The sequence below is a fragment of the Molossus molossus genome, unplaced genomic scaffold (assembly GCF_014108415.1).
Source record: "Molossus molossus isolate mMolMol1 unplaced genomic scaffold, mMolMol1.p scaffold_m16_p_2, whole genome shotgun sequence".
Taxonomy (NCBI): Eukaryota; Metazoa; Chordata; class Mammalia; order Chiroptera; family Molossidae; genus Molossus; species Molossus molossus.
In genome coordinates this window covers 53,933,211-55,086,643 of record NW_023425355.1, presented here as the reverse complement: position 1 = coordinate 55,086,643, position 1,153,433 = coordinate 53,933,211, and the positions used below count along the sequence as shown (strand labels likewise).

At 38.8% G+C, this 1,153,433-nt stretch overlaps 5 protein-coding genes, 2 non-coding genes and 8 pseudogenes across 27 annotated transcripts; 6 read left to right on the top strand and 9 right to left on the bottom strand.

Moving 5' to 3' along the window:
* Nucleotides 1-128,254: 128,254 nt before the first annotated feature.
* Nucleotides 128,255-178,882, bottom strand: LOC118635819 (X-linked inhibitor of apoptosis). 4 transcript variants are annotated; one of them, XM_036270761.1, is made up of 8 exons: nucleotides 178,770-178,882; nucleotides 178,415-178,475; nucleotides 149,752-150,660; nucleotides 148,412-148,511; nucleotides 147,130-147,208; nucleotides 146,187-146,229; nucleotides 140,814-141,014; nucleotides 128,553-129,183 (listed from the first exon to the last, which is right to left on the bottom strand). In XM_036270761.1, the coding sequence occupies exons 3-8, from the start codon at nucleotides 150,626-150,628 to the stop codon at nucleotides 128,990-128,992; spliced, it is 1,494 nt and encodes a 497-aa protein (XP_036126654.1). In that variant the 5' UTR covers nucleotides 150,629-150,660; nucleotides 178,415-178,475; nucleotides 178,770-178,882; the 3' UTR covers nucleotides 128,553-128,989. The 4 variants fall into 4 exon arrangements, with proteins under 4 accessions (XP_036126652.1, XP_036126654.1, XP_036126650.1 ...); XM_036270757.1 differs by having other exon boundaries at nucleotides 178,415-178,539; nucleotides 178,770-178,872; XM_036270759.1 differs by lacking the exons at nucleotides 178,415-178,475; nucleotides 178,770-178,882 and adding an exon at nucleotides 171,853-171,898 and having other exon boundaries at nucleotides 128,255-129,183.
* On the top strand, nucleotides 159,198-161,479 carry LOC118635304 (annotated as a pseudogene).
* Nucleotides 178,883-207,787: 28,905 nt separating the features above from the next.
* On the bottom strand, nucleotides 207,788-208,912 carry LOC118635303 (annotated as a pseudogene).
* A 2,802-nt stretch (nucleotides 208,913-211,714) lies between these two features.
* On the top strand, nucleotides 211,715-213,267 carry LOC118635978 (ribose-phosphate pyrophosphokinase 1-like). Its single transcript, XM_036271061.1, has one exon. It carries the CDS (start codon nucleotides 211,833-211,835, stop codon nucleotides 212,787-212,789), a length of 957 nt encoding a protein of 318 aa, XP_036126954.1. The 5' UTR covers nucleotides 211,715-211,832; the 3' UTR covers nucleotides 212,790-213,267.
* A 62,909-nt stretch (nucleotides 213,268-276,176) lies between these two features.
* Nucleotides 276,177-276,341, bottom strand: LOC118636880. Its single transcript, XR_004960838.1, has one exon. It is a non-coding gene; the product is annotated as a U1 spliceosomal RNA (small nuclear RNA).
* Nucleotides 276,342-276,466: 125 nt separating this feature from the next.
* LOC118636575 lies at nucleotides 276,467-277,194 on the top strand (annotated as a pseudogene).
* Nucleotides 277,195-284,398: 7,204 nt separating this feature from the next.
* LOC118636791 lies at nucleotides 284,399-284,507 on the top strand. Its single transcript, XR_004960772.1, has one exon. It is a non-coding gene; the product is annotated as a U6 spliceosomal RNA (small nuclear RNA).
* Nucleotides 284,508-295,297: 10,790 nt separating this feature from the next.
* LOC118636656 lies at nucleotides 295,298-297,735 on the bottom strand (annotated as a pseudogene).
* A 40,213-nt stretch (nucleotides 297,736-337,948) lies between these two features.
* THOC2 (THO complex 2) lies at nucleotides 337,949-481,383 on the top strand. Of its 17 annotated transcripts, none has more exons than XM_036270257.1 (40): nucleotides 337,958-338,043; nucleotides 368,363-368,421; nucleotides 371,571-371,662; nucleotides 374,563-374,614; nucleotides 377,214-377,345; nucleotides 379,477-379,547; nucleotides 380,381-380,502; nucleotides 381,197-381,330; nucleotides 399,893-400,059; nucleotides 412,551-412,643; nucleotides 415,705-415,860; nucleotides 416,462-416,634; nucleotides 418,081-418,276; nucleotides 433,394-433,435; nucleotides 433,836-433,966; nucleotides 434,063-434,164; nucleotides 437,618-437,702; nucleotides 438,669-438,762; nucleotides 439,296-439,376; nucleotides 440,884-440,980; nucleotides 442,688-442,805; nucleotides 443,583-443,762; nucleotides 444,514-444,678; nucleotides 449,750-450,025; nucleotides 453,744-453,885; nucleotides 454,326-454,483; nucleotides 455,409-455,537; nucleotides 462,115-462,246; nucleotides 462,340-462,524; nucleotides 462,943-463,121; nucleotides 463,639-463,741; nucleotides 464,673-465,100; nucleotides 465,304-465,362; nucleotides 466,783-466,914; nucleotides 471,643-471,780; nucleotides 472,144-472,213; nucleotides 472,296-472,453; nucleotides 474,342-474,418; nucleotides 474,879-474,924; nucleotides 481,285-481,383. In XM_036270257.1, the coding sequence occupies exons 1-39, from the start codon at nucleotides 337,973-337,975 to the stop codon at nucleotides 474,904-474,906; spliced, it is 5,007 nt and encodes a 1,668-aa protein (XP_036126150.1). In that variant the 5' UTR covers nucleotides 337,958-337,972; the 3' UTR covers nucleotides 474,907-474,924; nucleotides 481,285-481,383. The 17 variants fall into 17 exon arrangements, with proteins under 17 accessions (XP_036126159.1, XP_036126150.1, XP_036126154.1 ...); XM_036270261.1 differs by having other exon boundaries at nucleotides 464,670-465,100; nucleotides 466,879-466,914; XM_036270254.1 differs by having other exon boundaries at nucleotides 464,670-465,100.
* LOC118635613 lies at nucleotides 341,195-341,513 on the top strand (annotated as a pseudogene).
* On the bottom strand, nucleotides 421,841-422,088 carry LOC118635614 (annotated as a pseudogene).
* LOC118635302 lies at nucleotides 481,104-487,827 on the bottom strand (annotated as a pseudogene).
* A 109,125-nt stretch (nucleotides 487,828-596,952) lies between these two features.
* Nucleotides 596,953-1,133,207, bottom strand: GRIA3 (glutamate ionotropic receptor AMPA type subunit 3). Of its 2 annotated transcripts, none has more exons than XM_036271251.1 (18): nucleotides 1,133,150-1,133,207; nucleotides 1,121,058-1,121,068; nucleotides 1,115,437-1,115,733; nucleotides 1,114,108-1,114,266; nucleotides 1,010,544-1,010,783; nucleotides 887,484-887,671; nucleotides 826,617-826,670; nucleotides 785,787-785,948; nucleotides 773,755-773,922; nucleotides 769,079-769,183; nucleotides 767,415-767,522; nucleotides 766,017-766,223; nucleotides 737,332-737,708; nucleotides 714,435-714,633; nucleotides 623,775-624,022; nucleotides 623,099-623,213; nucleotides 605,424-605,671; nucleotides 596,953-599,174 (listed from the first exon to the last, which is right to left on the bottom strand). In XM_036271251.1, exons 3-17 carry the CDS (start codon nucleotides 1,115,543-1,115,545, stop codon nucleotides 605,426-605,428), a joined length of 2,685 nt encoding a protein of 894 aa, XP_036127144.1. In that variant the 5' UTR covers nucleotides 1,115,546-1,115,733; nucleotides 1,121,058-1,121,068; nucleotides 1,133,150-1,133,207; the 3' UTR covers nucleotides 596,953-599,174; nucleotides 605,424-605,425. The 2 variants fall into 2 exon arrangements, with proteins under 2 accessions (XP_036127144.1, XP_036127143.1); XM_036271250.1 differs by lacking the exon at nucleotides 623,099-623,213 and adding an exon at nucleotides 608,343-608,457.
* LOC118635995 lies at nucleotides 1,032,374-1,032,852 on the bottom strand (annotated as a pseudogene).
* LOC118636207 (importin subunit alpha-1-like) lies at nucleotides 1,063,141-1,064,969 on the bottom strand. The gene is given in 1 exon segment (XM_036271252.1): nucleotides 1,063,141-1,064,969. A coding segment is annotated over 1 exon segment (1,587 nt). The 5' UTR covers nucleotides 1,064,922-1,064,969; the 3' UTR covers nucleotides 1,063,141-1,063,334.
* Nucleotides 1,133,208-1,153,433: the final 20,226 nt, after the last annotated feature.

Below are 1,153,433 nucleotides of genomic sequence, written 5' to 3'. Positions count from 1 at the left end.
AGTCACAGAGGGCCCTTGGAATGCTATGCTAAGGAAGGAGCTTGGTATCCTGTAGGCAATGGAGAGCCATGGGAGTGACATACTTGGTTTGACATTTTATTTTTTATCTTTACTGTTGAGAGTATTACAGCTGTTACCCCTTTTTTCTCCCCAATGACCTCCTTTTCCCCACTTACACACCCCTCCTGCCTTATATATTTTATTGTCTGTGTCCATTGGTTATGCATATATGCAAATAAGTTATTTGGTTTATCTCTTCCCACCCCACCGCCCATCCCCTTTCCCTCTGAAGTTTGTCAGTCTGTTCCCTACAGGCAGCACTATTTACAATAGCTAAGATCTGGAAACAGCCAAAATGCCCATCAGTAAATGAGTGGATAAAAAAGTTGTGGTATATTTACATAATGGAATACAATGGAGCTGTAAGAAAGAAATTCTCTTACCCTTTGAGACAACATGGAGGGACCTGGAGAGTATTATGCTGGGCGAAATAAGCCAATCAGAGAAAGACAAATACCACATGATCTCATTTATTTATGGAGCATCATAAACAAAATAAGCTGCCGATCAAAATAGATCCAGAGACTTGGTTTGACAGTTTAGAAAGATGTCTCTGGATGATGGAGTGGAAAGGGATTGACATTCTGACAGGTGATGGGGCTTGGACTAAGCACTGGCAGTGAAAATTTTGTCGGGACTTAGGGTATATGTACTTTGTATCCTGAAATAAGCTGATAATTTCAGTGAGCATTTTTGTTTTGTCTTTATTTCAAAATCCATTTGATTTTTCTGCTTTTTTACCTGTTACATGTACAATCACAGCCTTCACTAAATGGCCAGATCTCCATGGAAGCAAAGTCAAAACTTGGTGTGAATTTCTGGAAATTTCAAGGAAAAACCTACCTTCTGCCTTCTGCTCAAATCATTTGAGAAATATTAGACTTCCGGTCAAGATGGCGGTGTAGGTAAATGCGGTATCGCATCCTCCCACAACCACATCAGAGTTACAGTTAAACTACAGAACAACTATCCTTCAGAACCGCCTGAAATCAAGCTGAATGCAAGTCTTACAACTACAGAATTAAAGAAGCAGCCACATCGAGACTGGTAGGAGGGGCGGAGGCACGATGGGCTGGCCCCACACCCACGTGTGGTAGATAAAAATTAGGAGGATACCTTGGCTGGGAAGGTCCTCCCTGAGGACTGAGGGGTCCCCATCCCACACCAGGCACCCAGCTCAGAGTTCCAGTGCCAGGAAGAGAAGTCTCCATAACTTCTGGCTGGAAAAACCAGTGGGAACTGAGGCTCAGGGAAGCTGATGCGGCTGGAGCCCCAGGCAGCTCCTCTTAAAGGGCCCACACACGAATTTATCAGACTCACTCCCTCTAAGCTTGGAGGGGAGGCAGCTCGAGGGGTGCCAGAGACATAAAGGAAAGAACTGAGCTGTTTGTCGTTGGATCGAGGGCTGAAGAAGCAGCTTTCTCCTGGACAGATGTGCTGTCAGAGGCCTTTGTTCCTTTGGTGAGCCCTTCCCTGGGGCAGCAGATGGCCACCATATCCGGGCTCCAGCAACCTGGCTCACACTGATTGCCGTGCCATGGTGATTCCCTGAGGTACAGCCCCACCCAACTTTCAGGCCCACCCAACTGTTGCCAGTTGCTTAACCATAGGATTGGCCTATCTTGGATCCTGCTTCAGGTTTTCCTAAATTCTTTCAAACAAGCAGCATCTGGTCTCAGCTAGCCCCATACCTCTCGTTAAGTAATACATAGAAACAAACACAAGGAAGCAGCCAAAATGAGGAGACAAAGAAACAGGTCGCAAATGAAAGAACAACAAAACCCCAGGAAAAGAACTAAGCGAAATGGAGATAAGCAACCTAACAGATGCTGAGTTCAAAATACTGCGTATAAGGATGCTCAATAAACTTAGTGAGAACCTCAGCGAACTTAGTGAGGCCCTCGAGAGCATAAAAAAGGACCAGTCAGAAATGAAGGAGGCACTAACTGAAATAAAGAATAATTTACACAGTTTCAATAGTAGAGTAGGTAAAGCCAAGAAGCAAACCATCAATTTGGAACATAAGGAAGCAAAAAATACCCAATCAGAACAGCAAAAAGAAAAAAGAATCCAAACAAATGAGGGTAGTGTAAGGAGCCTCTGGGACAACTTCAAGCATGCCAACATTCTCATCTTGGGGGTGCCAGAAGGAGAAGAGAGAGAACAAGAAATCGAAAACCTATTTGAAACAATAATGGCAGAAAACTTCCCTAACTTGGTGAAGGAAACAGACATAGAAGTCCAGGAAGCACAGAGAGTCCCAAACAAGATGAACCCCATGAGGCCCACACCAAGACACAACATCATCAAAATGCAAAAGGTTAAAGGCAAAGAGAGAATCTTAAAAGCAGCAAGAGAAAAGCAGTTAGTTACCTACAAGGGAGTTCCCATAAGATGTCAGCTGATTTCTCAAAAGAAACTTTGCAGACCAGAAGGGAGTGGCAAGAAATATTCAGAGTGATGAAAAGCAAGAACCTACAACCAAGATTACTCTATCCTGCAAAGCTGTCATTTAGAATCGATGACCATGTAAAGAGTTTCCCAGACAAGGAAAAGTTAAAGGAGTTATATGAAATGTTGAAGGGTCTTCTTGAAGAAAAGACCGACAATGGAATCTATAAACAAAATGAACAGGCAGAACAGAAATATTCTCATAGATACAGAGAACATTTTGTTGGTTGCCAGATGAGAGGGGGTTTGGGGCCCTGGCCAGTTTGGCTCAGCGGTTAGAGCGTCGGCCTGCGGTCTGGAGAGACCCGGGTTCGGTTCCCGCTAAGGGCACGTACTTCGGTTGCAGTTTGTTCCCGGCCCTGGTTGGTCGTGCGGGTGGCAGCCACTCGATGTGTCCCTTCACGTCGATGTTTCTCTCTCTCTCTCCTTCCTCTCTCTCCCTCCCACTCTATCTGTACAAAAAATGGAAAAATATCCTCGGGTGAGGATAAAAAAAAAAAAAAAAAAAAAAGAAAAAAAAAAGAGAGGGGGTTTGGGGAAATTGGTGAAAAAGGTGAAGGTATTAAGAACAAATTGGTTGCTAGATTGACAAACCTCAAAGGGAAGGGGGTTGTGGGGTGGGAAGAAATAAACGAAAGAACTTATATGCATAAGTGCATAACAAATGGACACAACAGTGTGGGAAAAGGCAGGAGGGGCGTGGGAGTGGGGAGGAGGGGATCAATGGGGGAAAAATGAGGAACATCTGTAATACATTCAACAATAAAGATAAATTTTTTTTAAATCATTTGAGAAATATTAGTTAAAACAATTCATTTCTATCAGCAGCTAATTTTTTCATCCCTTAATGCTGGTACTGGTCCTGGTTATTTGTATTAAGTAGTTTAAAGTGTCACGGGATTTGTTTGTGTAGACAGATGACATTTGCATTATTTTTTGAGTGCCAACATTTTATAACAACAAAAAAGACTGATCAAGGCATAGACAGATCTATCAACTCAGATTTATGGATTACTTTAAAGGTCCTATTGTGATGAATGATTTTTCATTATCTTCAGGAGACATCATTTTAAACCCGTACACATTTAATAATTACATTATTCTTCATTTTGTTTGTCGCTGTTATGGCATTGTTGTTGGGTATTCATTTTCATAGAGATACCAACAGTTTTTCATTTAATTTAATTTAATTTTTTTTTAATCCTCACCCAAGGACATTTTTTGATATTTTGTTCAGATTGAGTGGGAGGGAGAGAGAGAAACATCGACATGAAAGGGACACGTCGAGTGGTTGCCACCCACACGACCCAACCAGGGCCGGGGACAAACTTCAACTGAGGTACATGCCCTTAGCAGGAACCGAACCCGGGTCTCTCCAGACCGAAGGCCAACACTCTAACCACTGAGCCAACTCGGCTTGGGCAGCAACAGTTTTTAGAAGCAGAAACATTATTGTTAGCAGAATAACAGTCATACAGATCACCTCAAAATTAACATTTTTAAGTTATTTCCCTATATTGCTGAAAGTGATTTGGTTAAAGTTAGCATTGCCCATCAGGAGCATTTGAGATCATGCTCCCCAGCAATGTCCTCAGTTTGGCTCAAATAAACTGTTATAAAAATTCTCAAAAAAATAAAATTAACATCCCCCAGAAACTCTAATATGACTCTCTTTTACTGGCATGCATGCAAGCTTATAAAGCAAAGGTCATATTAATAACTAAGAGGGACACTAACATTATTGACAACAAAGACGACTCCCTGAATTTAAGTGCAGTATTTCTTACTAATAACTACCAACCAACATTAAGTAAAATTTAAATACTTGAACCACTGTCAGCATTTGATGTCTGTCATTGGTAGCACGTTTACTGTTATATGCTGATAGGACTTCTAATGTTAGACACTAGAAATTAATGCTAGAACTCCATGTGGAAAGGTTAAGAAGTGTGGAGAAAGGATGAAGGGGGATTTTCAAAGTGGAAGGGGGCTAGAGATAAAACTTCTGAGAAAATTGATTTTATCTCCCAAATATAGACAATACTAGGTTACATTCTTTTATGATTTAGTTACAATTTATTTTATTGGTGAGAGTATTATAGATATCTCCCATTTCCCCCCCTTTGCCCCCCTCCACCCATCTCCCACTTCCCCAGGTCTAGTAGATTATATAATAATGCGTAATTAATGTTAATTTCATGATTTTGATCACTATATTGTGGTTATTAGGAAGATGTCTTCAATCTTTTTTAGTTGTTGTTGTTACATGACCCTAGCGGAAACCAAACCCAGGACTCTCTGGTCTGCAGGCCGAGGCTCCAACCACTGAGCCAAACTGGCCAGGGCAAGATGTCTTCATTCTTTTTGTTATTGTTGTTCAGGTCAAGTGGGAGAGAAGGGGAGAGCGAGAGCGAGAGAGAGCGAGAGAGAGAGATCTACGTGAAAGGGACACATCGAGTGGTTGCCACCCGCACAACCCAACCAAGGCCAGGGACAAACTGCTACCGAGGTACATGCCCTTAGTGGGAACCTAGCCTAGGTCTCTCTGGACCACAGGCCGATGCTCTAACCGCTGAGCCAAACTGGCCAGGGCTAGATGTCTTCATTCTTAAGCACTGCACACTAAAGTATTTAAGGGTAAAAGGGACATTATGTCAGCAACTTATACTCAACTGGTTCAGCAAAAAGTGGTAAATAACATTCCTTGTATACAATTATATATTTTGGTGGTGTGCTAAAGCCTGCTAGCACTGGCTCACAAGAGCTAATTGTGCACATATCTTCCCAGCTCCAGTTAGTGACCTCACATTGGGAACCATGGTGAGAGAATTTACACCATAAAAATCATCAAATGCTATAGATCAGGGAGATCTGGAGATCCAGTTGTTAAAACATATTTGCCATGAATCAAAATCAAAGATTTCCAGATTCATGAAATTTTTTTGTGTTGTTATAATTAACAGGCTATTTTATTTTGTTTTTAACTTGAATTGATACCAAAAAAAAAAAATCCACCTAGTCTGTTAAATATTCAATAATAATAATAATAATAATTTTTTCTTTTTAAACTTATCTTTATTGTTGAATGTATTGCAGATATTCCTCCTTTTCCCCCTCTTAACACCCTCCTCCCCACTCCTGCTGCCCTACTGCCTCCCCCACACTGTTGCCTATGTCTATTGGTTATGCATATAAGTTCTTTGGTTTCTCTCTTTCCACCCTACTTCCCCCCTTCCCTTTGAGGTTCATCAGTCTAACAACCAATTTGTACTTCTTAATCTCTTCATCTTTTTCACCTATCCGCTCCATCACCCTCCCATCTGGCAACAAACAAAAAGTTCTCTGTATCTATGACTCTTTTTCTGTTCTGTTTGCTCATGTTGTTTGTAGATTCAATTGTTGATAGATGTGTATTTATTGCAATTTTATTGCTCATATTTTTTTACCTTCTTCTTCAAGAAGACCCATCTACATTTCATATAATACTGGTTTGATGATGATGAACTCCTTTACTTTTTTCTTTTCTGGGAAACTCTTTATATGGCCATCGATTATAAATGATAGCTTTGCAGCATAGAGTAATCTTGGTTGCAGGTTCTTCCTTTTCATCACTTTAAATATCTCTTGCCACTCCTGTCTGGCCTTCACAGTTTCTTTTGAGAAATTGGCTGACAGTCTTACGGGAGCTCCACTGTAGGTAACTAGCTACTTTTCTCTTGTTGCTTTTAAGATTCTCTCTTTGGACCAGGCTGGTTTGGCTCAGCAGTTAGAGTGTCCAACCACAGACCAAAGAGTTGCGGGTTTGATTCTGGTCAAGGTCATGTACCTTGGTTGCGGTTCATCCTGGCCCTAGTCAGGGTAGTGCAGGAGGCAACCAATTGATGTGTCCCTCTCACATCGACGATTTATCTCTCTCTCTCTCTCTCTCTCTCTCTCTCTCTCTCTCTTCCTCCTTCCAACTCTATCTAAAGATAAGGAGCAAAATATCCTCCAGTGAGGATTAAAAAAAAAAGATTCTCTCTTTGTCTTTAACCTTTTGCATTTTGATGAGGATGTGTCATAGTATGGGCCTCTTTGGGTTCATCTTGTTTGGGACTCTCTGTGTTTTCTGGACTTGTATGTCTGTTTCCTTCATTAAATTAAGGAAATTCTCTGTCATTATCTTTTCAAATAGGTTTTCAATTTCTTGGTCTCTCTCTCTATTCTCCTTCTGGCACCCCCATGATGTGAATGTTGGTGTGCTTGAAGTTGTCCCATAGGTTCCCTATACCATCCTCATTTTTCTGGATTCTTTTTTCTTTTTGCTGTTCTGATTGGATGTTTGTTGCTTCCTTATATTCCAAATCGATTATTTTCTTCTTGTCTTTACATACTCTACTATTGATTCCCTGTAAATTATTCTTTAAAAAAAAAAGATTTTTTCTTTATTGATTTTTTTTAGAGAGAGAGGAAGTGATAGGGAGAGAGATATAGAAACATCAATGAGAGAGAACATTGATTAGTCACTTCCTGCATGCCCCCCACTGGGGATTTGGCCCACAACCTGGGCATGTGCCCTGACCAGGAATCGAACTGGTGACCTCTTGGTGCATGGGTCGATGCTCAACCACTGAGCCACACTGGCTGGGCTGTAAATTATTCTTTATTTCAGTTAGTGCATTCCTTCATCTGACTGTTCCTTTATTATGCTATTGAGGTCCTTGCTAAGTTCATTGACATTCTCATAAAGTTTCTTGAAATTCTCACTAAGTTAATTGACCATCCTTATAACCAGTGTCTTGAACTTTGCATCTGTTAGACTGCTTATCTCCATTTCATTTAGTTCTTTTCCTGGAGTGTTGTTCTGTTCTTTCATTTGGGACATGTTTCTTTGTCTCCTCATTTTGGCTGCCTCCCTGAGCTTGTTTCTATGTATTAGTTAGAGCTGCTATGTCTTGTAGGCTTCCTAGGGTGGTCTATTGTAGTAGGTGTTCTGTAGGGTCTAGCCACCCTGGTCACCCAGCTGGGCCCTCAAGGTGCACCCCTTGTGTGGACTGTACACCCTTCTGTTGTCATTGAGTCTTTTTTTTTTTATCCTCACCCAGGGACATTTTTCCATTTTTTGTTCAGATAGAGTGGGAGAGAAAGAGAGGAAGAAAGAGAGAGAGAAACATCGACGTGATAGGGACACATCGAGTTGCTGCCTCCCACACAACCCAACTAGGGCCGGGGACAAACTGCAACTAAGGTACGTGCCCTTAGTGGGAACCGAACCCAGGTCTCTCTGGACTGCAGGCCGATGCTCTAACCACTGAGCAAAAATGGCCAGGGGTGTAATTGAGTCTTGATTGCTATTGGCATGTCAATGGGAGGGATTTACTTAGGCTGATCAGCTGCAAGGACTGACTGTGCCCACTGACCACTGGCCTCTGACTCCCTTGGAGGATCAGTGGTATAGGTGCCCAACACACAGAGCAAGACTTACTTCAGCAGGGCTCTGGTACCCACTGAGTTCACTTATTGAGTGTGTCACTTGTGGAGGTGGTTGGTGGTGGTGCTTCAATGTGGTCTGAAGTTGTCCACTGGCTGTGCTGGCTCTGAGGCAAGATTAGCCACTGCCTTTGTCCTACTGGGGCCAGTAGGCATAAACTACAAAGTGACCTGATGATGGCTGTTTCTAGTGCCAGGTCTGGGGTCACTTACCAAGAGGTATGGGGCTTGCTATGGCCAGGTGCTATTTGTTTGAGAGAATTTAGGAAAATCTGAAGCAGGAGACAAACAGGCCAAACCTATGGTAAAGCCACTGGAAACAGCTTCATTGGGCCCAAAAGTTGGGTGGGGCAGGGCCTCAGGGAATAATCAGGAGGAGGCAAACAGTGTGAGCCAGATTGCTGGAGTCCCAGATATGGCGCCCATCTGCTGGCCTCATGGGGGAAGGGCTAACCAAAGGAACAATGGCATCTGCCGACACGTCTGTCCAGGAGAAAGCTGCCTCTCCAGCCTTTGCCCTGGTGCCAAACAACTCAGTTCTTACTCGTATGTCTCTGGTGCCTTTCAAGCTGCCTCCCCTCCAAGCAGGACCTCAGAGGGAGCAAGTCTGAGTAAGTCCGAGCATGGGCCCTTTAAGAGGAGCTGCCTGGGACTCCAGAAGCCTCAGCCTCCCTCACCTAAATTCCCACTGTTTTTTCCAGCGAGAAGTTATGGGGACTTCTCTTCCTGTCACTGGGACCCTGAGCTGAGTGGGGCCTGGTGTGGGACAGGGAACCCTTGCTCCTCAGGGAGGACCTTCCCAGCCAAGGTATCCTCCTGATTTTTATTCTTCACACGTGGATGTGAGATCAGCCTGTACATGCCTCCACCCCTCCTACCAGTCTTGTTGTGGCCTCTTCTTTAATTTCATAGTTGTAGGACTTCTATTCAGCTCTCTTTCAGGCAGTTCTGAATGATGTTTGTTCTGTAGTTTAGCTGTAATTTTGATGTGGTTGTGGGAGGAGGCCAGTACCACCTTTACCTACACTGCTATCTTGACCAGAAGTCTCAATAATAATATATTTAATATGTCATTATCTAATCACCTGAAAATATCTTTCAAACTAACTTTCTCAATAAAGTAGATAAATATATACATTATCCTTTTTTTTTTTTTTTATCCTCACCCGAGGACATTTTTCCATTGTTTGTTCAGGTAGAGTGGGAGGGAGAGAGAGGAACAGAGAAAGAGAGAAACATCGATGTGAAAGGAACACATCGAATGGCTGCCACCTGCACTACCAACCAGGCCCGGGGACAAACTGCAACCGAGGTACGTGCCCTTAGCGGGAACCGAACTGGGGTCTCTCCAGACCGCAGGCCGACGCTCTAACCGCTGAGCCAAACCGGCCAGGGCGGATTATCCTATTTTTGTAGATACTTATTGTACACTGTAAACTAAAAGGAATCACATATCCAGCAGTGGGGACCAGTTTAGTTAGATCCAAACACTGCTTGTCTCCCAAGCATCTGAATCTTTCATGGTACTTTGTGAAGCCTTGTATTCTCCATAAGGTCTCTCTTGGATACCCCATTCAACATTGGTTCCATCCTTATAGAATTGTGTGAAATATACATAGAAAAGCATTCAGACTAATCCCCTCATTTTTCAAAAGAGAAGCTGAAGAGTCAAGAGATGATCATCCCCACTATCAACAATGTCCAGTGACAGAGTTATGAACAGCACCTTAGTCCTCTCATCATTAAGCCCTGGGCTATTTTCTACACCATAATAGAACACACTTTTCAGACCAGATTTAAAACCTGGATCATAATCTTCTGATTCCTGGCCAAACATAGTATGCTTACTCATTTCAAGAGTAGGAACATCTATCTAGCACAGTAGATGCCCAATAAATAAAATTTGGTGCTCAGTAAACACTTGACATTTTCATTAGTTTAGAATACTTTTCATATAGTCTTGTTTTCAAAGATGCTTTTTAATTTATTTATGAACAAATAAAATCTGATGAGTATTTCCTTATAGTTGTGAATGAAGAGCTAGCTACCAACAATGAAAGTAAATGACTTGTTTCAAACAGGATCGGGCATCCAAATGTCTAGGTGCCAAATTATAAAATGAGATCAACCTTGGAGTCTTTACTGAGGTTTTATTCCTTCAGATTTTAATATAGTTTATCAAATACTTTGAGAATCAATTGAGTCACTTTAAAGGGCAGAGCATTATAGCCATTTAGAGAGTCTTAAAGGAGAAGTGTACCAACTAGTAGAACAGGAAAAAAAAAAAAAAAAAGGCTATCAAAAGTTGTTTGTCCATTTTTATTTTATTTTATTTTTTTATTGATTTTTAGAGAGAGAGGAAGGGAGAGATAGAAACATTGATGAGAGAAAACATCAACTGGCCACCTCCCACATGCCCCACACTGGGGATTGGGCACACCAACTGGGTATATGTCCTGACTGAGAATCAAACCAGCAAACTCTTGGTGCATGGGTTGATGCTCAACCACTGAGCCACACTGGCCGGCATCCCTATTTTTTTTTTTTTTAAATAACACTTTCCTACAATCTTCAGATAGAAAATGATAGAATATTCAGTAATCTGGAGAGGAAAAATGGTGGCAGAGTAAATGGAAGTTACACAGATGGTCTCCCAGGACCAAACTGGAATGATAACTGAAATAAAGGCAAATCATCAGGGAAAAAAACAACTGAAAAGCAGCTGGAGAGAACCTATATAATGAAAGACAGAAAGAGGATGCGAAATCAGGCCTAGTAGAACCTGTGAATGTGGAAGAGGGTGGTCTGGGAGCCCAAGGACAGCAGCTGAAGGCTGGTTTAGCTGTGAGGGGTTCCTGCTGAGAATGTGGGGGTTTTAAAAAGCACCAAATCAGCCCTGGCCGGTTTGGTTCAGTGGTTGGAGCGTCGGCCTGCAGTCCTGAGAGACCCGGGTTCGGTTCCCGCTAAGGGCGTGTACCTCGGTTGCAGTTTGTCCCCAGCCCTGGTCGGTTGTGCGGGTGGCAGCCACTCGATGTGTTCCTTTCACATCGATGTTTCTCTCTCTCTCTCTCTGTTCCTCTCTCTCCCTCCCACTCTACCTGAACAAAAAAATGGAAAAATGTTCTCGGGTGAGGATAAAAAAAATAAAATAAAATAAAAGCACCAAATCAGCTATAGCCACTCACCTTGCGCTCCAGCAGAGGGAGGGCGGGCTTGTCTGGAACTGTGTGGAGAAAGTTTGGGGCTCCTGGCTCAGAAGACAGCTGTAAGGGAGGACACTGGGAGTTTTGTGTTGAATCCCTCCCTCACAGGACAGTAGCCATCTTACTCCAAGAGCCCCTTCCCGGAGCCCCAGGGAGAAGCAACAGCCCTACCCTCAGGAATTCAACACCACAATGACAGGCCAAAGAAATGCAAATTGAGGCTCATTAACATATAGAGTCTGGCAGCAAGCAAGTGCCCCGCCTACTGGAAACCTATTATACCTGAGGGATTTTTCATTCAAGGCTACAAATCAAGGATCATCAAGAAACTGAGAATAATAGCCTCTAGGCAAAAGTGGGAGGATAATTGAACCTTTCCTTGCCCTGCAACTCTACCCAGAAAAGTAAGACTTGACAGTGGTGTTTAACATGGGTCCTCCCACACTCATCCCAACCCAGTAGAGGGAGCCACAACCAGTGGAACACCAACAGCCACAGGAAAAATTTGGCAGGCTCTATCAACAAATCATCAAACAACAAGTGTTGGCGAGGGTGTGAAGAAAAGGGGACTCGAGTACACTGCTGGTGGGAATGCAGACTGGTGCAATCACCGTGGAAAACACTATGGTGTTACCTCAAAAATTTAAAAACTGAACTGCCATTTGATCCAATGATCCCACTTCTAGGAATATGCCCTAAGAAACCTAAAACACCAATTAGAAAGAATATATGTACCCCCATGTTCATAGCAGCAATATTTACAATAGCTAAGATCTGGAAACAACCCAAGTGTCCATCAGTAGATGAGTGGATTAAAAAGCTGTGGTACATGTACACAATGGAATACTATGCAGCTGTAAGAAAGAAAGATCTCTTATCCTTGGAGATGGCATGGACCTGGAGAGTATTGTGCTAAGTGAAACAAGCCAAGAAGAGAAAGACAGATATCACATGATCTCACTTATTTGTGGAATATAATGAACTAAACAAACTGCTGAACAAAATTAACCCAGAGACATAGAGGTGGAGAACAGACTGATAAGCCTCAGAGAAGGGGGGGGGGTTTGTGAGGGAAGAGATAAAGCACAGAACTTATATGCATGTATAAATGACCAATGAACATAGACAACAAAGCTGGACATGGGGCAGGGGGGAAGGGGAGGAGGGTGTGAATGGGAGAAAAATGAGAAACATCTGTAATAAAAAAAATTAATAAATAAAAAATTAAAAAGAAAAAACATTGGCAAGCTCCAAAACCCACTGAGACAGCTAAAATGGTAAAACAAAGAAACAAATCACAAATGAAAGAACAAAAGAATTCTGAAGATGAGATAAATGAAATGGAATTAAGCAAGACATCAGAGGTATTATTCAGAGTATAATTATGAGAAAGATCAACAGCATGAGTAAACATATAAAAATATTGAAAACCAACCAATTGGAAGTGAAAAATGACATAGCAGAAATAAAGAATATATTGGAATAAATAACCAGCAGAGTAAAGAAAGCCAATAATCTGATCAGTGAATTAGAACACAGGGTAGAAAAAAAAAATCACCTAATCAGAGAACCAAAAAGAAAAAGAAAAAAAGGAAAGATAGCCCAAAAGAACTGTGGGACAACATGAAACATAATAACATCTCTATGATAGGAGTGCCAGAAGAAGAAGAAAATGAGCAAGGGTTACAGAATATATCTGAGGAAATAGTTACAGAAAACTTTCCTAACTTGATGAAATAAAAAAGCATACAAGTTTGAGAAGCACAGAGAGCTCCACGTAAGAAGAACCCAAAGAGGCCCACACCAAAACACATAATAATTAAAATGCCAAAAATTAAAGACAAAGAGAGAATCCTAAAGGCAGCAAGAGATAAGCAACAGGTTATCTACAAAGGAACCCCCATAGGCTATCAACTGACTTCTCAACAGAAACACTCCAGGACAGAAGGGAATGGCATGAAGTAATCAAGGTCATGAAAAACAAGGATCTGAATCCAAGACTTCTCTATCCAGCAAAGCTATCATTAAAAATAGAAGGTCAAATAAAGAGCTTCCCAGACAAAAAAGGGAATATATTAGTACCAAACCAGCACTGCATTAAATGTTAAAAGGACTGCTGTAATTAGAAGAAATAGGAAGAAAAATATAACCAGAATAAACAAAAATGGCAATAAATAAATACATATCAATAATAACCTTAAATGTAAATGGATTGAACGCTCCCATCAAAAGACACAGAGTATACCCGGATGGTGTGGCTCAGTGGTTCATCATTGACCCATGCACCAAGAGGTTGCCAGTTCAATTCTCAGTCAAGGCACATGCCCAGGTTGTGAGCCAAATCCCCAGTGCGTGGCATGCAGGACGCAGCCAATCAATGTTTCTATCTCTCTCTTTCTCTCTCTGGATCAATAAGAAGAAAGAAAGAAAGAAGAAAGAAAGAAAGAAGAAAGAAAGAAAGAAAGAAAGAAAGAAGAGAGAGAGAGAGAGAGAGAGAGAGAGAGAGAGAAGAGAAAGAAAGAAAGAAAGAAAGAAAGAAAGAAAGAAAGAAGAAAGAAAGAGAGAAAGAAAGAAAGGCACAGAGTAGCTGATTGGATAAGAAAGCATGACTCATATATATGTTGTTTACAGGAGACCCACCTCACAACAAAACACACAGGTTGAAAGTAAAGGGATAAAAAAAATGTTCCAAGCAAACAAAAAGGAAAAAAAAGCTGGGGTAACAATACTCATATCTCATAAATTAGATTTCAAAATGAAGGCCATAACTAGAGACAAAGAAGGCCACTACATAATATTGAAAGGGTCTATCCATCAGGAGGATATGACCTAGGTAAACATATATACACCCAACATAGGAGCACCAAAATATATTTAAAAACTTCTGGAGGACTTCAAAGAAGAAATCAATAACAATACAATCATAGCACGAGACTTCAACACCCTGCTAACATAAGATATATCTTCTAGACAAAAAATTAACAAGGAAACAGAGACTCTAAATGATACACTAGGTCAAATGGATTTAATAGATATCTACAGAGAATTACACCCCAAAATTGCAGAATTCACATTCTTCTCAAGTGCACATGGAACATTCTCAAAGATAGACCACATGTTAGTGCACAAACTAAGTCTCTACAAGTTCAAGAAGATGCAAATCATATCAAGCACCTTCTCATATCACAATGGCATGAAACTAGAAATCAATTACAACAAAAACATTCAAACACATGGAGGCTAAATAGCATGTTATTAAAAAATAAATGGGTTACCAAGGAGATCAAGAAAGAGATTAAAAACTTCCTGGAAACAAGGAAAACGAACATACAACACAAAATCTATGGGACACAGTGAAAGCAGTCCTGAGAGGGAAGTTCAGTGCACTACAGGCCTACCTCAAGAAACAGGAAAAATTTCTAATTAACTATCTAACCCTACAACTTTAGGAACTAAAAAGTAAACGAAAAGAAAATCTCAGAGCAAGTAGAAGAAAAAAAAATAGCCCTGGCCAGTTTGGCTCAGCGGTTAGAGCGTCGGCCTGTGGTCCGGAGAAAAAAAAATAGTAAAGGTCAGAGCAGAAATAAACAACATATAAACTAAAATAAAAAAAAATTCAAAAGATCAATGAAACAAAAAGCTAGTTCTTTGAAAAGATAAACAAGATTGATGGACCCTTAGTTGGCCTGACAAAGAAACAAAGAGACAGTACCCAAATAAACAAAATCAGAAACGAAAGAGGAGAAGTAATAAATGACACCACAGAAATACAAAGGATTGTTAAAAAATACTATGAACAATTATATGCCAAAATATTGGACAATCTAGACAAAATTCACAAATTTCTAGAATCACACAGTCTTCCAAAAGTGAACTGGAAAGAGATAGAAATCTTGAACAGCCCAATAACAATGAAGAAAACTGAAGATGTAATCAAGAAACTTCCAGCAAACAAAAGCTCAGGCCCAGGCAGCTTTAAGGTGGAGTTTTACTGAACATTCAAAGAAGAACTAACACCCGTTCTCCTCAAACTATTCCACAAAATTCAAGAAGGAAGACTTCCAAACTTGTTTTATGAGGCCAGCATAATTCTAATTTCAAAACGAGATAAAGACACGACAAAGAAAGAAAACTACAGGCCAATATCCCTACATGCCAAAATCCTTAACAAAATATTAGCAAATTGGATCCAGCATTACATTAAAAAAATTATTCACCAGGACCAAGTGAGATTCATCCCAGCGACACAAAGCTGGTACAATATTCGCAAAACAATAAACGTGATACACCATATAAACCAAAATGAAATATTAAAACCATATAATTATATCAATGAATGCTTAAAGAGCATTTGATACAATCCAGCACCCATTTCTGATAAAAATGCTGAGCAATGTGGGAAGAGAGGGATCATATCTTGACATAATAAAGGCCATATATGAAAAACCTACATCCACCATCATATGTGACAGGCAAAAACTGAAAGCATTTTCCTTAAGAACAGGAACAAAACAGGGATGCCCACTTTCACCACTGCTATTTAACATAGTACTGGAAGTTTTATCCACAGCAATTAGACATGAAGATAAAAATAATAGGGATCCAAATTGGAAAGGAGAAAATGAAATTGTCATTATTTGCAGATGACATGATATTGTACACAGAAAACCCTAAATATTCCATCAAATACATACTAGAGCTAATAAACAAATTTGGCAAAGTAGCAGAATACAAAATTAACATCAAGAAATCTATGGCGTACTTTTTATTTAAAATAATTTTTTTTCTTTAGTAATATTTAGAGAGAAAGAGAGAGGGACAGATAGAATCAATGATGAGAGAGAACATCGATTGGCCACCTCCTGGATGCCTCCCACTAGGTATTGGGCCCACTACCCGTGGATGTGCCCTGACTGCAAATCAAATTTGTGACCTCTTGGTTCATGGGTCAACACTCAACCACTGACCCACACCGGCCTGGTTCAACAGCATGTTTATACACAAATAATGTACTCAAAGAAAAAGAAACTGGAAAAAAAAATACATTTACCACTGCAGCAAAAACCTAAGCTACATAGGAATAAACTTAACCAAAGAAGTAAAATACCTGTTCTCAGAAAACTATATGACATTAAAAAAAGAAATAGAGGAAGATGTAATAAAAGTGGAAGCATATACCTTGTTCCTGGACTGGAAGAATTAACATCATTAAAATGTTCATACTACCCAAAGCAATTTATAGATTCAACGCAATCCCCATTAAATACCAACGACATACTTCACAGAACTAGAACAAATACTCCAAAACCTTATGTGGAACAACAACAACAAAAAAAACCCTGAATAGCCCCAACAATCTTGAAAAAGTAGAACAAAGTAGGAGGGATCACAATACTGGAATACTGGATATGAGGTTATACTACAAAGGCATTGTAATTACAAGAGCCTGGTACTGGCACAAGAACAGGCATATAGATCAATGGAACAGAACAGAGAAACCAGAAATTGATCTAGGACATTGTGCTCAATTAATATTTGACAAAGCTGGCAAGAGCATACAATGGAGTAAAGACAGCCTTTTTAATAAATGGTGTTGGGAAATTGGACAGCTACATGCAAAAAAATAAAGCAAGACGACCAACTGACACCATACACAAACATAAACTCAAAATGCATAAAATATCTAAATGTGACTCGTGAATCTACAAAAATTCTAGAAGAAAATGTAGGCAACAATATTTTAGACATCACATAAAGCAGAGTTTTCACTGATATAACGCCTAAGGCAAGAGAAACAAAAGAAAGAATGAATACATGGGACTACATCAAACTAAAAAGCTTCTGCAAAGCAAAAGAAGCAACCGCCTATATGGAAAGGGATCCCACTATATGGGAGAGCATAATTGCCAACAATAGTTCAGATAAGGGGTTAATTCCCCAAATATATAGAGTACTCATACAACTCAACAAAAGGGAGACAGAGAATCCCATTAACAAATGCGCAGAGGGCTGACTTCCGGTGAAGATGGTAGCATAGGTAAACACGGTATCGCCTCCTTCCACATCCACCTCAAAATTACAACTAAATGCCCTGGCTGGTTATGCTCAGTGATTAGAGCATCAGCCTGTGGACCAGGGAGTCCCGAGTTTGGTTTCCACTAAGGGGACATACTTTGGTTGTAGTTTGTCCTCGGCTCTGGTTGGGATCATGTGGGTGGCAACCAGTTGATGTCTCTCTCACATCGATGTTTCTCTCTCCCTCCCTCTCTCCCTCCGGCTCTATCTGAAGGTAAATGCAAAAATGTCCTCAGGTGAAGATAAAAAAAATTACAACTAAACTACAGTACAACCATTATTCAGAACTGCCTGAAATTGAGCTGAATGGAAGTCCTACAACTATGAAATTAGATAGCAGCCACACCAAGACTAGTAGGAGGGACAGTAGTGCAGACAGGCTGGTCCCACACCCAGGTGTGGCGGAAAAAATCAGGAAGGACACCTCAGTTGCGAAGTTCCTCCCTGAGGAGTGAGGGTTCCCTGTCCCACACCAGGCACCCAGCTCGGGTTTCCAGTGCCAGGAAGAGAAGTCTCCATAACTTCTGGCTGGAAAAACCAGTGGGAAATGAGGCAGAGGGAAGCTGTGGCTGCGGGAACCCCAAGAAATTCCTCTTAAAGGACCTGCGCATGGACTAACTTGGATTTGCTCCCTCTGAGATTGGAGGGGAGGCAGCTTGAGGGGTGCCAGAGACATACAGGGAAGAACTGAGATGTTGGCCTTGGGACGAGGGCTGGAGGGGCAGCTTTTTCCTGGACAGAGGTGCTGGCAGAGGCTGATGTTTCGTTTGATGAGACCTTCCCTGGGGTGGCAGACCGCTGCCATATCTGGGACTCCAGCAACCTGGCTCTCACTTTTTTTTTTTTTTTTTTTTTATATCCTCACCCGAGGACATTTTTCCATTTTTTTGTACAGATAGAGTGGGAGGGAGAGAGAGAGAGAAACATCGACGTGAAGGGACACAGCGAGTGGCTGCCACCCGCACGACCAACCAGGGCCGGGGACAAACTGCAACCGAAGTACGTGCCCTTAGCGGGAACCGATCCCGGGTCTCTCTGGACCGCAGGCCGACGCTCTAACCGCTGAGCCAAACCGGCCAGGGCCTGGCTCACACTTTTTACCCTGCCCTGGTGATTCTCTGAGGCCCTACCCCACCCAACTGTCGGGCCCACCCAAACTGTTTCCAGAGATTTTACCGTAAGATTGGCCTGTCTTGGATCCTGCTTCAGAGTTTCTTAACCCTCAAACAAGCAGCATCTGGTCTCAGCAAGCCCCATACCTGTCATTAAGTGTCCCCAGGCCTTGCACTAGAAGCAACCAGACTTGAGTCAACTTAGCTTTTTCTGGACACCTCCAAGCCCAGCACAAGAAGCAGCCATCTGCATATCACTTTGTAGCTTATGCTGGATGGCCCTGGATAGAACGCAGGCAGTGGCTGACCTTGCCCCCAAGCCAGCACATCCAGTGGACAGCTTCAGATCACACCGAAACGCCACCACCCAACCACCTCCACAAGTGACAAACTCAGTGAGCAGACTCAATAGGTGCCAGAGCCCTAATGAAGTAAGTCTTGCTCTGTGTGGTGGGGCCCTACACAGCTTATCCTCCAACGTAGTCAGAGACTAGTGGCTAGCGGTCACAACCAGGCCTTGCAGATGATCAGCCTGAGTAAATCCCTCCCACTGATGTGCTAACAACAATCAAGACTCAATTACAACAGAAGGGTGTACAGTCCACACTAGGGGTGCACCTCGAGGGCCCAGCTGGGGTGATGAGGAATATTGTGCCACTGGATCCTACAGGACACCTATAACAATAGGCCACCTGACAAAGCCTAGGAGACATAGCAGCTCTACCTAATACATAGAAACAAACACAGGGAAGCAGCCAAAATGAGGAGACAAAGAAACATGTCCCAAATGAAAGAAAAGAACAAAACTCCAGGAAAAGAACTAAACAAAATGGAGATAAGCAATCAATCAAATGCAGAGTTCAAGACACTAGTTAAAAGGATGTTCAAGGAACTTATTGAGAACTTCAAGAAACTTAAGGAGAACTCCAAGAAACTTAGTGAGAGCATCAACAACATAAAAAAGTATCAGTCAGAAATGAAGGATGTGCAAACTGAAATAAAGAACAATTTACAGAAAAGCAATAGTAGAGTAGGTAAAGCCAAGAAGCAAACCATTCATTTGGAAAATAAGAAAGCAGAAAACACCCAATCAATACAGCAAATAGAAAAAAGAATCCAAAACAATGAGTATAGTGTAAGGAGCCTCCGGGACAACTTTAAACTTGCCAACATTCACATCATAGGGGTGCCAGAAGGAGAAGAGAGAGAGCAAGAAATTGAAAACCTATTTGAAACAATAATGATAGAAAACTTCCCTAACTTGGTGAAGGAAACAGACATACAAGTCCAGGAAGCACAGAGAGTCCCAAACAAGTTGAACCCAAAGAGGCCCACACTAAGACACATCATCATCAAAATGCCAAAGGTTAAATACAAAGAGAGAATCTAAAAAGCAGCAAGAGAAAAGCAGTTTGTTAGTTACAAAGGAGCTCCCATAAGACTGTCAGCTAATTTCTCAAAAGAAACTTTGCAAGCTAGAAGAAGTGGCAAGAGATATTTTAGGTGATGAAAAACAACTGTCTACAACCAAGATTACTCTATCCTGCAAAGCTATCATTTAGAATCGATGGACATATCAAGAGTTTTCCAGACAAGAACAAGCTAAAGGAGTTTATCACCACCAAACCAGTATTATATGAAATGTTGAAGGGTCTACTTGAAGGAGAAGAACAAAAATATGAACAATATAATGGCAATTATTACATATCCACCAACAATTGAATCTACAAAAAAAAAAAAAAAATGAGCAAGCAGAACAGAAACAGACTCATAGATACAGAGAACTTTTTGTTGCTTGCCAGATGGGTGGGGGCTGAGGGATGGGTGAAAAAGGTAAAGGAATTAAGAAGTACAAATTGGTTGTTAGACTGATGAACCTCAAAGGGAAGGGGGAGGGAGGACGGGATGAGATAAACCAAAGAACTTCTATGCATATATGCATAATCAATGGACACTGGTAATAGTTTGGGGAAGGCAGGAGGAGGGGGTCAATGGGAAAAAAAGGGGGGAACATCTGTAATACATTCAACAATAAAGATTAATTTAAAAAAAATGGGCAGCACTGGCTGGTTTGGTTCAGCGGTTAGAGTGTCGGCCTGTGGACCGGAGAGACCCAGGTTCAGTTCCCGCTAGGGGCACATACCAAAAAATAAATAAATAAATGGGCAGAGGATTTAAATAGACACCTCTCCAAACAGGACATACAAATGGCCAAGAGACATGAATGCTCAACTTCACTAACCATCAGAGGGATGCAAATCAAAATGACTATGAAGTATCACCTCACACCTGTCAGAATAGCTGCCATCAACAAATTATCACACAAGTGCTGGTGAGGGTATGAAGAAAAGGGGACTTTAATACATTGCTGGTAGGAATGCAGACTGGTGCAGCCACTATGGAAAACAATTATGGTGTTTCCTCAAAAAAAATCAAAGATTGATCTGCCATTTGACCCTGTGATCCCACCTCAAGGAATATATTCTAAGAAGCCTGAAACACCAATCATAAGGAATATATGTACCCCTATGTTCATAGCAGCACTATTTACAATTGCTAAGATATGGAAGCAGCCCAAGTGTCCATTAGTAAATGAGGGGATAAAAAAGCTGTGGTAGATATACACAATGAAATACTATGCAACTCTAAGAAAGAAAGATCTCTTATCCTTTGAGATGATATGGAGGAACCTGGAGAGTATTATGCCAAGCTAGCTAAGCCAGTCAGAGAAGGACAAATATCACATGATCTCACCTATTTGTGGAATAGAATGAACAAAATGTTAAAAGGTGTCAGTGAGATAACCAGAGATGCACAGCCGAATTGTAAAGGAGCACTTTATTACACCGGCGGGCTGAGGATTTGGGGAGAGCCCTGGTGCTTTAGGACACCAGGGGATAGATGCCTAGGATGAACGGCCTCTCCCGGTCCGGCCACTGGATACCTGTAGTTCTTTAGGGGGGGGTACCACCTGAGACGTTCCAGGGCCCCAGAAATTCTACTTAGGTTTCCGAGGAGCAGCGGGAGATGCCAAGACATCCCCAAAAGATGAAAGGAGACCTGGTAAAGCCTCCAGTGGTAGGTTCTGGGTGACCGGTCTTTCTGGGTGAGAGTGAGAGGGCTGGATGCAGCATACGTCTCCTCTCCGGGATCCCCCTAAGACTTTAGGTGGGGTTCATTATGTTCCCACTGAATAAAGAATTTTCCTTGGCCTACCGCTGGGGTGGAAGGGGAGTCTAAGCACCTCCCGGGAACTTCTGGTGTGTGAATGTGACTGTGTGGATGCAATTGTGTATGAGTGACCATGCTCCACGACACTTGTTATGGAGCCTGTGTGGGTCCTTACCTATGGTCCTGTGATGACCTCTAAAAAAAGCTAAGGGCAGTATCAGATTCTTGTGGACATTCTGGTCTCCACCTGCGAACCTGATCTGTGCCAAGGGTTATACCGGCCTGCCGATGCCAAGAGGTGTCTAAATCTACGCAAGGGAAACGGCCAGGTGGACGAAGTGAAAAGTTTCTGTCTTGTGTGTTTCCTTTTGTCTCTGTTCCTTATATGTGGTCCATGTGCTTATTCTGTCACTTCAGCCTGTTTGTCCGTTGTCTCCTTGAGGATATACATTGGTGCCGGCCAGTCTCACTAGAGGTTGAGGATATTTTATCCTGGCTCACAGACCTTTTACTACAAGGAAGCCTACAACTCTTTAGCCCTTGGGAATTCTCAGTTTTCTTTTTTTCCTGTTTTTCTGTTTAATCTGAGGCCGGCTTACGGCTAAAACTTACCTACTTAGGGAGGATGGGAAATAGGCAAAGTTCACAAAAGACTCCCCTCGGTTGCCTCTTACAACATTTCAGGGAAGCTTTTGGAGATGAATATGGGTATGGGATTAAATTCTCAAAAGGTAAGTTGTGCACTCTGTAAATTAGAATGGCTCACTTTTAGGGTAGGATGGCCCAGTACAGACTCCTTTTACCCAGAGTTAGTGCAGGCAGTTTGGAATCAGGTCACAGGGGAGCCAGGACACCTGGACCATTCCCATATCTTGATCAATGGCTTGATTTAATGAGACATCTACTCCCATAGTTAAAGATCCAGGCACTGCAGACCAGGGCACAAATACTGGTAATGGACACCAAGAGAAACCTGGGAAAAGGTAGGGAAATGCCTGTGAAGCAGAGAGATAGTGAAAGGCCTGAACAGGGTTCCGGCACAAACATTTACTCATGGTCCCTAATTAGAGATTGCCTTGATCCTGTGTAGGAGGCTAATAAGGTAGGGAAACAGAGTCCATAGAAAAGGATCACCCTAGGAAGGAAAACATGAGGAAGGGTCCGGACGGCAGGCCTAGGTCCCAATTAGGGATAGAAAAGACAAGGGCAAAGTCAGGTGCAGAGGAACAAAATAAAAAGCCGTCCTTAATTTAGGAAAATGACAGGGCTAGGGCCCCTTCCAACTGAACCCTTGGTAGCCAAGAATAACAAGACAGTAGGTGACAAACTAATTAGTTTCCTGGTAGATACTGGTGCAGCACACTCAGTCCTGACCAGGCCAATGGGCCCTAACCTACCCCTGGACTTCAAAGAGGACTATAGACCTTGGGAAAAATACTGTGACTCATTCATTTCTCGTCCTGCCGGAGTGCCCATATCCCCTATTCGAACCTGATCTTCTCCAGTGATTGTTCAAACTACTGGCCACTGCCACTCCAGGCCAGCCCCACATCAAGTTCCACAAAACTTAGGCCATCTATCCTGCCAGCCTGCCTCCAGATGATGACCCGGAGAAACCTCTACTGGACTGCCTGGAGGAAATCAACATAGTGCAGATGGCCCACATAGACCTCAAGGATGTTCCACTGCCATCATCAGATGAGCTATTGTTCACGAACTGGAGCAGCTAAGTCCAGGAAGAAATCAGGTATGCTGGGCAGCAATAATAACTCTGGACCATGTCATTTGGTCTCATTCATTAAACAGGGGAACTTCAGCTCAAAGGGCTGAACTCATAGCCCTAATCCAGGCCCTACAATGGGGAAAGAATAAATCAATCACCATTTATACAGACAGTCGGTATGCTTTTGCCACAGTACATGTGCATAGTGCCATTTATCGGGAACGAGGACTTCTGACCTCAGCTGGGAAGGATATTAAAAATAAGGATGAAATTCTTGCTTTACTAGATACAATTTGGTTACCAAAGGCAGTAGCTATAGTATATTGTAAAGGACATCAAAAAGGGGATTCTATAGAGGAAAGGAGAAACCATGCTGCAGATAAGGAAGCTCGACAGGTGGCCCTAAAACCAGTGGGGACCTCTCTAGATATTAGTCACCATGCCAAACCCAAGTTTGCCTCTGACTCCTACTTACACTGGGTAGGAAAATGACTTAGCGAAGAAGAAACAAGCCATAAAGGAAAGCAAAAGATAGTAGATACTGTCAGATGGGCGGTTGTTGGTCCCAGAGGCTCTAGGTTGGACTTTAGTCAACCAGCTGCACCAGACTACCCACTTGGGTTACACCAAGCTTACTGAACGCCTGAAAGGCAGGCAATGTCCAATAAGGTCACAGGAAATGAAGGAAAGCAGGAATGTGTAGTTCTAACTAGGGAGGAGGAGAAGAAAAGCTGGGGGATGTGCAGACAGCAGATAGATTGAGCAAGCTGTCAGGTTCATGTCAGGGGAGGGACTAGAAAAGTTGCAGAGGGTCTATCAGCAAGTTGAAGAAAGATTGTGGAGAGGGAAGAAATAAAAATAGAAAGATTATGCAGAGGAAATAAAAAGATAAGGAAAGATAAAAGAAAGGGACATTTATATTACAGGAAGACAGGACATTGGAGGAATACTCAAAAAGGGAAGAAAATAGGAAACTGAGAGAGGGAGAGCTTGTGCCTAGTAATAGAATAACAGTCTGGGATGTAGTAAAGGGAGTAACAGGTTTAGCTACTCCTGACCCTTAGATCAGACAGTGGCGCCACCTTGATAGCAAAGATATCACAGGATATCTCTAAGGGGTTAAATATAAATTAGAAGCTCCATTGTGCTTACCGCCCACAGATTTCCAGGCAGGCAGGTAGAGTGCATGAACAGGACCTTAAAGAAAACCTTAACCGAATTTACTTTAGAAACTGGTGAAAACTGCTCTGCTTCCCGTTGCCTCTTACAGTTCTTGCAGGCCCTGCAGTCTGCCCAGAAGGCCATCTATAAACACATCTGTGATGCCCTGCCTGTGCCCACCTCGGACCCTGTGCACCCTTTCCATCCCGGGGACTCAGTATAGGTAAAGAAACTCACCACTCAGGGACTAACTCTGGCCTAGAAGGGACCATATATTGTCATCCTGCCTGCACCAACAGCTGTCAAGGTCAATGGTCTGGCTGCACCATTTCTGGCTGAAGGCAGAAAAAAGCAGAATAGATAGTGCAGGCCTCTCCATATCCCTTAAAAATGAGACTCTTTCCCTGGTCAGTTTGACTCAAAAGTTAGAGCATCGGCCTGCGGTCCAGAGAGACCTGGATTTGGTTCCCGCTAAGGGCACGCACCTCAGTTGCAGTTTGTTCCCGGCCCTGGTTGGGTTGTGTGGGTGGCAGCCACTCAATGTGTCCCTTTCATGTTGATGTTTCTCTCTCTCTCTTTCTCTCTCTCTCCCCCCCTCCCACCCTATGTGAACAAAAAATGGAAAAATGTCCTTAGGTAAGGATAAAATAAAAAAAATGAGACTCTTGCATTTATCGGGACTCTAATTTTTCTGATTATGACTGTACAGGGGAATATTTATATATCTGGGCCCCAGTGGAACTGGGAAATTAGAAATGGGATATTGGGGGGGTGTCTTAAGAAATGTCACCACAAAGGGGATAGAAAAACCTATTTTCAGTCTTAACCTATGTGACCTCATGAGAGGTACCCTAGGCACAGATTGTATTACTGAAGATTGATGTCATATAGAAGGGCCTCTACCCTGGGCTTATAGGACATCTATGGGAGAATAGGGACTACAAGGGGTAGGAATCTATATATGCCCAGAGAGCAGTACAGTCACACAAGTTGCTTGAATACAAATGAATACTTTTGTCCATCTTGGGGTTGTGAAACCATATTTACTAGTAAAGACTATCTGAAAAGCAGGGATCCTGATTCAGGTTTTAGAAGGTTAACCAAGACCAAAGGTTTTCCTATAGGAAAATCTGACCCCATTCAGATTACTGTTATTAGTCAGCCAGACCTTTATTAGGCCACAGGAAGATCATAGGGACTGACTGCTGGTTATGCCTAAATTCGAGGCCACCTTATTATATAGGGCTAGGCCTCTCTGAGACAATTTCCCAGACCCCAAATGCTGACAACTGTACATGGGACCAGCCCAAGTTAACTTTGGGAGTATCCAGGGGCAAGGGACTTGCATACTCCAGCAATACAAAACAGATGAGGTTTAGATCTCCCTTTCCTCAAGAAGGGAGGACTCTGTGTGGGACTAGGTGAAACCTGCTATTTCTATGCCAATAATTCTGGAATAATACAGGGACAGAATTAGTATCCTTAATGAGAAAAAAAAATCAATGAGCCCTGGCCGGTTTGGCTCAGCAGTTAGAGCGTCGGCCTGCAGTCCCGAGAGACCTGGGTTCGTTTCCCGCTAAGGGCATGTACCTCGGTTGCAGTTTGTTCCCGGCCCTGGTTGGTTGTGCAGGTGGCAACTACTCGATGTGTCCCTTCACGTTGATGTTTCTCTCTCTCTTCCTCTCTCCCCCTCCCACTCTACCTGAACAAAAAATGGAAAAATGTCCTCAGGTGAGGATAAAAAAAAAAAAATCAATGATTTGACTTGTACATAAAACCAGTGGGGATATAATAACTCCATTTTGACCCTCAGTTACTACACATACACACCCTGGCAGACTCTTTCTTGTAAACCTAAGGGCCTTGAGAAACCCAAAGAAAACTTTAAAGATAAGGGGTTAATGATGGCCTTGGGAAACTCAGAGGAACCATGAGAAAAAAGAGATTAATTGTTGCCCTGACCTCTAACAAGGACCTCTCTCCCCCTTCTCTGTATCAGCCTCCCCTTAACAGTGGCAAAAGCGGTGCCAGGAGAATGCAGGTTCCCCCCCCCCTGTAGTTTGTGCCTTTAAAAGCGGGCAACAAAGAAGGCAGGTTGCTGGGATTTGGGAGATTTCCCCCAGCCCACTGGTGTAATAAAGTGCTCCTTTACAATTTGGCTGTGCATCTCTGGTTATCTCGCTGACACCTTACAACAAAAATAGATCCAGAGACATAGAAGTAGGGTACAGGCTGACAAACCTCAGAAGAGGGAATTGGGGGGTGGGGAGGGAAGAGATAAACCAAAGAACTTATATGCGTATATGCATAACCAATGGATATAGACAACAATGCGGGGCGGGGTGGGGGGCTGGGTTGAGAGGAGATTGTCAATGGGGAAAAAGGAGAAACATCTGTAATAAAAATAAATTAATAAAAAGTAAATAAAAAATACTGAGTAATCCATGGTCTTTGAGTAATTTTTTTGGTCACGGATTTATACTGATTAATGAAAGAAAAGAAAGAAAGAAAGAAAGAAAAAGAAAGAAAGAAAGAAAGAAAGAAAGAGAGAGAGAGAGAGAGAGAGAGGGAGGGAGGGAGGGAGGGAGGGAGGGAGGAAGGAAGGAAGGAAGGAAGGGAAGGAGGGAAGGAAAGTAAAGGGAGGGAGGGAAGGAGGGAGGGAGGAAGGAAGGCAGGGAGGAAGGAAGGCAGGGAGGAAGGAGGAAAGGAGGGAGGAAGGCAGGGAGGAAGAATGAAAGAAAGAAAGAGAGAAAGAAAGAAAGAAAGAAAGAAAGAGATAAAATTTGAATAAATTTTCAAAAAGAGCACCAGATGAAACTTAGTGAGGTTAGTAGTCTAAGATCCCAATCATCAGAGATTTTTTTTTTTTTATCATCACCTGAGGACATTTTTTTTGGCATTTATTTTCAGATAGAGTGGGAGGGAGAGAGGGATGAAGAGAGAGAGAGGGAGAAACATCGATGTGAGAGAGACACATTGAGTGGTGACACATTGAGTGGCTGCCACCCACACGACCCCAACCAGAGCCAGGGACAAACTGCAACCGAGGTACATGCCCTTAGCAGGAACCGAACCCAGGACTTTCCTCTCCACAAGCCGACACTCTAACAGCTGAGCCAAACTGGCCAGGGCCATTAGAGATTTTTAACTGGGGTCTTTATTCCTTCATAAGTTGTTGAAACATACTTAAGGTTTGCAGCCTACCATTCAGCAAATTAAGAACAATAAAACACCCAATTGACCAATCCAGTCTTTTCCCAACAAGAAATAACAAAATAGTCAGAGTTTGAGAAGCCATTTATTAGTTAAAACTATTGTGACATAGACTTCAAAAACCTTTGCTATATAATGATTAATTAGATTTTTAATTTGTTTTTAAGAGAGAGAAGAATGGAGAGGGAGAGAGAGAGAGAGAAACATCAGTCAGCTGCCTCCCACATGCTCCCTACTAGGGATCAAGACCAAAATCCGGGCTTCTGCCCTGACCAGAAATCAAACTGGTTATCTCTCAGTGAATGGGACAATGCCCAGCCAACTGAGCCACACCATCCAGGGCTCAATGAGATATTTTATATAGAGTATAAAAATGGTATCCTATTTGAAGATTGGGTTCTATCCTTCAATTTACAGGTAGCAGTATGTGAGAATTAAGAGGCAATCAAAATTAATAAGACCACTATTTGCTATCATAACATCATTACTTCAACCAAACTGTAATTTTGATGCTCAAGAGCATAGCTGCAAGTATTTAGAAAGTCACAAACCTTGCTGATTTAGAAGACATTGGAATAAATTGGACATATATTCCTTTTGCTGTGGAAAATAAATCAAGGGCATATTTTATAAAAATATAATTTTCTGGAAATGGTTAATTAAAGATGAATAACTAGAGAAATTTTGTCATATATGTGGACAAGAAAACATGTATAAGGATGTTCATTACAACACTTTTTATAATGGAAACAACGTAAATGTCTATCACAGAAGAATAGATATATTATAATATATTCATATGGTAGAATACAATGCAGCTGTGAAAATAAACTAATGCTACTTGTATCAACAAGAATAAATCTCAAAAATGTTATATAAAAAAAGCAAGGTGCAGAATAATAGCTAACATATTATATTTAGTATATTATGTTCTAAGTGCTTCATATGTGTCAACTCATTTAATCCTCAAAACAACCTATGAGGTAGGTATTATTATGATTTTCCATTTTATATATGAGGAAAATGAGATACAGAGAGATTAAGTAATTTTTCCAAGGTAACAAACCTAGTAACATATACAGCAGATATTCCAGACCACCTCTGGCTCTAATGTTTGTGAGCTTATTTATTGTGCTATTTATATTATTTAATAAACCTTAAAATATGCAAAACAATGTTTTATACATAGACACATATATGTCTATGCATATAGTTTATGCATAGACACATATATGATAAAAATGTGAAAACATGCATGGATATGAAAAGCATCAAATCCATGATTGTGGCTACTTCTGAGAAAGGGAGGCAGGGGAAATGAATGGAGGCAGGAAACTTTAACTGTATCCATGAAGTCTTGTTACTTTTTTTTTAATGGCAATATTTCATCATGGAAGGATCTTCTTGAGAATATCATAGGAAGCAAAATAAGTCAGACCGAAAAAGTCAAGAACCATGTGATTTCATTCATATGTGGGATATAAAACTGAAAGCAACAAATGAACAAACAAGACAAACAAAAACTCATAGACACAGACAACAGTATGGTGGTTACCAAAGGGAATGGGTGTGTGTGAGGGAGATAGTAAAGAGTAAAGGGGGTCAAATATCAGTGACAGAAGGAGATTTGACTTTGGGTGCTAAATATGCAATACGATATACAGATGATGTATTATAGAACTGTACACTTGGAACTTATATACTTTTATTAACCAATGTCACCCCAATAAATTTAATAACAAATTTGAAAAATATATATATCTTCAATAAATATGGGAAACAAGATTTGACAATGCTGGGTGTTGGGTACATGGGAATTTATTATATTATTCTCTGTATTTTTCTGTATATATAAAATATTTCATAATTTTAAAAATTATTTACTGAATGTATGGGTAAACACAGAAGTTTTAAAAAGAAGAAGTTCAAAGGTATACTATAAAGACAGAGTATTTTTCTTAGATCTCAAATGTAATAAACAATTCTAACCTGGCTGGTGTGGCTCAGTGGTTGAGCATTGGTCCATGCACCAAGAGGTTGCTGGTTTGATTCCTGGTCAGGGCACATGCTCAGATTGTGGGCCAAATCTCCAGTAGGGGGCATGCAGGAGGCCACCAGTCGATGTTCTCTCTCATTGATGTTTCTATCTCTCCCTCTCCCTTCCTCTCTCTCTCAGGTCAATAAAGAAAAATAAATTTAAAAAGCAATTCTAAATCTAATTTTATATTTATTTATTTATTTATTTATTTATTTATTTACTTACTTACTTACTTATTTATTTAATCCTCACTCAAGGACATTTTTCTATTGATTTTTTGATAGAGTGGAAGGGAAGGAGGGGGAGAGAGAGAGAGAGAGCGAGTGAAAGAAACATTGATGTGAGAGAGACATAGCAATTGGTGCCTTCTACATGACCCCAACCAGGGCTGGGGATTGAACCTGCAAGCCAGGTACATGCCCTTGACTGAGAGTCAAACCAGAAACCCTTAGGTCCAAGGGCTGACACTCTAACTGCTGAGCCAAACTGGCCAAGCTATTATATATATATATAATTCATATATATATATATATATATATATATAATATGTTTTGTATTGATTTTAGAGAGAGAGGGAGAGAGATAAACATCGATTGGCTGCCTCATACACATCCCTTACTTGAGATTGAGCCCGAAACCTGGGCATGTGCCCTGACTAGTAAGTAATCCAACTTGTTGGTGCTCGGGACAATGCCCAACCAACTGAGCCACACCAGCCAGGGCTGATTATATTTTTAAATATTTATACAAATAATACAATATAAAGATTCTGTGAAATTCAGAAACCCTTTTTATTTCAGTTGAAATGTACTTGGATATTTAACAAAGTTCAGTGATACAGCCTAAAAAATTAGATTCTACAGATAAAAGTAATGAAGGCTTCATAATAAAACATTAGTATACATTCATATAACCACCATGTATACAGTCTTTTGAAAGACCATGCCCAAATTCAAAACAGAAGTCAACATAACCGTTTTAGAATTCCTTAAATGGAATGCTGTTGTTTTATAATTTAAATTACATTGTTTAAAGAAATTTGTACTTAATCAAGGAAAAGGAATAATTCTGAAAATAGCTTCCAGAAGTATTTTGATAAACAATCATATTTGAAAAGGTGCATAATTCTATTTAAATAATAGGGCATTTTATGTGTGTAATAACTAATACATTTTTATTTTTTAAATATATTTTTTTTTATTGACTTTTAGAGAGAGAGGAATGGAGAGGGGGAGAGAGATGGAAATATCAATGAGAAGGAACATTTGATCAGCTGTTTCCTGCATGGCTCCCACTGGGGATTGGCACACAACCTGGGCATGTTTTTGGCTAGGAATCCAACTGGGACCTCTTGGTGCATACATAGGTCGACTCTCAACCACTGAATCACACCCGTCGGGCACAACTAATACATTGAAAAACATTTTTTTTCCTTTATTTTTTATAGAGAGAGAGGAAGTGAGAGGGAGAAAGAGAGAGAGAGAGAGAAACATCGATGAGAAAGAACATCGATTGGCTGCCTCCTGCATGTCCCTCACTGGGGATCAGGCCGACAATCTGGGCATGTGTCCTGACTGGAAATTGAACCAACGACCTCTTGGTTCATGGGCTGACCCTCAACCACTGAGCCACACTGGCCAGACAACTATTATATTTTTAATTTAAAGGTCAAACCATTGATTTGGAGTGAGGCAGAGAAGAATAGAGACTATTCTATCTCCATGTTTACAGACATTTAAGTAGTTACACAAGACCTCTCCAGATCCAAGATACCATAGCTTTTTCTTAATTATGAAAAGGGGATTTCTGTGTCTGTTGACAACAGCAAGAAACACCTTTACTTGTATTTTCTCTTTTTAAGTAAAACAGAAAAGCCTTCAAATAGATTTTATGTCAATATATCTTTCCCTTAAAATAGTCAAGAAAGATCAGGATTTTATATTCACACAGCTTTCCCTCCCTTTAATATTTTTCTGCCTTCCTCTTACTTACATATTTCAAAGCATATTTTTCCTGTCCAGAAGAACTGTCCCTGTCCTTTAACCGGAAGTGAAAGAAATTTTTCATTGCAAATGTTTCTGTCTAGCTATTGTGCCCATAAATTATGTTTCTGAAGCATTGATTCTCAATGATTTCCAAAGCAGCATTCACTCCACACTCTGGTGGTCAGACAATTTTTGGCACATCCTCAAATCTTGAAAGTAACATGGAGTTAATGACCATGTGTATGAGACATTTGTTGCCTCCTCTCTCTTTCTCTATGTGTATGAGCTGACCCTTTTGGTATGGAAGATCTGAGAACAGAAGTTGAGAAAGGAAAAAGCAAGAAATTATAATACTTTTAATTTCTGTACCCCAACAAGGAGCTCCAAATAGTTTGATTTTATAATGCAGCATTTGTCTTTGCGATTTCACTGCTAACTGCATATGTGGGAATTCAGGGCAAGGACTGCCACAATTATTTAGGCTTTCAGTTTCTTTTTAAAAAAAATTAATTAATTTTTGTTACAAATGTTTCCTTCTTTTCACCCACTGATTTCCCCCTCCCCCCTCCCCAGCTGGTCCCCCCTTTGTTGTCCATGTCCATTGTTCATACATACATGCATATAAATTCTGTGGTTTATCTCTCCCACACCACCCCCTCTTCAGGGGATTGTCAGTCTGTATCCCAACTCCACGTCTCTGGGACTACCCCATTCCTCAGACTGTTATGTTCATTATATTCCACAAATAAGTGAGATCATATGATACTTGTTTTTCTCTGTTTGGCTTGTTTCACTTAGGATGATAATTTCCAGGTTTCTCCATGTAGTCTCAAAGGATAAGAGATCTTCCTTTCTTACAGCAGCGTAGTACTCCATTGTGTACATGTACCACTGATTTTTTATCCATTCGTCTACTGATGGACACTTGGGTTGTTTCCAGATCTTAGCTATTTTAAATAGTGCTGCTACAAACATGGATGTACATATTCTTTCTGATTGGTGTTTCAGGCTTCTTAGTGTATATTCCTAGAAGTGGGATCACTGGGTCAAATGGCAGTTCAATTTTTAATTGTTTGCGGTAACACCATATTGTTTTCCATAGTGGCTGCACCAGTCTGCGTTCCCACCAGCAGTGTACTAGAGTCCCCCTTTCTCCACACCCTCGCCAACACTTATTGTTTGATGATTTGTCGATGGTGGCAATTGTAACAGGTGTGAGGTGATACCTCATTGCTGTTTTAATTTGCATCTCTCTGATGATTAGTGATGTTGAGCATTTCTTCATATGTCTCTTAGCCATTTGAATGTTCTGTTTGGAGAGGTGTCTTTTTAGTTCCTCTGACCATTTTTTTGGGGGGGATCAAATTAAGAGAGCTTTATTAGCTGTGTGGTGACTGTCCCATCCTACTCAGAAGAGAGAGCAGCCTAGAGCTCAGGGGGTGGGTTGCTTATATAGTTTCCTTAGCCCCTGTTCAAGAAATCGATGGCATTCTTATACACCAATGATGAACTGAGAGACAGAGAAATTAATAAAACAATCCCATTTACTATTGTGGCAAAAAAATGAAGATACCTAGGAATAAACTTAACCAAAGAAATAAAGGACCTATTCGCAGAAAACTGCAGGTCATTGAAAAAAGAAATAGAGGAAGATATAAAAAAGTGGAAGCACATACCCTGTTCATGAATTGGAAGAATTAACATCATTAAAATGTCCATATTACCCAAAGCAATTTATAGATTCAATGCAATCCCCATCAAAATACCAATGGCATACTTCACAGAATTAGAAAAAGTACTTCAAAAGTTCATATGGAACCAAAAAAGACCTCAAATAGCCACAGCAATCTTGAACAAAGTTGGAGGGGTCACATTACCAGATTTCAGGTTATACTACAAAGCCACTGTTATCAAAACAGCCTGGTACTGGCACAAGAACAAGCATATAGACCAGTGGAACAGAACAGAGAACCCAGAAATGGACCCAAGGCAGTAGGCTCAATTAATATTTGACAAAGTTGGCAAGAGCATACAGTGGAGTAAGGACAGCCTCTTTAATAAATGGTGTTGGGAAAATTGGACAGCTACATGCAGAAAAATGAAAGTAGACCATCAACTTACACCCTACACAAGAATAAACTCAAAATGGATAAAAGATTTAAATGTGACTCATGAATCCATAAAAATCCTGGAAGAAACTGTAGGCAACAAAATTTCAGACATCGTACGCATCAGAATTTTCACTGACACATCACCAGAGGCAACAGAAATGAAGGAGAAAATGAGCACATGGGACTACATCCAACTCAAAGCTTCTGCACAGCAAAAGATACAATCATCAAAACGGAAAGGCTACCCACTGTATGGGAGAGCATAATTGCCAATGATATATCAGATAAGGGGTTAATTTCCAATATATATAGAGTGCTCATACAACTCCACCAAAGGAAGACAAAGAACCCAATTAAAAAATGATCAGAGGCAATCCTCTAAAGAGGCGGGAGGTGGGGGAGGGATGAACCACAGAACTTATATGCATGTATGCATGAACAGTGGACATGGACAACAATCTGGGTCAGGGGCAGGGAGGGAGGGGGAGGGGGGAATCAGTGTGGGAAAAAGGAGAAACATCTGTAACAAAAATTAATCAATAAAAAAAAGAACCACCTGAAATCAAGCTGAATGGCAGTCCTACAACTACAAAATTAAAGAAGGCACATTGAGACTGGTAGGAGGGGTGGAGTCATGGACAGGCCGCTCTCACACCCATGTGTAGTGGATAAAAATTAGGATACTTTGGCTGTGAAAGTCCTCCTTTGTAAAAGACAAACACATGACCTTGCCTCCTGGATTTTAAGGGAATGGCAAGAACTATCTGCTAATAGATAATCACTGCATTGTATAGATAACCATTGCTTTGTGTACACAGAAACTGATTGTTCCCTCAGGCATAACAGCTAACTGCAAATATCTGCTTCTGTACTTGCTTGCTCACATACCCTTAACCCAAATTCTTGAACAGGGGCTAAGACAACTATATAAGCAACCCACCCCCTGAGCTCTGGGCTGCTCTCTCCTCTGAGTAGGATGGGACAGTCGCCGCACAGCTAATAAAGCTCTCTTAATTTGATCCCCCCCCCCAAAAAAAATGGTCAGAGGAACTAAAAAGACACCTCTCCAAACAGAACATTCAAATGGCTAAGAGACATATGAAGAAATGCTCAACATCACTAATCATCAGAAAGATGCAAATTAAAACAGCAATGAGGTATCACCTCACACCTGTTACAGTGGCCACCATCGACAAATGACAGTTCCAATTTGGAACAAGTGTTGGCGAGGGGGTGGAGAAAGGGGGACTCTAGTACACTGCTGGTGCAGCCACTATGGAAAACAATATGGTGTTACCGCAAACAATTAAAAATTGAACTGTCTGATTGCTATGGCTCAGATTTCCAGTACTATGTTAAATAAGAGTGCCTAAAGTGGACATCCCTGTGTTATTCCTGTTCTTAAGGGAAAGGTTTTTAGTTTCTGCCCATTGAGTATGATGTTGGCTGTAGGTCTTTCATATATGGCCTTTATTATGTTGAGATATGATCCCTCTATTCCAACATTGCTGAGCGTTTTTATCAGAAATGGATGCTGGATTTTGTTGAAGGCTTTTTCAGCATCTATTGATATGATCATGTGGTTTCTATTCTTCATTTTGTTTATGTGGTGTATCACATTTATTGATTTGTGGACATTGTACCAGCCTTGCATCCCTGGGATGAATCCCACTTGGTCATGGTGAATAATTTTTTTTTGATGTATTGCTGGATCCAATTTGCTAGTATTTTGTTCAGAATTTTGGCATCTATGTTCATCAGGGATATTGGTCTATAGTTTTCTTTCTTTGTAGTGTCTTTTTTCTGGTTTTGGAATTAGAATTATGCTGGCCTCATAAAACGAGTTTGGAAGTCTTCCTTCTTCTTGAACTTTTTGAAATAGTTTGAGGAGAATGGATACTAGTTCTTCCTTGAATGTTCGGTAAAATTTCCCCAAGAAGCCGTCCAGGCCTGGGGTTTTGTTTGCTGGGAGAGTCTTGATTACATCTTCAATTTCTTTTGATGTTATTGGTCTGTTCATGTTTTCTATCTCTTCCCAGTTCAGTTTTAGGAGATTATGTGTTTCTAGAAATGCGTCCATTTTGCTTAGATTGTTGAATTTTTTGCCACATAATTGTTCATAATATTTGTTCACAATCCTTTGTATTTCTGTGGTGTCAATTATTATTTCTCCTCTTTCATTTCTGATTTTGGGTATTTGGGTTCTCTCTCTTTGTTTCTTGGTGAGTCTAGCTAAGGGTCCATATCCTGTTTGTCTTTTCAAAGAACCAGCTCTTTTTTTCATTGATCTTTTGAATTGTGTTTTTTTTTGGTCTCCATGTCATTTATTTCAGCTCTGACCTTTACTATTTTTTTCCTTCTACTTACTATGGGGTTTTCTTTCTTTCTTTTTTTTTTCTTTTTTATTAATTAATTTTTGTTACAGATGTTTCTCCTTTTCCCCCACTGATTCCCCCTCCTTCTCCCTCCCCGCCCTGTCCCCAGTTTGTTGTCCATGTCCACTGTTCATGTATACATGCATATAAGTTCTGTGGTTTATCTCTCCCGCACCATCCCCTCTTCTAGGGATTGTCAGTCTGTACCCCAACTCCATGTCTCTGGGACTACCCCATTTCTCAGACTGTTATGTTCATTATATTCCACAAATAAGTGAGATCATATGATACTTGTCTTTCTCTGTTTGGCTTGTTTCACTTAGGATGATACTTTCCAGGTCCCTCCATGTAGTCTCAAAGGATAAGAGGTCTTTCTTTCTTACAGCTGCGTAGTACTCCATTGTGTATATGTACCACAGCTTTTTTATCCATTTGTCTACTGATGGACACTTGGGTTGTTTCCAGATCTTAGCTATTTTAAATAGTGCTGCTACAAACATGGGAGTACATATATTCTTTCTGGTTGGTGTTTCAGGCTTCTTACAGTATATTCCTAGAAGTGGGATCACTGGGTCAAATGAAAGTTCAATTTTTAATGTTTTGAGGTAACACCATACTGTTTTCCATAGTGGCTGGACCAGTCTGCATTCCCACCAGCAGTGTACTAGAGTCCCCTTTTCTCCACACCCTCGCCAACACTTGTTGTTTGATGATTTGTTGATGGCGGCCATTCTGACAGGTGTGAGGTGATACCTCATTGTGGTTTTAATTTGCATCTCTCTGATGATTAGTGATGATGAGCATTTCTTCATATGTCTCTTAGCCATTTGTACATCCTGTTTGGAGAGGTGTCTATTTAGTTCCTCTGACCATTTTTTAATTGGGTTCTCTGTCTTCCTTTTGTTGAGTTGTATGAGCACTCTCTATATATTGGAAATTAACCCCTTATATGATATATCCTTGGAAATTATGCTCTCCCATATAGTGGGTAGCCTTTCCGTTTTGATGATTGTATCTTTTGCTGTGCAGAAGCTTTTGAGTTTGATGTAGTCCCATGTGCTCATTTTCTCCTTTGTTTCTTTTGCCTTAGGTGATGTATCAGTGAAAATTCTGCTACATATGATGTCTGAAATTTTGTTGCCTACAGTTTCTTCTAGGACTTTAGGGATTCATGAGTCACATTTAAGTCTTTTATGCATGTTGAGTTTATTCTTGTGTATGGTGTAATTTCATGGTCTGGTTTCATTTTTCTGCATGTAGCTGTCCAATTTTCCCAACACCATTTATTAAAGAAGCTGTCCTTACTCCACTGTATGCTCTTGTCATCTTTGTCAAATTTTAATTGATCATATTGCCTTGGGTCCATTTCTGGGTTCTCTGTTCTGTTCCACTGGTCTATATGCCTGTTCTTGTGCCAGTACCAGGCTGTTTTCATTACGGTGGCTTTGTAGTATAACCTGAAATCTGGTAATATGATTCCTGCAACTTTGTTCTTCCTTTTCAAAATTGCTGTGGCTATTTGAGGTTTTTTTTTGGTTCCATATGAACCTTTGAAGTATTTGTTCTAGTTCTGTGAAGTATGCCGTTGGTATTTTGATGGGGATTGCATTGAATCTATAGATTGCTTTGGACAATATGGACATTTTAATGATGTTAATTCTCCCAATTCATGAACAGGGTATGTACTTCCACTTTTTTTTTTATTCTTTATTGTTGAATGTAAAATGTATTATAGATGTTCCACATTTTTTTCCCATTGACCCCCTTCTCCCCACTCCCGCCCCCCTCCCGCCTTTTCCCACACTATTGTCTGTGTCCATTGGTTATGCATATACGTTCTTTGGTTTATTTCTTCCCACCCACCCCTAACCCCTTTCCCTTTGAGGTTTGTCAGTCTAGCAATGACTTTATACTTCTTAATCTCTTCACCTTTTTCACCCATTCCCCCAAATCCCCTGCCAACTGGCAACCAACAAAATGTTCTCTGTATCTGTGAGAATGTTTCTGTTCTACCTGTTCATTTTTGTTTGTAGATTCCATTGTTGATAGATATGCATTCATTGCCATTTTGTTTGTTCATATATTTTATCTTTTTCTTCAAAAAGACCCTTCATCATTTCATATAATAAAGGTTTGGTGGTGATGAACTCTTTTAACTTTTTCTTGTCTGGGAAAGTCTTTATATGGCCATCGATTCTAAATGACAGCTTTGCAGGATAGAGTAATCTGAGTTGTAGGCTCTTGCTTTTCATCACTCTGAATATTTCTTGCCACTCCCTTCTGGCCTGCAAAGTTTCTTTTGAGAAATCAGCTGACAGTCTTATGGGAACTCCCTTGTAGGTAACAGCCTTTCTCTTGCTGCTTTTAAGATTTTCTCTTTGTCTTGAACCTTTTGCATTTTGATGATGATGTGCCTTGGTGTGGGCCTCTTGGGGTTCATCTTGTTTGGGACTCTCTGTACTTCCTCGACTTGTATGTCTGTTTCCTTTACCAAGTTAGGAAAGTTTTTTGCCATTATTGTTTCAAACAGGTTTTCGATTTCTTGTTCTCACTCTTCTCCATCTGGCACCCCCAAAATGCGAATGTTGGTACGCTTGAAGTTGTCCCAGAGGCTCCTTACACTCTCTTCATTTTTTGGATTCTTTTTTCTTTTTGCTGTTCTGATTGGGCATTTTTTGCTTCCTTATAATTCAAATCGATGGTTTGCTGCTTGGATTTACGTTCTCTATTATTGAAGCTGTGTAAATTATTCTTTTATTTCAGTTAATGCCTCCTTCAATTCTAACTGTGCATCCATGATTTCTGACTGGTCCTTTTTTATGCTCTTGAGGCCCTCACTAAGTTTACTGAGGTTCTCACTAAGTTCATTGAGCATCCTTATAAACAGTATTTTGAACTCAGCATCTGTTACGTTGCTTATCTCCATTTCGCTTACTTCCTTTCCTAGGGATTTGTTCTGTTCTTTCATTTGGGTCCTGTTTCTTTGTCTCCTCATTTTGGATGCCTGTTTCAGTGTATTACTTACCGAGATGTATGGGGCTAACTGAGACCAGATGCTGCTTGTTTGAAAGAATTTAGGAAAAACCTGAAGCAGGATCCAAGACCAGCCAATCCTATGGTTAAGCACGTGGCAACAGCTTGGGTGGGCCTGATAGTTGGGTGGGGTGGGGCGGGGCTACCAGTGTGAGCCAGGTTGCTGGAGTCTCAGATAAGGTGGCTGTTTGTGCCCCATGGAAGAGCTCACCAAAGGAACAAAGGCCTCTGACTTCACGTTTGTCCCAGAGAAAGCCCCCTCTCCAGCCCTTGCTCCAGTGCCAAAGAGTTCAGTTCTTCCCTGTGTGTCTCTGGCGCCCCTCCAGCTGCCTCCCCTCCAAGTTTAGAGGGAGAGAGTCCGATAAGTTCGACCCGGGGTCCTTTAAGGAGCTGCCCTGGACTCCAGCCATGTCAGCTTCCCTGAGCCTCAGTTCCCGCTGGTTTTTCCAGCCAGAAGTTATGGGGATTCTCTTCCTGGCACTGGAACCCTGAGCGGGGCACCTGGTGTGGGACGGGGACCCCTCAGTCCTTCGGAAGGACCTTCCAAGCCGAGGTAGCCTCCTGATTTTTATCCACCACACTTGGGTGTGGGACCAGCCCGTCGCGCCACCGCCACCCCCACCGCCGGTGCTGCCCCGCTTGCTACTGCCGCCCCTCGCGCTGCCGCCCCTCCTACCAGTCTGGATGTGGCTGCTGTTTTAATTCCGTAGTTGTAGGACTTTCATTCAGCTTGATTTCAGGTGGTTTTGAATGATGGTTGTTCTGTAGTTTAGTTGTAACTTTGATGTGGTTGTGGGAGGACGAGATACTGCGTTTACCTACCCTGCCATCTTGACTGGAAGTCCCCCCACTTTTTTTATATCTTCCTCTATTTCTTTTTTCAATGGCCTGTAGTTTTCTGCTAATAGGTCCTTTATTTCTTTGGTTAAGTTTATTCCTAGGTATCTTCATTTTTTTTTTTTGCCACAATGGTAAATGGGATTTTTTTCTTAGTTTCTCTTTCTGTGAGTTCATCCTTGGTGTATAAGAATGGCATCGATTTCTTGACGTTAATTTTGTATCCTGCTACTTTGCCAAATTCATTTATCAAGTCTAGTAAATTTTTGATGGAGTCTTTGGGGATTTCTATGTATAGTATCATGTCATCTGCAAATAATGACAGTTCCACTTCCTCCTTTCCAATTTGGATACCTTTTATTTTTTCTTCCTGTCTGATTGCTAGGCTCAGACTTCCAGTACTATGTTAAATAAGAGTGGCAAAAGTGGGCATCCTTGCCTTGTTCCTGTTCTTAATGGAAATGGTTTTAGTTTTTGCCCATTGAGTATGATGTTGGCTGTAGGTCTTTCATATATGGCCTTTAGTATATCTAGATATGATCACTCTATTCCCTCATTGCTGAGCGTTTTTATCAGAAATGGATGCTGAATTTTGTCGAAGGCTTTTTCAGCATCTATTGATATGATCATGTGGTTTTTATTCTTCATTTTATTTATGTGGTGTATCACGTTTATTGATTTGCAGATATTGTACCAGCCTTGCATCCCTGGGATGAATCCCACTTGGTCATGGTAAATAATTTTTTTTGGTGTATTGCTGGAGCCAATTTGCTAGTATTTTGTTCAGGATTTTGGCATCTATGTTCATCAGGGATATTGGCCTGTAGTTTTCTTTCTTTGTAGTGTCATTTTCTGGTTTTGGGACTAAAATTATTCTGGCTTCATAAAACGACTTTGGAGATCTTCCTTCTTCAATTTTTTGAAATAGTTTGAGGAGAATGGGTGTTAGTTCTTCTTTGAATGTTTGGTAAAACTCCCCTGTGAAGCCATCCTGGCCTGGGCTTTTGTTTGCCTGGAGAGTCTTGATTACATCTTCAATTTCTTCTGTTGATATTGGTCTGTTCAAGTTTTCTATCTCTTCTTGGTCCAGTTTCGGGAGACTATGTGTTTCTAGAAATTTGTCCATTTCGCTTAGATTGTCGAATTTGTTGCCATATAATTGTTAATAGTAGTTGTTAATGATCTTTTGTATTTCTGTGGTGTCAGTTGTTACTTCTCCTCTTTCCGTTCTGATTTTGTGTATTTGGGTTCTCTCTCTGTTTCTTGGTGAGTCACTCTTTGTTTCATTGATCCTTTGAATTGTTTTTTTTTTTTTTTTTTTTTTGGTCTCTATGTTGTTTATTTCTGCTCTTATCTTTACTATTTCCTTCCTTCTACTTGCTCTGGGGTTTTCTTTTCATTTGCTTTCTAGTTCTATAAATTGTGAGGTTAGATAGTCTATTAGAGATTTTTCTTGTTTTTTGAGGTAGGCCTGTAGTGCTATGAACTTCCCTCTCAGAACTGCTTTCGCTGCATCCCATAGATTTTGTGTTGTTGTGTCTTCATTTTCATTGGTTTCCATGAAGTTTTTGATTTCTTCCATGATCTCCTCGGTGACCCATTCATTGTTTAATAACATGGTATTTAGCTTCCATGTGTTCAAATGTCTTTGCATGTTCTTGTTCCAATTAATTTCTAGTTGCATGCCATTGTGATCTGAGAAGATGCTTGATATGATTTAAATTTTTTGAATTTTTAGAGACTTAGTTTGTGCCCCAACATGTGGTCTATCTTTGAGAATGTCCCATGTGCACTTGAGATGAATTTTAATTCTGCAATTTTGGAGTGTAATTCTCTGTAGATTGCTATTAAATCTATTTTATCTAGCGCTTCATTTGGAGTCTGTGTTTTCTTGTTAATTTTTTGTCTAGAATATGTATCTAGTACTGTCAGTGGGGTATTGAAGTCCCCTGCTATGATTGTATTGATGTTGATTTCTCCTTTGAAACTTTCCAGAAGATTTTTAATATATGTTGCTGCTCCTATATTGAGTGCATATATGTTTATCAAGGTTATATCTTCCTGTTGGATAGATCCTTTTAATGTTATATAGGGGCCTTCTTTGTCTCTAGTTATGGTCTTCATTTTGAAATCTACTTTATTAGTTATGACTATTGCGACCCCAGCATTTTTTTTTTTTTACTTTTTGTTTGCTTGAAATATTTTTTTTTATTTCTTTACTTCCAACCTATGTGAGTCTTTTGTTGTGAGGTAGGTGTCTTGTAAACAACACGTATGTAATTAATGCTTTTTTATCCAGTCAGCTACTCTGTGTCTTTTTATCAGAGCATTCAAACCATTCACATTAAAGGTGATAATTGTTATGTACTTATTTATTGCCATTTTTGTTTAGTGTGGTTCTATTTTTCTTCCAATTTTTACTACTAATTATGGCAGTCCTTTTAGCATATCTTGCAGTGCTGGTTTGGTGTTAATATATTCCCTTAGAATTTTCTTGTCTGGAAATCTCTTTATTTGACCTTTTATTTTGAATGATAGCCTTGCTGGATAGAGTAATCTTGGATTCAGATCTTGTTTTTCATAACCTTGATTACTTCATGCACTCCCTTCTGGCCTGTAGTGTTTCTGTTGAGAAGTCAGCTCATGGCCTTATGGGGTTTTTTTTTTTGAGATAACTTGTTGCTTATCTCTTGCTGCCTTTAGGATTCTCTCTTTGTCTTTAATATTTGTCATTGTAATTACTATGTGTCTTGGCTTGGGCTTGTTTGGGTTCTTCTTACTTGGGGCTCTGTGCTTCTTGAAGTTGAATGCCTTCTTCCTTCACCAAGTTAGGATAGTTTTCTGTCACTATTTCTTCAAATATATTCTCTAACCCTTGCCCATTTTCTTCCCCTTTGGGGTCTCCTATGATGCAAATGTTATTATGTTTCCAGTTGTCCCACAGTTCTCTTAAGCTGCCTTCTTGCTTTTTAATTGTTTTTTTCCTTTTGGTTTTCTGATTGGTTGATTTTTTCTACCCTGTCTTCTAATTCACTGATCCGGTCCTCAGCTTCCTCTACTCTGCTGGTTAGTCCTTCCAATGTGTTCCTAATTTCTGCTATGTCATTCTTTATTTCCACTTGGTTGGTTTTCAATATTTTTATATCTTTACTCATGGGGCTGATGTCCTTACTCATGCTGTTGAGCTTCCTCAAGATCATGGCTTTGAACTCTACTTCTGATTATTTGCTTAGATACATTTCAGTTATCTCATCTTTGATAGAGATCTCTTGTTCTTTCATTCGGGATTTGTTTCTTTGGTTCACCATTTTGGCTATCTCAGTGTGTTCTGTAGCCTGCCAAATTTTCCCTTTGGGTGTTGGTGTTCTGCTGTTTTGGGCTCCCTCTACTGGGTTTGGATGAGTCTGGGTGGGCCCATATTAAACACCACTGTCAAGTCTTACTTTCTTGGGTAGATTTGCAAGCTCAGGAAAGGTTCAGTTATCCTCTAGTTTTTTCCTAAAGGCTAGTAGTCTCAGTTACTAAGTGCCTTGGAATGTAGCTCTGGTGTTCTGTATAAGAGGATTTCCAGAGGGTGGAAATAGATGCTGGTTGTTAATGAGCCTCAATTTGCATTTCTTTGCCTCACCTGGGAAAGGCTGAATCTCTGAAGGTGAGGGGCTGCTGCTTTTCCCCACAGCTCAGGGAAGGAGCACACTGGCCACTGTCTTTTGTGGCTGCAACTCAGCAAAAACACTGAGTGTCCTCCAAATCTTGGTTGTCCTCACTGAGTTCCAGCCCAGTCTGCCCTCCCTCTGTGGTAGCCCCCAGGTGAGTGGCTGTGGCTATTTTAGCGCTCTGTCCTGGCTCTCTGCACTGTGAAGTGGGCTTGGTTTTTATTCCCCAATGGCGCTGCTCACAGCCAAGACCACTGCTGTCAGTGGGCTCCCAGCCCGCCACCCTGTCATGCCTCCACAGATCCTACCAGTGTCTCTGGTTATATGGTCCTGTCCTGTTACTATTTTGTTGCTTTTTTTCTGAGGATTTGTCTTTATTTTAGTTGTAATTCTCGTTCGTTTTTTGGAGATGGTTTGTGTAGCTTCTATTCACTCTGCCTCTGTTTTCACATCCTCTATGTCTATCTTGTGCACAGCTGGGTCGCACAGGTCTTCTGGTACCCCCACACCCTGCAGGTCCTGTGGGTAACTGGATCACGCAGTTGCATTGGGACCAGGCTCTATGCCTGTGTTATGGACTGCTGGATTGCACATGCCTTTCTGGTGTTTCAGCACCCTGGATGTCCTGGGGGTTACTAGATCGCACAGTCTCTGCTGGGTCACACAGGCCTCTCTGGTGCTTCAGCACCCCACAGTTCTTGCAGATAACTAGATCGCACAGTCCCTGCTGGGTTGCACAGGCCTCTCTCGTGTTACAGCACCCCACAGTTCCTGCAGGTCCCACAGGTAAGTAGATTGCACAGTCTCTGCTGGATCACACAGGCCTGTCTGGTGCTTCAGCGTCCTGCATGTCCTATGTGTAACTGGAATGCACAGTCCCTACTGGGTCACAAAGGCCTCTCTTGTGCCCCAGCATCCTGCAGTTTCCATGGGAGGACAACTGGATTTCATTAGTCTCTCTGGGGCTCTGGCATCTCACTGCTCTTGTGGGCTACTGGACCGCAGAGGCCTGTGTGGAGCCCCAGGTCCCTCCGCTGGCGGCTGGGGAGTGCTGCTGCCCCATTTGGCTCAACTCCTGCTCAGCTTTTGCTGTAGTTTTTGGGGATGGGTCTCAGCTGCTGGTCTGTGCTTCTGTTGCCTGGAGATGGATATGTGCTCCCCAGCCTCTGTTGCTGGTGATATGTCTCAACTCTGATTTGGCTGCTACTATGGGGTATGGTGCTGGGCTCCAGGCTGTCTGCAGCTTCTGTAACCGGCACCCTGGGAGCTCCACTACTGTGCACTGGTCTGTGTTGACACAAAGTGTCCACTGCTCTGATGTTGCCAGGTGTGCTTGTGGGCTCAGGTTGCTGGGCCTTAGCCCGTGCCCTGAAGGGCCACTTACTGCAGTAGCCAGCTGCTCCCATCCACACACTGGAACTTTATGCTCCGTGGCTCTGCACTGCTTGGGTTTGGTCATCCGCCTTCACATCCACTCACTCATTCTCTCACACACTCACCCTCCCTCCGGTCCTGCCCACCACCATCTCCTGTATCACCATCCTTAAAGGATGCATAGGACTGCATATATATCACAAATGATGAAAAAATGGCATTTCACCTGCATGATTATTAAAATGGTTTCCAATAAAATATGCCTTCCTGGGTTCATGTCCCTTTGCAATGTGATTCTGCAGCTCCTCTTATCTAGTTCTCCTCTCCTTGAACCTGGGTTAACCATATAATTTGCTTAAATCAACAACATGCAACAGAAGTGATATTGTGGGATTTCTGAGCCTAGGAAAGCCTTAAGAGAACTAGAAGTTTCTGCTTCAGCTCTTGGACCCCAGTTGTCATGGAAAAATGTCCAGACTATCCTGCTGTAAAGAGACTGTGTGGAAAGTGATGCCCTAGTGGATGAAAGACCATATGGAGAGAGAGAACCAGGTGTGACAGTTTCCCAGCTGAGTCCAGTCCCCAGATGACAACAACATGATTGAGCTGTGGTGAGACCAGTAGAACTGTCCAGCCAACCCACTGAATCTTCAGAAATAATAAATCAAGTTGTTTTTAAGCCACGCAGTTTTGGGAGAGTTTATTATGCAGCTGTAGGTAACTGAGACAAGCTGGCAATGGAAAGGTAAAGAGGAATTCTCCAGGAAGATAATGGAGGAAAGTGCATTTCAGGCACAGTGAGTATTATGAGCAACGGTGCAGAGGAGTGAAATTGCACAGCATATCTCAGGAAGGGCAAGTGGTATTATGTGGTTAAAGGAAAAACAGAAAGTATGTAGCAGGGAGTAGCTAATAAAAGGGTAAGCTGGATCTAAGTCTAGAAGGGAAAAGTGTTGTTGTGACCAATTGTAATTTAATACTTAGCTTTGACTATCTCACATCTTAAAACATACAGGAATTGTGCTTCTCTTGTACTTTCCTTTGTGAACTGTTTTCTCCCAAACCTCAAGGAAATTATTAGGTCATTATCTAATTTCCTTCAATTCTGCCATGTAGAGATTGCTGAGAAGCACTTTCAGAATTCAGTTGCCTGTCCACTGCCTTTCATTTTTGCTAAGTTTGCCTTGCTGTTCATTTATTAAAGAAGCAAACATTTATTGAGTTTATTTATTTATTTATTGAGCATATACCAGCCACTGGAGATTCAGGAAAAGTAAGGCACAGTTCTTACCTTCTAGAAGTTTATAGTCTATCTGGAAAAACTAACAGGTAGTAGGAAATGACAATACAGCATGCTTCATCTCAGAAAGAAAGGAGGGGTTTTCATGTAATTATTATCTAAGACAATAATGAGTTTACAGAGACAATTGCCATCAAGATTCTTTATTTGTTTCTGAAATTTTAGACTCAGGGTTTTCAAGCGGCCATGAATCTGTAATTGGCTTGATGCAACCAGCTTTGGTTAGAGACCACCTGGAATACTTAAATGTCAATGTAAATTGTGCTCCAAAAAACCAACCTACATATGGCCAGATTTCTTTTTTAGCTCCTATGGAATACTTTCTGAAATCCTCATTTTTAGGTTCATATTAGCCTGGCCAGTGTGGTTCAGTGGTTCAGTGTCGACCCATGCACCAAGAGGTCTCCGGACTGATTCCCTGTCAGGGTACATGCCTAGGTTGTGAAACCAATCCCCAATGGGGGGCATGCAGGAAGCGGCCAATCAATGTTTTCTCTCATCGATGTTTCTATTTCTCTCTTCCTCTCCATTCCTCTCTCTCTAAAATCAATAAAGACATAATACTAAAAAAATATTGTACCTTAATTTTCTTCTTACAACCTAGAATGAGGTAGGTCTACATGTTTTATACATTTTTTTCATTCATGTATAATTTCTCAGCCATTTGGAGGTCTTGAAATCAGTTTTGTGCTAATACTTTCAGTCCCTGGATCTGAAGCTCCTCATTGCTTCTTTTCTCTCTCTCTCTCTCTCTCTCTCTTTTTTTTTTTTTTGCTTTCAATATTTCTTGTCAGTTCCCTCCATCCAGTCTTTCTTTTGGTTCTTTAGAAATTACCATATTGCCCTTTAATTATTTTATAGTGTATCAAGCTGATAGTTCTATTTTGCCCATGTGTCTTTGAAAACCTCTTGCCCCAACATAGTAATGTCAAGCCTGTGTCTGCTAAGTTATGAATTCTTACCTATTCCACCCTGGCATTGAGATCCTTAATAGCCTCCAGGAAATTATTCTCCTTCTTGCTTAGATGATATCCTACAAGTCTTCATGGGGATGGAAAATATCATTCTGTGAGCCTTTAGGATGTTGTTTTCAAGAATGCTATTATTTGCTGGGAATATCTGTACAGTAGTAGGACTTTAAGCATATGAATTATTCATTATTGCTTAGTCAAATCTAGTCTTATTTATTATATCAATAGAATACTAGGCAGAGATTTGACTTTCACCTGAATTTTTTTTTCAGTTTTATATCAAGGTATTTGTTATTTTGATTATATCTGAATTATCACATTATTGACTGACACAGAATAATTTAATTGGAGAAGGTTTTAATACTTAAACAGATTGACTGAGCTGGTTTTTCCTCTTTATTCCCTCAGGACAATAATGATCTAACAGAGAATATCTTTGGCTACAACAACTAGAGTCTTTCTCATCTCACTTTGGTCCAATCTACTGCTAACTTTTTGGTTCAAATATATATATTCAAAACCTAGACTTAATATTTCTTCATTTTCAAAAAAAGTCTATAACATTTGCTGTCACTTGTACTCTCAGTGTAAAAATTTTAGCTTTATAAGATTTATTTATTTCTCAAAACAAATCTGAACCAGGCATTTTACAATGATGACACCTGGCTTAAAGCAAATTTCTGCCAAAAAATCAGCATGATTATCCACCCTTATTTATAAAAATACAATTATATAATAAAATAATTAAATAGGCATTAGAAAGTACAGTTATTTGTTTTGAAAGTTTATTTCTAAGGTGAGCATTTAAAAGAAATAAATATTGCACAATTCATCTTTTTTAAAAAATTGATTTTAGAGAGAGAGAGGAAGGAAGAGGGAGAGAAAGAGAAACATCGATGTGAGAGAGAGATATCAAGTTACCTACAGCACAGGCCCTGATGGGAGATCGAACCTACAACCTAGGCATTTGCCCTGACCAGGAATCGAACTGGCAACCCTTTGGTATATGAAATGATGCTCAACCAACTGAGCCACATTGGCCAGTGACAGCAACTTTTTTCTTCTCCTTTTTTTTTTAACTAATTTGTAACCTAAATCCTTTATATGGAATGTTAAATTGTAGTCAAAAACCTTTTTAATTCCTTCTTTTCTGATTTATCAAATTTTGGTTCTGGGTCACTCAATCCTCACAGAACAGCTCACCTCTCAGGATCCAGCTTTCTTTTCTTTGTCTCAGCCATGGGTAGTTCGTCTCCTTAATTGTGCTATTTGAGTGGGGTCTAGAAAAGTCCTGGTTAACATTTTTAAAAATTGAAAATGTTATTAAGATAACCGTGGATTTTGCATACAGTTGTAAGAAATAATACAGAGAGATCCCTTGTACACTTTGCCTAGGTTCCCCCCAATGGTAATATCTTGCAAAACTATAGTGTTATATCACAACCAGAATATTGACACTGATATAATCCGCTAATCTTATTCATATTTCTCCATCTTTAATTGTACTAATTTGTATGTGCATACACATGCATGTGTATATTAATTTATATACAAGTTTGTCATTCTAATATATTCATGTATCTACCTCCAGTCAAGATACAGAGCAGTTCCAACATCACAAGGATTCAAGTTGCCCTCTTATAACCACACTCACATTCCTCTGCTCCTCCCTCCCCAGTTCTTTCAACTACTAATCTTTCCTCCATTTCTTAAATTTTGTCATTTCAAAAATGTTATATAAGTAAATACTTTTCATAAGTTTACTGCACTTATGAGTGAGAAATGTATGCAGTGCTACAGTATTTCAAGAAGTGTAAAAGCCCTCTTTGTGTGTGTGTGTGTGTGTTTTTACTTCATTTGAAGGAAAATATTTCCTACTAGCAAAATAAAAGAGTAAAATTGGCCCTGGCCAATTTGGCTCAGTGGTTAGAGTATTGGCCTGTGGACCAGAGAGTCCCGGGTTTGGTTCCCGCTAAGGGCACGTACCTTGGTTGCAATTTGTCCCCGGCCCGGGTTGGGGTCGTGTGAGTGGCAACCACTTGATGTGTCTTTCTCACATCGATGTTTCTCTCTCTCTTCCTCCCTCTCGCCCTCCTGCTCTATCTGAAGATAAATGCATAAATTTTTTAAAAAAATTTTTAAAAAAGAGTAAAATTGACTCACTCTTTGGATATTTTACTCTTGTAAAATTCTAGTTTAGTGATGATAACTGAAGCCCCTAAGAAATGGACAATGCTTCAAATATGGTTTCTGTGAAAGGAAATTATGTACTCCATGTAGTACAGAGAGAATTTATGGGGTTAGGAGGAATGAAAGAAAGCTTTTACCTGAGATTCATATGTTGAAATTGTCACACATATTGATAAATAACAGAATTCAAATGAAGCTTAAAATTTTTATTTATACTCATAGTCTCATGTTCCATTTCATCATTCATCTTGGAACCAGACATTCAGAAAAATTTGCTTTCCTTTGAACTATGGACAAAAAGGGGCCACATGCTAACTTGACAAGCTCAGTAAAAGCCTGCTTGGTGGCCTTGCAAACTCAAAGACCTAAAGTAACCACAAAGGATGGTCTCAAATGAAAACTTTTTAACTAAAAGCAGTTTATGTCAGGTAGTCATGTTCTAGGCTGGCATCTCACCTGACAAAGGTCAATCTTTACCTTAACTAAGCCTGTCTATTGTCTTTTTTAAAATCCTCACCTGAGGATATTTTTCCATTGATTTGTTTTTAAGATAGAGTGGGAGGGAGGGAAGGAAAGAGAGAGAAACATCAATGTGAGAGAGACACATTGATTGGTTACTTCTCACATGACCCTGACCAGGGCCAGGGATTGAACCACAACAGAGGAATGTGTCCTTGAGTGGAATTAAACCCATGACTCTTTGGTCCATGGGCCGATGCTCTAACCACTGAGAAAAACTAGCTAGTTCCTGTCTATTGTCTTTTTGCATCTACAATAACAAATCTTTGGAATGTCAAAATAATTTTTCTTTTTCCAGACACCTCAAAGCACAAGCACCACTCTGCAGCAGATGACAAATCCCCTCATTGTTATCAAATTAATTGTTGACTGTTAACTATCCTGTACTGCCTATATAAAGAATATGTGTCTACCATTTTACTTTTCATCCAATCCCAGAGGTTTCCCCACTTTGCTTTCTCCCACCTCCCTAATCTACCACCAATGGATTTTATGTAACTTACTTGCAAGTCTTCTCTTTTGATTTTAATATATAAAACAAGGTACACAACTGCCGTTCTCTGGAACATTATCTCAATGTGTTGAGGTTTTGTTTCCTGACAATTGCCAACAGTTTTGGTTTAAATAAACTCACAAAAATTCTTCACAGCTTTGAATGTTTCTTATGTTGACACATACTTGGTGTAGCATAGCAGGATTCCAAAGAAGCTCAACCAGGACCACCCTGTAGACACAGACCTGGTGCTAGGATCCAGCAAAGGGCCCATGGAGCCCACCGGCTCCCTGTATATTGAGTGAGCTTGAATTAGTTGTCTCTTGAATCCAGGAACTTCCCTTGCTTGTAGTAAAGGGTCTGACTTTATTCGAGCTATATGTTTAAATCCTTGAGGTTAAGGGTTGATAGAACCCAAGCTAAGACAAGACAGAAGAAAAAATGGCTGGTTTTGATTAAGTTTTTGCATTGAAATTTCTTTCTGAGACTTTTAGCAAAAAACATTTGCTGGGATATAAAAATGGAGGCGGAGTGAATGGAAGCTATACAGATGATCTCCCAGGACCAAATGGGAATCACAACTAAAAAAAGACAAATCCTTGGAAAAACAGAAAAGAATAGCAACAGGACAGGACCATATAACCAGGGACACTGGTAGGATCGGTGGAGGTGCAAGAGTGTTGCAGACTGGGAGCCCACGGACAGCAGTAGTCTTAGCTGTGAGCAGCGCCATTGGGGAATAAAAACCAAGCCCACTTCACAGTGCAGAGAGCCAGGACAGAGCGCTAAAATAGCCACAGCCACTCACCTGGGGGCTACCACAGAGGGAGGGCAGACTGGGCTGGAACTCAGTGAGGACAACCAAGATTTGGAGGACACTCAGTGTTTTTGCTGAGTTGCAGCCACAAAAGACAGTGGCCAGTGTGCTCCTTCCCTGAGCTGTGGGGAAAAGCAGCAGCCCCTCACCTTCAGAGATTCAGCCTTTCCCAGGTGAGGCAAAGAAATGCAAATTGAGGCTCATTAACAACCAGCATCTATTTCCACCCTCTGGAAATCCTCTTATACAGAACACCAGAGCTACATTCCAAGGCACTTAGTAACTGAGACTACTAGCCTCCAGGAAAAAGCTAGAGCATAACTGAACCTTTCATGGGTGTGCAAATCTACCCAGGAAAGTAAGACTTGACAGTGGTGTTTAATGTGGGCCTACCCAGGCTCATCCAAACCCAGTAGAGGGAGCCATAAACAGCAGAACACCAACACCCACAGAAAAAATTTGGCAGGCTCCAGAACACACTGAGATAGCCAAAATAGTGAAACAAAGAAAAAAATCCCAAATGAAAGAACAAGAGAACTCTATCGAAGATGAGATAAATGAAATGTATCTAAGCAAATGATCAGAAGTAGAGTTCAGAGCCATGATCTTGAGGAAGCTCAACAGCATGAGTAAGGACATCAGCACCATGAGTAAAGATATAGAAACATTTAAAACCAACCAAGTGGAAATAAAGAATGACATAGCAGAAATTAGGAATACATTGGAAGGACTAACCAGCAGAGTAGAGGAAGCTGAGAACCGGATCAGTGAATTAGAAGACAGGGTAAAAAAAATCAACTAATCGGAAAACCAAAAGGAAAAAACAACAACAAAACAATTAAAAAGCAAGAAGGCAGCTTAAGAGAACTGTGGGACAACTGGAAACATAATAACATTTGCATCATAGGAGACCCCAAAGGGGAAGAAAATGGGCAAGGGTTAGAGAATATATTCAAAAAAATAGTGAGAGAAAACTTCCCTAATTTGGTGAAGGAAGAAGGCATTCAAGTTCAAGAAGCACAGAGAGTCCCAAGTAAGAAGAACCCAAACAGGCCCACACCAAGACACATAGTAATCACAATGATAAAAATCAAAAACAAAGAGAGAATCCTAAAGGCAGCAAGAGATAAGCAACAGGTTACCTCCAAAGGAATCCCCATAAGCTGACTTCTCAACAGACACACTACAGGACAGAAGGGAGTGGCATGCAGTAATCAAAGTTATGAAAAACAAGGATCTGAATCCAAGACTACGCTATCCAGCAAGGCTATCATTTAAAATGGAAGGTCAAATAAAGAGCTTTCCAGACAAGAAAAATCTAAGGGAATATATTAACACCAAACCAGCACTGCAAGATATGCTAAAAGGACTGCTGTAATTAGTAGAAAAAATAGGAAGAAAAATAGAATCACACTAAACAAAAATGGCAATACATAAGTACATATCAATTATCACCTTAAATGTGAATGGTTTGAATGCTCTAATGAAAACACACAGAGTAGCTGACTGGATAAGAAAGCATGACGCACATATATGTTGTTTACAAGAGACCCACGTCACAACAAAAGACTCACATAGGTTAGAAGTAAAGGAATGGAAAAAAATCTTTCAAACTGATGGAAAGGGAAAAAAAGCTGGGGTAGTAATACTCATATCTGATCATGTAGATTTCAAAATGAAGACCATAACTAGAGACAAAGAAGGCCACTACATAATATTGAAAAGATCTATTCAACAGGAAGATATAACCTTGGAAACATATATACACCCAATATAGAAGCACCAACATATATTTAAAATCTTCTGGAAGACATCAAAGGAGAAATCAACATCAATACAATCATAGCAGGGGACTTCAAAACCCCGCTGACATCACTGGATAGATCATCTAGACAAAAAATTAACAAGGAAACACAGACTCTAAATGAAGCACTAGATCAAATGGATTTAATAGATATCTACAGAGAATTACACCCCAAAACTACAGAATTTACATTCTTCTCAAGTGCACATGGGACATTCTCAAAGATAGACTACATGTTAGGGCAAAAATTGTCTCTATATGTTTAAAAAATCATGTCAGGCATCTTCTCAGATCACAGTGTCATGCAACTAGAAATTAATTGCAACAAGAACATGCAAAGACATTTGAAAACATGGAGGCTAAATAGTATGTTATTGAACAATGAATGGGTTACCATGGAGATCAAGGAAGAAATTTAAAACTTCCTGGAAACCAATGAAAATGAAACAGAACAACAAACAAATCTATGGGATGCAGCAAAAGCAGTTCTGAGAGGAAAGTTCATAGCACTACAGGCCTACCTCAAGAAGCAAGAAGACTTTCTAATGGACTATCTAACCTCACAACCTAAAGAACTAGAAAGCAAACAAAAAGAAAACCCCAGAGCAAGTAGAAGGAAGGAAAGAGTAAAGATCAGAGCTGAAATAAATGACATGGAGACGAAAAAAACAATTCAAAGGTTCAATGAAACAGTGAGCTGGTTGTTTGAAAAGATAAACAATATTGATGGACCCTTAGCTAGATTCACCAAGAAACAAAGAGCGACAACCCAAAAACACAAAATCAGAAACGAAAGAGGAGAAATAATAACTGGCACAACAGAAATACAAAGGATCATTAACAAATATTATGAACAATTATATGGTAACAAATCCGACAATCTAAGCAAAATGAACAAATTTCTAGAAACACATAATCTCCCAAAACTGAACCAGGACGAGATAGAAAGCTTGAACAGACCAATAACAACAAAAGAAATTGAAGATGTAATCAAGACGCTCCCAGCAAACAAAAGCCCAGGCCCGAACAGCTTCATGGGGGAATTTTACCGAACATTCAAAGAAGAACTATTACCCATTCTCCTCAAACTATTTCAAAAAATTCAAGAAGAAGGAAGACTTCCAAACTTGTTTTATGAGGCCAGCATAATTCTAATTTCAAAACCAGTAAAAGACAATGCAAAGAAATAAACTACAGGCCAATATCCCTGATGAACATAGATGCCAAAATCCTGAACAAAATACTAGCAAATAAGATCCAGCAATACATCAAAAAAAAAAAAATCATTCACCATGACCAAGTGGGATTCATCCCAGGGATGCAAGGCAGGTACAATATTCACAAGTCAATAAATATGATACACCACATAAACAAAATGAAAGATAAAAATTATATGATCATATCAAAAGACGCTGTAAAAGCGTCAGACAAAACCCAGAACCCATTTCTGATAAAAATGCTCAGCAATCTGGGAATAGAGGGATCACATCTTGACATAATAAAGGCCATATATGACAGACCTACAGCCAACATCATATTCAATGGGCAAACACTAAAAGCATTTCCCTTAAGAACTGAAACAAGACAAGGATGCCCACTTTCACCACTCTTATTTAACATAGTACTGGAAGTCTTCACCTCAGCAATCAGACATGGAAAAAAAAATGAAAGGGATCCAAACTGGAAAGGAGGAAATGAAACTGTCATTATTTGCAGATGACATGATACTATACATAGAAATCCCCAAAGACTCCATCAAAAATTTACTAGACTTAATTAATGAATTTGGCAAAGTGGCAGAATACAAAATTAACATCAAGAAATCGACGGCATTCTTATACACCAATGATGAACTCACAGAAAGAGAAACTAAAAAAATAATCCCATTTACCATCGCAGCAAAAATATTGAGATACCTTGAAATAAACTTAACCAAAGAAATAAAGGACCTATTTGCAGAAAACTACAGGTCATTGAAAAAAGAAATAGAGAAAGATATAAAAAAGTGGAAGCACATACATTGTTCATGGATTGGAAGAACTGACATTATTAAAATGTCCATACTACCCAAAGCAATCTATAGATTCAATGCAATCCCCATCAAAATACCAATGACATACTTCACAGAACTAGATCAAATACTTCAGAAGTTCATATTAAACCTATAAAGACCCAAAATAGCCACAGCAATTTTAAAAAAGAAGAACAAAGTTGGAAGGATCACTTTACCAGAGTTCAGGTTATACTACACAGCCACTGTAATTAAAACAGCCTGGTACTGGCACAAGAATAGTCAGATAGATCAATGGGACAGAATAAAGAACCCAGAAATGGATCCAAGGCAATATTTTCAATTAATATTTGACAAAGGTGGCAAGAGCATACAGAGGAGTCAAGACAGCCTCTTTAATAAATAGTGTTGGGAAAATTGGACAGCTACATGCAAAAGAATGAAACTAGACCATCAACTTACACCATACACAAGAATAAACTCAAAATGGATAAAAGACTTGAATGTGACTCATGAATCCATAAAAATCCTAGAAGAAACTATAGGCAATAAAATTTCAGACATCATACACAGCAGAATTTTCACTGCTACATCACCTAAGGCAACAGAAACAAAGAAGAAAATGAACACATGGGACTACATCAAACTCAAAGCTTCTGCACAGCAAAAGATACAATCATCAAAATGGAAAGGCTACCCACTGTATGGGAGAGCATTATTGCCAATAATACATCAGATAAAGGGTTAATTTCCAAAATATATAGAGTGCCCTTACAACTCAACAAAAGGAAGACAAAGAACCCAATTAAAAAATGGGCAGGGGAACTAAATAGATACCTCTCCAAACAGGACATGCAAATGGCTAAGAGACATATAAAGAAATGCTCAACATCACTAATCATCAGAGAGATGCAAATTAAAACAACAATGAGCTATCACCTTACACCTATTAGAATGGCCGCCATCAACAAATCATCAAACAAGAAGTGTTGGTGAGGGTGTGGAGATAAGGGGACTCTAGTACACTGCTGGTGGGAATGCAGACTGGTGCAGCCACTATGGAAAACAATATGGTGTTACCTCAGAAAATTAATAATTGAACTGCCATTTGACCCAGTGATCCCACTTCTAGGAATATACTCTAGGAAGCCTGAAACACATAACAGAAAGAATATATGTACCCCCATGTTTGTAGCAGCACTATTTACAATAGTTAAGATCTGGAAACAGCCCAAATGTCCATCAGTAGGCGAATGGATGAAAAGGCTGTGGTACATATACACAATGGAGTACTATGCAGCTGTAAGAAAGAGAGCTCTTTTATCTTTTGAGATGACATGGAGGGACCTGGAAAGTATTATCCTAAGGGAAACCATCCAAACAGATTAAAAGACCAGTATTATATGATCTCACTTATTTGTGGAATATAGTGAACATAAAAATCTGAGGAATGGGGTAGTCCCAGAGTCGTGGAAGTGGGATATAGACTGACAATCCTCAGAAGAAGGGTAGGGGGAGAGATAAACCGCAGAACTTATATGCATGTATGCATGAACAATGGACATGGACAACAAAACTGGGGATAGGGCGTGGATTGAAGGGGAGCGGGGTATCAGTGGCGGAAAAAGGAAGAACATCTGTAACAAAAATAAATTAAGTTTTTTTTAAAAAAAACCTCTGTTGCCCTGGCCAGTTTGGCTCAGCGGTTAGAGCGTCAGCCTGCAGTCCGGAGAGACCCGGGTTCGGTTCCCGCTAAGGGCACGTACTTCGGTTGCAGTTTGTCCCCGGCCCTGGTTGGTCGTGCGGGTGGCAGCCACTCGATGTGTCCCTTCACGTCGATGTTTCTCGCTCTCTCTCCCTTCCTCTCTCTCCCTCCCACTCTATCTGTACAAAAAATGGAAAAATGTCCTCGGTTGAGGATTTAAAAAACCTCTGTTGTATAAATGAAAACTGAACTTGTTCCGCTCTGAAGATATAGGGGCATGCCCCCCCCCCCCCCCAGCTCGAATCTCAGATGTTTCTGGATGACTAAAAATCTTTGTAGACATGTCAGAGGACATTTCTTACGATGTGCATGAGCCCCATAGGGAATTCCAACTTAACTGTAGTTAAGTGACTGGCTCTTCCAGTAGAGCACCCATGAGGGTTGGTCATCCTGTGCCCTGAGCAGTGTCAGTTGTTTTAGACAGCCAGGAGAGAAAATGAGACATGTAAGAGGGTTGAATGTGACTCAAGGGGTGAGAGCTTTGTGGAGTTCAACCCAAAAGTAGCATGCTTTAACCCACTACATAACATTACTAGAAAATTTGATCAGACTCTGCTGATATCCAAAACAAACACACAAACCCTAAACTTAACATGGAAAGTTGTGCCTCCAAGGGTGGGAACTCCCAGACCAAAGCCCTCATTAATACTTTTGATAGAAAGTCTTTACTTGCAAGTGATTTACAGAAATGGGAAGGTTTAACTAGAAATGATACAATTTTAAATGGCCAACTTGCAGTTGTATTTGGGTGCTTAATTTTTTGCATGCAAAAAAATTAGAAAAATGCCAGCTCTAAAATTAAACTGAATGAATGAATGGGAAGTGTACCTTTTTTTCTTTATTAATTTTAGAGAGAAAGGAAGGGAGAGGAAGAGATAGACACATTGATGAGAGAGAACATCAATTGGCCACCTCCTGTGTGCCCCTAACTGGGGATTTGGCCTACAACATGGGCATGTGCCCTGACTGGGAATCAAACCAGTGACCTCTTGGTTTATGGGTCAATGCTCAACGACTGAGCCACATCGGTTGGGTGGAAGTATATTTTGAAAGCAGACAACAAATGGGTCCAGGCTGCCTGTCACTACTTGAGTCACTTAAGCAGAGACAAGGTTGAATTGTATATGAGTGTTTATTTCAATATTGCTGGCAATATAGGAGAAGAGCTGATTATTCCTGAAAAATTTGCTCTGAACTCCCTTGAGAACCAGTCACTTATATTGGGTAGCTATGTGGGGAAGGGCAGGTAGGCAAAAAGAAATAACAATGGGTAAAATGGTTATAGATTACAGGCATAGGGAAGTAATGTGTGCTGGGAAATGGGAGCTGGGGACTACAAAGGGTTGTCTCCAGTGCACTGCCTCCAGGACTCCAAGGTTGTTAGTCTTTCCATGATGAGGGGGCAGTTCTTAAATAAGGAGAATGGGCAGCATTTCTGAGGTAAACTCCCAGGGCATACAACTCCCAGCCAGGTCAGAATGTGCTTTCTTTAATCAGAACGAAGCAATCATGATGAACAGAGCAAAGATGTTTAACATTTCTTATAACTGTGGCTAGTACCCCACTATGATTACTTATCTATTATTCTATTATTTTCTCCCATCCCTTTCATTCCCTCCTGTTGATTTTATTATCTCACATCTATGAGATTGGTTTTAAATGAAAAGTGTCTTGTTGAACTGTATTATTTCTGGCCTATTATATTTTCCCCTTATGAAATTTGGCTCTGAATTTTTTCAAGAAAAAGGAGCACCCAGTCTCTTTTTTAACTGCTTCCTGCTGATGGGTATCAGAGTCCTGAGATTCTCTCTGCCTGATAAAAGAAGAAGGGAGCCAAAAGGGGAAAGCAGTTTATAAGTGAAGCCAATAGACTGTCCATGTTTCACTGACTCAAACATAAGTAATCCATTGAGTCTCATATTTCAGAAGATGGTGATGCAGATGATTTCTATAATAAGGCCTGTACTGTGTGAATAAGCAATTAGGTAAACAGGGACATAGGCATACATTCTATGAAACAGAAGAACAAAAAAATTAATGATTAATATTCACAGTAAACCATAAATCAGTTGAGAAGATTTCCAGATGTAAAGCTTTTGCTGGAATAAAATTACACACTGAAAATCTGATAGATTGTCATTAGAACATCTCTGGTGATGTTATCAGGTGCTGAGGCACGTATGGCATACAGAGACACAGCCTTAAAACAAAATTTTGAAGGCAGTTAATTGCACTGAATTTTAATACCCACAATTAGGCCTTATGGTTTCTATTGAAGCACATTTTTTCTCCTCTCCCTAAGTGTACACTCTTGTTAAAGAGACTGTACTAAGTCTAGTTCTAGTCTGGCTTGGTTATGTGCATAAACACAAGAGTATCAATAGATCAAATTGATCATACAGGTTTTCCTTAGTTTGCTTGGCTGGAATGTCAGTTATTTATATGGAATATTTAGAATGAGCTCTAATGAACAGTCAGCCCTTCATTGCAGAGAAGCTAAAGCCACAGTTGCTATGAGGTGGTGCCTGGAATAACTCTAGATTTGGGTCCTGTCCTCAAGTCTTGAGGTTCTTAAAGATGGTGAGGTTCCTTTTTGCCATCTTTTAGAAAAGCAGCCTTTGTTTCTTATCTGGAAAGATTGCCATGAACCACATGGCCAAGCAAGGTACCAGGTCTCCAAGGGGCTTTTTAGGCTTCAAAGTCAATCTTCATTTTTTAAACCTTTCTGATGATATCCAGAGTCTTGGCATGTCTTTCTCAGACATGACATTTTAGTCAAAGTCTAGGTTAAAAACCACACTTGGGAACTGGCTTTATGTCCTATTATGAATAAATAAGATTCTTATTGGATTTATGAAAACAAACACATTCCCATGAAAATAATAATACTCACCCATTAAGAGCTTTCAAATTCCAGAGGGATCAGGAAGGGAAAATAATACAAATGCCTAGTATTGCTTATGAAAGTATAATTTATCAAATAGCTTTAAAAAAGAAACACGTTTTCTTACATCTGGAAAAAAAAGATGAAAAATCAGCAATATTAAAACAATGACAAAAACTTTAATTATTTTTAGTTCATTCAGTCCCACAATCAAATTCTGTTTCTCTTGATTTTTCTTGCCAGTACTTCCATAAATTCATTCAAAGTGATAACAAAAGATATTAAATGCAAACCTAGTTTAGTGAAACTTTATTTCTTATGATTATAAATTTGGGTTTTTGACTTCTGGTCAAGATGGTGGGTAGATAAATGTAGTACTTGTCTCCTCCCACAATCACATCAAAATTACAACTAAACTAAAGAACAACCATCATTCAGAACTGCCTGACACTGAACTGAATGGAAGTTCTACCACTACAAAATTAAAGAAGAGGCCACAACAAGACTGGTAGAAGGGGCTGAGGCATAGAAGGGCTGGTCCCACACCCATGTGTGGCCAATAAAAATCAAGAGGTATCAGCTGTGAAGGTCCTCCTTGAGGAGCAAGGGGTCCCTGTTACACACCAGGCCCCACCCAGCTCAGGGTTACAGTGCCAGGAAGAGAAGCCCCCATAACTTCTGGCTGTAAAAACCAGCTGAGATGGAGGCTGAGGGAGGCTAAGGCTGTTGGAATTCCAGGTAGCTTCTGTTAAAGGGCTCACACATGGATGTACTTGGAATCACTCCTTCTGGGCTTCAGCATGGGGGGGGGCAGCTTGATAGGCACCAGAGTCATATGGGGAAGAACTGCATTGTTTGGCATTGGGATGAGAGCTGGAGGGGCAGCTTTCTCTCAGACAGACATGCTGGCAGAGACTGTTCTTTTGGTGAGCCCTTCCCCTATAGGGCCAGCAGACAGGTGACATATCTGGGACTCCACCAACCTGGCTCACACTGTTTGCCTTGCCCTAGTGATTCCCTGAGGCCCTGCCCCACCCAACTTTTGGGCCCACCCAAGCTGTTTTCAGTGGCTTTGCCACAGGAATGGCCTGTCTTGACTTACACTTTGAATTTTCCTAAATTTCTTAAACAAGCACTATCTGGCTTCAGCAAGCCTCATACCTCTTGCTAAGTGGCCCTAGGCCTGGCACTAGGAGAAGCCAGCCTTCGTTCACAGCTTATGCCTGGTGGCCCCAGGTAGAATACAGGCAGTGGCTGACCTTTGATCTGTGCCTGCCAGGAGGTCCTGGAACATGCACACTCAGTGGACAGCTTCAGATCATGTTGAAGCACCATGATCCAACTACCTCCAAGAGCGACACACTCAAGGGGTAGACTCAGTGGGTACCAGAGCCTCTCTGAAGTAAGTCTTGCTCTATGTGAAGGGCCCCTGCAAGGTGGTCAGAAGCCAATGGCCAGTGGGCACAGCCAGTCCTTGTAGCTGAGCAGCTGAAGTAAATCCCTCCCATTGATGTGCCAACAGCAACAAAGACTCAATTACAACAGAAGAGTGTACAGTCCACCTGGGGGGGGGGTGCATCTTGAGTGCCCAGCTAGGGTGATCAGGGAGGCTGTGCCACTGGACCCTACGGGACACCTATCATAATAGGCCACACTACCAAGCCTAGGAGACTTAGCAACTCTACCTAATATATAGAAAAAATCAGAGGGAGGCTGCAAAATGAGGAGACAAACATGTCCCAAACGAAAGAACAAAACAAAAATGGAGATAAACAACCTAACAGATTCAGATTTCTAAACACTGTTTATAAGAATTAAAAGGTCTAGGAGAGGAAAAATGGTGGCGGAGTGAACGGAAGCTACACAGACCGTCTCCCAGAACCAAACTGGAATTACAACTAAAACACAGACAAATCGACGGGAAAAACCAACAGAAAAGCAGCTTGCGAGGACCATACAACAAGGGACACTGACTCCATCCCTGTAGGCTTGCGAAGGCGCGAGAGGGGGCTGGGAGCCCACCGTCGGCAGCTCAGCAGCGGCCTCAGCTGGGAGCAGCGCCCTCGGGTCACACTCCCAGGCCGCTCCACAGCACAGAGCCGGGACTGAGGCTGAAACAGCCACAGCCACTCACCTTGGGCTCCGGCAGAGGGAGGGCAGACTGGACTGGAACTGTGTCGGGACACTCGGGATCTGGAGGGCGCTCAGAGCTTTGGCTGAGTGCAGCCACTCAGGACGTGGCCACATTGCTCCTTCCCAGGGCTCTGAGAGAGGCAGCAGCCCCTCCCTCGGAGATCCAACCCCACCTTGTGGGCCATTGAAGTGCTAATTGAGGCTCACTAATGACCAGCATCTGCCCCACCCTCGGGAAATCCCCTTGTGCTAAGCACCTGAGGGAGCTTTTCAATCAACTGACAACCCAAAACTCATCAAGTAACCTAGACTGCTAGCCTCCAGGCAAAAAGCTAGAGGATAACAGTACCTTTCCTGGGCTGGCAACTTTAACCAGGAAAGTAAGACTTGACAGTGGTGTTCAACGTGGGTCCTCGCTCGCTCATCTAAACACAGGAGAGGGAGCCACAAACAGCAGAACACCAACACCCACAGGGAAAACTTGACAGGCTCCAAAGCCCACAGTGATAGCCAAAATGGTGAAACACAGAAACAGAAGCCAAATGAAAGAGCAAGACACCTCCACCGAAGATGAGATCAATGTGGAGCAATTAGGCATGTTAACAGAGCTAGAATTCAGAGCCATGATCTTGAGGAAGCTGAACAGCATGAGTAAGGACATAGAGACACTGAAAATAAGCCAATTGGAAATTAAAAACCAAGAAGAGATAAAAAATGACATATCAGAAATGAAAAACACATTGGAAGGTTTAAAAAGCAGAGTAGAGGAAGCTGAGGACCGGATCAGTGAATTAGAAGACAGGGTAGAAAAAATCAACCAATCAGAAAAACAAAAGGAAAAAACTATTAAAAAACAGGAAGACAGCCCTGGCCGGTTTGGCTCAGCGGTTGGAGCGTCGGCCTGCGGTACAGAGAGACCCGGGTTCGGTTCCTGCTAAGGGCACGTACCTCGGTTGCAGTTTGTCCCCGGCCCTGGTTGGTTGGTTGTGCGGGTGGCAGCCACTCGATGTGTCCCTTCACGTCAATGTTTCTCTCTCTCTCTCTCTTCCTCCTGCTCTGTCTGAACAAAAAATGAAAAAATGTCCTCGGGTGAGGATAAAAAACAAACAAACAAACAAACAAAAAACAACAACAGGAAGACAGCTTAAGATAACTATGGGACAACTGGAAACGTAATAATATTCGCATCATAGGAGTCCCCGAAGAAGAAGAAAATGAGCAAGGGATAGAGAATATATTCAAAAAAATAGTGAGAGAAAACTTCCCTAATTTGGTGAAGGAAGAAGGCATTCAAGTTCAAGAAGCACAGAGAGTCCCAAGTAAGAAGAACCCAAACAGGCCCACACCAAGACACATAGTAATTAAAATGCCACAAATTAAAGACAAAGAGAGAATCCTAAAAGCAGCAAGAGATAAGCAACAGGTTACCTACAAAGGGAACCCCATAAGGCTCTCAGCTGACTTCTCACAAGAAACACTACAGGGCAGAAGAGAATGGCATGAAGTAATCAAAGTCATGAAAAACAAGAATCTGAATCCAAGACTACTCTACCCAGCAAGGCTATCATTCAAAATAGAAGATCAAATAAAGAGCTTCCCAGACAAAAAAAGGCTAAGGAAATACATTAGCACCAAACCAGCACTGCAAGAAATGTTAAAAGGACTGATGTAATTAGCAGTAGAAATGGGAAGAAAAATAGAACCACACTAAACAAAAAAGGCAATAAATAAGTACATATCAATAATCACCTTAAACGTAAATGGATTGAATGCTCCCATAAAAAGACACAGAGCAGCTGATTGGATAAGAAAGCATGACTCATCTATATGTTGTTTACAAGAGACCCACCTCTCAACAAAAGACTCACATAGGTTGAAAGTGAAGGCATGGGAAAAAATTTTCCAAGCAAATGGAAAGCAAAAAAAAGCTGGGGTAGCAATTCTCATATCTGATAAAATAGATTTCAAAATGAAGACCATAACTAGAGACAAAGACGGCCACTACATAATATTGAAAGATCTATCCAACAGGAAGATATAACCTTGATAAACATATATGCACCCAATATAGGAGCACCAAAATATATTAAAAATCTTCTGGAGGACTTCCAAGGAGAAATCGACAACAATACAATCATAGCAGGGGACTTCAACACCCCGTTGACAGCACTGGATAGATCCTCTAGGAAAAAAATTAGCAAGGAAACAGAGACTCTATATGAAGCACTAGACCAAATGGATTTAATAGATATCTACAGAGAATTACACCCCAAAACTACAGAATACACATTCTTCTCAAGTGCACATGGGACATTCTCAAAGATAGACCACATGATAGGACACAAACTAAATCTCTACAAGTTCAAGAAGATTGAAATCATATCAAGCATCTTCTCAGATCACAATGGCATGAAACTAGAAATCAATTGCAACAAGAACATGTAAAGACATTTCAACACATGGAGGCTAAATAGCATGTTATTTAACAATGAATGGGTCACCGAGGAGATCAAGGAAGAAATTAAAAACTTCCTGGAAACCAATGAGAATGAACACACAACAACACAAAATCTATGGGATGCAGCGAAAGCAGTTCTGAGAGGGAAGTTCATAGCACTACAGGCCTACCTCAAAAAACAAGAAATATTTCTAATTGACTGTCTAACCTCACAACTTAAAGAATTAGAAAGCAAACAAAAAGAAAACCCCAGAGCAAGTAGAAGGAAGGAAATAGTAAAGATCAGAGCAGAAATAAATGACATAGAGACCAAAAAAACAATTCAAAGGATCAATGAAACAAAGAGCTGGTTTTTCGAAAAGATAAACAAGATTGATGGACCCTTAGCTAGACTCACCAAGAAACAAAGAGAGAAAACCCAAATACACAAAATCAGAAATGAAAGAGGAGAAGTAACAAACAACACCACGGAAATACAAAAGATCATTAACAACTACTATGAACAACTATACGGCAACAAATTCGACAATCTAAGCGAAATGGACAAATTTCTAGAGACACACAGTCTCCCAAAACTATTCCCGGAAGAGATAGAAAACTTGAACGGACCAATAACAACTAAGGAAATTGAAGAGGTAATCAAGACTCTCCCAGCTAACAAAAGCCCAGGCCCAGATGGCTTCACGGGGGAGTTTTACCGAACATTCAAAAAAGAATTAACACCCATTCTCTTCAAACTATTTCAAAAAATTCAAGAAGAAGGAATACTTCCAAACACGTTCTATGAGGCCAGCATAATTCTAATTCCAAAACCAGAAAAAGGCACTACGAAGAAAGAAAACTACAGGCCAATATCCCTGATGAACATAGACGCCAAAATCCTGAACAAAATATTAGCAAATCGAATCCAGAAATACATCAAAAAAATTATTCACCATGACCAAGTGGGATTCATTCCAGGGATGCAAGGCTGGTACAATATCCGCAAATCAATAAACATGATACACCGCATAAACAAAATGAAGAATAAAAACCCCATGATCATATCAATAGATGCTGAAAAAGCATTTGAGAAAATCCAGCATCCATTTCTGATAAAAACGCTCAGCAATGTAGGAATAGAGGGATCATATCTCAACATAATAAAGGCCATATATGAAAGACCTACAGCCAACATCATACTCAATGGGCAGAAACTAAAAACATTTCCATTAAGAACAGGAACAAGACAGGGCTGTCCACTTTCGCCACTCTTATTTAACATTGTACTGGGAGTCTTAGCCACAGCAATGAGACATGAAGAAAAAATAAAAGGGATCCAAATTGGAAAGGAGGAAGTGAAACTGTTATTATTTGCAGATGGCATGATATTATACATAGAAAACCCTAAAGACTCCATCAAAAATCTACTAGACTTAATAAATGAATTTGGCAAAGTAGCAGGATACAAAATTAACGTCAAGAAATCGATGGCACTCTTGTACACCAATGATGAACTCACAGAAAGAGACACTGAAAAAACAATCCCATTTACCATCGCGCCAAAAAAATTACGATACCTAGGAATAAACTTAACCAAAGAAGCAAAGGACCTATTTGCAGAAAACTACAGGTCATTGAAAAAAGAAATAGAGAAAGATATAAAAAAGTGGAAGCACATACATTGTTCATGGATTGGAAGAACTGACATTATTAAAATGTCTATACTACCCAAAGCAATCTATAGATTCAATGCAATCCCCATCAAAATACCAACGACATATTTCATAGAACTAGAACAAATACTTCAAAAGTTCATATGGAACCAAAAAAAACCCCGAATAGCCACAGCAATCTTGAAAAAAAAAGAACAAAGTAGGTGGGATCACAATACCAGATATCAGGTTATACTACAAAGCGACTGTAACCAAAACAGCCTGGTACTGGCACAAGAACAGGCATATAGACCAGTGGAACAGAACTGAAAACCCAGAAATGGACCCAAGGCAATACGCTCAATTAATATTTGACAAAGGTGGCAAGAGCATACAGTGGAGTCAAGACAGCCTCTTTAATAAATGGTGTTGCCAAAATTGGACAGCTACATGCAAAAAAATGAAACTAGACCATCAACTTACACCATACACAAAAATAAACTCAAAATGGATAAAAGACTTAAATGTGATCCGTGAATCCATAAAAATTCTAGAAGAAAATGTAGGCAACAAATTTTCGGACATCATACGGAGCAGAATTCTCACTGAAACATCACCTAAGGCAACAGAAATAAAGGAGAAAATGAACACATGGGACTACATCAAACTAAAAAGCTTCTGCACAGCAAAAGAAACAATCATCAAAATGGAAAGGCAACCCACTGTATGGGAGAGCATAATTGCCAATGATATATCAGATAAGGAGTTAATTTCCAATATATATAGAGTGCTCATACAACTCAACAAAAGGAATACAAAGAACCCAATTAAAAAATGGGCAGAGGAGCTGAATAGACACCTCTCCAAACAGGACATACAAATGGCTAAAAGACATATGAAGAAATGCTCAACATCACTAATCATCAGAGAGATGCAAATTAAAACAACAGTGAGGTATCACCTCACACCTGTCAGAATGGCCGCCATCAACAAATCATCAAACAACAAGTGTTGGCGAGGGTGTGGAGAAAAGGGGACTCTAGTGCACTGCTGGTGAGAATGCAGACTGGTGCAGCCACTATGGAAAACAATATGGTGCTACCTCAAAAAATTAAAAATTGAACTTCCATTTGACCCAGTGATCCCACTGCTGGGAATATACCCTAAGAAGCCTGAAGCACCAATCAGGAAGAATATATGTACCCCCATGTTCATAGCAGCACTATTTACAGTAGCTGAGATCTGGAAACAGCCCAAGTGTCCACCAGTAGACAAATGGATAAAAAAGCTGTGGTACATATACACAATGGAGTACTATGCAGCGGTAAGAAAGAAAGATCTCTTATTCTTTGAGACGACATGGAGAGACCTGGAGAGTATTATCCTAAGTGAAAGAAGCAAAGCAGAAAAAGATAAATACCACATGATCTCACTTATATACGGAATATAATGATCATAACAGTCTGAGGAATACAGTAGACCCAGAAACATGGAAGTAGGGCACATACTGACATCCCTCAGAAGAGGGGGTGGGGGTGTGGGGGGGTGGGAAGAGATAAACCACATAACATATGCATGTATGCATGACCAATGGACATGGACAACTAAGCCTGGGACGGGGCGGAGGTGGGGTGGGGTGGGGGGTGCCAATGGGGTAAAAAGGTAAAATACCTGTAACAAAAAAATAAATAAAAAATTCATAAAAAAAAAAAAAACCTCTAAAAAAAGAATTAAAAGGTCTGAGTTGGCGGGAGATCACATCCACAACACAAAGCCAATGTAGAGCAAAACCATTTTATTGTTTGTGCCTGGGTACCGGCAGGTTGAACCTGAAAAAGGGGTCAGCCTCAAATAACAGATGGGGTGTAGGTTATATACTCTGCTTCTAGCTTCCAGCAGTTTCTGCTGATTACTCTGCCTGGCCCATTGTCCACTTTGCTGTTGAACTGGCATCTGCTCAGTAATTCATTGTATTGTGGATAATATGATAATCTGTACTCAACAGAAGACTGAGCAAAGGTCATGCAAGCAATGCATTATTCACAGTTCCCACCTTTTGCAAGCTTTTGCCTTTACCCTTTAAAATATTATTAACCCTTTCATTCCCATCTTATAATGATGATAAAAAAAAAAGGGGGGGGGGCGAAGTTTCTCTTTGTCTACTTCATGCAGGTATGGGGTCATCATGAACTCCTAAAAAGAATTTGTTAGATAACTTTCTGGGGAATGGGGCAATAGGGTCCTTTAACCTGTTCTAGAACAAATTGTCCACCTGTCTGGTTAATTAAAATTTGCAGTCAATTTTGTACAAACCTAGTAATCAGGCATAAGAGGAAGGGTCTAAAAAGCAATAATAAGAAGCCTAGTACTAGGGGATCTAAAAAGGAGAGTAGCCAGGTTAGTTTAGGCAAGGCTACTTCTATACTTGCCCAGATAGATTGGGCTAGGTGATCCTAACTGAATTCCTTTAGCCACTGGGCATTATCTAGAATTTGTTGTGTCCTCTCCTGAACCTGGCTGGTAGAGTTAACATAGAAACAACAAGATGTATTTGCTATCATGCATACACCTCCTTCTTTGGCTAGTAAATAGTCTAGTACAATGTGGTTATCTATTACTATGCAGGCAAGAGAGTTGAGGGATTTTGAAAGAAGTTTGAAATTTTTACCTGTATCTCTACCTATATTTGCCCTGGTGGCAGTTATGTTTTTTGCTGTTATGGCATTATAAGTAATTTCTCCCATGAAGCCCACAGTGGTAATTGCAGCTATGACTCCTGCTATAAGGAGTCCAACTCCCCTTTTTGCCCTATGATAGCTTCTGAGCTCAGGTCTTGATGAGGTTGAATTAGGGATGAAGAAATGGATTAAGGTATTGGCTGGGGTGACATATCCTACTGTCCATTAGCCACCCTGTTTTTCTGGTTTTAGACATTGAATAGCAATTCCTCTCCTGGGGGCAGAAATGTTTATTGCACCTAAAAACATTATTCCCACTGGTAAGCAAAGTAGTCCAGTCATATTTGGGCCTATGGAGGTGTTTGATAGACTTAGAGTAAGGCTCAAATGATTAAACCATGGTAGAGAGAGAAGAGGGCTAGTGCCACCGGCAGAACTGCACCCTGGATAGTAACTAATTTCCCTGGTATGATTTTTTTCTTTGGTATTGCATCAAGCCCCTCTGAGCTTGCACATATAAACTCTCACTGTAGGGGTTAGACACATGAAGAATAGTTAGATTACAGGTATCCCTCATAATATTATAGTGAGAGATATTATACATGGCGCCCACTTTCATGGTCTGAATTCATACTAAAAATCAAGAACAAGCAAGCTTTTGTCCTGCTCCATGGAAAGTTTCTGTTTTCCCTGAGCTTGCTTTAGGACACCTGCATTACTATTTGACAGGTGTGCCACTTCAGTCAAACTGCCCCCCTGGCACTGCCCCCAGAGCAGGACATGCCCGGCCAGCCTGGCTGGGTGCTTGGTTCCAGAAGTGAAAGTTCCTCAGGCCATGCCACCCCCACCAGGTCAGTGAAAAAATGATAAGAATAGTGGTATTTCATCAGCAGCCTGCAAGGCTGGTGGACTCTGCCCCACCCCCTTGTTGGGACAGAAGGGCACCAGAGGTGAGTGTTAAGTTAGAAGAGGAAGCAGATACTCGGAGGAAGCAAAGTAAAGAATGAGAGTGGTTGATGGGAAGGATAGGAGCAAAGGTTAAAGTAGCATAGAGTTTAGATAGAATGTCCCACCCTAACAAGGGAGTGGGGTAGGCTGGTAACACAAATAAAGAGTGGAGAAAAATATAAGGGACTAATGAACAAATGAGTGTCTGGGTTGCCCTGGGTTGCAATATTTGGCCTTCAATTCTTCCAACTGAAACTCCAGAGCATCAAAGAGGTCCCCTGAATTTGGGGAGGGCAGAGTAGGTTGACCCAGTATCAGTTAAAAAGAAAATTGGCCTACCTGCTACCACCAGAGTTCGGTGAGGTTTGGAGTTTGGGTGACAGCGGGGGCATCCATTCCTGGGTACCTGAAGTCTTCAGCTGCAAGTCAATCAAATCAAGGCCTGAATTGCCTGTCCTGCCAACCTGAGGAAGGGATGAGGACTGACTTAGCAGTCTGTCTAAAGCCTGACTTCCAGTGGAGTCCTGCACATTGAGGATGTGGCTTAGGCAGTGGTCAAGGATTGAGACATTGTCTTGCCCAATGGCCAGTCTGATTGCATTTAAAGCAGGGACCCAGGCGTTTGTTCTGCTGATTCTGGTGTGCTCCCTTTTTCTGTCCCCTGAAGGGGGTTTGCTAACCCCTCTGATTAGTGGGGCCTCTAATGGCAGAGGCAAGGAATTGAAATTCTGCTATTCTTTGCTGTTTAGCCTCTTCACATCATGATTATTAAAAACCTTAAAGGCTAGATTTAGAAGTTCCCATTGAGGGGCTTGAGGGCCATCTGCCAGTTTTTGTAACTTTCTGCTAATGTCTGGGGCCAACTGAGAGATAAATCTCAGGTTTAAAATGACAGTCCCTTCTGGGCTAATAGGAGCCAAGTTAGTATATCTTCTCATAGCCTATGTGAGACGGGATAGAAGGGTTGCAGAGTTTTCATTTTTTCCTGGATTATTTCAGACAGTTTTTCATAGTTAATGGCCTTGTGTGAGGTTTTTTTAAGTCCCTCAATGAGACATATTATTATAAGGTCCCTGGCTTTTGTACCCACGCCATTGTCCTGATAATTCCACCTGGGGTCCTAGATAGGGACTGGTTATGCCCTTACCAGGTTAGTGGGTTTCTGTCATCTCAGATTATCAGCATGGCCCTGGGTGTTAACTCAGACTCAATTTTTATCTTCTGGATTAAGGGTGAAAGATATGATAACATGAATATCATTCTAGGTTAGATCATAGGACTGGGTAGGGTACTCTTTCCTGAGTATAATTGGTGAGATCCTCAGTAAAGGATCATAGTCTTTTATTTATTTGGGACAAATTAGAGAGAGAGAAGGAGATATGAACTCTGACAATCCCTTCAGCTCCTGCTACTTCCCTCAGGGGGCAGTCTAAAATGGGAGCAAATAGGGACCAAAGATGGTTTCCAATCACATGTGTGAGGAAGTTGTTTGCAGTGGTAGAAGAGTCGAAGCCAGAGTAGAAGGTTAAGGGTAGGGTGGTGGGCCTGCAGAAGGGACTGGAGGAGGAGGCCCTGCTGGAGGAGCTAAACGAGGAGGTGGCAGAGCAAGATTGGCTGGGTCAAAGGAGAAAACAGGAGAAGTTAGCACACCATCTTCAGAGGGAGGTTTGGGAGGATTAGAGTGAAGTAGGAAGATTTGGGGGGGAAAACAAGAATCACATAAAGAGGGGCATAATCTGAGTGCAAAAGGGCCTGGATGTAAGGAACTTCAGACCATTTTTCTTGCCTTTGACAGAAATTGTCTAGGATAGTGAGAATGTCAAAAGTGCATTCTCAGGCTATTGTGGCCCGTTGTCTAATTTGTATTGAGGCCACGCAGTGTTGCATTAAAAAATGAGTCACTTGGGACATAAGTCCTGAGCAAGCCCTAGGATCTGTGGATTTTTTAGGAGACATCCTAAGGGTATTGTATGAGGGATGGAAAATTGAGTACTTCCCATGTTGTGGTGTGAAATGTTGCAGCCTAGCGGTCTGATAAATACACTAGTGGAAGAATAAGGCATCCCCCCTTCTCCCCTAGAGTAAAGAGATGTGCAATCACCTATATCAAGCATCCCTAGATATATGGTGAGCTGAGGGAACCTGGTTCCCGAGGAGTGTGTCCCGACCGGTGTTAGATTTTGGGAAGGACAATCACACAGATGTGACTGAGAGACCTGGCTCTCTTATGTCCCAAATGGGGGATAACAGGACAGCTTGGAGAATCAGACTGGTAGGCAAAAACACTCATCAGTGAATTAGAGTCCTGTGTTGATGCTTGAATCAGGCAGGAATGGTTTGAGGTCCGGTATCCAGCTGAGGATGCGATCAATCCCAGTACAAAAGGAGGCCTGGAGGACTCTGGGGTTGCCCCCTATGTGGTATCCTCACAGACCTACCATGTTTTGGCACCATATAAAAGGTCTGAGCCAGTGAGAGATCACATCCACAGTGCAAGGCCAATGTAGAGCAAAATGATTTTATTGAATGTGCCTGGGTTCAGGTGGGCTCAACCCCAAAAAGGGGTCAGCTTCAAATAACAGTTAGAGTGTAGGTTATATACTCTGCTTCTAGCTTCCAACAGTTTCTGTTGACATACTCTGCCTGGCCCATTGTCTACTCTGCAGTTATAATGGTCTGATATCACATCCTGCGTCTGCTAAGTGATTCATTGTCTTGTGAATAATCTGATAATCCGTACTCAACAGAAGACAAGGACAGGTCAAGCAAGCAACATATTTTTTACAGTTTCCACCTTTTGCAAGCTTTTGTCTTTATTCTTCAAAGCGTTATTAACCTGCTCGATTAATATTTGACAAAGGTGGCAACAGCATACAGTGGAGTAAAGACAGCTTCTTCAATATATGGGAAAATTAGACAGCTACATGCAAAATAATGAAGCTAGATCACCAACTTACACCATACACAAGGATAAACTCAAAATGGGTAAAAGACTTAAATGTGACTCATGAATCCATAAAAATCCTGGAAGAAAATGTAGGCAACAAAATTTAAGACATCACGCACAGCAGAATTTTCTTTCCTTTTTTTAATCCTCACCCAAGGACATTTTTGCATTTATCTTCAGATAAAGTGGAAGGAAGAAAGGGAGAAAGAGAGAGAAACATTGACGTGAGAAAGACACATTAACTGATTGCCACCCACACAACCCCAACCAGGCCAGGGACAAGCAACAACCCAGGTATGTGCCCTTAGTGGGAACTGAACCTGAAACTACATGGTCCACAGGCCAACGCTCTAACTGCTGAGCCAAACTGGCCAGGGCATACAGCAGAATTTTATTGATATAATGCAAAAAGAGAAACAAAGGAATAAATCAACACATGGGACTACATCAAACTAAAAAGCTTCTGCACAGCAAAAGATACAATCATCAAAATGGAAAGGCAACCCACTACATGGGAGAGCATAATTGCCAATGATACATCAGATAAGGCATTAATTTCCGAAATCTATAAAGTACTCATATAACTCAACAAAAGGAAGACAAAGAACCCCATTAAAAAATGAGCAGAAGATCTATATAAACACCTCTCCAAACAGGACATACAAATGGCCAAGAGACATATGAAAAAATGCTCAACGTCACTAATCATCAGAGAGATGCAAATTAAAACAGCAATGAGGTATCACCTCACATCTGTCAGAATGGCTGCCTTCAACAATCATCAAACAATTGTTGGTGAGGGTGTGGAGAAAAGGGAACTCTAGTACACTGCTGGTGGGAATGCAGACTGGTTCAGCCACTATGGAAAACAATATGTTGTTACCTCAAAAAGTTAAAAATTGAACTGCCATTTGACCCAGTGATCCACTTCTAGAAATATAGCCTACAAAGCCTGAAACACCAATCAGAAAGAATATATGTATCTCTATATTCATAGTAGCATATTTATAATCGCTCAGATCTGGAAACAACCCAAGTGTCCATCAATAAATGAGTGGATAAAAACGCTGTGGTGCATATACACCACATCCTCATCCAAGGACATTTTTGCATTTATCTTCAGATAGAGTGGAAGGAAGAAAGGGAGAAAGAGAGAGAAACATTGACGTGAGAAAGACACATTATCTTTTGCTGTGCAGAAGCATTTTAGTTTGATGTAGTCCCATGTGTTGATTTATTCTTTTGTTTCTCTTGCCTTTTGCATTATATCAATAAAATTCTGCTGTATGCCCTGGCCAGTTTGGCTCAGCAGTTAGAGCTTTGGCCTGTGGACCACTATAGAACACTATGCAGCTGTAAGAAAGAAATATCTCTTATCTTTTGAGATGACACAGAGAGATCTAGAGAGTATTATCCTAAGTGAAACAATCCAGTCAGAGAAAGACAAATATCACAAGATCTCACTTATTTGTGGAATATAATGAAAAAAACAAGCTGGTGGACAAAATAGACCCAGAGACATAGAAGCAGGGTACAGACTGATAAACCTGGAAAAGGGGGAAGGAGGAGATAAACCACAGAACTTATACGCATGTATGTGTAACCATAAATATAGACAACAATGCTTGGGACAGGGCAGGGGGCGTGGTGTTCAGGAGGAGGGTGTCGATGGAAGAAAAAGGAGAAACATTTGTAACAAAAATAAATTAATAAAATTTTTTTTTAAAGATATACAAATTGAATGTTAAAGTGTGGAAACTCAGAGGGAAGGGGAGGGGTGCAGGAAGAGATCGACCAAAGAATTTATATGTATATATGTATAAACAGTGGACACAGTCTATAGTGTGGTGAAGACAGGAGTAGGGTGGGAGCAGGGAGGAGAGGGTCAATGGAGGAAAAAAGAGGAGCATCTCTAATACTTTCAACAATAAAGATAAATTTCAAAACAAAAAATGGGTTTTTAAGTAATTGAGTTCCTGATTAACATAACATATAACCGTTTCGATAATATATAGAACCTTTGCTTCCTGGACAAATACAGGAATCAAAACTTTTCCCCTTTAACAGACTGAAAAATGGACCAAATAAATTTGATGTTAGTTCACTGTGTGTGTATACACATATCCTCACCCAAGGATATTTTTACATTTATCTTCAGATAGAGTGGGAAGGAGGGGGAGAGAGGGAGAGAGAGAGAAACTTCTATGTGAGACAGACACATTGACTTGTTGCCTCCTCCTGCATGACCCCAACCAGAGCCAGTAAAGATTTGCAACCAAATACATACCCTTGATCAGAATCGAACCTGCTACTCATTGCTCCGTGGACTGACGCTCTAAGTGCTGAGCCAAGCCGGCCAGGGTAGTTCATTTGATATTCATTTATTTAATTAAATTCATTATTTCGCTTAATTATGATTTCCTTTCAAGATTTCTCTTTAAAAACCTTCTCACAACTTTCATAAATCTTTTTATAACTTTCACAAACTTTTAACCCATGCAGAAATAACCAGCTTTAAAACAACTTTTTTTTTACATTTCATTAAAAAAAATATATCTTCAGCCCTGGCCTGTTTTGCTCAATGGTTAGAGCGTTGGCCTGCGCTCCAGAGAGACCCTGGTTCCGTTCCCGCTAGGGGCGCATAACTCAGTTGCAGTTTGTACCTGGCCCTGGTTGGTCGTGCGGGTGGCAGCCACTCGATGTGTCCCTTTCATGTCGATGTTTCTCTCTCTCCTTCTCTCTTTGTCTCTCTCCCTCCCACTGTATCTGAACAAAAAATGGAAAAATGTCCTTGGGTGACGATAAAGAATATATATATATATCCATACCTTATATCTTCTATTCCCAAAACCATACAATTTCTTTTACACTTAATTTGAACTTTTAACTCTTAAAAACCTTGATTATTTTTTTTATGACAAGTAAGTAATTAAAATTCCTGAGATTGGCAAATTTATTCACATTTTCAAGAAACAGTTTTTAAATAAAATATAAGATATTCATCAACAGGCCCGACTGGTGTAGTTCAGTAGATTGAGCATTGTCCCTTGGACTGAGAGGTCCTGGTTCAATTCTTTGTCAGGGCACATACTCAGGTTGTAGACTCAATCCCCAGTAGGGGGTGTGCAGGAGGCAGCTGATTGATGTTTCTCTCTAAGGTCGATGTTTCTTTTTCTCTCTCTAAAAAAATCAATAAAAACATATTTTTAAAAAAGATATTTATTAACAGGTCTAAATCCATTCTCTAATTTCCTTATATTAAGTCAAAAGAAGGCAAACAGATTAATTAACATTTAAAAAAATTTTTAAATTAATTTTAGAAAGAAAGCAAGGGAGAAGGAGAGAGAGATAGAAACATGACGAGAAAGAACATCGATTGGTCACCTTCTGCATGCCCCTCCCCAGGGGATAGGGTCCACAACCAGGGCATGTGCCCTGACTGGAAATCAAACTGACGACCTCTTGATGCATGAGCTGAAGTGCAACAACTGAGCCACATCAGCCAGGTTTAAATTGATTAACATTTTATTTTTTTAAATATATTTTTATTTTTTAAAATTATTTTTATTAATTTCTTATTGTTACAGATGTATCTCCTTTCCCCCCAATTGACACCCTCTTCCCCATCCCCAGCTTTGTTGTCTATGTCTATTGGTTATGCATACATGCATATAAGTTCTATGGTTCATTCTTCCCCCCAACACCCCCTCTTCTGGAATTTGTCAGTCTGTACCCTACCTCTATGTCTCTGGGTCACTTTTGTTCATCAGTTTGTTTAGTTCATTATATTCCACAAATAAATGAGAACATGTGATATCTTGCTCTGCTTGGCTTGTTTGCTTAGCATAATACTCTAGAGGTTCCTCCATGTCATCTCAAATGATAAGAGATCTTTCTTTCTTATAGCTGCATAGTATTCCATTGTGTACATGTACCACAGCTTTTATATCCACTCATCTACTGATGGACAGTTGGTTTGTTTCCAGAGCTTAGCTATTGTAAATAGTGCTGCTATGAACATGGGGGTACATATATTCTTTATGATTGGTGTTTCAGCTTCTTAGGGTATATTCCTAGAAGTGGGATCACTGGGTCAAAAGACAGTTCAATTTTTAATTTTTTGAGGTAACACCATAGTGTTTTCCATAGTGGCTGCACCAATCTGCATTCCCACCAGCAGTGTACTAGAGTCTCCTTTTATTCACACCCTCGCCAACATTTGTTGTTTGATGATTTGTTGATGGCGGCCATTCTGACAGGTGTGAGGTAATACCTCATTGTTGTTTTAATTTGCATCTCTCTAATGATTAGTAATGTTGAGCATTTCTTTCTATGTCTCTTAGCCATTCGTATGTCCTGTTTGGGCAGGTGTCTATTTAGTTCCTCTGCCCATTTCTAAATTGGGTTCTTTGTCTTCCTTTGGTTGAGTTGTATGAGACTTCTATATATTTTGGAAATTAATCTGTTATCTGATGTGTCATTTGCAATTATTCTCTTCCATAAAGTGAATTCCCTTTTTATTTTGATGGCTGTTTCTTTTGTTGTGCAGAAGATTTTTGGTTTGATGTAGTTCCATGTGTTCATTTTTTTTTGTTTGTTTCTGTTGCCTTAGGTAATGTATCAGTGAAAAGTCTGCTGCATATGATGTCCAAAATTGTGTTGCCTACATTTTCTTCTAGGAATGTTATGAATTCACATGTCACTATTAAGTTTTTTTATTCATTTTGAGTTTATTTTTGTGTGTGGTGTAAGTTGAAGGCCTAGTTTCATTTTTTTGCATGTAGCTGTCCAATTTTTCCAACACCATTTATTAAAGAGGCTGTCTTGACTCCATTGTATGCTCTTGCCACCTTTGTCAAATATTAATTGAGCATAATGTCTTAAGTTTAATTTGGGGTTCTCTGTTCTATTTCATTGATCTATATGCCTGTTCTTGTGCCAGTACCAGGCTGATTTGATTACAGAGGCTTTGTAGTATAACCTGATATCCTGAATTGTGATTCATCCTACTTTGTTTTTCTCTTGCAAGATTGCTGTGGCTATATAGGGTCTTTTTTGGTTTCATATGAAGTTTTGAAGTATTTGTTCTAGTTCTGTGAAATATGTTGTTGGTATTTTGATGGTAATTGCACTGAATCTATAGATTGCTTTTGGTAGTATAGACATTTTAATGATGTTAATTCTTCCAATATATAAAAAAAATTATGTGCTTCCACTTTTTATATTTTCCTCTATTTCTTCTTTCAATGACCTGTAGTTTTCTCTGAAGAGCTCCTTTACTTCATTTTTAAGATTATTCCTAGGTATCTTAATTTTTTTGCCGCAAAGGTAAATGGGATTGTTTTTCTATTTTCTCTTTATGTGAGTTTATTGGTGTATTAGAATGCCATCAATTTCTTGATGTTAATTTTGTATCCTGCTACCTTGCCAAATTTGTTTATTAAATCTAGTAGATTTTTGATGGAGTTTTTAGGGTTTTCTATGTATACTATCATGTCATCTGTGAATAATGACAGTTTCATTTCTTCCTTTCCAATTTGGATCCCTTTTATTCTTTCTTCATGTCTATTGCTGTGGCTAAGACTTCCAGTACTATGTTAAATAAGAGTGGCAGAAATGGGCATCCCGGTCTTATTTCTGTTCTTAAGAAAAATATTTTTAGATTTTGCCCATTGAGTATAATGTTGGCTATAGGTTTTTCATATATGGTCTTTATTATGTCAAGATATGATCCCTCTATTTCCACATTGCTGAGCATTTTTATCAGAAATGGGGGCTGGATTTTGTCGAATGCTTTTTCAGCAGCTATTGATATGATCATATGGTTATCTTTCATTTTGTATATGTGGTGCATTACATTTATTGATTTGTAACTATTGTACCAGCCTTGCATCCCAGAGATAAATATCACTTGATCATGGTGAATACTTTTTAAAAATGTATTGCTAGATCCAATTTGCTAATATCTTGTTAAAGTTTTTGGCATCTATGTTCATCAGGAATATTGGCCTGTAGTTTTCTTGCTTTGTAGTGTCATTATCTGGTTTTGGAATTACAATTATTTTGGCCTCATAAAACGAGTTTGAAAGTCTTCCTTCTTTTTGAATTTTTTGAGGAGAACGGGTGTTAGTTCTTTCTTGAATGATCAGTAAAACTCCTCCATGAAGCTGTCTAGGCCTGGGCTTTTGTTTGCTGGGAGAGTCTTGATTACATCTTCAATTTTCTTAGTTGTTATTGGTCTTGTTCAAGTTTTTTATCTCTTCCTGGTTCAGTTTTAAGAGACTATGTGTTTCTAGAAATTTGTGCATTTCCCTTAGATTGTCCAATTGGTTTCTGTATAATTGTTCATAGTATTTATTAGTGATCCTTTTTATTTCTGTGGTGTCAGTTGTTACTTGTCTTTCTTTTCTGATTTTGTGTATTTGGGTTCTCTTTCTTTGTTTCTTGGTGAGTCTGACTAAGGGTCCATCAGTCTTGTTTATCTTTTCAAAGAACCAGCTCTTTGTTTCATTGATCTTTTTAATTTTTTTTTTTTGGTCTCTATGTACTTTATTTTTGCTCTGATCTTTACTTCTTTTTTTTTCCTATTTGCGTTAGGTTTTTCTTCTTGTTTGCTTTCTAGTTCTTTAAGTTTTGAGATTATATAGTCAATTAAGCATTTTTCTTGATTTTTGAGGTAGGACTGTAGTGCTATAAACTTTCCTCTCTGAACTGCTCTTGCTGCATCCCATAGATTTTGTGTTGTTGTGTGTTCATTTTCATTGTTTTCCAGAAAGTTTTTTATTTCTTCCTTGATTTCCTTGGTTACCCATTCTTTGTTTAATAACATGCTATTTAGTCTTCATGTGTTCAAATGTTTTTGCATGTTTCTGTTTTAATTGATTTTTAGTTTCATGCCATTGTGATCTGAGAAGATGGTCGATATGATTTCAATCTTTTCTATTTTTTTATTTTTACCTGAGAAAAATTTTGCATTCATCTTCAGATAGAGCAAGAGGGAGAGAGGGAGGAAAAGAGAAAGAGAAATATTGATGTGAGAGAGTCACATTGACTGTCTGCCACCCACACAACCCCAACCAGGGCCAGGGACAAACTGCAACCAAGGTACATGCCCTTAGCAGGAACCAATCCCGAGACTCTCTGCACCACGGGCCGATGCTCTAACCACTTAGCAAACTGGCCAGGGCTTATTTTGATCTTTTTGAACTTGTGGAGCCTTAGTTTGTGTCCTAACATGTGCTCTATCTTTGAGAATGTCCCATGTGCATTTGAGAATTGAATTCTGCAGTTTTGGGGTGTAATTCTTTGTAGATATCTGTGAAATCCATTTGATCTAGTGAATCATTTAGAGTCTCTGTTTTCTTGTTAATTTTTTGTCTAGAGGATCTATCAAGTAATGTCAGCGGGGTATTGAAGTCCCCTTCTATAATTGTATTGCTGTCAATTTCTCCTTTGAAGTCCTACAGAGGATTTGTAATATATTTTGGTGCTCCTATATTGGGTGCATATATGTTTACCAAGATTGTATCTTTCTATTGGATAGATCCTTTCAATTTATTATGACCTTCGTTTTTAAATTTTTTTTTTTTTTATCAGATATGAGTATTGTTACCCTAGCTTTTTTCTTTTTCCTTTGCTTGGAAGATTTTTTTCATCCCTGCACTTTCAACTTATGTGAATCTTTCATTGTGAGGTGGTTCTATTTTAAACAACATATATATGAGTCCTGCTTTTTTATCCAGTCAGCTACTGTGTGTGTTTTGATTGAAGTGTTCAATCCATTTACATTTAAGGTTATTATTGATATATACTATTTATTGTCATTTTTGTTTATTGTAGTTATATTTTTCTTCCTATTTCTTCTATTAATTACAGCAGTCCTTGTAACATATCTTGCAGTGCTGGTTTGGTGCTAATATATTCCTTTAGCCTTTTTTTTTTTTTTTTCTTGTCTGAAAAGCTCTTTATTTCACCTTCTATTTTGAATGATAGCCTTGCTGGATCAAGTATTCTTGGATTTAGATCCTTGTTTCTCATGACCTTGATTACTTCATGCCATTCCCTTCTGGCCTGGAGTATTTCTGTTGAGAAGTCAGCTGATAGCCTTATGGGGGGTTCCTTTGTAGGTAACCTGTTGCTCATTTCTTGTTCCCTTTAGAATTCTCTCTTTGTCTTTAGTTTTTGGCATTTTCATTATTATGTGTCTTAATGTGGGCCTGTTTGGGTTCTTCTTACTTGGGGCTCTCTGTGCTTCTTGAACTTGAATGCCTTCTTTCTTCACCAAGTTAGGGAAGTTTTCTGTCACTATTTCTTCAAATATATTCTCTATTTTTTTCTACTTCTGGAACTTCTATGATGCAAATGTTTCTATATTTTCAGTTGTGCCACAGTTCTCTTAAGCTGTCTTCCTGTTTGTTATTTGTTTTTGTTTTTGTTTTTCTTTTGGCTTTCTGATTTGTTGATTTTTTTTCTACCCTGTCTTCTAATTCATTGATTTGGTTCTCAGCTTTCTCTACTCTGCTGGTTAGTCCTTCCAATGTGTCCTTTATTTCTGCTATGTCTTTCTTCATTTCCACTTGGTTGGTTTTTAATATTTCTGTATCTTTACTTATGGCCTTGAACTCTTTACTCATGCTGTTGAGCTTCCTCAAGATCATCACTTTGAACTCTACCCATGATAACTTGCTTAACTGCATTTCATTTATCTCATCTTCAGTAGAGTTCTCTTGTTCTTTCATTTGAGATTTGTTTCTTTGTTTCACCATTTTGGCTATCTCAGTGGGTTTTGGAGCCTGTCAAGTTTTCCCTGTGGGTGTTGATGTTCTGCTGTTTGTGGCTCCCTCGACTGGGTTTGGATGAGTGTGTGAGGACCCACGTTAAACACCACAGTCAAGTCTTACTTTTCTGGGTAGATTTGTAAGCCCAGATTTATTCTCTAGCTTTTTGCCTGAAGGCAATTAGTCTCAGTTCCTTGATGAGCCTTGTGTTGTAGCCTTCAGCTGAATGAAATAACCCTCGGGTGTTCAGGGTAAAAGGATTTCCAGATGGTGGGGCAGATGCTGGTTGTTAATAATCCTCAATTTGCATTTTTCTGGCCCAGGTTGGTGGGGTTAAATCTTCGAGGGAGAAGCTGTTGCTCTCCCCCAGGAAGATGGCCACTCCACTGTGAAGGTGTGACTTAGCAAAAACTCTCAGCACCCTCCAAATCCTGAGTAACCCCACACAGTTCCAGTCCAGTCTGCCCTTTCTCTCCCACAGCCCAAGGTGATTGGCTATATCTGATTTAGTGCTCTAGCTCAGCCCTCTGCACTGTGAAGCCAGCTTGGGATTTTAACCCTGAGGGAGCTGCTCACAGCTAAAACAGCTGCTGTCTGTGGGCTCCCAGCCTGCCCTCTCACACCTCCACAAACCTACCAGGTTTGATTCAGTGTCTTTTTTTCCTGTCCCTGGTTATATGTGTCCTCTCCAGCTGCTTTTCTATTGCTTTTTCCCAATGATTTGTCTTTATTTTAGTTGTAATTCCAGTTTGGTCCTGGGAGATGGTCTGTGTAGCTTCCACTCACTCCGCTTCTATTTTGAAATCCTTGAAATTTGTTCAATTTAATGTAGGCAAATGCAATCATTTAATATAAGGAGACCACAGTGGTATCAGGTTCCAGTCAGTTCTCAATTATCTTATATCTTATTAGTGTTGATCAGGAAATTTCAGACTGGTTGGTGGTTTAAAATTTTACTCCTGGGGGTGGCCTTGAGGTGAATCCAGGATAGACAAACTGAGGAGCCAGCCATGTGGAAACTCACCCAAGATCTTTCTGAGATAGGTATCATCTCAGGAGGATGAGAAGAAAGGTAGCAGCAGATCTGGGTGGGTGGGGTCACCTCTTCCTGACACCAGGCAACAACTGAGCCTCCCTCTGGAGGGAGGAGAACTCTCAGATAAGACCAGAATGGGCTTTCTTTAATCAGAACAAAGCCATCACGATTAAATGAGCAAGGATGTTTAACATTTCTATTAACTATGGCTCGTACCCCTCTATGACTAGTTCTCTATTATTCTCCCCCACCCCTTTCATCTTGATTTGGAAATTAGAAGCTTCAAAGAGAAAGCACAAATAAATTTTTAAAGAAATTAATTTAAAAAAAAAAAAAACAACTTTAGCCCTGGCCGGTTTGGCTCAGCGGTTAGAGCGTCGGTCTGTGGTCCCAAGAGACCCGGGTTCGGTTCCCGCTAAGGGCGTGTACTTGGGTTGCAGTTTGTCCCCGGCTCTGCTTGGGTCGTGCGGGTGGCAGCCACTCGATGTGTCCCTTTCACATCGATGTTTCTCTCTCTCTCTCCCTACCACTCTATCTGAATAAAAAATGGAAAAATGTCCTCAGATGAGGATAAAAAACAAAACAAAACAAAAAACTTTAGAGACTATCTCTGAAAAATTTTAAAACTAGTAAACACCTACATCCCTATTCTTATCTCTTCTATCAGTCCTCCACTATATTCCTTTCTCTGCTTCCTGGTCTGGACTTGCCCTTCCTCTCTCTTCTTTCTTTCCCTACTATCTCCTTACCTACCACTCCTGACTTAAGGGAAATTGAGAATAGAAATTTTAACAGCTCCCTTTGGAAAAAAGCTTGTCTTAGCCAGAGAGGAACCAGCAATTGTTCCAAATTTTATCTGGGACCCTGATGGGTTCACAAAGAATTTTAACTGTTAGAACATGTAATTATGGCTACTCCAACCTATTTCAATTAATACAACTATTTTTTTTTCTGGGAGCAAAAACAACAGAATTACTACATAATGTTTGCAAGAAAACTCCTGTAGAGAAGTCTCTCCACTTTAAGAATTATAGTAAACTGAAATAGAATTTAGAAACAAAACAAAACAAAACAAGCATAGGGTTGTTCTGATGACTATGAGAAGGCATTTCGCCTTCTTTTTTTATCCTCCCTTGAGGACGTTTTTTTCCATTTTTGTTCAGTTAGAGTGAGAGGAAGAGAGAGAGAGAAACATCGACGTGAAAGGAACACATCGAGTGGCTTCCTCTCACACGACCCCAACCAGGGCCAGGACAAATTGCAACCAAATTACATGCCCTTAGCAGGAACTGAACCCAGGCCCCTCTGAACCATGGGCTGATGTTCTCACTGCTAAGCCAAATTGGCCAGGGCATTTTCCCTTCTTATTAATAGTTTTTAACAAATTAAAAGAACCATAAAAAGCGAGAGCTTATAATTCGTGTATGGGCCCCTGTAATTCTTCTAGTAAAGAAGCCAAATGAAAAAAAAAAATGGAGTTTTGTACAAAATCTCAAAGTTATAAATAAGCTAGTGTTAAGGCCCAGGAACCCATCTTGCTGATAGAGGCTGTGGTTCAGGACATGACCTCAAAGTTGGCTGTACAGATGCAGACCATGTTACCATTATATAAACATGATACTGCAAAAGCCTAGGACACATGCACCACACATTGTCTTGTGCACTGCCCTGTGCCAAGTATCCCACCACTTGAATCTATAAAAGTTATTAACTGTATTGAGTAAAGCAGCTGCTGTTTGTTGATCCCTCCTGATGTTGGCTCTGCGTGATTTCTTTACCTTGGATATCTCACCACCAAAACCCTCCATGAAACCCCTAGTCTCTGACACCTGGCATAGTTGGCAGGATGAGGTGAGTACCCAGACAACTATCAGTGAAGAGCAGCCCCAAGTGGATGGAATGTGGCCCCCTAAAACCCCTGGTACCTGGTGGTGGTGTATCTGATGGCCTAGACCAGTGGTTCTCAACCTTCCTAATGCCATGACCCTTTAATACAGTTCCTCATGTTGTATGTGGGAGTATCTGCATGTGGGCGGACCTGCCTGGAGATGGATAGAGGAGCAGTGTCTCGGTTCCTAAGACCATCAGAAATATGTGTTTTTCAATGGTCTTAGGTGACCCCTGTGAAAGGGTTGTTCGACCCCCAAATAGGTCACAATCCACAGGTTGAGAATTGCTGGCCTAGACACTGCTGGAAGATTAGGAAGCTGTATGTCCCCAGCCTGACAAAGTATAGAAGGCTTTGGAAATGCTAAAGCAGAACATTCCTGTAATGCATTGGAAGGTGACAGGTCAGTTGCTTTGATGTTCCTGGCTATCTTGAGACATGCCAGCCAAGAGAGCAGCACTTGGAGGCAGCTGAGCATATGCTTCACGGTCCAGCAGAATTGGCTGTCTTTCCACATTAGCAGCTCTGCCAGGTTCGTACAACATGCCCGACCCTTGGTGTGGCAGAAGACAGAGACAGAGGAACCTTTAGCACCAGGAGGGGGGCTAATGGGACCCCTGCAATCAATCCGGCATATGTCTTATGCAACGTATTCTGCCATGGAGTTACCGGTCTTGGCCAAGAATGCAAGAAGTGGTTGGGGGAGTCTATCCCAGCTTGGTTGTTATGCCTCTGGGATAACAGTGCAGCCAATACTGAGCTCAGCCCCATTGAGATGGGACAACTGACCAGTATTGCCACCATCCCCTTGCTGTAGTAGTGGCTGCAGAATGTGCCACATACAAACCCCCTGGCTGGTCACCAGACACTGATTAATTGGTTGATGGTGGCTCCCCAAACCATGTGAGATAATGCTGGAGCTCTCCCAGAGCATGTAAGTAAGTGGATTACTTACACTTCCTTATGACTTAGTGCAAATCATAAGGAAGATAGGTATGCACCAAATAATTTTCATGTAGTGGTACACCAGCCCAGGTGAAGGGCTTTTTATGGCACGTATAAAGGACATGGTGCTAGTAAATGGCCCTTCAGGGACTTTTGGGACTATGGTAGCTTTATTGGCCCCTTACACAGACCGCCCAGTCCATGAACTAACCACTACCTTGGGGCAGCTGGGGGATGTGGAAGTACAAAAACAAGACCCGGCAACACAGGTACGAGAGCTTACGGAGGGCAAGGCTAAGTGTTCTCAGGCCCCACTAACTGCAAGTGCCACAGGCAGGAGGACTTGATGAGTACTCAAGAACAGGCTGGTAAAAGTAAGCTGGCATCAATTGTGGTGTGACCTCCTAGCAGCTGGGCTGGCCAAGGAGAAGACAGATGGGCAGCCACTAGAACTGCTATTGGCCCTGTGGCGGAAACTGTGCCCTGAAACCAATACACTCTCATATGCCCTGTGGCTAAGACACAGTAGGTGCAGTTGGCCGACTACCTGCCTGATTATGGAGCAGGCCGAGGCACCCAGTTGGTGGGTGAGCTGGATAAGCAGAGGCCATATGTAGAAGTGACTATTTACTGATCCCCCTGGAATGTTCAATGCGTTTTGGCCCTTGTGGATATGGGGGAATATTTAACCCTGATTTATGGGAATCTGGACATATTTCAGGGCCCTAGTGCTATGATAGAGGGGTATGGCAGAAGGCATATCCGAATACTCCGAGTCACCCTTATGCTGGGTGTCAGACGTTTGCTGCCAACCTCCTGTAAAGTGTAAATTTTACCAATTGTGGAATATATACTGAAAATGGACATTTTATAGGGTCTTGCTGTCCAAACTACGCAAGGCCAATTTTGCCTATGGGTGCATATGGTAAAGACAGTGATTAGAGGACACCTACACAATGCACCCTTGCAGCTCCTGTAAGCAACACGGGTAGTCAATGTAAAACAGTACTGACTACCTGGAGGCCATGAAGATATTGGGCAAACCATTCTGAAACGGGAGGAAGCAGGGTGTTTTTGCCCAATGCATAGTCCCTATAATTCCTCAGGGTCGCCAGTATGGAAGCCTGATGGCTTATGGAGAATGACTATGGACTACCGAGAACTGAACAAGGTCACTCCACTCTTAACATGCAGCAGTACCAAATATCACTGAACTGATGGACCACTTGTCACAGGACTTGGGGTGGTTTCATTATGTTGTGGACTTGGCTAATGCCTGTTTCTCCATAGACATTGGCTCTGAAAGCCAGGAAGAGTTTGCCTTTACCTGGGAAGAAAGACAATGGACATTTCAAGTGTTGCCCCAAGGCTATTTACACAGTCCAATGCTCTGTCATGGTTTGGTAGTCTAGGACTTGGTGTCCTGGAACAAATTTCCGCTTGTACACTTGTTCCATTATATTGATGATATAATGTTGACCTCTGATTCTCTTACCAAACTAGAAGCTGGAACATGCAGCCTTCCAGAATCCTTGGTGGGCTGGAGGTGGGCCATCAGCAAGGACAAAGTCCAAGGGCCTGCATACTCTGTCAAGTTCTTGGGTTTTGTCTGGTCTGGTAAAATAAAGGTTATGCCTGAGGCAATTATAGATAAGTACAAGCTTATCCCAGACCAGAAACAGTGAAACAGTTGCAGACTTTTTTGAGACTACTAGGGTTCTAGTGAAACTTCATACCCCATTTAGCCATGCTGATGAAATCCCTCCACCTCATAGTCTAGAACGGGGAGGCCTGGGACTGGTCTCCTGAGGTAGAGTAAGTGTTTCTGGTCACAAAACAAGCAGTGGCCCAGGCATAGATGCCACAATTTGTGGATCTGGCTTTGCTGTTCCTCCTGACTGTACAGGTGAATGACTTGGGGTTTAGCTGGGGTCTTTGGCAGAAACAAGGAACTCAGAAGAGTCCTATTGGGTTTTGGTCCCAATTGTAGAAAAGAGCTGAGTTGTCACTCCCTCATTGAGAAGTAGTTGGATGTGGTGTATGCAGCCCTGTTAAACATTGAAAGTATCATTGGTTCTTGTCCTATCACAGTGCAAACCACCTACCCAGTTGAGGGATGGTTACAATCTTGGCCTACTTGACCATACATGGGGGTGGCCCAAACTCCCACTTTAACAGAGTGGGGAGCTTACATGGAACTGAGGGCTCCGATGTCTACCAGCTCCTTGACACAGGAGCTGCACTCCTTGCTGGAACCTATACAGTTTAGGTCAGAATGGGGGGAGACCTCTATGGAAGTGGAGGAAAGCCCCAGACCTCTTGAGGATGGAAAGCCTCCCTTTCTGGCAGCTGCTTGGTATACTAATGGTTCTTGCTGAGGCCAACCACTGACATGGGAAGCAGTGGCCCTGCCACTGGCAAGGGATACCTTCTGGTATGATACAGGAGCTGGATGTTTGAGTCAGTGGGCCAAACTGAGAGCTATATGGACAGTGTTAATAAGAGTCTGGCCATGTGCATGTGTGCACTGATAGTTGGGTGGTGTACAGAGGCCCAACTCTATGGCTGCCTTGTTGGGAAGCCCAAGAATGGCTCATAAGCCATCAACCCTTGTGGGGGAAGGATATGTGGCAAGACCCATGGGAATGGGGCTTGAAAGAAGGAGCAGTGATTTACCATGTGTCAGGGCATAAGCCTTGCAGACCCCTGGAAATGATGGAGCTGATGCATTGATGCATGTGCTAGCCCCTCTAGGCTTTCCAGAACCAGCTGTTGTAGCTGCCTGGCTACATAAGAAATTGGGCCATGTTGGTGCATGAACCATGGGCTTGGTGGCCCAATGCTGGGGCTTGCCTGTAACTAAAGCTAAAGCTCAGCAAGCTATGCATGAGTGTCCATGGTGTGCCAAACAGCACCCAAAGAAGAGATGGTTACCACTGAAATTGAGGCAAATTCCCCAAGAAGCCCAATCCTTACAATATTGTCAGGTAGGTTACATTGGACCACTGCCTGAGGACCAAGGAGTGTGGTATGTGTTAACTGCTATTGACACTGCTACAGGACTTGGATTTGCCTTCCCTGTGGCCAAAGAAGATCAACTTCACACCCTTCAAGCCTTGGAATAGTTGGTGGATGCCTATGGGAGGCCCCTTTGTTATAGCCAGTGATAGAGGAACTCATTTTACAGGCCACTTGTTCCAAGCCTGGGACAGGCACATCAACTGGCAATTACATGTCCCTTATAAGCCCCAGGCTGAAGGTATGATAGAGAGATTCAATGGGCTCTTGAAGGAAAAGTTTTGAGCCCTAACACCATGTTGGAGACACTGGAAAAAGCGCCTGCCCATAGCGGTGAGGCTATTGAATGAACAACCATGGAAAATAGGTAAAGCCCCTCTGGACAGTCACCAAGGGTACAACCCAAAAACTATGGGTGTCAGCTGGAAAGGAAACTGACTTAAAGCCCTCCCTGAGTGGAGGTGCCATTATTTTGCCTGCTCTCACAGTGGTGGGTCCCAGACGTGCAATGGATGTGGCCTTGGCAAGTGAAAACCTGTGAGGCCCCTTGGATAGCTCTGATAGAACCCCAGGGTCAAGGTTTGGAAAAGGGCTCTCAGTCACTCCCTGACTAGGACGCTGGCCTCTGACAGTATAGACCGCATTTCCTCCTAAGGTGAAAGGTTCTGTCTTGCGCAGTGCACCAGCCATTTACCTGTTGCCCATACCATTATATGTAGTAAACATAGAAGAGGATCCCATGCCCCATATGCCTGGACAATAGGTGTGATACCACTGACTGGAAGGGGCCCCTCTACCAGCTACCATCCTATCACAGGATGAACAGGTAGCATGCATCTTGCCAGAGGGTCATGACTTGCCAATGATAGCTTCATTATCTGCTTTGTCTCACCACCCAGGCTTACCACTGGGAACAGTTTGCTGTCCTGGGTGCATACCTTCACTGAGGTGCACAATGTGTCACATTGCTGGGTTTGTACTGAGCTTCCAACTGACACGTTGGGTGGCCTTCCCTGGTGAGTAGCTCCAACTATAATGAAGAATTGGATGGCCCTCCACAGTTGGAACCTCACCAGCACTGAATGGAATGTTCGCTGCTGGGTTATTGAGACTCTTTTGAGGCAGACTTATCAAGTGAACCCCCCTTACTCAGGAAAGCTGTATTCAATGGTTGGGGGTGGATGATGAGGACCCATGTAGAATTATTGCAAGTAGCTCCTTTCTGTATAGTGCAAGTGAATTATACTGTCCCTAACCGTACAGTAGGCTGGGTCCCCAAAGAATTATGTCAGAATATCTCTTATAGAGAGAATACCAACTACTGGTGGGATGCTAGGGTACTGGCAGCAGGACTATAGCTATAGAATTGCAAGTAGAAGCTTTGGCCCAACATATGGCGTAAGCCTTGAATGTTACTCATATATCCCTAGCTTTGCTGATAGATAAAAGTACATAAATGTGTAAAGTAGTGTTACAGAACAGAATGGCCTTAGATCTCCTGACTGCAGTACAGGGAGAAACTTGTGCCCTTTTGCATCTTAAATGCTGTGTATATATCCCAGACCACCAGCAGCAGAAAGCCTTAAAAGAAATGAACGCTGAAGTTTCCGAGATACAGGCTCTCCAGGAAGACCCCCTGACACAGTGGTGGACCAAATTGGGGAATTCCTGGAGATGTGCCCTACTAAGTTTGGCTGGCCTCACTGGAGGCCTTGTGGTTCTGTGCCACAGCCTGTATTGCTGTTGTGGGCACTGGGCAAAGGGAAATGCTTTATGGGTCAAGTCCCAACACCCCAACCTCTAGGGCAGTGGTTCTCAACCTTCCTAATGCCATGACCCTTTAATATAGTTCCTCATGTTGTGGTGACCCCCAACCATAAAATTATTTTTGTTATTACTTCATAACTATAATTTTGCTACTGTTATGTCTTAGGTGATCCCTGTGAAAGGGTCGTTCAACCCCCCAAAGGGGTCACAATCCACAGGTTGAGAACGCTGATCTCGGGTGTGGAGTGTTAGGGCCCGGGAACCCAACTTGCTGATAGAAGCCGTAGTTCAGGACATGACCCCAGAACTGGCTGTGCAGGTGCAGACCATGTCATTGTTATATAAGCATGATATAGCAAAAGTTTAGGATGCATGTGCCATGCACTCTCTCATGCACGTCCCTGTGCCAAGTATCATGCCACACAAGTCTATAAAAGCTGTTAGCTGTTGAATAAAGCAGCTTCCATTTGTTGACCCCTCCTGATGTTGGCTCCATGTGCCTTCTTTACCTTGGGTGTCTCACTGCCAAAAACCCCCTTTGAAACCCCCATCTCTGACAGTTACTTATTCCCAGACATCCTGTGGTTCTAAATCCACATACCTTAGTATCAGCTATTCCTGTGACTACAAAGATTTTTGAGTAATAGATTTATGTAGTGCAATTTTCAGCATTCTAGAAGAAAAAGACAGTCACTGCATCTTTTGTTTTACCAGAGAAGATTACAAGTTTACTTTGACAGTAACGCCCCCAGGGATGTACAAGGAGTCCCATCTATTGTCTTAATTACTAAAAGCGGATTTAAATAATATTACATTTCTGCCCTGGCCGGTTTGGCTCAGCAGTTAGAGCGTTGGCCTGCGGTCCAGAGAGACCCGGGTTCAGTTCCCGCTAAGGGCACGTACCTCGGTTGCAGTTTGTCCCTGGCCCTGGTTGGTCGTGCGGGTGGCAGCCACTCGGTGTGTTCCTTTCACGTCGATGTTTCTCTCTCTCTCTCTATTCCTCTCTCTCCCTCCCACTCTATCTGAACAAAAAATGGAAAAATGTCTTCAGGTGAGGGTAAAAAAAATAAATAAATAAAAGATGACTCAGCGGTTAAATAATATTACATTTCCTAAATATTCCACTCTAATCCTACATGTGGATGATATAGTTTTATGCTCTAGAATATTATTAAACTCCCAAAAGGACACAATATACCTATTAAAACAACTAGCTGTAAAAAGACATAATCAAAGCTTCTTATCTACCCAAATAAAATCTGTCCAACAAGCCTAATTATTTTAATTTGGGCTTGTCAGTTGGCCAAAGATCAAATAGCCAATATTTGCACTGATAATAGCTATGCCTTTGATGTAGCTCATGGCTTTAAAATGTTGTAGAAGCAGCAAGACTTTTTAATTTTCTAAGGCAGCCTATAAAGAATGGAAAATAGGGCCCGGCCAGTGTGGCTCAGTGGTTGAGCATCGACCCATGCACAAAGAGGTCACTGGTTCAATTCCCGGTCAGGCCCAGGTTGTGGGCTAAATCCCCAGTGGGGGGCATGCAAGAGGCAACCAATTGATGTTCTCTCTCATCAATGTTTTCTTCTCTCTCTCTCTCTCTCTCTCTCTTTGTCTCCCTTCCTCTCTCTAAAATTAATTAAGAAATTTTTTTTTAAAAAAAGAATGGAAAATAGGTTGCAGAATTTTTCGATTGCCACACAAAAAAATTAAACAATTGGCAATTATCAAAATTCCAAGACATTCTAGAGCTACCACCATGAAAGCAAAAGGAAATTATTTAGCTAATGCTACAGCTAGATCTGTTCTACCATTCCCAAGGGAAATAGAGGTTCCATATATCCAAGCTTTTATGGCTCTCAAAGGTGACCCTAAGCTATGTGCTGTCTGCAAATTAGAAAAACGTACCCAAATGGGAAGAAACATTCCAAAACTAGATGAATGGATTTGTCAGTCCATTGTTGAGATATTAAAATAAATAATAAATGAATGGATGAGTGAATAAATAAATAAAATACTGTTCTTGTTTTTACAATACAGTCTTTATGTGGCTTCAGAAACAATTCAAAGTCCACCAAATCTTATCTGGGCCATCATTTTTTTTTTCTTTATTGATTTTAGAGAAAGAGGGAGAGAGAGAGAGATAGAAACATCGATGAGAGAGAATATCGATAGTCTGCCTCTTGCATGCCCCCCACTGCATATTTGGCCCACAACCTGGGTATGTGCCCTGACCAAGAATTGAACCAGTGACCTCTTGGTGCACAGGTTGATGCTCAACTACTGAGCCACACCAACTGGGCCATCTTTTTTTTTAAATATGTTTTTATTGATTTTTTACAGAGTGAGGGAGAGAGAGATAGAAATATTAATGTGAGAGAAATACATTGATTGGCTGCCCCCCTGCACACCCCCCACCAAGGATTGAGCCTAAACCTGAGTATGTGCTCTGACTAGTAATTGAACTGGGATCTCTCAGTCCATGGGACAACGCTTAATCCACTGAGCCACATTGGCCTGGCTGGGCCATTTTTTAAAATGCAAGTTTTGGGGAGGTAGTTCTAACCAAAAGAAAAAGAAAATCCTTAGCCATCTAAGCAAATCAATTTAACTTATTTCAACTATTCCTTTCTAACTTACTAAATTTTATGTTATTAAATATCTGGATATTTTGAAATAACATGAAATACTGAAAAATCGCTAGACAAGTTATGGATTCATCTGCTTTTGGCTTTTGTTGCAGAGGTGCTGTGGAGTAAATTTGGAGCTGTTAATGAATGTCTATCTAGTACTTTGTTAGAGGTGAATTTCTTAAAGGTGTGTTTTCCAATAGAGAAAACTGTTTCCAAAGGTTATAAAATGTGTCCATAAAAGTCAATTTAGGGAATATTGTTTGCTTATTTTATTTTATTTTTTGGTTGTCATTAGAAACTGAGGTTTGTAAAAGTTTGAAATTCTAATTACATTGGAAAGAAATTATATAGTTTTGGTAATCGAAGACATGAGGCATGGAGATTTATTTTTGAGGGAAAAGGAAGAAAATGAGTTGTTCTAAGGATAGATATTTCTTAATGGGTAAGAATGTTTGTGAAAGTTGTAGAAAACTTTGTAAAAGGTTGTGAAGATTATAAAAGTTTGAAATTTATAAAGAAAAACAAACAAACAAACCCTGCTCTCTCCTGTTGCTTAATTCCTTAGATTGGAGCAAAGTCTTTGTTTTTGTGGTAAGCAGTTAGACAGACATGAGCAGAATAAGGATGATGGTCCAGGTACAGAAGGTCATCAGGGTGAAAAGACCCAGGTGCCAAGCAAAGAACAATTGTAGGGTGAGACCTTATGCCCAAGGTAACCTTTCCTCCTTCAGCATATTGCTGGTTATGCTGTTTGGACCCCCTGACATTTCCTCCCTAGAAATAACATTTAGGCCTCAGTTGTATTTCAGCTTCAGGCCCAGAGAAGCAGCAAAAACAGACAAGCAATGCCACAGCTGACCTTAGGATCAGCTGCATTGACTAATGACACCTTGTTCTGGCACCAACCAATCAATCAATGGAGACCTAACCCTGAAAGAACACACCTGGAAAGCCGCTGAATAAGCTATTGAGATCCTTCCCTGGGACCTCCCCCAAAATCTCCACCTTTAAAACCCTTAGGGCAGAGGACCCAGAGTGCTCTCCCTTTTGGGAGCACACCCACACCTTTTCCTTTCCTTTCCCCCTTTCACTTCCTACAGGTGCGTTACCATTACCTCCCTCACTCCGAAGCTCCAAGGGCTTCCCTTTACCTTTATAACTTGTTTCCTAAGTCCATTTCTTCTACATATAACTTCTTCTACCTCTGATTTTTCCACATAAGTGTTCTCTTATAATTTGGGTCTTGGCTCTGAATTCTTTTCTAGCCAGAACCCAAGTACCAAGGTTGCTGAACCCAGGTCTGGTCTGACCCTACAGGTCTAACACCTTGTGCTATTTCTGCCAATCACAACATTTCCACCACTTATTCACAGCCCTTGAGATTTTTTTTTTTTATTGAGAGTCTCAACAGATCTTCCTGCTTGGTATTAAGGAACTCTTCCCTCTTTTTTGCCAGCCTTCTTAAAAGTCATCTAAAGCAAATGAGAAAAATCTTGCATCTTCTCTATAAAAATTAGTAATTCAGATTATATATACAGTCTTTATGTGTTTAGTCTTCATGTGTTTATGTGCTATGTGTTTGTCTGTGTATTATATGTGGTGTGTTTTCTGGCTCTAGATGGCATTACTAAGGGGTAATATTTTATTGGCCTAAATAAATTAAACACTTATATAGGTTAGGCAGGATTCTGTGGTCTAAACAAAATATTTGGAATAAAATCTGGTTTAAGTTTGATTATGTCTTAGAATAAGTACCATAAAATATGTGTTTGTCTTACTTAGATTTACAAAGAGTTTATGATATAATCTTTTGGTTAAGTATATTTGACAGCCTTCCCAAAGTTTAAATTATAAAAGACATTTTAAACTGACAGATGAGTTTGAGTTATTTTAATGGGCTCTGGAATACCTCAAGGATTTTTTTCTCTCTTCTTATACAAGAAGCATTTTCAAACTAATTAGAGCTATTCAATATGCTTGAAATTACGTGGGAAGCTTTGCCAAATAAAAAATAATAATGCCCTGGCCAGTTTGGCCCAGTGGTTAGAGTGTCAGCCTGTGGACCAGAGAGTTGCGGGTTTGATTCTGGCCAAGAGCACATACCTTGGTTGTGGTTCGTCTTTGGCCCTGGTCCGGGTCAGGCGGGAGGCAACCAGTCAATGTGTTTCTCTCACATTAATGTCTCTCTCTCTCTCTCTCTCTCTCTCTCTCTCTCTCTCTCTCTCTCTTCCTCCCTCCCTCCCTCTCTCCCTCCCACTCTATCTGAAGACGGATGGAAAAATAGCCTAGGGTGAGGATTTAAAAAAACAATAACTATTCTATTTGTATACATATATTTTTATTAAAGTGGATGTTCTAAAGATTTCAAACTTCCCTAGGAAAAAAACTTGCAAAGATTCAGAGCCAGGTTCAAACAGGGAGCTCCCAGGAGTAGCAGGTGTCCTGTCAGTGACACCACGCAAGCCAAAAGTGATGGTTCCCTGAAGGGGTGTCTGGCAGTGGTACTCCAGATATCTGTGGTCCATACATTGGAATTTTATGAATTATTTTGAATGCTCAATGCACAATTCTGATAAGCCATGTGCAATGTTTTAAAATATTGCATATTATCTGTTCTTTTTATTGAAATTGTGTTCTGAATCTATATATATATATATATACTTTATATTATTCTCTATGTCATTTTATGGTAATTAGTGTTTACCAAAAAAATTGCTGTCTTGGAATATTATATCATACAAAAAAAGCAAAGTTTTTTATCAGTTGAATTGTACTCAAATCTATAACCATGCCACTTTAAATTTTGTCATTTATAGACAGTCATTGTTTTACTCTGATGCATTTACAGAAATGTTACATTTTTTATAAAATCCATAAAAAGGACTCTGACTTATCCTAAATTACAGGTTTCTAAGCAGATCATATCTTTGAACTGGATGAAGATTTATAGAACTCTAAAAAATAACTGAATTCATGAAAATACTGACAAATAATCAGGATAAACAAAAAATTGGATATAGGACTAAATAAACTGAGAATAATTATTATTCTTATGAGTGTTTTAAATATTGCTAATATTTAAACCTTTGTTTTCCAAATTAAAAAAAAAAAAACACTAAAAGGAGACATGCTGCATTATTATCAATGGCTCATAAATAAGATTATAGGGACTGATAATTTAGTAATATTCATTTAACAGTGCACTCCCAGGAGACAACAACTCCAAAGACTAAACTTACAACCAGAAAAATTGTGTCCACTGGGGAAGACATTAATTAAAGACTCTCTTGGACTTCTGGTCAAGATGCCAACGCAACTAAACACTGTCCTTGCCTCCTACAACAACCACATCAAAATTACAACTAAACTACAGAACAACCATCATTCAGAACCACCTGAAATTGGGCTGAATGGAAGTCCTACAATTACATAATTAAAGAAGAGGCCACATTGAGACTGGTAGGAGGGGTGGAGGCATGCACAGACTGGTCCCACACCCATGTGTAGTGGATAAATATCAGGCTACTGCAGCTGTGAAAGTCCTCCCTGAGAAGCAAGGGGTCCTGGTCCCACACCAGGCACCTAGCTTAAGGTTCTAGTGCCAGGAAGAGAAGTCCCTATAACTTCTGGTTGTAAAAAACCAGGGGGAATGGAGGCTGAGGCTATTGAAGAGTTCCTCTTAAAGGGCCCACACATGGACTTACTTGGACCTGCTTCCTCCAGTCTGTAGCATGGAGGAGTCAGCTTGAAAGGCACCATAGACATACAGGGAAGAACTTAGCGAGAGCTGGAGGGGAAGTTTTCCCCTGGACAGATGTGTTGGTGGAGGCCATTGTACCTTTGGTGAGCCCTTCCCTTGGGTGACAGATGGGAGCCATATCTTGAACTCCAGCAACCTGGATTACACTGTTTGTTCTGCCCTTGTGATTCCCTGAGGCCCTGCACCTCCCAAATTTCAGGCCCACCCAAGTTGTTTCCAGTGGCTTTACCATAGGAATGGCTTGTCTTGGCTCCTGCTTCAGATTTTTCTAAATTCTCTCAAACAAGCAGCATCTGGTCTCAGCAAGCCCCATACCTCTCCTTAAGTGGCCCCAGGCCTGGCACTAGGAGCAGCCAGCCTTGTTTCACAACTTGGCTTTGCCTGGGCACCTCCAAGCCCAGGACAAGAAGCAGATGTCTGCAGATCACTTTGTAGCTTATGCTTGGTGGCCCCAGGTAGAACACAGGCAGTAGCTGACCTTTCCCTAGAGCTAGCAACCCAGTGGATAGCTTCAGACCACACTGAAGCACCACCACCCAACCACCTCCATAAGTATCACACTCAAGGAGTGGACTCAGTGGGTACCAGGGCCCTGCTGAATTAAGTCTTGCTCTGTGTGGTGGGCCCCCGCACAGCTGATACTACAAGGTACTCAGAGGCCAATGGTCAGTGGGCGCAGCTAGTCCTTGCAGCTGATCAGCCTGAGTAAATCCCTCCCATTGATGTGCCAACACCAATACACATCATAATCAAGACTCAATTACATTTTGAGTTTATTTTTGTGTATGGTGTAAGTTGATGGTCTAGTTTCTTTTTTTTTGCATGTATCTGTCCAATTTTCCCACACCATTTATTAAAGAGGGTAGAAAACTCCAAAGATTCCATCAAAAATTTACTAGACTTAATAAATGAATTTGGCAAAATAGCAGGATACAAAATTAACGCCAAGAAATCTATGGCATTCTTATACACCAATGATGAACTCACAGAAAAAGAAACTAAGAAAACAATCCCATTTACCATTGCAGCAAAAACAGTAAGATAGCTAGGAATAAACTTAACCAAAGAAATACAGGACCTATTCTCAGAAAACTACAGGTCATTTAAAAAAGAAATAGAGGAAGATATAAAAAAGTGGAAGCACATACCTTGTTCATGGATTGGAAGAATTAACATCATTAAAATGTCCATACTACCCAAAGCAATCTATAGATTCAATGCAATCCCCATCAAAATACCAACGACATACTTCACAGAACTAGAACAAATACTTCCAAAGTTCATATGGAACCAAAAAAGACCTCGAATAGCCAAAGCAATCTTGAAAAAGAAGAACAAAGTAGGAGGGATCACATTACCAGATTTCAGGTTATACTACAAAGCCACTGTAATCAAAACAGCCTGGTACTGACACAAGAACAGGCACATAGACCAGTGGAACAGAATAAAGAACCCAGAAACAGATCCAAGGCAATATGCTCAATTAATATTTGACAAAGGTGGCAAGAGCATACAATGGAGTCAAGACAGTCTCTTTAATAAATGGTGTTGGGAAAATTGGACAGCTACATTCAGAAAAATGAAACTAGACCATCAACTTACACCATACACAAGAATAAACTCAAAATGAATAAAAGACTTAAATGTGACTCATGAATTCATAAAAATCCTAGAAGAAAATGTAGGCAACAAAGTTTTAGACATCATATGCAGCTGAATTTTCACTGATACACCACCTAAGGCAACAGAAACAAAGGAGAAAATGAACACATGGGACTACATCAAACTAAAAAGCTTCTGCACAGCAAAAGATACAATCATCAAAATGGAAAGGCTACCCACTGTATGGGAGAGCATCATTGCCTCCCATGATATATCAGATAAGGGGTTAATTTCCAATATATATAGCATGCTCATAGAACCAACAAAAGGAAGACAAAAAACCCAATTAAAAAATGGGCAGAGGATCTAAATAGACACCTCTTCAAACAGGACATACAAATTACTAAGAGACATATGAAAAAATGCTCAACATCATTAATCATCAGAGAGATGCAAATTAAAACAACAATGAGCTATCACCTCACACCTGTCAGAATGGCTGTCATCAACAAATCATCAAATAACAAGTGTTGGTGAGGGTGTGGAGATAAGAGGACTCTAGTACACTGCTGGTGGAAATGCAGACTGGTGCAGCCACTATGGAAAACAATATGGTGCTACCTTAGAAAATTAAGAATTGAACTTCCATTTGACCCAGTGATCCCACGTCTAAGAATATACACTAAGAAGCCTGACACACCAATCAGAAAGAATATATGTACCCCCATGTTCGTAGCAGCACTATTTACAATAGCTAAGATCTGGAAACAGCCCAAATGTTCATCAGTAGACGAATGGATAAAAAAACTGTGGTACATTTACACAATGGAGTACTATGCAGCTGTAAGAAAGAAAGATCTCTTATCCTTTGAGACTACATGAAGGGACCTGCAAAGTATTATCCTAAGTGAAACAAGCCAAACAGAGAAAGACAGGTACCATATGATCTCACTTATTTGTGGAATATAACAGTCTGAGTAATGGGGTAGTCCCAGAGATGTGGAGGTGGGGTATAGAATGACAATCCCCAGAAGAGGAGGTGGTGGGGGAGAGATAAACCACAGAACTTATATGCATGTGTGCATGAACAATAGACATGGACAACAAAGCTGGGGACAGCGCAGGGAGGGACAGGGAAGGGGGAATCTGTGGGTGAAAAAGGGGAAACATCTGTAACAAAAATATATTAATTAAATTTTAAAAAAAGGAGAACTTCAAGGAACTTAGTGAGAACATCAAGAACATAAAAAAGGACCAGTCTGAAATGAAGGAGGAACTAACTGAAATAAAGAATAATTTACAGGGAATCAATAGTAGAGTAGGTGAAGCCAAGAATCAAACCATTAATTTGGAATATGAGGAAGCAAAAAACACCCAATCAGAACAGCAAAAAGAAAAAATAATTTTAAAAGAATGAGGATAGTGTAAGGAGCCGCTGGGACAACTTCAATCATACCAACATCTGCACCATGGCAGTGTCAGAAGAAGAAGAGAGTGAGCAAGAAATTGAAAACATTTTTGAAAAAACAATGACAGAAAATTTCCCTCACTTGGTGAAGAAAACAGACATACAAGTCCAGGAAGCACAGAGAGCCCCAAACAAGATGAATGCCAAGAGGCCCACACCAAGACATATCATAATCAAAATGCAAAAGGTTCAAGACAAAGGGAGAATCTTAAAAGCAGCAAGAGTAAAGCAGTTAGTTACCTACAATGGAGCTCTCATAAGGCTCTTAGCTGATTTCTCAAAAGAAACTGCAGGCCAGAGGGAGTGGCAAGAAACATTAAAAGGTGATAAAAAGCAAGGACCTACAACCAAGACACACTATCCTGCAAAGCTGTTATCTAGAATAAGTGAACATGTAAAGAATTTCTCAGACAAGAAAAAGCTAAAGGAGTTTATCACCACCAAACCAGTATTATATGAAATGTTGAAGGCTCTTTTTGAAGAAGATAAAAAATATGAACAATAAAATGACAGTAGATACATATTTATCAACCATTGAAACTACAAACCAAATGGACAAGCAGAACAGAAACAGACTCATAGATAGGAAGAACTCTTTGTTGGTTGCCAGATGGAAAGGGATTTTGGGGGATGGATGAAAAATGTGAAGAGATTAAGAAGTAAAAATTGGTTGTCAGACTGAGGAACCTCAAAGGGAAAGGTGGAGGGGGTGCCAGAAGAGATAAACCAAAGAATTTATGTGCATATAGGCATAACCAATGGACACAGACAGTAGCGTGAGGAAGGAAAGAGAAAGGTGGGAAAGGGGAGGAAGGCGTCAATGGGGCCAAACATGGAGGACATATGTAATACATTCAACAATAAAGATAAGTATAAAGTCTGGGCGGTGTGGCTCAGTGGTTGAGCATCAACCCATGCACCAAGAGGTCACCAGTTCAATTCCTGGTCAACACAGATGCCCATGTTCTGGACCAAATCTCCAGTGTGGGGCATGCAGGAGGCAGCCAATCGATGTTCTCTCTCATCAATGTTTCTATCTCTCTCTCCCTCTCACTTCCTCTCTCTAAAATCAATAAAGGAAAGACTTCCGGTCAAGATGGCGGCGTAGGTAAACGCGGTATCGCGTCCTCCCACAACCACATCAAAGTTACAACTAAACTACAGAACAACCATCATTCAAAACAGCCTGAAATCAAGCTGAATGGAAGTCCTACAACTACGAAATTAAATCAGCAGCCACATCCAGACTGGTAGGAGGGGCGGCGGCATGAGGGACTAGTCCCACACCCAAGTGTGGCGGATAAAAATCAGGAGGCTCCCGCGGCTGGGAAGGTCCTTCCTGAGGACTGAGGGGTCCCCGTCCCACACCAGGTGCCCCGCTCAGGGTTCCAGTGCCGGGAAGAGAATCCCCATAACTTCTGGCTGGAAAAACCAGCGGAAACTGAGGCTCAGGGAAGCTGAAGCAGCTGGAGCCCCAGGCAGCTCCCTAAAGGGCCCGTGCACGGACTTATCTGACTCTCTCCCTCTAGGCTTGGAGGGGAGGCAGCTCGAGGGGCACCAGAGACATACAGGGAAGAACTGAGCTGTTTGGCACTGGAGCGAGGGCTGGAGAGGGGGCTTTCTCGGGGACAAATGTGCTGAAAGAGGCCTTTGTTCCTTTGGTGAGCCCTTCCCGGGGAGCGGCAGACAGTCACCATATCTGGGACTCCAGCAACCTGGCTCACACTGGTAGCCCCGCCCTGCCCCATCCTACTTTCAAGCCCACCCAAGCTGTTGCCACGTGCTTAACCATAGGATTGGCCTGTCTTGGATCCTGCTTCAGGTTTTTCCTAAATTCTTTCAAACGAGCAGCATCTGGTCTCAGCGAGCCCCATACCTCTCATTAAGTAATACACTGAAACAAACACAGGGAGGCAGCCAAAATGAGGAGACAAAGAAACAGGTCCCAAATGAAAGAAAAGAACAAAACCCCAAGAAAAGAACTAAGCGAAATGGAGATAAGCAACCTAACAGATACTGAGTTCAAAATACTGCTTATAAGGATGCTCAATGAACTTAGTGAGAACCTCAGTGAACTTAGGGAGGGCCTCAAGAGCATAAAAAAGGACCAGTTAGAAATCATGGATACACAGTTAGAATTGAAGGAGGCATTAACTGAAATAAAGAATAATTTGCACAGCTTCAATAATAGAGTATGTAAATCCCAGGAGCAAACCATCGATTTGGAATATAAGGAAGCAAAAAATCCCTAATCAGGACAGCAAAAAGAAAAAAGAATTCAAAAAAATGAGGATAGTGTAAGGAGCCTCGGGAACAACTTCAAGCGTGCCAACATTCGCATCTTGGGGGTGCTGGAAGGAGAAGAGAGAGAACAAGAAATCGAAAACCTGTTTGAAACAATAATGGCAGAAAACTTTCCTAACTTGGTGAAGGAAACAGACATACAAGTCCAGGAAGCACAGAGAGTCCCAAACAAGATGAACCCCAAGAGGCCCACACCAAGACACATCATCATCAAAATGCAAAAGGTTCAAGACAAAGAGAAAATCTTAAAAGCAGCAAGAGAAAGGCAGCTAGTTACCTACAAGGGAGTTCCCATTAGGCTGTCAGCTGATTTCTCAAAAGAAACTTTGCAGGCCAGAAGGGAGTGGCAAGAAATATTCAGAGTGATGAAAACCAAGAACCTACAACCAAAATTACTCTATCCTGCAAAGCTGTCATTTAGAATCGATGGCCATATAAAGAGTTTCCCAGACAAGAAAAAGTTAAAGGAGTTCATCACTACCAAACCGTTATTATATGAAATGATGAAGGGTCTTTTTAAAGAAAAAGATAAAATATATGAACAAACAAAATGGCAATGAATACATATCTATCAACAATGGAATCTACAAACAAAATGAACAGGTAGAACAGAAACATTCTCATAGATACAGAGAACATTTTGTTGGTTGCCAGTTGGGAGGGGTGTTGGGGGAATGGGTGAAAAAGGTGAAGGGATTAAGAAGCACAAATTCATTGCTAGACTGACAAACCTCAAATGGAAAGGGGTTGGGGGGTGGGAAGAAATAAACCAAAGAACGTATATGCATAACCAATGGACACAGACAATAGTGTGGGAAAAGGTGGGAGGGGGGTGGAAGTGGGGAGGAAAAATGTGGAACATCTGTAATACATTTTACATCCAACAATAAAGATTTGAAAAATAAAATAAAATAAAATCAATAAAGGAAAAAAAACTTTATAAAAAAAGAAAATAAGTATTAAAAAAATAAAGACTCTCTCCAACAGTGTTGGAAGGGTTCTTACCTTATCAGGTACCTAATGGACATCTGCCCCTGTCTCTGATACTGGCCTCCATCTATAGTAGATATCAAAGACTTTTCAAGGATGAAAAGCTACCGATCAGAGAGGCAAACAGCTATCCCAAAATGTCAACAAGGTCTGTATGCTCACAAATTAATACTGCTCAAACCTTGTTCTTATATCACTTAATTATTATTGATTAAATGCACATAAAATTATTTTTTAATATATTTTTATGCTTTTACAAACAGAGGAAGGGAAAGGGAGAGATAAAACCATCAATGAGAAAAAAATCAATCGACTGCCTCCTGAATGCCCCCCCACTGGGGATTGGGCGCACAACCTAGTCATGTACCCTGACCGAGAATTGAACTGATGACATGGGTCAATGCTCAACCAGTGAGCCACATCAGCTGGGCTAAAATAATCTTTTATATTGGTATTATCCTCCTTATGGTTTACTAGTGGAAACAATATCTGTCTCTCCAGACCCTCTTTTATTACATATGAAAAATTTATCTTGGGTATCTGCTAATCTTTCCCACCTACTAGAAAATGATATTCTGATTATCAGTTATGATAATGAAATAGTAGAGAGTCTTAATTTATCTGGTTAAATATATCATAAGGTACAAATGACGGCGGATAAAAAAAGAAAAACATATAATTATCTTAATAAAAATATGATAATACATGTAAAGGGTTTTCAGTCGGCTGAGATGCTTGTTCCCATCAGACCCTTTCTTGTCTAGTATTAGACATTTACTTTTATTCCTGGTATGTGAATGTTATACTAGATGCAGAAAAAAACAAAACTTATGACAAGTAACGGACTCGGAACATGGTAGCTCAAAAGTTAAAAATAATCCAGAATATTTTTTAATAAGGACATATAGAATCTGCCTTATTTTGAATAATAATAAATCGACCTCAAATGCCATATAAAGTTATGGTCTTGCCCCATCCCCAGTAGACTACCCTGTTCAGTAAGACAAACATTAACACTGAGAATTCCTAGGAATGAGTCTTCCTAGCACCATGGAACCCCATTATCCAACCAAAGGTTGGTCATCAATGCATCCTTTGGATTGATTTATGACCAAAAGGGGGATGTTCAGGTGAAAAGGGGCCAAATGCTAACCTAAGAAGCTCTGGGAAGCCCTTCATGGCGATGTTGCAAACCCAAAGACCTAAAATAACCACAAAAGATGGTCTGAAATTAAAACTTTTTAACTAAAAGCAGTTTATGTCAGGCAGTCTTGTCCTAGGCCAACATCTTTCCTGACAAATGTTAATATTTACCTTAAGTCTGTCTATTGTCTTTTTGCATCTATGATAAGATACCTTTGACATGTCAAAGTAATTTTTTTTCCAGACCCCTCAAAGCACAGGCACCACTCTACGGAGACCACAAATTTCCTCATTGTTATCAAGTTAATTGTTGACTGTTAACTATCCTGTACCCATCTATGTAAAAGAAGCATGTCTATCATTCTACTTTTCATCCAATCTCAGAGATTTCCCCGCTTTGCTTTCTCCCACCTTCCTAATCTATCACCAAAGGATTTCATGTAACTCATTTGTGCATCTTCTCTTTTGATTATAAAATATAAAATAAGGTGCAAAACTGCCATTCTCTGGAGCATTATCTCAATCTGTTGAGATTTTGAAAGGGGTGGAAGAGAATAATAGAATAATAAAAAACTAATCACAGTGAGGCACTACCCATAGTTATAAGAAATGTTAGTCATCCTTTACAATGCTGGTCATGATTGCTTTGTTCTGATTAAAGAAATGCCCATTCTGACCTGGCTGGAAGGTGTGCATTTCAGGAGTTTACCTCAGGAATGCTGTCCATTCTCCTAATCTGAGAACAAGGGGGACTACCTGACATCATGAAAAGATTAAAAACCTGATTATCTGAACACTGGGCCCATGATGGCAACTCACTGGCTCCCAGACCCTGCAACCCTAGCCCACATCCCTCCCCCTTGCCTAAAACCTTTTACAATTCCCCTCACCTCTTACCCACCTTCTTCCTCACTTACCTGTCATCAATTCACCCATTTTTTCCCTCTTTGCCTAACTGCCTTTTCTCACGTAGTCACTGTTTATCTTTTAAAAGCAGCTGGCAAGTGAGGGGGTGCAGAGCAGATTTTATTTGATAACCCATTGCTCTCCCATACTGCTGGCAATATTGAATAAATGTTCATATATGATTCAACCTTATCTCTGCTTAGTTGGCTCAAGTAGTGACAGGTGGACCAGATCCATTGTCCAGTTTCAATTTTGCTTCTCAGCAGTTGTTGACAGTTTGGGCTCAAATAAACTCACAAAAATTCTTCACAGATTTGAATGTTTCTTAAGTTGATAGAACATAAAGATGTCACTATGGATCTAAGGTTATTAGTATATATAAGCTTGACCTTGTTTTTCCTGTAAAGGGGAGGGATACCACATTCTCTTTCTTCCTTCTCTTAAATGGCGAAAGGAGTTTGTGGGAAGACTGCCAGATTAGAAGTCAATGGTTCTTTTCTCACATGTTCTCAATTGACTTTGTTGTTCTAGGTTTTCCCTTACTACCAAGACAGACTCTGATGTTGTCACAACATCTTGCTTGTATCTTGCTCTTGTTTTTGGCTTACCCAATCCCAGTCACTTTTTTCCCCCTCACTCAACAATTGAACATTTGGATTTCAGCACCTCTTTTCTTCTCCTGCTATGTAGAGATCTAAAGAATTTCACCTGCTGTGTGTTTCCAACAGGCCAATTAAAATGGGGGATAGGGGAGAAGGGAAAGAGGAGGAATAACAACAGCAAAAAGAATTTACCAAGAATTAAGAAAGCAAAGGAGGGCCTCCTGTTAGATTTCATTAAAGCCATTGAGCTGATCTTTTACACTCTTTGGGGACTGTCATCAGAGAGAAAATGAGCGAGCCAAATGAAGTAGAAAAATTGAGAAATGAAGGAAGTCAGTGATCTGGAAAACTAACTCCTTAAAAGGAAAGGCTTGATCCTAAAGCCAAAAAATTAGTGGTCCTTGGACTGCATTCTATTTTAAAGGCAACTGGTATCAGTGGCTAAATAATGTAGTATTAATTTGAGAACAAGGAAAACTTACCTGAGCTATATCATTTTGAATATCTATTAAAGAGCGAGTAGAGGAAGCCAGTCTGAGAGACTCACTGCAGTGTGTAATTATGCACATTGAAAGCATGGTTCATCCATGGATCTCAAAGCATATCACCAATTTTAATTATTTTTCATAACACCTCTGTGAGACTATTATTTCCTACAGGCAGATGAAAAAACAGACAGAAAGTTTACCAGGCTCCTTCAATCACATCATGAATCACCTGCTGACTTGCTTCCATTCCAGATTTGTCATTTGAATTAATTAACCGTTTCCAAATGAAGAGGGATTGCTTGAGCATTGCTTTGAGTAATTTTTGGCTTCTATTTTTTGCTTTGAAGCAAGGGAGGCTGAATTCCTTTTAAGATGGAATGCTGTTTAAAGAGTTATTATTTAATGTAATGTGTAGAAAAATATATTAAAATATTATTCAAGATATATGCCAGTGTTAGGGCCTGGGAACTTGGCCTGTTGTTGATAGAGGTCATGGTTCAGGACATGACCCCGGAACTGGCTGCACAGGCGCAGACCCTGCTTTCTTACATAAGCATGACACAGCAAAAGTCTAGGACGCATGCGCCATGCACCACCCATGTAGGTCATCCCCTTGTATGAGTCTATAAAAGCTGTTAGAAGTATTGACTAAAGCTGCTGCTGCAGCCACTGCTGCGGCTCCCTTCTGATGTCAGCTTCCAGTGCTTGCTTTACCTTGAATAACTCACCGCCAAACCTCCCCTGCCATCCTGGACTCTGACACTTGGCATAGTCGGCAGGATGAGGTGAGTACCCCAATGGCCCCTATTGAGGAGCAGTCCTGGGTGGATGGGATGTAACCCCCCGAGTCCCCCTGATACCTAATGTTGGTGTATCTGATGGCCTGGATGCCGCCGGAAGAATGGGACACTGTGCATCCCCAGCCTGACAGGTGTGAAAGGCTTTGGAAACGCTGGAACCAAACAATCCCTCGGTGCGTATGACAAGAGAGGTCCTTGGTGCGACAGAAGCAGCAGACCCATGCAAGATGCAGAGAATGTAGCAGCACCTGAGGTGGCTGAGGAGTGGGCCAAGCCCGGACAGAAACATGCATCCATGGACCCGCAGCCAGAGGAGGACCCGCCATGGCCCGGGGACTCTGCGCTCAGGAGGCAGCTGAAAGCAAGGATGAGGAGGTGGAGGCCAGCCAGGGCCTGAAGCATCCCCCCAGCTGCCGCCAATGGAGAGGAGGCGGCTGGCGCGACCCCCGGCCCTTCCCCACTGCTGCCCAAGGAGCACTCCCCAGCTCTGACCCCAGATGAAGCCCCAGAGGAGCAGGGAAACCCCGAACCTACAGGGCAGGCCTCGCAGCTGAGGATGGTGATGCTGACGAGCCCTCCTTCAGCAACCCAAATTACTGTGGACTGAGCCCAGGACTTAGTGTGCTGGAACAGACCTCTGCATGTACACTTGTTCCTCCTTTATCATGGTTAATCCATTCCAGACTCTAGTGGTTGCACCTGGCGTTGAAGGATTCCTGGGGTGCTCGAATACATAGGCCTACAGTCCATACATACAGTAATTTTAATTTTAATTGTAATACAGGGCTGTATAATTAACTCAGACAACTGAGCACGCGCTGTATCATTTTCACTGTCTCGATCAACTTTTTAATGAATATATTTGAAAAAAACATGATAAAGTGAAGCCGGGAAAGTTGAAGCGCAGCGAGGTGGTGAGGGATGACTGTATATCGATGATATAATGTTGACCTCTGATTCTCTTACAGAACTAGAAGCTAGAGCACACAGCCTTCCACAATCCCCGGTGGGCTGGTGTGGGCCATCAGTGAGGACAAAGTGCAAGGGCCTGGATACTGTCAAGTTCTTGGGTGTTTGGTTGGGTAAGAAGGTCAGGCCAGAGGAAATTATAGATGAGGTACAGGACTATTCCTGACCATAAACAGTGAAACAGTTGCAGACATACTTGGGACTACTAGGGTTCTGGAGAACCTTTATACCCCATTTAGCTATGCTGATGAAACCCCTCCACCACATGGTTCAGAAGCAGGAGATCTGGGACTGGTCTCCTGCAGTGGAGCAAGTGTTTCTGGCCATGAAATGGGCGGTGGCCCAGGCTCAGATGATGCAAGTCATGGATCTGGCTTTGCCATCTCTCCTGACGTACAGATGGACGGCTTAGGATTTGGCTGGGGTCTCTGCCAGAAACAAGGGGCTCAGGAGAGTCCTATTGGGCTTTGGTCCCAATTATGGAAGGGAGCTGAAAGTCATCACTCCCTTATTGAGAAGCAGTTGGCAGTGGTGTACTCAGCATTATTAGCCAGTGAAAGTATCACTGGTTCTTGTCGTGTCACAGTGCAAATGACCTACCCTGTAGAGGGTTGGTTATGGTCTTGGGCTACTTGACCACACATGGGGGTGGCCGAAACTTCCACTTTTACAAAGTGGGGAGCTTACTTGGAACTGAGGGCTCTGATCTCTACCAGCTTCTTGACGCAGGAGCTGTACTCCTTGCTGGAACCTATAGTTTAGGGCACAACAGAAAGAGCCCTCTGTGGAAGTGGAGGAAAGGCCCAGCCCTTGAGGAGGGAGAGCCTCCCCCTCTGGCAGACACTTAGTATACCAATGGTTCTTGCAGAGGCCAACCACCAACATGGGCAGCGGTGACCCTGCAACCAGCTGCGGATACTTTTTGGTATGATACAGGAGCCGGACACTCAAGTCAATGGGCCGAAATAAGAGCTATGTGGATAGTGTTAATGAAAGAGTCTGGCTGTGTGCATGTGTGCACTGATAGTTAGGCAGTGTACAGAGGCTTATTAGCCATCAATCCCTGTGGGGGAGAGATATGTAGCAGGACCTTTAGGAACAGGGCCTGAACGAAGGAGTGGTGATCTACCACATATCAGGGTATAAGCCCTTGCGGGCCTCACTGGAGGTTCTGGGATTATATGCTGCACCCTGTACTACTGTTTTGAGCTCTGTGCACAGGGAAATGCTTTATGGGTCAAGCCTCTAGAGGGTGGAGTGTTAGGACCTGGGAACTTGGCCTGTTGTTGATAGAGGCCATGGTTCAAGACATGACCCTGGAACTGGCTGCGCAGGCTCAGACTTTGCTGTCTTACATAAAAATGACACAGAAAAAGCCTAGGATGCCTGCCCCACGCACCACCCATGCATCTTATCCCATTGCACAAATCTATAAAAATTGTTAGAAGTATTGAACAAAGCTGCAGCTGCTGCTGGGAATAAAGTTGTTGCTGCTGATCCCTCTTAATGTTGGCTCCGCAAGCTTTCTTTACCTTGAGTATCTCACTGCTGAAATCTCCCCTGCAACCCCCATCTCTGACATCCAAATATATGTCTTCATTAAGTGGCTCCATCACTAACCTTGCATGGAAAACAACAAATATATCATATACAGTCAGCAAGTTTTAGTATTCGGGACGGCCTTCAAAAATTTCTTTAGCTTTGGTCTCACCATTTTCACAAAACCTACTCCAGTTATTGGGCCACACCCTCACTTGTCCTGTTTTCCAGTAATAATGATAGTCTATACTACACAATCTAGCATGGTATCACACTGCATTTACATTTCTTAGTTCCTTTTATTTTATTTAGTTAAACAACACAGTGGTTACCAATGGCCCCTGCATTATGTGTGGGATGGGGGAATGATGAATGTAAATTTCTTCCTGTGAGCAAGACTGAGAAAAAAAACCCAGGAGGACCTTGCCTAAATCTTATTTTTTTCTATCATTACCTTCCAAAACTTCTGAATGCACTGTAAATTGTTAGCATGACTTAATAGGATTAAGATATGTTGTTGGAGACCAGCAATAAAGTGAAACAAGGTTTTCCCAGCTGGTGTGGCTCACTGGTTGAGTATCAATCCATGCACCAGAAGGTCACCCTTTTAATTCCTGGTCAGGGCACATACCGCCCAGGTTGTGGCCCTGATCCCCAGTGCAGGGGATGCAGGAGGTGGCCAATCAATGTTCTCTCTCATCAGTGTTTCTATCTCTCTCCCTCTCTCTCTAAATTCAATAAAGAAAAATATTTAAAAAGTGCAACAAGGTTTCATTAAACTCAAATAGGTGGCTTCATCTAAATATGTATTTTAAATAAAAAGGAACCTACGTGAGACACATATACTCCATCCAGCCCCAGAAAAGGTTTACAACTTTTGATGGTTGCCTAGTGAATGAATATCTTCTTCCTTATCCCCCAACATACCTCACAAAACCTGCTTTAGAAGATAACTTACTCATTTCCTGCTCAGAAATTTAGAGCTTGCTTGAATTTCTCTAATCTGGGGAAAGGGAGACCAGATTTATCCTAAATGTGTACCCAAGGAGACCTAGTGACGTAAAGAGCCCTTGAGAATTCTCAATAAATGCCTTCAGACCTTTAATTCAAAATTTCCATTTTTAGTTCTTCAGACTTCCTTGATTCTGAGCTCTGCACATACTTCTCTCCTAGGCAGAACTCCCTTCCTCCACCTCCTTGACTACTTCAAGGGCTCCTTACTCCAGAAAACTTTCCCCCAGATCCTCCTCCAGTTTGAAGTAGGTACAGTTTCAACTATCCTTCAGTGCTCTGTGACAGAATGGACTCCCTAGCATCTAGCACAAATCCTGGAACTTAGTAGGTGAGTGTTTGTTCATAAAAAAGAATGTTTGTAGAAAATCAGTATTGATTCCAAATTGTATTATATTTGCCAATGCACAACTTTGAGATGGTTTTCCCACTCTATTTTCTTCACTCATTCCTTCATTCATACATTTAAGTACTGAAAAAATAATTAACTCAGTGCTTATTAATGGGCTAGACAGCATGTTCATCATCTGGGACAGTGATTAGGAAGATATGCTTCCTGATCTCCAAGGTTTGCCTTGGCAATGTAGTGAAATGCTCTCTTTCTCGTTTCCAAATTCTTGAGATCAGAAACAGCTATAAATTTTGTTTTTTTAGAATTACTTTAATTTTTCAATTCTAGTTGAGTAAACATGCTAAGGGCCACATATACCTATTTATTAAAGTTCGGTATCACATGGCCAGCCAGGTCTTGTCATCTAAAAAAGAGCCTAGATTTGGACATACATATACTCTAAGTTCAGACAGTTAGGCAGCCAGTTTAGCTAATTCATGGACAAAAATTAGCTAGAAACATTTTCACTGCCTATAAGAATAGCTTGACTTGTGATTCACCATATGATTTAGGTGAGTCACATAACCTCTATGTCTGGGGTTCCTCAGCTGTAAATTACAGAGTTGCTAGGAATATAATGAATGGGACCCAATAGCATAGTGCTAGAGTACTGCACCAAATATTTTATCATCCCTAAATTTATGTTTTACATATTCTTATTTTACATGTTAGAAACCAGAGCTATCCTGACTGCCCAAGTATATCTATTTGAGGGCCACTTTTTTTTTTTTTATCCTCACCCGAGGACATTTTTCCCATTTTTTTGTCCGGGTAGAGTGGGAGGGAGAGAGAGGAACAGAGAGAGAGAGAGAAACATCAACGTGAAAGGAACACATCGAGTGGCTGCCACCCGCACGACCGACCAGGGCTGGGGACAAACTGCAACCGAGGTACGTGCCCTTAGTGGGAACCGAACCCGGGTCTCTCAGGACCGCAGGCCGACGCTCTAACCGCTGAGCCAAACCGGCCAGGGCTGAGGGCCACTTTAATGGAAGGGTTTATGAACACTATTTCCACAATTATCTCTGTACCATTACCCATATACTTCTGATTTAAACACAAAGAGTAACCATGCAGAGACTGGAAAACAAAGATAGTGTATGGCTCGGCCTGTATGGCTCAGTGGTTGAGCATCGACCCATGCACCAAGAGGTCACTGGTTTGATTCCCAGTCAGGACACACACCCAGGTTGTGGGCCTGATCCCCAGTGGGGGTCATGCAGGAGGCAGCCTATCAATGTTCTCTCTCATCGTTGTTTCTATCTCTCTCCCTCTCCCTTCCTCTCTCTCTAAATAAAGAGAAAAAATTAAAAAAAAAAATACATAGTGTATGTAAAGGTTTTTGCAAGCCATGGAAATGGCCAAGAAACTGCATAAATGAATTTCATCACTGTACATACACGATTAATCAGATACTGGCTCATGACTGTTTCATTCTGTGAAACTAACACATAATTAGTCCAGTAAACCCTAATTAAAGAAGTGATTCCTTGAGCTTATATGGTTTATACTTTTTAAAGCTCTTTCATGTACATTTACTCATATGATCCTTGCAACAATCCTCTGAGGTAGGTGGAGCAGGGATTATTACCCTTACATATTAATATTTTTGGTATATTTGGTACATTTAACTTACTAAATATTGATCTATAACTCAATACTTACTATAGGTCTTTTTACTTAATTCTTATAGATCACAGAATAGAATACAATGTATCTGAAAAGTTTACAGTAGAAAACTATGAAAGGTATAAGTACAGTAGACTATTCTTTTTAGTAATCAAATAACAAAAATCTTGTTCAAAGAAAAACAGGTTTTTCCAGATGAGTTAGGTCATTTTTTAAATCATTAACACAGGACTTTGTTAAATTTCTACTAAGAAATCCATGCACAATGTTTATTTTTTATTTTTTTTATCTTCACCCGAGGACATTTTTTTCCATTTTTTGCACAGATAGAATGGGAGGGAGAGAGAGGAAGAGAGAGAGAGAGAAACATCGACGTGAAAGGGACACATCGAGTGGCTGCCACCCACACGACCAACCAGGGCCGGGGACAAACTGCAACTGAGGTACATGCTCTTAGCGGGAACCGAACCCGGGTCTCTCCGGACTGCAGGCCGATGCTCTAACTGCTGAGCCAAACCGGCCAGGGCCACAATGTTTATTTAATAAAAAATGAAACTATTTTTAGCAAGTTTTCCTCCACTTGAGATTAATTTTATATGGGGAGATTTCGGGTCTTTTATTTGTTTATTTATTTATTTTGGTACATGCCCCTAGTGGGAACTGAACCAGAGACTCTCTGGTCCACAGGCCAACGCTCCAACCGCTGAGCCAAACCAGCCAGGGCTCGGGTCTTTTATTTTTAATATAAGTTCTTCTAAAACATCAAGTGTTCATGAACATACTCATGTTTTTTTCCCCCTCAGTGCAATTGGCAGTAACCCAGTAGAAGCAGAACCTAATCACTGCCAAACAAAATTTTGATATTTAGCCAAAAATGCAAAGCTCCTTATATAAGCTAATGGAATTAAAAAGAAATCCCTAGTAACAGAATAAAATTAAAGAGCCAAAGCACAGAGACATAAAGAAAAGTAACTCTCAAAACAAAAGTTTACAAAATGAATATAATTTTGTGTGTAAAATATATTTTTGGAATAGTAAAGTTTATTGAAACAAGAATTAGATTTTGTAGCATGATGATTGTTGAAATACTATTACCTTTTTTTTTTTTTTTTATCTTCACCCGAGGACATTCTTCGATATTTTGTTCAGATAGTGGGAGGGAGGGAGAGAGAGAGAGAGAGAAACATCGACGTGAAAGGGACACATCGAGTGGCTGCCACCCGCACAACCCAACCAGGGACAGGGACAAACTACAATCGAGGTACGTGCCCTTAGCGGGAACCGAACCTGGGTCTCTCCAGACCGCAGGCCAACGCTCTAACCACTGAGCGAAACCAGCCAGGGCGAAATACTATTACCTTAATTAATCATAGCCTAGTTTTTCTCTTTGCAAATTTAAATTTTTCTGGAAAATTAAAAGGGGGAAATAATCAAAGTTTGGTTTCTCTTAGGTTCTTATTCCGTTTTTGTTTTGTTTCCCAGTATTTATTCATAAGCCTAAAGTTAACAAGTATAGATCTATGAAAAAAAATTTCTTATGGTGTCATTAATTATGGTGTCATGAGAGTCTTATAAATCTCAAATTAAGTAGAATAAGATTGGAGAAAAAAAAACTGTAAGTTAGCATAGTTTGTTAGAGCATCGTCCCAATATGCCAAGGTTGTGGGTTCAGTCTCTGGTTAGGGTACATGCAAGCAACCAATGAATGCATAAATAAGTTGAACAAAAATAAAATCAATGTTTCTCTCTCTAAAATCCATTTTTTAAAAAGCCAAATGGTTATTTATTTGTTATAAGCAAATTAGTGGTTTGCAGGAAAAGAAAACTAGGTCTACTGACTTTCATCTAGCCTTACCTACCTTAAGAGTCTTATTTTGGTTACAGTTAGAGAACAATATGAGTATGGATTTATACAATTCTGAAGACCTTTTAGAGATCTAAGACCACTTCATGAGTTTTCTTTGGGTCTTTCATGCCACAGTTACTTAAAAATTTCAGACCTAATAAAGTATTCAGAACTGTTAGTTATGAATTAGACAGGTTCACTCCTTCTAACTTTATTTTTTAGGTCCCCCCCCAGCTTTATTGAGGTATAATTGACAAATGAAATTGTAAGATATTTAAAGTGTACAGTGTGATGATTTGATATATTCATATATTGTGAAAGAATTCTCACAAACAAGTTAAATAGCATGCTCATCACCTGACATTTACCTTTTCTTTCTGATGAGAATGCTTAAGATCTCTCTTGGAATTTTTCCTAACTCTTAAATCCTATCATTGTAGGTTAACTGCTCACATTTTACTGAAGCTTTCTTTAGCTCTTTCTAGAAGTGCAGGTCTGTACAATTTCAACTGATTGTTTTTTCACTAGCAGTTAGGAATAATCAAATACTTAACTCTTTCATTGCTGGATTGGAATACAGTTTAATGACAATGAGCAATGGTGGGGCTATTTTGAACTCAGCAGTGAAAGGTCTGAAGATTGATTCTCATAAAATTCAGAATACTGTATGTAAGAAAGTTTTGTTGAAATGCAGAATCAGAGGGGACCTTCAGGGTACTGCATATTATTCCTTCATATTTTGGTAGGAGAAAATATGGCACTAGATTAGCAATGAGTTACAAGGAAAGAAGGGAAAGGATGACAGTCATCTGCAGAAAGTAATTTGATTTACAGGTTTCAACATTTAGTTCTTTGTGGATTCAGACCCGACCTCATATCATATTTCAGTGGATTTCAAATTTTAGCTTGAATCAAAACCACCTAGAGTCCCGGGTTCGGTTTCCACTAAGGGCATGTACCTCAGTTGCAGTTTGTCCCTAGCCCCGGTTGGGGTCATGTTGATGGCAACCATTTGATGTGTCTCTCTCACGTCAATGTTTCTCTCTCTCTTCCTCTATCTGAAGATAAATGCAAAAATGTCCTCAGGTGACAAAAATGATTGCTGGGTCATACCCCCGTTTCTAACTCAGTAGGTTTGAGACAGGGCCCAATGATTTGCATTTCTAACAAATTCCCAAGTGATACAGATGCTGCTCGTTCCTGGACTACACACTGAGAACCAACCACTACATATCCATATACTACGCAATTAGCCTATTAATTTCTAATAAGTACAATTATTCTACAGTCTATAAGCAAGCTACAAATGAAATAGTGAGAACCTAGTTTAAAAGTCATTTTAGATGATATCAGTTTTGAGGGGGTTTATTTACCTTAATCATCAAATAAGTGAAGAGGGAGTAAAGTTTAATTATTTAGATGTCCATTAAAATTCAGTATAATAGTGTGAGTTAAAATTCACACATTTATGCAAAAAATGTGCTAAAGGTTTGGCTTAGCAGTTAGAGTGTTGGCCTGTGGACCAGAGTCACAGGTTTGATTCCAGTCAAAGGTCAAGGGCATGTACCTTGGTTGTGGTTTGGTCCTGGCCCTGGTCAGGGTCATGTGGGAGGCAGCCAGTTGATGTGTCTCTCACATCAATGTTTCGCTCTCTCTCCTTCTTCCCCTCCTACTCTACCTGAAGATAAATGGAAAAATATCCTCCAGTGAGGATTTTTTAAAAATGTTCTAACCTGGGCCCTGGCCAGTTTGGCTCAGCAGTTAGAGGGTCAGCCTGCGGTCCAGAGAGACCCGGGTTCGGTTCCCGCTAAGGGCGCCTACCTCGGTTGCAGTTTGTCCCCGGCCTTGGTTGGCTGTGTGGGTGGCAGCCACTCGATGTGTTCCTTTCATGTCGATGTTTCTCTCTCTCTCTCTTCCTCTCTCTCCCTCCCACTCTATCTGAACAAAACATGGAAAAATGCCCTTGGGTGGGGATAAAAAAAAAGTTCTAACCTGGTATAGGTACATAAAGTAATTCAGGAGAAATTACATGTCTAGGATTTGCTCTAGATTATGGTAGAAAATATAAAAAGGTAGGGAAAATCCTAGAAGAAACAAGATGGGCAAAATATTGGTATTTCTTGAAGCTGAATAATGAGTGTCATGGAGTTCATTATACTTTCCTTTCTACTTTTGTGTAAGTTTGTAAATTTCTTTAAGGGAAAGCTTTGAAAATTCACATCTTCAACAATATTCACTGAAAGTAGAGTTGACATGTAAGAGAAAATGTGGACTGCATTTAAAACAAGGTTCTTATGGCCCTGGCCAAGTAGTTCATTTGGTCAGAGCATTGTCCCGATACATAAAGGCTGCTGGTTTGATTCCTGGTCAGGGCACATACAAGAAATAACCAATAAATGCATAAATAAATGAAAAACAATTAGATGTTTATTTCTCTCTCTCAAAACAATAAATTAAAAAAGTATATTCTTATGGTAACCTCAGATAACAGTGGTAACATAGTCAAGGATTCAACAGTCACTATAGTAGACTAAGCCTGAAATACAACTCTTAATTTAGGAATTTCCACTGTGGGCAGGAATGGGAAGGAGAAATACCCAGTTGAAATACCTACTTCTAAACTCTCCGCCTTTAAGTATCCTTTATTCCCTCCCTTTTAATCCCATCAGATTGATTGCAGCTTCTTAAACTTTCTGGGTCACTGAGTCTACAGACCCACAAATAGCCTTCTCTGCCACCTGCTTAAAAGGGGCAGTGGCTTTTAAGTCCCTTGCTTGTTCAAACTTTGTTATGATGACTATCTCTTGAAACAACCAAGTCAACCTTTATGGGGAAGGCAGTGTTACTATGGTTCATATATTTATGCATATTAAAAATCAGCTTTTTGTGCACTTATAGAATTCTATTAATTAATGTGAAAATGGATGTCTTTTTCTTTAATTAATTAATTTATTTTTGTTACAGATGTTTCTACTTTCCCCCCCCACTGTTACCCCCCGCCCCCTCCCTCCCTGCCCTGTCCCCAGCTTTGTAGTCCATTGTTCATGCATACATGCATATAAGTTCTGTGGTTTATCTCTCCTCCCCACCCTGTCTTCTGAGGATTGTCAGTGTGTACCCCACTTCCACGTCTCTGGGACAACCCCATTCCTTGGACTGTTATGTTCATTATATTCCACAAAGAAGTGAGATCATGTGATATTTGTCTTTCTCTGCTTGGCTTGTTTTGCTTAGGATAATACTCTCCAGGTCCCTCCATGTCGTCTCAAAGGATAAGAGATCTTTCTTTCTTACAGCTGCACGTATCGTGTATATGTACCACAGCTTTTTTATCCATTCGTTTACTGATGGACATTTGGGCTGTTTCCAGATCTTGGCTATTGTAAATAGTGCTGCTATAAACATGGGGGTACATATATTCTTTCTGATTGGTGTTTCAGGCTTCTTAGGGTATATTCCTAGAAGTGGGATCACTGGGTCAAATGGCAATTCAATTTTTAATTTTTTGAGGTAACACCATAGTGTTTTCCATAGTGGCTGCACCAGTCTGCATTCCCACCAGCAGTGTACTAGAGTCCCTTTTTCTCCACACCCTCGCCAACACTTGTTGTTTGATGATTTGTTGATGGTGGCCATTCTGACAGGTGTGAAGTGATACCTCATTGTTGTTTTAATTTGTATCTCTCTGATGATTAGTGATATTGAGCATTTCTTCATATGTCCCTTAGCCATTTGTATGTCGAATTTGGAGAATTGTCTATTTAAGTCCTCTGATCATTATTTAATTGGGGACTTTGGCTTCCTTTTGTTGAGTTGTATGACCACTCTATATATACTGGAAATTAACCCCTTATCTGATATATCATTGGCAGTTATGCTCTCCCATAGAGTGGGTTGCCTTTCTATTTTGATGGTTGTTTCTTTTGCTGTGCAGAAGCTTTTGAGTTTGATGGAGTTCCATGTGTTCATTTTCTCCTTTTCTTCTGTTGCCTTCCTTAGGTGATGTATCAGTAAAAATTTTGCTGCGTATGATGTCTGAAATTTTGTTGCCTACATTTTCTTCTATGATTTTTATAGATTCATGAGTCACATTTAAGTCTTTTATCCATTTTGAGTTTATTCTTGTGTAGGGTGTAAGTGGATGGTCTAGTTTCTTTTTCTTTTTTTTTTCTTTTTTTTTTTCTTTTTGCATGTAGCTGTCCAATTTTCCAAACACCATTTATTAAAGAGGCTGACTTAAATCCACTGTATGCTCTTGCCACCATTGTCAAATATTAACTGAGAATACTGTCTTGGGTCCATTTCTGGGTTCTCTATTTTGTTCCATTGATCTATTTGCCTGTTCTTGTACCAGTACCAGGCTGTTTTGATTACAGTGGCTTTGTAGTATAACCTAAAATCTGGTAATATGACCCTCCAACTTTGTTCTTCTTTTTCACGATTGCTGTGGCTATTCTGGGTCTTTATTGGTTTCATATTAACTTTTGAAGTATTTGTTCCAGTTCTGTGAAGTATGTCATTGGTATTTTGATGGGGATTGCATTGAATCTATAGATTGCTTTGGGTAGTATGGACATTAATTCTTCCAATCCATGAACAAAGTATGTGCTTCCACTTTTTTATATCTTCCTCTATTTCTTTCTTCAATAACCTGTAGTTTTCTGCGAATAAGTCTATTATTTCTTTGGTTAAGTTTATTCCTAGCTTTCTTACTGTTTTTGCTGCAACGGTAAATGGGATTGTTTTCTTAGTTTCTCTTTCTGTGAGTTCATCATTGTTGTATAAGAATGCCATCGATTTTTTGACATTAATTTTGTATCCTGCAACTATGCCAAATTCATTTATTAAGTCTAGTAGATGGAGTCTTTGGGGTTTGCTACGTACAGTATCATGTCATCTGCGAATAATGACAGTTTCACTTCCTCTTTTCCATTTTGGATCCCATTTATTTTTTCTTGTGTCTGATTGCTGTGGCTAAGACTTCCAGTACTATGTTAAATAAGAGTGGCAAAAGTGGGCATCCTTGTCTTGTTAATGTTCTTCAGAGAAATGCTTTTAGTTTTTGCCCATTGAGGATGATGTTGGCTGTAGGTCTTTCATATTTGGCCTTTATTATGTTGAGATATGATCCCTCTATTCCCAGATTGCTGAACGTTTTTATCAGAAATGGGTGCAGGGTGTTGTTGAATGCTTTTTCAGCGTCTATTGATATGATCATATAATTCTTATCTTTCATTTTGTGTATGTGGTGTGTCACATTTACTGATTTGCGAATATTGTACCAGCCTCGCATTCCTGGGATGAATCCCACTTGGTCATGGTGAATAATTTTTTTGATGTATTGCTGGATTCGATTTGCTAGTATTTTGTTCAGGTTTTTGACATCTATATTAATCAAGGATATTGTCCTGTAGTTTTCTTTCTTTCTGGTGTATTTTTCTGGTTTTGGAATTAGACTTATACTATCCTCATAAAACGACTTTGGAAGTCTTCCTTCTTCTTGAATTTTTTGAAATACTTTGAGGAGAATGGGTATTAGTTCTTCTTTGAATGTTCGGTGAAATTCCCCCATGAAGACATCTGAACCTGGGCTTTTGTTTTCTGGGAGAGTCTTGATTACATCTTCAATTTCTTTTGTTGTTATTGGTCTGTTCAAGTTTTCTATCTCTTCCGGTTCAGTTTTGGGAGAGTATTTTTCTAGAAATATGTCCATTTCGCTTAGACTGTCAAATTTGTTAACAACCCTTTGTATTTCTGTGGTGTCAGTTATTATTTCTCCTTTTTCATTTCTGATTTTGGTATTTGGGTTCCCTCTCTTTGTTTCTTGCTGAGTCTAGCTAAGGGTCCATCAATATTGTTTATCTTTTCAAAGAACTATATCTTTGTTTCATTGATCTTTTGAATTGTTTTTTTTTTTTTTTTTTTTTTTTTTTGGTCTTCATGTCATTTATTTCTGCTCTGATCTTTACTATTTCCTTCCTTCTACTTGCTCTGGGGTTTTCTTTTTGTTTGGTTTCTAATTCCTTAAGTTGTGAGGTTAGATAGTCTATTAGAATTTTTTCTTGTTTCTTGAGGTAGGCTTGTAGTGCTATGAACTTCCGTCTCAGAACTGCTTTTGCTGCATCCCATAGATTCTGTGTGATTGTGTATTCATTTTCATTGGTTTCCAGGAATTTTTAAATTTCTTCCTTGATCTCCATGGTAACCCATGCATTGTTCAATAGCATGCTATTTAGCCTCCATGTTTTCAAATGTCTTTGCATGTTCTTGTTGCAATCGATTTCTAGTTGCATGCCAATGTGATCTGAGAAGATGCTTGATATAATTTCAGTCTTCTTGAACTTGTAGAGACTTAGTTTGTGCCCTAACATGTGGTCTATCTTTGAGAATGTCCCATGTGCACTTGAGAAGAATGTGAATTCTGTAGTTTTGGGGTGTAATTCTCTGTAGATATCTATTAAATCTATTTGATCTAGTGCTTCATTTAGAGTCTGTGTTTCCTTGATAATTTTTTATCTATATGATCTATCCAGTGATGTCAGCAGGGTATTGAAGTACCCTGCTATGATTGTATTGCTGTCGATTTCTCCTTTGATGTCCTCCAGAAGATTTTTAATATATGTTTGTGCTCCTATATTGAGTGTATATGTTTACCAAGGTTGTATCTTCCTGTTGGATAGATCCTTTCAGTATTATGTAGTGACCTTCTTTGTCTCTAGTTATGGTCTTCATTTTGAAATCTACATTATCAGATTGAGTATTACTACCCATTTTTTCCCTTTCCATTTTCTTCAAAGATTTTTTTCTATCCCTTCATTTTCAACCTATGTGAGTTTTTTGTTGTGATGTGGGTCTCTTGTAAACATATATGTGCGTCATGCTTTCTTATCCAGTCAGCTACTCTGTGTCTTTTTATCAGAGCATTCAAACCATTTACATTTAAGGTGATAATTGATATGTACTTATATATTGCCAATTTGGTTTAGTGTTGTTCTATTTTTCTTCCTATTTCTTCTACTAATTACAGCAGTCCTTTTAGCACTTCTTGTAGCGATGGTTTGGTGTTAATATATTCCCTTAACCTTTTTTTTTTTTTTTGGTCTGGAAAGCTCTTTATTTGACCTTCTATTTTGAATGACAACCTTGCTGGATAGAGTAGTCTTGGATTCAGATCCTTGTTTTTCATAATCTTGATTACTTCATGCCACTCCCTTCTGGCCTGTAGTGTTTCTGTTGAGAAGGCAGCTGAGAGCCTTACGGGGGTTCCTTTGGAGGTAACCTGTTGCTTATCTCTTGCTGCTTTTAGGATTCTCTTTGTCTTTAATATTTTGCATTTTAATTACTATTTGACTTGGTGTAGGCCTGTTTGGGTTCTTTCTTGGGGCTCTCTGTGCTTCCTAAACTTGAATGCCTTCTTCCTTCACCAAGTTAGGAAAGTTTTCTGTCACTATTTCTCCAAATATATTCTCTAACCCTTGCTCATTTTCTTCTTCTTCTAGGACTCCTATGATGTGCATATTATTACGTTTCCAGTTGTCACACAATTCTCTTAAGCTGTGTTCCTGTTTTTAATTGTTTTTTCCTTTTGGTTTTCTGATTGTTTGATTTTTTTTTTTTATCCTGTCTTCCAATTCATTGATCCGGTCCTCAGCTTCCTCTGCTCTGTTGGTTAGTCCTTCCAATGTGTTCTTAATTTCTGCTATGTCATTCTTCATTTTCACTTGGTTGGTTTTCAATGTTTCTATATCTTTACTCATGATGCTAATGTCCTTACTCATGTTGTTGAGTATGAGTATGCTGCTCAAGATCATGGCTCTGAACTCTACCTCTGATAATTTGCTCAGCTGCATTTCATTTATCTCATCTTCAATAGAGTTCTCTTGTTCTTTCATTTGGGATTTTTTTCTTTTTTTCACCATTTAGGCTATCTCAGTGTGTTTTGGAGCCTGCCAAATTCTCCCTGTGTGTGTTGGTGTTCTGCTGTTTGTGGCTCCCTCTACTGAGTTTGGGTGAGCCTGGGTGGTCCCACATTAAACACCACTGTCAAGTCTTACTTTCCTGGGTAGATTTGCAAGCCCAGGAAAGGTTCAGTTATCCTCTAGCTTTTTCCTGGAGGCTAGTAGTCTCAGTTACTCAGTGCCTTGGAATGTAGCCCTGGTGTTCTACATAAGAGAATTTGCAGAGGGTGGGATAGATGTTGCTTGTTAAGGAGCCTCAATTTGCATTTCTTTGCCTTACCTGGGAAAGGCTGAATTTCCGAGTGGGGGCTGCTCCTTTTTCCCACAGCTCTGGGAAGGAGCACACTGGCCACCGTCCTTTGTGACCACAACTCAGCAAAATCTCTGAGTGCCCTCCAAATCCAGGGTGTCCCCACAGAGTTACAGCCCAGTCTGCCCTCCTTCTGCAGTAGCCCCCAGGTAAGCGCTCTGTCCCAGCTCTCTGTGCTGTGGAGCGAGGTTGGACTTTATTCCCCAAGGGCGCTGCTCACAGCTAAGACTGCTGCTGTCTGTGGTCTCCCAGCCTGCCACCCTCTCGTGCCTCTGCAGATCCTACCAGTATCCCTGGTTATATGGTTCTGTCCTGCTGCTTTTCTGTTGCTTTTTTTCTGAGGATTTGTCTTTAATTGTTATTCCCGTTTGGTCCTGCGAGATCATCTGTGTAGCTTCCATTCAGTCTGCCTCCATTTTCACATCCTCCAAGCCTATGTTGTGCGCAGCTGGGTCACACATGCGTCTGGTGCCCCCACACCTTGCAGGACCCGCAGGTAATTGGATCACTCAGTCCCTTTGGAGACTCATGTATATGCCTATGTTGTGGGTTGCTGGGTCGCAAAGGCCTCTGTGGTGCTTCAGCACCAAGCAGGTCCTGTGGGTAAGTAGATCGCACATTCTCTGCTGGGTCATACAGGCTCTCTGGTGGTTCAGCACCTCACAGGACCCATGGGTAACTGGATGGCACAATCCCTGCTGGGTCGCACAGGCCTGTCTGGTGCTCTAGCACCCCACAAGTGCCATGGGTAACTGGATCGCACAGTCCCTGCTGGGTAGCACAGGCCTCTCTGGTGCTCCCGCACCCTGCAGTTCCCGCGGGAGGGCAGCTGGATTGCACCAGTCTCTGTTGTGCTCCAGCTTCCCACTTCTCTTGTGAGCTGCTGTACAGCACTAGCCTCTGTGGAGCCCCAGGTCCTGCCACTGGCAGCTGGGGAGTGCTGCTACCCTGTGGGGCTCAACTCCTGCTCAGCTTTTGCTGTAGTTTTTGGGGATGGGTCTCAGCTGCTGGTCTGTGTTTCTGTTGCCTGGGGATGGATGTCTGCTCCTCATCCTCTGTTGCTGGGAAAATGTCTCGACTCTGATCATGCTGCTACTATGGGGGATGGTGCTGGACTCATGGCTTACTGCATCTTCCGCGACTGGCGCCTTGGGAGCTCCTCTACTGTGCACTGGTCTGTGTTGACACAGAGTGTCCACTGGTCCGATGGTGCCAGGTGTACTGGTGGGCTCAGGTTGCTGGGCCCTAGCTGCTCCCACTGCCTCTTCCCAGGGAAGACCCAGGATCTTCCACAATGTTGGGACCTCCCTGTGGCACAGGGAGAAGTGCCCTGAAGAGTTGCTTACTGCGGTAGCCGGCTGCTCTGGTCTACATTACAGGAATATTCTCCTCTGCGTCTCTGCACAGCATGAGTTTGGTCATCCACCTACACATCCACTCACACACGCTCACACACTAGCTCACTCTCTCACACACTCACCCTCCCTCTGGTCCTGCCTGCGACCATCTTTTTTTCAAAAATGGATGTCTTTTTTTTTTATCCTCACCTGAGGACACTTTTTCATTTTTTGTTCAGATAGAGCAGGAGGGAGAGAGAAAGAGAGAGAAACATCGATGTGAAAGGGGCACATCGAGTGGCTGCCACCCGCACAACCAACCAGGGCCGGGGACAAACTGCAACCGAGGTACGTGCCCTTAGCGGGAACCGAACCTGGGTCTCTCCGGACCACAGGCCGATGCTCTAACCGCTAAGCCAAACCGGCCAGGGCGGATGTCTTTTTTTCAAAATAATGATTTGATGTGTACCTTAATGCCTAGCCCAGTGGCATAAGGTGTATTTGGGTGGTTATATTTTAGTATTTTTAAAAGGGCTTTTTTCCCCCTGAAAAAGTACAATTCATACAAAGTAATAAGATAATCATTTTAAAGAATAGTACTTTATTGAATACATTTTATTCACAGAAAAATAAGTTTTAATCTATGACTTCCCGATTATGTAGTGGAAAGTAATTTTCTTAGTTTTCCATACTGATTGAAAGGTTTCTACTATATGGGGAAAAAAGCCATAAAATTATATTCACAAATATAGTACTCTATCTCAAACCATTTCACATGATTATTCACAACACTAATACAATGACATAACAATCAGTCATTCTCTCAGGTTAGATAAAGTATAACAGTAATAAAAAATGCAAAATCTTCTAATAAAAATTACATGAAAGCCTTTGCTATATCAAATAAAAAATGCAAATTTGTAACTAAATACAGACAAAATGACTTATATAGTAATTTAAAATGTTACATTAGTGATACACAATAAGAATGCAGTAAATGCCAAAAAAATCTATACACATATCTGCAAACTTTAGACTTCACAATAGAGTCTTACCACCCAAACATTAATCTAGTATTGTACAATTTGAAGATAATACATATTTAAGATTGTCCTATTGTATTAGTTATAAAGTGTCATTTAATATGTAGCTAAAGTTATGGTATAGAAGAAAGAATAGTTGAAAAAATAAATTTTTGAGACCTCCCAGGAGAGGTAGCTTGATATTTTTCACCTTTTATGTCCCAGCCTGGGCTGCCACTAATTAGCTATACAGCTTTGAACAAATCACTTCACCTTTCAGCCTCAGATACCTCATCTGTAAAATGAGGGAGAAGAATTAGATACTCCCTAAGGTCATTTCTAGCTTTGACGCCCTACACTTTTATTTTGTTGCAAATGAAATGCACATTGTGCTAAGTATATGAATCAACTGAAACTGATTATAAAGTTGGGAATAAGCCAACTGCTTCTATTAGGAAAGCTCAACTAAATTTGAGAATTTTTTAAAGTTTTTAGAAAATAAATGCAAACGTTTTTAAGGACTTGACCTATTTATTTATTGTAATTTACATCTTAACTATGAGAAACATCCAAAAAGATGAGTATGAGTCACTGAAAGAGGTATCTAACTTTTAACCCAAATTTCCAGAGTCAAGGCAAATGCGGAGGGTACCAGAGTATTAAGAAGGGAATTAACATTTACAGCAGGTATTTTATATACCTGATCTCCTTAAAGTCTCATTAACTGCAAGATAGGTACTATTTTCATTTTCAAAAATGAAGAAATGGCAACCTCTTTTTAAAAGCAGATTTAACTAAAAATAACTACATCTATCAAACATTCCCTCCCGTTTTCTTATTTCTTTAATGCAAAATGATACACAATCAATCCCATTTTTCCTACCCCTCTACCCCCTTCTCCCATATTCAACACCTAAGTAATCAGGAAATAAAACAATGATTTGGATCTAAATGGTACAATACATGCAACTAATGCTGTGGTGGTAGTCTTCCATTCAGAGAGTTAAAAAGAGTTCCAAATACCAATTTTATCCACTAAAATGAAAACAAGAAAAAGCAACTACCAAAATTTAAATATTGTAACAATGAAAACAAGAAAAGATCATAATACACAGGGTCACATCACATTATATACACTCACTACACCCATCCTACCCCATCTTAGACCATAACCAAAGGGGAAAAAAGCAAAAACACACACACAAAACAAATCTAGCAGGAAAGGTGATACAAAGCCATTAATTAATAAAGTAGAATTTATAAACACTAAAGCTATTTCTCAAAAATTAAGACAAGGCTTTTGATCAGCACACCAAATTATTACAAATAAAACTATTTATTACAAAACTTGACTTTTCATGTGACTAAATGTAGTAAAATAGGTGGTGACTTTGAAATCTTAGAGTGAACTTCATACAGAAAAAGAATGTCTACATGTAGATACTGAGAACTATTTTGGGAAGGGGAAAGCAGAGATTTAGATCTGGTTATATTTTTGACTCTGCAAGTGACCATTTTTTACACAATTAGATGGGAAGGATCCAGTGCTTTCTATAGTGTGAATGCAGAAAAACATTGGTAAGTCTTAAAAATTTTGATTAGAAGTTGGAGTGCTGAGTGATTTAAGAACATGAAGTGGCAGCATTCCTTTCGTTCTTTTTTTTTCCTTCCAATCCTCACCAGAGGATATTTTTCGACTGATTTTTTTTTCAGATAGAGTGAGAGGGAAGGAGGGAGAGGGAGAGGGAGGAAGAGAGAAAGATCGATGTGAGAGAGATACATTGATTGACTGCCTCCAGCATGATCCCAACCAGGGCTGGGATCAAACCTACAACTGAGGTACCTGCCCTTGACCCAGGATTGAGCCCAAGACTTTTCAGTCCATAGGTGGTTGAGCTCAACTCAGTGGTTGAGCACCGACCCATGCACCAAGAGGTCACTGGTTCAATTCCTGGTCAGGGCACATGCCCAGGTTGTGGGCCAAATCCCCAGTGGGGGGGCATGCAGGAGGCGGCCAATCAATGTTCTCTCATCGATGTTTCTCTCTCTCCTTCTCCCTTCCTCTCTCTCTAAAATCAATAAAGGAAAAAAGTTATAAATAAACTTGTTACTCACATCAGCTTCATGTATTAAATTCCACAACTCATGGGAAGAAAAAAGTTCTTGCTTAATTCTAAACACAAGTTTTAAAAGAAGAGTTTTAATGGACTGAGGCTCCATAACAGAAAACGCCTTATGTTAAAACAATTCAGTCCTTGGGCAACAACTAGATTGAACTAATTACTTGACTTGGAGCAGATGTGTCCTGAAAGCACAGTTTCAAAACTTTTAATAGTTTTCCTCCCTTGTAAATTAAATTTAAACTTTAGACTACATGTGAAATTTAACTTAATGAATATATAACTAATAGTAAAACAAAAACAGGACAGTCATTATTTTAAAAATTCTCATTTAAATTTGCAGTGCAATTTAAAATGAATATCACTTAAAGAACTAATCAACAGAGGTTAGGAGAACATGACAATACTCTTTCTCTTAGAAAATACAATACTTATAATTTTTAACAGTTTTAATATCAAACTTTTCTCTGCAGTAAAATGTCTCACTCACCTCTACAACAGGTCGTTGTGAGAATCCTGTTAATGTAAATCCTGGGTGTAATATAAAGCATTTTAAAACTTTCATATTTTATCTATAATGATTCTTATTCAAGGTTTCTTTTCTCTTTAATATTTAAACAACTATTCTTTCCTTGTCAATATTTTATAATTTCCAAGAGGTTTTTAAGGATCACGAGAGAACATTTATTTGAGAATTATCTACTACTATTACTAGTCAAGAAAACAAAAAAAGTTAGAAAGAGGAAAGACTTGATATTTTTGTCCTATATACATCTTAATCATCCTAACAGTAAAAACTCACATGAAACTTTACAAGATGATATAAGAATCTCACATGGAAAGCTTTCACTACAACTACAAGCAGTGTACAAACATGCTTCTACTTTTACCTACATAAGCTGACAGATGTTTAAAATACTGGGTTAACAAAGATCTTTTAGTAAAGTGACTTAGGCAGGCTTAAACTAGCAAGGATTAAGGATGAATCCTTACTAATTAATTGGAAGATCTGACACATATTTTATATTTCATTTTACAAAATCAGGAATATTTATTTTGAAACGAGAGAAGAAGACATGGTCTACCTGTCAGAAAACTACCACTCAGAAGTATTTTTCATCCACAAAGCAGGACAAACAAAGACATTTAAATTTCACATTAGTACCAAAAAGGTTAACTGCCCTGTCTTCTTGGATTAGAAAAACTAAAGCTGAGCAATAAGTAGTTTCACAGGCGTGTGAACATGCCTAAGCCTTTAAATCAGTAAAATACTTTCTAAAAATTCTGATTATAAAAGTAACATACTTACAAAAATTCAAACAGAACAAAATGAAAAAAGTAGAAAATGAAAGGCCCCAGAAAAGCCCCTCTTGGACCCGACCCCCACCCCCCTCAAGAGAGACCACATTTAACAAGGTTGGTGCATATCTTTTCAAATCTTTTGTTCTATACATATACAAAATACACATAACCTTCACTTGGCTCATTGGATACATAGTGTTTTGCCACTTGCATTTTACATTTATATCTTTGATATCTTTCCATGTCAATACACATAGGCTAGATGGCATTCTATCATTAAATACCCTTTTAACAATGGGACAATTATTTTTTAAAAATCATCCACCCAAGTATGTATGTATAATTTTAAAAGAAAATAGACAAAATCTACAACATATAGACTAACATCTAAAAATAATCTCTATCTTTCCACCAGTGTGGAACAGTTCATTCCTTTTTTAAACAGAACAAATTATGTTATTGGGGAGATTAACGCTAATCTCCATGTTTACACAGAATGCTCTATGTTAAGCCTACTTAAAAAGAATAAAAAATTCAGTTGATTAATTCACTTATAGTTAGAAACCAAGACAGTGTACTACAAATACATATTGTGATCAGTTACAATATTTATGGTTCTTAGTTTAGAGTTTCAATTAACAGAAAAACAATAGATAATACAGCTAACATTCTGAAAAATCTGGAAATTCAAATTTTAGGTTGCCAACTATAACTGCAGTTTTACATTTTTTCTTCTTGGTAGCAAATGCTAATAAAATTCAATATTAAATTTGGTTTACATCACACAATCAGAGTAATAAGAACATGACATATCTACTGTAGAGTTAGATTAAGACATAAAAATTTTTTGCTTGAAAGTAATGACTGTGTAGCACATGGGACATTTATCAACTGCTTCAGCACACTGTTTACAAGTGACCAGATGTCCACAAGGAATAAATGCTATAGCAATATTTCTATCCATACAGATTTTGCAAAGCTTCTCCTCTTGCAGGAGCCTTAGCTGCTCTTCAGCACTAATCTCTGCACAAACAGAAAAGAAATGAGTTAACTGCAGACTTTGTTAGTTCTTTAAATTCATTAAAATATTTGAATACTATGTGCCAGGTTCTAATCAAGTGTTAGGAGATAGGATAATTCACACATGGTATCTGTTCTTTTTTTCCCCTCTTATCCTCACCAGAGGACATTTTTGCATTTATCTTCAGATAGAGCCAGAGGGATAAAGGGGGGGGAAGAGAGAGAGAGAGAAACATCAGTGTGAGAGAGACATCGATTGGTTGCCACCCGCACAACCACAGCCGGGACGGGGACAAACTGCTACTGAGGTACGTGCCCTTACTAGGAACCGAACCCGGGACTCTCTGGTCCGCAGGCCAACGCTCTAACCGCTGAGCCAAACCAGCCAGGGCAGTATCTATTCTTAAGTAGCTCGGATGCTAGTAGGAGAGAAGGATGTGAGCTGAGGCAATAAAGGTAAGCACAAAGCACAAAGTGATAAGTGCCATAATAAAGTTATATACAGAGTGCTCAGGGATAAGATGAGAGAACAAGTTCTTTTGTTCAGACTAGTTGAGAAAAGTTTCATGAGCTGGCAGCTGCTGGATGGGGGGAGCAAAAAAGTGTAGAAATGATTTTTAAAGCAAGGATTAGGTAAAAGAAGTAGTGTATAGAAAGGGTATGGCTAATTCCAGAAATGGAAGGATAGATTTGCAGAACATTTTTGAAGTGGGACAAGTAGGATTTGGTGACTGGAGGTAAGGGATGAGGAAGAAAGAAGAAATATAGTTAATGTCAAGGCTTCTTGTGTAGCTGACAAGAGGATGGTGATGACAATAGGAAATATAAAAGGAGGTACAGTTAGGGACTTTCAGGATATTTTTGAGGTGTTTGCAGAGCATCTATATGAAAATGTCTAGTAGGTAAATTGGGAATCAAATCTTAAGGTCAGAAGTCAACATTATAGATAAACATTTGGGTGTCATCAGTATATGGGCAGTACTGAAGTAACTGCTAAATCCAGCCTTTCCCAAACTAAGTTTTGTGAAATGTTAACAAATATGCCACAAAAATGTGTTTTGTGGTGTTATGTAACTACAATGACAATATCAACAATAGCAGCGGTTAACAGTAATATAATACTTATTACCATGTGCTAGGCATGATTCCAAATGTATTACATACTTTAACAATCTCTGTAATCATTGTACACTAGTGGTTCCCAAATCTGGCCTCACATGAGAATTACTTGAGGCATTTGTAACAAATAGATTCCTAGGACCCATTCATTAAATCTAAAATTTTTTGGGTTGAGCCCACTGGCATTTGGATATCACTACTATCAAGTTCAGGGTAGTATAATATAGTGTTTATCCCTTCTTAGAAATTTATAATGTATTTCCCTACTTAACTATAGAGTTCCTTTTTCATGGCATCCCTTTTAACACCCTGGGGAACACTATTATGAAAACAAGTTTGTGAACATTTAACTAGTTCTAGGCACTAGAGACACAACAATTATATATATAGACCTTGGGCCCCAATCATTCACAGACAAGCAAGGAACACAAGTAGACAGGAAATTATAGTACAGTAAGATGATAAAATAGTTATGTGTTATGAAGAACACAGGAAGGGTGTAAGTGTATGCATGTAGGTGCATGAATGAACTCATAAAGGGAAGGACCCCTGGAGGAAGTATACCTAAACTGGGTCTTAAAGGATGAGTATGAATAATTAGAAAGGAGGAGGCCTTGGGGGACAGGAACAGTGGAAGAAGGATGCTCTAGGTAGAGGAAATGGCATAACTAGGCTCCAAGGGAAAAGAGAGAGCAGGGTCCGCAAGTCCACAGGTAAGGCTTGGGAATAGAATTTGAAGGGGAAACGGCATGATATGAGGCTATAGAAGGTTAGAAGGAGCCTGATCCTGAAATAATTAGCAACCCATGTAAAGAAGTTTGACCTTGATCCTCAAGGCGCTGGGAACCGGTGAAGTGTTTTAACCTAGAGAGAGTTGTTCTCAGATTTGTGCTTCAGAAAGTTTCCCTGGCTAGGGATATAAGAAAGGATAATCCTGCCCTGGCCAGTTTGGCTCAGCGGTTAGAGCGTCGGCCTGCGGTCCGGAGAGACACGGATTCGGTTCCCGCTAAGGGCACGTACCTTGGTTGCAGTTTGTCCCCGGTCCTGGTTGGTCGTGCGGGTGGCAACCACTCTATGTGTCGCTTTCACGTCGATGTTTCTCTCTCTCTCTCTTCCTCCTACTCTATCTGAATAAAATATCGAAAAATGTCCTCGGGTGAGGATAAAAAAAAAAAAAATCAATAAATGTCGGAACCAGAATTTGCCACATGGCCAGAAAGCCCAGGTTCCTCTTAAAAAAAAAGAAAGGATAATCCTTTTTCTTAAAAGGCAATCTTCTGGGCATAATCAAAACTATAGGCTCAAACATGGAACTTATCAGACACAAGAAGATAAAGCACCTAGCCTCAAGAAGCTGTCTAAGGGGCAGGAAAGAAAGAAAAGAAAACAATTCCAAAATAATGTTACAAGTGCTCTAAGAGTACTGAGAGTAGAGAATCGGAAGCTCCAAACTTTGCTCTGGGTACTGGGGAAAACTTGAAAGACATCACGTCAACTCTAAGCTGAGACTTGAAGGATGAGTTCACAAGATGGATTTAGGGAAGTAGGGGTGGAGTGGGGAATGAGACCAGGTATACAGACACAGAAAAGGCATTCAGGGCAAGGGAAACAATTTAAGCAAAGAGATAGCATTATAAACTGACTTATGTTATATAAAAGAATATGATCAAAGAAATGAGAATGAAATGCATATTCATGCTGTTGTCATAACCAGCAGTAACCAGCATGAATTAGCTCACCAGAAGAATATAAAAAAGCAGAGCCACCTGATTAAGGAAAAGATATTTTTCCTGAGATGACAGGCTTTCTGCTACTACTTGGAAGCAGAGGGTCTTAGGAGATTAAGCAGCAGCAGCAGCAGCAGCAGCAGCAGCAGCAGCAGCAGCAGCAGCAGCAGCAGCATAAAAAGGTAAAACAAGGAGGAATCCAAGTAGCTTTGTGGCTTCATGTCCAACTCTCTTGCCCTTCGCCTGTGTGCCTGGAACCAGTTCCACCACGCTCAAGTTTCCTCCTGTAGTGCTCAAAGGTCCCAACACCAATGGCATTCCTTTTGCCAAGTCTGCACTGGGTCTCTTTTGTGCTTCCTTCCTCATAGACAGCCTCTCTTCCCCTGGACCACTCCTGGGAGGTGAGGGGACTACTCCTTCCCAGTGTTTTTTACTCCTGCAGGGCTTACTTCAAGTATTAAAAGTAGCTTTGTAAATTTTTTAAATATGTTTTTATTTATTTATTTTTGAGAGAGAGAGAAATATTGATGTGAGAAACATGGATTGGCTGCCTTCTGCATGCCCCCTACTGGGGATCAAGCCCTCAACCTGGGCATGTGCCCTGACTGAGAATGGAACCAGGACCTCTTCAGTCCATGGGACGACACTCAATCCACTAAGCCATATGGTCTGTGCTGTAAAATTTACTTATTTTGAGAGTACATTTATTAAAGCTGGGGACAGTGAAACAAGGAAGGGCGTAGGGTAGAAGAAGCAACAGGGGAGCCTACGCGGGGCTGCTTTGTTTCTCTAAAAGTGTTATAGGAAAGAAATTAGCCTAGGTGGGGTGCTTTGGCTCACTGGAAAGTCCGAGTAAAGGAGACCTTGGAGACAAGATCTGGAGATTAGTCCCAGATGAGCTGCCGCTGCCCATGGTTCCTCTGGTTGCAAGTCTTGTGGGTACCTTTGGGGTTTAGGAGATACATGCCTGAGAGGGAAGAAAAATGTGGATGTGCTACTGGGAGAGAGAACCAAAAGTAGCTTGGTAATTTTTTAAAAGGAAGAAAAAAATGAAGTAATTTATACATTACTTTTGGATGTGATGCTGCAATGAATAAAAAAGAACAATGGACTAGATACTAGAGTAGTCATATTTAGAGAGAGAATGATGGTTGCCAGGGGCTGGCATGAAGGGGAATGGGGAGTTGTTTAATGGGTACAGAATTTCAATTTTGTTGATGTTCTGCACATTGGTTGCAGAACAATGTGAATGTACTTAACACCATTGAACTGCATATTTAAAAATAATTAAGATGGCCTGGCTGGTGTGGTTCACTGGCTGAACATCAACCCATGCACCAAGAGGTCCCCAGTTCAATTCTCGGTCAGGGCACATGCCCAGGTTGTGGGCCCAATCCCCAGTGGGGGCCATGCTGGGGGCAGCCAATTGATGTTGGCTCATCAATGTTTCTCTCTCTCTCCCTCTCCCTTCCTCTCTCTCTAAAATCAATAAAGAAAAACATGGTTAAGATGGTAAATTTTGTTATGTGTATTTTACTATGTTTTTTTTGGTTAATCCTCACCCAAAGATACATTTTTCACTGATTTCTAGAGTAGAAGTTAGAGAGGGAGGGGAAAGAGAGAGTAACACACATTAATGTGAGAGAGACATCTATTGGCTGCCTCCCACACATGCCCTGACCAGGGTCGGGGATGGAACCTGCAACCCAGGTATGTGCCCTTGAGTGGAAATTGAACCCACGACCCTTTGGCACACAAGCCGATGGTCTAACCACTAACTACCACCAGCCAGGGCTAGTTTTTTTTACTCCTTTTTTTCTTTTTAAAGTTATCTTTATTGTTGAGTGTATTACAGATGTCCCTTTTTCTTCCCTCCTTGACCCCTTCCTCCCCACTCCCACCCCCCTCCTGCCTTCGCCACACTACTGTCAGTGTCCATTGGTTATACATATATGCTTATAAGGTCTTTGATTTATCTCTCCCGCTCCACCTCCCCCCTTCCCTTTGAGGTTCGTCATTCTAACAACCAATTTGTACTTCTCAATCCGTTCATCTTTTTCACCCTTCTCCCCAATCCCCCTCCCACTGGCAACCAACAAAAAGTTCTCTGTATCTATGAGTCTGTTTCTGTTCTGCTTGCTCATTTTGTCTGTAGATTCAATTGTTGATAGATACGGATTTATTGCCACTTTATTATTCAATTTTTTTTATCTTCTTCAAGAGGACCCTTCAACATTTCATATAATACTGGTTTGGTGGTGATGAACTTTAACTTTTTCTTTTCTGGGAAACTCTTTATATGTCCATCAATTCTAAATGATATCTTTGCAGGATAAAGTAATCTTGGTTTGTAGATCTTTCCTTTTCACCACTTGAAGTATTTTTTGCCACTCCCTTTTGGCCTGCGATGTTTCTTTCAAGAAATCAGCTGAGAGCTTTATGGGAGCTCCATTGTAGGTAACTAACTGTTTTTCAGATTTTCTCTGTCTTTAACCTTTTGCATGTTGATGATGTGTCTTGGTGTGGACCTCTTTGGGTTCATCTTGTTTGGGACTCTTCTGTGCTTCCTGGACTGGTATGTCCGTTTCCTTCACCAAATTCAGGAAGTTTTCTGTCATTATTTTTTCAAATAGGTTTTCAATTTCTTGCCCTCTCTCTTCTCCTTCTGGCAGTCCCTTGATGCAAATGTTGGTATGCTTGAAGTTGTCCTACAGGCTCCTTATTACTATTCTCATTTTTGTAATTTTTTTTTCTTTTTGCTATTCTGATTGGGTGTTTTTAGCTTCCTTATATTCCAAATCAATGGTTTGCTTCTTGGCTTCCCCTACTCTATTATTGATTCCCTGTAAACTATTCTTTTTTTTTGTTCAGATAGAGCGGAGAGAGAGAGAAACATCGACGTGAAAGGGACACATCGAGTGGCCGCCACCCGCATGACCCAACCAGGGCCAGGGACAAACTGCAACCGTGGTACATGCCCTTAGCGGGAACCGAACCCGGGTCTGTCTGGACCACAGGCTGACGCTCTAACCGCTGAGCCAAACCGGCCAGGGCTGTAAACTATTCTTTAATTTAGTTAGTGCATCCTTCATTTCTGACTGGTCCTTTATTATGCTCTTGAGGTCCTCACTAAGTTCATTGAGCATCCTTATAAGCAGTGTTTTGAACTCTGCGTCAGTCAGATTGCTTATCTCCATTTCATTTAGTTCTTTTCCTGGAGTTTTGTTCTGTTCTTTCATTTGGAACATATTTCTTTGTCTCCTCATTTTGGCTGCCTCCCTGTGTTTTTTCTGTGTATTAGGTGTCCTGTAGGGTCCAGTGGCACAGCCTCTCTGATTACCCGAGCAGGGCCCTTGGGGTGCACCCCTCATGCAGACTGGCCATCCTTCTGTTGTGAGTTTTGATTGCTGTTGGCACATCAATGGGAGGATTTACTCAGGCTGATCAGCTGCAAGGACTGGCTGTGCTCACTGACCAATAACCTCTGACTACCTTGGATGATCAACTGTTAGGGGCCACCACAGCGAGGAAGACTTACTTCAGCAAGGCTCTGGTACATACTGAGTCTATTCCTTGAGTGTGTCACTTGTGGAGGTGGTTGGGTGGTGATGCTTCGCAGTGTTCTGAAGCTGTCCATTGGGTGTGATGGCTCTGGGGCAAGGTCAGCCACTGCCTGTGTTCTACTCAGGGCCACCAGGCATAAGCTACAAAATGGTCTGCAGATGGGTGCTTCTTGTGCTGAGCTTAGAGGTGCCCAGGCAAAGCCAATATGCGAACAAAGGCTGGCTGCTTCCAGTGCCAGGCCTGGGACCACTTAACAAGAAGTATGGGCTCGCTAAGACCAAATGCTGCTTGTTTGAGATAATTTAGAAAAATCTGAAGCAGGATCCAAGACAGGTCATTTCTATGGTAAAGCCACTGGTAACAGCTTGGGTGGGCCTGAAAGTTGGGTGTGCAGGGCCTCAGGGAATAACCAGGGAAGGGCAAATAGTGTGAGCCAGGTTGCTAGAATCCCAGATATGGCTGCCATCTGCTGGCCTTGTGGGGGAAGGGCTCACCAAAGGAACAAAAGCCTCTGACAGCACCTCTGTCCAGGAGAAAGCTGCCTCTCCAGCCCTTGCCCCAATGCCAAACAACTGAGTTCTTTCCCATATGTCTCTGGTGTCTTTTGAGCTGCCTCCCCTTCACATTGGAGCCTGGAGGGTGCGAGTCCAAGTAAGTTCATCCAAATTAAGCCCGTGTGGGGGCCCTTTAAGATAAAATGCCTGGGGCTCCAGCAGCCTCAGCCTCCCTCAGCCTCAGTTCCCGATGGTTTTTACAGCCAAAGTTATGGGAACTTCTCTTCCTGGCACTGGAACCCTGAGCTGGTGCCTGGTGTGGAACAGGGACCTCTTGTTCCTCAGGGAGGACCTTCCCAGCTGAGGTAGCCCTCTTTATTTTTATCTGCCACACATGGGTGCGGGACCAGCCCGTCTACGCCTCCGCCTCTCCTACCAGTCTCAATGTGGCTTCTTCCTTAATTTCGTAGTTGTAGGACTTCATTCAGCTTGATTTCAGGTGGTTTTAAAGGATGGTTGCTCTGTAGTAATTTTGATGTGATTGTGGGAGGAGGCGAGTACCACATTTACCTATGCCACCATAATAACTGGAAGTCCCATAATTTTCTTTTTAATTAGAAAAAGGAACATTGGTTGCGCCGGTGTGGCTCACTGGTTGAGCGTCGGAACACATACCAAGAGGATGCTGGTTCGATTTCTGGTCAGGGCACATGCCCAGGTTCTGGGCCTAATCCCCAGTGGGGAGCATGCAGGAGGTGGCCAATTGATTTTCTCTCATTGAGGTTTCTATCTATCTCTCCCTCTCCCTTCTTCTCTCTCTAAAATCAATAAGGAAAACAACAACAACAAAAAGGAATATTGGACCAGAAGTCAGGAAACCTAAATTTCACTCCCGACTATCTGAGTGATCTTGGGCAACAGCATTTCTGCACTTCAGGTTTTTCACTGAAGTAATGAAAGTTATATGATCTTTAAGGTTCCTCCTGGTCCTATTTGAGATTCCATTTTACAGATCACAATGGAATGAAAGGTCATGCCTAGCAAACACTAATATCAATTCTACTTTTCCTACCTTATTTCAGCATTATATATAGACACTTACTTGAGTGGTGATGCTCTGGGCATAATATTTTCCCCCAGGCTAATAGTTTACCTCTGGTAATACTTTATTAGTCTTAAGAGTAAGTATTGGGCCCTGGCCAGTTTGGTTCAGGGGTCAGAGCATTGACCCGTGGACAGAAGGGTCACAGGTTTGATTCCCGTAAAGGGCATGTACCTGGGTTGCAGGTTTGATCCCCAGCCCCCTGAAGGAGGCAACCAATCAATGTGTCTCTGTCATATCAATATTTCTTCCTTTCTCTCTCTCTCTCTCTGTCTCTCTCCCTCCCACTCTATCTAAAAATCAATGGAAAAATATCCTCCAATGAGGATTAACAAAAACCAACCAAACAAACAAACAAAATGGAACTATTGAATTTGATTCCTTCCCCGTGACACCTTTTCCCTTCTAATTTCCACAAGGCCCTCATCTAGGTTGGGTGGTTCCTGGCACACAACAGTAAAGGCAATAGGTAGATAACTTCTTTTTTTTTTTTGGTATGTGCCCCTAGTGGGAACCGAACCCGGGACTCTGGTCTGCAGGCTGACCAACCGCTGAGCCAAACCAGCCAGGGCAGTAGATAACTTCTGATGATGTTATTTGCTAATATTTTTACTACATTATTTTAAACTACTTCCAGAATAAATTAATGTTATTCATTTTACTATCAGAGTATATCCATGTGGAAAGACTGATGAGAAATGTGTGGGGGTTATTTGATATGTATATTATGTATAGTAGTAGTCACATAAGGATTAAAATAAGTACCTTAGCACATACATGAAGTAAAGGATTTTATATCATACTATGTAATTTTTAAAAAGAAAAAAAAAAAAGAACCCTGGCCAGGCTGAGCAGCGGTTAGAGCATGGGCCTGTTGACTAAAGGGTTGTGGGTTTGATTCCTGGCTCAGGGCACATACCTCAGTTGCTGCTTTGATCCCCAGCCCCAGTGGGGGTCGTGTGGGAGGCAACCAATCGATGTGTCTCTCTTACATCAATGTCTCTCTCTCTCTCTCTTCCTCCTTCCCTTCCACTGTATCTAAAAATTACTGGAAAAATATCCTTGGGTGAGGATTAACCCCGCCCAAAAAATAAATAAAAAAGAATACTGATTTGGTACTATCATTAGAAGACTGTTTACTGAGGCATTCTCTGTCACACAGCCACTGGGATAAAAGCTAGGATTTCTCAGTAAGCAACAATAACATTGTACTTTTTCTAGAAAACTTCTACCTACTTTACTTTAATTAGGCCCACCTGCTATTTTGTATAGAATTAAAAGATTCTATTTTATTTTATTTTATTTTAATCCTCACCCAAGGACATTTTTGCATTTATCTTCAGATAGAGCGGGAGGGAGAGAAGGGGGAAGAGAGAGAGAAACATTGATGTGTGAGAGAGACATCGACAGGCTGCCACCACACAACCCCAACTGGGGCCGGGGACAAACTGCAACCAAGGTACTAGTGGAAACCGAACCCGGTACCCTCTGGTCCGCAGGCTGATGCTCTAACCGCTGAGCCAAACCGGCCAGGGCTAGAATTAAAAGATTCTTAGTGCCAGTATTTATTCACCAGCCTTTGGGAAGAGAAACAGGCAGCAGCCCTAGCATGAGAAGATAGCCTGTATCAATTACCTGCCCCTCAATTTAGTGAAACTAAGGAGAGGTCAGCTGATGAATTCCAACCCCTGCTCCTGAGAGCTGCCATTACTTAAATCCTCCTTCTCTCACCACCCTAGCTTGTAGTCTCTAATAAGAAGAACCCCTGTCAACTCTCTTCCTCCTGAAACCCACTAAATCCTTCTTTTGCAGATAACAACTTAAGGTATAAAAGCTAACACCTTACTGTCAAATTTAATTAAGCTTGAGTTGTGGATAAGATGCAGGGAAAATTGACACAATCACTTGTATTTGTAGAAAGATGACTTTATCATGGCCAAGGGAAGTGGAGCTATTACAGGTTTTAAATGCATCTTTAGGAAAAGAGTCTTAAGCTTTCTACTGAATCTTTTACATCAACTAATGTAATTTTAAAAATCATTAATGTCACACTATTTTATGACATGTAATTCTATGAGTAATGTTTCAAAAACATCTGAAATAACTTAAAGATCACAAAGGTCTTTAATGTAAAAAATTATGTAAACTTTTAGGTTCATTTAGCAGTATGAAAATTCTTGTCTTTTGGGAAAGGTGGTCAAGAGCTTAGAGAACAATTATTATAATAAATGTATTCAGTTTGACACCTTTTCTTTAACCTTCAATGCTGCTGGCAATCACTAGAGTAGCTATCATCCTTAAAGGAGAAAACTGTATTTAAATTTTTTTCCCCAGAAGGAGTTTATATGCTTCTCTTCTACATTATTTAACACACTTTCTTTTTTTTGTTAGTCCCCACCCAAAGATATTTTTCCATTAATTTTTAGATAGAGTGGAAAGAAGGGAGCAGGGGAAGGGAGGGCGAGAAGGAGAGAGAGAAACACTGATGTGAGAGACACATTGATTGGCTATCTCCTGCACAACCCTGACAGGGGCAGGAGATTGAACTGCAACCCAGGTACATGCCCTTGACTGGGAATTGAACCCCATGACCCTTTGGTCTGTGGGCTGACCTCTAACCATTGACCCAAACCAGCCAAGGCAACACACTTTCTATATATGATTCACAGTATTAAGGAGCCCTTCATTCAAGCTCTATTTAGAAATATGGCTCCTTTATATGTTTATATCATATGAAAGTTGCAGAACATTCTAAATTCAGTTTCAACAACGTAAACTTATTCTACACACAATGATAAAAGTTAGCCTTGTTGTTCCTAATCTAAAGAAGAGCATAAATTCATACTTTTAAAATTAATAAATCAGTGGATCTTATTTGGATCCAGATTAGAACAAATCAACTGTAAAAACATTTTAAGATAATGGGGAAAATTAAATCAACTAAGTTTCAGATGGTATTATGGAATTACTGTTCAATCCATTTAAGTGTAATAATAGTGTTATGACCTAAATGTATGTCTCCCTAAAACTCATATTTTTAAACCCTAACACCCAAGGCAATGGTACTTGGAGATGGGACCTTTGAGAGTTAATTAGGTTTATATGAGGTCATGAGGGCGGGACCCCATGATGGGATCAGTGTACTTGCAATAAAGAAGAGGAAGAGAAACTAGAGTGCCCTCTCTCCGCAATATGAGGACACAAAGAAAAGGCAGCCATTTTGCAAACAGACTAACACACAGTATTAAGGTTAAGTTTTTAGAAAGTCCTCATCTGTTATATAATTACTGAAGTATTTATAAATGAAAGATATACAGGATGTCTGGGATTTACTTTGAAATACTACAGCAAAAAAAAAAAATACAGTGGGGGAAGTAATGAAGCAAGATTGGAAAAGTGTTGGTAACTACTGAAGCTGGTTGATGGATACATCAGGGTTCATTATACTGTTTTCTCCACCTCTGAGTATGTTTGACATTTTTCATAATAAAAACTTAAAAAAAAAAATGTTTATCCTAAGGGGGATGGTGAGACGAGGGAAATGAATGGATCACAAAGCCATATAAAACACTATCCACATGAAGTACTTTTAGGTGTCGCTTGCTTTTTAAAACCAGTCAGGCATACCTTTCTGCAATGAAGTTTGACTTGATTCATCTTGTGTACTGTCTTTCTGAGCACTCACTAGATCTGCAACGAGCACTTCCAGTGATTTATAGTTGTTCCCAGTTGTCTGAATTTTTTCCTCCATTATTTTCTTAATGTCCCTGAAACTGAATCCCATTCGTATAGCTTCATGTATCATAGGACTCTGAAAGATGGTATCATCTGAAAACGAAAATTGGTGAGGAAAAAAGAGTTTAAAGAATTATTTTCATTAATACAACTCAACACAAAGTATAGTTAAAAAGAAAAATGTAAGCAGCAAGAAAAACAAAACAAAACACCAAACCAAAGCTTCTCTGAACAGAAGATTTTGAAATATTTAGGCACTGATCACTTTTAGAATTTTACATTCATTTAAAATGCAGTGAGTATTTTGCAGCACTATGAACTGAGATTAGGTGTTTTAAAGACTTGATGAAATAATACAAGATAAAGTAAAAATGATAAGAATTAAAAGCTTTAAAAATCTGAACATTTTCCAAATCAGATGTAGTCATTAACAAGTAATCTAAGGTACTTAAAGAGTAGATGTCTTTACAGTGTCCTTGGCAATTATTTAAAAAAAAATAATGGGAAATAAGGGGAAGTCCCAGTCTGTGATTGTGAAGGTATCAGTCTCCTGTTTCTTAGACTTAGTTTCTATAGCTCAAGGGGGTGAACTAGGTAAGGCAATGAAGCAAATAGAAACCCACTTTGAAGATACTCAAAGTAGAAATACAGGGTATGTAAGAAAGTGCTAGAAAGGAGATTTACACCCTATGATTCACCAATTCCTTTCTTGGGTATTAAAAACGATGCATATATCCACCAAAGACATACACAAGAATATTCATAGCAGCGTTATTTATAACAGCCCCAAACTGGAAACAACTCAAAAGTCCATTATCAGGTAAATGACTAAACATATTGTGGTATATTCAAACACCACACACCAACAATGAAGAACAAACTACTGCCACAGACAAATGGATGAATAGGAGTAAAATGTCATCATAATGATGAACCAGAGACAAAAGATTGCATTCTGTATGATTACATTTATAAGATGTTCTAATCTAATCTATGGTAATGGAAGTCAGAAATAACTTGGGAGTGGACATGTAGAGATTTAATTCTAAGAAACATTATGTGGTAAGTAACAAAAAATATTCTAAGTAGGAAAGTAACTTAAGATTTGTGTTTGGTAAAAATTCTGTCAGGCAACCCTAAGAAACCTGAAACACCAATCACAAAAAATATATGTACCCCTATGTTCATAGCATCACTATTTACAATAGCTAAGATCTGGAAACAGCCCAAGTGTACATCAGTAGATGAGTGGATAAAAAAGCTGTGGTACATGTACACAATGGAATACTATGCAGCTGTAAGAAAGAAAGGTCTCTTATCCTTTGAGATGGCATGGAAGCACCTGGAGAGTATTATGCTAAGTAAAACAAGCCAAGAAGAGAAAGACAGATATCACATGATCTCACTTATTTGTGGAATATAATGAACTAAACAAACTGATGAACTAAATTGACCCTGAGACATAGAGGTGGGGTGCAGACTGATAAGCCTCAGAGGAGGGGGGCTGAGGGGGAAGAGATAACCACAGAATTTATATGCATGTGTACATGACCAATGGACATAGACAACAAAACTGGGAATGGGGCGGGGTGGGGGATGGGAACGAGGGTGTCAATGGGGGAAAAAGGAGAAACATCTGTAACAAAAACAAATTAATAAAAAAAAAAAATGTCAGGCAAATAAAAGACCAGTTAGGAGATGACTACCAATAGCCTGGATGAAAAATAAGGGCAGGAACCAAGGCAGAACCAGTGAATTCTAGACAATATTAAAAAGGTAGAATTTATCAGACCTGGTGATTAATTAAATGTAGAGAAATTAATTGCTACAAAACAAAGAGCTTAAAATGACTTCAATTACGGAGCAACTTTGTGAAATGTGATACTATTAACTAACATAGAGGGGGAATAGAGCAGGGCTGAATTTCTCTGAGTGGATTTCAGAGATTCTGAATTTGAGCTGCTTTTGAGATTTCTAGGTGGAGATGTCCAGAGGTCAGCTGGACATCACTCCTTTCTAGTTCTACTAACTCCGACTGTCTTTTTCCAGTTTGTTTTGCTGGCTCCTTCTGCCCACCTCATTAGATATTGATGGTTCCCTTCCACTCCCTCATTTACCCTTCCCCTTTTTACAATTTCTCAGGACCCTTTCCCTACTATCACAGTTTTACCCTCCTTTATATGAATTCCAGGTTTTGATATTCACCTACTTGGATATCCTGCAGGTACATGAAGCTCAACTTACTGAAAACCAAAAGCAAGGACAACAGGATACCCACAAAAAAAACAATTAAATGTACCACTACCTCATATTATATATAAAAATGAACTCAAAATGGACCAAAAACCTGAATGTAAGAGCTAAAACCATAAAACTCTTGGAAGAAAACTAGGTGACTTTGGATTAGGCAATGATTTCTTAGATATGACATCAAAAACATAAGCAACAAAGAAAACCAAATTGGAACCAAACCAAACCAGATTCATCAAAATCAGAATCTTGTTTGCTTTAAAGGATGCCAATAGGAAAAATGAAAAGATCACCTACAGAAAAGGAGAAAATATTTGCAGATCATATATCTGATAAGGAACTTATACATAAAAAGAACTAGTATAAAAGAACTCTTACAATTCAATAATAAAAACACAAATAACCCAACTAAAAATGGTCAAAGGAGATAAACAGACATTTTTCCAAAGAAGACAAATGGCCAATTAGCACATAAATAATATCCAACATCATTAGCAACCAGGAAAATACAAATGAAAACCACGATAAGACACCATTTCACACCCACTAGGATGACTGTTATAAAAAGAAAATTTGGAGTACTATGCATCTGTAAGAAAGAAAGATCTCTTATCCTATGAGATGACATGGAGGGACCTGGAAAGTATTATCCTAAGCGAAACAAGCCAAGCATAAAAAGACAAATATTACATGATCTCACTTGTTTGTGGAATATAATGAACATAACAGTCTAAGGAATAGGGTAGTCCTAGAGACATGGAAGAGGGGGTGGGGGGAGATAAACCACAGAACTTATATGCATGTATGCATGAACAATGGACATGGACGACAAAGCTGGGGACTGAGCGGGGAGGGTAGTGGAGGGGGGAATCAGTGGGAGAAAAAGGAGAAACAAAATAAGAATTAAAAAAAAAAAGAAAAGTAGTAAGTGTTAAGAATGTGAAGAAACAAACTGGAACCCTCATATACTGCTGGTAGGATGGTAAAATGGTGTAGCCACTTGGGAAAATTGGCAGTCTAACAAAAGGTTACACATAATAGTTACCCTATGACCCAGCAACTCCAACCCTAAATATGTACCCAAGAGAATTAAAAACATGTCCACACAAAAACTTGTACATAAATGTTCACAGCAGCATCAGCTATGACTACCATACAAAGAAATAGTTTTCCACCATAAAAAAGAAATACTCACACATGAGTACTACAACATGGGTGAAACTTGAGGCCATTATAATTCCATTGAATATAAAACGTCAAGAATAGGCAAATTCATAGAGACAGAAGTAGATTAGTGGTTATTTGGGGCTGGGAGTGTGGGGGCAGCAAAGGGGAGTGATTGCTAATGAGCATGGGGTTTCTTGTTGGGGTTATGATAATGTACTGTAATTAAATAGTAATGATGGCTGCATGACTTTGTGAATATACTAAAAACCACTTAAGTATATACTTTATAATGGTGAAAAATTTGCTAAATAAATTATATCTCAATTTAAAATCATTAATCCTAAATCAAAACAAGAGTCTCATTAGTCATAAAAAGAATAGTATGCACTGAAAGGGTGATTATCAAGAAATATTATAGAGCCCAGCTGGTGTGGCTCACTGGTTGAGCGTCAACCCATGCACCAAGAGGTTGCCAGTTCAATTCCTGGTTAGGGCACATGCCCAGGTTGTGGGCCCGATCCCTAGTAGGGGGCAAGCAGGAGGTGGCCAATCAATGTTCTCTCACCGATGTTTCTATCTCTCTCTACCTCTCCCTTCCTCTCTCTCTCAAGTCAATAAAGAAAAAATATTAAAAAAAATAAATGTTATAGAATGTTTGTTTCTGGATAATTTTAAAAATATAGGCTGGAATAAATTATTTCTTTTTTTAAAATTTTTCTTCATTGATGTTAGAGAGAGAGCAAGGGAAAGGGAGACATAGAAACATTGATGACAGAACACTGATTGGCCACCTCCTGCACGCCCCCCACTGAAAATTTGGCCCACAACCTCAGGCATGTGCCCTGACTGGGAATCGAACCAGCGACCTCTTGGTGCATGGGTCGATGCTCAACCACTAAGCCACACCAGCCGGGCTAAATTATTTCTTAAACTGTATTATTTATTCCCATTATAAAACCCACATTAAAGTGGCTCCCCTTCTCAAGCATATTTATGAATATATATAGTAGTCTCTTGCCTTGTAATCCTTAAGATACTAAACAGACAATTCTGTGAGTATAGAGAGTGGGGAATCACTAGAACATATTCTAAATTAAACTTTCTACTATTTTTGAAACATAATGCCTCTGTTGAGAATGAGATCTGTAGTGTGATATAGGATTCAGTATACCTTGTTTACAGTCCTAGTTTCACTAAAGATTTGTAATGTAACTATGGACAGGTCACTTAACCTCTCTGACTCTGTTTCCTCATCTGAAATGTAGGAACAGCTTCTTCTTCACTTAATATATTATCTTTCTCTGCCTACTTTCTGATTTTTAAAGATGTCTATGATGAGTAAATAATCTTTGTGATAAAAACTTCTACCTCTCTGTGAGGTAACAGAAAATAAACAAACCTAACCATACCCTTCTGTGAAGAAGATGGGGAAGGCAGAAAGATGGCATGGAATAAATAAGTAGGTAGGTTAGGGCTGGTTATGGTGATTGCACATTAGTAGAGCACTATATTCACGATCCTAGCTAACTAAAAAAGACCCAGGGACAAAAATGCATCTAACCCTTTCTGTTGTGATTTTAGCAGAAGTGGTGATGGATAACCTAGAGCTAGCTGCTCCTCCTAAAATTGGAAAAGCTAACTGTCCAACCTCTACAGTAATGTTCTGAATATATAAATAGCCTAGTGAAATTTATAGGTACTTCATTACTTCTTAAGTTTACAGCAATCTCGTCTCCAATAAATACACCTTGGTGAACCTGAAAGAATGTTTTCCTTTCTACCCTATAAATAACAAGTATAAGTTGGCAATGAAATTAAAAGTATATTTATTATAATAAGCATATTTACCAATTCTTTTAGTTAGTGATGGTATTTTTTCAGCAGTTCTTCCCTAAAATGGAAACATGAATCATAAGTTAAAATTCATTTTTGTGGAAGGCTCTCCTTACCTCAATTTGAAAAGTTGCATTAATCATGAATTTAAAAATTGGCTTTATTCCAATTCAACACATGAATATTCACAAGAGGTACAACCTGATGAAGCTAGAAGGAAATTAAAAGATCATCTAACCCAAACCATTCACTTTACAGACAAGAAGCTGATGCTCAGGAAGATTAAACAACTTGAATGAGGCAATATAGTTCATGGCAGAACCATAATGGCAACTCAGGTCTCCCATTCTATACCAGGGCTCTTTTCACACGACACTGATGCCTTGGCCACCACAGGTGACAATATCGATTTAGATACCTTTTCGAGACTTCAATTATTATATATGAAAAGTTTAAAACTATTTATGAGTACAAAACACATTGTACAAAAGTCAAATTTTAGAAGGCTGAGAGATTCAAATATTTTAGTTATTTAAGACCAATTTTGTCTATAGTGATATTAAATAAATTCATCCTAATCCCCTTTTCACAAATTTGATTCAGGTTAAGAATAACAAGCACTTTTCAAGATCTTCCCTTTAAAGCTCACCATACATTAGCCCAGCCAGTATGGCTAAGTGGCTGAGCATCAACCCGTGCACCACGATGTCACCGGTTCGATTCCTGGTCAGGGCACATGCCCAGTGGAGGGCATGCAGGAGGTAGCCAATTGATGTTCTCTCTCATCAATGTTTCTATCTCTCCCTCTCTCTCTAAAGATAAATAATTTTTTTTAAAATTAAAAAAAAAGCTCACCATACATTATTAAAACACTATTCTGTGAATTTTACACCAAGAAATCATTGCAAAACAAATTACATAATATCTGAAAATATATATTCTACAATATTTGACTTACCACAGACTCCTCAAGTGAATGAGTTAAATGAATATTGTTTATATATTCTTGTCCCTTCTCTTCTAACAGATAGTTACACCTAAACAAGAAGGTTAAATTTTAGTAGCTGGAAAATTAATAAAGTGTATGATATAATCTCTATCATCTTAATTACATTAACTTACTTTTCAGTATTTCTGAAGAGCCACAAAATAAAAATATTACTCAATTCCCTATCCAACTTCATTTTAAGGTTAAAATAATATGCTCCCTTTGTTATGCTACTTACACTAATGTTAGTAGAGCAAAACATATCAACTTAAGAACTTTCAACTTTTAAGAAAATTATTAAATTAGCACCTAAATATTTTTTTAAAAGTTTTAAATAGTTAACTTAACAAGTTCTATTTAGAGGATTAACCAATTGTACATTTAAAAGGAATTCTGTAGGCTTTCAACATTTCCCTTTAAGGCTGTTTAAGGTTAAGATTTATTTTCAAATGATTACTCTGAAGTTTTAAGTTGTACTATTTAGTAGATGAAAAATGCACATCACTTTTCTATATCTGTTACTTTGTTGTTTTAAAGAGATACTTAGAGTATGACATCATTACTCTAAGATGCCACTGACTGTACGAAGCATGATTATTTTATGTACCATTGCTGCCAATAAATTACGGCCCACCACCACATGTGTCCTGATTTCAGAGATCTGAAAATGGAAACAATTGTGTGTCTTAGAAACAGTAATATTTGTTAAAGGGTGTGATGGGTTCTTAAGGAATCTCCTTGGCAATGTGGACTCCAGTGCCCATCGTCAAAGAGCCTAATTCCAATAACAATTAAGGCCTGGCCAGTGTGGCTCAGTGGATTGAGTGTCATCCCATGGTCTGAGAGGTCATGGTTCGATTCCAGGTCAGGGCACATGCCTGGGCTGTGGGCTCGATCCCCAGTAGGGGGTGGCAGCCGATCAATATTTCTCTCTCTCTCTTCCTCTCTAAAAAAAAAACAAAACAATAAAAATATATTTTAAAAAGAAAAATAAAGTATACATTCATAATTTGGTGTTTAGAAAGGAAATCATCTGAATGTTATAAATATAATATACAAGCAATAATGTTTTTGTCACCAGAAAAGGCTTAGGTGTTTTTCCCCTATAAAGTAGGTAATCCCATTTTTATAAACTAGGTATGAATTTCAAACCATGGGAAGGCAAAAAAAGTTGAGATGAACAGTTATTCAAGTCTTCCCACTACACACTGTCCAACTTGGCTGTTACTTAATAAACATTTAAATATCTTACCCTGGATACCACTTAGCATGTTCTTCCCAAGGGTCTTCACTGGGCTTCCAATCAGTTAGCCCTCCTCCACAATGAAAGCACTTTACTTTATCGCCTTCACCTAAGAAAACACACAAATAATAATACATGTATTTTGTGCAATTAGAAGTTACACAAAAGTACCCTTTTTAGGCCCTGGCTAGGTAGCTCAGGTGGTTAGAGCATCTTCCCAGTGTGCCATGGTTGCGGGTTCAATCCCTGGTCAGGGCACACACAAATATCAACCAATGAATGCATACTAAATGGAACAACAAATTGATGTTTCTCTCTCTCCCTCTCTCTCTAAAATCAACAAATAAAAAATACCCTTTTTAACACCATGAAATTAAGCATTTCTAAATTTACATAAAAGTCTCATAGCTTAACAGACATTCAAATTCACGTCTAAGTAATAATACAATCATTAGAGGAGGAAATACACTTTAAACTCATTGATTCAACTTGAGGTATTTTACAGAAGATAAAAATAAAATTACCCACTTTTTACATGGAAAATTACAGTTATGTTCTTTTTGAACATTTGGGGCCATCAATACTATACTTTTTCAAACTGTGAAATTTTAATAATAAAGTTTAATGCATAATGAAATTACAAGATAAGTTTCTCTAAGATTATATATAGCTACATGACGCTAACCTTCAAGACTGTATATGATACTATGTAAATAAAATATTAAATAATTGGTATTTTGGCATTATTCAATCCTAAAGTAAATGGATCAGATATATAATGATATAATTTTTCTGAATATCCCTGGAAGCCATCAGATTAATGGCTCTTCCTGAGATGTCTACAGTAATCCATTTGCAAAGCACTCATTGAAGCAATAAGGCATCATGCAGGGCAGCTTTCAAATATATAGTCTCTGTACAAAAGGCAGATTATCAATTTTACTATCAGCCAAACTAAATTCTCTAATGTTAACTCTTCTTAGTTGGTGAAGAGAAAATGCATGTAATATATGTATTAAGCACACAGAGTAGGCACTCAATAAATTATAGTTAGTATTATTATCAGACCCATTCTTTCATCAGGGATACCTATCATCTTTTGCATGTCATCCTTCTTCAAAAAAAAGTTATATGAAGAAAAGCATGATTCATAATAGTCTTTTTCATATAAATTCAGTGGTTACATTACATATTCAATATAACAGTTAAAAGAATAATAGTGATATAATAATGCCAGCCTAGACCTAAATATTTACCAGTTCAGGGGGCTAAAGGAATTGATTTACTTTTGAGGAACCCTGCAATAGTTGGAAAGTTATTTATTAGCCTGGTTTTATAATAAAGTTTACCTAAAGCATAAAATCCAGCTCTTGCAAGCTGCTCCTTGTTAACAGAGTACATCCACGTCCCAAAAGTAATGATCCGTGCTTCATAATCTGCCATGGCTGGATTTCTTGGAGAATTTGTTGAATTTGAAAAATTCCTATCAGAACCCAGGACATCAGATTCACTTCGAATATTAACATTCCGGCCCAAAATAAAGAAGCAATTAGGAAAGTGTCGCCTGTGTTCTGACCATGCACGATCACAAGGTTCCCAATTTTTCAGTTTTCCACCACAACAAAAGCACTGTACTTGATCATTAATACCTGTATAGTAGAGCCCAGCACTAGCTAACTCTCTTGGGGTTAAATGGGCATAGTCTGGCCAGTTCTGAAATGACTTTAATCTAGCTTCTTCACTACACATGGCAGGGTTCCTTGGGTATATGGTGTTGGATATATCTACAACCTGTCCAGTTCTCAAAAGATAGTCTGCATGAGTCTCAGATGGCCTGTCTAAAACAAAATTATTTCTGTTTCCCAGATAGTTTTCAGCATTGTACTGACTATTATGGATACCAGGATTTGTAGGTTGTGCAGCATTATTTTCAAAATGAAAGCCATTGATAAATTTGCAACTTGGGGATACTTTCCTGTGTCTTCCAACTGCTGAGTCTCCATATTGCCATCTATCTACTGCTGCGTGACAACTAAAGCACTGCACGGTGTCTCCTTCACCAGTATATAGAAAACCAGCTCGTGCTAGCGTTGATGCTGAAACAGGACTACTACTTGGAAAATTAGCAAAAGTTTTTAATCTATTAAACTCTTCTACAAATTCTTCATCCTTATCGATGTCTGCAGGTACACAAGTTTTAGATCCTCCAAAACAGTTAAAAGTCATCTTCTCTTGAAAATAGGACTTGTCCACCTTTTCTAAAAAGAGAACATTACATTAGGAAATCCAAAATGTGAAACACAGGCAAGCACTTTTGATATTAGGAACTAACAAACTACCCACTCATGACATAAAAGTAATTATAAAATCTCTAAGAAACATTCTAAGTATACTAGAATTCTACATTACCACATGATTCAAGTCATAAAGTAAAAACAAGCATTTCTGTTACCTCTTTTAGGGGAAAGTAATATTTAAGCAAATAGAACAGAACTATTCATTTTAAGTGCTTATTTTACATAAATAGAAACTGTGATGCAGAATACATTAAAATTAACCATGTGAAATAATTAGGAAAATATAAAAAAAGCATAAAATATGCAGATTCTTAAAGTCTATGCATAATTGTTATAATGATTATATATTCAAAACATCAAAGTTCAGTTTCTACAATTTAAAAAAATGTTCAGAATGCTCATGAATTAATGTTAATATTTCTTTACTTTTTTGCTTAACAAAAGATGTTATTCACAATAAAGGTTCCAATGGGTTCTTTAAGAACATCAAAAGTTTCTGATTTTCATGCATAAACAAAGAGGCCATTTTTTAAATTGAAATTGGATCATTTTAGATGTATATAATACTGCCCACTAGAGGGTGGCTCAGGAGAAATACTAAGTATGTGTAGCTACTTTTGCATCAACTTCCCATGGTCAAGGAAGTTCAAATGTAAGAAGTACCATTGGAGCTTCATTAGATCTGTCAAATTATAGCTGTGCAATATTTAACCCAGATTTTTACAAAACCAAAAGGAGGACTTCCAGTCAAGATGGCGGCATAGGTAAATATGATATCGTGTCCTCCCACAACCATATCAAAGCTACAACTACAGAACAACTATCATTCAAAACGGACTGAAATCAAGCTGAATGGAAGTCCTACAACTACAGAATTAAAGAAGCAGCCACATCAAGACTGGTAGGAGGGGCGCAGGCAGACGGACTGGTCTCACACCCACGTGTGGTGCGTAAAAATCACGAGGATACCTTGACTGAGAAGGTCCTCTCTGAAGACTGAGGGGTCCCCATGCCACACCAGGAGCCCCGCTCAGGTTTCCAGTGCCAGGAAGAGAAGTCCCCATAACTTCTGGCTGGTAAAACCAGTGGGAACTGAGGCTCAGGGAGGCTGAGGCAGCTGGAGCCCCAGGCAGCTCCTCTTAAAGGGCCCGCGCACGGACTTATCGAACTCACTCCCTCTAAGCTCGGAGGGTAGGCAGCTTGAGGGGTGACAGACATACAGGGAAGAACTGAGCTGTTTGGCATTGGAGTGAGGGCTGGAGAGGGGGCTTTCTCCTGGACAGACGTGCTGTCAGAGGCCTTTGTTCCTTTGGTGAGCCCTTCCCTGGGGCGGCAGACAGCGGCCATATCTGGGACTCCAGCAACCTCGCTCACACTGGCTGCCCCACCCTGGTGATTCCCTGAGGCCCTGCCCCACCCAACTTTCAGGCCCATCCAAGCTGTTGCCACTTGCTTTACCATAAGATCGGCCTGTCTTGGATCCTGCTTCGGGTTTTCCTAAATTCTTTCAAACAAGCATCATCTGGTCTCAGCTAGCCCCATACCTCTCGTTAAGTAATACATAGAAACAAACACAGGGAGGCAGCCATAATGAGGAGACAAAGAAACAGGTTCCAAATGAAAGAACAGAAAAAAACTCCAGGAAAAGAACTAAGTGAAATGGAGATAAGCAACCTAATAGATGCTGAATTCAAAATACTGCTTATAACGATGCTCAGTGAACTTAGTGAGAACCTCAGCGAACTTTGTGAGGGCCTTGAGAGCATCAAAAAGGACCAGTCAGAAATGAAGGAGTCACTAACTGAAATAAAGAATAATTTACACAGATTCAATAGTAGAGTAGGTAAAGCCAAGAAGCAAACCATCGATTTGGAATATAAGGAAGCAAAAAATACCCAATCAGAACAGCAAAAAGAAAAAAGAACCCCCCAAAAATGAGGATAGTGTAAGGAGCCTCTGGGACAACTTCAAGCGTGCCAACATTCACATCTTGGGGGTGCCATAAGGAGAAGAGAGAGAACAAGAGATCAAAAACCTATTTGAAACAATAATGGCAGAAAACTTCCCTAACTTGGTGAAGGAAACAGACATACTAGTCCAGGAAGCACAGAGAGTCCCAAACAAGATGAACCCCAAGAGGCCCACACCAAGACACATCATCATCAAAATGCAAAATGTTCAAGACAAAGAGAGAATCTTAAAAGCAGCAAGAGAAAAGCAGTTAGTTACCTACAAGGGCATTCCCATAAGACTGTCAGCTGATTTCTCAAAAGAAACTTTGCAGGCCAGAAGGGAGTGGCAAGAAATATTCAGAGTGATGAAAAGCAAGAACCTACAACCAAGATTACTCTATTCTGCAAAGCTGTCATTTAGAATCGATGGCCATATAAAGAGTTTCCCAGACAAGAAAAAGCTAAAGGAGTTCATCACCACCAAACCGTTATTATATGAAATGTTGAAGGGTCTTTTTGAAGAAAAAGGTAAAATATATGAACAAACAAAATGGCAATGAATACATATCTATCGACAATGGAAGCTACAAACAAAATGAAGAGGCAGAACAGATACATTCTCATAGATACAGAGAACATTTTGTTGGTTGCCAGATGGGAGGGAGGTTGGGGGAATGGGTGAAAAAGGTGAAGGGATTAAGAAGAACAAACTGGTTGCTAGACTGACAAGCCTCAAAGAGAGGGGGGTAGGGGGGTGGGAGGAGATAAATCAAAGAACTTATATGCATTACCAATGGACACAGACAACAGTGTGGGAAAAGGCAGGAGGGGACAGGACTGGGGGGGGGGGGTCAATGGGGGGAGAATGAGGAACATCTGTAATACATTCAACAATAAAGATAAAAAATAAATAAAATTTCAACAAAAAAAAACCAAAAAAAAAAAAAAATAAATAAAATGGAAAAAATAAAAATAAAAAACCAAAAGGAACTAGTTGGGTTATGAGAAGGATGGCCAGTTATTTATCCTCCAAACCTAGACACTTTTGAAAGTGAAAACTGATGATACTAATAATTACCCTGGAACAATAGACAGAAATTGGGTTGCCTCAGGGAAATCTGGTACTCCAGAATCTCACGCAGTTCCTAATACTGTACTCTATATGTGTGTCAAATGCAAAATAAAAGAACAGTCTCAATGAGTCTGTCTCTATTTCATATGTGCATTAATTGGTTTCTTAGAAAGAATAACCAGCTCTTTCGCCATTATGTTAGAACATCATCCCTTAGAGTAATATTCAACACAAGCCTGGCAATGGACATCAGTCCTTCTTGGCTTTGTCAATTTACAGTGGTTAATTCATATATACCTCAAGAGCTGAGTTATATCTACATACAACATTTTTGGAAGAGTCTCCATTACTTGATTATTGTTTTTCTGATATCAGAAAACATTCTGATATCAGCTTCAAGGACCTTTGTTGAATCAGCCTAAACTGGATGACAAAAATCAACATTCAAAGAAACCAAGGCTGGCTGATAGGCAAATGAGATAAATTTTAACAGGGATATGTGTCAAGTTTCATATTCTGACTTAAAAAGTTGTTGCCCAACTAAAGGAAGATAGAAACTTAATATGGAAAGAAGTCATGTGAAGGCAAAGTAGATTAAAATCTTGGAATTTTAGTTAATTACAAATTCATTATCAGCCAACATTACATGGTTGCTAAAAAACTTAAAGCAAATTCAGGCTACATTAATGTCCAGATGTGCAATATCAGAGCCAACTCAGCTACATTTTGAATATTATTTTAAATTCTGAACAAATTTTAGAAGGGACATTAACAAAGTGTAATATCCCTGAGAGCAATCAAGATGATAAAAATGAGGAATAGCTGGAAGAGCTGAGAGTGTTTATCTCAAACAGAAAATTGTTGTGAGATAGAATAACTACCTTTAGCTATCTAAATATCTAAGATACTGTCATGTAGAAAAGGGATCCAAATTCTGTGAAGCTTGAGGGTAGAATTAAAGTCAAGAAATATAACTACAGGCTGTAGATTTTAACCCAATACAAGGATGAACGGTTACAATAATCAATAGCAGTACAAAATGGATTAGGTTGCCTTATATTATCTTGTAGAATATAGTTCCTCCCATCACTGGAAGGTACTTCAGCATGGACTGTGAGACAGTATTAAATATTTTCTAAGTCAATAATTACCCTGAAGAATTAATTGCTCAATGCAATCCATATGAAAATTATCTTCTCTGATGGTAAGTTTTATTTTTCAGGTCAATTAAAATAAAATCAACAATCTAGCCTGGCGAGTATGGCTCAGTGGATTGAGAGGTCCTAATTCAATTCCTGATCAGGGCACATGCCCGGGTTGCAGTCTCGATCTCTGGTGGGGAGCGTGCAAGAGGCAGCCAATCAATGTCTCTCTCACACACTGATGTTTCTATCTCTCTCCCTTCCTCTTTCTAAAAAAAAAAAAAAAAAAAAAAAAAAAAAAAAATCAGTATAAAACATATTGAAATCAATGATCTATTCTCATTTCAGAATAATGTGTACATTCTGTGTGGTTTAAGCAGCCACTCTATTTCAGGTATTATATAAAACTACATCATTCAATATTAGCAGGAGAATCTCTATTTGAAATTTTTAAGTAGAGACCTTATCTTCCCAGGGACTTTTTCTATGCTAATAGTTTAGATTTCACTGTTTTAAAAAGCAGTTATTTATTCAGAAGCACTCAAATGAACACTACATATATTATCAGAGAGAACTGTTGAAGAAAGGGTGAGAAAACGAAATCACCAGAGGTTAACAGTGAAAGGGAAAAAGATGACTGACAAAAGACAGAAGCCTTGGGTTTGGAGGAAGGCTCCAAAAGAAAGGGAGAGAGAATTCTTTAAAAAAAAATTAAGTGAAATGAAGGTATAGAAGATGATATTTAGAAAATAAGTATATACAGAGCATAGGAATTGTGAATACATAATAAAATGGAGTATGGATATTGGAGAAAGATGATAAAAAAAGGTTTTTGGATGTAAAAAGGTCTGAATGCAATAAAGTATACTGAGATAATTTAACGTTTCTTTGTGAAAGCATATTCAAACTTTGTACTGGGTAAGCAGAAAGGTAAGAAGGCACAGAGTAGACAGTCAAAGAAAGCTTTGATGTGCTTAGGAAAATGGCACTATCGAAGCAAACACTGTCAAAAAAAAAAAGAATCAGCAAGTAGAAGTACAGTACATGTTTATGAGGGATATAGATTTCAAGATGTGAGATGTGTTTAAAATATACATACACACACAGTGTATATATATAGAGAGAGCCTAGTGAACTAGGTAAAGACAGCCATGGGCAGGTGCCAAGGAGAAGAAGTTGAATGCTAATTTAGTGATAATGTGGAAATATGGGCAGTTTTGGAGAGAAAAAACACACAAAAGACCTACCTACCTGGTATCTGCATATAAAAGTTTCTATTTCCCCGGGGTTTTAATCATTAAATATACAAAATAAAAGCTATTTTAGACTGGCTGGTGTGGCTCAGTGGATTGAACATTGTCTCCTGATCAGGATACATGCCTAGGTTGTAGGCTCGGTCCCCTGTGTGTGTGTGTGTGTGTGTGTGTGTGTGTGTGCGCAAGCGCACGCGCAGGAGGCAGCTGATCAATGTATGTCTCTCACATCAATGTTTCTATCTCTCCCTTCCTTTCTCTCTAAAAAAATCAGTAAAAAACATATTTTTTTTAGCCCTGGCCAGTTTGGTCCAGCGGTTAGAACATCGTCCAGCAGGTTCAATTCCAGTCAAGGGCACATGTCTCGGTTGCAGTTGTGGCCCTGGTCCAGGTTGGGCAGGAGGCAAGCGGTCAATATGTCTCTTTCGCATCGATGTTTCTCTCTCTCTCTCCTCCTTCCCACTCTGTCTGAAAGTAAATGGACTAATATCCTTGGGCGAGGATTTAAAAAAAAAAAATTTTTTTTAAAGCTATTTTAATGGAGAAAACAGAACGTACATAACACTGGCATTGCCTGGAAGGTAATTTTTTTTTAAATTTTTTATTTATTAATTTGTTTTTGTTACAGATGTTTCTCATTTTCCCCCCACTGACACCTTCCTCCCCTTCCCCCCCACCCCATCCCCAGCTCTGTTGTCTGTGTTCACTGGTCATGCATACATGTAAGTTCTGTGGTTTATTGCTTCCCCCACAACCCCCCCACCTTCTCTGAGGCTTGTCAGCCTGTGCCCCACCTCCGTGTCTCTGGGTTAACTTTGTTCAGCAGCTTGTTTAGTTCTTGATATTCCAGAAATAAGTGAGATCATGTGATATTTGTCTTTCTGCTTCACTTAGCATAATACTCTCTAGGTCCTTCCATGCCATCTCAAAGGATAAGAGATCTTTCTTTCTTACAGCTGCATAGTATTCCATTGTGTACATGTACCACGGCTTTTAATCCACTTATCTACTGATGGACACTTGGGTTATTTCCAGATCTTAGCAATTGTAAACAGTGCTGCTATGTATAGGGGAACATATATTCTTTCTGACTGGTGTTTCAGGTTTCTTAGGGTATATTCCTAGAAGTGGGATTACTGGGTCGAAAGGCAGTTCAATTTTTAACTTTTTGAGGTAACACCATGGTGCTTTCCACAGTGGCTGCACCAGTCTGCATTCCCACCAGCAGTGTACTCAAGTCCCCTTTTCTCAACACTCTCGCCAACACGTTGTTTGATTTGTTGATGGCGGCCATTCTGACAGGTGTGAAGTGATACCTCATTGTTGTTGGAAGGTAAGTTTCTTCAAAAATTTCATTGTTAATAGTATTACAGATCTCTTCCATTTTCTCCCTTATTGCACCCCCACTCTCCCCACCACCCCAGGCCTTCCCCATGATATTGTCTGTGTCTATGGATTATGCATGTATGTTCTTCGGTTAATCTCTTTCTGTCCCCTCCCCCCCAACCCCTATTCCCAACTCAGATCTGTTATTCTTTTCCATGCATGCACACCTCTGGACCCATTTTGTTTGTCAGTTTATTTTGTCCTTTAGATTCCACTTATAAATGAGATCATGTGATATGTCTTTCTCTAACTGGATTATTTTGCTTAGCATAAGTGTCCAGTCTGGGCCCACTCATGCTGTCGTTTTGTTGTTGTTGTTGTTAATACTCACCTAAAGACATTTCTCCATTGATTTTTCAGATAGAGTGGGAGGGAGAGAGAGAAAGATTGACTGGTTGCCTCCTGCATGACCCTGACCAGACCTGGGGATTGAACCTGCAACCAAGGAATGTGCCCTTGACCAGGAAGTGAACCCGAGACACTTTGGTCTGAGGGCTGATGCTCTTAACTGCTGAGCCAAACCAGCCAGGGCCCACCCATGCTAACTGAAAGGTTAAGAGATCCCACCCTGGCTCATTAGGCTCAGTGATTAGATCATCAGCCCATGGACCGAAAGGTCTTGGGTTCAATTTCTAGTCAAGGGCATGTACTTGGGTTGCAGGCTTGATCCCTGCCCTGCTTGGGGACATGTGGGATGTCTCTCTCTCTCTACCTTCCACTCTATCTTAAAAAAAAAATCAATGGAAAGATATCCTTGGGTGAAGATCAACCAAAAACGGGGAGAGGGTAAAAGATCCTTCCTTTTTACAGATGCATAGTATTCCATTGTGTATATGCACCACAGCTTTCTTATCCACTCATCTACTAATGGGCACTTGAGCTGTTTCCAGATCTTAGCTATTGTAAATAATGCTGCTATGAACATTGGGGTGCAAATATTCTTTCTGATTGATCTTTTAAGATTCTTAGGATATATTCCCAGAAGTGGGATCACTGGGTCAAATGGCAGATCCACTTTTAAATTTTTGAGAAATTTCCATAGTTTTCCAGTGGCTGTATCAGTATGCACTCCCACCAGCAGTGTACTAGGGTTTCATTTTCCCACATCTGTACCAGCACTTGTTTGTTGATGGTAGCCATTATGACAGGTGTGAGGTGATACTTCACTGTAGTTTTAATTTGCATCTCTCTGATGATTAATGATGTTGAGCATCTTTTCATGTCTGATGGCAATCTGTATGTCCTTTTTGGAGAAGTGCCTATTCAGGTCCTTTGCCCATTTTTTAATTGGATTTTTGTCTTCCTGGTATTTAGGGTTTATGAGTTCTTTGTATATTTGGGAAATTAAACCCTTATCAGATGTATCATTGGCGAATATGTTTTCCTGGAAGGTAATTTTTAATAAATGGATAAAATATGTTAAGGTGGCAGGATTAAAGGTGATCTTTTTCTGCAAAATGTCTTTAGTAATATTTTCACTTAATGTCTCTCAGGATGGCACCTGTGGCCTGGGCTAGGCGCCCAGTTGTGTGAAGCAGCCAAGAGCAGGGAGGTGGATGGGCCAGTTGCCTCATCCTCCTCCACAGGAGCCCTGCAACCACCAAAGCAGAGGGCAGAGGAGCAGGAGGGAGCTGTGTCTCCACCTGACATCAATGAGCCGTGTGGAGTTCAGAGAAGCTCAGCATTGAGACCCATGTCCCCAATACAAGTGCATTTGGTGAGTTGCAGGCTCCTGGGCTGCATCCACCTAGTGCTCGTGAGGGGGCAGCCCCACACTCGGCATGACTTTGGCTGCAGGGGCATCCTGGAGGGAAAGAGCAGGTCCAGCACTGAATTTCATCAGTTTTTGCTAGAAAGAACAAACCTTAGACATTTGAGGAGTTCTATGGATCACTGCAGCATGTTCATAAGACACCTAATGTCGACATTTTATTAGGCTATGCAGACCTCCAGGGAAACTTACTACCTATAAATAATGATAATGACAGCCAACCCACTGCTTAGAATTTGCACATAAAAGAAAGAAACAGACAACAGTACCTTTGACACAAACACGCTAATGAAAAAGTAAAATGTTTTAACCAATGCAGCGTCCTGTCAACCACAGAAAAAAGCACATCCAGTCACTGCTATGCCCTAAGACTTTACACCTGTCTTCAATTACAGATGTCGATATTCACCCAGAAACATTGTAGGGTTAGTTCTTTTTCTAATTTTTTTTTTCTTTATTGATTTGAGAGAGAGAGAGAAGGGAGGAGGGAGGGAGGGAGGAAGGGAGGGAGGGAGGGAGGGAGGGAGAGGGGGAGAGAGAGAGAGAGAGAGAGAGAGAGAGAGAGAGAGAGAGAGACATCGATGAGAGAGAACAACGACTGGCAGCCTCTGGCATACCCCCCACTGGGGATCAGGCCCACAACCTGGGTATGAGCTCTGACTAGGAATCGAACCGGCAATCTCTTGGTGCACGGGTCGATGCTCAACCACTGAGCTACACCAGCTGGCGAGTTAGTTCATGTTTAAGCACAACACTGAACACTTCCTAGGACTCTATAGCTGGGATGGTTTCAGCCTAAGATAGATATCACATGGCTTAGAGAAGGTCCCAGGGATCTCTTTATATCCTGGCTTGTTCCAAGAGGTCTGGCTCATGGCACAAGGTTATTGGCTGTTAATGATAACCTTTTAGAAGGTAATGGTATCAAAGTTTCAGGAAAGAATTTTGATGGAGTAACAGATATAATGATAAGAGCTGCAACCTCATCATAACAGCCAGTCAAACCAGAATAATATTAGGAATAATAGGACTTCCGGCAGCTTTAGCCAATCTACTGATGATAGCTTTCTAAGCTATCTACAGCAGATTGAACCAAATATTGAGTCAGAGAATGAAGACAGTGATGAAGATGACATTATTATTGAAGATAATGGTGTGCCACAGAAGATTCCTAAGGCTGTTTCTATTACCGAAGACCTTGGAATAGTTGACACAAATAGAACACTCAGTTTCGAGTCTGGACAGAACAGTTTTATTTCTTCTGAGTTTAGCACCCCTAGCAAGTTGCACAAACAGAAGAGAATTTGAAACATATGTTCCAGATCAAAAACTCTTAGAATATGGCCCTGGCCGGTTTGGCTCAGCGGTTAGAGCGTCGGCCTGTGGTCCGGAGAGACCCGGGTTCGGTTTCCGCTAAGGGCACGTACCTTGGTTGCAGTTTGTCCCCAGCCCTGGTTGGGTCGTGTGGGTGGCAACCACTCGATGTGTCGCTTTCACGTCGATGTTTCTCTCTCTCTCCCTCTCACTCTATCTGAACAAAATATCGAAAAATGTCCTCGGGTGAGGATAAAACAAAACAAAACAAAACAAAAACTCTTAGAATATGTAACAATCACAACATCAGGAAAACGTTTGAATGTTCTCTGAGTAAGGATGTCACAGGTCTTGTAAATTTGGCTAGTTCAAGAGCTTTTAAACCTCTGATCCAATGACCTGGAATAAACATGAGAACAATAATGTTGCAAGTTAAAATGTTATAAAAATAAATAGAAACAGAAAGTAGATTAGTAGTTGCCTAAGGATGGGAAAAGAGGGGAAATGGGGAGCAACTGAAAATGGCTAACTTTCTTTTTAAAGTAATGAAAATATTCTAAATTAGATTGTAGTGATGGTTGCACAACTCTGTGAATATACTAAAAACCACTGAACTGCACATTTTCAAATTAATTTTATAGCATATGAATTATATCATGATAAAGCTGTTTAAATGTTATTAAAATAGTGGTTTGGTAATTGTTAGTATACACTTTGATGAATGAGAGGTCATTTTAAGTCTAAAACAAAGGGACCTTTGCTAATGAAGTTACGTGCTTTTGATACGTAAAACTCCATGTTACAGTACATTTTCAGAACTATGTGAGAGTACCAAATCATTTCTGTTTGAAGTGGTCAAATATTTACCTAGTTGCAAAGATCCCAGTTAAGTTTTCCTTTAACTATATTCTTTAAATTTTAATGTGAAATCTGATTCTATCTCTTTCGGTACTCTGAAGACCTCAGTTTTTGTGTTCCCAGTATTTTATTACTTAATGTTGTGGTGTTGCTAATTGTTACAAATCATTTTCTGAAATGCATTTTTTAACTTCTAAGAAATCAAAGCAATTGGCTTTAAAAATGTATTTTTATTTTTTGTTAATCCTCAACTGAGAATATTTTTCCATTGATTTTTAGACAGAGAAAGAGGGAAGGAGGGAGGAGGAGGGGGGCAGAGAGAGACAGGGAAAGAGGGAGAGAGAGAGAAACATTCATGAGAAAGAGACACATCGTTTGGCTGCTTCCCACATGCGTCCTGACCGGGGGCCTAGGATCAAACCTGCAACCCAGGTACATGCCCTTGACAGGGAATCAAACTCGAGACTATTTGGTGCATGGGTGATTCTCTAACCACTGACCCACACTGGCCAAGGCCCAATTGCCTTTCTTTAGAAGGTTCTTTCCATATAATGAAGCAATGAATTATAAAACTCTGTGGCAGCTTTTCACATTGGTGTTTGTCCTAGAGCTTACATATTTATAAACTAATTAAAAATATGTACAATTTGTTTTAAAATACAGTTAATTCCACTGACCCTAGCAATCTCACTGGAAAGTATTCTTTTTGTTTTGGGGGGTGTGTGTGTGTATGTGTATGTGTGTATCAGTGTGCTTTTGAATTCTTCTAATGTATTCAAGTAGTATGAACTATTTTGGATACAAAATGCACCTAGATTAAAAAATGTTTTATACACAAGACAGACAAATGAGGAAACTTTTTCTTTTCTTTTTTAATCCTCACCCGAGGACACCCCTCCATTTTTTGTTCAGACAGAGTGGGAGGGAGGGAGGGGGAGAAAGGAAGGGAGGGAGGGAGGGAGGAAGGGAGGGAGGGGGAGAGAGAGAGGGAGAGAGAGAGAGAGAGAGAGAGAGAGAGACACACACAGACAGACATCGATGCAAAAGGGACACATTGAGTGGCCGCCACCCGCATGACCAACCAGGGCCGAGGACAAACTGCAACCGAGGCACGCACCCCTAGCGGGAACTGAACCCGGGTCTCTCTGGACTGCAGGCCAATGCTCCAACCACTGAGCCAAACCGGCCAGAGCTATTTTTTTTTGCGTTTATCTTCAAACAGAGTGGGAGGGAGAGAGGGATGAAGAGAGAGAGAGAGAAACATCAATGTGAGAGAGACACACTGAGTGGTTGCCACCAAACTACCCCAACTGGGGCTGTGGACAAACTGCAACTGAGGTATGTGCCCTTAGCGGGAACCGAACCCAGGACTCTGGTCCGCGGACATACATATGCTCTACCTGCTGACTCAAACCGGCCAGGGCAGAACTTTATTTTCTTCAGTGGGATTATTCTAGGAACACCATCTACACTTTAGGAAGAAGATGCATTGACCATTGACAGGAAGAGTTTATACATATTATTTTCATTAGGCTATTTCTCACACATACACTTAGAACAAAGAAGACAAAGGCTGTGAACATTCATTCTTTGCCTGATTTCTTTGGTATTTATCATTGTACAATGTGTGTGAGACTATAATATGCGTGTATATAGAAATTAAGAATATTATAAAGTACATTAATTCCTATGGTTTAAGGATAATTCCCTCCAAAGCTATTTTATGGCGGGGCTAGTATGGATGCAGTTATAACAGTTGGATACTATTAAAACTATGAAGAATCAAATGACTGTTTTGAAGGATAACTTCCCAAATGGTAAAAACAAATATATATATATATAAAGTCTTGGTTAAATGAAAAAAACTCTAATGTTGTCTGACCAGTGTGGCTCAGTTGGTTGGAGCATTGTCCTGAGCACCAAGGGTCTCGGGTTCGACCCCTGGTTGGGGCACGTCTAAGAGGCAATTGATCAATATTTCTCTCTCACCCATTTCTCTCTCTCTCAAATCAATAATATCCTCAGGTGAGAATTAAAACAAACTAATGTTAAAGCAATAGAAAAAAAAATTCCATGCAAAGAAATACTTTTTGTGAGATATAAAGATATAATATGAAAACACTATTCAGAAATGTCTTTTAGTGTTAAGTGTTAGAATAAAACCCTGCCTTACTTATGCCCTGGTCAGATAGCTCAGTTGGTTATAGCATCATCCCCACACACCAAGATTATGGGTTCGATCCCCAGTCAGGGCACATACAAGTATCAACCAATGAATGCATAAATAAGTGGAACAACAAAAATGATGTTTCTCTCTCTCTCTAAAAGTCAATAAATATATATTTTTGAAAAATCTGCCCTGGCCGGTTTGGCTCAGCGGTTAGAGCGTCGGCCAGCGGTCCTGAGAGACCCGGGTTCGGTTCCCGCTAAGCCGCATGTACCTCGGTTGCAGTTTGTCCCCGGCCCTGGTCGGTTGTGCGGGTGGCAGCCACTCGATGTGTCCCTTTCACATCGATGTTTCTCTCTCTCTCTCTGTTCCTCTCTCTCCCCCACCACTCTACCTGAACAAAAAATGGAAAAATGTCCTCGGGTGAGGATAAAAAAAAAAAAAAATGCTCTTGCCCTGGCCGGTTTGGCTCAGCGGTTAGAGCGTTGGCCTGCGGTCTGGAGAGACCCGGGTTCGGTTCCCGCTAAGGGCACGTACTTCGGTTGCAGTTTGTCCCCGGCCCTGGTTGGTCGTGCGGGTGGCAGCCACTCGATGTGTCCCTTCACATCGATGTTTCTCTCTCTCTCTCTCTCCCTCCCACTCTATCTGTACAAAAAATGGAAAAATATCCTCGGGTGAGGATAAAAAAAAAAAAAAAGAAAAATCTGCCTTACTTGAAATGAAGATTAATAGATTTTTTTAAAAAAAACTATTTGAGCCCTGGCCAGTTTGGCTCAGTGGTTGAAACATCGGCCCACGGACCAATGACTCTCAGGTTCAATTCCGGTCAAGGACATGTACCATGGTTGCAGTTCATCCCCGGCCCTGGTTGGAGTCGTGTGTGAAGCAACCAGTCGATGTGTCCATCTCACGTCGATGTTTCTCTCTTTCCCACTCTCCCACTCTATCTGAAATAAACAGAAAAATATCCTCAGGTAAGGATTTTTTAAAAAAGCTATTTGGTAGTCAATTATTACTGGCTTAAGCAATATTTTTTAAAGATTTTTTTTTCTTTATTGATTTTAGGGAGAGGGAGAGAGAGAAACATCGATGAGAGTGAACATTGATTGGCCGTCTCCTTCAATGCCCTTTACTGGGGGTTTTGCCCACAGTCTGGCCATGTGCCCTGACCGGGAATCGAACTAGTGACCTCTTGGTGCATGGGTCAACGCTCAACCACTGAGCCACACTGGCTGGGAAAGCTTAAGCAATTTTTTAAAACCATTCCATAATACCATGAGTTTCAGTTATCACAGCATCTTAGAAAAAAATAAGCAGTTTCATATGTGAACCAGACAATGAAGAAAGTAGTTTTGACTCTGAAGATTAATACAAATTTTTTTGGGTTTTTTTGTTGTTTTTTTATCCTCACCCGAGGACATTTTTCCATTTTTTGTTCAGATAGAGTGGGAGGGAAAGAGAGGGGGAGAGAGAGAGAAACATCGACGTGAAAGAGACACATCGAGTGGCTGCCACCCGCACAACCCAACCAGGGCCGGGGACAAACTGCAACCGAGGTACGTGCCCTTAGCGGAAACCGAACCCGGGTCTCTCCGGACCGCAGGCCGACGCTCTAACCGCTGAGCCAAACCAGCCAGGGCAATACAAATTTATTTAAGGTGACTAACTAGGAAACTATCTCTCATAACTAAAAATTAACTATTACAAATAAATACCCATTAAAACTTTGTAAGTCAAAATAGCACCAGAATAGCAACTCACTGTTCTTAAGTGGAAAACTTTTGTCTTTTTTCTACCAAGCTTGGAGATCTCTACAATGTGTATGTGCTTCATCCTTCTTTGTTTCTGGAAATTCTTCCAATTGCTCCAGGCTCACTTAATGAACTACAAATACTTAACATTATTTCTGCAACCAAGGGCTTTGTTAACCTCTCATCATGAAAAAACATTTCTTAAGTATCTATATTGATGTGGCATGAAAGGGAATTAAATGATTGTTATGGGTTGAACTGTGTCCCTAAAAAAGATGTGAAGTCCTAACTATCAGTTGGGAATGTGACCTTATTTTAAAACAGGGTATTTGGAGATGTGATCAAGTTAAGATGAGGTCATTATGGTGGGCCTTCATCCAATATGACTGACATCCTTATAAGAAGAGATGAAACACATCACTGACAGAGACACTCAGGGAAGATGGCCACATGAACATGGAGGCAGAGATTGCAGTGATGATGCATATAACAAGCCAAGGAATACCAAGGATCAATGGCAACCCCAGAAGCTAAAAGAAAGGAATGAAACAGGTTCTCCCCAGAGCCTTCAGAGAAAGCATCTTGATTTTGGACTTCTAGACTCCAGAACTGTGAGAAAATAAATGTCTGTTGTTTTAAGCCACTCGGTTTATGGTACTTTATTATGTCAGCCCTAAGAAACTAATACAATGATGTTAAAAATATGAAAAGAATTATGCAAGCAATATAACCCTATTAGCTCCCACTGTAGTACTACTATCATGCTGACTGAAACATTATCTAATTATATAAATAAATAAAAGTATCTGTTTAAAACCCAGAGAACAGTTGTCTTTAGAATTACATCTATAACACTTTTGGTGATTCTTCCACTCAAAACCCCAGAAGAATGACTACTCTTTGTGCCCCCCATGTATCCTCTACATAATTTGCTGATGACCCTAGAATACTAGAAGATGACTTAATAATTCTTGCAGGTATGTGTGTCTATATGTGTGTGCGAGTGTACATTGTGAGAATAAAGGTCCTTTATGAAAAGGCTGTGTTTTATCAGTTGTATTCCCAATGCCTAAAGTAATGCACAGCATACAGTAGTGCTTAACAAATACTGGGAAAAAGAATAACTGTTGAACCACCTCTATTAGGCTATTGCTGTTATTATTCCACATCCCAAGCACCACCTCCCCTGGACTTCTGAAATCACTGTGAGTACTAAAAATTGTTAATATGCCACTGTGCCTAGGAAATGTGACCAAAATAAGAAATACATGTATACCATGTAAAGAGTATAATTCTTCAGTGATAAAAACCCATACTAAAATAAAATTTCAAAAATATTACAGGATTCATAAAATTATTCATAGTAACATCATAAAAACTTTATATATGCTACCCAAAAACCACTATCATAATTTAAAATGTATCTTAAGTTTGTCTTTGCTCAAATATTACAAGTTTTTCTCATCAGTAGCTTTTTCCTCTATAGAGGATCAAGCATAGAGATCTTATCAAATAAGCAGCATTCTCCCTGACCCAATGTAGGTCAAACCCTCTTTCAATTATCTTAAAGTATTAGCCAGTTAGTTCCTTGTTTAGAAACAGCATTTTGATTTACAACACATCTATGTAAATGTATCATAGTATAAAAAAGCTGAATTTTAAAATGATATAGCCCAAAATTAAATATTTTTCAAATTCAGCTTTTTTATACTATGATACATTTACATAAAAAGTCAATGTTTAATCAAATTGTTCATTTATACTATACTAAGATTCTTCAAATCATGAAGCATATGTTCTTTTAACTTTAAGTTAAATGGTTAATAAAACATTTTTGAGGTTAATTACATTCAATCAAATCAAAAGTTATTTCCCTAAATTTAAGCACTAGAGCCATTCAAATAACTGAATGGCATTAATTAGCCCATAAGCTCAGTCAATAACATAAGCTTACTAATACTGTTGTGTACGATGTATGCTTGATCATGAAGCCTACTTCTGTAAATACCTGAAAGGGCATACAGAGAACCAACAAAAAGAATATCAATTACACGTTCTACACTTAATTTAGAAAGTCATAGTAATTCTTGAAGTTGAGTACAGACCTCCAATCTTTGACAAATTATTCATAATAATTAACTCCACAGGTACAGTTCCCTCAGAATAAACACACAGTAAGGCATTCCCTCATCTATTTTTTCAACAAATTATAGAACTGTGTTCCTCAAAAGAATGTTTTGCATGAAGAATACACAGATTTTGGGCTCAAGAATTCACTCAGGAGAATAAAAAGGCTCAAGATCACTGTTATTCCCCTATTCTATTTCACTGAAAACTGTTCAGAACTTAAGACAATTTATAGTGCTAATTAATCAGTGGTTTTTGATTAAAAAACAAACCACATGTAGTCCAAACTGTAGATCCATGACACAGATTAATGCTATTTATGCTTATTCAGAGATTAGATCAAAACCTTTGCTAAACTCAGAGCAGGTAAAAAAAAAAAAAAAATCTCAAGATGGATACCAGTCCGATCTTTAATACAAACTGTTTTTCTTTTTAAAAGGGGGTTTAGAAAAATCCTACTATCCAGTCTGTGAACACTTTAGTATATTTATCCTTCAAAAACCTTTTCTGTGTGCATGTGCACATAAGTATTTCTAAAGGGGATTTATTATACATGGTATTTTATAACTTGATTTTTTTTCACTTAATAATATATAATTAATATCTTCCCATAGCAATTTTTATCTAGATTAGAAACATTATTTTAAATGGATGACAAGTACCTAGCTGTATAAATGTATCATAACCTCACCAAATCCATATTGCCAAACATTAATGTTAGATGTATATTGTTTAAAAGAGACAATACCCACATGATCAAACAATTCAAGAGTCACAAAAGTTACATCCTTTCCACCCTTGTAACTTAAACCTCTGGTTCCCTTCCTAGAAGCAATTACTCTTACCAGATTTTTTTTTTTTTTTAATCCTTATCCGAGGACATTTTTCCATTTTTGTTCCGATAGCGTGGGAGGGAGAGAGAAACATCAACGTGAAAGGGGCACATGGAGTGGCTGCCTCCCACACAACCCCAAGCGGGGTAGGGGACAAACTGCAACCGAGATACGAGTCCTTAGCAGGAACCGAACCAGGGTCTCTCTGGACCATGGGCCGATGCTCTAACCGCTGAGCCAAACCGGCCAGCGCTCTTACCAGTTTTCTGTGTATTCCTCCAGAGATGGTTCTATGAATATTAAAGCACACATGAGCATTTTTAAAAACAAATATTAACATATTCTATACATAAGTATGTATCTTCACTGCTGGACATTTAGAAAGCTAGCAACACTTTACTCTTATGCTTTTGTATACAAATTATATAATTCTTTACTATTATAAATAATGTTGCCCTGGCTGGTGTGGCTCAGTCAATAGGAGTGTCATTCCTTAAGCGGAAAGGTCCGAGGTCCGTTTCCCAGTCAGGTCACATGCCTAAGTTTCGGGTTTGATCCCTGGCCCAGTCAGGACACGTGCGGGAGGGAACTGACAAGTTTATCTCTCACATCAATGTTTCTATCTCTCTTTCCACACCCTGTTCCCCCCTCTCTAAAAATCAATGAAAATGTCCTTGGGTGAGGATTTTTTTTTTTTTTTTTTTTACTGTTGGCATGAATGTCCTATCTAAACCTGTTTATGTCATTATTTGCTTTTAACACTAATATTAAATGGTCTCAAACAGGAGTGTGTCCTATCACCATGTCCTTTTAATCTATCAAGTAAAAGCTTGAAAGCACTTAAAATCTGTAAGAAAAAGATGAACACGTCAAGAAAAAATAGACAGCCTACCCTCTTTTTTTTACCATGTTACCTCTGATAATAACTAAAATAAGCAATGTGCTTTACAATTTATAAAGGAAATTTATCTAATTTAATCTATATAACAAGATCATAACCCCCATTTGCAATATTGGGAAACTGGTTTTATGACTGGTTGTTACTCATCAAAGGTCACACAACCAGTAAATAACAATCAAAAAGCAAATCTGGTGATTATGACCAATACAGGTCTAAGAAAATTACTATAAGAATTATTGGTAGAAGGGGAAGTCCAGTGAGGTAATAGAAAATGTTAGGCGAGGACTTTCGGTCTGCATAGGTAAACACAGTACTTGCCTCCTCCCATAACTACATCAAAATTACAACTAACTATAGAACAACCATCATTCAAAACTGCCTGAAATCACACTGAATGGAATTCCTACAACAAATTAAAGAAGCTACATCGAGACTGCAATTAAAACTCAATTACAACAGAAGGGTGTAAAGTCCACACAAGGGGTGTACTTCAAGGGCCCACTAGGTGACCACGGAGGCTGTGCAACAGGATCCTACAGGACACCTATTACAATAGGCCACCCTAGGGAGCCCAGGAGACATAGCAACTCTACCTAATACCTAGAAACAAATACAGGGAGGCATCCAAAATAAGGAGACAAAGAAATATGTCCCAAATGAAAGAACAGAACAATACTCCAGGAAAAGAACTAAAAGAAATGGAAATAAGCAATCTAACAGCTGCAGAGTTCAAAACACTACTTATAAGGATGCTCAATAAACTTAGTAAGGGCCTCAAGAACATAAAAAAGGATCAGTCAGAAATGAAGGAGGCACTAACTGAAATAAAGAATAATTTACACAGATTCAATACTAGAGTAGGTAAAGCCAAGAAGCAAACCATCGATTTGGAATATAAGAAAGCAAAAAACACCCAATCAGAACAGCAAAAAGAAAAAAAAAATAAGGATAGTGTAAGGAGCCTCGTGGACAATTTCCAGCGTACCAACATTGGCATCATGGGGGTGCCAGAAGAGAGAGAGAGAGAGAGAACAAGAAATTGAAAACTTATTTGAAACAATAATGACAGAAAACTTCCTAACTTGGTGAAGGAAACAGACATACAAGTCCAAGAAGCACAGAGAGTCCCAAACAAGATGAACCCCAAGAGGCCCACTCCAAGACATATAATCAAAATACAAAAGGTTCAAGACAAAGGGAGAATCTTTTTTTTTTTAATCCTCACCCGAGGATATATTTGCATTTATCTTCAGATAGGGAGGGAGGGAGTGAGGGAGGAAGAGAGAGAGAGAAACATCGACGTTAAAGAGAGAGAAACATTGAGTGGCTGCCATCCACAAGACCCCAACCAGGGCCGGGGACAAATTGCAACTGAGATACGTGCCCTTAGAGGGAACCGAACCCGGTACCCTCAGGTCCACAGGCCGATGCTCTAACTGCTGAGCCAAACTGGCCAGGGCCAAAGAGAGAATCTTAAAAGCAGCAAGAGAAAAGCAGTTAGTTACCTACAAGGGAGCTCCCATAAGACTGTCAGCTGATTTCTCAAAAGAAACTTTGCAGGCCACAAGGGAGTGGCAAGAACTATTCAGAGTGATGAAAAGCAAGAAGCTACAACCAAGATTACTCTTATCCTTCAAAGCTATCATTTAGAATCAATGGGCATATAAAGTTTCCCAGACAAAAAAAAGCTAAAGGAGTTCATCACCACCAAACCAGTATTATATGAAATGTTGAAGGGCCTTCTTGAAGAAAAAGATCAAAAATATGAACAATAAAATGGCAGTAAATACATATCTATTGACAATTAAATCTACAAACAAAAGGAACAAGCAGAACAGATACAGACTCATAGATAGATAATATTTTGTTGGTTGCCAGATTGGAGGGGGGAATAGGGGAATGGGTGAAAAAGGTGAAGGGATTAAGAAGTACAAACTGGTTGTTAGACTGACAAACCTGAAAGGGAAGGGGAGGGTGGTGGTAAGAAATAAACCAAAGACCTTTTTTTTTTTAATCCTCACCCAAGGACATTTTTCCATTTTTTGTTCAGATAGAGTGGGAGGGATAGAGAAGGGGAGGGAGGGAGGGTGGGAGAAACATCGATGTGAAAGGGACACATCGAGTGGCTGCCACCCACACGACCCAACCAGGGCCGGGAACAAACTGCAACCAAGGTACATGCCCTTAGCAAGAACCGAACCCGGGTCTCTCTGGACCACAAGCCAACGCTCTAACTGCTGAGCCAAACCGGCTAGGGGCCAAAAACCTTATATGCATAACCAATGGATACAGTGTGGGGAAAGGCAGGAGGGAGATGGGAGCAGGGAGGAGGGGGTCATTAGGAGAAAAAGGAGGAACATCTACAATACATCCAACAATAAAGTTAAAAAAAAATAAAAGAAAGAAAATGTTAGGCTTCTTGCCCTTTCAAGGGCTGAAAAATTAGCTGGAACCACAGAAAACTAACATGCATTGCAATATATGCTGAGAGGCCTGTGTTTTGAGGTCAACAATTATTACAGGAATAAGTATAGAAGTACAAGCAATATATAAATGTTTATAGATACACCAGGGAATGTACAGTCACAACAGCTTTGCCCAGTTTAGGAAACCAACCTCCACTCACCCAGTTTAACTTCTGTCTGATCATTTGAGTTCAAGCTCTTCCCAATCTACATAGGTGAGAAGAGGGGAAGCAGAGTTTGCCACTCCAAAATATTGCTTTTTTGAAATACTATTTATTTTAATCTAGTTATTTTTAAGAAACAAAAGACTTAAAAAGAACCTATAACCGTACCCCTTAGCAGCCTAAAGGAATTCAGATAGAAAAACCTGCTTAAAGGAAAGGAGCTATCACCTTAGCATAATCTCTCCAAGTGTGGCAGAGATTCTGGTTATTTTCTCTTGTTAATCTGTCTCATGTCAATTTGATTATTAAACCAGCCAGAAGAACTTAGAAGGGTAGAGGAAAATTATTTTTCCTCCTCCACAAAGATATACCTCACTTTTGCACCATGACCCAGATCCTTTAAAATGCATTATAAAAGCAGACGATGTTACGTGTATCACATGTACCCTTAACAAAGACTGGGTACCAGTCATACCAAAATTAAATCCATGCCGAGTCCTACAGAATGGACATAAATATGCTTTTATCACACAAAGGACAACCTACTATTAAGTTATACATAGAGTAGATAAAATATGTAACTTTTTAAAAAATATGTTTTTATTGATTTTTGAGAAACATCAATGAGAGACGAGCATCAATAGGCTGCCTCCTGCACAACCCCTACTGGGGATGCAGCTGGCAACCTATGCATGTGCCCTGACCAGGAATGGAAACAGCCACCTCTCAGTGCATGGGACAAACTCAACCAACTGAGTCACTCCAGCCAGGGCATAAAACATGTAACTCTTAAGTTTGGCCTCAAATTCTTTTATTTTATTTTTTTAAAGATAATTGTAACTGATTTTTTTTTTTAGAGGAAGCAAAGGAGAGGGGAAGAGAGAAACACCGATGTAAGAGCAAAACATCAATTGGCTGCCTCCTGTACGTCCCCTACTGGGAATCGAGCCCTCAACCCAGGAACTGAGCCCACAACCCGGGCATGTGCCCTGACCAGGAATAGAACCAGCAACCCTCATGTGCAAAGGATGACACCCAGCCAACTTAGTCACACCAGCCAGGACTGGCCTCAATTTCTTATTGTAGATAATAATAACAAATAAACAACTGCTTTGCTTAATTTCTCAGAACACAGAAAGGGCTTTCTTTTCGATTATCTGGAGGGCTTGAGAAGTTTCAATTTTTCCTTTTTCATCTAACACATTTCTTTGTAACAAGTAGGAGTATTCAGTCAACAATTTTTTACCAGGCACCTATTTACTACATGTCAACTACTGTCGATACATTGATGTTAAAGCTCAGCTCAAAGTAGAAGGTACTCAAAGTTTGTTAGTTGGCTTATCTCAGCCTGAAAACTATTCTTCACCTTAGTTCCTTAATTTATTAAAAAATACCAAGTTGGTTAATTTTTATCAAAGCAATACAATCAAGAAGTAGCTCATTTGGTTGGAACGCTGTCCTATGCACCTAATGGTTGCTGGTTTGATTCCGGTTCAGGCCAACATACCTAGGTTGCTGTTCAATCCCTGTGGAGGCCGAGTGGGAGGTAACCAATTGATGTTTCTCTCATACATTAATGTTTCTCTCTCTCTCCTTTCCCTCTCTCTAAAATCAATAAAACATATCTTTGGGTGAGGATTTATTTTTTCTTTTCTTTCTTTTTTTAATCCTCACCCGAGGGCATTTTTCCATTTTTTTGTTCAGATAGAGTGGGAGGGAGAGAGAGGAAGAAAGAGAGAGAAACATTGACGTGAAAGGGACACATAGAGTGGCTGCCACTCCCACAACCAACCAGGGCCGGGGACAAAATGCAACTGAAGTACGTGCCCTTAGCGGGAACCGAACCTGAGTCCCTCTGGACCACAGGCTGACGCTCTAACCACCGAACCAAACCAGCCAGGGCGTGGGTGAGGATTTAAAAAAAAAAGAAAAAGAAATATGTTTAAGAAATCTTCATCTTTTGAAAGACAGCATACAAAATGGAAAAGAATGAGTACTGGAATCAGAGAAATGTAGATTCAAATCCTACTTCTGAAACTTAATAGCTATTTGGACCTTGGGCAAATTATTGAACCCTTCTGAGCTTTCACAAATTTTCTCTCCTCTGTGCTATGATAATCCCAGAATATTAAGCTCAGAAGCCCAATTTCTCCCTCTTCAACCTATTATATGCCCATCCTACAAAATGAAACTAAATTGCCTTGACCAGTTTGGCTCAGCGTTTAGAGCACTGGCCCATGGACCAAAGGGTCGCAGGTTTGATTCCCAGTCAAGGGCATGTGCCTGGGTTGCAGGTTTGATCCTGGTCCTGGTCATGCAGGAGGCAACCAATCCATGTGTCTCACATAGATGCTTCTCTCTCTCTCTTTCCCTCCCTCCCTTCTACTCTATCTAAAAATTAATGGAAAAATATCCTCAGGTGAGCATTAACCAAAAAATAAAATAAAAATCAGTTTAAAAAAGTTAAACTAAATAGGTCAGCTTTTTTTTTAATACTGTGTTTTTAAATTTATTTATTTATTCATTCTTTATTTTTTAGACAGAATGGAAGGGAGGGAGGGAGAGAGAGAAACATCAATGTGAGAGTGACACATCAATTGGCTGCCTCCCACAGGACCCTGGCCAGGGATCAAACCTGCAACCCAGGTAGGTGTCCTTGACCAGGACTCGAACCTGCAACCCTTCAGTCCAAGGGCCAATGCCCTAACCACTGAGCCAAACAGGCCGAGGTTAAATAGGTCAGCCTTTTTTTTTTTTGCGGCCCCGCCCACAGCAGGTCAGCTTTTAACACAGTAATGATATATGTATCATGTATACCTTCCACAAATTAAACTTGAGGTATTTTGCATGTGAAATTTTTAAATACATGAAAGTATAAACCATAAATTATAAGAACTGCATCTCCACTTTGTTCTTAATTTCTTGTCCCTTGAGATATTTATTCTAAACAGATTTGGAAGATTGTTATATGGGATTTTTTTCCTTGATAAAATCTGGGATAATCAGTTTTTTAAAAAAGCCATTGCAATGGGTTTTCAATCTTTGAATCAACTAGCTTAAGCCTGTTACTCTACAGATGTAGGAAGTGGGACACAGAATAATATGTTGAATAAGTAAAAACTGTATTTGGAAGACTTCATGACAGGAAATATTCAGCATAGGATGTTGAGAGAAAAAGGATCAAAACAATCTACATACAATAGGATCCTAAATGAAAAAGTAAATATAAAAGAATGTGGGTTATACTCATTCTCTGTATATTACTCTTAACCTCATATATTTTCTATATTTCTTTTGTAATATATAATATTCCAAGTACTCTTTTATGTTTTAAATTAAATGGAGTAAATATATTGCACAGCTAATTGGAAACAACGCCAAGATAACCCAGGCATTTGGACTGGCTTTATTTAGCTCAGTGGTTCCTTCTCATCGAACTTTCAGTTCACTAACCACTCTTGTCCGCAAGGGTGGTTCGAGACCTGCGAGTGCTCTCCAGCTCTTTAAAAAAAAGAAAGAACCCAGGCATCTGCCCTGGCCAGTTTTGCTCAGTGGTTAGAGCGTCGGCCTGAGGATCAAAGGGTTGCGGGTTCAATTCCAGTCAAGGGCAAGTACCGGGATTGCAGGTTCTATCCCCACGCGGGTCGGGAGGCAACAAACCGATTGTCTTTCTCACATCATTGTGTTTCTGCTTCTCCCGCTCCCTCCCTTCCACTCTATCTAAAATAAATCAATGGAGAAATATCTTCAAGTAAGGATTATCAACAACAACAAAAAGAACCCAGGCATCCCAATCAGAGCTCTTTCTACTGTACTATATGGCCTCTATGATACAATTCAATATCAACTTATTTTACTTTTTTTTCTCCTCAAATCTACTCACACAACGACCTTAAACAGTGCTACAGATTACATTTTCTAATACTATTACCAGATTAGACCAGAGATTAAGTTTGAGAATTGACAGCTCATGATAATCTTCCAGCCTCAAAATAACAAGGGCACCTCTGTTGTCATATTCAGCTTTGGAACCCAATCACACAGTACAATGGCTGGCTATACACAGTAGGTGCTCAATGAATGTTTTTTTTCTTTATTGATTTTTACAGAGAGAGGAAGGGAGAGAGAGAAACATTGATGAGAGAGAACACTGATTGGCCGTCTCCTGCATGCCCCCCACTGGGGATTGGGCCCACAACCTGGGCATATGATATGCCCTGACTGGGAATCAAACCTGTGACCTCTTGGTGCATGGGTCAATGCTCAACCACTGAGCCACATCAGAAGAGCTGTTTCTTTTGAAACATAAACCATAGTTTTGTTTTGTTTTTCCTGTTAGTACAAGCTACCAGACTTAAATACGAGACCTAACAAAAACAGTTAAAAAGATCATTTCATATTTGGTGTCTCTAAGCATTTATAATATAAACAAGGATTCACAAAACAAATTAATCTTTACAAGAAACATTTCCATTATGAAAATATTTCAAGCACTATACAAATTAACGGTGCAATAATTTCAGTAATTCTTATTACTGAAAGGGGTTTCGCTAACCTTTTCTCACCATTACTTGGCCTGGTTAGAGTCACTGAATGCACTAAAAAGCAATAAAATTACAGGTATAATATAAGGGGCACTGGATGAGGACCTAAAACCTAGGCCAAGCTCTGTTAATAATCAAATGTATAATCGTTGAAAATTCACCTTTTCTTCTTTGAGTCTTGATTAACCTATTCATAAAAACAAAAGACCTAAACTACTAACCACAGGGGACCTTTCCAGTTTTAATTGTTAAATGATTCTTATTCATGAACATTCTACATTCAGATTTTTTTCATTGTGTCAAATTTGATATACTGAATGTCAGTTTGCTACATTATTTGATAATCAAAAGCTTAGCACCTTTTTATATAATTTTATTAACCAATGTCACCCCAATAAATCAATAAAAAAGTTCAGCACATTTTGTAAAAATATTTGAAAACTAGTAACATACATACTTTTTACCATCTTATATTAGGAACAATAGGGGAAACCCAAAGAAGAAATGTGAGCATGTTTTGCCAGTTGGGCTGACATTAAGCACACAGAATTTTACAATACAAACCACTGATACATAAGAAACAAACAAAAAACCCTAAACCACTGTTACATAAATACAAATATGTAAATAAATATATATACACACCACTGATATATACTTATATTGATATATGTGTGTGTGTAAACTTTAAAACTTGTTTTAATTATAAAATCAATAATTGTTTATTAAGAAATTCAAACAGTACATCAGGCCACATGTGAAGTGCAAAGTAAAAAATCTTCCACTCCTCTCCATCCTTCATAAGCAACTACTGTTAACATTTTTATGTATCCTTCAAGAAGTTACTTGAGCTTATACATATATACGTGCCTGTGTGAATGTATAAATTCTTTTTAACCTAAATGTTTGCCACTTCTTGAATGATGAGAAAATGTCTCAAGCACCAGCTTCATAAGCATGTTAAAAAACACTGAAAGTAGTAGCAAAGTTGTATGGCACAAGGTGGTATATGTTTCAGAAATGTACATTGAACTGAACACATTTCGTTTTCTTGCTTGGAGGGTACGTGGAGCAGTTGCGCAGAAAGAGCAGTTAGCAAGAAGCCAGACAACCTGGGTTCTGATTTAAGTAGTCGAGTAGCCATAGGCAAGCCATGAAATCTTCCTGTGCCTTAGTTATTGCTTTTGTAAACGGTTGGACTAAGATCCCTTCCAACTCTAAAATGTTATAATTCTAAGATGGCCGTCTGTAACATTGTTCTCTAGAACTGGCTGTAACAAATACTAAGTAAAAAAAGAAATACTATAGTGACCTCCAGTCTTACCAAAGTAAATGTCTATGCGTCATAGACATGTCAAAGTAATAATCAAGGCATAGTTGTGAAAGAACTAGTGACACAATTATACTTGAAAGCAAAGTAGCACATTATTAAAATCGGATAGGTTTTTTACAAAGCTCTGGTTGACGTTTTCCTTTTTTGGAGGAGGGCTGTGGCTTAGTTTTAGCAATAACCAACTCCCTCCCCGCGAAAAAGAAAATAAAGTGTATTTCGGAGTTAATATAATGAAACTGAAAGTCAGACTGAATTTCGTTTTACTTACAGAATATGATGGATAGGTGACTAAGGCAGCAAGGATTGAAATTACTAATTAATTTCCTCTTCCGGAAGCTCTTTGGCTCTCATTCTTTCGGTTTCACACGCCCTCACCGCACATATTCCACGCAGCTCCATACAAGCATCGGGTGGGGAGGGGATGGGGTGGTCCCTTTGATCACTAAAAAAGTTCTTTGATTCGATTTACCTTGGAGGTCGTGGGGTTCAGGTTGGCGCCCACCCGCCCACGCCTTCGACAGTCCCGGAAACCTGGGCCAGGAGCCCTGTTCTGACCACCTTTGCGGGGCAAGGACGGCCTTCCCGCCTTCCCCTGTAATGCGGGGCCCAGCGGGTGGATGGGAGGGGAGAAAAAAGGGGGGAGGAGGAGAACCAGGAGGAAGCCCGTGCAGGCAGTACCTACCGCGCCAGGAGAGCCAGCCCGGATCACCCACGGCGCCTCGCGTGGTCCCGAGGGGAGGGTCCTAGAGGAGAAGCGGCCCAAGATCCAATCTGGAAAAGCTAACTCTACTAGGCGGCCGGCCCGGCCTAAAAGGAAACGGAAGTCCTTTCGTCTCCCTCACTCGCACCCATCCCCAGGAATACGGAGGGCCCCAGAGGGCCTCAAAGAGGCACTGGACGAAGTTCGTCAGTCTCACCGCCTAGTCCCCGCCACTAGGCCCCCTTCCTCAGTCTCCTTCCCACCACCCCCTCTTGGAGGCCAGCCTCCGGGCCTGCAATGCCCCTCCTTTTTTACCCTCCGCCATTTTCGAACTTACCCCTAGGGCCTTGGCGTCCCTCGCTGACAGCTGAGCCCACCCGGGGCTGCGCTTTGGTCCTGCCACTTCTCCAGGAAGGAAGGGGCACCCGGACAAACGAAGCCCTCCCCCCAATCCCCCAACCCCCCAAGTTGCAAAGCAGAAACTGAGGGCGCGGGCGCGCACGCGCCTTGCGTACAGCATAGTCCCCGCCCCCCAGCTCAAGTGTTTCCTCTTTTAGCCTGGAGGTGTTTTTTTCCCACGGTTTTTACCAGCTGGGTTCTGGGATTGAGGAATAGGGTAATGGAGATTAAAGGATAAAAAGAGAAAAGAGCGAACATGTTGAATTCTTACTATAAACCAGACGCTGTGGTAGTCATATAGCGTGTTCTTTGTTGTAATTTTGACAACTCTAGAAGACAGGCACTCTCTTATTAAACCTATTTTACAGAGAAAATTGAGGCCCAGAGGGGATAACTACCCCAGTAGCACGCAGCTAATAAACGAGGGAACTGAGATTACAATATGACCTGTGTCCAAAGAGGTAAGGATGAAAGGAAAAAGAAAAGGAGACAATTAGTGGGGGCAGGAAGGGGTTTGGGAGATAAGGGGGAAGTGAATAGGGAGCACAGGAAGTAGAAAGAAGGGAAACAAAAGAAATCTGTGTACATAAAATGCTGATTATATCTTAGATTTATTTTAAATATGTTGTATGATTGTCAGACCAAAAGATGAATTTTGTTTCAGAAACAGTCTCCCTTACAGGCTAGTGTAGTGAGATGAAAGGTTTTGAATGAGATGATTTCATTTCAAGGGCAATATCGTAAGTATCACCTGCATCCTTCATGAAAAGGGAACTTAAAGGGCATAAAGACTTCTTTTGGGTTCTTAGGCATTTGTTAAGATAATATACCCTCTTATCCTCTCCCATTGTCACAGCTCTGGGTATCTCATACCTGGCTTACTGTAATAATAGTAATTGCAAGCAAATATTCATGTCATTTAATTTTCACAGCAACCTTATAAAATATGTAACTGTCATTATTCTCATTTTACAGATTAACATAACAAGGTTTAGAGAGGTTAGGTAGCTGCAAAGTCACCCTGCTAGTATGTGTGGGAGCTGAAACAGTGATTCAAACCTAGATCTGTCTGATTACAGGCATGTCTGATCATTATCCTGTCTCCTAACTGGTCTCTCTATCTCTAGATTGGTCTCCCGCAATTCAGCCTGCACAAGGCCATCTGAGTTCAACCATTCCGTATGACCTCCAGGATAATGGTAAAACTACTTGGCTTCATGTTCACTCTCTCCTTGGGCATCCTATCTATCTTCTAACAAAATGAACTCCTCACTATGTACCTGCCCATTCCCAGTTTTTCTGCCTCTTCTATTAATTTACTCTGTTCCTTCTGCGAGGTAAAAAGACTGTCCCTACACAAAGCCTTCTCTGATTCCCTTAGCCAAACGTCATATCTTTCTCATCTGAACTCTCTTGGCAGTTGAATTTTTCATTTTGATTTTGTTAGCATCTTTTAAAAATTGTGGTTAAATGTATATAACATAAAATGTGCCGTTTTAATAATTTTCAAGTATAGAGTTCAGTGGCATTATATACATTCACCATCCATCTCTAGAACTTTCACATCTTGGCACTTGAATTTGTACCTTTGTTATGGAGCACAGTGCTTTCTCCCTTATCTCACCTATGTTTGTTGTAAGTTAATTTGTGGTATGATCTATATCTAACCCATTTTGTAATTCCTCCAAAACCCTTGTAATCATTTTTAATTGCACTATCTCTTATTCCACATCCAATCCATGAGCAAATGCTGTCACCTCAATTTTCAAAATATAGCGAGAATATCACCAAGTCTCATCAACACCACTGTGGCCCCTAGTTTACTCTCTCAGACTATAAAAGCTTCCTCCTTACCCTTCTTCAGTCTATTTACACAGAAGGCAGAGTTATCATAATAAGTCAGATCATTCTCAGTTATCAGTTCAAATCCCTTCAATGATTCCTCATCTTACTCAAAGTAAAAGCCACAGATGTATAACAATCTACAAATGCTGTTGTAGCCAGCCACCAAGATGATCTCCAGTGATCTTTACCTCTTGCTTTTCATACCCTTGGATAGTTCTCGTCTACAATAAGCCAGAGGTGACTTGTGTAACCAATAGACTATAGTAGAAATGTCACTTAAAATGCTAGGTCATAAAAAAGGCATTGTGGTTTTTGCCTTGCTCTCTCTTAGATTGGTTGCTCTGGGGGAAGCCAGCTGTTATGTCATAAGGATACCCAAGCAGTATGTGAAGAGGCCCACACAGGAAAAAACTAGCTCCTCCCCTACTCCACATTTTCTTCTCCCCCACACACAACCAACACCAACTTGCCAACCATATGAGTGAGCCACCTTGGAATCAGCTGCCTGGACTGGGGTGTAGAGTTCCGCGAAGACTCGGGGGTGTCAGTGACTGAGTTGTGTGGCTTTGGCATGGGGACCATCCCCCTCACTTTCCTGTGAACATGACTGGTGCCTCACCCTCATAGGAGATCCACTAGCCCCACCAACCCAGCTCCTAGTGGCCCCACCCTCCTGATTTCTGGTGGCCCTGTCCTACCAAGCACAGGCATCCCAGGAGGTCTGGGAGGAATATGAGACAGATTGACTTGTGTGACTCTGGGGCGGAGGCCATTCCTCCCACCTTTCTCTGAAGCCTGACCAGCACCTCCCTTTCACAGGAGATCCACTAGACCCACCTCCCCAACACCCAGCAACCCACCCTGCTGAGCTCAGGCTTCTCATAAAATCTGGGACAGACTGAATTGTGTGGCTCTAGGGTGGGGGCCATATTTCCCTTGCACATACAACCAGTGCAGAGCCTTCCCTTCACATGGCCAAATCTTAATCTGTTTGCTCTGATGAGCTCTGCTGCCTCCACCCTGATGACTCCCTGAGACCCTGCCCCACCACAAAGGTCAGTGGGCACCTGGTGGGGGGCAGCGAGACTTGGTATACACTGGGACTTTTGCTGAGTGGCCTCAGACCTAGCACTGGAACTGAGTTTGGACATATATCAATCTGGTGAACACCACTCTCCCCTACCTGGTGACTCACTGAGAATCTACCTCATGCGATTCAAGTACTACCAGAGGCTCTTTCAGTGACTGAGCCTAACAGGCAGCCGGCAGTTGGAGGCAACCAGAGGTGAATGTTAGGGTGCCTTGGGCCTTTTGCTGAACTGCCCCTGAGTTCAGGACTGGTGGAAGCCAGCCTTGGTGTGCAGTCTTATCATTCCCATGCACTCCCAGGCCCAGCAGAGGCAGCCACAAACTATGGATTGCTTTGTAGCTCCAAACAGGTTTTTCAGGGTGAGTCGAAGGCAGTGTCTGACATTGACCTATACCAGAGTCCCCTCCCAAGAGGCCCCAGAACTAACACACCCAGTGTCCAGCTTCAAACAACATCAGAACAGGATCTAATTAGGTTCACAAATGGCACATCCAAATGGAGATTTCGGCAGACACCTGACCTTGGTGAGGTGAATTCCAGTTCATGTGCTCAGCACCTGCAGAGCAGCTCCTACCCTGTGTTCGGGGTCAATCCTCACAGTCATCCAGCTTGAGGGTCAAACCCACTCACAAACAAGCCAGTAGCAATCAAGACACAATTAAAAGGGCAGGGGTCACATAACCCACACAAGGACATTCCTGGAGCACCCAGCTCAGATGAACAAAAAGACTGCACCACTGGGTCCCCTCCTACTATATAAGGCCACCTTACTGAGGCTGAGAGACATAACAGATCTACTTAATACATAGAAACAAACACAAAGAGGCAGCCAAAATTGGGAGACAAAGAAATATGCCCCAAATTAAAAAACAAGATAAATATCCAGAAAAAGAGCTAAATGAAATGGAGGCAAGCTATTTGCCAGATACAGAGTTTTTAAAAATGGTTATAAGGATGATTAAAGAACATAGTGAGAAGTACAAGGAACATAGTGTGAACTTCAACAGCATGAAAAAGAACCTAGAAACCATAAAAAAGAACCAGTAGGAAATGAAGAATACCACATCTGATATGAAGAATACACTAGTGTCACAGGCACCTCTCACAGACACCAGAGAGGTGTTATTGGACCAGACTCCTGAATCAGAAGGAGTGGGCTGTCCCCAACCCCATGTCTCCTCATATGAATGAATTTATAGGAGAAACCTTGATTGCACTGTGAAATATATTTATTAAAACATTAATGCAAGTGAATTTATTAAAAATTAAATATACAAAAAAATTAAATACGCGCCCTGGCTGGTTTGGCTCAGCGGTTAGAGCATTGGCCCACGGACCAGAGAATCCCAGGTTCAGTTCCCGCTAAGGGCACGTACCTCGGTTGCAGTTTGTCTCTGGCTCCAATTGGGGTCATGTGGGTGGCAACCAGTCGATGTGTCTCTCTTATGTCTATGTTTTTATCTCTCTCTCTTCCTCCCTCCCGCTCTATCTGAAGATAAATGCAAAAATGTCCTTGAGTGAGGATAAAATAATTAAATATGCAAGCAAATCTATCTATCTGGCTTATGAAGCACAGAAAGGCTCTCAGCTAATCTGAAGAGCAAGTGGGGTGGGCAGTTTCTGCCTTATATACCCTTCTGTCTAAAAGTTTTTTTAAATAAAAATTTCTCTGCTAGATATCCTGGTACAGATTAACTCTAAAAGTCTCCCCTTTACTTTGTTATGGCTTTCCCATAATTTGTGGGAAGAAAATGGCAATTAAATCACAACTGCTGGCTTTTTTGTTTAAACTCTTCTTTTCCCCTCCTCCCTGCTGTTCTAACAATCTCAAGATGATTTGCACTAAGTGGTCTCTGATTCCTCCTCCTCCTCTCTCCCTTCCATTGCTTTTCCTCTCCTACATTCTTTTGTGAGGAAAAGAGGTTTTAACCCTTTGTTTTCAAGATGAGTCCCTGCTACATGTGTCCTGCAAAGCTTTTTGGCTTTGTTTAACTTTCCTGCCTCAATTTTCCTATTCCACATGTCCCAGAATTTTCCTACCTTTTCATTGTCCTACAATACTAGAAGGAATAAACAGTACGTTGGATGAAGCAGGAGATTGAATCAGTGACTTGGAAGACAAAGTAGCAGAAAATATCCAATCAGAGCAGCAAAAAAAGAAAAAGAATTTTTAAAATGAGAATAGTTTAGCTGTGGCCAGGTAGCTCAGTTGGATAGAACATCATCCCAATACATCAAGGTTGCAGGTTTGATCCCCAGTTATGGCACATACAAGAATCAACCAATGAATGCATAAATAAGTGGAACAACAAATCAATGTTTCTCTCTCTACCTTTCTCTCTCTCTCAAATCAATCAATCAATAAAATAATAATAATTTTTAAAAACAAGGATAGTTTAATGGGCCTTTAAGACAACATGAAGCCTAATATCATCAGTATCATAGGATTACCAGATGGAGAAGAGAGCGAGAGAGCAAAGGATTGAGAACATATTTGAATAAATAATGGTGGAAAACTATTTTAGCCTAGTGAAGAAAAAATACACATACGTCCAGGAAGTGAGAAAGTCCCAGCAAGATGAACCCAAAGAGACTCACTCCAAGATGCACTGTAATTAAAATCACAAAGGTTAAAGGAAAAGAGAGAATCTTAAAAGGTGCAAGAGAAAGACAGTTACTTACCTACAAGGGAGATTCCATAAAACTGTCCGACGATTTCTCAACAGAAGCACTTTACACCAGAAGTGATTGGCATGAAATATTCAAAGTGATAAAAAACAAAGACCTACAACCGAGACTATTTTACCAAGCAAGCCTATCATTGTAAATCAAAGGAGAAATAAAGAGCTTCCCAGACCAAATAAAGCTAAAGGAGTTCATTCCCACCAAACCAGTATAACAAGAATTTTTTATTTTATTTTAAATCTTTATTGTTGTATGTATTACAGATGTTCCTCATTTTTCCCCCACTGACCCCCTCATCCCCTGTCCTGCCTCCCTCCCACCTTTTCCCATATTATTGTCTGTGTCCATTGGTTATACATATAAGTTCTTTGGTTTATTTCTTTCCACCCCCCAGCCCCTTTCCGTTTGAGGTTGGTCAGTCTAGCAATGAATTTGTACTTCTTAATCCTTTCACCTTTTTCACCCATTCCCCCAACCCCCCTCCCATCTGGCAACCAACAAAATGTTCTCTGTATCTATGAGAATGTTTCTGTTCTGTTTGTTCATTTTGTTTGTAGATTCCATTGTCAATACATAGGTATTCATTGCCATTTTGTTTGTTCATATATTTTATCTTTTTCTTCAAAAAGACCCTTCAACATTTCATATAATAATGGTTTGGTGGTGATGAACTCCTTTAACATTTTCTTGTCTGGGAAACTCTTTATATGGCCATCGATTCTAAATGACAGCTTTGCAGAATAGAGTAATCTTGGTTGTAGGTTCTTGCTATTCATCACTCTGAATATTTCTTGCCACTCCCTTCTGGCCTGCAAAGTTTCTTTTGAGAAATCAGCTGACGGCCTTATGGGAACTCCCTTGTACGAAACTAGCTGCCTTTTTTTTTTATTAATTAATTTTTGTTACAGATGTTTCTCCTTTTCCCCCCACTGATTCCCCCCTCCACCTCCCTCCCTGCCCTTTCCCCAGATTGTTGTCCATGTCCACTGTTCATGCATACATGCATATAAGTTCTGTGGTTTATCTCTCCCCCACCACACCCCTCTTTAGGGGATTGTCAGTCTGTACCCCGCTTCCAAGTCTCTGGGACTACCCCATTCCTCAGACTGTTATGTTCATTATATTCCACAAATAAGTGAGATCATATGAAACTTGTCTTTCTCTGTTTGGCTTGTTTCACTTAGGATGATACTTTCAAGGTCCCTCCATGTAGTCTCAAAAGATAAGAGATCTTTCTTTCTTACAGCTGCATAGTACTCCATTGTGTATATGTACCACAGCTTTTTTATTCATACGTCTACTGATGGACACTTGGGCTGTTTCCAGATCTTAGCGATTGTAAATAGTGCTGCTACAAACATGGGGGTACATATATTCTTTCTGATTGGTGTTTTAGGCTTCTTAGGGTATATTCCTAGAAGTGGGATCACTGGGTCAAATGAAAGTTCAATTTTTAATTTTTTGAGGTAGCACCATATTGTTTTCCATAGTGGCTGCACCAGTCTGCATTTCCACCAGCAGTGCACTAGAGTCCCCTTTTCTCCACACCCTCACCATTACTTGTTGATTGATGATTTGTTGATGGTGGCCATTCTGACAGGTGTGAGGTGATACCTTATTGTTGTTTTAATTTGCATCTCTCTGATGATTAGTGATGTTGAGCATTTGTTCATATGGCTCTTAGTCACTTGTATGTCCTGTTTGGAGAGGTGTCTATTTAGTTCCTCTGCCCATTTTTAATTGGGTTCTTTGTTTTCCTTGTTTTGAGTTGTATGAGTACTCGATATATATTGGAAATTAACCTTTTATCTGATATATCATTGGCAGTTATGCTCTCCCATATAGTGGGTTGCTTTTCTATTGCTGTGCAGAAGCTTTTGAGTTTGATGTAGTCCCATGTGTTCATTTTCTCCTTTGTTCCTGTTGCCATAGGTAATGTATCAGTGAAAATTCTGCTGCATATGATGTCTGAAATTTTGTTGCCTACAGTTTCTTCTAGGATTTTAGGGATTCATGAGTCACATTTAAGTCTTTTATACATGTTGAGTTTATTCTTGTGTATGGTGTAAGTTCGTGGTCTAGTTTCATTGTTCTGCATGTAGCTGTCCAATTTTCCCAACACCATTTATTAAAGAAGCTGTCCTAACTCCACTGTATGCTCTTGTCATCTTTGTCAAATATTAATTGATCATATTGCCTTGGGTCCATTTCTGAGTTCTCTGTTCTGTTCCACTGGTCTATATGCCTGTTCTTGTGCCAGTACCAGGCTGTTTTGATTACAGTGTTTTTGTAGTATAACCTGAAATCTGGTAATGTGATCCCTCCAACTTTGTTCTTCTTTTTCAATATTGCTGTAGCTATTCGAGGTATTTTTTGGTTCCAAATGAACTTTTGAAGTATTTGTCCTAGTTCTGTGAAGTACGTCATTGGTATTTTGATGGGGATTGCATTGAATCTATAGATTGCTTTGGGTACATTTTAATGATGTTTTTTCCTCCAATCCATGAACAAAGTATGTGCTTCCACTTTTTTTTTATATCTTCCTCTATTTCTTTTTCAATGGCCTGTACTTTTCTGCAAATAGATTCTTTATTTCTTTGGTTAAGTTTATTCCTAGGTATCTTAATTTTTTTGCCACGATGGTAAATGGGATTGTTTTTTTTTTTTGTTTTGTTTTGTTTTGTTTTTTAGTTTCTCTTTCTGTGAGTTTATCATTGGTGTATAAGAATGACATCGATTTTTTGTCATTAATTCTGTATCCTGCTACTTTGCCGAATTCATTTATTAAGTCTAGTAAATTTTTGATGGAGTCTTTGGGGTTTTCTACGTATAGTATCATGTCATCTGTGAATGACAGTTTCACTTCCTCCTTTCAAATTTGGATCCCTTTTATTTTTTCTTCCTGTCTGATTGCTGTGACTAAGACTTCCAGTATTATGTTAAATAAGAGTGGCAAAAGTGGGCATCCCTGTCTTGTTCCTGTTCTTAAGGGAAATGCTTCTATTTTTTGCCCACTGAATATGATGTTGGCTGTAGGTTTTTCATATATGGCCTTTATTATGTCTAGATATGATCCCTCTATTCCCACACTGCTGAGTGTTTTTATCAGAAATGGACACTGGATTTTGTCGAAGGCTTTTTCAGCATCTATTGATATGATCTCATGCTTTTTATGTTTCATTTTGTTTATGTGGTGTATCACATTTATTGATTTGTAGATATTGTACCAGCCTAGCATACCTGGGATGAATCCCACTTGGTCATGGTGAATACTTTTTTTTGATGTATTGCTGGATTCGATTTGCTAGTATTTTGTTCAGGATTTAGGCATCTGTGTTCATCAGGGATATTGGTCTGTTGTTTTCTTGCTTTGTAGTGTCTTTTTCTTGTTTTGGAGTTAGAATTATGCTGGCCTCATAAAATGAGTTTGGAAGTCTTCCTTTTTCTTGAAATTTTTGAAATTGTTTGAGCAGAATGGGTATTAGTTCTTCTTTGAATGTTCGGTAAAATTCCCCCGTGAAGCTGTTCTGGCCTGGGCTTTTGTTTGCTGGGAGAGTCTTGATTACATCTTCAATTTCTTCTGTTGTTATTGGTCTGTTCAAGTTTTCTAACTCTTCCCAGTACATTTTTGGGAGACTATGTGTTTCTAGAAATTTGTCCATTTCGCTTAGATTATCAAATTTGTTGCCGTATAATTGTTCATAATATCTGTTAACAATCCTTTGTATTTCTGTGGTGACAGTTATTATTTCTCCTGTTTCATTCATGATATTGTGTATTTGAGTTTTCTCTCTTTACTTCTTGGTGAGTCTAGCTAACAGTCCTTCAATCTTTTTTATCTTTTCAAGGAATCAGCTCTTTGTTTCATTGATCTTTTGAATTGTTTTTTTGGTCTCCATGTCATTTATTTCTGCTCTAATATTTCCTATTTCTCTCCTTCTACTTTCTCTGGGGTTTTCTTTCTGTTTGCTTTCTAGTTCTTTAAGTTGTGAGGTTAGATAGTCTATTATAAATTTTTCTTGCTTCATGAGGTAGGCCTGTAATGCTATGAACTTCCCTCTCAGAACTGCTTCCGCTGCATCCCATAAATGTTTTGCTGTTCTGTGTTCATTTTCATTCATTTCCAGGAAGCTTTAAATTTGTTCCTTGATCTCCATGGTAACCCATTCATTGTTCAATAACATGCTATTTAGCCTCCATGTTTTCAAATGTCTTTGCATGTTCTCATTGCAATTCCTTTGTACTTGCATGCCATTGTGATCTGAGTAGATGCTTGATATGATTTCAATCTTCTTGAACTTGTAGAGACTTAGTTTGTGCCCTAACATGTGATGGGTCTTTGAGAATATCCCATGTGCACTTGAGAAGAATGTGAATTCTGCAGTTCGGCGTGTAATTCTCTGTAGATATCTATGAAATCTACTTGATCTAGCGCTTCATTTAGAGACTGTGTTTTCCTGTTAATTTTTTTTTTTGTCTAGAGGATCTGTCCAGTGATGTTAGTGGGGTATTGAAGTCCCCTAGTATGATTGTATTGCTGTCTACTGCTCCTTTGAAGTCCTCCAAAATTTTTTTTATATATGTTGGTTCTCCTATATTGGGTGCATATATGTTTACCAAGGTTATATCTTCCTGTTGGATAGATCTTTTCAATATTATGTAGTGGCCTTCTTTGTCTCTAATTATGGCCTTTATTTTGAAATCTACTTTATCAGATATGACTGTTGCTACCCCAGCTTTTTTTCACTTTCCGTTTGCTTGAAAGATTTTTTTCCATCCCTTCACTTTCAACATATGTGAGTCTTTTGTTGTGAGGTGGGTGTCTTATAAACAACATATATGTGAGTCATGCTTTCTTATCCAGTTAGCTACTCTGTGTCTTTTTATTTGAGCCTTCAAACCATTCACATTTAAGGTGACAATTGATATGTACTTATTTATTGCCATTTTTGTTTAGTGTGGTTTTATTTTTCTTCCTATTTATTCTACTAATTATAGCAGTACTTTTAACATTTCTTGATGTACTGGTTTGGTGCTAATGTATCCTCTTAGCCTTTTTTGTTGTCTGGAAAGCTCTTTATTTGACCTTCTATTTTGAATGATAGCCTTGCTAGATAGTGTCATCTTGGATTCAGATTCTTGTTTTTCATTACCTTGATTACTTCATGCCACTCCCTTCTGGCCTGTAGTGTTTCTGTTGAGGAGTCAGCTGAGAGCCTTATGGGGTTTCCTTTGTAGGTAACCTTTTGCTTTTCTCTCGCTGCCTTTAGGATTTTCTCTTTGTGTTTAATTTTTGACATTTTAATTACTATGTATCTTGGCGTGGGCCTGTTTGGGTTCTTCTTACTTGGGGCTCTCTGTGCTTATTGAACTTGAATGCCTTCTTCCTTCACCAAGTTTGAAACGTGTTCAGTCACTATTTCTTCAAATATATTCCCTAACCCTTGCTCATTCTCTTCCTCTTCGGGGACTCCTATGATGTGAATGTTATTACGTTTCCAGTTGTCCCACAGTTCTCTTAAGCTGTCTTCCTGTTTTTAATTGTTTTTTACTTTTCATTTTCTAGTTGGTTGATTTTTTTCTACCCTGTCCTCCAATTCACTGATCCAGTCCTCAGCTTCCTCTACTCTGCTGGTTAGTCCTTCCAATGTGTTCTTTACTTCTACTGTGTCGTTCTTCAGTTCCACATGGTTGGTTTTCAATGTTTCTATATCTTTACTGATGGTGCTGATGTCCTTACTCATGCTGTTGAGCTTCCTCAAGATCATGCGTCTGAACTCTACCTCTGATAATTTGCATAGCTGCATTTCATTTATCTCATCATTGATAGAGTTCTCTTGTTCTTTCAGTTGGGATTGGTTTTTTTGTTTCACCATTTTGGCTATCTCAGTGGGTTTTGGAGCCTGCAAAATTTTCCCTGTGGGTGTTGGTGTTCTGCTATTTGTGGCTCCCTCTACTGGGTTTGGATGAGCCTGGGTGGGCTCAGGTTAAACACCACTGTCAAGTCTCACTTTCCTGGGTAGATTTGCATGCCCAGGAATAGTTCAGTTATCCTCTAGCTTTTTCCTAAAGGCTAGTAGTGTCAGTTACTCAGTGCCTTGCTATGTAGCCCTGGTGTTCTGCATAAGAGGATTTCCAGAGGGTGGGACAGATATTATTAATGAGCCCAAATTTGCATTTCTCTGCCTCACCTAGCAAAGGCTGAATCTCCGAAGGGGGAGGGGGCTGCTGCTTTTCCCCAGAGCTTGGGGAAGGAGCCCACTGGCCACCTTCCTTTGTGGCAGCAACTCAGCAAAAATTCTGAATGCCCTCGAAATCCCGAGTGTCCCCACAGAGTTCCAGCCCAGTTTGCCCGGCCTCTGCCATAGCCCCCAGGTGAGTGGCTGTGGGTATTTTAGAGCTCTGTTCTGGCTTTCTGCACTGTGAAGCAGGCTTGGTCTTTATCCCCAAGGGCGCTGCTCACAGCTAAGACTGATGCTGTCCGTGGGCTCCCAGCCTGCCACCCTCTCGTGCCTCTGCAGATCCTACCAGTGTCCCTGGTTATATGGTTCTGTCCTTCTGCTTTTCTCTTGCTTTTTTATGAGGATCTGTCTTTATTTTAGTTGCAATTCTTGTTTGGCCCTGGGAATTCACCTGCGTAGCTTCTATTCACTCTGCCTCTGTTTTTCACATCCTCTATGCCTATCTGGTGCACAGCTGGGTCACACAGGCCTTCCTGGTGCCCCAGCACCCTGCCTGCAGGTCCTGCAGATAACTGGATTTCACAGTCTTCTTGGGGACCCGGCTCTATGCCTATGTTGTGGGCTGCTGGTTCGCACAGGCCTCTCTGGTGTGTAAGCGCCCTGCAGTTCCCATGGGTAACTGGGTGGCACAGTCCCTGCTTGGTCACACAGGCCTCTCTGGTATCCCTGTACCCTGCAGATCTTAAGGGCAGGCTGCTGGATTGCACCAGTCTCTCTAGGGCTCTGGCTTCCCACTGCTTTTGTGAGCTGCTGCACTGCATAGGCCTCTGTGGAGCCCCAGGTCCAGCCACTGGCAGCTGGGGAGTGCTACTGCCCCGTGGAGCTCTACTCCTGCTCATCTTTTGTTGTAGATTTTGGGGATGGGTCTCAGCTGCTGGTCTGTGTTTCTGTTTCCTGGGTATGGATGTCTGCTCCCCAGCCTTTGTTGCTGGGGATATATCTGGACGCTGATCAGGCTGCTACTATGGGGGATGGTGCTGTTCTCCGGGCACTCTGCATCTTCCGCAATGGGCACCTTGGGAGCTTTACTACTGTGCACCAGTTTGGTTTGACACAGAGTGTCCACTGGTCTGATGGTGCCAGGTGTGCTGGTGGGTTCAGGTTGCTGGGCCCTAGCCGCTCCCACTGCCTCCTCCCAGAAAGACCCAGGATCTTCCAAAATGGTGGGACCTCCCCATGGTGCCAGGAGAAGCACCCTGAAGTGCCACTTACCGTGGTATCCAGCTGCTCCTGTCCACACCACAGGAACCTTCTGCTCCATGTCGCCACACTGCTTGGGTTTAGTTGTCCACCTCCGCGTCCTCTCACACTCTCTCACACACTGGCTCAGTCTCTCTCACACTCACCCTCCCTCCTTGTCCTGCCCACTGCCATCTTCTCCAAACATCACTTTAAATGAAAGTGACTTAAAGGTTCTAATCAAAAGACTTAGGGTAGCTGAATGGATAAGAAAACAAGACCCATATATAAGCTATCGACAAGAGGCCCAATCAGAACAAAAGATACGCAGACTGAAAATCAAAAGATGGAAAAAGATATTTCATGCAAATGGAAATTTAAAAAAGGTGAGGTGGCATTATTTATATTAGACAAGATAGACTTTAAAACAAAGGTTATAATAAGAGACAAAGAAGATTGCTACATAATGATAAAAGCATCAGTATAAGAGAATATAATTTTTTAAACATTTATGCACCCAACATAGAAGCAGCTAAATATATAAAGGAAATCTTGATGGGCATAAAGAGAGATGGACAGTAATACAGTCATATTAGGGGATTGACACTCCATTGACATCAATGGATAAATCTTCCAGACAGGAAATCAACAAAGAAACAGTGGCCTTAAACGACACACTATATCAGATGGATTTTATTGATATCTTCAGAGCATTTCACCCCAAAGCAGCAGAATACAGTGTATACATTTTTTTCCAAATGCAAACAGAACATTTTCTAGGATAGACCACCTGTTAAGACACAAAGCAAGTCTCAATAAATTTAACAAAATTGAAATCAGTCTGGTCCATGTGGCTCAATGATTGAGTGTCGACCCATGCACCAAGAGGTTGCTGGTTCAAATCCCAGTCAGGGCACATGCCCATGTTGTGGACCGGATCCCAAGTGGGGGGCATGCAGGAGGTAGCCAGTTGATGTTCTCTCTCATCGATGTTTCTATCTTTCTTTTTCTCTCATTTCCTCTCTCTCTCTAAAATCAATAAAGGAAAAAAAAATTTAATAAAAAAAAAGATTGAAATCATATGAAGCATCTTCTCTGACCATTCTGGTATGAAACTACAAATCAATCACAAGAAAAACAAAACTGAAGAATGCACAAACACATGGAGGCTAAATAGCATGTTAGTAAGCAATTAAGAATGGGTTAACAATGAAATTAAGAAAGAAATAAAAAGATACCTTGAAACAAATGAAAATGAGAATACAACAACCCAAAATCTATGGGACACAGCAAAAGCACTCCTAAGAGGGAAATTTATAGCATTATAGGCCTATCTCAAAAACCAAGAAAAATCTCAAATAACAATGTAACTTTATGCTTAAAGGAACTAAAAAAAAGAACAACATAGCTCAAAGTGAGTAAAATTAAAATAATAAAGATCAGGGCAGAAATACATGAAATAGAATCTTAAAAAAAAAAAAAGTACAAAAGATCAGTGAAACCAACAGCTGGTTCTTTGCAAAAATAAACAAGATTGACAAACCTGCGCTGGCCAAGTATTTGAATTGGTTAGCGCACCATACCAATATGCTAAGGTTATAGAGTTAGGGAACACACAATAATCAACCATTGAATTCATAAATAAGTGGAACAACAAATTGATGTTTCTCTCTCTCTTTCTCTCTCTCGAATCAATAAATAAAAAAAGAAGAAAAGATAGAGGACCAAAATAACTAAAATCAGAAATGAAGGAGAAGTAACAATTAATATCAAAGAAATACAAAGGATTGTAAGAAAATATTACCATCAACTATATGCCAACAAATTGGACAAAATGGATAAAATCCTATAAACATACAATCTTTCACAACTGAATCAGAAAATCTGAATGGACCAATTACAACTAATGAAATTGAAGCAGTAATAAAAAACTCCAAACAAACAAAAGTCCTGGATCTGATGTCTTCACAGGTAAATTTCACTGAACATTAAAAAACGAACTAACACCTATCCGTCTCAAATTATTCCAAAAAATTTGAGAGGAGGAAAGACTCCAAAGCTTATTTTAGGAGGCCAGCATTATTCTATTTTCAAAAGCGGGTAAAGGAATCTCTCCCTCTCACGAGCACACCTGCACCTTTTCTTTCCCTTTTTCTTCCCCGAAAGTGGGTTACCTTTGCCTTTCTCCCTCCCAAGCTCCAAGGGTCCTTCTTTTGTCTCTGTAACTTGTTTTCTGAGCCTACATAGCCCAGCTGGCTCACTTCTACTACCTCTGTAATTTTCTAAATAAACTTTCTCTTATATATAAAGAAAAAAACAAACAAACAAACAAACAGATAAAGCCCTGGCCAGTTTGGCTCAGTAGTTAGAGCATCAGCCCTTGAACCAAAGGGTCATGGGTTTGATTCCCCATCAATGGCACATACCTGGGTTTCAGGTTCGATCCCTGGCCCTGGTCAGGATTGTGGAAGAAGCAACCAATCGATGTGTTTCTCTCACATCAATGTTTATGTTTCTCTTTCCCTCTCTCTCTCTCTCTCCCTCCCTCCCTCCCTTCCACTCTATCTAAAAAATAATGGAAAAATATTCTTGAGTGAGAATATAAAAACAAAAAACAACAGCTAGGCCGGTGTGGCTCAGTGTGGATTGAGCATTGATCTATGCACCAAGAGGTCGCTGGTTCAATGCCTGGTCAGGGCACATGCCCAAGTTGTGGGCCCAATCACCAGAGGGGAGCATGCAGGAGGTGGCCAATCGATGTTCTCTCCCATCAATATTTCTATCTCTCTCTCCCTTTCCCGTCCTCTCTCTCTAAAATCAATAAAGAAAAAATTATATATATATAAACAAATGGGACTACATCAAATAAAAAGGTTTTGCACAGCAAAGGAAACCATCAAAATGAAAATAACAATCCACTGAAAGGGAGAACATATTTGCCAATGATACATATGATAAGGAATTAATATTCAAAATTTGTAAAGAACTTATAAAACTCAACACCAAAAAACAATTCAATTAAAAATGAGCAAAGGTCCTAAATAGACACTTCTGCAAAGAGGAAATATAGACAGATGGCCATTAGGCATATGAAAAGATGTCCAACATCACTAATCATCAGAGAAATGCAAATTAAAATCACAATGAAATATCACCTCACACCTGTCAGAATGTCTGTCATCAATAAATTAACAAACAAATGTCAGTGAGGATATGGAGAAAAGGGAACCCTCGAGTACTGTTGGTGGGAATACAGATTGGTGCAGCCACTGTGGAAAATAGTAGAGTTTTCTCAAATAGTTAAAAGTAGAATTGCCTTAAAATCCAGCAATTCCACTTCGGGGAATATATCCAAAGAAACCCAAAACACTAATTCAAAATTATATATGCACCACTATGTTCAATGTAGCACTCATTGTAACAGTCAAGATTTGGGCCCTGGCCAGTGTGGCTCAGGTGGTTGGAGCATCGTCCAGTACACTAAAAGGTGATGGGTTCTATTCCTGGTCTGGACATATACCCAGGTTTCAGGTTCTATCCCTGGTTGGGGCAGACTGATGTTTCTGTCTCTCTCTCTCTCTCCCTTTTGCTATCTCTCCAAAAGAAGAAATCAATTAATTTTTTTTTAAAGAAGAAAAAAAGATTTGGAAGCAGCCCAAGTGCCCATGAGTAGATGAGTGGATAAAAAAGCTGTGGTACATTAACACAATGGAATACTACTAGGCCGTAAAAAAGAAGAAAATATTACCTTTTGTGACAGCATGGATGGACCTGAAGAGCATTATGTTAAGTGAAATAAGCCAGTCAATAAAAGACAAACACCATATGATTTCACTTATAGGTGGAATCTAATGAACAAGAACAAAAACTAGAAACAGAGTCATAGATACAGAGAACAGACTGACCACTGTCAGAGAAGGGGGAGTTGGGGGACTGGGTGAAAAAAGTAAAGGAATTAAGAGAAAGAACACTCATAGACACAAAAAATAGCTTGGTGATTACCAGAGGGGAAGGAGGAGGGTGAGATAGAGGTGGGTAAAGGGAGGATCAATGGTGATGGAAGGAAACTTGACTTGGGGTGTAGAACACACAATATAATATACAGATGATGTATAATAGAATTGTACACTTGAAACCTGTATTATTTTATTAACCAATGATACCACAATAAATTAAATTTAAAAAAAAAAAAAAGGAAAACTGGGAACAGAGAGGTTAGGTTGCCCAATTTCTCAAAACTATTAAGTGGTGCAGGTGTAAGTGGATGTTGATGGTGGGTGGGTGTTGATGGCGGGTGGGTGTGAATGAAGCCTGAAAGAGAGCTGAGGCTCTAAAAAGGTAATCAGGGCCCAGATAAAATACTTCTGTGTTAGTTTGCTCCAGGTGTCATAACAAACTATCACAGACTGAGTGACTTACACAGCTGACATTTATTTTCTCACGGTTCTGGAGGCTAGAAGTCTGAGATCAAGTTTTGGCAGTTTTAGTTTCTTCTGAGGTCTCTCCTCTTGTTTTGTACATGACTCTCCTTGTATGTTCACATGATCTTTCCTCTAGGTGTGTCTTATAAAGATATTAGTCACATTGGGTTCGAGTATAGGTTGATAGTCTCATTTTAACTTAATTACCTCTTCAAAGGCCCTATCTTGAAATATAGCCACATTCTGAAGTGCTGGGGTTTAGGACTTCAACATATGAATTTGGGGAGGACATAAGTAAGTCCATAACATCTTGCGAGGCACTTTAAATAATTTGGCCTCTATCATAAAAGTCAGTGGTTCCCAAACCTAGTGGTGAACTGAAATCTCCTGAAAAACTTTAGAAAAAATACACACTTTAAAAAATATATTAAAATTAGGTGAAAGGGAACTAGGCCTTGATCAAAAATGATGGGAACCATGTGTGTGCCAGGCCACCCCTGGAGGCAGTTCCAAACATTGTTAACCTATTTTTTAATTTAATTTTAAAGCTTATCAGACAAGATTGGGCACGTTCAAGGTGGTATGGCCATAGACTAATTTTAATGTTTATCAAAACATTATAGATACATTGATGAAAAAACCAAAGAAATAAAGCACAAAAATAAAAGTTCTTATACCTGCTATGGCTTGCATATGACTGCAAGTAACAGAAAACCCAAATGCTGCTAGCATAAACTATAAAAGATTATTTTAGTCCAGCCAGAGTGGCTCAATTGGTTGAGCATCCTCCAGTGCGCTGAAACGTTGCTGGTTCAATCTGTGGTCAGGTCACATACCTGGGTTGCAGGCTTGATCCCCAGTTGGGGAAGGTACGGAAGGCAACTAATCAATGTTTCTCTCTCACATTGATGTTTTTTTTTCTCTCTCTCTCCCTTCCTCTCTCTAAGCATAGCCTCAAGTGAAGATTAAAAAAAATATTATTTTCATTTTTGTTGTTATTCACAGACAGAGGTCCAAAGTTGGGCAATTGTTTTATTGGTTCAACAGCATTAGGTTAGATCTTTCTTTCTTGCCTTTTCCCTTATGACCACAAAATGGCTGCTGCGGCTCCTGAAGTTATCAATCACATCTGTATTCCAGGCAGAAAGAAGGTAACAAAGTCTTTCCCAGAAATCTCCAGCAGGTTTCTGATTATGTCATTAGCCAGAAGTGTGTTTCATGACTAATCTCAGCAGCAAAGGAGTCTGGGAAGATTAAAGGTTTTTGTTTTTAGTTTTTCAGCCTCAATAGTAGAAAATGAAGAAAAAGAAGGTTGGGATAGGTCAACCATCAGTATCTACTATGGTCTCTGTCCCAACCCACCTCACCATAAACTCTCATTTCTTTGTAGCAATCACTTACAACTCTTTTAATGGCCTCCCTTTCCCCTATGTATTATCTCTATTTTACTAAATAAAATTTTATTCTGCAAAAATACCAAGCAACCAAAAAATTCAAGAGGAAGGAAGACTTTCAAGCTCTTTTTATGAGGCCAACATAATCCTAATTCCAAACCCAGATAAAGACACTACAAAGAAAGAAAACTACAGGCCAACATCCCTGATGAACACAGATGCTAAGATCCTCAACAAAATATTAGCAAATAGGATACAGCAATATATTTAAACAATTATTCTCCATGTCCAACTGGGATTTATCCTAGGGATGCAAGGCTGGTACAATATTCACAAATCAATAAATATGATACACCACCTAAACAAAATGAAAGATAAAAGCCATATGATCATATCGATAGATGCTGAAAAAGCATTCGACAAAATCCAGCATCCATTTCTGATAAAAACGCTCAGCAATGTGGGAATAGAGGAATCATATCTCGACATAATAAAGGCAATATATGAAAAACGTACAGCCAACATCATACTCAATGGGCAAAAATTACAAGCATTTCCCTTAAGAACAGGAACAAGACAGGGGTGGCAACTTTCACCACTCTTACTTAACATGGTACCGGAAGTCTTAGCCACAGCAATTAGATATGAAGAAAAAATAGAAAGGATCCAAATTGGAAAGGAGGAAGTGAAACTGTCATTATTTGCAGATGACATGATATTGTACATAGAAAACCCTAAAGATGCCATAAAAAATATAACAGATTTAATAAATGAATTTGGCAAAGTAGCGGGATACAAAATTAATTTCCAGAAATCGATGGCATTCTTATACACCAACAATGAACATTCAGAAAGGTAAACTAAAAAAAAAAAAAAAAAATCCCATTGACCATTGCAACAACAAAAAAATGAGATACCTAGGAATGAACTTAACCAAGAAAATTAAAGACCTAGTCTCAGAAAACTACAGGACATTGAAAAAGGAAATAGAGGAAGATATAAAAAAGTGAAAGCATATACCATGTTCGTGGATTGGAAGAATGAACATCATTAAAATGTCCATAGTACCCAAAGCAATCTATAGATGCAACACAATCTCTGTTAAATCTAGAACAAACACTCCAAAAGGAATCCTAATACACTGCTGGTGGGAATGCAGACTGGTGCAGCCACTGTGGAAAACAGTGTGGAGTTTCCTCCAAAAATTAAAAATGGAACTGCCATTTGACTCAGTGATCCCATTTCTCAGAATAAATCCTAAGAATCTGAAACACCAATCAGAAAGAATATATGCACCCCTATGTTCATAGCAGTGCTATTTACAATAACTAAGATCTGGAAACAGCCCAAGTGCCCATCAGTAAATGAGTGCATAAAAAAAGCTGTGGTAACTAGGCTGGTGTGGCTCAGTGGACTGAGAGTTATGCCATAGACTGAGAGGTACTGGTTTGATTCCTGGTCAGGGCACATGCCTGGGTTGTGGGCTTGATCCTCCGTAGGGGACTTGTAGGAGGCAGCCAATCAATGTTTCTCTCTCACATCAATGTTTCTAGCTCTCTCTCTCCCTTCCTCTCTCTCTAAAAAAAATCAATAAAAACATATTTTAAAAAATTGTGGTACATTTACACAATGGAATACCATTCAACTGTAAGAAAGAAAGATTTTTTACTTTTTGAGATGACATGGAGAGACCTGGAGAGTATATGCTAAGTGAAATAAGCCAGTCAGAGAAAGACAAGTACCACATGATCTCACCTATTTATGGAATATAATGAACAAAATAAGCTGACAATCAAAATAGATCCAGAGACATGGACATAGGGAACAGACTGACAAACCTCAGAGGAAAAGGGGGTTGGGGTAGGGAGTGGGAAGAAATAAACCAAAGAATTTATATGCATATATGCATAACCAATGGGCACAGACAATAGTGTTGAAAGGCAGTAGCAGGGGAGCGGGAAGGAGAAGGTCAAGGGGGAGAAATGGGGGGGGGGGACATCTGTAATATTTTCAATAATATAGATTTAAAAAATAAAAAGGAACAAAAACAAGTAAAAAAAAATCAAGCAATGGTCTGACAATAAAAAGGCTGCTTATGGAACACTGTTATGTTAAACTTTACTTACAGGATGTTAAATTCTTACAACTAAGGTTTTCCTCAGAATAAGATGAATGGAAACATCGATTGTTTTTCAGACTTGATAGTTGCTGTTTCAAAAGGTTATTTTACCCAAACACTAAATTACAAAAACACACACACACATGCAAAAACCTTTGGAACACAATGAATTGCTTTTATTTCTGTATGCATCCACATCTCAGCATTTAGTGGTCCTGAACAGAAAAGTGGAAAAATGCAACAATTTGCCAGGAAGTCAAGCTTGCCAATTTCCTGGATCTGCTGTGCACACACACTGAATTCTTTCTAAATTCCTGCTGCAGACCTTGAGAAGCAGCAGAACCAAAACCAAAGTTATGCACCGAATTCAAGGTTCTTTTTGTTCCAGTTGTCAGATTCCAAACTACACCCAAATGAATTGCAAAGATGATCAAATGAGAGCCCTGTTTAAGACTTCTTCCATTTGTAAAAGCAAAAGCAATTATGGGAAAAGAAAAGAATTCATTCAGAGGGATCATATGTGCTTATAAGTGTCTTCTGTGGCCTTCCTCCAAGTTTAACCAGCAAGGACTTTGAGAGCTGGCACGTCTGATTAACCCTGCTGACTGTTCTTTTCACCTGACCAAAATCTGAGCTCAAAACATACAGCAGTTGATGATGACAGCACAGGGTGGCAGGGCTGGGGACCCAATATTCATTTCCTAGGCTGGTGGAGAGTAAATGAATGGGGTTCTAAGACTAAACGAAGGAGGTCAGAGACTCTTTCCAACCTTACCTGATAGTTTCTGGCCAAAGCAAGGGACTGTCATGGAAAGTGTTGGGTGGTGAGAGTGCAAAATGGGACTTGAGGAGGAGGAAGGAGAAAGCATCACCCCTCAATATAAAGGTGTGTGGGGGAGATATGGGGAAAGTCTTGGATTCCTCACCAAAGGCCAATTTCAGTGGGGAGCGGAAAGGGTTACAATCTATGCTTTGGCCAAGGGTGGTAGTAAAGAGTGGGGATAGGATGATGGCTTGGAAGGGGGGCATCATTTAAGACTTAAAAAACTAAACCAGAAGTGCAGACAAAGCACCCACACACTCCCAGCAGTAGTCTCACAGGCTGTGACCTGAAACTTTCACATCTACTCTAACAAGCCACCCCAAGCTGGAGGATGTTTTAGGGAGGGAGAGAGCAGGTGGAGGAGAAAAGAAGAAGGCAGAGACCCCAGGCCATGTAATCAACAGTGAGGTGATTGTGTGATGTGCCTCTTCACAGTGGGGTTAGATATGCCCCACTGACTATGATGAGAATCAATTTAAATATACTTTCTTGATCCCAGAAGTTCAACTAGGTGGACAGTGGTTACACTTGACAGAATGATTTGTTATAGCACAGCTTATATATTTCAAATGGACAAAAATCAGTATCATTTACATCTTAAGATACATTGCCTTCAAATGGGAACTTCCTTTCCAATACTTTGAAGTCTACAAGATGTATCTAGAAAATTTACTACTGTAAATCAAATGAGATGAGGGAAAGAGCCTGTGGTTTTGTTTTTCTTTGGTTTAGTGTGTGTGTTTAATTTTATTTATTGTTTTGAGAGAGAGAGAGAGAGAAACATCAATTTGTTGTTCCACTTATTTATGTATTCTTTGTTTGATTCCTGTGTGTGCCCTAACCAGGGATCCAACCCACAACCTTGATGCATTGGATGACCTTCTAGCCAACTGAGCTATCTGGCCAGGACTTTTAGATTAATTGCTGTAACACTGTGCTTCAGGTGGCTGAGGGCATTTCATATTTTCTTTTTTTTTTAATTTATTTTTTTTATTAATTAATTTTTGTTACAGATGTTTCTCCTTCCCCCCCCACTGATTCTCACCTCCCCCTCCCTCCCTGCCCTGTCCCCAGCTTTGTTGTCCATGTCCACTGTTCATGCATACATGCATATAAGTTCTGTGGTTTATCTCTCTCCCAACACCTCCTCTTCTGGGAATTGTCAGTCTGTACCCCACTTCCACATCTCTGGGACTACATTTCTCAGTCTGTTATGTTCATTATATTCCACAAATAAGTGAGATCATATGATACTTGTCTTTCTCTGTTTGGCTTGTTTCAATTAGGATGATACTTTCCAGGTCCCTCCATGTAGTCTCAAAAGATAAGAGATCTTTCTTTCTTACAGCTGCACAGTACTCCATTGTGGATATGTACCACGGCTTTTTTATCCATTCATCTACTGATGGAACACTTGGGCTGTTTCCAGATCTTAGCTATTGTAAATAGTGCTGCTATAAACATGGGGGTACATATATTCTTTCTGATTGGTGTTTTAGGCTTCTTAGGGTATATTCCTAGAAGTGGAATAAATGGGTCAAATGAAAGTTCAATTTTTAATTTTTTGAGGTAATGCCATATTGTTTTCCATAGTGGCTGCACCAGTCTGCATTCCCACCAGCAGTGTACTAGAGTTCCCCTTTCTCCACACCCTCACCAACACTTATTGTTTGATGATTTGTTGATAGTGGCCATTCTGACAGGGGTGAGGTGATACCTCATTGTTGTTTTAATTTGCATCTCTCTGATGATTAGTGATGATGAGCATTTCTTCATATGTCTCTTAGCCATTTGTATGTCCTGTTTGGAGAGGTGTCTATTTGTTTCTCTGCCCACTTTTTAATTGGGCTCTTCATCTTCCTTTTGTGCAGTTGTATGAGCACTCTATATATATTGGAAATGAACCCCTTATCTGATATATCCTTAGCAATTATGCTTTTCCATATAGTGGGTAGCCTTACCGTTTTGATGATTGTATCTTTTGCTGTGCAGAAGCTTTTGAGTTTGATGTAGTCCCATGTGTTCATTTTCTCCTTTGTTTCTATTGCTTTAGGTGATGTATCAGTGAAAATTCTGCTGTGTATTATGTCTAAAATTTTGTTGCCAACAGTTTCTTCTAGGATTTTTATGGATTCATGAGTCACATTTAAGTCTTTTATCCATTTTGAGTTTATTCTTGTGTACGGTGTAAGTGGATGGTCTAGTTTCATTTTTCTGCATGTAGCTGTCCAATTTTCCCAGCACCATTTATTAAAGAGGCTGTCCTTACTCCACTGTATACTCTTGTCACCTTTGTCAAATATTAATTAAGCCTATTGCCTTGGGTCTATTTCTGGGTTCTCTGTTCTGTTCCACTGGTCTATAGGCCTGTTCTTGTGCCCATAGCAGGCTGTTTTGATTACAGTGGCTTTGTAGTATAACCTGAAATCTGGTAATGTGATCTCTGCAACTTTGTTCTTCTTTTTCAATATTGCTGTGGCTATTTGAGGTCTTTTTTGGTTCCATATGAACTTTTGAAATACTTGTTCTAATTCTGTGAAGTATGCCTTTACTATTTTGATGGGGATTACGTTGAATCTATAGATTGCTTTGGGTAATATGGACATTTTAATGATGTTAATTCTTCCAATCCATGAACAGGGTATGTGCTTCCACTTTTTTATATCTTCTTCTGTTTCTTATTTCAATGACCTGTAGTTTTCTGCAAATAGGTCCTTTATTTTTTTGGTTAAGTTTATTCCTAGGTATCTTAATTTTTTGCCACAATGGTAAATGAGATTTTTTTCTTAGTTTCTCTTTCTCTGACTTCATCATTAGTGTATAAGAATGTCATTGATTTCTTGACGTTAATTTTGTATCCTGCTACTTTGCCAAATTCATTTATTAAGTCTAGTAAATTTTTGATGGAATCTTTGGGGTTTTTTACATATAGTATCATGTCATCTGCAAATAATGACAGTTTCACTTCCTCCTTTCCAATTTGTATCCCTTTTATTTTTTCTCCCTGTCTGATTGCTTTGGCTAAGCCTTCTAGTACTATGTTAAATAAGAGTGGTAAAAGTGGGCATTATCCTTCCCTTGTTCCTGTTCTTAATGGAAATGCTTTTAGTTTCTGCCCATTGAGTATGATGTTGGCTGTAAGTCTTTCATATATGGTCTTTAGTATGTCGAGATATGATCCCTCTATTCCCACATTGCTGAGCATTTTTATCAGAAATGGATGCTGGATTTTGTCGACTGCTTTTTCAGCATCTATTGATATGATCATGTGGTTTTTATTGTTCATTTTGTTTATGTGGTGTATCACATTTATTGTTTTGCGAATATTGTACCAGCCTTGCATCCCTGGAATGAATCCCACTTGGTCATGGTGAATAATTTTTTTGGTGTATTGCTGGATCCGATTTGCTAGTATTTTGTTCAGGATTTTGGCATTTATGTTCATCAGGGATATTGGCCTGTAGTTTTCTTTCTTTGTAGTGTCTTTTTCTTGTTTTGGAGTTAGAATTATGCTGGCTTCATAAAACGAGTTTGGAAGTCTTCCTTCTTCTTGAATTTTTTGAAATAGTTTGAGGAGAATGGTTGTTAGTTCTTCTTTGAATGTTCGGTAAACTCCCCCGTGAAGCCATCCTGGCCTGGGTCTTTTTTTTTTTTTTTTTGCTGGGAGAGTCTTGATTACATCTTCAATTTGTTCTGTTGTTATTGGTCTGTTCAGGTTTTCTATCTCTTCCTGGTCCAGTTTTGGGAGGCTATGTGTTTCTAGAAATTTGTCCATTTCGCTTAGATTGTTGAATTTGTTGCCCTATAATTGTTCATAGTATTTATTAATGATCTTTTGTATTTCTGTGGTGTCAGTTGTTACTTCTCTTTCATTTCTGACTTTGTGTATTTGGGTTCTCTCTCTGTTTCTTGGTGAGTCTAGCTAAGGGTCCATCAATCTTGTTTATCTTTTTGAAAAACCAGCTCTTTGTTTCATTGATCCTTTGAATTGTTTTTTGGTCTCTATGTCGTTTATTTCTGCTCCGATCTTTACTATTTCCTTCCTTCTACTTCCTCTGTGGTTTTCTTTTTGTTTGCTTTCTAGTTCTTTAAGTTGTGAGGTTAGATAGTCTATTAGAGATTTTTCTTGTTTTTTGAGGTAGGCCTGTAATGCTATGAACTTCCCTCTCAGAACTGCTTTCACTGCGTCCCATAGATTTTGTGTTGTGTGTTCATTTTCATTGGATTCCAGGAAGTTTTTGATTTCTTCCTTGATCTCCTCGGTGACCCATTCATTGTTTAAGAACATGCTATTTACCTTCCATGTGTTCAAATGTCTTTGTATGTTCTTCTTGCAATTGATTTCTAGTTTCATGCCATTGTGATCTGAGAAGATGCTTGATATGATTTCAGTCTTCTTGAACTTGGAGATACATAGTTTGAGCCCTAACAGTGGTCTATCTTTGAGAATGTCCCATGTGCACTTGAAAATAATGTGAATTCTGTAGTTTTGGGTTGTAATTCTCTGTAGATATGTATTAAATCCATTTGGTCTAGTGCTTCATTTGGACTCTGTGTTTCCTTGCTAATTTTTTGTCTAGAGGATCTACCCAGTGATGTCAGTGGGGTGTTGAAGTCCCCTGCTATGATTGTATTGCTATCAATTTCTCCTTTGAAGTCCTCCAGAAGATTTTTAATATATTTTGGTGCTCCTTTATTGGGTGCATATATGTTTATCAAGGTTATATCTTCCTGTTGGATAAATCCTTTCAATATTATGTAGTGGCCTTCTTTGTCTCTATTTATGACCTTCATTTTGAAATCCATTTTACCAGATATGAGTATTGCTACCCCAGCTTTTTTTTCCTTTCCGTTTGCTTGGAAAATTTTTTTCCGTCTCTTCACTTTCAATCTATGTGAGTCTTTTGTTGTGAGGTGGGTCTCTTGTAAACAACATATAGATGAGTCATGCTTTCTTATCCAATCAGCTACTCTGTGTCTTTTTATGGGAGCATTCAATCCATTTACATTTAAGGTGATTATTGATATGTACTTATTTATTGCCATTTTTGTTTAGTGTGGTTCTATTTTTCTTCCCATTTCTCGTGCTAATTACAGCAGTTTTTTTAACATTTCTTGCAGTGCTGGTTTGGTAATGTATTCCCTTAGCCTTTTTTGTCTGAGAAGCTCTTTATTTGACCTTCTATTTTGAATGATAGCCTTGCTGGGTAGAGTAGTCTTGGATTCAGATCCTTGTTTTTCATGACCTTGATTACTTCATGCCATTCCCTTCTGGCCTGTAGTGTTTCTTGTGAGAAGTCAGCTGAGAGTCAGGTTATCCTTTATAGGTAACCTGTTGCTTATCTCTTGCTGCTTTTAGGATTTTCTCTTTGTATTTAATTTTTGGCATTTTGATGACCATGTGTCTTGTTGTGGGCCTGTATGGGTTCTTCTTACTTGGGGCTCTCTGTGCTTCTTGAACTTGAATGCCTTCTTCCTTCACCAAATTATGGAAGTTTTCTGTCACTATTTCTTTGAATATATTCTCTAACCCTTGCTCATTTTCTTCTTCTTTGGGGACTCCTATGATGCGAATATTATTATGTTTCCAGTTGTCCCACAGTTCTCTTAAGCTGTCTTCCTGTTTTTTAATAGTTTTTTTTTTCCTTTTGGTTTTCTGATTGGTTGATTTTTTTTGTACCCTGTCTTCTAATTCACTGATCCAGTCCTCAGCTTCCTGTACTCTGCTATTTAGACCTTCCAATGTGTTTTTCATTTCTGATCTGTCATTTTACATTTCTTCTTGGTGGTTTTTAATTTCCAGCTGGTTGATTTTCAACATTTCTATGTGTTTACTCATGGTGCTCATGTCCTTACACATGCTGTTGAGCTTCCTCAAGATCATGGCTCTGAATTCTAGTTCTGTTAACTTCCTTAACCATACCTCATTTATCTCCTCTTCGGTAGAGGTCTCTTGTTCTTTCATTTGGCTTTTGTTTCTGTTTTTTTTACCATTTTGGCTTTCACAGTAGGCTTGGGAGTCTGCCAAATTTTTCCTGTGGGTGTTAGTGTTCTGCTCTTTGTGACTCCCTCTCCTGGGTTTGGATGAGGGAGGCAGGGAGGACCCACTTTAAACACCACTGACAAGTCTTAACTTTTCTGGTTAGAGTTGCTAGCCCAGGGAATGGTATTTATCCTCTAGCTTTTTTGCCTGGAGGCTATTAGTAGTGGTCACCTGAAGAACCTTGGTTTCTGAGTTGACTGTAAAACTCCCTCAGGTGCTCAGTGTAAGAGGATTTCCGAGGGTGGGGCAGATACTGATTGATAATGGGCCTCAATTAGCATTTCAATGGCCACCGGGTGGGGTTGAATCTCTGAGGGAGGGGCCGCCACCTCTCCCCAGGGCCCTGGGAAGGAGTAAGATGACCAAGGTCCTGCGTGGCTGCACTCAGCAAAAGCTCTGAGCACCCTCCAAATCCCGAGTGTCCCCACACAGTTCCAGTCCAGTCTGCCTTCCCTTTGCTGGAGCCCAAGTTGAGTGGCTCCTGCCAATTTAGCCTCTGTCCTGACTCTGCGTCGTGGAGCCGCCTGGGACTTTTAACCCGAGGGCGCTGCTCCCAGCCAAGGGTGGCCGAGGCTGTGGCACCAGCTGAGGGCATAGCACCCAGCAGAGTTTGCAGTACCCAGCCAAGGGCATAGCACCCAGCCGAGACCACAAGCCCTGCCGTGTTCTCCGTACCCAGCCGAGGCAGCAGCAGCTTATAGCCGAGGCAGCTGGACCCAGCTGAGGGAGTAGCACCCAGCCGACTTCGCAGGACCCAGCCGAGGCCGTAGCACCCAGCCGAGGCCACAGGACCCAGCCGAGTCCCCTGGTCCCAGCCGAGTCCGCTGGTCCCAGCCCAGGCCACTGCGGACCGTGGCTCCTAGCCCCCTCTTGTGTCCTCGCAAGCCTACCAGGATTGAGTCAGTGTCCCTGGTTATGTGGTCCTCCAAGTTGCCTTTCGGTTGCCCCTTCCTGACGATTTGTCTTTATTTTTGTTGTAATTCCAATTTGGTCCTGGGAGATGGTCTATGTAGCTTCCATTCACTCCACTGCCTTTTTTTTCTCCCAAAGAAAAGATCGTCTTCTCCCAAATCCAGCTCTTCTTTAAGATTTACTTATCTCTGCATGTGACCTGGTCAGCTAATGATCCCACTGCCACCGTGGAGTATGCTTGCTTCCTCGTGGCCTATGCCACCCAGTTTCATATTTTCTTTAGACATGATTAGGTGCCAAAGCTCCTGCAGGACAATTTGATGCTTTATGAATTCTTCCATTTTGTTACCACTGATATGGCTTTTGGTCCACAACTCCATTAGAACTATTAATTTTTGTTACCAATTTTACAAAGGGAGGTGCTTCTGGGTGTTTAGGTCCACATTCTATTTTAAGGCTGTATAGTTGGTTTTCATAAATTGTTCTTGGAGACTCAATTATCATCCCTGTCCATCTTGTAAGTGTCTTATGTGGATGAAGAAAGGTTTCATGTACTAAACTTGACAAGTTCAGAAGAGGCCTGCATAGCGGCCTTACAAACTCAGAGGCCAAAAGCAAATACATAGAATGATCTGTAGTTAAAACTTTCTAACTAAAAACAGTTAGTGATGGGTAGTCATATCCTAGGGCAGTAGTTTTCCTTAACAAAGTTTCATCTTCACATTAACTGAGCCTGCCTATTGTCTATTTTTAAAAATATCTAAGATAACATACCTGATAACATATCTTTGGAATATCAAAGTAATTTCTCCACCCTACACTAACTCCTCAGAGCACAGCAGCCTCACCAAAGGAGAAAACACAAATCATGTCATTGTTGTTATTATTATCATGTTAATTGTTGTTAACTATCCTATAACCACTAATGTAAAAGGAGTATGTGTCTATTCTTTTTACTTGTTATCCAATCCCAGAGATTTCCCTGGTTTGCTTTCTCCTGCATCCCTAATCTATCACCAATGGATTTCATGTAACCTCCTTACATCCTCTCTTTTGATTCTGATGTATAAAATAAGTGGTAAAACTGCCATTTTCTGGAGCATTTTCTCAATTCTTTGAGATTTTGCTTCCTGGCAATTGTCAGTTTGGCTCAAATAAAACAAAAATGTACAGGTTTGGACATTTCTTACATTGACACATTCTTTGTCATCTTTTAGACCCCAGCTAACTGTACCATTTCCTACCCCTCTCTGGCCTTCTTCGAGTTTTTCCAACAGTTCTTGGAAATTACGAGGGACTTTTACTCCAAGGCCAGTGGTGGTGGCCATCTGGTGTCACTGTCACTAGAAGGCTGGCCACCTGAAGAGCTTTTTGAAACTACTAATTCCCAGACACTCCCGCCTCATCTGATTGAGTCAGTAAATATGGGCTGTATTTTGGGAGAATATGAAGCTCCCTCGTGTTCTCCAGCTGATTGTAGTGCAGTCGGGTTTAGGAATCACTTCTGAAGGCAACAGAACCATCAAAAGAGTTCTAAGTAAAGCAGTGAAATGATCAGAGTTGGATTTTTTAAAAAATCAACCTAGTATAGTAATGTAGAGAATGGATGGGCTGGGTTGGGGTGGGGGGATGGGGAACCCAGTAAAATGATTTAGGAGGTGATTGCAAGAAATAAGGAAGTTCCCAGCAGAGCCAGTGGCTGTGTGAATTGATTGTAAAGGCATGATTTCAAGAGCTGAGAAAAGGGGATATTTGTGAGTGGAAGAAGGAGGAAGCTGGGGATGAGCGATGGCTTCCTATCTAAGACAGGGCCCTTTAAAGACCCTTTCCAGAAGCCTTATCGAATTTGCATTTGCACCTTATTGACTATTACTAGCTGTAAAGGAGAGTGAGAAGTGTATTCTTTTATCTGGACACATTATCACCCAGAATAAATCAGGGTGCTATTAGGAAGGATAGGAGGATGGGTTTTGGGTAGATAACTAGCTGTCTTTGCCTCCACAATATTCATGAATTAGAAAACTCAATATCATAAATATATTTCCCCAAATTAATTTAAGTATAGATCCTGTGTGATTTTAATAAAAATTGCAACAGAGGTTATTAATGAAATTTGACAAACTAGTTATAAAATTCATATGGAAAAAAAGGGCAAGATTAGTAAAGACAATTTTGAGGAAGAGAAACAAGGAGGAACAGTGTGGAGACTTGCTTTTCTAAATATCAAGATGTATTATAAAGGCTAGAATGATTTAGACAATGTGATGTGTTCCACACATAGGCAAAGAGGCCAATGAAAGAGAAAGTAATGACTAAAATAAACCCACATGTTTCCATATAGAAAATTAATATATGACCAAAGTAGCATTGCAAATTAGTGAGGAAAGAATGAATGGGCCAGTCAAGAAATGCTGCTGTGTCAATCACGACTACTTTTGGGGGGAAAATATATTTCTCCACTTGATACACTATAAAAATCAACTCCAGATTGATTAGAGAAATAAATGTAAAAGCAAAACTTTAAAAATTTTAAAAGAAATACAATAGAATATCATTTAATTATAGAGTAGAAAAAGGTTTATTAGACTAGTGGTTTTGTTCTTTTTGTTCTCATATCCCTAAAAGAATTTTAAAAATTTATGAATCCTCTTTTACATGTTTAATGTGATATAAAATGTTTCCATTATAAGTCACAGTAATCACAGTAATAACAAAATGTAAATTCCAATCTATTGTAAATGTTGGTATAAAACTCAAACCCATCACCCTGGCCAGTGTGGCTCAGTTGGTTAGAGCATCATCCCGTATACCGAAAGGTGGTAGGTTCGATTCTGGTTAGGGGACATACCCAGGTTGTGGGTTCAATCTTCAGTCGGGGTATGTATGGGAGGCAACTGATCAAGGTTTCTCTCTCTCTCTCTTTCTTCCTCTCTCTAAAGTGAATAAAAAACATATCCTCAGGTGAGAATTTAAAAAAATCCTCAAACCCATAATTCTTTATTGTTATTTTCCACCATTATTCTAAACGAAATCTAAGTACATAGTAATATAATACCTACTGTCCATTTGAAAATTAAAAGAATAAACTCTTTAACAGCCAGAAAATTTTATACATATATATGTGTATATATATATATATATATGTCTTTAATTCATTTTTCCATTCATTTCCCTATTGAATTGCATCTTAATGTGATGTATCCTTTTAAAATATGGGTTTTTTTTAAGTATTTTTCTTTATTGATTTAAGAGAGAGAGGAAGGGAGAGGGAGAGAGAGAGATAGAAACATTGATGAGAGAGAACATTGATTGGCCGCCTCCTGCATTCCCCCCACTGGGGATTTGGCCCACAACCTGGGCATGTGCCCTGACCGGGAATTGAACCAGCGACCTCTTGGTGCATGGGTCAGTGCTCAACCGCTGAGCCACACTGGCCAGGCTAAAATATGTTTTAATTGCCAGGCCAGTGTGGCTCAGTGGATTGAATGTCATCACATGGACTGAAAGGTCCTGGTTCAATTCCAGCTCAGGGCACATGCCCTGGTTGCAGGCTCCATTCCCAGTAGGGGGCATGCAAGAGGCAGCCAATCGATGCTTCTCTCTCACATCTTTCCCTTCCTCTCTCTCTAAAAAACCAATTAAAACATAATTAAAAAATCAAAATATGTTTTTATTGATTTTAGAGAGAGAGAGAGAGAGACAGAAAGAGAAACATCAATCGCTGCCTCCTGTACACTCCCTACTGAGGATGGAGCCCACAAGCAGGGAATGTGTCCTGACAGGGAATTTAACCTATGACCGCTGTCTGGGTGCATGGGACAATGCTCAACAAACTGAACCACACCAGCCAGGGCTAATGTGATGGATTTTCATGCTTGAAAGTCTTTTATTGATCAACTTATCATATTTCTTTGCAGCAAAAATATAAATATAAAATAAAATTTTAACAAATGTCCTATGAACATAACATTTTAGCTATTAAAATGTTTCTCTGAATTGAGTTATTGTAACCATTATTAGTATAAAAGTGCTCAAAACATAAATATTTTATACATTTTGATAAATAAATGGAAAACATAAAAAGTCAAATATTAGACTGGGCAATTTAGAGCCGAGCGCCGGGCGGGAACGTAAGATGGCAGAGTAGCAACGTGAAGCTTTTAGTACTGAGTCTCTGGGTTGACTTTGGTTAGGGTCTGGCAGCAGCAGTGATCACTGAACAAGGAGTGCCGAGGGGAACTGGCTAAGATGCCGAATATCAAAATCTTCAGCGGCAGCTCCCACCATGACTTGTCCCAGAAAATTGCTGACCGCCTGGGCCTGGAGCTAGTCAAGGTGGTGACTAAGAACTTCAGCAACCAGCAGACCTGTGTTGAAATTGGTGAAAGTGTCTGTGGAGAGGATGACTACATCGTTCAGAGTGGCTGTGGTGAAATTAACGACAATCTAATGGAGCTTTTGATCATGATTAATGCCTGTAAGATTGCTTCAGCCAGCCGTGTTACTGCAGTCATCCCATGCTTCCCTTATGCCCGGCAGGATAAGAAGGATAAGAGCCGGGCTCCAATCTCAGCCAAGCTTGTTGCAAATATGCTCTCCGTAGCAGGTGCAGATCATATTATCACCATGGACCTTCATACTTCTCAAATTCAGGGCTTTTTTGATATCCCTGTGGACAATTTGTATGCAGAGCCAGTTGTCCTGAAGTGGATAAAGGAGAATATCTCTGAGTGGAGGAACTGCACTATTGTTTCACCTGATGCTGGGGGAGTTAAGAGAGTTACCTCCATTGCAGACTGGTTGAATTTTGACTTTGCCTTGATTCACAAAGAACGGAAGAAAGCCAGTGAAGTGGACCGCATGGTGCTGATAGGAGACGTGAAGGATCGGGTAGCCATTCTAGTGGATGACACGGCTGACACTTGTGGCACCATCTGCCATGCAGCTGACAAACTTCTTTCAGTTGGAGCCACCAGAGTTTATGCTATCTTGACTCATGGAATCTTTTCTGGCCCGGCCATTTTTCGCATTAACAATTCATGTTTTGAAGCAGTTGTGGTCAACAATACCATACCTCAGGAGGATAAGATGAAGCATTGCTCCAAAATACAGGTGATCGACATCTCCATGATCCTTGCAGAATCCATCAGGAGAACTCACAATGGGGATTCTGTTTCCTACCTGTTCAACCATGTCCCTTTATAATAGAATAACTTCTGAGGCTTTTAAAAAAATAAAGTGAACCCGTTCCCTTCTTTGTCCTTGGTTCAATGAAAAATTCAGCAGAAGCCCCAGCTTGCTCCAGTAGCTTTCTGCATCCCATGCCAGGTATATTAACTTTTCTCCAAAATTAGGGAAAGACAGACTGAGACTAACTACTAGGATTTCCTACCTGCATTATTTCATTCTGGCTTCTTTGCTTTTGTGGGCTTTGCAGCTTTAACTATAGCTCAGCTTCTGCAAGATTTCAGACTTTGAAGGGTATTGTGTGGGGGTGTTTATGTTTGGGGAACCTCAGACTACTTTTCATATGAATGCTTCTGGGATTCCTAGGTTCAGAACTACTAGCAACAGAGCCAACCCCAAAATAAATATAAAAAGAAAAAGAACAAAGCTAACCCAAGCGCCCTCCCACCCCCATAATATGTGACAAGTTCTCTAAGGTCTATACTAAATTACAACAAGAGCCCTAGGCAGCCCAGAATCCAGCTCTGATTGCTGATTCCCTGTAAGGCAAGCAGCATTCAGGTGGGGGCCTGAGGGAAGGCAGCACACAAGGCAGTGATTCTTCTTGGGAGGTAAAAAAGCCTGACCCTTCACCCTCTGCTAGGGAACTGTCGCCTAGTCTCTTTTGTACCTGTTCCTTTTCCATTTGGTTTGACCTTCAACTACCTTGAACTTTTCCTGGCCAAATACCTTATTGGGCACCAATGGACATTGTACCATACATAGTCTCTTGGAAAGCAAACCTCACTTTTTGCTGTGCGTTCTTTAACATTTACATGAGATTATTTTGCTGTAGCTTAATCTTCCTTAGCCCACTACCACCGTGGTAGAAGGTTCTAGGTGGTGTTGTAGTGCCTTTTGATTAATTTAAATATTTAATTTTCATTCTGTTTCCTTGGATCCGTTTGGCCTCTCAAATGACCTGAGGTTTCTGTTAAAAAGATTGATGTTACTAACTCTTGTAGAGGAAACCAATAAAGTATCTGTGTGTGAAAAAAACAAAAGTCAAATATTATTAGAAATGCAACCTTGAATGAGTTGGATTTTTTCCTCCCATGTATCTATGGATGAATACTAGCTATTGCTAGAATAAGAGCTTAGTATAAATTTTATTTCTACTTTTATTTTTGGAGATCTATATACTGAGACTTGTTCAAACATATATGAATATGGGAATATAGATAGCATTCTAATAGAATGTAATTTAATTACTTCAGCTCTTTCTGAGTTATTTGCCAAAAATCACACAGTGATCTCTCAGAAATGTCTTTCTGTAATCTATTGTCTGACTACCTGATTAGATTTTCTTTCAAATGTGTTGAAAACAAATATCAGAAACCACTTGACTTGCAAAAAAGGATTTGTTACTTATGTACTAGAATCATTCTCTTTTTCAATTTTTAGAAACTATAATAAAAAGTCTTTTTAGATAACTAGTAACTATGCCTGTTTACTTTTTCACTTAGAGGTAACTTATTTAAACTGATGCACTCAGAAAGAGTTGGAAAAATAAAAATATTGTTAATTTGAATGAATTTTTGCCAATATAGTATTTTATTTTAGTTTTTTAAATTTATTTTTATTTTATTTATTTATTTATTTATTTATTTATTTATTTATTTATTTATTTATTTATTTATTTATATATTTTATCCTCACCCGAGGACATTTTTTGATATTTTGTTCAGATAGAGTGGGAGGGAGAGAGAGAGAGAGAGAGAAACATCGACGTGAAAGGGACACATTGAGTGGCTGCCACCCGCACAACCCAACCAGGGCCGAGGACAAACTGCAACTGAGGTATGTGCCCTTAGCGGGAACCGAACCTGGGTCTCTTGGGACCGCAGGCTGACACTCTAACTGCTGAGCCAAACCAGCCAGGGACAATATAGTATTTTAAAATAAAATGTTTTTATTGTATCTTGTGCTCTAAATATATTTTCTTCAAAACTTTTTGGCGCTGCTGATTTAAATTTACTCAATATAGAAAAAGCCAGTCATATAATCTAATTGGCAAAGTAAATCCTACCCTATTTTAAAAAGTCTGACTTTGTTTTTTAATTAAAAAAAAATGTGTTAATGCATTCCTTTTAACAACTATCTCATTTCTGAATTCTACTTTTAAGATAGATGAGTCAGAGGGTCTTGCCATGGATTTATTACCTAGATGAAATCACTGTTTCTTATTTTCTTAAATGTATATATCTTCTTAATTTAATTTAAAAATTTTCCTTTATTGATTTTGTGGAGAAAAGAAGTGAGAGGGAGAGAGAGATAGAAACATTGATGAGAGAGAACATCGATTTCCCACCTCCTGCGTGCCCCACACTGAGGATCAGGCCCAAAACCTGGGCATGTGTCCTGACTGGGAATTGAACCGGTGACCTCTTGGTACATGGGTCAATGCTCACCCACTGTGCCACACTGGCCAGACTGAAATCACTATTTCTTAACAAAGTCTCATTGTTTTGTTCTCATGGACCCATCTCTCAGGAGCAAAGAAAGATACAAGAGTTTGATTAGTGGAGAATTCCTTAGCATCAGTAGTTTTTGTCTCTCCCCCACAACATGCTATTATAGAAAAATTTGAACAAATAGAGAAATTAGTAGAATTGTACAAAAATGTTCATATCCTAGGAACCCAGATTCTGCAATTAGCACTTTTCAATGTTTACTTTATCACCAATATTTCCATTTACCCATTTCCCATTTCCCTATCCATCCATTAACCCATTTTATATTTTTATGGATTTCAAAGGAAGATTCAGACACTACTACACTTTACTCCTAAGTACTTCAATATACAAATTCTTTTTTAAATTGATTAATTAATTAATTTTTGTTACCGATGTATCTCCTTTTCCCCCCACTGATTCCCGCCTTCCCCTCCCTCCCTGACCTGTTCCCAGCTTTGTTGTCCATGTCCATTGTTCATGCACACATGCATATAAGTTCTGTGGTTTATCTCTCCCCCACCGTCTCCTCCTCTGGGGATTGTCAGTCTGTACCCCACTTCCACGTCTCTGGGACTACCCCATTCCTCAGACAGTTATGTTCATTATATTCCACAAATAAGTGAGATCATACAATACTGGTCTTTCTCTGGCTTGTTTTGCTTAGGATAATACTTTCCAGGTCCCTCCATGTCGTCTCAAAGGATAAGAGATCTTTCTTTCTTACAGTTGCATAGTACTTCATTGTGTATATGTACCACTGCTTTTTTATTCATTCGTCTACTGATGGACATTTGGGCTGTTTCCAGATCTTAGCTATTGTAAATAGTGCTGCTTCGAATATGGGGGTACATATATTCTTTCTGACTGGTGTTTCAGGCTTCTTAGGATACTTTCCTAGAAGTGGGATCACTGGGTCAAATGAAACTTCAATTTTTAACTTTTTGAGGTAACACCATATTGCTTTACATAGTGGCTGCTCCAGTTTGCATTCCCACCAGCAGTGTACTCAAGTCCCCTTTTCTCCACACCCTCGCCAACACTTATTGTTTGATGATTTGTTGATGGCAGCCATTCTGACAGGTGTGAGGTGATGCCTCATAGTTATTTTACCTCTTCCCATTTTTAATTGGATTCTTTGTCTTTCTTTTGTTGAGTTGTATGAGCACTCTATATATTTTGAAAATTAACCCCTTATCTGATGTATCATTGGCAATTATGCTCTCCCGTACAGTGGGCTCCCTTTCCATTTTGTTAGTTGTTTATTTTGCTGTGCAGAAGCTTTTTAGTTTGATGTAGTCCCATGTGTTTATTTTTTACTTTGTTTCTGTTACCTTAGGTGATGTATCAATGAATATTCTGCTGCATATGATGTCTGAAATTTTGTTGCCTACATTTTCTTCTAGGATTTTTATGGATTCATGAGTCACACTTAAGTCATTTATCCATTTTGAGTTTATTCTTGTGTACGGTGTAAGTTGATGGTCTAGCTTCATTTTTTTTTTTTTTTTTTGCATGTAGCTGTTCAATTTTTCCAACACCATTAACTGAATAGCCTGTCCTTACTGCATTGTATGCTCTTGCCACTTTTGTCAAATATTAATTGAGCATAATGTCTTGAGTCAATTTCTCGGTTTTCTGTTCTGTTCTTTTCCATTGACCGATATGCCTGATCTTGTGCCAGTACCAGGCTGTTTTGATTACAGTAACTTTATAGTATAACCTGATACCCGGTATTGTGATCCCACCTACTTTGTCCTTCATTTTCAAGATTGCTATGGCTATTCAGGGTCTTTTTTGGTTCCATATGTACTTTTGAAGTATTTGTTCTAGTTCTATAAAATATGTTGGTATTATGATGGGGATTGTATTGAATCTATTGATTGCCTTGGGTAGTATGGACATTTTAATGATGTTAATTTTTTCAATCCATGAACAAGGTATGTGCTTCTACTTTTTTATATCTTCCTCTATTTCTTTTTTCAATGTCCTGTAGTTATCTGCAAATAGGTCCTTTACTTCTATGGTTAAGTTTATTCCTTGGTATCTTAATTTTTTTGCCATGATGGTAAATGGGATTGTTTTTTCAGTTTCTCTTTCTGTGAGTTCGTCATTGGTGTATGAGAATGCTGTCGATTTTTTTTATGTTAATTTTGTATCCCACTACTTTGCCAAATTTGTTTATTAAATCTAGTAGATTTTCGATGGAGTCTTTAGGGTTTTCTGTGTGTAATGTTATATTATCTGCTATAATGACAGTTTCACTTCCTCCTTTCCAATTTGGATGCCTTTTATTTTTTCTTCATGTCTGATTACTGTGGCCAGAACTATGTCAAATGAGAGTGGCAAAAGTGGGCATCCCTGTCTTGTTTCTGTTCTTAAGGAAAATGACTTTAGTTTTTGCCCATTGAATATGATGTTGGCTGTAGGTTTTCCATATATTGTCTTTAGTATGTCAAGATATGATCCCTCTATTCCCACATTGCTGAGCATTTTTATCAGAAATGGGTGCTGGATTTTGTTGAATGCTTTTTCAGCATCTATAGATATGATCATATGTTTTTTTATCTTTCATTTTGTTTATGTGGTGTATCACATTTCTTGATTTCTGAATACTGTACCATCCTTGCATCCTTGAGAAGAATCCCACTTGGTCATGGTGAATAATTTTTTTAATGTAATGCTGGATCCAATTTGCTAGTATTTTGTTCAGGATTTTGGCATCTATGTTAATCAGGGATATTGGCCTGTAGTTTTCTTTCTTTGTAGTGTCATTATCTGGTTTTGAAGTTAGAATTATGCTGGCTTCATAAAACAAGTTTGGAAGTCTTTTTTTCTTGAATTTTTTGGAATAGTTTGAGGAGAATGGGTGTTAGTTCTTTAAATGTTTAGTGAAACTCCCCCGTGAAGCCATCCAGGCCTTGGCTTTTGTTTGCTGGGAGAGTCTTGATTACATCTTCAATTTCCTTAGTTGTTATTGATCAGTGAAAATTCTGCTGCGTATGATGTCCAAAATTTTGTTGCCTACATTTTGCTCTAGGATCATTATGGATTCAGAGTCACATTTAAGTCTTTTATCCATTTTGAGTTTTTTGTGTGTGTGTGTATGGTGTAATTTGATGGTCTAGTTTCATTTTTTTTTTTTTTTGCATGTAGCTGTCCAATTTTCCTAACACCATTTATTAAAGAGGCTGTCTTTACTCCATTGTAAGCTCTTGCCACCTTTGTCAAATATTAATTGAGCATATTGCCTTGGGTCCATTTCTGGGTTCTCTGTTCTGTTCCACTGTCTATGTGCCTGTTCTTGTGCCCATATCAGGCTGTTTTGATTACAGTCGCTTTGTAGTATAACCTGATATCTGATATAGTGATTCCACCTACTTTGTCCCTTTTTTCCAAGATGCTGTGGCTATTCAAGGTCTTTTTTGGTTCTATATGAACTTTTGAAGTATTTGTTCCAGTTCTGTGAAGTATGTCGTTGATATTTTGATGGGGATTTCATTGAATCTATAGATTGCTTTGGGTAGTATGGACATTTTAATGATGTTAATTCTTTCAATCCATGAACAAGGTATGTGATCCCACTTTTTTATATCTTCCTCTATTACTTTTTTTCAATGTCCTGTAGTTTTCTGCAAATAGGTCCTTTATTTCTTTGGTTAAGTTTATTCCTAGGTATCTTAATTTTTTTACTGCGATGGTAAGTGGGATTGTTTTTTCAGTTTCTCTTTCTGTGAGTTCATCATTGGTGTATAAGAATGCCATCAAGCCCTGGCCGGTTTGGCTCAGCGGTTAGAGCGTCAGCCTGCGGTCCACAGAGACCCGGGTTCGGTTCCCGCTAAGGGCACGTACTTCGGTTGCAGTTTGTCCCCGGCCCTGGTTGGGTCGTGTGGGTGGCGGCCACTCGATGTGTCCCTTTCACATCGATGTTTCTCTCTCTTCCTCTCTCTCCTTCCCGCTCTATCTGAATGAAAAATGGAAAATGTCCTCGGGTGAGGATTAAAAAAAAAAAAAAAAGAATGCCATCAATTTCTTGACGTTAATTTTGTATTGTGCTACTTTTCCAAATTCATTTATTAAGTCTAGTAGATTTTTGATGGAATCTTTAGGTTTTTTTTTTTTTTTTTTTTTTTTTTTTATCCTCACCCGAGGACATTTTTTTGTTCAGGTAGAGTGGGAGGGAGAGAGAGGAAGAGAGAGAGAAAGAGAGAAACATCGACGTGAAAGGGACACATCGAGTGGCTGCCACCCGCACAACCGACCAGGGCCGGGGACAAACTGCAACCAAGGTACATGCCCTTAGCGGGAATCGAACCCAGATCTCTCGGGACCGCAGGCTGATGCTCTAACCGCTGAGCCAAACCGGACAGGGCTCTTTAGGGTTTTTTATGTATAATATCATGTCATCTGCAAATAATGACAGTTTCACTTCCTCCTTTCCAATTTGGATCCCTTTTATTTTTTCTTCCTGTCTAATTGCTGTGGCTACGACTTCCAGTACTATGTTAAATAAGAGTGGTGAAAGTGAGCATCCCTGTCTTGTTCTTGTTCTTAAGGGAAATGATGTTAATTTCCACCCTTTGAATATGATGTTGGCTGTACGTTTTTCATACATGGCCTTTATTATGTCGAGATATGATTTCTTTATTCCCTCATTGCTGAGTGTTTTTATCAGAAATGGATGCTGGATTTTGTTGAATGTTTTTTCAGCATCTATTGATATGATCATGTAGTTTTTATTCTTCATTTTGTTTATGTGCTGTATCACATACGTATATTGATTTGCGAATGTTGTACCAGCCTTGCATCCCTGGGATGAATCCCACTTAGTCACGGTGATTAATTTTTTTGATATATTGCTGGATCTGATTTGCTAGTATTTTGTTCAGGATTTTGGCATCTATGATCATCAGGGATATTGGCCTGTAGTTTTCCTTCCTTGTAGTGCCTTTTTCTGGTTTTGGGATTAGAATTATGCTGGCCTCATAAAACGATTTTGGAATTCTACCTTCTTCTTGAATTTTTTGAAATAATTTGAGGAGAATGGGTGTTAGTTCTTTTTTGAATGTTCAGTAAAACTCCCCCGTGACGCCATCCGGGCCTGGGCTTTTGTTTGCTGGGAGAGTCTTGATTTCCTCTTCAATTTCCTTAGTTGTTATTGGTCTATTCAAGTTTTCTATCTCTTCCCCGTACAGTTTTGGGAGACTGTGTGTTTCTAGAAATTTGTCCATTTCACTTAGATTGTCGAATTTGTTGCCATATAATTGTTCATAGTAGTTGTTAACATATTCTATGAGTTTTGACAAATGATAGCCAAATCCTCTCATATGTGAATGAATAAACAAACTGTGTGGTACATCTGTACAATAGATTATTTTACAATAAAAAGGAATATACTATCAATCCATGCAACAGTATAGGTGAATCTTAATTGAATGTAGTTAAGCAAAGAAGCCAGTCTGAAATGGCAACATGCTGTATGTTTCCAAATATATGACATTCGTTAACAGGCAAAACTATGGAGACAATAAAATCGTCAGTGGTGGAGAAAATGAACACATGGGACTACATCAAACTCAAAAGCTTCTGCACAGCGAAAGATACAATCATCAAAACGGTAAGGCTACCCACTGTATAGGAAAGCATAATTGCTAAGGATATATCAGATAACGGGTTAATTTCCAATATATATAGAGTGTTCATACAACTCCACAAAAGGAAGACAAAGAATCCAATTAAAAAATGGGCAGAGGCCCTGGCCGGTTTGGCTCAGTGGTTAGAGCATTGGCCTGTGGTCCGGAGAGACCCGGGTTCGGTTCCCGCTAAGGGCACGTACTTCGGTTGCAGTTTGTCCCCGGCCCTGGTTGGTCGTGCGGGTGGCAGCCACTCGATGTGTCCCTTCACATCGATGTTTCTCTCTCTCTCTCCTTTCCTCTCTCTCCCTCCCACTCTATCTGTACAAAAAATGGAAAAATATCCTCGGTTGAGGATAAAAAAAATAAAATAAAAATGGGCAGAGGAACTAAATAGACACCTCTCCAAACAGGACATACAAATGGCTAAGAAACATATGAAGAAATGCTCATCATCACTAATCATCAGAGAGATGCAAATCAAAACAACAATGAGGTATCACCTCACACCTGTCAGAATGGCCGCCATCAACAAATCATCAAACAACACGTGTTGGCGAGGGTGTGGAGAAAAGGGGACTCTAGTACACTGCTGGTGGGAATGCAGACTGGTGCAGCCACTATGGAAAACAATATGGTGTCACCTCAAAAAATTAAAAATTGATCTTCCATTTGACCCAGTGATCCCACTTCTAGGAATATACCCTAATAAGCATAAAACACCAATAAGAAAGAATATATGTACCCCCTGTTCGTAGCAGCACTATTTACAATCGCTAAGATCTGGAAACAGCCCAAGTGCCCATCAGTAGACGAATGGATCAAAAAGCTGTGGTACGTATACACAATGGAGTACTACGCAGTGGTAAGAAAGAAAGATCTCTTATCCTTTGAGACTTCATGGAGGGACCTGGAAAGTATCATCCTAAGTGAAACAAGCCAAACAGAGAAAGACAAGTTTCATATGATCTCACTTATTTGTGGAATATAATGAACATAACAGTTTGAGGAATGTAGTAGTCCCAGAGATGTGGAAGCGGGGTACAGACTGACAATCCCCTAAGGAGTGGGGAGGTGGGGGAGGGATGAACCACAGAACTTATACACATGTATGCATGAACAGTGGACATGGACAACAATCTGGGGAAGGGGCAGGGAGGGAGGGGGAGGGGGGAATCAGTGGGGGAAAAAGGAGAAACATCTGTAACAAAAATTAATCAATAAAAAAAAATCATCAGTGGTTGCCCTGGATTAGAGGGGAGGGAGAATTAAATAGGCAGATGTTGGTTCACAAACTGGCACCAATACATTAAGGTAAAGGAGAGACCAAAGAAAAAGGTGAACCACTCCAAATTGGTAGATGGCAGATTTAATAAGCAAGGAACTTAATGAGGCTTGTCTTAGGTGCCTGCAAGACAAATAGATCTTTGCACCCACCTGCCAGAATCTTAAAAGTATATAGGGGCTTTAACTGAGTTCAGTCACATATGGTGTCTCGATCTTCTCAATAACACATAGATCTCTCAAGGCTGTGTCCTTGAAAACAGCTCTCACACAAATATCACATGCTCTCTCTGTGGGAATGGTGGGTAGGTTGTACATTCCAAGGACAGGGGAGGAGGTGAGGAGTCTCTGTTTTCCCAGGTCCTGCTCTCAGGTTGACTGACAGTCACATCTTCTTGATGACCTCCTTCAACAGTAGAGAATAAAGGATTTTTAGGGCAGCAAAACTACTCTCTATACTTTAATAGTGGATACATATAATTAAACATTTGTCCAAACCTATAGAATATATAGCACCAAGAGTGAACGCTAATGTAAGGTATGGACTGGGTGATTATGATGCTCATCAATTGTAACAAATGTACCACTCAGGTGTGGAATTTTGACAGTGGAGGAATTGTGTGTGAGGGTGAGGGCAGGGGGTATATGGAAACTCTGTACTTTTTGTTTAATTTTGCTGTGAATCTAAAACTGCTCTAAAAAATAAAGTCTATCTAAAGGAAAAATGGATGGAGGGTTATATGGGTATTCATTTTATTATTCCCTATACTTGTATGTATGTTTGAAATATTCAACAATAAAAAGAAAAAAAAAGATGCTTGCAAATAGGCATTTCTTCAAGATTCAAAACAATGTTGAATTGTATGTAACAGTTTTATTTATTTATTTTTATCCTCACCCAAGGGCATTTTTGCATTTATTTTCAGATAGAGCGGGAGGGAGAGAGGGGAGAAGAGAGAGAGAGAAACATCCATGTGAGAGAGACACATCAAGTGCTTGCCACCCACATACCCCCCCCCCCGGGTGGGGACAAACTCCAACTGAGGTATGTGCCCATAGCGGGAACCGAACCCAGGACTCTCTGGTCTTCAGGTCAAGGCTCTAACCGCTGAGCCAACCTGGCCAGGGCTAATTTTATTAATAGAAGAAGAACAGGAAGCAACTGTTCACCATTAGGTAAATGGGCACACAAAGTGTGGTATATCCACGCACCCAATGGAATACTACTCAGTAGTGAAAAAAGAATACAGCACTGATATATGCAACAACTTGCAAGAATCTCAGAAACATAAAGTTGAGCAGAAAGAGCGATATGCAACAGTTCATACATTGTGTGTCCATTTATATGAAGTATTTATAAATGAAAATCAGAACAGTAGTTGCCCCTTGGGGGAGAGTGGTGGTAATTGACTGGAAAGGAGTAAGTGGGAACTTTCCTTCTAATTGGGAAATATAACATTGTGCAAGTTTAAGGTGTACTATGTGTTGACTTGATACATTTATCTATTGCAATATAACAACCACCATAGCATTAGCTAACACATCTATCATGTTACATGATTGTTTCTTTTTGTTGTAAGAACAATTAAATCTAGTTTCATAGCAATGTTAAAGTTTATAATAAAATATAATACAGTTGTTGACTATAATCACTATGCTGTGGATTAGATCTTCAGGTCTTTTTTACCTATTAGTTGCAAGTTTAAGTGGGGACTTTTTGAGGTGATCAAAATGTTCTATATCTACATGGGGATGGTGTTGATGTGACCACATTTATTTAAAACTCTTCAAGCGGTATACTTAAAAGCTACATGTAATTTTATGTAAATTATATCTCAATTTAAAAATTGAAAAAAATGCTGAACATGTTATTGTGTCTCAGAGGCAATCTTAGCTGAGGTATACAGAAGAATACATTAGTTTATAGGCCCCTCACTTATTGTTTGTTATAAAGAGCAATAGCCTTCAGTTGGTAGGAGGACTCAGACCTTGTCAATGGCGTCAACTGTAGCCTCAGCCCATCATGCTCTGGATGCTGTCAAAGCTTGGTTGTGTGAAATGGTTCAAGGTTTGTCAAGCTCACACATGAGACAAGGCAATGCCAAGGTCTAGGCCTGACTGATTTGGCCAGTAAAGATACAGTGAGGCCATTCCAGATTTAGAGATTTTATTACTTAAGTAGACAGTGAAAAGTAGAATAAGCCTAAGGTGCTAGGTTCCTGTGATCCCTGACCCATACAGTAGAAAGGACAGCACTGAAACAACAGTGTTTCAGTATTGCTGAGGAGCCCATTCTAGGCTGCTGCTATGGTGTTTTATGTTCTGCAGCTCTATTCTGAAGGAGTAGGACAGAAAGCTCTGTACCTCATCAAAACTGGGGAGGTTGTGAAAAGCTGTCTCATGACAGCCTCCCAGGGGAGGCAGGGAGGCAAGTGGGAGATGGCTTTGTAGTTGCTTTCACAGGCCTCCCACCTCATGTTCCAGGAGGATCAAAAGGCATTCCCAAAACTCAGATAATGTTGCCATGGCAAAGCCATTTCCCTAATAAGGCTATTTCTCTATTGACAATGGATAGAAACAGTAGCAGTAGCAGCTTTTTATAAGGGGAAAAACTCAGGCCTCTCTTGAGTGACCTGGCTGGCAATAACCTGGATTTATCATGATTTGGAGGAAATCCAAGTTCAGAGTTTTCAGGTAACTGGATATGTTAGTTCCTAGAATCCTTGTGTTGTCCTAGAAATTGATTCATTTCTCTTTGCCACACCTTGCTAAGGGAGAGAAGGAATTAGTGGTAGTGTACAAGTTTAGCCTTTATATTAATTTCAGTAGGTTACATTTTCTCAATTAATTCTTTGGATTTTCTTTAGAAATTCCTGAGATATCTCTTTCTGTGCTAAGAAAAGAGCTTTTAACTGGTGGTTGGGCCTGAATAAGAGTTACAGACAGGTTTCTGTACAGAGAGAGCAGACTAAGTCAACAATTCTACTTCAGGATGGTATCTGAACAAGGCCTATTCCTGTTTGGGTATTCCACATGTTAGAAAACATTAGGAAAAATTAAGACTAACATTAAAAAGTCAATAACCCACAGGAAACCTGTGGACTATTTAAAAAATACCATATTGGAAGCCCGAGAAAACGTATGCTAGTGATAAAAAAAAAAATACTAGACAGTTGGGAAATTAAATATGCAGCATGGCTGACTGGAAAAGTCAGAGAGGGTATTGTAAGGGGGAAAGGATGTCTTTCAAAAAATAGAAATATGGCCCTGGCCGGTTTGGTTCAGCGGTTAGAGCGTCGGTCTGCGGTCCTGAGAGACCCGGGTTCGGTTCCTGCTAAGGGCGCGTACCTCGGTTGCAGTTTGTCCCCGGCCCTGGTTGGTTGTGCGGGTGGCAGCCACTCGATGTGTTCCTTTCACATCGATGTTTCTCTCTCTTTCTCTGTTCCTCTCTCTCTCTCCCACTCTACCTGAACAAAAAATGGAAAAATGTCCTCAGGTGAGGATAAAAAAAAAAATAGAAATATGGTTTCTAATAAGGAGAACAGGAAAGTCTGGAAAATACAGCAGCTCAAATACAACATAGAAATAACATGGGCTAAGAAAGAATGAGTTCTTTGCTAGGGACTAGGACACTAAAGCTCTTCTCTGAAATATATCCAGGAGAAAGCCAGCTAGAGAATCAGAGATTACAAGGATTAAAAAGGAATTTGAGTGTGGCAGGAGCCTGGTAGGTGGGGGTTTCAGGTTGCTGGTGTTTAAATGAAAAGCTTTGGCAAACCTTTGGGTGAGGCCCTATAGAGGTGACTGAGTAAGGAACATTTTATCTTTTCCTCCCTCTCAGTCTCTTCTTTCCTCCTACTTCATTCTCTCTCTGGCCTGTTCCTGAATTGGCATTGCTTTGTTCCTCTTTGCCAGAAATGTCCTTTTCCTGTTTCTCCTTGATCTGATCTTGGTCATTTCCAAACTGCGGATGCCTAGGAATACTGCAGAACACTTCGAGCTGGGTTTACTCAATAAGCACATAAGTTCTCATCTAAAATTTCTACCAAGAGATTTCTGCAGCCAAATAGTTCCAATAAGGTGTAGGTGAGGAGCAAATAGTTGCATGAGAGTCCTTGACTCCTTCCTCTGATGTTAAAGAGAGTGGACAACCTGCTCACCCTTGGCCTAGTAGAGTTTAGCTAGGGGAGGTTGACACCTGGTGGTGGCCTTTGGGAGGTGCAGAAGAGTTCATAACAGCCTAGTGCCTTTACCATTTACTAATCATTTATTGAGCTATTCAATTTATATTCACAACAACCCTGTGAAGTATCATTATTTCCATCTGATTATAAATGATTTATGCTAAACAAATATAAACTGATTTAAGCAATGGGGTAAGGGATTTTATTTTACCTTTTCTCAGTTCCTGGGACAGTACCTGGTATATAGTAAGGTCTCAGGAAATATTTATTAAAATAATACTTTTTACTTATCAATATTGTGAAACTTTAACTCAGAGGGCAGTCTCTTTGTAATAGAGTTAATGTGAATACAGTACCACCAGCCAGATAAACTTAGACTCAATCTGTTGCAACTCTTTTTTTTTTAATTTATTTTTTAAATGGGTGTGTGTATGAAGCTAGGAATCAACTGGAGTCTGAATTTCATGCTCATACACCCACATAGCTTCATTAGATTGTATGGTTTTATGTACTTTTTGGTAATCAATGTTTATTTTTATTTATATATATATTTTTTTCAATTTTTATTAATTTACTTTTGTTACAGATGTTTCTCCCCCCCCCCAGACTCCCTCCACCCCATTCTGCTCTCCAACCCCCTAGCATTGTTGTCTATGTCCATTGGTTATGCATACGTGCATATATGCATATAAGTTCTTTGGTTCATCTCATCCAACCACCCCACCCACCTACCCTGAGGTTTGTCAGTATGAACCACTCTCCTTTCTATGTCTCTGGGTCTATTTCGTTTATCAGCCGACTTGTTCACTATATTCCACAAATAAATGAGATCATGTGGTATTTGTCTTTCTCTGATTGGATTATTTTGCTTAGCATAATACTCTCGAGGTCACTCCACATTGTATCAAAGGATAAGAGAATTTTCTTTCTTACACCTACATAGCATTTCATTATATATATGTACCACTGCTTTCTTATCCACTCACCTATTGATGGACACTCGGTCTCTTTCCAGATCTTGGCGATTGTAAATAGTGCTGCTATGAACATGGAGGTACATATATTCTTTCCGATGTGTGTTTCAGGCTTCTTAGGATATATTCCTGGAATGGGATCACTGGGTCAAATGGCAATTCAATTAATAATTTTTTGATGAAACACCATAGTGTTTTTCATAGTGGCTGCACCAGTCTGCATTCCCACCAGCAGTGTACTAGGGTCCCCTTTTTCCACACCCTCGCCAGCACTTCTTGTTTGATGATTTGTTGATGGTGGCCATTCTGACAGGTGTGAGGTGATACCTCACTGTTGTTTTAATTTGCATCTCTCTGATGATTAGTGATGTTGAGCGTTTCTTCATATGTCTCTTAACCATTTGTATGTAATGTTTGGAGAGGTGTCTATTTAGGTGCTCTGCCCATTTTTTAATTGGGTTCTTTGTCTTCCATTTGTTGAGTTGTATGAGCACTCTATTATTTTGAAAATTAAACCCTTACCTGATGTATCATTGGCAATTATGCTCTCCCATACAGTGGGTAGCCTTTCCATTTTGATGGTTTTTTCTTTTGCTGTGCAGAAGCTTTTGAGTTTGATATAGTCCCATGTGTTAAATTTTTCCTTTGTTTTTGTTGCCTTAAGTGATGTATCAGTGAAAATTCTACTGTTTATAATGTCTGAAATTTTGTTGCCTACATTTTCTTCTAGGATTTTTATGAATTCATGAGTCACATTTAAGTCTTTTATCCATTTTGAATTTATTTTTGTGTATGGTGTAAGTTGATGGTCTAGTTTCATTTTTTTGCATGTAGCTGTCCAATTTTCCCAACACCATTTATAAAAGAGGATGTCTTGACTCCATGGTATGCTCTTGCCACTTTAGTCAAATATTAATTGAACATAATGTTTTGGGTCAATTTCTGGGTTCTTGGTTTTATCCCATTGATCGATATGACTGTTTGGGGGTTAGTACCACGCTGTTTTGATTACAGTAGCTTTGTAGTATAACCTGATATTCGGTATTGTGATCCTACCTATTTTGTCCTTCTTTTTCAACATTACTTTGTCTACTTGGGTTTTTTTTTGGTTTTATATGAACTTTTGAAGTATTTGTTCCAGTTCTGTGAAATATGGGCTTGGTATTTTGATGGGGGTTGCATTGAATCTATAGATTGCTTTGGGTGGTATGGATATTTTAATTACGTTAATTCTTCCAGTCCATGAACATGGTATTTGCGTCCACTGTTTTTATATATTCCTTTATTTCTTTTTTCAATGACCTGTAGCTTTCTGTGAAGAGGTCCTTTTGGTCTTTGGTTAAGTTTATTCCTAGGTATCTTAATTTTTTTTTTTTTTTTTTTTTTTTTTTGCTGTGATGGTAAATGGAATTTGTTTTTTAGTTTTTCTTTCTGTGAGTTCATCGTTGCTGTATAAGAATACTGTCAATTTCTTGACGTTAATTTTGTTTCCTGCTATTTTGCCAAATTCATTTATTAACTTTAGTAAATTTTTGATGGATTCTTTAGGGTTTTCTATGTGCAATAACATGTCATCTGCAAATAATGACAGTTTTACTTTCTCCTTTCCAATTTGGATCCCTTTTATTTTTTCTTCATGTCTGATTGCTGTGGCTAAGACTTCCAGTACTATATAAAATAAGAGTGGCGAAAGTGGACATCCCCATCTTGTTCCTATTCTTAAGGGGAATGCTTTTAGTTTCTGCCCATTGAGTATGATGTTCACTGTAGGTTTTTCATATATGTCCTTTATTAGAGTAGAGGAAATCTGATTCCTCTACTCACACATTGCTGAGCGTTTTTATCAGAAATGTGTGCTGAATTTTGTCGAATGCTTTTTCAGCATCTATTTATATGATCATATGGCTTTTATATTTCATTTTGTTTATGTGGTGTATCACATTTATTGATTTGCAAATATTGTATCATCCTTGCATCCTTGGGATGAATCCCACTTGGTCATGAGGAATAATTTTTCTGATGTATTGCCTGATCCGATTTGCTAATGTTTTGTTAAGGATTTTGGCATTTATGTTCATCAGGAATATTGGCCTGTAGTTTTCTTTCTTTGCAGTATCTTTATTTGGTTTTGGAATTAGGATTATGCTGGCCCCATAAAATAAGTTTGGAAGTGTTCCATCTTCTTGGATTTTTTTGAATAGTTTGAAGAGAATAGGTATTAGATCTTCTTTGAATCTTTGGAAAAACTTTCCCATTAAGCCATCCAGACCTGGGCTTTTGTTTGCTGGGAGTTTCTTAATTAAATCATTAATTTCATTTGTTGTTATTGGTCTGTTCAAGTGTTCTATCTCTTTCTGGTTCAGTTTTTGAAGGCTGTGTGTTTCTAGAAATTTTTCATTTTGCTTAGATTATCCAATTTGTTGGCGTATAATTGTTCATAATATTTGTTAACAATTTTTTCCCTCTGTGGTGTCAGTTGTTACTTCTACCCTTTTGTTTCTGATTTTGCTTATTCGGTTTCTCTTTTTTTGTTTCTTGGTGAGTCTGGCTAAAGGTCCATCAATCTTGTTTATCTTTTCAAAGAACCAGCTCTTTGTTTCAGTGATCTTTTGAATTGTTTTTTTAGTCTCTGTGTCATTTATTTCTGCTCCGACCTTTACTATTTTTTTTTCTTCTACTATCTCTGGATTTTTCTTTTTGTTTACTTTCTAGTTCTCTAAGTTGTAGAGTTAGAAAGTCAATTAGGAATTTTTGTTGTTGTTGTTTCTAGAGGTAGGTCTCTAGTGCTATGAACTTCCCTCTCTGGACTGCTTTTGCTGTGTCCCATAGATATTGTTCCGTTGTGTATTTGTTTTCACTCGTTTCCAAGAAGTTTTTAATTTCTTCCTTGATCTCATTAGTAATCCATCCATTGTTTAATAACATGCTTTCAGCCTCCAAGTGTTTGAATGTTTTTGTGTGTTTTTATTGTAAGTGAGTTCTAGTTTTATGCCATTAAGATCTGAGAAGATGCTTGATATGATTTCAATGTTCTTGAATTTGTAGAGACTTGCTTTGTTTCTTAACATGTGGTCTGTCTGAGAATGTCCCATGTGCACTTGAGAAGAATGTATATTCTGCAGCTTTGGGGTGAAATGTTCTGTAAATACCAATGAAGTCCAACTGATCTAGTTCATCTTGTAAGGACTCTATGTCCTTGTTAAGTTTTTGTCTAGAAAGTCTATCCAGTGGTGTCAGTGGCATGTTAAAGTCACCCACTATGATCATATTGCTATTGATCTCTCCCTTGAAGTCCTCCAAAAGTTTTTAAATATATTTTGGTGCTCCCTTATTTGGTGCATATATGTTTACCAGGGTTATATCCTCTTGTTGGATTGATCCTTTTAATATTATGTAATGACCTTCTCTGTCTCTTATTATGGCCTTCGTTTTGAAGTCTGTCTTTTTAGATATGAGAATTGCTACTCCAGCTTTATTTTTATTTCCACTTGCTTGGAAATTTTTCCTTCATCTCTTCACTTTCATCCTGTGTGAGTCTTTTGTTGTGAGGTAGGTCTCTTATAAACAGCATATATATGGGTCGTGTTTTCTTATTCAATCAGCTACCCTATGTATTTTTAATGGAGCATTTAAGCCATTTACATTTAAGGTTATTATTAATAGATGGTTATTGGTTTCCATTTTAAGTATATGCCTGTGTTCCTCTCTCTCTCTCTCTCTCTCTCTCTCTCTCTCTCTCTCTCTCTCTCTCATTTCTTCTTCTTACAACAGTTCCTTCAGCATTTCTTGCATTGCTGGTTTGGTGGTTGTAAATTACTTTAGTGTTTTTTTTGTTTTTCTTTTTTTTTTTATCCTTGAAGCTCTTTATTTTTCCTTCAATTTCGAATGATAGCCTTGCTGGATGGCGTAGTTTTGGATTCAGACCCTTGCCTTGCATTATTTTGTATACTTCATGCCACTCCCTTCTGGCTTGCAGTGTTTCTATTGAGAAATCAGCTGACAGGCTAATGGGAGTTTCCTTGTAGGTAACTGTCTCTCTCTTGCTTTCTTTAAGATTCTTTGTTTGTCTTTAATGTTTGCCATTTTAATTATGATGTGTCTAGCTGTGGGTCTTCTGGGGTTCATCTTGCTTGGGACTCTCTGTGTTTCCTGGACTTGTGTGACTTTTTTCTTCACCAGTTTAGGAAATTTTTCTGTCATTATTTCTTCAAACAGGTTCTCTATTTCTTTCTCTGATTCTTCTCCTTCTGGTACCACTATAATGTGAATATTGTTAAATTTTGTATTGTCCCACAGCTCCCTTAGACTCTCATCCAGCTTTTTAAACTTTTTTTCCATTTGCTGCTTTATTTGGGTGTTTTTTCTCTACCTTGTCTTCTAAGTCATTGATTTGGTCTTCAGCTTCTTCTAATCTACTATTGAACCCTTCTAAGGTATTTTTCATAACAGCTATGTCATTCTTTATTTCCTCTTAATTTTTATGCATAGCTTCTTCATCTTTTTTAAGCTGAAGTAGTTCCCAGTGAGCTCTTCATAATTCTTATTAAGTTGCTTGTAGTTCTCAACAAATTGTTTGAGCACTCTTAAAATCATTGCTTTGAATTCTTTATTTGACAAGTTGCTTTCTTCCATTTTCTGTAGTTCCTTTCCTGGTGATTTCTCTTTTTCTTTCCTTTGGGTGTTGTTTTTTTCTGTCCCCATTTTATTCGTCTGGTAGCACTAGACCCAGTGAGTGATGTTTGGATGTGTAGCAAGCTCACTGTATATCAAATAAGGCTACTGTGCCTCCCAGACTGTTCTGTTGGGTGTTGCCTCTTGCCTGCTGTGGATCCTAGAGGATTGACTACTAGGGGCTGGTATTGGTTTGTCCTGGTAGGTGCTGCTGCTGGATCACATGGGCCCCTCTGAAGCTCTGTTCCCTGCTGGTTGCTGGTGCCACCTGTAGCTGTGTTGCTCAGGTCCTGCTGGAGCCACACTTCCTGTTGCACCATGGGCAACTGGGTTGCACAGGCCCTCTTGAGCCCCAGCTCCCCACTGGTCCCATGGACAGCTGTGTCACACAGGCCCCATTAGAGCCATGGCTCCTCACTGATCTTTTGGGTAGCTGGGTTGTACAGGCCCCATTGGAGCCCCCACTGCCCACTTATCCTGTGGGAAGCTGGATTGCACAGTCCCCTTCGGACACCCAACTCCACATCTAGGGCAGCTGGGTCGCATAGGCCTCCCTGGAGCCCCAGCTCCCCGCAGGTCCCATGGGGAGCTGGATTGCAAGGCTCCCCTTGAGCCCCAGCTCCCCACAGCTCTTGTACGCTGCTGCATCACACAGGTCCCACTGAAGCCTTGACTCCTCACTGCTCTTGCAGGCTGCTGGGTTGCACAGGTCCCTCTGGATTTTCAGCTCCCCACCACTCTTGTGGGCATCTGTGTTGCACAGGCCCTATGGAGCCCCAGGTCCTGTGGCTGGTAGCTGGGGAGTGCTGCTGCCCAGTGGGGCTCAGCTCCTTTTCAGCCTTTGCTGTAGTTTTAGGGGATGGGTCTCAGCTGCTGATCTGTGCTTCTGTTGCCAGTGGATGGGTTTCTGCTCCCCAGCGTCTGTTGCTGGGGTTATATCTTGACTGATTGGGTTGCTACTGTGGGGGATGGGTTGCTACTGTGGGGGATTGGGTTGCTCCAGGCCATTTGCAGTTTCCACAACATAGCCTGTAGTTTTCTTTCTTTGTAGTATCATTGTCTGGTTTTGGAATTAGAATACTGCTGGCCTCATAAAATGAGTTGGGAAGTCTTCTTGCTTCTAGGATTTTTTGGAATAGTTTGAGGAGAATGGGTGTTAGTTCTTCTTTGAATGTTCAGTAAAACTCTCCTGTGAAGCCATTTGGGCCCGGGCTTTTGTTTGCTGGGAGTCTTAATTACATCTTCAATTTCCTTAGTTGTTATTGATTTGTTCAAGTTTTCTATTTCTTCCCAGTTTAGTTTTGGGAGACTATGAGTTTCTAGTAATGTGTCCATTTTGCTTAGATTCTCCAATTTGTTGCTGTTTAATTGTTCACAGTATTTGTTAACTATCCTATTTATTTCTGAGGTGTCAGTTGTTACTTCTCCTCTTTCATTTCTGATTTTGTGTATTTGATTTATCTCTCTTTGTTTCTTGGTGAGTCTAGCTAAAAGTCCATCAATCTTGTTTATCTTTCAAAAAACCAGCTCTTTGTTTCACTGATCCTTTGAATTGTTTTTTTGGACTCTATGTCATTTATTTCTGTTCTGATCATTCCTATTTCCTTCCTTCTACTTGCTCTGGGGTTCTCTTTTTGTTTGCTTTCTAGTTCTTTAAGTTGTGAGGTTATATATTCAATTAGAAATTTTTCTTGTTTTTTGAGTTGGGTCTGTAGTGGTATGAACTTCCCTCTCAGAACTGCTCTAGCAACATCCCATAGATTTTGTGCTGTTGTGTGTTCATTTTCATTAGTCTCCAGGAAGTTTTTAATTTCTTCCTTGATATCCTTGGTAACCCATCCATTGTTTAAGAACATGCTATTTAGCCTTTATATGTTCAAATGTTTTTGCATGTTTGTGTTGTAATTAATTTCTAGTTTCATGGCATTGTGTTCTGAGAAGACACTTGATATGATTTCAGTCTTCTTGAACTTATAGAGACTTAGTTTGTGCCCTAACATGTGGTCTATCTTTGAGAATGTTTCATGTGCACTTGAGAAGAATGTGAATTCTGCAGTATTGTGGTGTAATTCTCTGTAGATATCTATTAAATTTATTTGATCTAGTGCTTCCTTTAGAGTCTGTGTTTTCTTGTTAATTTTTTGTCTAGAGGATCTATCCTATGATGTCAGTGGGGTGTTTTAGTCCCTGCTATGATTGTATTGTTGTCTATATCTTCTTTGAAGTCCTCCAGAAGACTTTTAATATATGTTGGTGCTCCTAAATTGGGTGCATATATGTTTACCAAGATTATATCCTCCTGTTGGATAGATCCTTTCAATATTATGTAGAGGCCTTCTTTCTCTCTAGTTATGGCCTTCATTTTGAAATCTATTTTATCAGATATAAATATTGCTATCCCCCCACGTAAAAAAATAAATAAATATTGCTATCCCCGCTTTTTTTCCCACTCCGTTTGCTTGGAAGATTTTTTTCCATCCCTTCACTTTTGACCTACGTGAGTCTTTTGTTGTGAGGTGGGTCTCTTGTAAATAACATATGGATGAGTCATACTTTCTTATCCAATCAGCTACTCTGCATCTTTTTATGGGAGCATTCAATCCATTTACATTTAAGGTGATTATTGATATGTACTTATTTATTGCCATTTTTGTTTAGTGTGGTTCTATTTTTCTTCCTATTTCTTCTACTAATTACAGCAGTACTTTTAACATTTCTTACAGTGCTGGTTTGGTGCTAATGTATTTCCTTAGCCTTTTTTTTTTTTGTCTGGGAAGCTCTTTATTCAACCTTCTATTTTGAGTGATAGCCGTTCTGGATAGAGTAGTCTTGGATTCAGATCCTTGTTTTTCATGACCTTGATTAGTTCATGCCATTCCCTTCTGGCCTGTAGTGTTTCTTTTGAGAAGTCAGATGATAGCCTTATGGGGGTTCCTTTGTAGGTAACCTGTTCCTTATCTCTTGCTGCCTTTAGAATTCTCTCTTTGTGTTTAATTTTTGGCATTTTACTTACTATGTGTCTTGGTGTGGGCCTGATTGGCTTCTTCTTACTTGGGGCCCTCTGTGCTTCTTGAACTTGAATGCCTTCTTTCTTCACCAAGTTAGGGAAGTTTTCTGTCACTATTTCTTCAAATATATTCTCTAAACCTTGTTCATTTTCTTCTTTTTGGGGGGCTCCTATGATGCGAATGTTGTTATGTTTCCAGTTGTCCCACAGTTCTCTTAAGCTGTCTTCCTGTTTTTAAATTGTTTTTTTCTTTTGGTTTTTTGATTGGTTGATTTTTTTCTACCTTGTCTTCTAAGTCACAGATCTGGTCCTCAGCTTCCTCTACTCTGCTGGTTTTTCCTTCCAATATGTTCTTTATTTTTGCTATGTTGTTTTTTATTTCCAATTTGTTGATTTTCAATGTTTCTGTATCTTTACTAATGGTGTTAAGGTCCTTACTCATGCTGTTGAGTTTCCTCAAATCATGGCTCTGAATTCTACCTCTGATAACTTGCTTAAGTGCATTTCATTTATGTCATCTTTGGTAGAGTTCTCTTGTTCTTTCATTTGGAATTTATTTCTTTGTTTCACCATTTTGGCTATCTCAGTGGGTTTTGGAGCCTGCCATATTTTCCCTGTGGGTGTTCGTGTTCCACTGTTTGTGGCTCCAAATATGACTCTCTCTACTGGGTTTGGATGAGTGTGGGAGGACCCACGTTAAACACCACTGTCAAGTCTTACTTTCCTGGGTAGATTTGCAAGCCCAGGAAAGGTTTTGTTATCTTCTAGCTTTTTGCCTGAGGGCTATTAGTTTCAGTTACTTGATGAGCCTTGGGTTGTACCCCTCAGTTGAATGAAAAACTCCCTCAGGTGTTCAGCATAAGAGGATTTCCAGAGGGTGGGGCAGATGCTGGTTGTTAATGAGCCTCAATTTACATTTTTTTTGGCCCAGCTGGGTGGGGTTAAATCTCTGAGGGAGGGGCTGCTGCTTCTCCCCAGAGCTCCAGGAAGGAACAAGATGGCCACCATCCTGTATTGCCGCAACTCAGCAAAAACTCTGAGCACCCTCCAAATCCTGGGTGTCTTCACAGAGTTCCAGTCTAGTCCACCCTTCCTCTCCTGGAGCCCAAGGTGAGTGGCTGTACCTAATTTAGTGCTCTGTCCCAGCCCTCTGTGCTGTGGAACTGGCTTGGGATTTTAACCTCGAGGTAGCTGCTCACAGCTAAAACTGCCGCTGTTCATGGGCTTCCCATCTGCCCTCTTGCACCTGCACAGACCTACCAGGGTTGACTCAGTGTCCCTGGTTATATGGTCCTCTCCTGCTGCTTTTCTATTGCTTTTTCCTAACGATTTGTTTTTATTTTAGTTGTAATTCCAGTTTGGTCTTGGGAGATTGGCTGTGTAGCTTCCATTCACTCTGCCGCCATTTTGGAATCTCTGTTGCAACACTTGCTTGCATATCCTTTTCCAGAAATCTCTTCATCTTAGACACTTGGAAACCAAGTCTACTGCTGAGACAAATTCAAGTCTATTGAAATTCTTCTCAACTACAATCATCCTGGAACCTCCACCCTGGATACCACAAGGCTGAGTGTCTGTTCAAATGCAGCCATTTTATATGGAGAACCCACTAGGAAACCACAAAGTTCAGTCAACTGAGGCTATTCAAATGCTGCCTTCTTTGACCCCCCCCCCCCCCGGACATTAGGTGCCCAAGATCAATGCTTGTTAACAGGAACAATGAAGTCGCTCAGGATGATGGCCAATTTATTAGAGAGGGAGATTATTAGTCAAGTGGCAACATAGTCAGAGAGAGAGAGAGAGAGAGAGAGAGAGAGATATCAGTTGGTTATTAGACGATCCCAATGAAGAAGAGAAGATAGATGGTATGAACATTAAAAAAGCAATGTTGAAGGAATTATGGTTTGGAAGTAGTGACAAGGTAGTAGGAGAATACCAACCCTATCTCTGGGTCCTGTGATTTGTGGACAATAAATGAATAAGCAGCCTTCACTGGAGAGAGATACAGGGAAGTGGTGTCTTGAGGGGATAACTATGTTTCATTTAAAGCCAGAAAGTGAGAGAGTTTCCATGAAAGAAAGTTTGTCTGTCTTTGAATGAGAATTCCCTAGGGCCACTTGGAAAAATCTGGGAGGGAGAGGTGCAGTGGGAATTCGGTGGGTGAGGAAGCATAGAGCAGTGTGGAGATGGAAGAAGAGAGAGGATCAGTGATCGAAGGGGCTTCATTTTGGAATGTGATATGATACAAAAAAGAATTATATTAGCTTTCCTCAAATCTAAGGCAGGTTGAGACCCTTGACAGTGATGGTGAACTGGAACATTGGTCATTATTTTGAAACTCATTAGGGAGGGGTGTGGATCCATCAGCATAGAAGTGGTGGTTGAAGAGATAAAATCAAGGCCATCTGAGTGATTAACTTGGCGGGTAGAAAGGCAGGGAGCAGGAAGTGACTTGTGCCTTGAAAAGACTGAAGAGTAAAAGCCTGTACACATTGACTTAATCCACATGAAAAAGAAGGGTGTTCTCAGAAATCAGTAAGCTGCCCCACAAGAAATGCTGTTTTTAACCCTAGACCCTTATTAGGCTCCTTCCTTGTCTTTTGATTTCAGCATCTTCTTGGATGACAGCTTTCTGAACTAACTTGACAGGCTCTTGATGCTTCCTTTTAAACACCTCTTGTAGCCCCTCAACTATTATCTCTGCCCATTTGACATGTTTTCATAATTGAAGTAAAAGAAGTGAAGCAGTTGAAGATTCAGAGAGACTTTGAAGTGAAAAAGAGGGAACTTGGACAAGTTTATGTTGATATCCTCATTGTTCCCTGTACAGTGGAAGATATGGTCATCGGCTGAAGGTGAGAGGTGATTCATACCTCATGGGGTTATTGTGAATATTAAATGCACTGAAGCATTTAGCATAGCATGAGGTTCAATAAAACAAAGTTTTGTTAAAGATCCCTGTGGAGAACTCAAAGTCCTGGCTGGGCATGGCAGTAGTCAAGGCAACTGACAAGAGTTGGGCAAGGTTCAATAACTGAGGAAACAGTGTGGGGTGGGGTAGGTGGTGTGTAGCTGGGCAGCACTTGGCAATGGATGAGTGAACAGACAAGAGCTAGGATCTAAGCAAGGCAAGACCAGCAAGCTACTGAAGCTCAAGGAATAAACTGAGGTTCCATCAAATCATATAACCTTAAGCAAGTGAGGCATTATGCTGGCAAACCATTTGCTAGCTAGGGGGGCCACCTTTTATGACTCATTAAGGAGGCCTAAGAGCTGGACTTGTTACTGAATCTTGGCAGTCTGGTTTAGAGAGTTTCTTTAATAGCATGTGGTAGGAAGAGGGAGTAGAGAAATTGGGTCAGGGCAGGAGACTGGCAAAAGGAGAGGTGAATGGGAAAATTTAGGGTAGTAGAAGGCATATTGTGGAGTGTTTGATAATGTAGTGAAGCAAAAAGAGGGAGAGTGTTTTGTAGGATAGCAGATGACTACAAAAAAGAAGGAAGGGGATGGAATAAAATTCTATATATCCAGCTTCCCTCTGTCAAATATGGTACCCAGAGCCCAAACGTGTAATTGCTAGAAATTTAATTCTAAATAAGAACACAATAAATCTTTAAAATATGAAGTGAATTAATTTATTAAAAATAGATTGAAACTATATTACCAAAGTTAATAAGATGAAAAAACAGAGCAAGCAGTATTGATACAAGACATTTTCCCAGGAATTTTAAAAGTTCTTTCTCTCCAAGAATAAGAGATATTTCTGTGCTTCAAATCAGTGGGAAATTTAAAAATTCACTTTTTATGCTAAAAAAAAATTAGTCCTATTTTAAATAGGTACCATTTGGCTAACATGCACTGGTAATATTTTAGCAGCCACAATTGCTTGATGGATGGAGATATTTGATGACATCCACTGGACTAAATTATACTCACTTGTTCAAAGAGGAATATACTAGAAAAATAAAGAAATACTTGGCATTTAAGCAAGGTCTATAGAAAAAAAAAGAAGGAAATAAAATCAAGGTGTATTAGTTTTCTATGGCTACCTTAACAAATTACCTCAAACTAGGTGGCCTAAACCAACAGACATTTATTCTCTGACAGTTCTGGAGGCTGGAAGTCTGAAATCAAGGTGTTGGCAGGGCCATGCTCCCTCTGAAGGCTCTAGGGAAGAATCCTTCCTTGCCTCTTCTTAATTTCTGGTGGTTTTCAGCAATTGTGGGTGTTACTTGGCTTGTAGTCCTATCACTCTAATCTCTCTGTCTTCACATGGCATATTCTTCTCTGTGTGTGTCCATATGTCTGTGTCCAAATTTCCCTCTTCTTCTTCTCTTTTTTTAATGTACTTATTGATTTTAGAGAAATAAATGAAGGGAGAGGGAGGAGAGAGAGAGAGAGAGAGAAACAATGATGAGTGAGAACCATCTGTCAGCTGCCTCCTACACACACACTGCTGGGGATTGAGCCCTGACTGGGAATTGAACCAAATGAGCAACACTGGCCAGGGTCAATCTCCCTTTTCTTTTTCTATTTTTTTAAATCCTCACCTGGAGACATTTTTCTATTTATCTTTAGATAGAATTAGAGGGAGGGGGAGAGAGAGAAATATCGATGTGAGAGAGACACATCAATTGGTTGCCTCCCACATGACCCTGACCAGGGCCGGGAACGAACCGAAGCTGAGGTACGTGCCCTTGACCAGAATCAAACCTGTGACTCTTCGGTCCGCGGACAGACACTATAACTGCTGAGCCAAATTGGCCAGGGCAGATTTTCCTTTTCTTATAAATATACCAGGCTTATTGGATTTAGGGCTCACCCTAATTCAGTATGACCTCATCTAAATTTGATTGCATCTACAAAGACCTTATTTCCAAATAAGGTCACATTGACAGGTTTCAGATGGACATGAATTTTGGGGGGACACTATTCAATCCAGTATACAGGGTAAATGTACTCTCTTGAGAACTGGTATTGATACAGTTAAAATAACCTGTTTATTATTTAACAGAAAAGGAGTAAAGGAGAGACTAAATAATATAGGCATACCATTTATACAGCTTTGCCAGAAAGCTACAATTTTACACTCTCCAAGTCTGTTCTCTGCAGATTGCTGGGAAAGGGACTGGACAAAGGCAGTTTAGATGCATGCACAATAAGGTCCGGGTGATGTGGGAAGATGCTTACCTGTCAATCATACCTAGAAACACGTAATTGGCTATAATATTTATGGTGACTGCAAGGGCATAAAGTCTGAGATACATAACCTCCTAAACAAAGAAAGTTATCTTGCTCTCTTAGCCCTCTTGTGCTCCTGGCTCTCCTGTCGCAGAGGGAGCATTCCCTTGCATTCGCCCATGTGGACCAAGGCAATGTGAACTCCACACAATGGACTGATGGACTGAATCTAGCCATATGCTTGATGCTAAGTCAGACTCAGCCTCACCATGGAACAGAAACTTTGGACACTGGCCCTACTTCTGGTTTTGCTGAACTCATAGCTGCCACTTTTCCAGGGGTGGCTTAAGGGAACTGAGGCTTTGCAACCTGAGGGATGTAATTCCACACAAATAAAAATAATTTACTCCCCCATGCAAGTCTTAGAAAATTCCTTTTCTCGAGATATCACAAGATCCTCTCTCCCACTGTTGTTGAGGATACTTGGCTCACTCATTTCTCTAGCAACAGTATTACTGTCTCCAGGACAGTAAGTGTACTCTTGGTTTCTGAAACTACCAATGAAGATGGCAGAGGAGTGACTGTTAGAGAAGCTAAAGAGGAAAGGAAAAAGTTAATGATGGTGAAAGGGAAGGTCCTCACTACTTCTCTGTTATCCAGATTATTTAGTATCTGGGCAGAATGTTTGGGAGGTTTCCCTGGCTCTCAAGTTGAAGCTATTGATGTGACTGATGTGGGAAGAGTAAAGTATTGTGTGTGGAAATCATAGTTCATTGTGGGCCAGCTCTATGGAGGAGTGGGTTGATATTGGTCCAGTGGAAATCTAGGGTGCGGTAATGGGCAGCTAGGTTTACTGCTGAGGGACTGTGTAACACCCACCCAGACATGGACTAATTCCTGCCACCACTTCTCATTTTAGAATATGGTCCCTTCTCAGAGCTTGGCCTATAGGTACATCCCTGCTTATAAAACCACAAGGCCCACCCTCACCCCAACTCAGACCAAGGCTGACAAAATGGCACCACTTAACTCTTAGGATCAATCTTGCCCTATATTTAACTGTTAATCAATATATCGCCAAGGCAGGTGATGTAGTATTGCTAGCATGACTTAGCAAGCCTAAGTGAAAGCTTGTGCATTAATCACAGTTTGTGCTTATCTCACTTCTCAACACACATAGGGACAGTTATATCTTCGGAAAGCCTAAATCCATTCCAACCTTCAGTACACCTTGACAGAGTCTTACTTAGATCACTGCTCACCACTTGGACCCACATATTCCTCAGTAAACCAGGAGATAGCTCTTACCCAAGAATTTGGCCTTCATCCACATATTTTTAAAGTTTCCAAGAAATTCCCAGCTGGTGTGGCTCAGTGGACTAAGAGTTGTCCCATGGACTGAAATGTCCCATTTTGATTCCCGGTCAGGACACATGCCGGGTTGCAGGCTCAATCCCCAGTAAGGGATGTATAGGAGGCAGCCAATTGATGTTTCCCTTTCACAACTATTTTTCTATCTCTCTCCCCTTCCTCTCTCTCTGAAAATTCAATAAAAACAAATTTTAAAGGAATAAAATAAAGTTTCCAAGAAATGGCCCTCTAGCAGGCTAGAACCCATACTCATACCAGTGTGCAGCACACCAGTGAACAGGTTCAAACCCAGACAAAAACAAAACTCATTCTATATGCATACTTGCTTCAGCACATTATGGGAAGGTTAACACAAAGGCCAAAACCTATCTGAACTTCTTCCAAATCTCAGTATTCTACAGAATTTATAAAGCAGGGACCAATGAACATGCATCCCATCATTCAGTAAATTATCAGGTACTACACACCTAGAACAATAATCCAGAACCATTCCAATACTCATCACACTAGGAGACCTGCCCTAACAAGACTAGGATCTATATTGCAGATTATTTCTTAGAAAACCAAGAGAAAGGGACTTGTACATAAAAGGAATAATATATACCACCATTGAACACCACACCAGGAAGTCTTTGTTGACCAAGACTGATAACTATATTCACACTGAGCCCATCAATAAATAACCCTCACTTGGATAAGGTCCTACACCTATACCATGATAAATATCAAAACCAAAATCTGAACTAGAACATGAAACTCCCTACATCACCACTTAGCATAACGGAAGGATTCACGGTTCCAAATAGGGCCTCTATGTTCACCAGAAAAGGAATGCATCCCTGTGAAGAACTGAGCCCTTACATGTAGCTGTACCCTCAGTACATGAGCAGAGAGCCTATCTCAGATGGGTCCATATAGACATACCAAACCACATGGCCTACTATCAGATAGCACCAATCCAGAACAGAGCCTTTACCTGCACCACTCATCCATATACCAGGAATAGAAGGCAGTCCTTTCCCAGACCATACTTTGTAGTTACACCAGAACTGGGCACATTGGGACAAAGCCCTCATAAAGACAAATGCTTAAAGCTATACCATCACTCAGCCCATGTGAGAACCCCATTCTTCAGCTAACACAGTGTCTAGGGCACATCCCCTCATCTCAGAATCATTGGTACCTAATCCTTTCCAGACAAAAGTCAACATCCACTGTACAATCATGTACCTTAAGATGCAGTCTTTTCCCAAAGAAAGGCCATGTCTTTCTTTACAGATCAGTACTTCACACATGAGGAGATAGCCCTGACCAAACTATGGCCTATACCATCATTTGATGAAAAGCTTCAGTCAAAAAACAGAGCCTGTGAACACCTCTGTGCTCAGAAAGTCACTGAAGAGTTGGGATGATCAAAACACTAATCTGCATACTGAGCACAGTTTTCCACCTAGTACAAGACCTAGACAAGACACCACTTGGTACAGACAATGCAACCTCAGAGGGTACAGGGCTAAGTATACACACCCCCATTTGGCACAGCAGAAACCATCAGAATATGAGTCTTACTTGAGCCATTACCCAAGATACTATGAGAAGGGCCTCCCCAGTCAGACCTGAACATAGATCCCTGTCCAGCAAACCATGAGATAGCCCTAGCCGTACTCCATGCCACCACTTGATTAACAGAACAAACCATGATGTTGGTTCCAGTACCAGCTGAAACAACTGCCTACAGGACAGTATCCTCCCTGTCTCTGTATCAAATAAGGCACAGGACAACCCTTGCTTACACCAGGGTTGGTACAGATGCCACCCCTCAGAACAGGGACTCAGTATACTCAGATGCCCAGGATAACAAATGAGAGAATTGGTTTAACTTGGGACCATACTCTTACCACCTTGCAGCATGTGTGGATCCAAACCCCAACCAAAATACTCCCTTCTATCTATCCATTCTTCATTCACTTTTTTTCTACTGGGTCCCTCCCCAACATTCTCATTATAACCTCTTGTTACTCTTACATATTAAACAACAAAGTGAGCCCTTTCTACTTTTATTTCTATTCATGTAAGAGCCAAGTTTTTTTTGTTTTTTTTTTGTTGTTTTTTTATCCTCACCCGAGGACATTTTTTGTTCAGATAGACCGGGAGGGAGAGAGAGGAAGAGAGAGAGAGAGAAACATCGACGTGAAGGGACACATTGAGTGGCTGCCACCCGCATGACAAACCAGGGCCGGGGACAAACTGCAACCGAGGTACGTGCCCTTAGCGGGAACCGAACCCGGGTCTCTTGGGACCACAGGCCTATGCTCTAACCGCTGAGCCAAACCGGCCAGGGCAGGAGCCAAGTTTTGATAAGAGCACTGTGTAGCCCTGCTTCCACCTCCTCACTTACCATTCACTCCACTACCTCTATAAGCTAGCCTCTGCTATCATGCCTGTGCAACTCCTCCTGAAACCACATGTTACCACAACCAAAGCTTGCTTTTCCAGCCCTCCACTACTGGATCTGGTTGGGGGATCACACACTGGGTCCCAACATCCTCCATGAAACTCTCTACTCCCTCAGGCCCCTGGATTCGGTTCCTGCCTCTACCTACTTCTCAACACATCACTTCTGCTATCCCATACCCTTGTGGATGCTGCTGTCTGGGCCCTAGCAGACCTCCCCCAAGATCCACTTCTTTGTACAATTGACCTATGAGTCTCCTCTCAAGTGTCCCCTCCCCAGCAAGACCTGGCTGATCCCACCCTTGGTACCTGGACTTGCCTCTAGCACATGTGACTCCACGTTCCTCGGCATACATCAACCCCTCTAGATCTTAGATCCTCGCAGACAGGAACGCCCCTGTCGCTTGCCTCTGAGTCCCCAGAAAAGGGTTCAATAAAACTGGGTGCCTCTCAAGCTGGAAGGCTGTTTTTGAAAGCCTGGAGCCCCTGGGACCTGCACATGGGATTCCTGAGCTCCCGGGAACAGGTAGGAGAGGAGACCCCGGCCTGGGCCGCCTGTTGTGGCCAGAAAACCTGTTGCAGGAGGCATGAGGGGCTGTCGAATCAGGCCTGCTCCCAGCAAGTGGCAGTAAGGGACACCTCTAATGACCCTGTAAGGGTTTAGTAAATGTGTGTAGAATCAGCTGGGAGGCGTTGGTGCAGATTTAGCCATCATAAGAGGCATGAAGGGCCCTTGAATTCCCGCTGTTAGGAAAGATAATTTGTCAGGCAGAAGAGAGGGAGGTGGCATCAGTGGCTTGTTGGGAGAAGTGCCTAGCTGCAGCAGAGTGAGCAGTAGTGGCCCTACAGTTTCAGGTCAAGTGCAGAGATCCAGTGACTTCTGGGCACTGAGAGGAGCCAGGCCCTTCTCTGCACGCAGAGCTGGAGCACTCTCCACAGTAGTGGGTCATATGCATTCCATCACAAGAGTAAGAGGGGCCTTCAGAGTGACTAACCGTTCCCGCTTTCCTGGGACTGGGAGATTTCTCAACAAGTGATATTTTCAGTTCTCAAACCAGGATAGAGTCCTGGACAGTTGCTCACTATTGGTGGCATGGGAAGGAGTGTCAGTCAAGCAGGGCACTCTTCCCTTCCGCTGTTTAGTGGAAATTAAGGGGGCCTTGGTGTGAGCTGCAGGCCCATCAGGATGCACCCAGTGAAACAACGGGTCTGCATCCAGTCTGTGCAGGAGAGCTACCCAGAGGTGGCATGGGCTGGGCCCTCTCCTGGAGAGCTTATCCTAAAGGAGTTAGGTCTCAGCTCTGGTTTGGGGTCACTGCTTGGTAGATGTATTAATTGTTCATAAGGGCCTTGGACCAAGCAGAGTCTAAATTCTGGGTTGGGGACCTTGTGCTTTACAGATTATACACACACATTGCCGGGAGTAAGCTGATACTATTCTGCATGGTCTTGAGCTGGGGTCTGTGAATCTGGGTATGGCCTATGCCTGTCTTGGATAATTCCTAATCTTGCTCTATGGACTAGGTTAGGCATGGGTGTGTGCTCAGGCCCATGTTGAGTCAGTGTCACAGTGTGTTGAGTGGGAAGATCTCTGCAAGGCCTGCCCTTTCAGTGGGAGCATAAGCAGGTTTCTAAGGGACAGCTGTTTTCAGTGTATCTCACTGAGTGTTTGCCATAAACCCTGGTCTGGGCACAAACTGGTTTGGTAAGTGCTGTCTGTGGGTATGTATGTGGGTCCTGTCCTTGGCAGTGATGCTGTGCCATGATGTAATTCTGGCTGGTGATGTCTCCTGAGGCATATGCTAGAGATAATGGTATGGACTATGGCTGTCCCTGGGCACACTGGGAAGTGGTAGTTTCCAAACTGGCCCTTTTTGACCTGGCCAGGTAGCTCAGTTGGTTAGAGTGTTGACCCGATATGCCAAGGTTGTGGGCTCAATCCCCACTCAGGGCACATACAAGAATCAACCAATGAATGCATAAATAAGTGAAACAACAAATCTCTCTCTTTCTCTCTTTCCCTCCTTTCCTCCCTCCTTCTTTCTTCCCTCCTTTTCTCCCTCCCTTTCTCTCTCTCAAATAAATAAATAAATAAATAAATAAATAAATAAATAAAATTTTTAAGCTGGCCTTATTTAAGACAGAAGACTTCTCAGTGTGTGTCTGGCCCCTATCTGACTAATGGTTGACTCATGCTATTATCTCTGATAGAATTTTTGTAGACTGTGCACCCTGAGTTGTAGGCAGGTTTTAAGTACCCCAGTTAGAGGCTTCCCATATTTACTCAAGAAGGATGGAGAATTTTCTCATGTAGCAGTGGTGTGACTAAAGAGAGAATGTTTTGAGCCTGTCAGTAAGGAACAAATCCTGAGTCTTGGGATAATTCAACAGACTGGTCACAAGCAGAATCTACTGAGGGAGGTTGAGATATAGTCCCAGCTTGTGTTGAGGAATTACAATTTGTCCTCTTTTGTAAGGGTCCAACCAGGACCTGGGAATATGTGTCATTCATCTCAAACAGCCTAGGCCATTTGTCACTCTGAAAGATAAGTGCAGCATCCAAATATTTAAAATGCTAGGGGAAAGGTAGCACATTAGAACTCATGAGCCCAGTGCCTATTTTTATGAATTAAGTGTTATTGGAACATGGACACCTATTTGTTTATATGTTGTCCATCACTGCTTTCTCATTACAACACCAGAGCTGAGTAGTTGGGAAAAAGAACATACGGCCCTCAAAGACTCAAATATTTACTGTCTGGCCCTTTACAAAAAAAGTTTGCCAATTCCTATGCTGAAGGATTGTTCCTATTAGTTCAGCTTGTCTGGAAGAATAAGAGAAAAAAAAATGGCATAAAATTTAGTCTGTGCCTATAATCCTCTCAACAACCCTTGACATAGGTTGACAGTCTCATCACATTTTACAGATGGAGAAACTGAGATACAGAAATATGGAGTGACACAGCCAGTGAATGCTCAGACCAAGATCTGACTGAGGGCAGGCTCGCTTCATACACTGGCTCCTAACTACTACAGGGAACTACCTCCTTTGTAAGACAGACCTGGGAAAATAGCCTTTAATCAGATCTCCAAACTGTTAGTGTTATCATGATTCCAGAGCCCCATGAGGCTTCAGACTGTGGCTGGACTGAAGCAACATGCTTCCAGAATACCACAGCAATCCCGGCAGACAGATAATTCTACTATTCTTTTCATCTTGTCTGCTTTTCTTAGTCACGTCTGTGGTGTAGGGCCCCCATTCTCCTCTCCTCAACTGTACTCTCCACACAGAGAAAAGTACAAAGAAGTTCATAAGTAACAACCCACCATTCACTATTCAATTCTAGCATTTTCTTATATATGCTTCAGAATTTCAGTTATTAAGAAATAAAATACAGCCCCAGTTGAAGCTCCTTCTGTACTTCCCTTGGATTTCTTTTACTTCCTGCTCCAGAGGTAGCCACTGTACTGAATATGGAGCTTTTCTTTTCCATGCATACCAGAACTCTTTACTAGCCTGGATTTTCAAAAATTTCATCACTTAGCATGGACAAGAAATACTAGTTCTTCAGGTTCATATACTTTGCATCCCTCCTCTGATGAGGTATCTGTTGAACCTGGTTGTTTTTAGTCCAGTATCTTTGTTCTCCATGATCCTAATCTATTCATGGGTGTGACTATAAACAGAACAGGAGTAATGACTCCGGTTGTTAGTCTGACACAAATCAGTGCTTCCTATCTCATTCTGCCACATCCAGTTGCCATTTACAGGGCTAAAGCAATTACAGCAGGGCCATTGGGCATGAGAGTCCCTGCTCAAATAGTGTTCCAAAGTGTGTGTTGAACTGGGCAAGGCTACCCAGAGCAGATGAAAACATTTTTTTCATTTCATCTTTTAGACTTTATTTATTTATTTATTTATTTATTTATTTATTTATTTATTTATTTATTATTTTTAATCATCACCTGAGGATATTTTTTCCATTGATTTTCAGATAGAGTGGGGGGGGAGAGAGAGAGAGAGAGAGAGAGATGGTTACAAGAGAGACACATCAATTAGTCGCCTCCCATAAGACTAAAAAAGAGCTGGAGATCGAACCGCAACTGAAGTACATGCCCTTGACTGGAATCGAACCTGCAGCTCTTTGATTCACATGCTGATGCTCTAACTATTCAGCCAAACCAGTCAGGGTGAAATTTTGTTTCTTAATTATTTTTCATTGGTTGATTCTTGTATGTGCCCTGAGTGGGGATTGAGCCCACAACCTTGGCATATCGGGTCAACACTCTAACCAACTGAGCTACCTGGCCAGGTCAAAAAGGGCCAGTTTGGAAACTACCACTTCCCAGTGTGCCCAGGGACAGCCATAGTCCATACCATTATCTCTAGCATATGCCTCAGGAGACATCACCAGCCAGAATTACATCATGGCACAGCATCACTGCCAAGGACAGGACCCACATACATACCCACAGACAGCACTTACCAAACCAGTTTGTGCCCAGACCAGGGTTTATGGCAAACACTCAGTGAGATACACTGAAAACAGCTGTCCCTTAGAAACCTGCTTATGCTCCCACTGAAAGGGCAGGCCTTGCAGAGATCTTCCCACTCAACACACTGTGACACTGACTCAACATGGGCCTGAGCACACACCCATGCCTAACCTAGTCCATAGAGCAAGATTAGGAATTATCCAAGACAGGCATAGGCCATACCCAGATTCACAGACCCCAGCTCAAGACCATGCAGAATAGTATCAGCTTACTCCCGGCAATGTGTGTGTATAATCTGTAAAGCACAAGGTCCCCAACCCAGAATTTAGACTCTGCTTGGTCCAAGGCCCTTATGAACAATTAATACATCTACCAAGCAGTGACCCCAAACCAGAGCTGAGACCTAACTCCTTTAGGATAAGCTCTCCAGGAGAGGGCCCAGCCCATGCCACCTCTGGGTAGCTCTCCTGCACAGACTGGATGCAGACCCGTTGTTTCACTGGGTGCATCCTGATGGGCCTGCAGCTCACACCAAGGCCCCCTTAATTTCCACTAAACAGCGGAAGGGAAGAGTGCCCTGCTTGACTGACACTCCTTCCCATGCCACCAATAGTGAGCAACTGTCCAGGACTCTATCCTGGTTTGAGAACTGAAAATATCACTTGTTGAGAAATCTCCCAGTCCCAGGAAAGCGGGAACGGTTGGTCACTCTGAAGGCCCCTCTTACTCTTGTGATGGAATGCATATGACCCACTACTGTGGAGAGTGCTCCAGCTCTGCGTGCAGAGAAGGGCCTGGCTCCTCTCAGTGCCCAGAAGTCACTGGATCTCTGCACTTGACCTGAAACTGTAGGGCCACTACTGCTCACTCTGCTGCAGCTAGGCACTTCTCCCAACAAGCCACTGATGCCACCTCCCTCTCTTCTGCCTGACAAATTATCTTTCCTAACAGCGGGAATTCAAGGGCCCTTCATGCCTCTTATGATGGCTAAATCTGCACCAACGCCTCCCAGCTGATTCTACACACATTTACTAAACCCTTACAGGGTCATTAGAGGTGTCCCTTACTGCCACTTGCTGGGAGCAGGCCTGATTCGACAGCCCCTCATGCCTCCTGCAACAGGTTTTCTGGCCACAACAGGCGGCCCAGGCCGGGGTCTCCTCTCCTACCTGTTCCCGGGAGCTCAGGAATCCCATGTGCAGGTCCCAGGGGCTCCAGGCTTTCAAAAACAGCCTTCCAGCTTGAGAGGCACCCAGTTTTATTGAACCCTTTTCTGGGGACTCAGAGGCAAGCGACAGGGGCGTTCCTGTCTGCGAGGATCTAAGATCTAGAGGGGTTGATGTATGCCGAGGAACGTGGAGTCACATGTGCTAGAGGCAAGTCCAGGTACCAAGGGTGGGATCAGCCAGGTCTTGCTGGGGAGGGGACACTTGAGAGGAGACTCATAGGTCAATTGTACAAAGAAGTGGATCTTGGGGGAGGTCTGCTAGGGCCCAGACAGCAGCATCCACAAGGGTATGGGATAGCAGAAGTGATGTGTTGAGAAGTAGGTAGAGGCAGGAACCGAATCCAGGGGCCTGAGGGAGTAGAGAGTTTCATGGAGGATGTTGGGACCCAGTGTGTGATCCCCCAACCAGATCCAGTAGTGGAGGGCTGGAAAGGTAAGCTTTGGTGCTGAATAGTGGATGTTTCAGGAACCCTAATCTGAGTGTGGATTTCTTGTTGTTTGATCAACGATAGCATGATGAAGTTGTCTGCCTGGGGGCGATCACATTTTGTTCTGATTCCTGGCCTGTACATGGTACCTCTGTGGAACAGGGGCTACATTTAGAGGTGCTGAGCAGCAAATATGCATGGGTTCTGTTCTCAGCAGTGGCATATGCTGTCTTCTACTTTCACAAGTGGTATTATGGTCATGGTTTAGTTTTCACATGAGTTCTAGTGTGTTTAATTGTAATTTTGGGATGGTTGTGGTCTAGTGGGACTCATGGCATGAATTTAGCCTTTTTTTTCCAGTGCTGGCTCATGAGTGAGATATGTGGCTTGGATCCTGTTATGAATTGGGGCTATCTTTTGCTGAATAGTATATAGACTTAATCTGGATAGGAGAAATCCTACTAATCTTTTATGTGTTAGAAGTTTATCTGCCCAATGATTTGGGGAACCAATGTCTGTATAAGTGTCCTGAACTAGGCAGAGGGCTATCCCCCAACTCACTGGCTACTAGGGTTAAGGACTGTGGGTTTTCTGAGGGTTCTTCGTGTTGGGCTAGGACATGCTCTGTGAAGGAATCCTGGACTGAGCAGGGACCGTGCACAGTTGTTGGGTGGTGGTATGTATATGAGCTCTGTTCTTCACCAAAGAGATAATTTAGTAGAAAAAAATCAGTCAATATAAAGGGATTGTTCAAAATAAATACGATGAACTATCTCTTAAAATTGTTGTTTTAAAAACTCTAATAAGATACTAACAGAGAATACCATCATGCATTAACCATGACCAAGGGGAGCTCATTCTAGGAATGTGAAGGTGCTTCAGTATGATGAAATATATAAATATAACTTATTATATTTATAGGTGAAAAGTGGAAAGCATATGATCCTCTCTATTTATGCCCCAAAAGGCATCAGAGATAATTATGTTTCTTTATAATATTTTGTAAAACCTTAGTGAAATAGGAATAGATGGATAGTGCCTTAACATGATAAAAAAAAATTAACTCGAACAGAAAGCCAACATCATCTTATATATTTAAGTTAATTTGTTTTCTTTATTGATTTTAGAGAGAGTGGAAGGGAGGACAGAGAGATAGAAACATCGATGAGAGAGAACATCGACAGGCCACCTCCTTCAGGCCCCCCCGGGAAGTCAGGTCCACAACCTGGGCATGTGCCCTGACCAGGAATCGAAATGTCGGCCTCTTGGTGCATGGGTCAATACTCAACCACTGAGTGACATCATCCGGGCATCTTTTATATTTTTTGAACTACCGCTTTCTTGTTTCTTCTTTTAAGGCTTGAGTAGCAAGCAATTGAGGGGGCCTTAAAAAATTGTTGATGGCAGCTCAGAATAAAAAAAAAAAATAGACACCTCTCCATACAGGACATACAAATGGCCAAGAGACATATGAAGAAATGCTCAATATCACTAATCATCAGAGAGATGCAAATTAAAACAACAATGAGGTATCACCTCACACCTGTCAGAATGGCTGCCATCAACAAATCATCAAACAACAAGTGTTGGTGAGGGTGTGGAGAAAAGGGGACTCTAGTACACTGCTGGTGGGAATGCAGACTGGTGCAGCCACTATGGAAAACAATATGGTGTTACCTCAAAAAATTGAACTTCCATTTGACCCAGTGATCCTGCTTCTAGGAATATACCCTAAGAAGCCTGAAACACCAATCAGGAAGAATATATGTACCCCGTGTTCATAGCAGCACTATTTACAATAGCTAAGATCTGGAAACAGCCCAAGTGTCCATCAGTAGATGAATGGATAAAAAAGCAGTGGAACATATACACAATGGAGTACTATGCAGCTGTAAGAAAGAAAGACCTCTTATCCTTTGGAACCTGGAAAGTATTATCCTAAGTGAAACAAGCTAAGCAGAAAAAGACAAATACCACATGATCTCACTTATATACAGAATATAATAAACATAACGGTTTGAGGAATAGGGTAGACCCAGAAACATGGAAGTAGGGTACAGACTGACAACCCTCAGAAGAGAGGGTGGTGGAGGTGGGAAGAGATAAACCACAGAACTCATATGCATGCATGCATAACCAATGGACATGGACAACAAAGCCGGGGACGGGGCGGGGAGGATGGGGAGGAGCGTGCCAATGGGATAAAAACGGAGAAACATCTGTAACAAAAATACAATAAAAAAAATGGTTAAGTGATAAAAAAAAAAATCTTTATTTTCAACAATCTCCTGGAATAGAGAATAATAACCTTTTAGTATATGACTCACACGGAAGGCAGGGATTCTTTTTTTCCAAGATAAGATGAGCAAACTTTTACTTTTTTTTTACTTTTGGATTAATCCTTTTTATTTATTCATTTTTGTTATTGATGTTACTCCTTTTTCCTCCATTGACACCCTCCTCCCACTCCATCCCCGCCCTATCCCCAGCTTTGTTGTCCATGTCCATTGTTCATGTATACATGCATATAAGTTTTGTGGTTTATCTCACCCCAACACCCTCTCTTCTGGGGATTATCAGTCTGTACCCCACTTTCACATCTCTGGGACTATCCCATTCCTCAGACTGTTATGTTCATTATATTCCACAAACAAGTGAGATCATATGATACTTGTCTTTCTCTGCTTGGCTTGTTTCGCTTAGGATTAAACTTTTCAGGTCCCTCCATGTCATCTCAAAGGATAAGAGATCTCTCTTTCTTACACCTGCATAGTACTCCATTGTGTATATGTACCACAGCTTTTTATCCATTCTTCTACTAATGGACACTTGGTTTGTTTCCAGATCTTAGTTATTGTAAATAGTGCTTCTACAAACATAGGAGTACATATATTCTTTCTCATTGGTGTTTCAGGCTTCTTAGGGTATATTCCTAGAAGTGGAACCACTGGGTCAAATGACAGTTCAATTTTTAATTTTTTGCGGTAACACGGTATTGTTTTCCATAGTGGCTGCACTAGTCTGCATTCCCACCAGCAGTGTACTAGAGTCGCCTTTACTCGACACTCTCTCCAACACTTGTTTGATGATTTTTGATGGAGGCCATTCTGACAGGTGTGAGGTGATACCTCATTGTTGTTTTAATTTGCATCTTTCTGATGATTAGTGACGTTGAGCATTTCTTCATATGTCTCTTAGCCGTTCGTATGTCCTCTTTAGAGAGGTGTCTATTTAGATCCTCTGCCCATTTTTTAATTGAGTTCTTTGTCTTCCTGTTGTTGAGATGTAGAGCACTCTCTATATATTGGAAATTAACCCCTTATCTGATATATCATTGGCAATTATGCTCTCCCATACAGTGCGTTGCCTTTCCATTTTGATGATTGTATCTTTTGCTGTACAGAAGCTTTTTAGTTTGATGTAGTCCCATGTATTCATTTTCTCCTTTGTTTCTGTTGCCTTAGGGGATGTATCAGTGAAAATTCTGCTGCGTATGATGTCTGAAACTTTGTTGCCTACATTTTCTTCTAAGATTTTTATGGATTCATGAGTCACTTTTAAGTCCTTTATCCATTTTGAGTTGATTCTTGTGTATGGTGTAGTTGATGGTCTAGTTTCAATTTTTTGCATGTAGCTGTCCAATTTTCCCAACACCGTTTATTAAAGAGGCTGTCTTTACTCCACTGTATGCTCTTGCCACCTTTGTCAAATATTAATTGAGCATATTGCCTTGGGTCCATTCCTAGGTTCTCTGTTATGTTCCACTGGTCTATATGCCTGTTCTTGTGCCAGTACCAGGCTGTTTTGATTACAGTGGTTTTGTAGTATAACCTGAAATCTGGTAATGTGATCCCTCCAAATTTGTTCTTCTTTTTCAAGATTTCTGTGGCCATTCGAGGTCTTTTTTGGTTCCATAGGAACTTTTGAAATATTTGTTCTAGTTCTGTAAAGTATGTCATTGGTATTTTGATGGGGATTGCATTGAATCTATAGATTGCTTTGGGTAGTATGAACATTTTAATGATGTTAATTGTTCCAATCCATGAACAAGGTATGTGCTTCCACTTTTTTATATCTTCCTTTATTTATTTTTTTAATGACCTGTAATTTTCTCTGAATAGGTCCTTTATTTCTTTTTTTTTTTTTTTTAATCCTCACCCGAGGATATTTTTTCCATTTTTTTTGTACAGATAGAGTGGGAGGGAGGGAGAGGAAGGGAGAGAGAGAGAGAAACATCGACGTGAAGGGACACATCGAGTGGCTGCCACCCGCACGACCAACCAAGGCCGGGGACAAACTGCAACCAAAGTACGTGCCCTTATCGGGAACCGAACCCGGGTCTCTCCGGACCGCAGGCTGACGCTCTAACCGCTGAGCCAAACTGGCCAGGGTGGTCCTTTATTTCTTTGGTTAAGTTTATTCCTAGGTATCTTAATTTTTTTGCTGCAGTGGTAAACGGGGTTGTTTTTTTAGTTTCTCTTTGTGTGAGTTCATCATTGGTGTATAAGAATGCCATCCATTTCTTGACATTAATTTTGTATCCTGCTACTTTGCCAAATTCATTTATTAAGTCTAGTAAATTTTTGATGGAGTCTTTGAGGTTTTCTACATATAGTATCATGTCATCTGCAAATAATGACAGTTTCACTTACTCCTTTCCAATTTGGATCCCTTTTATTTTTTTCTTCCTATCTGATTGCTGTGGCTAAGACTTCCAGTACAGTGTTAAGTAACAGTGGTGAAAGTAGGCATCCTTGTGTTGTTCCTGTTTATAAGGGAAATGCTTTTAGTTTGTGCCCATTGAGTATGATGTTGGCTGTAGGTCTTTCATATATGGCCTTTATTATGTCTAGATATGATCTCTCTATTCCCACACGCCTGAGCATTTTTGTCAGAAATGGATGCTGGATTTTGTTGAAGGCTTTTTTTTTGCATCTATTGATATGATCACGTGGTTTTTATTCTTCATTTTGTTTATGTGGTGTATCACATATATTCATTTGTGAATATTGTATGAGCCTTGCATCCCTGGGATGAATCCCACTTGGTCATGGTGAATAATTTTTTTGATATATAGCTGGATCCAATTTGCTAGTATTTTGTTCAGGATTTAGGCATCTATGTTCATCCAGGATATTGGCCTGTAGTTTTCTTTCTTTGAAGTGTCTTTTTCTGATTTTGGAATTAGAATTATGCTGGCCTCATAACACGAGTTTGGAAGTCTTCCTTCTTCTTGAATTTTTGAAATAGTTTGAGGAGAATGGGTGTTAGTTCTTTATTGAATGTTTGGTAAAACTCCCCTGTGAAGCCATCCAGGCCTGGTCTTTTGTTCGCTGGGAGAGTCTTGATTTTGATTACATCTTCAATTTCCTTTGTTGCTATTGGTCTGTTCAAGTTTTCTATCTTTTCCTGGTCCGGTTTTGGGAGACTGTGTGTTTCTAGAAATTTGTCCATTTTGCTTAGATTGTCGTATTTGTTGCCATATAATTTTTCATAGTAGTTGTTAACTATCTTCTGTATTTCTGTCGTATCAGTTGTTACTTCTCCTCTTTCATTTCTGATTTTGTGTATTTGGGTTCTGTCTCTTTGTTTCTTGGTAAGTCTAGCTAAGGGTCCTTCAATCTTGTTTATCTTTTCGTAAAACCAGCTCTTTGTTTCGTTGATCCTTTGAATTTTTTTTTTTATCTCCATGTCATTTATTTCTGCTCTGATCTGTACTATTTTCTTCCTTGTACTTGCTCTAGTGTTTTCTTTTTGTTTGCTTTCTAGTTCTTTCAGGTGTGAGGTTAGGTAGTTTATTAGAGATTTTTCCTGCTTCTTGAGGTAGGCCCGTAGTGCTATGAACTTCCCTCTCAGAACTGCTTTTGCTGCATCCCATAGATTTTGTGTTGTTGTGTGTTCATTTTCATTGGATTCCAGGAATTTTTTAATTTCTTCCTTGATCTCCTCATTGACCCATTCGTTGTTTAATAACATGCTATTTAGCTTCCATGTGTTCAAATGTCTTTGCATGTTCTTGTTGCAGTTTCATGCCACTATGATCTGAGAAGATGCTTGATATGATTTCAATCTACTTGAACTTGTAGAGATTTAGTTTGTGTCTTAACATGTGGTCTATCTTTGAGAATGTCTCATATGCACTACAGATGAATGTGAATTCTGTAGTTTTGGGTTGTAATTCTCTGTAGACATGTATTAAATCCATTTGGTCTAGTGCTTCATTTAGAGTCTGTGTTTCCTTGCTAATTTTTTGTCTAGAGTATCTATCCAGTGATGTCAGCGGGGTGTTGAAATCCTCTGCTATGATTGTACTGCTATCGATATCTTCTTTGAAGTCTTCCAGAAGATTTTTAATATATTTTGGTGCTTCTTGTTGGGTGCATATATGTTTATCAAGGTTATATCTTCCTGTTGGATAGATCCTTTCAATATTATGTAGTGGCCTTCTTTGTCTCTAGTTATGGCCTTCATTTTGAAATCTATTTTTATCAGATATGAGTATTGCTACCCCAGCTTTTTTTTCCTTTCCATTTGCTTGGAAGTTTTTTTCCCATCCCTTCACTTTCAACCTATGTGAGTCTTTTGTTGAGAGGTGGGTCTCTTGTAAACAACATATAGATGACTCATGCTTTCTTATCCAATCAGCTACTCTGTGTCTTTTTATCGGAGCATTCAAACCATTCATATTTATGGTGATTTTTGATATGTACTTATTTATTGCACATATGTACTTATTTATTTATGTACTTATTTTTGTTTAGTGTGGTTATATTTTTCTTCCTATATCTTGTACTAATTACAGCAGTCCTTTTAGCATATCTTGCAGTGCTGGTTTGGTGTTAATATATTCCCTTAGCCTTTTTTTTTGTCTGGAATGCAAGCTCTTTATTTGACCTTCTATTTTGAATGATAGCCTTGCTGGATAGAGTAGTCTTGGATTCAGATCCTTGTTTCTCATGACCTTGATTACTTCATGCCACTCCCTTCTGGAAGGCAGGGATGTTTGTCCTAAAGATAAATGTGTTGTGTACATCTGTGTAAATAAAGTTGCCCTGGATGCATATCAGCAAGCTGAGTTGGAACTGGATTCATCAGTAGAAGTAGGCAGCTGGCTGAGCAGGAAGGTATAGTATTTTTGTGGGCTGAAAATGTGAGAGCGATAAAGAGTATGTCACCATAAGATTAAAAAACAGAATTGAAAAGTCTTATATAATGAATGGTCTGAGCTGGTGGCAGTGTGCATGTGTGTGTTTGTTTATGTGTGTGTGTATTTGTGTGTGTGTGTGTGTGTGTTTATGTTTGTGTGTGTGTGTGTGTGTGTGTGATAGAGAGAGAGAGAGGAAGGGGGTGGATGGATTTGTCAGAGAACAGAAAGAGTCTGTCTACCTGGCCTAGCAAAGTCAAACACTAAACATTGAGAATTGCAGTAAGGAAATACTGGCTATTTTATTATGAATAGGGACACACAGTCAAATAGGAAGCTAATGTTCAAAAGCTCAAACTTTCCGATGTCATGCAAGTTACATATTATATAGGGTAAAATCACAAGACTCCAGTGGTTAGGGGTTCAATTTTGTGCTGGAAACTGATTGGTCTCAGGTGAAGTAATGGTAATAAATAATTTATTCAGGCCTTGCAGACAAGCTCTGAGGTCTGTTCCAGTCCCTCTGCTCCCTCTCATGGGAACATATCCAGTGGGTCATTTCACCCTTCTGCTCAGGAGCTGAAACACAACTTAGGTCAAGATGTTATCTTTAGCCTGGAAGAGGTCCAGACCTTGTGGCCTTTAGTTAGGTCTGGACTACTGTCCTCTGCTGCCCGGGGGTTGCTGATTATCACTGGGAAAGGCTAGGTCTCTGAGGAGGGGAGTGTTGGGGAGAGGCAACTCATGGAGTCTATCTGATACCTGAAATACTTGAAAGACACCACAAAGGTCAGAACATGGGGAAGCTTAGGTGAAATCAAGCTTAGGTGAAATCATCAACAAGGATAGATAAAATAGATGAAGTGGTCTGTACTGAAATACCTAAACATCTTAGCTATCATTCTGCATTTTCCTTACAATCTAGGTTTCTATTTGGTTTGATAGTTTAAATGATATCCTTTGCTTTTAGTTTCCTATTACATGCACATGCTATCTTTTATAAAATAAATTTTATTTTTAAAATGTAACAAAAGATATCCTTTGACTGCAACCTATGACCTATGCACCAACCACTGAGCTTATTGTACATTTCTCCTTTGCTCCCCATTTAAATTGTATTTCTACTTTGTCAGAGAATGTTCAACTCTTGTCTTCATATTTGTTTTGGTCTCAGATTTATAATTAAACCTATTCAATTCTCATTATTTGTTCTTTTGAAAAAATTTTCGTCTTCTCTTAATTGGATAAAACTTGACCTATTGTAGAATCCTTGGCAAGGGTTCCTGAATACAAAATGTATTGAGTTATGAAAGTTTAAAATCAAAATTTTTGGCTCACACTTTTTACTTGAGTTTAAAAAGAATGTTTATTCACTCTTACTCTTTATAATTCTGTCATGTAATTTAATGCCACTTTAATTTTGTTTCTTGTAGGTCACTTATTTTTTATTTTTTGTCTGCAAACACGAAGAATTGTTTTCTTTCTCATTAATGTCTGTTTTACTAAGTCAGAGCTGATAGTGAATTTTCCAAGTTGCACAATGGGCTCTTTAAATATATAGAATTGGAGAAGATAGCAGTGGGCAGAACCAGAGGGAGGGTAAGTGATTGAGAGAGTGAGCTAGTGTGTGAGAGAGTGTAAGTGGCCATGAAGGTGGACGACCAGACTTATGCAATGCAGAGACGCGGAGCAGAAGGTTCCTGTGCTGTGGATGGGAGCAGCTGGGTACTGTGGTAAGCAGCTCTTCAGGGCACTTCTTCCTGTGCTGTGGGGGAAGGCCCACCATTTTGGAAGATCCTGGGTCTTCCCTGGGAGGAGGCAGTGGGAGCAGATAGGGCCCAGCAACCTGAGCCCACTAGTGCACCTGGCACCATCAGATCAGTGGACACTCTGTGTCAACACAGACCAGTGCACAATACTGGAGCTCCCAAGGTGCCCGTTGTGGAAGCCATGGACAGCCGGGGGCCCAGCACTATCCCCTACAGTAGCAGCCTGATCAGAGTCGAGATATACCTCCAGCAAAAAAAGCCTGGGGAGCAGACATTCATCCCCAGGCAACAGAAGCAAAGACCAGCAGCTGAGACCCATCCGCCAAAATTACAGTAAAGGCTGAGCAGGAGTTGAGCCCCTCAGGGCAGCAGCACTCTCCAGCTGCCAATGGCAGGACATGGGGCTCCACAGAGGCTTGTGCAACCCAGTGGCCCACAAGAGTGGTGGGAAGCCAGAGCTCTAGAGGGACTGGTGAAATACAGCTGCCCGCCTGTGGGACCTGCGGGGTTCTGGGCCACCAGGGAGGCCTGTGCGACTCAGCAACCCACAAGAGCAGTGAAAAGCCAGAGCCCAAGAGGGACTGGTGTGATCCAGCTGCCAGCCCATGGGACCTGCAGGGTGTGGGGTAACCAGAGAGGCTTGTGTGACCAGCAGACCACAAGAGTAGTAGGAAGCACAAGCCTGAGAGAGACTGGTGCAATCCAGCTGCCAGCTGCAGGACCTGCAGAATGTGAGGGCACCAGAGAGGCCTGTGAAATCCAACTGCACACTAGATAAGCTTTGAGGATGTCACAATGGCCGCGGAGTGAATGTAAGCTACACAGACGATTTCCCAGGACCAAACCGGAATTACAAATGAAATAAAGATAAACCTTCAAAAAAAAAGCAACAGAAAAGCAGTGGGACAGGGCCATATAACCAGGGACACTGGTAGGATCTGCAGAGGCATGAGAGGGTGGTGGGCTGGGAGCCCATGGACAGCAGTAGACTTAGCTGTGATCAGTGCCCTTGGGGAATAAAGACGAAGCCTGCTCCACAGTGCATAGAGCCAGGACAGAGCGCTAAAACAGCCACAGCCACTCACCTGGGGCTCTGGCAGAGAAAGGGCTGACTGGGCTGGAACTCTGTGGGAATACCTGGGATTTGGAGGGCACTCAGAGTTTTAGCTGAGTTGCGGCCACAAAGGACAGTGGCCAGTTTGCTCCTACCTGGAGCTGTGGAGAAAAGCTGCAACCCCTCCCTTGGAAATTCAGTCTTTTCCAGGTGAGGCAAAGAAATGCAAATTGAGGCTCAATAACAACTAGCATCTATCCCACCCTCTGGAAATCCTCTTATGCAGAACACCAGGGCTATATTCCAAGGCCCTGAGTAACTGAGACTACTAGCCTTCAGGCAAAAATCTGGAGGATAACTGAACCTACCTGGGTTTTCAAATCTACCCAGGAGAGTAAGCCATGACAGTGGTATTTAAAGTGGGCCCACCCAGGCTCATTCAAACCCAGTAGAGGGAGCCACAAACAGCAGAACACCAATACCCACAGGCCAAATTTGGCAGGCTCCAAAACCCACTGAGGTAGCCAAAATGGAGAAACAAAGAAACAAATCCCAAATAAAAGAATGGCAGAACTCTATCAAAGATGAGATAAATGAAATGCAGCTAAGCAAATTATCAGAGGTAGAGTTCAGAGCCATGATCTTGAGGAAGCTCAACAGCATGAGTAAAGACATCAGCACCATGAGTAAAGATATAGAAACATCGAAAACCAACCAAGTGGAAATGAAGAATGACATAGCAGAAATTAAGAACACATTGGAAGGACTAACAGGCAGAGTAGAGGAATCTGAGGACTGGATCGATGAATTAGAAGACAGGGTACAAAAAAATCAACCAATCAGAAAACCAAAAGGAAAATAAAATTAAAAAACAGGAAGATAGCTTAAGAGAACTGCGGGACAACTGAAAACGTAATAACATTCACATCATAGGAGTCCCCGAAGAGGAAGAAAATGGGCAAGGGTTAGAGAATATATTTGAAGAAATAGTGACAGGAAACTTTCCTAACTTGGTGAAGGAAGAAGGCATCCAAGTTCAAAAAGCACAGAGAGCCCCAAGTAAGAAGAACCTAAACAGGCCCAAACCAAGACACATAGTAATTAAAATGCCAAAAATTGAAGACAAAGAAAAAAATCCTAAAAGCAGCAAGAGATAAGCAACAGGTTACCTACAAAGCAAACCCCATAAGGCTCTCAGCTGACTTCTCAACAAAAACACTACAGGCCTGAAAGGAGTGGCGTGAAGTAATCAAGGTCATGAAAAATAAGGATCTGAAACCAAGACTACTCTATCCAGCAAGGCTATCATTCAAAATAGAAGGTCAAATAAAAAGCTTTCCAGAGAAAATAAAAGGCTAAGGGAATATATTAACACCAAACCAGCACTGCAAGATATGCTAAAAGGACTGCTGTATTTAGTAGAAGAAATAGAAAGAAAAATAGAACCACACTAAACAAAAATGGCAATAAATAAATTCATATCAATTATCAAGTTAAATGTGAATGGTTTGAATGCTCTGATAAAAAGACAGAGTAGCTGACTGGATAAGAAGGCATGATTCACATATATATTGTTTACAAGAGACCCACTTCACAACAAAAGACTCACATAGGTTGAAAGTGAAGGAGTGGAAACAAATCTTTCAAGCAAACGGAAAGCAAAAATAAGCTGGGGTAGCAATACTCATATCTGATAAAATAGATTTTAAAATGAAGGCCATAACTAAAGACAAAGAAGGCCACTATATAATATTGAAAGGAGCTATCCAACAGAAAGATATAACCTTGATAAACATATATGCACCCAATATAGGAGCACAAACATATATTAAAAATCTTCTGGAGGATTTCAAAGGAGAAAGCAATAGCAATACAATTATAGCAGGGGACTTCAACAACCCGCTGACATCACAGGATAAATCATCTAGACAAGAAGTTAACAAGGAAACACAGATACTAAATGAAGCGCTAGATCAAATAGATTTCATGGATATTTACAGAGAATTACACCCTAAAACTGCAGAATTCACATTCTTCTCAAGTGCACATGAAACATTCTCAAAGATAGACCACGTTAGGGCAAAAACTAAGTCTCTACAAGTTCAAGAAAGTTGAAATCATATCAAGTATCTTCTCAGATCACAATAGCATGCAACTAGAAATCAATTGCAACAAGGACATGCAAAGACATTTCGAAACATGGAGGCTAAATAGCATGTTATTGAACAACAAATGGATTACCAGGGAGATCAAGGAATAAATTAAAAACTTCCTGGCAACCTATTAAAATAAACACACAACAACACAAAATCTATGGGATGCAGCAAAAGCAGTTCTGAGAGGGAAGTTCATAGCACTACAGGCTTACCTCAAGAAGCAAGAAAAATCTCTAATAAACTACCTAACCTCACACTTTAAAGAACTAGAAAGCAAACAAAAAGAAAGCCCTAGAACAAGTATAAGGAAGGAACTAGTAAAGATCAGAGCAGAAATAAATGACATGGAGACCAAAAAATCAATTCAAAGGATCAATGAAACAAAGAGCTGAATTTTCAAAAAGATACCCAAGATTAATGGAACCTTAGCTAGACTCACCAAGAAACAAAGAGAGAGAACCCAAATACACAAAAACAGAAATGAAAGAGAAGTAACAACTGACACCACAGAGATACAAAAGATTATTAATAACTACTATGAACAATTATATGGCAACAAATTCGACAATCTAAGCAAAATGGACAGATTTCTAGAAACACATAGTCTCCCAAAACTGAACCTGGAAGAGATAGAAAACTTGAACAGACCTGTAACAACAAAGGAAATTGAAGATGTAATCAAGACTCTCCCAGCAAACAGAAGCCCACCCCTGGATGGCTTCACGGGGGAGTTTTACCAAACATTCAAAAAGAACTAACACCCATTCTTCTCAAACTATTTCAAAAAATTTAAGAAGATAGACTTCCAATCGTTTTATGAGGCCAGCATAATTCTAATTCCAAAACCAGAAAAAGACATTACAAAGAAAGAAAACTACAGGCCAATATTCCTGATGAACATAGATGCCAAAATCCTGAACAAAATACTAGCAAGTTGGATCCAGCAATACATCAAAACAAATTATTCACCATGACCAAGTGGGATTCATTCCAGGGATGCAAGGCTCGTACAATATCTGCAAATCAATAAATGTGATACACCACATAAACAAAATGAAAGATAAAAATCATATGATCATATCAATAGATGCTGAAAAAGCATTCAACAACACCCAGCACCCATTTCTGATAAAAACGCTCAGCAATCTGGGAATAGAGGATCATATCTTGACTTAATAAAGGCCATATATGAAAGACCTACAGACAACATCATACTCAATTTGCACAAACTAAAAGCATTTCTATTAAGAACGGGAACAAGGCAAGGATGCCCACTTTCGCCACTCTTATTTAACATAGTACTGGAAGTCTTAGCCACAGCAATCAGACAGGAAGAAAAAAATAAAGGGATCCAAATTGGAAAGGAGGAAGTGAAACTGTCATTATTTGCAGATGACATGATACTATATGTAGAAAACCCCAAAGACTCTATCAAAAATTTACTAGACTTAATAAATGGATTTGGCAAAGTAGCAGGATACAAAATTAACGTCAATAAATCAATGGCATTCCTATACACCAATGATGAACTCAGAGAAAGTGAAACTAAAAAACCAATCCCATTTACCATTGTGGCAAAAAAATTTCTAGAAACACATAGTCTCCCAAAACTAGGAATAAACTTAACCAAAGAAATAAAGGACCTATTCGCAGAAAACTACAGGTCATTGAAAAAAAGAAATAGAGGAAGATATAAAAAAGTGGAAGCACATACCTTATTTATGGATTAGAAAAATTAACATCATTAAAATGTCCATATTACCCAAAAGCAATCTATAGATTCAAAGCAATCCCCATCAAAATACCAACAACATACTTCACAGAACTAGAACAAATACTTCAAAACTTCATATGGAACCAAAAAAGACCTCGGATGGCCACAGCAATCTTGAAAAAGAACAAAGTTGGAGGGATCACATTACCAAATTTCAGGTTATATTACAAAAACACTGTAATCAAAATAGTCTGGTACTGGCACAGGAACAGGCATATACCAGTGGAATAGAACAGAAAACCCAGAAATGGACCCAAGGCAATGTGCTCAAATAATATTTGACAAAGGTGGCAAGAGCATACAGTGGAGTCAAGACAGCCTCTTTAATAAATGGTGTAGGAAAAATTGAATAGCTACATGCAAAAAAAAAAAAAAAAAAGAAACTAGACCATCAACTTACACCATACACAAGAATAAACTCAAAATGGATAAAAGACTTAAATGTGACTCATGAATCCATAAAAATCCTAGAAGAAACTGTTGGCAACAAAATTTTAGACATCATACACAGCAGAATTTTCACTGATACATCACCTACAGCAACAGAAAAAAAGGCGAAAATGAATACATGGGACTACATCAAACTCAAAAGTTTCTTCACAGCAAAAGATACAATCATCAGAATCGAAAGGCAACCCATTGTATGGGAGAGCATAATTGCCAATGATATATCAGATAAGGGGTTAATTTCCAATATATATAAAGTGCTCACACAACTCAACAAAAGGAAAACAAAGAACCTAATTAAAAATGGGCAGAGGATCTAAATAGACACCTCTCCAAACAGGACATACAAATGGCTAAGAGACATATGAGGAAATGTTCAACATCACTAATCATCAGAGAGATGCAAACTTAAACAACAATGAGGTATCACCTCACACCTGTCAGAATGGCCGCCATCAACAAATCATCAAACAACAAGTGTGTGGAGAAAAGGGGACTCTAACACACTGCTGGTGGGAATGCAGACTGGTACACCCACTATGGAAAACAATATGGTGTTACCTCAAAAAATTAAAAATTGATCTTCCATTTGACCCAGTGATCCCACTTCTAGGAATATACCCTAAGAAGCCTGAAACACCAATCTAAAAGAATATATGTACCCCTATGTTTGTAGCAACACTATTTACAATAGCTAAGATCTGGAAACAGCCCAAATGTTCATCAGTAGATAAATGGGTAAAAAAGCAGCGGTACATATACACAATGGAGTTCTATGCAGCTGTAAGAAAGAAAGATCTCTGCCCTGGCTGGTTTAACTCAGCAGTTAGAACGTCGTCCTGCGGCCCAGACCGACCTGGGTTCGGTTCCTGCTAAGGGCACATACCTCGGTTGCAGTTTGTCCCTGGCCCTGGTTGGGTCATGCGGGTGGCAGCCACTCGATGTGTCTCTTTCACGTCGATGTTTCTCTCTCTCCCCCTCCCACTCTATCTGAACAAAAAATGGAAAAATGTCCTCGGGTGAGGATTAAGAGAAAAAAAAAAGAAAAGAAAGGTCTCTTATCCTTTGAGATGACATGGAGGGACCTGGAAAGTATTATCCTAAGTGAAACAAACCAAGCACAAAAAGACAAGTATCATATGATCTCATTTATTTGTGGAATATAATGAACATAACAGTCTGAGGAATGCGGTAGTCTCAGAGAAGTGGAAGTGGGGTACAGACTGACAATCCCCAGAAGAGGCAGTGTTGGTGCGAGATAAACCGCAGAACTTATATGCATGTATGCATGAACAATGGACATGGACAACAAAGTTGGGGACAGGGCGGCGATGGTTGTGGAGGGGGAATCAGTGGGGGAAAGGAGAAACATCTGTAACAAAAATAAATAAATAAATTAATTAATTAATAAAAATATATGTATATGTTTTATTGATTCTTATTTTTGAGAGAGATAGAAACATCAATGTGAAAGGCTTACATTGATCTTCTGCCTACTGCACACCACCTTGGGGATGGAGCCTGAAACCCAGGCATTTACCCTGACCAGGAATCGAACTTGGACCTTTCAGTCCATGGGGCAACACTCAATGTACTGATCCACATTGGGTAGGCTGCCTTTTTTTTCTAATTTTTTTTTGTGTGTGTGTGATATGTGCCCCTAGCAGGAACCGAACCCTGGACTCCGGTCCGCAGGCCGACGCTCAACCGCTGAGCCAAACTGGCCAGGGCGGCTGCCTTTTTTTTTTTAAAGGTATTTCTGATATATTTTACCTTTCAGTTTCCTCTTTACCTATTTATTTTGTTTTGATTCTCTTGGCTCTTTTTCATGTTCATTCTTCCTTTCCCTTACTGTATTTTTCAATCACATCAATTTTCCCTTGGATGTTTTGTCATTTACCCTTTTGAGATGATTTTGTCTTCTTCAATTATTTTTCTAAGTTCAGTCAGAACTCACTTCACATTTTCATGTTTGTATCTATTGTGAGTTTTTTTTTAAACTTATCTTTATTGTTAAATATATTACAGACGTTTCTCCTTTTTTCCCTATTGACCCATTCTTCCCCACTCCTGTCCCCCTCCTGCCTTTCCTCACACTGTTGTCTGTGTCCATTTGTTATGCACATATGCATATATGTTCTTTGTTTTATTTATTCCCACCCCCATCCCCTTTCCCTTTGAGGCTTGTCAGTCTAACAACCAACTTGTACTTCTTAATCCCTTCACCTTTTTCCACCCATTCCCCCAACCATCCTCCCATCTGGAAACCAACAATATGTTCTCTGTGTCTATGAGAATGTTTCTGTTCTGATTGTTCATTTTGTTTGTAGATTCAATTGTCGATAGATATGTATTTATTGTCATTTCATTTGTTCATATTTATGATCTTCTTTTTCTTCAAGAAGACCCTTCAACATTTCATATAATAATGGTTTGGTGGTGATGAACTCCTTTAGCTTTTTTTGTCTGGGAAACTCTTTATATGGCCATCAATTCTAAATGACAGCTTTGCAGGATAGAGTAATCTTGATTGTAGGTTCTTGCTTTTCACCATTCTGAAATTTTCTTTCCACTCTCTTCAAAGTTTCTTTAGAGAAATCAGCTGAAAGTCTTATGGGAACCCTCTTGTAGGTAATTAACTGCTTTTCTCTTGCTGCTTTTAAGATTCTCTCTTTGTCTTGAACCTTTTGCATTTTGATGATGATGTGTCTTGGTGTGGCCCTCTTGGGGTTCCTCTTGTTTGGGACTACTCTCTGTGATTCTAGGACTTGTATGTCTGTGTCCTTCACTAAGTTAGGGAATTTTTCTGTCATTATTGTTTCAAATTGGTTTTTGATTTCTTGTTCTGTCTTATCCTTCTGGCACCCCATGATGCCAATGTTCATACGCTTGAAGTTCTCCCAGAGGCTCCCAACACTATTCCTATTATTTTGGATTTTTTTTTTTCCATTTTGCTGTTCTGATTAAGTGTTTTTGCTTCCTTATATTGCAAATCGATGGCTTGCTTCTTGGCTTTACCTACTCTACTATTGAATCTCTGTAAGTTATTCTTTATTTTAGTTAGTGCCTCCTTCATTTCTGACTGGTCCTTTTTAATACTCTTGAGGCCCTCACTAATTTCATTGAAGTTCTCACTAAGTCTACTGAGAGTCCTTATAAGCAGTGTTTTGAACTCTGCATCTGTTAGGTTGCTTATCTCCATTTCACTTAGTTCTTTTCCTGGAGTTTTGTTTTCTTCTTTCATTTGGGACATATTTCTTTGTCTCCTCATTTTGGGTGCCTCCTTGTGTTTGTTTCTATGTATTAAGTAGAGTTGCTATGTCTTCTGGGCTTCCTGGGGTGGCCTATTGTAGTAGGTGTCCTGTAGCTTCCAGTGGCACAGCCTCCCTGGTCTCCTAGCTGGGCCCTCGTGGTTCATGCCTCATGTGTACTTTACACTCTTCTGTTGTAATTGAGTATTGATTGCTGTTGGCACATCAATGAGAGGGTTTTACTCCAGTTGATCAGCTGCAAGGACTGGCTGTGCCTACTATCCACTGACCTCTGACTACCTTGGATGGTCAGCTGTGTAGGGGCCCACCACACAGAACAAGACTTACTTCAGCAAGGCTCTGGTACCTACTGAGTCTATTCCTTGAGTGTGTCACTTGTGGAGGTGGTTGGGTGGTGATGCTTTGCAGTGTTCTGAAGCTGTCCACTGGGTGTGCTGGCTCTGGGACAAGGTCAGCCACTGCCTGTGTTCTACCCAGGGACACCATGCATAAGTTACAAAGCAGTCTGCAGATGGGTGCTTCTTGTGCTGGGCTTGTAGGTGCCCAGGTAAAGCCAAAATATTAACAAAGGCTGGCTGCTTCTAGTGACAGGCCTGGGACCACTTAACAAGAGGTATGGGCTTGCTAAGACCAGATGCTGCTTGTTTGAGATAATTTAGGAAAATCTGAAGCAGGATCCAAGACAGGTCATTTCTATGGTAAAGCCACTGGTAACAGCTTGGGTGGGCCTGAAAGTTGGGTGGGGCAGGGCCTCAGGGAATAACCAAGGAAGGGCAAAAAGTGTGAGCCAGGTTACTGGAATCCCAGATATAGCTGCCATCTGCTGGCCTTGTGGGGGAAGGCTCACCAAAGGAACAAAGGCCTCTGACAGCACCTCTGTCCAGGAGAAAGATGCCTCTCCAGCCTTTGCCCCAATGCCAAACAACTGAGTTCTTCCTCATATGTCTCTGGTGACTTTTGAGCTGCCCCCTCCCCACACTGGAGACTGGAGGGTGCAAGTCAGAGCAAGTCCGTGCATGGGCCCTTTAAGAGGGGCTGCCTGGGGCTTCAGCAGCCTCAGCCTCCCTAAGCCTCAATTCACACTGGTTTTTACAACCAGAAGTTATGGGGACTTCTCTTTTGGGCACTGGAACCCTGAGCTGGTGTCCCTCATGATTTTTATCCACCTCATGTGGGTGTGGGACCAGCCTGTTCGTGCCTCTACCCTTCCTACCAGTCTTGTTGTGGCTTTAATTTTGCAATTGTAGGACTTCCATTCAGCTCGATTTCAGGTGATTCGGAATGATGGTTGTTCTGTAGTTTAGTTGTAATTTTGATGTGGTTGTGGGAGGACATGATACTGCATTTACCTACTCCACCATCTTGACCAGAAGTCTCTATTGTGTATTTTTGAAACCCTGATTTATAGTATTCTTTTATATTTGTAATTTTATTTTTTTTCTTTATTGATTTTAGAGAGATTGGAATGGAGATGGCGAGAGATAGAAACATCAGTGAGAGAGAACATTGATTGGCCACCTCCTGCATGCCCCCCACTGGGAATTGGGCCCACAGCCTGGGCATGTGCCCTGACGGGGAATCAAACCGACAACCTCTTGGTGCATGGGTCGACGCTCAACCACTGAGTCGCACCAGCTGGGCATCATATCTGTAATTGTTTGTTTAATATAATCTGTGCTTTTTCCTGCTCTGTGGTTGTTTTTATTGGGGGTTGATCATTTTTATCAGCTGAAAAGTTTTGATTCCTGCATTTACCCCCTCATAGAAGTTTTGTGTGGATGTTGGGTACCTTTTTCTAATAATTATAAATAGTGCTGGAACGTCCTGGTTCAGCATTAAGAGTTGATGTTATTTGAAAAAAAGGGTATTGATGCATTATTTGGTTAATTGGTTCAAGAGCACCCTCTTCTGTTGGTACTATAAAGTACAATTTCTTGCCATGGCTGGTGTGGCTCAATTGGTTGGGGCATTGTCCCATGCACTGAAGGGTCATAGGTTTGTTTCCTTGTCAGGGCACATACCCAGGTTTTGGGTTTGATCCCCAGTCGAGGTGCATATAGGAGGCAACCAATCCATGTTTCTCTCTCACAGCAATATTTCTCTCTCTCTCTTCCTCTTCCCTCCTCTCTCCTAAAAAAAAAATAAAGTACATTCCGGCCAGTGTGGGTCAGTGGTTGAGCGTTGACCCATGCACCAATAGGCCACTGATTTGATTTTCAGTCACTGGCACATGCCCAGGTTGTGGGCCAAATTCCCAGTAGGGGGCATGCAAGGGGTGGCCAGTTGATGTTCTCTCTCATCAATGTTTCTATCTCCCTATCCCTTTCTCTCTCTCTAAAATCAATAAAGAAAAGAAAGTACAATTCCTTTGATAAGTGATGATTTTGGAGGGAGGGGTCATTTAAACTATGATTTTGCAATGCTATTCTCCAATGGATACCTCTCCCTTTCAAGTTACTGCCTTCTTCCTTCTCAAGCCTTTAGATCTGTGCAATGTTCAGGTCCTTTTTTTTTTTTTTTTTAACTCTTAGTGCTTTGATCCATCAGGTCTTAAAATTGTTATTAGTATTTACTTTGTCAGGTTGGGACTTTCTCCTGAGTGTGAACTCTAAGTGATGTTATCATATTTTACCTCTGCTTGTATGTACCCTAAAGAAGTCCCCTCTCTTCCTCCAAATTCCTACCTGACATTTCCTACACATAGAATAAATAATATAATATGTGGTTCTTTATGATTGGCTTCTTTCACTTAGCATAATGTGTCCAAGGTTCATCCATTTTGTAGCAGTTATCAGTACTTGGTCACTTTTTACAGGTGAATAATATCCCATTGTATGGATATACCACAATTTTTCTATCCATTATTCAGTTGATAGACATATAGGTTGTTTCTACTTTTTTGGTAATTAAGAACAATGCTGCTATGAACATTCATGTACAAATTTTTTTTTTTTTTATCCTCACCCGAGGACATTTTTTTCTCCATTTTTTGCACAGATAGAGTGGGAGGGAGAGATAGGAAGAGAGAGAGAGAGAGAGAGAGAGAGAGAGAGAGAGAGAGAGAGAGAGACATCGACGTGAAAGGGACATATCAAGTGGCTGCCACCCGCACGACCAACCAGGGCCGGGGACAAACTGCAACCGAGGTACATGCCCTTAGCGGGAACCGAACCCAGGTCTCTCCAGACCGCAGGCTGATGCTCTAACCGCTGAGCCAAACCGGCCAGGGCCATTCATGTACAAATTTTTTATGTGAACATATGTTTTCATTCCTTTTGTATATATACCTAGAAGTGAAATTCCTGGGGCATATGTGAACTCTATATTTAACATTTTGAGGAATGGTCAAATTGTTTTCCAAACTAGGTGTACCATTTTATATTCCAATTGGGTACATATGAGAATTCCCATTTCTTCACATCCTCACCAAAACTTGTTATTGTCTGTCTTTTTTTTGTTATAGACAACCTAGTGGGTGTGAAATAGTATCTCAACATGGTTTTGGTTTGCATTTACCTAATGATTAGTGATGCTGAGTATCTTTTCACATCCATATTGTCCATTTACATATCTTCTTTGGAGAAATACCTATTCAAGCCCTTTTCCAATTTTTAAATTGGGCAATTTGTCTTTTCATTGTTGAGTTTTAAGTCTCTTTATGTATTGTGGATACAAGTCCTTTGTTAGAGATATCATTAACAAATATTTACACCCATTCTGTGGCTTGTATTTTCAATCTTTTTTTTTTTTTAATTCTCACCTGAGGACATTTTTCCGTTTATTTTCAGTTAGAGTGGGAGAGAGGGAGAGGGAAAAGAAGAGGGAGAGAGAGAAAGAGAGAGAGAGAGAGAGAGAGAGAGAGAGAGAGAGAGAGAGAGAGAGAAACATCAATGTGAGAGAGACACATCAACTGGCTGCCTCCCACATGACCCTGACCAGGGCAGGGGACCGAACTGCAACTGAGGTACATACCTTTGACTGGAATCAAACCTGCAACTCTGCTCTGCAGGCTGATGCTCTAACTGTTGAGCCAAATCAGCCAGGGCTCTTTTCACTCTCTTGATGACTTATGTTACTCAAAATATTTACATTCTTATGAAGTCCAACTTATCTATTTTCTTTTGTCATTTGTGGTTTTTTATCCTCACCCAAGGATATGATTTTATTGATTTTTAGAGAGAGAAGGAAGAGAGAGAGAAACATTGATATGAAAGAAACATTGATGTGAGATGTGAGAGAAACATCTATCATTGCCTTCCATACATGCCCCAACTGGGAATCAAACCCACAACCTAGGTATGTATCTGCTTGGGAATCAAACTCATAACTTTTTGGTGTGCTGGACTATACTCCAACCAACTGGGCTACCTGGCCAAGGCATCATTTGTACTTTTTAAAAAATATATATATTTTTAATTGGATTTTAGAGAGAGAAGAAGGAGGAGGGAGGGAGAAACATCTATGTGAGAGGGAAATATTAACCAGCTGCTTCCTGCATGCTCCCTACTGGGGATCGAGCCAGCAACCCATGCATGTGCCCTGACCAGGAATCAAACTGGCAAACCTCTGGTGCACAGGACAATGCTCAATCAAGTGAGCCACATTGCCCAGGGCTCATTTGTGCTTTTGATGCAGTATCTTTGAAACCAGTGACTAACTCAAGGTCATAAAGATTTACTTCTGTAATTCAATAGTTTAGTTTTAAATATTAATTTTGTGTCCAGCAACCTTGCTAAACTCTCTAATTAATTACAATTAACTGTATTTTCTTTTTGATATTCTATGTATACATATAATCTACATATAATGACAGTTTTAAAATGCTTTTCTTCAGCCCTGGCCAGTTTGGCTCAGCGGTTAGAGCATTGGCCCATGGACCAGAGAGTCCCAGGTTCAGTTTCTGCTAAGGGCACGTACCTCGGTTACAGTTTGCCCCAGGCCTCGGTTGAGGTTGTGTGAGTGGCAGCCAGTCAATGTGTCTCTCTCACATGGATGTTTCTCTCTTTCTCTTCCTCCCTCTCTATCTGAGGATAAATGCAAAAATATCCTCAGGTGAGAATGAAAAAAAAAATGCTTTTTTTCAAATCTTTAAATCTTTTGTTTCTTATTGTTGTTTTCTGCCTAGTATAATGTTAAATAGAAATAGTGATAGTGGATATAATTGATTCTTAATCTATATAGAGAAAGCTTTCAATACTTCTCCTTCAAGTTTGATGCTTACTGTTGAAGGGTTGTTTTTTTTTTTTTTTTTTTTTAAGATTAAGTACTTTCTGGCCCTGGTCAGATTACTCAGTTGGTTAGAGTGTCTTCCCTGATACACCAATGTTGTGAATTTGATCTCTGTTAAGGGCACATACAAGAATCAACCAATGAATTCATACATAAGTGGAACAACAAATCAATGTTTTTCTTTCTCTCTCTCTCTCCTCCTCTCTCTCTCAAATCAGTAATTAGATAAAAATATTGAAGATTAAGGAAGTTCCATTCTATGTACTACTTTATAAGATTAGAGAAGTTCCATTCTATTGTTGCTTGCCAAGTTTTTCATTTTTTGTTTGTCCCCCTCCCCCATTTTATTGACAAAAAATCAACAAAAAAATAATCATTTGTCTATTTCTCTTGGAAAGATCAACACTCTACATCAACTTTTATTTTCTTTGTAGTTGCCATTTGTAGGATGTCACACCACTTAAGTTTTAATAACTATCCAGTGTGTGTGTCACCAGCAATGTGATTATTTTGCTTTGATCACTGTTCTAATCCTGTATCTTGGATTTGGAACATATCCAATGTCATATCAACTCTTGAGGTCTTTTCTGTGTACTGTAATTCCCTGAATCTTCATCTGAGATTCAGTTTTTGTGAGTCTTGTTGATTGTGGACATGTGGATAAAGGTTGGATTGGAGTTATTGTCTGTGTCAACAAAGAAGTTGACAACATTGTTGTCAATCATCGGAGGCAAGGTCGTTAATGTCTCGTGAAATCATCTCATCGCATCTCGTCTCATCATCACCGGATCATCATAATTTTGCCACAGTATGTTAACCCTTTTGCAGTGTGTACACTCCCAGCTTGCCTGACACTGCTATCCTCTGAGTCACCCCACTACAAACAGACAGGCCTGGGGCCACCAATGGGAAGCATATGTGTCTGTCTTGTACTCATATCCATGTACTTTCCATGTACTCATATGTGTCCTGTCTATCCTGTAATGAACATTCTTTGCTTGTCTCTCAAAATTTGTTATTATTATGATTTACTTAATATAAATTTATAAAAAGCTCTTAGATTTATTGAATTTTGAGTCCAGCCTGTGGTTGCGTTGGCAAGGCCAGACAAATGATTTCTCAGTCCTTGAAAGGCCCGTGGGCCGGATGTTCCCCACCCCTGCTTTAGAAAGTAGAGTTATATATTGCCTATTGTCCTTAGCTTAAAGCTTTAGCCAAAATTCCAAAACAGGAAAATTATCATTCAAATTTTACACACACACACACACACACACACAACATTATATGTACACAGACATATTATATTATAATATATACATAATTATTTACAAAAACAAAATCATGCTATTTGCTTTATTTTCACACATTTTTAAAAAACCTTACAATACATAGACTGTCCAACACCAAGAGTGAACCCTAATGTAAACTATGGACTGTGGGTGATAATGATGTGTCAGTGCAGGTTCATCAATTATGATAAGTGTACCACTGTGGTATAGGATGTTGATAATGAGGGAGGATGTGTGTGTGTGGAGACAGAGGATACATGGGAATGCACTGTATTTTCTGCTAAATTTTGCTGTGAACCTAAAACTGCTTTATTTTTTAAAGTTTATTAATTTTTTTAAATGTCAAGTTTATTGGCATATGATTATTGGTAATGTTTGTCTTTCTTTGTTTTGTTAATCCTCACCTGAGGATATGTTTTCCATTGATTTTTAGAGATAGTGGAAGGAAGGCAAGGAGGGGAGAGAGAGAGAGGAACATTGACGTGAGAGAGACACATCAATTGGTTTCCTCCTGCACAACCCTGACCTGGGCCGGGGATCAAACCTGCATCCTAGGTATGTGCCCTTAACCAGGAATCAAACTCACAACCCTTCAGTTCACGTGCTAGTGCTCTAACCACTGAGCGAAGCCAGCCAGGGCAAAACGTTTATTAATTTTTAAAAAGTTAAAAAAATTCACAATAATGATTTATCTAATTCTTTTAATAATTACATAGAATTCTACTGCATGAATTACTATGATTTATTTAACTAATCCTGTATATTGAGGGGTTTTCATCTTCACAAATAATTTCATAAGGATCGTTACTATATATCCATCTTTAAGTATTTATATATGATAGATTCACCAAAGTGTAGTTGCTAGGTCAACGGTCTGCACCTTTAAAATATTTATAGATATACAATGTTTATAGATATGCAAAATGCCCTCCAAAAATATTCGCCTAATGTATAATCCCACCACAGTGTTAAAGAATGGGTATTTTTCCACACCCTTGCCAACCCTAGAAATTGTCAATATTTTAAATCTTCACCAATCTGATAAGCCAGAGGAAATATTTTGATTTACATTTCTTTGGTTATTAATGAAACTGAGTAGCTTTCATACATTTATTAATCAGTTGTATATTCTCATATCTTTTGCCCATATACCTAGTGTATTGTTGGTTTCATTGATTTGAAAGAATTTTCTTTTGTATTAATTAAACTTTTGTTTGTCTTATCTGTTGCAATATTTCTTCCCAATTTGTTATTTATCTTATGTTGTTCTATGCTTTGCAGATTTAAAAATTTTTTATGCAGTTGAATTTATGTGTTTTTGCCCTTAGAGCTTCTTGGTTTTGTTCTATGCTTACAAAAGCCTCACCCATTTTTTGTTGTTGTTTTTCCTCACCCAATTTTTTTTTTTTTATCCTTATCCGAGGACATTTTTCCATTTTTTGTACAGACAGAGTGGGAGGGAGAGAGAGGAAGAGAGAGAGAGGGAAACATCGATGTGAAAGGGCCACATCGAGTGGCTGCCACCCACACGACCAACCAGGGCCGGGGACAAACTGCAACTGAGGTACATGCCCTTAGCGGGAACCGAACCCGGGTCTCTCCGGACCGCAGTCCGACGCTCTAACCGCTGAGCCAAACCGGCCAGGGCCCTCACCCAATTTTTTAATACTACTTTACAGTTCTATTATATATTTGAATGTATTTTGAAATAAGGAATGAGGTCGTACATCATTTTTATTTCTCCAACTAGCTAGCTAGTACTCCAGACACCTTTATTAGCTTTTCTCTACTAATTTCAAAATTCTACCTTTACCAAAATCTAAGTTGTCATGTGTACTTAATTTATTTACAAACCTTCTTAGTCTTCCAAAGGAGAATGCCAACACAGTCCCCTACTACCACAAATTAATGTATGCAGTTGATTTTCCCACATTTGGTGAAATCACAGAGGTCAGCAGATCTGGAGTGCAATGGCTAAGCCTGGCCTTGGGAAAACTTGCGTGATCATGGTGTCTCCCTGCCAGATAAATATTCCAAACTTTCTATTCTGTTCCATACTACTTTAATCACCATATCATATTTCAGCCCTTTTCTCAGCCAGCCCACTCCGCAGAGCCCTCTTCTTTGGTCACTGCATCCTTAGCAAGCATCAGGAAAATGGCCACAGACTTCCTAGTGCACAAGATGATCTGGTTCAACAAGTTCAAATATGGCGATGCAGAAAGGAAACTCTGAGCAGATAAAACGGGCCTGTGGCTGGCTTCCCACACACAGCATTAGTGGTGATCCTCCAGGATACTGTGAGATCCAGATATAACATCCAGAAATCCCTGGGTCCTCCAACAGCTCAGTGGAGATCACAGTGAACTCATCATCTAGACTGCCATCCTGGATGTGGAGAACCAGAGGCTGTGAGGTGTGGTACAGGCCCTGCAGCAGGCCATCTCCAAGCTGGAGGCCTGACTGAGTGTGCTGCAGAACTCATCTGCCATGGGGCCACAGCCCCGCTGACCCAACACAGGATACCAAAGGAAGCCCCTCATCAAGAAGACAGCCACCACCATGGAGGATGACGAGGATGAAGAGATTGACCCATTAGCTGAGGTGGAGGAGGAGTATAAAGAGGATGCATGCAGCTGCAGGAGGACAGGCTGCAGCAGTACAGGCCCAACTGAAGGCCTGTGTGAGCTCAGTCCAGATGGAACAATTGATCTGGGGTGGGGGAATGGGACTCTAAGATGCTGCCCATGGGCTAAGACATCCTCAAGCTACAGATTCAGTGTGTGCTAGAGGATGGCAAGGTGGGGACTGACCGGCTGGAAGAGATCAGGAAGTTCCAGAGGCACGTGCAAAGTGTTGACATGGCTGTTTTAAATAAGATTTAAATCCTAGCACTGGGCCTGGGCATGAGGCCCTGCCCCCATTAAAACCTTACAATTGTTTTAATTTCTACTGCAGCTAGACTGCCCTCTGTTCATTTATTTTATTTTATTATTTTTATCTTTATTGTTGAATGTATTACAGATGTTCCTCATTTTTCCACCACTGACCCCCTCTTCCCCACTTTTGGCCCCTCCTGCCTTTTCCCACACTGTAGTCTGTGTCCATTGGTTATGCATATAAGTTCTTTGGTCTATTTCTTCTCACCCCCCAACACCACTCCCTTTAAGGTTTGTCAGTCTAGCAACCAATTTGTTCTTCTTAAACCCTTTACCTTTTTGACCCATTCCTTCAACCTCCCTCCGATCTGGCAACCAACAAACTGTTCTCTGTATCTATGAGAATGTTTCTGTTCTGCCTGTTCATTTTGTTTGTAGATTCAATCGTTGATAGATATGTATCCATTGCCATTTTGTTTGTTCATATATTTTATCTTTTTCTTCAAAAAGACCCTTCAACATTTCAAATAATAACATTTTGGTGGTGATGAACTTCTTTAACTTTTTCTTGTCTGGGAAACTCGAAACTCTTTATATGGCCATTGATTCTAAATGACAGCTTTGCAGGTTAGAGTAATCTGGGTTGTAGGTTCTTGCTTTTCATCACTCTGAATATTTCTTGCCACTTCCTTCTGGCCTGCAAAGTTTCTTTTGAGAAATCAGCTGACAGTCTTATGGGAACTCCCTTGTAGGTAACTAACTGCTTTTCTCTTGCTGCTTTCAAGATTCTCTCTTTGTCTTGAACCTTTTGCATTTTGATGATGTGTTTTGGTGTGGGCCCCTTGGGGTTCATCTTGTTTGGGGCTCTGTGCTTCCTGGACTAGTATGTCTGTTTCCTTCACCAAGTTAGGGAAGTTTTCTGCCATTATTGTTTCAAATAGTTTTTTGATTTCTTGTTCTCTCTCTTCTCCTTCTGGCACCCCCAAGATGCAAATGTTGGCATGCTTAAAGTTGTCCCAGAGGCTCCTTACACTATCCTCATTTTTTTTGGATTCTTTTTTTCTTTTTGCTGTTCTGATTGGGTGTTTTTTGCTTTCTTATGTTCCAAATCGATGGTTTGCTTCTTGGCTTTACCTACTCTACTATTGAATCTGTAAATTATTCTTTATTTCAATTAATGCCTCCTTTATTTCTTACAGTGCATCCTTCATTTCTGACTGGTCCTTTTTTAGGCTCTTGAGGCTCTCACTAAGTTCGCTGAGGTTCTCACTAAGTTCATTGAGCATCCTTATAAGCAGTATTTTGAACTCAGCATCTGTTACCTTGCTTATCTTCATTTCGCTTAGTTCTTTTCCTGGAGTTTTGTTCTGTTCTTTCATTTGGGACCTGTTTCTTTGTCACCTCGTTTTGGCTGCCTCCCTGTGTTTGCTTCTATGTATTACTTAAGGAGAGGTATGGGGGAGCTGAGACCAGATGCTGCTTATTTGAAGGAATTTAGGAAAACCTGAAGCAGGATCCAAGACAGGCCAATCCTATGGTTAAGCAACTGGCAACAGCTTGGATGGGCCTGAAAGTTGGGTGGGGCAGGGCCTCAGGGAATCACCAGGGTGGGGCAAACAGTGTGAGCCAGGTAGCTGGAGTCCCAGATATGGCAGCTGTCTGCTGCCCCAGGGAAGGACTCACCAAAGGAACAAAGGCCTCTGACAGCATGTTTGTCCCAGAGAAAGCCCCTTCTCCAGCCCTCCCTCCAGTGCCAAACAGCTCAGTTCTTCCCTGTATGTCTCTGGCACCCTCGAGCTGTCTCCCCTCCAAGTTTAGAGGGAGTGAGTCCATTAAGTCTGTGCGTGGGCTATTTAAGAGGAGCTGCCTGGGGCTCCAGCTGCCTCAGCCTCTCTGAGCCTCAGTTCCTGCTGGTTTTTCCAGCCAGAAGTTATGGGGATTTTCTTCCTGGCACTGGAACCCTGAGCAGGGTGCCTGGTGTGGGATGGGGACCCCTCAGTCCTCAGGGAGGATCTTCCCAGCTGAGGTGTCCTCCTGATTTTTATCTGCCACGCATGGGTGTGGGACCAACCCGTGGCCTCTGCCCCTTCTACCAGCGTCGATGTGGCTGCTTCTTTAATTCTGCAGTCGTAGGATTTCTATTTAGCTTGATATCAGGCGATTTTGAATAATGGTTGTTCTGTAGTTTATTTGTAAATTTGATGTGGTTGTGGGAGGACGCGATACCACGTTTACCTACAACGCCATCTTGACCAGAAGTTGTAAATTTATTTTAAATAAATTTCCTAGATATTCTTGCATATTTTTACTTAGGTAAAACTTTTATATCATTTTTTTCAATTATCCAAAAAGTACTGTAGAATTTTCTAATCAGAATTTATAAACAAATTTAGGAGTAATTAATATCTTTGCAGAATTCAATTCTTTGATGTCTCCCTGGGGAAAAAAAATAGTTTTTTATGCAGGTTTTACACAATTATTTATTGGTTGATTATCATATTTTTTCACATGTTTATTCTAACCAAACTGGCAACAACTGCCAGGAAGCAAATTCTTTTTTTTTTTTTTTTAACTTATCTTTATTGTTGAATGTATTACAGATGTCCCCCTTTTCCCCCTCCATTGACTCCCTCCTCTCCAATTCCACCTCCCTCCTGCCTTACCCAGACTATTTTCTGTATCCACTGGTTATGTATATATGCATAAATGTTCTTTAGTTTATCTTTTTACACCCTCCCTTCCCTCGTCCCCCTTCCCTTTGAGGTTCATCAGTCTAACAATAAATTTGTACTTCTTTATTCCTTCATTCATCTCACCCATTTCTCCAGCCCCCTCACATCTGGCAAGCAACAAAAATGTTATTTCTATCTATGAGTCTGTTTCTGTTCTGCTTGCTCATTTTCTTTGTAGATTCAATTGTTGATAAATATGTATTTACTGTCATTATATTGTTCATATTTTTTATGTTCTCCTTCATCATTTCATATAATACTGGTTTGGTGGTGATAAACTCCTTTAGTTTTGTCTTGTCTGAAAAACTTTTTTAAATTTATTTTTATTTTTTATTTATTAGTTTGATTTTGTTACAGATGTTTCTCTTTTTTCCCCCATTGACACCCTCCTCCTTTCCCCCCTACCCCATCCCCAGCTTTGTTGTCTATGTTCATTGGTCATGCATACATGCATGTAAGTTCTGTGGTTTATCTCTTTAAGCCCCTCCTCTGAGGCTTGTCAGTCTATACCCCACTTCTATGTCTCTGGGTTAATTTTGTTAAGCAGTTTGTTTAGTCCATTATATTCCACAAAAAAGTGAGATCAAGTGATATTTGTCTTTCTCTGCTAGGCTTGTTTCGCTTAGCATAATACTCTCCAGGTCCTTCCATGCCATCTCAAAGGATAAGAGATGTTTCTTACAGTTGCACAGAATTCCATTGTGTACATGTACCACAGCTTTTTAATCCACTGATTTACTGATAGACACTTGGGTTGTTTCCAGATCTTAGCTATTATAAATAGTGCTGCTATAAACATAGGGGTACATATATTCTTTCTAATTGGTGTTTCAGGTTTCTTAGGGTATATTCCTAGAAGTGGGAACACTGGGTCAAATGGCGGTTCAATATTTAACTTTTTAAGGTAACACCACAGTGTTTTCCACAGTGGCTGCACCGGTCTGCATTCCCACCAGCAGGGTACTAGAGTCCCCCTTTCTCCACACCATCACCAATACTTGTTTGATGATTTGTTGATGGTGGTCATTCTGACAGGTGTGAGTTGACATCTCATAGTTGTTTTAATTTGCATCTCTCTGATGATTAGGGATGTTGAGCATTTCTTCATATATCTTTTGGCCATATGTATGTTCTTTTAGGAGAGGTGTCTATTTAGGTCCTCTGCCCATTTTCTAATTGGGTTCTTTGTCGTCCTTTTGTTGAGATGTATGAGCACTCTATATATTTTGGAAATTAACCCTTATCTGATGCATCATTGGTGATTATGGTCTTCCAGATAGTATGATCCCTTTTTGTTTTGATGGTTGTTTCTTTTGCTGTGCAGAAGCTTTTTAGTTTGATGTAGTCCTATGCGTTCATTTTTTTCCTTTGTTTCTCTTGCCTTAAGTGTTGTATCAGTGACAATTCAGCTGTGTACTCACACTCTCTCACACACTAATTCACTCACCCTCCCTCTGGTCCTGCCTACCACCATCTTTCACTATGATCTGTCTGGGAAACTCTTTATATGTCCGTCAATTCTAAATGATAACTTTGCAGGATAGAGTAATCTTGGTTGTAGGTCATTGCTCTTTATCACTTTGAATATATATTGCCACTCCTTTCTGGCCTACAAAGTTTCTTTTGAGAAATCGGCTAACAGTATTATGGGAGTTCCTTTGTAGGTAACTAAATGCTTTTCTCTTGCTGCTTTTATGATTCTCTCTTTGTCTTTAACATTTTGCAATTTGATGATGATGTGTCTTGGTGTGGACCTCTTTGGGTACATCTTGTTTGGAACTCCTTGTGCTTCTTGTACTTATATGTTTGTTTCCTTCACCAAGTTAGAGAAGTTTTCTGTCATTATTTTTTAAAATAGGTTTTCAATTTCTTGCTCTCCTTGTTTTCCTCTGGCAATCCCATGATGCGAATATTGGCATGCTTAAAGTTGCCCAGAGGCTCCTTACACTATCCTTATTTTTTTAATTCTTTTTTCTTTTTGCTGTTCTGATTGGGTGTTTTTTGCTTCTTCACATTCCAAATTGATGGTTTGCTTCTTGGCTTCACCTACTCTACTATTGATTTCCGTAAATTATTCTTGAAAATTTTTTTTTCTTTATTGACTTTAGAGAGAGAGGAAGGGAGGAGAGAGAGAGAGAAACATTGATGAGAGAGAACATCAATTGGCCACCTCCTGCATGCCCCCCACTGGGGATTTGGCCCACAACCTGGGCATGTGCCCTGACCAGAAATTGAACTGGCAACTTATTGGTGCATGGGTCAATGCTCAACCACTGAGCAACACTGGCCAGGGTGTAAATTATTATTTATGTTTGTTAGTGTATCCTTCATTTCTGACTGGTCCTTTTTATGTTGTTGATGTTCTCACTAAGTTCCTTGAGGTTCTCACAAAGTTACTTGAACATCCTTATAACCAGTGTTTTGAACTCCACATATGATTGATTGCTTATCTCCATTTTGTTTAATTCTTTTCCTGGAATTTTGTTCTGTTCTTTTATTTGGGACATGTTTCTTTGTCTTTATTTTTGGCTACTTCCCTGTGTTTGTTTCTATATATTAGGTAGAGTTGCTACATCTCCTAGGCTTTGTAAGGTGATCTATTATAGGAGTCCTATAGGGTCCAGTGGCACAGCCTCCCTGATTATTTCAGCTGGGCCCTTGAGGTGCACCCCTAGTGTGGACTGTACACCCTTCTGTTGTAATTGAATCTTCATTGCTGTTTGCATGTCAAAGGGAGGGATTTACTCTGGCTGATCAGCTGTAAGGACTGGCTGTGCCCACTGACCACTGGCCTCTGACTCCCTTGGAGGATCAACTGTGTAGGGTCCCATCACACAGAGCAAGACCTACTTTAGCAGGGCCTTGGTACCCAGTGAGTCCATTCGAGTGTGTCACTTGTGGAAGAGGTTGGGTGGTGGTGTTTTGATGTGGTTTGAAGCTGTCCACTGGTTGTGCTGGCTCTGGGGCAAGGTCAGCCACTGCCTGTGTTCTATCGGGGGCCACCAGGCATAAGCTACAAAGCTATCTGCTGATGGCTGCTTCTTGTGCTGGGCTTGGAGATGCCCAGGCAAAGCCAAGTTGTGAACCAAGTCTGGCTACTTCTAGTGTTAGGCCTGGGGCCACTTAAGAGGTATGGGGCTTGCTGAGACCAGATGTTGCCTATTTAGGAAAATCTGAAGGAGGATCTAAGACAGGCAAATCTTATGGTAAAGCCATTATAAATAGCTTGGGTGGGCCCACAATTTGGGTGGGGCAGGGCCTCAGGGAATCACCAGGGCAGGGCAAACAGTGTGAGCCAGGTTGCTGGAGTCCCAGATATGGTTTCTCTCTTTCAGGCCCATGAGGGTAGGGCTCACAAAAGGAACAATGGCCTCCACCAGCACGTTTATCCAGGAGAAAGCTGCCTCTCCATCTCTCACCCCAATGCCAAACAACTGTTTTTCCCCATATGTCTCTGGTGCCTTCCAAGATGCCTCCCCCATGCTGGAGCCCAAACTGAGTGAGTCCAAGTAAGTCCATGCACTGGCCCTTTAAGAGAAACTGCCTTAGACTCCAGCAGCTTTGGCCTTTCTCAGCCTCAATTTCAGCTGGTTTTACAGCCAGAAGTTATAGGGACTTGTCTTCCTGGCACTGGAACCCTGAGATGGGAGCCTGGTGTGGGATGGGGCCCCCTTGCTCCTCTGGGAGGACCTTCACAGCCAAGGTATCTCTCCTGATTTTTATCCTGCACGTGTGGTTGTGGGACCAGATAGCTGTGCCTCTGTACCTTTCCCCTCCTACAAGTCTTGATGTGGTTTCTTTAATTTTGTAATTGTAGGACTTCCATTCAGCTCAATTTCAGGTAGTTCTGAATGATGTTTGTTCTGTAGTTTAGTTGTAATTTTGATGTGGTTGTGGGAGGAGGCGAGTACCATATTTACCTATGTCACCATCTTGACTGGAAGTACCACTATTTATTTTTTTAAATATGTTTTTATTGATTTTAGATAGAGAGAGGAAGGGAGAGAGAGAGAGAAACATAGATATGAAATGCCTCTCGCATGCATTGCCATCAGGGATTGAACCTGAAACCTGGGCATGTGCCCTATCCAGGAAGTGAACCAGTGATGTTTTGGTGCATAGGAGGATGTTTAACCAACTGAGCCACACTGGCCAGGGCCACAGTTTCTTAATACAGTATTTATTAGGCACCTGTAATGTGAAAGGCACTGTTTATAAGATGCTGGACAGAAAAATATAAATCGACTCCCTGTTTTCATGGAGCTTACAATCTAATGGGAGAGGAAAACAATACTTTAAAAAACAAATAAGTTGTAGGGCAGGGAAGCCCCCTGCCCCAGGACCTCCTGCCACAATTCTGATCTTGGTAACTTACTGTCATGTAGCTCTCACATCTTGTCAAAAATCTTATCAACAACAACAAAAACAATTCATATAATATGACAATTCATGACAAGTGCTATATAGAAAATAATGGTGTGCTCGCTCTGGCAGCACCTATACTAAAATTGGAATGGTACAGAGAAAATTAGCATGACCACTGCACATGAATGACACTCAAATTTTTTTTAAACAAAATTCACATTTTATTTACATTGAAATAAACTATACAACATTTACTTTCTTCACCAAAAATAACAGCAATATTTTCAGTATTATTCCTAGATAACTACAAAAAAAATTTTGCTTATAATTCAAGATAAGGCAGTGTATACAGTCATGGAAAAAGACAGAATAAATCAGTTGTCAGTATCCATGGCCTCTGATCCTTTCTTGACCATGAAACAGAAGTGTTCAACATATACCTGCAAAAAGCTTATGGAGATATTGGCTCAACAAAGGAATGTAAACATTCCCAGATGCAACATCCAGATGTGGAACAATAGAAGGTTCTTCCATTTAATATTTAATTGTAACTTGTTTCTTTAAGATCACTGGATGAAGACAATATCTACAATGAAATCCTTGTTTGGTAAGCTCACCTTTCTTTCACTATTTTGTAATTCCCTTAACTGTACATTACAGATATTTAATAGCATACTTAAAACACCTGCTATTCAAAGGCTAGCCAAGAGCTTCATAGTAATATTTCATAAAATGTATTTCTTTCTCCCACATCTCCTCGAAATGTATTTCTTTTCTTTTTTTAATTTTTCAATTTTTTTCTTAATTAATTTATTTTTGTTACACATGTTTCTCCTTTTCTCCCACTGATTCCCCCTTCACCTCCCTCCACACCCTATCACCAGCTTTGTTGTTCATGTCCATTGTTCATGCATACATGCATATAAGTTCTGTGGTTTATCTCTCCCCCACCAACCCCTCTCCTGGGGATTGTCAGTCTGTACCCCACTTCCACATTTCTGGAACTACCCCATTTCTCAGACTATGTTCCTTATATTCCATGAATAAGTGAGATAATATATTTTACTTTCTTTGTTTGGCTTGTTTTGCTTAGGATAATACTTTCCAGCACCCTCCATGTAGTCTCAAAGGATAAGATAGCTTTCATTCTTACAGCTGCAGAGTACTCCATTGTGTATATGTACCACAACTTTTTTTATCCATTTGTCTATTGATGGATATTTGGGTTGTTTCCAGATTTTAGCTATTGTAAATAGTGCTGCTACAAACATGGGGGTACATATATTCCTTCTGATTGGTGTTTCAGGCTTCTTAGGGTATATTCCTAGAAGTGGGATCACTGGGTCAAATGGAAGTTCAATTTTTAATTTTTTGAGGTAACACCATATTGTTTTCCATAGTGGCTGCACCAGTCTGCATTCCCACCAGCAGTGTGCTAGAGTCCCCTTTTCTCCACACCCTCGCCAACACTTCTTTGAAGATTTGTTGATGGCGGCCATTCTGACAGGTGTGAGGTGATACCTCATTGTTGTTTCAATGTGCATCTCACTGATGATTAGTGATGTTGAGTATTTCTTCATATGTCTTTTAGCCATTTGTATGTCCCATTTGGAGAGGTGTCTATTTAGATCCTCTGCCCATTTTTTAATTGGTTCTTTGTTTTCCTTTTCTTGAGTTGTATGAATACTCTATATATTTTGAAAATTAACCCCTTATCTGACATATCATTGGCAATTATGTTTTCCCACACAGTGGGTTGCCTTTCCATTTTGATGATTGTATCTTTTGCTGTGCAGAAGCTTTTGAGTTTGATATAGTCCCATGTGTTCATTTTCTCTTTTGTTTCTGTTGCTTTAGGTGATGTATCACTGAAAATTCTGCTGTGTATGATGTCTGAAATTTTGTTGCCTACAGTTTCTTCTAGGATTTTTAAGGATTCATGAGTCAAATTCAAGTCTTTTATCGATTTTGAGTTTATTCTTGTGTATGGTGTAAGTGGATGGTCTAGTTTCATTTTTCTGCATGTAGCTGTCCAATTTTCCCAACACCATTCATTAAAGAGGCTGTCTCTACTCCACTGTATGCTTTGGCCATCTTTGTCAAGTATTAATTGAGCATATTGCCTTGGGTCCATTCCTGGGTTCTCTGTTCTGTTCCACTGATCTATATGTATGTTCTTGTGCCAGTACCAGGATGTTTTGATTACAGTGCCTTTGTAGTATAACCTGAAATCTGGTAATGTGATCCCTCCTACTTTGTTCTTTTTTTTTCAAGATTGCTGTGGCTACTCGAGGTCTTTTTTGGTCCCAGAAGTTTTTGTTCTAGTTCTGTGAAGTATGTCATTGGTACTTTGATGGGAATTGCATTGAATATATAGATTGCTTTGGGTAATATGGACATTTTAATGATGTTAATTCTTCCAATTCATGAACAAGGTATGTGCTTCCACTTTTATATATCTTCCTCTATTTCTTTTTTCAATGACCTGTAGTTTTCGGTGAATAGGTCCTTTATTTCTTTGGTTAAGTTTACTCCTAGGTATCTTAATTATTTTGCCGCAATGGTAAATGGCATTGTTTTCTTAATTTCTTTTTCAGTGTGTTCATCATTGGTGTATAAGAATGCCATCAATTTGTTGATGTTAATTTTGTATCCTGCTACTTTGCCAAATTGATATATTAAATCTAGCAAATATTTGATGGAGTCTTTGGGGTTTTCTACGTATAGTATCATGTCATCTGCGAATAATGACAGTTTCACTTCCTCCTTTCCAATTTGGATCCCTTTTATTTTTTATTTTTTATTTTTTTTAATTTTTTTTTTTAATTTTTTTTTTTTTTATCCTCACCCGAGGACATTTTTCCATTTTTTGTTCAGATAGAGCGGGAGGGAGAGAGAGAGAGAGAAACATCGATGTGAAAGGGACACATCGAGTGGCTGCCACCCGCACGACCAACCAGGGCCGGGGACAAACTGCAACCGAGGTACGTGCCCTTAGCGGGAATCGAACCCGGGTCTCTCTGTACCGCAGGCCAACGCTCCAACCACTGAGCCAAACCGGCCAGGGCCCCTTTTATTTTTTCTACCTGTCTGATTGCTGTGGCTAAGATTTCCAGTACTATGTTAAATAAAAGTGGTGAAAGTGGGCATCCTTGTCTGTTTCCTGTTCTTAAGCGAAATGCTTTTAATTTTTGCCCTTTGAATATGATTTTGGCTGTGGCTCTTTTATATATGGCTTTTATTATGTTAAGATATGATCCCTCTATTCCCAGATTGCTGAGCATTTTTATCAGAAATGGGTGCTGGATTTTGTCGAATCCTTTTTCAGCATCTATTGATATGATTATATGATTTTCACCTTTCATTTCATTTATGTGGTGTATCACATTTATTGATAGGTAAATATTGTACCAGCCTTGCATCCCTGGGATGAATTCCACTTGGTCATGGTGAATAATTTTTTTGATCTATTGCTGGATTCGATTTGCTAGTATTTTGTTCAGGATTTTGGCATCTATGTTCATCAGGGATATTGGTCTTTAGTTTTCTTTGTTTGTAGTGTCTTTTTCTGGCTTTGGAATTAGATTATGCTGGCCTCCTAAAATGAGTTTGGAAGTCTTCCTTCTTTTTGAAATTTTTGAAATAGTTTGAGGAAAATGTGTATTAGTTCTTCTTTCAATGTTCGGTAAAATTCCCCCGTGAAACCATCCAGGCCTGGGCTTTTGTTTACGGGGAGAGTCTTGATTACATCTTCAATTTCTTTTGTTGTTATTGGTTTGTTCAAGTTTTCTATGTCTTCCCAGTTCAGTTTTTGGAGACTATGTGTTTCTAGAAATTTGTCCATTTCGTTTAGATTGTGGAATTTGTTGCCGTATAATTGTTCATAATATCTTTTATCAATCCTTTGTATTTCTGTCGTGTCAGTTATTATTTCTCCTCTTTTATTTCTGATTTTATGTATTTGGGTTCTCTCTCTTTGTTTCTTGGCGAGTCTAGCTAAGGGTCTATCAATCTTGTTTATGATTTCAAAGAACCAGCTCTTTTTTTCATTTATCCTTTGAATTGTTTTTTGGTCTCCATGTCATTTATTGCTGCTCTGATCTTTACTATTTTCTTCCTTCTACTTTGCTCTGGGGTTTTCTTTTGGTTTGCTTTCTAGTTCTTAAGTTGTGAGGTTAGATAGTCTATTAGAAGTTTTTCTTGCTTCTTGAGGTAGGCCTGTAGTGCTATGACCTTCCCGCTCAGAACTGCTTTCGCTGCATCCCATAAATGTTGTGCTGTTGTGTGTTCCTTTTGATTGCTTCCAAGAAGTTTTTAATTTTTTCCTTGATCTCCATGGTAACCCATTCATTGTTCAATAACATGATATTTAGTTTCCATATTTTCAAATGTCTTTGCATGTTCTTATTGCAATTGAATTCTAGTTTCATGCCATTGTGACCTGAGAAGATGATTTCAATCTTCTTAAACTTGTAGAGACTTTGTTTGTGCCCTAACTTGTGGTCTATCTTTGAGAATGTTTCATGTGCACTTCAGAAGAATGTGAATTATGCCGTTTTGGGGTATAATACTTGTAGATATCTCTTAAATCCATTTGATGTAGTGCTTCACATAGAGTCTGTGTTTCTTTGATAATTTTTTGTCTAGAAGATCTATCCAGTTATGTCAGCGGGGTACTGAAGTCGCTTGCTTTGATTGTATTGCTGTTGATTTTTCCTTTGAAGTCCTCCAAAAGATTTTTAATGTATGTTGGTACTCCTAAATTGGATGCATATATGTTTACCAAGGTTACAGCTTCCTATTGGATAGATCTTTTCAATATTATGTAGTGGCTGTCTTTGTCTCTAGTTATGGCCTTCATTTTGAAATCTAATTTATCAGATATGAGTATTGCTACCCTAACTTTTTTTGCTTTCCGTTTGCTTGAAAGATTTTTTTATATCCCTTCACCTTCAACCTATGTGAGTCTTTTGTTGTGAGGTGGGTGACTTGTAAATAACATATAGATGAATCATGCTTTCTTATCCAGTCAGCTACTCTCTGTCTTTTTATCAGAGCATTCAAACCATTCACATTTTAGGTGATAATTGATATGTGCTTATTTATTGCCATTTATGTTTAGTGTGGTTCTATTTTTCTTCCCATTTCTTCTACTAATTACAGCAGTCATATCTTGCAGCGCTGGTTTGTTGTTAACATATTCCTTAGCCTTTTTTTTTTATGTCTGGAAAGCTCTTTATTTGACCTATTTTAAATAATATCCTTGGTGGATAGAGTAGTCTTGGATTCAGATCCTTGTTTTTCATGACCTTGATTACTTCATGCCACTCCCTTCTGGCCTGTAGTGTTTCTGTTGAGAAGTCAACTGAGAGCATTACAGGGTTTCCTTTGTAAGTATCCTGTTGCTTATCTCTTGCTACTTTTAGGATTCTCTCTTTGTCTTTATTTATTTATTTATTTTTCTTAGTACAGATGAAATGTATTTATTTATTTATTTATTTATTTATTTATTTAAAATCTTTATTGTTGAATGTAGAATGTATTATTACAGATGTTCCACATTTTCCCCCCATTGACCCCCTCCTGCCTTTTCCCACACTATTCTCTGTGACCATTGGTTATGCATATAAGTTCTTTGGTTTATTTCTTCCCACCTCCCAACCCCTTTCCCTTTGAGGTTTGTCAGTCTAGCAGTGAATTTGTACTTCTTAATCCCTTCACCTTTTTCACCCATTCTCCCAACCCCCTCCCATCTGGCAGCCAACAAAATGTTCTCTGTATCTATGAGAATGTTTCTGATCTACCTATTCATTTTGTTTGTAGATTCCATTGTTGATAGATATGTATTCATTGTCATTTTGTTTGTTCATATATTTTATCTTTTTCTTCAAAAAGACCCATCATCATTTCATGTAATAATGGTTTGGTGGTGATGATCTCCTTTAACTTTTTCTTGTCTGGGAAACTCTTTATATGGCCATCGATTCTAAATGACAGCTTTGCAGGATAGAGTAATCTTGGTTGTAGGTTCTTGCTTTTCATCACTCTGAATATTTCTTGCCACTCCCTTCTGGCCTGCAAAGTTTCTTTTGAGAAATCAGCTGACAACCTTATGGGTATTCCCTTGTAGGTAACTAGCTGCTTTTCTCTTGCTGCTTTTAAGATTCTCTCTTTATCTTGAACCTTTTGCATTTTGATGATGATGTGTCTTGGTGTGGGCCTCTTGGGGTTCATCTTGTTTGGGACTCTCTGTGCTACCTGGACTTGTATGTCTGTTTCCTTCACCAAGTTAGGGAACTTTTCTGCCATTATTGTTTCAAATAGGTTTTTGATTTCTTGTTCTCTCTCTTCTCCTTCTGGCACCCCCAAGACGTGAATGCTGGCATGCTTGAAGTTGTCCCAGAGGCTCCTTACACTCTCCTCATTTTTTTGGATTCTTTTTTTCTTTTTGCTGTTCTGATTGGGCGTTTTTTGCTTCCTTATATCCCAATTCGATGGTTTGCTTCTTGGATTTATGTACTCTAGTATTGAAGCTGTGTAAATTATTCTTTATTTCAGTTAATGCCTCCTTCAATTCTGACTGGTCTTTTTTATGCTCTTGACACCCTCACTAATTTCACTGAGGTTCTCACTGAGTTCATTGTGTATGCTTATAAGCAGTATTTTGAACTCAGCATCTGTTAGGTTGCTTATCTCTATTTCATTTAGTTCTTTTCTTGGGGTTTTGTTCTCTCCTTTCATTTGGGACCTGTTTCTTTGTCTCCTCATTTAGGCTGCCTCCCTGTGTTTGTTTCTGTGTATTACTTAATGAGCGGTATGGGGCTAGCTGAGACCCGATGCTGCTCGTTTGAAAGAATTTAGGAAAAACCTGAAGCAGGATCCAAGACAGGCCAATCGTATGGTTAAGCAACTGACAACAGCATGGGTGGGCCTGAAAGTTGAGTGGGGTGGGGCGGGGCCTCAGGGAGTCACCAGAGTGGGGCTACTAGTGTGAGTCAGGTTGCTGGAGTCTCAGATATGGTGGCTGTTTGCCGCCCCAGGGAAGGGCTCACCAAAGGAACAAAGGCCTCTGACAGCACGTTTGTGCTGGAGAAAGCCCCCTCTCCAGCCCTTGCTCCAGTGCCAAACAGCTCAGTTCTTCCTTGTATGTCTCTGGTGCCCCTCGAGCTGCCTCCCCTCCAAACTCAGAGGGAGAGAGTTCGACAAGTTCGTGCACGGTCCCTTCAAGGATCTGCCTGGGGCTCTAGCCGCGTCAGCTTCCCTGAGCCTCAGTTCCCGCTGGTTTTTCCAGCCATAAGTTATGGGGACTTCTCTTCCTGGCCCTGGAACCCTGAGCAGGGCATCTGGTGTGGGTTGGGGACCCCTCAGTCCTCAGGCAGGACCTTCCCAGCGAGGTATCTTCCTGATTTTTATCCACCACACGTTGGTGTGGGACCAGCCCGGCTTGCCACCAGCCCTCGCGCCTCCGCCCCTCCTTCCAGTCTGGATGTGGCTGCTGCTTTAATTCCGTAGTTGTAGGACTTCATTTCAGCTTGATTTCAGGCGGTTTTGAATGATAGTTGTTCTGTAGTTTAGTTGTAACCTTGATGTGGCTGTGGGAGGATGCGATACCGCATTTACCTATGCCGCCATCTTGACCGGAAGTCCCTCTCTTTGTCTTTAATTTTTGGCATTTTAATTACTATGTATCTTTGTGTGGGCCTATTTGAGTTCTTCTTAGTTGAGTCTCTCCGTGTTTCTTGAACTTGAATGCCTTCTTCCTTCACCAAGTTAGGAAAGTTTTCTGTCACTATTTCTTTAAATATATTCTCTAACCCTTGCCCATTTTCTTTCTCTTCGGAAACTCCTATAATGTTAATGTTACTACGTTTTCAGTTGTCCCACAGTTCTCTTAAGTTGTCTTCCTGTTTTTAAATTGTTTTTTCCTTTTGGTTTTCTGATTGGTTGATTTTTTTCTACCCTGTCTTTTAATTCACTGATCCAGTCCTCAGCTTCCTCTACTCTGCTGGTTAGTCCTTCCAATGTGTTCTTAATTTTTGCTGTGTCATTCTTCATTTCCACTTGGTTGGTTTTCAATGTTTCTATATTTTTGCTGATGGTGCTGATGTCCTTACTCATGCTGTTGAGCTTCCTCAAGATCATGCCTCTGAAGTCTACCTCTGATCATTTGCTTAGCTGCATTTCATTTATCTCATCTTCGATAGAGTTCTCTTGTTCTTTCATTTGGGGTTGGTTTCTTTGTTTCTCCATTTTGGTTATCTCAGTGCATTTTGGAGCCTGCCAAATTTTCCTTGTGTGTGTTGGTGTTCTGCTGTCTGTGGCTCCCTCTACTGGGTTTGAATAAGCCTGGGTCAGCTCACGTTAAACACCACTGTCAAGTCTTACTTCCTGGGTAGATTTGCAAGCCCAGGAAAGGTTCTGTTATCCTCTAGCTTTTTCCTGGAGGATAGTAGTCTCAGTTAGTCAGTGCCTTGGAATGTAGCCCTGGTGTTCTGCATAAGAGGATTTACAGAGGGTGGGATAGATGCTGTTTTTTTCCCCCCCTCACCCGAGGACATTTTTTCATTTTTTGTTCAGATAGAGTGGGAGGGAGAGAGAGGAAGAGAGAGAGAGAGAGAGAAAGAAACATCAACGTGAACGGGACACATTGAGTGGCTGCCACCTGCATGACCAACCAGGGCCAGGGACTAACTGCAACCGAGGTACATGCCCTTAGCTGGAACCGAACTCAGTTCTCTCTGGACTGCCGGCTGATGCTCTAACTGCTGAGCCAAACTGGCCAGGGCTAGCTGCTGGTTTTTAATGAGCCTCAATTTGCATTTCTTTTCCTCACTTGTGAAAGGCTGAATCTCTGATGTGGGGGCTGTTGCTTTTCCTCACAGCATGGGGAAGGAGCACACTGGCCACCGTCCTTTGTGGCTGCAACTCAGCAAAAACTCTGAGTGCCCTCCAAATCCCAGGTGTCCCCACAGAATTCCTGCCCAGTCTGCCCTCCCTCTGCTGTAGCCCCCAGGTGAGTGGCTGTGGCTATTTTAGTGCTCTGTCCTGGCTCTCTGGGCTGTGGAGTGGGCTTGGTCTTTATTCCTCAAGGCGCTGCTCACAGCTAAGATTGTTGCTGTCCATGGGCTCCCAACCTGCCACCCTCTCAGGCCTCTGCTGATCCTACCAGTGTCCTTGGTTAAATGGTCCTGTTCTGCTGCTTTTCTGTGACTTTTTTCCGAGGATTTGTCTTTATTTTAGTTGTAATTCCCGTTTGATCCTAGGAGATTGTCTGTGTTGCTTCTATTCACTCCGCCTTCGTTTTTCACATCCTCTATGCCTATCTTGTGTGCAGCTGGGTCACACAGACCTTCCTGGTGCCCCAGCATTCTGCAGGTCCTGCGGGTAACTGGATGGCACAGTCGCTTTGGATACCTGGCTCTATGCCTATGTTATGGGCTGCTGGGTCGCACAGGCCTCTCTGGTGTGTTAGCATCCCACATGTCCCATGGGTAACTGGATGGCACAGTCCCTGGTGGGTCACACAGGCCTCTCTGGTGCTTCATGTATAACTAGGCCACATGTATAACTAGATTGCACAGTCCCTGCTTGGTTGCACAGGCCTCTGTGGTGCTTCAGCACCCCACAGGTCCTGCGGGTAACTGGATGGCATAGTCCCTGTTGGGTCACCAGGCCTCTCTGGTGCTTCAGCACCTCACAGGCCCCGGAGGTGGGCAGCTGGATCACACTAGTCTCTCAGGCTCCAGCTTTCCACTGTTCTTGTGAGCTACTGGCCTGCACAGGCCTCTGTGGAGCACCAGGTCCTGCCACTGGTGGCTGGGGAGTGCTGCTGCCCTATGGGGTTCAACTCCTGCTCAGCTTTTATTGTAGTTTTGGGGGATGGGTCTCAGTTGCTGGTCTGTGCTTCTGTTGCCTGGGGATGAATGTCTGCTCCCCAACCTCTGTTGTTGGGGGTATATCTAGACTCTGATCATTCTGCTACCATGGGGGATGGTGCTGGGCTCTGGGCTGTCCATGGCTTCAGTGACTGGCACCTTGGGAGCTCCACTACTGTGCACTGGTGTGTGTTGACACAGAGTGTCCACTGGTCTGATGGTGCCAGGTGCGCTAGTGGGCTCAGGTTGCTGGGCCCTATCTGCTCCTACTGCCTCCTCTCAGGGAAGACCCAGGATCTTTTAAAATGGTAGGACCTCCCCGTGGCACAGGGAGAAGCGCCGTGAAGGGCCACTTACCATGGTAGCTGGCTGCTCCTATCCACAGCACAGGAACCTTCTGCTCCACATCTCTGCAACTGCTTAGGTTTGGTCATTCACCTTCGAGTCCACTCACACTCTCTCATACACTCGCTCACTCTCTCACACACTCACCCTCCCTCCAGTCCTGCCTGCCGCCATCTCAAAATGTATTTCTTCAAAGAACTGATAACTCAATACCCAACAACTGGATCCACTGTGAAAATAAATGTTATGTCAAAAATGATTTTACTAAAACAATTCCAAAGTGCTGTAGCAGAGATCACACAGAAGTGCAACATGGCACTTTCAATGCTGTCTTCTGGAAAAACAGTTAGTTCTCCAAAGCATGAGAGTTCAAACAGGGGCCATTTAAACAGGCAGATTATTGATGGCTAATGTACTTAAGATATTCAGTGAATAAGTGGCCTAGATACACCCTATAGCTTTTCTGTGTTTTCAAATTTCTTACAGATTTCTTTCCATATGAAATATAAAAGAAAACCTATTTTTTTTATCTCCACCCGAGGACATTTTTGCATGTATCCTCAGATACAGCAGGAGGGAGAAAGGGAGGAAAAAGAGAGAGAAACATCGATGTGAGAGAGACACACTGAGTGGCCACCACCCACACGACCCCAACAGGGGCCAGGGACAAAATGCAACTGAGGCATGCACCCTCAGTGGGAACCAAACCCGGGACTCTCCAGTCCACAGGCCGATGCTCCAACTGCTGAGCCAAACTGGCCAAGACAAGAGAAAACCTATTTTTAAAGTCTCTCAGGTATTTTCAGTGGTTTCAGAATTATCTGTAGGAAACTCTGACTTAGTTGTATACAGTTTGATATATGTGTCCACTATTAAATCCAAATCATGTTTTATAGAAAAATTTATGTTAAGCAAAGCTAAGTTACTTGACCTTTGGTCAGTCAAAGTGTTCCTCAGTTATGCTTAGAGACACTTTTGCCCATTTTCATAGTGTTCATTCTCGATCTTCATCACAGGAAGAATGCATAGGACCTATAGCAACGCATAAACATTAGGAAAAAACTTGATGTCTGGCAGGTAGACGGCTTCATAAATGGTGAATGGAAGCTCTATATCTTTCCCTCGGTGTTTCCACTTGATTCTTCAACAGTGCAGCTCAGCTGAGAGTGTGTCAGGATTGGGTAGGTCGCTTCTGTACATGTCAGCATGATGTTCCTCTGACGTATTAAATTTGAGCTGTCCCATAACAGAGGGTACCAGAGATAAACACTTAAGACCTTTGAGGTATGTTCTGAGAATATATCTTTCAGTTCCTGAGTAATGTGTTCTACTGTTGGAATACTTAGAGCTTCTTTATAGTAACTCTCAGAGGTCAGCTGAGATTTCAGGTTCCCCTGCTGAGCTCTGTGGAAATTCCCAGGGAGCTTCATCTAAATATCAAGTTTGGTTACCAAATTGGTGGCTTCCTCAAACCAAATTCGTGGTAAACTTCAATATTTTCCATTATTTCATTTAGTGAATGCAGCACTGCAGTCAAGCTACTGGCTCCAAAGAAGACATCAGAAGTTTGCACCTGGAGAATTTTCTGAAGCCTCTTGTAAAAGGTAGAACATTTTTAAGAACAACAATCATAACAATGAAATCAAAATCAGTTACTGCACTACAGAGTACAAATGCTGGGCCCATTATACAGTTATTCCATCTAATATTCGTGTCATTATTTACACCATCTAAACATAAAACAAGTGCTTTTAGGAGGTCCACTAAAATTTCAAAAGCATCACGCATGCCTGTCCACTGAGAATGACAAATTTCCTTCAGTTCCTTACCCCTTTCTTCATTGTTCTGAAAGAGGACAGGAATTACATTGTCAAGCTCTAAAAGCAGTTGTAGTGATTGATGGAAAAAAAGAATAAACTTCCTCAGTTGTTCCTAATACAACAGATACTCGTGTAACAGGCACCAATTTTGCCAACCACATATTTAAGGCACAGGAATAACACAGTGTGTAGACAGCCTGGGGATATTTCTCTAAAAGTCTAGAAGCAACAACTTTCATTTTGGAGAAAATCTACTGGACACGATGTAAGCCTGGCCATGACAATACTCCATGTTTAATCCCCACTTCTCAGTTATCATAGTATGATATTTCATGGCCAAAATTTTAGCATCAGCTTCATAAGGCAGGAAACCCACAAATCCTCTCTCAGGTTATGAGCTTCATCAACAAACCTCACCAACACAGGCAGGTGCTCTTCCCCTGCTTTGTCCACATCATCAGTGATAATCGAAAAAAAGACAGTCTCTCACTTCCCTGAGGGTTCCTTCCGGAATGCAGCTCTCACAGATCCCTAGCATCTGTGTCTGTTGTGTTTTTGAACAGAATAATGTGTTAACTACTGTTGTCTCAAAGGATTTCTCAGAACCTCTTCACCAGAATTCATCTGGCACTCCTGCAGTGCTTGAAAGTTATCAGGGATAAAGAGACCTTCTGGGATTTAATCAGTTTCATGTCCATCCAGAGGTATGTTTTGTTTTCCCATAAGAATCAATATTTCAAATAAAGATTTTAAGTATTCTTTGTTTTTATTTTCTTCAAGAGTTGAAGGTAAAATGTCTTCATACTGTTCTTCACCCCTTCTTCTGCACTGGGGTTCTAAGCATTGCTGTTGTTGACTTCTTTATGTTTTTGTTTCTGTTCAGAAGTTTCATCATTTTTTTTCTGTTTCAGTGTCCTGATTTCATCTTCACTCAGTTCTTTTATTCGTTTTGTGTGTCTACTATGTGGATTGTTCAAATGACTGGTAAGATCAGATATTGTTGGTATTGCATTATCTCAAAGAACTGTCATGTAAGAACTCGTTCTACAGATCATAGAGGTCTCAAAGTGTTTGGCACATAATCAATAATGTTTGTTTAGTTGATCACATAATCAATAGTTTGTTTAGTTGATCAGGTGTTTTAGCTTCTAAGCCTGCTCTCCTACAATTTTCCACCCACTTCTTGCATCTCATCCCATCTGCCAACTGCCCCAGTTGCCTCTTATTTCAGATGGTGCCCTCAGCCCTGAATCCCCACTGGCTCACGTGCTCCGAGGTCCCTGAGTTCCCGCTTTCCCACTGCCTGCAGCCCATTATCCACCTGGCCGGATCCCAGAGAACCCTGAAAAAGGCCAGGTCTGACTGCATGCTCTTCTGCGTGTAGTTTGGAGCAGCACAGAAATTTGGCATCGTCACCAGCTGTGGGCGGGCCCAGCACTCCCTTCCCTGCCTCCTCAGGGCCAGCTGAGCACTCCCTTCTCTGCCTCCTCAGGGCAACCTGCTCCCTCATTGGTCTAGGGAAGGGAGCCAGGCCAACCCCTGAAATGGGGGGAGGGGCAGGTGTGCAGGAAGCCAGGAGGGGCACTGTGGTCTGAGGCCAAGCTAGGGTCGGGGCTCCACAGTGCTGTGAGCAGTGAGAGCATTTACAGCCACTGACAGTGGTGCACCTCCTGCCCGCCCCTACACTCAAATTCTTGAAGCTTGCGTATTAAAAAAAAAAAAAAGAAAAAGAAAAAGAAAAGAAAGTTGGATAAAGAATAAAAGAAGAGGAATGATATTTTATTTATTTTTCTTTAACAGTAATATTTACTTATTTTTATTTTTTGAAGAATGCTATTTTTTGTTGTTGTTAATCCTCACCTGAAAATAGTTTTCCATTTACTTTTTTAAAGAGAGTGGAAGGGAGGGAGGGAGAGAGACAGAGAGAAACATCGATGTGAGAGAGACACTTCAATTGATGCCTCCCACACAACCTGACTGGGATTGGGAATAGAACCTGTGACTTTGGACCATGGGCTGATGCTCTAACCACTGAGGCAAACTGGCCAGGGTAGGAATGCTATTTTATATTGAGTGGTCAGGGAAGGCCTTTCTGACAGGTAAAACTTGAGCAGAAACTTAAAACTAGTGTAGGTGATAAGATCTGAGTGGTAACCAAGGGCCAAGTTATATAAGTCATTATAGGTCATGGAAAGGTGTTTGAATTTTATTCTGAATGGGTTTAAAAGCCACCAGGAGGTTTTAAACAAAGACATGTTATATCTGATTTCTTCTTTTAAAGAATTGTTATGACTTCTGGTCAAGATGGCGGCGTAGGTAAATGCGGTACTGCGTCCTTCCACAACCACATCAAAGTTACAACTAAACTACAGAACAACCATCATTCATAACAGCCTGAAACAATGCTGAATGGAAGTCCTACAACTATGGAAGTAAAGAAGCAGCCACATCCAGTCTGGTAAGAGAGGCAGAGGTGGACAGGCTGGTCCCAAACTCACATGTGGCAGATAAAACTCAGGAGGACACCTTGGCTGGGAAGGTCCTCCCTGAGGACTGAGGGGTCCCTGTCCCACACCAGGTGTCCTGCTCAGGGTTCCAGTGCCAGAAAGAGAAGTCCCCATAAATTCTGGCTGGAAAAACCAGCAGGAACTGAGGCTCAGGGAGGCTGAGGCAGCTGGAGCTTCAGGCAGCTCCTCTTAAAAGGCCCGCTCACAAACTTATCGGACTCACTCCCTCTAAGCTTGGAGGGGAGGCAGCTTGAGGGGCGCCAGAGATATACAGGGAAGAACTAAGCTGTTTGGCATTGGAGGGAGGGCTGGAGAAGGGGCTTTCTCCAAAACAAATGTGCTGTCAGAGGCCTTTGTTCCTTTGGTGAGTCCTTCCCTGGGGTGGTAGACAGTCGCCATATCTGGGACTCCAACAACCTGTTTGCCCCACCCTGGTGATTCCCTGAGACCCTGCCCCACCCAACTTTTAGGCCCACCCAAGCTGGTGCCCGTTGCTTAACTATAGAACTGGCCTGTCTGCATCCTATTCAGGTTTTCCTAAATTCTTTCAAACACGCAGCATCTGGTCTCAGCTCCCCCATACCTCTCCTTAAGTAATACATAGAAGCAAACACAGGGAGACAGCCAAAACGAGGGGACAAAGAAACAGGTCCCAAACGAAAGAACAGAACAAAACCCCAGGAAAAGAACTAAGCAAAATGGAGATAAGCAACCTAACGGATCCTGAGTTCAAAATACTGCTTATAAGGATGCTCAATGAACTTAATGAGAACCTCAGTGAACTTAGTGAGGGCCTCAAGAGCATAAAAAAGGATCAATCAGAAATGAAGGATGCACAGTCAGAAATGAAGGAGGCACTAAATGAAATAAAGAATAATTTACACAGATTCAATAGTAGAGTAGGTAAAGCCAAGAAGCAAACCATCGATTTGGAATATAAGGAAGCAAAAAAACTCAATCAGAACAGCAAAAAGAAAAAAGAAACCCCCCAAAATGAGGATAGTATAAGGAGCCTCTGGGACAACTTCAAGCATGGCAACATTTGCATCTTCGGGGTGCCAGAAGGAGAAGAGAGAGAACAAGAAATCGAAAACCTATTTGAAACAATAATGGCAGAAAATTTCCCTAACTTGGTGAAGGAAACAGACATACTAGTCCAGGAAGCACAGAGAGTCCCAAATAAGATGAACCCCAAGGGGCCCACACCAAGGCACATCATCATTAAAATGCTAAAGGTTCAAGACAAAGAGAGAATCTTAAAAGCAGCAAGAGCCCTGGCCGGTTTGGCTCAGCGGTTAGAGCGTCGGCCTGCGGTCCGGAGAGACCCGGGTTCGGTTCCCGCTAAGGGCACGTACTTCGGTTGCAGTTTGTCCCCGGCCCTGGTTGGTTGTGCGGGTGGCAGCCACTCGATGTGTCCCTTCACGTCGATGTTTCTCTCTCTCCCTTCCTTTCTCTCCCTCCCACTCTATCTGTACAAAAAATGGAAAAATGTCCTCGGGTGAGGATAAAAAAAAAAAAAAAAAAAAAAAAAAAAAAAAAAAAAAAAGCAGCAAGAGAAAAGCAGTTAGTTACCTACAAGGGAGTTCCCATAAGGCTGTCAGCTGATTTCTCAAAAGAAACTTTGCAGGCCAGAAGGGAGTGGCAAGAAATATTCAGAGTGATGAAAAGCAAGAACCTACAACTCAGATTACTCTATCCTGCAAAGCTGTCACTTAGAATTGATGGCCATATAGAGTTTCCCAGACAAGAAAAAGTTAAAGGAGTTCATCACCACCAAACCATTATTATGTGAAATGTTGAAGTGTCTTTTTGAAGAAAAAGATAAAATATATGAACAAACAAAATGGCAATGAATACATATCTATCAACAATGGAATATACAAATAAAATGAACAGGCAGAACAGAAAAATTCTCATAAAGACAGAGAACATTTTGTTGGTTGCCAGATTGGGGCGGGGGTTGGGGGAATGGGTGAAAAAGGTGAAGGGATTAAGAAGAACAAATTGATTGCTAGACTGACAAACCTCAAAGAGAAGGGCCTTGGGGGGTGGGAAGAAATCACCAAAGAACTTATATGTATAACCAATGGACATAGACAACAATGTGGGAAAAGGCAGGAGGGGGGCAGGAGGGGGGAGGAGGAGGCCAATGGGGAAAAAATGAGGAACATCTGTAATACATTCAACAATAAAGATGAAAAAAATAGAAAAGGGCAAAAGAAAATAAGGAATTGTTATCATTTCTGTAAGGAGAATAGGGAGGCAATGGTTTAAGCCAAGAAACCAACTGAGTCCACAGGATAGATGATGGTAGATTGAGCCAGGATAGTAGTGGTGAGGGTATTGTGTGGTCAGAACACAAAGAAATGCTCTAGGGACTCTTCTATTCATAGACATTTGCCAATCTAGAGGTGTTCTTTAAGTGAGAGGGACAGATGGGACAATGAGTTAGTGACCTGAAGCTACCAGGAGGGTAGACCCTAGACCCTGTATAATCTCTCTCTCTCTCTCTCTCTCTCTCTCTCTCTCTCTCTCTCTCTCTCTCTCTCTCTCTTTCTCACACTCACACACAAGCACACACCACACACCACTGGAATTCCACTATAATCTTTCTTCTACCGATTATTTGCTCATCCCAGGAAACAGCTGATGGCAAACAGTGCTTATGGGTGGACACGGTAAATTAAATAGCTGGAGCTGAGTACCAGCCAAAGGGGAACTCCAGGACTGTACTCTGAAAATAGGAAACAAAAAATCTTAAATTTTTAGTTCTACCCTGCTAATGCCTTCAGGAGAGTCCTGACTGAGGCAAGATTTGAGATGGGCAAGAAACCAAGAAAGGTTAGCAAAGCATGCAGGAATGCTTTTCTCCTAAGGCTGCTTGCCTATTCTGAAGAGTCATCTGAGAAGCTGAGTTGTTCTTGTGGTGACCCTGTTGGGCCAGGGGGACAAAACTTGAAATCTGAGATAAACAATTCCCTGGTTCGGGGTTGGAAACTATAGTGCTACACTTTAGGAATAAGGTTGAACCAGAAGTAAATCAGTCTTCAGGAAGTCTACATTTCAGCTTTGTCATTTTATTTTTACTTTTTATTTTTTTTCAACACCATTTATCCCCTACGCCCTCTTCCACAACCCCCAGCCCCTCTCCCGCCACCATCACCACACTGTTGTTTATGTTCACGAGTTCTGTCTCTTTTTTATTTTTTGCTCCACCCCAACAAACACTCCCCTCCCCCCATACCAGAGCTGTATGCCTGCCCTGCCTCTATTTTGCCTTATAGTTTAGTTTGTTCATTAAATTCCATATATGAGTGAAATAATATGGTACTTGTCTTTCTCCGACTGGCTTATTACACTTAGCATAAAGTTCTTCAGGTCCATCCATGTTGTCACAAAGGGTAAAATTTTCTTTCTGTTTATGGCAGAGTAGTATTCCATTGTGTAAATGTACCACAGCTTGTTTACTCACTGATCTACCAATGGAAACTTGGGCTGCTTCCAAATCTTGAGTATTGTAAATAATGCTGCAATGAACATATGAGTACATACATTCTATTGAATTAATGTTTTGGGTTTCTTTGGATAAATTTCCAGAAATGAATCACTGGGTCATAAGACAGTTACAGTTTTAATTTTTTGAGTTAACACCATACTGCTTTCTGCAGTGGCTATACCAATCTGCATTCTTACCAACAGTACACAAGGGTTCCCTTTTCTGCACATCCTTGCCAACACTTGTTGATTTGTTGATGGTAGCCATTCTGATAGGTGTGAGGTAATATCTCATTGTGGTTTTAATTTGCATTCCTGTGATTATGGTGAGCATCTTTTCATATTTCTCTTGGCCATCTGTATGTAATCTTTTTAAAAAATATTTTTTCTTTATTGATTTTTAGAGAGAGGAAAGAAGGAGAGAGAGATAGAAACATCAATGAGAAAGAACATAAATTGGCCACCTCCTACATGCCCCCCACTAAGAATTTGACCCACAACCTGGGCATGTGCCCTGACCAGGAATTGAATGGGTGACTTCTTGGTGCATGGGTCGACGCTCAACCAGTGAGCCACACCGGCCAGGCTGTATGTAATCTTTTGAGAAGTGTCTGTTCAAGTCTTTTGCCCATTTTTTTTTATTGCATTGTTTGTATTTTTTGGTGATGAGTGTTATAAGTTGTTTTAGAGAGAGAGAGAAAGATAAACATCAATTTGTTTTTCCACTTGTTTATGCATTGATTGGTTGAGCTTTGTATGTGCCCTGACTGAGGACCAAACCCACAAGGTTGGCTTATCAGAACAATGCTCTAACCAACTGAGCTATCTCACTAGGGCTCAGCTTTGTCATTTTAATTGCTCAGAAAACATAAAGATTTAAACTTGGATTAAGGTAATCTCATACTCTTAGTGATCCCAGGCACTAGGAAAGGAGCAAACAAATCCTTTCTGAGAAAAAAATATTATTCCAGACTTCAAATTATTTTTATAAATAATTTTTCTAAGAGACTGCTGGTCAAGATGGCAGCATAGGTAAATGCAGTATCGCCTCCTCCCACAACCACATCAAAATTACAACTAAACTACAACACAACTATCATTCAGAACTGCCTGAAATGGAGCTGAATGGAAGTCCTACAACTACAAAATTAAAGAAACAGTCACACTGAGACTGGTAGGATGGACAGAGGCATTGATGTGTGTGCTGACATGTTCATAACTCCATAACTGATGATTGGTAAATTATTGTGCTGACTTGTTTATAGCTTAATTGATTATTGGGGAAATCACTGTGTGCCCACTAGCTGAACCTGTTTTGTAAAGAATTTTGGAGTACTCCCGGAACCAAAAAATTGTTGGGAGCTGGCTACATGTCTGACAGAGTCCATGAGGCCTGGAGGTCTTGAATCAGAGACTTGACCTCCCCCACAATCTCAAGGAATTAGGCTTGCATTGTGTTTGTGCAGCTCGGGGCTAAGTGTGACCCAATGTACCTTGAAATACCTGGGTGTGCCTGGGTGTTCCTGTTATCTGCAAGGCAAACTAATTCTATACAGCATTGTTGTAGCCCTGGACATTATATCAAGAAGACCCTATTTTCTTATATCATTAAACTTTTGCTGTAAGGTATAAAAGGCATGTAATAAAGCACATCGAGGCTGATCTCTGAAGACTCTGTCACAGGGCTGTTTGGAATCAGAAACTGGCCGGCTAATAAATGGCTCTCATTTGGACTTCAATTCTTTAGTGGTCTTTCTTTGACTGTAGCAACATAACAATGGGCTGGTCCCACACCCGCCTGTGGCGAATAAAAATCAGGAGGGACACCTCAGCTGAGAAGGTCTTCCCTGAGGACTGAGGGTTCCCCTTCTTACACCAGGAACCCCAGCTCAGGGTTCCAGTGCCAGGAAGAGGCATCCCAAAAATTCTGGCTGGAAAAATCAGCAGGAACTGAGGCTGAAGGAGGCTGAGGCTGCTGCAGCCTCAGGCAGTTTCTCTTAAAGGGCCCGCACATGGACTTACTCAGACTTGCCCCCTCTAAGCTCAGAGGGAAGGTAGCTTGAGGGGAGCCAGAGACATACAGGGAAGAACTGAGTTGTTTGGCCTTGGGACAGGGCTGGGAGGACAGCTTTCTCCTGGATAGACGTGCTGGCAGAAGCTGATGTTCCTTTGGTGAGCCCTTCCCTGGGGCAGCAGACAGGTGCCATATCTCAGACTCCAGCAACCTGGCTCACACTGTTTGCCCCACCCCAGTGATTCCCTGAGGCCCTGCCCCACCCAACTTTTGGACCCACATAAGCTGTTTCCAAAGGCTTTACCATACGATTGGCCTTTCTTGGATCCTGCTTCAGAGTTTCCTAAAATCTCTCAAACAAGCAGCACCTGGTCTCAGCAAGCCCCATACCTCTCATTAAGTGGCCCAAGGCCTGGCACTAGAAGCAGCCACCTTGGTTCATAACTTGGCTTTTTCTGGGCACCTCTAAGCTCAGTGGAAGAAGCAGCCATCAGCACATCACTTTGTAGCTTATGCTGCATGGCCCTGGATAGAACACAGGCAGTGGCTGATCTAGCACCAGAGCCAGCACACTTAGCAAACAGCTTCAGGCCACATTAAAGCACAACCACCCAACCACCTGCACAAGTGACACACTCAATGAGTGGACTCAGTGGGTATCTGAGCCCTAATGAAGTAAATCTTGCTCTGGGTGGTGGGCCCCTACACAGCTGATCCTCTAAGGTAGTCAGAGGTCAGTGGTTAGTGGGAACAACCAGTTCTTGCAGCTTATCAGCCTGAATAAATCCCTCCCATCGACATGCCAACAGCAATCAAGACTCAATTACAACAGAAGGGTGTACAGTCCACACTAGGGGTGCACCTCAAGGGCCCTGCCGGGATGATCAGGGAGGCTGTGCCACTGGATCCTACAGGACACCTACAACAATAGGTCACCTTATAAAGCCTAGGGGACAGAGCAACTCCACCTAATACATAGAAAAAATCACAGGGAAGCAGCCAAAATGAGGAGACAAAGAAACATGTCCCAAATGAAAGTAAAGAACAAAATTCCAGGAAAAGAACTAAACAAAATAAAGATAAGCAATCAATCAGATGCAGAGTTCAAAACACAGGTTATAAGGTTGCTCAGGGAACTTGGTGAGACATTCTAGGGACTTAGTGAGACCTTCAAGGAACTTAAGGAGACCTCCAAGGAACTTAGTGAGAACATCAACAACATAAAAAAGGACAAGTGATAAATGAAGGATGCAATAACTGAAAGAAAGAATAATTTACAGGGAATCAATAGTAGAGTAGGTAAAAACAAGAAGCAAGCCATCGATTTGGAATATAAGGAAGCAGAAAACACCCAATCAGAACAGCAAAAAGAAAAAAGAATCCAAAGAAATGAAGATAGTGTAAGGAGCCTCTGGGACAACTTCACGTGTGCCAACATTCACGACATAGGGGTGCCTGAAGGAGAAGACAGAGAACAAGAAATTGAAAACCTATTTAAATCAATAATGACAGAAAACTTCCCTAACTTGGTGAAGGAAACAGACATACTAGTCCAGGAAGCACAGAGAGTCCCAAACAAGTTGAACCCAAAGAGGCCCACACCAAGACACATTATCATCAAAATGCCAAAGGTTAAATATAAAGAGAGAATCTTAAAAGCAGCGAGAGAAAAGCAATCCGTTACCTACAAAGGGGCTCCCATAAGACTCTCAGCTGATTCCTCAAAAAAAAAAAAAAAAAAAAAAAAAAAACTTTTCAGGCCAGAAAGAAGTGGCAAGAGATATTCAAGGTGATGAAAAGCAATGACCTACAACCAAGATTACTCTATCCTGCAAAACTATCATCTAAAATGAATGGAAATATCGAGAGTTTCCCAGACAAGAAAAAGCAAAAGGAGGTCATCACCACCAAACCAGTATTGTATGAAATGTTGAAGGGTATTCTTGAAGAATAACAAAAATATGAACAGTAAAATGGCAATTAATATATATATATCAACAATTGAATCTACAGACAAAATGAGCAAGCAGAACAGAAACAGACTCATAGATAACAGAGAACATTTTGTTGCTTGCCAGATGGGTGGTGGCTGGGGGGATGGGTGAAAAAGATGAAAGAATTAAGAAGAACAAATTGGTTATTAGACTGATGAACCTCAAAGGGATGGGAGCAGGGAGGGCGGGATGAGATAAACCAAAGAACTTCTATGCATATATGCATAACCAATGGACATCAACAATAGTGTGGGGAAGGCAGGCGGGGGATGGGATTGGGGAGGAGGGGGTCAATGGGGAAAAAAGGGAGAAACATCTGTAATACATTCAACAATGAAGGTGAGTTAAAACACACACACACACACAAACAAAAAAACAAGCCCTACCTGTTTGGCTCAGTGGTTAGAGTGTTGGCCTGCACACAGAAAGGTCTCAGGTTTGATTCCCCAGTCAAGTGCATGTAAGTAGGTTGCAGGTTCAACCCACGATGTGCGGGAGGCAACCAATAGATGTGTGTGTGTGTCTCTCCCTCCCTCCCTTCCACTCTATCTAAAAATCAATGAAAAAATATCCTCAGGTGAGGACTAACAAAAACAAAAAACAACACTCCAGCCAGGTGAATAAGCCAACTTTTCTCCTTGGCACTCGGTACTGTGTGAGGGGCCTGTGAATAGGTGATTATGCAGGCAGGAAGGGAGGCTATGAGGGGGCCCAGCAGCATGGACTTCACCTCTCCAAGGCTGATTTAGCTACTGCCACTGCTGAGTGCTCAAGAAGACAATGATGTATCCTTTATGTTGCTGTATCATGACTGAAAGTACACTAGCTAGGCACCTATGGCAAGTTAGTTTTATTGGACTCCTTCCATCTTGGAGGGAATTCATACATACTTTGGATTTGGGTTTGCCTTGCTTGCCTGTACTCCCTCTACCTATCTACTGCCCCTCTTCTGTTCAGAGTTTTCACTCTTTAGTAAACCTTTTGCACTCCTAACTGGGTTCAGGTTCAGCTTCTGCTTCCTAAAGAATGCAATCTGTGACAACCTCTTTTTAAAACTTTTTTATTGATTGATTTTATGGGGTGGATAGGGAGGGAGGTAAAAATTGAGAGAGAGAGAGAGAGAGAGAGAGAGAGAGAGAGGAGAAAGAGATCTATTTGTTGTTCCCCTTACTTATGCATTCATTGGCCGATTCTTTTTTTTTTTTTTATCCTCACCTGAGGACATTTTTCGATATTTTGTTCAGATACAGTGAGAGGGAGAGAGAGAGAGAGAAACATCGACGTGAAAGCGACACATCAAGTGGTTGCCACCCACACGACCCAACCAGGGCTGGGGACAAACTGCAACCAAGGTACCTGCCCTTAGCGGGAACCGAACCCGGGTCTCTCTGGACCGCAGGCCAACGCTCTAACCGCTGAGCCAAACCGGCCAGGGCCATTGGCTGATTCTTGTATGTGCCCTGACCGGGGATTAAACTCACAACTTTGGCAAATCGGAAAGATGCTCTAACCAACTAAGCTATTCAGCCAGGGCTTGTGACACTCTTTTTAGAGGGGAATGGGACATTTGCAGTGGGTGGCATGCATTGGATGGTGATTACTCAAATTATCACCCATGATAACTTGAAATGGAATACAAGTGGAGGGAAAAGCTTTGGCAAATCAAGTGGCTAGAATACTTAGTCCCTGTGGTGCAATGATTGCGAAGAATGTGGCTGGGGCTAACTGCCTCTGACGACCCTAGAGAGTTTACACAGAAAAAAGGACCAATGGAAAGCCTTGAATGCACAGTTTATACATATATATATATGCATATTTATATATATATGTATGTGTATATATATGTATGTATATATGTACATATATATTTATTTAATTGATTTTAGAAAGAGAGGAAGAGAGAAAGAGAGAGAGAGAGAAACATCAATGAGAGAGAACATTGATTGGCCACCTCCTGCATGCCCCTCACCGGGGACCAGGCCCACAACCTGGGCATGTGTCCTGACCAGAAATTGAACTGGCGATCTCCTGGCGCATGAGTTGACACTGAACCACTAAGCCACAGCAGCCAGGCCACAATTTAGATTATAGTGGAAAATCAAAGAGCCCCCAATGCTGCCATTGAAGTAGTTTATTTCTTTAAAATATTTTTTATTGATTTTTAGAGAGGAAAGGAGAGGGAGAAAGAGATAGAAACATCGATGTGAGAGAGAGCCATCAATCAGTACTCCCCCTATTGAAGATTGAGCCCACAACCTGGGCATGTGCCCTGACCTGGAATTGAACCAGTGACCTCTTGGTGCATGGGTCTACTTTCAACCACTGAGCCACACCAGCCAGGCAGAAGTACTGTTTATTTTCCTGGAGCTCAAGGACAGATATGCCAGAAGATCATGCTCAGGGACTGATTGTAAATGTTGCAGAGGTACAACATAATTAAAGGTACAGCCTTGCTAGGACTCTTAAGCTAGGTTAAGGATGCTTTTGGTGAAAGAACGGGACCCGAACATATTGGATAAAAATATTAGGGCATAAACAGATGAAGCTGGAAAATATCAGAATATCTCTTCTAAAGTAAGAAATAAGTTGTTTTTCCTTGTCCTCCTACTACAAGGAAAGAAACCATTACTTGGTAGATCTTTTTGGATTTGGGAGGCAACATATACCATATTTGGGCATGCTACTCTAACGCTTGTAAGAGCTGCCAGTTTTGAGTGGAATCTGAAGCAAGAAAAATTTCTGCAGCAAATCTGGGCTGCAATGCATGTTGCTGTTACTTGGGCCTGAGGACTCTACAGACCCTGTGGTTTTGGAATAGTCTATGGCAGGGAAGTTCTATGAAGCCTCATTAGAAACCTCCCAACATAGACCCTTAGGGTGTTGAAGTAAGGCCATGCTTTCCTTACTTGACAATTATTCTACACCTGTCAGGCAATGGCTAGATTGCTACTAGGTCCTGGTAGTCACTAAATTCCTGACCATGGGACACCAAGAGACTATATGACTTGAACTCTCTATCATGAACTAGATATTATCTAATCCACTCAATCATCAAATGGCTAAGTGCAACAGTATTGCATTGTTAAATGGAAATTGTGTGTGAAATCAGATCCCAGGAAACTGGAAAGGTAAAAGTAAAATGAATGAGGAAGTGACTCAGACTCTCATGGTACTTGATTCTACTGCATACAGGGATTCAAGGAGAGTTCTCTATGATCATTTAACAAAGCAAGAAAATATAGGACTATGGGTTTTATAGGTAGATCTTCATGGTAGTCTGGTACCTGGTGGAAGTGAGTCGCTGTGGTACAACAGCCCCATTCTCGGATGTCCCCTAAAGAGAGGTAAAGAAAAATCCCCCCAAGTAGTACATCTGTTTGTCAACTTTGGTGGAAGAAGAAATGACCTAATTTAGTAATACAGACTTATTCAAAGGCAGAGGCAAGGGTTTGGCTGGATGAAGAAAGTGGAAAGAACAAGATAGGAATCTGGTGATAAGCAGGCCTAGGAAAGACATATATGCATAGGCCTCTTATAATGGGCTAGAGTGGAAAAATATTGGTGTTCCACATAACTGCTCCTAGAAGGCATCCACTGTGAAGGAGGCTCCAAGTAATCAGGTGGATAAGATCACCTATTCTGTTGATGTTAGCCTTTTCCTTCAGCTACCCTAGTGTTTGCTCAGTAGGCCAATGTACAAAATGACTGTGGCATCTGGGATATGGTGTTATATGGGGTCTTCCCTCAATAAAGCTGATCTATCTACTACCACGTTGAATTGGCAACCTGCTTATCAGCAGAGACCAAACACTGAGGCACCAACATTGTACTATTCTCCAAGGGGACCATATGGACATCTGGTGACAGATTGGTTACACTGAAACCCTTCAATCACGGGGGAGGCACCAGCTGTCTTTATAGGAATAGATGCATATTCTGAATATGAATTTGTTTTTTACTCCTGCAGTGCCTCTGCCAGCACCACCATGTGGATTCACAGAATGCCTGATTCATCACCATGGTATCCCACCCAACATTGCTTCCAACAACAACAAAAAAAACTCATTGAGCCTGAAGAAAGTGTGGTGATGGGCTCATCCCCATGTAATTTATTGGTCACCACGTGTCCCATCACTCAGAAACATTTATCTTGATATAACAGTGAAATTTCCTCCTGAAGGCTCAGTTATGGCACTATAGCCTGAAAGTTTAGGGTATTGTCATATAGAACCTAGCATGTGCTTTCAACCAGTGGCCAATAATATATCATATTATGTCCCTTGTAGCAAAAAAGTTTGGGTCCAGGATTCAAGAGATAGAGGTGAGAATGACTGAAGAAATATTTGCTTTCCATTCTTACATCTTGGATTCAGTCGGTTAAGAGGTTCTAATGTCACCCAGGCCGGTTTGGCTCAGCAGTTGGAGCGTCCACCTGCGGTCCTGAGAGACCCGAGTTCAGTTCCCGCTAAGGGCATGTACCTCGGTTGCAGTTTTTCCCCGGCCCTGGTTGGTCGTGTGGGTGGTGGCCACTCGATGTGTCCCTTTCACATCGATGTTTCCCTCTCTCTCTCTTCCTCTCTCTCCCTCCCACTCTATCTGTACAAAATATGGAAAAATGTCCTCGGGTGAGGATAAAAAAAAAAGAGGTTCTAATGTCCAAGGGAGAAATACACCCCCAGGGAACATGTCAGGATTCTGATGTTTCAGAGGCTAACACTGCCTTTTGGCCATTTTGTGCTCCTGTTGCTGTTGAATGAACAGGCAGACAAAGGGTCACTGTACAGACCAGATGGTCTACCTTGATTAACAAAGGCAAATTAAGTTGCTACTATATAATAGAAGCAAGGAGGACTATGTCTAGAACACAAAGGCTTCACTCAGGTGACTCATATTACTCCTGTGCTCAATAGTACTGGTCAATGAAAACCAAATCAGGTAAAATGATAAGAATTCAAATCCTATAGGGATGAAGATTTAGGTCACTCCACCAGGTAATGTATCTTGTTTTACTGTGATACTGACAGAAGGCAAGGGAAACATGGAGTGCATGGCAGAAAAAAGTAACTATGATTATCAACTTAAAACATGATTCCAACTACAGAAGTAGGGACTAGAGCAACTGTATTTATGTTGATAGCCTCCTTTTCCCTTCTACTTTGTATGAAAAGCACTGATGGTGGCTAATATTTTATTTATCGTATTATTATTTTTTTTAATCTTCACCCAAAGATATTTTTTAGATAGAGTGGGAGGTGGGGAAGGGAGAGAAAGAGAGAGAGAAAGAAAGAGAGAGAGAGATTGATGTGAAAGAGACACGATTGGTTGCCTCCCAGATGACACTGACCGAGGCCAGGGATTGAACCTCCAACCCAGGTACGTGCCCTTGACTGGGAATCGAACCCATGACTCTTTGGTCTGAGGACCTATGCTCTATGTGCTGAGCCAAACCGACCAGGGCTGATGGCTCATATTTTAGATTTCATGTGGGAGTATGAATGAATTGACATCACCCTGCAATGATACAGTAGCTGAAGGGACTTTGTGTATTCTGTTTGAGGGCATGGGATTTTCATCTGAACAAAGGGCAAGAGTAGTGTAGAGTGGCAAAAGGAATGGTCAGTGCTGGAAATTCAATTTTTCTTTTCAAGATCTACTTTCTACCCTGCTCTGTCTCCTGACCCATATCAACTTCATATGACAGACTCCCTTGCATTCTGGCTTCCAGTAGCCATCAGCCAATGGGATCAGATGATGGAGGAAGAGAAAGGTCAGGTTATTTATTCTCCAGATTCCCTCCCTGTTGGGATGTGAATTGGCAATAATTCCACTATAGAATGCCACACTTCCTGTTGAATGTTCCTTTCCTTTTAATTTTATTTTCTTATTTATTTTATTTTATTAATTTAATATTTTATTTTATTTATTTTAATTTTACTTATTCCCTTAGTTTTTGCTAATCATTCCCTCCCCTTGCCCCTTCAGGCTTAGGCATACTAACTGTTAGACTAGAGAGCACCATTCCATAGCAGTGCCTCTGTAGATATGGTCTTTCATTGTTCTTGCTTATCAGAACATTCTTTTTTTTTTTTTTTTTTTTTTTTTTTACCTCATCATACATCCCCACAGGTATGGGAATCAGATCTTTTGCAGTTATAGTCGGGTGAGCAACTGATATCCTATTTGCCCAGTCTTTGTTCCTGTACCTGCCCCAAGAAGCCCACCAAAGGAACTCATCCCTGACAAAAACTCCATATAAATAGCAAGCCCCAGCCAGTTCAGGGCCAATGCCATTTTGGACTCAGCCTGTCTGCTTTGCAGATACCCTGAATAAAATGCTGTTCCTGCATCACTTGGACCTCATATGTTCCTCCCTTGTCGATCTAACAATAATTATAATAAACCATCGATTTTGCAATCCTCAATTTTAGATTTAATAGACAAAATTTCCAATCCATATGTCATATGTAAAAATTAATACTGTGTTAAAACAACTATGAGATATCACCTCACACCTATCAGAATGGCCGCCATCTACGAATCATCAAACAAGTATTGGCGAGGGTGTGGAGAAAAAGGGACTCTAGTACACTGCTGGTGGAAATGCAGATTGGTGCAGCCACTGTGGAAAACACCATGGTGTTACCTCAAAAAGTTAAAAATTGAACTGCCATTTGACCCAGTGATCCCACTTCTAGGAATATACCCTAAGAAACCTGAAACACCAATCAGAAAGAATATATGTACTCCCATGTTCATAGCAGCACAATTTACAATAGCTAAGATCTGGAAATAACCCAAGTGTTCATCAGTAGATGAATGGATATAAAAGTTGTGGTACATGTACATAGTGGAATACTAGGCAGCTGTAAGAAAGAAAGATCTCTTATCCTTTGAGATGGCATGGAAAGACCTGGAGAGTATTATGCTAAGTGAAACAAGCCAAGCAAAGAAAGACAAATATCACATGACCTCACTTATTTGTGGAATATAATGAACTAAACAAACTGATGAACAAAACTGACCCAGAGACATAGAGATGGGGTACAGACTGACAAGCCTCAGAGGAAAGGGTGTTGGGGGGGAGATAAACCACAGAACTTATATGCATGTATGCATGACCAATGCAAATAGACAATAAAGCTGGAGAGGTGGCAGGGTGGATGGGGAGGATTGTGTCAATGGGGAAAAAAGGAAAAACATTTGTAACAAAAACAAATTAATAAAAAAATTAATACTTTGTTACTTTTAACCAAGATTTGCTTATTATTAAATTAACTGGTTATTTTTTGTTATTAATTTACTGTCATCTTTTTTTTTATCCTCACCCAAGGACATTTTTTGTTCAGGTACAGTGGGAGGGAGAGAGAGGAAGAGAGAGAGAGAGAGAGAGAAACATCGATGTGAAAGGGACACATCGAGTGGCTGCCACCCGCACGACCGACCAGGACCGGGGACAAACTGCAACCAAGGTACGTGCCCTTAGCAGGAACCGAACCTGGGTCTCTCGGGACCGCAGGCTGATGCTCTAACCGCTGAGCCAAACCAGCCAGGGCAATTTACTGTCATCTTTAACAAATTTTAGCGAAAAGGCCACATGTTGGAAAAAACACTGAACTAATTTTGCCAACATATATAAACATTACATATCTACAACTATAGTTTACATATTTAAATTCAAGAGTCACCAACTTGTAAACAATGTTCGGCAAATGATGAGCACATGCATGTGATCACAGTACATCAGGTACAGTAACTGGTTCTGCTGTTGCATGCGTGACTTTCTGCAGCAGTTTTAAGGTGGGCCTGCAACGTTCCCACATGCAGGCCCCATGCTCCAGCCGTGTTTATTTGTTTACTCATGGTGACTGGTGAATGTACAAATTTACTAGACCAATTCAGTATAAATTTTAAATTACAGTAAAACATATAGACAACTTTTCTGTGAAATTCAACTTTTCATACATACTTAATTTTAATTACACAAACGTGTCTACGTAAGTAAAAACAGGTAAACTAACTAATCTGTCAGTTTTATAACATACACATTCAGAAAACCTACCTTATTATATAACAAACTTTTGGCTTTAATAGACAGCCCCTCACCCAAATTAGTCCTTTATAATGAAGTTTTGAAACTGGACAATGAATGGCTCCAGGTCCCCTGTCACTACTTGAGCCAATTAAGCAAAGACAAAGTTGAATTGTATATGAGAGTTTATTACAATATTGCCAGCAATATGGGAGAGCAGTGGGTTATCCCGTAAAATCTGCTCTGCAGCCCCCTCACTTGCCAGCTGTTTTTAAGGGTAGAGAAACAATGACAGGCAAGGGGGGCGGGGGGGGAATGGGCTGAGGACTGCAGGGTCTGGTCACCAGTGAGTCACAGTCATGGGTCCAGGGTCCAGTGTACAAATAGATAATCAGGAGGTTAAGTTTTCCATGATGTCAGGTAGTCTGCCTTGTCCCCAGTTTAGGAGAATAGACAGCTCCTGAGGCTCACACCTCCCAGCTAGGTGAAAGTGGGCTTTTCTTTAATCAGAACAAAGCAGCCATGATTAATATTGCAAAGGATGATTAGCATTTCTTTTTTTTTTTTGCTTGTTTTTATCCTCACCCGAGGATATTTTTCCATTTTTTGTTGTTGTTGTTGTTCAGATAGAGTGGGAGGGAAAGAGAGGAAGAGAGGAAAAAACATCGATGTGAAAGGGACACATCGAGTGGCTGCCACCCGCACAACCCAACCAGGGCCGGGGACAAACTGCAACCGAGGTATGTGCCCTTAGCGGGAACTGAACCCAGGTCTCTCAGGACCGCAGGCCGACGCTCTAACCACTGAGCAAAACTGGCCAGGGCACATTTTTTATAACTATGGTTAGTATGCCACTATGATTAGTTTTCTATTCTATTATTCTCTCCACCCCCCTTCATTCCCTCCTGTTGATTTTAACATCTCATATCTATGAGATTAGCTTTTAAAGACAGTAGCTTGTTGAACTGTTTTATTCCTGGCCTGTTATATTTTCCCCTTATGGCTCTGAATTATTTCAAGAAAAAGGGGCACCAGGTCTCTTCTATAGCTGCTTCCTGCTGGTGGGGGATGGAGTCATGAGATTCTCCCTGCCTGACAACAGAGAGGGGGAGTCAAACGGGGAAGGCTGTTTTTAAGTGAAGCCAATAGACCATCCGTATTTCACTGACTCAATCATGAGTCCAAACCATTAAGTTCAAACCACTGAGTTTTGTATTTCAGGAGACAGTGGGGCAGATGACTTCTATAATGAGGCCTATATTGTGTGAGTAAGCAATTAGGTAAACAGGGACATATGCAAATATTCTATCAAACAGAAGAACACAAAACATAAAGGTTAATGTATACATTAAATCATAAACCAGTTGAGAAGATTTCCAGGTATAAGGCTTCTGCTGGAATTAAATCATGCAGTGGCAGTCTGACAGATTGTCTACAGTCAGAACATTCTGGTGGTTATCAGGTGCTGAGGTATGTATAGCATACACAGACACAACCTTAAACAAAACTTGGAAGACAGTTAACTATACTAGAGTTCAATACCCATAATTGGGTATTGTGGTTTTTCGTTGAGACTTAATTTTTCTCTCTCTCAAAGAGTACCCTCCTGGTTTTGTTTTTAAATTATTTATTTATTTATTTATTTATTTTGCTCCTCACCCGAGGACATTTTTCCATTTTTTTTTGTTCAGATAGAGTGAGAGGGAGAGAGAGAGAGAGAAACATTGACGTGAAAGAGACACTTGAGTGGTTGCCACCCGCATGACCCAACCAGGGCCGGGGACAAACTGCAACCAAGGTACGTGCCCTTAGCGAGAACTGAACGTGGGTCTCTCTGGACCGCAGGCTGATGCTCTAACCACTGAGCCATACAGGCCAGGGCAAGAGTACCCTCCTGTTAAAAAGACTGTATTAAGTCTAGTTCTAGTCTGGCTTGGTTATTTGCATAAACACAAGAGTATCAATAGATCAAATTGACTGCACAGGCTTTCTACAAATTTACTTTGTTGGAATGTTACTCATTCATAAGGACCCTTTAGATTTAGCTCTAGTGAGCAGTTAACAGTCAGCTCCTCAGGGCAGGGAAGCCAAAGCCACATTTGCCATCAGGTGGTGCACAAGGTACCTGCAGATTTGGGCTGTGTCCTCAAGTCTTTGAGCTTCCCAAAGATGCTGAGGTTCCATTACACCATTTTTCAGGAAAATAACCTTCATTCCTTACCTGAAAAGATTGCCATGAACCATGCGACCAAGCAAGGTACCAGGCCATGTCTCCAAGGGACTTTTTCACTTCAAAGTTGATTTTCATTTCTTAAAGATATCTGGTGATATCCAGAGTCCTGGCATGTCTCTCAGACATGACATTCCAGCTCAAAGTCTTAGCTAATAAAACCACAATTGGAAACTGGCTTTATGTGTCCTGTTATGAAGAAATCAGATTTCTATTGGATTCATGCAAATAAACATATTGCCGTGAAAGTAATAATTAATATTCACTCATTAAGAGTTTCCAAATTCTGGTGGGATCAAGTAGGGAGAAAAATATAAATGCCTCAATATTGCTTATGAAAGTTTAATTTACCAAATTGCTTTAAGAAAAGAAACAAGTTTCCTTATGTCTGGAAAACAAAGATTAAAAATCAGCAATACAAAAAAAAAAAAACTTACAAAAACTAAAATTATTTTCAGTTCATTTAGCCCAAACTACAATTATTTTTAGTTCATTCAGTCCCATAATCAAATTTTGTTTCTCCAGATATTTTTTTTTCTTGCCAGAACTTCCATAAATTCAGATGTTCCCCAAAGTTCTAGTAATTTCCATCCAGTTCAAGGGGATTATCTGAAAATGTATTCCCAGGGATATGTAATTTAAAATAAGTCAGAGTCAAGCCTGGCTGGTATGGTTCAGTGGTTGAGTGTCGACCCATGCACTGAGAGGTCCCAGTTTGATTTCTGATCAGGGCAAATGCCCAGGTTGTAGGCCAAATACCCAGTGGGGGGCATGATGGAGGTGGCCAGTCGATATTCTCTCTCATTGATATTTCTATCTCTCCCTCTCCCTTCCTCTCTCTAAAATCAATGAAGAAAAAAAAAAGTCAGGACTTCCAGTCAAGATGGTGGCATGGGTAAATGCGGTATCATGTCTTCCCACAACCACATCAAAGTTACAACTAAATTACAGAACAACCATCATTCAAAGCTGCCTGAAATCAAGCTGAATGGAAGTCCTACAACTACGAAATTAAAGAAGGAGCTGCATCAAGACTGGTAGTAGGCGTGGAGGTGCAACTGGCTGGTCCCACACCCACGCGTAGTAGATAAAAGGAGGATACCTCAGCTGAAAAGGTACTCCCTGAAGACTGAGGGGTCCCAGTCCCACACCAGGAGCCCCGCTCAGGGTTCCAGCGCCAGGAAAAGAAGTACCCATAACTTCTGGCTGGAAAAACCAGCAGGAACTGAGGCTCAGGGAGGCTGAGGTGGCTGGAGCCTCAGGCAGCTCCTCTTAAAGGGTCTGTGCATGGACTTATCGAACTCTCTCCCTCTAAACTTGGAGGGGAGACAGCTCGAGGGGCGCCAGAGACATACAGGGAACAACTGAGCTGTTTGGCATTGGAGGGAGGGCTGGAGAGGGGGCTTTCTCCAGGACAAACATGCTGTCAGAGGCCTTTGTTCCTTTGGTGAGTCCTTTCCTGGGGCGACAGACAGCTGCCATATCTGGGACTCCAGCAACCTGGCTCACACTGTTTGCCCCACCCTGGTGATTCCCTGAGGCCCTGCCCCACCCAACTTTCAGGCCCATCCAAGCTGTTGCCAGTTGCTTAACCATAGGATTGGCCTGTCTTGGATCCTGCTTCAGGTTTTCCGAAATTCTTTCAAACAAGCAGCATCTGGTCTCAGCTAGCCCCATATCTCATGTTAAGTAATACATAGAAGCAAACACAGGGAAAGCAAACACAGGCAGCCAAAATGAGGAGACAAAGAAACAGGTCCCAAATGAAAGAACAGAATAAAACTCCAGGAAAAGAACTAAGCAAAATGAAGATAAGCAAGCTAACAGATGCTGAGTTCAAAATACTGCTTATAAGGATGCTCAATGAACTTAGTGAGAACCTCAGCGAACTAAGTGAGGGCCTCAAGAGCCTAAAAAAGGACCAGTCAGAAATGAAGGATGCACAGTCAGAAATGAAGGAGGCACTAAATGAAATAAAGAATAATTTACACAGATTCAATAGTAGAGTAGGTAAAGCCAAGAAGCAAACCATCGATTTGGAATATAAGGAAGCAAAAAACACCCAATCAGAACAGCAAAAAGAAAATAATCCAAAAAAATGAGGATAGTGTAAGGAGCCTCTGGGACAACTTTAAGCATGCCAGCATTTGCATCTTGGGGGTGCCAGAAGGAGAAGAGAGAGAACAAGAAATCAAAAACCTATTTGAGCCCTGGCCGGTTTGGCTCAGCGGTTAGAGCGTCCGCCTGCGGTCCGGAGAGGCCCGGGTTCGGTTCCCGCTAAGGGCATGTACCTCGGTTGCAGTTTGTCCCCGGCCCTGGTTGGTCGTGCGGGTGGCAGCCACTCGATGTGTCCCTTTCACATCGATGTTTCCCTCTCTCTCTCTTCCTCTCTCTCCCTCCCACTCTGTCTGTACAAAAAATGGAAAAATGTCCTCGGATGAGGATTAAAAAACAAACAAACAAACAAACAAAAAAACAAAACCCATTTGAAACAATAATGACAGAAAACTTCCCTAACTTGGTGAAGGAAACAGACATACTAGTCCAGGAAGCACAGAGAGTCCCAAATAAGATGAACCCCAAGAGGCCTACACCAAGACACATCATCATTAAAATGCAAAAGGTTCAAGACAAAGAGAGAATCTTAAAAGCAGCAAGAGAAAAGCAGTTAGTTACCTACAAGGGTGTTCCCATAAGGCTGTCAGCTGATTTCTCAAAAGAAACTTTGCAGGCCAGAAGGGAGTGGCAAGAAATATTCAGAGTGATGAAAAGCAAGAACCTACAACTCAGATTAGTCTATCCTTAGAATCGATGGCCATATAAAGAGTTTCCCAAACAAGGAAAAGCTAAAGGAATTATATGAAATTTTGAAGGGTCTTCTTGAAGAAAAAGATAAAAAACATGAACAAACTAAATGGCAATAAATACATATCTATCAACAATTGAATCTACAAACAAAATGAACACGCAGAACAGAAACATTCTCATAGATACAGAGAACATTTTGTTGGTTGCCAGATGGGTGAAGCATTGGGGAAATAGGTGAAAAAGATGAAGGGATTAAGAAGTACAAACTGGTTGCTAAACTGACAAACCTTAAAGGGAAGGGGGGCTGGGGAGTGGGAAGAAATAAACCAAAGAACTTATATGCATATATGCATAATCAATGGACACAGAAAACAGTATGGGGAAAGGCAGGAGGGAGGTAGGAGTGGGGAGGAGGGGGTCACATGAGGAATATCTGTAATACATTCAACAATAAAGATTAAAAAAAAAAAAAGTCAGAGTCCTTTCCATGGATCTCACAGAAGATGTACCATCTTTACAAATGCATCAGAGCAGAAACGATGACTGTCTGTAAATGACAAAAAAGAAACTTAAAATGACAGGTTATAGATTTTTTTTTTTTGCAGTCCAAATAAGAGCTGTTTATTAGCCGGCTGGTGTCTGATTCCGAACCCCCTGTCACAGGTTATAGATTTAATTGGCATGGAATCCTGTCCTTTTTGTAGAACACAACATTTCAGAATAACAATCAGATTTATAAAAGTATATCTAAATTTGTGGACCTCTAGAGATTATAAAATAATGTCTAGAACATCCATTAATAATATGCATATGTAACTAAAACATAGTTATTATTTCTTCATTTGACAAAATTTCCTATGTGCCTTAGGCATAAACCTTTTCCTTCATCAGGAGAGAAAACAAATCCTTGAGACATTCCAGGGCCTATTGGAATGACCTAAAGCTAATTCTTTTTTTTTTTTTTATCCTCACCTGAGGACATTTTTCCATTTTTTATTCAGATAGAGCGGGAGGGAGAGAGAGGAAGAGAGAGAGAGACATCGATGTGAAAGGGGCACATCGAGTGGCTGCCACCCTCACAACCCAACCAGGGCCGGGGACAAACTGCAACCGAGGTACATGCCCTTAGTGGGAACCGAACCCAGGTCTCTCTGGACCGCAGTCCGACGCTCTAACCGCTGAACCAAACCGACCAGGGCCTAAAGCTAATTCTAAGTCAAGAAAAAGTCTCTTAAAATTGAAACCCTGGGAAGGTTGTCAAACATATTTGACCAAAAGATTATATATTATTATTATTACAAACAATGTTAAATTATTTATTCATTCAAACTGACCACAAAAGATATTAAACACAAACATAGGCTAGTGAAACTCCATTTCTTACCATTAAGAAGATGGGTTTTTAAGTAATCAATTATCTGATTAACATAGCATAACATAACCACTTCAATAGTATATAGAAACTTTGCTTCCTAGGCAAACACAAGATAAACTTTTTCTCTTTTAACAGACTGGAAAATGACCAAAAAAATTCTACGTTAGTTCATTTTAGAATCATTTATCTAATTAAAATCACTATTTAGTTTACTTATATTTTCAAGATTTTTCTTCACAAACCTTTCTACAACTTTCACAAACCCTGTTTTACTCATTCAGAAATAACCAGTTTTAGAATAACTTTTTTGTTTCAGAAAGTATTTCCATATCTTATATTTTTTTCACCAAAATTATTCAGTTTCTTTCTATCTAATTAAAAAAATTTTTTTAGAGAGAGAGAGAGAGAAAAATTGATGTGAGAGACACATCTATATGTTGCCTCCTGCACAATCTTAGGGTTAGGGATGAACCACAACTGAGGTATGTGCCCTTGAGCAGAATCAAACCCACAACTCCTTGGTCCACGGGCCAATGCTCTAATTGCTCAGCCAAACCGGCCAAGGCCCAACTAATTAAAATTCTTAACTCTTAGTAGTGTGACAAATAAAAAGTAACACCTTCAAATCTATTTTCTAGCTTTTTGTGAAAAGGCCAACAGTAGGTTTACTTAAGACTTGTCTAGCAATCAAAGTTTAACAGCTGAAATAGATTAATTGATCTGCTTAGATAGCTAAGGTTTTTCCTTTCTATAAGAATTACCTCCCAGAAACTTGCTCCCCCCCCCCCAACAGAGGTAGAAGAAGTGAGCCCTAGAAAAAATGGGCTCAGAAAACAAGTTACAGAGGCAAAAGAAGGGACCTTGGAGCTTAGGAGAAGGGGAGAGGCAAGGAAAACTTGCCTGGAGAAAGGAGAGGGCATGTGAGAGAGAGAGAAAGAGGAGAGAGAGAGAGAGAGAAGCCGAAACTTGCTTTTTAAAAGATGCCTCAGATAAGATTTCTTGAAGCTTTCCCTAGGACTTTGGTTTCATAAAGACAATGATCTATAACCTAGGAAAGGTTTTGGGGAAGGTAATAGGATTTGGTGGGCTTGAATAGTTTCTAGAGCCACACCTCTGGCCCTGTGACAGTCATTCTTAATACCTTAAGGACTAGCACATTTATGAACACATTTCATAACTTTCAGAAACAGGTGTTGTTCTATTCATTTGAAAGTATATTTATATTTTCAAGAGACATTTTTCATATAGGATATTCATTGACAAATCTAAATCCATCCTCCAGCTTCTCTGTAATAAGAAGCCAAAAGTAGGCGAACTCAGATTAACATTTTAGAATCCTGTTATTTTAAAACACCTAGATATTTAACTTTTTTTTTTCAGTTAGAGCAGGAGGGAGAGTGGGAGGGAAGGAGAGAGAGAAACATCGATGTGAGAGACACATCACCTTTTTGTCACCCACACAACCCCAACCAGGGCTGGGGACAATTGCAACCGAGGTATGTGCCCTTAGTGGGAACCGAACCCAGGACTCTCTGGTCCGCGGGCCAACTCTCCAACCGCTGAGTCAAACTGGCCAGAGTGATATTTGACATTTTAATCATTTAACTCAGTAAACCTCCAAAGCTTGTTACCAAAGACTTTGGAAAACTGTTTAGATATATATAATTATTGCTGAAAAGCTTTATCAAAAACCCTTCATGCAGTTATTTATTTATTGTTTTTAAAAACAGTCAATTATTACCCAAGCCATTCTCTTGACAAATTTTGTACCGAGATAAATAACATGAACTTATTGCTGCAAACCCAGGCAAAACAGACTTGTATTTTATGTTAATAACTTTTTAAAAAAGTCAATTAAACTTAAATTACCAACATGACTCTTGATTATTACTGTATTCCTTTAGTGTGCTCAAAGTGGGTTGTTTAACTATCTAATGTCTTTGGCTGCTTCTAGGAGGCTGGAGAAGAGGCAGGGGGAGGGGAGATAACGGGTCCTGAGGCTTGTTCCAGGGACTGCAGCAGCTCCTAGGCCTCCAGTGGCTTGAATTTAAAAGTATCATTTTTTTCCCCTTCACACTGAGGTAGGGCACTGGCCCCAGCTGCTTCCACAGCTTGCACATGGTTTCCGGTGGTATTAATTTCCCCGTTGTTCCCAGGACTACTGTAGCTCCCCAGCCTCCAGGAGGTGAATTTGGAGTGTTTAAAATACTTATTTCATCACATTTTTCTTTTACACTCTGGGTTGGAAGTGAGACCTTTTTCCCTCTTTGAACCATCAATTTAGATTTTTCTGAGTAGAATCCTTATGATGTAACAACATGAAATCTTGCATGTAAGAAGAGATCCTATCCTATCTCAAAACTGAAACAGAAACATCTGAAGTAAGTAAATGAGTACTCTCAAAAGGAAGAACTGGGACACTAGCTTCAGAATCGTATCTCACACCAAGCGGCACAGCAAAATGACCCTCACAAGGTCTAAGTGGTACAAAGTCCAAACAGCAGAGACAGAGGATTCCTTGTGTTCATAAACAGCAGAGAGCAAACCAAGTCCCTAACAGATAGGAGAGCAAGCAAAGAATATCCAAAACCAAAGTTACATGACAGACATCAGGAAATCTCAGAGAGCTCTCTAACAGAACAGAACACACAGATAAATGAGAGCTCTTATACCTGTTTTTTCATTAGTTAAGCATTTGGGCGGCTGATACCTTGAGAGGGAAAGCAGGCATGTTCCTTGAAATAAAAACTCTCGGCAGCTGCTGGGAAGCTCCTGCAATCCCTGCCACAGATTCAGCCCACCACAAGCAGCTGCGTCCCCCAACTAAATGAGATATGCCCCCATCTTTAAACCAGTTAAGCAAAATTATACAAGACAAAAGCCAAAATCAGCCTAACACAATATTTACAAGTGCGCACAATAGACAACTGAAAGCTTTATGGCTTCCGGTGGTGCCCTTTTGCTTGTATAGCCAGACAGAATATCAGACAGTATACCAGATGGAATGCTCTGCACCACAAAGAGCAGTGCCTCAACCCTAAGCTGATCCATCTTGGGTTCAGAGACCAGTCAAGGACCGTGATAGGTCCGTGATAGGAGCTGATTAGGCTCATACCAAATGAGAGGCAATAGACAACAGACAACTCTCATTAGAGAGCTAGATAATTACAAAACTACTGAGTTACAGAGCTACAGAGTTACATGATGCTCGATTCAACCTGAGTGAGATGATGGAGATTGTTGGAGCCCAAAACAGGGCTCTGTTAGAGTCCTCTCCTTTTAGTCTCAGGAACCCCTAGTCGCAGAGAGCCAGCGGGATCCCCCGGTACTTACCCCAGAGGGGTCCCGCTTGCTCTCCCATTAGAGTCACCAAAATATGAAACCTGACAACAAATGGGTCCGGGCCGCCTGTCACTACTTGAGCCAATTAAGCAGAGACAAGTTTGAATTATATATGAGCGTTTATTCCAATGTTGCCAGCAGTATGGGAAAGCAGTGGATTGTCTTATGAAATCTGCTTTGTACACCCCTCACTTGCCAGGTGCTTTTATTATTATTTTTTTTCCATTTATTGATTTTAGAGAAAGAAGAAGGGAGAGGGAGAGAGAAATAGAAACATTGATGAAAGACAACATCCATCAAAAGCCTCCTGCATGTCCCCCACTGGGGATCAGGCTCACAACATGGGCATGTGTCCTGACTGGGAATCAAACCTGTGACATCTTGGTGCATGGGTTAGTGCTCAACCATTGAGCAACACTAGCCAGAAATCCAGCTGCTTTTACTTATTTTAAATTTTATTTTTCTTTGTATTTATTTCATTATTTTTTTAAAATTTTTATTAATTTATTTTTGTTACATATATTTCTCCTTTCCCCCCGTTGACACCTTTCTCCTGATCTCCACACCCCCGCGCCTAGTCCCCACCATTGTTGTCTATGTCCATGGTTACACATACATGTATATGAGTTCTGTGGTTTATTTCTTCCCTTCCCCCCGGACTCCCTTGTCTGAGGTTTGTCATTCTGTACCCTACTTCTATGTCTCTGGGTCTATTTTGTTCATCAGTTTGTTTAGGTCATTATATTCCACAAATAAGTGAGATTATGTGATATTTGTCTTTCTCTGATTGGCTTGTTTTGCTTAGGATGATACTCTCCAGGTCCCTCCACGTCATTTCAAAGGATAAGAGAACTTTCTTTCTTATGGCTGCATAGTATTCCATTGTGTATATGTACCACGGCCTTTTATCCACTCATCTATTGATGGACACTTGGGCTATTTCCAGATCTTAGCAATTGTAAATAGTGCTGCTATGAACATAGGGGTACATATATTCTTTCTGATTGGTATTTCAGGCTTCTTATGGTATATTCCTAGAAGTGGGATCACTGGGTTAAATGGCAGTTCAATTTTTAACTTTTTGAGGTAACACCACATTGTTTTCCATAGTGGCTGTACTAGTCTGCATTCCCACCAGCAGTGTATTAGAGTCCCCCTTTCTCCACGCCTTGACCAGCACTTGTTGTTTGATGATTTATTGATGGCAGCCATTCTGACAGGTGTGAGGTGATACCTTATTGTTGTTTTAATTTGCATCTGTCTGATGATTAGTGATGTTGACATTTATTCATGTCTCTTGGCCATTTGTATGTCCTGTTTGAAGAGGTGTCTCTTTAGATCCTCTGCCTATTTTTTAATTGGATTTTGTCTTTCTTTTGTTGAGTTGTATGAGTACTCTATATACTTTGGAAATTAACCCCTTATCTGATGTATCGTTGGCAATTATGCTGTGCAGAAATTTTTTAGTTTGATGTAGTCCCATGTGTTCATTTTTTCCTTTCTTTCTCTTGCCTTAGATGTAGTATCAGTGAAAATTCTGCTGTGTCTGATATCTGAAATTTTGTTGCCTGCATTTTCTTCTAGAATTTTTATGGATTCATGAGTTACATTTAAGTCTTTTATCCATTTTGAATTTATTCATGTGTATGGTGTAAGTTGGTGGTCTAGCTTCATTGTTTTGCAAGTAGGTGTCCAATTTTCCTGACACCATTTATTTATTTTTATTTTTTTGCATTTATCTTCAGATAGAGCGAGAGAAAGGACGAGAGAGCGAGAGAAGCATCGATGTGAGAGAGACACATTGACTGGTTGCCACCCACACAACTCCAACCAGGGCCGGGGACAAACTGCAATGGAGGTACGTGCCCTCAGTGGGAATCGAACTTGGGACTCTCTGGTCCGCAAGCTGATGCTCTAACCTCTGAGCCAAACCAGCCAGGGCCCAATGCTATTTATTGAAGAGACTGTCTTGACTCCACTGTATGCTCTTGCCAACTTTGTCAAATATTAATTGAGCATATTTTCTTGGGTCAATTTCTGGGTTCTCTGTTCTGTTCCACTGGTCTATATGCCTCTTCTTGTGCCAGTACCAGGCTGTTTTGATTACAGTGGCTTTTAGTATAACCTGAAATCTGGTAATGTGATTCCTCCTACTTTGTTCTTCTTTTCCAAGATTGCTGTGGCTATTCGAGGTCTTTTTTGGTTCTATATAAACTTCGGGAGTGTTTGGTTTAGTCCTGTGAAGTATGTCATTGGTATTTTGATGGGGATTGCATTGAATCTATAGATTGCTTTAGGTAGTGTGGACAATTTAATGATGTTAATTCTTCAAATCCATGAACAAGGTATATGCTTCTACTTTTTTATATCTCCCTCTATTTCTTTTTTTCTGTGAAGAGATCCTTTACTTCTTTGATTAAGTTTATTCCTAGGTATCTTAATTTTTTTTGCTGCAGTGGTAAATGGGATTTTTTTTTTTTAGTTTCTCTTTCTGTGAGTTCATCATTGGTGTATACAAATGCCACGATATCTTGACATTAATTTTGTATCCTGCTACTTTGCCAAATTCATTTATTAAGTCTAGTAGATTTTTGATGGAGTCTTTGGGGTTTTCTACATACAATATCATGTCATCTGCAAATAATGACAGTTTCACTTCCTCCTTTCCAGTTTGGATCCCCTTTATTTTTTCTTCATGTCAAATTGCTGTGGCTAAGACTTCCAGTACCATGTTAAATAAGAGTGGCGAAAGTGGGCATCCCTGTCTTGTTCCTGTTCTTAAGGGAATGTTTTTAGTTTTTGCCCATTGAGTATGATGTTGGCTGTAGGTTTTTCATATATGGTTTTTATTATGTTGAGATATGATCCCTTTATTCCCACATTTCTGAGTGTTTTTATCAGAAATGGGTCACCCTGCTGCTTTTAAAGGATAGAGAAATAATGACAGGGAAGAGGTGAGGAATGTGGGCTGTGGGCTGTGGTCACCAGTGAGTCACAGTCATGGGTCCAGGGTCCAGTGTTCAGATAGATAATCAGGTTGCTAATCTTTCCATGATGTCAGGTAGTCCCCCCTTGTCCTCAGTTTAGGAGAATAGATAGCATTCCTGAAGTAAGCTCTGGAGGCTCACATCTCCCAACCAAGTCAAAGTGGGCTTTTCTGTAATCAGAACAAAGCAACCATGATTAACATTGCAAAGGATAATTAACATTTCTTATAATTATGGCTGGTATGCGACTATGATTAGTTCTCTAATCTATTATCCTCTCCCGCCCCTTTCAGTTTTACTATACATCCAGAACCCAAGGTGGTGCTTTACCATCCATTTGCTGGGTCTCTTAATCCTCTCTACACCCTATGCATGGTTCCTTCATTAAAATATCTTTAATTATCTCCTTTGAGTATGTCATCTGTTTTATATCATAAGCCCAATCTACGCGATTCCTAATATTTGTTAATATGAACCTTCTTTCTTCTTTTTTATAACCAGTCTTGCCAAAGGTTAGTGAGTTTTTTGTTTTTTTTGTACATGCCCCGAGTGGGAACCGAACCCAGGACTCTGGTCCGCAGACCGATGCTCCAACCGCTGAGCCAAACTGGCCAGGGCAGGTTTGTCAGTTTTATTAGACCTTTCAACCAATCAAGTTTTGGTTTGATTGATCTTTTCTATTGGATATTTTCTTTTTCTTAATATTTCTATCTTAAAACGTCGTTATTTCTGCTTTCTTTCATTTATTCTCTTATGGTTTTTGCAACTTTTTAATTTGATTCTTAGATGTCTCACTTTCCATCCTTGTTTCTTTAATAATACTGTCAACATAGGAAACATTCAGACCTATAGAGATTTTTTGTGAGTTTATTTGAGCGAAACTGTTGACAATTTCTGGGAAGCAAAATCTCAATGGATTGAGAAAATAATCCAGAGAATGGCAGTTTTGCACCTTATTGTATTTTTTTTTAAGCCTCACTGGAGGATATTTTTCCATTGATTTTCAGATAGAGTGGGAGGAAGGAAGGGAGGGAGGGATGGAGGAAGGGAGAGGGAGAGGAACAGAGAGAGAGAGAGAGAGAGAGAGAGAGAGAGAGAGAGAGAGATTGATTGGCTGCTGCCTCTACAACCTCAACAAGGGCCAGGGATTGAATCACAACTGAGGTATGTGCCCTTGACTGGAGTCAAACCCTCAACTCTTTGGTCCAAGAGCCAATGCTCTAACTGCTGAGCCAAACAGGCCAGCACTATCTTTTTGTATTTTATTTTAATTTTTTGGAATTGACTGTGTGTAGTCCAAACTTCATTGATTTTTTTATTTATTTTTCATTAGTATAGCTATATAATGTTTTCATTACTATTCTGTTCTAAGTATTCTAATTTCTAGTATGACCTTTTCCTTTGACCTGTGATTTATTTCCAAGTTTGTAATTAAATTTTCAAATGTAGGCTCTGGCTGGTGCAGCTCAGTTGGTTGGTCATTGTCCTGTATATCAGGGGTTTGCCGATTTGATTCCCGATCAAGGGCCCATACCCAGGTTGTGGGCTAGATCCCCCAGTGGGGTCCTGCAGGAAGCAGCTGATTGATATCGTGCTCACACAGAGATGTTTCTCTCTCTCCCTCTCCCTTCCTCTTTCTCTCTACAAATCTATAAATTATTCTTTAAAATATATGTTTAGCCCTGGCCGGTTTGGCTCAGTGGTTAGAGCGTTGGCCTGCGGTCCAGAGAGACCCGGGTTCGGTTCCCGCTAAGGGCACGTACCTCGGTTGCAGTTTGTCCCCGGCTCTGGTTGGGTTGTTCGGGTGGCAGCCACTCGATGTGTCCCTTTCACGTCAATGTTTCTTTCTCTCTCTCTCTATCCCTCTCTCTCTCCCTCCCACTCTAGCTGAACAAAAATGGAAAAATGTCCTCGGGTGAGGATGAAAACAAAACAAAACAAAACTTGTAAAATATATGTTTATTTTCCAGTTGCTAGGTACATTGTTCTACATTAATCTACTGTTAGATTGCCGAGAGAGGAACGCATGAGGCCAAAGTGATGCAGGGACAGAATTTTATTCAGGCCATCTGTAAAGCAGATGGGCTGAGTCCAATGTAGTGTCATCCCCGAACTGGCCAGGGCTTGCTGCTTATAAAGACCTTTGAGGGTGCTTTCTTTTGGCGGGCGCTTGTGGGTATTTACAGGAACAAAGACCAGGCAAACAAGATGGTGGTTGCTTGACTGAAACTGTCAAGGGTCAGGTTCCCATACCAGTGGAAGATACACAGTGAACAATGAAAGGCCTTATCTACAGAGGCACTCTTATGACAGGGTGCTCTCTGGCCTAACATTCCAGCCTTTTGTTATTAAGGACTGGGGCTGGAGGTCTTTTCTTCTGTAGCTACTTCCTGCTGGAGGGGGGTGCTTGGGTCACAGGAGGATGGACTTTGATAGCAGTTGCTGGAATGCAGCACTGGTCTTCTGGAACTTGAGATAGGGTTTTATATCAGACAGACAATTGAAGGAGCATCATCCCACCAATGGACTGGTTGGTGAAGGCCTGAACACAGTTCTGGAGAAATGAAGAAAATTGGCTTAGGATACAGGGACCAAAAAGAAGGTCAAGGAGCCCTGGTCTGTTTGGCTCAGCAGTTACCTCATCAGCCCTCGGACCAAAGAGTTGCGGGTTCAATTCTGGTCAAGGGCACATACCTTGGTGCCGGGCCCTGATCTGGGTTGTGTGGGAGGCAACCAGTCTCTCTCACATCAATGCTTCTCTTTCTCTCTCTCCCTCCCTCCCTCCCTCCCGCTCTATCTGAAGATAGATGGAAAGATATCCTTGGGTGACAATTAAAAAAAAAAAAAAAGAAGAAGAGCAAGGGGAAGCATTAAAAGGGGTAAATAACATGAACTTATTCCTGCAAACCCAAGCAAAACGTACCTGTATTTTATGCTAATAACTTTAATAATTAATTAAACTTAAAGTACCCATATAATTCTTTGTGATTACTATATTCTTTCAGTGTGCTCAAAAGTGAGCTGTTTAATTATCTAGTGTCCTTGGCTACTTCTAGGAGGTTGGAGAAGAGGCAGGGGGAAGGGAGATAATGGGCCCCACTTCTGGGGGTTTGGAACTACTGGATGTATGGGAGAACAGCTTGATTAATGATTTGGAGATCTTGGACCAGAGGATAATAACCATCTGTCTTTTTAACTAGAAAGATGGGTGTAATGTAGGGGGAATTAGTGGGGATTAAGAGATTTTGGGAGACGAGATAGTTAATAATGGGCTGGTGACCTCTTTTGCTCTCTAAAGATAGAGGGTACTGTGGTTGTTAGGGGTATGAAGAGGGGTCTCTTAGCTTCATGCAAACAAGCTGATGGTGTTTAGTGACTGAGGGGGTGGATGTATCCCATACTTTTGGATTCACTAAGGTCAGGGGGAGAGGATGTTCATCCTATCTGCACAGGATAGGAGGAGAAGAATGGAGGAGTTGGGAGAGGTATTTGTGGGCTTTAATGTCAGAGAAGCTCGGATTTGGGTAGGATATCCCGGTTTAGGACTGGAGTTGGACATTTTGGGAGAATTAAAAATGAGTGACTAAATGGGGTGTTTGGGAGGAGGCAGTTTAAGGGCGGGGTGGCCCTGGCCGGTTTGGCTCAGCGGTTAGAGTGTCGTCCTGCGGTCCTGAGAGACCCGGGTTCGGTTCCCGCTAAGGGCGCGTACCTTGGTTGCAGTCTGTCCCCGGCCCTGGTCGGTTGTTCGGGTGGCAGCCACTCGATGTGTCCCTTTCACATCGATGTTTCTTTCTCTCTCTCTCTTCCTCTCTCTCCCTCCCACTCTACCTGAACAAAAAATGGAAAAATGTCCTCGGGTGAGGATAAAAAAAAATAATAATAATAAAAGGGCGGGGTGGCTAAGGGTCTGGAGACCAAGCTGTCAACTCCCACGATAGAAACCTGAGAAGGACAACTGCAGCCTGAAAATTCTGGTAAGGCAGAATAAGTGGCCCCCATATCAATAAGAAAAGAGACTATGTTATCTGTTACTGTCAGATTTACCCTGGGCTCCAATGGTGTGATTGGCATGGGGGCTATGGTGCCCCAACACCCTCGATCCTCAGCGGCCAGACTGAGAAAGTGGGGAAGGTTGAAATCCGACTGGTTAGGCTGTCTGGAGTGAAGGGATGTGATCCTCCCTTGAAAGGGTTGGTCTCAGTCCACTTTCCAGTGCCCCTCTTTGCCGCACTGTGGACAAGGTCCAGGGGCAGGGCATGGATTGGGGCACTCCTTAGCCCCAAACCAATGTCTTCCCTTTCTGCATCTAAAGCTGGGGCCAGGTGGTAGCTTTTGGCCCTTGCCCATAGGGGTCTGCTGTTACCAACGGAGCCCTAAATGGCTGTGACCAGCATTTGGTATTTGACCTGTTCTTTTTTCTGTTTTTTTGATCTTGTCTCTTCATTTCTGTTGTTAAAAACCTTGAAGGTGGTACTTAGAAGGTCCTTTTTCAGGGTTTGAGGGCCATCCTCTAGCTTTTGTAACTTTTGTCTAATATTGGGAGCTGACTGGGATATGAAATGCATGTTGAGGAATAATAGGCCCTCTGTGAAGCGGGTTCCAGAGTGGTGTATATTTGAAGGGCCTCTGTTAGGCAGGAGAGAAAAAGGGTAGGCTTTTCACTGGGACTTTGAATAATTTCTTTGAGTTTCTCATAGTTAACTGCCTTGTGGGCTGCCCTGCGAAGCTAGGAGGCATGCTACCATGTGAATTAGGTGTTGGTGGCCTGGGGAATTTACCTGATAATTCCATTTGGGGTCTCTCCTAGGGACTGCTTCCTTCCCTAGGGGTTTTTGGGGATCGATAGGGTGCTGTTCATCTGCATGGGCATCAGCAGCTAACCAGACCCCTTCCTTCTCCTCTGGGGACAGAGTGGAAGTAATAATGATGTATACGTTATGCCAAGTAAGGTCATAGGACTGAGTAAGATATTCAAATTCCTCAGCATATGTGGTGGGGGTCAGTGGAAAAAGATCTGAGGAATTTCTCGATTTGGGAGAGATCAGACGTAGAAAAGGGAACATGGACCCGGACTATGACCTCTGCCTCTGCTATTCCCATAGGGGAGAACAGGCGCTGGATTGGTGGTGGTGGTGGTGGGACTGCCCAAGAGCAAGTGTTGGGAGGGGAAAAGGTAGGTAGGTCTCGGGTTAGGGGTCTCCTCATCTTGGACTTTAGGGGCTGAGGGAGGGGACTGCCAGTCACTGGAATCAGTGGATTCGGAGAGTCGGTGGTGGATGGAGAAAGAACACAGGGCAGGGGAGATCTGTGGTCTGCTGGGGCAAAGTGAGACTCCGAGTCAGAGAGATTAGGAATAGGAGGCTTAGAGTGTAAGAGGAGAACGTGATAAATAGAACAGGACTGGCATAGAAAGGGTTGAGATGGGAAGATGAAGAAGGCCTGGATGTAAGGTATCTCTGACCACTTTCCATTGTGATGACAAAAGTTATCCAAATCATGCAAAGTGTTGAAATCAAAAGTGTTGTTTTCAGCCCTGGCCAGTTTGGCTCAGCGGTTGGAGCACCGGCCTGCGGACCAGAGCGTCCTGGGTTCAGTTCCCACTAGGGGCACATAACAACAACAACAAAAAAGTGTTGTTTTTAGGCCATTGGGAGCCATTACCCAATTCGTACTGTGGCCAGGTGGTACTACAATAGACATGAGACGCCTAGGTTTAATGTCTCCTGTGAGTTTGAGTTGGTTGAGGGCCTTAAGGAGACAACCCAAAGGGGTGGTTTTCAGTGGGGCAGATTGGGTCTTGCCCATGGTGAATTTCTGAGAGGGGCAAGTGAATGACAAGTCACTAAGAGTGACAGCAGCAGCAGCCACTGCTCGGGTCAGGCGTCCCTGGCCAAGTGCATGCATACCCCGTGAGAGTGAGTGGGAGTTCTCTAAGCTGGGTGTCCCTAGTTACAGTAGTCCAAGGCCAAAAGTCTGTGGGGTCTCCTGGCCTTGCGAGAGTCTTTCGAGATATGAGACGTGAGAGGTGAGTGATGAGCCATGTATAAGCAAGAGGCTGGTCACTAACCACTAGAGAGAGAGAGTGAGAGACAGAAGACCCAAGAGTGAGTGGTCCGTCACTTATCCCAGTCAACAGCTCCTGGTCCTGTGTCCTCCCTGGCTGGCTTGCAGGTTTCGGCACCAGATGTCAGATCATTGAGGGAGGAATGCATGAGGCCAAAGTGATACAGGAACAGAATTTTATTCAGGACATCTGTAAAGCAGATGGGCTGAGTCTAAATGGCATCATCAGCCCCAAACTGGCCAGGGCTTGCTGCTTATAAAGACCTTTGGGTGGGCTTTCTTTTGGTGGGCGCTTTGAGGTGTGTATGGGAACAAAGACCAGGCAAACAAGATGGTGGTTGCTTGACCAAAACTGCCAAGGGTCAGGTTCCCATAGGGCAGTGAACAATGAAAGGCCATATCTACAGAAGCACTCCTATGGCAGAGTGTACTCTGGCCTAATATCTACTAGATAAAATTTGTTCATTTAATGTTCAGATTTTTAGGTTCTGGCTGGGTAGCTCAGTTGGTTTGATCCCCAGTCAGGTCACATACAAGAATCAGCCAATGAATAAATAAATAAGTGAAACAACAAATCTCTCTCTCTCTCTCCTTCTCTTTCTCATCAATAACATTGAAAAAGTAATTTATTTAAAAAATGTTCAGATTTTCTAAATTTACTATTTTTTTTGGTCTGTTTTATCTCTTTCTTTCTTTTTTGCTTTATTTTTGCGAGAGATGAATTAAAGTCCCTCACTGGGGTGGTGGATTTGTCTATTTCTCCTTGTAGTTCTGTTAATTTTTGCTTCATGTATTTCAAAGAGGTTGAGTACATTTCAGAACAGGATTATTATGTTTTCCTGGAAATTGAAATTTTTATCAATATATAGTAACCCTCTTTAAATTTAGTAATTATTTTTTCTTTTAAAATCTATTTTGTTTGATATTAATCTAGCTATAGCAGGTTAATTTTTATTGATCTTACTATTTACCCTGTATATTTTCCCCATCATTTTTACTTTCAAATTTTGTGTCCCTGTATATTAAGGATGTCTCTTAAAACTAGTTAGACTTCTTCAAATCCAGTCTGATAATCTTTACTTTTAACTGGGGCATTTAGTTCATGTATATTTTATATTATTGCTGATATATTTAAGTTTAAACCTGCTATCTTTCATCCTTGCTGCGTAGTTAAGTTGGTTTGAGCATCATCCTGATACACTAAGGTTGTGGGGTTCAAACCCCCATCAGGGCAATGCAAGGATTAACCAATGAATGCATAAATAGGCCCAGCAACAAATTGATGTTTCTCCATTTCTTTCTCCAAAATCAATCAATAAAATATTCTAAATCTACCATCTTCACATGGGGTTATAAACATGCCAACACACTCTTTGTCCTACCTTTTCAAAAACTTTTTCCTCCTTTCTTGCCTTTTTTGGATTGATTGATCCCCCCCCCCTTTCCCTCTTTCAATTATTGTCCCCTCTGGCAGCTTGGAAGGTAAATAATATATTTTTGTGTTTGTGGTGGTTATTTTAGAAATTTTAATTTGTATATTAACACAACTGAAATAAAAATCTATTTCCAATAACCAACATTTCAGAGGACAGGCCCACACAGGGAACAGCTTTTGCATTCATTCTGATTATATTACTTATATTATCCTTTTGCTTTTACGTGCCTCCTTCTTGATCCCATTATCTGTTTTCACTGAGATGATAAGATTGCTTGACCTTACAATTACCTAAAATCAACTTATCACTCCATGCATCAGGCTATCAACACTGAAACTACCAAATCCCTGGCCTTCACCACAGACCTCAGTCCCTGCCTAGTCAATTGGTAGTCGTGAGCCACTGAGATCACCAGGAAACAATACTCTCAGCTGCTGAGACAGTACCAGATAGCAAAGAACAGGCAAGCCAACAACAAGCAAAAGATTTGATAGCTTTACAATCTTATAAAGCAAAAAGCCAATTAGCTCTGAGGAATTCCTAAAGGAATTATCATACCATGTAAAAATAATTCTGCAGGCTCTGGGGGAAGGGCAGAAATCACTGTAATACACTAGCAAGGTAAATCACAATACAGCAGAATATTGTAGCTCAATGGCTCTGAAGAGGGGTCTATTTTGAATTCCAGGAGACATTTAACAATGTCTGGAGATATAGTTGTAACGACTAGTGTAGGGGATGCTACTGACATCCAATGGGTTGAAGTCAGGGATGTGGGAACCATCCTACAATGCACAAGATTGCCCATGCCCTCTGCAAAGAATCATCTTGCTCCAAATGTGAAGTATACATAAGCAGCAGGATAGTGCTTCTTTTATCACAGAAGCCATCTTGTAATAATGATTTCATTTTTTTTTTTTTTTTTAGGAAGGATGATGATACAATGAGGATTCACTGTATCATTCTGTTCACTTTTGAAATACTCCATAATAATGAAAAACAAGATCAAAGTGCAGTTATATCTCTGCACCTTCTTGAAATGGCAAAAGGTTTTATGAGCAGATGTCACTGAAACAGAATGGTATATGTTTTCTAGTGGGTGGCTTTAGAATTTCAATATCAGACAGAACATTAGACTAGATATAGTTGATAAAAAATAATCATAAGCATTGTAGCATTTTCCCAGAACTTATTCTGAATATAGCCTATCCCCTGAACAATTTTTCAATGCAAATGAACCTTGTCCACTTGGCAAAACTTGCCAAATTTAGAAGATATTAGTTTTAAAGTTCATATGTTAATATACTTGTGGTAGGATTTCTTCATTTTTCGGTCTGTGTTTTCTAAATTTTCTGCCTAAGATGTATTTTAAAAACCTTTTTATTTGAAAATTTGCACAAATAGCAGAGAACTCAGACTTCTAAAATGTTAATATTTTATATTTTCTTAATCATCCTTTTTTTTTCTGAAACATTTAGAGTAAGTTGCAACATAATGCCCCATTATCTCTAAATACTTCAGTGCTACAATCAAGAAATTAACACCCTTGTTGAGTAGCCCAGTTGGTTAGACCTTCCTCCTGATATACCAAGGTTTTAGATTCCACCTCAGGTCAGGGCACACACAAGAAGCAACCAATGAATGCATAAATAAGTGGAACAACAAATAGATGTTTCTCTCTCTCTCTCTTCCTCCTCTCCCTCCTGCTCTATCTGAAGATAAATGTAAAAAAATATCCTCGGATGAGGATTAAAAAAAATAATAAAATCAATAAATTTAAAAAGAAGTAAAAATTATATTAAAAATTAACATTGATAATATTATTTAATCTACAGATATTCAAATATAGTAAATTGTTCCAATAATGCTCTTTTTAGTGTAAGAAAAAGTTTGTTTTTTTTTTCTGGCTGGGGATTATTTGTCACATCTCTACTTTCCATTAATCTAGAAGAGTTCCTCAATCTGTCTTTGTCTTTAGTGACCTTGATGATTTTAAGTAGTGCAAGCTAGTGATTTTGTAGACTGTCCTTCAATATTGGTTTGTGTGGTGTTCCCTCACAGTTAAATTTAGATTATGTGATTTTTTTTATATGATGAGTACTACAAAATTGATTAGTGTTGCCCTGTCTGGTTTGGCTCAGCTATTAGAGTATGTGCCTGCAGTCCCAGGTTTGATTCCCAGTTAAGGGAATGAACCTTGGTTGCAGGTTCAGCCCCCTGCCCACGTTTCTCTCTATCCCTCCCTCCCACTCATCTGGGGGTGGGTGGGTGAAATCAATGGAAAATATCCTCTGGGCATGTGTATTAGGAAAAAAAATTAGTGTTTTTCTTAGTATCTCATCAGGAGGCACATGTTGCCTATTTGTATAATATCTGGGGATGCCTATTTTCATCCCCAGGTGAACTGGGTCCTCCCTGGTTTTCCACTATAAAGCTGCCATTTCACCCTTTGAAAGAATATGTGGGCAGGAGATACTTATTTTTTAATTTTAATTAAAAAATTGATTTGAGAGAGGGAGAGAATAAAAGAGAGAAACATTTGCTGCTTTATCTACTCATGCACTCAATGCATTCATTTGTTGATTTTCATATGTGCCCTGAATGGGGATCAAATGGGCAATCTTGGCTAACCAGGGGATTCTCTAACTAAGATATCCTTTCGGCTGGGGGTGTTTGGGAACTACTTTGATATGAAGTACTGTAAACAAGTTGTTTCTCATGGTATTTGTATCCCCTAGTTTTGCCTAAAGTTACAATGACACGGGACAGTAGCGTGTTGGTGGGACTGGGGGCTGCAAGAATTTCTCAGGGCCTATTTCTCTTTTCCTCGCTAGATTGTATTCCCTGTATTAGCATGTCTAACACAGTAAATGGGTATTTCTTCCCCGAGTAATTTATTTCAGCAATTAGCAAGATGTATTGTAATAGATCTGTTATATATTTGTCTTTCCCACAGGCTGAACTTGTTGAGCCTAGGCATAATGGTTCATTGTTTTTCTATTCCTAGAGTCTAGCACATATTAGGTGCTTTAAATATACATGTTTGAATTAGTAGCCTGGAGTAGATACCACGGAAGAAGATAAAAGCTACGAGTCGGCCTGGGGATGGCACTTTTTCTCTTGTAAAGGGAAGCAAGGGCTAGGGTGGCGGAAGGCACGGCCAGCAACGTCACTCTGGGAAGGGACCCACGCGTCTGGGCGACTTCGTCGGCCACACGGCCTCGGGCTTCCGCGGGGTGGAGAAGAGTGTAGGGCGGGAAATCGAAAAGCGAACTCGCAGTTCCCGGCATTCCTAGTGGGCGGTGCTTCACTTTGACCCCTCGCTCGCGTGCTACACATCCGGGCTTCTGCTAGTAGTGAGGGGAAGATGGCGGCCGCAACGGTGTTGGTTCCTGTAGAGTGGATAAAGAACTGGGAGAAATCAGGGAGAGGCGAATTGTGAGTGTCGGGGCTGGAGGCGGGCGCTCAGCCGGGCCGGGCCCTGGTGTCAGCCGGGTTCTCACTTGTTGGGGGAGATTGGGGGCGGAGGGAGAGGTGTGCCCCCTCCCCCATCCGGGCGGCGGGTGTGGATGTTTGGCTAGGAGTTTCGAACTGAGGTAGTAGAGGTGCTGGTAACCGCCGCCGACCTCCTTTCCTTCGTGGTCTCCCCGACATCTCCTCAGCCCGTTATAGCCCGCTTTCCTTTAGTCTGTTAGCAAACTCCGGTTTCGCCCCTGCGAGTCCCCGCGCTCCCACTTGGTCTCTTTTTGTTCCCTTCTTCGCTTGAGCTCACTTGGTTTCTTTCTCTTTACGGGGCCGCGCCGGGGAGGTTCGGACTTTCCATCTCCCTCTTGTCCCATTTCTTAACTCTGCACCCGTTCGACTCCGCAGTTTGGAGCTAGGCGCCTCCTCAGCCCGAAGTCTGAGGAGGGCGAACTGTCCCGGACTCCCTCACCTCCTCACCGCCCGCCGCCGCGAAGCTCGGGGCGTCGTGAAGACCCCGTTTTTTCACCTCACGTCCTCCCGCGGAGCGGTCTGTCAGACTGTCCCGGCCTCGCGCGACGCCGCTGGCCATGGGAGAAGTGTAGCAGGGATTGCCGCTTTCCCAGAAGACCTACCGGCATTTCTTTGCTCCGTCTTTTCACCTTAGAGCCATTTCGTGTTAGACTCAAGTTTCGTCATTAAATGTTTCCTAAACCCCATTTTGTCCTGGGACTGCAGCTAATTTTGGCAACTCTCCAGGCTTCTCCAGTATCAAGAATAAGCGTTTCCTTTAGTCATAAAACTTTTTTTTTTAGTCATACATAGCAGTAATTTGCCATACCCGCGGTTTCCTCGCCCAAAATTTCAGCGCTCCCTCTCAGGGGTGAAAATATTGGTTTCAGTAGCAGAACAAAACCCAGGTTGTAAAAAAAATTTATACTTTACTTCTTTGAATCGCTTTACTAGCTTAAAGCTCAATCTTTTTTGAGTTAACTAGTTAGCCATTTTTATCATCGTTGCCCCCCCCCCCCCCCCCCCGTGGTTAGTTTACGGTTGCTGGTACAGTTTACAGTTGGAACTTCGTTACTTAGAATGAAACTCAGGGAACACGTGCGCGTGTAATATTGCCTGCCTATATGACCCCCCAGACCTCCCAACCCTTGCACTCTCACTGCTTTACTTAGTCTTAACTGTGTGAGCTCTAGAATTGGATTGCCTGAGTAAGCTGCTGTCTTAGCCACTTAACTAGCTGAGTGACCTTGGATACATTCCTTAACCACTTTGACAGTTTCCCCTTGAGTAAATTGGGAATAAGTACTCAAAGGATTGTTGTGAAGACTAAATAATGCCTGTAAAGCACTTGGCTTATAATAAGTGCTCAAGTGATAACTATTAAAAGTAATATTCTTCCAATCTTTAGATATTTAAACTTACTGGATAGCTCTTGCACTTAAAGTCTGTACCACTTAGGTTAGCAATTAATTGGTCCCTCACTCTTTTATGTGTACTCTTGTAGTCTTAACGAATTGAGAGACCCTTGAGGAGTGGGGCCTGTCTCACATTTACTTTGGTTCAACTGTCCTGCCTCCCCACACTTTCTAGCATATGCTTAGAGTGCTTATTTAGCTTATTAACTGACAGAGAAGTCAATTTGACAAGTATTCATTTTTTAACTGTTTGGAACATTTTCCAAATCCTTGTATTGCTAGTTATTAAATAGCTATTAAGTCCCCTCTGTGCAAGGAAGGCAGGATGGGAAGTTACCAAATCTAGCATCTTCATTTACATTAGATTAGGATAAATCAGTTCACTGTTGTTTACTTTAAAAAAAATATGTATTTTTTTTATTGATTTTTAGAGAGTGAGGAAGAGAGAGAGACAGAGAGAGAAATGGACACATCCATATGAGAGCGAAACATGTATTGGCTGCCTCCTGCATGCCCCCTACAGGGGATTCAGGATTGAACCTGCAACCTGGGCATGTGCCCTGACCAGATGCCTTCCCATGCTAGGGACAACGCCCAACCAACTGAACCACACAGGCCAGGGCCACTGGTGTTTACTTTTAAAAGACAACTTAGTTATTTAGGAGCTGTCATTTTTGTAGATTGCTCAACTTTCTCCTTCCAGCCAACTTTTTTGGACAATTTTACTATGGTTACTCCCACCTTGGAATGAGTGGTTTTAGGGCTAGGTGAAATTCTGCTTGACTTCTGATTGGCAGCCTTTGGAGAAAAACAAAGTGATATAGTCAAAATGGAGTTTTGGACTCACTATATATATTTATTTATTTATTTTTTTTTATCCTCACCTGAGGACATTTTTCGATATTTTGTTCAGATAGAGTGGGAGGGAGAGAGAGGAAAAGAGAGAGAGAAACATAGACGTGAAAGGGACACATCGAGTGGCTGCCACCCGCACGACCTGACCAGGGCTGGGGACAAACTGCAGCCGAAGTACATGCCCTTAGCGGGAACCGAACCCGGGTCTCTGTAGACCGCAGGCCAACGCTCTAACCGCTGAGCCAAACCGGCCAGGGCTCACTATGTATATTTACATGATCCATGCTACCCATCATAGTTCTTGTGTTTGAAGAGTTGCTTCAAAACGTACTTACATGAAAATAGTTATTCCATGGCTTGTGGAATATAATTTGAATTAGAGTAGATACAAATCATTATAGTTAGTTTTATAATTTTAATCTGTTTAGTTTAAAGACTTTAAAGTTGCTAGCTGTATGACACAATGAAATATTTTAGATGTATCACCATTTAGTCTTTTATTTGAAACTTTGTTACATATAATCTAACCTTGGATTTTTCTTTTTGTATCTTACAAAAGATAGATGTTAGCCTTGGCTGGTTTGGCTCAGAGGTTGGAGTGTCGGCCTGTGGACCAGAGAGTCCCGGCTTCGGTTCATGCTAGGGGCACATACCAAAAAAATAAAATAAAATAAAACAAAAGATAGATGTTAGCATTTTCATTTTATTAGAACAAATAGTGTTGTAACTATATTACAAAACATCATTTCCTTTGTCTGAAAACAGCCTCTTAAAAATAAACCAGCTACTGGAAATGTTAAAAATGAAGGTAAGCTTTTTTGTGCTCATAGCACTCTCTCACAAACATGGTAAACATTTCTAAAATTCACTGGACTTTCTGTAAGAAGTATAGTAAGCGTCAGTTCCACAGTTGCAACACAGTACAAGAAGGGCAAGGATTCTCTGTATGCACAGAGAAAAGCGGTGTTATGACAGGAAGTAGAGTGGCTATGGTGGGCAGACTAAGCCTATATCCGGCAAAAAGGCTAAAACTACAAAGACTGTGCTGAGGCTTGAATGCATTGTGCCCAACTGCAGATCTAAGAGAATGCTGACTATTAAGAGATGCAAGCATTTTGAACTGGGAGTAGATAAAAAGAAAAAGGGCCAAGTGATCTAGTTCTAAGCCGTATATTTTGTTTTATTATGTGACAATAAAGTCTTGATATGTTCTTTTCAGAAAAACAAAACAAACAAAAAAAAAACAAAAAAAAGAACCTGGAAGGTAATGTGCCACCAAATTATTAGTGAATCATTTATTATAGATTTGTCTTTCAGAATATGACTAATATTATCCTGGCTGGTTTGCCTCAACAGTTGGAGCATTGGCCCGAGGACCAAAGGGTTGCAGGTTGGATTCCCAGTCAAGGGCACATACCTGGGTTGCAGGTTGGATTCCCAATCCAGTTGGGGTCAAGCGGGAGGCAACCAATTGATGTGTCTCTCTCACTTGGATGTCTCTCCCTCCCTTCTACTTTATCTAAAAATCAATGGAAAAATATCCTCACGTGAGGATTAACAAACAAAGTTGAACAGAATATGACCAATATTTAAAATTATATATCTTGGGTGGATTTTCCCCATTTAACAAGATAAATTAGCAGATTAACTTTAACTTAACTGAAAATTATCTTTTAAAAAATGTATGATGTATTTCATGAGATTTATTTCTTGTCTGTCACTTCTTACCAATATAAGTCTGTGTTCTGGGAGTTGTAGTCAATTTCAGCATCATAGTGTTAAAGCAACATATGAGATATATGGGGCATTTCATAACTTTCAGAGAGAGCAAGTCTTAATTTTACTTAATGAAAATCAACTGTTTATTAAGATGGGAAGTATTGGCTTTGAAGAGTAAGCTTTTAGGTAATTAAGGAGGAAAAAAAACCCTGTATTTTGCCTATCTGAATGGTTCATCACATACCTAGCTAATTTATTCTTTCAGACATACTGATTATGGTTTTTAAAATATGTTTTTATTGATATTTTAGAGAGAGAGGAAGGGAGAGATAGAAACATTGATGTGAGGGAGAAACATCGACTGGCTGCCTCCTGCATGCCCCCTACTGGGGATTGAACCTGCAACCTGGGCATGTGCCCTAACCAGGAATTGAACTGAGACCTCTCAGTCCGTGGTACAACACTCAGTCCACTGAGCCACACCGGCTGGGCAATACTGATTATGTTTTTAATGGTAAATTACAGCACTCGTTTTTTTTTTTTCTTGATTGATTTTAGAGAGAGAGGAAGGGAGAGGGAGAGAGAGATAGAAGCATCAGTGAAACAGAACATTGATTGACCACCTCCTGCATGCCTCCCACTGGGGAATTGGCCACAACCTGGGCATGTGCCCTGACTGGGAATCAAACTGGCGACCTCTTGGTGCATGGGTCGATGCTCAACCACTGTGCCACACTGGGCAAATTGCAGAAATCTTTTTTTTTTTTTTTTAATCCTTACCTGAGGACATTTTTCCATTTTTTGTTCAGACAGAGTGGGAGGGAGGGAGGGAGAGAGAGAGAGGAGAGAGAGAGAAACATTGACGTGAAAGGGGCACATCGAGTGATTGCCACCCGTACCACCCATCCAGGGCAGGGGACAAACTGCAACCGAGGTACGTGCCCTTAGCGGGAACCGAACCCGGGTTTCTCCGGACCGCAGGCCAACGCTCTAACCACTGAACAACCAGCCAGGGCCAAATTACTGAACTTTTTAAATGATTTTTACCAAGAAATATCAAAAGGACAAAGGAGGACTACCAAAACGTTAAGTGTCCTTTCTAGTAACACTTAGATCTACTCTCACAAGTTTTATATCTAAATACAAACTATCAAATATTGTGACATAATGCGAGATATGGAATTAATCCCTTTAATTTTGGAATTAGAGTTTTAGTTTCTTGATGATTTCATATTAACATAGGACTTGCCATGATTAAGGTAATAAAGTTGCATGTACTGGTAGCTCCAAGAGAGAATTCTGTTTTTAGTAGAAATTATTAACATAGTGAGTTCAGTATTTGTTTGTGTCACAAGCAAACTTAATGTAGGATTTATGTTCTTAGTTCTTAATCTGAAGATGTTAGCTTCATGTCAGCACTTAGTCTAATTTTGAAATACTTGTGTTTATTGAATATCATGTTTGTTTGAAGGACTTATTTTTTTTTCTTTTTTTTTTTTTATCCTCACCCGAGGACATTTTTTTTTTTTGTTCAGATAGAGAGGGAGGGAGAGAGAGGAAGAGAGAGAGAGAGAAACATCGACGTGAAGGGACACATCGAGTGGCTGCCACCCGCACGACCAACCAGGGCCGGGGAAAAACTGCAACCGAGGTACGTGCCCTTAGCGGGAACCGAACCCGGGTCTCGGGACCGCAGGCCGACGCTCTAACCGCTGAGCCAAACCGGCCAGGGCAGGACTTAATTATTTTTTAAAAATTACATATCAATTAGAATTTTAGGTCTTATTAATTATTGGTAGTTATAAAATTTTTTAATTTAATTGCCAAATGATTTAGTTGCCATTCTTTTTATTCTGCTACTAAATTATTTTACACATTCCAGAACTTAGATACATACACGTGGATTTTCATTAAATGATTTTAATTTTTTGGAGGGAAATAGGAAGAGTTTATGGCAAATAATCATTCTAAGAAATTTTAGTCTTCATATTTGAATCTATTTTTTATTATTTTTCTTTTTTAAAAGATGTTCTAATTTCAGCTGAAGGTTTATCTGAAACCCTTCATGTCTTCACTTTCATTTGGCATTTATTTTCTTATTTGGACTTGTATTCACAAGTTAAAAGTCTTGGTCTGTGTTCTTGGTAAAAGAAATGCATTCTTCAGAAATTGGTGTAGTAATATCAGATTTTCAAAGTTACAGCTTTCTTCGTTAGAAAAATTAATTTATCTCGTAATGCTTAAATATTAAGGTAGCGTGAAAGTTATTAATGTACTTGTGTGCAGGAACTTCTCTTGTCTTTTTTTTTTTTTAATTTCCTGTTCCCATTCCTCCTCAAATGCATGTTTTCATTTTCAGGAATGCATATTTCAAGATAAAATTACATTTTCCAGTATTCATTTTTTGTGGGTTATGTCTCTCTCCTAGCAATGATTATAGAGGTAGCACTTTGCCTAATCAAATTTATTTTTTGTTTTGTTTTTAAGAATCAAAGTACAGATTGACATTAGTTTTTCATATGTGAAAACAACTTCAGATGTTGATTATAATCAAGTAGTTCTGGCTTGTGCTGTATTTCCCTTTTTACTGCAAAGTGGGAACAACTAAGATGGAAAACTAAGTACTGATATTAAGAAGTATTCACAAAAATACTTAATTCCTTGATAGAATTTAAGACATTTTATTCAGTTTTTTTCCCACAGATCTTTGACAGAAAGTAGATTCTGTCTTTGTTTTCAGGGACCTGAGGCATCATCTCCACAATAGCACCAAACTGTTTTAAAAGTGGAAAAAATGGTAAACTCAATTATTTTGGAGGTTATTCAGGGACTGAAATAATCATTTGAATTTGGAATGAGGCAGAATATTTGATTATTTTTATTAAAAATTTTTTTTCTTTATTGATTTTAGAGAGAGAGGGAGAGAGAACATCGACTGGCTGCCTCCTGCATGTCCCCCCTGGGATTCAGGCCCACAACCTGGGCATGTACCCTGACCGGGAATTGAACTGGGGACTTCTTGGTGCATGGGTCAACGCTCAACCACTGAGCCTCACTGGCCGGGCTATTTAGTTATTTTTAAAGTCACATTAAAATGGGCAACTATCTGAGGTAGTTTGTTTCTCCCCTAATTATTTGGGGCACAGTACTAAAAGTGTGCCAACAGGTATAGTAATACATGTAGCATGCAGGAACAGAATTGTTTAAGGATATTTCATGATCTTGTTAGTGGATTATTTAGGGAGAAGAACATGTACAAATCTACTGACTGGTGGAAATTTCTTAGTGATTGTTTTTAGTTTCCTCCTACAAGGAAGGAAGAACTGTTTTATACTAGGGAAATAAAAGTATCTGTTATGCAAGTGAATTGCCCCTTAGTGATTCCTTATACAATTAGAGTAAATACTTGAGATGCCAATTAATAGCTTATGCTGACAGTATCATCTGTATCCTCATGAATATATTTGTGGCCTTGTGACTGATAAAATGGCATTATATTTTAATTATTGCTTGAAATTATGTAACAATGACTATATCTTTAGATTAGGTGGATTTTGGACATTTTCCCCTCCCCACTGGAAGGATTATCACATAAGACACATGCATCAAGCTTATTAAAACAAATAGAAAATTAAGCTACTGAAAATGTGAATAAGCACAAATATTCACCATATTCACCAGGATTAGTTGGCCTTTCTTTTTAGTAGTCTGTGCACAAATGGAAAGATGAGTTACTTGATTTCATTACATTCTTCTGTCAAAGACAGCTTTCCTGCTATTGTTACATTGTAAAGGGAATTGAAGCTATGGGGACAGTGAGAACTTCAAGGGGGAATTCTTTTAATACTTTATAGGATAGGACTCTCTCTATGGAGCACACTGTACCTTTCCCCACCGTCTTCTCTCCCCAGGGACCACCCCCAGCATGCCCAGACCTCTCTTTCTCCTTTTGTCTCTCAAAGCACATCTCTCTCCTCTCTCTCTCCTCTCTTCCCCTCCCCCCTCCCCTCATCTCCCTCACCCCCTTTCCTCATCTCCTCCACCCTAAGCTCCAAGGGCCCTTCTTTTGCTGTAACTTGTTTTCTGAGCTCATTTCTTCTACCTCTGTGACTTTCTAAGTAAACTTTCTCTTATAATTTGAGTCTTGGCTCTGAATTCTCTTACCTGACCTCAAGTACCGCAGTTGCTGAATCAAGGTCCTGGTCTGACTCCACCCATCTAATGCCTGCTGCTGTTTTCTGCCACTAACAGCTGTGTCTGCCCCGGCCCCCAGGGATGCTGGGGCCCTCATGGCTTCTCAGAACCTCCCTGGATGCTGCAGCCCTGTCCCAGCGATGCTTCGGCCCTCACGGCTTCTCAGAACCTCTTTAAATAAAAAAAAAAAATACTTTATAGGATATATTGAAGCAGTCTTGATACACTTATATATTTACTCTTGACAAAAGAGCTAGGTTGCAGACATTTTTAGGTTATATTCTCTGATACTAGTCTGAAGTAGATGATATTTCTGTGTTGCCTATTAGAAGGAAGATTTATTTTCTTTTCTTATTCCAGATAAGCTTGAGGTAGGTTTAACATATTTAGAGAAATTAGAAGCTTAACTACTGTTCTCAGTACATTGGAAGGTCCATCTAGTTCTCCAGGGAAGTAGTTGAAAGCACCTGGAGTCGAACTTAAATCAGTTTATTTTACCATTTCTTTTTTTTTTTTTAAGTCCATTTTACTTTATTTTAAAAAATATTGTTAATATTCTAGAGAGAGAGGAAGGGACAGGGAGAGAGAGAAACATTGATGTGAGAGCAAAGCATCTATTGGCTGCCTTCTGCATGACCCCTACTGGCAATTGAGCCCGATACCCAAGCATGTGCCCTGACCAGGAATTGAACCAGCAACCTTTTGGTGCACTGGAAGATGCGCAACCAACTGAATCACACTGGCCAGGGTTATTTTACCATTTCTAAGGTGTTCTTTGAAAAATTAAAAAAAAAAAAAGTTGGTTAAAAATGAAACTAAAGCCCTGACTGGTTTGGCTCAGTGGTAGGAGTGTCACCCCAAGGACCGAAGGGTTGTGGGTTCGATTCCAGTCAAAGGCATGTGCCTGAGTTGCAGGTTAGATCCCCAGCCCTGGTCAGGGTCGTGTAGGAGGCAACCAATCGATGTGTCTCTTACATCAATGCTTTTCTCTGTCTTCCTCCCTCCCAAACAAACAAAAATTAATGGAAAAATATCCTCAGGTGAGGATTAACAAAAAGATAAAAAAAAAAAAGAAACTAAATTAGATTTTCAGCTGTGCAGATTTAATTTAGTAATTGTTCTCCATTAGCAAGGCCTTTTAATTGTTTTGTTTTTTTTATCCTCACCCAAGGACATTTTTTTTTTTTTTTTTGCATTTATCTTCAGATAGAGCAGGAGGGAGAGAGGGGAGAAGAAAGAGAGAGAGAGAAACATCGACTGGCTGCCACCCACACAACTCCAACTGGGGCCATGGACAAACTGCAACTGAGGTACATCCCCTTAGCAGGAACCGAACCCAGGACGCTCCGGTCTGCGGGTCGGTGCTCTAACTGCTGATCAGAACCAGCCAGGGCTATTCATTGGTTTTGAAAATAATTTTGTGAGACCTACAAGTGAATCGTTGACCAGGAAAAGTTGACCATGACTTTTAAATAGACTTACACTGCTCATCCCAATGATGGAGTATTGAAATAATCGAAAGACAGAGAGGTGAGCTTCAAGGGCATGTAATCTGCAAAGTAGATAGTCTCTCTGTGGATAATTATAGTGTGGCATCATTTTACACCTTAGGTATGATATTTAAGCATATTCTACTAGTTTTAAAATTATTTATTTTATTAACTAGAAAGATGATTGCTAGACATAAAAGAGTAGGAAGCATCTACATTCATTGGTTCCTCCTTTTTTTTTTTTAAAGTCTTGTGCAATTTATAATAAGAATATTTCACCCTGGCCGGTTTGGCTCAGCGGTTAGAGCATCGGCCTGCGGTACAGAGAGACCCGGGTTCGGTTCCCGCTAAGGGCACGTACCTCGGTTGCAGTTTTTCCCCGGCCCTGGTTGGTTGTGCGGGTGGCAGCCACTCAATGTGTCCCTTCACGTCGATGTTTCTCTTCCTCTCTCTCCCTCCTGCTCTATCTGAACAAAAAATAGAAAAATGTCCTCGGGTGAGGATGAAAAAAAAAAAAGAATATTTCTTTTCCTAAATTATGAAACTAAAAAATGCAGAAAGTACATGAAACCTAAATGTAAAGCTTAGAGACTCTCTAAGATGCACATCCATGTAACTCACACCCAGGTCAAGACAACATAACCTCCCTTGCTGATTGTCCTCCTCTTTACTTCCCCAAGGTGGCCATTATCCTGAGGGTTTTCTCTTCCTTGTTTTTATTTATGGTTTTACTCCCCAATAACTTTAAGTTTGTTCTTGGATCTCATATAAATGGAATCATAGTGGGTGTATTCTATTGTATTTGGCTGCTTTTGCTCAACATTTTGTCTTTAGGATCCATTCATGTTTTTACAAGTATTTGTGGTTCATTTATTTTCATAGTTACAAGATGTTCCTTTGTATAACTATACCACAGTTTGTTGATCTCTTATGCTATTGAAAAACAAATTTGTTATTTTGAGTTTTTAGCTATTACCAACAATGCCACTAGAAACAGTCTTAATGTAATTATCTTGGTGTATACAAACATGTGTTTTTGTGGGATATATATTAAGTGTAGAATCGCTGGGTTCTAGATTGTGATTAACCTCAACTCTACTAGATACTGCCAAACTATTTCAAAATACACTCCTACCAGCATTATATGAGAATTCACCTTGCTTCACATCCTGGCTAACATTTAATATTGTGAGACTTGACTTTTTGTCAATATGATAATGTTGGTATTTTATTGGGCCTTATATTTTCATGGGCATTTTTTTACATTATTGGTCATTTGGATTGCTTATTTCTTGTGAAAAGGCCTCTGTATCTTTTCCTCATGTTTCTATTGGATTGTTTGCATTTCTTTCATTGATTTGTAGGAGTTCTTCACATAGTTTGTATTTGCATCTTTCATGGGTCACATTGTATGTGTGGCAAATCTCTTGTTATTCTTTGGCTTGCATTTTCACTTTTATAATGGTGACTTTTTTTCTTTATTGATTTTAGAGAGAGAGGAAGGGAGAGGGAGAGAGTGATAGAAACATCGATGAGAGATCGATTGCCTCCTCCTGCATGCCCCACACTGGGGATTGGGCCCACAACCTGGGCACGTGCCCTGGCCGGGAATTGAACTGGCGACCTCTTCATGGGTCACCAGTTCAATTCCCAGGTGCATGGGTCGACACTCCACCAATGAGCCACACTGGCTGGGCATAGTTGTCACTTTGGATGAACAAAAGTCATGCACTTTAATATAGTCAAGTTTATCAGTCTTTTGCTTTATGATTAGTAAGTTTTTTCTCTTTAAAATATGATTTTAGAGAGGGTGAGAGAGAGAAAGATATAAAGAGAAACATTAATGTGAGAGAGAAACATCAGTCAGTTGCTTCCCCCATGCACCCTGATCAGAGATTGAACCCACAACCTGGGTATGTTTCCTGACCAGGAATCAAACTAACCAGCTTTGGATGCATGGGATGATGCTCCTACCAAATGAGCCACACAGGCCAGGGCATGATTAGTACTTTTATGTTTATTGGTTGGTTGATTGATTTTAGAGAGAGAGAGGGAGGGAGAGAGAGAAAGAAACATTGATTGACTGCCTCCCACATGCCCCCCCCCACACACTGGGGATCAGGCCCACAACCTGGGCATATGCCCTGATCAGAAATCGAACCAGCAACCTCTTGGTTCAGGGGTCCATGCTCAACCACTGAGCCACACTGGCAGGACAGTACTTTTGTGTTTAAACAGTCTTTCCCCATTTCAAGGTTAATGTATTTATCCTCCTTTGATTTTTCTGGAAATGTATTATTTTGCTTCTCATTGTTAAGTCTTACCTAACCAGAGTTGATTTTTATGTATGTTGTGAAGTAGGGGTTACAGTATATTGTTGTGGTTGATGTATAATGAAGAAACTCCAGCCTGACACAGAAAAATAGTTGGCAAAAGGAGAATTTAATAGCCTTTTCAGATAATTGTGGATATGCTTTGATATATAAAAATTCATCAAATGGTAGTTTCTTTTTTAAAACTTATCTTTATTATTCAATGCATCACAAATGCACCCCCCGTTTCCCCCATTGACCCCCTTCCTCCCTGCTCTGACCCCCTCCTGCCTTCTCCACACTTGTCTGTGTCCATTGGTTATGGATATATGCATGTAAGTTCTTTGGTTTATCTCTTCCTGCCCTCCCTACCCACTTCCCTGTGAGTTCATCAGTCTAACAACCAATTTGTACTTCTTAATTCCTTCAACTTTTCCAACCTTCACCCCAGCTCCCTCCCAACTGGCAGCCAACAAAATGTTCTCTGTATCTATGAGTCTATTTCTGTTCTGCTTTCTCATTTTGTTTGTTGATTCAGTTGTTGATGGATATGTATTTATTGCCATTTTATTGTTCATATTTTTGTTCTTTTTCCTCTTCAAGAGACCCGTCAGCATTTCATATAATACTGGTTTGGTGGTGATGGAGTCCTTTAGCTTTTTTCTGTCTGGGAAACTCTTTATATGTCCATCAATTCTTAATACAGCTTTGCAGGATAGAGTAATCTTGATTGTAGGTTCTTGCTTTTCATGACTTTGAAAATCTCTTGCCACTCCTTTCTGGCCTATAAAGTTTCTTTTGAGAAGTCAGCTGATAGTCTTATGGGAGCTCCCTTATAGGTCACTAACAGCTTTCTCTTGCTGCTTTTAAGATTCCCTCTTTGTCTTTAACCTTTTGCATTTTGGTGATGATGTGCCTTGGTGTGGGCCACTTGGGGTTCATCTTGTTTGGGACTCTCTGTGCTTCCTGGAATTGTATGTCTGTTTTATTCACCAAGTTAGGGAAGATTTCTGTCATTATTTTTTATTTATTTATTCTTAATTTATTTATTTTTTATTAATTAATTTTTGTTACAAATGTTTCTCCTTTTCCCCCCACTGATTCTCCCGTCCCCCTCCCTCCCTTCCCTGTCCCAGTTTGTTGTCCATGTCCACTGTTCATGCATACATGCATATAAGTTCTGTGGTTTATTTCCCCCCCACCACTCCCTCTTCTGGGGATTATCAGTCTGTACCCCTCTTCCACGTCTCTGGGACTACCCCATTCCTCAGACTGTTATGTTCATTATATTCCACAAATAAGTGAGATCATATGATACTTGTCTTTCTCTGTTTGGTTTGTTTCAATTAGGATGATACTTTCCAGGTCCCTCCATGTAGTCTCAAAGGATAAGAGATCTTTCTTTCTTACACCTGCGTAGTACTCCATTGTGTATATATACCACAGCTTTTTTATCCATTCATCTACTGATGGACACTTGGGCTGTTCCCATACCTTAGCTATTGTAAATAGTGCTGCTATTAACATGGGGGTACATATATTCTTCCTGATTGGTGTTTCAGGATTCTTAGGGTATATTCCTAGAAGTTGGATCACTGGGTCAAATGGAAGTTCGATTTTTAATTTTTTGAGGTAACACCATATTGTTTTCCATAGTGGCTGCACCAGTCTGCATTCCCACCAGCAGTATACTAGAGTCCCCTTTTCTCCACACCCTCGCCAACACTTGTTGTTTGATGATTTGTTGATGGCGGCCATTCTGACAGGTGTGAGGTGATACCTCATTGTGGTTTTAATTTGCATCTCTCTGATGGCTAGTGATGTTGAGCATTTCTTCATATGTCTCTTGGACATTTGTATGTCCTGTTTGGAGAGGTGTCTATTCAGCTCCTCAGCCCATTTTTGAATTGGGTTCTTTGTCTTCCTTTTGTGGAGTTGTATGAGCACTCTATATATATTGAAAATTAACCCCTTATCTGATGTATCATTGGCAATGATGTTATCCCATACAGTGGGTAGCCTTTTCGTTTTGATGATTGTATCTTTCGCTGTGCAGAAGCTTTTGAGTTTGATGTAGTCCCATGTGTTCATTTACTCCTTTGTTTCTATTGCCTTAGGTGATGTATCAGTGAAAATTCTGCTGTATATGATGTCTGAAATGTTGTTGCCTACAGTTTCTTCTAGGATTTTTATGGATTCATGAGTCATAGTTAAGTCTTTTATCCATTTTGAGTTTATTCTTGTGAAGGGTGTAAGTTGATGGTCTAGTTTCATTTTTCTGCATGTAGCTGTCCAATTTTCCCAGCACCATTTATTAAAGAGGCTGTCCTTACTCCACGGTATGCTCTTGCCACCTTTGTCAAATATTAATTGAGCCTATTGCCTTGGGTCCATTTCTGGGTTCTCTGTTCTGTTCCACTGGTCTATATTGCCTGTTCTTGTGCCAGTACCTGGCTGTTTTGATTACGGTGGCTTTGTAGTATAACCTGAAATCTGGTAATGTGATCCCTCCATCTTTGTTCTTTCTTTCCAAGATTGCTGTGGCTATTCGAGGTCTTTTTTGGTTCCATATGAACTTTTGAAGTACTTATTCTAATTCTGTGAAGTATGCCATTGGTATTTTGATTGAGTTTGCATTGAATCTATAGATTGCTTTGGGTAATATGGACATTTTAATTATGTTAATTCTTCCAATCCATGAACAGGGTATGTGCTTCCACTTTTTTATATCTTCCTCTATTTATTTTTTCAATGACCTGTAGTTTTCTGTGAATAGGTCCTTTATTTCTTTGGTTAAGTTTACTCCTAGGTATCTTAATTATTTTGCCGCAATGGTAAATAGGATTGTTTCCTTAGTTTCTCTTTCTGTGAGTTCATCCTTGGTGTATAAGAATGCCATCGATTTCTTGATGTTAATTTTGTATCCTGCTACTTTGCCAAATTAATTTATTAAGTCTAGTAAATTTTTGATGGAGTCTTTGGGGTTTTCTATGTACAGTATCATGTCATCTGCAAATAATGACAGTTTCACTTCCTCCTTTCCAATTTGGATTCCTTTCATTTTTTCTACCAGTCCGATTGCTGTGGCTAAGACTTCCAGTACTATGTTAAATAAGAGTGGCAAAAGTGGGCATCCTTGTCTTGTTCCTGTTCTTAAGGGAAATGCTTTGAGTTTTTGCCCATTGAGTATGATGTTAGCTGTAGGTCTTTCATATGTGGCCTTTATTATGTCAAGATATGATTCCTCTATTCCCACATTGCTGAGCGTTTTTATCAGAAATGGATGCTGGATTTTGTCGAAAACTTTTTTGGCATCTACTGATATAATCATGTGGTTTTTATTCTTAATTTTATTTATGTGGTGTATCACGTTTATTTATTTGCGGATATTGTACCAGCCTTGCATCCCTGGGATGAATCCCACTTGGTCATGGTGCATAATGTTTTTCATGTATTGCTGGATCCGATTTGCTAGTATTTTGTTCAGGATTTTGGCATGTATGTTCATCAGGGATATTGGTCTGTAGTTTTCTTTCTTTGTAATGTCTTTTTCTGGTTTTGGAATTAGAATTATGCATGCCTCATAAAATGAGTTTGGAAGTCTTCCTTCTTCTTGAATTTTTTGAAATTAGTTGAGGAGAATGGGTTTTAGTTCTTTGAATATTCGGTAAAACTCCCCCGTGAAGACATCTGGGCCTGGGCTTTTTTTTTTTTTTGCTGGGAGAGTCTTGATTACCTCTTCAATTTCTTCTGTTGTAATTGGTCTGTTCAGATTTTTTTTTTCTCTTCCTGGTCCAGTTTTGGGAGACTATGTGTTTCTAGATATTTGTCCATTTTGTTTAGATTGTCGAATTTGTTGCCATATAATTGTTCATAGTAGTTGTTAACAATCTTTTGTATTTCTGTGGTGTCAGTTGTGACTTCTCCTCTTTCATTTCTGATTTTGTGTATTTGGGTTCTCTCTCTTTGTTTCTTGGTGAGTCTTGCTAAGGGTCCATCACTCTTGTTTATCTTTTTGAAAAACCAGCTCTTTGTTTCATTGATCCTTTGCATCGTTTTTTTTTTGGAGTCTATGTTGTTTATTTCTGCTCTAATCTTTACAATTTCCTTTCTTCTACTTGCTCTGTAGTTTTTTTTTGTTTGCTCTCTAGTTCTTTATGTTGTGAGGTTAGATAGTCTATTAGAGATTTTTCTTGTTTCTTGAGGTAGACCTGTAGTGCTATGAACTTCCCTCTCAGAACTGCTTTCGCTGCATCCCATAGATTTTGTGTTGTTGTGTGTTCATTTTCATTGGTTTCCAGGAAGTTTTTAATTTCTTTCTTGATCTCCTCGGTAACCCATTCATTGTTTAATAACATGCTATTTAGCTTTCATGTGTTCTAATGTCTTTGCATGTTATTGTTGCAATTGATTTCTAGTTTCATGCCATTGTCATCTGAGAAGATGCTTGATATGATTTCAATCTTCTTGAACTTGTAGAGACTTAGTTTGTGTCCTAACGTGTGGTCTGTCTTTGAGAATGTCCCATGTGCACTTGAGAAGAATGTGAATTCTGTAGTTTTGGGGTGTAGTTCTCTGTAGATAGCTATTAAATCCATTTGGTCTAGTGCTTCATTTAGAGTCTCTGTTTCCTTGCTAATTTTTTGTCTAGAGGATTTATCCAGTCATTTCAGTGGAGTGTTGAAGTCCCCTGCTATGATTGTAATGCTATCGATTTCTCCTTTGAAGTCCTCCAGAAGTTTTTAAATATATTTTGGTGCTCCTATTTTGGGTGCATATATGTTTATCAAGGTTATATCTTCCTGTTGGATAGATCCTTTCAATATTATATAGTGGCCTTCTTTGTCTCTAGTTATGGCCTTCATTTTGAAATCTATTTTATCAGATATGAATATTGCTACCCCAGTTTTTTTTTCCTTTTTGTTTGCTTAGATTTTTTTCCATCCCTTCACTTTCAACCTATATGAGTCTCTTGTTGTGAGGTGGGTCTCTTGTAAGCAACATATATATGGGTTGTGCTTTCTTATCCAATCAGGTACTCTGTGTCTTTTTATGGGAACATTCAATCCATTTACATTTAAGGTGATTATTGATATGTACTTATTTAGCCATTTTTGTTTAGTGTGTTTCTATTTTTCTTCCTATTTCTCCTGGTAATTACAGCAGTCTTTTTAACATTTCTTGCACTGCTTGTTTGGTGCTAATATATTCCCTTAGCCTTTTTTTGTCTGGAATGCAAGCTCTTTATTTGACCTTGTATTTTGAATGATAGCCTTGCTGGGTAGAGTAGTCTTGGATTCAGATCCTTGTTTTTCATGACCTTGATTACCTCATGCCATTCCCTTCTGGCCTGTTGTGTTTCTGTTGAGAAGTCAGCTGAGAGCCTTATGGGGGTTTCTTTGTAGGTAACCTGTTGCTTATCTCTTGCTGCTTTTAGGATTCTCTGTTTGTCTTTAATTTTTGTCACTTTAATTACTATGTGTCTTGGTGTCGGCCTGTTTGGGTTCTTCTTACTTGGGGCTCTCTGTGCTTCTTGAACTTCAATGCCTTCTTCCTTCACCAAGTTAGGAAAGTTTTCTGTCACTATTTCTTCAAATATATTCTCTAACCCTTGCTCATTTTCTTCTTCTTCATGGACTCCTACGATGTGAATGTTACTAAGTTTCCAGTTGTCCCACAGTTCTCTTAAGCTGTTTTCCTGTTTTTTAATTATTTTTTCCTTTTGTTTTTCTGATTGGTTGATTTTTTTCTACTCTATCTTCTGATTCACTGATCCGGTCCTCAGCTTCCTCTACTCTGCTATTTAGATTTTCCAATGTGTTTTTTATTTCTGATATGTCTTCATTTTTTCTTGATGGTTTTTAATTTCCAATGGTTGATTTCCAACATTTCTATGTCTTTACTCATGGTTCTCATGTCCTTATACATGCTGTTGAGCTTCCTCAAGATCATGGCTCTGAATTGTATTTCTTTTAACTTGCTTAACTGCACTTCATTTATCTCATCTTTGGTATAGGTTTCTTGTTCTTTCATTTGGCTTTTGTTTCTGTGTTTCACCATTTTGGCTATCACAGTGGGCTTTGGAGCCTGCCAAATTTTCCCTGTAGGTGTTGGTGTTCTGTTTGTGGCTCTCTCTCTCCTGGGTTTGGATTAGTTAAGGAGGACCAACTTTAAACACCACTGTCAAGTCTTACTTTCCTGGTCAGAGTTGCTAGCCCAGGGAATGATAGATATTCTCTAGGTTTTTTGCCTGGAGAGTATTAGTAGGGGTCACCTGAAGACCCTTGGTTTCTGAGTTGACTGAAAATCTCCCTCAGGTGCTCAGTGTAAGTGGATTTCCTGAGGGTGGGGCATATGCTGGTTATAATGTGCCTCAATTAGCATTTCAATGGCCACTGGGTGTGGTTGAATATCGGAGGGAGGCGTTGCCCCCTCTCCCCAGGGCCCTGGAAGGAGTAAGATGACCACAGTCCTGTGTGGCTGCAACTCAGCCAAAGCTCTGATCGCTCTCCAAATCCCGAGTGTCCTTACACAGTTCCAGTCCAGTCTGCCCTCTCTCTGCCGGACCACAAAGTGAGTGGCTGCTGCTAATTTAGCCTCTGTCCTGGCTCTGCACTGTGGAGCCGCCTGGGACTTTAACCCGAGGGTGCTGTTCCCAGCTAAGGCAGTTGCTTCGGTTGTGGCTGTGGCAGCTCCCAGCCGAGGGTGTATCACCTTTCTGAGGCTTCCGCAGGTCCCAGCCGAGTCCGCCGCAGGTTCCAGTCGAGTCCGCCGCAGGTCCCAGCCGAGCGCGCAGCTCCCAGCCCAGGCCGCTGTGGACCATGGGCTCCTGGCCCCCTCTCACGTCTTTGCAAGCCTACCAGGATTGAGTCAGTGTCCCTGGTTATGTGGTCCTCCAAGCTGCTTTTCGGTTGCCTTTTCCTGACAATTTGTTTATTTTTGTTGCAATTCCAGTTTGGTCCAGGGAGATGGTCTGTGTAGTTTCCATTCACTCCACCCCCTTTTTCCTTATAAATTATTCTTTATTTCAGTTAGTGCATCCTTCGTTTCTGACTGGTCCTTTTTTTTTATGCTCTTGAGGTTCTCACTAAATTCATTGACGTTCTCACTAAGTTATTTGAAATTCTCACTATGTTCATTGAGCACAACCATTGTTTTGAACTCTGCATCTGTTAGATTGCTTATCTCCATTTCCTGTAGTTCTTTTTCTGGAGTTTTGTTCTGTTCTTTCATTTGGGACATGTTTTTTGTCTCCTCATTTTGGCTGCTTCCCTGTGTTTGTTTCTATGTATTAGGTAGAGTTGCTATGCCTCCCAGTCTTCCTAGGGTGGCCTATTGTAGTAGGTGTCCTGTAGGGTCCAGTGGAACAGACTCCCTGGTCACCCCACCTGGGCCCTCAAGGTGCACCCCTCGTGTGTACTGTCCACCCTTTTGTTATAATTGAGTCTTGATTGCTGTTGGGGTGTCAATGGGACAGATTTACTCAGGCTGATTAGCTGCAAGGACTGGCTGTGCCCCCTGACCACTGACCTCTGACTACCTTGGAGGATCAGCTGTGCAGTTCCCACCACACAGAGAAAGACTTATTTAGCAGGGCTCTGGTACACACTGAATCCACTCCTTGAGAGTGTCGCTTGTGGAGGTGGTTCAGTTGTGGTGCTCCTGCAATATGTTCTGAAGATGACTGCTGGGTGTGCTGGCTCTGGGGCAATGTCAGCCTCTGCCTGTGTTCTACCTGGGACCACCTGGCATAAGCTACAAAGTGATCTACAGATGTCTGCTTCTTGTGCTGGTCTTGGAGGTGCCCATTCAAAGCGAGGATGTGAACCAAGGCTGGCTTCTTCTAGTTCTAGGCCATGGGCCGGTTAACTAGAGGTATGGGGCTCACTGAGGCTAGGTGCAATCTCAATTGTGGCTTCTTCTTTAATTTCGTAGTTGTAAGACTTCCATTCAGCTCGATTTCAGGTGGTTCTGAATCATTTTAATGATTTGTTTCAATGAGAAATCCAAAACCACACCAGTGATCGTTTGTAATTTGTTAAATTAAAGTACATCACCTAGGGCAAGAGAAACAAAGGAAAAAAAAAATAAATGGAAGTACATCAAACTTAAAAGCCTTTGTACAGCAGAAGAAACCAGCATCAAAATGAAGAGAAATCCCACTATTTGGGAAAAGATATTTGCCAATGATACATTGGATAAGGGGTTAATCTCCAAAATAAGTAAAGTAATCATTACAACTCAAGAAAAGGAAGGCAAACAGTCCAATTAAAAAATGGGCAGAGGACCTAAATAGAACTTCAAACAGGACATACAAATGGCCAGGAGACATGAAAAAATGCTCAAAGTCACTAATTATCAGAGACATGCAAATTAAAATGAAAATGAGGTTTTAATTCACATCTGTCAGAATGGCTGCCATCAATTAATCAACAAAAAACTAATCCTGTCCAGGGTGTGGAGAAAAGGAAACTCTAGTACACTGCTGGTGGGATTGCAGAATGGTGCAGCCACTATGGAAAACAATATGATGTTACCTCAAAAAATTAAAAGTTCATCTGCTGTTTGACTCAGTGATCTCACTCCTAGAAATATATTCTAAGAATCCCAAAACAAGCTTCTGCACAGCAAAAGAAACAGCTATCCAAATGGAAAGGCAACCCACTGTATGGGATAACATCATTGCCAACGATACATCAGATAAGGGGTTAATTTCCAAAATATATAGAGTATTCATCATACAACTCAACAAAAGAAAGACAAAGAACCCAATTCAAAAATGGGCAGAGGAGCTGAATAGACACCTCTCCAAACAGGACATACAAATGTCCAAGAGACATATGAAGAAATTCTCAACATCACTAATCATCAGAGAGATGCAAATTAAAACAACAATGAGGTATCACCTCACACCTGTCAGAATGGCCGCCATCAACAAATCATCAAACAACAAGTGTTGGCGAGGGTGTGGAGAAAAGGGGACTCTAGTATACTGCTGGTGGGAATGCAGACTGGTGCAGCCACTATGGAAAACAATATGGTGTTACCTCAAAAAATTAAAAATTGAACTTCCATTTGACCCAGTGATCCCACTTCTAGGAATCTACCCTAAGAAGCCTGAAACACCAATCAGGAAGAATATACGTACCCCCATGTTCATAGCAGCACTATTTACAATAGCCAAGATCTGGAAACAGCCCAAGTGTCCATCAGTAGACGAATGGATAAAAAAGCAGTGGTACATATATACAATGGAGTACTATGCAGGTGTAAGAAAGAAAGCTCTCTTATCCTTTGAGACGACATGGTGGGACCTGGAAAGTATTATCCTAAGTGAAACAAGCCAAGCAGAAAAAGACAAATACCACATGATCTCACTTATATACGGAATATAATGAATATAACAGTCTGAGGAATAGGGTAGACCCAGAAACACGGAAGTAGGGTACAGTCTGACAACCCTCAGAAGAGGGGGTGGTGGGGGTGGGAAGAGATAAACCACAGAACTTATATGCATGTATGCATAACCAATGGACATGGACAACAAAGCTGGGGAGTGGGGGGGATGGGGGAGGGGGGTCAATGGGGTAAAAAAGGAGAAACATCTGTAACAAAAATAAAATTAAAAAAAAAAAAAGAATCCCAAAACACCAATTAGAAAGAATATATGCTCCCCTATGTACATAGCAGTGCTTTTCACCATAGCTAAGATCTGGAAACAGCCCAAGTGCCCATCAGTAGATGAGTGGATAAAAAAGCAGTGGTACATATACACAATGGAATACTATGTATCTGTAAAAATGAAGAATCTATTACCCTTTGGGAAAACATGGAGGGACCTGGACAATATTATGCTAAGTGAAATAAGCCAGTCAGAGAAAGACAAATATCATATGATCTCACTTATATGTGGAATCCAATGAACAAAATACACTGATGGATAAAATAGAAACAGAGGCATCGAGACACGGAACAAAAACTGACGAACCTCAGAGGGAAGTAGTGGGGTGCAGGAAGAGATTAACTAAAGAATTTACATGCATGTATGCATTACCCATGTACACAGACTGTAGGGTGGTGAAGGCCTGGGATGGTATGGGACCTGGGAATTTGGGCAGTAATGGGGGAGAAATGGAGACAGATCTGTAATACAACAAAGATTTAAAAAAAACACCATTTGCCTTTCTTTTATACTTGGAATCTTTTACCCATGCATTATTTTGCAACATCATGCATTGATCAGTTGGAAAACATTGGTTCACTAAAGGATACAGCTCTTCCAAATACTGACACGATGCATTGTATAACATCAAAAAACACATTCTTTAGTATCATCACTGCACTAATTGGGAAACTTTATGAATTGGGAACTAGTTAAGTACATGGTGGCAGATACAAGTTTTCAGAAATTCTAATTTTTATTTGCAACCTTACAGTTTATCATTGGGAACAAATACTCTCAATTGTTTTCCTTGAAAGCACTGGCTCACTTGGTTCATTTTTAAGAAAATGCCTGCCAAAGACCCACGTTTGAATTACCATAATTTGGCAGTTGTTCTTTAAGTGAAAATGGTGTTTTATGAAAAAGTAGCTAGTTCAGATCACATTTCAAACATTTACATAAGTGATTTTTCCTTCAGACAACCATAGTATTTTGGTGTGTGGCAGAAATGTAATGTTTTTTGTGTGCTTTTCCATTTTCACATAGAATATGAAAAATAATTGTTAAAAAAAAATGTGTTCTTGGCTCAGGATTTAATAAAATTAATAACTTTTAGTACTTCATGAAGGGCATTTCTTTATTGTATCTAAAAACACATAACGAGATCAACCTTAAAATTTTAACTGAAACTTATTAATAATAAGCATGATGTTGTACAATAGATCTCTAGATCTGTTTCATTTTGGATGACTGAAATTTTATGCTCATTGAACAGCAACACCCCATTTCTCTTTCCCTCTAGTCCCTGGCAATAACTAGAATTCTACTTTAGATACCTTATATAAGGAATGAATCCTGCAGTATTTATTCTTCTGTGACTGACTTTGTCCTCAGGGCTCATCCATGTTGTAGTATATGACAGAATTTCCTTTTCTCATGATTGAATAATATTCCTTTGTATGTATATACCACATTTTCTGCATTCTGTGGATAGACATTTGAGTTGTTCCTTTGGCTATTGTGAATAATGCTGCAATAAATAGGAAAGTGCAAATACCTCTTTGAGACCCCAATTTCAACTTTTCTGAATAAATATCCAGAATGATTGCTAGATTATATGGTGTAGTTCATTTTGTATTTTTTGAGAAACTTCCATAATGTTTTTCATAGTAGTTGCATCATTTTACATTCCTACCACCAGTTCACAAGGGTTCAAGCTTATTCACATCCTTCCGAACACTTGTTAGTTTCTCTTTTAAAAGAATTAAAGATTTTACAGCAATTTTAGGTTCACCGAAAAATTGAGAGGAAGGTACAGAGATTTCCTGTTTACCCCCTGCCCTTATATATGCGTAACTCCCCTATTATCAGCATTCCATGCCTGAGTGGTACATTTGTTATGATTGATAAACCTACATTGATACATCATAATCTCTCAAAGTTTATAGTTTACCTTTAGCTTCACTCCTAGTGTTGTGCATTTTCTGGGTTTGGACAAATGTAAAATGATGTGCATCCATCATACTAACACAGAATATTTTCACTGCCCTAAAAATCCTCTATGCTCATCCCTCCTTTAAACCCCAACCCCTTGCATCCACTCATCTATTTACTGTCTTCAGTTTTCACTTTTCCAAAATATCATATAGTTGGGGACATATACTATGTAGTCTTTTTCAGATTGGCGTCTTTCATATGCATTTAGGTTTCCTCCTTGTCTTTTCATGGCTTGATAGCTCATTTCTGTTCAGTGCTGAATAATATTCCGTGTGGATGTACCATATTTTATCCATTCACTAATTGAAGAACATATTGGTTGCTTCCATGTTTTGGCAATTATGAATGAAGCTTTGTTAAATATCCGTGTGCAGGTTTTTGGGTGGATAATGTTTTTACCTCCTTTGTGTAAGTACCGTGGAATAGGATTGCTGGATCATAAGGTAAAGAAAATATGTTTAGTTTTGTAAGAAACTACCAAACTGTGTTTCAGTGAGTGAGAGCTCCTATTGTGCCACATTTTCAGCAGCATTTGGTATTGGCAGTGGTCTAGATTTTGGCCATTTTAATAGGTGTGTAGTGTCTCGTGTGAAGCATCTTTTCATATGCTTATTTGCCATCTGTATCTCTTCTTTGATGAGGTGTTATTTTGCTCATTTTTACATTGTGTTGTTTATTTTCTTATTGTTGATTGTTAAGAGTTCTTTGTATATTCTGGATAATCCTTATCAGGTATCTTTATTTTTTGATAATGTCATCCTTATAAGGGTGCAGTAATATCATTGTGGTTTTTGATTTGCTTTCCTCTGGTAATAAGTGATGTCAAGCATATTTTCATATACCTACTGGCCATTTGTATGTCTTCTTTGGAGAAATGTCTGTTCAAGTCCTTTCCCTGTTTTTATATCAGTTTTTTTTTTTTCTTTTTGAGTTGTAGATATTCCTTATATATTTTGGATATTAACCCCTTATCAGATGTATGTTTTGCAAATATTTTCTTCCATTCCATAGGTTGCCCTTTCATTCTGTTCATTGTTTCCTTTGCTGTGCGCGCACACAATTTTTAGTTTGATGTTCTATTTATCTGTTGCTTTTGTTGCCTGTGCTTCTGGTGTCATATTCAAGAAATCATTGCCAAGGCCAGTGTCTTGAATGAAGCTTTCCCCGTTAGTTTTTTTCCCTCCCTAGGGGTTTTTACAGTTTCAAGTCTTAATGTTTATGTACTTGATTCATTTGCATTCAGATTTGTGTTATGGTGCAAGATAAGTGTCCTGTTTCATTCTTTTGCATGTGACTATAATGCTATTGAACCTCTCTAGTGAAGTTATCAGTTCAGATGTTACATTCTTTAGCTCCATAATTTTTTTGGTTCTTTTTAAAAATATACTTCCTTTGGTTGAAATTTTTATTTTGTTCATGCATTCAGTTTCTGAGCTTGTTGAGCATCTTGATGGTGGTTAAATTCTTTATCAGATAATCCATGTACCTCTGATTCTTTAGGATCAGTTTTTGGAGACTTATTTTGTTCCTTTTATTGGGTCATTTTCTCTGTTTCTTTATGTTTCTTATAATTTTGTGTTGGTATCATTGCACTTGAAAAACACTCTTCTCGCCCTAGCCGGTTTGGTTCAGCGGTTAGAGCGTCGGCCTGCGGTCCTGAGAGACCCGGGTTCGGTTCCCGCTAAGGGCGCGTACCTCGGTTGCAGTTTGTCCCCGGCCCTGGTCGGTTGTGCGGGTGGCAGCCACTCGATGTGTTCCTTTCACATTGATGTTTCTCTCTCTCTCTCTGTTCCTCTCTCTCCCTCCCACTCTACCTGAACAAAAAATGGAAAAATGTCCTCGGGTGAGGATAAAAAACAAACAAACAAACAAACAAAAAAAACAAAACAACACTCTTCTCTCCCGGTCTTCATGGACTGACTTAGTACAGGGAAAAGGCTTAACCGATCAGCCTGGTTATAGATTCTGCAGGCCTCTCAATTTTTTTCTCAACATACATCTTCTCTGGACTTAAATTGTTGATTCAAAAATAGAGAGATTTTCTAGTTTCTTTCTTTCAGAAGCTTATACTTTCTTACATCTTCTGGTGTCCATCTGTTGTACTAGGGGTATTCTGAAGCAGCAGCACACCCCCAGTTTTTTATTGTTCTTAGTGACACCACCAGGCAGCTAGAGTTTGCCAGGTACCATCAACACCCTACGTAAGGCTAGACAGAAACAAGTCCCTGAGGCAGTCCCCCCAAAGCTAGACCGTTGGACACATCATGCTCCAGTCCTCTTTCTCCCCTGAAAGAGAAACTTGCTGAGCTGTATTGGTCTCTGCTTGCTGTACTGTGGGTTCTCTGGATCTGCAGCTCACCACCCAGCTTATTTTTTGTTTGTTTGGTTTTTGTTCCCAGAAAGAAAATAGTCCCTCGGGCAGCCTGCCCCCACCAGTCAGAATGTTAAATGTACTGTCCAGTCTTCTCTTTTCTTCCCCAGGGAGAATTTGGGAGCTGGGAGTTTCCTTCCAATTGTGTGGTACTGTGCCAGGAGGAGGGACTATGGTGAAAGAGTGAATTTTCCTACCTGTTTTGATGACGCTGGTTTAGTGCTCACCTGTGATATCGAAGCCCTTTAGCTAGCTTCTGCATTTCTCATAAAGGGAATTGGTATGTGTATTGTCGAATCTGTATTTCCATAGGTGGGAGGAAAGCCTGGGGCTTTTTATTCTGCCATCTTTATGATGTCACTCCCATCGAGTACATTCTTTTTTTTTTTTTAATCCTCACCCAAGGACATTTTTCCATTTTTTGTTCAGATAGAGTGGGGAGGGAGAGAGAAACATCGATGTGAAAGGGACACATCGAGTGGCTGCCACCCGCACAACCCAACCAGGGCTGGGGGCAAACTGCAACCGAGGTATGTGCCCTTAGCAGGAACAGAACCCGGGTCTCTGTGGACTGCAGGCCAACGCTCTACCGCTGAGCCAAACTGTCCAGGGCAGTACATTCTTAAGTGAAACTGGCTTTTGTTCATGAAGGGTGATGAAAAACATAATGAAACAGTTTGGTGATATCTTACATAAGACTGGCTCTGTTCTCTATTTTGATTTCTTAAACGTGAAGAATTCAATTAGACAATTTGGTGTTGCTGCTTTGATACATGCTGAGGTACCAGCAGTCTTATCTTCCTTTGTTTTGAACTATTGCAAATGTCAGTACAGCAGAAAAAGGGAAATGGACTCTCAGTATTATTACAAATATAGTTCTACCTTATAGAACTCCTGAAAGTATCTTGGGGATCAAGGTTTTGTGAACCCTTATACTGCTACTTTATCAAATTATAATAGTTCCTTTCTATTCCTATTTTTCTCAGTCTTTTAAAAAATAGTAATGGATGTTGAATATTGTCAAATCTTTTTTTTTATTTATTTTTTTGTTACAGATGTTTTTGTTTTTTTTTACCCCATTGGCACCTCCCCACCCCACCCCCGCCTTGTCCCCGGCTTTGTTGTCCATGTCTATTGGTTATGCATACATGCATATAAGTTCTGTGGTTTTTCTCTTCCCACCCCCCCACCCACTCTTCTGAGGGATGTCAGTCTGTGCCCTACTTCCATGTTTCTGGGTCTACCGTATTCCTCAGACTGTTAATGTTCATTATATTCCGTATATAAGTGAGATCATGTGGTATTTGTCTTTTTCTGCTTGGCTTATTTCACTTAGGATAATACTTTCCAGGTCCCTCCATGTCGTCTCAAAGGATAAGAGAGGTCTTTCTTTCTTACAGCTGCATAGTACGCCATTGTGTATATGTACCACTGCTTTTTTATCCATTCGTCTACTGATGGACACTTGGGCTGTTTCCAGATCTTAGCTATTGTAAATAGTGCTGCTATGAACATGGGGGTACATATATTCTTCCTGATTGGTGTTTCAGGCTTCTTAGGGTATATTCCTAGAAGCGGGATCACTGGGTCAAATGGAAGTTCAATTTTTAATTTTTTGAGGTAACACCATATTGTTTTCCATAGTGGCTGCACCAGTCTGCATTCCCACCAGCAGTGTATTAGAGTCCCCTTTTCTCCACACCCTCGCCAACACTTGTTGTTTGATGATTTGTTGATGGCGGCCATTCTGACAGGTGTGAGGTGATACCTCATTGTTGTTTTGAATATTGTCAAATCTTTTATGCTTCTATTGAACTATAGTGTGATTTAAAAAAGTCAGCTTGATGTGAATTTGAATCAACTTTGGGATAAACTCACATTAGTCATGATGTATTTTAATGTTTTTCCATTTATATATCTATATATTTAACATTGCAAATGTTTAAATACCACAAGACATTATTACTATTATTATTAAGTCAATAGTCATTTGGAATTATTTATATGCTAACCACTTTTTTTTCTTGTTATTTTTTTGTTTGTTTTTTGCTTTTCAAATTCAAGCATACGTTTATTTATTAAGTCACAGATGTAGAAAAAGTAAGCCAGCTTCGGGGGCGGGGGGGGGGGGGCGGTTGGAAACCAGCGCTCTCCTGTACCAGCGCACCAGTGAGTAAGGGTGAGAGTGAGAAAGGGAGAGAGGATGCACTTCATTTCTTGCTGCCGCTGTAAGGTTCTGTAGGATTATTTTTATCCTGCCTAAAGAATGTCCTTAAGCTTTTCTTTTAGTATGTGAAATCACTTATTGTTTGAAATTCAGTTCTTATTTTGCCTTTTCTTGGATCTCTGCTTTTTGGATACAGACTTTTAGGTTGGCAGATACTTTGTTTTAGCACCTTGACTATATCTTTCAACTCTCTGGCACTCTGTGTTCTTGTCGAGAAGTCATGAAGATAATACCGTCTTTTCATCTTAGTTGCTTAAATGGTTTTATCTTTTGTTTTCTGTAGCTTTATTATAATGTGTCCAGATGTGGATTTCACTTCAATTTTGGAAAACTGAATTCTTGGCTATTATTTCTTCATATATTGTTTTGCCCTGTTCTTTCTGGAATTCCAATTGAGTATACAGTACCTCTTTTCACTGTAGTCTATATACCTATTCCTTGCTGTATTTAAGTTAATCTAATGAAGAATTATTCAAAATATACGTTTTTGTTTTTTTTTTTGGTTTTAAACTTTATTGTTGGAAACAATCTCAAACAGATTAGAAAATAGAATAATATAATAATCTCTAAATAATACATCATCAACCGGCTTCAATGGTTGTGAATGGCTAGCCAATCTTGTTTCATCTATAACCCCACCCATTTCCCCATTCTTTTGAAGTAAAATCATTACATCTGTAAATATTTCAGCATCTATCTCTTAAAGATAGAGTCTTTATTTAATATTCTTGTTGACTCATAAATGTTAGTTTTAAAATTGATTTTAGAGAGAAGAAGGGAGGAGAGAGAGAAAGAGAGAGAGGGAGACAAAGAGAAAGAGACATCAAATTGTTGTTCCACTTATTTATGCATTCATTGATTGATTCTTGTCTGTGCCCTGACTGAGGATTGAACCCTCAACCTTGATGTATCAGGACGACTTTCTGACCCACTGAGCTACTGGGCAAGGGCCCATAAATGTTAATTTTTAAAATACAGGATCAGAAGAGGAGGTGGTGGGGGAAGGGAAGAGATAAACCACAGAACTTATATGCATGTACGCAAAACCGATGGACACGGACAACAAAGCCGGATATGGAGTAAAGGGGATAGGGAGGAGGGTGTCAATGGGGAAAAAAAGGAGAAATATCTAAAACAAAAATAAATTAATAAAAAAAAAAAAAACAGAAAGAAAAAAACCAAAAATAAGGATCCATACATTGTAATTGATATACCTCTTAAACATTTTTTAATCTGAGGCTCCCCCACAATCTTTTATTTTTCCTAGCAATATACTTGTTGAAGAGACTGGGTCATTGTCCTATAGAGTTTTCCAGTCTGAATTTAGGTCAAGCTTTTTAATTTTTTTAAGTCAACATCATAGGTGGGTAGTATATTCTTTTATCAGAATTAGGAGTCACATGATGTCTAATTGTCTTTTGTGATGCGAACAGCCATTGATAGATGCCTAGGTCTTTTAATGTATTAGGAATCTTAAAATGGTAATGTTGTAATTTTATCATTCCTTCATTATTTTTAAACATTATTTTCCCTTTATTGATTTTAGAGAAAGAGGAAGTGAGAGGGAGAGAGAGATGGAAACATCAGTGAGAGAGAACATCGATTGGCTGCCTCCTGCATGCCCTCCCACTGGTGATCAGGCCCACAACCTGGGCATGTGTCCTGACCAGGAATCGAACCTCTTGGTGCGTGGGTTGACGCTCAACCATGGAGCCACACCGGCCGGACCATTCCTTCATTATTTATTAGCTGAAATACTTAAGTCCAGAAACATTTCTTATCAACTGTTGGTTCATATATGAAGACAGAATAAGTACTTGATTTTTTAGTTTATTTTATCAGTTTTCAAAATAATGAATTGATTCACCAGCATCCTCCAGTTATGAGCAATTAGGGTTTTTAGGTTTGTTTTATTCTCACTGTAAACTAATGGATTTAAACATCTGATACATTTCCAAATATTTTTAGATATAATTTGCTCTATAAGGATCATCTTTGTTAAGATTTGAAATTAATGCAGACTATTTCTGTTTTGTTCTAGTTTGCATTTATGTCGGATCCTCAGTGAAAATAAAAGCCATGATAGTTCGACTTACAGAGGTAAGAGTTTTAAAAGTATGATAGCTATTATTTTTGGCTTGGTCAGTATTAATAAATACCCTGTTTTTCATGAAATTATGAATGAAAACAAAAGGTATAAGATAGTTCTTATTAAATAAAGCTTTATATGAAAATATTACAGTTAAGATTTAAAACTTTAGTTATAGTAAGACTATACATCTTTGTATATAAGTATGTTATTTGACCCGCATAATAGTCATGATATTGCTTGGCTTTTATAATAGTGACATGGTATATTTAGCCAAATTTCAGCAGTTTCTAGCTGTATGAAAAATTACATAGGCTACTTATCAGTCATAAACAGAAGGGAAAAGCTAGTATGGTAAGTAAAACAATTGTGATCTTATTTACACTAGGATATTTCCAGAAACTGAGGTTCATTGTTTTTATTAAAGCTGATTATGTTTAGGTGGTATCTGGGGATCTTGTTAAAGGCAGTTGTCATGGAAAATATTAAAAGCAAAGGAGTTGTTTACTGCATATCACAAATATGGTTTATTAAGTAAAATGTTATGTAATTAAACAGGATATAAATATCCAGTTAATTTTGAAGGAAGTTACCACTTAACATTCATTAATTTAAAATTGAGCACTTAGATCTAGAAAAGGAGGGGCAAAAACAAAAGCAATCATGTTTAGTAAGTTTAAAGTATTTTCCAATTGTAGCTTTTATTGGGGTGGAACCCATAATTTTTTTCAATCTGGGAAAAATAATTTACAACTAATATTCTATTTTAGCTCCAAAATTATTAGATAAAATTTATTGTAGTTATTTAAATTATGACATTGTGAATAGAAGATTAGGGACAGAATGATTTTCTGTAGATAAGTTTGCTTTTGTTTTATTAAAATTATATATAAATATGTTTTCATTGATTTTTTTTTGTTTTGTTTTTAGAGAGAGAGGGAGAGAGAGATAGAAACATCGATGTGAGAGAGAAACATGGATCCACTGCCTCCTGAATGCCCCACCCCCTACTAGGGATCAAGCCCAAAACCTGGGCATGTGTCCTGACGGGGAATCAAACCAGTGACCTCTTGGTACATGGGATGATGCTCAAGCACTGAGCCACACCAGCCGGGTACTTGTGGCTATTCTTAAAATTGCCTTTTCTGAAATGTTAGCATTAAGATAAATCTCTTTTTTTTTAGTTTTTTGTACAGTTATAAGGGTTGTGTGTTTTCTTCCCCATTGTAAATGTAATTTTTCAACTTTAGTGTAGATTTTATAGGATTTTCTTGGGGCTAGCTGCCTATTGGTATTAAGGCACCACTTACTGTTTCTATAGATAAAATACAATAGGAGTTCCTAACCACTTAAATGGGCATTAAATAACTTGTGAATAGGGGAATATTTTTGCTACTTTTAGATTACATTGTGATTGTTTTTATGTCACTTAGTATCAGCAAAATGACCTGGAGCTATTTGTTTTCTATTTTAATATTCTGTGATTAAGATTAGAATTCCCTCAGCCTCCTGGCCCTTACTCTTATGGGAATTTAGTCTATGCTTAGCTGTTTTGTCCTTGTAAGAGTGATTGTGTGTGTGTGTGTGTGTGTTTTTAAAATTTAGTTATCTAGGTAACTTTAAATGAATATTATTTGTTGTAAAAACATTTTAGAAAGTGAAAGCATGAAATTGACCCCATATTCCTACCATACTAATAAATAGAATGTTTTCCTTTGCATTTTAACTTTTATATAGTTTATTATAAGCTTAATGAAGCCATGTTTATACAAAAGGTAGAATATAGATAATGAAAAGTAAATATGTTTAATAAAATGTAAATATATTTAAATAAGTCTTCACAAGGAATTGGGACCTAATGGGCAGATTTATCTCATTGTAAAATACTCTTTTCATTGTTTAAAGGGGGATTGATAAAAGTTTTGATTTCTATTGTGTTCCTTTTTTGTGACTAGTAGTCAAACCAAGGGAGAAGGTTTTTAAATATTTCATTTTTTACATGCAATTTTGCCTTGAAAGATTTTTGATTCCCTTCAAAAGGATATTATAAATCGACTTATCTTACATTAATATTTTTAAAGCTACTTGTTTTCCTACTTATAATGAGAGGAAGGAGGTCAAGTTTTTAGTGTATGGAATTCAAGAAAGAGAAGGCTGGAAAAAGGAGGTATTCACCTGACCATTAATTCCCCAACCCCACCCCCAATTTTTTTTTTCTCTAGGAAAGGAGGCTATGCTAATTAATAGTGAATGAGACTGCTTGTGGTTGACAGTTCTCATAGAACTGTTTTATGTACGTACGTATGTATGTATGCAGTTATTTTAGTTTGAATTCTGATGGAAATAGAGTAGAAAAGAGATTTAAGTTTGGGGAGAAACTTCTCTGATAGTACCATATGGATAAACCTCGATTTTATATTTACTACTGTTCCTTACTTATTATCAATGCCGTCCTGAGATTGAATTGGCTATAATTTGAATATATTTAGAAAATCTGAAATCTCCTTGTGAGAGGAATGGTTAACTTAGTTTATATACACTTGCCAGAGTTCTGTACAGTTACTGAGAATAATTTTGGAGGCTTTGGTAGCATGAGAAAATGCTTTTAAAATTGAGGGCCCGGATGGTGTGGCTCAGTGGATTGATCATTGTCCCATGGACTAAGAGGTCCTGGTTTGATTCCCAGTCATGGCACATGCCTGGGTTGCGGGCTTGCTCCCCAGTAGGGAGCATGCACGAGGCAGCCCGTTGATGTTTCTCTCTCACATTGATGTTTCTATCTCTCTCTCCCTTCCTCTCTCTCTAAAAAATCAATAAAAACATTTAAAAAATTGGGATATCAGAATAACAAATGATGAGCACTGTGAATGCAAATATGTAAAATATATAGACATATAGAAAAAGATTGGAAGGAAATGCTCAAGCGATAATTATGTTATAGTAGTGGTGCCAAGGTTAACTTTCTCCTACTCTTTTAGTATTGTGTTTTTGTGAAAATGAAAGAAAAAAAAAACTAAAGCATTCGGAGTATACTTTTTCTTATCATTATCGATGTTTACAATAAATCTAAGAAGTAGACAATACATAGATCTTCCCCAGAGGGTCTACCTTTCATGTTCCAAAGACTGTGTCCTCACCTTCTTTCTTTTATGTTAAACAGATTTCCAGCAAGCTCTCTATGAGTTATCATACCATGTCATTAAAGGAAATCTAAAGCATGAACAGGCATCTAATGTTTTTAATGACATTAGTGTAAGTATGTGTATGCTTTTTAATTTAATAATTGTTAACTATTTCTTTTGCCTTTGATACATACATCCTGGAAGTATATACTTTGCATTTCATTTTATTCAAAATGAAATGTTTTAAGGTAATGTTGGTAAGTCATTGTTGCTAGACAAATAAAGATATTTTAATCTTTTTGTCTGGTTGTTGAGTAAAGCAGAAAATGTAATTGTAAGCTGGGAGGGGGAAAAAGCCTGCATAGTAATGAAATCGACCTATAGTAAATTTAAAAGACTACTATAAAAAATAATTTGGCTAGAATATTTTTCTTTCAGTATAGCATATCAAGGCATTTTCTTTTGTTTGTGGTTATGTTTAGAAATTATATATATGTGTGTATATATATATATATACACACACACACACACTGTTTAAAAATTATTTTTTATTATATTTTTAAATTGAGGATTAAATTATTTTAAGTTTAGGTTTCATAACTCTAATGTTCACTCGATGCCAATTTTCATGTGTTTGCTGGTTTTAGAAAAGGATAACTAGATTTTTACCTAACCTTTATGTGGTTATTCTGTTTCACCCTTTTATTTATTAGAGAATTTAAGTTAGATTCAGACTAGATACTTTTCATGGTGGTTTGATATTTGAATTGAAAGATGAGCTCTGAAATTGTAAGGGTGTTAAGGGTGTTTATTGTAAGCCAGTAGTTAAGTTTGAATTTTTACAAGTGGTGTGTTATTCTATTAGGCTGAATTTTAAACCAATATAAATAAAATTATCTCTCCGGTTGAGAACACCTTTCATAATAAGCATTATCGAGGTGGGACCTGGAGCTTTTTGATCTTAGTACGAATTTCCCCTGTGCTGCTTTAAGCTTCTGTAGCCTCTTTCTGTTAGGATAGGTAATCTCCCTTGTATGATTTTTGGTCTTTCCTGGGGATAGTCTTTTTTTTTTTTTTTTTTTATCCTCACCCGAGGACATTTTTCCTTTTTTTTATTCAGATAGAGCAGGAGGGAGAGAGAGGAACAGAGAGAGAGAAACATCGATGTGAAAGGGACACATCGAATGGCTGCCACCTGCACAACCGACCAGGGCCGGGGACAAACTGCTACCGAGGTACATGCCCTTAGCGGGAACCGAACCCGGGTCTCTCAGGACCGCAGGCCGACGCTCTAACCGCTGAGCCAAACCGGCCAGGGCCTGGGGATAGTCTTAAAAAACTTCTATCTTCTGTGTTTAGCTGTTGTGATCCCCCGCCCCATATTAAAATGCATTTGAGTAGTAGAGCTTTAATATGAGTTTTTCTTTTATTCCTAAACTGTCTCTAATAACAGCAGCATTAGCTATGTTGGAGTAATCTATTTCTGTTTCTTCTTCTTTTTTTAAACTTATTGAGGTGACACTGGTTAACAAAATTATATAGGTTTCAGGTACATAATTCTACAACACATCATCTGTACACTGTATTCTGTGTTCACTACCCTAAGTCAAGTTGGAGTAGTCTATTTCTTAAACAACTAATATTCCATCTTGAAAACTTTTTTGAAAAGTATGTTTTCATTGATTTTTAGAGAGAGAGGAAGGGAAAGAGATAGAGAAACATCGATGTGAGAGAGAAACATCAATCGGCTGCCTCCTGCACTACCCCCATTGGGGATCGAGTCCTCAACCCAGGCATATGCCCTCACCAGGAATCGAACCAGGACCTCTCAGTCCATGGGACGATGCTCAATCCACTGAGCCACACTGGCCTGGCCCATCTTTGAAAACTCTTGTCTTGCTCTGTTATTTCTGGTTTTCAAGTAGCTTGAGTACTTTCATTCACGTAGACATAGCAAAGTTCATAGCCCGTAAGAAAGTTGAGACTAAAGTCTGGTCTACAATTAAGGTTATTTCATTCTGTAAATTGGGCATCAGTATAGGGTTTAGTGTGGTTATGGAATCTGATCCTAATATTTTATTGAAAATGAATAGTCCAAGAGATCTTAATATGTATTTGGTTCTTACCTTCCCCTTTGAGTATTTAAATATATATATACTTTTATAGCTGGATTGTCTTTGTCACAGCTTTCTCATAGTCCCATATCTCACTATTCTATATCTTAGCCACAGAGCATATTTTGCACATTTATTACGGATATTAGTTTGTTCTTTAGAATTAAATTTCTTTCCTTTAGTCTCTGAAAAGGTTAATTTTAGGGTTGCTATAGTGCCAGCAGACTAATTGTAATGATTGAATTGTGATCCTTACTAATGGAAAATGGCTCTAAAATTGGGCATGGGATTGGGAAGTGCTGAAGTTTCCATGCAGAAATGAGGGGAGAATTTTGGGTCAGTTTCTCCAAATGCTATAGACATCACTGCATAAGGAAAATAAAGATATATTTTTGGTAATTATTTTCATCTTCAGGGAATCTTGAGTTGTAACTTGTAATTGTTTCTGTAGTTTTTAGATTTCTGTTCTGATAACCACTGTGATTTTTGCACATATCAGTGTTGGCTCAGGCACAAGCACAGCATTTAAAGTTTTGGATGAAAAATGTACCATTTTAACAGTCTTGCTTTAGGTAGGTATGAGGTATTCCAAATTCCTCCAAATTCCAGTGGTTTCTAACATGAAACTTCATTGGAAAATTGTTACTCATTTGTGTTCTTTAATATTTCCTGAGGTGCTTATTTAGGTTTCTGGGTTTTTAAAAAAAATCAAGTTATTTCATGATAGGCAGTTAAACATTTTTTCCAACATTCTTTGTTTTCTCTGTTATGAAACTTGAAAACTTTTTGGTCAACATATCGGTTTAAGGTTTTGTTAGTTTTTACGTTTTACTGAAGAGTATTATTCTGAAGCCATAATACTTACTGCTGTGTTATTCTAGTATTTACTGTGAATAATTATATTTTTTAAAATTAGGAATTTCGTGAGGATATGCCTTCCATTCTTGCTGATGTATTCTGCATATTAGGTAGGTATTAAGCCTTTATTTTACCTGTAAAAAGTGCTGTTTGGTAAATTAATATACTGTGTTAAATTGTTTTCTTTTAACCTAAGGATTTTACAAATGTACAAATGTTTCTTCAAATCTACACTATATATTTTTTTATTTTATAGAGAAAATAGTATTCTAAGTCAAATGTGAGTATACTCACTGTTTATAAACTAGTTCTAGTTTATAATTCATATAGTTTGAGTTTTTCACATTGTATCTTTATATAAAATTGAGCTAAATTAAGTCATTTCAAGTAAATAAGCCAAGTTTTCTGACGTTAAGTTAGTCTGTTAATTCCAATTTTAGTATAATTAATCTTATTCAATGCATGTTAGAATCTCAAACTTAGGACACTCAAGAGATATTTACTTTGGTTTTGTACTCTTTTAAAAATATTTTTATTTATTTATAGAGAGAGAGGAAAGGGGTGGGGTGTGGAGAAAGAGAAAAACATCGCTGATCAGTTGCTTTCTGCACACCCCCACTGGGGATCACACCTGCATCAGCAGTGTTGGTGGCGTGCACATGTGTTCTGACCTGGAATCAAACTCCTTGGTGCATGGGACAACGCCCGACCAACTGAGCCACACTGGCTACGGCTGCTTTTGTACTCCTTTTTTTGTGTGTGTGGATTTATTTTTATTGAGAGATAAGGGTTGGGTAACTGGGAGGTTGTACCCCGCCAGGGTGCTGTCCTGGGATAGCTTTTGAAACTTTCTTGGAGCCGCTGTGCTTTTAACTCTTGATTCTTAATTTCTTGTTTTAGAAAGAACGAGAAGAGCCATAGTAATCAAAATTACTTTTGTTTTGAGGATAAGAAACAATTTTGGAAATAGCAAGTTCTCTATCCAGAGTAGATAAGAATTCATGCAAGATAAAAAGGAGATATTTCTTTTTTTTTTTTCAAATTATAAGAGAGAGTTTATTTAGAAAGTTACAGAGGTAGTAGAAGTGAGACAGCTGGGTTGCGTAGTCTCAGGAAACAAGCTACGAAACAAAAGATGGGCCCTTGGAGTTTAGGAGAGGGAAAGGCAAAGGTAACATGCCTGGGAGGAAGAAAAGGGGGACTGGAAAGGTTCAGGTGTGCTTGCCAAAAAGGAATATTTTTTTTTTTTACAAAAGGTAGTGTCCCTCCATGGGAAGCATGGATTTAAAAAAATAATGTATATTACATATTTATTTCTCTAATTTTAGATCTGAATTAAAGTAACTGAGCACAGTTTTCCCCATCAGTGTTAGGCTTTCTGTAACTTTGATCTAATAGCAAACATTACCAGACATCATTATATTCACTTTAAAATAAGACTTAACCTCTCTGAAATCTGAAATTCAGTGGGCAACAAGAGTTTATAATGAGGAGCTATGACTCATACAAGACAACTGTGAACATGAACGCCCTTTAGCTACATGTATCCACATGAATAAATATGAAAGAATAATGTTGAGCAAAATAAGCGAGTTACAGAAGGTTACAAAAAAGTATAATTCCATTCACATAAAAGACAAAAAGGGGCAAATCCCGAGAAGACTGTATATAGTTTAGATACATATGCATGTCAGTTGTCAAACTGGCCCCATACACGGAGGGCATGGAAAGATCGAAGAGGTGGATTGCTCCTGATTAGTAGGTAGGTGGCAGGTTTAATAAGCAAGGGAACTTACTTACAAGCCTTGTCTCTGATAGCTGTAAGACTAGTAAGTTTCCACACCTGCCTGCCAGAATCTTCAAGTTTATGTATAGGTCCTAGTGGGGTTTAGTCACATATACTGTACTACTATCCAGATGGTGTCAACAACATGTTGCTCTCTTAAGGCTGCCTCCTTGAAAATGTCCTTCACTATGAGAACAGTGGGGAGAACTTGAAAAAACAACTTAAGAGTTTGTCAAAATGGAATGAATTATTTTGGCTCATTAATTCTAATTCTTAGAATTAGATAGGTTACTTAAATGTCTTACTGAGAGTCTGGAATTTGATCTTAATAAATCTAAATTCCTGGTGCTTGATCCTTTAGGATTTTTAAGATTTCATAACAGCAGTAATGTAGAAACAGGTCAAAATGTGTGGACTGTGAGTGAGAAATGAAAAGTACACACCATTGATGGGGTGACTGTATGTCCCAGTCTTGTTTTGTTTTCCCTGGCATAATTATGAGTAGTACCTTCTTTCAGTCTTAAAACTGTCCTGGTTTATACCACCAACAAAAAACCCTTTTTTAAGCATACATTTTAAAGTAGGCACTATAGATATTACTTTATGTTCCAAATATATATAGCATGAAACAACTTTCAATTTAAAAATTGTTTTTACTATAAATTTGTAAGACTGAAAATGATTTGTAGGTAACATTTCATGGAAGCTGTGATTTCTTGATAGTGTCGGAAGTATATTTTATGTCTTTGGGTATTCATCAATTATCAGCTTATTAATAAGTTCTTTATTGATTTATTTTATTGGGATATATTTTTCTTCATAGGAATTTAGTAATATGAATTATTGTTACAAGTCATTGCTTTTTACTAGTAACATGAATTCATGAAGATGATGTTTGGTTGCTCTTGGGAAATTTCTTTTAGCCTATCCAGCCCATTATTACAAGCAAGATTTAGGACGGCAAACTTGGAAAGAGAATTTCCCTCACCTGCCCCCTCACTCACGTACCCCCACCCTTGGCAGAAAAAATGATCCAAGGGTGACCCCAGATCAAGGTAGGGGAATAGGAGTAAGAACGTGAGCTTCTCTAATGATGATGATGATGATGACGATGATGATGATGATGAAAATAGTAATAAAAATGTAGGTGCCATTTTTGGAGCACCTTCTGTGTTCTAGGCATGTGTTAAACATTTAATTTCATTGTAATCTTCACAACAACTTGTGTAATGTAGTTGTAGCGATCATAAAATTGAAGCTCAGAGAAGTGATTTTTTTTTTTAAAGGCCATACAGCTAGTAAGGCAAGGCTTGGACCTGGATCTTTTTGGTTCTAGAGCCCATGATCTTTTTACTACATCATGTTGTCTTTCTAATACTTTAACATTTATATGACAAATGAGTGCTGTACTTTCCTGGCTAAGATACCAATTTTCTTTAAAAGAACAATCACGTAAGAGTGAGGGGGCCTGAGATCTGTTAACCTGAAACCGGGGTGTGGGTGGGGGGGTTCTGATGTAACTTGAAGTGCTGCGTTCAAGTAGGTGGTTGGTGATACTGGGACCTAGAGTTGGAAAAGGCTGAGGGCTTTTTAGTAAAACCATAGAGGATGTTAAAGAGATAAGCTCAGCTAAGAAATTTACTGAGGTCCTGTTAAGTGTTTCCTAACATTGTTAGAGCCCAAAGAGTGGTATCTTAATCAGGTCAGATGGCTAAGAAGAGAGCAGATTTGATTTGAAAAAGATGAACCTGCTACTCAGGTACTCTTAGGAACCTTGGGAGTAGATCTTAGGGACTTAAGGGCCTTGGATGGTAGATAGATGTTGGTTAAAAGAATGGGCCCAGTTTAGTCCTGAACTCTCATGATCAGTGTCCTTGAAGTTCTAGACTGAGAAGGGACCACAAGACAAGATAATGGGAAGGGGGGAATGGATGAGATACCCATGGATTAAAAGTCTTTTTGAGAGATTAAGATTGTACTGTAATTTACATTGCATAAATTACACCTGAAATGCCTTTAATACACTTGAATTGACTGTGTGCTTAGCTAAAGTGGCCATAATGTTGGGAAATGACAGTGTCCAAGAAGGGAAAGTGGAGAAGGGCCAGAAAAATGTAGATATGTTTGATGATAAATCCCATTCTCTTTTGATTTTCAGTAATGGCCATAGAAAATAAACTGAAGCAAAGCAGTAGTAGGACATCTGTTTGGGGAGATCCTAGAACCCTTAGGGGACAATTTTTATTATATCACTAAAATTTGTGCCTCTTTCTATAGCACATTCTAAATTATGAGTTGACTTTAGAAATAGAGTAATAGTATGTAATCAGCTAAAACAATGATCCGAAGATGAACTTTGTAATCTTGCCAATCCTGGTTGAAATTTTTGAAGCTTGGCATTTAGAGCTAATTGTTTTATTTCCTCTATAATTCAGATCAGAAAATTGAGAAATTTTCTGAATAATTTACTGAAACTCAAGGAGATCTCAGTTTTTTAAAAAAAATATTTCAGTGGGAAGAAAACAAAAAGTTTGAATAAATTTTGTTTGCTAGGTAGACTTTGAATTTAAAATAAGACGTTAAAAATGCCTTTTAATACTTTTTTACATTGAGTTGGTGGCAAGGTAACTTGGTTAGAATATGGTACATGGTACCAAGGTAGCCAAGGTAAAATATTTGATTTTCATGAGTAATAGGATCTTTGATGAGTAGAAGAGATCTTTGTTGTCACCCAGTTCAACTTTCCACCTAAGGAAGGAATCATTTCTTTAGCATCTCTAACATGTGGTCATTTAAACTTTGCTTAAAATATTTTGGATCGTTTATGTTAAATAAAATATACTATTAAAAAATTTTGCTTGAATATTTCCATTTCTGAGAATAGTATTTTTTGAACCTTTGTTGCATCCAGTGCCTTAGCACATAACTCCTGTGTAATCAACTTACCATTCTATGGATATGCCATTGATCACAGGGTCTGTCTCCAGTATCAGTATAAATTAATGTTAAGTATTTATATGCATATGAAGGACAGCTCATACTTACCATAGTTTTACATTTACCCAAATTTAGAATGAGACATTTTAAAATAAGCTAGTTTTAAAGAAAATAAGTATCTTATTATGGTGCTGGAGAGAGTCTAGAAAAATCAATCAAACTTTCAACTTTTTTCCTTCATCATTGTAGATATTGAGACAAATTGTTTAGAAGAAAAAAGCAAGAGAGACTATTTTACACAATTGGTATTAGCGTGTTTGGTAAGTTAAAAACAAACATTCTCTTTCTAAATTTTACATTGAGCAGTTATAATCACAGTTAATCATATTAATGGAGAAGAATATTGACATTCAGTTGACTATTCATTAAAGGTGTGATTTGGGTTTTGAAATGGAATACTTTGTAAAATTAGACATGCTAATTATGTCTATGAAATAGGCATGCTACCATATCACTTAAACTATCTATGCATATAAAACCTTCGGTGATATTCCTGACCTACTAAGTTTCTAACTGAGTAAAAGGTAAGCATCTATCAAGTGAGTAGAAATGATGTGGACAGCTTTTAAACCAAACAATATTTCATAAACTCTTTATTAGGCAAGGAGAAAAAGAATGGAAGTAGTTTACAAACAGTAAATTATAGAACTTGTTACAATCATTGGTAAACCATTTTATGTTAATAAATTTAGAACCAAGGAGAAATGACATTACTCAGACCTGGAAGTATGTCCTTGTCTTTGCTGTACTAGAATTGTTTGACATAAACAGTAGAAACCAAAGAACTTTTAAGTGCTGTATTATCTTAAAGACAATTCAGTTGACAGACTCAATTTTAATCAGAATTTTATCTGTAGTTTTTGTCATTTGTGGGCTGTGGACAGCATGCATATACTTTCTTAGTGAGGTTTTAAAAATATATGTTGTATTTTTCAATATTTGGAGAGTCACAGTTTTTATTGAAGTTATAAATTGTATGTTGATATCTATAATGTGATTTTAATATTTTATTAATTATTTTGAGTATATTCAAGATGTGGATGCATAGTTGAAATGCTGAGTAATAAGTGACTTTTAATATTTTTAAATACAGTATTTAGTTTCAGACACAGTTCTAAAGGAACGCCTGGATCCAGAAACATTGGAATCATTAGGGCTTATCAAACAGTCACAGCAATTCAATCAAAAGTCAGTTAAAATCAAGACAAAACTCTTGTAAGTATATGTGTCTTTATGTTGCAGGTCAAATATCTGAGTATGTGTTTTAGTTCTTATTTTGAATACTAGAAGTTTCCTTTTTTAAATTAAATTTATTGGGGTGACTTTGGTTGATAGGATCATATAGATTTCAAGTTACATTTCTATGGTACATGATACATCTCTTGCATTATGTGTCTATCACCCAAAGTCAAATCATCTTCTGTCACCAACTTTCTAAAGGCAGTTTGAATAATTTTTTGTTGTTGTTGTTAGCATGTGTCTTGTCTTCTTTTCTTTTAAAAGGAGCCTATGATTGAGTCAGCAGTGAACCTTATCCATGTGAAACCAATGTTAATTTTTTTCATACTAGAAGTTAAAATAACATTCAGTGCTTTTATTATTACCATTGAAATACTTTATAATTATAGCTGTCCTCTAGGGTATATTCTTGGTCAGTGATGGAAGTACTGGTATAGTATTGTTCCTTGGGGTTAGCATATTTTTTCCTTATGTTACTGGTTTTCCCTGTGTAATTAACATTGGGGCATCTCTATCCTAAAAGATAAACAAAGAGGTAAACTTTCAACAACTATTCTTATGATTGCTGTATATAAGAGAGAGAAGAAAATTCAGTAACAATACATTACTCTTATGCAAGCTTGTTAATTGAAATTAATTTATCCCCTTTATGATGTTTATCTAATTTCAGTTATAAGCAGCAAAAATTCAATTTGTTAAGAGAAGAGAATGAAGGTTATGCCAAGCTGATTGCTGAATTGGGGCAAGATTTATCGGGAAATATTACTAGTGATTTAATCTTAGAAAATATCAAATCTTTAATAGGTAAGACATATATCTATATGTAGTGTGTGTTACTAAGATAAAGTTTTTAAACTGTGGAGAATATCCATAAAGAAGAAATGAGTTTATTCTCTTTAGGTTTTTTAAAATTAAGAATTGAGGGAAATGTCCAGCTTGTACTTTAAGATTTTATCAGTAATAATGAAATTTGGGATGATGTTTATAAGAAATCTTTTTTTGTCACTGTTACCTGTGGTATTTGTATTAGTTTTTGCTCCCTCTATTATTTCTATTTTTAAAATGTTTTATTGATTTTTTTTTTTTTTGGAGAGAGGGGAAGGGAAAAAGAGAGAAAGATCCATGTGAGAGAGATACATCAGTTGGCTGCCTCCTGCATGCCCTTCACTGGGGATCAAGCCCGCAACCTGGGCATGTGTCCTGACCAGTAATCTAATCAGGACCTCTCAGTCCATGGGACAACACTCAATCCACTGAGCCAGACCAGCCGGGTGATTATTTATATTTTTAATTTTAAGTATTTCTCAATTATCTTAAAGGAAGCAGGAAATAAGCTACTATGAAACTATAATACAGTCTTTGCTGTGAACCCTTAAAACTTGAGGATGTTTAGTTCTTTTGAACTTAATTTAAAAAAATACCTTTACAGGGGACTTTGATATGCACCTTTTATATTTACAACAGTTTGTTAAAGTAAGTGCAGCAGATACTGTAAAAGTGTAACAGATAGGAAAGTGTTACTCTCCCTACCTTTTAAATGCAACTTATTCTTTTTATTTGCATTGAGCATATGGAGGAAATAGTTGACTTCTAAAGAAAGAGCAATGAAGGATAGAAAAATAGAGTAATTCTGATTTTTTTCAAGAATGGAAAGAACTTTTGCTATTATTTTTAGGTGTGCTATTTTAGGGAAGATTTTACCACACCCAGATGTCTTAGGTTTTGAGACTTGTCAGAAAAGTTATATTCCTTGCTTCACTGGTTATATTTTAGGGGGTGCTTATGTTCAACTTCTCAGTTCTTTCTCTGTTTTTGAAATTTATGTATGACTAAGAAAAAGAGAGGAAGTATCCCAATCCTTATCCCCTTCCTCCAATGCTATGTGTAGGGACCCAGCTTTGGATTTTGGTGATCAACAGGTATAGAAGGTAAGGAGCTTTTAGTTTAAATTTACCCTTTTCTTTGAAGTAAGTCTTGTCTCTTTGCTACTTCTTGGTGTCAATTTAACAGTAAGACTGGCAGCCCCATAGGTAAGACTTGCTTACCTGTGTGTCAGTGACCCATTTAAAAAAAAATCATATAGTGTTTTCTTTCTTTTCTTTCCAGAGTAAGGCTCTACATTTTTTCCTGCACCATTTTGATCTAGCATGAGATGCTTGTCAGCACTGCTTTGCTATAGCTTTGTCTTTCCTTGTATCCTGCTATGTACTTTCTTAAGATGGTATTCCTAAATAAAAGTTCTGTCCTGTGTAGGCGCCTCAGTTGTTTTTGTTTTTATTTTATCTGCCTATTCATTGACATCTCTTGTCTGTCCTTGTTTGTTCTATTTTTTTTTTCTGTCCTTGTGAATTTATATCTTTTTAGTCCTTTGTTGTTTTGAGAACATTTTAAAGAGTGATTTTCTTGAATGTGAGCTTTTTTTTTTTTTTAATTTTTTTTAATCATCCTCACCCGAGGACATTTTTCCATTCTTTGTTCAGATAGAGTGGGAGGGAGAGAGAGGAACAGAGAGAGAAACATCGATGTGAAAGGGACACATCGAGTGGTCGCCACCCACACAACCAACCAGGGCCGGGGACAAACTGCAACCGAGGTACATGCCCTTAGCAGGAACCGAACCCGGGTCTCTCCGGACTGCAGGCCGATGCTCTAACCGCTGAGCCAAACCGGCCAGGGCGAATGTGAGCTTTTATCCAACTGGGAAAATGTACAGTGCTTTCTTTTCTTGAACTTTGCCTTTACAGAAAATAAGTTATGTTACTATCTCTGAAGAACAGTGTGACAGTCTCAACTACAAGCCCACGACACACATGGTTATTCCATGAGGATAAGCAATTTGATTTCTTGGGTTAAACCTCTATTGTAGTACATCTAGTGTGCTATGAAGCACGCTAGTCCAGGAGCTCTCAAATGTTGCCTTGTCAGTGTAGCCTTCAGTGGACACCCCTCTCAACACACCTTATTGTTCACTATTTTTCCTCTGAGCACTTACTACCATATAATATGCAATGTATTTAAAAAAAATTTTTTTGTTGTTGTTTTTAGTCCTCAACTAAGGCTATTTTTTTCATTGATTTCCAGAGAGAGTCGAAGGGGGGCGGGGCAGAGAGACAGAGAGACACATTGATTGGTTACCTCCTGCATGTGCCCTGACCAGGGCTGGAGATCGAGCCTGCGACTCAGGTATGTGCCCTTGACCGGGAATCGAACCTGAGACCCTTGAGTCTATAGGTTATAGCTCTAACCACTGAGTATACCGGTCAGGGCGCCATGTATTTTATTCCTGACCCCCACTGGAATGTAAACTCTATGAGGACAAGGGTTTTTGGGTTTTGTTTAGTGCCTCTAACCTCAGTGCCTGGTACATAGATGCTGAATAAATACTTGTTGAAAAATGAACTAATCTTTCTTTCTGGTAGAGTTTGTAGTGATTCTTAGCCTCTTTTCCCTGACATGGAGGATTTTAGAACATTCATCTTCCTGGCTCAGTGTTTCTTACTGTCCGGCTATTTGACTTTCTCATCTCCCCCTTTGTTTTCATTGACATGAAAATTGAGGATAAGAATTCTAATTCCAATAAGTGTTAGAATCTATTGAATTCCCCTCAGTGCAGATTCCACGCAGGCTAATCTCATTTGGCCAGAGCGGTTCTGTGGCACAGCATTCTATTTTCCATGACATGTTTAATTTTTTGGATTTTTTAAAATTTATTTTATTTTAATTACAGATGTTTCTCCTTTTTTACCCCATTGACACCCTCCTCCCCACCCCCCCACCGTGTCCCAGGCTTTGTTGTACATATCCACTGGTTATGCGTACATGCATATAAGTTCTGTGGTTTAACTCTTTTCTCCCCCCCCCACCTCCTCTTTTGAGGGTTGTCAGTCTGTACCCTACTTCCACGTCTCTGGGTCTACCCAATTCCTCAAACTGTTATGTTCATTATATTCCACATATAAGTGAGATCATGTGGTATTTGTCTTTTTCTGCTTGGCTTGTTTCACTTAGGTTAATAATTTCCAGGTCACTCCATGTCGAATCAAAGGATAAGAGATCTTTCTTTCTTACAGCTGCATAGTATGCCATTGTGTATATGTACCACAGCTTTTTTATCCATTCATCTATTGATGGACACTTGGGCTATTTCTAGATATTACCTATTGTAAATAGTGCTGCTATGAACATGGGGTACATATATTCTTTCTGATTGATGTTTCAGGCTTCTTAGGGTATATTCCTAGAAGTGGGATCACTGGGTCAAATGGAAGTTCAATTTTTAATTTTTTGAGGAAACACCATAGTGTTTTCCATAGTGGCTGCAACAGTCTGCATTCCCACCAGCAGTGTACTAGAGTCCCCTTTTTCCACACACTCGCCAATACTTGTTTGATGATTTGTTGATGGAGGCCATTCTGAGAGGTGTGAAGTAATACCTCATTGTTGTTTTAATTTGCATCTCTCTGATGATTAGTGATGTTGAGCATTTCTTCATATATCTCTTGGCCATTTGTATGTCCTGTTTGGAGAGGTGTCTATTCAGCTCCTCTGCCCATTTTTGAATTGGGTTATTTGTCCTTCTTTTGTTGAGTTGTATGATGAATACTCTATATATTTTGGAAATTAACTCCTTATCTGATATATCATTGGCAGTGATGCTCTCCCATACAGTGGGTTGCCTTTCCATTTTGGTGGTTGTTTCTTTTGCTGTGCAGAAGCTCTTTAGTTTGATATAGGGCCATGTGTTAATTTTCTCCTTTGTTTCTGTTGCCTTAGGTGATGTATCAGTGAAAATTCTGCTGTGTATGATGTCTGAAATTTTGTTGCCTACAGTTTCTTCTAGGATTTTTATGGATTCATGAATCACATTTAAGTCTTTTATCCATTTTGAGTTTATTTTTGTGTATGTTGTAAGTTGATGGTCTAGTTTCATTTTTTTACAGGTAGGCGTCCAATTTTCCCATTAAAGGGGCTCTCTTTACCCTATTGTATGCTCTTGACACCTTTGTCAAATATTAATTGAGCATAATGTCTTGGGTCCATTTATGGGTTCGTTGTTCTGCTCCACTGGTATATATGCCTGTTCTTGTGCCAGCACCAGGCTGTTTTAATTACAGTAGCTTTGTAATATAACCTGATATCTGTTATTGTGATCCCACCTACTTTGTCCTTCTTTTTTAAGATTGCTGTGGCTATTCGAGGTCTTTTTTGGTTCCATATGAAGTTTTGAAGTATTTGTTCTAGTTCTGTGAAGTATGTCGTTGGTATTTTGATGGGGATGGCATTGTATCTATAGATTACTTTGGGTAATATGGACATTTTAATGATGTTAATTCTTCTAGTCCATGAACAAGGTATGTGCTTCTACTTTTTTATATTTTCCTCTATTTCTTTTTTCAATGACTTGTAGTTTTCTGCCAATAGGTCCCTTATTTCTTTGGTTAAGTTCATTCCTAGGTATCTTAATTTTTTTGCTGCGATGGTGACTGGGGTTGTTTTTTCAGTTTCTCTTTCTGTGAGTTCATCATTGGTATATAAGAATGCCGTTGATTTCTTGACGTTAATTTTGTATCGTGCTACTTTGCCAAATTCATTTATTAACTGTAGTAGATTTTTGATGGACTCTTTAGGGTTTTCTATGTATAATATCATGTCATCTGCAAATAATGACAGTTTCACTTCCTCCTTTCCAATTTGGATCCCTTTCATTTTTTCTTCGTGTCTGATTGCCGTGGCAAAGATTTCCAGTACTATGTTAAATAAGAGTGGCGAAAGTGGGCATCCTTGTCTTGTTCCTGTTTTTAAGGGAAATACTTTTAGTTTCTGCACATTGAGTTATGTTGGCTGTAGGTCTTTCAAATATGGCCTTTATTATGTCGAGATATGATCCCTGTGTTCCCACATTGCTGAGCGTTTTTATCAGAAATAAATGCTTGATTTTGTCGAAGGCTTTTTCGGCATCTATTGATATGATCATGTGGATTTTATTCTTCATTTTATTTATGTGGTGTATCACATTTATTGATTTGCGAATATTGTAACAGCCTTGCATCCCTGGGATGAATCCCACTTGACCATGGTGAATAATTTTTTTGATGTATTGCTGCATTCATTTTGCTAGTATTTTGTTCAGCATTTTGGCATCTATGTTCATCAGGGATATTGGTCTGCAGTTTTCTTTCTTTGTAATGTCTTTTTCTGGTTTTGGAATTAGAATTATGCATGCCTCATAAAATGAGTTTGTAAGTGTTCGTTCTTCTTGAATTTTTTGAAATAGTTTGAGGAGAATGGGTATTAGTTCTTCTTTGAATGTTCGGTAAAATTCCCCTGTGAAGACGTCTGCGCCTAGACTTTTGTTTGCTGGGAGAGTCTTGATTACATCTCGATTCCTTTTGTTGTTATTGGTCTGGTCAAATTTTTTATCTCTTCTTGGTTTAGTTTTGGGAGAGTATTTTTCTAGAAATTTGTCCATTTTGCTTAGATTGTCAAATTTGTTGCCATATAATTGTTCATAATATCTGTTAACAATCCTTTGTATTTCCGTGGTGTTGGTTATTATTTCTCCTCTTTCAGTTCTGATTTTGTGTGTTTGGGTTCTCTCTCTTTGTTTCTTTGTGAGTCTAGCTAAGGTTCCATCAATCTTATTTATTTTTCAAAGAACCAGCCTTTTGTTTCATTGATCCTTTGAATTGTTTTTTTTTTTTTTTTTGGTCTCCATGCCATTTATTTCTGCTCTGATCTTTACTATTTCCTTCCTTCTACTTTGCTCTGGGGTTTTCTTTCTGTTTGCTTTCTAGTTCTTTAAGTTGTGAGGTTAGTCTATTAGAAGTTTTTCTTGCTTCTTGAAGTAGGCCTGTAGTGCTATGAACTTCCCTCTCAGACTGCTTTCGCTGCATCCCATACATTTTGTGTTGTTGTGTGTACATTTTCATTGGTTTCTAGGAAGTTTTTAATTTCTTCCTTGATCTCCCTGGTAACCCATTCATTGTGCAATAACATGCTATTTAGCCTCCATGTTTTCAAATGTCTTTGCATGTTCTTGATGCAATTGATTTCTAGTTGCATGCCATTGTGGTCTGAGAAGATGCTTGATATGATTTCAATCTTCTTGAACTTGTAGAGACTTAGATTGCGCCTCACATGTGGTCTATCTTTGAGAATGTCCCATGTGCACTTGAGAAGAATGTGAATTCTGCCGTTTTGGGGTGTAATTCTTTGCAGTTATCTTTTAAATCCATTTGATCTAGCGCTTCATTTAGAGTCTGTGTTTCTTTGTTAAGTTTTTGTCTAGAAGATGTCTCCAGTGCTGTCAGTGGGGTATTGAAGTCCCCTGCTATGATTGTATTGCTGTTGATTTTCCTTTGAGGTCCTCCAAAAGATTTTTAATATATGTTGGTGCTCCTAAATTGGGTGCATATATGTTCACCAAGGTTATATCTTCCTGGAGGATAGATCTTTTAAGTATTATGTAGTGGCCTTCTTTGTCTCTAGTTATGGCCTTTATTTTGAAATCTACTTTATCAGATATGAGTATTGCTACCCCAGCTTTTTTTTTTTGCTTTCCGTTTGCTTGAGAGATTTTTTCCATCCCTTCACTTTCAACCTATGGGAGTCTTTTGTTGTGAGGTGGCTTTCTTGTAAACGACATTTAGATGGGTCGTGCTTTCTTATACAATCAGCCACTGTGTGTCTTTTTAAGGAGTACTCAATCCATTTACATTTAAGGTGATTATTGGTAAGTACTTATTTGTTGCCATTTTTGTTTAGTGTGGTTCTAATTTTTTTTTTCCTAGTTCTACTAATTACAGTAGTCCTTTTAACATTTCTTGCTGTTCTGGTTTGGTGCTAATGTATTCCTTTAGTCCTTTTTTGTCTGGGAAGCTCCTTATTTCACCTTGTATTTTGAATGATAGCCTTGCTGGGTAGAGTATTCTTGGATTCAGATCCTTGTTTTTCATGACCTTGATTACTTCGTGCCACTCCCTTCTGGCTTGTAGTGAGTGATTCTGTTGAGAAGTCAGCTGAGAGCCGTATGGAGGTTTCTTTGTGTGTAACCTGTTTCTTATCTCTTGCTGCTTTTAGGATTCTCTCTTTGTCTTTAATTTTTGGCATTTTGATTACTATGTGTCTTGGTGTGAGCCTGTTTCGGTTCTTTTTACTTGGGGCTGTCTGTGCTTGAACTTGAATGCCTTCTTCCTGCACCAAGTTAGGAAAGTTTTCTGTCACTATTTCTTCAAATATGTTCTCTAACCCTTTCCCATTTTCTTGTTCTTTGGGGACTCCTATGATGTAAATGTTATTACATTTCCAGTTGTCCCACAGTTCTCTTACACTGTCCTCTTGTTTTGTAATTGTTTTTTCCTTTGGGTTTTCTGATTGCTTGATTTTTTTTCTACCCTGTCTTCTAATTCACTGATCTGGTCCTCCGCTTCCTCTACTCTGCTGTTTAGACCTTCCAATGTGTTCTTTATTTCTGATATGTCATTCTTCATTTTTTCTTGATGGTTTTTAATTTCCAATTGGTTGATTTTCAACATTTTTTGTCTTTACTCATGGTGTTGATGTCCTTACTCATGCTTTTGAGCTCCCTCAATATCATGGCTCTGAATTCCAGCTCTGTTAACTTGCTTAACTGCTCCACATTTATCTCATCTTCGGTAGAGGTCTCTTGTTCTTTCATTTGGCATTTTTTTTGTTTGTTTGTTTCAGCATTATGGCTGTCACAGTGGGGTTTGGAGCCTGCCAAATTTTCTCTGTGGGTGTTGTTTTTCTGCTGTTTGTGGCTCCCTCTCCTGTGTTTGGATGTGTGAGGGAGAACCCATGTTAAATACCACTATCAAGTCTTACTTTCCTGGTTAGAGTTGCTAGCCCAGGAATGGTTCAGTTATCCCCTAGCTTTTTGCCTGAAGGCTCTCAGTAGTGGTTACTTGAAGAGACTTGGCGTCTCAGTTGAGTCAAAAACTCCTTCAGGTATTCAGGGTAAGGGGATTTCCCGAGGGTGGGGCAGATGCTGGTTGTTAATGAGTCTCAATTTGCATTTCAATGGCCTACCAGGTGGACTTGAGTCTCCCATGGAGGGGCCACTGCCTCTTCCCAGAGCCCTGGGAAGGAGTAAGATGGCCACCGTCCTGCATGGCTGCAACTCAGCAAAAGCTCTATGTGCTCTCTAAATTTTGAGTGTCCCCACACAGTTCCAGTCCAGTTTGCCCTTCCTCTGCTGGAGCCCAAGGCCAGTGGCTGTGGCTATTTTAGCGTCTGTCCTGGCCCTGTCCTGTGGAGCCTCTTGGGAGTGTAACCCCTAGGGCTGTGCTCACTACTAAGGCCGCTGCTGTCCCTGGGCTCCCAGCTCCCCTTTCGGGCCTCCGCAATCCTACCAGGATCCAATCAGTGTCCCTGGTTATATGATCCTCACAAGCTGCTTTTCTTTTCCTTTTTCCCGACAATTTGTCTTTATTTTAGTTGTAATTCCAGTTTGGTCCTGGGAGACGGTCTTTGTAGCTTCCATTCACTCTGCTGCCATTTTTGAATCCCCTCATGTAACTTTTTAATGTTTCCCCCTGTTTATTCCCAATGTTTCCTCTTTAGAAACAATTTAGACAGATAATACCTCGTACAAATCTATCTCAGGTATGATCTCTCACCAACCATTGGCAGAACAGATGTTTAGTTTGGGAGATATGAATTTTAGATAAATTTACATTTCAGGGTACTGGTTGAATCAGGAGAACTCCTTCTTATCCTATAATTAGAAGATAGTTATTTTCTCCCTAAATGATTCTAGTGCAACGTTTATACCCTGTCCGATAGTCTAGGGCTGTTTACTACATGAGCATGTGAGGAAGTTGAACTATTATGAGTCTTCATGGTGGTGATGTTTTCAAGTCGGACACTAAATTTGAAAAATTTATTAAGTAGGAATTGGTAGTGATTAATTTAGGCTCTTGAGGTGCCAAGTCATAGACCCCATACGAATGATCCCTGCATCAAGTTGGCAAAAAGCATCTTTCAGAAAGTAGAGAAAAGGATATTATAGGTGGACTCCTTTGATTGTTGAACTAAACTATAAGTACTCCGTTCTTCTGAATGCCTTTCAAAAAAGCAATTGCTTCTGGAAACAGCCCAAGTGTCCATCAGTAGACGAATGGATCAAAAAGCTGTGGTACATATACACAATGGAGTACTACGCAGCTGTAAGAAAGAAAGATCTCTTATCCTTTGAGACTATATGGAGGGACCTTGAAAGTATCATCCTAAGTGAAACAAGCCAAACAGAGAAAGACAAGTTTCATATGATCTCACTTATTTGTGGAATATAATGAACATAACAGTCTGAGGAATGGGGTAGTCCCAGAGACGCGGAAGCGGGGTACAGACTGACAATCCCCTAAAGAGGGGGGGGTGGGGGAGGGATGAACCACAGAACTTATATGCATGTATGCATGAACAGTGGACATGGACAACAATCTGGGGAAGGGGCAGGGAGGGAGGGGGAGGGGGGAATCAGTGGGGGAAAAAGGAGAAACATCTGTAAGAAAAATTAATCAATAAAAATAAAAAATAAAAAAAATAAACTTTTACATATTGCCCTGGCCGGTATAGCTTAGTGGTTAGAGCATCGGCCTGCAGTCCAGAGAGACCCGGGTTCGGTTCCCACTAAGGGCAGGTACCTCGGTTGCAGTTTGTCCCTGGCCCTGGTTGCGTCATTTAGGTGGCGGCCACTTGATGTGTCCCTTTCCCATCTATGTTTCTCTCTCTCCCTTTCCCTCTATCTGAACAAAAAGTAGAAAAATGTTCTCCGGTGAGAATTAAAAAAAAAACTTTTACATAAATAGTGGAAACAACCCAAATGTCCATCAACTGATGAAAGGATAAACAAAATGTGGTCTATTCAAACAATGTAATACTATTTGTTAATAAAACAAAATGAAGTAGTGACACATACAATCATGATAAATCTTGAACACATTATGTTAAATGAAGGAAGCCAGACACAAAAGGCCATATATTATATAATTCCATTTATATAAAATGTCCAGAATAGGCAAATCTATAGAGATGAGAAGTAAACTAGTGGTAGCCAGAGACTGAGAGAACATGTGAAGTGGAAGTGGAGAGCGACTATTGATAAATACAGGGTTTCTTTGTGGTATAATGAAATGACCAAAAATTCAATTTTGATGGTAGTTTCACAATTTTGTTAAGTATAATAAAAAGTATTAAACTGTATATATACTCTAAGTGAGTAAACTTTATGATGTGTAAGTTGTATATCAATAAAAAGTTTTATAAGAATAAAAAAAAAAGCAATTGCTAGGTTTTCTTTCCTTTTCTTTCTTCTATATTAGTGGTTAGCACATTTTTTCTCCAATTGATGTGGTTTAGTGTTTGAGCATCTACCCATTCACCAAGAGGTCCCTGGTTTGATTCCAGGTCAGGGGACATACCTGAGTTGCAGGCTTGATCTCCAGGAGGGGCCGTTCAGGAGGCAGCCCATGGATGTTGATGTTCCTCGTCGATGTTTCTATTTCTCTCCCTCTCCTTTCCTCTCTTTCTAAAATCAATATTAAACAATAAATAAATGGTAAGCTAGTAAATATTTTTTGTTTTGTAGGCCATGTGATTTTTGTTGCAATTACACAAGTCTGCCATTGTAGGGTGAAAGCAGCCAGAGGCAGTACGTAAATAAATGAGCATGTCTGTGTTCTAGGAAAAGTTATTTATAAAACCTAATGGATTTGACCCATAGGCCATAGTGTGCTGTTCTAAATCAAAAGTGCTGGCTAAAAATTAGTCATGGAGCTAGCTTACTTGAGTTTAATTTTGAAGAGTGAAAATAGTTCTTTCTCGTTTTGGTTTAGTGGTCCAGGATCTTTTTGGCTTAGAATCTAACCTTTTCCTTCTTAACCCGAATTAGAGCCCACTTCACTAAACCCCCTAAGATAGTCATTTGTTGCCTGTTTTCTTTTTTCTTTTCTTTTTTCTTTTCTTTTCTTTTCTTTTCTTTTCTTTTCTTTTCTTTTCTTTTCTTTTCTTTTCTTTTTCTTTTCTTTTTTTTCTTTGCTTTGCTTTGCTTTGCTTTGCTTTTCTTTGCTTTTTTTCTCTTCTCTTCTCTTCTCTTTTCTTCTCTTCTCTTCTCTTCTCTTCTTTTTTATTTATTTTGTTACAGATGTTTCTCCTTTTTTTCCCTATTGACACCCTTCTCCCTATCCCACCACCCTGTCCCCAGCTTTGTTGTTCATGTCTATCAGTGATGTGTACATGAATATAAATTCTGTGGTTTATCTCTCCCCCACAACTCCCTCTTCTGGGGATTGTCAGTCTGTACCCCTCTTCCACGTCTCTGAGACTACCCCATTCCTCAGACTGTTATGTTCATTATATTCCACAAATAAGTGAGATCATATGATACTTGTCTTTCTCTGTTTTGCTTGTTTTGCTTAGGATGATACTTTCCAGGTCCCTCCATGTCGAATGTCGAATCAAAGGATAAGAGATCTTTCTTTCTTACAGCTGCATAGTACTCCATTGTATATATGTACAACAGCTTTTTTATCCATTCGTCTACTGATGGACACTTGGGCTGTTTCCAGATCTTAGCTATTGTAAATAGTGCTGATGTGAACATAGGGGTACATATATTCTTTCTGATTGGTGTTTCAGGCTTCTTAGGGTATATTCCTAGAAGTGGGATCACTGGGTTAAATGGCAGTTCAATTTTTAATTTTTTGAGGTAACACCATAGTGTTTTCCATAGTGACTGGACCAGTGTGCATTCCCACCAGCATTGTACTAGAGTCCCCTTTTCTCCATACCCTCGCCAACACTTGTTGTTTAATGATTTGTTGATGGCAGCCGTCTGACAGGTATGAGGTGATAACTCATTGTTGTTTTAATTTGCTTCTCTCTGATGATTAGTGATGTTGATCATTTCTTCATATGTCTCTTGGCCATTTGTATGTCTTGTTTGGAGAGGTATCTATTTATCTCCTCTGCCCATTTTTTTTTTTTTATCCTCACCCGAGGACATTTTTCCATTTTTTGTTCAGGTAGAGTGGGAGGGAGAGAGAGGAACAGAGAGAGAGAGAGAGAGAAACATCGATGCGAAAGGAACACATCGAGTGGCTGCCACCCGCACAACCGACCAGGGCCAGGGACAAACTGCAACCGAGGTATGCGCCCTTAGCGGGAACTGGACCCGGGTCTCTCAGGACCGCAGACCGACGCTCTAACCGCTGATCCAAACCGGCCAGGGCGCTCCTCTGCCCATTTTTTAATTGCGTTTTTTGTCATCCTTCTGTTGAGGTGTATGAGTACTCAATATATTTTGGAAATTAACCCCTTATCTAATGTATTGTTGGCAATTATGCTCTCCCATACAGTCGATTTCCTTTCTATTTTGATGGTTGTTTCTTTTGTTGTGCAAAATCTTTTTAGTTTGATATGTTCTATCAGTGAAAATTCTGTTCCATGTGATGTCTGAAAGTTTGGTGCCAAAATTTTCTTCTAGGATTTTTATGAGTTTTCGAGTCACATTTAAGTCTTTTATCCATTTTGAGTTTATTCTTGTGTATGGTGTAAGTTGATGGTCTAGTTTCATTTTTTTGCATGTAGCTGTCCAATTTTCCCAACACCATTTATTAAAGAGGCTGCCTTTACTCCATTGTATGCTCTTGCCACCTTTGTCAAATATTAATTGAGCATAATGTCTTGGGTCTATTTCTGGGTTCTCTGTTGTGTTCAACTGGTCTATTGTTGCCTGTTTTCTAAGGTTGTACATTTGACTGGAGATGGAGACGTATAACATGAGATCCTCTGCCTCCTTAGTCTCACTCATCCTCTTGGTTGCTTGTCAAATGACCAGAGACACATTAAAAAGAAAACCTCAAGCCAATGACTTTGTTCTTGAACAGATTATGGGACATTTAACCTATTTGACTACATTATCTTGAATGTTTTTGGTATTTTGTTTTTGGACCAGTTTGATAAGGGTTATTCAGCCTAGAAGCATCTTAGTGTGTTGGTTCTCTCGTATTCCTTTTACTGCCTCCTTTGCCTAAGTTGTTGCTTTATTCAAAGTTTCTTTACTACAGACTAGTTATGAAGTTGTTATTCTCTACTTTGAAAGAGATGGTAGCAGTTGTTCTCAAACATTGTTTACTTTTTACAGTCATATTTTTATTTTGTTAGGTGCATTTCTGTCTTTTGGTTCTCTGATAGTTCTTGCTTTGAGCTGTGCAGTTTTTTTTGCAAAGTACTTCATAGAAATAGTCTAGTATAGGTTTTGATTAGCCTATTTTAGTTCCTTTGGGCTGCTATAATTAAATTCCAACTGACTGGGTGACTTATAAACAACAGAAAGGTATTCTCTTAGTTCTGGAGGCTGGAAATTCAAATCAGGGTGCTAGCATGCTTGAAATCTGGTGAAGGGCCTCAGTTATAGACTGGTGGCTTCTTGCTATATTCTCGTATGATAGAAGGTTCAAGAAAACTCTTTTTTAAGGGCATTAATCACCTCACAAAGGTCTCTACTTTCTAATATCATCACATTAGGCATTAGAATTTTAGCATATGAATTTGGAGGTCGGGGGGCACCACAAACATTCTGACCTTAGTATAACCTGCTTCTAAGTAATTGCAGATGCTGAATCATGTCCTTTTGTTTAAAACATGATTTTTCTTTGTCTCATAAGGTCCATTCTGTCAGGAATATTATGATTGAAGCTATCATTCTGTTTTCTTGTCTGAAATGTACAGGCTGGATGGACATCTTGTCCAGTTATGTTTACAATATTACCTTAGTCTTTTTTTTCTGTTAAGAATCTCAATTTGGCCTGTTCCTAAAACAGCCATTGTCAGGTTAATCATATCTTTTGCCTGTAGTTGCAGTCACTTGATCTAATATACTGGCCATCTTGTCCATCTTTGGGGAAACTACATTTACTTTTCAGTGCACTTTTCTTTATAGGTGTATCATCCAAAAGGTGTGAATTCTCTTCAAGGGTAGGGAAAGCATTTTCTTAATCTCTGTATCACAAACACCTGGCACAGTGTGGATAATTATTTAATGTTTATTTAAATGAATGGATCCATGCCATTACAGACCTGCCATGTTCTTATTTTTTCACTTGTTCCCTTCTAATATGGTTCCCTATTTGTTCCTCAAAAGGCATTGTGTGTATGTGTAATTTTTTATCTATTCCTTAATGTATTCCTGGTGATAGAGCTAGGGAGCTAGGCCTATGATTTCTCTCAAGATCACATGACTGTCAATACTTGGGCTGGATGACAGCCTTTCTGAGATGCTTGAGCACAAGAGTGCCTATGTTCTACCGCAGCTGCCATTAGAAGAAAAAGTTTGGACACTTCAAGCTTACTGGTTGTTACTAGAGTATCACTGTGTATGAAATAGTTTAACAGTTACTTAGCAAATTTCTAAAGTTAAAAAAAATTTTTTTCTTAATTCTTAGTTGGATAATTTTTTCCATCTTATGTAGCAAAGGTCATTCTAATTGATTGGAGTAACTATTGGCACCTGAGACATTGAATAGAAAATTCATAAGCCAGTTTTTCATTTGTGGAAGATGCAGAGGTTGATATCTATCATAACTAGAAGTACATACCTTTTCAAAATTACTTCTTTAAATAGCACCTAGAAAGAAATTGTTAGTTGATAGTACATATCATTGATAGAATAGCCTTGCTAGAGTACCATTAAATAAAACATAATGTCAGTGGTTTGCATTGTAGCACATTGAAAATAGAATTTTTTAAATTTATTTTTATTATTTTTTTTTGGTATGTGCCTCTAGCAGGAACCAAACCCAGGTCTCTCTGGTCCACAGGCCGACGCTCCAACCGCTGAGCCAAACTGGCCAAGGCGAAAATTTTTAAGAAATGTGTATGAAACACATTTTCATGTAACATGTTGTTCTTATACCTTATTCACAAGCTTTGTATCTGTAACTTAACGGGTAATTATAAGTCAGCCATTTTTTTCCCCAAAATTATATTAATGTATCTTTTTCCTCTCTGAGAGAACATTCATTTTAGTGATTGAATTTTTATATTCAATAAATGTGGGAGCAGTTACAAGGTTGGGGGACTTACGAGACCATACTTTCATAATCTATTTTTTTTTTTTATCCTCACCCGAGGACATTTTTCCATTTTTTGTACAGATAGAGTGGGAGGGAGAGAGAGGAAGGGAGAGAGAGAGAGAAACATCGACGTGAAGGGACACATCGAGTAGCTGCCACCCGCACGACCAACCAGAGCCGGGGACAAACTGCAACCGAATTATGTGCCCTTAGCGGGAATCGAACCTGGGTCTCTCCGGACCACAGGCCGACGCTCTAACTGCTGAGCCAAACTGGCCAGGGCTCATAATCTATTTTTTATGATACAGCAGTGTGGAGGCATTTTTCAGCTTTATTTAGGCATAATGCACATACAATGAACTACATATTTAAAGTATACAATTAGAGTTTTAACATATGTATACACATATGTGAAAACATCACCACAGTCTAAATAATGCACATTTATATCACTCCCCTCCCCAATTTCTTCTTGCCCCTTTGTATTTTATTTCCCCTAAGCTCCCCCTGTCCCGCTTTCCAGGCACTCACTGATCTGCTTTCTGTCACTAGAGATTAGTTTGCATTTTCTAGAATTCTTTTATAAATGGAATCATATAGTGAGTTCTTTCCTTGTGTGCTTTACTTCACAGTTATTTTGTGATTATCCGTACTGTTGCGTGTATTGATAGTTCGTGTCTATTACATATAGTACAGTTATATTGTATTACAATTTGTCCATTTACATGTTGATGGGCATTTAATAGTGTCCTATTATAAATCTTCTATGAATATTTGTGTACAAGTCTTTGTGTGGACAAAGAAATTTATTTCTCTCAAGTAAATACCTAGGAATGAAATGGCTGGGTCCTATGGCAGGTGTAAGTTTAACTTTTAAGGAAACTGCCAGTTTTACAAAGTAGTTGTGCCATTTTACATTTTATATTTCCACCAGCAGCATTTAAATTTCCAGTTGATATTTTGGAGTCGTTTTTACATTCATATGGCATACTTTTGGAGGGTACAGGAGAGGCAAAAATATTTAGAAGTTTTCTTCCCAAAACTTTAGGTAAACATCACTTTGGAGAATTTATGAAAATCTGGAGCTCTTTCCAGTAAGACATGATCACTTGTTAGTCCTTTTTTGCTTAGTATTAGAAATGGAAGAAAATGTGATCTGGGGGGTGGGGAGCTGGGGTTGGAAGGAGAGTGTCAATGGGGGGAAAAGGGGAAACATCTGTAACAAAAATAAATTAAACAATAATAAATAAAAATAAACAGGAAAGAAAAAAAAAAGAGGCAAGAGCCCTGGCTGGGTAGCTCAGTTGGTTCTTGTGCCATCCTGATGCACCAACTTTGCAGGTTCAATCCCTGGTCTGGGCACATACAAGAATCAATCAATGGCCGCTGTGGCTCTAGTGGATTGAGTGTTGTCCCGTGCACTGAGAGATACTGGTTCGATTCCCGGACAGGGCACATGCCTGGGTTGTGAGCTCTATTCCCCAGTGGTGGATACGCAGGAGGCAGCTGATCAATGTTTCTTCCTTATGTTGATGTTTCTCTCTCTCTCCCTTCTTTTCTCTAAAAAAAAAATCAATGAAAACATATTTAAGAATCAACTAATGAACGCATAAATAAGTGGAACAACAAATCAAACTCTTAATAAAAAATAAATATTCTATATATAAAAAGAGGAAAGAAATACTTTTTGTATTTGTAGAATTTGGTTTTCTAGGTGAATGCTAAGATACAACAGGTCCTCGAATAACATGGTTTTCCTTAACATCATTTGGTTATAATGCTGATGAGATGCTGCAGGAACTTAATGCTTATTTACATCAATTAACCTGTGGTAAAATTGGGTTTGTTATATGGCATTTTGGTTTAAGTTGTAAAATATTGACAATATTATATGAGGACTTACTGTACTGTGAATTAGACATTAGTTTTATAGCATTTAATATAATTAAGTGTAGAGTTAATAGAAGTATTTCTGGAAATCTCTTATAAAATAGATTATATAAGAATTTTCTTTGAAAAATCTAAGTCATCCATAAGGTGCAGTGTTTAGACCTGACATCTCTCCCTAATTTCAACACACTTGTTCTTTTTTCCTCCATCATTGGAAGAAATTAGTGTTTATTTGTTTGCCCCAATGAAGTGGTTAGCTTGCATTTAGGGACTACATCTAATGAAAAATATGTAATTTAAAATACTAATATTTCATTCAGCTTGATGTATAACGCATGTGTGAATTGATATAAATTGAGGGAACAGCAGATTAATATCTCACTCTGGGTCATACGCATACATTTTATTGAGAGGAATGGTGGGTGGAATTCCTTATATCACTTAAATTATTTTTCTTTTTGCTGTGTGTAAATAGTTGCATTCTTATAAATTAAATGCACATATGATATGACTACATTATAATATAATTATGGTAACAGCTGAAGCTGAATAGATAGAAGTTATATACATATTAAGAGTAGGGTGGCTGATAGGAACATTTGTTAAGTCAATGTCCATGGACCCTTTTTAGCTTACCATAGGAGATTAGTAAGGATAAGTAGCCATCATTAGCACCTATTCAGTGCTTCTTCCCTTCTTTTTTCTGCTCTGCCTAGATCTTCTTCTCTCTTTGCTTGTGTTATCTACATTCCCTTTTATGTCCCCAACTCCTTGGTGTTCTCTCATCTCTTTAGTATCAGAAGTATACCTATTTTCCCTTTAGAATGCTACCAAAACCCATAAACATAAGTCAGTTGTACAGTTATATTTTGTAGCTTTGTTGTGTATATAAGATAAACTACAAAGTGATTCTAAAAATGATGGTCTCCTTTCATGAACTCTTTATCAACGTTCCAAATAACTTCTGCATAAAACATTTAAAAAAACTCTTTAGTTGCTTAACTTATAAAATGCATTGTTTGATTTTCATATTTTGCTAAGAGTTAAAAATGTGGATCCCTCTCATTAGCCTGATTAATCAAGACCTAATGAGACAGTGTGGCATAGAAGAAAGTTTACTTGAGTTAGTGTCATAGGTCCTGGGCTCCAGCCCAGCCTTGTCATTAACCCACTTTGTAATCCTGGGCAAGTAACATTTCTTATGTGTAAAATGTGGGGAATAGACTTATAAGGATTTCCCCCTGGGGCAGGGGAAGCAAACTTGTAAAAGTTGTTTTTTAAAACATTTTTATCTTGTTACATAAGTTGTCCCTGAAATTTAATGGCTTTACTAGAAATGATGTATAATCACTTTTGAATTTTGTATATCTCATCTGTTGCAGGATGCTTTAATCTGGATCCCAATAGAGTTTTGGATGTCATTTTAGAAGTTTTTGAATGCAGGCCAGAACATGATGACTTCTTTATATCTTTATTAGAATCTTACATGAGTATGTGTGAACCGCAAACACTGTGTCATATTCTTGGGTTCAAATTCAAGTTTTACCAGGTAAAAAAAAAAATGTGTGTGTGTATCTGTATCTCTATCTCTGTCTAGAGGTTAAATATCATGATTTTATATGTACAGTTTAATTTGAATTTTATTTGTAAATGATTAGTTTCAGCTCAGCCATTCTAACAGGAAATAGATAAATGGATAGCTAACAATGAGCTGTAATAAGTACTGTATTAATAATATTAATTATGTGGTATGAAAGCCTAGAGGAAAGCATAATAAATGTTTTGCCTTGGGAGAGATGAAGTCAGGGGAGAATTTATAGATATACACTTTTTAAAACCTGGTTCTTGAAAGTGAGTAGGAGTTTGTTGACAGTTGTCTGTGCAGAAGTAACAAATAGTGCGATAGTGAAGATGTGACATTATGATTGTACATAACAGATTGAAGAAATAGTATATAGTCAGATGTGGCTAGATTGTAAGATGTGGGGAAGAGACAGGAAGTGAAGGTGAAAAGGAAGGTACACTTTTGATTGTCAAGGACCTTGAATACTGTGTTGTTAGAATTTTATTGTACAGACAGTGACCATTGGATGACTTTCACTTAAACCACTACAATAGTTATCTAGTAAATCTGTGCCTCTGATTATTTCTCTTTCAATCCATCTTTCACGTTATTACTGCTGTTACAGTCTAGAAGAAATGTAATTAACACACTGCTCAGAAACATTTGCCTGCAGGGTGAACCATGTTCAAACTTTTAAACATGGCAGAAAAGGCTGTTTACAATCTAGCCCCATTCTTTCTTTCCAGCCTCATCTTTAGTGATTTTCCCCCAAAATCTGATATTCTAGCCATATTAAAGTACTAGTCATTTTTGGAACTTAGGTATAGACATTGCTATGTATAGACAGACCTTTGTTTACATGCAGTTCCTTATAACAAGAAAACTACTCTTACACAACCGTCTTACCTGTCTTTTCTTAAATCTTGTGAACTCCTATTTATTCTTTAAGATCAAGTGCTGCTTGCTCTATAAAGGCTTAGTTGATACTTCACTCATGCAGAATTAGTCACTTCTTGATCTTTATTTTCATAAAACTTGACATAGGACTTCTAGCACTTATCAGGTTATATTAGAATAAACTATGTATGTCTCATTTGCCAGATTGTGAGTCATTTAGGGCAGGGTTTATGTTTTACTAATTTCTTTGGATTAATTTACTGCTTAGTCTATATTAAATGCTCACTAATTGTAAATGAGTGTTCTATTTCTTGATAGCATGAAGGATTTTAATGTAATAAGACCTCCATTATCCTTTTGGTATAGCTTTCTTAATTTATCTGCTTGCTTGGGGTTACTCAGCTAGCCAAGAAATCCTCATTTATTGAGTGTTTATGATATGCTGTTGCTTTGCTAGGCACTGAGGATTCTCTGGTGGAGCATGTCTGTCCCTGTCCTCTGGAGCTCAAGTTCAGAATAGTAAGACGATTTCTTTTAGGATTCTCAAATAATATACTACCTATTGCCTTTGCTTAAGCATCTTTTATTTTTCATAATCTGGGATGCTCCAGAATAGAAATCATATCAGAACTTAAAGCATATAGCTTTCTGATATCAAACAAGACACATGGCAGGGTTTTAGGGCAAGAGTACTTCACCTTTGTTAAAAAATGAGTGATGGTAGCTGTTCCTGTTCCTAACAAAAGCCAGGGAGTCTACTCTTAGTACAGGGGAGGAGAAGTTCAAGTATTTCATCACATTTTAAGAGGTACCACGATAGTTCAACCAGTGTGGTTCAGTGATTGAGCATCGACCCATGTACCAAGAGATCGCCAGTTCATTTCCTGGTCAGGACACATGTCTAGGTTGTGGGCCCTATCCCCAGTGGGGAGCATGCAGGAGGTGGCCAATCAATGTTCTCTCATTGATGTTTCTCTCTCTCTCTCTCCCTTTCACTTCCTCTCTCAAATCAATAAAGGAAAAAATAAAATAAGAAGTACCATGATAGCTTTGACTTTGAGAACATGAAACCAACTGTTAAAGTGACAGGGTAACTGAAATTTAACTTGGGCATGATTAATTAGAATATAGGTTAGGGTGTTGGAGACTGTAGGTTTCAGAGCATAGTGCAGTGAATAATGATAACCTATGGCATAACATCAAGTATTGTTACTTGAATGTGAGTTTTAGAATTAAATTTTTATATGAAAATATTTCTCATAATAGTAATACTTGAGCTGAATTAAAATATCCTGGGGGTTGACAGTGTTGAAATAATCCCTTATTTTTTTTATTTATTTTTAATTCTCACTCATGGATATTTTTCCATTGATTTTCAGATAGAGTTGGGAGGGAGGGAGGGAGAAAGAGAGAAACATTGATGTGAGACAGACACATCGATTGGTTGCCTCCCGCTTGACCTCAACCAGGGCTGGGGATCAAATCGCAGCCAAGGTACGTGTCCTTGACCAGAATTGATCCCGTGACTCTGATCTGTGGGTTGACCGCTCTAACCGCTAAGCCAAACCGACCAGGGTGGAATAATCCTTTTTAAAATAGATAATGGGCCTTTTTATTATATAAGAACTACCCAACAAAGAAACATTTGATTTAGAAGTAACCTGTTATTAGAAAGAGTAACCCTCATATTGCTCTGTATGAAACCATTACCTTGTTTCTATTGCCTGAACTATCTTGTTGTGAGAATCTATAGTCTTAAGGACCACTAAGGGCAGGGAAAGAAACGTCAAGGTTTTTAGGTAATTTGTGGTCTGGGAGGTAAAGTAAGGAAAGCCATGGAAATTAAGAACCACTTAGAGAATGTAACTCTGGGAATGGGCTCCTGGGCATGTATGGTCACCTTGTCCTACTCCACCCTCCCTTCTTTCCATCACTACCTGATAACATTCACTCCTGCCTGCAACCCATATTTTTACCAGTTGGGACTTATTTGGGTTAACAGGCTGTGCAAAATCTCCCCCCACACCCACAATGCTAAGATTTGTAGGCAGAGCTAATTATTTCTGCTGTGAAGTCAGTGAGAATGATTTTATTCTAGATTCAACCTGTGATCAGCTATATTGGATGCTTTGACTTGGAAATGTGGTAAGAGATATAAGCAGTTTTAGAGCATATCATCATTTTGGAAAATTGGACAGGTATATCTGCTTGATTTCCCTAACAGGGGTTACTGTGAAAGGAGTATGAGGGACAGTACAAAGGACAGGCAGAATGGAGTAATAGAAAGTGTGAGGGTACCAAAAGACAAACTTGACTGGAGTTGTCTTGCCACAGGAAAGAGGAGGGAGATGAAGACTTGCCCATATCATAGCTCCTTGATTTGTGAATTAAAAATACAGTAGTAGTAATAGTGGTACCATGGTTAGGTGCTATTATAATCCAAATACATTCATTTAAGAAATATTGATTGGACACCTTTTTATGTGCTAGGTAATGTTCTAGTTGCTGGGGCTACATCTGTAAACAAATGGAAATTCTTGCCTTTATGATGCCAACATTCTAAGTAAATTATATGATATGTTAGAAGTTGAACAGTGAGATGGGTCAAAAACAATATAGAGCAGGATAAGGAAGATTGGGAGTGCTGTAGTTGCAGGTTGCAATTTTAAATAGAATAGGGAGAGTAGACCTTATTGAGAAGATGAGGTTTAAGCACAGAAATGAGGGATGTGAGGGTGTAAATTGTACAGATACCTGGAGAAGAATATTCAGACAAAGAGAATAGCCAAAGCAAAGAAAGGTCTCAATGTGTAAGCATGCTGATGTGTTGAAGAACAGCAGGGAGACCAGTGTGGCTGGATCAGAGTGATTGAGTGGGAGAGTGGTAGGAGATGAGGTCAGAGATGAGGGACTATATCAGATCACAGAGAGCTAGTACAAAATTTTTGACTTTGATGCTGGGTGAAGCCAGTGGAGGAATCTGAGTTAGGAGAATGATGTGATCTGACTTAGTTTTTTTCATTTTGTTTCTTTTTACTTTTTCACTTTCTTATGAACATTTCAAACATGTAGGAAAAAGTATGTAATATACTAGATACCCATAACTTCATTATCTAGACGTAAGTTTTTTAATATGTTGGTATACTTTTTTGGAAATACTAATTTATGTTACAGATATCATGAATGCTTATTCCTAAATATGTTAGTTTGTACTTTTTAAAAGTAAGGGCATTTTTTTTATTTAACCATGATACCAATTTCATACCTAAATAGATTGCTGTCATATAATAAACCCAGACCATATTTATATTTCCCAAATTGTCCTCCACACAAATGCATTTTACAGCTTATTTGGTCAAATGATGATCTGGTTAAAGACCACACATTGTATTTAATGGTTAGGATTCTTTTAGATTAGAATATCTCCCATTGCAGGGATGGGGAACGTCTGGCCTGTGGGCCATATAAGGTCTGCGAAATCAATACCAGGTAACATCACATGCCTCACCAAATTTGCCTGACCAAATATAGCAGGCTAATTTTTTTTTTTTTATCCTCACCCGAGGACACTTTTCCATTTTTTGTTCAGGTAGAGCGGGAGGGAGAGAGAGGAACAGAGAGAGAGAGAGAAACATCAATGTGAAAGGGACACATCGAGTGACTGCCACCCGCACGACCGACCAGGGCCGGGGACAAACTGCAACCGAGGTACGCACCCTTAGCGGGAACCGAACCCGGGCCTCTCAGGACCGCAGGCCGACGCTCTAACCGCTGAGCCAAACCGGCCAGGGCTAGCAGGCTAATTTTTAAGTTGACAATGTTGTGTGGCCTGCAAATGATGTTATAAATACACAAATTGCCCTTGGCAGAAAAAAGGTTTCCTACCCCTGCATGGATCGACTTATTGAAGAGACTATTTCTGTAGAAGATTCCACCTTTTGAATTTATCTAATTGCTTTTTCATGGTTGGATTAATTTGTTTTTTGTTTTTCTTTTTTTTTTTTTTGTCCCCTGTCTTTTATACTTGGAGTTAGGTCTAAAGGCTTGATTTGACTATGTTCAGGTAAAATATTTAATGGCAAAAATACTTCATGGGTTGTACATTATGTTTTATATTGTATAACATCTAATATCTGTCTGACTTTTAATGTTATAGTAAGTTGATGACATTCTGATTCTTCCATTATACAATGGTCCTTCCTCCCTTGTCAGCAGGTTATCTGCAGTTTGATTCTTTGTACCATTTGAACACCCACTTTTTCATCAACCTTACAGTGGTTTAGAACACATGGGTAATCCTTTCATGAGTCAGTTAATTCCTTACGGTTTCAAATTCTTGATTTACTAATTTTATCATGCCTTGTAAATTTATTAGCTGTTATTATTCTATAAAGAAGAGTTGTCCCTTATCAACTTGAGTTGTTTGGTTACCCTGAAATACAGTTCCTACTGGAAAGGCAGGACAAATGCTTTAATCTTTTTCTATTAATTACTTGAGAAAGTGAGTTTTTTTAGTAGCCACCTCTAATGATGGCATGAACAGTGTGTGTAAGAGAGAGACAACAAACAAAAAGAAAGAGTGTGCATTTGTATTTTGACTTAAGTTCTTTTTTTTTTTTAATCCTCACCTGAGGAGATTTTTCCATTTTTTGTTCAGATAAAGTGGGAGGGAGAGAGAGGAAGAGAGAGAAACATCGACGTGAAAGGGACACATCGAGTGGCTGCCACCCGCACAACCCAACCAGGGCCGGGGATGAACTGCAACCGAGGTATGTGCCCTTAGCGGGAGTCAAACCCGGGACTCTCTGGTCCGCAGGCTGACGCTCTAACCGCTGAGCCAAATTGGCCAGGGCTGTTTTGACTTAAGTTTTTAAAGAATTGATATGGAAGTTGGTGGGATTCTGAATATATTTTGAAGATGGAGCCAATTGTATTTACTGATGGATTAGGTACAGAATGTGAGAGAGTAGAGTTAAGGGGTTTTTTTTTTGGCTTGAGAAGCTAGAAAGATGGTGTTATCAACTGAGGGCAAATTTCAGGTGAAATGGATTTGGAGCATTGTTGGTGGGAATTAGGAATTAAGTTTTGACATGTTAAGTTTGAGATAACCTGTTAGATAATCCTAGTGGAGATGTTGAGTAAGTAACTGGATGTATGGGCCTGGTGTTCCAGAGAAAAGTCTGGGCTAGAATAGAAATGTGGGTGCCAAAAGTGTGTAGATGATATTTAAAGTTGTGATACTGGATGAAATCATCAGGGGTTGGCTAAACAGAGATAATAGAGGAGATCCAAGGGCTAAGCCTTTGGGCACTTCAATGTTAAAGGGCCTGGGAGGAGGGGAGGAACATATGAGGTAAGAGGGAAACAAAGAGAATATGGAATTTTGGAAGCTAAATGGAAGAAGGAATGATTAACTCTGTTAAATGCCTCTGGTAGGTCATCTAAGATGAGGACTAAAAATTAGTCATTTGATTTATCAGCAGTGAGGTCAAAACTAGCCATTTTGGTGGAGTTGGGGTACAGAATGGAGAAAGAGGAATTGGAGACAATGAGAATACACAACCCTATAAAGGGGTTGCTACAAAGATAGACAAATGGGGTTGGAGTGGTGGTAGTGGGGCTGTGGAGAGCTCAAGAGAGTTTTTTTTTAAGATGGGAAAGAGAAACACATTTGTATGCTAGTAGAAATGATTGAATGAAAGGAGGAAAACTGGTGATGCAGGAGAGAGGAAAGAATTATTAGAGTAGTGGTTTTGAGTAGGAAAGAGAAAATGGAGTTTATGGCAAGTAGTTGGATTGACTTTAAATAGGAGCATAGAGAATTCATCTGTAATATGTGGCAAAGCAGCATATATAGGTATAGTTGTTAGGTGGGTAGATATGATGGTGAGAGTTTATAAAAGTTCTATTGATTGGTCCAGGTTTCTCACTGAAATAGAAAGCAAGGTCATCAGCTGAAAGAGAGAATGAGAGGTGGTATTGTTGGAGAGAAGGTAGGAAATAGTTATACAGGAGAGTGGGAGAGTGAATGGACAATGGAAATAGAATAGGATTGGCATTTTGGAGGGGTTGTGGCTATTGGTAATATTAAAGTTTAGGATATGGAGTGAATGGCTGGGATAGGTAGAAGAGAAGATGTTTGGAAGAGAAGTTCAAGAAACCAAAAGACCAACAAGATGGAAGTATCATTTCCTTGTATCTGAAAATATGCAAAAATTAAGAAAGGAATAGAGTTGGAGAGGGTAACAGTGAATCAGAAGGGCAGTGCTAAATGAAGGGCAGTGATCCAGGGCTTCATAGATGGCAACAATAGGACACCACTGAAAATGGCAGAGCGGAGAACTTCAGAGTTCTGTCCATCCATAAAGCAAATAAGAAGCTGGCAAAAACTGTCAGTCAGCTTTTACAAAACTCTGGAATTTAGTAAAAATCATAAAACAACCAAAGGAAGCCCATGATGAAGAAAGAGCTACTGCTTTGTGATAAGAGACAACTGTGACATTTTAAATTGCCTGCCTACTATCCATTACACCCAGATAGACGGGAGCCATGAAGATAGAAGCCTGCACTCCTAGTGAAGATTGCTAATGCCAGAATATGCAAAGAATTGTTTTCAAAGAACTATGGGTTCGACCTGTCTGGCTGCTCCCTGAAGGACCGGGGCAAGGGCCTGTCTTTGTTTTGCCTTGCTGGGAGCATCCCCAGGGCTGGGGTGGCTTTTGCCCAAACCATTTTGGCTTTAGCAGCTATTTGCTTTAGTTGTCTGGAGCAAGAAACAACTGTTGGAAAATCAATAGAGAGACTGAAAGCTTGGGAAGGAAGAAGCTGAATAGGAGATATGTTGGGGGAATAATAGCTTTTAAAAAGCAGATGAATATACCGGGTAATAGGGAAAAAAAGGCCATGTACGTACTCAGAAATGTATGCATGCTCAGAAGAGGGCTGGGACAATCCTAAGCTGTTTCTTTTGGCTGGCCCTCAACTCAGGTTCTGCACAAATAGGAAGTGAAGACTAAGGCAGAGTTATTAAATGGCCTGGCCAACTACTGAGTAGTGCTCTAACACACACACACACAGCCAATATGCAAAGAGTTGAAGAGCATTTTTTTTCTGGGCCTTTGGACCTCTAAGAAAACTTAAAACACTAGCTGACCACTAAGCTAACAACTTAGATCTCAGTGGCCATACATGACAATAATACAGACTTTACATGAGTTTAGAAAAGTCACTAAACAATCAAGAGAAAAACAATAACCTACAATAAGCAGCATCAATAAACCCCAGAGAGGGTGCAGAATCTGATTTTCAGAGGTGCTCCATAATATTCAAAATGTCCAGTTTTCAATGAGAAATAATGAGGTGTATAAAGAAACAAAATACAGTGGGACCTCGGTTTTCAAACTTCATTAATTCTGGAAGGCTGTTCAAAAATTGAATAATTTTTTTCCTATTACAAATAATGTAAATTGAATTAATCCACTTCAGACCCCCCAAATGATTCTGTTTTCTTTCTTATATATAGTACATATCTAATGTACTGTTTATTCTACAAATAAATACTTTAAAAACAAAAAGGACATGAAATACAAATGAAAATTTATCAAAAATGAAATGAAATGTACAGTACGAAATGAAATTTTAATAATAAGCAGCAACAAAAGCAAAGCACAAAAATATTCACAGCACAGTTTCCTGAGATGTTAACTACGTGAAGTTTAGCAGTAGACTGACTCATACTCGCACATTCTCTCCTTTGTTGCTGAAGAGATGTGTGACTGATCATACATAAATGAGCATGAAGGGATTGTCGAGTTGAGAAGCGAATTGTTTAAGGTGGGAGATTTTCGAGAACCAAGGTTTGACTGTATGACTCATTCACAAGAAAAAATAAATAGAAACTATACCTGAGGAAGTCCAGGCAGTGGACTTAGTAAGAACAGTAATTTAAATAAAGTTATTTAAATAAATAGAACAACAATTTAAATCAAAAGCACTGTCTCATAAGATAATAATCAATCAATAAATAGTTATAATGAAGAAACCAGACAAATTATGGGATAAAAAAGTACAATAACTGAAATGAAAAATTCACTAGAGGGGTACAAGAGGAGATTTGAGAAGGCTAAAGAAATAGTCAGCCACCTTGATAAGTCAATTGATGTTATCCATTCTGAAGAGCAGAAAGAGGAACAAATGGAGAAAAATGAACAGAGCCCATGAGACCTATAGGAACCCATTAAGTGTACCAATATGTGCATTATGAGTGCCAGAGGCAGAAGAGAAAGAGAGGGATGGAAAGTAATTTGAAAAAATAATGGTTGAAAGATATGAAACTACACATCTAAGAAGCTCTACAAACACCAAGCAGTAAAAACTCGAGAGATTCACATGGACACACATTATAGTCAAATTGCTGAAAGCCAAAGACAAAGAGAATTTTAAAACTAACAAAGTAGATGTGGCCCATTGCATACAAGAGATCCTCCAAAAGATTAATAGCTGATTTCTCTTAGGAAGACAGTATGGTGGCATATATGCTGAAAGAATAAAACTGTCAACCAAGAATTCTTGGTATATTCAGAAAAACTATGCTTCAAAAATGAGAGATTATGATATTCTAAGATAAACAAATAAAAGCTGGGGGAATTCATCATTAGTAGACTTGCCCTAAAACAAATGCTAAAAGGAGTCCTTCAGGCTGAAATGAAAGGTCACTAAACAATAACTTGAAGCCATATGAAGAAATAAAGAACACTAGTTAAAGTAACTATAAGTAAATATAAAAGCCAATGTTGTATTTTTTGGTTTGTAGCTCTTTTTTTCCCTATATGATTTAAAAGACAAAGGAATAAAACAATAATTATAAATTTAATTGATACAAAGTGTAACGATATAAAAGAGGTAGGGATAGAGATGTATAGGTGCAGAGTTTTTATATGCTATTGAAACTAAATTGGTATTAATTCAAACTAGGTTATTATAAGTTTAAAATGTTAGTTATAATAATACCCTAGGTAACCACTAAGAAAATAACTAAAAAATAAAAGGCAAAGAGAAGAAAATCAAAATGGTATACTACCAGTAAAATCAAACACAAATGAAGTCAGTAATAGGGGAAATGAGGAAAAAAACCTAATATAAGACATAGAAAACTTAGCAAAAGGGTAGAAGTCCTTCCTTGTCAATGATTACTTTAAATATAAACAGATTAAACATTAATGTAAAGGCAGAGTTCAGCAGAAGGTATAAAACGCATTATCCAACTATATGCTATCTGTAAGAGACTCATTTTAGATCCAAAGATGCAAATATGTTGAAAGTAAAAGTGTGGAAATACCTATCTGGTGCAAATAGTATCCAGGAGAGAGCTGGGGTGACTATTCTAATATCAGACAAAATAGACTATATGGTAACATTTTTTACATTAGACAAAGGGCATTATATATTGATAAAAGTGTCAACCCATCAAGAAGATACAGCAGTTATAAACAAATGTACACCAAATAGAACCTCAAAATATGTTAAGCAAACAATAGAGTTGAAGGGAGAAATAAACAGTTTTACTAATATTTTGGACATTTCTATGCCCTACTCTCATAGGACAATGAGACAGAAGATAATAAGCAAATAGAGCACTTGAACAGCACTATAAACCAACTAGACGTAACACACACACCCCACACCCCCATCCAGTGATAATAGATTACATATTCTTCTCAAGTGTACATGGAACATTTTCTAAGTTAGATCCTATCAGAGACCACAAAACATATCGCAATGAATTTAAAACATTGAAATCATTAAAAACAACTTCTTTGACAACAGATGAATGAAAACAGATCTCAGCAATTGTGTAGGATAGTGAGTGATAGGAAATTAAGAGCTGGGTGGACTAGAGAGGTTGAAGGGAGAGTAGTCTGAATACAACTATAAAAAGCAAAGATGACTCTCATACCCCACCTCTGGGCCTAGTAGTTATTAGGGGATCTGGGGAAAATAACCACCACTTGACTGGGTTGCAGTGGGTGTAGTGTTCCTAGGGAGTGCTAGGCTCTGAGCATGAAGGCGGAGGGAACAGTTAGAGGAGAGGTAGGGGGTTTTGCTGGGAATGGATCATAAATTCCAGAGGATTCCATGGAACATTTTCAAGAATGTGGAAATGTGGGATAGTACAGAACAGGGATTATGCAGAGCAATATGAGGATCAGAGTGTGGAGCTGATGCTTGGCCTGGTAGTTGGGACTTCTGGTAGTGGCTCATTTAAACAGAAGTAATTGGGAATAATAAAAGTATTCCTGATGAATTTAAGTCAGGTAGTTAGCTTTTGTGGGTTTACTCTAAAATCCTAATCATCTTTTGTTTTTGTTGGATAATGTCTTAATACTAAATAACCCTTTATAAACATTTAGAATTAAACTATTGTTAAATTTAAAATGTGTCTTTTTAAAAAAACTACAGGGAAACAGAGCCGTCTTTATATGCTATCTATTGGTTTGGTTAACTTCACTTGCTATGTGCATAATACCTATCACAATTGTAGGGGGAGCCTTACTTACAAAGATCTCATTTTCAGTGTTGAGTAGAAGCAGGCCATGTATTGTCACTGTTTGCTTTAAAAAAAAGTGTTTTATTGATTTTTTTTTTTTTTTTTTTAGAGAGGAAGGGATCCGGAGAGAGAGATAGAAACACAGATCAGCTGCCTCCTGCACACCCCCTATTGGGGATTGAGCCCAAAACCTGGGCATGTGCCCTCACCTGGAATCAAACTAGCAATCTCTTGGTACATGGGACAAAGCTCAATCCACTGAGCCACACTGGCTGAGCTCACTGTTTACTTTTTATTTACATTTGGCCATTTAGTAATTGCCAGTTGTCCTCACTTCATTCTTCCATTAATCTGACTCCAAGCATTTTAAAAATTAGGGAAAAAGTCTGGATAGCATTCAGAGATTCTTCTGTCTCTTTGTAGGGTCCACTGGACTGGCCTGGAATTGGCCATCCCACATGTTATTCATTTATTTAATTTATTTATTTACTGTTGATTTATCCATGTGCAGTATGTGTAGATACCTGTTTTTGAGAAGAAATCAGTTGACAAGCACATACACTTAGCACAAAACCCAAGAAATAAGAGACTAGGGAGAATAGTATAAAGCAGACGCAGTTGGTTCTGTAGTTTCAAGTTTGTCAGTCTTGTTTCTATGTTTCCACCAAGAACTACTTGAAACAAAAAGCAAGTTAAGAAAATGCACATAAACAAATTCAAACTAAATATTACGCAGTATAAAATCTTCCTATTCTGTTTAATTTTTAGGTTTTATTGAAGTATTAGCATGCATTGTAAAGTGTGTCCATTTTCAAAACTACTCTCTGTGTTCATCAAAAGATGTTCCAATGTGAAAAGGGATATCAACATAAATATGTTTGTCCCAAATTCATCTGCTGTGTATTCCCAGGAAGAGCAGATGAAGCTTATTGTTGAAACTTATTTGATCTAATTTTTCTTCAATATTGGTAGATAAAGAATACTTTAGTTGTACTTTATGTACTAAGTAGAAACTTTTCTTTTGTTTTTTAAGGAACCAAATGGAGAGACTCCTTCATCTTTATACAGAGTTGCAGCAGTGCTTCTACAAGTTAATCTTATTGATTTAGATGATCTTTATGTACACGTAAGTCAAGTGGGCTGCTAAGAATTTTTGGTTGTCCATCCCAGGGGTGGGCAAGAGGAGTAGGCAGCCATATAATGCACTCCAAGATTGTTCCTAGGCTCTCAAGTCTTAATTTTTGAAGCCCTAATATTATTATTAGTTTGTATGTATAAACTGAATGACTTTAATTCTTTTACAAACTGTGGAAATGGAATACCTTTTCTCACCCTTACAGAGTTCAAGGTTGACGTTGAAGTTCTTAATTGTTATCAAGGAATATTTCATGGGGAGAGAGGCCAAGTTCTAAGCAATGTGGCTTTAGGCTTCTCTATTTATTATATACAAATTATAGGAAATATGGGATTACCTAGATAGTTCTTTCTTCTCCCCAAAATGTTAATTTTTGGCATTCAGGATGAATGGGAAAGTCTTTACATATTTTTTAATGGCTTTTCTTGTGTTTTTAATGGGTAATAAATGACTGGTATTGTGTTTTTACTGCTGGATCCAGGATGTAGAAGAGTATGTATGTAATTTTGATTTGTTGAGAGTGTCAGTTTGAAAAAACTAGGTTTTTAGTGTAGAACTTTCTGTTTTATTAGATTGTACATTAGGATATCTATGAACTTAAACCAGTCAAAAAATGCCTTGGAGCTCACTTTCTAACTTTCTTGGCTGTCATTATGTACTGTGGTTGCAGAGTTGAGTAAAACTTGATCTCTGACTTGGAAGCAATTATAGTCAAGCAAGAGAGAAAACATTTTGCATCATATAATAAGAACTTTATTGGAGGTATTTACATAGTGCTGTGGGAGCTCAGAATAGTGATCATTTCTGTTTGGGGCGTTTTGGAAGGCTTTTTCAAACTAGTGATGTTAAATAGGATTTTGATGATCAGTAGGTATTGACCATGCTTAAAAGGTGGGAAGCTTCATAGGTAGAATTAACTGAGCATAAAGGAAGGATATTTTAAAGGGCTTCCTTGATGTTAGGAGAACATCAAGAAGCTCAGAGTGGTTGGCCAAGGATGATATGTAGGAGTGATGAGTATGGACAAGTAGGATGGGACTAAACTGTGAAGGGCCTTAAGTGCTTAAGTAAGGTGTTTGGATTTTTTCTTGTTGGGAGTAGAGAGCCATTCAAGATTTAAAACAGAGGAATCTTGTACAAACTGTGAACATGGAAAAGTGGTCAGAAAAAAAGAGAATTTGAAGACATAGGTATAAATTTATAGTGTTGACTGGCAGGACAAATGGAAACTAAAAAAATGATGATAGATTTATTACTGATATGTTTGAGTTTAACAATACGTGCAGGTGGACTAAAGTGTTCCTGTTAAGGTGACAAAGATTTACAGACAGGATTAAAAACCAGTTTATTGTTTACATGAAACTTCTAAAATTTAGGGACAAAAAAAGTTTGAAAGTAAAAGTGTGGGAAAAATATACCAGGGACATTATTATAGTTAGACAAAATACACTTTTTTTTGGCGAAAAGAAATAGTCACTTCATAAAAATAAAGTTTTGTTCACTATGAAGATATAGCAGTTGTAACTTTATAAATACCTAATAACATTCTCAAAATACATAAAACTAGAAATTGAGAGGACTCTAAAGAAATGTACAGTTCACCCATTATAATGGTAAAAGATAAGGACCTATGGCAGATAAGTAGTTTGTGAGTGGGGAGCATAAAGAATGAGAAAAAGCCTCGTTTATCTCCTTGTACCAGTCCATAGTGACTTTTCTTCCACTCCCCTTTTGACTAATGGGATGAAGTCTACCATATGTAGTTTAATATTTCACTGTTTCCTTTTATTGTTTACTGATTCGTTACTTTGCATTGGACTTAGCTACTGAAATAGTTTATGCATTTCTAGGGGCAGGAACATTTCTTTTAAAGCTCACTATAGTGCCTAGTTAAAATTATTAAATAATGGTTTGTTGACTATATTTTTCTTTGTATGGGTTACTTTTTTTTTCTTTATTGATTTTGGAGAGAGAGGAAGGGAAAGTGAGAGAGAGAAACATTGATGGGGATTTGACCCACAACCTGGGTATGCTGTGACTGGTAATCAAACCTGCAACCTGTTGGTGCATGGCTTGATGCTCAACCACTGAGCTACACCAGCTAGGCTGTGTCGGTTATTTTATGAAATGTCTATATCACCCATCTTCCACTCATACAAGATGGTTGTAGTTGAGATACTTGATCCTTTTTCATAATGGAGGATTGACAGTACGCATATTACTTTTCTCATTTTATTTTATTTTTTTTTATCCTCACCCGAGGACATTTTTCCATTTTTTGTTCAGGTAGAGTGGGGGGGCGGGGGGGAGAGGAACAGAGAGAGAGAAACATTGACGTGAAAGGAACACATCGAGTGGCTGCCACCCGCACAACCGACCAGGGCCGGGGACAAACTGCAACCGAGGTACGCGCCCTTAGCGGGAACCGAACCCGGGTCTCTCAGGACCGCAGGCCGACGCTCTAACCGCTGAACCAAACCGGCCAGGGCAACTTTTCTCTTTTATAATAAACTAGAAACTAGTTTGTGAGTTAAGTCAAATAGATATCTAGAAAATGAAAAGTGGTATGTTAAGTTCATAATTTTTCTACTTGAGACTTTTTATTTAGAGGTATCAAATTTACCTTTATGTAATTTAGTAGCTCACCTGTCCCAAATTGGGTCCATATGCAGTACTTTATTTAATTTAGAGTTGGCCTTTAAAGGGAAAATGTATAATTTTAATGGAAGAGGCACATATTTTCTTGGGTAAACTAATAAATTCAATAGTAAACACTACTGTCGTAATATTATATTAATTTAGGACCTCTAACAGACAGGAGACATGAAACTCAAACTACTTTCTAATTTTAAAGGGTGAACAAAATTCAGGGACTTAACTCTGTCATATTTTAAGAACATAAAGGAGAGGAACTTATTTAGAAGGGAAATCATGGTCATGAGTAGGCTAGACTTCTTATTTACAGTTTTACCAATTGATAGTTAAGTGGTTTGCTTTTTATATGTGCAAATAGTATTAGCTGTTTTATGAAATTTTAATGAACAATTTTTAGCTTCTTCCAGCTGATAATTGCATTATGGATGAACATAAACGAGAAATTGTGGAAGCTAAGCAAATTGTTAGAAAACTTATGATGGTTGTATTGTTTTCCGAAAAAATTGATGAACGAGAGAAAGAAAAGGAAAAAGAAGAGGAGAAAGTGGAAAAGGTATATAGTTCATTCTAGTAAAATTAACATTGTTTTCTGGATTTAGAATTATGAAATTTAGCTAGTAGTTAATTAACTTATAGAAGAATAATTTTCTAATTTTGATTGTGGTGAAACATGGTTTTTGGAATACTAATTTACGAACGTGGTTTTGCTTTTAATTTGATTGGCACCTTCCCAAAGGAGGCTGCTATTTATTTAATATAAATTTCAAAATGATATTTTAAATAAAATCACAAACATATTGACTATATTTGTGCTATACATATTAATGTCTCTCAAGTCCTGAAGGGATTCTCACAAATGAATGGATTCTGGTTCCCCATGGCCCAATAAAACATTAAGTACAACTCAGTGTAATTCCAAGTCTGTAAACTGTCACACTGCATCTGCTAAATGAAAAAGCAAATCCGTTTGTTTTTTTCCAATAGCTAAAAACTTGATTGTACTTTGAGGAAAATACTGTTGCATTTCTTATGCATGAATGCCAACTGTTGTTAACATACATTGTTATGTTTAGCTCACTTTTTTAAATGAAAAAAAAATTAAGATTTATTGATATCCATATTCTGAGTATCTTTGCTGTAATTATTCATTTTAGCCACCTGACAACCAAAAACTTGGTTTGTTGGAAGCCTTATTAAAGATTGGTGATTGGCAGCATGCACAGAACATTATGGATCAGATGCCTCCATACTATGCTGCTTCACATAAGCTAATAGCTCTTGCTATTTGCAAGCTCATTCACATAACTATTGAGCCTCTCTACCGAAGGTATGTTACTGTATGCTTTACTAATCACAGAGGTAGAAATAGTTTAGGACTATGATAAAACCTGCATATTTATATTGACTCCTCAAACCATGCATGTCTTTTAGTATGTTTTTCAGAAGATAAGAACTATTCATAGTGTATCAGTCTGATATGTGTTAATCAGTGATTTGTCTCCTAATGTCTAGACCAGGTATTGGAGAATGTGTGCTATAGTATAATCTAAAAACTATAAGTTGGACTTCTAGGTTGGGATTGCCCCGTTGAGAATGAAGACTCTATTCTTCTGTTTTTGACTTTCCTCTCTTTTAGGGGCAGAAAATTTCTAAGGCTTTTACTTAGTGTAATTTTCTTCTATCCTGGGTTGAGTGGCTCTGAGTGAGGACCTTGCTTCTCTGCTTGCCTTATCTCTCCCTGCTGTTCTAGAAATTGGTAGTGCAGCCTCTCTCATCATCTCTAGTTACTGTGTTGACCAGTCCTCTAGTTCAACCCACGTTTAGGATACTTGAGAGCAGTATTGGCAGTAGTTCTGGCTTCAGCCTGCCTCAAAAGCTCCAGCCTTTCATGCATAGCTGCTGGCTGTTGCTTTTAGTGCCCCCTGGGTTGTGGACCATGAAGGCTTCTTCTCAGAGACTGACCCCTGTGTCTCCACAGTGGGACACCTGCTCAGCAGGTGAGGACTCTGGGTATGCTGTCCTTTTTAGTGTGAAACCCTCTTTCATTATGCTGCTCATTTTCTCTTCCACCAAACTACCTCATTCCAGGTCTAGGTAATGGAACTCAGATTGAAAAATGCTTATTGACTTGAATCAGTGTTGTTATATTCATATCTTTTTATTTCATCTCCACTGTCTTTGAGGTCCATCTCTTATTCCCCATTCCCATATCCATTTTGAGTTTGTTTTTTAATCCTCACCCAAGGATATGTATTTTTATTGATTTTAGAGAGAGAGAGAAACATCGATGTGAGAGAGAAACATTGATCAGTTGCCTCCAGTACATGCCCCAACTTAGGATTGAACCTGAAACCTGGGTATATGCCCTGACCAGAATCGAACCTGCTACCTTTTGGTGTATGGGACTACACGCCAACCAACTGAGCCACACCAGCCAGGGCTCCCATATTCATTTTCCTGATAGTGGCTGAGCTTAACTAAAAACAAATTCATATGATGTATGTTTTGTAAATGTTCCTTGGAATATGCATTTTTCTGATTTCTTTTTTTTATGCAGTTAATTTGAAGCATTGTCCTCTGAGCTCTGATTTTTTTAAAGTGACTCTTCTTTTTGTCTTTTTCTACCAGTTAAATTAGCTGGTATTATAAAGTTAGGCACAATTGAAATACAGAAAACAAATATGAGCAAGAAATATTTTATTTTTAATATGATTATGTTAACTTGAAATGAGGTATTGTATAGTATACATATAAATTTTGCTTCTTTTTATAGAGTTGGCGTTCCTAAAGGTGCTAAAGGCTCACCTGTTAATGCTTTGCAAAATAAGAGAGCACCAAAACAAGCAGAGAGCTTTGAAGATTTGAGGAGAGATGTCTTCAATATGTTCTGTTACCTTGGTCCTCACCTTTCTCACGATCCCATTTTATTTGCAAAAGTGGTGCGCATAGGCAAATCATTTATGAAGGAGGTTAGTAAAATTTTTTCTTTTAAGTAGAAAATTAAATTTTGGAATGAGTATATTTGTGTTATGTGTATGTCTAGAAATTGAAAAAAAAGTGATCTCTAAGAAAAGGTTATATTGAGTAAGGTTTGGGGAAAGTCCATTGTGTCCTAACTATTTATATACATGTATGTGTGTATATATATACACACACATACAGATATATAGATATATAGAGAGTATATGTATGTCTATATAGTTTTATATCTATGTCTGTATCCTTTCTTGTGTGTTAATTCTCACCTGAGGAAAAAATTTCTCAATTTTTCCATTGATTTTGAGAGAGAGTGGAAGGGAGAGGGAGGGAGAAAAAGCGGGGGGAGAGAGAGAGAGAGAGATCATTTGTTTACCTTTTGCATGACTCTGACTGGGGCTGGGGATCGAACCCGCAACCTAGGTACTTGCCCCTGACCAGAATTGAACCCTTCTATCTGTGGGCTGATGCTCTGACCACTGAGCAAAACAAGGCAGGGCTATCTCGCTCGCTCGCTCGTGTGCGCGTGCGCACGCTCTCGCTCTTACTATCTATATATCTAACTAGCCTATTAGTCAAGTGGTTTACATGGTAAATATACTTTGGTCAAGTGAATTCTTTTTTAATCCTCTTATAATTAGTGGTTAGCTCAGCATTCTTTCCACTTGCTTTTCTTTTTCTGTTATTTTCTTGGCTGCTGTTTTGAATCATTGTCATTATTTGTATGAAGTCGCTTGAACCTCAGACTGTTAAGGATTTGTGTTTTACTTTTTTAAGTAAACTTTTTATTGTAATAAAACATACAGAAAGTACACAAATCATAATCGTACAGCTCAGTGACAGTTTCCAAACTAAAACACCCATGTGTCTACCACCCAGAGCAGTACCAGCACCCCAGAGTTTCCCTTTACCCCCTCTAATCATTACCTCAGGGATAACCATTTATGCTATTTTTTTAAAAATCAGTTTTGAGTTATAATTTATATACAATAAACTTCACCGATTTTAAGTGTACAGTTTGATGGGTCTTGACAAATGTATACAGTTATGTACCCACCCTCATAATCATGATATAGAATATTTTCATCACCCTAGAAAGTTCCCTCTTTCCCCTTTTGCTGTCAATTCCCTCCTTTTATTTTTGGTTTCTGGCAACCACTGATAGGCTTTCTGTCACTGTAGTTTTGCTTTTTTCTAGAGCTTCATATAAATAGAATTGTACAGAATGTACTATTTTCTGTCTGTTTTTATTCCACTTAATGCTTTTGAGATTATTCCAAATTGTTGCACATGTCAGACCTTCCTTTATTGCCAAATGCTATTTCATTGTATGGACATAACCAGAGTTATCTATTCACCAGTTGATGGGCATTTGGGTTGTTTCTAGATGGGGGCTATTATAAGTAAAGTTGCTATGAATATTCTTGTACAAGTCTTTGGGTGGGGGGGCACATGTTTTATTTTCCCAGGAATGGGATTGCTGGGTCATATGGATAAGTGGGTTTTTTTTTTAAATCTTTTTGCCAAACTGTTCAACATGTATGACCATTTTATATTCTTGCAAGCACTGTGTATGACTTACAGTTGCTTCATAGCCATGATAACACTTGGAATTGTCAGTCTTTTAAATTTTAGCCATTCTAATGAGTATGTACTTTTTGTGCTTTTAATTTATATTTCTCTGATGATCAGTGATGTTGAGCATCTTTTCATGTCTTAACTTACACCATACACAAGAATAAACTCAAAATGGATAAAAAACTTAAATATAAGTCGTGAAACCATAAAAATCTTAGAGGAAACCATAGACAGCAAAATCTCAGAAATTTCATGTAGCAGAATTTTCACCAATATATCGCCTAGGGGCAAGAAAAACAGGAAAAAATAAACAAATGGGACTACAACAAAATAAAAACCTCTGTACATCAAAAGAAACCATCAGCAAAATAAAAAGGGATCCCACTGTTGGAGAGAATATATTTGCCAATGATACATCAGATAAGGGGTTAATTTACAAAATACATAAAGAACTGATACAGCTTAACAAAAGGAAGACAAAGAATCCAACTAAAAATTGGGCGAAGGACCTCAGTAGACACTTCTCCAAAGAAGACATAGAGATGGCCAAGAGACATAAAAAAATATTCAAAGTCATTAATCATCAGAGAGATGCAAATTAAAATGACAATGAGGTATCACCTTACACCTGTAGAATGGCCACCATCAACAAATCAACAAACAACAAGTGCCATTGAGGATGTGGAGAAAAGGGTACTCTCATGCACTGCTGGTGGGAATGCAGACTGGTGCAGCCAATACAGGAAACTGTGTGGACTTTTCCTCAGAAAATTAAAAATGGAACTGACATTTGACCCAGTGATTCCACTTCTAGGAATATATCCTATGAATCCCGAAACACTAATCAGAAAGAATATATGCACCCTAATATTCATAGCTTCACTGTTTACAATTACTAAGATCTGGAAAAAGTCCAAGTGCCCTTTTGTAGATGAGTGGATAAAAATGCTGTGGTACATTTACAAAATGGAATACTATGCAGCTGCAAAAAAGAAGTATCTCTTACCCTTTGAGACAGCATGGAGGGTCCTGGAGAGTATTATGTGAAGCGAAATAAGCCAGTTATCAAGACAAGTATCACACGATCTCACTTATATGTGCAATCTAATGTCATTTATTATATAACATTTATATAAAAGGATGACTAACAGTGTTTCATTATCTTGATCCTTTTTATTTTTATTGTTTTATTTTTTTATTTCAGATAGAGTGGGAGGGAGAGAGGGAGGAAGAGAGAGAAACATTGATGTGAGAGACACATCGACTGGTTGCCACCCACATGACCCCAACCGGGGACAGGGACGAACTGAACCCGGGACTCTGGTCTGCGGGCCGACGCTCTAACCACTGAGCCAAACAGGCCAGGGCTCATTATCTTGATCCTTATAATCTGAAAAGGATGAGTCATGTTAACTAGTACCTATTCAATGAAAAAAGGTTTTATATTTCCCAGTGTATCATATTAGGAATCAGGTGAAGTAAACTTGGTTCATTACTGGTGATATTTATTGATCACTTGGTTAAGGTGATGACTGCCAGGATTCTCCATTCTTTTCCCCTTAGTTGTTAATATGTATCTTGTGGGGAGATACTTTGGGACAGTGTAAACTGCCTCTTTCTCATCTTACTTTAACCCACTAATGCTATTCTTTTTAGTTGAAAGAAAATTTTTATTGTATCCAAAATGTGTTTATCGGGATAGTTCCCCACTCATCTTTTTTTTAAATCCTCACCCAAGGACATTTTTCCATTTTTTGTTCAGGTGGAGTAAGGAAGAGAGAGAGAGAGAGAAACATCGATGTGAAAGGAACACATCGAGTGGCTTCCACCCACACAAGCGACCAGGGCCGGGGACAAACTGCAACCGAGGTACGCGCCCCCAGCGGGGACCGAACCCAGGTCTCTCAGGACCGCAGGCCGACGCTCTAACCGCTGAGCCAAACCGGCCAGGGCTCCACTCATCATGATTTGAAGTGCTTTTAGTACTGCTTCCTTCTGAAGGAGCATTCTCTGTAAGCCTTGCTTTTCCTCCTGTAGGCTGACAGAGGACAGTAGAGCAACCAACACACATAACTGCTGTTTGTGCAGGGCTAAAATCGGTGATTTTATAGCAACCTGGGCATTTAATATCCATGAAGCAGGCCCTGGGGCTCTGCACCAGGTGCTTCTTCTTGTGTTTCCTATTCTCTTCTGGAGAAGGATGAAGGAGATTCTTAGTGAGAGGCATATTGTCATGGGGAGGTCGTCACTGCCAGAAAACTAGTTGAAAATCTTAATGTTCTGACCTCTTCTTTTGAAAGTCTTTCTTTGGCAATAAGTATCATAAACTTGTAAGCAGAAGGTCAAACATGCAACTTGTGGAAGCCCTGTGTATATATAGACATATGCATAAACATATATGGTATTGTTACCAAGATACATGGCTGCTAGACCTGTCATCCTTCCTCTCCACCATCTCCATTGCAGCCCTCCTGTACCTCTGTTCTATCACAGTTGTGCCTGATGCCTCCCCCTAACTCTAGTCTATTTTTGCAGAGGTAGAAGGGCAAAAGAGAAGAGAAAAATATTTATTTTGATCACAGTGTGGGAAGAAATATATCTTCTCTCATTGCTAAGGTGGTGGTAAGAAAAGTGAATCGGTCTACTAATCTGATTTAAATTTTGGTTAATTTTTTGCCCCCGAAAATTATTTCTGTATATATATGTTTAAAGGCTGTCTATCTAGGCATTTAACCAGGGTTTAAAAAATTGATTTTTAAAGTGAGAATGTGACCGTACTTCCAAATAAAGTATTTACATTGAAACGTCTTTAACAGATCTCTCATTTATAAGCTTGGGGTTGATTGTATATATAAATTATGTATATTTTTAGAAATTATCTTATTTACCTATACCAGCTACCTCTTTTTTTTTTTTTTTTTTTTATCCTCACCTGAGGATATTTTTTCCATTTTTTGTACAGATAGAGAGAGGAAGGGAGAGAGAGAGAGAGAGAAACATCGACATGAAGGGACACATCGAGTGGCTGCCACCCGCACGACCAACCAGGGCCGGGGACAAACTACAACCGAAGTACGTGCCCTCAGCGGGAACCGAACCCGGGTCTCTCTGGACCGCAGGCCAACGCTCTAACCACTGAGCCAAACTGGCCAGGGCCCAGCTACCTCTTAAGAGACTACTCTTTTGGCCTATAATTATTAGTAACCATTTACCTCTCTGATTGTGTGTGTGTGTGTATGTATATATTTCTTAATTTTTTAATGTGATAACTCTGCAGCTTTATTTTCTTTACATTGAGCATTGGAGGACAAGGGAAAATGAGTTTTACAGCATGAGTTGAATAATGCCAATTTTCCCAATGACATCAGACAAAATAATTTGTAGATCATCTTTAAAGAACACTGAATATTTATCTTCAAAGGAATACATTCATAATATATATTTTTTATGTTGCGCCTTTTTCCACAACTGATTCCCCCATCCCTCCCCGCCCTGTCCCCAGCTTTGTTGTCCATGTCCATTGTTCATGCATACATGCATATAAGTTCTGTGGATTATCTCTCCCCCACCACCCCCTCTTCTGGGGATTGTCAGTCTGTACCCCACTTCCATGTCTCTGGGTCTACCCCATTTCTCAGACTGTTATGTTCATTATATTTCACAGATAAGTGAGATCATATGATACTTACATTTGTTTGGCTTGTTTCGCTTAGGATAATACTTTCCAGATCCCTCCATGTCCTCTAAAAATATAAGAGATCTTCCTTTCTTACAGCTGCATAGTACTCCATTGTGTATATATACCAGCTTTTTTATCCATTCGTCTACTGATGGACATTTGGGCTGTTTCCAGATGTTAGCTATTGTAAATAGTGCTGCTACAAACATGGGGGTACATATATTCTTTCTGATTGATGTTTCAAGCTTCTTAGGGTATATTCCTAGAAGTGGGATCACTGGGTCAAATGGCAGTACAATTTTAAATTTTTTGAGGTAACACCATAGTGTTTTCCATAGTGGCTGCACCAGTCTGCATTCCCACCAGCAGTGTACTAGAGTCCCCTTTTCTCCACACCCTCGCCAACACTTGTTGTTTGATGATTTTTTAATGGCGGCTATTCTGACAGGTGTGAGGTGATACCTCATAGTTGTTTTAACTTGCATCTCTCTGATGATTAGTGAAGTTGAGCATTTCTTCATATGTCTCTTAGCCATTTGTATGTCCTGTTTGCAGAGGTGTCTATTTAGTTCCTCTGTCCATTTTTTAACTGGGTTCTTTGTCTTCCTTTTGTTGAGCTGTATGAGCACTCTATATATATTGGAAATTAACCCCTTATCTGATGTATCATTGGCAGTTATGTTCTCCCATATTGTGGGTTGCCTTTCCATTTTGATGATTGTATCTTTTGCTGTACAGAAGCTTTTGAGTTTGATGTAGTCCCATGTGTTCATTTTCTTTGTTTCTGTTGCCTTAGGTGATGTGTCACTAAAAATTCTGCTGTGTATGATGTCTGAAATTTTGTTGCCTACATTTTCTTCTAGGATTTTTATGGATTCACGAGTCACATTTAAGTCTTTGATCCATTTTGAGTTTATTCTTGTGTATGGTGTAGTTGATGATCTAGTTTTATTTTTTTGCATTTAGCTGTCAAATATTCTCAACACCATTTATTAAAGAGGCTGTCTTTACCCAACTGTATGCTCTTGCCAAATTTGTCAAATATTAATTGAGCATATTGTGTTGGGTCCATTTCTGGCTTCTCTGTTCTTTTCCATTGGTCTATGTGCCTGTTCTTGTGCCAGTACCAGTCTGTTTTGATTACAGTGGCTTTGTTAGTATAACCTGATATCTGGGTATTGTGATCCCTCCTACTTTGTTCTTATTTTTCAAAATTGCTGTGGCTATTCGAGGTCTTTTTTGGTTCCATATATAAACTTTGGAAGTATTTGTTCTAGTTCTGTGAAGTGTGTCGTTGATATTTTGATGGGAATTGCACTGAATCCAAAGATTGCTTTGAGTAGTATAGACATTTTAATGATGTTAATTTTTCCAATCCATGAACAGGGTATGTGCTTCCACCTTTTTATATCTCCCTCTATTTCTCTTTACAATGACTTGTAGTTTTCTGCTAATAGGTCCCTTATTTCTTTGGGTTAAGTTTATTCCTAGGTATCTTAATTTTATTGCCACGATGGTAAATGAGATTGGTTTTTTGGTTTCTCTTTCTGGGAGTTCATCATTGGAGTATAAGAATGCCATCTATTTTTTGACGTTAATTTTGTATCCTGCTACTTTGCCAAATTCATTTATTAAGTCTAGTAAATTTTTGATGGAGTCTTTGGGGTTTTCTACATATAGTATCATGTCATCTGCGAATAATGACAGTTTCACTTCCTCCTTTCAAATTTGGATTTCTTTTATTCTTTCTTCCTGTCTGATTGCTGTGGCTAAGCCTTCCAGTACTATGTTAAATAAGAGTGGCGAAAGTGGACATCCCTGTCTTGTTCCTGTTCTTAATGGAAATGTTTTTAGTTTCTGCCCAGTGAGTATGATGTTGGCTGTAGGTCTTTCATATATGGCCTTTATTATGTCGAGATATGATCCCTCTGTTCCCACATTGCTGAGCGTTTTAATCAGAAATGGATGCTGGATTTTGTTGAATGCTTTTTCAGCATCTATTGATATGATCATGTGGTTTTTATTCTTCATTTTGTTTATGTGGTGTATCACATTTATTGATTTGCCAATATTATACCAGCCTTGCATCCCTGGAATGAATCCCACTTGGTCATAGTGAATAATTTTTTTGATGTATTGCTGTATCTGATTTGCTAGTATTTTGTTCAGGATTTTGGCGTCTATGTTCATCAGGGATAATGACTTGTAGTTTTGTTTCTTTGTAGTGTCTTTTTCTGGTTTTGAAATTAGAATTATGCTGGCCTCATAGAACGTGTTTGGAAGTCTTCCTTCTTCTTGAATTTTTTGAAAAAGTTTGAGGAGAATGGGTATTAGTTCTTTGAATTTTAGGTAAAATTCCCTTTTTAAGCTGTCCAGGCCTGGGCTTTTGTTTCCTGGGAGAGTCTTGATTACATCTTCAATTTCTTTTGTTCTTATTGGTCTGTTCATGTTTTCTATCTCTTACCGGTTCACTTTTGGGAGACGATGTGTTTCTAGAAATTTGTCCATTTTGTTTAGATTGTCAAATTTGTTGCCATATAATTGTTCATAATATTCGTTAACAATCCGTTGTATTTCTGTGGTATCAGTTATTATTTCTCCTCTTTCATTTCTGATTTTGTGTATTTGGTTTCTCTCTCTTTGTTTCTTGGTGACTCTAGCTAAGGGTTCATCAATCTTGTTTATCTTTTCGAAAAACCAGCTCTTTGTTTCATTGATCCTTTGAATTGTTTTTTTTTTTTTTTGGTCTCCATGTCATTTATTTCTGTTCTGATCTTTACTATTTCCTTCCTTCTGCTTTGGGGTTTTCTTTCTGTTTGCTTTCTAGTTCTTTAAGTTGTGAGGTTAGATAGTCTATTAGAAGTTTTTGTTGCTTCTTGAAGTAGGCCTGTAGTGCTAAGAAATTCCCTCTCAGAACTGCTTTCGCTGCATCCCATAGATTTTGTGTTGTTGTGTCTTCATTTTCTAGGAGGGTTTAATTTCTGCCTTGATCTCCATGGTAACCCATTCATTGTTCAATGACATGCTATTTAGCCTCCATGTTTTCAAATGTCTGTGCATGTTCTTGTTGCAATTAATTTCTGTTTGCATGCCATTGTGATCTGAGAAGATGCTTGATATGATTTCAATCTTCTTGAACTTGTAGAGACTTAGTTTGTGCCTAACATGTGGTGTATCTTTGAGGATGTCCCGTGTGCACTTAAGAAGAATGTGAATTCTGTAGTTTTGGGGTGTAATTCTCTGTCGATATCTATTAAATCCATTTGATATAGCCCTTCATGTAGAGTCTGTGTTTCCTTGTTAATATTTTGTCTGGAAGATCTATTCAGTGATGTCAGCGGGGTATTGAAGTCCCCTGCTATTATTGTATTGCTGTTGATTTCTCCTTTGAAGTCCTCCATAAGATTTTTTAATATATGTTTATACTCCTATATTGGGTGTATATATATTTACCAAAGTTATATCTTTCCCTTGGATAGATCCTTCCAATATTATGTAGTGGCCTTCTTTGTCTCTAGTTATAGTCTTCATTTTGAAATCTATTTTATCATATATGAGTATTGCTATCCCAGCTTTACGTTTCCAGTTGTCCCACAGTTCTCTTAAGCCGTCTTCCTGTTTTTTTAATCGTTGTTTCCTTTTGGTTTTCTGATTGGTTGATTTTTTCTACCCTGTCTTCTAATTCACTGATCCGGTCCTTAGCTTCTTCTACTCTGCTTTTTAAACCTTCTAATGTGTTTTTCATTTCTGATATATCATTTTTTATCTCTTCTTGATGGTTTTTAATTTCCAGTTGGCTTATTTTCAGCGTCTCTATGTCCTTACTCATGCTATTGAGTTTCCTCTAGATCATGGCTCTGAATTCTAGCTCTGTTAACATGCCTAACTGCTCCACATTGATCTCATCTTTGGTGGAGGTTTCTTGCTCTTTCATTTGGCTTCTGTTTCTGTGTTTCACCATTTTGGCTATCACAGTGGGCTTTGGAGCCTGTCAAGTTTTCCCTGTGGGTGTTGGTGTTCTGATGTTTGTGACTCCCTCTCCTGGGTTTAAGATGAGCGAGGGACGACCCACATTAAACACCACTGTCAAGTCTTACTTTCCTGGTTAAAGTTGCTAACCCATGAAAGGTACTGTTATCTTCTAGCTTTTTGCCTGGAGGCTAGCAGTGGAGGTTACTTGATGAGTTTTGGGTTGTCAGTTGATTGAAAAACTCCCTCAGGTGCTCAGTGTAAGGGGATTTCTCAAGGGTGGGGCAGATGCTGGTTGTTAATGAGCTTCAATTAGCACATCAATGGCCCACAGGGTGGGGCTGGATCTCCGAGGGAGGGGCTGCTGCCTCTCCCCAGAGCCCTGGGAAGGAGCAATATGGCCAGTGTCCTGCGTGGCAGCAACCCAGCAAAAGCTCTGAGTGCCCTCCAAATCCCGAGTGTCCCGACACAGTGCCAGTTCAGTCTACCCTCCCTCTGCCGGAGCCCCAGGTGAGTGTCTGTGGCTATTTTATCCTCTGTCCTGGCTCTGTGCTGTGGAGCCTCTTGGGAGTTTAACCCAAGAGCACTGCTCCTAGCTAAGGCCGCTGGGGAGCTGCTGACCGTGGGCTCCCAGCCCCCGTCTCGCGCCTTCGCAAGCCTACCAGGATCGAGTCAGTGTCCCTGCTTAGTTTGGTCCTCACAAGCTGCTTTTCTGTTGGTTTTTCCCGTCGATTTGTCTGTGTTATAGTTGTAATTCCAGTTTGGTTCTGGGAGATGGTCTGTGTAGCTTCCGTTCACTCTGCCACCGTTTTGGAATCCTCTCTTGTTGCTTTTTTTTTTTTTTTTTATCCAGCTGATGTTAATGGATTAAGTTGTTTACCATGTAGATATCTAATACTGAACTCCTATTCTGTGCCTGGCCTTGTTCTGAGTACTTTATGTGAATCAGCTCATGTAATTTTCTTTCTTTTTATAAATAGAATTTATTGAGGTGACATTGGTTCACAAAACCATGCAGGTTTCAAGTGTACAACTCAACAAAAACACCATCTGCACACTGCATCATGTGCCCATCACCCCAAGCAAAGTCTCTTTTCATCCCCATTTTGCCCACCTTTGCCCACCTCCACCAACTCCCTGACCTCCTATTCCTCTAATACCACACTATTGTCTATGTCTATGTGTTTTTTATGTATGTCTCTTTATATAAATGCATAATCCCTTTACTTTCTTTCATCTAGCTCCAACAGCTGTCAGTCTGTTCCATGTATCCATGCCTATCTTTCTATTTTGTTCATCAGTTTATTTTGTTTATTAGATTCCACATATAAGTGAGATTATGTGGTGTTGTCTTGCTCTGACTGGTTTATTTCACTTAGCATAGTAGTCTCCAGGTCCATCCATGCTGTTGGAAAAGGTAAGATTTCCATTTTTTTTTAAATGGCTGATTAGTATTTCATTATGTCAGGGGTGGGGGACCTTTTTTCTGCCAAGGGCCGTTTGGATATTTATAACATTATTCGGGGGCCATATAAAATGATCAGCTTAAAAGTTAGCCTGCTATATTTGGTCAGGCTAATTTGGTGAGGTGTGTGATATTAGCTGGTATTGATTTGCGGGCCTTGTGCCTGCAGGTTGGATGTTCCCCACCCCTGTAACTGTAAATGTACCGCAACTTTTTTATCCACTCATTTACTAATGGGCAATTGGGCTGTTTTCAGGTCTTGGCTATGAGCTCATTTAATCTTTACCAAATTCTTTGTGCTCTAGGTGAAGGACCTTGTCCCAAGTCACACAGTTTGTATGGGACAGAGCTATGATTTCGATCCCAGCAATCTGGCTTCAGAGGCCAAGCTCAAAATCACCATACTCTGCCTATACAAATTTAGTATATCTGAAATTGAAGAAATAAATTATTTAAATTTTGCAATTCTGGAAATTCCTTGCTATTTCAAATTATATCTATTGAGTGGGGTTTTTCTGTTTTGTTTATCTCTGTAATCTGTTTTCGTCTCATTATGTGTATCTCATTTCCAAGCTTTTCTTGTTTTATTGAGTTCATTCTTAGTAGTTTTTAACTATATATAGATACTTGTGGACAATCTGTCTATATCCTTTGTTTTCTACTTTCTTAATGTGTTTTTCCTTTATCCTTTTGTGTGACTATTTATGTTTCCATAGTAGCCAAAGCATTGCTTTTCATCTTAATATGGACAGCTCTGTTCTCACAGTGTGAATGAATTCTTATACCCTTTCCACCTTACTTATGACCAGTTCTCCTTTTTCAAAGCTACAGTTTGAGTATGGGGTTCTCTTTTCAATCTTTTCTGTAGTCTAGGATATAGGGGAATGAAGGAGCTCAGTGAGGCTCATTTAGGGAACTTTGGCTTTCTCATTTGAGATCCTATTACCTAGCCTGGTAAACAACTTAGGTACTACTAGGCATGCCCAACCGAGTGAGTATCCAGTTTCGTTGGGCTTTCACTCCTTTGCTCATCAAAGCACAATTCCTTTGAAAGACAGTAAGCCTTAGCAGCTGGTTCTCCTTTTGGCAGAGTCCTGCTGGGCTTCTACTCTCAACGGTTTTTCCTCAGGTTACGAATTGGTCCTTCCTTCCTTCTTTCCTTCCTTCTTTCCTTCCTTCTTTCCTTCCTTCTTTCCTTCCTTCTTTCCTTCCTTCTTTCCTTCCTTCCTTCCTTCCTTCCTTCCTTCCTTCCTTCCTTCCTTCCTTCCTTCCTTCCTTCCTTCCTTCCTTCCTTCCTTCTTCCCTCCCTCCCTCCCTCCCTCCCTCCCTCCCTCCCTCTCTCTCTCTCTCTCTCTTTCTGTCTTTCTTAAGTTTTTATTGATTTTAGAGAGAGGGTGAGGGAAGGAGAGAAAGAGAAACATCAATCGGCTGCCCCCTTCTCCCCCTGCATGCCCCCTCCTGGGGATTGAGCCCAGAACCAGGACATGTGTCTTGACCAGGAATCATACTGGTGACCTCTCAGTGCATGGGATGACAATCAACTGAGCCACACTGTCCAGGGCCTTATTGGTTATTTGTAAGTGTTTTATAGAGTCTTAAGAGTTTCTGATTGAAAAATAAAAGCAAGTTGATTTAGTTATCTCTTCTCCAGGCTTCATAAACTCATGTTCCTGTAACTTTTAATCTATAGGTTATACTTTCCTGTTTGTTACTTTGATGGGTCTGATATGGATCCTTTCTAGCAAAAAGATTTGTCTCATAGAGTAGTTTTAAGACATAAATGTGAAGTTTTTAGCCTGGTACATGGTACATAGTGAATACTCAATAAATTCTAGTTAATAAGAACAAGACAAAAAGGAAGGTAAAAGTATTTCCATAATTTATGTAGATGTAGCAGCTTTAAGGTTCCAATCTAGTCACAAATATTAGTATTTTTTGTTTGTTTCTTTTCTGAGATTAAAGTATAGTCTAAAGTAGCATTTGAAGAGTACATGGGTTAGAGGTATTAAAAATAGAACAATAGTAATAGAAAAGTAATTTATCTGGGTTATATCTACAACTTTTCCAGGCCTTTATTTCTTGACTCTTCAAATTGCCTTCTTAATGACTACATTCTTTTTGCTCCCAGTGCTGTTATGCAGCCCTGTCACCTGCTCTGTCTTTATAGGGCAAGATTGGAACCTGCTTGGGACCATTTATAGCTGATGGTCTGTCTAGGTATAATTGTGAGGGCTCAATTTTATTCAAACTTAAAAAATTCACTTCCTAACAGTACATTGGCAAGTGTAGTTTTGATCTTCAAGAGATCCTCAGAGATAGGAACTCCATCCTATTTATCTTTGAATACCCAGTGCCTGGCACATTAGTAAATGACTGAATGTATGCATGTCTTTGTTTTTTCTTCTTCCCATTTTCTTCTGGCCTGCCAGTCAGTAAAATGTTTAGTATTGTATTGTGGGAATGGAGAGTTATATGTTTACTCTGAATTAAAGAGCAAATTAAAAGAAAAAGAAAGCATCAAGGGGGTAGAATGTATCTTTAATTTTTTACCAAACAAAAGAAAATTACTTTACTGATATCTACCTCTTCATTTATTTTTTTGTTCATCTTTGTTATAATTAGCCATTGATAGAATGATTTCTTTATGTTCTTCTAGATCAGCAATTTTCTATAGATGGTTTCATTTTACTCTCTATATTTCTTTCTCTTAATTTTTTTTGCTTATAAACTCTAGAGAACTGACGTATGGGCATCAGAAATGTATGTAATTATCTAGTAAGGGAATTATGACAGCTTAGTAACTAAGAAATGTCTTATTTCTATAGAGAAAACTATGTGTAGCTTTATTAGGTTTGTTTGAATCATAGTATACCAGGAAAGGAGTAGCTTAACTGCCTTTATCCCCAACATAATATACTATAAACCTAGTTCTTCCAATTATGATATACCCTTATTTCTGCCTCCCAGTGTACACCCAGTATTCCACCAGAATTATGCCCCCTCCCCAACAACCAAACCAAACAAAAACAACTATCTAGTTTGTTTTCTTCCAGGCTACTCCTTTATAACCTGACTCGTTATTTGCTGACCAGGATATATGTTGACTTAGTAATTGTTTCTGCAAAAGAAAACCGTAACTTCTTATCCTGTCTGTTAAAATAAAGGCGATTGTGTGTGTTTTCCCATCAGGGTAACACGGCAGTCCCTGAATTAGTGTTAGGTGAAGATGTTGCATAGAAGTTACACTTTTGCCCTGGCCGGTTTGGCTCAGCAGTTAGAGCGCCGGCCTGCGGTCCAGAGAAGTTACACTTTCCATTAGTTTATACCCATTAAATTACTTAAGCATGTAAACATACATGCACAGAACACCCTCATCTGCCAAGAAAATAGCTGCATATCGTTAGCTGCATATTAGCATTTCCCCTTCTCTCACTTGGTATTGTGCTAAATCCTATCCAGAACTCTAAGATGTCCTTGAGTATCAGTGCTTCATTTGTCCTTTGCACACTCTCCCAACTTTCCACCTGCCTATACATAACACAAGTATCACTATTTCATTTTGAATGACTAGACAGTATTGTCAAACATGGCACTTAAGCTGCCTGCCTGCAAATCATTGATATAATACTGACCCATGTTTTCTCAGTATGTCCAATTTAGGTAATGGTTTTGTCATTGTCAGCAATGTTACTAACATTTTGGGCTTATTCTAACTCAGTGAGGGCTTAAATAGTAGTGATTTGAAATACAGCTTTAGTCCAGCTCATGTGGCTTAGTGGTTGAGTGTTGTCCCATGGAGCAAGAGATTGCTGGTTCAAATCCCCATTGGGACACATGTCCTGATTATGAGCCCAATCCCCAGTAGGGGGTGTGCAGGAGGCAGCCAATTGATGTTTCTTTCTCTTTGATGTTTCTATCTCTCTCTTGCTCTCCCTACCTCTCTCTCTAAAAATCAATAAAAACATATTAAAAAAATAAAATGTAGCTTTAAATTTCTTTGGGGTTAATTTTTTTGTGGTTGTTTTGTGTTAGATTTTATCAGTTTTATAAGGGGAAAAACCTAGAATTGATGGAAAAATGCAGTATAACTAACTGGTGTTGGCTACAATTTTATAATAAATACTTTGATTAGTTTTAGGATGCTTTGGTTTGTGATGAGTTTGAGAAAGGAATTGACATATAAACTTGACATTTAAAACTCATGAGCGTTTCAAATGATTTAGAGGTTAGAAATACGAATGAAGTTTAACAATGTTAATTGGTAATACTGGCTATATTTAAAAGCTACATATGTATCAGTAAGGAAATTTACAACCATGTGCAAATTAATTTTTTTCAAATTAGAAACTAAATTGTGACAGCATAGTCTTAACCTTTTTACATTGTATTAATAGTTTTTTAAATGTTGTTCTATTTTAGTTTCAGTCTGATGGAAGCAAACAAGAAGATAAGGAGAAAACGGTAAGAGATTAGAAAATTCCAATGTGTCTAATGTTTGTCTTAGGTACAGCATACTGCAAATTTTACTGTGGACAAGCTTTCATCACCTGTGTGAACAATTATTATACAAGTTATCTTTTAAGATTCATAACGTGTTTTTGAGGATTACCATGTGGAAGAAGGAAGAGGGATAATAAAAGTTTCTCATTCTCTAGCTATCTTTTTTCCTTCCCTCGCCTCATTTGCTTTCTTAGATGGAGAAACACAAATAACCGTTATGAAAAGGACAATGATAGTGTGGGGAATTAGATACTGTGTGTTATGAGATCAATAAATGGTCATTTTTCCAGGACTGACAAAAATATTTTTGTTGGAGGATTAAATGAGCGTCTTACTAAAATAATTTTTTCTCCCTTCTTAGGAAGTTATCCTTAGCTGTTTGCTTAGCATTACTGACCAGGTACTACTTCCATCTCTTTCTTTGATGGACTGCAATGCTTGTATGTCTGAGGAATTATGGGGAATGTTTAAAACATTTCCATATCAGCACAGGTAAATACATAATATTTTTGTATTTTGAACTACTATTCTAGTACATTAACCTCTAAGTGTCTAACTTTCCTAATTCTTTTATCTCATTTTTTAAAGATATCGTCTGTATGGCCAGTGGAAGAATGAAACTTATAACAGTCACCCACTTTTAGTAAAAGTTAAAGCTCAAACAATAGACAGAGCCAAATATATCATGAAGTAAGTTATAATTTATATTCTTCATATTGATCTAAAGTATATCTGAATCTAATTTACTTTTTTTTTCAGCCAGCTTATGTCTGAGTCAGTTTTGAAGAAACCCAAGAGTATTTCCTAATGGTATAGCTAATTGTATACTGCATTTAGAATGACTCAGTTTTTGTGGTTTTTAGCTCATTTTGACTACCAAGTTAGTTTTTGTAATTGTTATGTTTGCATAGCTATGAAATATAATAAAAATCATTTTAATGGCCCTGGCTGGTTTGGCTCAGTGGTTAGAGCGTCGGCGGTCCAGGGAGACCCGGGTTCGGTTCCCGCTAAGGGCATGTGCCTCGGTTGCAGTTTGTCCCCAGCCCTGGTTGGGTCGTGTGAGTGGCAGCCACTTGATGTGTACCTTTCACGTCGAAGTTTCTCTCTCTCTCTCCCTCTCTCCCTCTCTCTCCCTCCCGCTCTATTTGAACAAAAAATGAAAAAATGTCCTCGGGTGAGGATTAAAAGAAATCATTTTAATGCATTAAATTAATAGGATTTTTTACATTATAGGATTTTTTTTTAAGGACGACCTACTGTGGCCTTAGCTTAATTTACACAATACATTTAATGGCTTGTACAAGATAGTAAAAATTCTAGGAATTTCTACTGCTGAAAGTTATTTTAATAATTTTTTTTTTCTTTTAGAAGCTCTAATGGAATTGTGCTGAACTATCTCCATAGGGCGTCAGTTTTAGAAAAAATTCAAATTTTTTTCATTTGTGTGCTTTATTTTCATGTCATTAAAAGCACAAGAGTGATGCTTTTTACTTCTCGGTAAATTGTTTAAAGTTTAATTATGAAAATTTTATACTTACATTAGTATTGATTTAGATACTAAATATACAAATGTTTTCAGCAATGCTGTTTATTGTCATGTCTTTATCAGTCATACAGTGGTATGGTTATTTTGTTTCTTCTGTTCATACAATTTTTCTCTTACCTCTTTTCTCTCTCTGTCTGGTGACCTCATGCTTGGAGGGTAGGCTCCAGTGTCACCTCCTCTGTGAAGCTTTCCATAGTACATACTGCTAAGCATAATTGATTGTTCTTTATCGGTGCCACCACTGTTCCATATATATATAATGCTATCATACCACTTAGATACATTACTATGATTATTTTTCTTTTTTTAATTGTCTAATTTTTGAAGTTCATATATTTACATTGCTTAAATTTCAGTACATATAAAAAGGTTGACAGTAAAAAGTCTCTTACTCCATTTCCCTGTCCACTCAGTCATCCCAAGGGGGGGGGGGGGAAGTAACCACTGTTTAGTTTCTTATTTATCCTTCCAGATATTTTTATGTATATACAAGTGAGTACAAATATATTCCCTACTTTTTATATTGATAGCATATAATGAGTACTATTCTGTGATTTGCTCAATTTGTTGAAGAATATAAACATTTAAAAAATATTTTAAATCTGCCTCTCCAGCTGGACTGAGCGTAAGAGCAGGAGCTATTAGTCATCCTTTTTCCTAGTGCTTAGCACTTTGCCTATCATAGAAGACATTAATATGAATGAATAAATTAATAAAAATATCACAGAATATGTGTAGAATTGTTAATGTACTTAGTTTTTAAAACTATGTTTTTATTGATTTTTTTTTTTTTTTTGAGAGAGAGAGAGAGAAACATCGATGTGAGAGAGAAACATTGATTGGCTGCCTCCTGCACATGCACCCTACTGGGGATCGAGCCCACAATCTGAGCATGTGTCCTGACCAGGAATCGAACTGGGACCTCTCAGTCCATGGGATGATGCTCAATCCACTGAGCCACACCAACCGGGCAGAATCTTGTTATATTTGTAAGCTATAACTATTTCACCAGGTTTAAACAGTATTATTTTGATGCTGATTGAATTTTTTATGTTGAGAATGGGATGTATTTATTACTTGTAGAATTTTATAAGTTTTGATTACTATTCAAAACATGAATTTGCTAATACTTGATTCTACAAATACTTATTGATTGTGTTCCATGTGCCAGATACCATGGTAGCTTGAGGGGAACATATAACCAAGAAAGTATTCCTTTTATTTTTGTTTTTCCCTCCAGGGTGTTGGAGGCAGAAGGGAACAGGATAAAAAGTATAGAAATGAAGGGTTAGCTTTGGCGAGTAGGAGGGCGACCTAAAATAGGGTTAGAAGTAAGGACAGATAGTAGTAAGTTTTCAGGTGAAACAGTATAGCCAAAGTTTGAAACTGATAGGTGTCTGTCTCTTCTGTGGAAAAGAAACAAGAAACCTAAGCCAAGGAAAATGGGAAAGGGAAGCAGTTCATAATGAAATAATTTTAGTTGAAGGGTCAGTTTTGTCATAAGAAGCTTCTAAAGATAAATATATCATATTTGTCACTTCTAGAATGGTCACATTCTTTTTTTTTTTTTTTTATCCTCACCCGAGGACATTTTTCCATTTTTTGTTCAGGTAGAGTGGGGGGGGGGGAGAGGAACAGAGAGAGAGAGAGAGAGAAACATCGATGTGAAAGGGACACATCGAGTGGCTGCCACCCACACAACCGACCAGGGCCGGGGACAAACTGCAACCGAGGTACGTGCCCTTAGCGGGAACCGAACCCGGGTCTCTCAGGACCGCAGGCCGACGCTCTAACCGCTGAGCCAAACCGGCCAGGGCTAGAATGGTCACATTCTTTGAGCTATCAACTGAATTCATTATTTACTTCATTATATTTTCATTCTAGAAATCTTCCTATCACTTGTAAGCTTTTCAGGTTTCAAGTTTCTAGACTTATTATTTAATAATCTTATTGGAATGGTTTAATATGGTGTATAATAATTGTTTTGAACTGTAGACATTTCATAGATATAAATTTCTAGAATGTTAAAGAATACTGAGCAGAGGAAGAATTAAAGAGGAGGGAAAGGAATAGAATTAGCTTTTCAAAAATGGTTTATTTTGAATATGAAAACCAGAGAATTTCCTCTATCAAGGAATATAGTATTAGCTATTACTCTGTTAGGGTCACTGAGACAGATGGCATGAGACATTTCATTCCATTACACCAAATTGGACATGTTAATTGCTGAACTGATAAAAAAATATACCTTCTTAATCTAAAATAATTATGACTCTATAAGAAGTTTTATGTACTTGTAGAATAACTTAGAGTTTTAATGCTTATTAGACTATTACTACAAAATGGAAATATGTATATTATAAATTGTTATGCGTTAATACAAAAATTTAATACCCTCTTGTAGAATGCCTAATCAGAATAGTCCAGGTCCTTCAGTAAAGTATGTGATAAACGTGGTTGTTTACATGGATCCATTTTAGATATTTGACAAGGAATAGTTTTTTATTGTTTTTGTGTTGTTATGATGTAATAAAGCTATCAACATTATGAGGAAAATTACCTAAGATAATCTGTGGAACCTTTTTCTCCCTTTGTAGGCGTCTAACCAAGGAAAATGTGAAGCCTTCTGGAAGACAAATTGGGAAGTTGAGCCACAGCAATCCAACCATTTTGTTTGATTATGTATGTTTTCAGGTTAATATTATTTTACGGGTTTTTTGTTTGTTTGTTTTTTGATTTTCGTTATTTTGTCTTTAAGTCAGCACAAGTATAAATTTGGTGATATAGTTTTAAAAATGTTTCATAGTTGCCCTGGCTGGTTTGGCTCAGCAGTTGGAACATTGGCCTGCGGACCAGAGTCTCGGGTTCTGTTCCCTCTAGGGGCATGTACCCAAAATAAATAAATAAATAAATAAAAATGTTTCGTAGTTTTAGGGGGAAAAAAACCTTTAGCAAATGAATCATTGTATGGTCATTCTAAAAACAAAACTTGGTATACAATATATGTAGCAAATTGATCTATTTTATTTATTTTAATATATTTCCTTTATTGATTTTAGAGAGACAGGAAGGGAGAAGGAGAGAGAGAGAAACATCTATGAGAGAGAACATCAATTGGCTACCGCCTGCATGCCCCAACTGGGGAACTGGCTCACAACCTGGGCATATGCCCTGACTGGAAATAGAACCAGCGACCTCTTTGTGGCTCAACCAGTGAGCCACACTGCTGGGCTAAATTGTTCTATTTTAATACTATGTAACCGCTGCTGTTATAAACAGTCTAACATCTTGTTTAACTACATTTTGATTTATAGAAGCATGAATAGATTCAATTGTTAGAAACATTTGAATAACATGTCATTATGATTCACATATAATACTTTCATATTTAGACAGATTTCTGAAACACATTTGACTAGCCTCATATTTCTAGAATGCAAGTTTAGATACCTTGGAATTATTTCCTAGTTGGAAAATGTAGCCCAAGAAAATATATTCTAAGGAAATAATAGGATTAGTCGGTTTTATATAAATACAAAAGGGAAGGAAACTCTTTCCTTTTGGAAAATGAAAAATAAAACCATTAATTAGCACAGAAGTTCTCTTTTGATTAGTTAACACCATCTATTCTATGTTGCTGTCTTCCAGATTTTGTCACAAATACAGAAGTATGATAACTTAATAACACCTGTAGTAGATTCACTGAAATACCTCACTTCATTGAATTATGATGTCTTGGCCTGTATCCTTTTAAGAGAAGTAATACATAGATTTCACATTTTATAGATCTTAATGGTGAATGTTTTATTTTCATTCTTAGTTCCTTTAGTAACCATCTGAGGTTGATTCAGTTGGCTGATCTGAAGTTGGTCAGTCAGGAGTTTGTGTGTGTATTTTTCTCTGTGTTGTTTATAGGGAGAGACAGTGTTACATTTACCAAACATCTTTTTTGTGTGTGTCACCCACTGATTACTCAGTCTTTGGAAAGAACAAACATCTTATTAAATTTATTGGTGATATTGGTTAATAAGATCATACAGGTTTCAAGTGTATAAATAGTTTGATATAGATGGAGTCTGTTGCTTTCTGAAAGATGGAAAAAAGGCTAAAGAAGAAAAAATTGGTACTATAGTGAGTGTATTTTTCATTAATTTGCAATAACTTGAACTTAACTATTTCATTTTTTTCCCAAGATGTGGCATTTTTGTTGTTGTTATTTTAAAGGTCTTTGTTAGAGATGTGGTGACTTAAAATTTTTTTCTTAATGTATGAAAGATTGTATTATTGAAGCATTAGCTAATCCAGAGAAGGAGAGAATGAAACATGATGACACAACAATTTCAAGCTGGCTTCAGAGTAAGTACTTTTATTTTTCCAAGGATGACATTTTCATCTGTTATGACTGCTATGCTGTGTGTTCTATCACCTATGCTAAGTGCCTATTGGCAAAAGCTTTTGAGAGTAGCCACTTAACTTTTACACTAGTGTCCAAGTTCTTGGCTGTGTAAGGAGGTTCATATAGTACTTCTGCATTTTCCAACTCAAGAGGCCAGTATTAGCCATGATAGAATTTGGGCAAGCATTACTGGGGAGATGAAAATTCCCTTCTATTATTTTAGAGGAATTAATCTTAAGGGAACTATTTTCCCTTCTTTCATCTCCATCCCTAGGTTTCAGTCATCTTGAAAGAACGAAAACTTGGTTGTTTACTAATTTAAAAAACCCTAGCCTTTAAAAAAATGTCTTGTATCTTTGATTTCTTGCATCCAGTTCCATTGTTTTTCAACCAGACCTGTCTGATAACTGAATTTTGCAGTAGCTCCCATTGCCTTTTAAAGTCTGCAGTCTAATAAGTCATACAAGTAACTTCTTTGGGAATCAGGTTCTTACTCATTGTATTAGCCTCATCTTTTGCTCCTTCTCAATATTCTAGGTTCCATTAATACTGAAGTTCTTGCACTTTCCATGTCCCATTTGCACATTATTCCCTCTACTTGGAATACCCTTCCATGCCCACTCATCTCCTCCATTACATCTTAGATTTCAGCTTAGAGGTCACTTTCTTTGGGAAGCATTCCTCATTAATGCTTCTACTCAAAAGTCAGGATTAGGTGCTTTTCTTCCATATTCCCATTGAACCTTTTATTCATCATAGTTACTTCAGTTTACTTTCTTTATCCCTCACTAGTTGGTAAGCTCCTTGAGGGCAGGACCTGTGTTTTGTTCATTATTTATTTAGGTGCTCAGCAAATAATTGTCAACAAGGCTACATATAACTTGACTTTATTAGGATCTCTTTTCTTGACTGTGAGTTTTCTCTCTACTCATGGTATGATAAAGACTATTGGTTAAGATTGGTCGTTTTTCTGCTGCTTGGTCTGGCAATGCTTTACCTGTTTCCTTGCCCCTCCACAACTAGTAGCATATTCCTAGATAAAAAGATTTTTTTTCATGACTCAAATATTTGAGGGGCAGATGTTTTGTTGACCATTCAAGTTTACTGAGTGATCTGAAAGATTTTTGTTGTGGCCTAATTAATGTTACTGGCTCTGTAAACAGGCCATATACATTTGAATTACCACTGTACCTCATACCAATTATGTGACTGTGAGCAAAGTACATTATATATGTGTTCTAAATGAGACCGTTAAAGTGCTTATTTAATAAAGTGTTTGGTATTTGTATCCTAATAATAAATATTAGCTGTTATCAATTATAAAACTCTATTAAGTGGTGTTAGCAATATAATTATTCCTACCTCATTTTGTTTAGAAATTGAGTTAAAGAAATGACATTCAATATTGTACTTTTTGTTTTATGAATTGTTTTTAAAAAGCCCTTTTTTTTTAAAAATTTCATGTAGGTCTGGCTAGTTTCTGTGGTGCAGTTTTTCGTAAATATCCAATAGATCTTGCTGGTCTTCTTCAGTACGTGGCTAATCAGCTAAAGGCGGGCAAAAGGTATTCATAGCAAATTACATGTAAATGAAATTCAATAATTAGAGTGCTTCTGGTGATGTTGGGATATTGAGATTTCTATTACCCAAACTATTTGTTGATTGTAGGCATAAGTAGAATAGTTGTTCACTTATGTATGTGGAATTCTTTAATTAAAATAAATTATAATTTAATACATAAACACTTTTTTTACAAAAGGAAATTAATATTTGGCCATATATGTAACTCTAAAAAGACTAACTCATTTTGACTACCTGTTAGTTAGGCTTTTGAATAAATGGTTAATATGGTATATTGTAAATCCTTTTATGACAAAATTATTGATTATGCTACTGGACAGTAATCGACCTTTACACTGAGCATTTGGTAGGAACATATTTATTTTGAAGGTGTATATAGTATCTTTAACAAAATTATTTTTGGAATTTGAACTTTAGAGAGACATACAGCTTATATACTTTTTGAACAGTACCTTCTTTTCTTTATAAATACTTTTTATTTTATTCTGGACCAATATCAGTGCTTAGAGTTTGAATTAATATGTATATTAAACCTTATCAGCAGTAGACTGACTAGAATCAAAGAACTGAAAATTGTTTTCAAAAGCAAACAAAAATCTGTAAAGCAGTCTGCCATTCCATACAAGTATTACCTAAGGAATTCTTGATATTATTATTTTGGTTTAGTGAAAACTTAAAAAAATACTATTTAGAATCAGAATTTTACCAGTGTAGCACTTATGCTATGCTCATCTGATCGGCCATTCCTATACATTTTACTCTTCTATGTCTATAGATCGGGAGAACATAATGTTCTTTTTAAATCTATAATTTGTTCTCTGTACTATGAATATAGTTTTTGTGACCATCTAATTAAAAGATAGTTTAAAATAAAAATTAAAATATTTTATTGGTGCTTGTTGCATACTTATTTGTCTGAGGGCTCTTTTGTTTTCAAAAGCTGTGTTTAGGCAAGACAAGGCCAGTTGAAAGAGTGTGTGTGATTGTTTAGAGAGATAGCTCTATACCATCAAAAATATTTATTGGCCATTCTGTACTGGAGGGTTAAAAAAATGCTATGGGGGATCATTATTGGATCAGCTGATAAAAATAAAACATGAACTGTTGATTCAACTTATAAAAATGAAATATGAACTATATTGTGTCAGTGTTGGATTTACTAAAGTTAATAACTGCTGTGGTTATATAAGAGAATAGCTGTATTTTTAGGAAATACACTCTTAGGAAAATATAGTCATAGTAATTTTAGGGGTAAAATGTATCCCTAAAATGATGTTACATACTAAATAAACTGTGAAATGGTTCAAAAAGTGTGTGTGTGTGTGTGTGTGTGTGTGTGTATGTAGAGAGAGAGAAAAAATACAAGTGACAAAGCAAACAGGAATAAAAATGTTTAATAGGTGAAGTTGGGGTGTAAAACTTTGTACTGTTTTTATCTTCACACGTTATCTATACATTTGAAATTATTTCTAAGTAAAAAGTTCAAATAAATGTAAACATATTAACATGGCCCAAATATTTTTCAGTATACTTCTAGGAATGCAGTTTTTCCTTAAAAACTACTTCAGTCCCTTTCTTCTCATATTTATGTACAAATAATTTAGGGGTTCTCAGTATATTAGTTACAATACAGTGTCACTTTCATGTTTGAAGTTTCAACTACAGGGTGTTCGTTATTTTTTCTAAATAGTTTTGACCTGCTTATATTAAAAGAAGTGGTACAAAAAATGGCAGGAATAGAAATTACAGAGGAAATGACAATGGAACAACTAGAGGCCATGACTGGTGGAGAGCAACTAAAAGCTGAGGTGAGAGTTGCTATTTTTATTTATTGATATTTTTTAATTCAAAATGTATGCATGCTCATAGTAAAGAATTCAAAAAGTCCCTAAGTACATAAAGCCAAATATCAAAGCCATACATATTCTCCTATCACAACTGCCCCCAGCTTCCTTTTAAATATTGAGATATACTAGTTATTTTAACTTTTAGTTCTTTGTTTTAAATTTTTTTTATTTATTATTTTTTGAGGGGAGGGGCATCGATTTGTTGATCTACTTATTTATGCATTCATTGGTGGATCCTTGTATGTGCCCTGACCGGGGATCGAACCTGCAACCCTGGTATATCTGGACAATGCTCTAACCAACTGAGCTACCTAGCCAGGACATATTTTAACCTTTTTAAAAAGCTGAAACAAAGCATAAAAGAGTTTAATAACATCTATAAGGTAAATAAATATCAAATCTTCTGAGGTCCTTGATATCTTAACTGGCATAAATCTGAACATAGTTACTCTGTTGTTGAATCTGCTCCACACTGAATAAAGAATAATCCTTTATAAGGGATTGCATGGTAGAAAATGGAAAATATGCAGAAGTTTCAAGGCAATTGACAATAATCGTTAAGTCAGTGACTATAACCAGTAATGGTGTCACTGAAGTAAATTTGCAAAGAAAGGGAAAGAATGTAGACTATGAGGTTTTTTTATCTTCAGGATTGTAAGTGAACTTTTTTATCTTTTTCAAATCACATGGCATGTATTATGTACTGTATGCTGGTAAATTTAATCTTCTCTTTTGCAGGGTGGTTATTTTGGCCAGATCCGAAACACTAAAAAATCCTCCCAGAGATTAAAGGATGCACTATTGGACCATGATCTTGCTCTTCCCCTCTGTTTGCTTATGGCTCAGCAGAGGAATGGGGTGATCTTTCAGGAAGGTGGAGAGAAACATTTGAAACTTGTGGGAAAGCTCTATGATCAGGCAAGTTAAAGTGGCTTTTGTGTTTATGTTAATTTTTAAAATCCAGATAATGGAAAATGTAGAATGTCCTATCACTTGAAAAATGTCATTTTGCACATGTGAGTGTGAAGCAGCTCTAATGTAACAGATATTCTGGAAATGGGCTATTTCTGTGCAAATTTTGGTATTTAAGCAATGGCTCTAGGGATATAATATGTATAAGGTTTTCAGTTAAGTAGATAACTTGAAGTTGTTTGCTCTCATATCTTTTCCTAATCTCTGGAATTTCAGTCACAGCAAAGTAGATGTTATCTTTATTTATAAAATATATTTATAAATATTAAGCACCAAAACTATGGTTAGCTTACAAAATGTGTTTAACAATCACTATAATACAAGGAAAGTAGATCACATATGTTTTATAAATGAAGTTTTCATCTTTTAAGGTGAAGGGAATTGACTTCTGTATACATAAAATTGTATGTGATTTAAGTAAATATATTCTGCTACTAAAAGTGATGAACAATAGCTTGGAATTTGAGAACTGGTTGATATTAAAGTCTAAGATTAGTGTATTTTTCAGTACCTTGGCATCTTTTTGTAATATGCTATTTGTAGATCGTCTTTAAAGTTCTTTTGATTTGTAAAATTTGAATTCTTGTTGATCAAAATATTGTTTAAATGACACCTTAATCATTTTGAAAAATGTTTATGTTCTTTTTGTAAAGTGGTAGCACATTTGTGTTTTTATGTCTTATTTTTTTAAATTTAGTGTCATGATACCCTGGTACAGTTTGGTGGGTTTTTAGCATCTAATCTAAGCACAGAAGATTATATAAAGCGAGTGCCTTCAATTGATGTGCTCTGTAATGAATTTCATACACCCCATGATGCAGCATTTTTCCTGTCTAGGCCAATGTATGCACACCATATTTCAGTAAGTATAAATATTTTTGCTGCCATTCAAGAACAATTCCAAATTATTTTTAACTTTTATTTATAATTGCATTTTATTTTGACATAGATATAGATTGTTTCTTGGAGAGTTACCCTTTTGTTAATATTCAGATCTGAGCAGTGTACAATGAAAATGCCCCCTTAAAAATAAGTCTTACTAGTTCTACAATTTTACTGTTACTATGCCAGTAGTTGTCCAAGTTGATATTTTATGGGTCCTCTAGAACATTAGTGTAGACGAGAATCACCAGTGAAGCATCTTAAAAACTCGATCCCATGTCCCCCAATTCTAATTTTTTTAATCCTCACCCTAGGACATGTTTATTGATTTCTAGAGAGAGGGGGAGGCGGGGAGAGAGAGAGACATCGATGTGAGAGAGAAACATCAATTGGTTGCCTCCTGCAGGTGCCCTGACCAGGGCCGGGGATTGAACCCGCGACCTAGGTATGTATCCTGATTGGAAATCAAACCCATGACCTTTCAGTGTACAGGATGATACTCTAACCAACTGAGCCACACTCATCAGCGCCAATTCTAATTCAATAATTTGAATTGTACCTGAAAATTCTGTTTTTGTTTGTTTGTTTTTGTTTTTAAAAAGTACTAGATGATTCTGAAATAAGTGAATGTGGTATGTCATTCTGAGAAACACTCCTGCTGAATACAGAGTCCTGTTTCCTCAATGATAATTTCCATGTCAGATAGTTGACTTGCTATTATGCATACTGCCTTGAAAAAAATACAGAAAGAAAGACTTAACCAGTCCCAAACATTCTAAAAAATCTTATAGTCTCTGTTGTATAATTTCTAGGAAAGGTGTATTTATGATTCTTGTTTTATTTCTCTCCTCCTAAATGAAACAACTAAAAACAAAAGAACAACATCATAAAAAGCAAACTAGAGCCTTCCCAAGCAAGGTATCACAGTAATGACTAGGAAGAGGAGATAGCCCTCCCCACTCTGTCTACCATTGTTAACCTGGAAAAAGTGACCTTTAATTGGAATTCATTTTTCCTCTTCCCTCAGGGCCATGCTCAATCCTCTATTTGGAAAATGTGGTACTTTATCACTCTGAATGGAGTCCCAACATATTCTTCATTTTTGAGAATTAGATTTTGGCCCTTCCGTTTATCTATATCGTTTTTAAGTCTATACTATACAAAGCTTTCTCTACAGATTTTGGGGAAGATCTTAGTCCTGTCTTTTAAGCTAGAATACCTTTTTTGTTCCCAGTAGAGATACAAGGCTATGTAGTAGAGGTGTGGAAAAAAGGCACTGAGAAATTTGGTATATAACTGGTCATTTAATTGACCATTAGCTCTTCCGGACCGCAGGTGGGCACTCTAACCGCTGAGCCAAACCGGCCAGGGCACCATTAGCTCTTAGTGTTTGCATATCAACTGCATCAGTCTCACACCTCCCTCTAATGAGTAACTAAATGTTTGTGTATTTTTTTTAATTAAAAAATTATTATTTTTTCTTTGTTGATTTGAGAGAGAGAGGTAGGGAGAGGGAGAGAGAGATAGAAACATCTATGACAGAGAACATTGATTTGCTGCCTCCTGCATGCCCCCACTGGGGATTTGGCCCACAACCTGGGCATGTGCCCTGACGGCGAATCGAACTGGCGACCTCTTGGTGCATGGGTTGATGCTCAACCACTGAGCAACACCAGCTGGGCAAGTAGCTAAATGTTAATTTATTTAATTATCACTTTATTAGCATGCAGCTATTCTTTGTTATACTTTCTAGAGAGAAAAGGGGGAGAAGGGAGAAGGATTAGGCCTTTTCTTATCCTTTAGACTCTCTCAGTCCAGAATATCGTATGCTCTTTGCATAGTTATATCTTGTGCTGTCGCTCCATCTCACAGTAGATCAGGGAGAATTTTTTCATCTCAGGAATTCTAACCTGCCCTATGCTATACTGAAAAGAGAACACACTAATCAACAATATTGAACCCTAGCAAACAGGAACACCTAGTTGCCTGAGGTTGGCTGAACTTTTCCAGGTCAGAAAACGGAGCAGGTCATTCATGCCAAGAGTTACCTTTTCTGTAACCTGTGTAAAATATTATGCCTTTGTTATTTAAGAGATAGAAAAATCTAAACAAAGAAATGTCATTCCCTCCTCAGGGTTGATGAAGAAAACAAAGAACTGTATAGAGGTGGCTATACAGAGGCTAGATGCCACCCCCTGGAAAGGGAGTTCTTCGGCAACCTTGGTTGATATCCAGCTTTCGCTGGGGGTCCTTGCTTTTGCTTTTTGAGTAAAAGCTTCTCTTGAAGAGCCTTTGATGAATAAAGATTAAAGGACTGCTAGGTCTCTTTCATAAGTTGACTACTGTCAAAGTTTCATGGGAATAATTCAGCAAACCAAACACTGCTTAGATTTTTTGGCCAGCAAGAGCTTTTTTATTTTTATTTTTTTTAATATTCCCACCTGAGGACATTTTTGAATTTATCTTCAGGTAGAGTGGGAGAGAGAGAGGGAGGAAGAGAGAGAGAAACATCAACGTGAGAGAGACACATCGAGTGGTTGCCACCCACAAGACCCCAACCGGGGCTGGGGACAAACTGCAACCTATGTATATGCCCTTAGCAGGAACTGAACCCAGGACTCTCTGGTCAGCGGGCCAGTGCTCTAACTGCTGAGTCAAACTGGCCAGGTCAGCAAGAGCTTTTTGACTAGTAATTAGAAGCACAGCAATAACTGTGGATATCAGTTCTATTCCATAGTTCTAGTTCCCCAGGTGACTTGAGATGTAGAGCTGTTATGCCTCTCCATTTGACTGAAGATATAAGCTTGATGAGGGAGTTAAACTGACTTTAGACAAGGAAATGTTCATGCTAGGTAAATATGCAATGTAGGTGTCTTTTCTGATCAAACATATTTTTAAAAAATAGGGAATAGGGGGTGTTTAGCAATAGAAGTCACTGATTCAGAACTAGAGGATTGGGGAGACTGGAGCCATCATATAACTCTCTCATATCTATAACCTAAATTTTCAGTTTTCATTGCTGAGCCCCACCTTACAACATAGGCCTGAAAGCCCCCCCCCTTCATTAATTAATTTAGATCTCACTCAAATAAGATAACTAAGCTATCTTATGCAGGTAGTTTGAGCACTGTTTTATCTTGTATTTTATTAGAATCTTAACCAGATGTCATTCTGCTTACAGAGATTCGTATTAGTTACCATCAGTAGGACATGCCCTCAACATTTTTAAACCTTTCCTTAGCTGCTATTCTCTCAGGTTTCTGATGTAATTGGGACTTCTCTCTTATAAGTAATGTTCTTTGTAGCTTTGTCACCTGTGTGGTCTTAATAGTTATTAGTGTGCTCTCTAAAATGTGAATGATAGCCTGGCTGGTATGGCTCAATGGTTGAGCATTGACCCATGTACCAGGAGGTCGCTGGTTTGATTCCCGGTCAGGGCACATGCCCAGGTTGTGGGCCAAATCCCCAGTGAGGGCATGCAGGAGGCGGCCAGTCAATGTTCTCTGTCATCAGTGTTTCTCTCTCCTTCTCCCTTCCTCTCTCTCAAATCAATAAAGAAAAAAAATTTAAATAAAATGTGAATAATAGGAGATAAGTCTTCCCACTTCTAGAATAATTGTACCATTCTTATAGCCTGCTTGAAATACTCTCTGGAACAAAGAATGCTTGATATGCTTTTAATTCCAGTGAAGTAAAGCAGCACTCAGGAGAGAAGACACCTGATCTGAGCTTTGCCTATCACGATGCAAAACCTTTGATTTCTGACCTTTTAGATCTGAGTTCCATGTTTAGCACAAACTGTGAATGATTAAGAGATTTTCTAACATGAGGAAGAAGGTAGTTTTATATCTCCTCTTAGGTTCATTTTCAGGGATGATGCCTAACCCAAACAAAATTTTCTGGGTAAGAGCTCTGTCATCCTAAAGAGACTGAGGGACATGAGACAATAGCAATAGTTCCACTTGGTATTACTTTCTTTTTGACATTTGGCATACCCTCTGAACTAATAATATAATTCCACCCATTGCACTAACAGATTCTTTTTCTCATATAGTTAAGAGTATGTCCTTCTTCTGACTCTCCTCCTAATTAAGATAAACCAACCAGGCCAAAAAAGCTATAGTATCAGTTCCCATGCTTTAATTTTTTTTTCTTTATTGATTTTAGAGAGAGAGAGGAATGAGAGGGAGAGAGACATAGAAACATCGATGAGAGAGAACTTTGATTGGCTACCTCCTGCATGCCCCCCACTGGGGATTGGGCCCACAATCTGGGCATGTGTCCTGACTGGGAATTGAATCATGACCTCTTGGTGCATGGGTCAATGCTCAACCACTTAGCCATACCGGCCGGACAGTTCCCACACACTTTAAACTTCAATATACCATTCATAGAAATTCTTATTTAGTTTAGCATCAGGGTTACCAGTTGGTCCTGGTTTCCATGGGACTTTCCCAGTTTTAGCACTAAAGTCTTGCATGCTGGGAAACCCCTTAATTACTGGCAAACCTGGGCTGTTGGCCAACCTACTTAGTAGTCTTATGGTGACTTTTTCATAACCTTTCTTAGTGTTGATCCACCTTCTTAACTGACAAATTGTAAGAGCTGATAGGGGCTACATGTAGTGATAAAACATTCTGTCCTGGTTGGCTATTACTAGTTTCATCCTGTCTCTTAGTGTTAACACCTTCTATACTCGGATATCTCAAAAGCAGGAGTGGAAACACTACATGTCCAGTACATGATGCAGCAGTAAGAGAATAGATTAAGGGGAATGGACTAGGGGCACACATACCCTGTTCACCTACTCAACAGGTCAGATTGAATAAGAATCTTCTGAAAAGCTGCTAGTGAGCATATAGGACTACAGATTAGAATAGCTTTCAGGAATGATTTATCTTAAAATAAAATTAGAAAAATTTGGTAAGAAACTAGAATTCCTACAACAGTTTTGATTGGTCATCTGATTTTTGAAAAAGGAGCATAGATTTTTATACCGTGAAAGTCAATGCTATAAATTAAGTTGTGTGTGTGTTTACTTTTATTTTCAGTCCAAGTATGATGAACTTAAAAAATCAGAAAAGGGAAGTAAGCAACAACATAAAGTTCACAAGTACATTACATCATGTGAAATGGTGATGGCCCCTGTCCATGAAGCAGTGGTCTCCTTACATGTTTCCAAAGTCTGGGATGACATCAGCCCTCAATTCTATGCCACATTCTGGTCATTGACAATGTATGACCTTGCAGTTCCACACACCAGCTATGAACGGGAAGTCAGTAAACTTAAAGTCCAGATGAAAGCCATTGATGACAATCAGGAAATGGTAGGTTTTTGTTCTAGTAGCTCAAGTACAATAATTTTATGGTATCAATTTAGCATTACCCATACTTTGAAATTGTGTTAGCTTGGATTCCTTAAAGCTACAATCCTATTGCTATATAATATTGTCCTAAGTGGGTTTAATGGTGACCTCTCAGTGGTTGGGGACGGGGGCTTGGTGAATATGTGGAAGTTTTGATCATTAAAAAGGTATTTGAGTTTGCTTTTATACTGAAGGCTGTATTAACAACTTAAAATGATCTGTGTCACTCCAGTTGCAAGGGCAATGGGAATTCCAAAAAGGAGAACTCTTTAGGAGAAGGCTTTATTGAAGAGATGAGTCTTGAGCTGGGTAGAACTTAAAGAGATTAGGTTTGAAAATATAGAGGCAGACTTCCAGTCAAGATGGCATGTAGGTAAATGCGGTATTTGCCTCCTCCCACAATCACATCAAAATTACAACTAAACTATAGAACAACCATCATTCAAAACCACCTTAAATCGAGCTGAATGGAAGTCCTACAACTACAAAATTTAAAAAGAAGCCACATCATCCAGACTGGTAAGAGGGGAGGAGGTGTGGACAGACTAATTCCACACCCATGTGTGGCGGATAAAAATCAGGAGGGATATCTCACTGTGAAGGTCCTATCTGAGGAGTGAGGGGTCCATGTCCCATGCCAGGTCCCCTAACTCAGGTTTCCAGTGCCAGGAAGAGAAGTCCCTGTAACTTCTGGCTGTAAAAACCAGCTGGGATTGAGGCTGCTGGAGCCCTAGGCAGTTTCACTTAAAGGGCCCATGCATGCACTTACTCAGACTCACACCCTCCAGGCTCCAGCTTCGGGGAGACAGCTTGAAAGGCACCAGAGACATACGGGGAAGAACTGAGTTGTATGGCATCAGAGTGAGAGCTGGAGGGGCGGCTTTCTCCTGGACAGTTGTACTGGTGGAGCTATTGTTCCTTTGGTGAACCCTTCCCCCTTGGGGCATGCAGATGGCCCACATATCTGGGACTCCAGCAACCTGGCTTACACTGTTCTGCCCTGGTGATTCCCTGAGGTCTTGCTCCACCCAACTTTCAGGCCCATCCAAGCTGTTTCCAGTGGCTCTACCATAGGATTGGCCTGTTTTGGCTCCTGCTTCAGATTTTCCTAAATTCTATTAAAAAAGCAGTGTCTGCCTTAAGTAAGCCTCATACCTCTCACTGAGTGGCCTCAGACCTGGCCCTTGAAGCAGCCAGCCTTCGTTTACAACTTGGCGTTGCCTGGGCACCTCTAAGCCCAGTGCAAGAAGCAACCATCTGCAGATTGCTTTGTAGCTTTTGCTTGGTAGCCCTGGTTAGAACACAGGCAGTGGCTGACTTTGCCCCAGAGCCATCACACCCAGTGGACAGCTTCAGACCATGTCACAGCACTACCACCCAACTACTTCCACAAGCAGCATACTCAAGTAGTGGACTCAGTGGGTACCAGAGCCCTGCTGAAGTAAGTCTTGCTCTGTGTTGTGGGTCCCTGCACAGCTAATTCTCCATGGTAGTCAGAAGTCAGTGCTGTCAGTGGGCACAGCCAGTCCTTGCAGCTTATCAGCCTGAGTAAATCCCGTTTATTGACGTGCCAGCAGCAATCAAGTCTCAATGATAACAGAAGGATGTGCAGTCTACAAAAGGGTCACCTTGAGGGCTCAACTGGGGTGATCAGGGAGGCTATGCCACTGGAATCTACAGGACACCTACTACAATAGGCCACCCTACAAAGCCTAGGAGACAGAGCAACTCTACTGAATACATTGAAACAAACACAGGGAGGCAGCCAAAATGAGACAGAGAAACATGTCTCGAATGAAAGAACAGAACAAAACTCCAGGAAAAGAACTGCACGAAATGGAGATAAGCAATCTAACAGATGCAGAGTTCAAAACACTGCTGAAGAGGGTGCTCAATAAACTTAGGAGCTCAAGAGCATAAAAAAGGACCAGTCAGAAATGAAGGATGCACTAACTGAAATAAATAATAATTGATAGGGAATCAATAGTAGAGTAGATTAAACTAAGAAGCAAGCCATCATTTTGGAATATAAGGAAGCAAAAAATACCCAATCAGAACAACAAAAACAAAAAAAGAGATAAAAGAAACTGAGGATAGTGTAAGGAGCCTCTGGGACAACTTCAAGCCTACCAGCATTCCCATCATAGGGCTGCCAGAAGGAGAAGAGAGAAAGCAAGAAATTGAAAACCTATTTGAAAAAATGACAGAAAACTTCCCTATCTTGGTGAAGGAAACAGATATACAAGTCCAGGAAGCATAGAGTACCAAACAAGGTTTACCCAAAGAGGCCCACACTAAGACACATCATAATCAAAGTGCAAAAAGTTAAAGAGAGAACCTTAAAATCAGCAAGAGAAGAGCAATTAGTTACCTGCAAGGGAGATCCCATAAGACTGTCAGTTGATTTCTCAAAAGAATCTTTGCAGGCCAGAAGGGAGTGGCAAGAAATATTCAAAGTGATGAAAAGGAAGTACCTACAACAAGATTACTCTGTCCTGAAAAGCCATCATTTAGAATTGATGGACATATAGTTTCCCAGATAAGAAAAAGCTAAAGGAGTTCATCACCACCAAACTAGTATTATATGAAATGTTGAAGGGTCTTCTTGAAAAAGAAGATTTAAAAAATGTGAAAAATAAATGGCAATAAGTATATATCTATCAACAATTGAATGTACAAACAAAAGGAACAAGCAGAATAGAAACAGATTCATAGATGCAGAGAACTTTTTGATAGTTGCCAGATGGGAGGGAGGTTAGGGGGATGGGCAAAAAAGGTGAAGGGATTAAGAGGTACAGATTGGTTGTTAGACTGATGTACTTTAAAGGGAAGGGGGGGCAGTGGACGGGACGAGATAAACCAAATAACTTATATGCATATATGCATAACCAATAGACACAGACAGGAGTGTGGAGGAAGGGGTCATTGGGGAAAAAGGGAGGGCATCTGTAATAGATTCAACAAAAAGATAAGTTAAAAAACAAAAAGAAAATACGGAGGTATATTAGCAACCCTAGAGCTCCAGCAAAGGTGTGAAGTAGTCCAGAGTGTAAGGAGACCACTTTTAATGTAGCATATGGGCTTAGTGATAAATTTGAGTGGATAAGATGAGACCAGTATATATAGAGAGAATAGTGAATGTTAATAGTGAAAAGAGGACATGATAAAATTGAGGGTTATTTTAGATTTCTGAGGAGGGACTTGATAATGCTAAAAATGCTACTTTAGAAAGATTACTCATGACAATGGTATGAGGGATGCATTTGATAGGGGAAGGGACTACTATTAGGCTGGTGATCAGCCAGGTGGCTTTTTGAGTAATTTATTGTGAAGTGCTAAGAGCATAGACTATGGTGGAGCTTCTGGGAATACACAAGACTAGTAAACTCTTGTGGTATTAGAATGAAGGAGAAAGAAGAGTCAAAGATGACTCAATGCCTCAGAATAAAAATACCAGTGTTGAGAAGGTAGCCTGTTTTGATGGTGTACAAAGACTGAATGGCTTTGTCTTGAATTTGTTAAATGGAGATGAAAGCACATATTAATAGACTCCTAAACAACTTCTGTTGAAGTAATGAATATAAAATATCAGCAGTTAATCAGTTTTTGAAAATTTTGATTAAAAGAAAGGGAGGCAATGTGTCTATAGTTAGAAAAATATCTAACTTATACTTTGTAGCCTCCAAATAAGAAGAAAAAAGAGAAGGAGCGCTGTACTGCCCTTCAGGACAAGCTTCTTGAAGAAGAAAAGAAACAGATGGAACATGTACAGCGAGTTCTACAGAGACTGAAACTGGAAAAGGACAACTGGCTTTTAGCAAGTATGTTGTTGGAATTGTTAACATCTCTGCTGCTAAATTACAAAAGCAAACCTTTATAACTGGAGGTGTTGAAATGTATTATATGTTTGTATTTCAACTCTGTTCACTGTCCCATTCTTTTGTTATTCATTAATGCAGAGTCAGCTTCACATGCTCACTGAAGGAACTGATTTAGTTTGCTGGTAAAATTAATTAGCATATAATTACAGTCGGCAGGTATCATTTAACTTTTCTATAGAAAATCATATTTCTGGAGAAATTATATATAAAAAAGTGTCCACAAAGTCTTATTTTAGTCATGACCTTTTGGTTACAAACTATAAATAGTTTGTGGTTTTATATCATTCTCTACACTAAAGTTAATATGTTGTTAAGTTTAGTGGCCTTGAGGCACTTGAGGAAGAAGTTTACCACTTAATATATTCTTCCCTTATTTTTAGAATCTACTAAAAATGAGACCATCACAAAATTTCTACAGCTGTGTATATTTCCTCGATGTATTTTTTCAGCAATTGATGCTGTTTACTGTGCTCGTTTTGTTGAATTGGTACATGAACAGAAAACTCCAAATTTTTCCACACTTCTTTGCTATGATCGAGTAAGTTCTTTTTATTGCAACCTTTAAAAGCAAGTCTCACGCAAAGATAGCTAAACATTATAATCTATAGAGGTATTGTTGTGTGTGTAGTTAAAAGCATGAACTCAAGAGCCAAGTGCCTGAACTTGAATCCTATCTCTGCTACTTTCTAGCTACATGATCTTTGGCAAGTTTTTTAACCTCTCTGTGCCTCAGTTTTCTTATTGTGAAATGGGATAATAGTACCTGCTTCATAAGATTGCTTTGAGGATTAATTGAGTCACTACAAACAAAAGCACTTTGAAAAGTGCCCGATATGTAATAGCACCCCTAGTTAATCTGTTAACTAAATATTTGGGTTTATATGTTTGCCGTAATAGGTAGAACTTTTCTGCGTTTTTAATGTTCACCCCCTAAAACCCAACAAAAAAGCTTAAACTTTGCACATACATAAAAGCAGGGGTGCTTTTCAGTATGGTCACATCCACATATTTTTGCATCTGGCCTTTTTCTTACTAAATTACTGCATTTTGTGGTTTAAAATGTAATATATGTTACAGCATGTCACTGTCTATTTCTGGTTTCTATCAGATTTGCCTCTACTTACTGTCCCCCTAACTCCAGTTATATCTATGGCTAAGTTTTTATTAAAGAAGTTATGATATAATAATAATAATAATAATGTTATCTTTCTTTTTCTGTCATAGTAAATCGCGTTTCTTTATAAAAGTTTTGTTGTTGTTGCTTTATGAATGTGCTGTTTCCCCACGAAAGCCAAAATCTTTAAAGGTCTCTGCGTTTGTGAATATAGATAGAAAGGGAAGATAGATTTTGACTAAACTTACTTGTTTGGTTTGTTATGATTTGCTATAACATGATCTTTTGGTATTTCAAACTAATTTTGACCTTGATTTGTTTTTATTTTTCAAACATTTTTTTCCTTTAGGTTTTCTCTGACATAATTTACACAGTTGCAAGCTGTACTGAAAATGAAGCTAGTCGATACGGGAGATTTCTTTGTTGCATGTTAGAGACTGTAACCAGGTGGCACAGTGATAGAGCCACATATGAAAAGGTATGACTAATAAATATGATTATATTTTACTCATGCATATAATGACCACTTCCAGTAATCTCTAGGTTGTTTGTTTGTTTTTATTTAATAAATTAATTTATGTTTGTTACAGATGTTTCTTCTTTTTCCCCCATTGATTCCCCCCTCCTTCTCCCTCCCCGCCCTGTCCCAGCTTTGTTGTCCATGTCCATTGTTCGTGCACACGTGCATATAAGTTCTGTGGTTTATCTCTCCCCTACAGCCCCCTCTTCTGGTGATTATCAGTCTGTATCCCACTTCCACATATCTGGGACTACCCCATTCCTCAGACTGTTATGCTCATCATATTCCACAAATAAGTGAGATCATATGATAATGTGTCTTTCTCTGTTTGGCTTGTTCGCGTAAGATGATACTTTCCAGGTCCCTCCATGTCATCTCAAAGGATAAGAGTTCTTTCTTTCTTACAGCCGCATAGTACTCCATTGTGTATATGTACCGCCACTTTTTTATCCATTTGTCTACAGATGGACATTTGGGCTGTTTCCAGATTTTAGCTATTGTAAATAGTGCTGCTACAAACATGGGGGTACATATATTCTTTCTGATTGATGTTTCAGGCCTCATTGAGTATATTCCTAGAAGTGGGATCACTGGGTCAAATGGAAGTTCAATTTTTAATTTTTTGAGGTAACACCATGGTGTTTTCCACAGTGGCTGCACCAGTCTGCATTCCCACCAGCAGTGTACTAGAGTCCCCTTTTCTCCACACCCTCGCCAACACTTGTTGTTTGATGATTTGTTGATAGCAGCCATTCTGGCAGGTGTGAGGTGATACCTCATTGTTGTTTTAATGTGTATCTCTCTGATGATTAGTGATGTTGAACATTTCTTCATATGTCTCTTAGCCATTTGTATGTCCTGTTTGGAGAGGTGTCTATTTAGTTCCTCTGCCCATTTTTTAATTTTATTTTTGTCTTCCTTTTGTTGAGTTGTATGAGCACTCTATATATATTGGAAGTTAACCCCTTATCTGATACGTCATTGGCAATTATGCTCTTCCATACAGTGGGTTGCCTTTCCATTTTGATGATTGTATCTTTTGCTGTGGAGAAGCTTTTGAGTTTGATGTAGTCCAATGTGTTCATTTTCTCCTTTGTTTCTGTTGCCTTAAGTGATGTACCAGTTAAAATTTTGCTGCGTATGATGTCTGCAATTTTGTTGCCTACAGTTTCTTCTAGGATTTTTATGGATTCATGAGTCACATTTAAGTCTTTTATCTATTTTGAGTTTATTCTTGTGTAGGGTGTAAGGTGATGGTCTAGTTTTATTTTTTTGCATATACCTGTCCAACTTTTCCAACACCATTTATTAAAGAGGCTGTCTTAACTCCACTGTATGCTCTTGCCACCTTTGTCAAATATTAATTGTTCATATTGCCTTGGGTCCATTTCTGGGTTCTCAGTTCTGTTCCACTGGTCTATATATACCTGTTCTTGTGCCAGAACCAGGCTGTTTTGATTACAGTGGCTATGTAGTATAACCTGAAATGTGGTAATATGATCCCTCCTACTTTGTTCTTCTTTTTCAAGATTGCCGTGGCTATTCGAGGTCTTTTTTGGTTCCATATGAACTTTTGAAGTACTTGTTCTAGTTCTGTGAAGTATGTTGTTGGTATTTTGATGGGGATTGTATTGAATCTATAGATTGCTTTGGGTAGTATGGACATTTTAATGATGTTAATTCTTCCAATCCATGAACAAGGTATGTGCTTTCACTTTTTTATATCTTCCTCTATTTATTTTTTCAATGACCTGTAGTTTTCTGCAAATAGGTCCTTTATTTTATTGGTTAAGTTTATTTCTAGGTATCTTAATTTCTTTGTCGCAATGGTGAACGGGATTGTTTTCTTCGTTTTTCTTTCTGTGAGTTTATCATTGGTGTAGAAAAATGCCATCGATTTCTTGACGTTTAATTTTGTATCCTGCCACTTTGGGAAATTCATTTATTAAGTCTACTAAATTTTTGATGGAGTCTTTGGGGTTTTCTATGTATAGTATTATGTCATCTGTGAATCATGACAGTTTCACTTCCTCCTTTCCAGTTTGGATCCATTTTATTTTTTCTTCCTGTCTGATTGCTGTGGCTAAGCCTTCCAGTACTATGTTAAATCAGAGCGGTGAAAGTGGGCATCTTTTTCTCTTTCCTGTTTTTAAGGGAAATGCTTTTAATTTTTGCTCATTGAGTATGATGTTGGCTGTAGGTCTTTTGTATGTGGCCTTTATTATGTCAAGATATGATCCCTCTATTTCCAGCTTGCTGAGCGTTTGTATCAGAAATGGATGCTAGATTTTGTCGAAGGCTTTTTGGCATCCATTGATATGATCATGTGGTTTTTATTCTTTATTTTTTTTATGTGCTGTATCACATTTATTGATTTGCGAATATTGTACCAGCCTTGCATCCCTGGAATGAATCCCACTTGGTGATGGTGAATAATTTTTTCATGTATTACTGGATCCGATTTGGTAGTATTTTGTTCAGGATTTTGGTGTCTATGTTCATCAGGGATATTGGCCTGTAGTTTTCTTTCTTTGTTGTGTCTTTTTCTGGTTTTGGAATTAGAATTATGCTGGCCTTATAAAACGTGTTTGGAAGTCTTCCTTCTTGAATTTTTTGAAATAGTTTGAGGAGAATGGGTGTTAGTTCTTCTTTGAATGTTTGGTAAAACTCCCCAGTGAAGCCATCCAGGCCTGGGCTTTTGTTTTCTGGAAGAGTCTTGATTATATCTTTAGTTTCTTCTGTTGTTATTGGTCTGTTCAAGTTTTTTTTTTTTTATCTCTTCCTGGTCCATTTTTGGGAGACTCCGTGTTTCTAGAAATTTGTCCATTTCGCTTAGTTTGTCGAATTTGTTGCCATATAATTGTTCATACTATTTGTTAATGATCTTTTGTATTTCTGTGGTGTCGGTCGTTACTTCTCCTCTTTCATTTCTGATTTTGTGTATTTGGGTTCTCTCTCTTTGTTGGTGAGTCTAGCTAATAGTCCATCAATCTTATTTATCTTTTTGAAAAACCAGCTCTTTGTTTTATTGATCCTTTGAATACTTTTTTGGGACTCTATGTCATTTATTTCTGCTCTTATCTTTACTCATTCCTTCCTTCTACTTGCTCTGGGGTTTTCTTTTTGTTTGCTTTCTAATTCTTTAAGTTGTGAGGTTAAATAGTGTATAAGAAATTATTCTTGCTTCTTGAGGTAGGCCTGTTGTGCTATGAACTTCCCTCTCACAACTGCTGTTGCTGCATCCCATAGATTTTGTGTTGTTTTGTCTTCATTTTCATTGGTTTCGAGGAAGTTTTTAATTTCTTCCTTGATCTCCATGGTAACCCATTCATTGTTTAATAACATGCTCTTTAGCCTCCATGTGTTCCAATGTCTTTGCATGTTCTTGTTGCAATTGATTTCTAGTTTCATGCCATTGTGATCTGAGGAGATGCTTGATATGATTTCTATGTTCTTGAACTTGTGGAGACTTAGTTTGTGTCCTAACATGTGGTGTATCTTTGAGAATGTCCCATGTTCACTTGAGAAGAATGTGAATTCTGTAGGTTTGGGGTGTAATTCTCTGTAGATATGTATGAAATCCATTTGGTCTAGTGCTTTATTTAGACTCTCTGTTTCCTTGCTAATTTTTTGTCTAGGGGATCTATCCAGTGATGTCAGTGGGATGTTGAAATCCCTTGCTATGATTGTATTGCTATTGATTTCTCCTTTGACGTTTTCCAGAAGATTTTTAATATATTTTGGTGCTCCTATATTGGGTTCATATATGTTTATCAAGGTTATATCTTCCTGTTGGATAGATCCTTTCCATATTATGTAGTGGCCTTCTTTGTCTCTAGTTATGGCCTTCATTTTGAAATCTATTTTATCAGATATGAGTATTGCTATCCAGCTTTTTTTTGCTTTTCGATTGCTTGGAAGACTTTTTTCCATCCCTTCACTTTCAACCTATGTGAGTCTTTTATAGTGAGGTGGGTCTCTTGTAAACAACATATCGATTAGTAATGCTTTCTTATCCAATCAGCTACTCTGTGTCTTTTTATCGGAGCATTTATTCCATTTACATTAAGGTGATTATTGATATGTACTTATTTATTGCCATTCTTGTTTAATGTGGTTTTATTTTTCTTCCTATTTCTTCTGCTAGTTACAGCAGTCCTTTTAACATTTATGTAGTTCTGGTTTGGTGCTAATATATTCCCTTAGCCTTTTTTTTTTTTTTTTTTTTTGTCTAGGAAGCTCTTTATTTGACCTTCTATTTTGAATGATAGCCTTGCTGGGTAGAGTAGTCTTGGATTCAGATCCTTGTTTTTCATGACTTTGATTGCCTCATGCCATTCCCTTTTGGCCTATAGTGTTTCTTATGAGAAGTCAGCTGAGAACCTTATGGAGGTTCCTTTGGAGGTAATTTGTTGTTTATTTGTTGCTGCTTTTAGGATTCTCTCTTTGTCTTTAATTTTTGGCATTTTGATTACTATGTGTCTTGGTGTCGGCCTGTTTGGGTTTTTCTTGCTTGGGGCTGTCTGTGCTTCTTAAACTTGAATGCCTTCTTCCTTCACCAAATTAGGGAACTTTTCTGTCATTATTTCTTCAAATATATTCTCTAAAACTTGCTCATTTTCTTCTTCGGAGACTCCTATGATGCGAATATTATTACGTTTCCATTTGACCCACAGTTCTCTTATGCTTTCTTCCTGTTTTTTCATTGTTTTTTCCTTTTGGTTTTCTGATTGGTTGATTTTTTTTCTACCATGTGTTCTGATTCACTGATCCGGTCCTCCGCTTCCCCTACTCTGCTGTTTAGACCTCCCAATGTGTTCTTTATTTCTGATATGTCATACTTCATTTCTTCTTGGTGGCTTTTAATTTTCAACTGGTTGATGTTCAACATTTCTATGTCTTTATTCATGGTGCTCATGTCCTTACACATGCTGTTGAGCTTCCTCAAGATCATGCCTCTGAATTGTATTTCTGTTAACTTGCTTAACTGCACCTCATTTATTTCATCTTCTGTAGAGGTCTCTTGTTCTTTCATTTCGCTCTTGTTTCTATGTTTCCCCATTTTGGCTATCACAGTGGTCTTTGGAGCCTGCCAAATTTTCCCTGTGGGTGTTGGTGTTCTGCTGTTTGTGGCTCCCTCTCCTGGGTGTGGATGAGCCAGGGAGTACCCAGGTTAAACACCACTGTCAAGTGTGACTCTCCTGGTTAGACTTTCTACCCCAGGAATAGTACAGTTATCCTCTAGCTTTTTGCCTGGAGGCTATCAGTAGTGGTTACTTGAATAGGCTTGGAGTCTCAGTTGAATGAAAAACTCCCTCAGATGTTGAGCATAAGGGAATTTTCTGAGTGTGGGGCACATGCTGATTGTTAATGAGCCCCATTTGCATTTCAATGGCTACCGGGTGGGGTTGAATCTCAGAGGGATGGGCCACTGCTTATCCCCAGAACCCTGGGAAGGAGTAAGATGACCACCCTTTTGTGTGGCCTCAACTCAGCAAAAGCCCTGAGCGCCCTCCAAATCCTGAGTGTCCCCACACAGTTTCAGTCCAGTCCGCCCTCCCTCTGCCGGAGCCGAAGGTATGTGATTGTGGCTATTTTAGCCTCTGTCCCGGCTTTGCACTGTGGAGCCGCTTGGGAGTTTTATCCGAAGACCCTGCTCACAGCTAAGGCCGCTGCTGTCTGTGGGCTCCCATCCCCCCTCTCGTGCCCTGCAAGCCTACCAGGTTCAATCGGTGTCCCTGGTTATATGGTCCTCCAAGCTGCTTTTCTGTTGCTTTTTCCTGACAATTTGTCTTTATTTTCATTGTAATTCCAGTTTGGTCCTGGGAGATGGTCTGTGTAGCTTCCATTCTCTCCGCTGCCATTTTTCTGATTTTATGGTTTAGGTATCTTTTAAAAATTCATTCTGGAATTCGAAAGTTGTGGATTCTGGCAAATGGTTCTTGTGCCTCCCCTACCTGGTCTGGTACCTCGTTCCCAAAGTACTACCCCCACAGACTGGAGACTCTAGGTTGTTTGGTTTTAAAAGGGAAGCTGAGTTTAAGATTCCGTTGTGCCCAGCCGGTGTTGCTCAGTGGATTGAGCATTGTCCCATGCTCCAAGAGGTTTCTGGTTCAATTTCCAATCAGGGCACATGCCCAGGTTGTGGGCTTGGTCCCCCGTATGGGGTGTGCAGGAGGCAGCCAATCAATGTTTCTCTCTCATCAATGTTTCTATCTTTGTCCCCCTTTCCCTTCCTCTTTATCTAAAAAAATGAATAAAAATATATTTTAAAAAATGATTCAGTTGTAAAACAATATTTTAAATTTAAGCATAATTCATCCATTATTAAAAGTGCCATATATTTTTATCCTATTTCAAACTGATAACATTCCAAATCATTGAATAAACTGAACCTTTCTGTGAAAACTACCTATCATTCAAATACATATCATGTTTTCACAAAGAATCATTAATCTATTCTAAAGTTTCATCCTCTGCTACTTTAGGGGACAGAATTTTTCTTTAAAAGTAACATCCTTTTTTCCTCTCTCAGGAATGTGGAAATTATCCAGGATTTCTTACTATATTACGGGCAACTGGATTTGATGGTGGAAATAAAGCTGATCAATTAGACTATGAAAATTTTCGGCATGTTGTACATAAATGGCATTACAAACTAACCAAGGTAAAAAAAAATTGTATTTTTTCAAAGGTGTTTTTTTTCCCCCTCTTCATACTTACACTTTTATAATAACGGATCTTAAAATATTTGTTGTAGGCATCGGTACATTGCCTTGAGACAGGCGAATATACTCACATCAGGAATATTTTGATTGTGCTAACAAAAATACTTCCTTGGTACCCAAAAGTTTTGAATCTGGGTCAGGCATTAGAAAGAAGAGTGCATAAAATCTGCCAAGAAGAAAAAGAGAAGAGGCCTGATCTATATGCATTGGCTATGGGGTAACACAATTATACTTTAATGTGATTTATGAGACTAGATAACAAAAGGATTCTGAAGACTTTAAAATGTTTTACAGTGTTGAAGTTTATCTTCTGCTTTACTTCAGGAGATTATGGGAGATTATGCGATCATGTTGCCACAGGCTGGTGAGAGTTGTCACTTCCGATTATAAGCTTCCGGTCTATACTGGACAATAATTTCACAAGTCATATATAATATGTACTGGTTTGGAGGAAATGTAATTTTATCTTCAGTTGGGTTATCAGATCTTCAGTTGTGAAAAAAAAAAGGCATCTTAGTTTAAGGATTAGTTTACATTGAAATATTTATTTACCTTGCTAATTTTATGTTTTTAAACCCCATGTTTGTGCTTTTTGATTTGTATTTGTATATTTAAACACTTTGTGCGACTTACAGCTACTCTGGGCAGTTGAAAAGTAGAAAGTCATACATGATACCTGAAAATGAGTTTCATCACAAAGACCCCCCTCCGAGGAATGCAGTTGCCAGTGTACAAAATGGGCCTGGTGGTGGGTCTTCTTCATCGTCGATAGGAAGTGCATCTAAATCTGATGAAAGCAGTGCTGAGGAGAATGGTATGTTTATTTGTAGATATATGTAAATAATATGTTTTGTTTCAACAAACTGAAATGTTTTGTATTACATGACAAGTAAAATGCTGCCTTATTTTTTTTTCTTTTGTTAACCATCACCTGAGGATATTTTTCCATTAATTTTTAGATAGAGTGGAAGGGTGGGATGGGGAGGAAAGAGAGAAAGAGAAACATTGATGCGAGAGAGATACATTGATTTGTTGTCTCCTGCCTGATCTCCACTGGGGTCAGGGATCGAACCTGCAACTCAGCTATGTGTCCTTGACCGGGAATCGAACCCTTGACCCTTTGGTCCAAGGGCTGATGCTCTGACTGCTGAGCCAAACTGGCCAGGGAAAATGCTGCCTTATAATTACTTTTTTATTCCCTAGGTAGTAGTACGTAACTGTCAAGAAGTAATCAATCCTTTGTTTCTAATTAATCTGTAATCATTTTGCTATGAGATTGTAGTGTACTTATGTTTAGGGAATTATCAAATAAAATCTTATCTTTATTTCAGATAAATCAAGGGAGAGATCTCAGTGTGGTGTGAAAGCTGTTAATAAAGCTTCTGGTGCCACACCGAAAGGCAATTCAAGCAATGGAAATAGTGGCTCTAACAGGTAGAAACACTGTTATGTCAAAATTCTGAATTCTTTTTTTTTTATATTAGGAATCAAAAACTTCTACTGTAATAGCAAAGAAAATGAACATAAAATAAAATATGTTAAATAAAATTCCTCTCATCTTAAATTTGACTTCAGAATACAACTTACAAACTCATAATGTATTTTTCTTTTTCAAATCAAAAGAAATATGTATTTTCTAGCTCCATGGAAATATGTATTTCCACCAAAAATATCTAGAAACAATGAAAACCAAGTAGTAATATTCACCCCTAGCACGCAAACTTTAATATCCAGTTCTAAAATTCTGAATTCTTATATGACTAACCTCATTAGACATGAATGGAAAAGGGTAGTAGTTGAATACTATGAACGTTGTTTATGATGGACTTTGACATTTTGATGATGTGCTTACTGTCCTCATTATGTTTTGTATAATGCTAAGACTGACTTTCTTTCCCGAGTTGGGATGTGCAGGGGAAGGTAGTAGGTGGTGAAGTTAAGAAAACATTTTGAGATTTGAGTGTTGTGGACAATCTGGATAAGGATAATTAATACAAGAGAAGCCTACACTGATTTAAATCAGTGGCCCATACAGCCAAGTAATCCAGTTCCTGACAGTAATACCCGTGGTTGGCTTGTGGGATAATTTTTCATTGTTACCTTGTAATCCTCAAAGGTTATTAATGTATGCCTGGCATCAATTTGATCATTCTTTTTAATATGCTATTTATAAATTTGGTTATTTATTATTTATTGGATAGATAAGTACTTCCTTTATCCTTGTCTAAAAGTTGTCCTTTAGTTTTCAAAGGACTATTCTTAGTTCTATAATTTTTCAAGTCAGTAAAAAACCCTTAATGATTTAAACCATGAAATATATTTTATTAGTTTATTTTAAAATATTATATTTTTTATTTTTAAGCAGCAAAACTGTTAAAGAAAATGATAAAGAAAAGGGAAAAGAGAAAGAAAAAGAGAAAAAAGAAAAGACTCCAGCTACTACTCCAGAGGCCAGGATACTTGGTAAAGATGGTAAAGAAAAACCGAAGGAAGAGCGACCAAATAAAGATGAAAAAGCAAGAGAGACGAAGGAAAGAACACCTAAATCTGACAAAGAGAAAGAAAAATTCAAGAAGGAAGACAAAGTTAAAGATGAGAAATTCAAGACCACTGTCTCCAATGTAGAATCAAAATCAACTCAAGAAAAGGAAAGAGAGAAGGAGCCATCCAGAGAAAGAGATATAGCAAAGGAAACGAAATCAAAGGAAAATGTAAAAGGAGGAGATAAAACACCAGTTTCTGGGTCCTTGAAGTCACCTGTTCCCCGATCAGATATTACTGAGCCTGAAAGGGGCAAGTTCGCCTTTCTTTATATTTGTTTACCTTTGATCTTTGAAATGTATAGTTGCTTTTTGTCTCCTTGTTTTGGCAAGTTATCTAGGGACTGTACTGGGGCAGCTAATACTTGATGACCTTAAAAGTTGGTGATTTTTTTTGAAGTATTTGGAAAAAGTGGAAGTATGCATTATTGTGACTATTGCTTTTTTCCCCAACAGAACAAAAACGCCGCAAAATTGATACCCACCCTTCTCCATCACATTCCTCAACAGTAAAGGTTAGTATAGCCTGAGGAAGGCAGCGTCCATGTTAGGCTCACCTGTTTGGAATACGTGTCCTGACTTCCTTCAAGTCTTGTGCCAAGTATTCACTGGAGCCACTGGAGGTTTCATGTTGCATTAGAAAATGAATTTTTTACATATTGGTGGACTGATATTTTTTTTCCTATTGAGTATTTTTGTAATAAAAATGTTACAACTTCAAGGACTGAGCACTAATTTTGTAGTGTTTCAAAGTGCAAGAGAAATTTTACCCAGAAGTGCCTCACTGCTTTAAGCAGTCTTTTTGGAGTGCAATGGTGGCTACAAGCAAATGAATCTTTTCAGCAGAATGAAGCCTATTTTTCAGCATAAATATTGAAGAATATATAGCACTGAAGACTTCCTGGATGATACAGGATAAACAAGATACCTCTGAATTCATCAAGCTTCTTGATGAGCATCATACCGATTTATGCCTTCTAAGAAGGAATCTTGAAAGGAGTTCCATTTTAAAGTCTCCCTGGTGATCAGTTCTCCTGTAGTATATATTCAGTGAGCATGCAGCTTCTGTTGTATCTTCTCTTGGAGGTTTGTTTATACCCACTGGGTTCCCAACAAGTTGAACCTTGCGTTACGATAAAAGCAGATGTGGCATCCAGTCCTACCACCAAGCAAAGAGAAACCCCAGGCATTCAACTGCAGCACAAAATCGTGGGTGTAGCCTTCTTGAAGACTCAGGGTAGCCATTCCTTGCTCCATATTTAATTTTAATTCTAAAGTCATCTAATTTCATGGAATCTTTGAAATTGCAATACGTTGAACTTTTAAAACTGTAAGTTAATTAATTCTTCATCAAGAGCACTGTGGTGGAATACCGTAATTGATTTCCTTTTCTTTCTTTTAAGTGCTTTATTTTTGTTTTTGTTTTTGTTTTATTCTGGGAGGTATGAGATTCACCATCACAGGCACTGTGCAAAAAAAAAAGTGATTAGTCTTTTATAAAATACATTTTGTTTTCTTGTTACTATAATGCCACTGAGTTTTCTGGCTAGGATAAAAAAAAATGTATATTTATGTTCAAGTCACAGTAAAGTAAGAATTGAATCTCCCAATTAAAGAAAAACTATGAAAATGTAAGATAGTTTTGTTCTTCCACAGTGACCTCCACTATTTTAAACTTTTTGTGTAGGAAAAATATATTTTGATTTCTCAAGCCTCTTAACATTACCTATAGTCTACATCTTGCAGTGTAATGAAAAATGTGGCATTGACATTTATTTTTAGATTCTGAGCAGAGAAAGAGTTTTATTTGTTACATTGAGTACATATAATTTAGTTTTTTAACATTACAATTCCATTACATGGTTTTGCTTTTATTTTTTATTGTTGATATTCATGTAATAATGACATCATGAGATTTATCCTCACAAGAAGTAGCTGGTTTATTTCCAGGTTACAGCCATACTTCCCAAAGTTCTTCTGGGTTCTGAGAACTATGCCAGCTCACCTGTCATCTCCATTCATTTTCTACAGGACAGTCTCATCGAACTCAAGGAGTCTTCAGCAAAGGTTTGAGTCTTTTAAAATCATCATGCCTAAGTAAAACAAAAAAAAATTCTTTATTTCATTTATTTGGTAGATACATTTGCCCTAGTAAATTCAGTAAGCTAGTAGGATAACCATTAAAAATACTTATCACAAACTGAAACAATGGATGACAATGGTCCCTTTTAATGAGATTGTTATAAATGTGTGTAATGTGGCAACATTTCTATAATCTTGCTTGCTGTGTTATGCATTACCCTTTTATGCTTCAAAAATCTGGAAATTGAGGTTTGGAGAAGACATTGTTGGTTTGTTTTGGGGAGTAGGCTTATTTAATTTCTTAAAACAAATCTGTCAGGCTGCTTTCTGACTTTTTTAGACAACCTGAAAGACCAAAAAATAAATTGGATGCATTCACGTAACCATTCTAAAAACTTGAGCCCATCTCAATTCCTAAAATTCTTTATATTGCTTCTGCTGAGCTACCTTTTTGGTAGTTGTAGCATAATATCAAGAAATATGGTTAATGTAAACTAATAATTTTCCTGGAGGGAAATATTCAACATGATGGTTGTGTTTACATGTTCGTATTTATTCTTGCCTATTACTCTACTTTCTGAGTAGTACTGCTACTAAAAATAATGTGCAGTTTGTATATCTTATTACAGAGTTCATTTCATTATTGTAGTTGAATTGTCCATTGTTTATGTTATTTTGTCTTTATTATTATAAAACTTGTACTCTTCTTTACTTTGATACTCTGCTTCCTCTTATATATCTGCTAAGTATGCTTCCTTCCTTACGGGTGGACCAATACAAAGTGAAATTTTGAAACAAATCCAGTTGACAGTACTAATTGCTTTTAGATCTATAGCTTTACAATGAAATGTCTGTGGATATTGGGCAAATAAGCATTAGTTTTTAACAGTTTAGATTAGCCAATGTGCCTGTGTCCTGAAATTGTAGCATTGTTTTCAGAATATACTGTATTAATCAAAAGAGCTATCAGCTGTACTGTGAATGCTTTCTTTTAAAGTAAAACTTTTTATTGGCTAAATTAAATATGTATTGCAATATACTAGGTTTTCATAACCAGTTTGGGATTGTATATGTCAGTTTAACCATCAGTGGCTTGTGTGGGCTATTTTAAATTCATGGGTTTACAATGTTACCTTGTGAATATTTATTTCCTGAAAAATATTTTGAAGCAGTTTGAAATCTGCTGTTATAGTTAACTGGATTTTCTAATCAATGACGAAGATTATGGTTCTTTACATTTGTGAAAGCCTTTTGAAAATAAAACATATGTGAGAGAAACATATGTTATCTCATTTCGTGCTCATTACAGTGCTATGAGGTAGATAGGGCAAATATTAGTGTCTTTTTGACAAATAAGAGACTGAAGAAGTTCTTGATCCTTTCCCACTGGTATATAACTTGTCAGTATCAAAACTTAGACTACAGTTAAGTTTCCTCAGGTATTCTTACCACAATGAAAAAAAATAGCAAGAAAAGAAATTATGGTTCCTGATCCTTAGCACCCATTTCAACAATAGTTGACAGGGTTCCCAACTTCTGTAGCATTTGTCTTGTTTTCTAAGTTTATAATGAATTAAGCCAATCTTCCTACCACTTCTCTTTTTTTTAAAAAAAAAGATGGTGACTTTTTGTGCATTTAAAATTCAATAGATTTATTCCACAACCAACCAGAAAATTCTGAAAATGGCATATGAATACACTTCTAAAAATGACGTGACTCATACCACTTTTCAGATTCTTAGTGCTTTATATGGTACCTGGCAATATTATTTGGTGTTCAGTAAATATATGAAATGAATTCTTAGGCCTTTGGACTTTGGTAAAGCATCCAAAGTTTATTGGTCTGCATAGTGTTTGATGTTGCATTTTTATGTGTCTAGGGAATTTTAATACCATATGAATGTCTTAGAAAAAAAAATTTACTGGACTTTGAATGATCTCTATAAATGATCTATATATATTCAGTATTCCTGGGGTAGTTTTTGCTTTTTAGAGGACTCTAAAGACATGTTTCTATTTTTTCATGCTCTCTGGTCACTTGTATATATAAAATTGTTTCCCTGCTTTAGTTTAATCTTTTAGTTATGCCCTGGGATACTCTTTTTAAAAAAATTGAATTACTTACTATTTTTACTTGCTAATCCATGGTAACACATAATACATGGACTTGGCTTTTCAAATAGGATTGGTTAAAGGGAGAAAAATCTAGCTTAGTATCCAAAGAGTTTGTCAGTTCATCTTTCACCTCAGTTTTCAATTGGCATATTTCCAGTTTTGGTCAGTTGTGTTTTTACCTAGCAATCTTACTAGCTGCATTTGATGAAGAATGTGTGAAAAATGTGCTCCTTTAACCGAGGTTCTGTGTAATTTAGAGGGTAGCAATAACCACCTCAAAAGTGAATGCTGCTTTTAATTCTGTTACCATCTTAAAACAAAGATTTACAACCAAACCCAAGCCATCTTTACATATTGTAACCTTCATAAAGTCAATGTAGTGGTGTTCTCTTAAGCAGATTTTGAAAATCAATCAAATTGTTTTCGGACCTAATGATCCTAATGTCAAAAGTAAAAGCAAATAAAAACACAATTCAACAGTGCTTCATGCAGATCGATTTAACAAATCATTAATTTTATTTGGCAGACATGTATTCACTGTTTGTATACAAGGCACTAGTAAGTGTGTAAAAGTAGAAAAGACACATTAGCTCCCCTACAATACTGGAAACTATGTTATAGACAAAAATAAATGACATGAATTTAACAGGTAATACCTGTCACAAAAAGGTTAATATAAGTTTACCAGAAAGTGAATTGAGGAGTTGAAAGACAGTAGAACTGATGATCACTTCTGAGCCATCTTCGACAGCTACTTAGGATTTTAAGAGATTAAGGTAAAAGTGAACAACCATTTTGATGAACATAACTTGGAAGGACAGGGAGCAGTGGTAGCCACAGTATAGTGCATTGGATACTCCATAGGAGGATATAATTGTGCAAAGATTGCGAAGAGTTTGGAATACCTAAGCTAAAGAGTATCCATTTTATCCCATAGGTTACGAGAGTTTGTTTTTGTAGAAAAGAGTATGATGATCAGAACTGTTCTTAGAAGGGTAGAAAGAAATAATAGAATTGAGTACATTTCTAAACTAAAAATTTCTAGGTTTCTCAATTTCTTGCAATACAGAATTCAAGTTAGGTGCAGTTAAAAACCTCATTCTTGTGTGTGTGTGTGTGCATGTGCATGCATGCTTATTTGTAACCAAAAAAACTATTTTTTTGCTTCTATTGGGAGAATTAAGCAATACTTCCTTTAGAGAAATATTTTTCGAGTATTGTAATATATTATTTCCATTGTGTCATCAGTTTTATGAGTAATATCAAGACAGGAATACACCTCGTATATAGAAAATCTTGAAGTGTCATTTAGCGCATTATACCTAGCAAGAGTACATTTTGCACAAGCACTTTTATGACTGTTTTTCATTCTCTTGCTCTTTGTTATTAATGAACATTTTGTTTATTTCAGTTGATCACCAACTTTTAAACACTGACATTTTAAAGAATCTACTTCTGTATTGTTATAGCACTATTTCTGAGCCAGCTGAATTGACATTATTTGTTGGTGTTAAAAAATGTGGTTTTTTTAAAAAAGATCTTTCTAAAAAAGATGATGGTTGTCTTTTTTTCATGTCTTCCTTTGAATACCAAAGGATTTCATTGTGTAAAAATATTTGACTTCTGACTTACTGTTCTTTTCATTGCTAAGGTATATCTAGAATTGTGTAGTTATATAATGAGTTATATTCAGTATTCTGCTGCCTAATACTTCTAATGTCTTAAACATAAGCTTATAGCAGTTATAAATGATATAAGGTTAGGTATTTGATTACTTCCGTAGTAATTTCCTTTATAATGGATTTCTGTATTTGCAACTTGCATAAGTAAGGTTTTCTCTCTGATATTTAGAGTTAGCAAATCCTTGATCTTTGGCTGTTTTATTGCCTTTTGGCAGAGAAAGAATAGGCAGAGGAGAACATCGTTTTATTATTTTTTAGTCTTTGAGGTGTTTCATCATCCTCAGCTGACTATATGGTTTTCTGAGTTATTTAGAACTAGTAAGACAAATTTCACAGTTAGTTGTGATAATTTGATAGAAATTGGAGTGCTTTTAGAAGTGGAAACTATGTAGCCTTTAAATTTATAAAAATAATTTATGATAATCTATGCATGATGCACTCTGAGGCAGAAAAAACGTATTAGTCATGGCTAGGCTTTATTTTATACTTTTGCTCACTGTCATTGATTGCCTGTTAGTAGATTGTAAAACTATTAAAATTTTCATGATTATGTAGAGGCTTATAATTTTTTTTATAGTAGAGAAAGTCTAGCCACTATTTTTCACATATGGACTCTTGTAATGGTGGTTGTAGGTCTTCACAATAGAGCTATACAAGGAACTGTAGCTTGTGAATTTACTGATGAATTTACTCAGTCGAGGCAGGAATGAACTGATAAATTTTATAAGGCCAAGAATGAAGTCTTTGTGCATAATTTGTGCCATGCTCTTTTATTTTACCTCTTGCAATCCAGACAGCTGACCAGTTTTGACTTTGGGTCTAACTACCAATTGTCTTTCATTTAATAAACAATCAAGCAAATGATACCAATACTGGAAAACTAATAATCTTTAGTAATGTTGCCTTAATTTAACAGCTCTACCTTAATCATACTCCTTCACCACTGTCCAAGAGTAAGGAGAGAGAAATGGACAAGAAAGATTTGGACAAGTCAAGGGAAAGATCCAGAGAAAGAGAGAAAAAAGATGAAAAGGACAGGAAAGAGCGGAAAAGGGTTTGTAATTTTTTAAAACTAGTTTGCAAAGCTCATTATCATGTACAATAGTATGTTTGTTGCCTATTTTTAAAGTACTAGTGTGTTGCATGGCAATCTGTTATTTAGTGTTTTAACTGGTATTTTTACCCTAAAGTGTGTTTGAATCTTCTACAGTAGTAAAGATCTTTAGCCTAATAATCTCTCCTAACAAGGATTTTAAGATTATAAGATTATAAGCTCTGCTTGTTTTTCATGTCATTTTACAAGTATGTGAAACTACCACAAATATTTTACAATGCGGTGCCCTTCTTGTATAAACGTAATACTTTAAAACAAAAACGTAAACTCCTGATCAATGTAGTTCACAATTCTTGGTTCTAGGATCACTCAAACAATGACCGTGAAGTGCTACCGGACTTAACCAAGAGGCGGAAAGAGGAAAATGGAACAAGTAGGTAGACTTATCAATACTTTTGAATCAACTGTCAAATTTAATTGGAAACGGCTTTCATGATTCTCTTTTATAATTTTAGTGACTGTTTCAAAACACAAAAGTGAAAGTCCATGTGAGTCTCCTTATCCAAATGAGAAAGACAAAGAAAAAAATAAGTCAAAATCTTCAGGCAAAGAAAAAGGTGGTGATTCATTTAAATCTGAAAAGATGGATAAAATCTCCTCCAGTGGCAAAAAGGTAAATTAGGAAAACAAAGGAGCAGTGTACTTTTCTTAGAAAATTAAATCTGAAAATTTAGCACGTATTGAGGTTCTTTTGTAGTCAGATATTCTTTTGTTAATTATTTGAGTTGGAAAGATGAGACATTAGAGGAGGGCAGGTTATCTGGGCAATTTCAGCCAGTTCAGTCCCAAATTACTGGGAGGGTAGAATTAGTTTCTCTCTGAAATTCCTTTCCTCTCCATTCCACTCCCACCTATTTCTGTTCATTGAGTTTCAGCCTTTCTTTTTGTGTTTTCTTTTTTCTCCACCAACAATGTTTTTTTAAATTTCTCTTTATTCATGAAATTAAGATATGGTTACATGTATTCTCCCTGATCATTACGGGTCATAAAGTAAAAAAATGTTTACCTGTGATTCTAAACATTTTTATAACATTTTCTCCTAATAACCTTATGTGTTTGCAACTTGTATTTGATTCTCAAATTAAGTGTAGTGTGCATTCTCTTAGATACTAATGGATGATATTCAAAATACATCTCATGCATCTGTCATAAAGTAAGCAAGTCATTACTAAAGTGTAAAGTGATTACAAAGCATTATTATGTTGTATATTCAAAACATTTGTTTTATATATTTATAGTTATTAAATTTATAGTTGTTAAAAGCAGTTTTAGAAAATTATAAGGTGACACTAAAATTTTCTATGTGCTTTAAAGGGGAGCACCAATTTAAATATTTTTTTTAATTGACTTAAAATTTACATAACATAAAATTAACCATTTTTAAAGTATCTAATCAGTGGCATTTAGTATATTTATAATGTTGTGCAATCATCATCTCTATCTAGTTCCAAAACATTTTCATCACCCCAAAGGGAAACTTCATACCCATTAAGCAGTCATTCCCCATTTTCCCCTTCCTTTGTCTCCTGGAAAAAAACTAATCTGCTTTCTGTCTTTGTGGATTTATCAATTTTTGATATTTCATATGAATGGAATCTTTTGTTTCTTCTTTCACTTAGCATAATGTTTTTGAGATTCTTCCATGGTGTAGCATGATGCAGTACTTCATTTCTTTATATGGCTAAATAATGTTTCATTATATGAATATACCACATTTGTTGACCATTTGTCATTTGATGGACTTTTGTGTTTTCCACCTTTTGGCTATTGTGAATAGTGCTGCTATGAACATTTGTGTGCTTCTATGAAGTATATGTTTTAAAATCTCTTGTGTGTATACCCAGGAGTGGAATTTCTGGGTTATATGGTAATGCTATGTTTAACTTTTTGAGGAACCACCAAACAGTTTTCCACAGTGGCAGCACAGTTTACATTTGTACCAGCAATGCATAAGGGTGCCAGTTTCTCTACATTCTTGCCAACATTTTTTTCTTTTTTTTAATTTAAATTAAAATTTTTTTATTATATAGCCATCCTAGTGGGTGTGAAGTGGCATCTCATTGTGGTTTTGATTTTGCATTTCTTTAATGGCTAATGATGTTGAGCATCTTTTCATGTGCTTTTTGGCCATTTGTATATCCTCTTTGGAGAGATCTGCTCAGAGGCTCTGGCCATTTCAATTGGATTATCTGTCTTTTGCTCAGTTGTAAGAATTCTTTTTATAGTCTAATACTTAGACCCTTATGAGATCTATGATTTGCAAATATTTTTCTCCCATTTGGTAGGTTGTATCTTTTCACTTTCTTGGTAGTGTTACTTGATGCATGAAAGTGTTTACTTTTGATGAAGTCCAATTCTTTGTTGTTGCTTGTGCTTTTAGTTTCATATTAAATAAGTTTTTGAAGAAAAATTAATGACTGGTGGGTGATTGAAAAGGGATTTTGAGCTGATTTTTTTAATTTGGTTTTCCCTTCCCCAACTAATTCCACCATTCCTTATAGGAGTCCAGGCATGATAAAGAAAAGATAGAAAAGAAAGAGAAACGGGACAGTTCAGGAGGAAAGGAAGAGAAGAAACAATATCCTTTTCATCTTATTGATGCTTTTAATCAGTGAAATGGAAAGCTTTGATACTGTTCATGTTTAGAATTGTACCCTTGAAGTATGCGCTCTAAATGCTTAAGAGCCTCTTAGCTTTTAAATGATCTCTCCAGTTAATCCTCTCAGCTGTAAGAAATGTGGAAGTGGGAGAACTGATATATTTTTAAAACTTCTTTGTTGACTGAGGTGGTTTTATGCCACCAAGGGATTTGGAGTCCTTCTGACAGTGTTACCACTGAGAGGAAGAAAAACAAGAGTCCCTTGGGCTGGGAGCATGGGGAATTGAAGGGCAAGATGATGCAGCAGACAAGCAGAGCTGGTAGAGTTTGAGGCTACCAGGCTGGTCAGAGCCAAGTAGGCCTTCAAGCTAAGGGATTGTACTAAAAGATGAGACACCATTCTTTTTTTCCCTAGTTTTCCCCTTAATTTGTCATCTACTCATAAGTCCTCGGACAAACACAGATAATGAAGACTTTCCATCAAGGTGAGTGTTCTCTCACCTTTTTTTCATTTAAAGAGAAATTTTATATAATGAGGTCTGATAATGTTGAAGAAACTAGGTCCATTTTGCAAAGTACAACTAGAATTTTCCACCTAGATACAATGACTAAGTCTTTGGGTATAGATGCAAAACAAGATTTGCAGTTATTTTTAAGCTGTTTTCATTTTAAGCTTGCTGATTATGCTTTTTTTTTTTTTAGCACCAAGATGTATTTTAGAACATCAGGCTTTCTCTTCATCACTCATTCCCATCCATTCTGGATAATTAATTACTTTTTTAAAGTGCCTATAGCCTTGTAGGTGGTCGTGGCATCTGCATTTTACAGGTGAAGAACCTGAGACTCTGAAAGGTTAAGTTGGGGAGGGTGACAGAGGCTCTAGCTGGCAGAGCCAATACTTAAGATCTTCTTGCCTTTTTGTGTTCTTTTGCCTGTTTATGCAGACATTTTATTCAGAGATTTTTGTTTTCTGGTTTTGGGCCTCTTTTTCTACCAGTGCCTAAAGTTTTGTAAAGCCAAAAAATTTGGTCTGTGCTTTAGTTCTGGAATTTAAAATCCATAATTTTGTTTTCAAGGTAGTTATGCCTTATGTGAGATTTTAAAAGTGTTTTGACCATCTTAAATTGTATGTGCACAGTAGTCCAGAACCTAATAGAGACTTTTTTGAGCACTCAAGGTAACTAAATAGTTATTGTTTGGTAATGCTTTAGGATTATTGAGGTATATGGGGTGATGTGCCCTCTACATTTAATGGTTCGATGTGGCTATATTTGAAGTTGTTGACTTTTTAAGTTTTTTTTCTTTATTGATTTTAGAGAGAGAAGAAGGGAGAGGGAGAGAGAGATAGAAACATTGATGAGAGAGAACATTGATTGGCCGCTCCTGCATGCCCCACACTGGGGATTGGGCCCACAACCTGGGCATGTGCCTTGACCAGGAATTGAACTGGTGACCTCTTGGTGCATGGGTCAATGCTCAACCACTGAGCCACACCAGTGGGACTGAAGTTGTTGACTTTTGTATAGTTTATTTTCTTGCTTCCATATTAGCTGTCACTCTTTAATGATATCAAGTATACTTGCTGTCTATATCTTCCCCCTAATATTATTTGCTATTTGGAATCTTTTATAAGGCTGTTTACATTTGTTTTAAGAGTGAGAAATGTCTGAAAGCCCGTTCTGTGTAATGGTATGAGCTTTAGGGTATAGATTTTGTCATAGTTATTTTGTCTGCAGAGCAGGGTTTTGAGGTTGCCAGATAGGTAACCTCCTGACTAGTGGTGTGTTTTTTCTGCTTTGTTATTCTGTGCTTGTTATCTAAGTAGTAGAGTAGGGTAAAATGAGAGTTATGAGAGAGCATTTAGAATTTAGTAATATTTTTTAAAATTAGAAATATTGTAAAAGTAATATTGTTGCCCATTCTTCAATTCTAGTCATCCCCCACCCCAACAACTAGCTATATTCTCTAGTGAACTATAAACTCTTAATTTTTTTTTTTTTTATTATTCACCTCAACCTTTTTTTCTTGTTGTTGTTAATCCTCACCTGAGGATATTTTTCCATTAATTTTTTAGATAGAAGGGAAGGGGAGGGGAGGGGAGGGGAGGGGAGGGGAGGGGAGGGGAGGGGGGAGAGAGAGAGAGAGAGAGAGAGAGAGAGAGAGAGAGAGAGAGAGAGAGAGAAACTTCAATGCGAGAGAGACATATTGATTGGTTGCCTCCCGCACAACCCTGACTGGGGCCGTGTCCTTGACTGGAAACTGAACCCAGGACCCTTTGGTGTGCAAGCCAATATTCTAACCGCTGAGCCAGACCAGCCAGGGCTTAACCTTTCTTTTAGGTTGGCATTTTGTTTTTTTTTACTTCTTGCGTTCACAGTCTCCTTATTAAAGAAAACAAGAAAAACCTCATAACTTCATTAGGAATAGGCCAGCCATAACTGACTCACTGTGATTTTATCCATCTCTGTTTACTCAGTACCTAAATATTAGTCTTTGGTATGTGAAAGTTATGCTAAATATTTCTTTTAATTCTTTACATAGGCCATGGATTATTTTTACTCTCCCTCACTGTATTAATCTCTCAGGACCAAAGGCAGGAAAAGACTTTAAAAAAATATTAGGTGTTAGGTTGGTGATCTTGTAGCAGAGTTTCTCAATTCAGATACCCTTTAATATTCATTTATCATGGTGGTCATCCTGTTCAGTTTCTTGCTGACAGTTATGTACTATACTTTCTTATTGGGTAGATTCTTAATTTTTTAAGGCTCTGGTTGCTATTTCCTTTTTCCAGCTGCCTCCTATTGGGTATATTCTAGGGTTGGTCAGGTCTTTCTATTTTTCTTTCTTTACCTTTAGAGGTCTCATCATTTCAGATTGGGACCATTTACCCTTTAGACTACTTCAAATCTGCTGCTTCCCATTGTTTTTTATTTATTTTACATTCCACAGAAAGGAGAGCTACTCTGTATCTCACGTTTCTGTGATTCAAAGATGTCATTAATTTTAAGAATCATTGGTTTCTAGAATTGCTTTTTGAGAAGGGTGAATAGAGAAATGACATTGATTGTAAGTATCATCCTGATTTCAGAAACATTAAAATGTGCATTAGAGTTAAGGAAATTCAGTGCATAAATGTGACTCAGATTAAATTCCCTGCAAAGTCTTTTGTCTTCTTTTCCTGTCTCATAATTTTTAGTTGCACAATTCTTTCTGCTTGTTCTCTGTATCGTCCATCTTCTGTTACTTGTTATTGCTTAAGTCTTTGTCCAAATTCATTCTCTCTCCTTGATTTAGTTCAATGAACACTACCAGCTGCTTTGCCTTTGGCCTTTCCTTTAGTTTAATCTTTAAAAATTCCTGCCAATTAAATTTTTCTTCTTAGAACCATCCTTTTGCTTCTCAATTATTTTGTTGTTGTTAATCCTCACCCGAGGATATTTTTCAATTGATTTTTTTTAAAAGATAGAATGGAAGAGAGGTGGGAGAGGGGGGGGGAGAGAGAGAGAGAAAGAAACATTGATGTGAGAGAGACACATTGATTAATTGCCTCTCGCATGACCCAACGGGGGACGAGGATTTAACCTGAAACCCAGGTGAATGCCCCTGACTGGGAATCAAAGCCAAGACCTTTCGATCTGTGGGCTGACACTCTAACTGCTGAGCCAAACCAGGCAGAGCTAGCTTCTCAATTTTAATTTGATACATATTGTCCTCAATTCATGAATGTTGAGCTCAGTTAAATCATTGAGAGTCCTTTTAGAACCAGATGCTATACTAAACTGGGACTTTCTCTCAGACTTTGAGAAGCTCAATCTTGGACTCTTGGACTTTATTCTTGATTTCAAAGAACATTAGCAGTTAGCTCTATCTTCTCCATCCATATTTGTAATTATGATAGTCCTTTTTTTAAAAAAATTTTTTTTTCTTTATTGATTTTAGAGAGAGAGAGGGAGAGAGATAGAAACATCAATTGGATGCCTCCTGCATGTCTCCCACTGGGGATTTGGCCCACAACCTGGGCATGTGCCCTGGTGCTCTGGCTGGGAATCAAACCGGCGACCTCTTGGTGCATGGGTTGACGCTCAACCACTGAGCCACACTGGCCGTGCACTACATTTCTATTCTAATCTTTCACTCCAACAATGCCTAATATTTTTTGCAGAGCCATCTCTCACCTCCAGTCTCATACATGTAACCTAATTAATTCTTTTATGCTTTAAACCCAAGGTTGTAAATTCTCAGTCCTTGGGCAGAACATGACTTGGTAGATGTACCTTCTGGACCTCACACAATATTTAACATTTTAAAAAAGTTATCACCTTTAAAAATAAGAATCAACAAATCTGAATTTCAGTTTCTCTTGAAAAATTGGGACATGTGACAACATTGTGTTCTGATTTCTATATGCAGCAATCAGCTAGACCTGCCTAGGTACTGCCCCTTTTATATACACCCAAGTGTGTCTTTTTAAAAAATATATAGTTTACTTCAATCAGTCCCCACCCAGCTCACTTGGTTTTGTAATTCCTGTTATGAGCCTTGTTTCTTCAGACCATAGTTAGAAACTGACCTCCTAAGCACTCAAAGATTGCTTATTTCATGACTGTGTTGTCATGTCGAGGCATACTCTTAAATGCTGGTAATATGTTAGAGTAGAGAGTATTCAATTAAGTATTTCAATAGTTTCCCATTGCTTATGTGTGTTTGGGCTTGCCTACAAAGTCCTGGGTACTGATTCTAATTTGTATATGAGTATGTTACAAGTCCCTGTCCTTGGATTGTGATCTTGTTAAAGGCGGTAACTTCATTCCTTCCTTTTAATCAAACAGCCAAGTACTTTTCTTTATTACCTGCTAGGTTTCAGCAACCTTGTTAACATGGAGAGCTATGTACAGAAGTATTAAGTATATCTTTTTGAGATTGATGAGAAACAGCATTGACTTTTTTTTCCCTCAAAACCAGTTCAGTTTATTTACATTTGGTAGTGTACTGTTTATAAAGAAGTTGCTTTGCGTGCTGCAGCATATTTTTTGAGGGCAGGTTTATTGTGCTTTCATTTGGATTTGTATGTAGTAATCATTGACTGTGTACAAAAGTTTTGTTAGGAGATTGAAATGATAGACACAAACTGTTTTTCTCTTTGTTATCATCCTTTATACTTTTAAAAGTACTGGGTGTGAGTTCTGTGCACTGATATTCATAGGCACCAAAAAGTTGGAGAGAATAGGAGGAATTTTCTATTTCTTCCACTTAGGGTAGACCAAATATTCACTAAGGTGCCGTGCTTCTTTAATTTGGACAGAGGCATGAGTATTTACAAAAGGCTCCCATGCCACATTTACCCTGGAGCGTAATTGTCCCTGATACATGCATTTATCCTGAGAGTCACCTTAGGGTACGCTAAGATTCAGGTTAAAAATCCGAGTTTTAACTCTGAGTTACATTTTACCTGCATGAAACATCCCAGGAGGTGTGTTTGCTGTGTTAATAATTTCTAGGTAGCAATACTAAGGGTAAATGAAAGGAGTAAAGTGGATGGCTGTCCCTGTAACTTCTTTCTTCCTCATAAATATTCATTTGACTTTTTAGTTGTCAATTTCATCCATATTTGCCTTCTTATTTGGAGGGAGGTAGGGGGAGGGAGGGAGAGAGAGGGGGAGAGAGAAGGAGGGAGGGGGAGGGGGAAGGAGGAAAGAGAAAGAATTAGAGAACTAGTATCATGAAATCCTGACAGCTTCAGTCACTGGTGAAAAATGAAGGGAACTAGATTCTGGGATGCCTTCTTTGAGGGTGAAGATGCTTAACCAAAAATAATCTATTCAGTGGACTTATATTTTCTCTAAAATAAAATTTGCCACTAAGAAGGCTCTTTCATGAAGAATCTATGAACTATTGCAACATTTCTTAGGACCTTCTTAGTGAATTTGATCATAAAATTAGATTGTGTGTGTGTATGTGTATGTGTTCATAAAAGCATACCTCTGGTAAGAAGGCTGAATTTGTATTTGTCTTTCTTCTCTACTTTGATGACCAGTCTAGTTGCTCTTTTCTCTAGACCACACTTTTCAAACTTGCTTCTTGTTGTCATTGGTCTCTCTAAAATAACATTATTTAAAATCAGCCGCCTCAATCCTGAAGGGGGTTCTCTTTGAAGTTGTTTCATGCAGTTTTCTGATGCCCTGACAAAGGAGGAGGGCATGGTGGAACATAGGCAAATGACGATGTTACTAATTCAGTAGGGCCTGTTTCTGGCAAGTAAAAAGAAAAATAAAATCTCAAAATCTCCAGATAATTCTTAATAGAAAGTGATTTTTACAAAAGTAGTCTTGTCTTAGCAGAGTGGCGGCCACTTTTTGTAAGATGTGTCCTGCAAACATGGTATTACCAGTGCAGCCTACTCCAAACTAAGCCTGAAGTAGAAACCCTTTGAGAAACAGCAGCAGTCCTAGGTGAAAAAGATAGATCTGTGTGATCCATTGCATTTAGAGCCTGTGATTTCTTATTTACAGTGGTTAAAAGTGGCCCATATTTGAAAAAAAAAAGTTAATTGAAAAAACCTTAGAGAATGTTCCAGATAATGTGATATAAACTTATTGTTAGTGAGAAGAAAATATTCTGCTGGAAGATAAGAGTCTTAAAGGCTGAGTTTGGCACTGTTTCATCACTATGTAACTTTCTTCTTGATGTAGTTTTCTTTCTGAAGTTCACTGAACTTGGGGTGGTTTTCAAGTTTGTAATCCAACATTTCAGCATTATTTTATAAATACAATCTGGACACTGCTGAGAGACTGACATCCAGTATCTTCTTTCCACTTGCTTTTGTGCTTGCTGATTTGTCATTCCAGGGTATGGACAGATCCCTAAGCTGAAGGTCTCCCAGAGGAGGATGCCCAAGCTCCATGCGTCACTCTCAGAACGATATCTCCCATAATTAAGAGCTTCTGGTGCTGTCCATTTAATGGGAATCTGCTTTAAGTCAGAAGATGAATACACACCACCATCCTCTTGATGAGACATTCCAAAGTCACTGATTTTCAGAACATTATTTTCACCTCCAAGACAGTTCCTTGCAGCAAAGTCCCTGTGTATACAATTTTTACTCGAGATTCGCCATCCAGAAGCAGCATCTAATGAACATTTCACTAACTGTTTTAGTTCATTCTTCTTTCTCAGAAAGGAAAGGAAATCACCTCCTGGAACCAGTTCCTTAATGATGTAGATAGACTGCATTTATGTGCGAACTCCTATAATTTGACAATATTGGGATGATTGTATTGCTTGAGGATTTTGGCTTGTAAAAATTTTAATTTCAGTTCCTGGGAAATATCATCTTTACATGTTTTAACAGCAGTAGCAGTTTTATCCTTTAATATACCCTTAAATATGTCACCAAAATTTCCCTTGCTCAGTAATTCTCCCTTTGTGACATCTTCATGATTGAGAACCCATTTCTTATTCTAGTCATGGCCGTACTGATACCATGATATGCTCGATTGGAACATTGACCTTTTTGCTATTTAAAAAAATTGAGATAAAATTTACAGAACATAAAACTCACCATTTTAAAATGGCTTTTAGTATATTCACTATATTGTATAACCATCACCACTAATTCCAGAACATTTCCATCACTCCACACCTGTCAGCAATCACTAACTCTCCCGTTCCCCCAGCTCCTGGAAACGATTAATGTACTTTCTGTCTCTATAGATTTGCCTGTTTTGGACATTTTATAAAAATGCAATTATGCAATATGTGACCTTTTGTGTCTGGCTTCTTTCACATAATGTCATGATTTCAAGGTTCATCCATGATATAGCATGTATCAGGACTTTATTTTTAAATAACTGAATAATAATTCATTGTATGAATGTGTACCATATTTTGTTTATCCATTCATCAATTATGGACAGGAACAATGATTTTAAGTATTAAAATTGTAAGTTCAACATTAGTGTATCCACAATAATAATTGTGATGATATCAAGATTATACATGGTGTGAACAGAATGCTGTATAGAAATGATATGTAAATTATTTGTCAGCATTTCATGCAAGTGTGATTATTTTCTAAGGCTCTTCTAGCTCTGGTTTTATGAAATATGTGAATGTAGTATTTTCATCAATAAAGTTTAATGCGTTAAGCATTAGTTTAAAAATGAATGAAAAAATGTTAGGCAGATAAGTTATTTGCCACATGTTGTAATGATTATGTTTTGAATTTATTTCAGTATGCAGTATTTGAAAAATGTCAATACATAAAGGAAAGAAAATGAGTATAATTAAGTCAATATATTTTTAAAGCAATTTTTATAATTTAGCAGACATTGCATCTTAATATAAGTCACTATTAAAATCATGCCCTTGTGAAAAATGTGATGTCATTTTTCTCTTTTTTGGTTGATCATATAAAATTGGTTTCTTTTCGTTGCTATGTGTTCTATTTACTTTTGGCAAGCAATTGCTTGCCCCTAAGGAATGTTTTACTTGTTTCTGTTTCATTTTTTTATTCTTCCCTTCCCCATTTGTCCCTCTTTCACAGATGAAATGTTCAATGTTTTTTATTTTGAAGTCATCATAGTGTGCCTGTCTTTAATGGTTTCTGAGAGTGGGCAATAAGAAACACACAGATATTTCATCCTTATCTAGGGACTTAAATCAAACCTTTGTTATTGATAGAACTCACTGATTTTTCTTTCTTTGTTAAACCAACCTTCCTTCCTCTCTTCCTTCCTTCCTTTTTACCTTCTCCTCTTTCCATCTTCTTCCCTCTTGTCATTCTTCCTCCTTCCTTCCTTCCATCCATCTATCAATATAATCACTTTGTTTCTTTCAGATGAGATTGGAATGGAATGGTTCAGCTGTGACCAGAAATTTAGTTTCCTGAGTAGATTGCCAAGAATCACAAATGAAGAGGGCCCAGTTGCATCTTCCTAAATTATTTATCTGCTTTATTGCTCCATGCTGAAAACTTAAAATTGTTGAGTTGTACATTACTGTATTTAACCTGTTGTTTAGTTTCTACATATTTATTTTCAGTAAATGGCTGAAAGTGTTAGCTAGTCCATATTTTTAGCACAGTGTGCTGCATATAGTTCCCAAGAAGCAAATAAGGTTTCATGTGTACAGAATTTCATTTTAGGTTTAGTTTTTTTTAAAATATGAAATGTTTTCTTTTTATTGTTTGAAGCTGAAAATAAATAGTTATTGAACCATTTTGAATTTACCTCATTTTAAAACTCATTTTTAATTTATTATTTGGTCTGTTTTTAATATTAGTCAACTAAAAACAAAGTGGGAGCAGTGGCTAATGAAATACTTGGGGATTACTTTATATAATATGTGTGCAACATTAAAACCTGTTTAGAAAAGAAAAAGGTATCAGCACTCACTTGTCCCTTGCCATTTTTTCTTGTAATTATGTTAGACTAATCTGCAGGGTGAGGTGGGGAGGGGGTATCAAAAGTTAGTTGTGTTCTAATTCTATAGCTAGAGGAGCTTTGTATTCCTGAACTTTCATCTGGAAAAGCTTCAGTGACATTTTTAAAAGAAAAAAATTTTAATCTACTGAGTTCTTCCAGTGTAAAACTTCTTTTTTCTAAATAAACAATAGTTTTCTCAAACGATTGTGTATCCTTGTGTGTATTGTTGCTTAGCAAAGATAATTGAGTAAGGTTCCTAGCTAGCTTTTTCTCTTGTCCCTTTTGTCTTAGTCCATGGACTATAATGTTTTTGAATGACATCTCATTCAATGATATGGAAAAATTCTATTTGCTCACCTCAGTATCTGACATAAACAGTGGGCTGAAATCATGCTGAGAGTTACCATTTACCCTTCATTTCCTTGGAACCAATGCTTCCCATGCAAATTAATTTTAAAATGACAAGGCTATAATTAAAAAAAATGTTTTTATTGATTTTTAGAAAGGAAGGGAGAGATAGAAGCATCGATGAGAGAGAAACATTGATTTGCTGCCTCCTCCATGTCCTCTATTGGGAATTGAGCCCACAACCTGTGCATGTGACCTGACTGGGAATCAAACCAGTGACCTCTAGGTGCATGGGGCCATGCTCAACCACTGAGCCATACAGGCTGGGCAAAGCTATACTTTTTAAAAGGATCGGACAATACTGAATATATTGGCAAAGGGTTATAAATCTTGATGTTCCTTTTTAGGTAATTGTAATTTGCAAACTTTGATGACCACAATAATTATTTGTGGGAGAGTGATCCATTCAGTGACTGTTGAGCACCCATAATGTGCCTGGCATAAAAAGAAATGATACATCTTAGAATTATTTTGACGTTGACAAAATATGGTTTACCTCAAAATCATTTGTTTGAACTGTATCAGGGAAGAGCTTGCTAGTTGTTACGTTGCATTCACATTTTATTTTATTTTATTTTTTATCTTTACCCGAGGACATTTTTGCATTTATCTTCAGATAGAGAGGGAGGAAGAGAGAAAGAAACATCAATGTGAGAAAGACATATCGACTGGTTGCTACCCACACAACCCCAACCAGGGCCAGGGACAAACTGCAACTGAGGTACATGCCCTTAGCAGGAACCAAACCTGGGTCTCTTATCTGCGGGCCAACACTAACTGCTGAGCAAAGCTGGACAGGGCTGCATTCACATTTTAAAAATTATACAGTTATGTGTTTGAAAGAGAAAGTTTGCTACTAAGCATAGCATCTCTTCTGATTCCCCAGATTATTGAACATAGGCCATCTTTGCTTGTGTCCTTGCTAGAAATGCACTGAGGATGAAAAATGCTAACTTTGAATTTAACTGCAAAAATAATTTATGTTCAAAGTAGCAAATCTGTATATGTGTAATGATCGCTATTTTTAAGCATCTACTCTGTTCTATGTCAGTGGAGTTAGCTTGAGAAATGAGGGCCAAATGAGTGCTACTGGTGGTTAGTAAGTTTTCTCTAAAGGATCAGATAGCAAATGTTTGAGGCTTTGCAGACTATGTGGACCCTGTTGCGACTCCTTAGCTCTGCCACTATAGCATGAAAGCAGCCATAGATTATATATATATGAATGAGTATAGCTGACTTCAAATAAAACTTTATTTACAAAAACCTGTTATAGAGAATCCTGTGGAAGATTCATATAAATATTTGAGTGTCTCTTAGCACCACAGGTATAACCATGAGCAAAATAAAGTCCCTGCCCTCATGGAACTTCCCTTCTAGTCAATGGAGGCAAACAACAAATATTTAATGTTAGGTGGAGGGAGGTCCTCTGAGGAAAAATAAAACTAGATGAGGAGGTTGGGTGAGGCAGGGCTTTACTGCTTTACGTATAGAGTGATCACATGGAGTGACTATGCAAAGCAGGATATTTTGAGGCAATTTTCACAGTATGAATATTTTATTGCCAAGTAATGTGAGCAGGAACTATCCTTAATCCCCCACCAGTCTTTGAACCTTTACATGAAAATCATGTAACACACAGGATTTCTCTCAGGTTGTAGGCTCTGAGCTCTAGTGGCTGTTGTCTAAGCCTGACATTTTTTAGAAAGGAGTTTTTAACTTTAGGCTCATAAGTGGACTTGGAGGATATCTATGGACACCCCCCCCCCTTCTTGAAACAATTGAATGCAAGTTGTGGTATGTGCATTTTTCTAGGTACATAGCTTTCACTCGATTCTCAAAAAGATAGACCTAAAGTGGTGAGTTTGTTTTTCTGGGTCTTGTTCCAAAGAATTCTAAAACCTTTATAACTAACCGGAACCTTATTCTCTTGAGCTCATGAGAAGTTGGGAGGCAGTCATCCTTTCCCTACCTTATCTTAAATGGTAGGGGAAAAAATTAGAACATCTTCCCTTGTCTTGTCAAATGATCTATAAGTGATTTGCAGTTTATTGGAAAATCATTAGTTTGTGGTATAGTGCCGTTTTCTATTTCAAGGGAGCACTTTAGCCAAGTATGCATGGAAGTCCGAGTAGCCTTTCTCCCCACCCAATGATTATTTGTTTTATTTCTACCCTACCATATTCCAAAAAGGATTTATGAAAAAGCATACAGTACAGTAATTAAAAAGTAAATGAGAAAATTTCTGGGTAAAATTACCCAAAATGAGGTTAATACCTCCAAATTCTGTGTACACCTGGGCCATGAGTCAGCTCTGAGAAACCTGACAGGCCACACAGTGAAGGTAATGTGGGCAGTTACAGTAATTACAGTGTCCATTATATAAAAAATCCAGTCATGTGAAGAAGAACATCTTCTGGCAGTGAAGCCTGAAAGAGACTTATTTGCATTCTTATAAGAAGAAACCCTGTCGCCCTGGCCGGTTTGGCTCAGCGGTTAGAGCGTCGGCCTGCGGTCTGGAGAGACCCGGGTTCGGTTCCCGCTAAGGGCGCGTACCTCGGTTGCAGTTTGTCCCCGGCCCTGGTCGGTCGTGCGGGTGGCAGCCACTCGATGTGTCCCTTTCATGTCGATGTTTCTCTCTCTCTCCTTCCTCTCTCTCCCTCCCACTCTATCTGTACAAAAAATGGAAAAATATCCTCGAGTGAGGATAAAAAAAAAAAAAAAAAAAAAAAAAGAAGAAACCCTGTCTTTTCAGTAAATAAAACAAAGGTAGGTATCTTATAGTGGTCCTAAATGTTAGCTGATGGACAACACCTCAACTCATTCTGGTAAGGATATTTCTACAGTGACACAAAAATATGTGGTCCAGGCACCCAGATCTCTACAGGAAAATATTTTTGAATATTTGGGACAGGGTTCCTCAACTGGGACATATGAAGACCTTACTTTTTTTTTTTTTTATCATCCTCACCCGAGGACATTTTTCCATTCTTTGTTCAGATAGAGTGGGAGGGAGCGAGAGGAACAGAGAGAGAGAGAAACATCGATGTGAAGGGGACACATCGAGTGGTCGCCACCCGCACAACCAACCAGGGCCGGGGACAAACCGCAACCGAGGCACATGCCCTTAGCGGGAACCGAACCCGGGTCTCTCCGGACCGCAGGCCGATGCTCTAACCGCTGAGCCAAACCGGCCAGGGCTGAAGACCTTACTTTTTATAAGCATGTTTGTAATGATCAGAAACTCCTATGACCATTATTTGGTTCCCATGATACAAGTAACATAAACAAGATCTCTGTTAGGCACAGTGCTGAGGTCCCAGAAAACCTCAGTGGATTGTTCGTGGGTTCCAAAGAAATAACCTGGAGGACTGGCTGTGAAAGACATGGGTTTATTAGGAATTAAGTGTGCACTGGTGGCATCCAACCAGTGAAGTTTACCTTCACACCAACTGCCACCAGTGAAATTGTCCCACTAAGTCCCACCTGGCCTGTGGACAGGTCACACTGGGGCAGCCAGCTGGTGCTGTTGATTTGCTGCCACCGAGGCTTTTCCAACATAAGCTTTTACAGAGTATAGAAAACAGAGAAAAGCAGGACATGCAGAGAACGGGTAATAGGTCCCAGCACAAGCTGTGTGAGATCACAACACTAGCTGTTTATAATCCAGACTCAAATCTAGAAGCCGTTTCTTGGGGCTTTCTTTGACTGAGTTGCAAGCCAGGTTCCCGGGTTCTCACGTTCCACTTATAAATGGCTTTCACTATTCCCACAGGGTGGAGGGCAGGGAGTTGGAGCATGGGAAGGGGCCCATGTTCCCATTTACTATACAATCTCATTAGTTGATATGCTGTGCCAGGCCTTTAGATTTTTATTGTTATTTTTTATGGATACTGATCTCTAAGGCTACCTCTTAAGTAGAATAAAACTTTTCATATTATAGCTGTTTAATATTCTCATCACTTATTAGAAGCATGGTTTAAGTGTTTAATTTTTTAAATTGAAGTAACATTTCTAGAGACACTGTTAGGGCCAAAGAGATTTTATTCGATCTGGAGTTAAGAATAAAGAGGAGCTGCTTAAAAGATGCTAATTTATGCTAATTGAATACAGATTATGTTGTATTTATAGACACAAATGGACATGATAATTAAGAAAAACAATAGAAGGATATTGGAAATGGTGACTAAAGGAAGTGTGGCAACCTGAGAAGATATACTTTAATATAAGAATAATTGCTTTTTGTTTCTTATTCTTAAGTACTCTTTTAAGCTCTAATGACCATTATTTCTGTATGGGTAAGGCTAACAAAGCTTAAGTCCTATGATGTTAAATGGAAATGTTTAAAAGAGGAAAAAGGAAAGGAGAATATTTTGATTGAGAGCAGGGCACATGAACTTGGGAAATACATCATTGTAAGTCAGAAGTAGCCTTTATTATAAACTTGAAAATGATTGTAATGCTGGTTTTTGTCAGTTGACAGCTAGATGTCCTTGGACTTGAGTATCTGGTTGATGAAGAGTTACTATTATCCCTGTCCCCACAAAATTCTAACCAGAATGATATTGTACTATATTCAAGGTCTTCTTGATCCTAATTTTATGCAGTATGTACTGGTACTCATCTCCTAGGGACATACATCATTATTAAAAAATATGAGTTGTAATTAGATGTGCCACTGCTAGGTGCTATTATGCAGGCACATTTAGTGCTTTCCAGAATAATTGATACAAGACGTCAATAATACAGAAAAAATATCATGCTAACAAGATACAAGCAGGAAATGTAAAATGAATAAGGTATTCATACCACATGCATCTGGGGTCCGGTTGTATTTTAAGATGATGGTGAGTACTCAGAGTAAGAATGACCTTAGATTAGGTGTGATTTTGGAAGTATCATTCTCAATAGGTTGATCTGGGAAGACTTCATGAAAGATTTGGATGTTCAAGAAGCTAATCTACAGGGTTGGGCAAAAGTAGGTTTATAGTTGTTTGTATAGAAAACTAATACAATAATTAGTAAATAATAATATAATATGAAACTCTGTTTCGTGTGCACACAACTGTAAACCTACTTTTGCACTCCCAACCCCCTGTATTTCCACTCAGACCTAGAGGGTGTAGTCTTTTCCGGTCTGGTTTAACCTAAATTGTCACTGGAGGAGAAAGAATGTTGAAATTGGAATTCAGACCCATTCTGGTATAATGCAGAATCCTTGAAGCCAGTTATCATATTAGGCCAGAATGGAATATTTGAGAGGCAAATGTTCTGTAACTCTTTGGATTCTGTTCCATGCTGCCTCTTTGTCTTGAACCATTTGCATTTTGATTATGATGTGACTTGGTGTGGGCCTCTTGGGGTTCATCTTGTTTGGGACTCTCTGTGTTCCCTGGACTTGAATGTCTGTTTCCTTCACCAAGTTAGGAAAGTTTTCTGCCATTATTGTTTCAAATAGGTTTTTGATTTCTTGTTCTCTCTCTCTCCTTCTGGCACCCCCAAGATGCGAATGTTGGCATGCTTGAAGTTGTCCCAGAGGCTCCTTACACTATCCTCATTTTTTTTTTTTTTTGGATTCTCTTTTTCTTTTTGCTGTTCTGATTGGGTGTTTTTTGCTTCCTTATATTTCAAATAGATGGTTTGCTTCTTGGCTTTACCTAGTCTACTATCGAATATGTGTAAATTATTCTTTATTTCAATTAATGCCTCCTTTATTTCTTACAGTGCATCCTTCATTTCTGACTGGTCCTTTTTTATGCTCTTGAGGCCCTCACTAAGTTCACTGAGGTTCTCACTAAGTTCATTGAGCATCGTTATAAGCAGTATTTTGAACTCAGCATCTGTTAGGTTGCTTATCTCCATTTTACTTAGTTCTTTTACTGGGGTTTTGTTCTGTTCTTTCATTTGGGACTTGTTTCTTTGTCTTCTCATTTTGGCTGCCTCCCTGTGTTTGTTTCAGTGTATTACTTAACAAGAGGTACGGGGCTAGCTGAGACCAGATGCTGCGTGTTTGAAAGAATTGAGGAAAACCTGAAGCAGGATCCAAGACAGGCCAATCCTATAGTTAACCAACTGGCAACAGCTTGGGTTGGCCAAAAGTTGGGTGGGGCGGGGCCTCAGGGTATCACCAGGGTGGGGCAACCACTGTGAGCCAGTTTGCTGGAGTCCCAGATATGGTGGCTGTCTGCCGCCCCAGGGAAGGTCTCACCAAAGAAACAAAGGCCTCTGACAGTACGTTTGTCCTGGAGAAAGCCCCCTCTCCAGCCCTGGTTCCAATGCCAAACAGCTCAGTTTTTCCCTGTATGTCTCTGGTGCCCCTCAAGCTGCCTTTCCTCCAAGCTTAGAGGGAGAGAGTTCAATAAGTCCCTGTGCAGGGTCTTTCAGAGCAGCTGCCTGGGGCTCCAGCTGCCTCAGCCTCCCTGAGCCTCAGTTCCCACTGTTTTATCCAGCCAGAAGTTATGAGGACTTCTCTTCCTGGCACTGGAACCCTGAGCGGTGCACCTGGTGTGGGGTGGGGACCCCTCCATTCTCAGGGAGGACCTTCCCATCCGAGGTATCCTCTTGATTTTTATCTGCCACACGTGGGTGTGGGACCAGCCCGTTGTTCCTCCACCCCTCCTACCAGTCTCGATGCAGCTGCTTCTTTAATTTTGTAGTTTTAGGACTTCCATTCAGCTTGATGTCAGGCGGTTTTGAATAATGTTTGTTCTGTAGTTAAGTTGTAATCTTGCCGTAGTTGTAGGAGGACGCAATACCACATTTACCTATGCCGCCATCTTGACTGGAATCTCCTCTTGCTTTTTAATTTTTCCCCATTTGCTGCTTTATTTGAATATTGTTTTCTACCTTCTCTTCTAACTCGTTGATTCTGTCTTCAGCTTTTTCTAATCTACTATTGAACCCCTCTAAGGTATTTTTCATAACAGCTATGTCATTCTTTATTTCCTCTTGACTTTTATTCATAGCTTCTAACTTTTTTTTTTAAGCTGATGTAGTTTCCACTGAGCTCTTCAAAATTCTTATTAAGTTGCTTGTAGTTCTCACCAAATTGTTTGAGAACCCTTAAATTATTGCTTTGAATTCTTTATCTGAGAAATTCCTTTATTCCATTTTCTGTAGTTCCTTTTCTGGTTATTCCTCCTTTTGTTTCATTTGGGTGTTGTTTCTTTGTCTCACCATTTTAGCTGTCTGTTAGTTCTAGGCCCAGTGAAGGATGTTGGAATGTGTAGGCAGGTTGGTGTGTATCAAATAATGCTGCTGTGCCTCCAAGAATGTTTTAGTGTATGGCACATCTCTTCTGCTGTCGGTGCTGGAGGATTGATATCTGGCAACTGGTATTGGTCTTTCATGCAGGTCTCAGCTGTGTGAGGCTTGCTGCTGCTTGGCTGGGGCACAGCTCCTGATCAGCCTCTCCTGATGGCACTGGGGATGGGTCTCAGCTGCTGATCTGTGCTGCTGCTGCCTGGAGATGGATGTCTGCTCCCAAGCCTCTGCTACTGGGTGTGTGTCTTGGCTCTGAGCCTCAGCTGCTGTTGGGGGTGGGGCTCCACTCCCACTCAGTAACTGATGCTGTGGGGGAATGTGCTTGGCCTCCTAGCTGTTGTTAGTTTTACTAGGGATGTGTCTCAGCTCTTGAGCCTCAGCTGTTGTTAGGGGTGGGGCTCCACTCCTGCTGTGGGGGAAGTTGCTGGGCTTCTAAGCTGATGCTAGTGCTGCTGTGGGTGTGTCTCAGCTCCCGAGTCTCAACTGCTGTTGGGGGTGGGGTTCCACTCCTTCCAGTAACTGCTGACATGGGGGAAGTTTCTGGGCTCTGATCAGGTTTGTGCTGTGGGGGATGGTGCTCGGCTTCCAGCAAATTGTGGCTACTGCAGTAGGCATATTGATAGTGCTGCTACCGTGCTCTGGTCCACGTTGACACAGTGTGGTCCCCTGCTTTGATGGTAAAACGTCCTCTGGTGGACTCAGGTCACTTGGCCCTAGTCACTCCCTGCTTCCTCCTTCCAGAGAAGACCAGGGATCTTCCAAAATGGTGGGGCCTCCTGTCCACATAGAGAGAAGTTCCCTGATGAGCCACTTACCCTGGTAGCTGGCTGCTTTCTGTCCATAGCACAGGGCCCCTCTGCTCTGTGTTTCTCAACTGCTCAAGGTTGCTTGTGCACACTCATGTCCACTCAAACTCTCTCACACTCACTAATACTCTCACACACTCACCCTCACTCTGGTCCTGCCCACTGCCATCTTTTTCTATTATTTCCTTGCCCATTTTCTTCTTTTTCTGGTAGTTCTATGATGCGGATAGTGTTATGTATCATGTTGTCCCACAGTTCTCTTAGGCTGTGTTCCTTTTTATAATTTTTTTTTTTTTATTCTCTGATTGGGTGATTTTTTTTTTACCCTGTCTTCTAATTCATTGATGCGGTCTTCTGTTTCCTCTACTCTGCTGGTTATTCCTTCCAATGTGTTATTTCTGCTATGTCACTCCTCATTTCCAGTTGGTTGGTTTTCAGTGTTTCTATATCTTTACTTATGCTGTTGAGCTTTCTCATGATTATTACTCTGAACTCTCCCTCTGATATCTTGCTTAATTCCATGTCATCTGTTTCATCTCCTGCAGAATTATATTATTCTTTCATTTGGGATTTGTTTCTTTGTTTCACCATTTTGGCTGTCTCATTGTGTTTTGGAGCCTGCCAAATTTTTCCTGTGGGTGTTAGTGCTCTGTTGGTTGTGGCTCCCTCTACTGAGTTTGGATGTGTCTGAGAGGACCCATGTTAAACACCATTGTCAAGTCTTACTTTCCTAGGTAGATTTTCAAGTCAAGGAAAGGATCAGTTATCCTCAAACTTTTTGCCTGGAAGTTATTAGTCTCAGTTACTTGATGAAACTTGATTTGTAGCCCTCAGCTGAATGAGAAACACTTCAGGTGTAAGGATTTCCATTGAGTGGGGCACTTTTTTGCTATCAGATTTGATGTTAATGAGCCTCAAGTTGCATTTCTTTGGCCTGGTGGTGTTGAATTCATGCAAGAGGGGCCATTGCTTCTCCCTGGGGCTCTGGGAAGGAGCTATTTGAGTAATATGGCTACCATCCTGTGAAGGAGTGATTCAGCACAAATCTCCCAGTGTGCTCCCATCCAGCTCTCTCCTGAACCAGGAGTCCTGGACTCTCTCCACACATTTCCAGTCCAGTTCGCTCTCCCTCTGCCAGAACCCAAGGTGAGCGGCTGTAGCTGATTTTGTGCTTTTAAAGAAAAACCCACTTCCTCAGTGGGAAGCACACTCAGCCAATACAGCTCTCTACTGCTGTCTGTTGGCTCCAAGCCCACCCTCACACACCTCTGCAGTTCCTATCAGGATAAATTTGGCATCCTCTTTCTGTCCCTGATTGTATGAGTTCTCTCCAGCTGCTTTTCAGTTGTTTTATTTTTCCCAATGATTTGTCTTTATTTTATTTGTAACTCCAGTTTGGTCCTGGGAGATGGTCTGTGTAGCTTCCATTCACTCCACCACCATTTTCCCCAAAATTACAAGAGATATTTTAAAAGCAAGAGCAACAGTCTCTTCTTTGATCAGAATTCATCAGCTCTGCTGGCCCATGCTGCTCTTTCTCACTCTGAACCCGTTTCTCCAGCCTACCTTCACTGACCTTCCTGGATCTAACCTCTTGTTACCCTATATGTGTGCTATGATCAAGAATCTATTACAAAGGTATGCAGCTTGGAATTTCAGTTACTTTTGATACCACTTATACCTTTTCCTTTAACTTTTTAAAAATATGTTTTGATGGATTTTTTAGAGAAAGAGGAGGGGAGAGAGAGATAGAAACATTGATGTGAGAGAGATACATCAATCAGCTGCCTCCTGCATGACTTCTACTGGGGATAAAGCTCATAACCTGGGCATGTGGCCTGACCGGGAATTGAATGGGGACTTCTTAGTCCATGGGAAAATGCTCAATCCACTGAGCCACACTGGACGGGCTCCTTTAACTTTTATCTGTAGTTGGTTCAGGTTTGAGTTGTTTATTTTTCTGCAGGTGACTATGAAGAAACGTTTATTAAAGCTGGGGACAGACAGTGAAACAAGGAAGAGTTTAGCATAGAAAAAGCAACAGGAAAGCCTAGGCTGGGCTGCCCTAACTCTCTGGAAAGTCAGGGGAAAAGGGGCCTTGGGGACATGTTCAAGAAACTAGCCTGGGATGAGCTGCCACTGTCTATTGCTCCCCTGGTTGCAAGTTTCATGGGGCTTCTTAGAGTTTAGGAGATACACACCTGTGGGGAAGAACAGGGCAAAGGTAATGGCATGGGCTGCTCCCCAGAGGGAGAGCGCCTTAGGGCTGAGTTTTGTTCTCTATTACTTTTCCTTACATAGTATCCTGGATGTTGATGATTTGGGGGAAGTGTTGCATGAGCTTTTAAAAATTCAGTGCTATAAATTTCTCCCTAACCACTGATGTAGCTGCATCCCAAAATTTGTGTGGTATTTTCATTTTCATTTAGCTCAAGGTATTTTCCAACTTCCTTTGTAATTTATTCTTTAACCCATGTATTATTTAGAAGTATGTTGCTTAATTTCCAAATATTTTTAGATTTTCCAGTTATTCTCCTGTTATTATCTAATGTAGTTCTGTTGTGGTCAAAGAACATAATTTGAACTATTTAAATCTTCTTATGGTTACTGAGACTTGTTCTTTGGCACAGCAGTTGATCAACCATGGTGAATATTGCACATGCACTTGAAAAGAATGTGTATTCTGTTTTTGTTGGATGCAATTTTCTGTAAATGTCTCTTAGGTCAAGTTGGTTGGTGGTGTTACAAATTTGTATCCTTGCTGATTTTCTCTCAACCTGGTCTGTCAATTACTCAGAGAGGTGTATTGAAATTTACAGATATACTTATGGATTTGTTTTCTTTTTCTTTTTCTTTTAGCTTTGTCAATTTTTGCATCATATATTTTGAAACTATTATTAGGTGCATGCACATTTAGGGTTATATAATCTTCGTGAATTTGCCCCTTTATCAAAATGAAATTTCTCTTTATCCCTGCAAATATTCCTCATTCTAATATCTACTTTACCATTAATATAGCTTCTCAAGCTTTCTTTTTTCCCCCAATTTTTATTAATTTATTTTTGTTGCAGGTGTTTCTTCTTTTACCTCCCTAGACACCATCCTCCCGATCCTTCCCCCCCGCCCCAAACATAGCATTGATGTCTATGTCAACTAGTTATGCATACATGTATATAAGTTCTTTGGTTCATTTCATCCATCCTAACCATGCTTCTACTCTGAGATTTGTTAGTCTGAATCACATTCCTTTCTATGTCTCTGGGTCTATTTCATTCATCATCCCACCTTCTTCAATATATTCCACAAATAAGTGAGATCATGTGGTATTTGTCTTTCTCTGATTGGCTTTTTTGCTTAGCATAATACTCTCAAGGTCCCTCCACGTTGTCTCAAAGAATAAGTGATCTTTCTTCTTTATAGTTGCATAGTATTCTGTTGTGTATATGTACCACTGCTTTTTTATCCACTCATTTATTGATGGATACTTGGGCTGTTTCCAGATCTTAGCAATTGTTAATAGTGCTGCTATGATCATAGAGGTACATATATTCTTTCTGATTGGTGCTTCAGGCTTCTTAAGATATATTCCTAGAAGTGGGATTACTGGGTCAAATGGCAATTCAATTTTTAATATTTTTGAGGAAACACCATACTGTTTTCAATAGTGGTTGCAACAGTCTGCATTCCCACCAGTAGTGTACTAAAGTCCCCTTTTCTCCAGACCCTTGCCAGCACTTGTTGTTTGATGATTTGTTGATGGCAGCCATTCTGACAGGTGTGAGGTGATACCTTAGAGTTATTCTAATTTGCATCTCTCTGATTATTAGTGATGTTGAGCATTACTTTTTTTATTTATTTATTTATTTTTGTTTGGGGTTTGTGGACCTTTTTTTTTAAATGAATTTTTATTTATTTTTTTGTTACAGATATTTTACCTTTTTAACCCATTGGCACCCCCCACCCCACCCCACCTCCGCCCCATCCCTAGCTTAGTTGTCCATGTCCATTGGTCATGCATGCATGCATATAAGTTCTGTGGTTTATCTCTTCCCACCACCCCACACCCCCATCCCCTCTTCTGAGGGATGTCAGTCTGTGCCTTACTTCCATGTGTCTGGGTCCACTGTATTCCTCAGACTGTTATGTTCATTATATTCCATGTATAAGTGAGATCATGTGGTATTTGTCTTTTTCTGCTTGGCTTCTTTCACTTAGGATAATACTTTCCAGGTCCCTCCATGTCGTCTCAAAGGATAAGAGATCTTTCTTTCTTACAGCTGCATAGTACTCCATTGTGTATATGTACCACAACTTTTTTATCCATTCGTCTACTGGCGGACAGTTGGGCTGTTTCCAGATCTTAGCTATTGTAAATAGTGCTGCTATGAACATGGGGGTACATATATTCTTCCTGATTGGTGTTTCAGGCTTCTTAGGGTATATTCCTAGAAGTGGGATCACTGGGTCAAATGGAAGTTCAATTTTTAATTTTTTGAGGTAGCACCATATTGTTTTCCATAGCGGCTGCACCAGTCTGCATTCCCACCAGCACGGTATTAGAATTCCCTTTTCTCCACACCCTTGCCAACACTTGTTGTTTGATGATTTGTTGATGGCGGCCATTCTGACAGGTGTGAGGTGATACCTCATTGTTGTTTTAATTTGCATCTCTCTGATGATTAGTGATGTTGAGCATTTCTTCATATGTCTTTTTGCCATTTGTATGTCTTGTTTGGAGAGGTGTCTACTCAGCTCCTCTGCCCATTTTTTAATTGGGTTCTTTGTCTTCCTTTTGTGGAGTTGTGGAGTTCTTTTTTTCTTTTTTTTAATCTTCACCCGAGGACATTTTTGCATTTTTTTTTTTTGTTCAGGTAAAGTGGGAGGGCGAGAGAGGAACAGAGAGAGAGAGAGAAACATCGACGTGAAAGGGACACATGAGTGGTTGCCACCCGCACGACCAACCAGGGCCGGGGACAAACCGCAACCGAAGCACATGCCCTTAGAGGGAACCGAACCCAGGTCTCTCTGGACCGCAGGCCGACGCTCTAACCACTGAGCCAAACCGGCCAGGGCATGGAGTTCTTTTTTGAATGTTCGATAAAACTCCCCCGTGAAGCCATCTGGGCCTGGGCTTTTGTTTGCTGGGAGAGTCTTGATTACCTCTTCAATTTCCTTAGTTGTTATTGGTCTGTTCAAGTTTTCTATCTCTTCCGGGAATAGTTTTGGGAGACTGTGTGTTTCTAGAAATTTGTCCATTTCACTTAGATTGTCGAATTTGTTGCCATATAGTTGTTCCTAGTAGTTCTTAACGATCTTTTGTATTTCCGTGGTATTGGTTGTTACTTCTCCTCTTTCATTTCTGATTTTGTGTATTTGGGGTCTCTCTCTTTGTTTCTTGGTGAGTCTAGCTAAGGGTCCATCAATCTTGTTTATCTTTTTGAAAAACCAGCTCTTTGTTTCATTGATCCTTTGAATTGTTTTTTTGGTCTCTATGTCATTTACTTCTCCTCTGATCTTTACTATTTCCTTCCTTCTACTTGCTCTGGGGTTTTCTTTTTGTTTGCTTTCTAATTCTTTAAGTTGTGAGGTTAGACAGTCAATTAGAAATTTTTCTTGATTTTTGAGGTAGGCCTGTAGTGCTATGAACTTCCCTCTCAGAACTACTTTTGCTGCATCCCGTAGATTTTGTGTTGTTGTGTGTTCATTTTCATTGGTTTCCAGGAAGTTTTTAATTTCTTCCTTGATCTCCTCAGTGACCCATTCATTGTTTAATAACATGCTATTTAGCCTCCATGTGTTGAAATGTCTTTGCATGTTCTTGTTGCAATTGATTTCTAGTTTCATGCCATTGTTATCTGAGAAGATGCTTGATATGATTTCAATCTTCTTGAATTTGTAGAGATTTAGTTTGTGTCCTTTCATGTGGTCTATCTTTGAGAGTGTCCCATGTGCACTTGAGGAGAATGTGTATTCTGTAGTTTTGGGGTGTAATTCTCAGTAGATATCTATTAAGTCCATTTGGTCTAGTGCTTCATTTAGAGTCTCTGTTTCCTTGCTAATTTTTTGCCTAGAGGGTCTGTCCAGTGATGTCAATGGGATGTTGAAGTCCCCTGCTATGATTGTATTGTTGTCAATTTCTCCTTGGAAGTCCTCCAGAAGATTTTTAATATATTTTGGTGCTCCTATATTGGGTGCATATATGTTTATCAAGGTTATATCTTCCTGTTGGATAGATCCTTTCAATATTATATAGTGGCCTTCTTTGTCTCTAGTTATGGTCTTCATTTTGAAATCTATTTTATCAGATATGAGAATTGCTACCCCAGCTTTTTTTTGCTTTCCATTTGCTTGGAAAATTTTTTTCCATCCCTTCACTTTCAACCCATGTGAGTCTTTTGTTGTGAGGTGGGTCTCTTGTAAACAACATATAGATGAGTCATGCTTTGTTATCCAATCAGCTACTCTGTGTCTTTTTATGGGAGCATTCAATCCATTTACGTTTAAGGTGATTATTGATATGTACTTATTTAATGCCATTTTTTGTTTAGTGTGGTTCTATTTTTCTTCCCATTTCTACTGCTAATTACAGCAGTCCTTTTAACATTTCTTGCAGTGCTGGTTTGGTGCTAATGTATTCCCTTAGCCTTTTTTTTGTCTGGGAAGCTCTTTATTTGACCTTCTATTTTGAATGATAGACTTGCTGGGTAGAGTAGTCTTGGATTCAGATTCTTGTTTTTCATGACTTTGATTACTTCATGCCATTCTCTTCTGGCCTGTAGTGTTTCTTGTGAGAAGTCAGCTGAGAGCCTTATGGGGTTCCCTTTGTAGGTAACCTGTTGCTTATCTCTTGCTGCTTTTAGGATTCTCTCTTTGTCTTTAATTTGTGGCATTTTAATTACTATGTGTCTTGGTGTGGGCCTGTTTGGGTTCTTCTTACTTGGGACTCTCTGTGCTTCTTGAACTTGAATGCCTTCTTCCTTCACCAAATTAGGGAAGTTTTCTCTCACTATTTTTTTGAATATATTCTCTATCCCTTGCTCATTTTCTTCTTCTTCGGGGAATCCTATGATGCGAATATTATTACATTTCCAGTTGTCCCATAGTTGTCTTAAGCTGTCTTCCTGTTTTTTAATAATTTTTTCCTTTTGTTTTTCTGATTGGTTGATTTTTTCTACCCTGTCTTCTAATTCACTGATCCGGACCTCAGCTTCCTCTACTCTGCTTTTTAGACCTTCAAATGTGTTTTTCATTTCGGATATGTCATTTTTTAATCTCTTCTTGTTGTTTTTTAATTTCCAATTGGCTTATTTTCAGTGTCTCTATGTCCTTACTCATGCTGTTCAGCTTCCTCAAGATAATGGCTCTGAATTCTAGCTCTGTTAACATGCCTAATTGCTCCACATTGATGTCATCTTCGGTGGAGGTGTCTTGCTCTTTCATTTGGCTTCTGTTTCTGTGTTTCACCATTTTGGCTATCACTGTGGGCTTTGGAGCCTGTCAAGTTCTCCCTGTGGGTGTTGGTGTTCTGCTGTTTGTGGCTCCCTCTCCTGTGTTTCGATGAGCGAGGTAGGACCCACCTTGAACACCACTGTCAAGTCTTACTTTCCTGGTTAAAGTTGCCAGCTCAGGAAAGGTACTGTTATCCTCTAGCTTTTTGCCTGGAGGCTAGCAGTCTAGGTTACTTGATGAGTTTTGGGTTGTCATATGATTGAAAAACTCCCTCTGGTGCTCAGCCAAGGGTCTTTCACGAGGGTGGGGCAGATGCTGGTTGTTAGTGAGCCTCAATTAGCACTTCAATGGCCCACAGGGTGGGGTTGGATATCTGAGGGAGGGGCTGCTGCCTCTCCTCAGAGCCCTGGGAAGGAGCAATGTGGCCACCGTCCTTGGTGGCAGCAACTCAGCCAAAGCTCTGAGTGCCCTCCAAACCCCGAGTGTCCCGACACAGTTCCAGTCCAGTGTGCCCTCCCTCTGCCGGAGCCCAAGGTGAGTGGCTGTGGCTGTTTCAGCCTCTGTCACAGCTCTGCGCTGTTGAGTCCCCTGGGAGTGTAACCCGCGGGCGCTGCTCCCAGCTGAGGCCGCTGCCGAGCTGCCGACCGTGGGCTCCCAGCCACTGTCTCTTGCCTTCGCAAGCCTACCGGGATGGAGTCAGTGTCCCTCGTTGTATGGTCCTTGCAAGCTGCTTTTCTGTTGGTTTTTCTCGTCGATTTGTCTGTGTTATAGTTGTAATTCCAGTTTGGTTCTGGGAGACAGTTTGTGTAGCTCCTTTCACTCCCCCGCCATTTTTCGGTCATTTCTTCATGCCATTTGTATATCCTTTTTGAAGAGGTGTCTATTTAGGTCCTCTGCCCATTTTTTAATTGGGTTCTTTGTCTTCCTTTTGTTGAGTTTTATGAGTACTCTATATATTTTATAAATTAAATTCTTATCTGAGGTATCATTGGCAATTATGCTGTTCCATACAGTGGATTCCATTTCCATTTTGATGGTTGTTTCTTTTGCTGTGAAGCTTTTTAGTTTGATATAGTCCCATGCATTTATTTTTTCCTCTGTTTCTGTTGCCTTAGGACCTAAGGCTTAGGTGATGTATCAGTAAAAATTCTGCTGTGTATGATGTCTGAAATTTTGTTGCCTACATTTTTTTCTAGGATTTTTATGGATTCATGAGTCACATTTAAGTCTTTTATCCATTTTGAGTTTATTCTTGGGAATGGTGTGAGTTGATAGTCCAGTTCATTTTTTTTTTTTTTTTGCCTGTAGCTATCCAGTTTTTCAAACAGCATTTATTAAAGAGGCTGTCTTTACTCCCTTGTATTCTCTTGCAGCCTTTGTCAAATATTAATTGAGCATAATGTCTTGGGTCAATTTCTGGGTTCTTTGTTCTGTTCCATTGATTTATATGCCTGTTCTTGTGCCAGTACCAGGCTGTTTTGATTTTAGTAGCTTTGTAATATAAACTGATATCCAGTATTGTGATCCCAACTACTTTGTCCTTTGTCAAGATTGCTGTGGTTATTCGAGGTCATTTTTGGTTCCATATGAAGTTTTGAAGTATTTGTTCTAGTTCTGTGAAGTATGTCGTTGGTATTTTGATGGGGATTGCGTTGAATCTATAGATTGCTTTGGTAGTTGGACATTTTAATGATGTTAATTCTTCCAATCCATGAACAAGGTATGTGCTTCCACTTTTTTCCACTTCCCTTTATTTCTTTTTTCAATGTTCTGTAGTTTTCTGCAAATAGGTCGTTTACTTCTTTGGTTAAGTTTATTTCTAGGTATCTTACTTTATTTGCCACAATGGTAAATGGGATTGTTTTTTTAGTTTTCTTTCTGTGAGTTTATTATTGGTGTTATAAGAATGGCGTTAATTTCTTGATGTTAATTTTTATCCTGCTAGTCAAGCTTTCCTTTGATTGTATTTGCATGGTATATTTTTCCATTTATTTTCTTCATATTGAAAATGAGTTTCTTGCTGTTTAATTCAATTAGAGAATTGCTATCTTAAAAAAAAATGTTCCTACTTCCCACCAAGTATGTTTTTATTGATTTTAGAGAAAAGAAGGAAAAAGGAGAGAGAGAAACATTGGCTGCCTCCTGCATGCACCCCAATGGGATTGAACCTGCAACCTGGGTATGAGCCCTGACCAGAAATTGAGCTGGTGACCTTTTGGTGCATGGGATGACACTCAATGCACTGAGCCACACCAGCCAGGGTGACAATTGCTGCCTTTGAATTGAGATGTTTAAACCATACATGTAATGTCACTATTGATACATCTCTTCTTTTTTCCGGTTTCCTTGCTTCTTTTAGATGATTTGTGCTTCAGTTTTTTTTTTTTAATTTTACTTTTGTTACAGATGTTTCTCATTTTTTACTGCACTGACACGCTCCTCCCCATCTCCTGCACCTCATCCCCGGCTTTGTTGTCCATGTCCACTGGTTATGTGCACATGCATATAACTTCTGTGGTTTATCTCTTACCTTCCCCCACCAACCCATTTTGTGAGGGTTGTCAGTCTGTACCTTACTTCCACATCTCTGGGTCTACCCTATTCCTCAGACTGTTATGTTCATTATATTCCACAAATAAGTGAGATCATGTGGTATTTATCTTTTTCTGCTTGGCATGTTTCACTTAGGATAGTACTTTCCAGGTCCCTCCATGTCGTCTCAAAGGATAAGAGATCTTTCTTTCTTACAGCTGCATAGTACTCCATTGTGTATATGTACCACAACTTTTTATCCATTCATTCACTGATGGACACTTGGGCTGTTTCCAGATCTTAGCTATTGTAAATAGTGCGGCTATGAACATGGGGGTACATATGTTCTTTATGATTGGTGTTTCAGGCTTCTTAGGGTATATTACTAGAAGTAAAATCACTGGGTCAAATGGCAGTTCAATTTTTAATTTTTTGAGGTAACACCATAGTGTTTGCCATAGTGGCTGCACCAGTCTGCATTCCCACCAGCAGTGTACTAGAGTCCCCTTTTCTCCACACCCTCGCCAACACCTGTTGTTTGATGATTTGTTGATGGCAGCCATTCTGACAGGTGTGAGGTGATACCTCATTGTTGTTTTAATTTGCATCTCTTTGATGATTAGTGATGTTGAGCATTAATTCATATGTCTCTTGGCCATTTGTATGTCCTGTTTGGAGAGGTGTCTATTTAGTTCCTCTGCCCATTTTTGAATTGGATTCTTTGTCTTCCCTTTGTTGAGTTTTATGAGCACTCTCTATATATGAGAAATTAACCCCTTATCTGATATATCATTGGCTATTATGCTCTCCCATACAGTGGCTAGCCTTTCCACTTTCATGATTGTATCTTTTGCTGTGCAGGAGCTTTTGAGTTTGATATAGTCCCATGTGTTCATTTTCTCCTTTGTTTCTGTTGCCTTAGGTGATGTATCAGTGAAAATTCTGCTGCATATGATGTCTGAAATTTTGTTGCCTACAGTTTCTTCTAGAATTTTTATGGATTCATGAGTCACATTTACATCTTTTATCCATTTTGAGTTTATTTTCGTGTATGGTGTAAGTTGATGGTCTAGTTTTATTTTTATTTTTTTGCATGTAGCTGTCGAATCTTCCCAACACTATTTATTGAAGAGGCTGTCTTTACTCCACTGTATGCTGTTGCCTCCTTTGTTAAATATTAGTTGAGCATAATGTCTTGGGTCTATTTGTGGGTTCTCTGTTCTGTTCCACTGGACTGTCTGCCTGTTCTTGTGCCAATACCAGGCTATTTTGATTACTATAGCTTTGTACTATAACCTGATATCTGATATTGTTATCCCACCTACTTCGTCCTTCTTTTTCAAGATTGCTGTGGCTATTCAGGGTCTTTTGTTGTTCCATATGAACTTTTGAAGTATTTGTTCTAGTTCTGTGAAGTATGTTGTTGGTATTTTGATGGGGATTGCATTGAACCTATAAATCGCTTTGGGTAGTATGGACATTTTAATGATGTTAGTTCTTCCAATCCATGAACAATGTATGTGCTTCCACTTTTTTTTTATATCTTCTTCTGTTTCTTTTTTCAATGTCTTGTAGTTTTCTGCAAATAGATCCTTTACTTCTCTGGTTAAGTTTATTCCTAGGTATCTTAAATTTTTTTTGCCACAATAGTAAATGGGATTGTTTTTTCAGTTTCTCTTTCTGTGAGTTCATCATTGGTGTGGAGAGATAAACCACAGAACTTTAATGCATGTATGCATGAATAATGAAGATGGAAAACAAAGAAGGGGACAGGGCAGGGAGGGAAGGGGAGGGTGGCGGAGGGGCGAATCTTTTGGGGAAAAAGGAGAAACATCTGTAACAACAGTAAATAAATTAATTTAAAAAATAAAAAAATATAGACAGAGAGATGAAAAAAAAATTTCCCAAGTGAGTAACCAGGTAATAGCTTGCCATATATATTGTGTATCTGTGGCATGAGAGTTCAGTAATAACTTTGATACTTAATATCAATAAACAATTGTGAACTTTCAAGAAAATATGATTCTAGGGGAGATTCCAAGAAGGTGGCAGATTAAGTGGAAGTTACACTTATCTTCCCCCAGGACCAAACTGGTATGAAAACTAAAATATAAAAATGTCATCTTGAATAATCAACTGAAGTCTGGGTGGAGAAAACTTTTATAACTAAAGTTGTAAAGAGAAGGCCACATCAAGACTGGTAGGAAGTGCAGAGGATGAGAGGGCTGTCTGGGCTCCCTCAGGCATCAGCTGAAGGACTGGAGGGATATCTCAGCTATGGAGTTTTTCCTTGAGAAGTGTGGGGTCCAAACCCCAAGCTAGGCTCCCTAGCCTAGAATAATAGAACCAGGGAATATGCTAACAAAACATCTGGCTGTGAAAAGCCTGGGGGTTTTGTACAGCTGGGAGAGATGGCTAGAAACCCAGGCATACTCTTAACCTGTTAACCAAGCGGGACGTATAAATACGTCAAACGTTGCATACAGTGAAAAGGGAATTCCTCCATTAACAGGTTAAAGGGCCAATACAGTAAATTTCATTTGCACCGACTAACCTTTGGCTCTGGCAGAGGAGGAAGAGTGGGCTAGAGCTGTATGGGGAGAGTCTGGTGTTGGTGGCTCTGGGGAGAGAACTGGGAATGCAGCTACCAGGAACCCTTAATCCTGCTGAATCCTTTCCTCATACTGCAGAAGCCATCTTTCTCAGGCAAAGTTTTCCCACTAATGCAGCTTTAGCCTGGTGTAAAGCAATTGCCCCACCCATTAGAAATTCTCTTGTCCCTTCCTGTGGAGTTTATGCCTGGAGTGAGGACTACAGTCTGAGAGGCTCATTAAATGACTAAGGCTAGCAGTCACCCTGCAGGCAGATGTTGATACCTGCTAGCTGGGAGTCTTTGCTTGACCTCTTCTTGTGCTCAGGGCAAGTAAAAGTAGACCTTGGTGTTTAGCTTGGTCCTTTCCATATGCACCCAGCCACAGCAGAGGAAGCTACAAGATTCAGATCACTGACAGCTCCAAATAGAACTTGCAGGGCCAGTCACAAATGCCTTCTGACATTGACCTGCTCCAGAGACCCTCCAAAGAGGACACAAACCAATAAACTTAATGGTCAGTTTCAGTCAACAGCAGAGCAGGACCCAATAAGCTTTACAAGCAGTATAATCACAAGAAAATTTTGGCAGACTCCAAATTCTGCTGAGATAAATTATGCTTCATGTGATAAGCACTGGCACAGCAGCCTGCATACTGTGTTGGGAGTTGAGCCTCACTGTCAGCCAGCCGGAGGGCCAAGTCCATGCACAGACAAACCAAGAGCAACCAAGACTCAATTACAATAGGAGGGCACACACAACATGAACAAGGGACATTATTAGAGCACCCAGGTCTTGTGATCAGGAAGACTGTGCAACTGGGTTCCACAGTCACCTACTACATAAGGCCACCCTACCAAGAATGTGAGTCATAGCAGATCTTCCTAATACAGAGAAACAAACCCAAACTGGTAACCAAATTGGAGAGACAAAGAAACCAGCCAAAAAGGAAGGAACAAGAGAATTCAACAGAAGAGGAGCCAAATGAAACAGAAATAAGCAATTTATCATATATAGAGTCAGAGTAATGATAAGGATGCTCAATAGCATGAAAAAGGATGTAGAAACTGTGAAAAACAACCAGTCAGAAATAAAGAATAACATAGCAGAAAGAAAGAATACACTGGGAAGAATAAACAGTAGATTAGAGGAAGCCGAGGATAAGATCATTGAATTATAAAACAGGGTAGAAAAAAATCACTTAAAGAACCAAACAAAAAAATAATAAAAATAAAAACATGATTTTTTAAGGGAGTCGTGAAACAACATGAAACATAGCAACATCTGCATCATAGGACTATTAGATGTAGAAGACAAGGGATAGACAATCTGTTTGAAGAAATAATGGCAAAAAACTTTCCTAACCTGGTGAAGGAATAAATCACACAAATTCAGAAGCACAGAGAGTCCCAAGCAAGAAGAACTCAAAGAAGTCCATGCCAAGACATATCATAATTAAAATGCCAAAAATGAAAGACAAGGAGAGCATCTTAAATGCAACATGAGGAAAGCAATCTATTACTTACAAAGGAGCTCCCATAAGGCTGTCAGCTGATTTCTGAACAGAAACACTACAGGCCAGAGGAAATGGCATGAAGTATTTAAGGTAATAAAAATCAAATATTTGAAAGACTACTCTATCCAGCAAGGCTATCATTCAAAATAGAAGGTGAAACAAAGGGTTTCACAAACAAAAAAGGCTAAAGGAGTTTATTAACACCAAACCAGCATTGCAAGAAATGTTAAAAGGACTGCTGTAATAATAATGAGAAATATATAGAGAGAAACCTAGGCATAAAGAATAAAAAGGCAATAAATAAGTACCTATCAATAATAACCTTAAATGTAAATGGATTAAATGATTCAATCAAAAGACACAGGGTAGCTGAATGGATAAGAAAATATGACTCATATATATGCTGTCTACAAGAGACCCACCTGAGAACAAAGGACTCATACAGAATGAAAGTGAAGGGATGGGAAAAATTTTCCATGCAAATAGAAACAAACAAACAAACAAAAAAAGCTGAGATAGGAATACTCACATCTGACAAAATAGACTTCAAAATGAAGGCCACACAAGAGACAAAGAAGGTGATTACATAATACTAAAATGATTGATCCAACAAAAGAATATCACATATATGCACCCAATATAAGAGCACCAAAATATATTTAACAACATCTGGAGGACTTCAAGGGAAAGATCAACAGCAATATAATCATAGTAGAGGACTTCAACACCCCACTGACATTATTGGATTTATCTTTTAGACAAAAAAACAACAAGGAAACAGCAACCTTAAATGACACACTAGATCAGATAGATTTAATTGACATTTACAAAAAATTTCACCTGAAAGCTGCAGAATATACATTCTTCTAAAGTGCATATAGGACATTCTCAAAGATAGACCACATTTTAGGAAACGAACAAAGTCTCTACAAGTTTAAGAAGTTTGAAATTATATCAAGCATCTTCTCGGATCACAATGGCATGAAACTAGAAATCAACTACAATAGAAACACTAAAAAACATTAAAACACATGAAGGCTAAATTGCATGCTATTAAACAACAAATGGGTTACCAATAAGATGAAGAAGATATAAATAAAACTCCCTGGAAACCAATGAAAATGAACACACAACAACAAAAACTCTTTGGGACACAATGAAAATAGTCCTGAGAGGGAAGTTCATAGCAATACAGGCCTACCTAAAAAAATGAGAAAAATTTCTAATAAACTATCTTAGTCTACAATTTAAAGAATTAGAAAGAGAACAATAAGAAAAGCCCAGAGTAAGTAGAAGAAAGGATATAATCAAGATTAGAGCAGAAATAAATGACATAGAGATAAAACAAAACAATACAAATGATCAATGAGACCAAGAGCTGGTTCTTTGAAAAGATAAGATTGATGAACCTTTAGCAAGACTCATCAAGAAATGAAGAGGACCCAAATATATAATATCAGAAATGAAAAAGGTGAAGTAACAACTGAAAAAACCACAGAAATACGAAGAATTGTAAGAAAATACTATGAACAATTATATGCCAACAAATTCAACAACCTAGGCAAAATAGACAAATTTCTAGAATCATGTAATCTTCTAAACTCAACCAGGAAGATTCAGAAAAAGTGAACAGACCAATAACAACTAAGAAATTAAACCAGTAATCAATAAACTCCCAGCAAACAAAATCCCAGGTTCAGACAGCCTCACAGGAGAGTTTTAAAAGCCCAATATTCAAAGAACTAACATTTATTCCCCTCAAAATATTTCAAAAAATTTAAGCGGAAAGAAGACTTCCAAGGTCTTTTTATGAGGATAGCATAATTCTAATTTCAAAACCAGATAATGACACCACAAAGAAAGAAACTGACAGACCAGCATCCGTGATGAACATAGATGCAAAATTTTTCAACAAAATATTAGCAAATCAGATACAGCAATATATTTTGAAAAATTATTTACCATGACCAAGTGGAGTTTATCTCAGGGATGCAAGGTTGGGACAATATTTGCAAATCAATAACAATGTGGCACACCACATAAACAAAACAAAAGATAAATATTGTATGATTATATTAATAGATGCTGAAAAAGCATTTGACAAAAATACAGCACCCATTTTTCATAAAAGCCCTCAGCATAGTGGGAATAGAGGGATCATACATCAACAAAATAAAGGCCATATATGACAAATGTACAGCCAATATCATACTCAATTGGCTAAAACTAAAACCATTTTCCTTAAGAACAGGACAAAACAGGAATGTTGCTTTCACCACTCATATTCACATTAGTACTGGAAGTCTTAGCCACAGCAATCAGACAAGAAGAAAAACTAAAAGGCATCCAAATTGCAGAGGAGGAACTGAAACTAATTATTTACAGATGGCATGATATTATACATAGAAAACCCTAAAGACTTCACCAAAACCTCAGAGGGGAGGGATTGAGGATACAGGAAGAGATAAACCAAAGAACTTATATGCATAACCAATGGACACAAAAATACAGTGTTGAAGGCAAGGAGTGCAAGAGCAGGCAGCAGCGGGTCAATGAAGCAAACAAGGGTAGACATCTCTAAACTTTAAACAATAAAGATAAATAAAAATTATGTTTTATAAATGAATTCAACAAAGCAGTAGGATAAAAAAATTAACATCCATAAGTCGATGGCATTTTTGTACACTAATAATGAACCATCATAAAGAGTAAAAAAAAATTCCAATTTACCACTGCAACAAAAAAAATTCAGATACCTAGGAAGAAACTTTACTAAGGAGGTAATACACCTGTTCTCAAAAAACTACAGCACTTTGAAAAAAGAAATAAAGGAAGATATAAACAAATGGAAGTCTATACCGTGTTTATGGATTGAAAGAATTAACATCATTAAAATGTCCATACTACCTAAAGCCATCTATAGATTCAACACAATTCCTATTAAAATAGCAATAGCTGTGGTACATGTACACAACAGAATACTATGCAGTTGTAAGAAAGAAAGACCTCTTATCCTTTGAGATGGCATGGAAGGACCTGGAGAGTATTCTAAGTGAAACAAGCCAAGCAGAGAAAGACAAATATCACATGATCTCACTTATTTGTGTAATATAATGAACTAAACAAACTGCTGAACAAAATTAACCCAGAGACATACAGGTGGGGTACAGACTGAGAAGCCTCAGAGGAGGGAGGTTGGGGGGGAAGAGATAAACCACAGAACTTACATGCATGTATGTATGACCAATGAACATAGACAATAAAGCTGGGGATGGGGTGGGGGGGAAGGGCAGGAGGGTATCAATGGGGCAAAAATGAGAAACATCTGTACAAAAACAAATTAATAAATAAAAAAAATACCAATGACATATGTCACAGATCTAGAACAAATACTCCAAAAATTTATATGGAACCAAAAAAGCCCAGAATAGCCACGGCAATCTTGAAAAAGAAGAACAAAATGAGAAGAATCGCAATACTAAATATCAAATTATACTACAAAGCCATTGTAATCAAAACAGCCTGGTACTGACACAAGAACAGACATATAGTTCAATTAAACAGAGAATATTTTTAAATTTAATTAATTTATTTATGTTACAGATGTTTCTCCTTTTCCCCCCACTGATTCCCCCCTTCTCCTCCCTCCTCGCCCTGTCTCCAGCTTGTTGTCCATGTCCACTGTTCATGCATTTTTTTATGGCCACATTATTTTTTATTTTCTGGCAGCTCTGTGCTTCCACTGATTAGTGTGCATGTGTGTGTGTGTGTGTGTGTGTGTGTGTGTGTGTGTGTGTATCTTTTCTGCTTGTATTTCATACTTCTTTTTGTGCTGTCATGTTTACAACCCCATAATTGAGGCTTGGTAAATTATTGTGCTGACTTGTTTATAGCTCCATAATTGATGATTGGGAAAGTCACTGTGTGCCCTCTAGCTGAACCTGTTTTGTAAAGACCCCCTGAACCAAGAAATTGTTGGGAGTGGGCTATGTGTCTGACAGAGTCCATGAAGCTTGGAGGTCTTGAGTCAGAAACTTGACCTTCCCCACAATCTCAAGGAATTAGGCTTGCATTGTGTTTGTGCAGCTCAGGGCTAAGCGTGACCCACTGTAACTTGAAATACCTGAAATACCTGGGTGTTCCTGGGTGCACCTGGGTGTTCCTGTTATCCGCAAGGCAAACTAATTCTATACAGCACTGCTGTGGCCCTGGGCATTATATCAAGAAGATCATATTCTTTGTAAGGAAGAAAAGGCATGTAATAGAGCATATCAGGGCTGATTTCAAAGACTCTGTCACAGGGGTGTTCGGAATCAGATGCAAGTTGGCTAATAACCAGCTCTTATTTGGACTTCAATTCTCTAGTGATTTTTCTTTGACTCTGGCGCACCACGACATTTGGAGGCTACAGTGAGATTCTTTCCTTATGGGGAAGCCCCAGACTGGACCACTAGACCAGCTATCAAAGCTGCAAGGGGGGGGGGAGGCTAGTCTAGGGGACAATCTTGGAGAGACCTTCCTCAAGTTTAAGCCTGCCCTCCTAGTTTTCCTAGCCCAGTCTGAAATCCTGCTCTAAATTGAATTCTGAGAGAGCGTTTGAACTCATCTGAGTCATCTGGAATCTCATCAGTGAGTACTGTTTTCTGTTCAGTCTGGTAGGCGCCTTTCAGTGTTAAGGGGGAAGGCTGGTTGTGGCATTACTGCCCTGAGCAGGTTTCTTAGCTATCTCACCAGTGAGTACAAACTTTCAGTTTGTTCTGTTTGGCGCCATCTGGTGGCTGGAGGAAGGCTGGATGTGGCATTACTTCCCCGGCCAGGTTCCCCAGCGAGACATCGCAGGAAACCTCAGTCAGGTTCCCTAGGGAGACATCACAGGGAACTTTGGTTTCAGTCAATTCTGTCTGTGTTTTTTGGTTGAACTTTGGTTTCAGTCAGTTCTGTCTGTTTTTTGGTTGAACTTTGGTTTCACTCAGTTCTGTCTGTGTTTTTTTGTTTGTTTGTTTCAGTAACTTTGGTTTCAGCCCTGTCTGTATTTTTTTTTTTCCTGTTTGTTTATTGGTCCTCCTGATTGTCTGTTGTTGTCTGGTTGCACTTCCCTTTGCTGTCATGGGCCAAAGTCAATATGGTACAAAAACTTCATTGCAATGCCTATTAAATAATTTTAAAGATTTCAATAGCTCAGGCAAAAAGCTATAATGTCCCAGTAAGCTCTGGGACCTTACGGACCCTTTATAAACTCAAATGGCCATACTGTTTAAGGGCTATAGAAGCTACAACCATGCATTCTAAGGAAGCCTCTAAGCTGACCCTGAGGCAAGATTTACATCCCATGCCAGAGTTGTCCAGGGTCAGTTGCTCTTGTTGGACACCCCAAGTATTGAATTCCTAGGGATTGTTGCCCTACGCCCTGTCACCTTGCTGCCTGATAATGACCCAGCAGAACCTGTTCATGGCTACCTTGAGGTCCTGGTCTCCTTGGCTGATCTTCGAGTGGACCTCAGAGACACACGCTGGCTGGACCCAGATGCTGATCTCTACACAGATGGGAACAGCTTCATGTCAAACAGTACCAGTCTTCTCTTCCAGGTGACTTAGATCTCCACAATGTTCAACCCAGAGATTGGATCTAAATCAAGAAAATTCAGCCTGCTTCACTGAAACCTAGATGAACTGGTTCCCTGCCTGTAATCCTCATCACTCCAATGACCCTTAAGGTAGCAGGTTGCCATATCTGGATTCATTGTTCCCAGGTAAAGAAGGCACACCCCCACCAGATACCAAAAAAATGGACCCTTCAATGGACAGATGACCCTTTGAAGGTAAAATTACTCTGATCCTGATTCTGCTACATGAGACCTCTGTTTCTCTGACTTGGGGAAATCCCCACCAGCTGACTCAGTAGCCACTAACATATCTGTACTGAAAATGATGAGGAATCAATGATTTAATTTGTCCAAAAAACCAGTGGGGAATGTTCTGGCATGTTTATAACCCCATAACTGATTATTGGTAAATTATTGTGCTGACTTCTTTATAGCTCCATAATTGATGACTGGAAAAGTCACTGTGTGCTCTCTAGCTGAACCTGTTTTGTAAAGACCCCCTAAACCAATTAATTGTTGGGAGCTGGCTACATTTCTGACAGAGTCCACAGAGCCTGGAGGTCTTGAGTCAGAGACTCAACCTTCCCTACAATCTCAAGGAATTAGGCTTGCATTGTGTTTGTGCAGCTCAGTGCTAAGTGTGACCCTATGTTCCTTGAAATACCTGAAATACTTGGGTGTTCCTGAGTGCGCCTGGGTGTTCCTGTTATCCATAAGGCAAACTAATTCTACACAGCATTGCTGTGGCCCTGGGCATTATATCAAGAAGATCACATTTTTGTAAGGAATAAAAGGAATGTAATAGAGCATATCGGGGCTGATTTCAAAGACTCAGTCACAGGGGTGTTCGGAGTCAGATGCCACCAGCTAATAAATGGCTTTTATTTGGACTTCAATTCTCTAGTGGTCTTTCTTTAACTCTTGTGTGCCACAACACTTTCTACTTTTTATGCTATGTGCCTGCTTCAGTTTTTTTGCTTTTGTTTTGGTGTGGTTACCTTTAGATTTATGGAAAAGGAAGTTTCATGTATATATTAGTCCTTTTACTAAACTTAATAAAGGAGATTAAGGGCCTATCAACTGAAAACTAGAAACCATTATTAAAAGTGATTAAAAAAGTCACAGTGACATAAAAAGGTATGTTGTGTTCATGAATTTGTAGAAGCAACATAGTTAAAAATGGCCATATTACACAAAACAATATACAGCTTTAATGCAATGCCCATCAAATTTCCTATGTCATTTTAAAGAGAATTAAAAAAAAAGATTGTCATTTATATGGAATCACAAAAGACCCCAAAGAGCCAAAGCAATCCTCAGAAAAGAGAATGAAGTTTAATAGAGAAAAATAGTGGAGGAGTGAATGGAAGCTACACAGACAATCTTCCAGGAGCAAACTGGAATTACAACTAAAATAAAGACAAATTGTCAAGAAAAAGAAACAGAAAAGCAGCTTGAGAGGACAATATAACCAGGGACACTGAATCAAGCCTGGTAGGTCTGCGGAGGCATGAAAGTGGGGCGGGGAGCCCACAGACAGCAGTGGTTTTAGCAGTGAGCAGCACCATCAGGGTTAAAATCCTAAGCCAGCTCCACAGTGGAAAGGGCTGGAACAGAGCACTACATTAGCTACAGCCACTTACCATGGGCTCCAGCAGAGGAAGGGCAGACTGTACTGACACTGTGTGGATACACTCAGGTTTGGAGGGCACTCAGAGTTTTTGCTTAGTTGTGGCCATGCAGGAAGGTGGCCATCTTTCTCCTTCCCAGAACTCTGGGGAGAAGCATCAGCTCATTAACAACCAGCAGCAACCCCACCCTCCAGAAATCCTCTTATGCTGAACACCAGAGGTAGTTTTTCATTCAAATGAGAAGCCAAGACTCTTCAAATAACTGAGACTAATAGCCTCCAGGCAGAAAGCTAAAGAATAACGGAACATTTCCTGGGCTTGCAAATCTACCCAGGAAAGTAAGACTTGAAGGTGTTTTTAATGTGGGTCTTGAATGCTCATTCAAACCCAGTAGAGGGAGCCACAAACAGCAGAACATCAACACCCACAGGAAAAATTTGGCAGGCTACAAAACCCACTGAGATAACTAAAGTGGTGAAACAAAGAAACAAATCCCAAATGAAAGAACAAGAGAATTCTATCGAAGATGAGATAAATAAAATGCAGTTAAGCCAATTATCAGAGATGGAGTTCAGAGCCATGATTTTGAAAAAGCCCAACAGCATGAGTAAAGACATCAACACCGAGGAAAAATGGCGGCGGAGTGAACGGAAGCTACACAGACCATCTCCCAGAACCAAACTGGAATTACAACTATAACACAGACAAATCGACGGGAAAAACCAACAGAAAAGCAGCTTGGAGGACCATATAACGAGGGACACTGACTCCATCTAGGTAGGCTTGCGAAGGCGCGAGACGGGGGCTGGGAGCCCACGGTGGGCAGCCCGGCAGCGGCCTTAGCTGGGAGCAGTGCCCTCAGGTTACACTCCCAGGCGGCTCCACAGCGCAGAGCCGGGACAGAGGCTAAAACAGCCACAGCCACTCACGTTGGGCTCCGGCGGAGGGAGGGCAGACTGGACTGGAACTGTGTCGGGACACTCGGGATCTGGAGGGTGCTCAGAGCTTTGGCTGAGTGCAGCCACTCAGGCTGTGGCCACATTGCTCCTTCCCAGGGCTCTGAGAGAGGCAGCAGCCCCTCCCTCAGTGATCCAACCCCACCCTGTGGGCCATTAAAGTGCTAATTGAGGCTCACTAACAACCAGCATCTGCCCCACCCTCGTGAAAGCCCCTTGTGCTAAGCACCTGAGGGAGCTTTTCAATCAACTGACAACCAAAACTCATCAAGTAACCTAGACTGCTAGCCTCCAGGCAAAAAGCTAGAGGATAACAGTACCTTTCCTGGGCTGGCAACTTTAACCAGGAAAGTAAGACTTGACAGTGGTGTTCAAGGTGGATCCTACCTCGCTCATCGACACTCAGGAGAGGGAGCCACAAACAGCAGAACACCAACACCCACAGGGAAAACTTGATAGGCTCCAAAGCCCACAGTGATAGCCAAAATGGTGAAACACAGAAACAAGCCAAATGAAAGAGCAAGAGACCTCCACCGAAGATGAGATCAATGTGGAGCAATTAGGCATGTTAACAGAGCTAGAATTCAGAGCCATGATCTTGAGGAAGCTGAACAGCATGAGTAAGGACATAGAGACACTGAAAATAAGCCAACTGGAAATTAAAAACCATCAAGAAGAGATAAAAAATGACATATCCAAAATGAAAAACACATTGAAGGTTTAAAAAGCAGAGTAGAGGAAGCTGAGGACTGGATCAGTGAATTAGAAGACAGGGTAGAAAAAATCAACCAATCAGAAAAACAAAAGGAAAAAAACTATTAAAAAACAGGAAGACAGCTTAAGACAACTATGGGACAACTGGAAACGTAATAATATTCGCATCCTAGGCGTCCCCGAAGAAGAAGAAAATGAGCAAGGGATAGAGAATATATTCAAAAAAATAGTGAGAGAAAACTTCCCTAATTTGGTGAAGGAAGAAGGCATTCAAATTCAAGAAGCACAGAGAGTCCCAAGTAAGAAGAACCCAAACAGGCCCACACCAAGACACATAGTAATTAAAATGCCACAAATTAAAGACAAAGAGAGAATCCTAAAAGCAGCAAGAGATAAGCAACAACTTACCTACAAAGGGAACCCCATAAGGCTCTCAGCTGACTTCTCACAAGAAACACTACAGGCCAGAAGAGAATGGCATGAAGTAATCAAAGTCATGAAAAACAAGAATCTGAATCCAAGACTACTCTAACCAGAAAGGCTATCATTCAAAATAGAAGATCAAATAATGAGCTTCCCAGACAAAAAAAAGGCTAATGGAATACATTAGCACCAAACCAGCACTGCAAGAAATGTTAAAAGGACTGCTGTAATTAGCAGTAGAAATGGGAAGAAAAATAGAACCACACTAAACAAAAATGGCAATATAAGTACATATCAATAATCACCTTAAACGTAAATGGATTGAATGCTCCCATAAAAAGACACAGAGTAGCTGATTGGATAAGAAAGCATGACTCATCTATATGTTGTTTACAAGAGACCCACCTCTCAACAAAAGACTCACATAGGTTGAAAGTGAAGGGATGGAAAAAAATTTTCCAAGCAAATGGAAGGCAAAAAAAAGCTGGGGTAGCAATTCTTATATCTGATAAAATAGATTTCAAAATGAAGACCATAACTAGAGACAAAGATGGCCACTACATAATATTGAAAGTATCTATCCAACAGGAAGATATAATCTTGATAAACATATATGCACCCAATATAGGAGCACCAAAATATATTAAAAATCTTCTGGAGGATTTCCAAGGAGAAATCAACAACAATACAATCATAGCAGGGGAATTCAACACCCCGTTGACAACACTGGATAGATCCTCTAGTCAAAAAATTAGCAAGGAAAAAGAGACTCTAAATGAAGCACTAGACCAAATGGATTTAATAGATATCTACAGAGAATTACACCCCAAAACTAAAGAATACACATTCTTCTCAAGTGCACATGGGACATTCTCAAAGATAGACCACATGATAGGACACAAACTAAATCTCTGCAAGTTCAAGAAGATTGAAATCATATCAAGTATCTTCTCAGATCACAATGGCATGAAACTAGAAATCAATTGCAACAAGAAAATGCAAAGACATTTCAACACATGGAGGCTAAATAGCATGTTATTAAACAATGAATGGGTCACCTAGGAGATCAAGGGAGAAATTAAAAACTTCTTGGAAACCAATGAAAATGAACACAGAACAACACAAAATCTATGGGATGCAGCGAAAGCAGTTCTGAGAGGGAAGTTCATAGCACTACAGGCCTACCTCAAAAAACAAGAAAAATTTCTACTTGACTGTCTAACCTCACAACTTAAAGAATTAGAAAGCAAACAAAAAGAAAACCCCAGAGCAAGTAGAAGGAAGGAAATAGTAAAGATCAGAGCAGAAATAAATGACATAGAGACCAAAAAAACAATTCAAAGGATCAATGAAAAAAAGAGCTGGTTTTTTGAAAAGATAAGCAAGACTGATGGACCCTTAGCTAGGCTCACCAAGAAACAAAGAGAGAGAACCCAAATACACAAAATCTTTCAGAAATGAAAGAGTAGAAGTAACAACCAACACCAGGAAAATACAAAAGATCATTAACAACTACTATGAACAACTATATGGCAACAAATTCGGCAATCTAAGCGAAATGGACAAATTTCTAGAAACACACAGTCTCCCAAAACTATTCCCGGAAGAGATAGAAAACTTGAACAGACAAATAACAACTAAGGAAATTGAAGAGGTAATCAAGACTCTCCCACCAAAAAAAAGCCCAGGCCCAGATGGCTTCACGGGGGAGTTTTACCGAACATTCAAAAAAGAACTAACACCCATTCTCCTCAAACTATTTCAAAAAATTCAAGAAGAAGGAAGACTTCCAAACACGTTCTATGAAGCCAGCATAATTCTAATTCAAAACCAGAAAAAGACACTACGAAGAAAGAAAACTACAGGCCAATATCCCTGATGATCATAGACGCAAAATCCTGAACAAAACATTAGCAAATCGGATCCAGAAATACATCAAAAAAATTATTCACCATGACCAAGTGGGATTCATTCCAGGGATGCAAGGCTGGTACAATATTCGCAAATCAATAAACGTGATACACCACATAAACAAAATGAAGAATAAAAACCACATGATCATATCAATAGATGCTGAAAAAGCATTCAACAAAATCCAGCATCCACTTGTGATAAAAATGCTCAGCAATGTAGGAATAGAGGGATCATATCTCAACATAATAAAGGCCGTATATGAAAGACCTACAGCCAACATCATACTCAATGGACAGAAACTAAAAACATTTCAATTAAGAACAGGAACAAGGCAGGGCTGTCCACTTTCGCCACTCTTATTTAACATTGTACTGGAAGTCTCAGCCACAGCAATCAGACATGAAGAAAAAATAAAAGGGATCCAAATTGGAAAGGAGGAAGTGAAACTGTCATTATTTGCAGATGACATGATACTATACATAGAAAACCCTAAAGACTCCATCAAAAATCTACTAGACTTAATAAATTAATTTGGCAAAGTAGCAGGATACAAAGTTAACGTCAAGAAATCAACGGCATTCTTGGACAACAATGATGAACTCACAGAAAGAGAACCTGAAAAAACAATCCTATTTACCATCGCGCCAAAAAAATTACGATACCTAGGAATAAACTTAACCAAAGAAGTAAAGGACCTATTTGCAGAAAACTACAGGTCATTTAAAAAAGAAATAGAGGAAGATATAAAAAAGTGGAAGCACATACTCTGTTCATGGATTGGAAGAATTAACATCATTAAAATGTCCATACTACCCAAAGCAATCTATAGATTCAATGCAATCCCCATCAAAATACCAACGACATATTTCATAGAACTAGAACAAATACTTCAAAAGTTCATATGGAACCAAAAAAAAAACCCGAATAGTCACAGCAATCTTGAAAAAAAAGAACAAAGTAGGTGGGATCTCAATACCAGATATCAGGTTATACTACAAAGCGACTGTAACCAAAACAGCCTGGTACTGGCACAAGAACAGGCATATAGACCAGTGGAACAGAACTGAAAACCCAGAAATGGACCCAAGGCAATACGCTCAATTAATATTTGACAAAGGTGGCAAGAGCATACAGTGGAGCAAAGACAGCCTCTTTAATAAATGGTGTTGGGAAAATTGGACAGCTACATGCAAAAAAAAGGAAACTAGACCATCAACTTACACCATACACAAAAAGAAACTCAAAATGGATAAAAGACTTAAATGTGACCCGTGAATCCATAAAAATTCTAGAAGAAAATGTAGGCAACAAAATTTCGATCATCATACGGAGCAGAATTTTCACTGATACATCACCTAAGGCAACAGAAATAAAGGAGAAAATGAACCCATGGGACTACATTAAACTAAAAAGCTTCTGCACAGCAAAAGAAACAATCATCAAAATGGAAAGGCAATCCACTGTATGGGAGAACATCATTGCCAATGATGTATCAGATAAGGGGTTAATTTCCAATATATATAGAGTGCTCCTAAAAGTCAACAAAAGGAAGACAAAGAACCCAATTCAAAAATGGGCAGAGGAACTTAATGGACACCTCTCCAAACAGGACATACAAATGGCTAAGAGACATATGAAGAAATGCTCAACATCATTAATCATCAAAGAGATGCAAATTAAAACAACAATGAGGTAACACCTCACACCTGTCAGAATGGCCACCATCAACAAATTATCAAACAACAAGTGTACACTGCTGGTGGGAATGCAGTCTGGTGCAGCCACTGTGGAAAGCAATATGGTGTTACCTCAAAAAATTAAAAATTGAACTTCCATTTGACCCAGTGATCCCACTTCTAGGAATATACCCTAAGAAGCTTGAAACACCAATCAGAAAGAATATATGTACCCCCATGTTTATAGCAGCACTATTTACAATAGCTAAGATCTGGAAACAGCCCAAATGTCCATCACTAGATGAATGGATAAAAAAGCAGTGGTACATATACACAATTGAGTTCTATGCAGCTGTAAGAAAGGAAGATCTCTTATCCTTTGAGACGACATGAAGGGACCTGGAAATTGTCATCCTAAGCTAAACAAGCCAAACAGAGAAAGATAAAAATCACATGATCTCACTTATTTGTGGAATATAATAAACATAACAGTCTGAGGAATGGGGAAGTTCCAGAGATGTAGAAGTGGGTTACAGACTGACTATGTTCAGAAGAGGGGTTGGGGGGAGAGATAAACCAAAGAACTTATATGCATGTATGCATGAACAATGGACATGGACAACAAATCTGGGGTAAGCGTGGGGAGAAAGGGGGAAAGGGGATCAGTGGGTGAAAATGGAGAAACATGTGTAACAAAAATAAATTAATTAATTAAATAAAAAAAATATAAAAGTGTGAAGAGAAAAAATGGTAGTGGAGTGAATGGAAGCTACACAGACCATCTCCCAGGATCAAACCTGAATTACAACAAAAATAAAGACAAATCGTCAGGAAAAGGCAACCGAAAAGCGGCTTGGAGGACCACATAACCAGGGACACTGACTCAATCCTGGTAGGCTTGTGAGGACGCGAGAGGGGGCCGGGAGAGGACGCGAGAGGGGACTGGGAGCCCACGGTCCGCAGTGGCCTGGGCTCAGACCAGCGGACTCGGCTGGTACCAGGGGACTAGGCTGGAAGTTGTGCCCTCGGCTGGGTCCTGTGGCTTTGGTTGGGGCCAGCGGCCATTTCGACTGGGTCCTGGTACCTTGGCTGGGTGCTACACCCTCGGCTGGGTCTAGCAACCTCGGCTGGAAGCTGCTGCCACCTTGGCTGTGTCCCGCAACCTCAGCTGGCTCCTGCAACCTCGGCTGGGTCCAGCAGACAACAAGTGTTGGCGAGGGTGTGGAAAAAAGGGGACTCTAGTACACTGTTGGTGGGAATGCAGACTGGTGCAGCCACTATGGAAAACAATATGGTGTCACCTCAAAAAATTAAAAATTGATCTCCCATTTGACCCAGTGATCCCACTTCTAGGAATATACCCTACGAAGCATAAAACACCAATCAGAAAGAATATATGTACCCCCATCTTTGTAGCAGCACTATTTACAATCGCTAAGATCTGGAAACAGCCCAAGTGCCCATCAGTCGACGAATGGATTAAAAAGCTGTGGTACATATACACAATGGAGTACTACGCAGCGGTAAGAAAGAAAGATCTCTTATCTTTTGAGACTACATGGAGGGACCTGGAAAGTATCATCCTAAGTGAAACAAGCCAAACAGAGAAAGACAAATTTCATATGATCTCACTGATTTGTGGAATATAATGAACATAACAGTTTGAGGACAATCCCCTAAGGAGTGGGGAGGTGAGAGAGGGATGAACCACAGAACTTATATGCATGTATGCATGAACAGTGGACATGGACAACAATCTGGAGAAGGGGCAGAGGGAAGGGGGAGGGGGGAATCAGTGGGGGAAAAAAGGAGAATCATTTGTAACAAAAATTAATCAATAAAAAAAATACTTATACTGAAGAAAAAAAAAAAAAAAGAAAGAAAGATCTTTTATCCTTTGAGACTACATGGTGGGACCTGGAAAGTATCATCCTAAGTGAAACAAGCCAAACAGAGAAAGACAAGTATCATATGATCTCAGTTATTTGTGGGATATAATGAACATAACAGTATGAGGAGTGGGGTATTCACAGAGATGTGGAAGTGGGGTACAGACTAACAATCCCCAGAAAAGGGGTGGTGGGGGAGAGATAAACCAAAGAACTTATATGCATGTATGCATGAAGAATGGACATGGACAACAAAGCTGAGGACGGGGCAGGGCGGGATGGGGAGGGGGAAATCAGTGGTGGAAAAAGGAGAAACATCTGTAACAAAAACTAATTAATAAAAAAAATAAAAGTGCTATGAGCAACAACAACAACAACAACAACAAAGAATAGTCATATAGATCATTGGAACAGAACAGAGAATTCAGAAATTGACCCAAGACATTATTCTAAAAAAATATTTGATAAAAGAGGAAAGAGCATACAATGGAGAAACAACTGTCTATTCAATAAATGGTGTTTGGAAAATAGGACAGCTACATGCAAAAAAATGAAACTAGACCACCAACTTATACCATACACAAAAACAAAATCAAAATGGATAAAAAACTTAAATGTCACTCTTGAAACCTTAAAATTCTCAGAAGAAAATGTAGACAATAAAATCTCAGATGTTACATGTAGCAGAATTTTCACCAATACATTGACTAGAGCAAGAGAAACAAAGGAAGAAATTAATAAATGGGACAACATCAAACTAAAAAGCTTCTGCATGGCAAAAGAAACCAGCATCAGAATGAAAAGGGATCCCACTATTTGAGAGAACATATTTGCCAATGATACATTGGATAAGGAGTTAATATCCAAAATATATAAAGCATACATACAGGTCAACAAAAGCAAGACAAACCAGTTAAAAAATGGGCAGAGAACCTGAAGAAACACTTCTTCACACAGGACATATATATGGCCAAAAGACATTTGAAAAAATGCTCAATGTTACTAATCATGAGTGATAAAAATTAACATGACTGTGAGGTATCACCTCACATCTGCTATAATGGCTTCCATGAAGAAATAATTAAACAAGTGTTGGCGAGGTTGTGGAGAAAAGGGGCCTCTAGTACATTGCTGGTGGGAATGCAGACTGGTGCAGCCACTATGGAAAACAATATGGTGTTTCCTCAAAAAATTAAAATGAATGGCCATTTGACCCAATGATCCCACTTTTCAGAATATATCCCAATAAGCCGGACAAACCAATTAGGAAGAATATATGCACTGCTATGTTCATAGCAGCCCTATTTACAATAGCTAAGATCTGGAAACAGCCCAAGTGCCCATCAGTAGATGAGTTCATAATAAAGCCATGGTACATATACACATTGGAATAATGTGCCCTGTTAAAAAGAAAGTTCTCTTACCCTTTGAGATGACATTGATTGACTTGGAGAGTTGTATGTCAAATGAAATATGCCAGTCAGAGATAGACAACTACCACATTATCTCACTTATTTATGGAATATAATGAACAAAATAAGCTGACAATCAAAATAGATCCAGAACAGACTGGCATAGCTCAGGGGGAAGAGGGGTGGGGGGAGGGCGGGAAGCAATAAACCAAAGAACTCATATGTGTATATGTGTAACCAATAGACAGAGACAATAGTGTGGGTAAGTCAGGAGGGGTGTAGGAATGGAAAAGAGGGAGTCAATGGGGTAAAAAGAGGGGCCGTCTGTAATATTTTTAACAATAAAGATAAAAAATTACTCTTTGTTTTTCTCCCCAAGCAAACAAAAACAAAACAAAAGACCTGGCAATGAGCCTGTGTATTCAGTGATAACATTTTGTTATTCATAGAAAGACAGGAAGGAAATACAGGTGGTAAAGCAGTTGTAAATGATTTTAACATTTTATGTTTGTAAAATTTATTCCCCATTTTTTTTTGTTTGTTTGCATTAAGGAAGCATTATTTAGAAAAAAATTAAAAATTATTATTACAATGTGTGCTTTTTGTTTTTTTCTATTATCTATTTAAACAAATGAGTGAGGATAAATAGTATTTTAGGTAGTAGTCTTGGGCTGGGTCCAGCCTTTTAGCCCAATGATAAATTTCCATGAGCATTAACAGGAGACAATCAGTCTGTGGTAGTTTAAATGGAAAGTTGCTGGGAAGTTTGCTTTACCCCATCCTGCAGTGTAAAGACAAGTACTTTCTTTGACACTTGTTTTTCAACCCTTCAGTGGCCCCTGAATGTCACTGTGCATCCAAGGAAATGCTGTAAAGATTAGATTTCTTTGATCCTGGTTATGACTGTGGATACTGGGGCAGGAAAAATAAATAGGCAAATTAGCCCCAGAATTCTCTAGAGGCCTTCACAGTGCCTACATGCCTCCTATTTATAACAACACATTTGGGCTGATAAATGAGCAATGAGATCAAAGTGTTTGAGTCGACATTTTTTAGCTCCTAAGACGTTCCAAATCCTATGTAGTAAGAACCAAAAGCCCCAGGTTGTGATCCTGGTTCTGCCAAACTTTGGTCAGCTTCCTTTATTGGACAAATGGGGAAACTGAGCTCAGAGATGAAGGACAGCCTCAGGAGGCAGAAAGGTGTTATCCAATAGGCAGACTAAGTACCTGCTTAGAGCACCAGGAAAGCAAAGACACCCAATAATGATGCCCTTCTTGGAGGCAGAGGCTGTGTAGCGCTCATCTCCATATCACTGGTGTGCAGTACATGGTCTGGCACATAGTGGGTGCTCATAAAAGTTGGAATGAGATCACTGACTACTAAGCCTTCAGTCTGGATTAGGTGCTCCTCCTAATGGTGATTGTGCTTACTTCTTTTTAAAAAAAATTTTCTTCTTTATTGATTTTAGAGTGTGAGGAAGTGAGAGGGAGAGAGAGACAGAAACATTGATGAGAGAGAACATCGATTGGCCGCTTCCTGCATGCCCCCCATTGGGGACCAGGCCCACAATCTGTGCATGTGCCCTGACCATGTATCGAACCAGTGACCTCTTGGTGCATGGGTCAACACTCAACCCCTGAGCCACACGGGCCAGACTATTGTGCTTACTTCTATTATAACACTTATGGCACTGAGTTACAATAATTAATTTACATGTTGGCTGGATGCTTAAGGCTAGGGACTGTGTTTTTTGATATATTTCTCAGCACAAAGGAAAAAAAGATTTTCTAATTCTTTTTTATTCACACCCATCCCCCAAACACCCAAGGGGGAGGATCATGGTAACTAGAAAATCCCCCCCCACCCCCGCTGTTTTTGCTAAAATGGGCTGAGTTACCAGATTGGAGATGCTAATTTGGTTAGGAACAAGAACGAGAGCCACAGGAGTAGGGAAGGTTAATGAAGCTAGGCAGCTCTAAGTGGATGAAGGAAAAATATATCCCATTGGTAGAATAGTTAAAGAGACTGAGACCAAGAGACATGTCAAGAGGGTGTTGATAAAAGTTGTGTGTGATCCCCAGCTGGTGTAGCTTAGTGGATTGAGCATCATCCCATGGACTGAGAAGTTCCAGTTCAACTACCAGTCAGGGCACATGCCGGGGTTGCAGGCTTGATCCCCAGTAGGGGGCATGCAGGAGGCAGCAGATCAATGTTTCTCTCTCACAATGATGTTTCTATCTTTCTCTCCCTTCCACTTTCTCTAAAAAAAACTCAATAAATACATATTTTTTAAAAAGTTGTGTGTGATGAAAATGTTTTCTTTTTCTTCACTGTAAAATCTTCACTATACTCTTCAGTGTTGTGCCAATAGATTTTCTTTTGGGGGTATGCAAAGAAGTGTCGAGATGGTTGGGCATAAACAGATGCTGCCCATGAGTAACTACTAATCTATGAGTTACAATAGCCTAGTACAAGTACCTCTCAGTTCCACGCTCTTTCCAGGAAAGCTGATTTGCCTTATTTACCTAGGTCTGCCATCATTGGCTGTCCTGATATCTGAGTCTCAGAGACCAAATGTGACTTTGTGTAAAGTCAACCTCAAGTATATACAAAGAGAGTGGCTACTAACCCTCTTCTCTTTAGCCTTTTATTATACTCATTAGTCATTACATTTTGGGTAAGGGAAAGGGGGAAATAAACAGAGATAAACCCTGAACTGTGAGTCCCATTGCTCCTTCCTTGGACACTCCCTTGTCTGTTCTATAGATCATCCTGTGTCCTATCTGAACCATCCCCACTCTATCCTGTGTCACATTCCCTTGGGAATCTGCTCTCAGTTAAATCTCCAGGCCATGTCTCTTCCTAGAGCTAAGGACCTTGTGGTCTGTCTCCCCACTTTTCCTTACCACATTCATCTAATTAATCAGCAAATTCGTTGGCTCTACTTCAAAATACATCCAGAATTTGACCTCTTCTCACCACCTCTACTGCTACCAACATGGTCCAAGCCATCATCTTCTCTCTCACATGGACTGTTGCAACAGTCTTCTAAGTGTTTTCCCTGCTTTTGATCTGGTTTTCTATGGCCTATTCTCAACATAGCAGCCAGATGACCCTTTCAAAACTTAATCAAATCATATTCCTTCTCTGATTGAATGCTCTAAAAGCCCCCATTTCTCTCAGGAAAAAAACCTAAAGTCCTTAGGGAATTTATAAGCCCCTCCGTGACCACACTGACTTCATCTCCTATTTCTCTCACTTCTGATTGCTCGCTTTGCACTAACTGACTTCCTTGATGCTTCTTAAACACACCAGGCATGCTCCCACCTGAGGGCCTTTGCTTACTCTTGCCCCTGCCTGCAATGATCATCTCCTAGATATCTGCAGAGATTATTTACCACCTAAAGTCTCTGTTTAAATGCTGACCACAACAGTTTTTGTACAGGTCATTTCTTTAGGAATGTAATCTCAGGAATCAGGAGGAAGGGGAAAGGGAAGCAAAACAGGGAAGGAGGGAGAGCCAATATAATAGTTGGTTATAGAATTGACAACAGCTATGGGTGATTATTTTCTCAATCCTTCTGGATATCTGAGAAGATTTATAAAATATGTCTCAGCATTATTTTCTGAGGGTCAGAAAAGAAAAAGCATTTCTCCACCAGCTCTCCATTTCCCCACCAGATCTCCATTTCCCCTTGCAGTAATGACTACATAATTTGTGGAACCCGGTACAAAATAAAAATGCAGGGCCCCTTGTTCTGGTTACAACAGAGGAAGAACTTGACAATATTACCGGTCCTTTCTTGGTTCCCCCATTGCTCTACTTTCCCCTATTCCAAAGGACCCACAGGAAATGAGAATGGAAGTGATGTGTGCCACTTCCAGGCCTTAAGAGAGTGAGTATGTTTCCTCCACACTATTACCCATAACCCAACTGGAATCAAATAGGTGACATTCATGATTTAAAGGATGGAGGGGCAGCCCTGTGAAAGGAAACCAGATCCCTAAATGACCATGGATAAGAGATGCCTTTATCTGGACTGTGTATTTATATCACAAATATTATGAGAGAGATACAACTTATTTTTAAAAAATCACTGTGTTGTAAGTACTGTTTGTTATACCAACTTATCATTTTGTCCTAGAACACTGTATATGTGCTCTATGTGAACTCATACCAGAGCACCAAATTCAAGTTCATACCTTTTTTTTTTTTTTTTTTGCTGCAGTTAAATCTTGTGGCTATAAAGGTAAGCCTCATGATACCTGTAAGAAGAGACTGAGTTGTTTCCATGGCGGGAATATTTGCACAGATACAGTCATAATATCACTTCTTCATCTGGAGTAGAAGATGACCTGTCCAAGACCAGGGATCAGATTGAACTTGGAGTCAAGGGTGTAATACGCATATGGAAAGCCCAACTGGTCTATACTGGGACTGAATCTATCAAGACTTTAGTCTTATTAACAATAAGCCCAATATCAATTGAATTAATGATCCCAAGAGGAAAACACCTGCAAGAATTGTACATTTAAGAAACATCAGCTTTGTCACCTTCTTGAAGACACTGAGAAATGTACACACTTTAAATATGAAAGAGTGTGAATTATTTTAGCTCAAAGTTTAAAAGGTGACCTTAGAACATAGTTTTTATAGCAAGTAAGATTTACTCCTCTTTATAATCGAGGAATAGGAGGTGAAACTGCACAAAGAACTAAGCCCATATAAGAACTAAATATTTATTTGCCTTCTAAAGGAGATTGAAGCAATAAACCATAAAAATTTATTTGAAAAAAGTCTTTGAAAATAACATTTCATCTCTTTCAAGGGGAAAAAGCTACTACCTGGTTAGCACCAGGTGGTATTAAGTCATTGATTAAAATTTTTCAAATAACTGTAGTCAGAATGTATTTTGAATTAGGTGGGGGCTGCTTGTGTATATTTTTCCTGAAAGTGAATGCTATTCTTCAGGTATGAAGTAATCAGCATTTTGCATGCTGTGGGATTTCTGTTATTTCACATCTTTGGAGCCTAGAGGAGCAGTCTATCCATTCATAATTAGGCAATGTCTCAGTTAGCTTGACTTCGTAACCAACCACCCCAAAACTTAGTGGCTTAAAGCCATAATTATTTTACTTGCTCACAATTCCATTGGTCAGTAATTTGGGATGAACAGTTATTTGGTTGGTCCTACCTGGGGTCACTTATGCAGTAAAGTAGGAGGAAAGGGTGAAGCCAAATACAGAATGGCTTCACCCTTCCTCCCTACTTCATTATCTTATACAAGAATCTTCCATTGGTGAAAGCTAACCAGAACCTAGCTGGCAAGATAGTCTTGAAAATGCAGGTTTCTGGCTTCATCAGTAGAGGGAAGATTATAGAAAGATTTGGACCTGAGTACCCACAGACAATATTTGACCTCAAAGGAAGATGAAAGAATTAAGGAGAATATATACAAAATGCATAATATGGTTCCTGGCACAGAGCATACCCTCATAAAGTGGTAGTGCTATGTGTATTTGTAGGTATACATACACATATATAATATACACTTTAAATGTGTCTACCTTGCCTTTGTTAAATAGTTCTTTACAAACTAGAATGTTTTTTATCTTTTCTTTCCTCCCTATCTTCTCTTAGACTACATTAATAACTACATATAGAATATTTTCTGATTTACTTCAAAATATTTAGCTATCAGAAGTAGACTTTAAAGCTTTTTTCCTTTATTTTTATTTTATTTTATTTTTAACTCATGTTTATTGTTGAATGTATTACAGATGCCCCCCTTTTTCCCCATTGACCCTCTGCTCCCCAGTACCACCCCCCTTCTGCCTACCTCACACTATTGTTGGTGTCCATTGGTTATGCATACATGCATTGAAGTTCTTTGGTTTATCTCATCCTGCCCTCCCTCCCTCCTTCCCTCTGAGGTTCATCAGTCTAACAACCAATTTGTACTTAATTCCTTCATCTTTTTCACCCATCTCTCCAGCCCCCACCTATCTGGAAAGCAACAAAAAGTTCTCTGTATCTCTGAGTATGTTTCTGTTCTGCTTGCTCATTTTGTTTGTGGATTCAATTGTTGATAGATATGTATTAATTGTCATGATATTGTTCATATTTTTGTTCTTCTTTGGCTTCAAGAAGATCCTTCAACATTTCATATAATACTGGTTTGGTGGTGATAAATTCCTTTAGCTTTTTCTTGTCTGGAAAACTCTTGATATGTCCATTGATTCTAAATGATAGCTTTGCAGGATAGAGTAATTTTGGTTGTAGGTTATTGCTTTTCATTACCTCGAATATCTCTTGCCACTCCTCTCTGGCCTGCAAAGATTCTTTTGAGAAATTGGCTGACAGTCTTATGGGAGCTCCTTTGTAGGTAACAAACTGCTTTTTTCTTGCTGTTTATATTGCTGTGTATTAGATTATCTCTTTGTCTTTAACCTTTGGCATTTTGATGATGTGTCTTGATGTGGACCTCTTCTGGTTCATCTTGTTTGAGACTCTCTGTGCTTCCTGGACTTGTATGTCTATTTCCTTCACCAAGATAGGGAAATTTTCTGTCATTATTTTTTCAAATAGGTTTTCATTTTCTTGCCCTACGATGTGAATGTCGGCACGCTTGAAGTTGTCCCAGAGGCTCCTTACACTGTCCTCATTTTTTTTTAGTCTTTTTTTTTTTTTTTTCTGTTCTGATTGGGTTTTTTGCTTCCTTATATTCCAAATTGATGGTTTGCTTCTTGGCTTTACCTACTCTACTATTGATTCTCTGTAAATTATTCTTTATTTCAGTTAGTGCATCCTTCATTTCTGACTGATCCTGTTTTATGTTGTTGATGTTCTCACTAATTTTCTTGGAGATCTCCTTAAGTTTCTTGAACGTCTAAGTAAGTCCCAATCTTATAACCAGTGTTTTGAACTCTGAATCTGTTAGATTGCTTATCTCCATTTTGTTTAGTTCTTGGAGTTTTGTTCTTTTCTTTCATTTGGGACATGTTTCTTTGTCTCCTCATTTTGGCTGCTTCCCTGTGATTGTTTCTATGTATTAGGTGGAGTAGCTCTGTCCCCTAGGCTTTATAAGGTGGCTTATTGTTGTAGGTGTCCTGTAGGATCCAGTGGCACAGCCTTCCTGATTACCCCAGCTGGGCCCTTGAGGTGTACTCCTAGTGTGAACTGTACACCCTTCTGTTGTAATTGAGTCTTGATTGCTGTTAGCATGTCAATGAGAGGGATTTACTCAGGCTGATCAGCTGCAAGGACTGGCTGTGCCCACTGCCCACTGGCCTCCGACTCCCTTGTAGGTTCAGCGGTATAGGGGCCTAACACACAGAGCAAGACTTCCTTCAGCAGGGTTCTGGTATCCACTGAGTCTACTAATTGAGTTTGTCACTTGTGGAAGTGGTTGGGTGGTGGTGCTTCAATGTGGTCTGAAGCTGTCTACTGTGTGTGCTGGCTCTGGGACAAGGTCAGCCTCCACCTGTGTTCTACCCAAGGCCACCCAGAATAAGCTACAAAGTGATCTGCAGACAGTTGCTTCTTGTTCTGGGCTTAGAGGTGCCCAGGAAAAGCCAAGTTGTGAACCAAGTCTGGTAGCTTCTAGTCCTGGGTCCGGGGCTACTTAGCAAGAGGTATGGGGATTGCTGAGACCAGATGATGCTTGTTTAAGATATTTTAGGAAACTCTGAAAGGAACAACAGCCTCCACCAGCATGTCTGTCTGAGAGAAAGCTGCCTCTCCAGCCCTTGTCCCGAGTCCAAACAGCTCAGTTCTTCCCTGTATGTCTCTGGTGCCTTTAAAGCTGCCTCCCCTCTGAGTTTACAGGGAGAAAGTCTGAGTAAGTGCATGCATGGACCCTTTAAGAGGAACTGCCTGTGGCTCCAGAAGCCTCAGCCTCCCTCAGTCTCAGTTCCTGCTGTATTTTCCAGCCAGAAGTGATGGGGACTTCTCTTCCTGGCACTGGAACACTGAGATGGGCACCTGGTGTGGAACGGGGACTCCCTTATTCATCAGGGAAGACCTTCAGGGCCAAAGTTTCCTCCTGATTTTTATCTGCCACATGTGGGTGTGGGACCAGCCCATCCACACTGCCATCCCTCCTACTAGTTTTGATGTGGATGCTTCTTTAATTTTGTAGTTGTAGGACTTCCATTCATCTGGATGTAAGGTGGTTCTGAATGATGGTTGTGCTGTAGTTTAGTTGTAATTTTGATGTGGTTGTGGGAGGAGGCAATCCTGCATTTACCTACACCACCATCTTGACCAGAATTCACAAAGCTTTTTTCCTTTAAAGCACTCTAAAAATATAAATGTTATCAGTTTTTAACATATTTTATTTTGCTTCAATAGCTGCAAAATATGGGTTGCCACTTGTCTATGTGATTCCTCATGACTAATTCCAATTTTATTTCTATGCTTTTTTTTTGCATTTTATTGCTTAAATTTCTGAGTTTTAAAGTACAATGAAGAGAACTGCCTGAAATCAAGCTGAATGGAAGTCGTATAACTGCAAAATTAAAGAAGCAGCTATGCTGAGACTGGTAGGGGCGGCAGGGGGGCGGGGCAGAGACGCAGACAAGCTGGTCCCACATGTTAGTACACAATGTAAGTCTCCACAAATTCAAGAAGATTAAAATCATATCAAGCATCTTCTCAGATCACAGTGGCATGAAACTAGAAATCAATTAGAACAAAAACACACAAAAGCATTGAAACACTTGGAGGCTAAATATTATGTTATTAAACAATGAATGGGTTACCAAAGAGATCAAGGAAGAAATTAAAGACTTCTTGGAAACCAATGAAAATGAACACAAAACAGGGATCGAAAAATGGCAGCGGAGTGTACGGAAGCTACACAGACCGTCTCCAAGAACCAAACTGGAATTACAACTATAACACAGACAAATTGATGGGAAAAAGCAACAGAAAAGCAGCTTGCAAGGACCATATAACCAGGGACACTGACTCGATCCCAGTAGGCTTGTGAAGGCCCGAGACAGGGGCTGGGAGCCCACGGTGGACAGCTCGGCAGCGGCCTTAGCTGGGAGCAGCGCCCTTGGGTTACATTCCCAGGCGGCTCCACAGCGCAGAGCCGGGACAAAGGCTAAAATAGCCACAGCCACTCACCTTGAGCTCCGGCAGAGGGAGGGCAGACTGGACTGGAACTGTGTCGGGACACTCGGGGTGTGTAGGGAACTCAAAGCGTTTGCTGAGTGCCAGACACACAGGACGGTGGCCACACTGCTCCTTCCCAGGGCTCTGAGGAGAGGCAGCAGCCCCTGGTTCCGAGATCCAACCCCACCCTGTGGGCCATTGAAGTGCTAATTGAGGCTCATTAACAACCAGCATCTGCCCCACCCTCGTGAAAGCCCCTTGTGCTGAGCACCTGAGGGAGTTTTTCAATCAACTGACAACCCAAAACTCATCAAGTAAACTCCACTGCTAGCATCCAGGCAAAAAGCTAGAGGATAAAAGTACCTTTCCTGGGCTGGCAACTTTAACCAGGAAAGTAAGACTTGACAGTGGTGTTCAACATGGGTCCACCCTCACTCATCTAAACACAGGAGAGGGAACCACAAACAGCAGAACACCAACACCCATAGGGAAAACTTGCCAGGCTCCAAAACCCACAGTGATAGCCAAAATGGTGAAACACAGAAACAGAAGCCAAATGAAAGAGCAAGAGACCTCCACCGAAGATGAGATCAATGTGGAACAATTAGGCATGTTAACAGAGCTAGAATTCAGAGCCATGATCTTGAGGAAGCTGAACAGCATGAGTAAGGACATAGAGACACTGAAAATAAGCAAACTGGAAATTAAAAACCATCAAGAAGAGATAAAAAAATGACATATCCAAAATGAAAAACACATTGGAAGGTTTAAAAAGCAGAGTAGAGGAAGCTGAGGACCGGATCGGTGAATTAGAAGACAGGATAGAAAAAATCAACCAATCAGAAAAACAAAAGGAAAAAACTATTTAAAAACAGGAAGACAGCTTAAGAGAACTATGGGACAACTGAAAACGTAATAATATTCGCATCATAGGAGTCCCTGAAGAAGAAGAAAATGAGCAAGGGATAGAGAATATATTAAAAAAAAATAGTGAGAGAAAACTTCCCTAATTTGGTGAAGGAAGAAGACATTCAACTTCAAGAAGCACAGAGAGTCCCAAGTAAGAAGAACCCAAACAGGCCCACACCAAGACACATAGTAATTAAAATGCCAGAAATTAAAGACAAAGAGAGAATCCTAAAAGCAGCAAGAGATAAGCAACAGGTTACCTACAAAGGGAACCCCATAAGGCTCTCAGCTGACTTCTCACAAGAAACACTACAGGCCAGAAGGGAATGGCAAGACGTAATCAAGGTCATGAAAAACAAGAATCTGAATCCAAGACTACTCTACCCAGCAAGTCTATCATTCAAAATAGAAGGTCAAATAAAGAGCTTCCCAGACAAAAAAAGGCTAAGGGAATACATTAGCACCAAACCAGCACTGCAAGAAATGTTAAAAGGACTGCTGTAATTAGCAGTAGAAATGGGAAGAAAAATAGAACCACACTAAACAAAAATGGCAATAAATAAGTCCATATCAATAATCACCTTAAATGTAAATGGATTGAATGCTCCCATAAAAAGACACAGAGTAGCTGATTGGATAAGAAAGCATGACTCATTTATATGTTGTTTGCAAGAGACCCACCTCACAACAAAAGACTCACATAGGTTGAAATTGAAGGGATGGAAAAAAATTTTCAAAGAAAATGGAAAGCAAAAAAAAGCTGGGTAGCAATCCTCATATATGATAAAACAGATTTCAAAATGAAGACCAGCCCTGGCCGGTTTGGCTCAGCGGTTAGAGCGTCCGCCTGCAGTCCGGAGAGACCCGGGTTCGGTTCCCGCTAAGGGCATGTACCTTGGTTGCAGTTTGTCCCCGGCCCTGGTTGGTCGTGCGGGTGGCAGCCACTCGATGTGTCCCTTTCACATCGATGTGTCCCTCTCTCTCTCTTCCTCTCTCTCCCTCCCACACTGTCTGTACAAAAAATGGAAAAATGTCCTCGGATGAGGATTAAAAAAAAAAAAAAAAAAAATGAAGACCATAACTAGAGACAAAGAAGGCCACTACATAATATTGAAAGGATCTATCCAACGGGAAGATATAACCTTGATAAACATACATGCACCCAATATAGGAGCACCAAAATATATTAAAAATCTTCTGGAGGACTTCCAAGGAGAAATCGACAACAATACAATCATAGCAGGGGACTTCAATACCCCGTTGACAGCACTCGATAGAACCTCTAGGCAAAAAATTAGCAAGGAAACAGAGACTCGAAATGAAACACTAGACCAAATGGATTTAATAGATATCTACAGAGAATTACACCCCAAAACTACAGAATACGCATTCTTCTCAAGTGCACATGGGACATTCTCAAATATAGACCACATGATAGGACACAAACAAAATCTCTACAAGTTCAAGAAGATTGAAATCATATCAAGCATCTTCTCAGATCACAATGGTATGAAACTAGAAATCAATTGCAACAAGAACATGCAAAGACATTTCAACACATGGAGGCTAAATAGCATGTTATTAAACAATGAATGGGTCACTGAGGAGATCAAGGAAGAAATTAAAAACTTCCTGGAAACCAGTGAAAATGAACACACAACAACACAAAATCTATGGGATGCAGCAAAAGCAGTTCTGAGAGGGAAGTTCATAGCACTACAGGCCTACCTCAATAAACAAGAAAAACTTCTAATTGACTGTCTAACCTCACAACTTAAATAATTAGAAAGAAAACAAAAAGAAAACCCCAGAGCAAGTAGAAGGAAGGAAATAGTAAAGATCAGAGCAGAAATAAATGACATAGAGACGGAATAAAACAATTCAAAGGATCAATGAAACAAAGAGCTGGTTTTTTGAAAAGATAAACAAGATTAATGGACCCTTAGCTAGACTCACCAAGAAACAAAGAGAGAGAACCCAAATACACAAAATCAGAAATGAAAGAGGAGAAGTAACAACCAACACCATGGAAATACAAAAGATCATTAACAACTACTATGAACAACTATATGGCAACAAATTCGACAATCTAAGCAAAATGGACAAATTTCTAGAAACACATAGACTCTCAAAACTGGACCCGGAAGAGATAGAAAACTTAAACAGGCCAATAACAACTAAGGAAATTGAAGAGGTAATCAAGACTCTCCCAGCAAACAAAAGCCCAGGCCCAGATGGCTTCGGGGGGGGGGGGGGGGATCTTACCGAACATTCAAAAAAAGAACTAACACCCATTCTCCTCAAACTATTTTAAAAAATTCAAGAAGAAAAAAAATGGCGGCGGATTGAACGAAAGCTACACAGATCGTCTCCCAGAACCAACTGGAATTACAACTATAACACAGACAAATCGACGGGGAAAAGCAACGGAAAAGCAGCTTGGAGGACCATATAACGAGGGACACTGACTCCATCCCGGTAGTCTTGCGAAGGCGTGAGACAAGGGCTGGGAACACACGGTCTGCAGCTGGGCAGCGGCCTTAGCTGGGAGCAGCGCCCTTGGGTTACACTCCCAGGCGGCTCCACAGTGCAGAGCCGGGACAGAGGCTAAAACAGCCACGGCCACTCACCTTGGGCTCCGGCAGAGGGAGGGCAGACTGGACTGGAACTGTGTCAGGACACTCGGGATCTGGAGGGCGCTCAGAGCTTTGGCTGAGTGCAGCCACTCAGGACGATGGCCACATTGCTCCTTCCCAGGCCTCTGAGAGAGGCAGCAGCCCCTCCCTCGGAGATCCAACCCCACCCAGTGGGCCATTGAAGTGCTAATTGAGGATCACTAATGACCAGCATCTGCCCCACCCTTGGGAAAGCCCCTTGTGCTAAGCACCTGAGGGAGCTTTTCAATCAACTGACAACCCAAAACTCATCAAGTAACCTAGACTGCTAGCCTCCAGGCAAAAAGCTAGAGGATAACAGTACCTTTCCAGGGCTGGCAACTTTAACCAGGAAAGTAAGACTTGACAGTGTTGTTTAACGGGGGTCCTCCCTCGCTCATCGACACTCAGGAGAGGGAGCCACAAACAGCAGAACACCAACAACCACAGGGAGAACTTGACAGGCTCGAAAGCCCACAGTGATAGCCAAAATGGTGAAACACAGTAACAGAACCCAAATGAAAGAGCAAGAGACCTCCACCGAAGATGCGATCAATGTGGAGCAATTAGGCATGTTAACAGAGCTACAATTCAGAGCCATGATCTTGAGGAAGCTGAACAGCATGAGTAAGGACATAGAGACACTGAAAATAAGCCAATTGGAAATTAAAAACCAACAAGAAGAGATAAAAAATGACATATCAGAAATGAAAAACACATTGGAAGGTTTAAAAAGCAGAGTAGGGGAAGCTGAGGACTGGATCAGTGAATTAGAAGACAGGGTAGAAAAAATCAACCAATCAGAAAAACAAAAGGAAAAAATGATTAAAAAACAGGAAGACAGCTTAAGAGAACTATGGGACAACTGAAAACGTAATAATATTCGCATCATAGGAGTCCCCGAAGAAGAAGAAAATGAGCAAGATAGAGAATATATTCAAAAAAATAGTGAGAGAAAACTTCCGTAATTTGGTGAAGGAAGAAGGCATTCAAGTTCAAGAAGCACAGAGAGTCCCAAGTAAGAAGAACCCAAACAGGCCCACACCAAGACACAAAGTAATTAAAATGCCACAAATTAAAGACAAAGAGAGAATCCTAAAAGCAGCAAGAGATAAGCAACAGGTTACCTACAAAAGGAACCTCATAAGGCTCTCAGCTGACTTCTCACAAGAAACACTACAGGCCAGAAGGGAATGGCATGAAGTAATCAAAGTCATGAAAAACAAGAATCTGAATCCAAGACTACTCTACCCAGCAAGGCTATCATTCAAAATAGAAGATCAAATAAAGAGCTTCCCAGACAAAAAAAGGCTAAGGGAATACATTAGCACCAAACCAGCACTGCAAGAAATATTAAAAGGACTGCTGTAATTAGCAGTAGAAATGGGAAGAAAAATAGAACCACACTAAACAAAAATGGCAATAAATAAGTACATATCAATAATCACCTTAAACGTAAATGGATTGAATGCTCCCATAAAGAGGCACAGAGTAGCCGATTGGATAAGAAAGCATGACTCATCTTATGTTGTTTACAAGAGACCCACCTCTCAACAAAAGACTCACATAGGTTGAAAGTGAAGGGATGGAAAAAAATTTTCCAAGCAAATGGAAAGCAAAAAAAAGCTGGGGTAGCAATTCTCATATCTGATAAAATAGATTTCAAAATGAAGACCATAACTAGAGACAAAGACGGCCACTACATAATATTGAAAGGATCTATCCAACAGGAAGATATAACCTTGATAAACATACATGCACCCAATATAGGAGCACCAAAATATATTAAAAAGCTTCTGGAGGACTTCCAAGGAGAAATCGACAACAATACAATCATAGCAGGGGACTTCAACACCCCGTTGACAGCACTGGATAGATCCTCTAGGCAAAAAATTAGCAAGGAAACAGAGACTCTAAATGAAACACTAGACCAAATGGATTTAATAGATATCTACAGAGAATTACACCCCAAAACTACAGAATACACATTCTTCTCAAGTGCACATGGGACATTCTCAAAGATAGACCAAATGGTAGGACACAAACTAAATCTCTACAAGTTCAAGAAGATTGAAATCATATCAAGCATCTTCTCAGATCACAATGGCATGAAACTAGAAATCATTTGCAATAAGAACATGCAAAGACATTTCAATACATGGAGGCTAAATAGCATGTTATTAAACAATGAATGGGTCACCGAGGAGATCAAGGAAGAAATTAAAAACTTCCTGGAAACCAATGAAAATGAACACACAACAACATAAAATCTATGGGATGCAGCGAAAGCGGTTCTGAGAGGGAAGTTCATAGCACTACAGGCCTACCTCAAAAAACAAGAAAAATTTCTAATTGACTGTCTAACCTCACAACTTAAAGAATTAGAAAGAAAACAAAAAGAAAACCCCAGAGCAAGTAGAAGGAAGGAAATAGTAAAGATCAGAGCAGAAATAAATGACATAGAGACCAAAAAAACAATTCAAAGGATCAATGAAACAAAGAGCTGGTTTTTTGAAAAGATAAACAAGATTGATGGACCCTTAGCTAGACTCACCAAGAAACAAAGAGAGAGAACCCAAATACACAAAATCAGAAATGAAAGAGGAGAAGTAACAACCAACACCACGGAAATACAAAAGATCATTAACAACTACTATGAACAATTATATGGCAACAAATTCGACAATCTAAGCGAAATGGACAAATTTCTAGAAACACACAGTCTCCCAAAGCTATCCCCGGAAGAGTTAGAAAACTTGAACAGACAGATAACAACTAAGGAAATTGAAGAGGTAATCAAGACTCTCCCAGCAAACAAAAGCCCAGGCCCAGATGGTTTCACGGGGGAGTTTTACCGAACATTCAAAAAAGAACTAACACCCATTCTCCTCAAACTATTTCAAAAAATTCAAGAAGAAGGAAGACTTCCAAACACGTTCTATGAGGCCAGCATAATTCTAATTCCAAAACCAGAAAAAGACACTACGAAGAAAGAAAACTACAGGCCAATATCCCTGATGAACATAGACACCAAAATCCTGAACAAAATATTAGCAAATCGGATCCAGAAATACATCAAAAAAATTATTCACCATGACCAAGTGGGATTCATTCCAGGGATGCAAGGCTGGTACAATATTCGCAAATCAATAAACGTGATACACCACATAAACAAAATGAAGAATAAAAACCACATGATCATATCAATAGATGCTGAAAAAGCATTCAACAAAATCCAGCATCCACTTGTGATAAAAACGCTCAGCAATGTAGGAATAGAGGGATCATATCTCAACATAATAAAGGCCATATATGAAAGACCTACAGCCAACATCATACTCAATGGACAGAAACTAAAAACATTTCAATTAAGAACAGGAACAAGGCAGGGCTGTCCACTTTCGCCACTCTTATTTAACATTGTACTGGAAGTCTTAGCCACAGCAATCAGACATGAAGAAAAAATAAAAGGGATCCAAATTGGAAAGGAGGAAGTGAAACTGTCATTATTTGCAGATGACATGATATTGTACATAGAAAACCCTAAAGACTCCATCAAAAATCTATTAGACTTAATAAATGAATTTGGCAAAGTAGCAGGATACAAAATTAACGTCAAGAAATCGACGGCATTCTTGTACATCAATGATGAACTCACAGAAAGAGAAACTGAAAAAACAATCCCATTTACCATCGCTCCAAAAAAATTACGATAGCTAGGAATAAACTTAACCAAAGAATTAAAGGACCTATTTGCAGAAAAGTACAGGTCATTGAAAAAAGAAATAGAGGAAGATATAAAAAAGTGGAAGCACATACCTTGTTCATGGATTGGAAGAATTACCATAATTAAAATGTTCATACTACCCAAAGCAATCTATAGATTCAATGCAATCCCCATCAAAATACCAACGACATATTTTATAGAAATAGAACAAATACATCATAAGTTCATATGGAACCAAAAAAGACCCCGAATAGCCACAGCAATCTTGAAAAAGAAGAACAAAGTAGGTGGGATCACAATACCAGATATCAGGTTATACTACAAAGGGACTGTAACTAAAACAGCCTGGTACTGGCACAAGAACAGGCTTATAGACCAGTGGAACAGAACTGAAAACCCAGAAATGGACCCAAGGCAATACGCTCAATTAATATTTGACAAAGGTGGCAAGAGCATACAGTGGAGTAAAGACAGCCTCTTTAATAAATGGTGTTGGGAAAATTGGACAGCTACATGCAAAAAAATGAAACTAGACCATCAACTTACACCATACACAAAAATAAACTCAAAATGGATAAAAGACTTAAATGTGACCCGTGAATCCATAAAAATTCTAGAAGAAAATGTAGGCAACAAAATTTCGGACATCATACGGAGCAGAATTTTCACTGATACATCACCTAAGGCAACAGAAATAAAGTAGAAAATTAACACATGGGACTACATCAAACTAAAAAGCTTCTGCACAGCAAAAGAAACAATCATCAAAATGGAAAGGCAACCCACTGTATGGGAGAATATCATTGCCAATGATGTATCAGATAAGGGGTTAATTTTTAATATATATAGAGTGCTCATACAACTCCACAAAAGGAAGACAAAGAACCCAATTAAAAAATGGGCAGAGGAGCTGAACAGACACCTCTCCAAACAGGACATACAAATGGCCAAGAGACATATGAAGAAATGCTCAACATCACTAATCATCAAAGAGATGCAAATTAAAACAACAATGAGGTATCACCTCACACCTGTCAGAATGGCCGCCATCAACAAATCATCAAACAACAAGTGTTGGCGAGGGTGTGGAGAAAAGGGGACTCTAATACACTGCTGGTGGGAATGCAGACTGGTGCAGCCACTATGGAAAACAATATGGTGCTACCTCAAAAAATTAAAAATTGAACTTCCATTTGACCCAGTGATCACACTGCTGGGAATAAACCCTAAGAAGCCTGAAACACCAATCAGGAAGAATGTATGTACCCCCATGTTCATAGCAGCACTATTTACAATAGCTAAGATCTGGAAACAGCCCAAGGGTCCACCAGCAGACAAATGGATAAAAAAGCTGTGGTACATATACACAATGGAGTACTATGCAGCGGTAAGAAAGAAAGATCTCTTATCCTTTGAGACGACATGGAGGGACCTGGAAAGTATTATCCTATGTGAAAGAAGCCAAGCAGAAAAAGACAAATACCACACGATCTCACTTATATACGGAATATAATGAACATAACAGTCTGAGGAATACAGTAGACCCAGACACATAGAAGTAGAGCACAGACTGACATCCCTCAGAAGAGGGGATGGGGCGTGGGGGGGTGGGAAAAGATAAACCATAGAACTTATATGCATGTATGCATGACCAATGGACATGGACAACTAAGCCGGGGACAGGGTGGAGGGGGGATGGGGTGGGGGGTGCCAATGGGGTAAAAAGGTAAAATATCTGTAACAAAAAAATAAAAAAAAATTCATAAAAAAAAAATTTAAGCTAGACCATCAACTTATACAATACACAAGAATAAACTCAAAATAGTTAAAAGACTTAAATGTGACTCATGAATCCAAAAATCCTAGAAGAAAATGTAGGTAACAAAACCTCAGACATCATACGCAGCAGAATTTTCACTGATGCATCACCTAAGGCAACAGAAACAGAGGAAAAATGAACACATGGGACTACATCAAACTAAAATGCTTCTGCACAGCAAAAGAAACGATCATCAAAATGGAAAGGCAACCCACTGTATGGGAGAACATCATTGCCAATGATGTATCAGATAAGTGGTTAATTTCCAATATATACAGAGAGCTCACACAACTCCACAAAAGGAAGACAAAGAACCCAATTAAAAAATGGGCAGAGGAGCTGAATAGACACCTCTCCAAACAGGACATACAAATGGCCAAGAGACATATGAAGAAATGCTCAACATCACTAATCATCCGAGAGATGCAAATTAAAACAACAATGAGGTATCACCTCACACCTGTCAGAATGGCCGCCATCAACAAATCATCAAACAACAAGTGTTGGCGAGGGTGTGGAGAAAAGGGAACTCTAATACACTGCTGGTGGGAATGCAGACTGGTGCAGCCGCTATGGAAAACAATATGGTGCTACCTCAAAAAATTAAAAATTGAACTTCCATTTGACCCAGTGATCCCACTGCTGGGAATATACCCTAAGAAGCCTGAAACACCAATCAGGAAGAATATATGTACCCCCATGTTCATAGCAGCACTATTTACAATAGCTAAGATCTGGAAACAGCCCAAGTGTCCACCAGTAGACGAATGGATCAAAAAGCTGTGGTACATATACACAATGGAGTACTATGCAGCGGTAAGAAAGAAAGATCTCTTATCCTTTGAGACGACATGGAGGGACCTGGAAAGTATTATCCTAAGTGAAAGAAGCCAAGCAGAAAAAGACAAATACCACATGATCTCACTTATATACGGAATATAATGAACATAACAGTCTGAGGAATACAGTAGACCCAGACACATGGAAGTAGGGCACAGACTGACATCCCTCAGAAGAGGGGATGGGGGGTGGGGGGGTGGGAAGAGATAAACCACAGAACTTATATGCATGTATGCATGACCAATGGACATGGACAACTAAGCCGGGGACAGGGTGGAGGGGGTGGGGTGGGGGGTGCCAATGGGGTAAAAAGGTAAAATATCTGTAACAAAAAAATAAATAAAAATTCATAAAAAAAAAAAATAAAAAATAAAACAAAATTAAAAAAAAAAAAAAAAAATGCTTCTGCACAGAAAAAGAAACAAGCATCAAAATGGAAGGGGAACTCACTTTATGGGGCAGCATAATTGCCAATGATACATCAGATAAGGGGTCAATTTCCAAAATATATAGAGTACTCATACAACTCAACAAAGGAAGACAAATAAACTAATTAAAAAATGGGCAAAGGACCTAAGGAGACACCTCTCCAAACAGGACGTACAAATGGCCAAGAGGCATATGAAAAAATACTCAGCGTCACTAATCATCAGAGAGATGCAAATTAAAACAGCAATGAAGTATCACCTCACATGTGTCAGAATGGCTGCCATCAACAAATTATCAAACCACAAGTGCTGGCGAGGGTGTTGATAAAAGGGGACTGTAGTACACTGCTGGTGAGAATGCAGACTAGTGCAGCCACTATGGAAAACAATATGGTTTTACCTCAAAAAATGAAAAATTGAACTTTCATTTGACCCAGTGATCCCATTTCTAGGAATATACCCTAAGAAGCCTGAAACACCAATTAGAAAGAATATATGTACCCCTATGTTCATAGCAGCACTATTTACAATAGCTAAGATCTGGAAACAGGCCAAGTGTCCATCAATGGATGAGGGGACAAAAAAGCAGTGGTACATATACACAATTGAATATTATGCAGGTGTAAGAAAGAAAGATCTCTTATCCTTTGAGACGACATGGAGGGATCTGTAGAGTATTACACTAAGTGAAACAAGCCAAGTAGAGAAAAAGAACTATCACATGATCTCACTTAATTGTGGAATATAGTGAACAAAACAAACTGATGAACAAAATAGACCCAGAGACAGAGAAGTAGGTATATCCTGACAAACCTCATAAGAGGGGGTGGGGAGGGGAGGGAAGAGATAAATCACAGAACTTATATGCATGTCTTTGCAACCAGTGGACATAGACAACAAAGCTGGGTATGAGGTGAGGTGGGGATTAGGAGAGAGGTGTCAGTGGGGTAAAAAGGAGAAACATCTGTAACAAAAATAAATTAATAAAAAGAATTGAAAACAAATAAAATAAAACAGATTGAGCCCTGGCTTGTTTTCTCAGTGGTTTGAGCACCAACGGAGAACCAAGAGTCATGGGTTCTATTCCAGTCAAGACATGTAGCTTGGTTGCTGTTCCGTCTCGGGCCCTGATCAGGGTCGTGCTGGATGCAACCAGTCAATATGTCTCTCTCATATCAATGTTTCTCTCTCTCTCTCTCTTTCTCACCCTCCCACTCTATCTGAAGATAAATGAAAAAATATCCTCAGGTGAGGATTAAAAAATAATTAAAACAGATGGAACTTATACTACAGACTGTAGTTACTAAAATGCTATTGTATCTCTAAGGCTATTGCAGAATTTTCAAGCAAGGTTAGGAACAGCTTACCTCAATTTAAAAATTGCCATGCATTTAAATTTCGGGAGAGGGGTCAATTCACAAAATTGTAATTTTTGTAAAACCAAACCATGAACAATGGCAGACTGTTGTGAATATGAAAAGACTGGCTGAGTTGAAGCTTGTTCCTATTGGGCTTTCTGCGACTAGATAACATTTTTAATTTTCAAAACTCTTTGAAGCAATTTGATATTTGAATGTATGTGTGTGTGTGTGTGTGTGTGTGCGTGTACACGCACGCGCACATGAGTGTGCACACACATGGTTGTGTGTTGGTGTAGTGGTCAGTGGTCATAAATGTTTAGCAATTATCCCAGGGGGCTGGAGGCCCTAATTTGTGGGATTTGCTCGTGTCTGTGGTGTAAATACTTCCACCATGGCTAATTTTAAACTGCCAAATGAGCATCATTGAATGTAGAGTTGGAAAGAGACACATATAATTAGCTCTCAAAAGTCCCGGCAAGGAGGTTCCAGCACACCACTCAGTGGGGGATGGGGATGGCGAGGAGGTGGGTAGAATAAAGGGTAAGGATGGACAGGGATATAAACAAGCAAAGAAAATTCTTTAAAAATTCCAAAAGAAGTAGTGACCTGAAGAGTATTATCCTAAGCAAAACAGGCCAATCAGAGAAAGACAAATATCATACAATCTCACTTATTTGTGGAACATAATAAACAAAACAAGCTGATCACCAAAATAGACCCAGGGACGTAGAAATAGAGTACATACTGACAAACCTCAGAAGAGGGGTTCAGGGGAAGAGAAGAGATAAACCACAGAACTTACATGTATGTATGTGTAACCATGGACATAGACAACAATGCTGAAGGGGGAAGTGGAGGGGATCGGGGGGAGGGTGTTAATGCAGGAAAAAGGAGAAACATCTGTAATAAAAATAAATGAATAAACAATTTAAAAAAAATTCCAAAAGAAGAAGCAAGTTAGGAGGTTTGGATAATTCTGAATTACCTTATCAGCTTTCTGAAAAACTGAAAGTTATTGATGTTAAGCGGCTCTGCTAAGGGTGCTAGAATTTGTCTTGGCTGCCTTGGCATTTGTAACAAATAACTTCAATGTTCACTTTAGGATATTTCTCAATACAGAATTTGCATTTTTAAGAAGTTGCTCACTTTGAAACTAATCTATGGTGATACAAATCAGAATAGTGGTTACCTTCTGGGTATTGATAGACAGGGGGCATAGAGGAGTTATGAGAACTTTCTGGGATGTTGGAAACTTTCCATATCTTGATGTGGGTGATAATTACTTGTATGTTCATTTATATCTCAATAATAAATAATCATGATAACTTGCTCACTTTGAACATTTCCCACCCTTTTCCCTAAAAGTTTTGTCTAGATATGTGTTAGATAAAAAATAGTGGGGAGAGAGGGAGAGATAGGAAAGAAATACAAATTATCTTTTTAGGTGTATGATATACATACCAATAACTTTACTATACATAATGTGTTTTTACATGGTGTATATTTCACACACAGCATTATTAATTTCACACATGGTGGTATTAGCTAGGAAATTGGAATCAGGTAAATAACACCATGAAGTAATGACTGTTGACACTACATGTAGTAATATGCTTTCCTAGAACAAATTGCAAATGTATTCTGTTTGAAATTAATACAGTATTTAAATTTTATGCATATAAATGGCTTATGAGATAGAATCCATTAGTTTAATGGAATATCACAATCATCATTCTAAACTTATTAATATTTCAATCAGTAGAATGGGATGTCTCTTTTGAATAAGAAAATGAATGTGACTGCCAAAGATGTTTTCTTATTTAATTTTAATAACTGTAAATCATCATATGCGATATGTATTTTTCATATTTATGCTTGTAAGTAAATCCCACCAGAGAAAATAGAAAACGGTAAAATCACACTAAAACTCTCAAATGGTTTCTCTCAGATGGTTTTTGGGCTTTATGTTTTCCATAGTGAAATAACCAGTTCCCCAATGAATGTCAAGTACAGGCCAGTAATGAGCATGGGAAGGCCTATGGCATGGCACTCATTGACCAAAGCATTTCAGAGGAGCTGTGCATTTCACCAGAATATTTGTCAATTCTGGAGCTTTCAGTCAAGACTTTAGAAGATCATAGAATGGCAATTCCTTTTGGAATATTCAGAAAAAGTTGAGTGAGATGTTGTTGGCTTCATTGCCTCTGGAAAGTAGTCAATCAGCAGCCTTAAAATTTAACTATTATACATTTATGCTTTTGGTTTTTAGTATTGTTTCTACAGGATAACAAAGATAAAATATTATGCCATTTACAAGTTGTGTTTAGAAAATGTCTTAATCTTTCTGTGCCTCTGTTTCCTCATTTGTAAGATGGAGATAATGAGAGTACCTATATCATAGGCTTGTGATGATTAAATGTGTATATATGTTTCTCAAATCAAAGCACATTGCCTGGCTGGTGTGGTTCAGTGGTTGAGCATCTACCCATGCATCAAGAAGTCACTGGTTCAATACCCAGTCAGGGCACATGCCCCAGTGGGGGGCATGCAGGAAGCGGCCAATGGATGTTCTCTCTCATCGATGTTTCTATCTCTCTCTCCCTCTCCCTTCCTCTCTCTCTAAAAATCAAAAAAGAAAAAAAATAAAATATGTTAAAGCATGATTTTTTTTATTTACTATTAAAAGTATTACAGACTTCCCTCCTTTTTATTCCTCCTTGCCCTCCACCCCAGTTCCTGCCCTACACCAGGCCTTCACCACCCTATTTTCTGTATCCCTGGGCAATGCATATATGCATATAAGTTCTTTGGTTACTCTCCCCCCTCCACCTTCTAACTTCACTCTGAGATTCATCAATCTGTTTCATGTTTTGATTCAAGGCATGATTTACTTATCATATTGTCAAGTCGTTCTCCTAAAGACACCCTCTCAGAGGCAACACTCAGAAAGAATGAATTAAATCAAAGACCTCCATATGGTGCTGTGTCCTCTATAGGAGGAATGTTTGGTTTAGGAAACAAAGAGTGGAAGCAGGAATGGCTCTATGAACCATCACTCCCAGTGACCCACTGGAGGATTTTGTATCATTAAGCTTTACGATAAGTTTAAAGGGGGCTACACTCCACCAGGTGAAACAGGGATCCCATTCACCTATAAGCTACAATTTACACCCAAATTCTTTGAGTTTCTTGTGTCTAATGGCCAGCAGCCAAGAAAAGGACTTGCCATACTATCTGGCATAATGGACCCTAATCAGTGGAAGAAGATAGGGCTAATGTTCCATAATGAGAACAGAGAGGAATACGTGGGGAACTCAGATGACCCACCTGGGTTTGTCTCCAATATTTCTCTAGCTCACTGTAACTGAATGAGCATATAAAGCAATGCTACTTTGAAAACGGTATGGTTTACAAGGGGTTGTGATCTTTCAGGAATATGTGTTTGAGTCAAACTATCAGATAAACCACCAAAATCTGCCAAGGTAATAGCTGAAAGTGAGGGCAATTTAGAATGTACAATGTAAAAAAGAGGCAATAAGAACCAGTTGTAGAATTCCAAAATGAAGGTAGAGTGAATGGAAGTTACACAGACTGCCTCCCAGGACCAAACTGGAATTACAACTAAAACACAGACAAATTGACGGGAAAAAGCAACAGAAAAACAGCTTGCAAGATTCATATAACCAGGGACACTGGCTTGATCCTGGTAGGATTGCGGAGACACAAGAGGGGCGCTGGGAGCCCACAGACAACAGCGACCTTACCTGTGAGCAGTGCCTTCTGGTTAAACTCCCAAGCAGCTCCACAGTGCAGGCTGGGAGAGATGCTAAAATAGTCACAGACCCTCACCTTGGGCTCCAGCAGAGGGAGGGCAGACTGGACTGGAACTGTGTGGGGACACTTGGGATTTGGAGGAGGCTCAGAGCTTTTCCTGAGTTGCAGCCACGCAGGACAGTGGCCATCTTGCTCCCTCCCAGGGCTCTGAGGAGAGGCAGCAGACCCTCCCTCGGAGATTCAACCCCACCCAGGTGGGCCATTGAAATCCAAATTGAGGCTCACTAACAACCAGCATCTGCCCCACCCTCGGGAAATCCCCTTATGCTGAGCACCTGAAGGAGTTTTTTATTTAACTGACAACAGAAAACTCTTCAAGTAACCGCTACTGATAGCCTCCAGGCAAAAAGCTAGAGGATAACTGTACCATTCCTGGTCTAGTAACTCTAATCAGGAAAGTAAGTCTTGACAGTGCTGTTTAACCTGGATACTCCCTCACTCATCCAAACCCTGGAGAGGGAGCCACAAACAGCAGAACACCAACACCCACAGGAAAAATTTGGCAGGCTCCAAAGCCCACTGTAATAGCCAAAATGGTGAAACACAGAAACAAAAGCCAAAGGAAAGAAAAACAGACTCTACCAAAGATGAGATAAATATGGAGCAGTTAGGCAAGTTAACAGAGCTTGAATTCAGAGCCATGGCCTTGAGGAAGCTCGACCACATGAGTAAGGATATAGAGATATTGAAAATTAACCAATTGGAAATTAAAAACCATTAAGAAGAAATCAAGAATGACATATCAGAAATAAAAAACACATTGGAAGGTCTAAACAACAGAGTAGAGGAAGCGGATCGGTGAATTAGAAGACAGGGTAGAAAAAATCAACCAATCATAAAACTGAAAGGAAAAAAGGATTAAAAAACAGGAAGACAGCTTAAGAGAACTATGGGACAACTAGAAACATAATAATATTTGCATCACAGGAGTCCTCAAAGAAGAAGAAAATAAACAAGGGTTAGAGAAAATAGTTGAAGAAATACTGACAGAAAACTTTCCTAATTTGGTGAAGGAAGAAGGCATTCAAGTTCAAGAAGCACAGAGAGCCCCCGGTAAGAAAACCCACACCAAGACACATAGTAATCAAAATGACAAATTTAAAGACAAAGAGAGAATCCAAAAAACAGCAAGAAATAAGCAACAGGTTACCTACAGAGGAAACCCAATAAGGCTCTCAGCTAACTTCTCACAAGAAACACTACGGGCCAGAAAGGAATGGCATGAGATAATCAAAGTCATGAAAAACAAGGATCTGAATCCAAGACTACTCTACCAGCAAGGCTATTATTCAAAATAGAAGGTCAAATAAAGAGCTTCTAAGGAAAAAAAAGGCTAAGGGAATACATTAGCACTAAACTAGCACTGCAAGAAATGTTAAAAGGACTGCTGTAATTAGCAGTAGAAATGGGAAGAAAAATAGAACCACACTAAACAAAAATGGCAATAAATAAGTACATATCAATAATCACCTTAAATATAAATGGATTGAATGCTCTGATAAAAAGACACAGAATAGCTGATTAAATAAGAAAGCATGACTCACCTATATGTTGTTTACAAGAGACCCACCTCACAACAAAAGATTCAAACAGGTTTAAAGGGAAGGGATGAAAAAAGTCTTCCAAGAAAAAAAAAAAGCAAAAAAAAGCTGGGGTAGCAATACTCATATCTGATAAAATAGATTTCAAAATGAAGGCCATAACTAGAGACAAAAAAGGCCACAACATAATATTGAAAGGATCTATGCAACAGGAAGATATAACCTTGATAAACATATATGCACCCAATATAGGAGCACCAAAATATATTAAAAATCTTTTTGAGGACTTCAAAGGAGAAATCAACAGCAATACACTCATAGCAGAAGATTTCAGCACCCTATTGACACCACTGTATAGATCCTCTAGACAAAAAATTAGCAATGAAACAGAGACTCTAAATGAAGCACTAGACCAAATGGATTTAATAGATATCTACAGAGAATTACACCCCAAAACTACAGAATTCACATTCTTCTCAAGTGTACAAGGGACGTTCTCAAAAATAGACCACATGATGGGATACAAATTACATCTCTACAAGTTCAAAATGATTAAAATAATATCAAGCATCTTCTCAGATCACAATGATATGAAACTGGAATCAATTGCAACAAAAACATGCAAAGACATTTGAACACATGGAGGATAAATAGCATGTTATTAAACAATAAATGGGTTACCAAGGAGATCAAGGAAGAAATGAAAACTTCCCGGAAACCAATAAAAATAAACACACAACAATACAAAATCTATGGGATGCAGCAAAAGGAGTTCTGAGAGGGAAGTTCATAGTACTACAGGACTACCTCAAGAAACAAGAAAATTTTCTAATTGACTGTCTAACTTTACAACTTAAAGAACTAGAAAGCAAACATAAAGAAAACCCCGGCCATTCTGACAGGTGTGAGGTGATACCTCATAGTTGTTTTAATTTGCATCTCTCTGATGATTAGTGATGTTGAGCATTTCTTTTTATGTCTCTTAGCCATTTGTATGTCCTGTTTGGAGAGTTGTCTGTTTAGTCCCTCTGCCCATTTTTTAATTGGGTTCTTTGTCTTCCTTTTGTTGAGTTGTATGAGCACTCTATATATTTTGGAAATTAACCCCTTATCTGATGTATCATTGGCGATTATGGTCTCCCATAGAGTGGGTTGCCTTTCCATTTTGATGGGTTTCTTTTGGTGTGCAGAAGCTTTTGAGTTTGATGTAGTTCCACATGTTCAATGTTTACTTTGTTTCTCTTCCTTAGGTGTTGTATCGGTGAAAATTCTGCTGCGTATGATGTCTGAGATTTTGTTGCTTACATTTTCTTCTAGAATTTTTATTAATGCTTTGGCCACATTTAAGTCTTTTATCCATTTTGAGTGTATTCTTGTATATAAGTTGGTGGTCTGGCTTCATTTTTTTGCATATAGCTGTCCAATTTTCCCAACACCATTTATGGAAGAGGCTGTCTTTACTCCATTGTATGCTCTTGCCACCTTTGTCAAATATTAATTTAGCATAATGACTTGGATCAATTTCTGGGTTCTCTGTTCTGTTCCATTGATTTATTTGCCTATTTTTGTGCCAGTACTAGCCTGTTTTAATTACAATAGCTTTTAGTGTAACCTGATATCCGGTTTTGTGTTCCCACCTACTTTGTCTTTCTTTTTCAAAACTGTTGTGGTTATTTGGGGTCTTTCTTGGTTCCATATAAACTTTTGGAATATTTGTGCTAGTTCTGTGAAGTATGTTGTTGGTATATTGATGGGGATTGCATTGAATCTATAGATTGCTTCGGGTAGCATGGACTTTTTAATGATGTTAATTTTTCTAATCCCTGATCAAGGTATGTGCTTACACTTTTTTATATCATCCTCTACTTTTTTTTTTTTTTTTCAGTGTCCTGTAGTTTTCTGCAAATAGGTCTTTATCTTCTTTGGTTAAGTTTATTCCTAAGTAACTTAATTTTTTCCCATGATGGTAAATGGGATTTTTTTTTAGTTTCTCTTTCTGTAAGTTCATTATTCATATATAAGGATGCCAGTGATTTCTTGATGTTAATTATGTATCCTGTTAACTTACCAAATTTGTTTATTAAGTCTAGTAGATTTTTGATGGAGTGTTTAAAATGTCCTATGTACAATATCATGTCATCTGCGAATAATGACAGTTTAACTTCTTCCTTTCCAATTAGGATTCCTTTTATTTTATTTTTTTCATGTCTGATTGCTGTGGTTAAAACTTCCAGTACTATGCTAAATAAGAGTGGCAAAAGTGGGCATCCCTGTCTTGTTTCTGTTTCTATGGGAAATGCTTGTTATTTTTGCCTTTTGAGTATGATGTTGGCTCTAGGTTTTTTATATATGGCCTTCATTATGTCAAGCTATAAACCCTCTATTCCCACATTTCTTAGTGTGTTTTTTTTTTTTTTATCAGAAATGGGTGTTGGATTTTGTCAAATACTTTTTCAGTATTTATTGATAAGATCTTATGGTTTTTATCTTTCATTTTGTTTATGTGGTGTATCACATTTGTTGATTTGCAAATATTGTACCATCCTTTAATTCATGAGATAAATCCTACTTGGTCATGATAAATATTTTTTTGATTTATCTCTGCATATGATTTGGTAATATTTTGATAAGAATTTTGGCATCTGTGTTTCTCAGGGATCTTGGCCCGTAGTTTTCTTTGTTTGTAGTGCTTTTATCTGGTTTTGGAATTAGAATTATGTTGGCCTCATTAAAAAAGAACTTAGAAGTCTTCCTTTCTGAATATTCAGTAAAACTCCCCCATGAAGCCATCTTGGCCTGGGCTTTTGTTTGCTGGAAGATTCTTTTTTTTTTTAATTTTTTTTTTTATCCTCACCCGAGGATATTTTTCCTTTTTTTTTTTTGTACAGATAGAGTAGGAGGGAGGGAGAGAGAGAGAAACATCGATGTGAAGGGACACATCGAGTGGCTGCCACCCGCACGACCAACCAGGGCCGGGGACAAACTGCAACCGAAGTACGTGCCCTTAGCGGGAACCGAACCCGGGTCTCTCCCGACCGCAGGCCGACGCTCTAACCGCTGAGCAAAACTGGCCAGGGCTGCTGGAAGATTCTTGATTGCATGTTCAATTTCCTTTGTTGTTCTTGGTCTGTTCAAGTTTTGTATCTCTTCCCTGTTCTGTTTTGGGAGACTATGTGTTTCTAGAAAGTTGTCCATTTAGCTTAGATTGTCCAATTTGTTGTCATGTAATTGCTCATAGTATTTATCAAGAATTTTTTGTATTTCTGTAATGTCAGTTGTACTTCTCTTTTATTTCTGATTTTGTGTATTTTGTTTCTCTCTCTTTGCTTTTTGGTGAGTCTAGCTAAGGGTCCATCAATCTTGTTTATCTTTTCAAAGAACCAGCTCTTTGTTTCATTGATTTTTTGAAAAAAAAAAAATTTTTTTTGGCCTCTATGTTGTTTATTTCTACTCTGATCTCTACTATTTCTTTCCTTCTATTTGCTGTTAAGTTTTATTTTTGTTTTCTGTTTAGTTCTTTAAGTTGTGACATTAGATAGTCAATTAGGAAATTTTCTTGTTTCTTGATGTAGACCTGCAATGCTATTAACTTCCTTGTCACGACTGCTTTTGTTGCATCCCATAAATTTTGTGTTGTTTGTTCATTTTCATTGGTTTCCAGGAATTTTTAAATTTCTTCCTTGATCTTGATGGTAATCCATTCATTGTTTAATAATATGCTATTTCACCTCTAGGTGTTCAAATATCTTTGCGTGTTTTTGTTGTAATTGATTTCTATTTTGATGTCGTGATCTGAGAAGATGTTTGATATAATTTCAGTCTTCTTGAACTTGTGGAGACTTACTTTATGTCCTAGCATGTGTTCAATCTTTGTGACTGTCTCATGTGCACTTGAGAAGAATGTGAATTCTGCAGTTTTGGGGTGTAATTCTCTGTAGATATCTATTAAATCCAGTTGATCTAGTGCATCATTCAGAGTCTCTGTTTCTTTGTTCGTTTGTTTGTTTATTTATTTCTTTACATTTTATTTTTGTTGCAGATGTTTCTTCTTTTTTACTTCATTGACACCCTCCCCCCATTTCCTCCACTTCGTACCTGGCTTTGTTGTCCATGTGTTTCTTTGTTATGTGTATTGTCTAGACGATCTATCCAGTGATGTCGGTGGGGTGTTGAAGTCCCCTGCTATGATTGTATTGCTTTCCATTTCTCCTTTTAAGTCCTCCAGAAGATTTATTTATTTATTTATTTATTTATTTTATTTTTATGAATTTTTATTTATTTTTTTGTTACAAATATTTTACCTTTTTACCCCATTGGCACCCCCCACCCCACCCCCCCTCCACCCTGTCCCCGGCTTAGTTGTCCATGTCCATTGGTTATGCACACATGCATATAAGTTCTGTGGTTTATCTCTTCCCCCCCCCATTCCCTCTTCTGAGGGATGTCAGTCTGTGCCCTACTTCCATGTGTCTGGGTCTACTGTATTCCTCAGACTGTTATGTTCATTATATTCCATATATAAGTGAGATCATGTGGTATTTGTCTTTTTCTGCTTGGCTTCTTTCACTTAGGATAATACTCTCCAGGTCCCTCCATGTTGTCTCAAAGGATAAGAGATCTTTCTTTCTTACCGCTGCATAGTACTCCATTGTGTATATGTACCACAGCTTTTTTATCCATTCGTCTACTGGTGGACACTTGGGCTGTTTCCAGATCTTAGCTATTGTAAATAGTGCTGCTATGAACATGGGGGTACATACATTCTTCCTGATTGGTGTTTCAGGCTTCTTAGGGTATATTCCCAGCAGTGGGATCACTGGGTCAAATGGAAGTTCAATTTTTAATTTTTTGAGGTAGCACCATATTGTTTTCCGTAGCGGCTGCACCAGTCTGCATTCCCACCAGCAGTGTATTAGAGTCCCCTTTTCTCCACACCCTCGCCAACACTTGTTGTTTGATGATTTGTTGATGGCGGCCATTCTGACAGGTGTGAGATGATACCTCATTGTTGTTTTAATTTGCATCTCTTTGATGATTAGTGATGTTGAGCATTTCTTCATATGTCTTTTGGCCATTTGTATGTCCTGTTTGGAGAGGTGTCTATTCAGCTCCTCTGCCCATTTTTTAATTGGGTTCTTGTCTTCCTTTTGTGGAGTTGTATGAGCACTCTATATATATTGGAAATTAACCCCTTATCTGATACATCATTGGCAATGATGTTCTCCCATACAGTGGGTTGCCTTTCCATTTTGATGATTGTTTCTTTTGCTGTGCAGAAGCTTTTGAGTTTGATGTAGTCCCATGTGTTCATTTTCTCCTTTATTTCTGTTGCCTTAGGTGATGTATCAGTGAAAATTCTGCTCCGTATGATGTCAGAAATTTTGTTGCCTACATTTTCTTCTAGAATTTTTATGGATTCACGGGTCACATTTAAGTTTTTTATCCATTTTGAGTTTATTTTTGTGTATGGTGTAAGTTGATGGTCTAGTTTCATTTTTTTTTGCATGTAGCTGTCCAGTTTTCCCAAAACCATTTATTAAAGAGGCTGTCTTTACTCCACTGTATGCTCTTGCCACCTTTGTCAAATATTAATTGAGCATATTGCCTTGGGTCCATTTCTGGGTTTTCAGTTCTGTTCCACTGGTCTATATGCCTGTTCTTGTGCCAGTACCAGGCTGTTTTGGTTACAGTCGCTTTGTAGTACAACCTGATATCTGGTATTGTGATCCCACCTACTTTGTTCTTCTTTTTCAAGATTGCTGTGGCTATTCGGGGTCTTTATTGGTTCCATATGAACTTTTGAAGTATTTGTTCTAGTTCTATGAAATATGTCGTTGGTATTTTGATGGGGATTGCATTGAATCTATAGATTGCTTTGGGTAGTATGGACATTTTAATGATGTTAATTGTTCCAATCCATGAACAGGGTATGTGCTTCCACTTTTTTATATCTTCCTCTATTTCTTTTTTCAATGACCCGTAGTTTTCTGCAAATAGGTCCTTTACTTCTTTGGTTAAGTTTATTCCTAGGTATCGTAATTTTTTTGGCGTGATGGTAAACGGGATTGTTTTTTCAGTTTCTCTTTCTGTGAGTTCATCATTGATGTACAAGAATGCCGTCGATTTCTTGACGTTAATTTTGTATCCTGCTACTTTGCCAAATTCATTTATTAAGTCTAATAGATTTTTGATGGAGTCTTTAGGGTTTTCTATGTACAATATCATGTCATCTGCAAATAATGACAGTTTCACTTCCTCCTTTCCAATTTGGATCCCTTTTATTTTTTCTTCATGTCTGATTGCTGTGGCTAAGACTTTCAGTACAATGTTAAATAAGAGTGGCGAAAGTGGACATCCCTGTCTTGTTCCTGTTCTTAATGAAAATGTTTTTAGTTTCTGTCCATTGAGTATGATGTTGGCTGTAGGTCTTTCATATATGGCCTTTATTATGTCGAGATATGATCCCTCTATTCCTACATTGCTGAGCGTTTTTATCAGAAATGGATGCTGGATTTTGTCGAATGCTTTTTCAGCATCTATTGATATGATCATGTGGTTTTTATTCTTCATTTTGTTTATGTGGTGTATCACGTTTATTGATTTGCGAATATTGTACCAGCCTTGCATCCCTGGGATGAATCCCACTTGGTCATGGTGAATAATTTTTTTGATGTATTTCTGGATCCGATTTGCTAATATTTTGTTCAGGATTTTGGCGTCTATGTTCATCAGGGATATTGGCCTGTAGTTTTCTTTCTTCGTAGTGTCTTTTTCTGGTTTTGGAATTAGAATTATGCTGGCCTCATAGAACGTATTTGGAAGTCTTCCTTCTTCTTGAATTTTTTGAAATAGTTTGAGGAGAATGGGTGTTAGTTCTTTTTCGAATGTTCGGTAAACCTCCCCCGTGAAACCATCTGGGCCTGGGATTTTGTTTGCTGGGAGAGTCTTGATTACCTCTTCAATTTCCTTAGTTGTTATTTGTCTGTTCAAGTTTTCTATCTCTTCCGGGAATAGTTTTGGGAGACTGTGTGTTTCTAGAAATTTGTCCATTTCGCTTAGATTGTCGAATTTGTTGCCATATAGTTGTTCATAGTAGTTGTTAACGATCTTTTGTATTTCCATGGTGTTGGTTGTTACTTCTCCTCTTTCATTTCTGATTTTGTGTATTTGGGTTCTCTCTCTTTGTTTCTTGGTGAGTCTAGCTAAGGGTCCATCAATCTTGTTTATCTTTTCGAAAAACCAGCTCTTTGTTTCATTGATCCTTTGAATTGTTTTTTTGGTCTCTATGTCATTTATTTCTGCTCTGATCTTTACTATTTCCTTCCTTCTACTTGCTCTGGGGCTTTCTTATTGTTTGCTTTCTAATTCTTTAAGTTGTGAGGTTAGACAGTCAATTAGAAATTTTTCTTGTTTTTTTTGAGGTAGGCCTGTAGTGCTATGAACTTCCCTCTCAGAACTGCTTTCGCTGCATCCCATAGATTTTGTGTTGTTGTGTGTTTATTTTCATTGGTATCCAGGAAGTTTTTAATTTCTTCCTCGATCTCCTCGGTGACCCATTCATTGTTTAATAACATGCTATTTAGCCTCCATGTGTTGAAATGTCTGTGCATGTTCTTGTTGCAATTGATTTCTAGTTTCATGCCATTGTGATCTGAGAAGATGCTTGATATGATTTCAATCTTCTTGAACTTGTAGAGATTTAGTTTGTGTCCTATCATGTGGTCTATCTTTGAGAATGTCCCATGTGCACTTGAGAAGAATGTGTATTCTGTAGTTTTGGGGTGTAATTCTCTGTAGATATCTATTAAATCCATTTGGTCTAGTGCTTCATTTAGAGTCTCTGTTTCCTTGCTAATTTTTTGCCTAGAGGATATATCCAGTGCTGTCAACGGGGTGTTGAAGTCCCCTGCTATGATTGTATTGTTGTCGATTTCTCCTTGGAAGTCCTCCAGAAGATTTTTAATATATTTTGGTGCTCCTATATTGGGTGCATATATGTTTATCAAGGTTATATCTTCATGTTGGATAGATCCTTTCAATATTATGTAGTGGCCGTCTTTGTCTCTAGTTATGGTCTTCATTTTGAAATCTATTTTATCAGATATGAGAATTGCTACCCCAGCTTTTTTTTCCTTTCCATTTGCTTGGAAAATTTTTTTCCATCCCTTCATTTTCAACCTATGTGAGTCTTTTATTGAGAGGTGGGTCTCTTGTAAACAACATATAGATGAGTCATGCTTTCTTATCCAATCAGCTACTCTGTGTCTCCTTATGGGAGCATTCAATCCATTTACGTTTACGGTGATTATTGATATGTACTTATTTATTGCCATTTTTGTTTAGTGTGGTTCTATTTTTCTTCCCATTTCTACTGCTAATTACAGCAGTCCTTTTAACATTTCTTGCAGTGCTGGTTTGGTGCTAATGTATTCCCTTAGCTTTTTTTTGTCTGGGAAGCTCTTTATTTGATCTTCTATTTTGAATGATAGCCTTGCTGGGTAGAGTAGTCTTGGATCAGATTCTTGTTTTTCATGACTTTGATTACTTCATGCCATTCTCTTCTGGCCTGTAGTGTTTCTTGTGAGAAGTCAGCTGAGAGCCTTATGGGGTTCCCTTTGTAGGTAACCTGTTGCTTATCTCTTGCTGCTTTTAGGATTCTCTCTTTGTCTTTAATTTGTGGCATTTTAATTACTATGTGTCTTGGTGTAGGCCTGTTTGGGTTCTTCTTACTTGGGACTCTCTGTGCTTCTTGAACTTGAATGCCTTCTTCCTTCACCAAATTAGGGAAGTTTTCTCTCACTATTTTTTTGAATATATTCTCTATCCCTTGCTCCTTTTCTTCTTCTTCGGGGACTCCTATGATGCGAATATTATTACGTTTCCAGTTGTCCCATAGTTCTCTTAAGCTGTCTTCCTGTTTTTTAATAGTTTTTTTCCTTTTGTTTTTCTGATTGGTTGATTTTTTCTACCCTGTCTTCTAATTCACTGATCCAGTCCTCAGCTTCCCCTACTCTGCTTTTTAAACCTTCCAATGTGTTTTTCATTTCCGATATGTCATTTTTTATCTCTTCTTGTTGGTTTTTAATTTCCAATTGGCTTATTTTCAGTTTCTCTATGTCCTTACTCATGCTGTTCAGCTTCCTCAAGATCATGGCTCTGAATTCTAGCTCTGTTAACATGCCTAATTGCTCCACATTGATGTTATCTTCGGTGGAGGTTTCTTGCTCTTTCATTTGGCTTCTGTTTCTGTGTTTCACCATTTTGGCTATCACTGTGGGCTTTGGAGCCTGTCAAGTTCTCCCTGTGGGTGTTGGTGTTCTGCTGTTTGTGGCTCCCTCTCCTGTGTTTAGATGAGCGAGGGAGGACCCACGTTGAACACCACTGTCAAGTCTTACTTTCCTGGTTAAAGTTGCCAGCCCAGGAAATGTACTGTTATCCTCTAGCTTTTTGCCTGGAGGCTAGCAGTCTAGGTTACTTGATGAGTTTTGGGTTGTCAGTTGATTGAAATACTCCCTCTGGTGCTCAGCCAAGGGCCTTTCAGGAGGGTGGGGCAGATGCTGGTTGTTAGTGAGCCTCAATTATCACTTCAATGGCCCACAGGGTGGGGTTGGATCTCCGAGGGAGGGGCTGCTGCCTCTCCTCAGAGCCCTGGGAAGGAGCAATGTGGCCACCGTCCTGAGTGGCTGCACTCAGCCAAAGCTCTGAGCGCCCTCCAGATCCCGAGTGTCCCCACACAGTTCCAGTCCAGTCCGCCCTCCCTCCGCCGGAGCCCAAGGTGAGTGGCTGTGGCTGTTTCAGCCTCTGTCCCGGCTGCGCTGTGGAGCCGCCTGGGAGTGTAACCCGAGGGGGCTGCTCCCAGCTGAGGCCGCTGCCGAGCTGTGGACCCTGGGCTCACAGCCCCGTCTCGCGCCTTCGCAATCCTACCGGGATCGAGTCGGTGTCCCTCGTTGTATGGTCCTCGCAAGCTGCTTTTCTGTTGGTTTTTCCCGTCGATTTGTCTGTGTTACAGTTGTAATTCCAGTTTGGTTTTGGGAGACAGTCTGTGTAGCTCCCTTCACTCCGCCGCCATTTTTTGTTTTTTCCTCCAGAAGATTTTTAACATGTTTTGGTGCTCCTATATTATGTTTATCAAGGTTATATTTTCGTTTGGATAAATCCTTTCAATATTATGTAGTGGTCTTCTTTGTCTCTAGTTATGGTCTTCATTTTGAAATCTATTTTATCTGATATGAGTATTTCTACCCCAGCTGTTTTTTCCTTTCCATTTGCTTGGAACATTTTTTTCATCCCTTCACTTTCAACTCATCTGAGTCTTTTGTTGTGAGGTGGGTCTCTTGTAAACAACATATAGATGAGTCATGCTTTCTTATCCAATCAGCTACTCTGTGCCTTTTTATCAGTGCATTCAATCCATTTACATTTAAGGTGATTATTGATATGTATTTATTTATTGCCATTTTTGTTTAGTGTGGTTATATTTTTCTTTCTATTTCTTCTGCTAATTAGAGCGGTCCTTTTACCATTTCTTGCAGTGCTGGTTTAGTGCATGTATTCCCTTAGACTTTTTTTGTCTTGGAAGTTCTTTATTTGACCTTCTATTTTGAATGATAGCCTTGCTGGTAGAGTAGTCCTGGATTCAGATCCTTGTTTTTCATGACCTTGATTATCTCATGCCATTCCCTTCTGGCCTGTAGTGTTTCTTGTGAGAAGTCAGCTGAGAGCCTTATGAGGTTTCCTTTGTAGGTAACCTATTGCTTATTTCTTGCTGCTTTTTGGATTCTCTCTTTGTCTTTAATTTGTGGCATTTTGATTACTATGTGTCTTGGTGTGTGTTTTCTTGTGGGGGCTCTCTGTGCTTCTTAAACTTGAATGCCTTCTTCCTTCACCAAATTAGGAAAGTTTTTTGTCACTATTTCTTCAAATATATTCTCTAACCCTTGCTCAGTTTCTTCTTCTTTGGGGATTCCTATGATGCGAATGTTATTATGTTTCCAGTTGTCCCACAGTTCTCTTAAGCTGTCTTTGTGTTTTTTAATTGTTTTTTCATTTTGGTTTTCTGATTGGTTCATTTTTTCTACCCTATCTTCTAATTTTCTAATTTGGTCCTCCGCTTCCTCTACTTTGCTATTTAGACCTTCCAATGTGTTCTTTATTTCTGATATGTCATTCTTCATTTTTTCTTGGTTGTTTTTAATTTCCAGCTTGTTGATTTTCAGCATTTCCATGTCTTTACTCATGGTGCTCATGTCCTTACACATGCTATTGAGCTTCCTCAAGTTCATGGCTCTGAATTCTAGTTCTGTTAACTTGCTTAACTGCACCTCATTTATCTCCTCTTTGGTAGAGGTCTCTTGTTCTTTCATTTTGCTTTTGTTTCTGTGTTTCACCATTTTGGCTCTCTCCTGGGTTTTCATGAGCGAGGGAGGACCTATGTTAAACACCACTGTCAAGTCTTACTTTTCTGGTTAAAGTTGCTAGCCCAGGGAATGGTACAGTTATCCTCTAGTTTTATTCCTGGAGACTATCAGTACAGGTTACCTAAAGAACATTGGCTTCTCAGTTGAATGAAAAACTCCCTCAGGTGCTCAGCTTAAGAGGATTTCCCCAGGGTGGGTAGATGCTGGTTGTTAATGGGCCTCAATTAACATTTCGATGGACACCAGGTGGGGTTGAATCTCCAAGGGTGGGGCCGCTGCCTCTCCCCGGAGCCTTGGGAAGGAGTAAGATGACCACCCTCCTTCGTGGCAGCAACTCAGCAAAAGCTCTGAGCACCCTCCAAATCCCGACTGTCCCCACACAGTTCCAGTGCAGTCTGCCCTCCCTCTGCCAGACCCCAAGGTAAGTGGCTGTGGCTATTTTAGCCTCTGTCCTGGCTCTGCGCTGTGGAGCCGCTTGGGAGTTTAACCTGAGGGCACCGCTCACAGCCAAAGCCACTGCTCACAGCTAAGGCCGCTGCTCACACCTAATGCTGCTGCCAGACTGTGGGCTCCTAGCCCCCCTCTCGTGTCTCTGCAAGCCTACCAGGATTGAGCAGTGTCCTTGGTTATGTGGTGGTCATCCAAGCTTCTTTTCCGTTGCCTTTTCCTGAAAATTTGTCTTTATTTTTGTTGTAATTCCAGTTTGGTCCTGGGAGATGGTCTATGTAGCTTCCATTCACTCTGCCACCATTTTGGAATCTTGGTTGGTTTTTAATATTTCTATATCTTTACTAATGGTGTTGAGCTCCATAGTTATGCTATTGAGGTTCCTCAAGATTGTCATTCTGAACTCTACCTCTGATATCTTGCTTAAGTGCATTTCATTTATCTCACCTTCTGTAGAGTACTCTTGTTCTTTTATTTAGGATTTGTTTTTTTTTTGTTACACAATTTTGGCTATCTCAGTGGGTTTTAGATTCTGCCACATTTTCCCTGTGTGTTTTTGTGTCATGCTGTTTGTGGCTCCCTGTACTGGGTTTGGATGAGTGTGTTAGGATCCACATTAAACACAACTGGCCAGTCCTACTTTCATGGGTAGATTTGCAGGTCAATCAAAGGTTCAGTTTTGCTCTAGCTGTTGTCTTCTTGCTATTAGTCTCAGCTATTTGATAAGCCTTTGGTTGTAGCCCTCAACGGAATGAAAAAATCCCTCAGGTGTTCAGGGTAAGAGAATTTCTAGGGGGTTGGGTAGATGTTTGCTTGCTGTCTCCAGCTGTTAATGAGCCTCAATTTGCATTTCTATGGCCTGGCCTGGTGGTGTTTAATTCCTGAGGGTTGGGCTGTTGTTTCTCCCTGGGGCTCTGAAAGGGGCCTTTTGAGTAAGATCATCACTATTCTATGAGGGAGTTATTAAGCATAAAACTGGTTTCCTTCTTTCCAACTATCTCCTGATCTACCAACCCCTGACTTTCTTCATGTAGTTCCATTCTCGTCCACCATCCCTCTGTGGGAGCCGATGGTGAGTGGCTGTACCTGATTTAGTGCCCAGCTCTTCAGGGAACTGCCATTTTTTTCTTGTGCCTCTCCTTTCTGGACAATGCCTCAGCTCTGGTGATCTCTTGTGTTATGTGAGCACCTTTCCCTGTCCCACCACTCTGTGCTTTGGAGCTGCCTTGGGGTTTTAACTCCTGACTTCTCAGAGGGAACTGCTCACTGCTAAAACAGATATTAGGTGCTGTTAGTGGGCTCCCAGGCCACCCTCCCATGCCGCCACAGTTTCTACCAGGCTCTATTTGTTGTCCTCTTTCCATCCCTTATTATAAGGGTTCTCTCCAGCTGCTTTTCAGTTTGTTTTTCCCAATGATTTGTCTTTATTTCAGTGTAATTCTAGTTTGGTCCTGGGAGAGTGTCTGTGTGGCTTCTATTCACTTTGCCATCATTCCCCGCCCCCCATCACTTTGAATTCTTTATCTGAAAAACTGCTTATGCCCATTTCAAGTAGTTTATTTTCTGGTGATCCTTCTTTTACTTTCATTTGATGGTTGTTTATTTGTCTCACTATTTTATAAGTCTGGTAGTTCAGGGCTAAGTGGGGCATATTGGGATGCATAGGCAGGTTTGTGTGTATCAGATAAGACTGATGAGTTCAGGTTTTGGTGTGGTGGCCCTCTTGTGTGACCCAGTGGAATAGTCTCCTTGATCTTTTGAACTGGATGATCTAGGAATCACCCTTGTGTGGGTTATGTGGGTTTTCCTGTTGAATTTGGGGCTTGATTGTTGTTTCCCATTTGTGAGTGGGCTCAGCCCTTGGGGTTGTTTATTATGTGTCTCAACCTCTACCCTGTGGAACCTGTCATGCCAACCATTATATAGGTGTTGACAGAACAAAACAAAGCAAAACAAGACCAAACCAAAAGGAACCTCCTTCAAAAATCAACATCAAGAATAATGAAAGCTACCACTTCAACAAAAAGATTATAAGACTCACACACAACCAATTAACACACACACACACACACACACACACACACGCACACACACACACACAAGAATACTAGGAGGTGGAAGATCAAATGAACTAGAAGTAGGAGAGATTCTAAAATGGCAGCAGAGTGAATGGAATTTACACAGACCATCTTCCAGGACCAAATTAGAATGACAACAAAAATAAAGACAAATCGTCAGGAAAAAGCAAAGGAAAAGCAACTTGGAGGACCACATAACCAGGGACACTGACTCAATCCGGGTAGGCTTGCGGAGATGTGAGAGGGGGGCTGGGAGCCCATGATAGAAAGCAGCCTTAGCTGTGAGCACTGCCTTCAGGTTAAACACCCAAGCAGCTCAACAGCACAGAGCCTGGACAGAGGCTAAAATAGCCACAGCCACTTAACTTGGGCTCCGGCAGAGGAAGGGCAGACTGGACTGGAACTGTGTGGGGATACTCAGGATTTGGAGGCTCCTCAGAGCTTTGGCTGAGTTGCAGCCACGCAGGACGGTGGTCATCTTACTTCTTCACAGGGCTCTGGAAAGAGGCAGTGGCCTCTACCTTGGAGATTCAACCCCACCTGGTGGCCATTAAAATGCAATTGAGGCCCATTAACAACCAGCATCTGCTCCACCCTCTGGGAATCCCGTTACTCTTGAGCACCTGAGGGAGTTTTCTATTCAACTAAGAAGCCAAGGCTCTTCAGGCCAAATGGTGAAGCATAAAAACAAAAGCCAAATGAAAGAAGAAGAGACCTCTACTGAAGATGAGATAAATGAGGTTCAGTTAAGCAAGTTAACAGAACTAGAATTCAGTGGAATACTCTTGAGGAAGCTCAACAGCATGTGTAAGGACCTGAACACCATGAGTAAAGTCTTAGAAATGTTAAAAATAAATCAGATGGAAATTAAAAACAACCAAGAAAAAATGAAGAATGACATATCAGAAATAAAGAACACATTGGAAGGTCTAAATAGCAGAGTAGAGAAAGCAGAGGACCGGATCAGTGAATTAGAAGATAGGATAGAAAAATATCAACCAATCAGACAACCAAAATGAAAAAACAATTAAAAAACATGAAGACAGCTTAAGAGAACTGTGGGACAACTGGAAACGTAATAACATTTGCATCATATGAGTCCTCGAAGAAAAAGTAACTGAGCAAGGGTTAGAGAATATGTTTGAAGAAATAGTGACAGAAAACTTTCCTAATTTGGTGAAGGAAGAAGGCATTCAAGTTCAAGAAGCACAGAGAGGCCTGGTAAGAAAACCCACACCAAGACACATAGTAATCAAAATGCCAAAAATCAAAGACAAAGAGAGAATCCAAAAAGCAGCAAGAAATAAGCAACAGGTTACCTACAGAGGAAACCGCATAAGGCTCTCAGTTGACTTCTCACAAGAATCACTACGGGCCAGAAGGGAATGGCATGAGGTAATCAAGGTCATGAAAAACAAGGATCTGAATCCAAGACTACTCTACCAGCAAGGCTATCATTCAAAATAGAAGGTCAAATAAAGAGCTTCTAAGACAAAAAAAAAGGCTAAGGGAATACATTCACACCAAACCAGCACGGCAAGAAATGTTAAAAGGACTGCTCTAATTAGCAGAAGAAATAGAAAGAAAAATATAACCACACTAAACAAAAATGGCAATAAATAAATACATATCAATGATCACCTTAAATATAAATGGATTGAATGCACTGATAAAAAGACACAGAGTAGCTGACTGGATAAGAAAGCATGACTCATCTATATGTTGCTTACAAGAGACCCACCTCACAACAAAAGATTCACATAGATTGAAAGTGAAGGGATGAAAAAAATCTTCCAAGCAAATGGAAAGAAAAGAAAAGCTGGGGTAGCAATACTCATATCTGATAAAATAGATTTCAAAATGAAGACCATAACTAGAGACAAAGAAGACCACTACATAATGTTGAAAGGATCTATCCAACAGGAAGATATAACCTTGATAAACATATATGCACCCATTATGGGAGCACCAAAACATGTTAAAAATCTTCTGGAGGACTTCAAAGGAGAAATCGATAGCAATACAATTATAGCAGGGGCCTTCAACACCCCACCGACATCACTGGATAGATCGTCTAGACTATAAATCAGTGAGGAAAAAGAGACTCTAAATGAACCACTAGACCAAATGGGTTTAATAAATATCTACAGAGAATTACACCCCAAAACTACAGAATTCACATTCTTCACAAGTGCACAACGGACATTCTCAAAGACAGACCACAAGTTAGGACATAATCTAAGTTTCTACAAGTTCAAAAAGATTAGAATCATATGAAGCATCTTCTCAGATCACAATGGTTTGAAACTAGAAATCAATTGCAAGAAGAACATGCAAAGATATTTGAACACATGGAGGCTAAGTAGCATGTTTTTAAACAATGAATGGGTCCCGGAGGAGATCAAGGAAGAAATTAAAAACTTCCTGGAAACCAATAAAAATGAATACACAACAACACAAAACCTAGGGGATACAGTAAAAGCAGTTCGGAGAGGGAAGTTCATAGTACTACAGGCCTACCTCAAGAAGGATGAAAAATCTCTAATACACTATCTAACCTCACAACTTAGAGAATTAGAAAGAAAACAAAAAGAAAACCCCAGAGCAAGTAGAAGGAAGGAAATAGTAAAGATCAGAGCAGAAATAAATGACATAGAAACCAAAAAAAACCCCCAACAATTCAAAATATTAATGAAACAAAGACCCGTTTTTTGTTTTTTTTTTAAAGATAAACAAGATTTATGGAACTTAGCTAGACTCACCAAAAAACAAAGAGAGAGAACCCAAATACACAAATTCAGAAATGAAAGGAGAGAAGTAACAACTGATACCACAGAAATACAGAGGATCATTAACAACTACTATGAACAATTATATGGCAACAAATTCGACAATCTAAGCGAAATGGACAAATTTCTAGAAACACATAGTCTCCACAAAATGGAGCGGGAAGAGATAGAAAACTTGAAGAGACCAATTTCATCTAAGGAAATTGAAGAGTTAATCAAGACTCTCCTAGCAAACAACAGCCCAGGCCCAGATGGCTTCACGGGGGTGTTGTACCCAACATTCAAAAAAGAAATAACACCCATTCTCTTAAAAAATTCAAGAAGAAGGAAGACTTCGTTTTATGAGGCCAGCATAATTCTAATTCCAAAACCAGAAAAGGACACTACAAAGAAATTAAACTACAGGCCAATATTCCTGGTGAACAGAGACGTCAAAATCCTGAACAAAATACTAGCAAATCGGATCCAGCAACTCATCAAAAAATTATTTACCATGACCAAGTCGGATTCATCCCAGGGATGCAAGGCTGGTACAATATTGGCAAATCAATAAATGTGATACACAACATAAAAAAATGAAGAATAAAAACCACATGATCATATCAATAGATGCCAAAAAAGCCTTAGACAAAAACCAGCATTCATTTCTGATAAATACGCTCAGCAATGTGGGAATACAGGGATCATATCTTAACATAATAAGGGCCATATATGAAAGACCTAAAGCCAACATCATACTCAATGGGCAAATATTAAAAGCATTTCCCTTACGAACATTAACCAGACAAGGATGCCCACTTTCACCACTCTTATTTAACATAGTACTGGAAGTCTTAGCCACAGCAATCAGACAGGAAGAAAAAAATAAAAGGGCTCCAAATTAGAAAGGAAGAAGTAAAACTGTCATTATTCACAGATGACATGATACTATACATAGAAAACCCGAAAGACTCCATCAAAAATTTACTAGAGTTAATAAATGAATTAGGCAAAGTAGCAGGATACAAAATTAATGTCAAGAAATCGATGGCATTCTTATATACCAATGATGAACTCACAAAAGAGAATCTAAGAAAACAATCCCATTTAATGTTGCGGCAAAGAAATTAATATACCTAGGAATAAACTTAGCCAAATAAATAAAGGACCTATTCACAGAAAACTACAGGTCATTGAAAAAAGGAATAGAGGAAGATATAAAAAAGTGGAAGCATATACCTTGGTCATGGTTTGGAAGAATTAACATGATTAATATGTCCATACTACCCTAAGCAATCTGTCGATTCAATGCAATACCCATCAAAATATCAACGACATATTCCACAGAACTAGAACAAGTACTTCAAAACTTCATATGGAACCAAAAAAGACCTCGAATAGCCACAGCAATCTTGTAAATGAAGAACAAAGTAGGAGAGATCACATTACCAGATTTCAGGTCATACTACAAAGCCACTGTAATCAAAACAGCCTGGTACTGGCACAAGAGCATGCATATAGACCAGTGGAACAGAACGGAGAACCCAGAAATGGACCGAAGGCAATATGCTCAATTAATATTTGACAAAGGTGTCAAGAGCATACAGTGGAGTCAAGACAGCCTCTTTAATATGGTGTTGGGAAAATGATGTTGGGAAAATTGGACAGCTACATGCAAAAAAATGAAACTAGACCATCAACTTACACCCTACACAAGAATAAACTCAAAATGGATAAAAGACTTAAATGTGACTCCTGAATCCATAAAAATCCTAAAGAAAACTGTAGGCAACAAAATTTCAGACATCATATGCAGCAGAATTTTCACCGATACATCACCTGAGGCAACAGAAACAAAGTAGAAAATGAACACATGGGACTACATTAAACTCAAAAGCTTCTGCACAGCAAAAGAAATCATCATTAAAATGTTAAGGCAACTCACTGTATGGGAGAGCATAATTGCCAATGATATATCAGATAAGGGGTTAATTTCCAATATATATAGAGTGCTCATACAACTGAACAAAAGGAAGACAAAGAGCCCAATTAAAAATTGGCAGAGGATCTAAATAGACACCTCTTCAAACAGGACATACGAATGGCTAATAGACATATGAAGAAATGCTCGACATCACTAATCTTCAGAGAGATTCACATTAGAACAACTATGAGGTATCACCTCACACCTGTCAGAATGGCAGCCATTAACAAATCATCAAACAACAAGTGTTGGCGAGGGTGTGGAGAAATAGGGACTCTAGTACACTGCTGGTGGGTATTTAGACTGGTGCAATCACTATGGAAAACAAGATGGTGTTACCTCAAAAAGTTAAAAATTGAACTTCCATTTGACCCAGTGATCCCACTTCTGGGAATATACCCTAGGAAGCCTGAATCACCAATCCGAATGAATATATGTACCCCCATGTTTGTAGCAGCACTATTTACAATAGCTAAGATCTGGAAACAGCCCAAATGTCCATCAGTAGACGAATGGATAAAAAAGCTGTGGTACATATACACAATGGAGTACTATGCAGCAGCAAGAAAGAAGATCTCTTATCTTTTGAGACGACATGGAGGGACCTGGGAAGTGTCATCCTAAGTGAAACAAGCCAAGCAGAGAAAGACAAGTATCATATGATCTCACTTATTTGTGGAATATAATGAACATAAGTGTCTGAGAAATGGGGTAGTCCCAGAGACGTGGAAGTGGGGTACAGACTGACAATCCTCAGAAGAGGGGGTGGTACAGGAGAGATAATCCACAGAACTTCTATGCATGTGTGCATGAACAATGGACATGGAGAACAAAGCTTCAGACAGGGCAGGGAGGGGGTAGGTGGGAATCAGTTGGGGGAAAAGGAGAAACATCTATAAGAAAAATAAATTAATTAATTAAAAAAAGAAGTAAGAAAAAAAATGAAAATAAAGAAGTCAAGACAAAACCAGATCAAACCAAAAAGAACGTGGAAAGATATCAGCATCAGCAAAAATGAAAACCGCAGCCTCAACTAACAGCTTGAAAGACAAACTGAAAATGCATACCCAGAGTACCAAAAGTCATGAGACCAAAAATATTAGAAGAGGCAGAGAGTATATGAAAGTAAAGAAGGCAAAGCAAAACCAGACCAAACTACAAAGCTCCTGAAAAAAAAAAAATCAGTATCAGCAATAATAAAATTACCAGCCTTAACAAAAAGATTAAAAGATAAAGAAACAAACAGAAAACACACACACACACACATTAAAAAAATGCTAGAAGTCATAAGGCCAAATAATTAAGAGAAGGAGAAAAATATAATATGTAAGCAAAGAGGGCAGGGACCAGAAATAGGATATGTATAAAAATAAAAGATAGAAAATAATGACTGAAATAATATTAATTTTAGAAAGTAATAATGCTGAATTGAAAAATACAGTATAGAAAAATAGAAATGGGAAAAGAAAACAAGAAAAAAATTGAATTAAAAATAAAAATTAAAAACACACACACCAAAACAACCAGAACCACAACAACAACATCCTTGATTCTGTTATTTATGGAGCTCACTGGATTTTGGTCCAATGTTGTTGGGTCTGCCCCCTTTGGTGTGGGTCCCTGTCCTCTTTGGAAGTTCTCTAGTGCAGGCCAATTTGAATCACTTTTCCTGTCTGGCCCTGGACCTACTAGCTGAAGCCCTGCAGGGCAGTTCCCCAAGTAGTACTATAGATAGAACTTCCCTATCCCAGAGGCTGGGTCACCTTTGGGGCTCACCACTTTTATGTATTTATTCTGGGCTGCTTTCCCTTCCCCCATGACACTGGGTTCTGTGAGGATCAGGTCCAGTTAGGGTAATTTATAGCTTTGTGTTGGAGGGTGGTCCCTATAGGTTGTAGGAGAGGCCGGCAGTCTCTTCTTCTCCTTCCCATTCCTCAACTGTCTGGGTTGCTGGCAGTCCCTGGTCACCTCCTTAAGTACAAGATGACTCTTTGATCTTTCAGCACAGCCAGCTCTCACTGGGTGGGGCTTCTGCACTGGCTCCCATCCAGCCTGATAACTGAATCCTTAGCACTGACAGGCCCTGCCACTAGTGTGCCAATTTCCAGACCAGAGCTGTTTCACGGAGCAGGTTTTCTGCCCTGGCTTCCACCCAGCCAGATATTCAAATCCCCAGTACCACCAGACCCTGCTGTTGGGGTGCTGATTTCCAGCCCAGAGCTGTTTCATGGGCGGGGTAAGGAATGCCTCCTCTTTGCTTGAGGTGGAGAGGAACACACCTCTTTTCCTGGGCACTCTGGCTAGCCTTCATCAAAGTTCTTTCAGCGAATAACTGGCCCCTCAGATTCACTGCTGTGTGATCCACTTGGACCCCTCCTCAGGTGTGCTGTTGTGCTTTGTGGCCTCTCCAGCTCCCACAATCAAGGGCACTTTCCAGGCTGGTGTTGTAAATCCACATTGGCTTTTAGCCTGGCATAGTGCTGTCTGAGTCCCCCTGGTGGGATGAGTCACCTCCAATTCCCACTTTCCAATGCTATGTAGGTTCCTCCTCCCTTCTATGTTGCTCTCATTTGAAGATCTCTGTGTGGGGCTGAGTATGAATTCTCCTGCTATGCTGCTGCAGCTTCCCTCCTTCCCAGCCGTGATGCATGGCTGCATGTGCTGGCTCACCCACTTCACGTTTTCTTCTCTCCCTGCTCCATGCTCCCCACTTGCAGTATTTTCAATCAACTATTTTCAAGTGGTTTTCAAGTTGAATGTTCTACAGTTTAGCCTCAAGTTTGGTCCTGTGCTTGGAGCAAGTGGATGGAACTTCCTTAGGCTTCAGCCATCTTACCTCCTTCTATAGAAGACATTTTAACAGTGACTTTACACCCACCTCTGTGGTACCTGCTAGGGTGTTAAGTCCAATATCCCAAGAAAGTGCCTCCAAACCAACAAACTCTCCCTGACCCAGTTTTAAGATAAAGCATCTCTTGATCAAGCACGCTCAGAATCTAGTGCCATGGGTACTACCCTGATTCCCATCAGCATATGCTGACAAGGTCTTCCAGTTCCTTTGGGGTATAGTCCCCTTCCTCCTCTATTAGGCACTCCAGCTTATTCTTGGTAAGGTCATGCTGCTTATTATAGGACTGTTGCTTTGTTGAGGGAAGACCTCTGTATTGTCTTCTCATACAGAGGAAGTACTAACTCTTATTTTGGAGGAGTGGTCCACGTCTACAGGCTCAGAAGTTTTAAAGAAGACTAGAGAGTCAATGTTTTCAGGAGCATCCACTTAGATGCCCCCACTCCATGTGTTTTTCCAACTAGGATTCTGACTTTGGCCTAACATACCTGCCACAGTTGAGCATTAAATTATCTTTGAAGTTTGCCTGGCCAGTGTGGCTGAGTGGTTGAGTGTTGACTCACGCACCAAGAGGTCGCTGGTTCAATTCCCAGTCAGGGCACATGCCCAGGTTGTGGACCTGATATCCAGTGGGGGGCATGCAGGAGGTGGCCAATTGATGTTCTCTCTCATTGATGTTTCTATCTCTCTCTCTCCCTCTCTCAAATCAATAAAGAAAAAAATTAAAAACAATTATTGTTGATGTTCAATTACTCTAATCAAATCCTGGATTTAATCTTTACCTTTTTATGCTTATTGCATGAAATGAGAGCTTCTTTTTAAGTTAAATTGTTGGGGTTTCACACATAGTTTGTAATTGTTATTTGCCCTCAGCTTTTTATTATGTACTTTAAAGGCATGAATGTAATTTAATAACAAGCATTGAATTCCATTTTCTTTATAATTCTCCCATACATTTAAAATGCTTGAATCATTTTACCAGCTAGCACATCCTATCTACTGGCAATTTCTTCTAAAACACCACAGGTAAAAGCTTTAACAATTGGGTTGTCTTGTGCCAGGGACTGTATGTATGCACCTTTTAACCAAGAATAGGGCTCTCATAATCAGCCTAATGGTGAGGAATCTAGTCCCAAACTTTATCTATGACCTGTTTTCTTGGATCCCTTCTGGTACCAAATGTCACAGGTTGAACTCTCAGAGAAACAGGTACTGAGAAGGAGTTAGGAGTGCAAAAGATTAATTAGGGAATGACATTTGTGAAGGAATAGGGAATAAGAAGCAGGATTGAGCCACCAGACTGGGATGTGAACCTGAAAAAGACTTTGCTAGTCTGAGGGGCTCCCTAGAGGAAAGGTTGCAGTCCTATACTGGGTGAAAATGGTTAGGCTCTTATACCACTACTTTGCTTGGTCATTACTTGGGGATTACTCTGAAAGGGTATGACTTTGATTATAACTTCTTTGCTCAGGTATTGGCTGTGGGCTGCTCCAACAAGAGTGTGACCTGGTTTCAAAAGCTGAGGCAGATTCTGAAGGTGCTAACAGCTGGAGGCTAGGTAGTAAATCCTGTCTTGAAGGGGGTATGAGAAGTGTATAATGTTGTCACATTGACTGAGCCTAACACCATTGTGTATGAGCTGAATGTGTTTGTTTAGACTAAAATTTATATTGTCCACATACCATACAATGACTGAGTCTTATAAAGATTAGATTAGCACATCTGACTCTCCTATCAGTGAATGACCTTGATAGAGTACAGTAGCTTGGGGCATTGGTCAGGGAGGGCACCCGTAAGGGTGGTGATAATGACTAGTACAGGAGATACTCCACATTCAAATAAATCTGAGGGCTTGGTTGCCTAGATGATGGGGATGAGTAGGGCTTCCTTTGGGAGAAAAAAACATTGAATACTAGGCTGTGGAAAACTACCTTTGCTGATGAATTGATAATGTGGAAAGTGGACTTCTTTGCACAGAAGGTTTATGCTTTTTTTTTTTTCATTTTCATTTTGTACAGTATTAGGTGGAACTTATTTCTTTGTCCTCAAAACTACATCTTAAGTTATGCCTCTGTTTTTTCTACTCCCACATTTCACTCATTCATTTGTTCATCAAATATTTACAACTTTGTTTCAGTTATGGAAATAACTAAAAGAGATTCTGCTCATGGTCTTAGCGCATGATCTAGTAGGAAAAAAAGACATATTATTATAATGCTATGAAAAAGCTAAGTACCTACTGCAATGGAAACATGGAATAAGAGTCTCTAACCCAGTCCTGTGGGGATAGCATAGTCAGGGAAGGCTTACCAAAAGAAATGATGCTAATTTGGTCTTAAAAACAAAGTATGAATTAGTCAGGCATAAAAGTGAGGGAAGGGAATTCCAAGCAGATAAAGACACATGTGCAAAAACACAAAAGCATGAAAAGACATGGCAAAGCTGGGAATTTTAAGTAGTTAAATATGACCAGGTCTTAGTGGATATTTGTGATGGAGTAGAGAATGGAGGTAAAGAGGTGGTAAAAATAAATAAATAAATAAGGCTTAAGACATGGGTAGAAGGCAGATTATGAAGGAGTTTTTATGAAAAACAAAGGGGATTTACTCTTATGCCAAAGGGCAATAGGAACCCATTGATGCTGATCAGTGATGAGATCAGGAAAATTATTTTGGCTGCAATGTGAAGGGTGAATTGGAGGGACAAAATCTAGAAACAAGAAGGACAGTTAAGAGGCTGTTGCTTTAGCCATATAGAAAGTGTTATAAGATCAAACTAAGATAGAGACTCATCGAAGTAGATGTATTTCAGAGATCAAAGGAGCAGAATCATCAGGACTTGAGTGAGAGTAAGGATGAGGGAGAGAGCAGACAAAGTTGATTACCAGGTTTCTGGACTGGGTGAATGGGTTTATGGTGATGATTAACACCCTGTCCTACTGTCCTCTCTGTGACTCAACCTTCTGTGGCGACGGCAACCTGAAGGAAATAAATCTAAATAATGGGCTGTTTAGGGTACTCTGTAAACATATACAAAGATACATGTTTGGATTTATTTAAACCAAATGCACCCATCCCCCCCTTTTTTTCTTTCCTTGATGGCATCCAGGTTCCAACCAATATCTCCCTCATGGTGACCAGAACCATCTCCTTATAATATGTTTCAGGGTGTTGTTTGGAGTTTTTGGCCAGCTTGTGGAGTGTGCATATTTCTTCTTTGGTGATAACATTAGTAGGTTTTCTTCCACATAAGCGCAAACCGTATTATGATTCTGGGATACAAATTATAAGAAGAATCATATGTGTACTTTTCACTACATAGATTTACAAGTTGATATTAAATTCACTCATCCATTTTTCATTGTCATCATACTGTGGGTTCTACTTTTGAGTGCAAACCTATTTTTTTCAGATTGTCACATCTACCAATTTAGAAGTTTATTAGATTTATTCTTATATGGGATTTTAAATCAAAGTAAAGACTCTTAGTGGGAGCTCTGATTTAACAGTGGGCTGATAGTAAGAACAAGCAGAAACAATAGTTTATGTGTTGGAAATGTTGAGTTTTATATGTTTATGAGATAACCCAAGTGAGGAGGTACCATGAACATTCAGATATACAGATGCCTCTTGACATACCATGCAGTTACATCCTGATTAACCCACTGTAAATTGAAAATATTGTAAGTTGAAAATGTATTTAATACACCTAATGTATTGAACATTATAGCTTAACCTAACCTACCTTAAATGTGCTCAGAACACTTACATTACTTACAGTTAGGTAAAATCATTTTGCTGTCACTGCCCAGCATCACAAGACAGTATTGCACCACATAGCACTGACCCTGAAAAATATTGAAAATTAATATTAATATGGTGTTACATCAAAAAAGTAAAAATTGAACTTCCATTTGACCCAGTGATCCCACTTCTAGGAATATACCCTAAGAAGCCTGAAACACCAATCAGGAAGAATATATGTACCCCCATGTTCATAGCAGCACTATTTACAATAGCTAAGATCTAGAAACAGCCCAAGTATCCATCAGTAGACGAATGGATAAAAAAGCAGTGGTACATATACACAATGGAGTACTATGCAGCGGTAAGAAAGAAAGATCTCTTATCCTTTGAGATGACATGGAGGGACCTGGAAAGTATTATCCTAAGTGAAATAAGCCAAGCAGAAAAATACAAATACCACATGATCTCACTTATATACGGAATATAATGAACATAACAATCTGAGGAATACAGTGGACCCAGAAACATAGAAGTAGGGTACAGACTGACATCCCTCAGAAGAGGGTGGGGTGGGTGGGAAGAGATAAACCACAGAACTTATATGCATGTATGCATAACCAATGGACATGGACAACAAAGCCGGGGATGGGGTGGGGGGGATGGGGAGGGGGGTGCCAATGGGGTAAAAAAGGAGAAACATCTGTAACAAAAATAAAATTTTTAAAAAGTCAAGAAAACTCTACTGAAGATGAGTTATATGGTCCTCGCAAGCTGCTTTTCTGTTGCTTTTTCCTGTCAATTTGTCTGTGTTATATTTGTAATTCCAGTTTGGGTCTGGGAGACGGTCTGTGTAGCTTCTGTTCACTACGCCACCATTTTTCTGGTCGCATTTTTTTTTCTTGAGGTAGGCCTGTAGTGCTATGAACTTCCCACTTGAAAATGCTTTTGTTGCATTCCATAGATTTTGTGTTTTTGTGTGTTCATATTTTTTGGTTTCCAAAAATTTTTTAATTTTTTCCTTGATCTCCTCGGTAACCGATTTATTTTTCAATAACATACTATTTAGCCTTTATATGTTCAAATGTTATTGCATGTTTTTGGTGCAATTGATTTCGTTTCATGCCATTGTGATCTGAGAATATGCTTGATATGGTTTCAATCTTCTTAACTTGTAGAGATTTAGTTTCTGTCCTAACATGTGGTCTATTTTTGATAATGTCTCATGTGCACTTGAGAAGAATGTGAATCCTGACATTTTGGGATGTAATTCTCTGTAGATACCTATTAAGTCCATTTGATCTTGTACTTCATTTAGAGTCTCTGTTTTCTTGCTAATTTTTTGTCTAAAGGATCTATCCAGTGATGTCAGTGGGGTGTTAAAGTCCCCTGCTATGATTGTATTGCTATGGATTCCTTCTTTGAAGTCTTCCAGAAGATTTTTAATATATTTTTGTGCTCCCGTATTGGGTGCATATGTGTTATGAAGATATATCTTTCTTTTGGATAGATCTTTTCAATAGTATGTAGTGGCCTTCTTTGTCTCAGGTTATGGCCTTCATTTTGATATCTATTTTATCACATATGAGTATTGCTACCTCAGCTTTTTTTTTTTTTCTGTTCTGTTTGCTTGGAAGGTATTTTTTTCATTCTTTCACTTTTAACCTATGTGAGTCTTTTGTTGTGACGTAGGTCTCTTGTAAAGAACATATAGATGAGTTATGCTTTCTTATCCAGTCAGCTACTCTGTGTCTTTTTATTATATTTATTTATTTTTTATTTTTAAAATTATTTATTTATTTTTTTGTTACAGATATTTTACCTTTTTTACCCCATTGGCACCCCCCTCCGCATCCCACCCCCACCCCGGCCCTGGCTTAGTTGTCCATGTCCATTGGTCATGCATACATGCATATAAGTTCTGTGGTTTATCTCTTCCCACCCCCCCAACCCCCTCTTCTGAGGGATGTCAGTCTGTGGCCTACATCCATGTTTCTGCGTCTACTGTATTCCTCAGACTGTTATGTTCATTATATTTCATATATAAGTGAGATCATGTGGTATTTGTCTTTTTCTGCTTGGCTTATTTCACTTAGGATAATACTTTCCAGGTCCCTCCATGTCGTCTCAAAGGATAAGAGATCTTTCTTTCTTACCGCTGCATAGTACTCCATTGTGTATATGTACCACGGCTTTTTTATCCATTAGTCTACTGATGGACACTTGGGCTGTTTCTAGATCTTAGCTATTGTAAATAGTGCTGCTATGAACATGGGGGTACATATATTCTTTCTGATTAGTGTTTCAGGATTCTTAGGGTATATTCCTAGAAGTGGGATCACTGGGTCAAATGGAAGTTCAATTTTTAATTTTTTGAAGTAACACGATATTGTTTTCCACAGTGGCTGCACCAGTCTGCATTCTCACCAGCAGTTTACTAGATACCCCTTTTCTCCACACCCTTGCCAACAATTGTTGTTTGATGATTTGTTGATCGCGGCCATTTTGACAGTGTGAGGTGATACCTCATTGTTGTTTTAATTTGCATCTCTCTGATGATTAGTGATGTTGAGCATTTCTTCATATGTCTCTTGGCCATTTGTATGTCCTGTTTGGAGAGGTGTCTGTTCAGCTCCTCTGCCCATTTTTAAATTGGGTTCTTTGTCTTCCTTTTGTTGAGTTGTATGAGCACTCTATATATATATTGGAAATTAACCCCTTATCTGATATATCATTGGCAATGATGTTCTCCCATCTAGTGGGTTGCCTTTCCATTTTGATGATTGTTTCTTTTGCTGTGCAGAAGCTTTTTAGTTTGATGTAGTCCCATGTGTTCATTTTTTTCCCTTTGTTTCTGTTGCCTTAGGTGATGTATCAGTAAAAATTCTGCTCCGTATGATGTCCAAAATTTTGTTGCCTACATTTTCTTCTAGAATTTTTATGGATTCATGAGTCACATTTATGTCTTTTATCCATTTTGAGTTTATTTTTGTGTATGGTGTAAGTTGATGGTCTAGTTTCATTTTTTTTTTTTTTTTTTTGCATGTAGCTGTCCAATTTTCCCAACACCATTTATTAAAGAGGATGTCTTTGCTCCACTGTATGCTCTTGCCACCTTTGTCAAATATTAATTGAGCGTATTGCCTTGGGTCCATTTCTGGGTTTTCAGTTCCGTTCCACTGGTCTATATGCCTGTTCTTGTGCCAGTACCAGGCTGTTTTGGTTACAGTCACTTTGTAGTATAAACTGACATATGGTATTGTGACCCCACCTACTTTGTTCTTCTTTTTGAAGATTGCTGTGGCTATTCGGGGTCTTTTTTGGTTCCATATGAAGTTTTGAAGTATTTGTTCCAGTTCTGTGTAATGTCGTTGGTATTTTGATGGGGATTGCATATAATCTATAGCTTGCTTTGGGTAGTATGGACATTTTAATGATGTTAATTCTTCCAATCCATGAACAGGGTATGTGCTTCCACTTTTTTATATCTTCCTCTATTACTTTTTTCAATGACCTGTAGTTTTTTGCAAATAAGTCCTTGACTTCTTCGGTTAAGTTTATTCCTAGGAATCTTAATTTTTTTGGCGCAATGGTAAATGGAAGTGTTTTTTCAGTTTCTCTTTCTGTGAATTCATCATTGGTGTACAAGAATGCCGTTGATTTCTTGATGTTAATTTTGTATCCTGCTACTTTGCCAAATTCATTTATTACGTCTAGTACATGTTTGATGGAGTCTTTAGGCTTTTCTATGTATAATATCATGTCATCTGCAAATAATGACAGTTTCACTTCCTCCTTTCCAATTTGGATCCCTTTTATTTTTTCTTCATGTCTGATTGCTGTGGCTAAGACTTCCAGTTCAATGTTAAATAAGAGTGGCGAAAGTGGACAGCCCTGTCTTCTTCCTGTTCTTAATGGAAATGTTTTTAGTTTCCATCCATTGAGTATGATGTTGGCTGTAGGTCTTTCATATATGGCCTTTATTATGTCGAGATATGATCCCTCTATTCCCACACTGCTGAGCGATTTTATCAGAAATGGATGCTGGATTTTGTCGAATGCTTTTTCAGCATCTATTGATATGATCATGTGGTTTTTATTCTTCATTTTGTTTATGTGATGTATCACATTTATTGTTTTGCGAATATTGTACCTGTCTTGCATCCCTGGAATGAATCCCACTTGGTCATGGTGAATAATTTTTTTGATGTATTTCTGGATCCGATTTGCTAATATTTTGTTCAGGATTTTGGCATCTATGTTCATCAGGGATATTGGCCTGTAGTTTTCTTTCTTCATAGTGTCTTTTTCTGGTTTTGGAATTAGAATTATGCTGGCCTCATAGAACGTGTTTGGACGTCTTCCTTCTTGAATTTTTTGAAATAGTTTGAAGAGAATGGGTGTTAGCTCTTTTTTGAATGTTCGGTGAAACTCCCCCGTGAAGCCATCTGGGCCTGGGCTTTTGTTTGCTGGGAGAGTCTTGATTACCTCTTCAATTTCCTTAGTTGTTATTGATCTGTTCAAGTTTTCTCTCTTTTCCTGGCCCAGTTTTGGGAGACTGTGTGTTTCTAGAAATTTGTCCATTTTGCTTAGATTGTCGAATTTGTTGCCACATAGTTGTTCATAGTAGTTGTTAATAATCCTTTGTATTTCCGTGGTATTGGTTGTTACTTCTCCTCTTTCATTTCTGGTTTTGTGTATTTGAGTTCTCTCTCTTTGTTTCTTGGTGAGTCTAGCTAAGGGTCCATCAATCTTGTTTATCTTTTCAAAAAACCAGCTCTTTGTTTCATTGATCCTTTGAATTTTTTTTTTTTTTTTGGTCTCTATGTCATTTATTTCTGCTCTGATTTTTACTATTTTTTTTCCATCTACTTGCTCTGGGGTTTTCTTTTTGTTTGCTTTCTAATTCTTTAAGTTGTGAGTTTAGACAGTCAATTAGAAATTTTTCATCCTTCTCGAGGTAGGCCTGTAGTGCTATGAACTTCCCTCTCAGAACTGCTTTCGCTGCATCCCATAGATTTGTGTTGTTGTGTGTTCATTTTCATTGGTTTCCAGGAAGTTTTTAATTTCTTCCTTGATCTCCTCGGTGACCCATTCATTGTTTAATAACATGCTATTTAGCCTCAATGTGTTGAAATGTCTTTGCATGTTCTTGTTGCAATTGATTTCTAGTTTCATGCCATTGTGATCTGAGAAGATGCTTGATATGATTTCAATCTTCTTGAACTTGTAGACATTTAGTTTGTTTCCTATCATGTGGTCCATCTTTGAGAATGTCCCATGTGCACTTGAGAAGAATGTGTATTCTGTAGTGTTGGGATGTAATTCTCTGTAGATATCTATTAAATCCATTTGGTCTAGTGCTTCATTTAGAGTCTCTGTTTCCTTGCTAATTTTTTGCCTAGAGGATCTATGCAGTGCTGTCAACGGGGTGTTGAAGTCGCTTGCTATGATTGTATTGTTGTCGATTTCTCCTTGGAAGTCCTCCAGAAGTTTTTTAATATATTTTGGTGCTCCTATATTGGGTGCATATATGTTTATCAAGGTTATATCTTCCTGTTGGATAGATCCTTTCAATATTATGTAGTGGCCTTCTTTGTCTGTAGTTATGGTCTTCATTTTGTTATTTATTTATTTTTTTTATCCTCACCTGAGGACATTTTTCCATTTTTTGTTCAGGTAGAGTGGGGGGGGGGGAGAGGAACAGAGAGAGAGAGCAAAACATTGATGTGAAAGGAACACATTGAGTGGCTGCCACCCGCACAACCGACCAGGGCCGGGGACAAACTGCAACTGAGGTACGTGCCCTTAGCGGGAACCGAACCCGGGTCTCTCAGGACCGCAGGCCGACGCTCTAACCGCTGAGCCAAACCGGCCAGGGCATGGTCTTCATTTTGAAATCTATTTTATCGGATATGAGATTTGCTACCCCAGCTTTTTTTTGCTTTCCATTTGCTTGGGAAATTTTTTTGCATCCCTTCACTTTTAACCTATGTGAGTCTTTTGTTGTGAGGTGGGTCTCTTGTAAACAATATATAGATGAGTCATGCTTTCTTATCTATTCATCTACTCTTGTGTCTTTTTATGGGAGCATTCAATCCGTTTACATTTATGGTGATTATTGATATGTACTTGTTTATTGCCATTTGTGTTTAGTGTGGTTCTATTTTTCTTTCCATTTCTACTGCTAATTACAGCAGTCCATTTAACTTTTCTTGCAGTGCTGGTTTGGTGCTAATGTATCCCCTTAGCCTTTTTTTGTCTGAGAAGCTCTTTATTTGACCTTCTATTTTGAATGATAGCCTTGCTGGGTAGAGTAGTCTTGGATTCAGATTCTTGTTTTTCATGACTTTGATTACTTCATGCCATTCTCTTCTGGCCTGTAGTGTTTCTTGTCAGAAGTCCGCTGAGAGCCTTATGGGCTTTCCTTTGTAGGTAACCTGTTGCTTATCTCTTGATGCTTTTAGGATTCTCTCTTTGTCTTTAATTTGTGGCATTTTAATTACTATGTGTCTTGGTGTGGGCCTCTTTGGGTTCTTCTTACTTGGGACTCTCTCTGGTTCTTGTACTAGAATGCCTTCTTCCTTCACAAATTAGGGAAGTTTTCTGTCACTATTTTTTAAAATATATATGATGCGAATATTATTACGTTCCCAGTTGTCCTACAGTTCTCTTAAGCTGTCTTCCTGTTTTTTAATAGTTTTTTTCCTTTTGTTTTTCTGATTGTTTGATTTTTTCTACCCTGTCTTCTAATTCACTGATCCGGTCCTCAGCTTTTTCTACCCTGCTTTTTAAACCTTGCAATATGTTTTTCATTTCTGATATGTCATTGTCTATCTCTTCTTGATGGTTTTTAATTTCCAATTGGCTTATTTTCAGTGTCTCCATGTCCTTACTCATGCTTTTTATCTTCCTCAAGATCATGGCTCTGATTTCTAGCTCTGTTAACATGCCTAATTGCTGCACATTGATCTCCTCTTCGGTGGAGGTCTCTTGCTCTTTTATTTGGCTTCTGTTTCTGTGTTTCACCATTATGGCTATCACTGTGGGCTTTGGAGCCTGTCAAGTTTTCCCTATGTTGTTGGTGTTCTGCTGTTTGTGGCTCCCTCTCCTGTGTTTAGATGAGCGAGGGAGGACCCACGTTAAATACCACTGTCAAGTCTTACTTTCCTGGTTAAAGTTTCTAGCCCAGGAAAGGTACTGTTATCCTCTAGCGTTTTGCCTGGAGGCTAGCAGTGGTGGTTACTTGATGAGTTTTGGGTTGTCAGTTGATTGAAAAACTCCCTCAGGTGCTCAGCACAAGGGGATTTCATGAGGGTGGGGCAGATGCTGGTTGTTAATGAGCTTCAATTAGCTCTTCAATGGCCCACAGGGTGGGGTTGGATCTCCGAGGGAGGGGCTGCTGCCTCTCCCCAGGGCCCTGGGAAGGAGCAATATGGCCACCGTCCTGCGTGGACACAACTCAGCAAAAGCTCTGAGTGCCCTCCAAATCCCGAGTGTTCCGACACAGTTCCAGTCCAGTCTGCCCTCCCTCTGCCTGAGCCCAATGCAAGTGGCTTCGGCTATTTAAGCCTCTGTCCCGGCTGTGTGCTTTGGAGCCCCTTGGGAGTGTAACCGGAGGGCGCTGCTCCCAGCTAAGGCCACTGCTGTGCTGCTGTCCATGATCTCCCAGCCTCCGTCTCTCGCCTTGGCAAGCCTACCAGGATGGAGTCAGTATCCCTCGTTATATGGTCCTCGCAAGCTGCTTTTCTGTTGCTTTTTCCCATCAATTTGTCTATGTTATAGTTGTAATTCCAGTTTGGTTCTGGGAGCTGGTCTTTGTAGCTTCCGTTACTCCGCCGCCATTTTCCTCCCTTTTTATCGGAGCATTTAGTTAATTTACATTTAAGGTGATTATTAATATGTACTTATTTTTGGCAGTTTTGTTTAGTGTGGTTATACTTTTCTTCCTATTTCTTGTCGTAATTACAGCAGTTCTTTTACCATTTTTTGCAGTTCTTGTTAGGTGCTAATGTAATCCCTTAGCCTTTTATTTTGTCTGGAAAGCTCTTTATTTGACCTTCTATTTTGAATGACAGCCTTTCTGGTTAGAGTAGTCTTGGATTCAGATCCTTGTTTTTCATGAATTTGATTACTTCATGCCACTCCCTTCTGGCCTGTAGTGTTTCTGTTGAGAAGTCAGCTGAGAGCATTATGGGTATTCCTTTGTAGGTAACCTGTTGCTTATCTCTTGCTGCTTTTAGGAGTCTCTCTTTGTCTTTAATTTTTTGGCAGTTTGATTACTATGTGTCTTGGTGTGGACTTGTTTGAGTTCTTCCTAGTTGGGGTTCTCTGTGCTTCTTGACTTGAATACCTTTTTTTCTTCACCAAATTAGGGAAGTTTTCTGTCAGTATTTGTTCAAATATATTCTCTAACCCATGCTCTTTTTCTTCTTCAGGGACTCCTATAATGTGAATGTTTTTACATTTTCTGTTGTCCTACAATTCTCTTAAGCTGTCTTCATGTTTTTCATTGTTTTTTTCCTTTTGGTTTTCTGATTGCTTGATTTTTTCTACCCTGTCTTCTAATTCCCTGATTTGGTCCTCAGCTTCTTCTAATCTGCTGTTTAGACCTTCCAATGTGTTCTTTATTTCTAATATGTCATTCTTGATTTCTTCTTGGTGGTTTTTATTTTCCACTTGGCTCATTTTCAACATTTCTATCTTCTTACTCATGCTGTTGAGCTTCCTGAAGATCATGGCTCTAAATTCTAGCTCTGTTAACTTGCTTATCTGCTCCACATTTATCTCATTTTTGATAGAGGTCTCTTGATCTTACATTTGGGTTTTGTTTCTTTGTTTTACCATTTTCACTGTCACAGTGGTCTTTGGAGTCTGCCAAATTTTTCCTCTGGGTGTTGGTGTTCTGCTGTTTGTGGCGCTCTCTCTCCTGGGTTTGGATGAGCAAGGGAAGACCCACGTTAAACACCACTGTCAAGTCTTACTTTTCTGGTTAGAGTTGCTAGCCCAGGAATGGTACAGTTATCCTCTAGCTTTTTGCCTGGAGGCTATCTGTAGCGGTTACTTGAAGAGCTTTGGGTTCTCAGTTAAATGAAAAACTCTCTCATGTGCTCAGTGTAAGGGGATTTCCTGAGGCTATGGTTGATGCTGGTTTTTAGTGAACCTCAATTTTCATTTTAATGGCCCACCTGGGTGGGGTTGAATGCCTGAAGGAGGGTCTGCTACCTGGGAAGGAGTAAGATAGCCAATGTCCTGTGTGGCTGCAACTCAGCAAAAGCTCTGAATGTCCTCCAAATCCTGAGTGTCCCCACACAGTTCCAGTCCAGTCTGCCCTCCCTGTGCTGGAGCCCAGGGTGAGGGGCTGTGGCTATTTTAGCATCTGCCCCGGCTCTGGGCTGTGAAGCCACTTGGGAGTTTAGCCCAAGGGCACTGCTCACCGCCAAGGCCACTGCTGTTTGTGGGCTTCCAGTCCCCCTCTCACACTTCTGCAATTATACCAGGATTGATTTAGTGTTTCTGGTTATATGATCATCACAACCTGCTTTTCTGTTGCTTTTTCCCGTCGGTTTGTCTTTATTTTGGTTGTAATTCAGTTTGGTCCTGGGAGCCAGTCTGCGTAGCTTCCATTCACTCTGCCGCCATTTTGGAATTCTTGTTCTTTCATTTTTTTTTTGTTTTGTTTTTTTTGTTTCATCATTTTGGCTTTCTCAGTGGATTTTGGAGCCTGCCACATTTATTCTGTGTATATTTGTGTTCTGCTGTTTGTGGCTTTCTCTACTGGGTTTGGATGAGAGGACCCATGTTAAACATCATTGTAAAGTCTTACTCTCCTGTGTAGATTTCCAAGCCCCAAGAAGGTTCAATTATCTTCTTGTTTATGCCTGGGTAGTATTAGTCTCAGTTACTTGATAAGCCTTGGGTTGTAGCATTCAGCTGAATGAAAATATCCCTCAGCTGTTTAAGGTAAGAGGATTTCCAGAAGGTGGGGCAGATGCTGGTTGTTAATGAGCCTCAATTTGCACTTCTCTGGCCCACTGGGTGGAGTTAAATTTCTGAGTGCGTGTGTGTGTGTGTGTGTGTGTATGGGGGTTGTTGCTTCTTCCAGGGGCTCTGTGAAGAGGCTCTTTGAGTAAGATGGCTACTTTCCTGTGAGGGAGTGATTCAGTACAAAACTCCCAATGCCCTTCCAGCTCTCCAAGCTTTTGAGTGTCCACACAGTTTAGAGCAGTCTGCCCTCCCTCTGCCGGAGCCCAAGATGAGTGGCTGCAGCTAATTTAGTGCTCTGTTTTCGCCCTTTGCCCGTCTAGCCAACTTGGGATTTTAACCCCAAGGGAGTTGCTAAAGACTAAAACAGCTGCTGTCTGTGGGCTCCCAGCCCACCCTTTCATGCCTCCACAGATCCTACCAGGCTCAATTTAGTGTCCTTTTATTCCTTTTCCTGTTTATATGGGTCCTCTCCAGCTGCTTTTTTTGGTTGCTTTTTCCTGATAATTTGTCTTTATTGTATTTGTAATTCCAGTTTGGTCTTGGAATATAGTCTGTGTAGTTTCCATTCACTCTGTTGCCATTTTGTAATTTCTGATATGTACTTGTTTATTCCCATTTTTGTTTATTATAGTTACATTTATCCTCCTATTTCTTCTGTTTTTTTACAGCATTCTTTTTAACATTTCTTGAAGTACTGGTTTAGTACTGATATATTCCCTAAGTATTTTTTTTTGTCTGTGAAACTCTTTATTTCATCTTCTTTTTTGAATGATAGCCTTGCTGGATAGAGTACTGTTGGATTTAGACCCTTGTTTTTCATTACCTTGATTATTTCATGCTATTCTCTTCTGGCCTGTAGTGTTTCTGTTGAGAAGTCAGCTGGTAGCCTTATGGGGGTTCCTTTGTAGGTACCCCTTTTGAATTACTGCTTTTAGGGTTCTGTTTTTATCTTTAATTTTTGGCATTTTAATTATTATGTGTCTTTTTGTGGGCCTCTTTGTGTTCTCTTACTTGGGTTTTGCTGTGCTTCTTGAACTTGAATACTTTTTTTCCTTCAACAAGTTAGGGAAGTTTTCTGTCACTATTTTTTCAAATGTGTTCTCTAACCCTTGAACATTGTCTTCTTCTTCTGGCACTTCTATTATGTGGTTGTTTTTTCATTACATGTTGTCCCACACTTCTCTTAGAGTGTCTTTCTGTTTTTTAATTGTTTGTTATTTCTGGTTCTCTGTTTAGAAGTTTTGTTCTTCCCTGTCTTCTAATTTACTGATCTGATCCTTTGCTTTCTCTTCTCTGCTGGTTATTCCATTCAATGTGTTCTTTATTTCTGCTATGTCATTTCTTATTTCCACTTGGTTCGTTTTCAATGTTTCTATATCTTTACTCATGCTGTTGAATTCTTTACACATGCTATTGAGCTTCCCCATAATTATTACTCTGTACTCTACCCCTGATACCTTGCCTACGTTTATTTCATTTATCTCTTCTCCTGTAGATGTCTTGTTCTTTCATTTGGGATTTATTTTCTTGTTTCACCATTTGGGCTGTCAGTGGGTTTTGGAACCAGCCCATTTTTTTGTGTGGGTGTTGTTGTTCCACTAGTTGTGGCTCCCTCTTCTGGGTCTCAATGAGTGTTGGAGGACTCATGTTAAATACCACTATGAAGTCTTACTTTCCAGGTTGATTTATAGCCCAAGGAAAGGTTCAGTTATCTTCTAGTTTTTGCCTACAGGCTATTACTCTCAGTTACTAGATGAGGCTTGATTTGCAGCCCTCAGCTGAATTAAAAATCCCTCAGGTGTAAGAAGATGTTCTTTTCTTTTTTTTCAATTTTTTATTTATTAATTTGTTTTTGTGACAGATGTTTCTCATTTTTCCCCCATTGACACCCTCCTTCCCTTCCCCACTGCCCCATCCCCAGCTTTGTTGTCTACATTCATTGGTCATGCATACATGCATGTAAGTTCTGTGCTTTATCTCTTCCCTCACAAACACCCCCCTCCTCTGAGGCTTGTCAGTCTCTACCCCACCTCCATGTCTCTGGGTTAATTTTGTTCAGTAGTTTGTTTAGTTCATTATATTCCACAAATGAGTCAGATCATGTGATATTTGTCTTTCTCTGCATGGCTTATTTCTCTTAGAATAATACTCTCCAGGTACTTTCATGTCATCTCAAATGATAAAAGACTTTTTTTCTTCTTCTTACAGCTGCATAGTATTCCATTGTGTACATGCACCACAGCCTTTTAATCCACTCATCTACTGATGAACACTTAGGTGGTTTCCAGATCTTAGCTATTATAAATAGTGCTGCTATGAACATAAGGGTACATATATTCTTTCTGACAGGTTTCTTAGGGTATATTCCTAGAAGTGGGATCACTGGGTCAAATCACAGTTTGATTTTTAACTTTCTGAGATAACACCATAGGGTTTTCTACAGTTGCTGCACCAGTCTGCATTCCCACCAGCAGTGTACTGGAGTCTCCTTTACTCCACACCCTCGCTACTACTTGTTGTTTGATAATTTGTTGCTGGCGGACATTCTGACAGGTGTGAGTTGACACCTCATAGTTGTTTTAATCTGCATCTCTCTGATAATTAGTGATGTTTAGCATTTTCTATATGTCTCTTGGTCATTTGTATGTTATTTTTGGAGAGGTGTCTATTTAAGTCCTCTGCCCATTTTTAAATTTGGTTTATTGTCTTCCTTTTGTTGTGTCGTATGAGCACTCTATATATTTTGAAAATTAACCCCTTATCTGATGCATCATTGGTGATTATATGGTCTCCCATATAGTGGGATCCCTTTCCGTTTTTATGGTTGTTTTTTTGCTGTGCAGAAGCTTTTTCGTTTGATGTAGTCCCATGTGTTCATTGTTTTTTCTTTGTTTCTGTTGCCTTAGGTATTGTATCAGTGAAGATTCTGCTGCATATAATGTCTGAGATTTTGTTGCCTACATTTTATTCTAGAATTTTTATGGATTGACAAGTTACATTTAAGACTTTTATCCATTTTGAGTTTATTCTTGTGTATGGTGTAAGTTGGTGTTCTACCTTCATTTTTTGCAGGTAGCTGTCCAATTGTCCCAATACCATTTATTGAAGAGAATGTCTTGACTCTACTGTATGCTCTTGCCACCTTGGTCAAATATTAACTGAGAATATTGTCTTGGGTCAATTTCTTGGTTCTCTTTTCCATTCCATTGATCTATCTGCCTGTTCTTGTGCCAGTACCAGACTGTTTTGATTACAGTGGCTTTGTAGTATAACCCGAAATCTGGTAATGTGATCCTTCCTAATTTCTTCTTCTTTTTCAAGATTGCTATGGCTATTTGTAGTCTTTTTGGTTCCATATAAACTTTTGAAGTGTTTGCTCTAGTTCTGTGAAGTATGTTGCTTGGCATTTTGATGGAGATTGTATTGAAGCTATAGATTACTTTGGGTAGTGTAAACATTTTAATGATGTTAATTCTTCCAATCCATGAACATGGTATATTGCTTCCACTTGTTTATATCTTCCTGTATTTCTTTTGTCAGTCACCTGTAGTTTTCTGTGAAGAGGTCCTTTACTTCATTGGTTAAGTTTATTTCTAGGTATCAATTTTTTTTTGCTGCAATGGTAAATTGGACTATCTTTTTAGTTTCTCTTTCTCTGATTTCATCATTGGTGTATAAGAATGCTGTTGATTTCTTGACATAAATTTTGTATCCTGCTACTTTTCCAAATTCATTTATTAAATCTAGAAGATTTTTGATTCAGTCTTTAGGATTTTCTACGTACAATATCATGTCATCTGCAAATAATGTCAGTTTCACTTTCTCCTTTCCAATTTGGATCCCCTTTATTTTTTCTTCATGTCTAATTGCTGTAGTTAAGACTTCCAGTACTATGTTAAATAAGAGTGGCAAAAGTGGGCAACCCTGTCTTGTTCTTGTTCTTAAGGGGAATGCTTTTATTTTTTGCCCATTGAGTATAATGTTGGCTGTAGGTTTTTCATATTTGGCCTTTATTATGTTGAGATATGATCCCTCTATTTCCACATTGCTGAGCGTTTTTATTAAAAATGGAGGCTGGATTTAGTCGAATGCTTTTTCAGCATCTATTGATATGATCATATGATTTTTATCTTTCATTTTGTTTATGTGGATTATCACATTTATTGATTTGCAAATATCGTACCATTCTTGCATGCCTGGAATGAAATCCACTTGGTCATGATGAATAATTTTTTTTATGTATTGCTGGATCTGATTTGCTAATATTTTGTTAAGGCTTTTGGCATCTGTGTGTATCAGGGATATTGGCCTGTAGTTTTCTTTCGCTGTAGTGTCTTTATTTGGTTTTGGAATTAGGATCATGCTGGCCTCATAAAATGAGTTGGAAAGTGTTCCATCTTCTTGGAATTTTTGGAATAGTTTTAGGAGAATGGGTATTAGATCTTCTTTGAGTGTTTGGTAAAACTCCCCTGTGGAGCCATCTGGGCCTGCGTTTTTGTTTGCTGGAAGTTTCTTGATTACATCTTCAATTTCCATTGTTGTCATTGGTCTGTTCAAGTTTTCTATCTCTTCCTGATTCAGTTTTGGAAGGCTGTGTGTTTCTAAAAATTTTCCCATTTATTCTAGATTGTCCAATTTGTTGGAGTATGAGTGTTCATAGTATGTTTTATTAATCCTCTCTATTTCTGTGGTGTCAGTTGTTACTTCTCCTCTTTCATTTCTGATTTTGTTTCTTTGATTTCTCTATTTTTTTTTGTTTTTGTTTTTTTGGTGAGTCTGGCTAAAGGTCCATCAATCTTGTTTATCTTTTCAAAGAACCGGCTTTTTGTTCCATTGAACTTTTGAATTCTTTTTTTAGTCTCTATGTCATTTATTTCTGCTCTGATCTTTACTATTTCTTTCCTCCTACTAGGTCTAGGTTTTTCTTTTTGTTCACTTTCTAGTTCTTTAATTTGTAGGGTTAGAAAGTCAATTACTAATTTTTTGTTTGTTTGTTTCTTGAGGTAGACCTGTAGTACTATGAACTTCCCTCTCAGGACTGCTTTCACTGTGTCCCATAGATTTTGTTTTGTTGTGTGTTTGTTTTCATTGGTTTCCATCAAGTTTTAAATTTCCTCCTTGATCTCCTTAGAAACCCATTCTTTGTTTAATATCATGGTATTTAGCCTCCAAGTGTTTGAATATCTTTGTGTGTTTTTATTGTAATCGAGTTCTCATTTCATGCCACTGTGATCTGAGAAGATGCTTGATATGATTTAAATTTTCTTGAATTTGTAGAGACTTTCTTTGTGTCCTAACATGGTCTATATTTGAGAATAACCCCTGTGTACTTGAGAAGAATGTACATTCTGCAGCGTTGGGGTGAGATGTTCTGTAAACATAAATTAATTCCAATTTATCTAGTTTGTCTTGTAAGGACTCTATGTCCTTGTAAATTTTTGTCTAGAAGATCTATCCAGTGGTGTCAGTGATGTGTTAAAGTAACCCACTATTATTGTGTTGCTATTGATCTCTCTCTCTCTCTTGAAGGCCTCCAAAAGTTGTTTTTTTTTTTTTTTTAATATATTTTGGTGCTCCCGCATTTGGTGCATATATGTTACCAGGGTTATATCCTCTTGTTGGATTGTTCCTTTTAATATTGTGTAGTGACCTTCTCTGTCTCTTATTATGTCCCTTGTTTTGAAGTCTATCTTGTCAGATATGAGTTTTGCTATACCATCTTTTTTTTTTTTTTTTCATCTTCATTTGCTTGGAAAACTTTTTTCCATCCCTTCAGTTTCATCCTGTATGAGTCTTTTGTTGTGAGGTGGGTCTCTTGTAGACAATATGTGTGTGTGTGTGTGTGTGTGTGTGTGTGTATAATGTTTTCTTATCCAATCAGCTACCCTATGTCCTTTGTTTGGACCATTTAAGCTATTTACACTTAAGGTAATTATATGATAGATAGATAGTTATCAGTTGCCATTTTAACTTTATGCCTGTGCTCCTCTCTCTCCCTCTCTGTTTCTTCCTCTTCTTACAACAATCCCTTCAGCATTTCTTGCAGCTGCTGTTTTGGTGGTTGTAAATTTCTTTACCTCTTTTTTATCCATGGAGCTCTTTATTTCTCCTTCAATTTTGAATGATAGCTTTGCTGGATAGGGTTGTCTTAAATTCAGACCCTTGCCTTGCATTACTTTGTACTCTTTATGCCACTCTCTTCTGGCCTGCATTGTTTCTATTGATAAATCAGCTGACAGTCTAATGGGAGCTCCCTTGTATGTAACTTTCTGTCTCTCTCTTGCTTCCTTTAAGATTCTTTCTTTGTCTTTAATATTTGCCATCTTTATTATGATGTGTCTAGCTGTGGATCTTCTGGGGTTTATCTTGCTTGGGACTTTCTGTCTTTCCTAGACTTGTGTAACTTTTTCCTTCATGAGTTTAGTGAAGTTTTCTGTCATTATTTCTTCAAACAAGTTCTTTATTCCTTTCTCTGATTCTTCTCCTTCCAGTATTCCTATAATGTAAGTGTTGTTACGTTGTGTATTGTCCCACAGCTCCCTGAAACTTTCCTCCTTTTTAAAAATTTTTTTCCATTTGCTGCTCTATTTGAGTGTTTTTCTCTATCTTGTCTTCTAAGTTGCCGATTCAGCTTCTTCTAATCTACTATTGAACCCTTCTAAGGTATTTTTCATAACACCTATGCCATTCTTTATCTCCTCTTGATTTTTATGAATAGATTCTACCTATTTTTTAAGCTGAAGTAGCTCCCAGTGAGCTCTTCATAATTCTTATTAAGTTGCTTGTAGTTCTCACCAAATTGTTTGAGAACCCTTAAAATCATTCCTTTGAATTCTTTATCTGACAAGTTGCTGTCTTCCATTTTCTGTAGTTACTTTTTTGGTGATTCCTCTTTTTCTTTCCTTTGGATGTTGATTTTTTGTGTCCCCATTTTATTTGTCTGGTAGCTGTAGACCCAGTGAGGGATGTTTGGATTTGTATGCAGCTCAATGTATATCAAATAAAGCTACTGTGTCTCCCAGACTGTTTTGTTGCGTGTCACCTATTGCCTATTATGGATCCTGGAGGATTGACTATTGGTGCCTGGTACTGGTGTGTCCTGCTTTGTGCTGCTGCTGGATCACATGGCCCCTCTGGAGCTGTGTTCCCAGCTGGTGGCTGGTGCCACTTGTATCTGTATAGCTCAGGCCTTATTGGAACCGCACTCCCTGCCTGACCATGGGCAGCTGGATCACACAGTCCCTTTGGATACCTGGCTCTAAACCTATCTTGTGGTTATCTGGGTCACACAGGCCTCTCTGGTGCCTCAGCACCCTGCAGATCCTGTGGGTAACTGGATCGCACAGTCCCTTTGGACACCTCGCTCTATGCCTATCTTGTGGGTTGCTGGGTTGCACAGGCTTCTGTGGTGCCCCAGCACCCTGCAGGTCCCACAGGCAGCTGGATTGCACCAGGCCCTCTCAAGCCATGGCTTCCCACTGCTCTTGTGGGCTGATGGGTGGCACAGGACTCTGTGGAGCCTCAGCTCCCACTGCTGGTAGCTGGGGAGTGCTGCTGCCCCGTGGGGCTCAACTCCTGCTCAGCCTTTGCTGTAGTTTTGGAGGATAGGTCTCAGCTCCTGATCTGTGCTTCTGTTCCATGGGGATAGATATTTTCTCCCCAGCCTCTGTTGCTGGGGATATATCTTGACTCTGATTGGGCTGCTACTGTGGGGGATGGTGCTGGGCTCCCAGCCATCTGCTGTCTCTGCAACTGGTACCTTGGCAGCTCCACTACTGTGCCCTGGTCTGTGTTGACACAAAGTGTCCACTGATCTGATGGTTCCAGGTGCACTGGTGGGCTCAGGTTGCTGGGCCCTAGCTGCTCCCACTACCTCCTCTCAGGGAAAATGCCAGATCTTCCAAACTGATGGGACCTCCCTGCGGCACAGGAAAAAGCGCCCTGAAGAGCCCCTTACCACAGTAGCCAGCTGCTCCTGTCCACAGCACAGGAACCTTCTCCTCCGCATCTCTGCATTGCTCAGATTGGGTCATCCACTTTCACATCCACTCACACTCTTTCACATACTAATTTACTGTCTCACTCACTCATTCTCCCACCGCCATATTTTCTGGGTGTCCTATATCTGTAAGAGGATTTTCAAGAAGTGAAAATTTTCAACTTGCTCACTGGCAGTCTATATGTTAATGAGCCTCAATCTGCATTTTTCTGGCCTGTTCTGGTGCATTGAATTTTTGACAGAGGTGCCTTTCCTTCTCACTGGGGCTCTGGGAAAAGGCTCTTTGATTAAGATGGCTACTGTCCTATGAGTTAGTATTTCAGCACAAAACTCCCACTGTCCTCCCCTCCAGCTCTGTTTTGAGCCAGGAGCCCTGGACTCTCTCCACACAGTTCTAGTTCAGTCTGCCCTTCCTCTGCCAGAGTCCCAGGTGAGTGGCTGTAGCTGATTTGGTGATTTATAAAACCCCCGCTTTTTGAGTGGGAACTACTCACAGCTAAAAGAGCTCTTGTCTTCTCTTCATGGGCTCCTGGCCTGCCCTCTCAAGCCTCTGCAGTTCTTACCAGGCTTGATTTGGCATCATCTTACTGTCCCTGATTATACAGGTTCTCTCCAGCTGCTTTGCAGTTGTTTATTCTTGATTGTTTGCCTTTATTTTAGTTGTAATTCCAGTTTGGTCCTTGGAGATGGTCTGTGTAGCTTCCATTCACTCTGCTGCCATTTTTCCTCTTGGAGTCTTTAAAGGCAAAAAGTGAGGGGATCCAGAGGTGAGGTAGGAAGACTGATCCTGAGGGTTCTGGGGAGAATTTGCATCCAAACTTACTCAGGTTGGTTGTGGCATTCCGTCCCTTGAGATTGTACACATAGCTCCCTCTTTCCTCACTGGCCGCCTCCTCCTTAGCTTCTGCAAGAATAGATATTTCTGAGATGGGAGAGGTTAATAGTACCAAATTCTGGAAAGAGGTCAAATAAGATAATGAGTATGGGAGAGTAAAGTATGAGTTAGAAATCTTATTCTGTAAAGATTAATTTAATAAATATTTTAGACCTTTTGGGCAATACTGTTGCAACTACTCAACTCTGCCATTATAGGGCAAAACCAGCCACTGACAATATGTAAATGAATGGGAGTGGCTGTGTTCCAATAAAACTTTATTAACAGAAACAGATGGTGGGTCTAATTTAGCCTGTGGGCTTAAATTTGTCATTCCTTGCTGTAGAGTATGGATTACAGTGTATTGATGACTTTGGGAAAGGCAGCTACTATAGAATGGTTGGTCAGGAGCCATAGTACAATAATTGAGGAAGAGGAGATGAGATGTAACAAGATTTTCTGAAGCTATACTGTAAACGGGGAAATGTGGGCCTCAGGTGGCTTCCCCAGGTTTAGAGAGGGTTTCTAGTCATTCAGGCAAACTAGCACTCTCATTGGGGAAGACTGCAATGTTGTTGGAAATATTTGCAAAATTGCTTCCCCTTTGTCTGCCTACATTCAAGCTTCTTGTGAGCTGCTGCCAGAGCTTTAATTGACTTGTTCAGGCTTAATGAATATTTATTAGAAACATTTTAAATCAACCATTTTGCTACAGAATTGAAGCTCAATGAAACCACTGCAGGAGCAATTTTGCCAAAGCTGCTGACATGGGGAGAGGATTATTTCTTATGCTGTCATTACAGGTTCTTTTGTATTTTTATGGTCTGTGCATTGTGAGTAAATAAATAAGCAAATACCTCCTGCTCAAAGGGTGAGAAGTCTGGCAAGAATGTGATCATTCTGAAGTTCTTAGCAGCTAGAGGTTTACAAGGGCTGGAAATAACTTCTCAATTGAGAATGTGCACAGCTTTTGAAAGAAAAAGAAATACATTTAGGCTCCACTTGATTGTATTAGGAAGGGCAAATCCAAGTGAAGGGCAGAAGGAGAGTCTTCATTTTAGGTTCTTCATAGTTCTTTCTCTGAGCATAGCATTGGGCATGAATGGATGCAGATTCTTTCTGGTCATCATCTACCTTGTCAGCAAGAGTACAAGTCCCCTAAAGGCTGAAGTCAAGTTTGTTACTTCATTATCTGTGCTTTTTCCTTAGCTTGGAGAGGAGAGAAAGAGAGTCTTATTCTCTCCCTCAACAGTCTTGTCCAGGTGATGTTTGGTTACAATGACAATCAAAGAGCTTGAGCATCTTGCTAATTCAAATGGATTTGTGAACCCTCAGTGTTGAAAATGCTAATGAAGTGACAGTAGGTTTAGGGCAATGACAAACCCCCTACCCCCACAACCTGCCTCTATCCTGTCCTATAACAATGCCTTCCCAGGAAGACTTTTGAGGAATTTCAAGTGCCCTGTGTCCTTACTAAATATAAATGGCTTGTACATGACTCTTAGTATTAGATATATGGAAAGTCTAGCAAGTACCACATTCTTTCACTTTCAGTTTTAGAGGCAAGTTTTATGAACTTCTAGTGCTATCCACCACTCTCTTCTAAGACTTGTCTTTACTGCAGTCCAGAATGATAGAGGTGAAACTGTAAGCCCTTCCAGTATCCCCAGATTCAAAAGAGATTTTCTGAATATATGCTCAGTTTTGTGTGTACCCAAAGCTAAATGCAGGAATGTTGCTGCTGAGTTCCATATCTGCCAAGTAATCTGGTAATAAATTGGCATCCATGAAGCCTAGTCTAACAGAGAGAGGATAAAAGTATAGGAGTTTGGCCCAGAGTAACTGAATAGCTGACTCAGGTTTTGAAACTCTCAAACTAAGAAGAGATTTGGGTAGTATAACTAGTTTCTGACCCTTATAAGACAGCATATTAATGTGTCTTCTGCTTCATTGAGTCTGGATTCTCAAAAATAATGGTTTTTCTTTTTCTTTTCAAGTTTGTTCTCCTCCTCCTCTATGTTCTCTCCTCAAATTACAACCAACCTTTTCCCCTACCCACTATCAGGAAGGTGATTTGCAGCACTGTTTCTTCATGATCCTACTAAGATTTTCTTAAATACATTTGCCCTCCTTATTTAAAGATTGAACTATTGACAGAATGTGATTCTATGTGAGTCTTAACAGGGCAAGAAAACTAATGCAGAGACCAAAAAGGCATTCTCATTGGTGCATAGGAGTATACTATATGAAGTCCAAGACCTTTCTGTAGACCTGATTGGTGAGTCTGACTCTATGTGTAAGCAAGATATATAGCCACCTATAGTCTAATTTGAGAAAGACTAAAATTACCCCCTTTGCTTCTCCCTTCCTCCAAAGAGAAAAAGAAACCTAAATCCCATCTAAACCCAAATTATACTTCACTATCATCTACCACAGCACCTGAGATTAACTTTGCATTTGGGGTAAGGAATTGGAGTTCCTGTTAAAATAGAAATCTATTATTTTGAATCATCTGGGCACATACTTTGGTATAGTAAGTCCTCATTTAATATTGTTGATTGTTCCTGTGACTTTAAGCAAAATGATGTATAATTAAACCAATTTTATCATAGGCTTATTGATATAAACAAGAGTTAAGTTCTTACAGCACCTCATTAATGATATAATGAACTATTTAACAAAATTATGTTAATTGAGGACTTGCTGTATTTGAACTGATTTCATCAGCCACCAAAGGGACCATCACTCTAATCTAGTCACTGAATCTGCTCCCTAGAGAATTAGTTCTCTTCTGTTGGGACTGCCAGGAAAACAGTTGAAAGAAAGCAACTAAAGAACTTTAAAGTGCCAGTGGTTCACCAGCTAATGGACATTTCAGAGGATATTGAAAATAGTAGTAATATGCTGAAGCCTATAGGCCAAATTAACTGCATTGTGCTGTATCAGCCTACACTTCAGAATCTTCTAAGAGTTTTCCTTTCCCACAACTATTTTTCTTCCTCTCTTCAAGGTCTTGTGTTCCTTGTTCCCTAACTCCAGGTATCTTTCTTCCTTTATCTCTTTAGCATCTCAGCTTCACTCTTCAAGTTCTTTCCTGTCTTAGTTGCAAATTATCCCCCTTTCCTTCCTCCTATCATTATTACATTTTCTATAGTGATCATAGTATAAATGTTGTTTATATTTAAACACTTGCTTTCTTTTTGAATAAAACTATATTCCATATTTAGTATCTACATATTAGACTAGATCATTAGCCTTTTGTTTCTTTTTTAGAAATAATTAAAAACCAGTATATTTCTAAATTCATTATTCTTCCCTCACTTTAGACCAGAGACCCTTGGTAGAGTACAGATTTTTCAATGAAACATCAAGTTATTGTCAGTAATTAAGGCAGCAGCAAAAAATCTTGCCCAATTAACTAAGAATACTAGGACATATGCTTTGTGATAATGTGGGAAAGGAATTGGAAGTGTTTTTGAGGTTTATCAGTCCTAAGTTTGGGCACTTTAATGGGAGGTCAGAAATGGAAATGGGAGGATTGAAACCAAGGTTAGAGCCAAGGCAGGCCTCTGAGGAGAGAGTCCCAAAGGGTGGAGGAGACAGATGGTGTGAATGGAAGGCCCTTAAGTCACTCTTTTCCACCTTTGCACATGAACTAAGGTCCTGCTTACTATAGTTTGTAGACACCATCTCACTCTTGGTGGTCCCGACAAATCTAATCTATAGTTTGGTGGTATAGTTCCATTTAGGTAGAGGGGTCTGAGTCTGACTGCAGTTGCAGTTGGGATCGAGAGAGGCATAATCTTTTGTGAACATCACCATTCAGGTGACTGTTACATTGGCAAAGCTTCTGGTGGGAAGTAAATTCGTGAATAATTACTTCCTGGCATCTGCATCCAAGCAAATTTTGCACAAAGCACAGAAACAGAATTATTTCTTTACAATTTTATTTACAAAGTGTATTAAAATCTTGTACAATGCCTCATGGCAATGAGGCTCTGTAATTTATGCCCACACATGCAATTTACGCTTTTACAGCCATTAGTTTGCTTGGCAATTTTTCTGTTCACTGAAGTACAGCTTTAACAACAAAAAGAAAAGAATCGGAAAAAAAAAAAAACCTCAAGTGACTACCGCCAAACTCCCATAGCTTGAAGTTAGTAGCAGAAATTTGAAGCAATCAATGTTTTTTTAAACATGCAAATTCTTAAAAAATAACAAACCAATATACCTGCCTTTTCATTCCCAGTGAAGTTTCTTCTCTGAAAAACTGATTTGAGTAAATAAAGATACATTTCTTTTTATACAGCGCCTATGAAAACATTTGTGTGTAGGTAGGTTGGTTTGTTTTATACAACTTCATATTCATACAGCATTAGCTTCCCACACTGGAACATTATAGCATTCAGAAGTTGAAAATTACAGTTTCATGAAAACCAAACCAAACCAAACAAAAACACAACAGCTTTTTTTTTTTTTTTGGTGTGTGTTCAATTACCATTTAAAATTTGACAGGTGAGTTATTTGCTTATGACACACTTTTTGGAATAAAAGTTTATATTACACTTTTCTAGAAACATTTTGTTGGAATGAGACTTCCTTTCTTTTCTGAAGACAAGAGCAAATATGCAGCGAGTCAACTAAGCATCTAAAGGTCACACTTGGGAAATAAAGCATCCAAGCTCCTAGTTTTTAGTCTGGAAACTTCCCAATGCATGTCACTGATGAGAGCAAAGTACTGAACTACAGAAAGCATACGTCGTTATACAGGAGGTAATTAGTAAGTGACTGTTTCCTCTGACTGTTCTGATGATGCCAACGGCAGATACACAATTAGTTACTTGATAGCCCATGGAACAATGGAGCAATCTTCTGAGGCAGTCAGTAGAGAGACTGCTCCAAGCAAGGACCTGGGGGTGATGCTGAGGCCCTCAGTTTAGCGGTAGGTTTGGGAATGCATTTTATTCTTTGCAAACTAGAAAATGATACATGCAGTCTGACAAAGAGCCGCAGACAGTAACAGGCAACAGCTGGTAACACAGACCTAGCAAGAATCAAGTCAGACCACAGTCTAAACCCAATGGCCCATCTTACAACACAGTACTGACTCAGTGGTGTGCACTTGAAAGGCATACTAAGCAGAGAAAGCAGAGCTAAACACAGTGTTGTTTCTGAGAAAGATATTCTAAACACATTTGGGAGTATAGGCAGCATTTCCCTTACCTCAATGCTAAATACTCAGCTATACTGGCTTAAAGTACACACTGGAGCAAGAAAAACATCTGTGAGCTGAAAGTCCAGGCTTCTTGGAAAGCCCCTGGGATCCGTTTTAGGAAAGCACCAAGAGGTATGCCTGATCGTGCCCCATTCTCTATACACACAAAAGTCAATTTCAAAAACTCTGTTAATCTCTTCACTGAGAGAATTTATCAAAGCGTGTTCGACAAAACCATTTCAAGAACACAGAGAAATCACCATTTAGTCCCTTCTTTCAAAATGTTTGAATTTTCTTAAGTGTTGCATTTACAATTGAAAGATATATACATTTCAGCAATATTGAAAGGAAATAGGGTACACAGGATATCATCAACAGGAAATACCAAAAACATATGGTCAGCAGATCCTAGAAGAAATACCAGTCTGTCTTCCCTTACACAGGGAGTCAAAGAATTTTTATCAGGAGAAATTATTGTAGCTAAGATGGGCCTATTTGCTAAATTGGAATTTTAAGTGTGTGTGTGCGTGTGCGTGTGTGTGTGTGTGTGTGCGTGTGTGTATTAAAGAACATGATGTTTGTATACTGTGCAGTGGTATCAAAGAATGGCTTTTGTTGAACTGACTATTTTTAGTAAGATTATTTTCACATACTGGAATCTTGCATGTCCATTTTTTTTTTGTTTTTTTTTTTTTAAATTTTTTTTTCAAGCAAAGCAAAACGATTTCAGTGATGGTTTGCATTGTCGCGAGTCTCAGAGTGTTCCATAAGGCACTGAAGGAAAACAAAATCAGTTTTTCCTATTGAAAGGTCATTGCACCATCAGCAATATTCGTGTCATGCCCGACACCAAGGAGAGTGAAATCTGGCTCAGGATCCTTGAAGCAGCCATGTTTTCGGTGATTTCTCTCATCATATGCCTCTAGTGGGAAGGGATCTGCAAAGGCAAGGGGGAAATTTAAATTGGAATGGGCTTTTTAGTGGGAACTGATAATTTTATTATGACTTAGTCTATTTTGGACAAGAACTGCTGCTATTTTCTCAAACTGGCATATCTGGGACTGCACCAGTTTGACTGACTTTAGGTAACAGGTCTGTTTAAAGTCTTTCACCTAATGCAAATGCTTTGCAACAAGTTCAATTAGGTTCCTTCTCTACTATGCATTGTACTAAGGAATATACAGACACTGCATGAAGCCTAATTCAAGACATTAATCACTTAGGATGTAGGTATACTAAAAAGTCTTAGTAGCATGTAAATATAGATATTCAGGACAACTGCAGTGCGGAGTGTATTCTGATTTCAGAACCTGTGACCAAAGACTGTCTACGTGGTACAGAGGGTCAAAAGTGTTCCATGGCTTGCTTGATTAAAATTCATTTGCCTGTGAAAAGAAAATTTGCTGCTCATTGCCAGAAAGGTGACAGCTTGTTTCTGTTAATACCTACAACCTTAGTTATTAAAGTCTGAAAATAGTACAGAGACTTTAAAGAGAAAGCACATTCCAGCGAAAGGTCAAAACAGTGATACTCATAAAGGGTTTTGACATCTATGGGGTCTTGCCTTGATATTGTGGGCCTGATTGAGATGCTGATGTCACTCTTCTCTTGGAGGCATTAACAAGTACAGAGGATTCATTTGCCCCTGACTCTGAAAACTTAAGGTTGCTTTCCTGTCTTCTCTTCAAGCTTACATCTCTCTTCTCCATCCTCTCTCTCTACACCAATGGGATCTAATGTTCTGAACTAATAATAAATTTTATCGCAAAGAAATGACATAATCATTTTTTGTTGGCTTTGGAATAAAAGTAACTGCAAGAAGACTTTCAAAGATGCATCTGAAAGCTAAAAGCCCCAAAGAGAGCAGAATAAGACTAACATGATTACAAAATGGCAGCAGAGTGAATGGAAGCTACACTGAGTATTTCCCAGGACCAAACTGAAATTACAACTAAAATAAAGACAAATCATCAGGAAAAAGCAAGAGAAAAGCAGCTGGAGAAGACCCATAAAACCAGGGACAAGAAAAAATTGACACTGAATCGAGCCTGGTGGGATCTGCGGAAGTGTGAGAGGGCAGGCTAGGAGCCCATGAACAGCAGCTGTTTTAGCTGTGAGCAGCTCTCTTGGGGTTAAAATTCCAAGTTAGCTCCACAGTACAGAGGGCCAGAACAGAACACTAAATTAGCTTCAGCCACTCACCTTGGACTCCAGCAGAGGGAGGGCAGACTGCACTGGAACTGTGTGGATACTTGGGAGCATGGAAAGCTGGGAAGGAACTGGGAGTTTTGTGCTGAATCACTCCCTCACAGGTAAGTAGCCATCTTACTCAAAGAGCCTCTTCCCAGAGCCCCAGGGAGAAGCAACAGCACTTCCCTCAGAAATTTAACACCACCAAGCTGGGCCAGAAGTGCAAATTGAGGCTCATTAACAACCAGCATCTGCCCTACCCTCTGGAAATCCTTTTACCCTGAACACCTGAAAGATTTTTTTCATTTAGCTGAGTGCTATAACCCAAGGCTTATCAAGTAACCATGAATAACAGCCTCCAGGCAAAAAGCTAGAGAATAACTGAACCTTTCCTGGGCTTGTAAATCTACTTAGGGAAATAAGAATTGACAGTGGTGTTTAACGTGGGTCCTCCCACACTCATCCAAACCCAGTACAGAGAACCATATTTGGAGCCACAAACAGTGGAAAATCAACACCCACAGGTAAAGTGTGGCAGCCTCTAAAACCCACTGAGATAGCCAAAATGGGGAAACAAAGAAACAGATCCCAAATGAAACAACAGGAGAACTCTACCAAAGATGAGATAAATGAAATGCAGTTAAGCAAGTTATCAGAGGTAGAGTTCAGACCGATGATGATGATGAAGCTCAACAGCATGAGTAAAGAGCTCAGCACAATGAGTAAAGATATAAAAACATTGAAAACCAACAAATTGGAAATGAAGAATGATATATCAGAAATAAAGAACACATTCAAAGAAATAAGCAGCAGAGTAGGGGAAGCTGAGGACCAGATCAGTGAATTAGAAGACACAGTAAAAAAATCACCCAATCAGAAAACCAAAAGGAAAAAAACAATTAAAAAACAGAAGACAGCTTAAGAGAACTGTGAGACAACTGGAAAGGTAACAACATTCAAATCATAGTATTTCCAGAAGAAGAAGAAAATGAGCAAAATAAAAATAGGAGGAAAAAAAAGAAAAAAAAAAAGTGGGTAAACCTTTCCTTTGGAATGCCCAGAATCCTGAGTCACTTTTGTCTCCAAAGCTTAGAGAAATTTTATATCTATAGCAGAAAGGTCAAAGTCCCCTCCTTATTTCCCATTGGTCATAGCTGCATAACTTTGGGAAAGTGACCTAATCTTTCAGTGCCTCTGTTTCCTGCTTTCAAATGGCGATAGATAACATATTATCACTGAGGTAAAAGTCCTTTGAGGACAAGAACATCACTACTTTAGTAATCCAGAATGTGTTTTCCACTGAACATAGGATGAAGTCTTTAAGTAGGAAAATTTCTCCAGTAAAAATACTATGCATAGGATGAAATGGAAGATTCATGGCTTTAAAAATGGGCTACATGAACAAAGTCAGTATTTTCAAGGAAGACTGTCTTAGAAAAAAAATAGAAATCTTTTTGCTTCATTTCGGCATCTTGAGGTCTTCAAAATGAGAAAGATTTCAAAAAAATGTTTGAAGAAACCAAAGAAGCCAGAAGTAGTTCTGAACAGCAATAGAAAACTTGGAAAATATTTTTTAAAAACAATTAGCAGAGTTAACCCTAGGGTGCAGTGAATCTGGAATAATTGGCAGTCAGTCACCTGCCAAGACATGCTTGAGGGCCACACTTCCAGTGGTAGGTCAGTAACCCAGAGAGTCAGCATGTAGTCAAGAGGCCATTTGCTCCTTAGTGGGTACTGGATTTGGGACTAAGGCATGTGTTCCTGACTCTACTCTCACCCATAGAGGACTTCTTCCTCTTTCAGTGATGTTTTTTTATTAACCAGATTTCACCTGGATTGTAATTTTGCACATGTAAGGCTTTTTTTCTGTCATCCTCCAAGGCTTTTCTTTTCTTTCTTTCTTTTTTTTCTGTCTGGAGACTTCAAAGAATTGAAGGATAGATTTGTTTGCAGAGGAGTTTCCCAGGTTTGCTTTTCATCTGAGGAATGGTTCCCAAGATGCTAGCTTACTGGGTTTTAACCACAATGGCATCAATGTCAATTAAAATGTGATTTTTGCTTTAATTAGAAAAATTTTTGAATTTTACTTCACAAAATGGATCAACAAAGATGACTCGAGGGCAACCAGAAGACAGAAGTTGTGTCAAGTTCATTTATGTGGGTCTTTCCCCAGATTTGGAGTCCTGGTCCTCTACTTTAGAACAGCAACATTCTGCCCAAATGTTTGCTGATTTCAGTTTCTTCCTTCCCTCTTTTTCTTTCTTTTCTTCCTTTCCTTTTCCTCCCTCCCTCCCTCCCTCCCTCCCTCCCTCCCTCCCTCCCTTCCTTCCTTCCTTCCTTCCTTCCTTCCTTCCTTCCTTCCTTCCTTCCTTCCTTCCTTCCTTCCTTTTTTCTTCTCCTCCCTCCCTCCCTCCCTCCCTCCCTTCCTTCCTTCCTTCCTTCCTTCCTTTCCTTTCTTCCTTTTTTCTTCTCCTCCCTCCCTCCCTCCCTCCCTCCCCTCCCTCCCTCCCTCCCTCCCTCCAACACTTCTCCCTTTCTTTCTCTCTTGCTCTCTTTCCCTTTCTTTCTTTCTTCTTTCTTTCTTTCTTTCTTTCTTTCTTTCTTTCTTTCTTTCTTTCTTTCTTTCTTTCTTTCTTTCTTTCTTTCTTTCTTTCTTTCTTTCTTCTCTTTCTTTCTTTCTTTCTTTCTTTCTTTTTCTCTCTCTCTCTCTTTTTTCTCTCTCTCTCTTTCTTCTTTCTCTCTCTCTTTCCTTTCTTCCTTCCTTTCTTCCTCCTTTTTTCCCTCCCTCCATCCCTTCCATCAACATAACCTGGGAGCCTGTGATAAATGTAGACTCTCAGGCCCTATCCCAGACCTGCTGAATCAGAATCCACACTTTTGTAAGATCCCCAGGTGACACAAACATTTGGGGCACACTGACATTTGAGAAGCACTGCTCTGAGGCTTTAACAAGAGACTGAGGCTATAGTAGATGGGGAGTAGGGACATAGATTCTCAGATGGAATGGCTGATAATAAAGAAGATCTGGAGACTATGGGACCCTGAGCCCTGATACCCTGTTTCAAAAGTTTCTTTCTAGGGAAAGTAGGAGTGATTGAATATACCACCTCATGAAGAGTGCATAAATGGAGCATAAGGAGGCTTGGTGAAGTCAGTCCCTCAAGACTTTTGTAAACAAGTGGAATATAAATTTAATATCTGCTTTATGTTTGATAGGATCTCACTGGGATTTCAAGGTTCCTGGAGAATAATCAGGCCATGGGTGATTAGAGGCAGCATGGTTTAATAAAGAATACAGCTATAGAAGAAAGAAATACTGGGTTCCAGTCTCAAAACTGTCACTATCTAGTTGTGTTGCATTGAACAGTTTACTTGGTGTGGCTTGGTCTTAGTTATTTAAAAGGGAAAATACTTTCTGACCCATTACCTCAAATGAAGCAATAGAGTTGAGAACACTTGAAAAAATACTATGCAGATTTTAGGTGTATTATTTCTTTGAATGCTAATATCTCAGAATTTGGGATAATTAAGCTAGGCTGAAATCACCCATGTACCATCCTATGAAAAAACAAATAATATGCCCCATATTGCAATGGACCTATATAACCTACTCAAGAATAAAATATTTTCATCATACCAGCACATTAAATACTTGCATGCAAACAGTGCTAATTACAGATGAATCTATGTATTGTACATTCAGAAATGCAATGGGAACATTTTGTTAGTGAGTTAGTTCAGTGTACCAGATATGGTGTAGCAAAAGTTTACAGTGTGCAGCAGAAAAGAACAACTGGCAACTTCATCAAACAATATAATGCTTTCCATGGTGAAGACAAATTATTTATTTGGGTGAAATATTATTTTAAAATCAGCTGAATTTAGATTCACAATGTGAAATATAAGGAGATCAAAACACCCAAATAAATAATTTGTAGAAATTCAAATATATTGACATTGACTCATGAGGTCAAAAGTCTCCCATCTAAAATAAGCATCGTGAAGTGGCTAAATGTTCTGTTACACTCAGATAGGTGTGTTAGTGATGACAGATACACTTGAAGGTAACAAGACTATATTTTTAAGGACTTCCAAAATGACTGCATTATCCTAATTCAAGCTTGCCTTTGAATACATTTGAGTTATTGGTGATGGTGGTGGTAGAGGATGGCTGTAGCTGCCAAAGTCAAGGTGGCATCAGTCAGTTTCATCTAAGTATGAATTTGGGTCAGCCAGAAGCAAGGATCCTAAAGTGTTCTTTGGGAGATACTTACCTGAATATTAGTTCCCAAAATGGGACAACAAAAGAACTCAAAGATATAAAAAACTGCCTCAGGCTTATATTTAAGAGACCCACTACTTCCCTATGGAAGAATTGCACTTCTCAAAGTGGCAGTGTCCTATTTCCATTATTTATTTTAATATCAGTTCTAGAGCAGCTACTTTCTCTAGGGCTGCACTGTTCAAAATGATAGTCATGAGGCACATGTGACTATTCAATACTGATATGTGGCTAGTACAAGTTGAGATGTGCCATGGGTATAAAATATACCACAGATTTTAAGACTTGGTATGAAGAAAAGAATGTAAAATATCTCAGTTATTTTTATAATTATAACATGTTGAAGGATATCTTGGGTTAAATAAAATATATCATTAAATTAATTTCACTTGCATTTCTTTTTAAAATGTGGCTACCAGAGCATTTAAAATTACATGTGGTTCACATATGTGGCTTGCAAATATTTCAACTGAACTGTGCTTCTCGAGAGAATTTTTTTCTTTTTGGGTCATAGACCACAATTATTACAACTATTCTAATAAGAAAGCACTACTGCTTGACAAGAAAACATAACCATTGTTTTCAAAGAATCAAATGGCTGCAAAGAATAGACCATGCTTGAAACAATAAACAAAACCAAGAAACAGAAAGGAAACAGAAAGAGATTAACATACAGCAATGCAAGGCGATTAGTTTACTAGACCTTAATCGTACCCCTAGATCTTAACACTCTCTGTTCCATACACGTTGTAGCCTTCTCTGTATGTAGCATAATTTTGAGTGTTGGTGGCAGGAGCAGGCTTAAAGTTTTGGGTGTTCTTTGTAAGTTTCATGCGTTTGGACTCTGCCCGTGATTTGTAACAGAATTCTATCAAAGCCACCATCATGGCCAGCCCCAGACCTCCAACAAGTATATAGAAAACGCCTGCCACATTGCTCAGACTCAGAGCGCTGGTCTTGTCCTAAGAGAAATGAACAACACAATTAGTTCTTGGGGGAAAGCAAAGGCAGTGGGACATTATAATATATTACAACAGTATAAAATAGTTCTAAGTTGTAAAATAACTAAACATTGATGTAAGTGTTATGACTCAACTCTGGCAACTGATGTTTCACAATGGCCAGCAAGATGATAGATTGTGCTTCTGTTGACAGTTGTGATCCTCACCTATGTATTCTTTTATTTTGATTCCTTAAATCCGATAGTACTTCAAAACAGTGTCAACAACTAAATAAAACAGCAATTGGTCATGGGAGCAAAACTGTAAACACAAGCACAATTTATTACTCTTTCAATCTCAATAAACACCATTTGCCAGAGTTGAGCTGTGACATAATTTTTATAAATGTAGCACTCTTTTCATTTGGGAACTTGAAGCACTCTTTCCCCTCTTTGTCCAACAACACCCCTTTCTCCCTTGTTCTCCCTGTGACAAACTTGTCAACTACTAATCTTTAAGATGCCGGGTGATAATATTAGACATTTTTGATATTCTTATCTAGGGAGTTACTTCACAAGGGTTTATTTAAAAAGGATGAATTCACCCCTTTCTCCCAGTGGTTGAGAAATTGCTCCCTTTGGGGACTGGTTGTTACGTGTTCATCCTCAGGGCAACAAGTCTTTGTACTGCTAGAACGAGAGCATAGCACAAAGAATTGGCTCTGATCCATCTTCCTGAGAGTTTAAGGACTCATTAGGTCCTGAATTGGCTCCATATAAATTAGAAATTTTTTCTAGGAGGCTGATGGTTTTTTAAAAATCCAACTCATTTGTAGCATTTACTCTAGGGAATGTAGCAATAATTAAAAAAATACTATACTTATCTGCTTTCTAGTCAAAATAGGAGAAAAATTGAGGAAGCCGGTCAGTGACTTTCAGGTCAAATTGTGCAAATCTGACTAAGCTATCTGCCTGTATGAAAAAGAAAAATTGAACTGTTGAACCATGGAAAGAAAAAAGTTGGTGCCTTGAGCCCTACCTTGAGGTAGGACACACCAAGGGGCAGGAGCCTTTCTTTGGGAAAAAAAAAAAAAGCATTTTGGAGTCTCTTTAGAGGGATGTAACCATTTTGCTGCTGAATGCAATTGAATGGAATATCCAAATTATTAAGTCAGTTCAGTGAATTGGGAATCTTATTCAAATGATCACACAGTGAGCAGATGATGGTCATTGCAAACACTCAGTGCTTTGTGGTTCAGCTAGTCTTGGTATCATTTAAAGAATTAAATGTAAGGACGATATGGCCTTGTCTTGATTCTGTTTCCATAGGAGCCTGTCCTGTATTTTTTTTACCTTAATAAAAAGGCCAATTGGAATTAGATCACAGGGTTGGGAAGGGGGTAAGTGTATACTTCACGTGTACAACAGCCTCGCAATAGTCATTCTTCTAAGATGAATGACAGCTAGACAAGTGGTAAAAATTTGTCACTTATGGAATACTGGATCATTTCTTTTTTTTTTTAGTACATGCCCCTAGTGAGAACTGAACCCAGGACTCTCTGGTCCGCAGGCTGATGCTCCAACTGCTAAGCCAAACTGACCAGGGCTGGATCATTTCTTTAAGGAAGCTGGTGAGGCTATCTGTGAGCATGTTCCACAATTAGGAAATCGACCAATTTCTGGTAACCCTCCCTCTGCTATGAGAGTTTTATATGTATGTGGTATTTGATGGGGGAAAGGTATCCCTTGACATAACCCATGTAAGTTGTAGCAATGAGAACAGTTTTAATTTCCATGTATTTAAGTTTCACAGAATTCCCTGTTGTGGGATGTAGAAAAACAGTAGCAAAATGGTTCACTGTATAGGGAAAATGAGTGGCATTTCATGGAATGAATTAATTGATACCACAATATTAGTTCAAAAAAAGGAAAGGCAAAAATAGAAACTAAAAATAACTTTCTTAGGGGAACAAAGAGGGGTAGGAAGGAGGCAAGGAAGAGTGTTTCATGCTTTTCAATGTGATGTTATACTGACAATGTATACCCTTAAGGAGCATGTGATTAAATTTAGAAAGTATTATGTACAAAGATTCAAATGACACCTTTGGAAGAGAGAAGTGTGACAGACTTAATAAGATTCTATATCCAAATAGATGCTGAACTCAATATGACAGCAGCTAGGAGGAGGCTAATCATTATGCTTACAGAGACCAGTCTTAGTTATTTATTTCTTTGACTGTTTTCAGATGGAATTGACATAATACATTAATAACCAAAGGTATTTATAACTACAAAGTCTCTGACACTGTAAGAAGTTAAGAAAAAGTACTGTCACAACAACTGCATCTTTTTTTTTTTTTTTGGTTATTGTTATATTTTCTCTTTGAACTTTGGAAATGTGAAATACAGCAAAACCCCCTTATAACACCGCTCCTTATTTTATAGCTTTGGAAATGCAATAGGTCAGATTGAGTCCCCCAATCATAAAAATAGCTCTCTAGAGTTAATGATTGATGTCACATGACAGATCTCTAAGGCTGATGTTTGCCTTATTCCTTTAGTGCTGGTGTTATAAAGGGGTCCCACTGTGTTAGGGAGTGTGTGTTGGGAAGGAAAGCTGATTTAGGGTAGAAAATAAGCAGTGGTTCAAAATGTGATTGCTAATCAGTACAAAAAGACCTTCAGCAACTGACCTTACTCCCGGAGTCCTTGGCTCCACATTCCCCCTTATCGTACCACCATTTGTTTTTCAGCTTGTCTAAGATGCCTTGTTCACTGAGTTTCAATACTGCAAGGTTTACAGGCGTTCTTCACGTGGGAAATAACATAAATAACATTATATTATGTTATTTTATGTTATTCAAGCTTCAAACTACTTTAAAACTATAGAAAGCGATAAAGCAGGGGGCCCTGGCCACAGAGTACTTTTAGACACTGCAGGCAACCTGAGTATTACCTTATAAAAATTTAACACTACAGCAACACTATATTTACCAGGGCCTGCTCATATCGCTTTGAGTAATCGGCACACACTGTTAAATAATGAGGATAGAATAAAAGGCACTCCTCAGATAGGCTGTATGTGGTGAGGAGGGTCTCCCCTCAAGTGACAATTGTCTGTGGCAGCTTGCAGTAGCTTTGTGAGAAAGATGTGTTATGTTTGATCTAACAGGGTGTCTTGTACTTCCAGACAGAAAGCAAGTTTTATGGAGGAGTGGGGAAGGAGACCGAGCCAGAATGGGAAGCATTTCCAAATATGAAACGAGACAAAAGGATGAATCGGAACAGAAAAGAAAATAGATTCTTCGTGATTAACATGACTTCTGATTGATTGTCCTTTATTACACAAATACATTGCCCAGCTGAAAATGATCATAGAAAGAACTGTACATATACGTCTTCACTCTGCAAACTGAATTTTTATACATATCCTGGTTTTAGTATTCAAAGTATTATGTAGACCTCTGCATTTTCAACAAGAGGAATACTTTCAACAATGGGAGAACTGGCCTATGGGTGGTTTTTGAGTTACTGACTGGCTGTCTCTCTGAGACGGTCCTATGTTTGTGGCCAACTCAGATCACCAGAGGGTAAAGCAGATTGTTTAAAACAAAATTATATGGCATGACCTAAAATGGCAAATTGACTGCCACTGTAGGTAGCACTGTAGAGAAAGAGTTTAGGTAAACTGTTCCGGGAAGATAAGATGAGAGACTAATTTATCTCCAGGAGGCCAGGCCACTGTTTCCTAGTCCTCCACACCTTTAAAGCATAAGGACTGTAGTTGGAGCCATTGGGCAAAGTGCAGGAAACCCTGCTGGTCCTAGGATAAAGATTTTATCTCTTAACTTTTTTTTTCAGCTATAAAATGGGAATAATGACCTTTACCTGGTGTCTTTCTAGAGCTAATGAATTTTAAACAAAGTTATCCCTAATAACTTTGGATAATTGATGAATTATATAGAGAGAGTGGCATAATTTTATTAAAAGGCAAGAAACTACTGGGTGTTCAGATTCATGTGAACTATATTGCTAATACCAGTGCATATTAGTTTGAATGCCACTAATTTACAAGGAGGAAAGCAAAAACATTTATGTAATTATGAACATGCCATAATTTTTTTAGCTTCTTTTGTATAAGTTGGACTTCCTACAGTCACAGAGATCTGGCCTCTATCAGACCAAGTCCCCAAAGCCTATTTACTTTCTTCCCCACCTTGCTGTTGAGAGCAGAGGGAGCATCTCAGCCTGAGATAGTCTGAAAAATGTATCATTCAAAAATCATATGTAATTTCAGAGTACTTGAGATTTGACAAACTATAAATTTTTAGTGTTAGGGAGGTGACACTTTCTCAGTTAGTGCAGGGCTTGGAAGCCAGAATATCTGCATTTCTCACTAGGAAATTGAGGTCCTTTTATAGTTTAAACAGCCTTAGGCTTTTCAAATGCCAACAAGAGATGCTTAGAATGCAAGGAAACAAAATATACTCAAAACTTTGAGCCTCTTTAAAGTATTATCAGCAGTGAAAGTTAAGTCTTAGACATTTAAAGTACAGACAGATCATCTATGGCCCTGACATAAGGGTTAGAACTGCCTTTACTTCTAATCCCCACTTTCTGGCTCCCTTCTCTCTTTCCTTTCTCCTATTTTTTTTTTTTTATCACCACCATCTCTCCCCCATTTACTCTATGCCTTAAGCTAGGCAATGGCCCCTAGGCTCAGGATTCTAGCAGTTAGCTCAGATTTCAGGGGAGATGCTTTCCGATGGCATATAGGTGACCAATTCCATCCGGACCACAGGAAAAAGTACAAAACATTTCCTTTCTCCTTTCTGTTACCTCTTTTCTTATTGCAGTGGGACCAACATACTCAGACGGCTCTCTAAGGCCTTACCAACCTCTGTCTTCCCTCAAGACACTATGTTCTTCAAATTATCTCATTCAATTTCTTCAATATGTTGCTCTTACTAGATTTCAGGAACAGAGCAGTTTAATTAAAGGCCCCCAAAGAGATTTCTCCTTAGCGATCCTGGATTTTAAAGAAGTTTGTCAACCCTTAAATGAACTAGGTTGACAAAAGTGTGACATGTTAGTTTAGAGCAGTGGTTCTTAAAGTATGGCACAAGAACCCCTGGAGGATCCCTAAAACCTTTTCATCAAAGGGTCAGTGAGGTCAAAACTATTTTTACAATAATAATAAGACACCCTTTGCCCTTCTACTCTTATTCTCTAATGATGGAGGCTACATGACACGTATTACCACAAAAGATTGACTAGAGCAGCAGAAATGAGAATTATACTCTCTTATATTAAGCCAGCCATTAAAGAGAGTTGCAAGAACATGAGACAATGCCACTCCTTGATAATTTATTTTTGTTTTGGAAAAATATAGTTATTTTTTATGAAAGTACATTAATTATGTTACATATTAAGTTTATTATTTCAAAACTGAATCAACAAATACATTCTTTTAAAATGCTTAAATTTAAATTTTTGATATGCTAAATATTAATAGATATAATAAACATAAACAAAATTTTGGGGACTTGCCTATAATTTTTTTATCCCCTTTGTTTTATTTATTTATTTATTTATTTTTGCTTCCTTATAATTTTTAAGTGTGTAATGGGATCCTGGGACACAAAAAATTTGAGAAACACTGGTTTTGCAAGAAGGAAGGTTTTTCCTGTGCTGGGCCTATTCTGGGCTGCTACCATCCACTCTTGCCAAAACCTCAGCTTAGTATGTCAGTAAATTAGCATCCTACTTCAGATAAGTGGCCTGTCTCTGCTTTAGGCCATCCAGTGCCTTCCACATAATAGCTGGTAACTGCCCTCCCTCCCATGTCCTCCAGAGTTATAGTAGAGGTTACCTTAGAGCAATGGTTCTCAATTGGGGATCATTTTGTCTTCCAGGAGTTATCTGACAATGTCTAGAGTCATTTTCTATTTTCACAACTGGGTGGGGGATGCTATGGGCATCTAGAGGGTAGAGTCCAGGAATGCTGCTAAACACTCTACCATGTATAGGACAGCCCCTCACAACAGAGCTCTAAATGTCTAAGGTTGAGAAATCCTGCTTTAGCACATCCAGATCTCATTTCATGCTCCAGGATTTTAGAGAAATCTGACAAATAATACACTCTAGAAGTTTAGTCTTTGACTGGAAAAAAATCACAGGGCTTATGAAATCTGGCAGGGAACCAATGTGCATTTTGGAACTTCAAAATAAAAATGGAGAAAAACAAATATTTCAAGCAGCAGCACAGCCAAGGAGCATAAAGCTGTAATAAAAAATCACAGATAATACCACATAACAAGGTTAGGATAGCTGCCAAGAAAAGAAAGTACTTTAAAGGCCAAATCTTCTAGAATAATACATTGCTGTGGGGTGGAATACATTCCCAAGATGGCAGAGAAAAACTGCCATAATTTTTTCTCTTACTGTACCTTACTGGATGTACTGCCTAGCCCAATTCAAATCAACCAAATCTATTGACATCCTTCGCCCAACACACAATTTAGTATTTTAAAAGAAGTGGAATTAGGTGGGCATTCTGTCATTTTAAATGTCATTTTCTTCACTAAGCCATTTTTACCTGTTCCAGTATTTTTTCTCCCCTCCTTCATATTCTACTTTGCATTGTTATTTATGTCTATGTCTCATAACTCCCACAACACTGTGTACTTTTCAAAAGTAGGAACCATAACTTATATATGTATTTTTATCCCTACCTAAAATAATAATTCTCTCCATAAGTATTTGTTGAATAGATAACTCTTTTAGAATTTTGTCTTTCAGCCTAATACTTCACATAATTATAATAATAACTGTTATTATTGGCCAAACTTAATGATAACTCTAAGAAGATAAATTTATGGTCTCTACTTTATAGGTAAAGGAATTGAATACAGATAGGTTAAGAAATATGCTCAAGCCTTCACAGCAATTATGGGGCAAGCTAGAAGGCAAATTAATATACTTCCAGCTCCGTACTGTGCATTCTCCAATGGAACACACATAATGGTAGCAGTCTTCCTTATGTTCATAATAAATTTTTTTCTTTAGAGACCACCATACTCCAAATAACTATCAACCTATCAAGGGCATATCTTGCAGCTGGGGCCTGTCACTGTGGTATAGCCATATGTCTCCAGGGTAATGTTTCAGAGCAATTACTATGGGCTCTTATCTGGTACGTAAGAAAAGTATAAGTCAGAAATATTTATTGCACTCACCTCAAAAGAGAACAGAAAGAATTAAACAAAGTAGGTCAGATTCCTATTATGGAAATTAGTTAAGCATTCTTTCCTCTGAAGGACTTGCTATGAACTTTTTGCTGAGGAGATCCCTCCTACGACAAGGGCATGGGTGGCAGTCTTAGGGAGAGAACAGTAGAGCTTTGTGATATAATTTCAGGGAGTCTGGAAATGTCTCCCCATCCAGAAATATGTTTGTCATCTTTACCTGAAATTCCCCCATTAGAATTACACACCTTGAAGTTGGGGCAACATTCCTTGCTAAAATATACAGCTTCTTGAAAAATGGGAAATAAAGAACTGTTTACAAACTCCAAATCTCTGTTCCATTTTGTTTAAAAAAATGTTCATGGGAGAAAGAATATAAAGTTCTTCTAAGAATAAAATGGTTTACTGAACCTAAGTAATAAAAATGTATATGGATTGTTTATCAGATGGAGAGGGTAAAAGAAAATGTAAATTAGATGTTTAAAATTATGGGAAGGTAGTGTTGACCTGTGGCAGGATGATGATTCCTGAGTGTGGGGAACAGTCAAGAAATAATGTCTATTTTTAAAATAGGGGTAGTAATGTAATTCATAATGCCTTGAAAACAAGTTCTATTTTTAAAGAAAACATAACTGGCTCATACAAATTTATGCTTATCTCTCCCATTCACACCTGGCAATGACTTAGCTACAAAGGACTGTACTCATTAATCCAAGGCATCCAACCCAAGGTGGTAGTTGTCTAGGTTCCCAGCTTCCTCCTAGGTGGTACAAACCAGCCATTTCTAAGTTCAATGTTATCTTAGTGATGGCCAACATTACATATGATAAGTAGGCCATTTTTTTTTTTCTGTGAAAGTAGAAACTGTTTATTTAAAAAGTAAAAATTTTGATATATGTATTTCAAAATAACTGTCCAATTTATTTAAAATTTTAATTTTATAATATACTTAAAGTAGGTAGTTGGAGCCATGTTAGATTCTTTCTTATGAACAAAGAAATGTGGCGAGAGTGATGTGATGGTGCTGTTTTCCCATAGTGGAAAAGAAGGAAAAATGGCCTGGTGAATTAACAACCAAGTTGATTTCTCTAAATGGTGATCCTGAAATGGCTGAGATAAGAATGTACTATGGATATGGCTCTAGGTCTACAAAATATAGGAACTCAGTGTGTAGTATGATTCATCCTCCTAAGAGACAATGAGATATATTCTGCTCTAAATGGCTTCGCTTCTCCTTTCTGTGCAGGGACATCTAAACAATAAATGTATGTTTAATTAATGATGCCAGAAGATCTTCAGTAAAGCCCTTAGGAGGGATAGATATGTGTATAAATATGTAGGTTATGGAGAAAGACAAGACGGTCAGGGAGAAGTAAAAGAAATATATGCGCAAGGATAGGATGATGTATTTGCATAATTAGAAACCTGCTCTAACAACACAATATCTGGGTAATGAAAATGGAAATTTATCACGACCTAAGCTGGAAGCCCTCCCCTTACCCCATTTCTCATCCAAACCTCATTTGAAATCACTAACAATTACTTCTTAGTACCTAGTGAATTTTTGGGAAAAATTTATTAGAATTATCTTTGACTCAGTGGAAGGAGGATAGCCACCCTCTCTTTCTCTGGCTTTTTTTACTGAAGATATTTCAGGTTTCAATGGTGACAAGTCATCTTTAGCAATAACTCACTTTTTTTTCTAGCCTTTTCTGGAAAACTAGAATCACTCAGGAAATCACAGGCATGTACAGTAAGTCCTCACTTAAAATATCATTGATAGGTTCTGTGACTTTAAGTAAAATGATGATAACAAAATCAACATTACCAAAGGCTATTTGAAATAAACAAGAATTAAGTTCATATGGAATCCCATTATTATAATGAAATAGTGTTGAATGAAACGACATCATTTGAGTACCTGCTGTACAGATAGGCAGTTATACACATCTCTGCCCAGGAGGACCTTATTTGTTAAGTTGAAGCCAAATGATGACCAAGCAAGAGAAGAGTCTTTGTTGGATGAAAAAATTTACTCTAAGGTCCTTTATATTCTTTTTTTTTTGTGAGTTACCTTGGGATATGTGTAGTAAAAGAATTTATCTCTCCATATAGTATCTGTTGGAGGCTGTGGCAGTTCAGAATGGCCCTAGACTATACTAGTGTCTGGAGCCATTTTAAAAACTCTCTAACCATTTCATTTCACAGGGGTTTCTGGATGTAAGACTCTAAGAGAATGAGCATTTAAGTTACTTCAATATCTCTACCCTTGGCGAAAGCCTGAGCTTTAAGCCTCCACAACCAGGGAGCATGCTCAGATGACTGCTGGCATTATTGGACTCTGGCCACCCAGGTGACCTTCATTTCACAGGGGAAGCTACAATGATTGGCAGAGCATGCAGTGTTTAGCTGCTAGAAGCTCCCTCTGTGAGAGTATTTATATCAATGTAGTTCACAAATGTAGCTCAAACCTGTTTAACTTCTTGCTAATGAGATAATAATTTAATATAAGTAGAAAGAGAAAATTCAATAATGAATGCATATCACATTAAGAGTTGAAAGCTGTGAATCATTTTACTAAGGGCTTAAGAATGTTAGTGATTGACCTGGCCAGTTTTGCTCAATGGTTAGAGCATTGGCCTTCAGACTGAGGGGTCTCTGGTTTGATTCCAAGTCAAAGGTACATACCTGGGTCGCAGGTTTGATCCCTGGCCCTTGTCGGGGTCATACAGGAGGCAGTCAGTCGATGTGTCTCTCTCACATTGATATTTCTCTCTCTCTCTCTCTCTCTCTCTCTCCTCCTCCTCCTCCTCCTCCTCCTTCCCTTCCACCACTCTGTCTAAAAATCAATGGGAAAAATATCCTCAGGTGAGGATTAACAACAACAACAACAACAAAGAACGCTAGTGACTTAAACTTTTGATGAATATCCGTGCTAGAGAAGCAGCCTCAAAGTCACTCGTAGATAATGTGGATAAAGCCAGTGCATTTCCAAATGATAACCTCTCAAATTCAAAATGATAGACCCTTTGATTCTATAAGTTGTGAATTTCACTGATGGAATTCTGCCAAACTGGGCCTTTGTTCAACCTCTCCTTTTAGAACAGAAATCCAAAACCATTATTGGTTGTGGATTATCTCACATAACCCAATTTATCTGAGAAGACTTCTTATTCAATTTGTCCCTGACAGAGAGAAGGAACTCAGGGAAGATGCTAAGATCTTAGAGAAGCCTGTTTTAGTTAAAATGTGACTGCAAATACTTTCCCAAATACATAATTGATATGATTCACTTGAAAATTTGGTTTTAAAATTCATTAAAAATTCAAACTATCAAATTTGGTTGGGTTTTATTATGTATAAATGTGTTTTCTTTAGATATCCCAATGGCACCTAGAAAGAGAGGCATAGACTTAGAAGACAGACAAAAACTAGTCTTTACTAGAAATTGACATGACAAGTATTTTTTGAAGACATCTAGTTTATTCCCCTGACTATAGGCAAAAAATTCATTGAGAGTTTAATCTGATAGGTGCCAGCATTCTCTTTTTTCCCCAATAGCCTTCTCTTAACCATGACCCATAGAACAATAATCAGTTCAGCTTACACTCCAGTAGAATGAAACAAATGGAGCCTATACATCAGATCTGAAAGCTGGTTGCCATGCCAGGACGCATACCACCATCTTCTAGCTAGCATTCTAGCATTCACTATCTGTATTTCCAGCAGTGTTGCTGGACAGGACACAACAGCAGTGTCAGTCTCTCCTTCTCATTTGATATCTTTCTATTTTTTAAATGTAATGCATGCTATTGTCTATGTCTATATTTTGAGAAACATCTGCTTCAAGGCCAGATGAAATTAAGCTTTAAGGCGAAAGTAGACTTGGACTACACTTTTGCCTCTTCTGACCAATAGGGATTTGCCTCATGTGCCAAGGGCCAAATGCTATACCGCTCTCTAGAAAGTCAAAAGAGAATGGATTTCAATTGTTCTCGGTAAAAGAAATCTGGCCCCACCCTGCTCCACCAACTTCAGTTTCCACCCTAATTGAATGCATTTATTTATATCGAACCTTTCATGTTTCTTTTCCATGGGCTTTCCTACCTTTCAGAGAGTGTGGTTCCAAACCTCCTCTCCAAATGAAAGGAAACCAATTGATTTGATCTTAGAGGGGCAGAAAGGGCCTAGACATACACGATTTCACTATGCCACTGCAACGATGCCTTTCCTCTTGGCAATTGTATAACATCACTCTTACCTTCAGACTTTTTACTCCTGCTGCTCTTTCTGGAGCTCTGGTGTTGGACACTTGGTCATTATTTGTCAATAAGAAACACATTCAAGTTATCAGGATAACACCAAAGGCAAATAATCATGTCTTAATCAGAGAAACCATGTTACCAATTTAAAAATTAAAACATCACTAGAATGGGTTAATTTAAAAAAAAAGTTTTCTTTATGGATTACATTTTTTTTTCTGGTGGTAGAATTTATTCTTTAACACCATCTTGCAAAATCAATGGTTTTGGTAGTCACTGGACTGGTTCATTTCTTAAGGCAAAGAGGTCCCTTGCTTGAAGTAGCCACTTGAGAAAAAGTGAGGGTTTGCTCTTGGGAGAAAGACCTGAATAAGTTCAAGGAGCAAATTTATTCACTACAAAAAAATAAAATTGTCAGGTTCTTCATACTTCCAGGAGGCAGCACCAGGACAGAGACATGCAAATCAACGAAGAGCATAATATACTCACCCTACTCTTCTATCCCAAACCAGTCTCGGTGATTCACAGGAACTTCTTCCAAGACCCAGGAAATGCCATCGATCTGTAATGATTCTTGCCTACACACATAACAGTGTAAATTAAGAGTCATTGGGATCCATCTTAACCCTGGGTATCCAAAATGTCTACCTTTGGGGATGGCTCCTGCCAATAAAAGGTCCATCTTGTTGCAGGTAAAAGGCAGATGCAGATTCACATCCATTATTCAAGGCCTAAGAATGTCAAAGACTTCTGGATGTGGAAGAGAATTGGTTAAGAGATGGTGGCATAGGAGAGGAGAATTGTAGACATACATGGAAGAAGAATAAATACACATAAAACTAAGGATCTCATTTATGCATATGGGAAACCTAGTATCACCTTGTTCATCTATTTACCACTGAATAAAAGAAAGCCGAGGGTATTTGAAAGTGGGCTGTCCTAAAGTATAATTTTTTACTATGTTTGAATAGAAGACTTGCTAAGCAAATGTATGGGATTAAAAAAAGAGATTGTTAGTGATAAGGAGGATAATTGTATTTGAATTTCTTAAGAGAACAAACTGTTTTTAGGTACTTTAAAAGCACCTATGGGGAAGGAAACACAACTAATTTAAATTACAAGTCATATTTTGAATTTATTCAAACAAATTCCCTAAGTTCTTTCTTAGCATTACATTGGCTAGTGTAATCTAGTCATTATATATTTGAAGATAACAAAACTTCATTTCTCTATCAGTATTCTATAAATCATAATGATCGTTGAACAATTTATTTAATTAATGGATGTTTAACTGCACATTCCATTCTCATCTCTTACTTCCCTATATACCTTACAAGTTAAGGCACTTATGGTACAACTCTCATTGCAGTCAATGTTCCCGAAATAACATAAAATGTGATTATTTTCCACCTAGAAACTATGGACATTGGAAGTCTATTTAAATCCCTGGATAGAACTAAAGCCAGGGCAATTCTAGGGTGAGGTGGGGTAAGGTTTATAATGCCTTGTCACCCTAGTCACAAATAGCTTGTTTCACTGACCACACACCTTCTAGTAAGGTAGGGCTATATGGGAAAGCTAATCTGGTGTACTTTACCCAAGATTAAAAGAATGAAGAAGCATGATGGTGCTTCTTTCAGAAGAATTTGCATGTTTGAGGTGACAGGCAGCTATAGATGAAAGCTGATGTACTTATGAGGTAATTCAGCAGCTAAATCCCCATTCTGCTGTGATTTATAGCAACAGACTTTTATTGGCTGTGTCACAAACCCCTAGTGAACTGGGTTTATCGCTGAAACAACCCACTGGTTCTTAGTTACCAGATCTGCACACACATTGTAATAAAGCTCTAACACAAAAGAGTGATTTGCAGGTTAAAAATCCCTAAACCACAGCTGTAATTTCCATGATCCTTCCTGTGCATTTATATTCCATCAAGGAAAGATCAATTCTGATTTGTTTGGGCCCTGTTAGCCTAGGTTCAGGAAATTGGCAAAACCAAGTATTGTAGTTCTAGCCTGTAGGTCTGGTTCAGGAGCTAATTCAATGATTGACCTTGAATTAATTCATTGTATTCATAAAATAAAATAAAATAAAATAAAATAAATATCTATTTCATTAGTTTAAGCATGTGCATATTTATTTATTTATTTTTAATTTTTTTCTTTATTGATTTTAGATAGAAAGGAAGGGAGAGGGAGAGAGAGATAGAAACATCAATGAAAGAGAACATTGCTTGTCACCTCCTGCACTCCCCACACTGGGAATTTGGCCCACAACCTGGGCCATGTGCCCTGACCAGGAATTGAACTGGTGACCTCTTGGTGCATGGGTCAACGCTCAACCACTGAGCCACACCCGCTGGCAACATGTGCATATTTAAAACAGACTGAAAAATTGCTGGCTCCTTCCATAGAATTGTAGCTTCTTGAGAATAGGCTTAGAATGTGTAATGTCTCATGCCAGGGGGGAAAAGTCAATAATTTAACATAATTGCCCACTTATCATTACTTAAAGGTTGTGGGAGACAAAGAAATCAGGACTATAGGTTTTTCTCCCTTTCCTAGTTTCATAGATAATAGGCATGGAAGTGATTTTGAAAAAGTAAAAGCACTCATAAATGTCAGGCTTTGTGATTACTGTCATTTTTAGTAATCAGTACTGAGGTCTAGAATGGCTTAAATATGCCATTTGCATCGTAACCAAAGTAGTTGAGAATGAACCTGATTTTCATGGAAATATATCAAATGCAATCAGATTGACATTGCTCATTGGATAGTTAGATGTGATAAATTGCTATCTGCAATATTATCACAAGAGGTGACCCTGAAAGTCTTCAGAGATTTGTGACAGCATTAGCCATATGACCTCAAAGTCACCACCATCTTTGGGTCTCACTTTCTTTATGAGATGATGGTATATTCAACAGTCAATTGTCATGTTAACTGGGGATGGAATACAATAAAAAAGTATAATTCTAAGCCATTTTACTAGTACAGTCAAACCTCACTGATTTGGACTAACAGAGGGGAGGGGTTTTCTGAAAGAAAGTCCTGGATTACAAAATCTTTTTGAAGAATGACAGTTTTATTGCTTTAAGCATATTTTGTAATTCAGACTCACTATAAAACATTGCCTTTGAGGAGGTCTTTGTGAGCACTACTTTAGCACATATATTTGTAATGAATATATTTATATCTAATAAATGCTTCCAACATTTAAAAAAGGTTTGTTCTCTTAAGAAAAAATTCAACTGACAATCTAGTCCAAACCCTTCATTTGCTTAACAAATCTATCTTGGATGCATCCCTGATAAAATAAAGTTATATTGTAGACTAGTCTCTGTCCAGTTTATCACAGATTATAAATTAGAGAGCTTCAAATTAATAAGGTTTCACTGCCGTTTCTACTTTCTTCTTCATTGATTTGTTTTTGGCATCTCCACTAAATAGTGGTAAAACAGAATCAAGTTCATCTCTTGCCCCTTCTCTTGCTCACTCTCAGAAAACAGCAGATAGAAAGAAGGAAGAAGATAAAGGCAAGCTGCGTGGTAGTCCAGAAATAGAACAAGCAATCATTGGTTAGGCAGCAATGACCATAGTTGAAAAAATGGTTGACTTATTTCAAAAGGTTGGCTGTAGAAATGACTGAAAAAAGTGATTTGAAGGATACCTGAAAGATAGCGCTATCGTCAAAGAAGTTGAAAACATTTAAGATCTACTGAAATATTTTTCTATTTGCATATCAAAAATCATATAATCTGAAAATTGTGAGTTGGCGATTAAGTTACTTGATAATTTCTCAGCAGTATCAGATAAGAAAAAAATATTGATTGATGGTTATAATTAGTATATAGCTGATCTAAAGTTTTATGGGTCTTCATGATACCAAAACATCTGGGTGAAAAGTGAAAATTCAGCCAAATGTGTGTAGATTTTTTTATGTAACATCAAGCATTTGGTCATTTGAAAACTTCTGGGCACTTGGCATCATGTGAATCTTTTAGAGTCATCTTGAAACAGTCCATAGCTCTGTTTTAACAATGCTGAGTATAAATGATGAATTCTTCAGAGTAGTGTATCCAATCCAGTTCAATTTTCATTCCACAACTCACTTCAATGATATACTTAGTTTCTCCATGGCCTGCTATTAACATGAGAAAAAGACCAGGAAGAAGGTATTAAATACTCTAGGCATCAGGCTAGCCATTCCAAAACTCAAATGGGCCAAAAGCTTGCTAAACTTTTAATGTCAGTTCACATGGGTGAGAAAGTTACTGCTTTTTGACACACAGTAAAACTTTGATTAATTGGAATCCATAAGGGATAAATAGAATTTTCAATACTCACTTTGTTTCATTCTTGGATAACAACATTTTTTCTTAAAATGCTTGTATCCACTTTCTTTCCTCAAGGAAGAAGACTTTAATGTTTGAGGGTCAATCCAGATGGAGAGAAGATATAGTACACAGAGCTGAATGTGACCTAACCACAGGTCATTTCTTGGCAAATGATTAAAAAAATAAATTCCTTGTAGTCTTCTCTTTCAGTACTATTTGCTGCTTTCTCATCACCACTGCTTTCTCCAGTGGTGACATGGTATACTGAGTGGGGGTAGGGGGGTGGGGGAGGGCTCAATTCAGTTAATTGGGGTACTGATTAGGTGAGTTCTGGTTAATCAAGGTTTTATAATAGAAGACCTCACCAATGCTTGGTACGATTATGTGCTAAAGAAAGTTATTAAATGTATTTCTTTGAAGGTGCTCTATATTAGTGTTTCTTAACCCACATTATACTCCAGACGGGTAAACTAATTTTTGTGCCAGAATCCTGAGGAATGGAGAGGGAAAGAGAGGAGCAGAATTGTAACCATTGTCTCTGAAGGAGAAAAGTTTTTGTCTTGCCTGTCTGTTGGTCTGTGGTTGGGAAACACTGTTCTTCACCTTAAGATGTCCATGGATTCTTGGTTGTACAAGAGCTGATCTTACATGTTTCGATATAATTCTCATATCCTTTGGGCCATGGAGAATTCTGCCTCAGGTCCTCTCCTGTACTTACCCATTGTGTCCTTCCATCATTTGGTAACATGACTTCTGAGCTTGCTTCCATTTCTTATTGCTTGGAGGTAGGCTATTCATTCTAACTAGCCCCGAAGAGCATTAAGGAGTCAAAAAGATGCTGAGTAAGATGGGTTTTCTCACAATGGCTGCCTGGATAACAATCTGACCTACCTGAACCAAGAACATGGCTAAGGAAGCCAAAACAGGAATTCATATACACAGAGTATCACAGTTAGGCGACGCACTTGTTTAAATATACAAAATGTCTTTGCAAAGTCTATATATGAGGTGGCCTATTGAAGAAAGACCCCATTTAACTTGAAACTGACCTTGTTCTTTGGCTTTCAAGTTAAGTGGGGCCAGCTTAAATAGCCATCACATATAGAGAACAACATCTTATCACTCAAACACATCATTGAAGAAGCCAAGTCTAATCCACCAACCAATTTCTGTGAGAAACATGCCTTAGGGGGAAAAAAAGGCTGTAATCCCACTTTTTAATAAATGGATTTGATTTCTCTCATCACTCAGCTAAGGCAGGCAGGGACAGTCTTAAGAAAATTATTGGGCTCTAGAAAGCTTAGAGTAGTGAAACCCACATCATAGCCTTCATAAAGCAACTAGCCTGGTGTGTGAGGGGAAGGAAGAGGTGTGGATAGGGAGGGAGCCTCTGTCTGGGAGTTTAAGAAGGGACCCAAGTTAGATCAAAAATGAGGGCAGTGCCCTGAAGTCTTTCCGGTTCCCAAAGCAGCCAGGCAGGGGAATAACCTGGTCATTCCACTTTATATGTGAGTCTTGTGCTTTCTCCTCAATAATAAGATAACAGTCTTGCCGATTACTCTTCACTAAGGGTACCCGGTTGTGGTGACATTGAGGCTGACCTTGGAGTCACCGCCCCCGCTGCCGCACTCTCCTTTGTCGTACCACCATTTGTTTTTCAATTTGTCCAAGAGGCCTTGCTCATTCAGTTTTAATACTGCCAGGTTAACAGCATTTCTTGAAACGATAAAACATAACTTGTAAGAAAATGCACAAATGCTTAGGAAATCGTTAACGTATAAAAAGGAGCACAAGAGGACAAATTGGCTAAATTTCACAGAACGTGGAGCTATAAAAATGTCTGTACAGCAAATACAGGGTTAAATATTGGAAGGTGGCATGGAGGATAACATTTGCTCAAAACTGAAGTGTGCGGGATGGGGAAATTGTCTTTGAGAAAAAAAGTAACAAGAACACCACACTCATGCAATTAACATTCGTCACATATGGCACCATAACTTGGCTTTTACCATTTAAATTGAAAAAGCCATTGAACTGTAAAATTAAAACAGCAACAAACAGTCAGAGAGGACAACACAGAGAGAGAACATTGAAATAAATGGATGCATTAAATAGATGAAACCATAATTTACCGTCTTAGTTAACTCCATGGAATATTGTAGATTTTAAACTTTTAAAAGTTACCTCAAAATCCACAAGAAAGAAAATGACAACAAAATGCATCAGGGTGGGTGGAATACTATAACAACATGGATATTGTTATATTATTCCACCCACCTTAATGCTGAGCCTTTAGGGGTTGCCACACCATAGCCTTTGGAATCCAGATTTCCACCAACTTTCATCGTATCACATGGTTTTCTCTGCTCAATGTACTCATTCATGGTTGACTCCAGCAGAAAGGCAAACTTTCCCTTGGACTTCCGTACTCGGGCCACTCCGTCTGCTGTTGTTTTGGTAAAAACAGATGGCTCTGCTGATTTCATGTAAGACCACATTTTCTCATAGACAGCAATTTTGGACCTCTGCAACAGAGATAAAACTTCTTAGAGCTTCTAAATATTAAAACTGGATGAGGCCCCAGTGCACTGGTTTTCAAACATTTTTTTATTATAATCACAGTAAGAAAAGCATATTATACTGCAACCCAGTAGATATATTCATACATATATAAACTTGGTTCCAAAATAGATTTCTCAAACCACACTCATCTTTGCTTTGTGTGATGCATTCTGCTATTTTCTAACATATTCTAATTCACTTAAAATGCTGATCAGAGGCCACTAAATTGATTTCACAGATCCACTAATAGGTTGCAATCTAGTTTGAAAAACACTTTCTTAGTTCAAAAAAGTCTTTGTCTCAATGCAGAAATCTTCCTGACAATATCCTGCTATGTGATTAACCTTTACCTGCCTGAATAAAAGGCCTTTGGGAGGGAGTGTACAACAATTTTAGTCAGCCCACTCCAGCACAGGGTATTAATTATTGTATGATAGCACTGTCTTATTCTGAACTGAAATTTGGTTCTCTGTAACTCCCACACTTTAGTACTATCCACTAGAGCTATGTAAAACAATTCTGTTCTTTCTTCTACATGATGATCTTTCCAATATTGCAAGCCTGTTATAATGTGTCCTCCTAATCTTTTCATCATGCTAGCTCTACCTATATCTAATACTATTTCCAGAACCCTCACAATTTTGGTCTTTCTTTCACAGGCACATTGTAGTTAACAATGTCTTTCTTTTGGTTTTAATCCTCACCCAAGGACATTTTTCCATTTTTTGTTCAGATAGAGTGGGAGAGAGAGAGAAAGGAAGAGAGAGAGAGAAACATTGACGTAAAAGGGACACATTGAGTGGCTGCCTCCTGCATGACCCAATCAGGGCTGGGGACAAACTGCAACCGAGGTACGTGCCCTTAGCAAGAACCGAACCTGGGTCTCTCTGGACTGCAGGCCAATGCTCTAACTGCTGAACCAAACCGGCCAGGGCAACAATGTCTCTTAAATTGGAATTTCAAGAAATAAACATGACATTCCAGATATATGAATAAGACAGAATAAAAATGAAAACTACTTTTGGCACTGGAACATTAGTTTCTATCAATGCTGCCTAAGTTTGCATTAACATATTTAGTCTTTTATTCATCCTTTCATAATTTTAAAGCACTCTACTAGAGATGTGACGAATAGAATCAAGTGAATAGAGTCCCTCCATCAACTCAGGTTGAGGCCAAGCACAAACTATTAGATCTCTCTATCAAGTCAAGTTTCCCTCATCTTTACCCTTTTGAATTTAATTCCATTAAATTTCATCTCTATTTAGGTGGTCCTTAGAACATGCACTAAATGTTTGTAGCTCTATATGAGATATTCTGGAGAACATAAAGGAAGCATGGTCTCAATGACTCCACAACTTACAATTTAGTTGGGAGTTAGGTACTAAGGAGTGAAATCCTAAAGAAAACTATAAAATAATATTTGACTACAGGTGAGATAACATGGTAGAAATTATAAACATGTGTCATGTTTTCAAGTGTCTTTTTATGGAGTTTCCTGGCCCCTGCCTCAGGTTTTATAATTGTTTATATAGTTGTTTTTCTCTGGACTTTGGCCAGCTACATTGCATATTTTTTGAGACCTCTTTAGACCTGCTTGAATAATTCAAGAGGGCTGGAACTCCCAGAGTTATCACCATGGAAACTATACAGTGTGTTTATGGCAATAAATTCTCACTGAATCACTGAAACAATTCACTAAGATGGGAACATGAAGAATGGGGTGGGGGGGGGGGAGGCCAAAATGGTCCAAGCCAAATGAACGAAAGAGAGTTTGGTAGGACATGAATTTAGAAGATTAATCAGAGGCCAGATCTGGTAGGGCACTGTATGTCATGGTAAAAAGTTTAGATTTGTTCTACATGTGATAAGAAACTATTGGAAGATTTTGAGGTGGAATATGATAAGATCTGAATTAAAAAGTTAAAGCATTATTCAAGCTGTTTATGGAGAACTAAGGTGGGCCAGAGTGGAAACAAGATTGGTCAAATGACTTTTGTAATAGTCCAGGGGAGAGATGGTTGTGGCATGGTCTAGGCTAGAAGAAATGGAGGCAAAAGGAAGAGGTTGGATTCAAGATATGTTTTAGGGAGAAAGTAAACAAGTCTTGCTGATGGACATTTTCACCTGATAGTCCAGACTAAACATTTCTAAACCAAATGTATTATCTTCCTTGTAAAGCCTGGATCTCCTTCTGTCAAAGCACCTAACACCCAAGCTAGAACTTTTGGTTTCTACTTGTTATGCTATGTTTATTCAAACATAGAAAAGCCTGTAGAATCTCTCCTTTTGTATTCTTTCCATTCTCATTACCATTGTACTGGGTCAGGATTCCATCAATTTTTGGTCTGGACTACATTGCCTCCTAACTGATCTATTGGTTTCTTTTTCTTATTTTATCCAGTGATCCTGCAAAATGTAAATCTGATAAGCGACTTAAATTGTTTAAAATTCTTTGCTAGTTCCCTAATACCTATAGGACAAAATTCAGCTTCTTGTATATGAGTATTCATGATCTTGGCTACATACTCCTATGATTCAGTCATACTGGACTACTATTCACTGTTCACTGAAATATGCTATACACTTTCTTTTTCAAAAACATGTTTTTATTGATTTTTTTAGAGAGAGAGGAAGGAAGAGAGAGATAGAAACATTTATGTAAGAGAGAAACATAGATTGGCTGCCTCCTGCATGCCCCCTACTGAGGATTGAGCCTCCAACCCTGACATGTACCCTGACTGGGAATCAAACTAGGACCTCTCAGTCCATGGGATGGCACTCAATCCACTGAGCCACACTGGCTGGGCATATGCTATAGACTTTCACATCTTCTGACTTTGGTTATGCTTTTGCTTCTGCCTGAATTACCCCTATTTATCCTATAAGATCCAGAGCAAATACAGTGTCTCTTCTGTGAAATCTTTCCTGACTCTCTTCTTTTCCCCAGATATGCTTTCTCAGCTATCTGCCAAAAGCACTTTGCTCATACCTTTGCTGTAGAGCTTACTATATTGCGTTAAGGTGAGTTGGCTATGTGTCTGTCTTCCTCATGTTATTTGGATATTCTTGAGGACACGGTTCACGTCTGATTCATTTTTGTAGCCCTCTTGGCAGCTAGCACAGTGCCTGACACACGGTAGGCACTCAAGATATATTTGCTTAATAACTGAAGTTTAAGCCTGATCAGGGTGACAACTAGACTGTTCGTCAAAGATATTACAAGGTTGGTAAAAAATGGCTACTAGCACTAGTTTTATAGCACTGTAGGATTCTAGAGTTAAAGTTACTCTAAAGATCATTGGCCAAATGCCCAGCTAAACCAATAAGGATATATGCTTTATAATCCTTTACTTTGGCCAATTATCCTCCTTTGATATTCGCACTAATAACTTTCCCCCTAATCATCAAGGCCTTCTAAGATCAAAACCTTACCCATTGACATTTATGATCATTTCATATCACATTATTCTCATCTGACACACAAAACAATTTCTAAGCTTCATAATAAAATATATTCTCAATGGCTTTATTTCAGCAGAAATTTCCTAGTCAGTTGCTCAAAAAATTAAAAAAAATAATTTAGATGCACAGAAAGATGTAAAAATAATGTTGACACCTGTGTATCTACCACAAAACTTAAAAAAAAAAAATTATTTTGAAGTTAGTTGAAGTCTGCCTTTGTACCACTCTGTAACTGCATACTCCTTCCTCCAGGTCCAAAGTATCCACTATACTGAATTTTGTCTTTATCATTTTCTTGCATGTATTTATACTTTTATGAGAATAAACTTAGAAAACAAAATCAATAATATTCTAGTAACTATGTATGGTGTCAGATGGGTATGAGATTTATTGAAATGATTACTTAGTAAGATATATAATGTCTAATCACTAGAGTGTACACCTGAAACTAATATAATATTGTATGTCAACTGTAACTGAAAACTAAAAAGTGATTACAATAAACTCATCACATTTGTAATGGCTACATAGCATTTTAATTGATGAATATATGATAATTTATTTACCCAGTTCCCTATTGAAGGACTCTTATTTCTTATTTTTTGGTGTTATAGACAACACTGTGGTGTGGATGTGTCTCTGTGCCCTTACAAACAGGTATTTTGTGTTCTTCATTTTGGCTCAATCAAACCTGAGTAACAAGAGGAGAGGGGTAGATCAGTTTGTCTCTTACACTATTTACAAACAGGCCATTGCTTCTAAAGATAAATTTATAAGCCGAGGGAAAATGGGTCCATGAATTCTGATCTGAGTGCACTATAATTTGAACTTATTTACTTTATTATCTACTTGTGCTCTTTGACTTCTGATATAGGATAATAGGTTTATTCCTTTCTGGGGTGGGGAATATCCACCTGCACGCCATATAAAGCTTGTGAAATTAATACTAGCTAAGATCACACATCTTACCAAATTAGCCTGACCAAATATAGCAGGCTAATTTTTAAGTTGATAATTTTGTATGGCCTGCAAATGATGTTATAAATTTCCAAACGGCCCTTGGCAAATAAAAGGTTCCCCATCCCTGCTAATGATGCTTTTCTAGGAGAATCAATGTCGGTGATTGAATTGTGCACTTTAAATGTGTTTAGTGTACATGCAGCAGATATTAATGAATGCAGTAAATATAAAGTTAGTTAGTGGCAGAAATAATTGGGCCTTGGTTGATGACTGAGTTCTGAAGGTAGTTAGGAGGGGGGAAAGAAATGGCTCATAATTGAGAAAAATTATGCTGAGACATTTATCTTTCTAACTAATATTTAAGTGACAGTATAACATTCAGACCAAAAAGAAGAAAAAAATTGTAGTATTTCTTTCTCTCTTTTTTCTTTTTCTGCAGTCTGTCTTATTTTGACTGAAATACTGAAGGTAATAAAAGTGACTGGCTCGTAGCTTCAATTATCTGGGAGAAATTTTAAAAAATTATGGACAGGATATATAACAGCAAGTTCATTTTTCTCCAATCTTCTACAATTCATTTATTTAACCTCATGGAGCATCATTTTGTACCTAAGAAGGAATAAACAATGGTTATGCAGAGAGGTCACAAGAAATTTTCTTAGAACTGCTAGATAATTAGCAAATAAAATGCCAAAGGAAAAATACATAAATGGAGGAGGAACAGATTAATCCAAAATCAGATAAAGTAGAGCTTTAGCATTCATGGATTCAACAGTCCTTGTTCCAACTATTTACTAAAAATAATTTGTTTTTATTGTTGAAAGTATTACAGATACCCCCCCCCCTTTTTTTTTTGGTAATAAATGATTAAGGTCAACAATATGGAAAAATTTGCCTCTTTGTTGATGTAAAAATTTGAATCAGGCCCAGTGAAGCTAGTGTGTGGAACTGAGTGATTAGTGAGTGCATTTAGCCCACCACTTAGACCTTGCATTTTTTGCAATGGTGTTGGTCACTGCTCATCACTGTACATAAAAGTATCCCTCTGTAGACCCAGTTAAATGCAAGGCAACTGTATAGTGCAGTGGTTGAGAATGTGAAGTCACACTCCTTGGGTTTGAATCCCACTTGCTAGGTGCATATAAATTATCTAGCCCCTATTGTGTCTAAATTTTCTCATTCATAAAATGGGATATGTTTTTTAAAGTGACTGCTTCAAAGGTTTATGAATTAATGTATGCATCTCACTTAGAACAGTGCCTGAAACACAGGAAGTGCTGAAAAAAATCACATATTTTAGAGTACAGAAAGCAAAATTTATTTTAGTGGCAGAATTTAATAATGTTATAAATTAATTAAGTCCCATATTTATAGACTCATTACTTCATTTCATGGAGAGATTTATATGCTCAAATATTACTCACACATTTGAGTCTTCAGACATATCCCTGGTGAATGCCCACGATCTACCATCAACAAAAATTATTGTCATTTGACTTGAATTTAAAAATTCTTGTTGGTAGAGGAAAAATGGGTAGGATGGCAAATTTTCTTTTAAATTATGTTTTATAGTTCAGGTGAGGTGCATATATTAAAATCACTATTAACCAGAACATTGCTATTGGGGAGACCTGGTGAATGAAATATTCTGCTTCTCGAATGGTGGCGGAGTGAATGGAAGGTACACCGACAATCTCCCAGGACCAAACAGGGATTACAACTAAAATAAAGACAAATAATCAGAAAAAAAGAATCATAAAAGCAGTGGGAGAGGACCATATAACCAGAAACACTGTTAGGTCTGTGAGGCCTGAGAAGGTGGTGGGCTGGGAGCCCACAGACAGCAGCGGTCTTAGCTTTGAGCAGCGCCCCTGGGGTTAAAATCCCAGGCTGGCTCCACAGCACAGAGGGCCAGGATGAAGCACTAGATTGGCTACAGCCACTCAACTTGGGCTCCGGAAGAGGTAGGGCAGACTGGACTGGAACTCTTTGCAGACACTTGGGATTTGGAGGGCACACAGAATTCTTTCTGAGCCAAGGCCACAAAGGGTGATGGCCAGCTTGCTCCTTCCCAGCCATACACAATGGTGGCCAGTTTGCTCCTTCCTGGAACTGTGGAAAAATGCAGCAGCCCATCCCTCGAAGACTCAACCTCACCCAGGTGAGCCAAAAAAAAGCAAATTGAGGTTCATTAACAACCAATTTCTGCCCCACCCTCTGGAAAATCCTATTTCACAGGACACCTGAGGGCTACATACCAAGGCCCTGAGTAACTGAGACTAATAGCCTCCAGGCAAAAAGCTAGAGGATAACTGAAACTTTCCTGGGCTTAAAAATCTACCCAGGAAAGTAAGACTTCACAGTGGTGTTTAACATGGGCCCTCCCATGCTCATCCAAACCCAGTAGAGGGAGACACAAACAGCAGAACACCAACAGGAGAAATTTGGTAGGCTCCAAAACACACTGAGATAACTAAAGTGGTGAAACAAAGAAACAAATCCAAATGAAAAAAACAAGAAATATTTACCAAAGAAGAGATAAATAAAATGCAGTTAAGAAAGTTATCAGAGGTAGAGTTCAGAGCGATGATCTTGAGAAAGCTCAACAGCATGAGTAAGAACATCAACACCATGAGTAAAGATATAGAAACATTGAAAACCAACTAAGTGGAAATGAAAAATGAGTTAGCAAAACTAAAGAACAAATTGGAAGGACTAACCAGCAGGGTACAGAAAGCTGAGGACTGGATAAGTAAATTAAAAGACAGAGTAGAGCCCTGGCCAGTTTGGCTCGGCAGTTAGAGCGTCGGCCTGTGGTCTGGAGAGACCCGGGTTCGGTTCCCGCTAAGGGCACGTACTTTGGTTGCAGTTTGTCCCCGGCCCTGGTTGGTCTTGCAGGTGGCAGCCACTCGATGTGTCCCTTCACGTCGATGTTCCTCTCTCTCCCTTCCTCTCTCTCCCTCCCACTCTATCTATACAAAAAATGGAAAAATATCCTCGGGTGAGGATAAAAAAAAAAAAAAGACAGAGTAGAAAAAATAAACCAATCAGAAAAATAAAGCAATTAAAAACCAAGAAGACAGCTTAAGACAACTGAGGGACATCTGGAAAAGTAATAACATTCACATCATAGGAGTCCCTGAAGAAGAAAATTATCAAGGGTTAGAGAATATATTTGAAGAAAGAGTGACAAAAAACTTTCCTAACTTGGTGAAGGAAGAAGGCATTCAAGTTCAAGAAGCACAGAGAGACACAGAGATAGTATTCAGGAGAACAGATCGCAATGAGGGGTTCTGTGGCTCTGGTGGGAGGTTGTGCCCTGAGGGGTCTGGAAAAAAAGGGGATTGTTCTGACATACCAAAGATTTCAGAGAGAAGAAGGAAGAGGTGGAGGGAGAGGGAGGAAGAGAGATTGATGTGAGAGAGAAACATCCATTGGCTGCTTCCTGCACACACTCTGACTGGGGATTGCACCTGCAACCTGGGCATGTACCCTGACCAGGAATCAACCAACTGAGCCACACCAGCCAGGGCTACAAATCCTTTTTGGAAAACTAGCCTGGTAACTGACTTACTGCTTTACAGCGGGAACCAAACCTGGGACGCTCTGGTCTGCAGGCCGATGCTCAACCACTGAGCCAAACTGAGATTTCTTATGAAAACTTCTAGCAACATTTAAGAAGGCCTAGGTGATAAATTATTTGTATCAATACCCCTATGTAAATAATCATAATAAATCTAATTATACCAGTTTTAAAAAAAAGAAGCACAGAGAGTGCCAAATAAGAAGAACCCAAACAGGCCCACATCAAGACACATAGTAATTAAAATACCAAAAATTAAGACAAAGAAAAAATCCTTAAGGCACCAAGAGATAAGCAACAGGTTACCTGAAAGGAAACCCCATAAGGCTTTCAGCTGACTTCTCAACAGAAACACTACAGGCCAGAAGGGAATGGCATAAAGTAATCAAGGTCATGAAAAACAAGAATCTGAATCCAAGACTACCCTATGCAGCAAGGCTTTCATTCAAAATATAAGGTCAAATAAAGAGATTCCCAGACAAAAAAAGACTAAAGGAATATAATAGCACCAAACCAGTACTGCAAGAGATGCTAAAAAGACTGCTATAATTAGTAGAAGAAATAGTAAAAAAAATATATATCCACACTAAACATAAATGGTAATAAATAAGTACATATCAATACTTCCCTTCAATGTAAATCACTTAAATACTCTAATCCAAAGAAAAAGAGTAGCTTATTGGATAAGAAAGCATGACTCACATATATTTTGTTTACAAGAGACACACCTCACAACAAAAGACTCACATAGGTTGAAAGTAAAAGGATATAAAAAATTCTTCCAAGCAAATGAAAAGAAAAAATAAAGCTGGGGTAGCAATACTCATATCTGATAAATTAGATTTCAAAATGAAGGCCATAACTAGAGACAAAGAAGGCCACTACATAATATTGACAGGATTTATCCAACAGGAACATATAAGCTTGGTAAATATATATGAAGCCAATATAAGAACATCAATATACATTAAAAATCTTCTGGAGGACTTCAAAAAAGAAATTGACAGCAATACAATCATCTAGAAAAAAAATTTACAAGAAAACACAGACTCTAAATGAAGCACTATATCAAATGGATTTAATAGATATCTATAGAGAATTACACCCTCAAACTGCAGAACTCACATTCTTCTAAAGTGCACATAGGACATTATCAAAGACAGACCACCTGTTAGGGCACAAACTAAGTCTCCACAAGTTCAAGAAGATTGAAATCATATCAAGCATATTCTCAGATCACAATGGCATGAAACTAGAAATCAATTGAAACAAGGACATGCAAAGACATTTGAACACATGGAGACTAAATAGCATATTATTGAAGAATGAATGGGTTACCATGGAGACCAAGAATGAAATTAAAAACTTCCTAGAAGCCAATAAAAATGAAAACACAACAACACAAAATTTATGGGATGCAGTGATTGCAGTTCTGAGAGGGAAGTTCATAGCACTACAGGCCTAAATCAAGAAACAAGAAAAATTTTGAATTGACTACTTAACATCACAACTAAAAAAATAGAAAGCAAACAAAAAGAAAACCCCAGAGCATGTAGAAGGAAGGAACTAGTAAAGATCAGAACAGAAATAAACAACATAGAGACCAAAAAAAAAACAAAACAAAACAAAAAAAACAACAACAACAAAAAAGACCAATTCAAAGAATAAAAAAACAAAGAGCTAGTTTTTTTAAAAGATAAAGAAGATTAATGGACCCTTACCTAGACTCACCAAGAAACAAAGAGAGAGAACCCAAATACACAAAATCAGAAATGAAAGAGGAGGTGTAATAACTGACACCACAAAAATACAAAGCATTGTTAAAATACTATGAACAATTATATGACAACAAATTCGACAATCTAAGCGAAATGGACAAATTTCCAGAAACACAGTCTCCCAAAACTGAACAGAGAAGAGATAGAAAATTTGAACAGACCAATAACAACTGAGGAAATTGAAGATGTGATCAAGACTCTCCCAGCAAACAAAAGCCCAGGCTTGGATGGCTTCACAGGGGAGTTTTACCAAACATTCAAAGAAGAACTAATAACCATTCTCCTCAAACTATTCCTAAAAATCCAAGAAGGAACACTTCTAAACTTGTATTATGAAGCGAGCATAATTCTAATTCCAAAATCAGAAAGAAAAAAAAAAAAAAACACTCCAAAAATAAAACTACAGGTCAATATCCCTGATGAACATAGATGCCAAAATTCTGACCAAAATACTAGCAAATCAGATCCAGCAATACATGAAAAAAATGATTCACCATGACCAAGTGGGGTTCATCCCAGGGTTGCAAGGCTAGTATAGTATTCGCAAATCAATAAATGTGATACACCACATAAACAAAATGAAAGATAAAAAACATATGATCATATCAATAGACACTGAATAAGCATTCGACAAAATCCAGCACCCATTTATGATAAAAATGCTCAGCAATTTGGGAATAGACAGATCATATCTCAATATAATAAAGGCCATATATGAAAGATTTGTAGCCAACATCATACTCAATGGACAAAAACTAAGAACTTTCCCCTTAAAAATGGGAAAAAGACAGGTTTGTCCACATTTGCCACTCTTATTTAACATAGTACTGGAAATCTTAGCCACAACAATCAGACATGAAGTAAAAATAAAAAGGATCAAAATTGGAAAAGAGGAAGTGAAAATATCATTATTTGCAGATGGCATGATATTATACATAGAAAACCCTAAAGACTCCATAAAAAATCTCCTAGAGTTAATAAATGAATTTGATAAAGTAACAGGATATGAATTAACATCAAGAAATTGGGTTTTGTTTGGAAAAAAAATGGTGGTGGAGTGAATGTAAGCTACACAGACCATCTCCCAGGACCAAACTGGAATTACAATGAAAATAAAGACAAATCATCAGGAAGGGGCAACCGAAAGGCAGCTTGGAGGACCACATAACCAGGGACACTGACTCAATCCTGGTAGGCTTGCAAGGATGCGAGAGGGGGCCAATGGTCTGCAGTGGCCTTTGCTAGGACCAGCGGACTCGGCTGGGACCAGGGGACTCAGCTGGATGCTGCACCCGCGGCTGGGTCCTCTGGTCTCGGCTGAGACCAGTGGCCACCTAGGCTGGGTCTAGCGACCTCCGCTGGGTCCTGTGACCTTGGCTGGGGCCAGCAGCCTCAGCTGGAAGTGGCACCCTCGTCTGGGTCCTGCAGCCTCAGCTGTGACCAGCAGCTGCCATGGCTGGGTCCTGTGGCCTCCTCGGCTGGGTGCTACACCCTCAGCTGTTGCCACAGCCTCAGCTGCCTTTAGCTGGTAGCAGTGCCCTCGGGTTAAAGTCCCAGGCGGCTCCATGACACAGAGCCCAGACACAGGCTAAATTGGCAGCAACCACTCACCTTGGGCTCCGGCGGAGGGAAGGCAGACTGGACTGGAACTGTGTGCAGACACTTGGAATATTGAGGGTGCTCAGAGCTTTTGCTGAGTACAGCCACGCAGGACTGTGGTCACCTTACTCCTTCCCAGGGCCCTGGGGAGTGGATGCGGCCCATCCCTCTGATATTCAACCCCACCAGGTGACCATTGACATGCTAATTGAGACCCATTAAGAACCAGCATCTACCCCACCCTTACACTGAGCACCTGAGAGAGTTTTTCAGTCAACTCAGAAACCAAGGTTCTTCAGGTGACCACTACTAATAGCCTCCAGGCAAAAAAGCTAGAGGATAACTTACCTATCCCTGGGCTAGCAACTCTAAAAAGGAAAGTAAGACTTGACAGTGGTGTTTAACATGGGTCCTCCCTGCCTCATCCAAACACAGGAGAGGGAGCCACAAACAGCAGAACACCAACACCCACAGGGAAAATTTGGCAGGCTTCAACGCCCACTGTGATAGCCAAAATGGTGAAAAACAAAAACAAAAGCAAAATGAAAGAACAAGAGAACTATACCAAAGATGAGACAAATGAGGTGCAGTTAAGCAAGTCAACAGAACTAGAATTCAGAGCCATGATCTTGAGGAAGCTCAACAGCATGTGTAAGGACACGAGCACCATGAGTAAAGACATAGAAATGTTGAAAAACTACCAGTTGGAAATTTAAAACCACCAGGAACAAATGAAGAATGACATATCAGAAATGAAAAACACATTGGAAGGTTTTAAAAAGCAGAGTAGAGAAAGATGAGGACTGGATCATTGAATTAGAAGACAGGGTAGAAAAAATCAACCAATCACAAAACCAAAAGGAAAAAATGATTAAAAAACAGGAAGACAGCTTAAGAGAACTGTGGGACAACTGGAAATATAATAATATTTGAAACATAGGAGTCCCTGAAGAAGAAGAAAATGATCAAGGGATAGAAAATATATTAAAAAAAATAGTGACAGAAAACTTCCCTAATTTGGTGAAGGAAGAAGGCATTCAGGTTCAAGAAGCACAGAGAGCACCAAGTAAGAAGAACCCAAACAGGCCCACACCAATACACAGAGTAATTAAAATGCCAAAAATTAAAGACAAAGAGAGAATCCTAAAAGCAGCAAGAGATAAGCAACAGATTACCTACAAAGGAACCAGCATAAGGCTCTCAGCTGACTTCTCACAAGAAACACTACAGGCCAGAAGGGAATGGCATGAAGTAATCAAAGTCATGAAAACAAGGATCTGAATCCAAGACTACCCTACCCAGAAAGGCTATCATTCAAAATAGAAGGTCAAATAAAGAGCTTCCAAGCCAAAAAAGGGCTAAGGGAATACATTAGCACCAAACCAGCACTGCAAGAAATGTTAAAAGGACTGCTGTAATTAGCAAAAGAAATGGGAAGAAAAATAGAACCACACTAAACACAAATGGCAATAAATAACTACGTATCAATAATCACCTTAAATGTAAAGGGATTGAATGCTCCCATAAAAAGACACAGAGAAGCTGATTGGATAAGAAAGCATCACTCATCTATATGTTGTTTACAAGAGACCCACCTCACAAAAAAAGACTCACATAGGTTGAAAGTGAAGGGATGAAAAAAATCTCCCAAGCAAACGGAAAGGAAATAAAAGCTTCAGTAGCAATACTCTTATCTGATAAAATAGATTTCAAAATGAAGGCCATAACTAGAGACAAAGAGGGCCACTACATAAAATTGAAAGGATCTATCCAACAAGAAGATATAACCTTAAGATATATGCACCCAATAAAGGAGCACCAAAATATATTAAAAATCTTCTGGAGGACTTCAAAGGAGAAATTGATAGGAATACAATCATAGCAGGAAACTTCAACACCCCGCTGACATTACTGGATAGATGATCTAGAGAAAAAATTTGCAAGGAAACAGAGACTCTAAATGAAGCACTAGACCAAATGGATTTAATACATATCTACAGAGAATTACACCCCAAAACTATAGAATTCACATTCTTCTCAAGTGCACATGGGACATTCACAAAGATATACCACATGATAGGACGCAAACTAAGTCTCTACAATTTCAAGAAGACTGAAATCATGTCAAGAATCTTCTCAGATCACAATTCAATGAAACTAGAAATCAATTGCAAGAAGAAGATACAAAGACATTTGAACAGATGGAAGTTAAATAACATTTTATTAAAGAATGAATGGGTTACCAAGGAGATCAAAGAAGAAATTAAAAACTTCCTGGAAACCAATGAAAATGAAGACACAACAACACAAAATCTATTGGATGCAGCAAAAGCAGTTCTGAGAGGGAAGTACATAGCACTACAGGCTTACCTCAAGAAACAAGAAAAATCTCTAATAGACTATCTAACCTCACAAATTAAAGAACTAGAGAGCAAACAAAAAGAAAACCCCAGACTAAGTAGAAGGAAGAAATTGTAAAGACCAGAGCAGAAATAAATGACATAGAGACAAAAAACAACAACAAAAACAACAACAACAAAACAACAACAACAACAAAAAACAAATCAAAGGATCAATGAATCAAAGAGCTGGTTTTTTGAGAAGATAAACAAGATTGATGGACCCATAGCTAGACTCACCAAGAAACAAAGAGCGAGAATCCAAATACACAAAATCAGAAATGAAAGAGGAGAAGTAAAAACTGACACCACAGAAATAAAAAAGGTCGTTAACAACTACTATGAACAATTATATGGCAACAAATTCGACAATTTAAGCGAAATGTACAAATTTATAGAAACACATAGTCTCCCAAAACTGAACCAGGAAGAGATAGAAAACTAACAGACCAATAACAACCAAAGAAATTGAAGATGTAATCAAGACTCTCCCAGCAAACAAAAGCCCAGGCCCGGATGGCTTCACAGGGAAGTTTTACCAAACATACAAAGAAGAACTAACACCCATTCTCCTTAAGCTATTTCAAAAAATTCAAGAAGAAGGAAGAATTCCAAACTCATTTTATGAAGCCAGCATAATTCTAATTCAAAACCAGAAAAACACACTACACTGAAAGAAAACTACAGGCCAATATCCCTGATGAACATAGACGCCAAAATACTGAACAAAATACTAGCAAATCGGATCCAGCCATACACCAAAAAAATTATCCACCATGACCACGTGAGATTCATCCCAGGGATGCAAGGTTGGTACAATATTCGGAAATCAATAAACATGATACACCACATAAATAAAATGAAGAATAAAAACCACATGATCATATCAATAGATACTGAAAAAGCCTTCGACAAAATCCAGCATCATTTCTAATAAAAACGCTCAGCAATGGGGGACTAGAGGGATCATATCTCGACATACTAAAGGCCATATTTGAAATACCTACAGCCAACATTATACTCAATGGGCAAAAAGTAAAAGCATTTTCCTTAAGAACAGGAACAAGGTAAGGATGCCCACTTTCACCACTCTTATGTTACATAGTACTGGAAGGAATCGCCACAGTAAAAAGACGGGAAGAATAAATAAAAGGGATCCAAACTGGAAAGGAGTAAGTGAAACTATCATTATTTGCAGATGACATGATACTATACGTGGAAAACCCCAAAGACTGCATCAAAAATTTACTAGACTTAATAAAATAATTTGGAAAAGCAGCAGGATACAAAATTAACATCAAGAAATCAATGGCATTCTTATACACCAATGAAGAACTCACAGAAAGAAAAGGTAAGAAAACAATCCCATTTACCATTGCAGCAAAAAAATGAAGATACCTTGGAATAAACTTAACCAAAGAAATAAAGGACCTATTTACAGAAAACTATAGGTCATTGAAAAAAGAAATAGAGGAGGATATAAAAAAGTGGAAGCACATACCGTGTTCATGGATTGGGAGAATTAACGTCATTAAACTGTCCATATTACCCAAAGCAATCTATAGATTCAATGCAATCCCCTTCAAAATAACAATGGCATACTTCACAGAATTAGAACAAGTACTTCAAAAGTTTATATGGAACAAAAAATGACCTTGAATAGCCACAGCAATCTTGAAAAAGAAGAACAAATTTGGAGGGATCACATTACCAAATTTCAGGTTATACTACAAAGCCACTGTAATCAAAACAGCCTGGTACTGGCAGAAGAATAAGCATATAGACCAATAGAACAGAATAGAGAACCCAGAAATGAACCCAAAGCAATATACTCAATTAATATTTGACAAAGGTGGCAAGAACATACAGTGGAGTAAGGAGAGCCTCTTTAATAAATGGTGCTGGGAAAATTGGACAGTTACATGCAGAAAAATGAAACTAGCCCATCAACTTACACCCTACACAAGAATAAACTCAAAATTGATAAAAAACTTAAATGTGACTCATGAATCCATAAAAATCCTAGAAGAAACTGTAGGCAACAAAATTTCAGACATAATACGCAGCAGAATTTTCACTGATACATTACCTAAGGCAATAGAAACAAAGGAGAAAATGAATACATGGGACTACATCAAACACAAAAGCTTCTGCACAGTGAAAGATACAATCATCAAAACAGAAAGCCTACCCTTTGTATGGGAGAGCATAATGCCAATGATATATCAAATCATGGGTTAATTTCCAATATATATAGAGTGCTCATACAACTCAACTAAAGGAAGACAAAGATGCCAATTCAAAAATGGATAGAGGAACTAAATAGACACGTCTCCAAACAGGACGTACAAATGGCTGAGAGACATATGAAGAAATGCTCAACATCACTAATCATCAGAGAGATGCAAATTAAAACAACAATGAGGTATCACCTCACACGTTTCAGAATGGCTACCATCAACAAATCATCAAACAACAAGTGTTGGCGAGGGTGTGGAGAAAACGGGACTTAGTACACTGCTGGTGGGATACAGACTGGTGCAGCCACTAAGGAAAACAATATAGTGTTACCTCAAAAAATTAAAAATAGAACTTCCATTTGTCACAGTGACCCCCTTCTAGGAATATACCCTAAGAAGCCTGAAACACCAATCAGAAAGAATATATGTACCCCCATGTTTGTAGCAGCATTATTTACAATACTAAGATCTGGAAACAGCCCAACTGTCCATCAGTAGACAAATGGATAAAAAGGCAGTGGCACATATACACAATGGAGTACTATGCAGCTGTAAGAACGAAAGATCTCTTATCCTTTGAGACTACATGGAGGGACCTGGAAAGTATTATCCTAAGTGAAACAAGCCAAGCAGAGAAAGACAATTATCATATGATCTCACTTATTCGTGGAATATAATGAACATAACAGTTTGAGGAATGGGGTAGTCCCAGAGATGTGGAAGTGGGATACAGACTGACAATCCCCAGAAGGGTGTGGTGGAGGAGAGATAAACCACAGAACTTATATGCATGAACAATGGACATGGACAACAAAGCTGGGGACAGGGCAGGGAGGGAGGGGAAGGGCAGAATCAGTGGGGCGAAAAGTAGAAACATCTGTAACAAAAATTAATGAATAAAAAATAAAAAAGAAATTGATGTTGTTCTTATCTACCAATGATGAACTCCCAGAAAGAGAAACTAAAAAGACAATCCCATTTACAATTGCAGCAAAAAAAATTAAGATACCTAGGAATAAAGTTAACCAAAGAAGTAAAGGAACTATTTGCAGAAAACTACAGGACATTGAATAAAGAAATAGAGGAAGATATAAAAAGTGCAAGCACATACCTTGTTCATGGATTGGAACAATTAACATTATTAAAATATCCATACCACCCAAAGCAATTTATAGGTTGAATCCTCATCAAAATACCAACAACATATTTCACAGAACTAGAACAAATACTTCAAAAGTTCATATGAAACAAAGAAATAAAAAATAGCCACAGCAATTTTGAAAAAGAAGGACAAAGTAGGCCTGATATCACAATTCCAGATATCAGGTTATACTACAAAGCTACTGTAATCAAAACAGCCTGGTACTGGTACAAGAACAGGCATACAGATCAATGGAATAGATCAGAGAACCCAGATATTGACCCAAAATATTATGCTCAATTAATATTTGACAAAGGGGACAAGAGCATACAGTGCAGTAAAGAAAGAGTCTTTAATACATAGTGTTGAGAAAATTGGACAGCTACATGCTAAAAAATGAAACTAGACCACCAATTTACACCATACACAAGAATAAACTCAAAATGGATAAAAGATTTAAATGTGACTTATGAATCCATAAAAATCTAGGGACTACATTAAACTCAATGTACAGCAAAAGAAACAACCATCAAAATGGAAAGGCTACCCACTGTATGGGAGAGCATATTTGCCAATGATATATCAGATAAGGGGTTAATTTCCAGAATATATAATATACTCATACAACTCTAGAAAAGAAAGACCAAGAACCAAATTAAAAAAATGGGCAGAGGAGCTGAATAGACACCTCTCCAAACAGGACATACAAATGGCTAAGAGACATATGAAGAAATCCTCAACATCACTAATCATCAGAGAGATGCAAATTAAAACAACTATGAGGTATCACTTCACACCTGTCAGAATGGCCACCATCAACATATCATCAAACAACAAGTGTTGGCGAGGGGGTGGAGAAAAGGGGACTCTAGTACACTACTGGTGGGAATGCTGACTGGTGCAGCCATCATGGAAAACACTATGGTGTTCCCTCAAAAAATTAAAAATTGAACTTCCATTTGACCCAGTGATTCCCTTCTAGGAATATACCTTAAGAAGCCTGAAACACCAATCAGGAAGAATATATGTCCCCACATGTTTGTAGCAGCACTATTTACAATACCTAAGATTTGAAAACAGCCCAAATGTCCATCAGTAGATGAATAGATAAAAAAGTGGCAGTACATATACACAATGGAATACTATGCAGCCGTAACAAAGAAAGATCTCTTATCCTTTGAGATGACATGGAGGGACCTGGAAAGTATTATCCTAAGTGAAACAAGCCAAGCAAAAAAGACGAATACCACATGATCTCACTTATTTGTGGAATATAATGAAGATAACAGTGAGGAATAGAGTAGACCCAGAAACATGGTAGTAGGGTACAGACTGACAACACTCAGAAGAGGGAGTGGTGGGGGGAGGAAAGAGATAAACCACAGTACTTATATGCATGTACGCATAACCAAAGGACATGGACAACAAAGCCGGGGGTGGGGCAGGGGAATGGGGAGGTGGGTGTCAATTGGGTAAAAAAAGAGAAACATCTGTAACAAAAATAAAATAAAATAAAAAAAGGCTGTATACAAGCTAATCATTCTTGTCATAAACATCTCCCCTTCACAGGTCTAACCTTAAGACTTTTTATAGACTTGAGATTATAAGCATGTAAAAGAACTTCAGAATTGTCCCAGCTCTCCAGGTCTTGTCCTTGCCCCTATTCTCCTACTCTGCCCACCCCACTAGGATACAAAAGTACCTTGTGCTCTCCCAATGCCATGAAACATTAGGAAAGGAAAAAAAAAAAAAGGAAAGAAAGAGGGGAAGGTTAGGAGCTCTCTCAAACAGTTGCATCACCAGATTCATTTGCTTCCAGTGTCTTGCTTTGCAAGGATTACCTGTCCATATCTCAGTAAGCTCGGTGAGGCAATATTTGCTTTTAAACATTAGGGAGGGCACAGGAAGCACACACGTGGTCTATATGCGCTCAGTTCAGGCAAACAGAGGCCTAAAGCCACCTTTTTTTCATTTGTACCAGCTGTGCAGAAACTTTTGAGTATGATGTAGTCCCATGTGTTCATTTTTTCCTTTGTTTCTGTTGCATTAGGTGATGCATCAGTGAAAATTCTGCTGCATATGATGTTCGGAATTTTGTTGCCTACGTTTTCTTCTAGGATTTTTATGGATTCATGGGTCACGTTTTAGTCTATTATCCATTTTGAGTTTATTCTTGTGTATGATGAAAGTTGATGGTCTAGTTTTATGTTTTTGCATGTAGCTGTCCAATTGTCCCAACACCATTTATTAGAAAAACTGTGTTTTCTTCATTGTATGCTCTTGCCATCTTTGTCAAATATTAATTGGGCATATTGCCTTGGGTCCATTTCTGGGTTTTCTATTCTGTTCCACTGGTCTATATGCCTGTTCTTGTGCCAGTACCAGGCTGTTTTGTTTACAGTCACTTTGTAGTATAACCTGATATCTGGTATTGAGATCCTACCTACTTTGTCCTTCTTTTTCAAAATTGCTGTGGCTATTTGGGGTCTTTTCTCATCCATATGAACTTTTTAAGCATTTGTTATAGTTCTGTGAAGTATGTCGTTGGTATTTTGATGGGGATTGCTTTGAATCCATAGATTGCTTTGGGTAGTATGAACATTTTAATGATGCTAATTCTTCCAATCCATGAACAAGGTATGTGCTTCCACTTTTTTTATATCTTCTTCTATTTTTTTTTTTTTTCAATGTCCTGTAGTTTTCTGGAAATTGGTCCTTTACTTCTTTGGTTAAGTTTATCCTAGGTAACTTAATTTTTTTTTTGCCGTGATGGTAAATGGGATTGTTTTTTCAGTTTTACTTTCTGTGAGTTCATCATTTGTGTATATAAGAATGATGTCAATTTCTTGACATTAGTTTTGTATCCTGCTACTGTGCCCAATTAATTTATTAAGTCCAGTAGATTTTTGATGGAGTCTTTAAGGTTTCCTATGTACAATATTATGTCATCTGCAAATAATGATAGTTTCACTTCTTCCTTTCCAATTTGGATCCCTTTTATTTTTTCTTCCTGTCTGATTGCTGTGGCTAACAATTCCAGTACTATGTTAAATAAGAGTGACAAAAGTGGGCATTCCTGTCTTGTTCCTGTTTGTAAGGAAAATATTTTTAATTTCTTCCCATTGAGTATGATGTTGACTGTAGGTCTTTCATATATGGCCTTTATTATGTCGAGATATGATCCCTCTATTCTCACATTGCTGAGTGTTTTTATCAGAAATGGATGCTGGATTTTGTTGAATGCTTGTTCAGCATCTATTGATATGATCATGTTGTTTTTATTCTTCATTTTGTTTATGTGGTGTATCACATTTATTAACTTGCAAATACTGTATCAGCTTTGCATCCCTGGGATTAATCCCACTTGGACATGGTGAATAATTTTTTTTGATGCATTACTGGATCCGATTTGCTAGTATTTTGTTCAGGATTGTGGCGTGTAGATTCATCAGGGATATTGGCCTGTAGTTTTCTTTCTTTGTAGTGTCTTTTTCTGGTTTTGGAATTAGAATAATGCTGGCCTCATAATATGATATTGGAAGTCTTCCTTCTCCTTGAATTTTTTGAAATAGTTTGAGAATGGGTGTTAGTTCTTTTTTGAATGTTCGTTAAAACTCCCCCTTGAAGCAATCTGGGCGTGGGCTTTTGTTTGCTAGGAGAGTCTTGATTACATTTTCAATTTCTTCTGTTGTTACTGGTCTGTTCAAGGCCTCTATCTCTTCCCAACCCAGTTTTGGGAGACTGTGTTTCAAGAAATTTGGTCATTTCTCTTAGAATGTCGAATTTGTTGCCATATAATTGTTCATAGTAGCTGTTAATGATATTTTATATTTCTGTGTTGTCAGTTGTTACTTCTCCTCTTTCTTTTCTGATTTTGTGTATTTGGGTTCTCTCTCTTTGTTTCTTGGTGAGTCTAGCTAAGGGTCCATCAATCTTGTTTATCTTTTCAAAAAACCAGCTCTTTGTTTCATTGATCCTTTGAATTATTTTTTTGGTCTCAATGTCATTTATTTCTGCTCTGATCTTTAGTAGTTTGTTCCTTCTACTTGCTCTGGGGTTTTCTTTTTGTTTGCTTTGTAATTCTATAAGCTGTGAAGTTAGACAGTCAATTAGAAATTTTTCTTGCTTTTTGAGGTAGGCCTGTAGTGCTATGAACTTCTCTCTCTGAACTGCTTTTGCTGCATCCCACAGATTTTGTGTTGTTTTGTGTCCATTTTCATTGGTTTCCAGGAAGTTTTTAATTTCTTCCTTGATCTCCTCAGTAACCCATTCATTGTTTAATAACATGCTATGTAGTCTCTATGTGTTCAAATGTCTTTTCATGTTTTTGTTGCAATTGATTTCTAGTTGCATGCCATTGTGATCTGAGAAGATTCTTGATATAATTTCAATCTTCTTGAACGTATACAAACTTAGTTTGTGCCCTAACATGTGGTCTCTCTGAGAATGTTTTATGTGCACTTGAGAAGAATGTGAATTCTGTAGTTTTGGGCGTAATTCTCTGTAGATATGTGTTAAATCCATTTGGTCTAGTGCTTCATTTAGAGTCTCTGTTTTCTTACAATTTTTTTTTTTTTTTTTTTGTCTAGAGGATCTATATAGTGGTGTCAACTGGGTGTTGAAGTCCCCTGCTATGATTGTACTGCTGTCGATTTCTCATTTGAAGTCCTCCAGAAGATTTTTAATATATTTTGGGGCTCCTATATTGGGTGCGTATATGTTTACCAAAGTTATATCTTCCTGTTGGATAGATCCTTTCAATATTATGTAGTGGCCTTCTTTGTCTCTAGTTATGGTCTTCATTTTAAAGTCTATTTTATCTGATAGGAGTATTGCTACCCCTGCTTTTTTTTTGCTTTCCGTTTGCTTGGAAAATTTTTTTCCATCTCTTCACTTTCAACCTATGTGAGTCTTTTGTTGTGAGGTGGGTCTCTTGAAAACAACATATAGATGAGTCATGCTTTCTTATTCAATCAGCTACTCTGTGTCTTTTTATCAGAGCATTCAATCCATTTACATTTGAGATGATTACTTATATGTGCTTATTTATTACCATTTTTGTTTAGTGTGGTTGTATTTTTCTTCCTATTTTTTCTACTAATTACAGCAGTCCTTTTAACATTTCTTGCAGTGCTGGTTTGGTGCTAATATATTCCCTTAGTCTTTTTTTTTTTTTTTTGTCTGGGAAGCTCTTTATTTGACAATTTTGAAGGACAGCCTTTCTGGGTAGGGTAGTCTTGGATTCAGATTCTTGTTTTTCATGACCTTGATTACTTCATGCCACTCCCTTCTGGGCTGTAGTGTTTCTTGAGAGAAGTCAGCTGAGAGCCTTATGGGGTTTCCTTTGTAGTTCACCTGTTGCTTTTCTCTTGTTGCTTTTAGGATTCTCTTTTTGTCTTTAATTTTTGGCATTTTAATTACTATGTGTATTGGTGTGGGTCTGTTTGGGTTCTTTTTACTTGGGCTCTCTGTGCTTCTTAAATTTGAATACCTTCTTCCTTCACCAAATTAAGGACGTTTTCTGTCAGTATTTCTTTGAATATATTCTCTAACGCTTGCTCATTTTCTTCTTCTTCTGGGACTCCTATGATGTGAATATTATTACGTTTCAAGTTGTCCCACAGTTCTCTTAATCTATCTTAGTGTTTTTGAAATGTTTTTTTCCTTTTGGTTTTCTGATTAATTGATTTTTTGTACCCTGTCTTCTAATTCACTGATCTGGTCCTCTGCTTCCTCTACTCTGCTCTTTAGACCTTCCAATGTGTTCTTTATTTTTCTATTTTTTTATTTTTTATTATCCTCACCGGAGGATATTTTTCCATTTTTTGTACAGATAGAATGGGAGGGAGAGAGAGGAAGGGAGAGAGAGTGAGAAACATCGATGTGAAGGGACACATTGAGTGGCTGCCACCTGCATGACCAACCAGGGCCGCGGACAAACTGCAACGGAAGTACGTGCCCTTAGCGGGAACCAAACCCGGGTCTCTCTGGACCGCAGGCCGATGCTCTAACTGCTGAGCCAAACTGGCCAGGGCTGTTCTTTATTTTTGATATTTCATTCTTCATTTCTTCTTGGTGGTTTTTAATTTCTAATTGGTTGATTTTCAATGTCTCTATGTATTTACTCATGGTGTTGATGTCCTTACTCATACTGTTTAGCTTCCTGAAGATCATGGCCCCGAATTCTAGCTCTGTTAACTTGCTTACTCGCTCCACATTTATCTCATCTTCAGTAGATGTCTCTTCTTCTTTCATTTGGCTTTTGTTTCTGTGTTTCACCATTTTGGCTATCCCAGGAGGCTTTGGAGACTGCCAAATTTTTTCTGTGGGTGTTGCTGTTCTGGTGTTTGTGGCTCTCTCTCCTGGGTTTGGTTGAGTGAGGGAAGACCCAAGTTAAACACCCATGTCCAGCCTTACTTTCCTTGTTAGGGTTGGTAGCTCAGGAATCGTACAGTTATCCTCTAGCTTTTTGCCTGGAGGGTATCATAGTGGTTACTTGAAGAGCCTTGTGTTCTCAGTTGAATGAAAAACTCCCTCAGGTGCTCAGTGTAAGAAGATTTCCAGAGGGTGGGGCAGATCCTGTTTGTTAGTGAGCCTCAATTTACATTTCAATGGCCCACCTGGATGGGGTTGAATCTGTGAGGGAGGGGCTTTCGCCTGTCCCTAGAGCCCTGGGAAGGAGTAAGATGGCCACTGTCCTGTGTGGCTGCAACTCAGCAGAAGCTCTGATCCCCCTCCAAATCCCAAGTGTCCCTACACAGTTTTAGTCCAGTCCACCCTCCCTCTTCTAGAGCCCAAGGTGAGTGGCTGTGGCTATTTTAGCGTCTGTCTCGGCTCTGGGCTGTGCAGCCACATGGGAGTTTAACCTGAGGGCGCTGCTCACAGCTAAGGCCTCTGCTATCTGTGGGCTCCCAGCCCCACCTCTCACACCTCTACAATCCTACCAGAATCGAGGCATTGTCCTTGGTTATATGATCCTTGCAAGCTGCTTTTATGTTGCTGTTTTCCGTTGATTTGTATTTATTTTAGTTGTAATTCCAGTGTGGTCCTGAGAGACTGTTTGTGTAACTTCCATTCACTCTGCCACCATTTTGAAATCTCCCTGTATATATCCTTTCAAGTATTCTCCATTCTTACTCAGAGGGACCCTGGTTTTGTCACGTCCAGAAGCATGTATAATTTGATTTCTTTAAACTTATATTTGCATAAGACTTTCTGGTTGCCAAGGTGATATTACAAACAGCATCTTATTTAAACCCCACAGCAACCCTCTGAGGTAGGCACAGCAGATACTGTTTGTTCAGGCGTTATCTTTAGCACCTGGAACAGTGCCTGGCACCCAGGCACTTTTGTTGAACAAAAGAATGAATGCTCATTTTGTAGATGAGAGAATTGAGAACAAGAGAGGATAAGCACAGTGGCAAGGCCAAGAGGTGCCACAGTGAGCTTTAGTCTATCCACTCATTTCCATTAAGGCAGTCCAACATCACCACAACTAAGTTTGGGAAAAACTGTGTGCTTGCTATGCAAACACATTCTAAGAACAAGTCCCACCCAGAATGACACCCTGAAGGGCCTTTTATATAGAAATTTGGATATTGCCACTGACTCAATAACTTGCCACAGTTCACACAGCTAATGAGTAACAGAGTTGAGACCCCATTCAAGTCTGTTGAATTCAAGGCTACAGACAGATTTTTTTTCTTCACTACAAGATCAGCCTCTTAAGCTCTAACACTGACAATACCCTTTTTGGTGAAAGAGAACATCTCACCTTCAAAAACATTTTTTATTTCTTGTTCAAGGTTTTTTTTTTATTTTTTATTTTTTAATACGAGTATTTCCTACTAAGGACTGGAATAAGTGAATGTTCTTGCTATACATTGTAATCCTGTAACAGGTCACTAGTGTTCACATTTAACCTCGTGATGGGATCAGAGTACTTTGGAGCAGAAGAAGAGCACATCTTGCTTGCCAAATGCATCTGACACATGTTTTTATTCCACATCTGATGAGGTACATTTGGAAAAAGGAATCATTGAATTGTTGTTTTTTTTTTAAAGTTTCCACTTGATTTGGAACAAGAAACACAGGAAATAATTTTATTTCTAAAGCATGACGAAAACCTTAATTTCATTGTCTTTCACTTTGCTTGGCACAGTTCTAAACATTTAGACAAGTATTTCTTATCCGTTTCCTTTTGCCTCAGACAATCAGTGGCTGCCATATGACTGTATATTGGTGAAAGCAAGGGAAGAAGGCGAAAAAAAAAATACTGCATTATTTACTTGGGCAACAATCCCTTGGGCATAGATAGAAACTATTTCCTTTAAATTTATTCTATTTGTGTAAAATTAAAAATAAATGAATTCCTGGGTCTAAGTATGCTATGAAAGAATATTTTTGTGACTGCTGCCTGAGAACCATACTTTCCTTCAAGAGAGCAGATTATTATACAAGGAAATATTTGTGCAGGAAAAAAAGAGAGTATACACCCTTAATTTCTACCCAGCCTCATTTTCTTTTTCTGGCTCTTTGAGTTGTTATCTTAAGTTATTTGGAGCCCCTGTCTCTGATTCTCTTTTCCAAGGGAAGAATTCCAATAGATGTGGGAAGACAGTTAACAACATTTAAATTTCCCTCTAGTTTTTTTTTTTTCTTTTAATAGTACTTCCCTGTTTCAGCTCTGATAGATGGGTTGAAGAATTGAATATAATCAAAATTGAAAGTGGTAGAATCTCCAGAGATACTGTCCTTTAAAAATTTCAAAACACATTGACAAGTACTCATTTCAAATACTTTTCTTAGCCTTTTTCAAACTGTGTTATAGCTACATTAAGGTCACAACTGTAAATTTGCCTATTCTGAGTCACTAGAAGGAGGACAGGACCTGAATGTCATATGGGGAGTAAGTCTATGGGAATTAGGCACGTGGAACATTAGAGCCATTCAATTTGGTTACTGTCACACAGTGACCAGGTGCTTGAGCCAAGATTGCAGATTTGCAAATCTAACTACATTAGAAAACAAACAAACAACAAAACAAAACAAAACAAAAATTATAGGAAATAGAATTATAAGCTGAAGCAAAGTTGTAGGTGTGTTTTAAAGAATTATCTGGAAAACTACATTGTTTTATATTAAGACCTGTGTATTTACTGCCACTGTTGAACAGAAACAAAGCCAAAATATAAAAATTCTCCAAAGAAAGCCTAATCAAACCATCATTTCATTTGACTTGAGTTTCTGGTACATATAGTCATAACCTCTGTTCAGTAAAGATCAATAGTGAAATGTCAGATGAAAACCATGTTGAATACTAAAGGATTTAGAAGAGTAAAGATAAACTGAAAGCCAGGGTTGCATTTCTGAACATCATGTATTTCCCAGTACCTGTGAAACTTGTGGCCTATGGGATAATTTATTAGCAGACATTGATTTGAAATGCATTTCCCTTAAGTCCTCATTTTTGTGCTTGCACCTTATTACCAAAGAAATAAAATAACTTGCAAAACAGGCCCTTTATATCTCAAGGAAGACTGTTATTATCTGTTGCTATTTCAGAAACATGGAGTAGGCCAATAATAGTTTTTATTTAAAAATTATGTATTTTTTTTCTTCAAGACTCTCTGCTTGCCTTCTATTCCAACTCTGATCCACCAATGGCAGACCTCTGTCAGCTGGAATCTTACTGCCCATTACTTCCCACACTTTACCCTCACTAGTGTGCCACAAATAGTAGTTAACTCAACAAATTAAAGAATATTCATGCAGACCTGAATGTTTTTCAGAGCCTGTTAGGATAAACTGTGGCTAACAGTTATATACAATTCTTCTTCATAATTATATGGCTTGTTTTATTAAGTCAAGATTTTAAAAGTTGTTTGCAAATTTTAATTTCCATTAAAATGACTTTTCATTCACAGTCTTTTATCTAAAGACCACAGAATATTTAATTAAGAATCCTCCTTCTCAGTTATCTCTGAGGCTTGGTTTCTTTATCTTCCATCTTAAAATTGCTTATTAGTGTTGAGGGGAGAGTGGATTTCCTACCCCCTTCTTGACCTAATGGCTATCTGAATTTCTACTGATTTCTATCCAGATTATTCATTATCTACTGTCTGAAAAATATGTTATTAATGAGAAGCAGGTAGGAGTCATGCTGTCCTCCCCATGTTTAAATGAATCTTTAAGGTGGTACAATCAAACACATATGCAAAATAGGCCATTAATGCAACATTAAGTTTACAAATTTAAACACAAAATTAAGAAATACAGAATTTTTAAAGTTTCTCATTGTTTTGGTCTTGGCAACATTGGATATAATAAATATATAGTACAGAGTCAGGAAGACAAAGATCCAAAAACTACTAAAAAAAAAAGACCCATATTTGTAAAGGATACTCCAAGATTAGCTATTAGACTGGAATACTGTAGCCAAACCTGTGTAGATTGGCTCAATCTCAGTTCATTTTTCAACATCTTTGACTTTTCTTTTCCCTGGTTTATGCTACTTTGCCTATATAAGAGTATGCCTTAATTATGTAACAGAAAAATTACCAGGGGAAAAAAAAACTATGCCATGAATTGGTTTCATTTTTGAAAATCAAATTTTTTTATAGTTATTGATGCATGGGCTGTTTTATGTTTACTTCTGAAAGCCCTCCTTTTCCATTTCTCTGACAAGCAATTAATGATCTGTAAACACCAAAATGCACTAGGGGATCTCTTTTTTGGGGGGAAGAATATGATTCTAATGTGAGTAATTCCTATTTATTGCTTTTATCAGTCGTGAATTTTCTGATATATAGATTACTTGAGGTAAGGTCCAGCTATGTTGTGAAGCCAAAGGCTTTGGAAGAAAAGGGAAGCCTTAAAGATAACAAATGTTTTTAACTCATCCTAGTTAATCTCTGAAGTGGAAGAAGGACAAGCCCAGTAGTTGCCTGGAAAGACAAACAAAACACACACACACACACACACACACACACACACAAACCCCAAACAAAACAGTACAAAGCAATTCAAGGTGGGAAGTCCTGATAGAATGGGTACTGTGCTGCATCCCCTAAATGGCCCCAGAAGAGGTATCCATGGTAAGAGTTATATAGTAAGCAGTTAGACAGACACGAGCAAGGTAGGAGCGATAGGTCCAGTACGGAAGGTCACCAGAGCAGAAAGCCCTGGATGCCTAGCAATGGATAAGTATAAGGTGGGACCTCACCCCAGGATGACCTTTTGTTCCCTAGCATATTTGCTGGTCATGCATTTAGAATCCCTGACCTTTCATATCATTGGTCATTCAGTTTGGACCCTCCCATAACCTTTCTTTCCCTAGTATATCACTAGTCACATGGTAGACCCCCTTAGAGGAGGGGACAAGAGAAAAGGAGAATAGCCTCAAAGGACTCCCATACAAGCCCTCGAGGACCACTCCCTTAAGCATTAAGACCTAGAGATAACATCTAGGCCTCAATTGTGTTTTAGCTTCAGGCCCAGAAAAACAGCCGGGCCAAGTGGGATAAGGCCATGGCTGACATAAAGACCAGCTGCGATGACTAATGACCATTTGCCCAGGCACTGACCAATCAGTGGAGACCACAACCCTGAAAGAACACACCTAGAAAGCTGATGAATATTTTATTAAGCTCCTCCCCTCAAGATCTCCAGATAAAAACCCTCAAGACAAAGGACAAAACCTTTCCCCACCTTCTTATTTCCCCAGTGTTTTTTTTTTTTTTCTCTCTCTCTGGCAAACCTGCACCTTTCTTCCCCTTTCCTTCTCTCAAGGGACGTACCTTTGTTTTTTCTCTCCTAAGATACAAGGGCCCTTCTTTTGCTTCTATAACTTGTTTATTGAGCCTGTACAGTCTAGCTGGCTCACTTTTACCTCTGTGACTTTCTACTTTTGCTTATAGTTGAATCTTGACTTTGAATTCTTTCTTAGCCAAAACTTAAGGACTGAGGTTTAATGATCTGGTGCCATTCACCATTAACAATAGCAAGGGTCCAGTAGAACAGAGTGGAAACTGATTGGACAATAGCCTTACAAAAACGGATCTGGTCTCCATAAAAGAGAGAGAAATTAACTACTCTTCAGCAAGAAGGGGGTGGGTAGAGGTCTCTTTTCTGTAGTAATCAGGATCCATACCTTTGTTTGGGAGTTTATGGCACCACAAAAGAGGTTATAAAGGCAGAATGGTTTACCCTGGTTGGTGTGGCTCAGTTGGTTGGGCGTCATCTTGTGCACTGGGAGTTTTCTGGTTCAAATCCAGGGCAGGGTGCATGCCCAGGTTGTGGGTGCAATCCCTGGTAAGGGGCATGCAGGAGGCAGCCCATTGATTTTTCACTCTCACATCGATGTTTCTCTCTCTGTGTCTTCCTCTCTCTTCTTCTCTCTCTAAAAATCAGTTAAAAATATTTTTAAAAAGAAAGGAGGAATGGTTCTTCTTAAGTATCTATTAGTGTTACAAATAATTAGTGTTTGGAATACAGTTATTACCTTGCTAACAGTTTTCCACACTATCCAAACCCAGTATGAGTCTTAGCAACATCCACATAGCTTGTATTGATTAGAAAATTGACCAACTTCCCCCTGATAAATAGTGTGGATGAAGGCTGGGCAATCTGGCCTCTGGCCTGAAAAGCATTTCTCTCCTTCCTGGGAATTGGAATGCTGCTACTACCACTAAGTGCATCATGTGCTTTTTACCTAATATCCATAATATGTAAAAATGAGAATGGCAATGCAGAATTAATAAAAGGGAGGGAGGAAGAGAAGATTACAGCACTCTCACTTCTTTATTTAAGGCTTTAAAGGGCCAGCACTTTAGTCTGGTTACAAATGTCCACCATACCACTCTTTTCTAGAATGACCATCTCTCACTAACCCTCCTTGGTAGAGATACTAAAGGGATGGATCCAGCTCAAATTCCCCTCAGCAATAACCTTCATTTACTTCCAGGATGTGTCACCCTAGCATAGGGGTATTTGGGGCTGTCCACTCAACAAGTCTTCAAGGTGGGGAAGGTTGAACCCCTGGTCACACTAATGCTTCTTTAAGAAATGAATGCAATTGCATTGGTTTTCTAATGCCCAGACCTAGCATGTTAAAATAGGAAGAAGGAACAGGGGTGAGGAATAGGCAGTGGTATATTAGAAAATTCCTTCTGAATGAAGGTTAGGAGCTCCCTGGCTCCCGGTGTGCCTTTCTCTTCTGCACCAATTTTAAAATGTTTCTCCCCCTGACAGCATTTACATCCTTCTAATTCTGAACTCTTCCTGGTGACCATGTTCAAGTTTACTCAGCTAAACTCCTCTGCATTGGAAACTTATAGGCATGAGGCTTCCTGAAACATCTTAAAAGCAGTAACACAGTAGATTTGTCTCATAATAAAAGGAATGGAAAAGGACCAAAAAGGAGAGAGGTGTGGGGTAACATGATAGTAGGAGAGAGCTTTGGCTTATGGCCAAGAGTTTAAAACTCTTGTTGCAATTTATCATTTTGCATCTTTTTGGTTAAAAAAATTTTTCTTTATTGTTGAAAATATTACAGATGTCCCTCCTTTTCCTCCCATTGACACCCTCCTCCCCACTCCCATCCTCACCTTCAGCACACTGGTGTCTGTGTCTATTGGTTATGCATATATGCATATAAGTTCCTTGGTTTTTCTCTTTCTGCCCCCCTTCCTTCTCAGGTTTGTCAATCTGATTCTTACTTCCATGTCTCTGGATCTATTTTGTTTATGAGCTTATTTTGTTCATTATATTCCACAAATAAATGAGATCACGTGATACTCGTCATTCTCTGACTTTCATATTTCATTTAGTGAAATAAGAAATAATACTCTCGCCCTGGCCGGTTTGGCTCAGCGGTTAGAGCATTGGCCTGCAGTCTGGAGAGACCCGGGTTCGGTTCCCGCTAAGGGCACGTACCTCGGTTGCAGTTTATCCCCGGCCCTGGTTGGGTCGTGTGGGTGGCGACCACTCGATGTGTCCCTTTCACATCGATGTTTCTCTCTCTCTCTCTATCTCTCCCTCCCACTCTATCTGAACAAAATATCGAAAAATATCCTCGGGTGAGGATAAAAAAAAAAAAAAGAAAGAAATAATACTCTCCAGGTCCCCCCATGTTGTCAGAAAGGGTAAGAGATCTTTTTCTCTTATAGCTGCATAGCATTCCATTGTGTAGATGTACAGTAGCTTTTTTTAATCTACTCATATACTGATCAACACTTGGGCTGTTTGCAGATATTAGCTATTGTAAATAGTGCTGCTATGAACAAAAGGGTGCATATATTCTTCCTGATTGGTGTTTCAGACCTCTTAGGATATATTCCAAGAAGTGGGATCACTGGGTCAAATGGCAGTTCCATTTTCAATTTTTTGAGGAAACACCATATTGTTTTCCATAGTGGTTGCACCAGTCTGCAATTCTACTAGCAGTGTACTAGAGTACCCTTTTTATATAACCTTGCCAGCACTTGTTGTTTAGTGATTTGTTGATGGAAGCCATTCTGGAAGGTGTGAAGTTATACCTCATAGTAGTTTTAATTTGCATTATTCTGATGATTAGTGATGCTGAGCATTTTTTTATATGTCTCTCAGTCATTTGTATGTCCTGTTTGGAGAAATGTCTATTCAGATCCTCTGCCCATTTTTAATTGGATTGCTTGTTTTCCTTTTGTTGAACTGTATGAGTACTTTATATATTTTGGATATTAACCCATTAGCTGATGTATCATTGGCAAATATTTTCTCCCAAAAAGTTGGTTCTCTTTTCATTTTAATGCTGATTTCCTTTGCCATGGAGAAGCTTTTTAGTGTGATGTAATTTCATTTATTAATTGTTTCCTTTGTTTCTCTTGCCCTAGGAGATGTATCAGTAAAAATTTGCTATGTGAGATGACTGAGATTTTGTTGCCTACATTTTTTTTCTAGGACTTTTATGGTTTCAAGGACATTTAAAGAGCAGGAAAATGGCATAAGAGTGAATGGAAGGTACATAGACCATCTCCCAGGACCAAACTGGAATTACAACTAAAATAAAGACAAGTCATTGGGAAAAACCAACTGAAGAGCAGCAGGAGAAAACACTTATACCCAGGCCATAAAGAGGACCCCAAATTGAGAATGGTAGGAGGTACAGAGTCATGAGAGGGCTGGCTGGGGTCCCACAGGCAGCAGCTGAGGGCTACCTTAGCTGTGAGAAGCTCCTTCTGAGAAGTTGGGGGTTTAAACTTAGAGCTGGCTCTCTAGCACAGAGTGATGAAATAGGGAAATGTATCCATCTAACACCTGACTGAGAAAATCATTAGAGCAGAAGTTTTGTCTTGCAGGGAGAGGTGCTGGGATCATCAGTACTTTCTGAAGAACCAGTGCACTAAATTACAACTACAGCCACTCAGCTTGGGCTCCAGCAGAGAAGGCAGACTAGACTAGAGTTGTGTGAGAAGAGTTTGGGGTTTGTGACAATGGAGAGACAGCTGGGAAGGAGGCCATTAGGAGCTCTATGCTGAGTCATTTCTCCACAGGGCAGTAGCAATCTTCCTCAAAAAGTCCCTTCACATCAAAATAGCTTTAGCCTGGAGGAGAAGCAACAGCCACTCTCTTTGGGAATTCAATACCACCTGGCCTGGAGGAGCACAACCTGAGGCTCATTAACAGCAAGAGACCACCTGCCAGCTAGTAGGCAGAGAAGAGCATCTGAAGGCTTTGAGCCTTGGACCAGGCTCACAAGGTTGCGTTTTGTGGCTCTTAGGATGGAGCCATGAAGGCTGAGACTTGGGTTCCTATGCTGAGTAACTCCTTCATGATTTAGTAGCCATCTTGGTCAAGAAGCCCCTTTCCATCAGAATGGCTTTAGCTTGGGGGAGAAGCAACTGCCCCTCCCTCAGGAATTTAACACCACCTTTCCATAGACGTGTAACCATAGGCTCATTAACGGCCAGAGATGACCAGCAAGCCAGTTGGAAGAGATGACATTCTTAAGGCTTTGAGCCTTGGAACTGGCTCTCAGTGTAAGGTGTCCTGGCTCTGGGGACTGAGCTGTGAAGGCTGAGGCCTGGGTCCCTGTGCTAAGCTGTTAACCCACACTGTAGAAATCATTTTCTTCTCAAAGCAACTTTAGCCCATGGGAAAGAAATTGTCCTATTCACTGGGCTATCCAACTGTGGAAGTTTTTATTTAGCTGAAGGATACAACCTGAAACTCATTAAGTGACTGAGACTAATAGGCAACCTACAGGCAAAGGCTCTGGGATAACTGAATCTTTGATTGGCCTGTGACTCTACCCAGGAAAGTAAGACTAGATATTGGTGTTCAGTGGGATCCCTTCCATACTCATTCAATCCCAGCATAGGAAACCACAATCAGCAGAACATCAACACTCATAGGGAAAATTGTGCAGGCTCCAAAACACATTGAGACAGCCAAAATGTTGAAACAAAGAAACTATCAGATGTACAGTTCAGAGTAATGATTATAAGGAAGTTCTAAAGCATGAGTAAAGAGCTCAACAACATGAATAAAGATATAAAAACAATGTAAATCAACCAATTGGAATATGAAAAACCAGCAGGTAGAAATAAAGAGTGACATAGCAGAAATAAAGAACATCTTAGAAGGAATAACCAGCAGATTAGAGGAACCAAGAACTGGATCAGCAAATTAGAAGAGAGGGTAGAAAAAAATCACTTGCTCAGAGAATCAAAAAGAAAAAAAAAAGAACAATTAAAAAACAAGAGGACAGTTTAAGAGAGCTGTGGGACAACATGAACATAACAACATTCATTTCATAGGACTATCACAAGAAGAAGAATGTGAGCAAGGGTTAGAGAATATATTTGAAGAAATAGTGACAGAAAACTTCCCTTACTTGGTGAAGAAAAAAAGCATACAAGTTCAAGAAGCATAGAGAGCCCCAAGTAGAAAGAACCAAAGAGGACCACACCAAGACACATAGTCATTAAAATGCCAAAAATTAAGACAAAGTGAGAATCTTAAAGGCAGCAAGAAAAAAGCAACAGGTTATGTACAAAGGATCCCCCATAAGGCTATCGGCTAATTTCTCAACAGAAACACTACAGGCCAGAGGAAATGGCATGAAGTATTTAAGTTAATGAAAAAAAGGGATCTAAATCCAAGACTACTCTATCCAGAAAGGCTATCATTCAAAATAGAAGGTGAAAGAAATAGATTCATAGCAAACAAAGGTTAAAGGAGTATATTAGCACCAAACCAGCACTGAAAGAAATGTTAAAAGAGTTGCTGTAATAAGCAGAAGAAATAGAGAGAAAAACATAACCATAATAAATAAAAATGGTAGTAAATAAGTGCATGTCAAAAATAACCTTAAAAGTAAAGGGATTAAATGCTTTGATAAAAAAATACAGAGTAGCTGAATGAATAAGAAAGCAGGACTCATATATATGTGGTTTACAGAGACCCACTTCAGAACAAAAGACTCACATAGGTTGAAAGTGAAGGGATGGAAAAAAATCTTTCAAGCAAATGGAAAGGAAAAAATGCTGGGCATCGCACTACTCATATCTGATAAAATGGACTTCAAAATAAAAGCCATAATAAGAGACAAAGAAGGTCACTATATAATACTGAAAAGATCTATCCAACAGGAGGATATAACCTTGGTAAACATATATGCACCCAATAAAGGAGCCCCCCCCCCAATTAAAGACTTCTGAAGGACTTCAAAGAAAAAATAGACAGCAATACAATGATAGCAGGGGAGTTCAACACCCTGATGACATCTCTGGATATATTCTCTAGACAAAAAATTAACAAGGAAATGGAGACTCTAAATGATGCACTAGGTCACATGGATTCAATAGATATTAATAGAGAATTACACCCCCAAACTGCCAAATTTACATTCTTCTCAAGTGCACATGGGGCATTCTCAAAGATAAACCACATGTTAGGACACAAACTAAGTCTCTACAAGTTCAAGACGATTGAAATAATTTCAAGCATTATCTCAGATCACAATTACATGAAACAAAAAATTAATTACAACAAAGACATTCAAACACATGTAGGCTAAATAGCATGTTAGTAAACAATGAATGGGTAAGCAAAGAGATCAAGGAAAAAAAAAACTTCCTGGAAGTCAACGGAAATGAATACACAACAGCACAAAATCTATGGGATGCAGCAAAAGCAGTCCTGAGAAAGAAGTTTGTAGCTTTACAGGCCTAACTCAAGAAACAAGAAACATTTCTCATAAACTAATCCTACAACTTAAAGAAGTAGAAAATAAACAAAAATAATAACATGGAGCAAGTAGAAGGAAAGGAATAATAAAGGTCAGAGCAAAAATAAAAAATGGCAGCGACTAAAAAAAATAATTCAAAAGATCAATGAAATCAAGAGCTGGTTATTTGAAAAGATAAACAAGATTGATTAACCTTTAGCCAGACTCACCAAAAAACAAAGAGAGAAGACCCAAGTAAAAAAAAATCAGTAAAGAAAGAGGAGAACTAAAAACTGACACCACACAAATACAAAGGGTTGTCAGAAAATACTATGAACAATTATATGCCAACCAATTGGACAACCTAGGTGAAATTGACTAATTTCTAAAATCACACAATCTCTCAAAACTGCACAGGGAAGAGTAAGAAACAAGAGCCCGGGTCCCGATAGCTTTCCAGGTGAGTTTTAGAAAACATTAAAAAAAGAACTAGCATCCATCCTCCTCAAACTATTCCAAAAAATTGAAGAGGTGCCCTGGCTGGTTTGGCTCAGCGGTTGGAGTGTCGGCCTGCGGACCAGAGAGTCCCAGGTTCAGTTCCCGCTAAGGGCACGTACCAAAAAAAAAAAAAAAAAAAATTGAAGAGGAAAGAAGACTTTCATGCTTTTTTTTTATGAGGCCAGCATTATCCTAATTCCAAAATGAGATAAAGATACTAAAAAGAAAGGAAACTACAGGCCAATATTTCTTACGAATATAGATGCCAAAATTCTCAATAAAATATTAGCAAATAGGACCCAGCAATATATATTTTTTTAAATTACTGTGATCAAGTGGTATTCATGCCATGGATGCAATGTTGGTACAATATTAGCAAGCCCAAAACTGTGATACACCACTTAAAAAAATTGAAAGATAAAATTCTTATGGGGGAGTAGACAGTGGGAGCAGCTAGGGCTGAGTGACATGAGTCCACCAGTGTGCATTGCACCATCAGACCAGTGAACCCTGCTGTGTCAACATGGACCAGTGCACAGTAGTGGTGATATTGAGGTGCCTGCTGTGGTACCTGCAACTTGCCAGGAGCTGAGCACCATCCCCCACAGCAGCAGCCTGATCAGAGCTGAGCACCACCCCCAGCAGTAGTAGCACCAGCTTGGGAGCTCAGCACCTTCCCCCACAGCAGCTGTGACTGGATGGGAGTGAAGCCCCACCCCCAACAGCACTGGAGGCTCTGGAGTTGAGACACAACCCCAGAAGAAGATGCTGGGATGGGAGCAGACATCAATCCCCAAGCAGCAGCAGCACAGATCGGCAGCTGAGACCCATCCCCAGCAGCATCAGCAGAGGCTGATCAGGAGCAGTGCCCCAGCTCAAGCAGCAGCAATACTTGGGCAACCAAGACCTGCCCCTGACAACAGCAGTAGCCGATTTGGAATGGGGCCCCTCCCCCAGCAGTGGAAATGTCCTGGAACTGAGCATCCTCAGCCCCCAACAGCAGCAGAGGATTGGGAGTTGAGACCATTCCCTGGCAACAGCAGCAGCAGTAGCAGTAGCAGCACAAACCAGGAGCTGATGCTCACCTTCAGCAGCATCAGCAAAGACTGATCAGGAGCTAAGCCCCATCAGCAGAAGTGCACCCCAGCAGCATCCTAGTGGGACCCACACACACTAGCAGAGCACCAGCAGGACCCACACACCACAGCTGTGCACCAGCAGGACACATGCACCCCAGAATCCTACCAATGGGACCCACACACTCCAGCAAAGCACTAGCAAAACCCATGCACCCAAGAAGCATACCAGATGGACCCACACACTCCAGGAGCGCCTACCACAAGAGACCAATACCACCCATCAATTGTCAATCCTCCAGGACCAACAGCAGGCAATAGGTGCCACACACCAAAACAGTCTGGGAAGCACAGCAGCCTAATTTGATACACACTGACCTGCCTACACATTCTAACATCCCTCATCAGACTGCTATAATGGTGAGAAAAAGAAACAACACCCAAATGACAAAAAAGAAGGGATCATCAGAAGAGGAAATATATGAAATGGAAGAAAGCTATTTGTCAGATAAAGAATTCAAAGCAATGATTTTAAGAGTGTTCAAACAATTTAATGAGAACAACAAGCAACTTAATAAGAATTATGAAGAGCTCAGTGGCAACAACATCAGCTTCAAAACAGAGGTAGAAGCTACGAATAAAAATCAAGAGGAAATAAAAATGGCATAGCTGTTATGAAAAATAACTTAGAAGGATTCAATAGTAGATTAGAAGAAGCTGAAGACTAAATCATCACGTTAGAAGACAAGATAGAAAAAAAACAAAACAAAACAATATAGCAGCGTATGGGGGGATAAATTGAAAAGCAGGAGGAGAGTTTAAGGGAGCTTAGAAACAATATGAAACATAACAACATTCATATCATAGGGGTACCAGAAGGAGAAAAATAAAAGAAACAGAGATCTATTTGAAGAAATAATGACATAAAACTTCCCAAAACTGGTGAAGGAAAAAGTCACAGAAGTCCAGGAAACACAGAGAGTCCCAAGGAAGATAAACCCCAAAAGACCCACGGCTAGACACATCATAATTAAAATGGCAAACATTAAAGACAAAGAAATAATCTTAAAGGAAGCAAGAGACAGAAAGTTACCTACAACGGAGCTCCCATTAGACTGTCAGGTGATTTCTCATTAGAAACACTGCAGGCCAGAAGGGAGTGGCATGAAGTATACAATGTAATAAAAGGCAAGGGTCTAAACCAAGACTACTTTATTCAGCAAGGCTATTATTCAAAACTGAAGGTGAAGTAAAGAGCTTCACAGACAAAAAAAGCTACAGGAATTTACCACCACCAAACCAGTACTGCAAGAAATGCTGAAGGGACTGTTGTAAGAAAAAGAAATAGACAGAGAGAGAGAGGAACACAGGCATAAAATAAAAATGGCAACTAATAGTATCTATTAATAATAACTTTAAATGTAAATGCCTTAAATGCTCCAATCAAAAGACATAGGGTAGTTGATTGGATAAGAAAACACCACCCATACATATGCTGTCTACAAGAGATGCACCTCACAATGAAAGTGAAGGGATGAAAATAATTTTTTAAAGCAAATGGAAATGAAAAAAAGTTGGGGTAGCAATACTCATACCTGATAAGATAGACTTCAAACTGAGGGTCATAATAAGAGACAAAGAAGGTCACTACATAATATTAAAAGGATCAATCTAACAAGAGGATATAACCTTGGTAAACATATATGCACCAAATACAGGAACACCAAATATATTAAAAATCTTCTGGAGGACTTCAAGAGAGAGATCAATAGCAATACAATCATAGTGCATGACTTTAACACCCCACTGACACCACTGGATAGATCTTATAGACAAAAAATTAACAAGGACACAGAGTCCTTAAATGACAAACTAGATCAGTTGAACTTAATTAATATTTACAGAACATTTCACCTCAAAGCTATAGAATATACATTCTTCTCAAGTACACATGGGAGATTCTCAAAGATAGACCACACGTTAGGACACAAAGTAAGTCTCTACAAGTTAAAGATTGAAATCATATCAAGCATCTTCTCAGATCACAATGGCATGAAACTAAAAATCAATTAAAACAAAAACATTCAAACACATGGAGACTAAATAGCATGTTATTAAACAATGAATGGGTTACCAAGGAGATCAAGGAAGACATTAATATCTTCCTGAAAACCAATAAAAACAAACACAAAACAACACAAAATCTATAGGATGAAGTGAAAGCAGTTCTGAGAGGGAAGTTCATAGCACTACAGGCCAACCTCAAGAAACAAGAAAAATGTCTAATTGTCTTTTTCACCCTATAACTTAAAGAACTAGAAAGTAAACAAAAAGAAAAATCCAGTACAAGTAGAAGGAAAGAAATAGTAAAGGTCAGAGCAGAAATAAATAACATAGAAACAAACAAACAAAAAATTCAAAAGATCAATGAACAAAAAGCTCGTTCTTTGAAAAGATAAACAAGTGTGATGAATCCTTAGCCAGACTCACCAAGAAATAAAAAGAGAGGAACCAAATAAACACAATCTAAAATGAAAAAGAAGTAACAACTGATGCCACAGAAATACCAAGGATCATTAAAACATACTACAAACAATTATACATAAAAAAAATTGGACAATCTAGGCCAAATGGACAAATTTCTAGAAACACACAGTACCCCAAAACTAAACCAGGAAAGGACAGAAAACTTGAACAGACCAATAACAATTAAGGAAATTGAAGACGTAATAAAAAAATCTCCCCGTAAATAAAAGCCCAGGCCCAGAAGGCTTCATGGGAGGAGTTTTACCAAACAAAAAAAGAAGACCTAACACCTATTTTCCTAAACTACTGCAATAAATCCAAGAACGTAGACGACATCCAATCCCATTTTTTGAGGCCAGCATAATCCTAATTTCAAAATCAGATAAAGACACTACAAAGAAAGAAAATTAAAGGCCAATATCTCTGATGAGCACAGCTGCAAAAATACTTAACAAAACATTAGCAAATCAGATCCAGCAATACATCAAAAAAATTATTCATGATGACCAAGTGGGATTCATCCCAGGGATGCAAGGATGGTCCAACATTTGCAAATCAATAAATCTGATACACTACATAAACAAAATGAAAGAAAAAAATCATACGATCATATCAATAGATGCTGAAAAAGCATTCAATAAAATCCAGCACCCACTTCTGATAAAAATGATCAGCAATGTGAGAATAGAGAGATCATATCTCAAAGTGATAAAGGCTATATACAAAAAACCTACAACCAACATCATACTCAATGTGCAAAAACTAACAGCATTTCCTTTAAGACCAGGAATGAGTCAAAGATGCAGACTTTTCCCACTCTTATTTAACATAGTACTGGAAGTCTTAGCCACAGCAATTAGACATGAAAAGAGAATAAAAGGGATCCAAATTGAAAAGCAAGAAGTGAAAATGTAATTTGCAGATGATATGATATTGTACATAGAAAACCCTAAAGCTTTAATCAATAATCTACTAGAATTAATAAATTAATTTAGCAAAGTAGCAGGATTCAAAATTAATATAAAGAAATTGGTGGCATTCTTATACACCAACAATAAACTCACAGAAAGAAAACTAAAAAAAAACAATCCCATTTATCATTGTAGCAAAAAAAATTAAGATACCTAGGAATAAACTTAACCAAAGAAGTGAAGGACCTCTTCTAAGAAAACTACAGGTTATTGAAAAAAGAAATAAAGGAAGATATAAAAAAGTGGAAGCATATACTTGTTCATGGATTGGAAGAATAAACATCATGAAAATGTCTATACTACCCAAAGCAATCTGTAGATTCAATGCAATCCCTATCAAAATACCAATGACATATTTCATAGAACTAAACCAAATAGTCCAAAAGTTCACATGGATATAAAAAAGACCCTGAACAGCCACAGAAATCTTGAAGTAGAAGAACAAAGTAGGAGGGATCACAACATTGGATATCAGGTTATACAACAAAGCCATTATAATAAAATAGGCCGGGTACTGGCACAAGAACAGGCATAGAGAGCAATGGAACAGAACAGAGGACCCAGAAATTGACAAAAGTCATTATGCTCAATTAATATTTGACAAAGGTGGCAATAACATATAGTGGAGTAAGACAGTCTCGTCAATAAATGGTGCTGGGGCAATTGGACAACTGCAGGAAAAAAATGAAGCTAGACCACCAACTTACACCATTCACAAGAATAAAATCAAAATGGGAGTAGAAAAAATGGCGGCAGAGTGAACGGAGCTACACAGACCGTCTCCCAGAACCAAACTGGAATTAAAACTATAACAAAGACAAATCGACGGGAAAAACCAACAGAAAAGCAGCTTGGAGGACCATATAACGAGGGACACTGACTCCATCCCGGTAGGCTTGCGAAGGGGCGAGACGGGGGCTGGGAGCCCACGGTTGGCAGCTCGGCAGCGGCCTCAGCTGGGAGCAGTGCCCGCGGGTTACACTCCCAGGCGACCCCACAGCGCAGAGCCGGGACAGAGGCTAAAACAGCCAAAGCCACAGCCACTCAACTTGGGCTCCGGCAGAGGGAGGGCGGACTGGACTGGAACTGTGTCGGGACACTTGGGGTTTGGAGGGCGCTCAGAGCTTTGGAAGAGTTGCTGAAACCCAGGACAGTGGCCACATTGCTCCTTCCCAGGGCTCTGAGAGGCAGCAGCCCCTCCCTCGGAGATCCAACCCCAGCCTGTGGGCCATTGACGTGCTAATTGAGGCTCCCTAACAACCAGCATCTGCCCCACCCTCGTGAAAGCCCCTTGGCTGAGCACCAGAGGTAGTTTTTCAATCAACTGACAACCCAAAACTCATCAAGTAACCTAGACTGCTAGCCTCCAGGCAAAAAGCTAGAGGATAACAGTACCTTTCCTGGGCTGGCAACTTTAACCAGGAAAGTAAGACTTGACAGTGGTGTTCAACGTGGGTCCTCCCTCGCTCATCGACACTCAGGAGAGGGAGCCACAAACAGCAGAACACCAACACCCACAGGGAAAACTTGACAGGCTCCAAAGCCCACAGCGATAGCAAAATGGTGAAACACAGAAACAGAAGCCAAATGAAAGAGCAAGAGACCTCCACCGAAGATGAGATCAATGTGGAGCAATTAGGCATGTTAACAGAGCTAGAATTCAGAGCCATGATCTTGAGGAAGCTGAACAGCATGAGTAAGGACATAGAGGCACTGAAAATAAGCCAATTGGAAATTAAAAACCAACAAGAAGAGATAAAAAATGACATATCCGAAATGAAAAACACATTGGAAGGTTTAAAAAGCAGAGTAGAGGAAGCTGAGGACCGGATCAGTGAATTAGAAGACAGGGTAGAAAAAATCAACCAATCAGAAAAACAAAAGGAAAAAACTATTAAAAAACAGGAAGACAGCTTAAGAGAACTATGGGACAACTAGAAACGTAATAATATTCGCATCATAGGCGTCCACGAAGAAGAAGAAAATGAGCAAGGGATAGAGAATATATTGAAAAAAATAGTGACCGAAAACTTCCCTAATTTGGTGAAGGAAGAAGCCATTCAAGTTCAAGACGCACAGAGAGTCCCAAGTAAGAAGAACCCAAACAGGCCCACACCAAGACACGTAGTAATTAAAATGCCACAAATTAAAGACAAAGAGAGAATCCTAAAAGCAGCAAGAGATAAGCAACAGGTTACCTACAAAGGGAACCCCATAAGGCTCTCAGCTGACTTCTCACAAGAAACACTACAGGCCAGAAGAGAATGGCATAAAGTAATCAAAGTCATGAAAAACAAGAATCTGAATCCAAGACTACTCTACCCGCAACGCTATCATTCAAAATAGAAGGTCAAATAAAGAGCTTCCCAGACAAAAAAAGGCTAAGGGAATACATTAGCACCAAACCAGCACTGCAAGGAATGTTAAAAGGACTGCTGTCATTAGCAGTAGAAATGGGAAGAAAAATAGAACCAAACTAAACAAAAATGGCAATAAATAAGTACATATCAATAATCACCTTAAACGTAAATGGATTGAATGCTCCCATAAAAAGACACAGAGTAGCTGATTGGATAAGAAAGCATCACTCATCTATATGTTGTTTACAAGAGACCCACCTCTCAACAAAAGACTCACATAGGTTGAAAGTGAAGGGATGGAAAAACATTTTCCAAGCAAATGGAAAGGAAAAAATGCTGGGGTAGCAATTCTCATATCTGATAAAATAGATTTCAAAATGAAGACCATAACTAGAGACAAAGATGGCCACTACATAATATTGAAAGGATCTATCCAACAGGAAGATATAACCTTGATAAACATATATGCACCCAATATAGGAGCACCAAAATATATTAAAAATCTTCTGGAGGACTTCCAAGGAGAAATCAACAGCAATACAATCATAGCAGGGGACTTCAACACCCCATTGATAGCACTGGATAGATCCTCTAGGCAAAAAATTAACAAGGAAACAGAGACTCTAAATGAAGCACTAGACCAAATGGATTTAATAGATATCTACAGAGAATTACACCCCAAGGCTACAGAATACACATTCTTCTCAAGTGCACTTGGGACATTCTCAAAGATAGACCACATGATAGGACACAAACTAAATCTCTAGAAGTTCAAGAAGATTGAAATCATATCAAGCATCTTCTCAGATCACAATGGCATGAAACTAGAAATCAATTGCAACAAGAACATGCAAAGACATTTCAACACATTGAGGCTAAATAGCATGTTATTAAACAATGAATGGGTCACTGAGGAGATCAAGGAAGAAATTAAAAACTTCCTGGAAACCAATGAAAATGAACACACAACAACACAAAATCTATGGGATGCAGCGAAAGCAGTTCTGAGAGGGAAGTTCATATCACTACAGGCCTACCTCAAAAAACAAGAAAAATTTCTAATTGGCTGTCTAACCTCACAACTTAAAGAATTAGAAAGCAAACAAAAAGAAAACCCCAGAGCAAGTAGAAGGAAGGAAATAGTAAAGATCAGAGCAGAAATAAATGACATAGAGACCAAAAAAACAATTCAAAGGATCAATGAAACAAAGAGCTGGTTTTTCGAAAAGATAAACAAGATTGATGGACCCTTAGCTAGACTCACCAAGAAACAAAGAGAGAGAACCCAAATACACAAAATCAGAAATGAAAGAGAAGTAATAACCAACACCACGGAAATACAAAAGATCATTAACAACTACTACGAACAACTATGTGGCAACAAATTCGACAATCTAAGCGAAATGGACAAATTTCTAGAAACACACAGTCTCCCAAAACTATTCCCGGAAGAGATAGAAAACTTGAACAGACAAATAACAACTAAGGAAATTGAAGAGGTAATCAAGACTCTCCCAGCAAACAAAAGCCCAGGTCCAGATGGCTTCACGGGGGAGTTTTACCGAACATTCAAAAAAGATCTAACACCCATTCTCCTCAAACTATTTCAAAAAATTCAAGAAGAAGGAAGACTTCCAAACACGTTCTATGAGGCCAGCATAATTCTAATTTTAAAACCAGAAAAAGACACTACGAAAAAAGAAAACTACAGGCCAATATCCCTGATGAACATAGACGCCAAAATCCTGAACAAAATGTTAGCAAATCGAATCCAGAAATACATCAAAAAAATTATTCACCATGACCAAGTGGGATTCATTCCAGGGATGCAAGGCTGGTACAACATTCGTAAATCAATAAACGTGATGCACCACATAAACAAAATGAAGAAAAAAACCCACATGATCATATCAATAGATGCTGAAAAAGCATTCGACAAAATCCAGCATCCATTTCTGATAAAAATGCTCAGCAATGTAGGTATAGAGGGATCATATCTCGACATAATAAACCCATATATGAAAGACCTACAGCCAACATCATACTCAATGGACAGAAGCTAAAAACATTTCCATTAAGAACAGGAACAAGACAGGGATGTCCACTTTCGCCACTCTTATTTAACATTGTACTGGAAGTCTTAGCCACAGCAATCAGACATGAAGAAAAAATAAAAGGGATCCAAATTGGAAAGGAGGAAGTGAAACTGTCATTATTTGCAGATGACATGATATTGTACATAGAAAACCCTAAACACTCCATCAAAAATCTATTAGACTTAATAAATGAATTTGGCAAAGTAGCAGGATACAAAATTAACGTCAAGAAATCGACGGCATTCTTGTACATCAATGATGAACTCACAGAAAGAGAAACTGAAAAAACAATCCCATTTACCATTGCGCCAAAAAAATTATGATACCTAGGAATAAACTTAACCAAAGAAGTGAAGGGCCTATTTGCAGAATACTACAGGTCATTGAAAAAAAAAAATAGAGGAAGATATAAAAAAGTGGAAGCACATACCCTGTTCATGGATTGGAAGAATTAACATCATTAAAATGTCCATACTACCCAAAGCAATCTATAGATTCATGCAATCCCCTTCAAAATACCAATGACATATTTCATAGAACTAGAACAAGTACTTCAAAAGTTCATATGGAATCAAAAAAGACCCCGAATAGCCACATAGCCACAGCAATCTTGAAAAAGAAGAACAAAGTAGGTGGGATCACAATACCAGATATCAGGTTATACTACAAAGTGACTGTAACCAAAACAGCCTGGTACTGGCACAAGAACAGGCATATAGACCAGTGGAACAGAACTGAAAACCCAGAAATGGACCCAAGGCAATACGCTCAATTAATATTTGACAAAGGTGGCAAGAGCATACAGTGGAGTAAAGACAGCCTCTTTAATAAATGGTGTTGGCAAAATTGGACAGCTACATGCAAAAAAATGAAACTAGACCATCAACTTACACCATACACAAAAATAAACTCAAAATGGATAAAAGACTTAAATGTGATCCGTGAATCCATAAAAATTCTAGAAGAAAATGTAGGCAACAAAATTTCGGACATCATACGGAGCAGAATTCTCACTGATACGTCACCTAAGGCAACAGAAATAAAGGAGAAAATGAACACATGGGACTACATCAAACTAAAAAGCTTCTGCACAGCAAAAGAAACAATCATCAAAATGGAAAGGCAACCCACTGTATGGGAGAGCATAATTGCCAATGATATATCAGATAAGGAGTTAATTTCCAATATATATAGAGTGCTCATACAACTCAACAAAAGGAATACAAAGAACCCAATTAAAAAATGGGCAGAGGAGCTGAATAGACACCTCTCCAAACAGGACATACAAATGGCTAAAAGACATATGAAGAAATGCTCAACATCACTAATCATCAGAGAGATGCAAATTAAAACAACAATGAGGTATCACCTCACACCTGTCAGAATGGCCGCCATCAACAAATCATCAAACAACAAGTGTTGGCGAGGGTGTGGAGAAAAGGGGACTCTAATACACTGCTGGTGGGAATGCAGACTGGTGCAGCCGCTATGGAAAACAATATGGTGCTACCTCAAAAAATTAAAAATTGAACTTCCATTTGACCCAGTGATCCCAGTTCTAGGAATATACCCTAAGAAGCCTGAAACACCAATCAGGAAGAATATATGTACCCCCATGTTCATAGCAGCACTGTTTACCATAGCTAAGATCTGGAAACAGCCCAAGCGTCCACCAGTAGACGAATGGATAAAAAAGCTGTGGTACATATACACAATGGAGTACTATGCAGCGGTAAGAAAGAAAGATCTCTTATCCTTTGAGACGACATGGAGAGACCTGGAAAGTATTATCCTAAGTGAAAGAAGCCAAGCAGAAAAACACAAATACCACATGATCTCACTTATATACGGAATATAATGAACATAACAGTCTGAGGAATACAGTAGACCCAGAGACATGGAAGTAGGGCACAGACTGACATCCTTCAGAAGAGGGGATGGGGGTGAGGGGGTGGGAAGAGATAAACCACAGAACTTATATGCATGTTTGCATGACCAATGGACATGGACAACTAAGCCGGGGACAGGGCGGAGGTGGGGTGGGGTGGGGGGTGCCAATGGGGTTAAAAGGTAAAATATCTGTAACAAAAAAATAAATAAAAATTCTTAAAAAATAAAAAAATAAAAAAAAATAAAATCAAAATGGGTAAATGATTAAATGTGACTTGAAAATCCATAAAAATCTTAGAAGAAAATGTAGGCAACAAAATTTCAGACATCAGAGGCAGCAGAAATTTCACTGATACAACACCTAAGGCTACAGAAACAAGGAAAAAATTAATGCATGGGAATACGTCAAACTAAAAACTTCTGCACAGCAAAAGAAACAAGCATCAAATGGAAAGGGAACCCACTATATTGGAAAGCATAATTGCCAGTGATAATCAGATAAGGGATTAATTTCCAAAATATACAAAGTACTCATACAACTCAACAAAAGGAAGACAAAGAACCCAATTAAAAAATGGGCAGAGGACCTAAAGAGAAAGCTCTCCAAACAGGACACACAAATGGGCAAGAGACATGAAAAAATGCTCAATGTCGCTAATCATTGGAGAGATACAAATTAAAACAACTACAGATTATCACCTCACACCTGTCAGAATGGCTGCCATCAAGAAGTCATCAAACAAGTACTGGTGAGGGTGTGGAGAAAAGGGGTTTCTAGTACACTGCTGGTGGGAATGCAGACTGGTTCAGCCTTTATGGAAAACAATATAGTGTTACCTCAAAAAATTAAAAACTGAACTTTCATTTGACCCAGTGATATCACTTCTAAGAATATATACTAAGAAGCCTGAAATACCAATCAAATATATATATATATATATATATATTTATATATTTATATATTTATATATTTATATATTTATATATTTATATATTTATATATTTATATATTTATATATATCCCTATGTTCATAGCAGCACTATTTACAATCGCTAATATCAGGAAACAGCCCAAGTGTCCATTAATAGATGAGTGGATAAAAAAGCTGTAGTACATATATATAATGAAATACTATGCAACTATAAGAAAGAAAGATTTCTTATCCTCTGAGATGACATGGAGGGACCTGGAGAGTATTATTCTAAGCTAAATAAGTCAATCAGAGAAAGACAAATACTACATAATCTCACTTATTTGTGAAATATAATGAACAAAACAAGCTGATGAACAAAATAGACCAAGAGACATAGAAGTAGGGTACAGACAGACAAACTTCAGAAGAGGGGTACAGAGGGAAGAGATAATCCACAGAACTTATATGTATATATGCATAACCATGGACATAGATAATGCTGGTGGCGATGTGGGGGTGTGGTATCAGGAGGTGTGGGTATATGGGGGTAAAAGGTAAACATCTGTAACATAAATAAATAAATAAAATAAAAAGCAAAAAATATGTTGAATCAATAAGAGCATATTTAAAAAAACAAATAAAGGCAAAGACAAGGAGGTAAAAAAATTCTTATGTTCATATCAATAAATGCTGAAAAAGCATTTGACAAAATCCAGCACCAATTTCTGATAAAAATGCTCAGGAAAGTGGGAATAGAGGGATGATATCTCAACATAGTAAAGGTCATATATGGAAATCTTACAGCCAACACCATATTCAATGGGCAAACTATAAGCATTTCCCTTAGAAAAAAGAACAAGTCAGGGATGCCCACTTTCACAACTGTTATTTAAGAAAATTAAAGAGATAATTTTGGAAAGGAGGAAGTGAAACTGTCAATATTTGTAGATGACATGATGTTGTACATAGAAAACCCTAAAAACTTCATCAAAAATCCACTAGACTTAATAAATGAATTTGGCAAAGTATCAGGATACAAAATTAACATTCAGAAATTGATGGCATTATTATATACCAATAATGAACACTTAGAAAAGGAAACTAAAAAAAAGTCCCATTTACCATTGCAACAACAACAACAAAAAGAAATAAAATGCCATGGAATAAACTTTATCAAGGGCATAAAAAAACCTGTTCTCAGAAAATTACAGGACATTGAAAAACAAGATAGAGGAAGATATAAAAATTGGAAAAATATATCATGTTCATGGGTTGAAAAAATCAACATCACTAAAATGTCCATAATATCGAAAGCTTTCTAGAGATTCAATGCAATCCTTACTAAAGTACCAAAGGCATATTTCACAGATCTAAAACAAATACTCCAAAAGTTTATATGGAACCAAAAAAGCCCGAATAGCTACAGCAATCTAGAAAAAGACGAACAACATTGGAGGTTTCACAATAATAGATATTACATTATACTACAAAGCCATTGTAATCAAAACAGCCTTATACTGGCACAAGAATAGGCATATTGATCAATGGACAGAACAGAGATTTCAGAAATTGGACAATGACAGTAAGCACAATTAATATTCAACAAAGGAGGCAAGAGCATACAATGGAGAAAAAAGTCTGTTTAATAAATGGTATGAGGAAAATTGGACACCTACATGCCAAAAAAAGAAAGAAACTCATTCACCAACTTATACAATACTAAAATGGATAAAAGAGTAAACTAAAAATGGATAAAAGACTGAAATGTAACTCACAAAACCATAAAAATCCTAGAAGAAAATGTAGGCAGAAAAATTTCAGACATCATATGTAGCAGAATTTTTCTTATACATCCCCTGGGGCAAGATAAACAAAGGAAAAATTAATAAAATAGAATATATCATATTAAAAAACTTCTGCACAGCAAAAAACCAAAAACAAACAAACAAACAAACAAAAAACAGCATTGAAATGAAAAGTGAACCCACTCACTGGGAGAACATATTTGAAATAATACATCAGATAATGGGTCAATATCCAAAATATATAGAGTACTCATTGAACTCAACGAAAGGAAGATAAAGAACCCAATTAAAAAATGGGCAGAGGATTTAAATAGACACCTCTCCAAAAAGGACATACAAATGGCCAAGAGACATTTGAAAAAGTGCTCAATGTCACTAATCATCAGAGAGATGCAAATTAAAACAACTATGAGGTATCATCTCACATCTGCTAGAATGGCTGCCATTAACAAATCATCAAACTACATGTGCTGGCAAATGTGTGGAGAAAAGGGGACTCTAGTAGACTGCTGGTATGAATGCAGACTGGTGCAGGCCCTATGGAAAACAATATGGTGTTTCCTCAAAAAATTAAAAATTGAACTGCCATTTGACCCAGTGACACAACTTCTAGGAATATATCCTAAGAAATCTGAAACACCAGTTAGGAAGAATATATGCACCCTTATGTTTATATCAGCACTATTTACAATAGCTAAGATCTGGACCCAAGTGTCCATCATTAGATGAGTGGATGAAAAACAGTGGTACATATATACAATGTAATACTATGCAGCTTTAAGAAAGAAAGATCTCTTACTCTTTGATATTACATGGAAGTACCTGGAGAGTATCATGCTGAGCGACATAAGCCCGTCAGAGAAAACCAAGAACCACATGATTTCACTTATTTATGGAACATCATGAACAAAATAAACTGTTGACCAAAATAGATCCAGAGTCATGAAAATTGGGAACTGACTGACAAACCTCAGAGGGATGGGCCGTAGGAAGAGATCAACTAAACTTGTATGCATAGATGTACAACCAGTGGACACAGGCATTTGGTTGGGCAAAACAGGAAGGTGGTGGGAGCAGGGAGGAGGGGATGAATGGGGAGAAAAAGGGTGACATCTGTAATACTTTTAATAATAAAAAATAGTTATATTTAAGTCTTTTATCCATTTTGAGTTTATTCTTCTGTATTGTATAAGTTGGTGGTCTAGTTCAATATTTTTGCATGTACCTGTGCAATTTTTCCAACACCATTTATTGAAGTCACTGTCTTTACTCCATTGTATGCTCTTGCCACCTTTGTCAAATATTAATTGAGCATAATGTCTTGGGTCAACTTCTGGGTTCTCTGTTCTGTTCCATTGATCCATGTATCTGTTCTTATGCCAGTACCAGAATGTTTTGATTACAACAGATTTGTAGTATAAACTGATTTCAGGAATTGTGATCCCTTCAAGTTTTTCTTCCTTTTCAACTTTGCTTTGGCTATTTGAGGTCTTTTTTGGTTCCATATAAACTTTTGGAGTATTTGTTCTAAATCGGTGATATATTTCATTGGTATTCTAATAGGGATTTCATTGAATCTATACATTGCTTTGTGTAGTATGGGCATTTTAAAGATGTTCAATCTTCCAATCCATGAACATGGTATATATGCTTCCACTTTTTTATATCATCCTCTATTTCTTTTTACAATGTCCTGTAGTTTTCTAAGAATAGTTCTTTTACCCACTTGGTTAAGTGCATTCACAGGTATCTTTATTTATTTATTTTTTGTGCAATAGTAAATGGGTTTGATTTTCTAGTTTCTCTTTGTGAGTGTTCATTATGGGTGTAAAAAATTCTAAGTATTCCTTGATGTTGATTTTGTATCCTGCTACTTTGCTGAATTCATTGATTAAATCCAGTAGTTTTTTGGTGGAGTCTTTAGGATTTTCTATGTATAATATTATGTCATCTGTCAATAATGACAGTTTCACTTCCTCCTTTCAGATTTAGATGCTTTTTATTCTTTCTTCTTGTCTTATTGCTGTGGCTAAGACTTCCAATACTATGGTGAATAAGAGTGTTGACCACAGATATCACTACCTTGTTCCTGTTCTTGATAAAATGCTTTTAGTTTTAGTACATTGAGTATGGTGTTGTCTGTAGGTTTGTCATATATGGCCTTTATTATGTTAAGGTATGATTCCTTTATTTCCAATTTGGTGAGAGTTTTTATGAAAAATGGGTGCTGGATTTTGTCAAATGCCTTTCAGCATTTATGGATATGATCATATGACTTGTATCTTTCATTTTATTTATGTGGTTTAGTTTCTTAAATCTCCTGATCTGAGTGCTCTAGAAATTACCTTTTGTGATTTTTTTTTGGGGGGGGGGGATCTCCTGTTGTAATTGGGTCTTGAATGTTGTTTTCCCATTTGTGGATGTGTTGTCCTCTTAGACTGGCTGATTGTGAGGCTCACCCCTGACCAGATCATGTGAGATGTTGTGCAGGTGCTGACAGAACAAAACTAAACATAACACAACATAACAAAAACATACAAATGACTCCTAATAACCACAGTGAATACAACTAGAATAGAAATGAGAATTAGGAAAGAGAGAAGAGAACTAGAATAATACAAGAAAAGAAATAAAAATACTAGGAGAGAAGAAATGGGGGAAGAAAAGTTATCAAGAAAAAGAAGAGGTGAAAGAAATAAAATAAGAACTGAGACTAAGGGAATGAAAATAGTATATAAAAAAGAGGAAGAAACAATTATGGAAAGGAAAATAGAGGAGAAAGCAGAAAGGCGGAAAATTAGAGAAGGAAAAAAAGCTTAAGTAGGAGATGGAAGAAAAACTAGAGTAAGAAAGGGAAAGAAAAGAGAGACTAAAATAATATCAAATCAATAAAAAAAATAAAAGATGATGCAAAAGAAAATGAAGTGATGTTTGTCTCAAAAAAAAAAAAAAAAAGTAAAGTGGCATTGGTCTCAGCAGAATTTTAGTGCCTCCTGGGAGCTCCCTTTGGATCCCGCTTTACTTAGGTGCTAGGGAGCCAGAAACCATCCCCCTTAGGCCCTTGGCAACCTGTTTGGAGCTTCAACCAGTTTGTGTTTGTCTCCACTTGGCTCTAAGAGGGAGGGGACAAGATGCTCTCTAAAGCCAGTTTATCTGCTGCTTGGGGCCCAGGGTGGTGTCAGCAAACTTTCCCAGGTTCTCCTGGCTCTGCCTCTATTCAGCTTTGTCTGCAGGCCAGCTGGCAGTCTTAGTCACTGAAAAAGTCTGTTTCTGAAAGGGCTTTATGCAGAATCTGGGGTATAAAACCTCTGAATCTCCCATGAGGGTGAGGTGCTGCTCAGTTTTCAATGAATTGTGGTGGTGTGTTTCTCTGCCTCAGAGCCTGAGATCCTCTGAGAGTGATCCGGAATATTTCCTTGCCCTCAGCTAGGCAGTCCAGTGGGATTATCTAGAAACTGGGATATTTAATAAACTCTTTGGTGTGAGGAAAGCCTCAGTCAGTTTACCCAGACAGTGGGGCAGATGGCCCTTACCCCAAGCCAATCTGTGAGCTCCCTTGATCTTGTTCAAAGAGTAGGCTTGACCCCCTGCTGCTGTCTCCATTGTTTGAGATGCAGGGTGTGGCAGGCAGTGTTCCTGAGGGTGGGACAAGCTGTATCCCCTAGAGCTAGTTTTTTTGCCTTCACTAGAGCTGTAGCTTCTGGGAGGAGCCAGCACCTCTCAGGAGAAATGGCCACTTCAGTTTGGGGGAGGCACAATAAGATTCAGGTCACCTTGAGGCCACATTTCCAGGTCCTTCCCCAATACTTCCCACCCCAGCCTCTCCTTAGACACCTCCAATCTTCATTGCCCTCTCTTCACTGAAGCCTCAGGTGAGTAGATATAAATGAAAATCCTGTGCTCTGGGTTTTTACACAAGCAAACAAAAAATCAGAAAAAAAACCTGTGGCTTTATCTCTGCCCAGCTCCAGTCTCCTCAGCAGAAACCCTGTCACCCTTAATGGCTAGATGTTAGGTGGGCCGTTGTTTTTGGCTCTGGTGCTCCAGACTGGGGAGTCCAGCCTGGGGACTGGGCCTCACTCCTCCCATGGAAATCCCTCCCTGGCCCATACCCAAGAGATTCCTCCTTTCTCTCAGCCTGTTGCTGGTGAAGCAGGCTGGATGCTCACTCGATCTTGCCCCTCCTACCAGACTCCATGTGGGTTCTGTCCTTTCTTGCTCTGTCTCCTCTTCAACTGAACCTCTGTTGGTAATTCCAAGTGAATGCACCCTAATTTAGTTTTATTTCCAGTCTGGTCTTGAGAGGAGTTGTAAGAAGTGTCTGCCTATATGGTTGCCATCTTCCCCTTCTGATCCCCACCTCTTTTCATTTTTAAGGATATTTCTCTTGCATATAGCTTCCAACCATATTTTTATACTCAAACTTCCCCATGTGAGGGCCAGCTCTTATGTTTGTCCACCTACTGTCCTGGAGACTGAGGAATTTTGGAGCTTGGGATTTCTTGAAGTCTCTGCAAAATCACCAACATAACAGCCCTGACCACCTGAGACTCTACAGGTTAAACGTGGGAAGGTAACCGATGGACATAGACAACAATGCTTGGGGGGGATAGGGTGGAGTGTGTCTGTGGGGGGAAAAAGGAGAAATATCTGTAACAAAAATAAATAAATTAATAAAATAAATAAATAACCGTGGGAAGGACATAAGGGGAGGGGCTGGTAGGGCAGTTTTTATCATATTGGCAGGAGTTTTCAAGCTCCTGAGCAATTTCTCCCTTCTGTCCTATTGTTTTCTCTCTTTATGAAATTTCTTGTGGCCCTACTTCTTTCCAGGTTCTATTGCTTTTATTTTCCCATGCTGACTAATACCTAGGAATGTTCACCTAAATTCTTCCAGGTAGGGACATTTGAGTGGTTCTCTAAAGCTTCTGTAAAAGCACTAATATAGCAACCTTGACCACCCTAGACTCAGCAGGTAAGAGATGGAAAGAGAAAGGAGGAGGATTAAAAGCAGTTTCAGCTTCTGGTCTATGTTTTAGTTTTGTCTTATTTTTTTCCTAGGAAATTTCTTTTACTCACAGCCTTCACCTAAGTCAGAGTGCTTGAAAATCTTGACTGATAACCAAAACTTCACCTAGTCACCTTCAGTCTTCTAGGGTAAGAAGTTTGAATCATGGGGTTGCTGATGGATCCATAAAGACATCAATACAACAGTCCTGGTCACCCAAGACTCACAATGAAAAAGGAAGGGTGTCATATGAATTATAGAAAAAAGAATTAGGTCAACATTATAAACATTTTGAGATGTTGAGGAGAAGATGGCAGTGGGCAGGACTGGAAGGAGGGTGAGTGTGTCAGAGAGAGAGCAAGTGTTTGAGAGAGTGTGAGTGGACGTGAAGGTGGATGACCAAACCAAGCAGTACAGAGCCATGGGACAGAAGGTTCCTGTGCTGTGGACGAAAGCAGCAGGCAACCGCATTAAGCTGCCCTTCAGCGCCCTTCTCCCTGAGCTGCAGGGAGATCCCACCATTTTGGAAGATCTCGGGTCTTCCCTGGGAGGAGGCAGTGGGAATGGCTAGGGCCCAACAAACTGAATGCACCAGTGCATCTGGCACCATCAAACCAGTGGGCACTCTGTGTCAACACAGACCAATGCACAGTAGTGGAGCTCCCAAGGTGCCGGTTGCAGAAGCTGCAGACAGCCAGGAGCCCAGAACCATCCCCCATAGTAGCAGCCCTGTCAGGGTAGAGACATACCCCCAGCAATAGAGTCTGGGGAGCAGACATTCATCCCCAGGCAAGAGAAGCACAGACCAGCAGCTGAGACCCATCTCTAAAAACTACAAAAAAAAAAAAAAAAGCTGAGCAGGAGTTGAGCCCCACTAGGCAGCAGCACTCCCCAGCCACCAGCTACAGGACCTGGGCCTCCACAGAGGCCTGTGCAGTCCAGTAGCTCAAAAGAGCAGTGAGAAGCCTGAGCCTGAAAGAGACTGGTGTGATCCAGTTGCCTGCCCATGGGAACTGCAGGGTGTGGGGGCACCAGAGAGGCCTGTGCAACCCAGCAGGGACTGTGCCATCCAGTTACCCTTGGGACCTGCAGGATGCTGAAGCACTGGAGATGCCTGTGCAACCCAGCAGAGACTGTGCTATCTAGTTACCCCCAAGACCTGCCGGGTGCTGAAACACCAGAGAGGCCTGTGCGACCAAGCAGGGACTGTGTGATCTAGTCACTCATGAGACCCGTGGGGTGCTGAAGCACCAGAGAGGCCTGGGCGACCCAGCAGGGACAGTGCGATCTAGTTACCAGTGGGACCTGTGGGGTTCTGAAGCACCAGAGAGGGCTGTGCGACCCAGCAGGGACTGTTCCATCCAATTACCTGTGGAAACTGCTGGGAGCTGAAGAACCAGAGAGGCCTTTGTGACCCAGCTGGGACTGTGCAATCTAGTTACCCACAGGGCTTGTGGGGTGCTGAGGCACCAGAGAGGCCTGTATGACCCAGCAGGGACTGTGCCATCCAGTTACCCACAGGACCTGCAGGATGCTGTAGCACCAGAGAGGCCTGTGTGACCCAGCAACCCATAACATAGGCATAGAGCCAGGTTCCCAAAGGATATGTGTGATCCAGTTACCCGCAAGACCTGCAGGGTGCTGGGGCAGCAGGAAGGCCTGTGCAACCCAGATGCTCACAAGATAGGAATAGAGGATGTGAAAAATGGAGATGGAGTGAATACAAGCTACTCAGACGATCTCCCAGGACCAAATTGGAATTACAACTAAAATAAAGACAAACCCTTCAAAAAAAGCAACAGAAAAGCAGCAGGGCAGGACCATATAACAAGGCACACTGGTAGCATCTGTGGAGGGGTGAGAGGGTGGTAGGTTGAGAGCCCAAGGACAGCAGCAAACATAGCTGTCACCAGTGCCCTTGGGGAATAAAGACCAAGCACATTCCACAACACAGAGAGCCAGGAAAGAGTGCTAAAATATCCATACCCACTCACCTGGGGGCTATGGCAGAGGGAGGGCAGACTGGGCTGGAACTCTGTGGGGACACCCAGGATTTGGTGGGCACTCAGATTTATTGCTGAGTTGCAGCCACAAAGGACAATGGTCAGTGTGCTCCTTCCCAGAGCTGTGGGAAAAAGCAGCAGCCCCACCTCGGAGATTCAGCCTTTTTGAGGTGAGGCAAAGAAATCCAAATTGAGGTTCACTAAAAAACAGCATTATACCACTATCTGGAAATCCTCTTATGCAGAACACCAGGGCTACATTCCAAGGCACTGAGTAACTGAGACTAATAGCCACCAGGAAAAAGCTAGAGGATAACTTAACCTTTCATGGGCTTGCAAATCACCCAGGAAAGTAAGACTTGACAGTGGTGTTTAACGTGGACCCACCCAGGCTCATTCAAACCAAGTAGAGGGGGCCACAAACAGCAACACACAGAAAACATTTGGCAAGCTCCAAAACCCACTGAGATAGCCAACATGGTGAAACAAAGAAACAAATCCCAAATGAAAGAACAAGAGAACTCTATTGACGATGCAATAAATGAAATGCAGCTAAGCAAACTAACAGTGGTAGATTTCAGACCCATGATCTTGAGGAAGCTCAACAGCATGAGTAAGGACATCAGTAAAGATATAGAAACATTGAAAACCAACCAAGTGGAAATGAAGAATGACACAGCAGAAATTAAGAACACATTGGAAGGACTAACCAGCAGAGTAGAGGAAGCTGAGGACCGGATCAGTGAATTAGAAGACAGGGTAGAGAAAATCAACCAATCAGAAAACCAACAGAAAAAAAAAAAAAACCAATTAAAAAACAGGAAGACAGCTTAAGAGAACTGTGGGACAACTGCAAACGTAATGACATTTGCATCATAGGAACCCCAAAGAGGAAGAAAATGGGAAAGGGTTAGAGAATACATTTGAAGAAATAGTGACAGAAAACTCTCCTAACTTGGTTAACGAAGAAAGCATTCAAGTTGAAGAAGCACAGAGAGGCCCAAGTAAGAAGAACCCAAACAGGCCCACACCAAGACACATAGTCACTAAAATGTCAAAAAATAAAGATAAAGAGAGAATCCTAAAGGCAGCAAGAGATAAGCAACAGGTTACCTACAAAGGAAACCCCATAAGGCTCACAGCTGTCTTCTCAACAGAAACATTATAGGCCAGAAATGAGTGCCATGAAGTAATCAAGGTCAGGAAAATTAAGGATCTGAATACAAGACTACTCTATCCATCAAGGCTATTATTCAAAATAGAAAGTGAAATAAAGAGCTTTCCAGACAAAAAAAAAAAAGGTTAAGGGAATGTATTAATACCAAACCAGCACTGCAAGATATGCTAAAAGAACTGCTGTGATTAGTAGAAAAAATCAGAAGAAAAACAGAACCACACAAAACAAAAATGGAAATAAATAAGTACATATCAATTGGCACCTTAAATGTGAATGACTTGAATGGTCTGAAAAGAAGACACAGAGTAGCTGACTGGATAAGAAAGTATGACTCTAATATATGTTGTTTACAAGGAACCCACCTAACAACAAAATACTCACATAGGTTGAAACTGAAGGGATGCAAAAAAAATCTTTCAAGAAAAAAAAGGCTGGGGTAGCTATACTCATATCTGATAAAATAGAATTCAAAATGAAGGCCATAACCAGGGACAAAGAAGGCCACTACATAATATTGAAAGGATCTATCCAACAGGAAGATATAACCTTGATAAACATATATGCACACAATATAGGAGCACCAGCATATATTAAAAATCTTTTGGAGGACTTCAAAGGAGAAATCAACAGCAATACAATCATAGCAGGGGGCTTCAACACCCCACTGACATCACTGGGTAGATCTTCTAGACAAAAAATGAATAAGGAAACACAGACTCTAAAAGAAGCACTAGATCAAATAAATTTAATAGATATCTAAAGATAATTACACCCCAAAACTGCAGAATTCACATTCTTCTCAAGCGCACAAGGGACATTCTCAAAGATAGACCACATGTTAGGGCACAAACTAAGTCTACAAGTCCAAGAAGATTGAAATCATATCAAGTATCTTCTCAGATTACAATGGCATGCACCTAGAAATCAAATGCAACAAGAACATGCAAAAACATTTGAAAACATAAAGGCTAAATAGCATGTTATTGAGCAATGAATGGGTTACCATGGAGATCAGAGACAAAATTAAAAACTTCCTGGATACCAATGAAAATAAACACACAACAACACAAAATCTATGGGATGCAGTGAAAGCAGTTCTGAGAGGGAAGTTCATAGCACTCAGAAACAAGAAACAAGAAAAATTTCTAATGGACTATTTAACCTCAAAACTCAACAAACTATTAAGAAAATTAAAAGAAAACCCCAGAGCAAGTAGAAGGAAATAAATACGAAAGATCAGAGGATAAATAAATGACATGGTGACCAAAAAAACAATTCAAAGGATCAATGAAACAAAGAGCTGGTTCTTTGAAAAGATAAACAAGATTGATGTACCCTTAGCTAGACTCACCTAGAAACAAAGAGAACCCAAATACACAAAATCAGAAATGAGATAGGAGAAATAATAACTGACACCACATAAATACAAAGGATTGGTAACAAATATTATGAACTATTACACGGCAACAAATTTGACAATCTAAGCGAAATGGACAAGTTTCTAGAAACACACAGTCTTCTAAAACTGAATCAGGAAAAGACAGAAACCTTGAACAACACAATAACAGCAAAAAAAATTGAAGATGTCATTAAGACTCTCCCAGCAAACAAAAGCCAAGGCCAGGACGGCTTCACGGGGAAATTTTACCAAACATTCAAAGAAGAACTAATGTCCATTCGCCTCAAACTATTTCAAAAATCTCAAGAAGAAGGAAGACTTCCAAACTCATTTTATGAGGCCAGCATAATTCTAATTCCAAAACCAGGAAAGGACACTACAAAGAAAGAAAACTACAGACCAATATCCCTGATGAACATAGATGTCAAATTCCTGAACAAAATACTGGCAAATCAAATCCAGTAATAAATAAAAAAAATTATTCACCATGACCAAGTGAGATTCATCCCAGGGATGCAAGGCTGGTACAATATTTGCAAACCAATAAATGTGATACACCATAGAAACAAAAAGAAAGCTAAAAATTATATGATCATATCAATAGATGCTGAAAAAGCATTTGACAAGACCAGCACCCATTTCTGATAAAAATGCTCAGCAATGTGGGAAATGATGAATCATATCTCAACCTAATAACAGCCATATATGAAAGACCTATAGCCAACATCATAATGAATGGGTAAAAACTAAAAGCATTTCCCTTAAGAACAGGAACAAGACAAGGGTGCCCACTTTTGCCACTTTTATTTAACATAGTGCTGGAAGTTTTAGCCACAGAAATCAGACATGAAGTAAAAATAAAAGGGATCTAAATTGGAAAGGAGAAAGTGGAACTGTCAATATTCACAGATGACATGATACTATACTTTGAAAGACTCCATCAAAAATTTACTCAACTTAATAAATGAATTTGACAAAGTAACAGGATACAAAATTAACTTCAAGAAGTCAATGGCATTTTTATACACCAATGATGAACTCCCAAAAGGGGTACTAAACAAACAAACAAACAAACAAACAAACAAAAAACCCATTTACCAATGCAGCCAAAAAATTAAGATACCTAGGAATAAACTTAACCAAAGATATAAACCACCTATATGCAGAAAGCTACAGGTCATTGAAAAAAGAAATAGAGGAAGATATAAAAAGGGGAAGCACATACCTTGTTCATGGATTGGAAGAATTAACATCATTAAAATGTCCATATTACCCAAAGCAATCTATAGCTTCAATGCAATCCCTACCAAAATACCAATGACATACTTCACAGAACTAAAACAAATACTTCAAAAGTTCATATGAACCAAAAAAGACCTTGAATAGCCACAGCAATCTTCAAAAAGAAGAACAAAGTAGGAGAGATCACATTACCAGATTTCAGGTTATACTACAAAGCCACCGTAATCAAAACAGCCTGGTACTGGCAGAAGAACAGGCAAATAGACCAGTGGAATAGATCAGAGAACCCAGAAATGGACCCAAGGCAATATGCTCAATTAATATTTCACAAAGGTGGCAAGAGTATACAGTGGACTAAAGACAACCTCTTTAATAAATGATGTTGGGAAAATTGGACAGGTACATGCAAAAAATGAAACTAGACCATCAACTTACACCATACACAAGAGTAAACTCAAAATGAATAAAAGACTGAAATGTGACTTATGAATCCACAAAAATCCTAGAAGAAATTGTAGGCAACAAAATTTCAGACATCTTACGCAGCAGAATCTTTACTGATACACCACCAAAGGTAACAGAAACAAAGGAGAAAATGAACTCATGAGACTACATCATACTCAAAAGCTTCAGCACAGCAAAAGATACAATCATCAAAATGGAAAGGCAAGCCACTGTTTGGGAGAGCATAATGCCAATGATATATCAGGTCAGGGGTTAATTTCCAATATATATAGAGTGCTTATACAACTCAACAATAGGAAAACAAAGTACCCAATTAAAAAAATGGGCAGAGGAACTAAAAAGACACCCCTCCAAAAGGACATTCAAATGGCTAAGATACATATGAAGAAATGGTCAACATCAGTAATCATCAGAGAGAGGCACATTAAAACAACAATGAGGTATCACCTTACACCTATCCAAATGGCCACCATCAACAAATCATCAAACAACCAGTGTTGGCAAGGGCGTGGAGAAAAGGGGACTCTAGTATACTGCTGGTGGGAATGCAGACTGGTGCAGCTACTATGGCAAACAATATGGTGTTACCTCAAAAAATTAAAAATTGAACTGCCATTTGACCCAGTGATCCCACTTCTAGGAATATACCCTTAGAAGTCTGAAACACCAATCAGAAAGAATATGTCTATCCTCATGTTCATAGCAGCACAATTTAAAATAGCTTAGATATGGAAACAACCCAAATGTCTATCAGTAGACAAATGGATAAAAAAGCGGTGGTACATATACACAATGGAGTAATATGCAGCTGTAACAAAGAAAGATCTCTTATCCTTTGAGACAACATGGAGGGACCTGGAAAGTATTATTTTAATGAAAACAAGCCAAACAGAGAACGACAAGTATCATATGATCTCAATTATTTGTGGAATATAATGAACATAACAGTCTGAGGAATGGGGTAGTCCCAGAGACGTGGAAGTGGGGTACAGACTGACAATCCACAGAAGAGGGTGTGGTGGGGGAGAGATATTCCACAGAACTTATATGCATGTATGCCTGAACAATGGACATGGATAGCAAAGCTGGGGACAGGGTGGTGAGGGGGGAGGGGTAGGGAGGAATCAGTGGAGGAAAAAGGAGAAACATCTGTAACAAAAATAAATAACTTAATAAAAAAAGAAACATTTTGAGAGTTCTGGGCATTGTTTCCCTGCATTCTCATTTCCCCTTTACTTATAGTTTTTATAACCTTTTATTTTTCATGGTCTCTAGCTAGAAACCATCGTTTGACCTTTCCTATAGAGATCTACCCTTGGGGCACCCTAATGCCTCAGTGCCAGCTAAATTTCAGATTTTATCTCTTGGAACAATCATCTTTCATTGGTCCTTGTTGATGAGAGAAAAGTTTTTCCTTTCTCTCCCTCCTTGACAGGAATACTCAGGGGAGGAGGCTATAACTCAGCCAGTCAGCTGTGATCATTCTCAAGATACCTCTTTTTGCCAGACAGGCCCCAGATACTTTCTACTCAGGCTTCCTTCTGCCCCACAGGCCTAGCCTCTAACCTCCTCTCTGCAACCTTCTCATAGGATTAATTTAAAAAAGCAATTCCAAATCATCTAAGCAGAAATTCTTTCATATGTTGTATAGTCAAATGTTCCTCAAAGAGCGGCTCTAAGTCATCTATGTTAGAGTCACTTGGGTGCTAATTTAAAAATGCAGATTAATGGAACCTATGGAGTTAACATCTTGTGGGGGGAGGCATGAGACACAATAATTTGTATTTTAAAATAGCTTCCCAAATGATTTTAGATGCAATCAGTGTTAGAAAACACTGGTCTAGTACACTCATTCATCAGATTACAGAGTCCCCAATTCTACATCCGTGAACAAGTAGCCATTTACCTGTTCTTGAATCCCTTCAAGGATGAACAGCTCACGCTCTATGGAGACAACCCATTCTATTTTCTAATTGCTCTATTAGAATGTTCTTTTTACAATGAGCAAAAATCTCTATCCTTGTAATTAGGCACATGGATCAAGAACAATTCATTTCTAAAATGTCTACCCTTCAAGTATTTGAAGACAGCCTTATTATACTCTACTGCTGCATATTTTCTTCAGGCTAAATAGTCTCAATTCTTGTGATGTGAGAAACAATCTTGTAAAAAAATTGTAGACCATTCCCTGTAGGTCAGATCTTTGAGTAATTCCAGGTAGGAGTGTTTTAAGAAAAGATCAATAAAGCACTGTGAGAAGCCATGGTTGTCCTCTTGAAGGAGGACCTTCAAGCACCTGTCATTTATCTTTTACTTTCTATGAATGTATATTTCATGCATTTATTCAAATCTCCTTGAATTTATTTATATTTATCCTCAGTCTTTGACCATACTATTTTCAACCTCCTTGTTTGTACAATTGAAGGAAACCCCAGGTAAAGAAAATAAAGCAAAACTGTTCTTCAAGATCTGGTCAGTGGGAACAGTTTACTCCCTGCTGCTTTCATGTATAATAAACTTCAATTATTTTCTAATCACAATTATCCAAAGTGCTATGTGTGTGTGTGTGTGTATGTGTGTATGTGTGTGTACATGCAGATGTATGTGCATCTGTCTCTTTGGAGGAAAGGGGAAGGATATAAATATTTGGAAATAAAACTTTAAAATTCTGTGCATAGGGACATTAATTTATTCTCTTCATGATTATCCCATTAATGCTACCACATTTATGAAAAGGGCTATTTATTTTAGCCGAAATAATGTCTAATATAATGGTCTAGTTTTAAATATAAAAGGTTAGTTATGAAATCTTTTTTTATTTGGTGTTATTTGCCAAACCATAGATGGAGTTTGCTTTCCAACACTGGTTCCTCAAACTCATTTTAAAAACCAAAGTATTCTTTGAGAGTCCTTGTTTAATGAACCTCATCTTCACGTGAAAAGTGTGAATTACAAAATTAGAAATGATACAGTGTTCAGAGCACTTTGGTTTTAAGCAATGATTTCTAATTTACTCTTGGAAGTCTATATATTGATTTGTACCATTATACTGCTGTTTCAAAGTCATAAGTTTTTGAAACTGTTTTTTTCATCCTAATCTCTCTTCCTTCCAAATACACACACACACACGTACACACACACATACAGACTTTCTCCTCAACTTCATTCATGTATTAAGATAAAACTTTGTGATATTAACTAAAGTTCTATCACTGGTACCAGTTACCCAGTGATCCTCTTCCTGTTGGAACAGAGTCACATATGGTCTAAGAGAAGATTAGAATTGTTTGGGCAGGAATGGAAAGGAAACAGGACAAAAATGTTTTCATCTTTTGTTTCAAATAAGACTTTAAAAATTATAGTAGATAAATATAGTATTGCCATATAATCTAGCAATTGCACTCTTAGGTATATACCAAAAGGAATTGAAAGCAGAGATTCAAATAGATGTTTGTACACAATGTTCATTACAGCATTGTTATTATTTTAAATAATTTTTCTTTATTGATTGTAGAGAGAAAGGAAGGGAGAGGGAGAGAGATAGAGACATTGATGAGAGAGAATATCAATTGGCTGCCTCCTGCATGCCCCCCACTGGGGAACAGGCCCACAACCTGGGCATGTGCCCTGATCGGGCCTCGAATTGATGACCTCTTGGTGCATGGGTTGATGCTCAACGACTAAGGCACACCAGCTGGGCATTTACAGAATTATTTATAATAGCAAAAAGGTGTAAAAAACCCGTGTCCATTAAAAAATGAAAGGATAAGCAAAATGTGGTACATATATACAATGATATATTAATTCAGCCATAAAAATGAATAAGGTTCTGACATGTGCTACAACATGGATGAACTCTGAAAACATTGTGCTAAGTAAAATAAGCCAGATGTAAAAAATATATATATATTGTATGATTCCGTAGAGATTCGTGGAGATGAAAAGTAGAATAGTGTTTACCAGGGGTAGGGGGGAGAGGGGTTAGTGAATGGGAAGTTATTGATTAATGGTTACAGAGTTTCTGTTTCAGGTGATAAAAATATTTTTAAAATGAACAGTGGTGGGGTAACACAGCATTGTCAATGTAATTAATTCTACTAAATTTTATACTTAAAATTGTTAAAATGTCAAGTTCTGTTATATCTATTTTATTATAATTTTTGAAATTTAATAATGTCATATAAAAAACAATTGAATAGAGGAAGATATAAAAAAGTGGAAGCACATACCCTGTTCATGGATCGGAAGAATTAACATCATTAAAATGTCCATACTACTCAAAGCAATCTATAGATTCAATGCAATCCCCATCAAAATACCAACGACATATTTCATAGAACTAGAACAAGTACTTCAAAAGTTCATATGGAACCAAAAAAGACCCCGAATAGCCACAGCAATCTTGAAAAAAAAGAACAAAGTAGGTGGGGTCACAATACCAGATATCAGGTTATACTACAAAGCGACTGTAACTAAAACAGCCTGGTACTGGCACAAGAACAGGCATATAGACCAGTGGAACAGAACTGAAAACCCACACATGGACCCAAGGCAATATGCTCAATTAATATTTGATAAAGGTGGCAAGAGCATACAGTGGAGTAAAGACAGCCTCTTTAATAAATGGTGTTGGCAAAATTGGACAGCTACATGCAAAAAAATGAAACTAGACCATTAACTTACACCATACACAAAAATAAACTCAAAATGGATAAAAGACTTAAATGTGACTCGTGAATCCATAAAAATTCTAGAAGAAAATGTAGGCAACAAAATTTTGGACATCATACGGAGCAGAATTTTCACTGATACATCACCTAAGGCAACAGAAACAAAGGAAAAAATGAACACATGGGACTACATCAAACTAAAAAGCTTCTGCACAGCAAAAGAAACAATCATCAAAATGGAAAGGCAACCCACTGTATGGGAGAACATCATTGCCAATGATGTATCAGATAAGGGGTTAATTTCCAATATATATAGAGTGCTCATACAACTCCACAAAAGGAAGACAAAGAACCCAATTAAAAAATGGGCAGAGGAGCTGAATAGACATCTCTCCAAACAGGACATACAAATGGCCAAAAGACATATGAAGAAATGCTCAACTTCACTAATCATCAGAGAGATGCAAGTTAAAACAACTATGAGGTATCACCTCACACCTGTCAGAATGGCCACCATCAACAAATCATCTAACAACAAGTGTTGGCAAGGGTGTGGAGAAAAGGGGACTCTAGTATACTGCTGGTGGGAATGCAGACTGGTGCAGCCGCTATGGAAAACAATATGGTGCTACCTCAAAAAATTAAAAATTGAACTTCCATTTGACCCAGTGATCCCAGTTCTAGGAATATACCCTAAGAAGCCTGAAACACCAATCAGGAAGAATATATGTACCCCCATGTTCATAGCAGCACTGTTTACAATAGCTAAGATCTGGAAACAGCCCAAGTGTCCATCAGTAGACGAATGAATAAAAAAGCCGTGGTACATATACACAATGGAGTACTATGCAGCGGTAAGAAAGAAAGATCTCTTATCCTTTGAGACGACATGGAGGGACCTGGAAAGTATTATCCTAAGTGAAATAAGCCAAGCAGAAAAAGACAAATACCACATGATCTCACTTTTATACGGAATATAATAAACATAACAGTCTGAGGAATACAGTAGACCCAGAAACATGGAAGTAGGGCACAGACTGACATCCCTCAGAAGAGGGGTTGGGGGGGTAGGGAGGTGGGAAGAGATAAACCACAGAACTTATATGCATGTATGCATGACCAATGGACATGGACAACTAAGCCGGCGATGGGGCGGAGGTGGGATGGGGTGGGGGGTGCCAATGGGGTAAAAAAGGTAAAATATCTGTAACAAAAAAATAAATAAAAAATTTATAAAAAAATAAATAAATAAATAAATACATAAATAAATAAATAATAAAAGCATAAGAACATAAAAAACCCAAAAACAATTGAATTGTACATTTTAAATGAGTGAATTGTATCTCAACCAAACTGTTTTTAGAACTTATAGCAGAGACAACACTATCTTGAAAGTCAAGGTTTAGATTAGTAAAGTGAGACTTTTTGAGCAAAAAGAAGGCTTTGAGTTTCAAAATTCTAAATTATCCAAGAAAAATATGAAGTTTATCCCATACTCAATACATTGGAAAGCAGACACGTAAAATTCAGATTAACCACTCCTTGAGGCCTCATAAGAGTTGAGGAGAGGAGTAAATTAGAAGTCAGGCATGGCAACCTGCTCTCCAAAATGGGGGAGGGATGCTGGGACTCCTAGCTATTTGAGGATCCCAGGGTAGAAGAACTGAGGTCTCACTTCCCAGGGTATAGCATAGGGATGGCAAATTTAAGAGAATAGCCCACATCTAGCTTAGTGTTGATGTGATAGAATAGCAATGGCTATATGAGGTCTGTAGAAGAAAGGAGCTAAGAGAAGTCTGAGTGTCCGCAGACTGGTGGAAGGAGAGAAACTGGCACTTCTAGTAGCCCTATAATTATGCATCAGAGAGGGAGGGAGGGAGGGTAGGGAGGAAGGGGGAGAGAGAGAGAGAGAGAGAGAGAGAGAGAGAGAGAGAGAGAGAGAGAGAAAAAAAAGAAGAAGAAGGAGGAGGAGGAGGAGGAGGAGGAGGAGGAGGAGGAGGAGAAATAATGTGAGAATAAATGTGTGAGAATAAGTACAGGGTCAGGCCTGCAGAGGTCTGGTGGCCTGGATGAGGAGATTCTACAACAAATCTCACTGAGAATTTGGAAGATTACATTTCAGTTATACAGATGTAGAGGGGAAATACTATTTGAAATCTGAACAGTGGATATCAGGAAGTGATCATGATGGTCTGGGGTTAGAAGGCTGCCGCCGATGCCATAATACCACATAAACTCCCTAGAAACTGGATGTCATCTTACGGAGGTTGGAATGAAAAATCTTGAAATGACCAAGAAATCACTAAATTTACCTGAATTTATTTGATGTATCTTTTCTACCATGTGGCAAAACTAGGGTGCCAGTTACAGGAACATAAAGTTATGTTTTTGCAAAATGGAGTTAGTCACTTATGAAAATAACTCCCTATCATAAAGCCATCTTCCAAGAAGATAGGAATAAGACACGGTAAAGGTGCTAATCATTAGGGGCTTCTGGACTATGAAAACGTTTTGAGGATTAATCTTAAGACTTCTTATTTTCCCACTTGGAAAAATTTCATAATCAGTCCTAATGTGCCTTTTTAACTCTTGGTACTACAGTTTAGCAAATATCCTTGGGTCATTTAAAGAATGTAGGACTTATAGATTTCACTAGTGATCACTAAGAAGAATGTAGACCAAAAATCTGAGAGTCATTCTTGGCTCTTTCCTTTTGCTCACAAATGTTATTCAAACAATCAACAAATTCTGTGACTCTACTTTCAAACTATATCCTAAATCTGACTACTTTATACAATCTTCATCACTATAACTCAGTTATATAACTCTAGCTATATGAAGAATTTCATTCTTCAGCCACATTGGTCTTTTCTTACCCCTTAAACATGCCAGGATTGTTCCTAAACCATGACCTTGTTGTTTTTTCTGTTTGGAACTATTTTTAAAAAAAATATATGTTTTTATTTGTTTTTAGAGAGAGAGAAAGGGAAAGACAGATAGAAAGATCGATGTGAGAGAGAACCATGGATTGGCTGCCTTCTGCACTCCCACTACTGGGGGTTGAGCCCACAACCTGGGCATGTGCCCCGACCAGGAATCAAACCAGGACTTCTCAGTTCATGGGACAATGCACAATTCATTCATCCACATGGGCTGGGCTGTTTGGAACTTTTCTATTGGATTTTCACATGGCTATCTCTTGTCATTCAGATCTCTAATAAAATGTTACCTCTTTAAAAAGGTTTTCCCTGCCAAACTTACAGTTAAAACAGTGCTCTCATAATACTATATAGTACTTATGTATATCTGAAATTATTTTATAAGTGTATTTGTTTATATGTTTATTATTTGCCTCCTTCTACTCTGGTTTCTCTTCAGATCGCATAAATCTTTCACCTCCTTCTAACAGAATGCAAGCTCTTTGAAGGTAGAGTTTCTGTCGTGTTTCTCCTGTATCTCTGGTGCTTAACTTAGTATGTTAAACATGAATATTTATTTACTTACTAATTAAAAATGTACAAGAGGAATCTAACCGCAGGATATTACCTAATGGCCTTTTTGAAAAGAAAATTTTATATCAAGGAGTTGTTTGTGTGAATTGCCTTTTCCTTTTAGAGCAGAGTGCAACCAGGCATTCCAGTTAATTGACTATTCTTATTTGTTGAGTTTCAGTAAGTTAAAATTTTACTTGATCCTTATGGTCAAGTTTTTAGACTTCTGCATGGTGATGAAGAAGAATTATAAATAATTATCTTGCTCAGGCTTGTCAGGTGAACACAAGAAACATTTAATTGAACAGATGGGCTCCATTACTCTAACTGGAAGGCTATTAGGTGGTTTGAGTTTGTCAGATAAGAAAAGGAAGTGAGATCCAAAGATGAGTTCCTCTAGGGAAGAGAGTTTCACACTTCTCGCAAAGATCTGGAAGTCCAGTTAATTACCCTGGTGTTGTCTGAGAGAGTTGGCAGCCTCAAAAAGAATGAGGACTTAACCCCCTGAGGCTTTCTGGGCTGTGAAATGCTCTCATAAGCAAGGTTAGCTGGGAGGATTAATGGAGATGGGCTAATGAAATCTACATGGTTGATTAGTTTGGGCAGATGGCCTGCATGACACCTTGGAAGCACCTGAAATTTCTCAATGGCCTTCAAGGGCAGCTCTAAGTTGTCCATGTTGAAGTTGTTGAATCTATAGGCCACAAAAAATAGCTAAAGATGGACTGACTAGGAGATGAGGTAAGAAGTAATATTTTATAATAAGAGTAGGACTAGGATCAGAAGGATAAAGGAAGATATAAATAAGGTTTTCTCCTCCAAATCCAGAAAAAACAAGACAAAACAAAACAAAACAACTCCCAAACAAAAAACACCTCTCTTTCACTGAGCCAGCAGCAATTATTTTATTTATTTATTTATTTATTTTTTATCCTCACCCGAGGACATTTTTCCATTTTTTGTTCAGATAGAGTGGGAAGGGAAAGAGAGAAAGAAAGATGGATGTGAAAGGGACACATTGAGTGGTTGCCACCCGCACAACCAACCAGGGCCGGGGACAAACTGCAACCAAGGTACATGCCCTTAGTGGGAACTGGACCCGGGTCTCTCTGGACCGCAGGCCGACGCTCTAACTGCTGAGCCAAACCGGCCAGGGCGATTTTATTTTATTTTGTGAGTAGTACCCCTCCCTCACATCTCCACAGAATCTTGTCTGGACAGTCTTTATGCTTAAATTGTGCTGTTGCAAGGCTCTTTTCCAAAAGTCTGCTGAACCCTTTATGCTTACAAAGAGCTTTTTGTGATATTATCCTTTTAGCAACCCCACTAGGAAGGTAGAGCAGAGGATATTCCCCTTGATAGATGAGAAAACTTAGAACAAATGCCCATTACCGAAACAAAAACAAGAAAGTCATCATTGGTTGTTGGACTAGAAATCATTTCCATTTTCTTTCTTGTTTTATCTACACCATGACACAATCCTTGGCATATCAGAAACTTTCCACCAAAGAACTACTAGAACTGATAAATTAATTCAGTAAATTAGCAGGAAAGAAAATAAATATTCAGGATTGGTTGCATTTTAATACACCAATAATAAACTATCACAAAGAGAACCTAGGAAAATAAATTCACTTAAAATTGCATTAAAAAACACCTAGGGCCATGGCTGGTGTGGCTCAGTTGGTTGGAGCACCATCAAGTGCACTGAAAGGTCACTGGTCAGATTCCCTCTCAGGGAACATGCCTGGTTGGGGTGTGTGTGGGAGGCTGTCAATTGACGTTTCTGTCTCACATCAATGTTTCTCTCTCTCTCCATTCCTTTCCCTCAAAAATCAATAAAAAAACATAATAAACACTTAGGAATAAATTTAACCAATGAGGTTAAAGACCTGTACTTGGAAAATTATAAGACATTGATAAAAGAAATTGAAGATGATATAAATGAATGAAAACATATACTGAGCTTGTGGATCGAAAGAATTAACATCATTGAAACATCCATTCTACACAAAGCAATCTATAAATTCAATACAATCTCTATCAAAATACTAATGGTGTTTTTTCACAAAACTAGAACAAAATATCCAAAAACTTACATGGAACCACAAAAGACCCTAAATAGCCTCAGCAATCTCAACAAAGAAGAACAAAGTTGGAGGTATCATGCTACTTGACGCTGAACTATACTACAAGGTTATAGTAATCAAAATAGTATGGTACTTTTTATAAAAACAGACACATAGATTAATGGAACAGAATAGAGAGTCCAGAAATAAACTGATGCCTATGTGGTTAATTAACATATGGCAAAGAAGGCAAGAATGTACAATGGGGTACAGTCTATTCAATAAGTGGTCTTGGGAAAATTGGACAGATAAATAAAAACAATAAAACTAGGACTTCCGGTCAAGATGGCGGCGTAGGTAAACGCGGTATCGCGTCCTCCCACAACCACATCAAAGTTACAACTAAACTACAGAACAACCATCATTCAAAACCGCCTGAAATCAAGCTGAATGGAAGTCGTACAACTACGGAACTAAGGAAAAAAAAGCAGCTACATCCAGACCAGTAGGACAAGCGGCGGCACGGAGGCGGCGCGTGGCGGCGAGACGGGCTGGTCCCACACCCAAGCGTGGTGGATAAAAATCAGGAGGCTCCCGCGGCTGGGAAGGTCCTTCCTGAGGACTGAGGGGTCCCCGTCCCACACCAGGTGCCCCGTTCAGGGTTCCAGTGCCAGGAAGAGAAGTCCCCATAACTTCTGCCTGGAAAAACCAGCGGAAACTGAGGCTCAGGGAAGCTGAAGCTGCTGGAGCCCCAGGCAGCTCCCTAAAGGGCCGGCGCATGAACTTATCGGACTCTCTCCCTCTAAGCTCGGAGGGGAGGCAGCTCGAGGGGCGCCAGAGACATACAGGGAAGAACTGAGCTGTTTGGCACTGGAGGAGCGCTGGAGAGGGGGCTTCCTCGGGGACAAACGTGCTGTCAGAGGCCTTTGTTCCTTTGGTGAGCCCTTCCCGGGGGCGGCAGACAGAAGCCATATCTGGGACTCCAGCAACCTGGCTCACACTGGCAGCCCCACTCTGCTGACTCCCTGAGGCCCCGCCCCGCCCCACACAACTTTCAAGTTCACCCAAGCTGTTGCCACTTGCTTAACCATAGAATTGGCCGGTCTTGGATCCTGCTTCAGGTTTTTCCTAAATTCTTTCAAACAAGCAGCATCGGGTCTCAGCGAGCCCCATACCTCTGATTAAGTAATACACAGAAACAAACACAGGGAGTCAGCCAAAATGAGGATACAAAGAAACAGGTCCCAAATGAAAGAACAGAACAAAACCCCAATAAAAGAACTAAGTGAAAGGGAGATAAGCAACCTAACAGATACTGAGTTCAAAATACTGCTTATAAGGATGCTCAATGAACTTAGTGAGAACCTCAGTGAACTTAGGGAGGGCCTCAAGAGCATAAAAAAGGACCAGTTAGAAATCATGGATACACAATTAGAATTAAAGGAGGCATTAACTGAAATAAAGAATAATTTACACAGCTTCAATAATGGAGTATGTAAATCCAAGGAGCAAACCATCCATTTGGAATATAAGGGAGCAGAAAAAATCCCCAATCAGAACAGCAAAAAGAAAAAAGAATCCAAAAAAATGAGGATAGTGTAAGGAGCCTCTGGGACAACTTCAAGTGTGCCAACATTCGCATCTTGGGGGTGCCCGAAGGAGAAGAGAGAGAACAAGAAATCGAAAACCTGTTTGAAACAATAATGGCAGAAAACTTTCCTAACTTGGTGAAGGAAACAGACATACAAGTCCAGGAAGCACAGAGAGTCCCAAACAAGATGAACCCCAAGAGGCACACACAAAGACACATCATCATCAAAATGCAAAAGGTTTAGACAAAGAGAGAATATTAAAAGCAGCAAGAGAAAGGCAGCTAGTTACCTACAAGGGAGTACCCATTAGGCTGTCAGCTGATTTCTCAAAAGAAACTTTGCAGGCCAGAAGGGAGTGGCAAGAAATATTCAGAGTGATGAAAACCAAGAACCTACAACCCAAATTACTCTATCCTGCAAAGCTGTCATTTAGAATCGATGGACATACAAAAACTTTCCCAGACAAGAAAAAGTTAAAGGAGTTCATCACTACCAAACCGTTATTATATGAAATGATGAAGGGTCTTTTTGAAGAAAAAGATAAAATGTATGAACAAACAAAATGGCAATGAATACATATCTATCAACAACGGAATCTACAAACAAAATGAACAGGAAGAACAGAAACATTCTCATAGATACAGAGAACATTTTGTTGGTTGCCAGTTGGGAAGGGGGTTGGGGGAATGGGTGAAAAAGGTGAAGGGATTAAGAAGCACAAATTCATTGCTAGACTGACAAACCTCAAAGGGAAAGGGGTTGGGGGGGGGTGGGAAGAAATAAACCAAAGAACTTATATGCATAACCAATGGACACAGACAATAGTGTGGGAAAAGGTGGGAGGGGGGCGGGAGTCGGGAGGAGGGGGTCAATGGGGGAAAAATGTGGAACATCTGTAATAAATTTTACATCCAACAATAAAGATTTGGGGAAAATAAAAAAACACAATAAAACTAGACCACGTTCTTACACCATATACAAGAATAAACTCAAAATGGATTAAAGACTTAAATATAAAACTCCTAGAAGAAAACATAGGCAGTAAACTCTCTGACATTTCTCTTAGCAGTATTTTTTCTGGTATATCCCCTCAGGCAAGGAAACAAATTAAAAATAAAATAAATGAGACTAAATTAAACTAAAAGGTTTTTGCACAGGAAAGGAAATCATTAACAAAATGAAGATCCCTAGCTGGTGTGGCTCAGTGGTTAGAATGTCAGCCTGTGCACTGAAGGGTTGAGAGTTTGATTCCTGATCAAGGGAATGTGCTTGGGTTGCAGGTTTGATCCTGGCCTGTCAGGCACATGCGGAAGGCAAGCAATCAATATATTTCTCTCACATCAATGTTTCTCTTTCTCTTTATCCCCCTCCCTCCCTCCCTTCCACTCTCTAAAAATCAATGGAAAATATATACTTGGGTGAATATTAACAAAAAAAATGAAAAGACAACCTACTGAATGGATAAAGATATTCGTCAATGACACATCTTGATAAAGGGGCTCATATTCCAAATTTATTAAAAACCTCATACTACTCAACAACAATAAACCCACAACAATCCAGTTAAAAAAAATGGATAGAGGACGTGAGTAGACACTTCTCCAAAGAAGATACAGAGGACATGGCAGCAGGCAAGACTGAAGTGAGGGTGAGTGGGAGTGAGTGTGAGTAAGCATCTGCACAGCAGTGCAGGAAGATAGGGCAGATGGGTCCAGTGCTATGGGTGGGGGTAGCACTGTGCACTGCTTGGCAAGGCACTTCTCACTGCTTGGGGCTGTAAAGTGCTGCCATTTTTGAAAATCCACTGGGTGGAGGCAGCAGAGAATAGCTAGGGGCTATTATCCCAAGGGCACAGGTGCACCTGGCTCCATTGGACCAGTGGCCTCTATATTGCCCATGCTGGCCCATGCATGGTAGTCACATCACTGAGGCAACTGAACAGTAGCAGAAACACTGTGGGTGCTGCATATGCCAGCAGCACTGCCATGATAGAAATGCATGGCAGCAGTACTGCTGCCACAAGAACTGTGCATGCCAGCCCTACCACTGTAGGACCTGAGCACACCAACCCTGCCCCTGCAAGACCCAGGCATGACAGCCTTACCCACTGTGGGACTGAGCATGAGAGCTCTGCCACTGTGTGACCCAGGTATGCCATCCCCAGCCACCATGGGGCCTGGGCACCCCAGCTCCATCCCTGTGGGACCCAGACACCCCAGTTCCACCCCCACCAGACCTGTTCAACCTAGCCATGCTCCTGCCAGACCCTTGCAACCCAGCAACTCTCTCACTGGTCCTACACAATCCAGCAGCCACCCTGTCAGGCCCCCTACCCTAGCAGTGCCCCCACTGGACCTGCATACCCCAGCAGTGCCTCTGCTGACACACAGACATGAGTTGCCAGCTGTCAGTCTTGGACCAATAGAAGATGAATGATGCCCCCCACCAGCTCAGAGCCACTGACCCCACAAGCCCCACCACAGCCAAAGCCACTGGCCTATGCTGCCATTGATGCTGAGAGCTGCCAGCAGCCCTGCATGACTGGACTGGATCTGACATCAGGCCCTACCATGACCTGATGCCCCTGGATGCATTGACCAGCCTACATAACCTGGTGCATCTCACTTGGCCCCGAATTATCAGACTGCTAAAATGGTGAGACAAAGAAATACCAAACAAAAGAAAATAAGGAATACCAGAAAAGAAACTAAATGAAGTGGAGTCAAGCAGTTTATCAGATAAAGAATTCAAAGTAATGGTTTTAAGGATGTACAAACAACTTAGTGAGAATTAGAAGCAACTTAATGAGGATTATAAAGAACTCAGTGGGAACTACATCAGCATGAAAAAAGACATAGAAACTATGAATAAAATTTAAGTGGAAATAAAGAATGACAGCTGAAATAAAAAATACCTTGGAAGGATTCAATAGTAGGTTAGAAGAAGCTGAGGACCAAATCAGCAAGTTAGAAGACAACGTAGAAAAAAACCAAAAACCTAATTAGAGCAGCAAATGGAAAATAAAATCAAAAGCAGGAGGAGAATTTAAGGGAAGTTTGGGACAATATGACACATAACAACATTTGCATCATAAGGGTATGAGAATGAGAAGATATGGAGAAAGGACTAGAGAAACTGTTTGAAGAAATAATAGCAGAAAATTTTCTTAGCCTGGTGAAGGAAAAAGTCATATAATCCAGGAAACAGAGAGAGTTCTAATTAAGATGAACCCCAAAAGACCTACACCTAGACACATCATAATTAAAATGGCAGATGTTAAAAACAAAGAAAGGATCTTAAAGGCAGCAAGAAAGAGACAGAAAGTTACCTACAAGGGAGCTCCCATTAGACTCTCAGATGATTTCTCCATAGAAACACTTTAGGATGTAAGGGAGTGACATGAAGTATACAAAGTAATGAAAGGCAGGGATCTGAATCCAAGACTACTCTATTCAGCAAGGTGATGATTCAAAATTGAAGGGGAAATAAAGAGTTCCATAGACAAAACAAACAAACAAACAAACGGCTAAAGGAATTTATCACCACCAAACCAGCAATGCAAAATATGCTAAAGGGACTGTTGTAGAAGAAGAAATAGAAAGAGAGAGGGGAACAAGGGCATAAAGTATTAAAATGGCAACAAATAAGTACTGTCAATAATAACCTTAAGTGTAAATGGCTTAAATGCTCCAATCAAAAGATAGGGTAGCTGACTGGTTTAAGAAATATGACACATACCTATGCGGTCTACAAGAGACCCACCTCAGCCCTGGTCGGTTTGGCTCAGCGGTTAGAGCATCAACCTGCGGACCAGAGAGACCCAGGTTCGGTTCCCGCTAAGGGCACATACCTCGGTTGAAGTTTGTCCCTGGCCCTGGTTGGGTCATGCGGGTGGCAGCCACTCGATGTGTCCCTTTCACGTTGATGTTTCTCTCTCCCTTCCTTTCTCTCCCTTCTGCTCTATCTGAACAAAAAATGAAAAAAATGTTCTCAAGTGAGAATTAAAAAAAAAAGAGAGACCCACCTCAGAACAAAAAACTCACACAAGATAAAAGTAAAGGTATGGAAAACAATTTTTCCATGCAATGGAAATAAAACAACAAAAATAAAAATGCTGGGGTAGCAATACTAATATCTGATAAAAATAAACTTCAAGATGAAAGCCATAACAAGAAACAAGAAGGGCACTACATAATATTAAAAAGACTGATTCAACAAGAGAATATAATTCTGGTAAGCATATATGTACCCAATATAGGAGCACCAAAATATATTTAAAAATTGCTGGAGGACTTTGAGGGAGAGACCAACAGCAATAAAATCATAGTAGGGGACTTTAACACCCAGCTGACATCACTGGATAGATCCTCTAGACCAGTGGTTCTCAACCTTCTTAATGCCGCAACCCTTTAATACAGTTCCTCATGTTGTGGTGACCCCCAACCATAAAATTATTTTTGTTGCTACTTCATAACTGTAATTTTGCTACTGTTATGAATCACCATCGGAAATATGTGTTTTCTGATGGTCTTAGGTGACCCTTGTGAAAAGGTTGTTCGACCCCCAAATGGGTTGTGACCCACAGGTTGAGAACTGCTGGTCTAGACAAAGAATTAGTAAGAAAACAGCGACCCTAAATTATACACTAAATCAGATGGATTTACTTAATATTTACAGAACATTTTACCCCAAAGCTGAATAATATATATTCTTCTCAAGTGCACATAGGACATTCTCAAACATAGATCTCATGTTAGGACACAAAGTCTTCACAAGTTCATGGAGACTGAAATCATATCAAGCATCTTCTCAGATCACAATGGCATGAAACTAGAAATCAATTACAATAAAAACACTCAAAAACTTTCAAACACATGGAGGCTAAATAATATGTTATTAAACAATGAATGGGTTACTAGTGAGATCAAGGAATAAATAAAATAAATTCCTGGAAACTAATGAAAATAAACACACAACAACACAAAATCTATGGAATGAAGTAAAAGCAGTCCTGACGGAAGTTTATAGCATTACAGGCCTACCTCAAAAAAAAAAAATTTCTAATAAACTATCTAACCCTACAAGTTAAAGAATTAGAAAGAGAACAAAAAGAGACACCCAGAATATGTAGAAGGAAGACAATAATAATGATCAGAGCAGAAATAAATGATGTGGAGCCCAAACAAACAATACAAAAGATCAACGGAACCAAGAACTGGTTCTTTGCAAAGATCAGCAAAATTGATGGACCCTTAGCCAGACTCACCAAGAAAAAAAGAGAGAAAACCAAATAAATAAAAACAGAAACAAGAGGAGAAGTAACTGACACCACAGAAATGCAAAGATTATAAGAAAATAGTATGAACAATTATATGCCAACAAATTAGACAACCTAGAGAAATGGACAAATTCCTAGAATCAACAATGCTTCCAAAACTCAACCAGAAAGATTCAGATAACCTGAGCAGACCTATAACAACTAAGGAAATAGAAGCTATAACCAATAAATTTCCAGAAAACAAAGGCTCTGATCTGAATGGCTTCATAAGAGAACATTCAGAGAAGAAATAACACCTATTCTCCCCAAATTATTCCAAAAAATGCAAGAGGAAGGAAAAGTTGCATTCTCTTTTAAATGGGGCGAGCATAATCCTAATGCCAAAATCAGATAAAGACACTACAAAAAAATAAGTTTACGGGCCAATATTTCTGATAAACATAGACACCAGAATCCTCAACAAAATATTAGCAAATTGGATCCAGCAATATATTAAAAAAATATAATTCCCCATGACCAAGTGGGATTTTTCCCGGGGATGCAAGGGTGGTACAATATTTGCAAATCAATGAATGTGATACACCACATAAACAAATGAAAGATTGCAATCATATGAGCATATCAATAGGTGCTAGAAAAGTATTTGACAAAATCAGCACCCATTTCTGATAAAAACTCTCAGCAAAGTGGGAATAGAGGGATCTTATGTCAATATAATAAAGGCCATATATGACATACTTACAGTCAACATTATACTCAAGGGCAAACACTACATGAATTTTCGTTGAACTGTGTAACATCAATGTCATTTTGCTTCAGGTGTTTCCTTTCTGAAGTGTTTGTAATACTACCACTTCTGGTTGCATTGTAGGATTGTTGTTTGAACTGGATATGGTAATGTTTGTGAATAGTCACTGAAAATTGACAGCCCACTAGATTGCAAGCTCCCAGAGGGTAGAAAACACTTCTGTTTTATTCATCACCTAGCTGACCTTTCTGCTGGTGTTATGGAATATCATTAACCCTACTGTTGTCCACCATGGATCAGACCCATAGGTTGGCACAAGCTGGGAAGTAATTCTATAGAAATAAACAGTTAGTGTCCTGAATGGATGATAATTAGTTCTCTGAGATGCCTATATTAAATACAATTTTTGAAAGTATAGTTGGCATACAGTAGTATATAGTTTCAGGTGTACAACATATTAATTAAACTTTTTTATAACTTATGACGTGATCACTGCACTAAGTCTAGTAACCATTTCTTACCATGTCAATATTTTAAGTCAATCTATCCCCCAAAATGATCTGCAAATATGTTGAAAAAACCTATCTCGGTATTTTCATATGAGTTGGCAAAAGACAGAAATTTAATTTTGTTTATAGAGATGGATCCTCAGTGCTTAGCCCAGAGCAATGCACATAGAACATACTCAAGAAAAGTTATTGAAAGAGCGATAAATGAATATATAAATAATGAATAAAAACACCTCAGGCATTATTATTAGCCTGCTTTTGTTGTCACATTTTCTTTTTTCTCTTAGGTGTGTTGTCAGTTGTGTGCATAGTTGTCAGGTCAACCTCACTCTCTTGGAAAGTTTTTTTTCCACCAAACTTGAGACTTGCCTGCAAAAAGACCTATGGAAACATAGATCCCTGGGTGCTGAAGGATGTGAAAGGCAAACAGCTGTCTGAATATACCTTTCCCTCTTCCAGAGGGCTGTTTGGCCAGGCCTCAGCATCCCTTACCTTGTACCTGCCTATTTACCTTCAGCCTTGACCTATAAGGTCTATGATTCTTGCTGGGTAATATATTATATGACATAAAAAGGTTCGTGTTTTTTTTTTTGTTTTTTTTTGATAAGTTGTCATAAAAATATCCATGTCAATATTAAGTAAAACCAATTTTTCGTTTTAAAATTGCCATATCAGCTTGTCTCTTATTGTTGCTAGTATGTGTTCCCTAGTATGTGTTTTGGATATGTCTTCAAATATTTGGTTACATCATATGTGTCTTCAAACTAATTAAATTTGTTTGCAGTTGTCCTGGTCTATTGTTTGTCAAGATCTCAAATTCATCATAGTGTTTGGTGAGAAACTTTTTAACCAAAGAATTTTTACTGTTTGATGTAAGAAGTTTGATGTGTTTTCTAAGGCTAGGGATCAGTTCAGGAGTAAGGGAGGTCTGTTCTGTACATAGCTCAGTTGTTTGTAATAAAGTTTAAAAATCACTTCAAAATGTCAATATACTTAACATAGGTACATTTGTGGAGAGATTTTTTATCTCTTCCCATATTATTCAAAAGCCCTGTAATTGATAACCAATAAAAGTTGAAATGTGGACTTCAATTGAAAATGCCTCTCTCTCTCTCTCTCTCTCTCTCTCTCTCTCTCTCTCTCTCTGTGTGTATATAAGAGAGATTCTGAATATAAGCAGTATCTGAATATTATTAGAGAAGACTACTTCCCAAATCACCTTGGGAGGGCTCTCCTTTCTGCTTTCTGCATTAAAAAAAAAAAAATTAAAATGACCAATGACAACAGTAACAGTTAAAGTCTAGTGTTCAGACCAAAACATTCAACTGTGCTTAATGGGGCTTACAATGCAGCAACTCAGATGACAGGACAGTCCCCTTCATGGTCTCCAGACAAAGTTTAATTCTTCTGTCCTGCATAGGGCCCTAGAGCTGCATTCCTCTCCTTTTATGTTTATTTTCTTAAAACAACCTCCTTTTATCCCCCAAACTATCTTCAGTGAGGGTAAGTATCTGGAAAAGAAAACAAACACTGTAGCTGTCTTCTAATATTTCTAGGGGTTTGATGGCAGACATAATTTTGGAATTGCTTTTTCTCTCAGTGCTACTTAAAAAATTTTTTTCTTTACTGATTTTTAGAGAGAGAGGAAGGAAGAGGGAGAGAGATAGAAACATTGATGAGAGAGAACATTGATTGGCCATGTTCTGCATGCCCCCCACTGGGGCTTTGGCCCACTACCTGGGTATGTGCCCTGACCGGGAATTGTACCAGTGATCTCTTGATGCATGGGTCGATGCTCAACCACTGAGCAACCCTGGCTGGGCTCAGTGCTACTTTTTAACATGAATCTGCATCCGGTTAAATTTCCAAAACTTAGTGGATAATGATTATTTCAATGCAGTTTTTCAAGTCATAGTGGCATTTTTCTGGGTAATGACAATAAAGCTGTTGACTTGTTTTTTAACCTCTGGTTGGGACATTTAGTTTTGGAACTGCTGTCTAAAGAAAATGGGTTTCAAGTCAAGAGGGTTTCTGCAAATATTTCAGATGTCTCTTTCAGCTGCATGCATTTTTCTACCCCCCTCCCTTGCTTTCCTGAAGGAATAGGTCCCTCTGTGCCAGTGACTTTATGTGATTTGTAAGATAAGAGCTAAAGATAGCTTAGAAAATGAGAGAAACAAAGGAATCATTTAAAATACCATCATTTCAGTGGCAGACTTGTCCAGGATTAGTAAAAATGTCTGCAGGGCAATTACAAAGAAATTTTATTTAATTTATTTTTCTCTCTTAGTGGAATAACTAGAGGGCTTACCCCAGGCTCTTTTATGGTATCTATTTTGTCACTGTGGTTTTAGTATGGAGTGAGAATGGAAAGAAATGAGCTCACGTAATGTTTGTAAATATTGCGCATGATCTTGTTTTATCCTCTATAGTTCAGAAAGCATGCCATCAGAGGTTCCCAATTTTTTCTTAAAATTGCCTTGGGATTATTGAAGGTTGAGGGGGAAGTGACATGCTATGTCAGTTAAGTCCCTGAGAGATGATGTGCTCTTGCTGGCTGTCTTCTCTGATGTATGGGGTTCAAGGAGGGTGAAATGGAGGACACAAAGAGGACAAGTGGCTTAGAGACCAATTGGTTACCCTCCCCCTCCCCCACCCCTTCTATTATATGAATGTCAAGCTTACCCTTTGTTAGGTTTACATAACATTTTAGTGCAAGCAAACTAAAGAGTTGAATTTTCTATACTGCTTACTTCCACTGTTAGATCATCAACCTTTGTGTGTTGCCCTACAAAATCCCAATGCTGTCACCAGCAACCAATTGGAAAAAAAGAAAAAGTGGCATGTGGGTAATTAGAAAATTATTAGTGTTTTCTTATACCAAGAAATATCCAGCTCCTTCTTTAGTCAGATTTTCAAAACAACCGCATTTTCATACAAATTATTCATTGGCTGTAAAGGTCACTAGGAATTGGTGAGCATTAGAAACTGCAAACCAATTAGAATGTGGCAATAGCTTTGCTCAGAATTCTATGTTGATTCAAATCGACTCCAGTAATATGATGCTCTTTAATGAAACCATCATTGCATGGATTAGTGACACTTCCTTGGTTTTTGAGAAAGACACAAAATGCATGGGGGATGGCATGGGGGAAATGACTATTTGGTCACTCTTTCAAGCCATTGTACTAATAAATTTTCCCAGAAACACTAATTTGCCTGTAATATGGATAAATGGCTTTTGAAAGCTTAACAGGAACTGATGCTATATATCGATTACCATTTAAAACACACCTTATAGAACCGAAAAATGGCGGGGGAGTGAACGGAGCTACACAGACCGTCTCCCAGAACCAAACTGGAATTACAACTATAACACAGACAAATCGACAGGAAAAACCAACAGAAAAGCAGCTTGCGAGGACCATACAACGAGGGACACTGACTCCATCCAGGTAGGCTTGTGAAGGCGCGAGACGGGGTGGGAACCCACGGTCCGCAGCTCAGCAGAGGCCTTAGCTGGGAGCAGTGCCCTCGAGTTACACACCCAGGCTGCTCCACAGCGCAGCCGGGACAGAGGCTGAAACAGCCACAGCCACTCTCACCTTGGGCTACGGCAGAGGGAGGGCAGACTGGACTGGAACTGTGTCGGGACACTCGGGGTTTGGAGGGCGCTCAGAGCTTTGGCTGAGTTCAGCCATTCAGGACGGTGGCCACATTGCTCCTTCCCAGGGCTCTGAGGAGAGGCAGCAGCCCCTCCCTCGGAGATCCAACCCCACCCTGTGGGCCATTGAAGTGTTAATTGAGGCTCACTAACAACCAGCATCTGCCCCACCCTCCTGAAAGCCCCTTGGCTGAGCACCAGAGGGAGTTTTCAATCAACTGACAACCCCAAACTCATCAAGTAACCTAGACTGCTAGCTTCCAGGCAAAAACCTAGAGGATAACAGTACCTTTCCTGGGCTGGCAACTTTAACCAGGAAAGTAAGACTTGACAGTGGTGTTCAACGTGGGTCCTCCCTCGCTCATCTAAACACAGGAGAGGGAGCCACAAACAGCAGAAAACCAACACCCACAGGGAGAACTTGACAGGCTCCAAAGCCCACAGTGATAGCCAAAATGGTGAAACACAGAAACAGAAGCCAAATGAAAGAGCAAGACACCTCCACCGAAGATGCGATCAATGTGGAGCAATTAGGCATGTTAACAGAGCTACAATTCAGAGCCATGATCTTGAGGAAGCTGAACAGCATGAGTAAGGACATAGAGACACTGAAAATAAGCCAATTGGAAATTAAAAACCAACAAGAAGAGATAAAAAATGACATATCAGAAATGAAAAACACATTGGAAGGTTTAAAAAGCAGAGTAGGGAAAGGTGAGGACCGGATCAGTGAATTAGAAGACAAGGTAGAAAAAATCAACCAATCAGAAAAACAAAAGGAAAAAACGATTAAAAAACAGGAAGACAGCTTAAGAGAACTATGGGACAACTGGAAACGTAATAATATTCGCATCATAGGAGTCCCCGAAGAAGAAGAAAATGAGCAAGGGATAGAGAATATATTCAAAAAAATAGTGAGAGAAAACTTCCCTAATATGGTGAAGGAAGAAGGCATTCAAGTTCAAGAAGCACAGAGAGTCCCAAGTAAGAAGAACCCAAACAGGCCCACACCAAGACACATAGTAATTAAAATGCCACAAATTAAAGACAAAGAGAGAGTCCTAAAAGTAGCAAGAGATAAGCAACAGGTTACCTACAAAGGGAACCCCATAGGACTCTCAGCTGACTTCTCACAAGAAACACTACAGGCCAGAAGAGAATGGCATGAAGTAATCAAAGTCATGAAAAACAAGAATCTGAATCCAAGACTACTCTACCCAGCAAGGCTATCATTCAAAATAGAAGGTCAAATAAAGAGCTTCCCAGACAAAAAAAAGGCTAAGGGAATACATTAGCACCAAACCAGCACTGCAAGAAATGTTAAAAGGACTGCTGTAATTAGCAGTAGAAATGGGAAGAAAAATAGAACCACACTAAACAAAAATGGCAATAAATAAGTACATATCAATAATCACCTTAAACGTAAATGGATTGAATGCTCCCATAAAGAGACACAGAGTAGCTGATTGGATAAGAAAGCATGACCCATCTATATGTTGTTTACAAGAGACTCACCTCTCAACAAAAGACTCACATAGGTTGAAAGTGAAGGGATGGAAAAAAATTTTCCAAGCAAATGGAAAGCAAAAAAAAGGTGGGGTAGCAATTCTCATATCCGATAAAATAGATTTCAAAATGAAGACCATAACTAGAGACAAAGACGGCCACTACATAATATTGAAAGGATCTATCCAACAGGAAGATATAACCTTGATAAACATATATGCACCCAATATAGGAGCACCCTATATTAAAAATCTTCTGGAGGACTTCCAAGGAGAAATCGACAACAATACAATCATAGCAGGGGACTTCAACACCCCGTTGACAGCACTGGATAGATCCTCTAGGCAAAAAATTAGCAAGGAAACAGAGACTCTAAATGAAGCACTAGACCAAATGGATTTAATAGATATCTACAGAGAATTACACCCCAAAACTACAGAATACACATTCTTCTCAAGTGCACATGGGACATTCTCAAAGATAGACCACATGATAGGACACAAACTAAATCTCTACAAGTTCAAGAAGATTGAAATCATATCAAGCATCTTCACAGATCACAATGGCATGAAACTAGAAATCAATTGCAACAAGAACATGCAAAGACATTTCAACACATGGAGTCTAAATAGCATGTTGTTAAACAATGAATGGGTCATCGAGGAGATCAAGGAAGAAATAAAAAACTTCCTGGAAACCAATGAAAATGAACACACAACAACACAAAATCTATGGGATGCAGCGAAAGCAGTTCTGAGAGGGAAGTTCATAGCACTACAGTCCTACCTCAAAAAAACAAGAAAAATTTCTAATTGACTGTCTAACCTCACAACTTAAAGAATTAGAAAGCAAACAAAAAGAAAACCCCAGAGCAAGTAGAAGGAAGGAAATAGTAAAGATCAGAGCAGAAATAAATGACATAAAGACCAAAAAAACAATTCAAAGGATCAATGAAACAAAGAGCTGGTTTTTCGAAAAGATAATCAAGATTGATGGACCCTTAGCTAGACTCACCAAGAAACAAAGAGAGAGAACCCAAATACACAAAATCAGAAATGAAAGAGGAGAAGTAACAACCAACACCACGGAAATACAAAAGATCGTTAACAACTACTACGAACAACTATATGGCAACAAATTCGACAATCTAAGCGAAATGGACAAATTTCTAGAAACACACAGTCTCCCAAAACTATTCCCGGAAGAGACAGAAAACTTGAACAGACCAATAACAACTAAGGAAATTGAAGAGGTAATCAAGACTCTCCCAGCAAACAAGAGCCCAGGCCCAGATGGTTTCACGGGGGAGTTTTACTGAACATTCAAAAAAGAACTAACACCCATTCTCCTCAAACTATTTCAAAAAATTCAAGAAGAAGGAAAACTTCCAAACACGTTCTATGAGGCCAGCATAATTCTAATTCCAAAACCAGAAAAACACACTACGAGGAAAGAAAACTACAGGCCAATATCCCTGATGAACATAGACGCCAAAATCCTGAACAAAATATTAGCAAATCGGATCCAGAAATACATCAAAAAAATTATTCACCATGACCAAGTGGGATTCATTCCAGGGATGCAAGGCTGGTACAACATTCGTAAATCAATAAACATGATACACCACATAAACAAAATGAAGAATAAAAACCACATGATCATATCAATAGATGCTGAAAAAGCATTCGACAAAATCCAGCATCCATTTCTGATAAAAACGCTCAGCAATGTAGGAATAGAGGGATCATACCTCGACATAATAAAGGCCATATATGAAAGACCTATAGCCAACATCATACTCAATGGACAGAAACTAAAAACATTTCCATTAAGAACAGGAATAAGACAGGGATGTCCACTTTCGCCACTCTTATTTAACATTGTACTGGAAGTCTTAGCCACAGCAATCAGACATGAAGAAAAAATAAAAGGGATCCAAATTGGAAAGGAGGAAGTGAAACTGTCATTATTTGCAGATGACATGATATTGTACATAGAAAACCCTAAAGACTCCATCAACAATCTACTAGACATAATAAATGAATTTGGTAAAGTAGCAGGATACAAAATTAACGTCAAGAAATCGACGGCATTCTTGTACATCAATGATGAACTCACAGAAAGAGAAACTGAAAAAAAAATCCCATTTACCATCACGCCAAAAAAATTACGATACCTAGGAATAAACTTAACCAAAGAAGTAAAGAACCTATTTGCAGAAAACTACAGGTCATTGAAAAAAGAAATAGAGGAAGATATAAAAAAGTGGAAGCACATACCCTGTTCATGGATTGGAAGGATTAACATCATTAAAATGTCCATACTACCCAAAGCAATCTATAGATTCAATGCAATCCCCATCAAAATACCAACGACATATTTCATAGAACTAGAACAAATACTTCAAAAGTTTGTATGGAACCAAAAAAGACCCCAAATAGCCACAGCAATCTTGAAAAAGAAGAACAAAGTAGGTGGGATCACAATACCAGATATCAGGTTATACTACAAAGTGACTGTAACCAAAGCAGCCTGGTACTGGCACAAGAACAGGCATATAGACCAGTGGAACAGAACTGAAAACCCAGAAATGGACCCAAGGCAATACGCTCAATTAATATTTGACAAAGGTGGCAAGAGCATACAGTGGAGTAAAGACAGCCTCTTTAATAAATGGTGTTGGGAAAATTGGACAGCTACATGCAAAAAAATGAAACTAGACCATCAACTTACACCATACACAAAAATAAACTCAAAATGGATAAAAGACTTAAATGTGACCCGTGAATCCATAAAAATTCTAGAAGAAAATGTAGGCAACAAAATTTCGGACATCATACGGAGCAGAATTTTCCCTGATACATCACCTAAGGCAACAGAAATAAAGGAGAAAATGAACACATGGGACTACATCAATCTGAAAAGCTTCTGCACAGCAAAAGAAACAATCATCAAAATGGAAAGACAACCCACTGTATGGGAGAACATCATTGCCAATGATGTATCAGATAAGGGGTTAATTTCCAATATATATAGAGTGCTCATACAACTCCACAAAAGGAAGACAAAGAACCCAATTAAAAAATGGGCAGAGGAGCTGAATAGACACCTCTCCAAACAGGACATACACATGGCCAAGAGACATATGAAGAAATGCTCAACATCACTAATCATCAGAGAGATGCAAATTAAAACAACAATGAGGTGTCACCTCACACCTGTCAGAATGGCCGCCATCAACAAATCATCAAATAACAAGTGTTGGCGAGGGTGTGGAGAAAAGGGGACTTTAATACTCTGCTGGTGGGAATGCAGACTGGTGCAGCTGCTATGGAAAACAATATGGTGCTACCTCAAGAAATTAAAAATTGAACTTCCATTTGACCCAGTGATCCCTCTGCTGGGAATATACCCTAAGAAGCCTGAAACACCAATTAGGAAGAATATATGTACCCCCATGTTCATAGCAGCACTATTTACAATAGCTAAGATCTGGAAACAGCCCAAGTGTCCATCAGTAGACGAATGAATAAAAAAGCTGTGGTACATATACACAATGGAGTACTATGCAGCGGTAAGAAAGAAAGATCTCTTATCCCTTGAGACGACATGGAGGGACCTGGAAAGTATTATCCTAAGTGAAAGAAGCCAAGCAGAAAAACACAAATACCACATGATCTCACTTATATACGGAATATAATGAACATAACAGTCTGAGGAATACAGTAGACCCAGACACATGGAAGTAGGGCACAGACTGACATCCTTCAGAAGAGGGGATGGGGGGTGGGGGGGGTGGGAAGAGATAAACCACAGAACTTATATGCATGTATGCATGACCAATGGACATGGACAACTAAGCCGGGGACAGGGTGGAGGGGGGGTGTGGTGGGGGGTGCCAATGGGGTAAAAAGGTAAAATATCTGTAACAAAAAAATAAATAAAAATTCATAAAAAAAAAGAAATAAGGAGACAGACAGAGATAGATATATACAGATATACAGATAGAGAGAGAGCAGATGACTATTACCCTAGAATTACATGCCAAATAGGTATGATAATGACCACTGTAAATTATTTTACAAAACAGAAAAGTCATAGTGTAGTATTCCCAATAATTCAACAAACAAACATGTTGTCTTCAATCATAGACATTAAAGGCCTTTGAAATTTAGGAAAATGTAACTGCCATGATAATAACAATAGTACTTAAAGTGAAAATGACTGAGAAAAATACCAACATGGAATGATCTTTGCCTGGGTGGGTTACATATTATATTTCATGTTACTGGAGATCAAGCACTGTGGATGAATAACAGAAAATAAATAAGAACAAGTAAAGAAAAAAAAATAAAGCACACCTTCTTAATTTCTAATCATCATTGAAGGAAAAATGCTTTCCAGTGGAACAAATATTTATTATCAGAGGGTCAAAGTCTGATGTCTTGATAGCCTAAGTGGTCAATTACTTCATATGGCAACTTAATGCCTATTGGAATAGTGAACATAAATTCTGTTGAAGTTGATACCAAACCAAATTTCCATGGAGCAGATTATGTGACTACTCAGTAGATGAAAATCCATGAAGTCCTGCCCTGAAATGTGTGAATGATTTCTTCAGGACAGGCATTATTCCCAGAGAAGCTTCTGGGACTGCCATAGTAGTGATGGTCAAGCCAAGTTAATTCTAGAGGGTCTTCATATAATTTTGATGCTTTCAATACTGGGCCTCCCTCCCTAACTGGGGATTATGATATTCTCAGTCAACAGTAATAGAAGTGAGATAGGGATATCCAGAACTAATGAGAATTCTTGAAGGGTTTTGGGACTGACCCTTTCTCCTTTGTGGAATATAAACAGTTTTTAGTTAATTGCTATAATTCCAAGAATCACACTCCTCCTGGTTTCCCATGAAATAATTGGACCAATCTCATGACAATACATGTAGAAATATATTTCTTACCTATTTATTAAAACAAACTGTTTTATAACCAACATCTGTTTACTCTGGACCTTTGAAGAAAAGTCAATAACTATACCTGCTATGCAATAATTTGATTATTGGTTGGAGAGAGTGACTGCATGTTTCCTTTCTACTTACCACAGAAGTGGTTTCTGCTACAACCAGTTACAATGATTACAGCAGCAGGCATTGGTAATGTATAGAATGGGTTCATTTTCTAATCAAGCACCATTATTTTCTGGTTGGGGCAACTAAAAAACACATTTGAGTTCTTAAATACTACATTGGTAATGTTACTTATAGTCTAGTTGCTACAGGACCAAAATCTTGATAGTTCATATAAAAGTGGTTTGTCCATCATATTATGCTTCTGTAATTTTTTGCCTCTGTCACTGTCATCGTACCTCTTTACAGTGTTTATGTAGCTTTATTAACTTTCGCTAGTGAACAACTTACTATTTCCCCACTAAGAGAGTTGGGTTACAAGGGGGGTTAGAGTGGGTAATAAGTCTACTCACAAAATTTAAAACACTTGTTAGCTTCACTGAAAATTGAATTATCACCATGTACATGAATACTGTAATACATCTCAATAGAAAACCAATGTCTAAAATAGAATATGTAGTTTTATAGTCCATCAGTTTTTAGAGTGTTAGAGTTAATTACCTAACTTCTGTGAACTGCTGAGATATAAAATCACTGCTTTTGTAAAAGCTAGAAAGGAGAATAAATATTATTTAGTTCAGTCCCCTCATTATTTAAAGAAGGGAACCAAGGCTGACAAAAGTTAAATGACTTGCCCAAGGACAAATAATCACTTTGTGGCAGGGTTGGGATTCAAACCTGGTAGTTCAAGCTTAGAGCTCTTGGCATGCCACTTATTTTGTCACACCCAAGTCTTAGTTCTAAGGGACAATGCATTAAGTCATCAATCAAGGGTTCTATATTTAAGATATTCTGCCTTGATATTATTTATTCTAACTCTTTCCCAACCCTCCCTTAAAAGCACTGTGAATTTGCCTTTATGAGAAGATGATAAAATAAAAACTAGCAGGCCCAATTAAATGTAAAGAACTTACTCTGAAAAATTCTTTTGTTGATCCGGAGTCCAGGGTCCCATATGCAATTTCAGTCTGTTTAGCTAAATCTTCAGCACTCTCTATAGGAGAAACCATCCTTTCCACAGTTAGGAATGCAGCAAGATTGGCAGTATAGGAAGAAATTATGATCAGGGTGAAGAACCACCAAACACCTCCAACAATGCGCCCAGAGAGTGACCTACAAAACAAAAGAAAGAAAAGTACAGACCCAGAGGGGCAAGATTTCAGTTTAAGTAATTCTTATCTTTATTTCTGGAAAGAGGAGTGGTTTCAGTTTAGCTGGTAAAGAAGGGAAATAAATGATGTTAGGATTTTAACACATCAAACAAATGTAATGTGTTAACAAGAAGAACCCATGTTATGATGGTATATGATGATAATACATGCATAATGTTCTTCAGGTGTATACAGTTTCCATGCAGGATTTTTTAAAAAAGAAAAATAATAGTTTATTGATTTTTAGAGAGAGAGGAAGGGAAAGAAAGAGAGAGAAGCATTGATATGAGAGTAAAATATCAATCAGTTGCTTCCTGCTCATCCCCTACCAGGGTTTGAGACACAACCCAGGCATGAGTCCTGATGGGGAATCAAAACAGAAACTGCCTGGTGCATGGGACAACACCCAACCAACTGAGCCATACTGGCCAGGGCCAAGGAGGATTTTTTTAATTGCAGGAAAATATCTTTTTATCAGCTCCAGCTTACATGTAGTAACTGTACTTATTGGATTCTCTTCCTGTGAATTTTGATGGGCTACCCACCCCTGTGGAAAACTGCTCCATTTCCTTTAAGGCAAGTGGTTCTCAGCTTTGCCTGTGCAGTAGAATAGCCTGAGGTCATTTTTAAAAATCTCATATGAAGACATTTAAAATGGCAGCAGACTGAATGGAAGCAACAAAGACCGTCTCTCAGGACCAAATTGGAATTACAACTAAAATAAAGACAAGTCATTGGGAAAAACCAACTGAAGAGCAGCTGGAGAGAACCCTTATAACCAAGGATGTAAAGAGTACCGCCAAATCAAACCTGGTACAAGCTGTGGAGGCATGAGTGGACTGGCTGGGTGCCCACAACAAGCAGCTGTGGGTTGTCTTAGCTGTGAGTAGTTTCCTCTGAGAAGTTGGGGGTTAAAACCCCAAGCCAGCTCCCCAGCACAAAGTGGCAGAACAGAGAAAGATACCCACATAAAACCTGGCTGAGAAAATCACCAGAGCAGAGGTTTTGTCCAGCAGGGAAGTGCCAGTGCACTAAATTACAGTTGTAGCCAGTCACCCAGGACTCTGGCAGAGGGAGGGCAGACTGAATTGGAGAGAGTTGGGGGTTCGTGGTACTGGGGAGAGAGCTGGGAAGGAGGCCATCAGGAGTTTTTTACTGAATCACTCCCTCATAAGACAGTAGTCATATTATTAAAGGGCCTCTTCCCAGAGCCCTGGGGAGAAGCAATGCCAACTCCCTCAGGAATTTAATGCCACCTAGCAGGGAGATGCAAATTGAGGCTCATTAACAGCTGGAAACTATCAGCAAGGAAGAATGACAAAAAAAAAAAAAAAGCGGCCCTGGCCGGTTTGGCTCAGCGGTTAGAGCATCAGCCTGCGGTCCACAGAGACCAGGGTTCGGTTCCCGCTAAGGGCATGTACCTTGGCTGCAGTTTGTCCCCGACCCTGGTTGGGTTGTGTGGGTGGCGGCCACTTGAAGTGACCCTTTCACATCGATGTTTCTCTCTCTTCCTCTCTCTCCTTCCCGCTCTATCTGAGTAAAAAATGGAAAAATGTCCTCGGGTGAGGATAAAAAAAAAAAGCATCTCCAAAAGAGTTGAAATTTGGACCAGACTTTAAATTTTTGGGGTCCTGGCTCTGAGGACTGAGCTGTGAAAGCTGAGGTCTAAGTTCCTATGCTGAGCCCCCCACACTCCATGGCTTCCATAGCTATCCATCTCTGTCAAGAAGCCCCATCAGAGCAGTTTTAGTCTGGGTAACAAGCAACTACCCCTCCCTCAGGAATTTAACACCACCCTGTGGCTCTGCAGACTAAGCTGTGAAGGCAGAGGCCTGGACCCCACACTGAGCCAATAACCCACACTGCAGGAACCATTGTCTTATCAAAGTAACTTTAACCTAAGGGAAAGCAATCGCCCCACTCACTGGAAATTCTCTTATCCTGTACACCTGAGGAATTTTTTATTCATTTGAGGGCTACAACCTGAGGCTCACTAAGTAACTGAGACTAATAGCCTGCAGAAAAAAAGTTACAGGATAACTGAATCTTTGCTTGGCATGCAAATCTACCCAGGAATGTAAGACTAGACATTGGTGTTTAACGTAGGCCCTCCCACACTCATAAAAACCCAGAAGAGGGAGCCACAGTCAGAGAAACACTGACACACACAGGGAAAGTTTGTCAGGCTTCAAAACCTGCTGAGTCAGCCAAAATGGTAAAACAAGGAAACAAATCCCAAATGAAAGAAAAACAGAATTCTACAGAAGGAGGGATAAATGAAATGAAATTAAGCAAGTTATCAGAGGTATAGTTAAGACTAATGATTATGAGGAAGTTCAACAGCATGAGTAAAGATATTATAAATCAACCAACTGGAAAGGAAAAACCACCAAGTGGAAATGAAGAATGATATAGCAGAAATAAAGAACACATTGGAAGGAATAACCATCAGAATAGAGGAAGCCGAGCATCAGATCAGTGAATTAGAAGACAAGGTAGTAAAAAACACCCAATTTCAGAACCAAAGAGAGAATTAAAAACAACTAAAAACTGGAGGACAGTTTAAGAGAACTGTGGAACAATGTGAAATGTAACAACACATCATTAGGAAGAATCAGTGACAGAAAGAAATATATCCACATCATTACGAAGAATCAGTAACAGAAAGAACTTCCTTAATCTGGTGAGGGTAAAAGGCATATAAGTTCAAGAAGCACAGAGAGCCCCAATTAAGAAGACCCAAAGAGGCACACCAAGACACATCATAATTAAAATGCCAAAAATGAAGACAAAGTGAGAATCTTAAAAGCAACAAGAGAAAAGCAACAAATTACCTACAAAGGTGCCCCCATAGTCTATAAGGTGATTTTTCAACAGAAAAAGTACAGTCCAGAAAGGAATGGCATGAAGTATTCAAGGTAATGAAAACAAGGTTCTGAATCTAAGACTACTTTATACAGCAAGGCTATCATTCAAAATAAAAAGTTAAATAAAGAGCTTCCCAGACCAAAAAATAAAAAAATAAAATAAAAGGCTAAGGGAATATATTAGCACCATACCACCACTGCAAGAAATGTTGAAAGTACTGCTATAATAAGCAGGAGAAATAGAGAGAGAAACATAACCATAATGAATAAAAATGGCAACAAATAAGTACATATCAATAATACCTTTCAATGTAAATTGATTAAATGCTATAATCCAAAGACACAGAGTAGATGAATGAATAAGAAAGCATGACTCATATATATGTTGTTAACAAGAGACACGCCTTACAACAAAACACTCACATAGGTTGAAAGTGAAGGAGTGTAAAAGAAATATCCATGCAAATGCAAATGAACAACAACAACAAAAAGCTGGGGTAGCTCATATCTGATGAATAGATTTCAAAATGAAGGCCATAATAAGAGACAAAGAAGGCCCCTACATAATATTGAAAGAAGCTATTCAACAGAAGGAAATCACCTTGGTAAACATATATGCACCCACTATAGGAGCACCAAAATATATTAAAAACTTCTGGAGGACTTCAAAGGAGAAATCAACAGCAATACAATGATAGCAGGGGACTGCAATACCCCACTGATATCACTGGATAGATCCTCTAGACAAAAAATTAACAAAGAAACAGAGACTCTAAATGATGCATTAGATCAAATGGATTTAATAGATATTTAAAGAGAATCATACCCCAAAACTGCCAAATTTACATTTTTCTCAAGTGCACATAGGACATTCTCAAAGTTAGACTAGATGTTAGGGCACAAACAAACTCTCTACAAGTTCAAAGAGTTTGAAATAATATCAAGCATCTCCTCAGATTACGACATAAAACTAGACATTAAATACAATAAAAACCTCAAAAATATTTAAACACATGGAGGCTAAATATAATGTTATTAAACAAGGAATGGGTTACCAAGGAAATCAGGAAAGAAATTAAAAACTTCCTAGAAACCAATGAAAATGAACACACAACAACACAAAATCTATGGGATACAGTAAAAGCAGTCCTGAGAGGGAAGGCACTGCAGGCCTACCTCAAGAAACAAGAAAAAAATTATAATTGACTATCAAACTCTATGACATAAAAAACTAGAAAGTAACCAAATAGAAAAAAACAGAGCAAGTAGAAGAAACAAAATAGTAAGGGCCAGAGCAGACATAAATGACATAGAGACTAAAAATACAATTAATAAGATCAATAAAAAAAATACAGCTGGTTATTTGACAAGATAAACAAGGTGGATGAACCCTTAGCCAGACTCAACAAGAAACAAAGTGTGGACACAAATGAACAAAATCAGAAATGAATGAGGAGAATTAACAACTGACACCACAGAAATACAAAGGTTGTTAAAAAATACAAATTGGACGCCCTGGCCGGTTTGGCTCAGCGGTTAGAGCGTCCGCCTGCGGTCCGTAGAGACCCGGGTTCGGTTCCCGTTAAGGGCATGTACTTCAGCTGCAGTTTGTCCCCGGCCCTGGTTGGTCGTGCGGGTGGCAGCCACTTGATGTGTCCCTTTCACATCGATGTTTCCCTCTCTCTCTCTTCCTCTCTCTCCCTCCTACTCTGTCTGTACAAAAATTGGAAAAATGTCCTTGGATGAGGATTAAAAAAAAAAAAATACAAATTGGACAATCCAGGTGAAACGCACAAATTTCTAAAATCACACAGTCTCCCAAAACTTCACCTGGAAGAGTCAGAAAATTGAACAGGCCAAGAACAATTAAGGAAATTGAAGATTTAATCAATAAACTCTTAGCAAAGAAAAGCCCGGTCCTGGATGGCTATGTGGGGGAGTTTTACTGAACATTCAAAGAACTAACACACATTCTCCTCAAACTATTCAAAAAAATTCAAATACAAGGAAGACTTCCAAACTCTTTTTTAGAGGCCAGCATAATCCTAATTCCAAAATAAGCTAAAGACACTATGAAGAAAGAAAACTACACACCAATATCCCTGATGAACACAGATACCAAAATATTAACAAATCGGATCCAGCAATATATTAAAAAAAATATTCAACATAACTAAGTGGGATTCATTCCAGGAATGCAAGGCAGGTACAATATTCAAACATCAATAAATGTGATGCACCACATAAGCAAATAAAAAATAAAAACCATATGATCATATCAATAGACACTAAAAAAGCATTTGACAAAATCCAGCACCCATTTCTGATAAAAACACTCAGCAATGTGGGAATAGAGGCATCAAATCTCAATGTGATATAGGCCATATATGACAAATCTACAGCCAACATCATACTCAATGGGCAAATACTACAAGCATTTTCCTTAAGAACAGGAACACAACAAGGATGCCCACTTTCACCACTTTTATTTAACATAGTATTGGAAGTCTTAGCCACAGTAAGTAGAAAAGAAAAAAAAATAAAAGGGATCCAAATCGGAAAGGAGGACTTGAAACTTTCATTATTTGTTGACTACCTAATATTGTACATAGAAAACCCTAACAACAGCATCAAAAATCTACTAGATTTAATAAATGAATTTGTCAAAGTAGCAGGATAAAAAATTAACATCCAGAAATCAATGGTATTCTTATACACCGATAGTGAACACTCTGAAAGAAAAACAAAGAAAATAAAAGACAATCCCTTTTACCATTGCAACAACAACAACAAAAATACCTAGAAATAAACCTAACCAAGGATGTAAAAGACCTGTTCTTAGAAAACTACAGGACATTGAAAAAAGAAATACAGGAAGATATAAAAATGTGGAAACGTATACCATGTTTATGGATTGAAAAATTCAACATCATTAAAATGTTCATACTAAGATAAGAACAAACAAACAAGGATGCTCACTTTCACCACTCTTATTTAACATAGTACTGGAAGTATTAGCTACAGCAATCAGACAGGAAGAAAAAAATACAAGGAATCCAAAGAGGAAGTGAAACTGTCATTATTCGCAGATGACATGATACTATACATAGAAAACCCCAAAGACTCCATCAAAATTTTACTATACTTAATAAATAAATTTGGCACAGTAGCAGGACACAAAATTAATGTCAAGAAATCGATGGTATTCTTATACACCAATGATGAACTCACAGAAAGAGAAACTAAAAACAAAATCCCATTTACCATCGCAGCAAAACAATTAAGATACCTAGGAATAAGCTTAAACAATGAAATAAAAGACTTATTCACAGAAAACTACAGGTCATTGAAAAAAGAAATAGAGGAAGATATAAAAAGTGGAAGCACATACCTTGTTCATGGATTGGAAGAATTAACATCATTAAAATGTCCATACTACCCAAAGAAATCTATAGATTCAATGCAATCCCCATCAAAATACCAACAGCATACTTCACAGAACTAGAACAAATACAAAAGTTCATATGGAACCCAAAAAGACCTCAAATAGCCACAGCAATCTTGAAAAAGAAGGACAAAGTTGCAGAGATCATATTACAAGATTTCAGGTTATACTACAAAGCCACTATAATCAAAACAGCCTGGTACTGGCACAAGAACAGGCAGATAGACCAGTGGAACAGAACGGAGAACCCAGAAATGGACCCAAGGCAATATGCTCAATTAATATTTGACAAAGGTGGCAAGAGCATACTGTGGAGTAAAGACAGCGTCTTTAATAAATGGTGTTGGGAAAACTGCACCTCATTTATCTCATCTTTGGTAGAGGTCTCTGGTTCTTTCATTTGGCTTTTGTTTCTGTGTTTCACCATTTTGGCTATCACAGTGGGCTTTGGAGACTGCCAAGTTTTCCCTGTGGGTGTTGGTGTTTTGCTGTTTGTGGCTTTGTCTCCTGGGTTTTGATGAGTGAGGGGGGACCCACATTAAACACCACTGTCAAGTCTTACTTTCTTGGTTAGAGTTGTTATCCCAGGAATGGTACAGTTATCCTCTAGCTTTTTGCCTGGAGGCTTGGCTTCTCATTTGAATGAAAAATTCCCTCAGGTGTTCAGAATAAGGGGATTTCTGGAGGTTGGGGCAGATGCTTGTTGTTAATGGGCCTTAATTTACATTTCAATGGCCACCAGGTGAGGTTGCATTTTCGAGGGAGGGGCTGCTGCCTCTCCCCAGAGCCCTGGGAAGGAGTAAGATGACCACCATCCTGTGTGGCCACAACTCAGTAAAAGCTCTGAGTGCCCTCCAAATCCTGATTGTCCCCATATAGTTCCAGCTCTGAGTGCCCTCCAAATCCTGATTGTCCCCATACAGTTCCAGTCCAGTTCACCCTCCCTCTTCCCAAGCCAGCACTGCAAGAAATGTTAAAAGAACTGCTGTAATTAGCAGGAGAAATAGGAAGAAAAATATAACCACACTAAACAAAAATGGCAATAAATAAGTACATATCAGTAATCACCTTAAATGTAAACCGACTGAATGCTCTGATAAAAAGACACAGAATATCTGATTGGATAAGAAAGCATGACTCATCTTTATATTGTTTACAAGAGACCCACATCACAACAAAAGACTCACATAGGTTTAAAGTGAAGGGATAGAAAAAAAATCTTCCAAGTAAACGAAAAGAAAAAAACAAGCGGGGTAGCAATACTCATATCTGATAAAATAGATTTCAAAATGAAGGCCATAACCTGAGACAAAGAAGGCCACCACATAATATTGAAAGGATCTATCCAACAGGAAGATATAACCTTAATAAATATATATGCACCCATTATAGGAGCACCAAAATATATTAACAATCTCCTGGAAGACTTCAAAGAAGAAATCGATAGCAATAAAATCATAGCAGGGGACTTCAACACCCTGCTGACATCACTGGATAGATCCTCTATACAAAAAATTAGCAAGAAAACAGAGACTCTAAATGAAGTACTAGACCAAATGGATTTAATAGATATCTACAGAGAATTATACCCCAAACTACAGAATTCACATTCTTCTCAAGTGCACATTGGACATTCTCAAAGATAGACCACATGATAGGACACAAATTAAATTTCTACAAGTTCAAGAAGATTGAAATCATATCAAGCATCTTCTCAGATCACAATGGCATGAAACTAGAAATCAATCACAACAAAAACATGCAAAGATATTTGAACACATGGAGGCTAAATAGCATGTTATTTAACAATGAATGTGTTACAATGGAAATCAAGAAAGAAATTAAAAACTTCTTGGACACCAATGAAAATGAACACACAACAACACAAAATCTATGGGATGCAGCAAAAGCAGTTCTGAGAGGGAACTTCATAGCACCACAGGCCTACCTTAAGAAGCAAGAAAAATCTCTAATAGACTATCTAACTTCACAACTTAAAGAACTAGAAAGCAAGCAAAAAGAAAACCGCAGGGCAAGTAGAAGGAAGGAAATGGTAAAGATCAGAGCAGAAATAAATGACATAGAGTCTAAAAAAACAATTTAAAGGATTAATGAAAGAAAGAGCTGGTTTTTTGAAAAGATAAACAAGATTGATGGACCCTTAGCTTGACTCTCGAAGAAACAAAGAGAACCCAAATATACAAAATCTGAAATGAAAAAGGAGAAGTAACAACTGACACCACAGAATTATAAAAATCGTTAACTACTACTATGAACAATTATTTTGCAACAAATTTGACAGTCTAAACAAAATAGACAAATTTCTAGAATCACACAGTATCCCAAAACTGGATCAGGAAAAGATAGAAAACTTAAACAGACCAATAACAACTAAGGAAATTGAAGATATAATCAAAACTTCCAGCATTCTAAAGCTCAGGCCCAGACTGCTTCACAGGAGAGTTTTACTGAACATTCAAAAAAGAACTAACACCCATTCTCCTCAAACTATTTTAAAAAATTCAAGAAGAAGGAAGACTTCCAAACTTTTTTTATGAAGCCAGCATAATTCTAATTCCAAAACCAGAAAAAGACATTCCAAAGAAAGAAAATTACAGGCCAATATCCCTGATGAACATAGGTGCCAAAATCCTGAAGAAAATAATAGCAAATTGAATTCAGCAATACATCAAAAAAATTATTCACTATGAGCAAGTGGGATTCATCCCAGGGATGCAAGACTGGTATAATGTTCGCAAATCATTGAATGTGATACACCACATAAACAAAATGAAGAATAAAAACCCCATGATCATATCAATAGATGCCCAAAAAAGCCTTTGACAAAATCCAGCATTCATTTCTGATAAAAACACTCAGCAATAAGAGACTAGAGGGATCATATCTCGACATAATAAAGGCCATATATGAAAGACCTACAGCCAACATCATACCCAATGGGCAAAAACTAAAAGCATTTCCCCTAAGACCAGGAACAAGACAAGGATGTCCACTTTCAACACACTTATTTAACATAGTACTGGAAGTCTTAGCCACAGCAATGAGACGGGAAGAAAAAATAAAAGGGATCCAAATTGGAAAGGAGGAAGTGAAACTGTCATTATTCGCTGATGACATGATACTATATGGAGAAAACCCCAAAGACGCCTTCAAAAATTTGCTAGACTTAATAAATAATTTTGGCAAAGTAGCAGGATACAAAATTAACATCAAGAAATTGATGGATTTCTTATACACCAATGATGAACTCACAGAAAGAGAAACTAAGAAAACAATCCCATTTACCATTGTGACAAAAAAATTAAGATTCCTAGGAATAAACTTAACCAACGAAGTAAAGGACCTATTTGCAGAAAACTACAGGGCATTGAAAAAAGAGGAAGATATAAAAACGTGGAAGCACATACCTTGTCCATGAATTAGAAGAATTAACATCATTAAAATGTCCATACTACCCAAAACAATCTATAAATTCAATGCAATCCCCATTAAAACACCAACGACATACTTCTCAGAACTAGAACAAATACTTCAAAAGTTCGTATGGAACCAAAAAAGACCTCGAATAGCCACAGCAATCTTGAAAAAGGAGAACAAAGCAGGAGGGATCACATTTCCAGATGATTGTTTCTTTTGCTGTGTGGAAGATTTTTAGCTTGATGTAGTACCATGTATTCATTTTCTCCTTTGTTTCTGTTGCCTTAGAGGATGTATCAGTGAAAATTCTGCTGTGTGTGATGTCTGAAATTTTGTTGCCTACATTTTCTTCTAGGATTTTTATGGATTCATGAGTCACATTTAAGTCTTCTATTCATTTTGAGTTTATTCTTGTATGTGGTGTAAGTTGGTGGTCTAGCTTCAAGTTTTTGCCTGTCGCTGTCCAATTGCCCCAACACCATTGATTAAAGAGTCTGTCTTTACTCCACTGTATGCTTTTGTCACCTTTGTCAAATATTAATTGAGCATAATGTCTTGGGTCAATTTCTAGGTTCTCTGTTCTATTCCATTTATGTATATGCCTGTTCTTGTGCAGGTACCAGGCTGTTTTAATTGCAATGGCTTTATTGTATTACCTGATATTTAGTAGTCTGATCCCTCCTACTTTGTTATTCTTTTTCAAGATTGCTGTAGGTATTTGGGTCTACTTATTTTTTCAGTAACAGAACCGTTTATTCATATAAATTTTACCTGAAGTTTCAATATCTAATAAAACAAAATTAGAATGGCCCAGGATAAAATTGAGGTGTGTCTTTAGAGAACTTTATCTCCCATTTCAAATAGAAAAAAGTGTAAAAGTAGGCTCCCAATTCAAAAAAAATTAAACTAGACCACCTTACACCATATACAAGAATAAACACAAAATGGATATAAGACTTAAATGTAACCTAGGAAACCTTAAAAATTCTAGAAGAAAATGTTCGCAGAAAAATCTCAGACATCATATGCAGTGGAATTTTCATTGATACATCACCTAGGGCAAGAGAAACAAAGAAAAACATTAATAAATGGGACTACATCAAACTAAAAAGCGTTTGCACTGCATGAGAAACCAGCATCAAAATGAAAAGGGAACCCACTGTATGGGACAACCTATTTGCCAATGATACATCAGATAAGGGGTTAATATCTGAAATATATAGAGTACTCATACATACAACTCAACAAGAGAAAGAGAAACAATCCAATTAATAAATGGGCAGAGGACCTGAATAGACATTTCTCCAAACAGGGCATGCAAAAGGCCAGGAGACATAAGAAATAATGCTCAACATCTCTAATAATCAGATAGATGTAAATTAAAACAACTAGGAAATATCACCTCACACCTGCCAGAATGGTAGCCATCAACAAATCCTCCAACAACAAATGATGGTGAGGATGTAGAGAAAAGGGTACCCTAGCACACTGCTGGTGGGAATGCAGACTGGTGCAGCCACTATGGAAAACAATATGGTGTTTCCTCAAAAAATTAAAAATGTAACCGCCATTTGACCAAGTGATCCCACTCTCAGGAAGCCTTAAACACCAACCAGAAAGAATATATGCACCCCTATGTTCATAGCAGTGAACATAGGGGTGCATATATTTACAAAAGATAAAATCTGGAAACAGCCCAAGTGTCCACCTGTAGATGAGGGAACAAAAAGCTGTGGTACATTTATACAATGGAGTACTATGCAGTTGTAAGAAAAAATATCTCTTACCGTTTGAGACGACATAGAGGGACCTGCAGAGTATTATGCTAAGCAGCAGAATGTACATTGTGCTAAGCAAAATAAGCCAGTCAGTGAAAGACAAATACCACATGATCTCACTTATTTGTGGAACATAATGAACAAAATAAGCTGTCAACCAAAAGAGATCCAGAATCGTGGAAGTAAGGAACAGAAGACAAACCTCAGAGAGATGAGGATTGGGCGGGGAGGGAAGAGTTAAACCAAAGAACTTACATGCATATATGCACAACCAATCAACATGGAGACTAGGCTGAGGAAGGCAGGAGAGGGGTGGGAGCGGGAAGGAGGGGGACAATGGGAAATAAATGGGAATATCTGTAGTACTTTCAACAATTAAAAATAGTAATAAAAAAAATAAAAGTAAAGCCCAGCCGGTGTGGCTCAGTGGTTGAGCATCAACCCATGCACCAAGAGGTCACCAGTTCGATTCCTGGTCAGGGCACATGCCCAGGTTGTGGGCCTGATCCCTAGTGCTGGGCATGCAGGAGACAGCCAATCGATATTCTCTCTCATCGATGTTTCTATATCTTTCTCCCTCTCCCTTTCTCTCTCTAAAAATCAATAAAGGAAAAATAAATAAAAGTAAAGTATAGCAATGAAAAAAAAAAGTCTCATTCTCTGCCCCTCCCAAATTCATTTAACTCAGAACCTGGAAGGTCAGACCCAGACATATATATATTTTTTGAAAGCTTGCCAGGTGATTACAATGTACAGCCAAGGTTGAAAACGACTAATGTAAGGCAATGCCATGGGAGAAAAAGTCACAAATATTTACATATTTGAAGAGAAATGGGTAGATGCTGGCAAATATTATTCACTTTGAGTTTAATATATTTAATAAAAACATTGCCATTTTGTGGAGTTGGCAAGGAGTCATAAGATGATATTTATTATTATCTTTATATGAATGGCTACTGGGGCTCAGGAGCTTAGTTCCAGGTATCAACACTCTTCCCTTTTAGTAACTAAGCCTTAGCATACAGGACAGGTCTCAAGTATAATAGGATTTGAAAGGCACTAAAAGGCTTGCCCCCCTCCCCAATAACCAATCAAACAAAACTACCCTCATTGGCCTCCCATAGAAATTCTTACTATTGGGATTGCCCTTTGCACTTTTTTCAGGAAGCTTCATTAAAATGTTACAAAGTAGTCACAGGGCTGTAAAATACAGCATAGGAAATGTAGTCAATTATATTGTAATAACTTTGTATGGATGGTATCAAGAGAGCACTAGACTTATTGGGGGACCACTTTGTAAGTGATATAAATGTCTAACCACTATCTTGTACACCTGAAACTAATATAATATTGAATGTCAACTGTAATTGAAATATAAAAAGTAACACTTGACTTCAACAGAACCTATTATATTATAACATCATTTTGGGTTAGTCTATCCAGTTAGTAGTGAATGGGACAGAAGATGGTTAAGTTTTAATAAGGGAAAATTTTGTTCTTTTTTTTTTTTTAGTTAATTTTATTTTCTTTATTGATTTTAGATAGAGAGGAAAGGAGAGGGAGAGACAGAAACATCAATGAGCGAGAACATCGATTGGCTGTCTCCTGCATGGCCCCCACTGGGGATTTGGCCCACAACCTGGGCATGTGGCCTGACTGGATATCAAACTGGCGATCTCTTGGTGCATGGGTCAATAATCAACCACTGAGCCACACCGGTTGGGGAAAAATTTACCTGGGGATGTTTGTTAAAATGCAGATTCGGAATATCTGAGTGCTCAAGAATATGCACTTAAAAATTTTTTTTTTCAGTTACTGTTGACATACAATATTATATTAGTTTCAAGGGTACATAATAGTGATTAGACATTTATATACCTTGCAAAGTGATCACTTTGATAAGTCTAATACCCATTTGACACGATACATAGTTATTACAATATTTTTGGCCATATTCCCTATGCTGTATCTTTAAATTCTTGTGACTGCTTTTATAACTGGCAATTTGTACTTCTTAATGATCTTCACATTTCTACCCATTCCTCAACTCCTTAAGCATCACTGGAGATTGTAGTGGTCTGCAGACCCAATTGAGAAATATTGTTCTTCTACATCAGTGATTCTTAACTCTGCCTGCACATCAATATCACCTGGGGAACTGGAGACAAAATAAAGTAAAACAACAAATAACTATGCCTGGGCTCTCCCCAGACCAATTAAATCAGAATACCTGGGGGCTGAACCTAAGCAGTGTCATTGTTATAAAGCTCTGGTGCAGCCAGGATTGCGAGTCACAGACCTATATCATACATGCTACTCAGGGAGAGGGTCTGTGGAAAGTTAGGGGACAGTGTGAGGGCATTGAATGCTTAGTGATGGGTAATGGATTTTACTGAGGAATCTCCATCTTCTTCCCGATGTTGCTGGATACTGGCTGGCTTTATCTGCAGAAATGAAAATCTGGCCATTAGGTTTTATACAACATTGCCATATTATCCTTAGCATAGCTCTGCTCTGTAGCAAAGCTTTATCCTGGTTAGGCTATGTTCTCTCATGCCCAGAAAAGCTCACAGGAAAAGAACCAACTCTGTTATAAAGTCAATAATAGGCGTGGGAGCCTGGCACATCTCCAGGCTCTGTGGGAAGAGGGCATTTCTGGAAAATCAAGTTCTTCTTTGTTTGTACTTGCATTTTACCACTTTGAAGCAAATTTAAATTTCTGTGTCCCAAGATAACCTCTTATTAGCCTCTGAAAAATTCAGTTCCTTTAAATTTTACACTCTGATCAAATAATGTTGGCAAGTGTTTTGTTAGTGCTCTTTATTTCTTAACTATAACAAAGCTGCTTAATTTTTAAAAGTCTGTAATTCCTATTGGTCCTTGGACGCCTAAAACAACATTTACTTATTTGTTTATTTCTGAACATATCACATTTGGCTTTTCTTTTGGATGTGAAAACTGCTTTCCAACAGATTTTTCTAACTAATAGCTGTATTCTCTTAGGATTTCAACTAGGAACATTTTGCTTTTAATCAAAAGATGTAAAAACATCTGGATGAGTCAAAAAGAATGTCACACTTTCAAATGTTAGAAGTTTACAGAATATTTCAATTATGAATTTGGACCTTTCACTGTCTTTCTTCACTGTTTTTTGTATACATTTAATTTATTCCTGTCTGATCTGACCCTGGAAATAATTTAATGTATAAAAGATTAATGCTCTAAAGTAGCATCTTTAGTAATAAAAGTAGAAAAAATGATTACAATAATAGCTAACACTTTTTGAGCACTTCTTGTGACAGACTCTGTTCTAACCGCTTTACATGTGTCAACTACTTTAATCTTCCACCCCTGCAGTTAGGTACTATTTTACAGATAAGGATATGGTGGTATTTTATAGATAAAGAAGTTGAGGCACAGAGTGGAGAAAAACAAAACAATCTATACTTACACAATAGGAAAGAAAGGCCCACATTTGTGTAATACAAAATACTCATATTTTGTATAAGAAAATCCAGAATGGTGTATAAATTATAGAAGGTACAATTTTTCTACAAACACTGAGAAATATAATGGCAGGAAAATCAAACATGTTTGAATAATTATTGCTTATTATCTGTTGTTTATTTGGAATGAAACTGTGAAAGTCCTTCTAATTTGGAATGATGGGGTTTTACTGAGACCAAAGGAAAAACTAATTTTGAAGTATTTCCAGAATCATGGTTTTGTATGGAAAGGGGTATATTGTGAGAAAAAGTGCAGTGGAACTCACAGGGAAGTAACTTTATAACAATTTTTACATATCCCTTTTCTCATTAGTGAAACTATAGTAATTTAAACCCACATCTCACATAGAGGCTGAATAAAAAGTGACTGATAGGTCAGCCCCATCACAGTGTTAAAAAGATCTATTAAAACAGACATGACTTTATGTTGAGTTAAAAAGACATTTTTTTTTTTTACAGTATCTTCACCTCTATTAATGCAGCTTCAAAATGCTTAACATTCATTTCAAATAACTTAAAAAAATTTATTGAATTTATTGGGGTGACATTGGTTAATAAAATTGTATAGGTTTCAGGTGTACAATTCTATAATACATCACTAATATATTGTATTGTGTATTCACCACCCCAAGTCACATCTCCCATCACCATTTGTCCCCCCTATACATACTATTCTACCTCCTCCTAACACACTTCCCTTCTGGTAGTCACTATATTGTGGTCTGTGTCTATGAATTTCTTTTTCTTTGCTTAATCCATTTACTGTTTTTATCCAGTCTCCCAACCCCCATCACCTCTGACAACTTTCAGTCTGTTCTCTGATTGGCTTATTTCACTTAGCAATAAACTCTCCAGACCCATCCATGCAATAACAAATGGTAAGATTTCCTTCTTCTTTTAACAGCTGAGTAATATTCTATTGTGTAAATGTACCACAGCTTTATTATCCATTCAGCTCTCAACTACTGATGGGCACTTGGGCTACTACCAAATCTTGGCTATTGTAAATAATGCTGAAATGAACATAGGAGTGCATATAGTCTTTCAAATTAATGTTTTGGGGTTCTTTGGATATATTTCCAGAAGTGAAATCTCTGGTTCATAAGGCAGTTCCTCTTTTAATTTTTTTAGGTAACTCCATACTGCTTTCCACAGTGGCTGCACCAATCTTCATTCCTACCAACAGTACATAAGGGTTCCCTTTTCTCCACATCCTCTCTGACACTTACTGTTTGTTGATTTATTGACTAAAGCCATTCTGACAGGCATGAGATGATACTTCATTGTTGTTTTGATTTGCATTTCTCTGATGGAGACATTGAGCATCTTTTTAAAAAATTTTAAAAAATTTATTTTTGTTACAGATGTTTCTCCTTTTTCCCCCATTGACACCCTCCTCCCAGTCCCCTGCCCTGCCTCATCCTCAGCATTGTTGTCTATGTCCATGGTTATGCATACATGCATATAAGTTCTGTGGTTTATCTCTCCCCCGACCCTTCCACCTTTTCTGAGATTTGTCAGTCTTTACCCAATTTCTATGTCTCTGGGTCTATTTTGTTCATCAGTTTGTTTTGTTCCTAATATTCCACAAATAAGTGAGATCATGTGGTATTTGTCTTTCTCTGATTGGCTTGTTTCACTTAGGATGATACTTTCCAGTTCTCTCCATGTTATCTCAATGGATAAGGGATCTTTCTTTCTTACAGCTGCATAGTATTTCATTGTGCATTGAGCATCTTTTCATATATCTGTTGGCCATCTGCATGTCCTCTTTGCAGAAGTGTCTATTTTGGTCCTTTGCCCATTTTAATAGGATTATTTGGTGTTGAATTTTATAAGTTCTTTATAAAATTTGGATATTAGCCCATTATCAGATATATCATTGGTGAATATGTTCTTTCACTCAGTGGGATGACTTTTCATTTTTTTGATGGTTTCCTTTGCTGTGCAAAAATATCTTAGTTTGATGTAGTCTCATTTGTTAATTTTGTATTTTGCTTCCCTTACCCAAGGAGATATCTCAGCAAAAAACAATGCTATAAGAAATGTCTGAGATTTTACTACCTATGTTTTCTTCTAAAATTTTTTATGGTTTTAAGTCTAACATTTAATTAAGTTGTTAATCCATTTGAGTTTATCCTTCTGTATGGTGTGAGAATGTGGTCTAGTTTCATTTCTTTGCACATATCTCTCCAATTTTCCCAGCACCATTTATTAAATAGATTATCTTTATCTCATTATATATTTTTGTCTCCTTGTCAAATATTCACTGAAAATGTGTGTTTATTAATAAACTCTCTATTCTGTTTCATTGATCTATATGTCTGCTTTTATGCTAGTACCATGCTGTTTTGATTACTATGGCCTTGGAGTAAAGTTTGATATCAGGTAGCATGATTACTCTAACTTTCTTCTGTCAAAATATTGCTGCAGCTATTTGGGGTCTTTTGGGATTCCCTATAGATTTTTAGAATATTTGTTCTAATTCTGTGACCTACACCATTGGTAGCTTGATAGAAACTGTGTTGAATCTATAGATTGCTTTAGGTACTATGGACATTTTAATGATGTTAAAAGAATTATTCACCATGACCAAGTGAAATTCATCCCAGGGATGCAAGGATGGTACAATATTAGCAAAATAATAAATGTGATACAGCACATAAACAAAATGAAAGATAAAAATCATATGATTATATTAATAGATGCTAAAAGCTTTCGACAAAATCCAGCATCCATTTCTGATAATATGCTCAGCAATGTGGGAGTAGAGGGATCATATCTCAACATAATAAAGTCCATAAATGAAAAACCTACAGCCAACATCATACTCAATGGGATAAAACTAAAAGCATTTCCCTTAAGAATAGGAACAAGACAGGGATGCCCACTTTCACCACTCTTTTTAAAAATAATACTGTAAGTTTTAGCCACAGCAATCAGACATCAAGAAAAAATAAAAGGGATCTAAGTTGGAAAGGAGGAAGTGAAACATTATTCGCAGATGACATGATATTGTAGATAAAAATCCCTAAAGACTCCATCAAAATTCTACTAGATTTAATAAACAAATTTGGTAAGGTAGCAGGACACAAACTTAACATAACAAATTGATGGCATTCTTATACACCAATAATGTACTCACAGAAAGAGAAACTAAAAAACAAAACAAAACAAAAATCCCATTTATCACTGTGGAAAAAATATTAAGATACCTAGGAGTAAACTTAACCAAAGAAATAAAAGACCTATTTGCAGAAAACTATAGGTCATTGAAAAAGAAATAGAGGAAGATACAAAAAAGTGAAAGAACATACCTCGTTCATGGATTGGAAGAATTAACATCACTAAAATGTCCATACTACCCACAGCAATCTACAGACTCAATGCCATCCTTATTAAAGTATGAATGGCATATTTCACAGATCTAGAACACATATTTCAAAAGTTTATATGGAACCAAAAAAGACCCCAAATAGTCATAGCAATCTTGAAAAAGAAGAACAAAATTGGATTGATCACAATACCAGATATCAAGTTATACTACAAAGCTATAGTAATCAAAATAGACTGGTACTGGCAGAAGAACAAGCATGTTGATTAAAGGAACAGAACCAAGAACCCAGAAATTAACCCAAGATAGTATGCGCAATTAATATTCAACAAAAGAGGTAAGAGCATACAATGGAGAAGAGATAGTCTCTTCAATAAACAGTGTTGGGGAAAATTGGACATCTACATGCTAAAAAATGAAACTAGACCACCAACTTACACCATACACAATAATAAACTAAACATGAATAAAAGACTGAAAGAGAACTTGTGAAACCATAAAAATCTTGGAATAAAATGTAGGCAGGAAAATCTCAATCATTTTACATAGTGAAATTTTCACTGATACATCACCTAGGGCAAGAGAAACAATGAGAAAAAAATGAATAAATGGGATGATACCAGACTAAAAAGCTTCTGCATGGCAAAAGAAACCAGCATGAGAATGAAAAGGGAACCCACTCTCTGAGAGAACACATTTGCCAATGATACATAGGATAAGGGCTAATATATATTTAGCACTCATACAACTCGACAAAAGGAAGACAAGCAATGCAATTCAAAATGGGCACCCCTGGAGAATATTATGCTAAGTAAAACAAGCCAACCAGAGAAAGACAAAATATCACAGGATCTCACTTATTAGTGTAATATAATACACAAAACAAGCTGAGCAACAAAATAGACCCAGAGACATGGAAGTGGGGTGCAGACTGACAAACCTCAGAAGATGTGCATGTGGGGGGAGGGAAGAGATAAACCACATAATTTATATGCATGTATGTGTAAATAAGGACATAGACAATAATGCTGGGGTGAGGGGGTGGGATTGGGAAGAGGGTGTCAATGGGGGATAAAGGAAAAACAACTGTAACAAAAATAACTAAATAAACATTAAAAAATGAGCAGAGGACCTCCAATGAGGACATACAAGTGGCCAGGAGACATATGAAAAAATGCTCAATATCACTAATCCTCAGAGATGTAAATTAAAACGACTACGAGATATCACCTCACACCAGCCAGAAAGGCTGCCATCTACAAATCCTCAAACAAGAACTGGCGAGAATGTGGAGAAAAGAGTACTCTAGCACACTGCTGGTGGGAATGCAGACTGGTGCAGCCACTATGGAAAACACTATGGAAAGCAAAAAATTAGAAATGAAATTACCATTTGACTCAGTGATTCCACTTGTAGGAATATATCCTAAAAAGCCTTAAATGGCAATCAGAAAGAATATATGCACCCTTATGTTCATAGCAGCACTATTTACAATAGGTAAGATCTTGAAACAGCCCAAGTGTCCATCAATAGATGATGGATAAAAAGCTGTGGTACAGCCCTGGCTGGTTTGGCTCAGCGGTTAGAGCGTTGACCTGCAGTACAGAGAGACCCGGGTTTGGTTCCCGCTAAGGGCATGTACCTTGGTTGCAGTTTGTTCCTGGCCCTGGTTGGCCGTGCGGGTGGCAGCCACTCGATGTGTCCCTTTCACGTCAATGTTTCTCTCTCTCCCCCTCCCACTCTACCTGAACAAAAAATGGAAAAGTCCTCGGGTGAGGACTAAAAAAAAAAAATCTGTGGTACATATACATAGTGGAATACTATGCAGCTATAAGAAAGATTTCTTACCTTTTGAGACGACATGGAGGGATCTGTAGATTAGTATGCTGAGTGAAGTAAGCCAGTCAGAGAAAGACAAATACCTCATGATCTTACTTATTTATGGAATATAATGAACTATCAAAATAGACCCAGAAACATGGAAGTATGGAACATACTGACAAACCCCAGAGGGATGGGGGGTGAGGTGGATGGAAAGAGATAAACCAAAGAACTTATATGCATATATGCACAACCTATGGATACAGACATTTGTTTGGGGAAAGCAGGAGAGGGTTTGTAGTGATGAGGAGGGGGTCAATGTGGGAAAAATTGGGAGACATCTGTAATACTTTCAACAATAAAATAAATAAACAAACAAACAAACAAACAAACAAACTAAGTCGGTGAAGTCCAGGAATTTCACACTCAATATTTTCAATAATTTTACTGAGGGAAAATTTGCATACCACAAAACTCACCACTGTAAATGTACAATTAATAATTTTAGTAAATTTAGAGTTGTGCAAGCATTGCCGTAATCATTTTGGAACATTTATTCCTAAAAGTTCCCTTAAACCCATTTGTAACTAATCCTGACAGGACTGGGACTAGGGTGAGGTAAAGTAGGGCATTTGCCCCATGCACAAAATTTAAGGGGGTGCCAAAATCTCACTAATCCAAATAAATAGATTTTTAATACAATATATTTTTTTTAAATCAAAATTAAGGCCAAAAACACACAATGAACAAAAAGTCAAAATTTTAAATAAAAACTGGATCTGACTCCTGGACTTTCTCTGCTAAGCCTCACTTGCCTCACCCTAATCCCGTTCCTGATGAGCCTCTCTCTGCTTCCTCCAACCCCTTTGGAAACCACTAATGTACTTTGTGCCTCTATAGATTTGCCTGTATTGGACAAATGGAATACTTCAATAAATGGAATTCAATAAATGGGACCCATATAATACCCAGCTTTTTGTCTCTGGCTTCTTTCACTTGGCAAAATCTTTTCAAAGTTGACCCATGTTGTAGCATGAGTCAGTAGTTTGTTTGTTTTTTTTTGTAAATTGTTGAATAGTATTCTATTATATGGATATACCATATTTTGATTATTTACTATTGATGGATATTTGAATTGTTTCCACTTTTTGGCTATTATAAATAAAGCTTCTATGAATACTTGTGTATGTCTTTATATGTAAATATGTATTTTCTTTTTTGTTAGGTAAATAACTGAATTGCTGTGTCATAGTTAAAGTGTATGTCTAAGTATAAGAAACTGCTAAACTGTTTTGTAATTTGGCTGCAGCAGTTTGCAGTCACACTACTAATGGATGAGAGCTACAGTCATTCTACATCTACTCTTTTGTTTTGTCTGTCTTTTTTATTATAGCAATTATAGAGGATGTGTAGAGGCATGTCACTGTGATTTTAATTTCCTTAATGACTAATGATGTTGAACATCTTTACATGTGATTATTAGCCATTTGTGTATCTTCTTTGGGGAAATGTCTATTTGAATATTTTTTCCACTTTAAAAATTAGGTTGTTTCTCTTTTTATTGAATAGCAAGAGATCTTCATATATTCAAGATATAAGTCCTTTATCAGATATGTGATTTACTAACAGTTTTTCCTGGTCTGAAACTTGTCTTTTCATTTTTTTCAGACAGTAGTGCTAAAGGCCAGGGTGGGGTGGGAGCAGAGTAGAGAGGTTCAATGGGGGAAAAAGTGGGGGACATCTTTAATACTTTCAACAATAAAGATAAATAAAAAAATCATAAAGTAAAATGTAAAAAAATTAATGTCTTTTGAAATGCCAAAAATTTGGATTTTGAAGTTTAATGTACCAAATTTTAAATGTATTATGCTTTTTTGTTATGAAAACTCTGTCCAATTAAAAGTCACACAGACTTCTTCCTATGTTTTGTTTAAAGAAATTTTATAGTTTGTGTTATAAAACTTGGGTAAGATACTAAAATGGATAAGTTCTAGGTGTGAGAACAAAATGAAAAAAAGGAAGGACACTGAAAGTGGAAGGTAGGAGGGTTTTAAAGAAGAGTTCTACCTTTCAAATTTTTTCTAGATCCAATCTCTGGACAAATGAAAAAAATGTTTTAAACCAATTAATGAGGAAACCATATCTGTTTGATATAATAAGGATTTAGTATTAGCTTTATCTGAATAAAATTAATATTAGTTGACAATGTTGCCTTTATCCAGCATTCAAATGTTAGCTATAATATATATGAATATATGATCCCATAGAAAACATGAAAGACATTCAAAGCAACACCAATAATACACTCATTTCATGAACATATATAATCAAAAGAGTTTGATGATCATTTATAATTAGATGGAATATTAAATTAAAGAAATATGGACTTGATATGGGTGGATATCAGATGTATATGAATGGATCATGGCCATAAAATGCAAGGAGGCATTTGGTATGCCATGGAAACTAACCTTGGAGAAATATCACATCCTTGCTGCATAAAGGCACCCAAAGAAAACCAAAGACTGTTGAATATTCCAAATTCATTTGGAGGATCAGGAGGGCTTTGAGGGTCACGAGGTTCTTCATTGTTGTCTTCCAAGTGCCATTCATAAGGGCTGAATCTACTGACTAGGAAAAGAACTACACTGACTCCAATGTACGCGAAGACGATGCACATCCAGATTTCATAAGCCAAGGGATCCAGAAATGAGAATACTCCTGGTTTTGATTTCTGAGGCTTCTTTATCATGATGGAGATGCCCAGGCTCATAAATGGCTTTGAGAAATCTATGACTTCTTCACGGACCAGTGTTATAGTGAGTGGAGCAACAGCTATGTCAGCCCTCTGAAAAAAAAAATTGTTTTTAAATTTCAGAGACAGTATTTCCATCAGTCATTGGACACTTAATATACCTCTTTGGCAGAAATATAAAGTGTTACATCAGTACAACCAATTGATTAGTCAGTGCTTTGGTTAGAAAAGTAGTAGCGTTCATTGGGTTCTAAAATACTTGATCTTGAATGGTAAGCTAAGGAAATGACATTGCTGGCCTTTTGTCCTGAGGCATATTGGCTTAGGGCAACTGACTCAATTGTTTTCCTAAAATTGTTTTGCTACCTTGCAACTCATCTTATATTCCCTTGTGACATATCACAGTTTAACCCTTGTTTCTTATTTTATTTTTCATGCTCTTATATTTTATTTCCCTCACTTGACTGGAAATTATTGTGGGATGAGCAGAATAGTCCATAGTTGTTATATGTACCACCCTCCCCACCATGAAGTGTGACACAGGACTATGGTACTCAGGACTATGTTACTTGAGTGTTTGCTATTATTCTCGAATAGTTTTTGGAGAGTATGTTTATTAAAACATAGATTCTTTGAAGTCAGGGACTCAATCTTCTATTTTTGTATTTATCACTGCAACAGATCCTAAAGTAAAGAAACTGTAAATGTCTAAAATGTAAGTTGTTGATTATTGAATATGATATATGCAAACATGAAAGAATTCAGTATGACCAATAACAAGGGTAAAGCAGTTATTAGAATATATATTAATTTATATAGTAAGCCACTATTTCTAATGATAAATATCAGTGTAGCACTTACATGTATTACATCAATGAAATAATGTGTCAGTAGCGCACTGCATAATTACTGCAGGCAAAGGCAGGCAATGCTTTTATATTATCTCCTGAAAATAGGCACTAGGATTTTCTGCACCTCTTTTGTCTTCCACAATTACTCCTTTACAGTTATAGTAGGTTTTAGTCTGGGGCCAGGCCTTATAATACATACCTAGAAAAATGCTTCCGACCGAGGAAAGGCTTTTCGATGGTATATCAGCTATGAAGTAAAAACACCAATTTTGATGATCATTTTTTTTCTATATTAAAAAGAGTTAATATCCCTACCAGTGGGAAGAGCTGGGTAGGTGAGTGGGGGAGAATGATGAAGTCTGAAATAGAGTATGTTTTCAAAGAAAGTATGTTTTACTATCCTGAATGACATATGGTGACTCAACCTGGTTAAAAAACACTCCTTAATAAGTTTCATGGGAAATTCAGATAATAAGCATTCAGCTCACGTTTATTCAGTGCTTGCTCTGTGTAAAGTACTGTGTTAAGCACCATATATAAAATTTACATATATATGTATAGATATACATGTGTGTATGTGTATATATATGTATGTGTGTGTGTGTATATATATATATATATATATATATATAATTTTAATTCTCACAGCAACCTTGATTCTCACACAATCATTCCCATGTTTGAGAGGAAAAACTGAGGCACTAAGAGACTGAGATTAGAACCCTGGTCTTCAGATTCCACAACTCACTCTCGTAACCACCATAATGTTCTAACTGCATAGATACTTGTAGGTTTCTACTATACACTACTTCCATGTACAATAACCAACAGCAGCCAACCCCTCTTGGGTTCATTTCAATGCATATTTTTGTGTGTACTCTGTACCAATCACTATTCTTGGTGCTAGGGGTAAGGCAGTGAGCAAGACAAATAAAATAGACAGAAATCCTTACCCTCATGGAGGACATCCTACAGTGGAAACTTCACAAAGTAAGCATTTATTGAAGCCAACAGTCTGAGATGGCTCACTACCATCTCAAACTCACCATTTCTAAAATTAAAACCATCATCTATCATCTTAAAATTGATTCTCCTCTAAATCTGTAAATAATGCTTATTCCAAACTTTTCCCAGTCTCTAATCCTTACCAGTTCTACCCTCCCTACTAGTCCTATTCTCCCTACAGATGGTCTTGCATCTTTCTTTACTGAGAAGATGAAAGCCGTCTAATATCAGCTCTATCACCTGTGTCCTTCTTCTCTTCTCAACATATTGCTGTATCTTCGTCTGTCTCTTCTCTCATTCCCACCTGATAGAAAATAAACTCTTTGTAGGATTTAATCTACTTATTCCTTACATACCATATTCTTCTGTCTCTTCTTAAAACTCAGCTCCATTTATTCTCTTTTACTAATTTTTTATTCTCCATCTTTTCTAATGGTTCTGAACATTTGGTTTCCTGCACTAGTAGCACCAGACTCATCTGGGAACTTGTTAGAAATGTCATTTCTTAGGTCCTACCCCAAAATGTATGTCATTTAAAACTCTGAGGGTGGGGCTCAGCTGGCCTTCCAGGTGATTCTAATGCTTGCTGTAACTTAAAAACCATTTCACTTAAAATCATACTCAGGTAATTCTGTTTACTGGCAAACAAAAATAAAACAAAAACCATTCCTTACACCTTCTTTTGATTCTGTTACACTCTTAACCATATGACATCTCTCTTTATTATCATCAATCTTCTTGAAAAATATACCTTTAGCATTTCTTGATCTTAACACCAACTTGTCCTCATACATCTGTGATCAAACTTCCATCCCTCCAATTTACTGAAATTGCTTCTTGATATCAGCTCTATCACCTGTGTCCTATATTTAACTATATTCTTGGTTACCACATTTAAAGACCTTCCCTGGACATCATCAGCTCATGTGACACCATTGGCCTTTTGCACTATGTAGGCATACCTCGGAGATATTATGGGTTTGGTTCCAGATTATTGTAATAAAATGAGTATCAAAATAAAGGAATTTATAGTCTTTTTGCTGGTGGAAGCTCTTGCCTTCAATTTGTAAAAAATGCAACATCTGTGAAGTGCAATAAATTGAAGCATAATGAAAGGTGTTATGTTTGTATTCCCTCTTTCAGTCGCTCTTTGATACTGAAGATGATGGGTTCTCCTTCTACTTCTCTGCATTTTCCTTCTCTGGCTTTTCTTCTTAGTTCTGCTCTCTCAATGAAGGTGTACCTTTGCACCCCAGCGTCTACTCACAGGGTCTAGCTTATGAGATAATCAATGGTTATTTTTGGAATAAGCAAGATCCCTTTAAAGTTCTATCCTTCACTTAGTCCCCTTAGTGTTATTATCTGTGGATTCAACTATCTCCTTACTTCAGCTAGTTTCCAGAATCACTAGTTCTACATTTCTAACTGGAAGGGAGCCAAAGACAAATTTTATCTATTTTATCCTTTGCCTGGGGCCAGATCTTATCTTGGAAACAAAAGCTAAGAAGAATGGAATTGGCCAGAAAACTAGTGTTGTTTTTTTTTTTTTTTTGGGCCTCAAGGGCAAAGAGAGTCTGAATCAGTTAGAAAGAGCCTTGGTATGGCAAGCTAATTCATAGATAAAGCCACCTTCTGTTTTTGCCAACATATCTCTGCTTCCCGCTTAGACCATGCAAATGCTCTGCTAGTATCATTTTCCATTTGATTTAATTTGAATTTAGTTACTTAATTTAAGTAGTTTTTCGTCTTTGAAGTCTAAATAATTGTGAGTTCTAGGAGAACTTTGTTTTGGAAGGAAGAAATAAAGAGGCATTTGTATGATAAAATAACTTTGGACTGAATTTAGGGGAAATGGGCTCTTTTTTAAAGAGGTAAAGAAAGGAGTTTGGAAATCTTGACACCTTTTAAGAGGAAAAAAAACTAAGTCAGTAACTAAAACACCCACCATATGATAAGCACAGAAAAATATTAACAAGAGGTGACCAGATAGACAAAATGGGAAATCTCATCTGGTTCCCAGGAACAACTAGGGAAAGAACAGATTACCAAAGGAAGCCACTTCTCGTCTGAAGAACTTTTGACACAAGACAATAGGAAAAACCTACTTCCCTCAAGCAGTTGCCTTTTTCCCTCACCCTAGCTTTTCTACCATTTTTGAATTGTCTCTTTCTAGGAGACTTTTTCAAAGAAGGTGGAGTTCTTTTATGGAGGGTGCTCCCTCAATAAAAACCAAAAACAAAATAAAAACAAAAACAAAAACAAAACCCATTAAATCTGTGCTCGATTAAGCCTGGCTCCAAATTGAGAATTCCCATGCTGAACCTTAAAAAAGACCTATTACATGTCTCTTGGGCACTAGATTTATTGGGTGATGATTTTGTACATTATATAAATGTCTACTCGCTATGTTGTACACCTAAAACTAATATAGTATTATATGTCAACAGTAACTAAAAAATAAAAAAAAATACTATTACAGACAAAAAGACTAAGGAAAAGCAAAAAGCAGGTAGAAGAAGGCTCAACCAGTAGGAGGGGAGGGGGCTGCTAACTGAGCCTCAAGGGCATCCAGCTCTGTAGGGGACTTGGCAACCCTTTCCACCTCTTGTATGCTTGGTGAGACCAAAGTTGTAGAACTGTAATATCAGCTCATAGCTAACCTTGGAGAAGCCCTGTGCTTTCTGCCACTACTATCCCCTCCTTCAGAATTCAGGACCTTCTTGGCATAATATCTGTGGAGAAATCCACATACTTATTAAAGAAATAGTGAGGACCAGATAACTAACTATTGTCAAAAAATACCCATTTAGCTCTCCTGGGACTGCCATAGAATGCAGATGAGGGGTAAAGGTACTGTCAAGGCAAGTTAAAGGTTTAGGAGGCCGACATAGATGAAAAAGTCAACTCCTCAAATATAATTCCTTTTCTGGTCTCTGCTCCTTATGCAAGTCAGCTATGGCTAGGAGAGAGTATTAAAAATTATCCATGGGACTAGGAAGTAGGTGGACTTCTGACTCAGTAATAAAGTGCTTTACTTTTAGTGTCCAGAACCAGTCCAGTGGTCTTTGGTTCTCAAGGCTCTGCCTGTGCTAGCAGTAGGCAGCCCATTTTCATTAACCTAGGTGGGTAAGTAGGAGGTATGAGGGTATTACAGGTGATGGACAAAACCCAGCAAATGAAAAGAGCTCAGGGTAAGAGTTTGTTAACACTTGCTTTTGCTTGACTATTTAAAGGATTTTAATCAAGCGGCTTACGAGTGGCTGTGTGGGCTCAGTAAACACACTAAATTAGGTTTGATTTTTCCACTCACCAGTGGCAAACAAAAACAACTGCATTATTAGAGGAGATTTAGCTTGAGGGGATTTATAATCCTTTTCATAGGTGGGTTGCCAAAGTCATAAGTTTCATGAAACTTAAAACCCAAAAAACTGTATGTGTAGGGATGATGCACTTAAGAGTCTGACAGTTTTGAGACAGAAATGACAGTTTTAATGTCATTGAAATGTTTTTGAGCGGAAAAGCTTATGTTACAGTTTAAAAGGAGTTTCACATGATGATCTGATATAAACATTGGAACCCACCTGGAGAGTATGCATGAGCAGGAGCTTGTCAACCACCATTTTAAAGCACTTTCTGAAAGCAAGGAGGAGGACGAGAGAAAGAAGGTAGGTAATGCACTGGCATGTGATGCATAAGACAGTATATGTTATTTGAGAGAAGAAGCAGACATAGCCTGTCTTATCTTTTTATCAACAATGAGGTTCTAGTGGCTTTTGGCAGACATTTCCTTTGGAAAGTTTAAATGTGTTGGAAAAGGAGTGAGGCAGAATCAAGCTAGACAATATGAATATAATTGCTGCATATTGGAGGACAGGAGGCAAACTGCTTTATTGGCTGCACTGTATGGGATTTTTACTGTTAGCAATTGTTAAGATCTGGAGAAAGAAATGAAGTCTGTTTAAATCTGTGCAACAACAAGCATTGTCACACTAAGATCTCACTCATTTATCCAGAATAGATGTCTCAGCCTGGATTTATTGGGTAGGGTTCCTTGTCCTTGGTGAACTGACAGAGTTAAAGATAAAATGAAGAAAAAGGAGTGTCCCTGGATCTGAGTAAAAGCCTCGTGAGACTAAATTTGATTGGAAATATTTCCCCACCCTCTCTGCTCAGAATGACAGACTTCCATGTGACATTAATGCTCCTTCCTGAAGTTCACATGCATCATTTGAAAGAGAGGGGCACTTTTATCAAACCATCAGCCTTTCTGCCAAAGTCCAGTGTAATCACCTGAAGAACAGAGATTTGGCATCTGTTACTGCATTTTTGCTTCTCTGCCTTTTAGCTGGAAGGACAGATTGATTTTCCATCATTCTTAATGGAAAATGAATCTATCTTAAGATAGTGACAACTGAAGAGATCATTTCTTCTAGGTAGAGAAATGACAGTGTGAATAGTATCTGTAAAATTGCCATTTGTCCCAGGAGTGTGAAAGAATCTGACAAAGCCCAAGAAATGTGATTAGGAATCAACTGAGCCCAATTCCATCTTCATCCCCAAAGCTCTCTGCTATATTCTATACCAGAGGTACAAATCTGAGCAGTAGTCTGTCTGGCTATTCTCAAGGTAACTAACTGCCAACCCCTCTATCCCTGCCTTTATCCTTATTTCTAAGCTCTAGAAACATAAGGAACATGGCAGCTGCCCTCTGGGAGGTATCGTTTTGTCAATTAGAACTTAATTTTCTTCCAGCCCTTTTCCAGACCACCCCCCATTTTTACTTGCTGCTATTTTAATGTCTTTTCTTCTTCTTTTAAAATCTTTATTGTTGAAAGTATTACAAATGTCCCTTCATTTTTCTCCATTGACCCCCTCTTCCCCACTCCTGCCACCACCCCTCCTGCCTTCCCTGCACTGTTGTCTGTGTCCATTGGTTATGCTTATATGCATATAGTTATTTGGTTTATCTTTTCCCACCCACAACCCCCTTCCCTCTGAGGTTTGTCAGTCTGTTATCTAATTCCATATCTCAGCATCTATTTTGTCAGCTTATTTTTTTCACTATATTCCACAAATAAGTGAGATCATATGATACTTGTCTTTCTCTGACTGGCTTATTTCACTTAGCATAACACTCTCCAGGCCCCTTCATATTATCTCAAAGAGTAAGAGATCTATGTTTCTTAGAGTTGCATAGTATTCAATTTTGTTTATGTACCACAGCTTTTTTATCCACTCATCTACTGATGGGCACTTGGGCTGTTTCCAGATCTTACCTATTGTGATTAGTGCTGTTATGAATATAGGGGTACATATATTCTTTCTGATTGGTGTTTCAGGATTCCTAGAATATATTCCTAGAAGTGGGAATCACTGGGTCAAATGGAAGTTCCATTTTAAAATTTTTGAGGAAACACCACATTGTTTACCATAGTGGCTGCACCAGTCTGCATTCTCACCAGTAGTGTACTAGAGCCCCCTTTTCTCCACAAACTTACCAGCACTTTTTGTTTGACGATTTGTTGATGGCAGCGATTCTGCCAGGTTTGAGGTGATATCTTGTAGCCATTTTGATTTGCATCTCTCTGACGATTAGTAACGTTGAGAATTTTTTCATATGTCTATTAGCCATTTGTATGTCCTCTGGAGAAGTGTATATTCAGGTCCTCTGACCATTTTTTAAGCTGGATTGTTTGTCTTCCTTTTGTTGAGTTGTACGAGTACTTTATTATATATTTTGGATATTAATGCCTTATCTGATTATCATTGGCAAATACGTTCTCCCATACAATGGATTCCACTTTCATTTTGATGCTAGTTTCTTTTGCTGTGCAGAAATTTTTAGTTTGATGTAGTCCCATTTATTAATTTTTCCCTTTGTTTCTCTTGCCCTATGTGATGTATTGGTGATAATTCTGCTAGGTGTGATATCTGAGATTCTTTAAAAAAATTATGTTTATTGTTGAAAGTATTAGAAGTGACCTTAATTATTTTCCCTCATTGACACCCTCCTCACCATTCTCGCCCTCTCTTGCCTTCACTGCACTGTTGTCTGTCTCCATTGGTTATGAATATATGCATATTAGTTCTTTGGTTTCTGTCTTCCTGTCCTCACCAACCCCCCCTTCCTCCCAAGGTTTGTCAGCTTGTTTCCTACTTCCATGTCTCTGGAACTATTTTGTTCGTCAGATTATTTTGTCCATTATATTCCACAAATAAGTGAGATTATGTCATAGTGTCATTCTCTGACTGGTTTATTTTGCTTAGCATACTACTCTCTCCAGGTCCCTCTATGTCATCTTGAAGGGTAAAATATATTTTTTTCTTGCAGCTGCACAGTATTCCATTGTGTTTTTTTGTCCACTCATCTACTAGATGTCTCAGATTTTGCTGCTTACATTTTCTTCTAGCATTTTATGGTTTCACAACGTACATTTAAGTCTTTTATCATTTTGAGTTTATTGTTGTATATGGTGAAAGTTGGTGGTCTAGCTTCATTTTATTGCACGTACCTGACTAACTTTCCCAACACCATTTATTGAAGAAACTGCATTTACTTCATTGTATGCTCTTACCTCCTTTGTTAAATATTAATTGTGCTTAATATTTTGGGTTGATTTCTGGGTTCTGTTTTCTGTTCCATTGACCTATATGCCTATTCTTTTTTTTTTTTTCCTTTTCTTTTTTTTTATGAATTTTTATTTATTTTTTTGTTACAGATATTTTACCTTTTTACCCCATTGGCACCCCCACCCTACCCCCCCTCCACCCTGTCCCCGGCTTAGTTGTCCATGTCCATTGGTCATGCATACATGCATATAAGTTCTGTGGTTTATCTCTTCCCACCCCCCCACCCCCCATCCCCTCTTCTGAGGGATGTCAGTCTGTGCCCTACTTCCATGTGTCTGGGTCTACTGTATTCCTCAGACTGTTATGTTCATTATATTCCGTATATAAGTGAGATCGTGTGGTATTTGTGTTTTTCTGCTTGGCTTCTTTCACTTAGGATAATACTTTCCAGGTCCCTCCATGTCGTCTCAAGGGATAAGAGATCTTTCTTTCTTACTGCTGCATAGTACTCCATTGTGTATATGTACCACAGCTTTTTTATCCATTCGTCTACTGGTGGACACTTGGGCTGTTTCCAGATCTTAGCTATTGTAAATAGTGTTGCTATGAACATGCGGGTACATATATTCTTCCTGATTGGTGTTTCAGGCTTCTTAGGGTATATTCCCAGCAGTGGGATCACTGGGTCAAATGGAAGTTCAATTTTTAATTTTTTGAGGTAGCACCATATTGTTTTCCATAGTGGCTGCACCAGTCTGCATTCCCACCAGCAGTGTATTAGAGTCCCCTTTTCTCCACACCCTCGCCAACACTTGTTGTTTGATGATTTGTTGATGGCGGCCATTCTGACAGGTGTGAGGTGACACCTCATTGTTGTTTTAATTTGCATCTCTCTGATGATTAGTGATGTTGAGCATTTCTTCATATGTCTCTTGGCCATTTGCATGTCCTGTTTGGAGAGGTGTCTATTCAGCTCCTCTGCCCATTTTTTAATTGGGTTCTTTGTCTTCCTTTTGTGGAGTTGTATGAGCACTCTATATATATTGGAAATTAACCCCTTATCTGATACATCATTGGCAATGATGTTCTCCCATACAGTGGGTTGCCTTTCCATTTTGATGATTGTTTCTTTTGCTGTGCAGAAGCTTTTTAGTTTGATGTAGTCCCATGTGTTCATTTTCTCCTTTATTTCTGTGGCCTTAGGTGATGTATCAGTGAAAATTCTGCTCCGTATGAGGTCCGAAATTTTGTTGCCTACATTTTCTTCTAGAATTTTTATGGATTCACGGGTCACATTTAAGTCTTTTATCCATTTTGAGTTTATTTTTGTGTATGGTGTAAGTTGATGGTCTAGTTTCATTTTTTTGCATGTAGCTGTCCAATTTTCCCAACACCATTTATTAAAGAGGCTGTCTTTACTCCACTGTATGCTCTTGCCACCTTTGTCAAATATTAATTGAGCGTATTGCCTTGGGTCCATTTCTGGGTTTTCAGTTCTGTTCCACTGGTCTATATGCCTGTTCTTGTGCCAGTACCAGGCTGTTTTGGTTACAGTCGCTTTGTAGTATAACCTGATATCTGGTATTGTGATCCCACCTACTTTGTTCTTCTTTTTCAAGATTGCTGTGGCTATTCGGGGTCTTTTTTGGTTCCATATGAACTTTTGAAGTATTTGTTCTAGTTCTATGAAATATGTCGTTGGTATTTTGATGGGGATTGCGTTGAATCTATAGATTGCTTTGGGTAGTATGGACATTTTAATGATGTTAATTCTTCCAATCCATGAACAGGGTATGTGCTTCCACTTTTTTATATCTTCCTCTATTTCTTTTTTCAATGACCTGTAGTTTTCTGCAAATAGGTCCTTTATTTCTTTGGTTAAGTTTATTCCTAGGTATCGTAATTTTTTTGGCGCAATGGTAAATGGGATTGTTTTTTCAGTTTCTCTTTCTGTGAGTTCATCATTGATGTACAAGAATGCCGTCGATTTCTTGACATTAATTTTGTATCCTGCTACTTTGCCAAATTCATTTATTAAGTCTAATAGATTTTTGATGGAGTCTTTAGGGTTTTCTATGTACAATATCATGTCATCTGCAAATAATGACAGTTTCACTTCCTCCTTTCCAATTTGGATCCCTTTTATTTTTTCTTCATGTCTGAATGCTGTGTATATGCCTATTCTTGTGCCAGTACCATGCTGTTTTGATTACAATGGCTTTGTAGTATAACCTGATATCTAGTACTGTGATCCCTTCTACTTTGTTGTTTATTTTAAAAATTGCTGTGGCTATTTGGGGTCTCTTTAGGTTCCATATAAACTTTTGGAGTATTTGTGCTAGTTCCATGAAATATGTCTTTGGTATTTTGATGGGGATTGCATTGAATCTATAGATTGTTTTGGGTAGTATGGACATTTTGATTATGTTAATTCTTCCAATCCATGAACAAGGTATATGCTTTCACTTATTTATATCTTCCTTGATTGTTTTTTCAATGCCCTGTAGTTTTCTGGGAACAGATCATTTATTTCTTTGGTTAAGTTTATTCCTAGGTATCTTAGTTTTTTTGTTTGTTTGTTTCAGTGGTAAATGAGATAGTTTTTTTTAGTTTCTCTTTCTGTGAGTTAATCCTTGTTGTGTAAGAATACTGTAGACTTATTGATGTTAATTTTGTATCTTGTTGCTTTGGCAAATTTATTTATTAGCTCTAGTAAATTTTTGATGGAGTCTTTAGAGTTTTCTATATACAATATCATGTCATCTGCAAATAATGACATTTTCACTTCCTCCTTTCCAATTTGGATCCCATTCTTCATGTCTACTTGCTGTGGCTAAGACTTCCAGAACTGTGTTAAATAACAGTGGCAAAAGTGGGCATGCATGTCTTGTTCCTGTTCTTATGGGAAATACTTTTAGTTTTTGCACAATGAGTATGATGTTGGCTGTAGGTTTTTCATATATGGTGTTTTTTTATGTTGAGATATGGACCCTCTATTCCCACATTGCATAGTATTTTATGAGAAATGGCTGCTGAATTTTTGTCGAATGCTTTGTCAGTGCCTATTAATATAATTATATGGTTTTTATCTTTCATTTTGTTTATGTGCTGTATCACATTTACTGATTTGCAAATACTGTATCATCTTTGCATCACTGGGATCAATCCCATTCTATCATGATAAGTATTTTTTTTAATGTATTGCTGGATCCAATTTACTAATATTCTCTTAAGAATTTTGCATCTATGTTCATTAGGGATACTGGCCTATAGTTTTCTTTGTTTGTAGTGTCTTTATGTAATTTTGGAATTAGAATTATGCTGGCCACATTAAGAAAATTTGGAAAACTTCCCTTTTCTTGGATTTTTGGAATAGTTTGAGGAGAATATGTGTTAGTTCTTTTTTGAATGTTCAGTAGAACTCCCCCATGAAGCCGTCTGGGCCAGTGATTTTGTTTGCTTGGAGTTTCTTGATTTCATCTTCAATTTCCTTAGTTGTCATTGGTCTATTCGAATTTTTTTTATCTCTTCCTGGTTCAGTTTTGAAACACTGTGTGATGCTAGAATTTGTCCATTTGCCAAGATTGTCCAATTTGATAGTGTATAATGGTTCACAGTATTTTTTAACAATCCTTTGTATTTCTGTGGTGACAGTTGTTACTTCTCCTCTTTCCTTTCTGATTTTGTTTATTTGCGTCCTCTCCCTTTGTTCCTTGGTGACTCTGGCTAAGGGTCCATCAATCTTGTTTATCTTTACAAAGAACCAGTGCTTTGTTTTATTGATCTTTTGAATGTGTTTTTAGTTTCTATGTCATTTATTTCTACTCTGACCTTTACTATTTCTTTCTGTCTACTTGCCTTGAGTTTTTCTTTTTGTTTACTTTCTAGTTTTTTAGGTTGTAGGGTTAGAAATTCAATTACAAATTTTTCTTGTTTCTTGAGGTAGGCCTGTAGTGCTATGAACTTTCCTCTCAGAACTGCTTTTGCTGCATCCCATAGATTTTGTGTTGTTGTGTGTTCATTTTCATTGGTTTCCAGGAAGTTTTTAATTTCTTCTTTGATCTCTTTCATAACCCATTCATTGTGTAATAACATTCTATTTAGCCATCATGTATTTGAATGTTTTTGTTGTAACTGATTTCTAGTTTTATGCCATTGTGATCTGAGAAGATACTTGATATGAGTTCAGTCTTCTTGAAATTTTAGACACTTAGTTTGTGTCCTAACATGTTGTCTAAATTTGAGAATATCCCATGTGCACTTAAGAACAATATGAATTCTGTAGTTTTGAGGTATATTTTTTATAGCTATCTATTAAATTCTTTTTATCTAGTGCATCATTTAGAGTCTCTGTTTCGTTGTTAATTTTTGGCTAGAGGATCTATCCAGTGATGTCAGTGGGGTGTTGAAGTTCCCTGCTATGATTGTATTGCTGTTAGTTTCTCCTTTGAAGTCCTCCAGAAGATTTTTAATATATTTTTAATATATTTTAATATATTTTGCTCCTACATTGGATGCATATATGTTTACCAAGGTTACATCCTCCTGTTGGATAGTTCCTTTCAATATTATGTAGTGGCCTTCTTTGTCTCTAGTTATGGCCTTAATTTTGAAGTCTATTTATCAGATACAAGTATTGCTACCCCAGAGTTGTTTGTTTGTCTGTTTGTTTTGTTTTGTTTTTCACTTTCCATTTGCTGGTAAAATGTTTTTCCATCCCTTCTCTTTCAAACTATGTCAATCTTTTGTTGTGTGGTTGGTCTCTTGTAAACAACATATATATGAGTCATGCTTTCTTATTCAACTACTCTGTGTCATTTGATTGGAGCATTTAAACTATATACATTTAAGGTTATTATTGATATGTAGTTATTTAGTGTCATTTTAAAAATTATGGTTATGTTTCTTTTTCTATTTTTCTGCTTATGACATTAGTTCTTTTAACATTTCCTGTAGTGCCAGTTTGGTGCAAATATATTCTTAGCCTTTTTTTTTTGGGGGGGGGGGTCTGGGAAGCTCATTATTTTACCTTCTATATTGAATGATAGCCTTGCTGGATAGAGTAGTCTTGGATTTAGATCCTTGTTCTTCATTACCTTGATTACTTCATGCCATCCCCTTCTGGCCTGTAGTGTTTCTGTTGAGAAGTCAGTGAATGCCTTATGGGGAATCTTTTGTAGATAATCCATTGATTATCTCTTGCTGTCTTATCTCTTGGCATTTTAAATATCATATGTCTTGGTGTGGACCTCTTTGACTTCTTACTTGGAGTTCTCTGTGCTTCTTTTACTTGTATGCCTTTTTTCTTCATCAAGTTAGGAAAGTTTTCTGTCACTATTTCTTCAAATATATTCTCTAACCCTTGCTCCTTTTCTTCTTCTTCTGGCACTCCTATGATGTGGATGTTGTTATGTTTCATATTGTGCCACAGTTTTCTTAGACAGTCTTCCTGTTTTTTAATTGTTCTTTTTTTTGTGGTTCTCTGATTGGGTGATTTTTTTCTAACCTCTTTTGTTATTCACTTATCTGATCCTCAGCTTCTCTACTCTGCTGGTTATTCCTTCTAATGTGTTCTTTATTTCTGCTATGTCATTCTTCATTTCCAATTGCTTGATTTTAATATTTCTATATTTTTACTCATTATGTTGAACTCTACCTCTCATATCTTGCTTAAATCCATTTCATTAATCTCTTATCCTGTAGAATTCTTTTGTTCTTTTATTTGGGATTTGTTTCTTTGTTTCACCATTTTGGCTGTCTCAGTGGGTTTTGGAGCCTGCCAAATTTTTTATGTAGGTGTTGGTGTTTCACTGATTCTGGCTCCTTCTACTGGGTTTGCATAAATGTGGGTGGACCCACGTTAAACACGACTGTCAAACCCTGGCCAGTTTAGCTCAGTGGTTAGAGCATCAGCCGGTGGACCAGAGAGGCCCAGGTTTGGTTCCCACTAAGGGCACATACTTCGGTTGCAGTTTGTCCCTGGCCTTGGTTGGGGTCATGTGGGTGGCAACCACTTGATATTTCTGTCTCTCTTCTCTGTCATGCTCTATCTGAAGATAAATGCAAAAAATGTCCTTGGGTGAGAATTCCTGTGGCTATTTGGGGTCTTTCTTAGTTCTGTATAAGCTTTTGGAGTATTTGTTTCTATATCTGTGAAGTATGCTGTTAGTATTTTATTTAGTTTTAATTTAAAAAATTTTAAATATCTTTTTATTGAAATGAGAGGGAGAGAAAGAAATAGGGAAAGAGACAGAAACATGAATGAGAGAGAAACATGAATATCAATCAGCTGCCTCCTGCACACCTCCTACTGGAATCAAGTGCCCCGATCAGGATTCAAACCAGTGACATCCTAAAGCAATTTTTTTTCTTTTGTTAATCCTCACCTGAGGGTATTTTCTTCATTGATTTCTAGAGAGTGGAAGGGAGAGAGGGAGGGGGAAGAGTGAGAGAAAGAGGAAGAGAGAGAAACATCAATGTGAAAGAAATACATCATTTGGTTGTCTCCTGCACAACCCTGATCAGGGCCAGGGATCAAACCTCAACCCAGGTATGTGCCCTTGACTGGGAAATTGAACCTGTGACTCTTCAGTCCTTGGGTGATGCTCTAACCTCTGAGCCAAATGGCCAGGGCTGCTGTTTCTATTTTAATAGTGCATTCATTGAATCTGTGGTTTGCCATGTGTAGTATGGAGAGTTTAATGATCTTGATTCTTCTAAATCATTAACATGGTATGTGCTTCCACTTTTTTATATCTTCCTCCAGTTCTTTTTTCAATGTCCTATAGATGTCTGAGAATAGGTTTCTTACTTCTTTGGTTAGGTTTGTTCCTCGGTATCTTAATTTTTTGTTGTTGTAATAGTAAATGGGATTTTTTATTTTTTTAAATTTTTTTTTAGTTTTCCTTTCTGAATTTTCATCGTTGGTGTACAAGAATGTTATCCATTTCTGGATGCTAATTTTGTATCTTACTACTTTGCCAAATTCATTTATTAAATCTAGGAGGTTTTTGATGGAGTCTATAGGGTTTTCTATCTACAATATCATGTCAAATGCGAATAATGACAGTTTCACTTCCTCTTTTCCAATTTGGATCCCTTTTGTAGTTTCTTATTTTCTAATTGCTGTGGCTGAGACTTCCAGTACTATGTTAAATAAGAATGGCAAAAGTGGGCATCCCTGTCTTGTTCCTGTTCTTAAGGAAAATGCTTTTAATTTTTGCCCATTGAGTATGGTGTTGGCTATAGGTTTTTCATAAATGGCCTTTATTATTTTGAGATATAATCCCTCTATTCCCCCATTGCTGAGCGTTTTTTATCAGAAATGGGTGCTGGATTTTGTTCAATGCTTTTTCAACATCTATTGATATCATATGGTTTTTATCTTACATTTTGTTTATGTGGTGTATCACATGTATTGATTTGTGAATATTGTATCAGCCTTACATTCTTAGGATAAATCCTACTTGGTCTGGTGAATAACTGTTTTTTGATATATTGCTGAATCCAATTTGTTAAAATTTTGTGGAGGATGTTGGCATCTATGTTCTTCAGGAATAATGGCTTGTAATATTCTTTCTTTGTTGTGTCTTTATCTGATTTTGGAATTAGGATTATGCTGGCCTCATGAAAAGTGCTTGGACGTCTTTCTTTCTTTTGAATTTTTTGAAATGGTTTGAGGATAATGGGTGTTAATTCTTCTTTGCATGTTTGGTAAAACTTCCCATGTGGAGCAATCCTAGCCAGGGCTTTTGTTTGCTGGGTGTTTATTGATTAGTGCTTCAATTTCCTAACTTATTCTATGGTTGTTCAGGTTTTCTGACACTTCCTGGCTGAGATTTGAAAAATGGTTTAATTCTAATAATTGAACCTTTCTCTCAGGACTGCTTTCACTGTGTCACATTAATTTTGTGTTGTTGTGTGTTCATTTTCACTGGTTTCCAGGAGATTTTTAATTTGTTCCTTAATCTCCTTGGTTACCCATATATTTTTTTAATAACATGCTATTTAGCTTCCATGTGTTTGAATGTTTTTGAGTGTTGTTATTGTAATTTTTTATAGTTTTATGCTATTGTAATCCAAGAAGGTGATTAATATGATTTCAATCTTCTTGAACTTGTAGAGACTTATTTGTGTCCTAACCTGTTGTCTACCTTTCAGAATGTCCCATGTAAACTTAAGGAGAATGTAAATCCTGCAGTTTTGTAGTAAAATGCTCTGTAAATATTAAATACAGCGTTCCTATTGTGTTGTTTAGGATCTCTGCTTCCTTAATAGTTTTTTTTTTTGTCTAGAAGATCTATCCAGTGATGTCAGTGGATCCCCTAGTATGATTGTATTGTTGTTGATCTCTCCCTTGAAGTTCCTCCAGAAGTTTTCAAATATATTTTGGTGCTCCTATATTGGGTGTATTTATGTTTACAAGGGTTATATCCTGTTGTTGGAGTAGCATTATGTAATGATTTACTTTGTCCTTTTTATGAACTACGTTTTGGAGTCTATTTGATCAGATATGAGAATTGCTACCCTAGTGTTTTTTTTTTTCCTCACCCGAGGACTTTTTTCCATTTTTTGTACAGATAGAGTGAAAGGGAGAGAGAGGAAGAGAGAGAGAGGGAAACATCGATGTGAAAGGGACAGACACATCGAGTGGCTGCCACCCGCACAACCAACCAGGGCCAGGGACAAACTGCAACCGAGGTACATGCCCTCAGCGGAAACCGAACCCGGGTCTCTCCGGACCGCAGGCGGACGCTCTAACCGCTGAGCCAAACCGGCCAGGGCCCTAGCTTTTTTTGTTTGTTTGTTTCCATTCGCCTAGAAAATTTTTTTTCTGTCCCTTCACTTTCATCCTATGTCTTTTAGTAGGTCTCTTGTAGACAGCAAATATATGAGTCATGTTTTCTTATCCATTCAGCTACCCTATTTCTTTTTATTAAAGCATTTACATTTAAGTTTATTATTGATAAGTATTTATTAATTTTTTTTCCTTCCTTTAGTTCTAGAAAGAGAGAAAAGGAGAGAGAGAGATAGAAATATTGATGAGATAGAACACCTATTGACTGCCTCCTGCATGTCTACCACTGGGGGTTTGGCTGACAACTTGGGCATGTGCACTAACCGGGAGTCAAACCAGCGACCTCTTGGTGCATGTGTCAATACTCAACCACTGAGCCACACCAGCCGGGCAGATAGGTATTTGTTAATTGCCATTTTTATTCCTTATGCTTATGTTTCTCTCTATTTCTTCTTCTTATTGCAGCAGTCTCTTTAACATTCCTTGCAATGCTGGTTTGATGGTAATAAATTCCTTCCCCCCCCCTGCAATGTCCTTATTTCACCTACTACATTTTTTCTCCCAATTTATATTAATTTATTTTTGTTACAAATGTTTCTCATTTTCCCCCCTAGACCCCCCCATCCCATTCTCCCCAATTCCTAGCATTGTTGTCTATGTCCATTGGTTATGTATACATGCATATAAGATGTTTGGTTCATCTCATCCATTGCCCCCACCCCCTACTCTGAGTTTTGTCAGTCTGAATCATACTCCTTTCTATGTCTCTGGGTCTATTTCGTTCATCAGCCCACCTTGTTCATTATATTCCACAAATAAGTGAGATCTTTCTCTGATTGGCTTATTTTACTTAGCATAATACTCTCGAGGTCCATCCATGTTGTCTCAAAGGATAAGAGATCTTTCTTTCTTACAACTGCATAGTATTCTATTCTATATATGTACCACAGCTTTTTTATCCACTCATCTATTGATGGACACTTGGGCTGTACACAGATCTTAGCAATTGTAAATAGTGCTGCTATGAACATAGGGGTACATATATTCTTTCTGATTGGTGTTTCAGGCTTCTTAGGATGTATTTCTAGAAGTGGGATCACTGGGTCAAATGGCAATTCAATTTTTAATTTTTTGAGGAAACACAATAGTGTTTTCCATAGTGGCTGCACCAGTCTGCATTCCCACCAGCAGTGTACTAGAGTTCCCTTTTCTACACACCCTTACCAGCACTTGTTGTTTGATGATTTGTTCATGGCAGCCATTCAGACAGGTGTGAGGTGATACCTCATTGCTGTTTTAATTTGCATCTCTCTTGTGATTAGTGACATAGAGCATTTTTTTCATTTGGCTCTAGATAATGTGTATGTCCTGTTTGAAAAGTTGTCTATTTAGCTCCTTTGCCCATTTTTTAAATGGGTTCTTTGTCTTCCCTTTGTTAAGCTATATGAGCAATTTATGTATTTTGGAAATTAACCCCGTATCTGATGTATCATTGGTGATTATGCTCTCTCATAGAGTGGGTTTCCTTTTCATTTTGATGGTTGTTTCTTTGGCTGTGCAGAAATTTTTTAGTTTGATATAGTCCCATATGTTCATTTTTTCCCTTTGTTTCTGTTGCCTTGGGTGATGTATCAGTGAAAATTCTGCTTCGTATGATGTCTGAAATTTTGTTGCCTCCAGTTTCTTCTAGAATTTTTATGGATTCACGAGTCATATTTAAGTCTTTTATTCATTTTGAGTTTATCCTAGTGTATGGTGTAAGTTTTTGGTCTAGTTTCATTTTTTTGCATGTAGCTGTCGAATTTTTTCAACACCATTTATTAAAGAGGCTGTCTTTACTCCACTGAAATCTTTTGCCACCTTTTTCAAATATATTAATTGAGTATAATGTTTTGGGTCAATTTCTGGGTTATCTATTTTATTCCATTGATCTATATGCCTGTTCTTGTGCCAGTACCAGGCTGTTTTGATTATAGTAGCTTTGTAGTATAACCTGATATTTGGTATTATGATCCCACCTATGTTGTTCTGCTTTTTCAAGATTGCTGTGGCTATTCGGAGTCTTTTTTGGTTCCATATGAACTTTTAAATTATTTGTTCTAGTTCTGTAAAATATGTCATTGGTATTTTAATGGGGATTGCATTGAATCTATAGATTGCTTTGGGTAGTATGGATATTTTAATGATGTTAATTTGTCTAATTCATGAAGAAGGTATGTGCTTTTACTTTTTTGTATCTTCGTTTATTTTTTATTTTTCAATGTCCTGTAATTTTCTGAAAATAGGTCCTTTATTTCTTTGGTTAAGTTTTTTTCTAGGTATCTTAATATTTTTGCTGCAATGATAAAAGGAGTTGCTGTTTTAGTTTTTTTTTTTTTTTTTTTTTTTGTGAGTTCATTTTTGGTGTATAAGAATGCCATTCATTTATTGATATTAATTATGTATCCTGCTACCCTGCCAAATTAGTTTATTAAATCTAGCAGATTTTTTATGAAGTCTTTAGGGTTTTCCATGTATAATATCATGTCATATGCGAATAATGACAGTTTCACTTCCTCCTTTCCAATTTGCATCCCTATTATTTTTTCTTCATGTCTGATTGCTGTGGCTAAGGCTCCCAGTACTATGTTAAATAAGAGTGGCAAAGTGGACATCCCTGTCTTGTTCCTGTTCTTAAGGGAAATGCTTTTAGTTTTTTTCCCATTGAGTATGATGTTGGCTGTAGGTTTTTCATATATAGCCTTTATTGTGTCAAGATATGATCCTTCTATTCCCACATTGCTGAGTGTTTTTATCAGAAATAGATGTTGGATTTTGTCAAATGCTTTTTCGGCGTCCATTCAGGTGATCATATGGTTTTTATCTTTCATTTTGTTTATGTAGTATATCACATTTATTGATTTGTGAGTATTGTACCAGCCTTTCATCCCTGGGATGAATCCTACTTGGTCATGGTGAATAATTTTTTTGATGTATTGCCAGATCTGATTTGCTAGTATTTTGTTAAGGATTTTGGCATCTGTGTTTATCAGGGATATTGACCTGTAGTTTTCTTTCTTTGTAGAGTCTTTGTCAGGTTTTGCAATTAGAAATATGCTGGCCTCATAAAATGAGTTCAGGAGTCTTCTTTCTTCTTGCATTTTTTTGAAAAGTTTGAAGAGAATGGGTGTTAGTTCTTCTTTGAATGTTTGTCAAAACTTTCTCATGAGGCCATTTTGGCCTGGGCTTTTGTTTGCCAGGAGAGTCTTGATTACATCTTCAATTTTCTTAGTTGTTAGTGGTCTGTTTAAGTTTTAACCTCTTCACTTTCAACCTATGTAAATCTTTTGTTGTGAGGTGGATCTCTCGTAAACAACATATAGATGAGTCATGCTTTCTTATCCAATCAGCTACTTTGTGTCTTTTAATCAGGGCATTCAGTCCATTTATATTTAAGGGTATTACTCAGATATACTTATTTATTGCCATTTTGGTTTATTGTAGTTATATTTTTCTTCCTATTTCCACTAATTACCGCAGCCCTTTTAACATTTCTTGCAGTACTGGTTTGGTGCTAATATATTCCTTTAGCCTTCTTCTTTTTTTTTTTTTTTTTGTCTGGGAAGCTCTTTATTTCACCTTCTATTTTCAATGATATCCTTGCTGGATAGAATAGGATAGGAAGCCTCAGCTTCCTCTACTCTGCTGGTTAGTCCTTCCATTGTATTTTTTATTTCTGCTATGTCATGCTTAATTTCCACTTGGTTGGTATTCAGTGTTCCTATATCTTTACTCATGGTGTTGATGTCCTTACTCATGCTGTTGAGCTTCCTCAAGATCATGGCTCTGAACTCTACCTCTGATAGTTTGCTTAACTGCATTTCATTGATCTCATCTTTAGTAGAGTTCTTTTGTTCTTTCATTTGGGATTTGTTTCTTTGTTTCACCATTTTGGCTATCTCAGAGGGTATTGGAGCCTGCCAAATTTCTCTGTGGGTGCTAATGTTCTGCTGTTTGTGCCTCCCTCTACTGGTTTTGGATGAGTGTGAGAAGACCCATGTTAAACACCACTGTCAAGTCTTACTTTCCTGGGTAGATTTGCAAGCCCAGTAAAGGTTGAGTTATCCTCTAGCTTTTTGCCTGAAGTCTATTAGTCTCAGTTACTTGAAGAGCCTTGGGTTGAACCCCTCATCTGAATGGAAAACTTCTTCAGGTGTTCAGCTTAAGAGGACTTCCAGACCATAGGGCAGATTCTGGCTGTAAATGAGCCTCAATTTGCATTTCTCTGGCTCAGCTGTGTGGGATTAAATGTCTGAGGGAGGGACTGCTGCTTCTCTCCACAGCTACGAGAAGGAGCAAGATGGCCACCATTCTGTTTGGCCCTGACTCAGCAAAAACTCTGAGTGCCCTCCAAATCCTGGGTGTCCCCGTAGAGTTCCAGTCCAGTCTGTCGTACCTCTGCTGGAGCCCAAGGTGAGTGGCTGTAGTTAATTTAGTGCTCTATTATGACCCTCTGCACTGTGGAGGAGGCTTGGAATTTTAACCCTGAGGGAGCTCCTCACAGCTAAAACAGTTGCTGTCTGTGTGTTCCCAGCCCACCCTCTCACACTTCTGCAGACCTACTAGGCTTGATTCAGTGTCCTTTTGTCCTGTCCCTGGTTATATGATCCTCTCCAGCTCCTTTTCTGTTGCTGTTTCTTGACAATTTGTCTTTATTTTAGTTGTAATTCCAGTTTGGTCCCGGGAGATAGTCTGTAGCTTCCATGCACTCTGCTGCCATTTTGGAAATCCTCTCACCTACTATGTTGAATGATACCCTTGCTGGATAGGATAGTCTTGGATTTAGATCCTTATTTTTCATTACCTTGAATATTTCATGCCATTCCCTTCTGGTCTGTAGTGTTTCTGTTGAAAAGTCAACTGACAGTCTTATGGGAGCTCCTTTGTGGATAACCTGTTACTTTTCTCTTGCTTCTTTTAAGATTCTCTATTTGTCTTTAATTTTTGGCATTTTAATTATGATGTGTCTTGATGTGAGCCTCTTGGGTTCTTCTTTTTTGGGACTCTCTGTGCTTCCTGAACTTGTATGCCTCTTTCTTTCACCAAGTCAATAAAGTTTTTTACCACTCTTTCTTTAATCAGGTTCTCTAACCCTTGCTCACTTTCTTCTATTTTTGGTACTCCTATGATGCGAATGTTGTTATGTTTCATGTTGTTCCACAGCTCTCTTAAATTGTCCTCCTGTTTTTTATTTTTATTTATTTTTTTTCTTTTTGGTTGCTTGATTTAGTGATTTTTTTTCTACTCTGTTTTCTAATTTGCTGATCCAATCCTCTGCTTTCTCTAGTCTGCTGTTCATTCCTTCCAATGTGTTTTTTATTTCTGCTATGTCATTCTTGATTTCTGATTGGCCGTTTTTCATTGTTTCTGTGTCTTTGCTCGTGCTGTTGAGCATCCTTACAGTCATTACCCTCAACTCTATATCTGAAAGCTTGCCTTATCTGTGTTGCATTTAGTCCTTCTTCTGGATTATTCTTTTGTTCTTTCATTTTGAGCTTGTTTCTTTATGTAACCATTTTGTTGGCCTTTTTTGGGGTTTGTTTCTATGTATTAGGTAGATCTGTTATAAATCTCAGTCTAGATAGTGTGATATTATGTCCTAAGTGACCTGTGGGATGCAGTGGTGCTGTCTCCTTGATCACCAGACCTGGATTCTCTAATAATACACTTGTGTGCTATATGTAGGCTTTCCTATTGTGATGGAGCCATGATTGCCATCAGTCACTTCATGCATGGGCTTGATCCTCTGGTTGGTTGACAGTGATGCTCAACCCCCAACACAGTGAGCATTTTTGCTGTGCAGCTGGTCAGTAGCAGAAGTACAATTTACCTCATTAGGGTTAAGAGCCTGAAAAATCTGTGCATATCAATAATCAACAGTTTTTGGCTCCCTCTTCTGAGGCTGGATGTGTATGGACAGTACCAAGCTGAACACCAAGATCTGGTTTTACTCTCCTGGGGCAGAGTCAAGTCATAGCACAAAGATTCAAAAGATTCCAGGCAAAGATTCAAAGCACCCAGAGGTCTGTCTCTGCTCTGCTGGTTGTTAATCTCAGTTAATTAACGTGCCTTATGTTTTAGTCCTCCACTTAAAATTAACTCCACCCATTTAGGGTGAGAGAAATTTTAATGAGAGGGGCAATTGCTTCCCCCCACCTCTGGGCTAAAGGTACATTGATTGGAACTCTGCCTGCAAAAGATGGCTTCTGCAAATTGGGGAAATGACTCAACACAGGAATCCTGGTGCCTGCCTTCGTAGCTTACTCCCCAGAGCACCAAATCCCAGACTCTCCTCATGCAACTTTAGTCCACTCTGCCACAGCCTAAGGTGAGTGACTGTAGACAAATTTAGTGCACTGTTCTTTCAAGAGGTTGTCCATGTTTCCAGCCATCTTTCTCTGTTGAATAGAAACTCTGGTGCTTTTCACTGCCAGGTGTTACCTGGGCACCTTTCCTGGTTCTGCCACTTTGGGATTGGGTTCCCAGTTTGGGGTTTAAACCTCAGATTTCTCAGGGGGAAGTCCCTGCATCTGAGATATTCCTCCAGAACCTCAGCTGCTGCCTGTAGGAATCTAGCCAGCCCTCTTGCGCCTCCACAATTCCTACTAGGCTCCTCTTTCTATCCTTGGTTATAGGATTTTCTCTAGCTGTTCTTTAGTTGTTTGTTCTGGCTGCTTTTTCTATATTTTAGTTGTAATTCCAATTTGGTTCTGGGAGAAGGTCAGTGTAATTTCCATTCAATCCACCACCATTTTATTCTCCCAGACTCTCTTTTTCTGTAAGGTCATATCTATTCTCAAAGGACAAAACCCTCCAATTATCTACACTGTGTTTTAAAATATTTCAGTGATAACTAGTGACATATCTTACATTATCCTGGAGGTCACAGATAAGCACGATGGGTATCTTTGATGGAAAATCTTATAATCTAACACCAATCTGCCCATAGTTTGACAGGTTTAGTAAACTGGCCCAGCAGTCATTAAACCTGTGTTACAATCTAGGCTCTAACAAGCTGTGTAATTTTTTGACCTTATCACAATCCTTGACATTTTCCCTGTCATTCCTGTCCCACATCAGGCCTGGGTTTCCTGGTTTACTCAGCAGTAAGTTCAAATGCTCAGTCCTGGCTAGCCCTCATATTTATCTGTAAAATGAATTAAAAGGTGAGCTAAAGGATGCCTAGGAGCCCTGCTAGCAACAAAAATTTTCAAATGTATTTTTAAAATACATGCTATTTGGGAGCCATAAAAAACTTGTGGTAAGTCATTTGAACTGGAGAAATTTACCATGTGGTAATGTTATAGACATGCAACTCAAAATCAAAATTGCTAAAAGCAGGTAGACAGTTTCAAGTCCATAATATTATGGAGAGCTTATATAATGAGGCACATTATGTATTACTGACCTTTGTTTCAAAAATAGACTTCTTAGTGATACAAGGTGCTCTGATATCAATCTTGACTTAATTTTATTTAAAGAAAAAAAGACCATTTAGAAATCATCTGATAAGAGGCTGATTGGCTTATTTTGTATTTACTAAATTTAATTCATTTTGACTTTCTTGAAACTTATGGCAGATATTAAAATCTCCTTTGCAAATCTTTTTTCTTCTTTCTTCATTAAAAACAAAAACAAAAACCTGATCTGCTTTACATACTAAAAGCACAAGAGAAAATATCCTAAGATAAAGCAGTGCCTATCTGTGTAGTTTTCATGTTCATGTTCATTGCAAGAAATAGTTCCATGTTCTTTTGATTATTAAGCACTTAGAGAAGTCACTGGGGGATTTTCTTCCCTTCTTTTTTTTAAGTAGATTCTGAATCATGAAAGAGGACCGGCCTGCCAAAAATGAATGCCTGTGTTTTCTTTTTTCACTTCTCCCAATAATAGAGAACTTGAAAACTCCCATGCTGAAAGATTAAAACTTCTAAATGAAGATGATGACACATTTAGCTTATGATATCATCATTATTCCTAGCAGAGCTTTCACTCAAAACATGACCAAACATTCATTTTATTTTATTTTTTTATAACCATAGGTTTTAGAGGAAAGTAAAATTTGGCAGTTCACTCAAATGGGTCAGTTTCCTGTCAGTTCCCTGGGATAACCTTGTGTTATAATCCCAGAAAGCATCAAAAGCTTGTTGTAGATAATGGGAGTGAAGAGAACATTTCTGTAAGAGCCTTCCTTGGTTATTACTTTTGTCTTCAGTAGAAAGAATTGTAGAAAAAAGAAGGGAGGTTTCTCCAGGAGAATTTTAACTTATTCAGCAGTAGATAGATGGCTTCTAAATTACTAAACAAATAAGGAATTCTCTAATTCTAAAGATCCCTCACTCACACATTGGAAAAGAGGAAGAGAATGTGGAGATTAAGTGGGTTCAGTACAGAGGACATGCCAGAGGAGAGACCAACCCAGTGAGAAAGCTGGTCTTTGTCTGAACAGTGTCAGGAAATCTCCCTTCCTCTGTATCACTGTGTCTAATGTCCTGCTCAATGCCAGGATGGCACTGAGTTATTTATAGACTGTGACAGTTTTTCTTTTGAGACACTATAAACTCTGGCTAGCAAGTCATGATGGGCTGGTAGAGTTCACGTCAGTTCTACTCTGGCCAAGTAGAAACTGACACCCTAAATTCCTTGCCATGTTTCTATGGCCAAACACTCTTCTTAGAATGGCTAAGGCACCAAGGGCTTTTCAGCAAATTTCAACTGTCTTTTAGAACAAGGTGGGTCTGAAACAACACTTTGGCAGTTGGGCGGTATAGGGCAATGTTTGAAGAACATGGACTTCATAACCAGATACCTGAGTTTAAATTACTGTGTCACTACAAGCTGATTGATCTTGGCATGAGACTTTGCTTCTCTAGGCTTCCATTTTTTCATCTGTAGAATGATGTTAATAATGGCACCTTCCTTTGAGGTATGTTGTGAGGATTACATTACATAATGCCTGTAAAGCAATTAGCACAGTATCTGGCAACCAAGAAATATGCAACAAATGGTAGCTAATAATAATAATAACAAAAATGATGTCATTATAGGATTACCTGCTACCATGAACTCAATGTAATGAATACTGGCTGGGTATTACTGCATGCCAGGCACTCATTCATTAGAGAAAAATGTAATTATCTACTATATACCAGTTAATGTGCTAAGAGCAGTGAAAAGCTGTGAGCAAGATAGGACCATTTGGACTCTGAGTGTTTGGAAAAAGAGGGACAGGAAAGAGAAGACTTGATCACCAACTTGTAAAATAAGTGGTTAAAACTATGTTAGAACCATTCAGAGCTTCTCAGTGTCCTTGAAAAGCATGACAGGTGCTATGCCCTTTGTTCAAACCCTTCTTTCTGGCATTAGAAGTTATTCTCTTTACTGTAACTGGGTTTACTTGAATCTCATCTACAACTCAGTCGTGCCCCAGTTCCCAGGACTAAGCTTGACCCAAGACAAGAGATAATTGGCTCCAGCCCCATAGCTGGGGGCTAAGGTTCAAACAGCTTTGCTGCTTGTCTGATTGGAGGATAGTGCCCTAATTTTTATACTTGAGGTCCAGTCTAATTTTAAGCCTTAATTCCCTTTCTGTGCCTTTATTTTTAGAAATTAGCTTCTGCCTTTGTGCTTGTTTCTGAGGACCTGTTCCAAAAACTTATTTAGCCACCCCAGTTCTATCTTATGATTGAATAGTTACACCATATTCTTGCTAATTCCCTTCTTCAAGCACTAGAGTCCTTATCCTGAAATTTCAGTCCAATAGGTAACTTGGACATTTGCTTCTTGACAGCTTCTTCTCAGTATATTCACTCCCTAGACTCCTCTCTCTTCCCCTAACCAATTGTCTGGACAGAAACTGGTCATTGCAAATAATCCTTTCCTGTTTGAAGTCAACCTTTGCTGCCACCATTTGCACTTGAGTTAGTTCTCTAGTGACTGGTTCATCCAGTGGACTGTTTGTTATGCCCAGTTCTACTTCTCTCCATATGCCTCACTAGGCAGCCCAATATCTGATATTCCTAATAAGAGGCCAATCTCTTTTAAAGCAAATCCACTGGGGAGCTCTGAAGATACTGCCATACCCTTTTTATCAGTATACTTTTATTTATTTTTTGTACTTGGTCCATGGGCAAAGCCCTTGGCAGAGCCATTCTGTTCATTCATCAATTTATTTAACAAGTATTTATTAAACTTCTACTATGTGCCAGAATCATCTAGTTGGGGCAACTGAACTTGTAAATAGATCACTATAATACAAGTTCAAAAGTACCATAAGAAAGCAAAAATTATTCTAAGGAAGCAGAAACCAGGGGCACCTAACCAGACTTCAGGTGGATGATATGGCATTAGGGAAGTCTTCTCAAAAGAGTTGACAGCTCTGAGTTCTGGAGGACTAGTAAGTAATGCTAGCTAGTTAAGACAGGCAGAGGCACTTCCAGGCATGCCCCAAGTAAGAGCTTGCACCTTCAGGGAACAACACATACTTTGCTATAGCTGGAACATTGAGTGTGAATGGGACAGAGTATAAGATGAAGCTAGAGAGGTAGGCAGGTGCCAGATTATGAAGTGCCTTATTTGCTATGCTAAGGAATTTAAATTTTATCTTGATTTTAAGGTGGGAAATTACAATAATGTGGAGATCTGATTTGCCAGGATAAAAGCAGAGGCAGGGAAACCAGTTAAATGACTGACAAATGGTAAGAACCTTAACTAAGTTGATTATGGTGGGAATGAAAAGTCTGAATTTGAGAGACATAAGAGTAGAATTGATAGGATATAGTGACTGAATAGATAGGGGAGGAACAATGAGAAAAGATGACCAGGTTGCTTAGACAACTAGGTGGGTGATGATTCTGTTGCCTAAGACAGGGAACACAGACAGAACAGATTTTCAACAGAGGGCAGGCTATACATAATGTTGCCAGTTAGAGTTTCCCAATTCTACTTTACTTTTAGTAATATCATTATGTTTCCCAAAGTATAAGCTCTTTTTACAGAATTCAACTGTAGAAGAAAACCATTTTTATAGATCATATGAAAACTATACAATTGAGTAAGTATTGCACTTGAAAATTAAATCCTATCTTTCTTAATTGGAGAACAGAGAAGTAAATGAAAATAGAGCTGAAAAGAACTTACCCCATAGACAAGTTCCCCAACCATGCCATTCCATATTTTAGTCTCTGGATCCCTTGCACCATATTTTCCATCAGCGACAATAGATAATTTGTATTTGATCCTTACATGTTTGGCTATTTCATAGGCCAAGTCTACACAATAGCCTTCATATCGCTCATTTCCTTCTAGTTGCTCATGGTTCTTCTTATACATTACATATGGTGATTCCTTTGGGACCAGAGGGAAAATAAAAGGATTAATCCTACACGTTTTTCTAAGAGATGGTAAATGTAATCATGAAGTCCCCCACCATGGTTGTCGCACTTTGGTTTGTAAAAAGAGCCTTTAAAATATTTTGCTCAATAAGCAGTAAAGCCTCAACCAACTATTTATTGGGTTACATATTCCCTGGAGTCCTTAACTAATGATTTAAGGAAGTAGAGAAGTATTTAAATTAATTTTGAGAGTTTGAAAGAGGGACCAGTTTCTATCTGTAAAGTCTTTGATTTAGTCAAACTGGGCAGAGGTATATCCCTTAGGTACATGAAGATGTACTGCCTTTGATTTCTTGGGGTTTACCATGTAGGAACCACAGCCAGCCCAGGCAAGGCCTATAAAAGCACTGTGATATTTGTGAGGTCGGGGTCAATGGTTTATTTATTTTCATATTCTCAGAGCCTAGTATAGTACCTAGGATTAACTACTTAATATGCATGCTTAAATGAAAGGTAAACTCCAGCCAAAGCTCTATTCAATTAATCACAATTTCAGACCTAGTGGCATACTCATTTTTAACCCCGGTTTGCACTTTATTCTGAAAATACAAAACAAAATCATACCAGCTTTTAGAAAAATATTTTAAAACTAAATGAGAATACTATATCACCTTTCAATAGTGCTTTGAATTTTTCAGAAAAGCTTTACATGGTGAATATTGTATGAAATGGTCTTATGACATAGGTAGGAAATTATTATTATTATACTCATCTCATGAATTTAAAAAAACACAACCTGAGGCTCAGAGAGGTTGTGACTTGTACAATTAAGCACAAGTTTACTAATTTACTAGTGGTATACTGGACCTAATATTAGAACCCTAATCTCCTTTCCTCTAGACAATGCTGTTTTCCCCACAATGAAGAATTCGATTTAAAGTCCAGATGCTTATTGGTCCTATAGTGGAAGAAGGGGGTAAAGAGGAGAATAATATCTGAAACTGTTTCAAATTCCTATAATTTTTCTTTCTAAAATGACATTCAGATCATCATAGTGTCAAGATACTTTGAGAGGTTCCTAAACTGATCTGTTGGAAGTTTTAACTATTTGAACTTGAGGTCTTTCCTACTGGCTGAATAGTGCTTTTCAGAAAGCAGAAGTCTTGATGTACAGAAAGACCACGTACCTTCTGTCCATACTTACCAGAATAGTAGTCACCACTATGGTCCGGTTCTCTGAAGATGCACTGTCATTGCTGATATGCTGATCCGAGAAAGGCACAAACCTTTCATAGTCATTCCAGTAGCCAGCCTAGAAAGAACAGACATTTCACCTGGTTGCCCATTTTTCATCCAAAATCTATACCATAAAATTCAAGTGCTGTTGTGGAATGAAATGTGTTTTAGTTGCTTTGATACCACTGTAATCAGCTAGTAATTAATAATAGGAAAGTTGCAAAAGGTAAGCCAGACATTACAGGAATGTTATTTGGGAAACTTCCCAAGGAAGCTGCAATTTCACACTCCCCAGGGAACCACCAGCCCATTCCCTGAGCTTTACTGGGGGAAGGGACTGGACAAAGGAGAAGATGGTTGCGTGCACAGTGAAGTTGGGTGGCATAAGGAAAATGCCTGTCAGTCAAACTTGGGGACAGAGATCCTTAGCTAGAATATGCAGGGCCACTGCAAGCCTGTAAAAATTTGGGAACACATAATCCCCTAAACAAAGGAGCTCTTTCTTGGCTCTCTTTCATTCGCCCATATCGCCTACAGCCATGTGGATCCCACATGGAATGGACGAATGAACTGCAGCAAGAAACACAAGCTAAGCTAGCCTGATGCTAGACTGGACACTGCCCCAATATGTGAAGGAAACTTTGAACACTGGCGCTGATTCTGGTTCTGCTGAAGCCCCAGCTATATTTCTTCCTTGGTGGTACTATGGGAAATGGGACCTTGAAAACTCATGGGTGTAATTCCACAGAAATAAAGCTTTCTATAATACATCATTCTTCTGTGTGAATCTCAGAAAATTTTTTTTTCTCTGGATATGGCAAGAAATCCACCCCCACCAGCAACAAGTGGGGACAAAGACCTCTCCTCATTGAAAACAGATATCTTCCTCTGTCTTCCACCCTCACCAGGACCCCAACACCAACACACACAGATGTACTGTTCCTTCATCCTGGGGGTTCCTATGCCCACATCACCTTTACTGACATTTTATAAAATAATTTAGTCCATATAGGATAATCAACCTTTTTTTTCTTTAAACTTATATAGCAAAAAAATAATTTGCTTTGAACTGTAGGACAGCTGGGATGTAGGGGTGGGAAATTGGTGAGTATCCTGTATAAATGACACAAGGTATTTTACATTCTGAGGGTTTTTCAGATGGCTGCTAAATCTCCACTTAACATCTGACTCAACTATTAGTGTGATAGAAGCAAAGTGATCATTATAACATTTATCTCTAGAGAAGGTACTTTGTTCAGAGTCCTTTTGGTGGGGGAGTTAACAAGGTAAAGAGATTAGTACTTTCCAATTTTTTTGCTAAAACTATATGTACCTTGACAGCCTCTGTTCAACTAAAAACATGCTATAAAATTTGTTGTAGGAATCCGTTAATTAACTTTTGAATCTACCATTTAGGGAACCAAAGTCACAGGGATCTAATCCTTTTAAACTATTTAGATGGAAGATTACAAAACAACTCTGCATCATATCTACACTATTCACTGAATAGAAAGGCAGAAATGATGTGTGGAAATTTGCTTTGTGTATGTTTCCTAAGACCTGTTTTCTTGCATCTGGGTGCTGTCACCCTTTGAAAGACTTCTTCTTTGCATATCTGTTTTGGTTACTTACTTTTCGAGAGCCAGTGACTTTCATTTCATACACATCAATAGTATAATTTGTCCTACGTCCATAAGTGTCAAATTGGATGTTTCCAGTCATTCCATGTACTTGCACCTGGTAGAAAGGAAAATGTAAAATTTTAAAATAACACCATGCTATTGCCTTATAGGTCTCTGGGATGAGATCTGCTGACAGATCTTGGAGTCTTGGAGAAGTTTTAACTTGAATCATTGAGCTATATATCCACCAGACCATGTCTATATAGATCTTCATTTTCTCCCCAGTATTTTCTAGATATACTTTTTATTTTTTGTTAATTCTCACTTGAGGATATTTTTTCCATTGATTTTTAGATAGAGTGGAATGAAGGGGGCGAGAGGGAGGGGGGGAGAAGGAGAGAGAGAAAGAGAAACATCAATGTAAGAGACACATCAATTGGTTGCCTCCCACATCCTGCATATACCCTCTACTGGGGCCACAGATCAAACCTACAACCCGGGTTTGTGCCCTTGACTGGGAATTGAATGCTCTAACTACAAAGCCACACTGGCCAGGGCTAGATGTACTGTTGAATTATGAAGCTTTGAGTGGATGTGATAGGCAGTTACTTAAAAGATATAGTGAGGGCCCTATCACTACTTTTTCAGAGGCCTGAAATTTCCACCATTAGTCTGTTCTTAAGGGATTAGCCTGAAGAGTAGCCTTAACTAGGTTAATGAATTCTTCTAAACTGTAAGTTCCTTTGGGGCTATGGCTGTGTCTTATCTTAGTATTTCCAATATCTGAACATAAACTGGTTTCAGTGACATGGGCTCTGGAGCTCCTGGATTCATATCCTAGCTTCATCACTTACTTACTGTATGACCTTGGGTATGTTCCTTAATACCTTTGTACTTCAATGTGCTAATCTGTAAAATAAAAAATCCTAGAAGTACTTACCCCTTTGAGTTGTTGGGAGGATTATATGAATTATAGATATGTAATGTTTAGAATAATGTCTGACATGTAGTAAGCATTGCAATACATGCTACATATGTTAATAATTATTATTAATTAAAGTAAATATAGTCCTGTTTCTTGAGAGGGTTACACATTTACCAGGTACCATGATAACAGGGTGAATTTTTTCTCTTATTTAACTTATGCCCAGCTATAGACATGTAGCAAAGAGTTAGGCCATGGAGGGATTATCCTTACATTGATGAGATTGGTTAAGTCTAAGGAATCAGGAGTATGGAGTACTACATAAGAAAACAACAGATACTGAAAAAGCTTGGAAACTTATTTGGGATGCCAAATGCAGATTCATGTGTGCCACAATTTTTCCTGAGTCTGGGCTCAGTATTATAAACTAATAAGAGGCCATCTCTATTTGGTAGAGAGATCTCCTTTCCTACTTTACTGTTCAGGGATACTACATGAAAGACCCTCTATAAATATAAATATTATTATACACTGAGTCACTCATTTGGTGAGTAAGGGTTGAGGAATTTGCTTCAAAGAAAAAGAATATGTCTCATTTTCCTAGTAAGAAAAAAAATGGAATATTTTTCATCACTTATAGAAAGTGACAAGCAAGTCAGAAGCAGTAATAGGCTTGTGCTGCAGAAGGGAAAATTGATGGCAAATATTAGGGGGCATAGTTTTAAAGGGGGTTTATTCACCACCAATTGGAAACAGGAATTCCTGCTGAAGGAGAAATGCTCCAATGTGACTTCCTGAAGACAAGATGATTGTCTTACTGACCCAACAAGCACTGTTGACAGCTTAGGCTTACAGAACAGGTGATGTCACACTTCTAGTGAAAGAAAAGATCCTACTTTGAGATAGAAATTGCTTGAATATGGTGTATTCTGTGATGCATGAATGGTTCTTTATAGTCTATTTTGAACAATGAATTCTAGGAGAGGCTATAGGCAGGGCAGAGATACTACCATAGGAACTTATTAAGGAATCCTTCATTACTGAAAATAGCAAAGGTTTCAAGTCTTATTAAAAAAATCTATATATTTCTAAAGACCAGTCTATTTAAACATACAAATTGGACAACAGTCTAGATATGTCCAAGAGATTCTAGACACCATGGTTAGAACTTTTGATGAGCAGAAGGAGAATTGGACTCCCACTCAGAGAGGAGTCTATTTTTAAGAATGTGAATGTAAGTGACAGTTTCCCATCATCCTATCTGGGATCTTTCTTTAATCCACCCCCCACCCTCACCTTAGTCTATATTAGTCTATATTCCCATTGCAAACTCTGTAGAACTTAACAGTAACATTTTAGTCGTCTATGTATTTCCATTTCCCCTAGTAGGTTGGGAGCATCTCAAAATGAGAGACATTCTTTTACTGTATTCTCAGCTCTAATGGGATAAAGCAGGAGCTCAATAAATGTTTACTAAACAAGTGGACAAGTCTCAAAGATTTAACATTGTGATTGACATATTTCAGTAGACTGGGCTGAAGCTAATTTTTTCTTTATGTCAATTGTGAGAATGATTACTCAATTTGCAATTGGCTTTAAGTTCTTTAAAAGCATTGTTTACACATTAACTACTTAAATGTGAGCTCCCCTCATCTTGGTTTATGTTTTCATGCTAACTTGGAGCCTGATACATAGTTGTTTGCACTCAATATATATTTACTGAATTAATTGTGTGCCTATTTATTCACTAAAACAGGAGCCTTAGGAGCCTCTATCAGGCAATGATTTGTTTGCTAAAGAGACTGATTTATTGAGCAACAACAATGTGCTAGTCACAATGAGGGATGTTTTTACATCACACATTCTCACTTCTAATTAACTCAGATAAAATGGTATTTATTTTAATATAGTAAAACCTTTAGTATTTCAGAACCTCCTCCACTGAAGTCACTCTGAATAGTGGAGTTTTTTTTTTTTTTTTTTTTTTTTTTAGTGTTTTATCTTGATGCATTTTATTTTTATTTTTTATTAATTAATTTTTGTTACAGATGTTTCTCCTTTTTCCCCACTGATTCCCCCCCTCCCTCCCTGCCCTTTCCCCAGTTTGTTGTCCATGTCCACTGTTCATGCATAGTATAGTGGAGTTTTACTGAGCACTTATCATGAGGGATCATCTACTATGGAAAAATGCTGATACTTTTCAGCTTCTGGACTAATAGGAAGAGGTTAGACTAAAGAAGGAAAATATCAAAGGGAGCTAGCTACACAAATTCTTTTGGTTGAATGCTTGATCATTAGGGCCTGGAGAGAAGATTACTTACCCGGCTTATAGCTTAAGCTTTATCAGTGAGTTAGACATGCAGAAATTATTTGTGCAATAGTATAATTAATCTTTTTTTCTAGTCAAATTAATTTCTTGCCGTTCACTCTGGTAGCTTGTTTTCTATTTGGGGAATATAGTTGTTTGTGTCATAAGTGGGGAGTCAATTGGAGATGCTGGAACTCATCTCTTGAGGTTTTGTTGCTAAAAACTTTTTTTGATTCACTCTGTATTTTATATTTTACTCATCATTATGTTTCACCTGACAATACAAATCTTGTAACTGCTATGAAGGTTGAATTTAATTAATTGCTCTTCAAAACTGTGCAGTGCTACCTCCACAAAATGACACATAGGGCATTTGTTAGGGAACTGACATAAAGACATAATCTGCATGACGAAAGAATGAGTCATATCTCTTTCTTAGATGGAAACACAGGAACTACTAACCTCTTTTGATTGAATGCTTCCAACTTGGCAAATTTAAGGCAGTAGTAGGAGAGCCAACTACATAGAATAATGTATGTTATGAGCCATTACAAAATCTTTGTTTCTGGGTTGTGCACAAAATTAGCTTACCATTGCCTATCTCTTTGTTTTATTTGTATGTCTCAAACATCAGGATAATTAAATAAGCAGAAATAAGAGAGTCTTGTACTCTCAAAGGCTCCTTTTAATGCAGGCAGGCACATGTAGCATAAAGCAAAATATTCAGAAAAGAGTTCTTACTTAGAAAACTGCAATGAATGGATGCTGCTGCTTCTAGTGTAAATAATGGAATCTGTTCAAGGACACTGCTTGAAGCCTTAAATGACCTCCTATCCTGTAAATATTAAAAACAAGTGACCTATTTGACTGTCTATCCATTGATTCCTTGTACTTTTCCTTAGGTTTTTATCTTAAGTAGGTCTAAAAATGGATCCTGTTCCTGCATTTCACCATGTAGAATAGTATAAAGGTTCTTTTTGGAAAAGAAATACTATCACACTGACTTATTTCCAAAGTCCATACAGGCTAAAAATTTGTCTGGTGAGCCAGAGGATGCTGTTGTCCTTTGTAATGTATACCTTGAAGGTAGGAGCTTCATATAAAATATCTTAGTCCCCCTAAGTAACATATTTATAGAAAGTTTGAATTTTTTGAAGCCATTTATAAGTCAGCCCATAACTTGACAGTACTGAGTATGATTTAATACCTATGGTGTAGCATAGAACTAAATATTCATTTGTCCAAAGTTTACCATTTTTCAAGCTTCAAGGAAGAAGCTTATAGTTTTAGATTTCTAGATTTTGATGAACAAATATCCATGGTTATCTTTCTATACACTCTGACATTCTATAGACTCTGATCCTATTCCTTTTAGTATGTATTTTCTCAAGATGGAGGTCTCATTTTTGTCTTTGTAAGGTCCCCCTCCCCAATAATCCATTGTGTTTATTACCATTTTCAGAGCTCTCTCAATATCAATTCCTTGACTCCAGGGCACAGCAGGATTTGCTAAGCAGTCTCCAGCACTTCCTCTTCGGGATACATCCACTCGTTGCCTCCTCAGATAGCGGAAAGCTTCTGCTATGACCAATATTGCGTCGTGTGTCAATGCAGACGTATACTGAAATGGATGTATAGAAAACAAGATACCATAACAAAGGATACCCTCAAACCTTGCCTTGTTCCTTATCATTTTCATTCATCTCTACCTCTTGCTCTACAATGTCACCTCTTAATTATTTGAATCAAGAGATCTCTCTGGACAAGTCTGACTGATTTATTCCATAATAATACTTCTGACCCCATGTGTGCACATGTTAAGATTACTAAGATTATATGGCTCAAGGGAATCTCTCTCTTGCTCTCAATATTGTGTTTCATATTGAGCGAATGACTACTAAAAGACCAGATCTTTTATAAAGAAAGAAAAATGTGTGAAGTTAAAGAATGTCATGTTTAGAATGGGGGGGAAACAGCATATCCCAATGCAAGACTGCATTACTGCCATTTCTAATAAAAAACTCAGATCTGATGTTTACTTAGGAGAAAATGGAAATAGCCATGTTAGATAGCTTGAAATTAATTTGGAGGGAAACATTAATTATTTCTGTTTGGACCACATTTCTGGTGAACTAGGACTCCTGGCCAGGATAACTCAGTTTTTGTTTCCTAGGGGGAGCAAAAACTAAAGCTGGTTTTTGAATGTAGAAAATCATAATTGTTCCTGAATTATAATTCTGAAAATGTTGATAATTCACAGGCAATAATTCATGATGCTACTTCTTTCAGGCAAGAACTCTTACTTTCTATTCCTTGGATATATTTGTATGTGTCTATTACGGTTGAAGCCAGTTACTTAAAACAAGGGATTTTTTTTTCAGGTTTATAATACATTTTATTTTATTTTTTATTTTTATTGTTGAGAGTATTACAGATGTTTTTCCTTTTTTCCCCATTGGCCCCCTCATCCCCACTCTCACCCCCCTCCTGACTTCCCCATATTATTGTCTGTGTCTATTGGTTATGCATATATGCATATAAGATCTTTGGTTTATCTGTTCCCACCCTACCCCATCTTCCTTCCCACTGAGGTTAGTCATTCTGTTCCCTGCTTTCATGTATCTGGATCTATTTTGATCAGAAGTTTATTTAGCTTATTATATTCCATAAATAAGTGAGATCATGTTGTATTTGTTTTCCTCTGACTGGCTTATTTTGCTTAGCATAGTACTGTTTAGGACCCTCCACGTTGTCTCAAAGGGTAAGAAATCTTTCTTCTTATAGCTGCATAATATTCCATTGTGTAAATGTACCACACCTTTTTATCCTCTCATGTACTGATGGACACTTAGTTTGTTTCCAGATCGTAGTTACTGTAAGTAGTGCTGTTATGAATGTAAGGATACATATATTCTTACTGATTGATGTTTCAGGCTTCTTAGGATATATTCCAAAGAGTGGGATAACTGGGTCAAATGGCAGTTCCATTTTTAATTTTTTGAGGAAACACCATATTGTTTTCTATAGTGGCTGCACCAGTCTGCAATCCCACCAGCAGTCTGCTGCAGTACTCTTTTCTTCACATTCTCACGAGCACTTGTTGTTTGAGGATTTATTGATGGCAGTCATTCTGGCAGGTGTGAGGTGATATGGAGTACTTGCAATTTGACATGGTGAGTACATTTTTATTAAAGGAATCTATGTTTGATTAAAATAAGCTGCAAATATTGTACCAACCTTGCATTTCTGGGATGAATCTCACTGGGTCATGGTGAATAATTTTTTAAAATATATTGCTAGATCCGATTTGGTAATATCTTGTTAAGGATTTTGGCATCTATGTTCATCAGGAATACTGGCCTGTAGTTTTCTTTCTTTGTAGTGTCTTTATCTGGTTTTGGAATTAGGATTATACTGGCTTCATAAAAAAAGTTTGGAAGTCTTTCTTGTACTTGATTTTTTTGGAATAATTTGAGGAGAATGTGTGTTAGTTCTTCTTTGAATGTTGGATAAAACTCCCCTGTGAAACCGTCCAGGCCTGGGCTGTTGTTTGCTGGAGTTTCTTGATTACATGTTCAATTTCCTTAGTTGTTATTGGTCTGTTCAAGTTTTTTGTCTCTTCCTGGTTCAGTTTTGGGAGACTGTGATTTTAGAAATTTGTTCATTTCGCCTAGATTGTCCAATTTGTTGGTATATAATTGTTCATAGTACTTTTAAAACATGTTTATTTATTTATTTTGTTACAGATGTTTCACTTTTCCCCCCATTGCCACCCTCCTCACAATACCTTCCCTCCTTCCAGCATTATTGTCTATGTCCTTGTTTATGCATACATGCATATAAGTTCTGTAATTTATCCCCCCTCACCCATCCACCTCTTCTGAGGTTTGTCAGTCTGCCCCCACTTCCATGTCTCTGGGTCTATTTTGTTCCTCAGCTTGTTTTGTTCATTACATTTAACAAATAAGTGAGATCATGTGATATTTGTCTTTCTCTGATTGGCTTGTTTCACTTAGGTTAATACTTCATAGTATTTTTTAAGAATTCTTTGTATTTCAGTGGTGTAAGTTGTTATTTCTCCTTTTTCATTTCTGATTTTGTTTATGTGGGTCCTCTCTCTGTATTTCTTGGTGAGTCTGGCTAAGGGTTCATCAATCTTGTTTATCTTTTCAAAGAACTAGCTCTTTGTTCTTTGATCTTTTGAACTGTATTTTATTTTATTTTACTTTATTATTTTATTTTATTTTATTTTATTTTATTTTATTTTATTTTATTTTATTTTATTATTTTGTGTCTATATTATTATTTCTGCTGTGACCTTTACTATTTCTTGCCTTCTACTTGCTCTGTGTTTTTCTGCTTGTTCACTTTTTAGTTCTTTAAGTGGTAGGGTTAGAGAGTCAATTAGAAATTTTTCTTGTTTCTTGAGGTAGGCCTGTAGTGCTCTGAACTTCCCTCTCAGGACTGCTTTTGCTGAGTTCCATAGATTTTGTGTTGTGTGTTCATTTTCATTCATTTCAAGTAAGATTTTAATTTTTTCCTTGATGTTTTTGGTAACTCATTTCTTCTTTAATAACATGCTAATCAGCCTTCATGTGCTTGAATGTTTTTGCGCTTTTTTTTTTTTTCTCACTCGAGGACTTTTTTTCCATTTTTTATTCAGACAGAGTGGGAGGGAGAGAGAGGAAGAGAGAGAGAGAGAGATAAATATCAACATGAAAGGGACACATCGAGTGGCTGCCACCCGCACAACCCAAACAGGGCCAGGGATAAACTGCAACCTAAGTACATGCCCTTAGCAGGAACCAAACCCGGGTCTCTCTAGACCCCAGGCCAACGCTCTAATCACTGAGCCAAACCGGCCAGGGCTTTTGAGTGTTTTTATTGTAATTAATTTCTAGTTTAGTGCCATTGTGATCTAAGAAGATGCTTGATATGATTTCAATCATCCTAAACTTGTAGAGACAGAGTTTGAGTCCTAACATGTGGTCTATCTTTGAGAATGTCCCATGTGCACTTGAAATGAATGTGAATTCTGCAGTTTTGAGGTATAATTCTTTGTAGATATCTATGAAATCCATTTGATCTCATTTAGACATAATTTAGAGTCTCTATTTCCTTGATAAGTCTTTGTCTAGAGGATCTATCCAGTGATGTCAGAGAGGAGTTGAACTCTTTTGCTATGATTTTATTGCTGTCGATTTCTTCTTTGAAGTCCTCCAGAAGTTTTAAAATATATTTTGTTGCTCCTATGTTGGTTGCAACCAAGGTTATATGTTTACCAAGGTTATATTGTCCTGTTGAAAAGATCCTTTTAATGTTATGTAGTGGCCTTCTTTGTCTCTAGTTATGGCCTTTATTTTGAAGTATATTTATGAGATATCAGTATTGCTACCCCAGCATTTTTTGTTTTTATTTTTACTTTCCGTTTGCTTGTAAAATTCTTGTCCATCCCTTCACTTTCTTTTTTTTTTTTAATTTTTCTTTTTTTTAAATCTTTATTGTTGAATGTATTAAAGATGTTCCTCATTTTTCCCCCACTGACTCCCCCTCCCCACTCCCGCCCCCCTCCCGCCTTTTCCCACACGATTGTCTGTGTCCATTGGTTATGCATATAAATTCTTTGGTTTATTTCTTCCCACCCCCCAATTGCTTTCCCTTTGAGGTTTGTCAGTCTAGCAAAGAATTTGTACTTCTTAATCCCTTCTCCCTTTTCACCCATTCCCCTAACCCCCCTCCCATCTGGCAACCAACAAAATGTTCTCTGTATCTATGAGAATGTTTCTGTTCTGCCTGTTCATTTTGTTTGTAGATTCCATTGTCGATAGATATGTATTCATTGCCATTTTGTTTGTTCATATATTTTACCTTTTTCTTCAAAAAGACCCTTCATCATGTCATATAATAACGGTTTGGTGGTGATGAACTCCTTTACCTTTTACTTGTCTGGGAAACTCTTTATATGGCCATCGATTCTAAATGACAGCTTTGCAGGATAGAGTAATCTTGGTTGTAGGTTCTTGCTTTTCATCACTCTGAATATTTCTTGCCACTCCCTTCTTTCCTGCAAAGTTTCTGTTGAGAAATCAGCTGACAGCCTTATGGGAACTCCCTTGTAGGTAACTAACTGCTTTTCTCTTCCTGCTTTTAAGATTCTCTCTTTGTCTTGAACATTTTGCATTTTGATGACGATGTGTCTTGGTGTGGGCCTCTTGGGGTTCACGTTGTTTGGGACTCTCTATGCTTCCTGGACTTGTATGTCTGTTTCCTTCACCAAGTTAGGAAAGTTTTCTGCCATTATTGTTTCAAACAGGTTTTCAATTTCTTGTTCTCTCTCTTCTCCTTCTGGCACCCCCAAGATGTGAATGTTGGCATTCTTGAAGTTGTCCCAGAGGCTCCTTACACTATCCTCATTTTTTTGGATTATTTTTTCTTTTTGCTGTCCTGATTGGGCATTGTTTTGCTTCCTTATATTCCAAATCAAAGGTTTGCTTTTTGGATTTACGTACTCTACTATTGAATCTGCGTAAATTTGTCTTTATTTCAGCTAATGCCTCCTTCATTTCTGACTGTGTATCCTTCATTTCTGACTGGTCCTTTTTTATGCTCTTGAAGCCCTCACTAAGTTCACTGAGGTTCTCACTAAGTTCATTGAGCATCCTTATAAGCAGTATTTTGAACTCAGCATCTGTTAGGTTGCTTCCCTCCATTTTGCTTAGTTCTTTTCTTGGGGTTTTGTTCTGTTCTTTCATTTGGGAACTGTTTCTTCAACTCCTCATTTTGGCTACATCTCTGTGTTTGTTTCTGTATATTACTTAATGAGAGGTATGGGGCTAGCTGAGACTAGATGCTGCTTGTTTGAAATAATTTAGGAAAACCTTAAGCAGGATCCAAGACAGGCCAATCCTATAGTTAACCAACTGGCAACAACTTGGGTGGGCCTGAAATTTGGGTGGGGTGGGTCCTCAGGGAATCACCAGGGCGGGGCTACCAGTGTGAGCCAGGTTGCTGGAGTCCCAGATATGGCAACTGTCTGTGGCCCCAAGGAAGGGCTCACCAAAGAACAAAGGCCTCTGACAGCATGTTTGTCCAGGAGCAAGCCCTTGCTCCAATGCCAAACAGTTCAGTTCTTCCCTGTATGTCTCTGCCTGTATGTCGAGCTGCCTCCCCTCCAAGCTTAGAGGGAATGAGTCTGATAATTCCGTGTGTGGGCCCTTTAAGAGGAGCTGCCTGGGGCTCCAGCTGCCTCAGCCTCCCTGAGCCTCAGTTCCCGCTGGTTTTTCCAACCAGAAGTTATGGGGACTTCTCTTCCTGGCCCTGAAATCCTGAGCGGGGTGTCTGTTGTGGGATGGGGACCCCTCAGTCCTCAGGGAGGACCTTCCTGGCCGAGGTGTCCTCTTGATTTTTATCCACCACACGTGGGTGTGGGACCAGCCCGTCCACCTCTGCCCTTCCTACCAGTCTCGATGTGGCTGCTTCTTTAATTCCGTAGTTGTAGGACTACAATTCAGCTTGATTTCAGGTGGTTTTGAATGATGGTTGTTCTGTAGTTTAGTTGTAACTTTGATGTGGTTGTGGGAGGACACGATACCGTGTTTACCTATGCTGCCATCTTGACTAGAAATCCCAACCCTTCACTTTCAATCTATGGAAGTCTTTTATTGTGAGGTGGGTCTCTTTTAAACAACATATATGTGAGTAAAGCTTTCTTATCCATTCACCTACTCTGTGTTTTTTGATTGGACATTTAATCCATTTACATTTAAGATTATTATTAATATGTACTTATTTATTGACATTTTTATTTATTATGGTAATGTTTGTCTATTTTTTCTGCCTATTATAGCAGTGCTTTTAACATTTCTTGCAGTGATGGTTTGATGCTAACATACTACATTAGTCTTTTTTATTTTGGTCTGGGAAGCACTTTATTTCACCTCCTATTTTGAATGATAGCCTTGCTGGGTTGAGCAGTCTTGGATTCAGATCTTTGTTTTTCATGACCTTGATTACCTCATGCCATTCCCTTTTGGCCTATAGTGTTTCTGTTGAGAAGTCAGCTGATAGCGTTATGGGTTTTTTTTAATTTTTATTTTGTAGGTAACCTGTTGATTCTCTCTTTGTCTTTAATTTTTGGCATTTTAATTACTATGTGTCTTGGCATGGGCTTCTTTGGGTTCTTCTTACTTGGGTCTCTCTCTGTGCTTCTTGAACTTGTATGCCTTTTTCCTTCACCAAGTTAGGGAAGTTTTCTTCCACTATTTCTTCAAATATATTCTCTAACCCTGGCTCATTTTCTTCTTCTTTTGGCACTCCTATGTTGCAGATTTTGTTAAATTTTATACAGCTTTTTAAAGCTGTCCTCCTGTTTTTTAGTTGTTTGTTTTTTTTTTTTTCTTTTTGGTTCTCTGATTGTGTGTGTGAGTGTGTGTGTGTGTGTGTGTGTGTGTGTTTCTACCCTGTCTTCTAATGCACTGAAATGATCCTCAGCTTCCTCTACTCTGCTGGTTATTCCTTCCAATGTGTTCTTTATTTCTGCCATCTCATTCTTCATTTCTGCTTGATGGTTTTTCATTTTCAGTTGGTTGATTTTTCATGTTTGTATATCTTTATTCATGCTGTTGATCTCTTTACTAATGCTGTTGAGCTTCCTCATAATCATTAGTCTGAACTCTACCTCTGATAAATTGCTTAATTCCATTTCATTTTTCTCTCCTTGTGTAGAATTCTCTTGTTCTTTCATTTGGGATTTGTTTCTTTGTTTCACCATTTTGGCTGTCTCTGGGGTTTTGGAGCCTTCCAATTGTTCCCTCTCTGTGTTGGTGTTCAACTGATTGTAGCTCCCTCTACTGGGTTTGGATGAGTGTGGGAGGGCCCATGTTAAACACCTCTATGGAGTCTTACTTTCCTGGGTTGATTTGCAGGCCAAGCAAAGGTTCAGTTATCCTCTAGCTTTTTCCTGCAGGCTATTGGTCTCAGTTAGTTGGTAAGTCTCAGGTTGTAGCCCCCACCTGAATGAAAAATCTCTGATGAGCAGTGTAAGAAAATTTCCAGCAAGTTGGGCAATTGTTTTCCTCTGGGTTAAAGTTGCTTTGATAGGAAAGTGGTTTCTGTGGTGTGGATTGTTGACTCAGTGCAAGGGTATAGGCTTCTGCCTTCACAACTCTGTTCCCAGAGCCACAGGGTGGTTTTAAATTCCCAAGGGAGGAGCAGTTGCTTCCTCCCCAGGCTAGAACAGAGGGCTACTTGACAGAGATGGCCATGGGAGAGGGGCTTAGCATAGAAACTCAGGCCTCAGCCTTCACAGCTCAGTCCTCTGAGTTAGGACGCCCTAAACTGAGACCCCCTAATTTCAAGAGGCTTCTATTTTTTCTTCCCCTCCCTGCTTGCTGGTAGACTCTAGCTGTTAATAAACCCCAATTTGCATTTCTCCAACTGGGTGGTGTTAAATACCTGAGGGAAGGGCTGTTGCTTCTCCCCAGGGCTCTGGGAAGTGACTCTTTGGGTAAGATGGCTACTGTCCTATGAAGGGGTGATTCAGCATAAAATTCCTGGTGTCCTCCTTCCCAGCTTTCTCCCCAGTGCCACAACTCCCCAAGTCTCTTCCCACAGTCCCAGTCCAGTCTTCCCTCCCTCTTCTGGAGCCCCATGTGAGTGGCTGTAGCTGATTTAGTGCACTGGCCCTTCAGGGAAGTGCTGGTGTTCCCAGCTCTTTTGCTCCAGTGATTTTCTCCTCCAGGTGTTATGTGGGCATCTTCCTCTGTTCTGCCACTGTTTGCTGTGGAGCTGGCTTGGGGTTTTAACCCCTGACTTCTCAGAGGGAATTGCTCACAGCTAAGACAGCCCTCAGCTGCTGCCCATGGACACCCAGCCAGCCCTCTTGTGCCTCTGCAGCTACTACCAAACTCAATTTGGTGTTCTTTTTATTTGTCCTTGATTATAAGGGTTCTCTCCAGCTTTTCTCAGTTAGTTTTTTTCAATGACTTGTCTTTATTTTAGTTGTAATTCCAGTTTGGTCCTGGGATACAGTGTGTGTAGCTTCCATTCACTCTGCCACCATTTTTCAGATCATTCTCAGTTGATTTTTAAAAAACGAAGCAGAGTGTTCTAGGAGGAGATGTCTCTATATACATTATGTCCGAATACAATTGGGAGTGAATACATTGTCATCTTTACAACTCTTATTTATTTATTTTTTTACTTTTTGTCGTATCACTGTTATTTCAGAAACAAATTATCAAGTGTGACTACAACAGGGGCATATGTTTTTTCATGAAAATAAAAAAATCTTTGTGGCTACCAATCCTAACACTCAATAAAGCTAACATGGTGGTTGTTTTTTCCAAGCTGCCTTTCAAAGCCATGTCCAAAAAGCTAGTTAATATTTTACTGTTTCAGCTTCTACTTACCAATATGTGAGCATGTCAAAAAAGCCTCCAAAGGAAACATTAATAAAATATAGAATAAATTAGGCATCAGAATTTTAATCTCTAGACAATTTAATTTCCTAATTAAAATATTGTACATAATTTTTTAAAGTGGGTTTTTGTCTAATTGTTATAGAGAAGTTCTTTAATGACTAGTAGTAAGCAAAATTAATCTGAAAGTTGTAACCCTCTAGTTCAATATTCTATTTTCTGAAGTTATTTGAAGGGTTTTATTATAAGCCTTAACAGTTATTTTCAGTAGGTTTGGAAAACTTTACATTATACATATCAAGAGTTATCAATGAGCTGCAATTTTCTTCTTTCTCTTTTGTACAACCTCTAGAGCTTATGAATTACTAGAGGTATAAACTACTCTGTAGTAGTAGCCTTTTCATACTTTTACTCTTGTCCACATTTTGTGCCGAACACAGTGCCTGACACATTGTAGATACCCCCCAAAACTTCTGAATAAATATTGAATGAAAATTTCTTCTTTACCTATTACCTGCTAAATCTAAGGATGGCAAAGCAGTGTATAGGCAGTTTTATGAAAACCTAAATTTGTATAAGCTCATCTAAATGTAGTGGATAGATTTAGTACATAGAAAATATTTTCATCATCAAGGAAATTCAAATTAAAACCACAATGAGATATCATCTCATATCTGTTAGAAGGGCTATTGTAAAAAAGACAAGAAATAAGAAGCACTGGCGAGGATGCGGAGATAAGGAAACCCTTGAGCACTGTTGGTGGGAATGTAAATTGGTATAGTCACTATGGAAAAAAGTATGGATGGTCTTCAGAAAATTAAAAGTAGAACTACCATATGACACAGCAATCCCACTTCTGGGTATTTATGTGAAAGAAATGAAAGCACTATTTTGAAAAGATATCTACGCCCCAATGTTAATTGCAGAAATATTTACAATAGCCAAGACGTGGAAACAACCTAAGTGTTCATCAGTGGATGAACAGATAAAGAAAATGTGGTACATTTATACAATGGAATATTATTGAGCCATAAAAAAGAGGAAACTCTTGCCATTTGCACCAACATGGATGGATTTTGAGGACCTATGCTAAGTGAAATAAGTAAGACAAAGTCAAATAACTATGTGATCTCACTTATATGTGGAATCTAAGAAAAAAATCTGAATTCATAAAAATAGAGAACAGATTGGTGGCTGCCAGAGGTGGGGGTAGGTGGCAGATGGGGACAATTGGTGGAATTGGTAAAAGGTACAAAGTTATAGGATAACTAAGTCCTGGAGATGTAATGCACAGCATGGGGACTGTACTATATTGTATTTTTGAAAATTGCTAAGAGAAAAATCTTAAAAGTTCCTATCATAAGGAAAATATTGTAAGTAACTATGGTAGTGATGGATGTTAACTAAATTTAAGGTGGTGGGTAATCATTTCATAATATACACATATATCAAATCATTATGTTTTACTCCTAAAACTAGTATGTCATATGTCAATTATATCTCAACATAAAATAAAATAATCATCCTTAAAAAAATATTTCACTACAAAGGATTCATCAAAGGGATTGTGACCATATTAACTGAAACATATGAGGACACCTGATTTGACCATGGGACAGAGTGTTTTAAAACAGGACTGTCCTAGAAAAATCTGACATGTATATTATAATCGCTATAGCACAAAATACCACTTAATTAGTGAGTAGCTTAAATAAATAAAAAATTATGTTTAACTCCAACTTTTCTAGAGTATACCAACTACATAAGTAAGGTCCTATTTATATTATGTTCTGATGTGACCTATTCAGGGTGGACCTGCCTAGGTAATATAGAATGTGTCTCTTTCTTGGTCTGTATCCCCATTGTTCTCCCTTATTCCATTCTTGCCAGGGAGGATGTGAGGATGGGTATCTTTAACCGGAAATATGTCCCTACCCTTTCATTTTTTAGAGAAAGGTCTTGACTATACTTTGATCCCTTGTCTTGACCACTGGAATGCCACAGCCATGGTACATATATACTTTCACTATATAAGGAAGGAAGAACTTAAATTTAGTTTTATACTTGAATCAATGCATTGAGGGAATGGTTACTTAAAAATACATTTGAAGGATCTTTTGTGCAACATGAATAACTTTCCCCTAATTTATCTGTTTTAATTCCTGATCTTTTTTTTATCCTCACCCGAGGACATTTTTTCATTTTTTGTTCAGATAGAGTGGGAGGGAGAGAGAAGAAGAGAGAGAGAGAGAGAGAAAAACATCAACGTGAAAGGGACATATCTAGTGACTGCCTCCCACATGACCCAACCAGGGCCGGGGACAAACTGCAACTGAGGTACATGCCCTTAGCGGGAACCAAACCCGGGTCTCTCTGAACCACAGGCTGATGCTCTAATTGCTGAGTCAAACCGGCCAGGGCTTAATTCCTGATTTTTAAATAAACAGAATTTCTAGCCATATGGGAACACACATGAAAAATGTACACTTTATGCATGACTTTCTACTTTTAGTATTTTTGATTTTATGAAAATGAGCAACTTGGGTAATCTAATTATTTTTAAAGATACTTTTTTTGCAGGCAGGAAAGCATTTCTCTTCAATATATGTATAGGCAACACATACTATGTATTAGAGCCGAATTCTCTTGAATGTGCTAAAATTCATGAAACTTATTATCACAACAATTTTACATAAATAATGTAAAATCAAATTTTCTGTTTCAGACTATCAATCTTCATTAACTATTTCCACTGCTCTCACCTTTTGACCGACTCATGTTCTTATAATATTGTAAATTGTTATGAGCATATTATAAAATAAATTCATTATGAAATTAAGTTAATGTTTTCCAACATTGGGTTTTAAAAAACCTCCTTCTCAATGGCTTTTTTATTTGGAAGTTCAATTTTAAAATGCAGCAGCATGACCAGTGGTTGTGTTTTAGCACCCTTAAAACACTTCTGAGGGAAGACCACCTGATCATGGGATGGCTGTAAATATATAAAGACCACACTGAAATGCTTAAAAAAGCTGGCCTAAGGTGTCTACATGTCATGGAACATTACCTTTAGTGGTGCATTCTTGGCTTCAGGGAATTCTCTTTCATCCAACCTCACCCAGCGCTGTACGAACTGCTGAACCATAGGGTTTTCATTGTTGACAATCTGAAATCCTGTAATGTTGGCTCCCCCATGCATGACTCTTTCTAGCAAAATATCGGTAAAACCCTAAAAAGAGATTGAAAGAGAATCATGATTGTAGGAGGTTATGAGTTTTAATGCACAGTATCTGTTGATTAGAGTGTGAAGGGAGAGATGAAAATTCCTTCTCTAGGATCACTCTTTAATTTAATAATGAAGAAAACCCTGGACATGATGTGTATGTGAATTATATCTCAATAAAAACAACAATAACAAAAAACAAACCGAAAATTCTGGATATGAACTAATTCTTAGGGCACTATGTTTCTGAAACTGCAAATATTATGGAGAAAATATGTATTCTTCCATTTTAGTGCCTGTGTCTTTATTTAGTGTATCTGTGCCAAGGATAAGCATAGGTGCCAACTTCAAGCAGATATTTTGATTTGTATCATTTACCTGTATGTTTAGTATTTCTTCATTGAATACAATGTTCCATGTAAATGGACAATACTGAAAACGTTTGACTCCAACTAGAGAAATAATTTTTTTTTTTTCTGCAGCTTAACATGCCAAACACAGATTACTTTAGATTTTAATGATGAATACTTTCAACATTTGTGACTTATAGAAATGCCAAAGAGAGAAACTGATAGTTTGGTTATATATGATGGTACGAATCCTAGGGTATGTCTCACATGTGTCTATAAACGTGTCTTGACATCTACTTCATAGCATCCACCATTTTCTTCTTCTCTTGCTCTGGCTACAGTCTGGCGCCTTTGCCAACTCAGCCTTCTGATGGAATCTCTTCATGTTCACATCAAGCCATCTCCACCTGGGCACCAGCAGTTCCACTGGGCATTGCTATCTTCTAGGACACATCTCCCAGGAATTGCACTATTTTTGCTGGATACCTGTCTCTTGCTAGTTGCTGCTGATGCATTTGGGTCCTCAATGGGATAAAGCCAACATTTATAAAGAAATGGGTAGAATTCTTTCTCCCTTCTTTAGATTTTCCTCCCCAACATTTTAGTATAAGATTTTCAAATATACAGAAAAGTTGAAAGAATAGTACAGTGAATACCCATATAGTTACTAATCATATTTTACAATTAGTGTTTTTCTATTTATCTATCAATCAATTTCATGTTTTGAATGCATTTCAAAGTAAGTTGCAGACATTAGTTTACTTCATACCAAAACGACTTCCACATGCTGGTCATTAATTAGAATTCAGTGTTTGTTTGTAGTTTCCTTCCTTCCTTCCTTCCTTCCTTCCTTCCTTCCTTCCTTCCTTCCTTCCTTCCTTCCTTCCTTCCTTCCTTCTTTCCTTCCTTCCTTCCTTCCCCCCCTCCCTCCCTCCCTCCCTCCGTCTCTCCCTCCCTCCGTCTCTCCCTCCCTCCTTCCTTTCTTCCTTCCCTCCTTCCTTATTTTCTTCCTTCCCCTCTTTTTTCTTTTTTGACGTAAAATTTACATTCACACACATCTCATTTTTCTTTATTTTGTTACAGTTGATATACAATATTATGTTAGTTTCAGGTGTACAACATAGTGACTCAACATTTATGTGACTTACAAAGTGATCCCCCTGATAGGTCTAGTACCCACCTAGCACCATACATAATTATTATAATTATTATATATATAATATATATTATATAATTATTATAATATTATTATAATATAACATTCTCTATGTTATACTTTACATCCTAGTGACTATTTTGTAACTGCTAATTTGTACTTCTTAATCCCTTCCCTTTTTCCATCCTTCCCCTCAAACCATAACTCATCTGGAGACCATCAATTTGTCTTATGTATCTGTGAGTTGTTTCTGTTTTGTTTGTTTATTTTGTTTTTAAAATTCTGCATGTAAGTGAAATCATATGGTATTTGTCTTTGTCTGATTTATTTCACTTAGCATAATATACTCTAGGTCTGTCCATGTTGTTGCAAATGGTAACATTTTACTCTTTGTTATGAATGAGTAATATTCCATTGCACATATGTACCACATCTTCTTTATTCATTTGTCTATTGGTGGACACTTAGGTTGCTTCTATATCTTGGCTATTGTAAATAATGCTACAATGAACATAGGGATGCATATGTATTTTCAAATTAGAGTTTTGGATTTCTTCAGATATATACTCAGAAGTGGAATTGCTGGGTCATGTACGACAGTTCTGTTTTTATTTTTGAGGAACATCCACAATGTTTTCCATAGTGGCTGCACCATTTATAATCCCACCAACAGTGCATAAGGGTTCTCTTTTCTCCATATTTGCTAACATTTGTTTGTTGATGTATTGATAATAGCCACTCAGACAGGTGTGAGGTAATATCTTATTGTGGAAAATGAAAGTCAAAATTACAATGAGATATCAGTTCCCACTGTTTTAAATGTATAACTCAATGAATTTTGATAAATGCATACACATGTATTGCTCAAAAATTCCTATTAGTTCTCTAGTTTTTTTTCTTTTGCTTTAGAAGTTTTTCTTGAAGTATAATAATCATATAGAAAAGTGTACTTATCTTTAAGTATATAATCTGATGATTTTTTACAAATTTAACGCATGAATGTAACTAATATACAGAAGCCCTCTTCTTGTGTGCTTCTCAAGTCAGCCCACCTATTCTTCCTTCTTTTAATTTTACATTTCTTTAACATGGACAACAGGAAGTCTTAGAAAACATTTCAGTGAAACAGCTTTTTCAGTTATTGCTCACAGCCCCCTTCTTTTTCCTTTTACAAGTGGGATATGAGTCAATGGAGACTGGACAAAGAACCAAATAGTTTGCATCACTGAGAATCATTCCTCCTTTGCGATAATCACAAAGTATTTTTATAATTAGCATTAACTTCTTAGATGAGTTTTCTTCCAAAGTCTTCTTTCATGAAAAATACTAAGACTCAGTGTTTTCTCCCATTTCCTCCTCTTGCATTATAATTAGTAGAGAAGGTTGCTTGTGTATTGAATCTACCAGAGGCTCCAGTGGGGGCTTAAGCCTAACAATAACCCAATTCCCCATTCCCACCCTCTAAAAATGTATACAAATAAAGAGCCAAGGACAAAACTTTAACAAATGGTTTTAATTCATTTACTGTGCCAAACCATATTTGTTAATTAACAAGTATTATATAAAAACATTGATCAACTTTCCACCTGACTGCTGGCAGGGTAAAGAGAGGGCTTTTGAGTGATCCCCCATGCCTTAAGAACCTGGGCTGGAAAAGTGGAGCTCCCTTCCTTGAAAGAAAGGAGTTGAGAATGCTTCTGCTACCATCTTGGTCTCCAAGGTCAATGGCCACAGCATGTACTAGGATGCACTATCTTTTGTGTCCTTCACATTTTGATAAGCACCACACTCCTGTTTACCTATTAGTCCAAGCATGTTAAAATGGCAATGCAGAATTAGCAAATGAGAGGGAGAGAGGAAATATCCCAAAAATATCATGTCTGCCTTAAAGTATAAGAACCAGCACTTCTGTCTGGTTACTCACCATACCCATCCTTTCCAGAAAGATTTTCCCTCGCTGCTCTTTTCTTGGCAGGGTTGCTAAAAGGAAAGGTCCAGCTCACATTAGCCTTACCAGTCACCTCCACTTACTCCCAGGAGGCTTTACTCTGCCACATAAGCCCCACATATTTTCACTTGGGTATCTTCCTCTCCAACAAATATAATTTGGAAATATCTTCATAGGCATGCTCTGCACTTATCTCTCTACCACACATCAACTACGCTACTGAGGACCTAGAACTTTTTCAGTCAACCCATGTTTTATGACAAATGTGCCTGAAAATGAGTTCTGGAACACTTCAGATTGGAAAAAACCTGGCTGTTCCCAGGGGATGAAATATGTCCACAGCATCACTAATCAAGCCAGAAGAAGATCACCTCATGCTATTCTGACAGGCACGACCAACACAACACTAGCTCCTGTTGACTGCTCTGAAGGCTTATCTGTCCATATGGGCAGAAAGCACTAATACAGCCTCATGGACAAAATGGAGAGTAGAAGTGTAGTAGCAAAAGAACGTAAGCAACATGTATTTAGGAAGATGAAAGGAGTTATCTTGTTTTTAAAGGGCGAGAGTTGGCTAGCTTCTAGTCCTATTTTTCCCTCTGACCCATTTGTGAACATTTTGCTTATTTGTAATCTAATCAGATTTTATGGCTTGAATGCTGCCCTGGTGCCCAGCATTTAGATGAAGCAAACCACAGGCCTCAAGGTTGATATAATCAGGGCTGGATTCTCCCCCAAACCCTCTAAAAATACTAATACAGCAAGGCTAACCAAGAAACATTAAGTAATTAGAAGGGGAAGAGAGAAAAAAGGTGAACAGTAGAGAGGGATATAAGAAAAGCTGTTCCAGCTAACAAGCAGGAGTTGGTTGACTCTTGATCATTGTTCAATTTATGATACCCTGAAAAAGAATTTTCTTTTCGTATCAAATATTGCTAAATTCCACAGTTCAAGTGACCACTGACAGTCCCCAAGATTGTAAAAATTTAAATTGTTAAATTTCTGTTTTTGAATCGTCAACACACCAAACTCAACTTTGGTTGTAAATGCCAAGAATCTCTAAATCTTCTGTTAAAAGACTAATGGGAAAGAAATGACCACTAAACACATAAAATAGGTAAACAAATAAAATAAAAGGGTAGAGAACATTAGAAAGAAGGAAGAAAGAAGAGAGTTGTTGGCTGTGGAGCAGAAGTTGTCTGGTTCTTAGTCCCCTTAACACCTCTATTCTATTGTTTTGAAACATGTTTTGTTTTCTTTCACAAATTGCTGTGTTCTGTTGTAGTTGTGTACAAGCATAGTCCATGAGAGTTTGAAAATTGAAGCCTGACTCTCCCTAAAACCTCAGTAAAAACACTAATTCAGCAGAGCTGACCACCAAACATTCAATAGATAAGTGATGATACAAGCAAATGTGGGGGGAAAGGACAAACGGTAGGCAGGGTTTAATTAGGGCAGATGTCTGGCTTTCATTCTCATTCTGATCCTTATATTTTATTTTATTTATTTATTATTTAATTTCATTTAATTAATTTTTAATTTTTAATCAATGAATTTATTTATGTTACAGATGTTTCTCCGTCCCCTCCCACTGATTCCCCCTTCCCGGTCCCTCCCTGCCCTGTCCCCAGATTTGTTATCCATGTCCATACATGCATATATGTTCTGTGGTATATTTCTACCCCCCCATCCCTCTTCTGGGGATTGTCAGTCTGTACCCCACTTCCACAAGTCTGGGACCTCCCCATTCCTCAGTCTGTTATGTTCATTATATTCGACAAATAAGTGAGATCATATGATACTTGTCTTTCTCTGTTTGGCTTGTTTTGCTTAGGATAATACTTTCCAAGTCCCTCCATGTCATCTCAAAGGATAAGAGATTTATCTTTTTTAAAGATGCATAGTACTCCATTGTATATATGTACCACAGTTTTTTATCCATTTGTATACTGATGGACATTTGGGCTGTTTCCAGATCTTAGCTATTGCAAATAGTGCTGCTACGACATGAGGGTACATATATTCTTTCTGACTGGTGTATCAGGCTTCTAAGGGTATATTCCTAGAAGTGGGATCACTGGGTCAAATTGCAGTACAATTTTTAATTTTTTCTGGTAACACCATACTGTTTCCATAATGGCTGCACCAGTCTGCATTCCCACCAGCAGTGTACTAGAATCTCCATTTCTCCACATCCTCGCCAATACTTGTTGAATGATTTGTTGATGGCGGCCATTCTGACAGGTATGAAGTGATATCTCATTGTTGTTTTAATTTGCATCTCTCTGATGATTAGTGATGTTGAGCATTTCTTCACATGTCCTTAGCCATTTGTATGTCCTGTTTGGAGAGGTGTCTATTTAGTCCCTCTGCCCACTTTTTAATTGGATTGTTTGTCTTCCTTTTGTTGAGTTGTATGAACACTCTCTATATATTGGAAATTAACCCCTGCTCTATCATTGGCAATTATGCTCTCCCATAGAGTGGGTTGCCTTTCCATTTTGGTGGTTGTTTCTTTTGCTGTATAGAAGGTGTTGAGTTTGATGTAGTCCTATATATTCATTTTCTCTTTTGTTTCTGTTGCCTCAGGTGATGTATCAGTAAAAACTCTGCTGCGTATGATGTCTGAAATTTTGTTGCCTACATTTTCTTCTAGGATTTTTATGGATTCATGAGTCACATTTAAGTCTTTTATCCATTTTCAGTGTATTCTTGTGTATGTTGTAAGTTGATGGTCTAGTTTTATTTTTTATTTTTTTGCACGTAGCTGTCCAATTTCCCCAACATGATTTATTAAAGAGGCTGTCTTTACTGTACTGTATGCTCTTGCCACTTTTGTTAAATATCAATTGAGAATATTGCCTTGGGTCCATTTTTGAGTTCTCTATTCTGTTTCATTGATCTATGTGCCTATTCTTGTGCCAGTACCAGGCTGTTTTGATTTAAATGGATTTGTAGTATAACCTGAAATCTGGTAATGTGATCCCTACAACTTTGTTCTTCTTTTTCAAGATTGCTGTGGCTATTCAGGGTCATTTTTGGTTCCATATGAACTTTTGAGTATTTGTTCTAGTTCTGTGAAGTATTTCGTTGGTATTTTGATGGGAATTGCACTGAATGTACAGATTGGTTTGGGTAGTATGGAAATTTAAATGATGTTAATTCTTCCAATCCATGAACAAGGTATGTGCTTCCACTTTTTTACATATTTCTATATTTTTATTTTCAACGACTTGTAGTTTTCTGCGAATAGGTCTTTTATTTTATTGGTTATGTTTATTCCTAGATATTTTAATATTTTTACTGCGATGATAAATGGGATTGGTTTTTTAGTTTCTCTGTCTGTGAGTTTATCATTGGTATATAAGGATGCCATCGATTTCTTGACGTTAATTTCGTATCCTGCTATTTTGCCAAATTCATTTATTAAGTCTAGTAAATTTTTGATGTAGTCTTTGGGGTTTTCTATGTATAGTATCATTTCATCTGCAAATAATGACAGTTTCAATTACTCCTTTCCAATTTGGATCCCTTTTATTTTTTCCTCCTGTCTGATTGCTGTGGCTAAGACTTCAAGTACTGTGTTAGATAAGAGTGGCAAAAGTGGGCATCCTTGTCTTTTCCTGTTTTTAAGAAAAATGCTTTTAGTTTCTGCCCATTGAGTATGATGTTGGCTGTAGGTCTTTTATATATGGCCTTTATTATGTCGAGATATGATTCCTCTATTCCCAGAATACTGAGCGTTTTTATCAGAAATGGGTGCTGGATTATGTTGAATGCTTTTTCAGTATCTATTGATATGATCATATGATTTTCATCTTACACTTTGTTTATGTGGTGTATCACATTTATTGATTTGCAAATATTGTACCAGCCCTCCATCCCTGGAATGAATCCCACTTGGTCATGGCGAATAAATTTTTTGATGTAATGCTGGATTCGATTTGCTAGTATTTTCTTCAGGATTTTGGCATCTATTTTCATCAAGGATATTGGCCTGTAGTTTTCTTTCTTTGTAGTGTCCTTTTCTAGTTTTGGAATTAGAATTATGCTGGCCTCATAAAATGACTTTGGAAGTCTTCTATCTTCTTGAATTTTTTGAAATAGTTTGAGGAGAATGGGTATTAATTCTTCTTTGAATGTTTGGTAAAACTCCCCCATAAAGCTGTCTGTGCCTGGGCTTTTGTTTGCTAGGAGAATCTTGATTACCTCTTCAATTTCCTTAGTTGTTATTGGTCTGTTCAAAATTTCTATCTCTTCCTGGTTCAGTTTGGGAGACTATGTGTTTCTAGAATTTGTCCACTTCGCTTAAATTGTCAAATTTGTTGCTGTATAATTGTTCATAATATTTGTTAACAATCCTTTGTATTTCTTTGTTGTCAGTTATTATTTCTCTTCTTTCATTTCTCATTTTTTGTATTTGTGTTCTCTCTTTTTGTTTCTTGGTGAGTCTAGCTAAGGGTCCATCAATCTTGTTTATCTTTTCAAAGAACCAGCTCTTTGTTTCATTGATCCTCTGAATTGTTTTTTATTTTTTTCGTCTCCATGTCATTTATTTCTGCTCTGATCTTTATTATTTCCTTCCTTCTACTTGCTCTGGGGTTTTCTTTTTGTTTGCTTTCTAGTTCTTCAAGTTTTGAGATTATATTGTCTATTAAAAATATTTCTTATTCCTTGAGGTAGGCCTGTAGTGCTATGAACTTCCCTCTCAGAAGAGCTTTTGCTGCATTCCATAGATTTTGTGTTGTTTTGTGTTCATTTTCATTGGTTTCCAGGTAGTTTTAAATTTCTTTCTTTATCTACATGGTAACTCATATTTTTTTTTCAATAACATGCTATTTAGCCTTCATGTTTTCAAATGTCATTGCATGTTACATATTACAATTGATTTCTAGTTGCATGCCATTGTGATCTGAGAAGATGCTTGATATGATTTCAATCTTCTTGAACTTGTAGAGGATTAGTTTGTGCCCTAACATGTGATCTATATTTGAAAATGTCCCATGTGCATTTGGGAAGAATGTGAGTTCTTCAGTTTGTTGGTGTAATTCTCTGTAGATATCTATTAAATCCATTTGATCTAGCACTTCATTTAGAGTCTGTGTGTCATTGTTAATTATGTTTTTTGATGATCTATCCAGTGATGTGAACTGGGTGTTGAAGTTCCCTGCTATGATTGTATTGCTGTCGATTTCTCCTTTGAAGTCCTCCAGAAGATTTTTAATTAATGTTGGTGCTCCTATATTGGGTGCACATATGTTTACCATGGTCATAGTTTCTTGTTGGATAAATCCTTTCAATATTACATAATGGCCTTCTTTGTCTCTAGTTATGGCCTTCATTTTGAAATCTACTTTATCAGATATGAGTATTGCTACCCCAGCTTTTTTTTTGTTTTCCATTTGCTTGAAAGATTTTTTTACATCCCTTCACTTTCAACCTATGTGAGTCTTCTTTTGGGAGGTGGGTCTCTTGTAAACAACATATATGTGAGTCATCCTTTTTTATCCAGTCAACTACTCTGTGTCTTTTTATCAGAGCATTCAAACCATTCACATTTCAGGTGGCAATTGATATGTACTTATTTATTTAGTTTTTTTATCCTCACCCGAGGACATTTCTCCATTTTTTTGTTCAGATAGAGCGGGAGGGAGAGAGAGGAAGAGAGAGAGAGAGAAACATCGACGTGAAGGGACACATCGAGTGGCTGCCACCCGCACGACCAACCAGGGCCGGGGACAAACTGCAACCGAGGTACGTGCCCTTAGCAGGAACCGAACCCGGGTCTCTCTGTACCGCAGGCCGATGCTCCAACCGCTGAGCCAAACCGGCCAGGGTGGTATGTACTTATTTATTGCCATTTTTGTTTAGTGTGGTTCTATTTTTCTTCCTATTTCTTCAACCAATTATAGCAGACTCTTTAGCATATCTTGCAGTGCTGGTTTGGTGTTAATATATTCTCTTCAGTCTTTTCTTTTTGGCTGGAAAGCTATTTATTTGACTTTCTATTTTGTATGATAGCCTTGCTGGATAGAGTAGTCTTGGATTCAGATCCTTGTTTTTCATGACTTTGATTACTTCATGCCATTCTCTTCTGGCCTGTAGTGTTGTGAGAAGTCAGCTGAGAGCCTTATGGGGTTTCCTTTGTAGGTAACCTGTTGCTTATCTCTTACCGCTTTTAGGATTCTCTCTTTGTCTTTAATTTTTGGTATTTTAATTGCTATGTGTCTTGGTGTGGGCCTCTTTGGGTTCTTTTCTTGGGGCCTCTCTGTACTTCTTGAACTTGGATGCCTTCTTCCTTCACCAAGTTAAGAAAGTTTTCTGTCACTATTTCTTCAAATATATTCTCTAACCCTTGCCCAATTTCATCCTCTTTGGGGAATCCTGTGACATGAATGTTATTATGTTTCTAGTTGTCCTACAGTTCTCTTAAGCTATCTTCCTGTTTTTAAATTGTTTTTGTTTTCTTTTGGTTTTCTGATTGGTTGATTTTTTTCTACCCTGTCTTCAAATTTACTGATCCTGTCCTCAGCTTCCTCTAATCTGTTGGTTAGTCCTTCCAATATGTTGATTGTTTCTGCTATGTCATTCATCATTTCCACATGGTTGGTTTTCAATGTTTCTCTATTTTATTCATGGTGCTGATATCCTTACTCATGCTGTTGAGCTTCCTCAAGATCATAACTCTGAACTCTACCTCTGATAATTTGCTTAACTGCATTCCATTTATCTGATTGTTAATAGAGTTCTCTTGTTCTTTCATTTGAGATTTGTTTCTTTGTTTCACCATTTTGGCTATCTCAGTGGGTTTTGGAGCCTACCAAATTTTCTCTGTGCGTGTTGGTGTTCTGCTGTTTGTGGCTACCTCTACTTGGTTTGGATGAGCCTGTGTGGGCCCACGTTAAACACCACTGTCAATTCATACTTTCCTGGGTAAATTTTCAAGTGCAGGAAAGGTTCAGTTATCCTCTAGCTTTTTCCTGGAGGCTAGGAATCTCATTTACTCAGTGCCTTGGAATGTAGCCCTGGTGTTCTGCATAAGAGGATTTCCAGAAAGTGGGATAGATGCTCTTTGTTAATCAGCCTCAGTTTGCATTTTTTATTCAACTGGGAAAGGCTGAATCTCCAAGGGGTTGGGGGCTGCTGCTTTTCCCCACAGCCTTGGGAAGGAGACCACTGGCCACTGTCCTTTGTAGCAGCAACTCAGCAAAAAGTCTGTATGCCCTCCAAATCCCAGTTGTTCCCACAGAGTTACAGCCCAGTCTGCACTCCCTCTGCTGTAGCCCCCAGGTGAGGGGCTGTGGCTATTTTAGCATTCAGTCCCTGCTCTCTGTGCTGTGGAGTGGGCTTGCTCTTTATTTCCCAAGGGTGCTGCTCACAGCTAAGACTGCTGCTGTTTGTGGGCTCCGAGCCTGACACCCTCTCATGCCTCTGCAGATCCTACCAGTGTCCCTGGTTATATGGTTCTTTCCTGCTGCTTTTCTGTTGCTTTTTTCGAAGTATTTGTCTTTATTTTAGTTGTAATTTCTGTTTGGTCCTGGGAGGTTGTATGTGTAGTTTCCATTCACTCCGCCTCCATTTTCACATCCTCTATGCCCATCTTGTGTGCAGCTGGGTCACACAGGCCTCTCTGGTGCCCCTGCACCCTGAGGTCCTGCGAGTAACTGGATCATACAGTCCCTTTGGGGACCCGGCTTTATGCCTATGTTATGGATTGCTGGGTCATACATGCCTCTGGTGCTTCAGCACCCTGCAGGTCCTGGACTTAACTAGATCTTGCAGTCCCTGCTGGGTCGCACAGGCCTGTCTTGTGCTTCAGCACCCTGCAGGTCCCCTGGATAACTGGATTGCACAGTCCCTACTGGGTGGCACAGGCCTCTCTGGTGCCCTTGCACCCTGCAGGTTCTGCAAGTGGGCACCTTGATAGCACCAGTCCCTCACAGGCTCCGGCTTCCCACTGGTTTTGTCAGCTACTTGACTGCACAGGCCTCTGTGGATCCCCAGTTCCTGCTGCTAGAGGCTGGGAGTGTGCTGCTGCCTTGTTGGGCTCAACTCCTGCTCAGCTTTTGCTGTAGTATTTGGGGATGGGTCTCAGCTGCTGGTCTGTGATTCTGTTGCCTGGGGATGGATGTCTGCTCCCCAGCCTCTGTGGATGGGGGTATATCTAGATTCTGATTGGGCTGCTACTGCAGGGCATGGAGCTGGGCTTCTGGCTGTCTGTGGCTTTTGCAATGGGCACCTTGGTAGCTCCACTACTGCACACTGGTGTGTGTTGACACAGAGTGTCCTCTGGTCCCATGGTGCCAGGTGCGCTGGTGGGCTCAGTTTGCTGGGCCCTAGCCGCTCTCACTGCCTCCTCCCAGGGAAGACCTGGGATCTTCCAAAATGGTGGGACCTCCCTGTGGCACAGGGAGAAGCACCCTGAAGAGCCACTTATCGAGGTAGCTGCTGCTTCTGTCCACAGCACAGGAAAATTCTGTCCTGCGTCTCTGCATTGCAGGAGTTTTCTTGTCCACCTTCAAGTACACTCATACTCTCTCACACACTAGCTCACTCTCTCACACACTCACCATTCCTCCAGTCCTGCCCATTGCCTACTTCTTGATCTTTATATTTTAAATTATTATCCTTGCTCATAACCGCTTGGTAGATCTCTCTCTCTCTCCCCCTCTCTCTCTTTTGAGGCTTTCATCCACAATCCTTGAGTTTGGAAAATTGAGGACAAATTTCCTAAAATCTGTCACAAGGTGAACCAAAAACATCTGACTGCCAGAAATGCAGTAACAGAGGCAGAAAGAAAGGGAAAGAATGGTAGGATGGGAAATACTAGAAGCTGATGTTTCATGATCTGCTTTTTTCTTTTTTCCTTGCGTTAATCTTTATTTAAAGTTTGTTACTCAAAGTCTGTACATTTCGGAATTTTGATCCTCTGTTCTCCCTAAACCTTATAAAAAAAATTATTGTAACAGGGCTGGCCATCTAGCACTGATCTCTATTTGGGAACAGGAGGAAGTTACAGAGTGTGGAAATGAATGTCATATGAACAGCTCTAGATAAATAGTTGGAATATCCTAGTTCCTGGACATTTTTTCTCACATTTGTGATTTACAAGTGGGAATTACCATTCTGTTTTTATTATTATTATTATTATTATTATTATTAGGAACTAAAGTATCTGGCATCCCTGAAGCCTTTGTCAAATTGCTTATACAATTAAAAATAAAACCACCATATATTTTTATTGACTTTTTAGAGGGAGAGGAAGGGAGAAAAAGTTAGAAACATTGATGTGAGAGAGAAACATCAATTGGCTGCTTCCTGCACACACCCTACTGGGGATCAAACTCACAACTTGGGTATGTTTCTTGACTGGGAATTGAACTGGGACCTCTCAGTCCATGGGATGACATTCAATCCACTGAGCCACACCAGCTGGGTGCCCACACAAAATTTATTATCCAAAGACATTATTAGGTAAAAGTGTAGAAGGAAAATGGCTGGGGTAAGATGTAGAGATAGATATTTTAGGAGAGAGCTTCTAGCTAAAGGGAGAGGTTTCTTGCCTCCTAATCCTACATTTTTTTCCTTCCCATGATAACTAGCACTTGGGCATGGCCACCCATAATCTTCTATGTGGAGAATTTAGAGTCCCTCATTGCCTAAACCTTCTGTGAAAATCCAATTGATCAGATTTAGGCTCTCAACCCCCAAACCCAAAAGAATTAGGGTTGCAGAGATAGGAAGTGCTAGACAAAGGCATGCATCCTACCTGTCTGCCTGCCAGCTGTCAAATTATTCTCCACAGACAGCTACCTCATACTCCACCCCTGAAGCTGCCTCTTACTGGTCAGTCTTTTATATGTGACCTTTTAGAGAAAGTTTCATCCTCACTCTTCCCATTCAGAAACACCTATGAATGAAACACAGTTACCTCACTGGATCGGCTCTGATCAATCTCATGAGGTTTTCTCCTGTCAGACATACTCTAACTACTCCCACTTATGCTTCTCTCTGATGCACAAGCCAAGCCACCTCTTCATATTCTATCCCCCAAGCTGCTGTGAGTACAAGTAGTAAAGTGATCAGACTGTAATACATGTGAATGGAGATGGTTTTTAAAATTTTTATTAAAAAGTCCCATCTTTAGAAAAAGTGTAAACTTGATTACTGGTTTAAATATGTGAAAAATGGATTCATGAGTTACTGGTCTAAAATGAGTTTACAAGTTTTTACATTTTAACTTATGCTCTTGGCTCAGAACTAAATTAGCAATTGGTTTAAAGTTCTTTAAGGCTTTTTAGTTTGTTCTGACTTTTGTTTTAGAGTTTAAGTGCCTGATTCAAATACTTCTTCCAATTGCAACTGCTCAAAAAAGGACAAAAAACCCACATCCTTTTATTCAATATATGCATTTTAACATGTCTCACTCCAAAAGGAAATTTCTATATTATGAGTTCTATTTCCTCACTGAACTTAACCTGCTATTAAAAGGTATATATTTTACTTATTAATTTATTTTTTAATTAGTTTATTTATTTTTGTTACAGATGTTTCTCCTCCCCCCACACTGATTACCCCCTTCCCCAACCTCCCCACCCTGACCCCAGCTTTGTTGTCTATGTCCATTGTTCATGCATACATGCATATAAGTTCTGTGTTCATCTATCCCCCAGCACACCCTTTTCTGGGGATTGTCAGTCTGTACCTCACTTCCATGTCTCTGAGACTACCCCATTCCTCAGACTGTTATGTTCATTATATTCCACAAATAAGTGAGATCATATAATACTTGTCTTTCTCTGTTTGGCTTGTTTTGCTTAGGATAATACTTTCCAGGTCCCTCCATGTCGTCTCAAAGGATAAAAGATCTTTCTTTCTTACAACTGCATAGTACTCCATTGTGTATATGTACCACAGCTTTTTTATCCATTCGTCTACTGGTGGACACTTGGGCTGTTTCCAGATCTTAGCTATTGTAAACAGTGCTGCTATGAACATGGGGGTACATATATTCTTTCTGATTGGTGTTTCAGGCTTCTTAGGGTATATTCCTAGAAGTGGGATCACTGGGTCAAATGTGAGTTCCATTTTTAATTTTTTTGAAGTAACACCATATTGTTTTCCGTAGTGGCTGCACCAGTCTACATTCCCACGAGCAGTGTACTAAAGTCCCATTTTCTCCACACTCTCGCCAACACTTGTTGTTTGATGATTTGTTGATGGCGGCCATTCTGACAGGTGTGAAGTGATACCTCATTGTTTTAATTTGCATCTCTCTGATGATTAATGATGTTGAGCATTTCTTCTTATGTCTCTTAGCCATTTGTATGTAAAAGGTATATATTTTAAAATAATATACTTTATCAAATAAAAATGTGTTACATTAAATTTATTTAATTTAAGTAGGATTGTTATTTTGTAGCAACTGTTTTATTTCTTCACTGAATAATTGCAGTTTGTTTTTTGCTTGAAAACTAGTTTCTTCTTCTGACATCTACCATTTAACTAATGATATTAGAATTTATTCTTTTTTTTTTCTTTGCCTTTCTTCCATTTTTAATTTTGACTGTTTGAGTGTTGGGGTAGGTAGTCATGATTTATCATTTAGCTGGGTGCTGAGACTCTAATTTTTCAGGAAAATACCATTTATACAGACTTAGATGGTATTATGCTAAATAAAGTAAGTCAGCCAAGGAAAGACAAATACCATATGATTTCACTTATATGTGTAATCTAAAGAACAATATAAACAATCAAATGAAACAGAAATAGACTATTAGATACAGAGAACAGACTGATGGTTGACAGAGAGGAGGAGGGTTTTGAAACTAGGTGAAAAAGGTGAAGTGATTGAGAAGAACAAATTGGTAGTTATAAAACAGTCATAAGGATGTAAAGTAAAGCATAGGGAATATAGTCAATAATGTTGTAATAACTATGTATGGTGCTAGCTGGGTACTGGAAACATTGATGGGAACACTATATGAAGTATATGATTATCTAACCACTATGCTGGACAACTGACACTAATACAAAATATTATTCAATATAAATTATAATTAAAAAATAAAATATTAATTAAAAAAGAGACTACTGGGGATTCCAAAAATGGCATAAGGTTGAATGGAAGCTACACTGGTCTTCTCCCAGGACCAAACTTGAATTACAACTAAAATATAGAGAAATCAGCCAGGATAACAAACTGAAGACCAGCTGGAGAGAACCATTATAACCTAGGACATAAAGAAGAGCTCACATCAAGTCTGGTAGGAAGTGTGAAGGAGCGAGAGGGCTGGCTGGGCTCCCATAGGCAGCAGCTAAAGTTCAGAAGAAAAATCTCAGCTGTGGGACGTTCTGCCTGAGAAGTTTGGGGTCTAAACACCAAGCTGGGTTCCTCAGCTCAGAAAGGAAGAAAAAGGAAAGATGCCCACATAACACCTGGTTATGAAAAACACCAGAAGTTCTGACTGATAGGGAGAGACAGCTGGAAACACAGGTACCCTCTTGAAGGGTCAGTGCAATAAATACATCTATAACCACTCACCTTGGGCTCTAGCAGAGGGAGGGCTGAGTAGAATAGAGTTGTGTGAGGAGAGTCTGGGATTCATGGTGCTGGGGAGAGTGAGGAAGGCAGCCACCAGGAGCCCTATACTGAATCATTCCCCCATGCGACAGAAGCCATCATTCTTGGGGAGTCTCCCCATCAAAGCAGCTTTAGCCCAGGAAGAAAGCAACTAGCCCACTCAAGGGAATTTTTCTAATCCTGCCCACTGGATGGAATTTATGTCTAGCAGAGCACTGCAGTGTGAGGCTCATTAAGTGACTGAGACTAACAGCCAATCTGCAGGGAGAAATGGATTTTTGGGTGCTTTGAGTCTGCCTGGCCAGTGGATGCTGGGTTTCATAGCTCTGGAGAAAAAAACCATGAAGGCTGCTTCCTGGGTCCTTGTGCTGTGCCAATACCCCACGTGGCAGAAACCAATTTTCTTAGGCAGAGTTTCCCCATTAATGCAACTTTAGCCTGGGGGGAAGCATCTGCCAAACCCATTGGAATTTTTCTCACCCCACCTGCCAGGGGGAAGTTATCTAGCTGAGGTCTAAAGCCTGAGGATCATTAAGTGACTGAGACTAACAACCACTCAGCAGGTAGAAATAGATCTTTGAGTGTTTTGGGTCTTTTCCTGGCCTTCAGTCTCTGAAGTTTGTGGCTCTGGGGAAAGAGCTTTGAAGGCCATTGTCTGCGTCCTTGTGCTGAATCATGACCCCATGCTGTGAAGCCATCATTCTCAGGCAGAGTTTTCACATCAAAGCAGCTTCAGCTCAGGGGGAAGCAATAGGTCCACCTAATGAAAATTCTCTCATTCTGCCCACCCTGGTGTTTATGTCTAGCTGAGGACTACAACCTGAGGCATATTAAGTGACTGAAAATGACAGCCTGCAGGCAGATGCAGATCTCTGGGTGATTTAAGTCTTTGACTGACCTGAGACTCTGCCCCAGGAGAGCAAAACTAGATCTTGGCATTCAGCTTAGTCCCTACCATACACATCCAGCCCCAGGAGAGGAAACCACAAACTGCAAATCATTGATATTCACAGGTAGAAATGGGAAGGCCCCAAACCCTGCTGATGCAGCCAAAATTGTGAAAAAAGAAACAAGTCCCAAATGAATGAACAAGAGAACAATTCAGAAAAAGGGCTAAAACACATGGTGATAAGCAAGTTATCAGAAATAAAGTTCAGAAAAATGATTATAAGGATAATGAACAGCATGAGAAAAGATATAGAAACAATGAAACAAAACCAATCTGTAATTAAAAACAACCAATGGTAAATGAAGAATGACATAGAAGAAATAAAAAAAAAATACACAGGTAGGAATAAACAACAGATTAGAGAAAGTTGAGGATTAGATCAATGAATTAGAAGACAGGGTAGAAAAAAGTCAATCAGAGAATAAAAAAGAAAAGCGATTAAAAAACAGGAGGACAGTTTAAGAAAGATGTGAGGCAGCATGAAACAACATCTGCATTATAGAAGAACCAGAAGGAGAAGAAAGTAGAAAGGGCTACAGAAACTACTTGAAGAAATAGTGGCAGAAAACTTCCCTAACTTAGCGAAGGAAAAAGTCACACAAGTTTAAGAAGCATAGAGAGTCCCAAATGGGAAAAATTCAAAGAGTCCCATGCCAAGATACATCACAATTAAAATGCAAAAAAAATTAAGGACGAAGAGAGAATCGTAAAGTCAGCAAGAAAAAAGCAGTGGGTTATCTACAAAGGAGCTTCCATAAGACTGGCAGCCAATTTCTCAACAGAAAACTACAGGACAGAAGGGAATGGCATGAAATATTCAAAGTAGTGAAAAACAAGGATCAGAAACCAAAACTATTGTATTCTGCAAGGCTAGCATTCAAAATATAAGGAGAAATAAAGAGTTTTCCAGATAAAAAAAGGCTAAAGGCTAAAGTAATTTATTACCACCAAATGATCATTGCAAAAAATGCTAAAGGGACTGCTGTATTAATAAGAAGAAATAGAGAGAGAAATATATAGGCGTAAATAATAAAAATGGCAATAAATAACTACCTATCAAAAATAATGTTAAATACAAATGCTCTAATCAAAAGACACAGGGTAGCTAAGTGAATAAGAAAACATGACCCACATGCATGTGGTCTACAAGAGACCCACTGTGGAAGAAAAGACTTACGAAGAATGAAAGTGAAGGGGTGGGATTTTTCCATGTAAATGGAAACAAAAAAAAAGCTTGGGTAGAAATACTCACATCTAATAAAATGAACTTCAAAATGAAGGCCATAACAAGAGATAAAGAAGGTTACTACATAATATAAAAGGGATCAATCCAAAATGAAGATTTTTTTTGTTGTTGAAAGTATTACAGATGTTCCCCATTTTTTCCTCCACTGACCCCACCCTCCTCATTCCCACCTCACTCCTGCTTCACCCAAACTAATGTCTGTGTCCATTGGTTGTGCATATATGCATATAAGTTCTTTGGATTTAACCCTGGTAAACCTATGTGCACCTAATATAGGAGCACCAAAATATATTTAAAAATTTATTGAGGACTTTAAGGGAGAAAGCGACAGTAATACAATCATAGTAGGTGACTGTAATACTCCACTGACATTCCTGGATAGATCTTCTAGACAAAAAATAACAAGAAAACAGGGACCCTAAATGATTCTCTAAATCAAATGGATTTAATTGATATTTATAGAACATTTTACCCCAACAGCAGAATATACATTCTTCTCAAGTGGACATGAGACACTCTCAAAGATAGACCACATGTTAGGGCACAAACTAAGTGTCTACAATTTCAAGAAGATTGAACTCATATCAAACATCTTCTCAGATCACAATGGCATGCAACTAGAAATCATCAACAATAAAAACACTCAAAAACATTCAAACACACAGAGGCTAAATAGCATGCTATTAAACAGTGAATAGGTTACCAATGAGGTCAAGGAAAAAATTAAAACCTTCTTGGAAACAAATGAAAATTAACACCCAACACAAAATCTACAAGACACAGTGAAAGGAATCCTGAGAGGGAAGTTCATAGCATTATAGGCCTACCTCAAGAAACAAGAAAAATTTCTAATAAGCCATTTAACCCTACAACTTAAATAATTAAAAAGAGAACAACAAGAAAAGCTCAGAGTAAGAAGAAGAAATGAAATAATAAAGATTAGAGGGGAAATAAATAAGATAGACACTAAAAAACAATACAGAAGATCATTGTAACCAAGAGCTGGTTCTTTGAAAAGATTAACAAGATTGATGTACCTTTAGCTAGACTCATAAAAGAGAGAGGGAGGGAGGGGGGAGGGAACCCAAAAAATTACAATCAGAAATGAAAGAGCTGAAATAACAAGTGAGACCCTAGAAATAAAAAGGATTGTAAGAAAATACCATGCCAACAAATTGGATAACCTAGGCAAAATGGGCAAATACCTAGAATCATACAGTCTTCCAAAACTCAAATAGGAAGACTCCAAAAACCTGAGCAGACCAATAACAACTAAGGGAATTGAAGCAGTAATTAATAAACTCCCAATAAACAAAAGCTCTGGTCCAGATGGCTTCACAGGAGAGTTTCTCTGAACATTCATAAAAAAGTAACATCTATCGTTTTCAAAGTATTTCAAAAAATTCAAGAGGAAGGAAGATTTCCAAGCTCCTTTTACAAGGCCAGCATTATCTAATTCCAAAACCATATAAAGACAGTACAAAGAAAGAAAATTACAGGTCAATATTCCTGATGAACATAGATATGAAAACCTTCAACAAAATATTAGCAAATTGAATCCAGCAATATATTGAAAAGATTATTTATCATGGCCAAGTGAGATTCATCCCAGGGATGCAAGGATGGTACAATATTTGCAAAGCTATAAATGTTATACACAACACAAACAAAATGAAAGGTCAAAACCATATGATCATATCAATAGAGGCAGAAAAAACATTCGAGAAAACCCAGCACCCATTTTTGATAAAAACTCTCAGCAAAATGGGAATAGAAGAATCATACAGCAACATAATAAAAGCCATATATGACCAACCTACAGCCAACATCATACTCAGTGGGCAAAAACTAAAATCATTTCCCTGAACAAGAGGAACAAGACAGGGATGTCCCCTTCTCCCCTTATTCAACATAGTACTGGAAGTCTTAGCCATCAGAAAAGAAGAAAAAACAAAACACATTCAAATTGGAAAAGATGAAGTGAAACTGTCCTTATTTACAGATGACATGATATTGTACATTAAAAAAATCCTAAAAACTCCATAAAAAGAACTGTAAGATTCAATAAATCAATTTAGCAAAGTAGCAGGATACAAATTAACATCCTGAAATTGATGGTATTTTTATATGCATATAATAAACACTCAGAAAGAAAAACTAAAAAATAAATAAATCCCAATTACCATTGTAAGAAAAATGTTAAGATACCTAAGAATAAACTTAAACAAGGAGGTAAAAGACCTGTTTTCAGAAAACTTCAAGACATTGAAAAATGAAATAGAGGGAGATATAAATAAGTGGAAGCATATATCATGTTCACAGATTGGAAGAATTAACATCATTAAAATGTCCATACTTCCCCAAACAATACATAGATTCAATGCAATTCCTATTAAAATTCTAACATATTTCACAGATCTAGAACAAATATTCTAAAAATTCATATTAACCAAACAAGATTATGAATACATGCAGCAATCATGAGAAATAAAGGACAAAGTAGGAGGGATCACAATACCAGATATCAAATTATACTATAAAGCCGTTATAATCAAAACAGCCGTGTACTGGCACAAGAAAGGGCATATAGATCAATGGAACAGAAGAGAACCCAGAAATCAAGCCAAGACATTACACTCAATTAATATTTGACAAAGGAGGCAAGAGCATACAATGGACTAAAGACAGTCTCTTCAGTAAATGATATTGGAAATATTGTACAAGTTGATGCAAAAGAAAAAAAAAAAAGAAACTAGACCAATAAGTTACACCATACAAAAGAATAAACTTAAAATGGATAAAAGACTTAAATGTAAGTTGTGAAACCATAAAAATCCTAGAAGAAAATGTAGGCAGCAAAATATCAGATATCATATGAAGCAGAATTTTCACTGATAGGTTACCTAGGGCGAGAGAAACAAAGGAAAACATTAATAAATGGAGCTACATCAAACTATAAAGCTTCTGCAAACCAAAAGAAACCAGCATCAAAATGGAAAGGGAACCCACTCTATGGGAAAGCATGTTTTTGAATGATACATTGGATAAGAGGTTAATATCCAAAAATATATAAAATACTCATACAACTCAACAAAAGGAAGACAAACAATCTAATTAAGAAATGGGCAGAGGACTTGAATAGCCACTTCTACAAAGAGGACATACAAATGGCCAAGAGACTTGTGAAAAAATGCTCAACATCACTAATCATCAGAGAGATGCAAATCAAAACAACTATGAGGTATCACCTCACACCTGCCAGAATCATTTCAAATGAGTGTTGGCGAGGATGTGGAGAAAGGAATACTCTAGTACACTGCAGGTGGGAATGCACATTGCTATAGCCACTATGGAAAATAATAATGTGTTTCCTCAATAAATTAAAAATGGATATGACATTTGACCCTGTGATTCCACTTCTAGGAATATATCCTAAGAACTCTGAAATACCAATCAAAAAGAATGTATGCACCTTTATGTTCATAGAAGTGCTCTTTACAATAGCTAAGATCTGGAAACAGCCCAAGTGTCCATCAGTAGATGAATGGATAAAAAAGCTGTGGTATAGTTACACAATGTAATTATGCAGCTGTAACAAAGAAAGATCTCTTACCCTTTGAGTCAACATGGAGGGACCTGGAGAGTATCATGCTAATCAAAATAAGCCAGTCAGAGGAAAACAAGTACCACATGATCTCACTTATTTATGGAATATAATGAGCAAAATAAGTTGATCAAAATAGATCCAGTGACATGGAAGTAGGGAACAGACTGACAAACCTCAGAGGGAAGGATGGAGGTGGGGGCTGGAAGAGATAAACCAAAGAACTTATATGCATATATACATAACCAATGGACACAGACAACATTGTGGTGAAGTTAGGGGTGGGGCAGGAGTAAGGAGGGGGTGACAATGGGGGAAAAAAAAAGGGACATTTGTAATACTTTCAGCAATAATAATACCTTAATAAAAAGAGAATACCATTTATAATACATAGTGATTCAGTCAATTTATTTGTTACATTTTGGTTCTTTAGGGTATGTAAAAGCAATTAATTTTAGTTTTGTTTTGGAATTTTTAACTTGAATTCACTTTAGAAGAGATACCAATGAGTTTTCAATTAAAACCTCTATTATACTCTAGAACCTCTTTTCTAACTGCCTTTGGATTAAATTAATTTCCATATTCCATGTGTGTCTTAAAAAGTGTGTGCCCCAAAGCAAAGTTCTTATATTCCCTCAAAACCCTTTCCTCTTCATGTATCCCTTCTTTCAATTAATGACATTTTAGGCCTACTGAGTCACTGGGTGAGGCCCAAGCACCTGTATTTTTATATACTCATCAGGTGAATTTGAAGCACAAGTGGGTTTGATTATTGTCCTAGTTTCCTAGTTGGTACTCCTTCCATTTCTTTACCTCTCTAGTTTATTCTTCATGTAATAAATTTACCTTCCTAAAACACCAGTTAGCACATAATACTCCTCTCCACAAATCATTGCAAGGATTTCCTACTTTCTAATATAACAGCTGAAAATAGACTTGGCCTTCAAGATTTCCACTTTCTGTCATCTTCTGCTCCCCTGGCCTCATCCACACCATTTCTTTCAATAGACCTCATATACTAATTACATCATGCTATTTTTAACCTTGGTTCCTTTGTCTAGCAAGGGTCCCTACTTCATCATTTACAGCTCTGGTTATCTCTATTGACATTTCATTCTTCCAGAATCATTTCATCTAGTAAAATAATGAAGAAAAACATCAATATCAAATTTGTTTCTGTAATCTCTACCAGACAGTAAGAGGGACAACGTGTGTCCCCTTTTTTGTGCCTAAGTAATTACATAGGCTCTTGCATATTATTGACTACTTATGAGCTTTGTTCTCCTTTATTATTGCATGCCTTTCCATGCCTTCTGTGTAGTAAGTATATACCACAATATCATAGCTAAATAAATGCAAGTTTCCAAATCCCCTATTATACTAAGTGAAATTTCTTTTGAGTTCATTTTATTTTTATAGGGATTTTAATAACTAGAAGTGATGATCAGATACTCAATGATTTCTGTGTTTAGACTAGACTTATCAAAATCTTGTGCTCCTTCATTTCACCAACTCTTTTTGGTTGCAATTTTTTTTTTTTTTTTTTTTTTTAGCTAACTGCCACTATGGTACCTTTTCCTTTGCTTGGGTCAGTAAATTGTGTACAGAGGGAGAGATTAAATGAGACAAGAGAAGACAAAGATTGGAGGCCATCCTACTGCTTACAGGTAGGGTGATTTGAAACTCTACTTTCTCACTTTCTATGTTCTATGCGCATTTGAGTATTCGCCTCTGTGCAACAGTGGTAATATTTGCTGGAAATATGGATATAATCTTCAGAATTTATTACTTTGAGAGGGAAACTACTCATTTCAATTTTAAGAAATATGTTTTATTGATATTTTTTAAAGAGAGAGTGAGAGAAACATTGATGTGAGAGAGAAACATCAATTGGCTGCCTCCTGCACGCCCACCACTGGGGATGGAGCCCAAAACCCGGGCATGTGCTCTGACAGGGCATCCAACTGGGACTTGTCAGTCCATGGGACAGTGCTCAATCAACTGAGTCACACTATCTGGGCTACTCATTTGAATTTTAAGTTCTATTATATATCATTAATTGTATAACTTCTCAGTCATATCACACCTGTTTGATCAAGTGCACTATTGCCCACATCAGAATGCAATTACATAAAACCAACTATGACCTTTGTGCCTAAGCCATTCATGTAGGGCTTTGTAAACTGCTGTTGATTAATTCTCCAAGGCCATCTTTTACATAGACACCGGTTACATAATTGGCATCCAAACACAGATTGTCCCTGATTTGAGAATAGCCACACAACCCAGTTCTCCAAAGATTCAGATGACTTTAGTATTATTATATCTCCCTTGATTTATACATACTGCCAATCAGTTTCCTTCTGGCAGTGTGAATGATTGAGAGTGGGAAATAAGCATATTCAAGGCTTACTTTAATAGCACTTATTTTAAAGATATTTTCTTCATATAATACTATCATTAGGTTACACATTGTACAGAGAGGGAAACACACAAGATATGTTGAATGACTTTCATTAAGTTGATGGTAGATTATGGGGCAGAAATGAGAAAGGTGGTTTGCCTATAGGAAGGATAAAACCAGTAGAATAAGGATTGGAAGGCTGCCAAAGTCAAGTATCTCTCTCCTAATTTGGATGAAGCCTGACTTTGCCTTTAGTGCAATTTGAATTGTTCATTTGGGTGATGATTTGATAGGGAAATTCATGGTAATTGTGGTGACTCAAGTTATTAGGTTGCTAATGAGAGACACAAATCTTTTTCTAGAAGCAGGTCCATTCTCCTGGGAATGTGTTATATGTAGGGTTAAAGATCGCACCATGTAAATTAGTACTTGAATTACAAGTTGCCTGTATTATTCACTCATTCTTTTATTCTCTAATCAAATCAAGAAATATACTTTGAAATCTCTTAAGTATTATCTGATTGTGCAATAGTGAGCCATATCAAACATGGTCCCTGAACTCATGGCACTTGTCTGTGAGAGTTATTTGTATGAACATACATATAATTACAAGTTGACATAAGCGCTATTAGTGGGGAAAAGAGCCACTGATCTCTTTTTTTAAATTAACAGCTACAATGAGGTATAATTTAAATGTCATAAGATCCATCTATTTGACACTGATTTAAAGCAAAAATCAGCTCATGTACCTTCTCTGCTTGAATTATTTAATAGCTTTCTGTTGCTGTTGAACAAAGCTAAAATTCCTTAAGCAGCGTTATTATAGCCTTACATAATCTGGATTTTGTCACTCACTTTGCTCTAGTCAAAATGGCCTTCTGACAGTTCAGAGAAGGTATCAAGCTCTTCTTTTGCCTCAGGACCTTGGCACATACTGTCACTTATGCACAGTATACACTTTCCCTGATTCTTCATATACCTGGATCTTTCTCACCATTCAGATCATTGTTTCAAAGTCACCTTTTTTGAAAGACCTTTTCTGTCCATGCTATGCAGTGTATTGACTCCCCTACACTCTTCCTTCTCTTCATTCCCAATTATAGCACCTGTTCTATCACCATGCTAATTATTATAAACTGTGCAAGTTTGTTCTGTCCAATATGATTATAAGGTCCTTAAGGACATCTTGCAATGGAGTAGACAAGATATCGAGCGTATAAGTAGTATAGAGAAAATATAACTTACTATGAAGACCTTTAGAGAAGTATTACCCAAAGTGTGTGTGGAATGGTGCTGGTCTGCTGTTTGCTTCCAGTCTGAGGTGATATAAGGAAAGAAATTGAGTTAAACCTTTATAACAATTTGACAGGGTAATATGGATGTTGAATCTAATACTAAAAAGTGGGATTATATTTTATATATTTTTTAGTAATTTATTTTTGTTACACTTTTATTGGTCTGTGAAGATTTGGGGGGAAGCTGGCTTTTCCTCACAGATAGTTTGAGAAGCATTGTTTTAGAGAATATGTTTTGGTGATCTGGGGGAAAACAGAATTCTTTCCATTTATTTTGTTAGAATATTGGATAGAAAGTTATCTTAATTTCAGGGGGGAGAGAGAGAGAGAGAGAGAGAGAGAGAGAGAGAGAGAGAGAGAGGACTATAACAGAGGCATGAGACATTTTGGGACATGGAGAGAGTTAGTTGACTATAACAGAGGCATTTTTAGACAGGGAGAATGAGTCGGCTACTTTAAGGTGACAAATCTCTGTGGCTTTCTAAATGCATGGTAGGAAGTTAGATCTCAGCCCAGTCCCCACATACCCTCTGTGTTCTACCATATCCTATTTCCATTTGGAGAAGAAAGTGAATCCTGCCACCAGAAAGGTTTTGTACCCAGGAAAGGTGACTGTACCCAGGAGAGGTGACTGCGCTCCTGGCATTTGGAACCAGTGGGAGTTTTCCCCTTCAAACCCATCTCCTTTGCCTGTATGGTCAGGCTCCAGCCCAGTGAGCTCTGTGTTTACATGCCATCTGCTGAGATGTCAGTGATTACAACATGTGGCTTTGAGCATTTGAGCTTTTTATTTAGAACATTAAAAATGAAAAAACAAAAAAAAGAGAAAGAGCAGGAAACAGAACAAGAAGACCTAGACAAGGAAGGGAGCAAAAAGGAACAATCATTATTGGCAAGAAAAATAGTATGACTTAATCTTCTTTGAACTTGTTTTATCTAAACAAAGTGGACCTTTCTCTGTTTCAAGTACATCCCAGGATCTGTAAGTGGCAAAGTTCACTACTTCAAGCTTAGGTCACTCCAAGATGCCTCTTTGGGGTACTATTTATGAAAATAAAATTTTTGTTTTAGTAAAAATTTGGAAAAAAAATTAGGTGTAATCTAGTACCCACCATCAATATTTCCTGGCAAATTAAAAATATAAATGAAGCAGTCGGGGAAGGGAAGAGAGAAAAGAAAGCAAGGGAAAGAATGGAGATAAGAGACAAGGGAGAGGAGGTGTGTGTGTGTGTGTGTATGTGTGTGTGTGTTTGTTTTCTTTGATTAATTAATTAATTTATTTTTGTTACAAATGTTTCTCCTTTGTCCACCACTGATACCCTTCCCATACCTCACAATCTTGTCCCCAGCTTTGTTGTCCATGTCCATTGTTCATGCATACATGCATATAAGTTCTGTGGTTTATCTCTCCCCCACCACCCCTCTTCGGGGGATTGTCAGTCTGTACCCCACTTCCATGTCTCTGGGACTACCCCATTTCTCAGACTGTTATATTCATTATATTTCACAAATAAGTGAGATCATATGATACTGGTCTTTCTCTGTTTGGCTTGTTTCGCTTAGGATAATACTTTCCAGGTCCCTCCATGTCGTCTCAGAGGATAAAAGATCTTTCTTTTTTACAGCTGCAAAGTACTCCATTGTGTATATGTACCACAGCTCTTTTACCTTTTTGTCTACTGATGGACACTTGGGCTGTTTCCAGATCTTAGCTATTGTAAATAGTGCTGTTACAAACATGGGGATACATATATTCTTTCTGACTGATGTTTCAGGCTTCTTAGTGTATATTCCTAGAAGTGGGATCACTGGATCAAATGGCAGTACAATTTTTAATTTTTTCAGGTAACACCATAGTGTTTTCCATAGTGGCTGCACCAGTCTGCATTCCCACCAGCAGTGTACTAGAGTCCCCTTTCTCCACACCCTTGCCAACACTTGTTGTTTGATAATTTGTTGATGGCGGTTATTCTGACAGGTGTGAGGTGATATCTCATTGTTGATTTAATTTGCATCGCTCTGATGATTAGTGATGTTGAGCATTTCTTCATATGTCTCTTAGCCATTTATATGTCCTGTTTGAAGAGGTGTCTATTTAGTTCCTCTGCCCATTTTTTAATTGGGTTCTTTGTCTTCCTTTTGTGGAGTTGTATGAGCACTCTATATATATTGGAAATTAACCCCTTATCTGATATATCATTGGCAATTGTGCTCTCCCATACAGTGGGTAGCCTTTCCGTTTTGATGATTGTACCTTTCGCTGTGCAGAAGCTTTTGAGTTTGATGTACTCCCATGTGTTCATTTTCTCCATTGTTTCTGTTGCCTTAGGTGATGTATCAATAAAAACTCGGCTGCGTATGATGTCTGAAATTTTGTTGCCTACATTTTCTTCTAGTATTCTATGGATTCATGAGTCACATTTAAGTCTTTTATCCATTTTGAGTTTATTCTTGTGTAGGGTGTAAGTTGATGGTCTAGTTTCATTTTTTTTTTGATGTAGCTGTTTAATTTTCCAAACACCATTTATTGAAGGGGCTGTTTTTACTCCACTGTATGCTCTTGCCACCTTTGTCAAATATTAATTGAGCATATTGCCTTGGGTCCATTTCTGGGTTCTCTGTTCTGTTCCCCTGGTCCATATGCCTGTTCTTGTGCCAGTACCAGGCTGTTTTGATTACAATGGCTTTGTAGTATAACCTGAAATCTGGTAATGTGATCCCTCCAACTTTATTCTTCTTTTTCAAGATTGTTGTGGCTATTTGGGGTGATTTTGGTTCCATATGAACTTTTGAAATATTTGTTCTAGTTCTGTGAATTATGTCATTGGTATTTTGATGGAGATTGAATTGAATCTATAGATTGCTTTGGGTAGTATGGATATTTTAATGATATTAGTTCTTCCAATCCATGAACAAGGTATGCGCTTGCACTTTTTTTATATCTTCCTCTATTTCTTTTTTCAATGAATCAGTAGTTTTCTGTGAATAGGTCCTTTATTTCTTTGGTACAGTTTATTCCTAGGTATCTTCTTCTTATTATTTTTCTTTGCCGCAATGGTAAATGGGATTGTTTTTTTTTTTATTTTCTCTTTCTGTGAGTTCATCATTGGTGTATAACAATGCCATTGATTTATTGATGTTAATTTTGTATCCTGCTAGTTTGCCAAATTTATTTATTAAGTCAAGTAAATTTTTTACGGAGTCTTTGGGGTTTTCTACATATAGTATGTCATCTTTAAATAATGACAGTTTTACTTCCTCTTTTCCAATTTGGATCCCATTTATTTTTTTCTTCCTATCTGATTGCTGTGGCTAAGACTTCCAATACTATGTTAAATAAGAGTGGCAAAAGTGGGCATTCTTGTATTGTTCCTGTTCTTAAGAAAAATGCTTTTAATTTTTTCCCATTAAGTATGATGTTGGCTGCAGGTCTTTCATATATGGCCTTTATTATGTCAAGATAGGCTCCCCCTATTCCCACATTACTGAGCATTTTTATCTGAAATGGATGCTGGATTTTGTTGAAGGCTTTTTTGGCATCTGTTGATATGATAATATGATTTTTATCTTTCAGTTTGTTTATGTGGTGTATCACATTTATTGATTTGTGAATATTGTACCTGCCTTGCATCCCTGGGATGAATCCCACTTGGTCATGGTGAATATATATATATATATATATTTTTATGTATTGCTGGATCTGATTTGATAGTATTTTGTTGGGGATTTTGGCATCTATGTTCATCATGGATATTGGCCTGTAGTTTTCTTTCTTTGTAATGTCTTTTTTCTGGTACTGGAATTAGAATTATGCTGGCTTCATAAAACAAATTTGGTAGTCTTCCTTCTTCTTGAATTTTTTTGAAATAGTTTGAGGAGAATGGGTGTTAGTTCTTCTTTGAATGTTTGGTAAAACTCCCTCGTGAAGCCATCCGGCCTGGGCTTTTTTTTGCTGGGAGGGTCTTGATTATATAATCAATTTCTTCTGTTGTTATTGGTCTGTTCAAGTTTTCTATTTCTTCCCAGTCCAGCTTTGGGACACTATGTGTTTCCAGAAATTTGTCCTTTCGCTTAGATTATCGAATTTGTTGCCATATAATTGCTCATAGTAGTTGTTAATGATCTTTTGTATTTTGTGGTGTCAGTTGTGACTTCTCCTCTTTCATTTCTGACTTTGTGTATTTGGGTTCTTTTTTGTTTTTTGGTGAGTCTAGCTAAAGGTCCATCAATCTTGTTTATCTTTTCAAAAAAACAGCTCTTTGTTTCATTAATCTTTGGAATTGTTTTTTTTTGTTTGTTTGTTTTTTGTTTTTTGACTCTATGTCATTTATTTCTGCTCTGATTTTTACTATTTCCTTCTTTCTACTGGCTCTGGGGTTTTCTTTTTGTTTGCTCTCTTGTTCTTTAAGTTGTGAGGTTAGATAATGTATTAGAGATTTTTCTTGTTTCTTGAGGTAGGCCTGTAGTGCTATAAACTTCCCTCTCAGAACTGCTTTCACTGCATCCCATAGATTTTGTGTTGTTGTGTGTTCATTTTCATTGGTTTCCAGGAAGTTTTTAATTTCTTCCTTGATCTCCTCGGTGACCCATTCGTTGTTTAATAACATGCTATTTAGCTTCCATGTGATCAAATGTCTCTGCATGTTCTTGTTGCTATTGATTTCTAGTTTCATGCCATTGTGATCTGAGAAGATGCTTGATATAATTTCAATCTTCTTGAACTTGTAGAGATTTAATTTGTGTCCTATCATATGGTCTATCTTTGAAAATGTCCCATGTCAAGTTAAGGAGAATGTGAATTCTGTAGTTTGGGGTGTAATTCTCTGTAGATATCTATTAAATCCATTTGGTCTAGTGCTTCATTTAGAGTCTGTGTTTCCTTGCTAATTTTTTGTCTAGAGGATCTATCCAGTGGTGTCAATGGGGTGTTGAAGTCACCTGGTATGATTGTATTGCTTTCGTTTTCCCCTTTGAAGTCTTCTAGAATATTTTAAATATATTTTGGTGCTCCTATATTGGGTGCATATATTTTTATCAATGTTATATCTTCCTGTTAGATAGATCATTTGAATATTATGTAGTGGCCTTCTTTGTCTCTATTTATGGCCTTCATTTTGAAATCTATTTTATCAGATATGAGTATTGCTACCCCAGGTTTTTTTTCCTTTCCATTTGCTGAAAGATTTTTTTTCCATCCCTTCACTTTCAACCTATGTGAGTCTTTTGTTGTAAGGTGGGTCTCTTGTAAACAACATATAGATGAGTCATGTTTTAATATCCAATCAGCTACTCTGTCTTTTTATCAGAGCATTCCATCCATTTACATTTAAGGTGATTTTTGATATGTATTTATTTATTTCCATTTTTGTTTAGTATGGTTATATTTTTCTTCTCATATCTCCTGCTATTTACAGCAGTCCTTTTAATATTTCTTGCAGTGCTGGTTTGGTGGTAATGTATTTTCTTAGACTTTTTTTTTTTTTTTTTTTTTTTGTCTGGGAAGTTCTTTATTTGACCTTTTATTTTGAATGATAGCCTTGCTGGGTACAGTAGTTTTGGATTCAGATCCTTGTTTTTCATGACCTTGATTACTTCATGCCATTCCCTTCTGGCCTGTAGTGTTTCTGTTGAGAAGTCAGCTGAGAGCCTTATTGGGTTTCCTTTGTAATTAACCTGTTGCTTTTTTCATGCTCCTTTTAGGATTCTCTCTTTGTCTTTAATTTGTGGCATTTTGATTACTATGTGTCTTGGTGTGGGCCTGTTTGGGTTCTTAGTTGGGGTTCTCTGTGCTTCTTGAACTTGAATGCCTTCTTCCTTCACCAAATTAGCGAAGTTTTCTGTCACTATTTTCTTGAATATATTCTCTAACCCTTGCTTATTTTCTTCTTCTTTGGGGACTCCTATGATGCGAATGTTATTATGTTTCCAGTTGTTCCACAGTTCTCTTAAGCTGTCTTCCTGTTTTTTAACTGCTTTTTCCTTTTCGTTTTCTGATTGTTTGATTTTTTTTCTACCCTATCTTCTAATTCATGATCTGGTCCTCAGCTTCCTCTACTCTGCTATTTAGACCTTCGATGTGTTCTTCATTTCTGCTATGTCATTCTTCATTTCTTCTTGGTGGTTTTTAATTTCCAACTGGTTGATGTTAACATTTTTATGTCTTAACTCATGTTGCTCATGTCCTGACACATGCTGTTGAGCTTCCTCATTATCATGGCTCTGTTATCTTGCTTAACTGCACCTAATTTATCTTATCTTCAGTAGAGGTCTGTTGTTCTTTCATTTGAATTTGTTTCTGTGTTTCACCATTTTGGCTATCACAGTGGGCTTTGGAGCCTGCCAAATTTTCCCTGAGGGTGTTGGTGTTCTGCTGTTTGTGGCTCCCTCTCCTGGGCTTAGATGTGCCAGGGAGAACCCACATTAAACACCATTGTCAAGTCTGCCTTTCCTGGTTAGAGTTAGTAGCCCAGGAATGGTAGAGTTATCCTCTAGCTTTTTGCCTGGAGGCTTGGCTTCTCAGTTGAATGAAAAACTCCCTCAGGTTCTCAGCATAAGGGGATTTCCGATGTTGTGGCAGATGCTGGTTGTTAATGGGCCTCAATTTGCATTTCAATGGCCACCAGGTGGGGTTGAATCTGTGAGAGAGGGGCTGCCGCCTCTCCCCAGAGCCCTGGGAAGGAGTAAGATGACCACTGTCCTGCATGGCTGCAACTCAGCAAAAGCTCTGAGCGCCCTCCAAATCCTGAGAGTCCCCACACATTTCCAGTCTAGTCCACCCTCACTGTGCCAGAGCCCAAGGTGAGTGGCTGTGTCTATTTTACCCTCTGTCCTAGCTTTGCGCTGTGGAGCTGCTTGGGAGTTTAACCCCAGTGCGCTGCTCACAGCTAAGGCCGCTGCCCACAGCTAGGGCTGCTGCCCACAGCTAAGGTCACTGAGAACTGTGGGCTCCCAGCCCCCATCTCGCATCTCCGCAAGCTTACCAGGATTGAGTCAGTGTCCCTGGTTATTTTTTACTCCAAGCTGCTTTTCTGTTGTGTTTTTCCTGACGATTTGTCTTTATTTTTGTTGTAATTTCAGTTTGGTCCTGGGCGATGGTCTGTGTAGCTTCCATTCACTCTGCAGCCATTTTGGAATCCTTGGTTGGTTTTCAATGTTTCTATATCTTTACCCATGGTGCTGATGTCCTTACTCATACTGTTGAGTTTTCTCAAGGTCATGGCTCTGAACTGTACCTCTGATAATTTGCTTAGCTGCATTTCATTTATCTCATCTTCGATAGAGATCTCTTGTTATTTCGTTTGGGATTTGTTTCTTTGTTTTACCATTTTGACTATCTCAGTGGCTTTTGGAGCCTTCCAAATTTTCCCTGTTGGTGTTGGTGTTCTGCTATTTGTGGCTCCCTCTACTGGGTTTGGATGAGCCTGGGTGGGCCCACGTTAAACACCACTGTTAGGTTTTACTGTCCTGGGTAGATTTGCAAGCCCAGGAAAGGTTCAGTTATCCTCTAGCTTTTTCCTGGAGGCTAGGAATCTCAGTTACTCAGTGCCTTGGAATGTAGCCCTGGTGTTCTGCATAAGAGGATTTCCAGAGGGTGGGATAGATGCTCTTTGTTAATCAGCCTCAATTTGCATTTCTTATTCAACTGGGAAAGCCTGAATCTCCAAGGGGTTGGGGGCTGCTGGTTTTACCCACAGCCCTGGGAAGGAGCACACTGGCCACTGCCCTTTGTGTCCGCAAGTCCACAAAAACTCTGAGTGTCCTCCAAATCCCGGTTGTTTCCATAGAGTTCCAGCCCAGAGTTACCTCCCTTTGCCTTAGCCATCAGGGGAGTGGCTGTGGCTATTTTAGAACTCAGTCCAGGCTCTCTGCACTGTGGATTGGGCTTGGTCTTTATTCCCCAAGGGAGCTGCTCATAGCTAAGAGTGCTGCTGTGTGTGGGCTCCCAGCCCGCCACCCTCTCGCACCTCCACAGATCCTAGCAGTGTCCCTGGTTATATGGTCCTGTCCTGCTGCTTTTCTGTTGCTTTTTTCTGTGGATTTGTCTTTATTTTAGTTGTAATTCTGCTTTGGTCTTGGGTGGTCATCTGTGTAGCTTCCATTCATTCTGCCTCCATTTTCACATGCTCTCAGCCTATCTTGTGCTCAGCTGTGTTGCACAAGCCTCTCTGGTGCTTCAGTTCCCTGCAGGTCCCACACGTGACTGGATGACACAGTCCCTGCTGGGAAAAACAGGCCTCTCTGGTGCTTCAGCACCCTGAAGGTCCCGCGAATAAGTAGATGGCACATTCTCTCCTGGGTTGCACAGGTCCCTCTGGTGCTTCAGTACCCCGCAGGTCCCAAGGGTAACTAGAACGCACAGTCCCTGCTGGGTCACACAGGCCTCTCTGGTGCCCCTGCACACTGCAGGTCCCATGGGGAATGAAGGTGGATTGCACCAGTCTCTCACAAGCTCCGGCTTTCCACAGCTCTTGTGGGCTGCTGGGTCTCACAGGCTTCTCTGGTGCCCCAGCATCCCCACAGAACCCATGGGCAGCTGGATCGGACCAGTCCCACTTGGGCTCCAGCTTCCCACCGCTCTTGTGAACTTCTGGACAGCACAGGCCTCTGTGGAGCCCCAGGTCCTGCTTCTTGCAGCTGGGGAGTGCTGTTGCCCCATGGGATTCAATTCTTTCTCAGCCTTTGCTATAGTTTTTGGGGATGGGTTTCAGCTGCTGGTCTGTGCTTCTGTTGCCTGGGGATGGATGTCTGTTCCTCAGCCTCTGTTGCTGGGGCTATATCTGGACTCTGATCAGGCTGCTACTGTGGGAGATGGTGCTAGGCTCCCGGCTGTTTGCGGCTTCCATAACTGGCACCTTGGGATCTCCACTACTGTGTACTGGTCCAATGGTGCCAGGTGCACTGGTGGGCTCAGGTTGCTGGGCCCTAGCTGCTCCCACTGCCTCCTTCCAGGGAAGATCAGGAATCTTTCAAAATGGTGGGACCTGCACGCGGTGCAGGAAGAAGCACCCTAAAGAGCTGCTTACCATGGTAGCTGGCTGCTCCCATCCACTGCATAGGAACCTTCAGTTCCACGTCTCTGCACTGCAGGAATTTGGTCATCCACCTTCATGTCCACTCACACTGTCTCACACACTAGCTCACTCTCTCACCCTCCCTCAGGTCCTGCCTGCTGCCATCTTTTCTTCATCATTGTAAGTGTGTTTGAATGAGAGAGAGAGAGAGAGAGAGACAGAGAGAGAGAGAAAGAGAGAGAAAGAATGTGGCAAGAGAGAAGAGAGTAATGGAGATGTAATTGGTGCCTACTGAAATATATTTCATGTGGACCCTTTGGACAAATTTCAAACCCAGATTCACAAAGCTGCTCTTTTTTCTTAAGCCTTTTTCTCTTGGATTACTTTACGCTGATAAATTTATAGTTTATATTTCATTCATATACATTTATGCCTTTGTAAATGGTCTCATATGACCTTTATGGGGCTGGCCTTCTGTCTCACTGAGATGCTTGAATGGCTAAAATGGGAAGAGCAAGGTGCTCTATCAGGAGTCTGACCAAATCGGAATGTAAACCTAGCTTGGCAATGGATTAGCTATGAGACTTTGGGTAAGTCATGTATGTTTTCTGAACCCACTTCCTGATCTCTAAAGACCTTGGGCAGGATAGGTGGATAAGAAGTATCTCCTCATAAGAGTTCTGAGGCAATTAAATGAGAAGTCTAAAGAAAACAGCTGGCATAGCAGGGAGGAGTCTAAGATACTTCCTTCTCCTTTTTTCCACTAGAGCATGGCCTGCTTGATTGCCTGCCCCTGTGGCCCTCCACCACTGTCAGGGTCAACAACTATCCCCAATTCTGATATCAGTCTTAACTTAGACAAGGAAACTGTCAAGTCTTCTAAGGTAGAGATTAACTGATATAACACTGAATGAGTCTTATATTTGGGTACAAAATATCTGTGGTTGGACCATCTCATTCTAGGTCAAATTTATTTTGTGTCAACTTCTAGACCAGCGATTTTCAACCAGTGTGCTACAAAAAATTTTAAACATGCAATACTTGACTATTTAGTCAGGGGCACTGACCTCTTTTCCCTTAGATTGTAAAATTAAAAAATGACAACAGCCAACACAACTATAGCCATTTGGTGTGAACGAACCAAAATTATACTTGTTTATTTTATTTTATTTTTATTTTTTGTCAGTTCGGCAAAAAAAATATAATGTATTTTTTTGGTGTGCTGAAGAAATTTAGTAATTAGTTTATGTGCACCATGAAATAAAGAAGGTTGAAAAATCTCTGGTCTAGACAATTTTGATTGATCCTTTAAGTTCTCAGTTCTGTTACATCTTTGCTATCCACATACCCTTTGGATTTTGCCCACCTGGGCTGAATTTTAGTCTGTCTTACGACTTTACATCCCCAAGGATAACAGGGTTTTGCTCTACCATTTATGTCTTTGAAGTTCACCTGGCTACTATGCTTATACTCTCACTCCTAGTCTTTTCTGGTCCAAACTAACACTCCATGAGGAAGAAATGCAGAACTAGAAGGTACCTTGGAAGTGTTTTCCAAATTTTAGTCATTAATATACTACCTTTACTTTTTTTATTTAATTTTCTGGCATGGGGATTATCTGAACTATCATTTACCTAATATTTTTCTTTACATTGACCAAGTTTTTAAACCTAGATATGCACTTTAGTCTCATTCTTAGGAATGGTATCTGTAAAATCACAGAATTGATGGGACAGTTATCTTTTTCTAATATATATTTTAAAACATTTTTTTCTCTTATTGATTTTAGAGAGAGAAAGTAAGAGGGAGAGAGATAGAAACATCAATGAGAGAGAACATCAATTGACTATCTTCTGCATGCCCCCCACTGGGGATTTGGCCACAACCTGGGCACATATGTCCTGACCGGGAATCGAACTGGCAACCTCTTGGTGCATGAGTCGATGCTCAACCACTGAGCCACACTGGCTGGACTGATACACATTTAATATAAATTCAAAATCAATTGGCGTAAGAAGTTTTGCTATGTATTGCCTAAAATAATCTTATGTATAAATAGCATGCTTTGGGAAATAGCAATCTGTTCTAACTCTCCATATTAACAGATTAAGAAACAGCCTCAGAGATGTTTGATTTGTCACAAGGCTAGTTAGACAGATTCCTGGGAATTAAGCTTGTGTCTTAGCTCTTGGTCTAGTGCCTTTTTCATTATGCCTAGGGTTAATATAGGGTTCTGTGCACTATTATTGACATGTATGAAATAATTAAATCATAATGCATAACATGCATGGCAATGCAGTGTCAAGGATCCTGATCCAGGATCTTACCATGAAAAAAAGAGGTTGCTTCACTGACAAATTATATAAATGTTGGTTACCTCTGGTACTTGAGTAGAGAAACATTACCACCTTAGAGCGAGTCCTGGAAGAGAAAACAGCAATTAATTATAGAACCATGCATAAAAAGAAGTGACATCACCAACTGATATAGAATTTGTAAGACACTTACCTGCTCTATTGGGATGTCCACTTCTGGCCTGATCAGATAACATCTCTGGCCCATGCTCCTGATCCAATCTTTCGTTTCTTCCACAGATTTCAACAATTTAATACATTCTGAAGCTTGTTGTCCGCTGTGAAATGTATACCCTGGTATGTGAAACCCTTCAGTGAAGCATTCATGGGCTCTCCAAGTCTTCTCACTTTAGGATTGCTACCAGGGAAGGTCCATGTGAAAGCACATAGAAGTCTGCCAGATCCATGGAGCTCATTAGCAAAGGGGACAGATGAGGCAATGCTGCAGGTGATTCCAGAAAGCTTAGGTAAACAGTGTGACTGTTTTTGACTTTGCATTTATATAAGAAGGCAGTGATTCTGTGCTGCTGTTGTTACATGAAGACTCAGATTAGAATTCGTTCCCCTGTATATATGTCTTTTGCTTTCATCCAGCTGGCTCATCTTGAAAGGCCAGAAGGCTCTCTTGAAAGGAAACCTCTTCTTAGTTCCACTTACTCTTTTTTGACCATCTAAATGGCTTCTAAATAGTTTTGGTTTGTTGTGGGTGTATGTGTATATGTGTCTTTGGTGGAGAGGTTTGGAGTATTTTTAATTTGCTTTAAAAAATCTGGAAACCATGGTAGGGATAATATGTCTCATCAGAGATTAGCAAACTTTCCTATCTTTATTGTCCATATGCAATGTGATATTGAGTACAGGAGTTGTGGAAACACAAGTGTGTGCTCAAATGAACAGAAGGTCACTAGAGGAAGAAGGAGTGGCAACTCAAAGCATGGTGATGAATTCATGTTTTCATTACCTAGGCTAACATGACACTATATTTTATATTCTTTCTCAAGAAACAGACTTTGCTTGTTCTTATGGTAGGCATCCTCCCAAGGTTTCATAATGTTCACTTCTGTGTTAGGCATTTAGTTTACCATTCTTTACTCCAAACTTGTCCTAGTGATCCTCTTACAGTTCTATCACTACACAGGCTTACATTTCTGTCACATCTGGGTCTCAAAGTTGAAACCAGAGCTCACCTGAAGGATTATCAGTAGGATTAGAGAAGCCTAGTTAGAATTCTAGAATTGGAAAATTCTTTATAGATCATCTGATCATTTTATGCCAACTGAAACAGTCATTGATATGCATGGCTCAGATTTCCCTTTATGACAGAACCTGCCTCAAGAGTTGAGTTAGATGACAGCCTCCAACTTCAGGTGCCTTCAGGCTCTGACTCAGCTTTCAGGTGGGAAGTGTTTGCTTCCTGGGCAGCTGCCAGACAGTGGCTGAGCAAAGTAGGGGGCACAGTGGCTTGCCATTTGAGGCAGCATGAGGTTCCTCTATGTTCAGTGTTTGCACAGGAGGTCCCAGTTGTGCTGGCCAAGACCTTCTCAGAGCTTTACCACAGGTTGAGGCTCTTCTTATCAAACTTACTTCCTTTTCTCCTCATTCATTTATGCAAGACCTATATTATGGTCTGAAGCTCTCCCTGCCCACTTGTGTCCCTCTCCCTTTTATTTTTACTTATAATAAATGTTTTGTACTTCTATTACTCTCAATAAATGTTTTGTACTTATAATTATATCTTAGCATCAGTTTCTAAAGAACCCAACCAATACATCAATAACTATTTCCATCTGAATTCTACAATAAGGAATCTGAGATCCACAGAGGTGAAGTGACTTACCCATGGTACAATAGCTAGCTAGTAGCAAAGTCAGTATAACAACCCAAACTTTCTGACACCCAGTTCAATGCTTTCCCAAAGTTCAGTGGTCCAAGTACCACCACAATCATGTATACAAAAACAAAACAAAAACAGATTTTGTTATCTGTTTATCCCCTATACTATTATTTATGTGACAGATTTGACACATTAAAAAATCATTTCACTTGTTATTAAATCTCTACTTTATCCCTGTATAAAGTAATAATATTCATAAAATTTGAATTTTGATGTGCTAGTTTTATATTTTTAAATATATATTAAATAAATACAATACCATTATAATAAAAAAGTTTGTGTGTGTACTACCTAAAGTAATATAATTTACTGAAAATGATAGGTGACCCCTAGGACTTAAAAGGCAGAGGAGAAAGAAAAGGTAGACATTGGGAGGAAGAAAGAAAAGCAAAATACTTATTGGTGAGGAAGAAATGGTAAAAACCCATCAATACTATGACCTTCATGTTTCCTACTAAACCCTGGTTTAATCTCCAGTGAGTCAACAAACATTCTTTATTTATTGGTTGCCTAAAAACAAATTGAATGTATTCAGATGTAAATTAAGACTAAAGATTTCTCCTCCTAAAAGAGTCAACTCATTTATCCCCAGAATGGACTAAAATGGTTTACTTTGAGCACTTTATAGAAGATTCACATTACCTTTCAAAGCAGTAGCTATAATCTTCATCTTATAAAGTGTTTGAGTATATACACTTCCTAAGAAAAAAGATTTGCCGGGCCAGTGTTGTGCAATGGTTAGAGCATCAACTTGTGAACCAAGGAGCCGTGGGTTTCATTCCGGCCAAGGGCATGTACCTTGGTTGTTGTTTGTCCCCGGTCCTGGTTGGGTCATGCGGGAGGCAACCACTCGATGTGGCTCTATCACATCGATGATTCTCTGTCTCTCTCTCTGTCTGTCCCTCTCACTCTATCTGATGATAAATAGAAAAGTATCCTCAGGTGAAGAATAAAAAGGAAAAAAAATTTAAGTAACATTTTCTTTCTCATTTAAAAAAATATTCATTATTAAAACAAAATAAGATTTTTCTTGGATCTAAGAATATAATAACAATATTTTTTTTTACCTTTGTTGTCACTCTTTTGGTTTAAAAGCTCTGTAATGATTATGATTCTATTGTGCTAATAAAACAAAATTCGGGTTATATAATAATGTAATAGATTCCTAGTATCATAGTGATAATTTAACATTCCTCTTTTGTTCCTCAGAGGTCTTATATAGAACTTCTGCAAAACAGATATTACTGATTTAGAAGCCATTTGGTCAATTCCTAAACCGATAATCCTTTTAGAGAAAGTGAAAGAAGAGCTACAAACTAATCTAAATAAAGTACTAGCTTCTAGAATGTCACAAATTTTAAAGACATGGGAAATTTGACGGTAAAGATTCAAGTTGCGTTTTATTATAAGTAGAAAGGTGGCTGTGCACTCAATGTTCCTATTTCTAGAATCTGGTTTGAAAAGATTTGGTAGTGGTCTACTTTAGTAAAGACAAATCCAGTACTGATATGCATGCACACTTAGATTAATTGGGGAAAGAGACACTTTCCTGTGTCCCCATCCCTTGTTTTACATTTCAAACTTGTGTAAAATAAGTTACATTTCAAATCTAAATTGAATCTAAAAATAATCAGTGAAGAATCATATCAAATTATTATTTTCTAAATGAGGAGAGAATATGAACTTTGTAGCTAAAACAGAGGCAGCATAATTGAAAAAAAGGCTATTACATTCAGGTTTTTGTATTTACTGACTAATCTCTCCAAATCTCTAGAGAACAAATTAGGTACTTCATGTATTTCTTTTTTTAGACAATTATAGATGACACAAACTAAAGAGAATATATTGCCCTGGGAAACTTAAACTCTGCTTATTCTTACCAGGTTAGCAAGCATGTAGTGATATCCTCTTGAATGTTTCCCCAGGATCACAACCTGCAGAAAAATAAGAAATATTATTATATTGTTTATTCAAGAAGGACATTTCTTTCTTTCTTTTTTTTTTTTTTAAGTGGAAGGGAGGGAAGGAAGGAGAGAGAGAGAGGAGAAAAACATCAATGAGGAGAGAAACATCGGTTGGTTGCCTCCCGCACGACCTCAACCAGGGCCAGGAATCAAACCTGCAACCCAGGTATATACCCTTGATCTGGAATCAAACCCAAGACCCTTAGGTCCACAGGCTGATGCTCTAACCACTGAGCAAAACTGGCAGTGGCTGAAGGACATTTTCTTTCTTTCTTTCTTTTTTTTTTTAGTTTTTTTTTTTTTTTTACCTTCACCCAAGGACACTTTTCCATTTTTTATTCAGACAGAGCATGAGGGAGAGAAACATCGACGTGAAAGGAACACATCGAGTGGCCGCCACCTGCACGACCCAACCAGGGCCAGGGACACACTGCAGCCAAGGTACATGCCCTTGGTGGGAACCGAACCTGGGCCTCTCTGGACCGCAGGCCGTTGCTCTAACCACTGAGCCAAACCGGCCAGGGCTGAAGGACATTTTCAATTGCACAATCAATGGAATGGCTAGAACAAATTACTTTTAAATGATCAACAAAGTGTTAGGTCTTTTTAGAGTATAATCACAATTAATTAGACCAGCTTTCACTTTCAGGAAGACAATATAGGAAGAATTGCTAATATCAAAGTTAAAAATGCCAACAACAAGAGAAAAAAAGCTCTCTAAATTTCCAGGTCATTAGCATCATTGTCACTTAAAATAGATGACAAAAGCAATGAAACTGATGATCCCCCACGCATGAACTGGATTTCTGTACTTAGGTGTTAAGATGGCAAATGGGATGATCATTGCATACAAATTAGAACATAGAATGGATGGTACATTTTTTTTTTTTTTTTTTTTTTGTTATTTGGAATGCTTAGGGAATAGAACAGTCAAAGAATGGGGTTAATGGAATTTTCAGGTTACTCGAGGTCACTTTTGTTTATTGAAAATGCCTTCTTTTTTTTTTTTTCCTGTCTTCATACCAAAAACTTGCGATCATCTAGATGTACACCTTTTGGTGCTGAATGTGATGCCTTAGGACAGTGGGAAAGGGGATTTTTCCCCTAGGGGACATTTGGCAATGCCTAGAGACATTTTTGGTTATCAAATATGGAAGGGTGACTAGCATCTAGTGTGTGGAGGCAAGGAATGCTTCTGAACATACTACAATGCACAGGACAGACCCTTTCAACAGAGAATTTTCCAGTGAAAAATGTCAGTCGGGTTGAGGTCCAGATACCCTGCCTTAGGGTCATCATTGTTATTATGATTTTCATGAGTAACACTGTACTAATAATAGCCTTACAATTTACCAAGTGGATTTTTATTATCTCAAAATATGTAAGTGGATTGAATATTTTCCAACCAAATGTATTGGTTGGCAGTTGGAAGTTTTGACTAAATAGTTGACATCAGCTTATTTTTGGATAGCTGAGTACAGTAAAACTTCTGGTTAATTGAGGATTTTATAAAATGTCATTTTATTCAGTACCAACTATGTGCAAAATACTATACTGAGTTCAGGAAGTGGTGATGAGGAGGGGGGTAACATAGAGGTTAAACACACAACCAGAGGTGGAACTAGGTTTTGTACAGACCTGTTGCTGATACTACTTTAGGAGCCCTCTTTAAGAAAAATAATACAAAATTACATATACAATATTTTCAATAAGACCTTGGAAAGAATCCATACAAGTAAAGGCTATTAAGTTTAAGCTTCATGATGATAAGTTACATTCTGGACACAGCTGTCAAAGGGTTTAAAAACAACTTGTGAAGACAATAATTTCACACATACCAAACCAGATCTATATATAAAAGGCATTGTAATAATAATAATAATAAAAACAACAACTGCTTTTAATGGGGTACCTAATATATGTTCTAGGTGCTTTATGTGTATTTAATTCCTAGAACAATTTGACAGATTACATATTATTAGTTTCATTTTATAGATGAGGAATCTCAACTAAAGGGAGTTTAAGCAACTTGTCCAAGGCCACACAGCTCTGAAGTGGTAAAGCTGGAATTAGAACTTGGGTCTGTCTGCCTCTAGAACCCATATTTCTGGCAGTATATTACATGGTTTCTTAATATGTGCTAAGTGTCAAATACCAATAACTGCTCTAAGTTCTGGGAGAAGAGGAAGAATCAGTGTCTGGGTACTGCTGGAATGGATAAGGAAGGCTTTTCCTGGAGGAGATGAGGTTTAAGCTGGCTCAGAAGTAGAATCATATATTCAAATATCATACTTATCATGCTGACATTAGAAGACATCAAGTAATTTCAAGAAGAGAGAGAGAGAGAGAGAGAGAGAGAGAGAGAGAGAACACATGAGTGAAAGCACTATTTTTGATTAATTTAAAATACGAGCCACATTTCTGACTGGTTATTTATGGCGGATATAAAAGATTAAGGAATTTCTTGATGAGATGATTTTTCATGCTGCCATGACACAAAATGGGCTGTTATATATCTGCTTGGATGTGTTCTTCTGGGTTCGCTTACGCAAAACATCCTTATTGTTGACATTTTTAAAATTTGATGGACAGTTGGGACCCTATATTTGTTAAATTTTTAATTCACTGACAATCCTCAACATAATAAAATCAGAGGGTTCTGAGTTATGCAAGGAAAATGAGCAAGATTCTTAGAGACATCTGGCAGAGCCTAGAGAGAAATAAAGGAAATGGAGTCTTTCTCACCAGTGGCAGGGCTTAGTGTCCTTTTGAACATGGGAGAGGTGAGAGAAAGTAATGAAAAATATTAGTGTTGTGAGAAGAGTCCTGGATGAGCACCTAGGAGCCCAACATTGTCATTTACTTACTATATGACTGTGGGCAAATCATTCACCTTTCTCCATCCTCCAATTCCTGATCTGTAGTCTGGGACAATGAGCTTAGCACTTCCCATCTCAGCAATGTTGTCAAGATCAAACTGAATAACATCCAAAAAAGTATTTGGGATGTGCATTTTGTAATTATGTGATGTTCAATAACTGAGAAAAACTTGAAGCGATTGAAATATCTGTTTTAGTCTATGCTCAGATCATGTGTTCAGAAGAAACTCAATTATTTGAAGATAGCTCTCTCACAACATCACCCTTTATATACTTAGTTTAAACTGGAAGAGTTGGGAAAGTTATCTTAAGGTAGAAACATTTAGGTGTTACAAAGCTGCTGCCTTGAAGGCCATAACTATTTCCTCATCCTTACTTTCAGTGCCTTCTTAACTCTTGTTTAACATACAGTTCTTACCAATCTTGGTTTTTCAGTTCACAGTAAATGAAAAGCTACAAATGAGAAGGGTTGTGCATGGAGGGAAATGGTGATATTAGTTCTTAAAGAGGTACATTAGCAGCAGAGGAAGTGACATACTGACTTAAAGGAGAAGGAGGGGATTTTTTAAAAAAGCAGACGACATTGTACTACTGCACAGTATAATCAAGGATGTTTGTTGTGAATGCATGAGTCATCAGGGTATGGCTTATTGCATTCAGTAACTTCTGCTTGCAAAATCAAGGGATATGTATTATACATTTTAGGGAAATTTTTCATAAAAAATGCTCAATGTCTTAATACTTAAGAAAGTATACTTCAGCTACCTTGAAATCTTACTTGGGGCAGCCATGATCCTACTGATAGGAACTGAGTGAGCCATTGCTGCAAAAAGTGTCTTGCTCTAGGTCTTGCCCCCCCCCCCCTTTTTTTTGGTACGTGCCCCTAGTGGAAAGTGAACCTGGGACTATCTGGTCTGCAGGCCAACACTCCAACCGCTGAGCCAAACTGGCCGGGGCTTGGTCTTGCCCTTTTGTGAATTTTTGGGACAGGATTTGTGGAAGTAAGGCTAGGATATGTGAGCTGTATATTATATGGGGCACACAAGAACTTTTTTTTGCTTGTTTTTCAGTTAGTCCCAAATCTTTATTTTTTTCTATCTGTTATAGATGAACAAGACATAAATTGTACCTTCCGTTATTTAATGACTCTGGTAACCATGAGAATGTTCAAATTTGCTTTTGTAGTAATTATAATAGCAGTTTCTGAATTAGTTTCAGAACTTCAAGTACAAAAGCTGCTTAACTGTCTACCCTGAAATTTAAGAAGGAAATACGAAGTTCCCAAATCCATGCACTGTATTCACTGTGCCTTTGTAAGATTTGTTGGAGATGATGGATGGCTTAATATGATGACAGATATGATAAATATAATAAGGGGAAATGTGTAAAATGTAGATAAAATTCACTGTTTTAAGGAAATTTATTTTTATCTTCACAAATAGGACCTGAAAGAAAACAAATACCACAATTCTCATTCACTGAAACTTAAACGACAGTTACCTTTTCAGAAGAAAAGAACTTTTACATACTAACACACTGAGTTGTGCATGTAGGAAAACATTAAATTATTTTTTAAATAAGCCAGTGAATCATAGTCTACTCATTTGGGGAACTTCCCTTGATTGACTCCTCATCCACTTGTCTACGAAATTGGGGGCTGGGTATCACTGAAGAGTTAAAAATAATTCAGAAAATGTTCATTTGGTTTTCTATGTAAGAGGCCCCCCCCCCTTTTTTTCAATTTAATGCTTATCTAGACATTTTGATAATTTTAGAAACTCGAAGTTAAATTTCTCCACAAGACTACATGAGAAAGGCCCAAAGACCCCTTGGGAGCAAAATCATCAGTTTTTTCTACACTCACATTAAAACATAGTATATGTTTGTGTGGGAAAATGTCTGTGTTTTTTCCCCTTCAATCCATCTGGTATGCAGATTAGGTTATTTGTAGGCTGAAGTACCTCCAGGTTTGAATTTTCTACATCAATGCCAAAAAAAGGATCTATGTATAAAGGTTAATCTTGCTTCGAGTATAGAACATGCCTTGCTATTCACCTTAATCTGTTTCTCTTTTTTTTTTTTTTATGAATTTTTATTTATTTTTTTGTTACAGACATTTTACCTTTTTACCCCATTGGCACCCCCCACCCCACCCCCCCGTCCCCTGCTTAGTTGTCCATGTCCATTGGTCATGCTTCTCTTTGATTTAGGGATCTGAGAATGCTTAAGGGGCATGGGGAGAGAAATGAGGGAAGTTTCTGGTTTTCAATCATTAGATTTACCTATTGTATAGGTATTTTCTCTTTAAGAAAAAGCTATTAGACCACATTCCTTGTGTTCAAAGAAAAAAAAATATTTTAAGCCCCTCCCTTTCCTGCTTCCTCAGTTAAAAAATTGATACCATTGTCCTATGGCAACTTATCAAATTTCAACTATGTTGGGAGTTAAATAGTGGTGTGCTACAGAAATCAACCTTAGAATATGTTATACTTCTCAGAAGAAATCTCACATCATATATGATAAAAGGTGTTCATTTTCTTTTTAAGACAAACTTAAAAAAAATTTGTATTAATTTCTTTTTGTTATAGATGTTTCTCCTTTTTTCCCTATTGACACCTTCCTTATCCCCCCAACCTCATACCCGGCTTTGTTGTCCATGTCCATCGGTTATGCATACATGCATATAAGTTATGTGGTTTATCTCTTCCCTCCCCCCACCACCCCCTCTTCTGAGGGTTGTCAGTCTGTACCCTACTTCCACGTCTCTGGGTCTACTCTATTCCTCAGAGTGTTATGTTCTTTATATTCCACAAATAAGTGAGATCATGTAATATTTGTCTTTCTCTGCTTGGGTTCTTTTGCTTAGGATAATACTTTCCAGGTCCCTCCATATCATCTCAAAGGACAAGAGATCTTTCTTTCTTACAGCGGCATAGTACTCCATTGTGTATATGTACCACAACTTTTTTATCCATTCGTCTACTGATGGACACTTGGCCTGTTTCCAGATGTTAGCTATTGTAAATATTGCTGCTATTAACATGGGGGTACATATATTCTTTCTTATTGGTGTTTCAGGCTTCTTAGGGAAATTCTTAGAAGTGGGATCACTGGATCAAATGGCAATTCAATTTTTAATTTTTTTAAGTAAGGTGTTTATTTTCTTGAATGGAAATCTGAAGTATTAAATTGCTTTGGTTTTAGTAAACAAATATTATCAGAAGTCAATTCTATTAGAATTATTTTCTAATAGTGTCAATTTGTCCACACATGCTCTCCTGTAACTGAATGACAGTGCTTCATATTACAGTAATCTGACTTGAATAAATGTACTGGATTAGTGAGGGAAAGAAGAGCCAATCACCTGTACCAAAGTCAACTTAATGGCAGTGGGGGTGTGAGTGGTACATATTGGGAAAGAATGGCTGAAGCTTTTCATAAAGAAGCAAAATGGGAGTATAACTGAGAAGTCTCATCAGTGCTTTTGCTGTCTACAGAGGAAGCTTATGCAGACAGAAGACAACTAAATAACACATCAAATAAAATGCTAGGATGTGAGGTTAAGAGGATAAGAATTTCACCAAAGAACATGTCTTTGGGGAGTTTCACTTTCTAGACTTTAATATTGCATTAACTATGACTGAATGGAATATGTGGAAGATTTAATGCTAAACAGAAGGAGAGGCAAAGAGAACATACAAATAAGAGACAATAAATGGCACAAGTGTTTTTATAGCTAAAGACAAACTTTTAATGCATTTCCTTCAAGTTTTTCTTATTCATCTTACATAGATGTTGCATCACTACATACCACAAGTAAGTTAAAAGAGCAGCAGATTATTCCTGCTCCTAGGGATAAGGAACAATTTCAATGCATCTTGACCTTGGTGGGAATGCCTCATTGTATTAACCCTGAAATAGTATTTCTCAAATTTCATTCCTTCACAAACTTCCTTAATGATTCCTGTCCTAGCCATATACTGCAATACTATTATTTATATAATATTTATCTTCACAGATACTTCTTTACTTAAATTTAGCCACATCCATAGCAATACTGTCCATGAAACCACCTGAAGAAAAATAAACACAACTGTATGAAAATAAAATATATTCATCCAGATGCCACTGAAAATCCTCTGGTGTACCACCCGGGGTGGTGAGCAATATTTCCTTCAAGCATTTGTGTCTTCAGAAAAGATAATGCAGATTATATCTTCCTGTCCTTATAAAATAAGGTTAATTTGCCTTATGGTTCAGATCTTAAGAATATCTTTATCTACTTTCAAAGGTTCGTGAATCTTGTCAGGAAGCAAAATGATGGGCAGAGTTTGAGAGGTAGCAAATAATGCCTCAGACTAGGTACAGTGACAAATCTGGAAACTTATAAAATCATTTTCCAAGGCAAATTAAATATACTGCCCTACCCAGGAAGTCCAGCAACTTTTATCAGCTAGAGTTCTTGGTCGTGGGACCAATAATAAATATTTAAAACACCTAGCTTTTCTACCAGCTAACTACCTATAAATGATGCATTTTCAAATACTGAGTCTTTCCTTAGAGTAACTCATCTAGAAGACCTTTCACAGTACCCTATTTATATTTGGAATTATTCTAGACATTTCTTTAGAGAGGTGAGGTAGGGGTGATTTTAACTAGTACTCAACCTGCAATTATACAGCAGAGAGACTTTTGTAAATCTATATGCATTTTGCATTGGCTATCCTCCCCAGATTAGTGATAATTTATTTTAATCAATACAATTTAAATAAATGTTCTTCATGCATTCTTTTATGAAATTTACTGTCAACTATTTATGTTCAAACTTACAGCAACTTTTGTTTTAATATTTACAAGTTCATTTTAAATATCAAATTGTAACTTTTCTCTCTGTAGATTTGCCAAAATGGTTTGGGCCCAAAGGACTATAATCTTGAATTTCTGATGAAGATCTACTGGAAGGACTATATAGGTGGTTAGTAGAAGGCTTGGGAGTGCCAGTGGACTTATTACTTTTATTTTTACAAAAAGGGATGGCAATATCTGGCATACAACCAGGTAGTCACTTAAATGTGTGTTGTTTCCAGCCACAGCCAGTTGGGGATAGGTGAGATAATGCAATGGTCCAGGAATCACACCTTCCCATCTTTGGGTAGTGATTGGGATCAACAACTCTAGCATCACACCTAAAATGACAACTTATAGTGTTTAAACTTGTAGGAGTCTAAAACTCTTAATAAATGTGATATGAATCACCCTTAAAACTTGGAACACACATATATATTTATTAAAGGTGATATACTAGAAAGAACCATGAACCTTGAAGTCAGATGGTTCTGGATTCAAACCCTGCCATTTACTTATTAGCTCCATTGTTGTGTGCAAAATTGAACCGTGAGTGGTTGGGTAGAATATTAGAGACTCAAATTTAACCTAGAATGATGGAGTCTCCAAGTTGGGAGGGGAGAGGAAGAAACACATTGTGTGGGAATTTGGAGAATAAGAGTTTTTCTCAGAACTTCCTGATTCTGCCTCTGTGAATGTATTTTCTGTTTGTGCAATGCATCCAACATTTGACACCCTAATCTGTTTGTTGAAGGAAGTTAGTAAACATGTTTATATTTTCTAATAAAAAATAAACATCTCTCAGAAACCCAGTGTGTTTTTGGGCTTTTGATTTTTCAGAATAGTTGCTTACTTAGCAGGTTTCTGGGAGCCATGCCATTTAAGTGTATCTCAATTTGCAAACAAATGACAAATAATAGAGGCTTAGTTCATGGGAGGCAAAACACAGAATTCTCCTAATTTACAAATGTTTGTTTTGGTCTTTCACTCTTGCTGTTTGAATTTGGCATTATCTTCCCCACTCTGATAGCTTATTTACCTTTGTGATCACACTGACACAATAACAGTTCAAGAATTTTAGGTAGAATTAGAGTTTCAGCCCAAAATAGGGGCTCCTGAAAGTTGCTTATTAAATATTCAGGAATTTTATGAGTCAGTTATTAAATCATTGGTAGCTTGAAATCAGCCATGGTGAGAGTATTTGTTTCAGAAATCAGCTAACACTACAAATCAGGGCTCTCCTCTCCCTTACCTTGAAAACCAACTTACCAGCATACTACTGGACTCAGAAGGAATATGAGTTGAAATCTCTAGTGGATGGAAGTGTTGCCTTTCTTAACCATATTTCAATCTTTTTCAATGAAAATTTGTTGAATGTCTGCTCTGTGCTAATCCTGGGTTAAGACACTAGGGAGACAGAAGTCACCAAAACCTGCCCTTGCCCGGAGGATCTCAACACCGGAGTATACAAGACTACCAAGTTAATAGACAATTATAATCCAGCAGAAGTGTGAGAACAGAAATATGTACAAGGTACAACTGAGGAGAGAATGATTCACACATAACCTTCTAGAAAGTATTTTATCTCCAACTAAAGACCTAAATAATTTTTCCCTTTGGTTTTTATAAGAGGGAACCTTACAAACAAGTAAGTTAAAGAGAATGCTATTTTGAAAATGGAGAGAGATGCATTTCAAAGAACAATTTATCTTGATTTCAGAAGAGTCTTGCTGTTTTACTGTGCTTATACAAGAGGAAAGATTTTTTTGCGGACCAACTATAGGCATTTGTTGTGATGGTAGCCAGGGCTGCTCCATACTTCATAAGAAATTGTTACTGAAATGATTGGAAAAAAACAAAGTCAGAAGGGATATAAAGAGTTATATAGTAAATATAATGGGATCTGTTAAGAACAATGCACTCCAACTTTGTCAGTTACAAGCTATATAACCTCAGGCAAGTTATTTAACCTCTCAGTCTTCCATCTGTAAAAGAGGGAAAATAGTTCACCAGTATCTGTGGTTTTGTTTTCGATGGTTTTAGTTATATATGGTCAACTAGGTCGAAAAATATTAAATGGAAAATTCTAGAAATAAACAATTCATATGTTTTAAATTACATGCTGTTCCATGATGAAATCTCATGCTGTCCCACTCCTTCTCACTTGGGATATGAATTATTCTTTCATCTAGTGGATCTACACTGTATATGCTCCCCACCTAAGTTAGTCACTTAGTGGCCATCTTGGTTAACAAACTGACTGTGGTGGTATCATAGTGCTTATGTTCAGGTAACCCTTATTTTACTTCATAATGGCCCCAAAACGCAATTTAAATATCTCAACAAGAATCTATAAAGTATTTCTTTATTTAAAAAATGACTTTATTGAGGATGTGAAAATGAACGCAGAATGAATAGAAGCTATGCAGATGATTTTCCAGGACCAAACGGAAATTACAACTAAAATAAAGACAAATCCTCAGAAAAAAAAGCAACAGAAAAGCAGCAGGATGGGACCATATAACCAGAGACATTAGTAGGATTTGCAGAGGTGCGCGAGGGTGGCGGGCTGGGAGCCCATGGACAGCAGGAGTCTTACCTGTGAGCAGCACTCTTGGGGAATAAAGACAAAGCTCACTCCACAGTGCAGAGAGCCTGGGCAGAGCGCTAAAATAGCCACAGCCACTCACCTGGGGGCTATGGCAGAGGGAGGGCAGACTGGGCTGGAACTCTGTCAGGACACCTGGGAATTAGAGGGCACTCAGAGTTTTTGCTCAGTTGTGGCCACAAAAGATGGTGGCCAGTGTGTTTCTTCTCTGACCTGTGGAGTAAAGCAGCAGCCCCCGTCTCTGAGATTCAGCCTTTTCCAGGTGAGGCAAAGAAATGCAAATTGAGGCTCATTAACAAGCAGCATCTATCCTACCCTCTGGATATCCTCTATGCAGAACACCAGGGCTAGGTTTCAAGGCACTGAGTAACTGAGACTACTAGCCACCAGGACAAAGCTAGAGGATAACTGAACCTTTCCTGGACTTGCAAATCTACCTAGGAAAGTAAGACTTGACAGTGGTGTTTACCGTGGGACCACCCAGGTTCATTCAAACCCAGTAGAGGGAGCCATAAACAGCAGAACATGAACACTCAGCAAATTTGGCAGGCTGCAAAACCCGCTGAGATAGCTGAAATGGTGAAACAAAAAACAAATCCCAAATGAGAAAACAAGAGAACTCTATCGAAGAAGAGATAAATAAAATGCAGCTAAGCAAACTATTAGTGGTAGAGTTCACAGCCATGATCTTCAGGAAGCTCAACAGCATGAGTAAGGACATCAGCACCAGGAGTAAAGATATAGAAACAATGAAAACCAACCAAGTAGAAATGAAGAATGACATAGCAGAAATTAAGAAACATTGGAAGAACTAGCCAGCAGAGTAGAAGAATCTGAAGACCAGATCACTGAATTAGAAGACAGGGTAGAAAAAAATCAACCAATCAGAAAACCAAAAGGAAAAAAAAACAATAAAAAATAGGAAGACAGCTTAAGACAACTGAAAACATAATAACATTTGCATCATAGGAGTCCCTGAAGAGGAAAAAAATGGAAAAGGGTTAGAGAATATATTTGAAGAAATAGTGACAGAAAACTTTCCTAACTTGGTGAAGGAAGAAGGGATTCAAGTTCAAGAGGCACAGAAAGCCCCAAGTAAGAGGAAACTGAAAAGGCCCACACTAAGAAACATAGTAATTAAAATGCCAAAAATTAAAGACAAAGAGAGAATCCTCAAGGCAGCAAGAGATAAGCAACAGGTTACCTACAAGACAAAAAACAAAACAAAACAAAAAAACATAAAGCTCTCAGCTTACTTCTCAACAGAAATACTACAGGCCAGAAGGGAGTGGCATGCAGTAATCAAGATCATGAAAACAAGTATCTGAATCCATGACTACTCTATCCAGCAAGGCTATCATTCAAAATAGAAGGTCAAATAAAGAGCTTTCCAGACACACACACACAAAGGCTAAGGGAATATATTAACACCAAACCAGCACTGCAAGATATGCTAAAAGGACTGATGTAATTAGTAGAAGAAATAGGAAGAAAAATATAACCACACCAAACAAAAATGGCAATAAATAAGTACATATCAATTATCACCTTAAATGTGAATGGTTTGAATGCTCCAATAAAAAGACACAGAGTAGCTGACTGGATAAGAAATGACTCATCTATATGTTGTTTACAAGAGATCCACCTCATAACAAAAGACTCACATAGGTTGAAAGTGAAGGGATGGAAAAAAATCTTTCAAACAAACGGAAAGCAAAAAAAAAGCTGGGGTAGCAATACTCATATCTGATAAAGTAGATTTCAAAATGAAGGCCATAACTAGAGACAAAGAAGGCCACTACATAATATTGAAAGGATGTATCCAACAAGAAGACATAATCTTGGTAAACATATATGCAAACAATATAGGAGCACCAATATATATTAAAAATCTTTTGCAGGACTTCATAGGAGAAATCAACAACCATACAACCATAGCAGGAGATTTTAATACCCCACTGACATCACTGGATAGATCTTCTAGACAAAAAAATTAACAAGGAAAAACAGACTCTAAATGGAGCGCTAAATCAAATGGATTTCATAGATAGCTCCAAAGAATTACACCCCAAAACTGAAGAATTCACATTCTTCTCAAGTGCACATGAGATATTTTCAAAGATAGACCACATGTTAGGGCACAAACTAAGATTCTACAAGTTCAAGAAGATTGAAATCATATCAAGTATCTTCTCAAATCACAATGGCATGCAACTAGAAATCAATTGCAACAAGAACATGCAAAGACATTTGAAAACCTGGAGGCTAAATAGCATGTTATTGAGCAATGAATGGGTTACCATGGAGATCAAGGAAGAAATTAAAAATATACTGGAGACCAATGAAAATGAACACACAACAACACAAAATCTATGGGATGCAGCAAAAGCAGTTCTGAGAGGGAAGTTCATAGCACTACAGGCCTGCCTCAAAAAACAAGAAAAATTTCTAATTGGCTGTCTAACCTCACAACTTAAAGAATTAGAAAGCAAACAAAAAGAAAACCCCAGAGCAAGTAGAAGGAAGGAAATAGTAAAGATCAGAGCAGAAATAAATGACATAGAGACCAAAAAAACAATTCAAAGGATCAATGAAACAAAGAGCTGGTTCTTTGAAAAGATAAACAAGATTGATGGACCCTTAGCTAGACTCACCAGGAAATAAAAAGAGAGAACCCAAAAGCACAAAATCAGACATGAAAGAGGAGAAATAATAACTGACACCACAAAAATACAAAGGATTGTTAACAAATATTATGAACAATTATACAGCAACAATTCGGCAATCTAAGCAAAATGTACCAATTTCTAGAAACACACAGTCTCCCAAAACTGAACTGGGAACAGATAGAAAACTTGAACAGAATAATAACAACAAAAGAAATTAAAGATGTAATCAAGAATCTTCCAGCAAACAAACAGCCCAAATGTCTATCAGTAGACAAATGGATTAAAAAGCTGTGGTACATATACACAATGGAGTACTTTGCAGCTGTAAGAAAGAAAGATCTTTTATCCTTTGAGACAACATGGAGGGACCTGGAAAGTATTATCCTAAGTGAAACAAGCCAAGCAGAGAAAGACAAGTATCATATGATCTCACTTATTTGTGGAATATAATGAACATAACAGTCTGAGGAATGGGGTAGTCCCAGAGACATGGAAGTAGGCTATAGACTGACAATCCCCAGAAAAGGAGGTGGTGGGGGAGAAATAAACCACAGAACTTATAGGCAAGTATTCGTGAACAATGGACATGGATAACAAAGATGGGAACAAGGCGGGGAAAGAGAGGGAGGAGGTATCAGTGGGGGGAAAAAGGAGAAACATCTGTAACAAAATAAATAAAGTAATTTTAAAAAGTTTGTATTGATTTTTGTTAGAGGGAGCTTCACATAGAAACATCGATGTGAGAGATGCAGATGATTAGCTGCCTCCTCTATGCCCCCTACTAGGGATCGAGCCCGCAACCTGGGCTTGTGCCCTAACCAGGAATCAAAGTGGGACCTCTCAATCCATGGGTGATGCTCAGTCCACTTAGCCACACCAGCTGGGCCATAAAGAAATTCTTTAAGTGAAAAATATGTATGTATAGGGACTAAAACAGCAGATATAGATATAGATGATGATGTAGATGATGATATAGATGATGATATAGATAGATATAGATATAGATATAGATATAGTTCATTACTATTCATGGTTTCAGGCTTTCAGTGGAGGTGTTGGAATGTATCCCCTATGAATAAGGGAAACTCCTATAATTCAGAGGTAGTGGAATAGGGTGGTCAAGTCTGCAGACTAAACTACCTGGGTTAGAGTTCTTATTTGCCTTTTAATAGCTGTGTGACTTTGGAAAATTAACTTAGATTCATTTATCGATGAGGATACTAAAACATAGTTTATCATTAGTACCTACTTCATTGAGTTGCAGTAAGGAATAAGTGAAATAATATATATACAGTTTTTAACACAGTGCCTGATGCTTATTCTATATTAGTTGTTTTCTCTTTCTTATTCCTATTGAAATGCCCCCTCCCTCCATCCTTCCCTGTGGAAATCGCATCTATACTTCATGGCCCAGCCTTCTCCATGAAGCCTTTTCTGATATCATGTCTCTTACTCTCAAAATATAGAAAAGTGGCCCTGGCAAGTTTTTCTCAGTGGTTAGAGTGTCAGCCTGTGGTCCAGAGAGACCTGGGTTCAGTTTCCGCTAAGGGCAGGTGCCTCAGTTGCAGTTTGCCCTGGCCCTGGTTGATCGTGCAGGTGGCAGCCACTCAATATGTCCCTTTCACATCGATCTTTCTCTCTTTCTCTCTCTTCCTCTCTCTTCCTTCCACTCTATCTGAACAAAAAATGGAAAATGTCCTTAGGTGAGGATTCCTGCTGTTATGGGGTGAGGGATATGGAAAAGCATCAGAGCTTGGTGCAGAGGGGTATTGAGGCCATTGATTCAGATAACACTGGGTTGAGGTGTAGGGAAGCAGCTAACATTTGCATTTGGAGTTTAGGCCTTTGAATTAAGGGGTGAAAAAATGACAGGAATCTGGGGGTAAACCAACAACACTCCCACATTGCCACCTTCCACAGCTCCCTCCTCTCCTGCCCCTAACATTGATCAGAATCATGATTTTAAGCCACACAGAAACCATGGTTTGGAAGATATGTGTGGAAGGTGGAGGTAGGAGGTTTCACCCAAAGACAAAGGAGCACAGGCCATAACCAATTAATCATGTGTAGTCTTCACTGTGTTTGTATCACAAGAGAGAATGGGGGTTGGAGGCAGGCAGTGAGACAGGTGAGAGCAGAAATTTGACCAAGTCAATAAGATGGATCTCTCCTCTGTATTGTAGACTGTTGCCCAGTAGTCTCAGGCTCTACTACTCTTACAGTAACAATAGGACCTTGACCTTACCCATGCTTTATTTCAGGAGCAAGGAGGCATAACAATTCCAGGCTTTCTAAGGAACTTGAATCCACAGCAGATTTTGAGGTAGAGAGAACAATAAGGAACATAATCCACTTTACCTGGAGGCCCAGGCTACAGGGATGTCTTAGGACAGTATTTCTCAAAGTGTATATTGTATGGATTACCTGGAGAATTTATGAAAATACAAGCACCAGAGCAGTTCTCCAGAGAGTCTCACTCAGAATGTTGGGCTTAGGACCAGGAAGTCTTGCATTTTAATCCTCAGGTGATTCTGACACACACTAAAATTTAAGAACTACCTTTCCATATAATAATAAATGCACTTTGAAAAGCTAAAAGCAGAACACTCGATGATAGGATTCTCACAAAACAAAAGGGAGAAAAGAGAAACATTGAGCTTATGGGGTGCTCCCTTGGGGATCTCCCATGGGAAGCCCTGAGCAGGGAGGGGGCAGCATGAGGACACTCACCCAGACTCTTGGGAAAGGATCCAAAGGAGGAATTTATGAAAGATTCTTGATTTAGACAGAACTGCATCAGAGGCAGACCCTGAGACAAAGATTTGAGGGCCAGTCATTTAATTGGAAGATTCCAGGAAGTGTTGGTAGGGGATTGAGGAAATGAGACAGCAAAGGGAAAGAAGCCAGTACAGGTTCATTAATAAGCAGATTAGCTCTGAGCACCTCTGGGAGTGGTGGAAACACATTCCCCTAAAAGAGCCAGGAAACTGAAGTCTTTGTCTTTTTTTTTTTTTTTTATTGATTTTTAGAGAGAGAAGAAAGGAGAGGGAGAGAGCGATAGAAACATACATGAGAAAGAACATTGATTGGCCGCCTTCTACATGCCCCCTACTGGGGATGTGGCCCACAACCTGGATGTGTGCCTTGACCTGGAATTGAACTGATAACCTCTTGGTGCATGGGTCAACACTCAATTACTGAGCCACACCAGCTGGGCTGAAGTCTTTGTCTTTCAATTCCCATTCACCTTTGGCTTATAGCTTCTGTAAGGAGTATTAATTTCTCCCCAACACTTCTGATTTGTCTCATTCTCAGGCTGACAGAAAGTATTCAGGTAGAGAGTAGCATGTGCTTATAATAGGATGCTGTTGGTATGTGTAAAAAAGCTAGTGTCAAGGGGATTTGGGTAGGGCACCAACAGCATCTGCTATAATTACAATGACCCTTATGTCACATATATTATACTATGTAATTCACATATTGCTTTGATATACGTCATTGCAACTGATAAAAATTTAGGTATACAGTGAAGGGTAGTGGTGGTGGGAGTGAAATCTGGAGTCAGACCAACCAAGAACACCAGTTACTCCTTTCATAGCTGAATTACCTTGGAGAAGTCATCTTACCTCTCTGAATCTCACTTTCTATGTCTGTAAAACAGAGATCATAATGTACCTACTTCTAAGTTTATTGTTAAACCTAAATAAAGAAATGCTTTAAAGATTCCTAGCAGACTGCTTAAGATATAAGGGGATTCAACCAATATTCCTTCCCTTTATCCCACCTCTATCTCTTTACTCATCTCATGTACCCCATAGCATATAGTCTCAGTGTATAGCACTGAGGTGGTACTCAATAAATACTCCTAACATGTAAGGCTTAAGTACACCTTGTAGAAAAGTCCAGATTACATATGAAGTGTAGAAGGTGCCATTAAAAATATAAAATCTAGCCCGGCATGTGTGGCTCGGTGGTTGAGCATTGACCCATGCACCAAGAGGTCGCCGGTTCAATTCCCAGTCAGGACACATGCCCAGGTTGTGGGCCCGATCCCCGGGGGGGGGGGCACTCAGGATGTGACCAATCAATGTTCTTGCTCATCGATGTTTCTATCTCTCTCTTCCTCTCCTTCCTTTCTCTCTAAAAATCAATAAAAAAAATTATTTTAAAATTTAAAATCTAAAAATGTGTACTGAGGGGATGGGCACTGAACTAGCTCAGTGGCAGGAAAGCCTTTCTCCCTGGAGAGGAAGAAATCTTTTAGACCAAATTTTGAATGATGAAGGGAAACTCTTGCTGGCAGAGAAGGGGGAAGAGAAGATGCCCTGGACCAAGGCCTGGTGGTCAGATAAAACGGAATACAAACATAAGCTAATATCCTTTGAGAACTTACTATGTACAAGGCACTATGTAAAATAATTTTTTACATGCTGAATCTATTTGAATCCTCACCACATACCCACATACCCTTTAATACAGGCACTATTATTAATTTCACCTTTCATGTTAGAAAATTGGAGCACAGAGAAGTTAGGTCACTTGTCCGAGGCCTCACAAGCAGAAAATGATGGAATCTGGTGTAAAAAGCCAATTTGTTTGACTCCAAAACCCAATCACTAAGTGTTAGTAGCTATAATAATAATCAATGATTATAAGAACTATCATTATTACTGTGGGATGATGAGCTCCTACCATTAATTCAGTTAGACAAAGACTGAGTACCTACCACTATCATGTATAACTAAGTGGGGAGCAGTTATGGCATGAATCTTTGGAAATGCTCCTTTGTTGTAGGGTACCCTGGGAATTTCCCTTTTGTTTCTCCTAATTATTTCTCAAAGCTTTGGGCTTGGTTCATATGATCACAACTCCAATTTTTGATTCCCTATCAGCATATGACATGTGTTGTCATTGTTCAATCACAAGCTGCAATTGTGATGAATGTTGGGTAATCAGAATAAAAGCACAGGAAAAATAATTAGAGGGAACTAAAGGAAAGAGGTTCACAGCCTTGACCAAGAGACTGCGTGAAGGTTTCTAGTACTCAGTCCCTGAAGCTCTAACAATATATTTTGATCCTTGTCTGAATGCAGATGAATGACTCCATAAAATCATAGGCAGTTTATCACAGTGCAGGTTATTTAGCTAGTTAATTAAATGTCTGTGTGAGCTAGTGCCTTTCTGCACTGGGCTATGAAGATAACCAAACCTGTGTTCTGACCAGGCAAATTAATTTAAAATAAGTGACCTCAGTTGGGTAATAGATGCAAGTTCAAATTCAAGAATCCCTATAATTAGTCCCAGATGGATCCTAGTTGTTCTTTCAGGAAACTAAGTGGAAACAGGGGAAAGAGAAACACCCAAGCCCAAAGTAAAGGCTATTAGCCATATCGTTCAAAACCAGGGGAACTGACTGGGGCAGGGCATTGCTAATGTGGTATAACAAGAGTTTCATTACTGCTTTTTCAAATGCATCCTTCTAGATGTGGTACATAAAATGGTTCTAGTTTTTTGTTGTTGCTGTTATTGTTATTTTGGAAATAAAGACTAGATTTTAGCACTCTTATCTATGTGGTCGCAGACAAATTATTTAATCTTATGTCTGTTTCTTCTCTACATAATGGAGAAAACACTATTAAGCCTACCTACCTCAGAGGATGAAAGGAGATAATTTGCAAAAAAAGCTTTGAGAAAATATAAAAAGCTCTATAAAAAAGTATTTATTCTTGCTTTAATTCAGGAGAGCTTCCTCATCAATTTTTAAATTTTATTTTAGAGTATTAGGCTACTCTAGGTATGTACCCCTTTTTATTTTTTCCTTAGACTCTGCCATAAACCAGTTACCTTCTGAACTATACCTCTCGAAAAGTTAAAGGATCACAGTAGGCAGTATGTTCAGCACCGTATCTATGTAGTGATACATAATGTTCTAATTTCTTATGAGGTGCACCCACAGAGCTGAAAATGACTTTGGCTTTGTGGGATTTTGGAAGAAGTCAGAGAGAACAACATTTAACATTTTTTTATGAAGTTGGATCCTTTTCCACTTATGTTAATATAAATTGTTGATTTGAAATTACATGCTGGCATAACACTGTGATACCACAAGGTTAGTGTAAGTCACAGTGAGAGTAAGATGCCTTTATCCCCACTTATTTTTTATATGAATGCTTAGGTTTCTCTTCAGTATTCTCATACACTTTAATTACCCATATCTTCCCAAGTCCTGGAAGCCAAAAGTAATAAGAATTTGTATAATGGTAAAAATAAAACAAGTGAAAAATATCATAACCAAGTACAAAGCTTCAAAAAAACCAGGATGGTTTTTTTGTCTAATTTTACTTTTTAAAGGGAAGTGTATTATGCTGCCCATCTGAGTCCCCCTGAACATAATGTAAATATCTAAGACAGAGATTTACAACTATGCCTACTGACAGTAATCACAACTGTTTATTCTTTAAGCCTAACCAAAATTCATTAAAGGAGCTTGCTTTTAAATCAGATTCTACTTTCTGCCTTGTTAGATGAGCCAAGCAAACAATGGAATTGTATCTCCCACAACTGCATTACTATCAAAGGGCTGTACCTTTTGCTGAAAAGAGCTCGAGGTTATAATACAAAAACAAAAAGTCCTGGCTCTATATTATCCTTCATCACTGGGAAATCAACATCCATGGAAGGGAGCATCAGAGAGCACAGCTTTATGAGGTTTAAGTCATAGGCTTAGAATTCTTGCCTAAATATCTCCCTGGGGAATTCTGTGGTACATCATGAGGAAATGCCACAGTATAGGGGGCAAACAGGACTTGGAATTATTCTCCAAGTGACAAACATCAGGAAGTTTTATTCCTGAACAAAGTTGAGAAGCTATTTAATTCAACACATGTTTTTTTGAGTGCTTACTAGGTTCCAAACTGTTTTAGGTGCTGGGGATAAAGCACTGAATAAAACATAAAAAATTCTACCCTCATGAAGCCTACATTCTGGTTTGGTCGTCTAGTGGTCACTCCATTCTGTGAACTCCTGTATGGTTTGTATCGCTCATATTTCCTTCCAAATACTAATTATTTTCCCAATTTAGGCATCTGTCCTGCCATTCCAATTAGATTATAAGTCTTTCAGGGCAGGGCCCCAGTTTAAACTTGCTAGTGTTTACATAATTCATTGAATACGCTTTAGGTAGGTATTCAATCAGTGTCTGTGGGTGAGAAAGAGAGGACTCCAAATACAGGGAAGGAGAATGAGAAGTGATTTTAACTTCAAATGTTATCTTTCTGGTAACATGTTTTCAAAGGAACAGACTATGTTAACCTAAACCCTAGTTCCAGGCAATTGGATAGGGGTGAGAAGGCAGATGGCCTATTTAGGAAAGTTCATATGTAGATATCTATTTGGTCCAAGTATTGACATGGTCCTGGATAATGTGTTACAAAGAGTATATTGGAATCATATTTGAGTTTAAATCCTTGCTCTTTCACTGATGACTTGTGTGACCATTGTATATGTTAGTATCTCTCTCAGCACCTGTTTCTTCATTGCGAAATGATGGGGTAGTTTAATCCCTAAGCAGAATCTTCTGAAAAAAAAAATCTATTTCTTGAGGATCAAAATATCATGATGAAAGGGAGAGTTGGGTTCTGGCCAATATAGCCTGTGTTCTTATTGGTATTAAGTTTCTACCATTCTTCTTTATGCTATTTGAGTTATTATTAATTTTATAATTTGGCACTGCTTATTAGCATTCACTCTGACAAGTAAGTGGGGCTGGTCATACCTATACAAATATAATTTCCACTCCCTTTCACTAAATAAGATGAACTACTTTTCCTTGATGATTCAGTTCAACAAATCATCGAGAGAAAGCCTCCCTGATCTCCGACTCAGGCTGAGTTAGGCATGTTTCTTCTGTATGCCCATTAGGATCCATTTTCCCCTCTGTAACTGCACTTATCATACTAGACAATAATCATGTGTTTACTTGACTTCTTCCTTCCTCAACTATGAGCTCCTCAAGGGCTGAAACCATGTCTTATTTGTTTTTCACTTTTTCTTTAAACTTATTACTAGTTTTCATCCAGGGCAATTGACACAAGCAGTGTAAATAAGAATGTTGTATTACTTTCAAGGAGAGCTTGAAATCATCTCCTTACATTTCAGCAGATCATTTGGAACAGACTATGCATAAGATGAAGTCAATTACTTGTTTCTCCCATTTAAAAATTATTCCTATTGATGCAGATTTTATGAACAAGATATTGAATAATGAGTCCATTCAGTTTTCATAGAGAACCGAATCTGAGCTAGTCCTCCTTATGCAAAAAGTCTTTGTTAGTTATGTTGGGTTCTGTGTAATCAGATTTCAAATGAAACTATTCCTGTCTTCCTCTGGAGTAGAGTTAAGGGAAATTCATTTTCATCTGAAAATTTTTCAGCTAAGCTTCAAGCAAAGAAAATTATATAGAATGCATAAAGACAGTTTTTAGAGTAAATAGTTCTCTCCATATTTGGAGAAACCATATCATTTTCTTTTGGCTCATAAATCATCCAATGCCTGGACCACCATTAACATTATATATATACATATATGATTTATGATATACATATATTATATATTTGCATTACATATATAATATATATGATGTACATATATTTACATATATATATACCATATAGATCTGTGCATTCTTGACATGAGTTAAAAAGTTAAGAGAATGAGGAGAATGAGTTGCAGGTCACTGAATGGTAATAAGCATAAAAGAAAGTGGCTAGGATTTTATATGTATTGTCTTTTGGAGGATTCAAGATTACTGACTTTAGTTTAACAAGCAGGGTGTTGTGGTAGATAGAGTTGCTGGGGAAGTATACAATAGGGAAGTTTTCTTAAGAAAAAATGCTCCTATTTAATTTTATTATTTCACAATTAGTTATTTATCTTCAACAGATTGAGTGTGAGAAGAAGTCTATAACTCTTCTAGGTAGGAGACATGAATAATATTCCATCTCTCTCATGAAAGCAAATGCCTGAGAATTCAGGGCTGGGCCTGCTACCACCTGTTATTGATGTAGCTAATGCAGAAGAGCTAATAGCTCTGTTGGGAAATGCCTTTTCCTGCCACAACTTTCTATGAGCAGCTTTCTGGTGGTTACTATGGGCATCAAATAGTAAAAGAGTGTGAAAAATTGCAGTGTGGCTGAATGGGAGAGATGGAAATTAAGTCAATGCATGTAGTAATATGATATGTTTCTTTTCTTTGTTCCTTTGATAAAACTGCAATGCATCAGTCTATCACACAACAATTGATTTTATATTGACCAAGGAAGGGGGTAGAAGCAATTTGTTGTGTAGTAGGTACTAAAATTAAGTACAGGCAGTAGTTTGAAATAGGTCAGGAGATGTAAAAAGGAGTCTTAGATGTGTTGAGGATATAGCAGTAACGGCAAGGCATTTAAGGGGCCATTAGCCTACAGGCGATATCATACTCAATGGGCAAAAAATAAAAGCATTTTCCTTAAGAACAGAAACAAGACAGGGATGTCTGCATTAGCCACTCTAATTCAATATAACACTAGAAAGTCATAGCCACAGTAATCGGACAAGAAGAAAAAATAAAACACATCCAAATTGAAAAGGAGGAAGTGAAACTCATTATTTTCAGATGACATAATATTGTACATAAAAAACCCTAAAGACTCCAAAAAAAAAAAAAACAAAAAACAAAAACAAAAACAAAAAAACAAACAAAAAAAAACTCCACTAGATTTAAACAATTAATTTGGCAAAGTAGCAGGATACATAATTAACACCCAGAAATAGATGGCATTCTTATACACCAATAATGAAGATTCAGAAGTGGAAACTAGAAAAACCATCTTACTTACCATTGCAACAAAAAAAATTAAGATAACTAGGAATAAACTTACCAAGAGGTAAATGATCTGTTCTCAGAAAACTACAAGACATTGGAAAAAAATAGAGGAAAATATAAAAAAGTGAAAGCATATACCATGTTCATGGATTGAAAAAAAAATCAACATTATTTAAATGTCCATACTACCCAAAGGAATCTATAGAGTCAATGCAATCCCTATTAAAGTAACAATGGCATACTTTACAAATCTAGAACAAATACTCCAAAAGTTTATATGGAAGCAAAAAGGTCTCTGAATACCACAATAATCTTGAAAAAGAAGAATAAAATTGGAGGGATCACAATACTGTATATCAAGTTATACTACACAACCATCATAACCAAAAGAGCTTGGATTCCAAAATGGTGGAGAAGTGAATGGAAGCTACACAGACCATCTCCCAGGACCAAACTGAAATTACAACTACAGTAAAGACAAATTGTTAACAGAAAAGCAACAGAAAAAGAGCATATAACCAGGGAGAAAAAAATAAAGCCTGGTAGGTCTGCAGAGGCACAAGAGGGTGGGTGGGAGCTCAGGGACAGCAATGGTTTTAGCTGTGAGAAGCTCCCTCAGGGTTAAAATCACAAGCCAGCTCAACAGCACAAAAGGCTGGGACAGAGGACTAAATTAGCTACAGCCACTCACCTTGGGCTCCAGCAGAAGGAAGTTGGACTGGACTGAAACTGTACAGGGACACTCAAAATTTTGAGTGTGTTCAAAGATTTGCTGAGTCAGGGCCACACAGGATGGTGGCCATCTTGCTCAAGGAGCCACTTCCCAGAGCTCTGGAGAGAAGCAGCAGCCCCTCCCTCAGAGATTTAACCTCACCCAGTTGGGACAGAGAAATGCAAATTTAGGCTCATTAACAACCAGCATCTGCCCCACCCTCTGGAAATCCTCTTACACAGAACACCTGAGGGAGTTTTTCCTTCAACTGAGGGCTACAACCCAAGGCTCATCAAGTAATTGAGACTAATAGCCTCTAGGCAAAAATGTAGAGGATAACTAAACCTTTCCTGGGCTTACAAATCTACCCAGGAAAGTAAGACTTGACAGTGGTGTTTAACAGTCACCCAAACCCAATAGAGGGAGCCACAAACAGCAGAACACCAACACCCACAGAGAAAATTTGGCAGGCTCCAAAACCAAATGACATAGCCAAAATGGTGAAACAACAACAACAACAACAAAAAAAACAAATTAAAAATGAAAGAACAAGAAGACTCTACCAAAGAAGAGAGAAATAAAATGCAGTTAAGCAAGTTATCAGTGATAAAGTTCTTGAAGAAGCTCAACAGCGTGAGGAAGGAGCTCAACACCATGAGTAAAGATATAGAAACATAGAAAATCAACCAACTGGAAAATGAAAAACCACCAAAAAGAAATGAAGAATGACAAAGCAGAAAAAAGAACATTTTGGGAGGAATAACCAGCAGAGTAGAGGAAGCAGAGAACCAGATCAGTGAATTAGAACACAGAATAGAAGAAATAAACAAATCAGAAAACCAAAAGAAAAAAACAATTAAAAAACAGGAAGACAGCTTAAGGAAACTGTGGAACAACTGGAAACATAACAACATTCACATCATAGGAGTCCCCGAAGAAGAAGAAAATGAGCACGGGTTAGAGAATATATTTGAAGAAATAGTGACAGAAAATTTCCCTAACTTGGTGAAGTAAGAAGGCATTCAAGTTCAAGAGGCACAGAGAGACCCAAATAAGAAGAACCCAAAAGGCCCACAACAAAACACATAATAATTAAAATGCCAAAAATTAAAGATAAAGAGAGAATCCTCAAGGCAGCAAGAGATAAGCAACAGGTTACCTACAAAGGAACCCCAATAAGGCTCTCAGATGACGTCTCAAGAGAAACACTACAGGCCAGAAGGGAATAACATGAAGTAATCAAGGTCATGAAAAACAAGGATCTGAATCTAAGACTACTCTATCCAGCAAGGCTATCATTCAAAATAGAAGGTAAAATAAAGAGCTCCCCAAACAAAAAAGGCTAAGGGAATATATTAGCACCAAATCAACACTGCAAGAAATGTTAAAAGGACTGCTATAATTAGTAGAAGAAAGAAAATTTAACCACACTAAACAAAAATGGCAATAAATAAGTACATATCAATAATCACCTTAAATGTAAATAGATTGAACACTCTGATCAAAAGACAGAGTAACTGATTGGATAAGAAAGTGTGACTTGTGTATATGTTGTTTACAAGAGACCCACCTCACAACTAAAAACTCATATAGGTTGAAAGTGAAAGAATGGAAAAAATCTTCCAAGCAAAGGGAAAGAAAAAAAAGCTGGGGTAGCAATACTCATATCTGATAAAATAGATTTTAAAATGAAGGCCATAACTAGAGACAAAGAATGCCACTAGGTAATATTAAAAAGACCTCTCCAAAAGAAGACATAACCTGAGTAAACATATATGCACCCAAAATAGGAGCACCAAAATTATATTAGAAATCTTCTGGAGGACTTGAAAGGAGAAATTGACGGCAATACAATCATAGCAGGGGACTTCAACACTCTGCTGACATCACTGTATAGATCCTCTAGACAAAAAATCAACAAGGAAACAGAGAGTATAATGAAGCACTAGATCACATGGATTTGATAGATATCCACAGAGAGTTACACCCCAAAACTGAAGAATTCACATTTTTCTCAAGTGCACATGGGACATTCTCAAAGATACACCACATGTTAGGACAAAAAACTAAGTCTCTACAAGTTCAAGAAGATTGAAATCATATCAAGCATCTTCTCAGATCACAATGGCATGAAACTAGAAATCAATCGCAACAAGAACATGTAAAGACATTTTAACACATGGAGGCTAAATAGCATGTTATGAAACAATGAATGGGTTACCAATGGGATCAAGGGAAAAATTCAAACGTTTCTGAAAACCAATGAAAATGAACACACACCAACACAAAATCTGTGGGATGCAGTGAAATCAGTTCTGAGAGGGAAGTTCATAGCACTATAGGCCTTCCTCAGGAATAAAAAAAAAAAAAAAATCTAATTGCATACCTAATCTCACAACTTAAAGAACTGGAAAGCAAACAAAAAGAAAAACCCAGAGCAAGTAGAAGGAAGGAAATAGTAAAGATCAGAGCAAAAATAAACGACATAGACATGAAAAAAACAATACAAAGAATCAATAAAACAAAGAGCTGGTTCTTTGAAAAGATAAACAAGGTTGATGGACCCTTAGCTAGACTCACCAAGAAACAAAGAGAGAAAATCCAAATACACAAAATCAGAAATAAAAGAGAAGTAACAAATGACACCAGAGAAATATAAAAGATTGTTAACAAATACTATGAACAATTATACAGCAACAAATTAGACAATCTAAGCAAAATGGGCTAATTACTAGAAACACATAGTGTCCCAAAACTGAAACAGGAAGAGATAAAGAACTTGAACACTCCAATAACAACTAAGGAAATTGAAGATGTAATCAAGACTCCCCCAGCAAACAAAAGCCCAGGCCCTGACGGCTTCATGGGGAACTTTTACCAAACATGCAAAGAAGAACTAACACCCATTCTCCTCAACCTATTCCAAAAAATTCAAGAAGAAAGACTTCCAAACTCATTTTATGAGGCCAACATAATTCTGATTCCAAAACAAGATAAAGACACTACAAAGAAAGAGAACTACAGACCAATGTACGTGATTAACATAGATGCCAAAATCCTAAACAAAATACTAGGAAATCAGATCCAGCAATATATTAAAAAAATTATTTACCACAAAAATAAACTCAAAATGGATAAAAGACTTAAAGTTGACCCATGAATCCATAAAAGTCCTAGAAGAAAATGTAGGCAACAAAATGTCGGACATCATACACAGCAGAATTTTCACTGATACATCACCTAAGGCAACCGAAACAAAGGAAGAAATGAACATATGAGACTACATCAAACTCAAAAGCTTCTGCACAGCAAAAGAAACAACTATCAAAATGGAAAGGCAACCCACTGTATGGGACAGCATCATTGCCAATGATACATCAGATAAGAGGTTATTTTCCAAAATATATAGAGTACTTATACAACTCAACAAAAGGAAGACAAAGAATCAAATTAGAAAATGGGCAGAGGACCTAAATAAACACTTCTGCAAACAGGACATATAAATGGCTAAGGCACATATGGAAAATTGCTCAATATCACTAATCATTAGAGAGATGCAAATTAAAACAACTATGAAGTATCAGCTCACACCTAACAGAATGGTTGCCATCAACAAATCATCAAACTACAAATGCTGGCAAATGTGTGAAGAAAAGTGGACTCTAGTACACTGATGGTGTTTCCTCAAAATTTTTAAAATTTAACTGCCATTTAACTCAGTGATCCCACTTCTAGAAATGTATCTTAAGAAGCTTGAAATACTAATCAGAAAGAATATATGTACCCCTATTTTCATAGCAGCACTGTTTACAATTTCCAGGATCTGAAAACAGTTCAAATGTCTATCAACAGATGAGTGAATGAAAAAGTGGTACAGCCTGTCCTGTGTGGCTCATTAACCCATGAACCAAGAGGTCACTGGTTCGATTCCTGGTCATGGCACATGCCTAGGTTGTGGGCCAAATCCCCAGGGGAGGGCATGCAGTAGCAGGCCCATCAATGTTTTCCCTCATTAATGTTTCTCTCTCTCTCTCTCTCCCTCTCCCTTCCTCTCTCTCTAAAATTAATAAAGAAAAAAGTTATTTAAATTCATGGTACAGATACACAATGGAATACTATGCATCTGCAAGAAGGAAAGATCTTTTATTCTTTGAAATGACATGGAGGGACCTGGAGAGTATTATCCTAAGCAAAATTAGCCAATCAGAGAAAGTCAAATATATGATTTCACTTATTGGTAGAATACCATGAACAAAATAAGCTGATGAACAAAATAGACCCAAAGATATAGTAGTAGAGTACTGACTGACAAACCTCAGAATAGAGAAATGCAGGGGAAGAAAGAGATAAACCAAAGAACTTATATGCATGTATGCCTAACCAATGGACACAGCAATTATCCTGAGTGGGGGGGGGGGGTTGGGATTGGAAGAAGGGTGTCAATGTGGAAGAAAGGAGAAGAGTCTGTAACAAAAATAAATAAAATAACAAAAAAAAATAAAATGGGCATAGGACCTGAATAAACATTTCGCCAAACAGGACATACAAGTCACAAAAAGACATCAAAAAATGCTCAACATCACTCATAATCAGAGAGATGCAAATTAAAACAACAGTGAGGTATCACCTCACACCTCCACAATGGCTGCCATCAACACATCATAAAACAACAAGTGTTGGTGAGGGTGTGGAGAAAAGGGGACTCTAGTACATTGCTGGTAGGAATGCAGATTGGGTAATCCACTATCGAAAACAATATTGTGTTTCCTCAAAAAATTTTAAATGGACCTGTCATTTGATCCAGTGATCCCACTTTTAGGAATATATCCTAAGAATTCTGAAACCCCAATGAAAAAGAAATTGATGCACCCCTGTGTTCATAGCAGCACTATTTACAATAGCTAAAATCTGGAAAATGCCTAAGTGTCCATCAATAGATGAGTTGGTAAAAAAGCTGTGGTACATTTACACAATGGAGTACTGTACAGCTTTAAGAAAGAAATATCTCTTACCCTTTGAGACGACATGGAGGGACCTAGAACGTATTATCCTAAGGGAAATAAGACAGTCAGAAAAAGTATCACATGATCTCACTTATTTATAGAATATAATGAACAAAATAAGCTGACAATAAATATAGATTCAGTGACATGGAAGTAGGGAACAGACTGACAATCCTCAGAGGGAAGAGGGATGGGGGGTGACGAGAAGAGATAAACCAAAGAACTTATATGCATATATGTATAACCAATAAACACAGACGGTAGTGTGGGGAAGGCAGGAAAGGGTTGAGAGTGGGGAGAAGGGGGTCAATGGGAGAAAAATGGGAGAATATCTGTAATACTTTCAACAATAAAGATTTAAAAAAAGAATGGCCATTAAGAAGTTTCTGTAATGCTCATTTTTTACTTCCTTCTAGTCCATTGCTTTAATTTCCCTGAATCTTCATCTCTTTATCTAAGAGATAGTGTTCCTGAGGTTCCATTCTATTTTGGTTCTTCCCTGTTATTTACCTCGGCAAGTGTGTGTGTGTGTGTGTGTGTGTGTGTGAGTGAAATAGCATCATTTCAAGGTTCTGATTTGCGAATTGGTTCACCCAGTTATCCCTTTTCTGTGTCTCCATTCTTAGGATTTTCGGGCACATTTTCTGCCAATGCTTAACTATGAAAGGGACTTCATCCTTACTGTTCCTGTCCTCAATAATGACCCAATTATACTGATAGCTAAAATTTCTTCTGTTGGAACAAATAAAGGCATGAAAACAATTTAAACCTTGAAAGTTTGAATACAATATCCTTGTTCATGACAGTAAACCCACTATGGTAAACTGGATTTGTTTGGCTCATAAAACCAAAAAATCAAAGGACTTGCCACTCTCTTGCTGGCACTCACAAATCCAAACCTTTAAGATGATTGTAGTAAAGTAACATCATACTGTCAAAGACAACTATTGAAGACCCCACATATTTGGGGAACATGTCCTAACCACTGCACTTTTCTTTGACTTCACTACATTAGTCTCCCTGTCTTGAGGCCTGCCTTAGAATATAGAATTTAAATGCTTTTTGAGTTCTCAGGCTCAGTGACCACATGTTCTTTTCTTTATTCATTTTCTTCCTTTTAAGAAATGAGATGCAGTGACTCTAATGATAATGCTTGATATTTGTAGACTTGCCATCTCTGAGGATCGTAGAATACCTTAGACAAATGATCTGTTTCATTCTAACATAATTCTAGTAAGGCAGGGAAGAGTTTTTCTATTTTATGTTTGAAGTTGCTAAGATGATAAAAGTGAAAGTGGCAGTGCAAGGTTGCCCTGTGATCTTGAGCTAGAACTCAGCCAACTTTCTGATCTTTGGACTACTGTTAGATTACTTCAGAAAATATTTATCAATTTGCTGTTCTTTTTCAGAGCAGGATGTTGGTGGTGCATGCATATTTGGAAACCTGTTTGGTATATATATATATATATATATATATATATATACACACACACAGAGAGAGAGAGAGAGAGAGAGAGAAAGAGAGAGTTCTAAATTATTGTAAACATAAAGGTCCTGTGATGATGTGAGATTGAACACTAACTAGCTTTTGTGTTGCAGTTTATATATATATATATATATATATATATATATATATATATATAAAATAAATATATAAATTTATATATATATAAATTTTTTAAAGGTTGGAGAGTGAATAGTGGTATGTGGCTACTAACCTCTTCTATTTTAGCTCTACCTCTAGTGATGTGACACTAATTGCTCCCAATCTCCACAAGTCCTGGCCCTGGCCCATTGAATGGTACCTGTTACTTGTTCATTTGTTATAACCTTTGGGCAGAGACAGTTGGACCTTATTTAATCTAATCTGAAGAAAACTTCCCCCCACAAAGATGGAAATAATTTGTTTGGAAGGGCCAGATGGGTGGTTGGTAACAATGGAATCAGACTGATTGAGGGCTCTTTCCCACACTGTCTCATCAAAGTCTTAGACCTTGGCATGGATCAATCAATTGTCTTTGCCCTTCAGTGTTAGTCTAATTAAGAACTTGAGTCTGCACATCTTAATTTTTGTTACTGTACTTATTTTGCATTTCCTTGGTGCCTCTCTGTAGGGAAGTCTAGAATTCTAAATTATTGTAAACATAAAGGTCCTGTGACGATGTGAGATTGAACACTAACTAGCTTTTGTGTTGCAGTTATATACTGTTGTTCTCTCAGCCCTTATGAAACTGTTTGCTACAGCATCTGTTAGAATCTAGGGCAAGACTCCTGTAATCATGCAGCTGTGTGATGAATTTATAATTGCTACATTTGTATTGCTCTTTAACTGGGGAAGTTTCCTAATAAAAAAGGGTGATGATTCTAAAAAATTCATTAATATTTATAAGCCAGTAATTCTAGTCCATAGGACTTTGTCAACTTCTTGGTGTCTTCAAATGATTAACTGGGGTGTTCACAGTGTAAGCCATACAAAGGAACCGGTATCAGGTTGTTCTGCCATGTCAACTAAAAACTTATTTATCGACTGTAGAGAGAGAAACCAGCTATATATGGTTAGTGTCACCTTTCTTTCTATTTTTTTTAAAAGAATGAATCTGAAGTTTTACCTGATTTAAGTGATTGAATTAACTCAAACAAAAGAGGATATTTGTATTATTTTAATTTTTTTCATTGAATTTGTTCATATTTTTATAATTTTGAATCAAGTAGCAGCATTAATCTTAAAATCTTAATGCTAATGAATGGGAGAGGTCTTTTTAAATGTGTTTTTTATTGATTTTTTTAAGGGAGAGAGAGAGAAAAATAGAAACATCGATGTGATAGGGGAACATTAATCAGCTGCCTCCTGCACAGCCCCTACTGGGAATCAAACCTGCAACTCAGGGATGTACCCTGACCAGGAATAGAACTGAGACCTCTCAGTCCATGGGATGACACTCAATCCACTGAGCAACACCAGCCAGGTGAAACGGAGGTCTTTTGATTCAATAAATCATTACTGCAATCTACTATATATTGCTATCCACAAAGAACATCTGAGTAGGAGTATAACAGTGGATATGGTTATAATGAGGAACTTGTGATAAGCTTGTGATGAACAAATCTCAGTTAACCAGAATCCAACCACCAGAAACTATTAATTCATAGGCATTTTCTCAGAGCATTTTAGGGATACTATAAGGGCTGATGTGATATTTATATAGACATATGTGGTATAGTTTGATCAACCAGGGACTCCTATTAATGGGAACATTTGTTGTTCTACACTCTAAAGTTAGAGGTAAATAATAAACTTCCAGGCTGTTCCCTGACCTTGTGGCATATTATTTCAATACGTGTCTCCAATTCTAAGTAAAGCTCACTGACATTGAGGACTGCAAGATTCTCATTCAGAAAAAATAAAATGTTTGGTGATGGTCATGAGCCTGGCAATCTGAGAAAGCAGGAAAGTTGACTCATATTTTAGAAGCTTATTATATTCTGCCTTCCAGAATTATTTGGGTGCCTTATCACTCCTACTACTATAGCACAAAAGACATGTTCTCTCCCTCCCCATATCTAGCACTGGATATGGTAAAATGGGTTGGATTTCAATCAATATTTATAAAATTAAATTTCCTGCCTTGTTTTTCACTGCTCTGGGATCATAGACTGTTAAAATGTGAAGGGACCATCATATTCAACACATTAATTTTACAGTTTAGGAAAAGGAGGCACAGAGGGATTAAGAAAGTTTTGGACCCTAGCCGGTTTAGCTAAGCGGTTGGAGCAGGGGCCCGTGGACCAGAGAGGCCCTGGTTTGGTTCCCACTAAGGGCACATACCTCAGTTGTAGTTCAACACTGGCCCCAGTTGGGGTCGTGTGGGTGGCAACCAATTGATGTGTCTCTCTCACATCAATGTTTCTCTCTTTTCTTCCCTTTCTCCCTCCTCTCTATCTCAAAATAAATGCAAAAAATTTCTGGGTGAGGAAAAGAAAAAAAAAGTTTTTGAAGTCATACAGCTTGGGGCTAGAACCCACGTGTACTTCCTCATGTCTTCTGTATTCTGCTTTATAAAACTTCAGGGTGTCTCCAGTCATCCTAAAAATTTTCATGAGGTGTCCTAATAAAAATTAATTGTAATTTGGGTTAATTTTTATAATAAAACCTCCAACCTCATAGAAAAATTAAGAAAATAACACGATATCATAATTTTATTTATTTATTTATTTTGGAATTTAGGGGAAGGTGTAAATTTACTTTTTCTTTTATTTATTTTTTTATAAATTATTTATTTATTTTTTTGTAACAGATGTTTCTCCTTTTTTACCCCATTGGCACCCTCCCTCCCCATCCCCCCCGCCCTGTCCCCGGCTTTGTTGTCCATGTCCATTGTTTATGCATACATGCATATAAGTTCTGTGGTTTATCTCTTCCCACCCCTCCACCCCCTCTTTTGAGGGATATCAGTATGTGACCTACTTCCATGTTTCTGGGTCAACCGTATTCCTCAGACTGTTATGTTCATTATATTCCGTATATAAGTGAGATCATGTGGTATTTGTCTTTTTCTACTTGGCTTATTTCACTTAGGATAATACTTTCCAGGTCCCTCCATGTTGTCTCAAAGATAAGAGATCTTTCTTTCTTACAGTTGCATAGTACTCCATGGTGTATATATACCACTGCTTTTTCATCCATTCGTTTATTGGTCAACACTTGGGCTGTTTCCAGATGTTAGCTATTGTAAATAGTGCTGCTATGAACATGGGGGTATATATTCTTCTTGATTGGTGTTTCAGGCTTCTTAGGGTATATTCCTAGAAACGGGATTACTGGGTCAAATGGAAGTTCAATTTTTAATTTTTTGAGGTAACACCATATTGCTTTTTATACTGGCTGCACCAGTCTGCACTCCCACCAGCAGTGTACTAGAGTCCCCTTTTCTCCACACCCTTGCCAACACTTGTTGTTTGATGATTTGTTGATAGCAGCCATTCTGACAGGTGTGAGGTGATACCTCATTGTTGTTTTAATTTGCATCTCTCTGATGATTAGCGATATTCAGCATTTCTTCATATGTCTCTTGACCATTTGTATGTCCTGTTTGGAGAGGTGTCTATTCAGCTCCTCTGCCCATATATTAATTGGGTTCTTTGTCTTCCTTTTGTGGAGTTGTATGAGTACTCTATATATTTTGGAAATTAACCCCTTATCTGACGTATCATTGACAATGATGTTCTCCCATACAGTGGGTTGCCTTTCCATTTTGATGATTGTTTCTTTTGCTGTGCAGAAGCTTTTTAGTTTGATGTAGTCCCATGTGTTCATTTTCTCCTTAGTTTCTGTTGCCTTAGGTGATGTATCAGTGAAAATTCTGCTGTGTATGATGTCCAAAACTTTGATACCTACATTTTCTTCTAGAATTTTTATGGATTCATGGGTCACATTTAAGTCCTTTATCCATTTTGAGATTATTTTTGTGTATGATGTAAGTTGATGGTTTAGTTTCACGTTTTGCATGTAGCTGTCCAATTTTCCCAACACCATTTATTAAAGAGGCTGTCTTTACTCCACTGTATGCTCTTGCCACCTTTGTCAAATATTAATTGAGCATATTGCCTTAGGTCCATTTCTGGGTTTTCAGTTCTGTTCCACTGGTCTATATGCCTGTTCTTGTGCCAGTACCAGACTGTTTTGATTACAGTCGCTTTGTAGTATAACCTAATATCTGGTATTGTGATCCCACCTACTTTGTCCTTCTTTTTCAAAATTACTGTGGCTAATCGGGGACTTTTTTGGTTCAATATGAACTTTTGAAGTACTTGTTCTAGTTCTGTGAAGTATGTCGTTGGTATTTTGATGGGGATTGCATTGAATCTATAGATTGCTTTGGATAATATGGACATTTTAATGATGTTAATTCTTCCAATCCAGGAACAAGGTATGTGCTTCCACTTTTTTATATCTTCCTCTATTTCTTTTTTCAATGTCTATAGTTTTCTGCAAATAAGTCCTTTACTTCTTTGGTTAAGTTTATTCCTAGGTATCTTAATTTTCTTTGCTGTGATGGTAAATGGGATTGTTTTTTCAGTTTCTCTTTCTGTGAGTTCATCATTGGTGTATAAGAAGTCCATTGATTTCTTGATGTAAATTTTGCATCCTGCTACTTTGCCAAATGCATTTATTAAGTTTAGTAGATTTTTGATGGAGTCTTTAGGGTTTTCTATGTATAATATCATGTCATCTGCAAATAATGACAGTTTCACATCCTCCTTTCCAATTTGGATCCCTTTTATTTTTTCTTCATGTCTGATTGCTGTGGCTAAGACTTCCAGTACAATGTTAAATAAGAGTAGCGAAAGTGGACATCCCTGTCTTTTTCCTGTTCTTAATGGAAATGTTTTTAGTTTCTGCCTATTGAGTATGATGTTTGCTGTAGGTCTTTCATATATGGCCTTTATTAAGTCGAGATATGATCCTTCTATTCCCACATTGCTGAGCGTTTTTATCAGAAATGGATGCTGATTTTGTCAAATGCTTTTTCAGTGTCTATTGATATGATCATGTTGTTTTCATTCTTCATTTGGTTTATGTGGTGTATTACATTTATTGATTTGCGTATATTGTGCCAGCCTTGCATTTCTGGGATGAATCCCACTTGGTAATGGTAAATAATTTTTTTTGATATATTGCTGGATCCGATTTGCTAGTATTTTGTTCAGGATTTGGCGTCTATGTTCATCGGTGATATTGGCCTGTAGTTTTCATTCTTTGTAGTGTCTATTTCTGGTTTTGGAATTAAAATTATGCTGACCACATAAAACAAGTTTGGAAGTCTTCCTTCTTCTTGAAATTTTTGAAATAATTTGTGGAGAATGGGTGTTAGTTTTTCTTGGAATGTTCAGTAAAACTCCCCCGTGAAGCCATCTGGGCCTGGGCTTTTGTTTGCTGGGAGAGTCTTGATTACCTCTTTAATTTCCTTAGTTGTTATTGATCTGTTCATGTTTTCTATCTCTTCCCAGTCCAGTTGTGGGAGACTGTGTGTTTCTAGAAATTTGTCTATTTCGCTTAGATTGTCAAATTTGTTGACATATAATTGTTTATAGTAGCTGTTAATGATCTTTTGTATTTCTGTGGGGTCGGTTCTTACTTCTCCTCTTTCATTTCTGATTTTGTGTATTTGGGTTCTCTCCCTTTGTTTCTTGGTGAGTCTATCTAAGGGTCCATCAATCTTGTTTATCTTTTAAAAACAACAGCTCTTTGTTTCATTGGTCCTTTGAATTGCTTTTGTGGTCTCTATGTCATCTATTTCTGTTCTGATCTTTACTATTTCCTTCCTTCTACTTGCTCTGGGGTTTTTTTTTTTGTTTGCTTTCTAATTCTTTAAGTTGTGAGGTTAGACAGTCAATTAGAAATTTTTCTTGTTTTTTTGAGGTAGGCCTGTAGTGCTATTAACTTCCCTCACAGAACTGCTTTTGCTGCACCTCATAGATTTTCTGTTGTTGTGTGTTCATTTTCACTTGTTTCCAGGAAGTTTTTAATTCCTTCTTTGATCTCCTCAGTCACCCACTTATTGTTCAATGACATGCTATTTAGCCTCCATGTATTGAAATGTCTTTGCATGTTCTTGTTGCAATTAATTTCTAGTTTCATGCCATTGTGATCTGAGAAGATACTTGATATGATTTCAATCTTCTTGAACTTGCAGAGACTTAGTATGTGTCCTATCATGTGGTCTATCTTTGAGAATGTCCCATGTGCACTTGAGAAGAATGTGAGTTCTGTAGTTTTGGAGTGTAAGTCTCTGTAGATATCTATTAAATCACTTTGGTCTAGTGATTCATTTAGAGTCTGTTTCCTTGCTAATTTTTTGTCTAGATTATCTATCCAGTGGTGTCAAGGGGGTGTTGAAGTCCCCTGCTATGATTGTATTGTTGTCGATTTCTCCTTGGAAGTCCTCCAGAAGATTTTTAATATATTTTGGTGCTCCTGTATTGGGTGCATATATGTTTATCAAGGTTATATCTTCCTGTTGGATAGATCCTTTTAATATTATGCAGTGGCCTTCTTTTTCTCTAGTTATGGCCTTCATTTTGAAATCTATTTTATCAGATATGAGTATTGCTACCCCAGCTTTTTTTTTTTTTGCTTTCTATTTGCTTGAAAAATTTTTTCCATCTCTTCACTTTCAGCCTATGTGAGTCTTTTGTTGTGAGGTGGGTCTCTTGCAAGGAACATATAGATGAGTCATGCTTTCTCATCCAATCAGCTACTCTGTGTCTTTTTATTTGAGCATTTAGACCATTTATATTTAAGGTGATTAATGATATGTACTTGTTTATTGTGGTCATCTTTTTCTTCTTATTTCTTGTACTAATTATAGCAGTCCTTTAACATTTCTTGCAGTGCTGGATTGGTGCTAATGTATTCCCTTAGCCCTTTTTTTTTTGTCTGGGAAGCTTCTATTTTGAATGATAGTCTGCTGAATAGAGTAGTGTAGGATTCAGATCCTTGTTTTTTATGACCTTGATTATTTGATGCTACTCTCTTCTGGCCTGTATTGTTTCTTGTGAGAAGTCAGCTGAGAGCCTTATGGAGTTTCCTTTGTAGGTAACCTGTTGCTTATTTCTTGCTGCTCTTAGGAGTCTCTTTTTGTCTTTAATTTTTGGCATTTTGAGTACTATGTGTCTTGGTGTGGGCCTGTTTGGGTTCTTCTTACTTGGGGCTCTCTGTGCTTCTTAAACTTGAATGCCTTCTTCCTTCACGAAATTAGGTAAGTTTTCTGTCACTAATTTTTTTTTATAAATTCTCTAACCCTTGCTCATTTTTTTCTTCAGGGACTCCTATGATGCAAATATTATTACGTTTCCAGTTGTCCCACAGTTCTCTTAAGCCGTTTTCCTGTTTTTTAATTGTTTTTTCCTCTTGGTTTTCTGATTGGTTGATTTCTTCTACCCTGTCTTCTAATTCACTGATCTGGTCCTCAGCTTCCTCTACTCTGCTTTTTAGACCTTCCAATGTGTTCTTTATTTCTGATATGTCATTTTTTATTTCTTCTTGGTGGTTTTTAATTTCCAGTTTGTTTATTTTCAGCATCTCTATGTCCTTACACATGCTGTTGAGCTTCCTCAAGATCATGGCTCTGAATTCTAGCTCTGTTTACTTTCCTAACAGCTCCACATTGACCTCATCCACGGTCGAGGTGTCTTGTTCTCTCATATGGCTTCTGTTTCTGTGTTTCACCATTTTGGCTATCACAGTGGGCTTTGGAGCCTGTCAAGTTTTCCCTGTTGGTGTTGGTATTCTGCTCTTTGTGGCTTTCTCTCCTGGGTTTAGATAAGCGAGGGAGGACCCACATTAAACACCACTGTCAAGTCTTACTTTCCTGGTTATAGTTGCTAGTCCAGGAAAGGCACTGTTATTCTCTAACTTTTTGCCTGGAGGCTAGCAGTCAAGATTACTTGAAGAGTTTTTGGGTGTCAGTTGATAGAAAAACTCCCTCAGGTGCTCAGCATAAGGGGATTTCTCGAGGGTAGGGAAGATATTGGTTGTTAATGAGCTTCAATTAGCATTTCAATGGCCCACAGGATGGGGTGGGATCTCTGATGGATGGGATGCTGACTTTCCCCAGAGCCCTGGGAAGGAGCAAGATGGCCACCACCCTGTGTGGCAGCAACTCAGCAAAAGCTCTGAGTGCCCTCCAAATCCCGAGTGTCCCCACAAAGTTCCAGTCTAGTCTGCCCTCCCTCTGCTTGAGCCCACTGTGAGTGGCTGTGGCTTTTTAGCCACTGTCCCGTCTCTGTGCTGTGGAGCTGCTTGGGGTTTAACCCGAGGGCGCTGCCCCTAGCTAAGGCCGCTGCTGTCTGTGGGCTACCAGCCCCCATCTTGCACCTTTGCAATCCTACCAGGATCGAGTCAGTGTCCCTGGTTATATTGTCCTTGCATGCTGCTTTTCTGTTGCTTTTTCCAGTCAATTTGTCTGTGTTATAGTTGTAATTTCAGTTTGGTTCTGGAAGATGGTTTGTGTAGCTTCCGTTCACTCTGCTGCCTTTTTGGAATCTCCATGATATCATAATTTTAAAAATAGCACGAGGAAGGAGTTTCCAACATGGCAGTGGGCAAGACTAGAGTGATGATGAGAGTGTGAATGGGTGAGTATGGGTTAGAAAAAGTGTACATGGGTGTGAGTGTGAGTGGGCAGATATCTGTTGGTGGGGGAACTCAGGATGAGCCACTTGGGTCCTCCAGGCAGAGGGAGCTACCAGTAGCAGAAGCACACTCCTGGCTTGATGCTTCTCCCCACTTTGGATCAGAGAGTTTGACATTTTGGAGGATATATAGCAGAGAGCTACCATCCTATCAGCCATGCTGTAGCAAAGACCTGCCAACCCCAAAGCTACCGGTGACAGCCACTAGTGCCCCCAGATAACTAGACCAGATCCCAGATCTGGTGCACATTACCCACAGTTACCCAATACTTCTCAATGTGACAACCTGCTCGTGGACCTGGCCTGCCCAACCTGGCCCTGGACAACTTGACTGATAAAAAGGTGAGACAAAGAAACAATACCCAAATGAAAGAAAAGAAGACTTTTTCAGAAAAAGAGTTAAATAAAATGAAGGCAAACAATTTATAAGATAAAGAATTCCAAGTAATGGTTATAAGGATGCACAAACAACTTAATGAGAATTACTAGCAACTCAATTAAGAATTATAGCCCTGGATGGTTTGGCTCAGTGGTTGGAGCATTGGACCATGGACCAGAGAGTCCTGGGTTTGGTTCCTGCTAAGGGCATATACCTCTGTTGCAGTTTGTCTCCAGCCCCAGTTGGGGTCATGTGGGTGGCAACCACTCGATGTGTCTCTCTCACATCAATTTTTTTCTCTCGCTCTTTCTCCCTTTCTCCCTCCTGCTGTATCTAAAGATAAATGCAAAAATATTCTTGCGTGAGGATAAAAAAAAATTATAAAGAACTCAGTGAAAACTACATAGGCATGAACAAAAAGGTAGAAGTTATAAATAAAAGGCAAGTGGAAATGAAGAATGACATAGCTGAAATAAAAAAATACCTTGGAAGGATTCAATGGTAGATTAGTGGGAGCTGAAGACCAAGTCAAAAAGGCAGAAGACAAGGTAGAAAAAAATACCCAATCAGAGCAGCAAATGGGAGGGGGGGGGGAGCAGGAGGAAAGTTTTGGGACAATATTAAATGTAACAACATTTGCATCATAGGGGTATCAGAAGAAGAAGATTCAAAGAAAGAAATAGAAAGCCTGTGTGAAGAAAAAATGATAGAAAACTTCACTAAACTGGTGAGTAAACGAAGTCACACAAGTCCAGGAAACATATAGAGTTCCAAATAAGATAAACCCAAAAAGACCCACACCTAGACACATCATGATTAAAATGGCTATGTTAAAGATAAAGAAAGAATTTTAAAAGCAGCAAGGGCCCTAGCCGGTTTGGCTCAGCCATTAGAGCATTGGCCTGTGGTCCAGAGAGACCCGGGTTTGGTTCCCACTAAGGGCACGTACTTCAGTTGCAGTTTGTCCCGGCCCTGGTTGGGTCGTGTGGGTGGCAACCACTTGATGTGTCCCTTTCATGTCAATGTTTCTCTCTCTCTCCCTCCCTCCCACTTTATCTGAACAAAATATGGATAAATGTCCTCGGGTGAGGATTAAAAAAAAATAAAATAAAAGCAGCAAAGGAGTGACAGAAAGTTACCTACAAGGCAGCTCCCATTAGGCTCTCAGCAGATTTCTCAATAGAAACACTACAGGCCAGAAGGGAGTGTCATGAAGTATACAAAGTAATGAAAAGCAAGGGCCTGAATCCAAGAATACTCTATCCAGCAGGGCCATTATTCAAAATTGAAGAGGTAAAAGAAGCTTAGCAGACAAAAAAAGGCTAAAGGAATCTACTACCACCACCAAACCAACACTGCAAGAAATGCTAAAGGGATTGTTGTAAGAAGAAGAAAATATATATAGAGAGGAGAAGAGAACACAGGCATAAGAACAAAAATAGCAACAAATAAGTACCTATAATAACTTTAAATATAAATAGCTTAAATGCTCCAATCAAAAGACATAGGGTAGCTGAATAGATTAAAAACATGACCCATATATCTGTGATCTACAAGACACCAATCTCAGAAGAAAACACTCACACAGGATGAAAGTGAAGAGAAGGAAAAAAAAATCTTCCATGAAAATGAAGACAAAAAAAAAAGCAGGGTTAGTAATACCCATAGCCAGTAAAATAGACTTCAAAATTAAGGACATAATAAGAGATAAAGAAGGTCATAACATAATATTAAAGGGATTAATCCAACAAGAGGACATAATCCTGGTAAACATATATATACTCAATATAGGAGCATTAAAACATATTTAAAAACTGCTGGAGGACTTTAAGGGAGAGATTTACAGCAATACAATCATAGCAGGGGATTTTAACACCCCTCTGACACAACTGAATAGATTTTTTAGACAAAAAATGAACAAGGAAACAGAGACCATAAACATTACACTAGATCAGATGGACTTAATTGATATTTACAGAACATTTCACACCAAAGCTGCAGAATATGCATTCCTCTCAAGTGCACAGGGGACATTCTCAAAGATAGATCACATGTTAGGACACAAACTAACTCTCTACAAGTTCAAAATGATTGAAATCATATCAAGCATATTTTTGAATCACAATAGGATGAAACCAGAAATCAATTATAATAAAAATACTCAAAAACTTTCAAACACATGGAGGCAGAATAGCATGTTATTAAACATAGAATGAATTAACAATGAGACCACGGAAGAAATAAAAAAAAAAAATTCTGGAAACTAATGAAAATGAACACACAACAACAACAAAAATCTATGGAACACAGCAAAAGCAGTCCTGAAAGGGAAGTTCATAGCATTACAGGCCTATCTCAAGAAACAAGAAAATTTTATAATAAACCATCTAACCCTACAACTTAAAGAATTAGAAACAGCCTCCCAGTGTGGCTCAGTGGTTGAGCATTGACCCATGAATCAAGAGCTTGCCAGTTCGATTCCTGGTCAGGGCACATGCCTGGGTTGTGGGTCAAACCCCAGTGGGGGGCATGCAGGAGGCAGCCAATTGATGTTCTCTCTCATCAATGTTTCTCTCTCTCTCTCCCTCTCCCTACCTCTCTCTCTAAAATCAATAAAGAAAATAAATTGAAGAGGAGTTAGAAACAGAACCAGAAGAAAATCCCAGAGTAAGTAGAAGGAAATAAATAATAAAGATCAGAGTAGAAATAAATGACACAGAGACCAAAAAACCAATACAAAAAATCAATTAAACGAACAGCTGGTTCTTTGAATAGGTTAACAAGATCAATCAAGCTTTAGCCAGCCTCACCAAGAAACAAAGAGAGAAGACCCAAACAAATAAAATCAGAAATGAAAGAGGTGAACTAACAATAGACACTACAGAAATACAAAAGATTATAATATAATACTATGAATAATTATATGCCAACACATTCAACAACCTAGCCAAAAATGACAAATTGCTAGAGTCATTCAGTCTTCCAAAATACAAACAAGAAGAATCAGAAAATCTGAATATACCAATAACAACTAAGGAAATAGAAGCAGTAATCAATGAACTCCCAACAAATAAAAGCCCTGTTCTGGATGGCTTCACAGGGAAGTTTTACCAAACATTCAAAGAAAAACTAACACCTACTCTCCTCAAACTGTTCCAAAAAATTCAAGAGAAAGGAAGACTTCCAAGCTCCTTTTATGAGGCAAGCATAATCTTAATTCCAAAACTAGATAGAAACACTACAAAGAAAAAAATCACAGGCCAACATCCCTGATGAACATACACACCAAAATCCCCCAAAACAAAATATTAGCAACTTGGACCCAGCAATATATTAAAAATTATATAGCACAACCAAGTGGGATTTATCCAAGGGATGCAAGGATGGTACAATATTCACAAAGCAATAAACATTATATACCACATAAACAAAATGAAAGATAAAAGTCATAGGGTCATATCAATAGATGCCAAAAAAGCATTTGAGAAAATCAATATGCATTTTTTATAAAACTCTCAGCAAAGTGGAAATAGAAGGATCATACCTCAACATAATAAAGGCCATTATGACAAAACTGAAGCCAACTTTATACTCAATGGGCAAAAACTAAAAGTATTTCCCTTAAGAACAGGAACAAGACAGGGATGTCTGCTTTAGCCACTCTTATTCAACATAGCACTGGAAGTCTTAGACACAGTGATTAGACAAGAAGAAAAAATAAAAGTCATCCAGATTAGAAAGGTGGTAGTGAAACTCATTGTTCACAGATGAGATGATACTGTATACATAAAATCCTAAAGACGCCACTAAAAAACTAATTAATAAATAAATTCAGCAAAGTAGCTGGATACAAAATTAACACCCAGAAATAGTTGACATTCTTATATACCAATAGTGACCCACAGAGAGAAAAACTAAAAAAAAACAAACCTCATTTACCATTGCAACAAAAAATATTAAGATACCTAGGAATAAACTTTATCAAGGAGGTAAAAACCTGTTCTCAGGAAAGCACAGGACATTGAGAAAAGAAATAGAGGAAGATATAAAAAAGTGGAGGCATATATTGTGTTTATGGATTGGTTGAATTAACATCACTGAAGTATCCGTACTACCCAAAGCAATCTATAAATTCAATGCAATCCCTATTAAAATACCAACAGTGTACTTCACAGATGTAGAACAAATACTCCAAAAGTTTATATGGAGCTAAAAAGACCTCAAATTAACTACAGCAATCTTGAAGAAGTAGAACACATTTGGAAGGATCAAATTTACAGATTTCAGGTTATGCTACAAAGCCACTGTAATAAAAACAGTCTGGTACTGGCACAAGAACAGGCATATAGACCTATGGATCTGAGCAGAGAACCCATATATTCACCCAAAACATTATGGTCCATTAACATTTGTCAAAAAATGCATGAGCATACAGTGGAGTAAAGATAGTCTCTTCAATAAATGGTGCTTGATAACCTGCACAGGTTCATGCAAAAATATGAAACTAGACCAACAACTTATTTTATACATAAGCATACTCTAAATTGATAAAATACTTAAATGTAACCAGTGAAACCATAAAATTTCTTGAATCAAATCTTGGCAGAAAAATGTCAGACATCACATGTAGTAGAACTTTCAACAACACATTGCCCAGGGCTAGAGAAACAAAGGAAACAAAAATCAATAAATGGGACTATATCAAAGTAAAAAGCATCTGCACAGCAAAAAAAAAAGCCAGCATCAAAATGAAAAGGGAACCCACTTCTGGGAGAACATATTTGCCAATGATCTATTATGTAAGGGGTTAATGTCCAAAATATATGAAGTACTCATACAAATAAAGAAAAAAAACTAAACAATTCAAATAAAAAATGGGCAGATGAACTAAATTAAATACATCTCCAAACAGGACATACAAATGGCCAAGGACATATGAAGAAATGCTCATCAACACTAATCATCAGAGAGATGCAAATTAAAACAACTATGAGGTATCACCTCACATCTGTCAGAAAGGCTGCCATCAACAAATCATCAAGCAACAAGTGTTGGCAAGGGTGTGGAGAAAAGGGAACTCTAGCACACTGCTGGTGGGAAAGCAGACTGGTGCGGCCACTATGGTAAAAAATATGGTGTTTCCTCAAAAATTTAAAAATGGAACTTCCATTTGACCCAGTGATCCCACTTCTCAGAACTGAAATCAGAAATAATTTATGCACCTTTATATTTATAGCAGCACTATTTACAACAGCTAAGATCTGGAAACAGTCCAAGTGTCCATCAGTAGATGAGAGGATAAAAGAGCTCTGGTACATATACACAATGGAGTACTATGCAGCTGTAAGGAAGAAAGATCTTATACCCTTTGAGACGATGTGGAAAGACCCGGAGACTGTTATGCTAAGTGAAATATGCTAGTCAAAGAAAGACAAGTACCACATGATCTTACTTATTTGTGGAATATAATGAACAAAATAAGCTGATGAACACAGACCCAGAGACATATAAATAGGGTCCAGACTAAAAATCATCATAGGTGGGGCATGGACGGAAGGGAAGAAATAAACCAAACAACTTTATGCATATCTACATAACAAAGGGACATAAACAACAATGCCATGTGTGTGTGGGGGGGTGGATAGGGAAGAGGGTGTCAAAAGCGAAAAAGGGGAAACATCTGTAACAAAAATAAATTAATTAATAAGAAAGGAAAAGAAGGATTCCAAAATGGTGGCAGAGTGAATGGAACCTACACAAACCATCTCCCAGGACAAAACTGGAACTACAACTTAAATAAAGTAAAATTGTCTAGTAAAACCAATAGAAAAACAATTGGAGAGGACACGTTTAACCATGGAAAGAAAGAGGACAGTAAATCAAGCCTGGTAGAAACTGAGGAGGCATGAGAGGGCAGGCTGGGAGCCCACAGAGAGCAGTTGTATTAGCTGTGAGCAGCTCCATCTGGGTTAAATTCCCAAGCCAGCTCCACAGCTGCAGAGGGCTGGGACAGAGCACCAAATTAGCTATAGCCACTCACCTTGGGCTTCAGCAGGGGGAGGACAGACTGGATTGGAACCATGTGGAGAGACTCAAGCTTTAAAGAGCAGGGAGGGCACTGGGAGTGTTGTGCTAAATCACGCACTTATAAGACCATAGCCATGTTACTGAAAGAGCCCCTTCCCAGAGCCCTTGCAGGAAGCAACAGTCCCTCCCTCAGAAATTTAACACCAGTTGGCAATACCAGAGAAATGCAAATTGAGGCTCATTAACAGCTAGCAAGCATCTGCCCCACCCATTGGAAATCCACTTATGCTGAACAGCTGTGGGATTTTTTCATTTATTTGAGGGTTACAACCAAAGGCTCATCAAGTAACTGAAACTAATAGCCTTCAGACAAAAAGCAAGAGGATAACTGAACTTTTCTGGAATTGCAAATATACCCAGGAAAGTAAGACTTGATGGTAATGTTTAACATGAGTCCTCCCACACTCATCCAAACCCAGTTGAAGGATCCTCAACCAATGGAACGCCAACACCTTCAGGTAAAATTTGGCAGGCACTAAAACCCACTGAGACAGCCAAAATGGTGAAACAAAGAAACAAAGCCCAAATGAAAGAAAAAGATAATTAGACAAGAGATGGAATAAATGAAAGGAAATTGAGCAAAATATAAGAGAGATAGTTAAGAGTAATTATCATGAGGAAGCTTAACAGCATGAGAAAATATATAGAAATATTAAAAAACAACTAATAGGAAATAAAGAATGACATAGCAGATATAAAGAACACACGGGTAAGATTGATTTTGGAGATTCAGGGAGATGGCAGCAAGCAGGGCCTTAGCAAGGGTGAGTATGTGAGATTGTGAGCAAGTGTGAGAGAGAATGTGAGTGAACGTGAGTGTTGATGACAAACATTGAGCAGTGCAGAAACATGGAGCAGAAAATTCCTGTGCTATAAACAGAAAGCAGCCGGTTACCATGGTAAGCAGCTCGTTAGTGAGCTTCTTCCTGCACAGCCAGGAGACTGTGCAATTTTGGAAGATTTCTGGTCTTCTCTGGGAGGAGAAAGTGGGGAGCAGCTAGGGTCCAGTGACCTGAGTCCAACAGAGTGCCTTACACCATCGAACTAGTGGACCCCACTGTGTCAACATGGACCAGCACACAGTAGCACCGCTATTGAGGTACCTGCTGCCGTAGCTGCAACTGGCCAGGAGCCGAGCACCATGCCCCACAGCAGCAGGGACTGGGCAGGAGTAGAGACCCACCCCAACAGAAGCTGAGGCATAAAAGCCAAGACACACCCCCAGCAGCAAAGGCTTGGGAGTGGACCTCCACCCTCAGGCAGCAGCAGCACAGATCAGCAGCTGAGACCCATCTCCAGCAGCATCAGCAGATGCTGCTCAGGAGCAGTGCCCCAGCCCAAGTAGCAGCAAGACTCAGGGAGCTGAGACCTGTACAACAGACAAATCAGCCACCAGTTGTCAGTCCTCCAGGAGCCATAACAGGCAACAAGCACCATACAATAAAACAGTCTTGGAGGCACAGCAGTCTTATTTGATACACACTGACCTGCCTACACATTCCAACATACCTCACTAGGCCTAGAACTACCAGACTACTAAAATGTTGAGACAAAGAAACAACACCCAAAGGAAAGAAAAAGAGAAATCACCAGAAAAGAAACTATAGGGAATGGAAGAAGGTAATTTGTCAGATAAAAAATTTAAAGCAATGATTTTAAGGGAGCTCAATTTGGTGAGAACTAGAAGCAACTAAATAAGAATTTTGTAGAGCTCAGTGGGAACAACATCAGCTAAAACAAGAGGTAGAAGCTATGAATAAAAAATAAAAAGGAAAGAAAGAATGACATAGCTGTTTTAAAAAAAATAACTTAGAATGATTCAATAGTAGATTAGAAGAAACTGAAGACTGAATCTGCAACGTAGAAGACAAGACAGAAAAAAACAACCAAATAGAGCATCAAATAGATAAAAAAATTAAAAAGCAAGAGAAGAGTTTAATGAAGCTTTGGGACAATACAAAATGTAACAACATTTGCATTATAGGGGTTCTAGAAGGAGAAGAAATGGAGAAAGGAATAGAGAACCTGTTTGAAGAAATAGTGACAGAAAACTTCCATAAACTGGTGAAGGAAAAAGGTCACACAAATCCAGGTAACACAGAGAGTCCCAAGCAATATGAACCCAAAAAGACCCACAGCTAGACACATCACAATTAACAAACATTAAAGACAAAGAAAGAACCATAAAGGAAGCAAGAGAGAAACAGAAACTTAATTCCAAGGGAGCTACCATTAAACTGTCAACTGATTTCTCAATAGAAACACTGCAGGCCAGAAGGTAGTGGCATGAAATATACAAAGTAATGAAAGGCAAGGTCTGAATCCAAGACTACTCTATCCAGCAAGGCTATCATTCAAAATTGAAGGTGAAATTAAGAGCTTCACAGACAAAAAAAAAAAAAAAAAAAAAAATGCTAAAAGAGTTAACCACCACCAAACCAGCACTGCAAGAAATGCAAAAGGGACTGTTGTAAAAAGGAGAATAAATAGAGAGAGAGAGAGAGAGCATCACAGTCATAAAATAAAAATGGCAAGAAATAAGTATCTATGAATAATAATCTTAAATGTAAATGGGTTAAATGCTCTAATCAAAAGACATAGGGTAGCTGATTGGATAAGAAAACATAACTCATATATATGCTTTTTACAAGACACCCACCTCACAAAAAAAGACTCACACAGGATGAAAGTGAAGGAATAAAAAAAATTTTCCAACCAAATTAAAATGAAAAAAAAAAAAAAAAGTTAATGTACCAATATTCCTATTTGATAAGATAAACTTCAAACCAAGGGCCATAATAAGAGACAAAGAAGGTCATTACATAATATTAAAAGGATCAATCCAACAAGAGGATATAACCCTGTTAGACATATATGCACCAAATATGTGAGCACAAAAATATATTTAAAAACTTCTCGAGGACTTCAAGGGAGAGATCAATAGCAATACAATCATGATGGGTGACTTTAACAACCCACTGACACCAGTAGATAATTCTTTAGACAAAAAATTAACAAAGACACAGAGTTCTTAAATGACAAACTATATTAGTTGGACCTAATTGATATTTACAGAACATTTCATGCCAAAGCTAAAGAATACACATTTTTTCTCAAGTGTGCATGGGACATTTTCAAAGATAGACCATATGTTAGGACACAAAGTAAGTCTCTACAAATTCAAAAAGATTGGAATTATATCAAGCATCCTCTCAGATCACAATGACATGAAACTAGAACTCAATTATAACAAAAACATACAAAATATTCAGACACTTGAAGACTAAATAGTATGTTATTAAACAATGAATGGGTTATCAAAATGATCAAAGAAGAAATTAAAAACTTTCTGGAATAAAATAAAAATGAACACACAAAAACACAAAATCTATGGAATGCAGCAAAAGCAGTCTTGAGAGGAAAGTTTATCCCACTACAGGTTTACCTCAAATAACAAGAAAAATTCCTGAGTTTCTAACCCTACAACTTAAAGTATTAAAAAGTAAACAAAAAGAAAAACCCACAACAAGTAGAAGAAAAGTTATAGTAAAGGTCTGAGCAGAAATAAATGACATAGAGACTAAAAAAAATAATTCACAAGATCAGAGTGTGTGAAAGAGTGTGAGTGGACGTGAAGGTGGACGACCAAACCCAAGCAGTGCAGAGATGCTGAGCAGAAGTTTCCTGTGCTGTGGATGACAGCAGCCGGCTACCATGGTAAGCAGCCCTTCAGGGTGCTTCTCCCTGCCCCAAGGGGAAGTCCTACCATTTTGGAAGATTCCTGGTCTTCCCTGGGAGGAGGAAGTGGGAGTGGCTAGGGCCCCAGCAACCTGAACCCACCAGTGCACCTGGCACCATCAAACCAGTAAACACTCCATGTCAACACAGACCAGTGCACACTAGTGGAGCTCCCAAGGTGCTGGTCATGAAAGCTGCAGACAGCCCAGAACGGAGCACCGTCCCCCATAGTAGCAGCCCAATCAGAGTCAAGATATACCCCCAGCAACACAGGCTTGGGAGAAGACATTTATCCCCAGGAAACAGAAGCACAGACCAGCAGCTGAGACCCAACCCCAAACACTACAGCAAAAGTTGAGCAAGAGTTAAAACCCATGGAGCAGCAGCACTCCCCAGCCACCAGTGGCAGGACCTGGGGCTCCACAGAGGCCTGTGCAGTCCAGTAGCTCACCAGAACAGTGGGGAGCCAGAGTCCTAGAAAAACTGGTGCCATCCAGCTGCTCAACCGGGGAACCTACAGGGTGTGGGGACACCAGAGTCCTGTGTGACCCAACAGGGACTATGCCATCTAGTTACACTCAGGACCTGTGAGGTGCTGCAGCACAAGAGAGGCTTGTGTAACCCAGCAGGGACTGCACAATCTAGATACCCACAGGGACTGTGGGGTGCTGAAGCACCAGAGAGGCCTGCGCAACCCACCAGGGACAGCGCCATCGAGTCACCCGTGGGATCTGGAGATCAAGAAAAAATTAAAAACTTCCTGAAAACCAATGAAAATGAACACACAACAACACAAAATCTATAGAATGCAGTGAAAGCAGTTCTGAAAGGGAAGTTCATAGTACTACAGGCCTATCTCAAGAAGAAAGAAAAATTTCTAATAGACTCTCTAACCTCACAACTTAAAGAACTAGAAAGAAAACTCCAGAGCAAGTAGAAGGAAAAAAATAGTAAAGATCAGAGCAGAAATAAATGACATGGAGACGAAAAACAATTCAAAGGATCAATGAAACAAAGAGCTGGTTCTTTGAAAAGATAAACAAATCGATGGACCCTTAGCTAGGCTCACCAAGGAACAAAGAGAGAGAACCCAATTACACAAAATCAGACAAGAAAGCAGAGAAATAATAACTGACACGAGAGAAATATAAAAGATTGTTAACAAATACTATGAACAATTATATGGCAACAAATTTGACAATCTAAGTGAAATGAACCAATTTCTAGAAACACATAGTCTCCCAAAAGTGAATCGGGAAGAGATAGAAAACTTGAATAGACTAATAACAACAAAAGAAATTGAAGATGTAATCAAGACTCTCCCAGCAAACAAAACCCAAGGCCCGGATGGCTACACAGGAGAATTTTACTGAACATTCAAAAAAGAACTAATACCCATTCTCCTCAAACTATTTCAAAAAATTCAAGAAGAAGGAAGACTTCCAAACTGATTTTATGAGGCCAGCATAATTCTAATTCCAAAACCAGAAAAAGATACTACAAATAAAGAAAACTACAGACCAATATCCCTGATGAGCATAGATGCCAAAATACTGAACAAAATACTAGCAAATCAAATTCAGCAATACATCAAAAAAATTATTCAACATGACCAAGTGGGATTCATCCTAGGGATGCAAGGCTGGTACAATATTTGGAAATCAATAAATGTGATACACCACAAAAACAAAATGAAAGATAAAAATCATATGATCATATCAATAGATGCTGAAAAAACATTCAAAGAAATCCAGCACCCATTCTGATAAAAACGCTCAGCAATCTGGGAATAGAGAAATTATATCTTGACAAAATAAAGGCCATATATGAAAGACCTATAGTCAACATTATACTTAATGGCCCAAAATTAAAAGCATTTCTCTTAAGAACAGGAACAAGATGCAGATGCCCACTATCGCCACTCTTATTTAATATAGTACTGGAAGTCTTAGCCACAGCAATCAGAGAGGAAGAAAAAAGAAAAGGGATCTAAATTGGAAAGGAGGAAGTGAAACTGTCATTATTTGCAGATGACATGATACTATACGTAGAAAATGCCAAGTTATCCATCAAAAATTTACTAGACATAATAAATGAATTTGGCAAAGTAGCAGGATACAAAATTAACGTCAAGAAATCAACAGCATTCTTATACACCAGTGATGAACTCACAGAAAGAGAAACTAAGAAAACAATCCTATTTACCATCACGGCAAAAAAATTAAGATACCTAGGAATAAACTTAACCAAAGAAATAAAGTACCTAGTCGCAGAAAACTACAGGTCATTAAAAAAAGAAATAGAGGAAGATAAAAAGTGGAACCACATACCTTGTTCATGGATTGGAAGAATTAACATCATTAAAATGCCCATACTACCCAAAGCAATCTATATATTCAATGCAATCTCCATCAAAATACCAATGACATAATTCACAGAATTAGAACGAATACTTCAAAAGTTCATATGGAACCAAAAACGACCTTGAATGGCCAAAGCAATCTTAAAAAAGAAGAACAATGTTGGAGGGATTACATTACCAGATTTCAGATTATACTACGAAGCCACTGTAATCAAAACAGCCTGGTACTGGCACAAGAACAGGCATATAGACCAGTGGAACAGAACATAGAACCCTGAAGTGGACCCAAGGCAATATTCTCAATTAATATGGTGGCAAGATCATACAGTGCAGTAAAGACAGCCTCTTTAATAAATGGTGTTTGGAAACTTGGACAGCTGCATGCAAAAAAAAATGAAACTATATCATCAACTTACACCCTACACAAGAATAAACTCAAAATGGATAAAAGACTTAAATGTGACTCATGAATCCATAAAAATCCTAGAAGAAACTGTAGGCAACAAAATTTCAGACATCATACGCAGCAGAATTTTCAGTGATACATCACCTAAGGCAAGAGAAACAAAGGAGAAAATGAACTCATGGGACTACATCAAACTCAGCACCTTCTATACTGCAAAAGAAATAATCACCAAAATAGAAAGGTAACTCACTCTGTGGGAGAGCATAATTGGCAATGATACATCAGAAAAGGGGTTAATTTCCAATACATTTAGAGTGCTTATACAGCTCAACAAAAGTAAGGGAAAGAACTCAGTTAAAAAATGGGCAGAGGAACTAAATAGACACCTCTCCAAACCGGACATAAAAATGGCTAAGAGACATATGAAGAAATGCTCAACATTACTAATCATCAGAGAGATGCAGATGAAAACAACAATGAGGTATCACCTCACACCTGTCAGAATGGCCACCATCAACAAATCATCAATCAACAAGTGTTGGCGATGGTGTGGAGAAAAGGGGACTCTAGTACCCTGATGGTGGGAATGCAGACTGGTGCAGCCACTATAAAAAACAATATGGTGTTACCTGAATAAATTAAAAATTGAACTTCCATTTGACCCAGTGATCCCACTTCTAGGAATATACCCTGAAACAGAAGCCTGAAACACCAATCAGAAAGAATATATTTACCCCATGTGCATAGCAGTACTATTTACAATAGCTAAGATCTGGAAACAGCTCAAATGTCTATCAGTAGAGCGAATGGATAAAAAAGCTGCGGTACATATACACAATGGAGTACTATGCAGCTGTTGGAAAGAAAGATCTTTTATCCTTTGAGATGACATTGAGGGAACTGGAAGTTACTATCCTCTGCAAAACAAGCCAAGCAGAGAAATACAAATATCACATGATCTCACTCTTTTGTGGAATATAGTGTAAATAACAGTTCGAGGAATGGAGTAATCCTAGAGAAGTGGAAGTTGGGTACAGGCTGACAATCCCCAAAGACGGGGTGGTGGGGGAGAGATAAACCACAGAATTTATATGCATGTATGCATGAACAATGGGCATGGACAACAAAGCTGGAGACAAGTTCGGGAAGGAGTGGGAGGGGGGAATCTGGGGGGGGAAAAGGAGAAACATCTGTAACAAAAATGAAAGAATTAATTAAAAAAATAAATAAAATAAGATGACCCCCTGGAGCAGTTAAGAAAAATTGATTGATTAAAGAGTCTGCATTTTGACAAATAAAAAAATGGCAGCAGAAAGAATGGAAGCTACACAGACAATCTTCCAGGACCAAACGGGAATTACAACTAAAATGAAGACAAATCGTTGAAAAAAATCAACAGAAAAGTAGCAGGACAGGACCATATAATCAGAAACACTGGTAGGATCTGTGGAAGTAAGATAGAGTGACCGGCTGGGAGCCCAGGAACAGCAGTGAACTTAGCTGTTAGCAGTGCCCTTGGGGATAAAATACCAAGCCTGCGCCACAGTGCAGAGGGCTGGAACAAAGCACTGGATTGGCTACAGCCACTCACGTGGGCTCCAGCAGGGGGGGGGGCTGACAGAATTGGAACTCTGTGGGGACACCCTTGATTTGGAGGGTGCTCAATTTTTTTCTGAGTCGCAGCCACAAAGGCAAGCAAAGAAAAACAAGTATCATATGATCTCACTTATTTGTGGAATATAATGAACATAACAGTCTGAAGAACAGTGTAGTCCCAGAGATGTAGAAGTAGGGTACAGATGACAATCCTCAGAAGAGGGGTTGGAGGAGGGGGGGAGAACTTATATGCATGTGTGCATGAACAGTGGACAGGGACAACAAACTGGGGACAGGGCAGGGAGGGATGGTGAGGGGTGAATCAGTGGGGGAAAATGGAGAAATATTCCTCTGCTGTAACAAAAATAAATTAATTAATTGAAATTAATTAATTAATTAAAGAACCAATGAGAAAAGTGGTATGTCTGTATCTTAGTATAATATTTATTTTAAAAATAGTTTCTCTAAAGTAATATATTGAATATGTTACTTAATTCAAACAATTTCTTTAATGAGAAATTGATTTTTATACCAAAAAAACTAAACTTTGGCAATTTCATGGTATCATTGGAATAAGCTTGAGCAGTGAGCCACCATCTTAAACCTTTGAGAAAAATGTATGTTTTAATAATCATATCATGTGGCTGCAGGTAGTATTTTTTCCATTGATGGAAGCATAGCAAAATCATAGTGAAACTTATTAAAATGTGTTTATTCAGTATTCACCCACCCATACATTCATCTACCCATTTATCTCTCCACCCAACACTATGGGCCACATACTCTGTTCAAGACAAAAATGACCTTTACCTGAAAGTAATTATGGTCTAGTAGAAATTCCTTAAATGGTAGAGAAAAAATATCATGAGTTGATAGTTTTATGAGAATTTCTTGAAAGAGAGAAAAAAAATAAGTGAAATTAACCCTTTAGCCTTATATGGATGTTGCTAAAACTTTTCTTTGTGAAATACTCCCTAAAAAATTGTGTAGAATGTATTTTGAAGGATACTGTGAAGAATATAGAAGGATATTTGAAGGATATAGAAGAAAGGAAGATAGAAAGTGAGACATGAAAAGAGAGAACAGGGTTTTCAAAAAATGTCACTTTAGTTTTCCTGAAAGTGTTTAGTAATAATGATGATTATTTTTCATACTGTTTTATGCTTTTTGAAGCAATTATACCAACATGTGAGGTAGAGCAAATTCTATTTTCCCCATTATGTAGATGAGACAGATGAGGCATAGATATTTAAGTGCATAACATACCACAGCTACATAGAATTCAAAATTCTACCTACTGTTTTTTCTATTACTTCATGCTGCGATATTTTAGACTCCAGTATAAGGTCCTATAAAACCCAAAAAATTTAGAAAAATGTAAGATATTCAGAAAGCCAAAGTCACCTAGTACAAAAGAATGAAAACAAAGTACTGCAAGGTGGATATTCCTCTGCTGTATGCTATTAAGTAGGTCACCCTCTAAAGGGCTATTTTGGTATGAAATTTTAGAGGACATATAGTACATACACCAACATCACTGACCTGATTCTTAACTTTTAAGATCAAATAAAATAAAAAACAATTTTTTGGAAGGGAGGGGTGGATCATTTGGATAACTCAAGAGAGTGTTAGTTGGGAAATTTGATTTAGCCAGGCTAGTGCTTTAATTTTCTGTGACATGTGATGCTGTTTTTAAGAAAGGAACAGCTTTGTATCTCTGAAATGCAGAGTCAGCAGTTTTTCTTTCTTTCTTTCTTTTCTCTTTTTCTTTCTGCCTTCTTCCTTTCTTTCCTCTCTCTTCCCTCTTCCCCTCCCCCATCCTCCCCTTCCTTTTACCTATTTTTAGCATTCTCTCCTTATGGAGGCATACATGACAAATTGTTAATATTTAATTAGCCATAAAACAGCTCTCCAGGCAATGGCTCCTCACCATAATTTCAATTTCTGAAGCTGTTTTGGCCCCCAGGTACCCTTGGATGGAATTAGAATGAAAAAGTTTCCATTAGAGTTTTGTTTATGGCAGCATAGGCACTTTGTTATTAACTGGCGATGAAACTATTAAGGAAAATAAGATACTTGCACCAGATTTCAATTTGACTCTACTCCAAACAGAGTATTCATATGTCTTAGGGTGAATCATTGCTTCTAATATTTTTAATCTCAAATTTAAATATCCAAGCATAATAATTAATATATTTGCCCACTGAATAGTATTTTTCTCTAGTCTACATTTTATAAATCTTTTTTACTATGTTCACATTTTAAAAACCATGAACTTGGGAAAAATGGTGGCAGAGGGAATAGAAATTACACAGTCCATCTCCCAGGAACAAACTGGATTTACAACTACAATAAAGACAAATAATCAGGAAAAGCCAACTTAAGAGCAGCTGGACAGAACAACTACAACAAGGGACACCAAATTGAGCCTGATAGGAATTGCAGAGGCACATGGGAGGGGTCTGGGAGCCTACTGACAGCAGCAGAGAGCTGTTTTAGTGGTGTGTGCTTCCAGCTGAGAAAGTGGGGTTTTTTATAAACACTAAATCAGCTACAGCCATTCACCTTGGGCTCCAGCAGAGGGAGGGTGGACTGGATTAGAACTGAGTGGAGAAATTCCACGGCTCCTGGCTTGGGAGTGGAGAATGCCAAGAGTTCTGTACTGAATCACTCCTTCACAGGACAGTAGCCATATTACTCAAAGAGCCCCTTCTGAGAGTCCTGGGGAGAAGCAATGACCAGTCCTGCAGAAACCCAACACCACCAGGTCAGGCCAGAGAAATGCAAATTGAGGCTCATTAACATCTCAGCTTAATGAGCTACCAAGTGCTCCACCTGAGGCTTATCATGTAACGGAGACTAATAGCCTCTAGGAAGTAACTAGAGGATAACTAAACCTTTTTTTGGCTTGCAAATTTGTCCAGGAAAGTAAGACATGACAGTACTATTTAACATGGGTCCTCACACACTCATCCAAGTCCAGTAGAGGGAGCCACAACCGGCAGAACACTGACACCCACAGGGAAAATTTGGCAGGCTCAAAAACCCACTGAGACGGCCAAAATGGTGAAACAAAGAAACAAAGCCCAAATGAAAGAACAAGATCATTTGTCAGAAAATGAAATAAATGAAAGGAAAATGAGCAAGATCAGAGGGAGAGTTCAGAGTAATAATGATGAGGAAGCTCAACAGCATAGAAGCATTGAAAACCAACCAATTGCAAATGAAGAATGACATAGCAGATATAAAGAACACATTCGAAGGACTAATCAGCAGAGTAGAGGAAGCTGAAGACTGAATAAGTGAATTAGAAGACAGGGTAGAAAAAATCAACCAATCAGAAAACCAAAAGAAAGAAACAATTAAAAAACAGAAAGACAGCTTAAGAGAACTGTGGGACAACTGGAAAAGTAATACCATTCACATCATAGGAGTCCCCGAAGAAGAAGAAAATGAGCACGGGTTAGAGAATATATTTGAAGAAATAGTGACATAAAGCTTCCCTAATTTGGTGAAGGAAGAAGGCATTCAAGTTCAAGAACCACAGAGAGATCCAAGTAAAAAAAACCCAAACACGCCCACACCAAGACACATAATAATTAAAATGCCAAAAACCAAAGACAAAGAGAGAATCCTAAAGGCAGCAAGAGATAAGCAACAGGCTACCTACAAAGGAATCCCCATAAGGCTCTCAGCTGACTTCCCAACAGAAACACTACAGGCCAGAAGGGATTCTCATGAAGTAATTAAGATAATGAAAAACAAGGATCTGAATGCAAGACTACTCTATCCAGCAAGGCTATCATTCAAAATAGAAGGTGGAATAAAGAACTTCCCAGATTTAAAAAAAAAAAGGCTAAGGGAATATATTAGCACCAAACTGGCACTCCGAGAAATGTTAAAAGGACTGATGTAATAAGCAGAAGAATAAGGAAAGAAACATAACCAGAATAAACAAAAAAGGCAATAAATAAGTACATATCAATAATAATCTTAAATATAAGTGGATGGAATGCTCAGAAAAAAAGACATAGAGTAGCTAAATGGATTAGAAAATATGACTCATCTATATGTTGTTTACAAGAGACCCGCTCAGAACAAAACACTCACATAGGTTGAAAGTGAAGGGATGGAAAAAAAACTTTCCAAGAAAATGTAAAGGGAAAAAGACCTGGGATAGCAATACTCATATTCGATAAAAATAGACTTTAAAATGAAGGCCATAAGAACTAAAACCCATTCTCCTCAAACTCTTTCAAAAAATCCAAGAAGATGGAAGCCTTCCAAACTTATTTTATAAGGCTAGCATAATCCTAATTCCAAAACACTATAAAGACACTACAAATAAAGAAATCTACAGGCCAATATCACTGATGAACACAGATGCCAAAATCATGAACAAAGTATTAACAAATTGAATCCAGCAATACATCAAAAAATGATTCATCATGACCAAGTGGAATTCATCTCAGGGATGCAAGGGTGGTACAGTATTTAAAAATCAATAAATGTGATACACCACATAAACAAAATGAAAGATAAAAACCATATGATCTTATCAATAGATGTTGAAAAAACATTCAACAAAATCAAGCACCCATTTTTTATAAAAATACTCAGCAATGGGGGAATAGAGAGATCATATCTTGTTGTAATGAAGGCCAAATATGACAACTTAAAGCCAACATCATATTCAATAGACAAAAACTACAAGCATTTCCCTTAAGAACAGAAACAAGATAGGGATGCCCACCTTTGAGACTCTTATTTAACATAGTACTAGAAGTCTTAGCCATAGGAATTAGACATGAAAACAAAATAAAAGGGATCCAAATTGGAGAGGAGGAAGTGAAACTGTCATCATTTGCAGATGACATGATATTGTAGATAGAAAACTCTAAAGACTCCATCAAATCTCTGCTAGAACTAATCAGGATACAAAATTAACATCAAGAAATTGATGGCATTCTTGTACACCAACAATGAACTCAGAGAAAGAGAAAGTAAAAAAAAAAAAAAATCCCATTTACCATTGCAGCAAAAAATCTAAGATACCTAGAAATAAACTTAACTAAAGAAGTGAAGGACCCATTCTCAGAAAACTGTAGGACATTCAAAAAAGAAATAGAGGAAGATATAAAAAAGTGAAAGCACATACCTTGTTCATGGATTGGAGGAATAAACATCATTAAAATGTCCATTCTACCCAAAGCAATCTATAGATTTAATGCAATCACCATTAAAATACCAATGACATATTTTACAGATTTAGACAAATTACTCCAAAAGTTTATATGAAACCAAAAAGACCCAGAATAGCCTCTTTAATCTTTAAGAAGAACTAAGTAGGAGGAATCACAATATCAGATATCAGGTTATACTACAAAGCCATTGTAATAAAAACAGCCTGGTACTGGCGCAAGAACAGGCATGTAGATCATTGAAACAGAACAGGGAACCCAGAAATTGACCCAAGACATTATGCTCAATTAATATTTCACAAAGGTGGCAAAAGCATACAGTAGAATCAAGACAGCCGCTTTAATAAATGGTGTTGGAAAAATTGGATAGCTCCATGCAAAAAAAAAAAAAGAAGAAGAAGAAGTTAGACTACCAACTTACACCATATACATGAAGAAACTCAAGACTAAATATGACTCGTGAATCCATAAAAATCCTAGAAGAAAATGTAGGTAAGAAAATTTCAGACATTACATAAAACATAATTTTCACTGGTACAATGCCTAAGGCAAGAGAAACAAAGGAAAACATGAGTAAATGGAACTACATCAAAAGAAACAGTTCTTCACAGCAAAAGAAAGAAGCACCAAAATGGAAAGGGAACCCACTATATGAGAGAGCACAATTGCCAACAATTCATCAGATAAGGGGTTAATTTCCAAAATATTTAGAGTACTCATACAACTCAACAAAAGGAAGACAAAGAATCCAATTTAAAATGGGCAGAGGACCTAAATAGACACCTCTCCAATCAGGACATACAAATGGCCAAAAGACATATGAAGAAATGTTCAGCATCACTAATCATCAGAGAGATGCAAATTAAAACAACTATGAGGTATCACCTCACACCTGCCAGAATGGCTGCCATCAACAAATCATCACACAACAAGTGCTGGCGAGGGTGTGGAGAAAAGCGGGCTCTAGTACACTGTTGGCGGGAACACAGACTGGTGCAGCCATTGTGGGAAACCATATGGTGTTTCCTCAAAAAATTAATAATTGAACTGCCATTTGACCCAGTGATCCCATTCCTAGGCATATATCCTATGAAGCCTGAAACACCTATCAGAAAAAATATAGGTACCCCTATGTTCATAGCAGCACTATTTGCAATTGCTAAGATCTGGAAACAGTCCAAGTGTTCATCAGTAGATGAGTGATAAAAATGTGGTGGTACGTATACAAAATGGAGTACTATGCAGCTGTAAGAAAGATCTCTTATCCTTTGAGATGACATGGAGGGACCTCGAGAGTAGTATGCTAAGCGAAATAAACCAATCAGAGAAAGGCAAATATCAAATGATCTAATTTATTTGTGGAATACAATGAACAAACACACTGATGAACAGAATACACCTGGAGACATGCATGTGGTGTACAGACTGACAATATTCAGAAGAGGGGGTATGGGTGGAAGGAAGAGATAAACCACAGAACTTATATGCATGTATGCGTAACCACTGGACATAGACAGTAATGCTGGTGGGGGGTGGGAGGAGGGATCTGGAGGAGGGTGTAAATGGGGAAAAAAGGAGCAATATCTGTAACAAAAATAAATTAATAAAAAACATAAAAAGGGAGGAAACCAACTGGAGTAACAAAAATTAAAGAAAGAAACAAAAAAGCATGAACTTTTTTTCTCATGTGCCATCTTTAAAATGGTCTTAAATTACTTACACATTTGTCCCCACCCCTCGCCAGAGGGATACTTTGAAAAAATATCTACAAATTTTGAAACCTAGTGAATACTGCCCTGACACTCTGCAATTAGGCTCCAGAAAAAACAAAAACAAACAAACAAAAAAACAACCCTACCTTTCTGCCCTGTCTGATTCCTTCTCTGTTCCCTGCTGGAAGGACTATATAGGAAAGAAAAGGGATTACTTTTCAAGAGTCAGCTATCTATGAAACGGAGGTGTCGAAGGATGTGTTTATCTGACAGGTAGCATTAAATTTAGAGACTTCCAGATTCATCATAGTAATGCAGTTTGCAACAATTTAGAATTACTTTTCTTTCTTTTTTTTATTGCAGCCACTGGGGAAGAACAAAGGATTAGAGAGACTCTTAAAAACTGTTGGCATGTTTAGTCTGGTGGGCTACATAATTTATTAGCAGAAATAGGAACTGCCTCAGGTTAATGATTTAACTGTTAAATTTTAACATATGGCTGAGGTGGAATAAATCTCTAACTTACCTGTTCCAATATTGTGTTGATCCTTTCGACTTCGCAGTCAATCAAATATCGCTTTTCCTGCCTCCTGTCCATTTCTTCAATGATGCGCCTAAATTCCTGGATGTCCTTTATGTTTCCCACAGACCTTGCTGTCACTTGCCAGTTGTTTTGCACTGCTGCTTCCATAATTGCTTGGAGAATGGAAAATCCTGAAAGAAGGAAAGAGAGCTATAATAATTTTTTCTTTTAAAAGTCTTTCTGTAGGTATTAAAGGTTCTATTGAGTTTTTACTCACAGTCCATTGAGAATCTGTGAATCTTTTCTAGTGTGGATACCAGGCTTACTCATAACCTTAGCATTAACCTTTAAGACAGTTGGCTCCTCTATCTTGTTTTTCATTTTGTTTTTATTGAGTTGTCATTATTTTTGAGTTTTGAGAGTTCCTCATATATTCAGCACTTATAAATTCATCATGTTGAAGTAAGCTTTAAATGACAAAACTTTTAATGTATATTCAAACTCTTTGTTAATGTAGTCAGTACAATACATAAAAATTACAATGTTTAAAAATAACTTTTAAAAATAATTAATTAATTTTTGTTACAGAAGTTTTTTCTTTTTCCCCATTGACACCCTCCTCCCCACTTCCATCCCCACCCCACGTTCACAGTATTGTTGTTTGTGTCCATTGTTGATGCATATATGCATATAAGTTCTTTGGTTTATCTCTTCCTGCCCTCCCACCCCCTCTCATTTTGAGATTTTTCAGTCTGTTCCCTACTTTAATGTCTCTGGGTCTATTTTGTTCATCAGCTTATTTTGTTCATTATATTACACAAATAAGTGAGATCATGTGATATTTGTTTTTCTCTGACTGGTTTATTTCGATTAGTATAATACTCTCCAGTTTCCTCTATGTCATCTCAAAGGGTAAGAGATTATTCTCCCTTTCAACTACATAGTATTCTATTGTGTAGATGTACCACAGCGTTTTTATCCACTCATTAACTGATGGACACTTGGGCTGTTTCCAGATCTTAGCAATTGTAAATAGTGCTGCTATAAACATAGGGGTGCATATATTCCTTCTGACTGGTGTTTCAGGTTTCTTAGGATATATTTCAAGAGGTGGGACCACTGGGTCAAATGGCAGTTCAATTTTAAATTTTTTGAGGTAGCACCGTATTGTTTTCCATAGTGGCTGCACCAGTCTGCATTCCCACTAGCAGTGTACTAGAGTCCCCTTTTCTCCACACCCTCGCCAACACTTGTTGTTTGATGATTTGTTGATGGCAGCCATTCTGACAGGTGTGAGGTGATACCTCATTGTTGTTTAAATTTGCATCTCTCTGATCATTAGTGATGATGAACATTTCTTCATATGTCTCTTAGCCATTTGTATGTCCTGTTTGGAGAGGTGTCTATTCAGCTCCTCTGTCCATTTTTTAATTGGGTTCTTTGTCTTCCTTTTGTGGAGTTGTATGAGCACTCTATATATTTTGAAAATTAACCCCTTATTTGATGTATCATTGGCAATTATATTCTCCCTTGCAGTGGGTATCCTTTCATTTTGGTACTGGTTTCTTTTGCAGTGCAGAAGCTTTTTAGTTTGATGTAGTCCCAAGTATTAATTGTTTCTTTTGTTTGTCTTGCCCTAAGTGATATATCAGTGAAAATTCTGCTATATGTGATGTCTGAGATTTTACTGCCTACATTTTCTTCTAGGATTTTTATGGTTTCACAAGTGGCATTTAAGTCTTTTATTCATTTTGACTTTATTCTTGTGTATGGTGTATGTTGTGTGTTCATTTTCATTAGTTTCCAAACAGTTTTTTTATTTATTTCTTGATATCATTAGTAACCCATTTATTGTTTAATAACATGCTATTTAGCCTCCATGTTTTTGAATTTTTTGAGTGTTTTTATTGTAATTAATTTCTAGTTTCATGCCATTGTGATCTGAGAAGATGCTTGATACAATTTCAATCTTCTTGAACTTGTAGAGACTTAGTTTGTGTCCTGACATGTGGTCTATCTTTGAGAATGCACTTGAGAGGAATGTATATTCTTCAACTTTGGGGTGAAATAATATATATATATTTATATGTGAAGCTGTGTATTTCCCCTTCAATTTTGAATGATAGTCTTGTTGCATAGAGTAGTCTTGGATTCAGACCCTTGCTTTGCATTACTTTGTATTCTTCTTGCCACTCCCTTCTGACCTGCAGTATTTCTTTTGAGAAATCAGATGAGAATCTAATGGGAGCTCCCTTGTAGGTAACTTTCTGTCTCTCTCTTGCTGCCTTTAAGATTATTTCTTTGTCTTTAACATTTGCCATTTTAATTATAATGTGTGTAGGTGTATCTTTTTGGGTTTGTCTTGGCTAGGACTCACTGTGTTTCCTGGAGTTGTGTGACTTTTTCCTTCACCAGGTTAAGGAAGTTTGTTGTCATTATTTTTTCAAACAGGTTCTCTATTTTTCTCTCTGATTCTTTTGCTTCTTGTACCACTATGATGTGAATGTTATGTTTTGTGTTGTCCAAAAGCACCCTTAAACTCTCCTCCTGCTTTATCTTTTTTTCCATTTGTTGCTCTATTTGGGTATTTAGGTGTTTTTGTTTTTGTTTTTCACCTTGTCTTCTATCTTGCTGATTCTGTCTTAAGCTTCTTCTAATCTACTATTGAAACCTTCCAAGGTATTTTTGTATCATCTATTTCATTCTTCATTTCCATTTGATTTTTATTCATAGCTTCTACCTCTTTTTTATGCTGGTGTAGTTCTCATTCAGTTTTTTTGTAGTTCTCACTAATTTGTTTGTGCACCCTTAAAACCATTCCTTTGAATTCTTTATTGGAAAAATTGCTTCGCTGCATTTCATGCAGTTCCATTTTTGGGGATTCCTCCTTTTCTTTCATTTTTTTTTTTTTTTTTGGTCTCATTATCTTAGTGGTATGGTCATTCTGGGCCAGGTGAATCATGTTGGGCCATGCAGGCAGGACAGTGTGTATCAATTAAGACTGCTATGCCTCCCAGTCTTGGTGTAGTGGATTTCTTGTGGAACCCAATGGAGTATTATTTTTGATCTTCTGAGCTGGGTGGTCTAGAATTGACCCTCTGTGCCTTACATGGGCTCCCCTGTTGAATATGGGTCTTGATGGCTATTGTCTGATTTTTGGTGGTCTCATTCCTCAGGGTTGTTAACTCTGAGTCTCAATCTCGGCCATGTCAAATTTGTCATGCCAACCATTATATAAGTGTTCACAGAAAAAAACAAAGCAACCATACCAGACCAAAAAGAACCCCTCTAAATATCAGCCTTAACAATAATAAAAGCAACTGCCTCAAAACAAAACAATTAAAATATGAACAGACAATAAAAAAACATACACACACAGAACACTAGGAGGTGTGAGATCAAAAGAATTAGAAGAGGGAGAAATGATAAAAAATTATAAAATAAAATAAAAGTAAAGAAGACAATGTACAATAAGACTAAATAAAAAAAGAACCTAAAAAATAAATAAATATTAGCTTCAGCAATGATACAAGTCCCAGGCTCAACAAAAATATTAAAAGACAAACTGAAAACACACATGTTCACATACACACACACACACACACACACACACACACACACAACACTACTAGAAGGCATGAGACTGAATAAATTAGAAGGAGAGAAAAAATACATATGAAAGTAAAGGAGGCAAGGCAATAGCAGACTAAACCAAAGAGCACTTTGAACAAATAGCATCAACGATGGTAGAAGCACCTGCCTCAATGAAAAGATTAAGAGACAAACACACAACCAGAAAACACACAGACACAGACACACACACACACACACACACACACACACACAATAAGAATACTAGAAAGCATGAGACAAAAAGGGCTAGAAGAGGGGAAAACAAAACAAAAGAATATGAAAGCAAAGAAGGCATAGACCAGAAATAGGATAAGTATAAGAAATAAAAGTAGAAATTGAGTGAAATAATAATAATAATAATTTTAGAAGATAGTAATGCTAAACATAATAATATATAGAATAGGAAAGTAGAAAATGGGAAAATAAAAACAGAGGAAAATTTTTGAATTAGAAATAAAAAGTAAAACCCACACACCAAAACCACCACCACTACCACCACCACCACCACCACCACCACAACAACAAAAATCCCTTGGATCTGCTCTTTATGGAGCTCAATGAATTTTGCTCCAATATAGTTGGTACTGGTCCCTTGGGTGTGGATCTCTGTCCTCTTGGGAAGTTCTCTGATGCAGGCCGATGTGAAACACTGTCCCTACCTTGTCCTTGGCCTCCTGGCTGAAGCAAGGGGTGGGATCCCAAGTAGTCCTATGAGAGGAGCTTCCCTAGCCAGAGGCTGGGTTGCCTTCAGGGCTAGCCACTTGTATGTAGTTTTCCTGGGTTGTTTACCCTTCCCCCATGGAAGGATATCAGGTCCATTCAGAGTGTTTTACACAGATTTTTGTTGTGGATGATGCCTGTAGTTCATAGGAGGGACAGTCAGTCTCTTCCTTTCCTTCCAGTGCCTCAGTTCTGCCTGGGTTGCTTGTACCTCCTACTTTGCAGCCCCCTCCTCCCTCTTCTCCACAGCTTCCTTGCTCACAGTATTTCCAGTCTGCTCAACTCTATCCTGTTTTAAAGGAAAGAAGATTCTACAACTTGTGGGCACCAGGCTAAGTGTTTATCGAGCCTATATTTAATCATGACAGCTGAAATATAATACCTAATTGTTTTCATTAACATGCATTATCAAAATATGGAATAAAAATGCCTAGAGCTTCTATCTTATGTCTGACTACAATCTTTCCTATTGTAGTTGAAGCTCATTTTTTTTTCATTTTCCACATAAACATTCTTCAGAATTAGAAATAGCTTTAATAGAGATAGAACCTCTTAATATGGGTGATCTTTACATAGGCTCAGCTGTCTTTTTCATGGAGTGCTATCAAGCCAACAGAGTAAATTATATCTTTCAAGTAAAATATCTCTAAGAAAACCTGACAAAAGCAGTCTATAACAAAGACATACTGTTTCTTTGATCACAACATTATGAAAAAGTTGAATCATATTAAATCTTCCTGAGTTCTTCCCATTTCTCAATAAAATTTACCAGGGATTTTTGGTTTCCTTTTAGTTAATTTATATCAGACTGCAACTAATTATGAACATCCTGGGTCTATGTAAAATGGGAAAGAACAAAAAATCTGATGCTTGAGTGTTTGGTAACCTTTTTGGAATCAGGGTTTGAAAAGTTGGGAATAACAGTATGTCTTAAATTATGAACCCATGATAATACAGGGGTTTCTATGTACTTGCCTTTTAGAGTATTTGTGTTTCTATATTATATCTTTTATTTATTTAATTTATTTATTTTTGTTAAACTATTTCTCCTTTTTTTCCCACTGATTCCCTCTCCCCCTACCTCCACGCCCTGTCCCCAGCTTTGTTGTCCATGTCCATTGTTCATGAATACATACATATATGTTTATCATTCCCCAATCACCACCTCTTCTGGGGATTGTCAGTCTGTACCGCACTTCGACTTCTCTGGGACTACCCCATTCCTCAGACTTATGTTCATTATATTCCACAAATAAGTGAGATCATATGATACTTGTCTTTTTCTGTTTGGCTTGTTTCGCTAAGGATAATAATTTCCAGGTCCTTCCATGTCATCTCAAAGGATAATAAATCTTTCTTTCTTACAGCTGCATAGTACTCCATTGTGAATATGTACCACTGCTTTTTTATCCATTCATCTACAGATGGACTTTTGAGCTGTTTCCAGATCTTAGCTACTGTAAATAGTGCTTTTATGAACATGGGGGTACATATATTCTTTCTGATTGGTGTTTCAGGCTTCTTAGGGTATATTCCTAGAAGTGGGATCACTGGGTCAAATGGAAGTTCAATTTTTAATTTTCTGAGGTAACACCATATTGTTTTCCATAGTGGCTGCACCAGTCTGCATTCCCACCAACAGTGTACTAGAGTCCCCTTTTCTCCACACCCTTGCCAACATTTGTTGTTTGATGATTTGTTGATGGTGGCCATTCTGACAGGTGTGAGGTGATACCTCATTGTTGTTTTAATTTGCATCTCTCTGATGATTAGTGATGATGCACATTTCTTCATATGTCTCTTAGCCATGTGTATGTCCTGTTTGGAGACGTGACTATTTAGTTCCTCTGCCCGTTTTTTTTTTTTTTTTTCCCAACAGTATTTCTTTTAATTTCAATATTGGGTTCATTCTAGAGTCATGCTTGTAAATAGATGATCTCCTATCATTGCCCATTTTTTTTAATTGGGTTCTTTGTCTTCCTTTTGTGGAGTTGTATGAGCACTCTATATATATTGGAAATTAACCCCTTATCTGATGTATCATTGGCAATTATGCTCTCCCACAGAGTGGGTTACCTTACCATTTTGGTGATTATTTCTTTTGCTGTATAGAAGGTGTTGAGTTTGATGTAGTCCCATGTGTTCATTTTCTCCTTTGTTTCTGTTGCCTTAGGAGATGTATCAGTGAAAGTTCTGCTGTGTATGATGTCTGAAATTTTGTTGCCTACAGTTTCTTCTAGGAATTTTATGGATTCATGAGTCATATTTAAGTCTTTTATCCATTTTGAGTTTATTCTTGTGTAGGGTGTAGGTTGATGGTCTAATTTCATTTTTTTGCATGTAGTTGTCCAAATTTCCCAACACCATTTATTAAAGAGTCTGTCTTTACTCCACTGTATGCTCTTTCCACCTTTGTCAAATATTAATACAGCATATTTCCTTGGGTCCATTTGTGGATTGTCTGTTCTGTTCCACTGGTCTATATGCCTGTTCTTGTGCCAGTACCAGGCTGTTTTGATTATAGTGGCTTTGTAGTATAACCTGAAATCTGGTAACGTAATCCCTCCAACTTTGTTCTTCTTTTTCAAGATTGCTGTGGCTATTTGAGGTATTTTTTCATTCCATATGAACTTTTGAAGTATTTTTTCTAGTTCTGTGAAATACGTCATTGGTATTTTGATGGGGATTGCATTGAATCTATAGATTGCTTTGGGTAGTAAGGACATTAATGATATTAATTCTCCCAATCCATGAACAGGGTATGTGCTTCCACTTTTTTATATCTTCCTCTATTTCTTTTTTCAATGACCTGTAGTTTTCTGCGAATAGGTCCTTTATTTCTTTGGTTAAGGTTATTCCTAGGTATCTTAATTCCTTTGCTGCAATGGTAAATGGGATTGTTTCTTAGTTTCTCTTTCTGTGAGTTCATCATTGGTGTATAAGAATGCCATCAATTTCTTGATGTTAATTTTTTATCCTGCTACTTTGCCAAATTCATTTATAACGTTTAGTAAATTTTTGATGGATTCTTTGGGGTTTTCTACGTATAGTATCATGTCATCTGCGAATAATGACAGTTTCACTTCCTCCTTTCCAATTTGGATCCCTTTTATTCCGATCTGTTGCTGTGCCTGAGACCAGTACTATGTTAAATAAGAGTGGCAAAAGTGGGCATCCTTGTCTTGTTCCTGTCCTTAACGGAAATGCTTTTCGTTTTTGCCCATTTAGTATGATGTTGGTGTAGGTATTTCATACATGGCCTTTATTATGTTGAGATATGATTCCTCTATTTCCATATTGCTGTCATTTTTATCAGAAATGGATGCTGGATTTTGTCAAAGGCTTTTTCGGTATCTATTGATATGATCATGTGGTTTTTATTCTTCATTTTATTTATGTGGTGTATCACGTTTATTGATTTGTGAATATAGTACCAGCCTTGCATCTCTGGGATGAATCTCACTTGGTCATTGTGAATAATTTTTTTGATGTATTGCTGGATCCGATTTGCTAGTATTTTGTTCAGGATCTTGGCATCTATGTTCATCAGGGATATTGGCCTATAGTTTTCTTTTTTTGTAATGTCTTTTTCTGGTTTTGGAATTTGAATTATGCTGGCTTCATGGAAGTCTTCCTTCTTCTGTTATTTTTGAAATAGTTTGAGGAGAATGGGTATTAGTTCTTCTTTGAATGTTCAGTAAAACTTCCCCATGGGGATATCTGGGCCTTGGCTTTTGTTTGCTGGGAGAGTTTTGGTTACATCTTCAATTTCCTTAGTTGTTGTTGGTCTGTTCAAGTTTTCTATCTCTTCCCAGTCCAGTTTTGGGAGACTATGTGTTTCTAGAAATTTGTCGATTTCGCTTAGATTGTCGAATTTGTTGCCATAGAATTGTTCATAGTAGTTGTTAACAATCTTTTGTATTTCTGTGGTGTCAGTTGTTACTTCTCCTCTTTCATTTCTAATTTTGTGCTTTTGTGTTCTCTTTCTTTATTTCTTGGTGAATCTATCTAAGGGTCCGTCAATCTTGTTTATCTTTTAGAAAAGCCAGCTCTTTATTTTATTGATCATTTGAATTGTTTTTTTGGACTGTATGTCATTTATTTCTGCTCTGATCTTTACTATTTCCTTTCTTCTACTTGCTCTGGGGTTTTCTTTTTGTTTGCTTTCTAGTTCTTTAACTGTTGAGATAGACTATTAGAGATTGTTCTTGTTTCTTGAGGTAGGCCTGTAGTGCTATGAACTTCCCTCTAAAAACTGCTTTCACTGCATCCCATAGATTTTGTGTTGTTTTGTGTTCGTTTTCATTGGTTTCCATGACGTTTTTAATTTCGTTTTTTATCTCCTCGGTAACCCATTCATTGTTTAATAACATTCTATTCATCTTCAATTTGTTCAAATGTCTTTGCATGTTCTTGTTGCAATTGATTTCTAGTTTTATGCCATTGTTATCTGAGAAGATGCTTGATATGATTTCAATCTTCTTGAACTTGTAGAGACTCAGTTTGTGTCCTAACATGTGGTCTATCTTTGAGAATGTGCCTTGTGCACTTGAGAATAATATGAATTCTGTAGTTTTGGGGTGTAATTCTCTGTAGATATCTATTAAATCCCTTTGGTCTAGTGCTTCATATAGAGTCTCTGTTTCCTTGATAATTCTTTGTCTAGAGGATCTATCCAATAGTGTCATCAGGGTGTTGAAGTCCCCTGCTATAATTGTATTGCTCTCGATTTCTCTTTTGAAGTTTTCCAGAAGATTTCTAATATATTTTGGTGCTCCTATATTGGGTGGATATATGTTTATCAAGGTTATATCTTCTTGTTGGGTAGATCCTTTCAATATTATGTAGTGGCCTTCTTTGTCTCTAGTTATGGCCTTCATTTTGAAATTTATTTTATCAGATATGATTATTGCTACCCCACCTTTTTCTTTTCTTTTCCTTTGCTTAGAAGATTTTTTTCCAGCCCCTCACTTTCAAGCTATTTGAGTCTTTTGTTGTGAGATAGGTCTCTTATAAACAACATATAGATGAGTCATGGCTTTCTTATCCAATCAGTTACTCTGTGTCTTTTTTTTTTTTTTATCCTCACCCGAGGACATTTTTCCATTTTTTGTTTAGGTAGAGTGGGAGGGAGAGAGAGGAACAGAGAGAGAGAGAGAAACATCGACGTGAAAGGAACACATCGAGTGGCTGCCACCCGCACAACCGACCAGGGCTGGGGACAAACTGCAACCGAGGTACGCGCCCTTAGCGGGAACCGAAACCGGTTCTCTCAAGACCGCAGGCCGACACTCTAACGGCTGAGCCAAACCAGCCAGGGCTACTCTGTGTCTTTTTATGGGAGCATTCAATCCATTTACATTTAAGGTGATTATTGATATGTATTTATTGATTGCCATGTTTGTTTAGTGTGGTTCTATTTTTCTTCTTATTTCTGTTGCTATTTACAGCAGTCCTTTTAACATTTCTTGCAGTGCTGGTTTGCTGCTAATGTATTCCCTTAGCCTTTTCTTGTCTGAGGAGCTCTTTATTTGACCTTCTATTTTGAATGATAGCCTTGCTGGGTAAAGTAGTCTTGGATTCAGATCCTTGTTTTTCATGACCTTGATTACCTCATGCCATTATTTGGCCTGTACTGTGTCTGTTGAGAAGTCAGCTGAGAGCCTTATGCTGGTTCCTTTGTAGGTAACCTGTTGCTTATTTCTTGCTGCTTTTAGGATTCTCTCTTTGTCTTTAATTTTTGGCATTTTGATTACTATGTGTCTTTTTGTGGGCCTGTTTAGGTTCTTCTTACTTGGAAGTCTCTGTGCTTCTTGCACTTGAATGTTTTGTTCCTTCTCCAAATTAGGGAAGTTTTCTGTTACTATTTATTCAAATATATTCTCAAACCCTTGCTCATTTTATTTTTCTTTGGGGACTCCTATGATGCAAATGTTATTACATTTCCAGTTGTCCCACAGTTCTCTTAAGCTTTCTTCCTGCTTTTTAATTGTTTTTTCCTTTTGGTTTTCTGATTGATTTTTTCTACCCTATCTTATAATTGACGGATCCGGTCCTCAGCTTCTTATACTCTGCTAATTAGACTTTCCAATGTGTTCTTTATTTCTAATATGTCATTCTTTATTTCTTCTTGGTTGTTTTTAACTTCCAACTAGTTGATTTTCAACATTTTTATGTCTTTATTCATGGTGCTCATGTCTTTACACATGCTGTTGAGCTTCCTCCAGATCATGACTCTGAATTCTAGTTCTGTTAACCTGCTTAACTGCACCTCATTTATCTCCTCCTCGGTAGAGGTCTCTTGTTCTTTCATTTGGCTTTTGTTTCTGTGTTTCAGCATTTTGCCTATCACAGTGGGGTGTGGAGCCTGCCAACCTTTCCCTGTGGATGTTGGTGTTCTGTCGTTTGTGGCTCTCTCTCCTGGGTTTGAATGAGCCAGCGAGGACCCACGTTAAACACTACTGTCAAGTCTTACTTTCCTGGTTTGAGTTGCTAGCCTGGGTTGGTACAATTATCCTCTTACTTTTTGGCTGGAGGGTGTGATTAGCGGGTTAGCTGAAGAGCCTTGGTTTCTCAGTTGAATGAAAAACTCCCTCAGGTGCTCAGAGTAAGAGGATTTTCTGAGGGTTGGGCAAATGCTGTTTGTTAATGGGCTTCAATTTGCATTTCAATGGCCACCATGTGGGGTTGAATCTCCCAGGGAGGGCCCACTGCCTCTCCCCAGAGCCCTGGGAGGGAGTAAGATGAGCACAGTCCTGTGTGGCTACAGCTCAGCAATAGCTCTGAGCACCTTCCAAATTCCAAGTGTCCCCACACAGTTCCAGTCCAGTCTGCTCTGCCTCTGCCAGAGCCGAAGGTAAGTGGCTGTGGCTATTTTAGCCTCTGTCCTGGCTCTGTGCTGTGGAGTCACTTGGGAGTTTATCTTGATGGCACTGCTCATAGCTTCGGCTGCTGCTCACAGCTAAGGCAGCTGTGGAGCTGCTCACCATTTGCTCTCAGCCCCCCTCTGGAATCTCTGCGAGCTTACCAGGATCGAGTCATTGTCCCTGGTCATGTGGACCTCCAAGCTGTTTTTCTGTTGCTTTTTTCCTGATGATTTGTCTTTATTTTTGTTGTAATTCCAGTTTGGTCCTGGGAGATGGTCTGTGTAGCTTCCATTCACTCTGCCGCCATTTTGGAATTTCTTCTTATAATATCTTTCCTCTATTTTTGCTTCTCCTTTTTATGAGTTTATAATCTGAGTATAATTTCATCAAGTGTCCACATCATTTTATTGGGTTATGGTAAAAATCAGCTCCCTTGGTCCCATACACTTAAATGGTTTTCTATTTCTATTTAGGTAATGACTAATGTGAATAGGTGATGGGGAAGATTTGCAAAGCCAAAATGATCTGTGGCATAACAATTTGGTCATGGGAGGAGTAGAAAATGGAGGAAGCTTATGTAGCTTTTCAAACACATTCCAGGTTCAGTGCTGTCTTTGGCTCACCCTATAGTGTAAGCAGGCTATGGTTGGAAATCTTCTTCACTGCACCATAGAAAATGGTATAGACATTTGGAGAGCACACTTTAGGGAGATGGCAGTGGTGACTCAGCCAGTAATTATGACTCCTTTTTGTGCTGGGTGTATGCAGGAAGAAGATTACAAATGATACCCAAGCACTTGGTAATTTCCAAATGAGCAATTTCAGCACAGGAGCTCAAAATTACAGATCAGAGTAAATTACCATTGCTTTAAATGTTAATTCTTATTTTTTTAAAACCAACCACACATATTTATTTCTCAAATTTACATATTTGTTTGGGATTTCGATGTGCTCTCTGCTTCAGTGGGAGTTGAGGGCACATGGTGGGCCAAGGCATTGGATTAAGAAATAAGCGTAGGAAGAAAGAGATTAAAGTATTTAAATATCTTTCTTAAGCAGTATACAATAAAGCCTTATTATTTTGAATACCACTAATTAACAACTTATGAAAACTCACCAAGGACTAGGTTGAATTTTACTTCTATATTATTTATGAAGAAAGTATTGGCTGAATGTCAATGAAATTATACAGAGTGTCTTCAGCATATTTAAATTAAACTTTTAAAAAGACCCTTTACCAAAATACAGGTTTTTTGTCTGCTGATTCAAAACCTAAGTTCTTGTAATCTCTATTCATTAGTCCTATTCTACCATTTTAGGGCCAAAGGATACATTTAATCCTTTTTCCATGTGACAGTCTTTCACATTTTAAAAAACAGTTAACATATATTTTCTTATCTTCCTTTTCTTTAGGCTAAAGGTGTCCCAGTCCTTCAACAGTTACTTTTATGACATGATCATATGTTTCCGTGATGTTCTGTCTTTTGCTTATGGGTATTTGTCAATATTTTATTGATCCAGATAATTAATATGTGATATGACCAATGTGAATGACAATGAGATATTGCTTGCTTTGACATAAACTATTATTTTAGCAGCCTAGGATAGCTATTATTTTTTATTCGCCACATTATATCATTAATTAATATCAAGCTTGGACTCAACTAAAACATGTCAGTTTTCACTGTAAAACCTTTGCTCTGTAACAACTCACAATCCATGTATCAAGATTCTTCCATTACAACCTACTTTTATCTCTTTTCTTTAATTCTTTACCCCATCCCAATCCTCACTTCTTCCATGCTTGTACATTTCCTCAAATCTGGAATATAGTCTTTCCCACTTACTCAGTACTCTTCTTGTTACTCAAAGTAATTGCTGCTGTATGTCCCTTTTTCTGGCACCCCCTGCTACCTGTAGACTTTTGTGGATGATTTTATTCCCACATGAAGTTTCCCATACTGACTTCTCATTTATTTCTCTAGAGATGAGATTTAAATTTAAGATAAAATAATTATAAGCAATGGAGAAACTGATTTAAAGAGCCATATGACATAAATTTAAAAATTCAAAATAAAACTGGAGAAATAAAGTGTACTACACACACATGAAGTACTATACTGCTATTCAAAAATAGCTCAATCTCTATATAACAAAAATAAATATTTTTGCAACATACATTATTACATAGAAAAATGCCACAAAATAGCATTTATGATTTTCTTTTTATAAAAAATACATGTCTTTATATGTATAGAAAAATTAGAAAGTTTTAGAAGTGGTTTTCTCTAAGGTTTAGGATTACCAAGAACTTCTACTTGCACTGTCATTTGTCTATGTAATGTTTGGCTATTTTACAAGAAGCAGGTATTATTTTCTGTAAGAACAAAACAAGATAGGTTAAAAAATACAACTTATGCTATTCTCTCAGAGCATAAGCTCTTAGAAGACATGGATGATAGATGAGTGCAGCTTTTTATGTTGCCTGCTACCACAAATGAAAGGCCTCTTTAATAAACACTGACTTTATAGATCTTATTACACTTGTTCCTTGAACCATGTGAATGTATTACCTATTCAAAATCACACTGCTTTCTTAATGAGCTTGGGTCTGGGGCCTCCTGGGCCATGAGACTTGCTCACATTTCTAAGCAAGTCACATCTGTGGCTTAACACTGCAGTATCTTATCATGCAGAATTTTTCTGTGTCTGCTTAAGCATGTGGCTGTGTACTTGAGAACACTTCAAGGAGTGTTTACCTCAATTCAGTACATGCCAGTGAGCAATCAAAAAAGAGCCTTTATTTGTGTTCGTACCTAATTTATTATACTTTGACTGTTCCTTGTGTAGCTGACCAATGAGAATAAATATAAGTTTAAGGGGAAAAAAAGAAAGAAAAGTTTGTCACTGAAGGCAGAGCAAAAGTAGGCATTGGTGCTTATAGGACGCAAGGTGCATAAATCTCCTATAGTTTTGGCTTTGTAAAAATAACTTTGCTGTTTTATTTTATTTATTTATTTATTTACTTATTTATTTATTATACTCATCTGAGGACATTTTTGCATTTATTCTCAGATACAGCGGGAGGGAGACAGAAACATTGTTGTGAGAGAGACACATCGACTTTTTGCCACCCACATGACCCCAACCGGGGCGGGGACAAACTGCAACCCAGGTACCTGTCCATAATGGGAATTGAACCTGGGGTCTCTGGTCTGTGGGCCGATGCTCTAATCACTGAGCCAGACTGGCCAGGGCTAACCTTGCTGTTTTAGAATTGCCCTCCACTCTGAGTGAAGTTTGACATGCCTAACTTTGCAATACTAAAAACTACTTTTATTTGAGCAGCAAATTTTCTCATCCTGATTTCAGCCACTGTTGCTGTCCACCTTTTTATTCCTTGTTTTAAAGAATGGGAATTACTATATAGGTAACTGGCTGAATGCTAAATTGTCATTTGTTTTCAACCAAGATAATATAGGAGCATGACAATAGAGGAGTAGCAAGGTAATTATAGATAAAGAACTGGGCTGCAGCTATCATCAATCCAATCCTACTAGACTGGTTGTTGGGAAACTTGTTAAACAAGAGTATCATCTATGTAAAGGCTATAGTAAGGATGCTATGCTGTATTATGCAAGTCCCCTTTTAGCACCAAAGGACTTATTCCTCCAGCTTCTGGGAAAGTTGTTGGCTGAAGACAGTTGCCTAACTTAAGGTTATGCTTGTTTCCCAGGTCAGCCTGTATTTAATAGCTGGTTATATGTGAAATAAAAACACAACCCTTTCACCCCAAGTGGTATAACTCTAACCCACCTTCAGAGCTCTTTAAAGAATAGGCTGAGGTCTTGTTAAAACTGCACCACAGCCCATCTTCCCCTTCCGCCCAAATCTGTTTTCTTATTTTTCTCCAATAGGTGTCAATAATGAGACTTACTCCTCAATAAATTTTCACATGCAAATCTCCATCTCAGAATCTGCTTCCTGGGGATTCAATCTGTGGCTGTTAGGTTGACCTCATGACAGGGATGGAAACATATACAGAAAGATCTCACATCTACAATTGTCAAAAAACATTTTCACAGGGGGAAAGAAGGCCAGGATTTTGCTCAATGTACAAACAAAATAATAATAAAAAAAAAAAACTGCTCCATGTTGAGCAAATTTAGTATTTGATCTGAAAACACAGAAGAGTAAGAAACAGATTATTAACATATTGAAGTTGGTAATGAAGACAGCCAAGGAAATATAGTGGAGGATAATTTTTTTATTTCTGCTTTGCATCTTCCAGCAGGGTTAGCACTACCTATTGTTGCTCATGAACTTGTATTAGATCTCTGAGTCATACTATCTGTACTTCTGACATGGTTTCTAGCAGTCCTCCAAATGATAGGGATCTCTCATATTGACAAGTGGACTTCTTGTGAGTGTTGATATTTATAGCATTCTGTGCCTGCCTGGGATTCTTAGAAGATTTTTCATAAAGTCTCAAAATGGATTGCTGACCCTCTGGAAATGCTCTAGAGCAGTGGTTCTCAACCTTCCTAATGCCGCGACCCTTTAATATAGTTTCTCATGTTGTGGTGACCCTCAACAATAAAATTATTTTTATTGCTACTTTATAACTGTAATTTTGCTACTATTATGTCTTAGGCGACCCCTGTGAAAGGGTCTTTCCACCCCCAAAGGGATTGTGACCCACAGGTTGAGAACCACTGCTCTAGAGAGACAAATTGGTCTTTCCCAGAGGGCAATTTAGTATTTGTTCCATTGGCCTGTGTTAAAAACTGCCTTTTCAGTATTTGCAGGTTGAAAAAGAGAGGCTCAAGTTGGTCCATGAAAATTTGTGTGGTCTGAACTTTTCAGTCATAGAATCACACAGCATTACAGGTTAGAAGGACTCTTATGCATGACTAAGAGCAGTAATAGAGAATTTTTATAGCCCTGGAACTCTTTTTTTGAAATGAAAATTTTATGGAAGCTCAATCTATGAGATAGATAAAAGTGGAGTTGCTCTGGTTTAGGGGGTAGGTGATTAGAGAGGAGAAGTGACTTGCCCAAAATCACACAGCTAGTTCAGAGTCAGCCGCAAAACTAAGGAAGCAGGGATGGGACAAGGGTGAGGCAAGCGAAGCACCTAGGGTACAAAAATTTTTTGTTTGTCTTTATTTCCAGCTGTATTGAGTTATGACTGACACAAAGGAATTATATATATTTAAGTTGTACAACTTGATGTTTTAATATATATATACATTGTGAAATAATCACCACAATGAAACTAATTAATATATCCATCACCTCACATACTTATATTTTATTTCTTTTTTTTCAGGTGAGAACACTTAATACTTACCCTCTCATCAAATTTCAAGTATACAATACTGTATTGTACAGTAGTTACCATGCTGTACATTAGATTTCCAGAACTCCACCCTGCATAACTGAAACTTTGTACCTTTTCACCAACATCTCCCCACTTCCCCCATCCCCTCAAGAAAGCACTTTCTGAGGGTTATGCATATGTAGTCTTACTTGCCTCACCCTCATCCTTTTCCTGGAAATAAGTCTCTTCACTTCCACTTTAGTGCTCTTTCAACAACTTCATGCTGCCCAGCTTACTTTATAGATCTCATTTCAGGATGCCCCTTGGCAATGTTATAAACTGAACAGAGCTTATTTTTTGTGTGCCCTTTCATCTTCTTGATGCTATAAAAGACAATATCGTTCTTTATCTACTCAGTACCCCAACTAGACCTACCATCACCACTTCTTACTTTTTCTTTTCTTCTTTCCCACATCAAAATTTTTCTATCCTGTGTCCCATTCTCTCAGCAGTCTGTCATTTTCCAGGTGCCAGCATAAGAGTGGCTAATGGCTTAATGTGTTACCTTGCTAACACAGTTGCATTTTAGTAGTGGCCTTAACACAGGCGACTTTGGAAGAAAAGGAAAAGGGGATGTTGAACACTGTTTGGGGTCTTTCCATCTCATGGGGTCATTTAGATGATGTCTGTGGAAGTTGATGATGTGCTTTTTGATTGTTAGGCTATGGCATTTAACAAACGAAGAGCTGCACAGCTGGTGTGGCTCAGTGGATTGAGTGTTGCCCCATGGACTGAGAGGCCCCAGTTTGATTCCCGGTCAGCGCAAGTACCTGAATTGTGGGCTCGTTTCCCAGTGGGGGGCATGCAGGAGGCAGCCAATTGATATTTCTCTCTCACATAGATGTTTCTACCTCTGACTCCCCTTCTCTCTCTCTAAAATATCAATAAAACATATTTTTGAAAAAAAACACACAAAACAAATGAACAGCTGGTAGCTTGTGGATATCTCAAGGGTCAGTGTAAAACTGATACCCAGAAAGTTTTTAGTGTCTGTCTATCGTGCCTATGTTACTCAACAGAATTCAGATGAAAGAAGTATTACCCTATTTTTCTGTTTTTTTTTTGTTTTTTTTTTTAACTTACCTCTGTGGTTCTCAACCTCTGTGGTTCTCAACCTCTGTGGCTGTACACTATAATTACCTTGGGAGTTTAAAAAAAGTAATGTTGAAGCCTCACCCTGGACCAATTAAATTAGAATCACTGGAAGTGATTTTCGGGCTTTGTTTAGTTTTATCTTAAACTCCCTGGGTGATTCTCATGTATAATCAGGGCTGAGAACCCCTGATCTATTCTAATGACTACCCAATACAAATGAGGTATATAGAAGCGGGTCTGTTTTTTTAGGTGTCTTTCATAACTGGCAGAAAAGTTCGGGGTGAGAAAAGCATGATTTCAGCAGGGTTATATTTCATCTGGAAATAAGCAAACAAAGGCAAAGAGGCAAGAGGGGAAGGTACAGGCCAGGGTTACAAATCACTTCTTCTGTGGTAGATGAGGAATCTGGGAATATCGATTATGTGAAAAGCAGACCCTAATGAAAGCACTTTACAAATGGCTTTATTCTTCTGAGATAGCATCTGTGTATGTTTTTGTTGTTGTCATTGTTACTGTCGTTAATCCTCACCCAAGGATATTTTTCCATTGATTTTCAGGTTCAGTAGAAGGGAAGGAGGGAGAGAGACAGAGAGAAAAACATTGATGTGTGAGAGACACATCTATTGGTTGCCTTCCACATAACCCCAAACATGAAACCCAGGTATGTGCCCTTGACTGGGAATCAAACCTATGACCCTTAGATCAGCAGGCCAGTGCTCCAACCACTGAGCCAAACCAGCCAGGGCTGTGTTTTTCTTTTTAAGTATAAATTAATATGTACTCATTTTAGACATTTTAGAAGACACAAAAAGTATAAAAAATAAAAGTATAAGTGATTCTATTCCTCTGAATAACCACTGTTAACATTCAGTGCATTTCTTTCCATTCTATTTTATATAAATATACCACATACTTTTTTTATTTTAGTAAAATGGATTTTACTATATGTGTCCTGTCTTTAAAAATCTAACATTGTATCTTGAACATCTTCTTAGGTTATTAAATGTTTACAAACATGATTTCAATGGCTACATAATATTTCATCATTTACATATACTGTAATGTATATAACCATTCTCCAACATCAACGTTTCAATTGTTTCCAACTTCTTACTATTGTGAATAATGCTGTGATGATAACACTTATACAATATCTCTAATTATTTTCATAGAATAAATGTCTGGAGATAGAAATATCAGACCAAAAATTTATGGACAATTTTATGGCTTTTGATACAAAATTGCCAAATTGCCCTCCAGAAAAGTTGTACCACTTTATGTTCCCATCAGCAGAATAAGAGAATACCTGTCTCTCTTCCCCTGGTTAGCATTGAATAATATATTTGCCCATTTGATGGGGAAATATAAAAATATTATTTTTGTTAGCATTTGACTATTAGTAAAGCTAGTGACCTTTTCACTTTTGTGTTCATGTTTACTCCTTATTTTGAGAATTCCGTTTGTTTCCTTTGTCTACATTTCTATTGTGATGTTAATAGCTTTCTTATTGATATATAAGAGCCTTTATTGATGATATTGTATCTGTAATGTCACATATTTTAATTCAGTTTACTTGACATTTAGTGTTGTTTGCATTATATTTTGATGAACAGAAGTTAAACATTTTATGAAATTAATACTCTTATTATAAAAAAAAATTATGAGAGTTAGGAGGCAAAAGAAAAAAATTATCTTCTGCACTTATTCTAGTGCTCACCTGGGCGTTAAACCCAAACCTTATGTGAACTATTCTCTCCATTTCTCACTTCTTTGGTCTCTTTGGGATTCAGATAAATTTCTCTTGTATATTGAGGCAAAGTAAGTAAATGGGGAAGCTACATATGGAATGTGAAGGTGGTTTCTGAGACAAGTGAAAAGCAAAAAATAGAGGCAGAAGAAAAAGAGAGATAAGCCACATTCATTATTTCATGTTATATTTTGCCATGTCTAAGAAACCTGATACTCAAAAATCTGAACTCACATCTAATACTTCAGGATATGATTATTTATGTTACAAAGTATAATTTTCTTTAAAAGGAATTTAATGGAAAGATTCCTATAGTACATTTGAATCTACATTTTGTTCTTTGTTTTCATTTTAACTTGATTTAAACACGTTTGGTTTCCACCAAAATCAATGTGATTGCCTAAATTTGAGATGCTAATGAAGAAACACTTCTATGTATGAAGAGCTTGAGATGGGAAGATCAAGGACACCTATGTGTTTTCACATGGATATCAGTCTGTGGATTTTATGGAGCAGGATAAAAACAAATATTCACTCATACCCAACTCAATTTACCCTGAACATATTTAAGATTTCCCTGAGGTTTTCATTTCTCCAAATTGTATTTGTTTACATTTCCCTTTGAGAGCAGACCTCCGTAAATCTTCTCTTCCTTACAGCACCATTATTAATACAGGACCTTAGGTAATTTATGAAGACAGTGAACAGAAGATGGTGCCCCCGGTGTCCTAGTTCTGTGTCCTTTCCTCTCCTCCAATACAAATTTTTCCTCACACTAACTCAGACCCTTTACTCACTCTACACTGTTCCTGACTGTTCATTGTGCTTCAATTGTGACTTCCTCCATCCCTTAAAGTAAAGGAACAAACTCTAATCAAGAAAACAGTAACTGGGAGAATATTGTTTGACAGCTTGAGGTAGTCCTGTTATTCAAATATCCCACTTTGAGAAGGCAACTACTGAATACTGATCAAGTTTAAAGTTGGCTCTGAAGTTGGCAGTTCATGCAATCCTGCCTTTTCCATGTTTCTCTTTCATTCTGTTCTTCATTATGAACTTTGTCTCCATGCTGGTGAATTATGTAGCTCTATTGTTCTCACCATAAGGTGAGAAAGTATGCCCAAATAGATATGTCAGTTTTGTTGAGTGAAAGTAAACTTGCTTTGCCTTGTCAGCTGAAAGAAAATGTGGAAGACCATCTGGAGTAGATTTGCTTAATGTTTGGGAAAAGCAGAATAGGCAAACCTTTTGATCCTTAACCATACAAGGTCTGATATAAAATAAAATCAAAACAACTAAAAGCAACTGGAATTAGGATGAAAGGAAAGACTGCAATGTGTGTGCATAAATCTTAGTGTTTCCGTTTGGTATCTACATTATTGTCTGAGATAGACTACACAAAAATCAAACTTACAGAGGGTTTCAGTCATCTCAAATTTGCTCTGTAGATTGCTGTACACCTAATAGATGTCATGTGATGATTGATCATGCCTATTAATTGGGTTTCTTATTTAACATTTCTTCACTTGGCTTTTAATCCCCTTGAAATCAGCAATTCCAAGCATTAATCACATGACTGAGTCTCCTAGCCAAGAAAGTGTTGAGTGACATGAGTGTTAGCAGGCACTTTATGGGTACCTGGAGGAGAAAGCAGACTATAGGTTTCAGCCAAAAAAAAAAAAAAAAAAAAAAAAGTTATGCACTTGCCAGCTCTGGTTGTGTGGTGGCAAGGAGAAGGCTTTATGCATGATTTTTAAAAAGACCCACTTATAGGTTGGAGGCAGAGGGCTACCTACCAGCCATAGTATATCTACTTCCCAGGTCCAATTTATTCTAAATAGAACCTAATGGCCACAATTAAGAAGATGACCTTTCAGGGATCGAAAAATGGCGTCGGAGTGAACGGAAGCTACACAGACCATATCCCAGAACCAAACTGGAATTACAACTATAACACAGACAAATTGATGGGAAAAAGCAACAGAAAAGCAGCTTGCGAGGACCATATAATGAAGGACACTGACTCCATTCCGGTAGGCTTGCAAAGGCGCGAGACGGGGGCTGGGAGCCCACAGTCGGCAGCTCTGCAGCGGCCTTAACTGGGAGTGGTGCCCTCAGGTTACACTCCCAGGCGGCTCCACAGCACAGACCCGGGACAGAGGCTAAAAAAGCCACAGCCACTCACCTTGGGTTCCGGCAGAGGGAGGGCAGACTGGACTGGAACTGTGTTGGGACACTCGGGATTTGTAGGGCACCCAGAACGTTTGCTGAGTGCCAGACACACAGAACAGTGGCCACATTGCTCCTTCCCAGGGCTCTGGGGAGAGGCAGCAGCCCCTCCCTAGGAGATCCAACCCCACCCTGTGGACCATTGAAGTGCTAATTGAGGCTCATTAACAACCAGCATTTGCCCACCCACTTGAAAGCCCCTTGTGCTGAGCACTTGAGGGAGTTTTTCAATCAACTGACAACCCAAAACTCATCAAGTAACCTAGACTGCTAGCCTCCAGGCAAAAAGCTAGAGGATAACAGTACCATTCCTGGGCTGGCAACTTTAACCAGGAAAGTAAGACTTGACAGTGGTGTTTACCGTGGGTCCTCTCTCGCTCATCTAAACATAGGAGAGGGAGCCACAAACAGCAGAACACCAACACCCACAGGGAAAACTTGACAGGCTCCAAAGCCCACAGTGATAGTCAAAATGGTGAAACACAGAAACAGAAGCCAAATAAAAGAGCAAGAGACCTCTACTGAAGAAGAGATCAATGTGGTGCAATTAGGCATGTTAACAGAGCTAGAATTCAGAGCCATGACCTTGAGGAAGCTGAACAGCATGAGTAAGGACATAGAGACACTGAAAATAAGCCAACTGGAAATTAAAAACCATCAAGAAGAGATAAAAAATGACATATCAGAAATGAAAAACACATTGGAAGGTTTGAAAAGCAAAGTAGAGGAAGCTGAGGACCGGATCAGTGAATAAGAAGACAGGGTAGAAAAAATCAACCAATCAGAAAAACAAAAGGAAAAAACTATTAAAAAACAGGAAGACAGGCTAAGAGAACTGTGGGACAACTGGAAACGTAATAATATTCGCATCATAGGAGTCCCCGAAGAAGAAGAAAATGAGCAAGGGATAGAGAATATATTCAAAAAAATAGTGACAGAAAACTTCCCTAATTTGGTGAAGGAAGAAGGCATTCAAGTTCAAGAAGCACAGAGAGTTCCAAGTAAGAAGAACCCAAACAGGCCCACACCAAGACACATAGTAATTAAAATGGCACAAATTAAAGACAAAGAAAGAATCCTAAAAGCAGCAAGAGATAAGCAACAGGTTACCTACAAAGGGAATGCCATAAGGCTCTCAGCTGACCTCTCACAAGAAAAACTACAGGCCAGAAGGGAATGGCATGAAGTAATCAAAGTCATGAAAAACAAGAATCTGAATCCAAGAGTACTCTACCCAACATGGCTATCATTCAAAATAGAAGGTCAAATAAAGAGCTTCACAGACCAAAAAAAGGCTAAGGGAATACATTAATACCAAACCAGCACTGCAAGAAATGTTAAAAGGACTGCTGTAATTACCAGGAGAAATGGGAAGAAAAATAGAACCACACTAAACACAAATGGCAATAAATAAGTACATATCAATAATCACCTTAAATGTAAATGGACTGAATGCTCCCATAAAAAGACACAGAGTAGCTGATTGCATAAGAAAGCATGACGCATATGTATGTTGTTTACAAGAGTCCCACCTCACAACAAAAGACTCATATAGGTTGAAAGTGAAGGGATGGAAAAAATTTTTCCAAGCAAATGGAAAGCAAAAAAAAGCTGGGGTAGCAATACTCATATCTGATAAAATAGATTTCAAAATGAAGACCATAACTAGAGACAAAGAACGCCACTACATAATATTGAAAGGATCTATCCAACAGGAAGATATAACCTTGATAAACATATATGCACCCAATATAGGAGCACCAAAATATATTAAAAATCTTCTGGAGGACTTCCAAGGAGAAATCGACAACAATACAATCTTGGCAGGGGACTTCAACACCCCGTTGACAGCACTGGATAGATCCTCTAGGAAAAAAATTAGCAAGGAAACAGAGACTCTAAATGAAGCACTAGACTAAATGGATTTAATAGATATCTACAGAGAATTACACCCCAAAACTACAGAATACACATTCTCCTCAAGTGCACATGGGACATTCTCAAAGATAGACCACATGATAGGACACAAACTAAATCTGCACAAGTTCAAGAAGATTTAAATCATATCAAGCATCTTCTCAGATCACAATGGCATGAAACTAGAAATCAATTGCAACAAGAACATGCAAAGACATTTCAACACATGGAGGCTAAATAGCATGTTATTCAACAATGAATGGGTCACCGAGGAGATCAAGGGAGAAATTAAAAACTTCTTGGAAACCAATGAAAACGAACACACAACAACACAAAATCTTTGGGATGCAGCGAAAGCAGTTCTGAGAGGGAAGTTCATAGCACTACAGGCCTGCCTCAAAAAACAAGAAAAATTTCTAATTGACTGTCTAACCTCACAAGTTAAAGAATTAGAAAGCAAACAAAAAGAAAACCCCAGAGCAAGTAGAAGGAAGGAAATAGTAAAGATCAGAGCAGAAATAAATGACATAGAGACCAAAAAAACAATTCAAAGTATCAATGAAACAAAGAGCTCGTTTTTTGAAAAGATAAACAAGATTGATGGACCCTTAGCTAGACTCACCAAGAAACAAAGAGAGAGAACACAAATACACAAAATCAGAAATGAAAGAGGAGAAGTGACAAACAACACAACAGAAATACAAAAGATTGTTAACAACTATTATGAACAACTATATGGGAACAAATTCGAAAATCTAAGTGAAATGGACAAATATCTAGACACACACAGACTCCCAAAATGGGACCTGGAAGGGGTAGAAAACTTGAACAGACCAATAACAACTAAGGAAATTGAAGAGGTAATCAAGACTCTCCCAGCAAACAAAAGCCCAGGCCCAGATGGCTTCACGGGGGAGTTTTACCGAACATTCAAAAAAGAACTAACACCCATTCTCCTCAAACTATTTCAAAAAATTCAAGAAGAAGGAAGAACTCCAAACACGTTCTATGAGGCCAGAATAATTCTAATTCCAAAACCAGAAAAAGACACTACGAAGAAAGAAAACTACAGGCCAATATCGCTGATGAATATAGACGCAAAAATCCTGAACAAAATATTAGCAAATCGGATCCAGACATACATCAAAAAAATTATTCACCATGACCAAGTGGGATTCATTGCAGGGATGCAAGTCTGGTATAATATTTGCAAATCAATAAATGTGATACACCACATAAACAAAATGAAGAATAAAAAACACATGATCATATCAATAGATGCTGAAAAAGCATTCGACAAAATCGAGCATCCATTTCTTTTTTTTTTTTTTTTATCCTCACCCGAGGATATTTTTCCATTTTTTGTTCAGATAGAGTAGGAGGGAGAGAGAGGAAGGGAGAGAGAGAGACAGAAACATCGATGTGAAGGGACACATCGAGTGGCTGCCACCCGCACGACCAACCAGGGCCGGGGACAAACTGCAACCGAAGTACGTGCCCTTAGCGGGAACCGAACCCGGGTCTCTCCGGACCGCAGGTCAACGCTCTAACCGCTGAGCCAAACCGGCCAGGGCGAGCATCCATTTCTGATAAAAGTACTCAGCAATGTGGGAATAGAGGGATAATATCTCGGCATAGTAAAGGCCATATATGAAAGACCTACAGCCAACATCATACTCAATGGACAGAAACTAAAAACATTTCCATTAAGAAAAGGAACAAGACAGGGATGTCCACTTTCGCCACTCTTATTTAACATTGTACTGGAAGTCTTAGCAACAGCAATCAGACATGAAGAAAAACTAAAAGGGATCCAAATTGGAAAGGAGGAAGTGAAACTATCATTATTTGCAGATGACATGATATTATACATAGAAAACCCTAAAGACTCCATCAAAAATCTACTAGACTTAATAAATGAATTTGGCAAAGTAGCAAGATACAAAATTAACGTCAAGAAATCGACGGTATTCTTGTACACCAATGATGAACTCACAGAAAGATAAACTAAAAAAACAATCCCATTTACCATCGTGCCAAAAAAATTAAGATACCTAGGAATAAACTTAACCAAAGAAGTAAAGGACCTATTTGCAGAAAACTACAGGTCATTGAAATAAGAAATAGTGGATGATATAAAAAAGTGGAAGCACATACCCTGTTCATGGATGGGAAGAATTAACATCATTAAAATGTCCGTACTACCCAAAGCAATCTATAGATTCAATGCAATCTCCATCAAAATACCAATGACATATTTCATAGAACTAGAACGAATACTTCAAAAGTTCATATGGAACCCAAAAAGACCCCGAATAGCCACAGCAATCTTGAAAAAAAAAGAACAAAGTAGGTGGGATCACAATACCAGATATCAGGTTATAAAGTGACTGTAACCAAAACAGCCTGGTACTGGCACAAGAACAGGCATATAGACCAGTGGAACAGAACTGAAAACCCAGAAATGGACCCAAAGCAATATGCTCAATTAATATTTGACAAAGGTGGCAAGAGCATACAGTGGAGTAAAGACAGCCTCTTTAATAAATGGTGTTGGGAAAATTGGACAGCTACATGCAAAAAAATGAAACTGGACCATCAACTTACACCATACAGAAAAATAAACTCAAAATGGATAAAAGACTTAAATATGACTTGTGAATCCATAAAAATTCTAGAAGAAAATATAGGTAACAAAATTTCAGACATCATACGTAGCAGAATTTTCACTGATACATCACTTTAAGCAATAGAAACAAAGGAGAAAATGAACACATGGAACTACATCAAACTAAAAAGCTTCTGCACAGCAAAAGAAACAATCATCAAAATGGAAAGGCAACCCACTGTGTGGGAGAACATCATTGCCAATGATACATCAGATATGGGGTTAATTTCCAATATATATAGAGTGCTCATACAACTCAACAAAAGGAAGACAAAGAACCCAATTAAAAAATGGGCAGAGGAGCTGAATAGACACCTCTCCAAACAGGACATACAAATGGCCAAAAGACATATGAAGAAATGCTCAACATCACTAATCATCAGAGAAATGCAAATTAAAACAACAATGAGGTATCACCTCACACCTGTCAGAATGGCCGCCATCAACAAATCATCAAACAACAAGTGTTGGCGAGGGTGTGGAGAAAAGGGAACTCTAATACACTGCTGGTGGGAATGCAGACTGGTGCAGCCGCTATGGAAAACAATATGGTGCTACCTCAAAAAATTTAAAATTGAACTTCCATTTGACCCAGTGATCCCACTGCTGGGAATATACCCTAAGAAGCCTGAAACACCAATCAGGACGAATATATGTACCCCCATGTTCATAGCAGCACTATTTACAATAGCTAAGATCTGGAAACAGCCCAAGTGTCCACCAGTAGACCAATGGATAAAAAGGCAGTGGTACATATACACAATGGAGTACTATGCAGCGGTAAGAAAGAAAGATCTCTTATCCTTTGAGACAACATGGAGGGACCTGGAAAGTATTATCCTAAGTGAAAGAAGCCAAGCAGAAAAAGACAAATACCACATGATCTCACTTATATACGGAATATAATGAACATAACAGTCTGAGGAATACAGTAGACCCAGAAACATGGAAGTAGGGCACAGACTGACATCCCTCAGAAGAGGGGGTGGGGGGGTGGGAAGAGATAAACCACAGAACTTATATGCATGTATGCATGACCAATGGACATCGACAACTAAGTCGGGGATGGGGAGGGGGTGGGGTAGGTAGGGGGGTGCCAATGGGGTAAAAAAGGTAAAATATCTGTAAGAAAAAAAATTAAAAATTAAAAAAATAAATAAATAAAAATAAATAAATAAAAAGAAGATGACCTTTCACCCTGCTACCCCTACTCCAGCAGTTGGTGAACTTTGAATCAGTTCACAGAAGTGGCTATATTTTGCATTGAGCATCCACATCCTGGTCTTCCCTTTGTACACTGTAGTTCTGTGCCTATGGAGAAGTAAAGTGAATTGATTGAGGTGGGACTCGAGTTCAGAAAAATATGTGCTTGTGTTCCATTAAGCTAAACACTTCCCTTTAGAAAAGTGCCTTATCTGGAAACATTCTTCAGCATTCTTAATTTTGAGAAAGCAAGACTAAGCCAAACTTCTTAACATTCCTGAGCTTTAGGGGTGAGGTATTCATAATGGCTACAAGCAAAGAGAAAAGGGGATGGAAAGCAAGGATAAATTTATGTCAAAGGTGAAAGGGGTCTGGATCTGACTGCAAAGAACTCTGGCTTTCTCTGCCTACTGGAGTGCTCAGATTCCTTGATTCTGATATTATTAGAAGGCTGTGAAACGTAATATTAAGTGCAAGCCTTTGCCTAGAGGATACAGAGAGTCAACGATATAGTCCTGAGGACAACACAGTACACACTTTTCCCTTGAGAAAAAAATAAAATAAATAAAAACTGCTTGGGGAACACTCAAAGTATATGCAAAACTTACAAGGCAAATAAGAATTTTCATGTGCCCCCCTCCACACACACACAGATTAAAAAAGAAACACACATGAAAACAAACTCACCAACAGATCACTCCAATTGAGATGGTGGGAAATGAAGATTACAAACTCTCATACCTATTCTCTATTAGCCTATGAATTTTAGATGGTGGCCACTATCTCTCAGGGGTTATGGTTGTATGCCACCTTTAAATCATTGTTCGGTTAAGATTCTTTTATAGTATTGTTATGTATACATTTTTTCATCTGTCAGATTTTAAATTGAACTGCTTTTCCTTTCGCTGTCAAGTTTAGAATAGCAGTATAAACTAATATTTATTGATTGCCCCTTTGGACTGTGCACTATACTAAGCATATAGACACATTATCACATTGAATCCTACCAACAATCCTAAGCATAGGTAGTTATCCCTAGTTAACATATGAGGAAACTGAGCCTCATAGAGGCACCTATTGATGAATAAAAACACATAACTAGAAACTTTTGGAGCTGGGATCTACCCCAGGTCTGGCTTCCAAGCACATACTCTTCCTTTTCCTTGTCAGTGGCTAAAAGTACTCTGATATGTGCCAATAGTTGCCCAGGCAATATGGCATCAGATGATTTTCTATGTGTTTCTCCATGACAGGGAGGGATCTAGAACACAGTTTTGTCTAACTACCTGTAAGATACCCCAGGATCTTTCAAGCCCACTGAGATATATGCTGTGAAATCAACTGTAAGTGAATGCTTAACATAAACACAGTTAGGGTTCTCTGGATAATGGCATATCTCTTATCTGTTAATCATCATTTCTGGAGTTGAGCTGGAGTGACTAGACTGGACAGGTTTTATTATTGCTTATATCCTTATTTATTTCTCAACTGTCTCAGATTCCCCTGCCTCCAAAGCAGCTGTTTCTTTTTCTGACTTTCCTATTTCTGTCAGATTTCCAAGTTATCAAATTTGAACATTATCTTTGACTCTTCCTTTGCTATAAGCAAATATAAAGTCAAATTATTTAATCCTTTCTGTCTTTCCTTTTCTTTGTATTCCCATTACCACCAACTATTTTAAATTTATTATTGGTATTTGCTTGGGCTACTGCAAGAGTCCCAGCTGCTCATGAACACCATCTTTAACTTTGTCACTCTTTTGATTATGTAATAGCCAAGCTCATTCTAAAAAATCTTCAAAAGTTTGTATTTTCCCATAAGGTAAAGTTTAAAGGAGGTATTATAAATGTTTCAACTTACTTTCAATCTAGGATTTACCTTTGAGGGGCTTATTAAACTGAGTAAGCATATGGTAGGTTGTTCCTTTCCAGTTTTAGAACTCGGTTTCTTCAGTATTTTATTTTGAAGGGTTCATTGAGGATTGTATAAATAGGTACTGTCAGAGTTTAGAGGGTGGATCGAGAACATTCTACTCTGATAATATGCAAATGGAAGCCAAGATTTAGAGAAAAGAAAAAATAATCTGAAAGAGGAAAAGATAGAGAAAACATCTTTTTAAAAATTTTTGTTCACTTTTCCTCATTGTTTTTAGTTAGTGTTTTACTTGGAAATAGACATTTTGGTTAGATCTATGAGCATAAAGCAAAGAGAGATAAACAAGACCAGCCCCACTATTAGGCCCAGCCTCCTTTATCACCAATGGCACAGATTACCAAGAAGGTTGGCTGGGCAAGATGGAGAATAAAGTCCAAACTCATGGACTCGAAGAAAGCTAATTGGCCTTGGCAGTCATCAAATTCATGGTCTTGGCTTAATTTAGCCAGAGGATGTAACCATCTAAGCTAACTAGTTGCAAAGGACAAATAACCATATGGCTATCACTGAATTTTTAAAAAATTTATCTTTTTGTCGAAAGTATTACAGATTCCCCTCTGTTCTTCCTCATTGATCCCCTCTTCCCTGGTCTCATTTACCTCCTACCTTCCCCACACTATTGTCTGTGAATATTGGTTATGCATATATGCATATAAGTTCTTTGGTTTATCTCTTCCTGAACCTCTTCCTTCCTCTGAGGTTTGTCAATATAACAACCAATTTTACTTCTTAATTTCTTCACTTTATATGCTCATCCCCCAACTCTCTCCCATTTGACAACCATCAAAAAGTTTTCTGTATCTATGAGTCTCTTTCTGCTTTGCTTATTTATTTGGTTTGTAGATTCAATTGTTGACAGATATGTATTTATTGCCATTTTATTGTTCATATATTTTTTTTATATTCTTCAAGAAGACCCTTCAACATTTCATATAATACTGGTTTGGTGGTGATTAACTCATTTAGCTTTTTCTTATACAGGAAGCTCTTTAGATGTCCATCGATTCTAAATGATAGCTTTGCTGGACAGAGTAATCTTGGTTGCCAATCCTTGCTTTCCATCACTTTAAATATTTCTTGCCACTCCCTTCTGGCCTGCAAAATTTCTTTTGAGAAATCAACTGACAGTCTCATGGGAGCTCCCTTGTACATAACCAACTACTTTTTTTCTTGCTGCTTTTAAGATTCACTCTTTGTATTTAACCTTTTGCATTTTGATGATGATGTATCTTGGTGTGGACCTCTTTGGGTTCATCTTGTATGGGACTCCCTGTTCTTCCTAGGCTTGTATGTCTGTTTCCTTCACCAAGTTAAGGAAGTTTTCTGTCATTATGTTTTCAGTTTCTTGCTCTCTCTCTCTTCTCCTTCCAGCACTCCTTGATGCAAATGTTGGTACGCTTGAGGTTGTCCCAGAGATTCCTTACATTATCCTCATTTTTATTATATATATATATATATATATATATATATGGTTTTATTGATTTTTTAGAGACAGAGGAAGGGAGAGAGAGATACAAACATTAATGTGAGAGAGAAATACTGATCAGCTGCCTCCTGCATAATCCCACTGGGGATCGAGCTCCCAACCCAGGCATGTGCCCTGACTGGGAATGCGCTCCATGGGACAATACTCAATCCACTGAGCCACACTGGCCAGGCTATTCTTATTATATATATTCTCAATTTTATTTTGCAATTATAGCTTGGCTATATTTCTTTTATTTTTATTATCTTTATTTTTGAAAGTATTACAGATGTTTCCCTTTTTTCCCCTTTGATTCCCTCCTCCCCACTACCACCCCCTTCCTGTTTTCCCCAAACTATTGTCCATGTCTATTGGTTATGCATATATGCATATAAGTTATTTGGTTTATCTCTTCCCAACCTTTTTCTTTTTGCTGTTCTGATTGGGTGATTTTTGCTTCCTTACATTCCAAATTGATGGTTAGATTCTCAGTTTCACCTACTTTACTGTCGATACCCTGTAAAGTATTCTTTATTTCAGTCCATTCTTCATTTCTGACTGGTCCTTTATTATGTTCTTGAGGTCCTCACTAAGTACCTTGAGAATCCTTATAGCCAGCATTTTGAAGTCTGCATTTGTTAGGTTGCTTATCTCCATTTTGTTTAGTTCTTTTCCTGGAGTTTTGTTCTATTCTTTCTTTTGGGACGTTTCTTTGTCTCCTCATTTTGGCTGCCTTCTTGTGTTTGCTTCTATGTATTAGGTAGAGTTGCTATGTCTTCTAGGCTTGGTAGGGTGGCCTATTGGAGTAGGTGTCCTGTAGGGTCCAGTGGCTCAGCCTCCCTGATCACCCAAGTGGGCACTTGAGATGCACCTCTGTGTGGATTGTACACCCTTCTGTTGTAATTGAGTCTTGATTGCTATTGGCATATCAATGGGAGGGATTTACTCAGCTGAAAGACTTGCTATGCCCACTGCCCACTAACCTCCGACCACCTTGTATGATCAGCTATGTAGGGGCTCAATGCACATACCAAGACTTACTTCAGCAGGGCTCTGGTATCCACTGACTCCACTCCTTGAATGTGTTGCTTGTGGAGGTGGTTGGGTCATAGTGCTTTGATGTGGTCTGAAGATGTCCACTGGGTGTGCTGGCTCTGGGGCCTCCCAGGATGTAGAACAAGGTCAGCCACTGTCTGTGTTCTACCTGGGGCCACCAGGCATAAGCTACAAAGTGATTTGCAGATGGTTGCTTCCTGTGCTGGGTTTAGAGGTGCCCAGGAGAAGCCAAGCTGTGAACCAAGGCTGGCTGCTTCTAGTGCTATGCCTGGGGCCTTTTAGCGAAAGGCTTGCTGAGGATAGATATTGCATGTTTGAAAGATTTTTGGAAAATCCAAAGCATGGGCCAAGAAAGGCAAATCCTATGGTAAAGCCACTGCAAACAGTTTGAGTGGGCCTGAAATTTGGGTGGGGTAGGGCCTCAGGGAATTACCAAAGTGGGGGAAACATTGTGAGGCAGGTTGCTGGAGTCCCAGATATGAAGCTCAGAGGGAGTGAGTCCAAGTAAGTCTGTGTGTGGGCCCTTTAAGAGGAGCTGCCTGGGACTCCAGAAGCCTCCCTTAGCCTCAATTCCCACTGGTTTTTACAGCCAGAATATATGGCGACTTCTCTTCCTGACACTGGAACCCTGAGGTGGGGAACCTGGTGTGGGACTGGGACCCCTTGCTCTTCAGGAAGGACCTGCACAGTTGAGGTACCCCTCTTGATTTTTATGCAGCACACATGGGTATGGGACCAGCCCTTCCGTGCCTCCATCCCTCCTCCTGGTCTTGATGTGGCATCTTCTTTAATTTTGTAGCTGTGGGACTTCCATTCAGCTTGATTTCAGGCAATTCTGAATGATGGTTGTTCTGTAGTTTAGTTGTAATATTGATGTGGTTGTGGGACTAGGCAGGTACCATGGTTACCTATAACACCATCTTGACTGGAAGTCCTGGCTACGACTGAATTTAAGACTGCTTCAGCAAAGTAGAAATTGGGGGATTTACAGAGAGAGAGAGAGCCCTGAGTCACTTAGAGTTAAATGCCCAGTACAGGGATAGACTGCTGAGAAATTGCAAGGGCTAAGAGTTTATTTAAATAAAATGAATTCAATTAAGAAGCATGTAGCTAGTCATCAAAATTATTGTGTTAATGGAGGGACTAGTTGACCATGCCCAGAAAGCTTCTGTGCTCATTCAGATAAAATGCTCAGTGACAGAACTTAACAAAATGTCTAAGCAGCTTCTCCTTGGCTACAAATTTGATTACACTGGCCAATGTACTACATCTTATGTATAATTTTGAAGAAGAGGTGAAATTGTAGTGTCTTAAGCAGAGGGAAGTATTTATTAAGCTCTACAGGAGAGTTAAATAACAAGTTTAGGACGGCAGGGGCAACAGACAAGAGAGAAAAAGTTAATGACGGATATTTATTTTGCTAGGAGATTCCCCTAAAGAAATGGGCCAGAGCTGGCAATGGGCCAGTCCAGCAAGATTTGTTCCCATTTAGCCCCTGGGAAGTGTAGGTGTGGGACCATTCTGAATTCCTAAATAGGCCTACTTCTAAAACCATCTTAAATTTACCAGTGTGTTTTAAAACACTCTTTGTCAACCCCCTTAGGCCTGAAAACATGTTTACATTTTAGATAGAAACCACACAATAATAATGGTCTGGAATCTTAGGGGAAACTTCCCATCTGCAGTGTTTAGCTGTGTAAACATCAATGCACCAGAACATCCTCTAGACCAAATACAAATGTTCTTTAAGGTTTATTTTGAGTAATGAACACAATCAGCAGCAATGCTAAAGAAAAATAAAAACAGATTCAGGAATTATTGTAGGAGGGAAACAAGACAGTGAATTTCTCCATCAAATTTATGTTTTTACAACCCCAGATATTATATACCTTGTACCTCAGAAGGGAAATGGACTTATTGTGTTCATCACAGCATTGATGTGCTAATGACATTGGGGGCCTCCATAAGGGGTACATTGCTCTCCACTGAGGAGCTAAATAGTGAAAAAGGCATATATTTTTATAATATTAAAGCTGTGGCAACTATCCAACTTAGCTGTCCCCACTTGGATAGAAGATTGTTTTTATTCCAGGATAAAATAAATGGATTGTGCCTTGGATGATATATCTGCTTCTGTTGTCTTCGCCACCGATGCAAATCACAGCATGAGTGATGTGACAGCTGCTATGAAAATGGATTCAATGAATGGAGTAGCTGGAGTCAAAATAAGTTTGGCCTGCATGATTAGCTTCAGGAAGCAGGGCAGGTGCCCAGGAAAGCTTATTCAAGTAACTCAGTTGCCAAGAAAGATAGTCTTTGCCAAGGTCCACATTTGCTACACCCTCTACACAACTATGGTTACACTAAAAGATTATTTTAGTCTCCATATAAAAGAGTACTATTGCTAACTGCTAAGAGAGCTTGAGTGTAATTCATTCAAAAAATGGTATATGTTTGTGTGTCTGTAAGTGTGGCCCCTGGATTAACATATCAATTATACAAGAAAACCCTTAAGATGCTCTACTAGACACCTTTGCTACTTAAGTATGGTCTGTGAACCAGTGACATTGGCATCACAAACCTGCTTATTGGAAATGCAGATTGTCAGGTTCCACTTCAGACTTAAATGAAACAGAACCTGCATTTCAATAAGCTCTTCAGGCGATTTACAGCACATCAGAATTTAAGAAGCTCTAGTCTGGTCATTATTATATATCTACTGAGAACCAATTAACACAGTTTGGCTTGTTAACACAGTGGGTGATTCAGGAGGGAAAGCCCAGGCTTCAGTAGAGGTTATGAATAGACAGTAAAGAGTGTAGGGCTAGGAGGAGACCAGGACATGAATAGACAATTTGGAGAGTGATTAACTTGCTCAATGTAGGCCAAGGACAAGCCTCTTGACAATATGCTAAGGTATTTTTGCTGGTGGCTCTATGACATACTGAGTAACAAGTCAGACTCCTCAGCTACTGGGGGTATTACAAGGCTCAAACAAACATAGACCTATGGAAAATTCTAGCATTACTGGGCTGGAAGGAATTCTTTAGTACTCAGCCAAAATGGGCAGCCTAAAAATATCTATTACTCTGTTATCTTGCCTTTCTCACTAGCCGTAGAAGCCCACAAGGGATTGTAGCCAAGCAATACTTGACAGAGAAAGTATAGAGCATAGAGGATCTCCATACAGGTATGCAGGGCTGCATGTAGGGAAGGCCTTGGTCTGAATCTTGTACTGAGGAGCAACAAAGATCCTAGTCCTGTCTGCCAAAGCAGCATGGAGACTATGGGTACCTGATGGGAAACTCTTAAACCTGCTCTGACGTGGGGAATGATAAGGTTAAATGACAACAGAAAGAACTACAGTATTGTTATCCCTTAGTTGTGTCTTTGTCTTACAACAAATTCTGTATTTGATTCCAGGTTTTAAAATGCTCCACAAAGCAATTAGACAAGTTAACAAAGCTAGAAATCAGAGCCATGATCTTGAGGTAGCTCAACAGCATGAGTAAGGACAAAGAGATGTTGAAAATCAACCAAATAGAAATTCAAAACCACCAAGAAGAAATCAAGAATGATATATCAGAAATAAAGAACACATTGGAAGGTCTAAACAGCAGAGTAGAGGACGCGGAGGACCAGATCAGTGAACTAGAAAACAGGGTAGAAAAGAATCAACCAATCAGAAAAACAAAAGAAAAAACAGGAAGACACCTTGAGAGAACTGTGGGACAACTGGAAACGTGATAATATTCACATCATAGGAGTCCCCAAAGATGAAGAAAAAGAGCAAGGGTCAGAGAATACATTCAAAGAAATAGTAATAGAAAACTTCCCTAATTTGGCTAAGGAAGAAGTCATTCGAGATCAAGAAGCATAGAGAGCCTCAAGTGCAAAGAACCCAAACAGGCCCACACCAAGACACATAGTAATTAAAGTGCCAAAAATAAAGATGAAGAGAGAATCCTAAAAGCAGCAAGAGATAAGCAACAGGTTACCTACAAAGGAAAACCCATAAGGCTCTCAACTGATTCTCAGCAGAAACACTACAGACCAGAAGGGAATGGCATGAAGTAATCAAGGTCATGAAAAACAAGGATCTCATCCAAGACTACTCTGCCCAGCAAGGCTGTCATTCAAAATAGAATGTGAAAGAGAGAGCTTCCCAGACCAAAAAAGGCTTAGGGATTACATTAGCAGTAAACCAGCACTGCAAGAAATGATAAAAGGACTGCTGTAATTAGCAGGAGAAACAGGAAAAAATATAACTAAAGTGAACAAAAATGGCAATAAATAAGTACATATCAATAATCACCTTAAATGTAAATAGATTGAATGCTCTCATAAAAAGACACAGAGTAGCTGATTGGATAGGAAAGCATAACTCATCTATATGTTGTTTAAAAGAGACCCACCTCACAACAAAAGACTCACATAGATTGAAAGTGAAGGGATGGAAAAAAATCTTCCAAGCAAACGGAAAGAAAAATAAAGTTGGGGTAGCAATACTCATATCTGAAAAATAGATTTCAAAATGAAGGCCATAACTAGAGACAAAGAAGGCCAGTACATAATATTGAAGGGATCTATCCAACAGGAAGATATAACTTTGATAAACAAATATCCACCCAATATAGGAGCACCAAAATATATTAAAAATCTTCTGGAGGACTTCCAAGGAGAAATCGATAGCAATACAATCATAGCAGGGGACTTCAACACCCCGGTGACATCACTGGATAGATCCTCTAGACAAAAAATTAGCAAGGAAACAGAGACTCTAAATGAAGCACCAGACCAAATGGATTTAATGGATATCTGCAGAGAATTACACCCCAAAACTATAGAATTCACATTCTTCTCAAGTGCACATGGGACATTCTCAAAGACAGACCACATGTTAGGGCACAAACTAAGTCTCTACAAGTTCAAGAAGACTGAAATCATATCAGGCATTTTCTCAGATCAAAATGGCATGAAACTAGAAATCAATTGCAAGAAGAACATACAAACATATTTGAACACATGGAAGCTAAATAGCATGTTGTTAAACAATGAATGGGTGACCGAGGAGATCAAGGAAGAAATCAAAACCTTCATGGAAACCAATGAAAATGAAGACATAACAACGCAAAATCTATGGGATGCAGCAAAAGCATTTCTGAGAGGGAAGTTCATAGCACTACAGGCCTGCCTCAAAAAAAAACAAGAAAAACCTCTAATAAACTGTCTAACCTCACAAATTAAAGAACTAGAGAGCAAACAAAAAGAAAACCCCAGAGCAAGTAGAAGGAAGGAAATAGTAAAAATCAGAGCAGAAATAAACAACATAGAGACCAAGAAAACAATTCAAAGTATCAATGAAACAAAGAGCTGGATTTTTGAAAAGATAAACACGATTGATGGACCCTTAGCCAGACTCACCAAGAAACAAAGAGACAGAACCCAAATACACAAAATCAGAAATGAGAGAGAAGTAACAACTGACACCATAGAAATACAAAAGATTGTTAACAACTACTATGAACAATTATATGGCAACAAATTCAACAATCTAAGTGAAATGGACAAATTTCTAGAAACACATAGTCTCCGAAAACTGGATCAGGAAGACATAGAAAACATGAACAGACCAATAACAACAGAAGAAATTGAAGGTGTAATCAAGACTCTCCCAGCAAACAAAAGCCCAGGCCCAGATGGCTTCATGGGGGAGTTTTATTGAACATTCAAAGAAGAACACACACACATTCTCCTCAAACTATTTCACAAAATTCAAACAGAAGGAAGACTTCCAAACTTGTTTTATGAAGCCAGCATAATTCTAATTCCAAAACCAGAAAAAGGCACTACAAAGAAAGAAAACTACATGCCAATATCCCTGAAGAACATAGACGCCCAATCGGAGTCTGAACAAAATACTAACAAATTGGCTCCAGCAATATACCGAAAAAATTATCAACCATGACAAAGTGGGATTCATCCCAGGGATGCAAGGCTGGTACAATATTTGCAAATCAATAAACTTGATACACTACATATACAAAATGAAAAATAAAACCCACATGATCATATCAATAGATGCCGAAAAAGCTTTCGAAAAAATCCAGCATCCATTTCTGGTGAAAACGTCAGCAATATGGGAATAGAGGGATCATATCTTGACAATAATAAAGGCCATGTATGAAAGACCTACACCAACATCATACTCAATGGGCAAAAACTAAAAACATTTTTCTTAAGAACAGGAACAAGGCATGGATGCCCACTTTCACCACTCTTATTTAACATAGTATTGGAAGTCTTAGCTACAGCAATCAGACAGGAAGAAAAAAGAAAAGGGATTCAAATTGGAAAGGAGGAAGTAAAACTGTCATTATTTGCAGATGACATGATACTATACATAGAAAACCCCAAAGAATCCATCAAAAATTTACTAGACTTAATAAATGAATTTGGCAAAGTATCAGGATACAAAATTGACGTCAAGAAATCAATGCCGAGGGAAAAAAAAAATGGCGGCGAAGTGAATGGAGCGACCCAGACCGTCTCCCAAGACCAAACTGGATTTACAACGAAAATAAAGGCAAACCGTCAGGAAAGGGCAGCCGAAAGACATCTTGGAGGACCACTTAACCAGAAACACCCACTCAGTCCTGGGCCCTGGGAACTCTGTAGCCAGCTAAATTCTCCGCTGAAGCCGCACAGACTCACGGCCCCCAGGGAACTGGGCGGGACCAGGGAACGCGGTGGAAAGTTAATTCTACCGTCTCCCTTCCCGCCATGCACGGCCCTGGAAACTCTGTAGCCGCTGAAGCCGCACAGACTCGCCGACCCCAGGGAACTCGGCGGGACCGGGGAACGTGGTGGAAAGTTAATTCTACCGTCTCCCTTCCCGCCGTGCACGGCCCTGGAAACTCTGTAGCCACTGAAGCCGCACAGACTCGCCGACCCCAGGGAACTCGGCGGGACCGGGGAACGCGGTGGAAAGTTAATTCTACCGTCTCCCTTCCCGCCGTGCACGGCCCTGGAAACTCTGTAGCCAGCTAAACTCTCCGCTGAAGCCGCAAAGACTCCCAGCCCCCAGGGAACTGGGTGGGACCAGGGAACTCTGCGGGACCGGGGAACTTGGCGGGAAGTTAATCCTACCGTCTCCCTTCCCACCATGCACGGCCCTGGAAACTCTGTAGCCGGCTCAACTCTCCACTGAAGCCGCACAGACTTGTGGTCCCCAGGGAACTCCGCGGGACCGAGGAATTCAGCGGAAGTTAATCCTACTGTCTCCCTTGCCACCCTGCATGGGCCCAGGGAACTCTGTAGCCAGCTAAACTCTCCACTGGAGCCGCACAGACTCGAGGGCCCCAGGGAACTCAGCTGGACCAGGGAACACAGTGGGACCAGGGAACTCTGCAGGACCAGGGAACTCAGCGGGAAATTATTCCCACCGCCTCCCTTGCCACCCTGCATGGGCCCTCGTAACGCTATAGCCTGCTAAACTCTCGGCTGGAGCCACACAGACTCCTGGAGAACAGGGGACTTGGCGGGATTAAAGTGGGTCCTCCCTGGTGCATCCAAACCCAGGAGAGGGAGCCACAAACAGCAAAACACCAACACCCACTGGGAAAACTTGGCAGACTCCAAAGCCCACTGTGATAACGAAAATGGTGAGAAACAAAAACAAAAGCCAAATGAAAGATCAAGAGACCTCTACAGAAGATGAAATAAATGAGGTGCACTTAAGCAAGTTAACAGAACTAGAATTTAGAGCCATGATGTTGCAGAAGCTCAACAGCATGTGTAAGGACATGAGCAACATGAGTAAAGACATAGAAATGTTGAAAATAAACCATCTGGAAATGAAAAACCAACAGGAAGAAATGAAGAATGACATATCAGAAATGAAAAACACACTGGAAGGTCTAAAAAGCAGAGTAGGGGAAGCTGAGGACCGGATCAGTGAATTAGAAGACAGGCTGGAAGAAATCAACCAATCAGAAAACCAAAAGGAAAAAAAGATTAAAAAACAAGAAGAGAGCTTAAGAGAATTGTGGGACAACTGGAAACGTAATAATATTCGTATCATAGGAGTCCCTGAAGAAGAAGAAAGTAAGCGAGGGCTAGAGAATATATTCAAAGAAATAGTGACAGAAAACTTCTAAATTTGGTGAAGGAAGAAGGCATTCAAGTTCAAGAAGCTCAGAGAGCCCCAAGTAAGAAGAACCCAAACAGGCCCACACCAAGACACATAATAATCAAACTGCCAAAAATTAAAGACAAAGAGAGAATCCTAAAAGCAGCAAGAGATAAGCAATATGTTACCTACAAAGGAACCCCCATAAGGCTCTCAGCTGACTTTTCACAAGAAACATTACAGGCTCGAAGGGAATGGCATGAAGTAATCAAGGTCATGAAAAACAAGGATCTGAATCCAAGACTACTCTACCCACCAAGGCTATCGTTCAAAATAGAAGGTCAAATAAAGAGCTTCCCAGACAAAATAAGGTTAAGGGAGTACATTAGCACCAAACCAGCACTGCAAGAAATGTTAAAAGGACTGCTGTAATTAGCAGTAGAAATGGGAAGAAAAATAGAACCACACTAAACAAAAATGGCAATAAATAAGTACATATCAATAACCACCTTAACTGTAAATGGACTGAATGCTCCCATAAAAAGACACAGAGTAGCTGATTGGATAAGAAAGCAAGACTCATCTATATGCTGTTTACAAGAGACCCACCTCACAACAAAAGATTCACATAGATTGAAAGTGAAGGGATGGAAAAAAATCTTTCAAGCAAATGGAAAAGAAAAAAAAGCTGGGGTAGCAATACTGATATCTGATAAAATAGACTTCAGATTGAAGGCCATAACTAGAGACAAAGAAGCCCACTACATAATATTGAAAGAATCTATCCAACAGGAAGATATAACCTTGATAAACATATATGCACCCAATATAGGAGCACCAAAATATATTAAAAAACTATTGGAGGACTTCAAAGGAGAAATCGATAGCAATACAATCATAACAGGGGACTTCAACACCCCGCTCACATCACTGGATAGATCCTCTAGACAAAAAATTAGCAAGGAAACAGAGACTCTAAATGAAGCACTAGACCAAATGGATTTAATAGATATCTACAGAGAACTACACCCCAAAACTACAGAATTCACATTCTTCTCAAGTGCACATGGAACATTCTCAAAGATAGACCACATGTTAGGGCACAAACTAAGTCTCTACAAGTTCAAGAAGATTGAAATTATAACAAGCATCTTCTCAGACCACAATGGTATGAAACTAGAAATCAATTGCAAGAAGAACATACAAAGACATTTTAACACATGGAAGCTAAATAGAATGTTATTAAACAATGAATGGGTCACCGAGGAAATCAAGGAAGAAATCAAAAACCTCCTGGAAACCAATGAAAATGAGGACACAACAATACAAAATCTATGGGATGCAGCAAAAGCAGTTCTGAGAGGGAAGTTCATAGCACTACAGGCCTACCTCAAAAAAGAAGAAAAATCTCTAATAGACTACCTAACCTCACAACTTAAAGAACTAGAGAGTAAACAAAAGAAAACCCCAGAGCAAGTAGAAGAAAGGAAATAGTAAGGATCAGAGCAGAAATAAACGACATAGAGACCAAAAAAACAATCCAGAGGATCAATAAAACAAAGAGCTGGTTTTTTTGAAAAGATAAACAAGATTGATGGGCCCTTAGCTAGACTCACCAAGAAACAAAGAGAGAGAACCCAAATACATAAAATCAGAAATGAAACAGGGGAGATAACAACTGACCCTACAGAAATACAAAAGATCGTTAACAACTACAATGAAAAATTATACGGCAACAAATTAGAAAATCTAAGCGAAATGGACAAATTTCTAGAAACACATAGTCTCCCAAAACTGGATCAGATAGAGATTGAAAACTTGAACAGACCAATAACAACAGAAGAAACTGAAGATGTAATCAAGATTCTTCCAGCAAACAAAAGCCCAGGCCCGGATGGCTTCACAGGGGAGTTTTACCGAACATTCAAAGAAGAACTAATACCCATTCTCCTCAAACTATTTCAAAAAATTCAAGAAGAAGGAAGACTTCCAAACTCGTTTTATGAAGCCAGCATAACTCTAATTCCAAAACCAGAAAAAGACACAACAAAGAAAGAAAACTACAGGCCAATATCCCTGATGAACATAGATGCCAAAATCCTGAACAAAATACTAGCAAATCGAATCCAGCAATACACCAGAAAAATTATCCACTATGACCAGGTGGGATTCATTCCAGGGATACAAGGCTGGTACAATATTCGCAAATCCATAAATGTGATACACCACATAAATAAATTGAAGAATAAAAACCATATGATCATATCAATAGATGCTGAAAAAGCCTTTGACAAAATCCAGCATCCATTTCTGATAAAAACACTCAGCAGTGTGGGAATTGAGGGATCACACCTAGACATAATAAAGGCCATATATGAAAGACCTACAGCCAACATCATACTCAATGGGCAAAAACTAAAAGCATTTCCCTTAAGAACAGGAACAAGGCAAGGATGCCCACTTTCGCCACTCCTATTTAACATAGTACTGGAAGTCTTAGCCACAGCAATCAGACAGGAAGAAAAAATAAAAGGGATCCAAATTGGAAAGGAGGAAGTGAAATTGTCATTATTTGCAGATGACATGATACTGTACATAGAAAACCCCAAAGACTCCACCAAAAGCTTACTAGACTTAATAAATGAATTTGGCAAAGTAGCAGGATACAAAATTAACGTCAAGAAATCGATGGCATTCTTATACACCAATGATGAACTCACAGAAAGAGAAACTAAGCAAACAATCCCATTTACCATTGCGGCAAAAAAATTAAGATACCTAGGAATAAACTTAACCAAAGACATAAAGGACCTATTCACAGAAAACTACAGGTCTTTGGAAAAAGAAATAGAGCAAGATGTAAAAAAGTGGAAGAACATACCCTGTTCATGGATTGGGAGAATTAACATCATTAAAATGTCCATATTACCCAAAGCAATCTATAGATTCAATGCAATCCCCATCAAAATACCAACGGCATACTTCAAAGAATTAGAACAATTACTTCAAAAGTTCATATGGAACCAAAAAAGGCCTCGAATAGCCACAGCAATCTTGAAAAGGAAGAACAAAGTTGGAGGGATAACAATACCAGATTTCAGGTTATACTACAAAGCCACCATAATCAAAACAGCCTGGTACTGGCACAAGAACAGGTATATAGACCAGTGGAACAGAATAGAGAACCCAGAAATGGACCCTAGGCAATATGCCCAATTAATATTTGACAAAGGTGGCAAGAGCATACAGTGGAGTAAGGACAGCCTCTTTAATAAATGGTGCTGGGAAAATTGGACAGCTACTTGCAGAAAAATGAAACTAGACCATCAACTTACACCCTACACTAGAATAAACTCAAAATGGATAAAAGACTTAAATGTAACTCATGAATCCATAAAAATCCTAGAGGAGACTGTGGGCAACAAAATCTCAGACATCATAAGCAGCAGAATTTTTACTGACACATCACCTAAGGCAATAGAAACAAAGGAGAAAATGAACACATGGGACTACATCAAACTCAAAAGCTTCTGCACAGTGAAAGATACAATCATCAAAACGGAAAGGCTACCCACTGTATGGGAGAGCATAATTGCCAATGGTATATCAGATAAGGGGTTAATTTCCAATACATATAGAGTGCTCATACAACTCCACAAAAGGAAGACAAAGAATCCAATTAAAAAATGGACAGAGGAATTAATAGACACCTCTCCAAACAGGACATACAAATGGCTAAGAGACATATGAAGAAATGTTCATCATCACTAATCATCAGAGAGATGCAAATCAAAACAACAATGAGGTATCACCTCACACCTGTCAGAATGGCCGCCATCAACAAATCATCAAACAACAAGTGTTGACGAGGGTGTGGAGAAAAGGGGACTCTAGTACACTGTTGGTGGGAATGCAGACTGGTGCAGCCACTATGGAAAACAATATGGTTTCACCTCAAAAAATTAAAAATTGATCTCCCATTTGACCCAGTGATCACACTTCTAGGAATATACCCTACGAAGCATAAAACACCAATCAGAAAGAATATATGTACCCCCATCTTTGTAGCAGCACTATTTACAATCGCTAAGATCTGGAAACAGCCCAAGTGCCCATCAGTAGACGAATGGATTAAAAAGCTGTGGTACATATACACAATGGAGTACTACGCAGCGGTAAGAAAGAAAGATCTCTTATCCTTTGAGACTACATGGAGGGACCTGGAAAGTATCATCCTAAGCGAAACAAGCCAAACAGAGAAAGACAAATTTCATATGATCTCACTGATTTGTGGAATATAATGAACATAACAGTTTGAGGACTATCCCCTAAGGAGTGGGGAGGTGAGAGAGGGATAACCACAGAACTTATATGCATGTATGCATGAACAGTGGACATGGACAACAATCTGGGGAAGGGGAAGGGAGGGAAGGGGGAGGGGGGAATCAGTGGGGGAAAAAAGGAGAATCATTTGTAACAAAAATTAATCAATAATAAAACAAAAAGAAATCAATGTCATTCTTATACACCGATGATGAACTCACACAAAGAGAAACTAAGAAAACAATCCTATTTACCATTGCAGCAAAAAAATTAAGATACCTATGAATAAACTTAACCAAAGAAATAAAGTACCTATTCGCAGAAAACTACAAGTCATTGAAAAAAGAAATAGAGGAAGATATAAAAAAGTGGAAGCATATACCCTGTTCATGGATTGGGAGTATTAACATCATTAAAATGTCCATATTACCTAAAGCAATCTATAGATTTAATGCAATCCTCATCAAAATACCAACAACATACTTTACAGAATTAGGACAAGTACATCAAAAGTTCATATGGAACCAAAAAAAGACCTCGAATAGACAAAGCAATCTTGAAAAGGAAGAACAGAGTTGAAGGGAACACATTACCAAATTTCAGGTTATACTACAAAGCCACCATAATCAAAACATCCTGGTACTGGCACAGGAACAGGCATATAGATCAGTGGAACAGAACCCAGAACCCAGAAATGGACCCACGGCAATATACTCAATTAATATTTGACAAAGGTGGCAAGATCATACAGTGGAATAAGGACAGCCTCTTTAATAAATTGTGTTGGGAAAATTGGACAGCTACATGCAAAAAAAAAGAAACTAGACCATCAACTTACACCCTACACAAGAATGAATTCAAAATGGATAAAAGACTTAAATGTGACTCATGAATCCATAAAAATCCTAGAAGAAATTGTAGGCAACAAAATTTCGGGCATTACATGTAGCAGAATTTTCACTGATATATCACCTAGGCAATAGAAACAAAGGAGAAAATGAATACATGGGACTACATCAAACTCAAAAGCTTCTCACAGCAAAAGACACAATCATGAAAATGGAAAATCTACCCACTGTATGGGAGAGCATAATTGCCAATGATATATCAGATAAGGGGTTAATTTCCAATACATATAGGGTGCTCATACAATTCAACATAAGGAAGGAAAAGAACTCAATTAAAATATGGGCAGAGGAACTAAATAGACACCTCTCCAAACAGGTCATACAAATGGCTAAGAGACTTATGAAGAAATGCTCATCATCACTAATCATCAGAGAGATGCAAATTAAAACAACAATGAGGTATCACCTCACACCTGTCAGAATGGCCGGCATCAACAAATCATCGAATAACAATTGTTGGTGAGGGTGTGGAGAAAAGGGGACTCTAGTACACTGCTGGTGGGAATGCAGACTGGTACAGCCCCTATGGAAAACAATATGGTGTTACCTTAGAAAATTAAAAATTGAACTTCCATTTGACCCAGTGATCCCACTTTTTGGAATATACCCTAAGAAGCCTGAAACACCAATCAGTAAAAATATATGTACTCCCATGTTCATAGCAGCACTATTTACAATAGCTAAGATTTGGAAACAGCCCAAGTGTTCATCAGTAGACGAATGGATAAAAAAGCTGTGGTACATATATACAATGGAGTACTATGCAGCTGTAAGAAAGAAAGATGTCTTTACCCTTTGTGATGACATGGAGGGTCCTGGAAAGTATTATCCTAAGTGAAACAAGCCAAGCAGAAAAAGACAAATTCCACATGATCTTACTTATTTATGGAATATAAGAAACATAACAGTCTAAAGAATAGGGTAGTCCTAGAAACATGGAAGTAGGGTACAGACTGACAACCCTCAGAAAAGGGGGTGGTGGTGGGAGGGAAGAGATAAGCCACAGAACTTATATGCATATATGCATAACCAAGGAACATGGACATCAAATCTGGGGACTTGGCCGGGGGGGATATGGAGGAGGGTGTCAATCATGTAAAAAAGGGTAAACATCTGTAGCAATGATAATATTAAAAAAATATATATATATACATACATATATATGTATATATAAATGTACAAAAATAAATTAGTGAAAAAAAAATAAAATGCTCCACACATTTTGCCTCCAGTGGTTGTTTCCAGAGAACAAATTTCATAAATCCCAAATCAAATCCTACCAGCTTGAAGGTATCCAGTTTTTCTTCTTCTTGAACCAACCACAGAGCCAATATGAGAATACTAAAGGAAATGGTACTCTATTAGAATCCCCCTCCCCACACACATTCCAAACCCAATTTATTCAGCAAGTTCTATGTACAGTTGATAGGATATTTACATTGATGAAAATTCTGAAGTTGGCCAAGGTTGTTTCAAAGGTGAAACTCCTATGAGAACCTTATCCTGATTTTGCTTTGATGGTGGCTATATTGGAGATGAAAGGCTTGGAAAGGTTTCTTTCCCCTTGAGCCTGACAGTCCCCCGTGCCATTTTATTTATTTATTTATTTTATCCTCACTCAAGGACATTTTTTCATTTTTTTTTTCAGACAGAGTGGGAGGGAGAGAGAGCAAGAGAGAGAGAGAGAAAGAGAAACATTGATGTGAAAGGGACACATCGAATGGCTGCCACCCGCACGACCAACAGGGCCGGGGACAAACCGCAACCGAGGTACGTGCCCCCAGCGGGAACCGAACCTGGGCCTCTCTGGACCGCAGGCCAATGCTCTAACCGCTGAGCAAACCTGGCCAGGGCCCCTGTGCCATTTTAATTTGAGCATTTTGGATTGGACTAGAATGAATGAGCAGGGGAGGTTAATGATCCTAATTAGAAAATAAGTAAAGCCATGGCAATTCTAGGTCAGACACTTGGATGAACCTCCCCTGTCTCTGAGATTTGGGCATTAGCTTATCACTTAATACCAGAGGATACACAAACCATCCTCCCCAAACTTCTGCAAAAGTCCCCAGAGAAAGACAGAATAAAGACAGAGGATAGTTCTTTTCTGGAAATTGTACATGATCAACCTGTGCCCCAGTGCTGGAGAGAGGGTTACCTAGAGGTAGCAGATACGTGGGCACAGCTGGATGGGTACAAGTATGTTTGGTGGTCCAACACTAAGTTTCCCTGTTCTCTAGTGCCAACAAAGCTCATTGTAGCTTGGAGAAATACTGCTGTTGTGATCGTTTTGAAAGATATGCATCATCCCTGATCCTCTTGATATCCTATCTTCAGCTGGTTGAGGTTATTGGTATCTTATGGAAGGTAAACTCCTGTGGTATTCTGCTGTTACTTCTTGGATCAATATTTTGTTGTTGGATTTATCGATTCTCAGATACAACACCTTCCTCTTCTTTTCCCATGCACCATGTTTTCTCTGAACATGTCAATTCTGCTTCCAATCTAGAACAAGCTTTAGATGATACATGTGAAAGTTCTTAGCACAGTGTCTGGCACATAGTAAGTGTTCACTAAATTTTAGTTTACCCCATTTCTCCTACTATAAAATAGTGTGCCTGGGATACAGACACAATAGTCAATTGTTCTGAACTTTGAGCCTTGTGTTTAATGTATGATATCACTTCACTTTCTGATTTGGTGACATAAAGGAAAGTGTAAAGCCTCAGACAAAGCTAGAGTAGTGACTTTTTAATATTAAATATTAAATTGGCTAATTAGCTAGGCATAACCAACACATATGCCTAGTACTTGTCTTTGAATCATCCATGTACTCAAGGGATGAATAAAAAAGAACTTAAGTTCCATCTTTCAAGACAAGCCTCAGATTGTTGAATGATCAATCTGTGGATCTATTACAATTTGTGTTATTCATACGAAATATCCAAGAACATTAACATAAATAACTACTAACAGAAGGATATAGCAAGTAGGGGTATCAATAGACCATTTAGTCTACCCATTCCAGCTTCTCTCAGCCTCCCATCTCAGCCATCCCATCTACCTTTTCTTTAAAATCAAACTCTTCTTGATTAGTATTTGCAATGGGGACAGGGAAACAAGGTGTGAATAATATCAAATAATGGATGCACTTAAATTCACTTGGATTTTTTTTATACTTTATAATTGAATATGTGTCTGTATAGTATGGAGGTGAATTAAAATATGAAGGCCTGGTGCTAGAAGAAACTTATCTTTGGTGCATTTTACAATCACAGCTCTCTCCATGCTCATCTCTTATACTTTACAAAATACTCACCCATAGAAAATTGCCCTTCCTCAAATCTTCCCTAGTGCAGAGGGTGTGGTTGTCAATTTTAAAAGACAAATGGAAAGTAAATAGAGGACGTTTGATGTATTGGGAGTAAAACTAATTAAGAAAAGTGGATACTAATGATCAAACTCAAAAGCAGTATTGGTATTGTGGATAACTAACCCCTATAATTGAGCAAGGATAATAAAGGAAACAAGTCTTCTGAAGTCTCTCAGTGTTCATTCTTGGTATAAGAAGTATCTTTAGGGTCTCTGTAGAAAATCTATGTGGTGGGATATATAACTTATACAGATAATATTAGTGCTCATGCAGTCCTTTTTCTGATTTTGGGGTCTTATTTATTTTTTACTTTGTTTTGTTAGTTCCTAAGCCTTGGGATCACATCCTTTAGTAAGTAGAACAAGTTACTCTCCAGTAATCAGAATTGGCAGCAGAGATTTACTTTGTGTTTGGGTGGGTGTAAGTTAAAAATCAGGTCATCTGATGTAAACTTAATTTGAAAGTAACTTTTTCTTAGATTCCTAGAAGCCTAATTCCCAATTTTGATGAATGTGGGTCGTGAAACTTTTAGAGAAAGCTTTCTTTGTAGGAGGAAGTATGCAGCTGCTCGATTTATTTGGGGGTGATTTATGTCCTCGAAAATATTTAACATTATAGAACTTACAAGGTTTTCTTTTTTGTCATTAAAGCTTAATATTATCACCATTTAGGGGAGGGAGGACAAGAAAGGCATTTTGAACCTGCTGAGAGTTGGCAGAGAAAATCTTAAGAAGATAAGGCATTTCTGTTAAGACTGCCACCGAATCCCAAAACTGCCTGCAGCATTATTGACAGTAATATAATCTCTTTATTTATTTTATCTGATCTATTTCAAGACTCTCTTTTTGCCTTTCAATTAATAATAAAAACAATTTCAAACTAGCCTCAGGCCCATGTACTCTCTTAAAAGCAGTTGCCAAGCTTTCCTTTATTTAATCCTTATTTAATAATCCTATACGTACTTGTCAAATGAACTTCTGTTTTTACATGGGCATTGGCTTCATCAGCCTTCTTGAGTCTAGTCGTCAAAGGGACTGTGCTAGCCTTTCTCAGATGGGATCAGCAAAATCTCTGCCCTTAGTCAACTTCTGATAATAGTCCTGAGACTGTCTCCCTGGCCTTTGGTACTTCAAAGGCACTTAATGAAAAAGGGAGCTGCAGAGGAACTATTTTCCTTTGAGGTAGGGTCTTCTATAATTATGCATAATGCCAAAATTATAGAGTCCATGCAAGAAATCATAGACATGACATAATTATAGAACATCAGAATGGAAAGGGATCTTAGGTATCATCTCACCAAATCTATTTTTTCCCTTATGTCCCTTTTAAATTATTTTTTATTTTATTAATTTGTTTTTGTTACAGATGTTTCTCCTTTTTCCCCCATAGGCACACTCCTCCCCATCCGCCCACCCCATCCCATGCTTTTTTGACTATATCCACTGGTCATTCATACATGCATATAAGTTCTGTGGTTTATCTCTTTAGCCCCCCAAGCCCCGCTCCTCTGAGGCTTGTCAGTCTGTACCCGATCTCTATGACTCTGGGTAAATTTTGTTCATCACTTTATTTAGTTCATTACATTCCACAAATAAGTGAGATCATGTGATATTTGTCTTTCTCTGCTTGGCTTATTTTGCTTTGCATAATACTCTCCAGGTCCTTCAATGCCATCTCAAGGATAAGAGATACTTCTTTCTTACAGCTGCATAGTATTCCATTGTATACATGTACCACTGCTTTTTTATCCACTCATCTACAGATGGACACTTGGGTTGTTTCCAGATCATAGCTATTGTGAATAGTGCTGCTATGAACATAGGGGTACATATATTCTTTTTGATTGGTGTTTCAGGCTTCTTAGGGTATACTCCTAAAAGTGGGATCACTGGGTCAAATGGCAGTTCAATTTTTAACTTTGTGAGGTAACACCATATTGTTTTTCACAGTGGCTGCACCAGTCTGCATTCCCACCAACAGTACACTAGAGTCCCCTTTACTCCACACCCTCGCCAACGCTTGTTGTTTGATGATTTGTTGATGGCGGCCATTCTGACAGGTGTGAGGTGATACCTCCTTGTTGTTTTAATTTTCATCTCTCTGATGATTAGTGATGTTGAGGATTTCTTCATATGTTTCTTGGCCATTTGTATGTCCTTTTTGGTGAGGTGTCTATTTAGGTCCTCTGCCCAATTTTTAATTGGGTTTTTTGTCTTCCTTTTTTTTTCAGTTGTATGAGCACTCTATATATTTTGGAAATTAACCCAATTTTTGGCGATTATTGTCTCCCCTATAGTGGGATACCTTTCAGTTTTGATGGTGGTTTCTGTTGCTGTGTAGAAGCTTTTTAGTTGAGGTAGTCCCATGTGTTCATTTTTTTCCTTTGTTTGTCTTGCCTTAGGTATTGTATCAGTGAAAATTGTGCTGCATATGATGTCTGAAATTTTGTTGCCAGCATTTTCTTCTAGAATTTTTATGGATTCACAAGTTACATTTCAGCCTTTTATCTATTTTGAGTTTATTCTCATGAATGGTGTAAGTTAGTGGTCTAGCTTTATTTTTTTGCAAGTAGCTGTGCAATTTTGTCAACACCATTAATTGAAGAGACTGTCTTGACTCCACTGTATTCTTCTGCCACCTTTGTAAAATATTAATTGAGCATATGGCCTTGGGTCAATTTCTGGATGCTCTTTTCTGTTCTTGTGCCACTACCAGGCTGTTTTGATTACCGTGACTTTTAGTATAACCTGAAATCTGGTAACGTGATTCCTCCTACTATGTTCTTCTTTTTCAAGATTGCTGTGGCTAATCAAGGTTTTTTTTTGGATCCATATGAACTTTGGGAGTGTTGGTTCTAGTTCTGTGAAATATTTCATTGGTATCTTGATGGGGATTGTATTGAATCTATAGATTGCTTTGGGTAGTATGGACATTTTAATGATGTTAATTTTTCCAATCTATGAAAAAGGTATGTGCTTTCACATTTTTATATCTTTCTATATTTCTTTTTGCAATGATGTCCTGTACTTTTCTGCAAATAGTTTCTTTTGTTCTTTGGTTAATTGTGATCCTAAGTATCTTAATTTTTTTTTTTTTCTGCAATAGTAAATGTGATTGTTTTTTCAGTTTCTCTTTTTGTGACTTCATCATTGGTTTATAAGAATGCCGTTTATTTCTTGACGTTAATTTTGTATCCTGCTATTTTGCCAAATTCATTTATTAAGTTTAGTAGATCTTTGATGGAGTCTTTAGGGTTTTTTATGTACAATATCATGTCACCTGCAAATAATGACAGTTTTACATCCTCTTTTCCAATTTGGATCCTCTTTATTTTTTATTCATGTCTAATTGCTGTGGCTAAGAATTCCAGTACTATGTTAAATAAGAGTGGTGAAAGTGGGGATCGCTGTATTATTCCCATTCTTAAGGGGAATGTTTTTAGTTTTTGCCATTGAGTATGATGTTGGCAGTAGGTCTTTCATATATGGCCTTTATTATGTTGAGATATGATCCCTCAATTCTCACATTGCAGAGCTTTTTTATCAGAAATGGATGCTGGATTTTGTCGAATGGTTTTTCAGCATCTATTGATATGATCATGTAGCTTTTATTCTTTATTTTGTTTATGTGGTGTATCACAATTACTGATTTGCAAATATTGTACCAGCCTTGCATCCCTGGTATGAATCCCACTTGGTCATGGTGAATAATTTTTTTTTGATGTATTGCTGGATCCGATTTGCTAGTATTTTGTTCAGGATTTTGGCATGTATGTTCATCAGGGATATTGGCCTGTAGTTTTCCTTCTCAGTAGTGTTTTTTTTCTGGTTTTGGAATTAGAATTACACTGGCCTCATAAAACAAGTTTGGAAGTCTTCCTTTTTTTGAATTTTTTGAAATAGTTTGAGGAGAATGGGTGTTAGTTCCTTTTGGATATTCGGTAAAACTCCCCCATGAAGCCATCTGGGCCTGGGCTTTTGTTTGCTGCGAGAGTCTTGATTACACACTCAATTTCCTTAGTTGTTATTGCTGTGTTCAAGTTTTCAATCTCTTCCCGGTCCAGTTTTGGGAGAGTGTGTGTTTCTAGAAATCTGTCCATTTTGCTTAGATTGTTGAATTTGTTGCAATATAATTGTTTATAGTAGCTGTTAACAATCTTTTGTATTTCTGGGGTGTCAGTTGTTACTACTCCCCTTTCATCTCTGATTTTGTGTTTTTGGGTTCTCTCTCTTTGATTCTTTGTGAGTCTGGCTAAGGGTCCATCAATCTTGTTTATCTTTTCGAAAAACCAGGTCTTTGTTTCATTGATCCTTTGAATTGCTTTTTTGGTCTCTATGTTAATTATTTCTGCTCTGGTCTTTACTATTTCCTTCCCTGTACTTGCTCTTGGGTTTTCTTTTTGATTGCTTTCTAATTCTTTAAGTTGTGAGGTTAGACATTCAATTAGAAATTTTTCTTGTTCCTTGAGGTAGACCTGTAGTGCTATGAACTTCCCTCTCAGAACTGCTTTTGCTGCATCCCATAGATTTTGTTGTTGTGTGTTCATTTTCATTGGTTTCCAGGAAGTTTTTAATTTCTTCCTTGATCTAGTTGGTAAACCATTCATTCTTTAATAACATGCTACTTAGCCTCCATGTGTGCAAATGTCTTTGCATGTTTTTGTTGCGATTGATTTCTAGTTTCATGCCATTGTGATCTGAGAAGATGCTTGATATAATTTCAATCTTCTTGAACTTGTAGAGATTTAGTTTGTGTCCTATCATGTGGTCTATCTTTGAGAATGTTCCTTGTGCACTTGAGAAGAATATGAATTCTGTAGTTTTTGGGTGTAATTCTCTGTAGATATCTATTAAATCCATTTGGTCTAGTGCTTCATTTAGAGTCTCTTTCCTTGCTAAATTTTTGTGTAGAGGATCTATCCAGTGGTGTCAGTGGGGTGTTGAAAGTCCCTGCTATGATTGTATTGCTGTCGATTTCCCTTTTGAAGTCCTCCAGAAGATTTTTAAGATGTTTTGGTGCTCCTATATTGGGTGCATATATGTTTATCAAGGTTATATCTTCTTGTTGGATAGATCCTTTCAATATTATGTAGCGGCTTTCTTTGTTTTAGTTATGGTCTTCATTTTGAAATCTATTTTATCAGATATGAGTAGTGCTACCCCAGCTTTTTTATTTGCTTTCCGTTTCATTGGAAAATTTTTTTCCATTCCTTCACTTTCAACCTATGTGTCTTTTGTTGCGAGGTGGGTCTCTTGTAAACAACATATAGATGAGTCATGCTTCCTTATCCAATCAGCTACTCTGTCTATTTATTGGATCATTCATTTTATTTAAATTTAAAGTAATTATTGATATGTACTTTTTATTGCCATTTTTGTTTAGTTTGGTTATATTTTTCTCCTACTAATTACAGCAGTCCTTTTAACATTTCTTGTAGTGCGGGTTTGGTGCTAATGTATTCCCTTAGCCTTTTTTTTGTCTGGGAAGCTCTTCATTTTACCTTCTATTTTGAATGATAGCCTTGCTGGGTAGAGTAGTCTTGGATTCAGATCCTTGTTTTTCATGACCTTGATTACTTCATGCCATTCCCTTCGGGCCTGTAGTGTTTGTTGTGAGAAGTCAGCTGAGAGCCTTATGGGGTTTCCTTTGTATGTAACCTGTTGCTTATGTCTTGTGGCTTTTAGGATTCTCTCTTTGTCTTTAATTTTTGGCATTTCAATTACTATGTGTCTTGGTATGGGCCTGTTTGGGGTCGTCTTACTTGGGGCTCTCTGTGCTTCTTGAACTTGAATGTTTTTTTTTTTTCTTCACCAAAGTAGGGAAGTTTTCTGTTACTATTTGTTCAAATATATTCTCTAAACCTTGCTCATTTTCTTCTTCTTCGGGGACTCCTAGGATGCGAATATTATTATGTTTCCAGTTGTCCCACAGTTCTCCTAAGCTGTCTTCCTGTTTTTTAATAGTTTTTTTCTTTTTGGTTTTCTGATTGGTTGATTTTTTCTACCCTGTCTTCCCATTCGCTGATCCGGTCCTCAGCTTCCTCTACTGTGGTCTTTAGACCCTCCAATGTGTTCTTTATTTCTGATTTGTCACTCTTGATCTCTTCTTGGTGGTTTTTAATTTCCAGTTTGTTGATTTTCCGCATCTCTATGTCCTTACTCATGCTGTTGAGCTTCCTCAAATCATGGCTCTGAATTGTAGCTGTGTTAACATGCCTAACTGCTCCACATTGATATCATCCTGGTGGAGGTCTCTTGTTCTTTCATTTGCTTTTGTTTCTGTGTTTCACCATTTTGGCTATCCCAGTGGACTTTGGAGCCTGCCAAGTTTTTCCTTTGGGTATTTGTGTTTTGCTGTTTGTTTCTCCCTCTCCTTGGTTTTGATGAGCGAGGGAGGACCCACGTTAAACACCACTGTCAAGTCTTACTTTCTTGGTTAGAGTTTATAGCCCAGAAATGGTACTGTTATTCTCTAGCTTTTTCCCTAAAGGCTAGCAGTCCAGGTTACTTAAAGATTTTTGGGTTGTCAGTTGAATGAAAAACTGCTTCAGGTGCTCAGCATAAGGAAATTTCCCGAGGGTGACGCAGATGCTGGTTGTTAGTAAGCCTCAATTTACATTTGAATGGCCAACAGGTTGGGGTTGAATCTCCAAGGGAGGGGCTGCTGCCTCTCCCCAGAGCCCTGGGAAGGAGCAATATGGCCACCTTCCCGTGTGGCTGCAACTCAGCAAAAGCTCTGAGTGCCCTCCAAATCCCGAGTGTCTCCACACAGTTCCAGTCCAGTCTGCCCTCCCTCTGCTGGAGCCCAAGGTGAGTGGCTATGGGTATTTTAGCCTCTGTCCTGGCTCTGCAATGTGGAGCCTCTTGGGAGTTTAACCCAGGAGTGCTGCTCACAGCTAAGGCCACTGCCGAGTTTCTGACCATGGGCTCCCAGCCCCTATCTTGTGCCTTCGCAATCCTACAAGGATTGAGTCAGTGTCCCTGGTTATATGTTTTTCGCAAGCTGCTTTTCTGTTGCATTTTTCTGTGAATTTGTCTGTGTTTTAGTTGTAATTCCAGTTTGGTCCTGGGAGACGGTCTGTGTAGCTTCCATTCACTCCACCGCCATTTTGGAATTCCCTCATTATGGCCCTTGTTTTGAAGTCTGTCTTGTCAGATATGAGTATTGTTACATCAGCTTTTTTTCTATTTACATTTGCTTGGAAAATTTTTTTCCATCCCTTCACTTTCATCCTGTGTGTGTCTTTTGTTGTCAGGTGGGTCTCTTGTAGACAGTATATATATGGGTCGTGTTTTCTTATCCAGTCAGCTACTCTATGTATTTTGATTGAAGCATATAAGCCATTTACATTTAAGGTAATTATTGATAGTTATTAGTTGCCATTTTAATTTTATGCCTGTGTTCTTTCTCTCTGTTTCTTCTTCTTTTTACAACAGTCCCTTCAGCATTTTTTGCAGTGCTGGTTTGGTGGTGGTAAATTCCTCTAGCTTTTTTTTTTTTTTTTTTTATTCCATGAAGCTCTTTATTTCTCATTCAATTCTGAATGATAAACTTGATGGATAGAGTAGTCTTGGATTCAGAACTTTGCCTTACATTACTTTGTACACTTCATGACACTCCCTTCTGGCCTGCATCGTTTCTATTGATAAATCAGCTGACAGTCTAATGGGAGCTCCCTTGTAGGTAACTTTCTGTCTCTCTCTTGCTTTCTTTAAGAATCTTTCTTTGTCTTTTATGTTTGCCATTTTTATTATGATGTGTGTAACTGTGGGTCTTCTGGCATCCATCTTGCTTGGTACTTTCTGCGTTTCCTAGACTTGTGTGACTTTTTCTATCACCAGTTTAGACAGGTTTTCTGTCATTATTTTTTTCTAACATGTTCTCTATTTCTTTCTGATTCTTCTCCTTCCAGTATCCTTATAATGTGAATGTTGTTACGTTTTTGTATTGTCCCACAGCTCCCTTAAACTTTCCTCCTGCTTTTTATTTTATTTTTTTTTTCCATTTTGTGCTCTATTTGGGTGTTTTTTTCTACCTTGTCTTCTAAGTTGCTGATTCGGTCTTCAGCTTCTTCTAATCTACTATTGAACCCTTCTAATGTATTTATCATAACCGCTATGTCATTCTTTATTTCCACTTGATATATATGCGTAGCTTCTACCTCTTTTTTTAACTGAAGTAGTTCCCATTGTGCTCTTCATAATTCTTATTGAGTTCCTTGTAGTCCTCACCAAATTGTTTGAGCACCCTTAAAATCATTGCTTTAAATTAAAAAACAAAAAATGTATCCTTACCCGAGGACATTTTTTGATATTCTGTTCAGATAGAGTTGGAGGGAGAGAGAAAGAGAGAAAAAAACATCGATGTGAAAGGGACATACCAAGTGGTTGCCACCCAAACGACCCAATCAGGGCCAGGGACAAACTGCAACTGAGGTACGTGACCTTAGCAGGAACCGAACCCGGGTCTCTCCAGACCACAGGCTGACGCTCTAACTGCTGAGCCAAACCAGCCAGGGCTGCTTTGAATTTTTTATCTGACCAGTTGCTGTCTTTCATTTCCAGTATTTCCTTTTCTGGTGATTCCTCTTTTTCCTTCCTTTGAGTGTTCTTTGCTTTCTCATTTTAGCCATCTGGTAGCTCTAGACCCAGTGACAGGTGTTTGGATGTGTAGGCAGCTCACTATATATCAAATAAGGCTACTGTGCCTCCCAGACTTTTGTTGCATGTTGCCTCTTGCCTGCTGTGTATCCTGGAAGATTGACTCTTGGGAGCTGGTATTGGTATGCCCTGGTAGGTGCTGCTGCTGGATCACGTGGGACCCTCAGGAGCTGTGTTCCCAGCTGGTCACTGGTGCCACCTGTAGCTGTATAGCTCAGGCCCTGTTGGAGATGCGAACCATGTCGATATCATGGGTAGCTGTGTGGCGCAGCCCTCACTGGAGCCCTGGCTCCCCACCAATCTTTTGGGCAGTTTGCTTGTACAGGCCTCATTGGACCCATGCTTCCCACTGATCCTGTGGGGAGCTGGATTGCACAGTCCCCTTGAAGGCCTGGCTCCATGCCTATCTTGTGGGCACCTGGGTGGCACAGGCCTCTGTGATGCCCCAGCACCACGCAGGTCCAGTGGGCAGCTGGATTGCACCAGTCCCTCTGAAGCCCCGGCTTCCCACCACACTTGTGGGCCTCTGGGTCTCACAGGTCTCTGTGGAGCCCCAGGTCCCGATGCTGGTGGCTGGGGAGTGCTTCTTCCCTGTGGGGCTGAGCTCCTGCTCAGCCTTTGCTGTATTTTTTGGGGGATGGTTTTCTGCTGCTGGTCTGTGCTTCTGTTGCCTGGGGATGAATGTCTGCTCCCAGCCTCTGTTGCCGGGGGTATATCTGGACTCTTAGTGGGCTGCTACTGTGGGGGATGGTGCTGGGCTCCCATCTCTTTGCAGCTTCTGCAACTGGCACCTTGGCAGCTCCACTACTATGCACTGGTCTGTGGTCTGTGTTGACACAGGGTTTCCACTGGTCTGATGGTGCTAGGTGCACAGGTGCACTCAGGTTGCTGGGCCCGAGCTGCTTCCACTGTCTCCTCCCAGGGAAGACCCAGTCTTCCAAAATGGTGGGACCACCCTGCCACTTGGGGAGAAGCGCCCTGAAGAGCCACTTACTGCAGTAGCCAGCTGCTCCCCATCCACAGCATAGGAACATTCTGCTCCATGTCTCTGCACTGCATAATTTTGGTCATCCACATTCACATCCACTCACACTCTCTCACACACTAGTTCACTATCTCAGGCACTCACCCTCCCTCCAGTCCTGCCCGCCACCATCTTCTGTTCTATTTTTAAAATATTTTTTTCCTTATTGATTTTATTTTTATTTTTTTTTATCCTCACCTGAGGATATTTTTCCATTTTTTGTACAGCTAGAGTGGGAGGGAAAGAGAGGAAGGGAGAGAGAGAGAGAAACATCGATGTGAAGGGACACATCGAGTGGCTGCCACCCGCACGACCAACCAGGGCCGGGGACAAACTGCAACCGAAGTACGTGCCCTTAGCGGGAACCGAACCCGGGTCTCTCCGGACCGCAGGCCGACGCTCTAACCGCTGAGCCAAACCGGCCAGGGCTTCCTTATTGATTTTAGAGAGAGAGAAAGGAACAGGGAGAGAGAGAGAGAGAAACAGCAATGAGAGAGAACATCAATTGGCTGCCTCCTGCATGCCCCCCACTGGAGATTAGGCCCACAACTTGGGCATGTGCCCTGATCAGGAGTCAAACCTCTTGGTGCATGGGTCAACACTCAACCAGTGAGCCACACCAGCAGGAGTAACCTAATCTTTTTAAAAATATGTTTCTTTAAATTGATTTTTTAGAGAGAGAGGAAGGGTGAGAGAAAGAATCATCTATGTGAGACAGATACATTGAATGCTTGCCTCCTGTACACTCCCTGCTGGGGATCAAGCCCACAACCTGCCATGTGCTTTGACTGGGAATCGAACCAGGACCTCTCAGTACATGGGACAATGCTCAACCCACTGAGCCATAATGGCCAGGCCCTAATCTTTTTAAAAAATTGATGAGAGAGAGAGAAACATCAGTGTTAGAGAGAAATATCTATTGGTTGCCTCCAGCATGTGCCCTGATCAGGGATCAAACCTGAAACTTAGCTATGTGCCCTGACTAGGAATTGAACTCATCACCTTTTGGTGTATGGAATAATGCTCCAGCCAACTGATCCACACCAGCCAGGCCTAACCTAATCTTTTTATTTAATGGATTAACATACTGAGGGTCAGAAGGGAATATGGAATGCTCAGAGAATTGTAAGGGAAGGAGAGGAAAACAGAGTCTTCCAAGAACATGTATGGAATTTTCTAGGTTCTTGAGTGCCTGACAGAAAGTACTTGTTGTTTTAAAAATGCTATTGAAAGTATCTCTCTAACACATGTGAGTTTACGTTTCTTACTTCATAAATATAACCAAGTGAATATATTTGGTTTCCAAAGATCTTTCAGTATCTCAGGGTCATCATTCTGAACATAGATGTGCATTACCTAGAGCTGTAGAAGTGAAATGTGGAAGCAATTGGCCAAATGTGTACAGAACCTGGAGCAGGCTAAAAAATTGTCACTTTTACTAAATTTGTGATATTACCTGCTCTTTAAAAACAATTACTTGTTTCTCTCCTAAAAATTCTGGGCCGAATTTCTGGCTATTTGAAGTTTCTGGCTCAACAGACTCTGACTGATTGATTTAAAATTTTACTATAAACAGTTATCTGAATGTTATTTTGGAATCTGAAATTAAGGCAGACATATGGTATGTCTTCATTGGAATCTCAGGCTAAGCACTAAAACTATGGGCTTTTGTGTTCTGGGGGATCCTCCCCAGAGAGGAAGTGCCTGAAGCAAACTAAGATGCTTCTCAGGCATGGAAGATGGTATCAGGGTAGAGAGGTTGAGATTGTGGGACAAAAGAACATGGCCTTATTTCAAAGAGTGGCACTAGAAAAGTACTGTCCCTGCCTGAAATTGGTAACTGCAAAGCATGAAGCATAGAGAAAATCTGAGGGAAAAGGAGGGACCTTTTAACCACAGTGCCTTCCCAGATACTGATTTCCTTAAATGTTTAAAAAGTGAGGAGAGGATTTCAAAATGGTGGCAGAGTGAATGGAAGATACACAAACCATCTCCCGGGACCAAACTGGAATTACAAATATAAAGACAAATCATCAGGAAAAAGCAACAGAAAAGCAGCTTGGAGGACCATATAACCAGGGACACTGACTCAATCCTGGTAGGATTGTGGAGGCACAAGAGGAGGGCTGGGAGCCCACAGACAGCAGTGGCCTTAGCTGTGAGAAGTGCTCTCAGGTTAAACTCCCAAGCAGCTACACAGTGCAGAGCTGGGACAGATGGTAAAATAGCCACAACCACTCACCTTGGGCTCCAGCAGAGGGAGGGTGGACTGTACTGGAACTGTGTGGGGACACTCAGGATTTGGAGGGTGCTCAGAGCTTTGGCTGAGTTGCAGCCACACTGGAGGGTGGTCATCTTACTCCTTCCCAGAGCTCTGAGGAGAGACAGTGATCCCTCCCTCTGAAATTCAACCCCACCCTGTGGCCATTGAAATGCAAACTGAGGCCGATTAACAACCAGCATCTACCCCATGGTCAGGAAATCCCCTTATGCTGAACACCTGAGGGACATTTCCAATCAACTGAGAATCCAAGGTTCTTCAAGCAACCACTACTGATAGCCTCCAGGCAAAAAGCTAGAGGATAGCTGTACCATTCCTGGCCTAGCAACTCTAACCAGGAAAGTAAGACTTGACAGTGGTGTTTAATGTGGGTCATCCCTCCCTCATCCAAACTCAGGAGAGGGAGCCACAAACAGCAGAACACCAACAACCACAGGGAAAATTTGGCAGGCTCCAAAGCCCACTGTGATCACCAAAATGGTGAAACAAAACCCAAATGAAAGAACAAGAGACCTCTACTGAAGATGAGATAAATGAGGTGTAGTTAAGCAAGTTAACAGACCTAGAATTCAGAGCCATGATCTTGAGGAAGCTCAACAGCATGTGTAAGGTCATGAGAACCATGAGTAAAGACACAGAAATGTTGAAAATCAACCAGTTGAAAATTAAAAACCACCAAGAGGAATCGAAGAATGACATATCAGAAATAAAGAACACATTGGAAGGTCTAAATAGCAGAGTAGAGGAAGCTGAGGATGGGATCAGTGAATTAGAAGGCAGTGTAGAAAAAATCAACCAATCAGAAAACCAAAAGGAAAAAATGATTTAAAAACAGGAAGATAGCTTAAGAGAACTGTGGGACATCTGGAAATGTCATAATATTCGGATCATAGGAGTCCCTGAAGAGGAAGAAAATAAGCAAGGTTTAGAGAATATATTTGAAGAAATATTGACGGAAAACTTTTCTAATTTGGTTAAGAAAGAAGGCATTCAAGTTCAAGAAACACAGAAAGCCTCAAGTAAGAAGAACACAAACAGGCCCACACCAAGACACATAGTAATTAAAATGCCAAAACATAAACACAAAGAGAGAATCCTAAAAGCAGCAAGAGATAAGCAACAGGTTACCTGCAAAGGAACCCACATAAAGCTTTCAGCTGACTTCTCAACAGAAACACTACAGGCCAGAAGGGAATGGCATGAGGTAATCCAGGTCATGAAAAACAAGGATCTGAATCCAAGGCTACTCTATCCAGAAAGGCTATCTTTCAAAATAGAAGGTCAAATAAAGAGCTTCCCAGACCAAAAAAAAAAAAAAAAAAAAGCTAAGGGAATACATTAGCACCAAACCAGCACTGCAAGAAATGTTAAAAGGACTGCTGTAATTAGCAGGAGAATAGGAAGAAAAATATAACTAAACTAAACAAAAATGCAAAGCATGACTCTTCTATATGTTGTTTACAAGAGACCCACCTCACAACAAAAGACTCACATAGGTTGAAAGTAAAGGGATAGAGAAAAATCTTCCAAGCAAAAGGAAAGGAAAAAAAAACTGGGGTAGCAATACTCATATCTGATAAAGTAGATTTCAATTATTATATTTTTTTACACACCCAAAGCATTATTTTATTTATTTTTTACTTAATTTATTTTTGTTACAAATATTTCTTCTTTTCCCCCACTGATGCCCCCCTCCCCCTCACTCCCCACCCTATCCCCAGCTTTGTTGTCCATGTCCATTGTTTATGCATACATGCATATAAGTTCTGGGGATTGTCAATCTGTACACCACTTCCACATTTAAGGTGATTATTAATATGTACTTATTTATTGCCATTTTTGTTTACTTTTGTTATATTTTCTTCCTATTTGTGCTTCTTGAACTTGAATGATTTCTTCCTTCACCAAATTATGGAAGTTTTCTGTCACTATTTCTTCAAATACATTCTCTAACCATTGCTCATTTTCTTCTTCTTCAGGGACTCTTATGATGCGAATATTATTAAGTTTTCAGTTGTTGTACAGTCTCTTAAGCTGTCTTCCTGTTTTTTAATTGTTTTTTTTTCTTTTGGTTTTCTGATTGGTTGATTTTTTTGTACCCTGTCTTTTAATTAACTAATCTGGTCCTCCGCTTCCTCTACACTGCTGTTTAGACCTTTCAATGTGTTCTTTATTTCTGATATGTCATTCTTCAACCCCTCTTGGTGGTTTTTAATTTTCAACTGGTTGATTTTCAACATTTCTATGTCTTTAGTCATGGTGCTCATAAGTAAAGTTCACATGCTGTTGAGCTTCCTTAAATCATGGTTCTGAATTCTAGTTGTGTTAACTTGCTTAACTGCACTTAATTTATCTCATCTTCAGTAGAGGTCTCTTGTTCTTTCATTTTGGTTTTGTTTCTGTGTTTCACTATTTTGGCTATCACAGTAGACTTTGGAGCCCGCCAAATTTTCCCTGTAGGTGTTGGTGTTCTGTTGTTTGTGGCTCCCTCTCCTGGGTTTGGATGAGGGAGGGATGACCCACATTAAACACCACTGTCAAGTCTTACTTTCCTGGTTAGAGTTGCTAGGCCAGGAATGGTACAGCTATCCTCTAGCTTTTTGCCTGGAGGCTATCAGTAGTGGTTACTTAAAGAGCCTTGTCTACTCAGTTGAATAAAAAACTCCTTCAGGTATTCAGTATAAGGGGATTTCCTGAGGATGGGGCAGATGGTGGTTGTTAATGGTCCTCTTTTTGCATTCAATGGCCAAAGGGTGGGGTTGAATCTCAGAGTGTGGCACCACTGCCTCTCCCCAGAGCCCTGGGAATGAGTAAGATGACCACCGTCCTGCGTGGCTGCACCTCAGCCAAAGCTCTGAGCACCCTCCAAATCCCAAGTGTCCCCACATAGTTCCAGTCCAGTCTGCCCTCCCTCCCTCTTCTGGAGCCCAAGGTGATTGGCTGCGGCTATTTTAGCATCCCTCCCAGCTCTGACATGTGGAGCCACTTTGGAGCTTAACTCGAGGATGTTGCTCACAGCTAAGGCCACTGCTGTCTGTGGGCTCCCAGCTCCTTTCTTGTGCCTTCGCAATCCTACCAGGATTGAGTCAGTTTCCCTGTCTATATCCTCCTCCAAGCTGCTTTTCTGTTGTTGTTTTTTTTTCTGACAATTTGTCTTTATTTTCATTGTAATTCCAGTTTTGTCCTGGGAGATGGTTTGTGTAGCTTCCATTCATTCTGCCACCATTTTGGAATCTCCCTCTGACCATTTTAATTGAATTATTTTTCTTGCTTTTGTTGAGCTGTATGAGTACTTTATATATTTTGGAAATTAACCCCTTATCTGATGTATCAGTGGCAGTTATAGTCTCCCATATAGTTGATTCCCTTTCCATTTTGATGGTTGTTTCTTTTGCTGTGCATAACGTTTTTAGTTTGTTGTAGTCCAATGTGTTCATTTTTTTCTTTGTTTCTCTTGCCTTAGGTGTTGTGTCAATGAAAATTCTACTGCTTATTATGTCTAAAATTTTGTTGTGTTCTTCATGAGTCACATTTAAGTCTTATCTATTTTTATGCATGGTGTAAGTGGGTGGTGTAGCTTTATTTTTTTGCATGTAGTTTTTCAATTTTTCCAATTCCATTTATTAAAGAGGCTGTCTTTACTTCATTGTATGCTCTTGCCACCTTTGTCAAATATTGATTGAACATGATGTCTTGGGTCAATTTCTGTGTTCTCTGTTGTGTTTCATTGATCTATAGGCCTGTTCTTATGCCAGTACCAGGCTGGTTGAATTACAATGGCTTATGCAATAGGTTATACAATAGGTAGTATAATCTGATATCTGGTATTGTGATCCCTCCTATCTTGTTCTTTTTTTTTCAAGATTGCTGTGGCTATTCGGGGTCTTTTTTGGTTCCATATAAACTTTTGGAGTGTTCTAGTTCTGTGAAATGTATCATTGGTCTTTAAATGGGGATTGCATTGAATCTATAGATTGCTTTGTGTAATGTGGACATTTTAATGATGTTAATTCTTCCAATCAATGAACTTGGTATGTTTCCACTCTTTTATATCTTCCTCTATGTCTTTTTGCAATGTCCTGTAGTTTTCTGAGAACAAGTTTTTTACTTCTTTGGTTAAGTGTATTCCTAGGTAACTTAATCTTCTTCATGAAGTCTCTTATGGTTAGAATTTATTAAAAACCTTATGTAAGTGTCTATAAGACACTGAACTGGCCACTTTACTATACTCTACTTCATTTAAGAAATGGTCTAAGCCCTGGCTGGTTTGGCTCAGCTGTTGGATCATTGGTCCACGTACCAGAGAGGCCCAGGTTTTGTTCACACTAAGGATACATACCTTGGTTGCAGTTCGTACTTGGCCCCAGTTGGGCTTCTGTGGGTGGCAACCAGTTGATGTGTCTCTCTCACACTGATGTTACTTTCTCCATCTTCCTCTCTCCCTCCCACTCTGTCTCAAGATAAATGCAAATATGTCCTCGGATGAGGGTAAAAAAAATGTCTAAATATTCAGTCCAGATATATTTCTCAATTCAAACAGAACCTTTTCAAGGATACATATCATGATTGCCTCACTCATTCCAGGGCTCCACCACTCTCCTGATTCTCTCTAAACAGGAGTCTAGTGGCCATCTGTTCTTCTTTGCCCATCCTGGACTTCCTTTTGGGACACCTCACTAAATTCTGCCTGGGCTCTAAACTACAAACAATCCATTTTCTCTGTCAAAGAAAGCAACAATTTTATGTAGCATATCTTTGGTGCCCTGATCTCATCTTGGTATCAAAGGGCCAACCAGATAAACTAATCTCAGATAACATGTTATCCTTCTCTGGAAATAAAATTTACCTGTCACCAGAAGGTCTTTATGAAACATTAATGGAATTTTCACCCTAATAGTCCAAGGAAAACAAAATCTGTAGGCAAGAAGTTCCTTCTCAAAACACATTCCATAGGTAGTTTTGCCAGCCTGCAGGTAGGTTGATTTTGAAGAGTGTATGCAATGTGATCCGACTGTCCACTCCCACACTTCCCGAAATTCCTTTTCATTCTGCCTTTACTAAAAGCAAATTGTTATTGAGCTTGGACTGCAAACTGCAGCGATTATCTGGTTGGTACAGTCAGCATCAAAGCAAATATCTTTTCTTTCCTAAGAGCCATTTATTCATCTTTCCTTGGAGAGTGCCTCCCCCAAAACAAACCATTAATATAAATAACCCTAGAGCTCTTAATCATTTTGCCATTGCTTTTATGAGGGTCAGAGGTCTTCAAACCTTATTTTCAGGTCATAAAAAGTATTTTGTACCAAACAGTTAGCAAGTAGAATGAGATTGGAGATGGTGTGGGGAGGTTAGCTGGCATCTAAGGTGCTTGTACCATTGTATTGCTGTCCATAGCTGGAATCTATTCTGAGTCCATCGTGAAAAGCAATTTGTAGTACATCTGGGCAAAATCCCGTTTATAAGCAGAAAGAAATTTGATGTATAACATAACTCTGTGCAAGGTTTTTTAAAAAATGACACTGATAACTAAAATTCAAAAGCCTTTCTTTGTGAAGGTTCATATCTGGAGAGAGTTAGCTGATGTTTGAGACTCTGTCCCCAAAGTATATATCTGAAAGATTAGATGAAATAACATTCTCAAGCTTAGTGTGGTTTGGTGGCTAGAAAGAAAATTAAACTTTACATACAGCAAGACATTAGTTTTGGTCATTTAGCCTTTGAAGATACTTCATTCTTTGAATTATGGATAGCCTGAAGTAAGAGTCAGATGTCAAAGCACATGGCACAGTGTTTGGCACCTAGTAGGTGTCCAGTGTGTATTAGTTGAACTGAATGAAAGCAGCCAAAGCTTTCCTTTGGTCTTTATACAGCACTGCTTGCTGTCTACACAAGATCAATTTTCCTCTTCTTTCCTAGCATAATCTTAGTTTTGTTTAAGGTGGCAATGTGTCTAACTAAATACCCCATTTCTCAGTCTCCTTTGAAACTGATATTGTAGGTGGGGCATGTATTATAGTTCCAGACAAGGAGATTTAAATGGAAGTCTTTGTGGGGGAAGGGGGGTTCTGGCAAAGGTGATTTTTTTTTTTCTGATAAAAGGTGATAGATGTGGCTGGTACTGCACATTCTTCATCTTCCTGCCTCTTAGGAACACTGATGTCATAGCCATCTTGTGGCTGTGAAGCAACAACCATGAAGGTAAAAGTCAACATGTTAAGGGTTGTGAAGCAGAAAAGAAGAGCTTAGGTCTTTGATGGCATTCTTGAACAAGGAAACCAATGCCTACAACTACCTATTTGAAAGCTTCTGTTTATACATTTTAAAAATCCCTATTCTTTTATACCACTGATAGTCAGGATTTTGTTACTTACAGCTTAATAACATCATAACAGATATATATTTACCTTCCACCAAGCTTCTAGGATGTTAAAGTTTGTCCCTGGCTATTCAGTGCACTTCACTAGGGCACTTAGCCCAAGTCAACCTGCTACACCAGTGTCCCCAGCTTCAGGTCCTTTCTGACCTCCATCCACTACAACCAGTAAAACAAAAGCTTAACCTATTTTATGTCCTATTTCCTCAGGGTCTTGCAAAGTGATAGAAACTAAATGAATAGATGCTTGCATGCTAAATATTTAACATATAACAGAGTTATCCAATGTGTTAGCATCAAAGGGTAGGTCTTTCCTTTCCAACAGTTGGGTTTTGAAAGCTACAGCAGGGACATCAAAGGATACATATAGGGCCAAAGGAAGATTTTTAGGTGTCCATTGATACCACTTTGGTAGTGGTCATCTTCAAAAGGTCTGGCTCCCTTTGGAACTATTGTCGAGATGAATTTTTATTCCTTTCACAGATTTTATTTAGTTGTCAGTAACATTTGCATGATCTCAAAAGTAATGCAAAAAATAACAGTTTGTATGATCCTGTAAAGAGTTGTAAAAGTTACTGTGGTGTATAAATTAAGAACATGATTATGATGTCTAATGCAAATACACTTTTATAAGATACACAGTCTCTTAACACACACATACACACACACACACACTGATTGAGCAGAGAGTACAAAAGAAATAGAATTTACAAGCTCATTAAAGCTGAGCATTGATGAATGACATGTGGTGGGTGCCCCCTCCCATGCAGAGGACTCACTTGTTTGGCTCTATGTCTCTGTGTCCTCGCAACCTATGCCCCCATGGTTACTTTTTTGACCTTCATTAATTCATCTATTATGAGTGGAACTCTATTGAGAAGAGCATAATAAAAAATAAATAAATAAAAAAACTCACAAGTTATACAGTGACTAACCCAGATACATATTTACCTTCCACCAATATATAATATTTTAATATAAATATATAACAATAAATTGTGTGTGTGTGTGTGTGTGTGTGTGTGTATACACACAAAGTATATACCTTCTCTAACTTGACTGAACCAAAGAGGAAAAATGCTGGCAGATATATAACTGCCACTGCAAGTGAAAGGGTTGCAATTTATCTTCAAATTTCCAAAGTCTTCCCCATTCTAGGAATATAGGAACAGGAGCACACCAAGTAATGGGCTGACAGTATTTCAGTGGTGTAGAAAGAGAGTTTCAAGCTTTGTGTCTCACTACCTTTCTAATCAATGCTATTCTCAGTTATTTTCATTATTTTCCTCATTTCTCTCTCTCTCTCTCCCTCCATTATCTTAATACATCATTTTAATATAAATATTGTAAAGAATAAAGTCAGTATAAAATATAAATGACTTTAAAACATCTTCAGAATATGTCATAAAGAAACCAGAGATATTAAAAGTTAAAGAGAGAGAAGGTATAAATATGAAATAAAAGCAACTTGAAAAAATGTTTTTTTCTCACTGGCTAGAATTCTTTAGGGATTTAGGTGTATATACTTTAGCAACCTGAGATCTATCCCAGGAACATGTGTTCATATACTTTGGAGGCATGGTCATGTGGAAAGATGAAATAAGGGGAAATTTACTGTCTCTTAATCTCACAAGGTTTTTTGTAAATCTAGGAAAGAGGAAATGGTAGTCAGTTATGAAAAATAAAACTCTTCTCAGGGTCCTTGTGCAAACCTAACATTGGTTATATCAATTTTCTAGTGGATTTCTAAATTAAGCATGCATCAGAAACATTAATAACTTGGGGCATATATTCCCAGGTCTCACTTCTGGAAATTCTGATTTACTAGGTCTAAAGTAGGTCCTGTAATTTTCATTCTTAAATACTACTACAGGTGATTCTTCCCCTGTTCATTTGGGGATCAGACTTTGAGAAGCACTGCTTGTGGGTAGAGATAATATTCTCTCTGCTGCCTCCTTATGGAATCCAAAGCAGAGTGCTTTTCTATTTCTAGAGAAACCAGGCCATGAAGGAAAAATTATTTTATTTTAAATAGTTCCAACCAGTGTATTTGTGGTATGAAAATGGGACTGATTTTCAGAGGTCAGAAATATTTCTTAAAATTTTTTTTTCCTTTATTGATTTTAGAGAGAGGAAGTGAGAGGGAGAGAGAGATAGAAACATTGATGAGAGAAAATATCGACTGGCTGGCTCCTGCATACCCCCCACTGGGGATCAGGCCTACAACCTGGGCATGTGTCCAGACTGGGAATCAAACTGATGACCTCTTGGTGCATAGGTTGACACTCAACCACTGAGCCACACTGGCGAGACAGAAATATTTCTTTCTATGACTGAAGTGAATAGACATATGACCTCGTGGGATCAGGTAAAGGGAAAGATGAGGAGGACATCAGGGAGGTAATAGAATGCCACAGGTGATTTTGTTTTCTTTTATTTTTATTTTTTCACACATATATTCTGAAATATGTCTTTCAAACCCTAAGACAGCCATAAGATTTAAAATAATGTCTTGACTGTTGGTTGTCTAAGTATTGTCTATAGACTAGCAGCATTGGCATCAGCTGGGAACTTGTCAGAAATATAGATTCTCGAGTTATGGAAGAGCCAACATGATGGCAGGCAGGACTGGAGTGAGAGTGAGAATGTGAGTGGGAGAGAGTGTACAAGAGTGTGAGTATGGGTGGGCATCTGTCTGTGGGTAAGGGAACTCAGACAGGGTGGCTCAGACTCTTCTGGCCAGGGAACTACCCATTGCTGCAGCACTGCTCAGATGGGCACTTCTCCCCACTCTGGATTTGAGAACACGTCATTTTGGGGAATCCATAGGGTCCTCATTGTGAGGAAGCTGCAGGGAGGGGTTGATACCCAGTGCCTTGAGGCCAAAGATAGGTGATCCTGGCACCACCACCAATGCTGAGAGCTGGTGCACCAAACTGGCCCCACTATCACTGCTGAGAGTCACTGTGCCCTACTGGTCCTGCCAAAACCACTGCTGAGAGCAGTCAGTCCAGCCATTGCCATGATCTGACACCCCTGGAAGCAAAGATCTGCCTCCACAACCATATGCACCTAACCCAGTGCCCCCAGAAGACTGATCCCAGCTGATACTGCTAGTCCAAAGACCTGATGGCCCCAGTTGCGTGAACCTGCCCTCTCCACCTGGCCACCTCGTGTGGAACCTTGCACTACTGAACTGCTAAAATGGGGAAACAAACAAACAACCCCCCAAAAAAGAAAAGGAAGAATCACCAGAAAAGTAACTAAATAAAATGGAGGCAAGCAATATGTCAGATAAAGTGTTCAAAGTAATGGTTACAAGGGTGCTCCAACAACTTAGTGAGAATTACGAGCAACTTAACATGAACTATAAGGACCTTGGTGGAACCTACATCAGCATGAAAAATATATAGAAACTATGAGTGAGAATCAATTGTACATGATAAATGGCATAACTAAAATAGAGAATGTTCTAGAAGTAATCAATAGTAGATTAGAAGAAGCTGAGGACCAAATAAGTGAATTAGAAGACAATGTAGAATAAAATACTCAATCAGAGCAGCAATTGGGGAAAAAAAATAAAATAAAAAGCAGGAGAAGAGTTCAAGGGAGCTTTGGTAAAACATGAAAAGTAACCCAATCTGCATCATAGGGGTACCGGAAGGACAAGACTCTAAGCCAGGACTGAAGAACCTGTTTGAAAAAATAATGACAGAAAACTTCCCTAACATGCTAAAGGAAAAAGTCACGCAAGTCCAGGAAACACAGAGAGTCCCAATCAAGATGAACTCAAAAAGACCCACAACTAGACACATCATAATTAAAATTGTAAATGTTAAAGACAAAGAAAAAATCTTAAAGGCAGCAAGAAAGAGACAGAAAGTTACTTACAAGGGGGCTCCCATTAGACTGGAAGTTAATATCTCAATAGAAATACTGCAGGTCAGAAGGGAGTGGCATGAAGTATACAAAGTATTGAAAAGCAAGGGTCTGAATCCAAGACTACTCTATCCAGCAAGGCTAGCACTCAAAATTGAAGGTGAAATAAAAAGCTTAACAGACAAAAAAAAAAAAAAAAAAAAAAAGGCTGAAGGAGTTTATTACCACCAAACCAGCACTGCAAGAAATGCCAAAGGGACTGTTGTAAGAAGAAGAAGAAATATATATATATATATATATATATATATATATATAGAAAGAAAGTAACACAGTCATAAAGAATAAAAATAGCAAAAAATGAGTACTTATCAATAATAACTTTATGTGGAGAAAAGGGGACTCTAGTACACTGCTGGTGGGAATGCAGACTGGTGCAGCCACTATGGAAAACAATATGGTGTTACCTCAAAACATTAAAAATTGAACTGCCATTTGACCCAGTGATCCCACTTCTAGGAATATAGCCTAAGGCCTAAGAAGCCTGAAACACCAATTAGAAAGAATATATAATATATATATATATCTCCACATGTTCGTAGCAGCACTATTTACAATAGTTAAGATCTGAAAACAACCCAGATGTTCATCAATAGACGAATGGATGAAAAAGCTGTGGTACATATACACAATGGAGTACTATGCAGCTGTAACAAAGAAAGATCTCTTCTCCTTTTGGATGACATGGAGGGACCTGGAAAGTATTATGCTAGGCAAAACAAACCAAGCAGAGAAAGACAAATATCACATGATCTCACTTATTTGTGGAATATAATGAACATAACAGTCTGGGGAATGGGGTAGTCCCAGAGACATGGAAGTGGGGTACAGACTGACAATCCCCAGAAGAGGGGGTGGTGGTGGGGGGAGATAAACCACAGAACTTATATGCATGTATGTATGAACAATGGACATGGACAACAGAGGTGGGGATAGAGTGGGAGGGAGAGGGAGGGTGAATCAGTGGGGGAAAAGGAGAAACATCTGTAACAAAAATAAAGTAATTAATTTAAAAAAAAAAGAAGAAAAAAGAGTTAATAAATATTTGACTATTTGGTATTCAATAAGTAATTGTTAAAAAAAATTATAATAATAACCTTAAAGGTAAATGGTTTAATTGCTCCAATCAAAAGACATAGGGCAACTGAATAGATAAGAAACACATGACCCATATATATGCTGTATACAGGAGACCCACCTCAGAACAAAAGACTTACCTATGTGTATGAAGTGAGGGTAAGGGGAAAAAAAATTAATTCAAATGGAAATGAAAACAAGCTGGTGTAGCAATACCCATATCTGACAAAATAGACTTCAGAATGAAGGCCATAACAAGAGACAATGAAGGCCACCTCATAACAATAAAGGGGTTAATACATCAAGAGGATATAACCCTGGTCAACATATATGTACCCAATATAAGAGCACCAAAATTTATTTAAAAATGTTTGTAGGACTTTAAGGGAGAGATCGACAGCAATAAAGTCATAGGAGGGTACTTTACAACCCCACTGACATCACTGGATAAATCTTCTGTGCAAAAAGTCAACAAGAAAACTGTGACACTAGATGACACACTAGAGCAAATGGATTTAATTAATATTTAGATAACATTTCACCCCAAAGCTGCAGAATATAAATTGTTTTCAAGTACACATAGGACATTATCAAAGATAGACCACATGAAGGTACACAAACAAAGTCCTAAAAAGTTTAAGAAGACTAAAATAATATCAAGCATCTAATCAGATCACAATGGCATGAAACTAGAATATAACCACAATAAAAACAAAATCATACAAACACATGGAGGCTAAATAGTATGTTATTAAACAATTAATTGGTCACTAATGAGATCAAGAAAGAAATTAAATACTCTGGAAAGAAACAAAAATGATAACACAACAACCCAAAATCTGTGGAACATGGCAAAAGCAGTTCTGAGAGGGAAGTTCATAGCACTTACCTCAAAAAAGGAGAAAAAAATTTCTAATAAACCATATAACCATACAACTCAAAGAATTAGAAAGAAAACAACAAATAGCCCAGAGTAAATAGGAAAAAAATAGTAAAGTTCAGAGTAAAAATAAATGTCATAGAGATAAACATAAAATACAAAAAATCAATGAAACCAAAATTAGATTCTTTGAAAAGATAAACAAGATAAAGGAACCCATAGCCAGACTCATCAAGAAACAAAGAGAGAGGACCCAAATAAAAAATAAATCAGAAATGAAAGAGGAGAAGTAACAACTGACACCACAGAAATACAAAGCATTGTTAAAAAAGTACTATGAACTATTATACGCCAACAAATTGGACAACCTAGGCCAAATGGATAAATTTCTAGAATCACATAGTCTCCCAAAACTGAACCAGCAAGGGTCAGAAAACTTGAACAGATCAATAACAACTAAGGAAATTGAAGCTGTAATCAATATACTCCCGGCAAACAAAAGCCCAGATCTAGATGGTTTCACAGGATAGTTTGACCAAACATTCAAAAAAAAAATTAACACCCAACCTACTCAACCTATCCAAAAAATTCAAGAGGAAGAAATACTTCCAAGCTTTTATGATGAGGCCAGCATAATTCTAATTCCAAAATGAGATAAAGACACCACAATAAAAGAAAACTACAGGACAATATTACTGATGAATACAGATGCCAAAATCCTTAACAAAATATTAGCAAATTGTTTCCAGCAATATATCAAAAAAATTATTCACCATGACCAAGTGGGATTCATCCCAGGAATGTAAGGCTGGTACAATATTTGCAAATCAATAAATGTGAAACAACAAAATAAAAGATAAATATCATATGATCATATCAATAGATGCTGAAAAAGCATTTGACAAAATCCAGCACCTATTTTTTATAAAAATGCTCAGTAATGTGGGAATAGAGGGATCATATCTCAACATAATAAAGGTCATATATGAAAAACCTACAGCCATTTTCCTTAAGAACAGGAACAAAACAGGGATGCCCACTTTCGCCATTCTTATTTAACATAGTACTGAAAGTCTTAGCCACAACACTTAGGAAGAAAAAATAAAAGGGATCCAAATTGCAAAGGAGGAAGTGAAATTGTCATTATTCACAGATGACATGATATTGCACATAGAAAACTCTAAAGATTCCATCAAAAATCTACTAAGTTTAATAAATGAATTTGGCAAAATATCAGGATACAATATTATCATCCAGAAATTGATGGCATTCTTATACACCAATAATGAACCCTCAGAAAGGGAAACTAAAAAAAAAAAAAAAGCAACCCCATTTACCATTGCAATAAAAAACATAAAATAAAATGCCTAGGAATTAACTTAACAAAGGATGTGAAAGACTTGTTCTCAGAAAACTACAGAACATTGAAAAAAAAAAATAGAGGACAATATAAAAAGTGGGAACATATACCATGTTCATGGATTAAAAAACAACAACATCATTACAATTTCCATACTACCCAAAGTAATGTATAGATTCAATGCAATCCTTATTAAAGTACCAACAGCATACTTCATAGATCTAGAACAAATACTCCAGAAGTTTATATGGAACCAAAAAAGACCCCAAATAGCCAAAGCAAACTTGAAAAAGAAGAACAATGCCCTGGCTGGATTGCTCAGTGGATAGAGCATCGGCCTGCGGTCTGCAGAGACCCGGGTTCGGTTCCTGCTAGGGGCACATGACTCGGTTGCAGTTTGTCCCTGGCCCTGGTTGGGTCATGTGGGTGGTGACCATTTGATGTGTCCCTTTCACGTCGATGTTTCTCTCTCTCTCTCTCCCACTCTATCTGAACAAAATATCAAAAAATGGGGAAAAGGAAAAATGGCGGCAAAGTGAACGGAAGCTACACAGACTGTCTCCCAGAACCAAACTGGAATTACAACTATAACACAGACAAATCGACGGGAAAAACCAACAGAAGAGCAGCTTGCGAGGACCATACAACAAGGGACACTGACTCCATCCCGGTAGGCTTGCAAAGGCGCCAGAAGCGGGCTGGGAGCCCACGGTTGGCAGCTCAGCAGCGGCCTTAACTGGGAGCAGCGCCCTCGGGTTACACTCAAAAGCGGATCCACAGGGCAGAGCCGGGACAGAGGCTAAAAAAGCCACAGCCACTCACCTTGGGCTCCGGCAGAGGGAGGGCAGACTGGACTGGAACTGTGTCGGGACATTCGGGATTTGGAGGGCTCTCAGAGCATTGGCTGAGTGCAGCCACGCAGGACTGTGGCCAACTAGCTCCTTCCCAGGGCTCTGTGGAGAGGCAGCAGCCCCTCCCTAGGAGATCCAACACAACCTTGAGGTCCATTGAAGTGCTAATTGAGGCTCATTAACAACCAGCCATCTGCCCCACCCTCGGGATATTGCCTTGTGCTAAGCACCTGAGGGAGCTTTTCAATCAACTAACAACACAAAACTCATCAAGTAACCTAGACTGCTAGCCTCCAGGCAAAAAGCTAGAGGATAACAGTACTTTTCCTGGGCTGGCAACTTTAACCAGGAAAGTAAGACTTGACAGTGGTGTTCAACGTGGGTCCTCCCTCGCTCATCGAAACACAGGAGAGGGAGCCACAAACAGCAGAACACCAACACCCACAGGGAAAACTTGACAAGCTCCAAAGCCCACAGTGATAGCCAAAATGGTGAAACACAGAAACAAAAGCCAAATGAAAGAGCAAGAGACCTCCACCGAAGATGAGACCAATGTGGAGCAATTAGGCATGTTAACAGAGCTAGAATTCAGACCCATGATCTTGAGGAAGCTGAACAGCATGAGTAAGGACATAGAGGCACTGAAAATAAGCCAATTGGAAATTAAAAACCAACAAGAAGAGATAAAAAATGACATATCAGAAATGAAAAACACATTGGAAGGTTTAAAAAGCAGAGTAGAGGAAGCTGAGGACCGGATCAGTGAATTAGAAGACAGGGTACAAAAAATCAACCAATCAGAAAAACAAAAGGAAAAAACTATTAAAAAACAGGAAGACAGCTTAAGAGAACTGTGGGACAACTGAAAACGTAATCATATTCGCATCATAGGAGGTTCCGAAGAAGAAGAAAATGAGCAAGGGATAGAGAACATATTAAAAAATAGTGGCAGAAAACTTCCCTAATTTGGTGAAGGAAGAAGGCATTCAAGTTCAATATGCACAGAGAGTCCCAAGTAAGAAGAACCCAAACAGGCCCACACCAAGACACATAGTAATTAAAATGCCACAAATTAAAGACAAAGAGAGAATCCTAAAAGCAGCAAGAGATAAGCAACAGATTACCTACAAAGGGAACCCCATAAGGCTCTCAGCTGACTTCTCACAAGAAACACTACAGGCCAGAAGAGAATGGACTGAAGTAATCAAAGTCATGAAAAACAAGAATCTGAATCCAAGATTACTCTACCCAGCAAGGCTATCATTCAAAATAGAAGATCAAATACAGAGCTTCCCAGAGAAAAAAAAAAAGGCTAAGGGAATACATTAGCACCAAACCAGCACTGCAAGAAATGTTAAAAGGACTGCTGTAATTAGCAGGAGAAATGGGAAGAAAAATAGAATCACACTAAACAAAAATGGCAATAAATAAACACATATCAATAATCACCTTAAATGTAAATGGATTGAATGCTTCCATAAAAAGACACAGAGTAGCTGATTGGATATGAAAACATGACTCATCTATATGTTGTTTACAAGAGACCCACCTCTCAACAAAAGACTCACATAGGGTGAAAGTGAAGGGATGGAAAAAAATTTTCCAAGCAAATGGAAAGCAAAAAAAAAAAAGCTGGGGTAGCAATTCTCATATCTAATAAAATAGATTTCAAAATGAAGACCATAACTAGAGACAAAGAACGCCACTACATAATATTGAAAGGATTTATCCAACAGGAAGATATAACCTTGATAAACATATATGCACCCAATATAGGAGCACCAAAATATATTAAAAATCTTCTGGAGTACTTCCAAGGAGAAATCGACAACAATACAATCATAGCAGGGGACTTCAACACCCCATTGACAGCACTGGATAGATCCTCTAGGAAAAAAATTAGCAAGGAAACAGAGACTCTAAATGAAGCACTAGACCAAATGGATTTAATAGATATCTACAGAGAATTACACCCCAAAACTACAGAATACACTTTCTTCTCAAGTGCACATGGGACATTCTCAAAGATAGATCACATGATAAGACACAAACTAAATCTCTACAAGTTGAAGAAGATTGAAATCATATCAAGCATCTTCTCAGATCACAATGGCATGAAAGTAGAAATCAATTGCAACAAGAACATGCAAAGACATTTCAACACATGGAGGCTAAATAGCATGTTATTAAACAATGAATGGGTCACTGAGGAGATTAGGAAGAAATTAAAAACTTCCTGGAAACCAATGAAAATGAACACACGACAACACAGAATCTATGGGATGCAGCGAAAGCAGTTCTGAGAGGGAAGTTCATAGCACTACAGGCCTACCTCAAAAAAAAAAAACAAGAAAAATTTCTAATTGACTGTCTAACTTCACAACTTAAAGGATTAGAAAGCAAACAAAAAGAAAACCCCAGAGCAAGTAGAAGGAAGGAAATAGTAAAGATCAGAGCAGAAATAAATGACATAGAGACCAAAAAAACAATTCAAAGATTCAATGAAACAAAGAGTTGGTTTTTTAAAAAGATAAACAAGATTGATGGACCCTTAGCTAGACTTACGAAGAAACAAAGAGAGAGAACCCAAATACACAAAATCAGAAATGAAAGAAGAGAAGTAACAACCAACACCACGGAAATACAAAAGATCGTTAACAACTACTATGAACAACGATATGGCAACAAATAAGACAATGTAAGCGAAATGGAAAAATTTCTACAAACACAGTCTCCAAAAACTATTCCCGGAAGAGATAGAAAACTTGAACAGACCAATAACAACTAAGGAAATTGAAGAGGTAATCAAGACTCTCCCAGCAAACAAAAGCCCAGGCCCAGATGGCTTCACGGGGGAGTTTTACCGAACATTCAAAAAAGGACTAACACCCATTCTCCTCAAACTATTTCAAAAAATTCAAGAACAAGGAAGACTTCCAAACACGTTCTATGAGGCCAGCATAATTCTAATTCCAAAACTAGAAAGAGATACTACGAAGAAAGAAAACTACAGGCCAATATCCCTGATGAACATAGACGCCAAAATCCTGAACAAATACTAGCAAATCGGATCCAGAATTACATCAAAAAAATGATTCACCATGACCAAGTGGGATTCATTCCAGGGATGCAAGGCTGGTACAATATTTGCAAATCAATAAACGTGATACATCACATAAACAAAATGAAGAATAAAAACCACATGATCATATCAATAGATGCGGAAAAAGCATTTGACAAAATCCAGCATCCATTTCTGATAAAAATGCTCAGCAATGTAGGAATAGGGGGATAATATCTCGCCATAATAAAGGCCATATATGAAAGACCTACAGCCAACGTCATACTTAATGGACAGAAAATAAAAACATTTTCATTAAGAACAGGAACAAGACAGGGATGTCCACTTTCGCCACACTTATTTAACATTGTACTAGAAGTCTTAGCCTCAGCAATCAGACAGGACAAAAAAATAAAAGGGATTCAAATTGAAAAGGAGGAAGTGAAACTGTCATTATTTGCAGATGACATGATATTATACATAGAAAACCCTAAAGACTCCATCAAAAATCTACTAGATTTAATAAATGAATTTGGCAAAGTAGCAGAATACAAAATTAACGTCAAGAAATCGATGGCATTCTTGTACACCAATGATGAACTCACAGAAAGGGAAATTGAAAAAACAATCCCATTTACCATCGTGCCAAAAAAATTACAATACCTAGGAATAAACTTAACCAAAGAAGTAAAGGACCTATTTGCAGAAAACTACAGGTCATTGAAAAAAGATATAGAGGAAGATATAAAAAAGTGGAAGCACATACCCTGTTCATGGATTGGAAGAATTAACATCATTAAAATGCCCATACTACCCAAAGCAATCTATAGATTCAATGCAATCCCCATCAAAATACCAACGACATATTTCATAGAACTAGAACAAATTCTTCAAAAGTTCACATGGAACCAAAAAAGACCCTGAATAGCCACAGCAATCTTGAAAAAGAAGAACAAAGTAGGTGGGATCACAATACCAGATATCAGGTTATACTACAAAGCGACTGTAACCAAAACAGCCTGGTACTGGCACAAGAACAGGCATATAGACCAGTGGAACAGAACTGAAAACCCAGAAATGGACCCAAGGCAATACACCCAATTAATATTTGACAAAGGTGGCAAGAGCATACAGTGGAGTAAAGACAGCCTCTTTAATAAATGGTGTTGGGAAAATTGGACAGCCACATGCAAAAAAAATGAAACTAGACCATCAACTTACACCATACACAAAAATAAACTCAAAATGGATAAAAGACTTAAATGTGACCCGTGAATCCATAAAAATTCTAGAAGAAAATGTAGGCAACAAAATTTCAGACATCATACGGAGCAGAATTTTCACTGATACATCACCTAAGGCAACAGAAACAAAGGAAAAAATGAACACATGGCACTACATCAAACTAAAAAGCTTCTGCACAGCAAAAGAAACAATCATCAAAATGGAAAGGCAACCCACTGTATGGGAGAACATCATTGCCAAAGATGTATCAGATAAGGGGTTAATTTTTAATATATATAGAGTGCTCATACAACTCCACAAAAGGAAGACAAAGAACCCAATTAAAAAATGGGCAGAGGAGCTGAATAGACACCTCTCCAAATAGGACATACAAATGGCCTAGAGACATATGAAGAAATGCTCAACATCACTAAACATCAGAGAGATGCAAATTAAAACAACAAGGAGGTATCACCTCACACCTGTCAGAATGGCCACCATCAACAAATCATCAAACAACAATTGTTGGCGAGGGTGTGGAGAAAAGGGGACTCTAATACACTGCTGGTGGGAATGCAGACTGGTTCAGCTGCTATGGAAAACAATATGGTGTTACCTCAAAAAATTAAAAATTGAAATTCCATTTGACCCAGTGATCCCACTGCTAGGAATATACCCTAAGAAGCCTGAAACACCAATCAGGAAGAATATATGTACCCCCATGTTCATAGCAGCACTATTTACAATCGCTAAGATCTGGAAACAGCCAAAGTGTCCATCAGTAGACGAATGGATAAAAAAGCTGTGGTACATATACACAATGGAGTACTATGCAGCGTTAAGAAAGAAAGATCTCTTATCCTTTGAGACGACATGGAAGGACCTGGAAAGTATTATCCTAAGTGAAAGAAGCCAAGCAGAAAAAGACAAATACCACATGATCTCACTTATATACGGAATGTAATGAACATAACAGTCTGAGGAATACAGTAGACCCAGACACATGGAAGTAGGGCACAGACTGACATCCCTCAGAAGAGGGGGTGGGGGTGGTGGGGTGGGAAGAGATAAACCACAGAACTTATATGCATGTATGCATGACCAATGGACATGGACAACTAAGCCGGGGACAGGGTGGAGGTGGGGTGGGGTGGGGGGTGCCAATGGGGTAAAAAAGGTAAAATATCTGTAACAAAAAAATAAATAAAAAAGAAATTTAAAAAAAAAAAAGAACATGAAAAAAAAAATATGTCCTCGGGTGAGGATAAAAAAAGAAAAAGAAAAAGAAAAAGAAGAACAAAGTGGGAGTGATCACATTTCCAGATATCAGTTTATACTACAAGGCTATCGTAATCACAACAGCCTAGTACTGGCAAAAGAACAGGTATAGAGATCAATGGAAGAGAACAGAGAGCCCAGAAACTGACCCACGACATTATGCTCAATTAATATTTAACAGAGGTGGCAACAGCATACAATGGAGTAAAAACAGCCTCTTTAATAAACGGTGTTGGGAAGATTCGACAGCTACATGCAAAAAAATAAAAATAAATGGAGCTAGATTATCTACTTATACTATATACAAGAATAAACTCAAAATGGATAAAAGACTTAAGTGTAACTCATGAAACCATAAAAATCCTAGAAGAAAATGTAAGCAGAAAAACTTCACAGATCATATGTAGTGGAATTTCCACTGATACATAACTTAGGGCAAGAGATACAAAGGAAAAATTAATAAATAGGACAACATCAATCTAAAAACTTCTGCATGGCAAAAGAAACTAGCATCAAAATGAAAAGGGAACCCACTATCTGGGAGAACATATTTGCCAATGATACACTGGATAATGGGTTAATATCCAAAATATATATATAGTACTCATACAACTCAGCAAAAGGAAGACAGACAATTCAATTAAAAAAAATGGGCCGAAGACCTGAATAGACTCTTCTCCAAACAGGACATATAAATGTCCAGGAGACATACAAAAAAATGCTGAAAGTCACTAATCATCAAAAAAATGCAAATAAAATGACAATGAGGTATCACCTCACACTTGCCAGAATGGCCGCCATCAACAAATCATCAAACAACAAGTGTTGGTGAAGATGTGGTGAAAGGGGACTTTAGTACGCTGCTGGTGGGAATGCAGACTGGTGCAGCCACTACACTATGGAAAACAGTATGGAATTTCCTCAAAAAATTAAAAATTGGACTGCTGTTTGACACAGTGATCCCACTTCTAGGAATATGTCCTAAGAATCCCCAAACACTAATCAGAAAAACATATATTTACCCCTATGTTCACAGCAGCGCTATTTACAATAGTAGGATCTGGAAACAGCCCAAGTGTCTATCAGTTGACGAATAGATAAAAAAGCTGTGATATATGTATACAATGGAGTACTAGGCAGTTGTTAAAAAAAAAAGAATCTCTTACTCTTTGCGACAGCGTGGAGGGACATCGAGGGTATTATGCTAAGCAAAATAAGCCAGTCAGAGAAAGACAAGTATCACATGATCTCATTTGTATGTAGAATCTAATGAACAAAATAAATTGATGAACAAAATAGATACAGAGACATGGAAACATGGAACAGACTGATGAACCTCAGAGCAAAGCGGGGTCACAGGAAGTGATTAACCAAATAATCATATATGTATATATGCACTGCTGTTGGGTACAGACTATGGTGGTGTAAGCTTGGGACAGGGTGGGAACCAGGTGGAGGGGGTCAATGGGAGAAAAAAAAAGAAACATCTGTAATACTCTCAACTATAAATATTTTTTTTTAAAAAGTAATACGGATGCTAGACCTAATGAAACAGAATCTCTGGGTCTGGTGCCCAGAAATCAGTGTTTTAACAAGCCCTTCATATGATTCTGATGCATGCTGGAGTTTAAGACCCGTTGACCTAGCAACAAACTGCTTTATAAACTCTCCAAGGCTAAAGTCTGAGTCCTCAGCATCTGTGGTCCCCATTCCTACTCCACCTCCAACAAGGGATATGGTGCTGGTCACAGAGAATGATAAGAAAATTGTTGCTTTAAGCAGCTTCCAGTCTCTAGTATCTTAATTCCTTCATTTGCAGTAATAAAATTAAAATACCAGTTGGTCTTGATAATCTTATGAGGTTGATAAGGGCAGGTTATTATAAATATATCCATTGTGAGTCTAATTCCTGGAAGCTGAGATTCAGTATTACTGGGCTAGAGCTGGGAAAGCTGTATTTGTAATAAGCTACCAGTGCATTCTGATGAAAAGTTAGCTGGTAAGCACCCTACGCGAAAGGTATGTGCAACCATGACAACCTCGCTGAATTTTGGGACCCACTTCTGTAAAATGGGAACATGATACCCTGCTCTTTCAACTTTATAAAATTACTAGAAAGATCAGTAGAGATGATTTATTTGTATTACTTAAAGGTCATACAAACAATCTCAGATCACACATTTTCCCTTCTTTTCAAATATTAGCCATCTTTGGCCACTCCAAAGTCCAGCAGTATATCTCTGAAGAACCAAACCTTTTACAAAGAAAATTTATCCTCACAAACAGTGATGCCACAGACATGTAAATTGTCCTCAATATAAAGATTCAAATGAGGATTTAGTATGACCAGATCATACTATGCAACATAAATAGCTTTCTACTGGTGCTTAAGGACACTATTATCATGGCAAGTGTTATTATCTTAGCAATAACTTTCACCTAAGCTATTCTGAGTGCTACAGAAGCTGAACTTACATTCATATATTTCTCTTACTGTGGTGAGATTAGCTGAGCCCAGTGTGGCCTGCTTGGGAGGAAGTCAACTCACATATAGTGAAATTACAATAGATATAGATATTGCAGTGTGATGTGCTGAAAGGAACACTACACTGAAACTCCAGACAATAAACTAACCTTAGCTTTGGGCAACCCCTTTGGCATCTCTAGGCCCTAGTTTATAAAATGTGGAATTTGCCTCTTAAGAGTGTAATGAGGATAAAATGAAATCTAAGTGTGAAAATTTATGGAAAAGTTGAAAGTACTCTGACATTAAATTGTGTTTAATCAAAACCTTCAATAAATAGGATTGTCTTCTTCCCATGCCCTTGATTTAAAAGAGACAATAAACAATAAACCTTGGAAATTAGAGATTTCACCAAAGCTGTGTCCTGAGTTCAGTCTTTGTTATAACTGGATTTATCTTCATTTCTCCCTCTGGATATGAGAAACAGATGTACAAAATGATAACACCAAAGCCCTGCAAGAATCTCAAATTCCAAACAAAGATTCAATGATATTTCTGATACAGGAACATAAAACCAGATATTTCAGAAAATTTTCCAGAAGTAGAGCAAACTAAATAAGTTGTTTTAACATTCTTTTAATTTCAGCTAAACAAATTATCAGAAGATTCTGTTAATTAGAGCAGTCCATTACCTGATAATTTTGATGAACTAGTCCACAGCTGCCTTAATTTTAAATAAAAAAGTGACTATTTAATTTGGCGTTCTGCCATAGAACTGGTTTGATGGACAGACCCCAAAGAAAGATGAAATGTTTTCTGTACAGTTTAGTGGCAGCATTTGAACAAGAAATAAGGTAAGAATATAGTGGAAAGAAGAAACATCTTCATGATCTCTTTTGGTTTTGGTGTCTAAAATTTTATGGTGTCTCTTCAAGATTGACTCAGGATTCTGGCTATGACTGATAATCAAGGCAATGATGATAGATTTGTCCTGGAAATCATTTTTTGGAGCTGTGGTATTTGTTTGTAAAGTGAGAGCTATTGATCTGCGTTTGATTATTTTTCTCTGGTTTCAAGATGGAGTTACAAATACCCACAAATGCAGATTTTGTTTTATGCAGTTAGGAATGGGGTAACTTGATTCTGTAAATATTCTGCTTAAATTGAGTGCTTCTTTATTCACCCTTCAGGTATTTCTGATTTTCAAAGAGTGGATATAAAGTAAAATATAATGAATAATGTTGCACTAGTTTGAGTATAATTTTATCTTCTTCAGTAATGTAAGGAGGTACTTCAAGGCCTTGAAGTGTTCCTGAGCCATGAGGTAGAGCCTCAGTTTCCCATCTGTTGTTCATTTGCAGAAGTGCTGGCTAACAGAGGTTTTTGGAGGAATAAAATGCTAGGAAATCAGCTGATGCTGTGCTGTTCCACTGGGGTGCAATAGGATGTTCTCTGAATTTGTTAGAACATTCCCTTCACATTCCTCTCCCCCTCTGCCAGCTCCTTTTAGCCCTCTTCACTTTGCATATCTCTGCATTTCCATCCATCTACTGTTCTGATACCTCCATTTCCTTGAAATAAAGGGATTTTGTATGATTGAAGAAATCTTTGAGCCAATATTTCTAAACACTAAATCTACTTGCACTGTTTAATGATTTATTTTGAGGATAGTACAAGTGCATGTTGGTATAGTCCTAGGTTGGAGTTTCTGGATGCATCTGTCATTTCATGAGGAGGGATGAAGCCATCACTAACCCTGCATTCTCATCAATGATGGTGTTTTACTTGGAAATCTGGGTTATCCATGATTTAGCTGCAAATAATTGCAATATTAGGCTGCAACATTGACTCCTTGTGAAGCCTATAGCCTGCTATGAGGATCTAGGTAAGTATTTTCTCCAAACTGACAGCTAACCTTTCTTACTATGGGTCAAAACTTTGAAGTTCAAAGCTGAAATGAGCCTCAGAGATCATGTAAGTCAATGATTATAAACCCTGGCTTCTCCCAAGAATCACAATGGAAGAGGTTTAAAGTCCAGGTCCCACCACAAACCATTACCTCATTTTATTAATTATCTTACTTGATTATCACCCAAATCTGGAGAGTAAGTATTATTGGGTCTATTTTAGAGAGAGGCAAACAGAAAATCAATGATGCCAAGTGGCAGTACCAATATTATACAACTAATGAGTATCAGAGCACAGGTCCTTGACTCCATTTTGAATGTGAGATCTTTCTCTTTTGTAAGCATTGCAAGTCTTCCTGACACTGCTGGGGAGCACCCAGTCAACAGGGTAACATGATTTCAGATCTTCCTGGTTATTAACTCAGACTTCCTGAAAGAGATTAGGTGAGTCAGGTCTCAACATACACTGGCTCTATCTATTCTTAGGAAGGAAATCCATCATGTCCTACAGGATACAAACTCACTTCCTTGGTGTGGCATAGCAGGTCCTTCATCCTCAGGCTCCTGCTTCTTTGTCCAGCCTCGTTTCTCCTCATTTTCTGCCTTTCTGCTAAAATAGTTGATAGGAACCAGATGATAAAACACTTGAAATATCAGAGAGAGGAATTCAAAGGTTATATATATTCGGTAAGAAGTTAATACCCAAAAATATATATGGAACTCCTGAAACTCAATGTCTAAAAACCTAAACGAGTCTAAATGGCCAAAGGACTTGAATAGATATCTCATCAAAGAAGATAAACAAATGCCTATCAGGTATTTAAAAAGTGCTCAATACCACTAATCCTCAGGGAAGTGGAGAAACTATACACTGCTGGTAGAAAGTTTGAATGGTGCTAATATTGTGTAAACCAGAAAGGACTTTCCTCAAATTAAAACTAGAAATACCATATTATTGGGCAATCCCATTTGCGAGTATATATTCAAAAGAGTTGAAAGCAGAATTTCAAAGAGATAGCTGTACTCCCCTGTTCACTGCAGCATTATTCACAGTAGCCAAGATGTAGAAACAACCTATATGTCCTCTGACAGATGAGTAGATAAACAAAATGTAGTACGTACTTATAATGGAATGCTAATCAGCCTTTAAAAAAGAAGGAAATTCTGCCATATATGACAGCATGGATAAACCTGAAGGACATTATACTAAGTGATATAAGCTAGTCTCAGAAGAACATATACTGCATGATCCCACATATATGAGATGTCTAAAGAGTCAAACACATAGAAACAGAGTAGAATGGTGGCTGTGGGAAGTGGGGACACAGAAGGGGAATGGTGAGTTGCTGTTCAGGGGTATACAAATATGCAAGATAAATAAGTGCTAGAGAATACTGGCTATTGTTAACAATACTGTATGGTGAACTTAAATTTTCTTATGAGAGAAAATTTCAAGTTAAGTATATTTACCTCGATATAATAACTGACACCACAGCAATACAAAGGATTGTTAACAAATATTATGAACAATTATACGGCAACAAATTCGACAATCTAAGTGAAATGGACAAATTTCTAGAAATACAGAGTCTCCAAAAACTGAACCTGAAAGAGATAGAAAACTTGAACAGACCAATAACAACAGAATAAATTGAAGATGTAATCAAGACTTTTCCAGCATACAAATGCTCAGGCCTGGATGGATTCATGGGGGAATTTTACGAATCATTCAAAAAAGAACTAATACCCATTCTCCTCAGACTATTTCAAAAAATTCAAGAAGAAAGACTTCCAAACTTGTTTAATGAGGCAAGCATAATTCTAATTCCAAAATCAGAAAAACACACTACAAAGAAAGAAAACTACAGACCAATATCCCTGATGAATATACATCCCCAAATCCTGAACAAAATACTAGCAAATCAAATCCAGCAATACATCAAAAAAAAATTTCACCATGACCAAGTGGGATTCATCCAAGGATGCAAGGATGGTACAATATTCGCAAATTAATAAATGTAATACACCACATAAACAAAATGAAAGACAAAAATCATATGATCATATCAATAGATGCTGAAAAAGCATTTGACAAAATCCAGCACCCATTTCTGATAAAAATGCTCAGCAATCTGGTAACAGAAGGATCATATCCCAACATAATAAAAGCCATATATGAAAGACCTACAGCCAACATCATACTCAATGGGAAAAAACTAAAAGCATTTTCCTTAAGAACAGGCTCAAGACAAGGATTCCCACTTTTGCCACTCCTAATGAACATACTGTTAGAAGTAGTAGCCACAGCAATCAGACAGAAAGAGAAAATAAAGGGATCCAAATTGGAAAGGAGGAAGTGAAACTGTCATTATTTGCAGATGATGTGATACTATACGTAGAAAACCCCAAAGACTCCATCAAAAATTTACTAGATTTAATAAATGAATTTGGCAAAGTAGCAGGATACAAAATTAACGTCAAGAAATCAATGGCATTCTTATACACCAATAATGAACTCAGAGAAGGAGAAACTAAAAACACAATCCCATTTACCATTGTGGCAAAAAAATTAAGATTCCTAGGAATAAACTTAACCAAAGAAATACATGACCTATTTGCAGAAAACTACAGGATATTGAAAAAAGAAATGGAGGAAGATGTAAAAAAGTGAAAGCACATACCTTGTTCATGGATTGGAACAATTAACATCATTAAAATGTCCATACTACCCAAAGCAATTTTTAGATTCAATGCAATCCTCATCAAAATACCAAGGACATACTTCACAGAACTAAAACAAATACTTCAAAAGTTCATATGGAACCAAAAAAAGACCTTGAATGGCCACAGCAATCTTGAAAAAGAAGAACAAAGTAGGAGGGATCACATTACCAGATTTCAGGTTATACTACAAAGCCACTGTACTCAAAACAGCCTGGTACTGGCACAAGAACAGGCATATGGACCAGTGGAACACAACAGAAAACCCAGAAATGGACCCAAGGCAATATGCTCAATTCATATTTGACAAAAGTATACAAGAGTATACAGTGGAGTAAAGACAGTCTCTTTCATATATAGAGTTGGAAAAATTGGACAGCTACATGCAAAAAAAAAAAAAAATGAAACTAGATCATCAACTTAGAGCTTACACAGGAATAAACTCAAAATGGATAAAAGACTTAAATGTGACTCATGAATCCATAAAAATCCTAGAAGAAAATATAGGCAACACAATTTCAGACATCATACGCAGCAGAATTTTTACTGATACATCACCTAAGGCAACAGAAACAAAGGAGAAAATAAATACATGGGACTACATCAAACTCAAAAGCTTCTGCATAGCAAAAGATACAGTCATCAAAATGGAAAGGTAACCCACTGTATGGTAGCGTATAATTGCAAATGATATATCAGATCAGGGGTTAATTTCCAATATATATAAAGTGCTCTCACAACTCAACAATAGGAAGACAAAAAACCCAATTAAAAAAGAGCAGAGGTACTAAATAGACACCTCTCCAAACAGGACATACACATGGCTAAGAGACATATGAAGAAATGCTCAACATCACTAATCATCAGAGAGATGCAAATTAAAACAACAATGAGGTATCACCTCACACCTGTCAGTAAGGCTGCCATCAACAAATCATCAAGCAACAAGTGTTGGCAAGGGTGTGGAGAAAAGGGGACTCTAGTACACTGCTGGTGGGAGTGCAGACTGGTGCAGCCACTATGGAAAACAATATGGTGTTACCTCAAAACATTAAAAATTGAAGTTCCATTTGACCCAGTGATTCCACTTCTAGGAATATACCCTAAGAAACCTGAAACACCAATCAGAAAAAATATATGTAACCCCATGTTCGTAGCAGCACTATTTACAATATCTAAGATCTGGAAACAGCCCAAATGTTCATCAGTAGACAAATGGATAAAAAGCAATGGTACATATACACAGTGGAGTACTATGCAGCTGTAATAAAGAAAGATGTCTTATTCTTTGAGACGACATGGAGGGACCTGGAAAGTATTATCCTAAGTGAAACAAGCCAAACAGAGAAAGACATGTATCATATGATCTCACTCATTTGTGGAATATAATGAACATAACAGTCTGAGGAATGGGGTAGTCCCAGACACGTGAAAGTTGGGTATAGACTGACAATACCTAGGAGAGGGGTTGGTGGGGGAGAGATAAACCACAGAACCTATATGCATGTATGCATAAACAATGGATATGGACAACAAAGCTGGAGACAGGACAGGGAGGGAGTGGGAAGGGGGTATCAGTGGGGGAAAAAGCAGAAACATCTGTAACAAAAATTAATTAATTAATTAATAAAAAATAATTATACACTTGAAACCTATATAATTTTATTTATGAATATCACCCCAACAAACTCAATAAAAAATTTTTAGTGTAAGAAAAAATTTTATAATGATAAAATAAAGACTTACAAAAAAATTTAGTCCAACTGTCTGAAAATAAATGAATAGATAAATTAACAAATAAATTAATTAAAAATAAAATAACATGAAGCTGCAAAAAAAAAAAAAGTACATTTACTGCAATAAAAACAAAGCAAAACTAAACTAAAAGGATCAGAAAAGATACAGAATGAGGAGAAAAACCTAAATTGGTTTAGAATCTCCAGAAAAGCATCCTAGGATAGTGGACTGAGCACTTAATTTGGAGTCAGGAGATAGCCAAGGACTATGTATGATGTTACGAAAGTCACTTCCCTTTTCTAGGCCTTTGCCTTCTCATCTATAAAATGATTATTTAGACTAGCTTTCTTTGTTTAACACACTCAATGTGTGTATATGGGGAAATGTGTGCTTTAAAGATTTGCTATTCTCATTATTATTATTATCACTACTCAAAGGCTGAATTTCTGAAATTGCATTCCTTAGCCTCTATTATTATCTTGAAAGTGATTCAGTCCACTGTGCCTGCTCTAATTTGGCCATTGTCTAAATTTGAACATCTTAGTATGTGCCTTAGCCACTGCACGTGGTCAAATAGCAAGAGCCTAATGCTACCTCCTCCCTTAGGTCCAGTTCAGCCTCCAAAGTGTCAGTTCACAAAACTGCCTGACACTAGCAAAATTTTAAATTCTGGAGTTGTTCAAATTGTTCATTAGGTTTGTAAACATTCACCATTTTACTTCCCTAATATATTTTGGTCATGGAACTCTTCCCACTGTTACTCCTGTGGTCTGTGCCTGGTGCTTAATTACATTTGGGAAGCCCTGCTGCCTTTGGATCAGTCTGGCCACACCCCTTCAGCCTGCCTTACTGTTTGCTTGCAATATGACTTCTGAGGCCCTGATCACTCTCAGAATACATGAGGCTTGGCATTTGCCAAAACTTATTCCTTTTTCATTTATCAAAGAGCAGAATAGAAGAGAGCAGAATAGCACAGTAGATGGGTCTGTGTGTGTGTGTGTGTGGGGGGGGGGTTGATAATGAGAGGGAAATAGAACTAGTTATATTTTCTTAAAAGGCCTAGTGACATTGCTTTTGTGTCATGTACAAATGACTAAGACCAGTCTCATGATGGGCTGTATGGTATATGTTTCCCTCTCCCACAGCTTCCTTCTCTCTATCTCACCACCTCCTGCCCCTCCAGCACAGTGTTACATGGAAACAGATGGCCAATAGAGACTTTTTAGTGGTAATTCTCAGTGGGCCAGGTCTTATACATAAGCTAGGGTTGCCAGATTTAGCAAATAAAAACAGGAAACCCAGTAAATTTAAATTTCAAATAAACAATCAATCATTATTAATGTAAGAATATCCAATGCAAAATTTTGTATATACTAATGCTGAAAAAGATCTGAAAATCATAATTGACTGGATATTCTGTATTTTATCTGGCAACTCTAAATTAGGCAGAATAGATGGTCACTTAGATAGCACAAGTTAGAGACCTGAGAAGTTTATTTACTCAATGATATTGTTCTCAGTGGCCTGGCTCCTTGCTTGAAATCCTTGCCATGCAGACACACCTTGTTATATTGCAATTCACTTTATTGCACTTCACAGATGTTGCTTTTTTTTTTTTTTTTTTTTTTTTTACAAATCGAAGACAAGACCCTCCACCAGCAATAATATTGCAACTTGCTTTATTGCTGGGGTCTGGAAGTGAACCCACAATATCTGAGGTATTCCTCTATACAGTGTCCTTGAATTAAGGCATTAGAAGATTCTGTCAAAACATGTGTATGACCCTGGAGTAGTTGTATTGAGCCATTAACCGGTATTAATTCCCTAGCCCACATTAGCTCTACAGGTGAATTTAATGACCATCTTATCAAGTTTTTATAAAATGGGATTAAAAACAGGTGAATTTAATTTGTGTGACAGGAAGGTGAGAAAGGATGAGAGTCACCAAGAATGGACACCAGAATGGAGAACTCAGAGTAACCTGATACACAAAAATTTACCTATATGATAGGATTGAGGAGATGTTGGGTAGAGTAACAGGCATCCCAAAATACTCCCCCAACCTACAGCCACAATGCTTGATAGGTCACCACTAATGTTCTCTTTGGGTTACCATTGCTTTCTCTCCAGGCATACCATCAGAAGATAAGCACACTTATGTAATGAAAAAATCCCAGAAGATGGCGGCAGGCAGCACCTGAGGGAGGGTGAGTGTGTGAGAGAGTGTGAGTGGACTTGAAGATGGACTACCAAACTGTAGCAGTGCAGAGACACGGAGCAGAAAGTTCTTGTGCTGTGGACTAGAGCAGCCAGCTACCATTGTAAGCAGCCCTTCGGGGTGCTTCTCCCTGCGCTTTAGGGATGTCCCACCATTTTGGAAGATCCTGGGTCTTCCCTGGAAGGAGGCAGTGGGAGCTGCTAGGGCCCAGAAACTTGAGCCCACCAGCACACCTGACACCATCGGACCAGTGGACACTCTGTGTCAAAACAGAACAGTGCACAGTAGTGGAGCTGCCCAGTTGCTGGAAAACAGAAGCCACGGACAGCCCAGAGGCCAGCACTATCGCCCACAGTAGCAGCCCAATCAGAGTTGAGATATATCCCCAGCAACAGAGGCTGGGGAGAAGACATCCATCCCCAGGCAACAGAAGCACAGACCAACAACTGAGACCCATCCCCAAAAACTACAGCAAAAGCTGAGCAGGAGTGGAGCCCCTACAGGGCAACAGCACTCCCCAGCCACCAGCAGCAGGACCTGGGGCTCCAGAAAGGCCTGTTCCATCCAGTTGCCCACAAGAGTAGTGGGAATCCAGAGCCCTAGAGATACTGGTGAGATCCAGCTGCCCACCAACAGGAACTGCAGTGTGTGGGGGCACCAGAGAGGCCTGTGCGATACAGAAGGGACTGTGCAAACCAGTTATCCACGGGACCTGCAGGGTGATGAAGCACCAGAGAGGCCTGTGCCACCCAGCAGAGACTGTGCTATGAAGTTACCTGCAGGACCTGTGGGGTGCTGAAACAACACAGAGGCCTGTGCCACCCAGCAGAGACTGTAAGATCTAGTTACTCACGGGACCTTTGGGGTGCTGAAGCACCAGAGAGGCCTGTGTGACCCAGCAGTCCATAACATAGGCACAGAGCCTAGTCCCCAAAGGGACTGTGCCATACAGTTACCCCTGGGACCTGCAGGGTGCTGGGGTACCAGAAAGGCCTGTGCAACACAGCTGTGCACAAGATAGGCATAGAGGATGTGAAAATGAAGGTAGAGTGAATAGAAGCTACGCAGACAATCTCCCAAGACAAAACAGGAATTATAACTAAAATTAAGACAAATCCTCAAAAAAAAAAAAAAAAAAGGCAGCAGAAAAGCAGCAGGAAAGAACCATATAACCAGGGACACTGGTAGGATCTGCGGAGGCACACGAGGGTGGTGGGCTGGGAGCCCATGGACAGCAACAGTCTTAGCTGTGAGCAGCATCCTTGCAGAATAAAGATAAACCCACTCCACAGTGCAGAGAGCAGGGACAGAGCTCTATAATAGGCACAGCCACTCACCTGGGGCTATGGCAGAGGGAGGGCTGACTGGATTGGAACTCTGTCAGGACACCTAGGATTTAAAGGGCACTCAGAGTTTTTGCTGAGTTGTGGCCACAAAGGAAGGTGGCCAGTGTGCTCCTTCCCCGAGCTGTGGGGTAAAGCAGCAGCCCCCCACCCTTGGAGAGTCAGCCTTTCCCAGGTGAGGCAAAGAAATGCAAATTGAGGCTCATTAACAAGCAGCATCTATCCCACACCCTGGAAATCCTCTTATGCAGAACACCAGGGCTACGTTCCAAGGTACTGAGTACTCAAGACTACTAGACACCAGGAAAAAAATAGAGGATAACTGAACCTTTCCAGGGCTTTAAAAACTAACCAGGAAAGTAAGACTTGACAGTGGTGTTTAACATGGGTCCATCCAGGCTCATCGAAACCCAATAGAGGGATCCACAAACAGCAGACAAACAACACCCACAGGTAAAATTTGGAAGGCTCCAAAACCCACTGTGATAGCCAAAATGGTGAAACAAAGAAACAAATCCCAAATGAAAGAACAAGAGAACTGCATCGAATATAAGATAAATAAAATGCAGCTAAGTAAACTATCAGAGGTAGAGTTCAGACCTGATCTTAAGGAAGCTCAACAGCATGGATAAGGACATCAGCACCATGAGTAAAGATATAGAAACATTGAAAACCAAACAAGTGAAAATGAAGAATGACATTGCAGAAATTAAGAACACATTGGAAGAACTAACCAGCAGAGTAGAGGAAGATGAGGACTGGATCAGTGAATTAGAAGACAGGGTAGAAAAAAATCAACCAATCAGACAACCAAAAAGAAAAAACAATTAAAAAACAGGAAGACAGCTTAATAGAACTGTGGGACAACTGGAAACGTAATAACATTCCCATCATATGAGTCCCTGAAGAGAAAGAAAATGGGCAAGGGTTAGAGAATATATTTGAAGAAATAGTGACAAAAAACTTTCCTAACTTGGTAAAAATAGAAGGCATTCAAGTTCAAAAAGCACAGAGAGCCCCAAGTAAGAAGAACCCAAACAGGCCCAAACCAAGACACCTAGTAATTAAAATGCCACAAATTAAAGACAAAGAGAGAATCCTAAATGCAGCAAGAGATAAGCAACAGGTTACCTACAAAGGAAACCCCATACGGCTCTCAGCTGACTTCTCAACCAAAACACTACAGGCCAGAAGGGAGTGGCATGAAGTAATCAAGGTCATGAAAAACAAGGATATGAATTCAAGACTACTCTATCCAGCAAGGCAATCATTCAAAATAGAAGGTCAAATAAAGAGTTTTCCAGATTAAAAAAAAAAAAAAAGACTAAGAGAATATATTACTACCAAACTAGCATTGCAAAATATGCTAAAAAGACTACTGTAATTAGTAGAAGAAACAGGAAGAAAAAAATATAACCTCACTAAACAAAAATGGCAATAAATAAGTACATATCAATTATCACCTTAAATATGAATAGTTGGAATGCTTTGATAAAAAGACACATAGTAGCTGACTGCATAAGAAAGCATGACTCACATATATGTTGTTTACAGGAGACCCACCTCACAACAAAAGACTCACACATGTTGAAAATGAAGGGATGGAAAAAAACCTTTCAAGCAAATGGGAAGCAAAAAAAAAAAAAAAACTAGGGTAGCAATACTCATATCTGATAAAGTAGATTATAAAATGAAGACCATAACTAGAGATAAAGAAGGCGACTACATAATATTGAAAGGATCTATCCAATAGGATCTACCTATAACCTAGGTAAACATATATGCACCCAATATAGGAGCAAAATCGTACCTAAAAATTTTTTGGAGGACTTCAAAGGAGAAATCAACAGCAATACAATCAAAGCAGGGTATTTCAATACCCCGCTGACATCACTGGATAGATCTTCTAGAGAAAAAATTAACAAGGAAACACAGACTCTAAATCAAGCGATAGAGCAAATGGATTTAATAGATATGTACAGAGAATTACAACCCAAAACTGTAGAACTCACATTCGTCTCAAATGCAAATGGAACATTCTCAAAGATAGACCACATGTTAGGACACAAACTAAGTCTCTACAAGTTCAAGAAGTTTGAAATCATATCAAGCATCTTCTAAGGTCACAATGACATAAAACTAGAAATCAATTGCAAAAAGAACATGCAAAGGCATTTGAACACATAAAGGGTAAATAGCATGTTATTGAACAGTGTATGGGTTACCATGAAGATCAAGAAAGAAATTAAAAACTTCCTGGAAACCAATGAAAATGAATACATAACAACACAAAATCTATGGAATGCAGCAAAGGCAGTTCTGAGAGGGAAGTTCATAGCACTACAGGCCTACCTCAAGAAACAAGAAAAATTTCTAATAGACTATATAGCCTCACAACTTAAAGAACTAAAAAGCAAACAAAAAGGAAATTCCAGAGCAAACATAAGGAAGGAAATAGTAGAGATCAGAGCAGAAATAAATGACATGGAGAAAAAGAAGCAATTCAAAGTATCAATGAAACAAAGAGCGGGTTCTTTGAAAAGATAAACAAGATTGACGGACCCTTAGCTAGACTGACCAAGAAATAAAGAGAGAGAACCCAAAAGCACAAAATCAGATATGAAAGAAGAGAAATAATAACTGACACCACAGAAATACAAAGGATTGTTAACAAATATTATGAACAATTATACGACAACAAATTCGACAATCTGAGTGAAATGGACAAATTTCTAGAAACACATAGACTCCCAAAACTGGACCAGGAAGAGATACAAAATTTGAACAAACCAATAACAACAACAAAAAAATTGAAGATGTAGTCAAGTCTATCCCAGCAAACAAAAGCCCAGGCCCAGGCGGCTTCATGAGGGAATTTTACCAAACATTCAAACAAGAACTAACACCTATTCTCTTCAAACTATTTCAAAAAATTCAAGAAGAAGGAAGACTTCCAAAATCGTTGTGTGAGGCCAGCATAATTCTAATTCCAAATCCAGAAAAAGACACCACAAAGAAAGAAAATTACATACTAATTTCCCTGATGAACATATATGCCAAAATCCTGAACAAAATACTAGCAAATTGAATCCAACAATACATCAAAAGAATTATTCACCATAACCAAGTGAGATTCATCCCATGGATGCAAGGTTGGTACAATATTCACAAATCAATAAATGTGATACACCACATAAACAAAATGCAAGATAAAAATCATATGATCATATCAATAGATACTAAAAAAAGCATTTGACAAAATTCAGCATCCATTTCTGATAAAAACACACAGCAATCAGGGAATAGAGGGATCATATCTCGAAATAATAAAGGCCATATATGAAAGACCTACAGCCAACATTCAATGGGCAAAAATTAAAAGCATTTCACTTAAAAACAGGAACAAAATAAGGATGTCCATTTTTGACACTCTTATTTAACATAGTACTGGAAGTCTTAGCCACAGAAGTCAGAGAGAAAGAAAAAATAAAAGGGATCCAAATTGGAAAAAAGGAATTGAAACTGTCATTATTTGCAGATGACATGACACTATATGTAGAAAACTCCAAAGACTCCAAATTTACTAGACTTAGTAAATGAATTTGGCAAAGTAGAAGGATACAAAATTAATGTCAAGAAAACTACAGCATTCATATACATCAATGATGAACTCACAGAAAGAGAAACTAAGAAAATAATCCCATTTATCATTGCGGCAAAAAAAATTAAGGTACCTAGAAATAAACTTAACCAAAAAAATAAAGGACCTATTCATAGAAAACTACAGGTCATTGTAAAAAGAAATAGAGGAAGATATAAAAAAGTGGAAGCCTATATATTGTTCATGGATTGGAAGAATCAACATCATTAAAATATCTATACTACCCAAAGCAATCTATAGATTCAATCCAATCCCCATCAAAATACGAATGACATACTTCACAGAACTAGAACAAATACTTCAAAAGTTCATATGGAACCAAAAATGACCCCGAACAGCCACAGCAATCTTGAAAAAAAAAGAACAAAGTAGGAGGGATCACATTACCAGATTTCAGGTTATACTACAAAGCCACTGTAATCAAAACAGCCTGGTACTGGCACAAGAACAGGCATATAGACCAGTGAAATAGAACAGAGAACCCAGAAATGGACCCAAGGCAATATGCTCAATTAATATTTGACAAAGGTGGCAAGAGCATACAGTGGAGTAAAGACAGCCTCTTTAATAAATGGTGTTGGGAAAATTAGAAGGCTACATAAAAAAAAAAAAAAAAAAAAAAAAGTAGACCATCAACTTACACCATAAGAATAAACTCAAAATGGATAAAAGAATTAAATATGACTCATAAATCCATAAAAATCCTTGAAGAAAATGTAGGCAACAAAATTTCGGACATCATACGCAGCAGAATTTTCACCGATACATCACTTAAGGCAACAGAAACAAAGAAGAAACTGAATACACGGGAGTACATCAAACTCAAAAGCTTCTGCATAGCAAAAGATACAGTCATCAAAATGGAAAGGTAACCCACTGTATGGTAGCGTATAATTGCCAATGATATATCAGATCAGGGGTTAATTTCCAATATATATAAAGTGCTCTCACAACTCAACAATAGGAAGACAAAAAACCCAATTAAAAAAGAGCAGAGGTACTAAATAGACACCTCTCCAAACAGGACATACACATGGCTAAGAGACATATGAAGAAATGCTCAACATCACTAATCATCAGAGAGATGCAAATTAAAACAACAATGAGGTATCACCTCACACCTGTCAGTAAGGCTGCCATCAACAAATCATCAAGCAACAAGTGTTGGCAAGGGTGTGGAGAAAAGGGGACTCTAGTACACTGCTGGTGGGAGTGCAGACTGGTGCAGCCAGTATAAAAAGCAATATGGTGTTACCTCAAAACATTAAAAATTGAAGTTCCATTTGACCCAGTGATCCCACTTCTAGGAGAAAACCCTAAGAAGCCTGAAACACCAATCCGAAAGAATATATGTACCTCCATGTTTGTAGCAGCATTGTTTACAATAGCTAAGATCTGGAAACAGCCCAAATGTCCATCAGTAGAAGATGGATAAAAAAAGGTGTAGTACATATAAACAATGGAATACTACGCACCTGTAAGAAAGAAAGATTTCTTATCGTTTGAGATGACATGGAGGGACCTGGAAAGTGTCATCCTAAGCAAAACAAGCCCAACAGAGAAAGACAAGTATCATATGATCTCACTTATTTGTGGAATATAATGAACATAACAGTCTCAGGAATGGGGTAGTCTCAGAGATGTGGAAGTGCGGTACCAACTGACAATCTGCAGAAGAGGGGCTGGTGGGGGAGAGATAAACCACAGAACTTATATGCATGTGTGCATGAACAATGGACATGGACATCAAAGCTGGCGACAGGGCGGGGATGGGGGAGGGGCATTCAGTGGGGGGGAAAAGGAGAAATATCTGTAACAAATATAAATAAATTAATTAAATAAAAAAATAAAAAATCCGCACCTAAGAGTTTGACCTGAGTCCAAGTTCTAACTGCAACTCACTAGCAGTGTGACTTAGGTTGGTCAAGCAAAATGTGTCCTCTCATTTATGTGTTTACCTCTATTTATGTGTTCCAGTGTAAAAACTGGAAGTCAAAACACTATTTGTGTTAGTACTTTGAAAATAAGTACTGACAAAATACTTGAACAGTATTAAAATGCATATCCTCTTGGGAAAGGCAGCACAGTCCTGGTTACATCTTTTATCACATAACTATCCTTCTTGAGGGAAGAGATGGACCCATAGGAAGGCTAGCAAAGCAATGATGTAGCTGCTATGGGAATAATGCAGTGAAGAGGAAGGCCTAGGCAAAGCAAGCTGTAACTGCCTTCCCCTGCCCCCAAATATATTCCCAGACCTAGCATTTTGCCAACAATTGACCCTATTGCATGAGCTCAGAGCAGGAAAGCAGGACTGGAGGAAGGAGGTATGGAAGACTCCCTTGAAATACTGTGGGTGGCATTCACTAGCTCTCCAAGTTTAGGGTGGCAGGTGGCCAGTAGAGGTTTTGAATCTACCAGAGGAAATTATCCTCCCACTGTGAGCCTAAGAGATCTCAGAGCCAGGAAATGTTTGTAAATGGGCTCTCTCATTTAAATAAATCCCACTTAAATATTTAACAGATCATGAATATGCATGTTTCTCTCTCAGTGCTGGAAAGAGAACAGACATGTAATTTTTAGATAGCACATAAATAACGTAAGCGGGGAAACGATATTTGTTCTGAGTTGATCGTGTGTTTACAGCATCTGAAGAGGTCTTGAAATAATGAACAAATTTTTCCTTTCCCAATCTCAGTGTGCACACGGAGCTTCACCTTTCCTTTTTTTAGTGTGATTTGCACTCATTTGTATGCTCACAGAAGGATTTCTGAAAGCAAGAAAATGAGGATGGTCAAGTTTCAATTATTAGTGAGTTAGTTAGTCATAGCAATCCATAAACTATTCTCTGGTAACTGGCCATCCCCATGTCAGATTGAGACAGAAGAAGGCAGGAAACAGAGCTAGTCCTGCATCCCCCAATTCAGATACTAAAAGGTGAAGACCTGAAAGGCACTTCTTTAAAAAGCAAATGTCACTGAGGTTTGCAAGCATTGTCCTTCCCAACCATGAGAACTTGGACTTGGGTCTAGCCATCCAGCAGAATTCTAGGGAAAAGAGAACAGGACAATTTTGTTAAGGTCATGTTAGAACATGAACAAGAAAGGAAGTACAGACTAACTATGCTTATTTCACCCTTCTATTTGGCTGATAACCTGTTGTGACTGAAGACCACTGGGGTGCTAGCAGGTGACAGAAGATGTTCTACCCCCGAGTTCTCTTTTCTGGATTCTGTGTCCCTAACTGTTCTTCCACAGCTGCACAGTCATGGCTTCTGGATTACACATTCTTTGCCTGCTTTCTATACTTCCCTCCTTTATCAGTATGAGGAATTGAAAGAGGACTGATTTATCTTTTTGCCCTAAAGCATCTTTTTTTGTTTTTTTTAAAGTGAGAGTACAATTTATTGTCAGTATACATCTTTAGTCTGAAAAGAAAAGAAGGCAATATTGGCAAAATATCATGAATTGGATTAATTTAATCATGTAAAGTTAAGTTAGTGCTTACCTACTTGTATTTTTCTTTTTTTTAATTAATTAATTTATTTTTGTTACAGATGTTTCTCCAATTTCCCCCACTGATTCCCCCCTCCTTCTCCCTCCCCACCCTGTCCCCAGCTTTGTTGTCCATGTCCATTGTTCATGCATACATGCATATAAGTTCTGTGGTTTATCTCTCCCCCACCCTCTATTCTGGGGATTGTCAGTCTGTACCCCGCTTCCACGTCTCTGGGACTACCCCATTCCTGAGACTGTTATGTTCATTATATTCCACAAATAAGTGAGATCATATACTATTTGTCTTTCTCTGCTTTGCTTGTTTCGCTTAGGATAATACTTTCCAGGTCCCTCCATGTCGTCTCAAAGGATAAGAGATCTTTCTTTGTTACAGCTGCATGGTACTCCATTGTGTATATATACCACAGCTTTTTTATCTATTCGTCTACTGATGGACATTTGGCTGTTTCCAGATCTTAGCTACTGTAAATAGTGCTTCTGTGAACATGGGGGGTACATTTTTTTTTTTGATTGGTGTTTCAGGCTTCCCACTCTATGGGAGAGCATAATTGCCAACAATACATCAGATAAGGGGTTAATTTTCAAAATATATAGAGTGCTCGTACAACTCAACAAAAGGAATACAAAAAACCCAATTAAAAAATTGGCAGAGGAACTAAATAGACACCTCTCCAAACAGGACATACAAATGGCTAAGAGAAATATGAAGAAATGCTCAACATCACTAATCATCAGAGAGATGCAAATTAATACAACAATGAGGTATCACCTCACACCTGTCAGAATGGCCACCATCAACAAATCATCAAACAACAAGTTCTGGTGAGGGTGTGAAGAAAAGGGGACTCTAGTACACTGCTGGTGGGAATGCAGACTGGTGCAGCCACTATGGAAAACAATATGGCGTTATCTCAAAAAATTAAAAATTGAATGGCTATTTGGCCCAGTGATCCCTAAAGCATCTTTAAATTTAGCATCCTTTCTTTTTAATAAGAGTGTAGAAAGTTCCTGTCAGTGTGGAGTAGTTGAAAGAACACTTTTCTGGGAGTTAGGAAACAGGGCATCTACTACTAGCTCTATCACTTACTAGGAGTATGACGTTGAGCAAATCACTTAACATTTCCATGCTTCTACTTTCCCATCTGTAAAATGATTCTCATGATAGTACCTTCCTTGTAAAATTATTGTGACTATTAAAGGAGATGATGCATGTAAAAGGTTTAGTGCAGAGCCTGGCACTTAGTGAGTGCTCAGTCAAGGGGCGGATATTAATCTGAGAAACTGATTACTCATCAGCTCCTAGACCTCCCCTCAAAGCTAAAGTATTTCATTGTTAGAAAAAAATAATCTCTTAATTTAAATTCATGCAGCAGTCTGGTAGAATGGAAAGATTTTGGACTGAGTATTAGGAAACCGGTTTTAATCCTGCTTTCAATGTGTATTAGCTATGTAGCCTTGGACAAGTCACTTCCTTTTTTGTGAATATATATATTTTTATCTGTATGCCAGCAATGATATCCCTACACAACCCTTCTCATTGGGTATGAATGATGATAAAAAACATGGTGAAAGTGCTTGGAAGTATACAATGGTAGGTTTTCATTTGAACAGTATCATATTGATTATAGTTTGTTCAAATGAAAAGCTACCATTTCAGTGGGTTCCATTTAGGCAAAACTTTTGAGCTCTCTGACATTTTAAATGGTATCATGCATGAAAATAGTTTATGAAACTATTTGTCTAATTTTGAGTTGAAACATTCAGAGAGCAAAAAGGATGGGGGATAGGAGAAGGAATCAGATATACAGATCTCTAAATAGCTTATCAGCAGCTATAAGGAATTATGGGGTCAGTGAGAAGGTTGCCTTTGCTTCCTATTTTTGTCTTTCTATCTCTTCTTCTAAGATGCCTTATTAAACTGAAGAGGGGAGCAGTACTTATAGAGTTATAATACATCCAGGATTTTCTGAGGCAGTCCAAACTTCATGTATCTTTCTTCTTTTCTGATAATATGATTCATGAAACTAGTAACTAAAGAGGTTTCATGTTGATGATTTTGTAAAATTTTATGTATTTTATTTTTTGATGTACAATTTTTATTTATTTTTGTCCTGAGAGTATATATGTGAGATGTATAGTCAAATTACTGTTTTATATATGGTGCTATTTCTTTTTTTTTCTTTTAAAACTTATCTTTATTGTTGAATGTATTACAGATATCACCCATTTTTCCCCCATTGATGCCTTTCTCGCCAATTCTGCTACCTTCCTGCCTTCCCCACACTATTGTCTATGTCAATTGGTTATGGATATATGCATATAAATACTTTGGTTTATCTCTCTTTCCACCCTCCCTCCCCCTTCCCTTTGAAGTTCATCAGTCTAACAACCAATTTGTACTTCTTAATTCCTTCACCTTTTTCACCCAGCCCCCTCCCATCTGGCAAGCAACAAAAAGTTCTCTGTATCTATGCATCTGTTTCTGTTTTGCTTGCTCATTTTGTTTGTAGATTCAGTTTTTAGTTTATGAATGTATTTATTGTACATATTTGTGTTTTTCTTCAAGAAGATCTGTCAACATTTCATATAATACTGGTTTGGTGGTGATGAACTCCTTTAGTTTTTTTCTTGTCTGGGAAACTCTTTATATGTCCTGGAATTCTAAATAATAGCTTTGCAGAATAGAGTAATTTTGGTTGTAGGTTGTTGCTTTTCATTACTTTGAATATCTTTTGCCATTAAAGTTTCTTTTAAGAAATCATCTGACAGTCTTATGGGAGTTCCTTTGTAGGTAACTAACTGCTTTTCTCTTGCTGCTTTTAAGATTCTCTCCTTGTCTTTAACCTTTTGCATTTTGATGATGATGTGTCTTAGTGTGGACCTCTTTGGTTTCATCTTATTTGGTACTCTCTGTGCTTCCTGGACTTGTATATCTGTTTCTTTGACCAAGTTAAGGAAGTTTTCTGGCATTTTTTCAAATAGGTTTTCAATTTCTTGCTCTCTGTCTTCTCCTTCTGGCACCCCATAATGTGAATGTCGGCATGCTTGAGGTTGTCACAGAGGCTCCTTTTAGTATCGTCAATTTTGGATTTTTTGTTTTGATTGGGTGTTTTTAGTTTTTAGTTTTGTTTTGTTTTGTTTTTTTGTGGGTGTTTTTCTTATATTCCATATCGATGGTTTGCTTCTTAGCTTCACCTGTTCTACTATTGATTCCTTGTAAATTATTCTTTATTACAGTTATTGCATCCTTCATTTCTGACTGGTCCTTTTTATGTTCTTGATTTTCTCACTAAGATCCTTGACATTCTCACTAAGTTCCTCAAAATTCTCACCAAGTTCATTGAGCATCCTTATAACCAGTGTTTTGAACTCTGCATTTGTTAGATTGCTTATTTCCATTTTGTTTCGTTCTTTTCCTGAAGTTTTGTCCTGTTCTTTTATTTAGGATATGTTTCTTTGTCTCCTCATTTTGGCTGCCTCCCTGTGTTTGTTTCTGTGTATTAAGTAGAGTTGCTATGTCACCTAGGCTTCATAGGTGACCTATTGTAGTAGGTGTCCTGTAGGGTCCAGTGGCAACAGCCTCCCTGATTACCTGAGCTGGGCTGTCGTGGTGCATCCCTCATGTAGACTGTCCACCCTTCTGTTGTAATTGAGTCATGATTATGATGTGTCTTCGTGTTGGCACATCAATGGGAGGGATTTACTCAGGCTGATCAGCTGCAAGGACTAGCTGTGCCCACTGACCACTGGCCACTGGCCTCTGACTACCTTGGAGTATCAGCTGTGCAGGGGCCCACCACACAGAGCAAGACTTACTTCAGCAGGGCTCTGGTACCCACTGAGTCCACCCTTTGAGTGTGTTGCTTGTGGAGGTTGTTGGATAGTGGTGCTTTGACATGGTCTGAAGCTGTCCTCTAGGTGTTCTGGCTCTGGGGCAACATCACCCTCTGCCTGTGTTCTACCCGGGGCTACCAGGCATAAGCTACAAAGCAATCTGCAGATGACTGCTTCTTGTGGTGGTCTTGGACGTGCCCAGGCAAAGCCAAACTATGAACCAAGCTGGCTGCTTATAGTGACAGGCCTGGGGCCAGTCAGCTAGAGGTATGGGGCTCACTGAGGCCAGGTGCTGTTTGTTTGAGGGAATTCAGGAAAATCTGAAGCAGGAGCCAAGACAGGCCAATCCTGTGGTAAAGCCACTGGAAACAGCTTGGGTGGGCCTGAAAGTTGGGTGGGGCAGGGCCTCAGGGAATCACCAGAGTGGGGCAAACAGTGTGAGTCAGGTTGATGGAGTCCCAGATATGGTGCCCATCTGCCAGCCCTGTTGGGGTAGGGCTCACCAAAGAAACATTGCCTTCCACCAGCACTTTTTTGGAAAAAAGCTGCCCCTCCACCTCTCAGCCTAATTCCAAACAACTCAGTTCTTCCCCATATGTCTCTGGTGCCTTTCATGCTGCCTCCTCAGCTCTGTGGCCTGGAGGGTGTGGGTCAGTGTAAGTCCATGCAAGGGCCCATTAAGAGGAATTGCCTGGGACTCCAGAAGTCTTAGCCTCCCTCCCCGCTGGTTTTTATAGATAAGAGTTATGGGGATTTCTCTTACTGACATTGGAACCCTGAGCTGGGGGGCCTGGTGTGGGACAGGGACCCCTTGATCCTCAGGGAAGACCTTCACAGCCGAGGTATCCCTCTTGATTATTATCCTCCACATGTGGGTGTGGGACTAGCCTGTCTGCACCTCTGCCACTCCTACCAATCTCAATGTGGCTTCTTCTTTAATTTTGTAGTTGTGGGACTTCATTCAACTTGATTTCAGGCAGTTCTGAAAGGTAGTTCTTCTGTAGTTTAGTTGTAATTTTGAGGTAGTTGTGGAGGAGGTGAGTACTGTGTTAACTTACACTGCCATCTTGACCTGAAGTGTCTTGTAAAATTTTTATCATTATTGTAAGTAATAATAGCCACCATTTATTAGGTACATTTCCATTTATCAAGCACTGTGGTATGTCCTTTCACCATATCTCATTAATTTTTTGTAACTGTCCAATTAGATAGCTACTTTAACCATTGCCATTTTACAAATTCTCAGAGAGGTTTCTGCCCAAGGTCACACAGTTGATTGTTGTCAGAACTGGCATTGAAATCCTCAGGCCTGCCTTATAAATCCAAAAAGAGAACACATTGTCAGATCATGTGTCCTGTTTCCATGTTCAGAAAGTATGGCCACTGTACTATAGAATCTTGAACATCTGCTTTGTGAGGACATCCCCTAAGATAAAATGATAAGGAAGCTGGAGTTTGGGGAATGTTTGCTCTAGATTTTTTTTAAGACTGTCAATGGTGGTAATTATCATATTTTACCTGTTCATCTTTTAAGGCCATAAAAATAATTCTTCCCACAAACTCTCACAAAATGGCCAGAATGCCACATTCTCTTCAACTCTTGTCCTTTGCTGTTTTTTTTTTTTTGTTTTTTTTTTCCGTAACCCTCTTAGTGGGTGATGCACACACATGACTAGATCCATACAATTCCATGGCAATGGCTATAGGGTATGGGCCTCTGGGTGAAGGAAGAAACTAAGCCAGGGAACTTGCAACTAGAGAAATGGTCATTCCCTCCCCTTTCCCAGTATTGACCAAAATAAGCCAAACAAATATAAGGACGTAAACTGAGCTTTGCTTCATGATTTTAGGATTCAATATGTACACTGTAAATCCAAGAGTACCTAAAATGTATCAGAAAAGACATATGCTCCACTTTTTGTCAGCTTATTAAAAACTAAAAATATAGATATATATTTTGGTGGAGCTATTGGCTTCAAGATTTTCCAAAGAGGTTGTCTGTTCAGTTTAAGTTCCCCTTAGGCATTTCTATTTGCTTGTGAATGAAAAGAATGCCATTTTCTGTTGGGTTGTTTTTGTTTGTTTTTGCTAGAACATCTACCCAGTAAAATCCCCAAAATAGATTGGTTCAGCTTTTCTAATCACTCCATTCCCTTCAGCAATGGGTCTAGCTTTAGTAGCATACGGGATAGACAAAGGGCTAGCTATGAAGATAGGATTGTATAAAGCAAATGAACCCCCTCCTCCATTACCAGTATTGCAAATCCAAAGCAAGGCTTCCTTATTTTGCCCTGAGGATTTCTGCAATTGTCTGAAATGCAGAAATGTCTGAATGAGGTTGTATATGGACAACCATTTCTACCTCCAAGTATAATGTACATGAGTTTCCCAGCTCCTTTCCCTGAAACAGATTCTCATTCTGATAGAGGAGAACCAAAATTAGCATATTGAGATGAGCAGGGTGGCCCCAAAGTAGAGAAGAGACCAGATAGAGCAGCTGAAGATTCTGTGTCTCAGTCGTCACCCCTTTTCTGTGACCCATAACAATAATGGCTAACACTTATGGAAACTAAGTACCAAGAACTGTTCTAGGTGCCTTTCACATCTGCACAACAATCTAATGAATTAGGTACAATTATTATCTCACTTTAAGGATGAAGAAACAGACCTGAAACCCAGAGCCTAGTGCCTGTGGTCATTCTTGCTAGTCCTGGTGTGGTCCAGGGAGTATATTATAGGAGCCACTAGTCTGATTAGCATTTGTGGTATATTTCTACTTTACACAGTGACTTGTTGACTTGCTAATTAATATGAGGAATGTATAGAACTAACTGGATCCTCTGAGTGGGTGAGTACATAAGGAATGTGGAAAGGTACATAAAGTCTTTCGATTCTATTGGATAAAGTCTTATAGAAAGCACTGTGAGTCTGTAGGCATAGTGGATGAGCCTGTCTTTTTTTCATCTTAACCACTTATCTACAGAGCAGTTCTTTTAGCTTTAGGCAATTGCTCAGTCATACTCAACATTTGATTTTAGCTTATGTCATTACATCATTCTTCTTTATTCCTGTGAGATAGGGTGCAAAGTATATTACTGCCGTTATGTGGATAAGAGAATTGAGACAGTAGGAAAGGCTTAATAAATCTGTGACTAGCCTTTAAATTATTGTAATCCCCATTTTGAGTAAAATTATAGATTAGGAGACTCCCCAACTCAACAAGATACTGGGCCAATCCATTTTTCAGAACCTGAAATTTCAGACCTAAGAACTTTAAGGACCTTTACAGCTTGACACTTGTGAAATTGTTTTTATGTTGCTTTCCAGTGCTGTGCTAGGTGGACAATAGTGGTGGGATAAAACAGTCATTTAGATAAGTCTTAGTCCCTATTTGTAAAGGTACCACTTTATTGATGAGTCATTATTAGAAAGAATACAAAACATATAAGAAAATGGCTAGTTTTGATAAATAATAGTGTACTGCTTCCTGCCATACTATGACAAATGGAAGCCAGTTATTCTTTCTCTAGGATTTTCAGGAGGAATACATCTCCACCAAGAGCTTTTCAGGAAAGAAAGAAACCTAACAAATCATTAGAAGCCTTTTCTTAGACTCTCAGAGGTATAGAATGCTTTTGTGTAATAATTCTGTTGTTTGATTGTTGGAACCTGGAAATTTTATTGTTTATGCAATTCTTTTTTTTTTTTTTAATCCTCACCCAAGGACATTTTTACATTTATCTTCAGATAGAGCAGAAGAGAGAGGGGGAGGAAAAGAGAGAGAGAGAGAGAGAGAGAGAGAGAGAGAGAGAGAGAAACATTGATGTGAGAGACACATTGACTGGTTGCCACCCACATGGCCCCAATAGGGGCCAGGGATGAACTGCAACTGAGGTATGTACCCTTAGTGGGAACCGAATCCAGGACTCTCTGGTCCACGGGCCGATGCTCCAACCGCTGAGCCAAACTGGCCAGGGCTATGCATTTCTTTTGAATTTCTCAAGCAATATAAAGCCTCATGTCAAATCTCTTTACCAAAAATTACCAGGCTTACTATGTTTATATTAATTATCTTTGTTCCTGATTTGTGTCTGTCAGTCATTATGGTTTCAGAAATAAGGCTGGTCATTGTAAGATTAGCAAAGTTTATTTTGGGCATCTTGACACCACTCCTTTTCTCCCTGGATTTCAGGATCCTTCTCTTTTCTTCTGTGTCCCCCTTAACTATTTCTATTTTTCCGTACAACTATTTTGTATCCTACTCCTAGTCCCTCAGAAGGGTGATTTCTGTTCTTTGGGAATTTATAATTGAAGGGAAACTTTTAAAGATCCCTTTCCCTGGAGTACCTCACTTTATTCCCATGTTCAGCCAAGCCTAAATAGGATAGAAACAAGAAGGAAATTTTGTTATGAAAGGCACTACTTCATGCCTACAGAAATGTCTTTGGATTATCTGTGCCTGGATCATTTCATCTGCTACAAATAACTGAGAACTGACTGCAACAGCTCTCACATTACTTTTCATTCTTGTCACATTGCCTACACAGACATTTTGAAATAATTTGCGTTATTTACTTTTTTCCCCTGGAGCTGTGGAGATTAATATTATGCTGTTCTTGTCTTCAGAGAATGCATATGGATCTCTAAATACAGTTGGTTGGTTGAAATAGTGCAGTATCTACACCCTAGCTTTTGAGATTCCTCAAATGTTAGTTTTCCTTCCTAGTTGTTTGGACCAGGAAAGTGATATCTTTGGTAAAGAGGTTGGGTCACAGACATACTGAAAATCAGGGTTATCCCAGTGTATAGGAGGTAGGTGAGCATCCAGTGTATGATCTGAGGACATAATCTACCCAAATCCATCTCCTTCATCAGTGTTATTTACTTTTTAAATAAGACCCTAGAACTATCTCATTTGTTGTAGTTAAGGCAGTCATTTACTCATTTCTTTGCTTAATTTATAAATAATAATCCAGACGCATCTATTATACCCAGCACTTAGAACAGTGCTGGCAGAGATGAATAAGAATAATCTTGTGTTCATGGAGTTTACAATCTTGTGAGGAAGATAACCATATAAACAGATAACCATAATACTATAGTATGGTCAGTTCTATACCAGAAGCATACACTATAAAGACACAGGAAGGCAATGGTGTTCACCTAGGCTTGGGGAAATGAACATTTGAGCAGAGTTTTGAAGGATGCAGCATTATACCAGATGGAGAGCATGTGTGTATGAGAGGGGGATGAAGTGAAGTGATGGGCCTGAGTACAAGAAAGTTTTAACAGTGTGTGCAAAGGTATAGAGACAATAAATAAAACTGACTACATGTAACATATTGAAAGTAGCATAGTTCCATATGGCAAGAGTATAGAGCACTGGTGAGTGAGAGATGGGAGGGAACAAGGCTAGGAGAACAGGTGGGAGTCTAGCTGAATCATATAGGACCTTCTGTGACATACTACGAAGCTAGGGCATGATCCTAGGATTAATAGGGCACCACTGAAAGATTTCAGGTAGGTGAGTGATGTGACGGGAAGATTGTTGTTTGGTGGAAATGGAGGGGGTAAAGGGTAAGATCAGGGAGATTAGTTAGGAGGATGGTGCAAGAAGTGATGGTAGCCTTAACTTAAGTCAGCGGTGGTAGGAATGTAGAATAGGGTTTTTGGTGATGAGATGTGAGGAATGATGAGGAGAGAATATTTAAGGATTACGTTTTTGCTTCAGGCAACTAAGCAGTGCCATTCATCGAGCTTGCAAACACAGGTGGAGGAGAGGGTTTTCTGGGAAGATGACAAATTCAAAGTTCAGTATTGAGGTCTCAGTGGTGATCAAAGTAAAGGTTTTAGGAGGAAACTAGATGTATGGATCTAGCCTTGAGGAGAGCCTCTGAAAATCTCATATGAAATTGTTAACTGTCTTGCCTAGTAAATAATTTTGAATCTTTAGAGCAATTGGATATATCCAAGAAACAAAACTGCATTATTTATTATCTTAGACATTTGTATTTTTGGTAGGACACAATTCATTCATTTTACAGGAGCCTTGAGATTAAAAATGGCATTGTGGGCCTTGTTTGATAATTTGAAGGATGTTGGCCATAAAGGTCTTCAGTGGACGAGAAGGCGCTGTTGAAAATCCCAGCAAACCTTGTTAGAAGAAAACTTGTTAGAAGTATGATGTGGCAGGTCCCTGACTTGGAGATCTACTAGGAAGGGTTTTTTAAGACCTGCTGTGACATCCTAATCTACCAACTAGGCATCATTTTCCTTTCTCCTCTACCTACTAGGATCCTGGTAGGATTAAGGGCTGAGCAAGAAGAAAATGTAAGCGTGCTGAAGATCTCTATGTTATTTCCAAAGCCAATGTGGGTGAATATTTGTGTCTTCATAGACCTCCCTAAGAGTGATTATTTGAAAAGGAGTTCTGGTCTTGGCTCAGTTGGAGCATCATCTCATTCAGCAAAAGGTTGTAGGTTTGAATCCCAGTCAGGGCCCATACCTAGGGTTTTGGGGTAAATATACGAGGCAACTGATCAAACTTTCTCTCTCACACTGATGATTTTCTCTCTCTCTCCCCCTTCTCCCTATAAAAAGTCAATAAAAACATTCTCGAGTGAGGATTAAAAACATTTTTTATAAAGAAAAGAAGTTCTGATTTCACTACAAATGGAAGTTCTTTAATAGCCCACAGCATTTTAGAAGCTAAAAGAATCACTGTAGATTCTACTTACTTATTTACATGTCCATGCTCCCCTTGTAAACCGTGAACTTATTAAGAATAGGGAATCTGTTTTATTCACTTCCATAATCCCGGTAATGCCTCTGACATACAACCCATGCTCTAGAATTGTTGAAGAATGAGTGAGTTTGTTCCCTCATTTTACAGATGTGAATCTGATGCTCAGGATCACATAGCTACTTAGTGTCAGAGCTGGGCATGTAACTGAGGTTATGGTTTCATGATGCTCTTCTTCAGCATCCTTAACTGAGCCAATCACCTGTCACAATAGGGTGTTTTTGGTGTGTGGTTGGATGCTCTGATTATATGAGAAGAGGGAGAATGTTCCTGGAGAATTTCTTCTACCAGCATTCTTACTCACCTCCTAGATGCATAGTGGACTCTTGAGATTATTTTTTAAAACTTTGAGCATGGAACACCAGTACTCTGTGTGGCTATTTGTCCATGAGAAGGCTAATATAGCCCCTTAAGTCTACTATGCAATCTGTGTTAACCTCAGTTTAGAGAAATCTGCAAACATCTCTTTCCTTTAATAACTCACTATGGGTCTGTCAACCATGAATTCATCTAAGCCTTTATTTTGGGGGAGGGGAAAGCTATTTATATTTCCAGTCTAATCCATCACTTGGTGTAATGAGTTCCACATGTTTCCTTCATTTTATACCTACTGTGAGAAGTAGAGCTTCCTTTATTTGTCCTAAACTCATCTCTATGGGCTATATGCTAGTAACACACACACTCACATACACATACATTTTGACTTAGGAGGAAAAATGACCACACTATTAATTGTTATATTTGTTTACAAGCATATTAAAAATTCAAATAAAAAGAAGGTGAAGTAATGCAATTGAAAATGAAAACAGTGGTAGCTAATTACCCAAAAGAGAAGGATATAAATCCTTGACAATATGTAGGCCCATGACTCAGGAGTCAGTGGAAATATACGTCAGATCTGCTATAAATTCAGTTCCTGGCCATGCACTGCCAGCCTGTGGTGCAGTTAAAGTACCCTCTAAAAGTTCAGTGTGGCCCATGGAACATAACCTCTCAGCCTCCTCACCTGACATGATCTTAATTAGTCTCTGTTTTACTGCTGAGAAAGCCCGCTGAGGCAGTTAGCACCAGAGAATTAATCAGATTGTTTGTGGAGTCGACAAAGCAGGACAACAGCTGACACTGGCAACTTATTGACTGGAAAGCATACAGGAAGACCAGGAGTAATGTAGTCTATATTTGTGGCCCTTCTTTTTATTTAAATGAAGATGTTCCACAGAGACTGTAGTGGGAGGGGAAGAATTGGGCTGAGTGAGCTGTTCAACACTTTAACCTCTGTCCCGCTTCCTTCCCCAGTCATATTCTGTCTTACTTCTGGCCAATGCACTTTTCTTGTAAGGCATAATGTATAGCCATACTGGTGCCAAACAATGTATTTGACTGCAAGAGAGAGGAAGAGAATATTGTTGATTTTGTCGCAAATTGCAGCTTTGCTACAGGATTAGTTAGGAAAATGGAATTTTGCCAGTATTTCCCTCCTTCCCTTTGTTTACTGCCTATTTTCAACAGCTCTGTAATTGTTTTCCATTTAGTAAAAGGAACATTGTTGGCTTTTTTGGTTTTTCTTTTAATTGTGTTTCTTGCCCTGAGCTCTGATGTTTGTTGATGGGAATGCCATGTTGTTTTGGTTCTAGATACCAATTTGACCTTAGCAATCAAGGCAAGATGATTACTAGGGGAGGCAGTTGGGTGGTGGACTCAGAAAAATGGACAATTTCTTCCATGGAGCCTTCCTTGATAATTCCTATAATACCTATTGGGAATTCTCTATTATTTGAAGTCCAACAGTACCTCAAATCTGTACTATATAATCTAGCTCTTGTCTTATGCTTATTTTGTACTTATCTTTTCTTTGTGTGCATTAATTGTGTTATCTCACTGACCATAATGTAAGTTCTTATAAACCAAAGGCTCTACCACCTATTGAATTTAGCTCTTAACCCCAATCTAGACACAGTAGAAGATACTCAATAAAAGCTAGATTGGTTCATTGACAATCCTTTGAGGAGTTTCTGCAGCCATTTGTCTTTTGACTCTGCCACCACCTTGGCACTATCGATATTTTGGGCCAGATAAATGTTTTGTATAGAGGGATTTTGTAAAGATGATGCACTAGAAGATACATAACAGCTTTCCTGGCTTTTATATACTACTAAAATATCTCCAGACATAGCCTAGTGTACCCCTGCAGAGGGCAAAATCACCCTCCCTCCCCATTAAGAACCACTGTTTTTATAATGATAATAATATAGTGAGATAAAATTATTGAGCACTTGACTGTGTTCAGCTCATGTTAAAGATATTACATGCATTGTTTAATATTTTTGTCTTTATTGGTTTTAGAGAGAGAAAAGGGGAGAGGGAGAAAAAGATAGAAACATCAATTAGAGAGAACATTGATTGGCTGCCTCCCGCATGCCCCCCACTGTGGATTTGACCCACAACATTTTGTTACACTTCCACAACAATGCTGCCCTGGCTTTAATTATTGTCTAAAGGGGCTCCAGAGGATAAGTCTCAAAGTCATAGTCATAGCTCCACCCCACAATCTGTACCTTTCCCAAGGAATATTTAAAAAAGCCTTCTCAAGGACCTCTCAGGCTCAACCCTAAATTTATAGAATACATCAGCTAATCCTTAATGGTGTAAGAACCACTCACACATTCATCGAAAATGATATATTCAGCTTAGTGCGGGTTAATTTCTCAAGGAGCTCTGATGAAAAGCAATGAAAGGTTAGAGCAAAAGCAACCCTGCCAGCTGTCACCTTTTTTTCAGATATATGAATACAATTCCAAACAACTAATGTATAGTGGGGGAGGGGCACTAGAGTCTATTTCTTTTGCTCATTTGATGGCATTTTAGCTCAGGAAGCAAAAATTCTAGCTAGCCCACTAAAGTGTCATTCCTACTCTACATTCAGACAAACTGTCTTGACATTGGTCACAAGAGGGACAGGGCAAAGAAAAGTGCATAAACCAATGCAAATTTGTCCTTCTATGGAGGAGCATGACTACTCAAAACACATCTCCTGCTGGTGACACCATCTCTGAATATGAAGGACAACCCAAGAAAGAAAATTTGACATTTTCAGCTTAATGTTTCTCTGGAGAGAAATGTCTCTCTCTGGCTGTGAATTCAGTTCAACCTCAAATCCACTGCCACCAAGGAGTTAACAATACATTAAAATTAGTCATGTCATTTGATGAAGCAATAGTCTACTTATAGAAAATACCTTTATAGGAAAACTGCCTTTCTGAGTCTGAGCTGGAAATATTACAGTAAACAGAATCTAATCACAGCAAAGCCTTTTTCAGCTTTGCATGACAGCTGTAAAATATGACAGTATTTATTAATAGTCACTGCAGTCTAATCTGCAGCATTGAAGAGCTACAGCAAAATATGTTAAGCTACCGAGAGAACAATTTCCACAGTAACTAATATTCAGCTATTGAAAGGGTAGTTTAATGTCTTGCGATTTTTCCCCCTACTGATGATCCAACCCTAGGAACAAGCTACAAAGCTAATAAATAACCTTTGTGGAGAGGAAGTGTTTAAATGATCATTTATTTCAAGAGCTGACAAAAATTGCTCAGCACTCTCTCTTTATGCCCCAAAGCAGTCAAGGATGTGCAAATCGAAGTATTTAAAAATATGACAGCTTTAGTATTTTCATTTTCAATAAAATTCTCATTACAGACATATGTACAGTCTTTCTTTCTTTTTTTTTTTTTTTTTTACAATCCAGGTCAAATAGTCATTCACTATTATTATTGTGCAGGCTCTCAAGATGCTCTCATAGTTGAATACTCATCAAAATAGATTAGGCAGGCTGCAGAAACTACCAAATGTCTCAGGTACTGTCAACCTTGATTATTGCTGCTCAAATAGGGGAATTTAGTATCTGCCTCTCACAGGATAGTGTACTCTCTGGGCCTTCCTAATTTATTCAGATGTAAAAAGTAGCTTGACTTCCAATGAAAACTCTTAGCTTCACTTTTCCCAGAAGACAAATGGACATGACTAGGATTAGAGCCATCTGTTACCTTTGCACATTCGATAACCAGTTCTTAAAGTGAACTAGAATAGCCCTGGCCAGTTTGCTCAGCGGTTAGAGCGTCGGCCTGTGGTACAGAGAGACCCGGGTTCGGTTCCCGCTAAGGGCACATACTTCGGTTTCAGTTTGTCCCCGGCCCTGGTTGGTCGTGCGGGTGGCAACCACTCGATGTGTCCCTTCACATCGATGTTTCTCTCTCTCTCTCTTCCTCTCTCTCCCTCCCGCTAGCTCTGTCTGAATAAAAAATGCAAAAATGTCCTCGGGTGAGGATTAAAAAAAATAATAAAATAAAAAATAAAGTGAACTAGAATAAAAACATCCATTGAGCCCTGGCTGGTTTGGCTCAGCGGTTAGAGCGTCGGCCTGCAGTCCTGAAAGACCCGGGTTCGGTTCCTGCTAAGGGCGCGTACCTCGGTTGCAGTTTGTCCCCGGCCCTGGTCGGTCCTGCGGGTGGCAGCCACTCGATGTGTTCCTTTCACATCGATGTTTCTCTCTCTGTCTGTGTTCCTCTCTCCCTCCCACTCTACCTGAACAAAAAAACAAAACAACAACAACAACAACAAAAACCAAACAAAAAAACAAAAAACATCCATTGATAGGCTGCCTTTTTTTTTTTTAACAACAAAAAGTAGCAGGTACCTGCTACTTTCCTTTAAAGCCCCTGCCATGTAACCATGGCAGAGCCTATCACCAGTCTCCTTGCTTTCTACTTCTCCAACCAAAATAGCCCCTTAGAGATGAGGACCTGCATGCAGGTTCATATCTTTCTATGCTCTGGAAACTTTCTCTGCTCCAGAGAGGAACCTATGAGTTCCCTTCACTTAAGAGTCAGGTCCCTACCACAGCACTCAATCAGGGTGCACCATGGGCAATCCCACCTGTTTGGCTGCTTTTAATACTCTGGCTACTCATTTGCCCCTTGACCTGGAGTTTTGACATGCTGCCTATCTAGATCCCTGGGATTCTGGGACCATAGGCTCTTGTGTTCCTTTGTGGACATCAAGCTTTAAAAAGTAAATTGACAGCTGAAGTGCACCCACAGGAAGACAACTCATTTAGCGAGGTCCAGGTATTAGGTCTTTGAAGAATGGCTAAAGGAAAGACTAAGGGGAGAATTAATAGCAGTTTTAAAATGTTAAAAGTGTGAGAGGCAGCATGTCAGCCCAGTGAACAGCATGCATAGATTGTGAAATGTGACAGACTTGTGTGGAAATCCTGGTTTCATTATATTGGCACACTAAGTCTGTGACGCTAGAAGCCATCATTTAACCTTTTTATGCCTTGGTTATCTCAGTTGTAAAGATGCAGGGATGTCATGAGGATTAAATGTGATAATCCATAAACTCAGGGCCTAGTGTGTAATAAGTGCTTAAGAAGTGACAGCTGCTCTTAGTCAACTAAGTTGATAAAATGATGACAAAAATAGGGATTTGTTTATTTGTGACACTGATTGGTATTGGGACGTGTGTATGCGTGTGTGAAAAGGGAGAGGGAGGGAAGGAGGGGAAAGGAAGTGTGAGAGAAATAGAGAGACAGAGACATAGAGAGAGATTCTATATTTTATTTTGGAAAGTAGAACTGGATGGAAGAGACAAAGGTTATGTAAGTAGGTGGTAAATGGCAACATGCAGGAAGGTGTGAGGAATTGAAGGCCTGATTGTCTCTCAGTAGAGTTAAAGCCTAGCCATTCTGAAAACATTAACTGTCTTCTGAGGAAAGGCTCCATTTTCTTTGTCTTAGAGAACCTCTTACACCATTTGTGGTCTTCCAACCTTTTCTCACCTTCCTAGCCACTGACAACTCTTGCATCTTTTCACAAGGTGCCTACATCAATGAATGAAAATGTCATTGATGGACTGACTGTGGAATAGTTGAGTTAAAATTTAATTTTTTCCAGGCCCCTGAGATAAATTACTGTTCCATAATCAGGACTGTTAACTCCTCAAAGGCAAGACCTAATTCTGCTTCTCTTAAACACTGCCAGTGGCCTAGCACAAGCTAGCACTAGGAGACACCCAATAATTGCTTGTTGATTGACGGACTACTTGTTACCACTGTCCATTTTCCTGCCACAACCTTCTAGAGAAAATAGAAAGCTCTGTTAGAAGGTTGTTGACTTCCAGAGAGTTACTTGGGAACTACAGTGATACCTCGGTTCTCGAACATAATTCGTTCCAGGAGGACGGTCGAGAACCGAATTGTTGGAGAACCGAAGCAATGAAACCCAATAGGAAAGCGTGACTCCACAAAGCGTGACTCTCTCTCTGCACTCACACTGATGACGCAAGCAAGGCGCGCTGGGCCGAATGAACGCCATTCGGCTCAACTCGGCTCAACTCGGAAGTTCGAGTTCCAAATATTTGTTCGGATTCCGAGACAAAAGTTTCTCGAATCTCCTGGTTGAATACCGATTTGGTCGAAAACCGAGGCGTTCGAGAACCGAGGTATCACTGTAAATGAGAAATTTCAGGTTGAGAATGGAAAACAGCAGGCATTTATGGAACACTGGCAACAAGGTAGGGACTAGTTCCCTCAAAAGGCACTTAGAGCTATTATCTCATTATCTAATCTGAGAGTCACAATCTGGACCAGATTCTTTCATCTCTGTGGGTTGTGCCCAATGAAGTCAAACAGAATTGTTAGGTGCACGAGAGAGTCTGGCTGCAGTTCTCAAGTATGTTGATGTTCTGGGGAAAATGTTAGCACCACAGAGAAATAGGTCACTTGCACTAAAAAAATAGGTCTAATAGCAAACTGGAAGAGTTGGGAACCTCCCTGGCATGGCTTTAGAACTTTCTATATTGGAAGATATGTGGGCAAGGGACCTCCAAACTGTACTCATGATGCCTGGGGTCCTAGAATTAGGAGGCCACACATTGAATTAGGGTTTTCTTTTATAGGACACTGTTACCTGAATTGAAATTTATTCCCTGGATGAACCAACACATCAAGTCACTAATAGCCATACCTAAATTAATATGAATAACTTGGTCAGTTGAACTGGTGTCACTAGCAGAGAAAGACTATTAATCAATGGAATCAAAATAGAGGTATGAAGGCAAGTTGAGTCAGAGATGTCAAGGCTTTGCTCCTGCCAAGCAGGTCAGGTATCAATTAGTATCAATAAAAAGGGGTTTCAATAAAGAGTAGAGGGTAGAGTGAGGGCAGAGATCACACTTAGTCAACCTCATAATTTTTCCAAGAACTGACTGTTAATATAATAACACCGAGAACATAATTCTGAACTTTGTATTAAAAAACCAAGGTGGTAACTTAAGTAACTAGACAAAGTGATGACCTGCAAATACAAATCAGATCTTTTTCTGCAGACAGAAATCAAAGTGTAGCCAACAAAACCTTGAAGTCCACTCAGTGTTTTATAGTTTCAGAGGTAATATTACCTTGATTGTGCTACAAATCTTTTAAATGACCTCAAATGTTTAACCCATTTCTCAGCTCCTTACTCATCTTTGCCTTTATACAGTGGAGTTACATCATTTGTATATATATCTTATTTAAATGTAATTATAGGTACTCCCTCTGTCTCTCTCTGTTTCTATTTCTTTCTTGGGTAATTTAAAATATTCTACGATTACATTTTGCAGTTGTGATTTATTCCCATAATTTTTTGTTGTTGTTAATCTTCACCTGAGGGTATTTTCCCATTGCTTTTTAGAGAGAGTGACAAGGAAGGAGGGAGGGAGAGAGAGAGAGAAACATTGATGTGAAAGACACATCAATTGGTTGCCTCCTGCATGACCTCTGACTGAGGCCAGGGATTGGACCTGCAACCCAGGTACATGGCCTTAACCAGAATTAAGCCCAGACCCTTTGGTCTGCAGGACAATGCTCTAACCACTGAGAAAAACTGGCCAGGGCCCATAATTTTTATTACTAAATCAATAGATGATCATTTTAGAAAGTGAGAATATACAGAATAGATACTTTATTGAATAAAGAACTATTACATGATTCGATTTATAAATTGAGTTCTCTGTCTCTCTCTTCCTTTCCTCCCTCTTTCCCTCCCCTCCCCTCCCCTCCCCTCCCCTCCCCTTTCCTTCCCTTCCTTTGTTTGTTATTCTGTCTTTCAGTGCAACTTTGAAAAAAGTCATGGCTTATTCTTTGTTGTTGTTGTTGTTGATAATCTTCAACCAAGGATATTTTCCATTGATTTTTTTTATTTTTAGAGGGAGTAGAAGGGAGGGAGGGAGGGAGGGAGCGGGGGAGAGGGAGCAAGAGAGGGAGAGAGAGAGAGAGAGAGAGAGAGAAAGAGAGAGAGAGAAACATTGATGTAAGAGAGACACATCAATTGGTTGCCTCCCACACAAGCCCCGTATTGAACCTGAAACCCAGGTACATGGCCTTGACTGGGAATTGAACCCATGACCCTTTGGTGTGTGGGCCAACACTCTATCCACTGAGCCACACTGGTCAAGATCATGGCTTATTCTTGATGAATATAATGGAGTTGAGGAAACACTAAGTTTGTATCCACACCTGTGCTATGTACCAGGGTGGGCACAAAGTATAAATTTAGGGGCCAATCAATTGTTTATTATCATGCTGGGCAGAAGTGTTTGGGAAGGTATATAGCTAATCCAATGAAATAATAATGGAAAGCAGTTGTGTTAAGTGCCAAGTGAATGACATGGACAAAAGGGTTCTGTCATGTTCAGAGGTGGGCAAGATCTCTGCTCCTCAAAACTGGTTCTCCTCCTGCCTAGTCACCTCAGTAAATAGCATCACCATTTTACTCAATCTCTCAGGCCAATGCTTAATAGTAATCTATGACTCTTTCCTCTCCCTTACATACCACAGTCAATTTGTCTCCAAATTCTTCTGATTCTGGGTTCAAAATGTATTTCAATTCTATTCACTTTTCTTCATCTTTAGCCTAATCTAAGCTGCCATAATTTTTCACCTACATGACCACAATGGCCTTTTAATTGGGTTTACTTCCTTCACTTTAACACCACACTCCATTATCTACAGAAACTTAAATGAGACCTTATGACTCCTCTGCTCAGAATCCTCCAAGACTTCTCAATGCAGTTTGAATAAAATCCATACTCCTTACCATTGCTTCCATCCATACTCCCTGGGTCTGACTGGGCTCTTCTCTACCTCTACAGTCTTAACTCAAGCAACTCTTAGCCTCATCACTACACTTTAGCCACACCCCTCTTCTTTCAGCTCCTAAATGTGCCAAGCTTTCTCCTGCTACAGAACCTTTGCACTTGCTATTTCTACTGCTCAAATGTCTTTCCCTCAATTCCTCACATGGCTATCTTCTTCTAAATCCTTTAATTCTCAGTTTGATTGTTCCTTCTCCATGAAACCATCACTGAGAATCCTTTTTTAAATTAAGTCCTACCCATTAGTGTATTTTTCTTTGTTTCCTTCATAGCATCTTATGTAAATGTGTGATTATTTTATTTGTTGGCTTACTTTTTTACCCTATCTCCTTCATTAGAATGTAAACTTTATAATAGCAGGAACCATGTATATCTTGTTCATCATTGTGACTTTAACAGCTATGGAAAAAATGAATGAACAAACAAATCACTGAGCTGAAGTGGTCAGGAAAGGCCACCTTGGAGAGAAAGTTGAAAGTGCATTTTGAAAAATAGAAGGATAGGCAGAATTTTAATCATCAAGATGAAAGAAAAAATTCAAGGTAGTAGTAGAAGTGAAATTGCTGAGGCATGGTTCTGGCACATTTGGGCAACAGTAAAAAGAGGAAGTTGTCTGCAGTGGAAGGTTCTCATGAGGTAACACAGGAACAACAGGTTTGTTAGTTGGTTGAGGCATAATTATGTTGAATCTTAAAGAATAGACTACTTTTTTCCTCCAGTGTGGGCAATAGAAGCAATTGAATATTTTGGAACAGGGCCATGGTGCAATGTTTTAACAAGGCTTCCTAACGGGAAAATTAGTGTAAAAGTTTATGGAAAGTATTTCTTAAGTAGAACAGATTTTTCCCACTAGATAAAGGCTATAGAAGAAAATATATTAAGATACATAAGTCAGAAAGGTTTCTTTTGGCTCCAAGACCCCAGAATTGTATAAAGTATTTTCCGAGACGATTTGAAAAAAGATGCTGGGATAAGAAATATACATAAATGAACTTTGCTTTTTTTCCACTAATAGAGACCTAATAAAAAAAGAAGGGTCATGGGAGATGAGGAGAAAATACATGAACTTTATCTCCTGCTTTTGAATAAGTGGGAGGTTATAGTATTAGTAGAACTGATATCTAGTTTCAAAAAAGTTTCAGGAGAGAAGCTGTGTGATTTACAAACTTCAGTTCTGAAAATTAGATTGTTATGGCTAGATTATATTGTATACAGTGCATGGAAATGGGCTAATCCATCCATAGTGTTTGAAAGAAATTAAATGCATTACAGTTTAGCAAATTGTGAATTAGAATGTTCAAACTCTTTTTTACCCTAGTCGGGGAAGGCTCTAAATGAACACATAGCACTCTTTCTTTATTCCACCTTTTGTTCATGCTCTTTTCCTCTTCTTAAACCCGCCTCTTCTTTTCTATTGCCATCCACAACTTACATATCCTTCAAGCTCCTCTAGCCAGCCTTCTCTGAAAATTCTATTTTCCTGGAGTGCTACCTTTTCACAATTCTTACAGCAATCAGAGTCTGTAGTATAGCATTTAATTTGATACTGTTGTGTATTGTTCATGAATTATTTCTTGAATGTTCTTTTCTGTCTACTCTTATTGGAACTGCATTATGTAACCATCTATTACAAGATTAAATACATGATTGGGGGTTGATAACAGCTTATAGAATTGGTTAACTGATGGATAATTTATAAGTTAGGATTAACAGCAAAATATAAAGTATCCTGTGTCTGATACATTATCTCAAAAATGTCACAGAATATTACATTAAGAAGGAGCACACCATTGGTGAGACCAAGGCCAAGAGAGTTTCAACGAGTTGATTAAGGTCAGAGAGCTTGTTAGTGGCAGAGCTTGGACTGTAACTCTGGTCTTTGCTTCAGGTTCATGGAATTTGATAATTCTGGAGGCAAGTACCATGGGCAAATACAGGCTTTAGTATTTCCTGACAGAGTTTGGTGGAATATAAAAATGAGAGTGAAGTGAAAAGTGCTCTGGGTTCTCCAAAACAGAACAGCCCTTCAAGTTAAGTTATTTAGAAGGATATGCTTTCCAGGGACCCCTAAGTCAGGCAGGCCTTCCATTTGCTCTATCCTTCTCTGAGTCAGAAAACCTAGAGTCAGAGAGAGCCATTCCCAGCCTATAGTCAGGGTTACAAGCCAACAAAGTAACATTGTCTTTTGTAATCTCATGGTGATAGGATTCCCTGATTTTACTGAGGGACCCCTCAAAGATAGCTGAGTTTTAGAGGAGTCTGTTTAGCTGAATTATATATACACCTAATTTTATACAATTTAAGACCAGACTCTTAATTTCTGAGACTGTTTCAATATAATGCATCCTCATTATATTATCTCACTCTTAAAAAATCCAACCCCCAAACCCAGATTGGCCAATATCTATTTATTATTTTCATCAGATCATCACTGAGGCTCTATAATCTAAAGACCTAATGTGATCTGTTGGAACAAGCATGGGATGAGGGAGATATTGACACCAGTCCCAGCTCTGTGATTAAGCTGTTGTGTGAAAAACACTTTTCTTCTTTGGCTCTAGTTTTTCTCATCTATGAAATGGGATTAATTATAGTCTCTGACAGAATTAATTATCTGAAACTTACCAGCTCAGACCTCTCTTTATTTTAGACTAAACTGCTTTTACTTTGTGTATTTTAGACAAGATAATTTTTTTTTTTTTTTTTAGTGGAGGGACCTTTTTTCAACAACAGTGACTCAACCAGGAGGATATCCCAAACCCCTTTGCAGAGTCAGGGTTAGGAGGACATATAGTTTAAAAAGTAAATTCTAAAATTATCATTGCTTTAATATTTTTGGTCTTAATGTTTAATTCATTTTTAAAATTAAGTACAATTTAAAAAGAGTATTAGATTTTATTTATTGTAAAAGAAGGAAACAAACATGAGTTGAGGAAGACTAAATATTACTGTTAATATGAACATTAGCAATATAAATATTCAAAGAGAAAAGCAGATGCCTCTTCTTACCCCTTTCTGTGTCGTAGAGGTACACAAACTTCTCCCACTTGTAGTGACTCAGAAGACTCAGAATAGCGCCCTTCAAGGCTGGGCGCATCTGGATGACAAACTGCACATCTGCATCAGTGGGGAAGCTGGGTGTGACAAAAGACGTGTGCAGGGCTCCACAAAAAGAGGTCAGAGTATTCATTGACATCTGGTCATAGAATCCAAAGATGGCATACACCCCTCTTGAGAACTGGGAGCAGACTGCAATGAGAAAAAGAGAAATTTCAATAGCACCGTGGTCTCTTGCTGAAAGTTATAGGGTTCGGAATAAATTGTACAGTTAGGCTTTGGCTCTAAATAACATGCCTCAAAAGAAAACAAAGATCTTTAAAATCTCTAGAAACCCTTAAAAGCCCAGTTGCACAGCAGAAGAAGAATAAAGCAGGGAAGAATTAATTTGAATATATATATATATATATATATATATATATATATATATATATATATAAATTCAGGGATTGAACCTGTATCTAGGTATGTGCCCTGACTGGGAATTGAACCCACAACCCTTTGTTGTATTGGATGATGCTCCGACAAGCCAAGCCACCTGGCCAGGGCCAATTACATATTATTTATATCTGCCATGAACAGGACACTAAGAAAATGTGGGAAGGAAAGAGGTGAAGATTGTTTTATACTCCTTCAGCAACCCTCCCAGCCAACCTCCAAGGCACCTGGAGCTCTCATATTTCTACCATAGCTGCCTAGGGACCTCGTAGTGTACCCATGCCCCTGTCAAGGTACAAATGTCTTATGTCTTACCCCTTCATTGCCTTTTCTACTAAATGACAATAATGACTGATGATTTAGTCAGAAGAACTGCTAATGTGTCTGCTAGGAAATGTGTTGATCCTCCCTGGTCACATAATGATTTAATCATAGTTATTTTATTACTAATACCCTTAATGTAGGCTACTAACACAGACGATTTCAGATTCTGGGCAGGTCATTGGGAAGACTGGCTTTCCAGTGCCCAGTAAGTCACATTAGATGGGTGAGCCTATTCTGCCCATGTATAATTGGCAAAGGGCTATCTTGATCCTTTTGCATTTATCTTCTATATCTATTAGCCCACACATAGAACTTTTATGTTCTCCTCATAACTGTGGTCAGTTTTACTTCATTTCAAAGTGTGCTACACCACTATTGCTTCCATCTTCTGTCCAAGATGAGTTTAAAAAATAAAAATCAATTTCAATATTAGCTTAAGTAGAACATAATTAACAAAGAAATTAACTACAACCACACCATGTGGTATATTCCCAAATCAGCTGGAAATTATCTTTAGATTATCTGCACTACTGCTTCTTCCTATTCATGTGAAGCAGACAGAACAGGCAGCTGATAATGTAGTGTAATTTACAGGTTCTGCATGGTCTCCCTTATCTGTTAAGAAGCCACTGCTAAGCTTACTTCTTCAGGTTTAGGTGTTGAAAAAGGTCTGTGACTTGGGAATAGGATTCAATATAATCTTTTTTAGCCATTAGCATGTTAAGATGAATTAATGTCTGATTAGATGCTAAGACTAGTGGTCAAAGCAGATGATTAAATTTTGATGGGGATGGGTGGGTAAGAGAAGAGAATATAAAGGGTCTGAAGTCTTATCTGAGAGGGGAAACAGTGTAACCATCAGGCACCAAAAGAAGGAAAGCATTGAAAGTAGGATGAAGGCAAGTGGAAAACCTTAATTAATTTCTTGACTGTGTTGTGAGAATCAGAGAGTTCTCAGTATCTGTGGTATCTTGCTTTTCATGCACTCCATTTAAACCTATACTGATTAGGGATGCTCCCTTTTATCAGCCAAACTCATTAGTCATTGGCTTAAGGGTACCATTTCAACTGTGATTATCATTCATTGAAGTATCTCCATCAGTGAAGATAATAGCCTCTAACTTGTGAAATTCGGGGTGACCTTCCCCCAAACACATCCACAAAAAATATTTATATTAAAAGGAGAAAGCCAACTGGATAATGAATCTTGGACATTTCATGACAAAGGGCCAAAGGGAGTATACAGAAACAAAAAGAAAGTGGCTAGATGCCTTGGTCATCACCAACAGAAACACTAAGGAGAGTCTCATTTCCAAATTAATCCTGTAAATGGAGAGTACTAGGTCAAATCTTGACCAGTGAAAATAATATTTTGTATAAAATTAACAATAATAACAGCCACTGAGTACTTAGTAGGGACCAGGCACTGTGCTAAGTACTATACAAATATTTTCTCATTTGATATTCTCAACAACCTCATGAGATAGTGCAATTATTTATATTTAATAGATGAGAATTCTGAGAAAAAAATGTTTTATCTCTTGTGTGGAGAAGTCAGGATTTGAACCCAAGTCTGTCAGACTCCTAAACTCACACTTTTTGGGTCCCAAGATCAACAATGGCTGACATTAAAGAGTAATTATCAGTATGAATCAGATAGGGTTTTCAGGTTTAGCAAATAAAAATATAGAATGTCCAATTAAATTTCATTTTAAGCCCTGGCTGGTTTGGCTCAGCAGTTGGAGTGTTAGCCTATGGACTGAATGGTCATGGGCTCAATTCCTGGTTGGGGGCATGTACCTAGGTTGCAGGTTCCATCCTTAGCCCTGGTTGGGGTCATGTGGCAGGGAGCCAGTTGATGTGTCTCTCTCACATAGATGTTTGTCTCTTTCTTTCTCCTTCCCTCTCTTACATTCTAACTAAAAATCAATGGAAAAATATCCTCAGGTAAGGATTAACAAAAATAAATAAATAAATAAATAAATAAAATTTTAATTTTCAAATAAATTATTTTTAGTATAAGTAAGCTTCAATAATACATATACTAAGAAAGTATTTGTTGCTTATCTGAAATTTGGATTTAATTAAGGATCTGAAGTTTTTCTCTTTATTTATCTATTTTTAGCTTTATTGTTAAGAGTATTACAGATGTACCTTCTTTTTTTCCCCCATTGCCCCCCTCCACCCAGTTCCTGCCCCAACCCGGGGCCTTCACCACCCTATTGTCTGTGTCCATGCACAATGCTTATAAGCATATAAGTTCTTTGGTTAATATCTTCTAGCCGGCCCTGCCCTCCTTCCCTCTGAGATTCTTCAGTCTGTTCCATGTTTCCATACCTCTGGTTCTATTTTATTCATGAATTATTTTGTTCATTAGATTCCACATATAAGTGAGATCATTTGATATTTGTCTTTCTCTGACTAGCTTATTTTCCTTAGCATAATACTCTCCAGGTCTTCCATGCTGTCTCAAGGGGTAAAAGACCCTTCTTTTTTACAGCTGCAGGACCCTGAATTTTATCTGACAACCCTAGAAAGAATCTGTCCTTATTACTGGTCATGGGCCTGGAAGACTGGAACAAGCAATAATGACCCTTCACCCCAAATGAGTCAGGAGGCAGCCAGTAATTCTTAGACCCATACCTACTGCTCTGTAGAGCCCAAGAGAAATATAAAGACCCATGATACCTACACAAAATATCCTCATGGGGAAATGAAACATATTTTAAACAAGGGGAAGCCTAACCTGACTAAATTATGAATAATAATTGAGGGGGGAATAAAGTTAGAGAGAGGCAAATCTGTAGCTATGATCCACTTAGAGTTTTAAAAAGCTCTTGATGCATTGGAAGAAAACAAAATATAAAAGTAAGGATGTTATGTTGGTAAGATACTGGTTTTTAATTTATTGCATTTATTTGTCTATTTTTAAAATAAAACAATCATAAAAACATCATGCAACACAAGAACTATAACATTATTACTTCTAACTTATTTTTACCTATGTCTTCCTCCTCTTTTCTGTCTCCTTGTTTTACCCCTCCCTTCCTCCAAGGTATCTACTATACTACATTTTGTATTTGTTACCTTGGTCTTTTAAATATATACAAAATACAAACCTAAACAACACATAAATTTTGCTTGTTTTAAAACTTTCTGAGAAGGGAGTTATATAAGTGAAACCTAGACTCCAGAAAGGAGCACCCAGTGAAATCTTTAAGCCTGTATATGATGACAAGCAGAATGAGACAAAGGAAAACCTTATAAAAATATGTGAGTGAGCAGGTGTGAAGAAAACCAATGAGAATATGAAATTCTAAACTAAGCTTACAGTTTTGGTCATGGCTCAGACAAGAGATTTAGGAGTATTATATAGATCAGCAGCAATCCTCAAGGAACATAAGGTAATGTGGTCCAACATGGTGGTGCATGTGAACAAAAAGAGTGTTAGGAGAAAATCAGTAAATGTTCTATTCCCTTCATATAAAACAGGTGCAGCTGCCCATGCATAGTTACCCTGGCTGTGCCCCCAAATATACAGAGAATGTTAGTAGAAGGCCCAGTGGAGAAGACAACTGCCATATGAGGACAGGGTTAATAGCCTCTGAGAGAAGCTGGGGGATAGGGGCCTTTGAATGGCCCTCTCATAGTGGATCCCTGGACCCATCCCTGGCTGCAGAAAATAGGCTGAATGGAACACTGAGCTGACCCAAAGGAAAGTGTCTATGTTTTTAGATTCTTAGAATGTTTGAGCTATAAGAAACTTAAAAGACTATTTTATTCAGTGATTTTCAAGCATAGTTTTTAGTGTGAAATCCTTTCAACAAATACAATTTTATGGGGAAAAGTTCAATATGAAAGAGATCAAGTGGCGCTTTTCGGATACAACAGAGTTCCACTGATGCCTCCCTATCATAGTGAAACTGTGACACAAAGGAGGAAGTGTCTTGCACAAGGTCATGGAATGAATTATGAATCAGTCACTTAGAAATGCTTTATCAGCATCTCTACAGCATGCCTACTCCAGAGCTATCTAGGGCAGCATGGGTCAGGATTTGACTAGCATAAAAGTGACTTACACTCCAAGGTCTCAGTATACATGGATCCACCTGGGATTTCCCATGACTCATCTGCTGGCTGCTTCCCTTCCCTTCCATTCCCAAATACCAATGATGAGATCAAGTAGCAGTAGATTGGTGATTTTTTTAGGGGACTCATGATTCTTTTGGGCAATGTCTGTTACCTTAATGTGAATCCTTAGTGAACCATATCCATTTCTTTTTCTCAGAAGACTAGTCCTTGGTAAAATGATCCTGGAAGAAATAGTTATCTTGGAAATCTTATGAAGCCCCAAAATACAGAGAAAAGGGCAACAGTTCATAGCTCTGCCAGTGTTAAGCTGCATGGCTTTGTGCACGTGACTTAACCTGTCCGAGCTTCAGTATAGGTTAGTAATTATGTAGGAAGGTTCTAGAATTAGATCATATAGGTTGAAATTCTGAATCCATCACTTATAAGGCAAGTTACTTAATATTTCTGTGCTTCTGACCCAGCTTCTTCATCTATAAAATTGGGATAAAAATGCCTGTCTCAGCACTGGTTGTGAAAGTTAAAAACATTCATGGGAAGCATCTATAACAGTGCCTGGCACATAATAGGTACTCAATTAATGCTAGCTATTTATTTATGCAACAAATATTTATCAAGCATCTACTATGTACCAGGCACTGTTATGGTTATTTTGAGATACAGGAGAGAAAAATAAATCCTGTCCTCTTGGAACTTATATACTAGCGAGGAAGAAAAGACAATAATAAATGAGATAAATAAAATATAAAGTATGTCTTAAGTTATCAATATTGCTTTTGGTTACTTTCTTAAGGTGAGCAATAAATGAAATGGTACATGGGAAATAGTTAGCACAGTGCCTACCATATAACTTGGCAACTCTCTGTTTCTTTCCTCTTGCCACTTCTTTTTAGCATACTTTGTCTTCTGTTAACCACATCAGGTTACCCTCCCCACAGTGACCACTGCCCTGAACCTCACACTGAGTACCCAGGTAGCACAGCTTTTCTTCTCTTTCACTTTCCCTATACAGTTCTTCAGTGCTCTTTCCTATTCTCCTTCCTGGATAGTAATGGGTTAAGAAAAAAAGCCTGCTAGTTTGGCTTGAGAATGTGCTGTTGTCCTCTCACTCTTCCCTAAGCAATGCCTTCCTGCTAGTGAAATACTCTCCCCACTTGGGGCCTCTGTACCTTTCCAGTACAAAATATCTTGGTTGTCTACTTCCTAAGAGTGCCTGTCTCCATATCTTTCCTCCAGCAAAGCACCAAATTCTTCTTGTTGAAGATGTCATTTCTGACTACATCTTGGATTCCTGGGAACTCTAGCTCTCTGGCAGCATTCCTGTTCCTGTCAATGGTGAATGACAAGCAAGGCTATAGCCAGCTGTCACACTTTTATTTATAGTCCCCAAGTTTATAGGTTTGGGACAGGCATTATTAATATACAGTATGGCAGCTAATTACACCACCCATATTCCAAATTACAATAATGTCAAGGAACCTGATTACCCCAAAGATCAGAATAACAATATTGCTTATAATTTACAGAACACTTTTTGTAGCCTTTTAAAAAATTATCTTTATTGTTGAGGGTATTACAAATATCCCCCTTTTCCCCCATTGACCCCTTCCATCCTGTTCCTGCTCCCTACCCAAGCCTTCACTGCACTATTGTCTGTGTCCATTGATTATGCATATTTGCATATAAATTCTTTGGTTAATCTCTTCCCACCCCTCCCCCCTGCTCTCTGAGATTCTTCAGTCTGTTCCCTGCTGAATCAGGGGAAAAAAGGAAACTGAACTATCTTGCTGATGTAACAATCACATTTGAATCAAGAAGGAAGAAGAAAAATATAGCTATGAAGAAACAAATAGAGATACATCACAAGAAGGTTCTCCAGGTAATATCAAAGTAGAGTGAATTCTGGGGAATCAAAGAAGCTTAGAGCTGGGAGGGTCCTTAAGAGATCATGTAGTCCAATGCTTTCTAAAATTGTGATGTTGGTCCATGTTGAAGTTTTCAACCTAGTGAGATGTGCGTGTGTGTGTGTGTGTTGGGGTAAGATTTCTTTTTTAGAAAAGACAACTTCTTTATTTTAGAAAAGACAATCCTTTTCTCTATATAATTCTATTTTCTAGCATTGTATGTAGGGACCTTTTTGTTCTGAAATGATGGTGTTGATGATAAATATTATATATATATATATATATATATATATATATATATATATATAATCACCAGTTACAGACCATCATAATAAAGAGAGTTATAACCTTTCTGCTGGTAGAGGGTCTTGCCTTCAATTTGTAAAAAGCATGACATCTATGAAGCACAATAAAGCAAAGCACAATAAAATAAGGTATGTCTGTTAAATATATGTATATAAAATATATGCCTCCCAGAAGATGTCCATGTCTTAATCCCCCAAATCTGTGAATTGGGTTATATGGTAAAGGGAAATTAAGGATACAGATAGAATTAAGATACAGTATCAGAGTGATGTGATATGAGAAAAACTCGACCAGCAAGTGTTAGCTTTGAAGGTGGAGGAGGCTATGAGTTAAGGAAAGTGAGTAGCCTCTAGAAGTGGGAAAGGCAAGAAAATGAATTCATCCACTTTTAGAGCCTTCAGACAGGAACACAGCTGAGCTGGCACTTTGATTTTAGTCCAGTGAGACCCCTACCAGACTTCAGACCTACAAAAGTGGAAGATAGCCCTGGCCGGTTTGGCTCAGTGGTTGGAGCATCGGCCTGCGGACCAGAGAGTCCTGGGTTTGGTTCCCGCTAGTGGCACGTACCAAAACAAAAAAAACTGGAAGATAATAAACTTGTGTTTTTTAAGTCTCTTATTTTATGGTAGTTTGTTAGAATAGTAAATAGAAAACTAATTCACCTCACATAGTAAAATTTTAAAGTTGGTAACTCTCTAGATCAATCTACATTTTACTCACCTTTTTTCCCTCCTTACAGTATTACTCATCTGAGAAGTCCAAAAATTTGGACGCTAACAGTCTAATCCAACTTCTCATTCACTACAGGAACCACTTCTCATGAGGTCATATTACCTCTCCTTGAATACTTCCAGTGACAAAGGAATTCAGTACTCACAAGTAGCCCTTCCCTTGAAAGAAGCTCTGATGGTTAGGAGCTGTTTCTTAAATTAAACCTAACTTTACCTATTGGGTCTCTTGAGTGCCACATGATACATCAAATTCTAATTCCACATGACCTCAATTTTACAGGAAGCTTAAAAATACAATTCATGTACTTAGGATATGCATAGTGGCTATTAGCTATTCAGGTTTGTGCCTTTTGTGTCTCTATGCTGCCTTCTTCCCATCAGGCTAAAATTCTGCTAAAAGATTCCACTGCCCCCTAAATCCCTGCCACCACTATAAACTTTCATTCTAACACCTTGTTTACAACCATCAGTAATGATAGGATAATAAGGACCTTGCAGCCCTCTACATCTGCAACTTAGTTTCTGCCCCCATTACTCTACTGAACCTGCTCTCTCAGGTTTGATGATGACCTGCTCACTGCCAAGTCTAACTTTATTCAGTGACATCATTCAACTTGACTACTGAGCAGCATTTGATATTGTTGGCCAAATCATCCCCCTTTAAACTCTCCCCTCCTGTATCAAGACCACTAAATCCTACTGGTTCTAACTCCCTAACTGCTACTTTTAAGTTTCCTCTTGGTCCACTCCTTTGATGAATATGTGCCCAGAGACTTTGTCCTTGGCCTTCTTTTCTTCTTACTTTTTTTTCCCCATTAAATAAATATTTATGGAGCTCCTGGGATATTCCAAGCAGGGTTAATTTCATGTAGAAACCTCTAGCTTCAGACACACTCCTGAGTTCCAGATCCACCTTCCTAATTGCTCATAAAACAGCCTCACCTGGAGGCCTTCATGGCATCACACATTAAGCATACTGTTTCTCCATTTCCCCTCACCCGCAGATCTGCTCCTCTTCTACCTGTTTTTCCTAATGTGTCACTCTTCTTCCAATCACTTAAGCTCGAGTCTTAAGGGTCATCTTTGCCTTCTCTTTCTGCCTCGTTCCCCTATATCATTGTTTTGTGATGGTTCATCAATTCTATCTCTATAGCATATGAGGTCTCTCTTTTCTATTCACCTTCTACTGCTTCCAGTCTTTTTCCTTATCTATTGTTGGCTACTTCTCTGACTACTCTTCCTCCTTTCTGTTCCAAAAGTCTGATCAAAATCTATTCATTCAAGATCTCATTACTGCAAGAATATGCTCTGTGTATGAGTTGTCAATGGACTAATAAATGAACCTTTGCAAGTGAGTCAGCTCAGGGTTTCTCAACTTCCGCAGGCACTAATGACATTTTTGTTGGATAATTCTTTGTTGTGGGAGACTGTCCTGTATATCACAGGATATTTATCAGTATCCCTGGACTCTACCCATTAGATGCCAGTAACACCACCACCACTCCTCAGTTGTGAAAACCTAAATCCCTCAAAACATTGTCAAATAGCCCTTGTAGGGCAATTATCACTCAATGTTCCCTTCTACCTCATCACCCTTCATTCAAGAACTACAGGGTTACCTTATAACTTCCTCTCAACAGACAACAAGGCCTTAATATTATGGAAATGCATACATTCTAGAAGACCTCAAAGAAGTTATTTTAGTGTAGGAAACTTAAGAAGGTTGAATATCTTGGACTTTTCAAAGCCCATAATATAAGCATATACTTCCCTGGCTTTGCCCTTAAATTGGCTATTTGTGTTTAACCTGGGGATGCAGCAGAGAGAGAATTATATAAAGGATGGAGGTGGCAGTGTGGATTTGGGGTAGTAGCCAGTCCATGCCTTCCCTGGGTTCATATAGATTATCCTCCCCATCCCCCTGAACATGCTTTGGTCTTGAATTCTAGTAACCGCGGTGAATGCTTATATGTACCAGTCAGAATAAGATGTCAGCCCCATACTACAGCTGATGATTCCATGGTTTAATTACCATCTTTGAGTTAATTCCCTTGAACATTTTGTTCAGCTCTCAGGAGTACACTGTCTTCCAGCAGTCTAACCAGTTATTTTTGCAATTACATGGCATGTATCTCAACGCTGGCAAAGAAAACACTCTTATCAGCATTTGATCCTAGTTCAATACAATGCCTTTCAAATGCAGGTAATAGCATATGAACACAGGTATTTTGGAAAAACAATTTTGTAACTGTAAGTGCAAAGCACTCTTCCATAGCAGTGTCAGAAACGGCAGGAGGGGTGCTATGACAGGTTGGGGTAAGGGTGTACTTGTTAGGCTTTTTTATATCAAGACAATAAGTTAAGTAGTGGACCTTATGAGTTTTTATTTTTTTGCTTTTTCATTAATTAATATATTAATTAATGAAATAAAATTTTGAGGTTCTACTGTGAGACAAACACTGTCTAGGTGCTAAGATACAGCAGTGAGCAAAACAGATAGGATCTCTTTCGTAATGGTGTTTACAATCTAGCATTGGTAGAAAATATTAATAAAACAACCATACCAATGTGTAATACAATGTGTGATTACTATGTCCTTCTCTGAAGGAGGACAGCATTTGATGTATTTGAAGCACTGAAAGACTAGCCTGGCTGGAGTGTGGCCAGTAAGGAGGACGGTGCATGATGAGTCTAGTAGGAGACAGGGACCCAACCATGGAGGACCTTGTAGGACACTGGTAAGGACTTTAGATTTTATTCTAAGAACCATGGGAAGAAATCTTGGAAGGATTTTGATTATGGGTATTACATGAAATTATTTATATTTAAAAAAAATTTACCTGTACACTAAATCTCTGTGGCTTATTTATTTTATAAATTTGCACTGCTTATTCCCCCTCACCTTTATCATCCATCCCCACTCCTCTCCCCTCTGCCAATCATAAGTTTGTTCTTTGTTTTTATGAGTCTGTTTTTGTTTTGTTTTGTAGATTCCACATATAAGTGAAATCATATGGTATTTGTCTTTCTCTGTCAGATTTATTTCACTTAGTATAGTATCCTCTAGGTCCATCCATGTTGTCACAAATGTCAAGATTTCATTATTTTTATGGCTCAGTAATATTCCATTATATATAGATACCACACCTTCTTGATCTAATTGTCTATTGGTAGACACCTAGATTATGTTCATATTTTGGTTATTGTAGATAATGCTACAATGAACATAGGAATGCATATATCTTTTTGAATTAGTGTTTTTGTTTTCTTCCAATAAATACCTAGGAGTAAAATTTCTGGGTAGTATGGTAATTCTATTTGTAATTTTTGACTGTTTTCCATAGTGGCTGCACCATTTACAATCTCACCATTAATGTATGAGATCTCCCTTTTCTCCACATCCTCACCAACACTTGTTATATTTTCATTTTTTGATAACAGCCATTCTGACAGGTGTAGGTGGTATCTCATTGTGGTTTTGCTTTCCAGTTATAAAGTAAATAAGCTATGGAAGTGTAATGTGGTACAAGAAATATAGTCAATAATATTGTAATAATGTTGCACAGTGACACATGGTTCCTAGACTCATGGTGATTACAGCATAAGGTATATAAATGTTGAATGAAAAAACTAATGTTGTACACCTAAAACTAATAAAATATTGTTATGTCTACTATACTTTAATGAAAAACAATTTAAAAAGATAAGCTAATTAAAAAAAGCCCCATGTATTTTGAGTATATATTATATGTATTATATATACTGTAAGTATTGCACACTGAACCAATACTATACTGTACCATGTATTGTAATATAATATTGTACATGCTATAATGATTATCTTTATATTAAATTGTATACATAGTAAAACTATTCAAATAAATATTTCTCTAAAACATCAAGAAAAAATAGGTATCTGGCTGCTCTATGGACAGTAGATTTGAAATGGCAACAATGAAATCAGGGAGAACATTTGGGATGCTGTTTCTGTAGTCTATGTGATAGATAATAGTAGTTTGAATTTGAGTTGTGGCAATGGAGGTAGAGGGATTTGAAGTTTATTTTTGAGGTCAAATTACTGGGGTTGGGCTAGTTACTTAATCTCCCCAAACCTCATTTTTATATCTGTAACCACTAGGATAATAGACCTACCTCATAGCATTGTTGTGTGTATTAAATGACACATACAACAATGCATTAATGTGTATTATGACTCTCATATGTCTATGCTCAATTGATAAATGGTATCTGCTATTAATATTTTAAAAAATAATTCTTAGTGCTTTTGTACTGCAATGGTTAGATAGATAGATAGATAGATAGATAGATAGATAGATCAGTTCCTAATTTTTTGTGTGAATGTAGGCGAGTTACTTCACTGGGTTTCAGGTCTGTCTGTCATTTGTATGCTAGCAGAACTAATTCCTGCCCTACCCACCTCACAGGCACTTGCTGAGAATAAATGGAAATAATAGCTAAAACACTCATTTAAAAAATTATAAAAGCTACTATCTGAGTGTCAGTAAGTACTATTGGTTCTGGACTCCCAGTAATCATCCTCAAAACAATAACTCAACAGAATCGTCCTTCCTCTCAGTCTCTGCCATTCACTCATGTATCTCCATTACTCATTTAAAGTAGTCAGGGGCCTGTCTTGACTTGCAACTCATTTTACATGGGAGTTAGTACAATTCTTAATTGAAAAGCTTAACTGATCCAGTGATCCAGTCACAGTCATGAAACACTTTCTAAAGTTGGGCAGAAAAATAATAAACCCTTGCGATGCCTTTGAATCAGTCTTAAGATTTCTCATGGACAGATCAGGGCTTCAAGTTTGATATCATGCCATATAGCATTTGAAAGCCATTTTTTTTTAATTTATTTTTTGGTGCTAGCATTGTTTATTTATTTTTAATTAAATTTATTGAGATGACATTGATTAATAACTTTACCGAAGTTTCAAGTGTACCATTCTATAATACATCATCAGTATATTGCATTGTGTGCCCATCACCCAAAGTCTAGTCTCCTTCTGTCACCATACATTTAACTCTCTTCATCCTTCATCTACTCGCCTTCCCCTCTGATAACGACCACACTATTGTCAGTGTCTCTGAGTTTTGTTTGTTCATTTGTTGCTTTCTGTTTTATATTCTACATATAAGTAAAGTCATATGGTTCTTGTCCTTTCCTGCCTGACTTATTTAGCTCATTATGATACTCTCAAGATCCATACATGCTACTGAAAATGTCAGTACCTCATCCTTTAAAAAAAAATAGGGTGCTACTATTTTGTATAAAACAAAACAAAACAAAACAAAAACACATGCATTTGAATTTTTATTTGCATAAAGAAATAAAATACCAGAAGAACAAACACTGGAAATACTGGGAGAACACATAGTAAATAAATGAAAGTGCTCATCACTGGGGTAGAAACAAGACTTCTGAATGAGTACATATAAAGCATTTTAACTTTTTTTATGTTTAAATTTTTTTATGTTCTTTATTTTTTCCATTGCCATTTATTCCCATACACCCTCTTCTACCTCCACCCATCCTCCTAACCCCCTGCAGTCACCATACTGTTTTCTGTGTCCATGAGTTCTTTCTCTGTTTTCTTTTTTACTCAATTCCTTCACCCCTCCAACACCCCTCACCAGAGCTGTCCATGAGTCTGCTTCTGTTTTTCTTATTAGTTCAGCTTGTTCATTAAATTCCACATATGAATAAAATTATATAGTACTTGTCTTTCTTTGACTGGCTTATTTCACTTAGCATAATTTTCTCCAAGTCCACACAAAGGGTAAAATTTTCTTCCTTTTTATGGCCAAGTAGTATTCCATTGTGTAAATGTATCATAACTGTTTTATCCACTCATCTACTGATGGACACTTGGGCTGCTTCCAGATCTTGGCTATTGTAAATGACACTGCAATAAACATATATTCTTTCAAATTAGTGTTTCAGGTTTCTTCAGACAAATTCCCAGAAGAGGAATTGCTGGGTCACAGGGCAGTTCCATTTTTAATTTTTTGAGGTACCTCTATATTGCTTTGCACAATGGCTACACCAATCTGCATTTTCACCAACAGTGCACAAGGATTCCATTTCCTCCACATCCTCACAAACACTTGTTGGGTGTTGATTTATTGATGATAGCCATTCTGACAGGTATGAGATGATATCTCATTGTGGTTTTATTTTGCATTTCTCTGATGATGATGTTCAGCATCTTTTAATATGTCTATTGGTCATCTATATGTCTTCTTTGTAGAAGTGTTTATTCTGATCCTTTGCCCATTTTAATTGAATTGTGTGCTTTTTTTGGTGTTGGATTTTCTAAGTTCTTTACAAATTTTAGGTGATAATCTCTTATCAGATGTATCAGCAAATATTTTCTACCATTCAGTGGGCTGTCTTTTCATTTTGTTGATGGTCTTCTTTGCTGTGCAAAACTATTTCTTTTGATGTAGTCCCATTTGTTCATATTTTCTTCTTTTTCCCTTGCCCAAGGAGATATATCAGATAAAATATTGCTATGAGAAATGTCAGAGATTTTACTGTCTAAGTTTTTTTTTTTCCTAGGGCTTTTATGGTATTCAAATATAACATTTAAATCTTTAATCCATTTTGGAGGCCTTCCGGTCAAGATGGCAGCGTAGGTAAATGTGGTACTTGGCTCCAACCACAACCACATAAAAATTACAACTAAACTACATAACAACCATCATTCAGAACTGCCTGAAATCAAGCTGAGTGGAAGTAATACAATTACAAAATTAAAGAAGAAGCCACATTGAGACTGGTAGAAGGAGGAGATGTGCAGACAGGTTGGTCCCACACCCACTTGTGGTGGATAAAAATCAGGAGGGCTAGGAAAGTTTTCTCTGAGGAGTGAGGGGTCCCCATCCCACACCAGGTGCCCAGCTCAGGGTTCCTGTATCAGGAAGAGAAGTCCCCATAACTTTGGGCTGTAAACATCAGCAGGAATTAAAGCTGAGGAGGCTGAAGCTGCGGGAGTCCCAGGCAGTTGCTCTTAAAGGACTCACACACGGACTTACTCAAACCCACTTCCTTCAGGTTCCAGCATGGGGGAGGCAGCTTGAAAGGCACCAGAGACAAACAAGGAAGAACTGAGTTGTTTGGCATCGTGGAAAGAGCTGGAGGGGCAGCTTTGTCCCGGACAGACATTCTGAAGGAGGCTGTTGTTCCTATGGTGAGCCCTTCCCCGACAGGACAGTGAGAGGTGTGCCATATCTGAATCCAGCAACCTGGCTTACACCATTAGCCTCACTCAGGTGATTTCCTGGGGCCCTGCCCCACCCAACTTTCAGGCCCATTCAAGCTGTTTCCAGTGGCTTTACCATAGGATTGGCCTATCTCGGTTTACGCTTCAGATTTTCCTAAATTCTCTCAAACAGCACCTGGCCTCAGAGAGCCTCATACCTCTCATTGAGTGGCCCCAGGCCAGCACTAGGAGCAGCCAGCCTTGGTTCACAGTGTGGCTTTGCCTGGGCACTTCCAAAACCAGCATAAAAAGCAATCACCTATAGATGGCTTTGTAGCTTATGCCTGGTGGTCCCAGGTAGCACAGGGAGAGGCTGACCTTGCCTCAGAGCCACTGCACCCACTGGACAGCTTTAAACCACATTGAAGCACCACCACCCTACAACCTCCACAAGCGACACATTCAAAGAATGGACTCAGTGGGTAGCAGAGCCCTGCTGAGGTATGTATTGCTATGTGTAGTGGGCTCTGCCCAGCTGATTCTCCAAAGTGGTCAAAGGTCAGTGGTTAGTGGGCACAGCCAGTCCTTGCAGCTGATCAGCCTGAATAATCTCTCCCATTGACATGCCAACAGCAATCAAGACTTAGTTACAACAGAAGGGTAGACAGTCCAAACAAGGGGTGCACCAAAAGGGCCCAGCTGGGGTGACCAGGGAGGCTGTGTCTCTGGACCCTATAGGACACTTACTACAATAGGCCACCTAGGAAGCCTACGAGAAATAGCAATTCTACCTAATACGTAGAAACAAACACAGGGATACAGCCAAAATGAAGAGACAAAGAAAGATGTCCTAAATAAAAGAACAGAACAAAATTACAGGAAAAGAACTAAACAAAATGGAGATAAGCAATCTAACAGATGCAGAGTTCAAAACACTGGTTATAAGGATGCTTTATGAACTTAGTAAGAATTTCAAGAAACTTAGTGAGAAAATCAAGAACATAAAAAGGACCAGTCAGAAATGAAGGATGCAATAACTGAAATAAAGAATAATTTACAAGGAATCAATAGTAGAGCAGGTGAAGCTAAGAAGAAAACCATTGATTTGGAATATAGGAAGCAAAAAACACCTAATCAGAACAAAATATCCAAACAAATGAGGATACTATAAGGAGCCTCTGGGACAACCTCAAGCATACCAACATTCACATCATGGGGTGCCAGAAGAAAAGAGAGAGCAAGAAATTGAAAACCTATTGGAAAAAATAATGACAAAAAACTCCTTAACTTGGTGAAGGAAACAGGCATACAAGTCCAGGAAACACAGAGAGTACCAAACAAGATGAACCTAAAGAGGTCCACACCATGACACATCATCATCAAAATGCAAAAGGTTGCTCTGCCTGGTTTGGCTCAGTGGTTAGAGTGTGGGTCTGTGGTCCAGAGAGACCAGGGTTCGGTTCCCGCTAAGGGCACGTACCTTGGTTGCAGTTTGTCCCCAGCCCTGGTTGGGTTATGCAGGTGGCAGCCACTTGATGTGTTCCTTTCACATCAATGTCTCTCTCTCTCTCTCTCTCTCTCTCTCTCTCTCTCTCTCTCTCTCTCTCCTTCTCTCTCCCTCCCACTATATCTGAACAAAAAATGTCCCCAGGTGAGGATTAAAAAAAATGCAAAAGGTTAAAGACAAAAAATCTTAAAAGCAGCAAGAGAAAAGCAGTTAGTTACCTACAAGGGAGCTCCGATAAGACTGTAAGACTGATTTCTCAAAAGAAACTTTGCAGGCAAGAAAAGAGTGGACAGAGGTATTCAACGTGATGAATGAAAAGCAACAGCTTGCCACCTAGTTTACTCTGTCCTGCAAAGTTATAGTTTAGAATCAATGCACATCTAAAAAGTTTTCCAGACAAGAAAAAGGTAAAGGTATTTATCACCACCAAATCAGTATTATATGAAATGTTGACAGATCTTCTTGAGGAAGAAGAAGAGCAAAAATATGAACAATAAAATGGGAATAAATACATATCTATCAACAATTGAATCTATAAACAAAATAAGCAAGCAGAACAGAAACAGACTCATAGATACAGAGAACTTTTTGTTGATTGCCAGATGGTAGGGGGCTGGGGGCATGGGTGAAAAAAGGTAAAAGAATTAAAAAGTACAAATTGTTCATTAGACTGATGAACCTCAAAGGGAAGGGGAGAAGGAGGGCAGGAAGAGTTATAGCAAAAAACTTATTGCATGTATGTGTAACCAATGGACACAGACAATAGTGTGGGGAAGGCAAGAAGAGGGTGGGAGATGGAAGGAGGGGGTCAATGAGGGAAAAAAGGGGGGACATCTGTAATACATTCAACAATAAAGCCCATCAGAGAAAGACAAATACCACATGATCTCACTTATTTGTGCAAAATAATTAACAAAATAAGGTGATGAACAAAAAAGACCTAGACACATAGATAAAAGTATGGTTCAGACTGACAGACCTCAGAAGAGGGGACAGAGGGGATGTATGAGATAAACCCAAGAACTTTTATGCATATATGCATAACTAATTGACATAGACAACAATGCTGGGAGGTGGGGGACAAGATGGTGAGGAGGGTGTCTAGGGGGAAGAAGAAGAAACATCTGTAACAAAAATAAATTAATAAAATAACAATAAAAAGATTCCATGAATAAATAAATAAATAAATAAATAAATAACTATATCTAATGAGTGAATTTAGTAGAGTAGCAGGATACAAAATAAATACCCAGAAATCAGTTGCCTTTTTATACACCAATAATGTAGTATCAGAAATGAAACAAGCACAAAAAATATCCAGTCACAATTGATTTAAAAATAATAAAATACCTAGGAATAAATTTAACCAAGTGTGTAAAAGACCTGTACTAAGAAAATTATGACACTGAAGAAACTGAAAAAGATACAAATACATGGAAGCGTATACTGTGTTCATGGATAGGAAGAATTAACATCATTAAAATGCCCATACTATCCAAAGCTTCTTTTCTTATGGCTGAGTAGTATTTCATTGTATATATGTACCACATCTTCTTTATTTAAACATCCATTGGAGGACACTTAGGTAGTTTCCATGTTATTGGCTACTGTGAATGATGCTTGAAAGCAATCAAAATTTTTTTTTTTTTTTTTTGCAGCTCATTGCTGGGAAGTGTGGGTGAGTTGGGCCCCTAAACAAAAATTATCCTTTTTTCCCCCTTTATTGATTTAGAGAGAGAGGCCATGAGAGGGAGCGAGAGATAGAAACATGAGTGAGAACGTCATTTGGCTGCCTCCTGCATGCCCCCCACTGGTGATTGGGCCCACAACCTGGGCATGTGTCCTGAGTGGGAATCGAACCTGTGACTTCTTGGTGCATGGGCCGACGCTCTACCACTGAGCCACATGGGCTGGACCAAAAATTATTCTTAAAAGCTAATTATTGATTGTTTGTTACCTTATTTTATGTATACTTGAAATATTTCATAATTTAAAAAAGCATATAAACATAATGTCCATTGTCGGTCAGGAAGACATGCTTTTATTTCCCATTCATCTTGAATGCCTTAGCATCAAATACCTAATATTGGGTGCAATGTCCTAGGTTATCTGCTTCAGCCTCTAAATTAGTGTGAAAATCCCCTCTATAGTTTGATTAACAGGTGGGCATTTCATCTCCTCTTGAACACTTCTCATTGATGGTGAATTTATTGGTTCCCAAAGCAGTACATTCTACTTTTGGACATGTCTAATTATTAGAAATATCTTTATAATATGGAGGGCAAATTGGCCTCTCTGAACTTTAACCATCTTTACATCTGAAGCTCACAAAAAAATGTCTACTCCCTCTTCTAATGGCAGGACTTTAAACATCTGGAGATATATGTCCCACCTGTCTGTGCCTTCTCTTCTTCAGCATAATTACCCCTAGCTCTTCCGATGTATGTCTTAGATCCCAGGTCTTCAACACTCTGGCCATCTTTTTCTTGATGTGTTTCAGTTTGTTAAATGTCACTCTTAGAGTCTGGTGTCTAGTACTCAGAACCACACTGTAAGTGAGGTTGGACCTCTCCAATAGACAGTGAACTGATGCTTCCCACTGCCCATTTTGAACTAGACATTGTATATTTATCAGTATAGCCTAGGATGGCCATGATTCATTGATTGATTGATTTTTTTTTTTTTTTTTTTTTTACCAACTCATTGTGGAATTCCATGACGTCTACTCTTACTTTGAGGTCTTCAATTTATATCCTATTTATTTTGTCAAGGAACATCTGCTAAGCCAGGCTTCACCCAACCTTCAATATGTACTATTAATTTTTTGTACCTGAACACCCCTATTTTATTTTGGATGCCTTTTATGTTTTTAAAATGTCCTCAGAGTTTTAACCCAGACTTTTAAATCTTGATTTGGTTAATGAACTTATTAGCTGTCACTCCAGTTTTGTATCATCTACAACTTTGATCAGACTGCCTTGGGTAGCACTATCCAAGTTATTGACAAAAATGCTGAAGAGAATACTCAAGGGCAGAATCATTTGGCAGGGTACCTAATTCCTTACCCCTACACTTCCAGAATGACAATTAGGTAATAAATACTCTGGCTAGAGTTCTTCAGTCTGCTCCAAATGCATATTTGCAATTTAGCACATGGAAATTAGCATATTCACAATTTAGGCAATACAAATGATTCTTAATACTGACTTTGGTTCTTTAGATATGTCCACAGGTCTAGATTTCAGGAAAAAAAATAACTAGAATGATTTTCTTCTCTCCTGGTCTCATCATGCTCTCATGTATCTTTGCTATTTATCATTGAGTATTATGGGGAGGAAGTAAAAAGAAAGAAAATTCTTAGATGAGACAGAGGAGTGCTTTCTGGTAAAGAAGGAAGCACCAGAAGAATCAGGAAATTATTTATTTCTACCCTTTAACTCAAGGAATATGTCATTACCTAAGGTCAAAAAGCAGATTCATTGCCCTTTGTTGTCAGGAAGCAAATGGTTTACCCATTTTACAAATAGAATAATTGATTTCTGATGAGCTCTAGAGATCTATGGTCCTCATCTTCCCTGCCTGCTAGTAGACTTCAAAAAAATTGTCAGCAGCCTTATACCATTCCCCCAATGCAATCCTGATGGGAAGCAATGTGTTTTTTTTTATTTATTTTTTTATTGATTTTAGGGAGAGAGAGAGATAGAAACATTGATGATGAGAGAGAACATCGATTGGCCGCCTCCTGCATGCTCCCCCACTCCCGGGGATTGGGCCCACAACCCGGGCATGTGCCCTGGACGGGAATCAAACTGGTGACCACTTGGTGCATGGGTTGATGCTCAACCACAGATTCACAGTGGCAGGGCAACTGGTTTGATTTTTAAAAGTAAATCCCCAACCTTTGTTTAAGGAGGACATTCTAGGTTAGTGTAAAACTTTGTGTCAAGGAAGTCCAGTCAGAGGTATTTGTCTTGTCAAGTATAGGGCTTACATTCAATGGCTCTTGCAGGACATTGCAGGGCCCAGCTACTCTCTATTTTAAAGGTACTCTAGTTTGAATCTGGAACAAAACCTTCTGAAAGAAGCCCCTAAAATCCCCCATACCCTTTTCCACTAAAACAGAAGGGCATCACTTGGAAGAGGAATTTCAGGTCTTGGGGCTAATTTAGAAAAAGGCCCAGCTTTTTAACAAGAGATAGGCACTCGCTTTAAATGTGTTTCCCATGTCTCATGACTCTCTAGACCTGTATTGTCCCATCTGGTAGCCACTAGCCATATGTGGTTATCTGAGTTAAAATTATTTGAAATAGAATAAAAGTAAAGATTATGTTTCTCAGTTACACTATCCACATATCAAGTGCTCCGTAGCCACATGTATTGGACAGTGCAGCATAGTACATTTCCATCATCACAGACAGTGCTGGTCTAGTAGGTCCTATTAAAGTTTCCTCCTGTGCCTACCCAAGTAAATATTTTAGATTTTAATTCAATCATCGTTTATTCAGTACTCACTCTGTTTTAGATATTGTACTAGCAACATTCATACTTTGGGGTAGGGTCCTTTTATAATAGTGGAAATTGCCACTAATTAGGCAGAGTAGCTAATTGCCTTGTAGTACGGTTTAATGGCCCCTAGAAAGTCTTACTGTCTTCATTTGTCTTCTTCATTGATTACTACTAGGTTTTACACACCCACCTCTATAGGCTAGGGTGGTGAAATTCCCTGTTAAATGACAAATGTGGCCTGGAAGGGAAATGTGTTATCAGTATTACTCATGACTACTGCAGTATGGACTGGTTTGTTAGATTAATTCTGAGAACCAGGTACTGAGGGAAAATGACACAGGTCATAAATGTTGAGGGCTGGGTAGTAGGGGTCAGAAATGATCTGAGTCTTTCATTGTCTTCTACAAGAGTGACTCTATTTGGGGGCACACAGAATGGGGGCCTTTTGCCATCTGAAGGCAGTGCTCGGTGCTATTAGAGCAGAGACAAAGGGGAGGTAACAAACCCTGTCAACATTGTTATTTGCCAAAGGCAGGTTCCCATCTTCACTGTTTTGATCAGTCATAAATGTTCAGTCTTTAACTTATGTGTATCAACTCAGCAGATATTTTTTTTATGAAATACTTATTGAACACTATCTAGTACTGTGCCAGAGGGTGGAAAGGTACAGTTCTACTCTTAAGATCCTTTTCTGTTCTTTTACAGTGTAAAATTTTTATATTTAGAATTATCCAGCTGAACTTAGTTTAGATGATTCTAATTTTGCTGGCAACATCCAAAGCATCATAGTTGGGAGCCAGTCAAACACATGACTTCTTCTCTCCATGCGGCCTGATCAGGGTGCTGACTTGGCCACATCAGTGTCATGGAGCTTCTTTAAAGCCTGGTTGATCTGGTGCTTGTTGGCCTTGACCTACACAATGAACACACGTGTACTGTAGTCTTCTATCTTCTTCATGGCTAACTCAATAGTCAGGGGGAACTTGATGATGGCATAGTGATCAAGCTTGTTTCTTCTGGGGGTGCTTTTCTGAAGATATTTAGGCTGCTTTTGGAACCTCAGTGTCTTCAGCCATCAGAAGGTTGGTGACAGGTGGATCTTTGTTTTGTGTGCATGGCTGTGGATGCCTTTTAACACTGCTTTCTTTACCTTCAAAGCCTTTGCTTTGGCTTTGGCTTCGGGAGGAGCAGGGGCTTCCTTCTTTGCTTTCAGCACCACCTTCATGACAAGGCTAAGTTTCCTTTCATATGACATTCATAGCTGGCCCAGAGATAGCAAGACCTCACCTTTCTTCCCCACTTTTTTCTTTTCCTCGTGTACTACCTGGACCTTACCTTTACCATGCTTATTGTAGCCCCTGTTTTTTCAACCTCACTTTTGACTTATTCTAGGTCACAGTCTATGACTGATAAGGGAGAAAGGGAAATATAAGGGAAAACTAATCCTCCTTCCCCAACTAGTGGGTTATAAAATCAATATAGTAGTCATGATTTGGCCTTTAAAAATAAATAAAATAAAATAGAAAAATGCCAAAGTATATCCATGTAGTAAGTAAATATTGTTTCATAAAACTTTTGAATTGATTATCAAATATGTGTGTTGTGAGTCATTAAATAAAATGTATTTCTTTACCACTTTACACCATTGTTGGTCCATGCCCTGTCCCAAGTCTAGCACTAGTTATGTCTACAACTATTATCTTCTCACTGTTTGTCTCCTCCTGGAGGAGTACCATCTTATTCCTACTTTTGTTTTCCCAATCCATCCCTTCTCCCTTGACCCTCCTACCCTCCATATTAATTTACCCTACCTCCATGCAGCTGGTGTCCCATTGAATTGCCACCTGGGAATGGGAACTGGAGGAATCTTTGTTTCCACTATCTGAGATGGAAGTGATTAGGGAACATGTGTTACTGAGTTTTCGAGTTGGGACTGAGTGTATTTTCCCATGGAAGCATGAGCATGCCATGGGGTTAGATTCAGTGTTGTACAGTCCTTCAGTTTTAGCCTGGAGTATATGTGCTATAATGGACAGCTCTGCTACCCAGGCCACCTGTATGCCAGCCAGATTACACATCTTCTTTTAGAACTCAATCCATTTGCATTCTGAAAACCAGTGATGCAAAGGGTGATTCCAGCGGATCCCTACTTTAATGTCTTGCAACAACACAGAACAACTGAGTCCTCTTCCATGGATATTGCAGATGATTCTTCAGTGGTTTTAAAGTAACACTGTGTCTCCCAAAGTGCTTAACTTGCAGGGAAGAATATAACTAAAAATAGGTAGAAATAGCTAGAGTGAAGTAAACATGTGTACCTCATAGAATGCAATTTCAGCTTTAGACAAAGCAGTCCCCTCTAGCACTTTGCTGCTCAGTTATTAAACTTTTAGCTTTTATGTGCCGCCAGTGAATACATTTGACCATGTCAGAGTTGTCTGTTTGTTTCAAGAGGAAGAGAAATTATGCCTCTAATTTTCTTTGTGAAATGATATGCAAAAGTAAAAGTTTTATATTTTCAGATAACAATGGCGTTTTTTTTTTTCTTTTTCTTTCTTTTTTTTTTTTTTTTTTTTAGAGAAGCTGTGTATTTTATCATAAATACAACAACAACAACAACCAAAAAACACTCCTGTAAATCCTTAGAGGTTGGCCAAGGATATGTGAGTGAGGCAACTAAGCACACATTCTGTCTTATTATAGGTATTGGGACCCAGTGACTGGGCCCTCAGCTCCCTATTGTCTGTCAGATATAGGCTAAACCTTTCAGCCTGAAATTCACATTAGGAAAAAATGATGTACAAAGCTGTACATAGTAGGTGCTCCATAAATAGTGCATATTTGTTTTCTACCCAATGGTCCTCCATCATTAGGGTATATAATCTATCCAATATTGTCTCTTAACAATTCTCCAGTAGGAACTTTCTGCACCAACCTAGTTGGTCTTTCTATGCTCAAAATGCTTCTTATACATTGCTCCTGCTAAGTATTTGTTCATACTGTATCCCCATCCTAGAATGCCATTTCCCAAATCTCTACCATTCCAATGCTTGCCCCCCTTTCAAAACATGCCTGAAGCTACCTCCTGCATGGAGCTTTTAGTGACCATTTTATCCCTTAAGAGGCCTATTATTTCTCTAAGTGCCAGCAACATTTGGTCTGAGCCCCCATTTTGACATTTGACTGTAGCATGCCTCAACCAATCTGTGGACTGCTTGCCTCATGAATATAAATGTGAACTTTTCCTGTGGTTGAGAAGATTTTGGAAAGTCAGGAGAACACAACACATGTTCTGTTAGTTTTGTGTCAGGCTCAATATATCGTTCAGAGTATAAAACTTTAATGAGCTGATTATATAAATTGGTACTGGAAAGCAGAATTTTCCAGTTCTGTTTTCTATGTCATTGCTGACTCAGTCTATGACCTTTACCTTTTCTTGAGTTCTCACTTTTCGACAGCATACTGACCAAGACAGTATTTTTATACCCTAAAGTCATGTTTTGTGGATTAGCCATAATGAATAAAAAACATGTAAAAATATAAATTCACGTAAAAACCTTATTATTATAAGAGTAATAATAATCACAACTGCACTTGATTAAATGATCCAGAAATCATATAGAAGATGCCCTCTCTGGGGGAAAAAGCAGTCAAATGTCCCAGTAATTAGTCATTATGAGCATTTAATTTTATATTATTGTTTGTGATTTTTGTTTCTTTGCATAATATAGTCCTAGTTGGCTTTTTTGACTGTTAAATGAAACCTCTGATGCAGTTAGTTAAAGATCAATCTTTATGGAATCTAGGCTCCCCAAAGCAATGCTATAGACGCAGTGACTCTATGACTATGCTTTACTACCGTTCACCCTTGAGGCTCCCATATTGGCTAATGTCCCTTCTCATGTTGGTTTTCATCTGTCCCTAAGGAGTCTCAGCTCCAGAGTGGTGTGGGCGTGATGAACATGTGTTGGCCAGGCAGTAATGTCATTTGAGGGCACACCAAGTGAAGGGTCCTTTGTCAGGTACCTGGGAGAGACAGAGAAGAAACATAACATAGATTTCCTTTAACTGTGAAAGGGTCTTTTGGTCTGTAAAAAGGTTAAATATACTAGGAGAGGCCCTTAGAAAAAATGAAATAATTCTCCTCTCTGGAAAAACAGACACACTTAATTTGTTCAGGAAGGCTTTCTGGTATTCCTGGTTGAAGGCAGAGAGATGACCTATGGATAGTTCCATCTTCACTAAGAACCTCAAACTGTAAGACATTTTAAAGGAAGTGTTTTTTGGGATTCATTCTGCGTCCCTATCTTTTTCCTTATTCATCTTGACCACCTGAATTATTCTATACAATGAATTTCTATAAAGTGTTCTGAGATTTCTAAGTCAAAATTATTTTGTGCATAATTAATAATTTCTCTGAATAGAGCATGTAAATATATTTGATGCAAAAATAATTAAATGAGAACACAATTTTCTTTCTCTTTCATCTATCCAGCTAATACAGAAAAGTATTATCAATGTGCTGTCACTCATTAAACAGATATTTATATATCTGGCCATCAAAATTAGATATCAGGGGGAATTTTTATTTTTTATTTACTGTGCTTCATATTCATCAGTTAGCAGGCACTGGCTTTTTTTTCTGGTGGTTGGATAACTATATACTTATGTATTGTGATGTTTTATTGTTATTCTTCTCTGAAGATACCAGCATGAGCAGCTTTGGAAGGATTACAGGGAATATACTTTAAAAGACATTTTGAGTTCCACAAAACATTCCTTTCCATGAGTACTGCTTTTGGTTTCAAAATTTCAAAATTTTGTGATTCCTTTTCGGTGTAGAGTCACCTACTTTCTGGCCCTGCCCTGATCCCTCTCTTCCTCCCCTCTTCTGGGTCTACCCCAAAGCCAAGCAGCCTATGCTTTTGAGGAACTGTGAAGCCACTTGATGACTCTCAGCTTTCCGAAGCAGAGGTGACTGCTCTGGGATCTGCTACACAGTGAGGAGGTATTACTTGTAACTGCATTTTTTTCCTACATAGTTTTTTTTCTACACTGTTCAGAATTTTCTACTTTGGCTTTTCTCCTCTTTTTTGTTTTTGTTTCTACTGCTTCAGATTTTTTATTACGTATTCAGCACACACCACAGGGTGCCAATTTAATTTTATTGGCCCATTCAGAGGGCAAATAAACCTTTGTTTTTATAAGGAGAAGATAAATGACCAATTATCTTGGCCCTCAATGCATATTTGCTATTTGAACTTACAATCCAGTTATGTGTCTTTAGAAAAAGATTTTGCCATTTGTAGTCTCTTACTGTATTTCCTGATGTATTGTAATGACATAACACATTTGCCAGTGAATACCTTAGCTCTTAATGAACAGAGTTATTATTTTAATAGCTGCCTTTGCCTTATTTCTGCTCTGAGATCCCATTACGAGTGGATCAAGCACTGAGAGGAATACTCCACTTCCCCGAATTGAAGGGTTTCCTGATCCCAATATGTTGCCACAATGTATGCAGTGATCAGATATATGATGTAATTGGACTGTAACCTAATCAGTTTCAGGGAGCAGGGACTGCACTATTGGCTGCCTGCTTGTAATGTAATTTTCTCTAAAAACTCTCCCTGAACTTGTCCATCCTGCAGATAGTTATTGCATTTACATATCACTTTGCTACTCTAGTTATAATAATACCATCAGTATTAGAGTCAGAAATATTCGTAGATTGGATTCCATGAAAGAAAGTACAGGCACACCTTGTTTTATTACACTTCGCTTCATTGAAAAGTGTTTTAACAAGGTGTATTTTTGACAAGTTGAACGCAAAACTCTCCACCAGCAACAAGATTATAGCTTTGTTGCAATACTCACTTTATTGCTGTGGTCTGAAAACAAACTTGCAATATCTTCAAGGTGTGACTGTACAAATCCTTTTGGGTAAAAGCCTTGGGGAGTAGTGTGAGGACTAGGAATGTGACATGGGGATGATTCTGTTGCTGTTTGTGAAAGTAATGTACTCAGAGATGATGAGAGAAGTTGGAAACTGGAAGTTCCCTACCCTGCTGAGGCCAAACTCACAGGCTAGTTTGTAAGGGTACCAGTTGGACTTCCACCACTGTCATTATTAGCTGATGACATGATATTGTACGTAGAAAACCCTAAAGACCCCATAAAAAGTCTACCAGATTTAATAAATGAATTTGGTAAAGTAGCAGGATATAAAATTAACATCCAGAAATAGATGGCATTCTTTTACACCAATAATGAACAATTAGACAGAAAGACATTTTTTTTATTTCCCATTCTGCTTGAATTCCTGAGCATCAGATATCCAATATTGGGTTTAATGTCCTGGTTTAACTGCTTCAGTCTCTGAATTAGCGTGAAAATCCCCTCTATAGTTTGATTGACAGGTGGGCATTTCATCTCCTCTTGAACACTTCTCATGATGGTCTCTCTAAACTTTCACCACCTTTACATCTGAAGCTCACAAAAAATATCTACTCGCTCTTCTAATGGCAGGACTTTAAACATCTGGAGATATATGTCCCACCTGTCTGTGTCTTTTCTTCTTCAGCATAATTATCTCTAGCACTTCAGATGTATGTCTTAGATCCCAGGTCGTCAACACTCTGGCCATCTTTCTCTTGATGTGTTTCAATTTGTTAAATGTCACCCTTAGAGTCTGCTGTCTAGTACTCAGTACCACACAGTAAGTGAGGTTGTACTTCTCCAATAGACAGTGAACTGATGCTCCCCACTGCCCATTTTGAACTAGACATCATATATTTATTAGTATAGCCTAGGATGACATTGATTCATTGATATTTTAAACCAATTAATTGTAGAATTCAAGGACATCTACTCTTACTTTGTGGTCTTGAATTTATATCCCAGTTATTTTGTCAAGGAATATCTGCCAAGCTAGGCTTCACCCAACCTTGGATATGTACTGTTAATTTTTTGTACCTGAACACCTTTTTTTTTTTTTTATTTTGGGTACCTTTAAGTTTTTAAAATGTCCTCAGAGTTTTAACCCAGACTTTTAAATCTTGATTTGGTTAATGAACTTATTAGCTGTCACTCCAGTTTTGTATCATCTATAACTTTGATCAGCCTGCCTTAGATAGCACTATCCAAGTTATTGACAAAAATGCTGAAGAGAATAGTCAAGGACAGGATAATTTGGCAGAATACTTAATTTCTTACCCCTACACTTCCAGGATGACAACAATTAAGTAATAAATACTCTGGCACTCAAGTGGCAGCACCTATAAGGCTGGTTGCTCATAAGATTCCGGGACAACAGCATGATGTTCATCTACAAGAATGGCACTATTTTTCTGAAGCCCCATTGTGTTAACTCATGAAAATGGAAGGACCCAAGAAGAAAATGAGTGGAATATTTCTGGCTATAACACAAGGGCCATTAGTTTTCTAATTTTAGTGGAGTCTTTCCTTTCAAAAAAAAAAGGAAAACATGAAAAAAGTAAGTATATAGGAATTATTCATAGGAGTGCTTCTAGCTCCTATCAACAAGCTAACGAGTTTATATAGCTAGTATTTCTCAAATACTTACTATTCATAGTTTCCAACTCTGATTATCAAATTCCCTGGCAGAAGACATCATGCTCATTCTTTCATTTTTAGATCTTAAGCATAAAAGGACTTAGGGACAAAGGCAGAAATAGTAGGAATGACTCTTCAAAAGAGATAAGAATTCATTGAATTCTGCATATGTGGGAAATGCAGGCAGATTCCTTAGTAACTGGAAGGTCTAGCAAATTCTCAAAACAGGACTTTTGTAAGAGGAGGTAAGCAATTAGGGATGGGATACCTGTCTGTTAGTCATGAAGGCTTGCAAGCTAGAAGATTTTATCTTGGAAGATAAACAAGAAACTGAGTCTCAGAGAAAGCAAGTAATTTTTCATGTGACTCCCATTTCAAAGATAAATATATATATATAAATATATATATATATATATATATATATATATATATATATATATATATATATATATGAAGCTCAGAGAAGTAACATAACTTGACCAATATCGCAAAGTAGCAAATGTCAGACCTAGGGTCTGAACCTGGAACTACCGGAAATGCCTCAATGATGACCAAGCAGTGCCTGGGCATCTGGAAGACTGTTCAGTTATGGGTGCCACTAAGCTTAAGTATTATATCAGGAAGATTACAACATTTGGGAGGTGTAGGAATAGCAGTGAAGATGAGCAGTTAGGAGAACTGTTGTGTTCAGTTGAGAGATTATAAAAACTTAAATGAAAGGATAGAGACAATGGAGGCAGTGTGTTTAGTAAGTAAGTATAATCTAGAAGAAGACTGCTTTGGTTGGACTCCAACTCCACCAAATATTTGCTTGAGCATTTGCTCAGTACCAATCATCATGCTTGATGCTGGGAATATGGCAGTAAGCAAGGCAGACATAAATCCCTGCCCTTGTGGATGGAACTTATATTCTTTTTTTCTTTTTTCTAGTTTGCCATTTTTTTTTATTGATTTGTTTTTGTTACAGATGATTCTCCTTTTCCCCCCATTGACACCCTCCTCCCCATTCCCCCACCTCATTCCCAGCTTTGTTGTCTATGTTCATTAGTCATGCATACATGCATGTAAGTTATGTGGTTTATCACTCCACCCCAAACAGCCCCCCTCCTCTGAGGCTTGTCAGTCTGTACCCCACCTCCATGTCTCTGGGTCGATTTTGTTCTTCAGTTTGTTTTGTTTATTATATTCCACAAATAAGTGAGATAATATGATATTTGTCTTTCTCTGCTTGGCTTGTTTCGTGGAGCTTATATTCTTGTGGGGAAAATTTATTACCAGTGTGACCTTGGCCAAATTTTTCAGCTTGTTTAGCTACAAAAATGGCAAGAATGGTGCCTCGGTCAAAGAGCTTCTGTGAGGATTAAATGATGTAATGCATATAAAACCTATAGTACCTAAAACAGTAGCTTTTATTATATCATGATGCATGTGACTGATCATAGTTTTATATTAACAGTTAGTTTTAATTTGAGATAAAATTGTATTGTGGGGTGTTACTGGATTGTAGGCACATTCAAGGTGACATGGCAGAAACAAGGACTTCTGAGAGCATTAGTATCGTTCTTTCACAACTGGGATACAGGACTCTAAGCTCCTTGTGAGGTTAGCACCAGCTGTATAATTTTAGTTGTTTGCCTTTGTGGACAGGACACTTCTAGCAAGAATTGGGTGGGATTAAAGCCTACTCTTCATCTGCTGACATATGCCTCTGCATATTATTTCTGCATACACATGGAAATATGCCACCATTTCTTATTTCTACTTCAAACTGTGGATTTGTTTTCAGTGAGCATTACTTAAAATCTGCTCTATGAATATAAGTTTACTTTATTTATTATTTATTTACTTTATTATTTCAGGTGACATACAAAAGTATGAGGATATGACATTTTTAGAAGCTTGAAACACTGATTATCAGCCTTGGTGTATGGCATTAATAAGTAAAAATAACTGTTTAATCATATAAGTGATTTCATAATTATTTTAATAGGTTCACCCACACTTCTGAAGAAGTAAAATATACTGGAGATCATGCTGCTTTATAAAAAGGGAAGTAGGTCTGAACTCTGATAAGGGCAGCATGGGGAAGTTGAGATAGTTTTGGGCTATCTAAAATGTTCTCTTCTGAGTATGAAGGCATCATTTGCCTTACCTGCATGAGGATTAAAATTCAGGTCTTAAAATGCTGGGATGAAAAATTTTCTCAAATTCAACTCTAATGCAATCATGAAATCTAGAGGTGGGAAAATGATGGTGAAGTGAATGGAAGTTACACAGACCGTCTCCCAGGACCAAACTGGAATGACAACTAAAATAAAGACAAGTCATCTGAAAAACCAACTGAAGAGCAGCTGGAGAGAAGCCTTATAGCCAGGGACATAAAGAAGATCCCAAATCAAGACTGGTAGGAGCTGCAGAGGCAAGAGAGTGCTGGCAGGGTGCCCACAGGCAGCATCTGAGAGCTGTTTTAGATGTGAGCAGTTCCCTCAGAGAAGTCAGGGATTAAACCCCCAAGGCAGCTCCACAGCACAAAGTGGTGGAACAGGGAGAGGCGCCCACATGACACCTGGCTGAGAAAATCACCAGAACAGAGGTTTTGTATGGCAGAGAGGCATGGGAAACACTGGCACTTACCTGAAGGGCCAGTGCACTAAATTACAGCTACAGCCACTCACTTTGGACTCTAGCAGAGGGAGGGCAGACTGGACTGGAGCTATGTGAGGAGAGTTGGGGGTCCATAGCACTGGGGAGAGGGCTGGGAAGGAGGCCATCAACAGCTCTATGCTGAGTCACTCCCCTACAAGGCAGTAGCCATATTCTTGAAGAAACCCCTTCACATCAGAGCAGCTTTAGCCTGGGAGAGAAGCAACTGCTCCTCTTTGGGGAATTTAACACCACTTAGCCCCCTGGGAATGGCAACCTGAGGATCATTAACAGCTAGAGACTACCAGCAAGTCAGTAGGCAGAGATGAGATTGTGAAGGCTTTGAGGCTTGGACCTGACTCTCAATGTTGGGTGTCATGGTGCTTGGGTCTGAGCTGTGAGGGATGGGGCTTGGGTCCCTGCACTGAGCTATTAACGCACACTGCAGAAACCATTTTCTTCTCAAAGCAACTTTATCCCAGGGGAAAGCAATTGCCCCACAAATTGGCAATCCTTTTACCCTGCCCACCTGTGAGATTTTTTTATTCAGTTCAGGGCTACAACCTGAGGCTCATTAAGTAACAAAGACTAATAGTCAGTCTGTAGGCAAAAGCCCTGGGATAATTGAATCTTTGCTTGACTTGCTACTCTACCCAGGAAATTAAGAAAAGACATTGATGTATAACATGGACCCTTCCATACTCATCCAAACCCAGCAGAAGAAAGCACAATCAGCAGAACATTGACACGCAAAGGGAAAATTTAGCAGGCTCCAAAACTACTGAGACAGCAAAAATAATAAAACAAAGAAACAAACCCCAAATGAAAGAACAAGAGAATTCAACAGAAGAAGGGATAAATGAAATGGAGTTAAGCAAGTTATCAGAGGCAGAGTTCAGAGTAATGTCTATGAGGAAGCACACCAGCATGAATAAAGATATAGAAACAATGAAAATCAACCAATTTGAAGTAAAAAAAAAAACATCAATCAGAAAGGAAGAATGACATAGCAGAAATAAAGAGTACAGTGGAAGGAATAGCCAGCAGATCAGAGAAGCTGAGGATCAAATCAGTGAATTAGAAGACAGGGTAGAAAAAAAATTGCTCAGACAACCAAAAAGAAAATACAATAAAAAATCAAGAGGAGAGCTTAAGAGAGCTGTGGGACAACAGGAAACATAAAAACATCCACATAATAAGAGTTCCAAAAGAAGAAGAAAATAAGAAGGAAAAATGGCAGCGGAGTGAACAGAAGCTACACAGACCATCTCGCAGTACCAAACTGGAATTACAACTATAACACAGACAAATCAACAGGAAAAACCAACAGAAAAGCAGCTTGCGAGGACCATACAATGAGTGACACTGACTCGATCCTGGTAGGCTTGCGAAGGTGCGACACGGGGGCTGGGAGCCCACAGTCGGCAGCTCCGCAGCAGCCTTAGCTGGGAACAGCGCCCTCAGATTACACTCCCAGGCGGCTCCACAGCGCAGAGCCAGGACAGAGGCTAAAACAGCCACAGCCACTCACCTTGGGCTCCGGCAGAGGGAGGGCAGACTGGACTGGAACTGTGTTGGGACAAGCGGGATTTGGAGGGCGCTCAGAGCTTTGGCTGAGTGCAGCCACGCAGGACGGTGGGCATATTGCTCCTTCCCAAGGTTCTGAGGAGAGGCAGCAGCCCTCCCTCGGAGATCCAACCCCACCCTGTGGGCCATTGACGTGCTAATTGAGGCTCATTAACAACCAGCATCTGCCCCACCCTCAGGAAATCCCGTTGTGCTAAGCACCTGAGGGAGCTTTTCAATCAACTGACAACACAAAACTCATCAAGTAACCTCGACTGCTAGCCTCCAGGCAAAAACCTAGAGGATAACAGTACCTTTCCTGGGCTGGCAACTTTAACCAAGAAAGTAAGACTTGACAGTGGTGTTCAACGTGGGTCCTCGCTCGCTCATCTAAACACAGGAGAGGGAGCCACAAAAGCAGAACACCAACACCCACAGGGAAAACTTGACAAGCTCCAAAGCCCACAGTGATAGCCAAAATGGTGAAACACAGAAACAAAAGCCAAATGAAAGAGCAAGAGACCTCCACCGAAGATGAGATCAATATGGAGCAATTAGGCATGTTAACAGAGCTAGAATCCAGAGCCATGATCTTGAGGAAGCTGAACAGCATGTGTAAGGACATAGAGACACTGAAAATAAGCCAATTGGAAATTAAAAACCATCAAGAAGACATAAAAAATGACATATCAGAAATGAAAAACACATTGGAAGGTTTAAAAAGCAGAGTAGAGGAAGCTGAGGACTGGATCAGTGAATTAGAAGACAGGGTAGAAAAAATCAACCAATCAGAAAAACAAAAGGAAAAAACTATTAAAAAACAGGAAGACAGCTTAAGAGAACTGTGGGACAACTGGAAATGTAATAATATTCGCATCATAGGAGTCCCCGAAGAAGAAGAAAATGAGCGAGGGTTAGAGAATATATTAAAAAAAAATAGTGACAGAAAACTTCCTTAATTTGGTGAAGGAAGAAGGCATTTAGGATCAAGACGCACAGAGAGTCCCAAGTAAGAAGAACCCAAATAGGCCCACACCAAGACACATAATAATTAAATTGCCACAAATTAACACAAAGCAAGAATCCTAAAAGCAGCAAGAGATAAGCAACAGGTTACCTACAAAGGGAATGCCATAAGGCTCTCAGCTGACTTCTCACAAGAAACACTACAGACCAGAAGAGAATGGCATGAAGTAATCGAAGTCATGAAAAACCAGAATCTGAATCCAAGACTACTCTACCCAGCAAGGCTATCATTCAAAATAGAAGATCAAATAAAGAGCTTCCCAGACAAAAAAAGGCTAAGGGAATACATTAGCACCAAACCAGCACTGCAAGAAATGTTAAAAGGACTGCTGTAATTAGCAGGAGGAATGGGAAGAAAAATAGAACCACACTAAGCAAAAATGGCAATAAATAAGTACATATCAATAATCACCTTAAATGTAAATGGATTGAATGCTCCTATAAAAAGACACAGAGTAGCTGATTGGATAAGAAAACATGACTCATCTATATGTTGTTTACAAGAGACCCACCTCTCAACAAAAGACTCACATAGGGTGAAAGTGAAGGGATGGAAAAAAATTTTCCAAGCAAATGGAAAGCAAAAAGAAGCTGGGGTAGCAATTCTCATATCTGATAAAATAGATTTCAAATTGAAGACCATAACTAGAGACAAAGAAGGCCACTATATATTATTGCAAGGATCTATCCAACAGGAATATATAACCTTGATAAACATATATGCACCCAATATAGGAGCACCAAAATATATTAAAGATCTTCTGGAGTACTTCCAAGGAGAAATCGACAACAATACAATCATAGCAGGGGAATTCAACACCCCATTGACAGCATTGGATAGATCCTCTAGGAAAAAAATTAGCAAGGAAACAGAGACTCTAAATGAAGCACTAGACCAAATGTATTTAATAGATATCTACAGAGAATTACACCCCAAAACTACAGAATACACATTCTTCTCAAGTGCACATGGGACATTCTCAAAGATAGATCACATGATAGGACACAAACTAAATCTCTACAAGTTCAAGAAGATTGAAATCATATCAAGCATCTTCTCAGATCACAATGGCATGAAACTAGAAATCAATTGCAACAAGAACATGCAAAGACATTTCAACACATGGAGGCTAAATAGCATGTTATTAAACAATGAATGGGTCACCGAGGAGATTAACAAAGAAATTAAAAACTTCCTGGAAACCAATGAAAATGAACACACAACAACACAGAATCTATGGGATGCAGCAAAAGCAGTTCTGAGAGGGTAGTTCATAGCACTACAAGCCTACCTCAAAAAACAAGAAAAATTTCTAATTGACTGTCTAACTTCACAACTTAAAGGATTAGAAAGCAAACAAAAAGAAAACCCCAGAGCAAGTAGAAGGAAGGAAATAGTAAAGATCAGAGCAGAAATAAATGACATAGAGACCAAAAAAACAATTCAAAGGATCAATGAAACAAAGAGCTGGTTTTTCGAAAAGCTAAACAAGATTGATGGACCCTTAGCTAGACTCACCAAGAAACAAAGAGAGAGAACCCAAATACACAAAATCAGAAATGAAAGAGAAGTAACAACCAACACCACGGAAATACAAAAAATCGTTAACAACTACTACGAACAACTATATGGCAACAAATTCGACAATCTAAGCGAAATGGACAAATTTCTAGAAACACACAGTCTCCCAAAACTATTCCCGGAAGAGATAGAAAACTTGAACAGACCAATAACAACTAAGGAAATTGAAGAGGTAATCAAGACTCTCCCAGCAAACAAAAGCCCAGGCCCAGATGGCTTCACGGGGGAGTTTTACTGAACATTCAAAAAAGAACTAACACCCATTCTCAGGAAACTATTTCAAAAAATTCAAGAAGAAGGAAGACTTCCAAACATGTTCTATGAGGCCAGCATAATTCTAATTCCAAAACCAGAAAAAGACACTAGGAAGAAAGAAAACTACAGGCCAATATCCCTGATGAACATAGACGGCAAAATCCTGAAAAAAATATTAGCAAATCGGATCCAGAAATACATCAAAAAAATTATTCACCATGACCAAGTGGGATTCATTCCAAGGATGCAAAGCTGGTACAATATTCGCAAATCAATAAACGTGATACATCACATAAACAAAATGAAGAAAAAAAACCACATGATCATATCAATAGATGCTGAAAAAGCATTCGACAAAATCCAGCATCCATTTCTGATAAAAACGCTCAGCAATGTAGGAATAGAGGGATCATATCTCGACGTAATAAAGGCCATATATGAAAGACCTACAGCCAACATCATACTCAATGGACAGAAGCTAAAAACATTTCCATTAAGAACAGGAACAAGACAGGGATGGCCACTTTCGCCACTCTTATTTAACATTGTACTGGAAGTCTTAGCCACAGCAATGAGACATGAAGAAAAAATAAAAGGGATCCAAATTGGAAAGGAGGAAGTGAAACTGTCATTATTTTCAGATGACATGATATTATATATAGAACAACCTAAAGACTCCATCAAAAATCTATTAGACTTAAGAAATGAATCTGGCAAAGTAGCAGGATACAAAATTAACGTCAAGAAATCGATGGCATTCTTGTACACCAATGATGAACTCACAGAAACAGAAACTGAAAAAACAATCCCATTTACCATCGCACCAAAAAAATTACGATACCTAGGAATAAACTTAACCAGAGAAGTAAAGGACCTATTTGCAGAAAACTACAGGTCATTGAAAAAAGAAATAGAGGAAGATATCAAAAAGTGGAAGCACATACCCTCTTCATGGATTGGGAGAATTAACATCATTAAAATGTCCACATTACACAAAGCAATCTATAGATTCAATGCAATCCCCATCAAAATACCAACGACATATTTCATAGAACTAGAACAAATACTTCAAAAGTTCATATGGAACCAAAAAAGACCCCAAATAGCCACAGCAATCTTGAAAAAAAAAGAACAAAGTAGGTGGGATCACAATACCAGATATCAGGTTATACTACAAAGCGACTGTAACCAAAACAGCTTGGTACTGGCACAAGAACAGGCATATAGACCAGTGGAACAGAACTGAAATCCCAGAAATGGACCCAAGGCAATACACTCAATTAATATTTGACAAAGGTGGCAATAGCATACAGTGGAGTAAATACAGCCTCTTTAATAAATGGTCTTGGGAAAATTGGACAGCTACATGCAAAAAAAATGAAACTAGACCATCAACTTACACCATACACAAAAATAAACTCAAAATGGATAAAAGACTTAAATGTGACCCGTGAATCCATAAAAATTCTAGAAGAAAATGTAGGCAACAAAATTTTGGACATCATACGGAGCAGAATTTTCACTGATACATCACCTAAGGCAACAGAAACAAAGGAAAAAATGAACACATGAGACTACATCAAACTAAAAAGCTTCTGCACAGCAAAATAAACAATCAGCAAAATGGAAAGGCAACCCACTGTATGGGAGAACATCATTGCCAATGATGTATCTGATAAGGGGTTAATTTCCAATATATATAGAGTGCTCATACAACTCAACAAAAGGAAGACAAAAACCCAATTAAAAAATGGGCAGAGGAGCTGAATAGACACCTCTCCAAACAGGATATACAAATGGCCAAAAGACATATGAAGAAATGCTCAACATCACTAATCATCAGAGAGATGCAAATTAAAACAACAATGAGGTATCACCTCACACCTGTCAGAATGGCCACCATCAACAAATCATCAAACAACAAGTGTTGGCGAGGGTGTTGAGAAATGGGGACTCTAATACACTGCTGGTGGGAATGCAGACTGGTGCAGCCGCTATGGAAAACAATATGGTGTTACCTCAAAAAATTAAAAATTGAACTTCCATTTGACCGAGTGATCCCACTGCTAGGAATATACCTTAAGAAGCCTGATACACCATTCAAGAAGAATATATGTACCCCCATGTTCATAGCAGCACTATTTACAATAGCTAAGATCTGGAAACTGCCTAAGTGTCCATCAGTAGACGAATGGATAAAAAAGTTGTGGTACATATACACAATGGAGTAGTATGCAGCGGTAAGAAAGAAAGATCTCTTATCCTTTGAGACGACATGGAGGGACCTGGAAAGTATTATCCTAAGTGAAAGAAGCCAAGCAGAAAAAGACAAATACCACATGATCTCACTTATATATGGAATATAATGAACATAACAGTCTGAGGAATACAGTAGACCCAGAAACATGGAAGTAGGGCACAGACTGGCATCCCTCAGAAGAGGGGGTGGTGGGGTGGGAAGAGATAAACCACAGAACTTATATGCATGTATGCATGACCAATGGACATGGACAACTATGCCGGGGACGGGGCTGAGGTGGGGTGGGGTGGGGGGTCCCAATGGGGTAAAAAATGTAAAATATCTGTAACAAAAAAATAAATAAATAATTTATTAAAAAAAAAAGAAGAAGAAGAAGAAGAGGAAAATAAGGAAGGGTTAGAGAATACAATTGCAGAAATAGTGGGAGAAAACCTCCCTAATATGGTGAAAGAAAAATGCATACAAGTTCAGAAAGCATGGAGAGCCCCAAGTATAAAGAACGCAAAGAGGCCTAAACCAAGACGCATCATATTTAAAATGCCAAAAATGAGCCCAGCAGGTGTGGTTCAGTGGTTGAATGTCGACCCATGCACCTAGAGGTCACCAGTTTGATTCCTGGTCAGGGCACATGCCAAGGAATGGGCCTGGTCCCCAGTGGGGGGCAGGCAGGAGTCAGCCAATCGATGTTTCTCTCTCTTCGATGTTTCTATTTCTCCCTCTCCCTTCCTCTCTCTCTAAATGTCAATAGAGAAACATAAATAAATGAAATGCCAAAAATGAGAGACAAAGAAAGAATCCTAAAGGCAGCAAGTGATAAGCAACAAATTACTTAATAAGGAGCCCATATAAGGCTATCAGCTGATTTCTCAACAGAAACACTACAGGCCAGAAATGAATGGCATGAAGTATTCAAGGTAATAAAAAGCAAGTATCTGAATTCAAGACTACTGTATTCAGCAAGGCTATCATTCAATATAAAAGGTGAAATAAAGAGCTTGCCAGAGGAAAAAAAGAAAAGAAAAGGGAATATATTAGCACAAAACAAGCACTGCAAGAAATACTAAAGGACTGCAATAATAAGCAGAAGAAATAGAGAAACATAGGCATAAGCAATGATGACAATAAATAAGTAAATATCCATAATAACTTTAAGTTAAATGGATTAAATGCTCCAATCAAAAGACACAGAGTAACTCAATGGATAAGAAAGCATGGTTCATCTATATGTTGTTTACAAGAGACGCACCTCACAAGAAAGACTCACATAGGTTGAAAGTAAAGGGATGAAAAAACATTTTCCAAGTAAATGGAAATGAAAACAATCCTGGGGTAACAATACTCATATTCCATAAAGTAGACTTAAAAATGAAGGCATAACAAGAGACAAAGAAGGCCACTACATAATATTGAAAGGATCTATCCAACAGGAGGATATAATGTTGGTAAACAAGTATGAACCCAACATAGGAGCACCAAAATACATTTAAAATCTGGAGGACTTCAAAGGAGAAATCAACAGCAGTACAATCATAGCAGAGGAATTCAACACTCCGCTGACATCACTCGATAGATCCTCTAGACAAAAAGTAACAAGGAAACTGAGACTCTAAATGATTCACTAGATCAAATGAATTTAATAGATATCTACAGAGAATTATATCTCAAAACTCCAGAATTCACATTTTTCTCAAGTGCATATGGAGTATTCTCAAAGATAGACCACATGTCAGGACACAAATCAAGTCTCTACAAAATCAAGAAGATTAGAGTCATATCAAGCATCATCTCAGATTACAATGGCACAAAACTAGAAATCAATTATAATAAAAACACTCAAAACCACTCAAACACATGGAAGCTAAATAGCATGTTATTAAATAATTGATGGGTAACCAAAGAGATCAAGGAAGAAATTAAAACTTCCTGGAAATCAATGAAAATGCATGCACAAAAACATCAAATCTATGGGACACAATCCTGAGAAGGAATTTCATAGCAGTAGAGGCCTACCTCAAGAAACAAGAACAATTTCTAATTGATTATTTAACCCTGCAACTGAAAGAACTAGGAAGTAAACAAAAAGAAAAGCCCAGAGCAAGTAGAAGGAAAGAAACAGTAAAGGTCAGAGTGGAAATAAAAAATATAAAGACTAAAAAAATTTTCAAAAGATCAATGAATCAAAGAGCTGTTTTTTTGTAAAGATAAACGAGATTGATGGAACCTTAGCCAGACTCAACAAGAAACAAAAAGAACCCAAATAAACAAAAATTAGTAATGAAAGAAGAGAAGTAACCACTGATACCACAGAAATGCAAAAAAAAAGGATTGTTAAAAAATATATTGTGAATGAATATATGCCAACAAATTGCACAACCTAGGTGAAATGGACAAATTTCTAGAATCTCACAGTCTCCTGAACCTGAACCATGAAGTGACAGAAAACTTGAACAGACCAATAACAACTAAGGAAATTGAATCTGTAATCAATAAACTGCTAGCAAACAAAAGCCTGGGTGTGGATAGCTTCACAGGAGAGTTTTACCAAATACTTAAAGAAGAACTGACACCAATTCTTCTTAAACTATTCAATAAATTCAAGAGGTAGGAAGAATTCCAAGCTCTTTTTATGAGGCCAGCATAATTCTAATTCCAAAATGAGATAAAGACACTACAAAAAAAAAAAAAAAAGAAAGAAAACTACAGGCCAATGTTCCTGACAAACATAGATACCAAAATCGTCAACAAAATATTAGTAAGTCAGACCCAGCAATATATTTAAAAAATTATTCACCATGACTAAGTGGGATTCATCCCAGGGATGCAAGGATAGTACAACATTCACAAATCAATAAATGTGATACACCACATAAACAAAATGAAAAATAAGTCATACAATCATATCAATAGAGATAGAAAAGTATTTGACAAAATCCAGCACCCATTTCTGATAAAAACACTGAGCAAAGTGAGAATAGAGGGATTATATCTCAACATAATGAAGGCCATATATGAAAAACTGACAGCCAACATCATACTCAATGGGCAAAAAGTAAAAGCATTTTTCTTAAGAACAGAAACAAGACAGGGATACCCACTTTCACCACTCTGATTTCACATAGTACTGGAAGTCTTAGCCACAGCAATTAGACAAGAAGGAAAAATAAAAGGGATCCAAATTGGAAAGGAGGAAGTAAAACTGTCACTGTTTGCTGATGACATGATATTGTATGTAAAAAAACCCTAAAGACTCCATAAAAAAATCTATCAGATTTAATAAATAAATTTGGCAAAGTAGCATGATATAAAATTAACATCCAGAAATCAATGGCATTCTTTTATACCAATAATGAACACTTAGACAGGGAAACTGAAAAAAACAACAATCCCATTTACCATTGAAACAAAAATATAAAAATAAAAGACCTAGGAATAAACTTTATCAAGGAGGTAACAGCTGTTTTGTTTGTTTGTTTGTTTGTTTGTTTTAGAAAACTACAAGTCATTGAAAAAAATAGAAGAAAATATAAAGTGTAGAAAAATATACCATGTTTATGGGTTGGAAAAACCACAATCATTAAAATATCCATATAACCCAAAGCAATCTACAGATTCAATGCAGTCCTTATTAAAGTATCAGTGGCATATTTCACAGATATAGAACAAATACTCCAAAAATTTATGTGGAACCAAAAAAAGACCCTGAATAGACACAGCAATCTTGAGAAAGAAGAACAAAGTGAGAGTGATCACAATTCCAGATATCAAGTTATACTAAAAAACCATCATAATCAAAACAGCCTGGTACTGGTACAAGAACAGGCATACAGATCAATGGAATAGAACAGAGAACCCAGAAACTGACCCAAGATAGTATGCACAATTAATATTTCATCAAAGGAGGCAAGAGCATACAATGGAAAAAAGACAATCTCTTCAATAATTGATGTTGGGAAAACTGGACAACTACATGCAAAAAAATGAAACTAGACACCAACTTATACCATACACAAAAACAAACTCAAAATGGATAAAAGACTTAAATGTTGCTTGTGAAACCATAAAAATTGTAGACAAAAATGTAAGCGGCAAAATCTCAGACACGATACATAGCACAATTTTCACTGATACATGGCCTAGGGCAAGAGAAAGAAAGGAAAACATAAAAAAATGGGAGTACATAAAACTAAAAAGCTTTTGCACAACAAAAGAAACCAGCATCAAAATGAAAAGAGATCCCATTCTTTGGCAGAACATATTTGTCAATGATACCTCAGATAAGGCATTAATATCCAAAATATATAGAGTACTCATACAACTCAACAAAAGGAAGACCAACAATCCTATTAAAAAATGGGCAGAGGACCTGAATAGACACTTCTCCAAATAGGACATACAAATGGCCAAGAGACATGAAAAAAATGCTCAACATCTCTAATCATCAGAGAGATGCAAATTAAAACGACTATGTGGTACCACCTCAAACCTGCCAGAATGGCAGCCATCAACAAATCCTCAAACAACAAGTGCTGGTAAGAATGTGAAAAAAAGTGTACTCTAGCACACTGCTGGTGGAAATGCAGACTTGTGTAGCCACTATGGATAACAATATGGTGTTTCCTAAAAAAAATTAAAAATAGAACTGCCATTTGACCCACCAATGATCCCACTTCTTGGAATATATCCTAGGAAGCCTGAAACACCAATCAGGAAGAATATATGCACCCAAATGTTCATAGCAGCACTATTTGCCATAGCTAAGACCTGGAAATAGACCAAGTACACATCAGTAGATGAGTGGATAAAAAAACTGTGGTACATTTACACAATGGAATACTATGCAGCTGTAAGAAAGAAGGATCTCTTACCCTTTGAGACAACATGGAGGGACTTGGAGAGTATTATGCTGAACAAAATAAGCCAGTCAGAAAAAGACATAATATCACTTATTTATGGAATATACTGAACAAAATAAGCTGTCTACCAAAAGATATTCAGAGTCATGAAAGTAGGGAACAGACTAACAAACTTCAGATAACCACAATCATTAAAACGTGGAGTATGGGACGAGTGGGAGGAGATGAACCAAAAACTTATATGCATATATGCACCACCAATGGACATAAACATTACGTTGGGGAAAGCAGGAGGAGGGGGGGGAGGGGATCAGTGGGGCAAAAAGGAGGACATCTGTAATAGTTTTAACAATAAAAAAAACTTTCTTCACTTGAATTTCCACCCCCAACTACATAGACAATTTTTATCCAGCTAGTGGACTTGACCTCATTTTCTATTTTTTGGCCTAAACAATGATTGACTTCCTCAGGGAAACTGCTCTTACTCCCTCAACAAGTCTAGATGGATCTCATAGTATCCTTCACAACATGGAAAATGTTTATGAATAATTAATGAGTCAGTTGTTCAATGTCTATCTCTCCCGGCTTTATATGGGCAGGAATAGAAAGCACTTGTATCGCCCTTTCTTTCCAACTTAGCACAATGCCTGGCACTTAGTGGGTGCTCAAGAAATTTAGTTGACTGACTAGATGAATTAATAAGTAAAATTCAAGAACTCTGGGTTCTGGTCCCAACCCTGCCATTTTCTGGATAATTGGCCATAGGTATGTCACTTGAACTCTTTGAACCTTAGTCTAGTCACCTGAAAAATGAAGATTCAATTATCTTTAGGTTCTTTTTGGCTTGAATAGTTTACTATTTCATTGAAGTTGGGATTCTGATTCTTACTAGTGGGGGGAAATATTTTGGTTAAACTACCTGCGATTTGCTGCCTCTTAGCTCCAGGGATCTCCAGTATACTATAATGTTTTGAATTGTCATGGTAAAAAGAGTATAATTAGCAGATTCCTCTTTAAAGGTCTTATAGCAGAAACAATATTGGTGTGCTTGGGAAAGGACTAGTAATTTGCCTATTTCAAACTTGATTTATCATGTGTCATAGCCATCTTTGTATCCACAACAGCAAACACAGTGCCAAGATCAGAGTATGTGTTCAAAATGTCTTCAGAATTAGATTAAGGTGACAACTGTGAGGCCATACACATGGAATGAGTAGACAATTTCCCCATATTTTTATTTTTATAATCTTTACCCAGTTGACTTTCCAGAACAATCTAAAGCATAGCTGCCTACATGGTGTGGTTTGAGGACTACTAAAATGCTCCTATATGTCCTTGATTTACTCCCCTACCATCCTACTCAGGTACCAGAAATTTCTACCAAGTTGTTTTAGGTTGGAATAGAAAGTTTCTTAAAATGGAAATATTACATCTGGATCAGCTGGAATAAGTGAGATATTAGTGATCATTAATAACTCAAAATAAATTAGTTTTTGTCTTAGCTGATGCCAATGTCCTGAGGCCATATAGGACACAGGATGCATGTATTTTAATTAGGACCTTACCAGTGAGAATTAAGAAAATTGTGGAACATGGGGTACTATTCAGGAAAAGATTTGGAGAACATCACAATAAACTTAACTCAAGTAGCTAACATTCAGCTTGACAGCATTGGCCTCCTCCACTAGGGAGTGGCACCAATAGTCTAGTGGGCACTGAAAATCATCTGGGACTACTCCACAGTAGCAAGAGTGACCTTCACCTGGTCTTGAGAAAGCTTGTGCCCCTTAGCTTTGCTGACAAATTTTCTTTAAGTATAGGAACTGAGAATTCTTTAGTTATTTTCCTAATTGCCTTCCCAATGCTATGCATTTCTCAAAGACTCTTCAATTTTAACATCCCCGCTTCCCTCTCAGCATCTAATTAGTGATCTACACCCCCTGGGCAGCCATTAGTCCTTATGGCATACATATTTGCTTATAATATTGGTAATAATGAATATGATTTGATGAACACTCACTGTTTTTCAAGACATCATGCTAGGCCCCTACATATGTTAGCTCAACTATCAGGTCCATTTAAGTACAAAATGTATGATCTTTTTATTAGGCTATAATGACTTATTTTACTTAACCCATGACCTTTTCTTCCATCTACAGTAGAGCAACATAGACTGGAGATTTCTGTGATAAGCCAATCAGCAGTTATGGAAATTACTGTGTGCTCCATACTGCGCCAAGTGATATGGAGGCAACAGAAAGAGAAAATATAGTCCCAGACAAATACCTCACTCTGAGAGCTGACTTCTGTCCTTTACTCCCAGTTTTCTTTCTCTAGTTCTTGTACAGAGACACAGATCCCCTAAGTAAACCAGGAGATAGATACCAAGGGGATAAGCACATTCCATTTCCTAACACAATATGTTATGTAGCAGGGTTAGGAAATAGGCTATTCAAATTAATTCAAAGTTGTGTTTAATGGAGAATTATTATAGACACAAAAGTGTAGAAAAGTAAATGCAATAAATTCATGGCACACCAGCCATATAAAGAACAGACTATGATTTTCTCTAATAATTCTGAAGGCATCACACCATGTAGGCATCTGTGCTTCAGATCATTCTGGAGAGTCAACTGGATACAAATAATCAGTTTTGGGGTCATCATGATGAATGTATTCTAAATAGTGAGAGGTAGGGTGGTATAATGAAAAACACATCCATTTTGGTAATCAGAGGACCTGACTTCTTAGTAATGCAATCCTGGGTACACCCCTGGGCCTCAGTTTCTCCATCTTCAAAGAGTAGAGGTCAGTCTCTAATCTCTAATGAATCTTTCAGCTCTCAGAGTTTCACTACCCAGCATGGAGATGGGTATGGTCCTGATAGATTGACTGCCTGAACATAGAGTTTTCAGCATTTCATCCTCAGTGAGACACTCCTCCTTTTGAATGAAACAAGTATGTTGCCTGTGGTGATCAGGCTTCAATAGAGTATGTGCCCCATTTCATATAATCAAACTAACTGCTTTGTTGACTTCTGTGTTGAACTGTCCTCCTTCTTTGGCAACCCTAACTTTTCTCCATCAACAACATCCTAATTTTCCTAGGTCTCTGGCAATCCAAATGGGCCTCCTTCCTTCTCCAGCCCTGCGAGGATGATTTTCTGATTTGTGCCTTTGGACTAGGTATATTTTACATGTGCTTGCCTAAGTGCTGAGGGGTGGGAGTGAAAGTGAGTGTTGGACATGGAGTCATTGTCATAAAACCTGGATTCAAACATCTGCTTTTGAGTGGATCCTTAATACCAGAAGGCATCACTGAGGCCAGGCAGTGAACTCAAGGGTGTTATTAAATCTCTCTATAAAAAAACATTTCTTTTTGATTCACCTGCCACGTGCTTCTATTCTAAAAAAGCCCCTAACCAAATTCCCAATGACCAAAGACATGGTCTCATGTCATTGGACCCATTAGCTAGCTTTAGGCATGCCCCCAGCCCAATGATGTTTCGAGCCACTGATTAAAAAGGCTCTCTTGGCCCTTTGAGTTCCTCCCAGATATTCTGGAACTCAGTAATTGTACAATAATATAATTTGCTATAATGTCCTTTCCCTTTTCAAGCAGCACAGCTGCCTGTGGTCTACAAGTCCCTGCTCACTGTATTTGATGAAGGATATATTTAAAATAAACAGCTGAAATGACCTCATAAAATGGCTCCTACATATCATTTCTATCCCTCATTGAAAGCATAGGGTAGCTCCATGAGGTTGACTGCTGTAAGGCTGACAATATTGGACAGAAAGCCTGTGCTATTAAGATAGTTTCCATTCTTTCTTTTTGTATTATGTTATTGTTATTAGAGCAATTTTTTTCTAAGAAGTGCTAGAGGGACAGCAGGAGAAGCTGAAAGGCTCCAGTCTCTAAAATGGAAGCAAAGACTTAACAGGAGAACACCTTGGATGCAACTCCTTCTGCATACTCTATGTCTTTATCTATTTGTCATTGGCAAGTGAGCTTCAGTGATTTAACTGGAACACAGAATGTCTCTCCAACTACATTACCATTAACTGAAAGAGATGATAATAGAGCAAGAAATACATAATAGAAGTAACTATACATCCCAATATTTGAACCATTCAACTCAAGATAATCAATCATAGAAAAGATGGAAATCTCCTGCCTCCCAAATTAGTTCACCTCATGTGGTAGAGAAAAAATTCACTGTGATATATACACAGACAACAGTGACAAAAAGTCAGGCAATTGGGAAATGATGTTCCACTTTGTGTCTCATATACAGTTAATTTTATTTCTAGGTCTACTTGCTCTTGTTCCCAAGAATATGTGTCTGGCAGATAGTAGGTGCTCAATAAATAAGTGTTGATCAATTCATCAATACTTTCAGTCCATCCTTCTGGCTGGAAGATGCTCTGAATCTATTAATCATCTACATATATTTCTTAGGTGCTGTCTTTTCATCTAACCATCCATTAATTTATTTCTTCATTCAATAATTACTTTATTGCATATCTCCATTATCAGGTATTGCAATAAGCATTGGGAAAACAAAGGTGAACAAGGCATGTACCCTGCCTCAAGTAGCTCATAGTGTACATGACAAGGACCACAGCAGACAAAAAGGAAGTGCTATGTATTAACTCTCACATATTTTATCATCTAGTAAAGGAGACAAGCATTCAAGGGCCATTATGTGGTTTGTATGTTAAATCAATACCTTATAAAACTCCTGCATAACTGTTGGCTTATTATTTAAAGTATTGGAAAAACAAATCAATTCCATAAGTGTCAAGGACATTCCTAACAAAGGGCTGAACAGAATTGGCAGGCTCAGTGCCATGAAAAAGTCCAATGAGATGGACAGTTGTGCTTATGGATACCTTCCAGATCAGCAGAAGTAATCCAGGCTGCTCATATTTGCTCATTTGCCTTTCCCATCCTGAAAGCAGGGCAGGCTGTCTAGTGCTTTAGGGATACATCTTGGGATCAAGGTAGCTTCATTGATGTCAAAATAACACTTTGACATTAAAAAGCATATCTCAATAGCAGTGCTGAGGAGCCCCAAGAGTATCTACAAAGTTTTGAGTCAATAGGTAAATAGGATGAAGCAAGATGTTATACTCTTGAGCAACTCAATTGATAGATCTTATGGTGTGTGGTAGTAAAGAGTGAAGTGGATAATAGGCAGGGCAACCCTGATGTTAAGAGAGACCCAGCTGTAGTCAGTATATTGATTTTTATGGAAAGATGGAACTCACTGGGGAGCATTCAAAAAATTACTGATATTTAGGACTCACCACACACCAATTAAATTAGAACTTATATGCATGTATGCATGAACAATGGACATGGACAACAAAGCTGAGGACAGGGCAGAGAGGGAGGGGGAAGGGGGAATCAGTGGGGGGAAAAGGAGAAACATCTGTAACAAAAATAAATAAATAAATAAATAAATAAATAAATAAATAAATAAATAAATGAATAATAATAAAAAAAGAAACCCTGGGGAGAGTATTTAGCAATAGTACGCTCCCCAGGTGTTTCTAGTGTGAAGTTAGGGATGATAACCACTGATCTAGCTCAACATTGTTAATTTAAAAATGGGGACACTAAGGCTTAAAAAGGGGAGATATTTTCTTCTAGTTCCTCTGGCTGGTGATAATAGATTTGAGACCAGAGCAAGTATTATTATGTTAGTGATTTAAGAAGAGGAGATACCCAGATGTTGTGAGCTCAGCCCTATAGACTGAGAGGTCCCAGTTTGATTCCCGGTTAGGGCATGTGCCCAGGTTGTCGGCTCGATCCCAGTAGGGGGTGTGGAGGAGGCAGCCGATTGATGTTTCTCTCTCATCAATGTTTCTATCTCTCTACCTTCCTCTATCTCTAAAAAACCAATAAACATATTTAAAAGAAAAACAAAGAAGAGGAGAATTTCCAAGTAGAAGATAATCCTTAGTTTCATCTATATTTATATTTTTTGTGTATAATATCTGACAAAATTTACCAAAGATTCTAATATAATTAAAACATCTAAAACATACTCTTATCATTGATAGGAGTATGGTCTTCATTCATTCATTATTTGGAATGTCTGCTATGTGTCAAATCCTGTGCTGGGTACAATGAAGACTCCTTGGATAGAATGCTTAAGACAGGATCTTGGATCAAGGAGCTCCGTGCCTGGGAGGCTGAATAAAGAAGAGGGAGCCAAGATACATCCACAGGCAAGTTTGATCTGCTGAGAGAATCAGTTAGCTTTGATAATGGAGATCAGCTCTGTGTCTTGGTCACATATTCTACCCTTTTGAACAGTGAAACAGTGATGTTTAGTATTTGTAGGAATGCTTGCAGAAGTTAGTCATATATGACCAGAAGGTTGGTAATGGTGAGGGGCCAAGAACAGTGTTTCACAATCCCCCAAGGGTTTGGCAGCATTTCTGAGAGAGTGAATGTGGTATGGTGGAAGTAGTACATTTTATTGTAAAAGACATGGGTAAGGAAAGTCATATACACTTTGGTTCAAATCCCAATTTCCCTCTTACTAGCTGTGTGCCTGGGATACAACTTGCTGAGCCCTATTTTCTTTGTCTAAGATGAGGATAAAGTGTTGATGATCCCATCTGCTTCCTACTCTCACAGGTCTCATCCCTCCTTTACTCACTATAAAGAACAAGGTCTAGCTACAGCAGTAGCCTGTCACTGGTCAGAGAAGAAACTACAGGTCTGCTGTACCCTGAATATTCTCACATGTGTGCTTATATTTTTACAGTTGTACAAATCAGCCCTTCTTTCTTTGTTCTTTTTTATCTCCATCTGGGTTTCTTCCCAGTATCTACTTCAATATAATATATATGCTGTCCTGGGAGGCCAGTGTTGCTACTTGAAGCCCAATGTAAGTTTGTATTCCTTCTTCTGTGTACTATGTCATTTTAGCATGGATGGTTGTTTGGATTCACTGGCTACTTTTGAGCACCTCTGCATTCCTCCCAGGGTGATAATCCTTACCCTAAATGTGTTCCCAGTTTCTGAAAACCGTATTAATAGTTATGTGATATAAATTATGAAAGTATCACATGTTTAGTTTCCATTTTATCTTAGAGATGCAAATTGATGATAAACTGACCTGTTGTATCATTGTTATTTGTACTTTGGATTTTATTTTTGTGTGTGTGCAAGCTTGTTTTTCTTTAAGATAAAATATACTTGTTTCTAAAATAAAATTTGAATTTGAACATACTGTTATATCATATTATCACTTTTATTCCTCATTTAAAAAAAAATTTTTTATTGATATTTTAGATAGAGAGGAAGGGAGAGAGAGATAGAAACATCAATGTGAGAGAGAAACAGATCAGCTGACTCCTGTCTCCCCCACTCTTGGGATTGAGCACAACCTGGCCAAGTGCCCTGACCAGGAATTGAACTGGGACCTCTTAGTACATGGGCTAATGCTTAATCCACTGAGCCACACCGGCCAGGCTATTCTTCATTATTTTACATGCAACAACTAATATGTACTTCATAGGCTTGTTGTTAGGATAAATAAAACTAATAGAAGTAAAAGTGCTGAGCACATAGTAGGTGTTTGATAAGTGCTGGTTTCTACATACCCATTAAGCATTTCTGAAGACTGTCATATTTCCTTAAATTTTGAAGGGCATTAGGATGGTCAATAGTTTTCTTATCTATAATATTTTCTTCCTATGCCAACCCATGAGGCAGGTAGTTAGTATCATCTCTGTTTTATAAGTGAGAAAATTGAAATGATAGAATGTGCCTCCTCTTATGTTACCAAGGGAGTTAGCAGAGTAAAGACTAGAACTGAAACCTTAGAAATTCAGACATGGGGCTTATTCTGCTTCCCTTTATTGAAAGTCAGGTTCTTGCAGTTGTCATAACAAACAGTGCTAATTTCATTAGTTAGTGTACAAGAATAAAACTAATTAGAAGTTGACCATTTTTATTAGTGTAAGGTTAACAGTAGCCAAAGTACACTGGGACAAAGAGAGAGCTTTTATCTGAGGCAGAATGAATGAGATCCTTCTTTTCTTTTTTTTAAATTTATATTTATTGTTGAAAGTTACAAATGTCCCATGAGATCCTTGTTGAGTTACAAATAAAAACAGCAAGCAGAGTCTCAGTATATATTCACCCTTATCACAAGGCTACAAGTCTGGGTCTCCAGGGCAACATATTAAAGAGAGATCTACCACCATCGTCCTTTCCTACCTATGTGCATTAACATCTTTCCAAGGTAATTCCTCAAGCTATCTATAAATAAAGAATATGAAAGTTTTAGCCAGGTCTTTCTCATAGATTGAGGCAGGTCAAGATAAGCCTGTTATGGGTTATTTATTCTTTATTTTCATTCCCCACTCAGTAGCTGACTCATCATATGACCTTAAACAGAGGCTTTTGTTCTAAAGTCAGCATTTGAAGTATGAGGCTAAGAATACAGACCCACTCACAGGATGCTCAGGTTGACTAGATAATTTCTGCTTTTAAAACATAAAGGATTTTCTAGTGAGTCCCATGGGGCTGAGGATCCCCTGAAATGATGTGACAGGGGGCTGGCCCATCATGCCCACAGTCTGTGTCTGCTGTCACTGTCCGAGTCTAGGCTGCCTGCCAAGTGCTATTTTGGAAACAGCTCAAGTTGTCCATCTTTTGAAGGTCATGGACGTTCTACTTCATGGTAATGCATGTGGCAGAGAGACTGAGAGAAACCTCAGTGTCACTACTAGAGCTTTAAGCGTAGTGCTTATGGTCTATATTCAAGGCCAAACCAGGTACCTGATACATTGATATTGTGGATAATATTCACATGGTAGGGCATAGGAAACAACAAATCAGAATAGATTCCAGCTATAGTCCTAGAGCAAGAACCTGGAGGCTCTTTGCTGTGTCAGGTATTGCCTGTTAATTTTATTTATTTATTTTATTTTTAATTTTAATTTTATTTTTTTCATCACCATTTATCCCCTCTATGCCCACTTCAACCTCTATTCATCCCCCTCAACCCCCACAATCACCACACTGCTGTCCATGTCTATTTCTTTTTTGCTCAGTCACTCCCCACCCCCACCCCAAGCTGTCTGTCTGCTGTCCATCTATGAATCTGTCTCTGTTTTGCTTGGTAGTTCAGTTTGTTCATTAATTTTCACATATAAGTGAAATAATATGGTACTTGTCTTTCTCTGACTGGCTTATTTCACTTAGCATAATGTTCTCTAGATCCATCCATGCTGTTACAAAGGGTAAAATTTTTCTTTCTTTTTATGGCAGAGTAGTATTCTATTATGCAAATGTACCACAGATTTTTTATCTACTTATCTACTAGGACTACATCAAACAAAATAGTTATTGGACAGCAAAGGAAACCATAACCAAAACGAAAAGACAAACCACTGAATGGCAGAACATATTTGCCAATAATACATCTGATAAAGGGTTAATATCCAGAACTTATAAAGAACTTATAAAACTGAACACCAAAACAAACAAACAATCTAATTAAAGAATGAGCAAAAGACCTAAATAGACATTTTTCCAAAGAGGACATATATATTACCTGTTAGTTTTTGGATCTTGTGTAGGTTTGGATATCCCAGAGTTGGGTCTGAAGCAGTCAAAGCAAGGTATAGTGGCTCTTTACCAACTCATATTGAGATATTTACTATTTTTTTGGTGGAATTTAATCTTTATTTATAGGACACTGCAAGATATGAAATTCCACATAGAAATAAGAAACCTATTGAGAGGAGAAGCTTCATACAGTATGTACAGTTTGGAACTGTTCAAGTATAGTCTCGTTGTAAAAAGTGCTACAGTAACAAACCACATTTAAAAAGAGTTCTTAGTAGAGAAACAGTAAGACAAACTTATACCAAACATAGTACACAACAAACAACTTGATGTCTCAGCTGTACAATCTAAAAGTTAAAGGTCCCAGGAGTGCCATCCTGAACTTGGAACGTATAGCCTTCAGAGGTAGTTTCTGGCACAACATTTTGATCTTCTTCCTCTACAGAGAAATACTTCTCAATCAACTTTAGTGAAGCTTTGTACACAGACTCATTTTCATGGTTTTGCAGAGCTTCAATTTTGTCCAAACCTCCACATTCTTCAATCATTATACTAAGTTTCTCAGTTTCACCTAGTTTCTCAGCAGCCTGAAAGATATTTCAAATGGCATCCAGAATAACCAGAATAATTTTGGTATCTTTCGCAGTTAAGAGGTTCATCAATGGTTCTATTATGCCTCAGTGAACGAGGTATACAATCTGTTCAACTGTTCCACCACTTGTATAGTTGGTCACAGCCCAAACAGCTTCCTTTTGTGTCTTAAAGTCTGCTTTGGAGAGAACAACAATGAGGAAAGGGACTAATCCATGATTCACAACTTGCTGTATTTGGTCCTGGCGGCCAGCTGTGATGTTTGACATTGTCCATGTAGCTTCCTTCTGAATATTAGTTTTGGAATTCATTAGCAGGCCAGGAAAGACAGCAAGTGCTCCTGCATCTATTACAACTTGAGTCTGTTCATCTGTCCCAGTGACAATATTTCCTATGGCTCTTAGCGCAGGCGTCACAATTGGCAATTCAGTAGCTCTTAGGAGCTTCACAAGTTGGGGCACAACTCCTGTTTCCACAACCATTTCAATCCGTTCATTTGGACCATTAGTAAGGTAAGAAATGGCCCAGCAGCTGTCTGCTAATACTTCTGGGTCATCATGATGCAGGAGACGAACTAAAGTTGGAAGAATCTACTCAACAGCATCTAACGGGGGTGCAGGATTTTTGTTGCGACAAAGGTTTGAAAGTGTCCAGGTAAGATTATGTAAGTAACCACATGCTAAAGATGACATATCAGGAACTGCAAGACGAGCCAAGAGTGGGTCAACTGCACCATACTTGATAACCAAGTCTCGGAAAACTGAACCATCACCTGCAATGTTTCCTAGAGCCCATACTGCTTGTTCACTGATGTGAGCATGTGGAGATGCCAACAGAGAAATGAATGCTGGGATAGCACCTCCATCTACTACAGCTTTGGTCTGTTCTGATGTTCCAGAAGCAATGTTAGTGAGGACCCAAGCAGATTCAATCTGGATGGGACTACAGTCAGTTCTGCCCAAGAAGGACACAAATTTTGGAATCAAACCAGCCCGAATTATGTTGTCTATGGGTGGCTGTTTTTCTCTAGAAAGCAGTTTCCTCGCAGCCTGAGTAGCTTGGAGCTGGCTTTCCAAATTGTTGCTATTTATGCCTTTGACAATGTCTTCAACAGACCAATTTACAGTGCCCTGATTGTTGCGGTTTTCCTGCAGTGGAGAAGTAGCATCATCAGGAAACGAGCTTACATTTCTCCTTTTCAGCATTTGGTCATCCTTCTTAGCTTTCCTCAGCTCCACATTAACTTCTATTCGGCGATGCCTCATTTCTGTACTGTCTTTCCCCTTGTTCTTGAATCTGTTAAGGCGCGCAGCTGGTGAATTAGCATTCTCGTTGGTGGACATGACTATGAGACAAAGGAAGAAAGCTACACAGCCGGCTCAGGCTTTCACACGAGATGGTGCGGGGAAGACAGACCGCGGTACGGTTGCTCTGAAAACGTCCACCACGGATCAGCCCTAAGACGGTGTCGAGATATTTACTATTTTTTAAAATGGTGTGTCTTGCTGGTCAATCAGACCAATATCAGCCTTGTGCTTTTTAAAAATTTTATCTTTATTGTTAAACATATTACAGTTGTCCCTCCTTTTCGGCCCCATTGACTTCCTTCACCTTGCTTGTGCCTTCACCACACTATTGTCTGTGTCTATTGGTTATATATATATATATATATAAGTTATTTGGTTTATTTCTTTCAGCATCCCCACCTCCATTCTCTCTCAAGTTTGTCAATCAGTTTCCTATTTCCATGTCTCTGGATCTATTTTGTTTGTCAACTTATTTTGTTTGTTAGATTCCACAAATAAGTGAGATCATGTGATACTTGTCTTTCTCTGGCTATTTTGCTTAGCATGATACTCTGCAAGTCCCTTTCTTTCTTACTGCTGCATAGTATTCCATTGTGTAAATGTACCACAGTTTTTTTATCCACTCATCTACCGTTGGACACTTGGGCTGTTTCCAGATCTTAGCTATTGTAAATAGCACTGCTATGAACATAGGGGTGCATATATTCTTTCTGATTGGTGTTTCAGGCTTCTTAGAATATATTTCAAGAAGTGGGATCACTGGGTCAAATGGCAGTTCCATTTTTAATTTTTTGAAGTAAAACCATATTGTTTTCCATAGTGGCTGCACCAGTCTGCATTCCCACAAGTAGTGTGCTAGAGTCCCATATTCTCCACAACTTCACCAACACTTGTTGTTTGATGGTTTGTTGATGTAGTCATTCTGGCAGGTGTGAGGTGATACCTCATAGTCATTTTAATTTGCATCTCTCTGCTAATTAGAGATGTTGGGCATTTTTTCATACGTCTCTTGGCCATTTGTATGTCTTTTTTGGAGAAGTGTCTATTCAGGTCCACTGCCCGTTTTTTAATTGGATGATTTATATTCCTTTTGTTGAGTTCCATGAGTATTTTATATATTTTGGAAATCAATCCATTATTAGATGTAGTGCTGGCAAATATGTTCTCCCATAGAGTGAATTCCCTTACATGTTGATGCTGGTTTCTTTGTGCAGAAACCTTTTAGTTTGATATAGTCTCCTTTTTAAATATTTTCCTTTGTTTCTCTTGCTCTAGGTGATATATCAGTGAAAATTCTGCTACGTAAGATGTCTGAGATTTTACTGGCTACATTCACTTCTAGGATTTTTAGAGATTTATAACTTACATTTAAGTCTTTTATCCATTTTGAGTTTATTATTCTGTATGCTGTAAGTTTGTGGTCTAGATTCATTTTTCTTTTATCCTCACCTGAGGACCTTTTTTCCATTTCTTGTTCAGATAGAGCGGGAGGGAGGGAGGGAGAGGGAGAGAGAGAGAGAGAGAGAGAGAGAGAGAGAGAGAGAGAGAGAGAGAGAAACATCGACGTGAAAGGGACACATCGAGTGGTTGCCACCCGCACAAACCATCCAGGGCAGGGGACAAACTGAAACTGAGGCACGTGCCCTTAGCAGGAACCGAACCCGGGTCTCTCTGGACCACAGGCTGATACTCTAACTGCTGAACTAAACTGGCCAGGGCTAGTTTCATTTTTTTGCATGTAGCTGTCCAGTTTTCACAAGATTATTTATTGAAGAGACTGTCTTTACTCAATTTTATACTCTTGCCTCCGTCAAATATTAACAGAGCATAATAGTTTGGGTCAATTTCTGGGTTCACTATTCTGTTCCATTGATCAATATGTCTGTTCTTGTGCCAGTGCCAGGCTGTATTGATTACAATGGTTTTGTAGTATAGCCTGATATCTGAAATTGTGATCCATCCAAGTTTGTTCTTCTTTTTCAAGGTTGCTACAGGTATTCGAGGTTTTTTGGTTCCATATAAACTTTTGAAGTATTTGTTCTAGATCTGTGAAATATGCTATTTGTAGGAATTGCATTTAATCTACAGATTGCTTTGGGTAGTATGGACATTTTAATGATGTTGATTTTGCCAATCCATGAGATATGCTTCCACTTTTTATATCTTCCTCTATTTCTTTTTAAAATATCTGTAGTTTTCTGAGAACAGGTCTTTTATCTCCTTGGTTAAGTTTATTCCCAGGTATCTTTTGTTGCAATAGTAAATGGGATTTTTAATTAAGTTTCTCTTTCTGAGTGTTCATTATTGGTGTATAAAAATGCCAACTATTTCTGGATGTTAAAGTTGTATCCTGCTACTTTGCCAAATTCACGTATTAACTTTAGTAGTTTTTTGGTAGAGTCTGTAGGATTTTCTATGTACATTATCATGTAATCTGTGAATAATGACAGTTTCACATCCTTCTTTTCAATTTGGATCCCTTTTATTTTTCCTTCTTGTCTCATGGCTGTGGCTAAGACTTCCAGTACTATGTTGAATAAGAGTGGTGAAAGTGAACATCCCTGTCTTGTTAAGGGAAATGCTTTTTAGATTTTACCCATTGAGTATAATGCTGCCTGTATGTTTTTCATATATGGCGTGTATTCCTGCCAGTATTGCTCTTCCTATATATACTTCTTTACAATACTGCAATTGTTGTGTAAAGTGAGGTCTACTTCTAGTGAGTCCCATCAGGCTGAGGATCCCCTGAGGTGATGTGATAGGCAGTTGGACCATCATGGCAGATATGGGGATTAGGGATAGGCTCATTTCAAAACATTAGTAAGGAAGACAAGTTTTTAGATAACCCAGGGGAAAAAAAAATGCAATACCTATTTAGAAACCTCACTTTGCCTCAGGTAAAGTCAATTTAAAAATAAAAAGGGCAGAAGTGCAAAGGAGAAAACAAAAATCATGGGCAAAATAGACAGCCTATTAGGGATGGACATTGGCCTGTGAATGAATTCTTGGCAACATTGATAGGTTATTTGTGAATTAAGTTGATTGCTTCCATCTTCTAAACCAGCCAAGGCAACTTCTCTGTCCTATGTTTAGGGCAAAGTAGGCAGCCATTCCCATTGTGTGGTGGGAGGTATGACAAATGGTGCCCCACCCCCAAGTACCATCTGTAACAGCCTACGACATACCTAAAAATCATTAAAAATTCACTCTTTGTTAACCAACCTACTCTAATTAGAAGAAGCAAGACTTTAACTCATTATCAGCCATGGCCACTTTAATACTTTCATCTCCTAGATTTCTCTTTGGAAAGTAGGCAACGGGGCCCTCAGAACAAGGACTCAGGATTGAAACTTTGGATGGAAGGGAAGAGGGAGAGAAAGTTCTAGAGACTGTGGAGGCATCCTGAGCTGTGCGGACTGGGTAGAGCCATGGGAAGCCCTAAGTTGTGAGGCAGAAGAGGAATGTGGTAGTGGTGTGAGGAGACTGAACTATGGAAAAGGAAGGAGAAGGAAACCAAAACATAAGATTGTTCCATTTGTCAGGATTTCCCAGGTAAATCCACTTGCAACAAGCAATCTGAGATCACAGCATCCTTTGTCTAGGGATGTCTCATCAGACAGTAATGCTCATTTGAAATCAGCATCACTAGATACTTTCTTAGGTACTCCGGAACTCAAAATTTTGTACTAGATGTTTTTATTGAGGAATATAGTCAATAATATTTTAGTAACTATACATGGTGCCAGGTGGGTACTTGAATTATCAGCGGAATCACCTTGTAAAGTATATGATTGTCTAACCACTATGGTATACACCTGAAACAAAAATATAATATTAAATGTAAACTGTAATTAAAAATAAAATAAGAAAAAAATTGAAAACTCAGCTGTACCTCAGCACGGTATGCTAGGAAAACAGATCCACACATCACAAGTCAAATTGTGTTCTTTTTGTTGTTGTTAATCCTCACCTGAGGATATATTTTCATTGATTTTTAGATGGAGTAGAAGGGAGGAAGAGGAAGGGGCAGGAGAGAGAGAGAGAAACATTAATGTGAGAGAGACACATTGATCAGTTAGTTACCTACTGCATGACCCTGACCAGGGCCTGGGATTAAACCTGCAACCCCAGTATGTGCCTTTGACTGGGAATCGAACCCACAACTCTTGGGCTGGTGCTCTAACTGCTGAACCAAACTGGCCAGGGCCAAATGGTGTTCTTAATAGTCTACAGCCTCTAATAAGCTGGATAACCTAAATACCAGGTGTTTATTTTATCCTCAGTCTTCTTACAAAAGGCCTCTATTACCAGTCATCACCTTCTTCCTTCCAGCAAAGCCCACCTCCCCTGAACCCTCTCCTTACTCCCAAGTGCCAGGCACATGAGCTGATGCCACAGACAGTTATTCCAGGTTCTACATGGTCTCATTTAAAACCTTGTAACAATGTAAGGTTTTAAAAACTTCTAAGTGGAATAATTTTTGTCATACTATGGGTCACTTTAAAAATCTTCTTTCTCACAGTTTAATGATAGGGCCAGTTCTCTTTGTTCCCTCAAGCAATGATATCATGCATTTGCAATTTGTAATCTGCCAGAAATAGTTCAGATGAAGTTCTTGTATCTTGGGCCTCACACAGGAGGTATCTTAGTATTCTGCACTCTAATTTGGTTTTAAACTTTAGACCAACTGGATATCTGTTGGGCTTTCTTATGATTAAACAGAGGTAGGTAAGTGTTTGTTCACATAGAATTAAATGTGGGGCCCTCAAGGAACTCTCTGTCTGAACCCTCCTTCATTGGAAACCCCTTCACTACATATAATATTTGGAGTGAAGGTACTCTGTTTCTAATAGACAGCTGTTAACTGCCAATATTTGACTCTGGTGAAGACCACACTAACTCAGGAAGAGCCATTGTTACATTGGTCCAGATAAGTTATTACGAAGTGACAAGTCTGAGCAGTGCTGAGGGAACAAGGCACTGCTTGAAAAGATGGTGGCATATTGGGGAAGGTCTGAGGAAGGTGGGCCTATAGAGGGAGGAGGAGACATGAAGGTTGTGGGAAATGCCTGGTGTGCTAGCATCAGCATGGGAACTTGGGTGCATTGGGAACAGAAAGGATATGGAAAGTGGGATAAACATATCAAGGATAAATCTGGCCTGCTTCCTTTTTTTGCTGGTGCTGAGGACAAGTAGTTTTGTCTTTCTGTTGCTTCTTTCCTTCATCCTTTCCTTCATTATCAGGGTGTTCCAGGTTCTTATAGAGCTTTTTCTTTGGCTGCCTTATGAGAGTCCTGGCTCTGGGGACTGACTGGGCTTTCTCAATTATCCTGACTCATCCTGCAGACTCATTGTCCTCTCTAGCGACCTTCCGAGGGCCCTGAGCTCACAGTCTTGACTTTGCTGGCTCAGGGAGGTCTCTGATGAGGGGAAGTTTGCAGCTGACCTATGCTTTCAATATCGTTGGCTTTGCAAGATTTGAAAACGTTTTCTGCTTGGTGTGTGGGGGCGGGGGGCATTGCAGAAATGTCCATGGTCCTTGTCAGCACCTTTTGCCCTTTAACAGCATCGGATAGTCAATTCTAAAATGCTATTCGAGAAGCTGATGCTAATAATGCAGCACAGCTATCCAGTGGATTCTAGGCTGAATAGCTGAGGCTAGACCAGAGCTTTAAACCTCACTTATGTTTTCCTTTGAGATGGCTTACATAGTTTAGTCTAAGCATTTATTCAGATATGTTTCTTCAATGTAATCTCTTTCTACACACATTTCTGGAAGAAAATCAAGGGGAAAATGTTTGTGTAATATAATTCCTTCCCTCATCACATGTTTTCCTATTTAGAAACACCAGTGGTATTCACAGAGCCTTCTTAAATTATGGTATGCCTTCTCAGTGGTGGGGGAGGGGTTCGGTTTAGGGTTAAACAGAAGGTGCAAGAGATTGCTGGCCAAAACTGCACTTCACCCTCTAGTCCTGCCACTTGACCGCTGCCCCTGCCCCCTCCATCTCTGAGAGGTGCCAACCCTGTCAAACCTAAAAATCCGTTTAGATATGGAAAGAGAGCAAGCTGAGAGAGGCACTGCAGCAGCTGCCTGTCATTTGTCCCACTGATCAAAGAAGCTTAAGGTCCAAATGGTAGCATTGACAGGAAAGAAAATATTCCATTCTAAGCATCTTTGGAACCTTGCCCCCGCCCTTCATTCTCAAAGCACAAAGAATTTCTAAAAGGAGTAAGAAATATTAGTAAAGCCATACTTTAAAGGAAGAAAGTACTTTTCATGCAACTCTGGTTAAATCAATGTTTAAAAAGGTAATAATGGCAAAATCTCCAACTTTGTTAATAGATTGTGCAAGTCGGGCTGGCTGAGGACCTGATGCTCACTGATTTTGGTCTCATCTAAGATTTTCCATTGTAGAGAAAAATGAACAGTAATGAGAAAAGAATGATGTGAGTGAATGTGGTATTTATCTCTTTGCTATGTGCTAATTTTTTTTTTTATTATTATTTTAATGTGCTCTAGAGGTTTGTTTTCATCACTATTTTTTCTCCTAGAGGGCAGGGGTTATCTCTGCTTTATTGGCTCTGTCCTATATGTAGTACAGGACCAGGCACAAAGCACAAAGCAGCCTGTGACTGGGTTTGTGTTGGCTGCTGGAACCAAGCCCTGGAACAGGTCAGTGCTTGGCTTTTTTCTGGGTAGATAAAGATGACATTGGGTGTCCTTGGACTTTCTGATTTAACTCAGCCATAATGTGTTTTGCATTAGCTTGGCTTGCCTCTATGACCAGCTACACTTCTCTCTCTGGCCCCCAATAAAATAATTCCCATTTTATGCCACACTAGGCACACTAAGTGTTTTCACTATTATGCCATGAACAACTTGAGAGCAGGACTTGCCTTTTTATTTCTGCTTACTCCAGCGCATGTTCATTCCTAGTTAACTGAATTGAATTGAATAGGTTCTTCATTACCTTGCACTTGACCTGGTATTGCTGACATGGGAGCTCATTAAAGAAAATTACCCTTGGAAGAGACTAGCTATTCCAAAACCAATAGCAAAATTTCCTGTCCCACCCTCACTAACTAAGGTAAAATTACAATGCTACACCAGAGGAAGAAGGAAGGGAGGAAAGGGGAGAAAGAAACTTAACATTGAAAAAAAAATAAAGATGGATTTTATTTTTTTAATTAAATTTTTGGGGTGAACATTAGTTAATAAAATACTATAGGTTTCAACTGTAAGGAACTAACATTTTTTTCTTTTTTATTGAATTTATTGGGATGTCATTGGTTAATAAAATTCTATAGGTTTCAGGTGTACAGTTCTACAGTACATCATCTATATTGTATTATGTGTTCACCACTTCAAGTCAAGTTTCATTCCATTACCATTTATCCCCCCTATACCCTCTTTTACCTCCCACCACCCCCCTTTACCTCTGGTAGTCACCATACTGTTGTCTGTATCTATGAGTTTGTTTTTTTCTTTTCTTAACTCTTTCATCTTTCTCACCCAGCACCACAATCTCCCTCCCTCCCCTTTAACAGCTGTCAGTCTGTTCTCTACGAGTCTGTTTCTATTTTGTTTGTAAGTTCATTTTGTTCATTAAATTCTACATATGAGTGAAATCATATGTCTTTCACTGGCTTATTTCATTTAGCATAATGATCCTTAGGTCCATCCATGCTGTTGCAAAGGGTAATCTTTTCTTCTTTTTTATTTATTATTTTTTTATTGTTGACAGCATTACAGACATCCCTCATTTTACCCCCTTTTTTGCCCCTACACCCAACTCCTGCCCCACCCCAGATCTTCCCCACACTACTGTCTAGGTCCATAGGTTATGCATATATGCATATACGTTCTTTGATTAATCTCTTCCTCTCCCATCCACCTCTCTCCACTGAGCTCTGCTATTTTGTTCCATGCATCCTATTTTGTTCATCAATTCATTTCGTAAGATTTTCTTTTTTTTTTTACAGCTGAGTAGTATTCCATTGTGTAAATATGCCACAGGTTTTCATTCACTTATCTACTGATGGGCACTTGGGCTGTTTCCAAATCTTGGCTATTGTAAATAATGCTGTAATGAACAAAGAGGTGCATGTTTTCTTTTGAATTAGTGGTTTGGGTTTTGTTGAACACATCCCCAGAAGTGAAATTGCTGGGTCATAGGCAGTTCCATTTTTCATTTTTTTGAGGTAGCTTCATACTGCATTCCACAGTGGCTATACCAATCTGCATTCCTACCAACAGTAAAAGAAGTTTTCTTTTCCTCCACATCCTTGCTAACACTTGTTTGGTGATTTATTGATGATCGCCATTCTGACGATGTGTGAGATGCTATCTCATTGTGGTTTTAATTTGCATTTCTGTGATGATTAGTGATATTGAGCATCTTTTCATACATCTATTGGACATCTGTATGTGCTCTTTAGAGATATATCTAAAGTATTTAGGTCTTCTGCTCATTTATTAATTGAAGTTTTTGGTGTTGAGTTTTTTAAATTATTTATAAATTTTAGATAACAATCCTTTATCAGATGTATCATTGGCAAATATGTTCTTCCATTCAGTGGACTGCCTTTTCATTTTGTTGATGGTTTCCTTTGCTGTGCAAAAACTTTGTAATTTAATGTAGTTCCATTTGTTTATTTTTTCTTTTATTTCCCTTGCTTAAGGTAATATATCAGAAAAAATATTGCTACGAAAAATGTTTGAGATTTTATTGTCTATGTTTTCTTCTAGGATTTTTATGTTTTTAAGCGAACATTTAAGTGTTTATCCATTTGAATTCATTTTTGTGTATGGTGTATGAAGGGGGTCTAGTTTCATTTTTTTGCATGTATACATTCAATTTTCCCAACATTGTTTACTGAATAGACCATCATCACCCCATTGTATGTTTTACTTATTTTTAAATGTTAATTGACTATATAAAATTTTAAAATCTTTTATTGAATTTATTAGGGTGACATTGGTTAATATAATTATATGGATTTCAAGTGTACAATTCTATAATATATCATCTGTATATTGTACTGTGTTCACTACCCAAATGCAAGTCTTCCATCACCATGTATCCCCCTTTACCCTTTTCAACCTCTCCACACCCCCTTTCCCTCTGGTAATCACCATACTATGAGGTGTTTTTTTTGTTTGTTTGTTTGTTTTTTGCTTAATCGCTTTACTTTTTTCATGCAGACCCCCAACCCAACTCTTCTCTGACAGTTATCAGTCTTTTCTCTGTATCTATGAGTCTAAGTAACATTTTTTAAAAAACCCATGAAAATAGGATTCATACAAGGCTTCTTTTTTTTTTTTTTTTTTTTTTTGATTCTTTCCTGAAGATATGTTTATTGATTTGGAGCAACGACTAATTTCTTCTGGTATAGTCAAGAGCATTTTACCTAAGAGTTATCTAAGAATGCATATTCCCTATTACCCCTCCCCCAGAGATGTATTCTATAGGTCTGTGACTGCATTTTGACACCCCTGACAAAACTTTCAGAAACACTGGTGCATAGCAGGATATCCTCAAAGTGTACATCAGGAGATTTTTTTCAATAAAGTGGCATATGATCAAATAAATTTTGGTAACTCTAAGGTAAGAAAAATAATTGATTTATTTTCTTCAAGGATTTCTCAGAGCTCTTCATAGGTTCAAGTGCATTGTAAATGCCCCAAACAAAACTACAGAGGCAAAATTATCTCATGATGAAACTTTTTGAATCTAGTAGTATTTCACGTCTGTAATAGTGCCTGGTACACAGTAAGCACTCACTAATTACTATTTATTACAAAAACACCTATTCTTGCTTTGGTCTTTATTTTGATTGTGAGAAGAGAAATATAGTTCAACTTCATTATTTAGGGCTAGGTTTAGGTAGATCAGTCTTAAAGTCTGAGTTAAAAATGTTCTTAAGACTTCCAGTCAAGATGGCGGCGTAGGTAAACGCGGTATCGCGTCCTCCCACAACCACATCAAAGTTACAACTAAACTACAGAACAACCATCATTCAAAACCACCTGAAATCAAGCTGAATGGAAGTCCTACAACTACGGAATTTAAAAAAGCAGCTACAGCCCTGGCCGGTTTGGCTCAGCGGTTAGAGCGTCAGCCTGCGGTCCACAGAGACCCGGGTTCGGTTCCCGCTGGGGGCGTGTACCTCGGTTGCAGTTTGTCCCCGGCCCTGGTTGGGTCGTGTGGGTGGCGGCCACTCGATGTGTCCCTTTCACATCGATGTTTCTCTCTCTTCCTCTCTCTCCTTCCCGCTCTATCTGAGTGAAAAACGGAAAAATGTCCTCGGGTGAGGATTAAAAAAAAAAAAAAAAAGCAGCTACATCCAGACTGGTAGGAGGGGCGGTGGCATGAGGGGTGGCGGCGGCAGTGTTATGGGCTGGTCCCACACCCAAGTGTGGCGGATAAAAATCAGGAGGCTCCTGCGGCTGGGAAGGTCCTTCCTGAGGACTGAGGGGTCCCCGTCCCACACCAGGTGCCCCGCTCAGGGTTCCAGTGCCAGGAAGAGAATCCCCATAACTTCTAGCTGGAAAAACCAGTGGAAACTGAGGGTCAGGGAAGCTGAAGCGGCTGAAGCCCCAGGCAGCTCCCTAAAGGGCCTGCGCACGGACTTATTGGACTCTCTCCCTCTAAGCTTGCAGGGGAGGCAGCTCGAGGGGCACCAGAGACATACAGGAAAGAACTGAGCTGTTTGGCACTGGAGCGAGGGCTGGAGAGGGGGCTTCCTCGGGGACAAACGTGCTGTAAGAGGCCTTTGTTCCTTTGGTGAGCCCTTCCCAGGGGCGGCAGACAGAAGCCATATCTGGGACTCCAGGAACCTGGCTCACACTGGTAGCCCCGCCCTGCTGACTCCCTGAGGCCCTGCCCCGCCCCACACAACTTTCAAGCCCACCCAAGCTGTTGCCACTTGCTTAACCATAGGATTGGCCGGTCTTGGATCCTGCTTCAGGTTTTCCCTAAATTCTTTCAAACGAGCAACATCGGGTCTCAGCGTGCCCCATACCTCTGATTAAGTAATACACAGAAACAAACACAGAGAGGCAGCCAAAATTAGGAGACAAAGAAACAGGTCCCAAATGAAAGAACAGAACAAAACCCCAAGAAAAGAACTAAGCAAAATGGAGATAAGCAACCTAACAGATACTGAGTTCAAAATACTGCTTATAAGGATGCTCAATGAACTTAGTGAGAACCTCAGTGAACTTAGGGAGGGCCTCAAGAGCATAAAAAGGACCAGTTAGAAATCATGGATACACAGTTAGAATTGAAGGAGGCATTAACTGAAATAAAGAATAATTTACACAGCTTCAATAATAGAGTATGTAAATCCAAGGAGCAAACCATCGATTTGGAATATAAGGAAGCAAAAAATCCCCAATCAGAACAGCAAAAAGAAAAAAGAATCCAAAAAAATGAGGATAGTGTAAGGAGCCTCTAGGACAACTTCAAGCGTGCCAACATTCACATCTTGGGGGTGCCGGAAGGAGAAGAGGGAGAACAAGAAATCGAAAACCTGTTTGAATCAATAATGGCAGAAAACTTCCCTAACTTGGTGAAGGAAGCAGACGTACAAGTCCAGGAAGCACAGAGAGTCCCAAACAAGATGAACCCCAAGAGGCACACACAAAGACACATCATCATCAAAATGTGAAAGGTTCAAGACAAAGAGAGAATCTTAAAAGCAGCAAGAGAGAGGCAGCTAGTTACCTACAAGGGAGTTCCCATAGGCTGTCAGCTGATTTCTCAAAAGAAACTTTGCAGGCCAGAAGGGAGTGGCAAGAAATATTCAGAGTGATGAAAACCAAGAACCTACAACCAAAATTACTCTATCCTGCAAAGCTGTCATTTAGAATCGATGGACATATAAAAACTTTCCCAAACAAGAAAAAGTTAAAGGAGTTCATCACTACCAAACCGTTATTATATGAAATGATGAAGGGTCTTTTTGAAGAAAAAGATAAAATGTATGAACAAACAAAATGGCAATGAATACATATCTACCAACAATGGAATCTACAAACAAAATGAACAGGAAGAACAGAAATATTCTCATAGATACAGAGAACATTTTGTTGGTTGCCAGTTGGGAAGGGTGTTGGGGGAATGGGTGAAAAAGGTGAAGGGATTAAGAAGCACGAATTCATTGCTAGACTGACAAACCTCAAAGGGAAAGGGGTTGGGGGGGGGTGGAAATAAACCAAAGAACTTATATGCATAACCAATGGACACAGACAATAGTGTGGGAAAAGGTGGGAGGGGGGCGGGAGTGGGGAGGAGGGGGTCAATGGGGGAAAAATGTGGAACATCTGTAATACATTTTACATCCAACAATAACGATTTGAAAAAAAAAAGAAATGAAAAAAAATGTTCTTAAGTAAACACTGAATTTTATATAGGAACCGTCAAAGGCTAAAGTAGTGCTGCTGAGATAATTTTGCATGGAAAAGTTCCAGCTCCTATGTCCTGCTATAATAAATAGATGAAACGATGTGAACTCACCTTAAACCTGTTTGCCAGTAGGTTCTTCTTAATTAAGTACCTTAAAAGCTTATGTTATGTGGCTTGTAAATGTTAATTATCCAAAAGAGTCTTTCCTTCCTTATATAGGGTGATATTAAATTTAGCTCATTTCTGTGTGAGCATCCCAAATTTAGAACTGGTAAGGCCTAAGAGAGGAGAGTTTATTGCTTTGTGCACGGATTCTCAAACTTCACTGTATGCAGAAATGATCTGAGGCACTTCTTAAAATGCATATTCATAGGTCCTGCTCTCAGGGGTGTTGAATTTGGGTATTTGCATTTTTAAAAATCGCTTCAAGAGATTTCTATGAGAAATGCTGATAGTTTTCTTTTCTGTTTTTTAGTATGTTTTTATTGATTATTTTAGAGAGAGAGGGAAAAGGAGAGAGAGGGATAGAAAAATAAATGTGAGAGAGAAGTATCCATTGGCTGCCTCCTGCACATCCCTCACTGGGGATCCAGCTCACAACTCGGGCATATCCTCTGACTGGGAATTGAACTGGGACCTCTCAGTCCATGGGATGACCCTCAATCCACTGAGCCACAACAGCCAGGCCACTGATGGAGTTTGCTATTTTTAGAGGCTCTTAGAGATTTCAGGCCACTGAGAGTAAAGGGACTGGCTTCTTGTACTAAGCTGCAGATCTAATGACAAGGAAGAGTTAATTCATCATCTCAGAGGAAATTATCCTGCTGAATACCGATATATATAAATAATTTTACATTTAGTTTCTACTTTTTCTTTATTTAGCTTGAAATAATTCTGGAGAATGGCTTCAAACTATTCCCATTTACTGCTCTGAAAGCTGAAAGTGATCAGAATGATGTTAACCTTGTGATCCATAGGATAACAAGCTCTGTGTACAGAAAAAAATGGAATTTACTGTTGGATTGGCTTTCATGCTAAGGTTTCAGTTCCAAGGAAACAGAATATAGAATTCATTATTAAATTAAATACATTTTCTCTCTTTGGCTGGTTTGATTTTACTATATTGTGGAAATAACATGACCTATAGGATTGAACTTATCTAAATTAACATCTCAGCTCTGGTCTTGCTAGTAGCATGACCTTGGGAAATTTTCTTAACTTCTTTGGATTTCTCTTTATCTAAAAGTGTATTTAAAAATAAAAATCTCTCAGAGTTGGAAAATGGTGGTGGAGTGAATGGAAGCCACAGAGACCATCTCCCAGGACCAAACAGGAATTACAACTAAAATAAAGGCAAATCATCCAGAAAAACCAACTAAAAAGCAGCTTGAGAGAACCTGTACAATCAAGGACAGAAAGAGGAAGGCACATTGAGCCTGGTAGAAACTGGAGAGGCATGTGAGGACACACTGGGAGTCCATGGACAACAGCAGTGAGCTGTATTAGATGAGTGTGCGTCCCAGTGATAAAGCGGGGATTTAAAAAAGCACCAAATCAGCTACAGCTACTCACCTTGGGCTCTGACAGGGAAAGCAGACTGGAGTGAAACTGTGTGGAGAGAGTCTGTGGCTCCTGGCTCAGGAGGGAGCTGGATGGGAAGACACCAGGTGTTTTGTGCTGAATCACACCCTCACAGGAAAGTAGCCATATTACTCAAAGAGCCCCTTCCCAGCGCCCCAGGGAAAAGAAAAGCAATAGCCCTTCCATCAGGAATTCAATGTCACCAGCTCAGGCCAGAGAAATGCAAATTCAGGATCATTAACATTGAGTCTGATAGCAAGCAAGTGCCCCATTCACTAGAAATCCTCATACAACTCATGGATTTTTTATTCAGCTGAGAGCTACAAATTAAGGCCCATCAAGTAACTAAAACTAGTAGCCTCCAGGCAAAAAGCTACAGGATAACTGAACCTTTCCTTGCCTTGCAGATCTACACAGAAAAGTAAGATTTGACAGTGCTGTTTAACATGGGCCCTCCCACACTCATCCATACCCAGTAGAGGGAGCCACAAACAGCAGGACACCAACACCCACAGGAAAAATTTGGCAGGCTCAAACCCCACTGAGACAGCCAAAATGGTGAAACAAAGAAACAAATCCCAAATGCAATAACAAGATAATTCTGCAGAAGAATAAATAAATGACATAGAATTAAGTAAGATATCAGAGGGAGAGTTCAGAGTAATAATCATGAAGAAGCTCAACAGCATGAGTAAAAATATAGAAGCATTGAAAATCAACCAGTTGGAAATAAAGAATGACATAGCAGAAATAAAGAACACATTGGAAGAAATAACCAGCAGAGACGAGGAAGCCAAGGACTGGATCAGTGAAATAGAAGACAGGATAGAAAAAGTCACACAATCAGAAAACAAAAAAGAAAAACCCATTTAAAAACAGAAAGAGAGCCTAAGAGAACTATGGGACAATATAAAACGTAACACCATCCACATCATAGGAGTTCCAGAAAAAGAAGGAAATGAGCAAGGGTTAGAAAATATATTTGAAGAAATTGTGTCAGAAAACTTCCCAAGCTTAGGGAAGAAAAAAGGCATACAAGTTCAGGAAGCACAGAGAGCTCCAAGTAAGAAGAACTCAAAAGAGCTCCACACCAAGACACATAATAGTTAAAAAGCCAAAATATAAAGACAAAGAGAGAATCCTAAGGGCAACAAAAGATAAGCAATAAGTTACCTACAAAGAAAGCCCCATAAAGCTATCACTTGACTTCTCAACAGACACTACTGGCCAGATGGGAATGGTATGAAGTAATCAAGGTAATGGATGCAAGTATCTGAATCCAACATTACTATATCCAGCAAGGCTATCATTCAAAGTAAAAAATACAATAACAAGCTTCCAAGAATAAAAAAGGCTAAGGCAGTATATAAACACCAAACCAGCACTCAAATAAATGTTAAAAGGACTACTATAATTAGCAGAAACATTAGGGAGACAAAAATAATCATAATAAATAAAATTTTCAATAAATAAGGACATATCAATAACAACCTTAAATGTAAATGAATTAAAAGCTCAGATCAAAAGACACAGAGAAGCTGAATGGATAAGAAAGCATGACTAATATGAAAGTTCTTTAAAAGAGACTCACTTCACAAAAAAAGACTCACATAGATTAAAAGTGAAGGGTTGGGGAGGGAGGGTGAGTGTGTAAGAGAGTGAGCTAGTGTTTGAGAGAGTGTGAGTGAACATGAAGCTAGACAACCAAATTCCTGCAGTGCGGAAACATAGAGCAGAAAGTTCCTGTGCTGTGGACACGAGCAGCCAGCTACAGCGGTAAGTGTCTCTTTAGGGTGCTTCTCCCTGCACCATGGGGAGGTCCCAACATGTTTGAAGATCCCTGGTATTCCCTGGGAGGAGGCATTAGGAGCAGCTAGGGCCCAGCAACCTGAACCCACCAGCGCACCTGGCATTATTGGACCAGTGGACTCACTGTGTCAAGAAAGACCAGTGCACAGTAGTGGAGCTGCCAAGGTGCCAGTCGCAGAAGCTGCGAACAGCCAGGAGTCCAGCACCATCCCCCACAGTAGCAGCCCGATGAGAATCAAGATATACCCCCAGTAACAGAGACTGGGGAGCAGACATCCATCCCCAGGCAAAAAAAAAAAAAAAAAATACAGACGAGCAGCTGAGACCCATCCCCCAAAACTACAGCAAAAGTTGAGTGGTAGATGAGCCCCACAGGGCAGCAGCAATCCCCAGCCACCAGCTGCGGGACCTGGGGCTCCACAGAGGCCTGTGCCATCCAGCAGTTCACAAGAGCAGTGGGAAGCTTGAGCCTGAGAGGGACTGGTGTGATCCAACTGCCTTCCCACTGGACCTGCAGGGTGCGAGGACACCAGAGAGGCCAGTGCGACCCAGCACAGACTGTGCCATCCAGTTACCAACAGGAACTACAGGGTGCTGAAGCACCAGAGAGGCCTGCGTGACCCAGCAGGGACTGTACCATCCAGTTACCCACAGAACCTATGGGGTGCTGAAGCACCAGAGAGGCCTGTGCAACCCAGAAGCCGATAACATAGGCATAGAGCTAGATCACCAAAGGGACTGTGCGATCCAATTACCAGCAGGACCTGTAGGTTGCTGGAGTGCCAGAGAGGACCACATAACCAGTGACATTTGTAGGATCTGTGCAGGTGCGAGAGGGTGGAGGGCTGGGAGCCCAAGGACAGCAGCAGTCATAGCAGTAACCAACACACTTGGGGAATAAACACTAACCCTGCTCCACAGTGCAGAGAGCCGGGAAAGAGCGCTATAACAGCCACAGTCACTCACCAGAGGGCTACAGCAGAGGGAGGGCAGATTGGGCTAGAACTCTGTGGTGACACCCAGGATTTGGAGGGCATTCAGAGTTTTTGCTGAGTTGCAGCCACAAAGGACAGTGGCCAGTGTGCTCCTTGCCAGAGCTGTGAAGAAAAGCAGCAACCCAACCCCTAGGATCTATCCAACAGAAAGATATAACCTTGATAAACATATATGCACCCAATATGAGAGCACCAAAATATATTAAAAATCTTCTGGAAGACTTCAAAAGAGAAATTGATAGCAATACAATCATAGCAGGGGACTTCAACACCTCACTAACATCACTGGATATATACTCTACACAAAAATTCAGCAAGGAAACAGAGAATCTAAAGGAAACACTAGAACAAATGGAATAAATAGATATCTACAGAGAATGACATCCGAAAACTATAGAGTTCACATTCTGCTCAAGTGTACATGGCACATTCTCAAAGATAGATGACATGTTAGGACACTAAGTTCAAGAAGATTGAAATCATATCAAGCAACTTCTCAGATCACAATGGCATGAAACTAGAAATCAATTGCAGCAAAAACATTTGAAATCAAGGAGGCTAAATAGCATATTATTAAACAACGAATGGGTTACCGAGGAGATCAAAGAAGAAATTAAAAAGTTCCTGGAAACCAATGAAAATAAACACACAACAACACAAAATCTATGAGATGCAGCGAAAGCAGTTCTGAGAGGGAAGTTCATAGCACTACAGGCCCAACTCAAGAAACAAGAAAAATCTCTAATAGGCTATCTAACCTCACAACTTAAAGAACTAGAAAGCAAACAAAAGGAAAACCACAGAGCAAGTAGAAAGAAGGAAATAGTAAAGATCAGAGTATTAATAAATGACATGGAGACCAAAAAACAATTCAAAGGATCAATGAAACAAAGAGCTGGTTTTTCGAAAAGCTAAACAAGATTGATGGACCCTTAGCTAGGCTCACCAAGAAACAAAGAGAGAGAACCCAAATACACAAAATCAGAAATAAAAGAGAAGTAACAACTGACACCACAGAAGTACAGAGGATCATTAACAACTACTATGAACAATTATATGGCAACAAATTTGACAATCTAAGCAAAATGGACAAATTTCTAGAAAGACAAAGTCTTCCAAAACTGGACCGGGAAAAGATAAAAAACTTTAACACACCAGTAACAACAGAGGAAATTGAAGAGGAAATCAAGACTCTCCCAGCAAACAAAAGCACAGGCCCGGACGGCTTCACAGGGGAGATTTATCGAACATTCAAAAACAAACTAACATCCATTCTCCTCAAATTATTTCAAAAAATTCAAGAAGAAGGAAGACTTCCAAACTCATTTTATGAGGCCAGCATAATTCTTATTCTAAAACCAGAAAAAGACATTACAAAGAAAGAAAACTACAGGCCAATATCCCTGATGAACATAGACGCCAAAATCCTGAACAAAATACCAGCAAATCGAATCCAGCAATACATCAAAAAAATTATTTACTATGAGCAAGTGGGATTCATCCCAGGAAAGCAAGGCTGGTGCAATATTCGCAAATCAATAAATGTGATACACCACATAAATAAAATGAAGAATAAAAACCACATGATCATATCAATAGATGCTGAAAAAGACTTCGACAAAATCCAGTATTCATTTCTGATAAAAACGTTCAGCAATGTGAGAATAGAGGGATCATATCTCAACATAATAAAGGCCATATATAAAAAACAGACAGCCAACATCATGCTCAATAGGCAAAAACTAAAAGCATTTCCCTTAAGAACAAGAACAAGACAGTGATGCCCACTTTCACCACTCTTATTCAACATAGTACTGGAAGTCTTAGCCGCAGCAATCAGACAGGAAGAAGAAATAGAAGGGATCCAAATGGGAAAGGAGGAAGTGAAACTGTCATTATTTGCAGATGACATGATAGTATAGGTAGAAAACCCCAAGAATCCATCAAAAATTCACTAGATTTAATAATTGAATTTGGCAAAAGTAGTAGTATACAAAATTAACGTCAAGAAATAGATGTCATTCATATACACCAATGATGAACTCACAGAAAGAGAAATTAAGAAAACAATCCCATTTACCATCGTGGCAAAAAAATTAAGATAACTAGGAATAAACTTAACCAAATAAATAAAGGACCTATTCGCAGTAAACTAGAGGTCATTGAAAAAAGAAATAGTGGAAGATAGAAAAAGTGTCAGCAAATACCTTGTTCATGGATTGAAAGAACTAACATCATTAAAATGTCCATACTACTCAAAGCAATCTATAGATTCAATGCAATCTCCATCAAAATACCAACGACATATTTCACAGAACTAGAACAAAAACTTCAAAAGTTCATATGGAACCAACAAAGACCCCAAATACCCAAAGCAATTTTGAAAAAGAACAAAGTAGCAGGGATCACATTACCAGATTTCAGGTTACACTACAAAGCCCCTGTAATCAAAACAGCCTAGTACTGGCACAAGAACAGGCATATAGACCAGTGGAACAGAACAGAGAACGCAGAAATGGACCCAAGGCAATATGCTCAATTAATATTTGACAAAGGTGACAAGAGAATACAGTGCAGTAAAGGCAGGCTCTTTAATAAATGCTATTGGGAAAATTGGACAGCTAAATGCAAAAAAAAAAAAAAAAATGACCCTAGACCATTAATTTATACCATGCACAAGAATAAATTCAAAATGGATAAAAGACTTAAATGTGACTCATGAATCCATAAAAATCCTAGAAGAAACTGTAGGCAACAAAATTTCACACATTATACGCAGCAGAATTTTCACTGATACATCACCTAAGGCAACAGAAACAAAGGAGAAAATGAATACATGGAACTACATCAAACTCAAAAGCTTCTGCACAGGAAAAGATGCAATCATAAAAATGGAAAGGCAACCCACTGTATGGGAGAGCATAATTGCCAATGATATATCAGATAAGGGTTTAATTTCCAATATATATAGAGTGCTCATACAACTCAACAAAAGGAAGACAAAGAACCCAATTAAAAAATGTGCAGAGGAACTAAATAGACACCTCTCTAAACAGGACATACAAATGGCTAAGAGACATATGAAGAAATGCTCAACATCAATAATCATCAGAGAGATGCAAAGTAAAACAACAATGAGGTATCACCTCACACCTGTCAGAATGGCCACCATCAACAAATCATCAAACAAGTGTTGGCGAGAGTGTGGAGTAAAGGGGACTCTAGTGCACTGCTGGTGGGAATGCAGACTGGTGCAGCCACAATGGATAACAATATGGTGTTACCTCAAAAAATTAAAAATTGAACTTCCATTTGACCCAGTGATCCTACTTCTAGGAAAAAACCCTAAGAAGCCTGAAACACCAGTCAGAAAGAACATATCTACCCCCATGTTTGTAGCAGCACTATTTACAATAACTAAGATCTGGAAACAGCCCAAGTGTCCATCAGTAGACGAATGGATAAAAAAGCTGTGGTACATATACACAATGGAGTACTATGCCGCTGTAAGAAAGAAAGATCTCTTATCCTTTACGAAGACATGAAGGGTCCTGGAGGGTATTATCCTAAAGAAAACAAGCCAATTAGAGAAAGAAAAATATCACATGATCTCACTTATTTGTGGAATATAATGAACAAAATAGACCCAGAAACATAGTAGTAGGTTACAGACTGACAAACCTCAGAAGAAGGTGACAGGGGCAAGAGATGAGATAATCCAAATAACTTATATGCATGTATACATAACAAATGGACATAGACAACAATTTGGGGGTGGTGGTGTTGGGAAGAGGGTGTCAATGGGGGAAAAGGGAGAAACATCTGTAACAAAAATAAATTAATTAAAAGAGGTGAAAAAAATAAAAGTGACTTTAAAGTAAATAAAAATCTCTTAAGATTGATGAGAGTATTAAATGAGGCAACTTATTTAAACACTAGGCTCATTTACTTGTACATAATAGATGGTCACTAAGTATTAATGCTCCTTCATAGTAAACAACTAATGCAGTTCTAAATGTGTTTCTCCACCCAGGTCATTTGTCTGAGCAAAAGATCCTATAGGAATCCCCACTTCTGTAGGCTTCAGTTTCCTTATTTGTAAAGTGGAGCCAATCTTGGTACATATGTCATAGGTTTGTTGTATGGATTTAAATGACATAATACATATAAAGTCATTTAGTAAATGCCTGGCACAGGATAAAAGGAAATGTTAGTAGCTGTTATTACAGATATTATTTTTACCCATCATTCTCCTCTTGACATTGTAAAAACTCCCCAAACTAATTGAAAAAAAGGTGTTATTGTTTTAGATAAGAGACTGTTGGGATGATTTCTTGTTTTTATAAAATGTTATAAGTAATTATTTATTTATGCCAAAAACCTAAATATAACTTTTTGTACATAACAGAAAACTATTTGTAACTGGCACCATACTAGCTAGAACTCTTGATAGATAAACTGACATTTTCTTGACCTATTTAAGCCTGAAATTGTGACAATGCAACATAATAAAAATTACCTCTAAGGATAATATCTTAAATGCCCAAAAGATGAAGATGTTTCTAGTGAAGTAAGCATTCTTATAACAATTATGGCAATGTTTACTCACTTTAAAAATAATCTAGATTTTTTTCTTTTTCCAGAGAACTTAAGATCATTCATTTTACCTTAAACAGACTTTTGTGGTTCTATCATTCCATACATGGTACCTTTTATCTAACTACATGAAATTCTTCTAGGACAGTGCTGAATCATTAATGAAAGATAACTTTAAGTGTAGTATATTTTTAGTGTTGAGTAAATTTTATTTTCTTCTAACTTAGAAATTGGTAAACTTTGCATGACATATTTAGTTGTTCTCTAGTAACTTGAATACCCAAGTCTATGAATTTGAATGTTCCAGTCCCTGAGAATGCTTGATAACAAAACTATATGATACAATACTTTAAGTACATCAAGAAGATTTTTAAAAAGCATTAAGGTGTTATGTGATGTATGTGTGCAAAGGAGAGAAGAGGGAGGGAGGGAGAGAAGAAGAGGAAGAGAGCAGAGTAAGAGTGGCAGCCATCTGTTGTCATATTGTATGTAAATGAATATTTTTTGACTTTTTGACAGAGATTTGGGGGACTCTGACTCTTATTTTGGGCAAGTCATTGATTTCTCCTGTTATAGGATAGATGATCACATATCATGCCTTGTTGACGTACTGACATGTTTACATTTCCTGGGTCAAGAGAACTTTGTGTGCAAGGTCTTTCAAATTCAGATATATATATATATGATAAAAAAAAACAAAAAAACAAAAATAAAACCTCAGCTGCTTCTTAAATGTGGCTTGCATTGGGAACAGCTTGAGGACACTTATCTTTACTTTTGACTGGCCTCCTTTGTAGGGACAGGTGTTTTCTACTTTGTACACTCCAAAGTTTGCTTTTTAAAACTTTTCATTACCGACATATATTCATTCTGTGCTCCTTGGATTCAGGCATTTCATTACTGCCTTTGAAATGTAATGGCAAGAAAACATTTTTATTCAGAGTATTTGTAGAGATGACTTTTAAGGCATGGATTGTCAATTTTTTGCCCTGGGGTCTCAGGCAACTCTCTTGAAGGTGTCAAGCATAACACCTAAAGTATTTGTGAAGGAAAAAAAATACCAGTAGAAATGGTATTGTAATATATGTCCTCTTGAATGTCTTCAAGTGAAGTTACATGGAGATTCACAGGGTTCATTACACTCCTACAGTTTATTTCTATGTAACATGTGAATTCAGTATTAAACTATGATATATTATTTGTAGCTCTTTATTAATGATATTGCTGAATTCTGCTCTTATAATTGGTTATAATGCCTTCACTTGGCTTTAAAAATATCTCATTTTCTAAATATCCAAATTAAATGAAACAAGGTGAATGATTTCTGACCCATATACATTTCTGAAAGACCAATATTAAGCATAATCAGTGGGATATTTTTCTAGAATGTACCTTATATCTATTTTCAGGAAAGACACAGTATAGTCTCCAGGCATCTCAAACACATGTATCCTTACATAAAGATGGAAAGCAAATACAAATTAAATATGAATAAATCAGTAAAATCCAGCTTTATAAAAGTTGTACATTCATATTAATTACTGAAGCATTTAAGTTGACAGAAGTAGCTAGAAACCTTCAATATTAAAAAATAATAATAACTTGTTGAAGTCAAATAAAGGATCTTATGTATATCTTGTTGATTTTCAGAGCCATAACATATTAGATATAGAAAGAACTTTGGATATTTTCCTGTTTAAACCCCTCATTTTATTGATGAAGAAAATCAAGCCCAAAAGGGAGAAGTGAATTTCCTTATGCCACAAAGGGAATAGGTAAAAATTCAGAGGAGAATCCAGAAAGTGCAGTATGAGCTGAAGCTAAGGAAAGAAAAAACTTCAAGAGTAGATAAGACCAGTGCATCATAAAGAGATTGAGGATGAACCAATGAAAAACTGCCCTTGAATTTGTTAAAAAGGAGATCACTGTTGAACTTAAAAAAAGACATGTTGGTAGATCAACAAGAATAAAAGCTGACTGTGGGAGAAAAAATAGAGGCAGTTAGTATTAAAAGAATTGAGAAAGCAAAAGGAATATGATGACCAAAAACAGCAGATTGAAAGAGTAATTTAGAAAAATATAAAGCATTGAGTATGTTCTGAAAGGAATAAAATGAGCCCTGAGATCCAAAGTTATCATGTTTCTATAATAGAAAATAATTGTGGCATTAATTAGCCCCCCAAAACTAGCACTACATCCCAAAGAAAAAAATATAGTAATATGCAACCTCAAACCCAACAGCATTCAAGCTGATCATGTAGAAGGAAGGGCACAGGTCAGAAATCAAGGCTATCAATCAGTATGACCAGAGGCCAACTACCAGCCTTCCTGTAATTATCTTTGACAAGCATATGGACTCACTACCTTACCCTAAACTTAAATCCATACTGAAATCATAGCATTTTATTTGTTAACTTTCTTGGTACATAGTAAGATTGAAATATAGATCAAGGATGTTGTTCAAGAAAGCCACTGAGTATGTTTATTTCTGGTTGAATTCCTATTAAATGAGCTAAATTGGGTGGGCTTGATAACTTGGCTCCCCTCAAATTATGATCATGGGAGTCACCTCTTTGTGGTTGTAAATCTTGGCCAAGTCTAGGTTGGCATCAATTGTTTAACAATTGCTATCCTGGCTGGCACTTGAATTAGATTTTTGGTCAACTTCATGGATGGTTAAGACAATTGAAAGTATTACTGGTTGCTGAACACCTGTGCATCAACTGCATTCATGCCTATGAGATACCTGTGAGTGCTGCAGAGGTGTAATCAAGGACAGACACATCAAAGGCCACCAATGTATGACAACAATGTGAATTTAAGGCTGAAAGTGTATTTAATTCAAGTATGCTGCAATTAACCTTGCAGGATTATCTCATTTAATTCTCAGCAATAGCCATGTGTAGTAGATTTTATTAATCCCATATTATAGTTTAGAAAACTGAGACTCAAGGAGGTTCAGAGACTTGCACATGGTAACACAGCAGTTAAGTGGCAGAGTTGAGATGTAAACCCAAGTCAGACTCCAAGTTGTTACTCATTCTATTAGGCTACCACTTTAGGTCCTCTACCCTTCCTTCTGTTTCTATTCCATATAATTTCTTCCTATCACTAACTCCATTTCACTCTCTTCAAGAATTCTATCTTTGGACTCTATTTTCCTATTGAAATCTGCTTTCACGATAGGATCTGCTATATGAGTCACATGCATCATGATGTGAATTTAGACAGTGCCACCTCTTCCTACAGGATTTCTATCTTATATATATTTAGTATAGAATAAAAGTTTAGGTCCTCTGTTAAAGGCACTTTGAACATCAGTGATCAGGAGCAAGAGCTATTTGGGAGCAAGGGTCAAAGGTCCCATTTAAGCACCTGTGATATATAGCCAGGTAAGTAGCACCTCTTCTGCTTATGCATAAAGCTGGCACTGGTTCCATGCTTAAACTGGCTGTGTTTGGACAAAGGGGAGCCCAGACCTGAAGGGAGTTGGGAAAATATGACCTTTAAGGTTCTTTCTGTCCCAGAGATTCAATGAGCCTATGATTTGATGACTCAGAGGGGTAAGCAATTATCTAGCGATATTGAATGAGAGAGATCAGGCCAAAAAGCAATCTACTTTCTGACTCCAGTGGTCTGAGTTGGTTGCTCAGAAACACCCTGAAATAGCTCAAATCCCTGCTTCATTTGGTCAAATCATCCTCTGAATATCCTTGTTTTTCTAGGGAAAATCATCATTCCTTAAGATGTGAGGGGGGGGGTGTCAAAAAAATGTGGATGACTGAAATCAGACAACAATTAATGTTGGAAAAGCTCTTATGGCCTATTCCATCCAACCCCTTCATTTTACAAAGTACTTGAGACCCAGAGAGGTCATGGTTTGTTTGAGACAGAGCTGGAGCTGGAACTCAGAACTCCTGGCTTCCAGCCCAGAATTCTGTTTAACATACCCTGCTGTCTGCTAATATCCTTTTCCAAACTCTTATTTTTCATTTAGTCCTTGGTAAGACCAGAAAGATAGAACAAGCAAAGTGAGATTTAGTAAGGTAAACAATTGCCTCTCCACTCATTCCTTTTCCACTGGGGGCTTGTTCTTTTGAACAATTTGATACTCCAGTAAATCCCTTGGCCTTGTATGCATATGTTTAATTAAAGAGAATGAACTCTTATTTGCTTTTCCAGTTGAACTGTCTTCTTAGCAGTAGGAGAAAGGATGGACTTCAATGGTGTTTGGTTTGTGTGGTGACTTTGCCTGCAGGTAGAGGGGAGTACTGAGCCTGAAGCAGGTTGACTGGAGGGTGTATCCCAATACAGTCCCTGCCTGGTTAACTGGTGCAGATGGGAACTTTGTGGGCTTTACTGCTTTTGTACTTCTTTTGTTAGGATTGTTGGGTGGACTAATGTACAGTGCTGAGATTATTGATCTAATGACTAGCACCTCACCTCCTACCTAAAAACCCAGGCTTTTCTCCTGATTGCCTGCTGCCTCAGCTTGATTTGCCTGACTCATCTTATCTTAATGGCAGTGACACATACAAATAGCACATGTATTTAGCAAGGTGCAAACCCCACAGAAGTAGAAGCCCAATTCTAACTTGCACAGTAGTTTGAGCAAAGAAAACCTCCTGTGGATCTTAAAGGAAACAGTAATTTACTTCCAAGGACATTGGAATTTGTGGCTCTTCCAGCATAGTATAGCATGGTATTGTGGTTAAAAGTGAAGGCTCTGTGGTCAGGCTAACTGTGTTTCTCTCCAGCTGTAACACTTACTAGTTCTGTAGCCTTGGGAAAGTTACTTAACCTCTCTGTGCCTCAGCTTCCTGATGTGTGAAATAGAACTAAGTCATAGCATTGATTTGATGATTTAAAGAATAATAAATGTAAACCATTTAGAAGGATGCCTGGAACATAGAAAGCATTGTGTTAGCTCCAATTATTTCCAATACTACTTGTAACAGTATTTCCAAAGGAGTTATAGGAAGAACAAATGAAGGTGTGGTTTTCTGCAGTTGTTTGAAATTGCCCTTCTTTTGGCAAATTAAAATATTGAGTCAATTTCCCCTCAACCAGCTGTGTTAACATCATTGTGATCCCTTTTTCTCTAAATTGAAGTTGAAAACTGTCTTGCATAGATAATCTTGCAGGCACATGCATTTTCTCCAAAGAAGGGAGTGGTCCTGTAGCTGCAGCAGAAATGAATACTGTGATGAGTGCATAGAAAGTGAAGGGCCCTTGTAAATAAAGTAGCAAATTAGCAATGATTTTGCCAGCAGTTTTAAAACAAATGGATTGAAAGAGATCTCAATAACTACATGCCTAATTTAGAGCTGCACTTGAAGCATTTAGAAAACATGTCATTCCAGTATTGAAAACAGCATCTAACAAAGCATGTTTATAATTAGACATCACATACAATATCTCTCAAAATTATTTTCTGCCAGGTGAGATGTCATTCCCTGAAATACTGAAATCAACTGTTTGTTAGGCCTTTGTTATTATTAGAAATAACACATTGGGGGTACCAAGGTAGACTCAGATAAATGAAAGTGCTTAATTTAAATTAGCAAGAGAAAGATAAACAATATGGATAGCCTGTATAAAAAACCTCATGCCAGTAAAACCTGCTTCAGAAGATATGACTCTATATTAATTTAAATCAGACAGGCATTGGCACTGTGTTCTTTTATTTTTCATTAACATTTTGATTTAGAACAACAGATTGCTGCAGTGAGGGGACAAGAACAGCAGCCAGTGAGCCATCTGCTGAGCATCTCGCTGACGACTCCACTAGTGAAAGAAGCCAGTGACTCTGGAATGTATGCAAGAGGGACACACACCATTAGCTAAGTGACAGGATGAAAGATGGGAAACTTTGCTGGGTCAGAGACGACAGAGATGGAGAAGGCAAAGCAGAGCCCATTCTGATTGGAACTTGCAAAGATCCAAGTATTTGCAGCAGACCAATAGGATGGCAATCTGTGATGGGTTTGCTTGTATGGATTTTTTTTTCTTTGAAACTATGGGTGGGACAAGAAAAGGGCAGTGACAGGCTAAACACACAGTAATTTTCATTGCAACTCACATGGAACACGTTTTCCAGATCAGTGAAGATTTTCCCCTTTAGACACACCAATTCTTGAGCTATTTGAGATAGAAATCTTTCTAAAATGGAAATCCCTCTCCCTGCCTTTTAAAACACAGTAGAACAATGACACACCAAGGTGAAGGTGGTGGGAATGGTGTGCCCAGGATGCAAACAATAAGAGGGTGCATTGTATGTAGAGAATTTAAAGACAGTAATAAACTATCTAAAAGTCTGTCTTTTAGTATCACCGTGAACAGACAATTCAGTGAAATACCAGTGAAAAAATACCCCTCTCACCTAGGATGGACCTCTTCCTTCACCTGTTCCCCAATGTACACCAATGCAATAGAATCAACACAATTCATTTTTCTATTTATGCATCTGGGTATTTATCAGGAACACCAGTTCCAGTGCTGGCAGTGTTGTCTGGGAGACTATTTTCTCTATCAGGCCTATTTGTCCCCATACTTAGTAGCCCCAGACCACTGGGCGTTTACAGTTGGCAATTTTGCATGCTGTTCCCTCACTGTCAACTGTCACATTTCAGTATGCCTGCTTCTAGGAGCACCCCATTTCTAATATGCTATCTTTGCTAACGTAGGAAGTATTGAATGTTGTCAGCCTCACAATGATATAGAAGATATAGAAGGCTATGAAAATGAAAGATTAAAAGTTCAGTAATCTGTATCCTTTGCATAATAAGGTATAGAGGTGTGGGATGCAGTGTAGAAAGTTTTTCTTCAAAAACAGTTAAAATAAAAATAGCACTTGCATTGCTGAAAGATGTGTGCTTCAATTATCTGGAAAACTAGCTTATATGGAGTCACTCCTTTACAATGCTAGTTAAATGGAAAGAGCATGGTTAATGGAAAGAACACAAGATTAGGAGACAGGGTTAGGTCCTACCCTTACCACTTACTGGGAACAAGGCTTAAGGTCTCTGGGGCTTAGTTTTGTTAACTGTCAAGTGGGAATGGTAATACTTGTCTTGCCTACTTAACTGTGAACTGGATTTTCCACCAGCCTTTATCCATGCATACTCCTGGTAAAGTGCCACCAGTCAGTGCAGGTCACCATCTCTCTCACCTTCCTTCACACTGGACCTTGTACATAAATTTAGGGATGATCTCTTTCTCTTTACTTCCTTACTTGTTTGACCCAATTAATTTTTAAGGCATACTTATGTTGATACATGTATCCCAGTTAATATTTGGGGTATTTCCCCCAAAGATTGAGGGCTTTTCACTCACAAAAGCCTAAGAAGAGAAACTATCTTTAGGTAACCTATGTAAGATGAGCCATGGAGTTTCCAGGCCAAAGTTGACCCTCTTGATAATAGTCAACCAGAGTTGCATTAAGAGAAGCTGATTCTCCATGCTAACTTTTCCCACCTCCCCTCAATCTTCAAACACACCCACATAGCAGAACTTAAGGAATAATGATTTTTATTCACCTTTCTTGCAATTTCATCAATTTTGGTGCTATACCGTCTCAGCTTCATCTTGTTATTTATCTTCATAGGGCAATTACTCCTGTCTCTTAAATGAATTTAGGCTCAACCTGCCATCTTCCAGCTGCTCAAACTCAGGCTGAGCCTCTCTCTTCATTCTCCCTCATGGTGTTCACTCAGTGAGAAGCCAAGAAGGGAGGATATAGTGGCAACTTTAGTGGACTTTTTCTCACCTCACAGTTTAACTTTACACCCTAAACTAGAAAGGTGACATATTCTTCAGCAGTATGAGTGGATAAACCACATCAAGGAGTCACATTTTGGATCCTCCTTTTCTGTCAGTTTCCCTGCAGTATTCCCACAGGTGGGTCTGGCTCTACAGGGAAGTGAAAGTAGCATCCATCTAAGTAGTGTGATTTGGAGGGTAACCCAAATGCCACCAGAACTAGCTCCCTGATTGGCCTGTGCAGTTTCTAGGACACCCCTGTTAAATTATAAATATGCTATTATAGGGACCAAAATATGAGGGCCCTGAACAGCTGAACAATTTGACACTGCTTGAAAGTTATGCTCTTGATTAGTAACTCGATTGACTGATTTACTGGTTTTGATTTTTAGTTCAACATCTACTTAGTAGAGAGTGGAGAAGTACACCCACTGGTGGTATGATTTACAATGTGCCCAGCATTGTACTGAGCATTTGACATTAATTCTCTTATTTAATATTGACAATCACTCTACAAGGGAGGCAGAATTGTGACTGTTATTCCATAGATAAAGAAACTGAAGCACTGAGTGTTTAGATCACTTGCTGCAGGTCACAGAGCTGAAAGGTGCAGAATCAGTATTCTAACCCAGGTCATCACTACCTTTAAAGCCCATACAACTCTGCTTCTAATATTTGGAACCCCCAAATTCCTACTGCACTGAACAAAATCAAACCCCAGCATAGAACGGATTTGCCACCTTACAATGCAGTTGGGGGTTTGGGGAATAGGTCATGAGATATAAATTCCAGAGCACAGGCCTCTCTGCTGTGGAAGCCTATCTTGAGTGAGATATCTTAGTGAAGGCTGGGGCATCTTCTGAACATACTGAAAGCCCTGAGCTTCTGAGTAAGGGAGGGCAAGGAGAGCTGCAGAGCCCCCCCCCCCAAAAAAAAACTCTCCAAGAGAAGCTTGTGATATCATCTGACTTAAACATTTGAAGCTAGAAAGGACATTTGGGGTCACCTAGTTTAATGCCCTTATTTTACAAATGGGAAAAGGTGAGGTGTAGAGAGGGGCAGTTAGTCACATAGCTGGTTGGTAGTGGCAGGATGAGGACAAGGTTTTTCCTTCCATAACATATTGCCTCCCTTATATATGTGGAAGAATTAACTCTGAAAACAACAACAACAACAAAAGCAGATTTTAGGAACTCAGACTGAGCCAACTAACCCTAAATAGCACACTTTTTCTTTCTAGTTTAATTGGAACACAAAATTATAATTCTGAGGCCATGTTTTCAGGACTCGTTCACTGAGGCTGTCAGAGGATCTGGTTGTCCTCACTGATTTTGAGCTCAGAGATTAAAAATGTCCCCAAACAGATAAATGTATTGAACCTTCTCTGATATTACTTATATTTTTTGCTGGCACCAGCTCTGGGCTAAGGGGTTCCATTTGTTTACTTCGTACTGTGTAAAGTAGACCTGCCTTTGACTTGCCTGATATTTGTTCCTTCCAATTTCCAGGAGGAGCCCCTTATTCTAGCATAATAGGGCTTGGTGAACAAGGTCATTTCAACTTTCCATGTATCTTGCTGATTTCAGACTATAGCAACTTCAGACACAAGAATCCTGAATTTGGCTGACCTTCACCTGGTTAACATTTTAGGCATAGCAGCCAGTGATCTCTGCAGCATGATAGAGAGCTTTCTAACTGCTTTCTCTTCCTTCCACCCTGTGCTTTCTGGCTAAGGCAGGGAGGCCCTCTCTGCAGGAGCTTTGCAGAGGACAGGGTGATGGTGAGCTACCTCTAGCAATAGTGTCTTCTTCGGCTGAAGGGAGGAAGGGGAGCACCTCAGGACTGAAGTAGGGGGTGAACCTTGAGGGACTCTGTTCCGGTCACAGTGAAGCTGAGGAAGGCAGCCAAAATTTCTGAGCTAAGAATAGTGAGACCTCATTTGGGTTTATCGTATTAACACATTTCACTCTACATTTCTTTATGGGCTGCCTTGTTGGATGGCATTTTTAGTCACCTTTGGAAACTGCTATTGAAAAATTCTTTTCTTGTTTCTTTTTAAATAACCTTCTGTGGTGTTGTACTTGAAAAGGTTGTCAGATGGAAGTGTTTATGTTCTCTCATCTCAGCTAAAATAGCATAAAGATGAAAGTATCCAACACATATATTTACTGAGTACCTGGAGGGATATAATTCAGCGGATGCAGCGATATCTGCGTTGCCATCAGTGATGCAGCTCTTGCTTGATGTAGGCTGTATGTATGCCAGGATAAAATGAATAGTCTTCTGGCTGTAATCAATTTACTTCATTCAAACAATTGGCAATTGTATTTTCAAGCAACGGACAATTTCATCTGCTTTACCAAGTTTTCAAAAACACACAACTGAGGACTGACAGCAAAGAAAAATATTAACAATAAAAAAAGACATCTGCTTCAGCGGTCATTCTGGGGACAACAGAAATTCCTTGGGAATCTGACCAAGTCTGAGGGCACTCACTCCACCTGACTAAGAACCCCCCCATCACTTTCCTGAATGCTTACTCTCCTTTACCTGGAATGAAGTTCACATTTAAAAATATAGTAGAGCTATGCAATATGTGGTATTTCCTTGCAAAGAGCCCTAACTAATCAGTTCCTATGTACATGGATTCCACAAATAAGTAGATTTCTTCTTTATCACCTTTTATTGACAAAAATCAATAAATAAAGAGCTGCAGCAATCGCCTTAGGACTCTGCTCAGGACATCTGGAGACCTGAGTTTTAGTCCCACTTCTATGACTGTATTCGTGACCTCAAACTCTCTCCTTTTTGAATCTGTTCTTATAACATTAAGATCTTGGGCTAGATGACCTGATCTCTAAGTTCTCTTCTGTCTATAACAGTCTATATTTTCAATACAAGGGGTTTAATTTTAGAAACACTTTTTTTCTAGGCTCAGGGCATTCAGCCCGGTCTCCTACACCTTCTTCATATCCAGTCCTGCTTATGATAATCATATTATACCTAACATTATATACTTAACAATTACACTTTCCTTCATAGTTTTCAAAGCACCTTCACATTCATTCTCTCATTTGATCTTCATAAAATCCCTGCAAGGTACACAGATCAGGCATTATCATTCCCACTTTATAGGTGAAGAAACTGAGACCTAGACAAGTAAAATAACTCATAGGTCACAGGGCTAGATAATTGCAGAGATGGAACAAGATCCCAGGTATTCTGACTCCAAGTCTAGTGCTTTATTCCTTTGACAGATATTATATTAATAATTACAATTAATATTTGTTGAATGCTCACTGTATATCAAGCACTTATCATATATTTTAACATTTGATTTTTATCACAACCTTATGAGGTGGGCACTATTATTTACCTCACTTGTCAGACAGAATAACTGAGGTGAGGGGTTAAGTTCCTCATTTGTAGCTATGCTACAAGAAAGTGATGAATCCAGGATTTGAGCACAGAGAGTCTGAATTCTGAGCATAACCATCATTGCTATATTGCCTGTCTTGAGTTATATAACATGTACCTTAAAGAGGATGGAAGGTTAAGTTCTCACTTTGGTTGCCCTATCTGTCAGAAGAATAATGATCATTCCAGAAAAGTCAAGGCAACTAATCAGTCAACAAGTATTTATTAGTATTTACTGTGTATTCAGACCTGTGTTGGGATGCAGATATTACAAGAGGATGAGGCATAATTATAAATCTCAGTGAATTGGGAATCCACTTAAATTCATAAAATCGGGCAATGGTTATAAAAATCATGGCATATGTATGTCATAAAATGATACTATATGATATAATAATTTATAAACATTTAAAAATCAAAATTTCAAAGAACATTTAAGGGGTCTGGAAAAATGTTTCCTACATAATATAAAATTAAAAAGGCAAGATACAAATCTGTGCATATGGTTAAACCCAATTTTGGGTACTTTTCTACTTCACTTGGATGATTTTTATTATCTATATTTTGAAGATTTTTAAAAAAATAATCAGCATGAATAATTTTACATTTTAACTTCTATAATTACTTAAAAAGTTCTACATTTAAAAAATCTAGTTGGGGTAATATGACTATATGTCTTAAATGCATAAAACAATTCTAGGAAAAAAATATATCAGAAATAGTAATGTAATAAAACTTGTGTTGCTCCTTTAGAACAACATGGTGCTGGTATGGTTGCAAAACATTGTAGAAAGGACCCCGCTTCTAGGAATCTGGCAATTTAGATTCTCATCTTGCTTCTGCCACTAGGGAGCTACATCATATTTGGCAAATCTCTTCTTTCTTGGCTTCACTTTTCTCATCCACAAAATGAGGTAGTTGGACTAGAACTACTTGATCTATCTCCAACAGTGTGATCTATACTAGGACGTCAAGACTTTGTTTTGCTCACTCCTGACTATAAATCACAGCATGGTAAAATGACAGATTAATATTGGGGGCACTAATTGAAAGATACCATTAACTGTGGCCCCTGAAACTCATGCTTTACTGTATTGCTAATTCACTTGCTGTATATTTATTCTTCCTCTCAGCCACCTATTTTAAAAATGACAGGGCTGTCATTATTTTCATATATAACATAATTGTGTAGCAGTGAGAGTTAAAAGAAGGAAGCTTATGTTGCAAATGTATCCCATATAAGTGCCATGAGTTGGAAGACCTATGTTACAATCTCAGTTCATCCATCCAATAGCTGTGAGACCTTGGGCAAGTCACTTAGCCTCTTTGTTCCTGTTTCCTCATCTGAGAGAAAATACTCAGTGATTCCATAAAACAACATAGTAGTGGCCTTGGATAGGAAATAAGAAGAAGAGGTGATGCAGGTAGAGTAAGGGCACTCTGGGATATGAAGGGAAATTTTTCTTCTGGTCATCTCCTAAGTTTGGGCATGATGGAGACAGCATACTAATAAATCAGCTCCAGAATACAAAGGGAGAGAGGGTAGACAAATGACTGCATTGCCTAGTAGTCCTCAGCAGGATCCTTTCCAGTGAGTCTGTGCTTGTGGAATCAGCTAGTTAAACTTTGCTCTGGAGAGAAATGGAGACTGAAATGCTAGAAAATCGCATTAGCAAAATTTCTCTTTTAACTTTTTCCATATCTCTGGCCTTTGCTATTTATGGTCTGACTTAGGCAAGCAACATCAAAATTAGAAAATTCATTCACTCAAACTGATATGCTCTAAACTTCTATTCACATATCACCCTTAATTAAAATAACTTGGAAAAATTGTGGCTGGGAGAGCTCAACTGGCACATTTTCCCACATCCAAGTAAAGATTTCAGGATACACTTTTCTACTCTCCCACTTTCAACCACATTAAAATAGACTTTACATTTGAAGAAAGGTTGTTCTTTCCTTCAAGCCAAGGAAAGTGCCAAAGTTCTTATATTACTACCCATGCTGCTTTATCCCAAATATATTTAGTTCAGATAAAAAGTCAGAAGGGATCATGATCTTCCAGATAATTCCACTCAATGATGGCATGATTAAACTTAGTACACTGACACTGGGGGGCATCAAGTCAATCATTTCTTTCTCCTTTGCTTTGCTCCAAAGTAAATCCCTCATGCCTGAAGCAGCATTGTGAGTATAGTCAGTGATGACCCCATCTAACCCTGCTCCAGCTACAGATTGACAAATGGTACAAATTAGTTTGGAGGGCTTTAGGGATAGTCATAGATAGGAAAATTTTTTTTTTTTTTTATCCTCACCCCAGGACATTTTTCCATTTTTTGTTCAGGTAGAGTGGGAGGGAGAGAGAGGAACAGAGAGAGAGAGAGAGAAACATCGATGTGAAAGGAACACATCGAGTGGCTGCCACCCGCACAACCGACCAGGGCCGGGGACAAACTGCAACCGAGGTACGCGCCCTTAGCGGGAACCCAACCCGGGTCTCTCAGGACAGCAGGCCGACGCTCTAACCGCTGAACCAAACCGACCAGGGCGGAAAAATTTTGTTTATGGTTTGGTTTTGACTAGTTCTACTCCTCTCCTTCACTTACCAATCACCCCAGTACTCTGTTAATAGTAGCTACAATTTACTAAACATTTATTATATACCAGGCATCATAATAAATATTTCACATGGATAATCTCATTTAATATTCACAACAAATTTACAGGGTGGTTACTATTATGTTCGCCTTCATTTCAAAAATTAGAAGACTGAAGCTTAAAAAAGTTAGTAATTTGCCCAAGGTCATATAACTAGTAAGAGAAAGAAACAATATTAAAATGCAGGCAGTCCAATTTGAAGTCTTTCTTTAACCTCTGGTTACTCCCAGACTAAGTAGGAGAAACAGTCTTCTACTGTCAAACAGCAACCCATTTCTCCAGCGTTAGGTGGAAAACCCAAGGGCCAAGAGTAAGTGTATAAAGAGCTGGGAAGCTCCCAGTATCTTTACCCAAGAGAAAGCTCAACTTTTCTCATTGTTTTCTTCTCCTCATGTTCTATAGATCTACAGGCAATAGAAAGAAGAACTGGGGACCGTGAGAGTTGGAACCAAGAAGTCAAAGGACATTCTTAGTAATTCTTGCACAAAGTGGACTGAACTCTTTTTTTTTAAAACTTTGGCATTTGACTTTTTAATTTATTTTTAGAAAGAGAAAGGGAGAGAGGGAGGGAGGGAGGGAGAGCCGGGGGGGGGGGAGAGAGAGAGACAGAGAGATGAGAGAAAAACATCGATCAACTATTTTTTGCACATGCCCTGACTGGGGATTGAACCCACAGCCCAACTATGTGCTGACTGGGAATTGAACACACCACCTTTTGGTGCATGGGACAATGTTCCAATCAACTAAGGCACACTGGCCAGAGCTATACTCAACTCTTGAAAGAGACTGTGATAGTCAAAGGTAGGCTAGACTCAAAGATGTGCCAGAAGTGGGTCTCTGTTGAGCTGTCATCATCTGGATGGGAAGACACTAAAATAAATATCACATGCTAAATGTCACCAGGAAGTGGGAGGGACCAGGGGAAGATATATGCAATGTGTACGTGCCAGGAAAATGCCTGCTTTAGAGAAGAATAGGTAGCATGGAGTGCCTCTCTTCCCAGTTCCTTGGGGTCTTGACTATGGGGCTCATAGAAAAATCTCACTCACTAATGTCCCTGTAGTACCCAAGGATATTAAGGAGCATCCACAGGAAGGCCCTGAGCAGTTCTTTGCTGCTTTTCCTTGTGTTCCTCAGTGGCAGCCCCATTTGTAAGAAAAGCTCTAGGGCCTTGGTTGCAGAGCCAAGTGGTTAACCTGAGTTTTTTTCTAAATGAACCATAAGACATGTGGGTACCTCCCAGGCTTTTTGGGAGTCAAGAAAACTACTTGTGTACTGTTTAGATAATGAATTGTCACAAGAGAACAGAAACAATGACTCATATTGTGATTAGAAGTACATGGAATTAGAGATGAAGACAGTTATTTGGTAAAGACTTTAGGTCTTCTCTTGAACCTGTAGTTGTTAGATTATGCTGAAAAATGCATCTCTGGGTTCTTTGACCATATAGTTTCTGAGTAGCTTTTGCTCACAAGATACAAACTGGGTAAGCAAAATTGTTTGGAAGAGTGAGAGAGATAGGAGATCATGGTGGTAACATAGTGATTTGAAGGGGTGTTGTGATGGCTTTCTTGGCAGAAAAAATAATCTTGAGTTTGGGGAAGAGTTTAGGACTATAGAAAGGCTCAGAGAGTAGCTGTTCAGGAAGGAAATCTAGTCACTAAAATGACAAGAGATTTTACTTTTCAACTGAAACTAAGTTTCTGTTTTTAGAACAAAAAACTCAAAGGATTTTAAGCTAATGATTATGTTGATAATAAAATATTCAATATGTGTAAGGCACCATTCTAAATATTTTATGTGGATTTGTGAATTATCTCATTTAAAACTTTCAACAACTCTATGAAGTAAGGACTATTATTATCCCCACTTTATAACTGGGAAATTTGAGTCATAATGAAGTTAAATAACTTGCTCTAAGGTTTCACACTTAGTAAGTAGAAGGAGAAGCTACAACTGGCTAGAGTTACTTTACACTGGTCTCAAGAATTCAATATTTTTATTAGTCTTATAAAGGAAGAAAATAGATAAATATGAAGAGAAATTTCTAGCTGTAGTAAAAAGTTGAGAGGCTTCATTTTCTATCAGATTCCCCTAGGAAGAAATGAAGTGAAACTCTTACTAGAAGAAGAGTTAGTAGGAATTGGGCAAGAATTAATGATAACATGTCAAAAATGTCAGCCTCCTCAGAGATCATCCAGGAGAACTTCCTCATTTAACCAATGATAAAAACTAGAACCAGAGAATACAGTGACCTGTCCAAGGAAATCTAGTCAGTGGTGGCAGAGTTGAGACTAGAGCCCAGATCTCCTCATTCCTGTTCCATTGCTCATTCCACTAGACCTGTAATCCCACTTTTACTGCTTCCCAAGGCCATAAGAAACATGGTATCTAAAATGTTGTATGTTTAATTTACTTTATAAGACTTTAACATAATTTGTGTCATATATATGTGGGTTATTTAGTCTGAATCTATAACCTTGTATGGTCATTTACACTTATTGGGAAATATATAGTATAGGAGTGGTTATCTAGCAATTAAAAATCTAATCAAGAAATTGTTCTACTAGCACTTCAGGTATCTTTATCCCTAATAAACACCAAGGGCTTTGTTAATTAGCATTTAATTTTTCATTGGTAAAATCAGTAGTGTTCAATATATGTGGATTAGCTAGAAATATGGTAGAGGTGTTTTCAAATTGGCAGAAAGAAAATATAAAGATCTAGCAATATCTGTAGTGTTATCCATTACAAATGGTATCTTAGGTTTAATATGTAAATAACTCTATGGGCAGCCACTAATGAGGGTTCTTGGTTAGCTGTGTCCTGCCACTAGAATATTGTTTTGTTTGCCTGAAGTGTAGCTTCATGCAAGGTGCTGTAGGAACACTTAAAAGGATAAGGATCTGGATTTGATTGAGCCTACATAATAAACTGTCCAAGTATTTTTATGTCTCCTTGACATTATTTTAATGATAAACATAATTTTGTTTGAGGCTTACTTTAATACCGGGTAGTGAGGTTATGGGGAAAAAGCCTATTGCCCTCACTCTAACTATGGCAGGCTACTAATATCCAACAAAACATACCTAACTACTGTGAATGACCAAATTGGCTTAGGTCAGTTTATAGCTTTAGATAATTTTATTTTGGATTCCAGTTTAAAGTTGGTGAGCCTCTTTCTTGGGGGGTATGGGAAGCTGCTACCCTGGGTGAATGTTGGCAAAGTCTTACTTGACCCAGAAGCCTCCCAGTTGTGTGCCTGGGATTTGCATGTATCAGAATCTAAGCAGATTCCCCTATAGCATACCTTTGAATCGTCACTTCTGACCTGCTGAGCACTCGTTAATGACCCTGTGTCAATGTTCTGACCTTGCTTCAGGCCTCATCATTGTCTAGTGAAAGGTTAGTTAGAGTAGAGCTGACACTGAACCATGAATGGCCACTGAATCTACAGTGTATGTATTTAGGACTATAAATATGTACACAAAGGAGAGAAGGTTATGTGATACTGAGATACCTTGATAATACACTAAGAAGAGAAAGTCAAAATAGGACTTTGACTAAAAAGATCTTTTCTATTGTTTCCACTAATAATAACTACCAGTTAATTGAGCTTCCTTTGATCAGTAACTTAGCTGCAAGAAGGAGGTGGGTAGTGTAGTTTAGAGGTCAGAAACTTGCACCTACCACCTTTTACCACCTCAAGACCTGTTGTAAATGGTTCATTGTACCACAGTGGTTTAAAAAAAATTGAATTTGAATGTCTTTGGGTAAGGGCATGGACTCTGCAGATTGCCACAGGCCCTACCACTCCATACCTGGACCAATTTCCATATTTATGTGATTCACCTGGCTCCTGTAATCATTTGCTATTTCAACCCCAGTTGAAATTGAGTCCAAGCTATATAAATAAGAAGATATCAGGTAAAATCCTGGCTTCACTAATTAGCCAACTTTGTGACCTTGACCTTAAACTATATATATATATATATATATTTGAGCCACTTGTTTCTTTTTTTTATAAAATGTGGAAGAGAGTGCCTCCTTTCTGGCGATGTGATGATTCCATGAGATAGGGTATGTAAAATGCTTAGTGCATTGTCTTCCACATGGTATGGGCTCAATAAATGATATTGTTATTATTTCACCACTGGTTTTAAATTTGTTGATAGCAAGGATGGCACAATGACTTATAAAAATTGATTGCATTACTGAATGCGTTATAAACTGATTTCAATACATATATTTTTAACAAATGGATTGGCATTTGCCATGTCATCTACTTTATAACATGGCCAAGGACCAATCATTAGCTAACAAGCAAAGAAGAGAAGAAGCTTTGTCAAAATGACAACAATTAATTATCATCTCAAAAGGCATTTTTGCTTTACCTCAGAGACTATGACTTGAGACCAGTCTTTTATTTTTTCAAGTCTTAGATTTCCAACCTGAGAGCCAAACTCATTAATGCTTGCATAGGCCAACAGCATCTCACTTACTTGCAGGAGTAACATATGTGAAAGTGCCTGGGTTCTCAACAAATAATTAGTCTGAACCAATATATCCTTATTTGAAGTACCATGGCTTATTAAACTAGTGATTCCCACACTGAATGTGCATTAAAATTACCCATAGAGCTTGTTAAAAAGACCCATCCTCATATTTTCTGATATAATACATATGGAGTGCGACCTAAGAAATCATTATTTGATAAGCATCTTTGGTGATTCTGATGTAAGTGATCAAATTCAAGAAAAACTGTTTTAAATTAACTAACCAATTAGCTTTGAATATAGCAATGAGATATAAGAATATCTGAGAATCTGTTACAGGTTATAACTGACTGGCTGTCAACATTCTTTTTACCTTAAATTTACAAAGGTGTTCATCCATACCAAGACCTATACCTACATCTACTCAGTTACTCCTCTGTTGGCTGAGCCCTGATCCATTTCTGTCTCATCTATTGCTGGAAGCTCAGTCCCTTTTTGGACAGCTATAAGGATGAGGGCCTTGGTTGCAATGAGTAATTGGCAAGGTAGATCAGCCAATCATGTATAATTGAAAAAGGACTACTTTTTTATTGCAACATTTTTCTCAAGGTTGAAAAAATCCTCACCACCTCTATTACCAACTGATTTTACTTCTGAAAATATTCCAGAGTAATTATGGGATATCCAAAGGCTGAGATTCAATCATAGCAAATAACTATGCATGTTAGAGGCAATAGACCCACTACCATCTGAAGAGTGTGACTTTAAGGGTCAAACCGAACTAAAATCTTAGTCAATAAACAACTAGAATTTATCCATGAAGATCAAAGGTTGCAAAATAGGTGAAGTGTATTTGAAAGACTCTTCCTTGCCTTTAATAGTCTCCTAATGCCCCCTGAATGCCCATTGTCCATTAGGTGCCCCACTTCCTTGGATGAATGCCTTATTCTAGGTCACTCACCTGTCTTGGAAAGCCTCCTCTGAGGATCATGCAAGGTAATAGGTGGCAAGATAATGTAAGAATTCTGCTGGAAATATTAATGGCTAGTAAGGATTTAACTCATTTCCTTCCAGTTGGCATGCTTACATTTTACATAGGCCTTCAGTGCAGTAACACAAATAAAACAATTTGTGAAATTTCAGACTAATGGCAGGCTTATGGAGGAAATATTTTGGGTAATAAGTTGCCATTTGGCAGTCCTCAAATGACACTGGGTAAGGTTTTTTTTTTTTTAATTTATTTTTTTAAATTTTCATATAGAGTGGGAGAGAGAGAGAGGGAGAGGAAGGGAGAGAGAGAGAAACATTGACGTGAGAAGGACACATTGCTGGTTGCCTCCTGCACCACCCCAACCAGAGCCGGGGACAAACCACAACCAAGGTACCTGCCCTTGTCCAGAATCGAACCCGTGACTCATTGATCCGCGGGCTGACGCTCTACCACTGAGCCAAACCAACCAGGGCTGGTTAAGCTCTTAATGACTTCCCTGGAGCAGTCCTCAGCTCAGATATGTTGGAAAGTGATATTACTTCCCTTCTCTTCTTTCTACCTCACAATAAGTATCTGGCACTAGCCTTAAAAATGGAGTCAATTTCTTGGGTCTTAGGGAGCCAGACAGAGTTTGGTTGTGTTTTACTTCTTGTTTCTAACCCTGTTTAAGGAAAGCCAGACAGCTGAGGAACAGATGCTACATGCCTCTTTCCAGCATGCCTTGACCCAGAGAAGCAAAGTAAAAAGGCAGTTGAAACTGCGTGTCAACCTTAGCTCTCTTGGGCAGGTTGTTTCTAAAAGGGACACTTTGGAGAGTGGCGAGAAGCCAAGATACTATCATACCCTCTCAGCCTGTCTTCCAGTTCTCATTTCAAATTCCTACAAAAAGCAACTCTAAGTAGATGCTCTCATCAGATACCTAATTATGCCACCTACAGACATGGCTGAAATGGACACAGCGTTGTTGGGAATAGGTTAAAGACATCCTTGCATCAGAATGAACCAAATATGTCTCTTACAGAATCTTCTATGAAAGGCCAGAAAGTACAAAAGTGGGTAAGAGCTTATTAAGGAGAGCTATTTTCTTTGGCAACCACAGTCTCTCTGCTTTGGACTCTACTTACTCAAAGTGTGGTTTGAGTACCAACAGCGTTGGTATCATCTGGGAACTTGGTAGAAATACAAATCACTGGACCCCATCACAGATCTATTAAATCAGAAATTTTATATTAAAAAGATCCCAAATGATTGCTGTGCACATGAAAGGTTGAGAAGTGCTGCTATAGACTGACTTGTGCTCCATAGGGTTAAGGGGTCATTACTAGCTGTGCTTCCTCTACTCATCCTTATCCTTGCTTCTGTGCCTCCTCCAAACAGGGACAAATGATTGTCCTTTTAAAGATAATTGCTAAAGATGCCAGTGGCAGTTAGGAACTGAGAAGTTACTTCTCTGACCAGTGCTCAAATGGAAATCCAGCAGAGAGTATTCTGGTTGTTTCCAGAATACTCCAGAGCTACCTTTAAGCATCTGTGAGAGGGGTGCTGTTTTGTAATCATTGCATTCCACATACTGTCACAGGGAAAGGAAACTATTTGAGATCCAGTTTACCTACGACATCTCTCCCCTTCTCTGACCTAATTTCCATGCCAGTTCCTCTCCTGTGAATGCCCACATAGGCACCTTCAGACTCTCCAAAAACCTGTTGTTATTTTTGTAATACAGTTAAAAGTTTCCACTCTTTAAAATAACTTTATTGAGGTATGATTGGCCTACAAAAAGCTGTACAAATTAACCTCCTTAAGAAAATGAATCCCTGCCCTGGCAGGTTTTTCTCAGCGGTTAGAGCATTGACCCACAGACCAGAGAGTCCTGGGTTCGGTTCCCGCTAAGGGCATGTACCTCAGTTGCAGTTTTTCCAGGCCCTGGTTGGCATTGTGTGGGAGGCAACCACTCAATGTGTCTCTCACACATAGATGTTTCTCTCTCTCTCTCTCTCTCTTTCCCTCCTCTCTTCCTCCGGCTCTATCTGAAGATAAATGCAAAAGTATTCTCTGGTGAAGATGATAAAAGAAAAAAAGAAAGAAAATGAATCCTTGTAAACTTTGACTGCTTTCCAAATTACCGCAAAAGATTTTAAATTTAACATGATAAAGATGCACCTGTCCTATGCCTTGGGTGTACTTACACCAAACCTATCATGTGCAGGGAGCTTTTTACTTTGGCCTGTAGAAGTCTTTCATGATCAGTCACCTGATCTTGGGTTTGAGTAGAGTGAACATCCACTGTGTGCATCATGTTCAGAAACACCCACATTTGAGTATCTTTTCTTGAAATTGAGGCAATAGGATTTCCAGAGCAAATATTCCCCTGTTAGATATATTAAACCTCTTATCACATACTTTCAACTAGATTTCTATGTTAGCTTAAAAAAAAAAAAAAAAGCTATCACCTTCAAAGTAGAATGCAGGTCCTGAAGAGGATGGACCAAGAACAGAGATATTCTGATGGAGAAGGAGCATTAGATCTAGAAAAGTCCAGGGTAGGAATTAATCCAAAAATAAATTTATTGTGGATGGGATGTGAGAATCAGAGGACAGTCAGTTAGAGACCAGCAAAAGGGCTTAAGCTGGGCAGACAGAGAAGGAGGGGAAAATAATGGTGAGAGAAGAAGAGGTAGAAGTGTGAGGGGGACACATTCTGTTCATATAAACCTTTTGCCAAGTACTGACCCCTTTTGGGGACTGCTGCCCTAACTCAAGGCTCATCCCACATATAAGCTGAGACTATTTGTAGCTCTTAGCCTGGATCCCAGCCATTTCCAGAAGAGGAAGAGAGTTTCTTTTGTGTCTGCACAACACCCACTCCTGCTGAAGAATACCCATCACCTCCACCTAGAGTTTTAATTGCACCCTTCTGTGGACATTTCATCAAATTAGACCCAAAGTCTCAAAGCCAAAGGAAGCAAGGTTGAAGATTAATTTTTTAAATGAACAAGTAAAGAATACAGATAATTTTCTTGACCTTCAGAAAAGATATAAAGTTGATGAAATTTTCTTCAAATATATCCGCAGTATCAATCTAAGAAGTTTAAAGTTAAATCATCTGAATAAACATGTTATTCCCCTCCCTCAAAGTTATGAATTATATCTTCTAAAATTCTCTCTCTCTCTCTCTCTCTTTCTCTCTCTTTATGTGTGTGTGTGTGTTTAAATCCTTACCCAAATATTTATCTTCAGGTATAGAGAGAAAGGAAGAGAGAGAGAAACATCGACGTGAGAGGGATGCATTGACTGGTTGCCTCCTGCATGACCCCAATCAGGTCTGGGGAAGAACTGTAACCAAGGTATGTGCCCTTGGCTGGAATCAAACCCAGGACGCATTGGTCCGCAGGCTGATGCTCTACCTCTGAGCCAAACTGGTCAGGGGTCTGGCCCTCTATTAAAGTTCATTATTCTTTTTCATCCTTTAACCAATTGTATAAAAATGACAAGTCTCTTATCCACAAAGTAAAACTAATAATAATGCCTAGGCAGCTTCATTTACTTTTTAATCTGTTAAATCGAAAGCAGCCATTCACCTCTGACTTATCCATAATAATGAAATTTAAAAATATATCAAGAGCCAAAAACATATGATGAAAATCTCAACCAGCCCCCATTATTCTCATTCAATCTTGGGGGGAAAATGTATCATTAAGGAAATAATCTCTGATAAAGGAAGAAGTGGAGGATGTGGAAAACTAGTGTCATTTTAAGAAAAAAAAAATCGAAATTGCTGAGATGAAAAAAGAAAAGAAACATGGCTCATTTTGCAGCAAGCATAGAGAAAAAAAAAATAGTTATCTTTGTTCCTTCCCCTCAAACCCTTCCAGTCTCCCCCATCCTCCTTAGAAGATCAACAGGAAGCTGCCTTGTAGGGGAGGTAATATACTTTGCTGGAATCTCACCTTTACAACCTGCTGATTGTCATCTATTTTTATGGCCCAAATGAACAGAATCACCTTCCTCCTTCCTCTCCACATAAAAAATAGATTTTAAAAAAACATAATAAACCTTGTGAGAAGGTGACTTAAATTTTTGACTGGCAACACTGAGGAGACCTCTTAGTGCTTCAGTGGGCTAAGCCAGCTGGCCAGAGGGGCTGAATAGTGAGCTAAACCAGAGGGCTTATTGAAGCCTGGCCAACAGACAGGAGAGCGAGAGAGAGAAGCAAGGGTGCAAAGATGAGGGAGCAGGGTGGGTTGGGGTGAAGTGGGGTGGGAGGTAGAGCTGGAGCAGTCAACTTGGTTAGTATGTGAAGATTTATTTGAGGGCAGGAGCCATGGTACTGCTCATCTTCACCCTGGTTTCAAAGATTACATGAAAAGGACAGACATGAAAACAAAACAAAACCCACCAAAGAGCAGAGAATAGGATCAAGGGAGACATTTCCTTCCCAAATTGTCCTAAACAGTTAAATGGATACTGGCAATTAGAATAATTAGATTATTAGATTGTGACTCTGCGGGCAAGAGACAGAAACCGGTCTTGGCTAAGTACACTTGGTAGCAAAATGTGCTCAGTAATAAAAAGAGTGTGCTCTTAGTTAGCAGGTGCATTTCAAAAGGCTCAGAAAAAGAAAAAGAAAAAAAAAAAAGGAGCTGATGAGTTAGATTTAGCCAGAAAAAAAGATTTTGCCTGGTGCTCCATTAGAGCTTGCACTCCCAAATCTCACTCTCAATCCCACCATCATTTGCGCCTCCATCAACAGATTTTTATTTAAGCCAGTGAGTTTAGAGCACAATTTGTGCTGAATAACCTTTAAGGTTCCATTTGCCTTTTCCTTGCTTCTTGCAAACAGTGCGTAATCCACGAGCACATTTGTTGCCTGTGAAGGTGTACAACAGCAATTTTTGCAGTGACAGTGCAGAGAGGGAATATGAGATCTGTGTGCTAATGAGCTGACACTGCAGAGGCTGGGGCGATGTAGTGTGGAGTGCACTACAAGTGCACAGCAGCAAGACACAGGACAGGACTTCAAGGGAATTGGAGGCATTTCCTGAGGAACCAGGGCAGCCAAGCCACACTAATGGGACCCGGCAGTCCCTTGGTGTTTTCACATCTTCCAAAGCCCTAGGATGATCAAATCTGTTTTTTAATGAACAAACATGTAACTTAAAATGTTTGTACACTTCTTTTCATATATACTCATTTTGTGTATATATTTGAGTACCTCTCAAATATATACACTCAAATATTTGAGTGTCTCTGTGTGTATAAGTGTATGCATCCTGAGATCATAATATTCACATCATCCTTCTTTCTGGGGTTTTCTGGCCAAATTGAAAAGTATGGCAGCAAACTTAATCAATCCCTATGAAATGGGAACATGGGCTCCAAATCAGATGATAAACTTTGATAAACTTAAATTCACCTCTGAGCTGAGATCCCATATAAACCACTTTTCAAAGCCAGAGAGGCTTTTATTGGTTTCCTAAAACAAAGAATGAAGTTGGAGTCTGTCTTAAGCAAATCTCTCTCTTGGTCATTGTGCAAAAAAAAAAAAAAAAACGGTTAATGGTGAAGAAGAATCTTTAAATAACTGATGTCTGGGATTCCTTGCAAGAAAACCTTCAGAATACATTGGAGGAGGCGATGCAGAGGGAGAGCAGGGATACACAGAAAGCATTACCTTTTGTTTATCTTGGGGGTATTTATTTACCTGCATAACTATGATCTCAAAAGTGTGCGTCTGCCTCAGGATTGAGGGTGTAGGAAAGAAAGAAATCAATTTTAGTGCTAGGGGAAAGTGCAAATAGGAATTCTGAATGGGAACAGGGGAAAGTTTCTTTAATTTTTGCTATACTAGTCCACATTGAATCAGATAGGAGAGGTGGGTGACCAGATTTGGACTTAACTGGAATTTTCTTAAATTCTCTCTAGATCTCCAGGGAGGGGTAGGCTGAAGGATCTAGGAGTCTTTTTCTCTGTGAAATAGTGCAATCAATTGGAAGAATGGAACCTGGGATCACCCTCCAAGCTCCAGTATTGGACTAGTATCATATTCTGACACCTGATATATGTGATCTTCACTTCTGTATGAAAAAGAACAATCAAGGCCAGGGGGAGATATGAGATACACTTTCAAGGCTTTTCTAGTCCTGTGAAATGATTGTTTTCTACATTCAGAGACTATCAGACTGTGGTTGGACTAGTCATCTTTCTCATACTGAGCTCCTAGGCAGCAGCTGCCAGGAGACAGCTTTGAGATCTGGCCCCCATTCAATGATTGTGACATTCAGAGAGGACTGTTTCAGAGACCAAAGAAGGTGACAGCTTTCCTCCTTTGTCTTCTGAGCTGTAAAGCCTAATAGTGCAACAGGCAGCTTGGTACACATCACTGGTTTCTGGATGTTTCTCCTGTGTGTGATGGTGTGTGCATATGTATATATTTGGTATAACTAAGGACAAGGTCACCTTTTTGTTTTGTCTTTGTTTTTGCCCAGTAAGCCGCACCCCTTATCTCACACTTTCAAGCCTGAAACCATAACCAAGCCTTGTAAACTTGTTAGCAAGAGTGCTGTGGATTTAGGCTGTGTGTGTGTGTGTGTGTGTGTGTGTGTGTGTGTGTGTGTGTTGGGGTGGTGGTGACCAATTTATTTTCCTTGCCCTGAGAGGTAAAGGCATTAAGGCAACTGAACATCAAATGGATGACTTATTGCCTGTTCTCAAACCTGAGCTTTTCACAGGGCAATGATCATTTCCTAATTGCTCCTTGAGTGGGATTCCAATGGCCCTGAGCTGGCTGTTGTCAATCTGATTTGAGCATAAAAAACAGATCTAAAAACCTTGGAAATCAATCACTTCTGAGATGTCATTTGGCACTCTTATTCCAGTCTTCGTCAGAGGAAAGACACTAAAGTGAATTGAAATATTATTTATTATTAATAATAATAAATCCTGGTTTTACATATTTGGTTTTAAATCTATTTTAATTGATACCTAGAAAGCTGTATTTAAGCTTCAGCCTCTTGACACAATCACAGTGCAGCAGGATTAAGAGTCGGCTGTGTGTTGTAAGTGCTGTAGAGACAGGCTGGGCTCACCGAAATAAGATGCAAAGTATAGACAGACATTTCACAATTTTCACACTTAGCTGGAATTAATAAATTCCTAGTTTTGTCCACATCTGACAGCCAAAGAATGTCAAATACAGAGTATCACAGAACATGTTCATATAAGGATCTGTACTTTCAGCTAAATGTTCCTAAAACTAATACTGTCACATTTATTGCACAGTACTTCACCCCCATCCTTTTGACCTAAGTCTTAAATATCCAAAAGCCCTGTGCCCTTTGAGACTCTTTCAACAGTTTTGGAAGTCACATATCCTTTGAGACAGAATAATTTGAATTTAGTCATATATAAAGTTTCACACAATAGAACATAAATATAAGTTCTCCCTTGAATGAAAGTCAGAAAACAAAAAATTCCAAACTACACAAGCCATAAAAGCAAAACATATTTATGCCATCATCAGCCTCATTGTTGTGAAAACTTTTATAAGTCTCTCATAAAACATCCCATTCAAGAAAAACTTGTATCCAACAGGCTGTCATTTGGGTTCCTTTGGTTTTACTCCTCAAAATGTCCCCTTTCCAGAGGAACAATCACCATGGCACAAATATGTATTTCAGAAATGATTTTGGAGCTAATGAAATTCCTCCTTTTTGATATTGTTTGCCTGCTACAAGCCTCACCCCCTCCACCTTTTGCTCTAAGTTAAGAACTATGCTGTCCTTAACAATGAGGGGATTGAACAACACTAGGAGAGACAAAACAGAAGTAGCTTTCCAAATCATCACCTGAGCACTATTCTCTACCTTCCCTTCAGTTTGCCAGGCATTCATCACTTGTAATTAATTTATAGTCTTATCAGTTCCTATCAGAGCTCTCTCAGTAAGAAAGGTGATATTCTAGGACAGAAGAAGGCCAGGGAACCAAGCATGATCTGTACTTCAAGGTCACTTGTTTGCACAATTTCTCATATTTGGCTTATATCTATTAGGTAATTGTCAAATTCAGCTAATTTCTATAGTCAGGCACTACGTTTAACAGTCAAGGAATGTACATCCTGAATCAACTCAATCAAGAGGCTTCTTTATCAATCCCATCTGAAGAAATTTCCCTGAACAATCATGCAATTTTTCTTCCCTTTTGTTTCAGCCAAAAATTAAAATAAAATAAAAAAGGTGTGAGGGAGGAATTGCTGGTTTAGCAGGGAGGAAAATGAAACTTTTGCATCAAACATTAACAACAGAGTTTCATGCACTGCTTTAAGTCCCTCCCTCAGCAGGATCCTCTAGAGTTGGTTTATGCCGCATGAAACCTGGATTGACTAGAGTCCCTAAAATGTCTACTGAGGTGATCACCGCTCGCTAGCACATATACAGACCCCAATTCCCACAAGCAAAATGCAAGTGAGGTCCCAAAGTTCCCAAAGGGAGGAAAGGCAGATCTACTTACAAGCATTAGTCACAGAAAAACTATTGGAGGAATCCAAGTGATCTACGTGGTAATTCAAATGGAAGGGCTTCTCGGTGGTGTTCTGGTTGGTGTTGTATAACTGCACGGCAAAGCGGAAAGCACTGTGCTCCTGCACCGTGTTTCTCATGAAAAGTCCACCTACAAGTAAAGGGAACCGAGATTTGTCTTGTGTCACCCCCAGAACCGGTTCGAAATTAGAGAACACTGCAGATACAAAATCCCTCTCAATGATACAGGGTGCGATGATGACTAGTTTTCAACCTGTGTGTCTTTCAAGATTTGTAAACTCAAATTTTGGCCAACAGAAACCCGATTTTCCTCTAGAATTAAGAGGAAGAGGAGAGGCTGGAGAGAAGGGGAAAAGAGGGAACAGGAGCTGTTTTGGGGTAGGACGATAGAAGGAAGAGTGGCACTTGGCTGTTTCTCAGGCAGTAGCTTCCTCTCCATTGCCCCCCAGCCCCCACTCCCCAACGCTCATTTCTCCATAAGCTTGTTCCTGTTTTTCTGGCGCAAATGGAAAGGTTGTGAAGAAAAACAATTTCCTTCTCCCTGGTACCCCATCCTGTTCCTTATAGCCACACCCCTCCACCATTACAATACAGGGGTTTGGTTCAGTAATGACAACAATTTTAACTTCTCGACTTGTAAATACAGACAGAAAATGAGAGAACTCCCTCTCAGTGTCCGGGAATCCGGCTCCCGACAGACACAGGGGCAATTCATGAATTCGTGGTCTTCGTGACTTTGCTGCTTCCTCACTCAGTTCCTTGTCTCATCCCTGCCTCTTACCCGATCCACCACCTACCCGGACTCCGGTAGCTGCCCGGGTCAGGAGGATCTAGAATGCGCTTCCACCTCCCCCAGCACTAGCCTGTCTGGGGGAAACCGGAGACTCTGGATGGGGCGCCCCGGGCCGGATTACTAGCCCTGGCACGGCCAGACAGGCGGCATCACCCTGGGACAACTTCCAGTGGCGGGCGGCACACACGCCATGGCAAAGTCCAGAGCAGAGAGATGAAAAGCCCCTTTGCAGCGTCCTGCATTCTTCCCCTGCTCCCCACATCTCGGAAAACCAAGCAGTTCCCTCCCCTCCCCAGTCCCAGGAGACCCCTCTCTCTCGTGCCCGATGCTCCCCAGACCGGCCAGAACTCTGGGGTTCAAATCCTTGTGATTCCTGCCCGTTCCCCGTCCCCAGTCCCCCTCCCCAGTCAATGCTCCACAGGGACCCAGGGCCGCAGTAGCCACGCCAGGGCAGTGGTCTTGGCTACCGGAGAGCTCGGCCCGACAGGCTGGCTTTCTCGCGCTTACCTATGCTGATGGTGTTGGGGAATCCTCCGTGAGAATGACCCAAAAGCCCCAGGACTAAAAAGAATACCGCCTGGAGCACGCTTTGCCCCATTTTCTTCTGCCTGGCCATGCTATGCCTAAAACGAAGCTGACAAGAGCATGGACGCAACTCGGGAGTCGTCAAAATAATAACAGGAAAAGAAAAAGAATTCGCTGGCTCTTACATCCCCTCCCTTCAACTTGCTCTCGCTCACTCTTCCTTTCCTCCCTACACTAGTCCTCCTCCTCCTCCTCCTCCTCCTCCTCCTCCTCCTCCTCCTCCTCCTCCTCCTTCTTCTCTCTCTCTCCCTCCCACTCTCTCCTAGGCTCTCTCGAAACCCCTCCCCGCCCCCCACCTCACTTCTGTCTTCACACCAATCTGGAAGGCGGGTTCACTGGCTACAAGCTCGGTTAGCCAAAACGATGTTTCTCTGAGAGAGAGAGAGAGAGAGAGAGAGAGAGAGAGAGAGAGAGAATATGAATAACCAAAAAAACACAGAACAAAACAAAACAAAAAAGATAAAACACCGAAAAACAAAACCCCAAACCAAAGAGAGAGGAAAAAATAAATTATAAAGAAGATCCGAGACTTTTCTCAACCAGAAGATGGTGGGTCTAAAGTGGGGGGTGGGGGGACAGAAGGAAAGAGCAAAAAGGCTCAGCGCCTGTGAATTGGGCTCTTCCAATTGGGCCGGTAGGGGGATATCGATCAAAGTTGATCTGACGTGGAATTAAAGCCGCACACCGCTTAGCTCTACTGCAAACTGCAGCCCCGGACTGCAAAGCTTTGGCGTTGCCGTTTGTCAACACAGGAGATAGGATTAATAGAAATACACTTGTCCCCCTGTGGACCAACCTTTCAAGCTACAACTGGCCCTTTAAAAAAGAAAGGAAGAAAGAAAAACTGCATTGTCTCTGCGTTTGCCTGTCTGTCTTAAAGAAGAGGGTCTGGGTGGTGGTGGTGTGGGGGGGTAGTGGTTACTCAGGAGTCTTTGTAGAGACTCAGAGAAGCAGTTCCTATCACAATGCGTCCGAAGATGCTGCGCATGCCCGCTCCCTACCGCTCAATTTTTACAGCAGAGATCCCAAGGCTAGTGAACAATCCCCCAACCCCCACAGCTTTGGGAGGCCAGTACCTTCTCTCTCAAGTGCAGAGACAGGCTTGGGGATGGCGAGGAGGCAGTGATGGGCAGTGTGGGGCTTACTGCTTTGGAGAACGTAGGAAAGTATGTGCCTGGCGGTGGTAACTAAAAGGATAATGAAAAGGACTCTCAATCCCACTGAAGAAGGAAGAGAGAAATGTGGGAATGAGCTGAGATGGGGGGGTGGTTTGAAAGTTAAGGTTAAGAAAACTGTCTTGAGCTGCCTTGTTTCCTTGGTATTGCCTCTGGTCATAGCAGCTTAAGCTGTTAACTAATGACTCCAGAGACTATCAATTATCCCCTGCTCTTCTTTGACTCTCAGCTCTAGGGGCGAAAAGAATCTTCCAAGTCAGACATGGATCTCAGTTGGGGAGGAATGGTTCCCTCTCTAACATCTTGTGGATGACCTTTTGGTCTGTAGACTTCTCTCTCTAATCCCTTTCTCCAGTGGTGAGAAAAAAGCAGCCTCTTTATCTTCCAAGTCTTTCACCCCTACATCAGCTACTCTGGAAGTGACAGTTTTTATTCCTTCCCACACTAGCTACTCTCCTTTGCATATCCTCTCTTGGTCTACATGGCCCTGCTGTCAGTTTACAGCAAACTGGCATACATGGGGCAGGGCCCAGGGGTGCAACTGGTACACAGATTACTTCAGAACTTTGAATTTGGCATGATATAGGTTGGAGCCTGCAACAGAAAGTTTCCAAATACTTGGGCAACTAGGAAAATGGTTCTAGGCTATTCCTAATTTTCTATCCATTTGATAATGCAAAATCTCTTTCTATCTCATTACCCATAGAAATCTTTTGCCTCCACTTGCTAGTCCATAAATAGGAATGAGGGAGAAACCTAGGAGTCATAGGGCACTGAAGTTGCAAATGGTTGGAGCACTGGGACAAAGCAAGTAGCGGAGACTAGGTTGGTCACCCTTTGACAAATGTGAGGAGTGGGATAACATGGTTCAGAAATATAGGCTTAGGAAACAGATCAGGTACTAGTCTATATTATGTCACATATAGGCAGTGTGTGACCTTGAGTGACTCTTAATCTGAACTCCAGTTTTCTCATTGGCAAAATGGTAGTATTAATAGTTCTTTCCCTGTAAAGTAATTATGGATTAAATAAGGATTAAATAAGATAGTAAAAGTGAAAGCACCTAATTCAGTGTCTGACTCACAGAAGAATTAATAAATGTTAATTTCCAAACTTCCTTCCCTCTTTCTCATCCTTTGAAAGTGCTCTTTTCTCCCCCAAAGTTCCTCACGCTTGCCAGCCTCCTCTTTCTACATAATCATATAAACCTCAGACTCTGCCAGTGTTCCACATCAAAATCTTCCCATTGTAACTCCTCAAGGGTCCCAGGAGATAGAATAGAATCTGGTAGATAAACTTTACTAAGGTTCTAACCACAAACAGTGACAATTTGATATTAAAAATGACACATTTCGAGAAGCTCTACTTTGCACTATACATTCCTCCTTTTAGATAAAATAGTTGCATTTTATTTTATATATTTACTTTTAAAATTATGCTTGTTTGTTTTTATTGATTTTTTTAGAGAGAGAGAGGAAGAGAGAGAGGGTTTTAGTTTTGATTTTAGGTGGATGGACAATACATTTGGATGGAGGTGGGTGGCTTTCTGCACACTTGACTACACCACTGAAGGCAACTGTGTCCTCATCCACGCTTAGTCAGCCATGAGAAGTGATGGATGAAGAAATTGTGGCCATCTTCACTGTAATTTGGTTTAAAAACTAATGGGGTGGGTCAGTAACAAAAGATGAGAGGAAGAAAGGCATTTCAGTGTCTCTGCTCTTGAAAGTCCTCAGTTGAATTAATCACTGTTAAATAGCACCCATCCCTTTCATTTTCAGTCTCCTCTGCCTATGCTATATTTTTTTCCTCTCTTTAATCTTCTGCCATGGTTTCAACTTTTAACTGTCAGTGGCAGCTGTTGGCAGAACTGGACTAGTACCATCTGAGCCATCAGGGACATCGTAGTGGACCAGGTATATTGCTATTAGTTGAAAAGCCTGTATAACACATACAAATTCCTTTGCAGTTGATACCTCACCCAAGAAAGCAGTGAGCCATTTTTTAAATTTCATTTTTGGTTTTCCAATGAGGAGCTAGAAATTGCACTAGCAGCATCATAGCCACCAGAATTTGCCAACAAAGCCCCAAATCTAGCTCACCCTCTGTAGTTAAGAGATATCCCTACTGGATCCAGGATTACCTGCTAGTCTTAGGACTCATAGTTTGCACTTTTAAATGCACTGTATGATACATTTTAACCAGCAAGAAAATAATTAACTGCAGTTATTATTTAGAAGTTGTTTTCTATTCTTTCATAAAGAGATTAGCCAGGCCACGAGAGGGGATGCAGGAGAGGTGCAGGAAAACAAAGTTCATTATTTTCTTAGGTCCTAGAGAAACAAAATCACTCTATGCCACAGAGGGAGAGCGTATGAAGGAAGTACCAAGAGCAGGGCTCAAACAAGCAGACTGGGGAGAGAAAGAAAGGAGGGAGGGGAGGGGAGGGAAGGGAAAGGAAAGGAAGAGAAGAGAAGAGAAAAAAGACAGAAGAGAGGAGAAAGAGAGAAGAGGAGAGGAGAGGAGAGGAGAGGAGAGGAGAGGAGAGGAGAGGAGAGGAGAGGAGAGGAGAGGAGAGGAGAGGAGAGAAGAGAAGAGAAGAGAAGAGAAGAGAAGAGAAGAGAAGAGAAGAGAAGAGAAGAGAAGAGAAGAGAAGAGAAGAGAAGAGAAGAGAGAACTCTATAGGCAAGTGTCTTTACTGGTGTCAGGATAGAGTACATGAGCAAAAGGCAGGAGGGAATTTCATTGGAACATTTAAATGTCATTAGGTCACAGTCAGGGGAAGGCAAGAAGGGGATTTTGTAGCAGGAGCCAGCCTTATCACACAGGTGTACCTGGTCACCAGGGTGAGGTGCTCACAGCCTATTTGTTGGGATGCTTAGGCAGTAGGAAAATATAAACTTTTAAGGTTTATAATACAAAAGTAAAAATAGTACTTCTTTTCATGAAGTTTCTGTTTGTTTCAGGCTAGGGATAAAAGGCACTTGTGTAAGCAGAAAGAAATGTCAGCCAGTGAAGCTTGGAGATGGGATCTATATCATACATTGAGCCTCATATTTGCCAATCTGATACCTTACAAATAAGCACAATAGTAATAGAAACCATCTTGATTCATTGGAAGTAAACTGCTATCCCCTTAAAGGTAATGAAACCAAGATACTATAGCCATACCTCAGAGATATTACTGGTTCAGTTTCAGACCACTGCAATAAAGCAAGTCATAGTATTTTTGCTGGTGCAGGGTCTTGTCTTCAATTTGTAAAACACAAACACACATTTGCAAGTGCAATAAAGTGAAGGGCAATAAAATGAGATTATGCCTGTATATCCTTTGCCTAATGGAAAGATAACGTTCTCACTGTTTTACTTGAAACTTTGATTTCTTCAACAAGCATTTGACCACCTGCTTTATGACAGACTCTACTAGGCATCTGGGAATAAAGAAGCAAGACAATTTCTGCTTTCAATGCCATTCAAGTTTAGAGGAGGAGCAGATGTATTTAATGGCAATGACAATGCAAAGTGAAAAACACTTTGATCTGTGAAAAACACAGGTAAGATCTGTGAAAAACAGTAAGCATCAGGTACCATGGAAGTGCAGAGGAAGGCATTTAAATATCTGAAATAAGGTACTTCCTTTATCCCAGATTCAAAGCTAAACTATTAAAAAGAGTAGATAGAACAAGATATTTCTTAAGGACCCTTTCTGCTCTCCTGTTCTATGGTTCTATGATTCCATGAGGCTGGATTATTTAAGGGTCAGAAAAACTGTCCAAATCTCAGCCTACACACTAATCAAGGAAATAATCTAGGTACTACTGATTCTTTGTGGTTGCCTCTTGCACTTCCATTTCTGGATTCTTTGGAAATAATAGAGTCCAGCCATATCTGGAGACTCAGGTTGGGTGTGACATCTAAGAAAGCTTGGGTCATTCACCTTAATTCTCTGACATTCTATCTTTATTATACCACTCTCTCTAGGAACCTCTGTAGAAATCCCCTATGTGGGTAGCAAACCTGGTGTTGCTCAATAAATCCAAATCCCTGAGGAGCGAAATTCCAGACGTGACCCTGGTTGGAACTATTTCTGGTGGGAGTATTTGCATGGGTCAGAAGATAAACCTTATGGACTTGGGTTTAATTGGCCCAGAAATGAATCTATGGCAAATTCCAGGAGGAGACAGTCACAGAAGTAAACGGTGACCATGGAAGCAATTGTTTATCTCAAATTATATTCAGATTGGCTTGCTTTTTATAGCTGGTAATGGTGTTTGGAACTCATTTTTTACCCTGAAGGCATCACCTAGAGCTGTTTTGAAGCACTATGGTTTGGAGGTGATCTTTTGCTTTTAGTACCTCTCTTTCAACTTTTTCTCTCTGTACTAAGCACTTTAAGACTGCCTCCTTTAGGCACTCTTAAGGCTAGTTACCATGCTCTTGAATCGTTCACTTCCTAAATCAGTTAGGATACTTCATACTTCAGGTGAAACAAAACCCACTAAAACTGGTACAAACTACAAGGGATATGCATTGGCTTACATAACTGGAAGGAACAGAAGTAGGACTGGCTTGAGAATTGATTAGACTTAAGTTCAAATATTTTATCACACAATTTCTTTTACTCTCTCCTTTCTGCTTCCCACATGATGGCAACTGTCTGTAGCGTTTCTTGCTTCAATCTGCCTTGCATTTTCTTGTATCATTGGTTCAAACTGAATCACATGACGATTCCTGATCAAATCCTGTGGTGAAGTAATGTCATGCTTAGACTTGGCATGAAGGAGACAGGATTATGCCCCATTCATAGAGTTGAGAGCAGGAAGCAGTCAGTCCTTTCCGACCCCTTACCAAACCACACAATTAATAGTGGGGGAGGGAGATACAGAAGTTGGAAAATAACCACAATAACCACAAAAATCCCTATCTTCCCAAAGGTCTACTCTCTGAGAATTGTGGGTGGTAATAATTTTACTCTTGAAGTGTTTATAGGCCCCTGATGACTTGCTGAAATGGTCTTGTCTTTGGTCTATTAGAGATAAATTGTTCAATGGTGAGATTCTTTGTTACTTTAGTAATTTAGCCCCCTAAATTTAGTTAATGATATATCTGCCTGGTATTTAATCATGCTCTTAAGAAAACCATGTTATATTGAGTGTCCAGAGTGAGAAACTAATATATAAACAATTCCTTTTCTTAGGGTTAGAGGCAAATAGTCTTCTGGATATGTTCAGAGAGGATCTAATGATTATTCTGCAAAACCTCCTTAGGGTGAGCAGAGGTCTAGGGTGTTACTCCATAGGCTATGAAACTGAGGAATCAGAGAGGTTTAGTGAACAGCCCAATGTCACACATGGCTTTATCCATCAAGCCAGAGTCTTCTTCACACTGTGAGAGAATTGAATCACAACAAATATATTCCACTGGTATGGCTTTATTTTAGTGAATAATTATCACCTGGTGGGCTCTGAATGGGCTTGAAAACTGCAGATGGAAATTATAGAGCTTTCTTCTTCTCACAAAGTGACATTCTTATAAGCTGCAAAGTCTCTCTGATGGAAAGACTTTATTGCACATTATCTGAGGTTACTTCCCAAAGATAATATTGTTGACATTTCTACTAATATAAATTTATTTACCCCTCTGGGAAGGCTAGAAACTATCACTATGAAACAGTACAGGCAGATCAGGGGGAAATTAACCCCCAGCCTAAAACTGACCCTGCCTCCTAACCCTAGCTGGGGAAAGGTTGCATGTCTGAGCAAATTTGAGAATTTTATTGAGAAATTCTGGGTGTCAATTGATTGAGGAGTTATGGTTTATACTCAACTGGAAAAGTGTATATATTTTGGAATACTTATGAAGATTAGAAACTGACTCTAGATTCTGAAATTTACATGACTGTATTTCAGGAACTGAGTCAGCACCATGCCATATCATATGAAGTCAAATAGACCCCTTCCCCTTTTGAAGTGTGTGTATGTGTATGGGGTGGTGGCAGTGATGGGATTGGGATAGGTGAAGCACTTGTGTTAAATTAAATAAGTGCTCCAATTTATTCCTTCCTTCCTACATGCATACTTTTATTGTGGTCTCATTGTGGGAAGTTTATTTCCCTGCCCCTTAACTTTGAGCTTGGCCATGTGACTTGCTTAGGCCAATGGCATGTGGGTAGAAGTGACAGAGTGTCAATTTTAGCTTACATCTGAAGAAAACATGTATTTCCACTTGCCATTTTTACTTCTGTTTGTGCTATGTATCACCTAGTTTGCTGGTCCAAGAAGGATGGAAGATATATGGAGTAGAACTCTCCTAGTTGACTCACATACCTTAAGTGAGAAGCAGAGCCATCTCACCTACTACCATCTGTAGCAGATCTGCCTAGTTGAGCCTAGTCTATATCAGCTGAACCACAGCCAACCTGCAGATGGGTGATAAATGATAAATGGTTATTACTTTAAGCCACTAAGATTTTGGGTTAATACAGTAGACATTTGGCAATGGACGGTTTCTATGGGTGAACTAAGGCTAGGGTGACCATATATCCAGATTTACCTAGAACAATTTAGTTTATGCCCATCGTCTCAAGAAAAATTATTAGTAGTGCCTCCTTTCACTTTCAAAAGTATCCCAGTTTGGATGATAAACTGTATGTTCCATCTGGATGAGGCAATACATGGTTTATAGGGTTGCTTTAAGAGCCAGATGAAAAGACTTGTAATCTGCTTGTTTGTCACTTTCACTTCTTAATTTCTGTTTTCTAATCTGTTGAATGAAAACTTGGCTCTAGCCATCATGAGGAATAAAGTTTTTAATACTCCTTTAGCTGTAGAAAGTTCTGAGTTTCCTGACTTAAAAGTGAATTCAGAGTATTTAGGGGAATGAAAAGAAAACTAGAAATAGATAAACCTTAATATACTTAACTGTAGCTAATTCTGAAAAAGGAATTTTGAAGTTTCCTAAAATTTAATCTGTTCTAATATGTGCACTATAAGTATATTCTGTCGAATCTTTGTGATATCACTTCCATGGATGCAATATTTTGAGGGGAAAGAAAAGCATATCAACCACTTCACATTTTTCTGGGTGATTACACACAACCAAAATAAATGTTTTTCTCTTTTGAAAATAAGGTATCTCTTAGTTTAGGAAAATTCAATATGTTGAAATACAAATTTGGAGAGAGTTTTGTACTTTACTAAGGGATTCACCAAAGAGTTCCTTTAATTAGTGAACTGCTCTTGTGCAGTGGTATCAGTTGGATGTGGTTTGCCCCACCCCCACCTCCATCCCCAAGACAAGTGGCAATGTCTGGAGACACTTATTATTGTCACATCTATGCAGGGGGCAGAGGGAGTTGCTATTGGCATTTAATGGGTAGAGGTCAGGGGTGCTGCTAAACTTCCTACAATGCACAGGACAGCTCCTGACAACAAAGGAGTAACCAGTCCCAAAGGTCAACAGTGCCACTGTTGAGAAATGCTATTTCTATGTATTCAGGATAGGAGTTTTTAAAAACCAAATGGTTTACACATACCTTTTCAGAAACATGAATATTGGGCAGGTATCTGAAGACCTGGATTCTAATTGTAGTTCTGTCCAAATTACACTTTCCTAGCTTCAGTGTTTTGAAATCTGTGAATTGGGGATACCTCTTACCTACCTTGCCATATAAGGGGGGGGAGAGAGAGAGAGAGAGAGAGAGAGAGAGAGAGAGATTCACTCAATATCATGATATTCAGGTTGGCAAAGTTGATTAGCTCAATTAATAGAAATGAAGAAATATGAACTTTCCTTGAATATTTCTACTGCTTTTACTTGTTTAGACATTCTATGGCAGTATTTCCCTGGTTAAGTAACTGAGGCAGGGCAGAATGTCCATCACTTCCCCAACTCTGACAAAGAATCCAAGGTTTTCTGACTTCCTATATTGTCTCTTTTGCTTTAATTCACTGCAAGGTACCTACAGTGCTGGTTACTAGTCATCAATGCTTCAAACAATGTTATTGTTATTATTATTATAACTTTTTATAGTTTAGAAAAAGAATTAAAGGAGAAGAAGCAGAAGTTATGAAAATACCTCCATAGTGATCCTCAGAGATCAGGTTAGTCAGAAAGCTGGTGTCCACTGAGCTACCATCATTTAGTTGAACTCAAGGGAGCGGAATGAGAAAAACTCTGCTAAGTAGCAGCAGGAAGGAGGGAGATTAAGAACAAGGATCACTCAGTGTTTAGAAAGTCTGGTGCAGACACGACTGGCTATATAATTTTAAGGGTTCAATGCAAAATGAAAATTCTGGGCCCTTTAGTAATACATTGAGAATTTCAATACAGAACCCTGGTAGGTTTAGCTTGGCAGTTAGATTGTCACACCAAGAACTGAAGGGTCATGGGTTCAATTCCAGGTCTAGGGCACATACCTGGGTCGTGCATTTCATCCCCAACCCAGGTCAGGGTTGTGCGGGAGGCAGCCTAACCATGTGTCTCTCTAACACTGATGTTTCTCTTTCCCCCTCTCTTCATTCCACGTTGTCTAAAAATCAATGGAAAAATAACTTCGGGTGAAGATTAACAAAAAAAGAATTTCAAGACAGAGACAGCAGAGCATTAAAGCAAGCACAGGGCCCTTCTATCATGAGGCTCTGAGTGATTGTACAAGTCATACTAATGAAGCCAGCCCTGAGGGCAATTCCTGCTCTAGAGGAAATTGGGAAGTATGGAGAGCATCCATTCTCAATTCTCTGGGCTCTTGACTTCAGAAGTCAGGGAGAAGGCTCATTCACTAAGCCCCCTACAGGCCCAAAGAAAACGAAAGGACTTCCTCAAGGTAGGCTGAAAAGTGTTTCTCACTGTCTCTCCTGGCCTCCCTCCATGGGTAGCCGCAGTCTCTAGAGAAGTGTTATGTTACAAAGGAATAGAAAAATCACTGTATCTTGGCAGGAGGCCAGTCAAAGAGTGGTCATACAATCTTACCTACCCTGCTATCTAAACTCAAATTGAGTTCCTTAAGGGGAAGATCATCCTGTATCCAGGGGAACCATACTGGAGAAGTCCTTGTGAGGCAATGCTTTTAAACTCAAAACAAAGCAAAAACAAACAAATGTTTCCATCCCTTTAAAGTTATAGTTAAGTATTTAGAACATTGCCACATTTTGCTAATCAAGGGAAAGCAGTAACTCCTCCCTGATTCTGAATTGCCTTTACTCAAATTTCTGGTATATACAGGCTAATTTGGTATCTTTTCCTGATGGTAATAATGATAACAATAATGAAGAAAATGATCATCATGATGATAACAATGATGATGATGACTAACATATTTCTTACCACATGCCAGGTATTCTAAGTGATTTAAGTATAGTCTCATTGAATCCTTACAGCAACTCTTTAAGGTAAGTGCTATTATTATCCTCATACTTAATGCAAACCAAAATTAGAACCATTTATATAAATTTTAAAAAAGAGACACTGAAAAGTATCTACCAAGTAATGGTAAATGGAAAGTAATTGCATAGTTTCCATTACTAACAAGTTAGAATGTGAAGTGTCACTGCTTTTTCTTTTTATTCAGAATCTTTCCTTAATTGTATATTTTTGTAAACATAAATTTATTTTTAAATGTTTTCCATAATACTTAGTAACCAAAGGTCTCTCAATAAAGGTGTGCTGAATTAATAAATGAAGGCTTTCATGAGCTCATTTAAAATCTCAATCTTCTTATGAAGTTTCATGAAAACATCCTAAGTTTTTAATCATGAATTCTGCCACAAGGGTTTTGAGAAACAAAATTTTGTGTTAGAGAAGTACAGTGTTAGCTTCATTTCAGGTAAATCATATCAACAATATAAAAATCAATATGCCCATCTGATATGGTTATAGACAAGGCATTATTACCACCATCTTGTGGATATTTCCAACAATTGCAGACAAATTACCCAAGCAGAAAGCCAATGTCTTGACTATTGAACCTTACACTTTTCCTTCAGTACATTATTTGACTTTTGCTTTAGATTTATGGGTAATAAATTACAGCAATAAATTCCTGTGTAGTTCATCATAGGCTTCCTCAAATTCTGTGTTTGGGATCAGGAATAGTGTGATAAATAAATACACAAATGAATAGAATGCGAACATTTCCAAAGTAGTCCATTTTTATAAATTGTAAACATTTTATTATCCTTCTAAAGAGAGTGAATCTTGAGAGAACCAACTTCTTTTGTATTGTAACTCAATATTTTAACTTTAACTTGATATTTTACTAATTATGTTTGTTTAAGATTGTGAGCTCTGTGAGGGCAGGGATTTGGGGGGAGGGTCTGGTTTGTTTATTGCTGTAATCCCAGCACCCAAGAAAGTGCTTGAAATGTAATTGATGCTAAATAATTTTTGCCAAGTGGATAAATGCACGAATTAACCAAAAATAAGATCCAATGGTGCTCTGTTTAACATTATGGTTCATGAGTCAGGAGGAATATAAGGGAGAAAATGTTTTTTATTTTATGGTTGGACTAAAAAAGAAGAGATGAATTATTTTTTTGTCTGGCTGGTTACACTTGGCAAACTCTTAGAGAGCTTGGGCATATGTTATGCTTAGGACAAAGCCTCTTTGGTGCAGAGCATAGTGGGAGAAAAAGAAAATAACTACTCTCTTCTTGCCTCCTCGTGGTCAAAATTTACCCATTCTTTCCATCTTCTTTTCATGATTCAGTTAGATAAGTGGTTGGTATATTCCACAAGGCACTTGGCAGAAAAGTGATCCTTGTGTTACCATTAAGGAATAGATGGCAGTTGTGAATAACTGAAGGTCTGAGTTAGTATAACATTTCTTGTTTCTTAAAAACATGGACATTGGATGGCTGTCTGTAGTTGGGTGCAGAATGATAAGAAGCTGGATGGCAAAAGCCAACAAAGTGGAAATGGACATCAGCAATGTGCTGCTCTACCTTATAATATGGACAAATCTTGCTTTCTGCATTGGGTATGCATGTAAAATTTTCTGTGGAAAATGAATTTAAGTAAAGTGAATCCTATTTTAAATCCAAGACAAGTGTTTGGCACTTAAAGGAACCCTGAAGCAAATAATTTTTTCAAGTGAAAAATATTAACCAATTGTTATTTTTGTGGTTTCCTACATGTACTAAAACACGGTCCCCTATAACTTAGAGAGCAGACTTCTTTGAATAAAAAGATGTAGTTTGGAGCTGTTTATTTTTAAGAACTTACCTTAGCTCAAATAAGGAAGTATCTGGCTTTTTCTAAATCCCAAAATTCCAATCAAGTATCTTAGTACACTTCTGAAGTGGGGCCAAAATTTTTCCAGATTATCTGGGACAAAATCAAAGTCTTTTTTTTTTTTTAATTTTTTTTTTTTTTTTTTGTTACAGATGTTTCTCCTTTTTTTTACCCCATTGGCACCCCCCTCCCCATCGCCCCCACTCCGTCCCTGGCTTTGATGTCCATGTCCATTGGTCATGCATACATGCACATAAGTTCTGTGGTTTATCTCTTCCCACCCCCCAACCCCCTCTTCTGAGGGATGTCAGTCTGTGCCCTACTTCCATGTTTCTGGGTCTACCATATTCCTCAGACTGTTATGTTCATTATATTTCATATATAAGTGAGATCATGTGGTATTTGTCTTTTTCTGCTTGGCTTATTTCACTTAAGATAACACTTTCCAGATCCCTCCATGTCGTCTCAAAGGATAAGAGATCTTTCTTTCTTACAGCTACATAGTACTCCATTGTGTATATGTACCACTGCTTTTTAATCCATTCGTCTACTGATAGACACTTGGGCTGTTTCCAGGTCTTAGCTATTAAAAATAGTGCTGCTATGAACATGGGGGTACATATATTCTTCCTGATTGGTGTTTCAGGCCTCTTAGGGTATATTCCTAGAAGTGGTATCTTGGGTCAAATGGAAGTTCAATTTTTAATTTTTTGAGGTAACACCATATTGTTTTTCATAGTGGCTGCACCAGCCTGCATTCCCGCCAGCAGTGTATTAGAGGGACTACATCAAACTAAAAAGCTTCTGCACAGCAAAAGAAACAATCATCAGAATGGAAAGGCAACCCACTGTATGGGAGAACATCATTGCCAATGATATATCAGATAAGGGGTTAATTTCCAATATATATAGAGTGCTCATACAACTCCACAAAAGGAAGACAAAGAACCCAATTAAAAAATGGGCAGAGGAGCTGAATAGATACCTCTCCAAACAGGACATACAAATGACCAAGAGACATATGAAGAAATGCTCAACATCACTAATCATCAGAGAGATGCAAATTAAAATAACAATGAGGTATCACCTCACACCTGTCAGAATGGCCGTCATCAACAAATCATCAAACAACAAGTGTTGGCGAGGGTGTGGAGAAAAGGGGACTCTAATACAAAATCAAAGTCTTAATGACACATATATAGTATTGTCCTCCTCTGCTTCAAATTACCACCATTCACTTCTTCACTGAAGCCTTGGATATAACATAAGCTACACTTTTTATGTCAATGAGAAAAATGTTTATAATATGAGCTATTTATTATTTATCAAGTACTTACTGTGTTCCAAGTATATGCTAAGTGATTTGATATATTATATAATCTAATCCTCATATCCCCTATGAGTTACATACTATTATTATTTCATTTGTGTAGCTGAAGAACTTGATACAGAGCTATTAAGTGACTTGCCCAAAGTAACACAGCTCAAAGTTGTGGAGGTGAAATCAAATCCCTATGACAACCTGCCTCCACATGACACTCTGAGTGTGTGTGTGTGTGTGTGTGTGTGTGTGTGTGTGTGTTCTGAGATCCCAACTAGTTTATGTCTTCTCAAAGGTGCAGGGAGAAAATAGCTGCCTCTATGCTATACTCAGTGACCACTCAACCTGTGTTGTATACTGACTGGGCCAAACAAAGACTTGGGAAAGACTTGTTTTTATACATTTTAATCTCCACCTTAGCCAAATCAGATTTTTTCAGGAGATAAAAGAAGCACTGTCTATATGTCTCAGAAAATATTTATTTACCGAATGGTGACTACATACCCTGAAGGGGTTAACTTTACTGTCTGAGAGGGGATGAGGCAATGCATATGGTGGTTTACTTGTCTTCCTCCATCAGAACTATGGTGGTAGTTTAGAACAAGGACCACTTTCCTTGAATTCAAAATCCTCCATTCACAACTAGTATTAGGGTAATATGACTTCATTGGGTCTCACCATCCTCTTCGGCATAATCGGATGATAATAGTAACACATATCCCCAGCTGGTGTGGCTCAGTGGTTGAGTATCAACCCATGCACCAAGATGTCGCTGGTTTGATTCCTGGTCAGGGCACATGCCCAGGTTGTGGGCCAAATCCCCAGTGGGGGGCATGCAGGAGGCGGCCAATTGATGTTCTTTCTCATCAATGTTTCTATCTGTCTCTCCTTCACCCTTCCTCTCTCAAACCAATAAAGAAAAAAAAATTTAATGGTAACACATATCCCACAAAACTATTGTGAAGATCAAATGAGGTAATTAAAGTGCACAGAATGATGTCTGGCATGTAATAAATGCTCAGTAATATTAGCTATTATTGTTATTAGCTCCAGGCCCATCAGCATATTCCAGCACAATTTTCTCTGAGCTTGTTTTGGTTCTGGGGGACTCTGAAAGAATCCATTTTGCTAAGTTGAGAAAGCAAGAAAGGCTTGTGCATTTGCAGAATCTGTCAGCATTTGAGTTTGTTTAGCCCTGCAAGAAATGGCTTCCTGCTCTGAAAAGAAAGAAAAAAAAAAAAAACTGTATTTTTTTTTAAAGTGAAGAAACACCTTTTTAAAAACACTCAGAAGACTTATTAGACAGAAAATAGCTTTTACAGAGCAATGTTGTGGTGATTGAAGAGAAAACATTGTCAAGTGCATGAATCACATTGACTTTAATGGAGAAGCAGAGTTGAGCATGGCAGAGAAGGCAGAGATGGTAGGGGGATAGGGAGAGGGCAGGGTGATGCAAAAAAAGGTTTGCCAAAAAGCCACAAAAATTGGATTGGGCCAGTCCAGAAACCACTTGCGAAATGAAAGCTGCAGTTGCTCTCAGCCACAGCCGTTCTGCAGTAATGAATGCAGTTTTGATTAGCTTTTCTGATTACCTCCTATCTATGCACACAGCAGAAGATAGAATAGCTGAGTCTGAGGCTCTTGGTGAAGACTTTAGAGGCAAGACAGGGGGGCAGTGGGAGGGCTTTGATTATCTTTTTTATTTTTCTTTCTTCACCTGCACCTCAGTATACATTGACATAATGCTGGCTTTTTCTGGGAGCAGCCAAGAGGCCAGAACCTTGGTTTTTTTCCACACATCAGTGCTGTTACAGGGTAATAAAACTAGTGCCAGAGAAGCAAGGAGCTGCACTGAAGCCTCATCTACTCTCCTCTGAGTTTTTTTGTAGCATTTAACTCATCATCTCTGACATAGGAGATGAATGTCTTTGAGTATATTGAAAAAGGAATTATGTCTTTGATTTCCTAGATACATTAGAAGTATTTACTGAGAGATGAAAATTAGGTGGGGAAATAGGTTTTAGGCTCAGAAGGCAATGTCTCTAAAGATTTAGTGCAATTTGAATGGGAACACAAAGTTTGGGAATGAAAACACAAGTTATCAATTTTGGAACAATTTCCTCTCATGCTGTAAGATGACAACTGAAATTCAATGGTTATAATTAAATGATTCATTTTATTTCACATCAAATGCAGCAGGTTTTTTCATATTTTATTTTCTTTGTGCACAGGTTATTATATTATTATTACTGTTATTATTTTGGTCATTGCATTTGCTGTTCTGCATTTGGTGTTGCATGAGGACCAATCTATTTTAACAAGTTGAGGGCTAAGTAGATGGCCAGATTCATATATGAATGCCAGCCCAGCCCAGCCCAGGACTGAGTGATCCTGTCAAGAGTAAATATTATTTCCTTTATGGGTAGAAATGGAAGGCACGACAACTGTTTGGACACGTAGATCAGATCCAGCCCTTAGGCAGTGTGTGAGTGCTTCTTTTGAGTGCAATTTGAGGAGCTTCTAGTACTTTCACTTCACCCTCTTTACATTTTCACCACTGGCTTTGTTGTGCTTTCTGAAATTCCCATGTTCACCTTCTCCTTTGGGGAGTCCTCTGTTAAAATGGCAGTACTGCCTGAATTTGGTACATTTCTACGTCATGGAACATAGGCAGTTCCTCAGAACTGAAGTCAACAAGTTAGAAACTCTGGCTACTTCAGACCTTGAGCCCTGAAGGCAATTAGTAACTCAATATACCTCTCTTCTATCCATATGATGCCATTACCAGTCTTTCATAAGGGCTACCATATAATTTATTGTCCAACCTAGACACTTTTGAGAGTGAACGGGGACACTATTAATAATTAAACGAGGACATTAGGCAAATTGTATAGCCTAGCTATAGTCAAGCACACCTTAACTCAGGTTAGTTTTCCAGACTTGCTCTACTGATATACCAGACCTCTGAAATGTGTACTTTTCTAGTTTGTTTCCTCCATTATTCCTTTTCTTTATCTACCTTTCTATTTATACAGCTGCTATAAACTACTATCATTGCGTTTTTCTTCAGCTTCAATTTTACAGATGAAGAGACAGATTAGAGACAGAAGGATGCTTTTCCCCCTCAGGCTTTTGTCAGAAGTCGCAATCAGGTAGCATCAGGGTTATTTAGGACCCAGGGGCAAATCAGTACTATTTGGATGTTTACTAGTTGCTTTTTGTTTTGTTTTTTACCCATATTTTCTTCAGTTATCATCTGTCTTTGTCTAGTTTTCTAATGCCCGTATTCCCTCTTATGCCCAGAATTTTCTTTCTTTTCTCACATACACTAGAGCTTAACTGTTCTCTTACAGTATTCCATTCCCTCAGGACCTTCACTTCTTTTCAAAAATGAATGCTGAAAAATGAATGTATTAGCCTCTCTAGCTTAGATATTCACATATATTTGAATAGGAGACTTCTGGAGACATAATTGTGTTAGTCCAGTGGAGCAGTGATAATGGTGGAGATTCAAGAACTTGAAACAATGGGTTTTCCCAAGTTTTTTTAGAACATGCATTGTCTCAGTATGACCTGACTCATACCATATAAGGCCTGTCTTGATTAGAGCTTTCAAATTTCGACAAGCTATAATGCCTCTGGATACTACTGCTGCCACCATCTAGATGACATGCTCTATGGCATTGTGTTATCATCTTTGATTCACTTGAAAAAATACCTTTTAGCCTTGGCCGGTATGGCTCAGCAGTGAGAGCATCACCCACAGACCAAAGAGTCTCAGGTTGGATTCTGGCCAAGGGCATGAGTCTCAGGTTGGATTCTGGCCAAGGGCATATACCTCGGTTGTGGTTTGTTCCCAGCCTGACTGGGGTCGTGTGGATGGCAACCAATTGATGTGTTTCTCTCATATCTCTCTCTCTCTCTCTCTCTATCTCTTTCTCTCTCTCTCTCTCTCTCTCTCCCTTTCTCCCTCCAGCTCTATCTGAAGATTAATGTAAAAATATCCTTAGGTGAGGATAAAAAATACCTATTATAATAATAAAAGTTGATCAAAGAGTAAAGGAGTAAAATAATCCAGGTTATGTGCCTGATTTTCTCCAGGCAGGAATATGAACTCACTGTAGTGTGGTAGAGGTTTGGAAATTATTATATTTTGTCTTTTGCCTCCTTGGTATGATAAGGCATAGATTGCACAGAGGATGGAAAAGAGCTTGTAGAGCTAAAATTTCCAGTCCTCCATTTTATTATCTTCCCCAATTGCATCTCTTTGAAAGTAAGGTGTAAAGTATCAGCTATTAATATTATTTGGGAAATCATTTTTATTAGGCAATTATAATTTATTTCTTAGTGCTTATATATTTCTATCTATCTATCTATCTATCTATCTATCTATCTATCTATCTATCATCTATCTATCACCTATCATCTCCTCTACCTTACCAATTACCATATAAGCCAACTAGTTGGTTCTCCCTGTGGATGAAACGTTTGGTGATGTTTTCAATAAATATTTCTTGAGCACCCACTATGTGCCAGATACTATGGTAGATGCTGGTGAACATGATAGACATATATTCTGCTCTCATGGAGCTTAAACAAATAAAAAAGCAAACAAGTAACAAATATAGTAACAACTCATTTTGATTTGTTTAACAAATCAAACCAAAAATCAAACCAATAGGATGCTTCAATAGAAAATAGATTAGCAGCAAATTTGATAGTCAGTAATGGAAAATCAAACTAAAATTATGTCAAATAATATGAGGTTTATTATTTAACTAATAAGAAGTCTGGAGGTAGGAGGATCCAGGGTCAATTCAGATTTACAATTTATTATGAGACCCAGGCAATTCCATCTTTCTATTCTATCCTCCTTAGCACATGCGTAACACTTCACATGTAGATATGTAGCAGATAGTTAAACCAGATGGTGTCTTCCCCTCCTCCTCCTCCTTCTTTCCTCCTTCCCTCACCCCCTCCTTCCCTCTCCCCCCCAAGTAAGAACCTTTTCAAAGAAAATTTACTTTTAAAACCACATATGAGTGAAGTCATATGGTTTTTAGTCTTTCTTGACTGACTTATTTTGCTTAGCATAATATTCTCAAGGGCCATCCATGTTGTCACAACATATATTTTCATATTTTCTTATGTTTGAGTAGAATTCCATAGTCTATATGTATCACATCTTTTTTATCCAATCCTTTATTGAAGGACACTCTTGTCTCCATGTCCTGGCCACTGTGAATAATGCTGCAATGAACACAGGAGTGCATATATTTTTTCAAATAAATGTTTTCAAGAAGAAACAAAACAAAGAATGAAAAACATTTTGGATTACATTTGTCAGATCTGAGTCATGTGCTCATCTCTAAACCAGTCACCAACAAATCAGGATATGATCATAGATGTTTAAAACCAATTATGAACCATCATTTAAAACTGGGAAGGGGCCAACCACCTCTGGCCATATATCAGCTATATCCTTGAACAAAATTAACATTGTGCTAGAAAATAAAAAAAAAAGTAGATGGGGGTTGTTGCTAGGAGAGCAGTCAATACTTTCTGCCTCAGATGGTGTAGTCAGGAAAGGCCCATTTGATGGAATGATATATTAACTTAGACATGAAATATGAGATAGATTCAATCATATTAAGTGCATGAGATAGGTCTTTTTTGGTACAGGAAAGAACCTGTGCAAAGTAACCAAAATTGAAAGAGTTTGGCATCCATGAGGACTTGAAAGAAGATTAGTATAAATAAAATCTAATAAGTGATTTTTTGCAAGATCTACATGGTACTGCTGGGAGGAGGCTGCAGGGAGAGAACAAGAACCAGTGCCATGAGACCACAGACAGGAGCACTTGTCGATGCTGCTGCTATGAGCTGCCACACCCCACTGGCCCTGCCACTGCTGCCACTGCATGCCACCAGCCCCAGTGTTGGCCCCGCCACCACTGCTCCTATGACCCAATTCCCCAGGATGCATGGACCTGCCATTGTGACCTAGTGAGACTGAATGGACCCACCTGGACTACTGTATAAGAGCCATACCTGGTGTGTTTGGCCATGCTGCACCCTGATGTGCCCCAATGCACAGACCTAACACTGTAACACAGTGTCCCTAACCCAGTGCCACCAGAAGACCAGAATCAGCACTGTGACTCAGCATGACCCAATGCCCCCAGATGCATGGAACTGCCCCTGACCCCAGCCTGCCTCACATAGTGCCCTGGAGTACCAGGCCACTGAAATGAGGAGACAAAGAAACAACCTGTAATTGAAAGAAAAGGAGGATTCACCAGAAAAGTAAATAAATAAAATGGAGGCAAGCAATTTGTCAAATAAATAATTCAACATAATGGTTACAACATTCCTCAAATAACTTAGTGACAACTACAAGCAACTTATAATGAGAACTATAAGAAACTTAGTGGAAACTACATCAGCATGAAAAAAAGATGTAGAAACCATGAAAGAATTAATGGGATATGAAGAATGACATATCTAAAATAAAGAATACCCTGGACGGAATCAACAGTAGATTAAAAGAAGCTGAGGGCCGAATCAGTGAATTAGAAGACAGGGTAGACTAAAACATCCGATCAGAGCAGCAATTGGGGAAAAAAAAAATCAGGAGGATAGTTTAAGGAAGATTAGGGACAATATGAAATATAACAACATCTGCATAACGGGTACCAGAAGGAGAAGAATCTGAACAAGGAGTGGAGAACCTGTTTGAAGAAACAATGACAGAAATATTCTCTAACTTGGTAAAGGAAATAGTCACACAAGTCCAGGAAACACAGAGAGTTCCAAACAGATGAACACCAAAACACCCAAACCTAGATACATCATAGTTAAATCTGCAAACATTAAAGACAAAGAAAGAATCTTAAAGGCAAAAGGAGATAGATAGAAATTACCTACAAGAGAGTTCCCATTGACTGTCACCTGATATCTCAATAGAAGCACTTCAGGCCAGAAGGCAGTGGCATGATTATATAAAGTGATGAAAAGCAAGAGACTGAATCCAAGACTACTCTATCTGGGAAAGCTATTATTCAAAATTGAAGGTGAAGTAAAGAGCATCACAGACCAAAAAAAGGCTAAAGAAGTTTATTAACATCAAACCAGCACTGCAAAAAATGCTAAAGGGACTGTTGTAAGAAGAAGAAAGAAGGGGTAGGGGGGCAGGCATAAAGAATAAAAGTGGCAATAAATAAATACCTATCAATAATAACCTTACATGTAAATGGCTTAAATTCTCCAATCAAAAGATATAGGGTAGCTGATTGGATAAGAAAACACGGCCCATATGTATGCTGTCTACAAGAGACCCACCTCGGAACAATGACTCACACAGAAAGAAAGTGAAAGAATGGAAAAAATTATCTATGTAAATGGACATGAAAAGAAAGCTGGAGTAGCAATACTCATATCTGACAAAATAGACGTCAAAATGAAGACCATAACAACAGACAATGAAGCCACTTCATAATACATAAAAGGTCGTACAACAAGAGGATGTAACTCAGATAAACATATATGCACCCTATATAGGAGCACCCAAATATATATATATATATATATATATATATATATATATATATATATATATATATAAGAAAAACTTCTGGAGGACTTTAAGGGAGATATCATTAGCAATACAATCATAGTAGGAGAATTTAACAACCCACTGACAGCACTGGATAGATATTCTAGACAAAACATCAACAAGGAAACAGTGACCCTAAATGACACACTAGATGAAACGGATTTAATGGACACTTACAGAACATTTCACCCTAAAGCTAAAGAATATACATTCTTGCCAAGTGTACATGGAACATTCTGAAGAGAGACCACATGTTAGGATACAAAGTCTCTACAAGTTCAAGAAAATTAAAATAACATCAAGCATATTCTTGGATCACAATGGCATAAAACTATCAATCAACTACAATAAAAACATTCAAAAACATTCAAGCATATAAAGGCTAAATAGCATGTTATTAAACAATGAATGAGTTGAAAATGTAATCAAGGAAGAGATAAAACAAACTTCCTGGAAACAAATGGAAATGGACACACAACAACCCCAAATCTATGAGACACAGCAGAAGCAGTCCTGAGAGGGAAGTTCATAGTACTACAGGCCTACCTCAAGTAACAAGAAACATTTCTAATAAACTCTCTAACCCTACAACTTAACATATTAGAAAGAGAATAACAGAAAAACCCCAGAGTAAGTAGCAGGAAGTTAATAAAAATACCAGAGCAGAAATGAATGGCATAAAGACTAAAAAATATAAACAAAAACAAACAAACAAACAAACAAAAAATCAATGAAACCAAATTATGGTTCTTTGAAAAGATAAACTAGATTGGTGAACCTTTGGCCAGACTTATCAAGAAACAAAGAGTGGACCCAAATTAATAAAATCAGAAATGAAAGAAGTAAAATATTCACTGACAACACAGAAACACAAAGATTGTAAGAAAATATTGTGAACAACTACATGCTAAAAAATTGGATAACCTCAGTGAAATGGACAAATTCCTAGATCATACACTCTTTCAAAACCCAACCAGGAATATTCAGAAAGCCTGAACAGACCAATAACAACTAAAGAAATTAAAGCATTAATCAATAAACTCCCAGCAAACAAAAGCCTTGGTCCGAATGGCATCAAAAGGGACTTTTACTCAACATTCAAAGAACTAACATCTATCCTCTTCAAACTATTCCAAAAATTTTAATATGAAGGAAAACTTTCAAGTTTCTTTCACGAGGCCAGCATAAACATAATTTTAAAACCAGATAAAGACACTACAAAGAAAGAAAATGACAGGCCAATATCCCTGAACATAGAAGATAAAACCCTCAACAAAGTATTAGCGAATTGGACCCAGCAATATACTAAAAAGCTTATACATTATTTCGAAGTGGGATTTATACCAGGGAAGCAAGACTGGTACAATATTTCCAAATCAATAAATGTGGTATATCTCATAAACAAATTGAAAAATAAAAATCATGTTATCATATCAATAGATGCAGAAAAAATATTTTACAAATTCCAACATCCATTTTTGATAAAAATTCTCAGCAAAGTGGGAATAGAGAGATCATACCTCAATATAATAAAGGCTATATATGACAAACCTACAGCCAACATCATTCTCAATGGGCAAAATCTAAAAGCATTTCCCCTAAGAGCAGGAACAAGGCAGGTATGTCTGCTTTTGCCACTCTTATTTAACATAGTACTGGAAGTCTTACCCATAGCAATCAGAAAAAAAGAAAAAATAAAAGGCATCCAAATTGGAAAAAAAGAAAGTAAAACCGTCATTATTTGAAGATGGCATGATGTTATACATAAAAAACCCTAAAGTTTCCACCAAAAGACTACTGGATTTAATATCTGATACAAAATTAACACCCAGAAATTGATGGCATTTCTAAACACCAATAATAAACTATCAGAAAGCAAAGCTAAGAAACAATCTCGTTCAACAAAAAAAATTAAGATATTTATGAATAAACTTAACAAAGGAAGTAAAAGATCTATACTCAGAAAACTATACACTGTTGAAAAATGAGACTGAAGAAGATATAAACAAGTGGAAGAATACATGGTGTTTGTGGATTGGAAAAATTAACATCATTAAAATGTCCATACTACCCAAAGCAATCTATAGATTCAATGTAATCCCTAATAAAATACCAATGGCATATTTCACATATCTAAATGAAATACTCCAAAAATGTATATGGAACCTAAAATGACCCCAAATATCTGCAGCAATCTTGAGAATGAAGAACAAAGTAGAAGGGATCACAATACCAGATATGAAGCTATACTACAAAGCCATTGTAATCAACAGCTTTGAACTGGCACAGGTATATAGAATAATGGAACAGAATAGAGAACCCAGAAATTGACCCAAGCCATTTTGCTAATTTATATTTGACAAAGAAGGCAAGAATATACAATGGAGTAAAAACAGTCTCTTCAATAAATGATGTTGGGAAAATGGGATAGGTACATGCAAAAAAATGAAATTAGACCACCAAATTAAGCCATACATAAGAATAAACTCAAAATGGATAAAAGACTTAAATATAAGTCCTGAAATAACAATTCTACAAGAAAAAGTAGGTAGCAATATTTCAGAAATCTCACGCAGCAGAATTTTTACTCATACATCACCTAGGTCAAGAGAAATGAAGAAAAAAATAAACAAACAAGATTACATCAAATTAACAAGATTTGCAGAGCAAACTAGCATCAAAATGAAGAGAGAACCTACTGTATGGGAGAATATATTTGACAATGATACTTCATAAAAGGGGGTTAATTTCCAAAATCTATAAAGTACTCATAGAACTCAATGAAAGGAAGGCAAACAACCCAATTACAAAAGATGGGCAGAGGACCAGAATAGTTACTTATCCAAAGAAGAACTATGAATGCCCAAGAGACTTATGAAAAATGCTCAAAGTCACTAATTACCAGAGAGATTCAAATCACAATGACAATGAGGTATCACCTCATACTTGCCAGAATGTTTACCATCAGTAAAATCAACAAACAATAAAGGCTGGTGAGGATGTGGAGAAAAGGGAACCCTAGTACACTGCTGGTGGGTAGGCGCACACTGGTACAACCACTATGGAAACCAGTATGGAATTTCCTCAAAAAATTAAAAATCAAATCAGTGTTTGACCCAGTGATCCCACTTCTAAGAATATATCCCAAGAATCCTGAAACACCCATCAGAAGGAATATAAGCACCCCTATGTTCATAGCAGCACAATCCACAATAGCTGAGATCTGGAAATGGCCCAAGTGTCCATCAGTAGATAAGTGGATAATAAAGGTGTGGTACATTTACACAGTGGAATACTATGCAGCTGTAGAAAAGAAGGATCTCTTACCCTTTGAGACAGTATGTGGGGACTCTCCATGGAGAGTATTATGCTAAGTAAAATAAGGCAGTCAGAGAAAGACAAGTATCACATGATCTCACTTATATGTGGAATCTAATGAACAAAATAATCTGATGAATAAAATAAAACCAGAGGCATGAAAACATGGAACAGACTGACAGATCTCAGAGGGGAGGAGGAGGAGGTGTGGGAAGAGATTAACCAAAGAACTATTATGCATATATGCATTGCCATTGGACACAGACAATAGGGTGGTGAAGGCCTGGGGTAGGGCAGGCACCAGGAGGAGTGGAGCAAATGGGGGGGGGGGGAGGACATCTCTAATACTCTCAACAATAAAGATTAAAAAAATAGAAAAAGTAATGAAAGATACCTAAGAAATATGGTATAATGACCTAAGAAATTAAAAATAAAATGTAAGACGTGAAGGTAGAGTTCCATAAAATGAGGATAGGGATCAAGACAGTGGCTGAAACAATTACAACTATTTAGGGCATGGTATAGTCTTAAGTTTATTCTAAGTGCAGTAGGAAGCCCCTGAAGGGTTTTAAACAGGTGTAAGACATGACCTATATTTCAGGACACTCTTGCTGCTACATAGAGAATAAGTCGAAGGGTGTGCAACAGTGGAATTTGAGGACGAATAAGGAGATTTTTGCATTGGTGGAATAAAGTAGAACATCTGTGGAGAGAAGTGGACAGATTAAAATTTGTAGGCACAGCTGACATGGCTAATGGCTTATATGTCTGGAGGGAGGAAAAAGGAAGGGAAGCAAAGACATTTTCTGGGCTTTTGGATTGAGAAACTGGGTAGATGGTAATCTCCTCCTCCTACTCTTCCTCCTCTAGCATCACTAACTCCTCTGCTTTTTCACCTCCTTCTCTCCCTACTTCTCTCTTTTAGAAGATAGAAAGCCTGGGCAAGGAATAGGCTTTCGCATAAGTGGTATTGTTGGTCCAAAATATTTGCTTACACATGTTAAATTTGAGATGATTTTGAGATATTCAAATAAAATGGTCAAGTAGGTAATTGCATAGGAGACTGGCTCAGAGGAAAGGTCTGGGCAAGAGATACATATTTAGAAGTCGGCATTGTATAAATGACATTCAAAGCCAGAAGACTGGATGAGCTCACTTAGGAAAAACAGGAAGGGAGAGAAGAGAAGAGGTTTAGTACCAATTCCTAAAGAATGTGAGCATTGAAACATTGGGCAGATGAAGAGGAGTCTGCAAAGTAACTTGCAAAGAAGAAGCCATTGAGGTAGGAGGAAAACCAAGGGAGACTACATTATTTACCTAGGGTTACGCAGCTCATATTCTTCTCAAGGGCTCAGGAGAATTGTATAGAGGTCTTTGAAGAGACCAGGTAGATGAAAAAGAAAGACGTAATGCCAGGTCAGTTTGGCTCAGTGGTTAGTGTGTCGGCCCACGGACCAGAGAGAACTCAGGTTCGGTTCCCGCTAAGGGTGCGTGGCTTGGTTGCAGTTTGTCCCTGGCCCTGGTTGGGGTTATGTGAGTGGCGACCACTTGATGTTTCTTTCACGTCGATGTTTCTCTCTCTTCCTCCCTCTCTCCCTCCCACTCTATCTAAAGATAAATTAAAAAAAAAATAGTAATTTTACACACATTAAAAACATTATGCTTTCATATACAAATTATACATATTCATTGTCAAAAATTTACAAAACATATAAAAATACGTAAATGAGAATCAGCCATAAATCTATTCATTATTTTCATATATAACTATCTAGTGTTCCTCTTCTTCCTCTCACTTCCCACTCTTTTCTCCCTCTCCCTCTCTCTCTCTCTCTCTTCTACACACACACACACACACACACACACACGCTATGAGCAAGGATGGGCTAGGCTGTTGTGATAACACAAACAACCCCAAATCTCTCAGTGGCTTCATACAATGAAAGCTTTTTATATATGTGGGCAGGGAGCTTTGCACATTGTAGACACTTAGAGACCTAGGCCGATGGAAGACCCTTCTCTTTTCTTTAAAATATAGTTAACTTTCAGTATATTAGTTATACGTATACAGCATAGAAGTTATACGTGTATGTAATTTATGAACTGATACACTGGGAAGTCTATTACTCACCTGGCACCATACATAGTTATTAAAATGTTATTGACTATATTTCCTATGCTGTTCTTTACATCATGACTATTTTGTAACTGAAATTTTTACTTCTTAATCCCTTCACCTTTTTCATCCAGCTTTCAATCCCCCTCTCATTTTGCAATCATCAATTTGTTTTCTGTATCTATAAAAGACCCTTTTTCTTTTTTATTATTTTATTTTTCAATTACAGTTGGCATTCAATATTATCTCATATTACTTTCAGGTGTACAGAATAGGGATTAAATATTTCTATAATTTATGAGTGATCTCCCATAAGTAGAGAAGACTCTTTTCATACATGTTTCCATGATTGTCAAGGAAAGAAAAAGGTTATGTGCAAATTGAGCACTGGTCCTTTAATGTTCACTTACATTTCACTTGCCCAGTTGTGTCACTTGGCCATGCTTAACATCAAAGGGGATGGGAAAGCACAATCATACTAAATGCCTTGAAGGAGAGCATGAAAGCATTTATGAGCAGTCCTGATGATTACTACAAACATGTATGTTTGTATATGTAGTATATATGTATAATTTTCACACTCTACATACTGTTTTTTTCAAATAAAAGATGCAAACACTTTACATGCCCTTAAATCTTCTTCTATAATGTATTTTTTAATAGCTACATATATAAATATATAATAATTTATTTAATCAATCTATTATAATTGGCTATGTAAGCTATTTCCAATATCTTACTATTTCAGATTATGCTGCAGTGAAGCCCAGTTAACATATATCTTTGTTCTTATTTGTGATTGTGTCTTCAGGATAAATTCTTAGATATGGTGTTGCAAAGTCAAAAGATATTCAAAATATTAATATTTTGCTACCCATGGATAAATTTTCCTCCAGAAAAGTTTTATCAATTTATGCTCCTACAAGCAATGTTCAAGAGTATACGTTTACCCGAATCTCACAAATTCTGACTATTATCCATTTTTAAAAAAATATTTGTTAATTTTCTCAATAAATATAACATTGATTGTACTAGCATGTTTTATGAATTAATGGTAAGATTGAACATTTTAATATGCATTTTCACCATTCTTATTTTGTGAATTGCTTATTTGTGTCATCTGCACTTGATTTTGGAGTGACACACCAATATCAATACTTCATTCCTGCCAGCCTTCACTCATAAACATATTTCTCTTCTTTCTGTTCTGAGTTAAAAAGTTTAATAGTAACTAAGGCAACAAAACATGTTAGGTGGTTGGACTCCAAAATAGTAGCAGGAATCATCCTGAAAGTCTTGACTATGGCCTTTATTAACTGTGTATGGTCTAAACAAAATTGTATTGTATACTCTAAGTGTTTCTCAAGGATACAGAGACAAATCTCATGAATGATTTTTTAGGCACATGGCATCCTTATCCTGAGGGTAGGGCTGTTGCATTCTGTGTGAATGGTGCCACCTGGAGTTGTGCAAAATGCTTATCTCACCTAGGCCTAAAGGTCTGAGGACCTGGGTTCTGTTCATAACTACTAGCTCTAACTGATTCTGACATTTATTTTCTATTTTCCCTTCTCTCTCTCACTTCAACTCTCACCATCAAGTGAATAATATTTTTCACTTAAAGGACATTATATGTTAGCATGGGTAAAGGACTGCTTATACTTAAGAAAAGATAGTAGTACAATAATTGATTTATGTAAAATCTGACACAAAAGATCTCGATATGTAAAATGGATGAATGTAAAAGCACTCTGACTGGAGCAGGTATGTTCTACAGCTGGCCTCCTTTACATGCTTTCTGCACAACTCAAGATTTAATGCAGCATGGTTTGAAAACTATTGATCTAATGGAATGGGCAATGGATCTGGAATGAGGAGAGGAACTGTCTGTGGGACCTTAGATATGTTGCTTAACATCCTGAGCCTTACTTTCTGAATCTATAAAATGGAAAAACATAAAATTGATAGTTATATGTTGAGTACTTTCTTTGTGTAAAACCACCCTATTGGATATTAGAGAGAAGTCAAATAGTGTAAGAGTCAGTCCTTGCCTTTAAGGGGTTTATAATTCACTTAATACCTACTCTAATGATCTTCCAGAGGCCTATGAGATACAGTGCAGGTACAAGTAAAAGTGACAATATAAAAATGCTTGGAAGAAGTAAAAAACAATACAACCATAAAATAGCATTATACATATTGAACTATCATTAATATTTTATTGAATGCATCAGAAGGTAAGAGGTTCCTTGAAGGTTGAATAGACTGCTTCATAGAGCTTGATTTAATCAACTGAAAAGTGGTAGTTGTGCCCTGGCCGGTTTGGCTCAGAGGTTAGAGTGTCAGCTTGTGGACTGAAGGGTCTTGGGTTCAATTCCTGGTCAAGGACTCATACCTGGGTTGCAGGTTTGATTTCTGGGCCCTGGTTGGGGTTGTGCGGGAGGCAACAAATCAATGTGTCTTTCTCACATTGATCTCTCTCTCTTTCTCTTTCTCTCTCTCTCCACCCCCCCCTTTCCTCCCTCTTATTCTATCTAAAAATCAATGGAAAAACATCCTCATATCCTTGGGTGAGGATTAACAAAAATAAAAGGAAAGAAAAGAAAAGTAGTAGTTGCCATTCTGTTTCCTGCACACTTCCACAGAGCTCACTAGTATTTCAAAGAGTTATGAGGAATGTTTCCAATCCAAAAATCACTGTCAGTCAAGTCCTGAGACCAAGCATGAAACCCATCCACTGGAAAAGGGAGCAGTCACTGAGGCAACTTTCCAAGATCCAGAGACTGGACTTGGCTTGGAGGTACAACTATCTCAGTAGGGGTCAAGCAACAGTCAACATGAGAGTGTATGTTAGCGACTTAGAAAGCTAAAGTGCAATACATGATAGTAGGTTCTCAGCACTCAGGAAGCAGATAGGTGCATTTGGGGGATATGTCTGTTGGTAGCAGAAACCTGACCAATTAATAGAAACCCAGGGGAGGGAGCTGAACCTAGCAAGAGTATTGAAACCCTAATCAGGAGAACCTGGAAGAACTTGAAAGTAAGAACCAAGTCAGAAGCCCAGGTTAATTAGAGGAGACCTTTGGGTTCTTTGTTTTTTTCAGAGTATAAACTTACACAGGTTGAGTCGAATGCAAGACAAATATTTTCTACTGCAAGACTTATGAGGTGGCAGCCAAAATGGAGACAATAAACAGGGCGTGGTTGGTAGAGGAACTCACAAGATAGAAACTCTGTCAAACCACTTCCCTTCAACCACTAAAGGGTATCCATTTAGGAAGAATTTAAAAGGCATTTTATTGTTACATTTCCTGTGCTCAGTGGCACAAGATACAATGTATAAGGGAAAGAAAATTTATGACTCAAAATATTTCCCAGATACTAAAGCTGCTGTTACTTTTTTTTTTTTTAAACTCATCTTTATTGTTGAATGTATTACAGATGTTTCTACCTTTTTTCCCCATTGACCCCCTCCTCCCCTTTCCCACCCCCTCCTGCTTTCCCCACACTATTGTCGCTGTCCATTGGTTGTACATATATACATAGAAGTTCTTTGGTTTATCTCATCCCACCCTCCCTCCCCCTTTCCCTTTGAGGTTCATCAGTCTAACAACCAATTTGTACTTCTTAATTCCTTCATCTTTTTCACCCACCCTCCCCACCCACACCCATCTGGCATGCAACAAAAGTTCTCTGTATCTACGAGCCTGTTTCTGTTCTGCTTGCTCATTTTGTTTGTAGATTCAATTGTTGATAGATATGTATTCATTGTCATTTTATTGTTCATATTTTTGTTCTTCTTCGCCTTCAAGAAGACTCTTCAACATTTCATATAATACTGCTTTGGTGGTGATGAATTCCTTTAGCTTTTTCTTGTCTGGGAAACTCTTGATATGTCCATCGATTCTAAATGATAGCTTTGCAGGATAGAGTAATCTTGGTTGTAGGTCATTGCTTTTCATCACCTTGAATATCTCTTGCCACTCCTCTCTGGCCTACAATTTCTTCTTTTGAGAAATTGGCTGACAGTCTTATGGGAGCTCCTTTGTAGGTAACGGACTGATTTTCTCTTGCTGCTTTTAATGGAGGCAGGGGAGAGGTAAACCACAGAACTTATATGCATGTATGCATGAACAATGGACATGGACAACAATGCTGGGGACAGGGCGGGGAGGGAGGGGGGATATCAGTGGGGGAAAAGGGAGAAACATCTGTAACAAAAATAAATTAATTTATTTAAATAAATGAATAAATAAATATATAAATAAATAAAATTATCTCTTTGTATTTAACCTTTGGCATTTTGATGATGATGTGTCTTGGTGTGGACCTCTTTGGGTTCAAATTGTTTGGGACTCTCTGTGCTTCCTGAACTTGTATGTTTCCTTCACCAAGTTAGGGAAGTTTTCTGTCATTATTGTTTCAAGTAGTTTTTCAATTTTCTGCTCTCTCTCCTCCTTCAGGCACCCCTATGATGCAAATGTTGGCACGCTTGAAGTTGTCCCGGAGGCTCCTTAGACTATCCTCATTTTTTTTTATTCCAAATTGATGGTTTGCTTCTTGGCTTTCCTTACTCTACTATCGATTCCCTGTAAATTATTCTCTATTTCAGTTAGTACATCCTTAATTTCTGACTGGCCCTTTTTTATGTTGTTGATGTTCTCACTAAGTTCCTCAGAAGTCTCCTTAAGTTCCTTGAAGGTCTCACTAAGTCCCCTGGATGTCTCACAAAGTTCCCTGAGCAACCTTATAACCTGTGTTCTGAACTCTGCATCTGTTAGATTCCTTATCTCCATTTTGTTTAGTTCTTTTCCTGGAAGTTTTGTTCTTTTCCTTCATTTGGGACATGTTTCTTTGTCTTCTTATTTTGGATGCTCCCCTGTGATTGTTTCTATGTATTAGGCAGAATTGCTATGCCTCCTAGGCTTTGTAGGGTGGTTTACTGTTGTAAGTGTCTTGTAGGATCCAGTGGCACAGTCTCCCTGATCACCCCAGCTGGGCCCTCATGGTGTACCCCTAGTGTGGACTATACACTGTTCCCTTGTAATTGAGTCTTGATTGCTGTTGGCACATCAATGGGAGGGTTTTACTCAGGCTGGTCATCTGCAAGGACTGGCTGTGCCCACTAGCCACTACCTTGAACGATCAGTTGTATAGGGGCCCACTGCACAGAGCAAGACTTACTTCAGCAGGGCTCTTGTACCCACTGAGTCCACTCATTGAGTGTGTCACTTGTGGAGATGGTTGGGTGGTGGTGTTTCAATGTTGTCTGAAGCTGTCCACCAGGTGTTCTGGCTCTGGGGCAAGGTCAGCCACTGCCTGGTGTTCTACCTGGGGCCACCAGGCATAAGCTAAAAAGCGATCTTCAGATAGCTGCTTCTTGTGCTGGGCTTGGAGGTGTCCAAGAAAAGCCAAGCTGTGAACCAAGGCTGGCTGCTTCTAGTGCCAGGCCTGAGTCCACTTAATGAGATGTATGGGGCTCACTGAGACTGGTTTCTCTGGAGCCCTGGCTCTGTATCGCTCTTGTGGGCCGCTGAGTCACACAGGGCCCTTTGGAGCCCCTGGTCCCACTGCTGGTGGCTGGGGAGTGCTGCTGCCCAGTGGTTCTCAGATCCTGCTCAGCTTTTGCTAGTTATTTTTTGGAGGGGGATAGTTCTCTGCTGCTTGTCTGTACTTCTGTTGCCTGGGAATGGATGTCTGCTCCCCAGTCTCTGTTGCTGGGGGTATATCTCTGATTGAGCTGCTACTGTGGGGGATGGTGCTGGGCTCCTGGAAATTTGCAGTTTCTGGGTTTCTGAAACTAGCACCTTGACAGCTCTACTACTGTGCACTGGTCTGTGTTGACACAGGGTGTCCACTGGCCCGATGGTGCCAGGTGCACTTGATAGGCTCAGGTACCAGACGCTGCTTGTTTGAGAGATTTTAGGAAACTCTAAAGCAGGATCCAAGACAGGCCAATCCTGTGGTAAAGCCTTTGGAAAAGCTTGGGTGGACCCAAAAATTGGGTGGGGCGGAGCCACAGGGAATCACCAGGGCGGGGCGAACTGTGTGAGTCAGGTTGCTTGAGTCCCAGGTATGGAGGCTGTCTCCCTGCACTGTTGGGGGAAAGGGCTCACCAAAGGAAAAATAGCCTTTACCAGCATGTCTTTCCAGGAGAAAAATGCCCTTCCAGCCCTCATCCGGAGGCCAAACAGCTCAGTTCTTCCCTGTTCTCTGGTGCCCCTCAAGCTGCCTCCCCTAGAAGCTCAGAGGGAGTGGGTCTGAGTAAGTCTGTGTGTGGGCCCTTTAAGAGGAACTGTTGGGGCTTCTGCAACCACAGCTTCCCTCTGCCTCAGTTCCCACTGGTTTTACAGCCAGAAATTATGGGGACTTTTCTCCCTGGCACTGGGACCCTGATCTGGGCTCCTGGTGTGAGACAGGGACCCCTCACTCCTAAGGGAGGACCTTTCTAGCCGAGGTGTCCCTCCTGATTTTTATTCAACACATGTGGGTGTGGGACCAGCCTGTCTGCGCCTCTGCCTCTCCTACCAGTCTCGATGTGGCAGCTTCTTTAATTTCGTAGTTGTAGGACTTCCATTCAGCTTGATTTCAGGTGGTTCTGAATAATGGTTGTGTTGTAGTTTTGTTGTAATTTTGATGTGGTTGTGGGAGGAGGCAATACTGCATTTACCTAAGCCGCCATCTTCAGAACCTGCTGTTACTTTTAATAACAAAAGGGAATTGAATTCTTTAGGTCGTGATTATGATAATGCTGCACTGTTTTATTTGATTAAGATAAAAGCTTCCCAAATTGATAACTCTCTTTGCTTTCACATTGCAGGGGTGGAGGATAGATTTTAGTGGGCTACAGTTTATATGGAGAAACTAGTTGGGTTAGAGAATACTGTAACAATACAAATGAGAGATGCTGGTAATTTGCCTGAGAATAGTGATAATAGACACAATGAAAATAGGTGATTGGAGATTTAGTTATAAAATCAACTAAACTTGATGATGGGCTGGATATATATATAGTGTGGAAAAAACACATTGGTGGGAAAATGATATGAGAGAAAGGGAGGTGTGAAAGATAAGTCCTGGGCTTTTGGCTCACGTGCCATTAACTGGAAAAGGGGACACTGGAAGCAATTAGGTTTGGGGATAGAAAACTTTGAGTTCAGTTTTGGACATATTGAATTTGCATTGCTTTTGAGACTTTAAGAGGGAATATTGAGTAGGAAGTCTGAAATTCAGGGGAGAGGTCTATGCTGGAGACATAAATTAGGTGAGACATTTATGAATGTGTAGGAAGTCACACTATTCATACTATTCTGAAATTTGCATTTCATCTTTAATATGTCCTATACATCCTCAATTCAATACACATAGATTAATCTCATTTAAATGCCATACAATATTCCATAGGATGTACAGATGCACTAAAATTTGCTCAACCATTCTCTTATCAGTGGGCATTTAGATTGCCTCCAGTATTTTAAAACTATTATAAATGCTGCAATAAATAAACTTATACATATCTTGATAGACCAGTGCTTTTATGTCTGATGTATACATTAAGAAGTGGGATTACTGGGTCAAAAGCTATGCACATTTAAATTGCAATACATATTTCCAGATTGGCAGTATAATACATTGTTTGGGAGCATGACCTCCAGCATAAAAGTGTTGGGTTTCAAATCTTGACTCCACTACTTACTAGCTTTATAACCATGAACAAGTTATTGAATCTCCTTTGCCTTAATCGGTTTTGTTTTCTGTAATTAGGAAGTACCTATCTCATATGGCTGTTGTGAGAATTAAATGATAGACTTCTATAATTAACTTTTTGAGACACAATGAGCTCAATAAATGTCATTTGTTATTATTTTTAAAAAATGTTATTTATTAATAGTTCCACCTACAGTGTTTGAGAATACATATTTTCCTCACAAACTCAAGAGCATAATATGTTATCAATTAAAAAAAAATGTTGCCATGACTTCCAGTTCTAATCAGGATGGAGTAGCTAGTATCAGGCTTACCCTCCAGCCATGAACAACTATAAAAATTTTACAAAATATATTAAACAACCATTTACAGGCTTTTGATAGCAATCAAAGTAGGACTGCAATCCTTGAGAGAGAAAGTATATGATTCAAGATCAGTATTGAGAGTGGTGGTCTTACTGGGCAAAACAGGCAGGGATCAACATTTTGGAACTACTACAGTGCTTGGGATTTATGAGCAGGTTGCCAGAGAGCTTGGATCCATGGCAAGATAACCCCAGAAGACAACATGTTGTCATAATTTTTAGCATGTATCAGGCAATAGTACTTTTATCTTTAATTTAATTCTCACAATAATCCTATGAAATAGGTTTATTAAAAGTAGGTTTATTATTATCCACATTTTATATAGTTTATTATTATCCATCTTCATAGACAAAGGGAAAATGGAGGTACAGAGAGGTTAAATAATTTTCTCAAAGTCACACTTCTCACAAAGGTGAGCTTGGATTTTTTTAAAAATAATTAATTTATTTATTTTTGTTACAGATGTTTCTGCTTTTTCTCTGACTGATACCCCCCCCAACCCCTCTCTGCCTGCCCTGTCCAAAACTTTGTTGTCCATGTTCATTTTTCATGTATACATGCATATACGTTCTGTGGTTTATCTCTCCACCAAAACCCCCTCTTCTGGAGATTGTCAGTCTGTACCCCACTTCCACATCTCTGGGACTACCCCATTCCTCAGACAGTTATGTTCATGATATTCCACAAATAACTGAGATCATATGATACTTGTCTTTCTCTGTTTGGCTTGTATTATTTAGGATGATACTTTCCAGGTCTCTCCATGTCGTCTCAAAGGATAAGAGATCTTTCTTTCTTACAGCTGCATAGTACTCCATTGTGTATATGTACCACGGCTTTTTCATCCATTCATCTACTGATGGACATTTGGGCTGTTTCAGATCTTAGCTATTGTAAATAGTGCTGCTGCAAACATGGGGGAACATACATCCTTTGTAACTGGTGTTTCAGGATTCTTAGAGTATATTCCTAGAAGTGGGATCACTGGTTCAAATGGAAGTTCAATTTTTAATTTTTTGAGGTAACACCATATTGTTTTCCATAGTGGCTGCACCAGTCTGCATTCCCACCAGCAGTGTACTAGAGTCCCCTTTTCTCCACACCCTCGCCAACACTTGTTTGATGATTTGTTGATGTCGGCCATTCTGACAGGTGTGAGGTGATATCTCATTGTTGTTTTAATTTGAATCTCTCTGATGATTAGTGATGTTGAGAATTTTTTCATATGTCTCTTAGCCATGTGTATGTCCTGTTTGGAGAGGTGTGTATTTAGGTCCTCAGCCCATTTTTGAATTGAGTTCTTTGTCTTCCTTTTGTTGAGTTGTATGAACACTCTATATATATTGGAAATTAACCCCTTATCTGATATATCATTGGCAATTATGCTGTCCCATACAATGGGTTGCCTTTTTATTGAAATGATTGTATCTTTTGCTGTGCAGAAGTTTTTGAGTTTGATGTAGTCCCATGTATTCAATTTCTCCTATTTTACTGTTGCCTTAGGTGAAGTATCAGTGAAAATCCTGCTGCGTATGATGTCTCAAATTTTGTTGCCTACATTTTATTCTAGGATTTTTATGGATTCATAATTCACATTTAAATCTTTTATCCATTTTGAGTTGATTCTTGTGTATGGTGTAAGTTGATGGTCTAGTTTCATTTTTTTGCATGTAGCTGTCCAATTTTCCCACCATTAATTAAAGAGGCTGTCCTTACTCCGCTGTATGCTCTTGCCACCTTTGTCAAATATTAATTGAGCATATTGCCTTGGGTCCATTTCTGGGGTTTCTATTCTGTTCCATTGGTCTATCTCCCTGTTCTTGTGCCAGTACCAGGCTGTTTTGATTACAGTGGCTTTGTAGTATAACCTGAAATCTGGTAACGTGATCCCTCCAACTTGGTTCTTCTTTTTCAAGATTGCTGTGGCTATTTGAGGTCTTTCATGGTTCCATATGAACTTTTGAAGTATTTGTTCTAGTTCTTTGAAGTATGTTGTTGGTATTTTGATGGGGATTGCATTGAATCTAAAAATTGCTTTGGGTAGTGTTCACATTTTAATGATGTTAATTCTTCCAGTTCATGAACAAGGTATGTGATTCCACTTTTTTATATCTTCCTCTATTTCTTTTTTCAATGACCTGTAGTTTTCTGCAAATAGGTCCTTTATTTCTTTGGTTAAGTTTATTCCTAGGTATCTTAATTTTTTTTGCTGTGATGTTAAATGGGATTTTTTTTTAGTTTCTTTTTTTTTGTGTGAGTTCATCATTGGTGTATAAGAATGCCATCTATTTACTGACGTTAATTTTGTATCCTGCTACTTTGCCAAATTCATTCATTAAGTCTAGTAATTTTTTTTTTTTTATCCTCACCTGAGGACATTTTTTTTGTTGTTGTTCAGATAGAGTGGGATATAGAGAGAGGAAGAGAGAGAGAGAAACATCGATGTGAAAGGGACACATGGAGTGGCTGCCACCCACATGACCCAACCAGGGCTGTGGGCAAACTGCAACCAATGTACGTGCCCTTAGCGGGAACCGAACCCCGGTCTCTCTGGACCTCAGGCCGATGCTCTAACCGCTGAGCCAAACCGGCCAGGGCAAGTCTAGTAAATTTTTTATGAAGTCTTTGGCATTTTCTATGTATAGTATTATGTTATCTGCGAATAATGACAGTTTCATTTCCTCCTTTCCCATTTGGATCCTTTTATTTTCATCCTGATTGCTGTGGCTAAGAATTCCAGTACTACAATAAATAAGAGTGGTGAAGTGGTGAAAGTGGGCATCCTTGTCTTGTTCCTGTTCTTAAGGAAAATGCTTTTAGTTTCTGCCCATTGAGTATGATGTTTGCTGTAGATCTTTCATATATGGCTTTTATTATGTCAAGATATGATGCCTCCATTCCCAGATTGCTGAGCGTTATTATCAGAAATGGGTGCTGGATTTTGAAAAATTCTTTTTCAGTGTCTATTGATATGATCATATGATTTTTATCTTTCATTTTGTTTATGTGGTGTATCATATTTATTAATTTGTGAATATTGGACCAGCCTTGAATCCATGGGATGAATCTCACT

What these genes read in the sequence shown, in the direction of transcription:
- GRIA3 (XM_036271251.1), bottom strand. Translation starts at nt 1,115,545, where the DNA reads ATGGCCAGGCAGAAGAAAATGGGGCAAAGCGTGCTCCAGGCGGTATTC. An exon ending in ACTACATGCTTGCTAACCTG is followed by an intron (nt 785,949 to 826,616) that starts GTAAGAATAAGC and finishes ATCTCTTTTTAG; the next exon opens with GGTTTTACCGATATTTTGCT. An exon ending in TAGTGGTGACTACTATTCTG is followed by an intron (nt 766,224 to 767,414) that starts GTAAGTATGGAC and finishes CTGGTCCCAAAG; the next exon opens with GAATCACCATATGTAATGTA.
- THOC2 (XM_036270252.1), top strand. Translation starts at nt 337,973, where the DNA reads ATGGCGGCCGCAACGGTGTTGGTTCCTGTAGAGTGGATAAAGAACTGG. An exon ending in AAATCAGGGAGAGGCGAATT is followed by an intron (nt 338,044 to 368,362) that starts GTGAGTGTCGGG and finishes GTTTTGTTCTAG; the next exon opens with TTTGCATTTATGTCGGATCC. An exon ending in TTGATGACAATCAGGAAATG is followed by an intron (nt 450,026 to 453,743) that starts GTAGGTTTTTGT and finishes TATACTTTGTAG; the next exon opens with CCTCCAAATAAGAAGAAAAA.
- LOC118635819 (XM_036270761.1), bottom strand. Translation starts at nt 150,628, where the DNA reads ATGACTTTTAACTGTTTTGGAGGATCTAAAACTTGTGTACCTGCAGAC. An exon ending in AGCTGGATTTTATGCTTTAG is followed by an intron (nt 148,512 to 149,751) that starts GTAAACTTTATT and finishes GTGTTTTCTTAG; the next exon opens with GTGAAGGCGATAAAGTAAAG. An exon ending in TCAAACTTCATTGCAGAAAG is followed by an intron (nt 129,184 to 140,813) that starts GTATGCCTGACT and finishes CTGTTTGTGCAG; the next exon opens with AGATTAGTGCTGAAGAGCAG.
- LOC118635978 (XM_036271061.1), top strand. Translation starts at nt 211,833, where the DNA reads ATGCCGAATATCAAAATCTTCAGCGGCAGCTCCCACCATGACTTGTCC.